The sequence below is a fragment of the Microcaecilia unicolor genome, chromosome 1 (genome assembly GCF_901765095.1).
Source record: "Microcaecilia unicolor chromosome 1, aMicUni1.1, whole genome shotgun sequence".
Lineage (NCBI taxonomy): Eukaryota > Metazoa > Chordata > Amphibia > Gymnophiona > Siphonopidae > Microcaecilia > Microcaecilia unicolor.
The window spans coordinates 127,777,323-128,930,755 of NC_044031.1; the positions used below are offsets into that span (position 1 = coordinate 127,777,323).

Below are 1,153,433 nucleotides of genomic sequence, written 5' to 3' on the forward strand. Positions count from 1 at the left end.
ACAGGATTCTGGAACGGGCTTGGTTTGGCTTGACTGGAACAGGATTCTGGAATGGACTTGGCTTGACTGGAACAGGATTCTGGAACGGGCTTGGCTTGACAGGGAACAGGAACAGAACTAGTTCAAACACAGAGCAGGGGCAGAACCTGGCTCAAACACACAACAGGAACAGAACTTGGCAGAAACAGAACTCAAGAGCCAGGAAGCAAACATAGCACGCAAAGGATTAAGCAGACTAAGGGAAGACAAACAAAGAAGCAATGTGCTTACCAGCACCCACAGCTGGAAAGGGAAAGGCCAGGCAGACTGAGAGGCAGCAGTCACAGCTGCATAGCAAAGAAGTAATCAGGGATGATGCTGGCTTCTACAGACTCTCAGAATAAACAGACAAGAACCACACACACAGGAAACAGAACAGTGAATATAGAAACAGAGCTTGGCTAAACACAGAGGATGGCTTAAACACAGAGCTTAACTATAGCAAGAGTCAAAAGCAGGGCTAGACTAAAAGCAGCAGCTAAGGGTAGAGTCAAACAGATACAGACACCAAGGGCAGAGTGTGGCTGTACTGTAGCCAGGCTTTCAGGAGCAAGGTTCAAAAGTAAAATCACAGAAACAAAGGAAAGCATTGAAACACAAGACTCAGAGAAACACAGAACAGACCTTCAGGAACAAGACTCTCAGGAACCAAGCCAAGCATGGATATGATCTAAACAGGTAACACAAGATTAAAAGACCTCTTGCAAAGGCAAAACATGAGAGCTCCCAGGTGCCTAATAAAGGACTTGCTGATGATGTCACAACTTGGAATGAGGCTTGAATTGCTGGCACATCAGAGTGAGGTTTGGATTGCAAGCACACCAAAACGAGCCTTGGATTGCAGGCACACTAGGCAGCAGATGCATCAATGCAGGAACAAGGCAGTTCAGAGAAGTCAGAGCCAGATCACTGGAAAAAGGTGAGTCTGGATGTGGGGGCACGCCCACAACCGTGACAGCCACGCATGCTCAGTTTTGAGACCACTCATGTGCGACCTGAGGAAAGAAGCCACAGGGGCAAGCAATACTGAGCAGAGGAAGGAGCCGGGCGGGCGGGGGTTGCGGCGGCGATCCTGGGAGGGGGCGGTGGTGATCCTGGGTGGGGGGGGGGGCAGCTTTCGGTGGCCCTGCCATAATACAAATGAAACACCTTAGTAGGCATGCATTAGAATATTCAACTAGCATAGATATGATGCTAACATTGTTCGTACAATACATTACAATGAAATGTCTTAATAGGTAGCCAAGGTGCAAGTATACAGGTGAGATATTTAGACGGGGCAAGATGGGTAGTACAAATGTGATAAATGATGAAAAGCAAATTATATGTACAGTTGAATAAAATATGAGGAACTAGTCTGTTACAGGGTGTGCAGCAAGCTAATTCAGATGTGGAGTGAGTATATAGTCAGTCCCCAGATGTATTAAAGGCTTGGGAGAACAGCCAGGCTTTCACCTGGTTCCTGAAATAGAGCTTGTCTCGAGTTAGATGATGCCCTTCTGAAAATAAGTTCCAGAGGCAACTTCTGAGAAAGCATGCTGGCAGGTATCACATCACGGAATTTCTTTTGATCAGGGTACAGATAGTGATGCTTACTTTACTTTAAAAATATTTGATTACTCACCTCACCCTATAAAGCTCAAAGCGAGATATGATAAAAAGAACATTTTTACATAATGTCAAAATCCACCCTTCTAATAACTAGTCTTAAAAGCCAAGTTTTCAACTCTTTCTTAAAAGTTTCATAACAGCCTTGCTGGTGCAGTTCTAAAGGAATTTGATTCTATAGCCTAGGTTCCATTCAACTGAATGCACCCACATCTGTAGCTTTCAGTTTTGTTCTTTGTGATACCTTCAACAGTTCCTGAGTATCAGAATACAAATTATTGTCACAGTGTAGTCAAGTCCCATACGGAGCCTGAGAGGCGTTGCATCTGGAGGTCCAATTGTTGCAGTAACTGCAAGGCCAGTGGCTCGCCAGAACTCATCGCCTTCGCAATCTGTCATGGTCTAGATTGGTGAGCCCTTGGACCGCTGCCGGGCAACTGCCATCCTCCCAATCTGGAGGTTAGCAGGGTCTCAACAGGTGGCAGTCAAGTCACCTCCTTGAAGAGAGGAGTCCAATGAGTGGCTCTGAAAAGAGCCCTTGGGGGCAGGCTTGGTAGACCAGAACTTAGGGAGGCTCTGAAAAGAACCCTTGGGGACAGGCCTGGTGGGACTAAGACATGGGGTTAGAGACAGGAGCTAGAGCTGAGACAGGAGCTAGAGGAGGAGCACCAAGGCAAGGAGACAGCTGCCTTAAATGGGCCCAAGGGCCTGACATTATCAAGACATGCCATGCCTCCTGTCCCACTGTGGTGTGAATAAGTGACATCCTGGCATGCACACACTCCTTAAGGGACCCAGTAGCTACCAAAGCGGATGGCCTGGAGAGGATGCTGCTGACCCCGACTCCCTGCAGAGGACCGCAGGTGGGTCAGAGTACAGGGCACGGCCTGGGGCCTTGACAACTCTTCAATGGTGCATACACCTTCAAACTCCTGTAAATAACCCCCCCCCCCTCAATTTGAGGGTGATGAAAACTAAACATAGTATCTTAAAATGAATTGATCTTCAGGGATCCAACGCAACAAACATGCTGCGGATGTGTTCTGTATCAATTGTAAAGGACTTTAGAGGCATCAAAATTGCATACAGGGCTAACTTATTTAGATACTCTGGCCCATTTTGTCTAAGGACCTTGAAAATCAATGATGGAGTGTACATTTGGCCCTGTAAGGTACTGGTAGCCAGTGTAGATTCTGAAGGAATGGTGTGATGTGGTCACTTGTGCTACAGCATTCTGAATCAGTTGATGAGTCTTGTCAGATAAAAATATTTTGAAATGTGTTTTTATATTTTAACACTGCTCTTACAATGTGTTTGGGGGCATATTTACAGCTAGAGTTACTAACGTTTGTTACCACATTAGCACACACACTGCCGTTAGCAGACATTCCATTAGCTAGGACCCACCACATAAATGAGACCTGCGGTAAAATAGTGTGTTACTGGCAGTAGTATACAATAGCACAGCTGCACACAGTATTAACTCTAGTTGTTGAGGTGCTCACTGTACCTGTGGGCCAGCATGCTGCAAAGTTTCCTTTTGAAAATTTGGGCTAGTGAAGGGATATGCATGTTTTGTACCTCCTTTGAAACACACAAATTAAAGCAGGGGAGGGCCACCTATTCAACCTATTCATCAGTCCCCTGGCGCTCCTCATTCAAACAATGGGTATAAGTTTTTACTCATATGCAGATGATTTTTTGCTTATCCATTATGTTAGACCATCGAACATAGATCTTACACCCATTCAAATATGCTTGGATAAAGTAGCAGACTGGTTGACAATACATCAGCTGGTACTGAACCCGGATAAGACTACTACATCTTGGATAGTAGGGCAAGGCACATATCCCTCTGTGGTACCTGTGCTATTTGGTCAGAATATTCCAACAGTTAAGTCTTTTAGATATCTCGGGGTCATTATTGATTCCGCATTGACCTTTGAGGAACAAGTATCCGATGTAGTGAAAAAATCTTTCTTTCATCTGAGACGGCTTCGGTCAGTCAGAAATTCAATAAGTAAGGACTCTCTCAAAACGCTGACATCGGCATATATTACTTCACGTTTAGACTACTGTAACATTGTATATGCTGGGATTACTCAAGCAAACTTAAAGCGATTACAAAGAATTCAAAATACAGCAGCACGTATGATCTGTAGGGCCCGGAGGGATGATCGAGCAACACCTTTATTGCATCATCTGCACTGGCTCCCGGTCGAAGCAAGAATAAAGTTTAAGGCTCTTGTCCTGACACACAAAGCCTTTCACACATTAAACCCTAGCTACTTGTCGAATTTAACAATCCCCTACACCGCTATACGAACTCTCAGATCCCTAACAGATAACAGGTTAGTCATTCCCCCTCTTACTAAGGCTAGATGGGAATCTACACGGAGATCGGCTTTTTTCTACCTGTCACCCTCCCTTTGGAATAGCCTTCCAAAGGAGATCAGATTAGAGAAATCTTATCTCCATTACCGAAAACTTCTGAAAACCTTTCTCTTTATAAGCTACGTAGAACAGAACTTAGCATAATGAGATAAGGTCAAAAAGACAAAGAAAAATGGGATAGCTTAACTGGATATTAGATTTTTAACTTGTATTGATTTATTATGTAGTTTATCTTGATTGCTGTGCTTTCCTGTCATGAATGGAATTCCTATGTCTGTTTATTTGTATATACCAATTTTTTTATATATATGTAAACCGTTCTGTTTTGCAGATGCAATAAGATACGGTATATAAATTAACATAAATAAAATAAATAAATAAATAAATAAATAAATAAATAAACATAGAAGGCCTCATGAATGTCAACACTACTTCTTCCGGGCTGCGGCATTACATAATGTCAGAACCGGAAGTGTACAGAGCTCCACTGACTTTCTTTGCTAGATAAATAAATAAATAAATAAAAATTGAACTAAAACTGATGGAAATAAACTGCTACAGTGGCTATTCTGAAAATATTTGTGAAATACAGTGTTTAAAATCACCAAACTTTGATTAATTCGGGGCCACATAAAATTCAATGGTGGGCAGCACTTGGTCACAGGCCTCAGATTGTCCACCCCTGCTCTAGCAGGAGTACACGTACTTGTCCCATGCTATTTAGCCCAAAATGAAGCTGGCTGAGCGCCTGCATGCACTTACCATATCTAGGTTAACCATGAAGTGCTCAACCAGCTTCATTTTGGGCTAAATAGCATGGGACAAGTACGTGTACTCCTGCTAGAGCAGGGGTGGACAATCTGAGGCCTGTGACCAAGTGCTGCCCACCATTGAATTTCATGGTTTTGAACAGAACAGCACAAGGTAAGCCCCTCTCCCTTGGCCTGCAGAGAGGTAGAGGGAATCAGGAAGTCCTGGGAGCTCAAATGGAATTTCAGGTGTTCTATGTAGCCCTTTTAGGTGGTATGAGGTAGGGTTGCAGCATCCTTGTTATTCTATCTGAGCAGCCTTTTTCTTTTGGGTTATTAAAGAGGTTGTGGTGCAGGGCTGGCACACTAGTCTTTTTGCATTGCTACTTCCTACTTCACTGCCCTCTCCTTTCTTAATTTTTTCATCAATATGGCTCTTGTTTACCGCTCTATCCCCAAATTCAGGTCCAATATAATATGGTTTACATAAACACATGAATAAATACATCAGTTAAAACTAACATAAAATCCCATCTACTATGCAGAAAAAATATCAACATTTATCAAATAAGATAGTTTTCAGTTTTTTATGAAACACAAAATAGTTTGACTCAATTCTAATGAATAAATGTAGAGAATTCCAATGAGATGCTGCAAAAAAGAAAATATTGCATTAATAATTCTTAAAAAACAAACACCTCTGAAAACAGGTGGATAAAGTACCAGTTGCCTTTGTAAACAAGGGGAAAATCTGGACAGAGGAGTACTCAATACGTTTATCACCAGTTCTGATGTAGTTCCATAAAGAGTCTGGAACACCAGGCATGCTGCTGTAAATAGAATTCACTCACGTATTGGAAACCAATGCAGTTTTGCTATGTAGGGTGACATACTGCTAAACTTCTTGACCCTATAGATCAACCAGGCCGAAATTTTCTGAATCAATTCAATAACTTTGTAGGCAAGGAGAGTAATAAACAGAGAAATAAACAGACAGAAAAAGAAAAGGGCACGTTCCCGTGTAACACAGCCAGCTGCAAACTATGCCAAAACATTTCACAAGACCCCACAGTCATTCACAAAGGAAAAATATTCAACATAAAGGACTATTTTACATGCTCATCTTCCAATGTGATATATATCATTCAGTGTAAGAAATGTAACGAAGGATGCTATATTGGAGAAACAGGCCAGATGCTTAAGACAAGATTCAAGATTCAATCTACACAGACATCACATGAAAATAGCCGGTGCCAGTCAGGCCCCCACCCCTGTGGGCCAACACTTCACAAGACCAGAACACTGCACCAGTGATTTCACAGTAAGAATACTGAAAGGTAATTTTAAAACAATACATGAACGTAAGACCTTTGAAATAAGAATGATTGAATATTTTGACACCCAACAAACAGGACTTACTAAGGATCTGGGTTTTCTAACTCATTATAAAACATAAAGTTGTATTTCTCTGTTTATTTCTCTGTTTATTATCCTCCTCTCACCTACCAACACCCATTCTGTTAGAATATCAATGAAATGCTTTGATGTCCCCATGCATACCCCCACCCTCCCACTCTGTCAGACAGTCAAAGTAATGCTTTGATGTTTCTCTCATATATACTATCTGCTACCTCATTTGCTTATTTCCGATCTGAGGAAGAAGGGCAACCTTCGAAAGCTAATCAAGAAATGTATTAAGTTATGTCCAATAAAAAAGGTATCATCTTATTTTCTTTTCCATGTTTTATTTTGTTTGATTTCTATTGATAACCTCTAAATATTTAGCAAACTCTTGACTAACATAAGACTCAATTTGCCTGATATTTAAAACCATTTAACTGGCCAAGAACAGCTCTGGCTAGTTAAATGGCACTTAACGAGCTATCCAGCAATATTCAGTGGAAGATAGCCGGTTATCTTCCACTGAATATTGCCGGTTAATGCTTAGCAGATAGCTTGTTATATTGTGTGATATAACTGGATATCTGCCAATATTCAGCACATCACTGCTAGGTTTGACAGTCAAATTAGGCCGCCCAAATAGCAGACCTATATTTGGCCAATTTAAACTTAACCAGTCAGCGCTGAATATCAGCTTGGCCGGCTAAAATTAAACCAGCCAAAAAATACCCAGATATTCAATGCCGGTCACAGGCAATGACTCGGCATTGAATATCTGTGCCCAGTGCCAACTGCGGAAGGCAGCCCAGCTACCTCCCACAGTCTGATCTGATTTGAATATTGGCCCCAATAAGTTTTATAAAAAGAGGAATATTTGCAACTGGGCGGAAGCTAGCTGGTAAAGATAAACCCAGCCTGGTCAATTTGGGTAATTGTTTTTTTTTGGGGGGGTTTATTATATTTTTTCAATTTACATCCATATTCAACTTTCAAGGTTAAACACTTGAACCAGAAAAGCATTACAGACTTCCAAAAGAAAAATACTAAAGAATATAATACATTATAATATATAACGACAATGACGTTTTAACACTCTAGTCCACCAATATTGGATCCAAGAAGACCAAATTTCAAGAGGCATATAAAAGGAAATAAAGCAAGCTCATTTAAGTAATTATACCTAGATCAGGACAGCAAATTAATTAATTAAACTCCAGTTGAACTTTTAGAGGTAATGAATGATGTCAAATGTGAAATGAGAAAACATATTTTGGCATATTATATCGAACAATGCATTTACAAGGAAATCTTAAATAAAATACGCCTCCTAATTGGAGAACAGCCGGTTTTAAAAGTAAAAATTGTTTTCGCCTTTTTTGAGTCTCTTTTGAAACATCAGGAAGTATATTTATTTTTAATCCAAGAAATAGTTTATCCCTGTTTCTGAAGAACAATCTAAAAAGCCATGCTTTATCTGGTGTTAAAGCTAATGTAGCTATCAAAGTTGTAGGTTTAGCTTGTTCTGTTTCAGAAACTTCCAAAATTACTGATATATCTAATGAATCACTTTGTTGCTGCTGAACTGGTTCTTTTTGTGGTACATAATAAACTTAATTAAAGGGTGGCAAATTTGCTTGAGCAATTTCCAAGATTTCTTGAAGGTATCTTTTCAGCATATCTATCGGTTTCACCATTTTAACCTTCAGGAAATTTATAAACCTTAGATTATTATATCTCATATAATTATCATAAATTTCCATCTTTCTCCTCAAGTTTACAGTGTCTTTCATTATAGATTGTAAATTTTCCATATCTGAAATCTTTTTATCCATTTTGTCTCCCTTTTCAGTTAGTAGTTTTAAATCTACTTCATTCTTGTCCGTTCTTTGTTCAATCACTATTACTTTCTCAGATACAGTGTTTATTTGATTAGTAAGAGTTTGCACTGATTGGGATATTAAATCCCATAAAGAGTCAAGAGTTACCTCTGCCGGTTTCTCAAAAAATTTAGAAGGCGTATCCCCAAACTGACCCGGATTCCTCAGATCATCCACTCTTTCCATTCATCCTTGGCCCGCAATTTTCTCCACAGGATTGTTTGTCCCGGGGGTTTCTAACTGCCCCACTGTCTCTCCCTTGAGTTGTCTTGAAGCTTCACTCACGGGACTCTCTCCGCTCCTTGGCGGAGGCCCCATTGATCCTCCAGAGGGAGAGCTGGTCAACTGCGGTTGCGGGGGTGGAGTTCTCTTGTCGGGGCTCAGCGTGATGTCCTGCCTGAAAGATGCCGATAGTTCCTCTACAATGCCGGCGTCTATCAAGGGTCCGCTCCCGATCAATTCATTCTGTCCCGGGGTCCTCAAATAACGGTCAATTGGACCACAAGGTAAAGGGGAAAGAAGCAGAGAAGCTCAGGCTGCTGCCCTTCTTCGTCTTTTCGGCATAATTCTTTATTTAGGAAAGAGAGGTCCACGCGTGTCTAGGTAGTGGCAGCCATCTTGGATCTGGGTAATTGTGTTAAAACAATTTGACCCATATCGGATGGTAAAGAACCTAACTGTAATAAATTATGTATTCCTAAAGTAAGCCAATTTAAAATTGCCAGTGGTGCAGAAGAAAACAAATAAGTAGGGCAAATATCTAAAATACATTGAGAGTGAGAAACTTTCAATAAGAGTGACTGAACCTCATCAGTAGTAACAGGACGAAAGGTGCTCCAGTTTTGATTCGTAGAAACCTCCCTCCTAGGAAGAGAATAGTTGACATCTTTGGACCCAGGGCCGGATATAGAGTTCAACTATTCCAGATCAGCACAAATTTGGATCACTTTATTTGAGAAATAATCAGCAAGTTGCTGCCGCTGTAGTAATTGCACATGCTGTCTGAAAGAGGTGAAACCATCAGCTCTTTTATTAATCGAAACAACTTCATAGTATTTAAAGTGCCAGACACAACAATTTTACTATAATGCAACTTCTTGGCTTCAGCAGTTTTCAATTTATAATGCTTTAGTTGTAACTTCCAAAGGGACTTATCCCCTAGATCTTTACTTTTACACCAGCGCCTTTCTAGGCGTCAGCATCTCTAGGCTTATTGGATTGGATTAGATTTATTGATTTTATATATTGCATTTATACCTCGGTGTCAAAGCAGTTTACAGATAGCAATTATTAGTATAGAATACAATGAATATGCAGTTTCATAGTGATAAAAAAAAAATCAAAAACACATTTGTTAAAACATTGTTGGAATAGCCAAGTTTTTAACAGTTTGTGAAAACTGAAGTACAAAGAAGCATTACAGGCAAAGAGTCCAAAGTGAAGGTCCAGCATATGAAAACACGCTTTTTCTTGATGTTGAAAGCTGAATGATGTCAAGGCCTGGAAGCTGAAGAAGACTTTGTGATGAACGTAATTCCTGCCTAGAAATATGATTTGTCAACTTGTCAGAAAGATAAACCAGAAGTCTCACATGAAATAATTTGTATACTAAACACATCTTAAAGGTAATGTGAGCAGCCACAAGCAGTCAGTGCAGTTTGTACAATACTGGTGTAATGTATTCAAATCTCTTAGACCTAGTTATTAATCAAGCTGCCATGTTTTGCACCAATTGCGGGTGATGTAGGGTAGATTTACTCAATGCAATCTAAAGAGAGTTACAATAATATACTTTTGTGTACAGGATATGATCTTAGGAATGCATCATCCCTCTCATTTAAATGTGCTCAATTTAGCTTAGCTCAATTTAGTTTTGAGTCACAATCCGCCCTCCTGACTTCATTCTGGAAATAGTGCAGTGGACTCAAGACAATTCATATGCTGTTCTCCTCCTGCATTTCTGAAGAAAAAAAAAAAAAAAGCAAACATCAATATGCCCTTACATAGAAGGCTGACCCCCTAGCAGTATTACCATGAGACTACCACTAGAGGTTGTGGCTACCATTCTGAACTCAAAGCCAGCATGGACAGGAGTGACCAGGGATTGCTCCTGCCTGCTCTACCCTAGACCACAAGAGAAACCTTAAAGTAGGCCTCAAGGGGCCTAGAGTGGAGTGGGAGAGATTCTCTGGTGGGGGGAGGGAAAGGGGCCCTTCTGGGGAGGGGGAAGCATAGATGAGGTTTTTTTTCTCCCAATATTCAGCCTGTTACCCAGTTAGTTAACCAGGTAAAGTTAGGACAGCAAAAAGGCTGTCCTAACTTTACCCTGTTAGTTAACTGAGTAGCAAGCTCAATGTCACCACTATCTCCTTAACGGTTGGCTCTGCCCTGCCTCCACAGTCCTGGCACTACCTGAATAATGCTATAGTGGTTAGAGGAGACATTCAGCTGTAGTATTCAGGAAAGTGCCACTAAATATCCCTGGATGGCTCATTAACCGTGAGATAACTGAATAGGAGCCTCTCCTGGCCAGTTAACTCACTTTAAATATTGGGCCCTCTAATTTTATGTCTAAAATGTATAGAGTAAGTTTCCTATTAAGGGCCTCTTTCATCCAGGCCTTTTCCAATACACAAGGAATTAGAGAACTGGGTCCTAAATGAACACTGAATATGGATATTCATGTTCACCTTTCTGTCAGTAGTTAAGTTCAAAAGCAAAGACACTCATTGTAATAGCTATCCTGGCAGCTAATCAATGGACTTAAAGTAACATTTAATTAAGTGATGGCAAATTATTCCACAATTAGTATTTTGGGATTACACTTCATTTCAGAAGGTATGTGAAGCACAGCCAAATTACCTCTAAAAATAGATTATGCCATTCAGCTATCTTTGCAACCTCTATAAGGCCCAGCCTGTCATAGGTCCAATTCATACAATCAAGTCAACATGTATGTTTTTGTTGTACCCCATCAAGTTATAGGTGAATTATAAATGTAATAAATAAATCCTACCGCAATGGGCAGAGTTCTTTTTAAATGCTGGCTGTGGAGGTATCAAAAAATGTGGATATTCAATACCACTATCTAGACTGAGATGCTGTTGGTTACGATTTATATATATATATATGTTCCTGAGAGAATAAGATTTACCCATTTTTGGTGCATTGCACACTTCCAGTTTGCAGTATTATGATGTGGATCACTCTGACAGGTCCCCTGACAAAGGCATACACAGCCTGTGCTGGGATTTCTTGTCAAGTGTATCCTGTATAGTGCATGTGAAGATTGCATTGAGAGAATATCTCCATTGTGTTTTAAGAATAAAAAGACTTTTTATTTTGGACATGTCTGGGTATCTTCCACTCTTTTGTCTTTTGAATGGCTGAATATCTAGACAGAGCAGCGACCACCTGTATTATCCCTACAATGATGATATTCAGTCTTCTATCTGAATAATTCCAGACTGCTTTTTTGCTGCCCTAAGTTATTCAGATAGCTGACTATCACTGCTTTTGAGATAATTCCTGGAAAGGCATGCTCCACCTACATGTCCCAATTGGCTATTTTGAGAGCATTCCAGGATCAGATTCAGCACTTGGCAGGTTAAGTGCATATACTCAGCAATTAACTGGACAGATTAACCGTGTAAATTGGGCTGCATAAAACACAGTCCTATCTTTGTGCAGTAACCCATAACCGGTTAAGTGCTATCAGACCTAACTGGCTCACGTGTTAGCCGGCTCTGCAAAATTGGATATTTAGCGCTGAAGCTTGGACAAGGCCTGGCATTGAATATCCAGGAATAGCGCCAGAGCGGTCAGCAAAACACTGAATACCACCAGCTGAATATCAACCCCATCAATGTTGATCTTGAATTATACATGCATGTATGTATGTATGTATTATTTGTAAAATTTGATGTGGAGGGGCATTTTCGATATGTCTAAGTCTGACTTTGGATGTTTTGAAAAAACGTCCAAAATCTGAATAATAAAGAGGGTCATTTGCAAAAAAGAAAATGTCTATCTTTTTTTTTTTTAATACTGTTTTGAACATTTTGTTTTTTGGTCCATTAAAAAAAAAAAAAAAGTCCAAGTGCAAAACACACAAAATCAAGCCATTGGGATGTAGGAGGAGCCAGCATTTTTAGTAGACTGGTCCCCCAGACATCTCAGGAAAGCAATAGGGCACCCTAAGGGGCACTGCAGAGGACTTCATAAAATGATCCCAGGTCCACATCTCACCATTGCTCCCTTATCTTGTCTGCTGAGCCCCCCAAATCCCACTACCCCCAACTGTACACTACCATAGCCCTTATGGGTGAAGGGCCCACCTATATATGGGTACAGTGGGTTTCTGGTGAGTTTTGGAGGGCTCATGGTTTCCTCCACAAGTGTAACAGGTAGGGGGAGGTGGTAGCCTGGGTCCACCTGACTGCAGTGTACTACACCCACTACTAGACTATTCCAGGGACCTGCATGCTATTCTAATGGACCAGAGTATAACATCTGAGGCTGGCATACAGGCTGGCAAGTAATGTTTAAATCACAATTTATGGGGGTGAGAGCAGATTTGTGACCACTGGGAGAGTAAGGGGAGGTCATCCCTGATTCCCTCCAGGGGTCATCTGGTCATTCAGGGCACCTTTTTGTGCCTTAGTCGTTATAAAAACAGGTCTAGCTCAAAGTGTCTTAGTTTTAGTCCTGGGCAGTTTTGTTTTGTTCTATTATGGCTGAAAAATGTCCAAGTGTTAGGAACACTCAGATCCCGCCCTTAAGACACCCCTGACATACCCCCTTGTGATTTGAATACACTTCTGATGGACTTCATAGAAAAACATCTAAAAATTGTTTTTGAAAATCCCTATTTGGACATTTTTGTAAGAAAAACGTTCAAATGCAGATTTATGCTACTTTTGGACATTTTTCTCTTTTGAAAATGAGCTTCATAGCAACATAGTAGATAACGGCAGATAAAGACCTGTACAGTCCATCCAGTCTGCCTAGCAAGATAAACTCAGTATAAGGAATGATGTGATACTACATATGTATACTTGATTTTGATTTGTCCTTGCCATTTTCAGGGCAAAGACTGTAGAAGTCTGACCAGCACTAGCTTCGCTTCCCAATTACTGGTTTTTGCCATCTAATCACCACCAAGCTTGTTTGGTTTCACACCTTCTATACAGGATTCCTTTGTGTTTATCCCACGCACTGATTTCATCTCCACCATCTCCTGCAGGAGGGTATTCCAGGTATCTAGCAACCTTTCTTTGAAAAAGTACTTCCTGACATTATTCCTGAGTCGGGCCACTGCAACCTCAATTCATGTCTTCTAGTTCTACCACCTTCTCGTCTCTGGAAAAGGTTTGTTTTGAAATTAATGCCTTTCAAATATTTGAATGTCTATCATATCACCTTTGACTCTCCTTTCCTCCAGAGTATACATGTTCAGGTCCTCAAGTCTCTCCTCATACATCTTGCGATGCAAACCCCACACCATTTCTCTCAGAGTATCAAAGAGTTTTACAAAATCTCAAACAGATATTAACACCGCAGAACACGCAACATATACATACTTTTATGGTCCACCCAAACCACACCCATAACATGTTTCCCTCAAATCCGTGCATGCATTGGGTATGCATGTATAAGTACTGGTTCGTTTAACATCTCTACTTATGTATACCCATTTATACATGTAAATCAGCTTTTTTTATGCATGTAAATGGTTTCTAGCCTTTCTAGAATAACCTCTTATGTTGCTCTGGAACTGGTACCTTAATTTATTGCCAAAAAAACCCCAAAACACAACATTATCTTGATTCAATGGTACTAGAATGCCACATGAAAAGGGAGGTTCTACAAGTGATTGGGGCAGCTCAATTCAATTATTTGTATTAATAAAGAGTACAGTTGGGCCTTGAGGATGAAATATGACCCACAGCTTTGCCAAATAAACTCAAGTAAGCATTATGATGCCACAAAAGATGATTGAAATGCAGAGACACTTTAAATAACAACCTGAAAAATCACATTACAGTATCAAGCCTGATGTGACATTTGCACAGACCACTATGCTATAAGCGGGTAGATTTAACAATCCTCAGAGCTGTTTCATTTAAAGTATATTCTCTCTCCCCCTCAAGGGCATTTCATATGTTTCTTGAACAAACAACCAGGCTGAGGTAGGCCTTTCTTTGTAATCCCTTCTAGGAGCAGAAGATCAAGAAACTACATTAAAGTTTCAAAGCACAGCCTATATATACAGCAAAGGAAACTGCACTCCAAGGCACAGAGCTGCCCACATATTTTTCATGCCTGTTTTTCTCTGAGGATTCTTTTTTAAATAACAGTTTCTATTTTTATGTACTTCAAAAAAATGATATAGTCTCAGCCCCGCAGCTTCATTTCTGGGTTTCCGACTCAGGCAGTCCCTGCCTGCTCAGAGGTTTAATGCCATGTTTTTCAATGATTTTCTCCTCTTTCTAACCTCCCTGGCCTAGATTTGCTGCAGTGATCCCTGGCCAAGAAGCATGGATCATGGTTTCCTTCAGAGCTCAGTACACATGTACTGTGTATTACAACAGCTGTTAGGTGTCACTGAAGTGCGATGCCAAAGTTTCCCTCCTGATGTGACAGGGTCGTGAATGCTGCTCTGCTTCACCAGTGTTCCCACTCTCAGCCAACCTGAGGTACAAGATGGGGCATGAGGCTCCTTCACAACAGCACAATGTTTCTGGTAGGCCGGTGGACCAGCCCTAATTCTGTACACGAGGAAGGTGATTTTCATCCCATTTGCCCAGGTAAATAGCAACTTATCTTGACAAATTCGCTGTATGAAAGTTGTCCTCCCGCAGTTCACCTAAAAGTATGTGTGCTCTTCCATATTATCTCACAGTATGAGGCACAGAATAAATACCTTCATACTTCTCAAAGCTTTTAACCAAAATCACAGAAACAAAACTTTTTCAAGCAAATTTTTCACCGATACTGAAATTATTAAGCATGCTCAGTTCACACATGACAGTCTTCATACAAAGAGACTGACCGGATGAGAACTATCATCGCACCACGGCTCTGATTACATAAGATCAGATCGCTGATGAAGGAGAAAAGGTCTTAATCCAGTCAGTTGTCATAAAAACACACACAGATGGGCTGCAAGTCTTCCACAGCACCTGGCAGAGAGCTGGAGGAAGTGCTAGACACCTAGAATGAAGGCCCTGGATGGATCAGGGTGGACCTGGGAGTCACCCCGGAGAAGGCTAGGAGGATAAGCAGATGGACTGCAGCACCTGGCATGGAGCTGGAGAAAGTGCTAGGTACCTGGAATGGAGGTCCTGGGTGGATCAGTGTGGACCTGAGAGTCATCCTGGAGAAGGCTGGGAAGATATGCAGATGGGCTGCAGCACCTAGCAGGGAGCTGTACAGAATGCTAGGCATCTGGAGCAGAGGCCCTGGGTGGACTTAGAAGTCACCCTGGGGAAGGCTGGGAAGATATGCAGATGGGCTGCATGTCCACCACAGCACCTAGCAGGGAGCTGGAGGTAGCACTTGGCTCCTGGAGTGGAGGCCCTGGTTGGATCGGGGTGGAGAGAGTCACCCTGGAGAAGGTTGGGAGGATATGCCTGTGGGCTGCAAGTCCTCCACAGCACCTGGCAGGGAGCTGGAGAGAGCGCGAGAATCGGTCCTGGTCTACCAAACAGCCATTCCCATTAGCATTTGTTTTCTGCGGTCCTATGCCCACCCTTTTATCCTTGAACACAGAAGAGAAATAATTGTTAAACAGTTCAGCTTTATCCTTATCAGCTTCTACATATTCCTCCCTGTCACCCTTGAGTCTCACTATGCCATTTTGGCACTTCCTCCTATCACTTACATATCTAAACATATCCCCCAATTTTACCATACTGGCTATCTTTTCTTCCTTTTGTATCGTTCCTTTTCTTCTCTTAGTTTTTGTAGATATTTTTGCCTGTCTTCCTCTTTCAGTATTGTCGTGTAACTTATGAAGGCTAACCTTTTTTCTCTTACCTTTTCAGCTACTATATTTGAGAACCAAATCGGCTGTCTTTTCCTCTTAATTTTATGTACTTTTCTAACTTGAAGGTTTGTCACCTTTAAAAGAGCTCCTTTTAGTTTTGTCCACGGCTGTTCTACTTCCTTCAGCTCTTCCCATCCAACTAACTCTTCCTTGAGATATTCCCCCATCTTGGCAAAGTTAGTTCTTTTGAAGTCTAGAACCTTCAATCTTGAATAAGTTCTCTCCTCTTGTGTCTTAATATTGAACCACACCATCCCGTGATCATTGGATGCCAAATGATTACCCACTATAACATCAGCAATACTCTCCCCATTTGTAAGTACCAGGTCCAGAATTGCTTCGTTCCACGTGGGTTTCATTACCAACTGCTGGAACAATTTTTCCTGTAGAGAATCCAAGATCACCTTGCTTCTAGACAACCCCACAGCAGAGACGCCCCAATCAACGTCCGACATATTAAAATCACCTTTCATAGCTATCTTGTGAATGTCTTCAATTAAATCTCTGAATGTGAGAGAGGCCTATATATCACACCAACATAAATACCTTTTCCATTCCCTCTTTCCAGATTGAGTTGAGTAACTTGTAATTACTTCAGAAGCACTTATATTACCTCTGCTATTCTAGCTACAAATTTGGAAAGAATACAAATGTCAGACATTGCACAAGAGGAATGTCTGGAAACTAATTAAATTCACATATGCAAACTAGCTTAAGAAGTCTTCAAAAATTAAATATTTCTTTTAGCAAAACTACTCTTGCCATAGGGAAGATAACTTTAAAAGCCATTTCCCCTTGTAAACAATGTTTTATCCACCATGATTAAGTTAAAATAATTTAACACCAGTTAATGTGTGCATATAGGTTTTTCCTGGAGAAATTATTCATGCAGTTTTGAAACCGTCAATGGATGTGCTTTATTCCCAAACCAGGAACACCTATTCATGCTGTGGTATGCCAACAGAGACCTTACATATGTAGTTTGACACGCATATGTAGTGGGAAATTTCTTTGAATAAAACACTGTTGTACCCATGGAAATTGCTTTTAAATTACACTCTGCAGGGTGAATTTTATAATTGGGTACCAATTTTGCTCAGAATTCAAAGGAAAAAGATGAGCCTATTTCCAGTTTGAAAATTATTCCAGGAACATAGGAGCCAATGCTGGGGGTGTTTGAGCACCCACGATATTGAGAAAACTCCTTGAATTTGTCCAGAGAGGACTCATTTCCACACCTCCCAATCATTTTGAAAAGTTGGCTTCTATGTCCAGGAAAAGTATGTGTTTACATTTACACCTGTTATATTGTAATCACAAATTCTCTGGGTTAATCTTATGCTTTGAATTTTCAAAAGTGGTTTTCATACACTTTGGCTAATGATAATTTGTCTAATGGTCATCTAAAGACCAATTCGTCCAAAGAGATAATTTGTCTAAAAGTTAATTCATCTAATGGGCAATTGGTCTAAAATTAAACTGTCAAGATAAAAGTGTGAAGTCATACATTTGTCATGTGGTAGATCACTTTTTTTCAAGTCAATAATCAGAATACATCAAATGGAATCTATTGAAGGTATTAACCCTGGAAGCCATTTGGTATCGTAATACAATAGGTAAAATGTAACTGAATGCGATAGAGGTGCAAAATCACAAGAATAAAACCTTCAGTCATGATTGAATATATTAAGTTATTTGTTTAGGAAGTTAATTATTAAACATGACTGTGACTTTGATGTAGGCCTGTTTGTGAATGAGGTGAAAACAAAAACTATGAACTGAAATCATATGTTACAATTCTATAAAAGGTAGAACCTGTTATAAAAGTTTATGCTTCATGTATAAAATTCAGAACTGCAGTTGATGTTCAATTAGTGCAAAAAGTGATGTTTGAGGTAAAATATATCAGTTAAATCGCAACTTTTACATCAGATATATTAAGGAACGGAGTTCTGCGAATTGGTAGATTCAGAAAAGAGGAAAGAAACATTAGTTGCCCAAGGTTATCTTCTGAGCCTGTGACATAAGCAAGTCAGAAAGATGACGGGAAAAACTGCTTTCCACTAGAGATACAAAGACAGACATTGTAATGGGTCAGTAGTCACAATAATTATTAACAGCCAGCATCAACTACAAATGTTTGGAGAACATCTGATATAACAAAAGAGAGGGAACGAAGTACAAACTAAAGTCCAAACAAAAAAAACAGCACCACGGGCCTTTAAAAATGGAACACAGTTCTTTAATGAATGAGCCTTGACAAAAAGACCCGACACGGGCCGTGTTTCGGTGACTAGCACCTGCATCAGGGGTCACAGTGATGACGTGGAAAACTTGGGGAATAACTCGAATGAATACAGAAAGTGAAAGTGCCTTGGTGCTTTGTAGCTTTTACTACATGAGACGTGGGGTAAGGAATAATATATTGTAGAGGAATATATTCGAGTTATTCCCCAAGTTTTCCACGTCATCACTGTGACCCCTGACGCAGGTGCTAGTCACCGAAACACGGCCCGTGTCGGGTCTTTTTGTCAAGGCTCATTCATTAAAGAACTGTGTTCCATTTTAAAGGCCCGTGGTGCTGTTTTTTTTGTTTGTTTTGTTTGGAGAACATCTGATGCAAGCTGCTGCTGCTGTACACTGAGCTGATGTCACCCGTGAGCTGCAGTAAATGGTAATGACTAGCCTGCCCAAAATCGTTCAATCCACACTTGCAATGATGGACCCTGCCGCTCAATTGTATCTGACGAAGACAGAATTTTTGAAGCAAATTGTGAAACGAGTCCAAAAAGAAGATCATCCAGAACTGTTAACCTTGACTGATTTGGTTATTCCTCTGGAATATACAAAAAAATCTCAGCAGGAAGACTTTCCTTGTTAAGAACTCACACGTTGGCTCAGAGAAAATCCTACTGTTCACAACAGTCACTGGCTCAGTGAGAGTCAGTACTGGACCATGGAAGGGACATTCAAAACCATTCCCACTATATTCACTCAACTGTATTGAATACATGCTCCTGCCACTGGCCTATGGCCTCATGTCACGTAAATTTCTCAAATGCTACAAAACATTACTTCAGGACTTAGTACACAATCCACCTTATAATTGAAAGAGAAAAACGCCTAGATTTCGACCCAAATCGGGAGATAGACGTTTATCTCACAAAAACGAATAAATCGGTATAATGGAAAGCCGATTTTGGACGTTTTCAACTGCACTTCATCGCGGAAGCGTACAAAGTTGACGGGGGCATGTCGGAGGCGTGGCGAAGGTGGAACTGGGGCGTGGTTATCGGCTGAGGAGAGATGGGCGCCTTTCACCGATAATGGAAACAAAGTATGCGTTTGTAGCTAGAATTTAGGGCACTTTTCCTGGACCCTGTTTTTTCACGAATAAGGCCCCAAAAAGTGCCCTAAATGACCAGATTACCACCAGAGGGAATCGGGGATGACCTCCCCTGACTCCCCCAGTGGTCACTAACCCCCTCCCACCACAAAAAATGATGTTTCACAACTTTTTATTTTCACCCTCAAATGTCATACCCACCTCCCTGGCAGCAGTATGCAGGTCCCTGGAGCAGTTGTTAGGGGGTTCAGTGGACTTCAGGCAGGTGGACCCAGGCCCATCCCCCCCTAACTGTTACAATTGTGCTGCTTAATGCTTAGTCGTCCAACCCCCCCAAACCCACTGTAACCACATGTAGGTGCCCCCCTTCACCCCTTAGGGCTATAGTAATGGTGTAGACTTGTGGGCAGTGGGTTTTGAGGGGGATTTGGGGGGCTCAACACACAAGGGAAGGGTGCTATGCACCTGGGAGCTCTTTTACATTTTTTTTTGTTTTGTAAAAGTGCCCCCTAGGGTGCCCGGTTGGTGTCCTGGCATGTGAGGGGGACCAGTGCACTACGAATCCTGGCCCCTCCCACGAACAAATGCCTTGGATTTATTCGTTTTTGAGCTGGGCGCTTTTATTTTCATTATCACTGAAAAACAAAAACGCCCAGCTCACAAATTGTCGAATAAAACATGGATGTCTATTTTTTTCGAAAATACGGTTCGGTCCGCCCCTTCACGGACCCGTTCTCGGAGATAAACGCCCATGGAGATAGACATTTTCGTTCAATTATGCCCCTCCACATCTCCCTGAAATCTCCCATTATTATTTCTGGTTTCAAACAGGCAGCCATATGAGCCTTTGCAGAAGAATTTCCCAACTTCATTCATAATGCTTGATTTTTCCATCTTGGGCAAAGTATATATAGGAAGATCCAGGGCCTAGGATTCTCAAGTCAATGTGCAACAGGCGAGGACTTCAGTATAAAGGTTTGCCAAATCGTAACATAAGCATTTCTATCTCCTAATGAAATTCAACTGGCATGGCTTGAATTGATGGAAGCCCTTCCTGACAAAACAGCTGACTTTGCCCAGTGGTTTGATGATAATTGTATTCATGGACGGGTTTTCAGGATTGTTTATGACCAGCAAATCAAATTACCTCCATTGTTTTCACTGTCTCTGTGGTCGGTCAATGCTCATGTTGACCTGAGCATACCAAGAATACAGAACATAGTTGAATCATGGCATAAAAGACTGGAAGTGTTGGTTGGAAGAGCACATGGAGTTTATAAATTGATCACCGAATTGCAGAAAGATATTGATCATCAGATGGAATGCATAATATAAGATGAGCAACAAAAGAAACAGAAACATGATGAAAAAATCTATGAAGATTGTATTATGTCCGATATACTAGGAGCCTCCTATAATATTATGGATTTTCTACATGGTATTGCCCACAATCTGCGCTTTTAGAAAAATATTGACAAGCTTTCCTGCTTTTGAATTTACTTATATATATATATATATATATATATATATATATATATATATATATATATATATATATATATATATATAAAATTAACTGCTTCAAAGTTTGTGTGGTAATGTTGCTGTAGTTTATTCTTACACAATTACACTAATTTTTGCATCAGTATCCTGTCTCCTCTTTTGTTTAGACCAATTGACTCATTAGACCAATTATACCAGTAGACCATTGGTCTTTTAGATCAACTGATGCATTAGTTGTCGTGTATTTTAGACCAACTGTCCATTAGACGAACTGTCATTAGACCAATTGTATATGTGCAAACCCTTCCCTTGAATGTCTTTACAGATGGTGGGTCAACTTACAGGTATACAGGCCATCCACACAAAGTTTAGCCATACATCAGGTGCACAGTCTGGCAGCAAGCCATTTCTTTATGTGAAATACTGCTTTACCTACAAAAATGCATTTAGAAATTACCCTCTTCAAAGGTAATTTTATAGCAGGCTGCCTAAATTGTGGATCAGGTGTGGGGACAAATTTAAAGATCTCAATATGTATACTTTGGAAGAAAGGTGGGAGAGGGGAGATATGATAGAGATTTTTAAATACTTATGTGACATAAATGCACAGGAGGCGAGTCTCTTTCTCTTTCTTCTTCTTCTTTTTAGTCTTATAACCTGCAAAACAAGCTGAACAAACATCAAGAATTACAATGTTTAAACCAAATTATACAATAACTAGTAAAAAAGGCCCGTTTCTGAAGGCAAGAAAACAGGCCCAAGGCAGACAATTTCCCCCCCCCCCCCCCCCCGTGCTACGGCCCCCTCGACCCCCCCCCCCCCCGTGCTGGTGAAAACCGCCCCCGCCGCGGCGCTGCTGTTGTGGACTACCTGTGCTGACAGGGGACCCAAACCCCCGACAGTCGAAGTGCTGTTGTGCCCTTCGCGTTGTTCATCTTCTCTGGAAGTTCCTCTGCGTGCGTCTGATGTCAGACGCACGCAGAGAAACTTGCAGAGAAGATGAACAATGCGAAAGGCACAACAGCACTTCAGCTGTTAAGGGTTTGGGTCCCCCGTCAGCACAGGTAGTCCACAATGGCGGCGGGGGGCAGTTTTCGGCAGTCCGGGGGGGGGGTCGAGGGGGCCATAGCGCGGGGGGTGACAGATGATTCCGAGGCAGGGGGAGTAGTAGGGAAACACACTGCACCTGTTTCCCTACTCCTCAGCTTGCCTTCGAATCAGCTGTCCTGACGTCAGTGACGTCAGTGCGTGTCTGCCTAGCAGACCACCACCTCCAGGGAGCCACGGTCCCAAGCACAGAACGTTGGAGGTGAGAATTATTATATAGGATTTTTCAGTTACCATGAATTAAATAAAAAAGTTTTAAAAAGAAATGCCTTAAGAACTTTCCTAAACTGAAAATAACCACAAACTCTTAAAAGAAAAGAAGGAAGAGAATTCCAAAAATGTGCAGCCTGATAAGAAAAAGTAGATTGAAAAATCCTCTTTGTCTTTACATGTCAAAATGAGGGAAATTTTAATAAAAATCGATTTCTAGTAGACCTAGAAATAAAATAATTTAAAAAAGCAAGATGAGCGCCTAAATTAGCAATGCTTGATAGGTCAAAGCTGATACCTTAAACTGAAATCTTGCTTCTAATGGTAGCCAATGCAAACGACATAACAAGGAGTAATATGATCAATTGAAAAATGCTGTGGAACAAGGGGGCATAGGATGAAAATGAAAGGGAATAGAGTCCGAAGTAACCTGAGGAAATACGTCTTCACAGAAAGGGTAGTGAATTTGTGGAACAGCCTCCCGATGGTAGAAATGAAAACAGTATCTGAATTCAAGAGAGCTTGGAACAAGTACATAGGATCTCTAAGGGAATAAAGTAGATGGCATGGATGGGCAGACTGGATGGGCCATATGGTCTTTATCTGCCTACATCTTTCTCTGTTTCTCTCTGTTTGCTTGAATTTTCTAAGGAATAGTACACATACACAGGCACACATTTACACCTCTTCTTTAGTATGTACAAAATTTCCCAGTTTGTTCTACATGCCAGATGAGCATCTTTTATAAAGCATGCACGTAACTGTTCATCTCTTTCTCAACCCTGTCCCCATGAATGCAGCCACTCAGGTCAGGTGAACTCATGTGCTTACGGACTGTATATAACACAGCTAATTTTATAAATAGCCATATCAGTGTATAAGACCCACAGAAATCGCAGGCTCCAATTATCAATTCCCCACGCTGCTCTGAAACAGCGCCCTAAAAATAGCACCGGAACAGCATGGGGAATTAACTCCCCAATGATCAATGCTAATAACATGCAAATTTAAGCGTGTCATTAGCACTGATCATCCTCTACTTGTTTGACAAGTCTGGGCTGTCAAAAGCCTGGACCTGTCAAACACTGGGGCTGGAGGTCTGTATGACCCCCAGACCCCCCTCCCAAAGCAAGGCCCCGGTGGCCTTGTGCCCCCCCCCCCCCCAAGCACACCCCTCCCGGGACATTGACATGGGAGGCTAGAGGTCTGGTGGACCTCCAGTCCCCTACCCCCCCCCTAACATGAGGCCACAGGGGGGCAGGAGGTCTGGTGGATCTCCAGCCCCCTAACCCCCCACCCTCCCTCCCTAGTGATCTAGTGGCAAACCTGCCTGCCCCCGCCCCATACCTCAGCATTGGAGGAGGGAGTAGCACTCTCTCTTCTTTTGGTAGGGATGCACTGGGCATGACAGGGTGCTGCCATTTTGAAGGTGGCACTGGACAGCGGAGGGAGTGATACTCCCTCCTCCAAAGCTGAAGTACGGGGGGGGTAGGTTTGCCCCTACACCACCAGGGAGGGGGGTGCATCAGCGGCCCACTTGGGCTACAAGGTATATTTTGGGAGTGTGGGAGGTTAGGGGGGCTGGAGATCCACCAGACCTCCAGCACCCCATGCCCTCATGTTGGGGGGGGAGTCAGGGGGCTGGAGGTTCATTGAACCTCCACCCCACTGTGTTGCTGTCCTAGCGGGTTGTGGGTGTTTGGGGGGCACTAGGCCACCAGAACCTAGCTTTGGAAAGTGAGTCTGGGGTTCCTATGGACCCCCAGGACATGGTGGCAGCCTGGGCTGTCTGCTTGAATCTGATGGAGGGAGCTGTTCTGGGATCTTGCTAGGTACTTGTGACCTGGATTGGCCACTGTTGGAAACAGGATATTAGGCTTGATGGACCTTAGATCTGTCCCAGTATGGCAATGCTTATGTTCTTAACTCTCCAGAGCTACTGAGGGGAGAGTTCTGAGGTTGTGGGTGGTAAAGGATCTAGTCCAAGGGGGTGGAAATAAGGGATCTTAAGACAGCGAAACAATGTGACAAAGTGGTGGCTGTAGCCAAAAGGATGCTAGGCTAAAAATCCAGTAGAGGAAAGGAGGTGTCAATGGCTTTGTACAAGTCATTGCTGAGGCCCCATTTGAAGTATTGTGTTCAGTTTTGGAGGCTATATCAAAAGGCTTGAGGCAGTTCAGAGGAAGGTGATAAAAAGGATATGGGGCTTGTGCCAAAAGACTTATGAAAAGAGATTTGAAAACCTCAATACGTATACCCTAGAGGAAACGAGGGACAGGGGGATATGATACAGATGTTTAATTATTTAAAAGGTATTAATATGCAAATTAATCTTTTTCAGAGAGAGGGAAGTGGTACAACTAGAGGTCATGAGTTGAGGTTGCAGGGTGGGAGACTTAAGAGCAATGTCAGGAAATATTTTTCACAGAAAGGGTGGTAGTTGCCTGGAGTACCCTCCAACGAGAAGTTTTGAAGACAAAAACAGTGACGGAATTCAAGAATGCATGGCATAAACACAGAAGAACACTATATAGAAAAAGGATGGAATCCAATTAAAGCAAAACTTAAATGACCTCATAATTAGAGTGTGCTTTGATGGCAACTTCAGAGGTTGGGAAGCTTAATCAATGCCGGGCAAACTTCTATGGTCTGGGTCCTGTAAATGGCAGGATTGAGGCTGGAGTGGGCTTCGAAGGCAACTCCAGTAGTTGGGAAGTAGGACCGGTGCCGGGCAAACTTCAATGGTCTGTGCCCCAAAATTGGAAGGAGAAATAGAGATTAAGTATACCAGTGTTTATTGTGAAGAAGTGGAACCTGTGTAGAGTGCTAAATTCAACTTTAGCCACTTTGTTGGGCAGACTGGATGGACTGTGCAGGTCTTTATCTGCTGACGTTTACTCTGCTTCTAAGTTTTTCCCATCCCCTTTATACTGTGCTGTACATTGCTGTTTCAGAATGAAATGTTCACAGTTGCTTTGTACAGATTGATAAATCACTTTATAGATCACTACATATCAGCAGGGACACTAATAATACATATGAATTCCCTGCTGTGTCCAACTCCTCTTCTGTCTTACTTGTAGTAATATCTTTACTTAATCTCACTTCAAAAATAATTCAAAATTGCGGCATTTATTTATTTACTAGTAAAAAAGGCCCGTTTCTGTAGGCAAGGAAACGGGCCTTAGGCAGGCAAATTTTCCCCCCCCCCCCTCCACGCTACAGCCCCCTCGAACCCCCCCTTCTACAAACCTGTCGATCCCCCCTCCCCCCGTGGCGGTGAAAACCACCCCCCCCCCCGCCGCCGCCGTTGTTGTGCTACCTGTGCTTACAGCCGAAGTGTTGTTCTGCCCTTCACGTAGTTTCCTCAATCATCTCTGGAAGTTCCTCTGCGTGCGTCTGGCGTCTGACGTCAGACGCAGGCAGATAAACTTTCAGTGAAGATGATTGAGTAACCTACGCGAATGGCAGAACAACACTTGGGCTGTCAGCACAGGTAGTGCACAACGGCGGTGGGGGGGAGTTTTTTGGCGGTCTGGGGGGGATCGACAGGTTCGCGGAAGGGGGGGTTCAAGGGGGCCGTAGCGTGGGGGGGGGGTGACAGATGATTCCGAGGCAGTAGGAGGAGTAGGGAAGCATGCTGTACGTGTTTCCCTACTCCTCGCCTTGCCTTGGAATCATCTGTCTTGACGTCAGTGACGTCCGTGCATGTCTGCCTCGCAGACCACCTCCAGCCAGGGAGCCACGGTCCGAAGCATAGAACGTTGGAGGTGAGAATTATTATATAGGATTTGTACCCCACATTTTCCCACCTATTTGCAGGCTCAATGTGGCTTATATAATAGTATGTACTGTATGATCCAATGATTCACCAATATTCTTCAATTCATGGAGAGAGTGGTGGATGCTTGGAATGCCCTCCCGCAGGAGGTGGTGGAGATGAAAACAGTAACGGAATTCAAACATGCGTGGGATAAACATAAAGGAATCCTGTTCGGAAGGAAGGGATCCTCAGAAGCTTAGCCGAGATTGGGTGGCGGAGCCGGTGGGGGGAGGCAGGGCTGGTGGTTGGGAGGCGGGGCTAGTGCTGGGCAGACTTCTACGGTCTGTGCCCTGAAAATGACAGATACAAATCAAGGTAAGGTGTACACAAAAAGTGGCACATGTGATTTTGTCTTGTTGGGCAGACTGGATGGACCGTGCAGGTGTTTTTCTGCCATCATCTACTATGTTACTATGACATAAAAATCACTTTTCTTCTTCTGTAGAACAACTTTCTTAAAATTATAAAACTGCTTTAATACAGTATATGCTTGACAACATTTTTCTCTCACATACCACAGAACACGGACGCCCCTACCAACATGCGACATGGCTTGCAACTGCTGCCTTAGGGTGTGGTCCAGTATAACTTAATCCATATTAAGGATACGCACTACCTCATAATGCAGGCACTTTCAGACATAGGGAAAGATATCTTAGCAAGTATTTTCTAAGACATATTGGAACGTAGTTTAATAGAAACCAAGAAAATGGTGGCAGAAAAAAGGCCATACGCCCAATCCAGTCTGTCCATCCATACCACCTACTATCTCTTCCTCTCCCTAAGACATTCCATGCACTCGGGAGATCTCAGTTGCTGGTTGTGAGCGAGGATAAGTAAGTTGCTGTCCTTACTTATGGTCACTTCCCAGGCTTTCCAGCCCTCCTCTGTGTATCAGCTCAAAGGACAGCTTCAATTTGATCGATGACTGGCTCCAGAGGAACACAGGATTTTATAAGCCAGACTATCATAAGCAAGAGGCTGATCAGTACCTATGCAGCCTAGCGTGACTACAGCTTGTGGGAAACTGATAGAGGGATCACTCACATTACTGAGTGGTTAAATGGCTGTGTGACTATAGACCAGTGGTTCCCAAACCTGGTCCTGGAGGCACCTGAGCCAATCAGGTCTTCAGACGATCCACAATGAATATTCATGCGAGAGATTTGCATGCAGTGGAGGCAGGGTATGCAAATGTCACGACTGTGACTTTATTCCTTGCCTACACTGACCTTGCCTCCGGGTGACCGGGTCTTGTGGTTGCTGTGGACTGCTTTTTCCTGTTTCCCAGATGTCTTCCAGGTTCCATTCCGGTCCTGATGTTCCAGCTTTCCAGACTTGCCCCGGTGGTTCTGCTGTCAAGCCTCATCTGTAATTGCCTTATTTAGCACCTGGGAACTTTCAGGCTTTGCCTTTGCAACAGAGGTCTTCAGATGTGCTTTTGTCTGAGAGTGTTTGTTGCTGCTCTAGCTCTGCTAGTATCTGCTTTGTGTGTCCTTAGCTTTAGTTTCTTCTGTTTGTTTTTGCCTAGTGTGTCTTTAACTTTAGTTCCCTGCTGCTGTATCTGCTCTGCCTAGCTCCAGTTCCTTATTGTTTCCCTGATCTGTCTGTTTTCTGCTATAGTTCCCTGCCTGCTTGTTCCACCCTGGTTGTCCTTAGCTTTAGCCCTTCCCCGTTCGTGTCTGCTTTGCCTGAGTACTCCAGTTTGTGGTTCCAGTCCAGCCAAGCCAAGTCCGCTCCAGCTTGTGGTTCCAGTCCAGTCAAGCCAAGTCTGCTCCAGCTTTTGGTTCCAGACCAGCCAAGCCAAATCTGTTCTAGTGTGTGATTCCTGTCTAGTCTGTTGGTGTTTGTCCGCGCTTCCCTGTTGGGTGGTCTTCCTGCTGTTGCCGGTCTCTGGCAGAAGCCCAAGGGCTCACTACTCCAGATCGCTTGCAGCGACATGACAGCAAATCTCTCTCATGAATATTCATTGTGGGTATCCTGAAAACATGACTGGCTGGGGTGCCTCCAGGATCAGGTTTGGGAACCACTGCTATAGACCTTTGTTCCTACCTAGTAGCCACAAATACCTTAATGATATTATGGGACTCTTCACTGATCTAGGGGGTTAGAACAGGTTGTTATAGATTGATTATTTATTGACAGTTGTCACTGTATTTAATTCTAACTGTGGAGACTGGTTGTAATGTTTGATTTGGGTTAAAATAAAGGTGCAGTCTTATCTTCTCCACTATTGTATAGTTCTCAAGGAGGGTCTGAGTGAATGCTATGTTAAGGATCTTGGTAAAAGAAGGTATAAGTATATTTCCAACATTTTTCTAAAAAGGCAGTAATGACAATGAAGATGAGGAAATTAAGGGACTGATTTATTAAATCCCCTTCCCACCTCCCATAGACACAGAATGGGAGAAAAGTCCTATAAATTAGACCCTACAATTGTTAGAATAAATCTCCATGAAGCAAATATTTCAAGCTGTACACATAACACACTCACTTACATAGGACCATAGCAATGATACGAGTTAACCAGCTAGTCACTTGTAACCACTAAAATTCAGGAAAATGTAAAACTTGGCCCGACTGAAATCAATTAAGTCTTACATAACAGCAAATCTCGGTGTACTTTGGTAACTTTGCACCCATTAGTGGTGGTAATTCTTCTTTATGTCTAGGTGATAAGCAATGATCCATTTATTTCACCTCTATCACTATCCATTTATATTAATATTTATAGGTCATCATCTGTGACAAGTTCTGGCATCCGCTTCGATATTTCCAGCAAAAACAAAGAATTGACTCATATTCACTTCTCACTGGAAACACTTTTTTTTCAATATACTCTTCTGACATCAGCCGCAGGAGACCAATTCTTCCTACAGCTTTCCTGAAATCACTGCTAGTATTTCTTTTACAGATGCTGTTGCCAGTTTTTCCCAAGATCACATGTTCATCATTCCCATAGACTGTAAATTCTTAGTCCTAAAAATAAAACTAAAAAAAATAAGAAAAGAAATAGCAACATGATCAGTCTGAATTAGTGACCCCTTGGCCAGCCGTCAGTTTGTTTTCTTTCTATATTCTGACACTTTTATCAGAAAAACAGGGACAAAGCAATCAAGTGGCTTCTTGTTTCTCTTTTTCAAAGTGGAGGAGGTGGCTTTCTGCATCCTCCATATTTGGGGGTTTATTGCTTAAAAACATAAGAATAGCCATACTGGTTCAGACCAATGGGCCATCTAGCCCAGTATACTACTACTACTACTTAACATTTCTAGAGCGCTACTAGGGTTACGCAGCGCTGTACAGTTTAACAAAGAAGGACAGTCCCTGCTCGAAGGAGCTTACAATCTAAAGGACGAAATGTCAAGTTGGGGCAGTCAAGATTTCCTGAATAGAGGTGTGGTGGTTAGGTGCCGAAGGCGAAATTGAAGAGGTGGGCTTTGAGTAAGGATTTGAAGATGGGCAGGGAGGGGGCCTGGCGTATGGGCTCAGGGAGTTTATTCCAAGCATGGGGTGAGGCGAGGCAGAAAGGGCGGAGCCTGGAGTTGGCGGTGGTGGAGAAGGGTACTGAGAGAAGGGATTTGTCTTGAGAGCGGAGGTTACGGGTAGGAATGTAAGGGAAGATGAGGGTAGAGAGGTAAGGAGGGGCTGCAGATCGAGTGCATTTGTAGGTTAGTATCCTGTTTCCAACAGTGGCAAATCCAGGTGACAAGTACCTGGCAGAAACCCAAATAGTAGCAACATTCCATGCTACCATTCCCAGGACAAGGAGTGGCTCCCCCATTATCTAACACTTATTGCAGACTATGGACATATTCTCCATAGTCTGTAATAATTGATAGAAACACTAACTGCTGTTTTGATATCCTCCAGCAAAGAGTTCCAGAGCTTAGCTATTCTTTGAGTGAAAAAAATATTTCCTCCTATTTGTTTTAAAAGTATTTCCAAGTAACTTCATTGAGTGTCCCCTAGTCTTTTTGAAAGAGTAAAAAAAAATCAATTCACTTCTATTCATTCCACACCTCTCAGGATTTTGTAGAGTTCAATCATATCTCCCCTCAGCTGTCTCTTTTACAAGCTGAAGAACCCTAACTTCTTTAGCCTTTCCTCATATAATTTTGGTCGCTCTTCTTTGAACCTTTTCTAATTCCGCTTTATCTTTTTTGAAATAGGGTCACCAGAATTGAACGCAATACTCAAGGTAACATTGCACCATGGAGTGATACAAAGGCATTTCTGGTCTTATTTACCATCCCTCGCCTAATAATTCCTAGCATTCTGTTTGCTTTATTGCTGTTGCTGCACACTGTGCAGAAGATTTCAGCGTATTGTCTACAATGACACCTAGATATTTTTCTTGGGTGCTGTCTCCCTGTCACTGATCTTGGTGGGCGAGCACTTGGACCGCAACTGTTTCCCTCCAACCCAAAGGTCGGGAGGGTCCCTGCTGATGGCAGGTGAATCACTTCTTCAGAGGCGGCCAGCAGGTGGCTCTGAAAAGAGCCCTTGAGGGCAGGCCAGCAGAATCAGGACCTGGGGTGGCTCTTAAACGAGCTATTGGGGGCAGGCCTGGCAGAACTGGGACCTTAGGCAGGCTGGAGACAGGATGCTAAGGCAGGGCTGGACCGGAGCCAGGATGCCAAAGGAAAAACTGCACTGAAGACAGGAGACAGGAGGTAGAAGTTGGGTTGGAGATAAGATGCGAAGGCAGGTCTGAACTGGTGACAGGATGTTGAGGCTGGGCTGGAGACAAGATGCTGAGGCAGGACTGGACTGGAGACAAGTATCAAACAGGAACACCAACACTGGACGACACGTTGCAAAGGCAATCGGAGAACGTCCAGACCCCCTTAAATGGGGCTCCCTGGTGACATCACCTCCAGGCGTTCTGCGCACACCGGCTCTTTAAGTCTTCAGGGCTTGCGTGCATAAGCCACGGGACACTGGGTGCGGCACACCGACAAACTGGCCCTATGCAGGAGACTCCGGGAACCAGGTCTCAGTGGGACCCGACCCTTAAGGTGGCAAGATAAGGCAGGGTGTGGGGGCATGGCATAGACCGTGACACTCCCAAGGTGGACCCTAGCATCCTATGATTCGGATTATTCTTCCCAATGTGCATCACTTTGCATTTGTTCATATTCAATTTCATCTACCATTTGGATGCCCAGTCTTCCAATTTCCTAAGGTGCTCCTGCAATATTTCACAATCTGCACATATTTTTAACAACTTTGAATAGTTTTGTGTCATCTGCAAATTTAATCACCTCACTTGTTCCGATTTCCAGATCATTTATAAATATGTTAAATAGCACCAGTCCCAGTACCGATCCCTGCGGCACTCCACTATTTACCCTCTTCAACTGAGAAAAATGACCTTTTAACCCTACCCTCTGTTTTCTGTCTAATAACCAATTTTGAATCCACAATAGAACATTGCCATCATTGCCTCCTATCCCATGACTCTCATGAGGAACTTTGTCAAAGCTTTCTGAAAATCTAGATACACTACATCAACCAACTCACCTTTATCCACATGTTTATTCACACCTTCAAACAAATGAAGCAAATTGATGAGGCAAGACTTCTTTTGGCTGAATCCATGTTGATTCTGTTCCATTAAACCATGTTTATGTATCTGTGCATACGTAATTTTATTCTTTATAATAGTTTCCATTATTTTGCCCAGCACTAACGACAGGCTTACCAGTCTGTAATTTCCCAGATCACCCTGGAACCCTTTAAAAAAATCAGTGCTACATTGGCCACTCTCCAATCTTCAGGTACTACAGAGAATTTTAACAACAGGTTACAGATCACTAACAGTAGATCAGCAATTTCATGTTTGAATTCTTTCAGTTCCTCCTCCTCATAACCCTTGATAACCATTTCTGGTACAGGTAGGTCTCTTACATCTTCTCCCATAAAGACTGAAGCAACAAATTCATTCAATTTCTCTGCTATGGCCTTGTCTTCCCTGAGTGCCCCTTTTGCTCCTTCATGGTCTAACAGAACCACAGATTTCCCTCAAAGGCTTTCTGCTTCTGATGTACCTGAAAAAGTTGTAGCATGGAATGTTGCTACTATTTGGATTTCTGCTTGTGACCTGGATTGGCCACTGTAAGAAGCAGGATACTGGGCTAGATGGACCATTGGTCTGACCCAGTATGGCTATTCTTATGTTCTTGTTGTGAGTTTTTGCCTTTGTGGCAAGTTTCTCTTCATATTCTCTTTTAGCCTTCTTTATCAATGCTTTAACTTGCCAGTGCTTATGTTGCTTCTTATTTTCTTCATTTGGGTCCTTTTTCCATTCTTTGAAGGATGTTCTTTTGGCTCTAATAGCCTCTGTCACTTCACCTTTTAACCACGCTGGCTTTCGTTTGCTCTTCTTTCCATCTTCGTAAATACGTGGAATGTGGTCTGTGCTTCCAAGATGGTATTTTTAAACAATGTCAATGCCTGATTTAAAGTCCTAACCTTTGTAGTCAATCCTTTTAGCTTCTTTTAACCATTTTCCTCATTTTATCATTGTCACCCTTTCAAAAATTACATGCTGCTGCAGTAGATTTCCTTTGTGACTTTACTCCAGGTATTAACTCAGATTTGATCATGTTACCAGCACTGTTACCTCTTATACTACACCCTGCATTCCACTAAGAACTAGATCTAAAATAGCTCCTCTTCTTGTTGGATCCTGGACCAGTTGCTTCAGGAAGCAGTCATTTATTACATCTAGGAATGTTATTTCCCTAGCAGTCCCTGATGTAACATTTATCCAGTCAATATTAGGGTAATTGTAATCGCTCATTATTATACTGGTGTCCAATCTGCCAGCTTTCCTAATTTCTATAAACAGTTCTTCATCTGTCTATTTGTTCTGTCCTGGCAGATGGTAGTACAGCCCTACCAGAATACTTCTTCCCTTCATACATGGAATTTCTACCCATAAGGATTCCACGCTGCTGTTTCATTAATAATGTTATTTTGTTTGATTCAATTCCCTCTTTAATATATAATGCAACCCCCTCCAATTTGATCCAATCTATCAACACAATAGAATTTGTACCTGTTAACACAGTGTCCCATTGATTGCCCTCCTTTCAACAGGTCTCTGAGATTCTGAGATGACCATTATATCTACCTCTTTCTTCTGCCCCTAGAAACTATAGGGTGCTGCTGCTTTTATTTCTTCACCTCCCACTTCTTTCTACCTTAATTCTGCTCCCAGGATAAGAAGCTCAGGACAGGAGTCCAGATTCTTCACATCTTACTACTTCTTGCCTTCTTGTTAATCCACTACCTCTAACTCCACATGCCCCCTATGTATCACACAGAGAATGTGTCACTAGGCCTCGCCAATGGTGGAGTACCTACCACAAACACACATAGAACAGTTCCCTTCTACATACACCAATACAGTAACTACCTATGACTTCAGCTATGAGAGGCATATTGCTAGTAAGGTGAATCAGTAGATGCCCTTGCAAACATTATAACTCTCATTCTCCCTGTCTCCTCAGCTCGAAACCTTGGGGTCATCTTTGACTCTTCTCTCTCCTTCTCTGCTCATATCCAGCAGATCGCCAAGACCTGTTGTTTCTTTCTTTACAACATCCGTAAAATCCACCCCTTTCTTTCTGAGCACTCTACAAAAACCCTCATCCACACCCTTGTCACCTCTCACTTAGACTACTGCAATCTGCTTCTTGCTGGCCTCCCACTTAGTCACCTCTCCCCTCTCCAATCGGTTCAAAACTCTGCTGCCCGTCTCGTCTTCCGCCAGGGTCACTTTACTCATACTACCCCTCTCCTCAAATCGCTTCACTGGTTCCCTATCCGTTTTCGCATCCTGTTCAAACTTCTTCTACTAACCTATAAATGTACTCATTCTGCTGCTCCCCAGTATCTCTCCACACTCGTCCATCCCTACACCCCTTCCCGTGCACTCTGCTCCATGGATAAATCCTTCTTATCTGTTCCCTTCTCCACTACTGCCAACTCCAGACTTTGCGCCTTCTGTCTCGCTGCACCCTACGCCTGGAATAAACTTCCTGAGCCCCTACGTCTTGCCCCATCCTTGGCCACCTTTAAATCTAGACTGAAAGCCCACCTCTTTAACATTGTTTTTGACTCGTAACCAGGGGCGTATCTGGAATCCGGCTTTAGGGGGGGCCACAGCCAGAGAGGGGGGGCACATTTTTGCCTCCCTCCCCCCCCCCCCGCCGCTGCCGCCGCCGCCTCTCTCCACCCCCTCCCCGCCGTCAACCCTCCCCCGCTGCTTACTTTTGCTGGCGCCGAGGTCCGACCCGCAATCTCCATTTTTCGTCTTCCTCCGTGGCCATGCTTCCAGGAAGTAACGCTGCAGTGCTGATTCGTTGAATCCAGTTCGACGTCTGACGTCAGACGCCGAACTGGATTCAACGAATCAGCACTGCAGCGTTACTTCCTGGAAGCATGGCCACGGAGGAAGACGAAAAACGGAGATTGCGGGTCGGACCTCGGCGCCAGCAAAAGTAAGCAGCGGGGGAGGGTTGACGGCGGGGAGGGGGGCCAGGGCGAAATCTGCGGGGGCCCAGGCCCCTGTGGCCCCACGCAGATACGCCCCTGCTCGTAACCACTTGTAACCACTCACCTCCACCTACCCTCCTCTCCTCCTTCCTGTACACATTAATTGATTTGATTTGCTTACTTTATTTTTGTCTATTAGATTATAAGCTCTTTGAGCAGGGACTGTCCTTCTTCTATGTTTGTGCAGCGCTGCTTACGCCTTGTAGCGCTATAGAAATGCTAAATAGTAGTAGTAGTAGTAGTTAGTGCAGTGTGTAAGAACTAGGTGTACAGGATTCAATTCCCACTGTATCTCCTTGTGACCTTGGGCAAGTCACTTAACCCTCCATTGTCCCAGGTACAAAAAACTTAGATTATGATCCAACTAGGGACACAGAAAGTACCTATATATAAACTGCATTTGTTGTATCCCAGAAAGGCAGCATATTAAGAATCTAATAAGGTGCCAGAATTTGTCAGATTTCATTGTATGCATATAATCATGGGACGTTTTCCAGGACAGTTTTTAAAGTCATTGTCTTGTTAGGAGAGGGATAGCTTCTCTCCACTGACCCAAAAAAATGGTTCAGCCTTGGTCAGTTTCCAACTAAAATCCTGTAGTATTTAAGGGGCCCTTTTACTAAGCTGGGGCAAAAAGTGGCCTGTTGAAGTGCGAGCGCATCTTTTGGGCGTGCGTCAGGCCAGTTTTTACCGTGTCCTGGAAAAAGGGCCTTTTTTTAAGGGGCCGTAAAATGGACGTGCAGCAAAATAAAACCTAGCACACGTCCTCAAGGATTAAATGATTGCATAGAATGGAACACAGTAATTTGAGTAACTCATTGACATTCCTATTCTTGTATTGTTTTTCACAAGGATTACATGTATTTGATTTGCTGTTTGGCGAGATTGTGTGACGTCATTTCCTGCCAGGGAACAGATATATTCCTCTTGTGAAGTTAGAACTGCATCAGAGAGTGAGCATTTCCGTTTTTTTTTTATTATAGAGCAGAAATCATTTCGGAGTTCCTGAGGAAGTTTTTGGACGAAACCCTGCAGAGTTGGACTCTTGATGATTGATACAAAAACAGCGGAATTTGGAAACTCATGGAATACACATGTTGAAAGGGGGCAACACAGACAGTGTCCACATTGATGAAAGATGCTGTGGAACTTTCATTTGAAGACATCATGACGGTTCAGCTTCTTCAATCTTAAGGAAAGTTCATTGAACAAATAAGATAAGTGTCTCTCCTCCATTGTGTATTACTGAAGTTAAGAAAGACCAATATTGAGTCAAAAAAATTAGTCTTCACTGAGGACTAGTGGAAAATAGGTGTTAGCTTGACATGTAATTTGATTGAATTTTATTACTGTGGTGGAGTTATTAACTCTCATAATTAGAGCACTTTATAGTGGTTTGGATAAGTCACGATATAGAATATTAAAAAAACCATGGAGCAGTTCAATGATTGAGATGCTCAACCACCCACAGAGTATGCAAGTTTCAGTTATATGAGATATAAAAGCAGCCTCATATTGGGTGACTAAATACTCTGAGGACCCTCTTAAATAAATACTATATTATACTATATGTATGATAACTTATATCCACAGTGTTCAATTTAAACATGAGGTCAAGCTTTCACCTTTTACAGTATCCATGTTACGATAGTATCTGGCTTGTAGTTTGATTTTATTACCAATTACCAGAGTACTTGTTACTTGGGATCATTTAGTTGTTGGATTGGTCTACCCAGGCGGTAGGCATGCAGCACATGCCCAATGCTATTTACCGCCGCGTAAGCACCATGTGGTAGAAAATATAAAATATTTTCTACCGCATATTTTTAGCACACGCCAAATTCAGAATTACCACCCAGGGCACATAGTAGCTGGGCAGTAATGCCGATCTGGCACACTGGACGCACATAGGCCCTTATATGCCCTTGTAAGGACCCCTTAATTTCTACAGCTGTATTTTTCATCCAGCACAAACATTTATAAATCCATTTGGAAAGCTTGGTTTTATGAATATGCAGTGGCAAAAAAAAAATTTGAGGTTGTTTTTGGGAAAATTTAGAATTTTCTTCATGTTCTATTAATGTTTTGGTTCATTTTGTGCATCATGTGTAGAAAAAAAAATTGTTAACCTCTATTAAAACTTTTTTAATGTGTGGAAACAGATTGTATATATGTCAGTTCAGAGGTTAATGAGCATTAAGGGGGAAGTTATCATTGTGAGCTACCATTAAGACAAATTATTTTACTACAGGTCCCATTTTATGCAATGAGACCTAGTTACTAATAACCCGGGTAAACAATAAAATAACACATCTTAACGGTAGCCCATATTAATAACTCCCCCAAATCAATTTTGTGTGCACTTAAGTGCTTTAAGAAATCAAACGTACACTAATGAACACCAAAGCCAAGCCACAGTCACCCACCGTAGCAAGTCTTACTCAGCTTTTCTTCTTTTGCCAAATTTGGAAATTAGCTACAAACTACCCACCTCAAGCTTATAAGAAAAATAATATCCTTCCCTTGGAAGCATTACTCTGACAGTTTGCCAAAACCTTCCACTTTTCAGCTCATCAATACGAACCTCAAGCTTTTTTCTGCAGCCACACCCAGGTCTTCCTTAGCATTTTTATTTGAGATAAAGCACACAGGTTTTATTTATTGGGATTTATTAACCGCTTTTATGCAGAGATTCACGTCCCAAGCAGAGGCGTAGCCACGGGCGGGCCTGGACGGGCCCAGGCCCAGCCACTTTCCCTCCAGGCCCGCCCATCCACCCAACACTGACCTGCCAAATCTCCCGCGAAACACGTGGTGCCAGCTGCCATTTCCGGCCACTGCTGCTTCTCCTGTTGAGCAGCAGCAGCCACTACAAAAACAAAAAGTGCTACCAAAAATGTTTTTAAAAAGCAAGTGCAGCACCGCAGGCAACCATCAGGCATTGGCTGTTGGCTCTGCAGCCACTCCTCTCGCCTCTCACGTCACTGCCCCTGGAGGATGACCCCGGAGTAGCGCAGCAACGTGAGAGGCGAGAGGAGCAGCTGCAGAGCTGACAGCCAATGCCTGATGGCTGCCTGTGATGCTGTGCTTGCTTTTTAAAAACATTTTGGTAGCACGTTTTGTTTTGTAGCGGCCACTGCAGCTCAACAGGCGAAGCAGCAGTGGCCGGAAATGGGAGCTGGCGCCACGTGTTTCGCAGGAGACTTTGCAGGTTTGTGTTGGGTGGGCAGGCGGGCCTGGATGGAAAGGAGGGGAGAGAGAGAGAGAGAGAGAGAGAGAGAGAAGAGAGAGAGACACTGGATGGAAGAATCGGGAGGGGGGTAGACGGATGAAAGGATGGGGAGAGAAAGAAGGAAAACAGATGGAAGGATGGGGAGAGAAAGACACGATGGAAGGATGGGGACAGAAAGGGGGAGATGGATGCAGAGAGAAAGAGGAGAGACTGGAAGGATGTGGAGAGAAGGGACACTGAACAGAAAAGGGTAGAGAGATAGAGAGACACTGGATAAAAGGAGGGGGAGAGAGACATTAAATGGAAGGATTAAGAGAGAGGGTAGATGGGTGGAAAGATGGGGAGAGAATGAGGGAAGACGCTGGATGGAAGGGTAGGGAGAAAGAGGAGACACTGGATGGAAGAATGCCGAAAGAAAGAGGGGAGACATTGGAAGGATGGGGAGAGAAAGAGGGGAGACACTGGAAGGATGGGGAGAGAAAGAGGAGAGCTGCTGGATGGAAAAGGAGAGTAGAGAAAGACTGGAGAAGAAGAGGAAGGGGCATGGGGAGAACAAGTGTGAGAAAAAGATGAGACTGGGAGCAACACAATGAGAAAAAGTAAATGGCCATACAACAAAGGTAAAGAAAATAATTTTATTTTAAATTTAGGATCAAGTAATATGGTACCTGTGTTAATAACGTTTCAGAGACCAATACTTCCTTAGGTCAGGAGAGTATACCATAACAGCATTATACTGACCTGAGGCAGGAGGATTTGGCCTCTGAATGCTCATTGAAAACGGTATTAGGCTATTAAATAATTTTCTGAAACCTGATGCACTGAAAGCAGCACTTGTGTTGACTTATCAAGACATTCTACAAATATAACACTTATTTTAAATTTTATTTCTTCCAAGATGAAAAAAATTGAATATTTGATTGAGCCAGCATAAAGTTTTGCAACTTATTTCTAAGATCCTGCTTCAGAATATTTCCCACTGAGTCTTCAAGGAAATTGTTCATGAGTATTCACCTCCGCAAATCAACCTAACAATGCAGATTTAAAATGTCACAGGTACAAGGTAGAGGATACAGTTATCTAGCACACCTTCAGACAGCTTATATCACACATGCTGCTTAGGTAATAGATCCTTTGCCATGGCAGGTAGATATGCTGTTTATATTTCATGATCTCACATTTACTCCAATCAGAATATTACCTAAGATTCTTAACACTTATTTCATTATAAGGTTTGTGATCCATGCCAGGAACAGGGTGCAAAAATATGTGGGCTTTTAAAGATACTTCACTATTATCCTCTCTTTTTAAAATTGACTGTTCAGATTTTATATCTAAAGGTCAGCTGGTCTAGAGATAAAAGCCACTAAAATATTTAGTTTTTGCAAACACTGTTAAAAAGAGCAGAGAGGAAGGGGGTCATTATTTATTTAGACAGCTCACTGGAGGAAAATGAACTAATAGATTATGACAGGAATGCTGGTGTCAGCAGTGAACCATGTCCCCCTTAAGGCAGCACTTATCTAGTTTTCTGTGGCCACAACTCAATTTATGTGGCCAAAAAAAGTGCACAACCTCAAAGGCATGGACAAATGGGCATGGGCCAATGATGGCCCAAACAGGTCACAATCCCAAATGCGAGTGAGTAGGAAATTGCTGACAACTTTCTTCCACCAGGCATGCTTCAGCTGAACTTAAGTTTGGACTGTGCAGTACCGCAAGCTGTTATACATGGTGAGTGGAAAAAAAATGGGACCCTTACATAGTTTCAAAATACTTTGCAGTTCTTTAAGCATTTAGTATGACCTTTGAAAATACATTAGTGTAATGTTGTCTACCTTGAAACTTGATACATTCACAAAGTCTTCAATGCCACTGAGAATTCTAGGGCTTTGGTAATTAAGAGCTCAACTGTTTTGAAAGCTCGATACGCTGGAGCTCCATCATGTTGAAAAATAAAGTACTCAGAAATGTTTCTGCTGCAGTAGGACGTTTTTGGGTTATTTGGAAAAATGTTGGGGATCCTGTTTTTCGGGACACCGTGTAGACTATGGGGTTTTGTATATAAGAAGAAAGATAATGGCGGTCTTCCATACACCTTTCAAGGGGGGTGGCCAGTGATGATATTGCTGATTGAGCAATCAGAACATGGTCAAATTGGTTGAAAAAAGCAGTTTGAGTGTAGGAAGTAGAGATTTCAGTGTTTAGTACTGGAAGACGATGACTAGTTAATATTCACCTCTGTTCCAATTCTTTGACTGAGAATCTGGATAATCACTTTTCTGTACTTGACAAATCCAGGTATTCCTGCCATTGCAGTGATGTGGTTTTTCATTAAATTTACAATTATTTTTAATTATTTAGGGGCCCTTTTACTAAACTGTGGTACCCATGGTCAACCCCTCCATTCCTTTGAGACGCCGAGTTGCGCTTCCACCCTGCTTCAATGGGAACATGAATACCTACTGAGGTTTTCTAAACCAATACCAGATAGTATTCAAGTTACAAGCCAGAGACTTTGTATCCGACCGTCCCAAGGTGGCCTACCTTATCTCTCTCCTCACTGAACCTGCTCTTGCATGGGTCTCACCTTTGTGGGAGTGTAACGATCTGATCCTGAACAACCTTGCAGATTTCCTTCATCAGTTTCATCGGATCTTCGAGGAACCTGGAAATGTGTACTTAGCGGCCTCTGAATTACTATGGCTACAACAAGGAGAGCAAACCTTGGGTGATTATGCCATCCACTTCCTGGCAGCAGAGTTACAATGGAATAATGAGAGCTTGGTTGCCATCTTCTGGCAAGGGCTCTCCTCACAGATCAAGGACGACTAGTGGGGCGTTTTCTTCCTACAAGTCTTGACGAACTCATTCTACTCTGTACACAAGTAGACATCCGCTTTCAGGAGTGGGCCCAGTAATGTCAGGCCAGTTGTAGGGCCTTTCGCCTTATTCTTACCTTCCAGTTTAAACCCACAGCACCTCCGCCCAAGATGCCTTCAATGTCCAAATTGGCAGAGCCCATGCAACTTGACAAGTTAAGCCTTTCTGGCCATGAGAAACAGCGGAGACACAGTCTAAATCTCTGCAGTCATTATGCCCGTCTGTGCCCCCAGAAGCCGGGAAACTCACGAATCTAGCCTTGGCTGGGGAAGCAGGGATAGGTTCTACTCATCGAATTCTCCAAACTCAACTGCTGATCCCGGTTACTATCAAGGGCAAACCAGAGCTATCCTCTATGGACTTCATCGACTCTGGGGTCTGAGGTAATTTCATCGATGCAGCCTTGGTCTGGCACTACAATATTTCTACGTGGGATTTACCCCAGCCTATATCTGTCAATTTTGTATAAGGAAACATTCAGGGGGTCAGAGTCATGCCCCTGTGGATGCACATCAGGCTCCTCAACCACAACGTTGTCTCATTATATGTCCTGCAGAGTGCAGTGAATCCCATCATACTGGGCCTACCATGGCTGCGAGCACACAATCCACGGATCAACTAGGAGCTAGGAGAATTAGAAGCTTGGGAGCCAATTCTGTCAGTACTATTACATGAGAAAGTTCTTTTCCTTTCTATCACCACTGGTCAGGTTGAGACTCAACCGGAGCTCCCCAGTTATTACCAAGGTTATGCGGATGTCTTTTCTAAACAGTGGGTGGAGACGCTACCACCAAACCGTCCCTACGACTGCTCGATTGACTTGATACCTGGGAAGATGCCTCCATGAGGCACAGTCTATTCTCTCTCCTGTACTGAGACCATCGCAATGTCAGCATATAATCAAAGATAATCTTCAATGCGGCTTTAGTCACCTGTCTGCTTCTCCTGTCAGTGCAGGGTTTTTCTTTGAAAGAAGGATGGGGGATTACATCTCTGTATTGATTATCAGGGCCTAAATGCCATAACGATCAGGAACAGGTACTCCCTACCCCTGATAACAGAACTATTTGACCAGTTCCAGGGGGCCTGTATTTTTACTACATTGGACCTAAGGGGAGCATACAATTTGATCTGGATCAAAGAGAGCGATGAGTGGAAAACGGCATTCAACACCCACGGACCTGCATGAGGGAGCACTGGACTCCTCCCTCACATGGTGCTGCTGGCTCCGCAACCCCGTTAGCAATGGCATCTCTCAGCCACGACCCAGAAAGTAGGCTGATTGGGGTTGGAGGCTAGTGGGATGCAAGACCATACCTGCTCCTCAAGCGCCTCCTCTTCTCTGATGAGGGTCCAGGCTTCCAAGTAAACATACAATGGAATCGACGTAGTAGGATCGGGGTGTGAATCTGGTTGGCCAGACCCCAGACTGGCAGCCTTGAGGACACTGCAGTAGACTTTACATAAAAGGTCCCAAGTACACATCCCACCATAACCCCCTTATATTGTATGATGAGCCCTCCAGGAGCAGAAAAAATACCTACTGTACACCACTACAATAGTTCTCAAACTTGCAGGTGTCACCCATATGTAGGTACAGTAGGTATTCAGTGTTTTTGGTGGGCTCACACGTTCCACCACAATTTGTATCAGTTAGAGTGGGATATGCACTGACCACTAAGCTACTCCTGAGACCTGCCTGCTGAAGCTATCATAAAGCCTGGTACGTACTATCATTGTCACATCTTAGGAGGTTGGGAGGGGGATCAGTGACCACTAGGGGAGTAAGGGGGATTATGCCTTAATCCCTTTAGTGATCATTTGGTCATTTAGGGCACCTTTTGGTCACTTAGTCGTGATTGAAACAGGTTTAGCCAAAAATTCTTAATGTTGGTCCTAGACATTTTCATTTCATTCCATTATTGCAGAAAAATGTCCATCTTTTGGTGCTGCCCGTGTACTGCCAAAAATGCCCTCAACACGCCCCCTTAAAATTTGGACTAACTGTGGAGCAAATCATCTAAAATCGGGGTGTCAAAAATTGCAACTTGGACATTTTTGAGAGAAAAATGTCCTTCTGTCATCTTATGACTTTTTTGGGTGTTTTTTTGTTTTGAAAATGAGCTCTATTATTTCCTTATTTAGAAGAGTTTTCTTCTTGTTTTTGTTATATGTATTTTTTTTTTATATTGTGCTTTTTTTTAATTCAAATGTATACTTGTAAATATAATTGAATGCCAATTTAATATAATTTAATTTAGGCATTTAAATTAGAAAAAGGAAGCTCTGAAATGAGGGGGCATCGGATAAAGGTGATTGCTCAGGAGCAATCTAAGGAAATACTTCTTTATGGAAAGGATGCTGGATGTGTAGAACAGCCTCCCGGTGTATGTGGACCTTACACCCGTCCACACCAAATTCCATCCACCAACTGGATGCCTAGTCCTCCAGTCCCTCACAGTTTGCATTATTGTAGGTTGTACTCTTGCAAGGGGGGACAAAGATATGTTTTGGGGGGCTAGAACAGAATATCTCAACATTCATAAACTGATGAAAGCTGGATGCTTATCCAGGCTTTCAACTGTTTATGAAAAGTTAACAGAGTTTGTTCTAGATGTTTTGTCAAGGGTTTTTCTGGATTTAACTGCTGGTGGCATATCTGTATACTGGTTTTAAGGGAGTTTCAGTGTTCAGAGGTCAAAGTACTTATGTAAAAGTAAAAATAAATATATATTTTAATACTTAAGTACAACCAAGAACACTAACAAATTTATTGAAGTGAAAGTAAAAAAGGTTACTGCCTAATATATTTTTTTATATTACTGCAGTGAATGCAACTATCAACATTTTTATCCCAACAATTTTATTGCTCTACAATTAAATCTACTTTGCTTTTAGTAAAACAAAATTTTGAAAATGACTGTCACTCATGTCAGTGGTGTTCCTAGACTCAATGACACCCGGGGCGGATCGCCGATGCGCCCCCCGGGTGCAGCACCCCCTCCCCCCGTGAAATGACACCTCCCCCTGGCGAAATGACACCCCCCTGGGTGCACACCACTGGGGGGGTGCCGCAGCGCGCGCCTGTGGGCTCAGAGTTCGCTACGCTAACTTTGCTGGTTCGCTGCAGCTCCTTCTGCCCCGGAACAGGAAGTAACCTGTTCCGGGGCAGAGGGAGGGAGCTGCAGCAAACCAGCGAAGTTAGCGTAGCGAACTTGGAGCCCACAGGCGCGCGCAGCGGCACCCCCCAGCAGCGTGCACCCGGGGCGGACCGCCCCCACCGCCCCCCCCTTGGTACGCCACTGACTCATGTGAGTGCGCTTGTGAGTTATTAATCCTCCACAGCTAAAAAGGAGTTCAACAACTGCACTAGCAGAAAGTGGATGGCTCAGTCTGATAAAAAAAAAATTCCTTAAAATCAGGCCAGGCTGCTTTTGACTGGGTCTGCAGGTATTGATCAAAGGAATCTCTGTCTGAAACACTTGACTTATAGCAAAGAATGCTTTATCATCGTCGTTATCATCTGCATTAGTAGTAGTGCTAATTAATCACTTGCATCTTCATCCTCAAAGCAGTAAAAATTGGTAAAATTATTACTTTGGTAAAAGTAAAAGTAACAATTTTTTCCTGTATTACTTTACAAGTAAAAGTAACACAAGATTTACTTAAGCACAGTAACTAATTACATTTACTTAGTTACTTTACAACACTGGGGAGTTTGGTGACCTCATGGTTGTTGTACATGTAGATGGCACTCGGGTTCTGCTTTTTTAATATTGCTCAGCAGAGACCTCTAGTGTCTATACCAGTATTAGGTTTGTAACTTTTTGACTTTGGCATGCTCTCACCGCTTCTGGAACAGAGATCTGGCTATCCTACCTATGACAGTGGAGGAGACACCCTTTGGAGGGAAACTGTGTTGGTATAAATATCAAGCTTAGCGTGAGTAGCTTTGTCTTTGGTTCTAGCTCCCTGGCACTGTTGCACTACTGCAGGGGGATGAGGCTTGGTTCTATTCTTTCTAATTAAAATACACCTCACTAAGAGGGTCTCTGGATATCCAAGCCACTGCACCTGGAGTTAGCAGAAGGGAAGTGCATCTAATAGAGCCAACATAGCTGAGGGATGGAATGAAGAAACAGCTCGGCACTTTATCTAAAAAGAAGCAAGGGGAAAAACTATAACAGGCATAGGGGTGGCATGTACCACCCCCAAAAAATTGCCTTGCTACCCCAACCAGAATCAATGTACTTCCCTGGCATGTCTGGCTTCACCTTCCTCCTCCCCCATCCCCTGGATTTGGTCCCTCCCCCCTCAGCTGCAAATTTACAAACTTGTAGCTGTAGTCAGCAGCAATTAGATCAGGCCTTCCTCTGGCCAGCCCCGGGTCATTTCATCTGTAGCAACTTCCTTTTGCTGTGTGGGTGTGTGGAACATGGTACAGGGAAACTGGGATAGCCAGAGGAAGGCCTGACCTAATTGCTGCCAGCAACAGCTATAAGTTTGTAAACTTATAGAGAAAGAGAGACTGGACCCAAGGGGTGAGGAGGAAGAAGGTAGGGAAATTGGACCCGTGGGAGGTAACAAGGGTGGAAAAGATAAGAAACAATTAACTCTAAGAGGTAAAGAGAGAGAAAGAGACATGCTCCCTGTTGCCAACCCCAAATATTTCTGTCTAGATACACCACTGGTAAAAAGCCTGAAATAACAAGCAGAGACCAACGGAGGGTCCAAGGAGAAAACTCAGGATAGAGAGCCCCAGTAGCTTAGTTTCCTTTGGGGAAGAGATCTTTTACAAGGACTTTGTACCTGAAGGCTCAGAGAGCCCTACAACCTGAAAAAGACTTATTATGAAGCTGCTCTTTTCTGGAAGCAGGGTCCAGAAAGAGAGAAGCTATAAAGAACTTTTACCGGAAACCTCTACCAAGGCAGATTGTTCATAAGGAAATCTACTAAAGACTGTTGTGATTTAAACTGCTTTATTCTACTATTGATTTTATATAGTTGCTATTAAGCTTTATCCCATATTTTCCTGCATCCTCCAAATTTGAAGTTAATCAGTTGATTCAGATTTGCAACGTCTGGCCTGAACTAACTTATTGAGTTGTGAGTGAGTGGATTGAAGTACCTTTCAGGCTCCCAGCTCTTGCTGATCCTGGCCGTAACCTCACAACCTAACCCAAGATTTACTTACGGTAACCTGTCCTGATGCTCACAGGGCAAGTAAGGGTTACATACAGTTGAGTAATTGTACTGTAATTAAATTAATGGTTTTTTTTGTATGGTGATATGTTTGTTTATTTTTATTATTATTGTGTTACATTATAACTATTGATATTCCTGTGTAAACCGGTTAAAGATTTTTAAGTTAGGCGGTTATCAAATATAGCAGTAAATAAATAAAATCTCTTTTAAAAAACACAACAGCCTTTGAACTCAGTTTCTGTCTCAAGCTGATTTGCTCAAAATCTTTTCATTTTGCTCCAGCTCAGGGGTTAAAACAAGGCCCTCTCGAAAGTTTTATCTGATGCACTTTGCTCCTGAGCTAAAGGTCTTGATATTTGTACAAGACAAGTAATACACCTTAGACACTGGACGAATGATTTCTGTAGAGAACTGAAGCCTCCATGAAATAATGCTGACTATAGTCATCGATCTATAAAGTGCATGTTCTAAAAAAAAACAAAACCCAAAAGGTTAAAATTAGCCCAGTGCCTTATGGCCTGTGGGTACATTGAGGATGCTTTTTGCAGAAGCCAGTCCATGTATACTGAGTACCATAACAGCCAACTTTTCAAAAGGAATGTGGTTGCTGAACTCATGGAAACACAAATCCTCTCACTCTCCCCATCAAAATAAGAGGGGAGAAAGCACTGCAGAGTATGACTGACTGTTTAAATGTCAAGAGCAGATCAGATAATGTGGACACGGGAAAGACTAAATCAAATCAAAAGCTAGGGAACCCATTTGCATAGCTACCAACGTGCCAAGTTCTGGCTGGGACATTTGAAGTCAGCCCAAATTATAAACTTACATCCCATCCCAAAGTAGTTTGGCCTTTGTGGGTCTCAGTTCTACCCACTGAAATCAGTCCTGCAGGTTCCATAATGCATCTGGATAAGGTTAGCAGGAATCCAGGCCTGGCTTAAAATGTCCACATTGAAACTGGGTAAATTAGCAGCTATGCTCTTCTCCTTACTCCCTCTGTACTTTTATTTCTTCCCTTCCTTAATGATCTAGAATTTGGCACATACATACCTGCATTCAGACAAGACACATACGTAGAGGTGTGCAAGCAAACACACACACACACGTGTGTATCAGGGCTGCCGAGAGACTGAGCTGGGCTCGGCAATCCTTACCACTGTCGCCTCCCTCTCCTGCTCTCAGGCCGCTGGCGCCGCAGTCCCCAGCCCCGTCGACACACCCTCTGTCCGCCACGTGACCGGATCCCCTACATTCAAATCGGCAGCGACTCACCTCCATGTGAAAGCGGCAGATCGCCTCCCTTCGGGCCTTCCCTCACTGTGTCCCGCCATCGACACTTCCTGTTTCCGCAAGGGCGGGACTCAGTGAGGGAGGGCCCGAAGGGAGGCGATCTGCCGCTTTCACACGAAGGTGAGGCGCTGCCGATTTGAATGCAGGGGGCCCGGTCACAGTGGCAGATGGAGAGGGGCTATCGACGGAGCCGAGGGCAGACAGGTGAGACCGGGGACTGCAGCGCCGGCGGCCTGGGAGCAGGAGAAGGAGACCCCGGGCCTGGGCCCAGGGAATTTTGTCCCCCCCTACCCCCCCCTCTCGGCGGCCCTGGTGTGTATACAAAGGATGGAAGTTATCCTGGGCTCCTTTTACCAAGCTACAGCTTAGCACCACTTAAAAAGGCTTATCGTGGGATGCACTGAGGCATCCTGCAGTAAGTTTCAAATGTACAGGTGCAAACCACATGCTAAAAAAAAATGTTAACATTTTGAGGGGGGGGGGGGGGGAGGAGATCGGGTATTTCTGGGCTAATCAGTAAGTACATCTACATTGCCGTGTGCTGATTATCATGGAATTAGCTTGTGAGCCCTTACTACCTACAAAATAGGTGGTGGTAAGGGCTTAAGTGCTAATTTTTGGTAATGGCCATCTGCTAATGGCAAAATTAGTGCATGTACATCCACTGCATAAATCTATAGCAATTGTATTCCAAAGTTTAATGGACCATCAGAGGTGATCTTGCACTAGGGGTAACCCCTATTGTGAAAGTAGGTGGAACATCTTATTTCGGCATCTGTCCGATATCTTTCTTGAATTTCTTATTTGTTTTTATCATCAAAATCATCAATTTTGTCTGTATTATTGTAAATTTTATTACTTTTATATAGGGTATAGATGGAAATATATAAAATATATGCTGATGTAATTGTTTCATCTTTTAGGGGAAAGCCTTGAAACTGCAAAGGTGAAACATGTGTCAGCACATATCCCCACTTACAGATGCACTTAAGTAATTTTGAATTCTTTTTGACATACATTATAAGAAATCAAGATGAATATTACAGCATGTTTCTACAAACGAACAGATAGCACTGTGAAATCCTTATGCATAAAAATTCCATGTAGAGCTGTACTACCTTCTGCCAGGACAGAATGAACAGACAAATGAAGAAATGCTTACAGAAATTAGAAAAGCTGGTAAATTGGGCAACAGTATAATAATGGGTGATTTCAATTACCCACACTCAAACAAATCAGTAGAATTAAATCTCAAAGCTATATATAAAGAAAATTCTACCAAACTATCTGTATCGTAGGGATTTCTCGTCTACCACCCAAAAAATGTGGAGAAAAAAAGACCTCAGTAAGAAAAAAGAAGACACACCTTTACCACAAGGCAAAAAAAAAACAAAACATGAAAACAAGGTGGCTTACAATAATCATCGGTCATAAAATAAAAAACTCCACATATAAATATGCAATATCAATGTATCATATAGTGGTACCCTTTTAAGAGTATATGATACATTGATATTGCAAATTTATATGTGGAGTGGAGTTTTTTTTATGACCAATGATTATTATAAGCCACCTTCTTTGGTGGTTTCGGTAGCCATTTTGAAAATCTGGCGGTTGCCACTGCTCACAACACAGAGGATCAAAGGGAGATGGAGCAGCGGCAGAGGGCAGGAAAGAGTGAAATTATTTCCTTCCCCCACAGCCGCAGAGGCCACTACACTACCAAGGTGGCCTTCAAGAATCAAGGTAGGTCTTCTTGGGAGGGTTGTAGTGTGTGGGAGAGGGGGTTTGTAGTATGCGAGAGGGGGATGGTGGCGGGGCAGGTTTTGGAACAGTATAAGTCATTACATGGACAAAATATAATAAAACCAATGGACTGCATTAGGGGCTTATAGCCCATTTAGTTATGTTTAAGCAAATGAGAGATCTGCATGAAAGAAAATATTTATTTTTATTATTTTGACTTCTGAAAACCACTTGTCCATGAAAAATGCTCAAAACAGAATAATCCATTTCTTCAAAAAACCCCAGAATAATCCATTTGTACAAAAGAGATGAGGTGAAGATATGCTCCAGTGAAAGGAGAGTTTAATTTTACTTCCAATCTTTATAACACCAGGCTTCCCAAGGCAGATTACAACAACAGTTAAGATGAACCCATCAGTACACAGGATATCCTCACTGAAATTTGGCCATATATTACTGTATTGTATAGAACAGTGTAGAAACAGGAGCACAAAATACAGCTTTTATTAGCAGGGGGGCATCAGAGACCCTAGCACTGGCCTTGAGAAATGGTTCAAACAGCGACCAAAATGATAAAGGGGATGGAACTTCTCTCATATGAGGAAAGGCTAAAGAGGTTAGGGCTCTTCAGCTTGGAAAAGAGATGGCTGAGGGGAGATATAATTGAGGTCTACAAAATCCTGAGTGGCGTAGAATAGGTAAAAGTGAATCAATTTTTTACTCTTTCAAAAAGTACAAAGACTAGGGGACACTCAATGAAATTACATGGAAATACTTTTAAAACAAACAGGAGGAAATATTTTTTCACTTACCAAATAGTTAAGCTCTGGAACTCATTGACAGAGGATGTGGTAACAGTGGTTAGCGTAACTGGGTTTAAAAAAAGGTTTGTACAAGTTCCTGGAGTTAAAGTCCATAGTCTGTCCGAGATAGATATGAGGGAACCACTGCTTGGTAGTATGGAATGTTGCTACTATTTGGGTTTCTGTCAGGTACTTGTGACCTGGATTGGCCACTGCCAGAAACAAGATATTGGGCTAGATTGACCACTGGTCTGACCCAGTATGGTTATTCTTATGTAGGGCTGGAGAAACATGACAACATCTGTTGCCTTGCTACAATATTGCTCTACGGTTGGAATGCAAAATACAATATATCCTTTCAAATTTGGGGATTATTAAAGACACAGTATTATCACAATTGGTTTCATTTTATTGTTTTTATTTCCCAAAACAATGGAATGCATGAAAACTGCTTCATTCCAACTGCCTTTTCCCTCCTGCTCAGAGGCACATACAGAGACAAGCACATGAACACACAATGCAGACAAGTTTGAAAGAATTCAGTAAGCCCTGTTCTGCATCCTTTCACCACTTTATTATTATTATACATTTAAAATATACATAATCAAGAATCCACTTGAACACACACACACACACACACAAAAATCTAAATCCCTCATCCCTGCATCACTATCTAATCCATGCATTGAGACTCTGGAGCTCTGCCTCTTAGGTTCTAAAAATGCTACCCTGGAGGTTCTGTATTTCAGCTTTCTACCTCAGAGACTAAATTTGGTTTCCAGAACCTCTCTATGTCATTGGAACCTACATGTACCAAGGCAGCCAGCTCCTCCCCAGCACTGTGTAAAATCTAGATAGGTGATGTGTGAGGTCTGCCACCTTAACATCTGGCAGGCAAGTGATCAAGCAATCCACATACCCCCCCCAAAAAAACTATCTATAGGTCTAATAACTGACTCTCCAACTAAGAGGCAGATGCACCAAAGCTTAATGAGCCTTTAATGACCCTCCAACGAGGAAATTTTGAGCCGTTGCATGCATCAAAGGGCTTTTACCGAGGAAGCTAGCAGCTAACGAAAATGGAGTGCAGATGAGCAATTAGTGTAAAAACCCCATTGAAACGAGATGCACTAACCTTTTCCGATTGCCTTTACGCAGGAAAAAGGCAGGAAATCTAACGAGAGGTCTGGACCTCTCGTTAGGACAGCTCTGTGCCAGGAAAAATCGTAAAGTGAAAAAATAAACAAACTTTGAGCCAATCCCAGCACATTAGCAGAGCTAAAAGCGCTGTGATTGGTCAAAAGGACGTTGCATTACATATGTCCAAAAGAGCTGTGTTTGAGCTGTAAGAAAACGTGTCAGAAAACACATCAAATAAAAAATTTAAAAAAGGATCGGGAGGGGGCAAGGGCACTCATCAGGAGCGTCCTGTATGGACGGCCATGCCCCCCCCCCCCGCTGCTCCCCACTGTCCGCCACTCCCCCCCCCCCCACATGAGAAAGTGAAATTCTAGCAGCCCCGGTCCCCCTCCCTTCCTGTTCTTCTGTTTTGGAAAAAGCTAACTCCGCCTCCCGTCATTCTTCTGTCTCTTCTTCCCTGGCCTAGGCCCGCCTCCTTCTGACATAGGTTACTTACGTCAGAAGGAGGCAGGGCCTAGGCCAGGGAAGAAGAGACGTCATGGAGACTCTGCGACCAACACAACAGATCTTCCTGCCCGTGCAGCGCTTCAGAAAGAGGTGAGAGGCGCTGCTCGGGTCGGTAATAGGGAGGGGAGTCTCGGTGGAGGGGGGGAGCGGCGTAGTCAACCTCAGGGGGGGCAGCGGGGGCAGGGCACAGAGCGGAAGAATGACGGGAGGCGGAGTTAGCTTTTGCAAAACAGAAGAACAGGAAGGGAGGGGGACCGGGGCTCCTAGAATTTTGGTTTTTCGTGGGGGGGGGGGAAGCGGCGGAAAGTGGGGAGCAGCGGTGTATGTGTTGTGGCTTTTTTGTTTGTTTGTTTTGACGTTTGCAGCATGTGCAGAGCAGCCAGCAAAATGCTTGGCTGCTCTGCGCATGATTTAGGGGCCCGATTACCGACGTGTATTGTGATTCTTTGATACATTGTACGTTTCAATACCGATCTGAGCATGTGTGACTTTTTTTTTTGGTGCATTCTTCGTTTTTTTTAAATCGTTAGGGACTTTAACAATTTAGATTTTTTAACGTTTGGTTGATGCATCTTCCTCTAAAACTGCTGTCCTAACCCTTCCCTCCTGGGCAGAAGCCCCTGGAGACATATCCTCAGTGTTAAAAGATACTGCATCCTCTGGTGGGCACGTTCTGGCTACAGGATCATTTCCTGCCTCTCCAAGGTGATCTTTCTCCACTATGGCAGCACAGAGGTTGCCATGCAGAAGTAGGGAATTCTTTACTAGGTACCTGAAGGTCTCCTCTTTATACCTCTGCTTTTGGATGAAAATTCAAAACCAGGACTACCCAAAAAGTCTCCAGCCTGGAACTTGGAAATTTGGCATCTCTGCACATGTAGCCAGTCAGGTTTTTTCAGGATACCCAAATTGAATATGCAAGAGAGATTTGCATAGAATGGATATGAATATCCTAAAAACCTGACTGGATGGGTGTGTCCCAAGGACTGAGTTGAGAACCTCTGCATTTTTTTTCTTTTTTACTTTATTTTTATTTTATTATATAATTTCTAATACAAATAGGAAACAAAAAAGTAAAAACCCAAGAGATGAATCATAAAACATAAAGCAAACAATAGGTTGGTACACGTTTCCTTCAATGCACCAATCCACAACCTCAAATAATATAAACAACCCCCCCCCCCAATATATCTTTTCAAATCGTTATAATCCTTCACCTCTGAAAACTCCTATATAACTACTCAAAAAAGTGGACTTTACCATACTTGAGTGCAGTCAAATGGTACATCTCACACCAACCATTCAGCTTCTCCACTGCCACTTTCCAGTCTGGAGCGATTGGTTGTTTCCAGTACGTTGCTAAAGTCAATCTGGCTGCCACCATGACCAACCGCAACAAGTCTTCTCCTTCATCCAACTCTGACACTGGTACATTCAAAAGTGCAACCTCCACTGATGGGGAGATTGGTCTGCGTAAGACCTCAGACAGACAAACACAAAGACTCTCTCCCAGCCGTTGAACCAGCCCACACCCCCACCACATATGAAGGTATGTCCCTTGCGGTCCACACCCCCTCCAGCATTGCTCCACCCCCTTCCCAAGAAATTTACAAAGTTTCACAGGAATCAAGTACCAATGGAATAGAACCTTATAACCATTTTGCACAATTACAGTTGCCATGCCTAAAGAACCCGTTCAACCCCAGATCTCTCCCCATTCAGACCCAGTCAACACTCTCCCCAAGTCCTCCCAAGCCTTCATATATTTAAGTTTCACCCCTTTCCCAGTATTAAGACAATGACAGATCCGTGATAGATCCCTTCTGTAATGTCAGACCTAACAGTTCAAACATTATTTACAAAGCTCCAGGGTAATGAGGGATTTGTCTTAAGGGAAGAGAGAGCATATGAGAACCTCTGCTTTAACCTAAAAAAATATTTTAAGGGTCCAGTGCTTATCAGTTCAAGGGCAAAAGTCACAAGGAGGGTGGCCCAAGAGGCTTACCTTTGACTGAGAATCCTGGAGAAAGGCTCCAAGCTATCAGCACATGCCCCTGCACTATACCAAGCTGCAAACTGTGCCAGCACAAATCACAGGACATGACCTCCACAGCCACTCAGCATAAGGGAATCTTACACATGCTCATCCTCAAACATAGCATATATCATTCAGTGTCAAAAAATGTGAAGAAGAGTGCTATATTGGAGAGTCAAGCTTGATATTAAAAACAAGAATCACTTTACACCAGACACCATATTAGATATCACAGAGCTAAGCAGGGTGACAGTTCAGTGGGAAAACACTTTTAAGACCAGAGCACTGCATCAATGACTTGGTGAGAACACTAAAATGACATTTTAAAACAATCCAGGAACATAAGACATTTGAAGTTAAAATGATGAAATATTTTGACACCCATCAGACAGGGTTTAACAAAGATCTGGCTTTCCTATCACATTATAAACCATAAAACTTTACTGATCTCCCATCCATCACCCCCCCCACCCCTACTTTTCCCCATGGGACTGTCATTAGAATGCTTTTATGTTTCACTTATATATTCTGATATATGTCACCATTTGCTCATTTCTAATTTAAAGAAGATATTGCCTTCAAAAGCTAATTAAAAAATGTATTGTTAGTCCAGTAGTTCCCAAACTTACTTGGTTCATGGCTCCTTAGTGTTTAAAGTTTTCACAGCACCCAGTAGGCTACACATTTGTTCTTAGGTCTTCCCCCCCCCCCCCCCCCCCCGGTGGTGATGATGACATGGAGTCCTACCTTTGCTGGTGGGGATACCTAGTCCTGTCAGCTGAAGCAGTTTGCTGCCCAAGCCCCGAGCTCCATGTTGCTTGAGCATGCACAGAAATGCCAGTGTCTGAAGCATGCCGCTGACTTCCTTAGGCAGCATGGAGTTTGGGGTTCAGGAAGTGGACTGCTTCAGCTGACAGGCTTGGGCATCCACACCAGCCATTCCATGGGTGCCACAATTTTGAAGGGAGTCTTAAAATATGCTGAGGCTCCCCTATGAGTTTGCTGTAGTCTCCATGGCGCTGTGGTGCACCGTTTGGTAACCACTGAGTTAGTCGGTATCATCTTATTTTCTAAGTACATAAGTATTGCCATACTGGGACAAACCGAAGGTCCATCAAGCTCAGAATCCTGTTTCCAACAGTGGCCAATCCAGGTCACAAGTATTGGTAAAATCCCAAAAAAATACAATACGTTTTATGCTGCTTATCCTAGAAATACAAAAATACAAAAATAATGGCTCAGCTTTGTCCAAAAATAATTTGTAAGAATACACAACTCTAACCGGACAAAACAAATTTACTGCAACACAGATATGTTGACTGATGAAGGTGTCTCATAACATCAATAACGTCTATATATGCCAGCTTGTTATGCGGCTCACAGAACTGTAAAAGTTTGTAATCATAGACCACCTCCAGCCAACCAGTAGTGCCCTATATCAAACGTTTATCAAAGCCTGAGTATCAAATTGTCTCTCATTTATTAATTAAAGCGTTGGTGCACAGGCACAAAAAACAATAAGTGCACTACTGTTCAAAAAATAAACATTATTGCAATAAATTGACGAATAATGCACAAAATCAACTTAACTTGATAGCTCCAAACTCTGTGGGCCGTCTTCTAAGGCTGGAGCTCATCAGGTTTCAACAGTACAATATATCACCGTACTGGCAACTCCGATAGCGCTGTAAGCCCGACAGGACCCTGTTTCGCGGTCAACTGCTTTTTCAAGGGCATAAACTTTGCAACAGCCACTGATGTCGGTTATCCTAGAAATAAGCAGTGGATTTTCCCCAAGCCCAAATAATGGTCTATGGACATTTCCTTTAGGAAGCCATCCCAACCTTTTAAAACCCCACTAAGCTAACTACTTTTACTACTTCTCTTTTTGTTCTGTTTTATTTCTATCCATTACCTTTAAAAATGGACTAACATGGATGGCTAGCACACCATTTTATTAAGGAGAAACCTGTTTTCTGGACTCTTGAACTGGGTCTCAAGATGTACCATTTGCCTTTGGTTCTCAACCACATGAACTGATTACCCAACTGAGTTTGAGGTACTGAAGCTGCTACAATATAATTTTTTTTTAAATCAGAGAGAGCCTAAATCTTTACCCATCTTAACAGCATCTTTTCTAGCAGCCAGGATTTACTGCCTACAGTACTTAGATATAAGACCAAACTTATCTTTATTGTATTTTATTTCATAGTTACAAATAAAATTGTTCAAAAACATTTATCATAAATGCCTGTAGTGACATCCTTTAATACACAAGCTAAACAAAACATAATCTTAAGATAAATGAGCTCAATGAACATAAGTGCTCCCAATTAACTAAAAGCATCCCTACCCCACTCCCATGTCCAATCCTCCACCCTAAACCGCTCTCCTCCTGCTCCCCTTTTAGGTAGAGTTGAGAGACTTTTGTAGTATGCCCAAACATCTTTCAAACTGATCCAGTTTACCTAGCCTCATGGCAGTCCACCTTCCCATTAGAACAACATAATACAACCTCTGATGACACTTTGTCATGGAAGGAAGGTGTTCTTCCATTCATAAACAGTTTCACATTTCACCACTGTTAAGCAACTAGACATGCTTTTCTGTTCATGTATATCTCTCTTTGATACCCTATGTTTAGTTATTCATCTCTCTCTCTGTCTCTCTCTGTTGATACTCTACATTTAACAAATCAAGTGAATGACAACCAGGGTTCAATGAAACTAAGATTCCATCTTGATTAGTTGTTCCTCCACCAAACTCGTGCTACCTGAAAAATCTTGAGGAGTTGAAGACATAAACCCCTGAAAAGTTTGTTGAATCACTGATGGTCTGGTACAGGCTGGGCCTGTCTCTTCCTTTTGACAAAGGCCTGAGGACATTACTAACCACAAGCAGCAACATCAAGTTTGAAGAATATGACAACTTCAGCAGCAGCTCCTCAAAAGGGAAGAATAAAAAAAAAACTTCAGGGTTCAGTCACTCAAAACAGACATTACTGACAGCTCCTCAACTATCTCTGTCCTGCCCAAACAGCATGTACTTTCAGCTGCATGCCAGGACAAAAGTTCTTTAAAAGGACAGTACTCTCAGATGATGTTGGCTGGAAAGGGTGCAGTGCCACCCTCTAGTCACCTGCAGGAAGTAACAAGTGGTGCAAATAATTCAGCAGAAGAATACACAGTATGCTGTCTTCCTTCTTTATCCTCCAAAAATGGACTGGGGAGTTGAAACGCCTAGCCACCTGCCTGGGGTAACCCCACAGCCACATAGAGGGTCTGTCCCCAGCACAGCTCAGGTCCACCTGCACCTGCCGCTTGTGCTATACACTAGCACCCTCCTCCCACCGAATGGGTCACAACCACCTCTGGGCGAGTCTCTAGCTCTCAAATTGTCCCCTGGGCAAGTTTCTAGCTCTCAAATTATCCCCAGTGGTTTCTAGGTTACTGGAGCCACACTCCCAGTGGTTCCCCAGTTCCCAGAAAGCACTCACAGACCTAACACACAAACCACCGGGATTCTTTATCAGTCCAGACAGGCAGAATGAACAAACAAATGTGTTTATTCTCAGAACTTGGAACTGTGTACAAAAAAATGAGCAATTAGCAAACTGTAACTGAAAAATGGATCAATTAGACAACTAACCAAACATTTGCATACTTCCTAGAAAGTACCTGGGGAGATCAGGACATATATAGCTGTTCTCCAATTATCAAATATAACTGTTTTTTACAGGGCTTCAGCAAAGAGCTCACTCTCTCTCTCTCTCTTCTCCCGGGCTGAAACTGAACTCAAAACCAGTAAAGTCCAAATGAGATGAGCTCCTGGGCCAATTAGAGTCCAGTCAACAAGATTTCAAATATATACTGCTTCTTGCTTCCTGTTTGAGTCAAACTAAAGAAAAAAGCACTCAGTTCTCTGTAACAGCTTTACAGCAAAGAAACACCACCTGCTGGCCAAATAGGAGAAATACACTTCAGAACATAATCAATGTAGGAAAATATTCAATTCATTTTACAGGCTTAAAACACACTGTTTCTTCACAACTACTCTTTTTTGTAGGTTCTCTCAAATTTCTTTTTAATAGTGGAAACTCAAGCACTAACTTTTAAGGTGGACACTAAGGGCTAGATTCTATATATGGTGCCAAAAAAACTCTGTGCCTCCCTTAAAGTTCAGCACGGTTTATAGAATATCGCTTATGCCCGGGAAATTGTGCCTAACTTTAGGAGCGGCCATTTCTTCCAACTGAAACGTGGTGCAAATGTACATGGCTAAATTAGGCACATATCGCCATTATTTGTGCATACATTTTACGAATGTCCCAGTTCCCCCCATGACCTGCACCCCCTTTTTCAGATTGCTCATAAATTTTAGGCATAGATCCCATGTCTACATTTACACATATAAATACCAATTAAATCTAATTAGTGCTAATTGCTTGTTAAAAAGTCAATTATTGGCACAAATTAGCTTCTTATTCAATTAAATCGCATGCACAAATTGGGCACACACCCAAATTTGTGCAATGTTCAGCAACTTTTATAGAATTAGGGAGTAAATTCAAAACCTATTGGACCTTCATATAATAAATAATGGCAGTACTGGTTCATCTAATCTGCCCACTAAGGTGGCTAGTTTTACCTGCCACTTCATGCGGGGTACATCCCTCTGTGCCTTTATTTGGGGCTGTATGTGCTACTTTGTGCAGGTTACATCCCTTTATGTTTTGTTTGAAGTGTGAAGATAAGACAGGACACCCAAACACCTGTCACAAAGGTTTATTCTGCAAGGTGGCTTATTTCTTACCGAATTATTGACGTGCCTAATTCTAATTAACCAACTTATTGTGCTAAAGGGTTCATCATTTCAATTAAGTCATCTTATTCTATTTTGTATAATATTTAGGTCAAAATTAAAAAGCACTTATGTGATTGGTGGCAGTACTTGCTACATGTACTTAAAAAAATAATAAAAAAAAATTCCCAGAGGTTGAATGGATAATTTTGGACATATAAATTGTTACACAGCCAAAATTATTCATCCAAGAAAGGTTGCAAAATGCCATTTAGATGTCAGACCTAAAAGTTATGATATTCAGCAGCTAAATGTATAAAACTGGCCAAACAGGCTACCTAAATAACAAGTATCACTTCAAATATGTAATGTAGACATTTCTACTCTTATGAGAATATTATGCAGCACCATCTAAATGGACGATGTCACCGAGTATACTTCTGATGTGAAACCTTCTAAGTTACACATTTCAAATTATAAGTTCTGCACCTGTTCTGAATACTGACCTCATTATGTCTTGAGGAAAAATTGTTTAATTTTTACCCATTGATTGCAATCTTTAAACTAGAACCTGGAGGAAAACAATCACTCAGAAGCGCATGGTTCAGAGTAAAGTACATTCAGGAGTTACAGGCTAAATGATGCCAAAAAAATACAGGGTTTGAAAATTGCCCCGTCAACTGGTATGTAGTTTTTTTTGAAAGAACATGTTTGCATGCAGAAGTCTAAAAATTAAGATTGGAGCATTAGAAATATATGGCAGCAAATGAAGTGACCTGGTAGGAAGAGGACGACCAATGCGACACTGTGATACCAGGGTACAAATTATATCAAAAGGACAGGGTGGATCAAATTGTGGGAGGGGTGACTCTATATATTAAGGATGGCATTGAGTCAAACAGGGTAAACATTCTACAGGAAACAATGCAGTGTTGCTTTATGGACAGACATTCCATGTATGGAGGAGAGGAGCACACTGGTGGCTTTTACACCTTGCAACTGGACAGGACAAAGAGACAAGAAACGAAATGCTAACAAATTAGGAAGCTAATAAGTTTGATAACACAGTAATAGAGATTTTAATTACACCCATATTGATTGGGTAAATGTTACCATGTATCTGGACATGCAAGGGCAGTAAATTATCTAGATACCATAAATAACTGCTGGTACACAGGACCTGTTGCAAGGGGTAATGGTGGTGGGGCCACTAGGCAACAGTGATCACAACGAGGGGCATTTTCGATATGACATCTTAATCAGACTTTGGACATTTTGAACTAAACGTCCAAAATCCAAATAGAATCATAACCATTCTCAAAACCGCAAAACGTCTATTTTTGGTTTTACCAAAGGACAACTGTGCCAAACGAATCTGATTGAATTATTTGACTGGGTGACCAGATAACTGGATTAAGGATGTGCGCTAGATGTAATCTTCTTAGATTTCAGCAAAGCCTTTGACACAGTTTCTTATAGGAGGCTCTTGACAGGCTGAAGTTAGGACCCAAGGTGGTGGATTAGGGACTGGTTGACAGACGGATGCCAGAGGGTGGTGGTTAATGGAATTCACTCAGAGGAAGGACAAGTGAGTAGTGGTGTGCCTCAAGGATTAGTGCTGCCTTTTTATGGATGATACCAAGATTTGTAGCAGAATGGACACTCCAGAGGGAGTGGAAAGCAGAAGTTGGATGAATGGTCCGTTTGGCAATTAAAATTCAATGCAAAGAAGTGCAAAGTGATGCACTTAGGGAGTAGAAATCCAAGGAAGACATACATGCTAGGCGGTGAGAATCTGATATGCACAGACAGGAAGAGGACTCTTGGGGTGATAGTATCTGAGGATCTGAAGGTGAAAAAACAGTGTAAGAAGGCGGTGGCCATAGCCAGAATGATGCTAGGCTGTATAGAGAGAGAAGAGGAAGGAGGTGTTGATGCCCCTGTACAAGTCGTTAGTGAGGCCCCACCTGGAGTATTGTGTTCAGTTTTGGAGGCCGTATCTTGCTAAAGATGTAAGAAGTCTTGAAGCAGTCCAAAGGAAGGTGACAAGAATGATATGGGGCTTGTGCCAAAGGACACATGAAAAGAGACTGGAAGACCTGAATATGTATACCCTAGAGGAGAGGAGGGACAGGGGAGATAAGATACAGCCATTTCAATACTTGAAAGGTATTAATATAGAAACAAATATTTTCCAGAGAAGGGAAAGTGGTAAAACTAGGGAACATGAATTGAGATTGTGGGGTGGTAGACTTAGAAGTAATGTCAGAAATTTTATTTTCAAAGAGGGGGTGGTTGATGCCTGGAATGCCCTCCCAAGGGAGGTGGTGGGAAAAAAAACCTATGGCGGTATTCAAAAAGGCGTGGGATGAACACAGAGGACCTCTAATTAGAACATGAATAATACAAAACAAAACTTAAAGGGTTGCATATGTGGTGTTGACAAAATCCTGATTGGAAAGGGTGAAAGGTATTAGTGCTTTCAAGGAAATCATCTAGTTGGGCGAGTACTACAGTTTCAAAACTTTTTTGAGAAAAAGGAGAGATTAGAGATAGGATGCAAATTAGAAGGTAAAGATGAGTCAAGAAGAGGTTTTTTCACCAAGGGATGGACCAGAGCGTGTTTCCATAGTGGGGAAAAGAACCAAAGGTGAGACTGGAATGCAGAAGGGGAAGAAATGGTGAAAGAGACAATTGACAAGGTAAGCAGGTCAAGGGGAGAGGAGGAGGGAGAGTGAACATTAAACGAGGACCAAGTTGCAGAAAGGGAAGCTTTAGGAGGAGGAGAGGATGAGGTAGGGGAAGGGGGAAGTGAAACAGTGACAGGGCTATGAGAGGAGGGACAAGAGACTGTCAGAGAGCATTGGTCTTGGAGGACCACCCGCTGATGAGAACTTCCAGAGGTAGGATAGTCACATTGTATAAAGGGGAACAGTATGGGCTGGAGCCATTTGTGCGAGGATACGATGGGCAACCTGTGGATGATTAATGGCAGATTTGATTCACTTAGAGAAATACTCACGTTTTGCATTCCAGACAGCTAGCCAAAACTCGTGAAAGTGTTTATGATAGGAAGAGAAAGTAGAGGGAATGAGCCGTTGGTGGCACTTTCTTTCGGCACGACGAAGACAATTCTGCAGGAGGCAAAGTCCAAGTCTCAGCATGCACTCGAATAAACCCCGGACTGGATCAACCCTGTCCTGCAAATCTGAATCCAGTTGGCAGCCATAACTATTAGGCTACTTCTTCACTCCAATTTGTTATGCCATGGCTGCTATAAAGGATTATCCAAAAAAAGGACAGAGAATAAAACTAACAATATCAGTACACCTCTGTACAGGCCCCTGGTGTGTCTTTGCCTTCAGTACTGCCTGAGGTTCTAGTCCTCGAAAAGGATATAAGGCAACTAGAAATGGTTCAGAGAAGGGGGGGGGGGGGGAATGCTAAAGTTGATGGACCACCTCCCTTACCGAGAAAAGCTAAGGGTTAAGAGCTTTCCACCATGGAGAAAACACGAGCAAGTTGATATGACAGGACTATAAAATTAGGAGCAGGGTGGAACTTATAAAGGTGGAATGGTTGTTTAACCTAACAACACAAAAACAAGAGGATACACCATGAAACTAATGACCAGCAAACAAATTGAAAGAATTTTTTTTAACTTACTGCATAAATAAGTTGTGGGATCTGTTATCAGAGAATGTTCAACATACTGTCAAGGCGACCCACATAGTGGGATTTAAAAGTGGATTGGCCAAGCTCCTGGAGGAAAGGTCCATAAAAAATTATTAGCTACGTAAATATGGGAGTACCACTGTTCATCTCTCTGGAAAGAAGCTACGGGAAATCAATTTTTTGGCATCTGCTGAGTACTTGCAAGGGGCCTGGATACTGACAGAAACAATGCTGGGCTCACTGGATCCTGCTGGATCTTTACTTATTATGGCTGGGTAATTCACATTATGATACTGGGAGTTCATAAACGTTTTCCTCAGCATTGAATATATGGATATCTATGTCTGCATGCCTACCTATAAAGAAAAAGTATGGTAGGTGGGTAATTAGTCATTTTATTTTCGGACTTTGTGAAGAAATTGGTGACTGACACAAGCCTCCCAATACAACCCACACAAAATGTTGCTTCACCGGAGGTCTGCCACAACCGGGAACCAATTTATGGTCAGAACGACTCTAACAAAGCCGTAAAATGATGTCAACCAAGTGACAAGTATTCTAACTTTGTTTTCATGAAGTAGGCTCTGTTATAATATTTTCATTTCTCAAACACGAAGACGTACGAACATTTAGCCATAGGGCTGGCAAAACGTAAAGCTTTCTATGAGGGCAAATGGTGTACGTTACATATCGTTCTTTCGTGCCTTTTTTCATGTTGCTCCATGTGGCTTTGCTTTGCGGTTTCTTTTTTCTCTGAATTCGTCTCTGGAAAGGATGAGATCGGATCCTTTGTCCTGAGCTAACACTTCGGATAAAGTGGAAACGCTTTTGCACGTTGCTTCCAAACAAAGCTCCAGGCTTTGTGCAGCGCCTGGTTTTTCCCTGTGGATCTGAGGCTCATTCACTTTTCTCTGGGAGGGCGATGTACTCCGGTAACAGCCTCCGGCTCCTACAGACAAACTCGTTCGCGTGATCTGCAATGATTGGAATTTGGGATGCAGATACAGTATAGACTATAAAGCAATATCAAAAAACCCCAACAATGTACATAAATTCAGTTTCTGCGCCACCTTAAGTCAGTTCATCATTGAAAAGTTAGGAAAATGACCTTGCCGCCCTCTTAGGAACCACAAGGAATGAAAACATTGAAGCTTACAAATTTAAGCTGCACAGGGAGGTGGAGGGGGGTAGGGACGAAAACTTAACCGCTTGTTTTTGTTTTAAAACTTTTCCATTCCTAAAAGTAAGAAGAAACCCCGGGGCACAAATAATGGAAGAAGAAAACCTACAAGATCATAGCATAGGTGCCAACTCTGTGGGTGAGGGGGCGTGTGAGAAGCACCTTCAATAAAGCAAAGCCCATCACTGTAAGTAGGAAAGGGGCTTTTGAGTTGCGTTTTAGCACCCCGATCATTAATGAAAAGTTGGCGCTACCGAAAGAAAGGCTAAGCACACAAAAATAACAGTATATGATACCTTTTTGTTGGTACAAACCACACGAAATCTCGCTCTATGGAAACCGGCAGATGAAGCTGCACAGAGCCGTATCAGGGGAGTATTCCCGAGCGCTCGCAGCCAATGAGAGGCCCAGGAGGAGGAGGAGCCACGCCCACGAGCACGGGGAGTGGGTGGGCGGAGCACGCTCGGCGAGCGGTGCGGTCCCGGCAGTGCGGCTCGCGGCCAGCTGAGCTCAGCCCTGCTAGAGGCGCGTGTAGGCTCCTCGTGCCCCGAGGGAGGGCTGCTGCATCCCTTTTCCTTTCTTTCAACTGCAGCTCTTCCTCCTTCAAGCCTCTCTCTTGGGTTTTCTTAGAGTGTCCCTGGATTGCCAGCTAATTAGTGAATTACCCCAAGGAGAAGGCAAAATGAGCCAAGCTTTCTGCTCAGCTGCCACGGGCAAAACCTAGAAGGTGATCTCTGCTGTAGATCCACCTGGCACCTCTGCTGTCCTCACTGAGCCCCCCCCCCCCCTCACGTCCCTCCTCCCGTCCGCTTCAGCTTTGTGTCACAAGGACTCGGGTGCAAATCTCGCCACCGAGATGTGCGACATGATCGGAGCGCCGCAACCGGCCGAGAAAATCAGCAAAATGAAAAAGCTCCGCAGAACTTTATCGGAGAGTTTCAGCCGGATAGGTAAGTGGCAGATCCCACTGTTCAAGGGGTTTTCTTCTCCCTTCTTTCTAGGCTGACAGAGCAGAGCATTCCAAACGAACTGGCTTTGTCAAGACTGACTTCCGTTTTCTGAACTTTGAAGAGAAAAAATATTTTTGGTATGCGCTGGCCTCAAATGCAGATGTTGAGAACCAGAGACAGCGGCAGTGGCCGCGGCCAGTCTGCAGGAAAAAGCAGATTGCAGATTCGATTTTAAACTTATTTAAAAAAAAAAAATGAATTATATCACTTCCCCCCCTTAAATGTGCCCGGCTTTAGATGAACATAAATGAGGAGGGTGGTAGATTCTGACCAAGCCGTTGATGCTATTTGGCATCTTAGTTGTGGTTGGCAAATAATTTTATAAATATAGCAGTATCAAAATGCACCCAAATTAAGCAGTGCTTCTTCACCTCTCTCTCTTGCTTAACATGTTTTCGAAGTAAACTTCACTGGGAAATATTTGAGGTCAAAATACTACACGACCATGTATTGGACACAGTAAAATGTATAAAAAGGCTGTGCTGATTCAGGGCATTTTATTGTCATGATAGCTTGGTTAAAATAAAAAAAAAGAGTCAGTCAACATGTAATGAGTTTAATAACAGTAAAATAAAATGACATAATATAGAAGATGCACTGAGAAGGACAGTTTCCAGACTTTGATGTTGACTTGTACTGGTCGAGGACGGTGTGGCTAAGGTTTTGTATAGACAGAGTAAAATGTGCTGTATGTTTCTAAGGTGTACATCAGTAGGTGTTCTGCAGAGCACACGCTTCTAAGCTGTGGTTCAGTAGGTTGAAAAGCCTTTGTTTTGGGAGGAAGGACTTTCCTGAACTTTTGTCTACATGGATAATGCCATTTTACCAAAGGCACAGGTAAAGATTTTCATACCTGCTGGAGCAGGACAGTGCATTCTTTAAAGTCATGAAGGCTGAACATAGAAAGTTGTTCAGGCAGGGAGGGAGTACTATCTTGGTCCATTTTCTAAGACTATAAAAGTTAAAAGTACAAAAAAATATCAAGTTGAAACTTCTGCATCAGCATGGTGTTAAGGATAAGGAACAGGGTGACTGAAATAATAGACCTCTCTTGCACTGAATGAGACTTAATTTCCTAGTTGCATTCCAGTTATCAAAAAAAAAAAAAGTTTGATAGAAAAGCATTCTGGTTTTGGAGCTACCAGGCACTCCCCTTTTGTACCCAGTAGCTAGAGATGTCCTGTGCCACCTCTTCCATGTATTTGAGTAGAATAGAGACTGAGCCAGTATTTGACTGCACTCACTGCTGGGCTTAAAATGGATCACTAGCTCAAGAGCCACAACTTCACACTAGGGTACTGAATCAATTAAACATGTTCAGTCTATTTCTGATGTCTGCTTAATTTACTTGCATGTGCCTGTTTTGATGTGAGAACTTATCTCAAATGCTGCAGAGTCAACACAGCAGAGGAAGACTAAACTGTATTGTTTTCCTTTATCCTTTATCACACACAATACAATGAAGATTTTATTGTGGCAGGTTTATTGTTATAATTTTTTTTGTAAAAGAGAAAACTGCATCATAGCCTGATATTCCCTAGCTAGCTGAATCTATAACACTTAAAATCCAGTTTGATAAGGGCATGATATGAGCAAAGAAAGGAATGTACAGTATTTGTTCAATGCCTCTGTGTTTTTACCATCGACAAATTAAAGTATCACTAAAACACAGCTGATCCAGAATACAGCCATACCTCAGACTATATTTACAGGCGCAGATACAAAAGGCTTGACCACAAGACAGTTCTTAAAGATTCGCCCTTTATGAATTTCATTTTCTCTTCTTGGAAAAACACAGACATTTATATTGAACACATGGTAATGTACAAGAGAGCTAAATTAACCCATTTGATAACCTGGGATCTGTCACATCCATCATTTAAAGCTTTAACATTTGCACATCTTTCATAATCACATCCTAACACAGTAATTACCTTTAAAAACATACACAAATCTTTACTTCATTCCTTTACCTCATATTGGGAATGAAAGTCTTCAAGCAGTAGAACTCTGTGGTAATGGTGGAGTAGGTTAGTGGTTAGAGGAGCAGGAAAAGTGGGGTTCAAATCCAGCTTTCCCCACTGCTGCTCGGTGTGATCTTGAGAATGTCATTTCACCCTCCGTTGCCTCAGGTACAACTTAGATCACAAAAGAAATGATGTGTATAACTGCTTCTAACTTGAATTCAGATTTGGTAAAAATGAGTAATAGACTCTAAATCCAAGCACTGTGGCTGGTTACAGTGGCTGGTTACCCAGCTTCTGCTGTGCTACCTCAGCATGCAATGGAACCGCAGTTCTTGCATAATGACCACAACATTTTGGAACTCAGTAATTGTAGTTTATTATTATTTTTTTTTTACATACTTGGGTGGAAGGTTTAGATGAAGGGGAAAAGGTGGGAGTTTATCACATAGGGGAAAATTCTGAGTAGCTGCAAATGAAGACTCAGGCTGCCGTAGCCCTGTAGAGAGGCCTGCTCTGATTGTACAGGAACGGCACAAACTGATTATTTGTTAGTTTCTGTTTCTCACCTGATTTGCTACCTCTCTCTTCAGTCCAGAATGACTGCTCTTGGTCAGGCTCCACTGACTGTAGCACCCTGCCAAAAGCCTCTGTGCGTGCACACTGAGCCTGCCCTGTAGGTGTCAGTATTGTGCAGTAGCTGGATCCCTTTCTTCCCTGGATCTTTAATGGCTGCCTCTCATTTTTCTATTGACTTCTGTTTAATCCTGAGGCAACATTCGTGGGTTGCTGTGCTGATCTTTACCTGTACACCATGGAGGCATTGCATAGAAACATTGCACAGAAACACTTCTGCCCTAGCTGAGATAAAATGTTATCATCTCTTTGACCTCGTGTGCAAGTTTCTTTAAATTACTACTACTACTACTCATTTATATACTACTACTACTACTTAACACTTCTATAGCGCTACAAGGCATATGCAGCACTGTACACCATACATGTAAAGACAGTCCTTGCTCAAAGAGCTTACAATCTAAATAGCGCTACTAGATGTACGCAGCGGTGTACACATTATATGCAGGTACTTTTTCTGTTCTTAGAGGGCTCACAATCAAATGGGCTGATGATCAGAAGCAAACACGGATGCTGGAGGTCAATAACGCCATACTAGCACCTGTGTTTGCTCCCGCCCAATGATCGGAGCCAGTTTGCGCATGTAATAACTTGCTTGCCGTCTCTGAATGCTAATTGCATAGAAATGCTTGCAAACAAGGGTCTCGCGCATTCAGCTCAGAGCTGGCATTAGGGTTTGCTAGCGAGGTAGGAATGAGGGAGACCCCACTGAAGAAATGTGATTTTCTCCCGGACCTGGGAAACCTAAGTCTGCCTCTTCGCCAAAACACAAGACCTGGAGGTCCAGTGGACCTCCAGGCCCCCCCATCTCCAAAGCACAAAACCCCTGGTGATCCAGTGGGACCGCTAGCTTCCCGCCCAACCCCCCCCCCCTCCACATTGCACAAAAAAACACCCTGGTGGTCCAGTGGGACCACTATCTATCTGTCTGCCCCTTTCCATCCCGGGCGGCCTACCTCTCCGTAGAGGTGGTAGTAGTTGGGGGAGGGAGAGACTAGCACTCTCTCCCTTCTCTTTGGGCGCCTTTCCAAAATGGTGGCGTCCCGTCCTGCCTGGTTCATCCTGGGAACTGCGCGGGGCTTTCAATCATCTGCCCGTGAGTGAATTCTTTCAAAAAGGTGGTAAATAAATAACATATAAATCGAGCATAAGAGCGAAAAATGGACTCTGTGAAAGAAGATTTTTAAAAAGTAAAGGTGAGGCCGGCACAGAAAGGATACACACAGGAATCTGTTAAACATATGAAATATAATAAGGGAGAAAAGAAAGGGGTGAAGACGCAACACAAGTAAAGATGAATGTTTTGAAGAATTTAGCTAGGGCACCGCTTTTTAGCAGTTAAACCAATTCCATTATATTCAGTCACTAAGAGTGTGTTGTGTGAAAGCCACACTGAGATCCCTATGGAGGTTCTGTGGTGGTCAGGCATCACATTGAATCTGATTGGTGGTCACTTCTGCTTTAAATTTGGTTACTGCCACTTTTTCTGAATTGTACAATGGGGCTGGGGGAGGGGTTAAGGGTGTTGCACTGGCAGCTTGCAGTTCCTTTTAGTGCACCCAGTGGGTCCTGTCGGGGGACCCCTACAGCCAGACCTTGTCCCTTTGTTCTGGAGGTACTGCACGTTTAAGTGAGACATTGTGTTAAGATTCTGTGAGTGCAGTGTGCTAAATATCATAGCGCACCTGCTCAGATCATCACAGCCCAGCTGAGGTTGGGCCTTGCTGAGCCACTGCTGAAACAAGCTTCAGATTCAGTGAAAACCGTTTGTTTTTATTTTCTTATCCTACTTTTCTGTGCTTTTAATGGCATTCAAGGTGTAAATGCCTCTTCCAGATAATGTCATTATGTATACATTGGAGCTTTGAAGAAGTTCTAAACTCATCCCTCTAGTTGGAATAAAGACTGGTTTCTGATATGCACTATTAGTTAGTCCTTGTACACAGCTCAAAGAATTGTCTGTAATTGGCCCTTTCACCAGGTTTCCCCACCTTGCAGTGCTGTTTTTGGTTTTATTATGAAATCTTGCACTGAATGGCCTCAATTAAATGGCTAATATGTTTTGGAAATCAGTAAAGCTATTTTTTAAAGTAGTATTTCAGCCTAGAATGTGAAAAGTTGGCAAGGTTACCTCTGTTTTAAAAGAATAATCACATATAATTAGTGCCCTGTATTTTTAATAGGCAAGAGCACGTGATCAAACAAGTTTCAAGTTTATTCAAAAAGTAGGAAAGCCAGTGCTGGGCAGACTTCTACGGTCTGTGCCCTGATAGAGGCTGAATAAATTTGGATAGGCTGGAGTGAAGCTATTCAGGGGCTTTGATGTTAACTTCGACAGTCTATGTCCTATGAGTGGAGGAGTGGCCTAGTGGTTAAGGTGGTGGACTTTGGTCCTGAGGAACTGAGTTCGATTCACGGCATAGGCAGCTCCTTGTGACTCTGGGCAAGTCACTTAACCCTCCATTGCCTGCCGCATAGAGCCTGCCATGAGTGGGAAAGTGCAGGGTACAAATGTAACAAAAAAAAAAATGGTATATGGTATGAAGAGATACATATGATGTACTTCTTCATACCATATGCAAAGCATTTATCTTATTGCACAGACTGGATGGACCATACAGGTCTTTATCTGCCGTCATCTACTATGTTACTATATAAATTTTCTATCCTGCCCATCAGAGCTCTATTTGAGCATCTTACGAGGGTAAGAAAATAGAAAAGAGGGTTTAAACCAAACAGAAAAAAGAAAGTCAAGGATAGAGGGGTGGTACTACAATATTCATAGGAAAGCAGAAGGGGGGGCAGGGAACACACACACAGGGGGTAAGCGGTGCAGTCCCAGTCTTGCCTCTGGCACACTCCACCGCAAGAAATCAATTGTAGGCATTGGCAAAAAGAAAACTTTTTAGACCTATTTTAAATTGCTGTAAGGACAATGTAGATTTAAGGTGTTGTGGGAGTTTATTCCACAACTTAGGATCCTGAACAGAGAAAACTGTATGGCAGGTGGTGTACACCATTTTGTGGAACAGGGGGAGAATGAGACAGTTTTGTTGTGAGCATCGTAGTGATCTGGTTGGGCAGTAAGAGGTCAGGAGTCATGAAAGAAATAGTTGTTCACTAGAGCTATGGATCTTATGCACAAGTAGTAAGATCTTATATGTGATGTGGTGGGAAAGCCTCAGCCAGTGGACCACTTTGAGAAGGGTCCGGTAATAAGTTTGATGGCAGTGTTTTGTATTAGTTGAAGACGCTTGAGACCCTTAACCTTGATTCGCTGATAGAGCATTGCAGTAATTGACTTGGCTGATGACAAATGAATGAGGATATTAAGTGCTGAGAGGCGTAGTAGGGATCATATAGAGCAAATCATGCGTAGTTTGAAGAATGAACTTTTCACAGCCATAGAAATCTGTAAAGCTAAGGGAGTTATCATTGATTATCCCCAAGATAAACAACACAGAATGAACTTGCCTCAGCTCCCATATTATTCAACCACTGGATCCTATACATGTCACACAAATTCGAGCATAGATCGCAGATGGGCATGCAAACTAATTAATCAGGTGCTAACAAATCAGTTATTGGGGTTAATTAACGCTAATTTGCATCAATTTGGATTTGCGCATAGATCTGCCTTCACTCTCTTATAACACCTAAATTGTCTCGTGCGCAACTCAAAAGGGGGAAAGGCTGTGGGAGGGTTGTGAGCGGGTCAGGGGTGTTCCCAGAAATTAGGCGAGATGTTACAGAGTACTTGGATTTGCGCACCCAACTTCCGTCAGTTGGGAGTGAGGATTTACATCAGGTTTCAGCAGGTGTAAGTCTTTGTGCAGAATTCTGGGTGCAGGAATCCACTCTAGGTGCTATTCTGTAAAAGTTACTTAACCTTAAGCCACCTTTTGTAGAACTGGCACTTAGGGAGTAATTCTATAAATAGTGCTCACAGTTAGGTGCATCACAAACATCAAAGGTGACCCAGGAGAATGAAGAACAGACAAAGCAGTTTTTATTGGAGAGGGACACAACTTGGCCAGGTTTCGGCTTTGCCTTCGTCAGGGGTCACCAGATTTGTCCAAATAAACCTTGGGTGTATATGAGGGAATGTAACTTTTTTTGCCAGCTTTTGTGCACGTTTGCTTTTTAGATCTTTTTGAGATGGTGAGTTTAGCAACTGCCCTTAAAGTTTGGGACCCGCCCATGCGCCTTCCATGGCCACGCCCTTTTTTGAGGTGCACTTGAGACAACTTGGGCACGCAGTGTTCTAGAATAGCACACAGTCAGATCTGCGCACAAACAATAATTGATTGTCAGTGGCTTGTTATCTAATTAGTTTGCAAATTTGGGCAACCTTTATAGAATCCGTGGTTAGCATGGATCTTAGCGGTGCCTGACCTTTTGGGCTTCATGTACTGAATCTGTCTCTCAGTGTATTATCTCATTCTCTGGCAGCTTTAGGGATTTTCATAAAAAGGTGCTTTGCTCCTTGCAGTACCACCCCTTGGAGTGGCTGAAGTGATGTGGTCAGTGGCACTCCACAAGATAAGATGGAGATATGGAAGATAAACCCCGGTAAGCTAAGCTTCTATCAAATAAGATCATTTATGACATTATTTTATCACTTAGCTTTATTTTACTCTGAGGTAAGAACACACTTTCAACACAGAACAACTATTTTTATTTCTCAGGCATGCTTCTTTGTTTGTCTAGAAGAAATGGTGATAATTGCCTGAAAGGGCAGTGAGTACAGTAACTATCTTGGACAAGATTCATAATCACTTTCAACCCAGAAAAACCAATCTCAAGTGACAGTATCATACAGGGGGACTTTAAGAGAAAAACTGCTATTCCTTTAAAGGTTATTTCTGTATAGAGTAGAGACTCGGGGAACTGTAAATTCTGGCGTACGAACATTTTGTTGCAGAGTCACTTCATCACGTAACACTTCCTCACTGAGCCAGTTTTCATTGCGCGACACTTCATCACATTAAAGTTAAATGTATTCAGATTATATGCATGGAAAACTTGGGGCAAATGGAGGGGGCGTGCCAGCACACATCTGCGCCTGTTCTTTTGTGCCTAATTAATGAGTCTCGACAAAACTTCTTACACACAAAATTATTGTAAGGCTCATATTTAGATGCAGAAGAACAACGTTTTCATCATCTTAATCTGCCACTTCATCACTTGACACCTCACCACCACAGACATTTCATCAGAACATAAAAACATAAGGGTAGTCATACTGGATCAGACCAGTGGTCCATCTAGCCCAGTATCCTGTTTTCCAAACAGTGGCCAGAAACCCAAATTGTGTCAACACTCCATACTACAAATCCCAGGGCAAGCAATTGCTTCCCATGTCTGTCTCAATAGTAGACTATGGACTTTTCCTCCAGGAATTTGTCCAAACCTTTTTAAAACCCAGATACATTAACTGCTGTTACCACCTCTGGCAAAGAATTCCAGAGCTTACATTTTTGTTTACTGAAAAAAATATTTCCTCCTATTTGTTTTAAAAGTATTTCCATATAACTTCCTTGAGTGTCCCCTAGTCTTTGTACTTTTGAAATGAGTGAAAAATCGATTTACTTCTACTCATTCTACTCCACTCAGGATTTTGTAGACCTCAATCATATCTCCCCTAACCTCTTTAGCCTTTCCTCATACATTAAAATTATATGTGTAGAACCTGGAAAACTTGCAGCAAATAGGGGTGGGGTGGGGAGAGCATGCCGGTAATCACAGCTTCTTTGTGCGCATGTCCAAAGGAAAACGGAGGTGCCAGCACACATTGGCTTCTGTTCTTTTGCATCTAAATGTAAGCCTTGCTAAAAGCATACTAAATCCATGTACCCTTGATTCTCTTTCCTGTTTTATCTACACATGTATCCATAATGCTACCTCACTTCCTCCCCTCACTCTGTTCTCATTCTCCCCACCCCACCTGTGATATGTACTATGCAATTGCCTGCTGGTGATAAACTGTCGTGGTTTTGATTTGTCATCATCTTTGAAAGTTTCCCATGCATATTCATTGTGCATTATGTAGTATGTGCTATTATAAATGTAAATACCTTTTGCTTAACTTACCGTGCAAGTTTGCCATGCATATAATTTGAGTACATTTAGCTTTCTGCATGGGATGAAGGGTCGGGTAATGGAAACGCTGTTCTTCACCTAAATATGAGCCTTGCTAAAAACTTCTTACAAGTAAAATTTTCACAAAGCTCATATATAGGCATAAAAGAACAAGTGTGGATGTGTGCTGGTATGCCCCTCCCATTTGCCACAAGTTTTCTGTGCATATAATTTGAATATATTTAGCTTGAATACATGATGAAGTGTCTGTGATGAAATGTCATTAAACTGTAAAATTTTTTCTTTGCATGGTTGAATGGTATTTATTTATTTGGATTTTGCTCACACCTTTTTCAGTAGTAGCTCAAGGTGAGTTACATTCAGGTACACTGGATATTTCTCTGTCCCAGGAGGGCTCACAATCTAAGTTTGTACCTGAGGCAATGGAGTGTTAAGTGACTTGCCCAGGATCACAAGGAGCAGCAGTGGGATTTGAACTGGCCAACGCTGGATTGTAAGAGTGGTGCTCTAACCACTAGGCCACTGCTCCACTCCCAATGTATCATTTTCTTTTCTCTAGATTTTGAGGTGCTAAGCCAGTTTAGATAATTATTTTATATATATATATATATCATGAATGGATAGCCCAGATATGCATATATGTTAATTCTGCCACTGTGTATAATCCTCTGACGGATCATTTTAATCAGTACTGCAAGTTAAACTCCCATTACTGCACATAATTTACTTTGGGGTCCATTGCAGAGAATGGGCCTTGTGATAAGTAAGACACATTAGTGGCATTAACACACAATGTTAGCAAACGATCCTCTGAATATCTTTAATTCTGATCAACATTATCTGTCTCTGTTTTCTAGTGAGCTCACCTTATCGGTTGGGCACCTGGGATATCCCCTGAAGTTTCTGGTGATGAGAAGTGTTTGGTGCTACAGAAGAGGCTGAGAACCCCTTGGTGCAGCAGTTGGCCGGCCATCTTCCTGAGGCTACCTGTTTCTCTGACTTTAAATAAAACTCTTTCTATACCTGCATTTATGATTGGTGTTCTGCAGTAGTGGTGCATTTGTATGTGACTGTTATTACACTGCTCATTAAAACTAAAAAACTAAAACTAAAAACGGAATTGCTTGACCTCTCTCTAGAGTTCGTTGTCTCTGTTCTTATGGGTTCTTTACCCCAGTCGGGCTGAACTCCAACAATAGCTTTTTCCTCTGTACTGAAAAGCTTAAGGGAAAAACATGGATGTCTGTCCTTTCTCTCTCATTACTAGTTCACTTCCTCTACTCAAAATCCTTTATTCTATAAGGGATGGAGTTTGACAGGGTTTCTGCTTGCCTGTTTGTTCTTGTTCCTGTCTTCCCCAATAGTTCAGGATGTGGAACAGGTGCTGTTTGCAGTCACTGACACATTTCTCGGTTTTTAGGATTTTCACTACAGCCCCAACACACATACACATATGGGAGCTGTCCTGACAAAAGACCAGCTCAAAAGACCCTGGTTTTATAGTGAAGTTATTCACTATTGGGGAACCAAAATGAACAAATGAAGTTCTGCTAAAGGTTAGGTCACTGATTTCACATTCCTTTGAGGGTTGAACCTCTGTGATTTATCATGACTTTATAGCCAGTCAGCACCATTCCATTCTTTTACAGCTGCTTAAGTGTTCACAGCTCCTCAGTCAGTTAAACTAACCAGTGTTAACATAGGCAGGTGGCACACTCATTCTGTCAGGTCTAGAACACAATACATGCAATATAGCAAATTTTTACTTTATTGATGTAACAGAAACACACAGAGGTTGCATGTATTAAATGTGGAAACATAAGCCGCAGTTTTATTTAAGCAATTCAATAACCAAATTAAAGGAAGCACTCGAGCCCATGCAAGCCAGTAGTCCGTCTATAGCCTTTCCGTACCTTGCAACCAGCTAGGGAGGTATTCCATACTTCATGTACACCTTGGCTCGCCATGTGCTCCCTGCTGTGCACCAGCTAGGCATGATAAACAGGACCACCACCCCATGCCAGCCTCAGTCTTATTGTCTGGTGGCCCATAATCATTTGCCTGTGTGCTGTTGTTGGGCATATGTTTATTTGGGCTCGCAATCAAATTTACTTCAAGCATCTGCTAGAATTCAAGATTGAGGTGAAAAATGCAAAAGTGTTTATAGGAAAGCTTTGCAGTGTGATATGAATTAAGAGAAACACAGAGGGTAAGACCCAATTTTAAATTCTTTCTTGCTGTTTTTTTTTTTGTGGTATACCAGATTCTCGCTTATTCATAGGAATCACGAAAGGAGACCCACTTGTGTGCAGCAACCAAAATCCAACACACAGACAACGTTGTTTAATAATGTTAATAAGGAAGAAAAAAAAATCCATTCAAACCTGATTGTCTGTGATCTCAGTTGGATGACCAGAAACAGGGCACAGTTGTGGCTTCAGTAGTGTTTGCCCACTGCTGGGTACTTGTAACCTCCTTGACCTGTACCGGAAGCAGAAACTCTGACTCAACACTGTTGATAGCCAGGTCCTGGCATGCCCCAGCAAAATGGCAACACTGATTTTCTAGATGCTAAGCAGCCGGAGCTTGCAATAATCAAAAACCTTGTGATCAGGGCCGTGCCAATGCAGTGAGCGGGGTAAGCAAGGCAGGGGGGCGCCTGCTTTCGAGGGGCGCTGCTGCCCTGTGGTCCCTGCCTTCCACTCATTTGCAAAATCTTTTACCTGAAGTTGAAATTGCCCCTGCCCTCCTTTTCATGGGAAACCAGAAGTGAAAGCAACGCAGTAGTATTCACTGAGGCAGGCAGGCTCTTTGTTATTTGAAAAAATGCAACCAAATTGCTATATATGCTGTGGTTTGGGGCTAATTCCTCACTCAGGGTGAGCTTCAGAGCTTGAACAGCATTTAAATTAAAGAGAACCTGAAATTTTAAAAGTGCTAAAAATAAGTTTTAAAAGTATTTGTATTAAATCTAATTGCAGAATTCAGGTGCTGGGAGTCTGTACTTGGTTGTCATATGCTCAGATTTGTTTAAATCATATGCAAATTAGTCCGTTTTGGGAGGTTCTCATTTGCATCTTTATGAATAAAAAATGATGGAAGTGTTTACAGCCTTAATGTTAGGGCATGGCTCTGATCAAAAGTGTGAAGTTTGGTCCAAAAACGAAGGGTTTATCTAGTGTTTTTCACTAAAAATTCCCATTACAGTGTCTGTATGTTAATCTGCGTTCAAATAGAGCTCTCTGATTGGATGATCAGCTTCTGTTAGAAATCTGCGGGGGAAGGGAACAGAGTGAGACAGCAACTGACCGTCGGGTTTGGCCAAGAGAGACATGCAGCTGTGAGTTCCTGTGTGTGTGTTGACTGAAATTATAAAAGACTGCCAGATTATGTGGTAAATGAGAAAATATGAATGAAAAGAGGTTGGTGGAGATTGAAGTTTGAGGTTTCTCTAGTGAAAAAGGATCTGAATATTTCAGGATTACTTGAAGTTTATGAAGAATAGAAAAGGGTGAATTTCAGTTTAAGAGTGTTTAAATCCTATAAGCTATATAAAGGCTAGGTAGATTTAAGTGACTGTAAGCAAGGAAACCTTAATATTTGATCTGAAATAAATATTTGATCTGAGATAGTTGATCAGAGACAAATGTTTGATCTGAATTATATCCTTTGGTGCAAAGGAGATTAGAAAAAGAATCTTTGGAAACTAAGAGGACTTTGCTCACATTTTGAATTAGCATTCCTATTTTGAGTTGGAAATCTTTGAAGTGTTATGAAAATACATTTTGCTTTAATGAAATTGCTAAACTTTAGAGTCAGAGACTTATCAATGAGGGATACATACAGTGCTATTTTTTCCTGAGGTTCGGCTTACTTGCCTGCTCCCTTCTGTTCCTGCTCTGCTAGACAGGGGGGGGGGGGGGCGCCAACTGATAGTCTGCAGGGGGGCACCAGAGACCCTAGGCACGGCCCTGCTTGTGATGTTAGTGTTATGGTTCCACCCTTGTTCAGGACAACAGTATATGGCTCACAATCTTAACTTTTTCATTTCCTCTTACATCAAGATCTTAGGTGAAAGCCCTTCACCTGGCTTGCTTACTTCCTCGCAAATTAAACACGGCCTGCTGTCATCAACCATATACCAGACTGGTACTGCAAGCCATATGTCTGGCCAAAGCAGCCCTAAACTCACCAACATACGGCAGATCCAAACTGCTGCATAAAGGAAATTGGAGGTTAGCCAGCGTTGCACCAGATTAAACTACCTGACCTGAAAACAACCAGAGCTAAGTCGGAGAGAAATCATTAATGAAGAGGAGGGTGGATCAGATGCAATCAAGAGTACTAGAATAAAACTTATCAGGCTGCTAGCAGAATTTTAAATAACCCACTTTCGATGTCTGTCCACCTCCCAGTTACTCAGGCCACCGATAGCTCCTCGTAACACTGGGCTGACATCAACGGCTGATACATACATGGAGCTGCCCCTCTCTCCACCCAGCCAATCCCCTGCCCAGGGGGAGCGCTGGCCTGAGCGTCGAGCGTGGCCACTCCATATTATTGCTTGTATGCTCTTGCGGACCTTCCTTTAGCAGCGGTGCTGAACCTGTTTTTTAAACTGTCAGCCACAGCGTTTATATGTATATTCAGTATCACTGTATGGATAAGTGGTGCTGAATATATGTAGAATACAGTGACTACTGGTGGTTGTGATACAGTGTTATTTAGCTGGTTCTCTACCCAGTCCTCGGGACACACCCAGCCAGTCAGGTTTTCAGGATATCCATAATGAATATGTATGAGAGAGATCTGCATAGAATGGAGGTGGTGCATGCAAATCTCTCTCATGCATGTTCATTATGTATATCCTGAAAACCTGACTGGCTGGATGTGTCCGAGAGTGGGGTTGAGAACCCCTGTGCTAGAGTATAGTTAAGTGGTTTAATTTAGGACAGCATTTTGCATGTTTAAATTTAAACAACTTACCTATATGGATGGCAAATGAATATTGCTTCAAGCTGTAAGGTTGGGCGAAATGGAAATACCTGGTATAACTGAATGTAACTCACCTTGAGCTAATATTGGAAAAGGTGTGAGCAAAGTCTAAATTAATACATAAACATGCATATGTATTTGATGGCACTTACACATGTAAGTCCCAGATTTCACAAAACAGATTACTTCTTATATCCTGTTTAGGAAAGTTCTTAAACCTTATTTGTTTTCAAGGCAAAGATCGTGATTTGTATGTTTGATCTGAACTATTTTAGTCTTTTTATATAGATTCTTTTTATATAGATTATGTTTTGTAAATTCCTTCTAATGTGAAACTATTCTTGTAATCTGCTTTGTAGCGTTAGTTAAAAGTGGAATTGAAGTCTCTAAATACAATAAAATACAGCTCTGCCCCAGTAGTACCTGTCCAGTGCAGTTGAAAACCTCTGACTGCCGTGGTACTAATCTGATAATTTTCAGTAGTAACTTTCCTGGCTTGAGGTTTTTCTTTTATAAAAATCTTTTTTGACTTATATGGTTAAATGTTTTTTTATTCAAGTAAACGAGAGCATACAGCAGTCTTTCCCAAGTTGGTCCTGGAGTTCCAGTTGCCAGTCAGGTTTTCAAGATATCCACAATGAATATTCATGAAAAATTTGCATACAATGGACAACCTGACTGGCAAGGAGGGTACGCTAGGATTGACTTGGGAAACATTGTTGTATAGTGTAACAACATCCCCTTTCCCACCCCCAGTAAAGAACCACCCTTCACACTAGCCCTCCATTCATGCTAAAATATAAAATGGCCAACACACAGGAGCCTAATGTGGCTGTGGCAGCTCTGTAAAGCTGACAACCAAACCACTTCTGGCAAAACCCCCCATATCCCTTCCCATCCCATAATTAGTGACTGAAAACTGTCAGATGCAGCAGGCCTTGTACTTTCATCTGCTTAAGTACCAAATGTGATTAAAAGAACTTTGAGTTATCCGAGGAGGTTTGATGACAGGAGATGGCATGATCCTATCTGGCTAACAAAATAATCCAGTACAATAATACAATACAGTAATAGTGCAAAAATATATGGTTACAATTGTTTAGCAAAACACGAGGAAAAGATCTCAAAACACCCAAATGCTTACTATAATTTTAGCGTCTTTCACTAGGGTTGTAACATTCATCATTGGTCTGAAAAACCTTGTGGTATTTTTAATTTTATTTCATTAATTACTTTATTGCTTTTTTGATCCTTTGTTTAAAAAAAACTTTTTATTCAGTTTTCCAATTTTATATTTCTGCACCAATCCAGATAAAAGACAAAAAGATGGTTAGAGAAATCTCCAGCATGATCCACTTCTCCCTCTTCAGTGCACACTGAAGCCGTATCTACTACAATTATTCCAGCATTTGGGTTCTCTTTCATGTAAAAGTTTTTTTTCTAATGCTACATTTGCAGACTGTTAGGTCTACCTCTTGAACAAGGAGCCCACGATTAGCAGCAGCAGTAACAAAACGCATCCCCTAGGTTTCCTGCCACTTCCTCAATTCTGGGATAAAAAATCTGCAGTGTAAATTAAGATAACTTGCCCAAGGGGTTCTGCTCTAACTCATTCCCATACCTTGGCTATTTCACCCTGAATCTTCATACAGCAAAACACATCTACAATCAAAAGCTTTTCTTGCCAGCTAAGGCTACCACACACCTGTGTGTGTTTCTGTTCTCTTACTTCTACACCCCTCTTGTCTTCAGTCCCATTGGAGTTTGTAGAGACCTAAAATAACTTAGCAAACGTGACTGGAAGTTGTTATTTTCAAAACAAATGAAAACAAGTATGTGATTACTTTAACATTTTCCAATCAAATCTGCACCGACAACATCTTTAATTCCCTTTCTATGCCTGCATCCCCCTGCAGCCTGGGGAAAAGGAGGGAAAAGGCCAAAGGGACAGCAGTGGTGTCGGGGGGGGGGGGGGGGGGGGGGGCGATCAGCAATTCCTGTAACACTAGCTTGCCAGTGCATATCCTGTGCAGATGATCTTGCTGACCAGCAGTTGTGGGCTCCATGTAAATGGCTGAGATGCAGAATGGTCCTCTCAGCTTAACTGGAGCATATTTCAAAAGGTTCGTTTTTTGTTTTGTTTGTTTATTTTATTTTTATAGTAAGGGCAATTATACAAGTAATAAAGTCTATTTCAAAAACAAAAGGATAATATAGTAAAAAAAAAAAAAAAGGAGGGGGAGAGGGCTTACCGCCCACTAAAAGACACTACCGTGGAATAGGCTAAGCCATCCTGTGGTAATTCTCTTAGAAATCGGCTGGCAGTAAATGCCGAGACGCATGGGCGTTTCTGCGTTTACCACCAGCTGATTTCTAGCATGAGCTAAAAATGCTACTACGGCTTAGTTAAAGACCCCTTTGCTATTTTCTTAGCACAGGGGGCATGTTTGGAGGTGGAGAGTAGGCGTGCCCTGCGATAAACGGATAAATCGCAGCATGCTTCCCGATTAGCACAGGATTCCTGCTGTGAACCTTACTGCCTAGTTAATAGGTGGTGGTAATTCCCTGGGGGGAAAATTACTGCCTTGCTTAAAAGGCCTCAGATAGGAAAACATAGTGCAGTCCACTTTTTAGAGTGGCTTAGTAAAAGGGCACCTAAATGTTTAGCTCTTGCATTATCTTAGACTACTACTACTACTACTATTTATCATTTCTATAGCGCTACTAGACATATGCAGCGCTGTACCTTGGACCCCAATCAAGTTGGGGGGGGGGGGGGAAGAGAACAAAAAACAACAGCTCGAGAAATTCTTAAAAAATGAGAGAACTTACCAGTAACAATGGAAAACTTAACAGCTATTGTCCAGCAGCAATTTATAACTTTCATCTCAAAGTCACTACTTTTTACATCATGTAACTTCCATCTGGATGACACACTCTTTACTTTCAAAACTTCAAGAGATTCTGATGACTTATTTGTTGTTATAGAATAGTTCCCATTCAGAAATACTTTGTGTGCAGATTCCTCTAGGGCAGTGGTTCCCAAACTTGGTCCTGGAAGCACCCCATCCAGTCGTGGTTTCAGGATTTCCAGAATGAAGATTGGTTGACAGACAGAAGCCAGAGAGTGGTGGTGAATGGAATTCGCTCGGAGGAGGGAAAGGTGAGTAGTGGTGTGCCTCGAGGATCGGTGCTGGGACCGATTCTGTTCAATATATTTGTGAGTGACATTGCCGAAGGGTTAGAAGGTAAAGTTTGCCTATTTGCGGATGATACTAAGATCTGTAATAGAGTGGACACCCGGGAGGGAGTGGAAAACATGAAAAAGGATCTGAGGAAGCTAGAAGAATGGTCTAAGGTTTCACAATTAAAATTCAACGCGAAGAAATGCAAAGTGATGCACTTAGGGAATAGAAATCCTCGGGAGACATATGTGTTAGGCGGGGAGAGTCTGATAGGAATGGACGGGGAGAGGGATCTTGGGGTGATAGTATCTGAGGATCTGAAGGCGACGAAACAGTGTGACAAGGTGGTGGCCGTAGCTAGAAGGTTGTTAGGTTGTATAGAGAGAGGTGTGACAAGCAGAAGAAAGGGGGTGTTGATGCCCCTGTATAAGTCATTGGTGAGGCCCCACCTGGAGTATTGTGTTCAGTTTTGGAGGCCGTACCTTGCGAAGGATGTAAAAAGAATTGAAGCGGTGCAAAGAAAAGCTACGAGAATGGTAAGGGATTTGCGTTACAAGACGAGTGAGGAGAGACTTGATGACCTGAACATGTATACTCTGGAAGAAAGGAGAAACAGGGGTGATATGATACAGACGTTCAAATATTTGAAAAGTATTAATCCGCAAACGAACCTTTTCTGGAGATGCGAAGGTGGTAGAACGAGAGGACATGAAATGAGATTGAAGGGGGGCAGACTCGAGAAAAATGTCAGGAAGTATTTTTTCACGGAGATAGTAGTTGATGCTTGGAATGCCCTCCCGCGGGAGGTGGTGGAAATGAAAACGGTAACAGAATTTAAGCATGCGTGGGATAAACATAAAGGAATCCTGTTCAGAAGGAATAGATCCTAAGGAGCTTAGCCGAGATTGGGTGGCACAGCCGGTGGCGGGAGGTGGGGACAGTGCTGGGCAGACTTATACAGTCAGTGCCAGAGCTGGTGGTGGGAGGCGGGGTTGGTGGTTGGGAGGCGGGGATAGTGCTGGGCAGACTTACACGGTCTGTGCCCTGAAAAGGACAGGTACAAATCAAGGTAAGGTATACACAAAAAGTAGCACATACAGTGGGGGAAATAAGTATTTGATCCCTTGCTGATTTTGTAAGTTTGCCCACTGACAAAGACATGAGCAGCCCATAATTGAAGGGTAGGTTATTGGTAACAGTGAGAGATAGCACATCACAAATTAAATCCGGAAAATCACATTGTGGAAAGTATATGAATTTATTTGCATTCTGCAGAGGGAAATAAGTATTTAATCCCTCTGGCAAACAAGACCTAATACTTGGTGGCAAAACCCTTGTTGGCAAGCACAGCGGTCAGACGTCTTCTGTAGTTGATGATGAGGTTTGCACACATGTCAGGAGGAATTTTGGTCCACTCCTCTTTGCAGATCATCTCTAAATCATTAAGAGTTCTGGGCTGTCGCTTGGCAACTCGCAGCTTCAGCTCCCTCCATAAGTTTTCAATGGGATTAAAGTCTGGTGACTGGCTAGGCCACTCCATGACCCTAATGTGCTTCTTCCTGAGCCACTCCTTTGTTGCCTTGGCTGTATGTTTTGGGTCATTGTCGTGCTGGAAGACCCAGCCACGACCCATTTTTAAGGCCCTGGCGGAGGGAAGGAGGTTGTCACTCAGAATTGTACGGTACATGGCCCCATCCATTCTTCCATTGATGCGGTGAAGTAGTCCTGTGCCCTTAGCAGAGAAACACCCCCAAAACATAACATTTCCACCTCCATGCTTGACAGTGGGGACGGTGTTCTTTGGGTCATAGGCAGCATTTCTCTTCCTCCAAACACGGCGAGTTGAGTTCATGCCAAAGAGCTCAATTTTTGTCTCATCTGACCACAGCACCTTCTCCCAATCACTCTCGGCATCATCCAGGTGTTCACTGGCAAACTTCAGACGGGCCGTCACATGTGCCTTCCGGAGCAGGGGGACCTTGCGGGCACTGCAGGATTGCAATCCGTTATGTCGTAATGTGTTACCAATGGTTTTCGTGGTGACAGTGGTCCCAGCTGCCTTGAGATCATTGACAAGTTCCCCCCTTGTAGTTGTAGGCTGATTTCTAACCTTCCTCATGATCAAGGATACCCCACAAGGTGAGATTTTGCGTGGAGCCCCAGATCTTTGTCGATTGACAGTCATTTTGTACTTCTTCCATTTTCTTACTATGGCACCAACAGTTGTCTCCTTCTCGCCCAGCGTCTTACTGATGGTTTTGTAGCCCATTCCAGCCTTGTGCAGGTGTATGATCTTGTCCCTGACATCCTTAGACAGCTCCTTGCTCTTGGCCATTTTGTAGAGGTTAGAGTCTGACTGATTCACTGAGTCTGTGGACAGGTGTCTTTCATACAGGTGACCATTGCCGACAGCTGTCTGTCATGCAGGTAACGAGTTGATTTGGAGCATCTACCTGGTCTGTAGGGGCCAGATCTCTTACTGGTTGGTGGGGGATCAAATACTTATTTCCCTCTGCAGAATGCAAATAAATTCATATACTTTCCACAATGTGATTTTCCGGATTTAATTTGTGATGTGCTATCTCTCACTGTTACCAATAACCTACCCTTCAATTATGGGCTGCTCATGTCTTTGTCAGTGGGCAAACTTACAAAATCAGCAAGGGATCAAATACTTATTTCCCCCACTGTATGAGTTTACCTTGTTGGGCAGACTGGATGGACCATGCAGGTCTTTTTCTGCCGTCATCTACTATGTTACTATGAAAGAGATTTGCAAGCAGTGGAGTCAGTGTATGCAAATCTCTCATGAATATTTATTGTGAATATCCTGAAAACCTGACAGGCTGGGGTGCCTCCAGGATGAGGTTTGGGAACCACTCCTGTAGAATAAAAGAAAATAGTCTGACCATGTGCATCCCTCACTTGAGCCACCTCCTGATAAAGTATAAAGTGTATATCCTTCTGGATGTACACAGATGTGGCATTCTGACCCCTTTGTAGCTCTGTTTCCATTGCCTGTTGGGTAGCTCTTTCTGTCATATCAACTCTGGCTCGGAGTTTTGTTCTCCCACTCTGCTTTTTGGTTCCAGAAAACCTGTTGGTTAAACAAAGTGCTGGATTGAAACCTTCAAGTCACTTATACAAATCTAGGGGTTCTTTTACAGTACATAGACGCTAGCGTTTTTAGCACACACTAAATGTTAGAGATGCCCATGTATTCCTATAGGCGTCTCTAGCGTTTAGCGTGCGTTAAAAACACTAGCATGCCATTGTAAAAGACCCCCTTACATTTATTTAGTGTTTTTTTTTTGTGTGTTGGTCCACTTACAGATTAAGGGCCCTGTTTATCAAACGGCATTATAGACGCGTTAACATTTTTAACTGCGTTAACCATGTATGTGCCTACAATATCCCCTATAGGCGCCTACATGGTTAGCACACACGCTAAGTGTAGACGTACACAAAGAATTTTGTTTGTTTTCAGGTCTTTTTATTTTCTCATTGCAGACATTGAGTGAATTATGTAAAATATTTTCAGACTTGTAAATCACTTTACATGCATTCATTCATCAGTTTTATGTGTGTAGAAAAGTTGATGTGAGTGTACATTCTTAAGAACCATAACATTTTCTGAAATATAAGGGCAGATCCCTACAAATGTGCTAAATGATTCCAAACAGAAGATGCAACTCTTCAGTCAAGGCTTGGGGGCTAATGAAAGCCCCTGGAGACCTCTGGTAGCTCCATAGTCATTCTTCATTACTCTCTGCCTCCCTTTCCAGGCTGGTGACAGAAATAGGGAAGTGGATGGGTGAAGGGCTGCATGCTTGAAGAACAACGCATTTCTCAACAGAAGAGAATGCATTTGGAAATGCCTACCTCCTTGAGGATACCCCCAGTGAAAAGTATAAAAGTGGGCTTCAAGGGATGAATGTCATTGTCGTTTGCTAGTTAGCAGTGTTGCAACCCCACGTGGGAAGGTATTTTGTAGCTCTCCTTCAGCTTATTTGGATTCAAAGTGGCTCCGACTTAAAAAGTAGTGAATATCACAACCTTGCAGCTTATTCCCTTCATCTGGGTCAAGGAGTAATGAAGGAGAGGCCGCTAGACAATAGTGATCACATGAAGACAATTCTGTAATCTAGATGCCCACATTTACACACACCAGGGGAGAAATGTCACACTGGAAAGAATCAACGCTAAGCACAATTCTATAAAGGGTGCACACTCTATAGAATCACACCTAATTGTGGGCACCAGACTTACGCCTGCTGAAACCTGGTGTAAATACTAGTGCTCTGTAATAAATCTTGGGATTCAATCGATTAAGTTATAAAATTATGAACCCTGAATTATTAATACCAGATATAACTTCTCTCACATTCAGGTCTTTTAAATAAATCTATAATTTCTCACAGTATATCTGTCTATATATATAGATATTTTATTTTGAAAAAATATATATATAACATAGTAAATGACGACAGAAAAAGACCTGTATGGTCCATCCAGTCTGCCCAACAAGATAAACTCATTTTACATGGTATGTGATACTTTATATGTATACCCGAGTTTGATTTGTCCTTGCCATTCTCAGGGCACACACCATCAAATAAATTATCTTCAAATAAAGTGATTGTTTTTCTGAGCACAGACATGACCTTCACCATTCAAACAGTCATTATCTATCATTGCATAAGTCCTCCAGTATAACATCAACAGCTTATGTCATAAAAAAGCACTTGTCTTTCACATTGTAGGAAGAAGTCCTCTCTGAATTTTCAATATATAACATTCCATCTTCCAGTTTTATCAACAACTATGTGCTTAACTTCTAAATGTTGTGGAGAAAACTTCTTCATCTGTGCAAGTAGAAACCGTGTCCAAAACCATTCCCAACTTGGATCCGGGTTTCGCCTTCACAACTTCCTCAGGGGATACTGAAGCAAAACCACATCTGGTCCACAAGGCTGCCAGTGATAATAGATAACACTGACCGTTTGAATGGTGAAGGTCACGTCTGTTTTTCTGAGTACAATCACTTTATTTGAAGATAATTAATTTGATATTTTTATATATAGATTTATTTAAAAGACCTGAATAATATGAGAGACGTTAATACAAGTGCCCAAGCTAGGCATGCTGTGGTAGTATTCTGTAACTAAGCACACATCTTTTCAGAACACCCCTGACATGCCCATGACCATGTCCCCTCTCGAGTTACACACTAGTAGAGTAGGCACCGTGCTCTATAGAATAGCGTACAACCAGATGTGCGTGCAAATGTGTAATGGGTCCCAATTAACCTCAATTGGTGGTTAATACTCAATGATTATTAATTGGCTTATTGGCCAATTTGCGCATGCATCTCGGGACATGCCCAAATTTTGGAACACAAAGTGAGGCACTATGTGTAGAATTTGGGGGACCTTTAACAGTTAAGTGCAAACATTGATACCAGCCATTTGCCTAAAGTTTGGCTTGGAACTGTGGACTTACAGTAGTATTCTATAAATGGCAGTTCAACGTGGAACTGCCATGTATAGAATTTGTGCTTAGCATGCATCATCCCATTGCCTAAATTTCGACAACCTTTTGAGAATTAACCCCTATGCTACTTAAGCGTGCCATCACAAAACAGCAGTTAGTCACCCTGCCATCATTGTCACGGTCACCCCGTTGTAGAATTGTGCTTCACGGGACATTTCTCGTTGGCTTCTTTTCACAATTATCCTTTACTTTCTACTTAGTTGGCTTTCAAGGTACAGGCATGTAAACTCAGCAGGAATGGAAATTCATTTTTAGATTGAAGCATCCTCGGAAACTCGCTCTTACACACTTGCCTCTTCCATATCTGCAGTGATCTGAGTAAATGCTTTTACTCATAAACAATAGATGTTTCTGATAGACTTGCTTTTCTGAAGTAGGCTTTGAAAACTGTAAGACTGTTTATAGCTATTCTGCATGCTGTTTTAGATTCTTTAATTTGCAATTTTTCAATTTGTATTTTGTATTTCCTATCTTTCCATTACTTTTTATTCTTTGTTTTAGGGCTGCATTGTATTCAAATTTATAATTCGATTAATCATGCGATTAAAGGAATGTTAGTTATTTTTCCCACTGCAGCTCCTCGTGACTTGCCCAGAGTCACAAGGAGCTGCAGTGGGGACAATAATAAATAAATCCCATCCCTTGTAATCGCTGAATATACCTTTTAATTACAAAGTCTTTTGCTTCGTTGTTTACATACATCTTTTTGGTATTCAGCATAAAAGGTGGTGCTCAATTAATTCTGAGAGGCTTTGGTGCCAAAACGTCTGCCAGTTTCTGTGTATTCCTTCTGACAGGTATCAGCTGTTCATGCAATCCCTTGGGAGTTTAGGAGGGAGGAATTCAGTGAAGGCCTGCGGTCTGATGAGTGAAATGTACACCCGCTCCATGATGTTAATATTCCTGAGGCAGAACCATGTTCCACCCTATAGTTTAGTGTTATTTCTGAACGCTTCCCTGAGGAACGAAGTTGTGCTTGAGGCATGCATTCGGAAAATTTTGCCAAGTTGGAGAGATTCTACAGACTACAGTTGTTTCAATAAAAGCTAAGAATCTTAAAATGTGATCAGATTTTGAATAAGCATCTTTTCAGTGGCTTTCTCGCAAGCCTTAAATATTTAATACGTTCCATCCTTGTTCTTAAGAGATTTGACTTTTGTTATCCTTTTCCTTGCATACATGAGGTTTTCTAGACTGGTCCTTTGGTTCTGCAGTAAACTGCCCAGCTACTGTTTGCATTTTTAAGAAGGAAATAATTAGAGCTCCTTCACATTGCTACATAAAGAAAAACTATCTGAAAAAGTAAATCTGTGCCTCTGTCTCTTTCTGCTACTCTTTATCCTCCTTGTTCTGTAACAGGCTGTCTAAGCTTAGGCACTGATATGCATGTTTAAGTTACAGAATGCATGCCCTTATGCACGTGAATGTTAACAGTTAATTGCATGCTAGCTGGGGGCTAACCAGTATTGTCTTACTCTAGCGTGCAACTCACTTATTTTTTTATTTTTGTTACATTTGTACCCCGTGTTTTCCCACTCATGGCAGGCTCAATGTGGTGGGCAATGGAGGGTTAAGTGACTTGCCCAGAGTCACAATGAGCTGCCTGTGCCGGGAATTGAACTCAGTTCCTCAGTACCAAAGTCCACCACCCTAACCACTAGGCCACTCCTCCACTTAGGGCCCCTTTTACCAAGGTGCGGCAAAAGGAGGCCTGTGCTGGAATTGGCGCGTGTTTATGACACGCGCAGAGGCCCCCTTTTACCGCAGCGGGTAAAAGGTAGGTCTTTCATATTTTAAAGAAATGGCCGTTCAGCAAGTGAAGCACTTTCTGCGCAGCCATTTCGGGGGGGGGGGGGATCCCTTACCGCCACCCATTGAGGTGGCGGTAGGGGCTCCCGCGCTAATCCGAGGGTAACCTGGCAATGTGTGACACTGCCCAGTTATCACTGGGTACATACTGGCACTGCAATAATATATTTTTGTAGTGCCAGGTATGATGGTGTGCTTGGGGTGGGAACTACCGCCGGGCTGCTGTGGTAGCCCGTCGGTACTTCCTTTTTAGCGTTGGGCTTACCACCGCTTTCTAAAAGGGCCCCTTAGTACTTAAGTACAAGATGATGTTAGAATTAGAATACCAGTAGTTGTTAAACTGCCAGATTTCAGTGGGCACATTTATGCTTGCTATTGACAGAAGAGTGACAAGAATGACCTGAGGGATGGAATTCCTCTCATAGGGGGGAGAGGTTAGGGAGGTTGGGGCTCTTCAGCTTCAGTGGGGGGAGACGGCTGGGGGGGAGATATGATTGAGGTCTACAAAATCCTGAGAGGTGTAGAATGGGTAAAAGTGAATAGATTTTTCACTCAAAAGGTATGAATACCAGGGGACACTCAATTAAATTACATGGAAATTCTTTGAAAACAAATAGGAGGAAACATTTTTTTCACTCAATGAATAATTAAGCTTTGGAACTCACTGGCGGAGGGTGTGGTAACAGCGGTTAGCATATCTGGGTTTAAAATAGGTTTGGACAAGTTCTTGGAAGAAAAGTCATATTCTGCTATTGAGACAGACATGGGGAAGCTACTGCTTGTCCTAGGATTGGTAGCATGGAATGTTCCTATTATTTGGGTTTCTGAAAGGTGCTTGTGACCTGGATTGGCCACTGTTGGAAACAGGATACTGGGCTAGATGGGACTCTTGGTCTGACTCAGTGTGGCTATTCTTTTGTTCTTCTAATAGAATTCATGGTCTGCTTTCTGCATCTTGGCGCCTAACGTTTGGTACCCTTTATAGAATTGCCCATATGGGGGTAATTTTGTAGCAGCTCATATATTTATTTATTTATTGCATTTGTATCCCACATTATCCCATCTCTTTGCAGGCTCAATGTGGCTTACAATTCATCATGGATACTGGAAGTAGAAGAGAATATACATTTGGTTTTACAGAGGGTTTTGGGTTACATGATAGTGTTAAAGCAAAAGATAGTATAAAACATTTCTGGATAAATTAATGATTGTACAGTTACATGTGTTGATCTTTGTGATATATCTTGTCGAAGAGATAGGTTTTCAATAGTTTGCGGAAATTGGTCAATTCATAGACAGTTTTCAAGTTGCGTGGCAACGCGTTCCAGAGCTGCGTGCTCATATAGGAAAAGGTAGATGCGTACATTAATTTGTATTTCAGGCCTTTACACTTGGGAGGATGAAGATTGAGGATAGTGCGAGAAGATTTTTTTGCGTTTCTGGGTGGAAGTTCTATTAAGTCTGACATGTAGGCTGGGGCATCACCATGGATTATTTTGTGGACTAAGGTACAGAGTTTGAACGTGATGCGTTCTTTGAGTGGGAGCCAGTGTAGTTTTTTTCATAGGGGTTTTGTGCTTTCGTATTTTGAATTGCTGAATATTAGTCTGGCTGCCGTGTTCTGGGCTGTCTGGAGTTTTTAAATTATTTGCTCTTTGCAGCCGGCGTAGAGTGAGTTACAGTAGTCCAGATGACTGAGTACCAATGATTGTACCAGGTTGCGGAAGACATTCCTTGGAAAAAATGGTCTGATTCTTTTTAATTTCCACATTGAATGGAACATCTTTTTAGTTATGTTTTTCGCATGATTCTCAAGTGTTAGGTGTCAGTCAATGGTAACTCCAAGAATTTTTAGGGTATCCGAAACTGGTAGACTTAGTTTAGGTGTGTTGATGGTGGTAAATTTATTCTTATTGTATTGCGAGGTGAGTACTAGGCATTGAGTTTTTTCTGCATTTAGTTTCAGCTGAAATGCATCTGCCCAGGAATTCATAATGTGTAGGCTTTGGTTGATTTCATTGGAGATTTCCCTTAGGTCTTGTTTGAATGGGATGAAGATCGTTACATCATCGGCGTATATGTATGGGTTTAGATTCTGATTCGATAGTAGTTTGGCCAAAGGTGTCATCATTAGGTTGAATATGGTCGGTGAGAGGGGGGATCCCTGTGGAACTCCACATTCAGGTGTCCATGTAGCTGATGTAGTCGAATTTGATGTCACTTGATATGAGCGTGTAGTTAGAACCCCCTAAACCAATTGAGAACGTTGCCTCCGATTCCAAAGTATTCGAGTATGTGTAATAAGATTCCATGGTCAACCATGTCAAATACGCTCGACATGTCGAATTGCAACAGTAGTATGTTGTTGCCATTTGCTATCAGTTGTTTGAATCTGGTCATGAGCGTAACTAGTACGGTTTCAGTACTGTGATTAGAGCGGAATCCTGACTGGGAATCGTGTAATATTGAGAATTTGTTTAGATACTCTAAGTTGTTTGGTCACCATACCTTCTGTTATTTTGGTAATTAAGGGAATGGATGCTACTGGTCTGTAGTTCGTTAGTTCATTAGCATTTTTCTTTGCATCCTTGGGTATGGGGGTGAGTAAAATGTTACCTTTTTCCCTTGGGAAGAGTCCAGTTTGTAGCATAAAGTTCACGTGGTTTGTTAGGTCTGTTATAAATTGTTTAGGGGCCGACTTCATGAGATTGTTTGGGCATATATCTAGTTTGCAGTGAGATTTGGCAAATCTTTTAAGTGTTTGTGAGATAAGATCTTCTGGTAGTATTGTGAATTCATTCCAGATCCTGTCTACTGGGTAGACTCCAGGGTCTGGGTCTAGGCACTCTAGGAGTGTAGTGTATTCGATTAGGCTGACAGGTATTTTGAGTCGCAGTTGTATGATTTTCTCCTTGAAGTATTTCACCAAGTCGTCAGCTCCTGGTGTGTCTATGCTGTTGTTGGTGACTGGGGTGGTATCTAATAATTTATTCACGATTTGGAAGAGTTTGTGTGTGTCTTTGTAATTTGGTCCGATTTCAGTTTTGTAATATTGTCTTTTGGTTTGTCTTATGGTGTATTTATATTTCCTTCGGAGTTGTTTCCAAGCGTTGAGAGTGGTATCATCTTTCTTTTTGTTCTACGCATGTTCTAGTTTCCTAACTTGTGTTTTGAGTTTTTTCAGTTCTTCGTTGAACCATGGTGTTGAGTTTTTTCTGTGCGAGGTTCTGGTTTGGATTGGGGCAATGGTGTCTAGTATTGATTTACATCTATTATCCCATTCTGAGAGGAATTGGATTGTGTCTGTTTTTATTGTCCATCCGTCAATGTAGATCTGTTGCCAGAATTCAACCGGATCTATTTTCCTCTTGTGGTGTAAGTTTTTCGTGTTTGCTTGTTAGGTGAGTCTTTCATTCTCCATTGGAGGGTGATATGTGCTTTGTAATGGTCTGACCTCCTTCCAATCTGCTCTTTTACGTGCCAAACAGGATTATTATATCCAACTGACCAACTCTCTTGGCTCTAATCCTCGACTTCTCTTCACCACATTGAACTCTCTCCTCAAGGTGCCCCCTCCCCCAACTCCCCCTTCATTATCTCCTCAGACCCTTGCTGAATTCTTTCACAACAAGGTTCAAAAGATAAACCTTGCTTTTTCTACCTCACCACCTCTCCCTCCACTAGTCCGTTCCCCTCTCTCTCTCCTTACCCTCATTCCCTTTCCTCCTTTCCTGAAGTTACTATTGAGGAAACTACACTTCTCCTTTCTTCCTCAAAATGTACCACCTGTTCCTCTGATCCCATTCCCACCCACCTTCTTAATGCCATCTCTCCTACTCTTATTCCTTTTATCTGTCACATTCTCAACCTCTCACTTTCCACTGCGACTGTCCCTGCTGCCTTTAAACATGCTGTGGTCACACCTCTCCTTAAGAAGCCTTCACTCGACCCTACTTGTCCCTCTAATTACCGACCCATCTCCCTCCTTCCTTTTCTCTCCAAATTACTTGAGCGTGCTGTTCACTGCCGCTGCCTTGATTTTCTTTCCTCACATGCTATTCTTGACCCACTACAATCTGGTTTTTGCCCTCTCCACTCAACCGAAACTGCGCTTACTAAAGTCTCCAATGACCTATTACTGGCTAAATCCAGAGGTCAATATTCCATCCTCATTCTTCTTGATCTTTCCGCTGCTTTTGACACTGTCGATCACAGCATACTTCTCGATACCCTGTCCTCACTTGGATTCCAGGGCTCTGTCCTTTCCTGGTTCTCTTCCTACCTCTCCCTCCGCACCTTTAGTGTTCACTCTGGTGGATCCTCTTCTACTTCTATCCCTCTGCCTGTCGGCGTACCTCAGGGTTCTGTTCTTGGTCCCCTCCTCTTTTCTATCTACACTTCTTCCCTTGGTTCATTAATCTCATCCCATGGCTTTTCCTACCATCTCTATGCTGATGACTCCCAAATCTACCTCTCTACCCCTGATATCTCACCTTGCATCCAAACCAAAGTTTCAGCGTGCTTGTCTGACATTGCTGTCTGGATGTCTCAACGCCACCTGAAATTAAATATGACCAAAACCGAGCTTCTCATTTCCCCCCCCCAAACCCACCTCCCCACTCCCCCCGTTTTCTATTTCTGTTGATGGCTCTCTCATTCTCCCTGTCTCCTCAGCTCGAAACCTTGGGGTCATCTTTGACTCTTCTCTCTCCTTCTCTGCTCATATCCAGCAGATTGCCAAGACCTGTCGTTTCTTTCTTTACAACATCCGTAAAATCCGCCCCTTTCTTTCCGAGCACGCTACCAAAACCTTCATCCACACCCTTGTCACCTCTCGTTTAGACTACTGCAATCTGCTTCTTGCTGGCCTCCCACTTAGTCACCTCTCCCCTCTCCAGTCGGTTCAAAACTCTGCTGCCCGTCTCATCTTCCGCCAGGGTCGCTTTACTCATACTACCCCTCTCCTCAAGACCCTTCACTGGCTCCCTATCCGTTTTCGCATCCTGTTCAAATTTCTTCTACTAACCTATAAATGTACTCACTCTGCTGCTCCCCAGTATCTCTCCACACTCGTCCATCCCTACATCCCTTCCCGTGCACTCCGCTCCATGGATAAATCCTTCTTATCTGTTCCCTTCTCCACTACTGGCAACTCCAGACTTCGCGCCTTTTGTCTCGCTGCACCCTACACCTGGAATAAACTTCCTGAGCCCCTACGTCTTGCCCCATCCTTGGCCACCTTTAAATCTAGACTGAAAGCCCACCTCTTTAACATTGCTTTTGACTCGTAACCACTTGTAACCACTCGCCTCCACCTACCCTCCTCTCTTCCTTCCCGTTCACATTAATTGATTTGATTTGCTTACTTTATTTATTTTTTGTCTATTAGATTGTAAGCTCTTTGAGCAGGGACTTTCTTTCTTCTATGTTTGTGCAGCGCTGCGTATGCTTTGTAGCGCTATAGAAATGCTAAATAGTAGTAGTAGTAGTAGACCACAATATAGGTGACCATTTAGTATTCGTTAATATAAAGTTTGCATCGTGGTCAAATTTGTGTGTTATGATGTCTAATGTGTGTCCTTTTTTGTGTATTGGTTGCGTATTTGGTCCTTGTAGATCCCATAATTGTAGGAACTCTTTACAGTCTTGGGTACTTGTTGTGGTGAGATCTTCCAGGTGTAGGTTAATGTCTCCTATTATGATGAGGTTAGAGGAGGAGATACAGGTATTAGAGATAAAGCCCATGAAGTGTGTTTGGCAATCTCGCCAGTTGCCTGGTGGTCTGTAAAGTATAACTGCGTTAAGGTATTCCTGCAATTTTGGGTGACTGATTCTTATGGAAGCGATTTCAAGTTGTGGCAGTATGAATTCAGCTGTGTTTGTGATGATGAACTCAGATTTGTATATTATGGCTATTCCTCCCCCTCTTTTTCCGTTTCTTGTCCAGTGTGTAATTTTGTATCCTGGTGGGCATAATTCTAAAATTATAGGGTCTTGGAGGTTGTGGATCCAGGTTTCAGTAATAAATAGGAAGTCAAGGTTGTCTGCAGTGATCCAGTCAGTTATGGTCTCTGTTTTTTTTTACTACTGATCTGGCGTTTACGTATCCCATTTGGATTGAGTGGTAGGGTTCAGCTTGGGGCGTTGATGTCTTAATCTTTATTAGTTGCCTGTTGTCCTGGTGTCTAGTTTTGTTGTGTCCTTTCTTCCCTTTATTTTGGTTATTTCCATATATATTTGTTTTTCCTTTTAATTGATTGTTGTTCTTTTGTTCTGTTGGATTATGCGTAAATTGTCTGCAGGGTGCGTGTATTGTGGGTAGATTGGTGTTTGTGTTAGGAATAGTCCATGCGTGATGTGTTAGGGGGAGAAAGTAGATTATCATAATCAGTTTGTTGGTATTCATGTTGGCTGTTGTATTGAAATCCGTAATATGTGTTTAAGATTATATAGCAGGTAGCAGTACGTGCCTCCTTATGGTATTATTAGATGTCTAACAAGTCGTTTATAAAACATTTAAAAGGTAGGCATTTAAGAACGTTTAGAAGCAGAACAATTTGAAAGGCTTTAGCATGTGTTTAAAAGTAGCAAGGCAATTAAAACATTTGTGCTAACATTAAACATTTAAGTGTAGCAATCATTTATAATGCAAGGCAGTTAGAAGTAGAGAGCTGCACGGCTTCCGTCCCCGCGGGAATCCCGCGGAACCCGCGGGATTCCCGCGGGGACGGAGGCAGTTCCTGCGGGGTTCCCGCGGGGATGGAAGCAGTTCTGCGGGATTCCCGCGGGGACGGAGGCAGTTCCTGCGGGGTTCCCGCGGGGATGGAAGCAGTTCTGCGGGGTTCCCGCGGGGACGGAGGCAGTTCCTGCGGGGTTCCCGTGGGGATGGAACCAGTTCTGTGGGCTTCCCGTGGAAGTGTAAGCTGCACCTGCACCAGCCTCTCATCTACCGAATTCCAATTTATTTGAGTGCTGTCTCCTCCTCCTCCTCCTCTTCTTCCTTGCTTTAACAGCATAAATGTGGAAAGTCTTCCATTAAGGAGGTGGTAGAGTCACAAATGATGACGGAATTCAAAAAGGCGTGGGATGAACACAGAGGATCCCTAATTAGAAAATGGAAGTTATATAAAAGCTAACCTTAAATGGCTGCATGTGTGTGGATATGTCAAGTGACACTTAGATGGTGACTCTGGCTGTGATGAATTAGAGCTGATACCTGGCAGACTTGTATGTTCTGTGTCTCATACATGGCAATCTGGTGTAGGATGGGCTGGAAAGGGCTTAGACAGCAACTTCAGTGGCTGGAACATGAGGACAGTGCTGGACAGACTTTTACGGTCTGCGTCCCACAAATGAGAACATGAATAGGCTGGAGTGGGCTTCGATGGCAACTCCAGCAGTTGGAACATAAGGATGGGGCCAGATAGACTTCTGTGGTCTTTGTTCCAGAAACACGAAAGAAAGACCATAATCAAGTATATAATATCACACTCGTTGATTTAATGATGAATTGATCATGAGTGTGAATATTGGCAGAGTGGATGGACCGTTCAGGTCTATTTGCTGTCACTTACTATGTTACTATTAATCCTCTTTGCTCCCAGGCTGGTGCACAGACCTCAGCTCTGACACAGGCACAAGAATCAGATGTCACCTGACCTACTGGCGCGTGCATGTGGAGGCCTCTCAGCACACACTGCCAGTGAATCAGAGACAAATCTTACATGTGTGCACCAGAGTGTTCCAAGTTCCAGCTTCCATTCCTTCCTTGCCTACAGTGCTGTGGCTCAAATCCAGAAAGAGACTGAGGGAGCTGACTGGAACTTTCTTTTATGTACTATTAAATTCTTACGGGGATGGGTGGGGATGGGTTAAATTCTTACGGGGACGGGTGGGGACGGGTTGGGATGGTTTAAATTTTTGCGGGGATGGGTGGGGATGGGTAAGATTCCAGTGGGGATGGGTGGGGACGGGTAAGATTCCAGCAGGGACGGGCGGGGATGGGTTGGATTTCTGTCCCCGTGCAACTCTCTAGTTAGAAGCATTTAAAAGCAAGGCACTAAGGCAAAGCATTTGAAAGACCTAGAGATACATTTAAGAGTAGCCGTGCAGTTGAAACATTTAGGCTGGCCAGATTCTTAAGAGTTTCTTACTACAGTATTTCGGCAAACAGAGTAGCAATTCAATTAAAGCGTCTATGCTTGCAATTTATCACAAGAGTGCCTTGCTACAATGTTCCAACAAGCAAACAAAGAGAAGTTGACCTGAGCGGGCAAAAGGTTTGGAGATGCGTTCCACCAACTGCTCTCTTGCCCAAGTTCGTGCTTGTTCGTTTCTCTGCTCCTCCGGTGGTAGGATTAAGTCAGATACTTTGCAGGCAGGGTCCCGTCCTGTTCAAAGGCATACAAGGTAATTTTGCTCGCCTGTAGCAGGTGTTAACTCAGGACACCGCCGCAGCGCGGTCGGGCCCGGTCGCATGAGGTGATCTGTATTGCCCAGGACACGTCGCCCTCACCGCCGGGGCTCAGGACATCCGCTCGTGCTGTTTCTGGCTGGCGGGGTGCTCTCGAATCGCCGGTCAGGGCAGCCCCCTCAACTCAGCTGGTATGCAGGTATGCCGCTCCCGTGTGGGAAAGAAATAAATCTGCAGGGTGTTAGATGCACAAGAGAGACCAGTTTTCAAAATTAATTTATATGTGTAAGTTTGCTTTGAAAAATTACCCTGGAAAATTTACCTGTACGCATTTATACCTGTTCTTTGGAGTGGGTTGTTTTGCCATGGAAATGTAGGAACACACATTTTAAAAATCTGAAAGTATGTGCAGAAATGAAAACTCCACTTCATCTTTGCTCCCTGGAACTCTTGAAAAGGGGAAGACCGCACGAACCCAGGTCTTATGTGTACATTGTTACCTATATGTGTAGAGGTCAGTTTTATTTAAAAAGACAAACAAAAAAAGGGATTAAAATATGACTACCTCACCTTTAAAATAGATATCACTTAAAACCCCCCCAGAAAAAAATGAATTCACATAGACATAACTGAATATAAATGATATTTGTTCATGTTTCATTGAGACATTTTCTAGTAGAGTGACCAGAACTCAAGTACTGAGCTTGTTTCTCTCATTCCTGGAGTCCGTGGTCTATTTCCCACTTCTTTTGCAGAACTGGAAGGGGCATGAGCCCAGTTTCTTAAAATGACAATTCTCAGCCACTTTTAAAGGTTTTCTTTTCTCTAAAAACAACATATAAAATGCTAGGATAATACAGACAGAAATGAAAAGTTAAGCTGAGCTTCTTGGAACAGAGGTCTCAGAATTTGCATTGCCTGGATGATGGGACAGCAGCACTGTCTTGCTCTGTATTTCACTTTTACCATGCACCCAGTGAATGTGCATGAAGCATGATTTATACCAGAGGCTGAATAGATCTTATCAAATGCCAAGTGTATAAGTCAGAGAGCTTTTGGTTTTACACAGCTGCTTTTAGCAGTGAGACCCTATTCTTTCTTGCAGCCTGGTCAGTTCCTACCAGAGCTGAGTTAATTGTGTGTGATGTTGTTTTAAAGTCTAAGGTAAACATGGGGAAAGCCTCTATTTATCCCTGAGGTCAGTAGCATGAAATGTTGATATTCTTTGGGATTCTTCCAGGTATTTGTGATTTGGATTGGACACTGTTGGAAACAAGATACTAGGCTAGATGGACCATTGGTCTGACCCAGTACTACACTTATTTTATGATTTATTTAGATTTTGCTCACACCTTTTTCAGTAGTAGCTCAAGGTGAGTTACATTCAGGTACTCTGGATAGAACTCTGTCCCAGGAGGGCTCACAATCTAAGTTTGTACCAGAGGCAATGGAGGGTTAAGTGATTTGCCCAAGATCACAAGGAGCAGCAGTGGGATTTGAACCTCTGGATTGCAAGACCAGGGCTCTAACCACTAGGCCACTCCTCCAGTCATGTATGAATGCACTCCACTTAGGTTGTAGGCAGATAAGAAATGAATACATAGGCAAAATAAAATACATATTTTATATCTCTTTCTGCCCACCCCAAATAATCTGCTCATTCCAGTGACAGCCCTCTGTCGGGGGGGGGGGGGGAGCGGTGGTATGCAACAAAGTCCTTCCAGACCAAAGGTTCCCAGCCCAGTCTGTGGGGCACATCAGCCAGTCATGTGTTTAGCATATCCACATGAATATGCAGGGGATAAATTTGCATGCATGTCCTCCTTTGTATTCACTTTAGGTCAGCATATTCATTGTGAATAATGTGAAAACTTGACCAGCAGGTTGTGTCCTGGGATTGGGTGGAGAACCACAGTTTCAGAACACTGTAGTCATAGGCCTTAATCCAGATCCTGTCCTGCAGCAATCACCATGACTTCTTTTTTTTACCAAGGCGGTGTGAATGCTACCACTGAGACAGGCTCCCTTCTGCATGTTAATGAGCAGCACAGAAAAACCGGGCTGGCCCTGGGAGACTCCATTTTGTTGATACTACTACTACTACTTATCATTTCTGTAGTGCTACAAAATGTACACTGCACTGTACAATGAACATGAAGAGACAGTCCCTGCTCGACAGAGCTTACAATCTAATTAGGACAGACAAACAGGACAAGGGAATTACTAAGATGAGAATGATAAAACATGGGTTTTGAACAAGTGAGTAAGGGTTAGGAGTTAAAAGCAGCATCAAAAAGGTGGTTAACATGTTATATATAAATGTATATACGCTTACAATGAAACAGAGCAGGAGGCGTACTAAGGGCAAAAAACAAAACCCTGATGTGGGATTTGAACCAGGCTGAGTCTAACCATGAGGCTATGCCTCCATTCTACTTATGTGTGTACACCCTATGTATTAATACGTTTATCCAACCTAATATATGGCAGGCTTATTGTATATAAGCCTAGGATCAGGTACAACTATGTGTATTTACTTTCATGGAGTAATTTTCAAAGGGAGAGTGTGTGCACATCTTCTGGTCATACGTTGGTATGCAAGGTTCCACATTAGGAATCAGCGACTGGGAAAGGGATCTAGGAGTCATTGTTGATGATGTGTTGAAACCCTCTGCTCAGTGTGTAGCGGCAGCTAAGAAAGCAAATAGAATGTTATGTATTATTAGGAAAGGAATGAAAAACAAAAATGAGGACATTATAATGCCTTTGCATCGCTCCATGGTGCGACCACACCTTGAATATTGTGTTCAATTCTGGTCACCGCATCTCAAAAAAGATATAGTGGAATTAGGAAAGATACAGAGAAGGGCAACGAAAATTATAGAAGGGGATGGGATGACTTCCCTGTGAGGAAAGGCTAAAGCGGCTAGGGCTCTTCAGCTTGGAGAAAAGATGGCTGAGGGGAGATATGATAGAGGTCTATGAAATAATGAGTGGAGTGGAAAAGGTAGATATGAATCAATTGTTTGCTCTTTCCAAATATACCAGGACTAGGGGGCATGCAATGAAGCTACAAAGTAGTACATTTAAAACAAATCGGAGAAAATATTTCTTCACTCAATATGTAATTAAACTCTGGAATTCATTGCCAGAGAATGTAGTAAAAGCAGTTAGCTTAGCAGGATTTAAAAAAGTTTGGATGGCTTCCTAAAGGAAGAGTCCATAGACCTTTATTAAAATGGACTTGGGGGAAAATCCACTGCTTATTTCTAGGATAAGCAGCATAAAATGTATTGTACTTTTTTGGGATCTTGCCAGGTACTTGTGACCTGGATTGGCAACTGTTGGAAATGTGATGCTGGGGTTGATGGACCTTCAGTCTGTCCCAGTACGGCAATACTTATGTACTTGTGTAACTTCTGTGCATACCTGCCACATAGTTTAAGCAGTCTGCTCCCTGTCCATAGAGAATCCCTCAGATATTCTCTTAATTATGACTTGTCGTCACTGAGAGTAGCTGATTTGAACACCTGTTTTGGATCCTCTGGGCAATACTGAGTGGAAGTGCAGAAGTTTTATACTGTACATTCGCCAAAATATCTTTATGTTCTTTAATGTCTTTAATGTCTTTTGCTCGACAGTTTCATGTATTTCACAATCATGTACCCAAAACTTTCTGTAAACCAATTGTATATTCTTCACTATTTCCAGTATCCACGATGAATTGTAAGCCACATTGAGCCTGCAAAGAAGTGGGATAATGTGGGATACAAATGTAATAAATAAAATAAAATAAACTGATTTGCAGCTTGTATATACAGACTCTTAAATGGCAGACCCTGGATTCTGCCTGAAGGTCATGAATGTGTATAATATACTTGTATTTCAGAGAGTGCTGTCCTGCTGGAGTTCCCCTGCCGTCCTCTGAATCTCCATACTTTTTGTAGTAAATAATAAGAGGGAACAATTTTATACGTTTATTTTCTTCTGTCTGAGTCAATACATTGATTTACGTTAGGGCTGTACATCGATTAAAGATTTTAATTGCACAATTAATCACGATTAAAAATTTTAAAGCATAAAGCGTCCGCTCACATTTCCTCCTGTACAGTGCAATATATAGATAGCAGATGTAAATTCTCAAAACTTGACATATTTCAATTTCTAAACTAAAAATAATTGATCTTACCCTTGTCTGGTAATTTTATCTTTCCAATCATCTCATTTCCTGGCTCTGGTTCTGCTTCCCTGTGCTCCGAACTCTGTTTCCAAGGCCTCTTTTATATTCACTATTTCTTTTTTTTTCCTCCTCCTTCACTTCCTGCCCTATATCCATCTTTCACATTTAACTTTCTTCCAGTTTTTCTTCCTCTTCAAATCTGTCTAGTTTCCATCTCATCTTTTCTTTCCCCTCCTCTCCCCTCCATTCATGGGCGCCATCATCACCTTCCTTCCCTCTTCTCTTTTCTGTCCCCTCCCTTTCTCTTCCCCTCCATGGTCACTGTCTCTTCCCTTCTCTCGTCCCTCCCCTCCCTCTTCCCACCACTCCATTCCACTCCATGATCACCATTTTTCCACTCCACGGTCACCATCTCCCTTGTTTTTTCCATCCCCTATTTCCAGTATCTGTCCCTCTCAAACATTCCCCCTGGTCCGCATCTGTACCTTCCCCTCCCCTTCTTTCTCCTGGCAAATCTTTCTGCACTTCTGAACCCTCCCCCCGCATCCCCACATTCTCTCACTCTCTCATGCTCCTTCTACCTGCCCTTCTCAGCCCTCCCACCTTTAGCATCGAAGGCCTGCTATTTCTGTCACCTGTCCAAAGCCTTTCTCTACAGTTTCCTGCCCCAAAACAGGAAGTTCTGTCAGAGGAGGCAGGACGCTACAGAGAGAGATGCTTTGGACGAGTGAAAGAAGCAGCATGCCTTCAGTGCTGCAGCGCTAAAGGCAAGGTCAGAGGGCTAAAAGGGGCAGGTAGAAGGCGAGAGAGAGAATGTGGTCCACAAGCAAGGGCTGCAGCCTGCCACCTCTTCTGGACCCCAGTGCTGCTGCCCAGATCCTCTCCCTCCTTGCTCTGGACCTGAAGTGCCGTGAACTCATACCTCTGTGCAGTTAGAAGAGTTGGGAACTCTTCTAACTGCAGCTGCCTCTTCCCACAGCAGCAGGGCTAACCTGGGACCCAGCAGCCGGTCTCTGCAGTCCAGGTGAGCCCAAGAAATGGAGCCATCGTTGTGGGTGAGAGAGACCTGCCATTAATGTGCTTTAAAATTTTTAATGCGCATTAAGCATTGCCAACACAGCCCATTCAAGTGAACGGGCTGTGTTGGCACTTGCGCACAGGCAGCCATGCTAGTGGCTTAGTAAACCCCAGCGTTAACGCGTTAATTGCATTAACGCATTAAATGTGCAGCCCTAATTTACATATTTATGAAGAACACTTCATAAATGTGCATGTGCAATTCCACATTTCTGTGAGTTTCACAGTTTGATTATGAAATAGTTATTCATGTCTAACTTTTTAGAAATTTCAAAAAAGGTGCTGTTTTTTTATTAATCTCTGTTTTCTTGGCCTTTATCTGCTTTGTGACATGCGGCACTAACTGTAATGTTTCTCCCTTTTCTGTTTTAAAGCCTTGAAGAAAGAGGATAGCGGTTTTGAAGAGGTATGTAAAACCTTTCCATAGTCTTGATTTCAAGTGTTCTTCTTTGCAGTGAATTTCTTCTTGAAAAAGGAACTTTTGCCACCTTTTTTTGTTGTATTGGCGGTGTGATCTCCAGGTCCCCAGGCATTTTTCTGCTGGTAATATCGCCCTGTTTGGGTTTGTTTTGGTGGGAGGGGGTTAGTGACCACTGGGGGAGTCCGGGGAGGTCATCCCCGATTCCCTCCAGTGGTCATCTGGGCAGTTGGAGCACTTTTTGGGGACTTGTTCGTGAAAAAAAGGGTCCAAAAAAAGTGACCCAAAATCGCGGTAAAAACGCCTTTTTTTTCAATTATCAGCTAAAGACGCCCATCTCTCCTCGGCTGATAACCACGCCCCAGTTCTGCCTCCGACACGTTCCCGTCAACTTTATTCATTTCCGCGACGGAGTGCAGTTGGAAACGCCCAAAATCGGCTTTCGATTATACCGATTTGGGCGCCTTTGCGAGACAAACGTCTATCTCCCGATTTAGGTCGCACTATAGGCGTTTTTCTCTTTCGAAAATAAGCTGGATAGTGTGGTAATGATGTAAAAGCCGTAGAGGTGTCTAAGCAACAAGCAAATTTTGTCAACTGTAAAAATAGGAATAACATTTACGTTTTTTTTCAAACAGTCTAGCTCTGATGGTGCTAGCCTGAGTTATTTGCCTCAGGGCCCTTTTTATTACTGTGAATTGCAATATTTCAGTATTTGTGTTGTAAATTACTGGTATAGGTAAATCTGGTATTTTCTGAACACTTTCATTTCAATTCCTGTCACCACGTTTTAGCCCAGATCTCTGTTGGAGACATGGAGAAGGTTGATTTCAAAGTCAGTTTCGCAGTAGAAGTTGCAGCCCAGACTGTAGAATGATTGCTGCTAAAGTGCATGGCCTCTGATAAATGACAGTTTGGGCTCATTTGGTGAAACTAGCTGGGTTACTCGCATTGTGTGGATTTTAGACAGAGTGCATGGTACAAGAGGAGAAAAACAGTGCAGCATTGTTAAGAAACACTGTCTGAATGGCTTGACCTCCTGTAATCAATTAAGCACCATTGCTGGAGAAAACAGCGTGCTTAGGGCATTACATATGCCTTTTGCTTGACTGGAAACATTGCTTGAGTTAGAAACAATATTTTTTTGTCAGACCAGTTGTGCCAAATAACTTCCGTCTGTACAGATGTGCTAAGCAGTTCATTCTTATTCAAAATTACTAATGCAGCTTGTGTTAAACTTAGCAAACTGCATTATTAACAGAAAGTTATCAGCACACAGAAAAGGTGCTGTTAATACATGTTCTTCTAGCAGCTAATGCAAAGCTGATGCTCCTGAGAAACAAGCTGAATGTGCCAGTGATTTAAAAAAAAAAAAAAAAAAAAGTCCCCTGTCTTTTGGCTACTGTCCTCTCTAGTGGTTTAAATGTAATAAACAGAGCTGATGCAAGGGTAGTGGGCACCTTAGGCAAATTTTCAGCTTTACACCCCTCCCACGCCCCACCCCCATCATTTTGACAGTTAAAATGAACAATCATGATCACTACATAAAAATCCTCTAAAAATGCAGGTTAAAGAATGTGCTTTAGTTGGTATGGTTGTTGGGATCTGTTTTGCTTTTTCTGCAGATGCTCTTTGCTGCCTCCTGTGTGCCAGCTCTGGTAATATAGTAGTTAAATCCCAGCTTCCCAGACTATTTGTGAAATATGACATGGTTCAGTGGCATATTTATTCAAGGTGGGTGTGTTGCATACGCACCACCTGTCAGAACAGGCCTCCCTGACCTCCCGCTCGTGCCTTAAAATAATTTCTGCTCCAGTCTGTGCCTGGGCAGCGGCACTCATAGCTGCTGAACCGCCCCGCCCTTTACAAAACAGGAAGTTACATCAGAAGGAGTGGGGCAGTTTAGGGAGAAAGTCCTGGTGCAGGCCGCAGGCAGCCTATGAGTGCCACTGCCAGGGCGAAGACTGGAGTGGAGATGATTTTAAGGTTCTGTGGGAGTGGGGGGGGGGGGGGGATAGGGGGGCATGGGAGATGCGCCCACTGTTAAAACTTCCTGGCTACGCCACTGACATGGCCCCCTTAGTCCATCCATTTCTGTAATGCAAATTGTTTCTAGCACCTCTGGTTTCCCCACCTTTGCCTCCTGCCCTCTTGCTTCAGTACTTTATCATTGGTGGTCCAGTGGGGGGCACGAGCACTCTTTAGGCATGCCTGCTCATGTAGCACCCTTTTCCAATTGGCACTTCCTGCCCCCTAGTGGTATGTAGTGATGTAACATGAGAAGACAAGACATTTTCTACCACCAATAGAGATGTATTGCTGCGAAATTATGATGGCTGCCCACTAACACTACATCATTACCTACCTCTAGGGGGCAAGCAGTGCAATGGCCCTGCTGGGACAGCTAAGCAGAGTCTGGGAGAATGGCAGCGATTCTTATTATGGGGAAGGGGGCTCAGGGAGTCCATTGTTATATTTTTCTAGAATTGGGGGGGGAGTAGGGTGACACAGGGAGTTACTACTTCATACACCTAGACAACCAGGGAGGTGGGTGGCTGGGTGAGGTGGGGATATTTTTTTAAGCTGGAGTCTTTAAAAGATAGTGTTCTGATTTGGGGCCCAGTGTTATACCTTGCTGTGGTTGGGAATGTGCGCTGTTCCTAGTCAGAGCAGTGTGAAGAAAATTATCACCGGATTCACCAACCTGCAGAACTGAAGGTACCATCGGTTAGTGAATCATATGGTAATCTTCCTGTGATAAAATAGCGTGCAAATTTGGTGTTTTACCAGTGCTAAGTTAATGTATTTTTAAAATTCTTAAGTTGGCAAACTTTCTTTAAAAAATTTTTTTTTCAAAACTTTTTTAAGGGACCTCAGCGGCGACTTGTTTCATATGAGCATGTAAAACTCATAGAACATAAGAAAGTAAGAGTAGCCATAATGGGTCAGACCGATGGTCCATCTAGCCCAGTATCCTGTCTTCCAAACAGTGGCCAAGCCAGGTCACAAGTACCTGGCAGAAACCTAATTCTTCATTGGTCCACAAATTGGATTTTTTAATTTGAAATCTTTAAATGCAGAGTCTTATGTTAAATATTAAATATCAACACTTATCTTTTGATCTATGCAGGACATGGACGCCAAAAAGAAAAAGTTTGCTGATTTAAGAATTTAAAAATATTTCACATTTCAATTTGAGTTTTGTGCCATTTGGAACTTTGATTTCTATCTTATATCTTCTAAGATATTTTAAATTGCTGGGTTATATTTTGGATTTTATGTGTCGCGGGCTGTTTAGTGGATTAGTTGTGCGCTAGAATTTACACCAGGTTTCAGCAGACATAAGAGCTGCCCCCAAAGTTAGGCACGAGATCTGCGCTAAGCTAATATTCTGTGAAGGACACACAACGCAGTGCACCCTTTCCAAAATACTGATTTAGTATGGATCTTCCCAGCACCTAACTTTGGGCACCATTTATAGATTCCCCCCTATGGAGGAGATTCTAGATTTAGGCGTCGATTATAGAATATGCTTAGTTGCTATATCATCACTAATATCTGCGTGCATCCATTTATGCCAATGAAAAACTGGTGTAAATCTCAGCGCTTATATTTAGACGCACTGGGCCATATTCTATAACTAGGCGCCTAAATTTTGGAATGCCCATGAAACGCCCCTTTCCCCACCTATAACCACACCCCCTTTTGCCTCCGCATGTTAGAAGTTTGGCGCATATCGTTACAGAATTCACTTAGCGAGTTGTGTGCCTAAATTGTAATCAGTGCCAATTAGTGCTCATTATTGCGTGTTAAGTGCTGTTATCAGTGCTCATTAGCTTGTTAAGCCAATTTAAGTTACGTGTGGTGTTATAGATTCCACGCTGGTTTTGGCACCTAAATCTAAGCGCAGTGTACAGAATCCGGGGGTATGTTCCTAAGTGTGTGCGTGTGAATGTGAATCCCCTCGCTAACCTCACCCTGGTAAAGCTTATTCTTGGGCAGGCAATATAAGCAGCTAGTTCCATGCTTAAAAGTTTGCTTTATGCACAGAAATGGCTGTTAAATTGTTAAGTGCTAAGGTCTGGATGGAGAGGTACAGACAAGAGCACAAAAGGATATAGTTGAGTCTGTCATGTCGAGCACGGTAAAATGATCCTGGTAGGCAAATGACTTGGAGAACTGGCAGAACGAAATCATTGTTACTTAGGTGAGTGCTCTTTCAGCGCTGTGAGAATAACGAGAGGGGACTGTGGGGAAGTAGACAAGATGTTTATGGAATCTGGGAGGAACAGGAGAAGAGAAACTGGTTCTGTTGCAGCAGACAGGAACAGTCAAGATTGGCCTGACTAGGGCAGGTTTGAGAGCAGAACAAAAGAGCTTGAGGACAGAGGAAGGTTGACAAGACGGGGAAGAGCTGGTTGGGGTGTTTGAGCTTTTATAAGGGGAAGGATCTGAAAGAGGGAGCAGATTTTGGAAGAAATAGGCATGTGGTGAAGACCGCTGTGTATTGACAGATACAAAACAAAAAATCCTCTACCTCTCATGTAGAACAAATCAAATAGAACATCCACAACCAGGAGAATGTACCAAATGTATAGAAAAGAGAGGAGCAACTGCAGAAAATTAAACACCCATGTGGTAGTCACTGAAGACCAATAACGGGTTGAAGATTATACTTAATTCATTGGGCCGCTCACTCACAGTCATTTTTTGTGTGCAATAATGTTCTGTTTTCTGCAGTAGTGTGCCCCATTTGTGCTAATAATGCAAATGCACTGCAAATAACCAACTAAGCCAGCATAATTGACATAAAAATGTACGAAACTTTTACTTACCTTGTGAGCCCTGCACCGGTCATAAAACCAAACGCTTAGGGCTCCGATGATAAAATCGCTCAATTGTCAAAGAGAAGAGTGGAGGAGTAGCCTAGTGGTTAGTGCAGTGGACTTTGATCCTGGGGAACTGAGTTCGATTCCCACTGCAGCTCCTTGTGACTCTGGGCAAGTCACTTAACCCTCCATTGCCCCTGGTACAAAATAAGTACCTGAATATATGTAAACCGCTTTGAATGTAGTTGCAAAAACCTCAGAAAGGCGGTATATCAAGTCCCATTTCCCTTTCCCCCTTCCCTGTAAATATAACATGCCTCTACATTCCTATGGGCGCATTAGCATTTAACACATATACACCATTTATGTGCGTTGAAACCACTAACGCACCTATAGCGCACCTTAGTAAACATAGGTGTGAAACTAAAAGCCACAGTGCTTTTTACAGTGGCTGACTTTATGCCACACTTGGACTGACAGCTGACATCATAACCACAGACAGGCTAATTCCTAAAGAGATTATCATCCCAAATTTACAGACTTAAATTCCTGCTAAAATTTTGTATCAAAAGCATTTATTTGGAGCACTCTATTATCTTATAAAATATTGTGCAACATCGTAACTGCATTACAAAACAAACAAAAAAACACATACAGAGTAGAGCTGTATCTAATAGCATACTTTACTATTTGGCTGAATATGAATATTGAAAATTATTTGGCTGAATACGAGTGATGTGCATTGAACATTAACATTACAAATAATAAAAGAAGCAGGGTGAAATCAGAGGTCAAGTGTTTATTACAGTAGGATTTAGCACAGTACAGCCTCAGATTATTCGTATTTGAATTTAAATCACTATTCAGCCGAATACAAATAATGTATTCGGGGCCAAATTGAATTGAATACGAATATTAGGTACAGCCCTAATACAAAGAGTACCTCCGCCCCCCCCCCCCCCGCCTGTCAGGACTACCTTACATTCCCTGGTGATCTAGTGGTGTAGTCCAAGCAGGAGCAATGCCTTAGTAGCAGCAGTCATTTTGGGAGCTGAGCGGAAATAGGCGGGAATAACTGGGGATCACTCCTGACCTAACTGTACCCTTAGACCACCAGGGATTGTAAGATAGGCATACATGTGGGGAGGTGCTTGGGGGGGCATCTAGGAGGAGGGGCAACTCCTTTTTGGGGGGAGGGGGGAATAAATTTCTACTATAAATATGATGGCCATTTTTGGTTGAAACCGAAAACATGTCCAAAAACTAAAATAACCTTTTGGCTGAATCCGAAACTAGGCTAAAAAATGGGTTTTGGGCTGTAACACAAACCGGTTGGCCTCTACTGTTAAACTAGATGCCCCCTTATGAAACTACCCTCTAAAAAGCTATTGTGGGTCACTGAGCATATTAATGAAAACAAAAATGTTAAACAGCACGTAACTTCTTATGTATCTTTATAATTATAATAAAAGAGTTTGGTAGTGAATTCAATCTCTTTATAATTTTTCTTACCCTTGTTATGGTTGTCTATTTTCTATTTAACCTTCTGAGCACAGGAAGCAAGAGGGCCGAGATTGCTATCTGCTGTATAAACCTCAGGCACAATCCCTAGTTATTTACTTTTTCTGCTTTGACAACAAAACCTTTCCAGGTGCCAGTGAAGAGGCCAAGGATGGGGAAAAAGGGTTGTATAATGGGACTTAAGCCTTATTCATTCTTTGAAAACAATCACCAGCTATGTAGATGGGGAACAGGCCAAGAGGCCCTAGGCTCAAAGGGCAGAGCTTGATGAACTGAGGTTTGATGGGAATCTGTAAATAGCCGCCACATCTGAATGTAAACCTTAAATTCCTGAGGCGCTGTGGGAGAAGGCCACTCAAAGGTTTGTTATTGTAAGTGGGTATCAGAGAGTAGGAGGACTTGCAGTAGATCATAGAGAGAAATCAGCACCTTGAAGTGTGAATGGACCCCAGAGTTTATTTCTTAAATCTTAAGAAAGACGTGTTTGCGTCAGATGGAGGAACCCCAGCTATTCCTTGTCGTCTAATAGAATTTCTCTGTACTGACACAGAGAGTTAACTGTGTAGTCAGTTTGCTTATTCTAGATATCATTGCATGTTAGTTTTCTCATTTAAAAAAATAATACATGTAAATGAAGGCCTAATAAACAAAAGGTCATACCTTTTTATTGGACAAACTTTCCAGTTCCTGAGTTCCTGAAACTGAGAAACGTATTAAGGGGCCGTGTTAGTAAGCTGTGATAAGAATTGGCCTTCCTGCACCTTTATGCGGATCTTTCCCAGCTAAGTCCATTTTTACTGCAGCCATCAAAATCTCCTTGTTTATATTTATTTCATTTATGGCCTTGCAAGAGAACTTACTGCCACCTATTAAGGAGGCAGTAAGGGCTCCTGTGTTAACTGTACACTAACCAGTTAGTGTGTGATAATGTGGATGTGCAAGAATGTTCACTCTCTGCTCCTGACACACACCCTCAAAAAAAAAAAAAAAAACGTACATCCTGAAAGTAACCTGGAACACAGTGCATCATCCTGTGTTAAATATTTTTGCTGTTAGGCACACATTTTCTCCATGCCTGTCTGCATTGAAATATGTTAAATCATAACTCTTGTCTCACTTCACTAGTCCAGGAGTAGGATTAGAACATAAATGTATCTTGTGTATATTGATTTGTAAGGTATATCTTTATGTTGTTTGATTTACTTTTTATCTTGGCACATTGTATATTTAAAAAAATATAAAAACATAGTGGAGGGGAAGTAGAGCTGGGTATCTAAGATCTTGTCTTTGAGAGAAAATTAACTGATAATGAATAGAATGCATAAACTAAAGTTAATGTGTGTGAAAGTTACGAAACAATCACTTCAACATGGTTGACTTCCTAAAGAGGCCTGAGTTGAAGAGCTCTGCACAGGCAAATAGCGATATAAACACTTTGATCACTTGGGGGCCCTTCTAAAAAGGCGTGGGAGGGCTAACACATGGGTTGCGCACGCCAAATCTACACTATCACCGGGCTAGCGCTTGCGCCTGGCTGTTATTCCGAGTTAGGCGTGCGCCAAATCAAGTGATAGAAAATAATTTTCTCCCTTTGGGGGCGTTCTCGGCGATAATCGGCAGTTGACACGCACTGCACGGTGACCATGCAGGACCTCATAGACCTACCAACCAGAAACACAACAGGATCAACACTGACATACCTAAATCTCCACCACCCAAGCTGGAAAGGACTCAAATACAAATCAACCTATGCATCCAGCTTTTCCTACATAAGCACACAACTATGGAACGCATTACCAAAAGCCGTGAAAACAACTTATGATCACCTAAACTTCCGGAAATCATTAAAAACTAACCTGTTCAAAAACGCATTCCCTACCGACCCAACTTAAATGCCTGTACCCTGCAACACAACGAAACCAGAGCTCATAATGGACATATAATAACTCTTCCTCTCTATGATTCCCTAATGTGTCTGTACACACGACGAACCTTATTCTACCACAACATTACTGTATTTGTTCATACTGGAATTGGTGAACGCCTTTACGGTACTATGTAAGCCACATTGAGCCAGCAAATAGGTGGGAAAATGTGAGATAAAAATGTAACAAATAAAATAAATAAAAATAAGTCAGTGGGTGGCGTTAAGGGCTCAATAGGCACATGCTAGTTTTAATTTTGCTGCAGGTCTATTTCCTGGCCAATTAAAAAAAACGTTTTTCGAGACGTGGTAAAGAAAAGGCCCAGCACATGTCCAAAACACGCGCCCGTACTACCGCAGGCCACTTTTTACTGCGCCTTTGTAAAAAGACACCTTATTCTTTTCCCTTGCTGTGTTCTGGCTGTTTTCTAACTTCCCTTCTGAACTTGCTGATGTTTGTTTAGAGTGATTGTTTTTCCTGTTAGTGAACTTGCTAGTTAAGAAAACGGATGGTATTTGTTTCAGACACTTACGGATCTTCTGGATTGTGCTGAATGTGATACAGCTGTATCATGTGTGGCTTCACCCAACTTTTATCTAGGAATGTAAAATAACTGATTGAACAGTAAGCAGCATTTTTACTGTCGAGTCCTTTAAATGTTTACATCTGCTGGGTGAGCATGGAATCTGTTGAAATCAGCTCACATTTGACTTCTGGGTTCCTCCTGCTTGGCTTTCTGCACAGTTCCCCATGGTGGGGCGGTTTGGTGTAAATATGTAAAACTTACAGTGGGAAATCAAACCATAAACTGTAAAATCCAGGGTGAGTGGGGGCACATTGAGGGTTTCTCCTCTCCTCCCACAGCGGAGGGCAGTGTTAAACAATCAACCATTTAAGTGGTATAGCTACAAAGCTGCAGTAAAATAATGCATTTCACCACAGCTTCATTTGCAGTGGGAGTCACCATGCGTTTCCCAAACTGTTTTCCGCGGCACCCTGATGTGCCGCAGCGAACTCTCAGGAGGTGCCGCAGCACATTTTGACCTCCCTCCCGCCGCCCACAATCCAGCATCACTCCCTACTTTCTCCTCCTGCAAGTCTGGAATCTGCTGCTCCCTGCTTCTTCCATTTCTGCAGTGCTTGCAGCTTACATTTTTGGGCCGTCCGCAATTCACACAGGCACTGCGGGGACTTCCCTCTGCCATGTCCATGAGATAAATTTTGTATGTCACAAAAAAAATCAAGTGTGCAGTAAATTCTAAGCACGTGAAAGTATGGTAAAATCAATACTAATACTAAAAAACACTGGTTAACGCAAAGCTTATCCAGAGCTAAAATCTTGTTTAATTATTTAAAGAAGAAAGACCCCTCAGAAATCAATTGGATACAAATCCTAGGTTATGACCGGCATCAACTTAAGCCATTGTCTCGTTTCTATCATCGAGGTCAAAACTCCTTGTTTTATATAATTTATTGGGCCTACTGTGCATCAAAAAATTTTTTTTATATATACACAAAAAATAAGGTGATCAAAAGCGCCAAAGCAACGAAACAACGGCACTTAGCGTTCAATGGGGCAACTGTTTCACCCGTTTTTGGCTTACTCAGGAACCTGTACTGCTTGTCATCACCATAAGTATATTTCCAGTTCAATGAACTTCCTTGCGAAATGGTGATGACAAGCACAGTAAACAATGGCACAAAAAAAATTATGTAAAACAAGAAGTTTTGACCCCGATGATAGAAACGAGACAATGGCTTAAGTTGGTGCCAGTCATAACCTATTTGTATCCGATTGGTTTCTGAGGGATCTTTCTCCTTTAAATAACTAAACAAGTTTTTAGCTCTGGATAAGCTTGGCATTAACTAGTGTTTTTTTTAGTATTAGTATAAATTTTGTATGCACTACTTCCATTGTATGCAAATTTATCTCATGCATATTCACTGAGGGTATTCGGGAAAACCTGACTGGATAGATGTGTCCCGAGGACTGGGTTAAGAAACCCTGCTGTAAATGGTACACAGTTCAGAGCACACTTTATGGAATATTGCTTAGTGCGGATTTTCCCAGCACCTAAATTTGAGTGCCATTTACTGAATCCAGCCCCAAGTGTTCTGGCAAAGATTACATTTCTGGCACAGAAATTGAAGAACTCATGAAAACTTGGAAGTGGGTGGGGGAAGGGACCTTGAAGCATTCTGCTATTTGGGTGGAAGGTTAGGTAGGCATCCAGTTTTCAGCTTTGTATTACCCGAATTCTACTACTACTATTTCTATACTTCCTCTTCTTGATCCTGTCCTTCCTTGCTTATCTTTAGTCTCCCTGGTCATTGCTGCCTTGATTTTAATCACTTTTCTATGGTGTACAAAGTTCCCGATTATCTCTTGGCAATTCTGTAAGTTCCTTGCAAGAGGGACTGTCTGTTGGATGAGTCTGCAAAGCCCTGCATACATCTTGTAGCACTTTTTAAATGGTTAATTGTGGTACAAGTTGTGGATCAGTACTGTGCCATGAAAAGCAGGCTTGATGCTGTGTATTTAATGAATAGCAATAAAAATACATTAACATATTATTCTCACTTATCTAATAACATAGAGCAGTAGTTTAACACCTGTTCAGATTTGGGACTGTCATAATTTTGAAACAGAGAATGTGCTGCACCGTATCGCATGACAGAAAAAAAAATGAGAAAGTGTAGCTATTTGAGGAGTCAGTGAAAGTCAAAACGCTTGCTGCAACATTTCTTTCAACATCCAGCCTGTAGTTAGAAACAAAGCCTTCTTAAGTGTCTTCTAGGCTGTGCTACCGGGAAGGGTCTGGTCTAGACGTAAGATCAATACTTAATCTGCCATAGCGGGTATGGAACAAGATCTCCTTTAAACAATTTGTAGAGTATTTTGCATGTGTGGGGTAGGATTAGCCTTGCTATGCAAATATAAGGACCATGCCATTAAAGAATAATTACACTATTTAAAAAGAAGCAGTGGTAACTTTAGGTATGCCATTCCCTGACCAGTAGAATTCTCATGATTAAAATTTTTCTCTGTGAGTAATAACGCAAGCAACAGATAGAAAAACAGAACTAAAATCTCTTATTCTGTTTTTATCCTGAAATTCCCCCCCCCCCCCATATTTATACACCTGTCCACTTTAAACCCAGCAGTTGCCTTTGGCAGGTCAGGACTATGTACCTCAAGTCTGATGATCAGATGCTGTTGTTTGATGGCTGGGTCTTCCTCCCAGCCTCTGCACAGCTTTATCTAGCCCATGCCAGCCTAAGAAGCAGGACCTGAGTCTTCTGCATGCCTCTGCTGTTCAGGTGTCAAGTTGTCCTCAGATACCTTTATGATTAATACGTTCTGGGGGTTGTATTCTGCCATGTCCCAAAATCTTAAGAAAACAGAATTTTGTCTTGAACTGCCTTTCGCTCCTACCGTAATATGTAAAGTGTTTGCTCTTTGGTCTGGATTCTTCATTGGCTTTACTGTGTAGGCCTTTAAATATTGCTTGCCTGATATGTGCATATGTAAATTACTTGGGGTGGGGCAAGGAGTGTCCATCATTTATGCACAAACGTTTGAAAATACGTGTGCGTGCGCATGCATGCATGCATGCAAATTAATCCAGAATATTTGTGCATTGCTAAAGAAGTTTAAAAATAACCACAGAAATTCCCTAGGGTTAAAGGTCTTATACAGTGGTAGGTTGACATCTTTTCCTGCTTGCCCCCCTCTCTCACTCACTCCTTCCAAACTTAATGCGGCCACCCCATGCACATACCTCTCAGTTTATCAACAAGCCCACCCAGTTCTTTTTCCAATTTACTGTTCAGAGCTGCTCTGAACATGCACATGGTGGCTTTCAGTTTCAGTCTGTACAATATATCCTGTAGTTGTTCTTAATACTGTAATTGAAGCGTCTAGCAAATAAGTAGTGCATTAATTCAAGGTCATGAATCCAAGGTCTGAATCTAAAAAATAAAAGCACAAAGATATTTTCTGGTATCATATCAATCTCGGAAATAACTGGTATGTCATAAGGATGTACATTTGTATGAATTCGGTTCATTCATGTGCCTTTTGTGCTATAGAAATGATGAGTAGTAGTAGTAGTAGTAGTAGTAGTGCATGTTAAAGTTGATTAGTAACATAGTAGATGATGGTAGATAAAGACCTGTATGGTCCAGTCTGCCCAACAAGATAAACTGATAGTATAGTGTGTGTGTTAAAAGATTTGGGTGACCTTTTACTAAAGCTTAGTGCATGCTAAATGCTGAGAAGCCCATAGGTATAAAATGGGCTTCTTACCATTTAGGGGTCCTTTTACCAAGTTGTGTTAAAAAGGGCCCTACGGTAGTGACGGGGCTGTTTTTTGCCATGCGCCAGGGCCCTTTTTACCAAAGCGGATAAAGCCCCTAAAAAAGACATGGCCATGAGGTAAGATTATTCTTACCGCATGGCCATACGGGGGAGGGGAGCTCTTACCACCACCCATTGAGGTGGCAGTAAGGGTTCCCATGGTAACCCAGCGGTAACCGGTCATCATGTGGCACTGCTCGATTACCACCGGGTTAGCGTTGTGCTACAAATTACAGAATTATTTTCTGTAGCACTGGAAATGGCATGCGTTTGAGGTGGAACCACTGCCATTGGCCATATTGGATCGGCGGTGGTTCTGGGTTGCCGTGTGGCAAGCCTTTAGTAAAAGGGCCCCTTAGTATGTGCTAAACTTTAGTAACGAGGTTTAATAAAAGGGCTCCTTAATGTGTGATAACATTTTTATATTAAAACAAATGTGTGAAACGAAGTGAAAAAATGCTCCCAAATTGAGGAAAAGGCCATATGAACTGAAGATTAGCCAAAAAAAGTTTTGTCCTGTGCGTATCCCTAGTATGTAATTAGTAATTTATTGTGAATGGCAGTAGATTAAAAATCTTTGTTAGAAGAGGCCTCTGAGCTTGTGAGATATTTTACATTTCTTGTAAGGTTAGCCTAGTTGAATGATCTGTCCTTGGTTTACATCCCATTCAGAGCTTACCAGAGTTGATTTGGGGATTAAAAACACAAATCAGCTATAACCCCATCCATTTCTGTACTGATAGAAAGAAAATAGTTTGTTCTTAGTGCTGCATGGTTACAAAGCAGATTAGATAGCTAATCAGAGGAGGGCGATAGTGTTAGGAGAGCAGACAGAATATGTTTCAAGTCTCTGGATGTTAAAACAGGGTAACTAGCTGCATTCTTTAGGATACTATCCTGCCTGTTTACTGCTCATGTTGTGTCCTTTTGGAATTCCTAGGATCATAGTAACATAGTAGATGATGACAGATAAAGACCTGCATGGTCCATCCAGTCTGCCCATGACAAACTCATATGTGTATACCTTACCTTGAATTTGTACCTGTCCTTTTCAGGGCACAGACCATATAAGTCTGCCCAGCAGTATTTCTCGCCTCCCAACCACCAGTCCCGCCTCCCATCACCGGCTCTGGTACAGACCGTATAAGTCTGCCCTCCCCTATCCTCGCCTCCCAACCACCACCCCCTCTTCCCCCCAACTGCTCCGCCACCCAATTTTAGCTAAGCTTCTGAGGATCCATTCCTTCTGCACAGGATTCCTCTATGCATATCCCACGCATGTTTGAACTCCGTTACCGTTTTCATCTCCACCATCTCCCGCGGGAGGGCATTCCAAGCGTCCACCACCCTCTCCGTGAAAAAATACTTCCTGACATCTTTCCTGAGTCTGCCCCCCTTCAATCTCATTTCATGTCCTCTCGTTCTACCGCCTTCCCATCTCCGGAAAAGGTTCGTTTGCGGATTAATACCTTTCAAATATTTGAACATCTGTATCATATCGAGCAAACATCTTTCCACCGTGAAGTAACATTTTGCCATTTCCGGTGGCATTAGACACCTAGTGTCAGTATTAATCCTTTAAAGTAAATGCCAGAGTTTGTCTGAAAAAAATAAATCTATGGAATCTCCTTGGGAGGCTTATTTTCAAAGCACATGGAACAAAGTTACAAAGATTTTGATCTAGTTAATATGTGCTCTGCCTTACTTTGTCTCGAATATTCAGTTATGTTCTGCCTTGTATTGCCTCACTTTCAGAGCTTGGTCTTTGAGCAAGTCTTGTGTTGGCAAGTTGAGTTGATACCATTTTATTTAGAAAATGTCCTTTGATGTACTTGTAGGTCCTTGAAGTGCTTTCTGTTTGGACCTGGAAGGTTGAAAAGCAGTCATGAGTGTGAACTGCAGAATTGAGCAGAGCTGGTTATACTTTCACTTCCTAAATTCACAGGCTGTGCAGTGAGCACATAACACCAGTTACACTAAGAGAAGTTCTCACTAAACTGTAGCTGAAATGTGTATGAACAGCCATAGAAAGTGGTTTCTGCACTCTCCCCCTCTTTCTATGTTGAAATTATGTTTGTTAGCCAAACATGTCTGAACAGTAAACCTTGAGGGGGTTTATAGAACACTGTCCCTCACCCTTAGGTAAAGCCCCCCCCCCCCCCCCCCCATAGCCTGGGCCCATAGGCGGTCGGTGGCCCAACTGTTTGGGGAGGCTAAAGGAGCGGGGTTAGGGGTGGGGCCAGGGGCGGGGCTTACATCCATAATTGTCTGACAACACACAGAAAAAAAAAATAAGTAAAAATAAATCACAATTAATACCTTTTATTAAATTTAGATATTAGATTTGTATCATATGTCAAAGAATAAAGTGGTTGCTCAAAGCATATACTAACCACAATTGCTCAACTGCAAAACACTATGCACAACTTTGTGCAAAAAAAACTCATAACCTTACTGTACTATAAATATTACACCAATATACCACCATACGGAAAATGCAGACCATCAACAATATGAGGCAAGGGATCATAATATCATAATTCTCATGTAGAGCCACAAAACACTCTTTTAGGATAGTGTTCACAATTAGTTACTTTTATTAACGACCATATGTAGATCCTTCAAGAGGTATAACACCAGGCTTCCCAAAGGCAGATTACAGAAACAGATGAACAGTTAAGTTCAAGAAACAGGTTATTCTCACTGAAATTTCTCCAACTGTATTGTATAGAACAGAGTAGAAACATTAGCACAAAATACAGAGATTATAACTACTGTTTCTACCATCTATAATAATTTTAAGCTGTTTTAATGATGTTCAATTTTTATTTCATAATATTTAAATCTAGATATGGGAAGCTTTCAAATAAATTAAAAAGCTGTCAAATAAGTAAAAGAGAAAGCAAAATCTTTTGTCCTCCACCTTTTTTTTTTAAATATCTTTATTAAGTCAGTCAGAGGGAGATTACATTACCCTTTTAAGGCACTGCCTAATGCTTATCCTCCTGGAACAGCTTTAGACTTTTTACAGATTGCCCACACATTTATTTTTAATAATCTCACACAGCATGCGCCACGGAGTCCCTGGACCCTTCTTATCTTACCGCTACAGCCAAGCCAGAAGTCAAAAATGAAGAAAGAACAGCTCACTTACTTCATAACAGCCTCACGCAGCCAAGGCCAAGCACTGCTGCCGAACAGCTGGCTGCCCTCCACCAACCACAAACGGGCGACACAGCAGTCTGGCGATGAACATTACATTTTCTGCAACATTCCATCCTGTTCAGGCACTTGCGGCACCGCGTGCAAGCGGGAAGATGGAAGCACATGCTCATAGGCGGCACCGCATCCGCCACGGCACCAGCGTGTGAAAGTGGGAAGGTGGCGCCGACGCCTCATGACGTTGTGCAGTCAGCACTCCTCCTCCCCTACTGGTTTTCTTGGTTGCACGCGCGAGCGTTGGATGCTTTCCCGTGATGTCGTCTTCCCCTCCTTTCTCCTCTGACGCGCCGTATTTTTGAGAAATCTATTTGGGGGAGCCAGGACGGAGGGCTGTCAGGGAGCTGAGGGCGGGCTCAGAGCGGGGTGAGCAGCGGCAGAAAATACAATTTTTTTTGCTACATGTGGGGAGGAGGCAGGCGGGGAAGGTCACAGCATAGTGGAGGGGAAGTAGAGCTGGGTATCTAAGATCTTGTCTTTGAGAGAAAATTAACTGATAATGAATAGAATGCATAAACTAAAGTTAATGTGTGTGAAAGTCACGAAACAATCACTTCAACATGGTTGACTTCCTAAAGAGGCCTGAGTTGAAGAGCTCTGCACAGGCAAATAGCGATATAAACACTTTGATCACTTGGGGGCCCTTCTAAAAAGGCGCGGGAGGGCTAACACATGGGTTGTGCATGCCAAATCTACACTATCACCGGGCTAGCGCTTGCGCCTGGCTGTTATTCCGAGTTAGGCGTGCGCCAAATCAAGCGGTAGAAAATAATTTTCTCCCTTTGGGGGCGTTCTCGGCGATAATCGGCAGTTGACACGCACTGCACGGTGACCACGCAGGCCTCCCAGATATTCTGCTAAGAAGCTGGACTGGTGTAGGATATTGCTGCTGATTCATGTCGCCTTTTCTTGACTTTGTTTTTGGTAGTGTCATCTTAGCAAATACATGTTCTCATACTTATTCAACAAGATCCCCCTGACATGTTGCTACCATGTTTTTATTTATTTATTTCAAAATAAACATTTACATAAAATAAATGTAGGTAAATCAGGAAAAATCTAAATTGAAAATGTCATGTCCTTTACATCAAGGAACAGATTAGAAATTACATTGTTACTTAGTCCACAATATATTTGATCAAGATACAAGGAAATACAGATTCTAGAATTAACTCTTTAAACAAAACATTTGTGAGGATAGAGACCATTCCCTGCCAGCGGTTTCTGCTCCCCTCTGGGATGTCCAGATCTCTTTCGCCACCACTTTCTTTGGCAATTATAAACTGCTTCAGTTTTTCTGGGTCAAAAAAAATACATAGAATGCTGTATTTAAGGAAATAATACAAGCATATTTCAACTTGAAAGTGCCACCTAGAGAGAGAACCCGAGATCTAAGTCCCAGAAATTCTCTTCTTCTCTGAGTAGTTTTACTAAGATCAGGAAAAATTTGTATTTTTGATCCCAGAAATTGGGCTGAAATATGTCTGAAGTAAAGTCAGAATACATGATTTCTATCAGACTCGAATGAGCCTGCCATGAGTGGGAAAGCGCGGGGTACAAATGTAAAAAAAATAAAAGAGGCTAGCAAAGTCGTACGTTCCGTGATGGTTTCTGAAGATGTTTCTAGAAATTGTGATAGGTTCAAATCCGGAGCTTCCACTCGAGCTGTGTTAGCTCCTGTAATGTAATAAGCTTTTATAACTGGAGGCATAACTTCCTTAGGAATAGCAAGTACTTTGGAGGAGGAGTGGCCTAGTGGTTAGGGTGGTGGACTTTGGTCCTGAGGAACTGAGTTCAATTCCCAGCACAGGCTGCTCCTTGTGACTCTGGGCAAGTCACTTAACCCTCCACTGCCCACTGTATAGAGCCTGCCATGAGTGGGAAAGCACAGGGTACAAATGTAACAAAAAAAATATATATTTTTTTTTCAACATTTCCGTAGCTGATATCAAAGGAATCTTGGGAACGTTTAGAAATCTCAGGTTGTTACGCCTGAGTTGATTATAAAAAAATTCAATTTTCCTTTGTGTCAATTCTTTCTCAGTCCCCATTTTACCAACTACAGTCTGTAACTTTTTTATTTCATGCAAATTTGACTCACATTTTTCTTCCTGCTCCTTGGCCTTCGATTCCATTGTCTGCTGAAATGTTTTTAAATCCTTTACTTCAGAATTGAATGAATTTGTCAGTTGAAGTAGGGACGAGTTAATAGTCTGGATCACCTCCCAGAGGGCCTCTAGGGTAACAGCTACCGGTCTATTCCTCACTCCGAGTTCACTGAGCGGGGCCTCCTGGGTGGGGGAGGGCAAGGAGGAGATACCTCCCACCCTATCTCCAGATGACAATCCTCCAGGGGTCGAGGATCCGATTGGGCCGCCGCTAACCTCTAAGGACTCCACCTGGGTTTCTCCAATCGTTCCTGTCCCCCCGCTCGGTCTTGGTGGGGCAGCCTGGTAAGGCGGACTTAAAGATGCCGCCTCCACGCTAAGATCCCCCTGCTGTCCTGGGGATCCAACCAGGGCTAGGGCCTGGGCTCCTCGTGCATGGGTTGGCTGCCAGAGCATTGGAGTATCGCCAGGGCTCACAGCGGCTTTTGCCCCAACTTTTCCCTTTCTTTTCACCATCCCAGGTGAAAGTAAACGCTACTGGAGCGAAGCCTGGCGTTCGGGAGCCCACACGCAACGCTCCCTCAAACGGACGCCATCTTGATCCGCTACCATGTTTTTTAGAACAATCTAAATTGATACCAGAATTGGTGGAGCTTCTGATCAAATATCTGGCCACCTAGATCTTGGGGCAAACACAAAGCTAAAATATTTACTTTATTTTCCCTTGAATGCTGGTATTTTTTCAACTTTTTTTCAGAACACTTTTTTTCTCATCACCTTACCACCCCTTCTTTCTTCACCATCCCATCTCCCGCATTTATTGTTCATGCTGTCTGGGATAGCCTAGATCAGTGGTTCCTAAACCTGATCCTGGAGGCACCCTAGCCAGTCAGATTTTGAGGATATCCACAATGAATATTCATGAGAGATTTGCATGCACTGCCTTTACTGCATGCAAATCTCTCTCATGAATATTCATTGTGGAGATCTTGAAAACTTGACCGGCTGGGGTGCCTTTAGGACCAGGTTTGGGAACCACTGGCCTAGATTCATTATGCTGTAAGTGGCAAATTATGAGGTGTTAAAACATTCCATATGTTGATAATACCCACTTCTGTTGTCTCTAATAATTGTCCAGAATGTGTTTACCACCTTGCAGTATTACAGAAAAGGCTCTGTGTACTAAGGAAGTTAACTGTGTGCCCTGGAACTTGCACCAAGGAGATCTTGTTTCTAAAATCATATTACAGTGATTGGGGGGAGGGAGATGGACTCTAACCAAAGCCAGCTCTTGCTGGAGTTTTTATTGCAGGCTTTATCATAAAATAGGGTTTTATTCATTATTGCTCTTTCATAGCCAGCAGAATAGGGCTCTTGTTGAAAACAAATATTTACTGTGCAAACAGATTAAACAATTGGAAGACTGAAGATAGATCAAAGGTATGTAATCTGTTCTGGTTGGCACCTGATCTGAGTTCTACTTAGTTGGAGGCTTTCACTTGCACAGTTGCATGGTTGGCCTGTTCCTGGGTGCTCTGTAATACTATCTGTGGCTAGAATTTTCTAAAAAGTGAAAAACAGTACTAAAGTTGAAGCCAGCCACTGAGGCCCTGTTCAGAAACCCTTTTTTATTTCCTTGTTGTGCAGTTGGGTGCCTTAGAAAATGGCAGGCAAAAAACGTAGGCATAAAGCAGTCTTTGAGAGATTTTGTAGACTACACTCTTGATGCATCTAAAAACATTTTGGTCTTTAGAAGGTGAGTAGCTGGAGATATTTGGATTTTGACAAAAACAATTCTTCTTCACCTGTTGTAAAATATCAGTTGACACCAGTGGAGGAGTGGCCTAGTGGTTAGGGTGGTGGACTTTGGTCCTGAGGAACTGAGTTTGATTCCTGGCACAGGCAGCTCCTTGTGACTCTGGGCAAGTCACTTAACCCTCCATTGCCCCAGGTACAAATAAGTACCTACATACAATATGTAAGTTGCATTGAGCCTGCCATGAGTGGGAAAGCACAGGGTACAAATGTAACAAAAAAAAAATACAGTTTTTGTTGTTTCTTTTGTTTAAGACTGTGAACTTCAGCCGTGCCGCGCTGCATGTCCACTTTACCGCTGAGTCTTATGCACTCATTTCGTCATCGGTTCCACTGCCTCCACCTTATATATGTTCAATTTACATTATTTGGTTTAAATTACCCTGTAAACTTATATATCATCTTGAGTTAATTTATTTTAAACAATACTCATCTTAAAAAAAGACTTCATGTATAGTCAGCAATAGGGTACAGTGCTCCGACACGGCATGTGTTTCGCAAATGCTTTGTCAAGGAAGTCCCTTAAGAGTCATCATCTTTTTCCCAGCCTGCCGACATAATGCCCCACGGTCAAAATGGCGTAGTTGACAATACAAAGCTTCTTAACTACTCAAGACTCGTAGCTGAAAAAAGCTGTATTTGGCTGGTGTCAATTAATATTCATAAGATTGGGTGGATATCATTATAAGCTCCTAATTTTGATATAGCCATTATAACACGAGGGCCCGAAGCAAATTAGTCAGCCTACTAAGGTATCAAGAGCAAGCCTGTGCTAGCTAACCTTTCTTTCCAGGTGCTCTCTATAGCATTCCATGGTCAAGCCCAGTGCTCTAACCACTAGGCCAGGTTTCCCAAGTTGGTCCTGGAGTACCCCCTTGCCAGTCACGTTTTCAGGATAGCCACAATGTATATGCATGCAAGAGATTTACATACAATGGAGGTAATGTATGTAAATTAATCTCATGTATGTTATTGTGAATATCCTGAAAACCTGACTGGCATGGGGGTACTCTAAGACTGACTTATTTATTTATTAGGATTTATTTACTGCCTTTTTGAAGGAATTCACTCAGGCGGTGTACAGTAAGAATAAATCAAACATGAGCAATAAGCAATTACAGCAGTAAACATATTCAAATAACAATACAAAGTATGGCACTGTATACTACTTACAATGTCAACACAATATGTATTAAAACATTTTAATTGACAGTGTAGGGTATTAGTGAAGATGGAACATATAGATAGGTAAGAAAGGTGACTAATTTAAAGAAAGTTGCACATGAGGTCAGAGAGGTGGTTAAATGTTATTTCAGCCAGGGTAGGAGTGGATAAACAAGTCCTGCTGCAGTATGTGTAGCCGGTGCAGTATGTGTAGCCGGTGCAGTATGTGTAGCCAGAGTGAGACAAACAAGTTAGTTACTTCTTCCATTAAAGGCCTGGTTGAAGAGCCAAGCTTTCACCTGCTTCCTTGGAAAACACTGCTACTCCTCCACTCTGCCCACAGGCCTGTTTACAATAAAGGGACCCACTTACACAGACATATGTCTTAGATTCACCTCCAGCAGCTTACTGACCGGCTCATATTTATTCTTGCTTGGCACTGGTGTAAGTCCAAACCAGGACACTATTGCAGCTGTACAGCTCCTTTACTGCTTTTATTATTGCTGTTTGGACGGCAGATTATTAGGTTGCATAAATCATAATAAAGCAGCTTATATCCCGCTTGGGCCTTACTGTTCAGAGCGGTTAAAAGAAACAAGAGACTGGTTATCTCCAGGAATTACAACGAGGCAATCAAAATTAAAAGGATTCTTCAATCCTAAAACTTACACAGAAGCTAAAACAAATTTCCTAAACAAAAACGTTTTAATATTTTGACAGAATTCACCATATGAAGCATACTGGTTAATTATAGGTGAAATGTCTTTTCCAAGTCTAGCAGCTTGAAATGCCAGAAGATACTCAAAATGTTTTATTGTTTTCACATCTTTTGGAGATGGAAAGACAACTTTCCTCACAACTTTTTCATTTGTGGGGAAAATTAAGGAAGTTGTCTGGTATAAATCATCCTTTATCAGATGTGCCCACCCCTCCAAAAAGATGCAAATGAAAACTGTTGTCCTACTGTTGAGACACAAATAAGGTCTTCCTTTGAGAAAAAGTACTTCTAAATGGCCAGTAAAGCCTTTTCTGCTCTACCCTCCACCATATCTTACCTTATACAATATTCAGTATGCTACTGCAAGGTATTTTGCAGTCAGAACTCTGAGAACTATCTCTCTGCCAGGCTCCTGGGTTCATATTTCACAATACACATCTTTTAGCTGACAGCCAGAGAAGCCCAGTTCAAACACCTCTGCTGCTCCTTGAGATCTTGTGCAAATTACTTAAGAGGTAGTTATATAAGTGGGCACCTCCTTTTAGGTGTCATAATGCTGCACAGTGAGACCCTATTGTACAATGGCATTTGGGCGCCTGGATTCCGTTATAGAATACTGTTGCAATCTGGCATCAGGGCACCTGGTATCTAGGTATCCACAATTGGACCAGCCAAAGACTTGACGTTACTGCGAGTGCTGAAAATGCAACAAGGGCACATGTGTTCTGTAAGTGGTGGCACTGCCCATGCCCCTCCCATTTTCCATTCATGTGAATGCCCCTTGCATTTATGTGCTATGCTACTTACATACGCCGTTACAGAACACTACATAGGTGCATTGCTGCCACTTACATGCATAAGTGCACCTTACTTGCAAAGTGACAGTATTCTGTATAGTTATGCACTCAAATGATGTGTAAATGCAGGTGCCCAGTTAGGGAATTGCCCTTTTAACCCTTTATTGCCTTAGGTACAAACTTTACTCCTGGGGAAATTCTGTGCAACATTTTTGAAAATTCTACGGTGTTTATTTTTTGTGTGTTTGCACAGAATTCCCCATCTGAAGGCCTGAAATTTCCTCCTTTTTCTCTCAAGATCCAGCCCCCCCCCCTCAATGGCACACTCACCTTCCTCTGCCCCCCTACCCCCCAATGGCACATTCATATTTCTCTACCACCCTCCCCAATGACAGATTCACAATTTCTATGCCCGCCTCCCCCAGAGATTGCGTGGCAGAAGGAGGAGAAAGTGAACCGCTGCACACCAGGTCGTTTCCTTCTCCTCTATTGGCTTTGACCAGACTTATGCAAACTGCGGGACCCCCATAGTTCACATAAACAGTCTGGTCTAAGCCGGCAGAGGAAGAGACCTGATGTACAGTGGTTCACTTCCTCCTCCTGCCGCACGATCTATGCAGGAGAGGAGGAGAGAGACCCCATGCTGGCACTGAGCAGATTTTTGCACAATAATTGCAGAATTCTGCGTGGTCTGCGGTGTGGGGGAATTCTGAGCAAATTCTGTTTTGTACAAATTGTACGCTGTGCAGTGGTGCAGAATTTCCCCAGGAGTAAAACTTAGATTGTAAAACCCTCTGGAGACAGGGAAATATCTGGTGCACTTGAATGTAACTCTCCTTGAGCTACAACTGAACAAGGTTTGAGCTAAATCTAAAATAGTATATAACTATATAATAAATTTGTATTGAACCTCTATTTATTTATTGTTTATTTATATTCCTGCCAATATTCAGCATGAGTTAATTAGCCAGTAACGGCTACTGACTAGTTAACCAGTTAATGCTGCTGAAAATGCTTGGTTAGCACTGAAAATAAAGCCAGTGATGTTGTGGATTTTCCGGGGACATGACCGATAAAGTCCTGATATTCGGAACTTAACCAGCCAGGCTTAATGGGCAAATAAGGCCGCATAAATAGCAGTCCTATCTTTGCCCATTAAGCCATGGCTGGTAGTCTGAATATAGACTTAACCGGTCATGTGCTAGCCTATGTTGCAAGAACAGGATATCCAATGCTGGTTGTCAGAAATGGCCTGGCATTGACTATCCGGGTTGAACACTGCCGGCTGAATATCAGGGAGATTCTGCCTATTATCAAAGTGAATGATATAACAACATTCAGAAAGTCATTAAGACATCAATACTACTACTACTACTACTACTACTTGACATTTCTAGAGCGCTACTAGGGTTACGCAGCGCTGTACAGTTTAACAAAAAAGGACAGTCCCTGCTCAAAGGAGCTTACAATCTAAAGGACGAAATGACAAGTTGGGGCAGTCTAGATTTCTTGAATAGAGGTAAAGTGGTTAGGTGCCAAAGGCGACATTGAAGAGGTGGGCTTTGAGCAAGAATTTGAAGATGGGCAGGGAGGGGGCCTGGCGTATGGGCTCAGGGAGTTTGTTCCAAGCATGGGGTGAGGCAAGGCAGAAAGGGCGGAGCCTGGAGTTGGCAGTGGTGGAGAAGGGTACTGAGAGGAGGGATTTGTCTTGAGAGCGGAGGTTACGGGTAGGAACGTAAGGGGAGATGAGGGTAGAGAGGTAAGGATGGGCTGCAGATCGAGTGCATTTGTAGGTTAGAAGGAGAAGCTTGAACTGTATGCGGTACCTGATCGGAAGCCAGTGAAGTGATTTGAGGAGAGGGGTGATGTGAGTATACTACATAACACTCAAGTAATAAAATAATATTCTCATCTGCTGTGATTCACATCTAATAAGTTATATCCCTTTACAAAGTTATATCTCTTGGTAACTTTTTGAGAATAAAAATGCTTTAAGCTGTTTCCTAAACACTGCTGCATCTGTAAGTAATCTAAGATGCATCGGGATCTGATTCCATTTACTTGGGCCCACAATTAAAAACACACACTACCTAGTTATGTATAATGTGCTCAAAATTAAAAAGTCATGGGATAGGAGGCAGTGTTCTGTTGTGGAATAGGAATTGGCTGTTGGAGAGAAAACAGAGGGTAGGGTTAAATGGCCATTTCTCTCAGTGGAGGAGGGCGAATAGTGGGGTGCCACAGGGATCAGTACTGGGACCGGTTCTACTTAACATATTTATAAATGATATGGAAATCGGAACGACGAATGAGGTGATTAAATTTGCAGATGACACAAAACTATTCAAAGTTGTTAAAACATATGTGGATTGTGAAAAATTGCAGCAAGAACTTAGGAAATTGGAAGACTGGGCATCTAAATGGCAGATGAAACTTAATGTGGACAAATGCAAAATGATACACATTAGAACGAATAATCCATATCACAATTACCTGATGCTAGGTTCTACACCTTGGGGGTCAGCACCCAGGAAAAAAATCTAGGTGTCGTTTTAGATTATACGCTGAAAATTTCTGCCTAGTGTGTGGTGGTGGCTAAAAAAGCAAACAGGATTCTAGAAGTTATTAGGAAAGACATGGAAATAAGACCGAGAATACTATAGTTCCTCTGTATCGCTCCATGGTGCAACCTCACTTTGAGAATTATTTTCAGTTCTGCTCACCGTATCTCAAAAAAGATATAGTGGAACTAGAAAAGGCTCAAAGAAGAGTAACCAAAATGATAAAGGGGATGAAACTTTTCCCATATAAGGAAAGGTGAAAGAGGTTAGGGCTTTTCAGCTTGGAAAAGAGACGTCTGAGGAGAGATATGATTGAGGTCTACAAAATTCTGAGTGGTGTAGACTGAGTAGAAGTGAATTGATTTTTTTTATTCTTTCAAAAAGTACAAAGACTAGGGTACACTCAATGAAATTACATGGAAACATTTTTAAAACAAATAGGAGGAAATATTTTTTCACTCAGCGAAATAGGTAAGCTGTGGAACTTCTTGCTGGAGGATGAGGTTAACAGCAGTTATCTGAGTTTAAAAAAGGTTTGGACAAGTTCCTGAAGGAAAAGTCCATAGTCTGCTATTGAGACAGACATGAGGAAGCCACATGCTAGCACATGACCGGTTAAGTCTATATTCAGACTACCAGCCAGTCGGTGAGCAGCAAGTTGTACCTGCTGCTTCCTCCTCTGTAGTCATAGCCATCATTTATATTATAATTGGGGGGGGGGGGGGGGGGGTGAGGGTGGCAGCAGTGTGCTTATTTGCTATGACCCACCAAAAAGTTAATCCTACTCTACCTCTCCTGTCTTCCCATCCCCAGCATCGTCTCTCAGCAGGGGCAATGCAAGGCAATCTGCCGCCTGAGGCAAGGATGAGATGGAGTCCCCACCCAACATCTCTCCACACTCTCTCTCCCAACTCCCCCACTCCCCTGCCTGCAGTCTGGCATTTCCTCCCCTTCCTTCATCAACCCCCTTCCCTGAGTGTACCTTCTTTTTGGTTTTCCAAAAGTGAACGTCATTAACGATTCCAATACATCGCCCTGCCACCAGCACCAGCTTGTTCTCTGTACTGTGGCCTGCCTCTGACGTAACTTCCTGTTTCCTCACAGGCAAGGGCCGCAGTACAAGAAACCGTGCTGGCGGCAGGGCAGCATATGGGAATCGTTGCCACCACCTTTAACTTTTTGGAAAACCAAAAAAGAAGGTAGTTTCGGGGAAGGGGGTTGAGGAAGGAAGGGGGGGGGGTGGAAGCCAGATTATGGCCGGTGTAGGGGGTGGAAAGGAGTGAGATGCTGCTCCATGAAAAGTGCTGCCTGAGGCCTCCGCCTTAGTTAGCCTAATGGTAGGGCCGCCACTGGCTCTCAGTATGGGGTTTAAGAGTTCTTTCGTTCTGTCCAGTCCTGTACTGGCCCCTCCTTCTCCTTCTTCAGGGCTTTCTGTTACCATGGAAACGTGTTTGAGGGGTGGACTGCAGCAGGGCAGTCAGCAGCAAGGGCTCCTAGATCCTTCACTGCATTTTCTTCTAAGAGCTGCTGCAGCTATAGGTGATATGGCACCACAGTGTCAGGCGCAGATGGTGGCTTGGCAGAGGTGCTCCACTCCGATGCCTATGAAAATTTGGCACCAGAGGTAGTTACCTATATTACCTCTGCCTAATTGTAGGTCTGAGCACCGGCTGCATGGAATGACTTTATTGGTTTTGCCCTCACCAAGTCTTCTAGAAAGTAATTCAAGAATACATGGGTAAAGCACAGACGATCCTTAGTTGCAAAGAATCGATGGGAAGACTATACATTAGAGGGAGTGTCCATACACCAGGAATAAATTATGCCAACTAGCTTGGCTGTATTCTCCTTATATACCATGATATTGTGTAGTTCTGTGTTTTCTTTCAATCATGTGAAAGGTAGTGCATGAAGCTGCCTTGTAGATTTATGCCACAGAAGTAATTTAACATCTACAGTAAAAGAAATACCGTATTTTTCGGACTATAAGATGCACCGGACCATAAGACGCACCTAGGTTTTAGCTGGGCTTTTTCAGGCTTTTTATACAGTCTGTTTGCAGGGAAATATGAGTGCATGCCCTGTGTGCATTTGCTTCCTGGTTTGCACTGGATAATTTGCAAGGCATTATGGTTAATGTAGTCTGTTCACATTATAAGTCTTTCCTTTCTGCATATGTCCCGGCGTCTTCCTGTCTGATAGCTGATGGGAGGGGGCAGGTATACATCTGATGACAGGCAAATGTTTTGTTTATGGTATCCTCTGAAGCCTTTGTCTTCAATGGCTTCTCCAGAATTTCTGTCTCTTGGGTCTTTGGTTTTCAGAGATGTCTTGGTGATATCTACCTAGTCATGCTTTTGTTATGAGTCCTTGTTAGGTGGGAGGAGAAGGAAGCTATATCCCAGTACCTTTTTGTCTCTGTTAAGTGTTTGTAATTGACTAGCCCTGCTATCAGAAGTTCCCAGGAAAAGGGGGGGGGGGGAGGAAAGAGGGATTTGGAGATCAGATCAGTTTCCCTGTTGCAGTTTCAATAAGTCTTTTAAAATTGTATTTTTATATTGTTATGTATTTGTATCTGATTCAGCACAATCAATTGACATACTGCTCAATAATTCTGACACCATGTTAAACCCGGAGCGCATTCTTACCACTGGCGTAGGAAAGGGGACGGGTGGAAGGGGTGCTCCGCCCTGAGTGCACGTCGCTGGGAGCTGCATCGGCTCCGCTGGTTCCCTGCTCTCTCTGCCTCGGAACAGGAAGTAACCTGTTCCTGGGCAGAGAGAGCAGGGAACCAGTGGAGCCGATACCCCCCCAGCGGCGTGCACCCGGGGCGGACCGCCCCCCTCCTACGCCACTGCCCCTCCTGTTTACTAAGCTGCATTAGCAACTACCAGTGCGCTAATTCTGACACAGCCCACTCACTTTGAAAGGGCTGTGTCGGCACTGCCGTGCGGCAGCCACTAGCACAGCTTAGTAAACATGGGGGTTATTGTTTCTCTGCTGGTTGTTATTTTAAATTGCATCTGACTGATGGGCTGCTTAGTTTGAGCTATGTGGATTAAATTTAGTCAGACTTCTATTTTTATTAAACTGTTTTATTTGAGAATGACTAGGTAATGAATTGCAACACAATACAGTTGAGATCTGTATTATGTTTAGTCTCTCATTAATACATGATACTGTAATATTAATTTTTTAAAAATGTTATCCCTCACACTGGCACAGACTGATATAATAAAAAGTATGAGAGAAAATGACCTGTAAACATCAGTACAAGCTTAAGGATTAAGATACTTAATAATCATTGGACCGAAATGGTACTGGCAAATAACTGCTTTGTCATGGGCTCCTTCCTTGGAAATGTGCCCTTGCTAAATTCTCTCTGCCAATTTATGGGCTTGCACTTTTAATCTAGTTTATGAGTGCTTAGTTACAGAACATTACCTCTGCAAGAAGCATTAGTATTATGCCAGAAGAGCTTTGATGCCATACTACAGGGATAAGAATGTGCCCATATTCATTCTTCGAGCTGACACACACACTGCATGTATTTCAGCAGATTGGTCAATACTCATTTTTTCCCAATCACACTAACGGGCTCTTTAACCAAATGGTAGTAAAAGGTGGTCTGCAGTGGTTTTGGTGCATGAGATTGCTGCTCGCCAATGCCACCTTTTACTGTTGCCAGTAAAAAGGCCTTTTATTTTTAAAATAAACAGCAACAGGCAGATTAACTTGTAAAGTACTTTTAATCGTACAACTGTGCGATCTGGCCACGTTTCACTAAACGGCTGTGTCAGGGGATTTAAAACACACTATTGGACCAAAGGTGAGTAGTGGACTGCCTTAGGGATCGGTGCTGGGGCCGATTCTGTTCAATATATTTGTGAGTGACATTGCCGAAGGGTTAGAAGGTAAAGTTTGCCTATTTGCGGATGATACTAAGATCTGTAACAGAGTTGACACCCGGGAGGGAGTGGAAAACATGAAAAAGGATCTCACAATGAAAACTGTAAAACCCACCATGCTTACATCAGGGCTCATTTAAATACAAGCTGTGGAGTTCATAGTTTACATGGAGGGGCATTTTCGATAGAATGTCTAAATCAGAATTTGGACGTCTTACTAAAACGTCCAAATTCTGAACGGGAAAGAAGGTCAATTTCAAAAAAGATAGATGTCTAGCTTTTGTGTTTGAAAATATTATGAACGTTTTGTGATTTGGACGTTTTTGTTTTTCGGCCATTTTCGAAAAAAAACCAACAAAAACGTCCAAGTGCAAAACGTCCAAAATCAAGCCATTGGGACGTAGGAGGAGCCAGAATTTTTAGTAGACTGGTCCCCCTGATATCCCAAGACAGCAATAGGGCACCCTAGGGGGCACTGCAGTGGACTTCATAAACTGCTCCCAGGTACACATCTGATCATTGCTCCCTTACCTTGTGTGCTGATCCCCCCAAAACCCACCCCAAACCCACTACACCCAACTGTACACCACTATCATAGCCCTTACAGGTGAAGGGGGCACCTATATATGGGTACAGTGGGTTTCTGGTGAGTTTTGGAGGGCTCACAGTTTCCTTCACAAGTGTAACAGGTAGGGGGAGGTAGGAGCCTGGGTCCACCTGTTTGGAGTGCACTGCACCTACTACTAAACTACTCCAGGGACCTGCATGCTGCTGTAATGGACCTGAGTATGACATCTGACGCTGGCATAGAGGCTGGCAAGTAATGTTCTTCATCACAACTTTTGGGGGTGGGAGGGGGTTAGTGACCCCTGGGGGAGTAAGGGGAGGTCATCCCTGATTCCCTCCAGTGGTCATCTGGTCATTTGGGGCACCTTTTTGTGCCTTATTCGTAATAAAAACAGGTCTAGCTCAAAACGTTTAAGTTTTAGTCCTGGACATTTTTGTTTTGTTCCATTATGGCTGAAAGATGTCTAATGGGCTCATTTTTGAAAGAGGACGCCCATCTTTCGACATAAATTGGAAAATGGACGTCCTTCTCACAGGGTCGTCCAAATCGGTATAATCGAAAGCCGATTTTGGACGTCTCCAACTGCTTTCTATTGCAGTGACGGCCAAAGTTTAAGGGGGCGTATCGGAGGCGTAGCGAAGGCAGGACTTGGGCGTGTCTAACACTAGGACGTCCTCGACTCATAATTGAAAGAAACAAGGATGTCCCTGACAAACACTTGGACGACTTTACCTGGTCGTGTTTTTCTTACAACCAAGGCACAAAAAGGTGCCCGAAATGACCAGATGACCACGGAGAGAATCGGGGATGATCTCCCCTTACTCCTAACCCTCTCCTACCCTCAAAAAACAGCTTTAAAAATATTTTGTTCCAGTCTCAGACGTCATACTCAGGTCCATCACAGCAGTATGCAAGTCCCTTGAGCAGTTTTAGTGGGTGCAGTGCACTTCAGGCAGGTGGACCCAGGCCCATTCCCCCCTCCTGTTACGTTTGTGGAGGAAACAGCAAGCCCTCCAAAACCCACCAGAAACCCACTGTACCCACATCTAGGTGATCCCCATCACCCGTAAGGGCTATTGTAGTGGTGTACAGTTGTTGGTAGTGGGTTTTGGGGGGGAGGGTTGGGGGGCTCAGCACACAAGGTAAGGGAGCTATGTTCCTGGGAGCAGTTTATGAAGTCCACTGCAGTACCCCCTAGGGTGCCCGGTTGGTGTCCTGGCATATCAGGCGGACCAGTGCACTAGAAATGCTGGCTCCTCCCATGACCAAACGGCTTGCATTTGGTCGTTTCTGAGATGGACGTCCTTGGTTTCGATTATCGCCGAAAATCAGAAACGACCAAGTCTAGGGACGACCATCTCTAAGGACGACCAAATTTCAGGATTTGGGCATCCCTGACCGTATTATTGAAATGAAAGATGGATGTCCATCTTGTTTCGAAAATATGGGGTTCCCTACCTCTGGATGGGGACGTTTTGCGAGGACATCCTCATCAAAACTTGGACGTCCCTTTCAAAAATGTCCCTCCACGTCTTAGGAACGCCCTAGTCCCGCCTTGAACACGTCCCTCGCACGCCCCCTTGAGATTTAGATGTCCTTCTGATGGACTTCAGAGAAAAATGTCTAAAAAGAGATTTCGAAAATACTGATTTGGACGTTTCTGTGAGATAAACGTCCAAATGCAGACTTATGTCACTTTTTGGATGTTTTTCTCTTTTGAAAATGAGCCCAATGGCAAGCTAGCTACTAAAAACTAAGTAGTACTAGCTAAAAACAACTTAAAATGAAGGGACTTGATGAAATAATGTTCATAAAACTCAAAGGGCCCCGCTTACTAAGACGTGCTAGTGTTTTTAACTTGCCTACAATTAGCGCACGCGCTAACAAAGTAGGCGCCTGTAGGGATAGTGTAGGTGCCTATATGGTTAACGTGCATACATGGTTAACACATTAAAAATGTTAACGTGCCTGTAACACGACTTAGTAAACAGGTTCCAAAACGTGCATAAAAAATACTGCTACTAAAAATCAGTATTTATTGCTCGTTACATGTGGATATGTTTGTAAAATAATGGCCTTAATATGATAGCCTGCTTTATAAAGACATCTGTGGAACTGAGAGCATTCTTTGTAGCAGCACTGTGTGCTTCTGGTAATGCTTTAGAAATTATTATTATTAGTAGTAGTAGTAGGGTGTTAATGTATTAAAATTTGATATACCACCAGGCCTTTTCAGATCACAGTGGTTTACTAGTGGAAAGAGCAGGGTTTTTTTTCTTTTTTTTAGAGATGCTAATATTAAAAACTGCACAGCAGCCATAGACAGACACCAACACCCAGGTTACATATGAAGACAGAATATCACTGCTTCAAACAATAATTTTGCTTACATGTCCACATTACAAATCTATATGATTACCACCCATGTAAACGTACGACCTTCTGTTAGGTGCATTGATCATGGAGAATACCAGTCTTCTGAAGGACAGAGCATCTTGTTAATGAACCAACAGAAGAATTATTTCCATGAGCTGTCCAGACCACATATATCCCAGGGACTGTAAATGAAAGAGCTCTTCATTTTTATCTTGTTAAGTATTTATGACAAGGCATTCTCTGTATTCTAACAGTAAATTTTAAATGCTAGAAATTCTTAATGTACAATGGTAGATACTTTAATTCTTTGTAAAAGGTGATTCTTCTGCCCTGTATAATCTTGAATTATTGCGGGATCCATTCAGTTGCTCTAGTTTGGGCTCTAAAGTACAAATGCATAGGGTGACTTGGGGGGAGTCTTTTAATAAGGCGTGCTCACGTTTTTGGTGCGCGTTAAAATTGTAGGCGCGCTAAGTGTTAGAGATGCCAATGCATTCCTATGGGCATTTCTAACTTTTAGAGCGCCCATAATTTTAGCGCGCGCTAAAAACGTGAGCGAGCCTTAGTAAAAGACGCCCTTGGTTTTTGGATAAAAGGATGTAGCTCAGAGATGTTCAAAAATTGTTTTATGCTGTATGTTTTAATTTCAATTGTGAACCTCATTAGTAAATGAAATGAAAAATATGTTTGGTATAATTAAATAACAGAAATGTGGATAATGCAAGAGGAGGAGCCACTAGTGCTTCATTAACGCCCTCCGTTCCACCCACAAACATAAGCCATTTTTATTCACTTCCTGAAGCCATCATCCTTGACTATATTCACTGTAGCTCAGGGAGATGGGGGTGGGGGCATTTCTTCATCTGCTCTCTGATGCAAACCATAGCTCCCATAATGCATAACAGCAATTTTTGCTACTTTATTTTTATTTATTTTTTTTTTTGCAAAATTGTCAAACCTATCTTCTTCATCCTGCTAGATTAGTCAGACTAGTGGGTTATGTCCCTTTCACTAGCAGATGGAGATAGAGAAGCTGAAGATTCTGATGACATCAGCATAACAAGTGGTGCAGCCTGTCTGCAGTATTCCACTGTCTCCAGGAGATGGTGTAGGTTGAACTGGTACAGCAGGGTTTTTCTGTTAATGAGCCAACTCTCCTATTCACATGCTGTGGCCTGTGACCAGCGGTTGAGATTGGCAGCTGTGGCCTCCCAAGAATTGGATTACGTTCTTTCTCCTGGTTGAGTCTGGTAAGAGTCATTGCCCCGCTGCAGTCCTGATCCTTGGACCATGGGCCTTTGCTCGATCAGGCTGTCTGGTACATGTCCCACAATACCAACCTACGCTCTGGAGAGCTAATTTATTTATTTATTTTAAAGTCTTAGATTCCCTTCTACGGGAATAAAGTTACTTAAAAAAAAAAAGAGAGAGAAGTCTGAAGGCAGGTTGGGGCAGGGGAATTATTTAATTGTTTAAAAGTCACTGTTTCGGCCTGGATAGAGTCTGGAGAAATCCTCAGTCTTTTGAGTCAGTGGGGGTAGGCTCTCGGACCAAAACTGTATCTATATCTTTTCTGTTGTTCTGGCTTTGGCCATCTGCTAGGCAAAAGCAACTTTTAAACAGATTTTTCCACTTCTTTCATAACAGATTGAGGTAATTTCTTTTATTAAAAAACACTTTTACACTGACATACAAAATATGTTACTAATGTTGTCTGAAAGTGCACAAACCAGAGATCTGTCCGGAACAGGGGTTCTCAGCCCAGTCTTTGGGGTACACCTGGCCAGTTAGGATTTTGGGATATCCACAATGAATATTCTTGAGGTAGGATGCTACTGTTTTATGCATAACTGTCTCATAGGTATTCATGCTGGATAGCCTGAAAATCTGAGGCATGTTATGTCCCAAGGACTGGTTTGAGAACCATGGATTTCAGAATGACACTTAAAAGAATATTCTAAAAGTTCTGCATCCCCCAGTAGAATCCTTATGTGCAATGGGACTGGACTTGATATCTTCCTACAAGTAGTAGTAACTTTTCTCTTTCCTAATTCACAGCATAACATCGAGAGACAGTACATTGTGTTGTCTTTGCACATTGAAAACTGGCCCAAAAAGAGTGGCACTGTCTTACATCACAATATAATCTACCCACCAGCCTAGATCTTTAGACAAAACATCCCACTCGGCACATCCTCTACAGCTTGCCACAGCAGGCAAAACAACCTTGACATCCAGACATCAGAAAAACAATATCTGTATCCAATTTGATACAGCTTTTTGAAACACCTGCTTCTCTTTGATGATGATGCACAGCTGGTAGCAGAGGGATGCAGAAGAAGGGGGGGGGGGGGCACACTGTAAGGAGGATAATGTTCTCCAGCCTCTAAGCAAGAGGAAAAAGAGAAAGCAAAACCAGCACCCAAGAAAATATCTGCTAGGTTTATAGATGAGGGGTCTTGCAGCTCTATACAGTTGCATCTTATTTTCGTAAGCCTTTGCCAGAACCCTTGAATTTCTGACTTGGCTGCCCAGGAACATGGTGCCTAGGGGCTGGATGTGGATTTAGGAGGACGAAGGGAACATTGCCTTATATGCTTTATTATTACTAGAAAGAGGAATCTGAAATGTGCACCCCTCTAGACTGAGTCACCTTTGCCTTGTAGACATTTGGAGTTGCAGTCTCTTATGTGGAGCTTAAGATATGATAACATTCAACTAACGAATGTCCATAGGGTTGTCAAACTGCAATCCTAGGTTTTTAGGCTATCCCTAATGAATAGGCATATGAGACATATTTGCATGCACTGTCTCCATTGTATGCAGATGGATCTCATGAATATTTATTAACTCCTACATAAATTGGGTAAATAAATTGCAATATGGCTGTATACAATTACATATGTCTGTAGCCAAACAACTGTGTTCATATTGAAAAACTTTATTAAATATTTAGACCACTTGTGTTAAAAAATAATTAGGATATTCCCACTTGGGCTTATTACAACTACCCAATTACAATAAAACTTTAACACTCTAATATTACTAGTACAGCATATTTTCCTGACTCAAAATTATTCCACAAACACCTTATCTATTGATAGCATACACACGGTGTCCACACCCAATCCTGATCAAAGATGTACTTATCCCAATACTGAAACACGATTGTTCCTTCCCAAAGTAATTTTTGCATCTAACTGTATGTTATATCAATTAACTAGTTCATCCATCAATTATGGTAAAATCCTCCAGGGTCGGAAACTTCACCAGCCACCAGGTGTCCCATACATATGCCAGGCTTAGTTGCACTTCGATATTTCGAGTCAGTAGAACCAGAAATCACAACTGGAATCCATGCAGTGCTTTTGCTACCGAACCCAACATGGTCCATGTTTCACTCCCATTGGCAATCAAAAAAAACAGAAGAAACCTGTCTTCGCAAAAAACAAATAACAATCAAAAACAGCGAAGATGACACAAAAAAAAGAGAAGAGCAAAGAGAAAAAACGAAAAAAACATAAATGGGCAAAAAAAATAAAAATGGAATCACGAAAAATCTAAAAAGTAAAAATTTATTGAGGTGATTATTGTCAAATCGTGCACACAGCCTTTTTAAAGGTAGAGTGCTTTTGAATAAAGGCGCGTCTGACTGAATACCCTTTAAAGATCGTTATTACCAGACAATATATACATGGTGTAACAGACTCCTGACGCAGGCCAGTGGGGCCGAAACACAGCTGTGTCGAGTCATATCACCTCAATAAATTTACTTAGCATTTTTTCAGTTTTCTTGTGTCGTCGTCCTTTTTTTTTGATTTTTATACTTTATTTATATTTTTGTATTTTTACTTTTTAGATTTTTCGTGATTCCATTTTTATTTTTTTTGCCCATTTTTGTTTTTTTCGTTTTTTCTCTTTGCACTTCTCTTTTTTTTGTGTCATCTTCGCTGTTTTTGATTGTCACTCCCATTGGCGTCATCAGGGGTCGGATTCTTAAAAATAAACTACCCATTACAACAAGCCCACATATATCATTAACTTATTTAAAAAAAATTATTACAAACACTTACAAGCTGCATCTTAAACTTATTCATGGACAAACGGACAGTCAGAGGCTCCAACTCATGCTTTCTAATCCGCAACCGGGTCTCCGAAAGACGCCAACACATGTGTATAGAGCCTTCGAACATTCAGCAGTTCAAATACCTGTAGCTCCTCTTCTATACACTTAAGCATTCTACTTCTTTGTTCAGGCCATGTGGAATGACCATATTCCAGGTAAAACTTTTTTTGTGTGTTCAATCATTTTTATTAATTTTGAAATAACAAAAAGAAAGGAAATTAAGTACCAGTGACTTAATAACAGTTTTAACAAGTTTAATTATGTACACTGACTTGTAGAAGAATTATAGACAGTGTTTACATCAACTCTAGGATCCTTGATTCTGTTTCATTACAGGTATTATATATCTATAGGAATAAGCATATTATTAAATGTTAGAGGTGGAGATAAGAAATTATACATATATATGTAATTAGTACCCATTTATATTTGCATAGATTATAATAATTAATATTAACTGGATGAGTAATTGAGTATAGGAGACCAGGTTTTATTAAATGCTAAAAGGGAGCCGCATTTCTCTGCAGCAGCTTTTTCATATTTAGCGTAAAGACATACTGTATTCCACCACATATCATAAGATAACTTCGTAAAGTTCTTCCAATTTTGACATATCAGTTTTAAAGCAACTTGAATCAATATACGTAATAATTTGGCTATTTGAGGTTGTATTACCGTGTCTAAACCAAATTCTCCCGTGATTATGATTTTGTATGTTACAGAGATCTTAACATCTAGAATATGGGAAATAGTGTCCTCTATACGAGACCAATACTCATCCAGTATAGGACAATGGTAAATTAAGTGGTCTAAAGTACCTACATGGTTGTTACAAGACCAGCATCTATTTGAGACTTCTTTAGATATTTTGGAAAGTTTGTAAGGTGTCCACATAGCTCTATGCAAGATGTAGAATGATGATTGGGTAAGGGCAGATGATTTTGAGGATTTATATAGTAATGTCCAGATTTTTTCCCATTGTTCTGCAGATATTTGAGAATTGAGTTCTTTGTTCCAAATGTTTTGTAAGGCTGAAGGAGAGTGAGAAGAGTGCTCTTGGAAGATTTTGTACCATTTAGATGCCGTTTTCTTCCCATTAGATAAAACTTAATCATTGTTCCTTCCTTAATAACAAGATAGGAATATTGCCACCTCTAGTCTGTCTAAATTGGCATAACACCACAAATTTCAAACTTTGAACAATGTGTTCCTCCGCTGTCCAGTGTGATACAAGGGAGGCCTCCAGACTATGCACACAAAGATTACTCAAATGTTGGGCTATCCTACACTTTATCTTAACATATTGTTTGCCTAATATATCACAGCCCACAGAGACAACAAATCCCATATACACATTACAGAGAAACATGACGGCAGATAAAGGCCAAATGACCCAGCCAGTCTGCCCATCCTCTGTAACCCCCAATTCTTCCTGTTCCTAAGCGATCCCACATGCTTATCCCATGCATTTTTAAATTCTGGAACAGTCCTAGACTCCACCACCTCCACTGGGAGGGCATTCCACGCCTCCACCACCCTTTCTGTGAATTAATACTTCCTTAGGTTACTCCTAAGCCTATTCCCTCTTAACTTTGTCATATGCCCCCACATTCCAGAGCTCTCCTTAATTTGAAAAAGGCTCTCTTCCTGTACATAAATGCCCTTGAGATATTTAAACGTTTCTATCATGTCTCCTCTCTCCCTCCTCTCTTCCAGCGTATAGAGGTAGAGGTTCATAAGCCTGTCCCTATAATTTCGTAGCTGCCCTCTGGACCGACTCCATCCTGTTTATATCTTTCCGTAGGTGCGTTCTCCAGAACTGCATGCAGTACTCCAAATGAGGCTTCACCAGAGACTTATACAACAGCACTATCATCTCCTTTTTCCTGCTGGTCATGCCTCTCTTTATGCACCCAAGCATCCTTCTGGCTTTGGCTGTAGCTTTTTTTACCTGTTTGAAAGCTTTAAGGTCATCAGACACAATCACCCCCAAGTCCCGCTCTTCCTTCGCACACTGAAGCACTTCACCCCCTATACTGTACCGTTCCCTCGGTGTTTTGCGACCCAAGTGCATGGCCCTGCATTTTTTGGGATTAAACCTTAGTTGCCAAATGTCGGTCCATTCCTCTAGCTTCGCTAGGTCCTTCCTCATGTCATTCACATCCTACAGGGTGTCCACCCTGTTGCAGAGTTTAGTATCATCCGCAAAGAGACAAACCTTACCAGACAGCCCCTCTGCAATATCGCTCACAAAGACGTTAAAAGAGCCGGCCCTAGGACTGATCCCTGTGGTACTCCACTGACGACATCCTTTTCTTCAGAGTAAGCTCCATTTACCACTACCCTCTGTCTCCTACCAGTCAACCAATTTTTAACCCAATCTGTTACTCTAGGTCCCATTCCGAGGGCACTCAATTTATTTATCAGTCACCTGTGCGGAACCGTGTCAAAGGCTTTGCTGAAATCCAAGTATACTACATCAAGCGCCCCTCCCACATCCAACTGTTTGGTCACCCAGTCAAAGAAGACAGTCAGATTCGTCTGACATGACCTGCCACTAGTGAAGCCATGCTGCCACGGGTCCCGCATTCCATATAGTTCAAGAAAGCTCACAATCCTCCTCTTTAGAAGCGTTTCCATGATCTTACTCACCACCGAGATCAGACTGTCAGGTGTGTAATTCCCAACCTCCTCCTTACTTCCACTCTTGTGCAGAGGAACCACATTCGCCCTTCTCCAGTCCGCCGGGACCACTCCAGTATCTAAGGAAGCATTGAAGAGGTCCATCAGCGGAGCCTACAGAACTTCTCTGAATTCCTTAAGCACCCTCAGGTGTATCCCATCAGGCCCCATCTCTCTGTCTAGTTTTAGTTTGGCGAGCTCCTCACGAACACAGTCCTCCGTAAACGGGTCTTGGTCTACCATACATCCATCGCCTTTAGCCTTTGTTTTCTGCAGCCCTACCCCCAGTCTTTCATTTGTGAACACAGAGCTGAAATAATCGTTAAGCAGTTCAGCTTTATCCTTATCATCTTCCACATATTTATCTCCCTCGGCTTTGAACCTCACAATGCTATTATGGCCCTTCCTCTTGTCACTTACATATCTGAAAAAGTCTTGCCCCAATTTTACAGTATTAGCTATCTTTTCCTCCATTTGCCGCTTCGCTTTCCTGATAGCTTTTCCAGCTTCTCTTCACTTATTTAGGTATTCTCTCCTGTCCTCATCTTTCTGAGATGTCTAGTAACGTACAAAGGCTAGCCTCCTTCCCCTTATCTTTTCAGCTACTACATTCGAGTACCAGAGAGGCCTTCTTTTCCTCTTACTTTTATGTAATTTTCTAACATAAAGGTTAGTTGCCTTTAATATAGCTCCTTTCAGTCTCGTCCAGTGCTGTTCTACATCCTTCAGCTGTTCCCATCCCGCTAACTGTTCCTTCAGAAATTTCCCCATCTCGGCAAAGATAGTTCCTTTGAAATCCAGGACCTACAATCTCGAGTGAACCCTCTCTTCTGTTTTAATATTCAACCATACCATACGATGATCACTAGATTCCAAATGGTCCGCCACCTTGACGTCAGAAACGTACTCTCTATTAGTAAGCACCAGGTCCAGAACAGCTCTATCCCACGTCGGTTCCGTCACCCACTGCCGGAACAATTCTTCCTGTAGGGAATCTAAGATCTCTTTGCTTCTAGACGACCCCGCAGCACTGAGTACTTGCACAATCAGTGCAAGTACTCAGTGTGAACACTTTTCCTTCCGAGTGGGGCACAGCAATCTGATTGACTTGTAACGCATATTTACAATATGTACATGCCCCACACGCACTATGACCCCCCCCTACTGTCATCACGTACATCAGTATGTGCATCCTGCTGCAAAAGCATTTCACCTAAATTCCTGCTTCTCATATATGTGAACCAGGGCCTTTGTTGAAACTGGGCATGTACTAATAACTCTAGCTACCATAGTGCTACCATAGTGACTGCAGTAGATCAACTTAACCACTCCTGTTGTGCATTAAAGGGACGTTTAGCTGTCCTGCGAATAATTTTGGAAGGGTATCCACTCTGCCTGAAGGGTCGACATGGCCTGAGCCTGCACCTTAAACATCTCCCAAGAAGTACATAGTCTGCGTATCCAAAGGAACTGACCCACCGGTATACTATTTTTTTAATGCTTGGGGGTGGTGGCTGCGGTAATGTAAAATGGCATTTAGATCAATATTCTTACGGTATGATTAACAAACAGCCCCTGCTGCCATCGTATATTGACGTCCAAAAAATTAACATTGGACCCGCCAATCTGATAAACAAATTTAATGTTAGGGTCTTGAGAATTCAAATATTTATAAATTGTTGTAACTTCAATATTCATTAGGGATATTCTGAAAACCAGACCGTTTTGCTGCTCTCCAGGATTGAATGTAGACACCCCTGGAGTAGAAAGTAACTATTGTGTGTACACAAAAGCTGGTGAATGCATTTTTCCTGAAAATGTTCTAAGTATTGAGAGGTGTGGATTGATACTTTAGTTCTGGATTGTAACAGTGTTTTCTTGACATAGAGGTTCTTTTACCAAATGGCAGTAAAAGGGGCCCTGCAGTGGCGTCAGAGAGTGGGTTTGCTGCACACTGGGGCCCCCTTTTACTACTGCCAGTAAAATGCTTTTTTTCTTTTAAGGAAGGAAATGGCTGTACAGTAAGTTAATCACTTGCCGTGCGGCCATTTCCTGTAGCAACCCTTACCACCTCTTATTTAGGAAGCAATAGGGTCTCCGGCAGTAGCCCAGCACTAGAAAATGAAAAAAATTTCCTAGAACCAGAATTGGTGCGTGGCAGGAGTTGGAACTACCACCAGACTCCTAGGGGAGTCTGGCACCAAGCCTTCTGCCCTTTTGTAAAAGGGCCCCTTAGTTATAAGAACATAAGCATTGCCATACTGGGACATACTGAAGGGTCCATCAAGCCCAGTATCCTGTTTCCAACAGTGGCCAATACAGGTCACAAGTACCTGGCAAGATCCCAAAAGAGTAAAACAAATTTTATGCTGCTTATCCTAGAAATAAACATTGGATTTTCCCCAAGTCCATCTTAATAATGGCTTATGCATTTTTCTTTTAGGAAGTTATTCAAACCTTTTTAAACCCTGCTAAGCTAACTGCTTTTACCACATTCTCTGGCAACGAATTCCAGAGTTTAATTACATTTTGAGTGAAGAAATATTTTCTCCTGTTTGTTCTACCTTTACTATTTAATAGCTTATTGTGTGCCCCCTAGTCCTAGAATTTTTGGAAAGAGTAAACAAGTGATTCACATCTAACATTTCTACTTCACTCACAGGCAGATGATCAGAGATAAATGCAAACGCTAGAGGCCATTAGCACCCACATTTACCTGTGCTTCATGATCAGTCGCCCGGAGCACCAGAACAAAAAAGCATGGAGCAGATCAGTGCAAGTACTATTCTAATGTATGCTGGTGCCCTCTTTCATTCTGGTGCCCAGTGATCAAAGGTAGAGCATGCTGAACAATGGCGCTCTACTGCCTAAGACCCTACACAAGTTTTGAGCTGGAGTTAAGGCAGGAGTGGAAGCAGAACAGCAGTCGGGCAGCAGGATGCAGCTCTCTGCCCATGCTGTTGCTGTCAGCCCTAGGGGGGGTCCAGTGGACCCTCAACTCCCCATGGGTATGGCCTTGGGGGTCTGGTGGACCCACGGACCCCCCTCAGCCCAAATACAAATATCCTGGTGATCCAGTGGGACCCATTTCAAGGCCCCCCATCACTGGTGGTATAGTGGCGACAGCAACCCCCTGGAACCCCTGGTACCTTAAATGGAGTAGTGACACGATCATAGTCCCTCCTCCTATGAGCAGCACATCCAAAATGGCAGCACCCAGTGCACCCAGCACTCCCTTATATGGCATGGAAGCCCGTCCAGTGCATCCTAGATTTGCATGCGCAACTTAATTAGTAAACAAGCCACTCAGCACAGATAATTGCCAATTAAGCAATTATTGACAATAATTGACATTAATTAGAATTTATGAAATTTATGAAATTTACGTATGCACACAACTATCTAAGCGTATTCTATAAAATGATGTGCGTAAATTCTAAGTTGCATAGTTGAAAAGGGGGCGTAACCTTGGGTATTTCTAAAATTCATGCATGTTAGAGAATACAACTGGTCAGGGTATTTTGCAAGAAGATGCTTCTCTCTGTGGATCTAATTCTTTTTTTTTCTTTCTTTTCCTGGTATGAGTCTGGATTTATTGTGCTGTCTTACCCTTAAAACTTTACGGTTCAAGGGACTGTCACTGTGACTCACAGAGCTATAAACTGAAAAATGAGACTGGAGTGGAACTGCAGATAATTAGCATTGATGCCAACACTTCTTTAGATATGTTAATTACAAAGAATGAGAAGGAGCAGTTTTTCACTTTTAGAAATGAGTTTTGTTTTACCTTTCAAGGTAGGCTGTGCCAAAGTTCCATAAAGCAATTCAGCATCCTTTTCTTGAAAAGAAATTGCAGAGTACAGTAGAAAAAGGAGGTTTGGATTTGTATCACTGAGGCCAAGGTAAGTGGATAGTAAGGTAGAAAAAGGAGCCAAGGAGAAAACGATACCTTCTACCCAGTGGCGTAGAAAGGGGGGGGGGGGGGGGGGGGGGCGGTCCGCCCCGGGTGCACGTGCTCGGGGGGGGGGGGGGGGGGGTGCCGGCCCCGCTGGTTCCCTGCTCTCTCTGCCCCGGAACAGGTTACTTCCTGTTCCGGGGCAGAGAGAGCAGGGAACCAGCGGGGCCGACGCACCTCCGAGCGTGTGCACCCGGGGCGGATCGGCCCTCTCGCAGGTAAGAATGCGGTCCGGGGGGTTCGGTCCGGAGGGGGGGTGTGCCGCAGAGCGGGGGGGGGGGGGGGGGGGTCGCGCCGTGCTGCACCCGGAGGGGGGGGGGAACGGGGACACGCCCCTGGTGTCATTAGCCCTCGCTACGGCACTGCTTCTACCTATGTGCTCTGAATATATTGGATGGGGGATTTAAAGACCAGTAAATAAAATCTGTACTGAAACTGTACGCATTTTCTGTACCTATTTAATACAGGTAACATATTAATCTGTGTACCTTTATAACATAAGAGTACTCTAAAACTAACAGTCAGAGCTTAAGAGGAAAACTAATTACATCATAGTAACATAGTAACATAGTAGATGACGGCAGAAAAAGTCCTGCATGGTCCATCCAGTCTGCCCAAGACAAACTCATATGTGTATACCTTACCTTGAATTTGTACCTGTCCTTTTCAGGGCACAGACCGTATAAGTCTGCCCAGCAGTATTTCCCGCCTCCCAACCACCAGTCCCGCCTCCCATCACCAGCTCTGGTACAGACCGTATAAGTCTGCCCTCCCCCATCCTAGCCTCCCAACCACCAACCCCTCTTCCCCCCACCTGCTCCGCCACCCAATTTCAGCTAAGCTTCTGAGGATCCATTCCTTCTGCACAGGATTCAATCAACAACTCTTCCTCTTCTTCTTATTTATACCGTATTGCACACTTTATCAGAGAGTAAAGACTTTGTCAAAAAGCTTTATCCAAAAATGGAGGAAAAAGCCTCAACAGACTCCATTCTTTAAAGGCACTAATAATGACAGTAAGTGCTCCTTAAAAGTGACAGTACAAAAAAAGAGTGGGAAATGGACCAATGACTCCAGGAAAACGGGAAATAAAATACCAAGGAACCACTTTATTCAATGACTCGACACAAAAAAAACTGTGTTTCGGCCAGAAGGCCTGCCTCAGGAGTCTCTCTGGGTTTGGAGGGAACCTTCTCCAAACCCAGAGAGACTCCTGAGGCAGGCCTTCTGGCCGAAACACAGTTTTTTTTGTGTCGAGTCATTGAATAAAGTGGTTCCTTGGTATTTTATTTCCCGTTTTCCTGGAGTCATTGGTCCATTTCCCACTCTTTTTTTGTACTGTTATTTTAACGTGGGAGTTTGTGTTCATCCATTTAGGTGGATTACTCTCCCTTAAAAGTGACTCTACGCTGCCCATTCCTGGCTGAGGGGGAGCTGCATGTTGGACGGGGCTCAAGGAGACCCCGTCGACACTGCTGGCCAGCGCTGACGCGCCGGCTCCAATGGTGGAAGAAGAAGCTTGCCTGGGTCCAGGTACTAACCCGAACTGATCCAAGGTCATCTGGTGGTGGAGTTGGGTCCTGGTGGAGGTTGAGGAATTCTCCCGCACCTTCCCTCTCCTTTTCCCCATTGTCTACGGGGATTCGGAGCCTCTCCCAACAGTGCTTCGATCAGGTAACTGGATGCCTCTGGTGCAATTAAACGCTATGTCGTCATCTTGGATCCACAAACCAGGTGTTTAATCTGAACCCATACTTTAATGTATGCCCAAACCTCACAAGGTACACCAGGATCTCTTACATTCCAGAGGAAAAACAATATATGGCCACCAAACAGTAACATGTATTTGGGAGGGGAGAGAGAGAGAGAGCTTGAAGTAGGCAGGACAATCTGTTGGAGATTATTTTATACTCCAAGTTTCATCTTTGCACTCCTGAAATACTGTATCTCACATCTACCATATCCTCTGTCTACTGGTACTAGCCATGGCCTGGACTTACCATTTTCATCTTCTTCCCAATATAGCCTGCACTCACCTCCTAACATTCCCATCATTAATTAGCAGAGCTGCAAGTATTCTCTGCTCCTAATTTCTGCTTACTACTTACGCTTTTATGGCCAAGTGAACTGAAAGTCAGCTAATTTGCCTGTGCTTTAAGATTTCAGTATATAACTAACTCTTTGCTTAAAAACATACAAACATTTTTACAGTGATCAAGAAGCAGCAGAATGTTATGTGCTAAAGCCATTGTTCTTAGCCTGTGGACGTCCTTCATACCTTCTCATCTAGTCACTGCTAAGGTAGTTGTATACTCTGTCCCACAGAGGACAACAAAGGTTCTGGTTTACCCTTACAAATTAATTGTCTATAGTTTGATGTGAATATGTCAGGGCTGGATGGTATCAATTATGATACGTATTTCTGAAAGTGAGTCATTATCAGTCCACTGTAGACAGGTCATAGAAGTTGGAATTGAGACGTCTAGGTCAGGACATCTCGAGCTTCACTAGTATTTGAGAACAGAAACAGCTGATATAGAGCTGTTCTAAAATACAGGAGAAATGGATGTTCATTTGCCACTTGTGGGCGGCATAAACATCCATTTTAGAATAAAAAATGCTGAACATAAATGTTGCTATACTGGGACAGACCGAAGGTCCTTCAAGCCCAGCATTCTGTTTCCATCAGTGGCCAATCCAGGTCACAAGTACCTGGCCACATCCCGAAAAAATGAAACAGATTTTATTCTGCTTATCCTAGTAATAAGCAGTGGATTCTCCCAAGTCCATATTAATAATGGCTTATGGACTTTTAGGAATTCCAGAGTTTAATTACACGTTGAGTGAATAAATACTTTCTCCAGTTTGATTTCAGTTTACTACTTAGGGGAGGGGGGAGATGCTGTCACAGAGACCGGTATCCCTTGAAAGTTTGGCTTTTTTTAGGGGGGGAGGAGAGGTGAGGAAAACCACTGGACTGCTCAGTATCAGTTGTTTACCAAATCCACTGGGATACCCATAGCATCATATTTGCTGAACTATGAATATATTATAGCTATAGTTATTCATGTTCTTTCTCATGACTAATACCTGTAATTATTTCCACTCTTTCTGCTCTGAAAATTTTTTTTTATTTGCTGATGAATATCTTCAGCAGCTCCTGCCATGGGTGCCATTTCCTGTTCTAGATCAAAAGATCAATGTGGTCCAGGATCAATTTTGCACCAGAAACTGCAAAGGACATAATTGTGGTCTGATGAGAAATAGATGATGGGGGGGGGGGGGGGGGGGGGAGAGTACCCTTGGTCTTGCCCTGACATTTAGGCATAGTTTAATTTTTTAAAAACAAGAAACAAATAGGAGCTCTCCCCAAATGTTCAATCATCATCTTGACTCCTCCCTTTGCTCTCTTTGAGTTTTGAAAAAATAAGTGTTTACTCTGTTTCTTTAATTTTGCATAAGTTGTGTAAGTAGAAAGAGACATTCAAATCTGAATGTGAAACAGCTCCCAAGTACAGTGCACTCCATTTAAGTGCAAGTCGGACAAGCGCATGCTCTGTTTAACTGCATGCCATACTTTGGTCCCGTTTTTGGCACCATCAATTTCTATGGGGACAAACTTCGGTTTAGCGCACCACTGATAAGTGCAAGATTTGCTTATATGCATGGTTTAAGACCGCTCCTCTGCAGGAAAGACTCCGCATAAACGCGTTCACGGAATATGGAAGCCGATTGGCGCGTGACAACCAACGAGATTTCAAATTTACCGCCCCTTTAACTGCCACAGGCAGAATAAGTGAAAGAATTTAGAGAGTACACTGGGGTCGTCGTTGTCATCGTGGGAGAACTGTAAGACTTTAACACTGGCTGAACGAATAGAAGTTCTTAAAAAATTAGAAAACAAACAAAGTCAAGCATCTATTGCTAAAGAATATGGTGTCAATCCCAGTCAAATTTCACGTCTTGAAGCAAAAAGACCAGCTTCTGGAAGACTGGCAAAACAATACAAATCCACAACGGAAATGAAAATGGGCGGGAAAAGCTGAGGAGGTAGAAGATGCTCTTCTTCGGTGGTTTTCTCGAGTCAGGAGCAGACAGTTTCCTGTCAGTGGTCCACTGCTTATGGAGAAAGCTAACCAGCTAGCTGAAAGTCTTGGACTAACTGAATTCAAAGCCACTGTTGGATGGTTGGAAAGATGGAAGGAGAGGAACAACATAAAATTCAAGAAACAGCATGGTGAGAAACAAGACGCTGATGACTTTGGTGCTGAAAATTGGGTTGTTTCAGTTCTTCCTACCATCTTGAACGAGTTTGCACCTTGTGAAGTTTTCAATGCTGACGAAAACAGTTTCTACTGGCAAGCGATTCCTGATGGAACACTTGCATTCAAATATGATTGCAGTTGAAGACGCCCAAAATCGGCTTTCGATTATACCGATTTGGGCGCCTTTGCAAGATAGGCGCCTATCTCCCGATTTGGGTCGAAATCTAGGCGCCCATCACTTTCGAAAATAAGGCTGTAAGGCTGTTTTCCTATTCTATGTCCCTGGTCAAAGAAACTTTAGTATATCAGTTCCTACTGCCATGATAGGTGAAGCAAAGAGGCAACTGCCTGTTTGTTTCATATATCACCAAGGATCCCCTCAATCTATCTCTATCTCTCATGCCCCCTCCAGCCTTAACCCAGTGTCTCTCTCATGTCCCCCTCCAGCACTCCCCTGGTCAGTCTCTCTAATACCCCCTTCCAGCCTTTCCCTGGTCAGTCTTTCTTATAACCCCAGCCTTAACCCAGTCACTCTCTCATGCCCCCCCCTCCAGCCTTCATCCAGTGACTCTCTCATATGCCCCCTCTCTAGCCTTCACACAGTGAGTTTCTAGTGCCCCGCTTCAGCCTTCACTCAGTCAGTCTTTCTCATTCCCCACCTTCAGCTAGTCTCTCATGCCTCTGTCCAGCCTTCAGCCAGTCTCCCACGCCCCCCTCCAGGCCTACACCAGTCACTCTCTCTCTCATTCCCCCCTCTCCGCCCTCCTACAGCCTCTCATAGTCTGCCTCCCTATTAGCAGTGCTCCCTATGAAACTGCTTTCCTGGCTCTGCACAGCGATCAGGCTTTCCACATACTTGAGCCACACTGTGGAGGAAACTCGGGAAGTCTCGTGGTTTCAAATCTCACAAGACTTCCCAAACCTCCTTCACAGCTCAAGTATGCGAGCCTAATTGCTGTGCAGAGCCAGAGAAGTGATTTCAGAGGCAGCACAGCATATAGGGAAAACAAAAAAAAACTTTGGGGGGAATAAAATCCTGGGTGTCAGGGTGCAATTTCTAGGTGCCATAGCGACCTGGCATCCAGGATTTGTCAAGCCCTGAATTATAGACTATATTGACTGTTTTCTGTAGACAACAGATTTGATTTGGCACACAGTCCCACAGATCCTGAGATCAGAACTACGTTTTAAGCTGAGGAGACCCCTGTGCATGGGAGCAGCTCTCCGTGCTTAGAACTTTATACTAGTTCTGAGCACTGGGAGAGCTGTTCCATCTTGATGCTGTGCAATATTACCCATTCAAGTGGAGGAGTAGCCTAATGGTTAGTGCAGTAGACTAAGAACTTGGGGAATCGAGTTTGATTCCACTGCCGCTCATTGTGACCCTGGGCAAGTCACTTCACCCTCTATTGTCCTAGGTACAAAATAAGTACCTGTGTATATGTTTTAACTGCTTTGATGGTAAACAAATTTCATCTCCTTTCCATTTCCCTTTCCTCTTCCATTTGTGTGCCTGACTCGGTCCTTCTGTTTATAGAGAACATCTGCTATAGGTAAGCAGATTTGCTATTTTCCGCTGTTTTATTTACTTTATTATTTTTTTGTGGCAGTTTTGTTCCTGAATGTATAACTTTTGTCTCTTACCTGTCGTGAGCCATCTGCTCAGAATCTGCAGGCAACAGAGAAAAATAAATGAATCAGCCCAATTTGTACTGTCTTAGAAAACAAATTTGCTTCCAATCATTGTTTTCCAGCAGGGATTCAGCGAGCACATACATATTTGGTTAACTTTCAGAACATTAAAGCATTAGTGAAAAAGTGTTTCATTTAAAAGAATTCAGTTCATTTTAAAGGGGCACCTCACCAACACATGCGGTGTTTCTTTTTTTGTGTGTTAAAGGCATCATTAACTCCCCCAAAGGGCTGATCCTAACAGAAGATAATGCTGGGTGTGAAAGGATACATCATTTCCACTGTAGTGCACAATTATGCCTCACCATGCTTTCATTTATTTATGCACAGAAATTAGGGCCTTCATTATTGCCCATGTTATCCTTGGGTAAAAGCATGCATTTTATTCTACAGAGGTGTACTTGAATGTGGCTAGAGGTGGTGTTCCTGTGGTATAGGATCAAGCAGAGCAAGAAACAATCACCCCAATTCTATAAAGTTGGGCGTTGAAAGTTGCACACAGAATATATAGAATAAGGTCAGTTGTACGCTTAACTTAGGGGGTCTTTTACTAAGGCACGCTAAAAACGCTATTGGGCCTTAGTAAATGAGGCCCTTAATTATTCAGTTAAATGCTAATTTTTATTTTATTTTATTTATTTATTGCATTTGTATCCCACATTTTCCCACCTCTTTGCAGGCTCAATGTGGCTTACAATACATCAAGAAAGGTGGAAATATATTAGAAATTGAATGAAGCACAAAACTTGACTTGAAATTAATGGAGTGGAAGAGTGGCCCAGTGGTCAGAGCACCGGTCTTGCAATCCAGAAGTGGCCAGTTCAAATCCAACCACTGTTTCCTATGATCCTGGGCAAGTCACTTAACCCTCCATTGCCTCAGGTAGAAACCTAGATTTTGAGCCCTCCTGGGACAGAGAAACATCCAGAGTACCCGAATGCAACTCACCCTGAACCACCACTGAAAAAAGGTGTGAGCAAAATCTAAATAAATAAAAGGAGCCCAAAATATGCTAGAAGCTCAGCAACCCAATAGATGACACACTGAGCATGTCAGTAACCCTTTCATCATCAGTAAGAATCCTGTGGCAGTAAACTAATTTTAAAGAGAATCCCAAGAACCAACTTGTACATCAGAGCCCTCATCAATATATTTATCTTTTGTTGTAGTTGAAGCCCTACTTTCATTCCTAGTAACATAAAACCAAATCTACAACCTCGATTCATCTCCAGTGTCTGAAAATCTTTGACCAGAATGGACTGACCTACAGGAATACACAGATCCATCAGCCCCGATGGTATACGGCTTGACTTGACTTGACTTGACATTTTCTTGGTAGGAAGTGGTGCTACTTGGGCTGTAATTTCACATTTCACCTTTATTCAATATACTGGAAATAGCCAATACATCTAAGCAGTTTACAGAAAAATAATAGTAAATTATAGGGGAGAGAGACAACAGGAATGCTGACTTACAATCAGGTCTTTATAAGGGCAGCAGAAGCGTGTTTTTTTTAACCACAGTAACCTATAATAGTGAGAAACAATAGGAAGGGAGGGGTGAATCCTAAGGGGAGTAACTGTTGAGAGGCCAGAGAAGACTGAATTGTTATGGAGGATCATGTTGTTGAAGAAGGGAAAACACAAAAAGAAGTAAGTTTTTAATAAGGTCTTAAATTTAAAAAAAAAAAAAAGACAGAGCGAAGGATCAGAGGAAGTGAATTCTAAAGTGGGGTGCAGTGACACTAAAACAGGTGGAGCATGCAAAATTAGAGCAGATTTGAAGGGGGAGGGATTAACGAGAAGATGCTTATTGGCTGAGCGCAAGGTGTGTGTAGGTCGGTATGGAGTAAGAAAACTAAATAAGAAAGATGGGGAACCTTGGTGAATAATGCGAAATAACATGGTCAGGATCTTAAATGGCAGGCAAAAAAAGATGGGTAACCAGTGTTCAGATCGGAAGAAGGCAGTTAGGTGTGTAACTGGGTGCACAGTTAGCATGTAACTGCAAGGGGGCATGGACCTGGGAGGGTCATGGACAGCTTAGGGGTGTGCCCAGTAGTTGCATGTGCTGGTATTAGAACACTAGCAGTTACTCTGCTCTGACCTGTGCTTCAGATTGAACGGTATATCAAATACTAATGGAGTGTAAGAGTGGCCTAGTGGTTAGAACACCAGTCTTGACTTCCAGAAGTGGCCAGTTCAAATCCCACTGCTGCTCCCAAGTCACTTAACCCTCCATTGCCTCAGGTATAAAATTAGATTGTGAATGCTCCAGGGACAGGGAAATACCCAGTGTACCTGAATGTAGCTCACCTTGAGCTACTACTGAAAAAGGTGTGAGCAAAATCTAAATAAATAAACACAATAATCTTAAACATAAATGCCAACAGATGTGAGCATTTAAACTAGCCTTTTGGCTAGCAAACGTTCTCGCATCTAAAGTTAGGAGCAGAACTGCAGACTTATTAGCATTGTGTAATGGCAGTTCTGTGTGTAAATCTCCACTACCCAAGCTGCAAAGGACTCAAATACAAATCAACCTATGCATCCAGCTTTTCCTATATAAGCACACAACTATGGAATGCATTACCAAAAGCCGTGAAAACAACTTATGATCACCTAAACTTCCGGAAATCACTAAAAACTAACCTGTTCAAAAAGGCATACCCAACCTACCCGACTTAAATGCCTGTACCCTGCAACACAACAAAACCAAAGCTCGTAATGGACATATAATAACTCTTCCTCTCTATGATTCTCTTCCTCTCTACGATTCCCTAATGTGTCTGTACACACGAACCTTATTCTACCACAACATTACTGTATTTGTTCATACCGGAATTGGCGAACGCCTTTATGTTACTATGTAAGCCACATTGAGCCTGCAAATAGGTGGGAAAATGTGGGATACAAATGTAACAAATAAATAATACAAATAAATAAACTGCTGTTACAGAATTTGTGCTTAGCATGCAGTCTTTATGAGCCTTTACTCCAGTGCACATGGATTTCATTATACAAAAGTATGTTCTAGAACCTGGAATTAAACACAATAGGCCCTATATTCACACCACAGGAGGCAGCCCACATAAGTGCCGTGATCAGCGCTGACCCCGGATATCAATGCCGGGCCAATTCTGGTGACTAGCATTGAATATCCAGATTTTTTTGGGCCGGCTCAAACTTAACCGGCTACATGGTTTTAGAAAAGCCTCTATTTTGAGGGTCAAAGAGGCTGTCATATGGAAAAGCCTTTCTGAAATGACCCCCTGTTGTACTGGATCACAAAGGCTCCTGGTTTTCTGAGGCAACCTGTAGTACATACATATGTGCACTGACAATAATGTGCATACTTCCACATGTGCTGTGAGTAGTGCTGATGTATTTTACAAAATACACTTGAACGTGAATAGAGTACATGCACACATATCTGCCTGGCTTAAGTCTGTACATTTGCATTTGCAAGCATTTTGAAGGGGTACTTCATAGTAGGGCAATTACTTGGAATGTCCAAAAGGACATCTATTTTATAAAGGTAACTTATGCACCTTTGTGCCCTTTTGTGAAATAGGCTCATTGTCTGAGCCTGTTTCAAAAGGACACAAAGGTGCATAAGTTACCTTTATAAAATAGACTTAAGCCAGGCGTCTGTGTGCATGTACTCCATGCATGTTCACGTGTATTTTGTAAATTGCATATCTACATCGGCACTACTCGCAGCACATGTGGAAATATGCACATTATTGTCAGTGCACATATGCATACATGTATATACAGCCACATGGTTTTAGAAAAGCTTCTATTTTGAGGGTCAAAGAGGCTGTCATATGGAAAATCCTTTCTGAAGTGACCCCTTGTTCTACCAGATCACAAAGGCTCCTGGTTTTCTGTGGCAACCTATAGAGAGTAAGACATAGGAACATAGTAAATGACGGCAGATAAAGACGTGTATGGTCTATCCAGTCTGCACAAGAAGATAAACTCATTTTACATGGTATGTGTTACTTTATATGTATACCCGAGTTTGATTTGTCCTTGCCTTTCTCAGGGCACAGACCGTAGAAGTCTGCCTAGTAATACAGGGTATACAGAGGGTTGTAGTCAAAATTATGAAACTGAAACTGTAGGGCTGAGCAAGAAACCTGATGCTGAAGCTGGGACAAGGGGACTATGTCTGATGCTGGGAGGAGGGGACTGGGGCTGGCAGATGCTGGGAGACTAGGAGGTCAGATGCTATGGGTGGGAGGGAGGGACAATCAAGGATATATTTATTGTATTTATTTAAAAGAAATTCTTGTCTGCCTATCAAATATCTAGGTGGAGTAGAAGAAACATACATAAAGTATGGGGAAGGTAGAGAGGGAGGGGCAGAGGGAAGGATGCCACAATGGTGCATGCTGAGCGCTAATTCTGTAATGGTTTCTGGGTGCATCTAAGCCATTATAGAATACTAGCATAAAGCTGATTTTGCATGCCAGGTCAGTGGTTGGTGTGCCTAAAGCGCACCATGCAGTGTGTGTAACTGATAGTGTTGTATAAGTTGAGCGCTTTGCTTGGCAACACACCTTCATCTTGCTTATGCTCGGGCCACATGCACATATAAGCCCCTTTGTAATTATGCGCTATAGCACTTATGCGGTACCAATAGTGTGTAGTGCACTTGCACATGTAAGCACCAACTAAGGTGCCACTTATGTGCGCAAGACACGTGTAACTGCATGCATGTAGTTATGGAATTGCCCTGTAAGCCTTTCTTTTTGAACCAAGAAAAAGAAGGTCCAAGTCTCCCGCAAAAAACACATGAAGCAACAAAAAGAGCGGAAGAAAACCAAAATAGACCAGATAAAAACCACAAAGAGTAAGAGCACCAAAAGGGTCCTAATAAACTTTTTTGGTGCTCTTACTCTTTGTGGTTTTTATCTGGTCTATTTTGGTTTTCTTCCACTCTTTTTGTTGTTTCAAGCCTTTCTTTTTGAATCATTTTTTAAAATATTCCCTTATTGGGTAGTTTATTTAAAAATTGTCCATATACTCAGCCATCAGTGGGTAAATTACAGTATCCCCCTAATGTCAGTGCTTGATGAGTCATGTAGGTGGCTCTCTGGAGCAGTCTGTTGAAAGCAGCAGATCACTCATCAAGAAAGAAGGTACAAACTATTCAGCACAGGAGATCTCACAGTAAAATGCCCAGCGTGGAAGATCACATTTGATTTGGTTATATCTATGATTTATGTTTATGTATTTGTTATTTATGAGTTAGTATTGTTACATCTACAGTTGCCCCGATTCAGCCCTTTGCTTGGGCATTTTACTGTGAGATCTCCTATGATGAATAAATAGTCTGTACCTTCTTGATGTGTGATCTGCTCCTTTCAACACCTTGTGTGCTGTTTGCGGATCACTGGTACCTCAAATGTGCCCTACCTGTTATATAATAGGAAAGCTTCATCAGATGCAGTGTTTATAGACTTAATTTGCATTTCTGAGCACAAAGAGCATTTCACATTATTGTTATTGAGAAAGTGTAGAACTTGGCTCCCCTTCTGTCTGGGGAAGTCACCAGAACTGGGTGGGTGGTGTCCTGAGGGTCTAAAGACTTTGTGACCGCCAGAGCTCATCCCTGAGGGTTTTTCTGTTCCATTAAGGAGGTAATAATCCTGCTTCTCTGCCCACTTACATATTGCATTGGGACCAGGGAAGCAGCTGCTTCTTTTTTTCCCCCTCTTAGTTAGAGACAACCATGTTCCTATATTTCACAGCAGTAGTAGTGAGGTTGCTGGCATAGTTGCAAGTAGGCTGTCCAGTGCCAGACATATAACGAAAACATTTATTAGTATTCACAGAGCACACACAGTCATTTTCAGACTTCAAGATTATATTTTAATAACCAGAGACTAAGATGTTGCAGTCTGCTTGTTTTCCATGCATTATAATGGTGTTTTGGTTCACATTTCTCTTTGGACTTGATTAATTTGATTCCTTGTGTTAGATTTCATGATTAAGCTGCCATCGCATGTATGGTGCTTTATTTTCAGAAGGCACCATAATGCTGTAGTCTGGGGAAGCTATCAAAGTGGGCTACCATAAAGACCCTAGCCACTTAGGGCCTGTTATTAAAGTACGGTAAAATTATTAGAAACTAGGACTCGTTGCATAAAATGGAATCTGTGCTAAATAGCATGAGTTAGTGTAAAATACCGCAGTTTAAGCTTAATTTAACTACACCACTTAATCTTGGCTTAACATATTCACAGTCGGCAATATTTTTAAAGTTCCCCCCAAAATAAGGGCCTCACAGTCACCCCCCCCCCCCAGATTCTATAAAAGTTGTCCAAATTTGGGTGCAGATCCCAGATGTGTGTGCAAACTAATTAGTTAATGAGCTGTTAATCAATTATTGATGTTAATTGGCACTAGTTAGAACTTATGTTCAGAGCTGCCTGCCAACTATTCTATAACACTGCGAGCTTAAATTGTCTCATGTACAATTCAAAAGGAGGCATGAGTATGGGTGGGTCAGGGGTGTTCCCCAAATTTGATACCAGTGTTATAGAATAGGATCATTTGTGCACCCAGGTGCCATGAGGTGCGCACTGGCATTTACACCAGGTCTCGGCAGGTGTAAGTCCTCGCACTCAAAGTTGGGTAAAGGAATCCACACTAACCAAGGGATTCTTTATATGGTGCCTCAATTTCCGCGCGGAACTCGAAGCATATTCTATAAGCATTCGCATAACTTAATTGGTTAACTAGCTAATCAGCGCTGTTAATTGGATGTTAACAAGCAATTATCAGCACTAATTGGCATTAATTGAGATTTACATGCACAAGTCGCTAAGGGCCAGATTCTATATATGGTGCCTAAAAAGGTCTGTGTGGAATTAAGCGTATTCAATATGATTTAGGCACGATGTATAGTCAATACTGTAGTGCTTAAATCTATGTGCGTCGATTTACGCTAATAAAAACCTGGTGTAAATCCATGCATGTAGATTTAGGCGCAGTGACCTGTATTCTGTAATTACATGTGGAAATTTTGGAACACCCATAAGCACACCCCTTTTAAGTTAAGCACGTTTATTTTTAACTGCACCGCTTAGCGATTTCTGCGCATAAATTGTAATTATTGTCAATTAGTGCTCATTATTACTTGTTAAGTGCTGTTAAAAATACTGATTACCTTGTTACGCATGTATGTCCAAGTGGAATTTAGGCTCCATATATAGAATCCAGGAGTAAGCATATTCTATAACGTGGCGCACCTAAATTCTAAGTCACATAGTTGAAAAGAGGGCATGGACATGAGTAGGGTGTGGGCGTTTCTAAAATCTATGCACATTATTATAGAATACACCCGCTCTGTGTCTAATTTAGGCGTCGGGATTTACACCAAGTAAAACATGGCCTAAACGGACATGACCAAATTTAACTGTGTGGAGAGCCGCTTGGCATATTCTGTATACCATGTGGAAATTTTAGTCTATTCTATAATATTTAGACATACTTTAAAGAATATGCCTAGGCGGATTTTTTTCCACGCAGATTTTTCAGGTGCAGTATATCTAGCCCTAAGTGCTATTCTGTAAAGGGCACTCAACCCGAAGAACCCTTTATAAAATAGTGCTTCACAGGGGTAGACTGACTATTTGAGCAAGTTGTTTGAAGCCCCACAGTGACTGTACGGAGAAGGAAGCCATTGTGATTATTTGAGCAACTGGGCAGTGCCCGAGGGCCCAGAGGCGATGCCCAGATGCCCAGTGCGCCGTTGGTGATCTAGTGGCCTCAGCGGGGGGGGGGGGGGGGGGGGAGACATGTTCTTTCCTGCCCAGCCCGCTGGGCTGCCACTGTCCCCCCCCCCCCCCGCTCGACACTATAGCGGCTGAGACTCCCTGCGGATGTCTCATGAGACTGTTGAGACCCGCGAGACTACCGTGGGAAGTTTTGGACGCTATTTTGAAAACACGGCGGTGCTGGCAGGTGGGGGAATAGCAGCAGCGCAACGGGCAGGAAAGAACATGCCTCCCTCTCCCCACAGAAGCCACCGGACTACCAGGACCTCTCAGGTAGAACTGGGGCAGTGAGGCGTTGGCTTCGGCGACGGCGGGGGGAGGGGGGGTCGGCCAGCACCACGCTCAGTACTTGGGGTCCTAGACCACCCTCAGTCCGCCCCTGGTGCTTTATGCTGATTCTTCACGGTGCCATTTATTGAATGTAGCCCAGCGTTCTGAAGTGTTCATATCTGTGCAGCAGCTTCTAGGTGGGGAACACATTTTGTTAATGCATAGAAATCAGAATTCCTGTCCGGAACTAAGATGATTTTAAACTGTGCTGATGCTCAGCTAAATACCGAGTGACCATGTGGCAAGTGTATGGATCTTTGGCAAGGGTTATTTTTGCTGTGCTTTGTTCAGTGTTTCTTTAGTGGCAAATAAAAAGCTTTCCAAAAGAGATACTGCTTCTGAATTGAGCAAGGACGCTGACTTCTGCATTTTTTTGTTTCGCAAGATGTTTTGCACACTTTTCTAGTGTGTGCCATTGTTAAATGAAACATTTAATTAAAAGATGCTTCTGTAACACCTTTGCTTCATCATGTGTTTAATGGGGTTTTAATCTTTGCAGATAGCTGTGTCACTTTCATTTTCATCTCTGCTCTTTATTTCTGGTTTTTAAAAGATGGCATAGGGCAGGCCTGATTTATGGCCCCTTGTTTCTGTGTTTACTCACTTGAATGAACAGAATCCCAGTACCACCTACAGGTGAGACCTAAGATGCACAACTGTTCTGAAAGGAATCGGGGCTGTGGCTCCCATTTGAGGGCTGTTATTACAGTGGCTGGGTGACAAAAGGAGGAGAATGGGGCAGTAACTACTAGAATACTTCAAACCCCCTTACTGCGATTTTGCACTAGCAATTACCACATGGTAAAAACCTTGCATTAAGGTCCTTTTACCAAGCTGCAGTAAAAGGACCTCTGGGAGGGAAGCAGCAATGCCTACTGTAGATGCCCCACCCTGAAGCTGAGGAACTGTACCCACTACATTCAGAGCCCCTGACGCAGCCCTTGTGGGCGAAACACAGTCTGTGTCGGGCAACTGTTTTATAATTAAAGTTTCAACTATACCACTGATTGATCTGCTCTTTTTTACCTCCACGTTGGATTTTACGGATCGTCTGCCTTCTTGTTTTTTGGAAAAGGGAATTTCCGGACGGGATGGAACTGGCTGTGCAGTAAGTGAAACACTTGCTGTGCAGCCATTTCCTGGTGGAGCCCCCTTAACGCCTCCTATTTAGGAGGTGGTAAGGGCTCCTGCGGTAGCCCAGGGGTAATCAGGCAGCGAATGGTGATGCCCAATTACCACCAGGCATGCCCCCACTACTCATGCTAAAAATAAATATGTGTGGGTAGGAAATGGCACATGGTGGGGGCCAGAACTACTGGCGGTAGAGCTGGATGGCAGTGTGCCATTGCCAAGGTAGCTGTACCATGGCATTGTAAAATGGCCCCTAAGTGTTTAACAAATTTTAGTAAAAGGGCCCTTAATGCCTGTTTTTTTCTCAGTTGTAGGCAATTCAAGCAGGCTGCTTTACTGCTAAGTTTGTGGGTGGATTTTGCACCAGATTTCAAAGGAAATCTATGCATGTACTTTCCTTTGCAAACTTACCATGGGTAGAAATTACCTTTGTTCATTTATTGTTTTACGACCACTTAACTATTAAATAATCTTATAGCCAATGTTCAGTGACCTTAAATCAATCATAATACAAATGCAAAAAATAACAATGCCCAGGCAAAATATGTTCATATAATGCAAACAGAGATATGTTAAAGCCTCGGTGAACGACCAGATCTTTTTTTAATTTGCAAAATTCTGCAGTACCCCAATTTGGATGCTTTGTTTTTCAGCTTAGATGGCCTGTACAAATTCAGGTGCATAGCATTCAGAATAGATATATATCTATATATATAAAACTCACCCTCAACGTTCTGAAGACAGTGATGTCAGTGAAGCCAAGCCCTGACTTCCCTCAAAAAGGTTCGAAGGTTCGTGGTGGTGAAGCCACCAAAATCGCTCCGGGCCCCGCCCTCGAGGGCGGAGCAATGGCAGAACAACGAAGGGGTTGGCAGGGAGGCGGGGGTGGGTGGGAAATCGCTACGGGCCCCGCCCTCGAGGGCGGAGCAAGGGCAGAACAACGAAGGGGTTGGCAGGGAGGCGGGGGGTGGGAAATTGCTACGGGCCCCGCCCTCGCATCAAACGTCATGACGTTGATGGCGCAGCAATGCCACAACAACGAAGGGGTTGGCGGGGGGGGGGGGGTGTTGCCCACGAAAACCTTGCTAGTGCCCGTTTCATTTGCTCAGAAATGGGCCTCTTTTACTAGTCTTCTACTAAGATCTGTCTTTTCTCATCTTGCTATTCTAGATATGTCCTGTATATTTACAAGTTAATGTGTACCAAACATGCACAAAGAAAAATGATTTCTATGCTAAATGATTCCTTGCTCACTAGAAATTAAGAAAACCTTGCTGTTAATTATAGATTCAAATTATTATTTAGGCATCAATTCAGCTGCTAGTGATTTAGAACTAATACAGAAGTGTATGCATAAAAAACTATGTTTGCTGTAAAAGAAATGCTGTATTTGTTTGTCTTTTAAGTCATGGATATCACTATCAAAATTCTGTAATTCCTGAAAGTATTTCTAGCTGTTTTTTTTTTTCTGAATATTGTGTCAGAAACCTTTTGATTCATAAGAATATAATTTGCCATACTGGGTCAGACCAAAGGCCCATCTAGACAGTATCCTGTTCCCAACAGAGGTTAGTCCAGGTCACAGGTACCTGGCAGAATCCCAAACCGTAGCAAGATTCCATGCTACCAACCCTCAGGGATAAGCAGTGGCTTTCCCCAGGTCTACTTCAGTAATGATTTATGGGCTTTTCTCTCTGTCCAAACCTTTTTTAAAATTCAGCTACATTAATTGCTTTTACCACATCCTCTGGCAATGAGCTCCAGAATTTAACTACGTGTTGAGTGAAAAAAATATTTCTCCTATTTGATTTAAATGTGCTACTGTGTGACTTCATGCAGTAACCCCAAGTCTTTGTATTTTTTGAAAGAAAACACAATTGATTCATATTTACCTGTTCCATTCCATTTAGGATTTTGTGGACCTCTATCATAGCTCCCTTCGGTTGTCTCTTCTCCAAGCTGAAGAGCCTCAACTTTTTTTTTTTTTTTAGCTTTTTCTCATATGAGTTCCATCCCTTGAATTATCTTGGTAATCTTTCTTTGAATCTTTTTTTAAATTTAATTATCCAGCTTATTTTTGAAAGAGAAGGCTGGCCATCTTCCGACACAAATCGGGAGATGGCCGGCCATCTCTCAAGGCCGGCAAAATCGGCATAATCGAAAGCCGATTTTGGCCGGCCTCAACTGCAGTCCGTCGCGGAGCCGGCCAAACTTCAAGGGGGCGTGTTGGCAGGGTACAGAAGGCGGGACAGGGCGTGCTTAAGAGATGGGCGGCTTCGCCCAGTAATGGAAAAAGAAAGCCGGCCCTGACGAGCATTTGGCCGACTTTACTTGGTCCCTTTTATTTCATGACCAAGCCTCGAAAAGATGCCCCAACTGACCAGATGAGCACCGGAGGGAATCGGGGATGACCTCTCCTTACTCCCCCAGTGGTCACCAACCTCCTCCCACCCAAAAAAATCCCCAAAACATTTTTTTGCGAGCCTCTATGCCAGCCTCAAATGTCATACCCAGCTCCCTGACAGCAGTATGCAGGTCCCTGGAGCAATTTTTAGTGGGTGCAGTGCACTTCAGGTAGGTGGACCCAGGCCCATCCCCCCTACCTGTTACACTTGTAAATAGGAGCCCTCCAACCCCCCCCCAAAACCCACTGTACCCATTTGTAGGTGCCCCCATTCACCCATAAGTGCTAAGGTAATGGTGTAGAGTTGTTGGGAGTGGGTTTTGGGGTAGATTGTAAGCTCTTTGAGCAGGGACTGTCTTTCTTCTATGTTTGTGCAGCACTGCGTATGCCTTGTAGCGCTATAGAAATGCTAAATAGTAGTAGTAGTAGGGATTTGGGGGGCTCAGCACCCAAGGTAAGGGAGCTATGCACCTGGGAGCTATTTTAATTTTTGTTTTTAATTTTTAGAAATGCCCCCTAGGGTGCCCGGTTGGTGTCCTGGCATGTCAGGGGGACCAGTTCACTACAAATGCTGGCTCCTTCCACGACCAAATGCCTTGGATTTCGCCGGGTTTGAGATCACCGGCCTCGGTTTCCATTATCGGCGAAAACCAAGGCCGGCCATCTCTGACATTTGGCCAGCCCCAACCGTATTATCGAAACAAAAGATGGCCGGCCATCTCGTTCGATAATACGGTCGGCCCCTCCCCTTCGCGGCGGCGTCCTCTGAGATGGGCGCTCATACAGATGGGCGTCCCCGGTCGAAAATGCCCCTCTATATCTTTTTTGAGATGCAGTGACCAAAATTGCACACAATCCCCTGGATTCTATATAGCACAACCAAAATTGTGCACACAGATCCGGGTGTGCTCTGGATTTGCACGCACAATTTAATTAACAAGAAGCTTTGTTTTAGTATTGGAAACCATGCAGTAGCCACTGTGGACACCGTGCAGAAATAAATAAATAAATAATGCATGCAGACCTCCCCCCCCAAGTGGGTGTGGCCATGGGCGTGTTGTGGGCATTCTGAAAATTTACACGGAGGGTTATAGAATACATCTGCTTTACACCTAACTTAGGCACTGATATTTACACCAGGTTTTACTTGGTGTAAATGGATGCACCTAGAGTTAGGCGCAGACATGGCCACAATGCGTATTCTATAAACTCGTTATGCATATTCTATAAACCGTGCCTAAATCTAGGTGCAGTTTATAGAATACGCCTAAGCAGAAGTTTTTTTGGGCACCAATTTTTTAGGCGCCATATATAGAATGTACTCTAATACTCAAAAGTGAGGTCACATTATAGAGTAATATGGCGGCATTATAAAATTCTTTATTTTATTTTCTATTAATTTCCTAATAATTCCTAATATTGTTTGCATTTTTGGCTGCTGCCACACACTGATCAGAAGATTTCAATGTATTGTCCACAATGACATCAGGAACGTTATCCTGGGTGGCGACTTCTAATATGGAACCTAGCCCTGTATAGCTATAATTTGGATTTTCCTTGTCATCAGCAGCAGATGAATCCATTAACTGATGGGTTGCATCCGCCTACCAGCAGGTGGAGATAGCGAACACTGAAAAACCATAGTGCCTCTTGGACTGCTAGCTCCAACTGCCTTCAGTATTTCTCTATCTCCCAGCAGGTGTGGACGTAGCTTGATCAGCTCCTGGATTTCAGACTGCCTGGGGTGGCTCCTGTGCTTTGCCAGTTGAGCAGGGGCGTTGTGGCTGGTGGTGCCCACTTTAAAGGCATATAGGTTCGCCCTTTCCCTGCCTTACCCATTCCCCCCACCTCCCGGAGTCCCTCTGTTGCTGCCTACCGCCAACTTTCCTCACAGCATTAAAAAAAAAAGAGTGCACTTTTACTATGTGGCTGTTCTGAGGCTTTTTCCAGAGATTCTGGTTCTGTGCAGCTTGACCGGAGCTTGTTGACTCGGTCTTCTGAGGTGAGAGTGGTGCCCAGCTCCTCCAGGGAGGTCCCGTGGACGCCGTAAATTTTGACGCGAAGCCGCCATTTTATTGCCATATTTCTGTCCAGTTGGGCGATGGCTGCTGACGGAGTTAAGCGCTGCTCCTGTTGTGGTAAACGCAGATCAGCAGCGGGGCTGTGTAAAACGTGCTCCTTAGACGCTCAAGCTAGTATGAGCATGGCGAGTGATGTTTCTTCCTGCTCGATGGAGCTGGCAGCGGGTGCAGTTTTGGAAGCGCCGCATGTCTCAACCCTCACGGTTGCGGAGGAGTCTGAGTGCAGGTGGACGCGTCGTTTAGAGGCTGCCAGAGGAGCTTCTACATCCGTTTCTCCTAATTCGGAGGCGGAGGGCCAGGGTGAGTTTTTCTCCCCTGAGTTTGTGCTTTTAATGCATAAGGCGTTTATGCTGAAAAGAGCTCTGCCGCAGGTGTCTGACATTGCATTGCATCCTGGCTTCCCTCCGGGTGCTGAGGCCCCGGGGATGGCTTCAGAGGTTATTTCCTCCCCCGAGCATTGGAAACACGCTAAACGTAGACGGGTAAATTCCCCGTCTGAAAGTGGCGCATAAACTCCCCCCCCCCCCCCCGGTGGTCGGGCTGTGGGGAGTCTGAGGGGTCTGGCAGGCCCTCAGGGACAGATGATCCAGAGGAGGGTGCCTGTTTGCTACTGGATTTGGATGATCCCAATGCAGTCCGGATATTCCACCGCGACGAGCTGCCAGCTCTTATTACTGACGCCTTGCAGGCCCTCTCGATTGATGATCTTGCTGAAGGCGAGGCCTCCTCTTTTAATCTTAGGATGGCAAGTACTAAGAAGCCTACTCGGGCCTTTCCTGTGCATGACTCCATCCAAGAGCTTATTTCTGCTCAATGGTCTGACCCTGATGGGCCGTTGAAAGTGGACCAGGGCTATGGGTCAGCTTTACCCTCTGCGTGAGGAGCACTTGGCCCCTTTGGGGATGCCTAAAGTGGATGCGTTGGTCATGGCAGTGACAAAAAAGACCACTCTCCCAGTAGAGGGAGGGGTCGCTTTGAAAGACATGCAGGACCGGCGGCTGGAGTCTGCGCTGAAGCGGTCCTTTGAAATTGCGGACCTTGCCTTGAGGGCATCTATTTATATTTCCTATGCAGCCTGGGCATGTCTTTCCTGGCTACAGCAGGCGGTGGAACAGCCCGCCGATGGTGCGGGGCCCCTTTCTGAGGTTGGCCCGCGGATGGAGTCAGCCCTGTCATTTTTGGCTGACGCCCTTTATGATCTGGTCAGAGCTTCTGCTAAACAGATGTCTGTGGCGGTTTCTGCCCGCCACCTTCTTTGTCTACGGCATTGGGCGGCTGACATGGCTTCTAAGCAAAGGCTGGTGAGGCTACCCTTTCTGGGCCTCCTGTTATTTGGAGAGGAATTGGAGAAGATTGTGAAAGACCTGGGGGACTCTAAACCCCAGCGGTTACACCTGAGGATAGGTGAGGCCTTCTTCCAAAGGTTCTGTGTTTCCCTCCTCTTCCAGACCTCGCTTCCGTGAAGGTCGCAGGTATCGCCCAGGGCGCTCTGCTGGGTTTTCTCAATGTGCCTGTTTTCAGCAGAGGAACTCCTTTTGCTCGGACAAACGTTCCGCAGGGGCCGGGTCAAGGCTAGGAGTTCAGGGGTGTCCTCCATAATGATGGGACGCCGGTCCACACCTCCATGCCTATAATAGGAGGATGTCTTTCCCTCTTTCTAGAGGAGTGGACCAAGATTACCTCGGATCAGTGGGTCCTGGACCTGATCAGAGAAGGATACCGACTGGAATTCGGTGCCCCGGAGAGAGACGTGTTTGTGGAGTCCCGATGCGGCACTGCCGTAAAACGGGCGGCGGTAGAGGAGACCTTACAAGTCTTGCTGCACCTCTGAGCGGTGGTCCCTGTGCCTCCAGCCGAACGCGGCTGCGGCCGCTATTCCATTAATTTTGTCGTGCCTCGAAGAGGCGGGTCTTTCAAACCGATCCTCGACTTAAGAAGAGTCAATGAGGCCCTCAGAGTACGACATTTTCGCATGGAAACCCTGCGCTCCGTCATTGAGGCGGTTCAGCCAGGAGAGTTTCTCATGTCTCTGAACCTAAAAGAAGCTTATTTGCACATTCCTATCTGGCCTCCACACCAGCGGTTCCTCCGTTTTGTGGTGTTGGGAAAACATTTCCAGTTTTGGGCTTTGCCTTTCGGCCTAGCCACAGCTCCCCGTAACTTTTCCAAGATAATGGTGGTTGTAGCTGCCTGCCTCAGGCGAGAGGGTATCAGAGTTCACCCTTATCTCGACGACTGGCTCATCAGAACGGATTCGGCAACCGAGAGTTGTCTTGCCACAGCCAGAGTGGTGGCAGTCCTGCAGGCGCTAGGCTGGGTGGTCAATATACCCAAAAGTCACCTGACCCCCTCTCAGTCTCTTGAGTATTTGGGGGTCCGGTTCAACACGGCCTCGGGGTTTGTCCTTCTCCCCGATCAAAGGCAGTGCAAGCTTCAGAATCAGGTCCGTCTGCTCCTGCGGATGCCTCGCCTGCGAGCGTGGGACTTTATCCAGCTGCTTTGGTCGATGACGGCCACCTTGGAGGTGGTGCCTTGGGCGAGAGCACATATGAGGCATCTGCAGATTGCCCTGCTTCAACAATGTTTTCCGATGTCCCAGGAATATCAACGCAGACTAACGTTGCTCCCTGCGGCCCAGCTCAGTATGGAGTGGTGGCTCTCCGACAGGATGGTGCGCCAAGGAATGCCTCTTACGCTTCCTTCTTGGTGCCTGGTGATAACAGATGCCAGCCTTCTGGGCTGGGGAGCGCATTGCCAGGGAAGCTATGCTCAGGGTCTGTGGACACCCGTGGAAGCGGGGTGGTCCATCAATCGCTTGGAACTGAGGGCGATATTCCAGGCTCTTATGGCCTTTCAAAAGACTCTGAAGGGGCTCGCTGCCCGGGTTCTGTCAGACAACACGATAGCTGTGGCATACATAAATCGTCAGGGAGGCACTCAGTGCAGGGCCCTGGCCACAGAGACCGCTCAGATTTGCCACTGGGCCGAGCGACACCTGCAGCTTCTGTTGACAGTTCACATAGCAGGTCAGTGTTCGCCCTTCGAGCCGCTTAAGCAAGCTTCAGAGAAGGATGTGACTCTCAAGACAGTCTTTTTGGTGGCCATGACATCGGCTAGACGCGTGTCTGAGCTGCAGGCGCTGTCCTCTCGGGACCCTTTTCTACAATTTTCGGAGTCTGGAGTAGCGGTACGTACAGTGCCTTCCTTCCTGTCTAAAATGGTTTCAGCGTTTCACCTGAACCAGCCCATTTTTCTTCCTTCCTTTTCTAGGGAAGAGTTCCCGGACTTCTTTGGGCAGTTGCATCTTTTGGATGTCCGCAGGGTGCTGTTGCAGTATCTACAGATGTCAAATGACTTCAGGTCTTCTGATCACCTTTTTGTCTTGTTGTCAGGTCCTCGGCGTGGAGGCCCGGCGTCTAAGGCCACTATAGCCTGTTGGCTCAAGGAAGTCATTTTTTCTGCATATCTGCTGTCAGGTCGGTCTCCGCCTGAAGCGTTTAAGGTGCATTCCATGAGAGTGAGTTCCTCCTCGTGGGCTGAAACGGTGCACTCTCTCTTCAAAGAGATCTGTAGTGTGGCTACTTGGGCTTCTCAGCTCTCATTTATCCGGCATTACAGGCTGGATGTTGCAGCGAAGCAGGACGTGATTTTTGGAGAACAAGTGCTTGCTCGCGGTATGGCCTGTTCCCACCCTATTTAGAGAGTGCTTTTGTACATCCCATCAGTTAATGGATTCATCTGCTGCTGATGACAAGGAAGGGAAAATTAGATTCTTACCTTGGTAATTTTCTTTCCTTTAGTCACAGCAGATGAATCCATGATCCCTCCCTGTCTGACTTGTTTTTTGTTCAGATCTTTCATGCAGGTATACATCTCATTGGGAGAAGTTGGATACCAGTTCTCAAAATTTCTACATGATGATCTTCTACAGGTTTTTGCTCCCCCTTTCTGGGGCGTTTGTTCGCTGTGAGGAAAGTTTATGTTTTTATACCTTTATGGTTCACTCTGCTTTGGAAATCTCAAATACTGAAGGCAGTTGGGGCTAGCTGTCCAAGGCTCACTGTGGTTTTTCAGTGTTCTCTATCTCCACCTGCTGGTAGGCGGATACAAACCATCAGTTAATGGATTCATCTGCTGTGACTAAAGGAAAGAAAATTACCAAGGTAAGAACCTAATTTTCCCATCTCTGTCCACTTCTATCTGTGAAGGAGTCCTGTGTATCACATCATCGTAACACATTTTTCATTCCCTCTTTCCAGACTGATCCATAGTGCTTCTTCCTTTCCCTCTAAGTCCTGCAATTGTGTAATGTAGATGTGAGAGAGATACAGGAAGAGGGCAATATTCAAAGGACTGGGCTGGGCAACTTTGGTGGTTCCATAGGATTGTTCAAAAGTTAATCGTTTGGACCATGGTTGACTGTCCAGACAAAATTAACTGACTAAACATATCTGGTTAATTTCACTACTTGCCATAGTGTTGAATATTAAATCCCAACTGTACCTACTGTACATAGGTGTATATGCATTGACCAAGAGCTCAATAAATTATATTTGTAGAGTTCTGAATAAAAAGCAGGTCATAAATAATGTGATTTTGGTGTGTTGTTATTCCTACTTGAGGCAACCATTCTTTCAAGGATAAGAGGCCCCATCACAAAAGTACAGGAAGCAGTTATGTTATGTTCTAGCATGTCTTATAGTCCGCCATATACCTTATCGGTTTAAGGTGGCTTACAGGAACTAAAAAAGTCAGTTACAACTTTCTGGGAATTACAATAACACAGTACAACATTTAAGAAGCATATTCCTTCCTAAACCATAACTGGAATCAAGTTCGCAGAAATAAAAATGTTTTAACATTTTTCCTAAACAGTGCATAACATTGGCACCTTCACAAAAATAAGGGAAGTGAATTCCATACTGAAGCCATCTGATAGTATAGTGATGCAGAAAAATGCCTGATTGATTTTAAGGCAGTAACAGTAGGAAATTGCAGGAAAAATTGGTTTCTTGTGTTGGATCTATGAAGAAGATTCACGATGTCCGTCATATACAAAGGAGTTGCGCCTGACAGAATCTTAAATACCATTACACAGGTTTTAAATTGGATGCGTTCTATGATTTGCTGAAAATCCAGGCATAACTTTAAATGGATGAGTTATCCATTTAAAGATATACCTGCCATTTGTATGTTTGTACTTAAATGCATAAGAAATCCATTTAATAGCTGAATTTTGAGGCTGAACAGATACAAGACTGGTGCTACCAGTAGGCAGACAAGATGTCCACCTAGGGCAGCAGAATTTGAAGGGGGGGGGGGGGGGGTTGCACGGTAGGACAGAACCTGCTCCCTTCCTTCCTCTGCTGCTGTAACCCTACTTCTGCCCAGGCTGCCCTGAGGTGCTGAAAGCAGTGTGCATGGTACAAGACCTCTGAGTGCAGGTCCATGCTCAAGGTCTGCTGGGTCCCAAATCCTGCAGCACTGACTTTTTACTGGGAGGAGCAGAACCTAGCATACCTTGAGTGCACGCTTGCACTCAGGCCCTGTGCATGCTGATTTCAAATGCTTCCTGGTGGCCCGTGTAGGTATAGGGTGACGCTGGGAGCATCGGAAGAGGGGAGGGAGCAGGCTCTTGAAGTGAAAGGGAAGATTTGGAGAGAGTGGACAGGGAAGGGTGGGGAAGAGAAAAAGAAATATTGGACATAGGGGAGGGAAGAGAAGGGGAAATGCTGGACGAGGGGGGTGAGGGAGAGATCGGGAAATGCTGGATGGGGAGGGAGGGGAGAAAAGGGGGTGATAAGATGTTGGCAACCTGGGGAGGGGAGTAGTGAGCAGAAGGCAAAGGGAGATGCTAGACTACTAAGATGTAAGAATTCAAGCTGGGGGCATTTGACGAAACTGTGATGGGTTCCTTATTTTGAAAGAAAATCAGAGGGATATTAAAAGAAAAGCTGCACAGTAATGAATTACCTCCATGGGACAGAAACGACAGAGCTGGATAGCCCCCAAGGTTATTTTTAAGGCACAGCATGATGAAATAATGTGTGCACTGAGATTTTCCAGATGCTCAGCCATGTAAGTGACTCGGGAATTTTGTTGATAAAGGCCAGGGTAAATAGATGTGGGCTGTTTAGAAACACATTTCCATGTGCAAGTGAAAGAATTGTTTTCTGTCTAGGAAAGACACATACATCAAGGAAACCAAGTATTTTCTGTATTTTCTTAGGCTGTGCCAGGAAACAGCATTATTTGCTTCCATCTAAAGCCATTGCCTCCAGCTGAGCAGTTAAGCACCAATGACAATCTCATTTATATTTGCTTGGACTGGGAACAAGGAAGAGATACAGTCTAGTGATATGCCTTCTGTCAAAAACCCATTCTCCTCTTGCATACCTTTTTAATACACATCATTATACTGGGCTCACTACTGCATGCCAAAAAAGGGTTGAATTAGCATATACCCGATAATGTGAGGTTCCCCCCACCCCCTTTTTCTGGGGGAGAGAGCAGAATGCAGTCAGATTTTTTTTGCATAAACACAATCTATGCTAATGCAGAAGAGAGCATATTGCCAGAAGGGGAGCTCACCTACCTGCTTGAGGCCTGAAATCTGCTACAGTGCCTCCCACTGGGTGTAGAGGCAAGGATGTCTTTGGTCTCTCTGACTCAGGACTCCTCAGTTATGATGCAAATACAATCACTTGACTTAGATGGCCTTAAACTTTAATAAGTTTCAAGTTAGCAAAAGGTTATCAATAGAAATCAAACAAAATAAAACATGGAAAAGAAAATAAGATGATACCTTTTTTATTGGACATAACTTAATACACTTCTTGATTAGCTTTCGAAGGTTGCCCTTCTTCCTCAGATCGGAAATAAGCAAATGTGCTAGCTGACAGTGTATATAAGTGAAAACATTCAAGCATTACTATGACAGTCTGACAGGGTGGGTAGGAGGTATGCATGGGGACATCAAAGCAACCTTTGAAAGCTAATCAAGAAATGTATTAAGTTATGTCCAATAAAAAAGGTATCATCTTATTTTCTTTTCCATGTTTTATTTTGTTTGATTTCTATTGATAACCTTAAGAGTGGACTAACACGGTTACCACACTCCTCTGCTTAAGTTAGCAAAATAAACCAAAATATTCGTCTTTCGAAAGGTTTCAAGATTTCCTTCCTATCCTTGCAATTCCCACAGATTTCTATGTTTAGTCTAAGTGTACAGTGCCATCTCTGCACAACGCTGCCTCCTGAACTTTCTCTTCAGCCCACATTCGTACTAAATCCCTTTCCATGGTGGCTGACCTGCCCCTTCCTAATATCTGTTCTGGATTTTTTTTTTTACCCACTAATCATAACCTAAGCATAACCTGCAGCTTTTAATTTTAACATTACAAGTTTTATTTCTCTTTTCTGGCTCTTATAACAGCTGTGAGAGCTGCCGTCATATAACTGTCACAAAATTGGCTGTTCCAGCACACCTGTTTTATAATATTCAGCTCCCCTCCTGCATTACTAGGAGCAAGCAGGAACCTAAAACTATAGCCTTAATTGCTTCCTCTTTTCTGCTGGATTCCAATCCTGTCCCGTACACCCCTCAGCAGTCTGGGACTCCTTCCAGCCACTCACTAAGCTTTCTACAGTAGTGAGATCCTTCATACACTTAATCCAACACTCATAACTTGGGGAGAGGCCCATCTATTATCTTGTTCCTGGCTTTAGCTTCCTGCACAAGGGTAGCCCTCTCCTGTCTCCACTGCAAAATTTTTTTACCGTATTAACAGCTGGCCATGAGATTATTTTCCCACTCCTTTCACTGAACATAAATGATGCCATACTGGGACAGGCCAAAGGTCCATCAAGCCCAGTATCCTATTTCCATAGTGGCCAGTCCAGGTCAAAAGTACCTGGCAAGACCCCAGAACAGTAAAACAGATTTTATGCTATCCTAGAAATAAGCAGTGGATTTTCCCAAGTGCATCTTAATAATGGCTTATGGACTTTTCTTTAAGGTAGTTATCCAAACGGGTTTTAAACCCTGCTAAGCTAACTACTTTTACCACATTCTCTGGCAGTGAATTTCAGAGTTTAATTACATATTAAGGGAAGAAATATTTTCTCTGGTTTGTTTTAAATTTCCCGCTTAGTAGCATCATTGTGTGCCCCCCTAGTCCTAGTATTTTTGGAAAGAGTAAACAAGAGATTTACCTCTACCTGTTCCACTCCACACAATATTTTATAGACTTTCTGATCTTTGAGCATAAAGAACCTTCCTGCTTCCCTTTTAAACTGCTAGACCCTGAAGTACTTCTTTCTCTGTCTGGATGTTAGCTTTGGAAGCCCTTCCTCCACATTTAGATCCCTTAGCCACTCACTTTGGAGGAAGCTTTCTCCTGGTCTGCTATTACTACCCAGCCTTCCAGCTAAGCAAAGTTTGTGGGGAGAACAACCCAACTGCTGAGCTCTGCAGCCTTTCCAGGGAGCCCTTCTGCTGTGTCTTCCTCTTAACCTTTCTTCTGGGGGGGCTTCAACCCGGTTAACATATCTTCTTGGGTTTCCTTCTTCCTCTGTTGTGTCACCATTTTAACCATTTATTCTAGCAGTCTGCAGTGCCCTATTTTTGCTCAACTGTGGAAGGTGCCAAACTTCTCTCTAAGGCTTTCTCAGCTGTTCTCTTCTGAACTGAAAGGTCCCAGTGCTTTCTGGGAAATGTAGTAAATAGAAATAAATCAAAACAGAGAAAAGAAAATATGATGATCCCTTTCTTATTGGACTAGCTTAACACATCTTTTGATTAGCTTTCGAAGGGAACCCTTCTTCTTCAGATCGGAAAAATCAAATGTTCACAAGTATCAGAATATATATCTGAAACACTAAGGCACAGAAACATTTCAATGACAGTCTTACAAGAGGGAGGGGGTAGGTTAGGTGATAATAATCAGGGAGATCTGGGTGGATGAGTCAGGGAGAGATGGATTGTAGATAAGAGGGTGATAAAGCAGTAGAATTTTATGGTTTATAATGGGCTAGGAAACCGAGATCTTTGTTGAGTCCTGTCTGGTGGGAAATGTAGTACTCCAGATTTCAACTTCTAGAGTTCTTGACAAGCAGAGCCTGCTTACTTGTCACAATATGTATCATCATTGCACAATTACTTTGTATTTTATTTTTCAGATAATATTTTCATTGGTGGACTAATACAGTGTAGCTGCATAACTTTTGAAATGTACTGGTCTGTGGCTTTTTCCCATGACCCTGTATCTAGTTCATGACACTTGGCCAACATCCCACCCTCAGGACACAAAGGAAAAACTGTCAATATATGATAGAGATTAATTGCCTATAGCTGCTAAAGTATTTTGATCGTTTTCTTCAGGAATTTATTGTAACAGGGAGAAATTACAGTAGAAATTTGTCCTGCTTATCAGTGACATTCCTCAACCTCTCTTCATCCTGTTGTTCATGAGTAGAAGATACTGTAACTTATTTTTCAGTGATTTATTTATATCATTTTTATTCTTCCTATTCTTAGGTGAATTCCAACTAAAACATATATAAGGATAATTTAAAACATTCAAAACATCAAAACAAACATTAAATTATAACATAAAATATTTAAAGATAAAACAAGTTAATCTAACAATAACAGTCCCCTACTGACCACAGTTTGATTTTTAAATTCTTTTTTTTTAAAAGTCCATTAGCATAAAACTGAAAGATAATACTCTGTAGTTTTTAATATAGTGGTTTAATTGTGTTACCTTGCTAACCTGGTTAAAGCCATATTTGGTTGGAATACAGAACTGAGTGATGCCATTTTTAAGTGTATTTTATGTGCAGTGTTGTATAGTAACTAAGTACAAAAGAAACATTTGTTACTTTTACTGAAGTAATAATTTCCTCAAGTTTTACTACTTTTACTTTGTTGCATCTGATGCTTGCAGTTAAAAGTAAAAATGGAAGCGCGACATAAATGATGATTCCTCGGTAAACCAAATGAAGCAGTAAACATTGGAACAGAAGTTTGCTAATGCAGACCTCATCACACAAACTTTACATTACACACTGTGCTTCTGTCCTGCTTCTACCACCAGGTTCTAAGGAGTTTACATCTAAAAAAAATTTGTCATTCCCTTGAGAAACTACATTATATTAATCTTCTGAAAAGCATAGTCTTTAGATATCTCTTAAATAAGAGAAAATGTAATTGAAATTTAAGACAAAGATGCAGACTCTTCCATAATTTTGGTGCTTGCACGGCAAGAAGTTTGTTGTATAATTTAAATTCTCTTAATAGAGGGCAAGGTAAAAATGAACTATGAAAGGACCTTCTGACTCTATTATTGGGCAAAAGTTCTTAATGGGCTAACAAATAAACTGGGCACTCACCATTAAGAATCTTGTACGGTAAACAAGAAAACTTGAACAAGATCCTAGCCTCTATAGGCAGCCAACAGTAGATAATCTCATCTTCAATGTTGCTATTCAGGGAATACAGCCTATGAGAATAGTGGAGTTGCCTGTATTTGTGGTTTCTGGTCTCCAGCCAAACAGAACAATGATGAGTTTGGTCACTTTGAAGTGGAGATGAAGCTGAAGCTGGTTGCAACTCTTGGTAAACAGACGTATGTCATTTCACAACAGACGTCTGGTCATCCCATGGAAAATTTTACAATAGTGTGACTATCCAGTGGATTGATTGTTTTTATATAGGAAGTCTCCTTGTTTGCCCTTAAGATTGAAGGGTTCGCACACATTTGACGTTCTTGCATCAGCTGTCAGATACGTTCATATGGAGTTTGCCATCAGAAAAAAAATTGTTAGCCTAACAATGATTCCAACTTTGTGAAAGCCTTCCCTGTAATTGGACATGATGATAATAATGATGATGAAGAGGAAAATGCAAGTGATAAATTAGACAGCATTACTTCTAATGCAGATGATGACGACGACCATGATGATGATAAAACATCCTTTGCTATAAGGAAGTCAAGTGTTTCAGACAGAAATTCCCTTGTTCACTACCTGCAGGCCCAGTCAGAAGACATCTGGTCTGATTTGATGAAACTTTTTATCAGACAGAACACTCTACTTTCTGCCAGTGCAGTTGTTCAACACCTTTTTAGCTATGCTGGTTTAATAATTTATTCACAAGTGTACCTGCGTGAGTGACAAGTCATTTTCAAAACTTACTTTTACTAAAAGCAAAGTGAATTGAATTATAGAGCAAGAAAGTTGTTGGAATAAAAATGTTACCAGTAATTGGCTTCATTGTAGTTGTGGTACCAGTAACTTATTTTTTACTTTCACCTAAGTAAATTTTTGTGTGTTCTTTCACTGTACTTTTACTTATATGAATCTTGTATTTTATTCCATATTTCTCAAGCAATTAATTTTTTTTCTGAAAAAAAGTGCCTGCCACAAGGAATAATGTGTTATTGGATAGTTATATCAAGGGGATCAAACCCTGTAACCATATGATAATAGGATGAAGGTCTATGTTAGACTAAGGAGTTTGTGTGATGGGGGTTGAGTTTAAAGTATGTCTAAAGAGTGGCCATCAGGATGACTAGAAACAGAGTAGCGGGGGCTGTGCACAGGGCTGGTTACTCGTATCTAAAAGCAGCAGAACATATATTTGGGTTTGAGAAGAATCAAAATCACATATTTGGGTGAGTTGATCCAAGGAGATAGAGTGCAGGGTTTTAGTGGAGTGCCTATGAGAGGCCATCTTCTTGTATGCCAGAATATCCTTTAGGGGTTGGGGAGAGGGAGGGGTACATCAGATATGTTCTTAGAACCATTGCCAGTTTCCATTATAAAATACTGCAGTAGCATAATTTGGCAGCAACGTGCCTAAATTTAGGTGCGAGCACTTATGCCATATTTATAGCTACAGTAATATATAGGCATACATCCAGTTTAAGTAGTGAAGGGAGTGCATAGTCAATTACTTTCAATGTACTCAACTTCACCTCAATTATATCCTCATTACAACTGAACACACAGAGGCGCTTTCATAGGATCATCAGATCAGCGTACCAACCTCTAAAATGGCTAAGAATTATTGTGAGCCAAGCATTTTCAGAGAGGCAGTATCGCAATCCTCATCAATCCCAATTTTTATTTTTTTTCTTATTTTTTCATTATAGCATTCACAATTCCAAATTAATGCTTAGCCATTCAGCCACTGTTGATAATGTACGGTGATATTGGGTCTCCACCGTACATTATCTACAGTGGCTGAAAAGCTAAGTATTAATCTGGAATTCAAAGATACCTATGGAGAAATTAAGACAAATGATATAAGTGAATGCTATAATGAAAAAATAAGAAAAAATAAAAAATTGGGATTGATGAGGATTGCGATACTGCCTCTCTGAAAATGCTTGGCTCACAATAACTCTTAGCCATTTTAGAGGTTGGTACGCTGATCTGATGAGCCTATGGAAAGCGTCTCTGTGTGTTCAGTTATAATAAAAATATTTATAGCTACAGGCATGCACCTAAATGTTGGCACTTATGCGTGTGGTTCTATAAGTTTCACATGTGTGTGACCTGCCCATGCCCTTCCCATGTCAACACCCTCCCTTTGCAGTTGCCTGGTATAGAAGTTGCTAAGTTTATAGGGTCGTAAGTTGGTTACACACATAACTGCTAATTAGTGCCAATTAGTACTTAGTACTTGTTGCCAATTGAATGACAATTTAGCATGAATTAACTAATTACATTTCGCACATAGCTGGTGCTCAATTGCTTCCACTCCCTGTATAGAATCAGGGAGTTAACGTGCAGTAAATAACTTTTCTGTGCACTGGCTCCAAGATTTGATAAAGGTCAGGTGGCTTTCTAAAGTCGCTACTTGGGCATTTAACATGTGCAAATGCCGCCACCAGCCTTCTAAAATGACCTCCATGGTGCTGTAATTTATAGCTGCTGTAGCAAGGAAGTCAGTTCAGTTCTGTCATGTCTTGTATTTCATGAATATAAATTCATCTGGCATGATGCCTTCCCTTATTTTACTGTGAAATTTTTCCTTATCACCAGTGACAGTGATTTACAGCGATTTGTCCGCTTCTGAGGACAGCTTAATAAATTGGAAGCTAGGATACAGTGGATAAATGACAGTAATAAACTCATCCCATTTTGGGGAGGGGAGAGGAATAATCATTTTAGACAAAAAAAATGCTACTTTCCTACTGATTAGGCAATAGCTGTTGGGACTCGGGAGGCAGGAATCTTGTTTTAATATTTTGCTTATGAAGACAAATTGAAGTAGTTTCTTCAAAGCTGTGGTGGGATATAGAGGTGAAAAAGCCCAAGGGTATGACCGATAAAACATTAAGTCACACAACATAAGCATTACATTTAAGGCTGCAACTGATTCTGTAACTGTCAAATAACAGGTAGGAGACATCCAGACCCATGTTTTGATGTGGCAATGTGGGGGGGGGGGGTCTTTTGATGAACTACGGTAAGTGCTAACAGCGCTTAACGTGGGGAAAAAAAGGCTTACTGCAAAATGCATTAAAGTGTTTTGTGGTAATGTGCCTGTCAGCCCATGCTAACCATGTGCTATTTTTTAATTATTTTTTTTGGGAGGGGACGTGTCTTGAGCAGGGACGTGTTATTTATTTATTTATTTATTAGGATTTATTTACCGCCTCTTTGAAGACATTCACTCAAGGCGGTGTACAGTAAGAATAGATCAAACATGAGCAATAGGTAATTACTGCAGTAAAAATATTCAAAAACAGTACAAAGTATGGCATGGTACACTACTTACAATGTCAACACAATACGTAATAGAACATTATAATTGATAGTGAAGGGTAAAGCAAAGATGTAACATATAGATAGGTAAGAAAGTAGGAAGAGTTAGAAAGTAAGGTGATGGATTTAAAGAAAGTTGCACATGAGGTCAGAGAGATGGTTAAATATGATCTCAGCTAGGGTAAGAGTGGATAAACATGTCCTGCTGCAGTATATGCAGCTCGAGTCACTTCTTGTGTGTGTGAGTGAGACTAACAAGTTGGTTACTTCTTCCATTAAAGGCCTGGTTGAAGAGCCAAGCCTTCAACTGCTTCCTGAAGTAGAGATAGTCTTGTGTTAAGTGCAGCCTTTCAGGCAGTGCATTCCAGAGTGTGGGGGCAACTCTGGAGAAGGCTCACTTGCAGGTATCACATCCTGTAATGTCTTTTGGAGAGGGTGTGTTATCTAGCTAGCGCTAGCTGGATAATTCTAACTTAATGCAGGAGCACTTAGCTCCTTCTGAATAGGAGGCAGTAAGCGTCCCATGTAAATTTTTTTGCAGGTCTCGCACACTAATGGAAAAGTTAGCAAGGGACCTGCAAAAATGGGAAAAAATTTTTTAAAGCCCTATTTTAGGGATGTGCTAGAAATTGGCTGAACATATGTGAAAGTCCAGCGTTAAAATGTGCTACGGCCATTTCTTAGCACATCTTAGTAAAAGGGTCCCTAAGTTAGGCAGCATGGAAAACAAGTCAGACACCTCTGAGTACAGACTCCCACGTGCATCCTTAGCACATGTGTACATTTTGGTTTAGTTGTCCAGCATTATGTGGTTTCTAAAGAGGGTTAGGACTTTTCCCGTCATTCCATTCCATGTGATGATTGTAATTCTGAGTGCTTGCTGGTATGCTGCGACACCAGTGGCGTAGCTACAGGGGGCCACGGGGGCCTGGGCCCCTGCAAATTTCATCTGGGCCCCTGGTTTGGCTGGCGGGGGTCCCCAACCCCCACCAGCTGAAGCCTTCTTCAGCGCCGGTCTCTGGTGCAGCCGCGTTCGCTGCCCTGCTCTTCTTTCTTCTTGGTCCTCCTGTGCACGCTGACGCGAGTGATGAGGAGGCGAGGCGTGGCAGGGGGGTGGCAGGGCTGCACTCAAAATGTGTCCCCAACCTCTGGCTCTGGCTCCTTCCCACTGTGAGGTCTGGCTACGCCCCTGTGACACGCATTACATACTTAGGGACTCTTTTACTAAACAATGGCAAAAAGTGGCCTGCGGTAGTGCAAGCGTGTTTTTTGGGCATGTGCCGGGCCAATTTTTACTGTGTCCTGGAAAAAGGGCCTTTTTTAAGGGGCTGGAAAATGGATATGCAGCAAAATTTAAAAAAAGAACAGGTTGCGTCCATTTTTAGCCTGAGACCTTACTGCCACCCGTTGACTTAGCAGTAAGGTCTCACACGCTACCCAGGTGGTAGGCATGCAGCTTGCACCTACTGCTGTTTACCGCTGAGTAAGCACCACGCAGTAGAAAATACAAAATGTACCAAATTCAGAATTACCACCCGGGGTACGCAGTATTTGTGCGGTATGCTGATTTGGCGCATGCTGGACACGCGTAGGCCCTTTCACATCTTTGTAAAGGGGCCCCTAAGAGCAGTATTTGATTGAATGGAGTGTTGTACTCTGCTCTGGCTTGCCCTTCATTTTCACTTTACAGGCTTTTAAGGCCTTGCGCTCTGTTTGATTGAGTCCGACTTTATGGTAAAGAAACAATCTTTTTCTTGAATATACTCTTTCTTCCTGTTGAAACCAGATATGCTGAGTCTGCTGCTGGAGTTTTCTTTGTTAATATTAGTTAGAACATGGTTACCTAATATTTGATGCGTGTTGGTGAAAATAAGTTAGGATTAGCTAGCACAGTGCAAATGGTTCTTTCCGTTTTCTCTTTAAATATAGGGCTACAGGAGATTAAACCAAAGGGAGTAGAGCTAGAAGTCACATTGAAATCCAAATGCTTGTAGAATTAAACTCAAGGAAAATCAATTTTAGCAAATGCTTCCATTACTTTAGTGTTAAGTGGTTAGATTGCTTACAGTGAAGTGTAGTCGTCTAGCAGTATGGTATGGGGCAGGCGTTTGAAGCCCACATAAACTAGATTAACCAATCCTGCTGCTGACAAAATCCACATATTTGTTTAAACAGGCATTTGGAGGCAGATCTAGTTGAATATGATGTATGAGTGGATGATTTCATGATTGCAGATTCTGATACGATGATGTGGCTCAAATTGGGTGTATTTATTTTGGATGACATTTTTGTTGTAATGTCTTTTTTATAGTTTGTATTTCATTTATTGTTTTTTTGTTTTTTTAATTATGAGGCCCTTTTACTAAGGTTTTCTAAAAGGTGGCCTGGTCTGTGATTACACTGAGGTCACTTTTAGTGCAGCTATAAAATGGACGATTTTTCAGTTCCTCAGTTAATGGCCACACGCTAATTTACTAATTAGCGTGTGGTCATTAGTGCATGAGCCCTTACTGGCACCTATTTAAAGAAAGGTCTCACGTGCTAAACCAATGATAATCTGTACATGTGCGGTAACGTAGCTATTCTAACCGGTTAGCACTGAGCATTTCTGCACTCCTCCCAAAACACTACCCCAGTGCTAAAAAATAAAAAGTCATTTTTGGCTCATGGGAAGAGTGCACAGATGCCTGAAATACTCCAGGGTATGTGAGCACGCCTCACGGTAGTGCATTTTCCCACATGGTAAGCATGCATTAGTGTTTTCTGCCGCTTAGTGAAAGGACCCCTATGCTTTGTATTGTAGATTGTGCAGTTTTTAAATATTTGAAATAAATAAATTAAATTTTTCCTTAACTGAACCGTTTATACCCTGATTTTGCATAGGGTATGCACTATTTCCCCAAGTATTTCACAAAAAAAGTTCAATGAACATTTGTGGAATTGCATAGATATTTTTAATGTACATTCTTTGCACTTTTTGCAAACTACTTTAATCCCTCTTACTCCATAGCAGACCAGAATAATGAGGTGCACTGAGGAGTCTCTGGACCATCATACAACCTGCGGGAGTTTCCCGTTTCCCACGTTCTAAGCCCAGATTTAACAAGTCAGTAGTCAGGGCTTTAAAAATATATTTTTTTGCAGGTCCGATGCTAAATTTTTATTAGCACATAGGACTTGCAAAAGAAAAAAATGAACACTGTGTCAAGTCTGCATTATCCAATCAGCACACACTAGCTGGATAACACTTCCATACCTGTTCCCTTCACTCTCCCAGTGCGTTTTGTGGTAAGCCTTTATTCAGGTGCCAAATGCGTGTTAAGGCTTATCGCCCCTTAGCAACAGGGCCCCTAAGTGACTTGGGTGTTAAGATCATATAAAATGGGTGAGCCAAGAGTCACTATGGGAGCCCTTTTACAAAGCTGTAGTAAGTGCTAGCGCATGCAGCAAGAAATGGCATACCGTGGGACACCCTGAGTTCTCCTTGGGTAAATTTGGGATATGTGCATGCTACCCACGCTCTAAAAAATAAATGCTGTTTATTGTTTTGCGGTGGGGGGTGTCTGTTCTGCATTAATTGGTTAACGCAGCTATATTGCCATGTGCTAGCGCAGGCTTCACGATTAGCCCTTACTGCCCACTGCTGCTCCATGTGATCTTGGGCAAGTCACTTAACCTTCCATTGCCTCAGGTACAAACTTAGATTGTGAGCCCTCCTGGGACAGAGTTCTATCCAGAGTACCTGAATGTAACTCACCTTGAGCTGCTACTGAAAAAGGTGTGAGCAAAATCTAAATAAAATAAATAAATAATGAGTGGCAGTAAGAGCTCATGTGCTAATCTGTTTTAATGGCCAGCGCTAATGGCAAAATTAGTACGTGGCCATTAATGCAAAAAAAAAAAAAAAGGATATTCAGCCATTTTACCCCAGTGGTAAAAATTGCCTTAACAGTCGGGAAAGACTCGCGTAAGGGTGTGCTAAGCCCACTTTGAACCGCTATTTGGTGAAAGGGCTCCTGCGCCTGCTGCTATGGGTGGCAGAAAACAGAATGAAATTAAATGAACGGTTTAAAAGTTATTATGGTGAGAAGATAACATTTACAGTAGTAGGGCAGATGACAGACATGATAATTTTGTAAGGCCAGTTTCCCTTTAGGAAGCTGGGCTACAAATGTTGTCTAAGTGTAATGTTTCTTCCGATTTCAAGTAAACTGGATTAATTTCCGGGCAGTAATTGATTTATAATTATTGTCCTGATTCATTTACTTGGGTGTTTGAAACACTTGCCTTCTGCTTCTCTTCTCAAAATGATCATGGAACAAGACCAGAGGAAATGAAAACAATCTCCTCTGGACTTGGCTCACAGACCAGTCGAATGTCCTGTCTAGGTTACCCTTTCAGCAGCATCAGTTCTCTGAATTGGTCTATGAATTAATCACAGTCCTATGTTGAATAAACAGCATTACAATAAATGATCGAATGCCTCTTTTGACTGATTAAAATCACTCAGATTGAATCGTCTTCTTGAATATTTTTGCATACCTTAATACAAGCGTCATACACACTGTAAAAGTCACCTACTTGGTCTATATTTTCAAAGAGGGTTTTCCAGTTGGGCTACATTATCTTGGTGGAGTGACTTGTAGTCCTTGTGAAATCTAAACTTTAAAATTGAGAAGCTTCTCTATTCTTAGTATAAACCCTTTAAATTTAAAGGAATGTTTAAGCACTGGAATCATATGTAAGTATAGAAAGTAGTCTTCCTTAGATATGAGAGAGACTACAGTTCAAATCTTGTGCAGCCTATTTAGACTAATCATATGAGACCCTTTTTACTAAAGCCACATTTTGATACAGATCTTGGACTTACTGACCAGGAAGTAGCATATTTCTGTTCCCTTCAGCTATATATAATGTGTTCCAGAATAGGACGATTGTAGATAGTTGGCATGCCCTGTCTTTGAAAGAAGGCAGTGCATGCACCAGCTATGTAATTCTGATGATTATAAACATACGCTAAACTTATTATTATTTTTTATATCGGGGGGGGGGGGGGGGGGGGGGTTGGCACACAAGTGAAATGAACACCCGGCATAGCTATGGAATATTGGCAGAAGTTTCCTCCTTCTGTAGCAGAGGGATGATCAACTATACCAGATGGGTGGCCATGTGGCTGCATAGGTGGCTTGGGCAGTAATATCCCACCCTGTCTTCCTCTTTCTTCTGAGCTTTCTTGTATTGTTGGTCAGCTGCTTCTATGCCTCTGTTTGTTTGTCAGTTGTATGTTGAATTCATGTTACAAGTCTGTTTCTTGTTCCTTATGTAAGGATATGAGTGTGGTGATCTACTCTTAGAGAGCCATCTGTAGTCAGCAGTACTGCAGGTGAACCTGTACATTAGTATCATGCCTGCAGCGACTTTAATACTTTATTACAGCTAAATGCTACACAAAAACACTCTGAATCAAACAATAGCAAATGCAGACCTCAAATCTACTGGGAGACTGTTGATACCAATTTTACTTAATTGTGAAAACAATGCAAACAAGTTTTTTTTTAATAATAAAAGGAACCCCTCGGTGTCGCTGTATGTCAACTAACACTCACCGGTGCCTCCAAATTGATCATATGCTCATATAGAGCCCGTGAAGGCTACTGTGACTTCCACAATGAGTGTAACTCTGCATCCCTGGGTTACCTTAATCGAGTGTATCAACACAATCTGAATTCATAACTGTGTCAAGGTGTAAAAGAGAATTGTGCCACTCAGTTTGTGTAAAATATGTTTTAAGGTCCAAACATTTTATTCAAATTATAAGAATTTCACTTCAAGTTTAAGAAAGCTCAAAAAAGTTCCACTAATCTAGATCCAAAATGATCTTCTAAAGTCTGCTGCAGATAAAGTTGGCTGCTCAATGAGGTTCCCCGTATTGTCGCTTCATCAGGAGGGTCACCCGTGAAACTATTCTGTCTGCTGCTTCAAGACTGTTTAATTCACCATGACTAACTAATTCTTATTACCACCTTCATATATATGTTTTATTTGAGGAGAACCCCCACCTGGATACTCACTAACTGCCAGAAAACGCCATAATGCACGCATGTGTGCGGAATGACATCACTGCAAACTGTTCTTTTAAAGGAAACCTTTATTACAGAGCACCAAGGCGAAAGTCCAAGAATAGTACCAACTTCCCCTGGATTCTTAAAGATTTCCCAAATTTGGACATGCTGGGCAGATGTGTGCGCAAAATAATTAGTTAATGCCCCACTAACAATTATTGGTGTTAAATGGCACTAATTTGCACATCTGCCTAAGCGATATTCTATAATGCTGCCTGCCCGAAAGTATCTCATGAGCAGCTCACAAGGGGTCGAGGCCATGGGAGGGGCATGGGTGGGTCAGGGACATTCCCAAATTATAATTGTATGTACTACTTAACTAGTACTTAACATTTCTAGAGCGCTACTAGGGTTACACAACGCTGTACAAATTAACAAAGAAGGACGGTCCCTGCTCAAAGGAGCTTACAATCTAAAGGACGAAATGTCAAGTTGGGGCAGTCTAAATTTCCTGAGTAGAGATGTAGTGGTTAGGTGCCGAAAGCGACATTGAAGAGGTGGGTTTTGAGCAAGGACTTGAAGATGGGCAGGGAGGGGGCCTGGCGTATGGGCTTAGGGAGTTTGTTCCAAGCATAGGGTGAGGCGAGGCAGAAAGGGCGGAGCCTGGAGTTGGCAGTGTGTGAAAGGAGCTCTCTTAAAGAGGGTGAGTAATCCATGTGAGCTGCCATTAAGAAGTATTTTACTGCAGTTATTAGTAACTAGGTCTCATTGCATGAAATGGGACCTGTGCTAAAATAGCATATACTCATATCACCCCTCTCCTCAAGTCACTTCACTGGCTTCCGATCAGGTACCGCATACAGTTCAAGCTTCTACTAACATACAAATGCACTCGATCCGCAGCCCCTCCTTACCTCTCTACCCTCATCTCCCCTTACATTCCTACCTGTAACCTCCCTCTCTAGACAAATCCCACTTTTCAGTACCCTTCTCCACCACCGCCAACTCCAGGCTCCGCCCTTTCTGCCTCGCCTCACCTCAAGCGTGGAACAAACTCCCTGAGCACATACGCCAAGCCCCCTCCCTGCCCATCTTCAAATCACTGCTCAAAGCCCACCTCTTCAATGTCGCCTTTGGCACCTAACCACCACACCTATACTCAGAAATCTAGACTACACCAACTTGACATTTTGTCCTTTAGATTGTAAGCTCACCTGAGCAGGGACCATCCTTCTTTGTTAAATTGTACAGCGCTGCGTAACCCTAGTAGCGCTCTAGAAATGTTAAGTAGTAGTAGTAGTTATTCTATAAAGGTTTTGCTCCTGAATTTACGCTTCTAAATTTATGCTCCTAAATTACAAGCATAATCTATTTTCCTAAATTTATGCTCATAATTTAGGGCCTATTAGGCTCATACATTTAGCATACATTTTGAAGCATAAATTATGCTCATAAATTTAGGAGCATAACCTTTATAGAATAAGGCTCTTAACAGTAGCTCATGTTGATAACTTCCCTTCAAAGTAAATGAAGCCAGAATATCACTAGATATAATCACAGACTCCCTTCCTTCATGTTTAACAAGTGTTCAGCAGTGCTCAGAAAAGCTGAAATCAGAAGAAAATGGTGTCTAAGCTTGTTACTTATATCCACAGAGAAATATCAATTGCCACACAAAAACCAGATGCGGAACATCATCAATAAATCATCAAAACATGATGGGAGGAGTTTTTGCTTGACAGAAAGCTTGGATGTCATCCTGTGAAACAACATGTACATTGGTATATCATCTATGAGTTTCAAGGCATTGCAAGTAGTTCAGAACGCGACTGCTAGAAAACTAATGGGGGTAGCAGGGTATTCTGTATAACACCTGTGCTTAAACAGCTTCACTGGCTCCCCGTTTTGCAGAGGATTCAGTTTAAAGTATTGACCATTGTACAACAGGTTCTTTTTTCTACTGCTCCATTTTATTTGAAACAAGCATTACAGATTTTCTTTTGCCCACGGTGTAGACTGAGGTCTGAAATTGCTATGCTTCCGTCAACTGATGTGATTACACAATTGCATTATGTGGACACTCAGGTCTCAGCTTTTGTTCCAGCTGGTAATCAGTTTGTGGAATGCACTGTCCGGACAGCTTCAGCAAAGTAGTAGTAAAACACACTTTAGAAAGTTGTTGAAAACACAACTGTTTGTGTCTGCCTTTTAAAAGCATTTTGTGAAGAATTGAACTAATTTGAAATTGATTCTGTGGTGTATGTATGTAGTTGTTTTTGTCTTTTGAATAATGTGAATGTTATCTTATAAACCACCTAGTTATAGATGGTATAGCAAATTTTTAAATAAATGAACAAACATCTGCAGTAGCTTTGTAAAAAAAAAAAAACAACAACAACAACAAAAAAAACTTTATAATGAAACAAGTGCATGTGGATGTGATTTCGTGAAGCGTCTGTTCATGCTTTCCAAAAATACTAGGACTAGGGGGCATGCGATGAAAACATAGTAACATAGTAACATAGTAGATGACGGCAGAAAAAGACCTGCACGGTCCATCCAGTCTGCCCAACAAGACAACTCATATGTACTACTTTTTGTGTATACCCTACTTTGATTTGTACCTGTGCTTTTCAGGGCACAGACCGTATAAGTCTGCCCAGCACTATCCCCGCCTCCCAACCACCAGCCCAGCCTCCCACCACCGGTTCTGGCACAGACCGTATAAGTCTGCCCAGCACCATCCCCACCTCCCAACCACCAGTCCCGCCTCCCACCACCGGCTCTGGCAGAGACCGTATAAGTCTGCCAAGCACTATCCCCGCCTCCTGCCACCAGCTCTGCCACAGACCGTATAAGTCTGCCCAGCACTATCCCTGCCTCCCAACCAACAGTCCCGCCTCCCACAGTTCATCTTGCACTTGAACTACATGAATTTCATCCTGGTTCAAGCACAACAAAACCCAGAAATTGAAAATTGGGTTCAGCAGCCCAAGATTAGCAGTTTCCTATATATCTGGAACTGATTACCTCTCAATATCAAACAAGGACCTTATTAAAAACTTGTTTCATAAATATGTGGTTCAGAAATTGTGATTTTATTTCCAGTTTCCATCAGCTATCTCTACAACTCCAGCTTCCACCCTTCAAAGCCAAGCTACACAATATGACCATATCTGCTCTGACCCAAGAGACAAATGACTCAAAATCCTGACTGATTCCTTCAAATAAAAAGGCAACAACCCCAAAATAATCTCCAAGAATATTGCTTCTTCCTTTAAAAAACCTAGAGAAAACCTCGGGTCCCTTTTACAGAGCAGCGGTAAGCTCAAAGCGGGCTTACCACTCACTCTTCTGGGACTACCGTTTTCCCAACGTGGTCACCAGCGGTAGTCCCTCCCCGAGCACGTACTATTTCCCGGGGAAAAATAAAACCCCCAGAAATGGCTTGCGCGGAAATAACCCAGCAGTAATCAGGCATCGCCGCATGCTTCCCGGTTACCGCCGGGTAAGCGCGGGAGCCCTTATTACCACACCAAAGGGTAGTAAATTTACAGTGTAGTAAATTTAAAACAAATCGGAGAAAATATTTCTTCACCCAATGCATAATTAAGCTGTGGAATTCGTTGCCGGAGAACGTGGTGAAGGCGGTTAGCTTAGCAGAGTTTAAAAAGGGGTTAGACGGTTTCCTAAAGGACAGGTCCATTAACCACTACTAAATGGACTTGGGAAAAATCCACAATTCCAGGAATAACATGTATAGAATGTTTGTACGTTTGGGAAGCTTGCCAGGTGCCCTTGGCCTGGATTGGCCGCTGTCGTGGACAGGATGCTGGGCTCAATGGACCCTTGGTCTTTCCCAGTGTGGCATTACTTATGTACTATTTATCTTAATAAATATGTATTGTTGGTGCAGATCAGCTGTGTCTGGCTTTCCGTGAACCCAGCTCATCAAGTTTGGTATCCATTGCCTCTGGGGTGAGGGAACTGTTGCTTCCTTTGCTTAGAGCAGAGCCTCATAAATGCAATGTAAGCATCTATGTGCCTTTTTAAAATAGTCTCTCACGGTGATCCCGTAGCACAAATGTGTGCCTATACGCTGCATGTCTGTTTAGGCTTTATAAAAATATGTGCACTAGAGAATGACACGGGGACGGGGGAACTGCAGTAACTGCGAGCATGATGACGGGGACGGGGACAGAGCTCACAGGGATGGCCCGGGCACAGATCCCGTGGGGACAGGGACGGATCCCACGGGGATGGGGACCGGGCCCACAGGGACGGGGACAAATTTTGACCCCGTGTCATTTTCTAGTTGGAAGGGTAAAGGGTGGTGGTGGGAAGGAGGGTGATTATAACTGCTCATTGTTGTTATTGTTTTCTATTTGTGATTTATACACAACAGTTGCAAAGCATATTGTTCCTTTTTATACTTTAATAAAAAGATTTAAATATAAAATCGCAAGTGTTCAAGGCATCTGTAGATGAGGACAGAGCCCTCGGGGATGGGGCGAGGATGGAGACGACCTGTGGGGATGGGGCGGGGATGGAGACAGATGGGGCGGGGACAAGGTGGGGACAGAGACAGAACCCATGGGGATGGGATGGGGTGGGGAGGGGGACAAACTTTGTCCCCGTGTCATTCTCTATCACTGTTCTTCCTCAGCTCTGTCCAAACTATGCCTATATGTGATGCCTAGAGAAGTACACACTGTCTTGTTGGCAAGCGTATTTGGACATTCAGCTTTATAAACTTGCTTCATAAAAGTGCCATCAATGAATAAATTAGGTCAGGCCTGCCGAGAGACTGACCCGGGCCCGGGACAGGGCCACTGCTGCTGGGCCCTCCCCCCCAGGACTGCCGTGTAGCCAGACCACAAAAACTGGGGAGCCGGAGTCCAAAGGAGGGGGGGGGGACATTTTGCCCCACCACCCTGCTCCCTGCTGCAACTCCACATACCTTGGCACTCTGGGATCCCCAAGCTCTGCCAGCAGAAGCCTTCCTCCAGCGCTGTTCGCCGCCACATTGCATGTGTGTGACATGAGAGGAAAAGCAGCCGCAGGGCAGGCAATGCAGTGGAGAACAGTGCTAGAGGAAGGCTTCTGCTGGCGGGGCTTGGGGATCCCCCGCCAGCCAAACTAGAGGCTCCGAAGCCCTGTGTCTGCTTCTCCCCAGCCTCTAAGGGGAGCCCGGCGCTGGAGTTTTCTCTTTCCTGCTCCTGTCGGGATGCAATCACCCAGGACCCGTCAGGAGCAGGAGAGAGACAGAGCCCTGGTGCCGGGCCCGGAGGAATCTTGTCCCCCCGCCCCCCCTCTTGGCAGCCCTGAATTAGGTAAATGCAGAGCATTGTAAAATGCAGTTTATTCAGGATAACATTTCAAATTTACTTCAGTTTCATACCTAGGTGTCTACCCCTGGATTCTGTGTAGGTCGCTCAAAGTTGGGTGCTGGAAGTAAGATCCACACGCAGTGGCGTAGGAAGAGGGGGGGTGGTGGGGCTGTCCGCCCTGGGTGCACGCCACTGTGGGGGGGGTGTCGGCTCCACTGGTTCCCTGCTCCCTCTGCCCCGGAACAGGTTACTTCCTGTTCCGGGGCAGAGAGAGCAGGGAACCAGCGGAGCCGACACAGCTCCCAGCGACGTGCACTTGGGGCGGATCGGCGTTCCCGCTCGCCCCCCGCTTTCGTATGACAGTAAGAATGTGCTCCGGGGGGGAGGGGGTGTGCAGCAGCGACCCGCCCCGGGTGTCAGCCGCCCTCGCTACGGCACTGTCCACACACAACTCAATTGATTAATGGGCAGTAACAAGCACCAGTTAGGCACTTAGACTTACATGATGGGAGGAGTTTTTGTTTGACAGAAAGCTTGGAAGTCAACGTGTGAAACAATATGTACATTGGTATATGTTGGTGGATCTCTTGTGCACTGTTCTATAACATGGCACCTAACCTTTCCCAGGGGGAACCCAAAAGGGGGTGTGGCCATGGGCATTGCCAAAAGTTAGGCACCATGATATATCATAAAACTATCTGTGCCTAACTTTGGGCACCAGACACACACCTGATAGAACCAGACGTTAGTCCGGCACGTGGATCTTCCTGGTGCCATATACAGTGGGGGAAATAAGTATTTGATCCCTTGCTGATTTTGTAAGTTTGCCCACTGACAAAGACGTGAGCAGCCCATAATTGAAGGGTAGGTTATTGGTAACAGTGAGAGATAGCACATCACAAATTAAATCCGGAAAATCACATTGTGGAAAGTATATGAATTTATTTGCATTCTGCAGAGGGAAATAAGTATTTAATCCCTCTGGCAAACAAGACCTAATACTTGGTGGCAAAACCCTTGTTGGCAAGCACAGCGGTCAGACGTCTTCTGTAGTTGATGATGAGGTTTGCACACATGTCAGGAGGAATTTTGGTCCACTCCTCTTTGCAGATCATCTCTAAATCATTAAGAGTTCTGGGCTGTCGCTTGGCAACTCGCATCTTCAGGTCCCTCCATAAGTTTTCAATGGGATTAAGGTCTGGTGACTGGCTAGGCCACTCCATGACCCTAATGTGCTTCTTCCTGAGCCACTCCTTTGTTGCCTTGGCTGTATGTTTTGGGTCATTGTCGTGCTGGAAGACCCAGCCACGACCCATTTTTAAGGCCCTGGCGGAGGGAAGGAGGTTGTCACTCAGAATTGTACGGTACATGGCCCCATCCATTCTCCCATTGATGCGGTGAAGTAGTCCTGTGCCCTTAGCAGAGAAACACCCCCAAAACATAACATTTCCACCTCCATGCTTGACAGTGGGGACGGTGTTCTTTGGGTCATAGGCAGCATTTCTCTTCCTCCAAACACGGCGAGTTGAGTTCATGCCAAAGAGCTCAATTTTTGTCTCATCTGACCACAGCACCTTCTCCCAATCACTCTCGGCATCATCCAGGTGTTCACTGGCAAACTTCAGACGGGCCGTCACATGTGCCTTCCGGAGCAGGGGGACCTTGCGGGCACTACAGGATTGCAATCCGTTATGTCGTAATGTGTTACCAATGGTTTTCGTGGTGACAGTGGTCCCAGCTGCCTTGAGATCATTGACAAGTTCCCCCCTTGTAGTTGTAGGCTGATTTCTAACCTTCCTCATGATCAAGGATACCCCACGAGGTGAGATTTTGCGTGGAGCCCCAGATCTTTGTCGATTGACAGTCATTTTGTACTTCTTCCATTTTCTTACTATGGCACCAACAGTTGTCTCCTTCTCGCCCAGTGTCTTACTGATGGTTTTGTAGCCCATTCCAGCCTTGTGCAGGTGTATGATCTTGTCCCTGACATCCTTAGACAGCTCCTTGCTCTTGGCCATTTTGTAGAGGTTAGAGTCTGACTGATTCACTGAGTCTGTGGACAGGTGTCTTTCATACTGGTGACCATTGCCGACAGCTGTCTGTCATGCAGGTAACGAGTTGATTTGGAGCATCTACCTGGTCTGTAGGGGCCAGATCTCTTACTGGTTGGTGGGGGATCAAATACTTATTTCCCTCTGCAGAATGCAAATAAATTCATATACTTTCCACAATGTGATTTTCCGGATTTAATTTGTGATGTGCTATCTCTCACTGTTACCAATAACCTACCCTTCAATTATGGGCTGCTCATGTCTTTGTCAGTGGGCAAACTTACAAAATCAGCAAGGGATCAAATACTTATTTCCCCCACTGTATAAAATCTCTTCTTAAGTGTGCTTACTCTTTGTAAATGCTTTTTCATATGTGCATAAGTAGAATGTGTGCCTTTTAGATACCAAAATTCAATAGTTCTTCCCCTAGTTTTCAACATGGTAGGATCTGTAAAGAACTTCAAACACCTCAGGATTTTTGCAGATTAGCAAAGATGCCAGTATTACAAGGAGGTCTAAAGAATTTGCTGGAACAAATACTGTGTGAATGGTTAATAGATACTTCCTTGGGGAGGAGATTTGGATAGCATGAGCATGTGTCCTACTGCTTTATCACCCCGTTACATCTCAGTTATAGAGAAACATTATAATACACAAGGCACCCTAGGTAATAACCCATAGCTGTGGTGGCTAATCCTGTTTCATTATGTTGTTTTACTGCCTGCTTTACTGCATCTAAATATTCCAGTTGTTTTACAATTCATTATAATTGTATGACTCTATTATAAGCTGATGAATGAAAATAATGTCCTTAACTTGAGATCACAACTTTAATCTATTGACAAATATATGGAAGCTATGTCTGAAAGCTCTGAAATATGTCTGGTGTCATCTGTATAATTTCATTCAGTGGGTAAGAGAGTTCTTCAGGATCAGGTTTGCTCTGGAATTTAAGAATTCGCATGTGTAGAATTTCAATCCATTTACAGTTCAGCAATTGTGTTTCAACTAGTCAAGTACAGTAAAAGTCATTGAAGATTCCTGGATGTACTCTCTGGTAGGGATTTGCTATAATCCTGTTTCTATTTGTGAAATGAACGGAGAGATATGTGAGCCTGGTTCAGATGTTTTGGGAGTTAATTTTTAATGTCTTCATTATAACTTAGGGCCTATTTTACTAAAGTGCTTGACACTCAGTGTATGCTTATTCTTGTGTTTACTGATAAATATGGAATGGGACAGATTGCAAGTGGGGATCTTGCCATATTCTTAATCCCCCCCAAATTCTATAAAGTGGCATGCTCAACTTTATGCTTAGCGCATAACGTTGCGTACGCTAGTTGCAGAATAAGGTCAGTTGAACACATAGCTTAATAGTGAAATGATAACTGGTGCTAATGAGCAAGAATAGGCTACAGTTGACCTTAATTGGTACCAGTTAGCAGCTACGCACGGAACTGCTTGTAGTCACTTTTCTGTCAATGACGTGCACCTGTTAGGGGGTGTGGATATAGGCAGGACAGGGGCATATCTAGTGCTTATGCACACAGGATATCCTGAAAACCTGACTGGCAAGGGGTATACTTGAGCTCACTGTAACACCAAATGTATCTTCTATCCTGAAATGGCGAAGCAATTACAGGTCTCTGTAAGCCACATTGAGCCTGCAAATAGGTGGGAAAATGTGGGATACAAGTGCAATAAATACTGTTTGTCTGTCCTAATTAGATTGTAAACTCTGTCAAGCAGGGACTGTCTCTTCATGTTGAAGTGTACAGCACTGCATATGTCTAGTAGCGCTATAGAAATGATAAGTAGTAGTCGTAAATAAATAAATAAATAAATAAATATTCTAGGACCGGACTTGGGAAACACTGTTCTAGAATACCAGCAGCATAAGTGCTTCTGCCTGAAGTTAGGCACCTATATGAGGACTTATAATATTCTAGAATGGTAATTGGCCACTCAACTGCCATTTTTGAATCCAGGCTTAGATGGCAGTAAGTTAGGCGCTGGGGTGATCTGCTCTAAGCTAGTGTTCTGTAACGGGACTCTTCATGGAATGGCCTTTACAGAATACTAACTTAGGTCACATCTCTCCCCAAATTCTACGTATGGCACCCAAAATCGTGCATGCAAATTTGGGTGCATTCCCAATTTGCACGTGCAATTTAATTGAATAACGAGCCAATTAGAACCAATAATTGGGCACTAACAATCAGTTATTGGCACTAATTGGCAACAATTTGAATTTATGTGCACATATTCCTTGTCGGTGTTCTATAAAGATGTGCGCATGGATCCGAAAAGAGGGCATGGCCACAGGAAGGGCATGAGTGGGTCAGGGCATTCCTAGAATTTGTGTGCAGTGTTATAGAAAATGGCAGATCCACGTCAAATTTAGGTGCAAGATTTGCACCAGGTTTCAGTTGGTGTAAATCCTTGTGCCCAAAAATTGGGTGCGGATCCTGGTGCTAAGCGCTATTCTGTAAATGGCGTCCAACTCAGAGTACCATTTATAGAATAGCGCTTAGCACTTATTTTTTCAGTGCCCAAATTTGGGCACCATTTAGAGAACCTAGTCTTTCTTGCCTAACTGTGGGCATGAGAATTTACGCCTTCCACAGGCTGTTGTAAATGCTGGCACCCAACTAACAGCAGCTAGGCACAGAAATATAGGTATTCCTGGGAATACCCCATCCCATGGCCATGCCCCCTTTGGAATTGTATGCTAAAAAAATTAGGTGCACATGTTAGGGCGTAGGGCATATCCATTTCTAATTACTGCCAACTAAGTTCTTGTTAACACCAGTAATTTGCACGTGGATCTGTGATTCACACTCAAAATTGCGCACCCAACTTTCGGCGACCTATACAGATTCCGGGGGTTAGCGCAATGTGTCCCGGTGTCTAATTGGGCACCCTTTCTTGAATTTACACAAATGTGTGGTACAGTATTGCATGTTAACTGTCAGTGCATATCACATCATGCATGTTGACCCTACGCTGTCAAGTAAAATGTTCTATTACATATTGCGTTGACATTGTAAGTAGTATACTATGTTGTTTGAATATTTTTACTGCTGTAATTGTCTGTTGCTCATGTTTGATTTTTCTTATTGTACACTGCCTGGAGTGAATTCCTTCAAAAAGGCAGTAAATAAATTCTAATAAATAAATGTAGTAGATAATATAGAACATTTAACACTACTTCAGCAGGTGGTGATAAGTACATACGCATTACATGCAATGCAGTTAACTTGTGGTATATGTATTGTCTCTGGGTTAACTTTGAGGAGATGCTGGGCATGCCTCCAGTCAGTAGCACATTTTAGTGAAAGGGGCTCTTACTTTATTATTATTATTTTTAATAACAGTAATGTTTAGGGGCTGATTATAATGGACTGGTAAATTATGTATTCTCTTCCTAAAATAGCAATGAAGAATATTTATACTGGCACTGGGCACATGATTAGATTTTGCTAAAACTTTGAGTCAGTCCATGGAAGGCAAACCGTATGAATAATTCCCTGTAGACAGTATTTTTTTTTCCCCATTAAAACATAACAGATGATTGCAGTGTTTCAACTTGTAGCCAAAAGTATACTTTCAGAAAGGCAATTTTGTTAGTCTGGAGCAGCAAAAATGTGAAAGAAGCTGGCAGCATCTTACAGATTAACCAAATATTTGTGCCTACATAAATTAATTAGTCTGTAAGGTGCCATCAGGGTCTTTCATGTTTCCAAAATTGTACAGCAGCTATAGAAATTCTTCACCCTCTTGAGCAGTTTTCACATTTTGTTATGTTATGTTGACGAATCGGGCTTGTATACATTTAAATGATGAGGTTTTTTTTCCACTGATCAACCCACTATAGTCCATTCCTTTCAGGGTAAAAATGTTTTATGAGAAGACAATCCACAAATCCTGTAAGTACAAGCCACCTCCACCTAAACTGAAACAGAGACCATCAGAATTTAGAGCTTTTTCACAGACACAGTGATACTTCTGTTTTATACATGTTAAGTGCTTCAGTCATTAGTCCCTTATAAACATGTGCAAATGCTTTCAATGCACTTTGATACTGTAGCTGTGACAAATGCTAAAGATATATAAATTCTTGTTTTATATACTTAATGCACTCAAAAATGCTGGAACTGGGAGGGAAGCATTTTGTGGTGTCAGGGAGAGGGATGGGGTGCAGTTTGTGGTGTCTGGGGGATGGGAGGGAGTGATCTAGGTGCACTTTGTGTTGTCAGGAGGGGGTGGTAGGGAGGGGCGTATGGGGTATTTTGTGGTTTTGGGAGTGGGTGGATGGGAAGAAAGGATCTATGGCACTTGTGGTATTGAGGAGTGTTTGGGAGAGGGATCAGCAGTGCAGGTTGGAGCACTGCCATGGAACTTGGTATGACTGCAGCCACTCTACTGAGCTGCCGGTAGTATGACAGCATTTACCACCTCCTCTTGAGATGGTGGTAAATGGAACTGTGCTGTCAGCAGCTGAGACAGCTGGTGCACGATACCAATTTGTGTGTTAGCTGTCATAGCTGGCTACACCTCCACCCACCCATGTCATGCCCAGATCTCACCCGCTCCTGCATTAGGCAGCTAATATTGTTTTTTTTACCACAGCAGATGTCTTTTTAATGCTGAATTCAGCAGTGTGGATCTACATTACTGTCTACCGCATGGTAAACCCATGTTAGCTGGACCCTAATAAAACTAACATGGAAACTGAAGTCTTCAAAACTACATATCCCATCATGCATATATACTCATTTTCTGGACACAACCTGTAAAAGAGTAGATTGTCATCTGCAGCACTTGTTTGAAGCTTTCAAATTGGTCTTTATACATTTCTGTCATTGTTGATGCTTGCAAACCTTTTCTGTTCTATAGAACCCTTATTCCTAATGAAAAGGAAAAATCTATAACAGTGTGCTGATTATATGAAACAGTAATGTTAATTACACTGCTTAGGAAAGGAGAGAGTTGTTAGTGATTAACATACGATTAGAAGCTGTAGAATTGAGCAGATTGAACTGCTGATGATTAAAGTTAATTGGCTCCATGATCTTAACACCTGTTGCAGCTGCTTTCCCCTCGTTCACAAAACTGTATATGGGGGAAATCAGCATAAACATTCATAGACCTCAACTAGAGAGAGAACAGGAAAATAGGCTTCTCATCAAGACATCTAGCCCTGGTTCTTATTGCTTGAGGTTTTTTGGACAGCAGCCTAGACTATTGTGTTTCTGTTTTTGCGCATGCGCTAATCAAGGGTGTAGGAAGTTTCTATATTAATGTCGTGTTCTCGAGGACCTTGGCATTCTGTCAGGCTTCTTCCCCGGGAACCCTGGGTACGTGAGTCCTAGGACCAAGGCCGAGGAGCGGCAGTGGCAGGCAAGATCACCTTCGGAGCAGAGAAGAGACAAGACTGGACTGGAACCCCGGACTGGAGTCCTGCACTGGAACACTCGGGACTGGAACGCACCGGACCGGAACACACTGGAGTAGGCTTCACCTACGCTTAGCTGCCTTTCCCCGAGGGTTGAGCCCTCAGGTTCAAGCAGCCGGTAGGGCTTACAGGAAAACCAGAACTGGAACCAGCAACAGGAACAACCGGAGTCAGGATCCAGCCGTGCTCCCAGGTACCTAGGCTAATGTGAGACAGGAAGGCAGGGAATGTCCGGGTTCAGGCAATAGTCCGAGACAGGTGGCTGGCAGAGAAGATCTGAGTACAGGCAATAGGCAGAGACAGGTGGCTGGCAGAGAATATCTGAGTATAGGCAATAGGCAGAGACAGGCGTGGTCAGGTTCAAAGCAGGAGTCTCTGGGCAGGCGGCTAGCAGAGCAGTAGATAGGTACAGGCAAGGGTCAGAACCAAATAGCAAGACTAGGGCTGGAGCTCCAGTAACAAGGAGAACTGGCAAAGGATAAGACTAGGGCTGAAGCTCCAGAAACCAAGGAAACCCCACCGGGGAAAACCAGAGGCTAAACTCAGGAGACCTAGAAGCTGTACACAAGCTAACAAGCAGAGCAGTGCCCAAGCTAACTAGGCAAACACTAGGAACTCACACAGAGCAAACACAGAAGAACTAGTAAGCTGTACACAGGCTACCAAGCAAGGCTGTGCCCAAGCTAACTAGTCAAACACTAGGCAATCACACAGAACTGGACAATGTAGCAGTGCACAAAGCACTCTAGCATACCAGGGACCTTATACGATGCAAAGGCTGTAGTCTCTAAGTGCTTAATAAAGCCCTTCAACACCAGAGGCGCAGCTGCAGCAATCTCTAAGTAACTACGGAGGCTGTTCAGGCACAAACCACAGAGCAGACGGAAAGCACAGTGAAACACAGAGAGGCTTCCCACACCCAGGTGTAGTGTAGTGAAGCAATTCATGTCATGCTGCTGGATGCAGCCAGCACAGAGAGCCAGAGCTAGCTCAGAAAGGACAGACAGAAGAAACAGGAGCCAGCTAGGAAGCTGACCCCCAGGAACAAGGTAAGTCTGAGGGTGGTCACGGCCACAGATGTGACAATTAATAACTGCCTAAAACTGTATGCTAGTGCAAGAGTTTAAATAAGGTTTTACCTGATTTTTATTTGATGGTGGTGTATGATTAAACAGTTAATTTGAATTTGTTTTTTAAACATTTTATTGGTGTTTTATAATGTTTCAGTGTACATGTTTTATTATGTATATGAAGCTGTATTAGATTTCTTTGCTAAGTAGGATACAAATCCTTTAGATAAATAAATATTATCAAATGGGCCTGATTAACTCTGTTTTTAGCTTTGTTCAAAGATGTGACCACCTAGTAAGGTCATACTGGAATCGTTATTCATTTTTGTTTTTTTAGCCATATACCCACTGTAAAGGTCTTCAAAAATTGTGCACACAAATTTAGGTGTGGTTCTGAGTTATGCATGCAATTTAATTGAATAACGAGCCAATTAGATTGACTAACGAGCCAATTAGTGCCAGTAATTGGCTTTTTAACAAGCAATTATTGGCACTAATTAGATTTAATTGGGTGTAAACGTGCATAAAGGGGGTCTTTTAGAAAGCAGCTACGCTAAAAAGGAACTACCGCCGGCTCCCATCCGCATAGGGTGGCCATTTTTTTGGGAGGTCATTTTACCGGCTGCAGTAAAAAGTGCCCTGGTGTGTGGGAAAAACGTTGGGACAAATCAAAACTGTTGTGCAAAGTAAAAATATAAAGTGAAAACAGGAAAAGAAGTCCAATAATGATAGGAAAGAACATAGCATTTAATCTCAACAATACAATCTACCAACCGTAGTAAGAGATAGTAGCACAGAGCATATCTTTATTTATTTATTATTTATTATTTTATTTTATTTGTTGCATTTATATCCCACATTTTCCCACCTATTTGTAGGCTCAACGTGGCATACATAGTACCGGAGAGGCGTTACAGACTCCGGTGTAAACAAATAAATAAAAAGTGATGTGGATATGCAATCACATAATAAAAACAAAATAAAATTAATACATGATAAAAACTCTTACAAGTCAAAGCAGTATAAAGCTGTAATGCTGCAGGGCATCCACTGAAAAACTAGATGAGAACCAATTCAAAAGAATGCATTTTTAGTGCTTTGCAAAACTTCGATAATGAATCTTCTAATCTTAAATTCTTAGGGCGTGAATTCCAAAGGGCAGGGGTGAGAAAGTAAAATGCCAATGCTCTAGTGGACTCCCTTCAAGCTTTTGAAGTGGGGGGGAGGGGAGAACAAGCCTATTGTCTGTCAGAGAATGGAGGGGTATGTGCTGGTGTGCAAGGAAGGCCATTATTTTATTATTAATTTAGATTTTGCTCATACCTTTTTCAGTAGTAGCTCAAGATGAGTTACATTCAGGTACTCTGGATATTTCTGTGTCCCAGGAGGGCTCACGATCTAAGTTTGTACCTGAAGCAATGGAGGGTTAAGTGACTTGGGAGCAGCAGAGGGATTTGAACTGTCCACCTCGGGATTGCAAGACTGGTGCTCTAACCACTAGGCCACTCCTCCACTTATGTAATGCCTTGTGTGTCAATATGAGAATTTTAAATTTAAATGGTATTCTATGGGGAGCCATTGTAGCTGTTGTAAACGAGGTGGTACATGGTCGTAATGTTTCGCTTAGCAGATAATGCAGGCTGCAGTGTTCTGAAGTGTTTGAAGACGTTTTAGATTGGATTTAGTCATACCAGCAAATCATATTGTAAGTTAATATATTCATAACAAAGTATGGTAAGTGCGGTTTTAAAATCCAGCTCGCTCTGGCGTCTATTTTGTACACAGTCTGCTCCCCCTGATGTCACAACCTGGCTACGCTTCTGGGCTCACTCAGGGCTGCCGAAAGGGGGTGGGGTGGCAAAATTCCCCCAGCATGGGCCTCCAAGAGGGGCCTGGCGCTGGAGTCTGTCTTTCTCTCTCTCTCTCTCCTGCTCCAGACGGGACTCGTGTGATCGTGTCCCGACAGGAATAGGGGAGAGAACTCCAGCACCGGGCCCCCTCCCACTGCATTGCCTGCCTAGTAGCTGATGGGCCCTCAGGCTGCACATGCTCAGTTTTGAGACCAAGCATGTGCGACCTGAGTAAAGCAGCCACAGGGGCAGGCAATACTAAGCAGAGAAGGAGCCGCACTACCTGCAGCTGGTGTGGCCAGCCAAGTTACCTTGGGCTGGCGGTCAAGGGTGATGACGATTCTTTGGGGGGGGGGGGGTGGCGGTGGCCCTGCCCGGCTCACTGTCTCGGCGACCCTGGGCTCACTCTCTCATGGCGGCCCTGGGCTCACTCTCCCTCGGCGGCCCTGGGCTCACTATACAATATAAGAGAGCAATGGTGAGATGTGTTCCTGGGAGCTTTTAGGTGAAGTCCACTGCAGTGCCCTCTAGAGTGCCCCAGTGCTCTGCTAGAATGTCTGTGTGTTAAGTCTATTAAGAATACGGGCTCCTCCTACATCCCTATGGCATGTTTTTGTGCATTTTTTCCCTTGGCCTTTTTTTTCCCCCAAAATAGTCCTGAAAGATAGACTCACTGAGCACAAAAGTGTCTAGCAAATGGCCATTTTCAAAACAGAAGATTGGATGTTTTTCTAGTTTGAAAATGACCAAGTTCGCTACTGGATTTTTGGATGTTTTTCACAAAATACCCCAAATCTGATTTAAACATATCAAAAGTGCCCCTTCACATCTACTACATGAAAGTTGTCTATTATAAAATAAGTAAATAAGTAACTATGGGAATTGGAAGACTGATGATTTCCAGTAAACTGTTACCTGTTATGAGAAAGCTTTTGACTGAGCACAGTTGTCACAGCCGAGGCTGTACCCTGGGCTGTGCACTGACCTTGAGGGGCATCGGGGTGTTGGTCCATGGTGTTCTCCAGGGCTTCCAGTGTTGCCATCTGTGCGGTCCATTCTGTTGCCTTCGGCGTTCCAGGGCACCTCATTGATGGTGCGCATGTCGGTAGACCCACAGGGGAGTGCTACAGGGCACCCTCTGTTGACGCCAGCATCTGGGACCCTTTTAAGGAGGCTACGCGCTCTCTCCCACAGCCTTCGCAACCGTGCTACCTGCCCTGCTTCCTGCCATGCCTCCTGCCTTGTCTCTTACTTCTTTTAGCCTTGCTACCTGCCCTGCTCCCAGCCAAGCCTCCGGAGCTACTCCCAGGCCCTGAACGTACCAGGCCTGCCCCTAAGAGCTCTTTTAAGAGCTACCTTATCTAGCCTGTGCTGGGGTTGTGACTCGCCTACTGCTGGTAGAGGCTCTGCCTAGCCTTTGGGTTGGGCAGTCCAGCTCATCCGCTGGCAGTCCAAGGGCTTGCCAATCCCTGCGGTGGCAGCAGTTCACTTAGGCCTCTATTTACTGAGCTGCACTAAGGTTTCACAGTTACCATGCAATAATAGCCAAATTAACCTAACTGTAAAACCTCTGTTCTGCGAGGGGAGGCTTTCCAGCAATTTCAGAAGGATTGTTATGCAATGAGCATGAAGAAAACGTGTTGATAACATTGCCAGTAGTGTGTGATGTGCTTCATTATACCTCTTGTTGCATTAACTAGGAGGAGCAGTCCCTACCCATCACCAGCCCCCAAATGGCATTTTACAAGTTAGCTAGTTAATGTAGCAATTAGTGCATACTAACCATTAGCGCATGTTAAAAAGCTGCTGTAAACAGCTAATTGATGGATTGATTAATTGCCGTCAAGTTGAAGCTGACTCCTGGTGACCATATAGATTAGCTTTCTCCAGAATGGCCTGTCTTCTGTTTAAGTGCAGAGGCATGTTGTGATTGTGTCAATTCACCTTATTGCTGATCTTCCACATACCTCTTTTTCCTTTAGCTTGTCCCAGCACAGCTGCTTTTTCTAGGAACTCTGGCTATTTTTTTTTTTTGTTACATTTGTACCCCGTGCTTTCCCACTCATGGCAGGCTCAATGCGGCTTACATATTATATACGGTACTTATTTGTACCTGGGGCAATGGAGGGTTAAGTGACTTGCCCAGAGTCTTTATGGCTGAAATGTGATATTTTCAGTATAGTCATGTGAGCTTTTATTTGGTCAAGGATCCATGTATTTGAATTCTTGGTTGTCCATAGTATTTGTAACAGTCGACTCCAGCACCACAACTCAAATGCTGTTTCTCTCCTGCCTTTTCACGTGTCTAATGCAGCTAAGTAAATAGAGCCCTTAATGTTGGACAGTAGGATCTGAATTGAACTAAAGGGATGGGAAGTTACAAATTTAGGGCCCTATATAGCACAATCCAATATTAATATCAATGTGGAAATTAATATATGCAAACAGATTGGCTTTATTAGGTGGACAAAAATCCGCATATCTCCTGATATTGCATATTCTATGCAGTTACACAGGTAAGCTACAACTGAAACCTCAATCCCTTGCTATTGGGGCTTCATTATACCTTCATTTCCCTTGTAAAAGCCTGAGGGGAAAATTATTAACATGGGCTACCATTAAGAAGGGTTATTTTACAGTTAACCCCAGTTATTAGTAACTGTGGCCATGGGAGGTGCGTGGATGAGTCAGGGGCGTTGCTAAAATTTGTGCTCAGTGTTATAAAATACTGGGGTTGAGCGCCGGGAATTACACCTGGTGATTTCAGGAGATGTAAGTCCTGGTGCTGAAATTTGGGCCCTATGCTAAAATAGCACAAGTTTGTGGTAAAATTACACATCTTAACGGTAGTCCTCGTTGATAACTACTCCTCTTATTGGCTAATATGTGTTTCTGGATCCTCTGCCGCTGTCACCTACATGTACAGTACAGTAGGTTTTTGGTGGGTTTTGGAGGACTCACACTTTCCACCACAAGTGTAACAGTTAGAGTGGGATGTGGGTCTGGGTTCCCTTCATCATAGTGCACAGCACTGACCATTAGGCTACTCCAGGGACCTGCTTGCTGCTCTAATAAGACTGGCCATAACATCTGAAGCTGTCATAGAGGCTGGTATGTGGGAGGAGGTCGGTATCCACCGGAAGAGTAAGGGGGAGGGAAGGTTATGCCTTAATCTCTCCAGTGGTCATCTCATCATTTAAGGCATTTTTTTTATAACTTACATAAGTATTGCCATACTGGGAAAGAGCAAAGGTCCATCGAGCCCAGCATCCTGTTAACAACAGTAGCCAATCCGGGTCACAAATACCTGGCAAGATCCAAAAAATGTACAAAACATTTTATACTGCTTATCCCAGAAATAGTGGATTTTCCCCAAGTCCATTTAATAACGGTCTATGGACTTTTCCTTTAGGAAGCTGTCCAAATCTTTTTTAAACTCTGCTAAGCTAACCACCTTTACCACATTCTCTGGCAACGAATTCCAGAGTTTAATTACACGTTGAGTGAAGAAAGCTTTTCTCCGATTCATTTTAAATGTACTACATTGTAGTTTCATCGCATGCCCCCTAGTCCTAGTATTTTTGGAAAGCGTGAATAGATGCTTCACATCTACCCGTTCAACTCCACTCATTATTTTATAGACCTCTATTGAAACAGTCTAGACCAAAACCTCTAACTTGTAGCCCCGAATGTTTTGGCTTTTTCCATTATGGCTGAAAATCGTCCAGGTTTTGGGAACGCCCACACCCCCAACATGCCCCCCCTTGTGATTTGGATGCACTGCAGAGAAAAACATCTTGAATCCGAGTATTGAAAATCATGATTTGGATGTTTTTTCCTGAGAAAAACATCCAAATGACATTTTGTGCCATTTTGGAGACATTTTTCTCTTTTGAAAATCAGCCACATGGGCTACTAATAGGGTTGTTGATTTACAAGAGCATATTTGGTTCGTTAGCACGCCTTAAAACTATAGCATTGGCAAACAAATATGTAAAATGGATGTCGTGCACCAACCCTTTAGTAAAAGGGTCGCTATTAGTACTAATTGGCTCCTTAGCCAATTTAATTGGGTGCACATCTTGGATCGGCGTCCAGTTATGGGCGCCATATGTAGAATCTTTATCTGTCGTCATTTACTATGTTACTAGTGGGCTCATTTTCGAAAGAGGACGTCCATCTTTCGACATAAATCGGAAGATGGACGTCCTTTTCCCAGGGACGTCCAAATCGGTATAATCGAAACCCGATTTAGGACGTCTCCAACTGCACTCCGTCGCAAGAATGGCCAAAGTTCAAGGGGGTGTGTCAGAGGCATAGCAAAGGTGGGACTTGGGCATGCCTAACACTTGGACGTCCTTGACCCATAATCGAAAAAAACAAGGTCGTCCCTGACGAACACTTGGACATTTTCACCCAGACCTGTTTTTCTTATGACTAAGGCACTAAAAGGTGGTCGAAATGACCAGATGACCACCGAAGAGACTCGGGGATGACCTCCCGTTACTCCCCCAGTGGTCACTAATCCCCTCCCACCCTCAAAAAACATTTCGTGCCAGCCTCTATGCCAGAATCAGATGTCATACTCAGGTCCATGACAGCACATGCAGGTCCCTGGAGCAGTTTCGTAGTAGGTGCAGTGCACTTCAGACAGATGGACCCAGGCCAATACCCCCCCTACCTGTTACATTTGTGGAGGAAACAGCGAGCCCTCCAAAACCTACCACAAACCCACTGTACCCACATCTAGGTGCCCCCCTCACCCATAAGGGCTATGATAGTGGTGTACAGTTGTGGGTAGTGGGTTTTGGGGGGCTCAGCACACAAGGTAAGGGAGCTATGTTCCTGGGAGCAATTTATGAAGTCCACTGCAGTGCTCCCTAGGGTGCCTGGTTGGTGTCCTGGCATGTGAGGGGGACCAGTGCACTAGAAATGCTGGCTCCTCCCATGACCAAATGGCTTGCATTAGGATGTTTTTGACATGGACGTCTTTGGTTTTGAAAATCGCTGAAAGTCAGAAATGTCCTTGTCTAGGGACGACCAAATTTAGGGTCGTCCAAATTTAAGAATTTTGACATCTCTGACGCAGTGGCGTAGCGGGGGGCTGCCACCCGGGGCGGTTCGCCGTTGCACCCCCCCCCCCCCGGGTGCAGCACGATGACACCCCCCCGACCAGCTCCTGCACCCTACCTTTAAAAAGAATATCGGAAGGTGAGGCGCAGCGCCTCGCGCCTGCCCTGCACGTAAAAGAAATGTGGACCGTTGGGCCTTCTCTCGCTCTGTCTGTCCCGCCCTTGCGGGAATAGGAAGTTATGTCAGTGGAGGGCGGGACAGATAGACCGAGGGAAGACCCGATGGTCCACATTTCTTTTACGTGCAGGGCAGGTGCGAGGCGCTGCGCCTCGCCTCCCGATGTTCTTTTTAAAGGTAGGGTGCGGGAGCTGGTGGGGGGGGGTGTCGATTCGCCGATGGGGGGGAGCTGGCAGGGAGCACCCCCCCCCCTGAGCTGACACCCGGGGCGGACCGCCCCTCCCGCCCTCCCCCCTTGCTACGCCACTGCTTTGACGGTATTTTCTAAATGAAAGATGGACGTCTATCTTGTTTCGAAAATATGGGTTTCCCCCGCACCTGGATTTTGCCGTTTTGCAAGGACGTCCAAATCACAACTTGGATGTCCCTTTCGAAAATGCCCTTCTGTGTAATCTGGGGGAATATGTGTATGTGAACTAACTGCACCCAAACTCTGCCCCTGCGCATGCCCACCAGCAAATGAAGCATCCTCATATTATGATGTGTACATTTATGGCAGTCGGTATAAGAGATCATCTACACATGTGAGGCCACATATGTGTGGCAATGACTTTATAAGATTACCGCCAAAATGTAACGTATAGCATTAGAGATTAAGACCCAACATGGTTCTGTTTCATCGTTATGACTGTATCAGGGTGTTACGTCTGTATACATGTGCATGGAAAAAAGGGTTGATATGATCAATACTCAAGAACTCACAGAAAAAAATGAGAAAACGGACAAAAAGAATGGAAAATAGGGGTAGGGGTGGGTGCAGGGGAGGACAGGGAAAGGAGGAAAATGGATACAGAAATATAAACTATATTATCAGCCACATTTTAGACAGTAGGAATCGAGACGTGCAGGTCAGTGTGTCTCAAATTTCACCAGTATTTTGGAACAGAATCTGCCAACCTAGAGGCTGTTCTGAAATATAGGAGAAATGGATGTTTATGCGCTGGGTGCATTCAGCATAAACATCCATTTTTGAAAAACAAACATAATATTGACAGGATCAAAATCAGCACATAACTGGTTATGACCTTAGAAATATAATTGGGTATTATCCCGACACTGTCACAGTGACCGGTTTCCCTTGCCAGTTTGGCATTTGTGGGAGACAAAAACCACAGGGGGATTAAAGAGACAATGCTCCCTAATCACTCCAGTGGAGTGCTGCTCATAAATAGCTGTTTATCCAATCCTAAATGTAACAGGTATAATTCCTGACATCGATCTTTTAGGCCATAGACATGTAGGGGGAAATTCAAGTGGCGTTTGGGCTTTGTCATGTTAATTGGCCCTTAACACGACCTGAACAGCCCTAGCTCTGCCTGACCTAAAACACTGCGGCGATAAATAGATCGCCGTGGGTTAGGTAGTAATCAGATCTGCACATGGGAAATGTATGCTAACGAATATTTTATTTTTTCAGTGGAGGGGGGCATGTTGGGGTGGCCTGGGTGAGAGTGGCCATTTCTACCATGATTGGTTAGCACAGCTACATTACCATGCACTAAGCACAGGATTACCCTGTGGACCCATACTGCCTGCAAAATAAGTGTTGGTTAAGCACTTGCATGCTAATTTCTTTTAATGGACATGTGCTAATTGCAACATTAGTGCATCACCATTAATTGGAAAAAATGGAGGACTGTCCATTTTGCTACCGCAGTAAAAATGGCCTTAGCGTGCAGAGAAAACCCATGTAAAGGAGCACAAAGGCCATTTTCTAACACAGCTTAGTAAAAAGACCCCTTAGATTGTGAAGCCTCCAGGGACAGAATACCTCTGAGATACCTGAATGTAACTCACCTTGAGCCACAACTGAAAAAGGCATGAGCCAAATCCCCAAATCCCTTCCCTTTCCCTTTATGCCTAGCTGTTATTCTATTAAATTCATAACAGTGAGCTACAGTGGGCTGTTTGTGTTGTAAATGTTTGATGTGCCCACTCTTCTGTAGGTCAAGGATTAAAAGTCTCCAATAAAACCTGAGTGTACATCCTACATCTGCGAAGCCATTGCCTGACTGCTATAGGTGTAAAGCTCTTTTAAATTAAGTTGTACACAGTTTTTACAAGTCAGTGATATACTCTTTTGCATATCAGAACAATATAGTCCGTAATCCGATTTATTTGACAAAAAAAACCCCCAAACCTCCTTTTGATTCTTACTTTGCTACCTTTGAGTCTTGAATATACTTACCTGGTTTCTAGCGGTGCTGTAAGCAATACTGAAATGTTCGTGAGTTTCATTCCCTATAGTGAAATGTTTTTCTTTAATTCCTCTGAAATTATCATTAGCTATTTTGGCCTGCAGCTGCACTGCACTCGGAATCAATATCCTTTCCAAAAGAGGGTGTCCTGTAAATTGCCTAGCCTGCATGTGCATGCCTACTTTGGCTGCATTACTGCAGCAGAGGTTGGGTAGCCTACTTTCCTGGGAAACCTATAGGCAAGTCCATCTGTTTCTTTTCAAGGTATTTTGAGCAGACTGCTCTGCCGCTGCTGTAATTCAGACAGACAGATTTCTGTTCTGTGTCCCCGAATGCTGTCTTGCATTCTACTCCGTCGAGATTAACCTCTCTCTGCGGGGAATTCTGTTTTTGTTTCAAGATTTCCCCCTTTCCATTATATAGTACAGCCTTCCCATTTCAGCTTGCTCGAGCAGAAAGATCTTCTGAATTCACTTGCTAAACGAGCCTGGCCTGACTGCAAACAGCATCCGTTTTTGCTAGAGACATGCTAAGGAGCTGCAGGTGAATCTGTCCGGAAAAAGCAGCACAGCGAAACGGTAAGGTGGCAGCATTCTATTAAAATCTTGGAGGCATTTCATGGTGGAGCCTCCTGTTAATTTACAATCCTTGCTACCACAGGCTTGCCACAAGTTGATCATAGCACGGCTTCTGTGTGCATGTCCATCTATGAATGCTTTGCATGAAAGATCGATGTATGTGTTTTTCATCCCTGAATACCACATGAGGCTACTCTGTGCATGGTCCTAGAGGTATCACCTGAAGCTTCTAAGCATCAGTTATATATATATATATATATATATATATATATATATATATATATATATATGTGTGTGTGTGTGTGTGCCTTTTTATGCATACAACTTGAGGTATAAAATCTATTTTCTGATGTGATTGCATGCTTCAGTTACAGTCTTATACATTTTCATGTTGAAAGATATACAGTTTTATCACTGTCTGCTTCTCTGGGATTCATTAACAAGAGTAATAAGGGTGCAATAGATCTATTCTTCATGTTTGGGTATCAAAATAACTAAATATTCCAGGGTATGAATGGTGAAAATGGTTGCATGATATGTACCATGATGAAATGAACTTCGCATGTATGAAACGCACAGCTCCCTTACTTACAAAACCCGATTGAGGTCAGTGTGTGTTTTCTTGCAGCATGGCAAATGTGGTTATTGCGTTTCGTAATATGGAGTGCTATAGTCATTGAAACGGATGTTCTTGAAATGCCTGGCAGTAGTGGAATAGTATTTTTAGATCTTAATGAAATACTTCATTGTGCCTTAAAGCGGCTGCATCTTACTCACAAATTAAAAAAAAACAACCCCTTATCTGCATGGTTTACACAGAAGACAAACTGCAGATGAAAAAAGGGTTGCTTGTTGTGATTTGGTTAATAGCAAATGAGATTTTTTTTGAACTTGTGAAGGTCTTAGGTAAAATGAGATTTAATGGAGCATGGAAGTGAGCCATTTTTCCATTAATCGTTACATTAACATTCCCTTTAATAACATATACGAAAGATATATATATATATTCAGATACTTATATGTGTATTACTTTATATTTTTTGGCCCACTTTATGAATTAAAAAAGCCCATAGTAAAGTTCTTTACTTGTGAACATTGTTGCTTTATATTTAACTTTACACACAGCAGAACCAGGTATATTTTGAAACACGCAGTACATTACTTTACTCGCGTAGCAGGAATCTTCAGGTTTTCATTTTTTGTGATGTGAGTAATTTCTTATTGTTAAGAAAGATGTCTGTGCAGAAAATAACTTTTAGCATGACTGATTTAGTGGACTGATAGGATTTTATGGTACGACTGACTATAGCTGGAGTCTTTACACCAGAACCTGGAGTCCTGCAGCTCCATGTAATGATAGAGAAGGAACTATGGCAATAATTGTTGGCACTGTTTTAAGCCCTAAAACTCCATATGATTGAGTTAATAGTTTAGATGTAAATGTTGCCTTTCAGGAGAACTGCTGTTATGTGCTGTGACACACCACGCCATGTCGGCCTCCTCTGATCACTCAGCTTAATTTGGCTTAGGTCATGCACCTTACCCCAGTTCCTTGCTTCCTATTTCTCGTTAGGCTTGTCTCTTTCTCTGTCATTCTCCAGGCTCTTAAGCAGTGGCAGCCCTACCATTAGGCCAACTGAGGCGGGGGAGGCCTCAGGCGGTACTCTCCCCATCCCTCCTCAGCTCTCTTCCCCATGTTTACCTTATTTTTTTCTTTTCCAAAAGGCGGCAGCGATTCCCATAGGCTGCCCTGCCGCAGGGCCACTGGCACGGGCCTCTTCTCCCTACTGCGTATGCCTCTTGATGTAACTTCCTGTTTCCTCAGAGGTGGGATGCAGTAGAGCAAAGAGGCCGGTGCCAGTGGCACTGTGACAGGGCAGCCTATGGGAATCGCTGCCACGTCCGCCTGTTGGAAAAGAAAAAATAAGGTAAACTTGGGGAAGATGGTTGAGGAGGGAAGGGGGGAGGTGCCAGACTGGGGGTGGGTGGGTGGGGGTGGCATCTCATCCCTGCCTCAGACGGCAGATTGCCTTGGGCCGCCCCCTGCTCTTAAGCATTCCATCAACTCTTCTTGCCTCCAACCCAGTTAATTGCCGTTATAGAATTAGTGTTCAGTGCACTGTATCTAGTTGCCTAACTTGTAGCCCATAATTGCAGAATTGCCCCCATAGGCCCTTATGTGCATCTACTTGCTCTCTTAAACTAGTTATCCCCTTTCAAAATTGTCCTCAGGAGGTAAGTCTACACAGGAAAATAGGCATCTCTTTCCTTTATAGAATACCTGTGTAACTGGGTATATACATACATACGTAGTTGGCACCAAGTATTTACGATGGTCAAAGAACTGGCGTGTTTAAGCTTAAATGCTAGAGATATGTTTATATGTGTTCATGCTTAAGTGCTAGAGCGATGCTTGTAATGTACAGTCTTCTATAAGTTATATACATGTGTGATTCCTGCCCAAACCCTGCCCAGCTCCACCTCTGTGTATGCAACGTGTAAAATAAACACTTTCTAAGATACACATTTATATAGAATTTTGGCATATATGTGCGTATGTGCCATTATTCTAAACATGTGCCTAAATATTAGCGCCCGTCTTACAGAATTACCCCTTATTGCCTAAGGTACAAAACTTATATCTGCATGTGGAGGGGCATAATCGAAAGGGGCGCCCAAGTTTTGCTGAGGAAGGAGGGGTGGGGAAACCCATATTATCAAAACAAGATGGACGTCCAAATCTTGAAATTTAAGTCGTCCTTAGAGATAGTCGTCCCTAGACTTGGTCGTTTCTGATTTTCAGCGATAATGGAAACCAAGGACGCCCATCTTAGAAACGACCAAATGCAAGCCCTTTGGTCATGGGAGGAGCCAGCATTTGTAGTGCACTGGTCCCCCTGACATGCCAGGACACCAACCGGGCACCCTAGGGGGCACTGCAGTGGACTTCATTAATTGCTCCCAGGAGCATAGCTCCCTTACCTTGTGTGCTGAGCCCCCCACCCCCCCCCAGAACCCACTACCCACAACTGTACACCACTATCATAGCCCTTATAGGTGAAGGGGGGCACCTAGATGTGGGTACAGTGGGTTTGTGGTGGGTTTTGGAGGGCTCACATTTACCACAACAAGTGTAACAGGTGGGGGGGAGGGCCTGGGTCCGCCTGCCTGAAGTACACTGCACCCACTAAAACTGCTCCAGGGACCTGCATAATTTTTTTTTCCCTCCAAGGGATGTTGATTGTCATGTTGAGTTAATTTTACAAAGGTTTTTCCATATGCAAAGCATCTCTTACACCCAGATAAAGGACTTTTCTAAAACTGAGGGATATATATGCATATGTAAAAGTACAATAACCTGTGTACTTATACACAATGTGTGCATATATTTCATAAAATACTCACATGCATGCATAAAGTACATGCACACATTTATACGTGCCTCAAGGCATGTGCAAATTTCTGTGTTTGAATTTGAATGCTGTTGGGCTGGTTCTGGATGCTTATTTTAGAGTGATTGAGGGATCCAGTTGGCAACTTAGGGGGATTTCCTTGATGTAGCCTGGTGGGCGAAACATGTCAGATGTATTCCCCTCACTGACTGAGAGAGATGTTAAAAATCTTTATTATAAGATGAGTACTTTTTGTTTTGTATCAAAGGAGAATTAAGTAAAAGCTATAAAAGCCGAGATTGGGAGGCGGGGCTGGTGTTTGGGAGGTGGGGCTAGTGGTGGGCAAGACTTCTACGGTCTGTGTCCTGAAAATGGCAGATACAAATCAAGGTAAGGTACACACAAGAAGTAGCACATATGGGTTTATCTTGTTGGGCAGACTAGATGGACCATACTATGTTACTATGTATTTGCTATGAAAAATTCTACTGTAGATAAGAAATATTGATTAAGGGGGTCATTTACTAAGCCGCGGTAGCGTTTTTAGCTCACGGTAGAAATCAGGTGGTGGTAAACAGCGAGACACCCATTATATTCCTACGGGCATCTTGGTGTTTAACGCCAGCTGATTTCTACCGCAAGCTAAAAACGTTACTGCGGCTTAGTAAAAGACCCCCCTAAGGAATGCGGGGGACATGTGATGAGTTGGGTATGTAAAGCTTAAGGGTAATGAGTAATACCGCTGAGGTCCATGATAAAGTAGAGAGAGAAGAGCATGGCTTTGTATAGAATAGACATATTTTAGAAAAAGCTCGGGCCTGTGTTGCTGAAATAGTGCTCCCATTTAACACATAAGCTTCAGATAGGAGCAGTATTCATATATTTTTCTAGATATCCAGTTATAAAACTCTCCTTTGCTTGTGTCTTAAGAAATCATCATTCTCCTTTGGAGCTGTAGGATGTGATTTGTCAGAGATTATATTTATAGGCAGAGAATAGAAGAAATCTCTTGTTGAATTGAACTCTTATTGTTTCCTGTGAATTTACTGTTAGAAGGGTCCTTGAGAAGCCACCAGCTCAGCAAGAACCTTCACAGATGTACAGAAACAGCATAAAATTCATTGCCCTTTAAATACTTTATGTCAGTGTCTTTTATTTCTATTCAAATCATGTTCTCTTCTACTTTTTTTCCTGCTCAAGAATCTCACAGTGCTGCTGGAGATTACGGACCAACTGTTAAGCGTCTTTTTTTTTTTTTGCCATTTTTAAAGACAGTATTTATTTTTATTGGTTAGTTTGTAAAGCACTTTGAATGACTGCGCCAGGAATGCAGCATAACATTTTTTGCACCTAAATAAAGATAATCATTTGCTGATACTACTTGTGAATGCATCATGTGAACTAGTGCTTTAAAAACAGAGCAGTGTTGTTCAACTCTGCAACTGCTCAGAGCCTGTAGTGCAAAGTGTCGTGCTGGTGAAGATCAGCTGCTATCACGTGAAAAAAGATCTTTGTATTCACTCTCGCAAAGAGTTCTCTTACTTTGAAGGACGTGATTAAAATTAATTTATCTCCAATATCACTCTGAATAATTTAATTTTAGTAAAGCTTATTAACTTTTGGAAAAAAGAAAGTTCCAAAATTGATGCTATGAGTTTGTCTTTAGGTGACTTTTTCCCTTTTTGCTCTCTGAATATGGTCTCCAAGTGATATTCCTTATCAGACAGTATTAGCGGAGAGTAATTTTATAACAGATCATTTAGGTTGGAAGGCCAAATAGCTGCTTATTTGAGGCTATTCTGTAAAGACACATGGCGGGATGTCCAGGTCAGAATGGAGACATCTACATCAGAACATCCTAAATGGATGTCCATCTCGCATATAATTTCGAACAGGAAATATGTCAAGGTTTCCTGTTCAAAAATACGTGAGATAGACGTCTATGTGCTGGAGACATCCAGCATGAACAGCCATTTTACAAACTGGAACGTCCAAATTATGAATAGGAGAAAACAAGGGACATGGGCGTCTGGCAGCATTCTTAGAAAATGGCCACACAGACATCCCTGCAGAGCAGAGGGGCAGCCTAGTGGTTAGTGCAGTAGACTGTAAACCAAGAGGGGCATAATCGAAAGGCACCGGCGAAATAGCTGGCCGGCCATCTCTGGCACCAGCGCCGCAAGCAGATGGAGCCAACCGTATTTTCGAAAAAGATGGCCGGCCATCTTTTTCTTTGATAATACGGTTGGGCCTGGCCAAATGTCAGAGTTTGCTGGGGTTGAGATGGCCGGCCTTGGTTTTCAGCCATAATGGAAAAAAATGCCGGCGATCTCAAACCCGGTGAAATCCAAGGCATTTGGTCGTGGGAGGAACCAGCATTTGTAGTGCACTGGTCCCCCTGACATGCCAGGACACCAACCGGGCACCCTCGGGGGCACTTCTAAAAATTAAAAAAAAAATAGCTCCCTTCCCTTGGCTGTTTAGCCCCCAACCCCCCCCCCCCCCAAACCCACTCCCCACAACTCTACACCATTACCATAGCCCTAAGGGGTGAAGGGGGTCACCTACATGTAGGTACAGTGGGTTTTGGGTGGGTTTTGTGGAACAGGTAGGGGGGATGGGCCTGGGCCCACCTGTCTGAAGTGCACTGCACCCACTACAAACTGCTCCAGGGACTTGCATACTGCTGTCAGGGAGCTGGGTATGACATTTGGGTGGGAGGGGTTTATTGACCACTGGGGGAGTAAGGGGAGCTCATCCCCGATTCCCTCCCGTGGTCATTTGGTCAGTTGGGGCCCCTTTTTGAAGCTTGATCGTGAAAAAATAGGGACCAAGTAAAGCCGGCGAAATGCTCGTCAAGCCTGGCTTTTTTTTTTCCATTATCAGGTGAAGCCGGCCATCTCGTGAGCACGCCCCTGTCCCACCTCCGTCCTGCCTTCACTACCCTACCGACACTCCCCCTTGATGTTTTGCCGGCTCCGCAACGGAAAGCAGTTGAACCCGGCCAAAATCGGTTTTCGATTATACCGATTTGGTTGGGTTCAGGAGATCGCCGGCCATCTCCCAATTTGTGTCGGAAGATGGCCGGCGATCACTTTCGAAAATAAGCCTGCAAGGGACCCAGGTTTAAATCCCACTTCAACTCTTTCATTTTGTAATTGTGAGCCCTCCTGAAATAGAAAAATACCTACTGTACTTGAATGTTCACCACTTCAATAGTCTTCAGGTTTGCAGGTGGCTTATATATTTAGGTATAGTAGGTGTTTTTCTGTTTCCGGAGGGCACAGTATTTATTTATTTATTTATGGCACTTGTATCCCGCATCATCCCAGACAAGTTCGGGTTCAGTGTGGCTTACATCAAACTTTGATATGTTGCTGACTACTTGAAATGTTATAAATTGTTGAAGGAGGGGGGCAGCAACCACTGGGGGATTAAGGAGGGGTCATGCCTTAATCCCTCCAGTGGCCATCTGCCAATCAGAGCAGCTTTTTATACCCTAGACATGATTGAAACAGGTCTAACTAAGGACATCCTTATTTTTAGACTTGGACGTTTCCTTCCCTTTGGTTATCACTATTGGATGTCTTGTTTTTGTGTCCTCCCCAGGCATGCCAGAAACACACCCACAGCACTGGAGATGTGGCCATGTTGGGAGTGGCATGGGCCGGTTAAGGGCATTGCAGAAATGTTGGTGTCGGGCGTAGCCAGACTTCGGCGGGAGGGGGGGGGTCCAGAGCCTGACGTGAGGGGGCACATTTTAGTCCCACACCCGTCACCGCCGACCCCTCCACCATTGTCGACCCCCCCCACCATTGTTGACCCTCCCGCCGCCGCCGCCAGCAGCACCACCACCAACTTTGACCCCTCCTTGCCGACGACCCTCTTGACCCCCCCCCCTCCCGCTGCCAACCTTCCGCCGCCATCGCCTACCTTTGCTGGTGGGGGACCCCAACCGTGCGCTGGAAGAAGAGGACCTCGGCTGGTGGGGGTTGGGGTCCCCTGCCAGCAAAGGTAGGCGATGGCGATGGCGGGTTGGCGGCGGGAGGGGGGTCGAGAGGGTCATCGGAATGGGGGTCTAGGGCCAAATCTACAGGGGGCCCAGGCCCCTGTGGCCCCACGTAGCTACGCCACTGGTTGGTGTAGTGTTATAGGATATTGGGGTTACATGCCCAACTTGCACACCAGGTCTCATCAGGCATAAGGTTTCCTGCCCAAAGTTGAGGACCCAGATTGCCATTTATAGAATAACATTTAGCATGGATTTTCCTGGCATCAAATTTGAGCACCATTTACCGAATCTGGGCCCTACATGTGGGCAAATCATGGGTGTGTCTTTCATTTACGTGCAACTGACCTATACTGGTTTATCCTAGTATTCTATAGAATTGCCACCATAGTTTTTCCTGGGATAAGTTTCAAAGCGCAAGTATGCACGTACTCTCCCTTTGAAGATCTGAGAGAGTCCTGATAGAGCAGAGAATGCGCATACGGTTCACTAGTGCAAGCAGCGAAGACATTAACCACAAAGTGCTCTTTGAAAACCAAACAAAAATAAAACCCAGCTATCACTTTTGATTCTTTACATTTAATATAATTGGTCTCATGTCAGTGCACTTGGGACTAAATTGTACAAATGGTGCCGAAATTTGGGCACCAAAAAATAAATAAGTGCTAACCCCCTAAGTCTATAAAAAGCGCTACAAAATGCCCACGCACATTTTAATTGAATAATGAGCTAATTAGTGCCAATAATTAGCTTTTTCACAAGCAATTATTGGTACTAAGTAGAGTCAATTATTATTATTATGTGTTTATCCCACATTTTCCCACCTATTTGCAGGCTCAATGTAGCTTACATTATGCCGTAATGGCGATCGCCATTTCCGGAATGAGAAATACAGAGTGGTATTGCATTAAAGTTCATAAGTGATAAAGTAGATTAAGCAGTCAGGTATGGAGAGTTCATTGCCGGAATGAGAAATAAAGTGGTATTGCGTTAAAGTTCATTAGTGACAAGGTATATAAGCATGTACGTACATAAATTTAGGCATGAGCCCAAGGTGGGGGGGGGGGGGGGGGTACATTTTGGTCACTGACCCGCTGCCACCCCACCACCACCGCCTCGCCACCCTGCCGCTCCCCACCCACTGCCACCGTTGTACATCTTGGCTGGCGGGGATTGGGGACCCCCGCCAGCTGAAACAACGCTACCACAAATACCTTGGCTAGCAGGGGTCCTCAACCCCTGCCAGCTGAAGACTTCATCCAGCGATGGTCTCCGGGGCCACCGTGTTGCCTGCCCTGCTCTCGCTTCCCCTCACATCCGGCATGCTTCTTTTAGTGAACTGAGCATGCTCAGTTTCACTAAAAGGAGTGTGCCTGATGTGAGGGGAAGAGAGAGCAGGGCAGGCAATGCGGCAGTGCCGCCGTGGACCAGCGTTGGACAAAGTCTTCAGCTGGTGGGGGTTGGAGACCCCCGCCAGCCAACCAGGGGCCCAGAGCCAATATTGGGGGGGGGGGGGGGTCCCGTGGTCCCACGTAGCTATGCCACTGCTTAAAATGTTTTGGATATTGGGTGGAGAGATGATATCAACAGATAAAGACAAATTGGTGCTGTGCTGTCACTAGCTGTTAGCTGTGTCCTTCCCTCCCTCCTGTTAAGGTTCGTTTGTGTCTGACGCATGCAGAAAGCCTGTACCACCCTCTCATAGGTTTAAGGGCAGGTTAATATATTTTATTTTGAATTAACCGTATTTTTCATACCGGTAACTCAAATATGAAACACGTTGGCTTGGTTCCAAAACATTACTTACTAGCTTGCTCTTTGCATAGAGTGCAATTTTATTTCATTAAGTGCTTTGTAGCTCTGGTCTTCATTTTTTTTTTTTTTTTTTTGCATGAAATACTAGGACTTTTGGCTAGTGATGTAGTGCTTGATTTTCTTTCTATTAGATGTAGGTCCTTTGGCTTAACCTTTGTGGGCTTGAAAACATTAATGCAGGGATACGTTTAGCTAAGGCTGGGAATGCAGGAGTAGTGGGGGTGGGGGGGGGGGGTCTTTTGTTTGTAAGATTTTCTTTTATTCCACTTCCTTCCTTTCCATCAGACCTCCTACCATTGAGAAATCTTAGAAAAAGATTGGTTTGGTAGACCTTTCAAATCTTCGGGCCTGATATTCAGTGACTGTGGCTGCTGGATAATGTGAAGCCCCAGCAGTGATATTATGAGTTTAAATAGTGCTGCTTTATATGCATGTCAGTGGTGACTGAGTCCATAAATATCGACTCCATTGTTTTATTTTTTTTATAGCCAAGTGGCAGAATCTAATGCTTAACTCTGTCTGAAGTGAATGATTTGGTGCACCAATTTGCTGGTAATACTAGTACTCAACACAAGCTAACTACAATACAATAAAACAGTAAATCATTAAATATATATCAAATTATAAATATGTCATAGTATAATACAGTGCGTTTTTTTCTAGCAAAAAAGGCGCCGATACTCAAATGCTAGGCCACCCTTCAGGGGTGGGGTGATCACTGAGGGACCCACCCCACAACAGCCAGGCCCCCTACAACCAGTCACAGAATCTACAACAAGGCAGAATTGGTGTGTAGACCCTGAGCTCTTCCATTAAAACTTGGGGTCCATGGGTCAATTTTAGCAGACAATGGAAAAGGTGCCGGTACTCAGTACCCCCAAATACCCCCTCAAAAAAAGCCCTGGTATAATACAATATCAAATTAAGTTGATATAATGTAACTAAGGGGTTAAAAGAGAGAGAAGGGAAAGGGAAAAGAGGGAAAAATGTTAATACTCACCTGGGGGGAGCTCTGGGTGCTGCAGGTACAGGCAGAACGGGTTCGGGAGGTTTCTGGGCTGTTCTGGGGCCCTGGGGGCTGTCCTGGTGGGTCAGTGGCATTGCAAGGGTCAGTGCCACAGTTTTGGATGGCCGTGAGTTTTTGGGGCCGATGTCAGGCCCGTTTTAGAGCGGGGGGGGGGGGGGGGGGGGGGGGTTGAAGGGTTTTCGGTTGAGCCGGGGCGGTGCCAATTGGGCAGCGCTAAATTTTTTTAGACTCCCGGGAATGAGTGGGCACGTTCCCGGGAGTAAGGAGGTGCCCTGGGCAGTGCTAGCGGTTGCGGGCCTGTTCCCGCGATTTTCGGGTGGGCCGGAGGTCTTGGGGCCGGAAGCGGGAGGTGTCTGACTGGTGTTCTCCGCATTGAAGCGGGACGCCGAAGAAGCAGGAAAGCCAGGGTTTGGGATGGAGAGGGCCCCGGGATGCAGCCAGTGCAGGGAGGAGGCGAGAGGAAGACATCGCGAGTGCCTGTGAGCGTGTGCGCGCGTGCACGCTCACATGCACGAACCGGGGTGTGCGCCGGACCGGTGCTCCGTTTAGGCCCAAGTCGGGGCCTAAATTTTCGGACGGAGCTCCGAGGGTTTTTTGTTTTTTCCGATTTTTGGCTCCGTTTTTGGACTGGGACCAGTGGGATCGGAACCAATGGCAGGCGTTTGGTGAGGGGAAAATCCTGGATAAGGTAAGGGGTCTTTTGACCCAGAATTTTAATTTATTTATTTTTAAATGGTGTAAATTGTGTTTTTTATTTTAAAAAAAATCAGGGGTTTATCGGATTTTAATTTTTTTTTGCATATTTGGGTTCGAGATATTTTTCTTGATTTTTCTGTCAGATTAGTTTTTGATTTTTAATTTTTTAAAGGGGTCTTTTGGAGGGCTGTTGGTTTTAAGGGGTTAATTGCTGTTTAAATTTTTAATTTCGATGTAGTAGGTAGAATGTGGCTTGATTGAATTTTTGAGGTGAGTTTTGAAATTTGTGGGGAATTTTAAAAGGGGTTTTGGGGGAAAACGTTGGGGCAGGTATTTTAAAGGGTTAAATTTAAATTTTGAAGGTATAGCTAGGTAGGGGATAAAATGTTTAGTGGGTATGGGAATTTTGGGGTGGTTGGGTTAATATTTTATTGGGTTTTCATTTTAATTATTGATTTTCCCATTAATTTCTATGGGAAATCAATAATTAAAATGGAGATTTAGCAGTGCTGCTCCGAATTCCGCTGGTCAACATTGAAGTTTGGAATTTTGAGGGAAGTACCTGATTGGCTGGGGGGTGGCCGGAATGCTGCCGGAGGTTCCGTGTCCTAGGAGACGGAGTCTCTGGCAGTTGGCAGAAGGAGTTGGGACAACGAAGAGAGCAGACGTGTGTTGGTGGAGTGGATTTTGTGTGAGATAGAGGAAAGAGTAACTAGATTAAAATAGATTTGGGAATGGGGTGGTTAGTAAAAAGGGAGTTCAGATTAGGGGATTTTTAGGAAAGTTAGGGTTTAAGGTGGGATTGGAAATAGAATTGTTGGGGTGAAGGTTATTGGGAGTTATTTGAGTGAGTGATCTAAAGTGTTGAAATTTGTATGTTGGATGCTTTAAATGATATGACAAAGTTTATGTGTTACCTGACAAGTTTATAAATTGAGAAGTGTTTGACTGTATAGGAGTGTGATTGGGGAAAGAATTTGGGTTTCTGAATAATCCACAGCACTCCTTCAGTAGCATAGGGCACGAGAAACATAGCTTAGGGGATCTAAGATAGGAAAATTTAATTATTTTGTTTTTGAAGCTAGTTTGGGCCCCAGTCTTTCTAAATAAAAAAATCCTTTTAGCAGGGAAAAGGAATCCTAAAATATAGATAAGGAGCTAGGGTTTTGCTTCCGTTTAATTTACTTAAGATAAGTGTAGGAGGAAGATCCAGAAAACGCTGCAGCAACTGAAAGCAATGGGGGGGCCCCTACGCAAGAAAGGCTTTGATGGTGAAGCAAGAAGAGAGACTGAGTTACACACCTAAAGGGAAGTGACTGTGGAGGAAAAGGGGAAGAGGGTGACAGGGAGAACACTTACCTGAATCCTTCGGGATGTTGTAAAGTAAACCTGAAAGACAAAAGAGAATTGACACAAAGTATCAGTTCTTACAAACTTTGAGAAATTGAGAGAAACATTACTTCACAATTAAGTTAGGAAGGATAGAGTTATTTATAAAAATACTTATCTGATATTTTGCAGCTGGGGTTAACCTGTTAAGAACAACCACGAGGGTACAAGTTGAATGAATGTGAATTTGTGAAACAACAATAATTTGATATTGTAGTAATAATAATAAGTCTTTGGTTAAGGTCTTTAAGAATTGCATATATCTGATTTGTTAAATTATTTCCCAAATAAACTAAAATTATTGTAACATCGAAGTTTGCTTCTTTCAAATCCGACAGAATCCAACAAATTAGTTTTTTTCCTCCCATCTCTGGTACAGACTTGGGATGTGGTTAGTGAACTGTATCCTGACTCCCTCTGCTCTGGAGTGGGTGACCTTTTCCCTGGCTCGACTACAGGTAAAGGGAGAGCTCAGTCACCTGTAAGCTTTAGATCAAGCTCTTCAGAGCAGGGGGTCTGGATTACAATAACAATATATTAATATAACTAAACAAATAAATGCATAATCATTAAAAGCACCCAGTATAGTAAATCAAAACCCTAATACAACCTTGCCCTGTCCCCTACTCTTACTAGGAAAAGGGGACAGATAATACCACATAACTAAAAGCAAAACCCTCTCTCCATGATATGAAAGTTACACAGTCCCTTTCAGTCTTCACAACCCTACATCAGACCCTCACCAGGCTCTGAGCAAACTCCTATATTCATTAGTAGTTCCCACTGACCAGCCATACTGGCACCCCTGGTCTCTCCTAAAGGGCCATCTCCTTTTGGGTTCACCTTTTTGGGAATGATCCATCCCATTATAGTGGCTCTCAGTTTCACCTTTGGTGGTCAGAGTGATATCAGCTGGAGAGAGGGAGCAGAGTCATTAGAGCTAAAAGCACAACTGTTGTTTTATCCCTCTTAATATTTTGAAGCAACACGGCTAGCAGACAGGTTAGATAGCCTGCTACTTCTATTATTACTGATTATAATTTTGTGATATGCTACCAGGCATACACGGCACTATTCAGACACACTTAAGAGAGATGGTCCCTGCTTAGTAGAGCTTTCAAACCTGCTGTACACCACCTCGGGTGAATCTCTTCATAAAAGTTATTAATAAATCCCAATAAATAAGTCAAGAGAACCATACATAACAAACAAAAGGTTCTATGAAAATGTGAGAACTTGGCCACAATGTAAAAGTTAAACAAAAATCATTAAGATTTGTAAAAGCCCTCCCTCCTTACTGCCATGAAGGGTCCCTCACGTGTCTCTGGCAGGCCTAGTCTTTCAAATAAAATGAAAGCTCTTGCTCTGCAGCTTCTTTAGCCATTTAGGTGGGAGGTCTACTATTGAACCTGGTATAAATATAGCAGCCTAGACAACAGATTCATCTTCACACGTGCTGTATGCCCAATCCATGAAATATGATTATTATTATTTATTTAGATTTTGCTCACACCTTTTCAGTAGTAGCTCAAGGTGAGTTACATTCAGGTACACTGGATATTTCTCTGTCCCTGGAGGGCTCATAATCTAATTTTGTACCCGAGGTAATGGAGGGTTAAGTGACTTGCCCAAGGTTACAAGGAGCAGCAGTGGGATTTGAACCGGCCAGCTTTGGATGTCAAGTTAGGTGCTCCAACCAGTAGGAATAGAAAAGAAATACAATAAATAAATAAATGCAAAATAAATACACATAAATTTATGTGCAGTATTCAGAATACGCTTAGGCGTAAGTGCCTAGCGCACGTTAATTTTAGACACAATATATAGAATCAAGCCCTAATCGGTTAGCGCAGCTACATTGCCACATACACTAATGTATTAAGTGGAGGAGTGGCCTAGTGGTTAGAGCACCGGTCTTGCAATCCAGAGGTGGCCAGTTCAATTCCCACTGCTGCTCCTTGTGATCTTGGGCAAGTCACTTAACCCTCCATTGCCTCAGGTACAGACTTAGATTGTGAGCCCTCCAGGGATAGAGAAATATCTAGTGTACCTGAATGTAACTCACCTTGAGCTACTACTGAAAAAGGTGTGAGCAAAATGTAAATAAATAACCAATTAGCACATGCTTAGTGCATGAGCCCTTACCATCTGCAGAAGAGGTGGCAGTAAAATCTCACACGGTAATGGCCACGTACTAATGGGAAAATTAGTGCCTGGCCATTAATACGGAAAATAGAAAAATTGGCCAGTGTACCCCAGCATTAAAAATGGCCTTAGTGCACAAGAATGACCCATGTAAGGATGTGCTAAGGCCGCTTTGTACTGCTATTTGGTAAAAGGGCCCCTCAATTTGGGGCTTAGTGTGCAGGGAAAGTCCCGCTTTATAATGCATTAACTTTAGTAAAAGGGCCCCTATGCTTTTAGGATTTTTGGTACTGTACATTTTAGATTATAAAGTACATTATCTGGCCTTCCACAATCAAGTGGCCATTGATCATGATTAGCAAATATGACAACTTTGTGAAATTTGGTTTGATGTGCCTTGAGGATCAAGCCAGCTTGAAAGTATGCCCCGAAAATGGGGGGGAGGGGAACCAAAAAGGTTGAGAAGCATTACTCTAGAGCAGAAGTTCTCAACTCAGTCCTTGGGACACACCCAGCCAGTCAGGATTTCAGGATATCCAGAATGAATATGCATGAAACACATTTGCATATAATGAAGGCAGTGCATGCAGATCTAGATTATGCATATTCACTATGGGTATCCTGAAAACCTGACTGGCTGGGTGTGTCCAGAGGACTGGGTTGGGAACCCCTGCTCTAGAGCAGCATGAAGTACGTTTGCCGAGGTTTATGAGGGAGTTAACTCTGCTGCCTCCTCTGTTGCTGCCTATGTTCTTTCTGTTCTGGCAATTTGGCACTTCTCATAAGTACTGCATTTAATAGAAAAGCATAAAACCTGAAGCATGCTTGATCTTTGATTGATCTGCTGCTGTAAATGTGGATAAAGTAGTGTGGTTGCCCTGTTAGTCGACCTTCATGGTAATAAGTAGAAACTAAAAGAAAATAAGATGATACCTTTTTTATTGGACTGACAATATATTTTTTGACTAGCTTTCGAAGGTCAGAACCTCCATCTTTAGGTCAGGACAATAGATCATTTTTATTCGTAGGTGTTTGCTTCTTCCAAACTCTGCAATCTCTGCTATTACAAAGACGTGGTTCAATTATTCCCATGAATGGGATGTGACCATACTAGGCTATAATCTTTTTAGGAAGGATAGAGAGGGCCAAAGAGGTTGAGGAGTGGCACTGTATGAGAGAGATAATATCAGAGCGACTGAAATGCGGGGAACCTGGGGAAAGGAAGAAGCTTTATGGATCATCCTGGAAAGAGAAAATGGAACCTATCTACAGACCTCTGGCACAAACAGAGAAGCTAGACAAGGGTGTGATAGAAGATATTGAAAAGATTAGTATGAAAGGTGAGGTGCTACTGTTGGGAGATTTCAACTTGTCCGATGTGGATTGGAAAGTCCCATTGACAGAATCGGAAAGAAGTAGGGAGATTGTGGATGCCTGTCAAAGTGCCTTGTTCAGACAAATGGTGACGGAACCCACGAGGGAAGGGCAAAACCTCTGGTGTAGATCCTGTCTCCATTCTGCCTATTTTCTGCTCCCAGGAACACCTACACCTTTTTTTTTTTGTAAAGATGGGCATTGGGTTTTTGGAGTACCTAATTGTATGGGTGTGTATGGGTGTGTACGGCAAAGCAGTTTTGTACGTACATATGTGAGGGTATAAAATGCTGTTTTCATGCTCATTTTGCTTGCAAGGTTGCCTCCTTAATTTACGTTAACAGCAATGATAGCATGTAGTGCAGCCTATGAAATTAAGTGCTCTTTGGTACGTTATCCTCAAGTTTTAAATGTCAAAAATGGCCTATTTGATTTATAAAATCATTTAAAGTTCACATACATTTTAGGAGAAATACAGAAACAGACTTTATTGATTTTAAGCCATGCAAAACACTCACATATTATGATTTTTAGTTTGCTTTTATTTTGATGCTTGTTTATCTGTTTATTTTGTTTTTGTGTGTTATTTTATTAGATCCTCACTGATGGTGCAGTATAAAATTGAAGGTATAAATAATAAATAATTTGCCTATTGTTAGATAATTCAAAAGATGCCAAAGGTGTACGTTCTTACAACTGTATTTTAGGGTTGTGCATTTGTGAACAAATAGCTGATTCATATAGACAGGTAAATGGCTTGGGTGCACATATACCTAGGCATTAACGAGCACATAATTGATTTGTGTGTGCACCCTCAAAATTCTATAAAGTTGGGGGACCAAATTTGTGCATGGAAGTTATAGAACAGGGTCAGTAGCATGTGTAAATTAATATTGAGGAGCAAATTGGTGTCAATAAGCAATAATAGGACATAAATAGCCTTAACTGACACTAATTGGCACAGTTAGGATTTACGTGTGCAACTGCCCTTAGCTGGTATTCTAGAAGTTGCATACACAAAATCTGTCACCTGCAGCTGCTAGGGAGGTTTGGATATGGGAGGGGCGTGAGTGAGTATGCACAAATTATAGAACACTGGGGCCCTTTTACTAAGGCACGCTGAACAATGGCCCGCGGTAGTGTAGACGTGTGTTTTGGGCGTGTGCAGGATCATTTTTCAGCACACCTGTAAAAAATGCCTTTTTAAAATTTTTGCTGAAAATGGACGTGCGGCAAAATGAAAATTGCCACGCGTCCAGTTTGGGTCTGAGACCTTACCGCCAGCCATTGACCTAGCGGTAAGGTCTCATGCGGTAACCGGGCAGTAATGGTCTACATACGTAAAATGCCGATTACCACCCGTGTGCTAGAAAATACAAATATTTTCTGCGCATCAAAAATTAAATAACTGCAAGGGCCACGCAGTAGCCGGGTGGTAACTCAAAATTGACGCGCATTGGGGCGCGTAGGCGCCTACGTAACTTAGTAAAAGGGTCCCACTATCACTTATGCATGTAACTGACATCAGCTAGGTGCACAACATGTATTTATTTGGATTTTGCTCACACCTTTTCAGTAGTACCTCAAGGTGAATTACATTCAGGCACACTGGGGATTTCTCTGTCCCTGGAGGGCTCACAACCTAAGTAGGCCAGCTGTTGAACTGGTGCAAATGCACACACGTACCTAAATGGACACAAGCCACTATTCTATAATAGAAATATATGCATAATCACTGTTATAGAATTTGTACTTAGCGCGTTCTGTTGGGGCATCTGACTTTAGCTACCTTTTCTTGAATTTACCCCCTAATGCTCTACTACTACTACTACTTAGCATTTCTAAAGCGCTACTAGGGTTATGCAGCGCTGTACAAGTTTAAACATGGGGAAGGACGGTCCCTGCTCAAGAGAGCTTACAATCTAAAGGTAACAAACTATGTAGTTTACCCCATAATGCTCAAATTTAGATGCTGGGAAAATCTGCACTAAGCACTCTTCTTTATCGAGTAATACTTATTGTGTATTCCCATGCCGTGGACTTACACCGGCTGTAACCTGTTGTAAATCCTGCTGTTAATTGCGTAACCCCCAGTATTATATAAAATTGTGCCTATATTTTGGGAATGCCCATGACCTGCCCATGCCCCCCCCTTTGGGTTGCATGCGAGACAATTTTGGCACGCAGGGTTATAGGACAGTTTGCAGGTAGATGAATGTGGAAATCCAAACGAATGCCAGTTAATATTAATAATTGATGAATGTCTCATTAAGTCGTTAATTTCTGCATGCATCTGCCCTGCGTGTCCAACTTTAGGCAACCTATATAGAATCCCAGGTAAGTGCACAAAAACATGTGTGGAAACCATGAAACCCACACATGAAAATTGCAAAAATGATGTTTAAAAATGAAGATTATCCTAGCTTTTTTTGTTTTTTTTGGGGGGGGGGCCGTGAGTGTCCCTATTGTATTTGTAGAAGTGAAATCTTTCTATTGTTTTATTCTAATAGTTGCTGTTTCCATATACAGCTGGAGAAAAGTACATAGCTCTTGAAATTGTAAGTCTCCATTTATTCACAGAGCTGTTGCGTGAGTGAAAGCGTGAGTCTCTGTAAAATGTGTGTCAGTTTGTTGACTTCTCAGCTGAGGGTGACTAATGCAGAGTGCTAATTAGCACCAGTTGAGATGGTGTTTTTTGTGATGTTGGACACCTGTCCTCTGGGAACTGAACCAAGGTGACAGTGTTGTATTCTATGTATGTAGGCCTGGTCTACATTTTACATTATTAACCAGTGCCTGGCAAGCTTTGTTCTTTAAAAAAACAAACAAAATTTTTTTAAAATCTTCTGTAGCACTGAGAAAAAGTATGACAGCAGAGAACTTGTCTTTATCTGTGCTGCTATAATTGAAAACCTACCAAATATATTTCTTTTATACATGCAAATGAATAAATAATCCCTCGTCTTTCAGTCTTCTTTGGAGTGTGCCGATTTCAACCCTGTGGGAATAGTTGTCATGGGGTTATAAAGCTGTGAATGTAAGGACATAAACGGAGAAGGTGACATAATCATGACTGTACCAAACATTTATCTAATGTTCAGTGCACTGTTTATATTCCAAATAACTCCTCTTCTTAAATGGTAAATATTAAGAAGAAAATAATTAGTAATTATAAAACTAATACATTCTTTATATAATAAAAAAAAACACCCTTCTATAGCTTTTAAATGATTAATCCTGGAATTCTTGGCATTCATGATAAACCTGTAGGATGTTGCCAGCCTAGCCCAGTATCCTGCTTCTAACAGTGGCCAGTTCAGGTCACAAGTACCTGGCAAAAACCCAATTAATAGCAGCATTCTATGCTACCAACCCCGGGGCAAGCAGTGGCTTCCCCCATGTCCATCTCAATAACAGATTATGGACTTGTCCTCCAGGAACTTCTCCAACCTTTTTTAAACCCAGATATGCTATCCGCTGTTATCACATCCTTCGGCAGCGAGTTCCAGAACTTAACTATTTTTAGAGTGAAAAAATATTTTCCCGTATTTGTTTTAAAAGTATTTCCATGTAATTTCATTGAGTATCCCCTGGTCTTTGTACTTTTTGAAAGAGTGAAAAATCGATTCACTTCTACCCATTCTACACCACTCAGGATTTTATAGACCTCAGTCATATCCCCCCTCCCCCTAACCTGTTTAGCTTTTCCTCATACTGGAGGAGTTCCATCCCCCTTATCATTTTGCTCAATCTTCTTTGAACCTTGTCTAGTTCTGCTATATCTTTTTAAAGATACAGTGACCAGAACTGAATGGAGTACTCGAGGTGAGGTCGCACCATGGAGCGATACAGAGGCATGATAATATTCTTGGTCTAATTTTGCATCCCTTTCCTAATAATTCCTAGCATCCTGTTTGCTTTTTTGACCACTGTTGCACACTGGGAAGACTATTTCAGTGTATTGTCTACCAGGGCCGCCGAGAGACTAGGCCGGGCCCGGGGCAAGGCCGCCCCGCCGCTGCCGCCCCCTGTCGCTCCACCCGCACGGCTCCGGGCCCCCTTCATTCAAAGCTGCAGTCGCAGATCACGTCTCTTCTGGCCTTCCCTCCCTGTGTCCCGCCCTCGTCTGATGTAACTTCCGGTCTCTGCGAGGGCGGGACACAGGGAGGGAAGGCCAGAAGAGAGGCGATCTGCGACTGCCGCTTTGAATGCAGGGGGCCCAGAGCTGAGGAGACAGGCAGGTGAGACCGGGGATTGTAGCGCCGGCGGCCTGACCCTGGCGCCAGACCCCCCTTGGAGGCCCATGGAATTTTGGCCCCCCTGCCCCCCCCCCTCGGCGGCCCTGTTGTCTACAATGACACCTAGATCTTTTTCTTGAGTGCTGACTCCTAAGGTAGATGTTAGCATCAGCTAACTATGATTTGGATTATTCTTTCCAATGTGAATCACTTTGCATTTGTCCACATTAAATTTCATTTGCCATCTGGATGCCCATTCTTCCAGTTTCCTAAGGTCTACCTGCAATTTTTCACAATCCGCATGTGTTTTGACAACTCTGAATAGTTTTGTGTCATCTGCAAATTTAATCACCTCACTCATTGTTCTGTTTTTCAAGATCATCTAATATAATAAAACGCACCGTGAACGTTCTGAAGACAACGTTCTGAAGCCACACAAACATTCCCTGTAGGGTTCGTGGATTCATGGTGTGAAGCTAGCCAGGCTGCCAGCCGTCTCTGCCCCACCCTCGCGTCAAACGTCATGACGTCGAGGGCGGAAAAAAAAAACAAAGCGCAGCGTCAGGGAAGGAGGCGGCGCTCCCGACGTCTCTAGCCTTCCCTTCGCTGTGTTCCGCCTTCTTCTGACGTCAAGGATGACGTCAGAAGAAGGCGGAACACAGCGAAGGGAAGGCTAGACGTCGGGAGCGCCGCCTCCTTCCCTGACGCTGCGCTGCCAGAACCGCCACCGAGGTAAATTTAAAAAGAAAAAAAAAAGGGATGTTGGGGGGAGAGAAGAGGGTGGCCAGTAAAGTTGAACAATGGGAGCGGGAGGGCAGGGGAAAAACGACAGCATGGATGCGAAGGGGGGGCATGGATGCGAAGGGTGGGGGGGAAGAAGTGGGCGGGCCAGGCTGGGACATGTGAGAGAGAGGAGCATGGATGGGCATGGATTGGGAGGGCAGGGCTCAGGGAGAGAGGGGAATTGCTGGAAAGGGATGAATGGAGGGGGCAGGGGACAGAGGAGCATGGATGGGCATGGATTGGGAGGGCATGGCTCAGGGTGAGAGGGGAATTGCTGGAAAGGGATGAATGGAGGGGGCAGGGGACAGAGGAGCATGGATGGGCATGGATTGGGAGGGCTTGGCTCAGGGAGAGAGGGGAATTGCTGGAAAGGGATGAATGGAGGGGCAGGGGACAGAGGAGCATGGATGGGCATGGATTGGGAGGGCAGGGCTCAGGGAGAGAGGGGAATTGCTGGAAAGGGATGAATGGAGGGGGCAGGGGACAGAGGAGTATGGATGGGCATGGATTGGGAGGGCATGGCTCAGGGAGAGAGGGGAATTGCTGGAAAGGGATGAATGGAGGGGGCAGGGGACAGAGGAGCATGGATGGGCATGGATTGGGAGGGCATGGCTCAGGGAGAGAGGGGAATTGCTGGAAAGGGATGAATGGAGGGGGCAGGGGACAGAGGAGCATGGATGGGCATGGATTGGGAGGGCAGGGCTCAGGGAGAGAGGGGAATTGCTGGATAGGGATGAATGGAGGGGACAGATGGGCATGGATGGATATGGATTGCAGGACAGGGCTCAGGGAGAGAGGGGAATTGCTGGATAGGGATGAATGGAGGGGGCAGGGGACAGAGGAGCATGGATGGGCATGGATTGGGAGGGCATGGCTCAGGGAGAGAGGGGAATTGCTGGAAAGGGATGAATGGAGGGGGCAGGGGACAGAGGAGCATGGATGGGCATGGATTGGGAGGGCATGGCTCAGGGAGAGAGGGGAATTGCTGGAAAGGGATGAATGGAGGGGGCAGGGGACAGAGGAGCATGGATGGGCATGGATTGGGAGGGCATGGCTCAGGGAGAGAGGGGATTGCTGGAAAGGGATGAATGGAGGGGGCAGGGGACAGAGGAGCATGGATGGGCATGGATTGGGAGGGCAGGGCTCAGGAAGAGAGGGGAATTGCTGGATAGGGATGAATGGAGGGGACAGATGGGCATGGATGGATATGGATTACAGGACAGGGCTCAGGGAGAGAGGGGAATTGCTGGATAGGGATGAATGGAGGGGACAGATGGGCATGGATGGATATGGATTGCAGGACAGGGCTCAGGGAGAGAGGGGAATTGCTGGATAGGGATGAATGGAGGAGGCAGGGGACAGAGGAGCATGGATGGGCATGGATTGGGAGGGCAGGGCTCAGGAAGAGAGGGGAATTGCTGGATAGGGATGAATGGAGGGGACAGATGGGCATGGATGGATATGGATTGCAGGACAGGGCTCAGGGAGAGAGGGGAATTGCTGGAAAGGGATGAATGGAGGGAGCAGGGGACAGAGGAGCATGGATGGGCATGGATTGGGAGGGCATGGCTCAGGGAGAGAGGGGAATTGCTGGATAGGGATGAATGGAGGGGACAGATGGGCATGGATGGATATGGATTGCAGGGCAGGGCTCAGGGAGAGAGGGGAATTGCTGGATAGGGATGAATGGAGGGGGGCAGGTGACAGAGGAGCATGGATGGGCATGGATTGGGAGGGCAGGGCTCAGGGAGAGAGGGGAATTGCTAGAAAAGGATGAATGGAGGGGGCAGGGGACAGATGGGCATGGATTGGGAGGGCAAGGCTCACACTCTCTCTCTCATATACAATGTCTTTCTGACTCTCACTCTCACACACTCTGTTTCACACTGTATCACATTCACTATGTGCCACACAGTCACTCACACACTCTCTTGGTCTCATACACTCACTCTCACAGAGAATCTGTGTCTCACACACACTCTCTCTCTCGCACACACACGCACACTCTCACACTGTGTCTCACATACACACTTGCACACACTCTCATTCTCACACACGCACTCTCTCACAAACACACTCACACCCAGACTCACTCTCTCTCTCTCACACACACACACACACTCACACTTTCACTCTGACTCTCACACAGTCACTCTCACATACACTCTCCCAAACATACACACTCGAGGAAAACCTTGCTAGCGCCCGTTTCATTTGTGTCAGAAACGGGCCTTTTTTACTAGTTTATAAATATATTAAATGGACCGGTCCCAATACAGATTCCTGCGGCACTCCACTGTTCACCCTCCTCCATCGAGAAAAATGGCCATTTAACCCTATCCTCTGTTTTCCATACAATAACCAATTCCTAATCCACAGAAGGACATGTCCTCCTATCCCATGACTTTTTCTCAGGAGTCTCTCAAGAGGAACTTTATCAAAAGCCTTCTGAAAATCCATATACGCTACATCAACGGTTTCACCTTTATCCATATGTTTATTTATGTCTTCAAGGAAATGAGGCAAATTGTTGAGGCAAGACTTCCCTTGGCTGAACTCATTAAACCATTCCCTTGGCAGTCCCATTAAACCATTTTTGTCTATGTGTTCTGTAATTTCTTTATAATAGTTTCCACTGTTTTCCCCAGCTCTGAAGTCAGGCTTACTGGTCTGTAATTTCCAGGATTATCCCTGGAGCCTTTTAAAAAAATCGGCGTTACGTTGGCCACCCTCCAATCTTTAGGTACTATGGATAATTTTAATGGCAGAGTACAGGTCACTAACAGCAGATGAGCAATTTCAAGTTTAAATTCTTTCAGTAACTGGGGGTGTATGTCATCTGGTTCAGGTGATTTATCACTCTTTACCTTGTCAATTTGGCTCAGTTCATCTTCCAGGTTCACTGAGATTTCTTTCAGTTCCTCCCCATCGTCACCCTTGAAAACCATTTCCGGTACAGGTAGATCTCTTACATCTTCTTCTGAATAGACCGAAGCAAAAAATTCATTCAATCTCTCTGTTATGGCCTTGTCCTCCCTGAGTGCCCCTTTTACCCCTCGGTCATCTAGCAGTCCAACCGATTTTTTTGCCAGCTTCTTGCTTTTAGTATACGTAAAACTTTTTTACTATGTGTTTTTGCCTCCAACTCAATCTTTTTTTCAAAGTCCCTCTTTGCCTTCCTTATCAGCGCTTTGCATTTGACTTGACATTCCTAATGCTGTTTCTTATTATTTTCAGTCGGTTTCTTTCTTCCATTTTCTGAAGGATTTTCTTTTAGCTCTAATAGCTTCCTTCACCTCACTTTTTAACAATGCCAGCTGTTGTTTGGTCTTCCTCCCTCCTATTTTAATACACGGAATATATTTGGTCTGGGCTTCCAGGATGGTATTTTTGAACAGCATCCACACCTGATGTAAATTTTTTACCCCAGCAGCTGCTCCTCCTCTAAGTTTTTTTTCACTGTTCTTTTTTATCATAGTCTTCTTTTTTTAAAGTTAAACGCTAATGTATTGGATTTCTTGTGTATACTTACTCCAAAGCTAATATCAAATCTGATCATATTGTGATCACTGTTATCAAGCGGCCTCATCACCATTACCTTCCGCACCAGATCATGTGCTCTGCTAAGGACTAGGTCTAGAATTTTTCCTTCTATTGTCGGCTCCTGTACCAGCTACTCCATAAAATAATCCTTGATTTCGTCAAGGAATTTTACCTCCCTATCATGCCTTAATGGTACATTTACCCAGTCAATATCAGGGTAATTGAAATCACCCATTATTATCGTGTTGCCCAGTTTGTTAGCCTCCCTAATTTCCGAGAACGTTTCTACATCTGTCTGTTCATCCTGGCCAGGCAGATGGTAGTACAGTCCTATCACTATCCTTTTCCCCTTTACACATGGAATTTCAATCCACAGGGATTCCAAGATGTGTTTTGTTTCCTGCAGAATTTTCAATCTAAACACAATGCTACCCCTCCACCAATTCGATCCACCCTATCACCTCAATATAATTTGTGCCCTGGTATGACAGTGTCCCACTGGTTATCCTCCTTCCACCAGGTCTCGGAGATGCCTATTATATCTAATTTTTCATTTAGTGGAATATATTCTAACTCTCCCATCTTATTTCTTAGGCTCCTGGCATTCGCATATAGACATTTCAAACTATGTTTGTTGTTCCTAGTTACATCATGATCAGTACTTGACTGTATTAATTTGCAATCTTTTGTCTGATTTTTATTTTTATTTAAGGACATCTGATCTACTACGTTCTGTTTTGCAACCTCACTATCGGGATACCTTATCTTCCCTGTTTTGGTGATAAGTAACTTTCTTTTAAAACAAAGTTTATGCTCTGTTACTATCTTTTTAATGCTCTTGGGTGTTACAGTTAAATTTCTGTCTCTAGAAGAAAGTCTTAGTTTGAAACTATTTGAAAAAGGGTTGTACCCTATAGAAACTAGTTAATAAAGCCTGCTTCCTTTTTTAAAATGAAGACTGAATTAGGCCCTGCTGTGCCTAATAGGGGCTATCTGTTAATGCTGTATGCTGTGGTTCAAGTTATAGAAACTATGGGGAAAAGGGTAGGGGGACTAGTTAATAGTTTGCTTTTTTAAATTCTAACTATCTTTATCAATAAACCTACCTTAACTCTTTTAAACCCCAACCTTTAAATCACCAAAGCACAGAGAACAAAAAAATGTTTACTTAGGCAGAGAAATGTCCTTTTCTCTCAGAGCTTCTTGGTGTGACTATTAAGACATCTTTACAAATAAAAAAACCTGGGGGTTCTGTTGGATAACTTGTTTACTTTTCGGGTTCAAGTACAGGCGGAGGTACGAAGTGTTTACTATAAGATGCAAATGCTGTGCAAGTTGAAACCATTACTTTTGCAAGAAGATTTTTTAAAAGTAGCCAGGCTATGACTTGGTGAAGTTTGGACTACTATGATATCGTCTACTTTGAGTTACCTAATTCTTGTGTACAGTCACTCCAAGTAGCGCAAGACTCTTCATTGAGATTGTTGTTTGGATTGTCCAGGACAGAGCAAGTGACAGTCCATATTAAATATTTGAAATAGTTGCCTGTTAAGTTTCACCTTTTATTGCTTACACACCATGTGTTGTATCAAGATTCATCTGTTTATTTGAAGCATGCTGTAACATGGTATTTGCCGATGTGTGTGATGCAGTCGCAGGACCAGCACAACCTTGTAGTGCCTGCCTTAAAACACTTTCATTTGGATTTAATTAGAACTGGTGCATTTTCTGTTTTAGCACCAGTGGAATGGAATAAACTGCTTTTGCGTTTAAAGGTTGAATCCTGGCTTACTTATTTTAAGAGAAACTTGAGGGATTATTTATTTTGTTGAGCATTTTTTGTATCTTTCTAATTTTGTGAAGTCACTTTTGAGACTTTGCTGCTTCATATAGTTATTTCACTGTTTGAATTTGCCTTTGTGATTTTATTATGTACATCTTTTGTATTTTCCACCTTGGATAAAGGCAGTGTATAAATATTCTATTCTATTCTACTGGTTAAAAAAATGCTTAGATAAGACAATTGAGATTACTGCTAGGAGCTGCTAGTGTCATTTTGAGCCAGGCATCAGCAAGGGTAGGCTCCTGTCCAAAACTCACTAGAGACCAGGAATTTGTTAAAGTAGGTAGGAGGAGCCTTCAGGACAGTTGGGAGGGGTTAGCAGGGAGATCATATTCATGGGGGGGGGGGGGGGGGTCCTTCTGGTAAGGGGGGCAGGACTTCTGGGGGATACCTGATTTGGGAGGATTCAGGATGGGGAGCTTCTATTGGAGGAGGTTCTTATTTGGGAGGGGTACTCAAGAGGGATTTGTGTTTGGGGAGGGGCACTGGGCACCTTAAGGGTGCTATGTGCGGTCTCTTTAAGATCTGGCCAAGGAGGAAGGTGTGGACTGTTGGCTGTAGGGACATTACTGAGTTTTTGCTAATTTTTTAAATTTTTTTATCAGTGGTGTTTACTGTAAGCCACATTATAGAATTTTCCTTTCCCCTCCTCTTTGTTTGCACCACCCTCAGTTTCAGAACTAGAAGAATTTGTTTTTAATGTTGTATAGGCTGTATAGGCTTAATTTGTGGTATCAAATGCCTGGAAATAAATAAATACATACATTTATAGTAATATGCTGCTTTACTTGTATTTGTATGCATTTATATGTATCTGTGGGTTACTACTACTACAAATCATTTTTAACATTAATAAAACTGTGTTAAGGGCACAGAAACCAGCATTTAGAGCTCTTTAACATAAGTTAAGAGTCAAAGAATGTAAGTTAGTGCCCTAATGCATCTTGATAGCTGCCCTGTTAGTGAAATCACCCTATTAGTGTCCTGTGTAGCCTCTAATTAGTCATTGTTTCTGTATTTCTTAGTCGCCAGCAGATGGTAGGTAAGACATCCTTTGCAGTCCAGCTCTGGTCAGGTGGGTTTAGGTTAGAGAAGTCTGAAGGCACTAGTGGAATCCTGTCCAAAAAAAAAAAGAGCAAGGGCGGCCTCATTTTAAAGACAAAATTGAAATGTTTGGTTAATACAAGGAGACTTGCCTTTACACTCCCCCCACCCCCCACAGCCTGTAAGCCTGCACCCTCCCATATTCTTTCTGAAATTACAGGACCTCTTACCACCTGAGAGTTTCACAGCCCCACTTATTCCTGCACTGGATATTGCATCTCATCTTGGCATTCCAGACATCACAAACCATGATGGTTCCCCAGAGCAGACACAAATCTTCTATTTGTAAAAGACAGTATCACTCCATAAAAGTTGAACATGTTCTTCATGGCCTATAAACCCCCCCCCCCCCCCCCCCACACACACACACACATAACTCCTTACATTATAACTATAATGTTGAAGGGATCTCCAAGGATCTTTGATACCACAATAGAGCCAGTTTCCTTCTTTCTCACCATACAGCTAAATTCAAAATAGCATAATGAATCCTCTGATCAAAATGCCAAAACATGTGGAGGGCAGTTGGGATCCAGATGGTTTACCAGATTTTCATGCATATAACATACATGTTATGTGTTGTGATATTCTGGATGAGCGTTCTGTACTGGGTTTTTTTTACATTTTGCTGCAGCTCCAGTTTTTGTCTCTTTAATCCCCCTCCCCTCCGTGCAAGTCCTGCATCTCCCCCTCTTCCTCCCCTCCCCTGAAGTCCTCCTTATTTCTTATGGTTTCTAGCTGTGCTGCCACACTAGCAGTGATCCACAGAAGCAGTCTTCCACCAGCATCAGGGCTTTTGAAGTGATGCAGAAACAGGAAGTTGTATCAGAGAAAAGGCCCTGATGCTGGCAGAAGACTGCCTATGTGGATTGATATACAGCTACAGACCATAAAAAAGTAAGGAGGACTGTGTGAAGGGAGGAAGGGAAAGGGAGTGGTGTGCTGGAGCCGGCTCGCACCGGCTTGCAAGAGCCGGTTGTTAAATTTTCTTCCGACTTGCGAGCTGGTTGTTAAAACGCTCGAGCTGGCTCTGGCTCTCCTCCCTCCCTCCCTCTGGATCCTGTCCCTCACCGACTCCTTGTCCTTCGAATTCTTCGGGGCAGGCAGTTTTGCCTGCCTGCTGCCAGCGCTGACTCTCCCCCGCTGCCGGTTCGCGCTTTAAAAATGGCCGCCAACTTCCAGAGGCGGCCTTGCGAGACTTCTGCTGAAGTCTCGCGGCCATTTTGAAGTGCGATCCGGCAGCGGGGGAGAGTCAGTGCTGGCAGCGGGCAGGCAAGACTGCCTGCTCCGAAGAATTCGAAGGACAAGGAGTCGGTGAGGGACCGGATCCGGAAGGAGGGAGGGAGGGAGGGAGGAGAATTCGCTGAACAACTCGGGAGGGGGTGGCATGGGAAAGAAGGGAGTCGCTGGGCATGGGTGGATGGAGAGGAGACAAGGGTCGCTGGGTATGGGTGCATGCAGGGCAGGGGAGAGGAGGGTCACTGCTGGACATGGGTGGATGGAGGGCAGGGAAAAGGAGGGTCACTGGGTATGGGTGCATGCAGGGCAGGGGAGAGGAGGGTCGCTGGGTATGGGTGCATGCAGGGCAGGGGAGAGGAGGGTCACTGGGTATGGTTGCATACAGGGCAGGGGAGAGGAGGGTCACTGGACATGGGTGGATGGAGGGCAGAGGAAAGGAGGGTCACTGGGTATGGGTGCATGCAGGGCAGGGGAGAGGAGGGTCGCTGGGTATGGGTGCATGCAGGGCAGGGGAGAGGAGGGTCGCTGGGTATGGGTGCATGGAGGGCAGGGCAGGGGAGAGGAGGGTCACTGGGTATGGGTGCATGCAGGGCAGGGGAGAGGAGGGTCACTGGACATGGGTGGATGGAGGGCAGGGGAAAGGAGGGTCACTGGGTATGGGTGCATGCAGGGCAGGGGAGACGCGGGTCGCTGGGTATGGGTGCATGCAGGGCAGGGGAGAGGAGGGTCGCTGGGTATGGGTGCATGCAGGGTAGGGGGAGAGAAGGGTCGCTGGACATGGGTGGATGGAGGGCAGGGGAGAGGAGGGGAGAGAGAAGAAATGCTGGACATGGATGGAGGGGAGGGAAGAGTGAGGAAGGAGATGAGATGAGGGAAAAGGAAGAGAGGAGGAAAACTGCACATGGATGAAGAAAATAGGCAGAAGCTGAGGACCAGAAATGAAGAAGAAAGGAGGAAAGGAAAGAAATAAATGGAAAGGAAGCCCTGGAAACGGAGTTAAGAGGACAGATAGCAGCAGAATCGGATACTGGCCTAGCATGATCAGAAAAACAGTCACCAGACAACAAAGGTAGAAAAAAATAATTTTATTTTCATTATAGTGTTTGGAATATGTTCACTTTGAGAATCAGGTGCTCAACATTAAAAGTTTATATTTATTTACTTATTTATGGCATTTTATCGCACATTAAACATGAATTAGATTGGAACCTGGGATCATTTAATTTTTTTCCCTGGAGTAATGCATTGCCCCCCCCCCCCCCAGGCTCTCTCCCTGGCTATAGCCAGCTCTGCAATTTGGGGGGGGGGCACAGAGGGGGACCGGGGAGAGAGCCTGTTGTTAAACATTTACCAGCACACCACTGGGGAGAGATGCAAGACTTGCACGGAGGGGAGCGGGCAGGGTCACTTTTAGCAATTGAGGGGCCCTGTGTAGACCAGTTCGGTGGGCCCCCTGCCTAATCCCACCCTCTGTTGACAAGATATTTTTAAAATGTTCTTATTTATAAAATTTCAGCTAAAGACAAATCAAGCAAAACTTGTACAGATAAACTGATTCAAATAAGTACAATGCTATCATAGGAAAGTCAATTATGCTTATGTGAGTCAAAAGAAAATATATTGTTTTGCCAATATAACTGACTTTGTATTCATACAGCACTCTACTTCACAGTTTGAATGTCTTTTTTAACTGCCTCTACACACAACTCAGTGTTTATGTAAAGTAAAATTGCAATATACACTTACTTAAAATCATGTTAGGCAAACCTCACCTAGTACAAACAACCTATCCCCATAGTTTTCAGCCTCCAATATTTCTCCCAAACTACAGTACTCTACCAGCCTCCCACATTACTGTCATGATAGTTTAAAAGTCCTCCCCTAGAAATGTTATTCCAACCCATCTTATCTTCCCATTTCTTCATCTCCCAGATGGTCCTTTCAAATGGAGTGGAGGAGCAGCCTAGTGGTTAGGGTGGTGGACTTTGGTCCTGAGAAACTGAGTTCAATTCCCACTTCTGGCACAGGCAGCTCCTTGTGACTTTGGGCAAGTTACTTAACCCTCCATTGCCCCAAGTACCTGTACACAATATGTAAGCCACATTGAGCCTGCCATGAGTGGGAAAGCACAGCATACAAATGTAACAAAAAAAAAAATCCTGCAATTCAAGAATTCTGCAGCCATGTAGTGCTGGAGTTTAGTGGTAATCAGGATAAACTTTGCCTGAACAGTCCTGCCTTTTTAGGCACCCTAAACATCAGCCTCTCTGAAAACCTAAACTCCTCTGGTAGACTGTTCCACAGTTAAGGTGTTCTAAAGAGAAGAGGCCCTGCTTTTTTTTCTAGACAGATCTATGCTTTTCTTGTAATTACCAGTAACCTTTTTATACTGCATAAAGCTGACATATAGGACCCAAGTTAAGGGGCCCTTTTATTAAGCTGCGTAGGTGCCTATGTACACCCAACGTCTGTCAATTTGGATTATCTGCCCAGCTACCGCATGGCCCGGGTGGTAATTTCATCTTTTATGCACGTCCACTATGCGTGCCGGAAAATAATTTTTATTTTCCGGTGCACGGTACTTACCGGGCGGTAAAAGGCATTGTATGCGCATAGACCATTACTGCCCGGTTAGCGCCCGAGACCTTAGCGCTAAGTCAATGGGTGGTGATAAGGTCTCAGACCCAAAATGGGCACGTGCCAATTTTCATTTTTCTGCACATCTATTTTCAGTCAAAATTTTTAAAAAGGCATTTTTTACAGTTGCACTGAAAAATGGATCTGTGCGTGTCCAAACTACGCACCTACACTAGCGCAGGCCATTTTTCAGCGCACCTTAGTAAAAGGATTCCCCCCATTTTGTAGATAACCGGCCTCCAGCCCGTTAAGGTCTTTAGGTGTAAGCATATTCTTTAAAACTTTGTTCATGCTACTTACAGTTAAATAGTATAGGCTTTCATCACTGGAAGCACAGGATCCTCCCCACCCCCATTCAGTTGGATTCTGGAAGCTATATCTGTGGCAATCCAACAAACACTATATTACAACAGACCACTTAAAATGCAGAATTCAGTAACTGATTATTTCTCAAAATTAATATGGCTGGAGTTTGTCCAAAGGCTCACTCAAGTCTTGACCTACTAAGAGTGCAATTCTGATTCTTAGCCCACTGGGAATGGCTGGAGCCGTGGAAAAGCACTGCAGTGGAGATCTACAGTACTGCCTGTTAGATGAGCTCAACTCAGAGGTTTCTGGAACCCTCGCTCAAAGTCCCTAAACTGTAGTGCTAGAATAAGATTTAATGGGCTTTAGCTTGCAGCTGTGTGTTAGAGCTTAGGAAGCTCAGTTTAAAGGAATTGTAGTCTTACTACATCACAGACTGTTCCCAAAATATGCCACAAAAATAGTAACCCATATGTAAATGATAGGGATGTCATTGTTCAGTCAATCAAAAGTAGATGCAAAAACAGCAAGATAATAAATGTCAACGTTCTAAAAAGTGTTGTGTGCTTTGTAACCTGTTTCTTTAAAAAAAAAAAAAAAAAAAACCTACTTACAAAGTTTCTGACAGGCTGTCAGTCTGGGTTTATATTTTGACCCTGGGAAGTTTGCTTAATTTCTCTTTTGCTATTTGTACTTTTAGGAAGTCATTGTAAAGATTTAATAGTCTCCGCAGAATATTTATGAGAAAAGCTGCCCATTCCTTTCCCACAAAATACATAGCACAGAAAAATTACTGCTCCAATCCAGCTTTTAATTCCACAAGTTACACAGAACCCCCCCCCCCCCCCCCCCCAACTATATCCTACAACAGTGATTTGTGCTGTTTGGAGAACCTATTTCTCCTGTTGATTGTTTTAAATATCTAGGAGTCCTAATAGAGTCCCAAACTGACATTCTCTAATCAGATCTCAGTTGTCCTTTCTTAAGTGGGGTTTTTTTCGTTCTTCGGAGGGATAAAATCAGTAAGAAGTATTTTGGATTTTTCAGCATTACATACATTGTTCCATGCTTTGTTTGTTCTCAGTTGGATTATGGCAACGTGGTTTATGCTGGTCTTCCAACTTCCGCAATAAAATGTTTGCAAACGCTTCAAAATACAGCAGCTCGTTTACTTTGTTGTGCAAGACATTCTGACCACATCACTCCTGCGTTCTTGAAATTACATTGGTTTCCAATCACTTAAGGATACAATTTAGGATTCTTACTCTGGCACATAAAGCAATTCATACTGGTTTACCTGATTATCTGGTATCATTTACTATTTCTTACACTCCGGCACATTGTCTTCGCTCACTCAGTGATCATAGACTTGTCTTACCCAACAAGAAAAAGCGTCTTTTATTTCCTGGCCCTGTTGGAATAGTTTTCCTTTGTATATAAGAGCTGAGCCTTTGTTAAAGAACTTTCTGAAAACTCTGAAGACTCTTTTTTTTTCCAACTATTTAATGTGTTTCTGGGTTAGTGGATCAGTTGTACCTGATAAAAATGTAGTAGTTATGCAGCTATATATTATCTTTTTTGGTGTGATTGTTTTCTTTTCTATATATATATATTTGGCATTCTTTTCCTTTTTCCATATGTTTTAAATTATTTTGTAAATCTCTTTGATTGTTTGTTAAAAAAGAAGATTCATCAAGTACAAATAACCATAAACATAAACTTGAGTTACAAGAAATAGGTCTTCTTTCTCCTGGATATGAATAGAGGCAAAGTCTGCACTCTTATAGCAAATGCCACTTAAGAATGAAGATTGAAGTTTAGGCATATATACACATGAGTTCTGGTTATAACGTACATCCATGTTTCAGTAGAGAGTGGTAGGCAGTGGCAGTGATTTTCATATCCCATTATCCTCCAAGCCTGGAGCCTTCACTGCTGCCTCCCACCCTTGTGAAGCAGGAAGTGACATCAAAAGGGGGCAGGATGCAGTAGTGTGGAGGCTCTGAGCTCAGCGGCTGATGGGATATGAAAATTGCTGCTGCTGCCTGCCACTTGCTACTGAAATGTGGATCCACGTTAAGGTACGGAGCAGGGGCAGAAATATGCCAGAGTCATGGGGCCCCTTGGAGTGTGGGGCCCTGTGTGATTGCCCCTGTTGCCCCTACCGAAAACCGGCCCTGGGAGAGGGGATTAAAGAGAGACAGAAACTAAAGCTGGAGTAAAATGCAGTACTTTCACAGAGAAGGAAGGAAGGGAGAGGAAAGGCCCTGATGCCAGCAAAAAAAACTACCAAATTTCACACAGATAGCGTTAACGTGTTATACATATTTTTACATGGATACTCAGTTTCTCCGAGGACAAGCAGGCTGCTTGTTCTCACTGATGGGTGACATCCACGGCAGCCCCTTCAATCGGAATCTTCACTAGCAAAGTCCTTTGCTAGCCCTCGCGCGCCCGCGTGCACCGCGCATGCGCGCCCGTCTTCCCGCCCGAAACCGGCTCGAGCCGGCCAGTCTTCTTTCGTCCGCACTCGGTACGGTCGTGTTTTCGCCGTGTCGAGCCCGGAAAGTCGACCTTGCGCGTCCTTTTTTTGACGTGTTTTTTCTTCGGAAAATCCTCAAAAACTGTTTGGGAAGTGCTCCGGAAGCCCTCTCGGGTTTCGTTTGCCCCTTCCCGTATTTTTTCAGATTTTGCCCCGGTAAGTTTCTTTCGTCGTCGGGGTAGGCCTCTTTTCGGCCTTGGTCGAGATTTTTCTCCCTCTAAGTTTTGGTGCTCATTTTCGCCATTTCGGCTTTTGATTTCGCCGGCGTGATTTTTCCGCCCATGACATCGAAGCCTTCCAGCGGCTTCAAGAAGTGCACCCAGTGCGCCCGGGTAATCTCACTCACTGATAGGCACTCGTCGTGTCTTCAGTGTCTGGGGGCCGAGCACCGTCCTCAGAACTGTAGTCTGTGTTCCCTGTTACAAAGGCGGACTCAGGTAGCGAGATTGGCCCAGTGGAACGTTTTGTTCTCGGGCTCTTCGTCGGCATCGGCACCGGGGGCATCGAGTGCATCGACGTCGTCAGCGTCCAGACCTTCTTCCTCGGCTGCTAGTGTATCGGGTGCATCGAGGCATCGAGTCTCTGCATCTGCGCTGAGGCATCGGGCGACTGCATCGACGTCGGTGGTACCGGGACCTCGTCTGCTGATGTCGTCGGACGGTGGTGCATCGTCTGGAGTGCAGGTGAGGGCTGTCCATTCCCCTGCTGGTGGCGGTGAGCCTTCGGGTGGGTCTCCCCCTACCCTGAGGGCTCCTGCGGTACAGCCCCCCCGAGATCGACCTCCTTCGGCCTCGGCCCCGAGGAAGCGACGGCTGGATACTACGTCCTCCTCGTCGGTGCCGGGGAGCTCCGGTGACATGCTTCGGAAGAAGTCGAAGAAGCATCGACACCGGTCTCCTCCCCGCGTCGGCACCGAGAGCTCTGGGTCGCCGAGGGAGTCGGCACCCAGCAGGCATTGGCACCAAGAGGACCGCTCACCCTCTGTTCAGGAGGTGTCGATGCACTCCACTCTGGACAGCCCGGAACAGCCTCCACGCCCGGAACAGGTTCTGACGTCGACGCCTGCATCGACCTCTCTGCCTTTCTCTGCAGCCGCTCTGAATGAGAGCCTCCGGGCCGTTCTCCCAGAGATTCTGGGAGAGCTGTTGCGCCCTACCCCTCCGGTACCGGCGGTGCTTGCGCCTCCGGTACCGTCGAGCGTGGCGCCGGCTGGCCCATCGCCCGGGGTGAGGTCCCCGATGTCGGTACCGCGTGCGGTGCCGACTGCGGCCACCTCCCAGGAGGGCTCCCCGACTACGTCGGCGGAGGGAGCTTCGCCGATGCGGGCGAGGGAGTCTACCTCTCGACGCCCCCATCGTGGACGTGGCTCCACGGAGTCGAGCCGGGCGAGGTTGCAGACACAGGTTCGTGAACTTGTGTCTGACACCGAAGGTGAGGCCTCGTGGGAGGAAGAGGAAGACCCCAGATATTTCTCTGACGAGGAGTCTGAGGGTCTTCCTTCTGATCCCACTCCCTCCCCTGAAAGACAGCTTTCTCCTCCTGAGAGTCTGTCTTTCGCTTCCTTTGTCCGGGAGATGTCTACGGCCATCCCCTTCCCGGTGGTTGTGGAGGACGAGCCCAGGGCTGAAATGTTTGAGCTCCTGGACTATCCTTCTCCACCTAAGGAAGCGTCCACTGTTCCCTTGCACCATGTCCTAAAAAAGACATTGCTTGCGAACTGGACCAAGCCACTAAGTAATCCCCACATTCCCAAGAAGATCGAGTCCCAGTACCGGATCCATGGGGACCCAGAGCTGATGCGCACCCAGTTGCCTCATGACTCTGGAGTTGTGGATTTGGCCCTAAAGAAGGCTAAGAGTTCTAGGGAGCATGCTTCGGCGCCCCCGGGCAAAGACTCTAGAACCTTAGACTCCTTTGGGAGGAAGGCCTACCATTCTTCTATGCTCGTGGCCAAAATCCAGTCTTACCAGCTCTACACGAGCATACACATGCGGAACAATGTGCAGCAGTTGGCGGGCTTGGTTGATGCGCTCCCCCCGGAGCAAGCCAAGCCTTTTCAGGAGGTGGTCAGGCAGCTGAAGGCATGCAGAAAATTCCTGGCCAGAGGGGTGTATGACACCTTTGATGTTGCGTCCAGGGCCGCTGCTCAAGGTGTGGTGATGCGCAGGCTCTCATGGCTGCGGTCCTCCGACCTGGAGAATAGACTCCAGCAGCGGATTGCGGACTCGCCTTGCCGTGCGGACAATATTTTTGGAGAGAAGGTCGAACAGGTGGTAGAGCATCTCCACCAGCGGGATACCGCATTCGACAAGTTCTCCCGCCGGCAGCCTTCAGCATCTACCTCTACAGGTAGAAGATTTTTCGGGGGAAGGAAGACTGGTCCCTACTCTTCTGGCAAGCGTAGGTACAATCCTCCTTCTCGACAGCCTGCGGCCCAGGCTAAGCCCCAGCGCGCTCGCTCTCGTCAGCAGCGTGCGACTCAGCAAGGCCCCTCGGCTCCCCAGCAAAAGCAAGGGGCGAGCTTTTGACTGGCTCCAGCAGAGCATAGCCGACATCCAAGTGTCAGTGCCGGGCGACCTGCCAGTCGGAGGGAGGTTGAAAGCTTTTCACCAAAGGTGGCCTCTCATAACCTCCGATCAGTGGGTTCTCCAAATAGTCCGGCAAGGATACACCCTCAATTTGGCCTCGAAACCTCCAAATTGTCCACCGGGAGCTCAGTCTTACAGCTTCCAGCACAAGCAGGTACTTGCAGAGGAACTCTCCGCCCTTCTCAGCGCCAATGCGGTCGAGCCCGTGCCATCCGGGCAAGAAGGGCTGGGATTCTATTCCAGGTACTTCCTTGTGGAAAAAGAAAACAGGGGGGATGCGTCCCATCCTAGACCTAAGGGCCCTGAACAAATATCTGGTCAAAGAAAAGTTCAGGATGCTTTCCCTGGGCACCCTACTTCCCATGATTCAGGAAAACGATTGGCTATGCTCTCTGGACTTGAAGGATGCCTACACACACATCCCGATACTGCCAGCTCACAGACAGTATCTGCGATTTCAGCTGGGCACACGTCACTTCCAGTACTGTGTGCTACCCTTTGGGCTCGCCTCTGCGCCCAGGGTGTTCACAAAGTGCTTGGCTGTAGTAGCAGCGGCACTTCGCAGGCTGGGGGTGCACGTGTTCCCATATCTCGACGATTGGCTGGTGAAGAACACATCCGAGGCAGGAGCCCTGCAGTCCATGCAGATGACTATTCGCCTCCTGGAGCTACTGGGGTTTGTGATAAATTATCCAAAGTCCCATCTTCTCCCAGTGCAGAGACTCGAATTCATAGGAACTCTGCTGGATTCTCGGACGGCTCGCGCCTATCTCCCAGAGGCGAGAGCCAACAACTTGTTGTCCCTCGTCTCGCGGGTGCGAGCGTCCCAGCAGATCACAGCTCGGCAGATGTTGAGATTGCTGGGCCACATGGCCTCCACAGTTCATGTGACTCCCATGGCCCGCCTTCATATGAGATCTGCTCAATGGACTCTAGCTTCCCAGTGGTTTCAAGCTGCTGGGGATCTAGAAGACGTGATCCACCTGTCCACGAGTTTTCTCGAATCCCTGTATTGGTGGACGATTTGGTCCAATTTGACTCTGGGACGTCCTTTCCAAATTCCTCAGCCACAAAAAGTGCTGACCACGGATGCGTCTCTCCTGGGATGGGGAGCTCATGTCGATGGGCTTCACACCCAAGGAAGCTGGTCCCTCCAGGAACGAGATCTACAGATCAATCTTCTGGAGTTGCGAGCGATCTGGAACGCTCTGAAGGCTTTCAGAGATCGGCTGTCCCACCAAATTATCCAAATTCAGACAGACAACCAGGTTGCCATGTACTACGTCAACAAGCAGGGGGGCACCGGATCTCGCCCCCTGTGTCAGGAAGCCGTCAGCATGTGGCTCTGGGCTCGCCGTCTCGGCATGGTGCTCCAAGCCACATATCTGGCAAGCGTAAACAACAGTCTGGCCGACAGATTGAGCAGGATTATGCAACCTCACGAGTGGTCGCTCAACTCCCGAGTGGTGCGCCAGATCTTCCAAGCGTGGGGCACCCCCTTGGTGGATCTCTTCGCATCTCGAGCCAACCACAAAGTCCCTCAGTTCTGTTCCAGGCTTCAGGCCCACGGCAGACTGGCATCGGATGCCTTCCTCCTGAATTGGGGGGAGGGTCTGCTGTATGCTTATCCTCCCATTCCTCTGGTGGGGAAGACTTTACTGAAACTCAAGCAAGACCGAGGCACCATGATTCTGATTGCTCCTTTTTGGCCGCGTCAGATCTGGTTCCCTCTTCTTCTGGAGTTATCCTCTGAAGAACCGTGGAGATTGGAGTGTTTTCCGACCCTCATCACGCAGGACGAAGGGGCTCTTCTGCATCCCAACCTCCGGTCCCTGGCTCTCACGGCCTGGATGTTGAGAGCGTAGACTTTGCCTCTTTGGGTCTGTCAGAGGGTGTCTCCCGCATCTTGCTTGCTTCCAGGAAAGATTCCACTAAGAGGAGTTACTTCTTTCTGTGGAGGAGGTTTGCCGTCTGGTGTGACAGCAAGGCCCTAGATCCTCGCTCTTGTCCTACACAGACCCTGCTTGAATACCTTCTGCACTTGTCTGAGTCTGGCCTCAAGACCAACTCTGTAAGGGTTCACCTTAGTGCAATCAGTGCATACCATTACCGTGTGGAAGGTAAGCCGATCTCGGGACAGCCTTTAGTTGTTCGCTTCATGAGAGGTTTGCTTTTGTCAAAGCCCCCTGTCAAGCCTCCTACAGTGTCATGGGATCTCAATGTCGTTCTCACCCAGCTGATGAAACCTCCTTTTGAGCCACTGAATTCCTGCCATCTGAAGTACTTGACCTGTAAGGTCATTTTCTTGGTGGCAGTTACTTCAGCTCGTAGAGTCAGTGAGCTTCAGGCCCTGGTAGCCCAGGCCCCTTACACCAAATTTCATCACAACAGAGTAGTCCTCCGCACTCACCCTAAGTTCTTGCCAAAGGTTGTGTCGGAGTTCCATCTGAACCAGTCAATTGTCTTGCCAGCATTCTTTCCCCGTCCTCATTCCTGCCCTGCTGAACGTCAGCTGCACACATTGGACTGCAAGAGAGCATTGGCCTTCTATCTGGAGCGGACACAGCCCAACAGACAGTCCGCCCAATTGTTTGTTTCTTTTGATCCCAATAGGAGGGGAGTGGCTGTGGAGAAACGCACCATTTCCAATTGGCTAGCAGATTGCATTTCCTTCACTTACGCCCAGGCGGGGCTGGCTCTTGAGGGTCATGTCACGGCTCATAATGTTAGAGCCATGGCTGCGTCGGTAGCCCACTTGAAGTCAGCCTCCATTGAAGAAATTTGCAAAGCTGCGACGTGGTCATCTGTCCACACATCACATCTCATTACTGCCTGCAGCAGGATACCCGACGCGACAGTCGGTTCGGGCAGTCAGTTCTTCAGAACCTGTTTGGGCTTTAGGATCCAACTCCACCCCCCGAGGGCCCTGTTTTTTCTGTTCCAGGCTGCACTCTCAGTTAGTTGGTAAATTTTTTAGGTCAATCTCAGTTATGTCCTCGCCGTTGCGAGGCCCAATTGACCATGGTTGTTGTTTTGAGTGAGCCTGGGGGCTAGGGATACCCCATCAGTGAGAACAAGCAGCCTGCTTGTCCTCGGAGAAAGCGAATGCTACATACCTGTAGAAGGTATTCTCCGAGGACAGCAGGCTGATTGTTCTCACAAACCCGCCCGCCTCCCCTTTGGAGTTGTGTCTTCCCTTGTCTTTGTCTTGCTACATATGAGACTGGCCGGCTCGAGCCGGTTTCGGGCGGGAAGAGGGCCGCGCATGCGCGGTGCGCGCGGGGGCTAGCAAAGGACTTTGCTAGTGAAGATTCCGATTGGAGGGGCTGCCGTGGACGTCACCCATCAGTGAGAACAATCAGCCTGCTGTCCTCGGAGAATACCTTCTACAGGTATGTAGCATTCGCTTTATGCGCATTATACATGCACTGTATCCCCTTGATTCTATATAGTGCAGTCAGAGTTGTGTGTGTAAATCAGGTCGTATTCTCATTTTGTGTGCAACTTTATTGTCTTAACATGCCAATCAACACTGAATTGCCACTTAACCAGCAATTATTGACACTAATTGGCATTAACTAGAATTTATGCGTCCAGTTTGCTAAGTGTATTCTGTAAAGTGATGTATGTAAATTCTAAGATGCAGAACCATAAATGGGTGTGGCCATGGGTGTGGAATGGGCGATTTGTGGGCAGTTCAACAATCTATGTGCACTTTTATGGAATTAAGTGTGTTCAGTTTTGGAGGCCGTATCTTGCTAAAGATGTAAAAAGACTGGAAGCGGTGCAAAGAAAAGCTACGAAAATGGTATGGGATTTGCGTTGCAAACTGTACGAGGAGAGACTTGCTGACCTGAACATGTATACCTTGGAGGAAAAGAGAAACGGGTGATATGATACAGACGTTCAAATATTTGAAAGGTATTAATCCACAAACAAACCTTTTCCGGAGACGGGAAGATGGTAGAACTAGAGGACATGAATTGAGGACTAATGTCGGGAAGTATTTTTTCACGGAGAGGTGGTGGATATGTGGAATGCCCTCCCGCGGGAGGTGGTGGAGATAAAAACGGTAATGGAATTCAAACATGCGTGGGATAAACACAAAGGAAACCTGTTTAGAAGGAATGGTTCTGTGGAATGTTAGCAGAGATTGGGTGGCAACGCCGGTAATTGGGAAACAAAACGGGAGCTGGGCAGACTTCTACGGTCTGTGCCCTGAGAAAGGCAAGGACAAATCAAAGTCAGGTATACATATAAAGTATCACATACCATGTAAATGAGTTTATCTTGTTGGGCAGACTGGATGGACCATACAGGTCTTTATCTGCTGTCATTTACTATGTTACTATCCTGCTTATAATCGAAATAGAAAAACGCCTATATTGTGACCCAAATCGGGAGATAGACGTTTATCTCACAAAAACGAATAAAGCGGTATAATCGAAAGCCGAATTTGGACGTTTTCAACTGCACTCTGTCGCGGATGCGGACAAAGTTGATGGGGGCGTGTCAAAGGCATGGTGAAGGTGGAACTGGGGCGTGGTTATCGGCCGATCAGAGATGGGCGCCTTTCGCCGATAATGGAAAAAAAATATGCGTTTTTAGCGAGAATTTAGGGCACTTTTCCGGGACCCTGTTTTTCCACGAATAAGGGCCCCAAAAAGTGCCCTAAATGACCAGATGACCACTGGAGAGAATCGGAGATGACCTCCCTTGACTCCCCCAGTGGTCACAAACCCCCTCCCACCACAAAATATGCCGTTTCACAACTTTTTATTTTCACCCTCAAATGTCATACCCACCTCCCTGGCAGCAGTATGCAGGTCACTGGAGCAGTTGTTAGGGGGTGCAGTGGACTTCAGGCAGGTGGACCCAGGCCCATTCCCCCCCCCCCCACTGTTACACTTGTGCTGGTAAATGGGAGCCCTCCAAACCGCCCCCCAAACCCACTGTACCCACATGTACTGTAGGTGCCCCCCTTCACCCCTTAGGGCTATAGTAATGGTGTAGACTTGTGGGCAGTGGGTTTTGAGGGGGATTTGGGGGGCCCAACACCCAAGGGAAGGGTGCTATGCACCTGGGAACTGTTTTACCTTTTTTTTTTTTTTTTTTTGTAAAAGTGCCCCCTAGGGTGCCCGGTTGGTGTCCTGGCATGTGAGGGGGACCAGTGCACTATGAATCCTGGCCCCTCCCACTAATAAATGTCTCGGAGTTATTCGTTTTTGAGCTGGGCGCTTTTGGTTTCCATTATCGCTGAAAAACAAAAACGCCCAGCTCAAAAAAAGATAAACGTCCATGTTTTTCGAAAATACGATTCGGTCTGCCCCTTCACGGACCCGTTCTCGGAGATAAACGCCCATGGAGATAGAAGTTTCCGTTCGATTATGCCCCTTCACGTAATACACCCAGTCCGCACCAAACTTAGTTGTCAGTATTTACACCAAGTTTTACTTGGCATAAATACCCGTGATTAGTTTTAGCTGCACGGTCCACCGCTAGATGTATTCTGTAAACTTGGAAACCATTTAACTAATTTATACATGCATTATATTGCTATGTGATAATAATGCATAAAATAACATACATTCCACATGGATGTTAGGTTAATACACATTTTAATGGCTATTTGTATAGTAACATAGTAAATGACGTCAGATAAATACCTGAACAGTCCATCCAGTCTATTCAACAATCACACTCGTTATCAATTCATGATTAAATCAACAATGAATGTGATATATTATATATTTTATCGCAAGTCTCTCTTTGGTGTTTTTGGGACAGAGGCCCAGATGCATCAACCAAACGTAAAAAAATCTAAAACGTAAAAGTGCTTACCGAATTTGAAAAAAACGAAGAATGCATCAAAAAAACAAGTCACACATGTTCGGTGCGGTATTGTAAAGTACAGTGCATTACAGATTCGTAATCCCCGTCGGTAATCGGCTCCTAAAACATGCGCAGAGCCACAAACTTCAACACAAACGTATTAAACCTACGTAGGTTGCTTACGTCAGATGGGGGCGTGCGAGGGGGGGGATCGGGACATGCGAGCATTTAGCTCTGTGATCCTAGCAGGAGAGTGCAGTTGAAGAGGTCCTCCTCAAGACTCCAAAAGGACGTCCTTCATAAATCCCCCTTTCTAACAAAAGACCTCTTTCACTGTGATTCCCTTTAGCTCAGCAGAGACCTGGGCCCTGCCTCCGGCTGGGGGAAACAGGAAGGGAGGGGGACCTGACATGAGCAGCTTAAAGTTGTTTTCAGAACCCGGGGAAATTGGCTTCAGAGGAGAGCAGAGAAGCGGGGAGGTGTTTATCTCACTTTTGTTTTTAAACATGCCAGCTAGGAATTTTAAAGTGCAGGGGGCAGCGGGGAGATGACAGCTCAGGCCTTTACGACTGCTCTGACCATACGTTTAATATGTCCCGGTAAATGATTCGGTGTAATCCTCGGTATTGTTAGTGCATCCCGAATCGTCCACATTACAGTGGTAGTTACTCTTTTGTATTCCGTTTTCGTTAGCTGCTTGCTTCGTAGGAAAAAGGCCTTTAATGCATGCAATGGTTAGGAATTTCCTTCGTTAAAGGGTTGTTAGAGGGTCGTTAAGGTTTAGTACATCTGGCCCTCAGACTGTAGAAGTCTGCCCAGCTCTGTCCTTAGGTTCCACCTACTGGAGTTGCTGTCAAAGCTCACTGCACCCTATCTAAATCCATCTTTTCATTTGTGGTACCCAGACCATAAAAGTCTGTCCAGCACTGTCCTTGGTTCTAGCTACTAAAGTTGCCATTGAAGCCCTTTCCAGCCTTTCCTAAACTGAATTGCTATATACAGACACAGTCCTACAAGTGACACTGGCCTTTAGTTCTTCACAGCCGGAGTAGCTGTCCAAGCGCCACTCGCACATCCACCTCTGCAGCCATTTAAGGATTTTTTTAAATTTATTTTTGTTTTCTACCATCTATTTTCTAAATAGGATTTCTCTGTGCTCATCCCACACCTTTTTGAATTCCGTCACTGTTTTTGTCTCTACTACCTCCCTCGGGTGGGCATTCCAGGCATCCAGTGCTATAATGCCATTTCTAGCGAGTAGTTCATAGCGATTTACAGTTGCCATTAAAGTAAGCTAAATGCAGGTATTAACCCAATATCTTTTAAGTATATATTTATTTATTTAGATTTTGCTCACACCTTTTTCAGTAGTAGCTCAAGGTGAGTTACATTCAGGTACACTGGATATTTCTCTGTCCCAGGAGGGCTCTCAATCTAAGTTTGTACCTGAGGCAATGGAGGGTTAAGTGACTTGCCCAAGATCACAAGGAGCAGCAGTGGGATTTGAACTGGCCATCTCTGGATTGCAAGAGCGGTGCTCCAACCACTAGGACACTCCTCTGCACTCTGCCACACTATATGCCCCTGTATGAGGTGAGGTCTTCCAAGATATTTTCCCTCCTTGGATGAAATCTCGAGTGGTAATTTTTAGGGATGGCTGAGTTTGTGACAAAATGTTGTTCACTGATAATAAAGCGCACTCTACTTATAGTGCACTATTGAGAAAATAGTGTGTGTTCTTGTAGAATGCGTTCTCTTTTCATGTAGTGTTCACTCTTTAAGAAGAGTGTGTCTTCTTTGCACATACCCCCAGATTCTATATAGGTCACTCAAAGCTGGTCATGCAAATTTGGGCGCGGATCCCAGATCCATGTGTAAACTAATTAATGAGCCAAATTAGCACTCATTTGGGTTTACGTGTGGATCTGCCCTGTGCCCCATTCTATAACATATGCATCTAAATATTATAGCGGGCAATGCACAGGGTGGTGTGGCCATGGGAGGAGCATAGGTAGGGTAAGGATGTTGTTAGAAATTAGGTGCAGTGTTATAGAATAGGATCATTTACATTACCCTACTGCATTAGTTGAGCACTAGCATATACACTAGGTTTCAGAGATGTAAGTGCCATTCTCAAAGTTAGGCGTGAGATCTGCAGTGTTAGTATTTTATGAAGGGCTCTCCTCAAAGAGCACCGTTTACAGAATACTATCTTTTCTTTTATTTATTATGAAGACGTGCTATATTGCCGTTTCTATTAGAAAAAGAATTACATTGGTTGATAGGAAAGAAAAGACAGCCATGCGTTCAAAAGAAACAAGAAAAACAAGACAATAACAGATAAAAAAGACAACAGGGACTAAGTCTTAGGTCTGTAGTCACAGTGAGAGAACCAAAATCAATGTCAAATTAAGCGGAGATGTTTCGGCTCTAATGGTGCTGCAAAGAAGAATGCCTGACTTCTGGTTGATTGCTTGTTTTGGGTTTGGGAGACCAAGACAATGATCGATGATCGTTCAGAGAATGGAGTGTGTGAGGGGGACAATAAAGGATAGTAAGGGATGAGAGATAAAGTGGTAGGCCAATACACTGGGCTTTGAAAGCAAGAAGAACTTTAAAGGAAATACGTTGTTCTACTGGAAGCCATTGATGAGATTTAAGGAGTGGAAAGATATGGTCGGTATGACAGGCATTACAGAGGAGTCTCATGGCAGTGCTTTGTAAGGTTTGGATCTTAACGCAGATCTTCTTCTTGATGACATTTTTTTTCTGGAATAACTCCCCCCCCCCCCCCCCCCCCGCCAGAGAAAGCCAACATATTTTTGGCTGCCCACCCATAGTAATTATTCATAGTATTTGCTGTGTTGTGCTGCTCCGTTTGGGTCTGTCTTAATCCATAGGGCTAGTCAACTTTGGCCTCTTAAAATAATCAAAATATGCAAATTGACTGATGGGGGAGGGTAAACTTATGCAAAGATAAATGGTGAATACATGTACATTGAGAACTGGAGCTGTGTTTGTTTCTCTGATCATGCTTGTGTCCATTTTAGGCAGGACTCATTGTTTATCAGGAAGTCAGTTACCTAAAATGCCTGTATTTAATTCAGTGGACAATAGGGACATTGTTCTGTGAACAACAGAATCTGTTCCCGCAACCTCATTGTTACTTTTCTTTGAAAATGTTTGTTTTAGCTATTAGGCATCTATTATCATTAAAGTCCAGGACATAACATTGCCTGTATTACCTCTTTTCCAACAGAAGGGAGATTAGCAACAGAATGATAATTATTTGGGTCTAACTGTAAATCTGAGGGGTTTTTCAATAATTGTTGAATAGCAGCTTTTTTCAAATGAGAGGAAAATAAAACCTTATTTAATGAGGCCAATCCTGCTTACATCAAAGATAATAAACTGGAATTTTGAATTACCCAATTATTAGTCACACCACTCTTGTCTACTGTGGAAAATTCCATCCATCACTGGTTAATAAACTTTTTGTTCCTCCCATAGATCTGGCATAAGGGAGCATGATTTTAGGCACCGCTGTATTGATGATGACTATATCCAGAAACCATAATTCAAAGCAGCATACTAAAAAGAAATGGAAAGTGCAAACTCAAAAAAAAAACACTATTTAATTGAATAATTTTGTGCTCAGTTTTTTTGGTGTGTTATTGTAACCCAAAGATTTGAGAAGCATATACACACGTTACTCAAATCATCGCACATCCTACCTCCAGCCAAATATTATTATTTAGTAGCAAATCTTTCAAAGCAAATGTTAAAACTACTTAGCTTAGATTTGGGTGTGGACGGAACTGTAGGTCTTCGCTCAATTCCCAATGTATGAATGCAGCGCCACAATAGATCACTGTTCACGGACGCTGCACTAAGTCAACAGCTACTAGAACACTTTTTCATCTCAGTCTGTGCAAAAGTGAATTTTCAAAATTCCCTGTTCCGCTATATTGATGCCAGACTTTTGGAGGCCTAAAAGTCCTGTCTCCTCCCACCTCTGCACCAACTGGTTCCGTCTTCCCTCACAGGCACTATCTGGGGCAGCTATGATCATCCTTCTGCTCCACGGACCACCTCAAACACAGCACTGTGCATCTTCTGGCACAGACTGCCCTCAGCTCAGATCCCAGTCAGTACAGGAGAGGAGGGGAGAGAGTGCGGTAATTCCCGGGGACATGCTGGACATGCTCCCAGCAATTAGTGCACAGCCTTTGCACTTACAATGCTTTAATTTTTGCTGTTAAGACCCGCTAAGTTCAAAACCATAGCACACTTTAGTAAAGGACCCTCTAGAGAGAGTAAAGGTAATGATATTCATGATAGTGTGGTTGTGAAGTCTTTCATTTATAGCTGTAAATAGTATGTTGACATAATTAGTATATACTGGTTTCCAAACCGTATAGGTGAAAAATATAAAGTTAAAAGATGGTGGAATGAGTAAATAAATATTTCTACATATGCCATTTGCATGAAGATAATGCCCAGTACCAGCAGTCGAGAATAAAAACTTTGTATTAAAAATGCCACTAAAAGAAGTAGAAATAGTTTTTACAAGTATATCATGGGATAAAAAAAGATATGTGCCTATAAATTCTGTGTATCATGCATATCATTTTAAATATGAATCGAGTCCGCCATGCATTTATTTACTTTTTATTAAATTTGCATCCGTATTGACTTACTGCTCAGTATCCATCACACAGAAAGCTTTGCTTACACAAACATTAACTGCATTCCCAGAATTCATTAAATAAACATCCAGGAAGGATAACTTCCAGGCATATAAGTGTTGTCATTTGTTTTAGAACTTTTCAAGTTCTGAATTGGAATGTGTTCATACAGCAGACCATCGGTGACTAATCAGATGTGATGATGTTACCATCTGTTTGTTGTACTATAGTTGCTGCTGTCACAAAGGCATACAGAGAGCTGTATCCAAAGCAGATTAGTTTAAACTCCCCCCCCCCCCCAATACTAGCCAAATTTGGACTTTATATATTTAGGACTAAATTGAATTTACTTCAAGCGCAAAGTTATTTTGGCTTACTTCTGTGAAGTTCTAAGGTGTGCAAAAAAATTATACACAGTTGTAACCTCTACCCAATACCTTCCAGGGCAAGGGGGGAGATTGAGGAGCTGCTGAGCAATCATATAACCTATGAGGCTCCTGGCAGAGGAAATGCCATGCTGTAGAGCTAGAGATACTCAATTGTGATCTTGAAATTAGGACAATTGCACATCAGATAGAGTTGTTCCAAAATGGGAAGAGTTTACTAATGAATAATAACTCATTTTACAGCAATTAGTTGGCAGGTACATTGCAGGTTTTTTGTTGTTGAATATCTTTTATTGAAAAAATAGAAACATACAACTACGGGTTTCTATCAACAACTGATACAAAGTCAGAACAGATCAACATGAGAACATACCAGTCAATATAACCCTCCCCACCCCCCCCCCCAAAAAAAAACAACTTTACATGGAAGATCAGTCATCACCTTCAGAAAAGAGAAACAGAAGACACTGAAGATCACATACTGAATATTTTGTGTCATTCTCTAAATCATACCCAGTATTTATTATAGACACTTGCTATACTGGAAATAGACCTTATTGATTTACCACCTAGGAACGCTAAAAGATCAGCACGCACATTCTTGGGACTTCACTTCCTTAGCTGTAAAGGTCTAAAATACAAACTAGTACATGCATCCTGCTTTTCTTACATTGGCATGCAGTTGTGGAATGCATTACCACTTGATCTGAAAAATATTCATGACCTTATCAACTTTCGAAAATCATTAAAGACTTACCTTTTTAACAAGATTTACCATAATAATCAATAATATGATCTCTAGCACATCACTATTTACTTGATAGCCTGTCTATTTCCTGATTTATTGAATTGATTATATCCATTATGTTACACTTGTTCTTTATGTAACCAATTGTTTATCTACTCTTGGCGCTAGTTATGATGTATTATTGTAAGCCACATTGAGTCTGCAAATAGGTGGGAAAATGTGGGATACAAATGCAACAAACAAACAAATAAATAAATAAATAAATAAATAAATAAATACTGCCTTTACTTACTAACAGACCAAATCAGTGAACAAAATCCACATAGAGGTGCTAAGTTATCCAGTGCCAGGAGGAAGCCTTTTAGCCAGTCCTGGATTTCTGCCCACCCCATCTTTTGGTCTATGGGACCCACAGCTCTGATTTCAGCGGGTAGTTGCAGCAAATGCCTCACTACTTTAGGAGCTGGCCATAACATCCTTCTCCTGGAAATGGAGAACTTGGCATCTCTGTCGTTAATCTGCTCCAGGGCTTCCACTTCTCCAGTGTGAGTTGGCTGTGGCCAGGATTGGAAGACAGCTGGCGGAGTGTAAATGACAATTTCTAGTTGAAGGCCTGATGCTGAGAACTTACAGTGTCTGCAGAGTTTCAAACCTGTGGAAGATGCTCCATCCACAAAACAAGAAAGACAATCAATTACTTGTATTGTGTATGTGTGGAGAGCTGAAAAACTGTTGTGATCTTTGGTTGTGATTTTGGCGCTGCTGAATTTTTTTATTTTTTTTGTGGTCTGAAGTTGCCACAATGAGTTTGGACAGCTGAGCTGTCCGCTCTGTTTTTCCAGATGAACCTACTGTATAAAGTATTACTGATCTAATAGGGTTTTCTTGTTCACTGTCTCAAAAGAGAAAAACACAATTCAGGAAAATACAAAAGTGTGGAACATCTCAGGACATGGTAAAATTTGTGATCTTTTCCAAGCTCACTGTGATCAAGAAAGCCCTTATCTGACCTAAACTATCCAGACAGTATTTTAGATCATTGTTACAGATCTGTGTCTTTGCCCATTTCCACACAAAATGTTGTAGTTTACTTCCACCTTCCACAGTGTCCTCTTCCATCCATGGGTAACTGAGCTATCTGAAGCTTGAAAAGGCCAGAGATTGTCCCTGTAATTCATTTCCAGCATAAAAGTGCACAGAAGTGACACTGGGCATCAGGGGGAGGAGGATTTTCTTAATTTTATAAAAGATTTTCCCACATATATTGCCGGTTTTATATGTGGAAAAGGCTTTTTGTAAAATTATAAGGTTGTTTATGTGCATCGACAAGGTGATGTGTACTTCTAAGCTTGCCACACATAGGTGATCCCAGGGGGTATAGTTTGGGTAGAGCAGGGGCTGAGTTACAATGTAAATGTGTTTTCCAAAGTTTTTGGGTTCACCATTAGGATACACATACATATTTCCACCCACTTTGGAGCTGATTCTGGGAATCTGTTTTACAAAGGGAAAGGGAAATGGGGCTTGATATACTGCCTTTCTGTGGTTTTTGCAACTACATTCAAAGCGGTTTTCGTGGAAGGGCATTTTCGACCGGGGACGCCCATCTCGAAGAGCGCCCATCTCCGAGTATTTTCGAACGAGATGGCTGGCCATCTTTCGTTTCGATAATACGGTTGGGGCCAGCCAAATGTCAGAGATGGCCGGGTTTGAGATGGCCGGCCTCGGTTTTCGCCAATAATGGAAACTGAGGCCAGCCATCTCAAACCCGGCCAGGTTCAAGGCATTTGGTCGTGGGAGGAGCCAGCATTTGTAGTGCACTGGTCCCCCTGACAGGCCAGGACACCAACCGGGCACCCTAGGGGGCACTTCTAAAAATTAAAAAAAAAAAGAATTAAAATAGCTCCCTTACCTTGGATGCTGAGCCCCCCAAATCCCCCCCAAAACCACTCCCCACAACTCTACACCATTACCATAGCCTTATGGGTGAAGCAGGGGCGTAGCCAGGAAAACAGATTTTGGGTGGGCCTAGGCAAGAAGTGGGTGGTCACCGAGTGTTCTCTCCACCCCCCCCCCCCCCCCCCCCGCCAACCACCACGAAAATAAAATCTCAGCCGGCAGGAAAACGCTTCTTTCCACCTTGGCAGTCTGCAGCAGGCATGCGCTGAAACTAATATGCAAGTACTGGTATCGTGGAGACTAGCATTTTCATTTCCATTAGGTGGACGTCTTCAGCTGGTGGAGCTTGGGATCCCTACAGCTACCGCTAAATGTGTGCTACTGTTGGGTGGGCCTGAGCCCTAATTGGGTGGGCCCTGGCCCATCCAGGCCCACCTGTGGCTACGCCACTGGGATGAAGGGGGGGCACTGACATGTGGGTACAGTGGATTTTTGGGGGGGTTTGGAGGGCTCCCATTTACCACCACAAATGTAACAGGTAGGGGTGGGGGGGTGGGCCTGGGTCCACCTGCCTGAAGTGCACTGCACCCACTAAAAACTGCTCCAGGGACCAAGACAAGTCGGCCAAATGCTTGTCAGGGCTGGCTTTCTTTTTTCCATTATCGGGTGAAGCTGGCCATCTCTTAAGCATGCCCCCATCCTGCCTTCTGTACCCTACCGACATGCCCCCTTGAAGTTTGGCCAGCTCCTTGATGGACTGCAGTTGAGGCCGGCCAAAATCAGCTTTTGATTATGCTGATTTTGCCAGCCTATCTCCTGATTTGTGTCGGAAGATGGCCAGCCTTCTCTTTCGAAAATAAGCTGGATAGTATGTACAGGTACTTATTTATACCTGGGGCAATGGAGGGTTAAGTGACTTGTCCAGAGTCACAAGGACCTGCAGTGGGAATTGAACCCAGTTCCCCAGGATCAAAGTCTGCTGCACTAACCACTAGGCTACTTCTGGGCTCCTATGCTGCCATTGTAAAATAGCTAATCAGATTGTCACTCATAAATATTACCTTACAACTCTATTGTTTATAGCAAAGGATCATCAGCAGAGAGACACAAGAATGGAAAGCTCTCAGTAGTCATTCGTCAGTCCAAATGCTCACTAATCCTCAGATTCTATATATGCTGTCCAAACGTTTCCACCCAAATTTGGGAGCACAACTTAATTGAGTAACGAGCCCTTAACTAGCAATAATTGGGTGCTGACAACCAATTATTGCAGTTCATCACCTCAAATCAGGATTAAGGCACACATCTGTCTGCATGCTATTCTGTAAGGCTTAGGAGGCGTGGCCAGGGGGCATGTTGGGGCATTCCAGAAAGTTATGTGCGGATTTATAGAATATGTGTCAAGTCTGTGGCCGTGACCACCCTCAGACTTACCTTGTTCCTGGTGGTCAGCTTCCTAGCTGGCTCCTGTTTCTTCTGTCTGTCCTTTCTGAGCTAGCTCTGGCTCCCTGTGCTGGCTGCATCCAGCAGCATGACACTAATTGTTTCACTATACTGCACCTGTGGGTGTTGCCTGGGTAAGCTCTCTCTCTCTCTCGCTCTCTGTGTGCTGGCTGTTTCCATGTCACGACTGTGGCCGTGACCACCCTCAGCCATACCTTCTTTCTGGGGGTCAGCAGCTCTGCTGGCTTCTCTCTGTGTTTGTGTTAGTCTTGTCTGTGTCCTGGTGTGCTGGCTGCTTCCAGCATGAACCTGATTGTTTCACTAGACCTCACCTGTGTGGGCTATGCCTCTCTACGGAGCCAGCATCTAAGATGGCTGCCACCGGCTCTATGCCAGCTTCCAAGATGGCTCCTGCTTGTCTTTCCAGTGGGCTCACTTCCTATGTGTGTCAAACCTCTCTTTGGGGTCAAGGTACTTCCTGCTTCTGTCCTGCTGCTGGTGACCTCATCAGTGAGAGCCTTCATAAGGAAGTGCTGTGCTGGCATTCTGGGCCTTTGCATAAGTGTTATGCTCTTAGGCCAGGTCAGGTTAGTAAGTGTCTGCTGCACTACTGCTTAGCCTCTCTCTGGGTTCCAGCCCAGCTTCTTTCTGTGTTTGTGTCTCTGTTGTCCTTCCGTGGGGGGTCTTCCCTGCCACTGTCTGTCTGTGGACTGCGGTCCTTCCTGGCTTACCTTGAGTTGGGGTGAAGCCTCTGTCTGTGGACTGCGGGTCCTTCCTGGCTTACCCTGGGTTTGGGGTGAAGCCTCTGTTCCTGGCTTACCCTGTGTTTGGGGTGAAGCCTCTGCTCCAGGCTTACCCTGTGTTGGGGTGAAGCCTCTGTTCCTGGCTTACCCTGTGTTGGGGTGAAGCCTCTGTCCCTGGCTTACCCTGGGTTGGGGTGAAGCCTTTGTCCTGGTTTACTCTGTCTGTTCTCCTGTCTGCCCCAAAAGACCCTTGGCCTGTTATTCCTGGTTACTCTGTTTGCTCTGCTGCCAGCCCAAGACCCCTGGCATGTTCTTCCTGGTTTTCTCTCTTTACCCTAAGTCCTGCCTTGCCTAGCCTGTGTGCCTACCCTGCTTGTATATCCTGAGTGTATATCCTGAATCCTGTATCTGTCTAGCTAGTGTGCATTTCCTGGGTGGTTATTCCTGTATCCTGTCTCCACCTAGCTAGAGGGTTTACCCTGTGGGTATTCCCGGATCCCCGTTCTGCCTAGTGTGTATGCTGCCCTAGTCCTTGCTCCGGCTAGGCTTCTGTATGCCTTGTGTTCCTAGGTCTGTCTTCTGGGTCTTGCTAGAGGCTGTGCAGCAGCACACTGTCTGTGTTTAGTTCCTAGTCTGGTCTCCCTCGTGTATCCCAGACCCAGGGTGGGTCCTCAGGATCTTCAGTTCCTGCCTTATCCTGCAAGTCCTGCCGGCCACCTGCACTTCGGAGCTCAACTCCGGAGGAACGGTGGCTAAGTGCAGGTGAAGCTGTTCCTGTTTCATCTGTTCTAGTTGCCTGCCTTGTACTACTCCAGTCCAGAGTTCCAGTACTGCTCTTTGGGGTATCCAGTTCCAAGGTGGTCTTGCCTGCCGCTGCTGCTCCTCGGCAGTGGCCCAAGGGCTCACGAACTCCAGTCCTGCCTTGAGGACCTGACAGGATGCCAAGGCCCTCGGGAACGCAACATTCCAGCATGACTCTAATTGCTTCACTACACTACACCTGGGTGTGGGAAGCCTCTCTGTGTTTCACTGTGCTTTCTGCCTGCTCTGTGGTTTGTGCCTGAACAGCCTCCGTAGTTACTTAGAGATTGCTACAGCTGCGTCTCTGGTGTTGAAGGGCTTTATTAAGCACTTAGAGACTGCAGCCTTAGCCTTTGCATCGTCTAAGGTCCCTGGTATGTTAGAGTGCTCTGTGCACTGCTACCTTGTCTAGTTCAGTGTGAGTTTCTAGCTTGTTACTAGTAGCTTGGGCATAGCCTTTCTTGTTGGCTTGTGTACAGCTTTACTAGTTCTCCTGTGTGTTGTGTGAGTTCCTAGAGTGTGACTAGTTAGCTTGGGCACAGCTTTGCTTGTTAGCTTGTGTACAGCTTTCCTAGTTCTCCTGTGTTTGCTTACTGTGAGTTTCTAGCTTGTGACTGGTTAGCTTGGGTATAGCTTTCTTGCTAGCTTGTGTACAGCTTTTCTAGTCTTCTTGTGTTTAGCTTTCTGGTTTTCCCGTGTGTGTTTCCCTTTGCCTCTGGAGCTTCAGCCCTAGTCCTGTCCGCTGCCAGTACTCCTTGCTACTGGAGCTCCAGCCATAGTCTTGCTCCTTGACCTGACCATTGCCTGAATCTGCCTACTCTCTGCCTGCTGTCTGACCTGACTATTGCTGGAACACGGACATTCCCTGCCTGTCTGCCTTGCTTTCGCCTAGGTGCCTGGGGGCACTTCTGTATCCTGATTCCTGTTGTTCCTGCTTGCTAGTTCCAGTTCCGGTTTTCCTGTAAGCCCTGCCGGCTGCCCGAACCTGAGGGCTCAACCCTCGGGGAACGGTGGCTAAGCATAGGTGAAGCCTAGATCCAGTGTGTTCCTGTCCAGCGGGTTCCGGTCCCGTGGGTTCTAGTCCAGCGGGCTCCGCTCCAGTGTGTTCCAGTCCAGTGGGCTCCACTTCAGTGTGTACCAGTCCAGTGGGTTCCAGTCCAGTGCGCACCCGTCCGGTGCATTCCAGTCCTGTGTTTCCCTGTGCAGAACTCCAGTCCGGGGTTCCAGTCCAGCCTTGCCTCGTCTCTGCCTTGAAGGTGACCTTACCTGCCACTGCCGCTCCACGGTAGTGGTCCAAGGACTCACAAACCCAGTGCTTCCGGGGAAAAGCCTGACAGAATGCCAAGGCCCTCGAGAACGCGACAATATGGACTGAGGGGCCCTTTTACGAAGCGGCAGTAAGCCCAACTCAGGCTTACCGCCACTGGTGGTAGTTCTGGGTCAAGCACATGCCATTTCTGGGTAAAAAAATAAAGGCCCCAGAAATAGTTAGCGCAGCAGTAACCCGGCAGTAATCGGGCATTCTGCGTGTTGCCCGGTTATCGCCGTAGCCCTTACCGCCACCTCAATGGGCACTGCTGTATTGATGCCGGACTTTTGGAGGCCCAAATGGTCGGTGACTAAAAGTCCTCTCTCCCCCCACCTCTGCACCAACCGGTTCCGTCCTTCCTCACAGACATCATCTGGGGCAGCTATGATAATACCACCATACCTGCAACTCTTTCTGATTAAATTGGCTTCCAATTTCTATAAAATAATTTTTCTAAAAGTGTTTACCAAATACTGCTATTCAAAATATATGGAGGGTAGATACTAATATTTCCATCACAGAAGCCAGTTGTCATATTTTTGGTCAAAAACAAATAGACCATTAGCTTCAGTTCCTGCTTTACAATCCTTAGGGGCCCTTATACTAAGCCGCGTAGGCGCCTACGCGCACCCAACACATGTCAATTTTGACTTACCGCCCGGCTACCGTGTGGCCCTTGTGGTAATTTCATTCTTGACATGCGTCTGCTAGGCGCACCAGAAAATATTTTTATTTTCTGGCACATGGGCGGTAATCAGGCAGTAATCGGCATTTTACATGCGTAGACCATTACTGCCTGTTTACTGCGCGAGACCTTACTGCTAGGTCAATGGCTGTTGGTAAGGTCTGAGACCCAAAATGGACGCATAGCAATTTTCATTTTGCCACACGTCCATTTTCGGCAAAAATTTTAAAAGACATTTTTTACAGGTGTGCTGAAAAATGATTCTGCGCGCATTCAAAACACGTGTCTACACTACCGCAGACCATTTTTCAGCGCGCCTTTTTGATGCATAAAGCTCTCTGGACCCCAATTAAACAAAATAAAGTGAATAAGTAGCACAAAATCTAATTTGTGTTGGTCTTGTAATACAACTCTTGGAACATTTATTATTTAGTTCTGCCAGTCTACGTAAATTTTGGACTGATGTTTGGGAAAGGATATCGTTCATTTTACAGTTGAATTCTAAATTGCCATATAATATCATTATCTTCAGGTCGATTTGCCTTTCAGAGACTTTGTTAATTAATGAAAGTAAGCTCTTTGATATTCTGATTGCAGTTGTACTAAAAACTAAATACACGAGTGGAAAAGTAATAGCAGTCTCTTTTATATTCTGGTGGAATTCCTTATGTTTGATTTATAAATATGATGCTAAGATTGCTGAATCCACTGGATCGCTTGGTAGAATTAAAGAGATTTGGAAACCTTTCGAAATGTTTTGCTTCGTTACACTTAAGCAGAAGTGACTTTGGTTTAAAACCTTTTTGTGCTTTATTTTTTTGTATTATCATGTATCGATGTATGGGTGCGCATGCCATATGCACTTTACCTCTTATATGATAGATATCCTTCTTTATCTGTTCTTATGTTTAAAATTGAAAATTTAATAAAGATGGTTTTGAACTGTAAAAATAAAAGCTCAAGGTGCACAATTATCGTGTTACAGCAAAAATTCAGACTGCTCGTGGATCGAGTCAGTCCTGATTTTTGGATTTTTCGGATTCTCACTCTCAGCTTACTTAATAACCTCTTGCACTTGCTGCTGCTGCATCGACAAAGTTGCATCCAACTGTACACCCAGACTCCTAATCGAACATTTTACAGCCAAGTCCACTGTCCGATATCTGAAAACAGAGGGTAAATTAGGATCTAAATTTTGACCCACATAATAACTTCTGTTTTATATAAATTCAATGTCAATTTTTGCATCACCATCCTGGCACTAATTTTGTCAAGATACATTCCTAATCGCAAGCTAGGATCCTCATTATCCCTCTCCATAGCAAAAAAAAAAAAAGTAAATCACCAGCATACATCCTATGGGAGACATTTAATTCTCAGAAAACATCTTCTGTAGAAGTCAACGCAGAGCCTTTTGGGACACCTCGACCATTCTCAGATCTCTCCGAGGTCACTCTATTTATCTGAACTCAGAAATCCCGCCCGTGTTTTAGTTGTGGGTTTTGATATGATCATTCTGGTCTCATCATAAAATTCCAAATTCCCCACCAACAGCTGATGATCTTTCTGGTGCTCTGTACGATGAAGGGAATTCAGTAATTGCGCACCTCAGTTACATGTGCCTTGCGCATGTAAATGAAGAGATAATTATTATTATTTTTTTTTTTGTTGCATTTGTATCCCACATTTTCCCATCTATTTGCAGGCTCAATTTGGTTTACATATTACCGTGATGGTGATCGCCAGTTCTGGTATAAGAAATACAGAGTGGTATTGCATTAGAGTTCATGAGTGACAGAGTAAATTAGGTAATGAAGGAGGAAGAGATAAGTTTAGTCCAGTTCTGGTATAGGTTTCGTTGTGTTGCAGGGTTCAGGTGTTAAGTTGGATCGTTATGGTATGCCTTTTTGAACAAGTTGGTTTTTAATGATTTACGAAAGTTTATTAGGTCGTGCATTGTTTTCATGACGTTTGGTAGTGCATTCCATAGTTGCGTGCTTATGTAGGGGAAGCTGGATGCATAGGTTGATTTATATTTTAGTCCTTTGCAGCTTGGGTAGTGGAGATTTAGGTATGTGCATGTTGATCTTTTTGTGTTTCTGGTTGGTAAATCTATGAGGTCTGCCTTCTATACCGGGGCCTCCCCATGAATAATTTTATGAACCAGAGTGCAGATTTTGAACGCAATTCGTTCTTTGATTGGGAGCCAATGCAGTTTTTCTCGTAAGGGTTTGGTGCTTTCGAATATGAGTCTGGCTGCGGTGTTTTGGGCGGTTTGGAGTTTCTTAATGATTAGCACTTAGCACACACTCAAGTGCCTAAACCACTATTTTCTAAGGAGGTCTTTTACTAAGCCATGGTAGCGTTTTTAGCTCACGGTAGAAATCATGAACGTCTTGGCGTTTACCGCCAGCTGATTTCTACCATGAGCTAAAAATGCTACCATGGCTTAGTAAAAGATCTCCTCAGGGAACACGTAAGTGCAAGAGGGTGTACACGGGGCAAGGCATGGGCATAACATAGAATACTGTAAGCTGCACGCGCTGCTAGCCACTCTGAGGTATGCCCATTTATACCTACCATAGAGCTGGCATAGATTGTCACGGCTACATTAGTATTTTATAATGGAATCTTGATGTCCAGAAGCTGTTATAGAATATGTGCGCCTTGCCCTGTACCAGGATGTCTACATCTAAGTGCCCCTTTATAGAATTGCCCCATTTTATGCTTTGCCAGTAGTAAATGCTGTGGTTGATCATTGCTGTCCCAAGCCAGTTTTAAAGAAATGGTAGATTACTGCTGAGTTCATACTGCAGAATCTTCTTGATCTCTGGCTTGGCCCTTGTTCCCTTGCAGCTAAGGGGCCCTCTGTGGATTTTTTTTTCTCCAGAATTTTTACCCTTTCTGTGTGGAAATGTTTTATTGGAATTTTCCCAGACTATGCCTCTGTCATGGTCTCTTTTTGTACATTTTAAGCAATTCTGTATCCTTGTGCAAATGGTCAATTTTTGCTTTTTATGGAATATTTCTTAGGCTGTCTATATATTGTTTGCACAGTAATTTTGATTGACTGGTTTTAAATGTGGCCTGTTGCTGAAGGGGGTGACAATCCCATCCCTGGTTACTGAGGTTCTTAGAAGAGTGAGTGGCCCAGCAGGTGATGGTGTTGTGGCTCATGCTCAAAGTAACTCTCTTTATTGGACAGGACAATGACAGCATTAAAAATTCCCCTCTGTGGCTGTAACACTTATCTCTCGCAGATAAATGGCCTCTGAGAACCCTGAAAAACAGTCCACAGGCACACACACACCTCTTCGAACTCAGAACCTGGAAATGAGTTCAGTCTAGCACAATTTTCAGTATTCGGTGGTTTCAGTCTTGCCAGTTTATTCCAGCTCAAATAAGGGAAAACATAGAGGTACTTCAGAAAGTTAAGCTACAGGCTCACCAGTAGGATAACATTCATACATTACATTATAGCACTTTACAATAGCAGGAACCCCACCCTCCGTTGAAAAAAAAACAAAACCTTGTTCTCCTCTTGAATTCATTCTCTGGTTATCCAGCATAATTCTTGAAAGACTCTCACTCTATCCTGGGATAATGTCCAAGTCTTTTCGCCTCTAAGCAACAAGATTATCATTCTTTTGTAACCATGTTCCCCCTAGTGGCTATTGTACTGATCTGGCCATAGGCCTAGAAGTAGAGATTTTAATTTTCTTCCTCCATAAGATAAACTGCACAATAGGCCTGATTTTTTTTGCCTGCAGCTGCTGCACAGATACCAAGTTACATACAAGCGCCATTTTAGAAAGGATATACAAATTGGAATTGAGATGTACAGGTCGGAGTGTCTCAAGTTTTGCTAGTATTTCAGCTAGGATCTTCCAATGTAGAGCCTGTTCTAAAGTGCTTCAAAGAATTGATATTTATGTGTCAGCTGCATGTGCAGAGACATCCATTTTAGATTCACAAACATCTAAAATATCAGTGGGCAAAACATGGCAACATAAACGTGTAACCCTGGTCTCACCACGAAGTTCTGGGCAGCAGCTAGCTTTTTGGGTCAGGTACCTGAGGCCACAAAGAAAACGTTTTATTTCACTGAGCTGGGCGAAGGCTGGGGCTGGGCTTGATCCCAGTAGGCTGTACAGTTTTAAGCCACACTTTTCTCTTTTTCAGTCTGTGAGTAAATTGGTTTCACTCGCACTCGAAAGAAATGCTACACTCCAGGTTTATAACAAAATGCAATAACTTTACTGGGACATTGCAACAGAGAGATATCCAAACTTCATACTTTCTTGCAACAAAATAGTTCCCTTTATATCAAAACAATTCACTTTGCTGAAAGAGGTTTTTGTGCCAATCGAAGACTTTGTTTGGTATAAAGTTCCAACTACTAAATTAATAAAATGTTTTATTATGTATTGACACTGTAATGTAGCATACTTTGCCATACTTTGTCTTGTTATTTGAATATTTTACTGCTGCAATTGTCTATTGCTTATGTTTGATTTATTCCTCCTGTACACTGCCTTGAGTGAATTCCTTCAAAAAGGTGGTAAATAAGTCCTAATAAATAAATAAATAATGAATCCTAGGGTATTTACATATTTACAGTATCCACCAGTCCTTCAATACTCATCCTTTCAGGCAGAACAATCCAAGGCTGTGGCTTCCCATTTCTTTCGTGGCAAGCTGTCTTGTTGAGTTTTTACCCAACAGCCAGACCCACTCAGGACGTTTTTGAGTTTGAGACATATATCTGACCTTTTGTAAAATCAGGATTTAAATGTGTATGTAATATAAGCATCTAAATTCCAGGTTATGCACATTCCCCAATATTCACAACCCCCTACTCAATTACCTTATACATCTTACCTAAAGGAGACACTCCTCCCCCACCCTTACTGACTTAGGAATGTGTACCCCCCTGTCCAACACACCAAAACCCTGGCCCTGCACACACTCTTACCTTTGATATATACCCCTTTGCACTGTACCCTAGATACTTCTCAATTTTCACATAATTCTCTCCTCCCCCACTGCTCTCCAATACCTTGGGAAAGATGTTGTAATAGGGGCCCATCTTAACTTTTGCACCTCGGATCCATTCTGTCCTAGCTACGTCACCAGACACGATGATTAACATCCAGCACCAGCTTCAGGGCCTCACAGTTTTGAAAAAAAAATGAGAACCCTGCCCAAGCTCCAGGGGTCATTGCACTATCCTGTAGCTTCTCTTTGGCTCAGTTTCCACTCCGTACAAGAAGTCAACGTGGCTGCAGGAAGGTGGGGTCCTTTTCAAGCTGGTGTGAAAGAGGAGTTGAAAGGATTGCAGGGTGGTGCAGTGCTCACTGGAGCTGGAGAACTGTCGGGTCCTCAGTGGTGGATGAAATGCTCTAGGAGGGCAGCTTACATGGACTTAGACGAGGTGGGGACAGTCCAATTTTCAACTTTGTTTGAGGTTAAAAAAATACTGGTAAATGAACTCAAACAAAATCCCCAGGATTGATTGTAACAGACTCTGGCGTCCCTGCGCACCTGTGCAAAATAGGATGAAACAGAGGGTCCAGTTAGGTGTTAGCAGAGATGTGGCAGATTTATAGTACAAGCTTTTGGTGTCTGCATGTGAGTCTAGCACCAGAGATATGTAAAGCAATTTCAGACTACTAAGATCGAAGACCGTTCCAATTTCTAATACTCAAAAAAAATGCAAAACAATATAATAAAGCTATCCAAAATAAAAAAACTTGAAAAAATGTTTAATAATTTTTGAAAAAGATGCTCAGTGAAAAAGTCAATAAATTAAACTAGCAATACTTGACAGCCATCATTGCACCTAATCCGCTTATGCCAAGCCTATTCGATGGTTTGAAAAGTCAGTCTCTTTCACAAATGATAATACTTAGCTTGCTGTTGAATCCTCTTAAGGCTTGAGCAATAAAATATTGAAGAGCTAGGTTGCAAATATCACAATCTTCAAAAATGTTGTCTAACTGAATGTTCTCAAATAAAATGTTCTCCAGCTGCAAATTCTAAGCTGAATTATTTGTCCCATATACACTTCTCTCCTCTCCTCGACACAAAATCATGTTTCCCAAGTAGCTTCTTCAGGAGGAAAGATTGTGAAGTCTACGGCATATACAATTTCAAAACCACACAAGAAGTGAGATCTAAAGTAAGAAAAGCTAAATGGCGCTCCTTTTATTTGCAAAGCAACATGACATCCAGATCTATCCAAAATTATACCACAAATGCACCACGAGAAAAACCTTACTCGCTGGCCTTCAGTCTCACACAATAGGGTTATAAATCTCAGTCTTTTGGATGGGCCACTCCTGGTATCTCTAGAAAAACTTCACCACAACAGACACACCAGAGTATAGAGTATTGTGTTACTGGCAACAGTGTCAGCTCTTAAAGGTATCGCCTCATGAGTCCACCATTCTGCTGTTTAAAACGTATAATTCAGTAGTCTGGTAGAAGAACTGGTAAAGATTAAGGCCACATATACATAGACCTAACCCTAGGGCTTAATTTGGAACTGTGGTGCAGGGGGGAGGGGCAGCCAGTTCATGGTCAGGAGCAACAGGAGATGAGGGGCTGGATTAGGGAGCAGAGTGACACTTCCCTGCTCTAGGCCTGCCCTCTCCCCTTCTCTTTCCTGCAGTTAGGGCTGGAGCAGAACCCCCATTGCACTGGAGTCTGGAAAAAAGTGGAGGCCATTGTTAAGAATTTAAGCCCTGCCTTATTGTCACACTTTTGGAATCAAGGTCACAAAAAGCACATTGCTAAATGAAGGGAAATTTTTAAGTGGATTTTCTCATACTAATAGATGACTTTATATTGTATCTTACAGTTTAGTGTGGGAGTGAGAAAGCTCACATTGAATATGTCATCCCACTTCAACATGTCAGACCATCTGTATACTGCTTTACTCTTACTAGAAAAATAATTTCTGATTTTTACAAAGTGGATGCACTATATAGGAAATCTAGTGCTTTATCACTTATGTTTATGATTAATCAGAATATCAAAATATGAGGTCCATCTAGCCCAGTATCCTGTTCCAAACAGTGGTCAGTCCTGGTCCACAAGTACCTGGTAGGATCCCAAAATATAGCAAGATTCCATGCTACTTAACTCAAGGTATAAGAAGCGGCTTTCCCCGGGTTTACCTTAACAACGGGTTATGGACTTTTCTTCCTGGAATTTCTCCACACCTCTTTTAAACCCAGCTACATTAACTGCTTTGACCACTTGCTCCGACAGTGAGTTTCAGAGCTCAACTATATATTGAGTGAAAAATACCTACTTTACTGTAGTTCGTTTTTTTAATAGACTACCATGTAATGTCATGGAGTATCCCCTAATCTTTGTACTTTTTGAAAAAGTAAATAATCAATTTGTGTTTTCCTATTCCATCCCAGTCAGGATTTTATATTCCTCTCATATCTCCCCCTCAGCTGTCATTTCTCCTAACTGAGGAGTTCAAATCTCTAGTATTTTTTTTTATATGTGAATCATTCCATCCCCTTAATCATTTTGGTCACCCTTCTCTGTACTTTTTCCAGTTCCCCCTCCCCTCAAGTTGTAATTGGAGAAATATTGAACACAGAACCTTTGACTTTTAAGGATCATGAAAATTCAGACTTCTTTGCATGGGTTTCAATCCAGAGGGGAATGTTTATGATTTCTGAAAATGAACCAACTGTGATATGAGCTTTTGATATGGTAGGAACCCAAGTATATGTCTTTATAAAATAGCCTCACGAGACCTGCAAAAGTCACAGCTTAAAATGCACCTATGTACATTTAAACCTTAGAAGCATAAAGACAGAAAGTGGCGTTTCAGGTGAACAGAGTCCTCCATAATATACAGAAATAATATTAATTCATAGATCTACACAGCGATCATGCATGCCAGTCCCGTTTTTCAGAAATTAGCTCTCAAAATAAAGTAGTTTACCACACCAAAAAATTAGAGCAGAAAGTTAAAAAAGAAATTAAGAAGCTATAGAAGTCAGTATGTGATAGGCTGTATGTATGAAGGAGTAGCCTAATGGTTAGTGCAGTGGACTGAGAACTAGGGGAACTGGATTTGATCCCACTATAGCTTCTTGTGACCCTGGGTGAGTCACGTAACTCTCCACTGCCCCAGGTAGAAAAACATGGCTTGTGAGCCTACTAGGGTCGGAGTAAGTGCCTGTATGTGATATGTAAACCGCTTTGGTTGTACCACAGAAAGATGGTATATCAAGAATCTAAGAAACGTGAAAGACATTGCTTCTTACCGTTCTGCTGCCCGAAAGTGGAAAAAGTGAGCAGGAATGTAATTCAAAGATTGTACCTCAGGCGATTTTCCAGGGTGTTGTAAAATTCTATAAGCCGGTTTACAGTGCTTGACAGCCCAGGGGAGCCAAATTTAATAAAAGGGAAACTTCCTATGGGATTTCCTTTGTCATCAACTGGCTGTCCTTGGTATGAGAATCTCTGTTTCCTTGGTTATATTGCAGATGCAAAGTGGGTTAAACCTACAAAATATACTGCTGCTCCTTTGCATACTTTTGCTGGCCCACTCTGGCCATGCTCACAGTCTTCTTTCTCTTCCCTGTGAGAAGTACCCATGCTATTAAAATGGGGGATGGGGGAGGGCAGATTTCAAAGAGCCCATTGCCATCAGTACATATGCATTTGCCTTTGGAGAAAATCTCTTTGAAAATTGCCCATATATATCCAGCACAAGATTTTTTCAGATGTTATGTGAGAGGCGAGAATTCTTTTAGGCTATTAGTTTATATACATGGGGGAAATTCTATAAATGGTGCCGAGATTTGGGCATCAAAAAATATTTGGCACTGAGCACTATTCTATAATGGGCACATCCACATGCCTTATATAGAATGTTTAGGTTGGACGCAGAACTTACCCAGGTGTAAATGCCGGTTCCCAAGTTAGGCATGCTTAGCTAGGCCAAATTCTGTAATTCTGTGTGTACATTTTGAGAACCCTAATACACCCTGGCCACGCCTCCTTTTCAGGTACATGCTATGAGAATTAGGTACTGTGCCTTATAGAATAGCGCACAGCCAGTTGTGTGTTCAATTTCTAATTGATGTCAATTAACTGCAATAATTGGTTATTAGCACCCAATTATTGCTTATTAAGGGCTTGTTTGTCAATTAAGTTGCACATGCAACTTGGGTGCCCGCCCACATTTTGGCAAGCAGTTTTGGTCATCATCTATAGAATTCTCCTGATAGAGTCAAAGACACGCCAAGCATTCGTGTTTAAAAGCAAACGTTTACTGGACAACCGAGCTGAATATCTGGTATAGAATTAACTAGAAAAGATTTCCCAGTTAACTTTAGTTCTCCTGTTTGGTCAACCAATTACCCAGGTAACTTTTGCTAGGTACACTGACTGGGCACTTCACCTCCTTATGCCCTTCCCCCTGCTCCCCTGTCCAGCACTGTTTATCTAGAAAAAGTGTATGTCTGCTATGACTTGACCACTTGAACTTTAACCAGTCACTGAAAGGGAAATTGAACATTTGCCTAGTGGTTAGTGCAGCGGACTTTGATCCTGGGGAACTGGGTTTGTTTCCCACTGCAGCTCCTTGTGACTCTAGGCAAATCACTTAACCCTCCATTGCCCCAGGTACAAAATAAATACCTGTATATACTACGTAAACCACTTTGAATGTAGTTGCAAAAAACACAGAAAGGTAGTATATCAAGTCCCATTCCCTTTCCATTTCCCCTTTTCTTACATAGTGGGTTACAGTGTTAATTTAAAATCTCTCGCGATTTTCCTGTAAGATTGCAATTCATCATTAGTCATCATCTTTGACATACTGCAAAGTCAGTGGTTTCCTATAAAATATAATCTAAAAGGAAGGACCAAGACTTTCACCCTGTTGACCTCCATAGAACTCAGCGTATTGCAACATGCTGTAGCACTCTAAGCCTACCTTAGTTTGATAGGTACTGAAACAGTTGTGATTTCTGGTGACTGCACAAGAAGAAAATGATGGATATTGAATTAGTGTATATTATTTTCAGATACAGTAGGGTATTTTCTGTTCCTGGAGGACTCACAATTAAAGAGAAAAAAAAATATCAGAGAGCTACAGTGGAATTTGAACCTAACTCCCTTGATTCTCAACCCATTGCTCTAACCGTTAGACTATCCTTCTGCTCTGCATGGAAATGCATTTGCCATTTGATAAGATGGAGGTCCCATGCTGCCACACAGACATCCGCACTCCTTGGTTTCCTCCATTCATAATTTGTCCGTTTCAGTTTCTAAAATGGATGTTTGTGCTGGACGTTTTCAGTGCATGGACATCCATCTCATGTATTTTAGAACATACTATATCCTGTTCTAAAATACATGTGAGATGGACATCCAGTTGTGACATTCTGACTCGGTCGTCATTTCTAAAATGCCCCTCTGTCTCCTGCATTCTGTGAAGTGCGCTGAAAGTTGTGTGCCAAACATTGGGTGTGATCCTTAGGTGTGCGTATAACTCAGTTGGTTAACAAGCAATTAACAATCATTTATTGGTGTTAATTGGCATCAAATGGGATTTGTGCATTCAACTTATGCGCTATTCTACACAGGTTTGCTCTGAGCCCATAGCTCAACAGCCCCAAAGGGGGATGGGCAGGTCAGGGGAAGTGTGAAAAGTTGCATGCTGTGTTATAGAACTCACTGGAAATGTGCCAGGATTTACACCAGGTTTCAGCTGGTTAGTTCTCGTGACCAAAGTTGGGTGCAGGAATCGGCACTCTGAGTGATTCTATAAGAGGGCTCATCTCTAGTGCTCTGTATATATTAGCGCTGATCGCTGATTTTTCCCAGCGCCTAATTCTTTGCGCCATTTACTGAATCCCTATGTGTATAAGAAATGTCTGAATTTGTGCTATTATAGAATGCTAAGTAAAAATTGTTATTTATTTAAATTTTGCTCACACCTTTTTCAGTAGTAGCTCAAGGTGAGTTACATTCAGGTACACTGGATATTTCTCTGTCCCAGGAGGGCTCATAATCTAAGTTTGTACCTGAGGCAATGGAGGGTTAAGTGACTTCCCCAAGATCACAAGGAGCAGTAGTGGGATTTGAACCGGCAACCTCTGGATTGCAAGACCGGTGCTCTAACCACTTGGCCACTCCTTGTAGTATTAGCCCCATAATTCATTGTGCATATGTGAGTTATTTTCTTTCACTCTCTCTCTGGGGTGGCTAACTAGTGGGCAGATGATCGAAAGCCCCGTGCTGTTCCAAACAGCGCACTAAAAGTAGCGCTGGAACAGCGCGGGATGTTACTGGACCTATGATCAGAGATAATTGCATTGGGTAGAAGTGTGGGCTCAGGTACAATCCTCCCACACTTGTTTGACAGGTCTGGGCTGTCAAAGCTCAGACCTGTCAAACACAGGGGCTTGGAGGTACATGGGACCTCCACTACTACTACTACATCATTTCTAAAGCGCTACTAGACGTACGCAGCGCTGTACACTTGAACATGAAGAGACAGTCCCTGCTTGACAGAGCTTACAATCAGACCCCAACTATCCCCGCCCCGCGCCAGGTGAAACGGGGGCTGGCGGTCGGAAGGACCTCTGATCCCCCCCCCCGACACAGGTTCAGGGGAAGCTGGAGATCTGGTGGTTCTCCAGCCCCTCCTAAACCCCCCCCCCCCAACATCCCTCGGATATCCCTGGTGGCCCAGTAGGCAACCGATGACCCCCCCTAGCGACAGGGGGCTGGAGGTCCGGCGGACTTCCGGTCCCCCCGACCCTCCCCAACACAGGTTCAGGGGGGCTGGAGATCTGGGTGGGTCTCCAGCCCCCCCAGCATTCCTGAGATGTCCCTGGTGACTCAAGGTCAATCCCCCCACCCCCTTACCATAGGTTGGAGGAGGGAAGTGGCCTCCCTCCTCTTCCATCGGCGCTGCCTGAAAAATGGTGGCGCCCAGCCCAATGCTTCCTGGGATGTGCTGGGCAGGGCTTCACACCATATAAGGGAGAAAATCCCTTATATTTCATGAAGCTCCATGCTACTTTCACTGAGACCTGTTTTGCATGCATTTGCATGCTAGTTGCACTCAGAGCCTGCGAGCGTGTTGTTTCAGGTGCTCGTGGGCTCTGATCATGGGGCGGTAGCAAATGCAGGCACTAGTATGGCGCTAACAGCCTCTAGTGCCTGTGTTTGCTTCTGATTATCGGCCCATAGGAGACATCATGGTACCTGCTGAGTTGTATCTGTATACCTGTACTATTGCTGGAGTCAATGCATGATTCCTTTGTTCCTTTCTTCCCCCCCCCCCCCCATGCTACAGCTGATGACAATAATTACAGCCACCCTAAATGAATGCAGTATTTTTTCTCACTGTGACAGAGTAACATACTTGCTTTCTGTTTGTAAATATGAAAGTATGAGGAAGAAAGCATTTCTTAGTAAAAGTGATTTTGCTCTAGTAGAACACTGAAATGACACCAATTACCAGTACTTTAATGAGCGATCAGGGGCTATAGATTTTGTTCATTGCATATGGGAGGTGAGATGCGGGTTATAACTTGCTGAGAAGGACTTCGGAAATGGTCACATCTAATGAGACAAAGATGAATACTTGATTGCAATCAAAGGTCTACAGGCCTACAGAAGCTGCCTCTGCTCCTAGTGAGCGTTGATTAAACACATATGCACTGTATGAACAGGGCCTTAAGTATAATGGTAATGATGCATATACAATTCAGTTCAAATCTGACAAGTATAGATTTTATATTTAGAGGTGTGTGAGGACTTTACCCTCACTACAGGACTTTAAAAAATTTGTGTATTTAGTTCATGCCTTTCTAGTAGTAGTTTAAGAGAGTTACATTCAGGTATGGTCCGTAGAGGACTTAAATCTAATTTTGTACTCGTCAGTGAAAGGTTTAGTGGCTTGCCCAAGGTCAGAAGGAAAGTTGTTGGAATTTGAACCCTGGCTTCCCCAGTTCTCAGCATGCTACTCTGATCAGCAGGCTTCCTCCTCCACTGTAGTCCTACAACCTATTTCACCTATTAGGAATCTTAGTATCTGAACCAAAAGCATTTTGATGGCAACCCTAGAACTCTACCTTTGAGCTGAAGGAGCAGCTGTTGTAAATATTTTACTCCTGTCACCCATCTTTTCCTTGTTAAGATTCTACCCTTGTCACAAGGTCTTAAGAGATGCCCAATGTAAAATCAGGAAGGTATTTCATCCAATCTCTCAGACACATAATTGTTTATAATTTGTGTCAACTGACAATGTGAAATTATCAGCTGAAATTTCAGACAGTTAATTGTCTTTCATCAAGAAACAGCTGTGCATAGCCCTACAGGTTTAGCAGAGCAGTCTAGAAGCTATTTTAAAAGTTGGGCTTTGCTGGGATAAGCCTTAACTGTGCTTGTATAGTGTCATTTTTTGCATTAAAAAAACATAAAGTACTAAGTTCAACATTTATTTCAAATAAATTTGACTAATAATAAAGCATATTAATCAGAAACTACATATCATCCTGAATGTTTACTATTTGCATTTTAGACTTGAAAATGGAAATTTAGGTCTGATTCTTACATGAATAACAAATTATATCTACATTAGAATATACTGATTACATACATAACATTAGTTCTCTTTTGAATACTATTGAATTTGTAGCTTGCCCTCCTGAACGGTTTGAATTCAGTAAAGCTTAGAAATGGTCTTGGGAAGATTAAATTAGGTAAAATATCGACATCACGCTTTTGTATTATGACATCTGGGGAAAGCTCTTAGAATAGTGCAGCATTTGGAGAGTTTCAGGCTTGTTTCTCTCTCTTGCTGTTCTTTTATACCGTTGAGTTGATGTCAACTTACAGCAACCCTATAGATAGTTGTCCTCAGTTTAGGAGAACTCTTATTTCTGAGATGATCGTGAGGCCTCATTTACTGACCCCTAGGGCCTATGGCTCTTTTTCACTTAGGGAACCTATTATCATTTCTATAGCGCTACTAGACGACGTACGCAGCGCTGTACACTTGAACATGAAGAGACAGTCCCTGCTCGACAGAGCTTACAATCTAATTAGGACAGACAAACAGGACAAACAAGAGATAAGGGAATATAAAGTGCGGGTGATAAAATAAGGGTTCTCTGAACAAGTGAACAAGGGTTAGGAGTTAAAAGTAGCATCAAAAAGGTGGCTTTAGCTTAGATTTGAAGACAGCCAGAGATGGAGCTTGATGTACCGGCTCAGGAAGTCTATTCCACGCATATGGTGCAGCAAGATAAAGGAACGGAGTCTGGAGTTAGCAGTGGAGGAGAAGGGTACAGATAAGAGAGATTTACCCAGGAACAGAGTTCCCGGGGAGGAATGTAGGGCGAGATGAGAGTGGAGAGGTACCGAGGAGCTGCAGAGTGAATGTACTTATAGATCAATAAGAGGAGTTTGAGCTGTATGCGGAAATGGATAGGAAGCCAGTGAAGTGACTTGAGGAGAGGGCTAATATGAGCATAACAACATTGGCGGAATATTAATCGTGCAGCAGAATTTTGAACAGATTGAAGAGGAGAGAGATGGCTAAGTGGGAGACCTGTGAGAAGCAAGTTGCAATAGTCTAAGCGAGAGGTGATAAGAGTGTGGATGAGGGTTCTGGTAGTGTGCTCAGAAAGGAAAGGGCGAGTTTTGGTGTATATATAGAAGTAAAGAAACGACAGGTTTTAGCAGTCTGCTGAATTTGTGCAGAGAAGGAGAGGGAGGAGTCGAAGATGACCCCAAGGTTACGAGCTGATGAGACTGGAAGGATGAGAGTGTTATCCACAGAAATAGAGAATGGGGGAAGAGGAGAGGTTGGTTTAGGGGGAAAGATAAGAAGCTCAGTCTTGGTCGGCGCTGAGACATCCAGGCAGCAATGTCAGACAGGCAGGCTGATACTTTGGCCTGGATTTCAGCTGAGATTTCTGGTGTGGAGAGCTAGATCTGGGAGTCATCAACTTAAAGATGATACTGAAAACCATGGGATGAGATCAAAGTACCAAGGGAAGAAGTATAGATGGAGAAACGAGGAGGTCCCAGGACAGATCCCTGAGGTACACCAACTGACAGTGGGATAGAAGTAGAGGAGGAACCACTAGAGTATACACTAAAGGTACGCTGGGAGAGATAAGAAGAAAACCAGGAAAGAACAGAGCCCTGAAATCCAAGTGAGGACAGCATATCAAGGAGTAGGCTGTGATCAACAGTGTCAAAAGCAGCAGATAGATCGAGAAGGATGAGGATAGAATAGAGACCTTTGGATCTGGCCAGGAACAGATCATTGGAGACTTTAGCAAGCGCTGTTTCAGTTGAATGAAGGGGGTGAAAGCCAGATTGAAGTGGATCAAGAATAGCTTGAGATGAAATAAAGTCAAGGCAATGGCGGTGAACAGCACATTCAAGTATCTTGGATAGGAAATGGAGGAGGGAGATGGGGCGATAGTTGGAAGGACAGGTAGGGTCCAATGAAGGTTTTTTAAGGAGTGGTGTGACTACGGCAAATTTGAAGGCATCAGGAACAGTCACAGTGGAAAGTGAAAGATTGAGGATATGACAGATAAAAGGGATGACAGTAGGAGAGATACTGTTAAGTAGATGGGTGGGAATAGGATCAGAGGAACAGGTAGTTAGTTTCGAGGAGGAAAGAAGATGTGTAGTTTCCTCTTCAGTGATTTCTTGCCAGAGAATGTGGTAAAAGCAGTTAGCAGGGTTTAAAAAGGTTTGGATAATTTCCTAAAGGAAAAGTCCAAAAGCCATTATGGAAAATTTGCTGCTTATTTCTAGGATAAGTAATCTGTTGTACTGTTTTGGGATCTTGCCAGGTATTTGTGACCTGGATTGGCCACTTTTAGAAACAGAATACTTGGCTTGATGGACTTTCGGTCTGTCGTAGTAAGGCAGTGTTTATGTTCGTGTATCATGTGGTAAGTGCAAATCATATAATAGCATTATACACTTAATTGCTGTTACAAAATACTAGCGTGAGTCAGCATTTATGTGCCAACAATTATACCGTGTCAGTAGCAGGCATCAATGCTCACACCCAGGGTGTGGAATTGGGGTCAGAAGCAATTTTGGGTTGAATTGGAGTCGGTAAAAATGTACGAACTCTGACTCCACCTTAAAAAAACCCAAAACATTAGAATATATGGTAAATGTATCATTTTATATTATCAAGTAATATCAAACTCAAACATATCACCACCGTGGAAAGCTGTCTGCGGAGTACCTCAAGGATCACCATTATCACCAATACTCTTCAACAAGATGATGATTCCACTGGCAGAGTTCTTATCCATTCGAGGCCTTAACCCGTTCATTTACGCAGATGATGTTACAATCTACATCCCCTTCAGACATGACTTGACATAAATAACCAATAAAATCAACGATGGCCTGAACATCACGGACTCTTGGGCAAACTCATTCCAACTGAAACTGAACACTGAAAAAACACACTGCCTCATCCTCTCCTCCCAACACAACAAATTCAAACCCACAACCATAAATACCCCAGGACACACCCTCCCTACCTCAGATAGCTTGAAAATACTTGGCGTCACACTCGACCGCAACCTTACTCTCGAGAGCCAGGTAAACTCTGTAATAAAGAAAATGTTCTATTCAATGTGGAAGCTCAAACGACTAAAACCTTTCATCCCAAGAGAAACCTTTCGAAACCTAATACAATCAGTGGTCCTAAGTCATGCAGACTATTGCAACAGAATCTACGCGGGATGCAAAGAACAACTCACAAAAAAACTCCAGACCACCCAAAATACAGCAGCCAGATTGATATTCAGCAAAACACGATTCAAAACTGCAAAACCTCTTCGAGAAAAGCTGCACTGGCTCCCAATCAAAGAACGGATCATCTTCAAAATCTGCACTTTAGTCCATAAAATTATATACGGCGTAGTCCAAGGATACATGACAGACCTTATAGATCTACCAATAAGAAACAAGTCAGACCGTCAAGATCATACCAAAACCTACACTACCCAAATTGCAAAGGACTGAAATACAAAACAACTCACGCATCCAGCCTTTCCTACATAAGCGCACAACTATGGAATGGCCTCCCAAAAGTGGTGAAAACAATCCATGACCACCTGAACTTCAGGAAATCACTAAAAACCAACCTCTTCAAAAGACCTACCACAATGACCGCATGTAAACCTCTTCACTCAGGAACATAACATGACTAATAATCGTACTGGACATCACGCAATCTTAATCCCTTCCGATCCTTCACATATACCTCATTCGATCTCTATACAACCTGTATTTGTTATCAACCGACTGGGCAAACGCCTTTGATGGTATTATGTAAGCCACATTGAGCCTGCAAATAGGTGGGAAAATGTGGGATACAAATGCAACAAATAAATAAATCTACATATCTTTGTCCTGGATCTACGTAACTTCATATTTACCAGTACTTTAGATCCAGAAAAAAATAAAGCCTGGTATTAGTAGGAGTCGGACAGTAGAAAAATAGAGGAGTTGGAGTTGAAGGTTTGGTGTTCTGACTTCACAGCCCTGCTCACACCTAAATTGGCAGTTGCCAATATAAATGACATTACTCTATAAAGTTAGTGCATAAGTGCTAAGCATGCCCCTTCCACATGTACGCCCCCCTGCAATTGGATGTGATAGAAATTGTGCACTAGTTTTATACTATAGCGACTAAATTTAGTTATGTGTGTTAAGTGCAAATTAGTGCCAATTAACAGCAACTAATGCCAGTTATTAATTGTGAACACCAATTACGGTCTAATTAATGGCATCACTTACATGAGTAACTGCTAGTATTCCATAACCTGTGTATGTAAAAACATGCACAAGCTGCTGGATTTTGTATAGGTTGCCCAAAGTTGTGTGTGGATCACAGATCTGTGCATAAACTAATTGACTAAGTAGGTGCTAGCAATCAATTATTGGTCTTAGCCAGCGCTAATTGGTAGCTATTCATACGTACACGCAGATCTGCCCAATGCCCCTATTCTGTAACCTGCAAGCCTAACTTATCTTGCATGTAGCTCCAAAATGGGGTGTGGCCATGGGAGGTGCATGGGCGGGTCAGGAGCATTTTCAGGATTTAGGCACATGGTTGTAGAATACTTGAATTTCTACACCTAACTGACAGTAGTTTGGCATGCCACGCTTTCTCCTGACCAGTGAGAAGCCTAATGCCTAAATTTCAAACTAGATAATTCAATGATTAAATAATTAAATAAAGGCTTTCAGAACAATGAATCACTCATATAGCATCTATTTTCAAAGACACATAAAGGTGATGTTCTGTCCCTCTACAGCCTTACAGTAGTTTATAGTGTGGCCCTAAAATGCATTTAATGCCTTTACTGTTGTTCTCACTTCTAAGGATTTTACTGCTGCGGTCACTCACTGCAAAGATATATGAGCAATGCATTCCATGTAATGTAGTCTCACATGTAATGTAGTCACCTTGCTTGTCTGTATAAAGTCTATTACTATTGGTCTATTCTCCTGCATAGACCTCCTCCCTTTTTCAGACAAGCTGGCTGTTTGGCTACCTGCTATCATTTCCTGGTCATTCTTACTATCTCTGTCCTGACGAGGTCAGCTGGGTTATGACCTTTCCCTCCCAATTGAGGGCTTCCTTATGGGACCACTCCTGCTACCTGATGGCAGGTTCTGTCTCTATTGGTTCCTTTACCTCCTCCTCCTCCTCCCTGAGCTTGGTGTGAGCCCTTTCTTGACCTCCCTTCATGAGGGCATTCTTCATCTTGCTTCAGAGCGCACTTGTCTTGCTAACCCTCCCTTGTAACAAACTCGTTTTTTTTACCTCGTTTATTCTTCTCATAAGATATTGCATATTACAGCCTCCCCAGCTCTGAACTGCTTGCATCTGTTTAACTATTCTCCCACCTCTGCACGTACAGCTACCTCTCTTCAGATTTCCTGCCTCCAACCACTGATAAGCTCTGAGGAATTACGGAGTCTCTTGCCTTGGGGCAATACTTCTGAACATCTGACTGTGAGTAAAACTATCTGTATTTATTCAATAAAGGAAACTTCAGAAATAAAGAGGCGTCAGGTGATGTGCTTGATGTGCCAAGGTTCTACTTCTAGGATATTAAGCTGCATAGATATTGCGCTTTAAAAAGCCTAGATAGGTGAATCCTTTATTTTTGTTCTTTCATTGGGATCACCATTTGTGCACATAACACTCATTTATACATAATCTCACACTCAACAGTGCACCCTTCTGATTTAACTTTTTATAAGCAATTCATTTAATCTTTGAAAATATGTAAAATTTGACCACTTACCTTATTCACGTGTTGTATCAAACATAAGTTCATTGACTATGTAAAGAAGCTTGGCACTTTGTCAGCAGGGCCGTGCCAACCCGGTAAGCGGGGTAAGCACCGCAGGGGGCACCTGCCTTCAAGGGCGCCACGCCGGCCGTGGCGCTGCCGTCGAGTTGTTCAAAGTGTTCTCTGTCATTAAATTTCCTTGGGCGGCCCTGAGGGTCCGACTCCACCCCTTGCGCCTGTGTTCATTCCACTTCCTCTCCTTGCTGTCTGTCTGACGCCGGAGTGCAAGAATCTGCTCACCTAACTGCATTCTCCAAGAAAAAGAGCCAAAAACAAAGAAAGAAAAAAAAAATCACTGAAGACAGAAGAAACAAAAAGTTACTTGATTCAGAAGTCTGGCACCCCCCAGTTACCAGCGAGGCCAATTGCATCTTAAGTTAACTTGCTGCGAAAAAAAAAAAAAAAGAAGACGCCGTGAGGAAAAAATAAAAGTCAGCCATCAAAATAAAGGATGCTTCTAATACTGAAATAAGGTCATATTGATCAAACCTCAAAGGCACATACTTCTTACTATAACACCTAGAAAACTTGTAAAGTCTCGGACTCATCCACTGCCTAGTAGCTTCAGAAAAAAAAAAAATAAAAATGTATCCCGAGTTCTTTGCTTCAGCAAACTTATATGTGGTCGCCTTTTTCACACACTCCAGAGAAGCTATGGGTCCCAGGGGAGGGACTACACAATTCTTTGGTGACAAGACAGACAAAGATACCAAAAACCCCTCCCAACCCTCTGTGCCCCATTGGCTGATTTAAGCGGCACTAATTTAATTAGACAACTACTAATTGGAACAAGTCACCTGAAACTCTTACGATACAGAGACTGGTTACCAAATTAGAATTCAAACGTTCTACAAGCAAGTATTTTCTTTCTGGTTTTGATCTAAGGAAATATTTGTATTGTTACTTTTATTGTTAGGCTCAGCTTTACTCTGCATTTCACGCACAGGCCGTTCAAATAATACTGTTGAGTTTTTTTTCTCTTGTGATTCGGCTCGTGCGGGGGGGGGGGGGGAGGAGGTTAGGGTCTGTATTTGCCCAAGTACACACTCCTGAAGCTTTTCTGTTCGTCCGTTAACAAGGAGTCAAATGTCTAACGTGGTTAGGTTTAATTATGTCTGAATAGACGGTGGCAGAGTGGAGTAGTCTACATCTCAGTACAAACCGATGTTTTTTGTTTGTTTGTTGTTGTCTGATGAAAGATGCTTTGTGTGTTTGGACTTTGTTCATGTGGGGACTCGTTATCAAGAATCATAAATGATTTTTGCTTAAAGCATGACTGCAGGTTGTCTGTGCACAACGGGGGACGGGGGTGTTTGTTTTCTGTAGCTTATGCATGTGAACTGCACAATTAAATACAAGTACTAAACCCTACTTTCGGCAGCAACAATGACTCCACTATAAAAATGTAAAAAGACTCCATTTGGAAAACAACATATTCTAGGGACTCCAGTTTTCAGAAAGAGAATTATTTTAAAGGAGAATCGCTTCCATGCGTTCGGTGGGCTTTCTCCCTCGTGCCCTGTGAAGTTAAGAGCAAGAGTGCTATTGGGAAGAAAGTTGAAAGGGTCCCTTAGCCATCAGTTTCTAAGTTTCTTAGGTGCTTGTTCACAGATTTGCAGCATCTCCTGTACATCTCGGGTTTACTGAGTGAGAATCTTTTGTGCCCAAAACTATCTCAGTGAGGTAATTAAATTTGCAGATGACGCAAAACAATTCAAAGCTGTTAAAATGCCACACGGGTGGTGGGGGGGGGGGGGGGGGGGGGGGCGCCGCCAACTGACAGTCTGCAGGGGGGCACTAGAGACTCTAGGCACGGCCCTGTTTGTCACCTTTGTACAAGTGCCCCTTCATTCTTTTTTCACACCCAACTGTGGGTTTCATTTTGCACAACTTTCTTATGGACTCAGGTGTCATGCCAGCTAAAAAGCTCCTGGCTGGAATCGCAATGTATAACGTAACATGGTCTCATAAAAAATAGTTTGGTCTTTGGTGTGAGTATTTACACCAGTCTTGCACCCAAAGTTAGGCACGAAATTGCACGTAGCTAGTATTCTATAACAAGCAATTCGTAGGCAGGAATTTTTAACATGCTCCCCCCTGGTCCCCAGCCTCCCGCAGTACCTTAAAATCACCTCTGCTCCAGTCTTCGCCTGGGCAGTGCCAGTGGCAATGGCAGCGGCACTCATGGGCTGCTTGTGGCCTGCACTGGGACTTTATCTCTGAACTGTTCCACCCTTCATCAGAAGGGGTGGGATGGTTCAGAAAGAACATTCTAGTGCAGGTAGCTTATGAGTGCTGCTGCCCGGGCGAAGACTGGAGCAGAGATGATTTTAAGACATGGGTGGGGTCTGGGTCTGACAAGAGGTGCGTACACAACACACACACCTTAAATAAATACGCCACTGCGACAATTCTGTACCAAACGTTGGGCTACCTTTACTGACTTCCCCCCAAAGTAGCTAAATTTGTGTGCAGTGGGGTAATTACTTTCATGGGAATATGATCTTCTATACCATCCTGTGTGAAAGTACATGTGTTCACATGATGGTGTATATTTTGCCAGTAGGCATCTCATGGACGTGATCTGGGCAGAGTTTTCAAGTATATGCATTGACTATAAAATACCTTAATTTATGCAAGAACTTGCGATCTTCACTTGTGAACATTTGCACCTGCTCGTGAACAAGTCTGAATATTCAAGGTGTGATTTTTACCACTTACGCTACTATTTTACAAGAACACATAATAGGTACCTGTGTATCTATAAAATAGCAAAATAAGTAGCCACCTCTTAAACCAGGTGCTGCGTTCTAAAATTAGCCTCTGTATGGAGTTAGATTCAGTAAATGGTGCTCCAAACTCCGTTCTGAAAAAAAGTTAGGCATTAAGCGCAGTTCTATAAAGGGTGTGTGCCCTTTATAGAATCACACTTAATGCCAATTCCTTCCCCTAACGTTAGGTGCCAGACTTATGCCTGTTGAAACCTGGTGTATATGCTGGTGCCCAGGTTATGTATGCTGAGGCTATATTCTGTTATTCTGTGCACAACTTTTCAGGACAGCACTGACAAGCCCATAGCCATGCTGGTAGAATTAAACACCATGGCTTGTAGAATAGCGCACAGCCAGATGCACATGCAAATTCAAATGAATGCCAATTAACATCAATAATTGGTTATTAGAACTCAATTATTGATGTTAATAGGCTTGTTACTCAATTATTTTTGCACCCGCATCGTGGTCACGCAATTTTGGCCACCATGGGGTGAATTCTATATATGACGCCAAAAAAATCATTATTTATAAGCCGTGCTTAAAGTTGGGAGTGGTTTATAGAATAGCGCCTAACTTTAGGCGTTGCCATTTGCACCACCTGAAACATGGTACAAATGTACACACCTACATTAGACATGTATCCCTCTTATTCTATAACAACAAGCATTAATTTTAGGAACACCCCATTCCGCCCATGACCCTACCATTTCCGTGTCCCCTTTTTCAGATTGCAGGTAAAATTTAGACGTGGATCCCATGCATAAATTTGTGCACTAAATTCCAGTTAAATCTAATTAGTGCCAATAATTGCTTGTTAAGCAAATTTTGTTGCTAATTGTGCATGTAATTTGATTAATTTAATCAAATTGCATGCACAATTTTTGGCGAATTTTATAGAATTAGGGGGCATATATAGATTCCGGGGATAAAGTTCACTTGGAACAGTTAAACCTGTCCTGCAAGCCATATACAGTGGGGGAAATAAGTATTTGATCCCTTGCTGATTTTGTAAGTTTGCCCACTGACAAAGACATGAGCAGCCCATAATTGAAGGGTAGGTTATTGGTAACAGTGAGAGATAGCACATCACAAATTAAATCCGGAAAATCACATTGTGGAAAGTATATGAATTTATTTGCATTCTGCAGAGGGAAATAAGTATTTGATCCCCCACCAACCAGTAAGAGATCTGGCCCCTACAGACCAGGTAGATGCTCCAAATCAACTCGTTACCTGCATGACAGACAGCTGTCGGCAATGGTCACCTGTATGAAAGACACCTGTCCACAGACTCAGTGAATCAGTCAGACTCTAACCTCTACAAAATGGCCAAGAGCAAGGAGCTGTCTAAGGATGTCAGGGACAAGATCATACACCTGCACAGGCTGGAATGGGCTACAAAACCATCAGTAAGACGCTGGGCGAGAAGGAGACAACTGTTGGTGCCATAGTAAGAAAATGGAAGAAGTACAAAATGACTGTCAATCGACAAAGATCTGGGGCTCCACGCAAAATCTCACCTCGTGGGGTATCCTTGATCATGAGGAAGGTTAGAAATCAGCCTACAACTACAAGGGGGGAACTTGTCAATGATCTCAAGGCAGCTGGGACCACTGTCACCACGAAAACCATTGGTAACACATTACGACATAACGGATTGCAATCCTGCAGTGCCCGCAAGGTCCCCCTGCTCCGGAAGGCACATGTGACGGCCCGTCTGAAGTTTGCCAGTGAACACCTGGATGATGCCGAGAGTGATTGGGAGAAGGTGCTGTGGTCAGATGAGACAAAAATTGAGCTCTTTGGCATGAACTCAACTCGCCGTGTTTGGAGGAAGAGAAATGCTGCCTATGACCCAAAGAACACCGTCCCCACTGTCAAGCATGGAGGTGGAAATGTTATGTTTTGGGGGTGTTTCTCTGCTAAGGGCACAGGACTACTTCACCGCATCAATGGGAGAATGGATGGGGCCATGTACCGTACAATTCTGAGTGACAACCTCCTTCCCTCCGCCAGGGCCTTAAAAATGGGTCGTGGCTGGGTCTTCCAGCACGACAATGACCCAAAACATACAGCCAAGGCAACAAAGGAGTGGCTCAGGAAGAAGCACATTAGGGTCATGGAGTGGCCTAGCCAGTCACCAGACCTTAATCCCATTGAAAACTTATGGAGGGAGCTGAAGCTGCGAGTTGCCAAGCGACAGCCCAGAACTCTTAATGATTTAGAGATGATCTGCAAAGAGGAGTGGACCAAAATTCCTCCTGACATGTGTGCAAACCTCATCATCAACTACAGAAGACGTCTGACCGCTGTGCTTGCCAACAAGGGTTTTGCCACCAAGTATTAGGTCTTGTTTGCCAGAGGGATTAAATACTTATTTCCCTCTGCAGAATGCAAATAAATTCATATACTTTCCACAATGTGATTTTCCGGATTTAATTTGTGATGTGCTGTCTCTCACTGTTACCAATAACCTACCCTTCAATTATGGGCTGCTCATGTCTTTGTCAGTGGGCAAACTTACAAAATCAGCAAGGGATCAAATACTTATTTCCCCCACTGTATGTAGGTGAGAAAATATCAGATGCAAGTGCGTCTTCCCCCCCCCCATTACTCTTCAGCACTGAGATTTAAAGCAGGTGTTAACTCTTTGCTGCCCATGCTATATAAAGTTCTCATTCCAGCATATCTTGTAGGTTATCTTTGGTCGTTTTTGGAGAAAATGTGACAGTACAGCAGCTCTAGACCTTAGTGGATGAGAAGGGAAAGAAAAATGATAGTATATTGAAAATAGTCCGTGGAAGGGAATTTAAAAACTGTGTTTATATAAAGGACTTTGAAATACTTATAATCAGCACAGCTTCTTTGATAGTTACTTTTTCCGGTGACGGTGTATAGCAATTGGGACTGTTCTCTTTTGCAAGATTTTTGAGTCAGTGACTTTAGAGTTAGGTGTTGTCTTTCTAACTATCTGCCTAGTCCTCCGGTTTTTATTTCCAGACCTGCAGTTGCTGAGGATCATTTTTTCACATAGTCCTAAGGTCTCTATTCATTAGAAATTCATTTAGGGCTTCTTTTACAAAGCTGCATAGCGATTCTTGTGTGGCAAGTGAGAGGAATCTCATTCAATTCCTATGGGCTTCCTCTCGTTTGCCGTGCGGGAATTGCTAGTGCGGCTTTGTAAAAGAAGCCCTTAGAGTTTAAACACTCTACTTGGCTGTTTCAGCAAGAAATTGGCCAGCTCAGAGTCTGTAGTAGATTGCCTTATTACTCACTGGGGCATGTTTACTCAAGTGTGGCAATTTTTTTTACACTTACCATTTCTTAGTCTGCAAAGTCTGTGCAGTAAATGTAGTGGTAGAAGGGGAGATAGTACGTTTACGAAGTTTTGCCTCAATGGCTATCAAGGTCAGAGATGTACAAACCCGTAAGCTGGAGTACTTGGAGAACCATGGAAGGAAAAATAAATTCAGGTTTTTAAATTTCCCCTAAGTCACCACTCATCTCAGCTCTTGATATGCTAAGAAAATATTTTGGTGAAATATCGGGAATACCGACTGAGGGTTATCCACCCATAGTCAGAGCCCAATATATCATGGGAACTTCTAGATCTATTGTACGACCTCAATCTGATTTAAACTTGACTCAATTCCTGGAAACTCTTATATTTCCAAGTTACTCGCTTTAACATCCTCCTTTAATCTCCAACTATGCTCCACCTCCCCCACTCATCAAAATGGTCACTGTCTTGATCTCATCTTCTCCTCCAACTGTTCATCCTCTAGTTTCCTTGTCTCTGATCTTCCCCTCTCTGATCACCATCTTATAACTTTCACACTTAAATCTCCTCCCTCCCAGTCCCGTCCTATCTTATCTAATTTATCCAGGAATCTTCACGATATTGTCCCTTCATCTCTATCCTCCCATGCTTCAAACCTCCTCTCTACTGTGGCACCATCCACGTCTGTCAATGAGGCTGTTTCTTCTTACAACAATACTCTATCCTCTGCCTTAGACACTCTTGCACCTTTGATGACCCGCCCTATAAGGCATACAAAACCCCAACCTTGGCTGACTTCTAATATCCGCTACCTACGTTCCTGTACCCGTTCCGCCGAACGCCTCTGGCGGAAATCTCAGGCGCTTGCTGATTTCTTACACTTTAAGTTCATGCTGACCTCCTTCCAATCTGCTCTTTTACGTGCCAAACAGGATTATTATATCCAACTGACCAACTCTCTTGGCTCTAACCCTCGACTTCTCTTCACCACACTGAACTCTCTCCTCAAGTTGCCCCCTCCCCCAACTTCCCCTTCATTATCTCCTCAGACCCTTGCTGAATTCTTTCACGACAAGGTTCAAAAGATAAACCTTGAATTCTCTACCTCGCCACCTCTCCCTCCACTAGTCTGTTCCCCTCTCTCTCCTTCCCCTCATTCCTTTTCCTCCTTTCCTGAAGTTACTATAGAAGAAACTACACTTCTCCTTTCCTCCTCAAAATGTACCACCTGTTCGTCTGATCCCATTCCCACCCACCTTCTTAATGCCATCTCACCTGCTCTTATTCCTTTTATCTGTCACATTCTCAACCTCTCACTTTCCACTGCAACTGTCCCTACTGCCTTTAAACATGCTGTGGTCACACCTCTCCTTAAGAAGCCTTCACTCGACCCTACTTGTCCCTCTAATTACCGACCCATCTCCCTCCTCCCTTTTCTCTCCAAATTACTTGAGCATGCTGTTCACCACCGCTGCCTTGATTTTCTCTCCTCACATGCTATTCTTGATCCACTACAATCTTGTTTTCGCCCTCTCCACTCAACCGAAACTGCGCTTACTAAAGTCTCCAATGATCTATTACTGGCTAAATCCAGAGGTCTCTATTTCATCCTCATTCTTCTTGATCTTTCCGCTGCTTTTGACACTGTTGATCACAGCATAGTCCTCGATACCCTGTCCTCACTTGGATTCCAGGGCTCTGTCCTTTCCTGGTTCTCTTCCTACCTCTCGCTCCGCACCTTCAGTGTTCACTCTGGTGGATCCTCTTCTACTTCTATCCCTCTGCCTGTCGGCGTACCTCAGGGTTCTGTTCTTGGTCCCCTCCTCTTTTCTATCTACACTTCTTCCCTTGGTTCATTAATCTCATCCCATGGTTTTTCCTACCATCTCTATGCTGATGACTCCCAAATCTACCTTTCTACCCCTGATATCTCACCTTGCATCCAAACCAAAGTTTCAGCGTGCTTGTCTGACATTGCTGTCTGGATGTCTCAACGCCACCTGAAATTAAACATGACCAAAACCGAGCTTCTCATTTTCCCCTCAAACCCACCTCCCCACTCCCCCTGTTTTCTATTTCTGTTGATGGCTCTCTCATTCTCCCTGTCTCTTCAGCTCGAAACCTTGGGGTCATCTTTCTCTCTCCTTCTCTACTCATATCCAGCAGATTGCCAAGACCTGTCGTTTCTTTCTTTATAACATCCGTAAAATCCGCCCCTTTCTTTCCGAGCACTCTACCAAAACCCTCATCCACACCCTTGTCACCTCTCGTTTAGACTACTGCAATCTGCTTCTTGCTGGCCTCCCACTTAGTCACCTCTCCCCTCTCCAATCGGTTCAAAACTCTGCTGCCCGTCTCGTCTTCGGCCAGGGTCGCTTTACTCATACTACCCCTCTCCTCAAGTCGCTTCACTGGCTCCCTATCCGTTTTTGCATCTTGTTTAAACTTCTTCTACTAACCTATAAATGTACTCACTCTGCTGCTCCCCAGTATCTCTCCACACTCGTCCTTCCCTACACCCCTTCCCGTCCACTCCGCTCCATGGATAAATCCTTCTTATCTGTTCCCTTCTCCACTACTGCCAACTCCAGACTTCGCGCCTTCTGTCTTGCTGCACCCTATGCCTGGAATAAACTTCCTGAGCCCCTACGTCTTGCCCCATCCTTGGCCACCTTTAAATCTAGACTGAAAGCCCACCTCTTTAACATTGCTTTTGACTCGTAACCACTTGTAACCACTCGCCTCCACCTACCCTCCTCTCCTCCTTCCTGTACACATTAATTGATTTGCTTACGTTATTTTTTGTCTATTAGATTGTAAGCTCTTTGAGCAGGGACTGTCGTTCTTCTATGTTTGTGCAGTACTGCGTACACCTTGTAGCGCTATAGAAATGCTAAATAGTAGTAGTAGTAGTAGAAAGTTCCTTGGATGTAATAACGGAATGGACAACCCTTCTTGTGACTTTTGCTCTAGTGCCAGACAAAAATAACATTTTTCGAACTTGCTTTCGACATATGAATGCAGACGTTTTGTGAGCAAAAGTACAAATTTTTCCTGACTTAGCAAGGGAAACACAGAAAAGGACAGAATTCTTAGCTTTAAAACCTAGAATTCTTAATTTAGGTGGTATGTTTGTGTTGAAATTCCCTTGCAGGTGTTTAGTAACGTTAAATTCAAATAATTAAGTGGGGTTTTTTGACCCGAAGAAGCTGCTGGAATATGTACAAGCTAAAGAAGGTGTTAGGGATACCTTGGTCTCATCAAGTAATTGAACTCGCTGCATATCGGCTGAGAATCTCAGGCTCTCTACTGCTCTCTTGATAATTCTTTTTTTTTTCTTAGTATTTTTTATTTCCTAGTACTTGGATCTAAATATGTGGACAAAGTGATGATAATTGTTTTTCTTAGTAAATAATTTTTTCCTGTTAATCAAGGTCAGGAATTACCTAAACATTTATATTAATTATATAAATGTAAAATAAAAATGCGTTGATGATAATGTAGTGGGCATGCCTGGCACCTGCCCTGCATTGAACTCATGGGACAGACGTCTACTGAACAAGCCCACATTCTGTGTCCTAGTAGATAGTGTGGGTGCACCTGTTACACCTGCTGAGATATGGAATGTGAGCCCCAGCACTGTTCAGATTTGAAAAAGACACACCTGCATGAAGGTTCACTCCCTGCAATGTCCTTTTGTACAATATTGCCCATGCCCTCCCCCCCACCAGTGATTTTCACCCTGCCTCCGAATAGCACCTGCCGCCACATTCAGATTCTCTCTAATAGATCAGACTCCCCCACTCCCACCTCAGGAGCACCCTGCCCCAACAGGAACCCCCTTAAACAGCATACCCCAACCCTTCCACCAGGAGTTTAGTGGAGCAGGGCAGGAATGGCCACCCTCCACTCCTGCCCTGCTAGCCGCAGGGCTAAATGACCCCTATGGCCCCTGGCGGTAGTTTCATAATAGTACCTCTAGAGGTCTGCCAGCCATATTAGGTCATAGGCACCATTTTGATGACTGATAGCTAATGGGGGTCAGAGAAAACTGTGGTTACTGCACTGATCTTATCCTGGAGGCACCCCCAGCCGGTCAGGTTTTCAGGATTTCCACAATGAATATGCATCTGACAGATTTGTATATAATGGATCTCCAATGCATGCATATTTATCTCGTGCATAAACATTATGGTAATCCTGAAAACTCAAGTGACTGGGTATGCCTCCAGGACCGGGTTGAGAAGCTCTGCTCTAGATTATGCTAATTTCTTATTGCAGCTTAGTAAACGTCCCCCATAAGTTGTTGCAGGAAAGCTTTACTTTTCAACCTTCGGATTTGCCAAGGAGTGTTTTCAGCAGTACTCTTTTAACATGATTTTTCTTCAGAAAATACCAGGGCGAGCAAAAATTATTACTACTACAACTAAATTCTGTTGTTCTGGGTTCCAGTGGAACTATGTTTCCTTTTTTTCTAATTGAGTGAATGCATATGGAGACTGAACAGAGAGTTAGTTCTTTAGATGTGCCTGACTCAGTGTTTGCAGTGGTCAAAAGGAGTCTTGGTGTTTGTTTTAAGGTAGTGATGTATGACTTCTATTGCTGACTCACAATGGCTGGATGAGATTATCTCTGCACTGTGTACAGTGACATGATCATTAGTCATTGTACTCAAAATGAAAATGAAAGCTGACATCATGTCAGACATTAGAAGTAATCATCTTAGCCTAAAAGGAAACAAGATTCTTTGTAGGTTCCGACATGAGAACACTGCAAAGATAATTAATAATCACTTCTAGGCCTCATAGGGTCCATCTTCCCATTTAGCTTTTTGCTTGTCTTTGTGAGTACAGTACCTAGGCAGTGCTGTTTAACCTAGAATCAATGGCCATGCCTCCAACTTGTACATATTCATACGCTGGCTAGGTTAGGAGAGAGGGGGGGTGGTAGGGTTGTGTGGCCCTTTACAAATGACAGCTCGGGGAGAATGTCCAGGCACCTTAACCTGGCAGACTTCCAGGGATATGGGAGATGGGGGGAGTTAACGTCACCTTTTGAGATTTAGCTAATTTTCTTGAGAGGTACATTGTAAAAAAGGTTTTTCACACACACTGTGCCATAGCAATGAGCCACTTTGCATGGATTTACATGTGACAGTTCATTACCCGTTAGCGCCTGATTTCTTTGGGCGCTAAATTTGTGAATTCACCAAATAATGCAGGTTATCAGCAAATAACGTACCAAAATAGAGACACCAGTTTACAGAATTACAGAGTCAACTTCCATTGAATATTCGAACAGTTACAGACGCAAAGCATCCATTTGCGAAGACCTACGGTGGCAGTACAGATTAACAAATTAGCAAATGATGTAGCAGATAGAATAATTTGAAGGTGAAAATGTGCAGGAATCTGTTTGTGAAGATATAAATTATCATTGTATTATGGGTGAAACATCAATACTAAAAGAGAAGGGCAGCTGTATAATATGTTATTAGTATGGCTTTTATTAAGTTTTTAAATGTTTGGGTTTTTTAAATATATTTTATGGCATGTATGTAATATTTGTACACCACTTAGGTATTAGTGGGTTATAAATGAATAAATGTACAGAATTGCCCTGTATATTTAAATGAAGAAAGTATAGAATTTTAAAAATCCAGGTGGCAACTCAGTGGTTGAGACGAGCATTAGTAATGGATCCGAGCAACCTCATCATTTCCACAATGAAATATATTGGTAGTAATAAGATTTCACAGTTCCGATGATATTGATAGTGACCAGATTTTATAAGCATTATAATATTTCACATTCTATGCTTAGATATTCCAAGTCAAATTAAGAATTTGAACAGCTAGTGATTCCACATGAAGTGATCTTTAAGTGTCTCTGTTCAACAAGCTTCAGTTCCATGAGAGATGCAGCATTAGGGGAGGGAAAAAAAAAACCTGTGACAGACCGTGATGAAACACTGCAGCATTTTCTGAAGGGTGAATCTGGATTTTTCACTCAGTCGTCTGCTGTGAGCACCTGAAAAACTCAAATTGCTGAATGTGGATTCTACTACATATGAATCTCCTCATTATAGAATATAAGCACAACCCAGAATCGTCATATCTAACATTTAGGCACTCATAAAGCTGGCATAAGTGCCTAAATGCAGCAGAGGTGCACATTCCCTCAGATTCTGTAAATGGCACGTAAGGGTAGGCATCCAGTTATACATTAAAGTCAGTTACACGTATGACATAATTAGTTAATTAGTGCTCAAGTATCACTTTATTGGAGATAAGTATAAATAATTGGATTAACAAGCACTAATTAGCAATAATTATCAGTTGTGCATGTAATTGACTTATGCCCCTATTCTGTAAACTGAGAGCCTAACTTCTCTCTTTGTGCAACTCCAAAGTGGGCGTGGCCAAGGGCAGGGCATAGGCAATCCCAGGATTTAGTTATGGAGTTATAGATTACTTCCATTTCTGAACCCAACTGACAGTAGTTAGACATGAGCATTTACACCAGCCTCTGGCAGGGGTAAATGCTTATTCCTAAAGCTAGGTGCGAAAATGAATTAAGCTGGTATTCTACATGGAACTACCCTTCTAGAATTCATGCTTAGTGTGCATCATCCCAGCACCCAATTTTGGGCGCCATTTACTGAATTCCATAAGTTATGTGTGTAAGTGGGAGCCCCGCCTATGCTCCACCCCTGTGTAGGCTCTCCTTGCAAGTATGAGCTATGCAGGTGAAGTGGCTATTTGCAGAGTAATGCCTAGGCACCTTGCTAGCATTTATGTGGTATGTGCACAATATGTGCCTATGTAATAATATTCTAGATGCCTTGTAGCGCTATAGAAATGATAAGTAGTAGTAGTAGATGCGCATAAAAGTGGGTGCCTAGATGATGGGACTGCCCTTTTAGTGACAGGTTTACTTTAGTTATTTATTCGCATTTATTAACTGCCTTTATGAAGAGATTTACCCAACGTGGTGTACAGCAGGTACAGTTTAAGAACAAAAGAACATACGCTTTGCCATTCTGGGACAGACTGAATGTCTGTCAAGCCCGGTACCCTGTTTCCAACAGTGGCCAATCCAGGTCACAAGTACCTGGCAAGGTCCCAGAATAGAAAAACAGATTTTATGCCGCTTATCCTAGAAATAATAAGTGGATTTTCCGCAAGTCCATCATAACTAATGGCTTATGGACTTTTCTTTTTGGAAATGATTGAAACCTTTTTTAAACCCTGCTAAGCTAACTACTTTTACTACATTTTATGGCAATGAATTTCAGAGTTTAATTACACTTAGTAGCTTCATTGTGTGCCCCCTAGTCCTAGTTTTGTTTTTGTATAAAGTCCATCAGAAGTGTGTTCAAATCACAAGGGAGCGTGTTAAGGGCAAAATCTGGGCGTTCCATTTTTCTGCCATAATGGAACTAAAAAACATCCAGGGCATTAAGTTGGATGCTTTGGTCTAGACCTGTTTTATTAATGAACAAACCACAAAACGTGCCTTAAATGTTCACTGGAGGGAGTCAGGGATGACCTCCCCATACTCCCCCAGTGGTCACTAACTCCCTCCCACCCCCCAAAAATGTGATTAAAAGCAGTACTTACTAGCCTCTGTGCCAGCCTCAGATTTTATACTCAGGTCCATTAGAGCAGCATGCAGATCCCCGAAGTAGTCTAGTGGTGGGTGCAGTGCACTGCAGACAGGTGGACTCAGGCCCATACCTCCCCCTACTTGTTACACTTGTGGAAGCTGTGATTCTTCCAAAACTCACCAGAAACCCACTGTACCCACATATAGGTGCCCCCTTCACCCTTAAGAGCTATTGTAGTGGTGTACAATTGTGGGTAGTGAATGGACTGTGTCATCATTACCGCTTTGTAAAAGGGGGGGGGGGGGGGTTAGATTTTAAGTCCTCCAGGGACAGGAGAATACCTACTGTACTTGAATGTAACTCACCTAGTGAAAAACAGGTGAGCTAAATCCAAATAAATAAATGCTGCTGTGAAGTGTTTGTCTAAAACTGGTCTCTTTTTAGAAAAAAAAAAGGTAGGCTTTGTCTTTCTCGCTCTCTCTCATAGGCTAACTGGTAGTGCTGAGCACTGTCATGCCAGAGAATTGGAGAGGAGGAGTAGCCTAGTGGTTAGTGTAGCAGACTTTGATCCTGGGGAACTGGGTTCAATTCCCACCGCAGCTCCCTGTGACTCTGGGCAAGTCACCTTAACCCTCCATTACCCCAGGTACCAGTGGCGTAGCAAGGGCGGGGCGGTGGGGGCAGTCCGCCCCGGGTGCATTCTGCTGGAGAGTGCAGAGAGCAGCCGCTGGCTCCCTGCTCCCTCTGCCCCGGAACAAGTTACTTCCTGTTCCGGGGCAGAGGGAGCCAGTGGAGCCGACAGGCGCGCGGTTGCTCTCTGCACCCTCCAGCAGCCAAGAATGCACCCGGGGAGGGGGCTTGATGCGCCGGGGGGGGGGGGGGGTGCGCAGCGGCGATCCGCCCTGGGTGGCAGCCGACCTAGGATCGCCACTGCCACGTACAAATAAGTACCTGTACATTCTATGTAAAACCACTTTGAATATAGTTGCAAAAAAACACAGAAAGGCAGCCATCCTTTCAAGTCCTAAGGTTGGCTGGGGGTGCTGTAATGTTATCTGGATAATATTCTCAAGCAACAGTAACACCAACTGATTAGATTCAGGTCTTATACATTTATTTATTTATTTATGTATTTATTGCATTTGTATCCCACATTTTCCCAAGTAAGGGAAGAGAGAAGGAAGGTGTTATGGAGGATGGTATAGAAGGTGGACTTTAATAACTAGGTGGATTGGTGAGGTAGTTTGTGAGGCTATGGGTTCTCTTTGTAGGCCTTGTTGAAGAGGTGTGTCTTCAATGATTTGCGGAAGAGTTATTTTGTCAATGGCTTTCAGGGATGTGGGTAATGCATTCCACAACTGCGTGCTCATGTAAGAGAAGGTGGTGGCGTGTATCAGCTTGTATTTTAGTCCTTTACAGCTGGGGAAGTGCAGATTGTGAAATTTGCGTGATGATCTTATTTTTTTTTGTTACATTTGTACCCCGCGCTTTCCCACTCATGGCAGGCTCAATGCGGCTTACATGGGGCAATGGAGGGTTAAGTGACTTGCCCAGAGTCACAAGGAGCTGCCTGTGCCTGAAGTGGGAATCAAACTCAGTTCCTCAGTTCCCCAGGACCAAAGTCCACCACCCTAACCACTAGGCCACTCCTCCACTAGGTGTTTCTGGGAGGCAAGTCCACGAGGTTTAGCATGTAGATTGGGGCGTCTGCATGAATGATTTTGTGTACAATTGTGCAGATCTTGAACGCAATGCGTTCCTTAAGTGGGAGCCAGTGGAGCTTCTCTCTTAGGAGTATTGCACTTTCATATTTAGTTTTTCCAAATATGAGTCTGGCGGCGGTATTCTGGGCTGTTTGGAGTTTTTTGATAGTCTGTTCTTTGCAGCCAGCTTATAGTGCGTTGCAGTAGTCCAGATGACTTATTACCATTGACTGTAGCAGGGTGCGGAAGATATATCTCGGGAAGAAAGGTTTTACTCTTTTGAGTTTCCACATGGAGTGGAACATTTTTTTCGTTGTGTTCTTCACGTGATCGTCAAGTGTTAGGTTTCGATCAATGGTAACTCCAAGAATTTTCCGATTTTGTGTGAGGGGGAGAAAACAGTATGGTGTAGTTATGGTGGAGTATTTATTTTTGTTGTGTTGTGAGGTGAGTACAAGACATTGCGTTTTTTCTGCGTTCAGTTTTAGCTGAAACGCATCCGGCCAGGAGTGCATGATTTGGAGGCTCTGGTTGATCTCGTTGGTGATTTCGTGTAGATCATGTTTGAACGGGATGTAGATCGTGACATCGTCTGCGTATATGTAGGGATTGAGGTTTTGATTGGCTAGAAGTTTGGCTAAAGGTATCATCATTAGGTTGAAGAGTGTTGGTGAGAGGGGGATCCTTGGGGAACTCCATATTCGGGTATCCATGGGGGTGATATGTCCTCGTTCGTTGTTACTTGATAAGATCTTGTGGTCAGGAATCCTTTGAACCATTTGAGAACTGTGCCTCCTACTCCGAAGTATTCTAGTATATGTAATAGTATTCCATGATTAACCATGTCGAAGGCACTGGACATGTCGAATTGTAGGAGGAGTATGTTGTTACCAGTTGCAATTGCTTGTTTGAATGAGTTCATTGCGGATACCAGTACAGTTTCGGTGCTGTGATTTGACCGAAATCCTGATTGAGACTCATGCAAAATTGAGTGTTTATTTAGGCATTCAGTGAGTTGTTTCGTCACTATGCCCTCCGTGAGTTTGGTTATTAGAAGAATGGATGCTACTGGGCCATAATTGGTTAGGTCCATTGTGCTTTTTAGCATCTTTTGGCAGTGGGGTAAGTAGGATATTTCCTTTCTCCATGGGAAAGAGACCATTTTTTTTTTTATTTGTACCCCGCACTTTTTCCCACTCATGGCAGGCTCAATGCGGCAGGCAATGGAGGGTTAAGTGACTTGCCCAGAGTCGCAAGGAGCTGCCTGGGCCGGGAATCGAACTCACTTCCTCAGTTCCCCATGACCAAAGTCCACCACCCTAACCACTAGGCCACTCCTCCACTCCACTTTGAAGCCTGTGGTTTATATGATTCGTGAGGTCTTTTTTGAATTGTTTGGGGACAGATCTTATTAGGCTAGTGGGGCAAATATCTAATTTGCATTGTGACTTGGCGTATTTTCCGAGCCATTGTGAGATTGCATCTGACGATATTGTGTCAAAGTTGGTCCATGATCGATCTGCTGGGCATTCCCCAGGTTTTGGATCAAGACATTCAAGGATGCTTGTGTACTCAGTGGTGTTGGTAGGTATCTTGAGTCGGAGCTTTATAATTTTTTAATTGAAGTAGTTCGCTAGATTGGTTGCGGATGGTGTGTGTTTAGGAGTTTTTTTACGAGTGAGAAGAGTTTGTGTGTGTCCTTGTAGTTTCGTCCTATTTTGGTTTTGTAGTACGTTCTTTTAGTTTGATATTGTATTTGTATTTTCTTTGTAGTTGTTTCCAGTCTTTAAGTGTGTGTTCGTCTTTTTTCTTGCTCCATGCTCTTTCTAATCTTCTGACCTGTGTTTTTAGTTCTTTCAATTCTTCATTAAACCATGGTATTGAGTTTTTTCTGTGTGAGGTTCTGGTTTGAAGTGGTGCTATGTTGTCTAGTACTGTTCTGCATCTGTTGTCCCATTCTTGGAGAAATTGGGGTGAGTCTGTAGGTGCTGTCCATTCGTCGGTATAGAATTGCTGCCAGAATATTAGTGTAACAGAATGCTCTGTCGTTGCAGTTGCAGGAAGAACATTCTGGGTTCTTGGTCCAGAAAAAGTTGTCATTCAGAGTGTAACAGTGGGAGGCACATTCAGAGAGTCTGATCCAATAGGATTTGATTATGTGCTTTTGGAGAGAGGAACATAAGAATTGCCATACTGGACCAGGAAAAAAAGCTCCATCTAGCCCAGTATCCAGTTTCTAAGAAGTGGCCAAGCCAAGTAACTGGTACCTGGCAGGATCCCATAAAGTAGCAAGATTCCATGCTATGTGACCCCCCAGGAATAAGCAGTGGCTTTTCTTGGGTCTAACCTTATCATGTATGGATTTTACCTCCAGGAATTTTTCTAAACCTTTTTTAAACCCTCATACATTAACTGGTTTTAGCACATCCTCTTGTAACAAGTTCCAAAGCTTAACTAAGTGTTGAGTGAAAATATATTTTCTCCTATTTGTTTTATAAGTGTTACTGGTCAACTTTATGTTTATTTATTTATAACATTTGTATCCCACATTTCCCACCTATTTGCAGGCTAAATGTGGCTTACATAATTCTGTAAGTGGTGATTACCAGTTCCGGATAGGAGAAATACATAGTTGGGGCAAAGGGATAGATTAGGTTAGGTTACAAGAGGAAAGTTCGTCCTATGATAACAGCTAAATGTAATAGGTTAAACTTCATTCATGACGAAAAAAGCTTGAATAATTAGGATCATTAAACTGGAAATCAGATAATTAGCAAAAACAGTAGAGATATAGAGAATATATGTTGTATAGTTGCGTTTTGTTAATTTGAATTTATGATGTTGTTATTGTATGCTTTCTTAAATAAATAAGTTTTCAATAGTTTACGGAAGGTCACTATCCAGCTTATAATTGAAAGAGAAAAACGCCTAGATTTCGACCCAAATCGGGAGATAGACGTTTATCTCACAAAAACGAATAAATGGAATAGGCGATTTTGGACGTTTTCAACTGCACTCCATCGTGGAAGCATACAAAGTTGACGGGGGCGTGTCGGAGGCGTGGCGAAGGTGAAACTGGGGCGTGGTTATCGGCCGAGGAGAGATGGGCGCCTTTCGCCGATAATGGAAAAAAAGTATGCGTTTGTAGCTAGAATTTAGGGCACTTTTCCTGGACCCTGTTTTTTCATGAATAAGGCCCCAAAAAGTGCTCTAAATGACCAGATTACCCCCAGAGGGAATCGGGGATGACCTCCCCTGACTCCCCCAGTGGTCACTAACCCCCTCCCACCACAAAAAAATGATGTTTCACAACTTTTTATTTTCACCATCAAATGTCATACCCACCTCCCTGGCAGCAGTATGCAGGTCCCTGGAGCAGTTATTAGGGGGTGCAGTGGACTTCAGGCAGGTGGACCCAGGCCCATCCCCCCCTACCTGTTACAATTGTGCTGCTTAATGCTTATTAGTCGTCCAACCCCCCCAACCCACTGTACCCACATGTAGGTGCCCCTCTTCACCCCTTAGGGCTATAGTAATGGTGTAGACTTGTGGGCAGTGGGTTTTGAGGGGGATTTGGGGGGCTCAACACACAAGGGAAGGGTGCTATGCACCTGGGAGCTCTTTTACCTTTTTTTTTGTTTTTGTAAAAGTGCCCCCTAGGGTGCTCGGTTGGTGTCCTGGCATGTGAGGGGGACCAGTGCACTACGAATCCTGGCCCCTCCCACGAAAAAATGCCTTGGATTTATTCATTTTTGAGCTGGGTGCTTTCATTTTCCATTATCACTGAAAAACAAAAACGCCCAGCTCACAAATTGTCGAATAAAACATGGACGTCTATTTTTTTCGAAAATACGGTTCGGTCTGCCCCTTCACAGACCCGTTCTCGGAGATAAACGCCCATGGAGATAGACGTTTTCGTTCAATTATGCCCCTCCACGTCATGTGATATGTCCCCTAGTCTGTATACATAATCCAGTCTTGTAAGGTCCTCTTGCAATTTCTCACAGTCTGCATGCAATTTAGGCTAAGTCACAGAAATGGAAAGAATCAACTTTTTTTTTTTCAATGAGCAAGAACCACTGAGCCATAATGTATTTATGTTTAACATGGCAGTTTGAGGGCCTCCAGCTGAATTGGAACTTAAGCCATCAGGCTTCATTTCCATCCGCCTGAGTATTTTGTTCTTTTAATAACCCCTTCAGTCTTTAACCGGGAGCTGTGCACTAAACTCATGGACCCTACATCTGGTTTCTAGCTGTTGTCATTGTGCGGTGATTGTGGCTGCTCCCAGAGGTGGTGAGAGAGCCTTGCAGCATGGTCAGCCCAGCAGATCTGGCTACCCTGCCTGAGGGTACAAAACTGGTGCTGTCCCCATCCCTTCCTGTTATGCAGTTTACTTAAATATGTAGAACTGACATGTGATACCTGGTAAATTGCTTTGTTTGAGATACCACTAGTGTGTCTGTAATGAGATATAATTAGAATTCACCTTGTTTAGGGCTGACAAAATAAAATTAAAAAACAAACAATTAAACATCTTATTCGGCCAAGGTCTTTATGAATATTTCACAGTACAGGAAGTCATTCGATCTCTATAGCATAAGCTTTATTGGTGTACTTGTTTTTCACTATAGTGAAAGATTTTACATAGATTTCTGCAGGATGCAGTTTCTAGCAGGTAAACAATCCATGCCAATTAGAGTTAATGAATTGCTTCCACTCAGAATGATTTATTTTGGGTAAATACTGTTTCAGTTTCATGGGTAAGCCAGCTGCAGGTATAAAGCAGACACCTTGCAAAAGCAGTACACAACAGAATCCTTGATCAGGTGTGCACTCTTGGGTTGCCCTCTCTTCCTTCAACAAGCTCTGTGAGGCCAGCCACACTCTGATTACACATGGGGCTCATAGGCTCAGCCCTGCCCGCTGTACAGCTGCAGACCATTAAAAAGCACTGTATCCCATTTCACTGCTTGCATATTGATTACTAATGCGGTTTCTTCTTGTAAAACGTAAACAAAGCAGACTTTTTTTCAGGTACAACAGAATTATACGGTAGCTGCCCATGTTGATTCTATTTTGCAATATGGTAATCTGGAAGGGCTTTTTTTTTCTTTTTGGTAGGTTTTCTGTATGCAAAGTGAGAACGTAGTTGTGTGTTTCTGGATGTTTATATTTCCTTATTTTCTGTTTAGATATGTGTCACAAAGATGTCTACAAGGAACAACCAGGGAATAGACTCTGTGATAAAACCCCTAGATACCATTCCTGAAGACAAGAAAGTGAGGGTGCAGAGGACCCAGAGCAGTTTCGATCCCTTTGAAAAGCCAGCTAATCAGGTGAAGAGGGTGCATTCGGAAAACAACGCTTGCATTAGCTTCAAGAGTTCATCCACAGGCAAAGAGTCTCCTAAGGTCCGCCGGCATTCCAGTCCCAGCTCAGTAAGTGCTGCTCAGTGCACGGTAATGCCAGCTAGACCTCACCACAGCAGAAACAGTGCAGAAATGCTTTGTATAATGCAGACCAACTGTTTATTTCAGGAAGTAATTACTCTGTGACTATGTCTTTCATATGAACAAAAATTAGCTGTTAATTAATTGTGACACAAAACATGAGAGATGCTTGCTACTTATCTGCTTAATTCTGTTCTCTTAAAAACACTGCCATCATTTTCTCTGTTTTTAATTACTGCAAGCAGCAGATGTAACCGAGTAAATATAGTAAAAATTGGTGAAATTATTACTTCAGTAAAAGTAAAAAAAATGTTTCCCGTACTTCTTTACAAGTAAAATGACAAAACGTTTACTTAAGTACAGTAACTAGTTCATTTAATTTAGTTACTATACAACACTGCCAACCTGCCTATCCACTCCAAGTACTTAAACACTATAATCCCTTCCTCTTCCTCAGAGATTGTCTGTGCTTGAGAAACTCAAGTTAAATAATTTGTTGGGTCTGACCGGGCAAACTGCAGGAAGCCTCTTCAGAATGTTGATTTGCATTTAGTTTAGCTACATGCATATGGATAGACTTCTAATTGCACCACTTTAGAGGCAGAGGACTGCAGTGGTACCATGATTTAGAAGACTTTGGAACTTATTTTAGGAGCATATGGGTGTCTTAAAATGCCCAAATGGATGTCCATGTGTCTGAAATGTCCAAATCACAACACTGCAGTAAGTCCAAATAGCAAAGGGTGGTGTTTTGGGCAGGACTAGGAATGGTCCAAAATTAAAATGTCCGTGATTACTGAACGGAAGAAACGTCTAGACCTAAAAAGAAGGACTTCCTAAGTTAGACCCGTTTCTATCACGTCTAGGGTTTAAAAAAGTGCTCTAATTGAGCAACCGACCACTTGAAGGATTAAGGCATGACACCTCCTTAATACCCCAGTGGTTGCTGCCCCTCCCTCTCCGGTGAAATTGAATGGGGATACCAGGCTCTAGGACTGCTTCAGGTATTATGGGCATTCTTAGCAAAGCAGGATGCAAGACTGCGGAGTGGCCTAATGGTTAGTACAATGGACCTTAAACCAAGAGACCTAGGTTCAGATCCCACTTTAACTCTTATTTTATTATTGTGAGCCCTTTAGAAACAGAAAAATACCTACAGCACCTAAATATATAAACCACCTACAAGCCTGAAGGCTATTAAAGGGGTGTACACTGAGGTACAGTAGGTATTTTTCTGTTCTTGCAGGCCTCATAAAATGAAAGAGTTAAAGTGGGATTTGAGCCTGTATCCGTTGGTTAACAGTCCACTGCACTAACCACTAGCCTGCCCCTCTGCTCTGCAGGGATGTCTGTGTGGCCATTTGTCTAAGAATGCTGCCAGACACATTGCCTTGTCCTTTCTTTGTTGCCATTCATATGTTGAACCTTCCAGTTTGTAAAATGGCTGTTCAGCTGGACATCCTCAGAACAAGAACATCCATCTCATATATTTTCGAACAGGGAATTCTGACATATTTCCTTTTGGAAAATACATATGAAATGGATGTCCATTTTGGATGTTACGAGCTGGATGGACATCTCTATTCTGACTTGGACATCCTTTCAAAAATGTCTCTCCACATATGTTTCATTTCTTTTTTGGATGAAGAGAAAAAGAGAGGTGGGTTAGGCAGAGCTTGAAATTTAAAATGTTAGGGCAGTGAAATATGAAAGAGTTCTTTCCCTCTGCTGGACTTGTATCTATCTGGATTAACTGGAAAAGATGATCTGCCTGCAGAGGAATGTCCCTTGGTGAATGGACTGTGGCCTAAAAGAGATCATTCACTGATAAAGCACGCACATTTCTGACTGAGCTACACCATAGTGCAGCACTTGGAGAAGAATGCCGTGTGGAGTGTTGTGGTGTTGAGCCAAATATAGTTCTCTGTTGCTGATCGCTCACTGCTTTGCTCTCACAGAATCCTCCTGGTGGTTAATATGCATTTCCAGTCTGCACATTTTCTCCTCTTTCATGTCTGGAATTCTCATATTTGCCAACATTTTCCTTCCCCTGTTTCCAAGGGTTCAGCATGTGAATGTGCCAGTTTTCTCAAGTACAGTTTATAGATTTCTGTGTCCAGTGCAGAGATGAGGGTCACATTATATAAGTCAGTCCTTTATCAGATATAACTTTCAATGCATCCCAGTAGTTCTGTTTGTTGCAAATAACCATTCTATAATATTTCACATGAGGTAACTTTTTTAACCACAGTTGGCATCCCACTGCTTGATTTTTCACTGAGCTTTTATATAGGAGTTTGCATTTGAGTCTCACCACTGAGGAATTTTCTCATTCCAGCACTTATAAAGAAACTCTTGCAGCTCATTTTGCAGATTTTCCAAAGTCCTTTTGTACTGAGAGTTTTCATGCCAATGTAATTAGTTGACTTCCATTTGATTGCGGTCTAGAGAGCATGCTGCCAGATAGACGTGTCAGAGTTCTCAATTCTGAGGAACAAGCCAGAAATCAGTAAAACCCCTACATGTAAAAATTCCATCTCTTCCTAAAAAGCTGTCAGAGCCAGAGATCGATCAGACAGCAGAAACTTTCCAGTGCTACAGGACCTTTCATCACTCAGAAAATAGTAAGGCAACTGAAACCACCCTTATCCTGGTTATGAAAGAACTGTAATCCCTAAAGGTATTAATGGCAGAGAATCATGGTGCCTTAAAGAATTTAAATGAAAGGAGATTCCCTTGAAGTGCAGGTTGCTGTATTATAATAGAGAAAGAGTGGATTGGAGGATAGGACTTGTTAAGAGATACTGTGGCACTGCTACAGAGCAAAGTCAAAATTATTTCTACACTGAAAGAAATGCAAATAGTAGGAGTTGGAGAAAGACTTTGAGAATTTGTGGGGGACAGAGGCAGAGGAAATGGAAGCTTATAACCAGATCCAATGAAATTTATGGAGAGATATCTGCTAAAGCAACTGGAAATTCAGGCAAAGATACTGAATGTGAAAGGGCTGATTGTGTTTCCACCCAAAACCCCAGCAGCAAAAAATACCTATAATCAGTGATGAATCTTCTAGTAACATAGTAGATGATGGTAGAAAAAGACCTGAACGGTCCATCCAATCTGCCCAACAAGATAAACTCATTACATATGGTATGGAGTGGTACATCATATGTATACCTGATTTTGGTTTGTCCTTGCCATTTTCAGGGCATAGACCGTAGAAGTCTGCCTAGCACTATCCTTGTTCTAAAATTTCTGAAGTTAATGTCAAAGCCCCTGAAAAGCTCCACTGCAGCCCATCCAAATGTATTCAGCCACGATCAGGTCACAGACTGTAGAAGTCTACCCAGCACTGCCTTTGCTTCCCAATTACTGATGTTGTCACCTAATCTCTGCCAAGCTTCTGTGGATCCATTCTTTCTAAACAGGATTCCTTTGTGTTTATCCACATTTTTTAATTCTGTTACCATTTTCATCTCTACCACCTCTACCATGGGAGGGCATTCCAGATATCTACCACCCATTCCAGGTCAGCTGGCAGAATCCCAAATAGTAGCAAGATTCCATGCTACCAATCCTAGGGCAAGCAGTGGCTTCCCCATGTCTATCTCAATGCTGCTGATTATTGAAAATGCTGAAAACGTCAGGTATGGGTATCTGTATTATACAAAGGAGGGAACATTTTCATCAATGGCGTAAAGAGATGGTTAATTTTGGGTGAGCCTGAATCCAAAGCAGGTGGGCACAGAACTTTCTCTCTATCCCCGCCTCCCTCTGCCTGTGGTCTGGGATCTCTCCCTGTCTCTTCCACTCCTCACCCTGATGGTGAATTGGCATCTCTCAAACCCTTCCCCCATTTGATGATTTAATACTTCTAGAGGTCACTGGCAGCGAGTAGAGATTTACACACGCTGCTTGTGCCAGCCTCAGAGCCTTCCTTCTGACACAACTTCCTGTTTCCTCCTAGGTGAGATCCCATCAGAGGGAAGCTCTGGGGCTGGTGTGAACAGTGTGTGTAAATTGTTGTTCGCTGCTGGTGACCTCAGAAGTTTCTAAAGGTATATGGGGGGGGGGGGGGGAAGAGGGAGAATTTGAGAGATTCTGGGGGATGCTGGATCATTGGTAGGTGGGAGGGGATAGAGAGATGCTGGGAGTCATCAGCTGGCAGCGATTGGGGATCCCTGCCAGATACCGCAAGGATATGTTACACCTGGGTGATCTGAGGCCCAAGGCCAGCATTAGGGGATGGCAAACAGGCCCGGGCCCCCATACCATAGGAGGCCCTAAACCTGCCTCAAACTAAAGGAGGCATAGGCTGAAGACCAACTTTTGGGCCCCCTCTCCACTTTCTGCCCTGGGCCTCTGAATGTATAACACCAGTCCTGCTTAGGCCCCTGCCCACCTGTGGCTATACCATTGATTTTCATTGGTACAGATTTAATTAATACTACAGGACATGAAAGGAAGACATTTCTGACAGTGCAAGAGCAACTGAGAGATGAAACAAGGCCCAAATTTTCTCTCCAGTGAGAACAGAAGATAGAGTATACTGAGGTGAAACACAAGCTTTATTTCCTATAATCACGACTACCAATCTACAGGTATTTTTGTTGCTTGTATTATGGGATAATAGCACAAGCCATTTGACATCTCCATCTTTCTTTGCTATGGTGTGTAAACGTGCATCTACCAAAATCGACTAGAGAAAATACCTTGAAAATAAAAACATAAGAACACAAGAATAGCCATACTGAGTCAGACCAATGATCCATCTAGCCCAGTATCCTGCTTCCAACAGTGGCCAATCCAGGTCACAAGTACCTGGCAGAAACCCAAATAGCAACATTCCATGCTACCATTCCCAGGGTAAGCAGTGGCTTCTCCATGTCTGTCTCAATAGCAGACTATGGACTTTTCCTCCAGGAACTTGTCCAAACCTTTTTTTAAACTCACTTATGTTAACTGCTGCAACCAGAGCTTAACTATTCTTTGAGTGCAAAAATATTTCCTCCTATTTTGAGTGTCCCCTAGTCTTTGTACTTTTTGAAAGAGTAAAAAATCGATTCACTTTTACTCATTCTAGACCACTCATATCCCCCCTCAGCAGTGTCTTTTCCATACTGAAGAACCCTAACCTCTTTAGCCTTTCTTGATATGAGAGAAGTTCCATCTCCTTTATCATTTTGGTCACTCTTCTTTGAACATTTTCTAATTCTGCTGTATCTTTTTTGAGAAACGGTGACCAGAACTGTGTGCAATACTCAAGGTAAAGTACCGAGGCATTATCCCCCAGGTTCTATAAACGGTGAAAGTTTCACATGCAGATCTGCACGTGTAGCCAATTTGCACACGCTACTTAATTGGTTAACAAGCTAATCAGTGCTGATAATTGGCCAATAACAAGCGATTATTGGCGGTAATTGGCACTAATTAGAATTTATGTGCGCAACTTTATAAGCGTGTTCTGTAGAGTGGTCTGCGTAAATTCTAATGTGTGGGAGGGGTATGAGCGGGTCATGGGTGTTACAGAAAATTATGCAAGTATTACAGAATTTGCCCGATCTGCGCCTAAATAAGACGTGAGCATTTACACCAGGTTTTAGTTGGCATAAATGCCAGTGCCTAAACTTTAGTCACAGGGTGACCACTATGTGTATTCTATAAATTTCACTTAACGCTGCTAAGTGCGGTTTTTCAGCGCATTTTTTTGCACCATATATAGAATCTGGCCCTATATGCATAAAAGTAGGCAATGTGAAAAGAAATCACATATTTTACACTGTTCAGATGTAGACTTGTTCAGGGGCAGAGAGTAGGCAGAATCGTGAGCAGTTGTAAATGTCCGTGGCTTCATAAAGCAGAGGCTCCTTCCCCTCCGAACACGGCAATATTCTACTTACACCAATACCGAAAAACCCCAAGAAACCAGCGAATGACATCACTAATTACCGAACTGTGGCCTCCATCCCTCTTCTAATTAAACTGATGGAAAATAGAGTGACCTCCCAACTTAACGAATTCACTCAAAAGTTCTCCATATTACACGAATCACAATCAGGTTTTCAGCCTGCACACAGCACAGAAACAGTACTGCTCACCCTGATATCCAGGTTCAAACAGGAAATTTCATTTGGCAACAAAATACTTCTGCAGTTTGACCTATCCAGTGCATTTGACATGGTAGACCATACTATTCTCACAAAACTACTGGACAAACTAGGGATCAGCGGAAACATCATTAAGTGGATAAAAAGCTTTATCACCACCAGATCATATCAGGTCAAATCAACCTCATCAATATCGCATGCGTGGTCATCAAAATGCGTAGTCCCCCAAGGCTCACCTCTATCCCCAATCCTCTTCAACCTTATGATGATTCCTTTGGCCAAATCCCTATCCAAATCCAGACTTAACCCCTTTATCTATGCTGATGACGTCACAATATTCATCCCTTTCCAATCCAACCTTACAGAAATCTCGGAGAAAATATGCACGGCCATGAACATCCTAGCAACCTGGGCCAACGCCTTGAAGATGAAAATGAACAAAGAAAAAACTCAATGCCTATTCCTTTCATCACAACACGCTACTCTGCTCCCAACCACCCTGACCACCCCAGACGTTACAATCCCAATCTCTGACAATCTAAAAATCCTAGGAGTAACATTAGATAAACACCTAACTTTAGATACTCATACAAAAGCCACGACGAAGAAGATGTTCAACATGATGTGGATACTGAAAAGAGTAAAACCATTCCTCCCACAGAAAACTTTCCGCAACCTAGTACAATCCACAGTACTCACCCATGCCGACTACTGCAACAGCATCTTCATCGGTTGCAAAGCCCAAATCATGAAAAAACTCCAAAATGCCCAAAAACACAACAGCCAGACTCATTTTTGGCAAATCACGATTTGAAAGTGCAACACCACTTCGTGAAAAACTACACTGGCTCCCTATCAAAGAACGCATAAACTTCAAAGCCCACACAATGATCCACAAGATCCTCCATGGCAAATCTCCAAGCTACATGACCAACTTGATTGATCTTCCAGCCAGGAACGGGTCCAAATCTTCTCAAACATATCTTAATCTTCATCTTCCCAACTGCAAAGGCCTCAAATACAAAACCTACTATGCGTCCAACTTCTCCGTTATAGGCAGCCAACTCTGGAACGCAATACCCTGTCACATCAGAACAACCAATGAACACCTACCCTTCCCGAAAGCTGCTGAAAACTTACCTCTTCAAACAAGTTTACCCAAACAACCGAACTTAATTCTTGAACTGAATTCCTCACCATCAGCACTACCTACACTCCAATCCTCTCCCTCACATCTCTTCATATTGTTCTACTCTTTTAACTTGAACATCTCTTGATACTTTGTACCATACTTTGTGTCATCTATGTGAAACTTTGTACCATACTTGTGTAAACTCTGTGATACTTTGTAACACAACTTGTAAGCCGCACTAAACTTGCTATTGAGCGGGAAAGAGCGGGGTATAAATGCTATAAATATATTAGACAGGGAGAGCCCTTTAACCTTTTGCTTTCTAACGCGTGCTTGTTACTGCTGCTGGAACTTCTGCTTAGGTTTGCAATTCAGCAGATCGGACACAGGATTGGAACCCCTGATGCAGCTTGTGCGAAACGGGGCCTCCTTGTTGGGTCATTTGGGATGAATAGACTTAATGGTCAAGTGATTGGCAGCGGAGCACTATGAGAACAGGAGACAATATAAGAATCCTGTTTTACCATAATCGTCAATTTACACTGAATTAATTTGGATTGAGATTGAATTGAACTGAAATGATATGAATCTGTATTCTATACATATACACACGTTTCTCACTTGGAAACATTTCAGCAAACACTTCAGCACAATTAGTAGTGGAGGTTTTTTTTGAGCCATATGATGGTGGGCCAGGCCCATGCCTTATAGCTTGTTATATCAGGCTGATTGGGTGGCATTACTGAGGCTTTTTTTCTCCACCTTCTAATGGCTGGGTTGTGGTTGTGTGTTTGGGTCACATTGTGGGTATTATAATAACTTGTTTGTTTGCAGCTTTTTGGCTGTGGGGTTGGATTTTAATCTCAAGATAAGCCTAATATCTACATTCTTTTATTTTATTTATCTGGCTAAAACCTTTGGCTTTCTGTTCTGCTTTTCTATACTTTTTCTGTATATATATATATTAAAAAAAAAATTCAAACTGTGTCTTCCACTGTATCTTCACTGTTTACTATGCTAAACTGTGAGATTTCTGATATCCGATTGTTTACCTGGTTTTTTCTGCACTGCTCATACTATTTTAAATCTGTTAAATTCCTGATAGTTGATTGCTAGCTCTGGTTTGAAGAAACCAGAGATTTATTTCTGTGCTTTGCTGCTTTAAAAGTTATGTATATCAGTCTCCTGCCTCTTCCCTCACAGTTTCTCTAAAACAGTTACCTGGCCTTGGAGGCAGGCTTTTGTTGTAAAACAGCAGAGTAGTAAAGTGGTTTAATACAGCATTGGAGATAGGTTTCACAGCTAACACATTCTACATATGGTTGGTTGTTTAGGCCCACCCACCCCAAGGGTGTCACTTCCTATATAGTTTGCCTGATCCACTGTCTTTCTCCAACAATTAAAAGTCTATCCAAAATTGCAGCTGTTTTTTTTTAGAAAGACAGTCATTTCTGACTGCAGTAGCTCTCCAGCTTTCTGCTTTATATCAGGTGCCTTTCCTGTTTTAGATTAAAAAGATCTCTTTTATATACCTCTAATAGAAGGATAGTAATTTACCTTCTCTTACCCTTAAACTTGTTCATCAACTTACTACAGGCTTTTACCTTTGCCCACTTCAAAAGGGGGCAAGAAGTCGTACTCTTTTTGCATACTCTATAGAGATCTATCCCTTCTGGCACTGTTAGCAGTAGTAGTATTGTTGGAGGGCTAATTAAGAAACCATTGTCAAATAACTATTACCTATATATTGAGATCAGTTTTATTCTGGGTCTCTACTTTGTAAGATTAATCCCTTGAATTAGGCCTACAACCAAATACTACACATCAGGAAGAATTTCTTTTTCCTTAAAACCTCAGGGATAAGCTAAATCACTGTATATCTCAATAATAGCCAAAGAAGTACATTGAACTACACCCACAGAGTAAATCTGAACAGGTTCTCAGGTTTCACAATAAAATTACCTGCTTCCTGTAACTTACAGAACATTTGAAGGAAAAAATAGGGTTGGGACTTTGGTAGGCCGTTTAATTTCTTTTTATCCACAGGTACAAATAGCTCCTACACGCGAAATATGGCAAAGAAACATCGTGCCCCTAAAGCTGCGGCTCCCATTGCAGCTTCTGCCTCTGTCCAGACTGAATGCTTGGCCCAAGGCAAGATTCTAGTTTTATGTGATAAATGCATGCACATTGAATCCCTTATGAAAGAAGTACAAGAACTAAGAGAAGAGGTGGCAAGACTAAGAAGCTTCTGTGACAACCAGAATTTTATCTCGGAGATGCATTTTGAAACAGTGGGGATCTCCAGCAAAGGGAGAGAAGATCTTGTGCAGAAAGAGGACAGCTGGACACAGGTCACCAGATCCTGAAAAAATGAACCCCCTAACTCCATCTTCTGTTGAAGAATCGGTTTGCAGCCTTGGAGGCAGAAGAGCTGAAAACATCTCAGGAACAGGAGGAAACAATGATGAAAAATTCCAAAGCCGCTGGATCAGTGGCCAATAAGAAGCGAAAGGTAGTGGTGGATGGTGATTCTCTTCTGAGGGGTACTCGTCTGCCAGTGGTGTGCAGGTAAATTTTTAACAACAGGCTCTCTCCCCGGTCCACCTCGGCGCCCCCCCCCCCCCCCCCCCCCCCGTCCACCTCAGCGCCCCCCCACCTCTGCACCCCCCTCCAAAAAAAATTTGCAGAGCTGGCTATACCCGGGGGGGGGGGGGGGGGGGGGGCGGCGGCCAACACATTACTCTCTCCAGGAAACAAAATTAAATGATCCCAGGTTCCAATCTAATTCATGTTTAATATGGGATAAAATGCCATAAATAAGTAAATAAACATAAACTTTTAACGTTCAGCACCTGATTCTCAAAGTGGACATATTCCAAACACTATAATGAAAATAAAATAATTTTTTTTCTACCTTTGTTGTCTGGTGACTTTGTTTCTCTGATCATACTGGTCCAGTATCTGATTCTGCTGCTCTCTATCTGTTCCCTTGACTCCATTTCCAGGGCTTCCTTTCCATTTATTTCTTTTCTTTCCTCCTTTCTTCTTCATTTCTGGTCCTCCACATACTTGACTGTACAGTGGATCCAGCTTCTGCCTATTTTCTCCATCCATGTGCAGTTTCTCTCCTCACTTCCTTTTCCCTCATCTAATCTCCTTCCTCTATCTTCCCTCCATGTCCAGCATTTCTTCTCTCTCCCTTCCCTCCCCTCCATCCATGTCTAGAATTTCTCTTGCTCTCCCCGCCATCCATGTCCTGAAACTCTCCTCTCTCCCCTGCCCCTCTCTATCCATCCATACCCAGCAATTCTCTTCTCTCCCCTGCCCCCTCTGCCCATCAATGCCCAGCAGTTCTCTCCCCTGCCCCCCTCTGCCCAGCAATTCTCTCCTCTGCCCATCCATGCCCAGCAGTTCTCTCCCCTGCCCCCCTCTGCCCATCCATGCCCAGCAATTCTCCCCTGCCCATCCATGCCCAGAAGTTCTCTCCCCTGCCTCCCTCTACCCATCCATGCCCAGTAATTCTCTCCCCTGCCCCCCTCTGCCCGCCCATGCCCAGCAATTCTCTCCCCTGCCCATCCATGCCCAGCAATTCTCTCCCCTGCCCATCCATGCCCAGAAGTTCTCTCCCCTGCCTCCCTCTGCCCATCCATGCCCAGCAATTCTCTCCCATGCTCCCCTCTGCCCATCCATGCCCAGCAATTCTCTCCCCTGCCCCCTCTACCCATCCATGCCCAGTAATTCTCTCCCCTGCCCCCCTCTGCCCGTCCATGCCCAGCAATTCTCTCCCCTGCCCATCCATGTCCAGCAATTCTCTCCCCTGCCTCCCTCTGCCCATCCATGCCCAGCAATTCTCTCCCCTGCCCCCTCTGCCCATCCATGCCCAGCAATTCTCCCCCTGCCCCCCTCTGCCCATCCATGCCCAGTAATTCTCTCCCCTGCCCCCCTCTGTCCATCCATGCCCAGCAATTCTCTTCCCTGCCTCCCTCTGCCCATCCATGCCCAGCAATTCTCTCCCCTGCCCTCCTCTGCCCATCCATGCCCAGCAGTTCTCCTCCCTCCCCTGCCCTCCCGCTCCCATCCATGTGTAGCGATGTCCTTCGCCCCCCCCCATCCTCCCCTGCCGCTCCCATCCATTAGTTTCAAATACCTGCCTGGAAGCGCCGCCTTATTTAAAGCCCTGCTGCCCGTCTCCAGCTGCCTTTCCTGCTTGCTTCTCAGGAGTTCGGTTCTTTGCGGCATTAGTCCTGCCGCGGGAAAAGGAAATGACATCAGAATGAAGTCAGAAGGCGGGACTAATGGCGCGAAGAACCGAACTCCTGAGAAGCAAGCAGGAAAGGCAGCTGGAGACGGGCAGCAGGGCTTTAAATAAGGCGGCGCTTCCAGGCAGGTATTTGAAACTGACGGATGGGAGCAGCAGGGGAGGATAGGGGGGCGAAGGACAATCTCTACAAATGGATGGGAGCGGGAGGGGAGGTAAGCATGGCGCCCTTCTGCCATGCTTACCTCGTGCAATGGAGCCGGCTCGCCCCTTACAACAACCGGCTCGCAAGAGCTGTCAAAACTTAACAAGCGGCTCTTGCGAGCCGGTGCGAGCTGGCTCCAGCACACCACTGTCTTCTGCCAACCAGACTTGATGTCCAGGGAAGTATGCTGTCTGCCTGATACCAAGATTTAGCGGAAAGATTACCTAGACTTATCAAGCCTACTGACCACTATCCTATGCTGCTCATCCATGTTGGCACAAATGATACTGCAAGGTATCCTACTGACCATATCAAATATGATTTCATGACCCTGTATCAGAGGGTGAATCATCTAGGTGCACAGGCAGTGTTCTCATCGATCTTTCCTGTTGAAGGTAAAGGCCGAATGAGGCATCCTGGAGGTAAATGTGTGGCTGTGTGGATGGAGCCAACATGAGCGCTTCGGTTTCCTAGCCCATGGGATGATTTTCCAAGAGCAACTGAGCAGTGATAGTGTCCATCTTTCGAAGAAAGGACACAGTGTCTTCAGAAACAGACTGGCTAAAGTACTAAAGAAGGCTTTAAACTAAGTTTCTGGGGATGGGTGAGAAAAGCCCCAAAGTCATTAATAACCAGTGCTTTTTTTGTGCTGGTATGCGCCAGTACGGTGTACTGGCACCTTTTTTCTGAGGGCCGGCTCACCTGCTGGCCCTCAGCTCCCCGACTTTCTGTTCTGCCCCCTGCAAATCTTTTATTTACCCGAAGTCGCAGCGGCGAGCCGACAGCAGTGAAAGCAGCAAGCAGGCAGGCTCGCCTCTGTCTTTCGTTTCCCTGCCCTCTCAGCGTCCCGCCTTCCTCTGATGTAATTTACTTTCCACGAAGGTGGGACGCTGAGAGGGCAGGGAAGCGAAGGATGGAGGCGAGCCTGCCTGCTTGCTGCTTTCACTGCCGCCACCCGCCGGTTTGCTGCTGCGACTTCGGGTAAATAGAGAGTGGAGTGGAAGTGAGCCTATCTAGTCCACTGTAAGTAAGGAAGACATTTGATTAATCTCTGTTTCTACTCCCCCGCGCAACCGACATTGCCATTCACTCAAAACACAGCAAGTAAACCTGTGAGCTGCTGCATCCACGTTGTCGTTCTTTATTGTTGGTCCATCTTTAACAAGTCTAACACTGTTTTTGCTGGATAGGCAGTGCCTTACAAGGTGGAGGAGAAAATACATAATTGAATATCAGTAAAACAACTTCAAAAATTATTGTAGCTAGTAGAAACTGCAATTATAAATTCTGTAGTTTGTGCTCATTTTTCTTCACTGTGCTTCTGTACAATTCAGATGGTCAGATGTCACTGAGAATATTCTGTTTCCTGATGGGTTCATCTTAACTGGTTGTAATCTGCCTTGGGAAGCCTGGTGTTTATAAAGACGATGGAATATATGAAAATTAAATGGAAGTAGAATTAAACTCTCCTTTCATTGGGACACATGGAATCACATCGTCATCTGTTTTGTAGAAGTTTACCCTGGACATGGATGGGAGGGGAGGGAAGACAGGAAGGAGATGCACATGAATGGAGGGGAGAGAGGAGAAATGCTGTACATGGATGGAGTGGATTGCAGAGAAGAGAAATGTTGGAGGGAAGGAAAGACAGAGGAAGGAGATGCACATGGATTTAGGGGAGACGAGAAATTCTGGACACGGATGGAGGGGTGAGAGTTGAAATGCAGGATTTGTCCTTGGGCCAGCTGTCTGGTAAGGTTTGTCTCTTTGTGGATGATACCAAACTCTGTAATAGGTGGACACCCTGGAGGGTATGGATGGCATGAGGAAGGATCTATTGAAGCTTGAAAAATTGATGGAGGATGGAGGAGAAATGCTGGACTTGGATGGAGGAGAGGGAAGACAGAGGAAGGAGATGCACATGGATGGTGGGGAGGGGAGAGAGTTGAAATGCTGGATATGGATGGAGGGGAGGGAAGAGAGGACATGAGGAAGTGAGATGAACATGAATGGAGAGGAGGGGGAGAGGAGAAATGCTGTACATGGATGGAGGGGAGGAAAGACAGAGGAGGAGATGCACATGGATTTAGGGGAGACGAGAAATTCTGGACACGGATGGAGGGGTGAGAGTTGAAAAGCAGGATTTGTCCTTGGGCCAGCTGTCTGGTAAGGTTTGTCTCTTTGTGGATGATACCAAACTCTGTAATAGGTGGACACCCTGGAGGGTATGGATGGCATGAGGAAGGATCTATTGAAGCTTGAAAAATGGTTCAATAATTGGCAAGTAAGATTTAATTCTAAGAAATGCAGGGTCATGCACTTGGGTTACAAGAATCCAAGGGAATGGTACAATATAGGAGCTGAAGTGCTTCTGTGTATGAAATAAGAGCCAGATTTGGGGGTGATTGTGTCCAATGACCTTAAGGTGGCCAAACAGGTAGAAAAGGCAATAGTCAAAGCCAGATGGATGCCTTGGTGCATATGAAGGAGGGTGACCAGCAGGAAAAAAAGAGGTGATAGTGCGCTTGTATAAGTCTCTGGTGAGGCCCCATTTAGAATATTGCATGCAGTTCTGGAGTCCGCACCTACAGAAAGATATAAACAGGATGGAGTCGGTCCAGAGGGTAGCTACAAAATTGATAAGTGGTCTCGGTCATAAAACGTATAGGGACAAGCTTATGAATGTCATCGTGCATAAATTGGAAGAGAGGTGGGAGAGAGGGGATATGATAGAGACATTTGAATACCTCAGTGGTGTTAATGTACAGGGAGTGAGCCTTTCTCAAATGAAGGAAAAATCTGGAATGAGAGGGCATAGGATGAAGTTAAGAGGAAACAGGTTTAGGAAGAATCTAAGAAAATACTCTTTCATAGAAAGGGTGGTGGATGCTTGGAATGGCCTCCCGGTGGAGGTCGTGGAGATGAGGGCTGTGTCAGAATTTAAAAAAGTGTGGGACAGGTACGTGGGATTTTCTATTTCTGTTGATGGCTCTCTCATTCTCCCTGTCTCCTCAGCTCGAAACCTTGGGGTCATCTTTGACTCTTCTCTCTCCTTCTCTGCTCATATCCAGCAGATTGCCAAGACCTGTCGTTTCTTTCTTTACAACATCCGTAAAATCCGCCCCTTTCTTTCCGAGCACTCTACCAAAACCCTCATCCACACGCCTAAACTTTACATGCCCACAGTTACACATAAATGCGTCGAGGGCCTGTGTGACTTACCATATGCATAAGTGGGAGCCCCACTGATGCCTCCCCTGTGTGGCTATGCAACGTAACACTTGCCCTCATAGAATAGTGCTCGGTTGATTTGCTATAAACGCTGGTTTTCCGTACATTTACGCAAGCAAGTGTGCCCTTTTATGGAATTACCCGTTGTATGCATAATTACTATTTACTTACCATGTTTAACAGATTCAGAATAGGAAAATAGTGAATATGGTAGGTGCAAAAGATTGAACACCCTTACAATGAATACTTTGCAACACTTCTTTTGGCAATAAGGAGAGCTTCCAACTGTTTCCTGTAGTCAGCTGAGGGTCTTTCTTTTGCTGCCCTTGGAATTTTTTTTCTCTTTCATCCTTGCAGAACTCTTTTTGCTCAGAAGTATTTTAGGTGTATTTGCTTGCATTGCATGTTTGAGATCTCCTTACAGTTTTTCAATGGAGTGGAGGAGTGGCCTAGTGGTTAGGGTGGTGGACTTTGGTCCTGGGGAACTGAGTTGCAGCTCCTTGTGACTCTGGGCAAGTCACTTAACCCTTCATTGCACCATGTAAGCCGCATTGAGCCTGCCATGAGTGGGATAGCGCGGGGTACAAATGTAAAAAAAAATAAAATAATATTCAAGCCTGTGGACTTAAAAAGGCCATGACAAAACCTTCATTTTTCTTTTCTGGAAGTACTCCATGGTTGATTTGAGATCCTTCAGATCTCTTGCTGTAATATCCAAACTCTTTTTCAGTTTCTTGACTGAAAGAGGGATATTACCTTCTAGGAAATGTTAATATTTAGTTGATCCATTCTTCCTTCCATCCCCACAAATTTCCTTTTGCCAGAAGTTGCCACAGAGTCCCAAAGCATAATAGATCCACCCCTGTTCTTAACGGTTGGCAAGGAAGATATTATTTTCTTCAAATGCTTCACTTTTTTTTTTCTACAAACTTATTTTGTGTGGTTGTGGGTAAAGCAGTTCAGGTTTCATTTAATCAGTCCAAAATACTCGTTTCCAAAAAGTTTCCGTCTTAGCAAGGTTTCCTTTTACATACTTTAGATGATGACAGTTGTGGTGAGGTTGTAGAAAAGTTTTCATTCTGACAAGTCTCCTATGCAAATCATTAAGTAAGCAGCGCTGCACAGCAGTCCTGTGGACAGCTACATCAGTGTCAATTACATTTTTCAGCAGGTTATTTGCAGTGAACCCTGGGGCATTTCTGACCAGTTTTCAAGTAGCTCTATCAAAGATTTTCTTTGGTCTTTCAGTTCTTGTTGAAGAGTTCCCTGTAACTTCTGTTTCTTAACAGTGTTTCTGACAATTGAAATTGCTAGCTGGAAATATTTAGAGATTTTTCCATGACCTTTCTTTCCTTCATAAGAGTGAATTATCTTTTTTTTTCAAAGGCCCAGACAGCTACTTGCAAAAGCCCAATGTTACTAAAAGGAGGCAGAAAACTAATCACAACCTGAGGGATGGAAGGGTCAGAGTATTTGTTCTTCCATGGAAATTGACTTCAACTGACTAATTGAAGGTGTAATATGTCAATCAACCTTTTAGGCCTTGTTAACTTTTAAGCAAAGGAGTCATGAAACAGTATCCACATTTTTCCACATGCAATATTCAGTTTTTCTTTTTTTAGTCTGTTAAAATTAGCACATATTAATTTTGACTTAAAAATTGCAGAAAGATGTGGTTAACATTGTATTGTGTAGAGGTTTTGTCAGCTTTCTGCTCATTGCAAGAGTCACTGAAACACATAGGGCCTCTTTTACTAAGCCGTGTAGGTGCCTACGTGCACCGAAAATGCACCAAATTGGAGTTACCACCCAGTTACTGCGTGGCTCTTGTGATAATTTCAATTTTGATGCGTGTCCGCAAAATATTTTTTTAGTGTCAGTTGACGCACGTAGGTCATTACTACCCAGATTCTTTACTGCTAGGTCTATGGCTGGTGGTAAGGTCTCAGACCCAAAATAGACACGTGACAATTTTGATTTTGCCGCACTTCCATTTTCGGCAAAAAAAGAGGCCTTTTTTTTACAGGCGCACTAAAAAATGGATCGGCACACGCCCAAAACCCGTGCTTACACTACTGCAAGCCATTTTTCAGCGCGCCTTTGTAAAAGGACCCCATAGTTTGAGGAGGGGTGGCAAAGCATTTGCCTACAACTGTTTACTGGAAGAAACTTAACACGGATCCAACATAGGAATAACAAAACAACTGAAAAATATTATCAGCGTGTGTACTAAGCCGGGGGGGGGGGGGGGGCAGTACTGAAATGTAAAGCATAAAAGTATTGGTGACTTACCAAAAATGCAAGGAAGACAAGGTCTGGGAAACACTCAGGGTTTGGTTCCACCCCCAGCTGTTCCTGCTGCTTCCTTCTATTGGCCAGCTGACATCCTAGAACACCCATCTCCCTGAATATGGACTCTCATTGGCTGGCTACTGTCCCAACTCCTCCTCCATGCAGGGCTTCCCTGATGACATCACTTTAGAGCTGTGAACTGATTGGATCCGAACTTCATGGTGTCCCCCTCCACAGAGAGGGGCTAAAAGACAGTCAGCCTGGGATGTCCCACCCATTCACTACTGGATGGGCGTTCTAGGATGTCAGCCGGCCAGTAGAAGCAAGCAGCAGGAACAGCTGGGGGTGGAACTAAGCACTGATGCTGATTCCTCACAGAAAATGAGAGCCGAGTAGCAGAGGAGTTTTTCCCACTTTTTCCCAGCAGCAGGAGGCAGAGAGCCCCAACACGGGTCTGCCTATCCCCCAAAAAATAAATAAATAAAGCACTTTGTGCTTAGAAAAAAAAAAGGGTACATCTACTGCTTTCATACACGCAGCTTGTCTGCATGTATGAGAGCCGTCTATAGCATGTTCAGAGCAGCCATGCATAGTGATTGACTGTTCTGCGCATGCTCAGCTCACCGACTGACTTCCCCGATATCGCATGCATATGAGCTGGGTCGCAAAAGCAATGAGCAGCTCATTTGCATGTGATTCTCTTTGTGAATCCCTCTGTGTTTCCAAATCGGTAAATTTTTACCAATTTGGAAACAGAGACGGATTCTTAATGGGATCTTTGTGCATCTGGCTCTCTGGCCCATATCCGACTCTACCCATTACACTTGTGGTTGAAACTGTGAGCCCTCCTAGAAACCTACTGTACCCACATATAGGTGACCTCTTCACTCATGAGGGCTATTGTAATGGTGTACAGTTGGAGAGGGGATTGGATAGGTTTTGGAGGGCTCAGCAGACAATATAAGGGCGTAATGGTGAGATATGTATCTGGGAGCTTTTAGTTGAAGTCCACAGCAATGCCCCCCCTAGGGTGTCCCATTGCTCTCCTGAGTTGTCTGTGTGGCCAGTCTACTAAAAATGTTGGCTCCTCCTAAATCCCAATGGTTTGTTTTTGTGCGTTTTTCACTTGGACTTTTTTTTCTTTTTTTCAAAAATGAACCAAAAAGATGTTTTATTGCATATAGTGTTGATGTTGTAATATAGCATACTATTCCATACTATGTGCTGTTGTTTGGATATTTTTACTATTGTAATTGTCTTTAGCCTATGCCTGGCTTATTCTTGCTGTATACAGCCTTTGGTGAATTTCTTCAAAAAGGTGGTGATCAAATCCTAATAATTAAATAAATTAAAATAAATAAATAAATAAATAAATAGTAGAATCCTTTAGGTTGGTATTCAAAAGGCCTAGATGCCTAACTAACCCCTCCTGTTTACTAACCACGTGCTAGTGCTGACACAGCCTATTCACTTTGAATGGGCTGTGTCAACATTGCAACATTGTTGCGCGGCAGCCGCTAGCGTGGCTTAGAAAACGGGGGGGGGGGGGGGGGAGAGTTAGGTAACTAGACTTTTGAATTAAAAATTGTGCTGCCTCTGAGCTCCTACACGAAAGCATGTTATAAAAAGTGCTCTGGGTGGAATCAGGCCAAGGTGAGGACATGGAGTAACTAATGAAATCTGGTAGCCTTATTGTAACCACACTGCATTGTGTACTGTGATGAGAAATCATCAAGGAGCCCTTTTACTAAGCAGCGCAAGTGTCTACGCGTGCCCAACACGTGCCAAAATGGAGTTACTGCCCGGCTACTGCATGGCTCTTGCATTAATTTCATTTTTGACGCGTGTTCAATACGCGTGTTCGAAAAATAATTTTTATTTTCTGGCGCACGGCCGCTACACGCGCCAAGTGGCATTTAATGCTTGTAAGTCATTAGTGCCCGGTTACTGCGTGAGACTTTACCACTAGGTCAGTGGCTGGCGGTAAGGTCTCAGACCCAAAATGGACACACGCCCATTTTGATTTTGCTGCATGTCCATTTTCGGCAAAAATATAAAAAAAGGCATTTTTTGCAGGTGCGCTGAAAAAGGGTCTGCGCGCCCCCCAAACATGCACCTACACTACTGCAGGCCATTTTTCAGCTCACCTTAGTAAAAGGACCCCCAAGTTATTGGAACAAAAGGAGATGCTCATGAAGAGCTCCACTGGAATCTGGCTGTGGGGATGAGGCTGTGAGGCCCAAATAGCAGCAAGAAAGTTAACCCCAACCCCAACACCCTTGATGGAAGAGTTCTTGCTAAGAAAAACGCACAGCCAGAATACATAATACTTAACAGGGTTTCAGTTTTAGATCTACATTCGTATTAGTAAAACTGCTAAAATTATCTTTCCTGAAGAACAGTTTTCTATCCAAGACTGGATACAGAGAACAAAGACATGTTGAAAAGCAAGGAACTGGAACACTGCAGGGTTGCCAGGTGGAAAATTTTTTTCCAGCCCAATCCAGCCCAAAAAACAGCCCAAAACCCGCCCAAACACAAACCCCGCCCCTGACACCCCCACCCCCGCGTCATCACCCCGCCCCCGCCGTCATCAACCCCGCCCCCGCCGTCACCGGCCCCGCCTCCCACATCACCGGCCCCACCTCCCCGTCATCGGCCCCGCCTCCCACATCACTAACCCCGCCCAAAACATCACTAACCCCGCCCAAAAACGTCACTAACCCCGCCCCCCCGCGGCCGAAAAAACCGCCCTGAAGCCCAAAAACAGCCCAAAAAACCGCAACCCACCGCGGGCAAAAATTTCCCGCAGCGGGTCGCGGAAAACCGCCCAATTGGGCGGTAAAACCGCCCACCTGGCAACACTGGAACACTGATATAAAATGGACATTCTCAAGCTGTTTTCATGGCAATTAAATATGCATGAGAACACAGCCTGTAGTGCACCATGCAAACTCCTGAGAGCCCATGCTGGAGGAAGGACAGGTAGTGGCATGAGGGTTAAATAATGAATCACACCACAGGCATTACTGTCACACATCTGTAGTTTTTACATATTATTAAGACCTCGTCTTTACTTGATGCAAAATACAAATGAAAGCAAATGTTTTTCAAGTCTTCATTTTAGAAGACTTCAGTTTAACAATGTTTCAATAAAATTGTTTAGGGGTTTACAGCCATATAAAGATGTGCAAACTTAAAAAAAAAGTTTGTGAACTCATTTGTCAAATCCAACAGGAAATTTTAAAAAGAAAATACCATGTGGATTCTTCAAAGAGACTAGTTAGACCTGAAGGATCTACAATGAACAGATTCAGTACAGAACCATATAAATCTGCATCAGAAATTTGTTGAGGAAATTTAAATTCAACTGGAATTCTTCAAGTTTGTTTGATCTTAAAGTTTCCAATATCTCTACAATTGTGCCATCTCTGGGTCCGAGACTGTCAAATCTCAGAAATGAAAGAAGCCTTCAAGTGGTTCATGTCTGTCAAATTATCATGGCTGTCTGGGAGGCTCCCAAAAAGAGAAGAGAGCATTAAATAAAACCCTCTCCTTTCTATAGTTTGGGATTTTCTTTCATTTCTTTGGTACCTGGCTTCTTTTGAACTCTAGGCAGAGCAGGATTAACTTCGTGGTGAGCTCTAGGTAAACAAGTATTTTGGAACCCCACTGTCAAATAAATAAATAAGGGGCCCTACTAAGCTGTGGCAAAAAGTGGCCTGTGGTACTGCGAGTGCATCTTTTATGCGTGTGCTGGGCCAGCTTTTACCATGTCCTGGAAAAAGGGCTTTTTTTAAGGGGCCGTAAATTGGATGTGCAGCAAGTAAAAGCCAGCGCATGTCCATTTTCGGCCTGAGACCATACTGCCACCCATTAGCGTAGCGGTAAGGTCTCACACGCTACCTGGGCGATAAGCATGCAGCGTGTGCACACTGCTGTCTACTGCCAGGTAAGCGCTATGCGGTAGAAAATACCGTGTCTATTCGGCGCGTGTCAAATTCAGAATTACCGCCCGGGTGGTAATGCCGATTTGGCATGCACTGGATGCACATAGGCCCTTTCCGCCTTTGTAACAGGGCCCCTAAATAAATATTTTAAAACTCACACAAATAAGACCCTTCATGGTTCTGACCGTAGAGAAAAAACAACAAAGGAGAAAATTGCAGATAAGAACCAGCACTGGACAACTTCTACTGAATGGGAGGCAATGAACAGGACATGGGGAGGATAGAAAGGCGTTTGTGGGCAGTAGTGGCTTTTGCCCCCTTTCCCTCACTTTTTTTTTCTGCCAGCAGCTGACGTACCAAAGGCAAAACCAATTGAATTAGCACAGGTAAAGGTCCCCTGCTATACATTTGGCCCTAAGTGCGGGCCTAGTTTGCCTGTGCTTTAAGCTTGTCCTGAGTCCAGTAAATCTCAGTGCTACCAAGGAAAGAGCATTTTGGTGTTGGCAAAACTTTGTGACATGCCAAAAAATGTCATTTTGATTTCATTTTCTTTTGGACTACATTTCAGCCTATTTCATTCATACAGGAGTTACAACTTAACAAATTTTTGAATTAATGAAGTTGGAGTACCTCTTTAAAAAGTTGCAAATTTCATATTCATACTTTCCTTTTAAATGAAGCCCCAATAGCTAGAACCTGGGATTTCGGCTGCATGAAAGTGTCTCATCCATTGGATCACTCTTGAGACATTTGGAAATACTTGAATTTGTTGTTCATAGAGCAGCAATTTTATTTTTCTTAACCTGAGATCTTAATATCAACAACTTATCATCTTCTGATTGAAAAGACAGTACTAACAGTCACATCTTGTTGAGATATCTCAAAAAATTCAGCCAATACAATCAACTGCATCTTTCTCCACAGAGGAGATAACATTTCAAAGGACATAGTAGTATTTAGATAAACTTATTTCTTCCAAAGAGGCAATAGCTTTATATATATAAATTTTGGTGGTTTTTTGTTACTGAAAGGTTTGCATGTTTTCACCGAAAATTAGCAACTAATTTGTGTGGGTGCTTTCTGGAGATATTTTTGAAAGAACTCAAAAGTATGCGTGTTGTTTCTAAACTGCCCAATCCCTGCCCCATTCCTATTTCCAGCGATTGACTTAAGTATATCCCATTTATTTCATGCACAAACTAGGTGTTATATAATTTTTCAGACTTGTTCTTGGAGGGGGCATGTCTGGAGTAGAGAGTGGACGTGGCTATACGAATCAGTTAACGCAGCTATATTGCAGTCACTAGTTAATAAAAAGAAAAATAAAGTAGAAACAAATATATAGAAAATTATGAAAACTCAGGAAGCCAGAGTGTGAGCAGTAGACCTTTGAAGAAAGAGAAAGAGAAATGCACTTTCTCCTCTACAGAACAAAATACAAACTCATTCTCTAAATACTAAAAATATATATTTTTGAACCTGTGTTATGTGACTATTTTGTTTGCCCAGTTGTGTTAGCCCTTATCTCTCTTTACCAATTATTCTTGTTGTACTTTTCCAAGATCTCATTTCCATTTTCTGTTTCTTCATTGTCCTGTCTTTTTCCCTTTCTCCCTTATATCTAACTTGGACACTGATCCATTTCTCTTTTTTCTCTATTTCTCACATCTGCCTTTTTATCTACCTCTAGCTAGATTTTATTCCTCCTTCTCACTCCCCCAGTCTTCAGCAATCTTCAGTCTTCCTTTTCATCTACCTACCAGTTTTCTACTTCCTGCACTTACCTCCCTAGTCTTCCCATTCCTACCTGGGTCTTATTCTTTCAGTAGCCTCCTATCCCTTGTCTTTAAACCACTTTCCTTTCTAGTTTCTGATTTGCACCGTATGAATTTATTAGCTCTTCCTCAGCCTCATCTAACTCTTTCATCCTCTCACCAGTCTGAACTTCTTCTCTGCCACTTAACCCCTTTCTATCTCTGGTCCCTTTCTTATGTCTTACTCCCTTATTTAGATGTCCATTCCCTCTTTTACCTCCCCTATTTCCACTTCCTCACCTCCTTCAAAGTTTTTTCCCTTTCTTTTGTCCCTCACCCTCTTCATAGCCCAGCTTCCTTCTCCCAACAAACCCCTTCTCCCAGCCCCAACCCCTGCATCAGATCCCATTCACAAGACCCAGTTCCTGTCTCCCACCTGCTACCTTGTCAGCCCTATTGGAAGCGTCAGCCTCCTCCTCCCCTAGCTCTTTTAAACCATATAAAGAGTGACAGGAGCTTAAATTTCTGCTGCTCTTGCTCTGCCTGTCCTTGGTTGGTTCTGCTGCTTGGACAGCCTGGTTGTTAAATTTTGAGAGTAACTGCTTCCTGTTTCATAAGGAAAAGGAAGTAGCTTCTCTCCAATTTTAACAAATATGCAGTGCCAGCAGCCAGAGCTGGCCAAGGATGGGCAGAACAATGGTAGTGGAAAGATAAGCTCGTGTCACTGCAGATAAGGGGGCAGTTAGGAGGAAACGTTTGGGGGGGGGGGCAAGTCCCATATACCCTCCCCCCATTCTGATGTCTATGTTGAGAGGATTTATTCTTGATTTCCTGTATAAAGGGCTTGCCCAGCCATTAGGCAAGACTAGGTAGTTGCCTAGGGCAGCAAAGCAGCAGAACCCGACAGCAGCACAAACTCAAAGAACCATCATCACATGCTTTAACCTGCATTTTCATAGGATGTTTGTGTGATGATCGTGATTATTGAGTTTTATTTTCAAAATCTTTGATTGGGGGGGGGGCTACAGGCTGGGGGCCTGAAAGTTAATTAGTGTGTGTGGGGGGAGGTAAGGCTGAAGGTTTACCAGGGTTACCTACGACCCTTGCACCAGCTCTGATGGTATGCCAGATTATTTGATCTAGTTGGAAGTGATCTGTGTATGTAAATCTGTTACCAAAACTGACTCAATCTTTTCCTCTTTTCTTTCAATACAAAATAGGGCTACACAGTCGACATATTAAAACATTTTCATTTTTTGTGTGTTTTATATCATTTTGTTTCTTAAAATAGCATCACCAAAAACCAAAATGAAAAAAAGTCAGATCCTTCTGCTCACCAGCAAAAACAATGCAAAGAGAAAGAAAAAGCTCTATTGAGCAGGGACTGTCTCTCTATGTCAGGTGTTCAGCACTGCATGCGTCTGGTAGCGCTATACAAATGTTAATAATAATAATAATAAAACCAGCCCTCCTAGCTTTCCTTCCTTCATTACATAGCCCATCGGCAGACTGTGGGGCTTTTATAGGTATGAACAATCCCCATTCTGCTACTCAGTTTTTTCCAGGGCTGTGAAGTCGGTACACCAAACCTTTAACTCCTACACATTTTATCTATTGCCAGACTTCCACTCTGACACCTACTGATAAGGCTTTATTTTATTTTGTTTTAATCTAAAGTACTAGTAAATATAACTCATATATATGTAAGCCGTGACCTTTGGGGTTATTCTACATAGGCCGAGACTGGAATTCCCCCAGGAGGCCGAATAAGGCTTAGTCCATGTACCCACTGCACACTCCTTCCACACAAAAACTTGGGCCACACCGTTAGATATGCTGTGAACCATGAATCTGTACTGAAGAGCGCTACAATATAAGAATTCTTGGGATATTAAGCAGAGGCAGTAACAATGCAGAAGCTTTAGAAAACATTTACACTTCTTCTTTACAGTGTTTCACTTTACTCCCAGGAGGTGAGACCCTGTGAAGCGTTCTCTCTCTCTCTCTTCAAAACTTCTTCTCTTCAATCTTACATACAGCCAGCACAATTTGGATGTTAAATTGAAACAGAATTACAGTTCTGAACATCCCAAAAGGGTGTCAGGCATGCAGGTGTAAGTTTTTCCTGTAGCTTCTTTTTGTTGCTAGGCTAGCAAACACTGCCACCTAAATAGCTATGCCTAGGGCTGGAGTGCTGCCCCTAGCTCAATGTGGTCAGAGCTTGGGAGGCCAAAACCAACAGACCTTCATTTTAAGACTGGGCACTCCCTTTTATATTTTCAGAATTTCTCTCCTAAAGTGTACTCTTCCTATTTTGTAGTTCTCGCCAATAGAATTTAGGACAATCCTATTTCCCCTTTGTTATAGACAGGTTCTTTTGGGATCAGCTGAAAAAGCACTCAACTCCACCCAAAATTGCTTCCAACTCTGACTCCAATTCCACGACTCCTCAGACCTGGTTGCTGCTAGCTTTCCCAATGGCACCCTCTGAACTCAGGTGAGCATCATTTTCTTCAATGGCAGAATATGTACTGATCCTGGGTTGGTCAGCGCCATTTTGAAAATGAGTAGCTGTGGGGTAAGACTGACAGGACATCATTCTTGACGGTAGAAAGCACACAAGCCACAAATGGGGTAAGTAGTTGTGTGTGAGGTTGTGGGGAAGCGTTGGGGTCTGGAGGATCCTGCAGAGGCCTGTGGAGCAGCCAAGATTTTAAAAAATAATATATTTTTTTTTCAGGGCTCCTTTTATAAAGGTACCCTAGCATTTTTAGTGCGTTGTAGAAATAAGCATGCGCTAAACGCTAGAGACGCTCATATGGGCATCTCTAGTATTTAGCATGCACTAATCAGTGCGTGCAAAAATGCTAGCGTGCCTTTGTAAAAGACTCCCTTATTGGGATTTTTTGTTAACTGTCTTTATGAAGAGATTCACCCAAGGCGCTGGTTTCAGCGGGCCTGTGTCTTTATAAAATACTTGGAGACTGCGCTGGTTGCTGCTGTATGACGGCTCCTTCATGGTTTATTTTCTTTGTTTGAATGTTTGCTAACTGGCTTGTGATTATCTTCTTGCTATTTTCTTTCCTTTTTATTAATAGAGTTCCTTCCTCTGTTTTATTTGTACATTGCCTTGCTTATGTAGTCAAGAAAGGCAGTGTAGCAAGCATAATAAACCATAAGCCATACTTGTGTAAGTGGCAGAAATCACACCTTGAACACAGGTGCTGACATTTACATTTGCTGAAGTGCAGGTGTAAATGTTTGCTTGCCAAATTTATAAGTATGCATGTAAATTATGATATTTTATAATCAGTACATGTACTTGCAAACTCTGCTCACACTCCACCCAGACCATCTCTCCCCCCCCCCCCCCCCCCACAATGCAAAGTACACACCATCATTTTGAAAGCATGTACTTTTATGCTGGTTGGTATTTTAGTAAAAGCCATTTCCCATATTTGTGTGAAAATGTCTATAAAATTACCCACATAGAAACTACACAAAGGGCCCTGTTTACTAAGCTGCGTTGCGCGTTAGCATTTTTAACGTGCGTTAACCATGTAAGCGCCTACAATATCCCTAAAGGCACCTACAAGGTTAGCGCACGCGTTAATTGTAGGCGCGTTAGCATTTTTTACGCACCATAGTAAACAGAGTGAGAGATGAGTGACATTCTGTACCCTGTTTGCTAAGAGAAAAGGGGGTCCACGCCTTCCACAAAACACAAACAAACCAAACCAGGTGTGGATGAGGACACGCTAGAGAATATTCCTACGGGCGTCTACATAGTTAGCGCACGCTAATTTTTAGCATGCGCTAAAAATGCTATCGCACCTTAGTAAACAGGGCCCTCTGTTTGTTTCTCTTTCATTTTGTTTTAAAAAAAAAACAGATCGAAACTGAAACCATCATTCAAACAGTGGCACGGAACAGAACCATTTGAGAAAGCAATTTTGTAAACTGTGCAGATAGATACAGACTCCCTGGGTACTTCCCCTGTGGAATTTTTTTCTCCAGTTCTGAAAGAGAAAGTGTATGTATACTCTCCTTTTAAAAACTTCCAGAGGGAAATGCAGCTGCAGAGATTTCACCTGCTTCTTCTCTCTCTTGCTGTTTTTTTTCAAGGAACAATAATGCATGTCATTGAAACTGGAAAACTGCATATACTATGGGCTCCCTCAACCTACCTCAGCCCACAAAATACAAGTGCGTTCATGGTGGAACAACAGCTTTTTCCCACTTTCAGTTTGAGCAACTGTTACAGCCCTTCTGCTTGTGTATTTAGGAATTTCATGGGAAAATGGTATTTGAGATCACCTTTTCCCTGTTTTTGCTGAGACACAAAGAGAATGGAAATAGACAACCACATCATACATCATGATTCATCTTTGGCTTGTTGTATCATTGCATTAGTAATATTATCATAGCCAGATATGAAACAAAAAGCTTATCATGCACTTTTAACAGTGCTTTTTGCATTTATAAACAGACCAAATAAGTTTACTGTACTGTTAATGTGGAAAGCTATTGTAACAGGGTATAAAATATTAAAAAGGAAGAACTCACCATGGAGTTGGTCCGGGGGCGGGACCACAATTGTCGCGGACCCGGAAGTTCTCCGAAGATGAGCAGGGGAGAAGCTCTGGAGTGTGAGCAGTGTTTGGATACGGGAAGGAAGCAGCAGAGATGAGGCTGCATGGCTGATCTGTGAGCTGTTCAGATTGGCTGCTTTGGGTGTTATTGGTGCTGACCGTGTTACCGCGGGAGTGCGGGGCCTGATGAAGCTGCGCATGCTCAGTCAGAGTGTGTGTGCATTGTCAGTGTGTGTGTGTGTGTGTGTGTGTGTGTGTGTGTGTGTGCATTCATGGAAGAAGAGAGGTGCTTAAGCAGGAAAGATGCCCGAATGTTGTTTGGCGCAAAATGGTCTTTTGATTGGTTGATGAAGGCTGGAGATATAAGGAAGTTGAGGGCTTGTAAGAGAGTTGGACTGGAATCTTTTTGGGTGTGCAGTGGGTGAGGAGCTTGTACACGGGACCAGAGCTACACATTGATGGGCTTTGCAGTCATGTATGTTTCATGGCTGAGTTTTTTTTTATAAAGGATTCTGAGTTTGTTTAGAGTGTTCCAAAGCAGACAGAAATGACAGTGAGGATGAGAGAATTTGGAAAATGGAGAGTCCTGGGAAACTGTATGAATGGTGTGTGAATGATTGGGAGAAAGCGAGTGTTTTGTGATATCATTGATAAGTGCAATTATTCATGGTGAAGACTTTTGGGCAGTGTATTTTAAAATGTGTTCAGAAAAGGTCACTGTAAATGTTGAGTATTATTAGAAAAGGGATAGAAAACAAACATGAGATGTTATAATGCCGTTATATCGCTCCATGGTGCGACCACACCTGGAGTATTGTGTTCAGTTCTGGTCGCCTCATCTCAAAAAAGATATAAAGGAATTGGAGAAGGTGCAGAGAAGGGTGACAAAAATGATAAAAGGGATGGGACAACTACCCTATGAGGAGAGGTTAAGACGGCTAGGACTATTTAGCCTGGAGAAAAGGTGGCTGAGGGGTTATATGATACAGGTGTACAAAATAATGAGCGGGGTAGAGCGGACTGATGTGAAGCGTTTGTTTACACTTTCTAACAATAATAGAACCAGGGGACAGGTGGTAGGTTTAAAACAAATCGGAGAAAGTTTTTCTTTACTCAGCGCGTAGTTAGACTCTGGAACTCATTGCCAGAGAAGGTAGTGACGGCAGCTGGCCTTGCTGAGTTTAAAGGGGGTCTGGATAGATTCCTGAAGGAAAAGTCCATTGACCGTTATTAAATTTTGGGTTTTTGCCAGGTTCTTGGGGCCTGGATTGGCCGCTGTCGGAGACAGAGTGCTGGGCTTGATGGAACTTTGGTCTTTTCCCAGCGTGGCGGTACTTATGTGCTTATGTGAGCAGTGCTGGAATGTTTACATGTTAAAAGAATGAATGAGTAATAAACCTGATAGTGTGAATGTGTAATGAATGAGTGTTAATAATAAGGAAAATATTATTTTAATTTTTGAGTAGGGCTGTTTACGGATTAAGATTTTTAATTGCATGATTGTTTGCAATTAAAATTCTTAGTCACATAGAATGTACCCCACCCATTTTCACCTGTGTAGTGCAATATATAGACTGCAGATGTAAATTCTCAAAACTGACATACTGTACTTCAGTTACTATACTGAAAATAAAATAATTTCTCTTACCTTTGTTATCTGGTGATTTTATTTTTCTAATCATCTTATTCTGTCTCTCTCTGGTTCTTTCCTCAGTCTGTGCTCTGAACTCTATTTTCAGGGCCTCCTCTCTCCTCACTATTTTTTCTCTCCTCCTCTTTCTTCTTCACTTCTTCCCCTATAACATCTTTCACATTCAACTTTCTGCCACTTTTCTTCCTCCTTATATCTGTCTTGTTTCAATCCCTTCCACTCCCTTCCCCTTCATCCATGGGCACCATCTCCTCTGTTCTCTTCTCTTCTCTCTTTCCCTTCCTCTCTATGGGCACCATTTCTCTTCCCTTCCCTTTCTCTCTATATAGGCATCTCATCTCATTCATTCCTTCCTTTCCTCTCCTCTCCATTGGCACAATCTCATTTCCCCTCCTCCTGGGACCTCCTGCAGCTTTTTCTCTCCAGCAGTCCTGCATTCTCTCCTACACCCCCTCCCCCACCCCGACAGCCTTTTCTTTTCTACCACCCCGTGCTTGCGGACTCTTACTCTCTCCTGCATATATTTTTCTCTCCTACCGCTGTCCCTCTCCCTCCCCGATGCTCCTGCAGCTTGTTCTCTCCTGCCTGCCGCACACCTGCAGCCTTTTCTCTGCTGCCACTGTGCTCTCTGGCATCTCATCCCACCCCCACTCTCACCGCACGTGGCCCTGAAAACTTGCCTTGTACACACGACAGCATTAATCACACGCTGCTCCACTCCTCTCTGTAACCGGAGCCCTCCCTCTCTAGCATCCGTCTCCTGCAGCAGGAAACAGGAAGTTTCATCAGAGAAGGCGGGATGCTAGAGAGAGAGGGCTCCGGTTACAGAGAGGAGTGAAGCAGTGAGTGCTTAATGCTGCCGTGTATATAAGGCAAGTTCGGAAGGTGGCAGGCGGGCGGGATGAGATGCCAGAGAGCGGGGTGGCAGGAGAGAAAAGGCTGCCAGTGTGCAATGGCAGGTAGGAGCGAACAAGCTGCAGGAGCACTGGGGAGAGAGGGGGCAGCCGGCAATTCCAGGCTCCGCCCTTTCTGCCTCGCCTCACCCCATGCTTGCAATAAACTCCCTGAGCCCATATGCCAGGCCCCCCTCCCTGCCCATCTTCAAAGCCTTGCTCAAAGCCCATTTCTTCAATGTCGCCTTCGGCACCTAACCACCATACCTCTAATCAGGAAATCTTGACTGCCTCAACTTGACACTTGACATTTCGCCCATTAGATTGTAAGCTCCTTTGAGCAGGGACTGTCCTTTGTTGTTAAACTGTACAGCACTGCGTAACCCTAGTAGCGCTCTAGAAATGTTAAGTAGTAGTAGTAAGAGACAGCAGCATGTCACGATTAATCGCGTTAAAATTATTTGCGCAAGTTAAAAATTTTAACGCGTTAATCACATTAAGACACGTTAAATGAACAACCTTATTTTTGAGATATGATATGAGAAAATTTGAGAATTTTAATATGCAATGCTGCACAGTGAACACTGCTTGCATGTGGGAGATGGTGTTGTACAACTGTGTGCAGGTGCACTGCACGAGCATAGCTGTTGCTGTTGAGAGAGAAGTATCTTTTAAAAGAAAAAATGGTTGGTTGTTATTGAAGCTGGCAAAAGAAATGAACGGCTGTGGACAAAAGGGCAGCTGAATCTGTGAGAAGTATTTGGCCAGAGTTGGATTAATGCCATAAATGTCTGAAGTGCTGTGAGTTTTAGACTATATAAAAGCAGGCTATAACTGTAGTTTTGTTTGAGACAGCTTTGTTTTCAGTGCTGATTCTGAAATGTTTGAGAGAGTAAAACCTGAAATGGATTTGATTCTATTTGAAAGAAAATAAGAATTGCTCTTATGCTTTGAAACTACTCTATTTAAGAAATATTTAAAAGAAATTGCTGAATTTTTGAAAGTGAATTGTGAGATTTTAAAGGACTGATTTGATGATCTCAGTGATTTGAAAAAAAAAAAAAAAAACCAACCCAAAACAACAACCACCTTATGCTGAGAGAATGTATTTATTTTTCAGACTTGTGTAGGAAAGAAAACCCATGTTTGTTTAGTATGAAAAGATGAAATTATATTGAATACAGAGACAGTTCAGCTGAAATCTTCTGAGGGTTGTTTTCAGCAGTGGCGTAGCCAGACCCAGAATTTTAGATGGGCCCAGAGTTAACTTAGACGGGCCCTTCCACACCATGCCACACTCCCCACCCTTAGAGATCTAAAAGAATGTAGGGTTAACAACCTCAGATCAACCCAGGCTGAAAACCAGTGGCTTAGCTACAGGTGGGCCTGGGTGGGCACAGGACCAATCATTCTTGGCTCAGACCCACCCTGCCGTGGACCCCCACATCAACATCTCTCCTCCTCCGTGACACCCCGGCATCTCCCCGCCTGTCGCTGAACCCCGTCCTTCCCTGGTGTACTTTACAGGCATCCCCGGCGCCTGCAGTGATCCATTATTGCTGCCTGCGCCTGCCCCGCACGCTTCCATTGGCCGGAACCTGCAAGACAGGAAGCAGGAAATGACATCAACAAGGGCGACAACACTGGTGAAGAACGGGTTTTATTTTTGCAAGTTTCAATATTTTTGTTGTGTGGACACACATTTCATATATCTTACATTTATTTTTACATCTGTTTCCATTTATTTTTCTGTATTGGAAATGGGCAATGAACCTGGGAATCCCGGTTAACTCTGAGGGAGTTCTGGTTAATTGAAATTTGTAAAGGAGCATAATTTTAGAAACCTATTTCACAAATATGAGAAACGTTTGGCAAAGGTATTGATTGTTAATACTTATCTGATTCTGTGGGAAAGTATGCTCTGAAGTTTAAGGTATTTATAACTTGAAATTTGATTTCAAGCTGCAAATATAAGATACATGAAAGCTGTTATTCAGTATATATATCTGTGTGAGCAATATAAATTTGATTGCACTAGAATAATAACTTTAACTTGTTATTCAGAATTGTTTAATTACAACTTATTCCATCTGAGTTGTTGTTATAATGCATCCAATAATTGTTTACATTGAACATCGTCATTCAATTTTAATTATCATTGCACAATTGTTGCAAACTAACAAATAAATATTTAATAATGTTAAACCTCTGTGTCGATGTGAATGAAAGGGGAAGCCATTATAATATCTAGCTATGATTATACTAACATCATAATCAATTAATTGTAACTGTTCAGTTGTAATGTAATTGCACCATCATCGATTAGGGCTGACACTATATTATTCTATTTTATTTTGTTTGTTTAGCCCACAAGCCCAAAATTTGGAAAAGCAGATTCTTACGAAAAACTGGAAAAGCTAGGGGAAGGATCATATGCGACAGTGTACAAAGGGAAAAGCAAGTAAGTTTTTTGTTGTCTACCAATGAATTAAGAAGTATTGTAAAAGCTTCTTGAAATATCAGCACCCTAGCATGAACCTGCTGAAACTCAGTGGAGGGGGTGTGTATCTGGATGTGTATTTGGATTTTACTCACACCTTTTTCAGGAGTAGCTCAAGTTGAGTTACATTCAGGTACACTACTACTAGTACTAATCATTTCTATAGCAGTACTAGACATATGCAGCGCTGTATACGTCATATGCAGGTACTTTCTCTGTCCCCAGAGGGCTCACAATCTAAATTTTTGTATCTGGGGCAATGGAGAGTTAAGTGACTTGCCCAAGTTCACAAGGAGCTGCAGTGGGAATCGAACCCAGGTCACCAGGCTTCAAAGCCCATTGCACTAATCAGGCTATTCCTCCACTCCTGGGTATTTCCCTGTCCCTGGAGGGCTCACAATCTAATTTTGTACCTGAGGCAATGGAGGGTTAAGTGACTTGCCCAAGATTACAAGGAGCAGCAGTGGGATTTGAACTGGCTGCCTCTAGATGCCAAGACTGGTGAAGTAAAAGAGGCTATTGCAGCCAAAACCTTGTCCTACAAAGATTGGAAAAAAGGACCCAAATTAAGAAAATAAGCAGCAACATAAGCCCTGGCAATTCAGATGCAAAGCATTAATAAAGAGGACCAAAAGAGAATATGAAGAGAAATTTGCTGCAGAAGTTAAAACTCACAGTAACAACTTTTTCAGGTACATCAGAAGCAGAAAGCCTGTGAGGGACTCCATGGGATCGTTAGATCACGAAGGAGCAAAAGGGGCGCTGAAGGAGGACAATGCCATACCTGAGAAACTGAATGAATTCTTTGCTTCTGTCTTTACGGAAGAAGATGTAAGAGATCTGCCTCTACTGGAAATGTTTTTCAAGGATGATGACGCGGTGGAGCTGAAAGAAATCTTGGTGAACCTGGAAGATGTACTGAGCCAAATTGACAAATTAAAGAGTAGTAAATCACCTGGACCAGATGGCGTACATCCAAGGGTACTCAAAGAACTGAAGCATGAAATTGTTGATCTGCTGTTAATAATATGTAGCCTGTCGTTAAAATCGTCCATAGTACCTGAAGGTTGGAGGGTGACCAATGTGATGCTGATTTTTAAAAGGGTTCTAGGAGTGATCCGAGAAATTACAGACCAATAAGCCTGACATCGGTGCCGGTTAAAATAATGGAAGCGATTATAAAGAAGAAAATTACGGAACATATAGACAAACATGGTTTAATGGGACAGAGTCAGCATGGGTTCAGCCAAGGGAAGTCTTGCCTCATCAATTTGCTTAATTTCTTTGAAGGCGTGAATAAACATGTGGATAAAGGTGAGCTGGTTGATGTAGTGTAGTATCTAGATAAGTGCATAAGTAATGCCACACTGGGAAAAGACCAAGGGTCCATCGAGCCCAGCATTCCGTCCACGACAGCGGCCAATCCAGGCCAAGGGCACCTAGCAAGCTTCCCAAACGTACAAACATTCTATACATGTTATTCCTGGAATTGTGGATTTTTCCCAAGTCCATTTAGTAGTGGTTTATGGACTTGTCCTTTAGGAAACCGTCTAACCCCTTTTTAAACTCTGCCAAGCTAACCGCCTTCACCACGTTCTCCGGCAACGAATTCCAGAGTTTAATTATGTGTTGGGTGAAGAAAATTTTTCTCCGATTTGTTTTAAATTTACTTCATTGTAGTTTCATCACATGCCCCCTAATCCTAGTATTTTTGGAAAGCGTGAACAGACGCTTCACATCCACCTGTTCCACTCCACTCATTATTTTATATACCTCTAGAATGTCTCCCCTCAGCCGCCTCTTCTCCAAGCTGAAAAGCCCTAGCCTCCTTAGTCTTTCTTCATAGGGAAGTCATCCCATCCCCGCTATCATTTTAGTCGCCCTTCGCTGCACCTTTTCCAATTCTACTATATCTTTCTTGAGATGCGGCGACTAGAATTGAACACAATACTCAAGGTGCGGTCATGCCATGGAGCGATACAATGGCATTATAACATCCTCACACCTGTTTTCCATACCTTTCAGGTGATTAAATTTGCGATTGACACAAAACTATTCAAGGTTGTTACATGTTCAGACTGTGAAATATTGCAGGAAGACTTTAGGAAATTGGAAGACTGGGAATACAAATGGCAGATGAAATTTATTTTGGACAAATGCAAGGTGATGCACATTGGAAAGAATAATCCGAATCATAGTTACCTGATGCTAGGGTCCACCTTGGGGAGGTCAGCACTCAAGAAAAAGATCTAGGTGTCATTGTAGATAATACGCTGAAATGTTCTGCTCAGTGTACAGCGGCTGCCAAAAAAGCACCCAAAATTTAGGTGCGAGATTGGTGCTTATCTATAAAGGGTGCACACCCATTATAGAATCACGCTGAGTGCTGATCTTTCCCACGCCCATTCTTTGAATCTAGCTCTATGTACAGAAATGTCAGCTTTAAATATTGCCCAACCGGTCTACAAGTAAAAATAGATGCATTGTTAGCAATGTACATAATTTTATCTGTAGAGATCCCGGGTTAGAGAGGGGTAAAAAGAGGAAACATTTACTCTTTTTGTTTCTGATTGGAAAGCAACCTGCAGAGAAAGTACCTGCAAATATGTTTGGATGATTTTTGTTGGGCAATAATCAGAGCAAAAATATCAGCATAGTTTATCTTTGTGTAGTGGTACTAACCTTGCCGGTAAAAATGGCCAGTGAGGGTTGCAACAACACAGATACAGTAGTTTGATTATTGCTCCCAGCATCAGTGGATGATTCCTGGGCTACCTGTTGAGACCCTATTGGGGTTTCTGTCTCTCAACAGAAAATGCTCTGATGCAACTTCCAGTCTGACTGCTGGTCTCACTTCCAGCCTGTGCACAGAAAAAACTCATAGGCTCTAATTCCATTAAGAGTGAACAGAACATGAATTGATGGCAAGGAGAATTCCCATTTCTCTGCAACTGCTGAACTATTAATATCCATAGGAAGCATTTGAAACAAACTTTCAAAAATGTTTTCTTGTCATGCTCAGGGTCAATGGAAAGCTGGTAGCACTGAAGGTGATCAGACTACAAGAAGAAGAAGGTACTCCATTTACAGCCATCCGTGAAGGTATGTGCTTCTTTTAATAGCTCTTCTTATGCTGCTTTTGTTGGTGTACCACTTAATTCTATATATAGTGCTCAAAATTACATGCACACAATTTAATTGCTTAAAGAGCCATTAAGCACCGATAATTGGGTGCTAAAAATTATTGGTGCTATTTGGCAATAATTGGAATTTATGCATGCATCTTTATAGTAGCTATTCTATAAAGACGTGCATGTAAATTTTTCCATGCGGATCTGAAAAGGGGGAGTGGCCATGGGAGGGGCATTTCTAGGATTAGCATGCAGTGTTATAGAATTTGGGGGTTCTGCGCCTAATTTAGGCTTGAGGATAGGGTTCACTTGGTGTAAATTCTTATGTCCAAAATTGTGTGTGGATCTTGGCACTAAGCTCTGTTCTATAAATGGCACCCATCCTGGAGCACCATTTATAGAATAGCGCTTAGCATGCATTTTTTGGTGCCCCCCTACCCCCAAGTAATTGGTCCTCAATGCACAGTGCCTGGAGTGCAGGGGTATCAGCATCGCCGGTACCCGAGAAGCACCGGGAAGAGCACTCCCCCCTCCTTGGAAGAGGTGTTAGTGTACAAGTCTCCTAGCAGCCAGGTCGCTGCTACCGGTCCAACACCGAGGCTTCTCAGGCTGCCTCTCTTCCTGCTCCCCCGCCTTTTCCAATTCCTTCTTTCGATGAGCGGTTCTGAGCCATGCTCCAGAAGGAGCTGGCGCAGATGCTACAGTTGCAAACTGCTCAGATATTGAGGGCACTTGTGCCAACTGCTGATCAAACCCAAGTTCTTCCTGAGGTTCCTTCCATGCCAGTGCAGAGATCCTCGACATCAACACCTCAAAGGGTGCTGACTTTGATACATACAGTACCGCTCTCGACTTTGGGGGATGAAGCTTCCCTGGGGTCAGAGAGTAGGGCTGTACCTCGGTGCTCTTTGGGGCGTGGACATTGATCTACTGAGTTGAGGCAGGCACAGACTCATTCAGTACAACCTGAGTACGGTGAAGAGTCTGAATGTGACTGCTCATGGGAATCAGAGAATATCCAGTGCATTTTTTCTAGTAAAAAAGGTGCCGGTACTCAAATGCAAGGTCACCCTTCAGGGGTGGGGTGATCACTGAGGGACCCACCCCACAATAGTCGGGCCCCCTGCAACCAGTCACAGAATCTATAACAAGGCAGAATTGGTGTGTAGGGCCTGAGCTCTTTCATTAAAACTTGGGGACCATGGGTCAATTTTAACAGAGAATAGAAAAGGTGCCGGTACTCAATACCCCCAAGTACCCCCTCAAAAAAAGCCCTGAGAATATCTAAAGTGGGATGTTTATGTTATAGTATGGAATCTTTGTAACTTTTAAAAATATGAACGATCTCTAGTGATATCTCCTAATTTTCACATATCAACCTCCTTTACTGCTACTATATACAACTTTGTTTGGCTGTACTGCATGATGTGACTTTTTATCAGTGACTGTGCCATATTTTTTGGCTACATGAACAAGAGAAAGAACTCTTCAGTTGTGGTATCTTTTGTGTATAAGACTAGACACTGTTCTTGCTAGTCTGAAATCAAAATCTATCTTCACTACCTGTAATCCAGTTGTAACAAGAAGTAATTTACACTTTGGGGATATTGCTCCAGAGCACTAGCTAATATTTATAAGTTTTAAGATATATATTGAATAATTCTCCACCAGTTGCCCTTTAAGGCAACGATCCACAATTGCAATGAATTAAATATTATCTCTGTGAAATGCAGTATCCTGCGCTGCAAGATTTAAAGGCATGTACCCAGGACACAAAAGACCATCTATTTATCTTCAGAAAAGGTTTATTTCATGTAAATAATATTGCAAGAGGTAGTTCTTTTCTTACAGAGAATCTGTGCTTAAAGTATGGTAGCAGGTTTAAATATGAATTATTTTAAGTTACTTACAAGTCCTTGTTACAAAGCATGAGCAGCATGACATAAGCACGTGATTGCAGGAGGAAGGAGAGTCTCTGTAGCAGTGGCAGCAGGATAGAAGAGCTCCGTGTGTGGAACAGCTTCTGTCTTTTATACATTGCAAGTTGCAGGAGGATATGATCACATGAACCTCAGCACTTGCTTCCTGGTTTGCACTGGATAATTTGCAAGGCATTTTGGTTAATGTAGTCTTTCCTTTCTGCAGATGTCCTGACGTCTTCTTGTCTGATAGCTGATGGGAGGGGGCAGGTATACATCTGATGACAGGCAAATGTTTTGTTTATGGTTTTCCTCTGAGTCCTTTGACTTCAGTACCTGGATTTACATTTTTCCAGACCCTCTGTCTGCAGTTGTGTTTAATTTCTGCAGAAGTTTTGATGAGCCTTCAAGTATCCACCTAGTCATGCTTTTGTTATCAGTCCTTGTTAGGTGGAAGGAAGCTATATCTCTGTGAAGCCAGTACCTTTTGTCTCTGTTAAGTGTTTGTAATTGACTAGCCCTGCTATCAGCAGTTCCCAGGAAAAGGGAGGGGAAAGAGGGGCTTGAAGTTCAGATCAATTTCCCTGTTGCAGTTTCAATTAGTTTTTTAAAAACTGTTTCTTTATATTGTTATATCTGATTCAGCATAATCAATAATTATGCTACATATATTTCAATAATCCTGACAATTAAACTGATACCATAACACAGTAAGATCACTATATTTTGTGTAAACCTGAGCATCTCTCGTGAAAAGAGACATAGTGAGAGACTATGCCTTTGCCTGGAGAGAAGGAAATAAAACTGAATTGTACTACTATTTTTAATAAGTAGTACATAGTAGATATACATATGTTTGAATTGAAGAAAGAAAAATTAGAGGGCACCATTTGACCTGCAGCTAGGATAAATTATATTTTGAGAAAGAGCTGCTTCATAATGAGAATTTTAAGACTCTCAAACACACTTCTATGAGGTGATAGACGTGATCATGATTAACTTTCATCCCAGAAGCTTAATGACTTCTTAAACCTCAAGTGCACTAATGGATTCTGGGATGTGAATTAAGTAGGCATATCTGTAACACATGGTAACACTGTCTGTAATAACTGTAGGTACACAGTGAGACACAAAATCAAAAACTGTGTTCTCCGCATCTGGAAGGTCTATTACATATTTAAATACATATTCAAGAGTGTGGTGTTACCTTTAAAAAATTGTCCTTCGATGAGTTGGTTTACTTTTTTGTCCCTTCCCCGGTGGATTCCAGTGGAGCCCTTCACTAACTTCTCTTTCATCACAACAATAACTTAATGAGTGGCTGAATATAATGTACATGTGCAGAAGAGTTACAGCATGACTTTCCTTCTTCCTGTGCTACCTGCGATATACATTAGGAGGTACTACTAAACCCTTCAGAAGGCTCATTCAGAAGCTATAGCAAACCTGCCATAAAACCGCACTGCCTGAACTTTCACAGCACCAACCCTACCTGTGAAAAGGTAGCACTACAAATATTACATCATTATGTAGAATACCAAAGGCATCCCCTACAGAGAAAATAGAACAATACATTAGCAGAATTACTTGCCCGAGTCCTTTAGATTGTAAGCTCCTTTGAGCAGGGACTGTCGTTTTTTGTTAAACTGTACAGCTCTGCGTAACCCTAGTAGCGCTCTATAAATGTTAAGTAGTAGTAGTAGTAGTAGTAGTCACACATGCAAAACATTAAGAAGTAGGACCGGTGCCAGGCAGACTTACAGTCTGTGACCCAAGAATAGCAGGGACAGATCAAGAACAGGTGTGCGTTTTCTGCGTCACATTCATATCACATGCTATGAGATTACCTCAGAAGGTGAGGGGGAAATACCTTAAGGTTATGGCGAGGAAAATGTTGTCAGTTTGCAACATCATTGGATAGCTGGTTTAATTAAGTATTAGCAATGAATGTGACTGTGCTGCTTCCAAAATTATAAAACCGCTCTTCCATGATTGTGTGACTGCCCTATTTGTAGTAACAGTATTTGATTATGATGCAGTGTCACCTGCACAGAGTGGCAGGTGTGGCTCTGGCTGCCTTATTGGGCAGACTAGATGGATCCTGTGGGTCTTTATCTGCCGTCATATGCTATATTACTATGGAGCTCATTTTCAAAAGAGAAAAACGTCCAAAAAGTGGTATAAATCTGCATTTGGATGTTTTTCTCACAAAAATGTCCAAACTGGCATTTTCAAAACCAATTTTTAGACATTTTTCTATGAAGTCCATCAGAAGTGTGTTCAGATCACAAGGGGGCTTGTCAGGGCCGTGTTAAAGGCGGGATCTAGTCGTTCCTAACACTTAGATGTTTTACAGCCATAATGGAACAAAACAAAAATGTCCAGGACTAAAACTAAGACGTTTGAGCTGGACCTAACGAATAAGGCACAAAAGGGTGCCCTAAATGACCAGATGACCACTAGAGGGAATCAGGCCCAGTGGTCACTGACCCCTTACCACCTCCCACAAATATGAATGTAAATATGATTTAGCAACCTCTATGACAGCTTCAGATGTTAGAGGCAGGTCTATTAGAGCAGCATGCAGGTCCCTGGAGTAGTGTACTGGTCAGTGCAGTGCACCATAGAGTGGGGGATTCTGGTCCCTATCTCCCTCTACCTGTCACATTTGTGGTGGAAACTGTGAGCCCTTCAAAACTCACGAGAGACCCACTGTACCCACATATAGGTGCTCCCTTCACCCATAAGGGCTATTGTGTACAGCTGTGGGCAGTGAGTTTTGGGTGGGCTTTGGGGGGACTCAGCACACAAGATAAGCGAGCAGTGGTGAGATGTGTACCTGGGAGCATGTTTTTGAAGTACTAGGGTACCCCATTTATCTTCTGGAATGTGTGGGAGACCAGTCTACTAAAAATGCTGGCCCCTCCTACATACCAATGGCTTGATTTTCTACGTTTTTCACTTGGATGTTTTTGTTTTTTAAATGGACCAAAAAACAAAACATCTAAAGCACAAAAACCTTGTTAGAAACACTATTTCTAAAACAAAAGGTAGACGTTTTTCTTTTTGGAAAATGAACTTCTTATTCAGATTTTGGACGTTTTTTGCAAAACATCTAAAGTTGGACTTAGACGTCATATCGAAAATGCCCCTGCATATTAAATGAAGAACACATTAGAAATATCAATATGAATATCAAAATTGAACTGGGAGCTCCAAGAAGTCAGACTGGAGAAATAAAAACAGAAATGTATTTCCTGATCAAAATAAAGGGAAAGAGAAGGAAATGGGACTTGATATACTGCCTTTCTGTGGTTTTTGCAACTACATTCAAAGTGATTTACATAGCATATTCAGGTACTTATTTGTACCAGGGGCAATGGAGGGTTAAGTGACTTGCCCAGAGTCACAAGGACCTGTAGTGGGAATTGAACCCAGTTCCCCAGGATCAAAGTCCACTGCACTAACCACTTGGCTACTCCTCTGCTCCATCAGGGATATATATTTCTTCCCTAAGTGAACATATACCAATTAATAAATTGAAAATAAAATATGTTTTTATGCTTTTGTTAACTGGACATATTGGGCCCAATATTCAGAAAATGCTGAGCTCATAAATGTATGCCCCTAAATTAGCCTTCTAAATCTGTGCCCTATTTTCAGCTGAAAATTCATCTTAATTTAGGAGCCAGCATTCGTAGTGCACTGGTCCCCCTGACATGCCAAGACACCAACCGGGCACCCTAGGGGACACTGCAGTGGACTTCAGAAATTGCTCCCAGGTGCATAGCTCCCTTATCCAGGGCCACCAAGAGACTAGGCCGGGCCCGGGGCAAGGCCGCCCCGCCTTCACCCCCCCCCCCCCCCGGGTCGCTCCCCCTGCTGCTGCAGTCCGCAATCTCACCTGTCTTTTTCCATGGCTCTGGGCCCCCTGCATTCAGGGCGGCAGTCGCAGATTGCCTCTCTTCTGGCTTTCCCTCCCTGTGTCCCGCCCTCGTCTGATGTAACTTCCGGTTTCCGCGAGGGTGGGACACAGGGAGGGAAGGCCCGAAGGGAGGCAATCCGTGACTGCTGCTTCGAATGCAGGGGGCCCGGAGCCGAGGAGGCAGGCAGGTGAGACCGGGAATTGCAGCGCTGGCAGCCTGACCCCGGTGCTGGGCCCAGGGAATTTTGTCCCCTCTGCCCCCCATCTCGGCGGTCCTGCCCACACCTTGTGTGCTGAGCCCCCCAACCCCCCCCCAAAACCCACTCCCCACAACTTTACACCACTACCATAGCCCTAAGGGGTGAAGGGGGGCATATAGATGTGGGTACAGTGGGTTTCTGGTGGGTTTTGAAGGGCTCACATTTACCAACACAAGTGTAACAGGTTGGGGGGGGGGATGGGCCTAGGTCCGCCTGCCTGACGTGCACTGCAGTACCCACTAAAACTGCTCCAGGGACCTGCATATTGCTGTCATGGAGCTGGGTATGATGACATTTGAGGCTGGCAAAAAATATTTAAAACATTTTTTTTAGGGTGAGAGGGGGGTTGGTGACCACTGGGGGAGTAAGGGGAGGTCATCCCCGATTCCCTCCAGTGGTCATCTGGTCAGTTCGGGCACCTTTTTGAGGCTTGGTCGTAAAAAAAATGGACCAAGTAAAGTCGCCCAAGTGCTCGTCAGGTACACCCTTCTTTTTTCCATTATTGATCGAGGACACCCATGTGTTAGGCACACCCCAGTCCTGTCTTCGCTACGCTTCCGACACGCCCCCGTGTACTTTGATCGTCCCCGTGATGGAAAGCAGTTGAGGAAGCCCAAAATTGGCTTTCGATTATGCCGATTTGGGCGACCCTGGGAGAAGGACGCCCATCTCCCGATTTGTGTTGAAAGATGGGCACCCTTCTCTTTCGAAAATAAGCCTGATTGTATTTTGTATTGAATTTGGATGTTTGTTACCCTTAAAATCTAATAAAATTTACTAAATAGTTTTAATATGCATTGCACCTGATTTAATTTACCATGAAAGCTGCATTACTATAGAATAATACGCATTATTCACAGTTTTTGGAAAATGTGCATTTAATTGGTGAATAATATACGTTATTCTGGTAATGCAGTTTTGTAGGTGTCTCACAGGGCCAGTTCAAAGGATAGTGGTGTCCTGAGCCAACTTGCTTTTGTGGTGCCCCCCCTCCATCATGATGCATCCAGCACCCCCTACCCCCATATTTTCAGCATCTCCCTCTCCTCTATCCCCGTCCGTGCAGATCTGGCACTGCTTCCTCACCTCTGTCCTCTGCAGCCTGTAAAGGTTACATTGGTCACCCAACGCAGCAACAGCAGCATGACAGGCTGCCTTTGGCTGGCCCTTGGATCTTCCCTCTGCCGCATCCTACCCACAGAAAATTGCATCAGTGGAGGCAGGATGCGGCCTAGGGAAGACCCAGGGGATGAGTGAGCCGTGCTGGGGGGAAGAGAAGAAGGAGAAAGACCGGACCAGGGGGGTAGAAAAGGCTTAATCTGTAGACCAGGTGAGATCAGAGGCTGGGTATTTTGGCGCCCTGGTCCAGCTCTGACGGGCTCTGGTACCTTAGTCTTAAAGACTGCAGTGGAGGAGTGGCCTAGTGGTTAGGGTGGTGGACTTTGGTCCTGAGGAACTGAGTTCAATTCCCACTTCAGGCACAGGCAGCTCCTTGTGACTCTGGGCAAGTCACTTGACCCTCCATTGCCCCATGTAAGCCGCATTGAGCCTGCCATGAGTGGGAAAGCACGGGGTACAAACGTAACAAAAAAAAAAATTAGTGTTAGAACTCAAGTAGACAGCAAGGTGATATTGATCAATGGAAAAAAAAACCCTGTGATATATTAGGGATATGCATTCATAGTACATATTCGAGTAGTTACTGCATCTCAAAAAATAAATTAGTGCATGCTAAATTAATTTAACATGTATTAACCCATAACATGTGTTAAGTCAGTTGGTGCGCATTGAAAAGTTTTTATTAAAATGAATGCATGAAATGAAAATAAAAATCTGAATCTCATTAAAAAAGATCAAATAAACTAAAAACAAGCCAAAATTCTTTGCCCTCTGCATATGGCAGATTTAGCTTTTGCTTCTGTTTTATTTTCAGTGAAATGGCTTTTCAATACAGGGCAATGCTGTCAGTAAGTGTATTTCAAACATTCTTTTCTGCAGTGAATTCATTCTTATCTAAATTTATGTGGGCTGGCAAAAGGCTCGGAATTGTGTTAATGTGTGTTATTCATTTCTAATAGAAAGGTGGTCAAGGTTTCCTCAATTGTCAATTATATCAGAAAGCTATGCATTTAAAAAGCATCATTTCTCGGTATAATGAATCTGGAAATAAGCAGCAGATTAGCTTAGAGTAAAAGATGGACGCTTGAAAATGGATGTCATTTATCTTCCTGGATACTTACATTGGCTTGTGCTTGTACAGCTGATCTGCACCTCATAGATACAATACTGATTCCTAGAAGATATGATGCCCCCTTCTACATAGAGGAATAAATATTCAGCCGTCGGCAGTGAGCATTTTGCTGACCCCTGCCAGCGGGCCATATCCAGGAACCGCAACTACATTTAGGCATGACCATTTACAGCAGTGAAACCTTGGCCTTTATTCTGTAAGAACGCATGTAAATTAAATGAACGCCCCTGATTGACCCATGGCTGCGCCCCGTTTTTGGACCTGCACATAAATGTTTATTAATTCCAATTAGCACCAATAATTGCTTGTTAAGATCTCAATTATCAACACTAATTGGCTCATTATTCAGTTAAATTGTATTTGCAAATTGAGCACATGTCCAAATTTGCGCGTTGAATTTTTAGCACTTTGTATAGAATTCGGGTGATACTGTGCATAATTGCTCCTTGGATGGAGTTGCACAGTATACATGCACTTTGCAAAATATGTGCATACATGAATTAATGTGCACACGTTATACAAATTCCCGTCATACACAGGCATGACTGTACACAAGTTCACACACACACACATGCAGTTACATACATGAGCACACACACACACAAGGGTTGGAAATAATGTGTGACTTTTATTATATGAAATATCATTTTATGTTTTATTATTATGAATGTAATTTCTGTAACCCCTTCTGGTCATTGTCAGGAGGACAGGCTAAAGAATTGCATAAGTAAATCCATGAGGTCACCCTGCTTGCTTTCCCCATTACACACCTTCCCCCTCCCCTGCTGTCGTTGCTTTATGCTTGCTGAGCTGACTGTTAGCGATTCAGATGATTTCATTTTCTTCATTGTAAATTCTATTGTGAGACCTAGTGACTGAATTTTATTTCTTTATTTAATGGGATTTATGAAGAGATTTTCTATTAGCTTTATTAATGGTTGTTATGTACAATAAGATCTAATGACCATATAATTTGTTACTGATTGCTGTGTATACTGCCTTCTAATGATGGAGGAGGATACCAATATCTGTTACCTTGGGACAGTGGCACCCTGTGGTTAAATTGTAAAATCCATTAAAAGACTGTTGACAGTGACATCTAATGGTTTGATATATTATCACACTTGATGTTATTTTGTTTACAATCCAATGGAATGTATGGGTACCTTTCCTTTCAGTCTGCCCCTCCTTTTTCCTCCTTTATATCAGAGGTAACATGGATATACATGATGTACAGACACACATTCAGAGGTGTGGGAAAAGATTCTGTGTGAAACAGCAATTAGCCACAGACCAGGAGAAGCTGGATCCGCTACAGGAAAAAGCGGAGTGTGCTGCTTTTCACAACTTCTTGTTTTTAGGGAAACTGGATCTATAAACCAAGACTAGGAATGACTCAACCTGCCAACTTTGAAGTGGTTCAAGTGGCTTTTCTATCCGAAGGTATTGTAGATCTGTGGAGAGTTTGTTTGGATATCCATCCACTTGACAGATTCCCAATGTTTAGTATGAAGCATCCTCTTAGGATATGCTAAATCTGGTGTAAGGATTATTAAGTTTTATGTAAAAGATTCATGTCAGATTCTATAAATAGCAGCTCTGCTAAAATAAATTCCCTTTCCCAATTCAGAGTTATCCCAATAAGGGACAGCATGTGTATTTCCCTGCACTCACCCTATATAATAAAACTCACCCTCAACGTTCTGAGGACACTGACGTCACTGTCAGTTCCTGCGGGCACTTCCTTCCGGTTCGAAGGGTTCGTGGTGGTGAAGCCACCAAAATCGCTGTGTCTGGGCCCTGCCCTCGCGTCAAATGTGATGACGTCGAGGGCGGAGCAATGGTGTCAGTGGCTTTACAACCAACAAGGAAGGATTCGGGAGAAGAAGGTGGCGTGCGTTGACGAGGTCCGGAACAATGGCGGTCAGTGACTTCACAACACCGAAGGGGTGGGTACGGAGGGGGGGGGGGGGTTCGGGAGGAAAACCTTGCTAGCGCCCGTTTCATTTGCTCCAGAAACGGGCATGTTTTACTAGTTTTCCATAATGACTGGGCAATAGTCTCTGAATTTGGAGAATTGCTTCCTAAGGTCCTCCATTTGTGGCATTGTTACCTTCATTATTGTAATAAACTGATAACTTGAAGAGCTTCTTTGGTTGTCTCTCCCAGTAGAGTTGTTGTTTTTTTTATCACAGCTACTCTACATGTGCTCTACTATTCATTTATGGGGTCATTTAGTAACACCTAATGGGTGTTATTTGCCGCTGGCCCCTTTTATGCAGAGAGTCCTATGTCAAAAATGTGTTAATGATGTTATTGAGTGTTAACTGTTAGCACTCTAAAGGCTAGATCTACTAGAAGGTGGTACTGCAGGTTAACAAGTATTAGCATATGTTATTTACCACAGGTCCCATTCTACAAAATGGGGTTTATTTACTAATGATGCATTTTAACAACAGTAATGAACCTAGCCCCAAGGGCATCGTTTGATATTTTCAGCCTGTCTGGTGCCTCATTGTCCATTACTGGAAAGCCGATCACTGACTCAGTAGCTTGGCCTTCTTTGATGAAAAACCTATGGGAAGTGACTCATTCTTTATCACTGCTGGTTCTACAGAAAGACAGATATTGCATAAGTACCATAAGAGATGCTTGACTGTGAAATCTAAGGGGTCCTTTTACTAATGTGCACTGAAAAATGGCCTGTGGTAGTGTAGACGCAGTTTTTGGGCACGTGCAGAATTGTTTTTCAGCGCACCTACAAAAAAATGCCTTTTAAAATTTTTTGCCAAAAATGGATGTGTGGCAAAGTGAAAATTGCCGCGCGTCCATTTTGGGTCTGAGACCTTACCGCAAGCCGTTAACCTAGCGGTAAGGTTTCACGCGGTAACCGGGCGGTAATGACCTAGGTGCACCAGAAATTAAAGAATATTTTTCGGACGTGCGCCAAAATTGAAATTACCGCAAGGGCCACTCAGTAACTGGGCGGTAACTCCAATTTGGTGCATGTTGGGTGAATGTAGGGGCCTATGCAGCTTAGCTCTTTTCCTGAGATTGCTCTTCTGAAAAGGGTTTGTCTCAGTACCTCTGGCATTCTTGTAGAACAGTCTCTTTGTGTAGGGTTGGCTACCGTTTTTCTGAGGAAACCTCTGATCCCCGTTTGCATATGAATTGAATGTGCTGGCACAGGGAATGGAATTGTTTTGAAGTACCTATTTGATCTAACAAGGCAGGTGCTTTACCTAATGTTTAGGTTATCAATAGAAATCAAACAAAATAAAACATGGAAAAGAAATAATGTTTAGAAAAGAAATCAAGTGATGTCCACACCACTGCTTTTACATATCATTTCTATGCCATTACTAGACGTGCAGACTAGGGGAATTTTCTAATTGGATGGCATGAAAGAAAGTCATGAGACACTAGGAGTTGAAAAGAACTAAACAAAAGAAAAAAAAAGAATATATTAAGGAAAGCTTAGATAGCCAGATAAAGGAAGATAAGAAGAAGAAGAGATCTATCATTTTGTAGAGCATTTTTCAGCACAAATGAGACCAGAAACTCTGCCAAATTCGTGACAGCTGTGAAGATGGGATAGCACACTCCTCAAAATGGAGAAAAATAGAGCTTATGAAAAGAAGGCAGTGAACTAAGAAAAGAAAAAGAAACATCATTTTTTAGTATTTGCTGGCTTCCTTTGTTTGGGAATCATTTGTATTTTTCTGCTCTCTTGCTGTAGAATTAGTAAAACGAATGAGTGGATGAGTAGAAGCAAAGCAGATTAGAGTCCTCTTCAATCAAGAAAAGGCATAAAGCCCAATTTTATATAGGTTGTCTAGGTTGCAAAAGGCATTTTACAAAAGGCTTACTGAATGTGGAACCTTTTGTAAAATATATGTGTATTATTGCAGCTGTTGTCAAAAAAAAAAAAAAAAGAATAATTAAGAAAAAAAACAATGTCACTTGGGACTTTGTTTTTGTAAATGCTGATTTTTGCAAAACTGTAGCTGGTTAAGGAGCCAAGCCACAAAATTCCAATGTTTTGATTTTTGAGGTGATGTTCCCAGTGACTTATGTTGGCATGCAATTTTACATGGGCCTGAGCCCAAAATAGGTGGGCAAACCATTCCCCCCTCACCCCAGTGACTCCCAGGTCAAATTATAAATCCGTGAGCTGGTGGGGATCCCTCAAGCCTTGCCAGCTGAAGAGGTCCTCCTCTGGTGACCAGAACACTACCCTATGCGCTGCAGTCGGTTGCACTGTCTGTAGGCTGCCGCAGCCATATTGCATCCCCCCCCACTACACATGCTCAGTTTTTACGCATGTGTACTCGAGTGTATTCGAGTAGCTGGCCTTGCATCAGCCCATGGACTGCCACTAACTATCAAGGGTAGGGGAGTGTTCTGGCCACCAGAGGAGGACCACTTTAGCTCCCTGGTTTTCAGGATCTCTACCAGCCATAGCAAGGGTGCCACATTTTTGGGTGAGCCTGAGCATAAAAGGCTAGGTTCAGTAAATGGTGGCCAAAGTTAGGTGATAGATCCACACCAAGTACCAATTCTATAATGGTTGCTTATCGTTAAGCAGCCTTTTTAAGATAGCCCTTAGCACCGATTCCCATGCCCAACTTTGGCGTGAGAACTTATCCCTGCTGAAACCTAGTGTAAATGCTGGCATATAACCAATGGCAGTTGGGTGCGTAAATGACCCTAATCTATAATGGTGTTTCCCAAGTCCAGTCCTGGAGTACCCCTTGCCAGTCAGGTTTTCAGGATATCCACAATGAATATGCATGAAAGAGATTTGCATATAATGGAGGCAGCGTATGCAAATCAAGTTCATGCATATTCATTGTAGATATCCTGAAAACCTGACTGGCAAGGGGTACTCCAGGACTGGACTTGAGAAACACTGATCTATTTAACACTGTGCTTAAATTTTTAGAATGCCCCAGACCTGCTCATGCCCCTTCCCTGGCCACGCTCCCTTTGTAGTTGTGTGAGGCAATTTAGGCACACATAGGCAAATCTGTGCATAAGTTCTAATTAGTGCCAATTAACGTCCACAATTGTTCACAGCTCATTGATTAGTTTGCATGTGTATCTGAGATCCACACCCAATTTGGGCAACCTTTACAGAATCCAGGGGAAAGTGGGTGAGCCCAGGTCCCCTCGAGCTCTCCTGTGGTTACATTGGGCGTTCCTTCTATCATGCCTTCAAACCTCAGGTTAGAATGAGCAGTTAGGTGTCATTTATATGTGACTGAGCAGGTGGAAATGCCAGTGGGAAATTGAGGGTGTCTTTTACTAAGGCACACTAGTGCGCACTAAAATTTGGGCGTGCTAAATGTTAGAGATGCCCATAGGAATGCATTGGCGTGTCTAATGTTTATCACGCCCACAATTTTAGCATGTGCCAAAAACGTGAGCGCGTCTTAGTAAAAGACCCTCGGAGGTAGATAACATGTTGCCTTTGCGAGACAGGAAATAGACACACAGATAGACATAAAGGACAGTGAAAATGAATTTGATGGAAATCCATCATAGTATGGATTAATAATGCACAATGCATGTGTGCCGACATCTACCTTTCTACAAATCAGATTAATTATGAACCAGACATAGGGTTGGTTTTACCTAAACAATACCCCAGTGTTCAGCAAAATTTGCTATTCTAATTTCTGGCAGTTGACAGGAAATTCAAATAAAAAGTTGCCCCAGAATTGTGAATACAAACTTAGCAAATCCACAGTATTTCTGAAGGAGCAAATTGAGAGGTAATTCACCAATTGTTTCTGTGCCAGATTATTAATACCGGCTGTATGGCAGGCAAATATGAAGAAACACTGTTACAGAGACAGGGAAAGTTAAACACTGATAAAGAAGGCAAAGGGAAAAGCCAAGAAGCCAAGGCAGGAAACTGGAAATATAATAGTTGAAAAAAGCAATTCCATTCCGTATGCCACTGGGACAGAACTGTCAATGCATAAACATGTAGGAAATAATTCTAGAATTGTGCACTGATAAATAGGTGCCCAGAGAGCCCCTAGTGGGAGCCTAGTCTATAAAGAAACGTAGATGTCCACTTTCCTTTATAGAATACTAATGTAACAGAAAAAATGTATGCCTATAATTTAGGTTTGAAAGCTTATGCCAGTCATACATAAGAGCAGCCCCACATTGTCCTGAATCTAATAAATGTTCAAATCAAAGAAAGATCAGGAAGTACAGGGATAATGAAGGCACACATTTCCCATCAGAGGGGATAGTGTAAAAAAAAAAAAATCAGGTTGTTAGAAGTAATGCTTTATCACCCTGCTGAGTCCAGAGTGGAAAACCTTAACTAAAAGATCATCCTGATGTATCCTACCCTCTTATCACACTAATGTTACCTCATTATTTTCTTGGAAGGAACTGACATGCACTTCAATGGTCTCAGCTTAGAGGAACAGAAAAATGATCATTTCAAGCATCTTTAAGTGCAGGCTGGTTAAAGATCTGTCTAGCTAAAGTTGTGTTTAATTGTTTCTTGTTTGATTACACTTACTTATTTGACTTGTAATTAACAATAGTGATTAATAGTCGCCTCCGTTCCATAGCTTGCTTGACACTTTCTCCTCCTCTCTCTGTGGCTGTCTTTGTTTTATTTTGCTTATTTGTTCTTTCTAGCCAGTGTGGCATGTTATCTCTGTAGAAGTAATGTAAAGCATGTCACTCATCAGCATGACCTGGGTTCATCTTGCAGGGAGGGGAAGGGTGCCACAGACTGCTTATGAATATAATTGTAGCTCTAAACTTCTTTCCACTTTTCAGCCGATCTGCAGGGCTCTCATCTCTTGCCAACATATTGTTTACATTCTGTTTGTATGAGCTTCTTTTGTGACACACAGATGAGCCTAAAGATGATGTGAGCTGACTTTTCACAGGGCTAGAAATTTATTAGTAAGTGGCACATCGAAAGTGATCCATGCAGTGGCGTAGCTAGGTGGGGTGCCAGGGGAGCGGCCGCTCCCCCAAACAGAGTTCTGTTGGCAATAGTGCCTATTTTTTTCTCATCGTGTTGAATAGAAAATGTGCACTGGCACCAGCGGAAGTCCGCTCTCGCACCACTTTTGCTCCCCCCATGCCCCTCAACCTGTCTCCACTTCTGGATCCATGTGGCCCCGCTTTTCTTTTAAAAGAGGAGGGAGGAGTAGCTGGTGGGGTGGCTTGTATCAGTAGATACAAGAAAACATGGCATGGACATTATGGTTGCTGGAAAGCATGTCAGCATTTATCTGATGAAAATTATAGGCATTTTTTTTTAGAAAACTGTGCGTTACTCAGCATGCCTCTAAATTTTGTCTCCTTTTGTGCTGTTGCAGCAGCTGTGTGTGAACTTGTAATTTCTATTGCAAGAAAATAAAATCTTAAGAAACATTTCTACTTCCTTTTGTCATATTCTTGGTGCAGATATAAATTCTATTTTTTCATGTTAGGCACTTTTGGGGATTTTTCTTTTCCCTCTCAAACCTTTTTCAGTTATATCTTGTTCTTGTGCAAGTACTGGCATTTCAAAGTTGCATGACTGTTCCAACTAGATTGCATTTGAAAATGTCACCCTACGGATGACTTTCATACATTTAGGCTTTTACCTGAGTCCATACTTCACCATTTCCAAGCAGCATTGGTAGTACAGACTTGTCTGAAGCAGGTTTACATGAAAGAAACAAGCTAGGCAAACATTATTAGATAGAACTTTCTCTTGTTCTGTTAATAGTCAGTAAGTCTTAGAATGAAAGAAACCCGAATGTAAGTCACCTTGAGTGCATGAGCTAAATACAAATAAGTATCTATATGTGTATCTATCTAAATAAAGATTCTTTTAGAGAAAGCTTGAAATGTGAAGCAAGGAGAGATGACTGAACTAACTGGCTCCTCTTGATTATTAAGAACAACCCCCCCCCCCCCCCCTATATAACAGCAGAGGTATGAAAGGGCTTCTGTACAACTTCTTTCTCTTACTAAAGCCCTTTTATGCTCCTCTCCTCCCCTCCCCCATTAGTGTGTATCTTGAGAGATAAGGATGGGTCCATAAGATTTAAGGCCCATTTACTAAGGTGTGCTAAGGTTTTGCACTTACCCCTGGTTTCTATATATGGCACTGAAATTTTGGATTCAAAATGCGCAAGCAACTAAATTAGTTAATGAGCCATAAATTATGAATTGATTAGCCTTAGCAGTGAATTATTGAAGATTGATACCACCGAAGCCCCAGCATGGGGTTCCAAAATGGCTGATTGACCTGAGGTTCCCTGTTCGAAATGCCTAAGCGTCAGGGCAAGAGCTGAGGCTTGTACCTCTCAGCAGCAGAGCAGTTTCCCAACGCTGGGCACTATTGAAAAGTTCTTACAGAGGCTCGGTTCTCAGTCGACACTGAAGAGCACTGAGAGCCCACTTGAGGATTCCTCAGTGAGCGGAGGCGTGATGAATCCTCTTGGGCTGGAAGTCAGCCTCATCCCAGAAACTAGAATACCGCCCCCGCAGCCACCATTTGCTGCTTCTTCAGCATGGCTTCAATGGGTGCCCTGCATGGTAGGCAATCCTGGCACCAAACAGCGAGAGGGGATTACTCCATCGCCAGTGGGCATAAAGCAGACTGTGGGTGGTTTGGGTAGAGCAGAATATGACTGCATTTGTGTGCGCAATTTCAGTCGTGCTATGTTGTAATTTTCCTGAATGAAGGAATTCTTGTTTGAAAGCAATGGAAGTAAAACCCAGACTGGCTCAATCTGTCCTCCTTTTTCTGGAGCTATATGGTAACCCTATTTAGGGGGCCGTCCTGCGAGGACGCCCTCATAACAACTTGGGTGCTCTGTTCGATTATGCCCCTCCACAAATCCCAGTTTCCCCGGGGTAAAGTACCTGCCCCCCTCCGGGAGGATAGACCTTCCCTCTTCTCCGAGAACCAGGAAGACTACAGTTCCCAGCAGCCCCAAGATAGAACACCTGATCCTGTTGAGGAAGGTGGCAGGTACTATGATTCCCAGGCTCTTAAAGGAGAGAGCTTTGACTGGCTTATGAGGGCTAATCATGGGGATTTGAAGCAGCTGGGGGAGAAACAGGGGGAGGAAGCAATGGACTGGCAGCCCAGAGAGGGAGATTGCCCAAGGGAGTGAAGCTGCTGATCTAGAGCCTAGGGATATCTCTGCCCCAGCCAAGGTAAAAGAAGAGAAGCTGAGAGGATTTATTACAGCCCTACTCTCTAACTTGGAGGGAGTGAAGCTGCTGATCTAGAGCCTAGGGATATCTCTGCCCCAGCCAAGGTAAAAGAAGAGAAGCTGAGAGGATTTATTACAGCCCTACTCTCTAACTTGGTAGTGGGGGGGGGGGGGGGGGGGGGGGGGCATGAAAGATTCTTAGAAAGGAGCCTTGAACTGTGAAGTGCTGCAGCCACACTCCAGGCTTGTGGCAAGCATGGCTGCCTGGAGAGGAAAAGGATACCAGATAAAGTGCTCAAATCTGACCCATATTTCCTCAACTTCTAACATACAAGGAGGTGAAGGAGAAAAGGATTCGAGCTACAATCAGTGGAACTGTTACATACATACATACATACATACATACATACATACATATTGTGAAAATGATGAGGCTAATGTGCAGATGGTGATGCTCCCACCTCAGGATCCCAGGTCCCTCTTTCACTCAGGGTGAGCTGGTTCTCAGTATGCAGATTTATGCAAATTAATCTACCACCCTTTTCTGCTCAGGGTGACCTGCTTCTCAACAAGCAAACATAGTCAGGTTTCACCAATCAGGCTATTTTCATACACAACTTTATTCCAGCCTCTGGGGCACACTTCTTTTAGCTTAAAACACTTTCACAAGCTACAAGCTTCAACAGTTCTTCCAGCTTAACCATTTCATTTCTTCCTACTCTGCAATCTTCCCTTTGAAACATTTCTTCTTGCACAGTTCCCCTAACTCAGTCCCCGGACACACAGTCCCCGGACCCACAGTCTTTTCCTCTGGGACACACAGTTCCTCTTCACTGTTCTAGACACAGTCCTTTCATCTGACACACACAGTACCTCTTCACTGTTCTAGACACAGTCTTTTCACCACCAGGCCATAGGGCTCAGCCAGCACTTCTCATGGGGATCCCTCTGCTTCAGTTACCAGCCTTCTTTCTCAGCTGCCAGCTCTCCTCTCTCCCTTCACAACTCAGGAGGAGTATAAGTAGTTAATAGCCAAACAGGCCCCAGCCCATAACCTGCTGCACCTGTTTCTATCTCCAGGACTCTCCCCGGTCCTAGCGACCTCCAGCTATACCTCCCCTTTCTGGCTCCCTTTAGCAACTCACCCAGCCCTTCTCCCTGGACATTTTAGGGCAACAACGCCCTCTAGGGGCCTAACCAGGGTAGGATAGCCTCTTCCTTATCACAATATATATATATATGTGTGTGTGTGTGTGCGCGCGTAAATGAACTTTAGCTACAGTATGAACTTTATTCTATGGGATGAGTGAACTTTGAGCTCATGGCTATACCGGTGACTTCGGGGCCAGTCCATGAGCATACTTTGTTCCTGTGAAACAGGTTTTCCCTGGGGACTGTGTTAACTTTTTGGAGGGGAGCAAGCCCGAACAAAGAAGGCTAGATTGAACGCCTTTTTATTAAGACTGCTCTAGACGGAGGCCTATGTGAACTTGGAGATTGAATGCACAGGGCCTTGCGGGGTGGCACTGAAGAATAGGTGTAAGAGATTTAAGTTATTAATAGACCTGTTTCCAAATTAATAAAGAAAAGTTCACCAAGGCATACAGAGTTGAGTCCTCTCTCAAGACTGCTCAGACTGACTGACCTCTCTCACCTACCCTTGGAAAGAACACATGGTGACAGTAATCCACTTAGAGTATTAAAAGTTGTTTTTTTTTAACTTAGCAGAATATAAGAACCGCTTAGCATACAGAATTCAGGGGTTAATGCGTATTGTAAACATGATGAGGTTAATTGTGAAGAATTGTGAGGATGGAGCTCTCACCTCAGGCTCCCAGGTCCCTCTTTCACTCAGGGTGAGCTGGTTCTTAGTATGCAGATTTTATGCAAATTCAGATCCTACCCCTTTTTACTCGGGGTGACCTGGTTCTCAAAAAAAGCAAAGAGTCAGGCCTTATCAACAGGATTTCTTCCATACAAATCTTTATTTCAGCCCATGGGGCACACCTCTCTTAGCTTAAAACACTTTCACAAGCTCAACAGTTCTTCCAGCTTAACCATTTCCTTTCTTCCTCTCAGTGCAATCTTCCAGTTTAAACATTTCTTCTTGCACAGTCCCATGTCCCTTTATTTCTTCCCCCTGAGCCCTTTCCCACTGGCATTTTGGCTCAGTACTAGCTCAGTCCAGGACACCCAGTCTCTTCTCAATATTAACTCTGGGACACACAGTACCTCTTCACTGTTCTAACCACAGCCTTGGCATCTGGGACACACAGTAGCTCTCTGAACACATAGTTCTTATCCTGGCACTCTAGGGCCTTCTTACCCCTGCCAGCTTCCCTGCCTTGCACCCCGTTCACCACAAGTCAAAAGGGCTCAGCCAGTACTTCACCTGGGGATCTCCAGCCACCAGCTCTCTTTTTCAGCTCCCAGCTCTCCCCCACTTTCTCCCTTTCTCAGGTGGGGTACTAAGGGTTTAATGGCAAACAGGACCCAGCCCATAACCGGCTGCACCTGTTTCCACCCCCAGGACTCTCCCCGGTCCTAGCGAGCTCCAGCTATACCTCCCCTTTGACTCACCTAGCCCTTCTCCCTGGACATTTTAGGGGGGTCAGCGCCCTCTAGGGGCCTAACCAGGGTAGGACAGCCTCATAATCCTTACAGTATTAATAGCCAAAGCTAGGGTGTGATTGTAGCACATCCTCTGAGTTAATTGTTGGGGGTGTTCCCAGCAGTTTAAGTACATAAGTAATGCCACACTGGGAAAAGACCAAGGGCCCATCGAGCCCAGCATCTTGTCCACGACAGCAGCCAATCCAGGCCAAGGGCACCTGGCAAGCTTCCCAAACGTACAAACATTCTATACATGTTATTCCTGGAATTGTGGATTTTTCCCAAGTCCATTTAGTAGTGGAGAAATAGTTGCTAATGTGCCTTAATGACATGCTGATAATATGGAATGCAGGTAGCGATTATTGCACAATATCAACCTTTCATTTGTCTGTAATATGCAGTCCTCACCCATTCCATGCCCTCAATAGGAATTTCTATGTTTGAAGCAGAAGGTAGTATATACTAATGGCTATTGCAGCTCTGCACTTGGACCTAATTCTATATACGGCACCAAAAAAAATGAGAGCTAAGCGCAGTTCTATAATTGTCACTGAGTTAGGTGCCATTTGTAGAATAGTGCTTACCGCCAGGATCCACAGCTTGCTTTTACGTGCAAGGATTTACACCAACTGAAACCTGGTGTAAATCCTCGCACTTAAAATAGGCGCAAATCTGCCGTATTTTCTAACATTGCGCGCAAATTCTTGGAATGCCCATGTCCCACCCATGCCTCTCCCATGGCTGTGCCCCCTTTTCAGATCCGCACACAAGAATTTACACGTGCATCTTTATAGAATTGCATCTAGCAAGATGTGTGTGTAAGTTCTAATTATTGCAAATTAGCACCCAATTATCAACACTAATTGGCTCATTACTTAGCTAAATTATGTGAACACAGTTTGAGTGCCATATATAGAATCCAGCAGCATTGTTCAAAGTCCTAGTATAAGTAAAAAAATTAATGTGTATTTTAATATTTAAGTAAAAGTAAAAAATTATAGAGAACACATTAAAAATGTGCTTAAGTGAAAGTAGGTTATTGCCTAATATAATACTTTTTGAGTAAAAAGTACAGCAACTACAAGGAAAGCAACTATTGTTAACGTTTTTATCCTAACAGCTTTATTGCTCTACAATTCAATCCACTTTGCTTTTAGTAAAACTAAATTTTTGAAAATTACTGTCACTCACATGAGTGTGCTTGTGAGTCATTAATTCAGCACAGCTAAAAAGGTACTAGCAAAAAATGGATTGTTCAGTTTGATAAAAAGTTCTTTCAGATCATGCCAGGTTGCAATATTACTGATGTTTTCTGACTGAGTCTTCAGGTTATGATCAAGGGAATCTCTGAAACACTTTATCATCATTATTGCCATTATCATCTGCATTAGAAGTAGTGCTATCTAATTAATCACTTGCATCGTCATTTTTATCTTCATTGTCATCCTCAAACAGCTTTCACAAAGTTGGAATCGTCTGTTGTTCTAACAATTTACAACACTGAAATCTGGGGGTTAGTGTGTGTGCGTTAATAGCCATGTTAAGCAACTTATACAGCTTAGTAAGTAGGCCCCTTAGTGGCTGTGTAGGTTTAGGATCATTGGAGGAATCTACATTTCAGATTATGAGGGAGGAGGAGTGACAATTATTGATTGTCTCCTCTTTTCAGATTAGTCCACTGCTCTTGTGCTTCACAAGGAGCCAGAAACATTGCAAGCTGGAAATTTGCCCTGTGTGGCATGCCACCAAATGCTCCCATCCCACCAACCACTTGTGTTGCTCTGGCAAGGGAAGTGTCACAAACTCAAGGAATATGAGCCCTTGAGCTGCTACCAGAGACTGGTTCACCCGGGGTAGAACTGGAGCTTGAAAGCTTGACTAGAGGTGGAATGCTGGACTGGAGTTTAGCTGGTGCGGAAACCAGGAACAGGACTTGGCTGGAGTGGAACTAGAAACAGGACTAGTCTGTAAAAGGCACCAGGAACAGGGCTTGGCTGTAGCAGGAATCAGGAACAGAGCTTGGCTGTACCAGAAATCAGGATCAGGAGTAGATCAGGACTAGAGGATGAAGCAGAAGCAAAGCTAGGCAGGAACAGGGTGAAGGAACAAGGTATAAATTTGGCAAGGCAGACGAGGCAGAGCACAAGGGAAGGCAAACAAGACAGGGCACAAAGCAAGGCAGACAAGGCAGAACTCATAAGAACATAGTATTGCCATACTAGGTCGACCGAAGGTCCATCAACCCTATCATCTTGTTTCCACCAGTGGCTAATCCAGGTTACAAGTACCTGGCAAGATCCCAAAACAATACAATACATTTTATGATCATTATTCTAGAAATAAGCATGGGATTTTTCCCCAAGTCCATTTTAATAATGGCTTATGGACTTTTCTTTTAGGAAGCTAGCTAAACCTTTTTTTAAAACCCTGCTAAGCTAATTGCTTTTACCACATTCTCTGGCAACGAATTCCAGAGTTTAATTACAGATTGAGTGAAGAAATATTTTCTCCAATTTGTTTTACATTTACTACTTTGTAGCTTCATTGTGTGTCCCCTAGTCCTAGTATTTTTGGAAAGAGTAAACAGGTGATTCACATCTACCTGTTCCACTCCACTCATTATTTTATAGACCTCTATCATATCTCCCCTCAGCCATCTTTTCTCCAAGCTGAAGAGCCCTAGCCACTTTAGCCTTTCTTCATTGGGAAGTTATCCCATCCCCTTTATCATTTTTGTCGCCCTTCTTTGTACTTTTTCTAATTCTATTATATTTCTTTTGAGATGTGTTAGCTGTGAAACTTGAAGTGGTTCAGAAAAAAAGTGACAAAATGGTATGTGGTTTGCATCATAAGACATATGAGGAGAGACTTGAGGACCTGAACATGTATACCCTGGAGGAAAGGAGAAACAAACATTCAAATATTTGAAAGGTATTAATCTACAAACAAACCTTTTCCAGAAACGTGATGGTGGTAGAACTAGAGGACATGAATTAAAGTTGCAGGGGGACCTACTCAGGAATAATGTCATGGAGAGGATGGTAGATACCTGGAATGCCTTCCCACGACAGGTGGTGGAGATGAAAATAGTAACAGAATTCAAAAATGTGTGGGATAAACACAAAGGAATCCTGTATAGACGGCATGGAACCAAAGAAGCTTAGTGGTAATTAGATGGCAACACCAGTAACTGGGAAGCAAAGCCAGTGCTGGCCAGACTTCTATGCTCTGTGCCCTGATGGCTGGACAGATTTGGGTGGACTGGATTGGGGCTTTGATGACAACTTCAGAAGTTGGAGAACAAGGACAGTGCCGGGAGAATTCTACAGTCTGTGCTCTGAAAATAGTGAGGACAAATCAAGATCAAGTATACATATGAAGTATCACATCATACCTTATGCTATGAGTTGATCTTGTTGGGTAGACGTCATAGACAGTACATGTCTTTATCTGCTGTCATCTACCATGTTACTATGTTACAAACAAATCCACAGAACAAAGGCCTTGAAGCTTGGCATCCCTTGACGCCATCCATGCCTTGGGATAAGGCGAGTAGTGTTCTAGCGCCTACCCACTGAAATACTTTACAGAGGGACTCCTGTGCCACACATGTATTCCATATTTGGTACAGCACTGCCTATTCTTGCCTTTTTTATCTGTAGATAATACTTAATGCAATAGCTCTTTTCTGCTGCTTGAGACCATCCCCTAATTCCTTAAATTCTTCATTTACTTTGTTTGGCTTCTGAATCCAAGTGGAATATGCCATCAACTTCTTTGGCTTTTTCTTCACCACCAGAAATCCTGTCCATGTGGTATGTATTGAGACTTGTAGGCATTTGATATTCTCATCACTCTTTGAACTTGTCTCTTAGTTAACTCATCTTATGGTAATCTCCTACCAGAAAGAATCCGTTCCTTTTGTCAGAACTTTTGGCACAAGGCTTAGTTGTGATCAAAAAGTTTAAAAACAGGGATTGAACTGGACCACAACACAGCACAAGCAAGTCACTACCAAAAAATAAAAATACCATAAATATGAGGGGAGGGGAAGACGTGAAAACATCCCAAGTGATTAAATTCAGCAACTGTGGGAAAACTCCAAAATAAATACAACCAGTAATGGTACAAAATGTAGTCAAATGATAATTACAGTACAGTTATCCACCCTGTGTTAACTGTAATTAGCATTTATGGTTATGGTGTGTAATGCAATGTATTGGCTACACATCAGGGAGTTCCAAAATTAATCTTTGGAACATCTGTATACCATGTGCAGAGGTAGTGGGAAAATTCTGTAGCAGATCATTTTTGTAATGCACATGAGGGCAGACTTGCTTTATTTTTATTTTTTTTTTTGCTTTAAATTTTAGATTTGGGAGTTTGAAAAGGTTACAAACAAAAAAAATTGAAGAGAGGTAGAATGAACTGCTTAAGATTTTGAAGATTGGAGCTTGCTAACCGTAATTTATGAATTTAGACAACGATACTCTGTGGGGCTTATTCAGGTAGGAGAACTCAGGGGGTCCTTTTACTGAGGTGCACTGAAAAATGGGCTGCGGTAGTGCAGGCACGTGTCATGGACATGCACATATCCATTTTTCAGCACAAGGCTTTTTTTAAAATTGTGCCAAAAATGGATGTGCAGCAAAATAAAAATTAGCGCGCGTCCATTTTGGATCTGAGACCTTACCATCAGCCATTGACTTAGCGGTAAGGTCTCTTGTGTTAATCATGCGGTACTTGCCTATGTGCGTCAAGTCAGAGTTACCGCCCGATTTTCACTGCGTGCTAGAAAATTAAATATATTTTTTGCTGTGCGTAGCGGACACGTATCAAAAATGAAATTACCGCATGGGCCATACAGTAGCCTGGCAGTAACTCCAAATTGACTCGCATTGGGTGCACATAGGCGCCTACTCGTGTTAGTAAAAGGACCCCTTAGTGGGGTGAGGAGGAGTAGCCTAGTGGTTATTACAGTGTACTTTGATCCTGGGGAACTGAGTTCAATTCCCACTACAGCTCCTTGTGACCCTGGGCAAGTCACCTAACCCTCCATTGCCCCTGGTACAAAATAAGTACCTGAATATGTGTAAACCACTTTGAATGTAGTTGCAAAAACCTCAGAAAGGCAGTATATCAAGTCCCATTTCCCTTTCCCTTATTCAGGTAGGAGAAGGTTCCACCCAGCTGAGTCTTGCTGACTGGGTCTCACCTGAATATTCAGTGGCTCTGATCTGGATAGTGGTACTGAACATCCAGCTAGACTGCCATGGCACTATCAGATTAGTTTTATACTAACTTAGGGGTCCTTTTACTAAGGTGTGCAGAAAAATGGCCTGCGGTAATGTAAGCATGTGTTTTGGACACATGTAAAAATGCCTTTTTTTTGTTTTGACCGAAAATGGACGTGCGGCAAAATGAAAATTGACGCGCATCCATTTTGGGTCTCATATCCAGCAGATTGCCAAGACCTGTCGTTTCTTTCTTTACAACATCTGTAAAATCCGCCCCTTTCTTTCCGAGCACTCTACCAAAACCCTCATCCACACCCTTGTCACCTCTCGTTTAGACTTCTGCAATCTGCTTCTTGCTGGCCTCCCACTTAGTCACCTCTCCCCTCTCCAGTCGGTTCAAAACTCTGCTGCCCGTCTCATCTTCTGCTAGGGTCGCTTTACTCATACTACCCCTCTCCTCAAGACCCTTCACTGGCTCCCTATCCGTTTTCGCATCCTGTTCAAACTTCTTCTACTAACCTACAAATGTACTCACTCTGCTGCTCCCCAGTATCTCTCCACACTCGTCCTTCCCTACACCCCTTCCCGTGCACTCCGCTCCATGGATAAATCCTTCTTATCTGTTCCCTTCTCCACTACTGCCAACTCCAGACTTCGCGCCTTCTGTCTCGCTGCACCCTACGCTTGGAATAAACTTCCTGAGCCCCTACGTCTTGCCCCATCCTTGGCTACCTTTAAATCTAGACTGAAAGCCCACCTCTTTAACATTGCTTTTGACTCGTAACCACTTGTAACCACTCGCCTTCACCTACCCTCCTCTCTTCCTTCCCGTTCACATTAATTGATTTGATTTGCTTACTTTATTTATTTTTTGTCTATTAGATTGTAAGCTCTTTGAGCAGGGACTGTCTTTCTTCTATGTTTGTGCAGCGCTGCGTATGCCTTGTAGCGCTATAGAAATGCTAAATAGTAGTAGTAGTAGTAGTGGTAGCCGGGTGGTAACTCAGAATTAGTGTGTGTTGGGCGCACGTAGGTCCTTATGCAGCTTAGTAAAAGGGCCCCTAACTGGGGTACCTACAACTAATCGGTTTCACTAATTGTACTACAGAAACATTTTATGATAACATTTATTTATATATTTTTATTAAACTTACATTAAATATAGTGAATAGTGCTCAGAACTGAGTGCATATCATAGACTAGGAGCCATCTCCTCTGATAGCACTGATTACCACCATCATTGCACTAAAGCCCTACCTTCCTACCAATGGCTATATCCAGAGTTTACGGGCATAAAAGATCAACTTCTGATGGATTTTCCACAAATTCAGTTGTTCTAATCAAAGGTTCAAAAATCCAACTTATCCGTAGGCTTAAATGTCCTCTTGTGCACAGCACTGATAGTCAATTCTCTCCATCAGTGTATTAAGCCCTCTATGCTGCACTCAGTTCAATTCTTCCATAAAGTTGTGCAATGTGCTCATTAGAGAATGACACGGGGACGGGGAACCACAGTAACCACGGGGTTGGGGATGGGGACAGAGCTCACGGGGACGGGGACAGATCCCACGGGGATGGGGCGGGGATGGGCACAGAGCCCACATGGATGGGGACAGGGGACAAACTTGGTCCCCGTGTCATTTTCTACTTTGAAGCCTGTTAATGAACTGGACTGTTATTTATGTTTAAGTGGTGCCTACAAAGATATTTTGATTTTTTGGAAAAACAAGCAAACATACTGGCCACAACTAGCAAAATTTGCACGGGAGATCCTGTACATCCTGCTACCAGCACATCTTCTAAGAAGACAACTTCTATTCCAGGAAGACAGGAGAGCTAGATTGAATCCTGAGATTGTTGATGATTTCTTATTTATCCACAGATTTAAAACACTTAACAGTGCTTTATAGGGCATATTTTCCCCCTCTAGGGCATATAGAACGGGTTGTATTTTATACCCCTGGACATTTTAACAGTGTGAATTAGGATTCCTTGGTGTAGTAGAATTCACCCATTGTTGGGGTTGGCAGGGTAGAGGGTGGTGGTGGGAAGGGGGTTATTATAGCTGCTCATTGTTATTATTCTCTATTTGTAATTTATACACAATGGCTGCACAGCATATTCCTTTTTATAGTTTAATAAAAAGATTTAAATATAAAATCATAAGTGTTCAAGGCTTCTGCAGATTTATTTATTTATTTATTTGTTGCATTTGTATCCCACATTTTCCCACCTATTTGCAGGCTCAATGAGGACAAAGCCCACGGGGACGGGGTGGGGACAGGGACAGAACCTGCGGGGATGGAGACAGGGCCTGCGAGGAAGGGGCGGGGATGGAGACAGAACCTGTGAGGACGGGGTGGGGATAGAGACAGAACCCACGGGGCGGGGATGGAGATAAACTTTGTCCCCGTATCATTTTTTAGTGCTCATTCCATATACTCTCTTCATCCAGGGCAGTCCATGGTCAGAGTCAGGTCAGACGTAGACGTTTTCTGGGCACCACTGATATTCAGTGGCGATGTCCAGATAATAGTCGAGGAAGTAGGGCCATATAAAAAGCAGTCTTAACTATTCCTAGCTTATCCACATATCCCACTGAATATAAGCAGTACTACTACTACTACTACTATAAATCACTTCTATAGCGCTACCAGTCGTACGCAGCGCTTTACAACTGAACATGAAGAAGACAGTCCCTGCTCAAAAGAGCTTACAATCTAAATCAGGACAAATATACAGGACCAAAAAGGATAAGGGAAGGACAGACAGAAGGACACATAAGGATAAGATAAGGACAAATAACTTCTGGGCACTGCTAAAGACTTGGATATCTAGTGGCAGTACTTGAATATCCAGGTCTAAAAATGCCCCAGTGGTCAGCGTTTCAAAGAACACTGACTGTCATGGGCTCATAATTACCCTGTTAGCATGGAAAATACTGATATTAAACAAGTTGAAAGGAGCATCTTTTTTGTTTTCCTTTTGTAGCACTTGTTTAAGGTATGTACATAAGTACATAAATAATGCCACATTGGGAAAAGACCAAGGGTCCATCGAGCCCAGCATCCTGTCCATGACAGCGGCCAATCCAGGCCAAGGGCACCTGGCAAGCTTCTCAAATTGTCAAACATTCTATACATGATATTCCTGTGTGTGTGACTGGGTTATGATAAGTGTGATGGGACAGGGGGACTATATGGATGAGGAGATTATGGGTGGTTGTGGGGGCAGAGTGAGAGGATGGGGAGGTTAAGCTTCTGTGTTTCATGAGTGGATGAGGGGGTTATGAGTGGCAGTGAGCTGACTAAGTGGATGGGAGTTACGGTTTGGTGTGAATGTAAAGTGAGTGGATGAGGAACGTATGATTGGCAGGGTTGGCGTGAGTGTAAAGGAAGCCGAATAAGTTCTGTGGGGAATTATTCGGCTTCCTTTACACTCACGCCAAACCTGCCAGTTATACGTTCCTCATCCACTCACTTTAAGTTCTGTGGGGAATTGTGAATTGATGTGAAAGGGGACTGACATTGCTGGCGGGACATTCGAGTCAGCCTGTCACCTTTCCAGCACCTTTCCTTTCCTCCATTTCTCTTGCTCCCTTCACTTCTGCTTTCCAACTCTTCCCTCCCTCTCCTCAGCTCTATACTCTTACATCTACTTCCTTTCTACTCCTTCCTTCCTTCCTTCTCCATTCATTCTCTTTATTATTCTCTCTCCTTATCAGCACTGCTGATCCTCCTGGTCTCCTGCATTTTGTGCTGATGGTGATGAGGATGTGCGTTTTTGCCTTTTCTTTCTGGCCTGCTCTTCCAAAGCAGCAGTGGCTTGTTCTGTGCACTAGAGAATGACACGGGGATGAGGTGGGGATGGGGACGAACTTTGTCCCCATGTCACTTTCTACTTTGAAGCCTGTTAATGAACTGGACTGTTATTTATCTTTGATGCAGAGGACAATATTTTTATTTTTTGGAAAAACAAGCAAACATGCTGGCCACAGCTAGCAAAATTTGCATTTGGGATCCTGTGCATCCTGTTACCAGCACATCTTCTATTGCAGGAAGGACTGTGGAAGACAGGAGAGCTAGACTGAATCCTGAGATGACGTCTTATTCTTCCACAGATTAAAAAATCATAACAGTTCTTCATAGGGCATATTTCTTCCCTCTAGGGCATACAGAACGGGTTGTATTTTGTACCCCTGGACATTTTAACAGGGTGGATTAGGATTCATTGTGGTAGTGGAAGTCAGCTATTGTTGGGGTTGGAAGGGTAGAGGGTGGTGGTGGTGGGAGGGTTTATTATAGTTGCTCATTGTTATTGTTTTCTATTTGTAATTTATACGCAACAGTTGCACAGCATATTGTTCCTTTTTATACTTTAATAAAAAGATTTAAATATAAAATCACAAGTGTTTGAGGCATCTGCAGATGAGAACAGAGCCCATGGGGCAAGGACGGGGACAGAACCTGCTGGGGCGGGGACAGAGACAGCGCATACGGGGATGGGGATAAATTTTATCCCCGTGTCATTCTTTACTCTGCACCGTTTCTTCTTGACAATCACTATTCTTCAGTGGCAGCAGCTTTTCCACTGCCTTTTCTTTTCTAGGATAGTTTTATGTTTTATGCCTTGAGGTCTTTTTTTTTTTTTTTTTTAACTTTTGCTAACAATAAAGCGGTGCTCTTACGGATAGGCCAGTGCATATTTACACATAGGCATTGTGGAGGCCTTTGGACCCTTGAAACCCCTGTATTTCTGTGCATGAAACTTGGAGGTTGCATGTAGCTGGCTCTTCCCCTTGTTATGTGAATTAACTTAAAGCCTATGTTCCCATTTGTTTTTTCTTCACCGCTGTGTTTCAGTGCCACAATTTGTGAGCAGGCTTGTCTGTTTTCTTTTCAGTGTCTTTAATTTGCCTTGGTTGTGGTTAAATATCCCTGCACACACAAAAAAAAACCCATAAATGGCATCTGGTTGCCAGTGAAGTCATTGTGAAGTGGTAATTTGCTATGTTTTAAGTTATACAATTTAAAACTGTCTCATGCTGCCATGCATGCCCTCACATTTACCGATCTCTTTCATCTGCCCTCTTTTCTAGTTCTGAGGAAAAAAAATATATTATTTACCAGTGGTGATACCTTTGATTTGATGAAGACAAGAATTACCCAAAGATGGGTTTGCAGACCATGTAGGACCCATTTTTAGACGTCACTCGCTTCTCTCATGCCACACACGTCTCTGTCCTTTTCTCTGTGTCACAACCCCTTTTCTCCCAACTTGTACCCCACACTAAGTACATAAGTATTGCCATACTGGGAAAGACCAAAGGTCCATCGAACCCAGCATCCTGTTTCCAACAGTGGCCAATCCAGGTCACAAATACCTGGCAAGATCCCAAAAATGTACAAAACATTTTATACTGCTTATCCCAGAAATAGTGGATTTTCCCCAAGTTAATTTAATAATGGTCTATGGACTTTTTCTTCAGGAAGCCGTCCAAACCTTTTTTTAAACTCCGCTAAGATAATCGCATTTACTACATTCTCCAACAACGAATTCCAGAGTTTAATTACACGTTGAGTGAAAAAACATTTTCTCTGATTCGTTTTAAATTTACTGCATTGTAGCTTCATCGCATGCCCCCTAATCCTAGTATTTTTGGAAAGCGTAAGCAGACGCTTCACATCTACCGTTCAACTCCACTCATTATTTTATAGACCTCTATCATATCTCCCCTCAGTCGCCTTTTTTCCAAGCTGAAGAGCCCTAGCCGCTTTAGCCTTTCCTCATCCCGTCCCCTTTATAATTTTTGTTGCCCTTCTCTGCACCTTTTCTAATTCCACTATATCTTTTTTGAGATGCGGCGACCAGAATTGAACACAATATTCGAGGTGCTCTCTTTCCTCCCAGGCTCCTTCTATATATTTAGCTTTTTTACAAAAGCTTGATATACCGAAGGGCTAAATAATGGCTTCTATGTGGTTTACAACAAAAGAAATGCTGCTTAGTGAAGAGGGTGAAAAATAGAGACAAAGTAAAGAGGACATACACAGTTAGTGGGTAGAGGGGTATGCAATCGTGAACAGGTGATTTTTTAGTGCTGCCTTAAACTTCACATAGGAGGATTCTGAGCGTAAATGAGCAGGGAGTGAATTCCAGAGCCGTGGACTGGCATAGCTAATGGGAGTGGAGTGAGTAATGTCAGGGCAAACAACAGTTGTATTCCACAGCTGTGAGAACTACCTTACTGGGTTTTCACTTCTTTGGGTGCTGGCATGTTTTTAAATGTGCTGCTTTCATTGTGGTGCTCCTTTGGGACCTGGTAGCTCTTCTCTCCTTCACCTCCCATCCTCATCTTATATAGTGATCATGCTGGCCCCAGTGAGAAGAGACAGGAATCCTTACGCATTTTTGGAAATGAGCTTTTGTTGTCAGTAATGGTGTTTTGGGGTTTACAGAGACAGTCCTATAAAATAGGCTCTAACATAGTAGGTGATGACGGCAGAAAAAGACCTGCACGGTCCATCCAGTCTGCCCAACAAGATAAACTCACATGTGCTACTTTTTGTGTATACCTTACCTTGATTTGTATCTGTCCTTTTCAGGACACAGACCATATAAGTCTGCCCAGCACTATCTCCCCGCCTCCCAACCACCAGCCCCGCCTCCCACCACTGGTTCTGGCACAGACCATGTAAGTCTGCCCAGCGCTATCCCCGCCTCCCAACCACCAGTCCTGCCTCCCACCACCGGCTCTGGCACAGACCATATAAGTCTGCCCAGCACCATCTCCACCTCCCGCCACCGGTTCTGCCACCCAATCTTGGCTAAGTTCCTTAGGATCCATTCCTTCTGAACAGGATTCCTTTATGTTTATCCCACGCATGTTTGAATTCCGTTACTGTTTTCGTTTCCACCACCTCCCACGGGAGGGCATTCCAAGCATCCACTACATTAATGGACTGAATTCTAATTGGCACCGATAACAATTAGCGTTTTAAGTGCTGTTCAGTAGATGGCGCTCAGAGTTGGATATCCTGAAAACCTGATGTACCTGTGGCACTTGAGGGCTAGAGTTGCCTATCCCTGCTTTATAGAATAGGCTCCTAGCAGGCTCCCAGGTATAGAAATGCCCTTCATGTGACTTAACAGTGATCTATAGGCTGAATTAACAGTACAGTGCAATATCTGTGGGGCAGCAGCAGCACCAGAAATACTTTTGGAAGCTTTGATGCTGCCTTGTATACAGCTCTCAGGTTTAAAGAAGGAAAACATCAGACTTAGAACTGAAGTAGTTCTGGTTTAGAGCTTGAGTAGTGCTGGTTTAAAGAATGTAGATAAATCATAAATAGTACTACTGGCACAGAGAGCTCCTAAAAGGAAGGGATGGATCTTAGTGGGCTGACAGATGCTTCTGATGCCCTTCAGCACCCATGTGGCTCGGAGGCAGCTATCCGCACATCCTAATAAGGGTTAACATTGATCAGGAGTACCTCTTTAGCAAGAAATGTAATAGGGATGGGAAAGAAACCCAGAGGAGAAACAAGCACATTTTCGTAGGTAATTTTGTAGGGAGGGATGCAGAACTGAGAAAAGGAAAGGAAGAGGGAAGTTAGTCTTCAAGAAGCTGCATTTTAGAGGAATGGGCAAAAGATTCAGAAGTTAGAGAAATGCAAAGGGATTGTGAACTGAATGTTATTATGCATCTGGGTACCAATGGCCTGTTGATGTTGGGAAAATAAAAGTTAAAGGAGATAGGGAGAGATTTTAGAGAAGTAGCTAAATTGACGACTGTCTAAGAAGTACCACCTGTATTCAAAAAAGCATGCTCGATGAAAGACTGATGAAGGGAAGAAAATTTGGTGTATATTGGGGGACTCAGGATGTACTTCTGAGGATCAGCAGTACAGAAAGGTTTATTTGCATCGGCTCAGGAAAGGTACTGTAGGTCTATGGACATAGTTTGGGGGGGGGGCGATGGGGGCAGTGCCCCCCAAAACGGCTTGCCACATCCCAACCTGAGTGGTTCGGCATCTCCCTCTCTCCTTCCACCCCCTTACCTGCAGATTCTAGTAATAGCATTCCCTTTCCCATCCTCTCCTCTCCTTCTCTCCCCTACCCTTCCTCCGGTCTGCAGTCTTTAAGGTGTCTGGACTGGTTCAGGGATGCAGGCAGCATTAGTGATGTAAGCATGCTGCCTTCAGCCTGCCACGGAAGTCTTCTCTCTGCAGCAGCTTCCTGTTCCCGCGTAGGCGGGATACTGCAGAGAGAAGGCTTCCAGGCAGGCTGAAGGCAGCGTGTTTACATCGTTAACGCTGCCGGCGGCCCTAAACCGGTTCAGACACCTTGAAGACTGCAGACTGGAGGAGGGGTAGGGGAGAAGAGGAGAGGAGCCACCGGCAGCATTAGCGATGTAAGCACGCTGCCTTCAGCCTGTCCCGGAAGCCTTTTCTCTGCAGCATCCCGCCTACGTTGGAACAGGAAGTTACTGCAGAGAGAAGGCTTCTGGGCAGGCAGAAGGCAACGTGCTTACATTGCTAATGGTGCCGGTGGCCCTGATCCAGTCCGGGCACCTTGAAGACTGCAGACCGGAGGGAGGGGTAGGGGAGAGGAGGAGAGGAGAGGACAGGAGAGCGACACTGGATCACACTGGGAGGGGGAAGGAGAGGAAGAGAGGAACACTGGACCATTTTGAGGGGGGGAGGAAGTAGGAGATGGATGAGGCAAGGCGGTGTGTGTTTGGGGGGGGGGAGAAGCAGGAGATGGATGGGACTGGGGGGGGTATGGGTAGTGGGGAGGGGAACAGAGCACAAGATGGATGGGGCTAGGAGGTGTGGATGGAGGGGAGAGGAACAAAGCAGGGAATTATGGATCAGAGAGATGGAGTGGGAATTTGAGGGGCTAGTGAATACTAGCCCCTCAGATTCACACTCCATCTCCAAATTGGCAGTTTTAGATATTTGGGGGTTTATTGATGGGTTGGGATAATGAATGAGGATGTGAAATGAGGGATAAGAGAAGAGGGACAAGAAAAGGGGATGATGTGAGGAAAGGTTGACATAATATCAATGACCTGGAAGACTGGAGAGAGGATGAGAGGCTTTGAAAAGGGATGGGGGTACTGGGGAAGGGGTATGGGAGAGGGGGATGAGGTAGATGAGAAGTGAAATGGAGACTAAGGGCTAAAGGGGGAAAGAAAAGTGTGAAAAATACATTAAATGAAAGATATGTGGAGAAGGAAAGGAAGGTAAGAGGAGAGAGACGAAATGGAAAAGCCAACCTGGTAAAGAATTTAGGAGATGACTGACACATGGAAAGTGGAAAAGAGACTGGAATCAGCCCATTTAGAAAAATAAAATGCTCAGACAACAAAGGTAGAAAAGAAAACATTTTTATGTAATGCTTTTTAAGGACTAAGATGTGCCTGCTTTGTGAAATGTACATTTTTTTTCTATTTTTGTTCAGGAAAAATACATTTCTGTTTCTGTTTTACCAGTATTTGCACTGTGTAAAGAGTCTGCCTTTCTTGAAGAAATCTCTATTTTAGAGTTTCTGGGCCCCTATTTTGTATCATGCAAGGGTCTGTTTATGTTAGTCTAGTATGAGATGTATGTATGCAAATGAATATGCTAATGTGCCAAGCCACACCCTTTGTCCTCCCCCTAATGAAACAGTCAAACTACACCCAAGTGTAGGTCTTAGCCATAGTTTCAAATCTTAGTTAAGATTTAAAATAAATATGGGGGAACCACAACTTTCACTTCCCTACAAATAAAATTAAAGGTAAAATGAGGAAACCCAGAGAGACTATAAGAGCCCTAGACTGGTTGCGAAATAGTGTCTGGGAGAAAGGAAAACAGAACTAATAAAGCAGTTATTTTTATTTATTTATCACCTTTTAAAGAACATAAGAGTAGCCATAGTGGGTCAGACCAATGGTCCATCTAGACCACTATCCTATTTTCCAAACAGTGGCCAAGCCAGGTCAGAAGTACCTGGCAGAAACCCAAATCGTGGCAATACTCCATACTACAAACCCCAGGGCAAGCAGTTGCTTCCCGTGTCTGTTTCAATAGCAGACTATAGACTTTCCTCCAGTAATTTGTCCAAAACCATTTTTAACCCAGATACGCTAACCGCTGTTATTACATCCTCCAGCAAAGAGTTCCAGAGCTTAACTATTCGTTGAGTGAAAAAAAATTCTTTCTGTTTGTTTTAAAAGTATTTCTATGTAACTTCCTCGAGTGTCCCCTAGTCTTTGTACTTTTGGAACGAGTGAAAAATTGATTTACTTCTACTCTTTCTACATCACTCAGGATTTTGTAGACCTCAATCATATCTCCCCTCAGCTGTCTGTTTTCCAAGCTGAAGAGCCCTAACATCTTTAGCCTATCCCCCTTGCTCTTCTTTGAACCTTTTCTAAATCCGCATACATCTCTGTTCTAAGCTGAAGAGCTCTAATCTCTTTAGCCTTTCCTCGTACGAGAGGAATTCTACTACTACTACTACTATTTAGCATTTCTATAGCGCTACAAAGCGTACGCAGCGCTGCACAAACATAGAAGAAATACAGTCCCTGCTCAAAGAGCTTATAATCTAGTAGACAAAAAAATAAAGCAAACAAATCAATTAATGTGTAATCCATTCCGTTTATCATTTTGGTTGCTCTTCTTTGAACCTTTTCTAATTCCACTTTTTTTGAGGTACGATGACCTGAACTGAACGCAATACTCAAGGTGCTGACGCACCATGGAGCAATACAAAGGCATTATAGTGTTTTTAGTCTTATTCACCATGCCTTTCCTAATAATTCCTAGCATCCTATTTGCTTTTTTGGCCGCCGCCACACACTGAGCAGAAGATTTCAGCATATTATCTACAACGACACCTGGCTCTTTTTCTTGAGCGCTGACCCCTAAGGTGGACCCTAGCATCAGGTAACTATGATTCGGATTATTCTTTCCAATGTGCATCACCTTGCATTTGTCCACATTAAATTTCATTTGCCATTTGGATGTCCAGCCTTCCAGTTTTCTAAGGTCTTCCTGCAATTTTTCACAGTCTGCTTCTGTTTTAACAACCTTGAATAGTTTTGTATCATCTGCAAATTTGATCACCTCACTTGTCATTCGATTTCCATATCATTTATAAATACTTTAAATAGTACCGGTCCCAGTACAGATCCTTGCGGCATTCCACTATTCACCCTCCTCCATTGAGAGAAATGACCATTTAACCCTACCCTCTTTTCTGTCCAGTAACCAATTCCTAATCCACACCAGAACCTTGCCTCCTTTCCCATGTCTCTTTAATTTTTTCAGGAGTCTCTCATGAGGAACTTTATCAAAAGCTTTCTGAAAATCTAGATAGACTACATCAACCGGCTCACCTTTATCCACATGTTTATTCACGCCTTCAAAGAAATGAAGTAAATTGGTGAGGCAAGACTTCCCTTGGGTGAACCCATGCTGACTCTGTCCCATTATACCATGTTTGTCTATGTGTTCTGTAATTTTATTCTTTATAATAGTTTCCACCATTTTGCCTGGCACCAACGCCAGGCTTATCAGTCTATAATTTCCCGAATCACCCCTTGAACCCTTTTTAAAGATCGACGTCACACTGGCCACCCTCCGATCTTCAGGTACTACGGACGATTTTAACAACAAGTTACATATTACTAACAGCAGATTAGCAATTTCATGCTTGAGATTTTTGAGTAAAAATAGCTGGGAAGAAAAGGTATTCCAGAGAGAGGGTGGCAGCCTATCATCGTGGAGAGTGAAGAATACAAATACTCATTCTTATGACTGAGGCCACCATGATAGAGGCAGGCTTGGTGTGGTGGTGGTGGTTATGATCACTCGGTCTTGGTGCAATGACAGTCATGTGTAATGACAGTCATGGTTGGCATATGACTATCTAAATGTACAATCTCGTTGAAAAGAAAAGACAGAATAGGGTGTAAGGGAAGAGGAGTACCTCTTTATATTAGAGACATAATTGTAATGATGGAGAGAAAGAAGTAGATAAGCTAATTGGATTTGCCCTAGACAAAACCTAAGAAGACTTCTGTCATGGGAATATTGTATAGATTTTTGGCAAAGAGAAAAGGGCACAAGGGGAAAGTGCTGCTTATTGAGGCTCCAGCCTACCAGATGTGGACTAGAGACCACTCACTGCAGTACTGTAGCATCAGCTAGGAGAGGAAACGCCTTAGAAGTCCTACAAGGGTACTTCTCATGCTGTATTTTAGTACTGAAACGTGGAGCCAATGTCACTGACCTCATGACCTATGTAATTTAGCGTAGACTCAGATATAACTTGAAAACATACTATGATAAAGGACATGGATTTAAAGTCAGCCTTACTGATGAGTGATTTCATAGAGTAAACCTGATCAAGAATCCTCTGAACGGTTCAGAGGAAGTACTAGAAGCAATAGAAAGAGAGCACAAAAAAAGCAGCTAATCCGTTGTCAAGGCGAGTCAGCAGGGAGAAGAAAATGGACCTGATTCTGTAAGGAAATGGTAAGAGTAGTAACTAGCAGTGTTCAGAAAATATCAATAGAAGACAAGAGAAGAAAGACAGGCAGACAGGAAGAACAAAGGAAGGCAGGGAAAGTAGTTAGATAATCGAATACCCAAATAGAGAAAATTGCCTATGAGACGAAAGGAGAATATGAAACATTTTTTGAATATAAAAGGAACAGACACAAAACCAGTGGGAGAATAATAAAGAGAGAAAATTGGCCTAGTGAGGGGGACAGAAGTTATTTTGCTCTCTGTGTGCAGAAATATACAGAGACAGGATACAGGACCATAAATGGCTGAAAAAAATCACAAACTCATTTATAGAGGAGAAAGTACTTAAAGAACTAAAAGAAGAGTATGGATCACAGAAGAAGAAGTAGAGCACTTTTATTGATCACACTTTTATGCTTTTTGTTGTTATTGATTTATTTATGTCACACAAATTATTGTATGAAACCTTTTAGCACACGGCATGATTTTTAAAGCTTTGCATGTTCTTATGTTAGTATGTTCTTTGATTATGATTTTAATAAAGTATGTTCATTTATTTATGAAAAGGTGTTTATGCTTTAAGTGTTGTAATTGTGGTTTTTATTTTACGGTTTATGTTTAATTTTGGATTGTATTTAATTGACAGTCACTGCCCCAAAGCAGCCTGCAATAGGGAAAATATGGCTATGTTGGGCTAATTTTAATAAAAGTGCTGTACTTTCATCTTCTGTGATCCGTTCTCTTCTTTTCCTACTATTGGCTGTGGATCATACCTGCCTCTATTGTGCTGATACACCGCAATAAAGTACTAATATGTAATCCCCCTTTTTTCAGGACATTCTCTGTAAAGGCTACGGTCTACCTACAGGTCTGGTGCCTGATTCTGGGATGGAGAACTGTTATAGCTTTAAGGCACTGGTGGATCATTCGTTTTCTAAGAAAAAAATTCCTGCATGTCATGTTTTGTTCCAAACCAGAAGAAAACTTTATGGAACCCTGCTCATATCCAGCAGATCACCAAGACCTGTCGTTTCTTTCTTTACAACATCTGTAAAATCTGCCCCTTTCTTTCCGAGCACTCTACCAAAACCCTCATCCACACCCTTGTCACCTCTCGTTTAGACTACTGCAATCTGCTTCTTGCTGGCCTCCCACTTAGTCACCTCTCCCCTCTCCAATCGGTTCAAAACTCTGCTGCCCATCTCGTCTTCCGCCAGGGTCGCTTTACTCATACTACCCCTCTCCTCAAGTCACTTCACTGGCTCCCTATCCGTTTTTGCATCCTGTTCAAACTTCTTCTACTAACCTATAAATGTACTCACTCTGCTGCTCCCCAGTATCTCTCCACACTCGTCCTTCCCTACACCCCTTCCCGTGCACTCCGCTCCATGGATAAATCCTTCTTATCTGTTCCCTTCTCCACTACTGCCAACTCCAGACTTTGCGTCTTCTGTCTCGCTGCACCCTACGCCTGGAATAAACTTCCTGAGCCCCTATGTCTTGCCCCATCCTTGGCCACCTTTAAATCTAGACTGAAAGCCCACCTCTTTAACATTGCTTTTGACTCGTAACCACTTGTAACCACTCGCCTCCATCTACCCTCCTCTCCTCCTTCCTGTACACATTAATTGATTTGATTTGCTTACTTTATTTTTTGTCTATTAGATTGTAAGCTCTTTGAGCAGGGACTGTCTTTCTTCTATGTTTGTGCAGCGTTGCGTATGCCTTGTAGCGCTATAGAAATGCTAAATAGCAGTGGCGTAGCCAGAAGGCAATTTTTGGGTGGGCCAACAGGTTGGATGGGTGGGCACTAGAGTTGCCAACTTTTTTGAAAAAGAAAAAAACAGCAAACCTGATGCACCCATGCTCTGTCCCTACCCCACTCCCCATAACTTCAGTGAGGGTTGCAGTGCAGGTTTCAGTGGCTGCAGGCCAATTGAGAGCTAAGGGAAGTACAATAGACTGCACTATTCAGCCCCACTGAGCCATGGTCCTCCAACACATATATGGTATTGAAGCCAAACACATTCTGCATCCAGAGAACCTCCTGGCTGTCCACCAACAATGGATACAGAGCACAGCAAGGACAATTCTCCATAAAACTCATCATATAAAGAAATTTTGTTTTCTAGTGTAATCTCAATTACAGACATATTATAAATTAACTTTAAAAAAATCTATAAAACAAAAGTCACTCAGAACCTAGAGCAAATCTACCATGCCAACACTAACTTCCAAAAACAAAGATCCTACCTATGAAAAAGAAGTGCCTTAAATATTATAGTAGGGCCCTAAAATACAAATACATTTATCAGGAAAGCTGAACAAGCCAAATTACTACAGAATGCTACATAGAAACTTCATGCTAACAGAATACCTCAGTCACACACACAAGACACAAATGCCAAATACAGAATAAGTGACCACAAACTCTAGAAATATAAATTAAACGGAAACCCCAAGAAACTAGACCTTGCATGTAGTACAACACCAGAGAAACAAGAAAGAAAGGCATTTGCTCCTGTGCAAAATATAAAGATGGCACATGCCAGGGATGGTGTTAGGGGATGCAACTAGGGCAATTGTGCTTGGTTCCTTGGCCAGAGAAAGCCTGCATGCTGGAAGCTGAAGGTGCAGCCTGGTAATGGACTTTGGGGTCCTTTCCTAGATTTCTGTCCTGGACCCCAGCCATGTTTACCATCAACTTTGGCAAGATGTACATTCCAAATCCAACATATTATATTCACAACATTGAAAATAAAATATTTTTTTTATACCTTTTTGTTGTCTGGTCATTTTTTCTCAAATCATATTGGTCCCAGTCTCTGGTTTCTGCTTCCCTCTGTCTTCTCTTAACTCACTTGCCAGGGTCTCCTATTTGACATTTCTTCTTTCTTCATGTCCACCATCCATCTCCCATCTCTGTTTTCCTATATTTCCTTGTTCAGTATCTCCCCTGTGTTCATATCCCCTCATCCATCATCATTCCTCTGTGCACCTATGCACCCCATGCCCAGCATATCCCTTCTGCGTTCCTATTCTCTCCCTTGTCTGGCATCTCTCCCCCCCCCCCCCCCCCGTGTCCATATACCCCCCTCTCCAGTGTCCAGCATTTTATCTCTATTCCATATCCCCGTTCCCCCCCCCCCTTGGTCAGGCATTACCCCTCTGTGCCCATGTGCCATCTCCATACAGCATCTCACATTTGTGTCCCTGTCCCCATGCTCCCACCTAATGCCCATCAACTCCCTTCTGTATCTGTATACTTCCCTATGTCCCCTTTCTCCCTCCTCCACACCAATGTGTCCCTCTCCTCTCTGATCCCACCCCCCAACCAGCTTCTCTTCCTCTCTTTCCTTCCCCTTATGCATCTGGCTCTTTCTCCCTGCATCTCTCTCCCTTCCCTCTGCATATCATCATCTGCATATCCAGCACCTCTCCTTCCGCTCCCCCCCCCCCCCCACACGTCCAGCATCTGTCTCCCTTTCATCCAGCCCCCCCTACATGTTCAGCACCTCTTTCCCTTTCATCCAGCCCCCATACAAGTCCAGCACCTCTCCCCTTCACTTCAACCCTCTGCATATCCAGCACTTCTCCCCTTTCCCTCCACCCCCCCCCTGTATATCCAGCACCTCTCCCCTTCCTTCCACCCCCCTATATATCCAAAACCTTTCCCTTTCCTTCCAACCTCTCCCCTTCCAATCCCAAAACCTCTCTCCTTCCTTCCAACCTCTCCCCTTCCAATCCCAAAACCTCTCTCCTTCCTTCCAACCTCCCCTCTGCAAATCCAAAACCTCTTCCCTTCCCTCCAACCTCCCCTCTGCAAATTCCAAAACCTCTCCCCTTCCTTCCAATCTCCCCTCTGCAAATCCCAAAACCTCTCTCCTTCCTTCCAACTCCCCTCTGCAAATCCCAAACCTCTCCCCTTCCTTCCAACCTCCCCTCTGCAAATCCCAAAACCTCTCTCCCTTCCCTCCAACTCTCTGCCCCTGGCAAGTCCAGCACCCTTCTGTTCCCTCCCCTCCCCTCCCTGCCTCCCCTTACTTCTGGGCCAGCATGCAGCACCCCACTGACTTCCTCACCCTCTCCCACCCCTGCCGCAGCGCTTCATTTAATGTTGTCGGCGCTGCAGTTACAATTTCCCACCCCCGCGGCGGCGCTTTACACTTTACCTGACAGCAACGCTACAGATGCAGCGCTGATGTCCGACGTCCTGCTCCGGGGCCTTCCGCGTCCCACCTCCGTAACAGGAAGTTACATCAGCGTGGAAGGCCCCGGAGCAGGACATCGGACGTCAGCACTGCATCTGTAGCGTTGCTGCCAGGTAAAGTGTAAAGCGCCGCTGCGGGGGTGGGAAACTGTAACATCAGCGCCGACAACATTAAATGAAGCGCTGCGGCAGGGGTGGGAGACGTTCACGGTAAGCATCTGCTTCTGGGCGGGCCTGAGGCTAAACTGGGTGGGCCTGGGCCCATCCAGGCCCACCCGTAGCTACGCCCCTGCTAAATAGTAGTAGTAGTAGTAGAACCCCTTCCTTCTCTCCCCCCTCCAAAAAACTCCCCAGATAAAGCAACATCAACAGACAAAAAAAAAAAAATAAGAAACATCACTGAGGAAAAGGGATGGGACTTGATATACTGCCTTTCTGTGGTTACATTCAAAGTGGTTTACATATTATATACAGGTACTTATTTTGTACCTGGGGCAATGGAGGGTTAGGTGGATTGCCTGGAGTCACAAGGAGCTACAGTGGGAACTGAACCCAATTCAACAGGATCAAAGCCTGCTGCACTAACCACTAGGCTACTTCTCCATCCTAGAACAGCATAACATAAAAAACTACTGCTGGGCAGACTTGTACGGTCTGTGCCCTGAATAAGGCAGATACAAATCAAGGTAAGGTATACACATATGTTTGTCTTGTTGGGCAGACTGGATGGACCGTGCAGGTCTTTTTCTGCCGTCATCTACTATGTTACTATCCACCTTATAATTGAAAGAGAAAAACGCCTAGATTTCGACCCAAATCGGGAGATAGACGTTTATCTCACAAAAACGAATAAATCGGTATAATGGAAAGCCGATTTTGGACGTTTTCAACTGCACTCCATCGCGGAAGCGTACAAAGTTGACGGGGGCGTGGCGAAGGTGGAACTGGGGCGTGGTTATCGGCCGAGGAGAGATGGGCGCCTTTTATCTGATAATGGAAAAAAAGTATGCGTTTGTAGCTAGAATTTAGGGCACTTTTCCTGGACCCTGTTTTTTCACAAATAAGGCCCCAAAAAGTGCCCTAAATGACCAGATTACCAGCAGAAGGAATCGGGGATGACCTCCCCTGACTCCCCCAGTGGTCACTAACCCCCTCCCACCACAAAAAATGATGTTTCACAACTTTTTATTTTCACCCTCAAATGTCATACCCACCTCCCTGGCAGCAGTATGCAGGTCCCTGGAGCAGTTGTTAGGGGGTGCAGTGGACTTCAGGCAGGTGGACCCAGGCCCATCCCCCCTACCTGTTACAATTGTGCTGCTTAATGCTTAGTCGTCCAACCCCCCCAAACCCACTGTACCCACATGTAGGTGCCTCCCTTCACCCCTTAGGGCTATAGTAATGGTGTAGACTTGTGGGCAGTGGGTTTTGAGGGGGATTTGGGGGGGCTCAACACACAAGGGAAGGGTGCTATGCACCTGGGAGCTCTTTTACCTTTTTTTTTGTTTTTGTAAAAGTGCCCCCTAGGGTGCCCGGTTGGTGTCCTGGCATGTGAGGGGGACCAGTGCACTACGAATCCTGGCCCCTCCCATGAACAAATGCCTTGGATTTATTCGTTTTTGAGCTGGGCGCTTTCATTTTCCATTATCACTGAAAAACAAAAACGCCCAGCTCACAAATTGTCGAATAAAACATGGACGTCTATTTTTTTCGAAAATACGGTTCGGTCCGCCCCTTCACGGACCCGTTCTCGGAGATAAACGCCCATGGAGATAGGCGTTTTCATTCATTTATGCCCCTCTATATGTTACTACCAGTATACACAGGAGAAAGGCAATTCTGTAATTCCATTCACAGGACAAATCCCTCCTCTCAGTACCCTTCTCCACCACCGCCAACTCCAGGCTCTGCTCATTCTGCCTCGCCTCACCCTATGCTTGGAACAACCTTCCTAAGCCCATACGCCAAGCCCCCTCCCTGCCCATCTTCAAGTCTTTGCTTAAAACCCACCTCTTCATTGCTGCGTTCGGCACCTAAATCTTACCGTTCAGTAAATCCAGACTGCCCCAATTTGACTGCCCCTATCGGACTGACCGTTCACTTGTCTTCTAGATTGTAAGCTAAAAAGTTTGCACGCCTATACCTCAGCTTAGTAAACAGACCCTTAGTTTTTTTTTAATTATTATTTTACTTGGTTTTGCTAATTTTATATGTTGTTGGTTGTGTTTGACCTTGTAACTGTATGTATTTTTTTGTTTTAAGTTTATAGATATTTATTTTTAATATAACGTAATACCATATTTCTGCATGAATCAGGAGACAAATATAACTAAATAAAAAAATAAATTAGCTCAATTATAAGGAGAGATGAAATCTGTATACATTTTTATTTAAACTCTTGAACAGCTGAATATTTAATCAATTTGGGGCACTTTTGCTAAAGGGCGGTAGGGCTACTGTGTAGGTTGCGTGCGGGAAATCAGCACTACTACCAAGCATGCCCAGGTGCCTGGTGATAGTTCTGATTTTGGCGCATGCTGTTTCCCACACCAGAAAATAATTTTTGTGTATTCTAGCATGGGGTAGGGAGTAGGCGTTCCCGGCGCTAATCAGACAGCAGCACGTTCTGCTTGATTATTGCTGGGTTAGCACTTGAGCCCTAGCCACCTGACAAATAGGAGGCGGTAAGGGCTCAGGCAGTAAATGGCCACCTGCCAGTATTTTTATTAGCTTATGGCTATTAAGGACCTCCATAGGAAAAAAAAGTGTTTTTACTGCCGAAGTAGTAAGTGGTGTCGGCGCACGTCAGTTCCACTCATCTACACTACCGCAGGCCAATTACTACCACAGCTTGGCAAAAGGTCTCCTTTATTCTTAAATGAGATAGTAAGTTACTGGCGACATATACTTCCGTGATCACTCTACAGAAAATGACGTAAGATGTTTTAGATAAACTTACTTCATTCTTTGTTTAAGGTTAACAGTTTATTTTAAATATTGTACACTAAATATTTACATAATAAAAGCTAGCTTGCATGAAAGTTGATATTTATCACATAGCATACTTCCAAAGAACTGCCCTTGTTCACCTATTGAATCATCTTCTTACCAGCTCTGCTCAGTTTCAGTGTTGGCTTCAGTATTCTTGTCACTAAAACCTCCTCTCTGTGCTGGCTTTCTGAATGTAGAGACTCTGCTCAGAACGGATTGCTATTTTGTTTGTCTTATTGCTTCTTTACAGGCCTAGGGAATAATTTTTTTTTCTTTTATCACCACTCTCAGAGGGTGTCCCTCAAGGTTCTATTCTTAGGTCTCCGCAATTTTCGTTTTCTAACTTCCTTGACGCTGTCATTTCAGCTTTCAAATGTGTATACCTTCTTCCTTGAGTCTTTTTGCAACTACCTTACTGTGTGTTTGCATTTTTTAGTTGATTAAATCCTGCTTCTTAATGCTAAATCTCTCTAAAACCAATTTTATCATTTTTATCTCTTCCCCTTGCCCCAAAGTGTACCACTGTTGACTTTACCCCCTCACATTTTCTGATAATAGCAAAAGTCTGGATGTAGCATTTGACGTTGAATGTCTATGTGTCGGCACATCAGTATCATCTGTTCTTTCCACCATCATCAGGTTTACTACTTTACTGAAAAATAAAATAAAGCTTTTCACCTTCAAGGCCTTCTGTATTCTTCTCCCAGTTCTGTGCTTTTCATCTCTAAAATACTGTATGATAATCCTGATAAATGCATCCATTGTCTCTCTCCTTTTTTTCATACCTCTGTTCTCATCCAGTCACTTTTTCCACCCACACACACTTACTTTACTCACTAGTCCACCAAGTGAACTGCTGCCTTCCTATTTCTGAGTTGTACTGTTGCTGAGCTCTTCTCTCTGGAACACTTCAACCAGAAATGAGAAATCCAAGATGCAACCTCAGTTTTTCTTCTATTCCAAATGAATCTTGTCACTTCTGTTTCGGTGTTTGACTCCTAATCCCCCTATCTGTTCTTGCTTCATCAACTTGGATTTTTGTACTGACATTTCATTCATGAGCTACCAACAGGTATCCATTCTAAATTGTGCAATCAACTTTTTAAGTTCTAATGCGCCTTATAACTCTGCAAGCATTGGTGTCCCATGGTTGAAGTAAATCCACTAGTATGCTTTGAAAAAAGCTGTATCTGTTCAAAAGCACTTAAGTGGTTGGCGGTGACGCCTACCGCACAAGCGCCAGTTTTTTTCTAAATATGGGTCAGTTATATGTTTAAATTGCTAAAGAATAAAAGTTATGTGTTCTAAAATGGGGCAGGGGTAGGGCATTGTGGAGCTGGTAGAAGTTATTGTTTAAACAGCAGTATTTGACTGCTAAACAGACAACATAATCCATCCAAGTGGCACTGCACAAAAAGCAAGTTTTAGTTTAAATGGATAAGGTCTCCTTTTATTTATTTATTTGTTTGTTGCATTTGTACCCTACATTTTCCCACCTATTTGCAGGCTCAATGTGGCTTACATAGTACCGTCAAAGGCGTTTGTCCAGTCGATGGATAACAAATACAAACTTGTATAGTGATCGTATGAGGTATAAGTGGAGGGTCGGAATGGATGAAGATTGCATGATGTCCTGTTCGATCATAGTTTTATACATAGATTTTCAGCAGCATTGCTTGAATGGATGGCACCTTCAAAAGTCCACATAACTACAAACAGTTAACATTTCTATAAATCTGTTTGCTGTTATACAGTGAACATCAGACTGAAAACATGCCCCTGTATAATCAAAAATGAAATGTTATAGGATTTACACTTGCTTAGTTGACCAAGGAAGGAATCGAGCATCTCAGGGCAACCATTTATCTTTTCTAGTTATGGAAACGGCAAGATCCTCTGTGTCACTCCTTGTATTCACAAATCATGATTTAGAAACTGAGATTTTGTTTTATGACAAGTCTTGTCAATGAAAACTTAAATCAGTTCTGTTTTCAAAGCAACATTTTGAGCTGTTCAGTTTAAATTCAAGTATTGACCTCCCGTCTGTTCAAAGATTGAACAAATTAGAACCGTAGTGAAGAATTAGATAGTGGAGTGCAGTCCATAATGAGAGGTTATGCTATGGAAGGTGATTTATGTAACCAAAACTACTCATTTCATCATGGCTGGCTGATTTGTGTAGGAATTGGCCAATAGCTGTGTGATTTATAATTGAGTCTAGATGATTTTCCACTATCACTTTACCAGGGTAAAAAAATAATTATCAACTATTTTAAATTGAAAAATCCTTCACATGCCTCATTAAATTCAGTCAGTGCTTGCCTAACGAATGCTCTAGTTTGTCCATAAGATATTAAAAGTTGTGTATTGAAACTGATATGGGACTAATGCAGGAATTTATACTTATTCCTTGATACAACCATACTCAGCAAGTGCAGTGATACTGTTTAGAGTGACACTGAGCTTACCTTTCACTGCTGTAATGAATTGAGCTCTTAGGGCCTTATATATCAAGGGGTTAAGCTGTTACAAATTGCTGTAGAGTACCACTGCAAAAGCTTAGGGTCTGCACAGTCTCCTGCAACCCACCTATACAGTACTGTAAATGGACCAAACATAAAGTCTTGAACTGTGTTGTTGTTGAACTTCTCTGTTTTTCTAAAAAGAAACATTTTCCCCACATTCTATATATTACGCAGAAAGACTGGCCCTGAAATGCAGACGTGGTGTCAAGATATGCGTGCAACTAAATTGGTAAATAAGTATGAATTAATGAGCCTTGGCAATCAATAATTGAACTTAATTGGTTCTTCTTGGATTTTGCGCATTCATCTTCTTGTGCACTGTTCTATACCACCCTGCACCTAAATCCTCTAGCAAGCAACTCAGAAGGGGGAGTGGCCAGGGGAGGAGCATGGGCATTCCAAAATGTTGCACGCTCTGTTATAGGATAGTGCCATTTACGTGCTGAAATGCCATGAGTTGGGAGCTGGCAATTACACCAGGTTCCAGCTGGCATGAATTCTAGCACTCAGCTTTAGGCACGGGAATCCGCTCTAAGCGTTATTCTGTTAAGCACGCTCATCTCAAAGGCTGCTTTATAGAGTAGGACTTAGTGAAGCTTCTTGAGTAACATTCATAGAATTACCTCCCCAAGTGTGAAGGATGTCTAATTTTAGTTATTTGGTGCCATGCAAAAATTAGCCCAAATCTTAGGAATAGATAAATGATGAACCTAAACTGATGGAGTGTTTTGAATTTTAGGAATGATCTGGTTCCAGTGCTTTGGGGTGTGTACGGAGAATGTGTGATGGAGGGAGACAGATTGATAGGCACAAGAAATAGTGAAGGTTGGTAGAATTAGATCTCAGTCTGAGAATGAGGTCACATATCAAGTAATAAGGAGCGAGACTGGGATGGATTTTGACATGCATAGAAGTTTGAAAAGTACGGGGAGCCAGTGCAATATCTACAGAGAAGAAATCGAGTGCTTATAATGAGACAGACATAAAAGGAGTGTGTTAGTTGAGTTCCAAGTGGTCTGGAGTGGCTGTGAAGCTGAGTCTGGGAGGGAAGCCAAGATGCGATTAGCATGTTCAAATCTGAAGAGAAAAAGCAATGAAAAAAATCTGTAGTGTTTAGAGACTGTTAATGCTGCAGTTTATGAACAGACAGTACCCCTTTGCACCGCCGATTCCTGGACCAGGCATCTTCTCTCTATAAATAGTCTCTTTTATACACTTTGGTATATTCATTTGCCTTGAAAATCGACTTCATAAATATACTTATGAGCCTGGTGTCAATGACATCCATACTGGGATCGTGTATTCAAAAGAAAGGTCCATCAAGGCCAGGGATAATGTATTCAACAAGATAATATTCCAAATTATCCACACCGGCATAGGAATTTCACATATGGGCATGTGTTATCAGCAGAATACTCTGATTTTGCATCTTCTGATATTCATCACACATGCACCTGTCTTCTATATGGCAGGTGCAGTTTCATAAGGACCCTGCTTAAATGTGTGCTAGATGGATTCATTTTGTGATTTTCAGTACAAGGCCTGCATTTTTTAATCCGGGTATACTCTCGAGATTATACTCTGAAGTATGAGACATTTTGTTCCATATTCACATTAAATATATGAATACCTTGAGATGGAAAATAAAATTAGTGCCACCTAAAAATGCCCCAATTAATTCTGATCCATTTGACCACACTATTGAGTGGCATCATTGGAAATAATTTATTTTGAATGTTATGTTTGGTATCAACATCTGAAAAATATCTTCAACCTGAGATTGGAATAACTCGGGTTTCTTAATTCCTCTTTTTTTCCTTTTAGAAAAGCACCAGTTTAGTTTGTAGTTTCATTGCTGTGGTGATGTATTTACAGCCAAATAATTTCAGTAACACATTAGCAGCCTGTTCATCTCTTACGAGCTTCTTCTTTTTAAACCATTTAATGTTGATGAGACAAAGTCACTTTGTTTGTGAAAGATGGTTAGAATCTAGGCTTTCAGATTCCCAAATAAATATCTACTGTTCGTAGTTGAACCTTTACCAAGGTCTTCAGAGACAAGTTATATAAAACTAAAGTAGGTGGTTTTATAATGCAACAGAAAGCAAAACAAAAGAAAAGAAAAATAATCATTAAAAAAACCATCAATGCACACTTAGGCATACCAGCTTCTTACTAGCCCCAAGGCAGACTAGCATAATGAGTCAAGAAACATGAAGGGCAAGGGAAAGCACTTTGTTTATTTTGGAAATCAGGGCCTGTGCTGAGATCTTTTGACTATCAGAAATGACCTTATTCAAGGTGAGTCAACAGAGAAGGCTTAGCAGTGCACCTCTTCTGATGGCTGGTGGTTGTATGTGGTGAGCATAGACAGATGGTTATCTTAACTGGTAATCTGATAGGGTGTAGCTTTCCAAAACAGATGTCAGAACATCTTGTCAGTACCCTGAAGAAGGAATCTCTGCTCACCCTTAATGTTGCAAAGAATGAGTCTGATAATAAACTCTCAAGTAGATGTTTGTTGGGTTTTGATATTTTATCTTCACCTATTTCGAATGGACTTCTTTCTGCTATGAGACTACCTTCTTCCCCTAGTGACTCTTTACCAGTAAGAATAACAATGAATCAGTGGCGTTCCTAGGGGAGCTGACACCCAGGGCGGATCGCCGATGCGCCTTGCCCCCCGGGTGCAGCGCCCCCCCCCCCCGGAACAGTGCGATGCCCCCCCGGCGAAAGAACCCCCCGGGTGCACGCCGCTGGGGGGGGGATGCCGCACGCCTGCCGGCTCTTCGTTTTCATGCTCACTCTGCCCTGGAACAGGAAGTAACCTGTTCCGGGGCCAAGGGAGCATGAAAACGAAGAGCCAACAGGCACGCGGCACACCCCCAGAGGCGTGCACCCGGGGCGGACCGCCCCCACTGCCCCCCCTTGGTATGCCACTGCAATGAATAAAGTGTTGGATCTGAATAAGTAACTTTATTCTACTGTCATTTCTAGCGTTTCTGAAGGCATGTTTGCAGTTTATTGGAAAGAGGCAAGTCAGAGCCCTGTTGAAGAAACATAATCTTGATCCGTCAGTCACTATCTGTTATTGACCTGTGTTTAACCTTCTATTTATATCAAAAACATAGGCGGTCGGTGGCCCAACTGTTTGGGGAGGCTAAAGAGGGCGGGGTTATGGGTGGCGCCAGGGGCGGGGCTTACATCCATAATTGTCTGACAACACAGAAAAAACAAAAATAAAAGTAAAATAGTCGCAATTAATACTTTTAACAATTCAACATCAGATCCTCCATATATTATAAAACCATGTCTGACAAACAAACTAAAATTGAGCAGGTCTATAGAGAATCTCCTTGTGTTGCGATGGGGAGGAAGGGAAAGGAGGAAAGGGAGGGAAGAACAAAGGAAGGAGAGAGGGAGGAGACGCAGGACCCATGGTAATTACGGTTTTTATTTTTTTACCATGGAAGCAAGGTTTTTTACCACTTCCGTGGGGCAGTAAAAAGTTTTGCTCCTGCACCCACGATAAACCTTGGCAAACAAAAAATGTTACCGTGGATTTCCCGTGGCTTACCATAAGTCCCCCTGTCATTCTCTACTTCCTGCTGCCTTCTTGCCCTTTGATTCTCACAGATCATGCAGATAGGTAGCACACAGTCTGGGGAGGGGGGCGGAAGGGAAGAGAGATGCAGTCTCTAACAGCCTTCTCCCCTCCACCCCTGTGGCAGGCAGGCGCAGCACACAGTCTGGGGGTGGGGAGGGGGAGGAGGACAAGAAGGAATAGAGATGCAATTACACAGGCATTTCTCTTCTGTCCTGTCCTCCCCCCTCCCCCATATTGTGTGCAGCCCGCTATGAACTGTTTGCCTCAGCAGTTGGCTGAAACACTAAGATAATGTATAGTGTGTTTAATATATATGGTGAATGCATTTTGCTGTTCTTGTTCTTATGGTTATTTATTAATTAATATGATATTATCATTTTAAGCTTTCCCTGCTTCCTTTATTTTTAATCACACATTTAATCATGATTAAAAATTATAATCGAAATGCAGCCCTATTTGCCACCCTCCATTGGTTACTAGTAATTACTTGAATTAAGTGCAACATTTTTGATTCTTGTTTCCCCAGTAATTATGTATAAAATGCACCAGTTTATCTTTCTGGTTTGCTAGTGCCAAATGTTGTGGTGTCATGGTTGTTAAGGTTGGACCTGAGGTTATTAAGTGTGCTATCACCTAAATAGTTTATCAGATAATCTGTTTATAGTTATGTGGCACATGCGCTATGTAACTCTGTGCCTAGAGAACTAAAACCAGAGACTGACTACCTGTGCTTTAAAGTCAGACTGAAGGCCTGGTTGTTTTCAAGAAGCAGCTAGATAGTTGTAGGCAGCAAATGAAGGGAATTGGCACTGTTTTATGTGTATATTGATACATGTGAGGTGTGTGGTGTGGGTAATTTTAATGGGATTATGTTACCAGTGGGATATTTTGATTTTATTGTTTGGATTGTTCTTAATTTGGGTAATTGTTTTGATATACTAAATAATATAACTAGCCTGGGTGTCCATTTGAAATATGTTATAGATAATAAATTAAATTAAACTAAACTAAACTAACAGAAGAGGAAGCTAAACCAAGTAAGAACCTTGTAGGAACGTACATGGAAATCATGTTCAGTAGTTTTGGGGTCATTTTTGGACTGTCTTTCCCCTGATTTTTGGATATTTTTTTGTTTCACAGTTTTGTATTAAAAAAAGTTTTTACAATTCTTAAATGGACAGTAATTCATGGATTATTGTGCATTAAATTGATGTAGCTTGTGCTACATTTTGTTTTTGGAATTCTAATGAAATGAATGCACTTCAATGAATGCACATCACTAGAACATTTAAAGAGTCCTAGCCAGACTTTTGACGAGAGACCCGATCACAAAATGGGAGAACTTCATGAAGCTGTTAAGGAAAGTGGAAAAATGACTCTTTTTTCTGTATTTGAGGGGGAAAATCATTTGTTCTGTGATGACAGTAATTTTGATATTCACTTTAATTCTAGTCTGGTAAGGGTTTCTTTATTAACTTGTTCCTAAAGTGAAGATTTGGTTCTGTTTTTCGGTGAAACAGTGATATCCCTTGACAGCAGCAATATCTGCATAGAAATTGCAGCGTTACATCTTACAAGTTGGGTCTGTCATTCGATGTGTTTTGGAGGTTGTGGGGGAGGGAAACTTTATGTTATCAGCCCTTTAATGACCTGTTTCTCTGGTCTGTTGGTTTTCAGTTTCACAACAGGCCTTTACCCTCCTTGGAGAGGGCTTCAGCAAGGAATAAGCCCCGCACTGGAGGAAATTATTACTGAAGCCTAACAACCCAACAATACTGTCCCAAACTTAAAATGTTGACACTGAATATTGGGTCTCACCATGTGGCACCACTGATGTCAACCTATTATACGAAGAGACAGATACTTCATTTGCATAAATTTTAAGGGTCCAAAGGTATTTTGCTCACTAATGATAGGCAAAACCAAGCCATTTAGTACATAAGTACATAAGTGTTGCCATACTGGGACATCAAGTACAGTATCCTGTTTCCAGTAGTGGCCAATCCAGGTCACAAGTACCTGGCAAGATCCCAAAATAGTACAATACATTTTATGCTGCCTATCTCAGAAATAATAATCAAAAACTAGAAAAAATGGCACCACTCCAACCTAATCTTTTTGAAACATACACAACCAATGGTGGAATTATCTTTCTTCTTAGAGAGCATCGGGCCGCTAATGTGTAGGCTAATGCTCCTGGGATCCTCTTAAAGGAGAAGATGCAGGTGAAGGTCAGAATCTCCTATCATATCCTCAGCCTTGACGAGTGGTTCTTTGCTCTCCATAATTTGAAATCTGTTAAAGGTATTCTTGACTTTGACGCATTGCATACTTTGCTTCATGCACTTGTCGGTTTGCGGTTAAATTGCTGGGCTCCCCAATTTTGAAATAAAGCACCTTCAGACACTCCAAAATTCCACGGCCCGGATACTGTGTTTGGCTAGGCAAGGGGACCATGTTACCCCCCGCTTAAAATACTACATTGGCTTCCTATATATTTCAGAATTCAGTTTAAAATTCTTACCCTGTCCCATAAAGTGATTCATACTGGTCTTTCAGAATATCTGGCAAAATTAACCATTCCTTTTGCACCTGTGCATTGTCTGCATTCTATGAACGATCATATACTGGTTCTACCAAATCCAAGGCAGGCTTATTGAGAGGTTACAAGAAAGAGCGCCTTTTATTATATGGCCCCTGGCAGAGGCTGTGGATATGAAAATTGTATCTGAATTCATGAAAGCTTGGGACAAGTACATAGAATCTCTAAGGGGTCCTTTTACAAAGCTGCGGTAAAAAGTGCCCTGTAATAATGTGAGTGCGTCTTTTAGGCATATTCTGGACCATTTTTTTACCACTTTTGGGAAAAAGGCTATATTTTAATGGGCCATGAAATGGGCCGGTGCTAATATTAAAACTAGGTTTTTTTCTATGTGAAAAACTGGTTTTATATACAGGAAAGAGCTTTTAATGAAATTGTGCATCCACATACATAGGTGCAAAGAATAGCCATAGAAAGGGCACACCTACTTTTGTGCAATCTGCACGTAGCCATCCTAGGAGTGTAGTTTGGGCGGGTCAGAGGCAGATTTGTGATGGATGTGTGCATTTCATAAAATAAGCATGTAAACCCGTGGAGTACACAACCAAAGTTATGCCTTTACACACCGCTGCTGCTGGGTCAGAGAGCCTATTTTAGAAAAGGCATATCGGTCGCTTTTGTGAAGCTGCATTTTGGAACTTCTCACCTAGATGCACTGTTAAAAAAAAAAAAAAACTACCCTGTTAGCCTCTGACGTGGTATTTTCATTTATGTGCTGTTCCTTCAGATCATTGCTAATCTTCATGCCATTATCATCTACAGCTCTGTCTGCTCTGTAAAGCTGATGCATTTTCTCAGTCTTGTTTTCTGTTTTAGTACCTCCCTGTCTATTCCACAGAGAGCACTGATTTATAGAAACCATTTGCTTGAGGAGAGGGCTGTTGTACAGTAACACCCCCATCAAATTGAACCATGTGACCCACAGGACTTCTTTATACATATGGTCATTTTGGAAGGGAGTGAGCAATTGCTTCTTTGCAATTTGAACTATGATAAGTTTTGGAACACATCCAACATGAATTTCTTTTTGGCTTGTATTTTTGCTTACTGGTCGAAAGTACCAAAACTGCTTGCACAAATTTGTTAACGTAGTATAAATCAAGAAATGATCATAAGAGGGACAACTGTGCCCATAGTAATAATAAAATAGCATATTATAGGAAACCAATTTCAGCATAAGAGGAGTGGAGGAGTAGCCTAATGGTTAGAGCTACTGGCTGGGAACCAGGGAAGCCAGGATCCATGCCACTCTGACACTGTATGATCTTGTATAAGTCAGTTGATCCTCCATTGCTTCAGGTACAGATTAGGGCCTGATGTAATAAACTGTGCTGTCCTTTAGTGCTGCAGTTTATTGTTGATTTTTCCTTGATCACATTTGTCTTGATGCAGTTTTAGTGTAGAAAATCCACTAAAGAGTAGCATATGTTCAGCTTGGGTCTGAAGTAAACCTCCTATGTGGTAGCAGTAGGCTCATGTGAGTTGAAATGCTTTACTTCACCTCAGAGGACTTGTGGCCCAAGTGGGTCTGGTAGCCATCCTTTATCCTGAGGCTACCTGGTCCAGGGCATCCTTGATCCAGATACCCTAAGCCACTGGCCAAGGCACTCCTGGATTTGGCACCCAGCACAGGGAGGCCCTTGACTAGAGAGCCTGCAATACAACTGGACCTGTGTGGACCAATAATACTTACCCAGTCTGAATAATGGCAACTACTAATCCTTTGTGGTGCATTGGAATGAACCACTAGGAGTCAGTCTGCCATAGAAAGACAGCACTTCTGTGGCAGCTACCAGGATTTCAATGGTTGTTAGTGGAGGAGTGCTCCTACCCAGTTGGTGCCATTATTCAAAATTCTGCCCAAATTCCTCTGACAATAGTCTCATGGCATTTTGCTAAGGGTCAGTCTTCCAAATAACAAAGAATTCCCTTAAATGGCAGTTTGATTCTACCATAGGATGCTAGGGGATCTGGGTTGCTCTTGCCTCTCCTCCCCCATACTAACTGCTAGTAGATGTTGGGGGAGGGGAGTCAGGGCATAAAAGGATTCCTATTTGGTGGTGATCAGGGGATCGGTGGGTGGGTGCTTACTGGTGAGGGGGGGAGGGACATTGGCTTGGCAGGTTGTTTTATACACCACTGGACCCTGTAAAGCATAGAAGGCCTGAGTTTGGGACTCCTATTTTTGCATTACTGCAGCTAGGAGCATGTGATGTGGGCGGTCAGTATGCATGGGGGAACTCGATATATGGGTGAGAATAATAGGAACTGGACAGTAGAAAATTAAAGGAGTGGGAGTCGAAATTGAAGGGGGCATGCAATGAAGCTACAAAGTAGTAAATTTAAAACTAATCAGAGAAAATGTTTCTTCACTCAATGTTCAATTAAACTCGGGAATTCGTTGCCAGAGAATGCAGTAAAAGCAGTTAGCTTAGTGGGGTTTAAAAAAGGTTTGGATGGCTTCCTAAAGGAAAAGTTCATAGACCATTGTTAAAATAGACTTGGGGAAAATCCACTGCTTATTTCTAGGATAAGCAGCATAAAATGTATTGTACTTTTTTGGGATCTTGTACTTTTTCAGGATCTTGACGAGTACTTGTGACCTGGATTGGCCACTGTTGGAAACAGGTCGCTGGGCTTGATGGACTTTCGGTCTATCCCAGTATTGCAATAATTATGTACTTATAAAGGTTTGGTGTACCAACTCCACAGCCCTGGTGATAGTGAGTGCTCATCAGATGGTAGGTATGTACAATATTTCCTTAGAATTACAATTAATTATGTTATAAAGAAAATTGGCCAGTTCTTGTGTTTTGGAAAGCAAATTAAAGGTAGCATGCACTTGAGACAGGAATCTAAAGAAGCTTTTATGCCCAGCAGAACTGAAATCAAGAATTAATATAGAAAACAATATGGATAATTTGTAACATGAGTCTTGTAAAATTGTGAAATTACAGTACGTTGCAGACAGATAGGTATAGTATATCCATTGGACAATTAGATATATAAATTACAGTATTTCACCATATATGCTCCGAATTCTATAAAAAGCACGAAGAATTGCATGTGGAAATTTGGGTGCACACAATTTAATTGCATATTGAGCTAATTAGCACCAATAATTGACTTTTTAACATGCAATTATTGGCACTCAGATTTAATTGATATATACATGCATAAATTCAGGCACAGGCTCCGCACCTAAATTTTATGTGCAAATCAAAAAAGGGGGTGTGGAAATGGGAGGGTCACAGCCGGATCAGGGGTGTTTCTTTAAGTAACACATGTAGCTAGGAAATAAGGGCATCTGCACCAAAATTTACATGCGGGTGTTTGCACCATGTTTTAGTTGGTGCAAATGGCCATACCTAAAGTTAGGCATGATTCCCGGGTGTCAGTGCTATTCTATAAATCACACCTAAGTTTTAGTGCAATTTGTAGAATAGTGCTTTTTTCAGCGCCGGTTTTTTTTTGGGAGCACCATATATAGAATTTACCCCCATAGTGTATATTATTTATTGTCATTGTAATAAGGTATATGTAGGCAAAACTGCCTCCCAATTAAAAAGTTTGTTTGGTGGAACATATGTATGGTGTTCCTAAAGAGATGCATGATGTTTCAGTGCTCATCATGTTTTTTGAGTTGTGCTGCAGTGTGAGGGATCAGGTGACAGAGAATATATGTGGTCATGATTGTGGTAAAGCCCTGTACCATTTAGAAACATGTTGGATTTTTAGGGCCCTGTTTGCTAAGCTGCGTTATAGGCACATTAGCATATTTAACATGCATTAACCATGTACGCACGTTAATTGTGTACGTGCTTACAATATCGATATAGGCACCTACACGGTTAGCACGCGCACTAATTGTAGGTGCATTAAAAATGCTAACGCACCTTAGTAAACAGGGCCTTTAGATTGTACTCAATGGAACCATTTTGATTGAATGGAGAACTGGACTGTCTTTGAATGATGTGATTGATTTAGAGATGCACCAATGAACTTGTTGAACACTACTGACTGGTTTCTCTATTGTAGCACAGTGATTGGTTGCAGAGGATGTATAAGTGTGAATGGTGGTTCTGCATGCTCAAATTGAGCATTTGAGTGAGAAAATGACGGAACCAAGTATCGGCTGTTTAAAATCTAGTTCCATGAGGCAGCAGTAAGTGAAATGGGAGCCTTTGTCAGGCACACAGAATTGAATATTGTGATGAGTAAAAATGGTTATTTGAAGTTCTAAATTGTTACATGTTATTATGAGGAGTTTTTACGACTAGTGATTATAAGCAATTAGGCTAGTGATCTGGAAGAGTTCCAAGGTCTTTTCCCTCTTACCTTTAGTTGTAATGAATTACCAAAGTAATACATCCAGAAAAAATATGAGGAAATGCAAAAGGGAAAGTAAAAAAACACCCCCCCCCCCCAAAAAAAAAAAAAAAAAAAAAAAAGAACAGGCATAATCAATATCTATATACATGTCCACTTCATGGAGAACATGGGACAATTGAATGTGAACTAACTAAACAAGCAAAGCAGGCCAAGAAACAATCCTAATTGGCCGTGTTATATTGTCCCCACTTACTAGAAGAAGGAAGACAGTTTGCTTTGTCACGCATGTACCAGATCTTTCAGATAGAAATTTCTGCAATTGAAGAGGGTCAAAAGAGGACAAATGATCACCTTCCACTATGATAAGACAGGGAAATTTAAGGAAAAAGGAGCCCCCCCCCCCCCCCCGAGCCAAGACTTGAGGTCTCAGTTCTTTAAAACAAAAAACAAGAACTTTCTTCCGTAATTGTGTTGGCCTTGCTACATCTGGAATGATGTTGATTTTTTGAGCACAAAAGAAACATTTGTATTTACTTTTTTTTAGCAAAATAAAATGTTGAAAATGGCCCTGTCATAAATTCCAAAGAGATTAGTAAATATCATACTGAGATAAAACCAAACTATCTGGAAAAATAATATCCTACTGTACCTTTCTCAGATTGTCCCTCTGAGCGGATAATAAATATTACTTTACAAGGAATATATATCCACCTGAAGAGCCTCCCTCAAATAATGTTTTGAAGAGTTCTGTAGAAGCTGAAGTCCTGCCCAGGTCTGGTCAGGAAGTGCACAAAAATGGTGAAAGACTGTACATTGACATTATGAAGAATGACATTGGCATGTTTGCTTAAGGAATTAAATCAATCTGAGACAAAAGCGAAACTGCAAGAGTTTAAAATGGTGCTTACATCTGTGTGACTAAAGAATTAACCCAGTATGTGATGGCTACCCTAGAAGACATACTTTCCAAGCTTCAGTCTTCAGGAGAAGAAATCAACAAAAGGATTAGAGCCTCATGTTAGCCATTTGACAAAAGCTGAAGGAAGGCTAAGCAGTCGAGCTAGAAATTCAGAATGCTGCAAACTTCGTTTCAAAAAGATCAAATTAGGTGAAGCAGTATTAGGCTACGGAGGTGTCTGCAGCTGTAAAAGAGGGCCCTGTTTACTAAGGTGTGCCAGCGTTTTTAGCACACGCTAATGCTAGAGACACCCATAGGAATATATGGGTGTCTCTAGAATTAGCACACGCTTAAAACATTAGTTCACCTACTACTACTACTGCTTGACATTTCTATAGTGCTACTAGGTTTACGCAGCGCTGTACAGTTTAACAAAAAGGACAGTCCCTGCTCAAAGGAGCTTACAATCTAAAGGACGAAATGACAAGTTGGGGCAGTCTAGATTTCTTGAATAGTGGTTAGGTGCCAAAGGCGACATTGAAGAGATGGGCGTTGAGGAAGGATTTGAAGATGGGCAGGGAGGGGGCCTGGCGTATGGGCTCAGGGAGTTTGTTCCAGGCGTGGGGTGAGGTGAGGCAGAAAGGGCGGAGCCTGGAGTTGGCAGTGGTGGAGAAGGGTACTGAAAGGAGGGATTTGTCTTGAGAGCGGAGGTTACGGGTAGGAACGTAAGGGGAGATGAGGGTAGAGAGGTAAGGAGGGGCAGCAGATTGAGTGCATTTGTAGGTTAGAAGGAGAAGCTTGAACTGTATGCGGTATCTGATCGGAAGCCAGTGAAGTGACTTGAGGAGAGGGGTGATATGAGTATATCGGTTGAGGCGAAAGATAAGACGTGCGGCCGAGTTCTGGATGGACTGAAGGGGGGATAGATGGCTAAGTGGGAGGCCGGTGAGGAGTAGGTTGCAGTAGTCAAGGCGAGAGGTAATGAGAGAGTGGATGAGAGTTCGGGTGGTGTGCTCAGAGAGGAAAGGGCGAATTTTGCTAATGTTGTAGAGGAAGAAGCGACAGGTCTTGGCTATCTGCTGGATATGCGCAGAGAAGGAGAGGGAGGAGTCGAAGATGACTCCAAGGTTGCGGGCAGATGAGACAGGGACGATGAGGGTGTTGTCAACTGAGATAGAGAGTGGAGGGAGAGGAGAAGTGGGTTTGGGTGGGAAGACAATAAGCTCGGTCTTGGCCATGTTCAGTTTCAGGTGGCAGTTGGACATCCAGGCAGCAATGTCGGACAATACTTTGGCCTGGGTTTCCGCAGTGATGTCTGGTGTGGAGAGGTAAAGCTGGGTGTCATCAGCATAAAGATGATACTGGAAACCATGAGATGAGATCAGTGAGCCCAGGGTAGAGGTGTAGATTGAAAAAAGAAGGGGTCCAAGGACAGATCCTTGAGGAACTCCAACAGAGAGCGGGATGGGGGTGGAGGAAGAGCCATGAGAGTGTACTCTGAAGGTACGGTGGGAGAGATAAGAGGAAAACCAAGAGAGGACAGAGCCCTGGAACCCAAATGAGGACAGTGTGGCAAGAAGTAAATTGTGATTGACAGTGTCAAAAGCGGCAGATAGGTCAAGGAGGATAAGGATGGAGTAGTGACCTTTGGATTTGGCAAGGAACAGGTCATTGCAGACTTTAGATAGTGCCGTTTCAGTCGAGTGTAGGGGGCGAAAGCCGGATTGAAGCGGATCGAGGATGGCATGAGAAGAGAGAAAATCAAGGCAACGGCTGTGAACGGCGCGTTCAAGTATCTTGGAGAGAAAGGGTAGGAGGGAAATGGGGCGGTAGGGTCAAATGATGATTTTTTGAGCAGAGGTGTGACTACAGCATGCTTGAAGGTGTCAGGGACAGTTGCAGTGGAGAGAGAGAGGTTGAGGATATGACAGATGGAGGGGGGTGACAGTAGGAGAAATGGTGTTAAGTAAGTTGGTGGGGATGGGGTCCGAGGAACAGGTGGCTTAATAAACAGGGCCATTAATACCTTTAAGTGAAAAAATGGGTTCCTGAGGGTTTGGAGCTTTCTCCAACTGAGATATAATTTTAGGTTGAGAGAGCTAATGGAATTGGCATGTGCCAGAAAGAGACTGTGAAACCAAGAACGGCAATTGCACAATTGCATGAACTTGGAAGATCAGGTTCAATTGCTATCAGACTGCAGAAATAAGAGTGGCAGGGTTGAATGGAGATAAAATCCCATTGTTTCAAGATTATCTTGTATGTTGCAAAGCAGTAGCATAGCCAGCCCATTAGTTTTGGGTGGGCCTGAGCCCAAAGTGGGTAGGCATAATATTTTCTCTCTGCCCTCACCCTCACTGTCTCCCACTCTCTGCCCCTTCCCTGGCATTCCCCAACTCAAAATATATATATACCATAGGTGGCAGGGATCTCTAAACCCTCCTCTGTTGGCATTCTGCGGCAATGTCCGTGGGCCGCTACCCCCAGTACACCATGTATTCTCAGTTTCAAAGAACCAAACTCCCTGATATTTATCGCTATTTAACCGACCTGGAACAGCTGTTGTCAGTTAAATAGCCCTTAACTGGCTATCCACAAATATTCAGAACAGGGGCGTAACTATGTGGGGCTACGGGGGCATGGGCCCCCACAGATTACGCCCTGGCCCCCTCTACATTTGACCCCCCCCCCCCCCGCCCTCCCGCCGAATCAGGTACCTTGTTTGCTGGCGGGGGTCTCCAATCCCCAACAGCCGAAGAGTCCAGCCCCTGGGATGGAGAAAGTCATAGATGTTGCTTAAAGATGACTTCTGTCTATAGGTTCAGGGTCTGTGACTAGTACATGATCCCCAGCAGAGGACTGAGGCAACCTAGGTTGTCTAGGTAGAAAATGAGGCATTCGGGTGAGGATGTGCACAATTTCCTGGGTATTTGATAAACTGCATGCCAGGATGTGGGAAAATATATACTTGTAACTGCAGGCATGTACAACGAGAGCATCTGCTTTAGTATGAAACAAGTTCAAAAAAAGAACAACACTTGGGGGCTTTAAACTTGTAAGAGCTGAGTTTAAAAGAACTCTCGGGCTGATATTCAAAACCAATTATGTGTTCACTGGCAGTCAGTGAATGTGTAGTTTGTGTCTCTGTAGAATTTCATAAGTTACACAGATGGTATCAAATCATTTAAATTGCTAAATGGCTCAATACTATCCATATAATTGAGGGCCAGCTGTGGGCAATGTGCAGACAGCCCTAAAAATTACCCGATAACATTGGTATTCAGCCGCTAATTGGATAGGGCCAGTCAGTGTTTTCTCTAAGTTTTGGTGGCCCATGTATGCATGAAAACATTTTGTGCTCAAGTTTTCAGCCTGGACTCAATGTGTGTGGTATAGCTCATGTTCATTAGATTGTAAGCTCTTTTGAGCAGGGACTGTCCTTTTTTGTTAAACTGTACAGCGCTGCGTAACCCTAGTAGCGCTCTAGAAATGTTAAGTAGTAGTAGTTCACAGTAAAGAAAGCCAGCAATTATCTGTGTGCAGTTACTAGGCATGTACACTTTGACGTGTCTGTGTGTGCACAAATGCACACAGTTTGGAGGGAATGTGTATATTCAATGTTGCTACCTATACCAGATAGCTGTTAATATATGGATTAATTTAAGCTGCTGCCAGTGCTGGCTCAAGATTTGTTCTCCTAATTTTTTATATTTTTCAGATAATTGTAAGCAAGGGTAGACCCCTCAATCACTCGAACAGGTCCAAATGAGCAGTTAGCTGACATTCTTGCCTTGGAGCCGATGTAAATGCTTGTGTTTAGCTGGTGTGGTTGACAGTGTTTAGGCAAAATTCTGCTGCTATGGTTAAAATAAAACCAGAAACTCGGCACTGGTACCTGAATACTGTCAAGCGCTGAATATGCAGTTTCAGTGCCAGCCTGTTAGTACTGTCTGGTTAGCAGCGACCTGGGAAAAAGCCATCACTGATCCCTAGAAATCAATTATGAGAAGTCTGATTTTCTTTTTGGTATCTGAGAGGTATTTTTGACCTGTACTGGCCACTGTCAGACAGGATGCTGGGCTTGATGGTCTTGACTTAGCATGGCTTTTCTTATGTTCTTATGCTCTTATGCAAGTGTGTGGGCAGTAATTTGTAACTTAAGTGTGTGACACGTAAGATTTTGATATTGCTAAACTTGGTTGCAGTGGTAGCAGCGTTTGAGGCTATAATTTGGGGGTTTTTTTCTCTGAGAGATAATTGAGACTTGGAAGTAGGCACAAGTATTACTTAGAGACTTGAATCCAGATGAGCATATTGGAAATCTAATTTATAGGACACACAACAGTGGTGAGTTTTGTCTTCCAGGAAGGAGAATTAAGAACTGGGAAGATAACTGGTTTGCAGGTGTCAGATAAAGTCAGAAATTAACAGTGATATGAAGATCAGAAGTTGTACACACACACACACTACATAGCAGAGTTAATGTACAAACAGAAGAGATATGAACTCTTTGCTGCCAAATTTATTCTTAATCTTATTGAAGTGCTGGGAAATGTTGTTGCTTAATTATGGTTTTGCCTCTAGTTCCCCAGATCAGTAGTAAATTGTTTCTTTCATAATTATTCCATGAGGGATAAAATTAAGCCTGATTGTTGTTCATGACTGAAGCTTACTAGTCTTATTTGGACGAGAAAGGTAGAATCCACAACAGGAGGATGAATAGAGTAACCTTGATGGCAGATAAAGACCCGAATGGTCCATCCAGTCTGCCCAACATGATAAACTCATATAACATGGTATGATGTGATATAACATATGTATTCTTGATCTTAAGGGGGGTTTATGTAACAAAACATATATGGAGAGACTTGCTGACCTAAACATGTATACACTGGAGGAAAGGAGAAACAGAGACTTATGTGTTAGGCGGTGAGAGTCTGATAAGTACTGAGGGGGAGAGGGATCTTGGGGTGATAGTATCCGAGGATCTGAAGGCAACGAAACAGTGTGACAAGGCGGTGGCCATAGCGAGAAGGTTGCTAGGCTGTATAGAGAGAGGTGTGATCAGCAGAAGAAAGGAAGTGTTGATGCCCCTGTACAAGTCGTTGGTGAGGCCCTACCTGGAGTATTGTGTTCAGTTTTGGAGGCCGTACCTTGCGAAGGATGTTAAAAAAATGGAAGCGGTGCAAAGAAAAGCTACGAGAATGGTATGGGATTTGCGTTCCAAGACGTATGAGCAGAGACTTGCTGACCTGAACATGTATACCCTGGAGGAAAGGAGGAACAGGAGGTGATATGATACAGACGTTCAAATACTTGAAAGGTATTAATCCGCAAAAAAATCTTTTCCGGAGATGGGAAGGCGGTAGAACGAGAGGACATGAAATGAGATTGAAGGGGGGGGGGGGGGGGGGGCAGACTCAAAAAAGATGTCAGGAAGTATTTTTTCACGGAGAGGGTGGTGGATGCTTGGAATGCCCTCCCGCGGGAGGTGGTGGAGATGAAAACGGTAACGGAATTCAAACATGCGTGGGATATGCATAAAGGAATCCTGTGCAGTAGGAATGGATCCTCAGAAGCTTAGCCAAAATTGGGTGGCGGAGCAGGTGGGGGAAGAGAGGTTGATGGTTGGGAGGCGAGGATAGTGGAGGGCAGACTTATACGGTCTGTGCCAGAGCCGGTGATGGGAGGCGGGACGTGGTTGGGAGGCGGGAAATACTGCTGGGCAGACTTGTACGGTCTGTGCCCTGAACAAGGCAGGTAGAAATCAAGGTAAGGTATACACATATGAGTTTATCTTGTTGGGCAGACTGGATGGACCATGCAGGTCTTTTTCTGCCGTCATCTACTATGTTACTATGTTTCAAATATTTGAAAGATATTAATCCACAAACAAAACTTTTCCAGAGACAGGAAGGTGGTAGAACTAGAGGGCATGAATTGAAGTTGAAAGGGGGCCAACTCAGGAATAATGACAGGAAGTATTTTTTCACTGAGAGGGTGGTAGATTCCTGGAATGCCCTCCCACAGGAAGTGATAGAGATGAAAACTGTAAAGGAATTCAAAAATGCATGGGACAAACACAAAGGAATCCTGATTAGAAGGATTGGATCCAAGGAAATGTAGGGGAAATTAGGAAGGAAAGCCAGTGGTGGGCAGACCTCTACGGTCTGTGCCCTGATCGAGGCTGAATAGACTTAGATGGGCTGGAGTGGAGCTTTTCAGGGGCTATGATAACAACTTCAGAAATTTTAGTGCAAGGCCAGTGTCAGGCAGACTTCTGCAGTCTATGCCCTAAAAAAGTCAAGGATAAATCAAGATCAGGTATACATATGATGTACCACTTCATACCATATGTAATTTCCAGCCAAAAACCTTTTCAAGTCTGCCATAACATTCACCTTTCAGAAGGACAGTACTCCTAAGCACAAAGCAAAAGCAATAATGGAAGGTTTCAGCAAGAAGAAAATTTGTCCTGGAGTGACCCAGTCAATGCCAGACATGAATCCATTAGGAAATCTATGGTAAGATTTGAAGCCTGCTGTCCCCAGGTGACTTGAAAGTGCTTGAGTTCTTCTATCAAGAAAAATGGACAAAACCTGTACCATCCCACTGGATAGACACTTATCCTAAATGACTTGTGGCTTTTATTGTTTCATTTACAGGCAATAATACATTTTAAACTATATTTTTAAGGTACCATTGAAGGTTTCTGACATTTTGGTAAGAAGACTTCTAGAAGGCACTGTACATACTAAAAGCTATCTAAACAGACACCACTCTATCCAAATGTCTTTCGAGAAAGGCATGGCTTCAGAAGTGTTGCAAATATAGATTGTGATTGTGGAGATTTTATGGTGGGGAATGAACAGTGGTGATATATTCAGGAGGTATGCATGGGGTTTGTGTATATGGGACTGTGTTTGGAGATGTTAGGGTATATTTTTGGGTAAGGGGTGTGTTTGGGAGGTAGGAGAGCATGTAAATGTTCTGTTTTTGTATAGGCTGGTGTGGAGGCATAGGATTGGAGTATACTGGAGTATGTATGGAAGAGGTTTGGACTGTGTAAGGGTGGCACATGTATATGACTGCATATCTAGTGCTTTGAGGAGCGTGTGGGGATGGAGTGGAGTGGCAGTGTATGAGAGTGTTTTTGTAAGTGTAGGTCTGTGGAAGTGTGTGGGGGTGCATATGTGGAACCAGTGGCATAGCTACGGAGGGCCATGGGGGCCTGGGCCCCCCACATTGGCTCTGGGTCCCCCGGTATGGCTAGTGGGGTCCCCAACCCCCACCAGCTAAAGTGTTTGTCCCGCGCTGGTTTCGCATTGCCTGGCGCCCTGTCCTGCTTTCAGTCGCTGTGCGCACTCGTTGTAATGCCCAGTGACTGAAAACAGGACAGGGCGCCAGGCAATGTGAGACCAGTGCGGGACAAACACTTTAGCTGGTGGGGGTTGGGGACCCCCGCCAGCCAAGTTACCTTCGCAGTGGCAGTGGGGGGGGGGGGGAAGCAGAGGCAGGGGGGAGGAATTGGCGATGGGAGGGTGGCGACGGGGAGGCAGGGCAAAATGTGCCCCCCCAGTTTGGGCTCTGGCTCCCCCTGTCAAGGTTTGGCTACACCCATGTGGAGCTAGGGGGAAGAATATGTGCGTTCCTGTGTATGCACTTTTGGAGAAGTGTAGTTAGGTGACTTTTAATGGGCTACCTCTTTTGTGCTGTTCTAAAGTACCATTACTGGAACTTGTCTCTCTGCCATTCTTGTCACTTATGTTTTTAAACTCCTCAGGATTGGAATTTCCTCACCTATTGCACTTGTATAACTGCTTATAATCATTCGCTACTCCCTCTGTAACATACCAGCTTTTCTGTACAGTTCTGCTTATTCTCAGTGTCATAGAAAAATGTTTATAAAGGGACCCGTCTAATAGTCCCAGCTTTGGTTCCCAGTGCAGACTAGGACTGGGGGGGGGGGGGGGGCATTGCAAAGTCAGAGTTTCAGAATGAGCATCGGTGTGTGGTCCCAAATTGAGAACTGGCGCTACAGTAACTCGGGTAAATGAACTGAGAAGGAATCTAAAATAGATACCTTCCTCAAAGGTAGTTATAGTTGAACTAGGAAAAAAGGCCCGTTTTTGACACATATGAAACGGGCGCTAGCAAGGTTTTCCTCGGAGTGTGTGTGTTTTACAGAGTGTGTGTGAGAGTGAGTGCGTGATAGAGAGAGAGTGAATGTGTGAGTGTGTGTGACAGAGAGAGTGAGACTAGGTGCGAGAGTATGTGTGTGAGAATGAGAGTGTGGGCCAGGGCCCCCACTCCCAGTTCCAGGGTTCCCCCCTCCCTCCCAGTTGCAAGGTCGGCCCTCTCCCCCTCCCTCCCAGTTCCAAGGTTGTTGCCCCCCCTCTCCCCCCCTCCCCCCCCCAGCCACCCTGCGATTTTTAACTGCAAAATTAGGGAGCTGTGTAGTGTAATAAAACGCACCTGCAATGTTGTGAAGCTGACTCCGTGGCTTCACTGAAGTGATGGGTTCGTCAGATTCGTCAGTCTGTCACCATCTCTCTCAGCCCCGCCCTTGCGCCTCTGATAGGTCCGCTGCCCTCGACTTCATCATGTTTTGACCCGAGGGCGGGGCCGAGAGAGATGGTGACAGACTGACGAATCTGACGAACCTTACGAACCTTTCACTTCAGTGAAGCCACGGAGTCAGCTTCAGAACGTTGAAGGTGCTTTTTATTATAGTAGAGAAATTTATGATAACGCAGTCTGGTTCTGGTTCAGCTTGGAGCCTAAAGGAACCTGAACAAACTGTACAGGAAAAAAATACAGCTCTGGCAGTGGACATCTTTTCTGGTAGAAACTACTTATGTGAATCTGAGAAGGGAGTGCCTTGGACCCTTCAAACACCTCCATAACCATTGATATTCTGAATATGAATTATGCCCTAAACATGTTTTTTTTTTCCAGCTCAGGCATGATGGGCTACAGTTATATGCATGTCCCCGTCTTTGGGGAATTGAATGGAAAATGTTGCCATCTGTTTTACAGAATAAAATACAGTGCCTAAGACACAAACCTTGCATATTTAATTTTTAGAATGAATGACCATTCTGCACACTACCCCAGGCAAAACCTCAGACAAAGCTTGGTGCTTTTATGTGTTCACCGTGACACCTTGTACACATTCCAAGCTTTCTTTCTTCATTAGGTAGTTATTGTTGCTGTTATCTTTGTAATTCTTTGAAATAGACTGGCATGAGGTCCGCTCTGAACTAAGTTCTTGATAATTTAAAATGTTTTCAGGGACTGAACGATGCTGTACCCATTCCATTTTTGGAATATCCTTTATAAATGACAGCAGCTGATGCTAATCGTCCTTCTGTAAGGCAATTTGTGTCCACTAACCAGAGAAGAATATTGGGATAGGCGAAATAGAAGTCTTTTTAATAGTTACCGCAGCAACCATTATATAATGAATCCTTCTACAGGGCTTCCTTGTTTATCTGTGACATATGTTAGAGTGCTGATAGCTTCTCCTGGCTGCATTCTGCCTCTCAATGGATGACTTCAGCGTGCTTGATCCCCTTGTGAAATGCTACATCAGAATTCCACAGAATTCCTAACTCCTTGTCTTTCTGCATATCTGTTCAATCTGTTCTGCTAAAAAAAGAAGGACTTCCCTTGTTGAATTACGAATGGAGAACTTCAGAGAAAAGTGTACATATTTCAGGTTTTTCCATACCAAACACATTTCTGTGATGAATGGGGCCCCTAAGGGTATTCTGTTCATGATGTGTTCCCTAATAAGCCTTTTCTCCGACCATATAAATTACATCATGCTTTGTTATACCCGATTATAATATTTATCTGTCTCCAGTACTGAGCATATTTTATGAGTAACTAATGTATGTTGCAAATTACTTTTTAATTATTTTGTGACAGAAGTCACCTGATTAATAATGTACCTCTTTGTTTCTTTCGGCAGTAATGAGGGTGAACAGTTCATTATAAGTTTTAAAGATAAACTAGTTAATTTTTTAATACACAGAGTAGATGTAGTAACATTTTAGAGAGTAAGGTGTAACTTCATTTTTTTTTTGTTTCTGAAGTAAATAAAGCTGTCAGTTTTGTTCATGTTTTCAACAAAAATCAAGAGAAAAAAAAATGATAAACGTCTGCATTAATTTATGTTTCTTATTCTTTCCAACCCAACAGAAGTTGGAAAGAATTGTACAAAAGAATTTGAGAATGTCTGTCTGTCTGTCTGGCTGGGGGTGAAATAACTCTCCAAACATTTAATGGAATTGGATGAAATTAACAGAATGAGTTTGAAAATGAAGTCATAAGATCATAAGAATAGCTATACTGGGTCAGACCAATGGGCCATCTAGCCCAGTATCCTGCTTCCAGCAGTGGCCAATCCAGGTCACAAGTACCTGGCAGAAACCCAATTAGTAGCAACATTCCATGCTACCAATCCCAGGGCAAGCAGTGGCTTCCCCCATATCCAACTCAGTAACAGACTATGGACTTTTCCTCCAGGAACCTAGCCAAACCTTTTTTAAACCCAGATATGCAAGCAGCTATTACCATATCCTTCGGCGAGTTCCAGAGCTTAACTAGTCATTGAGTGAAAAAAAATATTTCCTCCTATTTATTTTAAAACCTCTACACTTGGGGCATCCTTGCTATACACCAGTGGTTCTCAATCTGTGTGTCATGAGCACCTGGGAGATGTGTTGCAGGACTGACATATATAGAGCCTTTTTTTTTTAAATTTTGAAAGGTTGTGGCAGGGTCTCTCTCTTCCATTCCTTTCCCTCCCGCCCGAGTCCGACTTCTATGCTCAGTCCTTCCTCAAACCCCCAGACCTCTTGCTCGTCTTCCCTCAGCCCCCTCCCTCCTACCCATGTGTGCTGCACTCCTCCCTCATTCTTCCCCTCCCCAATCCGACAAAACTCATTTCTTTGCCGGCAGCAGCACCCAGCACTTGCTGTCCAAGCCAGCCCGGTGCTTTTCCTCTGACACAACATCCTGTTTACACGTGGGCAGGGCGCAGCAGAGGAAAAGTACAGGGTCAAGTCAGGCAGCGTGTGCTGGCTGCAGCTACTAGTGAAGAAATGAGGTTTATCATACCAGGGCAGGGAGAGGATGAGGGAGAAGTGCTGCATACGCGGGTGGAAAGAAGGGTGATGAAGGGAGAGCAAGAGGTCTGAGGGGAGAAGAGGAATAAATGCTGAACTCATGGGTGGGAGGGAGTGGCTGGCTGGCTGAGGGGAGAAATGAAGAGGTTTGGAGGGCTGAGGGGAGAAGAGGAAGAAATGCTGGACTTGTTGGGGGATTGGCTGAGGGGAGAAGAGCATGAGGGCTTGGGGGAGAAGAGGAGTAAATGCTGGACTCACTGGGGGTGACTGAGGAGAGCAGAGCAGGAAGTCTGGGAGAAGAGGGAAGGTGCTGGACTCGTGGGGAGGGGTGGCACTAATAGTAGACGAGGGAGAGGTTTGTGGGGGCTGAGGGAAGAATATGGAAGGTACTGGACTCATAGGGGGGGATCTGAGAGGGAGAGGTGCTGGGCCTGAAGGGGAGAAGAGAGATGTTGGACCTGTGGAGGGGAGTTGGCAGGAGAGAGGGGGTAGTGCGAGGGCTCTGTTCTTTCTTGGTTTCTTCTTATCTCTCCCATCTCACTTTTAGTGTGGTGGATCATCCTCCACTTCTATCCCACTATCATTTGGTATACCTCAGGGTTCTGTCTTGGGACCTCTTCTTTTCTCCATCTATACTTCTTTCCTTGTGCTCTGATCTCCTTTCATGGTTTTCAGTATCACCCTTATGCTGATGACTCCCGGATATACCTCTCCACACCAGAAATTTCAGCAGGAATCCAGGCCCAAGTCTCAGCCTGCCTGTATGTTGTTGCTGCTTGGATGTCTCACCGCCATCTGAAACCAAACATGACCAAGACTGAGCTTCTTATCTTTCCCCCTAATCCCACCTCTCCTCTTCCCCCATTCTCTGTCTCAGCATTTTTCAACCGGTGTGCCACGGCAGACGGATTTTACTGACCTGATCCATATACAGTCCTTCAAACTGCACGTAACACAACTCGATGGTTTCCCAAATCCTTAAATCAGCTTCATCTGCAGGAGCGAAGCCACCCAGCCCCTCCCCCTTGCAGGGGTTCTGCGTCTCACTATCCAGTCCTCCAACCCTTATGTGCCGCTTCCTCCGTGCTTGCAGACCAGATGCAGCAAAGGTATAAAAAAGCCTGAGCTCTGAACCTGCCTTAAAGGCACAGATCCTACGGAAACGGGCAGTCAGGAACTTCCATTAAAGGACAAGCTCTAACATAATTCATTAAAACCTCTTCTTTTTTTTGTTTTTGGAGACTTTGACTTTAGTCATCTTTTCCCAGAGATGGTCACAAATATGCACTTAAATGCTTACTTCATGTGTGCACATTTATACCTGCTCGCAAGCCGCTATAAATGTTCATATAGTACATTTTAGATGCATAGATGCTATCAGGGGTGGCCCAAGGCAATCTGTCGCCTGAGGTGAGGGATGAGATGGTGTCCCCAGCACCCTGCCCCCCATCAGTCCAACATCTCTTCCTTTACACACTCTGTCTCTCCCAGCTTCCTCCCCACTTCCTCAGGCATAGTCTGGCATCTTCCCCTTTCTTCCTCAACTCCCTTCCCTGAGTCTACCTTACTATTTTGTTTTCCAAAAGTCATTGTTGACTGCGATTCCCATACACTGCTTGCTGCCATCACTGGCTACTTCTCTGTACTGTGGCCCACCTCTGAGGAAACGAGAAGTTACGTCAAGAGAGCTGGGCCACAGTACAGAGAAGAAGTCTGTGTGGAAAACAAAAAAAGAAGGTAGACTCGGAGAAGGGGGTTGAGCAAGAAATGGGGGAGAAGCCAGGCCATGGCTGGTGTGCGGGGGTGGAAGGAGAGAAGCCACTTTATAAGAGTGCCACCTGAGACCCCTGCCTCAGTTGGCCTAATGGTAGGGCTGCCCCTGCGTGCTATGTTGTCTTCATAGAATAGCCCCAAAATATCCCCTTACGTTGCCTTTCATCATAGGCAACCTGTTATAAAATTACATCCATATTAGATACATGGTAATACATATGCCAAAAATTTAACAAGTTTGAAATCTGTGAACAGTAGCACCACGTTTGAAGGCTGTGGGCCATACACCACAAACACAATCTCTTAAGAGAAAATCCCCACTCGACAGATCTTAATCACTGATCATTTGCACATTCATATTTCAATCGCCTTAAAAGCTAGAAATCAAAATATCTAAAGTAAAGAATGAGTCTTCGATTCATTCATCTTGTGCTCAGAGTGATAGAAGGGGTTGTGAAAAAGTTGGACTTGGAGTTTTGCAGCTGCCTTAGGAAATAAAACAAATTATAAGGGGAGTGAGGTTTGCAGGGGAATGGGAATTAGGGATAAGTGCATTCCCTCTGGATACCACACCCCTACAGTATAGTGCAATGTGGCCATTCAAGATCTTTTTGTTTTTAGTAGATAAGAAAAAAAAATATTCCTGTCACTTCCTAATTCTACCTCCAAAGTGCATTTGGAGGTAGATTTAGCAAGTGATAGGAATATATTTTTTTCTTATCTACTAAAAACAAAAAGATCTTGAATGGCCACATTGCACTATACTGTAGGGGTGTGGTGTCCAGAGGGAGGCTCCAATTTCTTTTCAGGAGAGCTGATAGGTGGCAATCCATGACTAAACTTTTAAACTAACAGATAACCAGAGACACAAAGAGCTCCTTTTACAAAGCGGCGGTTCCACTGAGTGCAAAGAAGCCCAATCAATTCCCGTGGATCTCTTCACATTCAGCGCACGCTAATTGGTAGTGCCACTTTGTAAAAGGAGCCCAAGGTAAACAGCTGTGTAACTTATAGGGATTATACCAATTACTCCTCTCCCCCATCCTTCACTAACAAAGTTCTAAACATTTCCCTTTTACCTTTTCCTTCTAGTCCAGTCCAGTGGCGTAGCTACGGGGGGCCACGGGGGCCTGAGCCCCCCCCCCAGATTGGCTGATGGGGGTCCCCAACCTCTGCCAGCGAAAGTGTTTGTCCCGTGCTGGTCTCACATTGCCTGGCACACTGTTCTGTTTTCAGTTGCTGTGTATGCTCAGTTTCATTAAAATGAGCGTGCACAGCGACTGAAAACACGACAAGGGCGCCTGCCAGGCAATGTGAGACCAGCACGGGACAAAGGCTTTAGCTGGCAGGGTTGGGGACCCCCGCCAGCCAGGGTACCTTTGTAGTGGCAGTGGGGGGCAAAGCGGCAGGGGGGCGGAAGTGGTGGCAGGAAGGCGATGGCAGGGCGGCAGGCCAAAATGTGCCCCCCCTCCTGTCGAGGTCTGGCTATGCTCCTAGTCCAGTTCTTAAACTGAAGTGTGTCCACACATTATTCCCAGCAGATGCAATCCTGAAGTGGTGAGAGATCAGGCATTCGGATATACTAGCAGTGTAGAGGTTTGCATTTCCCAATGAACCTCCTCTGCTGTTTTGTTTGCACATTGTTTTGGATTGAAAATGGACCTCCGAGGTCTGAATTATAAAATAGGGAAAAAAATTCCTTGGTAGTTGTGAATGAAGGCAAATAACTCTTGTACCTGATTTTGTAACTTGTTTTGAACTGGGATTTGGAAAAGGCTAGTCATAAATCCAAATGGAGTATGATCTGACCCATCGCACCCCTATTATTTATATAAGCATGAAGAGGTCCTAAATGGAAGTGTTGGCTTATCTATGTTCACTCAAGTGTTTCAACCTCAGAATTTCTGACACATTTGGAAATAAAGACCAACCATAAAGCTGTAGGTGATTACTTTTTATTACACTAAGGTGCTCATGTTTGAGGCAGATGGATGTTTCAAAATGGCCAAAAAAAGGTACATCTGCGAAAAATGTTCAAATCGTGATTTTTGAAAGGCAGAATTTGGAAGTTTTACACTGCAGTTCACCCAAATAGCAAGGGGACGTTTTAGAGGCGTGTTTTGAGTGGGACTAGGGCAGGCCCTAAATAAGGACATCTTTCAGTCGTAATGGAATGGGAAAAAACATACAAAGCAAAAAAAAAAGAGGACATTTTAACCTAGACCTGTTTCAAACGCATCCGGGGTACAAAAAGGTGCCCTGTTTGAGCTGCTGACTACTGGAGGGATGAAGACATGACCCCTCCTTCATCTCCCAGTGGTTACTGACCCCCTTCCACCCCACCCCCTAAGAAGTGAAAGTGACAGTGGATACCAGGCTGTATGAAAGCTTCAGGTATTATGGCCATTCTTTATAGAGCAGCAAGCAAGTGTAAGGAGTAGTCTAGTGTCAATGCAGTGGACTTGGAACAATAGAACCCAAGTGTAACTCCCACTTTAACTCTTTTATTTCTGTACAAATACGTGAACCCTCCTGGAACATAGAAATACTTACTGTAGCTGATTTTATAAGACACCTGCAAGAGTAGGTACAACAAGTTTTTATCTGTTCCTGTAGGGCTCACAATAACATATAAAGGAATTAATGTGGGATTTGTACCTGGGTCCCGTTGTTTAAAGTCCACTGCACTGACCACTATGCTACCCCTCTGCACTGCAGGGATTTCTGCATGACTATATTTGTACAAAAAATAATGCCAGACATGTTTTTGTGTTTGCTTTCTTGACGTTCATATTTTGGATGTTTTATTTTGGAAAACGGCTCTTCATTTTGGATGTTTTCAGATCAAGGATGTCCTCCTTACGTATTTTTGAACAGGAAATATCAATGTTTTTCTCGTTTGACAGCGGCTGTGATATGGACTTTTTTTTTTGTTCATCATGAGCAGGATGTCCTAATTCTGACTTAGACGTTCTTTTGAAAATGTCCCTTTAAGGGTAGAAGTTATCAGCGTGGCTATTGTTAACTTGTATTATTTTACTGTTAACCCCAGTTATTAGTAACTAGGTCTCATTGCAGTGGCATTCCTAGGGGGGGCGGTGGGTGCGGTCCGCCCTGGGTGCACGCCGCTGGGGGGGGGGGGGGGGAGTGCCGCGCGCGCACCTGTCCTTCGTTCGTTCCATGCTCCCTCTGCCTCGGAACAGGTTACTTCCTGTTCCGGGGCAGAGGGAGCATGGAACGAACGAAGGACAGGCGCGCGTGGCACCCCTGCAGCGGCTTGCATCTGGGGGTTCTTTCACGGGGGGTGTCCTTTTGCCAGGGGGGGCACTGCACCCAGAGGGCGGGGCGCATCGGCGATCCGCCCCGGGTGTCAGCCACCCTAGGAACGCCACCGTCTCATTGAATAAAATGGGACCTGTGGTAAAATAGCACGAATTAGTGGTTAAATAACATGTCTTATTGATAGCCCATGTTGATAACTTCACCCCAAATCATCTTTTCTTAGGGGTCCTTTTACCAAAAAGTGGCCTTAGTACATCCTTATGTGGGCTGGTTTTTCTATTTTTCCATTAGCGCGTGAACCCCTACCACCACCCATTATATCGACTAGTGTTTCCCAAGTCCATTCCTGGAGCACCCCTCGCCAGTCAGGTTTTCATGATATCCATAATGAAAATACAAGAACTGCGGAGCAGGTGGGGGGAAGAGGGGGTGGTGGTTGGGAAGCAAGGATAGGGGAGGGCAGACTTATACGGTCTGTACCAGAGCCGGTGATGGGAGGCGGGACTGGTGGTTGGGAGGCGGGAAATACTGCTGGGCAGACTTATATGGTCTGTGCCCTGAAAAGGACAGGTACAAATTCAATTCAAGGTAAGGTATACACATATGAGTTTGTCTTGGGCAGACTGGATGGACCATGCAGGTCTTTTTCTGCCGTCATCTACTATGTTACTATGTTACTATGTTAAAATACAAGAACTTAATTTGCATACACTGTCTCCATTATATGCAAATCTCTTTCATGCATATTCATTGTGGATATCCTGAAAACCTGACTGGCAACGGGTACTCCAGGACCGGGCTTGGGAAACACTGACATAGACAGTAAGGGTTCACATGCTAAGCATGTGCTAATTTGTTTAGTGCGTAGCAATGTAGCTGCACTAACTGATTAGTGCAGAACACGCCCGCTCTCCACCCCAGATCCGCTCCCAGCACTAATAAAATAGCACATGTACAGGCAAAAATTACTGCAGGATGCCCAAGCACTCCCCACTTTTTGCTGTGCTGTGCACACATTATTGCTTACCGTAGCTTAGTAAAAGGACCCCTTAGTCTTCCAGCTATTCATTGTATTTACCAGATCAAAGCAAGATGATAATTTCTTTCTGCATATTAATATATTTATTTTCTTTTCCCATATAAGAACAGAAATTTAGGCCAAATGATAAATTATGATAAAATCTCATTCAAGGATGATGGCCATTTTTTATGCTTTTGTAGCCTTTTGTTGTTTGCTAAATATAATTATACATATAAGAAAAAAAGCATCTATGTGTAGCTTGTGTGTTTTTTACAGAAGGCATTCTCCCACAGGGAAGGTTAGACAGCTGGGTTAATGAGCTTATTGCTTAGATGCAAGGAAAAACTGCTGTTTGAATGGGCTACATTATTGATGGTCTGAGAATGAACAAAGAGCTTTGAGACCAATGAACCCCTTTTGAATTTGATGACCATGCAAATGTGTTACAGAGAAGATAATGCATGTTCAGACTTTACTACGATATGTTCTGCGTTTTAGCACTCTGGTAGAATAACTTGTCTTGTTTGTTCACTTTGCTTTTCAGCTTCGCTTTTGAAGGGTTTGAAACATGCCAACATTGTACTGCTCCATGATATTATCCATACCAAGGAGACACTAACTCTTGTGTTTGAATATGTGGTAAGTAAGCATTATTTGTGCTACTTTCTGAATTGAATAAATTGTTTTTACATAACATCTTAATAACAACTTATTTAGAGCTGACAACATACTATGCAGTACATTTTGTTAACACTGAGTTTTTACCCCAAAGGGCTTGTGGTCTAACTGGATACCTGAGCCATAGGAATACAGATTTGCCCGGGGTCATTCAGAGAGTCTGTGGAAGAGGCAGGGCTTGAATTCCAGGTCATACTCTCTTATGTTCACCTCCTGTCATCTAGAGAGATACCTAATGTGGGCATCCTCGGTCTGTGGCAAGGGCTTCTGTATAGCTGAAGACTGCTGTGTGTTGCCCTTAAAAATGCAAATGCTTACCACTTAAAGAGGAGAGAGACAACACAGGAGCTGTGTGGTCTGGAAGGAAAATTAAATGGAGCAGAAGCCAGGAGTTGTGCCTGGCCAATTCCTGCCCGCACCTAGTTACTGTTCTTCTATTATAGTTCTTGTCGAACTTTCGCCCACTCACTTATTTCAAAGTGATACAATTGCTCATGTTCAACTGTTATACCAATTTTTTCCTCTTCCTTGCCTCCAGTGGTTCAAGTACTTTTCATATTGCTTACCTTTCACAATCTTTTTCCCTACTACAAGTCCTTACATCTGTCTAATCCGCTGTTTACATTTTCCAGCTGAGCAGCCATTCTGTCTTTTGCCCTGTCTACTGCTCATAAGGTTCGAAATATTGTATTCCTCATCCATCCCTCACCTGTCTCTCTGAGACCATCTCATGCTTGCCACCTCATTACTCCTCCAGTTCTCCTCATATTCGTTTCCTTTTTATTCAAGACATCAGCTCCTATCCTGGTCCTTCATCACAGCTTTTACCTTATCTGTTCACTTCCATCCATAAGTCTTCCAACCTTATCTCTGTTCCCCTTCTTCCTAACCCTTGTCTTTTCTTTTCTTGTCCACTCAGCTTCCAGTAAGCTTTCCTTCCTTCATAACTTCTTTCTTTCTCATTTCCTCCATTCTTCTTGCTGTGGCTGAAACGTGGCTTTCCCCTGAGGTTCTGTTACTATTGCTGCTCTCTGTTGTGGAGGTTATGGTAAGGGTGTTGGGCTGCAAGTTTCAAACCATTCTTACACCTCAAGCCTATCTATTCTCTTAATTTGAGGCCCATTGCATCTGGTTTTTCATATGTAGCTGTCATCTATCATTTCCCTTATGAACCCCCCCCCCCCCCCCCCCCCCCACCACCACCACCAACCTTCCTTTCCTGTTGGTTTTGAAATTGGCCTTCCTCCTTCCTTGGACCATCTTCCCCTTCCCTTATTCTTGGAGACTAATCAATCTTCATGTTGATGACGTCTCTGACTCTCTTGCTTCAAGATTCCTTGCCTCAGCTTCCTCATTTGATTTGCAGTTGTGCTATATTTCTCCCATTTACCAACATGGCCATTGCCTTGACTTAATTCTTTCTTCCAACTACAGTCTCTCCAGATTCTCCACCTCTGTTCTCCCTCTCTCTAGCCATCATCAGTTATGTCCCCAGTTCTGCTGGGTATTTCTTGTGCAAGTAATGCAAAGTACTACTTCCAGAGATCTCAAAGGCTCTATGGATTGCTTAGTCAGTGTTTTTAAAATAGGGTTAAGGAGTCTTCAGTTTTTCCTTGTAATCCTCATACATTTACACAAGGATTTAAAAGAATGTTCCCAAATATCACTGCCCACCTGTGAACCAGATATTTAGACTGTGCCTATCCAAATGGTTCTTAAACATCAGTGTGTTCTTTACATAGACTTTTAGATGATAATTCAGAGGAAAAGGTTCAGAGACATATTTGCAATATTAAAAAAAGGACTTCAAGCTGCAGTTCAAAAGAAGAAGGGATCAAGCTAACAAGTCGTTTTTCTACATTCCATCAGTGTGGCCTCTGCTGCTGTTTCTAATGCCAGAAGTCACCACCTCCACCCAGTGGCGTTCCTAGGGGGGCGGACACCCGGGGAGGCGCCCCGCCCCCTGGGTGCAGCACCCCCCCGATGCAGCGTGGACCCCCCCCCCCGGGTGCACGCCGCTGGGGGGGGGGGGGTGCCGCAGCACGCACCTGCTCAGAGTTCCCTGACTTCGCGCGTTCGCTGCAGCTCCCTCTGACCCGAAACAGGAAGTAACCTGTTCCAGGGCAGAGGGAGCTGCAGCGAACGTGCAAAGTCAGCAAACTCAGAGCAGGCGCGCGCCGCGGCACCCCCCAGCGGCGTGCACCCAGGGCAGACCGCCCCGCCCCCCCCCCCCCTTGGTATGCCACTGCCTCCACCCACTGGCAAGTATTAGCTATAAAACTCCAATTAGCAAATAAAAAAACTACAAACCGTTCTGTACTCTTTCTTTTTTGCTTTTCAGCTCTAGGTCTGCATCTCCTCTGTCTTTGGGACCATTGATAAAAACAGCTCTCTTCCAGTGTTGCCAGCTAGTTTTGGAAAAATAAGCGATATCAGTTCAAAATCAAGCACAAAAATAATCCCAATTTTTTTTAATATGCTGTGAAGATTAATCAAACACTGTTTTCAACATATGCAGGAACATAAAATAACTCCAATACGTCAACTGCACGTTCTCGGCAGAGGCCATGACAGTCAGTCAAAATGTCCAAGACATCGTTAGCATCAGTATCATCTGCGTTGTTGCACTACATGTTTTCATTAAATTGCAGTGAGCCTATTCTACAAGAACACTTTATGTTCTTCTATAAGAACACTCATGTGTGTAAGGACACTTACACACATGAGTGTTCTTATAGACTTTTAGCATAAACTAACATTGGTGCACCTAGATGTAGGGCCATATATTTACAACAGGTCGATGCCTGACATAAAGAGGCATACCTAAATGTGGCATTTATTTGTATAACCTGCTGTACACCACCTTGTGTGAGTCTCTTCATAAAGGTGGTTAATTAATCCCAATAAATAAATAAACTTAGTGTTCTGTAAACTCCTCACATAAATGTTGGCCATGCCTATGGCACACCCATGCCCCTCTTCTGTGAGCACCCTCTTGCAATTATGCACTAAGTCGTTTTAGCTCATAATTACAGAATAACAGTTAGGTGTGCTACTCCCATTTACTTTGTGAATGGCAGTATTCTATAAATTTAAGTATGCGAATGATACTTAAGTTTTGGTGAACTATTATAGAATGAGGGAGATAGTGTTCAGAGCCAAAGTTAGACATACTAGGGTCCAGAGCATAAATTTTGTAGAGGACTCCAGAGCCTGCTAGTAATCTATGCCTTTTTCAGCTTCAATAGGGGTTAGGTACTCTGTGGCATAGGAGCCCAGAGCAATTTCCCTGATTGCATCATCTAATGCCAGCCCTGACATTGCTCAGCCTAATGGTAAGCATGCCTACTTTGACTCTATACAAGCAGATTTTCACATCTCCCAATGCTGTTCTGACACAATCTCTGCTTCTTCTACAAGTTAACATAATTTACGAACTGGCAGGCAGGGCAATGAACACATTCTGAATGACTCTTAGCATGGGTCCCAAGAGAAGCTATTACTCTTTGAATATGAACTGCTGCTCGTTACATAGGAGGGACGCAGCATTTCTTGCCCAACACTTCCTCCATCGACCTATACATTTAATGCTCCTACAAACTGCTTCCCAATCAAAACCATTAAATACAGCAGTAAATGCAGCCAGTGGTGGTCCTTAAGAAGGTGAGATACACTGAGGCATATTTTTAAAGCACTTAGCCTCCCAAAGTTCCATAGAAACCTATGGAACTTAGCCTCCCAAAGTGCTTTGAAAATATGCCTCACTATCAAACTTCCCGGCATGGCATAAGACTCTGATGGCAGTGTTTTGCAATGATTGAAGTTTCTTAATGGAAACCTGAGTAACACCAGTGAAAATGATATTACACTAATCAATTTTGGACATGAATAAGGAAAGAATAAGACTATGGAAGGTATCATGATCGAAAAATTTGCAGACTGATCAAAGCTGTCTAAGAATGAAGAAGTAGGATTTGACAAGGGAGGAAATGTGAGACAAAAAAGTGAGCTGGGAGTCAATTACAACCCTCAAATAATGGACAGAACTAACTATAATAGATGCACTTAAGAGCAGATCAGTAGCGGCCTTTGATCCAGCATGCAACAGTTTTTTCTGGGTTGAGGACCATGAAATGTGAAGAAAGCCAATAAGACACTGCATCAATACAAGATTGCAAAGGAGCAATATTTGGCGTAGTCGGATCTGTATAGTAAAGCAAAAGGATGTCATCGGCATAAATATACATGGAAATGCAGAAACTCTGAATGAGAGAAGTTAATGGACTCAGGAAAAATATTTAGCAAAAGGTGGGGAGAGTACATAGACTTGTGGAACACCACAATGAAGCAGCTGAGGGGAAGACTCGACAGAAGAAACTGAAACTTTGAAAGAATGGGATGAAAGAAGCTAATGGACTCAGGAAAAAGATAACCAAAAGTGGAGAGAGTACAGAGACTTGTGGAACACCACAGTGAAGCAGCTAAGGGGAAGACTCGACAGAAGAAACTGAAACCTTGAAAGAATGAGATGAAAGAAAAGAAAAAAAACAACGAAGAACAGTTCTAGAAATCCCGAGAGAAGCAAAATGTGAAATAAGAAGGGCATGATCGATAAGATCAAAGGCTGAAGAAAGATCAAGGGAGACTGCCAAGGCACAGCGTTCCAGATGGGCATGGATTTTGCTTAAGACACTAGCTAATACAGTTTCAGTACTATAGTGAGCTCTCTAGCTGGATTGCCTAGGATGTGTACCAAGAATTATTTTCCATAAATGACAATTGTTGAAAACCATTTTTTCCAGAACCTTAGAGACGAAACACAGATTGGACACCGGACAGTAGTGCTTGGGAAGGGAGGGGCCAAGAGAGGACTTCTTTAGAAGGGGACGAATCAATGCCATTTTCCAAGCAGAAGGAATACTGCCAGAAGAAAGACTGGAATTAAGTGAGAACCAATGGAAGGATGTTTAATTTGGACAGTATGAACCATGACGATGGAATAGGATCAAGTGCACAAGTTGTGTGTTCTGTCTGCCCTAGGATTTTGGAAAGAGAAAACAAAGTAAGTGGCCAAAAGAAGACCAGGCAGAAGAAGATCAGACACTAGAGGGGGAAGTCTCATGGGGAGAAAAAGAGGATATGGGGCGAGAGTAAGTGGAATAGATGATAGAGAAGTGGACAGTATAACAGTAAGCGCGGGTTGTGACTCTGAATGTACTGTGGCCCTAAGGGAGGTTACTTTAGATGTAAAGAAGTGAGTGAGAGCTTCTGCAGAGGGCTTGACTGATAATGCTGCTGCTGATAAGGGCATGGTTAGTGTTAGTGACCAAAATACAGAATATAGTTCCTTGGAAGAATAAGTAGCTGACAAAATGTGCCATTGGAAATAAGCAGCTTTAGCCTGCTTAAGTTGGTAGTTAAAGTCACAATGACATATGATGTACAGTATTGAAGATCAGCTGAGGACCTAGATTTCAACCAAAGATACTCAGCCTTATGTGCCTGCCACTTTAGGAGGCTCAGGCCGTGTTGATGCCAGGGGCAGTGGTGACGAGAAGAGGTGGGATGATACTTGAGAGGAGCTAGTGCATCAAAGGAGGTTAAGAAAGCAGTGAACAGGCAGGTTACCTATAGTGTTGTTCAAAGTACTAGGTCAAAGTACTTAAGTAAAAGTAAAAATAAATGCATATTTTAATACTTAAGTAAAAGTACAGTGAAGAACATATTTTAAAAATTTGCTTAAGTGAAAGTAAAAAAGTAATTGCCTAATATAATACTTTTTGAGTAAAAAGTAAAAGTACCACATCTACAATGAATGCAACTATTTTTAATGTTTTTATCGCAACAACTTTATTTCCCTACAATTCAATCCACTTTGTTTTTAGTAAAACTAAATTTTTGAAAATGACTGTCACTCATGTGAGTGAGTGCACTTGTGATTCATTCATCCAGTACAGCTGAAAGGGTTTTCAACAAGTGCATTAGCACAAAGTGGATTGTTCACTCTGATAAAAAAAGGTCCTTCAAATCATGCTAGATTGTGATATTACCAGTGCGGTTTTTCAAACGCTAGGCCACCTTTCAGGGGTGGGGTGATCACTGACGAACCCACCCCAAAACAGCCAGGCCCCCTGCAACCAGTCACAGAATCTATGACAAGGCAGAATTGGTCCATGGGTCAATTTTAGCAGACAGTGGAAAAGATGCCGGTACTCAGTACCCCCAAGTACCCCCTTAAAAAAGTCCTGGATATTACTGATGTCTTCTGACTGGGTCTGCAGGTTTTAATTGAGGTAATCTCTAAAACACTTGACTTCCATATAGCAAGGAATACTTTATCATCATTATTGTCATTATCATCTGCATTAAAAGTAGTGCTGTCTAATTCATCACTTGCATCTTCACCTTCATCTTCGTTATCATTGTCATGCTGTCCAATTACAGAGAAGGATTTGACAAAGTTGGAATCATTGTCTGTTGTTCTAATAATTGTTCATCTGATGGAAAACTCTGTTTGAAAATTTTTGAGGACTGATGCAAGAATGTCAAATGTGTGGGAATCCTTCAGTCTTAAGGCCAGACAAGCAGACTTCCTGTCTAAAGACTCTATCAGTCCAATGCACAATCACCCTACTGTAAAACTTTCCATGGGATGACCAGCAATCTGTTGTTGTAGAGACATGTGTCATGTCTGTTCACCACAAATTGCTAAAAGCTTCAGCTTCATCTCCACTTTAAAGTGACCCAACTCATCACTGTTCTGCTTGGCTGGAGATCAGTAACTAGTTCAACAAACACAGGCAACTCCACTGTTCTCATAGGCTATATTCACTGAACAGCAACATTTAAGATGAAATGATCCACTGTTTACTTGACAAGGTTTACAGTAGTAAAATCCTGTTCCCGGTTTTGCTGTTTCATTTGGTTTACCGAGGAATTGTCATTTACATCTCACTTCTGCTTTTACTTTTAACTTCAAGTATCATATGTAACTGAATAAAAGTAGTAAAAATTGGTGAAATTATTACTTCAGTACAAGTAACACATGTTATCCTGTACTTCTTTACAAATAAAAGTAGCAAAACTTTTACTTAAGTACAGTAACTAGTTACATTTACTTAGTTACTATACAACACTGGTTGCCTGAGCATCAAAAGGTTTATCTTGTAAATCAGTCAGATAATGTGTCTGTAAGGTCTAGACCAATAGCCATTGCTAGATGAAATACTATGGGGCTCATTTTCAAGAGAAAAACATCCAAAAAGTGACATAAGTCTGCATTTGGACATTTATCTCACAAAAAAGTCCAAATCAGTATTTTCGAAACCTCTTTTTAGACATTTTTCTCTGAAGTACTTCTAAATCTCAAGGGGGGCATGCCAGGGGCGTGTTCAAGCGGGACTTGGGCGTTCCTAAGACTTAGACATTTTTCAGCCATAATGGAATAAAACAAAAACGTCCAGGACTAAAATTTAAACTAAAACTAGGACTAGGGGGCATGCGATGAAGCTACAATGTAGTAAATTTAAAACAAATTGGAGAAAATGTTTCTTCACTCAACGTGTAATTAAACTCTGGAATTCGTCGCCAGAGAATGTGGTAAAGGTGGTTAGATTAGCGGAGTTTTAAAAAGGTTTGGACGGCTTCCTAAAGGAAAAGTCCATAGACGATTATTAAATGGACTTGGGGAAAATCCACTATTTCTGGGATAAGCAGTATAAAATGTTTTGCATTTTTTTGGGATCTTGCCGGGTATTTGTGACCTGGATTGGCCATTGTTGGAAACAGGATGTTGGGCTTGATGGACCTTTGGTCTTTCCCAGTATGGCAATACTTAGTACTTATGGTTTGAGCTAGACCTGTTTACGAATAGGGCACAAAAAGGTGCCCCAAATGACCAGATGACCACTGGTGGGAATCGGGGATGACCTCCCCTTATTCCCCCAGTGGTCACTAACCCCCTCCCACTCCCATAAATTGTGATTAAGAACATTATTTGCCAGCCTCAGATGTCATACTCAGGTCCATTGCAGCAGCATGCAGGTCCCTGGAGTAGTTTAGTAGTAGGTGCAGTGCACTTCAGATAGGTGGACCCAGGTTCCTACCTCCCCCTACCTGTTACACTTGTGGAGGAAACTGTGAGCCCTCCAAAACTCACCAGAAACCCACTGTACCCACATATGGGTGTCCCCTTCACCCTTAAGGGCTATGATAGTGGTGTACAGTTGGGGTTAGTGGGTGTGGGGTGGGTTTTGGGGTGCTCAGCACACAAGGTAAGGGAGCAATGGTCAGATGTGTACCTGGGAGCAGTTTATGAAGTCCACTGCAGTGCCCCCTAGGGTGCCCTATTGCTGTCCTAGGATGTCAGGGGGACCAGTCTACTACAAATGCTGGCTCCTTCTATATCCCTTTGGCTTGATTTTGTGCGTTTTGCATTTGGATGGTTTTTCTAAGTCACAAAATGTCCATAGTATTTTCGAAAACAAAAGATAGACGTTTTTCTTATTCAAAAATAACCTTCTTTCCTGTTCAGAATTTGGACGTTTTGTGTAAAATGTCCAAATTCAGATTTAGACGTTCTATCGAAAATGTCCCTCTAGGCGTACAAAATTTAAGGTTAACAAGAAGGGCAAAATGATTGGACCAAAACAGAGGAACTGAGTGCTGAGACTGAGGTGAATCAGATAAGATTAAGTCAAGCGTATAACCCGCCTAATGAGTCAGAAAAGTGATCCATTGGTGCAAACATAATTCTGCTAAAAGAGATAGGAAACAGGCCATGCGAGGAAGCTGAGGGGTATCAGAAAGTGTTGTATAAGTCATCGATGTATGTACTGTTAAATTGTTAAGTAGTAGCAATTTTATTAGGAAGCATATGTTCTTAAAACCTCTGAAATATTTTACTCTCTTCTTTTGCTTTCATCTAGTACAATATGGGGGGGGGGGGGGGGGGGGGCATTTTAAAATCTTTTAGTGGAGCACTTTGCACCAGTTCTCAAAGGAAAAAATATTCCTTTCAAAATTGTCCAGGCCAAAAGTAATGACAGAAGTCTGGGCCTGCTTTTCCACAGGTACATTTCCCTTCAAAACAAAGGGCTAGATTCAGTAAATGGGACCCTAACTTTAGGTGCCGGGATGATCCGTGTTAAGCTAGTATTCTGTCAAGGGTGGTCCGTGCAAAATGACCTTTATAGAATACTAGCTTAGCGCACATTTTGGGCCTGATCTTCAGACTGCAGGAGGTAGCTCAGCTGACTCCTGTGGTTGGCACTGAGCCCAATATTTAATACCTGTGTGTTTCTGGTGACTGGCATTGAATATCTGGGTGGTTTTTGGCCGGTTTAAATTTAACCAGCCAAGCCAATATTCAGCGCTGGCCAGTTAAGTTTAAACCAGCCAAAGATATTCCAGCTATTTTGGTGGCCAAATTTGGATAGAACCAACTATCCGATAAGTGTTAACTGACAATATTCAGTGGGAGATAACCCGCTATCTCCTGCTGAATATTGCTGGAAAGCCAGTTAGGTGCCATTTAACCGGCCAGGAGCCATTCCTGGCTGGTTAAATGATTTTAAATGTCAGGGGTTTTGGACTAGATTCTATAGATTACACCTAAAAAATCAGCGCTGAAATGAAGTACGCCTAGGCATATTCTATAAAATACGCCTAAATTTAGAACAAGCCTAAATTTCCGTGCGGTTTATAGAATACCCCGAACGCCCGTCCACATGACTAAATGTAGTTAAGGGCAGTTATGCCAAATAAAACTTGGTGTAAATGCCGACACCTAAATTAGGCGCTGACTGGGTGTATTCTATAACAACACACATAGATTTTAGAAACACTCACGACCTGCTCATTCCACACCCCTTTTCAACTATGCAGCATAGAATTTATGCACATCACATTACAGAATTCACTTAGACAGTCCTGTGTGTAAATTCTAATTAATGCCAATTAGTGTCAATAATTGCTTGTTAAGCGGCAATTATCAGCGCTGTTTGTACTTTAGTTACATGTGCAACTTATAGCAGGTTCAATGCGGCTTACATATTATATACAGGTACGTATTTGTACCTGGGGCAATGGAGGGTTAAGTGACTTGGCCAGAGTCACAAGGAGCTGCCTGTGCCTGCAGTGGGAATCGAACCCAGTTCCCCAGGACCAAAGTCCACCACGCTAACCACTAGGACACTCCTCCACTCCCATATAGTAAAGTTTTGTGCCTAACTTTTGCCACAAACACTTATTGCCTGCCAAAGTCTGGTGCAAATGCTGGCGCCCAACTTGTAGCACTTAAGTGCAGAAATGCAGGTATTCTATATCATCTCGTCTAATTTCTGGGAATGTTCCTGATCCTCTGATGCCCCTCCCGTGGCCATACTCCTTTGGAGTTGCACACTATGAATTTTAGGTGCATATACACATGTAACTCCTAATTACTTCCAATAAGTGTTTAACTGATTTTTTTTTTTTTAGCGCTTTGTTGACTAGTTTACGTGCAGGTTTGGGATCCATGTTCAAATTTGGGCAATCTGTATGGAATCTGAGCTACCCACAATCTTGCATTCTCTAGCCTCAGGAAAGCCTTTATTCCATGTGGCTAAAAGTTCTAGGGATTTGCAGCTTTGTATCCTTGAGTCATTTATGTGAACTTTTGTTTTTGTTTTTCAATTTTTTCCCGTTATGGAAGTAATATTGTTGGTCATACATCCTTTTTTTGGAAACAGTGTGTGCTCTTCTGAAGGAGGGCAGCTCTTTTTGAATAGGATGCACTCTGCAAAAAAACCCCGCATACTTTCAAAAGAGTGCGCACTGTTACTGATACACAAGAAAATCCGAAATTTAATTTCAAATGAATGTGCATCTCTAAAATATACACACATTATGGAAGAATACATTCGTTTTTACCTCCCCCCTTCCCATGGAGTGTGAGCAGTTCTCAAAAAGTTCTTTTATCTGAGTGAATAACTTAAAAATTGTCCTCTGTATCGCTGCTTCCCAAACTATTTCTGGAGCCTTGCCTAACACATTTACTTTTCAAGCTATCCAAATGGAATATGCATGAAGTACTTGAATAAATTGGCAAATCATGGCATTCAAGCATATCTAATGAATAGTTATTGTGCATATCCTGCATTCTAGACCTCTTAGGTGAGGCTCCAAGCCCAGGTTGAAACACATCATTTCTATTTGCATATAAATGATATCTTTAAGTAATATTATACTCTGCCTACTGGCATTGCTGGAAATCTCTTGAGTATTGCACAGTTCCGAGAATGGGAGTGAATGTGCATCTTCATTCAAATCTAATTTCCTTAATATGATCAGTGTCTCCATCTGCATCTAGATTAAGTGATTTCTCATTGGGAATAGCCTCCATATTTCACATTGAGAGAAAATATATGTTCTTTGTATGTTTTTACATTTTTGCTAATCTTTCACCTTTCGACAACCACTGCAGTGCTGTTCTTTTAAGAAGTGGTCTGGGGGCCTGTGTTTTCCAGTGAAACTGTTTGCTACAGTATGGGGGGGGGGGGGGGGGGGAGGGTAGTTATCAAGTTATATCCTGACTCTACCACACATTATTAGCCCTCTAATGTGTGTTATTAAAGTTTTGGTGCCGTAACACAGTATTAGTTAAGTTACCTCAGGTACATACTCATGAGTGCATGTAAGCAGCTCATTAATATGTAAATTCCATAACATGGTTTGCAGTAAACACCAAATGCTGCATTATAGCTGGAAAAATAACCCCAGCAAAAAGCATCCCATGAGCACTGGGCTGCATTTTAAAAGAGCCACACAAAGCCACTGATGCCACCTGAGACCCCTATCCAGCAATCAAACCGCTCCCCCCTAACCTGTATGTATTCATCCCAACCCAGAATTCCTCCCCATATATGAGCCCGTCTTCTGATGTGCCATCATCAAATTCAGTCTCCCCTAACCAGAAGTCCCCCATCCTCATGGAGCCCCCCCCCCCCAACTTCCTGTAGGGCCTGCCCCCCCCCCCACCCTCAATGCCTTACCTTCAACATTTCCTGATCCATGGTGGGGTCGGGAAGGAAGAATCTTCATTCTTGCCCTTTCTGGTGCTGAGTTTAAAATGGCCATAGCAATCCCTAGCAGTAGTCTTTCAGGTTACTGTATAAGCCCACAGTCCATGGCCTTTGAATACAGTCATTAATGACTGGGCTAGATGAAATGGAGTAGAGGTTTAATTGCAAATGGAAGAGTCAAGGTACTATAGACCAGTAGAGGCCAGTTCCACATGAGCTCAAAGTCCAAAGGAACAGGGGGTAAATACTATTATCAAAAATTACAGGTATGCTAACAATAGTTCATTATCACCTTAATAACACAGTGAAAACTGATTTACCTTTATGAACTACACACAATAACATGAAGTATTCGATTTTATACATTAGTACAAGTGGTCCTCTGAGAAAAAGACCCTTCCTCTAAGCTACTCTTTCCTTCATGCTTCTCTTCCTATCACTTAGTCTTCTCTTGTAGTTTACTCCTTCCTAACATTCCCTCTAAGGCGCTTGGGAGTCCTCTGCCCATGATCCTACCATCAAGGGTGGGACATCTTTATTGTTTCAATTGGAAAGAGCAGGCAAGTTCTGTAGGATTCCCAGGGGAAACTACCTGCCCTTTGTGATAAAACTGCAGTATTGATACATTATCTCTTATGGTAAAAAGGTGAGCTGAGCGTTCCTGTGTACTTTCCACCTCCCTCTTCCATTGTGTCTGCATAGTCTTTGAACAGCTGCGAACTTAGGGGCCCTTTTACCAAGCTATGGTAAGCACTAACACGTGCTTACCACAACAAAAAATGCCGTACTGTGGGATTTTTCAGTTCATTTTCATTTATTACCATTTATATACTGCCCTTGTCCAGAGCACTGTACAGCTCAAACACACATAATAAAATATTACAGAACACAACAAATACAATACAAATTCAGGGCCCCTTTTACCAAGCTGTGGCAAAAGGGGGCCTACGCTGGCGTCAGCGCATGTTTTTGTAGCGCTGGATTTGACAGCGTGCTGGTGGTGGGAAGTGCTGTCGGGCTACTGCGGTAGCCCGGCGATACTTCCTGTTTAGCGAGCGGTAAGCCTGCATTGGGCTTACTGCCGCTTTGTAAAAGGGGGTCCTCAGTAACATAAGAAGTAAACTGATCGCCATACTATGTCCATCAGCTACATAAAGCACTATTTAACCTGTCCCAACAAATGCTGCATAAGCAGTCTCTCTTAAACAATCCTGAGTTCTTTTGTGTCCTGACAGTTGCAAGCAATTTGTTCCACAGTGTCGGTCAGGCATCGTGTGCTGGGGTGGGTCTGGGGGCAGAGAGTGGGCATGTTCTGTGCTAATCAGCGCAGCTTCATTGCTGCATGCAAATTGATTAGCGCATGCTTAGCGCATGAGCCCCTAGCGCCTAGGTAATGGGAAAATTAACGCGTTGCCATTAATAGGGAAAATAGAAAAATCTGCCATTTTACCCCAGCTGTAAAAATAGCCTTAGCACGCAGGAATGACCCGTGTAAGGGTGCGCTAAGGCCACTTTCTACCGGTGTTTGGTAAAAGGGCCCCTTAGCCTCTAAGCTTTCACTTGGCTATAGCCAAGCCTGTGGAAGTGAGAGTAGCAGCTGCTGCCATCTACCTGTAGCACTCCTTATTCTTGGATGTTTTCTCTGCTGTACCAGGGCACTCAGGACCCCATGTGCATGCCTCGTGAAATTGAGTCCTATCACTTTCCAACAGTAGAGCTGTGGATCCAAGCATGCATCTAATGGTGCTCGAATTCCTCCATGCACCTCCTGCTGCTTAAGCTTCTCTTCCATGTTCTGCTATCTTTCTGTGGTGTTTAGGACCAAAGGGCACTAAAGACTTTCTTCCTAGGGGTAGGAATGGGAACATTTTGTTTGTTTGTTTCTAATTTTATTTACATTGGATTCTGTTCTCCTTTGGACATGGAAAACATGTAAGCCACATTGAGCCTGTAAATAGGTGGGAAAATGTGGGATACAAATGCAATAAATAAATAAATAAAAACCCACACAAGGCCACACTAAGGCCACTTTCTACCACTGCTTAGTAAAAGATCCCCTAAGTTCCCATTTTACAAAGCTGGGATATGCACGTCAAAAACCCAAGCACAGGCAACTGGCAAGGAGGGCATGGTCCGGGTATGTTTTGAATGGAACTAGGGGAATATACGCTGATATCCTAACAGATTGATGTCAGGATTCACACCTTGCTACCAAGCACATTTAGGTTTTGGCAAACTGCTCCGAACGAGCAGCATTGTACTTGAAGGCAGGGGTGTAGCTACGGGTGTGTCTGGATGGGCCCAGGCCCACCCAGTTTAGCCTCAGGCCCGCCCGCCCAGAAGCAGATTCTTATCGTGACCGTCTCCCGCCCCTGCCGCAGCGCTTCATTTAATGTTGTCGGCGCTGCCGTTACAGTTTCCCACCCCCGCGGCGGCGCTTTACACTTTACCTAACAGCCAACGCTACAGATGCAGTGCTGACGTCCGAGTCCGACGTCCTGCTCCGGGGCCTTCCACGCTGATGTAACTTCCTGTTACGGAGGCGGGACGCGGAAGGCCCTGGAGCAGGACGTCGGACTCGGACGTCAGCGAAGCATCTGTAGCGTTGGCTGTTAGGTAAAGTGTAAAGCGCCGCTGCGGGGGTGGGAAACTGTAACAGCAGCGCCGACAACATTAAATGAAGCGCTGCGGCAGGGGTGGGAGAGGGTGAGGAAGTCAGTGGGGTGCTGCGTGCTGGCCCAGTAAGGGGAGGCAGTGAGGGCAGGGAGGGGAGGGAACAGAAGGGTGCTGGACTTGCCAGGGGCAGAGGGTTGGAGGGAAGGGAGAGAGGTTTTGGGATTTGCAGAGGGGAGGTTGGAGGGAAGGGAAGAGGTTTTGGATTTGCAGAGGGGAGGTTGGAAGGAAGGGGAGAGGTTTTGGAATTTGCAGAGGGGAGTTTGGAGGGAAGGGGAGAGATTTTGGAATTTGCAGAGGGGAGTTTGGAGGGAAGGGGAGAGATTTTGGATTTGCAGAGGGGAGTTTGGAGGGAAGGGAAGAGGTTTTGGATTTGCAGAGGGGAGGTTGGAAGGAAGGGGAGAGGTTTTGGAATTTGCAGAGCGGAGTTTGGAGGGAAGGGAAGAGGTTTTGGATTTGCAGAGGGGAGTTTGGAGGGAAGGGAAGAGGTTTTGGATTTGCAGAGGGGAGGTTGGAAGGAAGGGGAGAGGTTTTGGAATTTGCAGAGGGGAGTTTGGAGGGAAGGGGAGAGATTTTGGATTTGCAGAGGGGAGTTTGGAGGGAAGGGAAGAAGTTTTGGATTTGCAGAGGGGAGGTTGGAAGGAAGGAGAGAGGTTTTGGGATTTGCAGAGGGGAGGTTGGAAGGAAGGGGATAGGTTTTGGGATTTGCAGAGGGGAGGTTGGAAGGAAGGGGAGAGGTTTTGGGATTTGCAGAGGGGAGGTTGGAGGGAAGGGGAGAGGTTTTGGATATATAGGGGGGTGGAAGGAAGGGGAGAGGTGCTGGATATGCAGGGGGGGGTGGAGGGAAAGGGGAGAAGTGCTGGATATGCAGAGGGTTGAAGTGAAGGGGAGAGGTGCTGGACATGTATGGGGGCTGGATGAAAGGGAGAGAGATGCTGGACGTGTGGGGGGGGGGGGGAGCGGAAGGAGAGGTGCTGGATATGCAGATGATGATATGCAGAGGGAAGGGAGAGAGATGCAGGGAGAAAGAGCCAGATGCATAAGGGGAAGGAAAGAGAGGAAGAGAAGCTGGTTGGGGGGTGGGATCAGAGAGGAGAGGGACACATTGGTGTGGGGGAGGGAGAAAGGGGACATAGGGAAGTATACAGATACAGAAGGGAGATGATGGGCATTAGGTGAGAGCATGGGGACAGGGACACAAATGTGAGATGCTGTATGGGGATAGCACATGGGCACAGAGGGGTAATGCCTGACCAAGGGGGGGGGGATGGGGATATGGAATAGAGATAAAATGCTGGACACTGGAGAGGGGGGTATATGGACACGGGGGGGGGGGGGGTAGAGATACCAGACAAGGGAGAGAATAGGAACGCAGAAGGGATATGCTGGGCATGGGGTGCATAGGTGCACAGAGGAATGATGATGGATGAGGGGATATGAACACAGGGGAGATAATGAACAAGGAAATATAGGAAAACAGAGATGGGAGATGGATGATGGACATGAAGAAAGAAGAAATGTCAAATAGGAGACCCTGGCAAGTGAGTTAAGAGAAGACAGAGGGAAGCAGAAACCAGAGACTGGGACCAATATGATTTGAGAAAAAATGACCAGACAACAAAAAGGTATTAAAATAATATTTTGTTTTCAATGTTGTGAATATAATATGTTGGATTTGGAATGTACATCTTGCCAAAGTTGATGGTAAACATGGCTGGGGTCCAGGACAGAAATCTAGGAAAGGACCCCAAAGTCCATTACCAGGCTGTGCCTTCAGCTTCCAGCATGCAGGCTTTCTCTGGCCAAGGAACCAACCCCTAACATCATCCCTGGCATGTGCCATCTTTATATTTTGCACAGGAGCAAATGCCTTTCTTTCTTGTTTCTCTGGTGTTGTACTACATGCAAGGTCTAGTTTCTTGGGGTTTCCATTTAATTTATATTTCTAGAGTTTGTGGTCACTTATTCTGTATTTGGCATTTGTGTCTTGTGTGTGTGACTGAGGTATTCTGTTAGCATGAAGTTTCCATGTAGCATTCTGTAGTAATTTGGCTTGTTCAGCTTTCCTGATAAATGTATTTGTATTGTAGGGCCCTACTATAATATTTAAGGCACTTCTTTTTCATAGGTAGGATCTTTGTTTTTGGAAGTTAGTGTTGGCATGGTAGATTTGCTCAAGGTTCTGAGTGACTTTTGTTTTATAGATTTTTTTAAAGTTAATTTATAATATGTCTGTAATTAAAATTACACTAGAAAACAAAATTTCTTTATATGATGAGTTTTATGGAGAATTGTCCTTGCTGTGCTCTGTATCCATTGTTGGTGGAGGGCCAGGAGGTTCTCTGGATGCAGAATGTGTTTGGCTTCAATACCATATATGTGTTGGAGGACCATGGCTCAGTGGGGCTGAATAGTGCAGTCTATTGTACTTCCCTTAGCTCTAAATTGGCCTGCAGCCACTGAAGCCTGCACTGCAACCCTCATTGAAGTTATGGGGAGTGGGGTAGGGACAGAGCATGGGTGCATCAGGTTTGCTGTTTTTTTTCTTTTTCAAAAAGGTTGGCAACTCTAGTGCCCACCCATCCAACCTGTTGGCCCACCCAAAAATTGCCTTCTGGCTACGCCACTGCTTGAAGGATTAGGGGAGGTTGCCCACTTACTGCCCCAGTGCCCCCCTCTCCCCAAAAAAGCCAAACTGACAGGGGAAATTGGTCTGTATGACAATATCAGGAAAATATTATTACTACCAAGAGAATTAATTCACCTCTAGTTAATCATTGTACCCAGAAAGGGCATACGTTTGAACAACTAAAATGTTTTGTGTTACAACAAATTACAGAATTTGGCAACAAGTTAGGTAGAAATAAAAAATTTATACTTTTACAAACTGAACAATGATGGATATTCCGTTTAAATTCTTTAACACCTAAAGGATTGAATGGTAAAATAGAATGGAGCCATTTTTTCTAAATGATAAAATATAGTCTTTTTCTCCGAATGATTTCATCTGATAAGGTCTTTAAAGAAATAAGAAAGTAAAAAATAAGAAATAGGATTAAAAGAATATCTTTTTCTGATATATATTCTTTTTGATATACATTGTTTGATATACGGTTTTTGACTCATTGATCTTTTGAAGAACAATATCTCTTTAAATAAATTATGCCAAATAAGACATGTTCCCTTGAAACCCAAGCTGGTTGGCCATGAGTATCAAAGGCGTCTGACGTAGTCTTTAAAAGAAGCAGCCATTTTAAGTTTTTTCACTGCACAGTTCTAGCGCTTCCGAGCAGAGGTATGAAAAACTTTTTAAAAAAGACTGTTTAAATGAAGATAAGTTTGAGATTAACCTTCATAATTTTGTTTTCCATGGTCTCTAGCAGCATTCCATACCAGAAGAATCTCATCAACTTCCTGGAACTTTTGCATTTCCTTTTATAGCCCTGCAAGAGGGCGCTGACTGATGTAATCACTTCCTGTCTTGTAGTATATAAGGAAGTTCCTGACTCTCTGCCAGTGCCTTTGCAATGGGTCACCTAGCCTGGTCAAGTGTGAGTTGCAGCCTTGTTCCAGTCTGTGTCTTCAGTCCTGTTCCAGCCTTGTTCAGATCTTCTTTCCAGCCTTGCTCCATTCATCTTCTCTGGTCTTTGTTCCAGCCTTGCTTCAGCCTTTGTCTTTGGCCTTGTTGCAGCATTGTTCCAGTCAGTGTCTGTCACCCTGTGCCAGCCCTGTTCCAGGTGGTGACTTGAGCCTTGTTCCTGCAAAGTTCCTTCTTGGCTGTCTGGCCCTACTCCCTGGTCTCAATTCCGTTGGGCCAGCCCCAAAGGGCTCTCTTAAGAGCCACTCTCCACCTTGACTTGTCTGGGGGCCCCCCATGGGCTCTTTTAAGAGTTATTTCCTGGCCTAGATTCTCTGTGGTCACTCCCAAGGGCTCTTTTAAGAGCCATTTTCTGGTCTAGTCTTTGCTGGGGCGTGACTTGCCTGCCAGTAAGCAGCGTAAATCCAACTGTGACCCAAGGGCTCAGCTACCCTGAGTTGTGACAGTTACTCAGATCTAGTTCAAGCTTCTGACTTTTGTTTTCAAGGGTTTACTACCATGAGTGTCCAATTATCTGCCCAAATGTTTGATTCTTTACACTCCGCCCTGGCTACTACACTCCTCACAGCATGCTTTACTATGCCTCTCTTCTAACACTCAGTTATATCTGGATGTCACCTGTTATATTGTTCACCTTATGAAATTCACTAAAACGTGATCTAAGAACAGCATCTCCTCTTGAGAAGTTCAAGGCAGGAATTAAGACTTGCTTATTTCAAGAGTCCTAAATTTCTACTCTTTAGCGCTTTCTCTCCTCTTTTCTCTTTCCCTTCTTTTTCTGTTCTTTCTTCAGTTTTACACCTTTTCTTTCCCTCTTCTTTTGTTTTATTTAGCACTTTGCAAACTGCTTAGTAGCACTATTCTGTGATATGCGGTATATCAAGTCTTTGTAATAAATAAATAAATAAACAAACAAACAATAGAATCTTATAATGTACGTGTGTATCCATGTGCCCACCCAATCAAACTGGCAAAGTACACATCATTAAATCATGGCACCTACTTTTCTGCTAATCAGTATTCTATGAGAGGCCATTTGCATGCATAATTAACCACTTATGTTTGACTTCCTGGCACCTAAACCTAGCAGCGCAAATTACCGTCTCCAAGGTATTTTTAAACAGCTCACCCTCTTCCTCTTTCCCCTGCAGGTCTTGGCATCTCTTTCTCCTCCCTCACAGGTCCCGGCATCTATTTCTCATCCATCCCAGTTCTGGCACTCCCCCCCCCCCCTCCCTGGGTGGTTCTTTAAACTTGACTGTGCCCAACAGCAGCAGTGCCCAAGACACACTGCCTTGGGCCACCCTTGGCCTTTCCTCTACCGTGTCTCACCTGCTGGAAACAAGAAGTTGCATCAGAGGAGGCAGGACACAGCAGAGGAAGAGTCCAGGGCTGCCAGGAGACACTAGGTCTTCAGCACTGCAGCTGCCATCCACGAAGTCAAATTTAAAGAACTAACCTGGGGGGAGAGGATATAGAGAGGAAGAGATGTCAGAAGTGGGGAGAAGAGGGAGATTTTGTTATATGGCGGTCCAAATCTGCTTTTTGGCAGTATAAAAAGGTTCGCAACTGCTTAGCTTAGAGTAGGGTTACCATATTTGCGGAGACAAAAAAGAGGACACAAAAAAATAAAATAAAATGCTGCCTCACCCCTGGCCCCACCCCAGCCGCATAGTCACCTTGATCCCTCAAGGAAGCCAGATTCTATAAGCAGTGAAAATACTGGTAAAAGTAATAGAAATGCATTTTCTTCCGTAGTCTGAATACAAAATTAGAAAAGATGTATGTTTCTAAAAAAGCAAACAGCCATGAGCAGCATATCCTCTTTTCTATTCCCTCCCATCTATGAGCAGTATGTCCTGCTCTCCTATCCAAACCCTTTTATCCATGTGCTGCACTTCCCCCCTTTTCCCTTCCTTCCATGTACAGCATGTCCCCCTCTCCTCTCCCTTCCCTCCCATCCACGAGCAGCTTGCCCCCTTCTCTTCCTCCCCGTTCCTACATAGTAACATAGTAACATAGTAGATGACGGCAGAAAAAGACCTGCATGGTCCATCTAGTCTGCCCAAGACAAACTCATATGTGTGTACCTTACCTTGAATTTGTACCTGTCCTTTTCAGGACACAGACCATATAAGTCTACCCAGCAGTATTTTCCGCATCCCAACCACCAGTCCCGCCTCCCATTATCGGCTGTGGTACAGACCGTAGAAGTCTGCCCTCCCCTATCCTAGCCTCCCAACCACCAACCCCTCTTCCCCCCACCTGCTCCGCCACCCAATTTCAGCTAAGCTTCTGAGGATCCATTCCTTATGCACAGGATTCCTTTATGCATCCGTGGTGGTCTAGTGGCCTGTTTGGGGCAGGAAAGAACCTCACTCTTTCCTGTCCGCTGCTGCTGACCTCCCCGCTGCCTCCACTTGAAGTTTTGGCAGCCATTTTCAAGAAGTGGCAGCAGCGGGGAAGTCAGCAGCAGCGGACAGGAAAGAGTGGGGTTCTTTCCTGCCCCAAAGGGGCCACTAGACCACTAGGGCTGCAGTGTAGGGACGGGAGGGTAGAAAGAGGAGGCAAGCTGCTTGTGGATAGGAGAGAGAGAAGGGAACAGCTGCTTGTGGATGGGAGGGAAGGGAAAGGAGAGGAAATGCAGCACATGGATAAAAGGGGAGGTTAGCTTCAGCGGGCAGGAAAGAGTGGGGTTCTTTCCTGCCCCGAAGAAGCCACTAGACCACCAGGGTGTGCTATGGTAGGCTGGGGGAAGGGAGGAGAAGGCAAGCCCGTCCGTCCACTCACCCGCTTACCAACCAGCCCACCAGTCCAGAAACTCGGACAAACGAACTGGCTGGAAAAAATGTCCTGACCCCCACCGGTCCCCTGAAAAGGAGGACATATCCAGGGAAATCCGGACGTATGGTAACCCTAGCTTAGAGGGAGCATTGTCTGTGTTGTCTGCAGGGCTGTTAATATGCAGTGTGTGTTTTGTTTGTATTAACAGAATGGGAATATACTGGGCACAATTAATACATGTTAATTTTGGTCATCAAGGTGCAGCAGCTGCTGAATTTTAACATGTCTTAGTCAAATGCAAAAGGACTTCTAGTACTGAAAAAGATTTGCAGAGCTCAAGTGTAAATTATGTTATGCTGTTGACCATTTTCAGGGTCTCAGCTCACATGCTGATAAAGAAAGCCCTTCTAATAGAGGCTCCCACTGTTGTGTAAGCAAGATTAGCTCATTAGATGCACTGTTTGCACTAATAATTCTCTCGAATGATGTATTCTGGGTGCTGCACTGAAACACTCCTGCATGATTAATGCATGATTTAGTCCTAAATATAAAAACGCATTTTGTGCTCTGAAAAAATCAGAAGCATCATAACCACCTCAGAGGCAAAGCAATTAAGTGCTGAACAGTTAGTGATCTGAAAGACTAACTGAAAATTAAGCAGCATGGCTGATGGTAGGTAATAAATTGACAAACTGAATGAACGCTGATGGTAAGAGTATAGCACTGCATGTCATCTGGAGGTTTGGAGCTCAGTAGCCAAAGGATTTCAGTGTTGAGCACAATGTAAGCTGTAGCTTTTTATCCTTGAATAATACAGAGTGCTAATATAAACAGGTCATTAAATGGGATCATTTTGAAAATATTAGATGGAAAAGAATATATGGAGGTCAGTATTCAGATAGGTCACCTGTGTATCTGGATATAGCCCTAGACTGAAAACCAGGGACGTTGGGGTTTAAATCCCACATAGCTTCTTGTGATTTGTGTAAATCATTTAGCTTGTCTCAGGTACAAACTTAAAAGGCCCTTTTATAACTTGATACCTACACATATTGTTACTCAGGCACGGTAGCACTAAGAAAATTGGCAGTTACACTCATAAGTTGCCTTAGGCGCGATTCTGTATGGTCACACATAGCTGTAAGTGTAAGGAGGTATAGTCCTGGGTGGAACATAGATGGGGCGCCAAGTTACACGCAGAGCTTACAGAATACAGTGACGCGCGAAGTGTCCTGCACTTACAGGCCATCAGGTATGTAATAAGTACATAAGTGTTGCCTTACTGGCACAAAATATGGTAAAAAAAAACCCAAAACACCCCGAAACTACGGAGGGTGGGATATAACCGGTGGGGAAAAATCCTAAGAGGGAATTGTCCCTCTTAAGTGGGAATTGGACAGATGGGAATATGGTGGGTGGGAAGTGTCCAGGGGGAACTGTCCTGGTGGCAACTTGCCAGATACCAAAAATGGGTACATTATCTGGGTAAAGTTAATTCTGCTACTTATGTGGTTCTCTTTGACAGATAACGTTATCTGGATAGTGGTAGAATATTACCACTAGCTGTATAATTTTTCTCCCACCCCAGAAAACTTGCCTAGTCCCTCTTTAACTTAAACGGACATATTTTTGCCCACGTATTGACATAAAACAAAATCTATCCATTTGCTAATGGGAAATTTAAAGAACGAAAGCACTGACATAGCTAGCATCTGATGCTGATTACTTACTGGCCAATTGTTTTTTAGTTATTGATATATTTATATTTACGGGGTGGGTCCCTCCTGTCAACAAGGTGCCTCTCCCATATGAGGAATCTGAAGAGGTGCGAAGAGAAAGATGAAAGTAGCTGCCCTGACCATTAGCCTTGCTACTCCCCCACAGGAGCGACCAGTGTGCTGCAGTCTAGAGGGATTGATTAGATGTTCCTGAAGAATAATAGCATTAGTAGGACATGAGTGTAAGTAGCTAATGGTGCTGGATAACTGGTCCTCTTTTCCTGTGTGACATGAGGAGGAGTAAAAGCATATTCTTAGTGTCTGCCTCTCTTCCAGAGAGCAAGGTAAGGAGGAAGAGAACAGAGAGAGAGTTAGAGAAGTTGTGTTGTGGATCAGAGAGGTCACCAGTAAAGCAGACATTCAGTACCCCAGTGTTGTACTTCTAAAGGTGTTTGCTTGTCTCAGACCAAAGTAAGAATGGAGAATCAGAGATCCAGAGTGTGCTAGAATCTCTGAAAGCAAGGAGATATCAGGAGATATCACCCAGGATCCCTGATAGCTACAAAGGAATCCAGGTAGGGAAAGATCTGACTCGAGAGAAAACCCCAAAGGGGAAGGGAGAGGAGGAATGTGGATAAGTCAAGCTGTGATGAGAAGTTTTTCTGATGCCACTGCATCTTGGATGGAACGGATGAACTGTAGATGAAAGATGTTCAGTTTTGGGACACCACTCATTTGTCCAGGGGATTATTTTGGAACAGAGTAGTCACACCTTGTTTCTTGAAAAGGTATATCCTTTGTCCATGAAAGGATCCATGCCTGTTTTTTTAGGGAACCTTGAAATCCTGAAGCTCTGTGAGCCTCCTGTTTATGTCCTAGATGAGGAGGACAGTGGCTTCACATAGGTTCCCTTTTACTAAGCTCTGTTAAAAGTGTCCAGGTACCACACATTAATGGCCAGTACTAATGTGTGTAAACTTCAGAGCATCTGCATTATATGTTGAGGGCATGCCCGGCATCTCCTGCCCCCTTCCCCCCCCCCCCCCCCCCCCAGTTAATGCAGATACAATTAGATTTATCTAAATAAATATATATACTTACTGTACTTTCACTATACCTTTCCTATCAGGATTTTGTAGTTACTTTCTTATTTCTGATTTTGTAAACCACCTTGACATTGTTTTTCGAAAGATGGTATATTAAACCCAATAAACCATTATCTGCACTGTAAATAATACAGATGCACTTAATGCCACCTATTGAGACATTAACAGGGGCATTTTCAAAAGAGAAGGGCACCCATCTTCTGACACAAATCGGGAGATGGGTGTCCTTCTCTCATGGTCGCCCAAATCGGCATAATCGAAAGCCGATTTTGGGCGCCCTCAACTGCAGTCCGTCGCGGGGATGACCAAAGTTCACGGGAGCGTGTCGGAGGCGTAGCGAAGACGGGACTGGGCCGTGCTTAAGAGATAGGCGTCCTCGGCCAATAGTGGAAAAAAGAAGGACATCCCTGACAAGCATTTGGTCGACTTTACTTGGTCCATTATTTTTCAAGACCAAGCCTCAAAAAGGTGCCCAAACTGACCAGATGACCACTGGAGGGAATTGGGGATGACCTCCCCTTACTCCCCCAGTGGTCACCAACCCCCTCCCACCATAAAAAAAATTAATTTTTTTTTGCCAGCCTCTATGCCAGCCTCAAATATCATACCCAGCTCCATGACAGCAGTATGCAAATCCCTGGAGCAGTTTTAGTGGGTGCAGTGCACTTCAGGCAGGTGGATCCAGGCCCATCCTCCCCCCTACCTGTTACACTTGTGGTGGTGGTAAATGTGAGCCCTTCCAAACCCACCCGAAACCCACAGTACCCACATGTATGTGCCCCCCTTCACCCCTTAGGGCTATGGTATTGGTGTACAGTTGTGGGGAGTGGGTTTTTTTTTGGGGGGGGGGTTGGGGGTCTCAGTACTGAAGGTAAGGGAGCTATGCACCTGGGAACAATTTGTGAAGTCCACTGCCCCCTAGGGTGCCCGGTTGGTGTCCTGGCATGTGAGGGGGGACCAGTGCACTACGAATGCTGGCTCCTCCCATGACCAAATGCCTTGGATTTGGTCGTTTTTGAGATGGGCGTCTTTGGTTTCCATTATGGCCGAAAACCAGGGACGACCATCTCAACTTTTAAGGTCGACCTAAATGTTGAGATTTGGGCGTCCTCGACCATATTATCGAAACGAAAGATGGACGCCCATCTTGTTTCGATAATACGGGTTTCCACGCCCCTTCGCCGGGACGTTTTTAGAGTTGGGTGCCCTTAGAGATGATCTTCCCCATTCGATTATGCCCCTCTAACTCTGTGTGAAAAGTTAATGCCCAGTACTGTTATCACACGTTAAGCACTGGGTTCAGTAAACGGTGCTCAATAAAAACAGCGCTGAAAAAAAATCCGTGCAGGGCTCTATTCTATAAACGGCACACCAAGTTGTGCACCATTTATAGAACAACGCTTACAGCCGATTTGTGCACCAAACCTTGGGTGCAAGGATTTACAGCAACTGAAACCTGGTGTAAATTCTGGAGCATAATTTAAGTGCGGATCCCAGTAATACTGGGTGCATCTTTAGTGAATGCCCCGACCCGCCCATGGGCACGCACGCCTTTCAGTTGTGCACTTATTAAGATTTACACTTGGATTTTTATACACAATAGTGCTTAGCAAGATGTGTGTGCAAATCCAAATTGCATGCCAGTAATCGTTAGCACTCACTTATTGGTGCTAATTACCTCGTTAGTCAATATAGTCATTCATGCATCTCGGCAGGCAATTTTGCAATCCATTTATAGAATCCAAGGGTAAGTTTAGTCCCTTCCTCTTTCCACCCTTGGTTAACACAAGGACTAGCATGTGCTGTCAAACCAGTGCATTAACTGTTATAATAGGTCTTTATGCTAATTCCTGCCTCAACTACTTAATGCATTTTAGTAAAAGGAGTAAATCCAAGAATATGTTCTTGGTGAATACTTTACACTTTTGTTTCCATTTATAGTTTTTCTGGGTACAGCTGTGTTCCTGTTTTGAGACGTCTATTTTTGACAAAAGAATGTAGGTAGTGAAAAATGAAATGGCTGTTATCCATCAGTGGAAGTGCTGGGGCCTGACTAAGAAGCACACTGTTTAACAGAAGAGGACAGCGTGCAGCGGAGCTGCTGCCTCGCTGAAACAATACATCCTGCCAGCCGCGGGAGGTCATTGCCAACAGCCAAATAGTAGTTTTTGTTTTAATGGAAGATCTCTTTCACACTGCTAGTTTTACGTGATAGGAATGCACTGGGAAACGCTTCCTGTTTCATTCTTCAGCCCCTGGACTTCCCATGCATTTCAGATTCACTCCTGGCAGCTGAAACCAATTAGACAGAGATCTGGGTCAAGTAAATCACACGGAGATTTATCATGACAGAGCTAGCAGGAACAGTGGGTGGAAACCAGAAATGACTCATTTAATCAGGAATAAGCCGTACAAAATATAAATGTTACAAGGGGGGTTGTGTGTATGTTTTGTGTAATTTAGCTCCATTCTAATAAGGATAATTCTCTCTATATTAACAGCAGGATGCTTCTGATAGCTTAGTGCTCCCAATTAAAGCAGAAGATGTAGAGACACACCTTTTAAAGATAGGACAATGCCATTTAAGACTGCTATACTAAGACAGGGTGTGCCAAATGCAGGGCTTTTTTTTGTGGGGGTACTTGGGGGTACTGAGTACCGGCATCTTTTCCATTGTCTGTTAAAATTGACCCATGGACCCCAAGTTTTAATGAAAGAGCTCAGGCTCTACACACCAATTCTGCCTTGTCATAGATTCTGTGACTGGTTGCAGGGGTCCTGGCTATTGTGGGTTGGGTCTCTCAGTTATCACCCCACCCCTGAAGGGTGGCCTGGCATTTGAGTACCGGTACCTTTTTTGCTAGAAAAAATGCACTGGCCAAATGATTCTTGTGTACCAACATCCTTTTCTTTACATTTTCTTTATTTTTCATTTGTGGTATCACCCCCTAATTGACCAGAAGGACAGTTGATTTCATACATCAACTTGTTTTCTTTTCCCCTTAAAGCTGCCTTGATACGCTTTAAAGTGGCATCATTAACAATCATCCATCACCGCATGCGCCCATAGTTTTCAGAGATCTACTAATTGCATTTACAGTGCATGAATGAACACTTCTGAGGTTTATTCAGATTTTTAAAAAAGGAAAAGACAAAGAAAGAACACTGACAAAATAGTTTGTTGATGAATTTTTGGGATCTTCTTCGAGGCCCAGTGTCTGTCGCTGCTTCTGAAAACAGCATTACTGTGCAGCTGGAAAGAAAACAGGCATAAACACAACTAATAGGTGGGGTTTTAATTTCTCTGGGAAGTCAACGGAGGCCAAACCTTCTTGAAATAGTTGTTGGAAAACAGCATACATTGAGCTAAGTATTAATAATTTATTAAATGCCATTTAATAGACAGCAAGTGTTGAAATGAGTGATTGGTGCCGGCGGCGCACGTATTTCATTTCTCTCTAAATAATGCAGAACTCAAGATCAGAATTATTCATTTGCCACAGTTTTCAAAGACGTTGGAGCTTCTGAAAAGTTAGAAATGCTGTGCAAGTGTAAACTTTCCATAGCGCTGGTTTCAGAATTTTTCTATTTGAGATCCACAATTGTCCTTTTATAAAAAAAAATGGAAAAATGAGGTTCAACGAACCACTAGGGATTAGAACAACTTCATAAAGTTGCCATTTTTGTGGAACTGAGATAATATGGTCTATATTCAAAATGTATTCAGTTATCTTTGTGTTAAATGCACAAATCATGAAGCTGTAACACCATTAAAATGATGAAACAACAGTCTTATCCTGGTTTTTTGACACATAAACGATCTAATTTCTACACATTGTTGTTTCGTCATTTTGACATTGTTGCAGCTTTATGTTACAGTGTGACTTATTGGCTGATATCCCTGTACTTCCATTCACTGGCTAACAATTTTCCTTTGTCAACTAGACTGGAATAGCAATAACTCCTGAGGCAGCACATATTCAGCAGACTGCTAAAACCTGTCGTTTCTTTCTCTATAATATCACCAAAACTCACCCTTTCCTTTCTGAGCACACTACCAGAACCCTCATCCACACTCTTATCACCTCTTGCTTAGACTATTGCAACTTGCTTCTCACAGGTCTCCCACTTAGCCATCTCAATCTCCTCTTCAATCTGTTCAAAATTCTGCTGCACGACTAATATTCCGCCAGTGTCGCTATGCTCATATTAGCCCTCTCCTCAAGTCACTTCACTGGCTCCATATCTGTTTCCGCATACAGTTCAAACTCCTCTTATTGACCTATAAGTGCATTCACTCTGCAGCTCCTCAGTACCTCTCCACTCTCATCTCTCCCTACACTCCTCCCCAGGAACTCCGTTCACTGGGTAAATCTTATCTGCATCCTTCTCCTCCACCGCTAACTCCAGACTCCGTTCCTTTTATCTTGCTGCACCATATGCCTGGAATAAACTCCTGAGCCGGTCCGTCAAGCTCCATCTCTGGCCGTCTTCAAATCTAAGCTAAAAGCCCACCTTTTTGATGCTGCTTTTAACTCCTAACCCTTATTCACTTGTTCAGAACCCTTATTTTATCAACCTCACTTTAATATTCCCTTATCTCTTGTTTGTCCTGTTTGTCTGTCCTAATTAGATTGTAAGCTCTGTCGAGCAGGGACTGTCTCTTCATGTTCAAGTGTACAGTGCTGCGTAAGTCTAGTAGCGCTAAAGAAATGATTAGTAGTAGTAGTAGGTGCTTCCATACCGAAACGCAGGACTGTGTTGAGTCCATTCAGTCTTCTTGATATTTTTGAAAGAGAAAAACGTCGAAAAAGTGTCATAAAGCACCACTTGGACGAATTTCTTCTCAAAACATCCAAATTGGTATTTTCAAAACCTGTTTTGCTGACGTCTATCTATGCATTTTGTCTGCACTGTGTCCAAATCACAAGGGGGCTTCTCGGGTGACATTTTGAATGCGAGCTTACAGTGGACTTAGAGCATACCTAACACTTGGACATTTTAAAGCGATAATGGAACAAAACCAAAACATCTAGGGCAGGCGCATAGTCCTGCTCATATGTCCATCTTATGGCCATAATCAACCAGGAATAATGTCTAAATTTCCTGTTCAATTATGGCTGTGAGATGGATGTTTTTGCACTGAAAATTTCCAAAATGAATTGTCATTTGCCAAAAGTGAAACATGCAACTTTTGAAGGACAAAAAACCAGGGACATGAATGTTTGTCTGGCATCATTTTCAAAAATATGGCCAGCCTAGTGTTAAGTGCAGTGGACTGTAAACCAAAGGACACAGGTTCAAAACCCACTATAAGTCTTTTTTTTTTTTTTTTGGGGGGGGGGGGGGCAAATGTGATCCCTCCAGGACCTGAAAAATTCCTTCTCTACCTAAATGTACTCCACTTCAATAGCCTTCAGGCTTGCAGGTACTGTAGGTATTTTTCTGTGAGGTTCAGAATTATTTACAAAATAAAAAAGAGTTGAAGTGGGACTTGAACCTGGGTCCCCTTGGTTTACAATCCACAGCTACATCCTCTGACCTGCTGCTTACTGCTTTGTTTAAAATGTTATCCAGTTTCATTTTCATGGGAGAGGTAGGGGGACATCAACCACTGGGGGATTAAGGAAAAGGTCATGCCTTAATTCCTCCAGTGGTCAACTGTTCAATTAGAGTAATGTTTTGGAACTTGGATGTGACTGAAACAGGTCTACATTAAAAAAAAAGTCCTTCTTTTTAGACATGGCTGTTTCTTCCCATTTGAAAATCCCTGTTGGATGTCCTACTTTTGGGCAGTCCCTAGTCCCGCCTAAAACGTTCCCACAACATACCTCTTTGCTGTTTGGACGAACTGCAGTGTGAAACATCCTAATTCTGACTTTCCAAAATCAGGATGTGGACATTTTTAGCAGATGGATGTTTTTTTAAAGGCATTTTAAGACGCCCATCTGCTTTGAAAATGAGCACCATTGGCAAAATTGCTAATGTTGTAGAAAAGACAAAAAAAATCCAAATACAGTAGGTCATTTAATAAAAAACCAATGATGCTATGTCAACTATTTTTATTTGTGCTTGTTCTGAATCACAGATGATCCTTTTACTTCTGCTTTTTATAGTCAAGCGGTCAAGTCACTATGCCCCAAAAGGGTAGACACATGTGGGGCTCATTTTCAAAGCACTTAGACTTACAAAGTTCCATAGTAACCTATGGAACTTTGTAAGTCTAAGTGCTTTGAAAATGCGCCTGTTAGTGATGCATGGCCAGGCAGGCTGCCCAGCTGCTTCTTATTGGGAAGTGACTCACTCAGTATTTTAGTGCATTACTCTATTAGTGGCATGCTAATGAATGCAAGGAATGCAGAGTTCAGCCCCCCTTCTAATGATTCATGAGGAAATGATGAAATATATCAATAAAACAGAAATTCTCCTTCCCAGTTTGAAGATGAATGATAGGTGCACCTCTCTTAGCAGGACTTCAGTATCTGTAGTTCTCTGTATTTAGTTTAGATCAGGGCTTTTTTTGAGGGGGTACTTGGGGGTACTGAGTACCGGCACCTTTTCCACTGTCTGCTAAAATTGACCCATGGACCCCAAGTTTTAATGAAAGAACTCAGGCTCTACACACCAATTCTGCCTTGTCATAGATTCTGTGACTGATTGCAGAGGACCTGGCTATTGTGGGATGGGTCCATCAGTGATCACCTCACCCCTGAAGGGTGGCCTTAGCATTTGAGTACCGGCACCTTTTTTGCTAGTAAAAACACACTGTTTTAGATACAGCTGTTCTGAGGTCTCTGCTGGTAACTAACATTATTTTTTGTTTGATTCAGTTCAGATTAGCAGAGTGCCTCATTCTTCACATTTTTTAAAACCTTTTTAATCTTTATTAGTTCAGGTCCACAACAATCCAGACCAGGTCACAGGGAAAAACTTATTTCTCTCTCAGTTGTCTGTTCTGTCTCCACTGTTCTCATTACTCATGCAGTCACAGTTTCCATCCAACAAGCTTGGGAGTGGGTTAATGGTCTGGAATAGAGATCTGGGGTATTGGGAGTTTGGAAAAAGACTTGCATTGGCACCTCTCTGTCTACGAGCAAGTATCCTCACTCTCTTACCAAAAATCACTCAGCACTCCAGGGATTTGGTAGAATGCAAACCAACTTTACTGGACCCTCTACAACCAGCAGTCAACACTTGAAACTCCTTTACCCCTCTTCTTCCCTCACAACATAATTCACAGCTGTACATATTTACACCTACTCCTGTCCTTTACCCATCCTGTTGTCAGGAATACATCCAGTGCTGTTTCTACTATTCCTGATATCAACTCCAATTCTTTCATGCACAGACCCTTTCAGTTGTCCTCATTCCAGCAGTGCACCTCGCAGGGCTACACGTTGACCTTGAACAGGCTTCCCCTGAACAGGCTGGATTCCACCCCCCCCCCACCCCCTCATTCACCTGAAGCTGTGTCTCCTTCTCAGTTGCCACTTAAAGGGGCAGCCACTTCTCTTGTAATCAGGCTGTATTTATTTCTCACTCCAGGATCCCCCAATACTCCCAAGGGTCCTGGCAGGGCACAGGCAACTAAAGACCTCATATGCATAAGTACATAAGTATTGCCATACTGGGACAGACCAAAGGTCCATCAAGCCCCACATCGTGTTTCCAATAGTGGCCAATCCAGGTCACAAATACCTGGCAAGATCCCAAAAAAATACAAAACATTTTATGCTGCTTATCTCAGAAATAAGCAGTGGATTTTCCCCAAGTCCATTTTAATAATGGTCTATGGACTTTTCCTTTAGGAAGCTGTCCAAACCTTTCATAAAACCCCACTAAGCTAACCACATTCTCTGGCAACAAATTCCAGAGTTTAATTACACGTTGAGTGAAGAAACATTTTCTCCAATTCGTTTTAACTTTACTACTTTGTAGCTTCATTGCATGCCCCCTAGTCCTTGTATTTTTGGAAAGAGTAAACAGACGCTTCACGTCTACCTGTTCCACTCCACTCATTATTTTATAGACCTCTATCATATCTCCCCTCAGCTGTCTTTTCTCCAAGCTGAAGAGCCCTAGCCGCTTTAGCCTTTCCTCATAGGGAAGTCATCCCGTCCCCTTTATCATTTTTGTCGCCCTTCTCTGCACTTTTTCTAATTCCACTATATCTTTTTTGAGATGCGGCGACCAGAATTGAACACAATATTCGAGGTGCTCTCTTTCCTCCCAGGCGCCTTCTATATATTTAGCTTTTTTACAAAAGCTTGATATACCATGAAGGGCTAAATAATGGCTTCTATGTGGTTCACAACAAAAGAAAAGCTGCTTAGTGAAGAGGGTGAAAAATGTTTAGGTGGTACCTTTGAAAGATACCTTATTCCGAACCATGCGCTTTTGAGCGACTGTCGACCTTCCCCCACTTTCTTGTTTAAAAGCTGACTCATTTATGATTTTTCAAACTCCACTCCTGTCACTCTCTGCAGGAGAAACCGCATTGTTTCTGCAGTCTCGCTGCCAACCCCTCCCCTGGGCAGACCTCTCAATCTCACTCTCCAGTCTACTGGCAGGGACCTCCCTCCCCCTCAGGGCCTCTGAAAATATCTACCACTGTAGGCTCTAGTAATACCCTTATTGTAGGGTATTAGAATCTTGACTTCTGCCCCTTAGGGGCAATGTCAGTTTGGAGTAGCTTGTTCTACTTCAGAACTCTCCTCTGTCTACCTGATATGGGCAGAATAACCTGTTGCAGGTGCAATATGCCCCCATGGAGCTTATTGTGGAACTGTAACAGATTCAGAAGCCTTCAATCACTGTACACAAAGATACTGTACTTGGGGGGGGGGGGGGGCGAAACTGATCCTTTGCTATGGGTGGAGGTTAGAGGAGCTTCCAGGAGGTCATGAGCATGTGGGGTTGGTAGAATTGGCCTGGTAGGTGGTGATGGAAGGAGCCTGGCCCCTTAAGTTGGAGTGAGAACTAAATAGAAAGGGTTGCGAGTAGGAGATCAGGGTCTTTGGTTGCCCAGCCGCCACTGAGACCCAAGGAACCAAGGGGGAGTTATGGAGGGAAGCCAGTAAATCCTGGGGAAGTTGGAGATTGTTAGTCTCTGTCAAATAGGCAGAGGGGATCGCTGTTAGAATCTTTTCAGCAAGGAGTTCAGAAGAGAGAAGTGCCTGGTGGAAAAGGACACCCCAGGAGGGATGGTGGTGGGTGCAAAGGAACCTTACTCCTGAGAGAAGGAAAAATTCAGCCCCTCAGGAGTATAACTAGACCAAGACGGGGACAGAATGTTGATGAACAAAATCTGGATGTGATTCTGTCTTGTGCACCTAAACCAACAGAGATGAGGATTGTTTATGAGCTGTTAATGGTTTGAAATTGTTCCAGTAAAAAAAAGTTTGAAGTTACTGAGACTGCTGATCATCTTTCTGAGAGTGAACGTTTGAGTACTCCAGGAGGAAAAAGCCCTTCAGCCTACAGGGATTTAGCCCAGCCCTGGCCTGCACCCAGCTCATCTGAAATACAGTTTGTTTTGTAAGCCCTGATCCTGGGTACCTGACCCAGAAAGCTGATCTGGCAGCCCTGACTGAAGGGAAACTAGGGTTACACTGAGATAAAACATAATAAATGTTATATACACTTATACTGGTTGATATTCAAAGGCACTTATCCAGTTGTCAGGTGATGCTATCTGGGTAAGTGCCAGTGAGTGGGATATTCAGTGGCACTAACCTCTGAACACCTCGGCAGTATCCAGACAGTGCTGAGTATCCTACCAGTGGTGGTTTTTTTTTTTTTTTACCTGTGTTGAATGGTGTTTTAAAAAAACACTAACGCTGTGGACTGAATATTCGCCCTGTTCTTTGTATTATAAAGAAAGAATGTTCCAATGTTTTGCTAGCAAAGAGGAAGTGTAGACTGACTATAGAGTACAGGCCACAAGAAACCTACCTAACCCTTACAATTTGTCCCCTTCTCATACAGGATCAGGTGACAGCCAGTTAATATTAACTTTGGGCTGTCTGGTTCAGAGAATGACCTGCTAGGAGTCCTCCACCACACAACCTCTCTTTCCGTACACATCACACACCTAGTGACTCAAGCAGGCTAAGAGCATCTAAGAAGAATATGTGAATCACGTTCTTGATTGTATTTAGAAATTATTAGCCAGGCAGACTTGGGAAAGCCATTGTTCATATCTGCATTTTAACTGTGGGAATCAGATGTAGTTTTTGGGATCAGCCCGGTACTTGTGACCTGAACAGACTACTGTCAGAGACAGGATGCTGGGCTCAATGGACCTCAGCCTGACTCAGCATGGCTTATGGTTTTATGTTACTTGGATATTTTAAAATCTAAGTAAAAAGAAAAAAAAACCCTGAGAATTCCTTGGATAACTTCTAAAGCTTGGCTATAATTTTATTTGCAATTATGTGAATTTAAGAAATGTTGCTTCTTTGTGCTCTCTCAGAAATGCTTTAGGTACACAATTTGGTACGCCAAAGAAAAATGTAGCTTAAATATAGGAAAATAGCATTATTGTCCCTTCTTATTTTTTTCCTCTGTTGACCTTATACCTCACAGAGATGGGTCTCACCAAGGTTTCAAGAGACCTCTTCATGGCTAAGTCTGAGGGACTGCCCCTATTCCCCTTTACATGTCTGGTGCTTTTGGCATAGTTAACAGCCATTTGCTCCTTAGAACCCTGTCCTCGCTTGAACTCAGTTCTGTCCTGGTTCTCTTTCTACCTGTAACAAAGAAGGGAGAGCCAGAACTCAATGTGGATAGTAAGCAGTGGTCTCTTGCAATATTGAGATCTTAATGTCAAGTTTCCTGTGAACTAAAGCAGTCAGGCCAGTTGAACCCTGTTGATACTAATCCATATAAATGTTTAGCTCGGTCCTTCCCAAACACTTTTTTCCACTATGATCTCTTTTGAACACCTAAAAATGCACCAGAGCTCAGATGAGGATGAAAGCAAATTATTAGTCCTCCTGTCTCTCTCCCCCTCCTCAACTTATCAAAAGCATGAATGCTGAAGCAGCAGCAGTGACAACAGTAGCAGGAGTCAGCACAGATCCTCTTTCTACCAGTGTGCATTCATATACTCCAGTGCTATGTGGCAGGGATACGCAAACTTTTTGTAAAGCCGTCCACTTTTTCGACTGCTGAGTTCTTTGCAGTCCACAATATTAACTAAAACTAAGTAGGCCAGTAGGCTTGCATGGACACTAAGTTAGTCCTAAATAACAAACTACAACTATCAGTAGGATGCTTACTTCTCCACAATAAATCTCCATATTCTGGTAACACACCCCAAAACAGCAAAGTGCTATTAAAGATTTCCTGTCTTGTTTTTCCTTGTAACTGACTGCCAGGCAAAGGGATTCAGAAGGCCCTACCTGTAACCAATCCCAGCTCTCTCTGTGTCTCTTCTTTCTTAAAGGGCCTTGTCACCACCGTTTCTCCTTCTCTTGCTGCCCCCGAGCCTGAGCACCACACCGCTGCCAGAAGCAATTTCCCATTTCCCTGTGCCTCACAGCATCCGCTTCCGGGTCAGCTGCTCCCTGATTGGCAGGAAGGAGGCGGAGCCAGACCCAGCGGCCATCACCAAAGCACAACTCTAGCCTCTTCAACCAGGGAATGTCGCTGCAGTCCAGATTGTGGATCATGGTCTGGACTTTGAGTACCCCTGCTATATAGATTTGCAGTCAAACAGGAAGTCCACCTAAGAGAAGGAGAAGGCTCTGCGAATGTTCACAGACTTAAAGACCCTGTGTTGGTTGCTACTTAGGTCACAGCAGAGGTCTAGAGCAATGCTGCTTAGTCCTCTTCTGGAGGCACACCTAGAGGGGCATAATCAAAAGGGGCGCCCAGGTTTTCCTGAGCATGTCGTCGTAGGACATCCCAGTGAAGGGGTGGGGAAACCCGTATTATTGAAACAAGATGGGCATCCATCTTTTGTTTTGATAATACGGTTGGGGATTCCCAAATCTTGACATTTAGGTAGTCCCTAGAGATGATCGTCCTTAGTCTTGGTCGTTTCTGATTTTCGTCGATAATGGAAACTAAGGACGCTTATCTCAGAAACGACCAAATGCAAGCCCTTTGGTCATGGGAGGAGCCAGCATTTGTAGTTTACTGGTCCCCCTGACATTCCAGGACACCAACCGGGCACCCTAGGGGGCACTGCATTTGACTTCAGAAAAAGCTCCCAGGTACATATCTCCCTTACCTTGTGTGCTGAGCCCCCCAACCCCCCCCAAAAAAACCCACTACCCACAACTGTACACCACTACCATAGCCCTTACGGGTGAAGGGGGGCACCTACATGTGGGTACAGTGGGTTTCTGGTGGGTTTTGGAGGGCTCACATTTACCACCACAAGTGTAACAGGTAGGGGGGGGTGGGCCTGGGTCCGCCTGCCTGATGTGCACTGCACCCACTAAAACTGCTCCAGGGACCTGCATACTTCTGCGATGTACCTAAGTATGACATTTGAGGCTGGCATAGAGGCTGGCACAAAATATTTTTAAAGTTCTTTTTTGAGGGTGGGAGTGGGTTAGTGACCACTGGAGGAGTAAGGGGAGGTCATCCGCGATTTCCTCCGGTGGTCATCTGATCAGTTTGGGCACCTTTTTGTGCCTTGGTTGTAAGAAAAACTGGACCAGGTAAAGTCGTCCAAATGTTCGTCAGGGACGCCCTTTTTTTCCCATTATGGGTCGAGGACGCCCGTGTGTTAGGCACACCCAAGTCCCGCCTTCACTACGCCTACGACATGCCCCCGGGAACTTTGGTCGTCCCCGTGACGGAAAGCAGTTGGGGACACCCAAAATCGGCTTTCGATTATGCCGATTTGTGCGACCCTGGGAGAAGGACGCCCATCTTCCGATTTGTGTTGAAAGATGGGCGTCGTCCTCTTTCGAAAATAAGCCTGCTAGTCAGTCAGGTTTTTTGATTACCAAAATGAACATGCATGAGATAAATTTATATATAGTGGAGTACCATGGTATGCAAATCTGGATCATGGAATGATACAAAGGCTTTTTAACAGTCGCATTTTTGTTTTCCATTCCTTTCCTAATAATTCCTAACATTCTATTTGGTTTCTTAGCCGACGCTTCACACTGAGCAGAGGGTTTCAGCCTTTCATCAATAATGACACCTAGATCTTTTTCCTGGGCGGTGACTCCTAATGCGGAACCTTGCATCACATAGCTATAGTTTGGTTTCCTTTTTCCCACATGCATCACTTTGCACTTCATCACATTAAATGTTATTTGCCATTTGGATGCCCAGTCTCATTAGGTCTTCTTACAATTTTTCACAATCCTCTTGTGATTTAACAACTTTGAATAACTTTGTGTCATCAGCAAATTTAACTACGTCACTAGTTATTCCCAACTCAAGATCATGTATAAATATGTTAATAAAAATTATTACCAAAAAGAAAAAGCAGCGGTCCCAGCACAGACCCCTGGGAACCCCACTATTTACCTTTCTCCATTGAGAATACTGACCGTTTAACCCTAATCTCTGTTTTCTATCTTTTAGCCAGTTTTTAATCCACAATAGGATATTACCTACCTCCTATCCCATGACTTTCAAATTTCAAGTCTTTCATGAGGTACTTTGACAATACACATGTTTATTCACCCCTTCAAAAAAAATGTAGCCATTTGGTAAGGCAAAATTTCCCTTCTATTAGGAATATTCTTTTGGTCACATTCTCCAAAACTTTGATTTGAGGTTGTTCGTTAAAAACAGATGTGTTGTTGTTTTTTTTAACTCAAGTTATTTGCAGCAGGGCCCATTTTATTCCTTTGGGCCCTGCTGCAGATAACGCGAGCTAAGCTTTAGTAAAAGACCCCCTAAGACTTTTCTTGACATGGGTAGAACTACACAGGTAAGACAAAAAGGAATCTTGAACTTCAAATAATGTTTATGAGCTATAGGAGGTACTTTTAATCTAAGGTTTCCATATAAATATTTTGTTCCATTGCATGATAATCATGAGTATTTTGATCCCACTCAGCTGGAGAAATTTTTGCTAGAACATAATGCTTCATATTATATTAGAGGTAGTAAACGGGGGTGGGATAGAGGTGGGTGGGAGAGGAGGGGAATATATAAGGTCTAGTAAATAGTTATCACCAAGTTGTAGGCTTATTTATAGTATTGCCGTGGTTTTCTTTGAAGTGCTTCCTATTATTTCCTTTCTTGTCCCATGATGTAGGTGGAGTCATACTGAATGTGTAATATTTATATTTTTATTTTTGTATCTGTTATTATGGTATGATTTTTTTCTTTATATTTTTATTATTTAAATGTTTATAATAAATAGAAATAAAAAAAAAATAAACAATTTCTGACCAATCTAAAAGTAAGCATTATGTTTGCAAGGTCCGTGCTTTCTCTGTGGTCATTTCCATGGGTGGAGTTTCGGCAGAGCATGGACTGTGTGAGCAAGGGCATGTGTGAATCCACGTGTAAATTTTATACTTTGATCAGAAAGGGTGAGTGGCCATGGGAGGGGCATGAGTGGAACAGGGTCATTCCTGGAATTTGCGCACAGTGTTACAGAATAAGGGAGATCCGCACCTAATTTAGGTGTGAGAATTTATACCAGGTTTCAGTTGTAAATCCTCGCACCCACAATTGGCTCCTGGTGCCAAATGCTATTCTATAAACAGCCCCCAACTTTGAGCACTGTTTACAGAATAGTGCTTAGCACTAATTTTTATCAGTGCCAATTTTTCAGCACCATATACAGAATTTATTCCTTAGTGTTTCCTAAATAGGATGCACTAAATGCTCCTGCATTGTTTTTTTTCAGGTCTTGTATGCTAACGACAGTATTAGTGCACGATCTGACAGACCTAAAAAAGAAAGAGCCCTAGAATAGGAAGGTGCTAATTTTGCAGTTAGTGTGCAGAAAATTCCTATTTTAAACCTCGCCGGTGGCAAATATTTGCAAATTTTAATAAAAGGGCCCCTTAGGGAATATTGTCAAACGTTCTCTTTTCTTGTTACTAAGATTCTTATGACTTGCCAGTGGCACTGCTAGACCCTCAGTGGACTTCCAGGATATGGCAGCCACACCTCTCTCCATTGTGCAGTCTCAGAAGGAATCCTATCTAATAAGGCTCACTGAATGCTGTCACATCCAGAAATGTAGATTTGAAAGGAAATAAAAATGCAAGAAGCCAGTGCGATAAGCTTGCTAGCACATCTTTTGCCCTGGAATTTAATTTCCTGCAATTTCAAGATATGTAAGAAGATACACAGAAAAATTGTGTAAGCAAGAAGAAATTTCTGGAAAAAGCACAGCGATGTGTTTGCCAGAATTAGTAAATTAAAGAATCAGACAAAATTCTTCTGTGCACTTTGTAGTATTTTTGCAGATTGTTGTTCCAACATGAGGAACTTTTAACCATTCAAAACTACTGAAAGGAATTGAGGGGGAAAGTTATCAACATGGGCTACCGATAAGATGGGTTATTTTACTACAAGTCATGCTATTTTAGCACAGGGTCTCATTTTTCCTATAAATCTTGAGAAAAAAGATAACATTTCACATTTATGCAGTCAGGGCTCTGTCTTGGAATCTTGCTATTTTTCTATCAATAGTTATTCCCTTGGTGTTCTGATTGCCTCCCATGTTTTTAGTAATGACATCTTCATGCTGATGATTCCCAGGTCTACCTCTCTATAGAGGTACCAAAGAGGATCACTATATAGAAAAAGGATGGAATCCAATTAAAGCAGAACTTAAATGACCTCATAACTGGAGTTAACTTTGGCTGGAGCTTCAGAGGTTGTGAAGTAAGACCAATTCCAGGCAGACTTTTACAGTCTGGCTCCCGTAAATGGCATAAACAGATCAGGATCAAGGCTAGAGCAGGCTTTGATGACAACTCCAGTGGTTGGGAAGTAGGATTGGTGCTGGGTAGACTTCTACAGTCTGTCCCTCAAAATTGGCAGGGAGAGAAAGAGATTAAGGGGCCCTTTTACTAAGTCGCGTGTCTACACGTGCCCAGCGTCCGCCAAAATGGAGTTACCACCCAACTACCGTGTGGCTCCTGCGGTAATTTCATTTTTGGTGTGCGTCCGAAAAATATTTTTTTATTTTCGGGCACACATAATGGATGCGCGCCAAGTGGCAACAAACAACTAAGAAAATAAAATCTAGGAAATCTTAAGCCTGGCGATAGTAAGTACAATAAAAACTTCTCTATCCACTTTCCGCCTGTCCTTCCAAAACCATGGAAGTAACAGTAACAGGAAATTTATGATGACGGAAATTCTTCAGCTGTGTAGGTCATAATCCTTAGAGGTAGTAGCACAAGACTTTTGCTATGGGCGCCATTTTGGAGATGGCGCCATCTGGGTAGGAGTCACATGGAATATCTTTGGCTGGTTTGAACATAACTGGCTGAAGTCTCTGTTTACTAAGCCACGCTAGAGGCACGTTAGTGTTTTTAGCGCACGCTAACCATTAGCGCATGCTAAATGCTAGAGACGCCCATAGAAATATATGGGTGAGTCTAATGTTTAGTGAGTACTTATTTTTAGCACGCTCTAAAAAGGCTAGCATGTTTTTGTCAAAGGACCCTACGGTGACTTAGGGCCCAATCAGAGCTTGATAACTTCCCTCCTTAATCCTTTGTTTGCCCTTTTTGTTTTGAATAGATTGTAAGCTGTGTGAAAAAGATATTCTCTTACACATATTGGTGCTATAGAAACATAATAACAGTATAAATCCTTTTGTACTTTTTTCTTGGGTTTTGCCCAATTTGTGGATCTAACTTCAGGCTTTTGCCTTTGGCTGTGCATATAATTTTCTTAAAGTCTCATGCTGTTTCTGCTGTCTGTTGGCAGCCATTTCTACCATGGGACACATTTCTGATTTGTGTAACAGTGGCTTACTCATAGAATTTCCATCTGCTCAGGCACACTGGAAATCTGCCCTTCTTTCATTCCTGCTGCTGTGCTGTTTAAAAATGTGAGTGGAGAAACAGAGCTCATAGCAGACAAGCCATTATGTATTTTTTTCCTCCTCTTATTTTAATTGATAGAACTGGTTTTAGAAAGCATTTCTTGCATGTAAAGTCTTTTTTACTTGCAGAAAATGGGGGTTAAAAGATTGTGTGAGGGTATTTGTGTGTAACAATTTAGGCACATAGAAGATCTCAATATGTGGAAGAAAGGTGGTAAAGGGGAGATATGATAGAGACGTTTAAATATCTCCGTGGCATAAATGCATGGAAAGCAAGTCTATTTCAATTGAAAGGGAGCTCTTGAATGAGGGGGCATAGGATGAAGGTGGAAGGGGAAAGACTCAGGAGTAACCAAAGGAAATCTTCACGAAAAAGGTGGTGAACTAATGGAACAGCCTTCTGGTGGAGATGGTGGAGACAAAAATTGTATCTGTATTCAAGAAAACTTGGGCCAAGTAGGGTGAGGGACAGATAGTAGATGGCATGGATGGGCAGACTGGACAGGCCATATGGTTTTTATCCACCTTCATTTTTCTCTGTTTCTATGTTTTCTATATAACCTATGAGCGCCTTGACTGACCATAAGTGGGGTATAAAGTATGTGTCAGTAAGTAGGTGTAGACATTCCCCGGGGTATTTTGAGTGGGGCAGGAAAAGAGTCTGTGATGTATGTGGTTACACGTAAAGAACATATACATAAATTGTTTTTGCCTTGAAGTAACCTTAAGTTTGTGTGAGAGTATTTACTGCTGGGAATAATTCTGTGAGCCTATTTTATAAAGGCACATGGCAGCCTATATTGCCTTTTTACAATCATGTTTCGTAAAGACTACATCAGAACGGAGGCTCCTGAAAAAGTTAGCCTCTGTCCTGAAACATGATCGTGTTGAGGGGGGTTGTTTGCTATGCTTAAGCTAAGTGTTCCTTGTTTAAATAAATGATATCTGTAGAAATGTTCTATGAAGACTGATATGAAAAAAGAAATTAGAAGTGGAAATGGACACTAAATTGTTGGATAAGCTTGTATTAATTATTTGAATATAAAGTTTATGCATAATTGGACCCATGAGGATTGGGAGCAATTTCAGTGCCATTTGAGAATATCGAAGGCAAACTCATTTGCTACCCGGGGGGAGGGGGAGCAAATATTGTCATACATAGAGATGTATTCTGAAATTCAAATTTAATAACAGTAGTCCCCATTTATGCAGGTTTTTTATACTGTTAATATGATAATGTGGAAGCCAGGCAACTGTTCCACATATGTTGTTGATAAGAGATCATATTGGAAATATCAACTTCTGCTGTATGCAGTTCTTCGTGTACTCCATTCCTTATTCACATTTGTATTTTGGCAACAACAACAACAAAAAGCTCTTACAGAACTAATGCTAAGAAAAACAAGGCACAGGTACAATTCAAACTAAGGTATACACAAAAAGTAGCACATTTGAGTTTATCTTGTTGGGCAGACTGGATGGACCGTGCAGGTCTTTTTCTGCCGTCATCTACTATGTTATATGATATGTTAAGGCACCATTTAATTTGTTGGAGTATGTTTGTGTATTGAATTGTAATGAAAGCAGCTTACTAACTTGCTGACCTCAGTGTCCACTCTTGGTGAGCTTGGAAAGCTGGTAGAAGTTGGAATAGGACCTAGAGTTTTTATAACTAAAGAGAAATATTTACTGCTTGTCTTACATTTGTTTTGCCTGGAAGGAAATAGAACAATGAAGCAGGTAAAATACAGTTTTAGCAACAGGTCACGTATCTTTTCCCTCTTGCCTCTCTTCCAGCACACCGATTTATGCCAGTACATGGACAAGCATCCTGGGGGGCTTCATCCAGACAATGTGAAGGTAAGTGTGGAAGGAGGATCCTGTATCCATGGATTAATTGTCACCGTTCATACGATCAATGGAAGAATCACATTTAGGGCAGAATTCTATAAATGACAACCAAAGTTAGGAAAGATCCACGCTAAACTGGTATTCTGCATAGGGCGTTCTGCACGGAATGCCTTTATAGTATACTAGCTTAGCGTAGATCTTGCGCCTAACTTTGGGGCCCTTTTACTAAGCTGTGGTACAAAGTGCCCCGCGCTAGCTAGGGGGCTGTTTTTGCCGCTCGCTGAGGCACATTTTACTTCTACGGATAAAAAGACTGAAAAAAGACATGGCCATGTGGTAAGATTGCACTTACTGTGTGGCCATGTGGGGGGAGTACTTACCGCCGCCCATTGAGGTGGCGGTAAGGGCTCCCGCGCTAACCCGGCGGTAACCCCCCGTGGAAATATTTTTTCAAATATTTCTGCTACTGCTGGAAATGCGGCGTATTGGGGGTGGAACTATGGCCGGCACCTGCATTCAGCTGGTGGTAGTTCTGGATTGCCGAGCGGTAAATCCCGCTAAGCTAACCGCCTTTACCACATTCTCTGGCAACTAATTCTCCAGAGTTTAATTACACGTTGAGTGAAGAAAAATGTTCTCAGATTTGTTTAAAATTTCCTTCTTTGTACCTTCATTTTGTGTCCCCTAGTCCTAATATTTTTGGAAAGAGTAAACAGACGCTTGATGTCTACCCGTTCCACTCCACTCATTATTTTATAGACCTCTATCATATCTCCCTTCAGTCGTCTTTTCTCCAAGCTGAAGCGATCTCCTACTCCTGGGGAAGGAAGAGAAGTAAGATGGTGCTGGGGGGGGGGGGGGGGGGGGGGGGCTAGGAGGAGGGAAGAAAGAGGGGAGATGCTGGGTGGGTTGAGGTGTGGAGTCACCGGCCCTGTCCAGAAAAATACCTATTGTAGCTGAATATAATTTCCCATGAGCTACCACTGAAAATAGTGTAGGCTAAATTCAAATCCCCTCCCCCTCCCCTCCCCTTAAAGTTTAGGGCATTGGACATTTGACAGCATTTATTGATCCATAGACTGTGAAGTGGAGAGGAGTTTGAGTGTATCCTACAGAGTTCACTGAGGAGTAGAATCAGAGGTGGAAAGATGAAGAGAGGAGTGTATCAGAAGGGATGTCTGTACACCTCTAACGACTTGAAACAAGAACTTTCTCCTTTGGACTTTGATTGAAATATGCTCTTCTGCTTCCCCCTTATTTGGCTTACTTTTTTACCTTTTATACACTTCTTTTGAGGAACCATTAATAAAAGTGTTTTGTTTAATGATATCCTAGTGATGCAAACTATTTGCTTTTCCAAGTTCGGATCACTTCTATTTTCTTCTCACTCCAGTTTAATCCTTGAGGTGTTTGCCTGCTCTATGCCACCCAAACCCTTAATTGTAACTGTCCTAGTCAAGTCTGATCTTGGTCCCCATCTTTCCTACGTTTCCAGTGTATTTTCCTTTTCTCTTATGTAGTATCTCCAGGAGACCCTTACTCTATCAGTAAGAGGCAGGCTATGTTTGTATTTTGGTTTTCTTCTGTTCTACTGTATTAGTCTGCAACCTGCCTTTTTATAGCAAGTTATTCTTGTGATATTAACATTAGTGTTAAGATTAATTTTAGAAGAAGGAAGTGTGCAGGCTAAAGATGAGTAAAATGTTCATAATCTATTATGAGCACGATGGAGCTGGACATGACTTTGCAAATTAATACATTAAGTGCAGTTAGATCGTGTTATGTAAGGGAAAACTTAATATTTTTTGTAATAAACATCCGTTTAATGGGAATAATTGAGAGTTGGAAACTCAGAGGTAGATATTCAGCTGCCCACCATTTAACTTTCAAAGTGTAACTTATATGTTGAAAGTTATCCAGCTAATTTTCAGCCAGCATGAGTTGCATTTTTTAAAATGCTGACTGCAGCTTCTTGAATTAGGTCCCAGTCTTCAGTGCTGGGTAATGTCTGAGCAATGAATATTAAGAGCCATGAGGACATGTGCTAGCTGCAAGATTTTTATGCAGGTCCCAGCAGATATTCAGCTGGGACCCACATAGGACACATACTGCCCAGGCTGAATATTAGCCAGGACCCTCATAAAAGGATGCAGGTGCTACCCCCTCCTGCTACCCCCCCCCCCCATCAGTGGTGGCCCTACCATTAGGTCAACTGAGGCAGGGACCTCGGCATCTTCTGAGGCAGCATCGCCCCCTGCCCTTCTTTCTTTCCCCAACATCCTTCCCCGAATTTACCTTTTCTTTTCTTGTTTTTGAAAAGGCGGTGGCAGCGATTCTCATAGGCTGCCCTGCCACCGGTCCCAGCCCCTTCTCCCTACTGCTACCCATCTCTGAGGAAACAGGAAATTACATCACAGAGGCGGGCCACCCGCATTATAAAGAAGGAGCTGGGACCTGCGGCAGGGCAGCCTATGGGAATCGCTGCCATCTTCTGAAAGAAGGAGTTGGGGAAAGAAGGGGGGAGATATCAGATCGTGGCTGGGGAGGGGGGGCGGCAGCTCATTCATTGCCTCAGGTGAAAGATTGTCTTGGGCTGTCCCTGCCTCCCAGTTCTATTTCCCTTTCACCCTTCCCCCTGTAGAGACTAAACACAATTACCAGGCCTCGTTAGAGGACTGGCAAAGACAGGTAAATACAAATATGACAAATAATGGTAATTTAGCACTCTAGGATTAAATCACAAATTTCCCACTCATGCAATCCAAGTACAGAACAGTCCAAATTATAAACACTGAGAGGAAAGGACACAAGGCTTAGGTATTAGAAAAATAGAAAAGCTATTTTATTAATGATGATGATAGCAAATGCAATCAGAGATAACACTTATGCAGAATTACCCACAATGATGGTAGAATTATGACTTCATGTACCTGTCAAGGTAAAGATAACGCACACTAGAACACACACTAGCCCTAGGGCAAAACCTTTAGGACACCTGACACCCCAAGCATTAATGAGAAAGCAGTTCAACTTGACAGATGATAACACTCAGGAACACTGGATTATTAGGGAGTCAGGGACTGAAGACAAAGGCTGGCAAATGGGTTTCACCTCATGATCAGGCAAGGCAGCAGCAGAGATCTCAAGCTGGTCAGCAGAGGATAGCTCTACCCAGGTGAGCCTGCAGGAAGGGGGGCCACATATCTTTAATGAGCCTTCATCATCTGTTTGCTCAGGCCAGCTGATAGCAGCTCTTGCGTAAACTGCCCAAGTTAACAGCCAGCTAGCTATGAAGTTATGAAAGAGGGTCTTATACCCTTTCCTCTGGTATGGTGCCATGATGACTAGAATAACAAAGTCTGAGGTTTGCCAATGTTGTGGCTTTGGGGGCCTAAGGACCCGGCTCTTGACACCTTAGATGCTTTCTTTTCTATAAAGTCCCCAGCACAATTTTCTTTTCTGTGAAGGTCCCCAGCACAGTAAACAAAAGTTGTTGTGAACAGTTGTTTTGCTCTTTTAGCCTTGATATGTCAGCAATGTGCTTGAGGCCTATTACAGATTTTCAAGATTGCACATTATCACTGTCAACTGCTGAGCAAGATGTAAATAGGAACAACAAACATAATCAGAAATGTCTATATGCAAATGGCAGAAGCCTAAGAAATAAAATGGGAGAGTTAGAATATATTGTACTAAATGAAAAAATAGATATAATAGGCATTTCTGAGACCTGGTGGAAGGAGGATAACCAATGGGACACTGTCATACCAGAATACGAATTATATTGCAGTGATAGGGTTGATCTAATTGATGGAGGGGTAGTATTGTATGTTAAGAAGGGCCTTTAATTGAATAGACTAAAAATTCTACAGGACAGGAAACACATCTTGGAATCGCTATGGATTGAAATTCCATATGTAAAGAGGAAAAGGATAGAGATAGGAGTGTACTACCGTCCACCTGGACAGGATGAAGTGACAGATGTAGAAATGTTATCAGAAATTAGGGAAGCTAACAAACTGGGGAACACGATAATAATGGGGATTTCAATTACCCCAACATTGACTGGATAAATGTAACATCAGTGCATGCTACAGAGATGAAATTCTTTGATGGAATCAAGGACTGCTTTACGGAGCAGCTGGTTCAGGAGCCAACAAGAGGAAGAACAATTCTAGACCTAGTCCTTAGTGGAATGAGTGATCTGGTGCAGGAGGTAATGGTGCTGGCAGTGGCGTAGCTACGTGGGGCCCGGGCCCCCGTAGATTTGGTGTCGAAACAGCTGATCACCGGAACTTCGTTGAAGAAAGGCGCTACTCGAGCGGGGAAGGAACTCTCTCTTCAAGAAAGGTATCATTTGCGGTGACGGGGTGCGCGGCGACGGCGGGGGAGAGTTGGTGGCGGGAGGGGGTTTGAAGGGGATCGTTGGCAGGCCGGCAGGGGGGGGTCCGATGTGGTGGTGGTGGTGGCGGCGGCGGCGGCTCGGGGTGGGCGGCTAAACAGTGCCCCCCCACCTCGGGCTCTGGCCCCCCCCTCCTGGCGAGGTCTAGCTACGCCCCTGGGTGCTGGGGCCTCTTGATAACAGTGATTATAACATGATTAGATTTGATGTAAGCTCTGGAGTAAGTATACACAGGAAATACAATATGTTAGCATTTCACTTTCAAAAAGGAGACTATCCAGCTTATTTTCGAAAGTGATCGCCGGCCATTTCCTGACATAAATCGGAAGATGGCCGGCGATTTCGGAAAAGCAGCGAAATCGGTATAATGGAAAGGGGCATTTTTGACAGCATCGCCGCTTTCCCGTCACTTCGCCGGCGAAAGTTCGAGGGGGCGTGTCGGTAGATTAGTGAAGGCGGGACATGGCCGGGCATGGGCGTGGCTACCAGATGGCCGGCTTTCGCCGATAATGGAAAAAAAAACGGCGTTAAGCAGTATTTCGCCGGCTTTACTTGGTCCTTTTATTTTCACGACCAAGCCTCAAAAAGGTGCCCCAACTGACCAAATGACCACTGGAGGGAATCGGGGATGATCTCCCCATACTCCCCCAGTGGTCACCAACCCCCTTCCAAACTAAAAAAATAAAACTAAAAACCTTTTTTGCCAGCCTGTATGCCAGCCTCAAATGCCGTACCCACCTCCATGACAGCAGAATGTGTTGTATCCTCCGACAGCCTTTCCCTGGTTGCGATGTGGCTCTCGGGTGAGTGTGACACCTTTTCTGTTAGGTGCCCTGCAGAGTCACATTAGCAATGCATTGTGGTGGGTGTAGGCTACTGGGCTCTGTTCCCATGGTGCTTTTCCCCCTGCTAACTGGGTCAGAATGTGCCCTGTTTTGTTTCCTGTTGTAGTCCATGCGGTAGTGGCCATTTTTGTAAGCCAGTTTAGTTCCCTTTCCTGTGTTACCCACATTAGAGAACGTAGTTCTTACCTTGAATGGTGCTGAAAGAGGGCATTGTACACCATTGTGCCAGCTCTGACCTACTGCTAATCTTAGTACCAGGGGACTCTGCCAGTGGGGCACAACCTCTGATCTGCAGTTAACTGTGAGTAAACGTGGTTATTTCAAGAATGGACTTTTTCAGAGAGATTAGTCTTCAGGTGTGAACTGGTGTGCCAAAGTTATACAGCAGCAATAAGTCCTAGAGGCTGTATGCAGGTCCCTGGAGCAATTTTAGTGGGTGCAGTACATTTGTGGGTAGTGGGTTTGGGGGGGGGGGGTTGGGGGGCTCAGCTCCCAAAGTAAGGGAGCTATGCATGTGGAAGCTTTTCTGAAGTCCACCGCAGTGACCCCTAGGGTGGCTGGTTGGTGTCCTGGCATGTCAGGGGGGCCAGTGCACTAAAAATGCTGGCTCCTCCCACAGCCAAATGCCTTGAATTTGGCCGGGGTTTGAGATGGCCGACATAACTTTCCATTATCGCTGAAAAACAAACCTGGCCATTTCAAACCCGGCGAACTCCACAGCATTTGGCCGGGCTAAACCGTATTATCGAAAAAAAAGATGGTGCGGTGTGGATGCTGTTTAAAAATACCATCCTAGAAGCCCAGGCCAAATATATTCTGTCTATTAAAAAAGGAGGAAGCAAGACCAAATGACAGCCGGCATGGTTAAAAAGTGAGGTGAAGGAAGCTATTAGAAGTAAAAGAAAATCCTTCAGAACATGGAAGAAAGATCCAACTGAAAATAATAGGAAGCTACCTAAAGAATGGCAAGTCAAATGCAAAATGCTGATAAGGAAGGCAAAGAGAGACTTTGAAAAGAAGATAGCGTTGGAGGTAAAAACGCATAGTAAAAACTTTTTTAGGTATATTAAAAGCAAGAAACTGGCAAAAGAATTGGACAGCTAGATGACCGAGGGGTAAAAGGGGTACTCAGGGAAGACAAGACCATAGCGAATAAATTAAATTAATTCTTTGCTTCGGTCTTCACCGAGGAAGATGTGGGAAGGATACCGGTGCCAGAAATGTTATTCAGTGCTGAAGAGTTAGAGAAACTGAATCAAATCTCTGTAAACCTGGAAGATGTAATGGGGCAGTTTGACAAATTGAAGAGTAGCAAATCGTCAGGACTGGATGGTATCCATCCCAGAGTATTGATAGAATTGAAAAATGAACTTGTGGAAGTATTTTTAGTAATATGTATAATCATTAAAATCAAGCATGGTACTGGAAGGCTGGAGGGTGGCCAGTGTAACGCCAATTTTTAAAAAAGATTCCAGAGGTGATCCAGAAAATTACAGACTGGTGAGCCTGACGTTGGTGCCAGGCAAAATGATAGAGACTATTATAAAGAACAAATTTACGGAATATATTCAAAAGCATGGATTAATGAGACAAAGCCAACATGGATTTAGTGAAGGGAAATCTTGCCTCACCAGTCTACTACATTTCTTTGAAGTGGTGAACGAACATGTGGATAAAGGTAAGCCAGTCAATACTGTGTATCTGGATTCTCAAAAGGCGTTTGATAGAGTACCTCGTGAAAGACTCCAGAGGAAATTGGAAAGTCATGGGATAGGAGGTAGTGTTCTATTGTGAAATAAAAATTGGTTAAAGAATAGAAAACAGAGATTAGGGTTAAATAGTCAGTATTCTCAATGAAGAAGGGTAGATAGTGGGGTTCCGCAGGGGTCTGTGTTGGTAACCACACCCATACAGCACACTTCCAATTTCAGAAAATCTGAAAATTCTCAGAGTCACTATTGATCGAAACCTCACACTCAATACCCATGTGAAGAATACAACGAAAAAAATGTTCTACTCGATGTGGAAACTCAAAAGAATAAAACCTTTTTTCCCAAGGAACATCTTCCGCACACTAGTACAGTCGTTAGTGATAAGCCACTTGGACTACTATAACACCCTGTACGCAGGCTGTAAAGAACAGACCATTAAAAAACTCCAAATAGCCTAGAACACTGCAGCCAGTCTCATTTTTGGAAAAACTAAATACGAAAATGTGAAGCCCCTAAGAGAGAAACTGCACTGGCTCCCGCTCAAGGAACGAATTGAGTTCAAGATCTGCACAACCGTTCACAAAATCATCCACGCAGATGCCCCGCTCTATATGTGAAACCTCGTGGATTTACCGCCCAGAAACGCCAAAAGATAGGCCCGCAAATTCCTCAATCTGAACTTCCCTAGCTGTAAAGGAATTAAATACAAACAGTCATATGCCACTACTTTTGCGTACAAAAGCACACAGATATGGAACGCATTACCCATGACCCTGAAAACCATGGCCAATCTAACCAACTTTCGCAAATCATTGAAGACACATCTCTTCAACAAAGCCTACAAAAGACATCCTTAATGAAACAAATCATTACTTAAACCACTCAGGTTCATCAAAAACAACTCTCACATGACCTTACCCAACACCTTCCCATCTAAATGCTCACCTACCTTCAGCCTACTATCGATTGTATTTAAGATCATGTAATGACTACATCATAATAACACTCTGTAAGCCACATTGAGCGTGCAAAAAGGTGGGAAAATGTGGGGTACAAATGCAATAAATAAATAAATAAAATAAATAAATAACCACTGCTTTGTAACATATTTATAAATGATCTAGATATCAGAATAGCTAATGAGGTAATTAAATTTGCCGATGACATAAAGTTATTAAAAGTTGTTAAATCACAAGAAGATTGTGAAAAATTGCAAGACGACCTTACGAGACTGGGAGACTTGGCATCCAAATGGCAGATGGTATTTAATGTGAGCATGTGCAAAGTGATACATGTAGGAAAGTGGAACCAGAACTATAGCTACGTGATGCAAGGTTCCGTGTTAGGAGTCCCTGACCAGGAACAGGATCTAGATGTCATCGTTGACGATACTTTGAAACCGTTTGCTCAGTGTGCTGCGGCAGCAAAGAAAGCAAATAGAATGTTAGCTATTATTAGGAAAGGAATGGAAAATAAAAACAAGGATGTTATAATGCCTTTTTATCATTCCATGGTGCGACCACACCTTGAATACTGTGTGCAATTCTGGTCACTGCATCTCAAAAAAGATATAGTGGAATTAGAAAAGGTATAAAGAAGGGCAATGAAAATGATGAAGGGGATGGGACGATTTCCCTATGAGAAAAGGCTGAAAAGGCTTGGGCTCTTCAGCTTGGAGAAAAGACGGCAGAGGGGAGATATGATACAGGTATATAAAATACTGAGTGGAGTGGAACGGGTAGACTTGAATTGTTTGTTTACTCTTTCCAAAAATACAAGGACTAGGGGGCATGCAATGAAGCTACAAAGTAGTAAATTTAAAATGAACCAGAGAAAATATTTCTTCACTCTACGTGTAACTAAACTCAGGAATACATTGCCAGAGAATGTAGTAAAAGCAGTTAGCTTAGTGGGGTTTATAAAACGTTTGGACAGCATCCTAAAAGAAATGTCCATAACCCATTATTAAAATGGACGTGGGAAACTCCACTGCTTATTTCTGGGATAAGCAGCATAAAATATATTGCACTGTTTTGGGATCTTGCCAGGTACTTGTGACCTGGATTGGCCACTGTTGAAAATGGATACTAGGCTTGATGGAACTTCTGTCTGTCCTAGTATTGCAACACTTATATATTTATATGCCTAATGTAGAATAGTGCTTGACTGTAGTGCTACATGCTTTGTTCTTACACCCCTGAAGAGGTGATGATCCCTTAGCCAGACCTTCCCCAGGTTTACCTTTAATATCATTGGTGGTGTTTTGCCTCTGTTAGCCTTTACATGTCAGCAGTGTGCTTGAGGCCTATTACAGGAATAGGCCTTTGCATGGAACTGACATGGCCTAAGTATGTGAAAAAATCAGGTTCATAATGTAGAATAGAGCTTGGCTGTAGTGCTACATGCTTTGTTCCTACACCCCTGAAGAGGGGATGATCCCCTAGCATCAAAACAGGACGTTGCAGAAGAGAGGGTGGGACAAGGCAGGAGGAAGGCCATGGAGTCAGCCTGTGTGAATCACTGTCGGCTGCAGCAAAGAGGAAGATGGGAAGGGAGAAAAGTGTTGGCTGGGCCCATGGGAGGGAAAGAAGAGAGGTGCAGGCTGGACCCATGGGAGGAGGGGGAGGAGGGAAAAGGGGAGAGGTGCTGGCTGGACCTATAGGAGGAGGAGGAGGAGGGGGGCTGGAGGGAAAGGAGAGAGGTGCTGGCTGGACCTATAGGAGGAGGAGGAGGGGGCTGGAAGGAAAGGAGAGAGGTGCTGGCTGGACCTATGGGAGGAGGAGGAGAAGGGTGCTGGAGGGAAAGGAGAGAGAGGTGCTTGCTAGACCTATGGGAAAAGGAGGAGGAGGCTGGAGGGAAAGGAGAGAGGTGCTGGCTGGACCCATGGGAGGAGGCAGGGGCTAGAGGGGAAGGGAAAGAGATGCTGGACCAAGGGGATGAAAGAAGAAGGAGTCAAATACTGAACCCACAGCGGGAGGGAGAAAGGGAAAGAGGGCAAGTAGGTGAGCCAGATGCTGGAATGGGTGGGGGAAGAGAGGGAGAGAAGCTGGGTTGGGTTGGAAAGGAGAGAGACACATTGGTGTGGAAGAGGAAAAGAGGGGAGAAGCTAGACACAGGGAGGTAACAGAAACAGAAGAGAAATTATGTGTACGGGGAGGGGGCACAGGGACACAATGGGGAGATGCTGCGTGTGGATGGAATACAGACACAGAGGGACAATGCCAGACAAAGAAGGGAGATGTTCAACACAGTTGAAAGGATAGGGACATAGAGAGGTGATGATGGATACAGGGATATGAACACAGCAAAGATTCTGAACAGGGAAGTTTAGGGACACAGAAGGGAGATGCTGAACATGGGGGATGATAGGGAAATAGAAATGGAAGATGGATGATGGACATGCAGATAGAAAAGATGTCAAACGGACAGGAGAACCTGGTGAGTGAGTTTAGGTAAACAGAAACCAAAGCCTGAGACCAACATGACTTTGGCCACGTGGGGACATCCTATGGGGAGTTGGGTGGTCTGTTTTTCCCTGGAGGAAATAGGGCAGCTCTTTGATATTCCTTACCTGCTTTCTACAGGTCTTTCCCATTTGGATAGCTCAGCTCTGTTGCCTGCATCTTTTGGAATGTCAGTGCTATCCACGGGAGCTCTAGGTCTTCCTTACCAACCTTCTCCACACACTTCCATTTGGAGGGCTCTGTTCAGTCAGATACATCTTTTAGAGTGTTAGTGCTATCCGTGGGACCTTCAGGTTCCCACCCAACTTCAGGACTGCTTTGCTACATCCCACAGATTGTCTGGATTCATCTGCTGCTGACACTAAGGAACAAAAAATGATGTCTTATCTGATAATTTTCTTTCCTTTAGTCACAGAAGATGAATCCAGAGTTCCACCCTGTTCATGGGTTATTTTGCAGGTTCCTCTCAGTTCTTTCTGTAGATTGGCACATGTTTCTGCATTTTCAGTTTTAGAGAAACTGTTGTACGCATTTGTCGTCTTGGACATTCTTGGTGTATCCTGTTTCCTGATGGGGAAGGAGAAATATTCTAATTCTGTTTCCTTCTGCTTTGTTATGAGAAATACTGACTGACCAAGGAGCATTCCATCCTATAAGGAGGTGCAATTCAGCACTCTCTATCTCCACCTGTTAGTAGATGGACACAACTCACAAGTATCTGGATTCATCTACTGTGATGAAAGGAAAGAAAATTATCAGGAAAGACATAATTTTTCATCATTGGATATTTTGGACATTCTTATGTCATGTATGTTTTTTTTTTTTAGTTCTTATGACATTTTCAATAACATGTTTTTGAACAACAAAAGTTAAATGTGTATATTTTTTTATCCTGTTTCATGGTAGTCCTATTATTAGGTTTCAATTTCCAGTTTTCCAGTTTACCTTGTTTATTGTATTTATGTCTATATTTTATTATTTTACTATTGTTATGCTATTAACAAACTTGTAAATTTTATGTTAAGCTATACCTGCTGCACTGCCTTGGGTGAATCTCTTCATAAAGGTGGTTAATAAATAAATAAAATAAAATAAATAAAAGGACCTCACTATTTGTGACCCTGCCTATACATGGTTCTGGGGCAGTGCTTCACACATGCCTTTCCAGTCTGCCTCTAATAAATCTCCATGCCCTCATGGAGATGTTGTGGTATAGCAGGTGGTAGTGGCATTTGAAAATTTCTCAGGCACAGGAGGACCAGGAACTCTGTCTCTGGCTCCATAAAATTAGGTTCCCTGTTCAGAGACATGACCAAGCACACTGAGGATCATTCTTCCATGTGTAGGAGGTATACTTGCACTTTTGCCACTTGGAAGGAATGTGCTGCCATTGGCATGGATGTTTTCTCAATGCATGGCCAGTACTGCATTGGACGTTTTGCGTAGTGTATTTCTAAGACGTAAGTGTGTTACTAAGACTACTTCTCTATGTCTGTTCCAGTCTAACAGACTGAAGCAACAACTGATGCTAGCATCACCGTTCCAAAAGACTATTCGAAATCAGAAGATTTTCAGCTCTCTACTCCCCGTTCTTGGAGTCAAAATTTGGAACACTCTACCTATTCCCATCAGAACAGAAAGCAGTTAGGGGAGTTCAAAATGGCCGCTGAGTGAAGCAGACATGCGTTTGAGCTCTCGCAAATTTTCCTGGAATCTATAGCTATGCCTAAGAGAAGGGGAAAAGCCGCTGCCCCAGCCTCCCAGCGGCCAAATCCCCCTACTCTTGTTGGCCCGATGGATACCTTTTTGCAGAGGACTCCCGATCCTAGAGTGTCAGTGAGTGGCCCACTGATGGTCTCCACGGCAGTTGATGGCCTACAGAAGAGTCCTGGGCTGAAAGTTTTCCTGAGCCCTGACAATAGAGCACCTCCTCTTCCTCCTCAGCCATGTGGAGCTAACTCTCCAAAGATGGTGTCTTCGATCCTGAGTTCCGAAGTGGTCACTGGAATCGGAGGGCAAGAGGCAAGACAAGAACTAGTGGAAGCAGTATTAGCCACGACGGTCGAAACAATGACGGAGGAAGAAAATGCCTCAATTTCGTCAGGCATCGATCCGCAACAAACAGAGGTAGAAACTATTTAATTTCTGTTGTTACAAACAGTTAAACCCTCTGAAGTCACATTAGACAATCTTTGGACATTGATTCTTGATCTAGGGATGGTGTTAGTCCCCCAGATGCATAAGATAAAACAAGATCTTGGACAAACTCAGGAGAAAGTGAAATTATTAACCTTGCAAGTCCAAAAACAAGAGATTGAGATTCAACAAGTCCAAGAGGTACAAAATACTATGCTTAAAGACTTAACTAATTTAAGACGAAAGACAGAGAATCCTTATTCATCTTTAGTGTCTCCACGAGAGATGCTAAAATCCTACTTCAAAGATATTATCCAGATTGGGGAGGAAAATATCCCCCCCCCCCCCCCTTTGCTCAAATTTATTTCTTACCATCTAGGAATCTACAAACACAAGAGAACCAACCTCTGGATGTTACGACATTATTAGAAACATCAGATACTGATTTAATAACACCAGCTACTTTGGTAGCGACAGTAGCTCTATCGCCGGATAAGATGTGGGTATTAAAAATGTTTTATAAAAACCGAGACAAACTATTTAAAGGATTAAAGATCTCTGTTTATCCTGATGTCTCGAGGGAGACACAAGTACGCCGTAAAAAGTTTCTTCAAAAGAAATAAGAAACTATTCATATGGGAGCAACTTTCTTTCTTAAATTTCCCTGTAAATGTTTAGTTTACTGCCATTCTGAGAAATATGTATTTTTTGATCCCTCCCAACTTGAGACATTTATTACAACAAGAAGGGTTGCTGGAGTGGAACCTCCAGCAGTGTTAGCTCTTGAATTAATATTATATTTAGGATTAAGCACATGTCTGTTAACTCTCCTTATATATATATATTGCTTATTCTTCAGCATATGACATTTTTGAACTCCACTTGTGGATTTATGTTTGGCTAATAGAGTGTAAATATGTGTATTATAATAATTTTTCCTGAAATAATGTAATTCTGATTAACCAACTTTCTGATCAAGTTAATGCTTGTAAAATTTGAAAACTTGATAAAATTAAAAAATAATAATAAAAAAAGAACAGAAAGCAGTTACCTCAACTTCAGGAAAAGGCTAAAAGCCTTTCTCTTCCCAAAGACTGCTTCATAACAATCCAGCAGGACTTCTACCTTCTAGTATCATAAGTACATAAGTACATAAGTAATGCCATACTGGGAAAAGACCAAGGGTCCATCGAGCCCAGCATCCTGTCCACGACAGCGGCCAATCCAGGCCAAGGGCACCTGGCAAGCTTCCCAAACGTACAAACATTCTATACATGTCATTCCTGGAATTTTGGAGTTTTCCAAGTCCGTTTAGTAGCGGTTTATGGACTTGTCCTTTAGGAAACCGTCCAACCCCTTTTTAAACTCTGCTAAGCTAACCGCCTTCACCACTTTCTCCGGCAACGAATTCCAGAGTTTAATTACACGTTGGGTGAAGAAATATTTTCTCCGATTTGTTTTAAATTTACTACACTGTAGTTTCATCGCATGCCCCCTAGTCCTAGTATTTTTGGAAAGTGTGAACAGACGCTTCACATCCACCTGTTCCACTCCACTCATTATTTTATATACCTCTATCATGTCTCCCCTCAGCCGTCTCTTCTCCAAGCTGTATAGCCCTAGCCTCCTTAGTCTTTCTTCATAGGGAAGTCGTCCCATCCCCACTATCATTTTAGTCGCCCTTCGCTGCACCTTTTCCAATTCTACTATATCTTTCTTGAGATGCGGAGACCAGAATTGAACACAATACTCAAGGTGCGGTCGCACCATGGAGCGATACAACGGCATTATAACATCCTCACACCTGTTTTCCATATCTTTCCTGATAATACCCAACATTCTATTCGCTTTCTTAGCCGCAGCAGCACACTGAGCAGAAGGTTTCAGTGTGTTATCGACGACGACACCCAGATCCCTTTCTTGGTCCGTAACTCCTAACGTGGAACCTTGCATGACGTAGCTATAATTCGGGTTCTTTTTTCCCACATGCATCACCTTGCACTTGCTCACATTAAACATCATCTGCCATTTAGCCGCCCAGTCTCGTAAGGTCCTCTTGTAATTTTTCACAATCCTGTCGCGATTTAACGACTTTGAATAACTTTGTGTCATCAGCAAATTTAATTACCTCGCTAGTTACTCCCATCTCTAAATCATTTATAAATATATTAAAAAGCAGCGGTCCTAGCACGGACCCCTGAGGAACCCCACTAACTACCCTTCTCCATTGTGAATACTGCCCATTTAACCCCACTCTCTGTTTCCTATCCTTCAACCAGTTTTTAATCCACAATAGGACATTTCCTCCTATCCCATGACCCTCCAATTTCCTCTGTAGCCTTTCATGAGGTACCTTGTCAAACGCCTTTTGAAAATCCAGATACACAATATCAACCGACTCCCCTTTGTCCACGTTTGTTCACTCCTTCAAAGAATTGAAGTAAATTGGTCAGGCAAGATTTCCCCACACAAAAGCCATGCTGACTTGGTCTCAGTAATCCATGTCCTCGGATGTGCTCTGTAATTTTGTTTTTGATAATATCCTCTACCATTTTCCCCGGCACCGACGTCAGACTCACCGGTCTATAATTTCCCGGATCTCCCCTGGAGCCTTTTTTAAAAATGGGCGTTACATTGGCCACCCTCCAATCTTCCGGTACCATGCTCGATTTTAAGGATAAGTTGCATATCACTAGCAGTAGCTCCGCAAGCTCGTTTTTCAGTTCTATCAGTACTCTAGGATGAATACCATCCGGTCCAGGAGATTTGCTACTCTTCAGTTTGCCGAACTGCCCCATTACGTCCTCCAGGTTTACTGTGAAGTCAGTAAGTTTCTCCGACTCGTCCGCTTGAAATACCATTTCCGACACCGGTATCCCACCCAAATCTTCCTCGGTGAAGACCGAAGCAAAGAATTCATTCAGTCTCTCCGCTACGTCTTTGTCTTCCTTGATCGCCCCTTTTACCCCTCGGTCATCCAGCGGCCCAACCGATTCTTTTGCCGGCTTCCTGCTTTTAATATACCGAAAAAAATTTTTACTATGTTTTTTTGCCTCTAATGCTATCTTTTTTTCATACTCCCTCTTGGCCTTCTTAATCTGCGCCTTGCATTTGCTTTGACACTCCTTATGCTGTTTCTTGTTATTTTCAGACGGTTCCTTCTTCCATTTTCTGAAGGCGTTTCTTTTAGCCCTAATAGCTTCCTTCACCTCACTTTTCAACCAGGCCGGGTGTCTTTTGGACTTCCGTCTTTCTTTTCTAATTCACGGAATATGTATGGCCTGGGCCTCCAGGATGGTATTTTTGAACAGCGTCCACGCCTGTTGTACAGTTTTTACTCTCTCAGTTGCCCCCCTAAGTTTTTTTTTTACCGTTCTTCTCATTTTATCATAGTCTCCTTTTTTAAAGTTAAACGCTAACGTATTTGACTTTCTGTGTACAGTTACTTCAAGGTTGATGTCAAAACTGATCATATTATGGTCACTGTTATCAAGCGGCCCCAGTACCATAACGTCCCTCACCAGATCATGCACTACACTAAGGACTAAGTCTAGAATTTTTCCTTCTCTCGTCGGCTCCTGCACCAGTTGCTCCATAAAGCTGTCCTTGATTTCATCAAGGAATTGTATCTCTGTAGCGTGTCCCGATGTTACATTTACCCAGTCTATATTTGGATAATTGAAGTCACCCATTATTATCACATTGCCCATTTTGTTCGCGTCTCTGATTTCTTTTATCATTTCTGTGTCTACCTGCTCATCCTGGCGAGGTGGACGGTAGTACACTCCTATCACCATTTTTTCCCCTTTTATACATGGAATTTCAACCCACAGTGATTCAAAGGTGTGATTTGTGTCCTGCTGAATTTGTAATCTATCTGAGTCAAGGCTCTCTTTAATATACAATGCTACCCCTCCACCAGTCCGGTCTACCCTATCATTACGATATACTTTGTATCCCGGTATGACAGTGTCCCACTGGTTATCCTCCTTCCACCAGGTCTCAGTAATGCCTATTATATCCAATTTTTCATTTAGTGCAATATATTCCAACTCTCCCATCTTATTTCTTAGACTCCTAGCATTTGCATATAGACATTTCAGAGTATGTTTGTTGTTCTTATTTGCATGATGCTTAGTACCTGACACTATTGATTTGACATCTTTTGTCTGATCTTTAGTTGTATTTAAGGGCACCTAGCCTACCACGGTCTGTTGTGCAACCTCACTATCCAGAAACCCTATCTTCCCTGTTTGTGAGGTATCTTTGCAAGATACCTTTTCCCGAACCATGCGCTTTTGAGCGACTGTCGGCCTTCCCCCCATTTCTAGTTTAAAAGCTGCTCATCCATTATCCTTTCCTTAAAGTGTTTAATTGCATGCATTACAGCAATGGTCTCTAATGTTTCTCATACCTCACACTAACACTGTTTGCTTTTGTCTCACCTAGAATGTAAACTGCACTGAACCCTGGAAAGGGGATATTAGCAGTATACAAGAATTGATTTGAATTGAATTTCTGATTGGTGGAGATGTTTATCTCAAAACGTCTATGATGTTTGCAGTGCGTTCTCTTTCTAAACATTTTTCTTGTGTATTTTCGAATATCTGAACACGTTTATTTATTTCTTCCATTAGGACTCATGTTTTTAAACATTTTCTAGGAAATGTTTATTTCACTGTTTTGAACGTCATATTGAAAATGCCCCTCTTAGTTTTACTCTTTTTGGCTTTTGAGCTTAAAGCACTTTTTATTTAAATTCTGTTTTGGGATTAGTAGTTGCTAATATCAGCTTTCATTTTGTTGTTATAAAATTTTAAGTTTTGATGATCTACTGTATTCTCCGAGGACAAGCAGGCTGCTTGTTCTCACTGATGGGTGACGTCCTCGGCAGCCCCTCCAATCGGAATCTTCCTAGCAAAGTCCTTTGCTAGCTCTCGCGTGCCCGCGCGCACCGCGCATGCGCGGCCGTCTTCCCGCCCGAAACCGGCTCGAGCCGGCCAGTCTTCTTTCGTCCGCACTCGGTACGGCTGTGTTTTTTGCCGTGTTGAGCCCCGGAGAGTCGACCTCGCGCGTCCGTTATCTAATCGACGTGTTTTTTCTTCGGAAAAGTTTCTTTTCGTTCGGAAAGTGCTCCGGAAACCCCCTTGGGTTTCGTTTGCCCCTTCCCGTATTTCCAGTTTTTGCCCCGGTAAGTTTTCTTTCGTTGTCGGGGTAGGCCTCTTTTCGGCCTCGGTCGAGATTTTTCTCCCTTAAAGTTTTGGTGCTCCAAATTCGTCATTTCGGATTTTGACTTCGCCGGCGTGATTTTTCCGCCCATGACATCGAAGCCTTCCAGCGGCTTCAAGAAGTGCACCCAGTGCGCCCGGGTAATCTCGCTCACTGATAGGCACTCTTCGTGTCTTCAGTGTCTGGGGGCCGAGCACCGTCCCCAGAACTGTAGTCTGTGTTCCCTCTTACAAAGGCGGACTCAAGTAGCGAGATTGGCCCAGTGGAACGTTTTGTTCTCGGGCTCTTCGTCGGCATCGGCACCGGGGTCATCGTGTGCATCGACGTCATCAGCGTCCAGACCTTCTTCCTTGGCTGCCAGTGCATCGAGTGCATCGAGGCATCAGCCCTCTGCATCGGCGCCGAGACATCGGATAGCTGCATCGACGTCGGTGGTACCGGGACCTCGTCTCCTGATGTCGTCGGACGGTGGTGCATCGAGTGGAGTGCAGGTGAGGGCTGTCCATTCCCCTGCTGGTGGCGGTGAGCCCTCGGGTGGGTCTCCTCCTACCCTGAGGGCTCCTGCGGTACAGCCCCCCCGAGACCGACCTCCTTCGGCCTCGGCCCCGAGGAAGCGACGGCTGGATTCTACGTCCTCCTCGTCGGTGCCGGGGAGCTCCGGTGACATGCTTCGGAAGAAGTCGAAGAAGCATCGACACCGGTCCCCTCCCCGCGTCGGCACCGAGAGCTCTGGGTCGCCGAGGGAGTCGGCACCCAGCAGGCATCGGCACCGAGAGGACCGCTCACCCTCTGTTCAGGAGGTGTCGATGCGCTCCACTCTGGACAGCCCGGAACAGCCTCCACGCCCGGAACAGGTTCTGACGTCGACGCCTGCATCGACCTCCATGCCTTTCTCTGCAGCCGCTCTGAACGAGAGCCTCCGGGCCGTTCTCCCAGAGATTCTGGGAGAGCTGTTGCGCCCTACCCCTCCGGTACCGGCGGTGCTTGCGCCTCCGGTACCGTCGAGCGTGGCGCCGGCTGGCCCATCGCCCGGGGTGAGGTCCCCGACGTCGGTACCGCGTGCGGTGCCGACTGTGGCCACCTCCCAGGAGGGCTCCCCGACTACGTCGGCGGAGGGAGCTTCGCCGATGCGGGCGAGGGAGTCTACCTCTCGACGCCCCCATCGTGGACGTGGCTCCACGGAGTCGAGCCGGGCACGGTTGCAGACGCAGGTCCGTGAACTTGTGTCTGACACCGAGGGTGAGGCCTCGTGGGAGGAAGAAGAAGACCCCAGATATTTCTCTGACGAGGAGTCTGAGGGTCTACCTTCTGATCCCACTCCCTCTCCTGAAAGACAGCTTTCTCCTCCCGAGAGTCTGTCTTTTGCTTCCTTTGTCCGGGAGATGTCTACGGCCATCCCCTTCCCGGTGGTTGTGGAGGACGAGCCCAGGGCTGAAATGTTTGAGCTCCTGGACTATCCTTCTCCACCTAAGGAAGCGTCCACTGTTCCCCTGCACCATGTCCTCAAAAAGACATTGCTGGCGAACTGGACCAAGCCTTTAACTAATCCCCACATCCCCAAGAAGATCGAGTCCCAGTACCGGATCCATGGGGACCCAGAGCTGATGCGCACTCAGTTGCCTCACGACTCTGGAGTTGTGGATCTGGCCCTAAAGAAGGCTAAGAGTTCTAGGGAGCATGCTTCGGCGCCCCCGGGCAAAGACTCTAGAACCTTAGACTCCTTTGGGAGGAAGGCCTACCATTCCTCTATGCTCGTGGCCAAAATTCAGTCTTACCAGCTCTACACGAGCATACACATGCGGAATAATGTGCGACAGTTGGCGGGCTTGGTTGATGCTCTTCCCCCTGAGCAAGCCAAGCCTTTTCAGGAGGTGGTCAGGCAGCTGAAGGCGTGCAGAAAATTCCTGGCCAGAGGAGTTTATGACACTTTTGATGTTGCGTCCAGGGCCGCTGCTCAAGGTGTGGTGATGCGCAGGCTCTCATGGCTGCGTGCCGCCGACCTGGAGAATAGAATCCAGCAGCGGATTGCGGACTCGCCTTGCCGTGCGGACAACATTTTTGGAGAAAAAGTCGAGCAGGTGGTAGAATCTCTCCACCAGCGGGACACCGCATTCGACAAGTTCTCCCGCCGGCAGCCTTCAGCTTCTACCTCTACAGGTAGACGATTTTTCGGGGGAAGGAAGACTGTTCCCTATACTTCTGGTAAGCGTAGGTACAATCCTCCTTCCCGACAGCCTGCGGCCCAGGCTAAGCCCCAGCGCGCTCGCTCTCGTCAGCAGCGTGCGCCTCAGCAAGGCCCCGCGGCTCCCCAGCAAAAGCAAGGGGCGAGCTTTTGACTGGCTCCAGCAGAGCATAGCCGACATCCAAGTGTCAGTGTCGGGCGACCTGCCAGTCGGAGGGAGGTTGAAAGCTTTTCACCAAAGGTGGCCTCTCATAACCTCCGATCAGTGGGTTCTGCAAATAGTCCGGCAAGGATACACCCTCAATTTGGCCTCCAAACCTCCAAATTGTCCACCGGGAGCTCAGTCTTACAGCTTCCAGCACAAGCAGGTACTTGCAGAGGAACTCTCCGCCCTTCTCAGCGCCAATGCGGTCGAGCCCGTGCCATCCGGGCAAGAAGGGCTGGGATTCTATTCCAGGTACTTCCTTGTGGAAAAGAAAACAGGGGGGATGCGTCCCATCCTAGACCTAAGGGCCCTGAACAAATATCTCGTAAAAGAAAAGTTCAGGATGCTTTCCCTGGGCACCCTTCTCCCCATGATTCAGCAAAACGATTGGCTATGCTCTCTGGACTTGAAGGATGCCTACACACACATCCCGATACTGCCAGCTCACAGACAGTATCTGCGATTTCAGTTGGGCACACGCCACTTCCAGTACTGTGTGCTACCCTTTGGGCTCGCCTCTGCGCCCAGGGTGTTCACAAAGTGCCTAGCTGTAGTAGCAGCGGCACTTCGCAGGCTGGGGGTGCATGTGTTCCCATATCTCGACGATTGGCTGGTGAAGAACACATCCGAGGCAGGAGCCCTGCAGTCCATGCAGATGACTATTCGCCTCCTGGAGCTACTGGGGTTTGTGATAAATTATCCAAAGTCCCATCTTCTCCCAGTGCAGAAGCTCGAATTCATAGGAGCTCTGCTGGATTCTCGGACGGCTCGCGCCTATCTCCCAGAGGCGAGGGCCAACAACTTGTCCCTCGTCTCGCGGGTGCGAGCGTCACAGCAGATCACAGCTCGGCAGATGTTGAGATTGCTGGGCCACATGGCCTCCACAGTCCATGTGACTCCCATGGCCCGTCTTCACATGAGATCTGCTCAATGGACCCTAGCCTCCCAGTGGTTTCAGGCTGCTGGGGGTCTAGAAGACGTGATCCACCTGTCCACGAGTTTTCTCGAATCCCTGTATTGGTGGACAATCTGGTCCAATTTGACTCTGGGACGTCCTTTCCAAATTCCTCAGCCACAAAAAGTGCTGACAACGGATGCGTCTCTCCTGGGATGGGGAGCTCATGTCGATGGGCTTCACACCCAAGGACGCTGGTCCCTCCAGGAACGCGGTCTACAGATCAATCTCCTGGAGTTGCGAGCGATCTGGAACGCTCTGAAGGCTTTCAGAGATCGGCTGTCCCATCAAATTATCCAAATTCAGACAGACAACCAGGTTGCCATGTACTATGTCAACAAGCAGGGGGGCACCGGATCTCGCCCCCTGTGTCAGGAAGCCGTCAGCATGTGGCTCTGGGCTCGCCGTCTCGGCATGGTGCTCCAAGCCACATATCTGGCAGGCGTAAACAACAGTCTGGCCGACAGATTGAGCAGGATTATGCAACCTCACGAGTGGTCGCTCAACTCCATAGTGGTGCGCCAGATCTTCCAAGCGTGGGGCACCCCCTTGGTGGATCTCTTCGCATCTCGAGTGAACCACAAAGTCCCTCAGTTCTGTTCCAGGCTTCAGGCCCCCGGCAGACTGGCATCGGATGCCTTCCTCCTGGATTGGGGGGAAGGCCTGCTGTATGCTTATCCTCCCATTCCTCTGGTGGGGAAGACTTTGTTGAAACTCAAACAAGACCGAGGCACCATGATTCTGATTGCTCCTTTTTGGCCGCGTCAGATCTGGTTCCCTCTTCTTCTGGAGTTATCCTCCGAAGAACCGTGGAGATTGGAGTGTTTTCCGACCCTCATCACGCAGAACGAAGGGGCTCTTCTGCATCCCAGCCTCCGGTCCCTGGCTCTCACGGCCTGGATGTTGAGAGCGTAGACTTTGCCTCTTTGGGTCTGTCAGAGGGTGTCTCCCGCGTCTTGCTTGCTTCCAGGAAAGATTCCACCAAGAGGAGTTACTTCTTTCTGTGGAGGAGGTTTGCCGTCTGGTGTGACAGCAAGGCCCTAGCTCCTCGCTCTTGTCCTACACAGACCCTGCTTGAATACCTTCTGCACTTGTCTGAGTCTGGTCTCAAGACCAACTCTGTAAGAGTTCACCTTAGCGCAATCAGTGCATACCATTACCATGTGGAAGGTAAGCCGATCTCGGGACAGCCTTTAGTTGTTCGCTTCATGAGAGGTTTGCTTTTGTCAAAGCCCCCTGTCAAGCCTCCTACAGTGTCATGGGATCTCAATGTCGTTCTCACCCAGCTGATGAAACCTCCTTTTGAGCCACTGAATTCCTGCCATCTGAAGTACTTGACCTGGAAGGTCATTTTCTTGGTGGCAGTTACTTCAGCTCGTAGGGTCAGTGAGCTTCAGGCCCTGGTAGCCCAGGCCCCTTACACCAAATTTCATCATAACAGAGTAGTCCTCCGCACTCACCCTAAGTTCTTGCCAAAGGTCGTGTCGGAGTTCCATCTGAACCAGTCAATTGTCTTGCCAACATTCTTTCCCCGTCCTCATTCCTGCCCTGCTGAACGTCAGCTGCACACATTGGACTGCAAGAGAGCATTGGCCTTCTATCTGGAGCGGACACAGCCCCACAGACAGTCCGCCCAATTGTTTGTTTCTTTTGATCCCAATAGGAGGGGAGTGGCTGTAGGGAAACGCACCGTATCCAATTGGCTAGCAGATTGCATTTCCTTCACTTACGCCCAGGCGGGGCTGGCTCTTGAGGGTCATGTCACGGCTCATAATGTTAGAGCCATGGCTGCGTCGGTAGCCCACTTGAAGTCAGCCTCCATTGAAGAAATTTGCAAAGCTGCGACGTGGTCATCTGTCCACACATTCACATCTCATTACTGCCTGCAGCAGGATACCCGACGCGACAGTCGGTTCGGGCAGTCAGTTCTTCAGAACCTGTTTGGGCTTTAGGATCCAACTCCACCCCCCGAGGGCCCTGTTTGTTCTGTTCCAGGCTGCACTCTCAGTTAGTTGGTAAATTTTTTAGGTCAATCTCAGTTATGTCCTCGCCGTTGCGAGGCCCAATTGACCATGGTTGTTGTTTTGAGTGAGCCTGGGGGCTAGGGATACCCCATCAGTGAGAACAAGCAGCCTGCTTGTCCTCGGAGAAAGCGAATGCTACATACCTGTAGAAGGTATTTTCCGAGGACAGCAGGCTGATTGTTCTCACAAACCCGCCCGCCTCCCCTTTGGAGTTGTGTCTTCCCTTGAACTGTATTGTCTTGCTACATACTGGACTGGCCGGCTCGAGCCGGTTTCGGGCGGGAAGACGGCCGCGCATGCGCGGTGCGCGCGGGCGCGCGAGAGCTAGCAAAGGACTTTGCTAGGAAGATTCCGATTGGAGGGGCTGCCGAGGACGTCACCCATCAGTGAGAACAATCAGCCTGCTGTCCTCGGAGAATACCTTCTACAGGTATGTAGCATTCGCTTTCATGTTTGTTTTAATTGTGGGCCTACATTAGGCTAGAATATAACTCTTGTTCTTTGGTGCTAACTCACTGCCCTTTTAAGTATGACTCTTCTTTTTATTTAAATATATGAAAATGTTTTTTTATTATGTACTTTTATGTGTTCATTTTAATAGTTCTGTAGCTTTAGACTAGTCATTTTGTATTTAGGCACTTGGGGTTGTTTAGTTTGCTGGACTTTTATTGCCTAGAGACCTGTACCATTTTGAAATGAGCTCTGTACTTTGTGATCCTTGGAATGAATGATAGTATTCCTTCTGGCCATAATTTTATCCCCCCCCCCCCCCCCCCCTCTTTTTGATTCCTGTTGCTTTTTTTTTCTTATAACGTTTTGAGACTGGCACTATTAGGCTCTGAAAAGAAATCACTATTTTTTTTTTGTTACATTTGCACCCCATGCTTTCCCACTCATGGCAGGCTCAATGTGGCTTACATGGGGCAATGGAGGGTTAAGTGACTTGCCCAGAGTCACAAGGAGCTGCCTGCCTGTGCCTGAAGTAGGAATTGAACTCAGTTCCTCAGTTCCAAAGTCCACCACCCTACCCACTAGGCCACTCCTCCACTCTATTGGGCTTGGGGGCCCTTTTACTAAAGCTTAGCTAGTACTAGATATAAACTAGGCTTCTTGTGCACTAAGCTTTAGTAAAAGGGACCCTTAATGTGACTGAGATCTGTACCAGTATATTCTATGAATAGTCCACCTGGCTGGTGACCTATGCTGTGTTTTTTTTAATGTCTATGTAAGACTCCTCAGAATTGATTTCTTCTTTTGGTATCACCAGTGTGGCCTCTCCGTACTATTATTAGTGAGATAGAAATTAAAAAGAGTAAAACCATTCTTCCCAAGGACCGTCTTCCGTAATTTGGTTCAATCATTGGTACTCAGTCATCTAGACTATTGTAATGCACTCTACGTTGGCTGCAAAGAGCAAATACTGAAAAAACTCCAGACAGCCCAGAACTTCAGCTAGACTCGTATTCGGAAAATCAAAATATGAAAGTGCTAAACCTCTACGAGAGAAGCTACACTGGCTCCCACTCAAAGAACGCATCGCATTCAAGGTGTGTACCCTAGTTCACAAAATCATCCATGGCGATGCCCCAGCCTACATGTCAGACCTGATAGACCTACCACCCAGAAATGCTAAAAAATCATCTTGCACATTCCTTAATCTTCATTTCCCCAACTGTAAAAGTCTAAAATACAAGCTAATGCACGCATCAACCTTTTTCTATATCAGCACACAATTCTGGAACGCGCTGCTGCGCAACCTAAAAACGATCTATGAACTAACCAGCTTACGCAAACTACTGAAGACCCATCTCTTCAACAATACTTATCACAAAGATCAACACATGTGAAATCCCCCACATGCATCTAGAACTATCTTATAATGTTTTCTTGTTATTTTACTATTATGCTTTATCATTATCATGTAACCAAAATCCTTCTGTAACACAAAATGTCTATTCTCTTCTTAGTTCCACTATCCATGATATATTGTAAGCCACATTGAGCCTGCAAAGAGGTGGGGAAATGTGGGATACAAATGCAATAAATAAACAAACAAATAAATAAATATATGGTATAATTTATAAGACAATAATAAAAACAAGAAAAGAGGAGGTTAGTGATAAGTAGTAGTAGAGGTTATTGCTCACTTTCATACACCATTAAATACTAACCCAGAATTATTAAAAAAAAGGAAAAAAAAGCTTCAGAAATAATCAATGGAGCACACTTCCTTGTATTAGTTAATCAAGTTATTTATTTCCTTCATTAGGGCTCTGTTTACTAAGCAGCACTGTAGACGCATTAACTTTTTAGCATGCACGTTGTCTCTAGTGTTAGCGCATGCTAATTTTTAACGCTTGCTAAAAAGTTAGCATGCCTACAATTCGGCTTAGTAAACAGGGACCTTAGTTTTTATATCCTCCATTATTCCAAAACATGTTTGGTTCAAACTTATTGCATCATTATTTATATAAATCTTCAAAAAAAAAAAAAACTTATCTGTACCTGATAAGGTAACATTTTCATTTCATTTTATTTTTTATTCCTTTTATTGTTATTTTTATTTCCATGTTTGGTTCTGATTCCTTTTCTGTTTTTGTTTTCAAGTTCTGTTTTTATGTTTATATGCCTGTTTTGTTTGTGTTTGCCTGTAGGTGGATATCAGGCTTATTTTCGAAAGAGAAGGGCGCCCTTCTTTCGACACAAATCGGGAGATGGGCGTCCTTCTCCTAGGGTCGCCCAAATCGGCATAATCGAAAAGCCAATTTTGGGCGCCCTCAACTGCTTTCCATCGCGAGGACAACCAAAGTTCCCGGGGGCGTGTCGGAAGTGTAGCGAAGGTGGGACTGGGGCATGCCTAACACATGAGCATCCTCGACCGATAATGAAAAAAAGAAGGGCGTCCCTGACGAGCACTTGGGCGACTTTACTTGGTCCATTTTTTGTTATGACCAAGCCTCAAAAAGATGCCCGAACTGACCAGATGACCACCGGAGGGAATCGGGGATGACCTCCCCTTACTCCCCCAGTGGTCACTAACCCCCTCTCACCCTCAAAAAAAAAATTTAAAAATATTTTGTGCCAGCTCAAATGTCATACCCAGCTCCATAATATCAGTATGCAGGTCCCTGGAGCAGTTTAGTGGTTGCAATGCACTTCAGGCAGGCGGACCCAGGCCCATCCCCCCCACCTGTTGCACTTGTGGTGGTAAATGGGAGCCCTTCAAAACCCACCAGAAACCCACTGTACCCACATGTAGGTGCCCCCCTTCACCCCTTAGGGCTATGGTAGTGGTGTACAGTTGTGGGGAGTGGGTTTTCGATGGCTCAGCACACAAGATAAGGGAGATATGCACCTGGGAGCAATTTCTGAAGTCCACTACAGTTCCCCCTACAATGAGCGGTTGGTGTCTTGGCATGTCAGGGGGACCAGTGCAGTACGAATGCTGGCTTCTCCCATGACCAAATGGCTTGGATTTGGTCGTTGCTGAGATGGGCGTCCTCGGTTTCCATTATTGCTGAAAATCGGGGACGACTATCTCTAAGGTCGACCTAAATGTTGAGATTTGGGCATCCCCAACTGTATTATCGAAATGAAAGATGGACGCTCATCTTGTTTCGATAATATGGGTTTTCCCGCCCCTTCACTGGGACGTCCTGTGAGGAAAACCTGGGCGCCCCTTTCGATTATGCCCCTCCACGTATATATGTAGTCCGACTCTGACAAAGATGTAGCCTGTTGGGATGATGGTCAATTGTTAAAGAAAACGTCTGGACACATTATACAGTTAAACATAGGAGCCAACTTTTCAAAATTATTGGGGGTGCTAAGCCCAGTGGAAATAACCCCTCCCTGAACACATACAAGGAATTTTCTCAATATTGGGGATGTTCAAGCACCCACAGAACCGCCTCTATGCAGTTAAAGACCTCCTTTTTATACTTTTAATTCCTATAAAATGTGGTTGAGCCAACTGGATTTCCCATTGCTTTCTTTTCTGCTTGTATACTATGCTGCAGTTGGACATTCTTTTTTGTTGTTCATTTCAAATGATTGCACGTCTCCATTAAAAATTACTTCAACATATCGTCCCATTAAAAAAAAAAAAATTCAGCAAGGGCCCATCTGTAGCGTCACAGACGTGTGGCAGATACCAAACTCTGTGGATCTGAGGTGTTCTCCTTGGGCTGCTGGTGCTTTGATGGCCCTTGTAGAAGGAGGAGTCACAGATGTTGCACAACATAAGCAATTGTCTGCCTAACATACATGCTAGTGCTCAGGTGTGACTTGAATTGCAGTCTGTCTCTCTTAGCTACAAGAATCATCTCTCTATATAAAAGGCAACCCCAACGTTCTGAAGCCTCCACGGAAGTTGAGGCGCCCGAGATATCCGGTGTGCACTGGAGTGTCTGCACCGCCCTCGCGTCAAAACGTCATGACGTCGTGGGCGGAGCTATGACACTCGACAAGGGCCGAAACGGAAATGCCACAGCGAACAAGGCAAGTAGCTCGGAGGGACGGAGGGAGGGGGCCCCTTGCTAGCACCCGTTTTATTGCGCTCAGAAACGGGCATTTTTTCCTAGTACTTTAATAACTATGTTGAACAGAAAGAGAAATAAAACAAAGAGAATCCCTCAGTACTGTAATGCCTTTGTCCATTTATGATAGGGTCCAATTAACCTGGAAGCCCAAAAATAGCTGTTCGAAGCTATGAGGGCCATAAAAGGACTTGATTAATCACGGCAAGCAAGCAGATCTTCAGAGTTAGCTTAAATTACTATTATTACTTTTTCAAAAGTTTGTAGCAGGAAATCTATCCCAGTGTGTGTGTGTGTGTGTGGGGGGGGGGGGGGGGGGGACTTTTAAAGGCTATGTTTTTAAGCATTTTTAAAGGAATATGTTTTTAAGCATTGCAAAATCCTGAAAAATGAAAGGAGGAAGTAAATGGTGAATGTGTTGACTTTATGATCTAATGAACTGGGTAAAGTAATTTACAGTCTTGCCTTCAGCTCTGTGAAATGCAGAAGGTTTGTGGGAAAACTAGCCATCATTAACCTATGCACATACACTATGGGATAATACTTATTTTTTGTCCTTTGCTTGTTAACGTGTACCATCTAATGCTTCCCTTGTCTGTGCTGCTTGTTAACGTTGATCATCTAAAGCTCCCCTTGTCTGTGTTGGCTGTTAACGATGCCCATCCAAAGCGTTCTTTGTCCGTGTTGGATGTTAATATCTGTCTAAATCTTCCCCTGTCTGTATTGGCAATGTTGCCCATGTAAGGCTTTCCTTGTATGTTTTGGCTGTTTATGTCTGTCTAAAGCTTCCCTTGGCTCTGTAGGTTGTTAAGTTGCCCATCTAAAGCTTCCTTTGTCTTGATTGGTTGTTATTGTTGACCATCTTAAGCTTTTCTTGTCTGTATGCTTGGTTCTTTGACATTTACAGTATGATTTCTAGACTCTTCTCCCTCATTTTTGCATTCTAGAAGCATTAGTGTGGCTGCTGGTGTGATTAACATGCTTGTTAGCATGCCACATCTTATTTAAGCTGTGAAAACTCAGACACATTAAAATATTTCTCTTGGTTTATGTGTCACATCAGTAATGGAGGTGTGCATTCTATTTATTAAAGTAATATTTATTCTTGACAAAATGACAATTTCAGGCATTAATGACCAATTTGGAAATTAACAGCCTGAGTCTATGCCTTAGAGTGCTTTTGTTATAAATATGTATAGGTTTGTGGAGAACAGAACTTAATTACTGTATTAGAATTATGGGAAACACATAATATCAGTACTTTATTGCCTTACAGAATTAATGTTGATTTGTTGTTGTTTTTAATAAGAGTTCATATGGAAGTCAACATATGTCTTTTTTTTTACCTAAATACCATTGAATCTTTTTAAATATTAGCTTAGTGTTTGCCCCCCCCCCCCCTTTTTTTTAGTTTGTACATAACATTGACTCGTTTCTCCGAAGACTTACAATCCAGGCAGATTGCAGTTTATTTTTGCATGTGTACGTAACCAGGACTGATGTCTTCATGTGATGGTTCTATTCGCTATTATCAAGCACTTGTATATTATTTTAGAGGAAGCTTTAGCCTGCACTTTCCCCTGCAATATACAGTGGCAGCTGAAGCTGTATTGCCTACATCGGTCCATAGCTCAGGTTTGTTATCATGCTACTTATGCTAATCAGGAGGTTGTGGACCAGATTACAAATAAAAAGTTAGTGTCATTAATAGCCCAGCGGATGAGCAGGTGTATAGTAGACAGAGCAATGTTAAGCTCAATTAAGGTTGGCTTTGGCAGATGGGTTTGAGAATTGATTGTCAAATGCGCTAGCCCCTAGTATTTGGACATTAAATATGCTATCATGCTCTCACTCACTTATGTGTCGGCTTTCTGCCTAAGACAGCAGTGGTTTATAATCCTGCACAGTGTGAACATTACTCAGTTTTATGTGATGAAACCACCTTAAGGAATATTAAAAGATGAGCAATTGTGCATAAAACATATGCAGTGTTTTTGTCTAAAGAAACTTGATGTAAACCCTTATTTCTACTATTAACATTGGAGGCAGAATACAAATTGAAAGCAGTAAATATATTGCCTTCAGTTCACAAAAGACGATCTTGTCTGTTCCTTGCTTATTTCCCTCCCCATCTTTGGTCGATGTCATATCCTTTTTCTATTTTCTTCAAACAGTTTTTTTCTGTTAAAATGTGTAGATAGTGTAAGAAAAAAACAAGAAGGGGCTGGGAGGATCAAAGATGGCACCAAAGGCTGCAGGGTTATGAGGTTATGACTCGATGGTTTCTTCAGTACATTTGTTTGCTTTTCTTTTTTATGGTGAGGAAAAAGGTAGCCTGGTCTGAGCACTTTCCTCTTTTTCATAAGGCATCTTTGGTAGTTGGCCCTGTGAATGCCTTTGTGATCCATTCAACATCTTGGTCAGGAAGAATAGTCATTGATTTTGGGGGGAAAATGTGTTTCTCTGTCTCTCACTGAGTTCAGATCTGAGAGCTCATTCAAGGAATTTCACCAGGGCTGCTAAGAGGGGGAGGGGAGGGGAGGAGGCAAGATTCCCCAGGCCCAGCCTCCAAGGTGGGCCCAGTGCCAGAAGGTTCTGCTCCCTCTCTCTGTCTCTCTTCTGCGTGTTGGGACCCAGGTGATTGTGTTAACACAATAACCCAGCACACAGGAGCAGGAGAGTAACAGACTGAGGAAGGAGCAGGTGCAGAGAGGTAAGGGGTAGGGCGGTGCCCAAGTTGGGGGGGGGTCTGCGGTGGCCCTGGTCCTGACCCTGGCCCAGCCCCAGCCCCATGCCCGGCTCTGTCTCTCAGCAGCCCTGAATCTCATGGCTTAGTGGATGGCCAGTGCTACAATTGCATGCGCTTTGACATACATCACCAGGTCTCAGGTAGAAATAGCTGCTGGGGCAGAGAACACAAGAGCTGTTTTTACAGAGGAGAAAAGTCAACCCAAGGAGAAGAGTGAGAAAGTTTAAGCTGATATAGTTTCATTGGCAGCTTTTCATCTGGAGAAGCCTCAAGAAAGTAGGTTGGAAGAAATCTGATAGGCTGTTACTGGGCTAAGTAAGTTTGAAGGTAATAGTATAAAGAAGGTGCTAACATTTATGTGGAAAATAAGTGCATAAATGACTAGAATACCAGCATATATGTGCATAGGTGTGAACATAACGCATGTAATTGCTAAAGATCTAGCTATATACTATTTTGTAAATGCACTCATATCTTACATAGTTCATATTTTACAAGATATACACATGGATGGAGTCTGGATGGATCATGGATGGGACTTATACACATGTAACTTACAGAATACTATAGCTTATGCATGTACCTTTGGCATCTAGATGAGAACATTTACACCAGCTCTATGGCTGGTGTAACTGCTTGTCTCTGCATATGCATATATAGACCTGGTTATACAAGTATTCTATAAATAATAGTAGGCAGCTACTTTCCTTTACCGCTCTACCCTTATCTCCCTTTACGCTCCTACCCGAAACCTCCGCTCACAGGACAAATCCCTCCTCTCTGTACCCTTCTCCACCACCTTTCTCTGCCCTTTCTGCCTCGCCTCACCCTATGCTTAGAATAAGCTTCCTGAGCCCATACGCCAAGCCCCCTCCCTGCCCATCTTCAAATCCTTGCTCAAAGCCCACCTCTTCAATGTCGCCTTCGGCACCTAACCACTTTACCTCTATTCAAGAAATCTAGACTGCCCCAATTTGTTTGTCTGCACATTTTGTTATTAGATTGTAAGCTCCTTTGAGCAGGGACTGTCCTTTTTGTTAAACTGTACAGCACTGCGTAACCCTAGTAGCGCTTTAGAAATGTTAAGTAGTAGTAGTCACCCCTTTATAGAATTGCCCTCTTTCTGCCAAGATTTCCATGATGGTAGGTAAAAATACATTAGAAAATGCTGTATCTGTTCAAAGGGCGAAAATGGTGGATCTATACATTTTGTACAACCACCACCACAGGCAGCACTAGACATTTTCCCCAGCAGGCACTGATTGGAAAACAGGTAGACTGTGGGGACCATGCTAAGTACTTGTCCCGGGGGGGGGGGGGCAGGGCAGGGCATAGTAACATAGTAGATGACGGCAGAAAAAGACCTGCATGGTCCATCCAGTCTGCCCAAGACAAACTCATATGTGTATACCTTACCTTGAATTTGTACCTGCCTTTTCAGGGCACAGACCATATAAGTCTGCCCAGCAGTATTTCCCGCCTCCCAACCACCAGTCCCGCCTCCCAGCACCAGCTCTGGTACAGACCGTATAAGTCTGCCCTCCCCTATCCTTGCTTCCCAACCACCACCCCCTCTTCCCCCCACCTGCTCCGCCACCCAATTTCAGCTAAGCTTCTGAGGATCCATTCCTTCTGCACAGGATTCCTCTATGCATATCCCACGCATGTTTGAACTCCGTTAACGTTATCATCTCCACCACCTCCCACGGGAGGGCATTCCAAGCGTCTACCACCCTCTCCGTGAAAAAATACTTCCTGACATCTTTCCTGAGTCTGCCCCCCTTCAATCTAATTTCATGTCCTCTCGTTCTACTGCCTTCCCATCTCCGGAAAAGATTCGTTTGCGGATTAATACCTTTCAAATATTTGAACGTCTATATCATATCACCCCTGTTCCTCCTTTCCTCCAGGGTATACATGTTCAGGTCCGCAAGTCTCTCCTCATATGCCTTGTAACGCAAATCCCATACCATCCTCGTAGCTTTTCTTTGCACCGCTTCCATTTTTTTAACATCCTTCGCAAGATACGGCCTCCAAAACTGAACACAATACTCCAGGTGGGGCCTCACCAACGTCTTATACAGGGGCATTAAAACCTCCTTTCTTCTGCTGGTCACTCCTCTCTCTATATAGCCTAGCAATCTTCTAGCTACGGCCACCGCCTTGTCGCACTGTTTCGTCGCCTTCAGGTCCTCAGATACTATCACCCCAAGATCCCTCTCCCCGTCCGTGCCTATCAGACTCTCCCCGCCTAACACATACGTCTCCCTTGGATTTCTACTCCCTAAGTGCATCACTTTGCATTTCTTCGCATTGAATTTTAATTGCCAAACGGGCATGATGGCGTGGGCTGTTTTCAGCTTCACTGACACATTTGGGTATGCTTTTCTATTTATGTGTTTCACATTGCAACATTTTGAGACATTGCCGTTCATGTGTCATACATTTTTTATGGACTTTTTGATGTCTTGTTCTGGAGGTAGAGATATGTCAGTTTTACAATATACTTATACATTCAGCCCTGCATTTGTAAAATATGACACAGGCGCTACATGTTTTGGCAAAAATGTCTATATTCAGAATTCTATGACTTTTCTAAAATTGCACAGTATCTATTTGTGGTCTTAGGTGGAGTACTTGAAAAAAACTTGGCTATATGTCACAATTTATGGTTTATTAACTTTTCCAGGATTCAAGCTTTTTGTCCACTGGATAAGTTCAAGTAGTGTCTGACAGATACTGAATATTCAACCACAACTCATTTCTCCAATATCTGAAATTTACTATCCACCCTCTTTTAAGAAGAAAGATGGATGGGCTTCTAAACTAGAACTTGAGAGAAAACAGACAACCACTCAGGAGTGCATGGTTCAAAATAAGGTATCTTCAAGAAATCCAGGCGAAATGCAGAAGTTAGAATATCCTGATAGAGAAGTTATACAAAAAAAAGCTGAAGAAGCCTCCTTTTCTTTATCTTTATCTTTATCTTTACCCCCACTGATGTGAAAGTAAAGGCAGCAGAGTGCATTGGAACCCATGGCCATGATCAACATCTGCATATTTATAAATGACCTAGAGATGGGGTAACTAGTGAGGTAATTAAATTTGATGATGACACAAAGTTATTCAAAGTAGTTAAATAGCGGGAGAATTGTGAAAATTTACAAGAGGACCTTACGAGACTGGGAGACTGGGCGTCTAAATGGCAGATGACATTTAATGTGAGCAAGTGCGAAGTGATGCATGTGGGAAAGAGGAACCCAAATTATAGCTACGTCATGCAAGGTTCCACGTTAGGAGTCACAGACCAAGAAAGGGATCTAGGTGTCGTCGTTGATGGTACGTTGACTTCTAGGGTCTGTGTCCTGAAAATGGCAAGGACAGCTCCGGATCAAGTATGCATATGTTATCTTATATTAGATGTTTATCTTGTTGGGCAGACTGGATGAACATTCAGGTCTTCATCTGCCATCATCTACTATATTAATATGTTACAAAAAGGTTTGTTTCCCTTAAGCAGCCCCTTTCAGTTTTGCCCACTGCTTTCCTACCTCATCCAGATATTGGCAGATGGGCGCCTCTGTACCCCTCAGAAGGGAATTGCCAACCACCACAACCTTTTGCTTCATAGTGGCCATTGATCTAGCAACTTTGGGGATTTTGAGCCTCAGTTCCTCCTGTTTCTGGGATGCTCTCACCTCCTTCACTTCCAGGGCTGCATACCGGTTCTTCAGTTTGAGGGCAGGTACCATCATGTTATTGATCCTGCATTGTCCTGGATCAATTATCATCTTTCAGCACAGCTTTTTCTTTCCCTCTACTGAAGATCTTTGATGCATCATGAAGCATTGCATCAATGTATTTCTTGTTCTAACGGATGCTTCTCAACCTTGCCACCACCTCTTTCAGTTCTTCCACTTCTTGAAGGATTCAAGGTGCAGATATCTTGCACATGAGACTAATCCCTCTCTGTGGATCTTATGTTTTGTCTGGACAGAGGCAGAAACTGTAACTAGGGCAACAGCTTTGGTGCCAAAATGCTTCCCAGCCATTCTTCATTTGTGGAAGTTTTTACACTTGTTGAAAACAGAAAAAAACCCTTCAAAAGCTCCTTCCTTGTCCTCAACTGTCATGTAGGTCGAAAGAAGCAGCTAGCGCCTCTTTTGTGTGAGATCTAACCCTCAGAAGAGTGTGGATTTCAAAAGAGTTTAATTATGTCACCTCTATCTTTGACATGCAGGTAAAAAAGAAATCCCTAGAGCAAGCAAGGAAACAAGCTCCTTAAAAGAAAAATAAATTAAGTATTTCTCTTTTAAAACTAGAAAAACTAAAGCAACAGTTAACTCAGCAATATACAATACCAATACCCTCCCTTTAGAAAAACAAATTCAGGCAGAGTACTTCATAGAAAAAGAGCCAGAAAAAATTACCTTAGTCTTCAATGTTCTAACTGTGTGAAGAGCCTAAAAATGAAAGATCAGCCTTGGAGTGGGTGAGTGCAAGGGTGGGAGGAAGGGACTGATCATAATCCCTTCAGCTGCTAGGCGTGCAGTAAAATAATGTTATGGTAAACTCTAAAATTCAACGTAAAACACTAAAGTAGAGTATAAAACAGCTTTTTTTAATGAAACTCTAACAAAGACTTTAATAGCTACACTGTGCTATAAACTGACTTTTCTAAATAAACTGTGTAACTTTAAAAAAAGACAGTGAAATTACTTATTTAACTCCAAGTGTACCTTTTCCCAACTTTGAATGCAGTTTCCCAGCTGGTAAAATATTCACCAGTGAAGTGTGTTCTTCCTCTTAACTGGTCCTTTCTTAGTACCTTTTCAAGACTACACTGTTGGGTTGGGGGGGGGGGGGCAGAGGGGAGAAGCGGCAGTGTTGATAGAAAGGGGAGAGGGGATAAACTGGTCTGTTGGGGGAAGAGGAGAGGGGCAAACCTCCACTGTTGGGGGGGGGGGGAGAAAGGGGATAATCTGTATTGTCAGAGAGGGAAGGGAAGGGGGAAAGCTGTATGGTTGGCAGGTGGAAGCTGCACGGTTGAGGGGAATGGGAGAGGGGAGTGAGGAGAAGCTGCACGGTTTGGAAGGGTGATACTGTGCTACAAATGTGGAGGATAGAGAGGGAAGATGTTGGGTTATAAGGTGGAGGAGAGAAGGAAATAGAGGAGATGATGGGCTACAAGGGTGAGAAGATGTTGGACATTATAGAACATGTGGGAGAGACCATGGAGGGATGTTAAGAAGGTGAGTGGAATGTGGATGGTCAGTACAGAGGGTAGAAATGTGGTAATGGAGTGTGGGTGAAAAGTAAGAAGGGAATAGAATGGAGGAGTGAGACAGCAGAAATGGGAGAGCTAGGTAATGAGAGAAAATGGAAAATTGATAGGTAGAAGAAAAGTGAAAAGGAGGAGGTAGAGGACTGGAGAGTGAGAAAGAAGGTGAGATTTGAGTGGTCAGAAAAGTGTACACCTCATCCATTTTCTGCCCAGACCCCTCTCATGTGTAGGCCAACCTGCAAACTATGTGCTGTCAGAGATATAAGTTTAGTTAGAAAATAGCACATATCCCACCCATACACGTGTATGTGCTAGTATTCTAAACTTTTAGGTGCGTAACTGAGGCAGAAATGTGTAAAAGAATACAGCTATTCAGAAAAATTTTACAGGAGAGCTTTGTGGTTCAACAGAGGAGATAAAAACAAAACTGAGTTGCTGAGGAGACCATTGCATGCAGGAAGGGATCACTATGTCCAGAACTTTACACTAAGGAGGGAAATTATCAACCTGCATTAGGGCAATACCCTGATTATTTGCCTCTTAACACGACTTAAATGGCACTAATGCAGGTTGTTTTGCCCTAACATAGCAATGAGTGAGTGCAGGTTGCATAGAAATAAGATGCAAAACATGCAAATGCATGTAAAGCAGCTCATTATTATATGATTTCCATAATGTGACTTGTAGTGAACACTGGGTGCAAACCCCAAACGTTGGGGTTATGATACCATCCTGAAGCATTGATCCGCCAGGCTGTGCTTTGATGCTACTGGCCATGACTTCCAGGACCCCCTTCCAATCCCAACCCTCTGTCCACACAAGAACCCCCCACCTGCCCTATCAAGAGCACCCGTGCACAAGAGCTCCCACCCAGTCAAGATCTCCCCTACATAAAAGCCTCTTCTCAATCAGGACCCTGCTCTGCACAAGACCCCCCCCCCCCCCCAGAACAAGACCCCTCCTCTCCTGCACAAGAGCTCTACCCCTTGCTCAAGCCCCCCCACCCCCATTGGCATACTTTATTCCTTAGTGGTACAGTGGCTCATAGGCAGGAGCAATCTCCAGTCGCTTTTGCTCTTCTGGCACCCTCCCTCAAAATGACACCCTTAACGGATAAGGAAAAATGACTTCTAGTGGTAGTTGCGTAAGACTGCTACTAGGCGCTCCATTTTGAGGGATGGTTTTGGAAGGCAGGAGTGCTGGGGATCGCTTCTGTCTGCGGACCACTATACTACCAAGCAATAAGGTATGCTGATGGGGGGGGGGGGGGACTTGAGTGGGAGGTGGAGCTCTTAATTGAGGGGTTCTTTTGTGGAGGGGAGCTCTTGATCTTGTGGGGTCTGGATCAGAGGGGGGGGGGGGCTATTGATGTGGGGGGTTCAGGATCAAAGGAGGGTTCCTAGAAGTTACAGCTGGGAATATTGAGACATGGCTTGGAGCCCAATGCTCCAGGCCACTAGAATAATGTTGCTTGTGGGGTGGCACCGTAATCAGCAAACTGAAGGACTGTTATACCACAGATTGATGACTCCTGTGGTAAATTAAGGTGCTGTAAAAGCTAAAAGCTTACATTTTACCGTACCATGATAACTTCCGCTGTAAATTCTGAACTGTTGGAGAGCCATTCCGTTCCTGAGGCATCACGTGAGTGCCTGACAGTCCTGCCTGTTGATTGAAAACAGGCCTTATATGTAGAAAAATGTTATAAATTATCCCTCCCCCCCCCCAACAATACCCTTGTTCACTGTTAGATGACTTGCTGAATTTTCTAATGATTTTCTAAATGTTCGCTTCCCTCATATTGTACATATAATTTTGAAAATCTGGTGAACAGAACATAGGGGATTTAAGTGCCTACATGGGTGAAGAGCATTCATGTACTTTCCAGCCAACGAGCTCTGCCACGTTTTCAAGGTGAAAATATGCACATTCTTGCACTTTGAAAACTATACCATGAAAAATACTTGCACACATTTATGTGGAGGGGCATTTTCGATATGACATCTAAGTCTGTCTTTGGACATTTTGTGAAAAACGTCCAAAATCCAAATAGGAAAGAAGGTCATTTTCGAAAAAGAAAAACGTCTTATCTTTTTTTTTTTTTTTTTTTTTTTCGAAAATACTGTGGACGTTTAGTTTTTTTGGACGTTTTGTGATTTGGACTTTTTTTTTTTTTTTTTTTGGGGGGGGGGGGGGGGGGGTCCATTTTCAAAAACAAAACGTCCAAGTGCAAAATGCACAAAATCAAGCCATTGGGATGTGGAGGAGCCAGCATTTTTAGTAGCCTGGTTCCCCTGACATCCCAAGACATCAGTAGGGCACCCTAGGGGGCACTGCAGTGGACTTCATAAAAAGCGCCCAGGTACACATCTCACCATTGCTCCCTTATCTTGTGTGCTGAGCACCCAAAAACCCACCCCAAACCCACTACCCCCAAATGTACACCACTACCATAGGCCTTAGGGGTGAAGGGGGCACCTATATGGGGGTACAGTGGGTTTCTGGTGAGTTTTGGAGGGCTCACAGTTTCCTCCACAAGTGTAATAGGTGCGGGGAGGTAGGAGCCTGGGTCCACCTGTCTGCAGTGCACTGCACCATTACTAGACTACACCAGGGACCTGCATGCTATTCTAATGGACCTGAGTATAACATCTGAGGTTGGCATAGAGGCTTTTCAAGTAAAGATTTTCTTCACATTTTTTGGGAGGGGGTTAGCGACCACTGTGGGAATAAGGGGAGGTCATCCCTGATTCCCTCCAGTGGTCATCTGATTATTTAGGGCACCTTTTTGTGCCTTATTCATTATAAAAACAGGTCGAGATCAAAACGTCTTAGTTTTAGTCCTGGACGTTTTTGTTTTGTTCCATTATGGCTGAAAAAGGTCTGTCTTAGGATCGCCCAAGTCCCGCCCTGAACACTCCCCTCACGTGCTCCCTTGAGATTTGGACGCACTTCTGATGGGCTTCATAGAAAAACCATCTAAAAATAGGTTTCGTAAATACTGATTTGCTGACTAACAATATTTTACTCGCTAATTTTATTTACACTTGTTAACTTGTGCAAATAGTTTTGCGTATTAAAATATTTACACACTTTTCCAAAATGCGCTCAGTGGCACTGTGTATACTTTTGCAAGAAATAAATGGGGCTCACGCATACTACAAGCTGTGCTCACAAGAGAATCAAATTTATATTCAATGATTTAAGTAGTCTACTGGCTTAAGTAGATTCGAGTAACCGGTGCTTTCTTGCTACTTTGTCATGTTAGACTGCTCTTACATTTCCACATGTTTTTTTAACATTCATTTTAACAAGAATCTACTTGAGCACTTTTGAAATAAATTATCATGTACAGTGATTCAGAAGTCCATTATAAAAAAGTTATCACAAAACATGTTTTTCCTTCTCTGGTGATTAGAGTGTGCTATTAAGGGGGGCTTTGATACCCGCCACCCTCTTTGAAACCACCATAAGAGAGATAAGGAGCCATTTTAGCATAATAAGTTTTATTGGAAATATATTTTTGGCCGCAGCTTAGCTTGTTGGTGGAAACTTGCTTTAACCAAAATATGCATAAGTACAAACAACCTCAAGGAACTTCCTGCCATGCATAGCTAGGAGGCCAATGCAAACAAATTAACCTTTACTCCACCATGCTAGCTGGAGCAAGTTACAAGCCTAGACCTCTAGTCCTGCAGAGCAAGCATAGACCTAATGTTCACTGCCAGGTGAATGTTAAGGTCTACTTCAAAAGACCTTCTTTGAAGCTGACATTAGCTCGGCTACCCTCCATAGTCGCAACAGTTCGACCTTGCCACTATCACGGGGAGGGCAGGAGGGGAAGCCGTTCTCCTCCAAGGAGCAGGATGAGACCTGCTCCAAGGAGGATACTCCTTTAAACCTCCCTCTCAACCCCTCCCAGCCAAGGGCAGGAAGGATCTCATAGGCAGGGTCGAGGGTCGCCTTCCAGTTCCGTTCAGGATTGTCTTCCGGGTGCCCCCAACTGCACAGCATTCCCCAGGTGCCTTGGACCCAACCTGGGCAAATCCAGGCTCTGCCAGGAGCTCGCTGTAGCTGCCCAGGCCAGTGTCGGGGTGCTGCTCCCCCCCCCCCCCCCCCCCCCCCGTTATGAGCGGGCTCCGGATGAACAGTTCGCCCTTTAACGTTTATGTATTTCACTATTTTTATTGCATTTTCATGTAGGTATGTAGAACCATGCTTTCAAGTAAGAGAGTGTTAATTTTTAACATCACTTGCCTAATCCAGTTATGTGAATAAATTTCCATAATTGCTGTTGAAGTTCTAGGTGTATTTGATGCAGATAAGATTGTTTTTAACAAGAGACAATGTTTTTCTTATCCAGCTCTTCTGCTTAAAAAATTAAGGGGGTCTTTTACAAAAGCACACTAGCATTTTTAGTGCGCACTAATCATTAGTGTGTGCTAAACGCTAGAGATGCCCATAGGAATATATGGGTGTCTCTTAACATTTAGCACACTTTTAGTTTAAGCGTGCGCTAAAAGCGCTAGCGCGCCTATGTAAAGGGGCCATTTTGAATGATGCCAAAAAACTCAGAACAAAAATAAACAAGCAAAGCCCATAATGACCCCCTCCCCCTTCTCTTATATCCTTCATTCAGCCAGCATTTCAGAAGGGTGATCTGCCAGGACTAGACTGCAGTAAGTGGTGTAGGGATGGTAGGGATTATAAGCCTAGAGCCTTGAGCTAAGTAAGCCTCAATCAAATTCTAGCTCTCAGCAGATGATCTGTCTTAAGTATACGAATTCATGTTCCCTGCACTTATCTTGTATAACAGTTTCATATTTCTGTTCCCTTCTTACACAGTCAATGAGGGAGGCAGAAATTGGGAAAGGGAAATGGGACTTGATATACCGCCTTTCTGAGGTTTTTGCAACTACATTCCAAGCGGTTTACATATATTCAGGTACTTATTTTGTACCAGGGGCAATGGAGGGTTAAGTGGGAATCGAACTCAGTTCCTCAGGATCAAAGTCCACTGCACTAACCACTAGTCTACTCCTCACACCCCTATTTTGGCAGAGTATCTATGGGAGATTCCATTGAAAGCACCGAGGGTTGCTTTGCCCACCTTTCACAGCCTCTCCACCATATTCACACACAGCAGTCAGGATCAGTTTTCACTGATGAATTAGACCCACCCAGCTTAGCCCAATTTCCATGACAAATAGTGAGAATCTTTATAGAATGTATTTATGTGGATAAGTGGCACCCCCCCCCTCCTTTGAGCACACTGTATTGTCTTTATTGTAGCTCTGTTATATTGTTGTTTTCATTCTGCTGGTACTGCTTTTTCCTATAATTAGTGAAGATACACATCTGGCTGCAGGCAGCAAGCTAATCTCTAAGGCCATATGGGTAAATGTAATATAATTACAGTTTGGTAGAAAAGGAGCCTTATGTCAATAGCTTTTTTATTTTTTTTTCGGTTCTGCAGTAAACCTAGCAAATTATGTGCTAGGCTGATGGGGTTTGGCTGTGTATTTTTTTTCCTTAAAAATTGATTTAAAATTGTATGTGTTCCCCTGCTGATGAACATTTCTGTTCCTTTGAAAACTTTTTAGTGTAGCTTCGAAACAAAGTTTTCTGTACATGTATTTACAAAACTGAAACAGACAAGGGTTTTGGCCTACCTCCATTCATTTTGCAAACTCGGCTATGAATTTGCACCCACTGAATGCACTCTGGTTTTTTATGAAAAGCAAAAAATCAATCACACTATATAATACCATCTATAATACTTAAGGAACTGGTAGTTCCACTTATTGCAGTATGTAATCTGCATTATTTACTGTTCTTGGGGGTTTGTGATCTTGCACATCACAGGATCTGGTGATATTCCAAGAACTGTACAGAGCAGAAAACAATCTGCAGCCATTTTAGTAAAAACCCTAACTTCTCCCCTTTTGTTCCCTCTCTTTCAGTTGTTTCTGTTTCAGCTGCTGCGGGGATTGTCTTACATTCATCAGCGTTACATTTTGCACAGAGATTTGAAACCTCAGAACCTCCTGATCAGTGACACTGGGGAGTTGAAGCTGGCAGACTTTGGTAGGAAAGCAGTTAATTATGAGTAGTCTTTCTTTCTTTCTTTTTTAAGGGGATGGGGGCTTGTAATGTTTTGGGAATATTGAACAGCAGGTTGCACTAATTTCCCAGGCTGTTTTAGATACACCTCATTCCTTATATGGAATCAGATTTTTCTTTGCGACTACAGTTTGATTGCCATGTGGTGGACTTGAGTTCCTTCGAAAGAGGGAAAGTGAATTTTAAAGAGGGTTTGATGGAGAAGCTGTGCAGTACATCAAATAGTACGACTCTAAGGGGATAATTTTGTATAGGTAGATCTGTGTTTGTCATATGCACAGCCAAAATATGTGCCTATATTTTAAAAACTGTTTGAAAGGCCCTGCAAAGTTTATAAAATACACTCTATAATGTCTAAATATTCACTGCAGAGTTTGTATAACCAACACAAATTATGTTTCCTTCTACAGATGTTGCATAGTTCAGTCCAATGGTCTCAGCGTTGTAACTTGCTGGTGTGATCACTTTACACTGCAAGATTTATAACACCCACCTCCTCGTCGACCAACAGACATAGAATGTTTTCTATAATCAAATATACTCTTATTCTTTACACTTCTTAATGAATTTAGAGATCTCTCTAAACATTTTTATATTATTCAAAGGTGCTATTAAAAATACTTATCTTAAATGGAATTGTTTGTTGAGAAACACCTTATCCATGTAAGGTCGGGTTTGTAAGCAGTAGTTTAAAACGCCATCACCATCTTGACTGGATGAAATAAGCTTCATCAGACAGCTGGCGCTTAATTTGGTGGTATGGTTTGAGTTTACAGGGAGAGTGGTGACTGTTAGATGTCCTTGGAGTTACCTCCATTAATTTGTTTGTGTCCCCTAAAATCCATTGATTTTAGGGGACGCATCCTTGAGACCGCATTTTCGAAACATGAATCATGTCATAGTACAGGGTCCCCGACCCAGCTCTGAGAAACAATCCTATTTCAATAGCGCCTTTGAATAATATAAAAACATTTAGAGAGATCTCTATTTCAATTCATTAAGAAGTGGAAAGTATATGAGTATATTTGATTATAGAAAGCATTCCATGTCTGTTGGTCGACGAGGAGGTGGGTGTTATAAATCTTGCAGTGTTTTGTGGGCACACCAGCAAGTTACACTGTTGAGACCATTAGACTGAACTATGCAACATCTGTAGAAGGAAGCATAATTTGTGAAGTTTATAAAATAGAAGACATGTCTGCCCCACACAGTGCAGGTGAACTTACTTACATGGCACTATTTCTGTATTCTCTGACAATTCAACCAAGGTACAGTAGCCAGTCATTCCAAAAACATTTCCTTCTCCCCAAAACACTCAAGATCAGGCCAGATGGTATACAAGGAATGAGCTGGACCACCACAACCCAGCCTTTCCTTTTGCCTCTGGCTAAATTCCACTGAAGTGGTCAGAAGAAAACTCAGCCTTTGTCCTGGAACTTGATGCCATTGTGAAAACACTGCAGACTTGCCTGCCCATCTGGTATGCCATGTGTCAGAGCTACTGCTGTGGCCTGTGCTTCAGTCCACTGTTTGCTTTCTGATGTAATTTGAGCTTGGAAACAGGGAACACAGAACACCTTTTTGGTTGAGGGAGGCAAGTAACCATCAGCTCTGCTCCCCCCCCCCCACTCCCTAATAGCTGACACCTTTAGGGCAAAAGGTTGTCTGAGCAAGACCTCAGCAGCCCACCCCATTCCACTGTCTGTGCTTCATAAGACAATGGCAGAGGTCAGTCAGAACTACCAGCTCCTAGATATAATTTATTTATTTATTTATTTATATTTATTTTACACATTTATAGATTGCTTAAATCAAAGCGTTGTACAAAATAACCATACAAAAAAGCTATACTACCATTGATGTCTCATATCCATGACTTGCATCAGAACTGCACCACTGTAACAACCATCTTTACATAAATACTTCCACAAACAGATCTCCAGCCCTCCCTGAACCTGGGGGGGGGGGAGGGAGATCGTCGGACCTCCAGCCCCTGTTTTGCCTTGCTTGGGGCAGGGGTAGTTAGGGTCTGGTGGTCCCATGGACCTCCAGCCCCTGTGTTTGACAAGTTTGGGCTGTTGACAGCCCAGACCTGTCAAACAAGTGCGGGAGGATTGTGCTGAGCGCATGCTCAGGCACAATTCTTCCGCACTTCTACCCCATGATCAGAGGTAATTGCGTGCTTAAATTTGCATGCAATTATCTCTGATCATAGGTCTAATAATGCCCCGTGCTATTCCAGCGCTATTTTTAGAGTGCTGTTTGTAACAGCGCAGGGCATTTGATCATCTGTCTGCTAATGAGGTGGCTCCCCCTGTGCCTCCAGAGCTCCTACCCTCCTCCTCCAGAGCCCCTAAGCCTCTGAGAGTTGTAGTCCCCCCCCCCCCCCCCCCCCCACTTCAATCCTTTTGCTCTGGAAGCATATTCTCTTTCGCGTGCTCCTTCCTTACCCTTTTCCTGTGTCTTCTGCCCCATTTCCTTCTGGTACATTAGATATGAATTCCATCACAATATATTTTATAAAATTACCCCTTAATTATTCACATGATTCACAGTTCTAATTAACCTGCATATTCATTGAGAACTATTTATTTATTTATTTATTTGTTCTTATATCCCACATTATCCAAAAATTAATTTCATTTCAATGTGGTTTACATTACTATACTATTATGATTTTCAATAGCTGTCATAAGATTATTCTGATATTTATTCTGGTGTTTGGAGTGAGAAGTGTTTGGCACGTGGCATGAGTGAGCAGGTGATTGTCTTCTCTTGAGGGGCACTTTCTCCAAATGGGTTAGTTTTGCGCATAACATGATAATAATGAACCTTAATCCTAAGTCCCTCATATTTACTGCTAATGCTTACTTTGGTACTTGTTGAATTAATGTTGTGTTACATATACAAGTATGAAGGTATGATTGTATACATAGGAGCCAACGTTTCAACCTGATTGGGGGCACAGTCCCATATAAATGAACACAACTGGTCAGACTGTGATGCACATATCCCAAAGCTAACATACTCCAGTTAATAAATTCAAAATAAAACACTTTTTTTTTTACCTTTGTTGTCTGGACATTTTGTTTTTCCATTATCTTGGTCCCTTTCTCTCCCTACCCTTCCATCCTCTTGCTGCCTCCTCCTTCCAGCTTTTTCCCTCTCTCTCCTTCCTTTCATCCATCATTTCTCCTCTTTCTCTCTCAATCTGACCAGCCAGGGTCTCCCCCTTTCTCCCCATGCTTCTCCCCAGCAGCTTCTTTCTCTCCTGCCCTTTTCCATGTCCTCTCTTTCTCTCCCCATCTTTCCACTCATCTCTCTCTCTTTCTCTGTACAATGTCCCCATACAATGTCCCCACTCTTCTTTCATTTTCTCCCCTGGAAGGAGGGAGAAGAAAGAAGGAAGACATTGGATGGAAGGGTAGGGCAAGAAAGAGGAAAGACACAGGAAGGATGTGGAGAGAGGGGGGACATGCTGAATGGAAAAGGATACAGAGAGAGAGAGACACTAGATGGAAAAATTAGGAGAGAGGGTAGATATTGGATGGAAGGATGGGGAGAGAGAGAAGATTCTGGATGGAAGGGTAGGGAGAGAGAGGGGAGACGCTGGATAGAAGAATGCAGAGAAAAGAGGGAGACACTGGAAGGATGGAGAGAGAGACACACACACACATTGAATGGAAAAAAGGTAGAAAGAACTGGCTAGAAGGAAGGGGAGATAGAGGGAGACACTGGATGGAAAGATTAGGAGAGGGTAGATAGGTGGAAGGATGGGAAGAGAAAGGGAAGAAACTGGATGGAAGGGTAGGAGAGAAAGAGGGAAGAGGCTGGATGGAATGATAGGGAGAGAAAGAGGAGACGCTGGATGGAAGGATGCAGAGACAAAGAGGGGGAGATGCTGGCAGGATGGGGAGATGCTGGATGGAAAAGGGGAGAGGACAGAGTTAGTGAAAGACTGGAGAATAAGAGGGAAAGGGCATTTAGAGAACAAAGGTGAGGAAAAGATGAAAAGCCATAGCTAGATGAAGTAAAAATAATGAAATTAAAGAATGGATAGTAAGAATGAATTAAATCTGGACAGAGAGAGAGAAAAATAAATTGAAGAAAACAAAGAAAAAAGAGAGAAAATGTCAAATGGACAGGAAACCCTGGCAAGAGAGTTAAGAGAAGATGAAGGAAAGCAGAATCAAGAGACTGAGACCAACACAATTAGAAAAAGTAAATGGCCAGACAACAAAGGTACAGAAAATAATTTTATTATTAATTTAGGATAAATTAATGTGGTAGCTATGGTTAATAAAGGTTAATAAATGCAAATAAAGCACAAAATAGAAAATGTAATACCTTTATATTGGACTGATTTTAATATATTTTTGATTAGCCTTCAGAGACCAGCACTTCCTTCCTAGGTCAGGAGAGGATACCATAACAGCAGTATACTGTCCTGACCTGACTTGAGGCAGGAGGTTTTGGCCTCTGAAAGCTAATTGAAAAGGGTATTAGACTAGTACAATAAAAAGGTATCATCTTATTTTCCATTTTCAAGTGCCTGAAAAAGTAGGGGGCCAAGGCCACCTTGCGGTTATGTCCCTGGGGGGAATAGATGCTGGATAGGGGGTATAATAGAGTGAACTGAAACACTCCCTCTTACGCATCTCTGCTGTCACTGGTGTAAATAAAATATTTTCTGGAATGTCCGTGGGATTGAAGTGTGCCAGGGGGCGGGGCCATGAGGTAGAGTGGGCATAACCAAGGCAGAATTGGGCGGGGCTAGGGCGTGCACTAAAATTTCCCTCTCAAAAATTGGGACCCCTTGGCAGCTCAGCAGATCTACAGACTTACAGGGAAAATACTGGGGGTGCTCAGGCCCCCACAGCACCCACAGATCTTGTGCCTATGACTGTATATCCCTTGCTTTTGGGGATTAATTTACTTTCTCATCTGTGCTGTGGTTAAGGACTTTGAAAGACGACAAGATCATGATGATAATTTTTTGAAGGTGAAGATTAGCTAATCTAGATTACAGTGCTAAATTATTTTCCTTGTATTTTGATTATCACTTGCTCATTTTATTTAAGGAGAATGTAGAGCTACAGTATTTTCCTATAGCCATTTTGTGCATCAGAGTTTAGGTTATTGGCCATATGTAGCTCACTTCTTTATACTGTTGCTTCCTCATGGAGCAGCACCTGTCACCCCCTCAGCTAGCAAGGGATTACCATGGGCCAACTGATAGGAGCAACATAGTAACATAGCAGATGAAGGCAGGTAAAGACCTGTACTGTCCATCCAGTCTGCCCAAGAAGATAAACTCATAGTATAAGGTATGGTGTGATACTACATATCTTGATTTGTCCTTGCCATATTCAGGGCTCAGACCGTAGAAGTCTGCCTGGCACTTGCCTTGTTCTCCAGCTACTGAAGCTGAATCTGTCCAGCCATGATCAGGGCACAGACCGTAGATATCTGCCAACACTGGCTTTGCTTCCTAATTACTGGTGTTGCCATCTAATTACTGCTAAGCTTGTTTGGTTCCATGTCTTCTATACAGGATTCCTTTGTGTTTATCCCATGCATTTTTGAATTCCGTTACCATTTATCTCCACCACCTCCCGCAGGAGGGCATTCCATGTATCTACCACTCTCTTCGTAAAGAAGTACTTCCTGATATTATTCCCGAGTCAGTCCCTCTGCAATTTCATTCAATTCATGTCTTCTAGTTCTACCAGCTTCCCGTCTCTGGAAAAGATTTGTTTGTAAATTAATACATTTCAAATATTTGAATGTCTGTATCATATGCCCCCTGTCTCTCCTTTCCTTCAGGGTATACATGTTCAGGTCCTCAAGTCTTTCCTCTTACGTCTTGCAACGCAAACCCCATACAATTTTTGTCACTTTTCTCTGAACCACTTCAAGTCTTTTTACATCCTTAGCAAGATAATAGCCTACAAAACTGAACAGAATACTCCAAGTGGGGCCTCACCAAAGACTTGTAAAGGGGCATTATCAATTCCTTTCTTCTGGTGGTTATACCCCTCTCTATGCAACCTAGCATCTTCTGGCCATGGCCACCGCCTTGTTGCATTGCTTTCTCACCTTGAGATCCTCAGACACCATCATCCCAAGGTCCCTCTCCTGAGCTGTGCTTATCAATCTCTCTCCTATCTGGTACATCTCCTTTGGATTTTTGCAATTCTTGGCATTACATTTTAATTCAAATCAAAAATCACATGAGCTGTAAACACATAGTACTTAAAATCTTACAAAAATTGAGTTTCCAAAGGGACGAAACAGCACCCCCTCTACTCTTGGCCGCAATCGTGGAGACCATATATACACAAACTGGAGAAAAAAGACCTCGGTGAAAGCCACACTTCTCACACCATTATAGAGCTAAAGCATACATCCATCACTGATCAAAAAAACTCCACATAGCAGAAAAACAAGGCGCGAGTAAGGCCACCATATACTACAAACTCGCCATTTTTTTGTAGTATGTGGTGGCCTGACTACAGGAATTGATTTCCTTGCTGCAGCAAAGGAAAACGGGGCTCCCTGTCGGGTTTTCAATGATGTGCTTCAGAAGATAAGTGGCAATTGAGCAGATAAGATTTTTTGTATTATATATACCTGCAGTTCTAGGAGTGTTCTAGAAATGGACTTTGTCTCATCCCGTTTACTTTCGTTCATGCATGTCACTATTAGGATGTGCTTGTTTTGCATTAGTATCACCTGATATACTGATGTTATCAGAATCTTAAAGTCTGTCTCTCCATCTGCTGATAGAGGGACATAAGTCATAGGTCTGGAGTGGTCTAGCAAGATAAGGAAAAACTAATAAAATCATCCCCAAAGAGTACAAAAGACGTGAATACAAATAAAAATGATAAAGTATCAATTGCAAAACAGCATAGCCATGGAAAACAAAGAAATAATATCAGAAAAATAAATCTACATCCAAAAGCAAGAAAATGTATGCATGCTAGTTTTAGTAATTGTGTACTGAAAAATAACACCATGAAAAGTTAGATAAAAGCATAACATCCTCATTCTTTAAAAACAGTGGCAAAAGCCAGATTTTGTCAACTTTCTAAAATGGCAGGAGGAGTAGCCTAATGGTTAGAACAGTGACCTAAGAACCGGGGCACCGGGCTCAATTCCCACTGTAGCTCCTTGTGAATCTGGGCAAGTCACTTAACTCTCCATTGCCCCAGGTACAAAATGAGTATCAAACATATAAACGGCGAGTGACCGTACTCACTCGCAAATGCGCAGTAGACTTCCCTCTCTGTCCCACCCCCGCGTCAATACGTGATGACGGGGGGGTGGGACAGAGAGGGAAACTGCGCGAAGGGGAGGGAACCGTCGAGGTCGCCACCGCTCCCCCTCCCCCCCGAGGTTGCCGCCACTGGTACCCCCCCCCCCCCCCCCGGAGTCGCCGCCGCCTCCACCCCTCCACCCGGCCCGTCTCTTCGCTATTCAACTTACATCTCCGGAGCAGGCAGATCAGCTGAGCTGCCGTTGGCCTTCCTTCTCTGCCTGTGTCCCGCCCTCGCCGACGTTACGTCACACGAGGGCAGGACACAGGCAGAGAAGGAAGGCCGACGGGAGCTCAGCTGATCTGCCTGCTCCAGAGATGTAAGTTGAATAGTGAAGAGACGGGCCAGCGGCGGCGACGGCGGCGACTCGGGGGGGGGGGGGTACCGGCAGCAGCGAACTTGGGGGGGGGGGGAGAGGGCCAGCGGCGACCCAATAGCCCATTTTAACGGGCTCAACGGCTAGTATGTATATAATATGTGAAATGCTTTGGTCTCATTTTACAAAGCCGTGCTAGCGATTAGCGGCGCACCAAATACGAAAGAGTGTAGAACGAGTAGAAGTAAATCAATTTTTTTACTTGTTTCAAAAGTACAAAGACTAGGGAACACTCGAGGAAGTTACATGGAAATACTTATAAACAAATAGGAGGAAATATTTTTTCACTCAATAAATAGTTAAGCTCTGGAACTCTTTGCCGGAGGAGGTGGTAACAGCAGTTAGCGTATCTGGGCTTAAAAAAGGTTTAGACAGGTTCCTGGAGGAAAAGTCCATAGTCTGCTATTGAGACAGACATGGGAAGTAACTGCTTGCCCTGGGATTGGTAGCACGGAATGTTGCTACGATTTGGGTTTCTGCCAGGTACTTGTGACCTGGCTTGGCCTCTGTTTGGAAAACAGGATACTGGGCTAGATGGACCATTGGTCTGACCCAGTATGGCTACTCTTATGTTCTTCTGTAATTTCTATGGGCTTCATCGCATTCTGTAACCACAGAAAGACAGTATGTCAAAGCCCATCCCCATCCTCTGAGAGTCATTTGTAAGGCAATCTTCCCTTGAGAGAATGCGTTCCAAAGTTATGAAGTAATGCCTGAAAATGTTTGCCTTACTGTCTCTTCTTGTAGCTTTATTTGAGAGGGTGGAGATATTTGGAAGAAAGTCTGTTGAGTTGTTTGTAAAATATGCATCAGAGGGTGGCTGTGGAACTGATCTCTTAAATAGAAAGGCCATAAGTCACAGCCTGATAAACTCCACTGTAAATTTAGAGTGTTGTCTACTAAAGCTTAGCTTGAGTTATCTGCAGCAGGGCCCATACGAATAAAATGGGCCCTGCTGCAGATAACTCGAGCTAAGCTTTAGTAAACAGGGGGGTTAATGACAGACTAATGTGTTCCCAAAGACTGATGCTGAGCCATAACAGGGTTATTTTATGAAAAGTCACCTATATGGGAAGGGCAAGTAGGCACCTATTTTGGGCCTATTTTAAAAGGCATATTTGAGCATACATCTCTTTATAAAGTTGCCCCAGAAGTCCTGCAGAAATTGTGAGTAAAATGAACCCCAACTCGAGAGTAACTGTAAATGTACATACGTACAATACATGCATTTGCGCATATTTTATAAAATATGCATGTAAAACATGACTCCACCTGAGCTCCATGCAAACTTCATCCCTGAACATGCTCACACCAAAGTTGCACACATGTTAGTGCCTTCTTTGCGTGTAGGGTTATTTTCATTCTTTTTTTTTTAATTTTTATTTATAACTTTAAACGTTATAAAAGATAACATTCTAAAAAATTGCAAAGGAATAAAGAAATATAATTCAGAACTCAAATACTTTTACACATCGAGAAAACTAGCCCATATTATAAAGGATAAATCTGGGAACTTTAAAAGAAAAAGGAAAACCAAAAAAGGTACATCTGCAGTCACATCATTCAAATCCTATCAAAACCTGTCATCACATTATATAAAGAAAATTACTATCTAGCTTTGGTTGAAAGAAAACTTTCTAAATAACTAGGATCCAAAAAAAAGGGCTTGTTTTCACATGTAACCAGGCACTTAGATGGAAACTTAAGCAAGAAAGTATCTCCCACAGCCAAAAACCTAGATTTCAGCCTTTCACCGTAATTAGGTAGGCCTGGAAACATACAAATAGTTTGACCAACACCTTCTTAGAAAAAATTATTTAAAAACCAACATCTTATGCTCAGGTGAACACAAGATAACCAACAGAGTTGCCCTTTTTGAAATATTTTCTTGAGAAGACTCTAAAAGATTAGTAAGATCCAAACGGAGAATTCAAATTATCCCTATCGCCTTCACTCTTCTGAGATCTCACTTTCCATGAAAGATAGTAAACATTTTTCACCACTAGATCTTCAAAATGTAATTGAAGAATTTCTTTAACATATTTCTTAAACAATTCAAGGGGAGAAAGCAAAACGGGTAATAAGGAAGTTCAGCAATCTCAGATTACTAGCTCTGGAATTATACTCCAGAGCCGCTATCTGCACATGAATCATCAAACAATCCTTAGTCACAGTTGCGAAAGCTGATTGGCAATTATCAGCTTGAGAGCCAAACCTCTCCATTCCCTTTTCCAACTGTGAAATCTTTAAGTCCTGGTCTACAAATTTAGCGGCTGACTCTTCAGTGCAATTACTAAATTGAGCAAGATTGTCTTGTAAGTTTTGTCCATTCTAGATACTACTTTAAAAACATCCTTTAGGGATATCTTTTGCTGTCCATCTGATACTGATTTGTTCTGTATAGAATCATAAGAAAAAGATACAGTTGTTGGTACCTGTACTTGAGAGGATCCAATTCTTTCATTTGAGTCTTCAAATGTAGGCAAAGAACATAAGAGAAGCTACCATGGTCTTTTTCTTCAGAGCATTAGGATTCTCAATTACTAGTTCAGGTTGTAGGGGCATGGTACGGCCCCCTGATGAAAGGGATACATCCAGAGAGGAGTTGCTAATAGGAGCTTTCAGAGGCTGCCTCAGTATGAACTGAAAAGGAATATCCATAGGTCCCTTAACCACAACTGGGACCACTGCCTTCTTTTGTCCTTCCTTTCGCTTCTCTATTGGAGCAGAGCAGTATTCCATGCTTGTTTACAGAGATTTGCTTTAGTTTCTCTGACTCATCAGCATTGAATATCATTTCTGACACTGATCTCTCTCCCACATCTTCCTTGGTGAAGACCCAAACAAAGAATTCATTTAAGGGGGTCTTTTAGAAAGACGCACTAGCATTTTTAGTGCTAATTAAGTTGCACACACGCTTGGATTTAGGTGTGGAATGCTAGGTACGATATATAGAATCCGGCAGAAAATGGCTGATTTTCTATTTTCTGTATTAATGGCCATGTGTTGATGTTGCCATTAGTGCATGGCTATTTAAAAAAATTACCGCATGAGCACTTATTGCCACCCACTTTGTAGGTAGTAAGGGCTCACACAATATTCCTGCACTAACCAGTTAGTGCATGGCAGTGTAGATGCAGTAACGCTATGACACACCCCTTCAAAAAAAAAAAAAAGGAAATATTTTTTAGCATATGGATGTTTTGGAGTTACTGCAGGATCCCTGAGCGCATCCCACAGTACTCCATTTTCAGCTGTGTTAGGCGTTCATTAGTGCCCAACGCAGCTTTGTAAATGGGCCCCTAAATGAAAAATCCCACAACCAATGGGAACCTAAAAATGAAATGTTTTGGTCTGTCCAAGTGTGTCAGAAATAAGGGGAGGGGGAACAGGTGGTGTTCACTGACAGAACATTTTAATTAGCAGCTTACTCCAGGCACATTATAATTTGACTGTAAATACAGCTGTCACATCCTTCGCTCCCTCAGGCTGCTCCTCTGCGGGAAGCAAGGGCCGGGAGGAAAGTTCTGCAGCCAGGGAGGACTTACCCAGCGGTTCCCCGGATGGCCGGCTATCTCGAGTACAGTCGGGGCCGAGCCGGTATTCCTTGCGGCGATGGCCGGCCATTTTAGAACTGCGGCCAAAAGCCAGGACTCGTCCCGGCGATAGTCGCCCTGTCCGTGGCCAGGCCCGTAGGCCGGCGATCGCGGCTTCCAGGCTCTCAGTCGCCGGCTATGGAGTCCGCGCTTGCTCTAGCAGGGAAGATGGCGCTGAGACGCGATGGCTGGCGTCTTCTCCATTTTCGGGCACGGGAACCCAAAGCTCCGCCTCAAAGGGACCAGATTGGGATGCCAGTGCTGTAGCTCCGCCTGAGAGACCGGACGGAACCAATCAGAGGGATCTCTTCGGTAGCCACGTTCCGATTGGCCGGCCATGTCGGCTGGGGATGGGCGGCTGAATGCTGACAGTATTTAAGGAGCGGGGCTGAAACAGAACTTTGCTTCAGGTTCTGTTTCCCGAGGCCAGTCTTCTTGTGCTCCTGTTCTCTGTGTGTTCCCTTGTTTTCCTGGTTTGACCTTTGGACTGTTACTGGACTACCCTGATAGCTGCCTGCCCTGACTTGTTGCCTGTTTTTGGACGACTCTGTTAGCCACTTTCCTTGACCTGCTGCCTGTTCCTGGACTTCTCTGACTTTCCACCTGCTCCCGGTTCCAGTGCTGGGTCAGCCCGTCAACCCCGCGGTTTCGGAAGTCCCGTTGGCCGCCTGCAGCTGGGGGCTCAACCCTCGGTGAACGGCGGTCGCCGCGGATGAAGACTTGGGGTTGCACGGCTGTCTTCTGAGGTCTTTCGGGGCCTTATGGGACCTAAGGGCTCACTTTCTTTCCAAGACAAGAAAACAGCAATATGTTTAATTTCAAACGGCAGTGTGAAATTCAGTACAACTTTTTATTTAAACTATATAGGTCGTCCACTACTTAAGGAATCTATTAGCTTGTTCTGAATTCCTTCTGCCCCTTTGCAGAGAGGTTCACAGGCACTTAGCTTAGTATTTGATTTACTGAATAAAATGAGAAACCATTACACATTAATTGCCAGTTTCTGTATTAACTTGGTGGTATTTTTGTCCTTGTATTAAACTTCCTATGATTAACAGCTGTGCATGTTCATTATGGAGGGAAATGAAAAGAGCTTTGCAGAGTCACTCTCCCTAAAGTGACTGACTGGGTTAAGAACTGATCGAGTCGAAGGCGACAGAGGGTAGTGGTAAATTGAGTTCATTCTGAGGAAAAGGATGTTACCAGTGGTGTACCTCAAGGTTCGGTTCTTGGGCTGGTTCTTTTAAACATTTTTGAAGCAGTATTACTGAAGGCTTTCTGGTAAGGTTTGCCTCTTTGTGGATGACACCAAAATCATCCACAATAGGGTAGACACCCTGATGGTGTGGATAACATGAAAAAGGATTTAACGAAGCAAGAGTTATTAATAGAAATCAAACAAAATAAAACATGGAAAAGAAAATAAGACGATACCTTTTTTATTGGACATAACTTAATACATTTCTTGATTAGCTTTCGAAGGTTGCCCTTCGTCAGATCGGAAATAAGCAAATGTGGTAGCAGATAGTATATATAAGAGAAACATCAAAGCATTACTTTGACAGTCTGACAGAGTGGGAGGGTGGGGGTATGCATGGGGACATCAAAGCATTTCATTGATATTCTAACAGGATGGGTGTTGGTAGGTGAGAGGAGGGTAATAAACAGAGAAATAAACAGAGAAATACAGCTTTATGGTTTATAATGGGTTAGAAAACCCAGATCCTTTTTAAGTCCTGTTTGTTGGGTGTCAAAATATTCAATCATTCTTATTTCAAAGGTCTTACGTTCCTGTATTGTTTTAAAATTACCTTTCAGTATTCTTACTGTGAAATCACTGGTGCAGTGTTCTGGTCTTGTAAAGTGTTGGCCCACAGGGGAAGCAAGAGGAATGGTCTGGAATTTGGCAGCTTAGATTTAATGCTAAAAAATGCAGGTCATGCATTTGGGCTGCAAAAGCTGAGGGAACAGTGCAGTTTAGGGGTGAAGAACTTTTGTGCATGAAAGAGGAGCGGTACTTGGGTGTGATTGTATGTGATGATCTTAAGGTGGTCAAATAGGTAGAAAAGGCGACGGCGAAAGCTAGAAGGATGCTTGGGTGCCAGTAGCATTCCTGGGGGGGGGGGGGGTGGGGGCAGTGCGCCCCGGATGCACGCTGCTGGGGGGGGGGGGGGGGGGGGGTGCCGCGCGTGCCTGTCCGTCATTCGTTCCATGCTCCCTCTGCCCCGGAACAGTCCTGTTCTGGGGCAGAGGGAGCATGGAACGAACGACGGACAGGCGCGCGCGGCACCCCTCCAGCGGCGTGCACCCGGGCGGGGGGGTTCTTTCACGTGGGGGTGTCCTTTCGCCGGGGGGGGGGTCATGCTGCATCCGGGGGGGACACTGCACCCGAGGGGGGGCGGGGCGCATTAGCGATCCGCCCTGGGTGTCAGCCCCCCCTAGGAACGCCACTGTTGGGTGCAGAGGAAGAGGAATGGCCAGTTGGAAAAAGGAGCCGATTATGCTCCTATATAAGACTAGTGAGACCTCATTTAGAATATTGTGTAGAATTCTGGAAACTGCACCTTCAAAAAGATATAAACAGGATGGAGTCTGTCCAGAGGGTGGCTATTAAAATGGCCAGTGGTCTTCATCATAAAGCGTATGGGTACAGACTTAAAGATCTCGATATGTATTATTTGGAAAAAAGGCAGGAGAGGGAAGATATGATAGAGACATTTAAATACCTATGCGACATAAATGCACAGGAGGCGAGTCTATTTCAATTGAAAGGAAGCTCTGGAATGAGGGGGCATAGGATGAAGATGAAAGGGGATACACTCAGAAGTAACCTGAGAAATACTTCTTCACGGAAAGGGTGGTGAATTTGTGGAATGACCTCCCAGTGAAAGTGGTAGAGACATAAACAGTATCTGAATTCAAGAGAACTTGGGACAAGTACATAAGATCTTGGAGTGATAGGAAGAGTAGATGGGCAGACTGGATAGGCCATATGGAGGGGCATAATCGAACGGCGCCAGCCAAATAGCTGGCCGGCCATCTTCGGGGCCGGCTCCGCAAGGGGCGGAGCCAACTGTATGTTCGAAATACGGTTGGGGCCAGCTAAATCGATCGCCGGGTGCACAGGAGATGGCCGGTTTCGTTTTTTAGCCATAATGGAAACCGGGCCCGGCGAAATGCAAGGCATTTGGTCATGGGAGGAGCCAGCATTTGTAGTGCACTGGCCCCCCTCACATGCCAGGACACCAACCGGGCACCCTAGGGGGCACTTCTAAAAATGTAAAAAAAAATTAAAATAGCTCCCAGGTGCTTAGCTCCCTTACCTTGGGTGCTGAGCCCCCCAAATCCCACTCCCCACAACTCTACACTACTACCATAGCCATAAGGGGTGAAGGGGGGCACCTACATGTGGGTACAGTGGGTTTTGGGGGGGTTTGGAGGGCTCAACATTAACCACCACAAGTGGAACAGGTAGGGGGGGATGGGCCTGGGTCCACCTGCCTGAAGCGCACTGCACCCACTAAATACTGCTCCAGGGACCTGCATACTGCTGTCAGGTAGCTGGGTATGACGTTTCAGGCTAGCATAAAGGCTGGCAAAAAACTTTTTTTAAAAAATTTTTTTTGGGTGGGAGGGGGTTGGTGACCACTGGGAGAGTAAGGGGAGGTCAGCCCTGTTTCCCTCCGGTGGTCATCTCGTCAATTGGGGCACTTTTTTGTGACTTGGACCTAAAAAGAAATGGACCAAGTGCAGCCGGCGAAATGCTCGTCTGAGCCGGCCATCTTTTTTCCATTATGGGGTGAAGCCGGCTATCTCGTAACCACGCCCCCGTCCCGCCCCCTGTACCCTCCCTTGAAGGTTGGCCTGCTCCGTGACGAAAAGCAGTTGGGGCCGACTAAAATCGGCTTTCAATTATACCGATTTGGCCGGGATCAGGAGATCGCCGGCCATCTTCCGATTTGTGTTGGAAGATGTCCGGCGATCTCTTTCAAAAATAAGCTCAGTGGTCTTTATCTGCCTATATTTCTCTGTGTTTCTGTGTTTTCATATGAAACCTATTAGCTCGCAGACTGGGAGGCAGCTGGCAGAAGTGGAGATGCTCAGGTTGTGCTCAGCATGTTAACTGTATTATCTTGAATATAATACCTACTTTTGTGTAATATGCAGTTAGAATTTTAAACTTTAATGTAAAAATCTAATTACATATATAGTACACAGATGGAATTCAGCATGTCTATGTAAAGTGTGAGTTCAGAAGTGCTATATTAAGTACTTATACCTGAGCGCTATAAAACATTTTTGATAAAGTGCCAGATATAAAAAAACTTAGTGCATTGTGAGGGTTCCATCAGAAATGAAAATACATTGATAAAAAAATAATTTTTCTCATGGAAATATTGTAATCTACCAGTTCTGTAGGTGTTGATTTGTGCCTTGGCAGTCCTCACATGTGATCAGCTTTGCCATGCAGAAGGCCTAAAAACATCTATGTATAATATGCACCCAGAGTTTGAGGTTTTTGTTTTTTTTTTGGGGGGGGGGGAGTGCATATTATATCTGAGATAATACCATATATACTTATACAGATCCTAAATTGCATAGAGTTACAGACACAGCTGTACTGTGTAATACTGAAAGTACAAAATCAGTTGGGGAAAGGCAAGGGCAAAACCATATAGTTGATAGTTTTTGGTAAGCTGCCTTGCCTTAAATTTCATGGTTGCTTTTGTGCTCACATTATTTTTAGCAAATTTTCAAAGAGCAGCTACATTGGTGTACACCCTGCCCATATTTGTACTTTCCCTCGCCCATCTCCAGAAATGCCCATGTAGGAGTTAAAATAGGCCTCTGTATTTAGTTTACAGGGCAGTAGGTGTTGGCACTTATCACGTGTTAATAGCCAGAATTAATGTGTGGTAAGTGCAAAGCCTATGTGGTAACTGTCTGCAGCGTGCCCAGCATTTACCCTGCATTTCCCACAAAGGCAATGTCAGGTTCTCAGGTTCAGAGCCCGCGGGGCCGGGCTCTGGAGCAAACGTGAGCCCTTGGGCTGCTGCCGAGAAGCGACAGCAGCAGGCAAAACCCACCAACCAACACTGGGCAAGCACACCGGCAGGGACTGCAGGCACTGCCCAGTGAACCGGAACACATGGACTGGAATCCCCCGGACTGGAGGACACAGGACTGGAACACTGGACCGCAATCCCCCGGACTGGAGGACACAGGACTGGAACACACACCGGACCGGAACACACTGGACTGGTCCATACAGCTTCACCTGCACTTGGCCACTACCCCCCCCCCCCCCAAGGGTTGAGCCCTTGGGTTCGAGTGGCCAGCAGGACTTACCGGATACTGGATGACACAAGGACCAGGACTGGAAACAGAAGTACTCCTAAACCTAAACTGATCTACGTGCTCCCAAGCCCTAAACCAGCAGGAGTGTTCCTAACAGTAAACTGACAAAAGGAGTTCCAAAGCCCTATACTAAACAGGAGCTCCTAAGCCCTGCTCAACAAAGGAACTTCCTAAGCCCTAAACTAACAGAGCAGGGAACTAAATACACAAGCTAGCAAAGGAGCTTCCTAAGCCCCCATGCTACAGCAGTGCACCACCACACTAACCTAACCCAGGTGCCACTAAGCACCAAGCTACAAGCAGAGCTCTACAACTCTAAACTAACCAGAAGAGCTCCTAGCACTAAAAGGGAAGACAGGGGAGCCACAAGGAAAAAGCAGGGAAGCTAACACATAAGCCAAAAGTGCTCCCAAAGCACCAGACCCAACCGTGCTTCTAAAGCACCAAACACAAACAGCAAAGACTGCAATGCTCCCAATAGCACAAACACCAGAAGTACTTCTAACAGCAAACTCTGCAGTGTTCCTAACAACACCAAACCCAGGAGTACTTCTCACAGCAACAGAGCTCCCAAAGCCCTACACACAGCAATGCTTCCAAAACCAAGAGGGAAAAGCAGGGGAACCACAAGGGAAAAGGAGGACAGCTAAACACACAGTCACCAGTGCACACTGCACTAACACTAACCTGGACCTTAGCAAAAGCAAACCGGGAAACTAGACACAAAGACAGAAGTGCACACTGCACTACCCTACCTAAAGCAAACACAACTGTTGCAAAGGCTCTGAAGGAAACAACACCACTTCCTTATCAAGGCCCTCCCTGATGATGTCACACTCCCTAGACCTAGGCAAAAGCACACTGACCCAGAGAGGCCCAACCCACACCAATGCAACACCGTGAAGCACTTGAAGCCAGTACACCCAAAGAGAGGTAGAGCTAACTCAGTCCACCCACACAGCTGTAGTAAAGTGAAACAATTAACCCCATGCTGCTGGAAGCTGCCAGCATAGAGAGACAGAGCCAGCTCAGACAGGACAGACAAAAGAAACAGAAGCCAGCTAAGAAGCTGACCCCCAGGAAAGAGGTAAGTTTGAGAGGGGTTCTGACCCCAATCATAACAGGCAAGTTGTCTACTGTTGTTTCCTGTCAAGTTTGATTAGCATGGATTCACCCAATGCCACCTCTTGAGGTGGTGTTAGGTGTACCTATGCTAACAGCACATTTGACTGTTCACTACTTAACACAAGTGTACTGCAACGGGCAGTTCATCCCCAATTTCCACCCATACCCTGCTCCATCCTGCATTAAGCACTGACTGTTTTAGCAGATAGTACCTGTTAGTGCACTATGGTTAGCATGTACTAAAAGTCACACTAACTTCTTAGTGCACTGCAGTAAACATGCCTCAAAACCACAGATATAGGGCCCTGTTTGCTAAGCCACCCTAGAGTTTTTAGTGCGTGCTAAACGCTAGAGTCGCCCATATGTTCCTATGGGTGACAGCATTTAGCGGGCACCAAAAACACTAATGCACCCTTAGCGCTGCTTAGTAAGCAGGGCCCCTAATCACCAAGGGTTAAGTTCAATAAATTTTGCTGAGCTTGAATTCTATAATGGCAGTTCCACGTTTGCTTCTGGTCATCAGCCCATGTATTATTTAATTTCTTTATTAGTTTTTTATATAACATTCACAAAAGAACATTAATAAGAGAAATTATTAGAAAAGTCATAACTAAATATAGCATACAGGAAATATTCACATTTACAAAAACCACTTAGGAGTAGGATCCAAGAGTCAGAAATTATATTTAAACATCATTTATCTAAAAATTATGAACAGAGGTTATACCAAATATACAATCAAACAGCAGAGTTATTCTGGTTAACTGCCCCAGAGATATTCCTCAAACTTTCTTTAGCAATAATAAACTCTTGAAGTTTCATGGGGTCGGTAAAAAGAAAATTGTTAGACTCATAGGAAATTAAACATTTACATGGGAACTTAATAAAAAAAGATCCCCCTAGGGCTAAAACTCTTGCCCTGAAGGCCAAAAGTTTTTTCCTTCTTAACTGAGTATCCCATGATAAATCAGGAAAAATTTTAATCTGTCCCCCCATGAAATCTTCTTTCATTCGTTGAAAATATATCCTTTGAACATTGATTTTATCTAGTTCAAAAGCAAACGATACTATTAAAGTAGCTCTATCTGTTATCACCGAAGTTTCTAAAAGTTCTGTTACATTTAAAGATTCTACAGCTGCATTGGGTAATTGTTCATTCACAGTTTTTCCTTTGACATAGTAAGCTTTTGTCACTGGTGGAAAATTATCAGTTGTAAAACCCAAAATTTGTGCTAGATATTTCTTTAACATCTCTATTGGAGAAATAAATGTTGTAACAGGAAAGTTTAGTAGTCGTAAATTGTTCTTCCGAAGTTGATTCTCAAGAAACTCATATTTTCTAGCAAATACATTTCTTTCCTTAATTAGTGTAGTCGTGGTTTCTTTTGAAGAGACTATTTCAGTTTCCAACTTTTTTAAACTATCTGTGTTTTCCTCTACTTTAGTAGTTAATTGTTGAAAGTTATTTCTAAGTTCCTGAGTCTCTCCTTGAAGGGACTCTGAAATTTTTATTAAGGTTGAGTCAAGTCTCTGTATGACATTCCAGAGCATGTCAATTGTGACTGGGGCCGGTTTTACCACTCCACAAATTCCCCCGGAAATACCTTCTCTGGGCAGCAACGGCGTCGAGGTAGATCTCAATCCCTCGATTGATGTCTCTCCAGAGAAAGATTCAGTGAGCAAGCCTCCTCCGAGCGCTGAAGAAATTAAGCCCACTTCGGACGTCTTCAGACGATCGCTACTTAGAACAGCACTGCTTCCGGGTTGCGGAGGGGTTAGGCCTTGTGAGGGGGAACTAAGCGTCACTCCCTCGCAACTGCTGTGTGCGGATGTCTGCGCGGTTGAAGTAGCTATTGGGGTAACCGGCGCCCGGATCCCGTACGCTTCCAAAGTTGATTGGCGCGAGGTGGGGTTCCCAATCGGTCCCGAGGAGGCAGGGGTACCGATTTTACCCTTTCTTTTACCCATTTCACAGGGGACGCGCCGCACTACCAAAAAAAAGATCAGAGGTACGGGAGCTCTCACGACGCACGTCTGTTCATCAGCGCCATCTTGGATCGGTCATCAGCCCATATAAGCTGCATACCAGGGGCGTATCTGCGTGGGGCCACAGGGGCCTGGGCCCCCGCAGATTTCGCCCTGGCCCCCCCCCCCCCCGCCGTCAACCCTCCCCCACTGCTTACTTTTGCTGGCGGGGGGCCCCAACCCCCGCCAGCCGAGGTCCGACCCGCAATCTCCATATTTCGTCTTCCTCCGTGGCCATGTGCTTCAAGGAAGTAACGCTGCAGTGCTGATTCGTTGAATCCAGTTCGGCGTCTGACGTCTCGCAGCACGTCAGACGCCGAACTGGATTCAACGAATCAGCACTGCAGCGTTACTTCCTTGAAGCACATGGCCACGGAGGAAGACGAAATATGGAGATTGCGGGTCGGACCTCGGCTGGCGGGGGTTGGGGCCCCCCGCCAGCAAAAGTAAGCAGCGGGGGAGGGTTGACGGCGGGGAGGGGGTGGAGAGAGGCGGGGGGGAGGGGAGGGAGGCAAAAATGTGCCCCCCCTACCGCCGGATTCCAGATACGCCCCTGCTGCATACTATGCCAGAATAGGTACTGTAATATTGTTACTGATGTAATTGTCTATTGCCAATGTTTGGTTTATTCTTACTGTACACTACCTTGGATGAACTTCTTCAAAAAGGTGGTGAATAAATAAATAAAATAACTAACAAGAGGAGAAATGATGACCTGTGTCATCTGATAGTTACCTCATCCACAAGGTGTCATTGCTTTTCAGTCCCCTCCCCTTGCCTTCTGTTTTCAGGCTGAGATGTCACCAGTTACCACAGAGGGGAAGAGACAGAGATTTGGAGCAGATGCTGCAGGCAGCATGTGAGGAGAATCTGGGAGGAGGAGGGGCAGAAGAGGGAATAGAGCCATTAGTTTCTGCTCTGATGTGTCCCCTCCAGCGTTACCACCTCTCCTTCTGTGGCTTTAATAATGTAATAACCTCTAATGCACGTTCTGAAAAAATGTTATACTCCCGATGCTATAAACTAATGGCCTGCAAATTACTGATGTGTTAAAAAGTCTGTGCTGACAGTGAAAACAGCACACACTGCCAGGGCTGTACCGAGGGCTATGCGAGCAGTGTGGCCACACAGAGCACAAAGGAGGTGGAGGTGCCAAAATTGCTCCCCATCTATTGTCTCCTCTTCTCAGCCATGGTGTAGTGGGTGGGGTGGGGCCACCAGGGGGTGTGCCACACAGCTTGATTCTAGCTCGGTACAATCATGCTCACTGCTGTGATTTGCAGCAGTTTCCTGCATTGGACATAAAAGTCTCCCTTCCTGTTAGTGCCTGAGTGAAGATTAGTTCATATACTGACAGAAAGGGGACATTAATAAAAATGGCTGGACTCCTGTCCCCCACCCCCTTCTCCATTTCCAAAAATTTCCTTGTGACACAGTGGGCCTCTCTCCCAACCCCAGATCTCTCCTGAGGCTGTCTGATCCAGAGCACCCAAGTTTTGGCCCTGGCATCCCGGGTAGGAAGGCCCTCAAGCAGAGAACCTCCCATAGTGCAGAACTGGAGTACCCCCCACCCCCACCCCAATAATACTTACCTGGTCCTGGTAGACACACAATGACATCCTTCTTTCTTCAAAAACTTGTAAAATGGTGGTGCCTGATCCTAAGCAATGTGTAGAGATGTACTGCTATGTACAGAATGACACGGGGACGGGGAACCACAGTAACCGCGGGGATGGGGATGGGGACGGGGACAGATCCCATGGGAATGGGGACAGAGCCCACAGGGACGGGGACAGGGGACAAACTTTGTCCCCATGTCATTTTCTACTTTGAAGCCTGTTATTTATGTTTAAGTGATGCCTACAAAGATATTTTGATTTTTTGGAAAAACAAGCAAACATACTGGCCACAACTAGCAAACTTTGCATGGGAGATCCTGTACATCCTGCTACCGGCACATCTTCTAAGAAGACAACTTCTATTCCAGGAAGACAGGAGAGCTAGATTGAATCCTGAGATTGTTGATGATTTCTTATTTATCCACAGATTAAAAACACATAACAGTGCTTTATAGGGCATATTTTCCCCCTCTAGGGCATATAGAATGGGTTGTATTTTATATCCCTTGAATTAGGATTCCTTGGTGTAGTAGAAATTACCTATTGTTGGGGTTGGAAGGGTAGAGGGTGGTGGTGGGGTTATTATAGCTGCTCATTGTTATTATTGTTTTCTATTTGTAATTTACACACAACGGTTGTACAGCATATTGTTCCTTTTTATATTTTAATAAAAAGATTTAAATATAAAATCATAAGTGTTCGAGGCTTCTGCAGATGAGGACAGAGCCCACGGGGATGGGGTGGGGACGGGGACAAACTTTGTCCCCGTGTCATTCTCTTCTGCTATGGATCAGTTTGCACATAAGGTGATGACTAGGTGAAATGACGTTACATAGTATTACTTTTAGAAGAAAATATTTTCACTCAGTGCATAGCTAAGCTCTGGAACTCATTGCCAGAGGATGTGGTACAAACCGGTTTGGATAAATTCTTGGAGGTAAAGTCTATGAAGTGTAATTAAGGAAAACCCGAGGAAAGCTACTGCTGATCCCTGGAGGTAGGTAACATGGAATCTTGCTACTTTATGGGATTTTGCTGGGTATTTGTGACCTGGACTAGCCACTGTTAGAAGCAAGATACTGGGCTAGATGGACCTTTGACTGACCCAGTATGGTGATTCCTATATCTTACAAATCACAAAGGTTTATGGCTAGTTACATTTACAGCACCAAGATTCCTTTGGCAGTTCAGGTACAGATTCTGCAGCAAACGTTTGAAAATTGTGCAGCAAAGTTTCTGACAAGTCATGTCCCTTATGTTATTATTATTTATCATTTCTCTAACATTTATAGATATGTGCCTTACTGTGTGGATTGATAACAAACAATCATGCTCTGTGAAACAGGGGCGTAGCCATGGGTGGGCCCAGGCCCACCCTAACTACCCCCAGTGTAACATCCCTCGCTGGCTTCCCTCCTGCAGGTCTGGGTCTGGCCGACCAGGATCGTTGCTTCTTCTTTCTTCTCCCCACTGCAGTCGCAGTGCCCACAGCTTTCATTTTCCGCTGCTACCACAGTGCCTGCAGCTTTCATTTTCAGGCTGTCACTGGCAGCGATTCTCACAGGCATTTCCCTTTGTGACTTCCAGCCCTCTCTGATGTAACTTCCTTTTATTCGAGGGTTGGAGGTGCCAGAGGGTAATGTCTGTGTGAATCACTGCCAGCGACGGCCCAAAAATGAAAGCTGCAGGCCCCGTGTCAGTGGCAGAGAGGAGCAGGAAGAGGCAATGATCCCAGACAGCTGGACACAAACCTGGGGGAGGAAAGGCAGCAAGGGATGTTGGACTGGGGGAGGCTCGATTAGGGGATGGCAAAGACTTGTTGGGGGAGAGGAAGGGGGCTGGAGGGAAGGGAGAGAGCTGGACTTGGGGAAAATCCACTATTTCTGGGATAAGCTGCATAAAATGTTTTGTACTTTTGGGGGCATCTTGCCAGGCATTTGTGACCTGGATTGGCCACTGTTGGAAACAGGATGCTGGGCATGATGGACCTTTGGTCTGTCCTAGTATGGCAATACTTATGTATTTATGTAGGGGACTGAAGGGAAGGGAGAGAGCTGCTGGACATGGGAGGAAGAGGAGGAGGGTGCTGGAGGTAAGGGAGTTAGCTGCTGGACATGGGAGGAGGGGCAGAAGGGAAGGGAGAGAGCTGCTGGATATGGGAGGAAGAAGAGGAGGGGATCTGCAGAGAAGGGAGAGACTGCTGGACTTGTGGAGGAAGAGGAGGAGGAGAGCTGGAAGGAAGGGAGAGAACTGCTGGAGCAGCACAAGGCAAGGATTCAGGAGAGGGTTAGAGTCCAGGCACACTGGAACAGGTCAATCCTGGTACAATAGAACAAAACTCAGGAAAGAGGAACTACAACAAGACAAGAAACATGAAGGATGAAACAAGGAACAAGCCCAGCGGCATAACAGAAATATCCCAAGCCCTCTGTGCTGGTCCCACAAACACAGAACACAAAGCAAAAGACTAGATTTAACCTTCCAAACACCATACAGCTCCCCCTGGGGCACTGGTCAAAGACCAGGTCAGGCCTTATACTTGACATAGATTCAGCCAGTGAGCTAGCCCCCAGCCCCATTCCCTTTAGACTTACGTATTTACAACTTCTACAGCTTCTGCACAAATCTATCCCTCTTTCCTCCATGATGACATCTCTTACAGATTCAAAAGAAACCTGAAATCTTTTTTTTTTTTTTTTTTTTACATTAGGCCGCCTCGTAGATATACAGTGGCCTTGTTGACTGGAGCCTCTGGTCATATACCTTTTTTATTATGCCATGTTACTTATGTCTTATTCTGTTGTATTAGTTTGTTTTTATTTATATGTCTGTTTTGTTGAGCTGGTTTTGCACTGTTTATTGAATTATTATATTTTACTTTTTTGTAAACCGCTGTGGTGTATTTGACGAAGGGCAGCTTGTCAAAAGTTTAATAAACTACACTGAACTAAAAGCCAGTGACCCCTCATTGGCCCCTTCCCACTATCTGGTTTCACATTTCACTTTTAATATACTGCATGTCTCAGAAAATCTACGCTGTTTACTTTAATAAAACAATAAGGTCAAGTAGAGACAGTCTAAGGAAAGCAACCTAAGGAAAATTACAATTACATTCAGAAGAAAATAATATGGAGAGTTACAATATGAGGAAAGGGATTAGACAAAACATAATCCCAACATCACTTTCGCCATCAGGGATGGAGCCGAGTGGGAGTTGCCCCCCAAAGCCAGAAAACTGGAAAAGACTTAGAGGCTGCACAAGGTTCCTGCACATCTGGTTGCAGCCCCGGGCTACACAGTATTTAGTGCATGCTGAATTGACTTCTGTAATGTTGAATTTAATAAATAAATTTTTCATCCAAATATACTGGGGGTCCAGTATAACCTGCTTTGAGAGCCTCTTGACTGGTTTACAGGTGCTGAGTGGGCCGTGGGGGACATTTACCCAGATAGTTCTGCTGAATATCACCTTTAATTGCTGGAGCTGAAACTAGCTATCGTGTGGATGGTCTGAGGGTTGGTGTAAGCACTTAACTGGTTAAGTTAACCAGCCAACAGGACCACTTAAATAGCTGTCCTGTCTTTGGCTGTTTTAACTTAACCGGTTATGGGCTGACTGTCGGCACTTATCTGATTAAATACTGACCGTCCACACATACCCAAATATTTAATTCTGGTACCTGGACATAGTATCAGCATGAATACCATCATGAATATCAGCATGGTACCAGTATGAATACCAGGCACAATTTCAGTGGTGGTGGTCAATCTTTAGAAAACACTGACTGCCACCTGCTGAATGTTATCCCCAGTGTGTACATCTTTCTACAACTTGTTAACAGTTCAGAAGCTGCTTTTTGAATATTATTAATGTCCAATGCCATGAAGGCATTTTGCATGGATATCTTGTGGGGGCAATGTGTCTGCATCACAGATCTTAACCTATATCTGGTTCTTCGCGTGCTTTCTGAGAGTGGAGACATAGTTTCCTGCTGCAGTATATGGGTGGAGGCAACTCAGATTTTAGCCAATTCCTCCTTAAAATGAGTCCTCTCTTTCACTGCGAAGAGCTTGCCGATGGTTTGCTTAGGGTCTTGGTCTTCACTCCCAGTCCTTGAGGGCAGCCAACAGGTCAGGTTTTCAGAATATGCATGAGAGAGACTGTATATGAAAATAAAACTTGCATATAAAGCAGGTAGTAGGCATGCATGCAACTCTCTCTCTTGCATATTCATTAGGGACATCCTGAAAACCTGGCCTGTTGGTGACCATTGAGAACCGGGAGTGAAGACCAAGGACTTGAAGACTGAGGTGCTGTTATTTTGCTGAATAAATCTATTTCCATATTTCTATATGCAATACTTGTAATTGTTTAAAGAAATCCCCCAAATCCTTTGGATCGATATTTTTTATTTTAATGGAGCAAGTTATCAGAATAATCAACCATGGCATTCTGATCAGAGTCCCTTACCTCTCCCATTGCTGTGTCTTCTTTCTGGCTCAAACCCTGTGTTAGCATAGGGAAGAAAAAGGAGGGGGGGGTGTCTGGCCACCTGCTCCAATTCCTGTGCCAGCCCCAATGTCTAAGCAGTCCATGCTGGAGAGCTTTGGCATCTCGGTTAGTCCTGTAGCAGTACTTCTTTCTGCCTTGCTAAAATTGAACTCTGGCAGTGTTAATGGGGTTTCACATTTACCCCAGAACAGAGGGTTCATCTGCCACAAGCCAGATGTGGTAGCAGCATCAAGGAGGAATGTTCTACCTGTTGGAGCAGCTTGGTTGCCTGCAATGGAGTTGCTGGAGGCCCCCCCCCCCCCCCACCGATTCAACTTCCTCCCCATTGGTTGAAGCAGCCTGTGCCACTGGAAATCTGTTGCAGGAAGCAGTGAGTGAGGTGACACAGTTTCAGGAAGTTGTCCCACCAGGAATTGTGTTGCGGGAACTGCAGAAACCTGAAGTAGTGACCATGGAGTCACACTGGGACACTATCCAGGTACTCAATTCCTCTATGTTGAAGTTGCCCACAAAATTTGTTGGTGATTTATCTCTGTTGTTTCCAAAATTGTGGAAGTCCAAACCCAAGCTTTGGAGCAACACACTGCCATGTTGCAGTCCCATGAGAGTAAGATTTCTGTTACAACTATCGAATGAAGCTATGATTAAAGATATGAATTTCACATGATAATTGGAGAACCAATTAAGGAAAAATAAACTAAACTTTTTACATTTTCCTAAATCTCCCTTGATTGCATCTGTGGATATGGTATGGAAATATTTACTGGAAGTTTTAAAAATGCCCTCAGAACCTTTACAACTAATAGTAGAAGCCTATTATCTGTCTCTGGTGAAAACCACAGACTGGCTCCCTTCCTTCTCAGATGAATTTGATGGAAGTTATTCCTCAAAGGACTACTGGACTGTAACACAGTCTTGCGTTTGTATTACCGTAATATGGGAGAATTGTCTTTGGGCTCAAAGGTTTGAATATTTCCTAATTTAGCCAAGATGACACAGAAAACATGTCAGGAATTCCTGGCACTTAGGCCCTAATTTTCTGTCACATTTCCTTGTTCTTGTTTGATTAATTGTGAGGGTAAAACTCATATGTTCTTTGATCCTAAACAACTGTTAGAATTTTTATTTCTGATAAGGAGGAACTGAATATTGGGATATGATGTTCTGGCTTGCATTGTTAGGGTGGTCTTGGGGAACTGCTTGGGATTAAGTGCTCTTCTAGTTAGATGTTTTTTTTTTAATTTCCCTTTTAAAAAAGATACTACCTTGATTGGCTCTTCTGTGTAATTACTAACATGACTATGTGGACGGATTTTAATTTTTTTCCTCCTGATATGTATTGTTTATACCTAATTTGTTTTCCTATTTTCTTCTTGTCACAACTATTTGCTGTGATTATTTTATTGAAAATGCAAATTTTTTTTTTAAAAGAATAATTAACCATACTGTAGCAGCAAACCTTTGCAGGTTGCAAAACATTATTGCTAAAACCTATTGAGAAAGGATGGAAACTTCCAAGTTAGCAATTAGCTCAAGATTGAGGTGGAATTTTCTTGTAGACTTAGCAGAAACAGAAGTTCAGTCATCTTTCAGAGAGCAAAAGGAAAATTGACAGATATTACTGTATGCACAAGGGAAATTGTACAGTAAATTAATGCCCACTTGCCTTAAAATTAAAGGCATATATATTAGAAATATGGAATCAGAGCAGGTGGAAATATAAACTAATGCTCAGTTTCAAAGTAGAAGATTCAATACCGTCAACACAGTGTAGATCAAAACAGAGGAAATTAAAAAAGGCAAAGCAGATTAAACCTGTAAGAAACTTTTCAAACAACTACATTCAGCTGTTGATCCGGACCCCTCCCTGCTAATGGGAGAACCATTTAGGCCACATCTGTGGTGTGGAGGGGAGGAAGATGTTCCACCATACTGTTTGCAACCCATGTTTTCCTTCAGTTCTAGCTGCCCCTGAGCAGGCTTTTCCATTCTGGCCTCATGTTGACATCACCTTCTCTCTACTGCAAGCTGCTCTGATGGAAATTTGGGAATTGCAGATGATCAATAATGAAAATATATCTGGGGGAGCCAGATATATAGGACACCCCAGAGGCTAGGATAGGATCACTCCTGGGTTGGTCGATCCCAGAAGGATGAATCTATGAAAATTGCATCTTTGGGAACCCCTTCAAGAGTGATTGGGAGATTGGAGATTTGGGACTTGCTTATAGTTGTTAGGGGTTGGGGGTGGGATTAATGAGGTTGATTTTCAAATGGATCTGTGTGGAAGAGTAGCCTAATGGTTAGTGCAGTGGGCTTTGATCCTGGCAACCTGGGTTTGATTGCCACTGCAGCTCTTTGTGACTCTGGGCAAGTCACTTAACCCTCCATTGCCCTAGGTACAAATAAATACCTGTGTATACTATGTAAACCGCTTTGAATATAGTTGCAAAAAACCACAGAAAGGCAGTATATTAAGTCCCATTCCCCCCCCCCCCCAACCTTCCCTTTAGTAGCTTACTGTTGTTAATCACACATTCATTATGTCTTAGGGATTGTGCAGTCCCCTAAGACACAACATTTTCATGTTGTGTCATTTCTCATGTTTCTGGTATTGTTCTCTTTTGAGGGGCAGGGAACTTCTTTCATTTTGTCATTTCAGGAGCAGTGTTGTTAAGAGTGTGTATTTTTCGCCGAGTGTACACCGTTCACAAAGGACTAGATTCAGTAAATGGCGCCCAAATTTGGGCGCTGAATAAAATCCATATGGTGCACTATTCTGTAAACGGCGCTCTGAGTTGCGCACTGTTTATAGAATAGTTCTTAGAGCCAATTTCCACACCAAACTTTGGGCGTGAGAATTTTTACCGACTGAAACCTGGTGTAAATCCTGGCATGTAAATTAGGCACGGATCCCCGGTATTCAGTAATACTGTGCGCATCTTTGTGAATGCCCATGGCCCACCCATGGCCATGCCTCCTTTTGAGTTGCATGCTAAAAGATGTGTGCACAGATCTTTATAGAATAGCACTTAGCAAGATGCATGTGCAAATCCAAATTGTTGCCGATTAACACCAATGATTGTTAGCACCCAGTTATTAGCACTAATTGCCTCATTAGCCAATTTAGTTGTGCACGCATCTCAGAATAGCACGCAATTTATAGAATCTGTGGGAAAGAGTGCATCCCCCTATTTGTGAGCAGTACACACTCTTTTCAGAAAAGACACTCTCCTTCAGAAGAGTGCGCAGTATTGACAGCACCTAAAAAATATTAAAGTTCATGGTTTTTTGGCTTGTTTTCATTTGTCAGCTAAATGAAATGACATGGGAAATGACACTGAGATTTTCTATTTAATTTAAAATGATTGTACATCCTTTTCATCTGCAATGCAGTTCATATGCAGTAAGGGCCGGATTCCAGAAATGATGCCGAATGTTAGACACCAGGAGGAATTGGAGCTCAGCACTATTCTAAAAAGGTGCTCTTTATAGAATAGCACGTAACAATTCCCATGATCAACTTTGGGCGTGAGGACTTACCCCAGCTGAAACCGGATCTCGATCCTGGCATGCAAGTTGCGCATGCATCACTTGAATTCTATTATACCGCACATAACTTTTCAGGATGTCCCTGACATTCCCGTGCCCCTCCCATGGCCACTCCCCCTTTGGTTTGTGCACTCAGTGTTACAAAATAGCGCACAGCCAGATGTGTGCACATATCTTAATTGGCACCATTTAAAATCAATAATTGTTAGCAAACAATGATTGCTTTTAATGGCTTGTTAACCTATTAAGTTGCATGCGCATCTCAGGATCGCGATTACAGTTTGGTGCACAGATATGAGCAACCTTTATGAAATCCAGGGGTAAATGTATTGTCTGTGTATTAACTGCATAGGGAGATACTGTGAACACCCTGAAACAGTTAACAGAGGCTTCGCAGTTACAATATGGTAATGTGGTCAATTACTGTGTGGTAACTGCAAAACTTTACTTCACTTTAGTAAAAGGGCCTCAACGTGGACTTCCATTAAGACGTACTATTTTACCACTAACTTGTGTTATTTTATGGCAGCAGGGTTCATTGTTACGTATATTTAGTATGAGTTTTATTTGTATTTGTATTCAGTTGCATTGTCTGTGTATAGATAGCACTGTGTATTAAGGCTATAATTGCAGATTCCTGTGATTGACTCTTTGTGAGCTTTCCCTATTGGCTGTTAGTTCTGGGCCAGGGCCAGTCCTCCTTCTCTCCCCCTGGGGGCTATGATAGAGAGTGCCAGTCTTCCTAACATACTTTTGTGATCAGCAGCTGTTCTAGGGGCTGATCCCTCCTTGTCTACTGTGATTCCTTCAAAATTCTTTACCATTTTCCAATATCACTTTCCCCTTTGAATATTACATATTTCCTCTTAGTTGGACTGAGGTTCTAGCCATCTCCCTGCCTCTGAGATGGTTAGGTATGGCTCTGTTTGCAACTGAACTGCAAGTTAATTTTTTTTGTTTCTATGATTACTACATTAAAGGACAGTTGGATTAAAATGAGAGTCTAAATTTTTTACTTGGGAATGGTTTTTGCTGGTTGCTGAATCGTTGTGACCATCACCATGCCTAGAACCGCATAGACCTAATTACTAATAACAGGGGTTAATAGTAAAATAACCCGTCCTAATGGTAACCCACATTAATAATGTCCTCCCTAAATTTGATTAGATTGTTTTGCAAGGCCACTCTAAACTTATTAGCTTAAGTTGTGCTGAATAGGCTCCCATGTTTATAAATTAGGCATGAATATAAGAAGTTAATATCTAAATGAGATTTTAACATATCTGTAAGAATAGAACCAATAGAGCCAATGTGAAGATATTTTGAGGCCCTTACTTAGGATTGTTGCTTTCAAACTTTGGCTGTTTCTGATGAACAGAAGAACATATGCACGCTTATACTAATATGAATATAGGTCCAAAGGCTGTCATGGTTTTTATAACAGTAGAGGAAGGAGCATCAAGTGAACTATCTTCCCTTTGAACATAGCTACTTCTTTCTTTGATTAAAAAAAAAACAAAAAAACATAAAAGGTAAAAATTGTAAAAATGGGAGAGACTAGGGAAGAAAAAAGGAAAATCTGATAAAATGCGTTGATTTTTTTTTTTTTGTTAAATCTTCCAGTCTTTGTGCTCTCTGTTTCATTGACTGATTTCTCCTAATCCTATAAGCAAAAGAGTAGAAAGGTTTATGTGAAGTACACTGCTGGAGGCAGTAGATCTTTTGAAAGGGGTGCTGTAATTCAATGACAACAGAAGTGCATGTGGTGTGGCAGGTTAAGAGCACATTTGTTCATGAGGAATAATACTGTCATGTAAATATGCTTGTAAAGCCACAGAAATTGGTGGTGTGGGAATTGCTGCTGCCTCGCTGTGCATCTTACACACTCGGTGTTTGTGACTCCTGCTGGCCCCATTTCAGTTATTAACAATAGTCTGCCTCTAAAGACATCTTAGAATGATGCAGTATCCATGAATAAAATGAATCTTATATTATTCAGCTAGGTACTTTAGTAATGGGCTGAGAGTGGCTTGTTAAAATGCCCTGTTCATTCTAGCCTTCAGATTCAATTAGTTATTTGACTGAATTCTGTATTGCTTAAGAAGTTTAAAGTGAAATTGTTAGCCATTTTGTAAAAATAATTTTGTGTTTTCCATCCACATATTGGGAGTAATTCTCCACAGGTCACCTAAAATTAGGTGACAGGATAATGCGCACACAATTGTCGTTATAGAACACTAGTATAAGTCTGCAGTTATGCGCCTGACTTTAGGGATGAGCGCTTAAGCTAGCTCAGAAGCTGCTGTAAATGCTTGCACCTTACTGTAAGCAGTTAGTGGAGGAGTAGCCTAATGGTTAGTGCAGTGGACTTTGATCCCGGAGACCTGGGTTCAATTCCCACTGTAACTGCTTGTGACCTTGGGCAAGTCACCTAACTCTCCATTGCCCCAGGTTCAAAAACTTAGATTGTGAGTCCTCTAGGGACAGAGAAAGTACCTGCATATAATGTGTACAGTTCTGCGAACATCTAGTAGCGCTATAGAAATGATTAGTAGTAGTAGAAACTAACAATATTCTATAACCCATGCATGTAAGTGCTAGGCACATCCATGTCCATCCCAGGTCTACGCCTCCCTTGTAGTTGTGTGATATAGATTTTGCACACTCAATTTGTAGAATGCTGGCTAAGGTGTAACTGCAAATTATTGCCAATTATAACCAATAATTGGTTGTTAATGCCAATTAGTACTTAATTATTATTTAAAGTTACACGGGTAACTGATGCTATTCTATAACTTGTGCATGAAACGGTACACACTAAGGAATCCTTTTACCAAGGTGTGCTAACGATTAATGCATACTAAATGCTAAGAAGCGCCCATAGGTATAACATGGACTTCTTAGCATTTAGCATACACTAATCAATAGTGCACGTTAAATCTGTTAGCACACCTTAGTAAAAGGAGCCGTAAGTGTAAAAATGTGTGTGCAAGTTTATAGAATTAGGGGATTATGTAGAGCACATGCAGTGCCAAGTTTTGATCCTCAGAGATCCCAGGCATGCACGCTGGCAGAGATTATATAGGTCAGGGAATACAGTACAGTCTAGATTATCCAAACTAGGTTAGAATATGTTTTAGAATAGAAATACCTGGTCAACAGGATCGGGTCCAGGTAGTCTGGGTCAGGAGACAGGACCGGTAGTAACATTACCATGGCTGAAAGTTGCTGCGGTAGCAGGAAGGTCTAGTGGTCTGAGCCCGAGCAGGACTGGCAGTGTAATTGCCACGGTAGCAGGAAGGTCCGGTGGTCTGAGCCTGGGTGCTGGAGTACCACGGTGAACGGGCAGCATTGGGCCACATTGATGCGGTGCTTGAAGAGTCCAGGCTGACTGAAAGCATGCCTTGGGAGTGAGAGAGGCAGGTTGTGTTGGGACTACTCGGGATTGTTCATGCACAGTTTTCCTGCGCATGTGCTGAGGAAGTCAGGAGTCGGGCCTGAATGGATATGGGCCGATTTACCACAGTACTTCAGCACCCGTGGCAACCCTCAACTGCAACTTTCTTCAGCCCTGATCTTGCCTGGGCCCAGACCACCTGGCCTTCCTGCTGTCGTGGCAGTGACGTTAATGATATTTTGTTTTATTCTCGATTCCTTTCCTAATAATTCCTAACATTCTATTTGCTTTTTTTGGCCACTGTCGCACACTGAACAACAGATTTCAACATATTGTCCATGAAGCACTTTTCATCTTGCTGCACTGTGCGCTTGGAATAAGCTTTACCAGTTGCACATCATGCTCTTACTTTGAGCTTATTCAAATACAGTGTTAAAAGACACCTTTATTTTGAGGCTGCTTCTAAACCTTAACATCTGTTTCTCCTGAGGATAACATTTGATGATGTTAAGCATTTTCTTATTAATAAAATTGCCAAAGTTATCTGTGCCCCGTGTGTTTGTCTTGATTAGAATTTATGGTTTAAGTAATAGGGACTATCTGTTATGTGTATGTGTACAACGGCTATAGAAATTATCAGTAGCAGCATACTGTTTTCATTCCTACTGGAACAGTTCTGTTTTTTTGAGCTTAGGAGAATTCTGTTTGTGTTTTTTGGTAGGCGTGTACTTGTTTAAAACAAACTTTTCCCCAATTTGTTTTAGGCATGCATTGTTAATTGCTCACATGATAATCATAGGTTTATATGTGTACATGGGATACAGTGGTGTAGCAAGGAGGGGGCGGGAAGGGCGGTCCGCCCCGGGTGTCAGCTCGGGGGGGGGGGAGTGCTCCCTGCCAGCTCCCCCCACCGGGTGCAGCACGATGACACCCCCCTGACCCAGTGCCTACCCTCCTCAGCTCCCTCCAACCAGCTGAGCACCCTACCTTTAAAGAAATTTCGGAAGCCGTGGAGAGGCGAGGCGCAGCGCCTCGCGCCTGCAAGTAAAAGAAGCGAGGATCGTCATCGGGCCTTCCCTCATGCTGTCTGTCCCACCCTCCACTGACGCAACTTCCTATTTCCGCAAGGGCGGGACAGACAGCGTGAGGGAAGGCCCGATGACGATCATCGCTTCTTTTACTTGCAGGCGCGAGGCGCTGTGCCTCGCCTCTCCACGGCTTCCGAAATTTCTTTAAAGGTAGGGTGCTCAGCTGGTTGGAGGGAGCTGAGGAGGCTAGGCACTGGGTCGGGGGGGGGTGTTGTTGCGCTGAGGGGGGGTGTCATCGTTCTGCACCCAGGGGGGGGGGGTGCAACGGCTAACCGCTCCAGGTGACAGCCCTCCTTGCTACGCCACTGATGTGATATGCACATGCATATACACTAGGTGACCTATTTCTTCTTTCAGTGATTCCCATTTATTATTCCTTCTTCAAAAGCCTAATGAGAGAATACAAGATGGTCAAGATTTTTCTGCTTAGCTCCAGTATTATGGAATTCTATACTGCTCATCCTATGAGCTGAATTAGCTTTTAAGACCTTCAAGTAGAGAGGTGTGGTAGCCGTGTTAGTCCACTTTTAAAGGTAAGCAATAGAAATAAAACATGAAAAAGAAAATAAGATGATACCTTTTTTATTGGACATAACTTAGTACATGTCTTGATTAGCTTTCGAAGGTTGCCCTTCTTCCTCAGATCCGATCTGACGAAGAAGGGCAACCTTCGAAAGCTAATCAAGACATGTACTAAGTTATGTCCAATAAAAAAGGTATCATCTTATTTTCTTTTTCATGTTTTATTTTGTTTTATTTCTATTGAAGACCTTCAAGGAATCCTTGAAAGCTCATTTTTTGTTTTCAGCAGGCCTTTGGTGATTCGAGCCTGGAGTACTAAGAGAACAGCCATCGTCCTGCTATAATTATTTATTTGTGTCCTGTATGTCTGCCTTTGATATGACTGTTTTAATGGAGTTTCTTCCTTTTAATTCAGTGCAGTCCTCTAGTCAGAATATAGTGTATAGCAAATCCTGAATAAACATAATTTTTAAATGTTTTTAAGTGCTCAAATGAACTGAATATATACTGTGATGAAACAGTGGGTTTCTGAGCCTACAAACTGTGGCTTGTCAGGACTCAGAGGTGGGCCGAACTAACAGGACCCTAGGGCAAAACCTCATTGAATGGACAAAGGGATTGTCTTTGACAAAACTTAGACCAGGGGATGACCCAGAGTCCTTCCTAACCACTTTTGAGAGGATAGCTACACTGGCCAGGTAGCCAATAGAGCAATGGGCCATTAGATAGGCTTGATATTTGACTGGGGAAGCTCAGGCAGCCTATAGGACACTAGATAAACACTCTCCCTCCATCCACTAAGATGCAGATTACCTGACAAGGACCCAAGTCTATAGGGGAGGCCACAACCCTAGTTGAATATTACTTGGAAGCCGAGATGGGAGGGGGGATGGTAAGGGAGGAGAATCTACCCCCAGGAAAATCATTTTCCCAGGGAAATCCCAGGAGCTTTGGAAGGGGATCTGAGAGGAAAAGGGAAAACCCCTAGAGGGGAGGTATGGAGTATCCCCTGATAAAACCTGGAAAGGGCATTTATTACATTCCAGTAGTGTTGTTCAGAGGAGCAATCAAACAGAGGTGGAGAGAGAGTACAAGGATCAGTAACCTCAGAATTCCTAAATGTTATGGTGATTGGATGAGACTGAGATGAGGCTAAGTGTGAAAATTATCAGATGATGGTCAGAGGATACTTGAGGAGAAGAAATTTAGAGAGTGAGTTGTTGGATAAGAAGACAAGATCAAAGCAGTGACAGTCCTTGTTGGATTAATGCAATTCCCTTTATTATGGAATTTTAGTAAAACTTCTGAGGAAACTTCAATTAATACTAAACACAGCTGCAAGGTTGATATATCAGGGCCCAAGATATGATTATATTACTGCTTTATTTGTGGATCTGCATTGGCTCCCTGTGGATCTATGTGCTTTAAGTTTAAGTTGTGCTGTCTGGCTTTTAAGACTTTGCACAGAGATGTGCCTGAGAATTGTCCTAATTTAATTAGGATATTAAGTAGATTGGAAATCATAATTATGATCGATTACTGTTATCTTTTCCATCATTTAGGGGTATAAAGTATAAACGGGTACATCAAAGATCTTACTGTTATTATTGGTCGAAGCTTGGAATTTATTACTATTAGACATTCTTATGCAGCTTTTTGAAAGAGTTAAGGTGTGGCTTTTTGAAAAAGGTTTGACATTAGAATAATAATGTATGTTAGATGTGTTGAGATGTATTATGTATGTATTATGAATTTATGTAACCCGCTTTGAACATGAATGATAGGATATGGCGGGATATAGCATAGCATAGTCGTACTGGTAAGTAGGAGTAGTGGAGCATGGCTGAAGTTTTAATGAGGAGGTTAAGACAAGAAACTTAGAAGCATAGGAGTCAGAGGGGTCATTCGCAAGAATGTTAATGTCCCCAGGAATGAGGAAGGGGAAAGATGGGTTGAGAAAGAAGGAAAGCCAAAGTAAAAGTCAGTGAGAAAGGAAGAGCAGTACTTATCGGGGAGGGGGGCGGTCAATAAATGACAGTTACCTGGAATGGTAGTGGAGTGAATAGGCAGATGGAATAGACTTCAAATGAAGAAAAGCAGTGAGACTGAGGTGTAAAAGGAGGTTGAAACTTACAAGAAGGAGAGAGTAGCAGCCTGACACCACCACTGTGGCCAGCTGAGTGAGGTATATGGTAGAAAAGGAGGTGACCTCTGTGACAGAGGGCAGCAACTAAAGCAGAGCCTTTGTGGAAAAGCCACGTCTCAGAGTAAGAAAATGGAGAGTATGAGAGATGAAGAGGTCATGAATATAGTCAGCTTATTGGAGGCAGAGTGGGCGTTCCACAGGGCACATGAAAAAGGGAGGAAGGAGAGGGATGGAAATAAGTTTGCAGAGGTTGCAATTTGATCTTCAGAGGTAGGGTGAAAGTTGATTTAGAGGGCCAGGATTGGGATTGATATCCCCAGTGAAGAGGAGGAGAAGGAGTAAGAGAGGCATGATGACAGTGATGAAGATGATATCTACTTAGACAGAATTGAGATGGCTGAACGAAAGGAAGAAAACAAGCTTAAGAGCTGCAAAGAATGTAGAATACAAAATGGCTAGTGAGGTGATGAAGGTAGAAAATGGGCAGTGTGGTATTGAGGTAAGTAGTGGTTTGAGATGGGGAGTAAGATTGGAATAGTTAATATTAGGAAGAGGAAGTGTAATGGAACCATAAAAAGGAGATGGGGAATTAGATTGGGAAGAATTACTGTAGTAAGGAGCAGTGGCGTAGCCAAGGGTGGGCTTGGCCCACCCACTTTGGGTTCAGGCCCACCCAGTAGCAGCATACCTATGATGTGGCTGGCAGGGATCCCCAAGCCCCACCAGCTGAAAACTCCCAAGTGTCCCTCCTGCATACCTTGTAAGTAGCAGATCTTCGCCTGCAGTGAGCAGTGACATACATACTGCTCGCACCGGCCCCACAGCCTTCCCTCTGATGTATTTCTGCCTAGGCGGAAACAGGAAGCTGCATCAGAGGGAAGGGTGTGGGGCCAACATGAGCAGTGTGTATTAGCTGTTGCTCGCTGCTGATGAAAATCTGCTATTTAAAAGGTATACGGGAGAGGGGGGATGTTTGAGAGACCATATGGCATGCAGGCGAGAGGAGAGACCAAATCACCTGTGGGACGGGGCGAGGTTCTTCTGCCCACCCATCTTGGGCCCAGGCCCACCCAAAATTGGGTGTCTGGCTACGCCCCTGGTAAGGAGAAAGTGTAGTGAAGCCATAGGAAATAGAAGACGAAGGGAAATGCAGATGATCAGAAGAAGCATGAGGTTGCAAGAAAAGAGGCTCAAGTGGGTTGAGGAATCGCCCTGGAAGACACTGGAGAAATATGCAGATAGACCGCAAAACCTCACCAGCACCTTGCAGATGACTGGAAGGAGTGTGGGGTAGCACTAGCGGAGGCCCCAATGTGTTGGGGTGAACCCGGGAGTCACCCAGAAGACACTGGGAGGAATATGTAGATGGGCTGCAAGTCCTCAGCATTCTTTCCATCAAGCTGCTACCTCACTCAAGGGTCTGCTGCAATACATTCTGCTTCTCTGTGTTTCTTCTGATCCATCTTGATATCTATAGTCAATCTAGGCTTTTTGTTTTTCATTCAGCCAACTTCCAAAATTGGTTCCTGATGCTCACTTCTTATCAGTTCAGGCTCTGAAGGACCACATCTCCCAGTATTACCATGAGCACACTTCCTTTCAGAGTTCTCATGTTTTCTGTTGAGCTCCCTCTAGTGTCAAACTGCTGTTTAACCAGTGAAACACTGCCTAACATGTCACAATATTTATAGCCTACAGGAAAGGAAAGACGACTGATATTACAGAGGTATTCAAATACTTCAAAGGTAAAAATGCACAAGAATAAACCAATATGAAGTACCCGGAGGATAGACTCAGGAGCAAGATCAGAAAATATTTCTTCATGGAAAGGGGTTGTGGATGCATGGAATCACCTGCCAGTAGAGGCAGTGGGAGCAAATGACCGTAATAGAATTCAAGAGAGGAAGGAATAAGCAGAGTTGCAAAGAAATAAAAAGAATGCCAAAAATAGCTGGTATTGCACAAGTCATCAAATTAGGCAGGTTAGATTGGTCTTTCAGTCTTTATTTTTTCTAATACGTTTCAGGTTATATCTGAACATCTTATACACATGCTATTGGCTGCACACAATTAACTCATCTCACTTATTGATCAGGCAGTGAAGTGTGTAATAAAGAAAAGCAGGCTGCGATAATTGCAATTATTTCTGAAATAACCAAGATGATGTAATGCCTTTTGCTCTCTTATCTGCTCAGAGCTGCAACATCAGAACCAATTCAATGTTAAGTTTTGTGTAAAGAGGAGGGCTCACAAAGTGTTCTGTTTTTATGCAGAATTTCTAGAAAAAATAGATAAAATTAATCCCATATATTCCTTGAAGTTACTGTTTTTGCTTTTCTTTTAATCTGTTGTGATTGTGTCTCAACTCATATTTGACTCTTAAGTATAATTTTATTGCTCAAGGCATTAATGCCTTTAATGATGTCACTGTTCATTTGGACTTTATATTTTAACAGAGCTAAATGTAAGCCCCCGGGTTGAGGTGCCTAGGCAAATGCCCAGATGCAGCCCAGAAGATGAGAAAAGAGGCACATAAGTTATTTATTTGGTGGGACCCAGGGTCGGGGCCAGCCTTAGGGCTGGTGGGCCGAGCAAGCCATGTATCAGACTGTCCATTCAAATACTAATCTAGACCACACCATGGAGTAACTAAAATAAATGGAACTTTACTGTACTATGAATTAATGAAGCACAGGAACACTGGAATGTCATATAGAATGCCAACTTATTAGAGGCCAACTGAATTTCAGTTTTGGTTATGGTGCTGAAACTGGCCCAAAATCCTTTTTCTACCCAATTTTGGTCGAAAGGCTACAGCCATGGTTTTGTTTTTGGCCCAAACTGACTGTGTGTTTTTGGTGGAAGCTGAAAATGTATGCTTTGTCTCCCTCCCCTCCAAACAGGAGTTGCTTCTCCCTTCCCCCTGGCCTATCTGTAGATGCCCTCCTCAGGTCTATTTTACAATCCCTGGCAGTCCAATGATTTAGAAAAGAAGTGAGGACAATCCAAGGAGGCTAACAAAGAAGTCTTTATTTGAAATAATAAAAACCGACCCGACACAGCCGTGTTTTGGCCCTAAGGCCTGCCACAGGGGACTTGATCAATCTCTGGTGTTGCAGTGTAATATTCTACACCGGAGAAAATAAGCAGACGTCTTGTGAATCAAATGCTTCGTTTGGCTCCTCTCTTATGAAAAATGCCGAATACCAAATGACGTGCTGTCAGCTGATAAGGGTTGGTTTTTAGTATTTCAAATAAAGACTTCTTTGTTATCCTCTTTGGATTGTCCTCACTTCTTTTTTCTGCATCTCACGGTTTCGTGAGGTTCTTTTAACCTCCTTTTTTGTCGTTTCAGTCCAATGATTTAGTCAGGGCAGGAGTGAACCCCAGTTACTCCTGCCTATATTGGCTATGCTGTCAAAATGGCTGCCATGACCTCTAGTGGCAATCTTGTGAGACATGGGCAAGAGCAACTGGGGATCACTCCTGCCCTGACTATACCACTAGGGATTATAAAATAGTCTGTGTGGGTGTGTGGGGGGGTACTCTTTGCATTCTTATTTTGTACATATGTGTGTATGTGTGTAATGTGATTGTAAGTAATACAGTTATGATCTTGCACAGTAGTTTAAATGGTAAATAGAGTACTCCAAATAAATGCTTTTGATACAGTAGTTTAGTAGGAATTTAACCCCCCTGTTTACCAAAGCTTAGGTTGAGTTATCTGCAGCAAGGCCCATTTTATTCCTATGGGCCCTGCTGCAGATAACTCGAGCTAAGCTTTAGTAAACAACCCCCTAAGTCTAAATTTGGGATGATAAGCTCCTTTAGAATTAGCCTCTCTGGTGATATGACATCTGCTGTCACTCCAAATGTGGCACAAAGTCAGCCATTGTAAAAGCACTGTGGCTCTGTGCTTCACTTTTTATTAGCTGAGGCCCATGTGAGCAGAGGCTATTTTGCTTGAAGGTAAAATATGGTCTTTCAATTATTTTAATTGTTGTATATATTTTGGCTTTGGTACTATTTGGCTAATTCTAAAGAATTCCCAGGTTCTGTTAGGTGTGATGAAGATGTAGCATTTTAATCAAATTTGTGACATGCAGGAGCTAGATTCTATGAGAGAGGAATCTGCAGTGATTGTTTTCCAGCACAAGTACTGATCAACTTATAGCATTAGTAGAGAAACGCAGTTTATATATTAGAAAATAAATTGAAAAATGTATTACTCTTGATTGTAATTTTTCAGAGCATATAGTCCTTGCATTCAGTGACATCAGTCTGCTTTTTTATTCTCGATTGTGCATCAGGCTGGTATAATGTCCACAATGCAGATCAGTGTCTGGACTCCTTTACTCTAGTTTTGTAAGAATCTATATCATGCTTGTCCTTAATCAGTTTTATAACTAAAGACTGTCACTGAAATACTTTGATGTTTCACTTATATATACTACCAACATTTGCTTATTTCCGATCTGACGAAGAAGGGCAACCTTCGTAAGCTAATCAAGAAATGTATTGTTATGTCCAATAAAAAAGATATCATCTTATTTTCTTTTCCATGTTTTATTTTGTTTTATTTCTATTGATTACCTTTAAAAGTGGACTAACACAGCCACCACACCTCTCTACTCATAATTAAATACAAAACTGGAAACTTCTCAGTGCTACTTTTTTATTTTTTACATTTGTACCCCATGTTTTCCCACTCATGGCAGGCTCAATGCGGCTTACCTGGGGCAATGGAGGGTTAAGTGACTTGCCCAGAGTCACAAGGAGCTGCCTGTGCCTGAAGTGGGAATTGAACTCAGTTCATCAGTTCCCCAGGACCAAAGTCCACCACCCTAACCACTAGGCCACTCCTCCACTAATACACAGTTTGAGTTAGCATAAAAAACTGGTAATCATAATTCGTTCTCTACATGTTCTCACAAAGTTCTTGTCTCAGATGATATTTAACTACATCTGCATTGATTTGGTAACCTAAACGTGCCAGAATTGTTGAGAAGTCCTTGTTAAGATGGCTCTCCCAGTTGTCAGCCTGTGCTTGCAGTTTCTGGGACTAGAAGGTAATAATCTCCTATATATTTAGCAGAGGGCTGATGACTGCAAGCTCTGTCAATCCCCATTGGGCCTCATTTGTTCACATTCACACAACCAAACTTTAGTTTTTGGTTTCGGTTGTGGCCGAAACCAGGTGATACGTTTCAGCTGCAGTTTGTTTTGGCGGGTGTAGGGTATTGGGCTCCGTGATTTCACTAGCTTGTATTACAGTCTCACGATGTTGGTAGTTGGTAGGCTCTTCTCCCACGGTGCTTTTCCCTCTGCTTACTGGGTCAGAGTGTGCCCTGTTTTGTTTCCGGTAGTCCACGAGGTAGTGGCCATTTTTGTAAGTCCGTTTTAGATCCCTTTCATGTGTTAGCCACGTTACAGAACTTAGTTCTTCCCTTTAATGTTGCTGAAAGAGAGCATTGTACACCATTCTGCCAGCTCTGAGCTATTGCTAATCTTAGTACCAGGGAGACTCGTTGCCAGTGGGGCACAACCTCTGATCTGCAGTTAACTGTGAGTAAACGCGGTTATTGAAATAAAGGACCTTTTCAGCGAGATTAGTCTTACGGTGTGAACTACTGTGCCAAGGTTATACAGCAGCAACAAGTCCTGTCCCTGGAGCAGTTTTAGTGGGTAATGCAGTGCACTTCAGGCAGGCGGACCCAGGCCCATCCCCCCCTACCTGTACTACTTGTGGTGGTAAATGGGAGCCCTCTAACCCCCCCCCAAAACCCACTGTACCCACATGTAGGTGCCCCCTTCACCATTAAGTGCTATGGTAATGGTGTTGAGTTGTGGGGAGTGGGTTTTGGGGGGGATTTGGGGGTCTCAGCACCCAAGGTAAAGGAGCTATGCACCTGGGAGGTAATTCAATGTTTTTTCCTATTTTTTAAAAGTGTCCCCTAGGGTGCCTGGGTGGTGTCCTGGCATGTGAGGGGGACCAGTGCACTACGAATCCTGGCCCCTCCCATGACCCAAAGCCTTGGATTTGGTAATTTTTGAGCTGGGATGCTTCGGTTTCGATTATCGCTGAAAAACAAAAACGCCCAGCTCAAACAAACGCCCACATCTCAAAAACGCCCAGATCCAATGCATTTGCCTGGCACAAACCGTATTTTCGAAACTAAAGATAAACGTCCATCTTTTTCGAAAATACGATTAGGCTCACCCCTTCACGACCCGTTCTCGGAGATGGACGTTCTTACACATGGGCATTTGCGTTTGATTATGCCCCTCCATATGTCTGGTTTTACCTTTTTGAGGACACTGGGGGACGTCTGGTTGGATTTTTCCAACCTGCCCGTTTGTCCAGGTTTGCGGACAGATGGGCAGGCTGGAATCGGACATCCCACAGAGTGTCCTCAAACAGAGAACAAGTAAGTCTCCCACAGTCCCGCAGCTTTCTACCAGCATCAATTTTAAATAGCTGCTGAGACTTCAAGTGGTGGCCTCGCAAGTCTTTTTGCAAGGTCACTGCTTGAAGTGTTGGCAGCCATTTTGAAGTGGCACCTGCAGCGAGCAGGCAGCAGCATCGCCAGGCAGGAAAGAGTGGTCTCTTTTCCTGCCCTGAAGAGGTCACTAGACTGCCAGGGGACGATAAGGTAATGTAGGAGAGGGGATGGGTAGGGGGTGGGGAGCTGAAAAAAAAAAGAGGGTGCCTGAGAAGTACAGGAAATATAGCTGCTCACAGGTTACAGAATGTAACTGCTCACAGGGTCCCAGTAAATAGGTCTTTCTTTCTCTACTTCCAAACTGAGACTGGAGAAAAATCCATTGAACATAAGAACATAAGAGTAGCCATACTGGGTCAGACCAATGGTCCATCTAGCCCAGTATCCTGTTTTCCAGTGGCCAAGCCAGGTCACAAGTACCTGGCAGAAACCCAAATCGTGGCAACACTCCATACTACAAATCCCAGGGCAAGCAGTTGCTTTCCATGTCTGTCTCAATAGCAGACTTTGCACTTTTCCTCCAGGAATTTTTCCAAACCTTTTTTAAACCCAGATACACTAACCGCTGTTATCACATCCTCCGGCAAAGAGTTCCAGAGCTTAACTATTCGTTGAGTGAAAAATATTTCCTCCTATGTTTTAAAAGTATTTCCATGTAACTTCCTCGAGTGCCCCTAGTTTTTGTACTTTTGGAATGAGTAAACAATCAATTTACTTCTACTCACTCTACACCACTCAGGATTTTGTAGACCTCAATCATATCTTCCCTCATCCATCTCTTTTCCAAGCTGAAGAGCCCCAACATCTTTAGCCTTATTTCATAAGGTCTTCCTGCAATATTTCACAGTCTGCATATGTTTTAACAACCTTGAATAGTTTTGTATCATCTGCAAATTTGATCACCTCATTCGTCGTTCCGATCTCCATATCATTTATAAATATGTTAAATAGTACCGGTCCCAGTACAGATCCCTGTGGCACTCCACTGTTCACCCTCATCCATTGAGAGAAATAACCATTTAACCCTACCCTCTGTTTTCTGTCCAATAACCAATTCCTAATCCACACCAGAGTCTTGCCTCCTATCCAATGACTATTTAATTTTCTCAGGATTCTCTCATGAGGAACTTTATGAAAAGCTTTCTGAAAATCTAGATACACTACATCAACCATCTTACCCTTATCCACATGTTTATTCACACCTTCAAAGAAATGAAGCAAATTGGTGAGGCAAGACTTTTCTCGGCTGAACCCATGCTGACTCTGTCCCATTAAATCATGTTTCTCTAAGTATTCTGTAATTTTATTCTTTATAATAGTTTCTGCTGTTTTGCCCGGCACCAACGTCAGGCTTACTAGTCTATAATTTCCCAGATTACCCCCAGAACCCTTTTTAAAAATCGACATCACATTGTCCACCCTCCAATTTTCAAGTACTGTGGACAATTTTAACGACAGGTTACATATTACTAATAGCAGATCAGCAATTTAATACTTTAGTTCTTTGAGTACCCTTGGATTTATGCCATCCAGTCCAGGTGATTTACTACTCTTTAGTTTGTCAATTTGGCTCAGTACATCATCCAGGTTCACCAAGATTTCTTTCAGTTTCTCCGCATCATGACCCTTGAAAACCATTTCCAGTACAGGCAGATCTCTTACGCCTTCTTCTGTAAAGACAAAAGCAAAGAATTCATTCAGTTTTCTCCACTGTGGCCTTGTTCTCCCTGAGCGCCCCTTTTGCTCCTTTGTGATCTAACAGTCCCACGGATTCCCTCGCAGGCTTTCTGCTTCTGATGTACCTGAAAAGATTGTTATTATGAGTTTTAGCCTCTGTGGCAAGTTTCTGTTCATATTCTCTTTTAGCCTTCTTTATTAATGCTTTGCATATGACTTGTCAGTGCTTATGTTGTTTCTTTTTTTTCTTCATTTTGGGTCCATTTTCCATTCTTTGAAGGACAATCTTTTGGCTGTAATGGCCTCTTTTACTTCACCTTTTAACCATGCTGTTTTCTTATATTTTGATCTTGTGATGACTTATACTGTGCCAAAACTGAAAACTCTTATCTCTTTTATCTGGTCAATAATAAAAGGAGCCCATTGTGAACACTATCCACCCTAACAGGTTGTTTTGTGGCTGTACATGAGGAATTGTGGTGTTGAATAAATAAGTGTGTATGTTTATGACCCTAGTCATGCAACCAGAGTTTATATCATTCTTCCAAGAAAGCTAGTTAATCATTTAACTTATTAGTAGAACATAACCACAGAGGCATGGTATGGTTGCATTTTCAATATGGTAATACTAGAGCCCAACTAAGGAACGGGTTATTTCATTGAACCAAACTTGCTTTTTTTGTGCTATCACCATCCATCTGGATAGGCAGTGTCTTAAAAAAAAAGGTGGAGGATACATTTATATCACACATTATCCCAGTAAACACAGGTTCAATGTGGCTTACATTTGAAAATACAGCAAAACAGAATAATAGAATCCAGTTATATCATGGGAGCAAGTACATGGATATATCTGAAACATTTGACAAAGTTGAGATTAGCCATATATACCCAACTGGACTTTTAAAAGTCTGTCCTTTAATGATGCTGCATATTCAGAAATCATAGCTATAAGTATAGACAGTTATAGCTATGATTAGTATAGAACAGGCACCCATACACATATTGCAAAAGTAAACAACTTCTACAGAGTACATCCGAGCCCCCCCCCCCCCCCCCCCAAGTTCCCTATAGATGGAACTGGATAATAAAGCAGTAGGATATTTCGTGCTTACTTCCTTTATAAAAGAGAAATTGCAAGGCTAGGTTATCACTTCTGCATGTCTATGCAAGGAGGAAGTTATCAATAGGAGCTACTGTTAAGATAGGTTGTTATTTTACCACTGATTCATTGCTATTTTAGCACAGGTCCCATTTTATGCAGTGAGACCTAGTTATTAATAGCCAGTGTTAACAGTAAAATAACCCATCTTAGCAGTAGTCCATAATGATAACTTCCCCCTAAAAGAGCAATTTTCAAGCTCTTTGCATTGGGACAGACGCTGTGCATGCGTTTTCCTTGACCCTGCTTTTTCTGTAGATAGACTTTTGCTGGAAAAGTACACAAAGAAATTTGAAATGCTTTCTGTATGTGTACTTTTCCTGCTCCAACCCTGTGGAAATATGCATGTTATGCAAGAAGTCACTGACCTCTTACCGTGCTGATGAGCCCTTTTACTAACTAACCTGCGAGAGTTAACTACGGCAGAGCTGAATTTGAGCCGAAAGGGGTCTGTTACCGTGCAGACATAAGCTGCCAGCAGGTCGGTTTTGGCTGCCGTTTGATCATTGCGCTGACGGTTGGCTCCAGTTGTCTCCCGTTTCCCTGACTGACTAGCGAGCTGGAACCGGACTACTGTCGGCCACTGCCTAGACATCTCGCCGACAGCTGAAACTGAAACCGGATTACATTGGGTCACTACCTGCACATCGCGCTTCCCTTTCCGGGGCCGTTGGTCTGCTTTCCTTTGTCTTTCCCTGCACGCCTCACTGACTGAGAGTGGATCCGGCGCTGCATCCTTCACTCTTCATTCCTATGTTACAGAGAAGGTGCCCCGTCGTGTTGCTAGTCAGTTGTAACACTGGTCAGCTGTTTCTTGGAGTTGTAGCGATAGAGGTCCCTGGCTGGAGTGCCCCGGCGGTTGAAGCTGCGGAGGATGACCGTTTGGCCCTTCATCTTGATTCCTGCTCCGCTGACTCCGTCGCTGTGGATGCCTGCCTCCAGCTTCATTTGTTCCACCTGGGCCTGTTGCAGTCCCGACTGGGATCGACTTGCTGGATCCATCTGTGTCAGCCTAGACTTTCATCTTTCCCCTTGGCCCGCCAGGACTTTCGCTGTTCATCTTTGCCTCCCTTTGCTGCCATTATTTTTTTCCTTCTTTCCCTTATTTATTTATTTATTTCAGTGCATTTTTACCCCGCTTTTTGCCACAGTGTTGCGGCCCCAAAGCTGCTTTCAATGAGCAAATTGAAAATAAATAGAAACAAATACATTACAGTTACATTTTAGCAAATTAGAGTGGGAAAACAGGGAAGGAAGGGAAAAGAAAGGGAGAAAAGAAAGGGAGACAGAGATGACCGACGAAAGTCCAGCAAAACGATCCCCAGTATGGACTGCTGCAGGGCCCAGGTGTTACAAATGAAGCTGGAGACAGACATCCACGGCGACGGAGTCATCAGAGCAGGGAACAAGATGGCGGACCAACGGTCATCCTCTGCAGCCTCAACCGTCAGGGCACTCCCTCTCTAATTACTAAAATGTAACTTTAATGTATTTATTTTAATTGTTCCATTGTAAGCCGCTTTGGGTCCGCATCACTGTGGCAAAAGGCGGGGTATAAATGTACTGAAATAAATAAATAAATAAAAAGGGCCCTGCTCTAGTGGCAGGGGGGCTGTTTATACCGCACACTGAGGCCCTTTTCACTGCAGCGGGTAAAAAGGCCCAAAAAAGTCATGGCCAGTGCGGTAAGATTGCTCATACTGTGTGTCCATGCAGTGGGAGGGGGGAAAGAGCACTTATCGCCCACCAATTGAGGTGGCAGGGCTCCCTCGCTAACCCAGTAATAACTGGGTAGTGTGTGGTGCTGCCTGATTACCACCAGGTAAACCCTTGCAGAAATGTTTTTTCTTTAATATTTGCACTAGCGCCAGAAATGCCACATGCTGGGGGTGGAACTACCACTGGTGTCTGCATTGGGCCAGTGGTAGCTCCAGAGTGGTGCACGGTGGGCATACCACTGCTTAGTAAAAGGGCCCCAGAGCAAGCACAGTTTTCAGACAGCTGCATTAATTGGGCAGAACACTTCTGAATAAATCTCCTTGAAGATTGTCCTCCCTAGCTCTTTTTAAAAACATTCTTTTATTTATTGTTTTAGCTCATGCCTTTTCATTAGTACCTCAAGGTGTTACAGTCAAGTGTACTAAAAATTTCCTTGTCAAATGGAAGTACAAAAAGAACCAGAATAGTGAGGTCATATACTACCAAAAGACACAATGGACACGAGTGCCTTGTACTCAAGAAGAACCTTTATTAAACAAAATCCAAATCAAATACACAAGAGGATGACGTAGGAATCAGATTCAACACAGCCGTGTTCAGCAATAATGTCAATGTCAGCGTCAGAGTCAAAAGATCCTAGAATACAGTAATAACCTTCAAATTTGTGATCAGCTATATATCTACAATGTTTCAAGCAACAATCAGCAATGAAGCAATGCGTTGCAATTTGTACTGACAACTTCGAGAGGAGGGGGTAAGTACAAAAAAACCCCAATTCAATAAATTGTACCTCAGTCTAGACACGCTATTCCATTATAGAGTATTAGTGGAGGAGTGGCCTAGTGGTTAGAGCACCGGTCTTGCAATCCAGAGGTGGCCAGTTCAAATCCCACTGCTGCTCTTTGTGATCTTGGGCAAGTCACTTAACCCTCAACCCTCCATTGCCTCAAGTACAAACTTAGATTGTGAGCCCTCCTGGGACAGATAAATATCCAGCGTACCTGAATGTAACTCACCTTGAGCTACTACTGAAAAAGGTGTGAGCAAAATCTAAATAAATAAATACTAGTGTAAGGTCAGCATTGGTACACTGATGTGTAGGTGCACACTCTTACACTACATCAATGGTAGGTGTAAGTTGGCATGCCTAGATGCACCAAGTGATGCTTATAGTTTTTAGCAGGCCCCGAGAAATTTTCAGTGAATCTAGGAGCCAGTCCCAAAACTTAGGAGCCAGCAGCTGAAACCTCTTTCTTTATCTCTCCACTCCACACCCAAAGTTGTTCACAGTGAAGCTGAAGTGTGTAGAGTATCTGAGCTTCCTGCACTGCCTGACTCAAGCTTACAGAAGTGAGCTGCGGGCATGTAGGAAATGTTTTCTGAGGCAGCACAAAAATAAGTAATAAAAATTTGGGGGCAAGAGATCTCAGGCACCAGGGTGCAATTTCTAGGCACCATGGTGACCTGGCGCCTGGGATTTGTCGAACCTTGGTTTATAGTGCTTAGCTGGGAGACACGCCCTTGGCCCACCCATCCTCTATCCAGGTGTAAACCACCCTTGTAGTTAGGCACTAGGGGGCTGATATTCAGCCGGTGGGAGGCAGCCCGCATAAGTGCCGCAGTTGATGCTGGCCCCGGATATTCAGTATAATTCAAACACTCTGGGGATAAAATTGACCAGTTTCTTATCGTTGTACAGAATATACCACTTTAGAAACCTTTCATATTAAATGTGTAAACTACTAAATCATATACCTTATAGAGTAGTGTATAATAATGAATAGTTGTGCTCAGATTGCCATGCATGTAGCTCAGCCATAAAATAGCTTATAACATGCCACTGGGACCCACCATCATAGCACAGCCCTCCCTTCCTACCAATCAGCAAGGACTGATCAAAAAAATATAATCAAAAAATAATGGTACTCAGCTTATGAGTCTTGTGTTATGGCTTGGTGTCCCTGTGGAAGAATAGGCTGCTAGTCCGCTGGCATCATCAACTTTTTTTCTTTTTTCAATTTTGCTAGTGCCCGTGCTCATATAAATATACATATAAAAGTGATTAACACTCTTTCACGTTCCCAACATGCTGCATGTTTCACCACTTGGGCGTCTTCAGGAGAACGATTCAGAAGTCCAAAAATCTAAAATAAATGCATCCGCTATCAGTATTAAACACTACTACTCATTCATGTTCTTCGCATTCTAAATATATATTTAAACTTGTATTTAAACTTGCAGTTTGTATGGCGACTCACAGGAGGGGAAACAGTCCACACCCCCATCAGAATCGGAGAAACACCGACGCATGCGCACTTGTATCATTTAGCACACTTTATTTCATTAACCACCAATCATATATGACTGACTGCCCACCAATCAATGGCTTTATTGAGGCCCTTGGGAAATGTAGTCTGCCATCTATAAATGAACTGGGCTTCTTTTCTTAGCAATTGAGAAACCACATTACCACCACCCGGATATTCAGTGCCAGGCCATTTCTGCTGACCGGCATTGAATATTCGGGGGGTTTTGGGCCAGCACTAAGTTAACCGGCTGAGCGAAAAGTCGATGCTGGCAGATTATGTTACTAGCAGGAAAAGATAGGACTGCTATTTATGCAGTCTGATTTGCCTGCTAAACTCAGCCAGTCAACGCTGAATATTGCTGGTTATCACGTGATACAGTTGGTTAACTTTTCGGCGCTGACTGCGAATATTTGGCAGAGATAACTGGTTATACAAAAACAGAAACATGTAGGCAGATAAAGACCATATGGCCTCTCCAGTCTGCCTATCCATGCCATCTACTCTCCTTATCATTCCCTTAGAGATCCTATGTACTTGCCCGAGTTCTCTTTCAGGCTGAATATTTGCGTTTAGGTGCTGAAATACTATTTAACTGGTCAGTGGCCATTTCTAGCTGATTAAGTAGCTTTGAATATTGCGGGATGTAGCACCTAAGTGCTACCGTGTAGAGTAGCTCCTAGAGCACATAGGCATGTAACTGTCAATTTCTTGGAGCCTTTAACGCGTGTCTAGGCGCCACTTTTAGAATTGCCTCAAAGGATTTTTTGTGTACATAAATGCCATTTACACATGTAAAGTTCTTTTATAGAGTCACCCCAAGGGTTACGCTTTATTTTATAAAGACACAAAGGCATCTTGAATTCATACGTTCTTTGGTAAGGAAAGAATGGCAGCCTCAGAACGTTCTTTCCACTTCCTGAATAAGTAAGAACAGTAAGATTATTTAAACTAGCCATGAATTTCTTGCTGTATTTACAGAGCATATCTAAGCTTGGGATTCTGAAACCGCTGTGTGCAAATTAGAGCTCACCCAGCGATCATTTTGAGGTACTCCTGTTTTTTTTTCTCTCAGCAACCATTAAACTACAAGGCAAACACCTCCCTCCTCTGGAAAACAAAAGAGACACAACAAAAACAAGAAAAAAGAACATATACTACAAGAGGCAAAATAGACCCTCTAACATTTTGGCAACAAATATACACTGACGAATGGACAACAACTACAGACTCACCCCAATTTTTACAAGAATGGGACAACAGATGCAGAACAGTTCTAGACAAGATAGCACCACTCCAAACTAGAACCTCACATAGGAAAAGCTCAATCCCTTGGTTCAATGAAGAACTGAAAGAACTAAAAACACAGGATAGAAGACTAGCAAGAGCTTGGAGCAAAAAAAAAAAAAAAGACGAACACACATTCAAAGAGTAGAAACAGTCGCAAAGAAAATACAAATACAAAATCAGACAAACCAAAAGAACGCACTACAGAACTATAATAGGACCAAATTGCAAGGATATGCATAAACTCTTTTCACTTGTAAATAATCTCCTAAATACCATACAGGTCACTTCGAATAGTACAGAAACCCCATCGGCAACTAACCTAGCGAACTATTTCAAGGAAAAAAATCATAAAGCTCCGACGCATGATACCAAGCAATACCACTGAGTACACAAGCATCCTTGAATGCTTAGACCCGAAACCTGGGGAATATCCAGCCGATCGATCATGGACCAACTTTGACTTGATTTCAGTAGATGAACTCACACACTGGCTCGGTAAATACGCCAAATCTCAATGCAAACTTGACATCTGCCCTATTAGCCTAGTAAAAGCCGCCCCCAAACAATTAAAAAAAGACCTACAAACCAAGTAAATTACAGACTCCTAAATGGTCTCTTCCCCACGGACAAAGGAAATATCCTTCTCACTCCACTGCCAAAAGATGCCAAGAAAAGCACAATGGACCTAACCAACTGCCGACCAGTTGCTTCTATCCCGCTCATAACAAAACTGATGGAGGGCACAACTCCCAGAATACCTGACCAAACACTCAATTCTACATGAGTCTCAATCAGGATTTAGATCAAATCATAGTACTGAAACTGTACTAGTGTCTGCAATAAATTCATTAAAAAAAACAATTGCAACTGGCAAGAACATACTCGTACTACAATTCGACATGTCTAGTGCTTTCGACATGGTAGACCATGGAATATTACTACATCTGTTAGAATACTTTGGAATCGGAGGCCCAGTTCTCAAATGGTTCAAAGGATTCCTCACCACCAGACCCTACCAAGTAACAACGAATAATGACAGATCACCAACCTGGACACCGGAATGTGGAGTTCCTCAGGGATCCCCCCTTTCGCCAACTATTTTCAACCTTATGATGATACCACTAGCCAAACTTCTAACAATAAGAACCTTAACCCCTACATATATGTGGATGATGTCACGATCCACATCCCGTTCAAAAGTAACTTAAACGAAATAACCAACGAGATCAATCAGAGCCTCCAAATCATGCACTCTTGGGTGGACTCATTCTAGTTAAAACTGAACGCAGAAAAAACTCAATGTCTAGTTATCACTTCCCAATACAACACAAACAACTACCCTACCATAACCACACCATACTGCACACTCCCTATCTCAGAAAATCTGAAAATTCTTGGAGTCACTATTGATCGAAACCTCACACTCGATACCCACGTGAAGAATACAATGAAGAAAATGTTCTACTCGATGTGGAAACTCAAGAGAATAAAACCTTTTTTCCCAAGAAACATCTTCCGTACCCTAGTACAGTCATTAGTAATAAGTCATCTGGACTACTGTAACACTTCGTACGCGGGCTGCAAGGAACAGACGATTAAAAAAGTCCAGAAAGCCCAGAACACCGCAGCCAGACTCATCTTTGGAAAAACTAAATACGAAAGAGCGAAGCCTCTAAGAGAGAAACTACATTGGCTACCACTCAAGGAACGAATTGAGTTCAAGATCTGCACAACCGTCCACAAAATCGTCCACACAGACGCCCCACTCTATATGTTAAACCTAGTGGACCTACCACCTAGAAACGCCAGAAGATCGGCCCGCAAATTCCTCAACCTGAACTTCCCCAGCTGCAAAGGAATTAAATACAAACAGTCATACGCTACTACTTTTGCGTATAAAAGCACACAGATCTGGAACGCATTACCCATGGCCCTGAAAAATATGGACAATCTAACCAGCTTTCGCAAATCTTTGAACACACATCTCTTCAACAAAGCCTACTAAAGGCATCCTAATAAATCAGTCCTCAAACTACTCAGGTGCACCAAAAACAACTCTCACAACACCTTACCTAGCACCTTGCATCTAAATCACCCACCTCCAGCCTATTACCGAATGTATTTAAGATCATGTAATGACTGCATCATAACAACACTCTGTAAGCCACATTGAGCCTGCAAAAAGGTGGGATAATGTGGGATACAAATGCAATAAATAATAATAATAAATGAAGGTGTTTTGGTGGTGGCCTATGAATGTCCTCTTTCTGAGAGGTAACCTAGCTTTTCCCCTGTTGTGTAACCATGACAATAGAAGAGGCACCTGGAGTGAAAGCTGCTGTGCAGGCTGTGCTAATTAATCCAGCCTGAAAGGTTCATTAACATACCCTTTTTTGTGAGTAGGAATGTTGTCAACCTCATGCAGTGTATAAAGCCATTTTATAACAAGGGGAAGGGAATAGGACTTGATAATGGCAGATACAAATCAAGGTCAGGTATACATATAAAGTAGCACATATAAGTTTATCTTGTGGGCAGACTGGATGGACCCTACAGGTTGTGTTCTCTGCCGTCATCTACTATGTTACTATATGTATACCACCTTTGTGTGTGTTTTTTGCAACTACATTCAAAGTGGTTTATGTATTATATACAGGTACTTATTTGTACCTGGGGCAATGGAAGATTAAGTGACTTGCCCAGGGTCACAAGAAACTGCAGTGGAAATTGAACCCAGTTCCCCAGGATCAAAGTCCGCTGCACTAACTACTAGGCTTCTCCTCCACTTCAGACATCTATTTTTTTTTATTTTTGTTACAATTGTACCCCGCGCTTTCCCACTCATGGCAGGCTCAATGTGGCTTACATGGGGCAATGGAGGGTTAAGTGACTTGCCCAGAGTCACAAGGAGCGTGGAGTAACCTGTTCCGGGGCAGAGGGAGCATGAAAACGAAGAGCCGACAGTCGCGCGGCACCCCCCCAGCATCGTGCACCTGGGTCGGACCACCCCCCCCCCCCCTTGGTACGCCACTGCAGGCAGCTCCTTGTGACTCTGGGCAAGTCACTTAACCCTCCATTGCCCCAGGTACAAATAAGTACCTAAGCCGCATTGAGCCTGCCATGAGTGGGGAAAAGCGCCGGGTACAAAAAAAAACATACCTTCTGAGACCTGAAAAAGAAAAGGGGCAGATGATGAAATAAGATCACATTTGAGAGCGATCAATATAAAGGAAACACATTATAACTGAAAATGCATTAATAAATTAGAGTGTCATAATCAAACAAAACTCTGATTAGTCACCAGCAACCAGAGTCTGAGCTATTTTTAACTGGGGACCTCTGTATTCACTTGGGAGCCACTTGTAGGTTAGCAAAATTGCCTAACTGATGTGTATATGCTGCCACCTGCATGTCGTTGGTTGCTATTTTGCAACCTGCACATGTAAGTGGTGGTACAGACACATGTAAGATCTGGTGCTTTCCTTGTTAATTTTTCCAACATATAATTTCATTAAATTGATCTTCCCCAACACATAGGGCCCCGTTTACAAAGTAGTGGTAAGCCCAATTCAGGCTTACCACTCACTAAGAAGGAAGTACCGCCGGTTACTGCCGGGTTAGCGTGGGAGCCCCTCCCTGAAATGGCTGCATGGCAAGTGCTTCTCTTGCTGCATGGCCATGTCTTAAAAAAAGAAAGACCTTCCTTTTACCTGCTGCGGTAAAAGTGGGCCTTGGCTTTTGTCAAAAACACGCACCGATGCCCGTTCAGGTCCCCTTGTGCCACAGCTTGTTAAAAGGGGCCCACAGAAGGAGTGGAAGAGTGGCCTAATACTGCAGCGGGCTTTGATCCTGGCAGGTGGGTTCGATTCCCACTGCAGCTCCTTATGACCTTGGGCAAGTCACTTAACCCTCCATTGCCCCAGGTACAAAAACATAAACTGAGCCCTCTAGGGACAGAGAAGGTACCTGCATATAATGTGTACAGTGCTGCGTATGTCTAGTAGCACTACAGAAATGAGTAGTAGTAGTACCTTGACCTACACATGGAGCACCTACATTACACATCTTTTCCCAGGGGTGGGGATGTGTCAATTTAAAATGTGATCTAAATGTGCAGGCATGTCTTTCTAAATTGAAGGCCAAAATATACACATGGTCATCCACATGCATTTTGGGGGATAGAACAACTCTCTAAAATGTGCCAGAACACTTTTTCGAAAAACCAGTGAAAATGTGGGGTTTTTGAGCATGCATTTACCCTAGGTGTATTATTATGTTTTATTACTTAGTTGTCTGAGATTTTAATGACTGTTATTTTGAGAATATTAGGAATAATTGGTTTGTTGTGTCTTTATTACTAGAATTTGTATTTTTAAGTGATTATGTATTGATTTTGTGTTATCTAATGTGAGACTTCTGTTAGACAAGCAGAATATTGTGTTTGGAGCAAATAAGTAAATGGATAGATAGGTAGGCAGAGGTAATCTTAGAGATAAACACTAAGGACCCCTTTTATGTGGCAAAAGGGGGCTGGCTTAGGCACGTGTATTACAATTGCCAAAGCCCCCTTTTACTGCAGCTGGTAAAAGGGAAGTCTCGCCTTTCTGCAGGAAATGGCTGTGTGGCAAGTAAAGCACTTGCCACACAACCATTTCGGGGGGGGGGGGGGGGGGGGGAGCCCTTACTTCCTCCCATTGAGGTGGCGGTAAGGGCTCCTGCATTAACCCGATGGTAACTGGGCAGCGTGTGGCACTGCTCGATTACTGCTGGGTACACTCTGACGCTACAAAAATAAATACGTTTTTGTAATGCCGGAAATGACAGCGCGCTATGGGTGGGAAGTAGTGCCAGGCTGCTATGGTAGCCCGGCGGTACTTCCTGTATAGTGAACGGTAAGCCCGCATGGGAGTTACTGCCGCTTAGTAAAAGGATCCCTAAAATTGAAGAGAACTTTGACCACAAGCCTCTGTATGGTGAGATTTTAGAATCTAAATAGGAACACCTAAAAAAAAAAAGAGATATGGTGTCTGCGCTTGAGACATTTATATACTTCAAAGATATAAACAGTATACAAAAACAATCATTTTTCACTGGACAAAAATTTCTAGAGGCTAAAGGCAGTAAAACTCCTAAGTAACGTAAGAAATAAAATAATAGCTTTTCCTTTGTTTAGTTTCTGCTCAATCTTTCTTTTTTTTTGGCCATCAATTTACAGGTCTTGCTCGTGCCAAGTCAGTCCCCAGCCACACTTATTCTAATGAAGTAGTGACTCTGTGGTACAGACCTCCAGATGTCCTTCTGGGCTCAACAGAATATTCCACCTGTCTTGACATGTGGTAAGTATAGTCTTGCTCTTGATAATATACATAGGCTCTTTGATAAAGTCTAGGCAAACAATGTGACAAATTTGGATTAGGATTAGAGATACAGAATGAATAGCTTCTATATAGTCACCTTTATGGTTTTTTTATACACTTTGTTCCAGTAATAAGGTTTGTTCTACTTCTTAATTGATATCTTGTGATGATATAACGGAGGCCATTCTATAACTTGGCACCACAAGGGGGCGCACTTTGCTCTAATTCCATTACAGCTTAAGGGTGTGCATGTTATTATACAATACTATGCAAAATTGCATTGGCGTGCTGAAATTTAGGCACATTCACTTACGACAGGACAATGGCCAGTATAAGTTGGCATGCAATGCACGTATTCTGTAAGTTGCACACATCTCATATATTTAAGCACTATGGGCCGGATGCTATAAATTTTGCTGAACAGTGGGCGTTGGAAAAGATCAGTGCTGAGCGTGATTCTATAAGGGTGCACACCATTTATAAATCACACTTAGCACCGATTCCTGCTTTAAGTGCCAGACTTACGCCTGCTGAAACCAGCTGTAAATGCTGGTGCCCAAGCTGGGCGCATTGAGGGGCCCTTTTATCAAGCAGGGGTAAGCTCATTGCGGGCTTACCGCACGCCAGTCTGGAGCTGCCGCCAGCGGTAGTTCCATCCCCAGCGTGTGGCATTTCCGGTGCTAGCAGAAATATTCAAACAATATTTCCGCAGGCGCTAACCTGGTGGTAATCAGTCAGTGCCGCGCGCTACCCGGTTACCACAGGGGTTAGCGCAGGAGCCCTCATCGTCACCTCAATGAGTGCTGGTAAGTGTTTCACCCCTCCCCCCACCCCCACACGGCCACACGGTAAGTGAAATCTTACCATATGGCCACTTCTTTATTCGGTCTTTTTACCCGCTGCAGTAAAAAGGACCTCGGCGCACGGCAAAAATGGCCCTCGCAGCTAGTGCAGGGCCCCTTTTACTGTAGCTTGGTAAAAGGACCCCTGAGCCAGTATTTTATAACTATGCAAACTTTTAGAACACCCCACTGACACACCCATGGCCACACCCCACTTTTGAGATACACACTGTGGGAGTTAGGTGCCCTGCCTTATAGAAAAGCATGCAGCCAGATTTGCGTGCAAATTTTTTGGGTACCAATTAACATCAATAATTGGTTGTTACCACTTAGTTATTGATGATTAAGTGCTTGTTAGTCGATCAGTTTACACATGCACCTTGGGAGTGTGCACAGATTTGGATGCCATTTATAGAATCTGTGGGTAAGTGACTGTGGCACATACATTATAGAATAACGTCTAGCGCTTATGCACTTAACTGCCAATTAATGGCACCTATAATGCACATAACTGCTATTATTCTACAATGTTCTTTCTGGTTTATTAAAAATTTCATATACCACCCTTTCTGAAAACACCACAGGGTAGTTTACAATAAAAACATTTAAAAAGAAAAAAAGTCAATCACACAACAAAAGAGACTCCAACAGAAAAGAATCATTCATACAGGAATAAGATTTAATCGTCCAGTCTATTTATTCTGGTTTCTTCAAATCAGTGAGTTCGGAACCCGTCATCAACATCCACCACTACATCTCCACAAACGGTTTCTGAAAAAGACAAGTATATAATGCAATACGAACTTTGGAGGGAAATTCTATAAATGGTGCTCAGAGTTAGATGCCGGGAAGATCTGCATTAAGTACTATATTATAAAAGGCGCACTTAGTGTGGACTTCCATTCCTAGCTTTGGAGGCAAGGACTTAGGCCTGCTGAAACTTGGTGTAAATCCTGGCGCCTAAATGATGTCAGTTGGATACGTAAATGACACTATTCTATAACACTGTCTCTAAATTTTGGGAATGCTCATGACCCGTCCATGCCCCTCCCATTGCCACACCCACTTTTGAGTTGCATATGAAACAATTTAGGCATGCAGTCTCATAGCGTGCAGGCAAATTCTAATTAGTGCCAATTTGACAATAATTGTTAATGGCTCATTAATTAGTTTGCGCTCATATCTGGGGTCTGTGCCCAAATTTAAGTACATAAGTAATGCCACACTGGGAAAAGACCAAAGGTCCATCGAGCCCAGCATCCTGTCCACAACAACGGCCAATCCAGGCCAAGGGCACCTGGCAAGCTTCCCAAACGTACAAACATTCTATACATGTTATTCCTGGAATTGTGGATTTTTCCCAAGTCCATTTAGTAGTGGTTTATGGACTTGGTCAACCTTTATAGAATCTGGGGGTTGGTACATAACATTAGGCATCAAGTTATAGAAGAGGAGGATAGTAACTAATACAAAAAAATTTTTTTTACTTTATATTTCCCAGTTTCAAGAGAAATGCACTGTAAGCTTTGACATTGCAAAAATAAGACAAGAGCAAAAATAAAAAGACTAATCTAAAGACATCAAAATAATTTAATGCAATCAGTTCAAGACCTCAAGACCACAGGGAGAAGAATCCATCACAAACTTTCAAGAAAATGTTTCCCTTAAAGAAAAAACGTGGTATCCTGACCAAGCACAGGGATATAAGATGAGCAGGCATTCAACCAACACAATACAGTGCAAAAACCCTTGTATTACACCCGGGACTCAAAATCCATCATCAAGAGGCAGAAAGAGTATTCTGATTCATTTTACCTTTCAATAAGGTTGCAAAATGTTCAGGGTCTCATAATATATATCTATTATAAAGTATTGTGCACAAAGAAAGATTATGCCCAATGTGAATTTCTTTATTTATTCATTCATAATTATTCTTTCATATTGCACAGGTTATAAAATGCAATACTCAATCATAAAAACAGACAAAGCATTTACACATGGAAAATAATAGCAGATGGACTGGCGTGGCCCACCTAGTTTGTCCAGTAAAGTAGCTAAAGTTGCACTGATTCTGAGTTCAGGTTATACCCCTCGTTGCCATTGCTGTTCTTTTCAACCAAAGGGAAAGGGGCCATATAGGACTTGATATACTGCCTTTCTGTGGTTTCAAAGTGGTTTACATATTATATACAGATACTTATTTTGTACCTGGGGCTGTAGAGGGTGACTTGTCCAGAGTCACAAGGAGCTGCAGTGGGAGTTGTACCCAATTCCCCAGGTTCTCAGGCTGCTGCACTAACCATGAAGCTACTGCAAAGTTGGAAAGAATTATACAAAAGGGGTCAAGAATGGCTGTCCTGGGGGCAAATTAACTCTCTGAAAAATTAACAGAATGGGATAAAATTTGGCAGGGGGATAAACCGGGCCAGACACCTCCATTCAAATCACAGCGCCTCACCACCTCGCTCCGTGTGAAAGCGCAGCAGCGGCAGTCTGCAGATCGCCTCCCTTTGGGCCTTCCCTCCCTGTGTCCCACCCTCCTCTGACATAACTTGCGCGAGGGCGGGACACAGGGAGGGAAGGCCCGAAGGGAGGCGATCTGCAGACTGCCGCTGCTGCGCTTTCACACGGAGCGAGGTGGTGAGGCGTTCAAATCTCACTTCAACTTTTTAATTTTTTTTAATTGTGTGCCCTCCAGGAACAGAAAAATACCTACAGTAGCTAAATATTTAAGCCTCCTGCAAGCATGAAAGCTATTGAGATGGTGTACATTCAGGTACAGTAGGCATTTTTCTGTTCCTGTAGGGCTTATAATTACAAAAAAAAAGTTGGATTTGAACCTGTATCTCTCAGTTTACAGGCCACTGTACTAACCAATGGGCTACTCCTCTGCTCTGCATGTACATCTGTGCAGCCATTTTCTAAGAATGCTGCCAGACAGATGTCCGTGCCCCTTGTTTTCCCCTGTTCATAATTTGGACAGCTTATGGACGTCCATTTCACGTATTTTTGTAGGGCCGGTGCTAGGTTTCTGGCGCCCTCCTGCAGCCTATTAGTTGGCGCCCCTACCCATCCAGGGGCGTGATCACTATGGCTCCGCCCCTATAGTAGTCACACCCACAGTAGCCACACCCCTTTTACCAGCCATGGCACATATAAACAGTCATCATTGAAAATATTACACCAGTATAGAAGAAAAATAACTTGGGGGTTTTTTTGTTTTCATTATAAATAATTTCTATAAGCTGTTACAGCTCCAGTATACCCAAAATGACACAAACCAAATTAGCATACAGACCAGGAATTAGGAGAACAGTCTTGCCAAACCTGAAACAATAAGTTATCAAAATCTCAGAACCTAACAAAGAGATCCCTATTCAGACACTTGGCCTTGCAGTCACACATGCAGAACAGAGATAGGCAAATTCTTCAAAAATTAACCTGAAATCCTAAGAAGATAGACTCTGCATGCAGCACAATACCAGAAAAATAGAAAGAAACACATTGCTATACATTGCAAAATTAAGACAGCAGATATAAATTTTCAAAGTGGACATATTCCAAACACTAAAATGAAAATAAAATGATTTTTTTTTCTACCTTTGTTGTTTGGTGACTTTTTCTAATTATGCTGGTCCCAGTCTCTGATTCTGCTGCTCTCTGTCTGTTCTCTTAACTCCATTTCCAGGGTTCCTTTCCATTTATTTCTTTACTTTCCTCCTTTCTTCTTCATTTCTTGCCCTACATCCATAAGTAAAAGCTGGGTCCTCCGCAGACTTGACTGGAGGAGGTGTAGAGTGGATCCAGCTTCTGCCTATTTTCTCCATCCATGTGCAGTTTTTCTCCTCTCTTCCTTTCCCTCATCTCCTTCCTCTATCTTCCCTCTCCTCCATCCATGTCCAGCATTTCTCCTCTCTCCCTTCCATTCATGTTCATCTCACTTCCTCTCTCTTCCCTCCCCTCCCCTCCATCCATCCATGTCCAGCATTTCTCCTCTCCCCCTCCCTTCCATCCATGTGCACCTCCTTCCTGTGTCTTCCCTCCCCTCCATCCATGTCCAGAATTTCTCCTCTCTCCCCTCTATCCATGTGCATCTCCTCTGTCTTCCCTCCCCTTCATCCATGTCCAGCACTTCTCCTCTCACCCCTCCCCTCCATCCATGTGCATCTACTTCCTCTGTCTTCTTCTTCCTCCATCCATGTCCAGCATTTCTTCCCTCTCCCTTTTCCTCCATCTGTGAGCATCCTTCCTCTGTCTTTCCTTCCCTCCATCCCTGTCCAACATTTCTCCTCTCTTCTCTGTCCTCCTCTCAATCCATGTCCAGTATTTCTCCTCTCTCTCCTCTCCTCCATGTGCATCTCCTTCCTATCTTCCCTCTCCTCCATCCATGTCCAGAATTCCCTCTGCCCTCCCCTCCATCCATGTCCAGCAACTCTCTTTTCTCCCCTGCCCTCCCCTCCATCCATCCATGTCCAGCAATTCTCCTCTCCTCTGCCCTCCCCTCCATCCATCTATCCATATCCAGCAAATTTCCTCTCTCCCCTGCCCTCTCCTCCATCCATCCATATCAAGCAATTCTCCTCTCTCCCCTGCCCCCTCCATCCATCCATGCCCAGCAACTCTCCTCTCTCCCCTGCTCTCCTCTCCATCCATCCATCCATCCATGTCCAGCAACTCTCCTCTCTCCCCTGCCCTCCCCTCTATCCATCCATCCATGTACAGCAATTCTCCTCTCCCCTGCCCTCCCCTCTATCCATCTATCCATATCCAGCAACTCTCCTCTCTCCCATGCCTTCTCTACCATCCATCCATATCAAGCAATTCTCCTGTTTCCCCTGCTCCCTCCATCCATCCATGCCCAGCAATTCTCCTCTTTCCCCTGCCCTCCCCTCCATGTCCAGCGATTTCTCCTTTCTCCCCTGCCCTCCCCTCCATGTCCAGCGATTCTCCTCTGCCCTCACCTCCCATCCATGTCCAGCGACTCTTCTTTGCCCCCTATCTTCCCCTCCCATCCATGTCCAGCGATTCTCCTCTGCCCTCCCCTCCCATTCATGTCCAATGATACTCCTTTGCCCCCTATCCTCCTCTCTCATCCATGTCCAGTGACTCGCCCAGCCCTCACTTGCCCCCCCTTTCAGCCCTCAAGTTCTGGTTCCAACCCCAGCCCCACCTGCCCACCCTCTTCTCCCCCAACACCCCCCTTTTCATTCCTGCTGCCCTGCGGGGTTTAAATCTTTTATTTTACCCCAAGTCGCAGCGGTGCCAGTGAAAGTAGCAGGCTCCAGCTCGCCTCTAGCCTTCCTTTTCCTCTGTGTCCTGTCCTCATGGAAAGAGGAAATTACATCAGATGAGGGCGGGACACTAAGAGGGAAAGAAAGGCTAGAGGCGAGCCAGAGCCTTCTGCTTTCACTGATGCCGCTGTGAGTTGAGGTAAAATAAAAGATTTAAACCCCCAGGGCTGCAGGAACGAAAGGAGGGCTGTCGGGGAGCTGAGGGTGGTCAGGTGGGATCTGAGAGCTGCCTGCAGGTGAGCCACCCAGGCGGCGGTAAGCATGGCTTGTGGCGCCCTCCAGAGGTCAGCACCCCCCTGCCATGCTTACCATGCTTACCGGGTTCTGCCGGCCCTGTATATTGTGTTTCTCTTTCTTTTCTAAACATTGCTTGTTGATGTGTTTAACTACACTGTTTCAAAATATTGTAAAATGTTCTCCATCCCTCTTTAAGCTAAGTGTTTCTGGTTGAGAATGTTTTTACCTTTTAGCTCTTTTTTATTCTCAACAAACTACTACTACTACTTATCATTTGTATAGCGCTACTAGACATACGCAGCGCTGTACACTGGACATGAAGAGTCAGTCCCTGCTCGACAGAGTTTACAATCTAATTAGGACAGACAAACAAGACAAATAAGAGATAAAGGAATTACTAAGGTAGGAATGATAAAACATGGGTACTGCGTAAGGGTTAGGAGTTAAAGGTAGCATCAAAAAGGTAGATAAAGGAGAGCCGGTGGATCTCGTGTATCTGGATTTTCAAAAGGCGTTTGACAAGGTACCTCATGAAAGGCTACAGAGGAAATTGGAGGGTCATGGGATAGGAGGAAATGTCCTATTGTGGATTAAAAACTGGATGAAGGATAAGAAACAGAGAGTGGGATTAAATGGGCAGTATTCACAATGGAGAAGGGTAGTTAGTGGGGTTCCTCAGGGGTCTGTGCTAGGACCGCTGCTTTTTAATATATTTATAAATGATTTAGAGATGGGAGTAACTAGCGAGGTAATTAAATTTGCTGATGACACAAAGTTATTCAAAGTTGTTAACTCGCGACAGGATTGTGAAAAATTACAGAAAGACCTTACGAGACTGGGAGACTGGGCGGCTAAATGGCAGATGACGTTTAATGTGAGCAAGTGCAAGGTGATGCATGTGGGAAAAAAGAACCTGAATTATAGATACGTCATGCAAGATTCCACGTTAGGAGTTACGGACCAAGAAAGGGATCTGGGTGTCGTCGTCGTCGATAATACACTGAAACCTTCTGCTCAGTGTGCTGCTGCAGCTAGGAAAGCGAATAGAATGTTGGGTATTATTAGGAAAGGTATGGAAAACAGGTGTGAGGATGTTATAATGCCGTTGTATCGCTCCATGGTGCGACCGCACCTTGAGTATTGTGTTCAATTCTGGTCGCCGCATCTCAAGAAAGATATAGTAGAATTGGAAAAGGTGCAGCGAAGGGCGACTAAAATGATAGCGGGGATGGGACGACTTCCCTTTGAAGAAAGACTAAGGAGGCTAGGGCTTTTCAGCTTGGAGAAGAGATGGCTGAGGGGAGACATGATAGAGGTATATAAAATAATGAGTGGAGTGGAACAGGTGGATGTGAAGCGTCTGTTCACGCTTTCCAAAAATACTAGAACTAGGGGGCATGCGATGAAACTACAGTGTAGTAAATTTAAAAGAAATCGGAGAAAATGTTTCTTCACCCAACGCATAATTAAACTCTGGAATTCGTTGCTGGAGAACATGGTGAAGGCGGTTAGCTTAGCAGAGCTTAAAAAGGGGTTAGACGGTTTCCTAAAGAACAAGTCCATAAACCACTACTAAATGGACTTGGGAAAAATCCACAATTCCAGGAATAACATGTATAGAATGTTTGTATGTTTGGGAAGCTTGCCAGGTGCCCTTGGCCTGGATTGGCCGCTGTCTTGGACAGGATGCTGGGCTCGATGGACTTTTGGTCTTTTCCCAGTGTGGCATTACTTATGTACTTAAGATTTGAAGATGGCCAGAGATGGAGCTTGACATATCAGCTCAGGAAGTCTATTCCAAGCATATGGTGCAGCAAGGTAAAAGGAGCAGAGTCTCAAGTTAGCAGTGGAGGAGAAGGTGGCGGATAAGAGAGATCTACCCAGTGAATACAGTTCCTGCTAAGGAGTGTAGGGAGAGATAAGAGTGGAGAGGTAGTAAGGAGCTGCAGAGTGAATGTACTTGTAAGTCAATAAGAGGAGTTTGAACTGTATGCGGAAACGGATAGGGAGCCAATGAAGTGACTTGAGTAGAGGGCTAACATGACCATAGTGATATTGGTGGAATATAAGTCGTGCTGCAGAATTATGAACACAGTGAAGGGGAGAGAGATGGCTTAGTGGGAGACCTGTGAGAAGCAAGTTGCAATAGTCTAAGTCAGAGGTGTTAAGAGTGTGGATAAGGGTTCTGGTAGTGTGCTCAGAAAGGAAAGGACGGAGTTTGGTGATATTATAGAGAAAGAAATGACAGGTTTTAGCAGTCTATTGAGTATGTGCAGAGAAGGAGAGAGAGGAGTTGAAGATGACCTCAAGGTTACGAGCTGATGAGACAGGGAGGATGAGAGTGTTATTCACAAAGATAGAGAATTGGGGAAGAGGAGAGGTTTGTTTACAGGAAAAGATAAGAAGCTCAGTCTTGGTCATGTTTAGTTTCAGATGGCAGTGAGACACCGAGGCATTTATGTCAAACAGACAGGCTGATAATTTGGCCGGGATTCCTGCTGAATGTTCTGGTGTGGAGAAGTAGATCTGGGAGTCATCAGCATAAAGGCTGCAGTTCGAATAGATGATTCTTAGTTGAGTTTTCCAATGAAACCAAAAGTGGCACTGTGAATACGGTTGAGCAGAATACCAGCTGCCTCCAACAGAAGTGCAAATATTGCATTGGATGGTGGCTGGAAGCAGGTGGCAGTCACTGTGGGTTATTTTTACATTTCATTTGCCACAGTCGGGCATTAAGACAGTAACTAAAAACTAATGATCTACAAAGAGCACTATGTTTTCCGGCATTCTGCTTAAATAGCCAGTGGCCATATAATAGTAGTAATGAAGACATACATGCTTTTAATGCTGGCAGCTAGTGATGAAATCTTTGTGGTGTGAACTATGAAGTACATTGTAAGCCCTTGATCTGATGAAAGGGTTTACATGAGCTGTGTAACGTGAGCATGCATCAAGGGGGTTAGCTTTTCTTTGATGGCCTTTTTTTGGTCTTGAAGAGGACTAATGCTTCTTGGATAGCTTTTCTTAATCCTGGGGTTTTACAGTTATTTGAAAGTCAGTGCAGGGGATATTATTAGCCTTTAAGTTTTTATGTTAAAAGGGGTTTCCAAGGCTTTAAAAATTGTATAAATGTGATTGGACAAGGTTTAAAGAAAAACAGCTGAACCTGTACGTTTTGCTTGTTCCTGTACATTTATGGCATGTTGATTTTCATAGTAACAGCCTGCATCTGGTTTTTGAAAGTGAAGAGCCACAAAGGGATGAATCTAGTGCAGTTGGCTGAAAACTATATTTGCTAGAACTAGCGATCAGAAAAGCTAGCTACTATTTGAGAGCATTCTCCCCTTCATTCTATAAGAACGTCTAAAATTAGGCGCCACGTACATATGTAACTTCTAGAATTCTAGCACTGATGTGTGTGATTGTTACAGTTATGCACATAAGTGCCAGCCGCTTCTATAACATTGGTAGATTCAAGGAAAAGCGCCAAAAAATAGGTGTGAAGAATATGAGTGTTAATTGTGTGCAAAGTTGCAATTATAGAATAGAGCATAAGTCAGGCCTAACTGTTTACAAAACTGTGCATGTATTGTCAGGTACAATAATAGGTCTGGTCCCTTCCCTTCTCTCAAATCTGCCCTCCTCCCACAGCTCCTTCCTGCCAGGGCCGTGCCAATGCAGTAAGCGGGGTAAGCAAAGCAGGGGGGTGCCTGCCTTCGAGGGGCGCTGCTGCCTGCAGTCCCTGCCTTCCACTCATTTGCAAAATCTTTCACCTGAAGTTAAGATCACCCCTGCCCTCCTTTTCATGGCAAACCGGAAGTGATAGCAACACAGCAGTATTCACCGAGGCAGGAAGGCTCTTCAAGTTATTTGAGAAAATGCAACCAAATTGCTATATATGCTGTGGTTTGGGGCTAACTCCTCACTCAGGGTGAGCTTCAGAGCTTGAACAGCATTCAAATTAAAGAGAACCTGAAATTTTTAAAGTGCTAAAAATAAGTTTTAAAAGTATTTGTATTAAATCTAATTGCAGAATTCAGGTGCTGGGAGTCTGTACTTGGTTGTCATATGCTCAGATTTGTTTAAATCATATGCAAATTAGTCCATTTTTGGGAGGTTCTCATTTGCATATTTATGAATAAAAATGATGGAATGTTTACAGCCTTAATGTTAGGGCATGGCTCTGATCAAAAGTGTGAAGTTTGGTCCAAAAACGAAGGGTTTATCTAGTGTTTTTCACTAAAAATTCCCATTACAGTGTCTGTATGTTAATCTGCATTCAAATAGAGCTCTCTGATTGGATGATCAGCTTCTGTTAGAAATCTGCCCGGAAGGGAACAGAGTGAGACAGCAACTGACCGTCGGTTTGGCCAAGAGAGACATGCAGCTGTGAGTTCCTGTGTGTGTTGACTGAAATGATAAAAGACTGCCAGATTATGTGGTAAATGAGAAAATATGAATGAAAAGAGGTTGGTGGAGATTGAAGTTTGAGGTTTCTCTAGTGAAAAAGGATCTGAATATTTCAGGATTACTTGAAGTTTATGAAGAATAGAAAAGGGTGAATTTCAGTTTAAGAGTGTTTAAATCCTATAAGCTATATAAAGGCTAGGTAGATTTAAGTGACTGTAAGCAAGGAAACCTTAATATTTGATCTGAAATAAATATTTGATCTGAGATAGTTGATCAGAGACAAATGTTTGATCTGAATTATATCCTTTGGTGCAAAGGAGATTAGAAAAAGAATCTTTGGAAACTAAGAGGACTTTGCTCACATTTTGAATTAGCATTCCTATTTTGAGTTGGAAATCTGTGAAGTGTTATGAAAATACATTTTGCTTTAATGAAATTGCTAAACTTTAGAGTCAGAGACTTATCAATGAGGGATACATACAGTGCTATTTTTTCCTGAGGTCCGGCTTACTTGCCTGATCCCTTCTGTTCCTGCTCTGCTAGACGGAGGGGGGGGGGGGGGGGCGCCAACTGATAGTCTGCAGGGGGGCACCAGAGACCCTAGGCACGGCCCTGCTTCCTGCGCCAGGACTGTCAGCATTGTGGGGAAAAAAACCCCAAACATTGCATGCAAAGGGCATCTGGGCTGAAAGTCTCAGTCAGGCTTTGGCAGTCCCGCCTCTTCTGATGCACACTTCCTGCTGCTGTGGGTGAGTGATCAGCAGGGCCTGTCTGAGAGCTGCAGCACCAGGCTTTGTGCCGGCTGTCCTTTAGTTAGTGTGTTTTCATAGTGTTGACAGTCCCGAAGCAGGAAGGAGCTGCAGGAGGAGGGTCAGCTTGAAGGAGGAAGAGGGAATAGGAGGGTGGACCACCACAGGAGAGGGGCAAGAAGCTGTGATACTGGGAGGGAGAGGGTAAGAAGGGGAGGAGATGCTGCTGAACCAAGGTGAGGAGAGGTGGGAAACAAAAATAAAAAATCTGAGACCATTTTGGGGTGGGAGAGGGTCTGATGTGGGGGCTGGATGAATGAGACAGACTGGCAGACTCTGGGGATGGGAGAACAGGGCACATGCTGGGCGCCAGGGGCGTAGCTACGGGTGGGCCTGGCTGGGCCCAGGCCCACCCAATTTCAGCCCAAGCCCGCCCAGCACCAGCCCCAGCTCCCATTGCCTGCCACTGCTGCTTTTGCTGTTGAGCAGCAGGGCCGGCGCTACAAAAAGAAGAAGCGCTCAGCTGACTGAGCACAGCGCTAACGCTAAGGACGAAAAATGTTAAAAAAAAAAAAAAGCGCGCGGCACCGGCAGGCACTGTCTAGGCAGCCTTGAGGCATTGGCTGCTAGCTCTGCAGGCTCCTCCCGTCTCTTACGTTACTGCCCTTGCGTCGCTCCAGGGACAGTGACGTAGGAGACGGGAGGAGCCTGCGAGCCAGCAGCCAATGCCTCAAGGCTGCCTAGACAGTGCCTGCCGGTGCCGCGCTTTTTTTTAAAAACATTTTTCGTCCTTAGCGTTAGCGCTTCTTCTTTTTGTAGCACCGGCCCTGCTGCTCAACAGGAAAAGCAGCAGTGGCCGGCAATGAGAGCTGGGGCTGGGCTGGCGCTGGCATGCAGGGCGGGCCTCGAGGAAAAGAGAAAAGAGGGAAAACAGATGGAAGGATGGCAGAGAAAGAGGGAAAACATGGAAGGATGGGGAGAAAAAGAGGGAAAACAGATGGAAGGATGGCAGAGAAAGGGAAAACAGATGGAAGGATGGCAGAGAATGAGGGAAAACATGGAAGGATGGGGAGAAAGAGGGAAAACAGAGGGAAGGATGGGGAGAAAAGAGGGAAAACAGATGGAAGGATGACAGAGAAAGAGGGAAAACAGATGGAAGGATGGGGAGAGAAAGAGGGAAAACGGATGGATGGGGAGAGAAAGAGGGGAGATGGATGAAAGGATGCAGAGAGAAAGGGGAGAGACTGGAAGGATGTGGAGAGAGAAGGGACACTGAACAGAAAAGGGTAGAGAGATACAGAGACACTGGTTAGAAAGAGGGAGAGAGAGACATTAGATGGAAGGATCAGGAGAGAGGGTAGATGGATGGAAGGATGGGGAGAGAAAGAGGGAAGACGCTGGATGGAAGGGTAGGGAGAAAGAGGTGACACTGGACGGAAGGATGCAGAAAGAAAGAGGGGAGACTACTGGAAGGATGGGGAGAGAGAGGGGAGACTGGAAGGATGGGGAGAGAAAGAGGAGAGCTGCTGGATGGAAAAGGGGAGTAGTGAAAGACTGGAGAATAAGAGGAAGGGGCATGGGGAGAACAAGGGTGAGAAAAAGATGAAAAGCCATAAGTAGATGAAGGAAATTAAAGAATGGATAGTAAGAATGAATTAAATCAGGACAGAGAGAGAGGCAGAAAAATATTGAAGAAAGCAAAGAAAAAGGAGAAAAAAATAACAAATGGCCAGGAAAACCTGGCAGAAGAGTTAAGCGAAAACGAAGGAAAGCAGAATCTAGAGACTGGGAGCGACACAATGAGAAAAAGTAAATGGCCATACAAGAAAGGTAAAGAAAATAATTTTATTTTTAATTTAGGATAAAGTAATATGGTACCTGTGTTAATGAAGTTTCAGAGACCAATACTTCCTTCCTTAGGTCAGGCAAGGATACCGTAACAGCATTATACTGACCTGAGGCAGGAGGGTTTGGCCTCTGAAAGCTCACTGAAAAGGGTGTTAGGCTATTAAATAAATTTTCTGAAATCTGATGCACTGAAAAGCAGCACTTTACCCTGTGTGACAAATGCATCTGATTAGCGTGACTACATTTTGCTGGGGGGGGGGGGGGGGGGGGGGGGGGGGTAGAGAGAAAATTTTGTGCCCACCCACTTTGGGTTCAGGCCCATCCAAAATTGGCAGTCTGGCTACGCCACTGCTGGGCGCTAAGGGTTGAGGAGCGAGAAGGGTCTTTTGCGGGGGCTGGGAGAAAGGGGCTGATTTAGGGAGAAGAGTCTGACTCTGGGGCTGGGAGAAAAAGGGACCAAGGACAGACTCTGAGGTTTGGGGCTGATCTGTGGAGATGGGTCTGATCCTGGGGCTGGGAGAAGGAGGCTGAGGGCTGACACATGGGCTGGGGATTGAATTGATAGAAGGGGATTCTAGGAGAAGGGGGAAGATGTTGGCATATGGCAGTGAGAGAAGGGGTTGATGCTGAGGAAGTAAGAAAGAAGAGGAGGGTAGACAGTGTGGCAGGAATGAAAGAAGGGCATATGCAGTGGAAGGTTGAGAAATGGATAGGGGGATAATGGATAGATGCTGGGGCAAATAGAAAAGGCAGGGTAAATTAATATTTGAGGAGGAGGCAGGTAAGCAGATGCTGGAGAAGAGGGTAGTGGAAAGAGTTGGGTGAATGAATGTTAAAGGTAGGAGAGAGGTGGGGCAATGGATGTTAGAGAAAAAAAGAATAAAGAGGCAGAGAGCTATGAAGAGGGTGAGATATAAAGGAAGGGGACAAGTGTTTGAAAGAAGTGAGAAAAGATGGAAATGGGAAAGTAAAAGGGGGAATGGATGTCTGTTTAATGGGGTAAGACGAGGGACTGGAGGTGCAGAGGAGATCAGTGACAGGTAAGGAATGGGTTTGGTGAGCTGATGAGAAGTGGAGGTAGATGAGGCTGAGTAGGCTATGAGTACAGAGAGTGGAAATAAGGAACTAGAAGGTGGTTGAAAGACAGGAATCAGAGACAAGTGAAAATGGAAGGACTAGAGAAGTGTAAGTATATGGAAGGAAAAGGGGAAATAAAGTCTTGATAAAAGAAGATAAAAAGACAAGAGAAATGGTAGAGAGAAACAGGAAACAAAGAGAGTTCTGTAGAAGGGGTGAGAGAGATGGAAAGCTAGAAGGTGAGTGAAAAATGAAAAGGTGACAATGAGGGTGAAAAACTAGAAATGAGGGATAAAATAGATATGAGTGAGTAGAGAGGGAGATAAGAGAAAAATGGAGAAAAAAAATAAAGGATGCAGACATGTACAGAAGGAATGAAGACAACAGTAAGAGAAAAGAAATTAAAAGAAACCCTGAAAAAGAACCTAGAAGGCTGACAAGAAAATGGAGAAATAAAATGGAGACAGCAAAGGTTAAAAAGAAAAACATTTTTCATTTTTAGGGACTGTCAGCTTGGGATTTGTGCACATCTGTTTATATATTTGCAAAATACAGGATGAAATGCATTTCAGTTTTTCATTTTCCAGTACTACACTTCTGAGTCAAGTTTTTTGGGGCTTCAGTGCCGGGCAAAATAGTGGAAACTATTATAAAGAATAAAATTACAGAAAACATATACGAACGTGGCTTAATAGGACAGAGTCAACATGGATTCAGCCAAGGGAAGCCTTGCCTCACCAGTTTGCTTAATTTCTTTGAAGGCGTGAATAAACATGTTGATAAAGAAAATGTTTTACTCAATGTGGAAACTCAAACGGGTGAAACAATTCTTCCCAATGGAAACATTTCGCAACCTGATACAATCAATGGTACAAAGTCACATAGACTACTGCAATGGAATCTATGTGGGATGTAAAGAACAAACATTAAAGAAACTTCAGACCACTCAGAACATGGCAGCCAAACTTATCTTCGAAAAAACCTGATTTGATAGCGCAAAACCCCTCCGCGAAAAACTACATTGGCTCCCAATCAAAGAACGTATTATTTTCAAAATGCACAATGGTTCACAAAATTATCTACGGTGATGCCCCGGGATACATGACAGACCTGATTGACCTACCAACTAGAAATACTTCAAAATCATTACGAACGTACCTAAACCTGCACTACCCAAGCTGCAAAGGACTCAAATACAAATCAACTTACGCATCCTGTTTTTCCTACACAAGCACACAACTTTGGAACGCACTCCCAAAAGCCGTAAAAACCACGTACGACTACCTACACTTCCAGAGAACACTAAAAACTTATTTGTTCAAAAAGGCATACCCTATCGACCCAATATAAATGCCTGACCGCTGCAACACAACAAAACCAAAATACGGTATGGACACAACACAACTCTTCCGTGTATGATGCCCCTATGTGGCTTTACCACATGAACTTTACCTTATCTCACGTGGCAATACCACATGAACTTTATCTTATCTCTACATCACTCTGTATTTGTCTACACTGGAGTCTGCAATCGCATCTCCGGCACTATGTAAGCCACATTGAGCCTGCAAATAGTGGGAAAATGTTGGATACAAATGTAACAAACAAACAAACAAATAAATAAATAAATAAATAAAGATGAACCAGTTGATGGAGTGTATCTAGATTTTCAGAAAGCTTTTGACAAAGTACCCCATGAGAAACTTGTGAGAAAATTAAGGAGTCATGGTATAGGAGGCAATGTCCTTCTGTGGATTAAGAATTGGTTATTGGACAGAAAACAGAGGGTAGGGTTAAGTGACCATTTTTCTCAATGGAGGAGGGTGAATAATGGAGTGCTGCAGGAATCTGTACTGGAACCGGTGCTATTTAACGTATTTATAAATGATATGGAAATCAGAATGATGAGTGAGGTGATTAAATTTGCAGATGACATGAAACTATTCAAAGTTGTGAAAAACGCATACGGATTTTGAAAAATTGCAGGAAGACCTTATGTCCAATAAAAAAGGTATCATCTTATTTTCTTTTCCATGTTTTATTTTGTTTGATTTCTATTGATAACCTTAAGAGTGGACTAACACGGCTACCACACTCCTCTACAGGAAGACCTTAGGAAATTGGAAGACTGGGCTTCCAAATGGAAGACAAATGCAATGATGCACATTGGGAAGAATAATCTGAATCATAGTTACCTGATGCTAGTCCACCTTAGGAGTCAGCACTCAAGAAAGAGACATAGGTGTAATTGTAGACAATACACTGAAATCTTCTGCCCAGTGTGTGGCAGCGGCAGCAGCAGCCAAAAATGCCAACAGAATGCTAGGAATTATTAGAAGAGGGATGCAAAATAAGACCAGAAATATTATAATGCCTCTGTATCACTCCATGGTTCAACCTCACCTTGAGTATTGTGTTCAATTCTGGTTGCTGTATCTCAAAAAAATATATAGTGGAATAAGAAAAGGTTCAAAGAAGAGCGACCAAAATGATAGAGGGGATGGAACTACTTCCATGTGAGGAAAGGCTAAAAAGGTTAGGGCTGTTCAGCTTGGAAAAGAGACAGCTAAGGGGGGATATGATTGAGGTCTATAAAATTCTGAGTGGTGTGGAGTGAGTGGAGTTGAATCAATTTTCCACATGTTCAAAAAGTACAAAGACCAGGGCATACACAATGAAATTGCATGGAAATACTTTTAAAACAAATAGGAGGAAATATTTTTTCACTCAAAGAATAGTTACGCTCTGGAACTTGTTGCCGGAGGATGTGGTAACGACGGTTAGTGTATCTGGGTTTAAAATGGTTTGGACAAGTTCCTGGAGGAAACGTTCATAGTCTGCTATTGAGATGGACATGGGGGGAGCCGCTGCTTGGCCTGGGATAGGTAGCATGGAATGTTGCTACTAATTGGGTTTCTGCCAGTTACTTGTGCCGTGGATTGACCACTGTTGGAAGCAAGATACTGGGCTAGATGGACCATTGATGTGACCCAGTATGGCTGTTCTTATGTTCTTAGTTTTTTGTCTGCATTTTCTGTTTCTAATTTGTGATCTCTTATTCTGTATGAGATGAGGGTATATGCATATAGTACATGTGTGCCTGAGATGAAGGATTCAGCTCCTGTGTAGCTCCTGTGTAGAGATCTCTAGTAGTTTGATTTGTTGACTTTACCCTATAGGAGGTGTGTTGTTTTTACTAAGCCTGGTGCATTATTTGCTTTGTTGCCTTTTCACAGGTAGGGTTGTACAGTTTGAATCATGAGAGACAGTATTATTTTGGCATGGGTTTTGCTTGGTTCTGAGTGCTTTTATGCAGGATTTTGTTTTATTTCACAATGTTTCCAGTGAAAGGTGAGTGTGTTCATAAGATGATACTACAGTTTTTATATTCATAAATTTTTGTATGCTGAGCTATGTCCTGGCTTTTTTATTGGGGAGTGTGGAGTAGACCGATGGTCCATCTGGTCCAGTGTCCTGTTTCCAGTAGTGGCCAATCCAGGTCACAAGCACCTGGCAGCAGTAGCTTAGCCACAGGGGAGCCTGGATCCTCCTATTTGGGCTCTGGCCCTTCCAATCCTGCAGAACTTCCTTAAACAGCTGGCGGGGATGCTGAAGTTCCACCTTGGCGACCAGCAATCCCATATGCTAACACTACCATGGGCCACTTTTTACCACCGCTTGTTAAAAGGACCCCTAAATATTTACCAGAAAATGTTTAAAAATGCACAAAGAAAATGTTTAGAAAGAGGATGCACTGCAAACGTCATAGACATTATGACATAAACATCTCCGCCAATTGGAAATACAATGCGCAAAACGTGCAATGGCAGTATTGGTCCCCAAATTGAGAAAACATCCGTGCCAGTGGCAGCACATTCTCTTCACATATAAAACATGCATACATACCTCCTGCACATGGTGGAATGTTGCTCAATGTGGACAGTCATGTCTGTTCAAAGGGAGCCTAATTTCAGTGTGCTAGTGACAGAGCTCCTGGAACTCCACAGGAGAGAAAGTTTTAAGCCCCACCACCACCTGCCATCCCACAACGTCTCCATGAGGGCATGGAGATCCATTAGAGGCATCCTGGAAAAGTGAGTGTCATGGGTGTGGGGCATGTTGAGGGGAGGTAGGGCGGTGACTTAAGGTGGGGGAGTGGATATGGGGGTTAGGAATCCCAGTATTGCTGAGCTTGGAGCCAGTCACTGGTGATCTTCCCTCAGTCAAACCTGTGGTAGATTCCAGAACACTGCAGGATATATTCATAATGGATGGACCCTGGGCATCATGCATGACCTGCATGTTTATGGAGTGATACGATTTTCTGTTCCTATAGGTCTCCTTGTGTGCCTGGGGGAGTCTGAGTGTGATGTGTGTGCAGTCGATGAGGCCTATGACTGAGGGGAAACGGTCTATGGTGTAGAACTGAGCCATGTGGTTCTGGAGGTCCTAGGCGGTAGTGGGGGAGGTAATATAGTCTGAGGTGTGGGTGAGGAGGGCATCGAGGAACTGGGCAAGGCATTTGGATATGGGTTGCATGAGGCCTGCATTGACTGCTAGTATTAACTGAAAAGTGCTGTTGGCAAGAAAGGTGAGGGAGACAGTGGCCTTAAGGTGAATTGGCACTGGATTATTCCTAAGTGTCCTGGCCTGGAGGAGGGGTTGTAGCTGGTCACAGAGGTGCTGTATGGCAGCCCTATCAGAGTGGTACCTAGTAAGGAATTGCGCGTTCTGGGCCTATATACTCTGGAATTGGGGTATCTCCTCTGGGGCCTCCCCTCCAAACTCTCATCCACAACCAGCAAAGCATCAGCAACAATAGCATTCAGCACATGCACGACTGACTTGCCAGTGTCCCACCACCACAGGTGCAACCCACTAAGCCCAGTAACCCCACTTACACTCTTCCACCTACTGTACCCAGTGAGACTCAGCACCGAGCACTCACTCTCCCAACAGCAGCAAACAGTCCTCACACAAATATCTGCAACTCATAGCACAGTCTCTCCCAGCACCAGCACACAGTCCTCACACAAACAGCTGCAACACAAAGCACAGTGACAAACTGGGAAAGGACAATCAGAGGAACAATAAGAGTCAGAAAACAAGCAAGTAGGGGTTTGAATGGGAGGTGTGAAGCAGTGGCATACATGTCCCCCTTCACTCCCTCCCCCAAGCAAGGGGGTACACTGAGCAGTCGTGCAGCTAAACTGAGCAGTCGTGGAGCTGTCGGCTCTACCGGTTCCCTACCCTGGAACAGTCATAGGGGCAGGGGACTGGCAGAGCTGACAGCAGCGCAACTGCTCAGTGCACTCCCTTGCTTCCTCCACCTGGGGTGGACTGCCCCCACTGCCCTGCCCTTGGTACACCACTGGTGTGGAGTTTGGGGACAGTGAAGGTTTGGTGGGGGAAGGGGCAAAATGCAGAGCCAGGGATGGGTGTGGCTGGGTAGCAGGTGTGGGCAAGGACCTGAGGAGGTGAGACAGAGAGGAAACAAAGCAGGAAACGTGAGGGTTCAAAAGTTCAGACATAGGCAAAGAAACGAAGGTTATAGACCACTCAGCAACTTTCCACTCTTTTTCACAAACCAACAATTCCACCTCTTTACTCTCCAACTCAGCACAATCACGAATGGGTCCAAAGACAAGTTTGGTCCTGAGCTACTCACTTTTAAAGTAGGTCTAATTCACAATGTTTTTCTTTCTGGCACAAAGAAACCATTTTATGGCAAAAAAAAAAAAAACATGCATCACATAACAATGCCCATCTCATGCCCCCATAACACTCACGCAAAACACCCACTCTCAAAACGTTTTTGTTTCGGCGAACGTTTGATGTAAAACTTTTTTTTTTTTTAATTATATGTACATTTTTTTTTTGTAAGAAACATGTCCATCTGCCCCTTATTCACTGTTTGCATGTTCTTTTCTTTTGAAAATGAATCCCTTAATTTTCTTCTTTTCATAGCTTTCAGGGGGGAGGTTTTGTGTCTAGCTGAAATGGGTTTTGTATGAAATGCTTGACTTAGCATTTGGTTTGTCAGGTGTAAGTACTGTTTATATGTGTTTGACAAAGATGCATTGTGCATTTCGGTGCCTAATGAAGCACTAAGAAGAGCAAATGATGAGTGGCAGTTTAATCAGTCCACATTCTCGAGCAATAACCAGGGACAAGACAGGTGTTGGGCTTGATTTTAATCCCTTACTTTTCTCATTTGCTATATGCCTAGAGAGTGAAAAATGAGTATGCTTTTATATAGAGAGATATAATGCAGCACAAGGAAAAGAGCAACTGAAGGTCAGGAATTCATATTGGAGAGGTTATGCCTATGGAAATAAGGAAAAGGCCCCAGTGGCCCTGTTCTTCAAAACCAGGTTCACAATTTCTGTCTTGGTTTAAGAATCTCATATGATGGGAGAATAGTTGCAAAACGAACACAAAAAACCCTGACAAGGTTAATCAGTGTCTTTCTATGAAAGATTCAGCTGGTGATAACCTAGAGGGGAGAGACGGCCATCACTTGATAGAGCGAGCTCCCAATGAAAGAAGCACTAAGTCCCACTAGAGACTGGTCTAAATAGACTAACACGTGGGTGTTGATTGTCTGAGGAAGCTCCTCTCACTTTTAATATAATTTAATTTCTCAATCACAGTTATGTATGTAGTGATTATTATATTACTACCTTTTCCTGGTTGTTGGTCACGTTTCTATGAAACCAGACAGTACAAACGGCAGCAGTGATCTAAAGAAGGACGAGACAGCAAAAGTTCATTCAAATGTAACTTTAACGGAAACTAGCCCCAGCCTGGCAAAGTTTCGGATAACCTTCGTCAGGGGTCTCACTGGTTTCCAAATATATTCACTGGTAAATGCATAAGTAGCCAATATATACTGCAGTTCCTGTGCTGAAGAAGAATCGGTTCAAAGGCAGAGAGGCACGGACAGCAAAACTGTTATACTGTCTGCTTGGATACTGCAGCTGGTTGTCTCCTGTTTTGTTTTTTCTATGAAATCAAACAGCACCATAAATTTGATCAGTCTACTAACTGTAATATATGAACATATTCCACCAGATTCTATAAGTGGCATGCAAATTTCCATGTGCAAAATTGCACGCTATCCTGAGATGTATGCACAATTAAATTGGCTAATGAGCCAATTAGCATCAATAATTGGGTGCTAACAATCATTGGCATTAACTGGCAACAATTTGCTAAGCATCTATATATATAAAAGGCAACCCCAACGTTCTGAAGCCTCCATGGAAGTTGAGGCGCCCGAGATATCCGGTGTGCCCTGGAGTGTCTGCACCGCCCTCGTGTCAAAACGTCATGACGCGTCAAAACGTCATGACGTCGAGGGCGGAGCTATTGACACTCGAGGGCCGAAACGGCCCACAGCGAACAAGGCAGCAAGTAGCTTCGAGGGACGGAGGGAGGGCGAACAAGGCAAGTAGCTTCGAGGGACGGAGGGAGGGGGCCCCTTGCTAGCGCTCGTTTCATTCCGCTCAGAAACGGGCATTTTTTCCTAGTATTCTATAAAGATCTACACGCAAATCTTATAGTTCGTAACTCAAAACTTGCATGGCCATGGGAGGGTCATGAGCAGGTCAGGGGCGTTCACTAAAAATGCGCACAGTATTACTGAATATCGGGATTCTGTGCCTAAATTACACGCCAAGATTTATACCAGGTTTTAGTTGGTGTAAATCCTTGCACCTAAAGTTTGGTGCGGAACTCAGCTCTAAGCGTTGTTCTATAAATGGCAATCAGCTTGGAGCACAGTTTATAGAATGGCGTTCCACATGGATTTTTTGGTGCTGCTTTCAGAGTTCCGCCTATTGAATCTAGTCTATTATGTTATTCTGTGAAAACTACAGAGTCTTTCTGTATTAACCAGTTTTACATAAGTACATAAGTATTGCTATACTGGGAAAGACCAAAGGTCTATCAAGCCCAGCATCCTGTTTCCAACAGTGGCCAATCCAGGTCACAATATACCTGGCAAGATCCCCCAAAAGTACAAAACATTTTATACTGCTTATCCCAGAAATAGTGGATTTTCCCCAAGTCCATTCAATAACAGTCTATGGACTTTTCCTTTAGGAAGCTGTCCAAACCTTTTTAAAACTCCGCTAAGCTAACTGCCTTTACCACATTCTCTGGCAATGAATTCCAGAGTTTAATTACACGTTGAGTGAAGAAACACTTTCTCCGTTTCGTTTTAAATGTACTACATTGTAGCTTCATCGCATGCTCCCCTAGTCCTAGTATTTTTGGAAAGCGTAAACAGATGCTTCACATCTACCTGTTCAACTCCACTCATTATTTTACAGACCTCTATCATATCTCCCCTCAGCCGCCTTTTCTCCAAGCTGAATAGCCGTAGCCGCTTTAGCCTTTCCTCATAGGGAAGTTGTCCCATCTCCTTTATCATTTTTGTCGCCTTTCTATGCACCTTTTCTAATTCCACTATATCTTTTTTGAGATGCGGCAACCAGAATTGAACATAATATTCGAGGTGCGGTCGCACCATGGAGCAATACAAAGGCATTATAACATCCTCATTTTTGTTTTCCATTCCATTCCTAACATTTTATTTGCTTTCTTATCTGCAGCAGCACACTGAGCAGAAGGGTTCAACATATCATCAACGACGACACCTAGATCCCTTTCTTGGTCCATGACTCCTAACGTGGAACCTTGCATGATGTAGCTATAATTCGGGTTCCTCTTTCCCACATGCATCACTTTGCACTTGCTCACATTAAACGTCATCTGCCATTTAGACGCGCAGTCTCCCTGTCTCGTAAGATCCTCTTGTAATTTTTCACAATCCCCCTGCGATTTATTCACACTGTTCCTGCTTTCGTAATGCAAGTGAAGCCCATTTCACATAGGCCATCTAGTTAAGATTTGGAATGTCTAGATCAGGATGTTCCCAATGTCCATGAATGTGGAGTCTTTTGTAAAATACTTATAAGGATAGCTGCCAATTCACATACATCATTCAGATTCACTGATTTTATAAAACTTCACAGCCTAAAAATGAATGTCATCACATGGGGCTTTACACATTTAAGTGCCGGTTAATGCACAGATAGGTACCAGTTTTCACAAGACTGAATGTACAAGAGGAACCAATTAAGGAACTGTATATATATTTTTTTTGTAGGTGGTGTTAAAACACCATTGAGGAAAGCATAGTCCCCCCCACCAGTGATTGTGGAGATCTCTGCTTCAAACAAACAGGTGTTAGACATGCTGAGGTGCAAGACAAAGACTTGGAAGTGGGCTCTAAACTTCATCACCAATCTCTGTTTCTTTGCACTAGTTACAACCCCTTAATGCCAGCCCTAGGTAACACAAATGCCGATGGGGAAATTAAAAAAATATATATCTGTATTGCCATTGTAAAAATAGGAATACACATTTTTTGGGCTGTTCTAAAATGATCTCTTAAAGCCATTTATGATGGGGAAACCTTCATTGTTTGTTTGTTTTTTTATTGCTCCTGCACACACAGTTTCTCCCACTTTTAAAATCTCTTCCATCCACCAGATGGCATTTTTGCATGACTCAAGTACTTGTGTTGGCAGAAGACCAGAGATGGAATCTCTCTCAAGGTTCAGATTTAAAGAATGGGTAAAAGAGGGGGTGAAAATGAGTCAGCTTGCCTGCCCAACTTGAAATAATTACAACGTATAGCAAGACAAGATTTCTGCAGCTTCTGGAAGGGAAAATATTTCAGCAGAAAACATTTTGCAGGCCAGATCTTGTGTCGGAGATACTACAAGTAGCCAGCAAAATGACATAGGTTGTAATTTTGTGGAAGGTATTTTAGAAACATCTCCACATGTAAACAGTGGCATTCCATACACATGTAAATGATGATTTCAGAATGCTGCTATTTACACACGCAGGAAGACCCACAGCAGTCAGCAATTTCAAGGGGGTGTGGTGGGAATGTGGTTTTGTTGTGCCTTGGGTGGGACAAAAATCTACACATCTATTCCCTGTTTTACAAAGGGAATGCATATTTATGGGGGGAAAAAAATCTCCCTGTTGGATTTTTACAGCAGCCCAAAAGCATGTAAAGCATTTTTAAAAAATGCTCGTTTAAGGCCAGGTCTTTACACAAAGGGTTAAAGGAGCCATTCCCCTTAATCCTCTGTTGTTTATTTCCACCTCCAAAATAAAGAAAAATAAAAATTTCAGCCTCACTACTTAGATGTCGATGTTGCAAAATCACTGCTTCCACACATACAAATCTGCTTAACAGCCAAGAATGCTGCGTGAAAGAATTGGGGTTTGATAAGATGCAATGTGATCACAAAAATATGTGATACCATCTTGTTTGATATTATAAGAAAGTTGATACACGGCTCCTGACGAACCATGTAAAGTGAAACGGATTTGGCCACCGTCGAGCCATAGCTAAATGCTCAACTACTTTTTATATATAAAAGAAGATAATATTTGAGAATAAAGGAATATTTGGAATTTTAATATATCATGTTGATTATTTAAACATGTACACTGGACTCTTCACTTGTTGATTTACCTCCCAAAACATGCCATCCATTCTCCCCTTGTCACAGTTTCTTCTCTTTGGGTTTGACCCAAGGTTAGTGAACTGTTTAATGCCAGTGCTAGAGTGACAATAAGATTGGAACAGTTAATTGGCAGGGATTTGTTGTCCCTGAAATGATGATGATTGTTGATTAATCATCAAGACGTCAGGGGTCCATGACTTTGTCTAAGATGTCCTTTTAGTGTCAGATTGGTGCTCAGTACAGCTTCACACTTTCACTTTTGACCTGTATGTGGGCAGAGTCAAAGGTGGTGTGAAGCTGGCATGATTTTGACTACAATGACAAGACAGCAGGAGAATGGTACTCCAACTTCTGGAAGGCGTCAGGGAGATCTAGGGGAATTTGGTAGACTTCCATTAACCAAGGGCAGCTCTAAAGAAGCATTAAAAAGGGCAGACGGTGGAGCCATTAGAACTTCTCTAAATTCATTCAGTACACGCAGATGTGCCCCATCTGGCCCTATCACTTTGTCTATGTTAGGTTTAGCTGGCTCCTCACAAACACAGTCTTCTGAGAATCGTTCTACATGTATCTCTTTTCCATTTTTATCTAAGTTGGTTTTGTGCAGTCCTGCTTCTGTCCCTTCATCTGTGAACACAAACAGAAATATTTCGTAAGCAATTTTGCTTTGTCTTCAGTTTCTACAGTTGATGACAGAAAGCACAGAGCTCCCAGATTTCCCCATGAGCTTGCCAATTTAAAATGCTTATACAGACAAAATGAAAGAAAGTGGAGAAAATCTGTTTCTGAGATGGTAATAGAGCCTATTTAGAATCTGTTATTGGTTCTAGAAAAACGTATTAGTAAAAAATTATTACGGAGACCATGTGAATTATTTTCAGTTGTGCAGTGGCTTTCTACAAAAAGAATTGGTTCTCCATCTCAGTTATTGCTGCAGCATAAGAGTTCCAAGATTATTTTATACATAAAATTGATGCTTTGGCTATAAACATCTATAGTTGTCTAGTTTCTGGAAATGCAAGTGGTGGACACACATCTTTCAGGCAGGTGGTGTAACTTTCACAGCATTAACTAGGATGAAGTTGTGAAGGTGGTCTGAAAGTTAAAGTCTACCACTAGCTTTTCATATCCTTGTGCTGTTAGTGTTTTGAATGTTCCTTAGATTCTATAAACATTGTGAATGCTTTGCTATCCTAGGGATGTTTCCCACAACCCTTGAAACATACAAATGTATGCCCAATTGTTAAGAATTCTCCCTTGGATATGGGTGATTTGTTTACAGTAATTAATGCCTGATTTTGAGTTTACCATTTTTGGCCAAGCTGATTGAACACAGCAAATGCTAATTCCCCCCTCCCCCCCAATATTCAGCTGGCAGTAGTAAGCATTTTTGTAAAAACTTATCATTGCCAGCTAAGTTAGACCTGGATATTCATGTGTGAGCACCCACATTGACTATTGAATATTCAGGTATCAGTTGAAAATCATCTGGGATCTGGATAAGAGGGTCTCTCAATATGTGATTTGGCTCACCCCCCTCCCGTACCATTTCTCCTAATCTCTCCAACCCCACTTCTCAATCTGATCCCTTCCCCCGATCCTGTGTTCAATCTCTCACCCCTGCCCCCACCCAGACCCCCAGCCTCCTCTGGACATAACCTGATTGCCTGTATTTGGAAGGCTGACCCTTACTGGTAATACCATGAGACTGCCACTAGAGGTCAGCGCTGTCATTTTGAGACCCAGAACCAACTGACAAGAGAGGAAAGGGGATCTCTCCATCTCTGTCCCACTAGACACTGGTGATCACTCCCAAGAAAATCCTGGGGGCCTGAGGGGGGCACTAGGGGGTGAGGTCAGGACATGGGATCAGGAGGAATCAAAAGGGGGGATTGAATTGGGGAGCCAGGGGGAATTGGAATGGAGAGTGGAGTCGGGAAACAGAGCGTGGCAATTGGGGAGAATTAGATCAGCAGCCCCAAAAGTTATGCATGTGCTAGCCTGTATTCAGTGTCGGCACCCAAATAGCTAAGAGGAGAAAGAAAGGACAGCCTTTTGTGCAGTCCTTTCTGACTGCTTAGCTATGCAGACATCAGTATTGAATATGGCCTGTTCCGCATAAGTGCCAGTTCCCCTCCGACTCTGCTGTTTCTGTTGATCTTTTTAAATCTTTTGGACACATTTGACAGTGTTGACTGCCTTATTATGCTGCAAAGACTCTTGAGTGTTGGGGATTTCAGATGCTGTTTTCCGATGATTAAATCTTATGTAGGCTGAATGCAAGAAGTTAGAGTGGGCAATGATGTTTGACAGATTTAAATTGTGGAGTGCCTCTGGGGTCAGCACTCCCAACAGTATTATTTAACATCTATTTGTGTCTGTTGTGTATACTCTTACATGTTGGGACACACTACTATATTTACGCTGATGACATGTTGATATTTCTACATTTTAAGATAGGCCAGAGGCTTCCATTAGTCGAGATTGCTAGCTGCATAGAAAAGGTGAGGACTTGGTTGATTGAAAACAATTTAGTTCTGAATTTATGAAAGAAGCATTGATCTTGAGCAAGTCATATTAGACTGATTCACCTGAAATGTTTGATCTGGGATTATGATAACTTCTCATTATCAATGTGGCAATTATTTAGAGGGTATAGCTAGGTATGCAAGTCACATTTAAACTCTATTGTCAAGCATTGGTTCACACTGTGTTTCAAATTGCAACTTCTTAGATAGCTAAAGAGATAACTAGGCAGTGTAGAATTTCATACAATAGTTCAGGCATTTCTGAATTTTACATATTGTAATAGAGTATTTTGTCGGTGTTACTTTGTGGAATGACTCCCTTATGATGAAAGGCTAAAAAGGTTAGGATTCTTCAGCATAGAGAAGAGGCAACCGAGGGGAGAAATGATAGACGTCTATAAAGCAATGAGTAGAGTAGAATGGACAGATGTGAATTACTTGTTTATTCTTTTCCAGAAGTACATGGACTATGGTCACAAAATGAAGTTACTAAGTAGTACATTTAAAACAAATTGGAAAATATTTCTTCACACAAAGTATAATTAAGCTTTTGTTGCTAAAGAATATAACAAAAGTCATTAGCATAACAGGGTTTAAAAAGATTTGAACAGGTTCCTAGATGGAAAGGTCATGAACTGTTATTAAAGTGACTTGGGGAAAATCTATTACTTATTCCTGGGGTGAGCAGCATGGAGCCTTTTACTCTTTTTGGGATCCTACCAGATACTAGAGATTTGGATTGACCACTATTGGAAACTTTATATTGGGCTTAATGTACCATCTTTCTGTCCAAGTACTGCAATGCTTATATACCTATGTACTTATGACAGTACCACAGAATCCCTGTAATATACTTTGAATGGACTGAACATTTGATTATAGGTCATGGGTGCTATGAACACATTATTCTAGTTTTGTGTAAGTTGCATTGTTTACCAGTAGTCTGTTGTACTGATTTTAAATTGTTGATCTTGATGTTCAAAGTATTTCATAGACTTGCATCATCTTGTTTAAGGACTTTCTTAATTGATCTCAACCAGTATGTTCTCTGAAATCATCTTTGCAGCAGTTGCTGCTGGTTCCAGATAATAAGATGGTCCAAACATCTTTGATAAGCCACCAGTTTTTGATCAAAGATTGTGGAGCTGTCTTCCTGAGAGAGCTCTGATTGGATCCAAATCTTTTGTGTTTACAAAAAGATTTTCATAGTCATGACTGATAAATCAGTGTTGTGCTTTACTTGCCACACGGCCACTTCCTGCAAGAAAGAGAGACTTCCCTTTACTTGCTACGGAAAAAGGGGGCCTTGGCGCATGTGAGAAACACGCATAGATTCCAGCGCAGGCCCCCTTTTGCCACAGATTGGTAAAAGGGGTCCATAATAAGCCTAAAGTACTTTCTATATATCTTGTAAACTGCTAAGAACTTTTGGATTGTGCAGTATCAACATTTTTTAAATAAATAAATAAATACTCATGGAGTACAAAAAATCTTGAAAGGGTTAAAATCCTTTCAAGATTTTTTGTACGCCATGAGTAGTATTTGAAGTTTAGAAAGTACTTTAGTCTTATTATATGGAAGAGTATTTTGAGAACTAGTGTTATATTCAACTCATTCATCTTCTTTATTACTGAAATACCAATATACATATGTATGTTACCATGTTGACCCCACTGATATTTTAGACATTGACAATTGCAAAATGGCTGCTGCTGTCACATGTAACCAACACATGCATGTCCATTTCTGCTTCTATTTTAGAAAAGGTTCCACATCAGCAATTCTTTTTTATTTGCTGATTTCTATTATTAAACAAGCAATAATATACTTGTACAGAAAAGTTCAGTTGAATTAAAATGTTAACACAGAAAGTAATATAAGAAAAATTATTCTATTAACCTCACTCAAGTCCACAATTTGAGTCCAAGATCCCTAAACCATGGAGATCAAGGAAATACTAATTAAATTATCGGCTGTGCACACAGGGCCGTGCCTAGGGTCTCTGGCGCCCCCCTGCAGACTATCAGTTGGCGCCCCCCCCCCCCCCCCCGGTGAAAATGATCGCTCACCACTTGCTACACTGACAGGAATTGTCAGCAATATTCTTAGAAACAAATTGCTATACATTGCAAAATAAGATAGCAGATGTAAATTCTCAAAGTAGACATATTCCAAACGCTAAAATGAAAATAAAATGATTTTTTTCTACCTTTGTTGTCTGGTGACTTTCTTTTTCCGATCATGCTGGCCCAGTATCTGAGTCTGCTGCTATCTGTCCTCTTAACTCCATTTCCAGGGCTTCCTTTCCATTTATTTCTTTACTTTCCTCCTTTCTTCTTCATTTCTTGCTCTAGATCCATTTCCAGCAATTTCTTCTCTCTCCCTGGGTCCTGTCCTCCCATCCATGTCCATCCTTGTCCCTCTCTGCCCTTCCCTCCTCCATCCATAGCCAGCAATCCTCCTCTCTCCTCTCCCCTCCATTTCCAGCAAATTGTCCTCTCCCTGGGCCCCCATGTCCATCCTTGTCCCCCTCTGCCCTTCCCTCCTCCATCCATAGCCAGCAATCCTCCTCTCTCCCCTCCCCTCCATTTCCAGCAAATTGTCCTCTCCCTGGGCCCCCATGGCCATCCTTGTCCCTCTCTGCCCTTCCCTCCTCCATCCATAGCCAGCAATCCTCCTCCCCTCCCCTCCATTTCCAGCAATTTGTCCTCTCCTTGGGCCCCCATGTCCATCCTTGTCCCTCTCTGCCCTTCCCTCCTCCATCCATAGCCAGCAATCCTCCTCCCCCTCCCCTCCATTTCCAGCAATTTGTCCTCTCCTTGGGCCCCCATGTCCATCCTTGTCCCTCTCTGCCCTTCCCTCCTCCATCCATAGCCAGCAATCCTCCTCTCTCCCCTCCCCTCCATTTCCAGCAAATTGTCCTCTCCCTGGGCCCCCATGTCCATCCTTGTCCCTCTCTGCCCTTCCCTCCTCCATCCATAGCCAGCAATCCTCCTCCCCTCCCCTCCATTTTCAGCAATTTGTCCTCTCCTTGGGCCCCCATGTCCATCCTTGTCCCCCTCTGCCCTTCCCTCCTCCATCCATAGCCAGCAATCCTCCTCTCTCCCCTCCCCTCCATTTCCAGCAAATTGTCCTCTCCGTGGGCCCCCATGTCCATCCTTGTCCCTCTCTGCCCTTCCCTCCTCCATCCATAGCCAGCAATCCTCCTCTCTCCCCTCCCCTCCATTTCCAGCAAATTGTCCTCTCCCTGGGCCCCCATGTCCATCCTTGTCCCCCTCTGCCCTTCCCTCCTCCATCCATAGCCAGCAATCCTCCTCTCTCCCCTCCCCTCCATTTCCAGCAAATTGTCCTCTCCCTGGGCCCCCATGTCCATCCTTGTCCCTCTCTGCCCTTCCCTCCTCCATCCATAGCCAGCAATCCTCCTCCCCTCCCCTCCATTTTCAGCAATTTGTCCTCTCCTTGGGCCCCCATGTCCATCCTTGTCCCTCTCTGCCCTTCCCTCCTCCATCCATAGCCAGCAATCCTCCTCTCTCCCCTCCCCTCCATTTCCAGCAAATTGTCCTCTCCCTGGGCCCCCATGTCCATCCTTGTCCCCCTCTGCCCTTCCCTCCATCCATAGCCAGCAATCCTCCTCTCTCCCCTCCCCTCCATTTCCAGCAAATTGTCCTCTCCCTGGGCCCCCATGTCCATCCTTGTCCCCCTCTGCCCTTCCCTCCTCCATCCATAGCCAGCAATCCTCCTCTCTCCCCTCCCCTCCATTTCCAGCAAATTGTCCTCTCCGTGGGCCCCCATGTCCATCCTTGTCCCTCTCTGCCCTTCCCTCCTCCATCCATAGCCAGCAATCCTCCTCTCTCCCCTCCCCTCCATTTCCAGCAAATTGTCCTCTCCCTGGGCCCCCATGTCCATCCTTGTCCCCCTCTGCCCTTCCCTCCTCCATCCATAGCCAGCAATCCTCCTCTCTCCCCTCCCCTCCATTTCCAGCAAATTGTCCTCTCCCTGGGCCCCCATGTCCATCCTTGTCCCCCTCTGCCCTTCCCTCCTCCATCCATAGCCAGCAATCCTCCTCTTTCCCCTCCCCTCCATTTCCAGCAAATTGTCCTCTCCGTGGGCCCCCATGTCCATCCTTGTCCCTCTCTGCCCTTCCCTCCTCCATCCATAGCCAGCAATCCTCCTCTCTCCCCTCCCCTCCATTTCCAGCAAATTGTCCTCTCCCTGGGCCCCCATGTCCATCCTTGTCCCCCTCTGCCCTTCCCTCCTCCATCCATAGCCAGCAATCCTCCTCTCTCCCCTCCCCTCCATTTCCAGCAAATTGTCCTCTCCGTGGGCCCCCATGTCCATCCTTGTCCCCCTCTGCCCTTCCCTCCTCCATCCATAGCCAGCAATCCTCCTCTCTCCCCTCCCCTCCATTTCCAGCAAATTGTCCTCTCCGTGGGCCCCCATGTCCATCCTTGTCCCTCTCTGCCCTTCCCTCCTCCATCCATAACCAGCAATCCTCCTCTCTCTCCCTTCCCCTCCATTTCCAGCAAATTGTCCTCTCCCTTCACGCGATTCGCGAACCGCTTAGCACTGCTTAAAAAAAAAATTACACATCAGCAGGAACAGGCTGCTTCAGCCAATCCCAGGGGCCTTCCTTCAGCGTGTTCCGCCCAAGGGCTGAAGGAAGGCTCCTGGGATTGGCTGAAGCAGCCTGTTCCTGCTGACGTGTAAATTTTTTTTTTAAGCAGTGCTAAGCGGCAGCGCGGTTCGCAAATCGCGTGAAGGGGGGGTGGAGGGGTGGGACGACGCGACGGCAATGAAGAGGAGAAACAAGAGAAGTGCTGCGTGTGCCGGTAAGCTGCTCAAAGGCACAGGGGACGCCGTCAACACTGCCAGGTGGGGACCGGAGCCGATTTTAAAGGTCATGGTTGGGCTGGGGAGGCTTAGCCTCCCCAAGCCTCTTATACGGGGCGCCTATGCCTCTGCTCTTTCCTCCGCACCCTGGGGCCTTTAAATCTTTTACTTCCGGTCGCAGCAGCGTCAGTGAAAGCGGAGCGCTGCCGACATCTCCCTTCGCGCTCTTGGTTCCCTCAGTGTCCGCCTTCTTCTAGAAGGCGGGACACTGAGGGAACCAATGAGTGCAAGGGAAGGGAGACGTCGGCAGCGCTTTCACTGACGCTGCTGCGACCAGGTAAAAGATTTAAAGGCCTCGGCGGCGCGGGGCGAGAGTAAGCACCGCGGCGGCGCCCTCCAGAGGTGGGCGCCCCCCTGCGGCGCTTACCCCGCTTACCGCATCGGCACGGCCCTGTGTGCACAAATCCTATATTTCTTAATAAGAGCAAATGCTGGGTAATTCAACTTCCAGCATTTCATTTAGATGTTATAAAGACTGCAAGTTGAGAAGGTTCGTAATAAGCAAATTTCTCTGAATGGTATTTGATCATACATTTACATGGATACTTAAGGAAAAAAGTATCTCCTAACTGAAGCACTTCTGGTTTCATTTGAAGAAATTGTCGTCTTTTTTGCATGTCTCTTGAGACATCCGGATAAATTCGAATTTTTAAACCCTTAAAGGTTTTTTCTTTATTTTTGAAAAACATCCTCAAAATCCAAGTTTTATCTGATGTCAAAGCTACTGTAGCCACCAAGGTAGCTGCTGTTATGTTTCCAGCAACGCGGAGACATCTAGCACCTGATTATTCTGAACTTATTGATTTTCATCACTCTTGGTGGGAAGATAATAAACCTGTGAGAAGGGGAGGATACTATCTTCCCCAGCCCCCCAAATTTTCTTAATGTAATTTTTTAACATTTCCCGGGGAGAGACAGTCATTTGTTGAGGAAAATTTATAAAACGTAAGTTGTTACTTCTAGAGTAATTTTCAAAGATTTCCATCTTCCTCCTAAGATTTGTCAAGTCTTTAACCATATTACTTTGCAGTAATTGCATTTGCTGAAAGCCTTTTTCTTGATTTTGAACATGCTGATTCACAGATTTTAAACCATCTTCTGTTTCTTTTATCTTCCCCTCTAGTACTACAATATCTTTATTTATTTTTTTGTACCTGAGAGCATAATACTTTCCCTAAGTCAGCAATTAAAGACCACAAATTGTCCAAAGTCACATCAGGAGGTTTAATGAATAAAGTTGTAAATTGAGTGGTCAGTACCTGAGCTTGTTATATTGTAACTTCTCCTTCTCGATTCGTAGCTCCAAACTGTCCCGGCGTTGTAAATGCTGTCTCCGCAGCTGACAGAGGAGTTTATAAACTCCTCAAGTCCCCCTCTTGATCGTAATCCACCTCCCGTCATTCTGTACCTGGGGCTCGATCCACTCCCAGGACTGAGGACGCCGCCATTGGGGAGCTGCTTCCACACGGCTGCAGGGGAGGGGCTCTAATGTCAGGGGTAAATGTGACTTCCAGCCCATAGTTCTGCCCAGGATCTCCATCTGCCCTGGACTGAACAAGCGGGCCACTCACCAACGATTCAGGATCCGGAATTCGCTGCAGGAATATTTCAATTGTCCTGGGATGAACCGGAAGGTTCTGCTGCTGGGAGGTTGCGGCAGCAGCCCGGCAACAGCAATTTTTTTTTTTTTAAATACTACTGGAAATTGACATGTCCCGACTTGAACACTTCATCTCTAGTTTGTACATTTTTTTCATTCTTTTTTTAACAAAATATTATCTTTATTACGCTAATTGAAAATGGGCATTTCCAGGTTTACTTCACTGTTTTAATTGTGTTTTATACTGACATTGGCTCATGTTACTATAGTTAAACTGCTACTACTGTGTAACTTGCCTTTGTCAAGCTATCTGTTGTGTGGTACCTTGAGTAAATCTCTTCTGAAATACCTAAAAGACTACAGGGTCAGGCCTTTTATATCAATGATTTCTATAGCATTTTAGTACTGTTGAAATTAATTGTTCCAGAAGTAGAATTACCTAGATGATACATGGAGCATTTGGTTGTATGTCTGTTTCCATTACTTTCCTATCACTATATTGTAGTTCCTTTTCAGCTGATTTTTAGTCTGTAAATTGCTTAGTTGTGGTTTCAGTTGTAGCAGTATAGCAGCTTTGAATAAAGAATATGACCAATTACTGCTAACCATTAAAATAGCAAATAATGTACCTGACCATGGGGCCCTTTTATTAAGGCGCACCTATAAAAAATGTCTTTTTAAAAAACTTTTTTTGCTGAAAGTGGACATGTGGCAAAATGAAAATTGCTGCGCATCCATTTTGGGTCTGACACCTTACCGCCAACCATTGACCTAGAGTAAGGTCTTACGCGGTAACCGGGGGTGGGGTAATAGTCTAGATGCGTAAAATGCCGATTACCGCCAGCATGCCAGAAAATAAAAATATTTTCCGGGAGGCAAGATGGTGGCTTGAAGGGAGCAGTGAGAAGATGCTCCTAACCTACCTACCTTAGTTCCCTTGGAACGCTGAATTTTCCTCTCTTCCATGATTAAGAGGAGGGGCAGACAGCGCGCTAGTCCCGCAGCGCCAGTCACGCCAATGTCGGGTTCTCTGGACCGCTTCTTTTCTCCAGGCATATTGTCGGGATCCTCGTCTTCGTTCCTGGAAAGTACGGGGAGAGGTCTGCCGCGTTCCGAGCCAGAAGTTGAGACTTCGCTGAGTCCCGAAATACGGACAGCACCTCCCATGCCGGCGGACACACCGAGAAGGAGCCAGGAAACCCTTAGCTCCCAAAAGGTACTAGAGCTTCCGGGCATGGGATCCAGCTCAGGGAGTGTACCGCCGAATATCGCCGCACAGAAAGTTGCAGTTCAACGGGAAGAGAAGGCTCTCAAGGAAAACAACTTGAAGAAGGAGACACAGCCCTCAAAGGAAACTTTGGCTGATTTTGGCTCACTAAGTAAGTCTTTCCTACCAAAAAAAACAGACACTGACGCTATTTGAGAGGCCCTTATTGGTTTAGAAACCTCCTTCTCACAAAAACATTTGTCTTTAATTCAGCAATCTCAAACTTCATCAGAACAATTATCAATACTAGAAAATAAAACTTGGGAAAACCATCAAAGCTCTAAAACATTAAGACTAATAAATTTTCTTAAACAGGTCTCAATTATTCCTCTCATAACTTTTAAAAAATATTTGTTTGAAACTTTGAAGATACCAGAACAAGCTTATCCCCCAATCTCAAAAATTTATTATCTGTTACCCTATACAAAAAAGGAAACTGATCAGTTAGTTGAAGGGACTGAACTTAAATTTAACACAGATACTAGAAGATGATAATTTGGGTGTAACACCAGCAACACTTATAGTGACATTTGTATTACAACCAGATAGAGATTGGGTACTGAAAGAATTTTTTAGATCAGCTCTTTCTGAATTGTAAAGTTAGAATGTTTCCAGATGTTTCAAAAGCTACCCAAAAGAGGCGTCAAGAGTTTCTTAAATTACGCCCAAGAGTAATACAACTGGGCGGTCTTTTCTGATTGAATTACCCCTATAAATGTGTACTGAAACTAAATTAAATTAAATATGCATTTTTGATCCTAAACAATTAAGTGTCTTTTTGGATTCTAAAATAGCTGTGACCCCTTCAAAACAACCAAGAGTAGTAATTGCATCGACTCCGTAATTTAATAATAAGTAATCCTGGAATCTCCTCCTTCCATATTTCTTTATGGAAGAGTTAATCTTTATATATCCACAGATATTGTGATGTCTCCTTTATTGTGGACTAAAGATCTTTAAAAAGATCATATTTCTTCTTAATTGTGATTTTTGGAATAGCAATAATTAGCTTTTCTGTATCAAGATGTGTTCTTGTATTAATCTGTAAATTTCTTAAAAAAAATATAAATATATATTTTCCGATGTGCATAGAGGGCGTGCATAAAAAGTGAAATTACCACACATGCCACGTGATAGGTGGTAACTCGGACTTTCTGCATGTTGGGCACGCATAGGCGCTTACGTGGCTTAGTAAAAGGGCCCCCATGTTCTTAGGTAAATCAGTGCACACTTTCTTTGTGTTATTTACAGGGGTGGGCAACCATAGTCCTTGAGGTCCACAACCCAGTTGCGTTTTTACAATTTCCACAATGAATATGCATGAGATTGATTTTCATGTACTGCTTCCATTGTATGCAAATAGATCTCATGCATATTCATTGTGGAAATCTTGAAAATCCAACAGGGTTGTGGCCCTCGAGGTTACGGCCCTCAAGGACTGTTAATCAAGCTAATTAATCTAATGTTGTTATATTTTTTTTTTCTTGACAGGGGCGTGGGATGCATTTTTGTAGAAATGATTCAGGGAGTTGCTGCCTTTCCTGGAATGAAAGATATTCAAGATCAGCTGGAGCGTATATTTCTGGTGAGTTCTTCCTTTTTGTCTAACTGTACTAGATTTCGTAATGTAAACTACCTTATATGATGGACTAGTATCATGTGGTTGAAATTAAAGTCTAAAATTAACACATTTGACAGCATGTGGACTATAGTAATGTTTCATGATAATGCACTGCTGAAGAAATATCTGTTGAAATAAAAATGTGTGGAAAAGGAAGCAAAATGATGCTCAGTGGATGAATTGCATATGCTCTTTGCACCATCCTCTTTAGCATTTGTTTAATGGAGAAGAACTGCTTTTCCATTGGTTTCTCACATCTGAGGTGCTTTTGGCGTTATTCATTTTTCATTTGGCTTTTGTGATAAAGCACCTGCAGGGTATGAATCTTTTCACCAAAAGACTGTATAGAGTAGATGCCAGTAGGCCTGAAAAATATTTTCTTCATGCTGGTCAGGTGGTATATGTACAATGTAATTGAAACAACAGAAGAAATTTGCCAGTAATAGGAACCCATAGGATCAGCTGACTCGGTGGCAGCTTCTCTCCCTACATTCTCATATCACAGCCACCCTTTGTCCTCTTGTCAGGGCAACCTTAGATCAGAGCATGCAGAAAGAATTTCTCAGACCTACTGGTGGTCTGCTTTGTGTGGAGATGATAATTGAGCTTTGACATTGAGACTGCAGTCAGACACAGGGAAAGGGAAGACTAGTAAAATGAGCAGCCTAGCTGCTGGAAATATCTCAGTAACTGAGGAAAAGCTGGACGTCAACATACTGGTCTATGAAGATTCCTGAAACTCCCAGCAAAGTTAATCTGTCACTGGTATGGAGAGCAATGTTACAGACAGAACAAGCCTTTTCTGTTAGTGTTATACCTATGAAAATCTCAGCCACAGAACTGAAAACTAAAGTGATCCACAAGGCTGTCTATTAAAAATGCTGAGAAAAGTGGAAGTTCTGGAACAGCAAACAGACTCATTGCACACATGAAATCAGCTTTGATAAATAGTAATAATTTTTTTTTAGAAGAAGTAGATGAAAATGTTCTTAGGTTAAAAGCCTAAGAGCAATACATTTTCTGAAAAATTGATTACTTTTCTAGAACTGAACTTTTCAAAAAGAATAGTGCTTATTTTTATATCGCTATTAAACCTCAGCTACTAGTTGAAGATTTGTCTGGAATCCAGCAGGTCCTGAGTTCAGCTGGTAGCCATTTTTCCCCTCCCTGGCTCCATCTCTTATCAATTTGTGATTCTTCGGGAACAGTCCTTTGGGGGTCAGTTGGGCTCTTGTTGGTGCCATGGTCTCTTTGGCATTGAAGGTGATCTTCTCTCACTGGATTAAACCTTATGATTGTATCCAGACATATCTGGTCACATCCAAGAAAGATGGAGGCAGATTGTGAATCTTGAAGAAAATAACAGATATGGAGACTGTTCCTTCCTTAAGGTATTAAATAAAATACAGAGTACATTCTGTGTTCAATATATATGTGTTGGGATCCAGTATACTGGATTAGGTGTAATAGGAGATCCTAGTGACCTTAAGAACATTAGGAAGACAAGTTACAAAGTGTTCATGTATAAAGTCCTCGGTCACTTTGTACTTGCAGACTTTACCTCAGTTTTCAAAGGGAAAAAGTCTGATACTGGATTCTTGATTTATATTTACTTTGTATCTTTCTTATTAATGTACCTGAATATAACTTACCTTCAGCTGTTAGATATTTCCCTAATCCCAGAGGGCTAACAATCTAAGTTTTACCTAAGGCACAGGAGGGTTAAGGGTCTCTTTTACAAATCCACGCTACCGATTCTCGGTGCGGCAAATGAGAGCAAGACCATTCAATTCCTATGGGCTTCCTTTCATTGGCCGCATGGGAATCGCTAGCGCACCTTTGTAAAAGAAGCCCTAAGTGACTTGCTCAAGATCACAAAGAGTGGTGGTAAGAATTGAGTCTATTATCTGTGTGATACTTTTTTCCATGAAGAATGCATATATACTTTTAGAAATCCAAAAGTCTGTATGCAAGTATATTCTCTGCCCCAACTTGTCCCCAGAATGGCTCCTCAATGGGTGTATGCCTTTACATGGGTATGTGTTGTACACACATATTGGTTGGCCAATTTTCAAAAGTCTCATTTCTGTGCATACTATCAAGTTTTGTTCTTTGAAGAGCCTTTGTAAAATCTCCATGAAAGTGTTCAGTGATGGCTGAGACCATTGATCTGTTGATCCCCATCATTCTGTCTCTTACAGTGGCCAGTTTGGGTCACTTGTAAGTAGGCAGCAGATCCTAAGAAGGAGATCCCTTCCCTATTATTCATCCCCTCATGTAAGTGGTGTTGCTCACCAGCTCTGCCTAATAATTTTTAATGGGTCTTATCTCATGAAGGACTTATAAACTGCATACAAAATTTGCTTTTAGAAATTATACATTTCCCAATAACAACAAAGGGAATAGGAGCAAGAGTAAATAACATTATCCGAAGGGCAAGAAGAAAAAGTCATTATTTTATACATAATAATATCGACTCAAGTAGCCCACATCCTGAGAGAAAATAAACTTACTAATATGCTAAAACAGCTTAAGAAAAAGAGATGAACAATTCTTCTTTCTACACTGAGGTTTTTCTTTGGTTGTTTAGTCATTTATCCATGCCCCAGTGAATCTTGCCTTTTGTTTAAGGATGCTTTGCATTGTCCTGAGAAAGATGTTTTGGGGGAATGATCCCCCTAATTCTGTAAAAGTCACTAAAAATTACACATTCAGCTTAATTGAATAATGATCTAATTAGCACCAATAATTGACTTTTTAACAAGCAATTATTGGCACTAATTAAAGTTGATTGAACTTTACATGCATAAATTTAGGTGCGGGATCTGTGCCTAATCTTCATGCATGATCTGAAAAAGGGGGTGCAAAAATGGGAGACTCATGGGCGTAACGGGGTGTTTCTACAATTAATGCTTGTTGTTATAGAATGGGGATATACATTTGCACCACATTTCAGTTGGTGCAAATGGCCACACCTAAAGATAGGCATGATTCCCAAGCATAAGAGCTATTTTGTAAACCGTGTCTAAATTTACAGTTTATAGAATAGTATTTTTTCATTGCCGATTTATTTGGCGCCATGTATAAAATCTAGTCCTGTTTGTTTTCTTAGGTTTTTTTGTACCTTAGCCTGTATTTTGGAGATTCTTTGTTTCCTTAAGTGTAATTTCTTAATTGTCAAAAAAAAAAATACAGGCCAGGCATAATTACTGGATAGCTCAGAAAAAATGTGGTTATAACATTGGCAGAAAATTGGAGGGAAAAACAAGGTGAGTGGATACTAAGCTAAGCTAATCAATATAATCCCAGTTTAAATAGTACAGAGCTTCAGAAAACAGTCAGAATCTGAGTTTATGGCCATAGAGCAGTGTAGCATATGTCATTGTACTTGGTAATCATCAACCAATTCTCAAGTACAAAACCTAAAAATAAAGAACCACAGCAGTAAAAAGTTATTTTCTTATTATGGCAAGTAACATATGTTTCAAGCATTTTCACTGGTAGCTCAAGGGAGGTTACTTTCAGGTACTGTATTTCCCTGACCTCAAATGGCTTACAATCTAAGGGGCCCTTTGACTACGCAGTGTTAGGTGCTAATGCACACCTAATGCAACAAACATTGGAACAGTGGCGTTCCTACCCTCGATGACACCCGGGGCGGATCGCCGATGCGCCCCCCCCCCTTGCGAAATGACACCTTCCCCCCCCCTGGCGAAATGACACCCCCCTGGGTGCAGGCCGCTGGGGGGTTGCCGCGGGCTCCGAGTTCGCTAAGCTAACTTCGCTGGTTTGCAGCAGCTCCCTCTGCCCCGGAACAGGAAGTAACCTGTTCCGGGGCAGAGGGAGGGAGCTGCAGCGAACCAGCGAAGTTAGCATAGCGAACTCGGAGTCCACAGGCACGCGCCGCGTCACCCCCCAGCGGCATGCACCCGGGGGCAGACGCCCCCCCCCCCCCCCTTGGTATGCCACTGCATTGGAATACTACGGGGTGTGCTACAGCATCACACGGTAATTTAAGAATGTGTGCTAAACAATTTTTTGAAAACATTTTTTGAGGGGGTGTGTCAGGGGTGAAGAGTGGTCGTTCATAAGTACATAAGTGTTGTCATACTGGGACAGGCTGAAGGTCCATCAACCTCAACATCCTGTTTTCAACAGTGGCCAATCCAGGTTATAAGTACCTGGCAAGATGTATTTTATGCTGCTTATCCTAGAAATAAACAGTGCTTTTTCCCCCATGTTAACCAGTTAGCATTTCTACATTACCACGCTCTAACTGGTTAGTGCACAGATAATGCAGGAGCCGTTACTTCCTACAAATTAGGTGTCAGTAAGTGCTTCTGTGGAAATTTTTCAAAATAGCCATGCACTAATGGCAGTTAATCCAACTATCTTCACTCGGCAATAATCTTGTGCTCAGGATCACAAGAAACTCACAAGTATAATTCCTAATCAGTGCATGCCTCAGCGGAGCTTGTCCACTGTCCATCAGTGAAACTCGTCCTCCATCCGGCAGGGAAACTTTACTCAGATGAGTATTTTTACTATTTAAGCATTAATGATCCTATTCTATAAAGGTTATGCTCCTAAATTTATGCACCTAATTTATGAACATACTCCAGATTATGCTCTAATTTTGGGGGGGCCGAAAATGGACGTGCGGCAAAATAAAAATTGGTGCACGCCCACTTTAGGCCTGAGACCTTATCGCCACCCATTGACTTAGCGGTAAGGTCTCACACATTGACCAGGTGGTAATTGTTAGTATGTGTACACCACCAATTATCACCCGGTTAGCCAATTATCGTAATGGACACTTGTACAAAATGAAATTACTGCCCAGGCCATGCGGTAGCTGGGTGGTAGTTCTGAATTGGCGTGCGTTGGGTGCGCGTGCGTGCCTACGTGACCTAGTAAAAGGGCCGCCAAGGGCCTTATTCTATAAATTAGGAGCATAATCTATTTTGGAGCATCCCCTTTATAGGATAAGTAAAGAAATGTATGAAAAGTTGCAAAACATGTAGGATTAGTTAAATGCTAATTTGATATCCTGCGATGCCGAAGAAGAGGTTGGTGTTGGAAATCTCACTTTGCCTAAAATGTTTATGGTAGAGAGTAACACCGCTGAGGCATGCAATAATGGTCATTAGTGCTCTGGAATTATACTTGTGAGCATGCACTAATGTCAGCATTAGTGCACGGCCACTAATTCAAAAATTTGAAAATCAGGATTTTTACAGCCATGTAAAAATGGGCTTAGTTTGCAGGAAAGACCCACATAAGGACACGCTAAGGCCTATTTTTACTGCAGCTTAGCAAAAGGACCCCTAAGTTTCTACCTGAGACAATGGAAGGTTAATGACCTTCCCAGGATCACAAGGAACCTCTGTGGGATTTGAACCCTGGTTCCCTTGGTTCTCAGCTCAGTGCTCTAGTCATTGGACTCCTCCTTCACTCTGAGGAGTAATATCTAATAAAATCTTGCAAAAATGCTTCACCAAAATGTTACTATGGCTTGCAGGGAATGGCATTGCACTTGTTTTGTGCCTGTGAGGCAGTCTACTTGCCAGTTACATCATCTGTATCAATAAGCCATTTATTTACCTATGTGTCTGTTTAGAGACCAACCCAATGGAACAAAGCTCGCAGATCCTTTGATAAGGTCAGAAAGCAACTTGACAAACTGCAAACACATCAAAACAGCTGAGCAAAGGGCAAATGGATTTGAAATATTTTTGTATTGTGCAGTTTAAACAATTGGGCCCCTTGAGTATGGATTTCCTTCCATTATATGGTTGGGAAAGACTCTAAGAGAAGCATTCACTTGTGTGTTCGTTATTGTTGTCTTCAGATGATTGTATAACTGTAGTAATACAGACAGAAGGGAAGTAATAGTGGAATGTTGCCAGGGTTGAGGCCAGCGACCTTTGTTCTATTTATATGTTGCGTCTGATCAGCTGCCCTTCTATAAAGCACAAAGCAGCTGTCTACATTTCATAAGGAAAACAACAATAACATTTAAAACTGTAGAAACAACATGAAAGTACAATCAAGAGAACAAAATTATAGCAAAATAAAATCTTTCCTATACAAAATTTATCTTCCAGACCATTTGCCAAATCTCCAAATATCACTCGCAGCTATTCCCACAATCAATACGACCAAGCAACAGAGCAGGTTATCTGCAAGTTGTAACATCATAGGCCATTTTTACTTCAGCTATAAAAATGTTTTTTTTTCCATTAATGGCCATGCACTAATGTTGCTAATAGCATGGAGCCACTTTTTAAAATTACTGTGGCAGCACTTAATACCACCTATTTTATTGATGGTAAGGATTCCAGCATTATCCAAGAGCTAACCAGTTAGTGTGTGATAATGTAGGAAGCCCACTTTCCACTCCAGAGGAAAAACGTATAAAAAATTACTGAGCACATGGTTAGCAAACACAGATTGCAAAGTTACCTTAAGATGCCTGAGCACGTCCAGTAGTACCATGGCTGTGGAGTCAATACACTTGTTACTGTCCGACTCCAACTCTGATTCCAGTTCCTATCCGACTCCTATGTTCTGGATCTAAATTACTGGTAAATATAACTTATATTAACCAGTACTTTAGAGCTTTAGAGCCAGCTATATATATATATATATATATATATATATATATATATATATATATATATATATATATATATATAATACCTCATTTGGCACAAACATCCCCCAAGAGTTAGAGCTCGGGTATTGTATCATCCTAAAAAGCAGAGAGGAATGGCTGTGCCTGATTTTTACCTCTATTTCCAGGCAGCACACCTCCGTATTTTGACAGAATGGCTTTCTCAGTCCTCTAAAGTGTGGGTGCAAATGGAACAGTCTTGGGTAGGTTCACTCTGCTGTGGGTAATGCCTTGGCTTTCATTTCCAGAGATATATTAAAAGGGTGCCAGTTAATGTGAAGGGCCCCCTCAGGAGGTGTTATAACATTAGGAGGAAATTCTTTCCAGAGTGGTCTTGTTTTTTGCAAACAGCAATCCGATATGTTCCAGGTTTTGTTCCTGGGCAACTTGATCGGACATTTTACCATTGGGAGGCTAAGGGACTTATGACTTCTGGGAGGAAGGGAAATTTCTTTCTTATAGAGCTGTGGGAGGAATATGGCATGCTTCCTTATCAGGTTTTTTCAATATTAGCAGCTTAGAAATTATATCAAGCACCGGCCAGCCAAGAAGGTCATCAATAAGAAGTTCTCTCCAGGGGACCTGGAGTATCAGGAAATCCTCTTCAACCCCATGATTCAGAGAAAACCTCTCTTCTATATCATTAACATCATTGTGCCCTGCGTCCTCATGTCATCCCTGCTGGTGCTAGTCTTCTTCCTGCCGGCGCAAGCAGGGGGTCAGAAATGCACCCTCTCCATCTCTGTGCTCCCGGGACAGACTGTCTTTCTCTTCCTCATTGCACAGAAAGTACCTGAAACCTCCTTTAGTGTGCCACTCATTGGCAAGTATCTAATCTTTGTCATGACAATGTCCACCCTGGTTGTCCTGAACTGTGTTGTGGTCCTGAATGTCTCCCTGAGGACACCAACCTCCCACAGCATGTCACGAAAGATCAAACATATGTTTCTTGAAGTCCTCCCTGGGTACTTGGGAATGAATCTGCAGCCCTCTGATGACCCCTAGGATATTTCACAGCCAAGGAGACGGAGCTCTTTTGAAATCATGCTGAAAGCTGAGGAATATATCCTGAAGAAACCAAGAAGCAGACACGGGCTGAACAGTGCTTTCTTAGATAAGTATGTGGATGGCACCGATATGGAGATCACCACCACCCTTTATAAGAACCTGGCACTATGTGCACCAGCCATCAAGGAATGCGTGGATGCTTGCAACTTCATTGCTGAAAGCACTAAAGAACAGAACAGTGTGGATGCTGAACTGGAAACTGATTGGGAAGGTCATCGATAAGATCTGTTTCTGGGCTGCCCTCTTGCTGTTCACCATTGGGACTCTTGCCATCTTTCTCAATGGACATTTCAACACAGTGCCTGAGTACCCCTTCCCTGGGGAAAGCAAGCAGTACTTACCACAATGAGACCCATTCAATCTTGGGAAGGGTAAGAATCTGACTCCTGCTCGCCAACCCAAGCATCAGCTTCAAATTATGATATTTGTACCTGCTCAAAACACAGCAGCCAGACTGATATTTGGTAAATCGCGATTCGATAGTGCCAAACCCTTCCGAGAAAAACTGCACTGGCTTCCAATCAAAGAATGCATTACCTTCAAAATCTGCACTCTGGTCCACAAAATTATCTACGGCCAAGCCCCAGCATACATGACAGACCTCATAGACCTGCCACTCAGAAACTTAACCAGATCATCTCAAACGTACCTAAACCTTCACTATCCAAACTGCAAAGGACTTAAATACAAAGCAACCTATGCATCCACCTTCTCCTATATAAGCATACAACTATGGAATGCATTGCCAAAAATCATGAAAACAACCTACGACCACCTTGCTTTTGCAGTCATGTTATGTGATTAGAAAATTAGAAAATTATAAATAAAGAATTTTTAAAAAAAACAACCTACGACCACCTAAACTTCAGGAAAGCACTAAAAACCAACCTGTTCAAAAAGGCATACCCCACTGACCCAACATAAACACTTACACTCCTCAACATAGCAAAACCAAAGCTAGTAATGGACACTATCCAGCTTATTTTCGAAAGAGAAAGACGCCCATATTTTGACCCAAATCGGGAGATGGGCGCCTTTCTCTCATGGGCGCCCAAATCGGTATAATCGAAAGCCAATTTTGGGTGCCCTCAACTGCAGTTTGTTGCAGGAACGGACAGAGTTGATGGGGGCGTGTCGGAGGCGTGGTGAAGGTGGGACTGGGGTGTGTTTATCGGCCAAGGAGAGATGGGCGCGCTTGGCCGATAATGGAAAAAAGAAGGGCGCCAGAAGCAAGAATTTGGGTCACTTTTTTGGACCCTTTTTTTCACAAACAAGTCCCCAAAAAGTACCCAGATGACCACTGGAGGGAATCAGGGATGACCTCCTGTGACTTCCCCAGTGGTCACTAACCCCCTCCCACCAAAAAAAAGAACTTTAAAAACTTTTTTTCCCAGCCTGTATGCCAGCCTCAAATGTCATACCCAGCTCCATCACAGCAGTATGCAGGTCCCTGGAGCAGTTGTTAGTGTGTGCAGTGGACTTCAGGCAGGTGGACCCAGGCCCACCCCCCCTACCTATTACACTTGTGCTGCTAAATGGGAGCGCTCCAAACCGCAAGCCAAGTTGTGCAGCATGCAGCAGGCCATGAGAAGTTTCGCAACCTTTACATGGCTGTAGAGGATCTCCCCTCGGGAATAGTCCAGACATCTGAAACTGTTCTTGAGCTGGCCAAAGGCCCATTCTTTGATGGTATTGGTGCTTTTATACTTCTTGTTGTACTCCTCCTCTGCATCATTTTAGGGTGGACTATGAGATTCATGAGCCAGGTTTTATGGGTGGTGACCTCTGTCACCTGTGAGGTGAAGCAGAATCACAGACATGGGTGTGTATTTGCTGGTATGGTGACCTTGTGGAGGTGGGTTAATGGTTGTGGGTCCTGGGGGCATCTAGAGGGAGGGAATGTGGTTCAGTTTAGGAGGGGGTGAGGGGTATAGGAATCCCTGTACTTCTTACCTAGGAGCCAGCTGCCTGATGATCTCTCCTCGGTCAAACTCGCAGTAGATTCCCGAGTGCTGGAGGATGTAGGCATATTGGGTGGAGCCTGGTTAGCGGGCACACACATCCACAGTCTCCCTCTGGGCATCACACATGACCTTTATGTTCAATTGAGTGATATGATTTCTGTTCCTGTAGATGGCCTCGTGTGCCTTTGGGGGGTCTGAGTGTGACTGTTTGCACTCGATGATGCCTATGTCCAAGGGGAAGCAGTCTATAGCGTAGAACTGATCCATGCTATTCTGGAGTGCCTGAGTGGTAGTGGGGAAGGTAATATAGTGTGAAGTGTGGTTGAAGAACTGGGCAAGACATTTGGAGATGGTGGGCTGAGTGAGGTCTACATTGACTGCTAGCACTGACTAGAAAATGTCAGTGATCAGAAAGGCAAGGGAGACAGTGACCTTCAGGTGGAATGGCACAGGGTTATTCATGTGTGTTATGGACTGGAGGAGAGGGGTTGTAGCTGGTTATAGAGGAACTGTGTGAGAACTGTCAAAACGGAACCTAGTAAGGTATTCTTGGTTGGTGAGGTCCAGGAAACGGATGTGGGGCCTGAAGACTCTCTGATAAGGATATCGCCTCCTGGGCCTCCCCTCCAAACTCTCATCCACCTCCAGCAAGGCATGAGCCCCTAAAGCATTCAGCACGTCCATCCATAATTGACATGCAGGTATCCCATCACCACAGGTGTAACCCGCTGACCCCAGAAGCACCACTGTGCACACCTCCACCTACTGCACCTCTTGATACCCAGCAACCACCACACCACCAGCTGCCCAAAACACTCAATGTCCCACCACCAAAAAACTGTCCATGCAGCTGCAGCACTAAGCACTCACTCTTCCGCCACCAGTAAATAGTCGTCACATACACAGCTGCAGCACAGAACACAGTGACAAACTGGGATTGGGCAAACAGAGGAACAATAAGAGACAGAGGACAAGCAGATAGGGTGGTATAATGGGAGGTGGTGGGGGTTGGGAACAGTGAGGATTTGGTGAGGGAAGTGGGTGAGATACAGAGGAAGGGTTGAGTGTAACTGGGGGGGGGGGGGGAGCTAGCAGGTGTGGTCAAGGAGTTGAGGAGGTGAGACACAGAGGAGGCAAGGCAGAAAATAAGAGGATCAAAAGGTTCAGACTGGGGAAAACACACAAAGGTAACAAAGCACTCAGCAATTCTCCACTATTTCTCACAAATGACCACTTCCACCTCTCCGTTCTTCAACTCGGCAAGGTCACACATGGGTCTAAAGACAGGATTAGCCTTTCCCTAGACCCTTTTAAAGCAGGTCTAATTTCGGTCATTTTTCTTTCTGCTCCCATGAAGGCATTTTGCTGTTGGTTATTGGCAAAAAAACTTTCATTACGTAAAACCGCCCATGTCACACACACGAAATGCCCCCTCTGGGAAGCGTCTTCTTTTTGGCGACTCATGGACTTGGACATTTTTTTTAAATGTGCTTTAGACGTTTTTCTGTGAGAAATATGTATATCTGCCTCTTACGCCGTTTTTTGGAATTGTTTCTGTTTTGAAAATGAGCCCCTAGATGTCATTACAACAACTTGTTCAAGCGTCACACTTTTTAATTTACATGTGCTGAGTATAAGCTAGGCAACGATTTTGATTAATCTCCTGTAAGCGTTGTTCCATTAGTCTATTGCATTCTACTCAGAAAAGTGTCTGGATACATTTTCTTCTCTGATCCAGAACTGAGAATGTGGTATAAAAATGCTATCATAATAAAGGATGTGGCACACTTGATTAAGCAAAATGGAAATTACGTGAAACAGCATTAAAAAAAAGTTGGCAGCACTTTCTGTCTTTAGGGTATGAAAAGTGCTATAACATTGCAGTTTGCAGCCCAGTGCAGCTGGTTTTCATCTGTTTTCATTTGCAACTGGGATCCTATTAGACAGATGTCTGGTCTGATGTGGTACACAGAGATATATGTTGTTGGAAGTCAAATTTCTATCCTTTTCTGATTTGTGCTGTTTGCAGTTTGAGCATAAATAGCAGGTTTTGTATGCATTACATATATTACAGACATCACACAATTGTGCCAATTGCTCTGAACTTGCAATGTAAAAATTATTAGAATATCTTTATTTATTTATTTATTGGGATTTATTAACCGCCTTTATGAACAGATTCACCCAAGGCAATGTACTGCAGGTCCAGTTTAACAAAACGTACAATTTTATTAATAGTATAACCATAGAAAAATGATCAAATAAAAACATAAATACAATAAATGAGGTAAACTTGGAAATATCATGTCAGTACAACATAAACAATACCATAGTAGCATGGAAGAATATTCAAATAGCATATATATATAATACAATGCCAGCATATAATACCGATGAAACACCTAATAACTCAATAGAACATTTGAATAACAGAGAAATTATGCTAATGCTTTTCTATGTAGCTGAGGGTCCAAGTACAGATATATAGATCCCGGGGACAAGATGGGTAGTATAGAGTCAGCTTCCTGAAGTAGAGGTAGTCTTGAGTTAGATGTAGCTTGTCTTGGGAGTAAGTTCCAGAGTGTGTGTGGGGGAGGGGGGCGGTCTACTCCTGAGAAGGCTCGCTGGCAGGCATCACATCGTACAATTTCTTATGATGGGGGTTCAGATAGTGATACTCCTTGAGAGGACCTTAGAGGTCTCAAAGGTATGTAGAAGGCTAACTTACTCTTTAAGTACTCTGGTCCATTTTGTCTTAAGACCTTAAAATCAAACACAGAGTTTAAAAATCAGTCGGGCTGCAGCATTCTGAATTAGTTGGAGCTGATGTAAACTCTTTTTTGTTTGACCAGTATACAGGGCATTACAACAGACTAGTTGTGACGTTATCATGGCATTGACCACTGTGGTCAGACTTGTCTTTTCAATATATGGAGGAGCTGCCGCAGGTGATAGGCAGTTTTTAAAATTAAGGTTGTTTGAATTTGCAGGATCAGAGTGAATGAGTCCAGCGGTATCCCAAGATTTCCTGTCCTCTGATTTTACGGGGAGTTCATACTTCCCAAAAGATATTTTGAAGTCAGGTATTTGTCAATTTGTGTTAGCTACCCAAAGAATCTTTGTTTTACTTGGGTTCAGGCAGAGTTTATTATTCATTCCTGACTTGCAGTTAGACAGGCAGTCAGTTATTCAAAGCTGTGGGTAGATCTGGTTCAGTGAACATGAGTAGCTGAACATAATCTGCATAGATATAGAATTTTGTGTCCATCAACCAAAGCAGCTCAGCCAGAGGATTGAGGTAGATATTAAATAAAATGGGAGACAGTGTGGATCCCTGTAGCACCCCACAGTTCAGTACCTAAGGTAATGTGATGTGCTGTTGTCGAACAGAACTGATTGTTGCAGGGGCGTAGCTAGGTGGGGCCACGGGAGCATGGGCCCCCACAGATTACGCCCTGGCCCCCTCTACATTTGACCCCCCCCCCCACCATCGCTGTCCGCCCCCTGCCCTGCTGCTGCTGCATCAGGTACCTTGTTTGCTGGCAGGGGTCCCCAATCCCCGCCAGACAAAGAGTTTTCTTCAGCGCCGGTCAACTCTGGCACCTTCGTTGTGGGATCATCTGTTTCTGACGCCTTACGTCGTGCACCATGCATGTAGCCCCGTGCAGGACGTAAGGCATCAGAAACAGATGATCCCACAACGAAGGCGCCGGAGTCGACCGGCGCTGAAGAAGACTCTTCGGCTGGTGGGGATTGGGGACCCCCACCAGCAAACAAGGTACCTGATGCGGCGGCGGGGCAGGGGGCGGGTGGGGGGGCTTGCGGCGGCGGTCCAAAGTACTGGTGGCGGGGGGGTGGGTTTGTGGTTGCAGCGGCGGGAAGTTCCAAAGTGGTGGTGGGGGGGTCGGTTTTTCATGTCTCAATTCCTTCCAAACTTTAGTTGGGCCCATCTGTTTGTGGTAGTCTTTAATGGAAAATGTGATTAGAAAATGACTTGTCCATGACAGGGCATAAGTTTTAACGAACGAGTGACAGAAATGCATTTTCTTCCATACTCTGCTAAATATAAAATGAAAAGATGTGTATTTCCTATAACAGTAAACATCCATGAACATGTTCCTCTTTCCGTTCCCTCCCATTCATAAGCAGCATATCCCCCTCTTCTCTGCTCCCCTCTCCTCTCCATCCCCGTATTCAAAGGTATGTAGAGTGCTAACTATTCCTTAGCTACTCTGGCCCTGTCTGAAGGCCTTGAAAGTCAAAGGTAGAGATATAAATGTTCCCCTGTAGGGTACTGGTAGCCAGTGCAGTTTTTGCAGGAAGTGTGAAGTAGTCATGCTGCTTGCAACCCTCTATCAGTCATGCTGTAGCATTCTTAGTTGTAACTCATGCAAATTCATTTTTGTTTGAGCAACTATAGGGTGTTACAGCAGTCTAGGTGTGATGATATCATGCTATGGACTACTGTGATTAGACTCTTCTCGATACATGGAGAGAGATTTTATAGTTGCTACAAACTACAGAAGCAGTTTTAAAGTTTATTGAATTTGCTCTTTCAAAGCAAATGATGAGTGTAGCAATATCCCAAGATTCCTGACCTATGATTTTAGGTGAGTTCATACTAACCAAATGGTATTTTGATATAAGAAATCTGTTTTACTTAGGTTCAGGCAGAGTTTGCTGGGTCCCCCCCCCCCCCCCCCCCCCCCCCCCCCCCCTATTCCTGAGTTGCTGTTAGACAGGCAGTCAGTTTACTCTAAGCTGTGGCTTGATCTGATACACTAGGTATTGTACATCATTGGCACAGATAGAGTTAGATGCCCAATTAGAGGCTTGAGGTAAATATTAAATACGTAGTAATATGGATCCTTGTCATACTCCGCAGTTCAGTGCCCAAGGTGATGATGTGCTATTGCTGAACAGAACTGATTGTTGTCTGTTTTACAGATAGGATTTGAACCATGTGTCTGCCAGCTATACAAGCATGATATTATGGTCTACAAAGTCAAAGCCTACTTAGAAATTCACCAAAATTAGTATCAAGATGGATCCCCTGTCACGATTTCTGTGGAGATTATCAAGCAGGGATAAAATAACTCTCTGTTCCATACCCAGGTACAAAATGGGCACCTTGTTCACCTCTCAACCTGTTATAAATTAACCACAATTTGTTGTAACAGCTCAAATCCTCCTTTGGGTACTGTGATTTAATCTTCAGTCTTGTGGTTTGGTATGATACCACAAGAAAACATCAATGGATGTTCATTTTCTTTAATTCATGGATCGTCAGCATTTATCTTTTACAGGTCTAGTTTATACTTGATGGATAGCATGTGTATATATAGCAATAAATGAGACTGAATTGGTCAGTTAATTTCACTAACCTGGATATTTATGCATAAATTTTCACTGTGCAGCATATGCACCAGGCTAGTCTCACATGTAGAGCAATTGGTTTGTCCCGAATCTGACCTCTAGTTCTTTCACTGTATTACTTTGCAAGTATCTTGATGAGCTCTGAGCACTGCGGTATTCTCTGATTAGTGCCAAGACACAGGGCCGTAACGTGCTATGTATGGGCAGTGCATCCGCAGAGAACGCAAGGGAGGTGAGGGTGCCAAAATTGGGCCCTATCCATTCTCTCCCCTGCTTGACTATAATCCAGTGGGTAGGGCAGGAGTGCTGGGGAGAGGGGGTGGGGGAGGGTGTTGCACGGGACACATTTCAAGCTCAAAGGGTCTAGAGGTGGAATTGGGGCAGACCTGGAAGTTATCTGGACACCCCCTTTATTCAGGGGCATACAAATACCAGTCCTAACATGCCCAGATAGCTATCCCAGTATCAGCTTGACCCAGATAACTTCCAGCAGCCATAAAAGTCCTGGCTGTGTAGTGCTCAGGGCCGGTCAAACCCGGTAAGCAGGCTATGCATTGCAGGAGGGCATTTGCCTTCAAGGGCGCCTGCTGAGGCTTTTGTTTATCTAATCTCTCCTGCTCATCTCAGTCTGGCTCCAAAGCAGTAGCGGTCAGCTCTCTGTCCAGTCCCCTCCCCCCCCCCCAAGCAGAGAAATATCCTCCTATTGTGTTTGTCAGAGGACCTCACTGCTCCAAACACATTGAGATTGAGAGTGAAACCAGGAGCTGGAATCCAGCCCAGAGAGGGCTCAGAGACAGCACAGCACAGCCTGGACCCTTGTTTTGTCAGACTGCTGTTTAGTGCTGCACCTGACCCACCCTTTTCCACCCCCACCCCCACCCCAACACAGCAACTCACAGGACAGGAGGGCTAGATGGCTGTTTTCAATTCCTAACCATCACCAATCTCCTATCTCTCATTCCCACTTCAGTAACTCCTGTTAGTCTGTCCAACTCAGATTGTAGAATATGTTAGTTTATGCTGATTACGTCTGCCCTAGCTAGATCCTAAGCTGTGCTGGATGGGAAGACTATTGTGCTGCATGCAGAGTCTAACTTCTTAGGATTTCAGGTTAATTTTTAAAGAATTTGAAGAGGGGCTATCTCTGTTCTACATGTGTGACTGCAAGGGCAAGTGTCTGAATAGGGATCTGTTTGTTAGATTCTGAAATTTTGATAACACATTGTTTTTCAGAGTTGGCAAGACTGTCTGTTCTCCTAATTCCTGGTCTGTGTGCTAAGTTATTTTTCTTCTATACTGGTGTAATATTTTCAATGATGCCATGGCTGGTAAAAGGGGTGTGTCTACGGTAGGGGCGGAGCCATAGTGATCCCGCCCCTGGATGGGTAGGGGTGCCGACTAATAGACTGCAGGAGGGCGCTAGAAACCCTAGGGCCGGCCCTGGTAGTGCCGGTACCCAGAGTAGGCTCTGCATGCAACATCCAGGGCTAATTCAGCCCACAACAGTCAGAGTTTTCAAAAACACTGACTTCTGCAAGTTGAATATGGGGGGGGGGGGGGGGGTATTTTAATCATTTTTCCATAATAAAAGTGGTTTATCTTGCAAAACCAATTTGTTATTGCTGATATGTCCTAAGCTGCTTTGTGCTCATAGTGAGACTTGATGATTTATTGGGTCTGAAATAGTTTAGTGATGAAGTAATGATGTTCTTTTCTCACCATCAAACATAGGAGGGTGTTTAACATGCTACAGCTTCTTTATAATGCCTGAGTTAGCAGATGGCCGCATACAACTAGGGACTAGCCAAGTCAATCCTAGTGTTGCCTTAATTTTTTAAAATCATCTCTGTTTAATTTTTACAAAATTTGCCAGAAAGCTCCCCGGACAGAAAATAAGCCATATTGTGTAAGCAATAAATCAGAATGGGCAAAGCAGACAAAAATAAATTGACAACAATTAGCAAACACTGCCAGCATCAAGTCCACAGTATCCGAAGTAGAAGTAAGATTGAAAAGACAAGCAATAAAGAAAACAATAGATCATCAATCTAGGCTGATGTCTAAAACAGACAGTCATAAAACGAGGTGCTGAATATTAAATGTGCAATTAGTATGCCACAAATACCGAAAAATCTCATGTGAAAAAAATTGAAAGTAACAAATTGAGCAGACCTTGCCGATCAATCTTCCTGGAATGTATTTTTTTTTTCACAGGTCACAGCTAGAAACATTCTTCACTCTATTGTCACAGAGGTTGGGAAAATTTTAAAGGTGGCGAGAGAGTCTAGAGTCTTGGGCATGCTTCTTTACTCTTCTTTGTCAATGGAATCATAGGTTAATAATGTAATTCGGAAGGCCTATTTTAAAATTAATCAACTTTGGCAGTTATGCTCTTATTATTTTTTTATTTGCATTTGTAATGTACAAAGTCATAAAAATACAACTTTGAAAGAAATTCCGTAACATAAAATATGCTAATAATTAAACATCATTAGCTAGAGAGTAGTAGGAAACAAATTGCAAAATACAGTCCATAAAATGGGAGGGGAAAACCAAGAGAAAAGAAACTCCATGAGGAACTGGAGACAAAAAAGAAAAAAAGCCAATAAAAGAGAAACTGAACAAAACCCTGCAATTAACATAATGTGATCTACATCACTATGGAACACTTGAGGATGCCACCAAAACCCCCTTACCCTCTAGGAAAAATAGCAATTGAGCTCCTTCATTAAAAACATATCTCTCCCCCCCCCACAGGAAACAAGACATTTGTAAGGAAAACGTAATTGAAAAACAGCTCCAAATGAGAGTACCTTGCCTATATGTTAGAAATCTCTTCTTCCTGAGTCCATCAGAAGACATCTGAAAACATTAACACTTTATCCAACAGAAAGGAGACATTCTTAAACCTATAGTGAAGTCTTAACTGTTTTCTTACCATGTAAGAAAACAAAGGAAATCAACAAAGTTGCTCTTCCAGAAATTTCAACTTCTGACGACTCCAAAAATTCAGATAAGTTCAAATCCTTCCTGTCACTTTTAGTTGCAGAGTTTGACTGTGTTAAATAATTTATCTTCTGGACAGGAGGAATATATTATTTAACATAGTTAAAGAACTGTGTTAAAAAAGAGTTTTTGGGGACCCAACAATTTAGATACAGGAAAATTAAGAAACCTTAAAACTCGTATTATGGTTTTCCAAGTTCTCAATCTTTCTCAGACAGTAATAAAGATTTATCTCCTGCCTGTTGTGCCATCATATTCTTGACTTCCAAAGAAGGTTTCTCCAATTTCTGCAATCTGGAAAAGTGTTGTTGTGTTAAGGTCTCTAGATTCTGCAGCTTAGCTGAGGAGTTTAAAGAAACAGTCATAAAACTAGCACAAGACCATAGTGCATCTATAGTTACTGTCATCAGTCTAACCAGCGGCTTGAGGGAGAGCACTGTAGCCTGATTTCCAACGGCTAAGAGATCAGGCAATCCTGGACTCTCCTGCTGCTCTACACTTTCACCACCATGGGCTGCCGCTTGTCCACCAACACTGGCACCGATGTCTCAAATGCTTCTGGGTCAATCTGGAAAGTTGGCTGCGGCTCTCCATTCTCGAGACCCTCCATAGCACACTCCAGAGACACCAGCAGAGATCCTGGATAGGGAGGTGAAGAAGGTCCTCCAGGGCTCAGCAAAACTTTGCTGTCCAAGCCTTGTTCTTCCTCCAACCCAGCAGTGGATATGCCCGAACTTGCAGGGATGGTAAAAGATGTAATCACCATCTGGTGGGGAGACAAGGTAACAAACGGCTGAAAGGAAAACCCTCTGCTTTCCTCTTCATTTTGGCATAAGGAAAAGTCAGGTAAGAGGGAAAAAGGCAATAGAAAAAAAACTACTGAAGCAGAAGACCTCTCCTACACGTCCTGCTTAGATGCCATTTTGATCACACTCTTATTGTTTTGCAAGATCATTTTAGAGTTATTGTCTAACTGTCTATTTTAGCTTTATTGGACTATGGTAACTCTGTATTTAGGGGTGGGAACAAAATATATTTCTAAGCTCCAGATGATTCAGACCTCCATAGCTAGATTAATTTTTTTGTAGGTCAAGGTTTGATCATGTTTTCCCTCTTTTGGGTGAGCTGCATTGGCTGCCAGTTCAGGCAAGGATCTCTTTAAAGTATTGTGCTTTGTGTTTCAACTACTATATGGTGTATGTTCTGAGGATTTATCACATTTGATCAAGGTTTTAAACATCAATTCAACTTCTCGGACTTGCAATCATCTTGTTCTGACCTTTCCATCTGTAAAGAACATTAGATTCAAGGCAGTTTTTTCACATTCTTTTTGTTTTTTAGCTGTTCGCCTTTGGAACAGTCTTCCAGTTGAGATTCGCCTTTTGAAGGATTATTTTTTCTTTTGTAAGGCTTTGAAGACTTGTTTTCTTAATGTGTTTGATGAAATTGTTATAATTTTGGGGGGTTAGTTTAACATTTTTATTTAATAATCCCTATCAGCTTAGTTTGCATTTCACCTTGAATCTCATATGAGGGAGTTGGCGGGTTATAAATCCTCTATAACTTAATACATCTACATACTTTGCTGGAAACTTTAAGAAGGAATCAGGTCCCAGCAGGACAATCCTTTTTTGCAAACCAAGAAAAACCCCGTGCTTATTCTAGATTGTTATACAGAGGTTTAAAAAGCCTCTTTTCATATATGTGTAACCCAAGTCACTAAGGGCCCCTTTTACTAAACTGCACTAGGTATTCTTGCGCAGCAAATGCAATGAAGCACATTCTGATTGAATAGGCTGCTTCGTATTTGCTGCACCAGGAATCACTAGCATGGTTTAGTAAAAGGGGCTCCAAAATGTCCCAGTGATGTGATATTTGCCTTGGTATTAAGTAAGTTGTTGAAGGCACAATGTATTTCTATGTTACGGAGGTACCACTGGCCCGGGTAACTATATGATATGTAATGTTGGATGTATATGCAAATGGCTTTCCCATTTGGAAGGCCATGTAAGGAGATTAGATGATATCATAGAGGGGTATAAGAGCCCAGATATTAGGAACAAAAATTGCCATTTAGGCTTCTTTCTGCCAAGCATTGAAGAGAAGAGTGTATGGAGCCCCATGAGAGCCTGATTCCTGGATACTGGTCTAGTATCTGGATGAAGGAAAAGGAGTTAGTATTTTCTGTTTTGTCCAACCATCCTAATACAGGTAGAGAACTTGAAGGAGTAAGCTCTAGGGAAACAAATCATTTGGGATGCATGGAGAAAGAGAAGAGCTCCTACATCTGTGGTAGTGCGACCCAGAGGAAAGAAGTCCCAGATTTTGGAAGCTGAGATTTTTTTGAACCATATGTCTGAATTTGTCTTGTTCAAAGCAATACCTAACACATCTCCACTTTTTTTTAATCAAAAAGACCTTTTTAATAATAGCCTTAACTTGTAGTAGATTTAGGTTTTTAAGTGTAATTCTGATTTAAGGGTTTTATTTTTCCACTATTAAGTGTAAATCTGAATTAATGTTATGTGGGAAGCCTAATAGTAGCCATTTTGTTTTATCCCTATTTAGTTTTAAACAATAATCACATGCCCATTTTCTACTAGTTGTATACTAGTACATGCCAAATTATTAATGCTTTCCAGACATTCTACAAATGGAATATAAATCGTTATGTTATCAGCATGTATGAAACAACGAATTTAATTTGCTGATAGATTAAGGTCCAACGTAGACATTATAACATTGAATAATATGGGTGATACCACTTGTCCTCCACTCAGTGATGTGTTAATGCTTAGTAGGTCCTTTGTGCTTATCCTGGACCCTACGAGTATCAATGTCAGTGCACTCAGAGAAAACACATTGTAAGCTTGGTGGGACTTCCAGGGATTTATCGCCTGCTTCCTTCATGCTTATATTTGCTATATTAGAAGAGTATATGTTTTCTTGTTTGAACTTTACTCTTGATTTTTATCTTTTTCACGTTTGATCTTTACTCTTGATTTTTATCTTTTTCACTTTTATATCATCAGTGCATCGTCTAGACAGAAATATTGCGGGATGGGCAAGCCAAAGTGGCATTTCTGTACATTGAAATCCTCCCCCACCACCTTTAAATATGCTGTAGAAGTCAATATAAGAAAAAGTCCCAAGGGTCTATATGGGAGTCAAGTCTGTATTTTGTACTGAATTGGATAGAATCTCCAGTATAAATAAATCCTTAACCTCCGGTTTTGCAACACACTCCATATTCCCTCAAAAATTAAACTTTGATTTTTCCTCATACAACTCACCATGCAGAAAATATTTAAATGTGGTATCATCTCAGGAACAGCAGCACAGTCTTCCTTTTCACTGCCAGATACTTTGTGAAGTAACATAAAAGCCGTAAAATGATACTTTGAACTTATACAACAACCCTAATTCCCAGGATTCAAACTACAACAACCCTATATATGAAAATAATAGTACTATAAACGTTACATTGTGCCACAGAGCACCAACACACCTGCTATTGAGAAACTCAAACTTGACTGCTGTTCATCCCTATACAGGAAGTACAAGTTAGCAGAACCCTTCACAAACAGAGAATATGACCACAGACACTACTACTACTACTTATCACTTCTATAGCACTACAAGGCATACACAGCGCTGTACACCATACATGAAAAGACAGTCCCTGCTCAAAGAGCTCACAATCTAAATAGGACAGGCAAACAGACAGAACTAAGAGGTAAGGGAATTAAAGAGGTGGGGATAAAAGGTACAGGGCAAGTGAGTAGTGGTTAAGAGTCACAGAACACAGCCAGACCCTCACCTAATACAGAGCAAGAGACCAAAAATTAGACATGGTAACGTGCATACAAAAAATGAAATAGAAACTTCAAGAAAGTTAGAAGGTAAGCAATGCAATATTGGAAAAAGAGAAGTCATTCATTTCCTCCTCTACTATGTGGAATACGTTTCCCAACGCAGTCACATTCCAGTGATTTAGGGGCCCTTTTACAAAGCTGCGGTGAGAACTAACATGTTTTAACCACAGCTTAAGATAGCATAGTGCAAGGTGGGCTGAGTCATCCCGCGGAAATTTTGAATGTGCATGTGCACACCACATGCTAAACATTTTTTGTGGAAAAGGTTTGTCAGGGGAAGGGGAGGTGGAGATTGGATGCATCTGTGCAAATCAGTTAGCCACATGTTAACTGATTAGTGCAGGTTTAGTTCATGAGCTAATGGGAAAATTAGCGTTTGGCCATTAATGGGAAAATAGAACATTTAGCTATTGTTACTGCAGGTGTAAAATGGCCTTAGCACATGAGAGAGACCTATGTAAGGGCATACTAAGGCCACGTTTTACCACAGTTTGATAAAAGGGCCCCTAAATATTTAAGGGGCCCTTTTACTAAATGCACAGTTAATGCATGTTTTTTGCCTGTTAGCACATTGCCTATTTTTTAATAATATTTTTTGAGGGTGCAGTGAATGAGCATTGAAATAGGAAGCGGTAAGTGCTTCCATGTTAAGTTTTTGCAGGTACCATGTGCTACTGTGAAGATTAGCGCATGACGGACAAAAAGAAAAGCCTACAATGTAAGCCACGGTAAATCTGGGCGTAGCACACTGGAGAGTCCTGTGTTAGGGCACGCTAAGCCTAGATTTCAGTGCACCTTAGTAAAAAGGCCCCTAAGTATATTGTATTTGTCTCTTCTGCTTTTGTGTGGGAATTGTCGTAACTGATGATTTTTTTAAATTTCATCATAAATGTGGAGTTAAATATCATAGAGAATTTTTTTTTTGATCCAGGATATATTACCAAGCACCAGAGGCGTAGCCAGACTTCGGCGGGACAGGGGTTCAGAGCCCGAGGTGAGGGGTACATTTTAGCCCCTCCCCGGCACCACTGACCCCCCCCCCCCGCCACTTTTGACCCCCATCCCTTTCGACCGCCCCTCCTGCCGCCGCCAACCCTCTCCCGCCACTACTAGGTACCTTTGCTGGCGGGAGACCCCAACTCCCACCAGCCGAAGTCCCCTTCAGCGCCGGTCTCCGAGTCTGGCGCATTTGCTGATCTGGATTCTGTTTCTGTGAGTCATGAAGGACGTTAGGACTCACAGAAACAGAATCCAGATCAGCAATGCGCCGGAGACCGGTGCTGAAGAGGACTTTGCTGGCGGGGGTTGGGGACCCCCACCAGCAAAGGTACCTGACAGCGGCGGCGGGGGAGGGTTGGTGGTGGCAGGAGGGGGTTGAATATGGCGATGAAGGGTCAGCAGCGGGCGGGGGTGAAAGCAGGGGGGCCAGGTCCCATGCTCCCGTGGCCCCACCTAGCTACACCCCTGCCACCAGCCCAACGCGGCTGCCAGTAATAGTCTTGCCCCGAGCGTGCGCCATTTCCGGAAGAAAAAGAAACCCGTGAAAATGGCTTGTGTGATGGTAACCCAGCGGTAATTGTGCAATGTTACCGCAGGGTTAGCGCAGGAGCCCTTATCTTCTCCTCAGTGGGTGGCGGTAAGGGCTCCCTGTCGCATGGCTATGCGGTAAGAGTTCTCTTACCGCATGGCCATGTGTGCTGGAGGCTTTTTTACCTGCTGTGGTAAAAAGGGCCCTGGTGCACAGGAAAAGCAGCCCCTGCCACCAGTGCAGGGACCTTTTTCCCGCAGCTCCGAAAAAGGGCCTCTAAAAGTTTTTGAATGTGCACATGCCATTCACACACTAAGAAATAGCTATAGCCGGATGCCTGAGTATACTCTGCTATAGTGCATTTTAGCCTGCGGTAAACAAGCATTAATGCTTACCGCCACTTAGTAAAAGGACCCCAAAGCTCTTTAACTGTTGCGGGCACGCTTTGCATCTCATCGTACAGTTAATGCAGAGGAAATGCTTTTGCTGTTTGTTAACGGCTTTGCAGGTAACACAAAGCAGTTAGATACATCTATTCAGGAAGCATTAAGGGGTCCTTTAACTAAGCCGCATAGGCGCCTACTTGCACCAGTTCGGAACTACCGCCTGGCTACCACATGGCCCAGGCAGTAATTTCCTTTTTTTAGACGTCCAAAAATAAAAAAAGGCCTTTTTTGCAGGTGCGCTGAAAAATGAACCCGTGCACGTCCAATACATGCATCTATACCAGCGCAGGCCACTTTTCGGCACACTTTAGTAAAAGGACCCCTAACTATGCTATTACGTGCTGCATTAACAGTTAATAGGACCTCTGTGGTAGCTGTAAGGCACATTCTGTGTTAGCAAGTTAATTAATGATGAAACTAATACAACCTAATTCACACATTAACTGCTTAATACAGCTTCGTAAATAGGCCCATTAGGCAGGGCATACCCCTGCTAGATAGTTTGCTGCCTTGAGTGAATGATTATGTGCTCCCCCCCCCCCCCCCCCCCCGAAATATCCCTTGCTGGAGTCCAACAGTAACATATGAGTGTCTGAATATCATTTATACAGTGGGAGTAGTGGGAGTAGTGTATTGCTTTCAGATTTGTACATGACTTCCTTCCAGTGCCAGCTGCCAGGTACATTAGGAAGTACTCCAAAACTATGTTGCTGGAAAAATTAAGAAAAATCATAAAAGATCTACAGCCTCTACACCAGGAGGATGAATTACTAAAAGAGATATTCCCATTCCCACCAGTGCTGGCCTTCCGACAGCCACCCAACTTAAAACACAATCTAATTAGAAGTAAGCTCCCAACACAGACTCAAAAATAAGAGAATGGCACACATCCTTGCAATATATCCAGCTGCAAACTATGCCAAAACATTTCGCAGGACCCCACGGTCATTCACAAAGGAAAAATATTCAGCATTAAGCAATCTTTCACATGCTCATCTTCCAATGTGGTATATATCATTCAGTGCAAAAAATGCAGTGAAGGATGCTACATTGGAGAAACAAGTCAGATGCTAAAGAAGAGATTTAATTTACATAGACACCATGTGAAAAATGCCAGTACCAACCAGGATGTCAACTCTGTGGGGCAAATCTTTACAAAACCAGAACACTGTACCAATGATTTTATGGTAAGAATCCTAAAAGGGAACTTTAAAACAATACAGGAACGTAAAACCTTTGAAGTCAGAATGATTAAATATTTTGACAGCCACCAGACAGGACTTAACAAAGATCTGGGTTTTCTAGCCCATTATAAGCCATAAAACTGTACTGCTTTGCCACCCTCCTATCTCCATGCATATCTCCCTGTCCCTCATCCACCTGACTCTCCCTGTCTCACTTACCGACCCTCATCCTGTTAGACTGTCGCTGAAATGCTTTGATGTTCCACTTATATACTGTCATCTACCAACATTTGCTTATTTCCGATCTGACGAAGAAGGGCTACCTTTGAAAGCTAATTCAAAAATGTATTGTTATGTCCAATAAAAAAGATGTCATCTTATTTTCTTTTCCATGTTTTATTTTGTTTTATTTCTATTCATTACTTTTAAAAGTGGACTAACACGGCTACCACATCTCTCTACTCAAACCTATGTTAAAAGAACACTCTGTGCCTGTATCATAGCATACATAACAGCACTACCATGATTCACACAGTACCAGCCTTACCTATGAAAAGGCAGCACGACAGACATTTCTGTCCCAGAACACCAATACATCTGTTGGAAAAGCAGAACAAACGTGGCTGACAGGAGTGGGAAATGAAGGGCAGCTAGTCCAATGTCTGGTTCAACCAATCAAATTTATTCTTTAAAAGTCAAATAAATACTCTGCATGGTAACCGTGTTTCAGCATGCACAATGCCTACTTCAGGAGTCTACAAGCAATAAAAAGTTATGTCACATATATATAAAATGATAGAAAAAACTGTTTTTATGTACATGTATATGAAGGGTTAAAAACAAATTGAACATAATGATTCAGAAGTAAAGCATAAAGCAGTTATACAAGCAAATATTTGCATACATGTATGTACATAATTGAAACCAAAACACATTGAATGTAGAAAGTGTAAAAGGAAAAAAGGCCATAGTGATATCGTTAATATATAAAAGAAAAGAACTGAATTTGACAACAAGAATGTAATATAAATAAGTAAAATATTAGTTAGCATGGGAGAACAGAAAGGGAACTACTAACCTACTGGCCTTTTTTCCTTTCTACATTCAGTGATAAAAATACAAAAACATAATAGAACTTACCGCTGATATAGCGTTGATGAACAGCTCTAAGGTGCTGGCAGAAAGGGACTAAACCCGAAAGAGGTGGCGTGTAATAAGCGTGGTGACATAATTTTTCGCACCAAAACTGTCACCCTTAAAAAAAAAAAAAAAAAAAAAGAACACTGTGCAAAATAAAACTATTCCAAAAAATGAAACTGGAAAAAATCTTCCTGAAGTGCAAAGCTCTGCTTTGCTATTTGATAGCAGTACCTCAAAGGCACTGTCCAATATTAAATAACGTCAACAAATTAGAACGAAACCGCTAGCTCTAAAAGTAAAAAATCTCGGCCCTAGTGTAAATGATGGCAATAAAAATCACTACTGACCAAAGTCTTAGCATCAATGTAGATGATGGAAGTACCAAAATATTTGAAAGATCTGAGTGTTAATGTTAGTGCGCTAGGGGAACCCAAATAAATATAAATGACAGCAGTATTAGAATTAAACCTGAGAAAAACCTGAGCATTAATGTTTATGTACTAGGAGAACCCGAACCACTGTAACTGAGGGGCCATTTTACTAAGCGGCAGTAAGCCCACCACGGGCATACAGCGTGCCAATTTGGAACTACCACTTGGCTACCACAGGAGCCCGGTGGTAGTTACCACCCCCAGTGCATTTCTGGTGCTACGAAAATACGTTCTGAATTTATGAATGTGAATATGTTAGCTTTGGGAAATGTGCCTCACTGATGTAGTTGTGTTTTGTTCAGTACAAGAAGAAAGACATTAATTATTATTATTATTATTTATTGCATTTGTATCCCACATTCCCCCACCTATTTGCAGGCTCAATGTGGCTTACATAGATTTGTTAACATAGTCGAATCAGGTTATCAGATACAGTTAGTAGTGTGTAGCGATTAAGGAAGGGAAGAAAGAAGAGAGTAGTTAGGGTAGTTATAGAGGTGGGTGTTCATAGTTGAGTGGGTTGGTGAGGTGACTTAGTGAGGTTATAGGTTCTCGTTGTAGGCCTTGTTGAAGAAGAATGTTTTCAGAGATTTTCGAAAGATAGTTGTTTCTTTGATTGCTTTCAAGTCTGTAGGTAATGCATTCCATAACTGCGTGCTCTTGTAAGAGAAGGTAGTGGCATGTACCAGCTTGTATTTAAGTCCTTTGCAGCTGGTTGAGAAATTTGCGGGATGATCTTGTGGCGTTTCTGGGAGGTAGGTCCACGAGGTTTAGCATGTAGATTGGTGCGTCTGCATGAATGATTTTGTGTACAATCGTGCAGATCTTGAACGCAATGCGTTCCTTAAGTGGGAGCCAATGAAGTTTCTCTCTTAGGGGTTTTGCGCTTTCATATTTAGTTTTTCCAAATATGAGTCTGGCAGCTGTATTCTGGGCTGTATTTCTTCAGTATTGTGGTACAGTTTTTTTTTTTATTCTTATTGATTCATTTAGATATTGTAAAATATTTGTATTATTTAATTCAATTATATATTTGTTCATTTAAATATTGATAATTCATTTTAATGATTATATATATATATATACATATTTCATTTTTATTTTAATTACAGACTAACCACCAATAAAGTGTTCTGCACCACACCTTTGACTTTGAAAATAAACAACTTGACAGTAGCTTATTTTGATAACTATGCCCCTGAATATTACTGCTAACCTAGGGGTCCTTTTACTAAGTCGTGGGAAAAAGTGGCCTGTGGTAGTGTAGGTGCATGTATTGGGCACGCACCGGGCCAGTTTTTAATGCATCTGCAAAAAAAGGCTTTTTTTTTTTTTAAATTGGATGGGAAAAGGGTCTGCAGTGAAACTGAAACCAGCGCGTGCCCCAGACCGACCTGAGTCCTTAATGCCACCCATTGATCTAGTGGTAAGGGCTCATGCGCTGCACACATGGTGACTGGTCAGCGCATGCCAAGTGCTGAGTACTGCCAGAAATGATGTGCGTGATAGGAAATAAATAAATCATCCAGGTGGTATGGTCGCACGCCCAATCTGAAATTACCGCCAGGGGATGCGGTAGCCGGCGGTAGTCTCATTTTTGTGCATGCGTAGCGCCTAATGCATCTTTGTAAAAGGGCCCCCAAGTAACTCCTGGCTCTGGCCAAAGTCCACCCCCGAATTGCCTCAGCACTGCCAAGATTGTACTGAGGAAATCTGACTGGATTTTCAGCGACACTATCCTGGTAAATTCTGCTGAAATTCCAGGTATGACCCAGCAAGCAGGATCATTTATTTATTTAACAAACTTATACCCCGCCTATCCATTCAATCTAAGTGAGTTGCAACAAACACCCATAAAATCAATATAATACATACAACAGGACACACAACATAAAACCACATAACATAAAATGCAGAAAATAACAAATATACAGCAAAAAAACAGTCGATACCTATATTAAATTCCATAATTAATGAAAGTGTCATGAAACAAATATGTCTTTAATTGCTTTTTAAAAAGTGACTCAGAAGCAATCTGGCACATATCCAAAGGGAGAGCATTCCACAGAGTGGGTCCAGCTACAGAAAACATACTTAAACTGTCTTCTATAAAATGGACCTGACAAAATGAAGGAACATCCATAAAACACCCACCCTGAGATCTCATAACCCTAGATGGATTATAAGTCTTCAAACACTGCATAACGGCCACAGGGGCATCACCATTCAGAGCTTTAAATACCAATAATAACATTTATGGGTAGGAAGTGCTTCTACCTGGATGAGTCCTGCTGAATATTGGGCCTTTTATTTTTCCAGTCATGTTGGTCCTAGTCTCCTTTGTGCTTTCCTCTCTTTCTTCTCCTGTTTTGTTTCCAGTGGCTGGAAAAGACCAAGAAAGCAATCCACTGGTACTACCTTAGGATGAAATGCCTTATTAACAAGTGTCAAATCACAAAGATATCCAGTGACCCAACATGACTGTGTTTCAGCAGATTGCCTGTGTCAGGGAGCCAGAAGTACTTACAATGCAGAACTCCAGAAATCACACAAATTTAACAATGCAATGGGTTCTTTTGTCTTTAGAAGTCTTCAAAAGCCAAGCACCTCCAGTCTACCATGGTTACTGTGTCCACTACATGTACCTTTGTGGTCTGACACTTTGAAAGCATTTCATTATAAGGTGTTTTTTCTTTGTGTTAGAGATTTCAGCCTGCCTGCCCTGTGCCACTGCACTAAGGAGCCCTCTTACTAAGCCACGGTAAAAAGTGTCCTGGGATAGTGTAGGCACATGTATTGGGCACGTGCCAGGCCAGTTTTTACTGCATCTACAAAAAATGTTTTTGTTTTTTTTTTAATGGGAAGGCAAAAGGGCCCGCGGTAAATATTATGAAAGTGCATGACCAAAAATGGCCTGAGCCCTTAACACCACCTGTTGATCTCGCAGTAAAGGATCATGCTGCATGCGCGGTGACCGGTTGGCACGCGCTAAGTGCCGATTATCACTGGAACTAGTGTGCATAGGGGGAAATAAACGGGCACATGCCAAATCTGAAATTACCACCAGGAGGGTGCGCTGGCCTGGCGATATTTTCATTTTGGCGCGTGCAGCACGCGCATATAGCCTACTGTGGCTTAGTAAAAAGGCCGCTAAAGCTGGATCCAGCTGACCATGGTACACGTGTGGGTGCACAGTATGCACAGTGAATCATGCCGGCCCTTCTGTTAGGTATTTTTACAGTGCTGGAGGACTGGTTAGGACATTTCATGAGCCTTGTTAATGTCCAGTTTTTATCCGGATAGTTACCTGATTAACAGAGTAAGTATTGCCATTAGCCGGATAACTCCCGACTCCCCCTGAGCTGCTGAGAATCTGAGTATGAACCCAGTGAATGGCACTTATCTAGGTAGCTACTGTTCCTATTCGGTAAGACTCATTGGAGCCGACTCTGTGGGTGCTGTGGGTGCTTGAGCACCCCCAATATTGAGAAAATGCCTTGTATGTGTCCAGGGAGGGGTCATTTGCATTGGGCTTAGCACCCCCAATAATTTTGAAAAGTTGGCTCCTATGGTAAGACTCACTGAATATTGACCCCCATAGATTTTGCCTGACAGTTTCCTCCTGCTCTTTTAGGTTTCCAGCTCAGTCTGAACTGGGACTGGAATCTGCACTTATGAGTCTATAACTACCCAGAATTTTTTCGCTTCTTTTATATCTACTCTCAACTTACTTTAATATAGTCATTAGAATTTGAAGCACTAGATTTGCCTGATATGTTTTCTCACAATCATTAGGATACATTTTTTATGATAACTTTGTCTTTTTTTTTTTTTTTTTGCGATTATGGTAAATTTTCTTTACTGCTGATATTTGTGGGGGAAAGATACTTGTCATAATCTGTTGGCTCCCTCTGCTGTCCATTAAGGTGTACTGCACACAAATGTTGATCAGATCCTGGTGTATTAACAATGCTTCACTGCTGCAAGATAAGTAATATAACATGGTGATTATGCACTATCCAAGATGAATGTTCATAAACAGTAAAAAAATGCATGTTGGCATGTTACCTTTTACAAAGCGGCAGTAAGCACTAACGCATGCTTACCACATGTTAAAAAGGCAGTACAGAGGGACGCACTCAGGTGTCCTGTGGTAGTTCTGGAATTGGTGCGCACTAAAAAATATAAAATGTTTTAATGCAGGGCATGTTTAGAGGTGGAGAGATAGGTGTGCCTTGCTCTAATTGGATAACACGAGTAAATCGCAGTGTGTTGCTTGATTAGTATGGGGTTAGCACAGGAGCCCTTACCACCTACTAAGTAAGTGGGGTAAGGGTTCTCATGCTAATGGCCATGCACTAATTAAGAAATTAATACGTGGCCATTAAAGGGAAAATAGAAATTGTGGCCATTTTACTGCTGCGCTAAAAGTGGCCTCAGCACATGGGTTTCACAGGCGACTTTTTAGCACTGCTTAGTAAAAGGGCCGCATAGAGTTTGGTAATATAGGGGTCCTTTTACTAAGGCACACTAGCATTTAGCGTGTGCTAATGATTAGCATACGCTAAATGATAAGATGTCCATAGGAATATAATGGGTGTCTTAGTATTTAGTGTGCACTAATTGGTAGCGTGCCTTAGTAAAAGGACCCCATAATCCCAAGTTTGCTATAGTAATCCATTACTATAAATAAATGTGGTTTTAACACTAAATATCATACAAAGTAATGTTTGCAAAGTGCTTTTGCATATGTAAATTGCTTCGTATTGCAGCTGTTGGCTTTTGTTATAATAAGTTCTTATAATAATCTTACTATAAGGTGATCATAACACTGTTCTTTACTTCACACATATGTGGAGGGGCATTTTTGAAAGGATGTCCAAGTCAGAATAGGGATGTCCACATCAGAACATCCCAAATGGGTGTCCATCTCTTATGTATTTTTGAACAGGATATATGTCAAGATTTCCTGTTTTAAAATGCATGAGATGGATGTCCACGTGCTGGAGATGTCCAGCATGAACAACCATTTTACAAACTGGAACATCCAAATGGGGGAAAACAAGGGACATGGACATCAGTATGGCAGCCTTCTTAGAAAATGGCCACACAGACATCCATGCAGAGCAGAGAGTTAGCCCAGTAGTTAGTACAGTGGACTGTACTACTACTACTACTACTATTTAGCATTTCTATAGCGCTACAAGGCGTACGCAGCGCTGCACAAACATAGAAGAAAGACAGTCCCTGCTCAAAGAGCTTACAATCTAATAGACAAAAAATAAAGTAAGCAAATCAAATCAATTAATGTGTACAGGAAGGAGGAGAGGAGGGTAGGTGGAGGCGAGTGGTTACAAGTGGTTACGAGTCAAAAGCAATGTTAAAGAGGTGGGCTTTCAGTCTAGATTTAAAGGTGGCCAAGGATGGGGCAAGACGTAGGGGCTCAGGAAGTTTATTCCAGGCGTAGGGTGCAGCGAGACAGAAGGCGCGTAGTCTGGAGTTGGCAGTAGTGGAGAAGGGAACAGATAAGAAGGATTTATCCATGGAGCGGAGTGTACGGGAAAGGGTGTAGGGAAGGACGACTGTGAAGAGATACCGGGGAGCAGCAGAGTGAGTACATTTATAGGTTAGTAGAAGAAACCCAGGTTCAAATCCCACTTTAACTTTCTTTTATTTTTTTAAAGTTCTGTGCCCTCCAGGAACACCTATAGTGCCTGAACGTACACCCCTTTAATAGCCTTCAGGCGTGCAAGTGGCTTATATATTTAGGTATAGTAGGTTTTTTTCTGTTCCTGGAGGGCACAGAATAAAATATAAAAAAAAGTTAAAGTAGGATTTGAACATGGGTCCCTTGGTATATAGTTCACTGCACTAACCATGAGGCTACTCCTCAGATGCTATAATACCTGAACCCGTCACAGAGCCTGGTATTCCTTTCCAGTTTCACTTTCAGGGGAGAGGGAGGGGGACACCAGCAACTGGGAGATTAAGGAGGTGTCATGTCTTAATCCCTCAAATCCCTTACTTTATTGTACCCTAGACGTTGAAACAGGTCTAACTAAGGATGCCCTTCTTTTTAGACTTGGACATTTCCTTCTCTTTGGTAATCACTATTGGCTGTCCTGATATTGGGCCCTCCCTAGTCCTACCCAAAACATGCCCACAACACTCCCCCTTGCTATTTGGACGTCAGGCAGTGTTGGCCGTCCAAATGCTGTCTTTGCACAATCAGGATTTGGACATTTCAAGTCCATGGATGTCCATTTTGGCATTTTGGGACATCCATATGCTTCGAAAATAAGCGCCATATCCATGATGTTACTCTGACACTGGTGTCAGTCTGACACTCCACACTGGGAGGCATTTAAGGTTTAGCGAAGTTGAAATAAGATATGTAGCCCAAGAATGTCTGAGTCAGTCCCATCCCATCTGTGCAGCATGAGCATTTTTGAAACTCACAAATTGTCTGCTGACACTTCTTGGCTTCTGATCTTGCTACCTTTAGTATGTGACACTGCCCTGTCTCTTGAACTTGAAACCTGAACTATAGCAAATTCCTGCCAAGCTGATTTGCTGCAGTTCAAAAAATATTCCAGGTCAATGGACTGGCAGAAAGACTCCACCATTGATTACTCATGTCTGAATAGCACATGAGTGAATAAGCGTACACTGATCGAACTGAAAAGCAGAGGAATTTTCACTGTGCAGAGCAGGGGCTACAGTTCCTGTCTCATGATGCAGAGTGAAATATTTCATTTTGTCATGTGTGAGGTGATTGTTCATTACATTTCCATGTGAACTCACAAGCTGATAATATTGACCACCTGCACTTTCTTGATAACAGATTCTTGGCACACCAAATGAAGACACTTGGCCTGGAGTTCACTCTTTGCCTCATTTCAAGCCAGGTAAGGCAAAGACTTTTCATTTGTCAAGGGACAACCATAATCCCATTTCTTTCTGACCATAGATACTTCAAACAATTGTTACCAGCATGGAATATTAAGATGGCTCCTGACCAGCAGTATGGATTGTACAAGCTTTTGTTACGAGGCTAGTTTAGTACCTCAATTCAAATGTTTTATTTGCAAAAAATAATAATTAGATAGATAAACAACAGTACCAGGAAACAGAGTGCAGAGATCAGGTCAGGCTGCCAGTAACACCTTGAGTCATGTGATTGCAGTATTGGGGACAGCATCAGAGAAATAAGAACAGAGAATAGTTTCAGAATCACAAACCCACAGAAAAACAGTAAGCTAGACTTAAGGTTCTAATATGTACCAATGAACATTTTTCTTATAATTCTTTTGTTGAGGTCTTATTCCTACATGCTGAGCTAGCTTAAGTCTCCTTGCTGGACTCCACTAAAGGCAAGCGCATAGAGACTGGGTGGAGCCCATCGGGGTGTTAGAGGGTCCCTGCGTTTGGTGGACTAGAAAGAGCTCCAGGCATGGAATGTTCTCAGAAATTTGGAAGAATTTAAAGAGTTATGTTAGCCCTCTGATGGCTCTCAGTGCTACAATTCTATAAATCAGGGGTATCCAACCTCGGTCCTCAAGGACCACCATCCAGTTGGGTTTTCGGAATTTCCTCAATAAATATGCATGAGATTATTTGTATTAACTGCATCCATTGTGTACAAATAGTTTTCTTACATATTCATTGAGGAAATTCCGAAAACCCAACTGGGCAAGGGCTGAGGTTGGACACCCCCTGCTATAAATGTCATACACCCAAAGGTGATCATTTTAACTTAAGTTAGCTATTCGATCAGGTTTGCTGACAAGCTGATTTACTCTTGCTAACTGAGAAAGTGACAAGGTCGCTTTATTTGTTGTTGTGTATTTTAATGTAAGGACAATGACTTGATTGCATTTCCAGATCATTTTAAAAGTCTCCCCTGTTTCCTAGTTCTTGATCATGACATTTGGTTCCTTAGAAACTTTGCAAATTTTCTCGCAATTCCACTGTATTTCAGAGGCTTGTCATGCAGTAATTGCTTCCACAGGGATATATGCCAATCACTGACCAGGAAACTGTAGAGCTCTCAGCAAAGAAGAGGCCTGTTGAGCATAAATGTGGGATGTGAAACCTATAGAAGTCACTCACTGAAGATCACACTGTATCACTGCAAGCAAAACAGGAGGAGTAGCTTGATAATTAGAGCAGCAAGGTGAGACCCAGGAAGCCAGTATTTGAATCCTGCTTCTTTCACTGACACTCCGCTGTGTACTTGGGCAAGCCATTTCATCCTCAAGCGTCTCAAGTACATCCTTAGGAGCCAGTGCAAGAAATACCACTATACCCTCATTTCTGGGTCCAATGCAGTTCACAACAATGGCACAGAAGTACAACATCACAGAATTAACATAAGTTTCCACCAATATCTACAATTTAAAACCTCATTTAAAAATAATCATTATCAAATAAAAAAAAGTCTTAAGCTTTTTACGAAAAGCAAAATAGCTCTGCTCTAATCTAATGTCCAAAGGTAAAAGATTCCATTTGGAAATCGCAAAGGAAGAAAAGATAGAACTAGCCATCTTAGAAAATCTCACCCCTCTAGTACTTAGAGGATGAAGAACCTTCAAGGACCTTAACCTTTTAGTGTCCAGTGTTCCCGTAATAAGCCATATGGGAACAGATTGATGGGAATATTGGACACTAAAGGGTTTTAACCTGGAGGAAGATCTAGAGAATGTGCACATATTAAGTTGATCACTAGTTCTGATGTAAGGCCATAAATAGCCAGAAAAATCATGCAGACAGACTTAAACAATATTCTCTTGCGAACTGAAAGCCAATGTAATTTAGTCATATAAGGAGAAATACTGTCAAAACTTTTAAGCCTAAAAATCAGCCTAGCCTAAGTATTTTGAATAAGCTGAAGCTTCCTGAGAAGTTTTGCAGAAAGACTTGAATAATGAACATTGCAAGTTGCGTCAATACTAGCATCTGAACTAATAGCCTACTATCTTACCAATCTTAATTGTCTCAGCTTGAACATTGCTTTTTTCCAAAGCAAATTTAATCATGGTTCAAAGTTAACCATGAATCAAGGACCACGCCTAAAACCTTGGAAATACCTTATCCCCGGACATTATAGGTTTTTTAGATGTAACAGTTCCAGGGCTTCTAAACCAAAGCACCTTGGTTTTAGTGAATTCCGTTTCAGCATATTTGTCAGGGCCCAATGTTAGACTCTGTCCATGCAAGACGATACCCTGGCAACTATGCTAAGCTTAATGCAGTGGTATACTTCCTTCTTTACACATAATTTCTGTGTGTTAAGATTACTATCGATGTAGCGAGGTGTTTAGCACTCAAAACTATCAGCGCTATACAGGAGGTACTGCACAGTGCAAATCTTAGCACAGCGAGCATGGAAATATATGCCAATGAGTTGCATACTGAATTACTTCCATGTTAGCATTGAATCTAAGTTCTTTTTATAAATTTGAAATTTATTGTATTTTAAAATAAAACACAATATAAGAGATCACAGAAAAACAACAAACTCCAACCTTGTCCATGGAATATGGATTGTGAATACAAAGACAACACACAGAAAATAAATCATTATAAACCAACCATAATCCCTAAAAGATTCCCAACTTGAGTAAAGAACTGAAAAAGAAGAAACAGAAAAACAGATATATCTATATCTAATAAATCCTTAGCATACAAAGCCCCTAAATCTCCACCAACTAACCAAACACCTAATGAGTCAGACTCAGATCCTGAAAAGGGAACCTGCTCATGACTCTGGATCAAGCGCTGGATCTTTAAGTTAAAAAAAAATCAGCTACCAAGGACTTGAGATCCCCAGTTGGGGACTTCTGGATCCCCTGTACTCCCCCTCCGCCACTTATTCTCTCATTTACCCCTCCCCCCACCACCAAGATAACCAATTCAGGGCCCTGTTTTCAAAACCGTGCTGTAGGTGTGCTATCTTTGTAGTGCGCACTAAAAATTATCATGCGCAAATGATAAAGACACCCATTATATTCCTAAGGGTGTATCTAGCGTTAGCACACACTAAGCGCACATTAATTAGTTTGCACTCCTACAGCATGCGTAGTAAACAGGGCCCTCAGTGTTTAGAGACATTAATTAAACATAACCATGAAATGAACATAGAAGTAAAGTTACTTCCATTTTAACTATTTTTTTCTACCTTTATTTCAGACTTACAATGTACTATGCATCTAATTACCTTATTACATTTAGAGGGGGCATAATTGAAAGGGGCGCCCAAGTTTTCCTGAGGACGTCCTCGTAGGACGTCCCAGCGAAGGGGCGGGGAAACCTGTATTATCGAAACTAGATGGGTGTCCATCTTTCGTTTCGATAATATGGTCGGGGATGCCCAGATCCTGACATTAAGGTCGTCCCTAGAGATGGTCGTCCTTAGACTTGGTCATTTCTGATTTTTGGCCATAATCGAAACCAAGGATGCCCATCTCAGAAACGACTAAATGCAAGCCCTTTGGCTGTGGGCGGAGCCAGCATTTGTAGTGCACTGGTCCCCCTGACATGCCAGGACACCAACCGGGCACCCTAGGGGGCACTGTAGTGGACTTCAGAAATTGCTCCCAGGTACATAGCTCCCTTATCTTGTGTGCTGAGCCCCCCCCCCCCCCCCAAAACCCACCACCCACAACTGTACACCACTTACCATAGCCCTTACAGGTGAAGGGGGGCACCTACATGTGGGTACAGTGGGTTTGTGGTGGGTTTTGGAGGGCTCATATTCACCACCACAAGTGTAACAGGTAGGAGGGGGGATGGGCCTGGGTCCGCCTGCCTGAAGTGCACTGCACCCACTAAAACTGCTCCAGGGACCTGCATACTGCTGTGATGGAGCTGAGTATAACATTTGAGGCTGGCACAAAATATTTTTAAACTATTTTTTTGAGGGTGGGAGGGAGTTTGTGACCACTGGGGGAGTAACAGGAGGTCATCCCCAATTCCCTCCAGTGGTCATCTGGTCAGTTCGGGCACCTTTTTGTGGCTTGGTCGTAACAAAAAAAAGGACCAAGTAAAGTCGTCCAAGTGCTCGTTAGGGACGCCCTTTTTTTTCCATTATGGGTCGAGGACGCCCAAGTCCCACCTTCGCTATGCCTCTGACACGCCCCCGGGAACTTTGGTCATCCCTGCGAGGGAAAGCAGTTGGGGACGCCCAAAATTGGCTTTCAATTATGCCAATTTGGGCGACCCTTGGAGAAGGACACCCATCTTCCGATTTCAGTCGAAAGATGGGTGTCCTTCTCTTTCAAAAATAAGCCTGTTAGTGAACATTGGCCTGTTAAATTATAAACCCTCTAAGGCAAGGAAGTGCATAGTGAACCTGAAAATGTAACTTGTCTCCAGCTCATATTTGAACGAGACAAGTAATTAATCTAGATTCAATTTTAATTTTATAAATAATCTACTATAATAAAACTCACCCTCAACGTTCTGAAGACACTGACGTCACTGCAGCCACTCAGACACCGGTTCGTCAGTTCATGGTGGTGAAGCCACAACACTAACCATGTCTCCCTGCCCCGCCCTCGCGTCAAACGTGATGACGTCGAGGGCGGAACAGTTAGAAAGAACTAAAATGAACGAAGCATGTTTCCCTACTCCTCTCCTTCCAAAGAATTGCTGCAGACTGGCTAACAAACAAAAGCGGCCGAGACGTGTCCAACCGAAGCCATCTCTCTCTGCCCATGTCTCCTAGCCCCGCCCTCATGTCAAACGTAATGACGTCGAGGGCGGAGACATGGCCAGAGAGAGATGGCTTCAACCTACGAACCCTACAGACTGTAGGCTACAGTGACGACAGACTAAAAACGTGCCAAGATTACAAAAGCCCAGCTACCCTCCAATCACCCCTAGACAAATGGCCCCGCCACAATCGCGGTCATCATCGCCGTCAACGCCGCTCTCACCCTCCACTCACCCCTCTCCGTTTGCCACTGGAACGCCAGCCAGCTCCTCACAACGGAGGGAAGGAGGGAGGCCCGAACGGAATCGATCGGCTGTTGCCCCACCCCAGCCAACGCTGACCCACCGCTGCAACACACCGTCAGCCAATTTAGCTCCCTCTAAGCAAGGAAACCAATTTGGTTGATCTCTGTTTCCACTCCCCGCCCAGCCATCATTTCTGAACACTCAAAATAAAGCAACCAATGTTCTTTACTCTTCATCCATCTACAGCTCTTTCATTTGCACCCCTCCAAGCCCCTGACCCCCCTACAAGCCCACAGGCACTCCCTCACAGTTCGAAAAATCTGCCACCCCCCCCCCCCCAAATATTCACACACACACACACACACACACACACACACACTGTGTAGCACAAAAAAAATAACAACAAAAAAAACATAACCTGAGGAATCCCTCACTTTCAAGCCATCACCACAGGAACACAGACCCCTCCCCCTTCAAAACCCCCTCGCCACTCACTCACATTTCACCATCCACACCCCCCCCACAAACATTCTCACACACACACACACTCTCTCTCTCTCTCTCTCTCTAGCACAACAACAAAAACACAACAACAAATGACCGAAAACACAAAGATGACATGAACAATTCCTCACTTTCACAACCTCAACCCATCTAACCAAAACCCCCTCCAAGCACCACGCCACTCCCTCACACATCACACCACCCCCCACCCCCGAAAAAAACACAAGCTCTACTATGGAGAATCAGCATCTCTTACTCACAACACTCCCCCCCCCCCCCCATCATACACACACTCTACCATGGAGAAACAGCATTTCTCTCACTCACACCCACACACTGCCCCCACCCCCCTTAATACACAAACTATACCATGGAAAATCAAAGTCTCTCTGGCTCTCACTCACACACACACACACCCCCAACAACACACAACATCATACACAAACTCTGCCATGGTGAATCTGCATTTCCTTCTGCCATTTGGCACTGGAGCACCACAACTAGGCGCCAGACGACCGCAGGGCCCTGCAGAACACCAGGACACTTATGGACAAAGTGGTGAGTTACAGGGGAGTGGGAGAGGAGAGGGAGGACAGCCTGGAACTCGGAGGGGAGGAAAGGAGGGCGTGGGACTCGGAGGAGAGAGAGGGAGACAGCAATGGAGGGAGGGGGGAACCCTTGCTAGCGCCCGTTTCATTTCAGGCAGAAACGGGCCTTTTTTACTAGTAATAATATAATTCATCCAACCTGCTGGAACAGTTTAATTTGCTCAGAGACCACTTCTGCTTGTAGCTAACTGTAAGCCAGAGGCTTTATTCCAAAATGCAGTCCTTGGAACACACTGGTGAAGCTAGCAGATACTCCTGTCCCAGAACAGTCAAGTATTCTGTTAGGGAAAAAGTACCTCAAGGGGAACAAATACTGCCATTAAGACTAGCAGATGGGGGAATATGTTTCTGGAGGAAAGCATTTCCCTTTAGCATTCACATAAAGCAATTCTTTACATGATGTGGCGGTGAGTAGTTTTTTCTTTATGCTTGAATAATTTTTATTGAGTGTCTTCCAAACAAACCAACAACATATAACCAGCCATGTGCTGATAAGGAGAGAGAAAAAGCCAGCAGTCATTATATATACATCCAAAACAAGACAAACTCAAAATTTGAAACCAATACCACCCAGCTCCAAACTGCCCTCCTTCCCGAAGCCTCTCCACACCCCCCCCCCCCCCCCCCCCCCGGCCAATGGGATAGGTCAGACTAAGGTTGCCATTTAAGTCCATTTTAACAGATTACACCAAGGAATTCAGCAGCTCAGAAGTCTACTCCTTGCTGCAGGAGTAAGGGTATTCCAATAGGGCTCCCAAATTGACTGAAACTGAAGTCCAACCTGGGAAGTTTTTCCTTTATAAGTTGGGTCATGAGCTCTTCATCTCTAGAAGCCTGGTCTAATAGAACAGTTGTACAGCATGGCATGATGGGCAGTAGTATTTAGGGTGCTGCTGTTGTAGGGCTTCACTAAATACCACTGGCAAAGTTTACCAAAAGGGGAAAGGATTTAAATTTAGCTCAAGCCTTATCTTAAGATACAGTAAGTATTTCCATGAGGGCTTACAATCTAAGGGGCCCTTTTACTAAGCTGCAGCAAAATCTAGGCATAGCACTTGCCAACGCAGGGCTTTCCCAGATTTCAAGTGGCAGTATAATACAGAAAATGTTTGGTTTTACAGGTCCTGCGCAAATTTTTCAATTTGAGCACAGGACTTGCAAAAAAAAAATCAACCCGAGAGAACTTATGGCCTCCTATTTAGGAGGCAATAGGTGTTCCCATGTTAAGTCCAATTAATTAATTCTTCTCAATGCTAAGCAAACACCAATCTGTAAGCAAAGCAAAACTGTTTCCTAAATAAAAAAAAAAATAACTTTTGGACAGTCTGATTGAAGAGGGAAGAGAATTCCAAACTTGGGGGGTCTTTTGCTGAGACTTGGCTCGAGTTATCTGCAGCAGGGCCCATTTTATTCCTATGGGTCCCGCTGCAGATGACTCAAGCTGGGCTTTATTAAAAGACCCCCTTAGGCAGCTTGGTATAATAAAGATGATTTAAACAGTCTACAAGATTTGATCTTCCGCACTGTGAGAAAACTAAAGAGCATCTGATCTCTAGTAGCATATTTTAACAAGTGAAAGAATTTAGATAGATAAGCAGGAGCACTGCCATAAAGTGATTTAAAAATTAAGATACAAAGAAAGGGGTAATAAATTCATAAACGTAAACATCTGCTTTCTGACCTCATGCACAGAAGTAACCAACGGGCCTTAGGACATTGGAAGACTGGGCATCCAAATGGCAGATGAAATTTAATGTGGACAAATGCAAGGTAATGCAGATTGGAAAGAATAATACAAATTATAGTTACCTGATGCTAGGGTCCACCTTGGGGGTCAGCAGTCAAGAAAAACATCTAGGTGTCATTGTAGATAATACGCTGAAATCTTTTGCTCAGTGTATGGCGGCGGCCACAAAAAGCAAACAGGAAGCTAGGAATTATTAGGAAAGAGATGGTGAATAAGACTAAATATACTAACGCCTCTGTATCACTCCATGTTGTGACTGTACCTTGAGTAATGTATTCAGGTCTGGTGGTCATATCTCAGAAAAGTTATAGCAGAATTAGAAAAGGTTCAAAGAAGAGCGACTAAAATGATAAAGGGGATGGAACTCCTCTCGTATGAGGAAAAGCTAAAGAGGTTGGGGTTTTTCACCTTAGAAAAGAGACGGCTGAGGGGAGATATGATTGAGGTCTACAGAATCCTGAATGGTGTAGAACGAGTAGAAGTAAATCAACTTTTTACTTCTTCCAAAAGTACAAGACTAGGGGACACTCAAGGAAGTTACATGGAAATACTTTTAAAACAAATAGGAGGAAATATTTTTCACTCAACGAATAGTTAAGCTCTGGAACTCTTTGCAGGAGGATATGGTAACAGCAGTTAGTGTATCTGGGTTTTAAAAAGGTTTGGAAAGGTTCCTGGAAGAAAAGTCCATAGTCTACTATTGAGACAGACAAGGGGAAGCATCTGCTTACCCTAGGATTTGTAGCATGGAAAGTTGCCACGATTAGAGTTTCTGCCAGGTACTTGTGACCTGGCTTGGCCACCGTTGGAAACAGGATAGTGGGCTAGATGGACTGTTGGTCTGACCCAGTATGGGTATTCTTATGATCTTATCCATTTAGCACATGCTGATGTGCATGTGCTAGCAGGATAATGCTTCCAAACTCATTCTCTACCAATGCCATGGCCCCTTCCAATAAATAAGTGGTGTACGATTACTGTGTGCTAAGATGCAGACTACTGCAAAATTCTTTAATGTGCCTTGCAATGAGCCTTTTTCCCTAAGCGTGCTTTAGTGTTAATGTGGTTTAGTAAAAGAGTCCCTAAGTTTCTACCCGATGCAATGGAGGGTATGTGATGACAAGGAACAGTGGTGGGACCTGAATCCCAGCTTCCCTGGTTCTCAGCCCATTAGAGTGCTCTTCTACTCTAAAGAATGTTTGTACAATGTCTTACTGTAATAGAGAGAGGACATATCCATTTTTATGGGATTAGAGTGCCTCACCTTTCCAAAAATGAGTACTCTATGGAATGCTAAGAGGACGGAGGAAAGCAAAAGCAGAAAGTGTAATTGAGTTTATGGTGTTCTGTAGACAGTAGATGGCAGTCATGCAATGGCTTGCTTTTCCTTTTGTCCTGTTAATTTTCTTCACAAGCTGTATTAGGATGGAAAAGAGGAGGGAAGAGTAAATCAACAGCTGTTGTCTAATAAAACTTTGCAAGTATATTTATTATTTTACATCTGTGTTTTGAAGAGTTTAATTGTTTTCTTTGTTAACAGCATACAAAGTGGTTTACAGGAAAATAATAACAATTTTAAAAACCCACAAAAATATCCTCAGAGTTAAATAGCACATGCTGGAGCATCCTTAAGAAAGGAAATTAGCTTTCAAATGCTAGTAATAAGCTGTCACCTGAAGTTCATTTATTGTCAGTTTCTAAAAGGAAGACAGGAACAGAATCAGGGACCCCCCCCCCCCCCCCCCCCCCCCCGGAAATGGGACTTGTGATCCCTCATGTTGTTGAGCAGGCTGCTTGGGTTACGTGGAGAGGCATAATTGAACGCGAACGCCCATCTCCATGGGCGTCTTTGTCCGAGAACGGGTACGTGAAGGGGCGGGACAGACCGTATTTTTGAAAAAAATGGCCGCCCATCTTTTTTGTCGATAATACGGTTTGTGCCCGGCAAATGCATTGGAGTTGTGCGGATTTGAGCTGGGCGGTTTTGTTTTTCAGCGCTAATGGAAACTGAAGGCGCCCAGCTCAAAAACAAACAAATCCAAGGCACTTGGTCGTGGGAGGGGCCAGGATTCTTAGTGCACTGGACCCCCTCACATGCCAGGACACCAACTGGGCACCCTAGGGGGCACTTGTAACAATTACAAAAAAAGTCAAATACCTCCCAAGTCCATAGCTCCCTTCCTTTGGGTGTTGAGCCCCTCAAATCCCCCCCAAAACCCATTGCTCACAACTGTACACCATTACCATAGCCCTTATGGCTGAAGGGGAGCACCTACATGTGGGTACAGTGGGTTTTGGGGGCGGTTTGGAGGGCTCCCATTTACCACCACAAGTATAATAGGTAGAGGGGGGATGGGCCTGGGTCCACCTGCCTGAAGTGCACTGCACCCACTAAAAGTGCTCCAGGGACCTGCATACTGCTGTGATGGAGCTGGGTATGGCATTTGAGGCTGGCATACAGGCTGGAAAACAAAGTTGTTAAAGTTGTTTTTTTTTTTGGTGGGAGGAGGTTAGTGACCACTGGGGGAGTCAGGGGTGATCATCCCCTATTCCCTCCGGTGGTCATCTGGTCATTTAGGGCACTTTTTTGGGACTTGTTCGTGAAAAAAAAGGGTCCAAAAAAAGTGACCTAAATTTGCGCTAAAACGCCTTTCTTTTTTCGATTATTGGCCGAAGGCACCCATCTCTCCTCGGCCGATAAACATACCCCAGTCCCGCCTTCACCATGCCTCCGACACGCCCCCGTCAACTTTGTTCATTCCCACGACAGAGTGCAGTTGAAGACGTCCAAAATCGGTTTTCAATTATACGGATTTGGGCGTCTTTGCGAGATGGGCGCCTATCTCCCGATTTGGGTCGAAATCTGGGCGCCCATCACTTTCGAAAATAAGGCTGATATTGTGCAGCAATATTGTACTGTTATGAAGATGGCGGAAGTAAAGATACACTTGGACTTACCAGACGTTGACCTTTTCCCATTTAGTGGCTTAACCCTTTAGTGTCCAATGTTCCCATCAATCTGTTCCCATATGGCTTATTACGGGAACACTGGACACTAAAGGGTTTAAACTTGGAACTTCATGCCACAGTGTGTTTTAAGTGGCTGTACAGCTGTCCAGAACTCCTGGCTTCTCTGGTTTGGAAGCGCAAGATGGAAAATATTGGTAGGTTGTCTGCAAGGCTATATTCTCTTTCTTCTGCAGGAGGGCTTGAATGTATATCATTTAAGCCTAATGCTGTGGACAATATGGGAAGGAGCAGCAGCAAATTGTAAGAGTAAAAGGAAAACCAGTAAGTCTAGTCTATTTCCATTCATTTGAGGGATGGCATTGAAGCCATAACTGTGATTGGAATTGTCTGTGGGTACAAACGAGAACAAAGTTTGATCACATGCATAGTGCCCTTTAGTTACTCAGGGGCCCTTTTTCTAAAAGGTGTTAAGCCCTAATGCATGCTTAGTGTGTGGGAAAACACTTACTGCAAAACATGTTAAAGCATTTTACAGTAATATTGCATTTTCTGCTCGTTAAGTACACACCAGTGGCGTAGCTATGGGTGGGCACAAGCCCACCCAATCTTGGCTCAGGCCCACCCAGCTGCAGCACCACATTGCTCTCTTCCCCCTCTCCTCCACGGCATCCCGGTATCTGCACTCTGGTCTCTGAACCCCTTCCCGGTATCGGTACAGGCATCCTCGGCGCCTGCAATGATTCATTCTTGCTGCTTGTGCCTGCCCCGCAAGCTTCCATCTGCCGCATTCCGCCAGACAGGAAACAGGCAATGATGTCAGCGAGGGCGGGACATGACAGATGGAAGCCTGTGGGGTCAGCACAAGCAGCAAGAATGAATCGCTGCAGGCACCGAGGACGCCTGTACTGACATTGAGGAGGGACGGAGTTCAGAAACAGGAGTGGAGATGCCGGGTCACAGCAGAGGAGAGGGAGAAGATGTGGGGTAGGTGACAAAAAACCTCTTATGTTCTTAAAAAATATCTCCCGAGGTGGTGAGATCCATTGCAGCGCAATTATTATCTAATGAATCTGAATGCTATGATAAAACAACCATAAGCATTGAACGTGCCCATAGGGCATTGGGTGTACGAAGACAAAACCAGCCGAAAGATATAGTGGCATGCTTTACAAACTTCACAGTGAAAGAAGCAGTGATGAAGAAGGCAAGAGGGGCGGCCCCTATAACTTGGGAGAGCTACCCGATTGAACTATACCAGGACATATCAGCATTAACCCTTAAACGAAGGGGAGAACTCCGTCCGTTGACTGCACAGCTGAGAGATGAAGGAATATCATATAAATGGCAGTACCCATTTGCCCTAACCTTTTTTCAAGAGGGAAAGCAAAGGAGAGTGGCGTCAATTGAGGAAGCGCAGGAGTATCTGAAACGAAGGGAGACGGCAGAGGATCCTCCACAAGATGGGCAAGGAGCGGTAGTCTGCCCTCCAAAACCTAAATGGCAAAGGGTATCACAAGGCCGAGGGCGCCTCCGGCGGCAACTATCGGGCAAGCAAGTGCATTCACGAACGGGAAAATGAGATGGACAACAGAATGACTGGATGATCGATCACTGGAACAGGTTGGCAAAGAACTATGTCAATAGGAGGGGAAGGAGAAGTCACTAGAGCGAGCTGTGAGACGGGAGATGACGTCACTCCTCTCAGCTAGAGGCATGGGCCCAAAGGAGAATGGGTCATGCCCTTTGTGTGAAAGGGGGGGAAGGGGGGGAGGGGAGGGGGGGGTCTAGAGGGGAGTATCTGGTGGTTGCTGACTAGGCTAGCATATAGGGGAAAGAAATGTATAACATGTTTCAATGTGTGACATGGAATGTTAAGGGCCTCAATTCGCCCATTAAGCGTAAGCGCATATATACAGAACTGTTAAAAATGAAAGGTGATATAATTATGCTGCAAGAAACGCATGTAAAAAAATGTCATGAGAAAATGTTAGCCTACAAAAGATATCCAGTAATGTACCACGCTGCGAACAGGCAACATCATAAAAAGGGAGGAGTGTTGGTGGCCTTCTCAGATAAACTGCCATGGCGCATTATTAAAACAGTAGAAGATAAGGGAGGCAGATATCTTATGGTGATAGCCTCACTGTATAATACTCACTATACATTTATGACAGTGTATGCACCCAATGAAGGGCAAGGTAAATTTATAGAAGAACTTGAAACAGTGATACAAGAAAACATGCAAGGCCAATTATTATTGGGTGGGGACTTCAATCTGACCCTGAACCCGATGATGGATAATTCAAAAGGGGAGGCGGGATATGCTAGAAAAGATAGAGAAAAGATCTCCAGTTTTATGCATAGATGGGGTCTAATAGACTTATGGAGGGTGTCACACATGCAGGAAAAAGACTATACATACTATTCAGCACCACATAATTCATACTCAAGGATTGATCTCTGGCTTGGGGATGGGCTGGTGACCAGAGCTATAAAAAAAATATCAATAGGCATTCGTATATGGTCTGACCATGCTCCAGTTCAGCTGACTATTGGGAGTGGACATTCAGAGGGAGGTAGAAAGTACTGGAGGATGGATGAAGCTCTATTACATGACCCAGAGACGGTGGGAAAGGTGGAACAATACATAAAAGATTACATTGAGTTTAATGACGTGGCAGAAGTCCGCCCAGAGAGCCTTTGGGAGGGGTTAAAGGTGGTATTGAGAGGGCAGTTGATCTCCCTTAGGGCCCACTTAACTAAACAAAAAGCAGCCAAAGAGAGAGAACTTAGAAAGGGGATAGCCCAGCTAGAGCAGCAACATAAGGCGAAACCTGAAGATATAAATCTCCAGAATGAACTTCATAAATTTAAAATGCAGCTTAATGAGCTGCAGTTGGCAGAAATGGCGAGTCAATTGCAACAAGTCCAACAGGAGCAATATGAGCTGGGGGATAAAGCAAGCAGATTGCTAGCAAACAAGCTGAAAAAGCAGATGACACGAAACCATATTCATAGTATTAAAACACAATAAGGCCAGGCAGTCACGGAAACAGGGGATATACAAGAGACATTCCATAAATTTTACACAAGCCTCTATAAATCAGAAGTGGACGCTACAGCTGGGGAGATAACTACATATCTACAGGGGGTAGAGCTACCACAATTGACACAGGGAGAAAGAGAGCGCTTATCGGAGCCAATAGGAATAGAAGAGATAAAGGAAGCAATTAAAAATTTACCACATGCCAAGGCTCCAGGGCCTGATGGGTATCCAGCAAGATTTTATAAGCTATATGCATCCCTGTTGGCCCCACTTTTGTGGAGACTGTTTCTGGAGTATGATCAGGCACAAGAGTTGCCCTATACATGGCGGCTGGCGGCAGTCACTCTTCTGCTTAAGCCGGGGAAGGACCCACAAGAATGTGGGTCATATAGACCTATCTCCCTACTAAATGTAGATTATAAAATATTTACAAAAATACTAGCTAGCAGACTACAGGTGATGATGCCCAGACTGGTACATGAGGATCAAGTGGGATTTATTGCAGGACGTCAGGCATATGACAATACTAGGTGCCTACAACATCTCATTCAGCAGGTCGGTGATGAACAGGTACCGGCAGTTGTTCTCTCGGTGGACGCAGAAAAGGCGTTCGACCGAGTAGAATGGCCTTTTCTCTTTGCGACACTTGAGAAGATTGGAGTGGGGGGGAGATTTCTAAAATGGCTGCAGATCTTATATCAGGCTCCCCTGGCGATTTTGAAAGTAAATGGGTCTTATTCTGAGCCAATACATCTTAAGAGAGGTACTAGACAAGGATGTGCAGTGTCACCATTGCTGTTCGCACTAACAATGGAGCCATTAGCATGCACTATCAGAAAGGAGGAAGGAGTTAAGGGGATACTGCGTGGGAAAAGGGAACATAAACTAATGTTATTTGCAGACGACATCCTGTTGACGCTGACAAGCCCAGATACCTCCATAAAGCAGGCTATAGAGATAATGAAACAATATGGGGCACAATCGGGCTTTAAGGTAAATATTAATAAAACAGAGATTCTAAATCTCACAGTACCGAAGCAGGAGGTAGTACGGCTCAAAGCTGAGCTCCCCTTTATATGGGCCAATAAGTCTATAAGGTATCTCGGAATACAGGTAACTCCTAAGTTGGAGGAATTGTATGAGGCCAATTATCCTCAGAAAGTGAAAGAACTATTTGGTGAACTGGATAGATGGGAAGGTTTAAATATATCCTGGACGGGGCGCATTAATGCGATAAAAATGATTATTTTGCCAAAGATCCTATATCTCTTTATGGCATTACCCATCCCTATCCCACAAAGCTTTTTCAAGCACTTAAACAGAAAACTGTTTGCTTTTATATGGCGGAAGAGACCACCGAGGGTGAAACGCAATATTATGTACCAACCAAAAGAGAGAGGAGGGATGGGAGTGCCTAATTTCCTATTATACTACCAGGCTGCCCAATTAAGAATTTTAGCCGATTGGCACCCGGCGGTTACTAAGAAATGGCTGCACTGGGAAAGAGCATGGATGGGAATGAGAGAAATAGGAGACATTCTATGGTCAACGGAAAAGGAGCTGGGGAGTTTTGGTAGAAGGGTTCCCATAGGAATTAGGCACATTCTAACCACATGGCATCAAATTAGGAGGAAATGGTTTCCGGAAAGAAAATACTTTCACAAGACAGGAATAGGGAGGGCTCCTGTGTTTCCGCTTGGAGGGTCAGAAATTAGTTATAAACATTGGGCACGCGCAGGGCTATACACTCTGGGTCAACTATGGGATGAGGACAAAGTGGTAGACTTTACAATATTGCAGGAGGAATACGGGCTGCAAGCCAGAGATCAAGTCTATTACTGTTGTATCCGTAATTATATCCTTAGCAAGGCACGAGAGGAGTTGGAACTGGGAAAAACATCTTTAGAAAATGCATTAGAGAAGGGCGGGGGCAGAGGGAGCATATCACGTTTATATCTAGCGTTGTTAAGTCATACTGACCCCCAAACAATATATGTGAATAGATGGGAAACAGCATTGCAAACTACAATAACTAAAGACTGCTGGAAGAGAGGATATAGGTATCTCTTTAAACCATCGTTGGCTCAGAGTGCAATCGAGAATGGATATAAGATATATTACTGGTGGTATTATACGCCAGAAAGACTGCATCGTATATATCCAGAGGTATCGGCAGACTGTTGGCGAAATTGTGGAGAGAAAGGAACATTTATGCACATCTGGTGGGAATGTCCCAGAATAATGGAATATTGGAAGACAGTTATCTCAACAATTTCTAAAGTGATTCAGCAACCCTTCCCATGCAAGCCCGAAAATTGTTTGCTCCATATCAAACCGGGCTCAACGACGGGGGTACAGCATAAGCTGGCGACACAATATCTGGTCGCGGCAAAAATTGCTATAGCAAGAAATTGGAAAAAACAACAGTCGCCGGATATGCAAAAAGTATTGCAGAGAGTGGACTTTTTGTATCAAATGGCCAAACTGACAGCTATCAGAAGAGGAAGAATGGGACCCTTTGGCAAATTATGGCAGTCCTATGAACAGTTTAAAGAACAGCAAGAAGCACCACCATGATACGGGAGGGAGGGAGGGAGGAGGGGGAGGGTGGGACGGGAAGGTATAGGGATAGTTTCAGATGTTAGACAAGAAAATCAAGCATGATATGTAATGTTGTTTTATTATCTGTTTTTTTTTTTTTTTTTTGCTTGATGTAATATAAGATAAATCTATACCAATAAAAAAAAGATGGAAAAAAAAATATATATATCTCCCGGAAGATATTTGTGGTCTGTGGTTAGGGGAGGAGGGGGGTGTGTGCGTGTGGAAGGGCCCATACAATTTACCTCTGAGCCCATCCAAAATACCGAGTCTGGCTATGCCTCTGATACACACTAAAGAAATTTTGAAAATATTTTTTCGAAGGGATCATTCCATGGATGGGGAATGGGTGAGTCTGCATAAAGCAGCTAATGTATTCTGATTAGTGCACACTAACAGATTAGCCTAGATTTAACGCAGGAGTACTTCCAGCCTCCTATTTAGGAGGCAATAAATTCACCCATTTTAATTTTTTTTTGCAAATCTCGCACACTAATGGAAAAATTAGCATGGGACCTGCAAAAAGAGAAAAGCCTGTTTTAGGCCTAGTGCATGGAAAAATCCCAAGTTAAAATGCGCTAAGCATTTTAGTAAAGGGGCTCCTCTGTTAGAAAACATTTTCTGCAGTCAGGGACTAGCAAGCACTTTTCTCCACAGCGAGCAAGCATTATATTTTTGTAAGCGATGCATTGTTCATTGCAGGACCCATTTTATTTCCTAGACAGAGTGTGTACTGTATGAGGAATGCGGTTGATATGATGGAGATGGGGACAGAATAGCATTATCAGATGGGGAGGTCGAGGGGGCATTCTGCTCTCATTCAGGGGCAGGATAGTTGCTTCTGCAGTATCTCTGCTTCCAGCCTTTCTGGTGCACTCTTGTGCCCTCTCTCAGTCCCAGTCCATGGGAACAGACAGATATGAATGGATTCTAATGATATCAAACAAGTCAAAATGCACCCATTCCATCAATTCCGCATCCCAACAGTACAATCCAGTTTCTGTGCTGTGAATAGACTAATTCAGTCCAAGAACTCACTTCATCAACTGGCAACTCACTGGAGACTTGTTATCCAACAGAATTACAGTAACTGCTTAAAAAGAAGTGTAGAAAGAGCAATGCCAGGGTGGACTATTCGGCATCTTCTCTCCTATGCACAGATGGTATTCTTAAACTTATAGCTTGTATGTGAGCCAAAGGGAAGGCATGAGCCTAGCTGTAACGAAGTGATCCTACTCAAATATGCAAACCTTTGCCTGCCAAGAGAACTAAGGCCAAGTAAAATAAACCAAATGTGAAGAGTTCATAAATTAGAGATGCCCTGCTGCACAGGTTACTTTTTTTAATCTATCAGAGGCTGAAAAGTTTCTGATCACTGCTGCAGCAAATTGGTTACACAGATTTTGTGTCATTCCTTTTGTCCTGCTGCACCTGGATTACACATGGGACTCCCCCTTGTTCCAATGCTCACTTGTCACCCATAATCTAATGTTGCGTTTATGATCCAGACTGGTGCAGAGATCAGGGGCTGAGCCTATTCTTTCATTCTACCTTGACGATGCCATGACATGCAGTTTTCAACATGACACCAGACCTCTACATTACAGGATGACACTAAGGACCCCTTTTATTTATTTATTTATAACATTTATATCCCACAATATTCCCGCCCATGGGCAGGCTCAATGTGGCGTACAATAGTTAATAAACCATAATACAATAACATAAAGTACAGTAGACAAGGGCCACAGGAGGGAGAAAGAGATGACTGACGAGGGAAAGGAAGAGAGGGTGTGTGATAGGGTATCACGGAGTGAGCTGTGGGCTAAAAGGCTGCGGCTCCTGCAGGACTCGTGGTAAACGCTCTGCCAAAAAGGAAGGTCTTGAGACGCTTCTTAAAGGTCGGGTGATCTGAAGTGATTTGATCTCACGAGGCAGCCCGTTCCACAGTTGAGTGCCGAGATAAGGAAAAGAGGAGCCATAGATGGCCTTATATTTGAGGCCACGGGGAACAGGGTAATGGAGAGTAAGGTACGAGCGGGCCGTGCTTCGGGAGTTCCTGGGTGGTAGGTTAACAAGAGGGCCCATGCAGGAAGGGGCTTCTCCATAGATAATTTTGTGCACCAATGCACAGGTCTTGAACGCGATGCGGTCCTTCACAGGAAGCCAGTGCAGCCGCTCACGCAATGGTCTCGAGCTTTCAAATCTGGATTTCCCAAAGACGAGCCGGGCAGCTGTATTCTGGGCACGTTAGCATTTTTAGCTCGTACTAAAAATTGGCATGCACTAAATGCTAAGATGCCCATTATGTTCCTTTGGGTGTCTTAGGGCCCTGTTTACTAAAGTGCATTATCATTTTTAACGCACCTACAGTGGGGGAAATAAGTATTTGATCCCTTGCTGATTTTGTAAGTTTGCCCACTGACAAAGACATGAGCAGCCCATAATTGAAGGGTAGGTTATTGGTAACAGTGAGAGATAGCACATCACAAATTAAATCCGGAAAATCACATTGTGGAAAGTATATGAATTTATTTGCATTCTGCAGAGGGAAATAAGTATTTAATCCCTCTGGCAAACAAGACCTAATACTTGGTGGCAAAACCCTTGTTGGCAAGCACAGCGGTCAGACGTCTTCTGTAGTTGATGATGAGGTTTGCACACATGTCAGGAGGAATTTTGGTCCACTCCTCTTTGCAGATCATCTCTAAATCATTAAGAGTTCTGGGCTGTCGCTTGGCAACTCGCAGCTTCAGCTCCCTCCATAAGTTTTCAATGGGATTAAGGTCTGGTGACTGGCTAGGCCACTCCATGACCCTAATGTGCTTCTTCCTGAGCCACTCCTTTGTTGCCTTGGCTGTATGTTTTGGGTCATTGTCGTGCTGGAAGACCCAGCCACGACCCATTTTTAAGGCCCTGGCGGAGGGAAGGAGGTTGTCACTCAGAATTGTACGGTACATGGCCCCATCCATTCTCCCATTGATGCGGTGAAGTAGTCCTGTGCCCTTAGCAGAGAAACACCCCCAAAACATAACATTTCCACCTCCATGCTTGACAGTGGGGACGGTGTTCTTTGGGTCATAGGCAGCATTTCTCTTCCTCCAAACACGGCGAGTTGAGTTCATGCCAAAGAGCTCAATTTTTGTCTCATCTGACCACAGCACCTTCTCCCAATCACTCTCGGCATCATCCAGGTGTTCACTGGCAAACTTCAGACGGGCCGTCACATGTGCCTTCCGGAGCAGGGGGACCTTGCGGGCACTGCAGGATTGCAATCCGTTATGTCGTAATGTGTTACCAATGGTTTTCGTGGTGACAGTGGTCCCAGCTGCCTTGAGATCATTGACAAGTTCCCCCCTTGTAGTTGTAGGCTGATTTCTAACCTTCCTCATGATCAAGGATACCCCACGAGGTGAGATTTTGCGTGGAGCCCCAGATCTTTGTCGATTGACAGTCATTTTGTACTTCTTCCATTTTCTTACTATGGCACCAACAGTTGTCTCCTTCTCGCCCAGCGTCTTACTGATGGTTTTGTAGCCCATTCCAGCCTTGTGCAGGTGTATGATCTTGTCCCTGACATCCTTAGACAGCTCCTTGCTCTTGGCCATTTTGTAGAGGTTAGAGTCTGACTGATTTACTGAGTCTGTGGACAGGTGTCTTTCATACAGGTGACCATTGCCGACAGCTGTCTGTCATGCAGGTAACGAGTTGATTTGGAGCATCTACCTGGTCTGTAGGGGCCAGATCTCTTACTGGTTGGTGGGGGATCAAATACTTATTTCCCTCTGCAGAATGCAAATAAATTCATATACTTTCCACAATGTGATTTTCCGGATTTAATTTGTGATGTGCTATCTCTCACTGTTACCAATAACCTACCCTTCAATTATGGGCTGCTCATGTCTTTGTCAGTGGGCAAACTTACAAAATCAGCAAGGGATCAAATACTTATTTCCCCCACTGTACAATTAGCGCGCACGTTAACTGTATAGGCACCTATAGAAATATTGTAAGCACATACACAGTTAACGCACCTATAAAGTTGCTTAGTAAACAGGGCCCTTAGTGTTTAGTGCACACTAATTTTTAACGTGCACTAAAAACGCTAGTGCACTTTTGTAGAAGACTCCCTAAATGTTGAGAGAGTTCCTTTGAGATACAGTGCAGTACTTTATAACTTTTTTTTTCAAAATTGACTGTATTTTCATTCTCTGAGCTGTATTAAATCACACTCTTGTAATTCTAAAAATGTTTCCTTCTGGCATTTGGGGGAAGTTTAGGTTGCTATCAAATTTTGTGGTTGTGCTACTGGTGTCTAATTTGATGAACATAACTTTTCAAGGTCAGTTTTCTGAGGTTGCTTGTACTTGCTTAATGGTTAAAAAGTGAGGTGAAGGAAGCTATTAGAGCTAAAAGAAAATCCTTCAGAAATTGGAAGAAGGATTTTATTTTTATTTATTCATTCATACTTGTATCCCACAATTACTCAGAAACGAGTTTCAGGTCAATGTGGCTTATACTTAACAGTTGTTGGACAATACATTGATTTAATTACATTTACAAGGTTGTATGATGCTGTGTTTTACAGTGGTTGGCAAGATAATTATTAGTGTGTATGAAATAGCCATTGGGTTTCTTGAGAAGATATGTCTTAGTTTATTTCTTAAATGAAAAGATTTGTTACAGTTAGAGGTTGTGCTATGTATTGATGTTCCTCAATGATTAGTACATATTTTACTCATAGAATTTCCTGAAGAGGGTAAGTCTTTTCTGAACTGGAGGTAGTTTGTGATGCTTCTTATGAAACTGGGAATTGAGTTCCACCATTTTGAGTCCAGGTAGCTAAATCCTGCCATGTACCGTAGGTGGTCTTTTATAGTATGTTTTTGCAGTTGGGCAGGTGAAGTAGTAGGTAACCTCTGGCTCCTGGATTTGCATTTCTTGGTGATAGTTTGATCATGTCTAACATATAGCCCAGTGACATGCCAAACAGTATTTTGAAGATGATTGTGCTGGTTTTGAAAAATAGTCTGACCTTGATCGGGAGCCAGTGTAGCATTATGAGTAGTGGGGTTACTCTGTCATAGAGCAACAACGTCAAAGTCGGCCTCCAACATCAGGACTTGAAGGTCATGAACTTTATTGCGAGCATTTGTGGTCATTGCTTTTCATCAAACAACAAGGCAAGTGATCTGCAAAATCCAACGTGGAAAATAAGCCAGCAGATCAGTGGCGTAGCAGGGGGGGCTGCCAAATGGGGCGGGGCGGTTCGCCGTTGCACCCCCCCCCCCCGGGTGCAGCACGATGACACCCCCCCCCCCCCCCCCCAACGACCAGCTCCCGCACCCTACCTTTAAAAAGAATACCGGGAGTCGCACCTGCCCTGCACGTACAAGAAATGTGGACCGTCGGCTCTTCTCTCGCTCTGTTCCGCCCTTGCGGAAATAGGAAGTTGCATCAGCGGAGGGCGGGACAGAGCGAGGGAAGAGCCGACGGTCCACATTTCTTGTACGTGCAGGGCAGGCGCGACTCCCGATATTCTTTTTAAAGGTGGGGGGGTGTCGATTCGCCGAGGGAGGGGAGCTGGCAGGGAGCACACCCTCCCGAGCTGACACCCGGGGCGGACCGCCCCTCCCGCCCCCCCCTTGCTACGCCACTGCAGCAGATCAATATAACATCAAAAGGATTTTATTAAAGATACCATGTGTAAGAAAGTTGCCCGACACAGGCCGTGTTTTGCCCACAAGGGGCTGCGTCAGGGGCTACAATAAATAGACATATCAAATTATAAAATATAAAGCTCATAAAAACATAATAAATTATATGTATATATAGATATACAAATATATGATATACAAAATTAAAAACATAAAATGTTGAATATGCATATAAAACATAGACATAGATTATCAACAGTAAGAGTCTCTTGTAAAATATAAAATATAACACTTGTGAGGACAGATGCTTCTGTGCCACATAATGTAGTCTGCTTGAGCCTACCGTGAACCATCTATTCTTAGGTGGTTTTATCCTTTGAGGCAGTGGTGAGAAGTTGGTATGATTCTGTGCAGTCATAGAAGCTGCTTTAAGTGCATCCAATTCCTGCTTTACTTTACTGAGCTCCTGTTTTAAACTATAAGTCCCAGTGAGTCAGCCAAGTGCTGTATCAAAAAAGGTTCTCTAGGTATGACCAGAAATTATACAGTCTGATCAAACAATTTTCAGTTGATTTAACTTTCTAATTCCACTAGAATATAACTTTCTCTAAAGTAAATACATCTAAATATTCCCAATAATTATAGCAGTTTCATCAATGTAAAATGCAAATTTATAACTAGTTGGGAGACTAAGTTTTTGTTTTTGCTTAGGTCTGGCAGAACCTTTCCACAAAGTTAGAATGCTATAGGACCAGAAGCAGTTAGAAAAGCCTATCCTCTATCAGAGCTAGGCAGGAAAGGAAAGAGGGTATTATTTTTTTGTTGTTGTTTTTATCTTTTTTTGGGGGGGGGGGGGGCAGGGTTAGAAAATGCTGAGACAGATTGCTGTGGAAATCCAACAACAACTCGCTCCTATTGGCTGACGGAAAAGACACAGAAACTGGTGCACTGTTAGGAAAAATACATACAGCCCTATACTGTATATTTTCCCATAACGTTACACCCAGTATGGGCTTGTGCAAGAAAACAAAACCTGCTGGAAAATACATGTGAGATGGACATCTGTTTTGGATGTTATGAACTGGCTGTCTCTGTTCTGACTTGGAAGCAAACAAAGCAGATCAGTCAGTAGTACAGATCAATCTTTATTATAGGGTAAAAACCCCAAATAAAAATGCGTTTGGATTTTGTCTGCCTTGTTGTTTTTTTGGGGGGACCATCTGTTCTGACTTGGACGTACTTTTGAAAATGCCCCTCCATGTGTAGAATAAAACACAGCGGATATCCATACCTCCTGCTCACACCTCTTCACTGTTAAGGCTACTCAGGGTAGGCAGATGATATATAGACAGTTAATAGCACAGTTCAGTAAGATGTCGCATTTGAACAAACTGATATCACACACATTAAACAGATAATCTTTGCTGCTGTTCTGGTACAGTAAAAGATCTTGAGTTATTTTCTTACATTTTCCTCCACTCCACCATAGATGTTATATCCCATAAAAGAGGTGTATCGGTGGCCTGGTTGTTAAAGCTGAGTGTCCCGAGATTCCCTTGACTCCTTCACAAATGAGACTATGTGGGGTAAGAAGGGTCCGCACACTTCCTCCCTATAGGAAGCCAGCACCGGCTTTCCCCAGTTTATTTCTTTTTGTGTTTAGCTATAGTTTTTATTCTTTTCTATTTTTGATATGGCATTCTTGTTATTTCTTTTTTTTATGATTTTGAATTATAAACCATCCAGAGGGGAAAACTTGAAAACAAACACATCACCCTTCTGACACTATCCCTACAGTAAAACATGGTGGCAGCATTATGTTGTGGAGATGCTTTGGAACAGTGAGACTTGTGAAGATGAAGGGAGAGATGGATGGTGCTACTGTAGATCTCTGGGACTGGGGAGAAGAATCACAACTCAGGAGTACGATGATGCTAAGCACAAAGACAAACAGCAATGAATTGGCTCAGCAAGAAGAAAGTGAATGCCCTTAAGTAGCTCAGTCAGTGCACAGACCTGAATCCAGTAGAAAATCTGTGGTAAGACTGAGGTGAAACCCACCAACTAGAAAGAACTTGTGCTATTCCACCAAGAAAAATGGGCAAAAGCAATACCACTCTTGTACAAAGGTGGTAAGACAGTTATTCTAAGTGACTTGTGGCTAAAGGAGCGTACAGGGAATGCCCTCCCGTGGGAGGTGGTGGAGATGAAAACGGTAATGGAATTCAAACATGCGTGGGATAAACACAAAGGAATCCTGTTTAGAAGGAATGGATCTACGGAATCTTAGCGGAGATTGGGTGGCGACGCTGGTAATTGGGGAAACAAAAATGGGAGCTGGGCAGACTTCTACGGTCTACGCCCTGATTGTGACTGAATAGATAGGGATGGGCTGGAGTGTAAATTTTAAGAGGCTTCGACGTTAGCTTCAGAACTTAGTATAAGAACAGTACTGGGCAGACTTCTACAGTCTGTGCCTTGAGAAAGACAAGGACAAATATGTTGGGCAGACTGGATGGGACCGTACAGGTCTTTTTCTGCCGTCATTTACTATGTTACTAAATTACACTAAAGATTGAGTTCAGGATTGTGAAAAGTAGTGCAATTAGGACTATTTGTTTTCATACAAAAAGGAGGAGGCCTAGATTTAAATTACCAACATATGCAAAAACATTTGTAGCCCAAAAATTAATGTAAGGACAGCATATTAATATAGAAACAAAGGGGAGGAACAAGCATCAGTAAAACTTTAGTAGCACATTTGTAGTTAAAGTGCTACCGCATTTCAATCATGGGCAAAAAAAAAAAAACTTTCTCAATGACTCTGTTGCAGTCTTTGATGCAGTAAGGTTTAAAACTTTAAACAAATCCTCCTCACTTTCAACAGATGTTTTCTAAGCCTTTAAACTTGGGATTCAGTATTTCAGATATTTAATTTTTTCTATGTATATTGTTTTCCTAGTTCTTTTTGGTAGGGGTATGTTACATATAGACGTGTCCTTGCAAAAGGAATATGTCAGACACTTTGAGGGCAATTGTATAACAGACACCTAGAGGATACCTATTCTCTCTGGGAAAGTAGGCGCATACTTTCCTTTATAGAATGCTAGCTTATCAGGTAAAACACACCCCTATAATTTCAGCATGAAGAATAACATCCACAGAGCTGATGTAAATTCTCACAATTAGGGGCCCTTTTACGAAGCGGTGGTAATCTCAAATTAGCCTTACAGCTCACTAAAAGGGAAGTAATGCCAGGCTACCACAGCAGCCTGGCAGTAGTTCCTCCCCCAGGGTGCACTATTTCCAGTGCTGCAAAAATATTTACATTTTTGTAGCGCTGATGTGTTCCTGGAGTGTACCCGGTGGTAATCGGGCAGTGCCGCTCACTGCCTGGTTACCACTGGGTTAGGTGGGAGCCCTCACTGCCACCTCAAATAACATAACATATCGTGCTTTACACCTTGCAGTTCAAAGCGGGTAACAATACCTCCAAGAGCCAGAACAATCCTCTGGGAGGACAGTTTAAAAAGGGTGACAGTCTTAAATTATGGTTAAAAGTCTTTCTTTAGTACAAATTTCTGAAGAAGCAAGGTCTTGATATTCTTCCTAAATGACAAGTAACCGTGAGATAACCGAAATATGATAAACTTTTTCCAGTGACTGGCAGCTTGAAATGTCATTGTCATCTCAAACAGTGTCCTTCCTCTTGGAGAGGGAAAGGAGAAAACAGTATGACAATTTTGCCTTCTGTCTCTTAAGGAGACAGCAAATTGAAAACAGGAATATAAATGCTTTGGTGCCTGACCATGTAATACATTTTATAAGATACAGGCCAATTGGCAGCCAATGAAGTTTTTTTTAACATAAAGAAATTCTGTCGTGTTTAGTTAAACCAAAAATCAGGCATACTGCTGTGTTCTGTACAGTCTGTAGTCATTTCAGTTGACCCTTAGTACAACCCAAGTAGCTAATTACAGTAATCCAATTGCAAGAGTAAGAATGCCTGTACCAGGATTTGATCTTTTTCAAAGTAGTTTCAGATACAACGGAGTTTCCTCATTAGAAAGAATGAGTTCTTTACTAGGGAAGAGATTTGAGCGTTCATAAAAACTGAACTGTGAACTAAAACACCCAAGATTTGTATCTGCGTGGACAGCTTATATTCTACTTGATTAATGCAAATAGAACTGGGAATAGGGTCTGGCTTATTGTCGAAACACAAAAACTTGTCCTTTTCATTATTTCATCTTACGGCTCAGCATCCATTTTCCTAGCAAATTTATGCACTTATGAACCCTAGAAAGATCAATCTCTATAACAGAACTTGATGGAATAAGCACAGAAATATCATCTGCATAACTGTATAACAAAAAAACATTACTTTCCAACATGTATCCCACTGAGCACAGGAAGACATTAAACCGTATGGGGGAAAGGAGAGAACCCTGGGGACTCCACAGGAATTGTACCATTTTGAGGAAAGGACACCATTCATCTTGACCCTATAAGACCTACTAGTCAAAAAAGCACAAAACCATATCAGGACATTTCCAGCAATGCCAATTAAGACAAGACACCATTTAACTACACACACCTAGTTATAGAATTGGCCTTCAAATGTGTTTCCTAAAAACCTTAATGAATAGCGCAGATTTCTATGCAGGTCTAAAGGGTCACTGAAGCCTACCTAAGAGCCTGCAACAGTTCATGAATTGGTCCCTTAATGCCCTTTCTGAATGTGGAAAAAGTCTGGGAAAAATGAAAGTTGAAATAATCTCATGTGGGAAAGAAGAGGCAAGAGATCTGTGATACATTAAGTAAACCACATCATCTTTCATCCTTTGTTTTGTCTCTGTAAGTTTTCCCCTGGTCACTGAAAATATCAAGATACATTTCTGTTGACTCAGATGGTGCCCAGGCTAATGTAACTGATACAAAGAAATGTGTGTTCTTTCTCCAGTGGCTGGAGATGAGATTCTTGACTGTAGAAAGTTTGTTGCGATCTTCAGCAGTAGCAAAAAACAAGCCAGATACTCACCCTCTGATTAAGATTAACAAGATGAGGGTCAATATTCAGAGGCATTTATTGGGATAACAGAACCTGCTATCCACTGACTGGGATATTCAGAGATACTAATATGCTTAAATGCTGCCTCTGTACTATGAGAATAGTTGCTGGACGGAGCGTGAGCAGTTCCAGGGTGGTCCTGGAGTTTATCTGGTTAGTGGCAATATTCAGTCTGCTATCCAGATATTCTAAGACTGTCAACTGGATCCAGATTTGCAGGACAGGGTTGATTCAGACCTGGGTTTACCCCAGTGCATTCTAGGACTTGTAGTCTTGCTTTTCTTAAGGAATGCAATGGGGAAATCAGAACTACAAGTCCGTGCATGCAATGAGGTAAACCCAGGACTGGATCAACCTTGTCCTGCGAATCTGGATCTAGTTGGAAGCCTGATGCTATCTGGACACCAGACTGAATATTGTCACTATCTAGATAAATTCTGGTGCTGACTGCCTTATCTGATTATGCGGTGCCATCCACCATCTGGATAGTGGCATTGAATATTTAGATATTTTAGACAGCTGCATCTGGAGTTTAAGAAAAGCACTGACTCCTGTGGCAGCTGAATTTGTGCCAGTAGTATTTTCTGTGAAATACCCGTGACTGCTTTTCCCCACTTTACCCCATATACACTGCAGTTGCGGAATACGCAGAGTAAAGATTACATGCTGGCACTGGCTACTTTGAATTTTTGAAAGGAAGCTCTCTGGGACACTTCCCTTTAAAAGTTGGGTTGTGGGTACAACTTCAGGCTTGCAGCCTCTCTGGATATACTTTATGGTATTAGTTTTTTATTTTAATGTCTCATTTCAAATTACCTTCAAAATATTAGATCAGACAGATAAATGGCACCACAGCAAATAAGACCCTGACAGAAGAAAGAACAAAATAACTCTTATAAACTTGATATGCAAGCCATTGTACACCAGAATCTACCAGACACTACCTGGTGGTTAGAGCACTAGACTGGGAACCAGGGAAGCCACTGCTACTGACACTACTTGTGACCTTGGGCAAGTCACTTTAAAGGCAAGTCTATAACTGAGTACATGTTGTTATGCACACCATATGCACATAAGTGCTGATGTATTTGACATTTATGCGCCCATATCTCAGCTTTGTAAAACTGGGATATAGACACTTATGCACATCTAAAACTGAATAGTGCTTCTGAAATAAACACTTAAACCATTCTGTACCTTCCTTGTCCACTCATTTACTCTTTAAGCTCCTACGTCAGTATGTGCAAATTCAATTTAACCCTCATTAACTTACGTGAAGTAACGTATGTTAATTCTTTATCTTTATTGTAGAATTTGATATACTGCCATTACTAACAGAAGGTCAAAGCGGTTTACAAACAATTCAGTTCTAAATAAAATAGAAAGGACCTCCAGTTACAACAGGAAAAAGCACACACTCATGCATCATATACAAGCAAATAAGTAATAAAATGAAGGAAAATAATTGGGGAAAGAAGTGCATTCCCAAGAACCCATGCAGGCCGAAGTCAGGAGCAGCTAGGTGCTAGGCAGATCAGATGCCTGCTGGAAAAAAAATGGGATTTTAGTAATGATTTAAATCTGGTCAAGGAAAGCTCTGCTCTAATATTAGAAGGAAGATTATTCCAGATGCCCGGTGCCAGGTAGAACGCTGACGATCTAGTGGTGTCGTAATGTGCAGATTTTCAAAGGTGACAAAACCAAACAATGAGCATCCCAGGGTATATTGGATAACCAGTGAGGAAAGGTAGAGAGGAGATCCAGTGTGCTACACATTGTGAGTGATTGTTAAAATCTTCAACCAGATTTGGAACTTCATGGGCAACCAGTGTAATTGCAAGAAAAGAGGGGTAATATGATCATATCTCTTAGCCTGAAAAAGAAAACAAATTGCCGAATTTTGAAGGGTTTGAAGGCACCAAAGCTGGTTCTCAGGGGATACCTGCGTAGACATTGTTGAAATAGTCCAGAAACTTGTGCCTACATTGTCAATAATAATACCCAAACTCATAATCTGGTTCTTAATTTGGATCTGCATCCCCTCAAACACAACAGGGTTATGGTCTATATTATTAGTTGACCTTGTTGCAAGCATCATTTCGGTCTTCGAAACATTCAGTGCTAAATTTAGAATATCTAACTTAAGTGTATTCAAATTATATATATATATATATATATATATATATATATATATATATATATATATATATATATATATATATTCAGTGATGCATATATTTAGTCATTGCTGCTGTTTAGATGTTCAAGTTAAACCTGTTATTTGCATGGCTCACTTGGCCATATGGAATGGACTCCCAAAAGCTGTAAAAATAATCCATAACTATTTAAACTTCAGAAAATCATTAAAAACCAACTTCTTCAAAAAGGCTTACCCCACTGATACAACGTAAATTCCCATACCCAGCAACACAGCACAACCAATGATCGTACTGGAAAATATACAATCTTCATTCCCTTTGACCATCAAAGTGCCAACACACACCTACCTCATTCGACCACAACACAACCTTGTATTTGTTATCAACCAACTGGCGAACGCCTTTGCGTTATTGTGTGAGCCACACTGAAGCAAAGAAAACAGTGGAAAAACAAAAAAGTCCTCTCTCAAGTGGTGTCTTCTAAAACAAGGTCTTTATTGCAAACCAATTAAAACAACGACCCGACACGAATCGTGTTTCGGCCGTATAGGCCTGCGTCAGGGGTCTATTCACTTCCAATCAAGGAAGAGAATATGTAGATAAAAGTACTGGTCAAATTTCTGCAAATTGAAATGCTCCCCCGGGCTCATGCCTCAAGCTGAAATTTGACCAGTACTTTTATCTACATATTCTCTTCCTTGATTGGAAGTGAATAGACCCCTGACGCAGGCCTATACGGCCGAAACACGATTCGTGTCGGGTCGTTGTTTTAATTGGTTTGCAATAAAGACCTTGTTTTAGAAGACACCACTTGAGAGAGGACTTTTTTGTTTTCCACTGTTTTCTTTGCTTCGTTGCTCTTCTGTGGAGAGAACACCTTCTGCGTGTGTTGGCGTGAGCCACACTGAGCCTGCAAATAGGTGGGAAAATGTGGGATGCAAATGTAACAAATAAATAAAAATAAATAAATTATTATTATTATTTATTGCATTTGTATCCCACATTATCCCACCTCTTTGCAGGCTCAATGTGGCTTACAATACATCATGAATAGTGGAAGCATTTAAAAAGATATACATTTAGCATTGTAGAAGGATCTTGAGTACATGAAAAAGATATGTTTAATGGCTGAATATCACTGTTAGATGAGTAAGGGGAACCGTCCCCAGAATGCCCCAGATCCCGCCCCCCTTTCAGATAGATGTTTGGCCACATAACAATTCAGACATCCAAAATTATCTGTTCAACACCTTAGATTTTTTTTTCAAAGAAGAACTTACACAATGATCCTGCCGCTGACCACATGAGTTCTTTTCAATATCACTGGAACATTTTCCTCTCCTTGTTTCCCAGAGCAGGATAAAACCATGGATTGCAACAATGTGCAAAGCTTTATACTTTGAAAATGACCATTGCTGGTTTAAGATCCCTTTTACTAAAGCATAGTACACACTAACAGACATCAGTATATGCTAACCCCCTAAATTTAAAAGTTGCCCAAAAATTGCATTCACCCAATTTGCATGCGCAATATATTTGAATAATGAACTAATTTGTGCCAATAATTGGCATTTTAACAAAGAATTATTTGCATGAATTACAATTAATTGGAACTTACACATGTAAATTAGGTATGAGTTTAAAAAAAAGGGCACGGAAATTGTAAGGTCATGGACGGGGGGGGGGGGGGGGGTGGCATTCCTAGCATTTACACATGTTATAGAATAATGGGGTTATACACCTAATTTAGGCACATATATTTGCACCACATTTCAGTTGCTGGAAATGGCCATGCTTAAAGTTAGACTTGTCTCCTAGGCATAAGCGCTATTCTATAAACCGTACCTCATTTTAAGAACTGCTTATAGAATATCACTTTTTTGGCACTGATTTTTTAGGCACCATATATAGAATCTAGCCCTAAATGCCATGTGGCCGATATATATAAAAGAGGATTTGTAGCATTTAGCACGCACTAATTGTCTGTTAGTGCACACTAAGCTTTAGTGAAAGGACTCCTTAGTCAGAAAAAGTGCCTGCAGAAATAGCAGGTCCGGGGGCATTTCCACTTTAAAGTCTGATGCAGAATCTATCAATAATTTCTGTGAGCAGTATGAAAATTGCTCTTTCTGAATAAGCTAGAATTGTATTTCATCACTTTGCTTCCAGTGGACGAGGCGCGTGGTTAAATTAGATTTGGATGAATGCGCAGGCCAGTCCTGTTTTAATTTTCTGCACCAGTTTCGTGATGGCTGTAAAGAATCAGGATGCGTGTTTGTTAGCACACATGTGGTCTGTTTGGCTGCCTTAAAAATGTTATTGTGTACAAAACAGATTGCACACATAAAGATCTACAGATTAACACATGTGCAGTTGATTTGCACAGGTTTAAAAAGTCCTAATGCACATACAATAAAGTTATTAAAATGAATTGAAGCAAAACATCTGAAAATTGTGAAAAAATCCTAAATTGAATCAAACACTTTTCGGCCGTGCACATCCCTAGCATGCAGTTTATTTTTGTAGTTTAAAATCAGGTTGCAACCACATTGCATGACTTGAAACAAAAACATGAAAGTTCTGCAGTGTAAATGCCCATAATGTTTTTATCTGCTATGTGTTTGGGATGCTTTTACGGACAGGAATATGGCAAGGGCAGCACATCGTTTTTCCTCTTTCTGAAAAACAAAATGAAAATAGCCTCCAGCAGTTTCAGTACGTTTTCTGTGGTATTTATATTCAATAGTCCCTGAGAGGTAAAGCCATAAAATGTGTGAGTGTGTTAAAACATTAAAAGCTTCTTAGATTTAATAAAAGTACACATTGCTATGAAATAGCCTGCTGGGCAGTACTGGTGGCGGGCAGGAGGAACGTTGGAGGAAACAAAGAGTTACTGGATACAATTCTCACGAATCAAACAGTTCCAGAGAGTAAAGGGAGTGAGTGTCCAGTACAATTAGTACTTTGGACCGACAAATTGTTCCTGTATCACTCTAAAAGCTAAAGAGATATGTGCCCTATTTCACAGTGCCTGTCTGAATCTCTTCCCTGTTTAAACTGTTCCAGACAAACAGAGCCATTGTTCTGAGAAAACTGTGGGGTGGCTAGATTGGTCTGGTATCATGTTTGTAGCACTGTAGGAGTCTGCTAGTATAGGAGTTTCATGAAAAGTTAGAGTGTTATATATATACTGGTCTCTATGCCAGTTTTCCATTGTAGAATAGACCTGGGTCTAATCCAGTTTCTGATGATACAAGTAAATACCATATGCGCTTCCCATGAACCCAGATGATTGTACTACTAATAGTGTTTTAAAGAGAAGAACATATTCAACGGGATAGTTTTTAAAACATTGCAGGCACTTTGTGCCAGTTGTTAAGGAGGAAAATGCATACTTTCACTTTGAGAGCTGCACTGAGATAGTTTACTGCAGGGATTTTTCACCTACTTGTTCTGTGGATAGTTTTTCCCAGGGCTTTTTTTGAGGGGGTACTGAGTACCGGCACCTTTTCCATTGTCTGCTAAAATTGACCCACAGACCCTAAATTTTAATGAAAGAGCTCAAGCTCTACATACCAATTCTACCTTGTCATAGGTTTTGTGATTGGTTGCAGGGGGCCTGGATATTGTGGGGTAGGTCCCACAGTGATCACCTTGCATTTGAGTACTGGCACCTTTTTTGCTAGAAAAAAACACACTGGTTTTTCCCCTACCCCACCCTAGGCACGATGCAGTATTCCCCACCCCAATGCCACCCCTGGAGATGCCTTCACCGAATGTGACAGTGCATGTGTTGTGGAATGACATACAAACTTTTAGCTGAAGGGATGATGGCCAATCTTCAGACTGCTGAATTACAAAATTGTTAACTTTTACCCATGCAAATAAGCTTTTGAAAACTGCCCTCTAAGGATGTACACAGGGCAATGATTTTCAGTTCATTTTCAATTTGTTTGGACTTTTACCCACTTTTTAGGTTTTTTTGTTTTGTTTCACTCAGTCATTAAAAAAAAAGTTTAACAAGTATTAGAACTTTTCAACTTCTATTAATAGAATTAGCCCAATTTAATTTATAGACTAACAAGGGGTAAAATTGATTTTGCACATACTAAAGGGGGAGGGTGGTAAAGGGTCATGGATTTTGTATATCACCTTTGTTGTACACCCAATGCAGTTTACGTATATTATATGCAGGTACTTTCTCTGTCCCTAGTTAGCTCACAAGCTAAATTTTGTACCTGGAGCAATGGAGGGTACGTGACCTGCCCAGGCTCACAAGGTGCCACAGTGGGAATCAAACCCAGTTCCCCAGGTTCTCAATCTATGGCACTAACCATTAGGCTACTCCTCCATTCCATAACAATACACACTAGCAAATGCACACATCCCTTTAGCCCTCTAAGAGACTAGCAGGCTCATTTTCAAAAGAGATAGACGTCCAAAAAGTGACATAAGTCAGCATTTGGATGTTTATCTCACAGAAATGTCCAAATTAGTATTTTCAAAACCTCTTTTTGAAGACTTTCTCTGAAGTCTGTCAGAAGGATGTCCAAATCTCAAGGGGGCGTGTTCAAGGCGGGACTTGGGCATTCCTAAAGCATGGACATCTTTCAGCAGTAATGGACCAAAACAAAGACGTCTAAGTTTTGAGCTAGACCTGTTTTCATAATGAATTGCTGCAGTGGGAATTGAACCCACTTCCCCAGGATCAAGGTCTGCTGCACTAACCACTAGGCTACTTCTCTACTCCACACAAGAGGTGCCCCAAATGACCAGATGACCACTGAAGGGACTCAGGGATCACCGCCCCTTCCTCCCCCAAATCACAAAACATTTTTCCACACAGCACTTTCAAAAGGAAAAGATAGACTTTTTTTGTAGAAAATGACCTTTCCTGTTCTGATTTTGGACATTCTTAATATATGGGTGTCTCTAGCATTAGTGCATGCTAATTTTTAGCACGCACTAAAAACACTAGCATGCCTACAGAATGGCTTAGTAAACAGGGCCCCTATTTTGCAAAAGGAACAAAGGCATCAAGAATGATTTTTTTGCCACTGATGAGCTGCTTTGTATGAAGTTGCTCTGTTGCAGCTCATTAAATGGAAAATTAAAAATTTCACATAAAACAGATGTCACATGAAAGTTTGTTTTTACTGAAAATTGTAATTTTGTGAAGGGGCTTTCCAAAAGTGCACATTGTGTGAAAATTAGTGCCAAACACCAGGTCTACATGCAAAAATGCTGAATGTCATATTTGGCACTATTTTTCACGCAAAGGACACTTTTGCAAAGTTCCCATGTAAAAGTTCATTTTTTCAGTAATAAGCTTTCAGGTAACATTTGCTTCACTGAACAACCCCATTTATAGGATGCATCATCAAACAATGAGCCCTCACAAGAAGCAAATCAAAATATAGAGAGGGAATTTCTCTCAAAGGGTTTCATATGCTAAAATGTGAGAACTTTGCAAAGGTAAATTTTTGTATGAAAAATAGTTCAAAATTTCAGGTTACTTGTGATGGTTCTGTGAGTGTAGTACCAGTAATTCACCACCAGCTTTAGTAGGACAGAGTCATAAACAAATAACTGTTTTGCACTCCGGAATAACAATAAAAACCACGTCTCTCATTCAATAAAAACCACGGTCTGAGTAACAGCTGAAGAATGAAAGAAAGCACGTACCTTATAAAGTTAAGGCAGTGCTTTTCTATTTGTTAAGAAGATAAGCGATTTAGACAAGGAGGTTTTTAGCCTGTGATGAAGAAGCCCTAGCCCTCCTCCGGCAAAACAGCGGAAGAGGTGCTTCTTGAGGCGTTTTCCTCCTTAGAACGATCAACTTTTGTCTGTGGCTTACTTTAAGACTGTGTTTCTAGATTTATATGAATGCACAAGACAGAGATGTCATTTTTGGGTATAAATATCCCTGAGGTATTTGTAGCATGTGTTTAGCCCAGAGATACCCGACAAGGAGTTCCTAGACAATCTCTGCTTCATTATTTCACACCAAATAGTTTTTAAGTGTGCACAATAAAATATAGCTAGCACCATCATGTGGAAGTTAGTAACATGGGAGTGGGCCAACTTAGACTCCGTCATCTGCTACAGGTTCTTATGAGAGTGTATGTTCTGTGCAATAGATGTGCAGAACATTCAGAAGAGGGCAGTTCTAGAAGGGACAAATGCCTTCTTTCAGTCTGAAATCCATGAGGCTGATTCATAATTTCCTTTGCTGGCTATTTATGGCACAAATGTGATATGAGTTGGCCCCTATGTGAGACTATCTAAGCTTGTTTGTCCCAATTTCTCTCTCTCTCTCTCTGCCCATTTGCCCTGTACATTGAACCTACTTTATAACAAACAGGCAGGAAACCAATAAATTTATTATTGTAAAAAGAAAGGTTTCCCATAGCAGAGTTTCATTGCTGGGGCTTATACTGGGGATAATGGTCTTGGGATTGTATTCAGTTTCAGGTGATAGTGAATTTCACTGAAGCTGCCTGACACCCAAAAAAAAGCTTCTTCTCTTTGCAGTGAGCATACTGGATGTCACATAAAGGCAATTCTGTGCCTCTTGTGTGCATAAATGTTTAGTATATTGGCACTTTTCATGGGTAAGTGTACACTTAAGTGCATGACTGGCAGCAAAGTGACTAAGCACTATTCTGTAAGGGTGCATTTAAGTGGCATAGCATGTAAACGCAAGTAGATATTCACATGGTTGAATATAGCAAGCTGGTTAAGGATTAACTCTGGGACCTGCCAAACATTCAGCGAGTCTTTTCCATAATAAAAAAAATGAATCCTGAAGCTGTTTAGGGGCGAGCAAAAGAAAATGTTGTACGCCATTTAGTACAAGACAGAAACAAGGATTTTTTTAAATCAATTGCCTAAAACCAGGACTCTAGGCTTTTCTTTTTTAAGTATATCTTAAATGTTACAATAAAAACATTACAAAATTATGCATACAGAAAAATCTCAACAAATAAACTTTTCAACACACAAAGAAACACATACAAGCCCACATTATGGAGAACTAAAGAAAGCAATCACTGCATCACATTAAAGAGGAAAAATAAATAAGGAAGATCGCACCAAGCAAACTATATGTTTATTTATACCCCTTTGGGACTCAAGGTTTTAAGACCAGTATGTCCTTCCTTCTGATTTGGGTCCAAAAAAAAAAAACTCCAGGAAGAACACTGAACAACGCTCCCATAAACAGATCCCTTACATGTCCAAGGCTTAATTCAAGCATCATAATCCAATCAGGTTCCAGCAGAAATGTTGATGATAAAGTTCTCAAAGTCACTAACTTCGTGGAATTCTCAAGAACCATCAAATCCAAAGAGTTACTTTAAGCTGATCGTCATTCAGGCATTACAAACTCTGGTTGCTCACCCAAATCAAGATTGGCAGTAATATCATAATTAAGATGTAGAGAATCTTGTACAGAAGAGTCCACTGTCTGAATGGCATCTCACTCAGATGTTTCCACATCTAGACTGAGCTAATTGGAAGAGGAAATAGAGGTGGGATTTGATATACCGCCTTTCTGTGGTTACAGAAAGTGATATATCAAAGCAATTTACATATTATATGCAGGCACCTATTTTGTACTTGGGTCAATGGAGGGTTGACTGACTTACCCAGAGTCACAAGAAGCTGCAGTGAGAATCACACCCAGTACCCCTGGTTCTCAGGCCGCTACACTAACCTTTAGGCTACTCCTCCTCTCCTGGGTCAATAACACTCTTTATTCCACTCAGGCACTTCTCCCATTCCCCTAAACCATGGAAGAGGCTACCAGGATGATCCCTCTATGGGAGCATCAAACCTTACTCCTTCTTGAACAATGAGCCCTCCTAAGCTCCCAGCCAGTGTGGTTCTGGGTTGTGGAGGTGTGCTTAGCACATCAGTCTAGCAAGCGTATATTCCAAGCTCTGCTCCAACCTCTCAGGGCCGCCCGCAGTCACACTTCTTTCCATTAATGGATAGACACTGTTGTTCTTAAAAGTTGCTCAAACAATGCGGGGAGAGTCCTCGAGCATGAAGGGGAAGTCCAGGGTTTCCCATTTCTCTTCCCTATCTCAGTATCGGAAGAACTCTGATGATCATGAAGCTTAGTCTAACACAACCTCTTCTGGCACCATCTTGGTCCTCCAGCAGGTTTGGGATACTCTTCATCTTGTTTCTCCTCAGAGGCCTAACTGATATGGGTGTCTTGAAGCATAGTCCTCTGAGTCATTAAAATGCACTAGCCCCTCCAGCACAAAAAGGTGGTGTCCCTTCGGAGGAGCAGTTTTCTGCTTTCAGTGTATGGTAACTATGCACTTGAGGAAGTAGATATGAAAGCCCATTCTACATAGATCATTGAGCTGGGAATTGAGACATCCAGGTCAGGACATGCACAGGTCTTCCAGTATTTTACAAAAGGCTGAACGTAGAGTCTTTTGTTAAATATCTAAAAGGACATTGGCAAATTAATAGTGTTTGCTGGCACATTCAGGAGAGCAGCAATTTAAAAAAGCTACACATGGGGAAAAAAAAGAGTATCCTGCTCTTCCCAAATTTGCACTTCTACAGCAAACAACCAAGAATGCCCTGACCCCAAGGAGCTGCAATAAGATGGCTGAAACTTGACAAATATCATTCAGTTAATTTCATGTTGTTGTTAAATTAAATATGATTGCCCTTTCTCTTCTATAAGAAACATCTGTGCCTCTATTCAGCTGAATCCGTGCCCGGACAGGACAAATGAGGGCAAATGGAATTTCAAACTTGGATGAAGTTTTCAGAATTGGAATTTGCTCTGAATATCTCTATTGAAAAATTAAAGTGTCTGAATACCCTTTTTTCTTTTAATTTTTCTCCTGCCAAAAATACAGAAGTTAACACATTTTGAATTTTCTCTTACAGCCCTTTAAATTCTTCTGGGTATAGGTAATAATTCTTTCTTGCAGATAAATGGCAAACATTACTGTCCTTTTTCATTAGGGACAAATCCTTCATTCTATAACTTGGCACCTAATATTAGACATCAAACCCATAATTCTATAAAAGTTGCCAAAAAATGTGCATGCATATTTGGGTGCGTGCACCCAATTTGCGCATCCTATATAATAATTCTTACCTCCAACGTTCTATGCGTCTTGCTGCCTGTGTCCGTGGCATCTTCGGAGTTGGTCTGCTAGGCTCCGTAGCCCAGGCTGACGTCACCATACGTAGTATGACGACAGCAACAGAACCCTCGCAAAAGGGGAAAAAAACGCCTCACAGGAAATGAGGGCGGGACCAGAACTGAGAGAGATAGAAGGGCCGAGCCTGCACGCGTTGTACCACTCCTGCCGGCCGCCGTAACCCTGACGGGGTAAGTGAAGATGACTTTTCAAAAATGGAGGGAGGGGGCCTGCAACAGGAAGGGAGGGACGACGATACTGGGACTCGGAGGGATGGGGACACTGGAACTGGGGGTGAGGGAGGGAGGGGGGACCCTGGAACTGGGAGGAATGGAGGGAGGGTGGGAGGGGACGGCCCTGGAACTCAGAGGGAGGACGGCCCTGGAAATCAGAGGGAGGGAGGGGGGGCGGCCCTGGAACTGAGGGCGGGACAGGGGAAGGCCCTGGAACTCAGAGGGAGGGACGGCCCTGGAACTCAGAGGGAGGGAGGGGGGGGGGACGGCCCTAGAATTCAGAGGGAGGGATGGCCCTGGAACTCAGAGGAAGGGGGAGGACGGCCCTGGAACTCAGAGGGAGGGACAGCCGGCCCTGGAACTCACACTACACTCACTCACACAGACACACACATTCTGCCTCTCTCTCAATAACACACTGTCTCTCAATCACAAACTCACTCTCTTTCTCTCTCTGACACACACTCTTTCTCTCTCACACATATTCACTCTCTGACACATACTCATTCACTCTCTCACACATACTCTCTCCTAACAGGCCCCTTAAAAACATAATTGCCATTAGAGGACAACCTTACTAACGCCCGTTTCATTTCTTTCAGAAACGGGCCTTTTTTACTAGTATAATTTAATTGTCAGTGTCAATATAGCACTTATATACTGCTATATCCTCTCACAGGTTCAGTGCAGTTTAAAAAGCAGGGCTTACAATAACAAACAATTTAAAATAAAAATACATAATCAGCAAAATCCAAAATACAATAAAAATCACCCCATCCAGTCAAATCATTGACAATTATCAAATAGGAAGGTCTTCCGTTTCTTATGAAAAAATAAATAATTGGTTTCCAATCTCACCAGTGAAGGTAAAGAATTACAAAAGGAAATTGCAGCAAAAGAAAATAATATACTAAAAACTCGCAAGACACGAACACCTCTTGAACTTGGGAGTTGAAGAATTAATGCGGCACATACTCAAGAGGAGTGTCCAAAGAAGAAGTCGTTTCTTTCTCTATAATATCAGCAAAATTTGCCTTTTCCTTTCTGAGCACACTACCAGAACCCTCATCCACACTCTTATCACCTCTCGCTTAGATTATTGCAATTTGCTTCTCACAGGTCTTCCACTTAACCATCTCTCTCCTCTTCAATCTGTTCAAAATTCTGCTGCATGACTAATATTCCGCCAGGGTCGTTATGCTCATATTAGCCCTCTCCTCAAGTCACTTCACTGGCTTCCTATCTGTTTCCGCATACAGTTCAAACCCTTCTTATTGACCTATAAGTGCATTCACTCTGCAGCTCCTCAGTACCTCTCCACTCTCATCTCTCCCTACATTCCTCCCCGGGAACTCCGTTCAATCTCTCTTATCTGCACCCTTCTCCTCCACTGCTAACTCCAGACTCTGTTCCTTTTATGTTGCTGCACCATATGCCTGGAATAGACTTCCTGAGCTGGTACGTCAAGCTCCATCTCTGACCGTCTTCAAATCTAAGCTAAAAGCCCACCTTTTTGATGCTGCTTTTAACTCCTAACCCTTGTTCACTTGTTCAGAACCCTTATTTTATCATCCTCACTTTAACATTCCCTTATCTCTTGTTTGTCCTGTTTGTCTGTCCTAATTAGATTGTAAGCTCTGTCGAGCAGGGATTGTCTCTTCATGTTCAAGTGTACAGTGCTGCGTACGTCTAGTAGTGCTAAAGAAATGATAAGTAGTAGTAGTAGTAGTAAGAAGTACTCAATAAACTAAAAAATAATTTAGAGGTAAGGCCATAAATCCTTTGAAATAATATACAATCTGATTAAAAAAAAGATTGTTTTACGAATTGAGAGCCAATGTAACTCAGCCAGACATGGTGAAACACTGTCAAAATTCTTGATCTTACAGATCTTGCAGATTTAATTGAATAACAAGCTAATTAGCACCAATACTTTGTCTTTTCAACAAGCAATTATTGGTACTAATTAGATACAATTGGAATTTATATGCATACATTTCCACGCCTGTTTTACACAAGAGTAAAAACAAGGGGCACGGAAATGGGTGGAACAGGGGTGTTCCTAGCATCTACATGCATTATAGAATAAAGGGGATAAATCCCCATTGTAGGCACGCACATTTGCTCCATGGTTAAGTTGGTGCAAATGGCCACGCCCAAAGTTAGATGCGAGTCCTGGGTGTAAGCGCTGTTCTATAAATCACGCCTAATTTTAAGCTTGGCTTATAGAATAGCACTTTTTTCAACACCCGTTTTTTGGCACTGCATATAGAATTCACTCCACAAGTTCATGTGAAGTTTATAGAACAGCAGTACTTAGGTGAGTCAGAAGTGCCAAGAATTGTCATTTATGCACATAAGTAGAGCTGTACTGAATAGCATATTTTACTATTTGGCCAACTATAAATAATAAAAAATATTATTTGGCTGAACACAAATACCAAATATGAATAATGGGCATTGAGCTTTAACAACAAATAATAAAAGAAGCAGCGTGAAATCAAAGATCAATTGTTTATTTCAATAAGATTTAGCACAGCAGAGCTCCGGATTATTCGTATTTAAATTTAAATCACTATTCGACTGAACACGAATAATGTATTGGGGGCACTATTCGGGGCTGAATTGAATACAAATAGTCAGTACAGCCCTACACATGTGCTAGGCACTATTCTCTAAAGTGCGTGCCAAAGTCACTTAGGGCTAGATTCTATATATAGCGCCCAAAACCTTGGCACGGAAAAAAATACACCTAAGCATATTCTATAAACTTCACCTAAAGTTAGGCACGGTTTAAGGAGTATGCCTAGCAGTCACTCCTGTGACTAAATGTAGGCACGGTCCACAACTTCCCGCCTTCCGTGCAGTATATAAAATACATCTGAATTTCCATGCCATAAATAGAATATACCTAAATTTCTGTGCACTCTATAGAACCAATCAGCACTGATTTGATGTGAACTGCATAAAACATCATGATGTCATGATGTGATCTGTGCGGGGACATCAGCAAAAATGTCTCTGAGAAGGAGACAGCCCAACTTTTCGCTTCATGATAGCAAACTGCTAATACAGCTATTTCTTAGAAAAGAACAGCGGTATTTTGTCCTGCCAGGCCACAGAAAGTCCTTTCTCCGGTATAGGAGGGCCTGGGAGAGACTCACTGCCACCTACAATGCCCTTATATGGTGGTGAAGCCCCACCCAGTACATCCCAGGATGCACTGGGCAGGGCTGTGTGTCGCTATTTTCAAGGCAGAGCTGGAAGAGGAGGGAGTGTGCTACTTCTTCTTCCACCACTAAGGTACAAGAGGGTGGGGAGGTGGGGCACTAGAACCTGTGTCGGGGGGACTGGAGGTCTGCCAGACCTCCAGCCCCCATGTCACTGGCTTGGTGTGGGGGCTTGGGGCTCCTGTGGGCGGGGTACCATTGGGGGGATGGGGGCCTGCTAGCATGCACATGCAGGCTGGACAGGGTTCCCCATTCCTCCCCAATGTTCCGCAAACCCTAACGCCAGCTCTGAGCTGGTACAGGGTTTGCCGCGGGCAGTGCGCCAGTGTTTGGCGCACTGCCTGATGATCATTGGGGAGGAGTAATAAAATTCCTGTTTAGCATGCATTTGCATGCTATTTGCAATCAGACCCCACTAGCGCGTTGTTTTATGCGCTCAGGGGCTCTGATCATTGGGCGGTAGCAAACGTGGTCACTAGTATGGCGCTAATAGCCTCTAGTGCCCGCCTTTGCTTCTGATCATCAGCCCATGAGTTTGTACCTGAGACAGTGGAGGGTTAAGTGACTTGCCCAGGGTCACAATGAGCTGCAGTGAGATTTGAACTGGACTTCCCTGGTTCTTGGCTTGCTGCTCTAACCATTAAAGAAAGCTCCCAATAGCCTAAGTGCTATTCTACAAATACCTGTTTAACTTACACAGGGTTTATTTGCATGATGGTCACACACTCAAGTAGAACATGGACGGGACATAGGTGGGGTGCCCACTTATTGGGTACCTTCTGCATTTAGGCACTGATACTTCTGGGCACCTAAATGTCGATACTAGCTTCCTTTAAAAAAATAGGCTCTTACCATGCATCCTGGGGCACCTAAATGGTGACACTCAGTTATAGAATTGACCTCTAGGTGTCCTTGGAGTACTGGCCTCTTCATATCCTGCTTCTAGTTATTCATTGGATTTATGGAGAAAGTTTTAATTGAAAATGCTACCATAATCAACCTGTTGAGTAGTCCATTTGTTGTGTTCCAGTCATCATATGGGTGGTAACTGTTTCTTTCTCTTTGCAGTGTATATTGTACAATTGTGACTGGGCATGTAGGCATAAGAAGTGCCTATTTAATAGTTGTTTCAGAAATACAAAGTTTATGCTGAACTTCTTGAAATATTTAAAGTTAAAATCTGTTTCCTTATAGCAAAGAATGGCAATTAAATAATGCAGATTAGCAAGATCTGGTCATTTATGGGGGAAGATTGTCTGGAAGGCATTAACAAGCTGCGTTTTAAGCCGTGTGTCTTTAGAGAGCTGATTCTTTAATCAATAGTGGAGGTGATGATGCTCCACAGAATTAAAATGTAATGTAGTCTCATTCACCAGGGGACTCTAGCGTCCTGTTCTCGATTGCCTTCCAGGGCTAGAAAAGAAGCGGCACAGGAATAGCAGCTCATCTAGTTTCACTGCTGATGAAAGTTTCTTTAAAAAGAAAAACCCAGACAAGGTTGTCTTCTTTTAATGTTATTTAAAATGCAAGCACTTAGGGTTTTTTTTTTTTCTTCCAATTCTCAGAGCAAACTAGCAGTTCCTTCAGCAGTCTGCTAATAAGCTCACTGGTGAGTTCAGCTGAAATTCTCTTCTGTTTGAACATGTCCTTGGAGCCAGGCTGTCAGCCAGAGCCCATTTATTAGGCAGATAATGATGTTTGCAATGGAGATCCTTGAGGTATGTGTGTGTGAGCACACACTGTAAGTATGCATGCATAGGCACTTATACCCACCTGCAGTCTCTTCTTTTTTCATGCAGTTTCCTGACTGTGTAAGCCTTCATATAATAATTTTTTTAAAATATTTAAAAAATGGCAGCAAATGTTACTGCATTCCAGTAACCTGCTTTAACTGCTGGGACAGGGGCACAGTGTATGAATACAGAACCTGTTTTGATAGCTTAGCATCAGGTTGTCAACAGGTTAGTTCTTTGGTTTAGACAATGTGTTCGGCAGTATACATTAACCCCCATTTTGTGTGTGCAATTTATTTAAATAATGAGCCAATTAATGGCAGAAGACCTTGACCTACTCTTCATCAATGAAACCTGGATCCACAAAAATACCCCATAATCCTAGACCTATGCCTTCCAGGATACAAAATCACACACTGGACCAGGAAGGAAAAAAGAGGTAGAGGCATAGCACTAATCTATCGATCCCACTTTACCTCCGAAACCACTGCTGAGTCCATGACACCCCAACTTGAAATTGCCTCAATCAGAATCCACAACAAGACCCTATGCGACAACTTGAACTGTGTATTGTTTTACAGACCTCCAGGTAATTGGTATTAAGGCCAGACTAACTTCGTGGACTTCATTTCAAACACATGTGTAACCAATGTACTAGTACTAGGAGACATCAACCTTCACTTAGAAGACCCAAACTCAACTAACGCACGAGAATGTAAAGAATTCCTCCACCTATGGGATCTCAAAGGGCCACAAATGCAAGCAACCCACTTCAAAGGGCACACACTTGATCTCATCTCACACAAACTTTCAACAGACCAGAACTTAACAATAACATATATTAAATGGACTGAAACACCCTGGTCTGATCATTACAAACTAAACCTATCCCTACACTGGCAGAAGAAGGGAGTACATCAAATCCAAGAACACACATCATACACAACAAGAGGTCATGTAGACACAAAAACATTCTGGCAACTGATATACGACAATGAATGGACAGCACAAGCAGAATCCATATACTACCTCCTGGAATGGGATAATAGATGTAAAAGCATACTAGATGAAATAGCACCCCTACAAACAAGAACTCCATGCAAGAATAGCTCGATACCTTGGTTCAACAATGAACTAAAAAAGCTAAAAACACAATCCAGGAAACTCGAGCAAGCATGGAAAAAAAACAAAAGATGAACACACACTCAACACGTGGAAACAATCACAAAGAAAATACAAATACGCAATAAGACAGACCAAAAGGTCATACTATAAAACTAAAATAGGGACAGACTACAAAGACAAAGAAATTATATCAACTCGTGAACAAACTCCTAGAGACCAACCTGGTCAGTACATCAGATGCAGACACCCCATCTGTGGACAAACTTGCTATTTCAATGAAAAAATTGTAAACCTACGCAACACGCTACCCCAAGACAACTCTGACATCAAAAACTTCCTCAACGAGCTGGACCCAACCCTTGGAGAACACCCGGCTGACCGCACCTGGCTAAACTTTGCCCTCCTTACCGTCGATACAGTAACACAAGCATGCAGTAGATTCGCCAACACTCACTGTCAACTAGACACCTGCACCAATTACCTATTGAAATCCGCATCTGACCGCTTCTTAGCAGATCTCACATCCCACCTAAACTACATGCTTCAACAAGGTCTCTTCCCGAAGGAATATGGCAATATTCTACTCACCCCGATACCAAAAGACACCACGAAAAAAGCAAATGAGATCACCAACTACCGGCCTGTAGCATCCATCCCATTGTCAGTCAAACTGATGGAAAGCATGGTAGCCAAACAAGTAACAGACTATATATACAAATTCTCAATACTACACGAATCACAGTCAGGTTTTCGCCCTTTACACAGCACAGAAACAGTACTTCTCACTCTCCTAGCCAAATTCAAGCAGGAAATAGCAATTGGCAACAACATTGGCCTCCTCCAATTCGACATGTCTAGTGTATTCGACATGGTAACCCATAACATACTAATAAGACTACTCGACAAGTTCGGGATTGGTGGCAACACACTTAGCGGGATCAAGGGTTTCCTAACCACAAGAACATACAGTATCAAGTAAAATCAAAATCAAACATATCATCACCTTGGAAAGCAGACTGCGGAGTACCACAAGGCTTACCACTATCGCCGATCCTCTTCAACCTAATGATGACCCCACTAGCCAAGATCTTATCCAACCAAGGCCTTAACCCTTTCATCTATGTAGACGATGTAACTATACACATTCCTTACAGATCTACACTGACAGAAATCGCCAACGAAATCAAGATTGGCTTGAACACCATGGACTCTTGGGCAAATGCATTTCAACTAAAACTCAACAAAGAAAAAACGCATTGCCTCATCCTCTCATCCCAACATAACACGGACAACCCCACAACTATCAACACCCCAGATCACACCCTCCCTGTCTCAGACAGCCTGAAAATCCTCGGCGTTACAATAGATCGCAACTTAACATTAGAGAGTCAAGTAAAATCCACAACAAAGAAAAAATGTTCTACTCAATGTGGAAACTCAAACGCGTGAAACAATTCTTCCCGAGGGAAACATTTCACAACCTGATACAATCAATGCTACTAAGCCATGTGGACTACTGCAATGGAATACATGCGGGATGCAAAGAACAAACCTTAAAGAAACTTCAGACTGCTCAAAACACAGCAGAGAGACTCATCTTCGGAAAAACGTGATTTGAAAGCACAAAACCCCTTCGCGAAAACTACTACTACTACTTATCATTTCTAAAGTGCTACTAGACATACGCAGCGCTGTACACTTGAACATGAAGAGACAGTCCCTGCTCGACAGAGCTTACAATCTAATTAGGACAGACAAACAGGACAAACAAGAGATAAGGGAATATTAAAGTGAGGCTGATACAGTAAGGGTTCTGAACAAGTGAATATGGGTTAGGAGTTAAAAGCAGCATCAAAAAGGTGGGCTTTTAGCTTAGATTTGAAGACAGCCAGAGATGGAGCTTGACATACCGGCTCAGGAAGTCTATTCCAGGCATATGGTGCAGCAAGATAAAAGGAACGGAGTCTGGAGTTAGCAGTGGAGAAGAAGGGTGCAGATAAGAGAGATTTACCCAGTGAATGGAGTTCCCGGGGAGGAATGTAGGGAGAGATGAGAGTGGAGAGGTACTGAGGAGCTGCAGAGTGAATGCACTTATAGGTCAATAAGAGGAGTTTAAACTGTATGCGGAAACGGATAGGAAGCCAGTGAAGTGACTTGAGGAGAGGGCTAATATGAGCATAACGACACTGTCGGGATATTAGTCGTGCAGCAGAATTTTGAACAGATTGAAGAGGAGAGAGATGGCTAAGTGGGAGACCTGTGAGAAGCAAGTTGCAATAGTCTAAGCGAGAGGTGATAAGAGTGTGGATGAGGGTTCTGGTAGTGTGCTCAGAAAGGAAAGGGCAAATTTTGGTGATATTATAGAGAAAGAAACGACAGGTTTTAGCAGTCTGCTGAATATGTGCAGAGAAGTTGAGGGAGGAGTCGAAGATGATCCCAAGGTTACGAGCTGATGAGACAGGAAGGATGAGAGTGTTATACACAGAAATAGAGAATGGGGGAGGAGGAGAAGTTGGTTTAGGGGGAAAGATGAGAAGCTCAGTCTTGGTCATGTTTAATTTCAGATGGCGCTGAGACATCCAGGCAGCAATGTCAGACAAACCTACACTGGCTCCCAATCAAAGATCACATTGCTTTCAAAATCTGCACTGTGGTTCACAAAATTATCTATGATGAAGCACCAGGATACGTGACAGACTTGCTCGACCTACCTACCAGAAACACATTCGAATCAACACGAACGTACCTAAATGTACACTACCCAAGCTACAAAGGACTCAAATACAAATCACCTTACGCATCCAGTTTTTCCTACACCAGCACACAACTATGGAACGCACTACCAAAAATACGTACGACCACTTACACTTCAGGAAATCACTAAAAACTGTTTAAAAAGGCATACCCTACCGATCCAACATAAATTCCTGATCACTGCAACACAACAACACTAAAGTTCGTAATAAACATTACACGACTCTTCCGTTGCACGATACCTTAATGTGGTCCTCCACATGAACCTTATCCTACTACAACATCACCTTCTATTTGTTTACTCCAGAGTCTGCAAACTCCTCTCCAGCACTATGTAAGCCACATTGAACCTGCAAATAGGTGGGAAAATTTGGGATACAAATTAACAAATAAATAAATAAATAGATAAATGCCAATAATTGGCTTTTTAACAAGTAATTATTGGCACTAATTTGATTTAATTGGGTGATATGCACCTAAAATTTACTTGCGGCCCAACAAAAAAAAGATGCGGAAAGGGGATGATCATGGGCGTTTTGGGGCTGAATAAAGGTCCTCTGTGCGTAAATTTAGGCATGGGCATTTGCACCACATTTTTGGACCTTTTATTTCTACGGCGCCTAAATTTATGCAGAATGGCAATGCTTAAACGTTATTCTATAAACCATGCCTAACTTTAGACGTGGCTTATACAATAACACTTAAGCATATTTGTTTCGGTGCCATATATGGAATTTACCCTGAAGCACTTTTAACTGTTTATGGGGTCTGAAAGAAAAATGAACAAGTTGCATGCAGGGGAAGATGTATTTGGTATAATCCTTAATTATTTTAATTAGTTAGCTATAGTGTTTGTATTAAGGGAGTAGTTTTATTTCATGGTACACCATAGTATAACTCTCGTATAGGTGTATTTGGGGGAGTGGATTTTGGAATGACACGAAGGTAGAGTTGCAAGTTACATTTGTTCTTTTTAATTTAATCTTTATTAACTTTCAAAATATTTACCACCAACAATCTGGGATATTATTACATTTACACCAGGCACCTATGTGTCTTTACAGAACAGGCTTAAAATAGCCACCTACTTAACCTAATCTAAACAACATGGTATAACATTTATTTATTTATTTATTTATTTATCTATCTATCTATTTAGATGTTGCTCAAACCTTTTTCAGTAGTAGCTAAAGGTGAGTTACATTCATACACTAACATTACTCTCTAATGGGGCAATTCTATACTAGCACCCTCTTCGCCATATAAAAACCTATTTTATAACAACATCTGGGCACCCAGATTCTGTTATAGAAAACTGTGCCTGGCATTTACACGCCAGCCATTACACCAGCCATAGACCTGGGATAAGTGCAGTTATGTAAATGTGGCAGGACATACACAGCATGTGGGGGTCAATTATAGAAAGAGGCACCAAACATTTGGATACTAAGTGCCAATTCTATAACGGCAATTATGAGCACAGAATATTAGTCGGCATTCACTTATGGCAGATAAACTAAGAATGGATTTAATGACATAAGGAGAAATGCTATTTTCACCAGGGAAGAGGCCATGAAGCTAATCTCCTCTTTGAAATGAAGCCTTTGTGTGACCTCTGAGTGAGTCATTTTGTCTCCTCAGACCACCCTACTGACACTTAGGTAGTAATAATAATAATTGTGGTCTTTCTCCCTATTTGAAGGCTGACATATAAAATCCATGTATGCCAATTGTTGTTGTTGGCTTTCTGCTCTTGAGATGGCTGTATGCATTCTTTTGAAGTACTAAAACTTCAAATCTCATTGGGATCTAATTTAAATAAAAGGCACAGTAGTTCTTTGCAGCATACTAATTTATTTTTTAATTAGAAAATAAAAACAGGAAATGACAATACTGGGACTTTTCATAGGAAATCAGCACTGTAAATGGACAAGAGCTGAACAGCATGACCTCCCCTGTGCATGCGCTGCCAGGAGTCCTTACAGGTCTCCATATATTGGCTGCAGCAGAGTGAGGGAAATAGTGCATACCTGATGGAGGGCTAGAACCAGCATTGAAGGAGAGGAGATAGGAACAGGGGTGTACCGGAGGAATGGAAGAGGGGCAGGGACATGTGGAGCAAATATAACCATGTCTGCCATTTCCTTTTCTTATTTAGCACTTAGCCAGTTATCTCGCTTCTTATAAGAACTGGACAACAAATTTTGCTTTTCCAAAGGATTTTATTCAGTGCTGGTCAGATCGACTTTTCTTAGAATACAGTAGTGAACAAGCCGGAGAAAGGATTTGGAGACCAACACAAAATGTTATAAGTTCCTGTGAATTAGGTTGGCATTAGACATGCTGGGGCCACAATCTCTTCTCCCCTTACTACCACACATAATAATGCAACATAAAATGACTTCTGTTCAGGAAATAGATCAGAACAGGTCCCTTCAACGGTGTGAAACAAAAAATTTGACTGAGCTGTAAAGTGAAAAGAAGGTAAGGAGGTACCATAGCAGAGATCAGAAAAAGTATTGATAGTGAATCAAGATAGAAAAGGTAAAATAATGCCCTGTTGACCAAATCCTGTTAACTGAGTGTAATAATGCATGATCTGATCTGATCAAGAAAATTTCTTAGAAACACCAGTATTGGCTTCACACAGGCAGGTAACCCTACTCCACATGCATTCATTCTGCTGTACTCCCTATGCATGATGAATGCAGGGGCCACGTGAGCAGGATTCCAGTTGGTGAGAACGGGCAGCGATTGAGAGGGTCACACAAACCAAACAAACTCCACATCCAGCTTCTGCCACTGATTAGACACCTGGAGGGTACATGATAGGAGCCTATTCTGGTAGTGTCCAGAACCAGAATTTTGGGTTGGCCAACAAGGAACACTTTGTGCTGGTGACAGCCACAATTTAAGTGATTTCTACAGTTGATGGGGCTTGGGGGTCCCCGCAAGCTACAAAAAGTGTAACTGGCTGTTGGGTGGGCCTGAGGCAAAAAAAATAAAAAAGGGCCCAGTACAGGCTCTACCCGTACCTATGCCCCTGGCCTATTCTATAAAGGAAAGTAGACATCTACTTTCTTTATATAATGCTAGCATAACTGGATATATACACGTTTATGCCCTTAGACTGGTGAGCTCGTGTGTTAGCTTCTAAGTGCTGCAGATACTCATGTATTCTGTTAAGTTACACTCGTGTAAGTTTGGTTTTTCCCCATGTGTACAACTCCACCTTGCAAGTAAGCGCTATAAGCATGAGGATTTTTAATTTGCCACTCTCCCCATGATTTTCCACTTCTAGTAACATGGCTAGCCTTATGTATTGTAGTGGGAGCGACTGGTTCCGTAGGGCACCTAGGCTTAGGAGGTTCCGAATAGGGTGGTGGGGTTAGTCAGTCATCAGGGCATGGCTAATCATGAGGTTTAATTACTAGCAGGTCATCCTCCTGTGTTAACACATTATCAGCCTTATTTTCGAAAGTGATGGGCGCCCAGATTTCGACCCAAATCGGGAGATGGGCGCCCATCTCGCAAAGGCGCCCAAATTGGTATAATCGAAAGCTGATTTTGGACGTCTTCAATTGCTATCTGTCGTGGAAACGGGCAAAGTTGACGGGGGCATGTCGGAGGCGTGGTGAAGGCGGGACTGGGGCGTGTTTATCGGCCGAGGAGAGATGGGTGCCTTCGGCCGATAATCGAAAAAAGAAAGGCGTTTTTAGCGCGAATTTGGGTCATTTTTTGAACCCTTTTTTTTTCACGAACAAGTCCCAAAAAAGTGCCCTAAATGAACAGATGACCACCGGAAGGAATCGGGGATGACCACCCCTGACTCCCCCAGTGATCACTAACCCCCTCCCACCAAAATAAAAAAACTTTAAGAACTTTTTTTTCCAGCCTGTATGCCAGCCTCAAATGCCATACCCAGCTCCATCACAGCAGTATGCAGATCCCTGGAGCAGTTGTTAATGGGTGCAGTGGACTTCACCCAGGTGGACCCAGGCCCATCCCCCCTACCTGTTTCACTTGTGGTGGTAAATGGAAGCCCTCCAAATCACCCCCAAAACCCACTGTACCCACATGTAGGTGCCCCCCTTCAGCCATAAGGGCTATGGTAATGGTGTAGAGTTGTGGGGGGGGATTTGAGGGGCTCAGGACCCAAGGGATGGGAGCTATAGACTTGGGAGGTATTTAACTTTTTTTTTAATTGTTACAAGTGGCCCCTAGGGTGCCCGGTTGGTGTCCTGGCATGTGAGGGGGACCAGTGCACTACGAATCCTGGCCCCTCCCACGACCAAATGCCTTGGATTTGTTCGTTTTTGAGCTGGGCGCCTTTGGTTTCCATTATCGTTGAAAAACGAAAATGCCCAGCTCAAATCCGCACAAATCTGATGCATTTGCCGGGCACAAACTGTATTATCGAAACAAAAGATGGGCGCCCATTTTTTTCAAAAATACAGTCTGTCCCGCCCCTTCACGTACCCGTTCTTGGACATAGACACCCATGGAGATGGGCGTTCGTGTTCGATTATGCCCCTCTATGTGTCTCAGATTTCAGCCGCTTCTCTTCAATTAATTTTTGCCTCTTACAAGATTCTAGGAACCAGTCTTGGGCTTCTTTATAGCCATTTTCCCTGCTTTCATAGGATTAGTGATTTCATAATTTTCTATATTTTGTAGTAACTTCTTACAGATTCAACAGTTAATTTACCATCAAATCCAAACTTCATTTCCATTTGTTTAAATACAACACAGTATCTGGATTACGTTTATGCATAAACTTAGGGTCCCCGCAAAGGATCTTTTGCTTCTGAGATCTCGTAAAGCAGCAACACAGACATCCACAACATCCAATCTTACAACATAAATTTCCCATAGCTATTAAACTGTCGGTTCAGGAATTCCAAATTCCTACCAACTCTCTCTCTCTCTCTTTTTTTTTTACGTGCACATGGAGTTATTTATTCCTGTAGTCTTCTCACACAGACTATGGTCTCTGAGTGGGTCCCAGACCCCAGACTTCTTTTTATGCTATAGCAGTCCCAGCCTGAAAAAGAGTCCTCACTCTTCATCTCATTCATTAATTTTAAAAGACAAAACAAGACACAACATTACATAAATTGGTCCCATGTAATTTGTGACCTCTAAGAAAGAAAACCGTCACCCTTCCAAGTGTCAGAAGAACGGGCCCATTTTTACGGGATCTCCCCGGGGGACTTTTGATCAAGGGATTTTTTCAAAATCCGTGTGCACAACAGTTCCGACCCTGACACAAGGAAAAGGTTATTGATTTCCGGCTCGAAGGACCAAGCTGTTAAAAGAATTTTACCAATACTCACGAACACCACGAGACCAAGTAAGGTTTAAAGCAGTTAAAGCAGCTTTATTACTTGCAAGGAGGCAACATCCAGGAGATTAATCCAGCACACAGGAGATAAATCCAACACACAAGCAGGAGGTTGTTGTTTAACTCTATACAAATTCCCCTGTTATTATATACCTTCTTTCACCATTAAATCAATTCATATCCTGTTTGTCCAATTATCTATTCCCTTATATGGTCTATCTGCCCAGTTTCCCATCTACATTTCTAAATGTCTTACCTCATCCTACACCTGCATCATTACTTTTCATTTTCCCAGTAACCTCCTTTTGGATGAACTTCATGACCCATACAATTAGTACATTTTTGTACTTTTATTTACATGCAGCTGTATCATACCTTCTAAGTTTGGATAAACATGTGTTATAAGGTAGCCAAAAGCATGTCTAAGAACAAACTTCAGTGCTTCTTGTCCAGAAGCCCTGTATATGTAAAAAATGATTAACCCAATATTTTCCCTACAACATAGACAAACATAATTTAATAGGACAAATTCAATATGGATTCAGTCATAGGAAGTCTTGCTTCATCAATTTGCTACATTTTTTGAAGGTTTGAATAAACATATAGACAAAGAGGAGCTGAATATGATGTATCTAGATTTTCAGAACGTGTTTGACAGACTCCTGAGAAAATTTAAAAGCCATGGGATATGAGGCAATGTAAAGGCAGAAAACAGAAAGTAGGGTTAAATGGCCAATTCTCTTAATGGAGGAAAGTGAATAATGGAGTACCACAAGGATCTCTACTGGAACCAATGCTTTATAACTTATTTATGTTACATTTATAAATGATCTGGAAATGGGAATGAGTGAAGTGATCAAAACTATTTAAAGTTGTGAAATCAAATGTGAATGGCATGAAATTGTAGGAGGACCTTTGTAGACCTGAAGACTGGGCATCTAAATGGCAAATGAAATTTAATATGGACAAGTGCAAAGTGATGCACATTGGTAAGAATAGCCCAAATAGCTACATGATGTTAGATTCCATATTAGGAGTCACCACTGAGGAAAAGGATTTAGGGTTATTGTGGACAATACCTTAAAGTTTTCTGCTCAGTATGTGGTAGCAGCCAAAAAAAAAAAAAAAAAACAATGTTAAGTATTATTAAGAAAGGAATAGAGAATACATCAAGGAATCTGATAATGTCTCTGTATTGCTCTTTAGTGAGACCACACCTTGAGTGTTGTGTGCAATTTTGGTCACCGTATCTCAAAATAGATATGTGGAATTGGAAAAGGTACATAAAAGGGTGACCAAAATGATTAGGGGATGGAAGGACTCTCACATGAGGGAAAAGGCTAAGGAAGTTAGGGCTTTTTACCTTGGAGAAGAGATAATTGAGGGGAGATATGATTGAGGTCTTTAAAAATCTTGAATAGTGTGGAACAGGTAAATGTGAATTAATTGTCCTCATTGGTTGTGTGATGGTCCCCAGGAAATTTGTAGCTGTGAGTCATTTTTTCAGTCTCCGGAGCTGTTCCATTTTCCTGTGTAGATAATAGGAGGTCCTGGTTGCCATGCTAGAAATACACAACTGTGCCCAACCTCTTCTTTTCCCCTGGAGTATGTACAGTGGATTCCTCGTTCCCACTGCCCCGTAACATTACAGAGCTTAAGCAGCTGCTGTCAATGGAAATGTTCCCAGGTTTCTCCTTTTAAATGATCCTGACTAGGGCAGTTGGGTATCTCCAGAGATGGGATCATTACTTTTTAAAAGTACTTGAGTAAAAAATAAAAGCAGTGGCTTCAAAAGTAGTGAAGTAGAAGTAGAAAGTCTTATTAAAAAATACTCCAAAATAATAAAGTACAGCTCTTAAAACTACTTTTTAACTACAAAGTAAAAAGTATTCTTAACAAGTTGGACCACAGAATCTAGTATGTTTATTTTCTAACTTTCAGGGGGTCATACCAAGGTCTTTCCTAGAAAAAAACAACAACACCCTGAACATCGCAGTGGGCAGAAGAACATTATTACATCTATTGGAAAATAGAACAAGCTGGATTAGTACAGATCAGCCTTACACAGACACTTGGTGCTAACAGAATACCTGACCTTTTTCACACATGAACAGAGGTAGACCCTCATGAAGTATAGAATAAGTAACCACAAACTAAAAATAAAAATATGCAGACAAAAATTAAACTGAACCCGCAAGAAGCCATACACTGCATACAGAAACAGTGACCCGCCTCTTTGTACCATGCAATTATAAAGAGAGCAGATGTAAATTTCAAAATGTACATATTCCAATAGCTACATTAAAAATTAACAAATAAAACAAATCAGAAAATAAAGTGATGCCATTTTATTGGACTAACTTATTATGGGCCCTGTTTACAAAGGCACACTAGTGTTTGTTAATGTGTGTTAAAAATTAGTACGCTAAATGTATAAGCACCCACAATATTCCTTTAGGCGTCTATACAGCACGTGCTAATTTTTAGTGCATGCTGATGAATGCTAGTGCACCTTTGTAAAGAGGGCCCTACATTTTTTGACTAGTTTTTGGAGGCCAAAACTTCCTTACTTAAGTTAGAACAAGCAAACTAATAGCAGTATACTGTCCAGACCTGAAGTAAGTTTTGGTCTCTGAAAGTTAGTCTAAAAATGTATATAGTCCAATATAAAGGTGTCATTTTTTTCTTTTCTTTTCTTTATATTTATTAACTTTTAAAGTGGACTAACATGGCTACCACATTACTTCATCCTAAATTAAAAATACAAGTTTTTTTCTACCTTTGCTGACTGGCCATTTAATTTTTCTAATTGTGTTGGTCCCAGTCTCTCTGGTTACTGCTTTCCTGTCTTCTTTTAACTCTCTTTCCAAGGGTCTCTTGTCCATGTGTAATTTGTTTCTCCTCTTCTGTCTTCTTCTTCACCTCTTCCACTACTTTCGATCCCAGGTCAGCTGCTTCTGGGATCGGAGGTTTGGGCCCAATTAACTGTAAGCTGCATCTGACATGGCTTGGAAAGCCTGTACAGGAGAAGAAGCAGAAGGATAGAAAACACTTTCTAAAAAAATATACTCTCAAAGAGCCCTGTTTACTAAGCTGCACTGTAGGCGCACCAGCGTTTTTAGCATGTGCTAATGCTAGAGACACCCATATATTCCTATAGGTGTCTCTAGCATTAGCATGCACTACTATACATGTATACTCTGGAGGAAAGGAGAAACAGGGGTGATATGATACAGACGTTCAAATATTTGAAAGGTATTAATCCGCAAACGAACCTTTTCTGGAGATGGGAAGGTGGTAGAACGAGAGGACATGAAATGAGATTGAAGGGGGGCAGACTCAAGAAAAATGTCAGGAAGTATTTTTTCACGGAGAGAGTAGTGGATGCTTGGAATGCCCTCCCGCAGGAGGTGATGGAAATGAAAACGGTAACGGAATTCAAACATGCGTGGGATAAGCATAAAGGAATCATGTGCCGAAGGAATGGATCCTTAGGAGCTTAGTCAAGATCGGGAGGCGGGGCTGGTGGTTGGGAGGCAGGGATAGTGCTGGACAGACTTGTACGGTCTGTGCCAGAGCCGGTGGTTGGGAGGAGGGGCAGGAGGTTGGGAGGCGGGGATAGTGCTGGGCAGACTTATACGGTCTGTACCCTGAAGAGCACAGGTACAAATCAAAGTAGGGTATACACAAAAAGCAGCAAATATGAGTTATCTTGTTGGGCAGACTGGATGGACCATGCAGGTCTTTTTCTGCCGTCATCTACTATGTTACTAAAAATTCTAGCGCACCTTAGTAAACAGAGCCCCAAATTTGTACTTTGTAACTATACCTTATACCTTAAACCAAGTCTCCCAAATTCCTTATACTCATCCCCCAGTCTTCTCGTCTCCATCTTCTCTACACCATACCCCTCCCAATCTCTTTCCTTTTGCCTATCATGCCTTGTTTACCTTTCCATGTTCAATTCACCTATTCTTAAAACCTTGCTATTACTATGTTTATTACAGTTTGTAATATTCTCCTTACAATACTTTGTAATGCTATATACTATGTAAGCCACATTGAACCTGCTGTGTGTGGGAAAGCGCGGGGTACAAATGCCCCCAGCATTAAATTTTAGTAGCACGTACGAAGCGCATGCAATCCCAAAACTACTGTGGGATGCCTGGGCGTGCCCCACGGTCTAGCTTTTTACCCTGCAGTAAGCACACATTAGTGTTTATTGCAGCTTAGTAAAATGACCTCGTGGAGGGGCATAATTGAAAGGGGCGCCCAAGTTTTCCTGAGGACGTCATCGCAGGACGTCCCGGCAAAGGGACAGGGAAACCCGTATTATCAAAACAAGATGGGCGTCCATCTTTCATTTTGATAATACAGTCGGGGACGCCCAAATCGCGAAATTTAGGTTGACCTTAGAGATGGTCATCCTTAGAGATGGTTGTCCCCGATTTTCGGCGATAATGGAAACTGAGGACGCCCATCTTAGAAACGACCAAATGCAAGACATTTGGTCATGGGAGGAGCCAGCATTTGTAGTGCACTGGTCCCCCTGACATGCCAAGACACCAACCGGGCACCCTAAGTGCAGTGGACTTCATTGCTCCCAGGTGCATAGCTCCTTTACCTTGTGTGCTGGGCCCCCCAACCCCCCCCCCCAAACCCACTACCCACAACTGTACACCACTACCATAGCTCTAAGGGGTGAAGGGGGGCACCTACATGTGGGTACAGTGGGTTTTGAAGGGCTCACATTTACCAGCACAAGTGTAACAGGTAGGGGTGATGGGCCTGGGTCCGCCTGCCTGAAGTGCACTGCACCCACTAAAACTGCTCCAGGGACCTGCATACTGCTGTCATGGAGCTAGGTATGACATTTGAGGCTGGCAAAAAATATTTGTAGGGTTTTTTTAGGGTGGGAGGGGGTTAGTGACCACTGGGGAAGTAAGAGGAAGTCATTCCCGATTCCCTCCAGTGGGCATCTGGTCAGTTTGGGCACCTTTTTGAGGCTTGGTTGTAAGAAAAAAATGGACCAAGTAAAGTCACCCAAGTGCTCGTCAGGGATGCCCTTCTTTTTTCCATTATCGGTCGAGGACGCCCATGTGTTAGGCACGCCCCAGTCCCGCCTTCACTATGCTTCCGATACGCCCCCGAGAACTTTGGTCGTCCCAGCGACGGAAAGCAGTTGAGGACACCCAAAATCCGATTTCGATTATGCCAATTTAGGGGACCCTGGGAGAAGGACATCCATCTCCCGATTTGTGTTGAAAGATGGGCGCCCTTCTCTTTTGAAAATAAGCCTGATAGTTTCCCAAGATGCAAAATTACACTTAGCTGAAAGGTTAATCCCAAGGGTTGTTCTGTTCCAATGGGAAATTCTTGTTTAACCTGGAAAACAAATTAGATTACTTCTGGAACTTCAGCTTTCAGTTATAATTGTCATGTGCTGTTTAAGAACTTGAGAAATAGCACAATTATTTTCTTATAAGTGTGATAATAATAAATTTGTTGTTTTTTACAGAGCGCTTTATGCAGTATGGCTCTAAAAACCTAAGGCAAGCATGGAATAAGTAAGTATATTTTAAAATGTTGGTTGTATCCTCCTTTTTAAAAATGTTATTATCAAATCTTTTTATTGTGAAAATATAACCAAGGTAACAAATATAAGCAAAGCAACAAATGTATGAAATCATCAAAGAGCCCCCTCCCCCATCCAGCTTGCCCCACCCCTCAGCCAACAGGAGAACCTCCAGCAGCAGCAGGGTCTGAGCTCTTATAACAGTCCACTACTGTCTACAGCGGCCAATGCCACCCCCCCCCCCCAAATACCTCCTCCCCCCCCCACAGAACCCAAGAAACAATCAAAAATCCTTTAGGGTACAGTTCAAAACCTGGTTATTGTTTGTATCCTTCTTTTATCGGGGGAGGTTGAAAAATTATTGCATAGTAACATAGAATATGCTTTTTCTTTTTTTAATTGCATTACTTTTGCTGATATTGTTTGGGCACTTACTTGAAGTTCCCTAGTTTGTAGCTTTTTAAAATGCTTTCAAGTGAAAACCCAGTTGCTGAGCATACCTGGTTGAGTGAATCCCTAGGCAGACAGAAGATGACACAACTTCTGTAAAGTGCAAAGTTAAATATAAAGTGAAAACACAGCGGAGAAAACTAAGGACCAGTGCGAGCCAAAGGAGTCTCTTGACAAACTTTAATTGATAAGAATTAGTAGCAAACAACTGGGACTCTACACGGGCCATATTTCATCTAGCGTGCCTGCACCAGGAGTCCATAATATATAGGCTGAAACGTGCTTATATCACATGCACGAGTTGTGTTTGGCTCACAAAGCATATCTGTTGGGTAAACATTAAAAAAATCCCTCTCCCCTCCTCCCCCCAAGCAGAGAAAGATCAGCATTCAGTGGAATCAGTCCAGCAGCATTTCACCTCTAACTGAAGTGTCTCTCAGCTTGGCTCTTGGTTACCTCCCCTGTGTTTTCCCTTTGCGTCCTATCCTATCCAAAACTCTTTTGTTTTTCTTTATGCAACATTAAATGTAAGATCTTTCAGCAAATTTTTGCTTATAAGATTATATCATGCCAATTCCAAGACATTCCACCTTGTAATAGAAAAAGAAAAATGTATAGAGGAAAAGGCTCTATTAAATCTGCCTTTCAGTTACTATTATAGGTTGGGGACAAGGGAAAAAAAACAAGTTATCAAAAATTGCACAGGAAATAGAGAGGAATGTGCTCCTTTCTATATTACAAAGTTGCAGTGGACAATGCTAGAGAGGGGTGGCAAGTAATCACAGGTGACTTATGGGTCCTTTTACAAAGATGCGCTAAAAAGTGGCTAGCACTGCTCTTTAGAGGGCGATTCAGTGGTGTTCCTAGGGGCGCTGACACCTGGGGCGGATCGCCGATGCGCCCCGCCCCCCCCCCCCGGGTGCAGCGCCCCCCCTGTGCAGCGCGACCCCCCCCCGACGAAAGGACACCCCCCACCCAGCGAAAAAAAAACCTCCCCCCCCGGGTGCACGCCGCTGGAGGGGTGCCGCGCGCCGGTCAGCGTCGTTCTTTCCATGCTCCCTCTGCCCCAGAACAGGAAGTAACCTGTTCCGGGGCAGAGGGAGCATGGAAACAAACGACGCTGACCGGCGCGTGGCACCCCCCCATTGGCGTGCACCTGGGGCAAACCGCCCCCCCTTGGTACGCCACTGGGGTGATTTTCCCGCATGCTCAGGCCACCTCTTAGCAAGTCTGCCAAAAAGCTGAATTTCTATTTACGGCAAAAATGTCCAGTGCACAGAGCAGGGACCGTATATATATGTATAGTTACATACATATTTTCACATATGTATTGGTACAGTAATTAGTATATTTTGGTAGTGTACATAGTTTTGTAACATGCTTTGCATTTTGCCATATTGTTATTTTTATATCTATAATAAATAATATATTTCCACTTTGGCATTATTCCTTTCATTGTTATACAGCCTGATAAGAGTCTAAGGGCCAACTAGGTACTCTCAGATCTTTAGTAAACGAGTCCAGAATTATTGTTATTGTGATTATCTGATATAGAAGTACCTACAGCACGATGGGTGGGCGCTGCCAGGGGTGGAGTTGCAATGTATCTGTGTATGTTATATGATATGTGAACATACATGTAGACTACACACAGGCCTTTACTCCAGTTTCAGACAGGTATAAATTTGTGTATCAGCATTTATACACTACAGGAACCTGTTTCTGGGAATCTATTCTATAAGTCCACATAGGCAGCTATCCAGCTTATTTTCGAAGGAGATTGCCGGCCATCTTCCGACACAAATCAGGAGATGGCCGGCGATCTCCTGAACCCGGCCAAATCGGTATAATTGAAAGCCGATTTTGGCCAGCGCCAACTGCTTTCCGTAGCGGAGCTGGTCAAACTTCAAGGGGGCGTGTTGGTAGGGTAGCGAAAGCAGGACGAGGGCATGGTCACGAGATGGCCGGCTTCGCCCGATAATGGAAAAAAGAAAGCTGGCCTTGATGAGCATTTCGCCGGCTTCACTTGGTCCCTTTTTTTTCAGGACCAAGCTTCAAAAAGTGCCCCAACTGACCACCAGAGGGAATCGGGAATGACCTCCCCTTACTCCCCCAGTGGTCACCAACCCCCTCCCACCCCCCAAAAAAAGAAAAATAGTTTTTTTGCCAGCCTCTATGCCAGCCTGAAATGTCATAGCCAGCTCCCTGACAGTGGTATGCAGGTCCATGGAGCAGTTTTTTGTGGATGCAGTGCACTTTTGGCAGGTGGACCCAGGCCCATTCCCCCTACCTGTTACCAGTGCTTTTTTTGTGCCGGTACGCAACGGTACGGCGTACCGGCACCTTTTTCTCCTCCTCCCCTCCCCTCCCATTATTTCCAGCGATTCTCCGCCTCTCTCCTGCCCTCCCATCGACGTGCAGCGATTTTTCCGTCCCTCCCCTGCCCTCACCTCTCCCATATCCAGCGATTCTTCGTCCCCCAGCGTCCTCCTTCACCGCCTGCCAGCCAGCGTCGGAGTCAGAAGCGAACGGTGCAGGCAGCGAAGCGATTGGCTGGCAGCGTCGTAGCTTCCCTCTGCAAGTCCCGCCTATGCGTAAACAGGAAGTTGTAGGCGGGACTTGCAGAGGGAAGCTACGACGCTGCCAGCCAATCGCTGCCTGCACCGTTCACTTCTGCATCCGACGCTGGCTGGCAGGCGGTGAAGGAGGACGCTGGGGGACGAAGAATCGCTGGATATGGGAGAGGTGAGGGCAGGGGAGGGACGGAAAAATCGCACGTCGATGGGAGGGCAGGGGAGAGGCAGAGAATCGCTGGAAATAATGGGAGGGAAGGGCAGGGGAGAGAGAATTGCTGGACATGGGATGAGAGGGAAGGGCAAGGGAGAGAGAATTGCTGGACATGGGAAGGGCAGGGGAGAGAGAATTGCTGGACATGGGATGGGAGGGAAGGGCAAGGGAGAGAGAAGTGCTGGACATGGGAAGGGCAGGGGAGAGAGAATTGCTGGACATGGGATGGGAGGGAAGGGCAAGGGAGAGAGAATTGCTGGACATGGGATGGGAGGGGAGGGAAGGGCAGGGGAGAGAGAATTGCTGGACATGGGATGGGAGGGAAGGGCAAGGGAGAGAGAATTGCTGGACATGGGATGGGAGGGGAGGGAAGGGCAGGGGAGAGAGAATTGCTGGACATGGGATGGGAGGGAAGGGCAAGGGAGAGAGAATTGCTGGACATGGGAAGGGCAGGGGAGAGAGAATTGCTGGACATGGGATGGGAGGGAAGGGCAAGGGAGAGAGAATTGCTGGACATGGGATGGGAGGGAAGGGCAGGGGAGAGAGAATTGCTGGACATGGGATGGGATGGGAGGGAAGGGCAAGGGAGAGAGAATTGCTGGACATGGGAAGGGCAGGGGAGAGAGAATTGCTGGACATGGGAGGGAAGGGCAGGGGAGAGAGAATTGCTGGACATGGGAAGGGCAGGGGAGAGAGAATTGCTGGACATGGGATGGGAGGGAAGGGCAGGGGAGAGAGAATTGATGGGATGGGAGGGAAGGGCAAGAGAGAGAGAATTGCTGGACATGGGAGGGAAGGGCAGGGGAGAGAGAATTGCTGGACATGGGAAGGGCAGGGGAGAGAGAATTGCTGGACATGGGATGGGAGGGAAGGGCAAGGGAGAGAGAATTGCTGGACATGGGAGGGAAGGGCAGGGGAGAGAGAATTGCTGGACATGGGAAGGGCAGGGAAGAGAGAATTGCTGGACATGGGAGGGAAGGGCAAGGGAGAGAGAATTGCTGGACATGGGATGGGAGGGAAGGGCAAGGGAGAGAGAATTGCTGGACATGGGAAGGGCAGGGGAGAGAGAATTGCTGGACATGGGATGGGAGGGAAGGGCAAGGGAGAGAGAATTGCTGGACATGGGAGGGAAGGGCAGGGGAGAGAGAATTGCTGGACATGGGAAGGGCAGGGAAGAGAGAATTGCTGGACATGGGAGGGAAGGGCAAGGGAGAGAGAATTGCTGGACATGGGATGGGAGGGAAGGGCAGGGGAGAGAGAATTGCTGGACATGGGATGGGAGGGAAGGGCAAGGGAGAGAGAATTGCTGGACATGGGATGGGAGGGGAGGGAAGGGCAGGGGAGAGAGAATTGCTGGACATGGGATGGGAGGGAAGGGCAAGGGAGAGAGAATTGCTGGACATGGGAAGGGCAGGGGAGAGAGAATTGCTGGACATGGGATGGGAGGGAAGGGCAAGGGAGAGAGAATTGCTGGACATGGGATGGGAGGGAAGGGCAGGGGAGAGAGAATTGCTGGACATGGGATGGGATGGGAGGGAAGGGCAAGGGAGAGAGAATTGCTGGACATGGGAAGGGCAGGGGAGAGAGAATTGCTGGACATGGGATGGGAGGGAAGGGCAAGGGAGAGAGAATTGCTGGACATGGGATGGGAGGGAAGGGCAAGGGAGAGAGAATTGCTGGACATGGGAGGGAAGGGCAGGGGAGAGAGAATTGCTGGACATGGGAAGGGCAGGGAAGAGAGAATTGCTGGACATGGGAGGGAAGGGCAAGGGAGAGAGAATTGCTGGACATGGGATGGGAGGGAAGGGCAAGGGAGAGAGAAGTGCTGGACATGGGATGGGAGGGGAGGGAAGGGCAGGGGAGAGAGAATTGCTGGACATGGGATGGGAGGGAAGGGCAAGGGAGAGAGAATTGCTGGACATGGGATGGGAGGGGAGGGAAGGGCAGGGGAGAGAGAATTGCTGGACATGGGATGGGAGGGAAGGGCAAGGGAGAGAGAATTGCTGGACATGGGAAGGGCAGGGGAGAGAGAATTGCTGGACATGGGATGGGAGGGAAGGGCAAGGGAGAGAGAATTGCTGGACATGGGATGGGAGGGAAGGGCAGGGGAGAGAGAATTGCTGGACATGGGATGGGATGGGAGGGAAGGGCAAGGGAGAGAATTGCTGGACATGGGAAGGGCAGGGGAGAGAGAATTGCTGGACATGGGAAGGGCAGGGGAGAGAGAATTGCTGGACATGGGAGGGAAGGGCAGGGGAGAGAGAATTGCTGGACATGGGAAGGGCAGGGGAGAGAGAATTGCTGGACATGGGATGGGAGGGAAGGGCAGGGGAGAGAGAATTGATGGGATGGGAGGGAAGGGCAAGAGAGAGAGAATTGCTGGACATGGGAGGGAAGGGCAGGGGAGAGAGAATTGCTGGACATGGGAAGGGCAGGGGAGAGAGAATTGCTGGACATGGGATGGGAGGGAAGGGCAAGGGAGAGAGAATTGCTGGACATGGGAGGGAAGGGCAGGGGAGAGAGAATTGCTGGACATGGGAAGGGCAGGGAAGAGAGAATTGCTGGACATGGGAGGGAAGGGCAAGGGAGAGAGAATTGCTGGACATGGGATGGGAGGGAAGGGCAGGGGAGAAAGAATTGCTGGACATGGGATGGGAGGGCAGGGAAGAGAGAATTGCTGGACATGGAGGGGAGAGAGGAGAATCGCTGGATGGGGAGGGGAGGACAGGGAAGAGAGAATTGCTGGACATGGAGGGGAGAGAGGAGAATCGCTGGACAGGGAGGGGAGGACAGGGAAGAGAGAATTGCTGGACATGGATGAGAGGGGAGAGAGGAGAAATGCTAGAAATGGATGGAGAGCAGAGCAGGAGATAGAGGAGAATTGCTGGACATGGATGGATGGAGGAGTTGGCTAGGAGAGAGGAGAAATGCTGACTTGGATGGAGGAGAGGGGAGAGAGAATTATTGCTTTATATGGATACAGAGGAGGGAAGAGAGATGAGAAATGCTGGACATGGATAGAGGGGCGGAGAGAGGAGAATTGCTGGACATGAATGGAGGGGAGGAAAGAAAAAAGAAGATGGACATGGATGGAGATGAGGGAAAGGGAAGAGGAGAAAAACTGCACATGGATGGAGAAAATAGGCAAAAGCTGGATCCATGTTATACCTCCTCCAGTCAATTCCATGGAGGAGGACCCAGCTTTTACTTATGGATGCAGGGCAACAAAAGAAGAAGAAAGGAAGAAAGTAAAGAAACTGGGACCAATATGGATAGAAAAACAAAGTCACCAGACAACAAAGGTAGAAAAAATCATTTTATTTTCATTTTAGTGTTTGGAATTTGTCTTATTTTGCATTGGGTATACTGGAGCTGTAACAGCTTACAGAAATTATTTATAATGAAAAGAAATCACATTATTTTTTCTCCTATACTAGTTTAATATTTTCAATGATGTCTGTTTATATGCGCCATGGCTGGTATAAGGGGTGTGACTAATGTGGGTGTGGCTATAATAGGGGCGGTGCCATGTGTGGTGACCCCGCCCACAATGAGTACCGGCACCTTTTTTTCTACAAAAAAAGCACTGCCTGTTACACTTGTGGTGGTAAATGGGAGCCCTCCAACCCCCCCCCCAAACCCACTGTACCCACATGTATGTGCCCCCCTTCACCCATAAGGGCTATGGAAATGGTGTAGAGTTGTGGGCAGTGGGTTTTGGGGGGGATGTGGGGGGCTCAGCACACAAGGTAAGGGAGGTATGCACCTGGGAGCAATTTTTGAAGTCCACTGCAGTGCCCCCTAGGGTGCCCGGTTGGTGTCCTGGCATAGAAGGGGGACCAGTGCACTACAAATGCTGGCCCCTCCCACGACCAAATGCCTTGGATTTGGCTGGGTTTGAGATGGCCGGCATCGGTTTCCATTATCAGCGAAAACCGATGCTGGTCGTCTCAAACCCAGCCATCTCTGACATTTGGCCGGCCCCAACTGTATTATCGAAACGAAAGATGGCCGGCCATCTTTTTCGATAATATGGTTCGGGACTGCTCTTTGCGGCACCGGCCATATAGATGGCCGCCGTTCGATTATGCCCCTCCACGTTACCTGTAGAAAATATTTAATATTGTGGTAACTATCAATCCTTGAAGGTGAAAGTAAATAAACCAAAATCCAATAAAACCTTTCACTGTACATCAGTACATTAAATATAGTTGGATCATTAGAGGTGACTTGAACTCATTACTTTTCATCATTATTCTTCATTGATCCATTTTTCTAATCTTCCTCATAATAACTGTGAAAAATACAAATGGTGTATCTTCTTTATATGAAATTTGCATACACTTACCTGAAGCAGAAATTCCAAATGTATATATGTCCAAGACGAGACTAATGGCTAGTGCAGTGGGCTGAGAAACAGAGGAGCTGGGATCAATTCCTGTTGCAACTCTTTGTGACCTTGGGCATTGTTTTCTCAGTCTTATTGTTATTTATATGTTGTTGTATTGTTTTATTTTAAATATTATGTTGTAAACCACTTTAAAACCCTGGCCGTGTTAATCAGAATATAAAATTAATAAATCAAGTCACTTAACCTTCCATGGAAACTGTTTTAAAACAAATAGGAGGAAATATTTTTTCACTCGGGGGTCCTGCAGTAGTGTGGGCACTTGTTTTTCGTATGTGCCGGACCAGTTTTTACCGTGTCTGGGGAAAAGGGCTTTATTTCTATGGGCCGGGAAAAGGGCCTACAGTAAAATTGAAACCAGCGTGTTCTTATTTACAGCCTGAGCCATTAACGCCACCCATTGATCTAGCGGTAAGGACTCATGCGCTACACGTTCGGTGACTGGTCGGTGCGTGCCAACTGCCGGTTAATGCTGGAAACACAGCGCGTGGTGGGAAATTAAAAGAATTTGTCCCAACGGTATGAGCGCATGCCAAATCCAAAATTACCGCCAGGGGGGCACTCTAGCCTGGCAGCAGTCTCATTTTGGCACACGCTGCATGTGCATAGAACCTACTGCACCTTTGTAAAAGGGCCCCTCAACGAATAGTTAAGCTTTGGAATGCTTTGCTAGAGGATGTAGTAACAGCGGTTAGTGTATCTGGGTTTTAAAAAGGTTTGTACAAGTTCCTGGAGGAAAAACCCATAGTCTGCTATTGAGACATACATCAGGAAGTGACTGTTTACCCTGGGATTGGTAGCATGGAATGTTGCTACTATTTTGGCTTCTGCCATGTACTTATGACCTGGATTGGCCACTGTTGGGCTAGATGGTCCATCAGTCTGACCCAGTATGGCTATTCTTATGTACAAAAAATGTAGATTGTGCATCCCAATAGGGACAGATAAAGCACCCATATGTAATAAGTAAACTGCTTAGGTTATACCATTGAAAGGTGGGATATTAAGTGCATGACTCAGACTCATTCTATACCATGCTGTAAAATCAGGCCCCCAGTTAGTCCCTCTTTCTAACAAACTTGTTGCTCAATTTGTTATTAATAGGCATTGGCCATAGAGGAATTACATTCAAGGTGCAAGACATTTGCTTGTTACAAGACAGGTTTATAATAGAGAGGTGTGCCAGTGATATGCCCACTTCATTGTACCCTTGTCTCTCTTTATAGGTGACTAAGCTTAGAAATATAATCCTTAACATCCTCATAAAGCAAGATATGTGTCATGTTGATGTGCTGAGCAGAACAAAACAGTCTCTTAGCTGTAGAATGTGGCAGCCTATTACACATGCTTGCTGCTTTTAGAACGTGTGACACAGCAGGACGGATTGTCTTAACTCAGCAGTTTACTCAGCATATTGGCCTACTCTATTACAAAATTGCCTTAAAGCACACATTTTTAAGAGTTCCTTGGTGTTATACAAAGCACCTTGAAACAAAAGGAGAACAAAGCTATAATCTCAAAGCTGAAAATCAAAACCAGTCGTAAACAGCTTTGTTTCAAGATCCCTGATGCAGTAACTCAAAACTCTGGCCATGGTCGGATGGTTGCGGCATAATGGAGACTGAAGCTGCTGGATTTGGACAGAAGCATGGAAATCAGCATATAAGCTAAATTCCTTTAAGATGGAAAATATGACTTGCTGAAATGGAAATGTTTTTACAAAACATAAAATTGCTTTCACAAGTTCACAGGAAGCTTTTTGCACCTTGATTATATTGAAGCCTCATATAGACTGAATTAAGTACATCATGGCTCACTGAGGCTTTTTCCTTCATGTGTTGGGCTGGTTTTATCTCTTTAATTATTTAAGTGGTGCAGTTTGTGTTTCAATGTTTGAGAGTATCTTGTACCCCGTTACCTTCTTTATCCTATATAATAATTTGCACCTCCAACGTTCTACGTCTGGATGCCTGGGTTCATAACACACTTCCCATTGGTCCGCCCTCGCGATGACATCAGAGGGCAGATCAGTGAAAAGGAAGGGAAGCCAGCACCAGCCAGCCACAGAATGTTGGAGGTGAGTAGAGAATCGCCCCCTCTCCCTTCCCTCCGAGTTCCATGCCCCCCTACCTCCCTCTCCTCCGAGTTCCAGGCCCCCTCCCCTTCGAGTTCCAGGACCACCCGCCCCTCCCTCCCTCTCCTCCCCTCCAAGTTCCATGCCCCCCTCTCCGAGTTCCAGACCCCCGCGCCTCCCTCCCTCTCTCTCTCTCCCCTCCGAGTGCAAAAACGACCTGTCCTCTGCCTGCCCCTCGCCTTCCTGCGTGCCAGCCAGAATTTTAACATTCTTACCTCGGGGTCCGGCATCAGCAGTGAAGGCGAGCGGCGCTTCAGCCTGCGTTCCCTTCTATCTCAGCTTTGCCTCTGGTCCCGCCCTTCTGGAAACAGGAAATGAGGGTGGGACCAGAGGCAGAGCTGAGACAGAAGGGAAGGTAGTCTGAAGCGCCGTGCCTGCTCCACTTCACTGTTGCCGCCGGACCATGAGGTAACAAGTTTTAAATTACAGCCGGCACTTAGGAAGGCGAGGGGCAGGCGGACAGGTCGTGCTTGCACTTGGAGGGGAGAGAGACAGAGGGAGGGAGGCGCGGGGGGTCTGGAACTTGGACAAGAAGGGGGGGCATGGAATGGGGAGGGGGTCCTGGAATTCGAAGGGGGGTTCTGGAACTCGAAGGGGAAGGAGGGGGTCCTGGAGCTCGAAGGGGAGGGGGGTCCTGGAACTCGAAGGGGAGGGGTCCTGGAACTCGAAGGGGAGGGAGGGGGGTGTTCCAGGACCCCCTCTCCCTCCCCTTTGAGTTCCAGGACCCCTTCCCTTCGAGCTCCAGGACCCCCTCCCTCCCTTTCGACTTCCAGTACCCCCCTTCGAGTTCCAGGATCCCCCCCATTCCATGCCCTCCTCTTGTCTGAGTTCCAGACTCGAAGGGGAGGGGTCTTGGAACTTGAAGGGGGGGAGGGAGGGGGTCCTGGAGCTTGAAGGGGAGGGGGAGGGGTCCTGGAACTCAAAGGGGAGGGGGTCCTGGAACTCGAAGGGAAGGGGAGGGGGTCCTGGAACTTGAGGGGGAGGGGGTCCTGGAACTCGGAGGAGAGGGAGGGAGGGAGATAGGGGGCATGGAACTCGGAGGGGAGGGGGGTTGGAACTCAGAGGAGAGAGAGGGAGGGAGGGAGGTATGGAGGGGGGCATGGAACCTTGCTAGTGCCCATTTCATTTCTATCAGAAAGGGGCCTCTTTTACTAGTTATTTAATAGTGTGAACATAAGAATAGTCATGCTGTGTCAGAACAATGGTCCATCTAGCCCAGTGTCCTGCTTCCAACAGTGGCCAATCCAGGTCATAAGTACCTGGCAGAAGCCCAGATAGTAGCAACATTCCATGCTACCAGTCCCAGGGTAAGCAGTGGCTTCCCCCATGTTCATCTCAATAACAAGACTATGAATTTTCCTCCAGGAACTTGTCCAAACCTTTTTTAAACCCAGATATGCTAACCACTGTTACCACATCCTCTAGCAACGAGTTCCAGAGCTTACTATATTTTAAGTGAAAAAATATTTCCTTCTATTTGTTTTAAAAATAATTCCATCTAATTTCATTGAGTGAAAGAGTGAAAAATCATAAGTACATAAGTGTTGCCATACTGGGACAGACCAAAGATCCACCAAGCCCAGCATCCTGTTTCCAACAGTGGCCAACCCAGGTTACAAGTACCTGACAAGATCCCAAAACAGTACAATACATTTTATGCAGCTTATCCTAGAAATAAGCAATGGATTTTCCCCAAGTCCATCTTAATAATGGATTATGAACTTTTCTTTTAGGAAGCTATCCTAACCTTTTTTTAAACACTGCTAAGCTAACTGCTTTTACTACCTTCTCTGGCAACGAATTCCAGAGTTTAATTACACGTTGAGTGAAGAAATATTTTCTCCAAATTGCTTTAAATTTACTACTTTGTAGATTCATTGCATGCTGCCTAGTCCTAGTATTTTTGGAAAGAGTAAGCAAGCAATTCATGTCTACCCGTTCCATTCCACTCATTTTATAGCCCTCTCATATCTCCCCTCAGAATTGCACACAATGCTCGAGGTGTGGTCGCACCATGGAGTGATACAAAGGCATTATAACGTCCTAATTTTTGTTTTCCATTCCATTCCTAATAATACCTAGCTATTCTATTTCCTTTTTTAGCCGCCGCCACCACACACTTTGCAGAGGGTTTCAACGTATCATCAACGATGACACCTAGATCCCTTTCCAGGTTGGAGACTCCTAATGTGGAACCTTGCATCACGTAACTATAGTTCAGTTTCCTCTTTCCCACATGCATCACTTTGCACTTGCTCACATTAAACATCATCTGCCATTTGGATGCCCAGTCTCCCAGTCTCATAAGGTCCTCTTGTAATTTTTCACAATCCTCTTGCGATTTAACAACTTTGAATAACTTTGTGTCGTCAGCAAATTGAATTACCTCACTAGTTACTTCCATCTCTAGATCATTTATAAATATGTTAAAAAGCAGCGGTCCTAGCACAGACCCCTGGGATACCCCACTAACTACCCTTCTCCATTGAGAATACTGACCATTTAACCCTACTCTCTGTTTTCTATCTTTTAACCAGTTTTTAATCCACAATAGAACACTAACTCTTATCCCAGAATTCTACTATTTCCTCTGGAGTCTTTCATATGAGGTACTTTGTCATATGCCTTTTGAAAATCCAGATATGCAATATCAACCGGCTCACCTTTATCCATGTTTGTTCACCCTTTAAAGAAATATAGTAGATTGGTGAGGCAAGATTTCCCTTCACTACATCCATGTTGGCTCTGTCTCATTAATCCATACATTCTACACCACTCAGCATTTTGTAGACCTCAATCACATCCCTCTCAGCTGTCTCTTGTCCAAGCTGAAAAGCCCTAACCTCTTTAACCTTTCCTTTTATGGGAGGAGTTCCATCCCTTTTATAATTTTGGTTATTCTTCTTTGAACTTTTTGTAATTCCGCTATATCTTTTTTGAGATACGGCGACCAAAATTGTACTCAAGGTGAGATTGGACCATGGAGAAATACAGAGGAATTATATTATTCTTAGTCTTATTTACCATCCCTTTCCTAATAATTCCTAGCATCTTGTTTGCATTTTTGGGTCCCGCTGCACATTGAGCAGGAGATTTCAGCGTATTGTCTACAATGACACGTAGATCAGGTCGCTATGATTTGGATTATTCTTCCCAACGTGCATCACTTTGTATTTGTCCACATTAAATTTCATTTGACATTTGAATACCGAGTCTTCCAGTTTCCTAAGGTCTTCCTACAATTTTTCACGTCTGCATGTGTTTTAACAACTTTGTGTTATTTGAGTGAGAGGAGGATATTTACAAGTATCTGCATGGATTGAAAGTGTGTGAGTGAGTTGTTGGGGATGATCGTGTAACTGGGTGAATGGATTTAGAGTGTGAATATGTGTGTGATTACATGAGGAGTGAGTGAATGTGGTGTGTGTTTGAGAAGGTATGATGCCCGAGTCACCTCTTTTCCTCCCCTCTTATCCTTCACTCTTCAATTCTGTCTGCTCTCACTCTCCTATGATCCTTTAACCTTTCTTTTCCTTCCTTCTTTACCCTTTTCTTTTCCTCATAAACCCTCTCTTGCCCCACCTTTCAACCAAAGGCTCATGGCTCCTCCCACCCAGCCACTCTTAGCCCCAGGCTCAAATATTCATCAGTTCTCCACAGTCCTCCCCTCTCTCTCAACTCCCAGAGACACCTCTCCTTATTTTGATCCTTTTCAAGCTCATTCCTTTTCTCTTAAGGCTCAACTTCCCAGACTCATCTCTGTCTTCTTTAACCAAACGCTCATTCCCTGCTCTCATGTCTGCCTTATTCACTCCCCTAGATCGTCCCTTCTCTCTCACCCCTACTTACCTCTGCCAGACACATCCATGCCTCCCAATCCTTATTTCCTGTCTCCTCTTCGTCCAAGATATAGCAATTTGTGGCAGAGCGAAGAGAAGGAGAGCAAGCTCTTGCAGGTGGTGGCCATTGGGAGTAAGGTGAGATAGAGCAGTCCATGACTGATGACCGTGATCTGTGATAGGGCAAAGGAAAGCAAATTCTAGAATGCAGCAGTGTTGGCAGAGAGAGGAGGGAAACAAGGTCTCGTAACAGTGATTGCGGGAAAAAGTTGCAGTTAACTGGTCCCTTCAGCTGCTAGTGGCAGGTACATGAACAGCTATAGAGAGCGAACTGCTCTACTCACATACATGAGGCTAAAAACTGAAAATGCTAGCTTGCTGTGTGCATTAGCTGATCACGTTTCCAGCTATATGGACAATGTTTTTCCCTTTTTTTTTTGTTTTGCTGTGCCAATGGCATGTGACGCCAAATAAGGATTTTGTAACCCACAGTTTGGGAACCCGCTATAGTAGACGTTTTTCTCAAACCAAAATTTCCTATTGCATTAAACTATTTTTTTTTTAATTTTAGCATTCATAAAAGGAAGGATGTTTCCGTTTTCTCATTTACTTCCATTTATACCACTGATGTTGGCAAATAACAACTGTAGTATGCAATTAATACAAAAATGAGCTATATTACAAATTTGAAAAAGAGTTGGTAGACATACTATTCTGTTAATTAGGTTAAAAGAATCTCATTGGTCATCGCTTGAAAACTGTTATGAGATAGAGTCCAGGTGTAGGTTTCTCTGTTCTCGTCTCTGTGTTTCACTTTATCCACTTAGGGGGAGATTCTATATATGGTACCTAAAAAATCGGCGCTGAAATCAGTGCTGACTAAGCATATTTTATAAACGGCACCGATTATAGAATAATCTTAGTTGATACCTTAGCACCGAAAACTACGTGCATCCATTTACACCAATGAAAATGTGGCATAAATCCCGGCATGTAGATTTAGGCGCCCTGGGCCATATTCTAGAATTATGTGCATAAATTTTGGAATGCCCATTTCCCTGCCCATAACCATGCCCCTTTTTGCCTGTGTGTGTTAGAAGTTCGGTGCACTTTGTTACAGAATACACTTAACGAGATGTGCATGTAAATTCAAATTAGTGCCAATTAGTGCTCATTATTGCTTAAGTGCTGTTGTCAGCGCTCAGCTTGTTAATTTATGTGCATTGTTATAGAATCTCGGCGCGGATCTCAAGGCACGCTATATAGAATTGGGGGTTAGTCTTTCCTTTGTATCATCTAGACTTTTATTTAATTGCTGAGGTGATTTGAGGGGATTTTAAAGCTTTTGAAAACTTTGGCCTCTTAGCCAGCCCTACCGTTATGAATCTGAGTAAATTGAGTTGTTCCTGTGCTGATTCTAAAAACAGCCCCATACAGGCGTCATACTGATAAGGGTAGAACACCAGCATAGCATCAAGATGAAAAGACCCAGAGAAGGAGGCATTTGTAGACTGAGAATGTGACCTTATTATAAAAGATATAACACACATTATTTTAACAACTTGTTAAAAAAACATTAAGAAAATGTCCTACCATAAATAGTATAAATAGTCAAGTTAAGTAGAAGTAAACCAAAATAGGGAAGAAATAAGTGTGATCATAGTTTTGAGCAGTCTACTAGTACTGTTGCTTTAAATGGATGGACAAGACGTAATCTTTTTTTTTTAATGCATTAAGATGCAGAGGATAAATTATCTCCCTCTTTGCACTGTGGTGAAAGGCTCAGAGTGAGTTTAGCATTGGTGCACCTGTCATCGCTGGAGGGCAGAGAGGCAAAGGATTCCAAGGGGAACTGACCTTTTCCTTTTAAGCTCAGAGTCAATTCAATATCCTAAGGTGCACATTCCGTGTTTAAAATTATTAGCTCCCTCTTGGCATAGGTATCAAGAATAGGGTTCATTATGGTTCAGTAGAAAGCCTATGAAATGCCTTAAAACCGCAGCCTTTGTAGAAATAAGTATGTAATTTTAAAGTGAGTTACTGGGTCAGCTGCACTGTTCTCTGATCTTAATAAATTCTAATTTAGGTTGAGGATGAGTACTTTGATGGGCTGTCTAACTTAATGAACACCAATCCAAATGCTAATGATTAGGTTGCATGATTAGCAATGTGTGTGTGTGTTGTGCAATACTTTATCTGTGCCATGTCTAAGCTTGGTCGCAAAAGCCTGAATTTATAAATATAATTTTGAATGCAGGCCATTTCCATTAAATTATTCAAATCTCATAATGACTGATCTTGCAGTAGTATGCTCAGCAGACCATTTGATTACATGTACACATTCAGTGCAAGTCAGCTGTCATCTCAGTGCCTAAATCTTTCTATGAACAGAACTATATATTAAGGGTGTACATTGCTTTGAAACTATACATTAAGGATGTGCATTTGTTTGAAACAATGTGGGAAATATAAACAACATTTTCCTTGTTGTTGCACGTCATTTTTAAGCGAAATGACAAAATAACCCCCTAAAATGACAGATTTGTTTCTAGTGTGGTTAAATTCCTGCACTTTCTCCAGTGTTAATAACAATCAGGCACCAGCCAGCCTTGAAATTGTGACCTTCATGTTTGGAAGGCAGCTGCATTCCAGAAAGATTTTCTGCCTCTTGAGAGTGTGCTGTTACAGCTAGCCCATGCCTAGTTGTATCCTTTGTTTATGGTACTCTCAGTTCTTGTTTCCAGATTGGCTCTTTGCCTTCCATAATCTGTGTATGCCTTTCTGTGCTGAATGCATTTCTTGGAGGTAGGATTTATCTTGAGCAATCCTAGGTCATCTTCTAGGCTAAATTTTCAAATCCCTGCTACAGACTCTGTGACAGAATGAAGCAGCCAAAGAAGAGGTACTGATAGACTGACTCGGTTACCTAAATAAAAAAGCTTGTAACTCAGCTACATTTGAGTGTAACCTGTAAGGATAGGAAAAAGCCTGAAATGTCAAGTTTCTTTCCAGTATAATTAGATGTCAGCATTTTTCTCCTCCAAAGTTAATACCTATCAGGTACAAGCCAGACTTGAACCTGTGGCCCTTGGGTTATGAGATAGCTGCCTTTCATTAAGAGGTACTCTGCCTTTTGAGAATTGGCTATAGCTAGCCCATTCCTAGATGTTCTTGTATTTCTGGTAATCTTATTTCCTGCTTCCTTCTTCCTGATTGGCCTAACAGAAATAAACTCAGTTCAGGTTTGAACATTTTTGCTCTATGGGCTTGTTTCCTATTGCTTCAATGTTGTTCTCCTGAGGACTGAGAACTAGACTAGAACAAGATAATTACTAGAATATCTTCAGCAATTCTAATCCTTGGCATGTTCTAGTCTAATATTCAAGTCTCAGGGGTCCTTGCTGTGGACTCTACTAAATGAACCAGCCAAAGTAAAGGTACTGAAAGATTGACGTGGTCACCGAAATAGAAAAGTTGGTGGAATAATTCTTCTAAATTTTAATCTAGCCCATTGTCATTGCATTTCCCCATTTTCCCCCCAGTATTAGTAGCTATCATATTAATACTAACCTTGAACCCCAGTCCTTCAGGTTGGAAAGCAGCCACCTTCCAAGAGAAGCTATTTCTGCTTCTTGAGAGTATCCTATAGTCAGTCAGTCCATGCCTAGCTGTGTCTTGTATTTCTAGTAAATTTTGTTCCTATTTCCTGACTGGATCATTAGGAACCAGCTTAGGGCAGGCTTGAGCATTTCTGCTCTGCCTCTAGACTTGTTTCCTGTTGCTTCAGTGATCTTTTCAAGTTCTGCCCTAAAAAAATTATAGAAACAAATAAAAGAACAACAAACATTTATGAAAACAAAACAAAAAGCCCTTCAAATAACACATGAAATTAAACATAGTATTATTTATATATTTAGGGGCCCTTTTACTAAGGCATGTAGGCACCTACGTGTGTCCAATGCGTGTCAATTTGGAACCTGGCTACTGCATGCCCCGGGCGGTAATTCCAATTTTTACTGTGTCTTATATGCACGGCAGAAAATATATTTTTTATTTTCAACTGCATGACACTAACTGGGTGGTAATCGGCAGTGTACGTGCGCTGACGATTACCGCCCGGTTAACAAGTGAGACCTACCACTAAGTCAATGGGTGGCGGTAAGGTCTCAAGCCCAAAGTGGACGTGCGCCAATTTTTATTTGGCTGCACGTCCATTTTTGGTCAAAGAAAAAGAGGCCTTTTTTTGCAGGTGTGCTGAAAAATGGATCTGCGAGCATCCAAAACACATGCCTACACCAGCACAGGCCATTTTTTGGCACGCCCCTTATTTATTTATTTTTAAAATGTATACCCCAGGACTTCCAAATGATCCATACATAATAAAATAAAACATAAACATGTCATCACAATAAAACGACACTGTTAAACCTTGGTGCCAAATCCAAACCTGAAAAATCTCAATAAAAAGCTGACACACAACAGCATAAATGAAGACAGTGGAAGACTTTTATAGGTCCATCCAGTGTCTGCCCAACAATCTGGCCACACTGTACTATGCCTAATTACAGGGTGGGCTAGCCTCAGAGCCACACAGTTACGATACCTGAAAGATACTGGCTTTTGAATTCCTTTCCAGAATTAACTTATAAATGTGTATGTATAGTCTATAGAAAGCTCTGTATAACACCATCTTTTCACTTAACCAAGACTGCAATTAAAGCACTAATGCCACAATCAAGCCACTTATCCAAGTCTTCAGCTGTCTATATCCAGGGATTATTGTATGCTTTTTCTTTTTTTCTTCCATACTCTGCCTTCAGTCCTCATCCGTAAAAGATGTGGGCTGACTGTTCCACCAACACATTTGTACAATTTTGTACTAATTGCGGCCACAGTTGTATTTGCTTCTCTATGCAGCTTGCATCCATTTATGCCCTGTTTAGCATGAAGATCATTTAATTTTGCTTTAGATTTCATGCTGTTTCTAAATAGAGATCTTCTGTGTTTATCCCATGTGTTTTTCAGTTTGGTCAAGGTTTTTGTCCCCACCACCTCCCCCAGGAGGGCATTTCAGGCTTCCACCACACTCTCCATGAAAATGTATTTCCAGATGTTACTCCTAAGTCTACCACCCTGTAACCTCAATTCATGTCCTCTAGTTCTACTGTCTTCCTGTCTCTGAAAAAGGTCTATCTGTATATTAATACCTTTCAATTATTTAAAGTCTGTATGATATCTCCTTTCCTCTAGGGTATACATATTTTGCTCTTCAATTCTTTTCTGCCCTGAAGAGCACAGGTACAAATCAAAGTAGGGTATACACAAAAAGCAGCAAATATGAGTTATCTTGTTGGGCAGACTGGATGGACCATGCAGGTCTTTTTCTGCCGTCATCTACTACTCATAGTCTTTTAGTACAAATCACATGCCATTTTTATTGTCTTTCTCTGAACCACTGCACATCTTTTAATGTCCTTATTGAGATGCAGCCTCCAAAATGGAACATAATACTCCAAGTGCGGCGTAACCTGTACTGCGGCATTAACACTTCCTTTCTTCTGCTGGTTATGCCTCACTGTATGCAGCTTAGCATATTTCTGGCTTTGGTCCTCACTTTGTCATATTGTTTTGCCACTTTGAGATTTTCAGACACTATCACCCCAAGATCCTTCTCCTGATCTATTTTCTGCTGCGGGGATTGGCGCATGCTGATCACAGCAATACCGGAGGATGCCTCAGTGTGCCCCACAGTTGTACTGATTTCACGCACACTACCCTTGCAGTAGCCCTACCACCCTTTAGTAAAAGAGCCCTTAAGTATCTTAAGGTTTGAGATGATTGGGGTTTTTTTTCTGTTTCATGCATTTTTAACTAGTACGAAAGCTACTATTTTTAGTTCACAAGGTCTAAGCTACAAATAGAGATTTAATAGTAGGACTTTGAATGCTTCTGTACTCAGTCCTTTTTTGTGGATGCTAGAATTCCTTTGGTGATCAACAGTCCAGGGTGTTGACAAAATCAACAACAGCAACACAAAAATCAACAACACAAAAATCAACTTCTTCCAGCCTACTTAGACAACATAGGGGGCATAATCGAAAGGGGCGCTCAAGTTTTCATGAGGACGTCCTCGCAGGACGTACCAGCAAAGGGGCGGAGAAGCCCGTATTATCGAAACAAGATGGGCATCCATCTTTTGTTTCGATAATACGGTTGGGGATGGCCAAATCGCAAAATTTAGGTCAACCTTAGACATGGCCGTCCCCAATTTTTGGCGATAATAGAAACCGAGGACGCCCATCTTAGAAATGACCAAATCCAAGTCATTTGATCGTGGAAGGAGCCAGCATTCGTAGTGCACTGGTCCCCCTCACATGCCTGGACACCAACCGGGCACCCTAGGGGGCACTGCAGTGGATTTCACAAATTGCTCCCAGTTCCATAGCTCACTTACCTTGGGTGCTGAGCCCCCCCCCCAAACCCACTCCCCACAACTGTACACCACTATCATAGCCCTAAGGGGTGAAGGGGGGCACCTACATGTGGGTACAGTGGGTTTTTGGTGGGTTTTGAAGGGCTCACATTTACCACCACAAGTGTAACAGGTAGGGGGGCATGGGCCTGGGTCCGCCTGCCTGAAGTGCACTGCACCCACTAAAACTGCTCCAGGGACCTGCATACTGCTGTCAGGGAGCTGGGTAAGACATTTGAGGCTGGCATAGAGGCTGGCAAAAAATATTTAAAATGTTTTTTTTTAGGGTAGGAGGGGGTTAGTGACCACTGGGGAAGTAAGGGGAGGTCATCCCAGATTCCCTCCGGTGGTCATCTGGTCAGTTCGGTCACCTTTTTGTGGCTTGGTCATAAAGAAAAAATGGACCAAGTAAAGTCGCCCAAGTGCTCGTCAGGGACTCCCTTCTTTTTTCCTTTATCAGTTGAGGACGCCCATGTGTTAGGCACACCCCAGTCCCGCCTTCGCTATGCTTCTGACACGCCCCCGTGAACTTTGGTCGTCCCCACGACAGAAAGCAGTTGAGGATGCCCAAAATCGGCTTTCGATTATGCCAGTTTGGGTGATCCTGGGAGAAGGACGCCCATCTCCCAATTTGTGTCGAAAGATGGGCGCCCTTCTCTTTTGAAAATAAGCCTGATAGTATACCAAAGAGGTTTATTTCAGCTACTCGCCTTTTCTCTGCATTGTCCCATTTTCTTGTTGCCTTGGCTGGAGTCCAGTCAATGAGAAAATAAATATGTGAGGAAAGAACGCTATGGAATGTTAACTGCACTAGCGGGTTTTTCTGCTTTTATCAACTGCCAAAATTCATGAAGTTGATATAAATTCACCAGGCCTGCTAAAAAGCATAAAAGAAAGACATTCTTTCTTTAAGAACCAGACTGTAAAAGATTATATTCTTTTCACTCCGTTCAGCTTAAGCCTGTAGAAAGCATTAGGTGAACAATCTGATATATGAGTTTACTCTTTATAGCATTACTGTCTTAAATTTTCAGTTCCTGGGGACATACTCACTGAAACATAAACCTTGATGGATTTTGTTTGAAGCAGTATTTAATAGATTAGATTGATTTTTTTTGTACAGTTTGTGTCTGTTAGTTTGAGAGGCCCTTTTACTAAAATGTGGTCATTTTTTGTACTTCAACAACAAAAATTAATTAATATGCAGTAAGTCCAACAATGGTGGTAACTGTTGAAGATGTGCCAAATATGTCCCCCGCAGTTACCAGACCATTTTTCTGCTGCAGTTATAAGTACACAAGTATTGCCACATTGGGACAGACCAAAGGTCCATCAAGCCCAGCATCCTGTTTCCAACAGTGGCCAATCCAGGTCTCAAATACCTGGCAAGATCTCGAAAATGTTCAATACATTTTATGCTGCTTATCCCAGAAATAAGTAGTGGATTTTCCCCAAGTCAATTTAATAATGGTCTACGGACTTTTCCTTTAGGATGCCGTCCAGACCCTTTTTAAATCTCACTAAGCAAACTGCCTTTACCACATTCTCTAGCAATGAATTCCAGAGTTTAATTACACGTTGAGTGAAGAAATATTTTCTCTGGTTTGTTTTAAATTTACTACTTTGTAGCTTCATCGCATGCCCCCTAGTCCTAGTGTGTTTGAAAAGAGTAAACAAATGATTCACATCTACCCATTTCACTTCACTCATTATTTTATAGACCTCTATCATATCTCCCCACAGCCGTCTTTTCTCCAAGCTGAAGAGCCCTAGATGCTTCAGCCTTTCCTCATAGGGAAGTTGTCCCATCCCCTTTATCATTTTTGTCGCCCTTCTCTTTACCTTATCTAATTCCACTATATCTTTTTTGAGATGGAATGACCAGAACTGAACACAGTATTCGAGGTTCGGTTGCACCATGGACCGATACAAAGGCATTATTTTTTTTTGTTACATTTGTACCCTGCGCTTTCCCACTCATGGCAGGCTCAATGCGGCTTACATATTGTATATAGGTACTTATTTGTACCTGGGGCAATGGAGGGTTGAGTGATTTGCCCAGAGTCACAAGGAGCTGCCTGTGCCTGAAGTGGGAATCAAACTCAGTTCCTCAGTTCCCCAGGACCAAAATCCACCACCCTAACCACTAGGCCACTCCTCCATCCTCACTTTTGTTTTCCATTCCTTTCCTAATAATACCTAACGTTCTATTTGCTTTCTTAGCCACCACAGCACACTGAGCAGAGGGTTTCAATGTATCATCAACAATGACGCCGAGATCCCTTTCTTGGTCGGTGACTCCTAACGTGGAACCTTGCAAGGTTTATGTTGCTAGGCAATAGTGTTGCATGCACGCCAGAGTTGTGATCAGTGTATATTTGCTTAGTTTCCTGCAACATGCAATACTTTTTGTTTCTATTGTGAGGCGCGTAGGTACCCTACATTTTCCACCCCACAGGGCTTGTGTACATGAGAGTTGCTAGACTTCTGATGCAGGCACCGAAACAAGGTCCGTGTCGAGTCGAATCAAAGGGAAGATTTTCAATAAAGACTTTGTTACTTTCTCAGATATCTTGTTTTCCCTACAGTTACCGCACAGAAAAGTTCTTTATTGCACATTAAGATTATTCGCAATTAGTGTGGATGTACTTACCACCTCCTCTGTGGTAGAATAAATGATAACTTGATAACTATACAATTAACAGTGTGAGGTAAGTACTGTGCTAACTGCAGTGTGCAGTCCATACCCATTCTCCACCCTCAGACCTCCCATTTCCAGAATGCATTGTCGTGCCAGAACAATACCAGTTAACTTGTGCTAACTGACACAGATAGAGAAGATTCTACAAATGGTGATAAGGAATTGGTGCTCAATGCCATTCTATAATGGATACCCAAAGATGAACTCCCATTATACAATAGTGTTGATTGCCAATACATATGCTGAAACCAGGTGTAATTCCCGGCAGCCATGTGGTCGTACATCCCCGCCGGTATTCTATAAATTACATGACTTATTCATAAGCATGGATTAATGAGACAATTGAATATGGATTTAATCAAGGGAAATCTTGCTCTACCAATCCACTACATTTCTTTGAAGGGGTGAACAAACATGTGGATAAAGGTGAGCCGGTTGATACTGTGTATCTGGATTTTCAAAAGGCATATGAGAAAGTACCTCATGAAAGAATTCCTGAGGAAATTAGAAAGTAATGGAATAGGAGGTAATATCCTATTGTGGATTAAAAACTGGTTTAAAGATAGAAAACAGAGAGTAGGGTTAAATGGTCAGTATTCTCAATGGAGAAAGGTAAATTGTGGGGTGGGACAGATACTTTTTAACGTATTTATAAAGGATCTAGAAATGGGAATAACTAGTGAGGTAATTAATTTTGCTGATGACACAAAGTTATTCAATTGCAAGAGGATTGTGAAAAATTGCAAGAGGGACCTTCTGAGACTGGGCATCCAAATGGCAGATGACATTTAATTTGAGCAAGTGCAAAGTGATGCATGTGGGAAAGAGGAACCCAAACCATAGCTAGGTGATGCAGGGTTCCACATTAGGAGTCACCGCCCAGGAAAAGGATCTAGTTGTCATCATTTTTGATACATTGAAACCCTCTGCAGTAGCGCTAAGACAATAAATAGAATGCTAGGCATTATTAGGAAAGGAATGGAAAGCAAAAGTCAGAATGTTAGAATGCCTTTATATCGCTCCATGGTGCGACCACACCTCCAATGCGTGTGCATTTCTGGTCACCGCATTTCAAAAAAGATATAGGAAAATTAGAAAAGGTACAGAGAAGGGCGACAAAAATATTAAAGGGGATTGGATGACTTCCTTATGAGAAAAGGCTAAAGTGGCCACAGCTCTTAAACTTGGAGAAGATGGTTGAGGGGGAGATTTGATAAAGGTCTATAAAATATTGAGTGGAGTGGACTCGGTAGACATGAATCACTTATTTACTCTTTTCAAAAATACTAGAACTAGGGGCACACAATGAAGCTACTAAGTAGTAAATTTAAAATAAGCCAGAGAAAATATTTCTTCACTCAGCATGTAATTAAACTCTGGAATTCTTTGCCAGAGAATGTGGTAAAAGCATTTAGCTTATCAGACTTACAAAAGGTTTGGATAATTTCCTAAAAGGAAAGTCCATAAGCCATTATTAAGATGGACATGGTAAAATCGACTGCCTATTTCTAGGATAGGCAGCATAAAATCTGTTTTAGGGCGATTCTCTGTGTGATGCGCAGGACATTTGGATGACGTTTATTTTATTATCTATAGCATTAAATGTCCTTCTTAGGAAAAAGTTGTATATTTGTGTACCATGCCATACCTTGTTACAGGATGTTTATAATATAATATGTTCTCTACGAGAAAAGAAAATTAATCATTTATTGTGTGATGCATGGGGCACGGACAACCAAAGTAATTTCATGTTTCACTGTGTTATTGCAAATTTCTGTGACCTACAGAAGCATTAAGAAAAAATGTCAAAACCAAAATTTTCCATAATAAAAGCTTATCTAAACTTTACTAGAAGTTTATTTAAATGTTACATAGCAAAGTCACTCAGTGCAACTTAATTGACCTGCAGTAGCGAGATGCACTTGACGAGATGCATGCGACAATATTGTCAGTGGGCTAAAAACCATGTTGTTGTTCAGAACAGCCTTGGCAACTGGCTGGGTTGTGGACTCATCCCCTTTGGTGTGTTCAGGCCAGTGGTCATTGGTCATTTCAAAGGAAGGGTGAGTGGCAATGTGAGAGGGGAAAACTGGAAACTGTTAGACATAGTCAGGGACAGTATTCATTCTGTGTGTCATGGGATAGGACAGGGTGTTTCACTTCAGAGAGAACTTGGAGAGAGCAGTGTTTTAATCACAGTAAAAATTCAGTATGTTGGCAAGGACTGAGTTCAAGTTCTAGCAGTTGTCAGAAGATACAGGTTCCAGACGTACCTGGCAGAAAACCAGCGTTTCCATGAATAGGTAGCAAAGGGGTAGAGTGAGAATCAGCGACCAAGAGCTTACCCACTTTGTACCATACAACACAGAGAGGCGCATAATAAACAAAGCAGGTGGGATGCGGTGTCCATCCAGGCAGTTGGGCATGCAGCAAGAAACTAAAATGCCAAGGCTCCCCCAAATGCATTTCAGCATCTTGCACAGAAAAGTAGGAGGTGCTTCTTAACCAATCAGTAATATGCCACACACAAGAGAAAATAAGTGCAAATTTAAAAGGCCCAACCCACCCTTGTTTTTTGGCAAAATGAGCACTGACAACGGGAGTCGAGCTCTTACCCTGTCATAAATATTTAACCAATTCTTTATGCAACACCTTCCCATGGCAATAAGTAAGGTGAACTGGAAGCATCTTGTCAGACTTGTGAGTTCTTGTACCAAGAGCCAGTATTTGGACCAGGTTCCGCTTGGCAGCCGGACAAGCCCGGGTTTCCCCTGCGCTGACCGCCGTTCCCCAGAGGTTGAGCTCCTAGGTGCGGGCGGCCTGCAGGACTTACAAGATGGAGCAGGAAGCGGGGTGGTGAACGTTATGGCCAGGTAGGCAGCAGGCAAGAGAGTGATCCAGGTACTGGCAAAGTCAATAGGCAGGCAGCAGGCAAGGGAGTAATCCAGGAACAGGCAATGTCAATAGGCAAACAGGCAAGAGAGTAATCCAGGCACAGGTAAAGTCAATAGGCAGGCAGCAGTTCAAGAGAGTAATCCAGGTACAGGCAAAGTCAGCAACGAGGGACAAAGTAGAGAAGAAGCACACTATTGAGCAAGTAACACCTACCAAAGTAGAAGCTGAAGAATGGAGTCCAGGAAGAGCTCAGCTGATAAAGTGCTGGCGTCTGACATCAGCAGGGACCAGCAGGGAGAAGGAGCACAGCCATAGGACAAGAGCAGGGGAAGGAAAAACCAGAAGACCAATAGGAGAGAAGCAAGGGAAGCCAGGCAGAGGGAGAGCAGACTCAGGTGCGTGAAAGCAAAGCAATCAAGGAGCCTGCAGCCAGAGAAGAACTATACACGCATGGCTCAGGGCTGTGCCAGTCAAGTGTGCATGTTGACAGGACCCTGTGCAGCCCGAGGACGCCATTTGCGTTGTGGTAGGGGACATGACACATCTGTATAACATATAGCAGAGAGTGATACGCCCAGATAAAGAGATGGGAAAATGCTGCCAAGATGTAATTTCTGAGATGTGATACTGTCCCAAATACTGCAGGGCACCAGATGCCCAGGACAAGGGAAAATCCCCCACCCAACATTGTTAGAACTGCTTCTTGCAAAGGGAGGGCCATTGATTTCTGGAGCTTGAGAGAAAGTGCGCCCTCCACCCCCCCCCCCCCCCCCCAAAAAAAAAAAAAAAAAAATTGTCCATTATACTCAACAGCTGAGTCAAGGACTCATTTCAGTTTTTAAAAGAGAAAGCATAAATGAAAATACAACTATTATCCGAAACTTCTCAAAATGAGGTGGGGAATTCATAAAATGAGAATTTTTCTGTGAATATGTAATGGATAACAGAAGTATCATTTAGTGAAAACAGATGAGTCTCTGTTCTCCTCATGACCTGTATACATTTTTAATCACTGAATCTATTTTGGTTTCTTTTAAGTGGTCAAGGGGTATCTCTGTGACCATTTATCTATTAAAGGAGGCTGACAAAGTTAATCTTTTCCTACTTGTGCGAATGCACTAGATCAGCATTCCTTCACCTCTTTTCTACACAGGCCTTTGCTCTCTTCAGACATCTATGTTAATTATAATACAGAGAAATAAAGTACTTTAACTATCTTTTTGCTAATGCTAGAATCACAGCAAGATCTGAATGTGCACTTGGGGATATTAACTGTAAACATTTCCATTCCTATATCAAGTCCAGTAGACAGTTAGAGATGGAAAGGCTTTGGCAGGAGTCTTCCTCATGCCCTCACTGGGAAATCCTAAGAGCCTAAAGTGTTGTTTTCATAGACTATCCTCTTATTACATGGAAAGGAAATCACAACGTTAGTTGGCCTGGGATAATTAATTGTATTCTTTTTTTCTCTTGCCTTCTGTGACCCTTTTGATCAGACTTTTACCTTTCACACAATATGTGGGATAGCATGTCAACATTTGAAAGCATTTAAGAAGGGGAATTTGTTAAAACAAAGTTGGAATTGTCTTAGTTCCACCATTGAAATGCACTAAAGGAACAGGTGTTTTAAGAATGAGGGTAGGAAATGGTAACATTTTCGATTGGTAAATGAATAGAATGGACAACTGTGTAATATCCCTCTTACAGTGTACATCTCAGCCTGGAAGGGGAACTTGGCAGCATCAGGCTCACTCACAAGATGTGTTTTGCAGAAGATTCATTATTCTTTATTCCTGTAATGTTTATACATCTTAAGTAGTAATTGCTCACTTAAGTAAGGCCATGGAAAAAAATCTTCAAACTTGCATTGGTAGCAAAGTGATTGTAGCTAATTTAACCATATTCCATCAATGTTCCTTTTTCAGTTCTGATGTTTATGGCTTTTCTGGGATGACAGTAGTTTCTTAAAGGCTTGATTTTATAAAAAGATGCCTAGGCAAAAAGTCCAAAAAGGCACTTATTTAAATTTCTGTCATAAAAGGTGCAAATTCATCTATGTGCCTTTATTAAATAAACTTATTAGTGCGCAAATGCTGATGCACAAGGTGTAAATTTGTCTGTCCCCCTCATTTTATAAAGAGGGGCATTTTCAAAAGGAACGTCCAAGTTCCGATTTGGACGTCCTTGCAAAACGGTGAAATCCAGGGGCGGGGAAACCCGTATTTTTGAAACAAGATGGACGTCCATCTTTGGACGTCCCTAGACATGGACGTTTCTGACTTTCGGTGATTTTTGAAACCAAAGACGTCCATGTCAAAAACATCCTAATGCAAGCCATTTGGTCGTGGGAGGAGCCAGCATTTGTAGTGCCCTGGTTCCCCTGACATGCCAAGACACCAACCGGGCACCCTAGGGGGCACTGTAGTGGACTTCATAAAATGCTCCCAGGAACATAGCTCCATTACCTTCTGTACTGAGCCCCCCAACCCCCCCACCCCAAACCCACTACCCACAACTATACACCACTACCATATCCCTTACGGGTGAAGGGGGCACCTATATATGAGTACAGTGGGTTTGTGGTGGGTTTTGCAGAGCTCGCTGTTTCCCCCACAAACGTAACAGGTGGGGGGGTATGGGCCTGGGTCCACCTGTCTGAAGTGCACTGCAGTACCCACTAAAACTGCTCCAGGGACCTGCATACTGCTGTCATGGACCCGAGTATGACATCTGAGGCTGGCATAGGGGTTGGCACGACATATTTTTAAAGATGTTTTTTGAGCTTGGGAGGGGGTTAGTGACTACTGGGAGAGTAAGGGGAAGTGATCCACGATTCTGTCCGGTGGTCATCTGGTTATTACAGGCACCTTTTTGTGCCTTATTTGTAAGAAAACAGGTCCGGGTGAAAACGTCCAAGTGTTTGTCAAGGACGTCCTTGTTTTTTTCGATTATGGGTCAAAGACGTCCAAGTGTTAGGCACTCCCAAGTCCTGCCTTCGCTATGCCCCTGACACGCCCCCTTGAATTTTGGACGTCCTTGCGACGGACTTCCGCTAGAGACGTCCAAAATCGGGTTTCGATTATACCAATTTGGACGTCCCTGGGAGAAGTACGTCCATCTTCCGATTTATGTTGAAAGATGGACATCCTTCTCTTTTGAAAATGAGCCCAAAAGTGTGCCTCAATTAGGCACCTAACATTAGTTACTCAAACAATAGTTAGGTACCTGGAATGGGATAAACAATAGTTAGGTACCTAACTGCACTTCGACATTCTTCTATAAGTTAGTGCCACTGGTCCCTCTAAATTGAGCGGGAGAACTCTAACTGCATTGCTACCAATAGGGAGTGGTGCTTCAATGTTGTGCTTTCAATGGCTATGGACAGGCAGGTTCCCTGAAATCCTGCAGAGCTTGCCTATCCCTCACTTTTGAAAATGTGATAGTGAAACAGCACCCCCTACTGGCAGAATTGTAGATGGAGGACTCCCACTCAGCTTAGCGGGAACAGTGGTTAGCAGCTAAGTACTTTACCATATAACTGTAAAAGGGGGGGGGGGTGAATATGGGCAGAGTATGGGCGAGTCACAGAACTAGGCGCCAGACTTGTAGAATATTTTAAGCTGTGTGCCTAGGTGTCTTTTTTTAGTTGCCCACACTTACTCCTGCCTTTTACATGGGTGCTTAAATGGTGCCCGAATGCCAACTTAGGCTATATTCTATAATGGAATCTGGGCGCTCAGATTCTGTTAAAGAATACTATTTTAGTCACAGATTTTGGGCACCTAATTTTTAGTGCCCTTTTATAAAATTGCCCCCTATGTGTCTACGTTGGTATTTTATAAAATATATGCATACGTTGCATCTTCACCTACAGTCCACCAAAAATACAGTGGACTGCATTCTTATATGGCAGACAGGCCCTAACTGGTACATCCCAAGATGAACCACACAAAGTAGGGCGCTGCCGTTTTGAAGATGCCAGTGCTGGAGGCAGGAGTGAAAATGGGTATTGATCCTGCCTCATTTGAGTAGGCATCTGTAGGGGGCCAGAGCAGGGGGTTGGGGTTCCCCACTAGACAGTGATTTTAAAGAAAAAGAAAAGCAAGTCAGGGTGGGGGGGGAATGAATTTTTTAGTCAGGGTAATAGGGGTAATAGCTGGAAGTGCCCTAGACAGATTTATTTTTAAGTAGTAGGGAAGGGTTTAGGTTGGGTCCTGTAGGGGTGCTAATGCAGAAAGCTAACTGGGCAGGGACATCAGGCTATGCCTCCCCCCCCCCCCCCCCCATAGACCTAGCAAAAAAAATCATGCAGTAACCACATGTCAGAGGCCATATTTTTCTTTTTTGCATTGCCACAGCATACTTGATGGCCTCCTATATATTCATTTGACAATGTTGTGTGGCAAACCTACGCTTAACCCCCTTCCTGTGTATACCTGAGTATTCACGAGGCTGAGCTGGCAGTAGCTTTCTGCATCAGACTCTGAGTTCTGGAAATAAAAGAGAGAAAGATTGTTCTCTCAGCTGGATTGTTTTTAAGTTCTTTCATATGGATATTAGAGCTGTATTGCTTCCTATGTTAATTTGCAGAGTTCTTTTCCTAGGCCACTGTGCGGTTTGGTCCCTGTAGGGTTTGAACTGGGCCAGCTTGATTCAGAGGTCAGAAGTCCTGACTAGGGGCTTACCTAGTAATGCAGAAAAGCTTGATGGGCAGTAGCCTCAAGGATAGTATCCAAAGCCATGTCCTTGGGGAACCAGATTAATTGACAAAAGGGGGTTTCTGTGAGCAAAGAATAATTGCAAGCAATTTGAAGGATATCACACTCTTTGTTACAGAATTTCAGTCCTGTGTTCTGAGTGTAGACTTGGCGTGCTCGCCTGCAACCTGACTTGTCCCACATTTGGATGTTGCCTTTGATCTTCATTGAGCCTTGATTCAGGACTGGAACTGTCCATTCCCTATAGTCAAGGTCTAAGCTGATCTGTTGATATGTTTGCTAAATAATCTGAAGTAAACACCTAGACCTGTATCTGACATGCTTGTCTTTCTAGGACCTGACAAGCAGGAGAGCTTTTCCCCAATGAGTTAGTAAGATTTCCCTTCCTGGTGAGCCACCTCCTATAGTTGTAGTTTAAGGTGTGTGTTAGATACTGGGGTTCTCAAGGTGAACTTTTTCTTAGCACTTTATGCTCCTTTATGATGATAAAGAATGGCTAATCTGTCGAAGAGAAAAAGAAAACAAAACAAAAGGAACTAACAGCCCCCCTGTTGCATCCAGTGGTCTGATCATGGCTCAGATCCTGGAAGGGAGTCTGCTGGCAAGACTTCAACCACAGAACCAAGGGTGCAGCCCGAGGCTCAGGGAGTCTGGCCCAAAAGCTGAGAAAAAAAAAAACAACAACAAAAGAAAAACTGCTGCACCAGTCATGCTGCACCACTGTTGGAAGCAGAGGAGTACTGGAATGTTCCTGGCTGCACCACCTGTTATAATGATGATATCGTCAGGCTCTTCAAGTCTCTGCCTCCATCTGCTGACCTGACAGGATGACATAACTCAAAGGTCTGGGCTGGTGTGTCTACTTTTACATGACCTGTACATAGGCTTTCCAAAAAGTACAGTTTGGGTGGAGCAAATGTGGAGTTGATTGTTTATTGAGATGTGCTATACCGCTTTAATTGAAAACAGGTTTAGTATAGAAAAGGGAGAAAAGAGAACTCCAGTATTCAGATAGGATAGTCAGCTAAACGTTCATACTAGTACAGAGAGCTGAAGAGAAAAGGCAATCCAGAAGACAATTCTGCTTGCCAGCCTCCCCAGCTCCTACATCCTAAAATCCAAACGTGATCAGGGCCAACCCAACCACTAGGTGGACTATGCATCTACTTAGAGTGGCACAGTATGATGGTGGTACCTGTGTGTTAGCTAATGCCACTAAATGTGAGTCACCCCAGCTGGAGCAGGTCTTTGAGCACCCATATGGCTTAGGTTTGCCATGCCCCACCCTCTCTGAAACAGGAAGTTTGAAGGAGGCAGGACCCAGCAAACCTTGAGCATGTGCAGATATTCAAGGCCCTGCACCAGCTATGCTGACACTGGTTTTGAACAGCGACAGCAAGTGCTTAGGTGAGTTGCTGGATACATGGGAATAGGGAGACGAGGAAGGAGACGCTGGACATCTTAGGGTGGAGTACAGAGAAGGGGAGAGGCTGGATAGCTTGGGAGGATAGTGATTGGAAGGGGAGATACTGAACACTTGCGGGGATAGAGTAGGTAGAGTATGCTCCATATAAGGGGGAAGGCCCTTGAGTCGCCCCTGGAGGGGGGCACATGGCTGAAGGTTTGCCTATGGCATCAGGTACACTTGGATCACAAGGCCGCCAAGAGGGGGAGAGGGAAAATTCCCCGGGCTCAGCCTCCAAGAGGGAGCCCGGTGCTGGCAAGGTTTTGAGGAGTAGATGCTTCTTCCTGCCTGCTTGCTTCCGGGTCTCTCTCTCTCCTGCTCCTGTGAACCATGACCCAGATGATTGCGTTAATGTGATAACCCGAGTCCCGGCACAGATGAGCTGGAGACAATAGACTGAGGGAGGAGCAGACACAGGAAGGTAAGCGGCCTGAGTGTGGGGTGCGGGGCATGACGTGGCAGCATCCCAAGTGGGGGGGGGGGGGGGGTCCTGCCCTTGGCCCAACTGTGTCTCTCAGTGGCCCTGTTGGCCAGCCCTAGTAGTGGTACATGTGCATATTTCATAAAATACCTAGGTACATACACAGAGCACACACACATTTTTACACCTTTTTCTGTGCAGGTTTAAATTTGTGTATGAATATTTGGGCTGTATTTTTTTTTGTTACATTTGTACCCTGTGCTTTCCCACTCATGGCAGGCTCAATGCGGCTTACATGGGGCAATGGAGGGAGGGCCGTGCCAAGGGTCTGTGGCGCCCCCCTGCAGGAGATCAGTTGGCGCCCCCCCCCCCCCCCGCAGATGAACAGTTGGCGCGCGCGCCCCCCCCTCCCCTCCCTTCCCCCCATGAAAATGATCGCTGCCTTCCCGCTCCCATGTCCCAACTGCCCGCCCTCTTCTCCCCCCAAGATTCCTTTTAAATTTACCTCCATCTGGCAGCGAAGGTGCGCCGCAGCGTCAATGAAGGAGGCGGCGCTCCCGACGTCTCTACTAGTCTTCCCTTTGCTCAATGTCCTGCCTTCTTCTGACGTCATTTCCTTGATGTCAGAAGAAGGCAGAACACTGATTGAAGGGAAGACTAGTAGAGACGTCGGGAGTGCCGCCTCCTTCACTGACGCTGTGGCGCGCCTTTGCTGCCGGACGGAGGTACATTTCAAGGGGGTCTTGTTGGGGGAGAAGAGGGCGGGCAGTTGGGACGCGGGAGAGCGAGGTAAGCATGGCGCGGCAGGGCACCCCCCAGAGGACGGCACCCTCCTGCCGTGCTTACCTCGCTTACCGTGTTGGCATGGCCCTGAATGGAGGGTTAAGTGACTTGCCTAGAGTCACAAGGAGCTGCCTGTGCTTGAAGTGGGAGTTGAACTCAGTTCCTCAGTTCCCTAGAACCAAAGTCCACCACCCTAGCCACTAGGCCACTCCTCCCTATTGGGGCTGGTTATGGGAGCCTATTTTATAAAGGCACTTAAACACTATAGTATGTTGAACAGGTGCATTTTGAACTTTTCACATAGGTGTCCTGTTATAAAATTATCCACATAGATTTCTGATCATGAAGCCCAGTGTAGAAAAAACTTGGATCCCTCATCTGGAGCGGAGAAGTGGCTTAGTGGTTAGAGCAGCAGTCTTGATATCAAGTCATCCAGAGGTGGCCACTTCAAATCCCACTTCTATTCCTTGTGATCTTGGACAAGTCAGTTAACCTTCCATTACCTCAGGTACAACCTTAGATTGTGAGCCCTCCATGGACAGGGAAATACTCAGTCTACCTGAATGTAACTCACCTTGAGCAAAATAAAAATAATCTATTATAGCCATTTATATTCTGCTTAACCAAGTTTTACAGCTCAAGGCATATTAAAGATGATAAAAAATGGACTAAAAGCCCAAGTTTACATATAAACTTTTAGTGCATGCAAATCATCCTTACCAAGCATGCTAATCTTTATTGCATAGGGCCCTTTAGTTTGGGGGACGTGTAGTTGTTTTATGCACTGTTTTATTCTTTTAAGAAGAGGCACAACATATATATTGAGGAAAGTGGTCTTGTTTTCCAAAACTTAAGAGAAAAATTATCAAGAAATAAAAGGGGAGTTTTTCTGAGTATGACTGTCTGTGAAAAGAACACATGAAATTAGAACTGTTTAGCTCGGGAGGCATTCAGTCAAACAAGTTACACTTTCTGTTTGAAAATCCAGGGAAAGGCCTGATCTTTGTTTATCTGAATTGCCCTGTGCTAATGATTATGTGAAGCAGTCCAGTCTCTTTCCTTTACCACAGTTAACAAGCACTGTGAGTTCAGAAGTTCAGTGCACATGCCTACATCTCTGCCGTTATTCCCCACCGGAACGTAAACGAACGAGGGCTTCATTGATCCTAGGGTTCTGCTTGACCAAATACTGACCCTCCTTTTCAGTATAAAGAAATATAAGCCTGTTTTCTGAAATTAAATCAAAGCCTTAATTTCATGTATGTTGGTGAAAAAAAAGGCAGTTTCAGACGCTTTGAAGTCCAGTGGGTTGAAGCAGAATTTATATTTAGTCTGTAATCTATACTTTACTCCCCCAAAGTCAACTCAGTAGGCTGATTTTGGCCTGCTTTGGGCCTCATTTGGTGCAGGATTTTTAGTTTTTGATTTTTCTTAGAAAATGACACGGAGCTAGGACTGGATCATCCTGTCCAGATGACCTGGGGGTTGCAGTGGTAGCCCTACTGTACTTTTGGTGAAAGTATTTCTAAATGCTTACCGTATGTTGTAAAGTTTCATTTTTAAAAACACACATATGTTTTTGTTAACATGGGCGAAGTGGCTCAGCTTTTTTTTTTTCAGCTCTTTAAAATAGCCCTTGCTAAATCTTTCATTGGTTTTCTAATGATAATTGCCAGGTGCTGCACTGTTTCAGAGCAATATCCGGCTCATTTTCTGCTGAAATTATGTATGCTGTCATGCTCAGTAACCGTTCCCCCAATGATTAGTGTGACACTAAGTCAAGCATGAATATTGAGTCTGGCTGTATCTGGCATGCCAAGTTACTCTATGCTCAACTGCTATGAGACAAAACATACTATTATACATAAGACACAAAGCCATATTATATTAAATTGAACCCTATCACTGTACAGAAGAGGAGTAGATAGGATTCCAAGACATTTTTTGCCTTGTTCAAAGCGTGTGAAGAGCTAAGAGTGCCTTACTAAATTTAAAAAAAAAAAGAGAGAGAGAAAAGATATTTGACCATAAAAAAGAAAGAAAAATTCAACCTGAGCTTTCTGTCTGTGACTAGTGCTGTCTTGTTAATGTATGGAGCTGGTAACTCATTTATGAGAAACAAATTTTGTAGAACCTATAAAGAACTAAGCAGTACAATGTATGGGACAATTCATGTAACTAAATTATGAAGCTCTTGTACCAAGCGGCGGTAAAAGGCGGCCCGCGGTGGCAGCATGTGGGATTGCACCGCGCCGAGGCCACCTTTTACCACAGCGGGTACAAAGGCATTTTCCCAATAGGGTTCCTGGGAAAGCCCGGAGGTAAGGCCATTCACCACGTGCTACTGTGGCAGTAGCCCTACTGCTGGTTCGTAAAAGCACCTCCCTGCATGTGTTATAAACTGAGAGACACACACGAATGTACACGATTTGTAGAAAATATTATTCTAAGAAATTAAGCAAGTAAAGGAATAAAGGGGAGTAATTTCATAACAGGCCACTTATGTGACAAATTCAAAAAGACAGTGGGGTGCTTTTAGTAGCCTGTGGCTAAAAATGGCCTTAATGCGCCCTTACGTAGGTCTTTTCCGTGTGCTAAGGCCACTTTTTGCTGCATCTGGAAAATGACTGATTTTCCATTTCTTAATTTAATGACCATGCACTAATGTTGCCAGTTAGCATGCGGCTGTTAACAAAAATTAGCACGTGAGCCCTTACCGCCACCTGTTTTATAGAAGATAAGGGCTAATGTGCTAATTCTGTGGTAATCAGCACGCAGTAATGTAGCTGCACTAACTGATTAGCACAGTCATGCCAACTGTCCACCCCCAAACATGCCCCTTGACGAAAAAATTATTATTTTTTTAGCACACCAGTAGCACACAGCTCAGCGCACCCCATGGTACACCATTTTAAGCTGTGGTAAGCAAGCATTAGTGCTTACTACAGCTCAGTAAATGGGCCCCAATCCCCCATTATTTGTAAAGGCAAGTCTCTCTGTGCACAAATCGCTTGTATAAAAGTACGTGAAGAAGTGAAGTGTGTGCATGTACTCTGTGTATGGACATGCATATTTTATACAATGGAGAACACAAAAGGAGTGCACTCCCTATGGGCAAACAATTGTCCTGCTTTTTATTTTTTGCACCTTCTCTGTGGAATACACTTCCCCTTTATATTCAATCTGAGCTGTCATTTTCTAAATGTAAGATGTTGTTGATTGGCCTTTTACTTTCCTATTTTAATTTGCCATTCCTTTCAATTTTGTACATTAATTTGTTTTACTTTAATTGTTAGCCACTGTGACCTGCATTCAGAAATGGCGGGATATCAAGCTTTTGAATAAACATAAACAAACATAAAAACAAAAACATAGGAGTGAACCAAGGATGACCTTACAGCCAATGGGATTAAAATGCAGTCTTTATTGAGCACCACAACCATGAACTGACCCAACATGATATACAATGCCTGTGACATCAGCTTCAGCACGTTACATCTCTTATTTTTGTTCTTACAACCACATCTTTTTGTTTGTTTGTTTTTTTACCTTTTTTATGAGATGGGTGTATTATACCCTGGTTCATTTAGCACTTTTAATATGTGCATTGTAAATGTTCATTACATTTTCTTTGTTTACAATAATTATATAATATATTGTAAATAATAGTCTTTTAGTTTTCATTTTTATTTTCTGGTTTTTCTTGTGTATTCAGAGCGTTTTTTTAATGTTTTGTTCTAGTTCTTGTGACCCTTAAAGCAGTCGGTACCCCAGCCAAGACATGGCGCCTTGTCGGGTCAGTTCATGGTTGTGGTGCTCAGTAAAGACTGCATTTTAATCCCATAGGCTGTAAGGTATTCCTTGGTCCACCCCTACTTTTTTGTTTATACTGTTTTATAAAATGCACATTTACACTGCAGGTAAACCACAGCGCCGCCTAAACTATGCCCTGGGAATATCTATGCACAGATCATGTAACAGTGGACATTCCCTTTCCGTGTGCCTTGCCTGCTTTTTATATAGGAATAGCTACGTGTAATTTTGTAAGAGCCCTTTTCCGCATGTAAAAAATGCTTTGCTCATGGGAAATACTATACAAAATGGCTCCATCCTGTACTAAATTTGTGAGTTACATGTTATGAACAAAATTTGGAGTTCTTACTTGTATCCAACACTCTAACTGATGTATACTGGAATGTGTGTTCTTCATGCTGTAATGGGAATCTGGAAAAGGTTAAAAATAATAAGCGAGGATAGCCATTTCATATTTATGTATGAAATGTTAGTCTCAGTTCTGTTTTCAAAAGATGTTTTGCCATTTTCTGCCTATAGCAGGAACATAAGGCTTTTGGTATATTGCACTAAAATGTAAACAATAGTTGAGTAGCAATACAGTAATTACATTTTCCCATAAAGATATGCAGGCTTGAACATTATGACTAATATGGGTCTCCTAAGAAACAGAAGGGAAAAAAGCCAAAATATAGCATTCAAAATATATAAGGAGACACAGAAGGAAGAAAGGCAAAATTTGCAGCAGAAATGAAGGGAGGTATGAAGCTTCCCAAACTGTGGGTTAGAACCCCAAATGGGGGTCACAACCTAGGTGGGCTCTCCATAGATGCATTATTATTCTGCACCTCCAGGGGGTTACACAGCTTTATTTGGCCACAACCACGGGATCACAGCCACAAAAAGATTAAGAAACACTGAGGTAAACTACAATAAAAGGAACAGTTCTTCAGAGGAATGAAAAAATTAAAAGGAGATTTTGTGTACCTGAGAAAAATTGATAGTAAATGTCTTAGACAATACATTTAGCTTGGTATTCACACTAGAAAGGATGGATGAAAGGCAAAAGGGAAGGACAAGAAACTGGGAAGAATGAATTGCTATTTACTGTGGTGGTAGTATTCAAAGTACTGGCTCAGCGAGAAGTCAGTATGGGGCTCATTTTCAAAAGAGAAAAATGTCCAAAAAGTGGCATAAAGTGGCAGATGGATGTTTTTCTCACAAAAATGGCCAAATCGCTATTTTCAACAGCCATTGTTTAGATGTTTTTCTATGCTGTTCCTCTGCAGTGCATCCATATCACAAGAGGGTGTGTTGGGGGAGGATATGGGCATTCCCAAAACTTGGACCTTTTTCTACCATAACGGAACAAAGCGAAAATGTCCACAGCTAAAAGTTAGACGTTGTGATCTAGACCTGTTTCAATCATGCCTAAGTCACAAAAAGGTGCCCCAAATGACGAAATAACCACCGGAGAGATTAAGGCATGACCTCCCCCCCCCTTATTCCCCTGACCCCCTAAAGATGTGACAGTGTCCTCTGGAAGCTTCCTCTCCTCCTCCTCCTCTATCCAGGGAAGACGACCCTTAAAAGCTCTACCTTTTGGTCGATCTTTCTCTGATTGGACCCTTCTGTCTGGGTTTCTTATTGGCCAAGAGTAAACTGGATTGCTCCTCTTACCCCTCCACCAGGGTGAAAAATCCGCATGTTCCTTTACGTGTTCCCCTTAGTAGATGTTCCTTCCCTGTTCTTAAGCATTATACTAGACAGTAGAATGTGAAGTAAGGTACAGTAGAGTCTTGATTATCCAACCTTCTCTAATCCGACCATCTGGCATATCTAAGGACATCATCATATTTATTTCTATTAAAAATCTTTGTTTTAGAACAATTTTTGAAAATCGGGAACTCTATGCCTTTGTTTATGCATTGCTTAAGGGCTTTATGCAGTGTTTTCCATATTATCCGACTTACCACTTATCTGACAACGGGTTGGTCCTGTTTACATCAGATAATCGAGACTATACTGTAGTTAGACACAGACACACACACACTCACACACACACACACACACACACACAGTTTCAGTTACCATGTTTTTCCTGGAAAACTGGAGTCTTAATAGGTTCGCTTAAAGATACCACTTGTTTTTGACAAATGACATGCCTGAAAATATGAATCCAGGAAACATCGGATGATTTCTCTTTTTTGACAGTGATGCAGTCTTTGTTGGATTGCCAGAAATATTGGAAGCAGTATATATGTCTCATTGTGTGGCACCATCTATTTGAGTGGTTTACATGTGTTGGGTTTTTTTCCCCCCTCTGTCTTTCAGACTAAGTTACGTGAATCATGCTGAAGATTTGGCTTCCAAACTACTTCAGTGTTTCCCAAAGAACAGATTATCAGCTCAAGCTGCCCTGAACCATGATTACTTCAGTGACCTTCCTCCACGGCTATGGGAATTGACTGATAGTGAGTACAAGCAAGTACTTATAGCGAAATATAATTAATTCTTGTAAAACTTTCCCCCCTATGGGGTCCAAATGTAAGATATGTGGAGGGTAATTTTTATTATAGGTCATTTATTTTGGGAGTGACCAAGTAGGTGCCTATTTTATAAAGACACAAAGAGGGGCATTTTTGAAAGAACGTCCAAGTCAAAATTGGGATATCATGTTCATAAAGTCCAAAAAACCCATCCATCTCACATCCATTTTCGAACAGGAAAAATGTAAGAATTTCCTGTTCGAAAATATATGAGAAGAATGTTCTTGAGCTGAAAACGTCCAAAATATGAATGTCAAAAAAGCATGCACAAAAACGTCTGGCATCATTTGTACAAAATGGCCAAACAGATGTTCCTGCAGAGCAGAGGGGCAGCCTAGTGCTCAGAGCAGTGGAATTTAAACAACGGGACCCAGGTACACATCCCACCTTAATTCTGTTATATGTCATTGTGAGCCCTCCAGGAACAGATAAAAACCTACTGTACCTAAAGATACACCATTATAATAGCCATCACGCTTGCAGATGTCCTATAAATTCAGGTACAGTAGATATTTCTATGTTCCAGGAGGGCTCACATATTTGTTAAGAAATAAGAGTTAAAGTGGGTTCTTTATAGCCAGTTAAGTGTTGAATATTGTATTTAGGGGGTCTCCCACCAGCTGCCTTCGAGGTGCTGTGGAGGACTTGCAGCCCATCTGCATATCCTCACAGCCTTCTCCAGGGTGACTCCAAGGTCCATGCTGTCATCATGCTTCTCCTACTCTTTTCCGTACTCTCTTGCTTCTTCTCCTACTCTCCATTGGGGATATCAATCCCAATCCTGGTCCTCCACATCAGCTCTCATCCTATTCGTGCAGGTCACACTGTAATGTCTCCAGTCTAATTTCTGTTCCTCTCCTCTCCTCTTCTTCCCTGCCTTTCTCATGTACTCTGTGGAATGCCTGCTCTGTCTTCAACAAACTTTTCTACATCCAGCCGCGGCCCTGTGTCACGGAGGTAAACTTTTCTCCCATACTTCTCGCCCAGTTGGCCACGGAGGTGGTGTTGGGCTACTGCTTTTACCCTCCTGTAGATTTCAACCTCTTCTTCCACCTCTGTCTCATTGCTTTTCTTCCTTTGAAGTCCACTCCAGCCATCTATTCACTCCTCTGCCTCTCCAAATAGCAGTCATTTATCGACCCCCTGATAAGTCCCTTTCTTCCTTTCTCACTGACTTTGACGCCTGGCTTTCCTTCTTTCTTGAACCTTCATCTCCTTCCCTCACATTTATGCTAATGATCCCTCTGACTCTTATGCTTCTCAGTTTATCGCTTTAACATTCTCTTTCAGTCTTCAACTGTTCTCCACTACTCCCACTCACCAGAATGACCACTGTCTTGATCTTATCTTCTTCTTAAACTGCTCACTCTCCAGTTTTTGCGCCTCAGCTCTTCCCCTCTCTGACCATCATCTGATTACTTTCACACTTAAACACCCTCCCCCCAGTCCTGTCCAGTCTCAGCTAATACATTTAGGAATCTTCAGGCTATTAACCCTTCTACTTTGTCCTCCAGTGTTTCAAATCTCTTCTCAACTGCTATGTTATCCAAGTCTGTCAATGAGGCTATCTCTTCCTATAATACTATTCTCTCCTCTGCTCTGGATACTCTCACTCCTCCCATTCCATGCTCTGTAAGGCATACCAAACCCTAGCCTTGGCTGATCTCTAGAATACACTACCTACGTTCCTGTGCCTGCTCTGCCATACGCCTTTGGCTGAAATCCCGTGCCCACGCTGACTTCATTCATTTCAAATTCTTGCTGACCTCCGTCCAGTCTGTTCTTTCACTTTCCGAACAGGACTACTACATCCAGTTGACAAATTATCTTGGCTCAAACCCTCGACATCTCTTTGCCACACTGAACTCTCTCCTCAAAGTGCCTTCACCTCCAACTCCCCCTTCACTTTCTCCCCAGACTCTAGCTGAGTACTTTCATGATACGCTTCACAAGATTAAACTTGAATTCTCAACCAAGTTACCTCCACTTCCTGTTCCCTTAGTCCATTCTCCTAGCCCTCCTTCAACCCCTGCTTCCTTTTCTGAAATCACTGAAGAGGAAACTGCACATTTTCTTTCCTCCTCAAAACTAACTACCTGTTCGTCTGATCCAGTTCCCACCCAACTACGTAGCACTATCTTTCCTACTGTCATCTTTTTTTTCTGTCATATCCTCAATCTTTCACTCTCCACTGCAGCTGTTCCTGATGCCTTCAAACATGCCATAGTCATACCACTCCTTAAAAAACCTTCACTGGACCCTACCTGTCCTACCAACTATCACCCCATCTCCCTCCTCCCTTTCCTATCCAAGATACTTGAACGTGTTGTTCACCGCCGTTGTCTTGACTTTCTTTCATCTCAAGCTGCTCTTGATCCACTTTAATCTGGATTTCACCTTCTTCATTCAACTGAAACAGCATTTGCTAAAGTCTCCAGTGACCTGTTCCTAGCCAGATCCAAAGGTCTCTATTCTAGCCTCATCTTTCTTGTTCTATCTGCTGCTTTTGACACTGTTGATCATAGCCTATTCGTTGATACTCTGTCCTCACTTAGATTTCAGTTGATGTACTTCAGGGATCTGTCCTGGGACCTCTTCTTTTCTCCATCTATACTTCTTCCCATGGTACTCTGATCTCATCCCATGGTTTTCAGTATCACCTTTACGCTGATGACTCCCAGATCTACCTCTCCACACCAGAAATCTCAGCAGTTATCCAGGCCAAAGTATCAGCCTGCCTGTCTGACATTGCTGCCTGGATGTCTCACCGCCATCTGAAACTAACATGACCAAAACTGAGCTTCTTATCTTTCCCCCTAAACCAGCCTCTCTTCTTCCCCTGTTATCTATCTGTGTGGATAACACTCTCATCCTCCCTGTCTCATCAGCTCGTAACCTCGGGGTCATCTTTGACTCCTCTCTTTCTCTTTCTCTGCACATATTCAACAGACTGCTAAAACCTGTTGTTTCTTTCTCTATAATAGCACCAAATTCAACTTAATGATGACCCCACTAGCCAAGTCCTTATCCAGTCAAGGCCTTAACCCTTTCATATACGCCGACGACGTCACATTGTACATCCCCTACAAAAAGGATCTAACAGAAATCACCAAAGAAATCAAACTCAGCGTGAACATCATGAACTCATGGGCGAATGCATTTCAGCTGAAACTTAACGCAGAGAAATCACACTGTCTCATCCTCTCGTCCCAATATAACACAATCAAACCCACCGACATAACCACCCCAGATTACACTCTCCCTATCTCAGACAACCTGAAAATCCTCGGATTCACAATCGACCAAAACCTCACACTAGAAAGCCAAGTGAAGGCTACAACAAAGAAAATGTTTCACTCAATGTGGAAGCTCAAACGAGTGAAACATTTTTTCCCGCGGGAAATATTTCGCAGCTTGGTACAATCCATGGTACTAAGCCATCTAGATTACTGTAATGGAATCTATGCGGGATGTAAAGAACTAATCATAAAGAAACTCCAAACTGCTCAAAACACAGCAGCCAGGCTCATATTCGGAAAAACAAGATTTGAAAGCGCCAAACCCCTACGAGAAAAATTACACTGGCTCCCAAAGAACATATTGCGTTCAAAATCTGTACCCTGGTTCATAAAATCATCTACGTCAATGCCCCGGGATACATGACAGACCTCATAGACCTACCAACCAGAAATACAACAAGATCAACGCGAACATACCTAAATCTCCACCACCCAAGCTACAAAGGACTTAAATACAAATCAACCTATGCATCCAGTTTCTCTTATATAAGCACGCAACTATGGAATGCACTACCAATCGCCGTGAAAACAACATACGACCACCTAAACTTCCAGAAACTCCAAAAGACTTACCTGTTCGAAAAGGCATACCCCAACAATGCAGCATAAATGCCTCAACCCTGCAACACAACAATATAAAGTTTGTACTGGACATAACCAACTCTTCCCCTTATGACCCCCAATGTTTTTATCACACTTGATCTTTACTTTGTCATAACCTCACTTTGTATTTGTTCATACCGGCGGTATTGGCAATCGCCTCAACTGTGCTATGTAAGCCACATTGAGCCTGCAAATAGGTGGGAAAATGTGGGATACAAATGTAACAAATAAATAAATAAATTCATCCTTTCCTTTCAGAGCAGAATATCAAAACCCTTATCTACACTCTTATCACCTCTCGCTTAGACTTTTGCAACTTGCTTCTCACAGGTCTCCACTTAGCCATCTCTCTCCTCTTCAATTTGTTCAAAATTCTGCTGCATGACATATTCCTCCAGTGTCGCTATGCTCATATTAGCCCTCTCCTCAAGTCAGTTCATTGGCTCCCTATCCATTTCCGCATACAGTTCAAACTCCTCTTATTGACTTACAATTGCATTCATTCTACAGCTCCTCAGTACCTCTCCACAATTATCTGTCCCTACACTCCTCACCAGGAACTCCGTTCACTGGGTAAATCTCTCTTATCTGCTCCCTTCTCCTCCACCGCTAACTCCAGACTCCGTTCCTTTTATCTTGTTGCACCATATTCCTGGAATGGACTTCCTGAGCCAGGGTGTCAAACTTCATTTCTTGCCGTCTTCAAATCTAGGGTAAAAGTCCACCTTTTTGATGCTGCTTTTAACTCCTAACCCTTATTCACTTGTTCAGTACCCATGTTTTATCATTCCCACCTTAGTAATTCCCTTCTCTTATTTGTCTTGTTTGTCTGTCCTAATTAGATTGTAAGCTCTGTCGAGCAGGGACTGTCTCTTTATGTCCAGTGTACAGCGCTGTATTTATCTAGTAGCGCTACAGAAATAAGTAGTAGTATTTAGCGCACACTAAACGTTAGAGATGCTGAGCATCTCTATTGTTTTGTGCATGCTAAAACTGCTAGCACACGTTTGTAAAAGGGGCCCTTAAACGGCTATGTTTTAACTTGCTCCCTATACCCAGAAATTCAATGCAGGAGCCCAAACATGGCCCGGCATTGAATTTCTGGGTTTAATGCCGGTGGTGGTCAGCAAAATGCTGATTGCCGCTGACTGAATGTCAGGCCTTAAGTGTATATAAAGGCATGTACATATGAAAAACCTTTTATAGATTTTGTCCCCTTAGGAGGTAGTTTCATAAACCTTTTCTGCAAATAGGACAGGGTATTTGTGTGTAAAAGTATGTACTGCTGATGCATAGCGTGTATTTTTCCATAGTACGAATGTAGGCATTCCCGGAGCTGGAGGGTGGGTAGAGCTAGGACTGAGTTAGGAGGTGTGCACATCTGTGGCATAGCCATGGGTGGACCTACAGTGGGGGAAATAAGTATTTGATCCCTTGCTGATTTTGTAAGTTTGCCCACTGACAAAGACATGAGCAGCCCATAATTGAAGGGTAGGTTATTGGTAACAGTGAGAGATAGCACATCACAAATTAAATCCGGAAAATCACATTGTGGAAAGTATATGAATTTATTTGCATTCTGCAGAGGGAAATAAGTATTTAATCCCTCTGGCAAACAAGACCTAATACTTGGTGGCAAAACCCTTGTTGGCAAGCACAGCGGTCAGACGTCTTCTGTAGTTGATGATGAGGTTTGCACACATGTCAGGAGGAATTTTGGTCCACTCCTCTTTGCAGATCATCTCTAAATCATTAAGAGTTCTGGGCTGTCGCTTGGCAACTCGCATCTTCAGCTCCCTCCATAAGTTTTCAATGGGATTAAGGTCTGGTGACTGGCTAGGCCACTCCATGACCCTAATGTGCTTCTTCCTGAGCCACTCCTTTGTTGCCTTGGCTGTATGTTTTGGGTCATTGTCGTGCTGGAAGACCCAGCCACGACCCATTTTTAAGGCCCTGGCGGAGGGAAGGAGGTTGTCACTCAGAATTGTACGGTACATGGCCCCATCCATTCTCCCATTGATGCGGTGAAGTAGTCCTGTGCCCCTTAGCAGAGAAACACCCCCAAAACATAACATTTCCACCTCCATGCTTGACAGTGGGGACGGTGTTCTTTGGGTCATAGGCAGCATTTCTCTTCCTCCAAACACGGCGAGTTGAGTTCATGCCAAAGAGCTCAATTTTTGTCTCATCTGACCACAGCACCTTCTCCCAATCACTCTCGGCATCATCCAGGTGTTCACTGGCAAACTTCAGACGGGCCGTCACATGTGCCTTCTGGAGCAGGGGGACCTTGCGGGCACTGCAGGATTGCAATCCGTTATGTCGTAATGTGTTACCAATGGTTTTCGTGGTGACAGTGGTCCCAGCTGCCTTGAGATCATTGACAAGTTCCCCCCTTGTAGTTGTAGGCTGATTTCTAACCTTCCTCATGATCAAGGATACCCCACGAGGTGAGATTTTGCGTGGAGCCCCAGATCTTTGTCGATTGACAGTCATTTTGTACTTCTTCCATTTTCTTACTATGGCACCAACAGTTGTCTCCTTCTCGCCCAGCGTCTTACTGATGGTTTTGTAGCCCATTCCAGCCTTGTGCAGGTGTATGATCTTGTCCCTGACATCCTTAGACAGCTCCTTGCTCTTGGCCATTTTGTAGAGGTTAGAGTCTGACTGATTCACTGAGTCTGTGGACAGGTGTCTTTCATACAGGTGACCATTGCCGACAGCTGTCTGTCATGCAGGTAACGAGTTGATTTGGAGCATCTACCTGGTCTGTAGGGGCCAGATCTCTTACTGGTTGGTGGGGGATCAAATACTTATTTCCCTCTGCAGAATGCAAATAAATTCATATACTTTCCACAATGTGATTTTCCGGATTTAATTTGTGATGTGCTATCTCTCACTGTTACCAATAACCTACCCTTCAATTATGGGCTGCTCATGTCTTTGTCAGTGGGCAAACTTACAAAATCAGCAAGGGATCAAATACTTATTTCCCCCACTGTAGATGGGCACGGGCCCCTTGCAGCAGCTGCTGCGGATCCCCATTCCCTGCCAGCTAAAGATCTCCTTTGAAGGATTTATATTTTAAGTTGAGTTGGGAGGGGCATGTAGGGGGAGTTAGAGAATGCATTTTGTGCCCACCTATTTTTCCCAAAGGCTCACCCAAAATGTGCTTTCTGGCTATGCTACTTACTTGCATACCTGTTGCACCAGATCTGTTTGCAGCTTTCAGTAAATTAGCTGCCTGTCTAAGAGCATCTCAAGAATTGACAAAAAATATATGTTACTCTGAATCCTAGTAAAACAGACTCCATGGGTTCCTAATACCACGTGGGCTGCTGACTTCAACATTTCTTTGGAGAAATATGATTTCCTCTTAAAATCTTTGATATCAGGCACCTCTAAAACTAGATTGATGTGTTTCCAGCGTTGCGCTGATGCGATGTGAAATCGCCTTTTAGTTAAGTAAAAGAGCTGCTGTTTCTTGTCTGGTTTTCTGTTTTTCCATACAATTTTCCTTTTAATTGAAGTTTAATTGAACTTTAAATAAAATTGAAATCGGTATATTCCCTAATTTTTTCTTTTCCAATATTTTTATTGAGAAGTTTTTAACATAAACATCAATAAGGCATTTTGCATAGCTATGAATACAACATCATAACCCTCAACCCTCCCTTCCCCTCTCTATTCATAGTAACATAGTAGATGACGGCAGAAAAAGACCTGCACAGTCCATCCGGTCTGCCCAACAAGATAAACTCATATGTGTATCCTTACCTTGATTTATTCCCACCCCCTCCCTTATTACTCGGGATAAGATGCACATGGCCACTGATAGCCCAAGTCCAGTATTCATTTAAATGGAATCCAACAAGCATGGACACCACTTATAGCATCGGGACCACCAGCCGTTTGGCGTCCAAGTCAATCCCCGATCGGGATCTCCACTCTCTATATTTGTCCCAGAGTTTATAAAATTGAATCACCTGTCCATTTCAAATAGCTGTAAGTTTTAACATCTGATATAAATAGTCCATTTTATGAACCACCTTTAACACTGGCGGCGCATGTGGACTTTTCCACGATGAAGCCAGTGTTATCTTGCCCGCTTCCAGGAAAGTCGAGGCTAGACAATGCAAGGCTGATGGGAATCCTGGAGGGCGGAAATGCAGTAGACAGTGATCTGCAGTGGCTGGGTAGTCCTTTCCCAGCAGTTGGCTGAGCTGCCAAAGCAATTCCGCCGAATAGTTTTTTTTATTTTTGGACAGGACCACCAGATATGAAACATATCTCCTACTGTCTGACAGCCCCTCCAACAATGGCCCGAAGTTTGTTTAAACATTTTTGCTATTCGGTCAGGTGTATAATACCAATGATACAAGATCTTGTAACCATTCTCTATCAAGGAGCTACTTATAGATACTCTTAACAGGTAGCCAAAAACTCGCTCCCAGCTTTGCATATAATGACTGATCTCCTTGTCATGCTCCCATCGCTGTTTGTATTTCCAGATTGGTACCCTATAGGATAATAGCGCTGCATAGATTCAAGAGACTCATCCTCTGGCACTCCCCCCCCCCCCCCCCCCATTGCCCGCTCCAGATCTCTCTCTTTCAGCTGTAACTCCTCTCGTGCTTTGCGAAAAATATAGTCCCTCATCTGGCTATAGTGAAACAGGTGGTGAGACGGGAGGCCAATCTCCCCCTGCAGTTCTAAGAACAAAAATGCCTCCTCCTCCCACAACTGTCCCAGCTGTCTCAGGTCCCTCCGCTCCCGGTGCTATATGTCATGGGCCCCCGGTGCTATATCGTCTTGGTATAAATGTTTATAAAAGTTTGGAAAGGCTAGGCTAATGTCTTCAGTGCTGGTTAAATGTTGACCTGCCCTTTCTTCTATTGCATGTTTATAGTTTTGCGTATTGCATTTTTTCAGTTTATATGCGGACAACCAGGAGGCCTTATTTGCCAAATTCAAAGTACATTTGTCGGGCCCTTCGAAGGTTTTCCGCCAGTTGTAACTTTCTAAGCTCCATTTGTATCTGATGGATGCGAGAGATTACGCAAGATGGGGTTGTCGTCTGTGCTATCTGTGCTTGTAGACTTTCAAGTTCTGCGTGCAACTGTTGTGACTGTGCTACTTTCTGTCGTTGAATATGTGTTTGCAGTGATATGATCTGTCCCCGGCTTACAGCCTTAAGGCTTTCCCACAACACCCCATCCCCGACCTCCCCATTATCGTTCATCGTTATGCATTCCTTTATGTCTTTTTATTTTAAATTTGTTTATTAAATTTATTTTACAAGTTAACATCCACTTGCAAAGGAAAAACAGATCCAACCGTGCTAAAATTACATAGCAGTAATATACATCACTATCCATTCAAAGAAACACTTTATATCTTCCGTAGACCTCAATTATGTGGTTAGAGGGGGGCGACAGGTATTTAAATGGAGAAATTAACCTCAATATTTAAAATAAATCGGCTTAACCTGGAACCATAACTATTATTCTTTAGTTGATAAAGTTGTTTCTATATTGCGTTTACTTAGGTTCTTCAAGTCCAAAAATGTCCGTAGCTGTGATGGGTCATAAAACACATATTTAGTTCCTTGAAAATTGATCCTACACTTACATGGATATGCTAACATATATGTCGCCCCTAAGGCTCTAGTCTCATTTCTTAAGTCCAAAAATTGTTTCCTCCTCTCTTGTGTTGCCTTCGCAACATCAGGATAAACCCAAACTTTTTGTCCATGAAACAATTTTGATGAATTTTTAAAATAAAGCTTCAAGACCTGATTTAAATCTTGTTCAAAAACAAATTGAACAATTAAAGTACCACGATTAGTTATTTCAACATCCGATTCTTCTAAGAATGCATTTAAATTCTGAGGCTCCTGCTTTTCTTCTTGTACCTTCTTTACAGAATCTTTTAAAGGCAAATAATACATCTTATTACATGGGGGCATATTAGAAGAATCTATCTGTAAAATTTCCTGAAGGTACATTCTAAATAAATCACTTGATTTTAATAATGATGAAATAGGGAAATTCAGGAACCTCAAGTTTAAACGACGATTATAGTTCTCCATTTGTTCAATTTTTCGCTGAGTTATTTGTTTATCTTTTATCAAGGCGTCCACTGAAGATTTTAATTCATTAGCCACAATTTGGTTTTGCTGAGCCTGTTCAGAAGCATCTTTTTTAACTTTTTCAAGTGAGGCATCAATTTTTTCTAACTTACTTACAACCGTTGTAATCTCATTAATAGACTTAGTCACTGCCACGGTCAAACCTTGAACCGCTTTCCAAACCTCCGTAAGAATTGCCTCTCCTGGATCTTCCCTCGATATCAAATCTTCCCCGCTTAGGTCTTGAGGTGATCCGCCGATCGAAACGCCGCTAGCAGCGCCTTCCGCATCAAATGGGGTTTCCTCACCTCTGACCTTCGCTGGGCAGGGAGGCGGTACCAACTCCGGCGGCGTGAGGGAAACCTCTCATCCTAGAAGCTCTGACGCTCCCTCGTCTCGGCTCAACAGCGGAGTCGCCAAACCGGGCTCCTGCATGGTTCGCTGTATAAAACAGTCGAGAGTCTGCTGATCTGGAGTTGAAGTAAGTGCCCTCGGCAGCTGGGTCCTCACCGCTCCTTTACGTTTAGTATGTGGCATTGTAGGAAATTTTTTCTTCCAGCGCTTCTCGAACCGCTCTCAACAGCAGCATTCAGGTCGCCATCTTGGAACGCCTCCTTTATGTCTGTTATAATCGCGACACTATATTTGGGTCTGCCAATAAGCTATCATCCAATCGCCACTGTGCAGGGGAGGGTCTTGTGATGTTATAAATTATCTTTATGCTAAGAGAGGTGTGGTCCGACCATGTTCTAGAATGTATCTGCACAGTGTGTACTGTCTCCGGCACAAATGCAGTATATTCCCTAATTTTAATTACAAAAGTTTAAAAATCCAAAAAAATGCATTCCAGCTTAAGAGGCAGATGATTATTTCAGAATTTGTGCTGCAGATCTGAAATAGCTTGAGGCTATAAGAGATCTCATAGCCAATACATTGCATTGATGATTCCACAACGCTGGATGTGTTATCATGTAATTCAGACAATATATGTCTTCTACCATTGATGCTCATCTAACACACTTCTTTTTTCTATTACATTAATTGACTAGTAAAAAAGCTCCGTTTCTGATGCAAATGAAACGGGGGCTAGCAAGGTTTTCTTCTGTGTGCATGTGGGAGTGTGTGTGTCCCTGCCCTGTGCCCTCTCTCCCTACCCATGTTGTCTGTCCTCTCTGTCCCCTCCCCCCTCGGAGTCCAGTCCTTCAGTGTTAAGTTTCCTGCTGTGTTTGTGTTACAGAGATAGTGAGGGCTTCTGCCCTCTCTCCCCTCCCCCCTCTGAGTCCTTCACTGCTACAGAGAGAGCGATTTGATTTTGTGCTTTGCTGTGTTTTTCTTCACTGTTTGTGTTACAGAGAGAGCGAGGGCGGGGCAGACACTCATGGGGAAACCGGATATCTCTCCCCCTTCACACTTCCGGCTGGAGGCTTCATTTAGAACGTTGGTGGTGCCTTTTATATATAGAGATGTGGAAGTGTTGGTTTTTTTTCCCCTTTCCTTGCTTGATACCTCTAAAACTTCAGCAACTACGACATTTCCCTCTGTCCATCAAGAAGATGAATTGGATCACAGTGGTTCATGCTGTGATAAAAATAGATTACTATAATGCCCAGTATTTTGGTCAGATCACAAACAGTTTTCACCGGCTCAAGTTAATTTAGAATACCACAACGTGACTGATAGAAGGTATAGCTTATCTGATCATTGCAGCAGTATAACCATAAATCACCCATCTTACATATTATTCTGGTGACCAGTGCACCTAATTGCCACTGCTCCCCAGTCCTCATCGTCTTGACCAATGAACCAAGAGAACTAAAAACACAGAAAGTTTTCTGTGTTCCCTTATTATTTATTATTTGTTGCATTTGTATCCCACATTTTCCCACATATTTGCAGGTTCAATGTGGCTTACATAGTACCGTAATGGTGTTCGCCAAGTCCGGTAGAGAAACAATTACAAGGTGATGTTATGGTCGAATAAGGTTCATGCGTTTCAGACACAATGGGGATTGAAGAGAGGAGAGGTTATGTAGTGTCCATTATGAGCTTTGGTCATTTAAACATCTTCTTTTGCTAATTGTATGGTGGGAAGCAATTTAGTAATTCATTCCAGCTATCAGACACGCAATACTGTTTTGTGTTCCACAAAATGTAAAGGGATCACAATCGTCATTTTATGCTGGTGATATCTCAATCTCTGGACGATTTCCACTGGTCTGGATTTTGATAGTCTGAATTCTGTAGTAGCACTTTTCTCTTGATACAGGCTTATTACCCAGTCACCACTTAGTTTATCAGTCAGTGTTTAAACCCAGCTCTATCAGCAAACCTAAATACCTGGGTATTATCACTGGGCAGCAGGCCGCCAGCAAAGAAAGGCTTGTCCCAGCCATTAATAAGTACAATGTATGCAGAACACCAGAGGGGATTGACAACCACAAAAAAACACCTCTGGGTGGTATTTTTAATATGAGAATTTAATTTGTAATTTCACAGATTAAGAACTTTGACTGCTTTAATCCTTTTATCAGCTCACAGCAGGTTGTTTGCAGAAGCATAACCGTAAGGCTATAATCATTGGCCGAGTCGAGGCTTTGCATAACGCTTAAACATCAGGCAGCGTCAACCCTTTTGAAGGGGGGAGAATAAAGATGAAAAATCATTATGTTTTGAAAGAAAGTTTTGCAAAATGCCGCCAGTGAAATTTAAAGTCACAGAAATGCTGCTGCTGTGTCTCGGAGATAATCCTTATGAAGCGTATGACTCTTTAAAAGTAAATAAATAAATAAACTCCCACCAGCCTAATATCAAATAAGACATTGATTTTTATGTTGGCTTAGCCTTCATATCATTGTAAACACAGACTTGAAACAAAGAAAACATATATAGTCACGAATCTGGAAAACATTTACCTTACAGCCAAAGAACTTGTTTTCATTCAGAAAAACAATGATGCAACAGAGAATTTGCAAGTATACGTGAAAAATTTTTAAAAAATGAAAGAAAGAAAACAGCATAAACACACTGTATGGCATTCTTGTGATGTCACAGCCTGTCCTTTTTTTCTGATTTGAAGATTTCAAACACTGTAATCAGATCCCCATTTTCTTCTATCCTTTAGTGTCATCAATATTTACAATACCCAACATGAAATTGCAACCAGAGACTGGTGAAAGCATGAGGGTATTTGGAAAAAACAATAGTCATGGCAAGAGTTTGTTGAATCACAAGCATTGAGGAACACTTTGAATCAGGACATGGATTGCAGGTAAGGTCTGCTGGTAAACAAAGAAATTGCTCCTGTTTTCGTGAACCAGAGATGAGGCATTCTCAACCCTTTCCTGGAGGCACAGCCAGTGGGGTTTTACAATATAATAAATTAGCTTATATACCACAAATTCCAAACAAGTAGTTCAATGCCATTTACCATAAGAGATTAGTCAGCTAGACCCTGGGAAGATTCAGCTTATTATCAGAATAACCATAAAGAAAATAAACATAATAAAAATTAGTCATCCAAGAAGTATTTAAACAAATAAGTTTTTAACCTCCTGCTAAAACTTAAATAATTTGAATCTAATCTTAGAACATCAGATACAGTTCCCTACTTTGGCGGCTTGATAGGAAAGCAAAGACCATATCCAGTTATATTTTATGTTCGCTGTAGATGGAACATGAATGGTCAATTGATTCTAGTGGATGTGTTCTAGAAGAAGAAAAAGAAGGAACTAACAGCATTAAATAGGGTGGTGTCAATCCTTGGATGATTCTAAATATTAAAGAGCATAATTTGAATAAAACTGGACTTTTATTGGCAACCAGTGTAGAGTTTTCAGAAATGGAGTCACAAGTTCCCATTTCTTGCCTGACAGATTAGTCTGCCCATTGTAGGATTACCATATGTCTGGATTTACCTGGACATGTCCTCTTTTTGAGGGCATGTCCGGGCAACGGGGCGAGTTTTGCCAATCTGCCCGTTTGTCCGGATTTCTGAACAAACAGGCGGGCGGACGGCCCGCCCACCAGCCTGCCCGTTTGTCCAGAAATCCGGACAAACTGGCAGATTGCTAGCCTCCCCTCTCCTTACTTACTAGTGCCCTGGTGGTCTAGTGACCTCTTCCGCCTTCGGGGCAGGAAAGAGCCCCCTCTTTCCTGCCTGGAGCACTGCCCTGCATGCATCCTTCCTGTTGGTGATCCTCGGCGCCGATTCAAAATGGCTGCCGAGAGTTGAAGTGACCTCACGAGACTTCAACTCTCGGTGGCCATTTTGAATTGGCGCCGAGGATCACCAACAGGAAGGATGCATGCAAGTTAGCGCTCCGGGCAGGAAAGAGGGGGCTCTTTCCTGCCCCGAAGAGGTCACTAGACCACCAGGGCAGTAGTAAGGTAAGGGGAGGGGGGTGATGGGGAGGGGGGGTGATGGGGTATGTGACAGGAGGTGGAGCGAGGGTGTGAAAGGGGACTGGGTGTGTGGTGGGGGCGGGGCATGTGTCCTCCTTTTTGGGGGACAAAATATGGTAACCCTAGCCCATTGCATTCTGTAAAGTCTGTAATCGCTTCCTAAATTTCTCAGGATTAACACAGTGAACATGGATGAGACAGATTTTCACATGGTTAAGATTCCAAAATATGTAAATGTATTGTCTGAATATTCATCAGGATAATCCTGAAAACCTCACTGGGAAAGTGTGCCTCCAGGACAATGTTGAGAAGCACTGGCCTAGGAGTAGTACTGTATTCTGATTTGAAAGCTTGAGAGTAAAATATGCTTATATATCGATCTATGTTGGCAGGTCTGTGGTCTGAGTGGAGAGTTCAGGGGTAAATTCTATAAGTAGCACTTAAAAATCGGCGCCGATAATATGATACGCTTAGTGAGATTCTATAAAGAGTATACTTCCTTTATAGATTCACGCTTAGCACTACTAAGGTGGGCGTAACTGTAGGTGGCTGCAATTAGGCCTGCTATAAACAGGCCTAAATACTGACTCCTAAGTTAGGCGCACTTAGGCGTGATTCTGTATCAACACGCATAAAATCCAGGAACGCCCCAACCACGCCCCCAGATTGTTTTGCATGATGGGATTTAGGCTCAGTCCATTATAGAATTGGATATGCGCCTAAATTCTAGTTATTGCCAGTTAGTGCTGATAATTGATTTCCACCCAATTAGCGCTGATTAGCTTGTTCAGTTAAGTTGTGCACACTCTTTATAGAATCATGCTTAAGCACCGATTTTTCAGGTGCAATATGTGAATTTGGCCCTCAGTGAAGTTTTCAAGCACAGAATATCTGTTTGTTTAAATCATTCCAAATCTCTGTTTTAGCCAAATACCATCCAAATATTTGCTTATATGGCAGCCCTAATTTAAACTCTTTCTGCTGTTTGCCTCTGGAGACCAGATTTGTTGGGTGAATTGTGCCTAAGCTGATTTGCAGGTTAACAAGAACTCTTGAAAGCAGAGCCAGACCCATTCCGGGCATGAGTCAGACCCAGTAACACTTTGTACTTCTCAGCAACAATCCTTTTAGGACTTTTTAATTTCAGAAATTAAGCTGCCTGTGAGCAGTCTGTTTACATTTTCAGTGACAGGCTAATCCTCACTTTTTACTAGAGCTGGGTCTTTGCACACTACTTTTTAACCAAGCCTGTTTCAATAAGATACAGAAACAGTCTAAACCAACTTTTGAACCTCAACACCTTTTGTTTGGCAGTATGTGTATGGTGTATTTCATCACCATTGTCTCATCATTATGCAGTCTTTCTACCTAATATTCATTCGTCATTTGGAGAAGGTGTAGTTTTTCAGCAATCTTTATTAAGAAGTTTCATGGGAAATCCTAAAAGTTTGATTTTTCTTTTCTTTTTTTAACCTTTTCCAATCTTTTCATCTTTCCTTCTCAATATGTGATCCTTGAAATAAAATAACACACTCATTAATATATTAACTTAATTTAACTTCCGGTGCTCTAACTCTTCTAATACTATAAAGTCTATGTATTTCTTTATGCATAGATCTCTTTGGATGCCTTAGAAGTTGCATGTTATCAATTCCTCTAACTCTAGTATATGCCGGCCTTGCCAGTCTCAAGTGCGTACTGTAAAGCATCTTACCTTTGAATGTGTGTGCCTTCGTCAGTATTGGCTGGAAATCTGGTCGCAGCTGGTAGACATTTTTCACCTTCCTGGCTCACTCACTTATCAATTTGTGATTCTCAGGGATCAGTATTACAAGAGTCTGCTGACTCCTAGTGAAGGGGCTCTTGTTAGCACCCTGGTTTCTTTAGCATTGAAGGTAATCTTCTCCCATTGGAAGTCTTTACATCAGGCTACCAGGAATGGTGGAACTTAGTGCTCTAAATTTACAAATTTGAATCACATCTTGCAAAGAAATCTTCTCGTTTTGCTTCATATAGGGAAAAATGGCTACCACTTGTTGCTTATTTTGATACCGTACAAAGATAGGTACTTAATTTGATGTGTTTTTTTGGCATGTGCATGCGTTATACTTTGATTTGTATTCTCCAACCCCCCCTCCCCTTTCCCTCTTCTTTTCCTCTTTCCTCCCTCTCTCTTGTTTTCACTTAATTTGATTCTGAATGTAGATTGCTTCTTCTTACATGTGAGCTCCGGTATTGCCTTACTTTGTAAAATGTTATTTGTTGTTATGTTGTGAGCTCTTGATGGTATCTGTATCAAAAATCAATAAAAGAAATTAAACTTAATTTAACTTTAGCATTTATAATCCACTTTACCATCAAGTTCAAGGCGAAGAACAATCATTCTAAAAAAGAATACAGTCAAATACAAAGATCTTAAGACTTCTGCATGGTCCAAATACAATCAATATAACAATGTAAGAAATAAAATTCAGTTCCCAAGGACGATATCATTATCTAAAGTATTTTTGAAAAAGCCAAGTTGTCACTGATCATTGAAATCCCACATAGTCCATTATCAGTTTAGTTCCAAGAGGTAAAGAATTCCAAAGTTCAGCTCCTCTTCCAATTATAGTTGTGTTAAATGTCTTTTTCAAATGACATAAAAAACAAGAGGCACTGATCTGCCTACTCAGATACGAACAAAGTAAAAGCAGATCACATAAAAATTCCAAAACAAGTAAATAAAAAGAAGTGATCTATTGAACAGTTACCCGATGTGGCCATGTTTTGCCCTCAGGCTGTGTCAGGGGTAAAAACACAGTATACCCCTAATAGTAAAAATCAAACCATCTATTCACTTCTTCACACAAACAGATTCACTTGTCTCAATGAACTGTTCAATAAACCACTTCTTTTTAGTTACTTGTTTTGGTATTTGTATGTGAGCTGCTTTTACTTTGTTTGTTTTTCAAATGACATGCTGAGTGAGCAAGGATTATTAATAGTGATAATAATAGTAATTGCTTTGACTCTATCAATGTGCAAAAAGCAAATACAGTACAGTCTTGATTATCCGCTGTAAATAGGACTGGCCCGTTGTCGGATAAGTGAAAAGTCAGATAATACGGAAAACAATGGCAACCCCTTAAAAAATGCATGGAAAACACACTTTATGCATAAAAAACAGGAATAGGGTATCTGTATTTAAAAATACTATTTATTAACACTAATCAGCAACAACAATAAAGAAAAATTGTACAGTGTAGGGCATGATTGTACTACTTGTACAGAGGCAGTGTAAATAAAAATACAGAACCGAGCAAGGGAACCATATTTATCTACTGCATGTTCAGCCTCACTAGAGTTATCTTCCACAGCAGGCAATGTGAACTGAGCAGAGCTCACTGCTTTGTCTTCGCCAGTCAATAACAGTTTGAAGCAGAGATCAATACATCAGAAATTAAACTTGACACTCTCCGGATCTAAGAGTGAGAGTAAGAATAAAGAAAGTGCTGTAAATATAAATGAGCAAACAGGAATAGGTGTACATTCCTATACTACATAAAACTCGTGCACAAGAATCTTACCATGATTTGCTTACTGTAAAAGCACAGCCTTGGATCAAGCAGGATCTCAGATCATATAGTACAGTTTGTCAGGTCCAAAAATTGCTGCCAAACTTTAAAAGCAAGTCTCAGCTCAAAACATTCTTTAGCACTTCCTTTACCATCATCCAATGTTCAAATAATCATAGTTCGCTTGCTCCAAAAGCACAGTCTCAGATCAAAAGTGGTTCCCTGGCAGGAAAAGTGGGGTCCTAGGTCCAAAAATTACTGCATAGAAGTATAGTCTCAAATCCTAAAACAGTTTCCTCGCTGAAAAAGCAAGGTCTCAGATCAAATTGTTCCCTAGCAGAAATAGCAGGCTTTCGGGTCAAATACTGTAGTGCAGCTCAAAAAAATTTAATTGTTCCCTCACTGAAAAAACGAGGTCCTAGGTTATAAATTATGGCTCCCTTGTTTCAAATAAAAAAAAATTGGTTCCCTCGCTGAAAAAGTGGTGTCCCAGGTCCAAAAATTAATACATAGAAGCATGATCTCAAATAAAAAAACAGTCCCTTGCTGCAAAAATGAGGTCCCAGGTCATAAGAACATAAGAATAGCCATACTAGGTCATACCAGTGGTCCATCTAGCCTAGTATCCTGCTTCCAACAGTGGCCAATCCAGGTCACAAGTACCTGGCAGAAAACCAAATAGCAACAACATTCCATGCTACCAATCTCAGGGCAAGCAGTGGCTTCCCCCGTGTCCATCTCAATAACAGACTATGAACTTTTCCTCCAGGAATTTGTCTCAACCTTTTTAAAATCCAGATATGCTAACCACTGTTACCACATCCTCCAGCAGCAAGTTCCAGAGCTTAACTATTGTTTGAGTGAAAAAATATTTCCTCCAATTTCCACCTTCCCTCTCACACTCCGTTCCAGAGTCAAATTTAGCTTTATATGTTGTTAAGCAAGGGTCTTGAAGATTTTATGGATGAGCTATGCTTAAAATACAATTGCCTCTAGCTTTTGTATCTCTCTATATAAAACACACCTCCAACATTCTAATGAAGCCTTCATAAGTCCCAACATTCTAAATCTGTGGTGGTGTAGATCAAAATTTGCACATGAGTGTTTTCGCCCTGCCCTCACCCGTAAGGGAAGGGATGCTACTTTAGCTATCATAAGAGGGGCGAGAGAGGGGGGGGGGCAAAGGGGAAGAGAGGAGTAGGGGGGGGGGGGAAACACTCACTCTCTCACACTCACTGTGTCTCACATACGCACTCGCACACAGTCATTCTGAAACACACACACTCACTCACAGATACACAACCACACAGACACAAACTCTCTCTGACACACAATCGCACAGTCACTGTCTCTCTCTCACACACAGACACTCCTACACACACACTCACTCAAACATACACACTACGAGGAAAACCTGGCTAGTGCCCATTTCATTTGTTTCAGAAACGGGCCTTTTTTACTAGTATCTTTATATTGTCTACAACAAGTAGGGATACATTTTCAAAGGTTTAGGTGCTTTTTACTTGGGTAAAAATAGATCAGCAACTTAAATTAGCTTTACCGATGTGGTTTCTAGATTTTAACTTTAGTTTTTTTTTTGTATGGATGATATAGTATGTATGCTTTTTGTTTCTTTCTATCAAGATATTGGAGTTCCTTTCTGAATTCTAAACTACCTAGCTCCATTTGTTTGGATTGGGTGGTATAGGAAATTCTAATAAACAATAAAATTGTGTGTGTAAATCTAGGTACCTTGTGTTCAAAAAATGGCTGAGGTAGTGTTGGTTTAGAAGTATGTGTATGGAAAAGGAAAATGGGAAGGGGGGGTGCAAGTTTTCCAACAACACGCCTAAACCATTTTGATAGTGCACATCCCTAATGTACATGTATTGCTGTTGAACAGTGACTACTTAATATTCTGAAATAATTCTCAGTGGCACAGAGAGGATCTTGAAGAGCAGTGATGCATTACTTAGTTATTAGAAGTCCCTGTAGAAACATGATTGATCCAGGCTAGAGCTGCCACTAAACATTGACTCCCCCACCATTATTTCAGCAGTCATTATCCTTAGCCAGCTACCCCATGCATGTCAAGAAGCTGTCTCTCGCATCATTCACCATTAGATAGGCTGTACAGATCTGAACACTGGCCAAACTGAAACAATTAAATCCCTTGTAAAAGAATATGACTATTGTCTTGCTTGTGAAATAGGCTGTCATCTATAGTCACCGAAACATTTAGATGCTTTTTGTGAGCTGCTCCAGAAGTCGGTGTGCTCTGTCTTCTTGGTGCAGCTGTGACATCATCAGCCCTTTAAAGCCACAACAAATTGGTATTTTGCCAGCTGCCTGTTGTTTTTGCTTGTGAGTGACCCAGCAGTCATGTGTCTGCAAGAGGTGGCTGTTATCTGCAGTGATTGAAATGCTTTGATGCTTGTTGTGAGCTATTCTGGAAGCCCTGGGTTCTGTCTTCCCAGAGCAGCTGTGAGGTCATCAGCTCATGACTCTTGTCCCTTTAAAATGGCAGAAGCTTCATGTTGCTCTTGATATGCAATAATGGGGCGTGCCATCCTCCGTGCGAGATTCATGCGATACTGTGTATTTGTTTACAGTTGCTATTGATATTTTTATAGAATGGGATAGTTTTTATACATTATTTTGTAGGATATTTGAGTTGGACTAGGGGTGGGAAAATCAGTTTTTAGAGGTTTTTTTTTTTTTTTTTTTGCATTATTTTGGTCTTTGGGCAGTACTTGAGGGAAATTATAAAATTGTGTAGGAGATGCTGGAGTATCTTTGGGTTTGAGGCATATGGTAATAGGGGGGGATTAGGTGGAGGATAGTACAGCAGGTTTGTGTAGGGTAGTTTGGCATGTTTTTAAATTTGGGGTTAGAGGTGCTGTGGAGGAGGCATGGTGTATTCTGTGTTTTGTGGAAAGGGGAAGTACGCTGCAAGGATGCAGGAAAGGAAGGGATAGGAAATAAATTATGGGGGTTGAGATAGAACAAGTATATATATCATGGTATCATTTTGTAAGCTGTACTCAATTATAATTTCAGTCACAGTTCCCAATACCACAAGTTTAAGTATGATTAATCGAAAAACTTCTTTCTTTTTCAATTTTTTTTTTATTTAAATAACATCCACAAGATCTCCTTACTGATAAATATGTAGTCTGAAAGTTCAAAAGCAGGTTCCCCAATCATCATTTTACAAAGTGAGTTTCTCTTCTGTAGAAAACACTTTTAAACATTTAAAAATGGAATCACTTCAGCTCATACTTGCTTGACACTTACCTTTCAAATATTGAAGGACACGGATGCCCCCACCAGCATGCAGCACATTTTGCAACTGCTGCCTCAGGGTGTGGTCCGACAAAACTTAGTGTATAATAATCACACATACTGCATCAACGCCTGCCTCATGATATCTTATAATAAACTATTGGACTACTTATTTATGGGTGGTGGTAAGGGCTCCCCACTGCATGGCCACGTGGTAAGAGTTCTCTCACTGCGTGGCCTTTTTTTTGGGGGGGGGGGGCTTTTACCTGCTGTGGAAATAGGGCCCTGGCGTGTGGGAAAAACAGCCCTTGCTGCTACCACAGGGCCCTTTTTTCCGCAGTTTAGTAAAAGGACACCAGAATATATATCTCACATTATGAAATTTTACCAGATCTAACTGAAAAATGCAAGAAAAATTCCCCACCATTTTGTTGAACTCACGGGCGAAGAGCCAGAAAAGACTTACGTCTCTGTTGTGTCTCCCTACCCACATCAGGAAAACACCATAATGTTTGACCCGTATATAAAACACAAACACATTATTGCATTTTTATCAGATTTGAACATGAAGGATACCAGAAGTGTTTTCCGGGTTTCTATCAATTCCTGAGAGGTCTCCAAAAATTCAGTTGTATTTAAACTGTCAGCACTTAAATCCATTCCAGATAGTTCCAACGTTTGTTTCTTTATGCAAGGGAGATAGTAGATCTTATTTATTGGAGGTAGTGATTCATTGGGCAGTTTTGATATTTCCAACGTATACTTCTTAAATACCTCTCTTGCTGCTAACATCTGTACCTGAGGAAAGTTAAAAAATCTTAGGTTACAGGCTCGAATAGAATTTTCCATCTGCTCCAACATATTAAATAGCCTCAGAGTTCTTAATCAGTTTCATTTGTTTTCTTTCAATCAGACTTTCTTCATCTAATGTTTCAAGTTTAGAAACCCTAGATGTTAGCCTCAACCACTTTCTCCACCTGATCCATCCTGCTGCTCACTGTTTTAGTCAGCATGGTTATTGCCCTCCATATACTACTACTACTACTACTATTTAGCATTTCTATAGCACTACAAGGCGTCGCAGCGCTGTACAAACATAGAAGAAAGACAGTCCCTGCTCAAAGAGCTTACAATCTAATAGACAAAAAATAAAGTAAGCAAATCAAATCAATTAATGTGTACAGGAAGGCAGTGGCAATCCTAGCCGGCATATAGAAGCAAGCATGATCTCATCTGAATCCTCCACAGCCACAATTGACCCAGTCTCTGACTTGGTGCTTCTCATGCCGATCCGATGACCGGCCGCGGCTCCTGGTAAGAGCAAACCCACTGGCTCTCCTCTCCTTCCGGTATTTCCTTCACAGGAAGAGGCAACTCCAGACCTCATCAAGGCTTTGCTTGCTCCAGCATAACTGCCTGCATCCGAAAATGGAGCCGCATATTGCACTCCTTTTCTCTAGCAGGTCCACAGGAATGGCATATGCTACTGGTTGAGTAGAGACTGGTCCCTACAACTGAGGCATTTAAGAAAGCTTGAAGGCATATTTTATCTCCCGGGCTATCCCAAGGGCTTAAGTTTATGTATTGATTTACATGGCAGCTTTGTTCAAATTTTATGTCTCATGTATTTTAAAGGTGTTGTTTATTTTGCTTGGTTTTATTTGATTATATATGTATACATGTAATCCGCCTAGGAAGGTTTATTTATTTATTCATGATTTGATATACTGCCTTAACTGACAAACAGAGCAAAGCAGTTAACAATACAATTAGTTAAAAGTAAAAGAAAAGAACTATAATATATAACAGAAAAGCAACACAAGCAACCAAGAAATAACAATGTAAACATACACTCTCTCCCAGGCATCAGTACCCCTCTATGCCATCATCATCAGCATAAGCCTGCTGGAACAACCACGCCTTCAACCCCAACTTAAATTTTGGCAGGTTAGATTCACTGCACAAAATCAAAGGCATGGAGTTCCACAGGTGAGGGACAGCAAAGAAAAAAGCACCATGATGCGTTAACGCCAACTGAGTGAAACGAGGCCCCGGTAACACCATGCGATGATCATTAATAGATTGCAGGACTCTCACTGAAGAATATGGAATGGTCAATGAGGATAAATAGCAGTACCTTGACAAAAAGTCCTAAAAGCCAAAAGTAAGGCTTTAAACTGAGTAAAATATGACGCCGGTAACCAATGATGATCCTGTAAGACTGATGCAACATAGTCATATTTCTTTAAATGACAAAGTAAATGAATAGCTGTGTTCTGTAACATTTGCAACCTTTTAAGTAAGAATTCCAAAATAAACAACAATACAGTAGCCCATACATGTCTTAATAAGAGACAGAATAAAAGAATGAAATGTATCATGATCAAAGAGCAAAAGAACTGATCTCAACTGATGCAAAAGGGAAAATTGAGATCTACATAGGGCTGAAACTTGTGGTTGAAAAGAAAGACTAGAGTCAAGATATACACCCAAGTAGCAAAAACTAGAAACCAGGGCGATCAGAGTACCAACGAGATCAGAGTACCAACCACATAAGTGAAATGATGAAAATAGAAAGATGACCAGTCAGCTAGTATGCTACCATCTTGTCACAATTCAAGACAAGGTGGTGATCTGCAAGCCACCGTGCAATTGACCAAAGACGACGTTTAAGAGACGTTAAATCAGGATTAGAAGGGTTAACCTTATAAAGTAGTAAGATGTCATCGACATCTAAATGGAAGGAAATACAGGACTCTTGAATTAGAGCAGCAAGTGGACTTAGGAAAATATTAAAAGTGGAGACAGAATAGAGCCTTGCGGTACCCCACACATTAAAGATTTAGTAGAAGAAGTGGAATGATTAAACGTAACACAGAAAGAACGAACCATAAGAAAAGTGAAACCATTGCAAAACTTTACCAGCAACCCCCAAGAATCCTATGGAAGTTTGGAAGGCTAAGTGCTTTGAAAATATGCCTCCATATGTTCTACCTGGTGTAACTAGACTTTGCAACTGAAAAAATACCAGCATAACAAGAGACAAACTTATTTATTTATTTGTTACATTTGTATCCCACATATTTGTAGGCTCAATGTGGCTTACATAGTACCGGAGAGGCGTTTGCAGACTCCGGTGAGAACAAATACAAAGTGATGTTGTGGTAAGATAAAGTTTGTGTGGCACAGCCACAATTAGGGATCATACAATGGAAGAGTTGAGTTATATCCATTACATACTTTTGTTGTGTCACAGAGATCAGGCATTTAGGTTGGATCGGTAGGGTATGACTTTTTAAACAGGTTAGTTTTTAGTGATTTCCGGAAGTTTAGGTGGTCATGCATCATTTTCAAGGCTTTTGGTAATGTGTTCCACAGTTGTGTGATTATGTAGGAAAAGCTGGATGCGTAAGTTGAATTGTATTTGAGGCCTTTGCAGCTTGGGTAGTGCAGATTTAGATATGTTCGTGTTGATTCTGATGTATTTCTAGTTGGTAAGTCGATCAAGTCTGTCATGTATCCTGGGGCTTCACCGTGGATAATTGTGTGAACCAGGGTGCAGATTTTGAAGGCAATGTGTTCTTTGATTGGGAGCCAGTGTAGTTTTTCATGGAGGGGTTTTGTGCTTTCACATCGCGTTTTTCCAAATATGAGCCTAGCTGCCATGTTTTGAATGGTCTGAAGGTTCTTTAATGTCTGTTCTTTGCATCCCGCATAAATTCCATTTCAGTAGTCTAAGTGGCTTAGTACCATTGATTATACAAGGTTGCAAAATGTTTTCCCTCGGGAAGAATTGTTTCAAGCGTTTGAGTTTCCACATTGAGTGGAACATTTTCTTTGTTGTGGATGCCACTTGGCTCTCTAGTGTTAAATTATGGTCTATTGTAACGCCGAGAATTTTCAGGCTGTCTGAGATGGGGGGGTGTAGTCTGGGGTGTTATAGATGTGGGGTTGTCCGTGCTGTGTTGGGATGAGAGGATGAGACAATGTGTTTTTTCTTTATTGAGTTTTAGTTGAAATGCATTTGCCCATGAGTCCATGATGTTTAAGCTGAGCTTGATTTCGTTGGTGATTTTTGTCAGTTTGGATTTGTACGGAATATATATTATAACATCGTCTGCATATATGGAAGGGTTAAGACCTTGGGTGGATAAGGACTTGGCTAGTAGGGTCATCATTAGGTTGAAGAGGATCGGTGATAGCAGTGATCCTTGTGGTACTCAACAGTCTGCTTTCCACGGTGATGATATGCTAGAGTTTTTTACTTGATAGGTTCTTGTGGTTAGGAAGCCTTTGAGATATTTCAGGAGACATTATAGATTTGATCACGTTTTGAAGTAATTGATCTATGAAAAGCCTGGATCCCTAATCTACAAGTTGAAAATGTGGATTCTCTGGATGAGATGATGGATTTGTGGATGGATTCTTTGGATAAGGCATTGGATATTGTTCTGCCAAAGAAAGAGATTGAGGTGAAGAAGGACTATTGCCCATGTCCTTGGAGAACTGTGAAAGTGAGATCTGAGTTGCAACAAGCAGAGAGGAAACGGATATAAGATTCAGGAGTGTGTTGAGGGATCAGATGCTGATATGTTTTTGACATTTTTATGTGAGAAGGTGAAGAAATTGAAGGAGGTTGTGAATATATAGGTTCAATAGAGGGTATCAATTTCAACTGATGTCAGGGATATTGAGTGGTGTACGTTTGAGTTGGTGGTTGATCAGAAGGTTGAGGCAATAATAGTCTGTCATGCCTACATGATCTTTGCGTGATCCATGTTCGAGTGTGTTACAATCCTTGGTTCATAAGGTTGCACTATCGGTTAGATTGATTGTGAAAAATTCATTGTGTAAGGGTGTCTTCCTGGATAAAGAAGTAACTTTGAAGCCGTTATTGAAGAAAGCTACATTGGACCCTGTTGATTTGAGTAGTTATTGACCAATATCAATTGTTCCTTTTCTAGGTAAGATTCTTGAGAAAATAGTGTAGAGAAGAGCGACAAAAATGATAAAGGGGATGGGATGACTTCCCTATGAGGAAAGGCTAAAGCGTCTGGGGCTCTTCAGCTTGGAGAAAAGACAGCTGAGGGGAAATATGATAGAGGGCTATAAAATAATGAGTGGAGTGGAACGGGTAGACGTGAAGCATCTGTTTACATAGAGGGGCATAATCGAATGGGGCCGGCCATCTCTAATGCCGGCCCCGTCAAGCGGTGTACCCAACTGTATTATCAAAACAAGATGGCTGGCCATCTTTCGTTTCAATAATACGGTCGGGGCCGGCCAAATCTCAACATTTGGCCTACCCTTAGAGATTGCCAGCGTTAGAGATGGCCGCCATTGGTTTTCGCCGATAATGGAAACTAATGGCGGCCATCTCAAACCCGGCCAAATCCAAGGCATTTGGTCATGGGAGGAGCCAGCATTTGTAGTGAACTGGTCCCCCTCACATGCCAGGACACCAACCAGTCACCCTAATGGGTACTGCAGTGGACTTCACAAATTGATCCCAGGTGTATAGCTCCCTTACCTTGTGTGCTGAGCCCCCCAAAACCCACTACCCACAACTATACACTACTACCATAGCCCTTAGAGATGAAGGGGGGCACCTACATGTGGGTACAGTGGGCTTTGGAGGGCTCACATTTACCACCACAAGTGTAACAGGTGGGGGGATGGGCCCGGATCCGCCTACCTAAAGTGCACTGCACCCACTAAAACTGCTCCAGGGACCTGCATACTGCTGTCATGGAGCAGGGTATGACATTTGAGGCTGGCATAGAGGCTGGCAAAAAAATTTTTTTTTTTAATATTTTTTTTTCATGGGAGGGGGTTGGTGACCCCACTGGGGGAGTAAGGGGAGGTCACCCCCCATTCCCTCCGGTGGTCATCTGGTCAATTGGGGCACCTTTTTGAGGCTTGGTCGTGAACAAAAAGGGACCAAGTAAAGTCGGCCAAATGCTTGTCAGGGCTGGCTTTCTTTTTTCCATTATCGGCCGAAGCCGGCCATCTCTTAACCACGCCCCCATCCCGCCTTCGGTACACTGCCAACAAGCCCCCTTGAACTTTCGCCGGTTCTGCGACAGAAAGCAGTTGAAGCCGGCCAAAATTGGCCTTCGATTATACCAATTTGGCCAGCTTTAGGAGGAGGCCGGCCATCTCCCGATTTGTGTCAGAAGATGGCCGGCCTTCTCGTTCGACAATAAGCAGGATGGTAACATAGTAGATGATGGCAGAGAAGGACGTGTACAGTCTGCCCAACAAGATAAACTCATATGTGCTACTTCATGTGTATACCTGCCCTTGATTTGTATCTGCTATTTTCAGGGCACAGACCATAGAAGTCTGCCCAGCACTAGCCCCGCCTCCCACCACCGGTGCTGCCACTCAATCTCCGCTAAGCTTCTGAGGATCCATTCCTTCTGAACAGAATTCCTTTATGTTTATCGCAAGCATTTTTGAATTCTGTGGCTCTACTACTACTATTGTTACAGGAAATAATTTAAATGTTCTTAATATCCATTAAAAAATGTTACAAAATTGTCACAGTCCTAATATGATATTTAAGAACAAAGAGCAGGGGAATATTTTAAGAGCACTCGCTAAAATTTCTCCACCACTTACCTATAAGGTAAGAATGATTTACAATTGCAAGAATACAAGGAATTAAATATATTTATTGGATTGCATTAACCTGCATTACCAGGTTTAAAGAACAAGAACATTATATATTTAGATTCAAAAGGTTTATTTAAAGTTACAATTATAATACAATTGCAGCTATTAATGTGGCAGCCAGAGGTAAGGGTCTTACAGAGAATCTGCACTTAAAGCCAGGTAGCAGGTCTAGATCAAAAGTTACAACTTACAGAGAGCACGGTGTGGTCCAGTGACAAGCCATGAGGCAGAGGCAGGTGGGCTGCAGGTCCCAGGAAGAGAGCGAGAGCTGGGCAGGTCCCAAGAGAGAGAGCTGGGCTGTGTCCAGGCTTTTTATAATGTTCCCTGAGTCCTGGATATTGTAGTTTGCAGGGGATCTTGGGTATTGTAGTTTGCAGGGAAGCATGGTCACATGTTTCCTTGATATCTGCTGGCAAATGGCTTTCTATAGCTTGAGGGCTTTTGCACAGGTTTCAGTCTGTTCATATGATCACATTACAAGTCTTTCCTTACTGCACATGTCCTGGCTGATAGCTGATGGGAGGGGGCAGATATACATATCTGAGGCAACAAGCAGATGCCTTGTTTATGCTTTTCCTCTGAAGTCTTTGTCTTCAATGGGTTCTTCAGACTTTCTGTCTCTTGGGTCTTTGGTTTTCGGAGATGTCTTGATGGCCCTCCCAGCCAGCTTTTGTCTCTGTTAAGTGTTTTTAATTGACTAGCCCTGCTATCAGAGCCAGTTTCTGCTGCAGTGTCAAATATATGTTTAAAGCTGTATTTTTGTATCTGATTCAGCATAATCAATACTATGCTACACATTTCAATAATTCTGCTGCATATTTAATTCTGACAATTGAACTGACATCATGTTACACTACTACTACTACTTATCATTTCTATAGCGCTACTAGACGTACGCAGCGCTGTACATACTGGCAGCTCTTTTTTTTTCAGTGCTCAGAACTGCTGGGGAAGGAGCCTTAGGGAGGTAGCGAGTCAAGCAGGTAGCCGGGTAAGAAAAGAAGTGAGCAGGGGGTGGGTGCTCTCAGGAAGAGGAAGATTCAATTTCTTTTTGTTCCTGCCCCGATTTCCAGTAAAGCTGTAGATCCACTTGAAAGTGATGTGTTTGTTTTTTAAAGTCCTTTATACAGAAGGTTCTCAATACCTTCATGACCCATTGCTGCCTTATGCTTGTTGTGTGTGCTGGACCGGACCTGGTTCTCCCTTGAGACCGTGTTCTACACTGATGCAGTACATTTGCACCTCTTTCTTAGAGGCTCTTTAGCTCCTGGTCGTTGTTGTACTCTTTATGTTTTGACTCCTGAGGAAGGTGCTTAGCTGAAACATGGACTGTGTAGGGTCCTAATAAACTTTGTTTTGGTGATCTTACTACTTTGCTTGGGCTGGTCATTTGGACTTGCTTCGCTTCCACTCCTGTGTGCTTTGCTTGTCTCTTTGTGGAAGACGTGGACCCCCTTCTTTGTACCCTTAGTATTAAGGCAGGAAAGAAAATATTTGACATTTACAAAAAAGAAAAGAAAAGATTAATGCTGAATTTATAGGTTAATGAAGTGAATATATGGAGCAGAAGGACAGATGGGTAAGGTGTATGCCTACAGGTGATCTGAGGAATGTTTTCATTGTGTAATTATTTTTATTGATGAATTGTATTTCATTGTCTTTGAATGCTGTCTTGAGATGTGTAATAAAGTTTATTTGGATAAATAAATAAACATATATAATTAGTCCTATTCAGACTACCTCCTTAACTTCTATACTGGGCAAACAAGCTAAGGTGGCTTTGATTTCTAAAAAGCTTAGTGGGAACTATCCTTGTTCTTTCCCTGTCCTTGTTAACCTGAAAAGGCTAATAGGAGAAGCTGTAGAAAAGCAGGAACATACATGGCCAGCCCTAACACTAATTTTTTTTTTTTTTTTTTGGGGGGGGCACAACACTGGCACTGACATATAGGGAGAGAAGTATTTTAAAGCTGTTGTCAGGATGATGTGAGACCTTTCAGCAGAGTTCTACATTTGAATCCTACTGCATCCTACTCGGTTTGCGAAGGAGGGGATTGTATGGGGCAGGCATTGAGCATAGGCCTGAACACAAGGCCTTGTACTGCACTTTCATTTTGGTGCAGTCTTGGCCCAGTGGAAGTAGGGTGGCAGTGGTTTGGTGTCAGGCCTGGCAGGGTGCAGAGAAGAAGGGGAAATATTGGGCACAGTGGTAGGGAAAGGAAGAGGAGATGAGATGGATACCTGGAGGGAGATAGAGAAGGGGAGATACTGGACTATGGGATGATAGGGAAGGGGAGATACTGGATTATGGTGGGATAGGGAAGAGAAGAGAAGGGGAGATGCTAGATACAGGAGGGGTAGGGAAGGGGAGATGCTGAACTACAGAATGATAGGGAAGGGGATATACTAGATTATGGGGGGATAGAGAAGTGAAGGAAAAATACTATATTATGGCAGGATAGAGAAGGGGAGATGCTGAATACAGGAGGAGTTAGGGAAAGGGAGATACTGGACATGGGTGAGGGAAAGAAAGGGAAGGGGAGATGCTGTACATGAAAGGGAAAGGGAATTGGAGGTGCAGAATGTAGGGGAAGGAAGGGGGAGATTCTGAGCAAGAGGGAAAGAGAGATGATGGATACAAGGGAAAGAGAGATGCTGTACATTGGGGAAAGGACAGGGAGATGCTGAACATGGGGGGGGGAGGGTGATGCTGGACATGGGGTGGATGGGATAGGAAGTAGAAGAGGAAATACTAGACTATGGAGGGGAGGTAGGGCCTTGAACTGCCTCTGGGGCAGGCGCATGGCTGAAGTTTCACCTACGGTGTCAGATACCCTTGGGCCTGCCCTAGGAGCAGTAGACAATAGCAGCCATGTTTTTTCTTTAGACTCCTGATAAAGTCATGTTTATACCTTCCACAGTTGGTAAAAATGTCAGTACAGTTTAGGAAATGCAAATTTGTGAGTGTGTAAATGAAGTCCTGTATTACACCTATGCTTAAGTGAAGCTTACTCATTCTGGGAGGATGAGGGGCCTACAGGTTACATCTCAGCTTTCTAAAGATCGGGATTTAGGTATATATGTGATATACACATCTGTGTGCTAGTTTATGGACATCCAAATCACAAATAGGGCTTCTAAAATAACCAACTTTGTGTTGTCTATGTTGCTTGAACCAAATTAATATCTGTTTGACATTCCTATACATTTTCATAAGATAGCACAAAAATAATATATCTGCACTTTTTTCCTATTCCACTGTATCTTGTTGAGATGTGGTGACCAGAATTGCACACAATTCTCAAGGCACAGTCTCACTATGTAGCGTTATAGAGACATGATGATAATTTGGGGTTTTTTTTCTCTAATCCTTTCTTAATAATTCTGAATATTCTGTTTGCCTGTTTGGCCACTGCCACACTCACTGAGCAGAAGATTTCAATGTGTTGTCCATGAAAGTGCCTGATCCTTTTCCTGGGTGGCAAATCCTAATGTTCACCCTTGCAGTGTGTTTCTATAATCTGGGTTATTCTTCCCAATGTGCATCACTTTGCACTTGTCCACATTAAATTTCATTTGTCATTTGCGTGTCCAGTCTTCCAGTCTCACAAGATCCTCCTGCAGTTCTCACAGTCCACTTATAGTTTAACAACTTTGAATAATTTTGTGTCATCTGCAAATGTTATAACTTCACTTGTTCCCATTTCCAGATCTTTTATAAATATGTTGTAAAGCACAAGCCTCAGTACAGATCCTTGTTATACTCCACTATTTACCTTCCACCATTGAGAAAATTGGCCATTTAACCCTACTTTCTGTTTTCTCTCTTTTAACCAGTTCCTAGTCCACAATGGGGAATTGCCTCCTATCCCTGGATTTTTAATTTCCTCAGGGGTCTTTCATGAGGCACTTTGTCGAATTTCACTTTACAAGCCTGATGGCATATTTGCAAATGTATTCACAACAGACTGGAAGAATTTCCAAGCAAAGCAAGAAAAATGGCACAATGTCCTCGCTCCTTGGTATTTCCCAGCTTAAATAATAAAAGGGGGGGGGGGGGGGGGGGGTTCCAGTAGGTATTGTTGGTATTTGGTGATGATATTTTTATATGTTATGTGGGAATAATAGTGTCAGTGTCTGCTTCTTTCTTTCACTGGGGCAGGTCCCGGTGTGAAGGCATACAGTGCAGCCATGCATCTGCCTAACCCTATTGAACAGTCATGCTAATTTACCACCTCCCTGCTTTCTTCTGCCCTGTGTCCCAGCTCTGACAAATCACCATGAGGAACAAAAGACTATAAGCAGGATTCCTGATCTGACCAGCATGTGGAGATAAACACTAGTAATTACAACACAGAAGGTCTGCATGAAAGGACATTGAAGAGGCACCCTACATTATAGATCAGGCTTTGATTTTATAGATGTTGATTTAATAGCAAACTGAAGGCAGTCACATGTTATATGTTCCAAAGTATCTGTGCGCAAGATAAAATGGAACCCTTACAGAAAAAAAGAAGCATTTCAATGTAGTACACTGTCGCTTCACATTTAAAGAGATGGCCTTTGTTCAGGAAGATAGATTACTGCAGGATTACACAAGAAGCCATTGTGTTGTCGAAATTAAAAAAGATGGGGAGATTGAGTAGACAGTAAAACTCGTCATTTCTTTTTCCTGTTTTTGCACCAAAATTACTTTTGGCATGCATACTGAGGGTCGAGATAATGACTAAAATGCCTGGAATTGCACAAATCATCCTTGGTGGCAAGGCTGATATAGAGCAATTTTTGGTGTGCAGTTGAGAATGATTTTCATTTTAGAGTCCATTAACGACAGTATTGATGATAATTAAATAACAGCATGTGCTATTAAAATGGAAGCAGAGCCACAAGACAATTGCATCATTGTTGCGTGCGCTTTGGCAGGAATGGAAGAGGTTTGAGGAGACATCGTCAAGCTTTACAAAATAGAAATTGGTGACATTTAAAGTTGAAGCAACAAGATACTGGACTGCAGTCCTCAGGGAACTGTCTCAGTAGGTGGACAAATTTGACTATTTTAGTGTAGATCATCTTGGTTCTGGCCTTAGAACATAAACAACCACTAGGCGGTTCAAGCAGAGGCATGCACAGAATTGTCATTCAAAAACTCATTTTAACAAATATAATTTAGTTGCATCACTTATGCTAGCTTAGTTAACACTCATCTTCTTCTTCTGTAATGCAGCAATGAACATATTCAAGTTGGAACTTGAAGACTGAGTGTTCCTGCTGAGTTCCATTAATACTTGAAAACTCTAAACCAATACTAGCCATTGCTGTGTGGCACAGGAAGGCCTTAACATCTTTCAGCTTGTCTGAAAACCATGAAAATGTCTCATAAAAATGTAGCAACAACTGAAGACGTCACTGAAATGAATTAGAATAGCCAGGAGCTGTATTTTTGAAAAATGTTTTTGTACCTTTCTGGCAATGTGTTGATGCTCCTTATAATATTTTTGACTTGTTCTCTGTTCAAAAGCTTAATTGTGTCATGAGTTGGGTAAATCAAAGGATTCAAATGGACAGCTTGGGAATGAAATGATGACTACCCAGTTTCCTGCAGCAGTTCAAGGGCGAAAACTGTGACAAAATTTGGAAAGGATCAGAAATTCTGCAAAAATTGTGTCACATTGTATAAAATTGCGTATATTTGCATGTTTGTATAATTTTTTTTTATCTTTATAAACAACGAAGCCATTTTCTGGCTTTTCTTGTGTGTCCAGTTTATTTGATTTTGGGGTAGAGGGATCTTTGAAATCAGTACCGAGAAGGGAGGGAGGGTGTAGTGACTATGGGAAAAGAAAGTGTTCTTCAGTTTGTGGTAACAGAGGTTCTCAGAGGATGTAAAGAAGCGATTTCAGATGGGAGTGGAGAGAAAGAGGAGGATGGAGAAATCAGGGAGTAGAGGAAGGAAAACAATTGAGATGAAAGAGAAAAAGAGGGGATCCAGGATCTGGAAAGGCAATCTTCCCATACCCAAGCTCATCTGATCGCCTCACTCGCTTTACTCTTTAATCCTTTACACATATCATACAGTACCTCTGATGCCCTCACTCATTCTCCCCGTTCACCCATATCTCCTTTGATCCTGACACTCAATCTCTCCTCATCTTCCTGTACTCTCTCCGATCTCCTCACTCTACTGCAACCATCCAGTTCCCTTGCTCTCTATTCAGAGCACACCTTCCAACATTTTGGATACCCTCAAACACAATCTGCAGCACTTTCAAATCCTGCACGCTTGCTTCCTTCATCCCTTCCATTTGCTCCACTCTCATGCTTCTTCCTCTTACTTGCTTCCTTCTCCCTCTCATTTATGCCTTGTAATCCTGTTTTGGCTGTGGGAAGAGGACAGCAGTGGCATAGTGTCTTAGGCCATGTCCAACCTCTAGGGCTTGTGATGTGTTTTCAACCATGTGGGACACTGTATCCCTATCTGATAGCCACGCAAGATAAAGCATTCCCAAATTCCTTCACCTCCCCCACTCCACCATTCGTGCAGAATTCCCTTTCACTGTGGGCTAATTAGCTCTGGAAATTTGAAGAAAAGAGACAGTTTTAGGCCTTTTTTATTATTTTTTATTAATTCGAATTTTGCTTACGCCGTTTTCAGTAGTAGATCAAGGTGAGTTACATTCAGGTACATTGGTTATTTTTCTGCCTCTGGAGGGTACACAGTCTAATTTTGTACCTGAGACAATGGAGGGTTAAGTGACGTGCCCATGATCACAAGGAGCAGCAGTGGGATTTGAATCCTGAGCCTCTGGACGTCAAAGCTGGTGCGCTAACCACTAGACTACGCTCCCATGCCACTAAACATATATGGTAAAGGTTTAGATCTTGAAGCATTTTGACATTAGTAAGTGCATGGTAAATATCATGTAAAAGAAAGAATACCATGCTGCTTCCCATGTGTTTACTAAAGTCTCAAATTCATTTAGTTTTGCATACATGCTATTGCTGTCTGATATTACTACTGCTTATTTGTATAGTACTACTATGTATAGTCTGTGCTGTACACTAGCACATTAAAGACAGTCCCTGCTCAACAGAGCCTGCAGTATATCTAAGACAAACAGGACAAATAAGAAACTAGGGGGTTTCATTTATTATGGGACTTATTAAAACATGGTTATTAAGCAGGTAAATTGGGAGTTAAAAGTAGCCTCAAAAAGGTGGGATTTTAGCCTGGATTTGAATGGGGCCAGAGATGGAGCATGCCGTATTGACTTGGGAAGTCTGACCCCAGTTGACTAGCCTATCGCCCAGATTCTATATATGGCGCCTAAATTTGAATGCGCTGCTGAGATGTGTGCACAAATTAATTGGCTAACGAACTCTTAATCATGAATAATTGGGTGCCAACAACTAGTTATTGACGTGAATTGTCACTCATTAAAACTTGCACACACATCTGGCTGTGTGCTATTCTATAATGCAGGGAGCCTAACTCCCATAGCGTGTATCCCAAAATGGGGCATAGCCATGGGAGAGGCATGGGTGTGTCAGGGCTTTCCGCTAGGTCATATGTGTACTTATAGAATACCGGGTCAGTGTGCCTAACTGGGGCACCAGCATTTATACCAGGTTTCAGTACCCAAAGTTAGGCGCAGGAATCAGCACTATGCACCTTTCTATAAAAGACACGTACACGTGATAGAATAGTGCTTAGCGCTGATTTTTTTCAGTGCCCATTTTTGAACACTATTTCTAGAATTCCCTTTTATGAGTCTTCATGTGTGACTTTCTATTTTTTTTTTCATATTAGTGAGCTATTACAGTGAAATTCTTGACTAATGACTACAGACTGCAGCTCGCTCTAGAGCTTCATAATCTGTATCCTGAGTCTGGCCACTGGATGTTGCAGTTGAGCAATGTCTACCCGAGGGGCCCTTTTATTAAGGCGCATAGGTGCCTAAGCATGTCCAATGTGCGTCAAATTGGAATTACCGCCCAGCTACTGCGTGCCCTGGGTGGTAATTCCATTTTTGACGCTTACCGCCTGATTAGCGCGTGAGACCTTACCACTAAGTCAATGGGTGGTGGTAAGGTCTCAGGCTGAAAATGGACGTGCGCTGGTTTTAATTTTGCCGCACATCCATTTTTGGCCACAAAAATGGACCTGCTCGTGTCCAAAGTGTGCGTCCAAAAACACGTGCCTATACCAACACAGGCCACTTTTTGGCGCACCTTAGTAAAAGGGCCTCTGAATGTAACTCACCCAGGTACTAATGAAAAGGCGCAAACTAAAAACAAATAAAATTAAGATGTGTGAAATGAATTCTGGTGTTCTATCAGCTAGCTATTTGACATACAGCTAAGATGTACACACCTTCCTTGTGTATTTGGATGTATCCAAGTATTCTACAATTATACAAATATTCAGTAAACTAGGAGTGGCCTAGTGGTTAGGGTGGTGGACTTTGGTCCTGGGGACCTGAGTTTGATTCCCATTTCAGGCACAGGCAGCTCCTTGTAACTCTGGGCAAGTCACTTAACCCTACATTGCCGCATTGAGCCTGCCATGAGTGGGAAAGCATGGGGTACAAATGTAAGAAAAAAGTTTTAAAAGTTGCATACCTTGAGTCACTCATAGCTATTGCTAAATACATATCCTTAAGTTTTTGCACCACAGCTGGTATCATTTGGATATCTCCTTCCATTCATTATTTTGCACGCACTTCCAAAGAAATTATATTTCATATTATTGCCCTAGCCAAATGAGAAAGATATCATATTGACAAATAATAAAGATGGAAAAGGAAAATTTTTAGGACACTCTGACATGAGGTTAAGATATATGAATTTTGCAGCGTGTTGCCTATTATGATCTATCATTTGCAACCTACTGATATTTATCATGTTTCTATTAAGGGGGAAAGTTATAAGTACATAAGTAATGCCATACTGGGAAAAGACCAAGGGTCCATCGAGCCCAGCATCCTGTCCACGACAGCGGCCAATCCAGGCCAAGGGCACCTGGCAAGCTTCCCATGAACATGGACTACCATTAAGATGTGTTATTTTACTCTTAACCCCTGTAACTGGTAACTAGGGGGTCCTTTACTAAGCTTTGGTAAAATCTGGGTTTAACGTGGGTTAATGCGGGACTTTCTCACGTACTAAGTCAGATTGAACGTGACATTTTTTAGGCTTTTGTTTTCATTGCAGGTCATGCAGTAATGTTCCTATTAATGCACCATACCTGCAAAGAATTAATGCCAACGCATTTACTGTCTCCTATTTAGGAGGCGCAAAGTGCTCCTCTGTTAACTCTGTGTTATCCGGTTAGCACGCGCTAATCATAATTTGCCCATTGCATAATTCGAGAATGCCCATGATGCACCCCTCCATAAACTTTCTAAAGAATCTGTAACATGTGGGTTAGTGCACACAGAGAGGCAAAATACTGCAGAATATTTTAATGTCTTCCTATGGTAATCTGTTAGACTGCTCTAACCTCATGTTAAGGGCTTAGGGGCCATTTTACTAAGCAGCGGTAAGCCCACCAATCCGGAACTACCGCTGGGCTACTGCAGGAGCCCAGCGGTTGTTCCCACCCTTAGCACGTGCTATTTCCGGCTGTACAAAAATATCTATTTTTGTAGCGCCGGAACTTAACTGGCGGTTACTGCCATGTTAGCACAGGAGCCCTTACTGCCAACTCAGTTGGTGGCAGTAAGGACCTCCCCCTCAGGAAATGGCCATGTGGTAAGTGTTTCACTTACGGCATGGCCATTTTTTTTCTCAAAAAAAGACAGCGCCCGCTGCAGTAAAAGGGGGCCTTAGCACACGTCGACAACGCAGGCCTCCTTGTACCGCAGCTTAGTAAAAGGGCCCCTTAATGCCCTTTCATAAACTGGTCCCTAGGTCTAGTTGCATAAAATGGGACCTGTGCTAAAAATAGCACAAGTTATGTTATGTTACACTTTGCTTCTATTCCGCAACGTCCTAACAAGTTCTATGCGGATTATTTATTTGTTACATTTGTATCCCACATTTTCCCACCTATTTGCAGGCTCAATGTGGCTTACATAGTACAGTTGAGGCGATTGCCAATACCGCTGGTATGAACAAATACAAAGTAAGGTTATGACAAAGTAATGATCAGGTGTGATAACAACATTGGGGGTCATAAGGGGAAGAGTTGGTTATGTCCAGCACGAACTTTATATTGTTGTACATATCAGCAAAGAAGTTGAACACAGTAAGTCCAAGAATTAGAAAATACAAATCAATATCCTTCATAACTGAGAAAAATACTTCTTGAACAACAAGTTTTAAGGTAATTGCGGAAAATCAAATAATCAGTAGTGACATGAATATGAATTGGCAGAAAATTCCATATCATTGCAGCTTGGTAATAAATTGACGAGTTAAACATCTTACGAGATTTGATCCCCTTAACCATCAGAAAAATGGTAAAATAACACATTTTAATGGTATCCCACATTGATAATTACGTCCCCATTGACTGATCTACTGTGTTGTTTTAATTTGTATATTTCTGACACTGTATCATGTTATTCCTATTATTAGAATTCAATTTACTTGTCTGCAAGTTTACCTGACTGATGTTATTTATGCTTTTATTTGGTCCTTTTACTATTGTAATGCTGTTAACAAAATTGTAATTTTTATGTCAAGCTGTAACTGCTGTATACCACCTTGGGTGAATATCTTCATAGAGCCTGTTAATAAATCCCAATAAATGAAATAAATAATTATACATACTAGGAAGGTGAAAGATGGACTCCGATCAGATTAAAGGCCGAACTCAGAAGAATAGAAAGGAGAGGAACTAACTACCAGGACATGAAAGCTATATGGGGGTAAGGAGCTTGAAGGCATGTGTGTAGCCTGGATAGATTTTAGATGTGGTGAGGGGAAGACTTATCGTGTCTGCAGCTGAGTTGGATCTCAACTAGGCCCACAGATTTGCAATTCTAAAGAAAGGAGATGAATTCATTCTTGATATGACCAAGGCCATTGGTTCTCCATGTAAAGTTGTATGACTGGCTGATTCAGCCTTTTTCATTTTGCAAGTCACAGATTCTGAATGGGCTGTGAGGATTGCAAAATTAAGATCTATGAAAATTATCAACGCTGGTGTGGGTGAAGTAACGGTGACTGTTTCCAAGATGAACCAAGCTTGGAACAGCCGAGTAGAGATTGAGTGTGCTCTTTACCATCACTTGCAGGTTGGTTTCTCTTTGAATTGGTCCTGAAGCTTCCTTTTACCCCTAACTCCAAACTTTTAGAATGCAGGTTCTCTTCTCAACCCAGTCCTCGGGACACACCAAGCCAGTCTGGTTTTTATTATATCCATAGTAAATATGCATAATACCACTATATGGGAATCTCAATTTCAATATAGTTGCAACAGCAGTCACATACACATATAATCACAGCTATAACCAATTACAAAAACTGTTTTATTCATATGTATGCAAAACTTATTTTAAAATATCTTAACATTGTTAAGCTGGTGATAGTGCTATAGCCCTACTTCAATATATACACATACACTCACACACACTCTCTGAAGCCTCAATAGTAACTATAGCTTATTAATAATTACCCACATTCCCTCATGTAACAAACAATGAAAGTCCCAATGAGGAAATGATACACTTAATTTCAAGATCTTTTCAAAATTGTGTTCCACTAAGTCCATGATGTTCAACACTGCGACAATCGCAGTGTCAATGTGTATCCAACAACAAAAACATAATCAATGGACCCTCATCGTGTCAGCAAGTTCATGAAAAGCTGTAGATCATGAGAGAACAAAATATCCATGTGTGGGCGTTCTGGTTGTGCCTGCCATGCACATTGTGGGCCTGTTGATGAGTTCCCAACCGCTTTTCTGCCTGCGAATCATTATAAGATATCCGACGCCTGAAGAGCGAGACACGGACTGTGTAGGGTTCGGTGTGCGTTGAAGGAAAAGAACAGTTATGAGGAAACCTCGGCTGTATGAGAGGATTTGATTATGACAACAATCTACTAAGTAGCTCCTCCATTCATGGAAATTGGGAACTTGGATATTTTGTTCTCTCATGATCTACAGCTTTTCATGAACTTGCTGACATGATGAGGGTCCATTGATTATGTTTTTGTTGTTGGATACACATTGACACCGCGGCTGTCGTGGTGTTGAACATCGTAGACTTGGTGGAACAAAATATTGAAAAGATCTTCTTGGGCAGACTGGATGGACCGTGCAGGTCTTTTTCTGCCGTCATCTACTATGTTACTATGTTACTATATGTTACTATATCTTGAAATAAGTGTATCATTTGCTCATTGGGACTTCCATTGTTTGTTACATGAGGGAATGTGGGCAATTATTAATAAGCTATAGTTACTATTGAGTGTTTGTGAGGGTGGGTTTGTTTATATTGAAGTAGGGCTATAGCATTATCACCAGATTAACAATGTTGAGATATTTTAAAATACGTTTTGCATACATATGAATAAAACAGTTTTTGTAATTGGTTATAGTTGTGATTATATGTGTATGTAATAAATATGCATGAGATAAATTTGCATGCACTGCCTCCATTGTATGCAAGCTCTCGCTTGTATATTCATTGTGGATATTCTGAAAACCTAACTTGTTAGGTGTGTCCCAAGGACTAGTTGAGAACCCCTGATTTAGACTAATGTTTTGTATAAAAACATATCTATTAATTCTTTGTACTGATGTTATTTTTTAAATCATTAAATTGTATTTCTGATGTTAACAAAGCAGTGCTTTCTTGTCAACTTTATGTGGGCTAGTGACTTTGGTAGTGTTTGGGCAGGGGGAGTTGCAGTGATTGAGTCTGACTGTCTCTTTTGTTTTTCTGAATCCTAAGGCAGAGGTTCTCAACCCAGTCCTCGGGACACACCTTGCCAGTCAGGTTTTCAGGATACCCACAATGAATGTGCATGAGAATGATTTGCATGCAAGCCTTCCCACTTAATGCAAACAGCACTTTTTTCCTCATGTATTTGAAATACATGAACAGGAATCTACTGTGCCCTAAGTGCATTATATTGTATTATTAATATCAGGACATCAGCCAATTCCCACTACACAGTCTTTGTGCTCTGCTTATGCTCTAAGAAGTGTCTAAGCATAAAAGGCTGTTTGAGTTGAAGTGAATGGATAGCCTAGGATGACATATGAATGCTCAGAAGACAATGTCAAAATAACAATGAAGCACAAGAAGGGTTTAAACTATCTCTACTCTCCCATGGATGGTCACCTCATCTTTAGGTGTGTCCTTTCACATGTCACATATATACATAGCTTACCTTTGTCTTGGAAGAGAAAATGAAAGCACTGACCCTCCTTTTTACTAAGCCGCTCAGCAATGCCGACACAGCCCATTCACTTTAAATGGACTGTGTCGGCATTACCACGCGGCTTTGTAAAATGAGGCGGGAGGTGTGAATGAGAGAGAAAACATACTTTTTTTGTTTTTATTTTATATTCTACTGTTTGGCCTATAAGGACGACGCATGTGGTGGGATGTGCTGCCTCTGAGCTTTTCAGTATTGACGCATGCTTCAAAATAAATAGACGAATTTCCCTTGTGAAAGTGGTTCGCCATTATCGGAAACATCTGTCACTGCTTGTTATAATGCGTATAAGTAAATATGCTTTCATTGTTATAATTTCCGAAAACATGGAGAATAATTATAAAAGGGATAATTTTATAAAGGGTTTTTCAGGCAAAAAGTCCTTTTTACATATGTTAAAAGAGACGTTAAAAAATTACCCTAATGTTACACATGTACATTGACAAGAAAGCTGTACTTTTGCATGACCCATGTGTAGGTGTGTTCAGGAGCAGAGTTTGGCCAGTGCTCTAACCTGTGCAGAAGGAATGGATCCTCAGGAGCTTAGTCAAGATCCGGAGGCGGGGCTGGTGGTTCGGAGGCGGGGATAGTGCTGGGCAGACTTATACGGTCTGTGCCAGAGCCGGTGGTTGGGAGGCGGGGCTAGTGGTTGGGAGGCGGGGATAGTGCTGGGCAGACTTATACGGTCTGTGCCCTGAAGAACACAGGTACAAATCAAAGTAGGGTATACACAAAATTAGCACATATGAGTTATCTTGTTGGGCAGACTGGATGGACCGTGCAGGTCTTTTTCTGCCGTCATCTACTATGTTACTATGTCATGATTTATACGTGTTTAAAAAGTAATGCATGTATACATGTACTTTACATGCAGATTTTTATACCTGCTCCTGGGCAGTATTTCCGGGATTCTATATATGGTGCCTTAATTTCCACTCAGAAATCGAAGAGTATTCTATGACAATGTGCATAACTGAATTGGTAAATTAGGTAATCAGTGCTGTTAATTGGATGTTAAGAAACAATTATCAGCACTAATTGGCATTAATTAAGATTTACGCACACAATTCGCTAAGTGTATTCTGTAACATGGTGTGCTTAAATTCGAAGTCGCATAGTTGAAAAGGGGTGTGGCCATGGGCGCTTCTAAAATCTATGCACGTTATTATAGAATACATCTGATCTGCACCTAATTTAGGTGTCAGGATTTATGCCAAGTAAAACATGGTCACATGGAAAGGCACTCGGCATATTCTATATACCGTGTAGAAATTTAAGCCTATTCTATAAAATATACAGTGGGGGAAATAAGTATTTGATCCCTTGCTGATTTTGTAAGTTTGCCCACTGACAAAGACATGAGCAGCCCATAATTGAAGGGTAGGTTATTGGTAACAGTGAGAGATAGCACATCACAAATTAAATCCGGAAAATCACATTGTGGAAAGTATATGAATTTATTTGCATTCTGCAGAGGGAAATAAGTATTTAATCCCTCTGGCAAACAAGACCTAATACTTGGTGGCAAAACCCTTGTTGGCAAGCACAGCGGTCAGACGTCTTCTGTAGTTGATGATGAGGTTTGCACACATGTCAGGAGGAATTTTGGTCCACTCCTCTTTGCAGATCATCTCTAAATCATTAAGAGTTCTGGGCTGTCGCTTGGCAACTCGCAGCTTCAGCTCCCTCCATAAGTTTTCAATGGGATTAAGGTCTGGTGACTGGCTAGGCCACTCCAAGACCCTAATGTGCTTCTTCCTGAGCCACTCCTTTGTTGCCTTGGCTGTATGTTTTGGGTCATTGTCGTGCTGGAAGACCCAGCCACGACCCATTTTTAAGGCCCTGGCGGAGGGAAGGAGGTTGTCACTCAGAATTGTACGGTACATGGCCCCATCCATTCTCCCATTGATGCTGTGAAGTAGTCCTGTGCCCTTAGCAGAGAAACACCCCCAAAACATAACATTTCCACCTCCATGCTTGACAGTGGGGACGGTGTTCTTTGGGTCATAGGCAGCATTTCTCTTCCTCCAAACACGGCGAGTTGAGTTCATGCCAAAGAGCTCAATTTTTGTCTCATCTGACCACAGCACCTTCTCCCAATCACTCTCGGCATCATCCAGGTGTTCACTGGCAAACTTCAGACGGGCCGTCACATGTGCCTTCCGGAGCAGGGGGACCTTGCGGGCACTGCAGGATTGCAATCCGTTATGTCGTAATGTGTTACCAATGGTTTTCGTGGTGACAGTGGTCCCAGCTGCCTTGAGATCATTGACAAGTTCCCCCCTTGTAGTTGTAGGCTGATTTCTAACCTTCCTCATGATCAAGGATACCCCACGAGGTGAGATTTTGCGTGGAGCCCCAGATCTTTGTCGATTGACAGTCATTTTGTACTTCTTCCATTTTCTTACTATGGCACCAACAGTTGTCTCCTTCTCGCCCAGCGTCTTACTGATGGTTTTGTAGCCCATTCCAGCCTTGTGCAGGTGTATGATCTTGTCCCTGACATCCTTAGACAGCTCCTTGCTCTTGGCCATTTTGTAGAGGTTAGAGTCTGACTGATTCACTGAGTCTGTGGACAGGTGTCTTTCATACAGGTGACCATTGCCGACAGCTGTCTGTCATGCAGGTAACGAGTTGATTTGGAGCATCTACCTGGTCTGTAGGGGCCAGATCTCTTACTGGTTGGTGGGGGATCAAATACTTATTTCCCTCTGCAGAATGCAAATAAATTCATATACTTTCCACAATGTGATTTTCCGGATTTAATTTGTGATGTGCTATCTCTCACTGTTACCAATAACCTACCCTTCAATTATGGGCTGCTCATGTCTTTGTCAGTGGGCAAACTTACAAAATCAGCAAGGGATCAAATACTTATTTCCCCCACTGTAGGTGTACTTTATAGAATATGCCTCTATTTTATTTTATTTCCACACAGAATTTTCAGGCGCCATCAGGTGTGGACTGAGGGTGGTGAATTAGGTGCATAACTGCTCTTAGTCCCCGACACTCAAAACTCCGGCACTGTTCCAAATAGTGCCATAAAAATACTGCCGGAACAATGGAGAAGAATAACGCCCCAGTGCTCAACACTAATGAGATGCAAATATAGGTGCTGTCATAGCATTCAGCATTAGAGAGTTCTGTGGGAGGATTGTGCTTGGTGCATATGAAGAAGAGTCCTGCGGTAAGTTTGGCTCCTGTGCGCATGCGCCTGGTAAAACCTGAATGTGAAGCACACATTGGCATCTGTTTTCTGTGGCCTAAATATAAGCATTTTTAAAAAAATTTTAGCATGGAGACTTATATTTAGATACAGGGAACAGACGCCAATGTGTACTTTCACTGGGCGTAATTTTTTTTTTTTTTTGCATGCACGCTTTAAATTTAGATGCAGGAAACAGATGCCAATGTGTGTTTTTGCTTGAGTCTGCTGTTTCTCATGACCAGCACTTAAGGGTTTGTACGGGCTTCCTTCTGCTTCCAAAAAACAATCAAATCTGGCAGATTTTGCAGAGATAAGCATGAGAAATCCTCTCTTCCAACACCCTAACACCTGCTCCAACCTGGCATTATTTTTTGCAGCGGGTAAGGCAGTTTTGTTTCAGACACCCTTTTCTGAGCATTGGGGAGGAATACAAAATGGCCTTATTTACATGAGCTTGACTACATTTGCATGCTATCTGTGCTAATGCCTGGCACGCTCGTTTCCTGCACTACATCCCTCTGAACATTCTGCGCGGGAAAATGCGGGCGATAGTATGGCACTGAAGGCCTCTAGCACCCGCATTTACTTATGAGCATCAGGGCTTTAGTATTCTATAAGTTACATGCTGTGGACCTGGGAGGACCATGAGCCAGTCTGGGGCATGTTAGGCAGTTACACGTACAAGTTATAAAATACTAGCATTTATGCACCTAACTCCTTACAATTAGCCGTAAGCATTTATGCTGGCCACTGAGAGAGCATAAGTGCTTGCACCTAAAGTTCGGTACACAACTACTGTTATAGAACTTGCACACAGAGAGAGGTATATCCAGTAGAAGAAAAGAGATCTTAATGCCTTTGTACAAGTCATTGGTGAGGCCCCATTTAGAGATATTGTGTTCAGTTTTAGAGGTTGTATCTTGCTAAGGACATCAAAAGAGTTGAGGCAGTTAATGGACCTTCACTCTGTTCCTATATGGCAACGCTTATGTTCTTAATGATATAGAGCTTGTGCTGAAAGATGTATGAGAAGAGACTTGAAGACCTCAATATGTATATCCTAGAGGAAAGGAAGGATAAGTGGGAATATGATACAGGTATTAATATGCAAACTAATCTCTTTCAGAGATGGGGACAAGACAGAACTTGAGGTTACAGGGTGGGAGACTTAGGAGCAATGTCAGGAAATACAGAAAGAGTGGGTGCCTGGAATGCCTTCCCGAGGAAGGTTGTGAAGACAAAAACAGTGACACAATTCAAGAATGCATGGGATAAACACAGAGGAATACTATATAGAAAATGGATGGAATCCAATTAAAACAAAACTTAAATGACCTCATAACTGGAATGAGCTTTGACGGCAGCTTCAGAGGTTGGGATGTATGACCAATGTCGAGCAGACTTCTATGGTCTGGGTCCCATAAATAGCAAAAACGGATCAAGATCAAGGCTGGAGGGGCTTTGACAGCAACTCCAGTAGTTGGAAGGACCAGTGCCAGGCATACTTCTGTGATCTGTGCTCCAAAATTGGCAGGACGAGACAGAGATTAAGTATACTGGTGTTTAATCATGATGAAGTGGAACCTATGCAGAGTGCCAGATTCAACTCTGGCCACCTTGTTGGGCAGACTGGATGGACCGTGCAGATCTTTATCTGCCAATATGTTATCATCCTGGTGCCTAACTGAAGGCAATCTATAAAAAAATGTATCCCTATCGGTATAATTTTTTGCTTTCCCTCTTACTTCTCTCCTAACCCAGCCCACAAATATATGTGTATATATGACTGTTTAGTGATTTAAATGGCCTGAAGTTATCTGAATATTTTGCCTTAAATCTACAGGAAGGCCAGTTATGCATTCACAGCTGTTTGCAAATACATAATTGGTTTTGAATACTGGCCCGAATGAACATATGATTAGATACAATTGTAGATATGACGTATCCAGTGGATTGACTTTATATGCTTTATTTTTATCCATTCATTTATGGCTCCCATTCTCAGTCTGAGTTGTATTATGCTACTTGACTAAACAATCCACCATTAAGGGCATAGGCAAAAAAGCTTCAACCCTGTTAATGTCTTTTGTATCTTCCAATATCCTGCCTATTTTACTCACATATAAATTGTCTGATTGAAGTTGGCATCCCTAGCTGCAAGCATTCTTTTAATAAGGATATAGTCCACCATTCATCTGTGATGTTCACAATTTAGAAAAGTAACATTACAAAAAATAGTATACTAATGAGAGCAAAGAAATGCATTTTTATTTTAAAAACGTTCTTGTTTTCTTTAGCAAAGAGAACATTTCAGAAGGGTTGCTGCCTAGGTGAGGTGAGGCGAGGCGAGGCGGAGGTCGTGGGGAGGATACATGCCTGCTTGTGCATACACACACAGAAGAAATATAATAAGGGAATAACTTTTCATAGGTAGAGTAGTAATTTGTTATATATCATAATCGATGTGTCATTTGGAGGGGCTGGTTATAGACACCCTAACCCTGTTATATTGGTGCAGAGATTTTTTTTTCCTCCTGGTAAAGGGCTTCTAAAACAGACATCATATTATGAGAATCAGGTGCTCAATGTTCAGGGTTTCTATGTATTTACTTATTTATGGCATTTTATCCCACATGGAACATGAATTAGATTGGAACCTGGGAGCATTAAAAAAAAAATTTTCTTGGAGAGAGTAATGCATTGCCCCCCCCCCCCCCCCCAGGCTCTCTCCCTGGGTATAGCCAGCTTTGCAATTTGGTGGGGGAGGGGGCGCTGAGGTGGACCGAGGAGAGAGCCTGTTGTTAAAAATTTACCAGCACACCACTGGGTTGCTTGGAAAATTATCTCTGCATGGGAAGAAATCAGTAATTGCAGAGCCAGGCATTGAGTTCTGTCCTGATTTCCACACTTTTTTCACTTGCCTCTTAGACTTATTCTCATTAGGTAGCTGCCGAGAGAGCTTGCTTGCCTACTGCCTCGTCCTCTCCATTGCATTCTCTTTCTTTTCTGCCTTGGGAGTGACTGTGAAGATCATTTGCTTCCATGATTGGCAGGTTAGGGGATTTGATCAGATGAGTTCCTCTTAGTGCAGGTCAAAAAGGCTAGTTAGCAGGAGCTGTCAAAAAAAATGCCAGCAGCATTCAAAATGGGAAATGTCATGACTTCGAGGCAGGGGGTGCCACCTGGAAAAGAAAGCCCCCAGCTCATTAGTAAGTTACAGGATGCAAGCTTAACTGGAGGGAGCAGAGCAGGAAAGATAATACCCAATAGAGAAAATTATTGTGAAGTGGAATTGATTTCATGTATAGTGCGTTTTTTTTTATCGCCGAAGGGGACAAATGCTGTCTTCCTGACGTCTGGAAAGGAGTGTAAGCTATGAATGATGGAACAGAGTAAAATCTACAGGGTTGAGGTCTAGATTTTGAGTATGTGCACTGTTTTCTCTTTAAATGATCAGGTTATGCTGTATTAATTAAAGCTGATGCATTCTCAGTGGTTTCTTGAGGTAAGTGTTGCAATGCAGCAGAAAGTGAAAGTGCCTGGTGAAACTTCTTAGACTAATATTCATTTAACTGGCGGTTGAATTGAAAATCTTATGGCTTTGTATGTTGAAACTGTTACTGAAGCTTGCACTCTACTTTTACTGGTGTCACACCATGTGCAAGCAGCATATAACACCAAATTCACATTGTTCAAAACCAGTAATGTAGCCAAACCTCGATGTCTGGGAGGGCCTGGAGATGAACTGGGTGGGCACAGCCCGTGCATTTCCTCTCCAACTGCTACTCCCTCCCCAAGGCAGTAAAAAAATTAATACCTTGGTTGGCGGGGATCCCAAAGTCCCACAAGCTGAAGATTTCTCTCTGCAGTTCCCTGAGTTGTCTTAACCCCATGGGTAGTCAGCAGCCAGTAGCCCCCATGGGTTGTTGCATAAAGATAGGACCGTGTTTTATGCGGTCCCATTTATACAGTTACCCTAGCTAGTTAAGTGCTGAATAGCCCCGAGCGTGTGAGTTAACTAATCAGCAACCATGTACATAGTTTTGAATATCGACCAGTATGTATTTATACATGGTTTGCATTTCGGTATTCCTGAGGCAAAGATGTGATGTGTGTGTGTGTGTTCTTGATAAAATACACACATATTGGGGGGAAGTGATGTCACTGACATAAATGGAGGTATGACGTCTTTTTTGTTTTGCACTTTAATTTTTTATTAGCATACTAAATCCAACCAAACTGTAGTAAAGTATAGATTGATAACATGAAGTTCACAAAGGGACAAATTCTATACATGGCACATTAAAAATCAGTGTCAAAAAACCACGCGGTTAGCGTGATTCCATAAACTAAAGTTAGGCGTAGTTTATAGAATATGAGTACGCACCATTCTTGCCCCTAAAATTTAGGTGCTCCCATTTAGGCCACCTAAACCCAGGCCTAAATACCTGCACCTAAGTTAGGCACAGATCGGGTGTATTCCATAATAGTGCACATAGTTTTTTGAGGTGCCCACAACCTGTCCATTGTGCACCCATGGCCATGCCCCCTTTTTGATTGCACACATTAGAACTTACATGCACCGTGTTGTAGAATATGCCTAGAAAGTTTTGAGCATAAACTCTAATTAAAGCCAATTAGTGTCGCTAATTGGTTGTTGAGTACCAAATATTGTGCTGACCATTGTGCAGTCCTTTTGCAGACAGTTATTGGGACTTGAGGGTGATGAAAAGGTGTTGCAATTAGAATGGACACACAGAGCTTTGTGTCCATCTCTGAATAATTACCCCAGGGGCATAATAGTATGCTTTGCCCAATATTCTGATAGAGAATGCATTTTGCTAAAAGTCCAACAACATAAGGATCTTGCATTTAATTCAGGTGTATCAGGACATTTCTCTTTCACTTCTCAGTGATGCAGAGACATGTGGTTGGCCTTGGACATCCTAATGCAGGAAAAATTGCTTTATCACTGGGCCTTTCCCCTCACACTACAGCTTCTGGTGGCAGGGAAAGCTCGCTGTGCTAAAACCTTGAAGGAAGCCTGGAATGCACTGTGGGAAGGGGGTTTGATGACAATCAGCCACTGATTGTGGTAGGACCAATGACGAGGACAAAATTGCAGCATGTTCCTGATAAGACCTGCCATGTGGCAGCAGATTTTCAAGAGAATCAGCATCCCCTGGTGTGGAAGATCAAGCTACCTAAGTGAGGTCTTAAGCAAGCAGGAAGACTTTTATTTTTGAGACCTGCTTCTGTTGAGTTCTTTCATCTTTGTTTGAGACTTCAGCATGGGAGGGCCCTTGCCGTGCAATGAGCTTATAATATAGGCACACCTAATGGGTTTTACTGAAAGCATGTAGATATAGCAGAATTAGAAAACGTGCAGAGAAGGGTGACGTAAATGATAATGGGGATGTGTTCTGCTCTCTCACCAGGGTGATTAACATGTAGTCTAAACCAGAGTATAGAACATCACTAGGATAAGACTCAGAAATATTGAATCAAAATCTTCTTTAATGAGTAATCAAACAAAGAAAAGTAACTTAAAGTTCAGATGTGCTGGACAAGAGTTTTGGCTTGCAAACTGGAGTCTGTTTCCAACCAGCTCTCTCTCCATGCATGACAGAAGCTGGGAATAATTCAACAACAAGCTGAGAGTGATGCTGTATATATTTTACACTGTGGTGAAAAATTTGATGGAGTTACAAAGGCTTGGTAGAGCTCATGCAACATACACAAATTAACAGTCAGATCATATAATGAGCATGCTGCACACAGCTTAACAGATCTGAAGGAGAATGAAGAAGGGAGGCCACTTGCCCAGCATGCTTAGGGAACTAGGCAAGCCAATAGAAAGAGTCCCACAAGACACAGGAATCTGGAGCATGTGCTCTGAAAGAGCCTGTCACAGGGAACTACAGAATTACAGAGATTTGTAGTCCAAGAGCACCCTTCAATCTTTCTTAAAGCTACAGGCACTGAATCTGTACAAACAATGCTTGACTTATACAAAACAACCAATAACCTGCCTCCGTGCAAATGGGGCAGAACAGGGTGGGATGACATCTTTCTGAGGAAAGACTAAAGTGACTAGGGATCTTCAGCTTGGAGAAGAGACGGCTGAGGGGGAGATATGATACAAGTCTATAAAATACTGAGTGGAGTGGAACAGGTAGATATGAATTGCTTGTTTACGCTTTCCAAAAATACTAGGACTAGGGGACACGCAATGAAGCTACTAAGTAGTAAATTTAAAACAAACCAAAGAAAATATTTATTCACTCAATATGTAATTAAACTCTGGAATTCATTTCCAGAGAATGTGGTAAAAGCAGTTGGCTTAGCAGGGTATAAAAAAAGGTTTGGATAATATCCTGAGAGAAAAGTCCATAAGCCATTATTAAGATGGGCTTGGGAAAATCCACTGCTTATTTCTAGGATATGCAGCATAAAATCTGTTTTACTGTTTTGGGATCTTGCCATGTACTTGTGAACTGGATTTGCCACTGGTGGAAACAGGATACTGGGCTTGATGGACCAATATGGTAACGTTTGTGTTCTTAGATTGTGGTTTTCTGGATAGATCTCTCTTTAATTGGGTGTGTTCAGATGGGATAGGTTTTGTGTTTTTCTCAAATCATGTACTTTGCTGGTTTGGAGTAAGGGATTTGACACAGAAATCGAGGGAAAAGCTGTGGACTCTGAACAATAGATTGTTGCAAGATGATACTCATGTTGAGGAATATAGGATGCTTAAAGACTATCTTAAGCTGAATTTGAACTCAAAGCCGTCCTTGGGAGTGGTGTGGGATGGCTTAATGATAGTGTCGTGAGGATTTTTTATTTAAAAAGTATCAGAAAAAGCAATAGGCTGAGATGTTGATTTGTCAATGTCTGACACAGATTCAGGACTCGGAGAAGAAACATAAACACACTGGGTCTGTGCATATCTATTGGGTCCTGCAAGATACTAGGCTTCAGTTAGAGGCTTTAATGTCAAATAGCTTTGCATACTATGGCTTATGGTTGAAGTTGCAGCATTATGAGTAGAACAATAACATCGGTAGACTTTTGGCCAATAGATTGCATAAGACCCATGCTTATAAGTCCACATATATGATCAAATCTAAGTCAAGAGAGTGCTTGGCGGGGTCAGTTTCAATTAGAGGTCGCTTTGCCCAGTTTTTTAAGGATCTTTACCAGGCAGGGCCTAACATTACTAGAGAAAACGGTTTGGCTTATCTTGAGGGAATCACTTTGCCTTCTCTTACTCAGGAACAGAGGACCCAATTAGAAAAGCCAGTCACTTTCAGCATGATTTTTCAGACTATTAAGATGTTGCTCTCTGGGAAGTCTCCAGGGATGGACAGTTTCATGGGGGACTTTTACAAAATGTTTGCTAGGTAATTAGTCCCCCTATTTTCCAACATTCTTGAGTCTGTTCATTGGGGGGGGGGGAATGGACCCACATTCTCCCACTATGTTGGATGCATGGATTGCGGTGATCCCAAAGCCCAGTAAAGATAAGGCTGACTGTGCCTCCTACCATCCTATCTCTGTGTCTCGTACCATCCTATTTTAGTTTTGAATTTCAATGTCAAAATCATGGCAAAAGTCTTGGCTATTAGGCTGTCAGTTTACCTGCCTTCCTTAGTTCATGGAATTTGTCCCTAAACGTCATGTGGGAGAGTTCCAGGCTTGTTTAAAGCAGTAGACACTGAGAAGACATTTGATACAGTTGACTGGGGCTTCCTTTACCTGGTGTTGGACAAGTTTGGCATGGGAGAGGATTTCAGGAAGTGGGTCCATGCATTATACTGGTCAGCATGGGCCTTTGTGCTCCTTAATGGGGGCAGTTCTCCAATGTTTCAATTGAGCATGGGCACCCGGCAGGGTGTGCCCTATCCCCTCTGCTTTTTGCTGTGGTGATGGAGGCTTTTGTAATAACAATTTGAGTTAACCCAGATATCTCAGGTGTACAAGTGGGTGGAATTGACTATAAGATCTTGTTTGCCGATGGTATCTTGCTGTTGTTCACTAAGCCACAGATTTCTATCATTAACCCAGTGGTTCCCAAACCTGGTCCTGAAGGCATCCCAGCCAATCAGATTTTCAGGATACCCATAATGAATATTCATGAGAGAGATTTGCATGCACTGCCTCCACTGCATGCAAATCTATCTCATGAATATTAATTGTGGATATACTAAAAACCTGACTGGCTAGGGTGCCTCCAGGAACAGATTTAGAAACCACTGCCTTAACCTGTTACTGGAAACTGAGAATTATTCAAGTGTCTTATATAAGGTCAGTATATCTAAGATGGAAACTGTGGGGATTGGTTTACAACAGGAAGTTATGGAGAGACTGAAAGCCTCCTCTTTTAGATGGGTGCTCGGGTTTATAAGATACTTGGGGTTAAACTTTACTGCTACTTATGTGGACTTGTTTGCACCCAATTACTCACAAACAGTATGTGATATTAGGGCTGACATGGAACGTTTTGGATCTCTGTTTTCATTTCTTGGTTTGGCCAAATTACGATTCTTAAAATTAATGTTTTGTCTAGGCTTTTATGTTTATTTCAAGTGCTTCCCATTAAGCTGACACGGAGGTTCATATCTGGCCTACAGACTAGACTGCTTAAATTTGTTTGGCATAATAAACACCCAAGGATCCCAAGAGCTATACTATATTGGTCTAGCGAGCTAGTGGGGTTGGGGTACCCAACCTACTGTGGTATTACACTGCCGCTGAGGCTAAGGCAGCATCCTTATAAATTGTTGGTGCATATTGAGCAAGCTCGGATGGGTTCCATGAAGTTGGCAGGTCTTATGTGGCTACCATGAAGGAAGCAGCCTTCTTTGAGTGGCATGTGGCCTACCATTTCTTGCACATTCAGATATTGGGATGCTTTGGGTAGGGAGCCAGGTCTCCAACTCTCCAGATTAACACCCATAACTGACAACCACTTATTCCACTGGAGTTGAGATCCTCTGTTTTCCATGGATGGATCAATCAGGGTATCTACCCTTGGGGGGCAACTTTTTAATGAGGATACTTCAATTCCCTTCACTATACTTGCTCCTGCAATCAGACACTTTTGCTTATCTCAAACTCACTCATTTTCTTTCCAAGCCAGATACTAAGAGAATTATGAGTGGGGTTCATGCCTGGAAGATGTCTTTGAGAACTTTAGAAACACATGAAAACTGATTTCAACATTATATAAGTATTTGGTGAACAACCAAAAGTTGACTTTCATACATAGGATGCTGTGAGAACAGGAATTAAGAGTGTGTTATGCTAAGCTATGGGAAAGAAGTGTGTCAAAGTGCTTTACAGATGGTATTTTACTCCTGAACGTCTCAGTCATGTTTACCCTGGATTAAATTCACTATGCTAGAGACGGTGTTCGGAATGTGGGTCCCTAGAAGGCACATCTATTGGTCATGTATTAAAGCCAAATTTTATTGGAAGTCTATATGTTTGTGACTTAAGGCTTGAACGCAGTATGAGATATCTTGGCAACCTGGGATATTTTTTGTAGTGGCATGGAAATATGCTCAGAAATCTTTCGTAAAACATGCCCTTAATGTTGCGCGTTTGAACTTGGCTATGCATTGAAAGCAACTGGGGAGTATCTCTCTGGTTAAATGGTGTACATTATTAAGATGCCCTTGTGAAATGGAGCATCTATTTGCTCAACGAAGGATTCTTGCAAAATGGGAAGCAGTGTGGTCCCCTTTCCTGGGATACTTTCAGTAAGCATCTCTTTTCTGGCGATTCCTTGGGCATGACTGCAGTGGGAGGGGATGTATTTAGTCAGGGGTAGGATGGCTCACACTGAAATTGCCTTTGTTCTTTTAGGGAAGGAGGGCTATTGTATATTTTTGGTGTTGGGGAGGGAATGGAGGGGGACATTTAATAAGGGAGAAAGGGACTTGATATACCGCCTTTCTATGTTTTTTTGCAACTACATTCAAAGCAGTTTTTACATAGTATATACAGGTACTTATTTGTACCTGGGGCAATGGAGGGTTAAGTGACTTGCCCAGAATCACAAGGATCTGCAGTAAGAATCAAACCTACCTAGACAACTAACACGGCTACCACACCACTTTACCCAATAAGTCAAGGAACTTCATATATATATGAGGTTGTTGTCTAGGTGTTATTAGATCCAGCTTACTGTTCGTTCCTTGGGATTTTGTATCATTGCTTTGTATAAGGTTCATTGTTGCAACACTTCTGTTGATTTAATAAACCCTCATGAACATTAAGAAAAAATACACACATACTTTCATAGAACATGCACAAACATTTACCCTTACCTAGAGGCAAGTATAAATTTTTGCTTTCCCATTTTCACATGTTGTGGGTGTGTATTTTATAAAGTCTCATAGGTTCCTGTGTTGCCATTAGAAAGCGCGCTGTTATAAAATTTCTCCCTTAATGTACTAGGCTTACTTGTATATAGGTTTGCAGTAAAGGATTAGCACTATGAGCAAAACGGCCTAAAGGACCCTTTTACAAAGGTGCAGGAGGGCTAACGCGCAGATAGTACACGCCCAGTCAACACTACCGCTGGGGTAGCGTGTGTGACTGGTGATAATTCTGAGTTTGGTATGCGCCAAATCCCACGGTAGAAAATAATTTTCTATTTTCTACCATGGGGGACATTTCTGGTGGTAACCGGCAGTGCAGTCATGTTGGCTCGTGCTGCATGGGTAGCGCATGAGCCCTTACTGCTAGGTCAACAGGTGGCGGTAAGGGCTCAGGTCGTAAACAGGCGCACACTAATTTTAATATTACCACAGGCCCATTTCCTGGCCCATTAAAAAAATAGCCTTTTTCCCAGCCACGGTAAAAAATGGCCCAGCATGCGCCTACAAGACGTGCCCCCACTACCGCAGGCCACTTTTTATCATGGCTTTGTAGAAGGACCCCAGAAAGTCTATAAACTTGCCCTACCCATAACACACCCAGACAAAACCTTCTTGACATTTACACACACTTGGTTATGAAATGTGCATATCTCAGCTTTGTAAACTGTAAACTTATACGTTTATGTAAGATCAATGTTTATATCTCAAATGCAAATAGCCCTTCTAAAATGATGACCTTTATCTCTACACTTGTTATACCAGGGAACAATCTTCTGGTAATAGACTGTAACATACACCTTGAGGTGCTGAAGTAGAAAGGTAGTACAAACAGAACTATGACGTCAGTGAACACTTTTCTGGGTGCACAGTACAGAAAACGGTTTTGAAGTGAAGCTAACCCTGCAAAAAACCGGTGCACAACATATTAAAATGAATGATAATGAAGCTATTAGCTGTACTGCCCCAATGCAGAGGATTACATAAAAATCTTTAAGGCATGCACAACATGAGAACTTGAATTCCAGGTCTGAGGAGATGTAGAAGGGTTATCTCATTCTTCTGCAGTAGCATTTGCCTGTTTCTTCTGAATCTGTCGGACAGACATGTGCATGCACCGGCCACATTCCCTGTACATGTCTTTCAGAGATTTGTCTTGGCCATCTCCTTGTCATCTGAACGACTGGCCCCAGGACCTGGCAGGGCAATATCTGGCCTCATGAGTCAGCTGGGGAATGGCCCCACTCCCAGATGCCCCACAGCCATCATGTGGGTGAAGGGAAAGGAAAGGGAGACTGCAGTCCTGCATGTCCCCCCCCACCCCCCCCCCCCCCCCCCCCACCACCCCGGGAACTAGGTAGCAGCTTGCATAGACCTTACACCTATGTCAAATGCTGTGGTAGGCAACCTTAGTTCCACCTTTATCAGTGGCTTTGGTAGGCCTAAGACATTTGCCATCACCTAATTTTGGCCTACTAGAGGCGCAGCATGATGGTTTGGGGTGTGGCCTGTGATCCTGGGTAGGCCAAGTTGTTTTAAAATAATGGCTTTGAATAATTTCGTGCCATCTGCTTTGATGAGACATGCGTGACAGAGAGAGAAACTGGATGATCATCGGGATATTAATTGGGAGGAGGATAGGGCATCACTCCTCAGTGGTACAGGTGATGACATATTTGTGGATACTGGCCGTAAGTCAAGACTGGAAGAAGCAACGTGATACAGTTCTCCAACACAGCAGAGGTTGGAAGAATCACCTTGGTGGAAAATCCCACCCTCCCTCCACTTCTTGCAGCATAGCACAATCTCTTAAACATATGTTAAAGATCTTTTGGCACTCAGCAAAAAGAAAAAAAAAGTTGCTGACCCCTACTGTAGAGCTTTTGCTGCAGAGGCATTAAATGAAGGGGCCTGAGACATCATAAAAGCAGCCTTTGCATAAAAATGTTTTGTTGGTCCAATAAAAAACATCACACTCTGTCCAAACACATCACCAGAATTTTGTCCTGGAACTAATATAGCAAAATACATTCTGAACTCCATGTTTATTTCATTGTGTAAACAACTGAATGAATGAACAAAAGAAATAAAGACTGTTTTAACATGCTGACTGGAAACACTCATTAAATACAAACCTTCATATCCTGCCTGCTAGATTTGCCTTTTTAAATGGGGAAAAAAGTTTAAAAGTTACAATGGTATTTTGTGTCAAAGAAAGCATCGAGAAAGTATTTCTGGAATGAATTCTATTATACTTAGCTAAGCTACCTAGATTTATGTGCTTGTTATACTGTCCGCTTTCCTTTGGTGTATTATATTTAAGAGCTTTGCTCTTGCCAGTGAAATAAAGCACCAGTCGGACCCCATTTTGGTAGAGACAGCGGTCTGTTTACCTAGTATTCAGATCCCAGATAGTGCATATTTATTCAACTTTGCTGTGACTTCAGCTTTCTCTTTTCATCAGTAAAGTGGAAAGTTTTCAGAAACCAGGGCTTGTATAATTTGCTCACCACAGTCTGTTTAGTTACTGTCGTGCTTTGTAAACCTGATGTGACCAGGCATTTAGAAAAACTTCCAGCCCAAGACAATTATGGGCAAGCTTACTGATGGAGGATTTTCTTTCCCTGCAGTCAGTACAAACAAGGCATTCACATAGATAAGAGATGTTTTATCATCTCTGATTTGGAATTAACATATTAGTGTACCTTTGGGTATGTTTCTTGGAAGATGATGTGCTAGCACCTATAAAATAAGCCCTTCTAGTGCCTTAATCCCGTATATCTGTCCTGAAAGTGTACGTTTGTGCTTGCACTCTATAGGAAAAATTCTAGAAATGGCGCTTAAAATTTGGCGCTGAACAACATTCTATAACGAGCGTTCTGGGATCAGCGCCTGTTATTGAATAGTGTGTTCTATCAAGATTCATGCTCAACTTTGGGTGCGAGGAGTTACACCAGATGAAACCAAGTAGAAATCCCGGCACGCAAATTGGGCGCGGATCCTCCAAATTCTAGAACACTGCATGCATTGTAAGGGAATGGCCCAGCCCACCCATGCCCCTCCCTTTGGTAGATCCGTGTGGAACACTTTCGTGGTGTTCTACAGTTGCACTTCATTCCCTTTTCTCATTAGGTTCTCTAAACAATTGAGGGCCTTATATTCAGCTTTTGGCGGTCAGTGGTTTTTAAGGCACTGAGGGTCCTTTTACTAAGCTGCGGTAAAAAGGGGCCTGTGCTAGTATTGGCGAATGCTTTTGACATGTGCTGAGACCCCCTTTTACTGCAGCGGGTAAAAGCTGTTTGTTCTGAAAAAGAAGTGGCCCTGAGGAAAGTGAACCACTGCTGTGTGGCCATTTCGGGGGGGGGGGGGGGGGGGGGAACACTTATCACAACCCATAGAGGTGGAGGTAAGGACTCCCTCGCTAACCCGGCGGTAACCACTGCCTGATTACCGCTGGGTAATCACTGGTGCTACAAAAATAGAAACTTTTTTGTAGCGCTGATAATGGCATGCATTGGGAGTGGGCACACCTGTTGTTGTGCACCTGTTGCTACGCACCACCCTTTTAGTAAAAGGGCCCCTCACAGCTCTGGGCTGAATTAAGCCTAGATATTCAATGCCAGGTCATGCCTGGGCACCAAATTGAGTGGCCAGGTCAGTGACGATCCTTGGTCGGCTGCCACCCAGGGCGGATCGCTGCTGTGCACCCTCCACCCCCACCGGGTGCACGGCGTCTGTTCCCCCCCCCCCCCCAGGTGCAGCACAACATCTCCCCCCCCCCCCCCCCCCAGCGTTTCACCCAAGCCCCCCCCCCCCCCCCCCCACCCGGGTGCATTCTTACCTGCTGGGAGCAGCCAAGCGGCTGTCGGTCCCCCTGGTTCCCTGCTCCCTCTGCCCCGGAACAGGAAGTAAGCTGTTCTGGGGCAGAGGGAGCAGGGAACCAGCGGAGCCGACAGCCGCGCGGCTGCTTTCTGCACCCCTCCAGCAGCGTACACCCTGGGCGGACCGCCCTCACTGCCCCGCCCTCAGTATGCCACTGGGCCAGGTCAGTGTGGTCATCCAGAGGTTTACCACTCACCGGCTGATATTCAGACCGATACTTGGTTAGCTCAGTGGATAAAGTTAGGACAGCCTTTTTTGCTATTCTAACTTTGGGGCCCTTTTATTAAACCTTGTTAAGTGCACACATAAGAAACTAAGACTAGGGTAAAACACTTTAAAACATTTTGCAGTAATTTGCCTTGTAGCGCGCACTAACCATGTTATTATTTATATTTTTTGTGTATTGATTAGGAGGGGGTGTGGCATGGGCGTGAAAGCCAGGCCAAACTCCCTCCCAATTAATATTTTTGAAAAATCCAGCTAGCGTGCTTTGATTAGTGTTTGCTATCTAGATAACGCAGACTTAAAGCAGCAGCAATTTGTGCCTCCTTAATAGGGGGCGGTAAGTGCTCCTATATTATTTTTTGCAAGGAAACATTTGTGCAGAATTCACAAAATAAAACCTCCCAAAAATCTTAATATACTATGTGCGAAAGTCCTGTGTTAGCATGTGCTTAGCCCAGACTTTACCACTGCTTAGTAAAACATCCCCTTTCTGTGCTTACTTAACCAGTTAGTGGACTGAGTATCACCACTAACCAGTTAAGTACTGCCTCCACCCACACAATCAGCACTAACCAGACAGTGCCATGGCCGTCAGAGCCCGAGTTCTCAACCCCACCTAAACTTCTTTAGCTTCCTCACAGCTCATAAATTGCTGAGAGAGTATTACATAGTAAAAGGGCCTGGACTAAAGCGATGACAGGCATTCTTGGAGCATAATGTCCTATTCAACACTTTTGATCTTCTGGAATCAGTGACTAAGGTCATGTTTTATTTCCCAAACCATTTCTGTGTCTTCTAGAAACCATTAGTGCATTAGTTGAGGTCATCTCCAGTCCGGGAAGCTCAGATCTAGGGCAGATCAAGACCTTCATTTCATCTTTATAGTTATTTTTTTGTTCTGGGAGAGGAATGAGATTGTTGTGCTGTGTTTTGTTTGTTTATTTCTGTTTCAGTAATTTTTTAATAATACGTTGTATTTATCTATTTATTTATTTATTACATTTATAACCAGCCTATCCAAACATCTAGGGAGGTACAATAAAATTCTATAAAAAAAGACACAAACAATACACAATCTTACAGATCATAAACTCTAAAAACTCAGAACCTCCATCAGGATCTGAAGGTGAGAAACAATGCGACAAGGCCGACGGCTGTGGCCAGAAGGATGCTAGGCTGTGCAGAGAGGGGTATAACCAGCAGAAGAAAGGAGGTGTTGATGTACCTCTACAAGTCATTGGTGAGGCCCCACTTGGAGTATTGTGTTCAGTTTTGGAGGCTGTATCTTCCTATTGATGTAAAAAGACTGAAAGCGGTGCAAAGAAAAGCTACAAAAATGGTATGGGATTTGCGTTGCAAACCATACGAGGAGAGACTTGCTGACCTCAACATGTATTCCTTGGAGGAAAGGAGAAACAGGGGTGATATGATACAGACATTCAATATATTTGAAAGGTATTAATACGCAAACGAACCTTTTCCGGAGACGGGAAGGCGGTAGAACTAGAGGACATGAATTGAGGTTGAAGGGGGGCAGACTCAGGACTAATGTCAGGAAGTATTTTTTCACGGAGAAGGTGGTGGATATGTGGAATGCCCTCCCGCGGGAGGTGGTGGAGATGAAAACGGTAATGGAATTCAAGCATGCGTGAGATAAACACAAAGGAATCCTGTTTAGAAGGAATGGTTCCGTGGAATCTTAGTGGAGATTGGGTGGCGACGCCGGTAACATAGTAGATGACGGCAGAAAAAGACCTGCACGGTCCATCCAGTCTGCCCAACAAGACAAGTCATATGTGCTACTTTTTGTGTATACCCTACTTTGATTTGTACCTGTGCTCTTCAGGGCACAGACCGTATAAGTCTGCCCAGCACTATCCCCGCTTCCCAACCAACAGCCCTGCCTCCCAACCACTGGCTCTGGCACAGACCGTATAAGTCTGCCCATCACTATCCCCACCTCCCAAAATGGGAGCTGGGCAGACTTCTATGGTCTACGCCCTGATCGTGACTGAATAGATAGGGATGGGCTGGAGTGTAAATTTTAAGGGGCTTCGATGTTAGCTTCAGAACTTAGTACAAGAACAGTACTGGGCAGACTTCTACGGTCTGTGCCCTGAGAAAGGCAAGGACAAATCAAACTCGGGTATACATATAAAGTATCACATACCATGTAAAATGAGTTTATCTTGTTGGGCAGACTGGATGGACCATACAGGTCCTTATCTGCTGTCATTTGCTATGTTGCTATGTTAGGTTCAGATGTGAATATCTTTCGATCTAAGAAATGAACAATACTTCGATCTAAGAAATGAACAATACCCCTTCCACATAATCCTGTTACTTCAGACTTTATGAATTTTACCACTCCAGTTATAATTAAGTGTACTTCTACCCTTATCCTACTCTGTATTGTATTGTATTGTACTGTATTGTATTGCTCACTAGAAGCTGTAGTCCCATCCCCGGAGACTTATCAGCCTCATTGGGATTACTTTTCTCTATATACTACTACATATTCGTCCCAGAGTTGTATTCTCTTTTCTGGAACCTTATCAGCTTTCTTGCACCTACTGTTACTTTATTTTCCACTCTGTATATATTCCCGGAGTTGGTACTCTCCTCTCTGGAACCTGTAAGCCACATTGAGCCTACTGCTATGCGGGAAAATGTGGGATACAAATGTAATAAATAAATAAATATATATATACAGTGGGGGAAATAAGTATTTGATCCCTTGCTGATTTTGTAAGTTTGCCCACTGACAAAGACATGAGCAGCCCATAATTGAAGGGTAGGTTATTGGTAACAGTGAGAGATAGCACATCACAAATTAAATCCGGAAAATCACATTGTGGAAAGTATATGAATTTATTTGCATTCTGCAGAGGGAAATAAGTATTTAATCCCTCTGGCAAACAAGACCTAATACTTGGTGGCAAAACCCTTGTTGGCAAGCACAGCGGTCAGACGTCTTCTGTAGTTGATGATGAGGTTTGCACACATGTCAGGAGGAATTTTGGTCCACTCCTCTTTGCAGATCATCTCTAAATCATTAAGAGTTCTGGGCTGTCGCTTGGCAACTCGCAGCTTCAGCTCCCTCCATAAGTTTTCAATGGGATTAAGGTCTGGTGACTGGCTAGGCCACTCCATGACCCTAATGTGCTTCTTCCTGAGCCACTCCTTTGTTGCCTTGGCTGTATGTTTTGGGTCATTGTCGTGCTGGAAGACCCAGCCACGACCCATTTTTAAGGCCCTGGCGGAGGGAAGGAGGTTGTCACTCAGAATTGTACGGTACATGGCCCCATCCATTCTCCCATTGATGCGGTGAAGTAGTCCTGTGCCCTTAGCAGAGAAACACCCCCAAAACATAACATTTCCACCTCCATGCTTGACAGTGGGGACGGTGTTCTTTGGGTCATAGGCAGCATTTCTCTTCCTCCAAACACGGCGAGTTGAGTTCATGCCAAAGAGCTCAATTTTTGTCTCATCTGACCACAGCACCTTCTCCCAATCACTCTCGGCATCATCCAGGTGTTCACTGGCAAACTTCAGACGGGCCGTCACATGTGCCTTCCGGAGCAGGGGGACCTTGCGGGCACTGCAGGATTGCAATCCGTTATGTCGTAATGTGTTACCAATGGTTTTCGTGGTGACAGTGGTCCCAGCTGCCTTGAGATCATTGACAAGTTCCCCCCTTGTAGTTGTAGGCTGATTTCTAACCTTCCTCATGATCAAGGATACCCCACGAGGTGAGATTTTGCGTGGAGTCCCAGATCTTTGTCGATTGACAGTCATTTTGTACTTCTTCCATTTTCTTACTATGGCACCAACAGTTGTCTCCTTCTCGCCCAGCGTCTTACTGATGGTTTTGTAGCCCATTCCAGCCTTGTGCAGGTGTATGATCTTGTCCCTGACATCCTTAGACAGCTCCTTGCTCTTGGCCATTTTGTAGAGGTTAGAGTCTGACTGATTCACTGAGTCTGTGGACAGGTGTCTTTCATACAGGTGACCTTTGCCGACAGCTGTCTGTCATGCAGGTAACGAGTTGATTTGGAGCATCTACCTGGTCTGTAGGGGCCAGATCTCTTACTGGTTGGTGGGGGATCAAATACTTATTTCCCTCTGCAGAATGCAAATAAATTCATATACTTTCCACAATGTGATTTTCCGGATTTAATTTGTGATGTGCTATCTCTCACTGTTACCAATAACCTACCCTTCAATTATGGGCTGCTCATGTCTTTGTCAGTGGGCAAACTTACAAAATCAGCAAGGGATCAAATACTTATTTCCCCCACTGTATATATATATGAAGTTCCTTGACTTATTGGGTAAAGTGGTGTGGTAGCCGTGCTAGTCCACTTTTAAAGGTAATAAATAGAAATAAATCAAAACATAGAAAAGATGAGAAAATGATACCTTTTTTTATTGAACTAACCTAATACATTTTTTATTAGCTTTTGAAGGTAACCCTTCTTCAGATTGGTCAACATTTGCTTATTTCAAATCTGAAGAAGAATGGTTACCTTCGACAGCTTATTTTCTTTTCTATGTTTTGATTTATTTCAATTTATTACATTTGACTTATTGGAAATCACTGTTTTAAGAAGATAGTTCAGTTTTAGTAAATGCAAAACATATATAAGATATTTTGAACCTTTTTCTGTAGTTGTGCCTGATAGATTTTTCCAGGCCTGGGCCTATTTTGGTGGTGGTGGGGGAGGGACAACTTGCCTCATTTTTTATTGTGTCTTTCCAAACTATGAATAGCACAATGGGGTCCCCATATCATACAGCAATCTTTGTCTTTTGAACTGCCTGCACCACATTTTCCCCCTCTGCCTCCCGATCTCTACCTTCATTCCACTCCTTTATTCATAATGTTACCAGGGAGGAAGCAAGAAAGGAGAAAGACTGCTGAGAAATAAAAAAAAAAAAAAAAAAACGTTTAAAAGGGAACCAGGATGAATGCCTCACTTTGTTGGCTTTTAGCACAATTACCATACCTTAGGGAATATGCAGAGAATGGTTAATTATGAGTAAATGAACCTCTGTTGGCGCCCATGGCAGGCCCCAGGACCCAACTGTCAGTGCTGTGAAAGATTCTGAATTGGAAGGCTGGTCCCTCTGTCAGCCAGTGGGATGGGCTGCCTGAGTAGAAGAGATAGTGAAAAGATGGCTAGCTCACAGTGGCTTTAGCCAAGGAAATCATGTAGGACATTTGCATAGTTCTCTTGAGAAAGGGGTATTAATCCAGAGAAAGGAGGAGATTTCTGTATTGTTAGGCAAGCCTTTGTTCTGAGTGCAGAGTGGAAGGAAATCTGATGAAGGGGCCTCTCTGAAAAGCTCTGTTCTTAGCCTTGACAGTGGCAGACAATCGGGATTGTTTGTACATTAATTTGTTTGAAGATCCTCTAAACTCAAAGGATATAGTTCACAGTACTTTTACATTATCTGCCAGTAAGGTAGGGAATTTGTGTGGCAAAAATGGCAGTGCTTGTGAATTTCTATTTGTGTGTTTGTGCATGGTTACTGAGGAATCAGTGTATGAAAGAGACTCTCCCGTTTTGTCCCTATAGGGAAAACATGCAGTAGACCTAACTTTAAGGCATGGGTGGACTGACCATTCGGGTACCAGTGCAATTGAGGGGCCCAGTAACTCTTCCTCATATGTCCGACATCTCTCTCTGCTTTGTCCCCAGCTCCCCATCAAGTACTTAGCAAGATCCCAAAAGAGTCAAAACAGATTTTATGTTGTTTATCCCTGAGATAAGCAGTAGATTTTCCCAAGTCCACCTTAGTAATGGCTTAAGACCTTTTCTTGTAGAAACTTGTCCAAACCTTTTTTAAACCCTGCTAAGCTAATTGTTTTTACCACATTCTCTACCAACAAATTCCAGAGTTTAATTACATGTTGAGTGAAGTTTTAAATTTACTACTTAGTAGTTTCATTATGTACTCCTTAGTCCTTGTATTTTTGGAAAGAGTAAACAAGCGTTTCATGCCTACCCGTTCTCCATTCATTCTTGGCATTTGAGACAGAGGTGGAAGGCAGTGGGTCTCTTTGCTATGGATGTTAAGTTTCTACTCACTAACTGTCCAAAGCAGGGAAGTATTCTGTGTACAGGAAGTACTGCTGGCAGGAAGTACAAGAACAGGAAGTGGTATAATGAGCATGGGCAGGGCAGGCACACAGAGCAAAGATAAAAGATGGAATGCAACAGTAGGAGAAGAATTTGCAAAACCAGCTGGACAGAAAACATACAGCATGTTTTATAGATTAGCATACACATAGGTGGAGTCCTGGTGGAGCATGGGCGGGACTCAAACTTACACGCGTAACTTATCGAATACCGTAGCGTGCTTATCACTGTCATGTAGGCACAAGCACTTACACAAGCTCTATGACTGATGTAAGCACTCATGCTTAAATTATATGCACATATCTAACCTATCAGGCTAGTATTTTGTAGAGGAAAATAGGCACCTACTTTTCTTTATGGAATACTAGTAGCAAAGGCCCGTTTCGGAGAAAAATGAAACAGGCGCTAGCAAAGTTTTCCTGGGTGTGTGCACCGTCTACCCCCCCCCCCCCCCCCCGAGGTCACAGCAGCCAGTGATGCACCGTGCCCCCCCCCCAAGGTGGCAGCAGCCAGTGCACCACCGTCCACCCTCCCACAAACAGGTCGCCGGCGCTTCCACCCCCCCCCCCCCGTGTCCTACATCAGCTGAGCGCTGCTTCCCCCCCCCCCCCCCCCCCCCGTCAAATAGAGAAACACAATTTAAAAAGTTAACCTGCGAAAATGGTTTAAGGACGGAATCGGAGCCCCGCAGCCAGCCATGGGTTGAGCTCTGCATCTGCTCCTCCTCTCAGCGTTGAGGTCAGTGCCCCTGGACTGGTAAAGGTGTACCCCGTAGCAACGTGAGAGGAGAACTCCTCCTCTCACGTCGCTACAGGGTACACCTCCACCAGTCCAGGGGCACTGACGTCAGCGCTGAGAGGAGGAGCAGATGCAGAGCTCAACGCATGGCTGGCTGCGGGGCTCCGATTCCGTCCTTAAACCATTTTCGCAAGTTAACTTTTTTAATTTGGTTTTTCTATCTGATGGAGAGGGGGGGAAGCGGCGCTCAGCTGATGTAGGACAGAGGGTGGGGGTGCGTGCGCGGCGGCGACCTTTTTGGGGGGGAGGGTGGAGCAGTGGGTGTTGCGATGTTGGGGGGGGGGGTGGAGGGTGGAGCAGTGGGTGTTTTGACCTGGGGGGGATAGAGGTGTTGAGCGGTGGCAACATGTTAGGGGGTGTGTAGGGTGGTGGTGGTGGGAACTTGGGGGGGGGTTAAGGGTGAGGGGCGGTGATTGGGGGGCCATGGCAACGTACTGTTGGGAAGTTGGTAGGGGTGAGGGGCGGGGACTTTGGGGGTGTGTGGGCGTCTGGCTCGCTGATTCCTTCGTTCCGTCCCTCCCTCCCTCCCTCGGACGTTGTGGCTGCCTGCCTGCTTGCTTGCCTGCCTGTTTGGTCTCCATTCCTTCAGTCATGCTGTACTGTACGCCTGAGTCAGTATGTCTTGCTCTATCTCTGACCTATTCACATCCAGGCTAAAAGCCCACCTTTTTAAGGCTGTTTTTAACCCCATATTCACCTATTTAATACCCATGTTTGTTTTTAAACCATTCTATGTATAAAACTCCCTAATTTATTTTTATTTATTTTCATATTTATATCCCGCTTACAGTAAACACAGTCATATAATATAACATAGAGATTGGAAAATAATCTTATCATCCAGAACAAATTCACCCTATAAATGATCATAAAACATTTAAAAAGCTTTCATATTTCATATTTGTCCAGTTTGTGTGCATTGGATATATATTATAAGCTCTGTTGAGTAGGGACTGTCAATTATGTGTTTTGTGTACAGCGTTATATACCATCACCCTAATTCTATAAATGTCGCCAAAACGTGCACACACAATTTAATTGAATAATGAGCCAATTAGTGCCAATAATTGGCTTTTTATTTTAACAATTATTGGCGCTAATTAGAATCGAGATATGCGCGTGTAAGTTTAGTCACATGATCCAAGCCTAAATTTTACGTGCATTCCAGAAATGTGGGCGTGGAAACGGGAGGGTCATGAGTGGTTTAGTCAGGTCATGGGCATGGTTTTGGGTTACACATGCAATTATAGAATAAGGGGGGTACTGGTTATAATTTAGACGGGGCATTTGTACCATGTTTTTGTTGGTGCAAATGGACGCTCCTAAGTTTAAGAGCGACCCCTGGGACTTAAGCACCATTCTATAAACCATGCCCAAATTTTGGCGCTGCTTATAGAATAGTGCTTAAGCGAGGTTTTTTAAGGCGTGATTTATGGAATTCACTCCCATATGTCCAGTAGTGTTATAGAAATGATAAGTAGTAGTAGTAGTACATGCATCGACAAACAGAACTAAAATATAATTCACAGCTGAAAATCTGCTTCTTTTTGGGGAAAGCTGCATAAAATGAGAGTCTGCTCTAAAACGAAGATGGCCTAGTTCCAAAGCAAAATGACCTAGTAGTTCAATATTTACAGTCTGTGGCTGAAGGCACAATTACTGACCAGTAATTCTGGCCAAAAAGGAGCATCTTTGTATACAGGCGTCAAACACAACATCCTCAGTCTTTGAACTATTGGTCTACTATACCAGCCTGCAAAATCCTTTGTGTTATTTTTATAGTGATTCAATAAAATTTACATATTTGAACCCTATTTATTTATTTATTTATTTATTTATTTACTGCATAGGTCTTACTCTCTATTCTGTCAGCAAGCAACAGAAATTGATCTCTAACTTAGGAAAGACATTTTCTAGATTGTGCTGCATGTTCATCCCACGTGTTAGCTAGAAAACTCCTAAGATCAGGTGGAAGATTGAATTTCTCCATGGAAGCTGAGAACTCTTCATCAGCTTCCTCCTGAAAATTCCTCTAGGAAAAAGAAAGGAACTTTGGGGACTTTTGCTCAATCGTTTTGACCAGTTTTAGCCGGTTTTGCGTTTACATTATTGTACGCACAATGCTTAAAGTGTTTGGGCTCTGGTTTTACCATTCGCGAAGGCAGCAGCCAAAAACTAAATGCAAATATATTAAAATGAGCATTATGTGAGATACACAGAAATTTCCGTGCAACGCACAGAAGGGAATGCCTATCTGTAATGGTAAAAAAATTCCGGCATGTCCAAGGTGGCGTTGCGTGTGAAAGGGCAACTTCTCGGTGGTCTACATTTTAAAGTAGTATCTCCACTTTTCATGTGCATATATCATATGTGTGTGTGTTCTGCCCAGAACAGTAGTGTAACCTTAAAAAATAAAAAGGAAAAGTGTTCTGTTTGCCATAAACCAAATACAATAATAATAATAACAATAAAACAATAAAAAGACAACAACAACAAAAAAAGTAACCAACAGAAATCATCCATGAACATACACATATGACATCCATCTATGACACTCACCTTTACGGCAGGGTCCAAAGAGCAGTTGTTGCCATTTTTCAAGTCAGGTTCTGTTTTTATTTTGTCTTGTTTTATATTTTATTTTATTTACAGTTTTTTCCTTTATAATGGAGCACATCTACTGCACTTGTTTGCCCCCACCTCCCTCCTGTGTTTCTGGCCTGAGAATGCACAGAACATTGACGCTTACTGTGAGAATATTCTGCGCATGTGCCAGGTCCTTTCCTACCGAACTGCATGCAGACCTTTCACGGAACTCATCTGCATGCAATTTCCTTTGAGCATTGATCACTATTACTCATGCAGCAAGTTCAGCCATGGACGTAAACGCATACGGCTATTAATGATTAGTTGTGAGCATCGGCCCCTTGGTACCTTTAAATGGCTTACACAGACATGACATATACCTGGTGCCTCACAAGTTGTGTATAGAGATACATACCTTATTGGGCCCAAATATTTATGGGAACAGCTGGTCTCGTAGTACCATGGGGCATCATATACATAAGATACACTGCAGCTGAGGCTTTTTTTTTAACAAATAGAATGTTAGGTATTATTAGGAAAGGAATGGAAAACAAAAGTGAAGACGTTATAATGCCTTTATATTGGTCCATGGTGCAACCGCACCTCGAATATTGTGTTCAATTCTGGTTGCCACATCTCAAAAAAAGATATAGTGGAATTAGAAAAGGTACAGAGAAGGACAACGAAAATGATAAAGGGGATGGAACGACTTCCCTATGAGGAAAGGCTGAAGTGTCTAGGGCTCTTCAGCTTGGAGAAGAGATGGCTGAGGGGAGATATGATAGAGGTCTATAAAATAATGAGTGGAGTGGAACGGGTAGACGTGAATCGTTTGTGTACTCTTTCCAAAAATACTAGGACTGGGGAGCATGCGATGAAGCTACAAAGTAGTATATTTAATACGAATCGGAGAAAAAATATTTCTTCACTGAATGTCTAATTAAACTCTGGAATTTGTTGCCAGAGAATGTGGTAAAGGCGGTTACCTTAGCGGGGTTTAAAAAGGGTCTGGACAGCTTCCTAAAGTAAAAGTCCATAGACCATTATTAAATTGACTTGGAGAAAATCCACTGCTTATTTCTGGGATAAGCAGCATAAAATGTATTGAGCTTTTTTGGGATGTTGCCAGGTATTTGTGACCTGGATTGGCCACTGTTGGAAACAGGATGCTGGGCTTGATGGACTTTGGTCTGGCCCAGTGTGGCAATACTTATGTACTTATGTACTCCTGTACTAATTTTCATGCAGTTTTGGGACTAGGTTTACTAAGAGGGGCATAATCGAAAGGAATGCCCAAGTATTGCTGAGGACGTCGTCACAAAACGTCCCGGTGGAGGGGCGGGGAAACTCGTATTATCGAAACAAGATGGACGTCCATCTTTCGTTTCGATAATACAGTCGGGGACGTCCAAATCTTGAAATTTAGGTTGTCCTTAAAGATGGTCATACCTAGACTTGGTCGTTTCTGATATTTGGCTATAATGGCAATCAAGTACGCCCGTCTCATAAACGACCAAATGCAAGCCCTTTGGTCATGGGAGGAGCCAGCATTCATAGTGCACTGGTCCCCCTGACATGCCAGGACACCAGCCGGGCATCCTAGGGGGTACTGCTGTGGACTTCATAAATTGCTCCCAGGTACATAGCGCCCTTACTTTGTTTGCTGAGCCCCCCAACCCCCCCACAAACCCACTACCCACAACCGTATACCACTACCATAGCCACTGCAATTCCCCCTAGGGTGCCCGGTTGTTGTCCTGGCATGTCAGGGGGACCAGTGCACTACAAATGCTGGCCCCTCCCATGACCAAATGCCTTGGATTTGGCCAGGTTTGAGATGGCCGGCATCGGTTTCCATTATCGGCGAAAACCGATGCCGGCCATCTCAAACCCGGCCATCTCTGACATTTGGCCGGCCCGAACTGTATTATCGAAACGAAAGATGGCCGGCCATCTTTTTCGATAATGCGGTTTGGGACTGCTCCACGCGGCTTAGTAAAAGGGCCCCACAATTACTCTCCAATATCATAGTTAATATAAAACTAATTCTGTAGTGAATATGGTTTTGTACTTCCTAGATATGGCTGGCTTCTTGTTATAATCCACACTGAACACATTGGGTAGTAGCGGAATATGAGAGAGCTCAAGAAGGAGTGATGTTTTCCAGGCTTTATCTAGTAAACACATTTTTATTTATTTATTTATTATATTGGGATGTTTTATCGGTGTATCAGTTAAAACCTAAGGGCCCTCTTACAAAGCCGCATAAGCATCTATGCATGCCCAACGCGCGGCAAAATGGAGTTACCGCCCGGCTATCACGTGGCTCTTGCGGTAATTTCATTTTTGGCGCACGTCCAATATGCTCATCCAAAAAATAATTTTTATTTTTGGACGCGTGCAGGTCATTGCCACCTGGTTACCGCATGAGATTTTACCGCTAGGTCAATGGCTGGTAGTAAGGTCTCAGACCCAAAATGGATGCGCGACAATTTTCATTTTGCCACATGTCCATTTTCGGCTAAAATTTTTTTTAACGGGTGCACTGAAAAATAATTCTGTGCGCCCAAAACAAGCATCTACAGTACCGCAGGCCATTTTTCAGCGCGCCTTTGTAAAAGGGCCCCTGAAATCAAAACCCTAAAAATAATTCATGTGTACTGTTCCAAGACTTCCCTATCTGCTCATTTAAATATGTCCAGTTAGTTTTCTGCAAAGTAGATTCATATTTCCTAAAATAAGCACTCCATTGATGTTTGTCTTCCTTCCTATGGTTCTTGTACCACACCCTCTCTAATTTTATAAGCACCTGTTTAAGTTATCTCAGGAAATCTGTTTGCGGGGGGGCGGGGGGAATTTCCTAGCCCTCACCCTAACCTATTTCAGTCTACTTCTGCTCTTACATCTCTATCCCAAATCTCAGCCAAAATATTTTAATATCATTATAGTGGCTCAATGTTCCTGGGTCTGAAAAATGCCACCAGCTTTTTCTTTTGGAAGTATTTTTCCAGAAATAATGTGGCTTACAGTCTTCACTGCATTATTAAATTTGCTGTTTTGCATATGTGTAACCCACAGTATCTTAAACTAATGTGCATCATGGTAATATATGTCTGCTTATGTGCTTTGTTGATAAATCCTAACCTGCTGCATCCTAATAGCAGCTTTAATTTATTCATTTATTGAATTATTTAAGAGGCCCTTTTACCAAGCTGTGGTAAAAAGGGCCCTGCGGCAGCCATGTGGGGAGGCGCACTTACTGCCACCCGTTGAGGTGGCGGTAAGGGTTCCTGTGCTAACCTGGCGGTAAACAGGTAGCACAGGGCGCTGTCTGTTTTCCGTTGGGCAACCGCCATGCAAAAAAAATGGAGCACTATTTTCCTCAACACAGGAAATGGCGTGCGCTGGGGCTGAAACTACCATTGGTACCCGCTTTGCGCCGGCAGTAGCTCCAAATTGGTGTGCGGTAAGCCTGTATTGGGCTTTATCTACATATAATTCATTTCCTATGTTACATTTGCTGCCTGGGAATCAGTACTGCGGCTTTGTAAAAGGAGCCCTTAGGCAGCGTAAAAGGGAACATATATAATCAAAGTTCAAATACAGAAAAGACAAAACACAAAAGCAAGCCAAGGTTGTAACACGTAAACATGTGTATAAAAACTTCACTATCATCATCAGAAAAAGGCTTATTTGAAAAAAAAATATGCTTTTATGCTTTACATTGCTTTTGAAATGTGAGAAAGGATTGAGTCAAGTGTAAACTCTGAGACAATTCCAGAGCTTAGGGCTTATATGCTTGCAGATAAGTTAAAAAGAACCATATAATAATCCGTTTAGGAAATCAAAATTGTCAAATTTGTCTGGGATATTAAAAATTGCTAAAAACGTGCAGTGATTGTCTTGCCAGAAAATATGAGCACAATCTAAAAAATTAATTTTCTTGTGTGTATATAAGTTTGGACACTTACAAATATATTATTACTCTCTGTGGGATTGTGATTTGTTAACATTGTAGAAGTTTCCCTTCAGAGTTTTCTATTTTTCAGTTCTCTCGCTGACATTTTTGGTTTGCCTTGTACAGAGTGAGGCAAAAAAAAGTAACCCCCCCCCCCCCATAGTTTTTTTTTTTTTAGTTTTCTCAGTATCCGCTTTGAAGTTTTGCATGTTAAAAATGTTCGAGCTGAAACACAGTAAAATAACGTCATTCAAATGATACAATTAACAATGTGTCAGAATTTTGCAGTCACTGTGAACGCTCAGTGTCCACCCCCAGCTTTAACACAAGCCTTCAGTTACTTTAACTCCCAGTTACAGGCTCGCCCAGATCATCTGCCACACCTTGCCCATGATTGCCATTCCAATACGAAATGCTTTTAAAGAAATTATTTGTAAATTATCATATTATCAAATATAAATTATTCAACTTCAAATTATTGTTTACACAAGTCTACGTCACTGTAACATCATTAACAGTAAGCTGTTACCCTGTTTTTTTCAAATGGTAGTTTTACAGTGCAGACCTTTTGAATGCACAAGAATTGCTTGGTAGGCACACTAAGAAGTCTGTAACTTCACCGTGTTTAAAGATAATTTCATTGCACTTGGCGTATAGATGTAGATAGTAACAACAAATAAAGCTGTAAATTTTCACGATGAAATTCCAAGCAGTTGCTGAAAAATCAGCGGAAAACTCTAAGGGGATTACTTTTTTTTTTTTTTGCTCCCCCAACCCCTTGTGTTTCCATTTGGATATGGATTTTAGATTTAAATACTTGCCTTTTCCAAATCCATGCTCGAGGCAAGTTATAAGCAGGTACAAAAGCCATTTTTTGTTCCCTCCATTTCCCCTCTCCTACATAAGAACATAAGAATAGCCATACTGGGTCAGACCAATGGTCCATCTAGCCCAATATCCTGCTTCCAACAGTGGCCAATCCAGGTCACAAGTACCTGGCAGAAACCCAATTAGTAGCAGCATTCCATGCTACCAGTCCCAGGACAAGCAGTGGCCTACCCCATGTCCACTCACCAGCTTTGAAAAATGGAGAAATTTTAGGCCCCCTAGCAACCTACCTGTACACAAAGTTTAATGTAGCTAGATCCAATCCTCTGAAATGGTGTTCACGCCCCACCAACATACAAAGTGCAACACAGACATTTATGTGTATGACAGTGATTTTGATACAGGACACCAGAGCAGTGACGTTCCTAGGGGGGCTGGCACCCGGGGCGGATAGCCGATGCGCCCCGCCCCCCCGGGTGCAACACCCCCCGATGCAGCGCGGACCCCCCCCCCCGGCAAAAGGACACCCCCGCGAAGTACCCTCCCCCCCGCCGGGTGCACGCCGCCGGGGGGGGGGGGGGGGGGTGCCGCGCACGCCTGTCCTCTGTTGTTCCAGGCTTCTTCTCTGCCCCGGAACAGGAAGTAACCTGTTCCGGGGCAGAGAAGAAGCATGGAACAACGGAGGACAGGCGCGCGTGGCACCCCCCCCCGGTGGCGTGCACCCGGGGTGGACTGCACCCACCGCCCCCCCCCCTAGGAACGCCACTGCACCAGCACAGTTTACAACAAGTAATATAAATGTAATTTATCATCTGGTAAGTCTCTTCAGATAAAAATGGAGTTAAAAATGGCCTTGAGGTACACACCCTTAGAGCCCCCTAAGTGTGCATCCTAAGTTGCAGGTCTTAGGTTGGAGCTGTGGCCCTGATAGACAGACACATACTCTCTTTTATTATTACAGGTAAGAACACAAGAGCCCCTTTGGCAATATGTAGTGTGTCTCCCAGGATAGGAGCTTCTTCTAGAAAACTTTATAGATTTTTTTTTAAAGACAAAAACAAGCCAAGAGCAGGAATACACCATGAAAGATTGGATACACAAATAGTGTTCTTTGCCCTTGTTGAACTCTCTGTTTGTCTCTGTGGAGAGACCCAACTTTCTCTTTCCAGTGCTACACTTCACTGCTTCTTATGCCTTTTTTCCCCTGTTCTTTTAAATCATTGCTGTTATAGTGACTTTTTGTCTGCTTTTAAGGGCTGTCAAACAATAGGTCTGCATTGCTTTACTATCCCTAAAGCTTTTAGTAAGATCCTTACAGCAAACCTCATAAAAACATTATGCAATATAAAAGTAAATATATGCAGTACTAAACACAACTAAGGAGCTCTTTTACTAGCATGTTAGAAATGTAACGTGTGGTTAACACATGAAAACAGGCTAACGTAATCAAGTTAAGGTATTTTGAGGTAGTATACCTGTTATTGTGCGGTAAACTGTGTGTTAATTAATTTTTCAGGGGTGTGTCATAGGAGGAAAATGGACGTGGAAACATTATGCAATTAACGTGTTACAATAACTGTGTGCTAACTAACACACAGTTAACATGGGAGTGCTTAGCACATCCTAAATAGGAGGCAGTACGTGCTCCTGCATTAACAGTGAGCTGGTACCACATGCTAATGGGAACATTAACACACGACTTGAATAAAAAGAATAATATAAATGCCTCCACTAATTGCCACAGTAGATTTGTGGGTAATGCATAGTAAAATCCTATAAGCCTCATTAACTGCAAATCTTCACACACTTTAGTACAGGGACCCTTTCAATGTGTTAGGCTGCAAATTTTAGGTGACCACTAGAGGTCACAGCAGTACTGAAAAATAAAAGTTAAGTGCTATTCTCAACGTGGCCACTGGAGTAGTCATGAACTTCCTGGTACTGGGGTACAAAGGCTCTCTACCTTGTAACACAAAGTAAATTCAATAACATCAATCTGGTTGATATTCAAAATGACTTCACTGGCCAGAAACGGCTGCTGACAGGTTAAATCACTTGTTCGGGGTCTATCCGCTAATTTTTAGCAGCACTTAACAGGTAATCACTTCTGAAAATTATTAGTTTGCGCCTAAATGAAAACCAGCTATTTTGGGGGTGTTCTGGGGGTGGAGTCAGCTCTTGGCTGGTTAAGTGCTGATATTCAGCACTTAACTGGCCAGGATAACAACATAAATGGGACTGCATTTGTAACCCCTGGCCTCCTATGGTACCCTATTCCAGCTTATGCTTACAGGAGGTAGACACATTCAGATATAGAAGAAGTGTGAATAGGCAAGAACACTTCCTCCTTTACCTGGAAAAATAGATTTTCTGGGACTGTGATCCCCTGGAGCAGGACAGAAGGTATAACAGGCTGCTTGGAGGATTTCTCTGTCACAGAAAAATTAACTACCGAGGCATAGGAATAATTGACAACAATAGCTTTACTGGAGAGAACTGGGTTTAACATGAAAAAACAGGAATAACCAGGCATAGGGCATTCATATAAGGGAAAGAGCCAGTACATAAATATAAAGATAAATAGTATGTCATTTTAAACAGCAAATGTTACAGTTAGATGTGGGATTTTAGTCAGTTAGTTGTCAGACTATTATGTCTGACAAAGAATACATTAATGTTTATTGTGAACTTGTTATACCGCCTGTCACAAAACACCTAGCCACCCGCCTGGGGCTATTCTGTGGCCACTTACAGGGTCTACCCCCAGCACATTTCAGGTCCGCCAGTGGTTCCACAGTTCCTAGAAAGCACTCACAGACCCAACACACAAACCACCAGGATTCTTAGTCAGTCCAGACAAGCAGAGGCAATAACTAAGAAAATGTTTATTGTCATGAACAATGACCAGAAAAGGTGCAATCAGCAAAACAATAACTGAAATAGGATTACTTATAAAACTATCTAAACATTTATTTACTATCTAAATAGTACCTGGGGAGATCAGGACATATAGCTGCTCACAAGTTATCAAATAAAACTGTTCACAGGACCTCAGCAAAGAGATCCTTCTCTCTCTTCTCCCTGGCTAAGACTGGAGAAAAAGCCAGTACATCCTAGCTGAATTTTGAGCTCCTGGGCCAATCAGAGCCCAGAGCAACAAGTTTTTAAGGGCGGTAAGGGCTCCCGTAGTAATGGCTATGCGTTAATTGGGAAATTAATACATGGTCATTATGGGACAAATGCGGCCATTTTACCACTGCGCTAAAAATGGCCACATTTTACGGTAAACCCACTCACTGCAAACTGTGCTGGCTACTTTTTAGAGCAGATTAATGAAAGGGTCCTCAAGGTAGGGAGGCTGGCCCATATAGTAGGCCTTATGGGTTAAGCAAAGAACCTTAAAGAAAGCACAGTAATGTACTGGTGGCCAGTGTAATTCTGATAAATAATCGTGTGAGGTGATCATATTTTTAGTTAATTAAGTTCAGTTCAATAATAATATAGCAGGGTGTTGGGGCCTAGTTGGAACTCTTACCAAAGGTTCATCTAGTCAGTATCCTGTTTCCAACAGTTGCCAATCCAGACCATAAGTACCTGGAAGAATCTCAAAAAGTAGAAACATTCCATCCCACAAGCAGGATTACCTTTATCATGGCTTATGGACTTTTCCTCATGGAATTTGTCAAAACATTTTTTAAACCCAGCTACATTAATTGCTTTTACAACCTGATCCAGCAATGAATTTCAGAGGTTAACTGTACACTGAGTGAAAAAATATTTTCTCTTATTTTGTTAAATGTGCTGCTATCCAGCTTATAATCGAAAGAGAAAAACGCCTATATTTCGACCCAAAACGGGAGATGGGCGTTTTTCTCACAAAGGCGCCCAAATCGGTATGATCGAAAGCCGATTTTGGGCGTTTCCAACTGCACTCCATCGCGGAAACGAATAAAGTTGACGGGGGCGTGTCGGAGGCGGGACTGAGGCGTGGTTATTAGCCGAGGAGAGATGGGCGTCTGTAGCTGATTAAAAAAAAGGCGTTTTTACCGTGATTTTGTGTCACTTTCTTTGGACCCTTTTTTTCACGAACAAGTCCCAAAAAAGTGCCCCTACTGCCCAGATGACCACTGGAGGGAATCGGGGATGACATCCCCAGACTCCCCAAGTGGTCACTAACCCCCTCCCACCAAAAAAAAAACACTTTAAAAACTTTTTTCCCAGCCTGTATGCCAGCCTCAAATGCCGTACCCACCTCCATGACAGCAGAATGTGTTCGATCCTCTCATAGCCTTTCCCTGGGTCAGATGTGGCTCTCGGGTGCACTACAGGGTCACATCAGCATTGCATTGTGGTGGGTGTAGGGTATTGGGCTCCGTGATTTCATTAGCTTGTGTTACAGTTTCACGATGTTGGTAGTTGGTAGGCTCTTCTCCCATGGTGCTTTTCCCCCTGCCTACTGGGGCAGAGTGTGCCCTGTTGTGTTTCCTGTTGTAGTCCATGCGGTAGTGGCCATTTTTGTAAGCCAGTTTTAGTTCCCTTTCCTGTGTTAGCCACATTAGACAACTTAGTTCTTCCCTTGAATGTGGCTGAAAGAGGGCATTGTACAGCATTCTGCCAGCTCTGACCTACTGCTCATCTCAGTACCAGGGAGACTCGTTGCCAGTGGGGCACAATCTCTGCAGTTAACTGTGAGTAAACGTGCTTATTCCAATAAAGGACATTTTAGGAGAGATTAGTCTTCAGGTGTCAACTGGTGTGCCAATGTTATACAGCAGCAACAAGTCCTAGAGGCCTGCGTGTATGCAGGTCCCTGGAGCACTTTTAGTGGGTACCGCAGTGCACTTCAGCCAGGTGGACCCAGGCCCATCCCCCCCTACCTGTAACAATTGTGCTGGTAAATGGGAGGCCTCTAAAACTCACTGTACCCACATGTAGGTGCCCCCTTCACCCCTAAGAGCTATGGTAGTGTTGTACATTTGTGGGTAGTGGGTTTTGGGGGAGGGGGTTGGGAGCTCAGCACCCGTGGCAAGGGAGCTATGCATGTGGGAGTTTTTTCTGAAATCCACCGCACTGACCTAGGGTGCCCAGTTGGAGTCCTGGCATATCAGGGGGGCCAGTGTACTACCAATCCTGGCCCCTCCCACGACCAAATGGCTCGGATTAGGACGTTTTTGAGCTGGGCGTTTTTAGTTTCCATTATCGCTAAAAAAACCAAACGCCCAGCTCAAAAACGTCCATTTTTTCGAAAATACGGTTCGGCCCGCCCCTTCACGGACCCGTTCTCAGAGATAAACGCCCATGGAGATAGGCGTTTGCGTTCGATTATGCCCCTCCACGTAACTTACTGGAGTGTCCCCTACTCTTTGTACCTTTTGAAAGAGTAAACAATCGATTCATTTTTACCCGTTCCACTCCATTCTAGATTTTAAAGACCTCTATCATATCTCCCATCAGTTGTCTTTTCTCCAAGCTGAAGAGCCATAACCTCTTCAGTCTTTACTCATAAGAAAGTTGTTGCATCCCCTTAAATCATTTTGGTTTCCCTTTTCTATACCTTTTCCAACTCCTCTAAATATCCTATATAATAAAAAGCACCTCCAACGTTCTGAAGCTGAGAAAGTGAAGCCTTGAAGTATTCGTGCTCCTTCTGTATCCATCTCCTGAAATGATGTCACGTACTTCCATGTTCGTAAACACCAGTCACTGGAAGGGAACGCTGCAGAATTGCCAGGCAATGGAACGTGACGTCACACGCATGAGGGTGTCGTCGTTCCTCCCTTCCAGTTCCAGGCCCCCTATCTCCAAATTTTAAAAGTCAACTTCACTTACGAAGTTGGGTTTACGGTGGCCAACAGCAGCAGCGGTAACAGGCGTGCAGGCTAGACCCTTCTTTCTCTCTCAGCTGTGGTCCTGCCCTTGTGGAAACAGGAAATGAGGGCGGGACCACAGCTGAGAGAGAAAGAAGGGCCGAACCTGCCCTCTTGTTACCGCTGCTGCCGGCCACCGTAAACCCCACTTCGTAAGTGAAGATGACTTTTAAAATTTGAAGGTAGGGGGCCTGGAACTGGAAGGGAGGGACGACGACACTCTCATGCATGTGACGTCGCGTTCAGAGGGGGGGGGGATAACCTGAAACTCAGAGGGAGGGGGAACCTGAAACTCGGTCCCCTGGAACTCGGAGGGAGGGAGGGGACGACCCTGGAACTGGAAGGGAGGGAGGGAACGACCCTGGAACTGGAAGGGAGGGAGGGAGGGGATGACCCTGGAACTCAGAGGGAGGAAGGGGGGGACAACCCTAGAGCTCGGAGAGAGGAAGGGAAAGGGCGACCCTGGAACTCGGAGAGAGGGAGGACGACCCTGGAACTCAGAGGGAGGGGGGACGACCCTGGAACTCGGAGGGAGGACAAACTTGGAACTCGGAGGGAGGGGGGACAACCATGGAACTCAGAGGGACGATGACCCAGGAACTCGGAGGGAGGAAGGGGGGACGACCCTGGAACTCGGAGGGAGGGGGACGACTGGAACTCGGAGGGACGCTGACCCAGGAACTTGGAGGGAGGGAGGGGGGGACGACCCTGGAACTCGGAGAAAAGGAGGGAGGGGACAACCCTGGAGCTCGGAGGGAGGGGGAGGACGACCCTGGAACTTGGAGGGATGATGACCCAGGAACTCGGAGGGAGGGAGGGGGATGACCCTGGAACTCGGAGAGAAGGAAGGGGGAGGATGACCCTGGAACTCGGAGGGAGGGAGGGAGGGGAGGACGACCATGGAACTCGGAGGGACGCCGACCCAGGAACTCGGAGGGAGGGAGGGGGGACGCCCTGGAACTCGGAGAGAGGGAAGGAGGGGACGACCCTGGAGCGCGGAGGGAGGGAGGGGGAGGACGACCCTGGAACTCGGAGGGAAGGGATGACCCTGGAACTCGGAGGGAGGGAGGGGGGACACTGGAACTGGGAGGGAGGGAGGGGGGGGCCCATGGCACACACTTATTCTCACATACACTCTCTCTCTCACAGACACACTCGCACCCAATCTCACGCTCTCTCTGTCTCACACACACACACTCGCACATTCACTCTCTCGCTCTCTCACTGTCACTCTCACACACTCTCTCTCAAACATACACACTCCGAGGAAAACCTTGCTAGCACCCGTTTCATTGGTTTCAGAAACGGGCCTTTTTTCCTAGTATGTGTGTGTATATATATATATATATATATATATATATATATATACAGTGGGGGAAATAAGTATTTGATCCCTTGCTGATTTTGTAAGTTTGCCCACTGACAAAGACATGAGCAGCCCATAATTGAAGGGTAGGTTATTGGTAACAGTGAGAGATAGCACATCACAAATTAAATCCGGAAAATCACATTGTGGAAAGTATATGAATTTATTTGCATTCTGCAGAGGGAAATAAGTATTTAATCCCTCTGGCAAACAAGACCTAATACTTGGTGGCAAAACCCTTGTTGGCAAGCACAGCGGTCAGACGTCTTCTGTAGTTGATGATGAGGTTTGCACACATGTCAGGAGGAATTTTGGTCCACTCCTCTTTGCAGATCATCTCTAAATCATTAAGAGTTCTGGGCTGTCGTTTGGCAACTCGCAGCTTCAGCTCCCTCCATAAGTTTTCAATGGGATTAAGGTCTGGTGACTGGCTAGGCCACTCCATGACCCTAATGTGCTTCTTCCTGAGCCACTCCTTTGTTGCCTTGGCTGTATGTTTTGGGTCATTGTCGTGCTGGAAGACCCAGCCACGACCCATTTTTAAGGCCCTGGCGGAGGGAAGGAGGTTGTCACTCAGAATTGTACGGTACATGGCCCCATCCATTCTCCCATTGATGCGGTGAAGTAGTCCTGTGCCCTTAGCAGAGAAACACCCCCAAAACATAACATTTCCACCTCCATGCTTGACAGTGGGGACGGTGTTCTTTGGGTCATAGGCAGCATTTCTCTTCCTCCAAACACGGCGAGTTGAGTTCATGCCAAAGAGCTCAATTTTTGTCTCATCTGACCACAGCACCTTCTCCCAATCACTCTCGGCATCATCCAGGTGTTCACTGGCAAACTTCAGACGGGCCGTCACATGTGCCTTCCGGAGCAGGGGGACCTTGCGGGCACTGCAGGATTGCAATCCGTTATGTCGTAATGTGTTACCAATGGTTTTCGTGGTGACAGTGGTCCCAGCTGCCTTGAGATCATTGACAAGTTCCCCCCTTGTAGTTGTAGGCTGATTTCTAACCTTCCTCATGATCAAGGATACCCCACGAGGTGAGATTTTGCGTGGAGCCCCAGATCTTTGTCGATTGACAGTCATTTTGTACTTCTTCCATTTTCTTACTATGGCACCAACAGTTGTCTCCTTCTCGCCCAGCGTCTTACTGATGGTTTTGTAGCCCATTCCAGCCTTGTGCAGGTGTATGATCTTGCCCCTGACATCCTTAGACAGCTCCTTGCTCTTGGCCATTTTGTAGAGGTTAGAGTCTGACTGATTCACTGAGTCTGTGGACAGGTGTCTTTCATACAGGTGACCATTGCCGACAGCTGTCTGTCATGCAGGTAACGAGTTGATTTGGAGCATCTACCTGGTCTGTAGGGGCCAGATCTCTTACTGGTTGGTGGGGGATCAAATACTTATTTCCCTCTGCAGAATGCAAATAAATTCATATACTTTCCACAATGTGATTTTCCGGATTTAATTTGTGATGTGCTATCTCTCACTGTTACCAATAACCTACCCTTCAATTATGGGCTGCTCATGTCTTTGTCAGTGGGCAAACTTAGAAAATCAGCAAGGGATCAAATACTTATTTCCCCCACTGTATATATATTTATTTATTTTTTTATTTTTATTTTTTTTAGATGCAGCAACCAGAATTGCACACAATACTCAAAAGTATGATCTCTTTTTTTTTCCACACTATTTATGGTCATCCCATCTCCTTTCCCAAGAGCTCCTATACTGAGGATTCAATCACTGTGTTTTCAGTGGTCTCACACTATGTCCTACAAGTAAAGGAGTAAAAGACCATGCAGAAAATTTCTCAGTAAGCACCCGGTGGGGGGAGGGGGAAGGATAACTTCCTGGACAAAAAAGGATATGTGCTTAGTAAGAAAGGGATAATGTGAAAATTTATAATAGATCATAGTTAACCACTTAAACATTACTTAGTATTTGATAGAAAGGGAATGAGACTTGTTATACCACTTTTCTGTGTGTGTGTGTGTTTTTTTTTTTTTTTTGCAACTACATTAGCGGTTTACATGTATATACAGGTACTTATTTGTACCTGGGGCAATGGAGGGTTAAGTGACTTGCCCAGAGTCACAAGGAGCTACAGTGGGAATCAACCCCAGTTCCCCAGGATCAAAGTCCACTGCGCTAACCACTAGGCTACTCCTCTATTCCAAAGGCAGTGAAGTGCATGAAATGAGGGAGTGTGGGAGGTGATCGAATGCATGTAGCCTTTCAGAACGTCCAGCTGTGTTAGTAGAGTTTGGTAGCAAGAACTCTGAATGAATGTAAAATATATTCATGTTCCTCTTCTCTATCACCTCAAACCAGAAAAATATTTCAAATGAAATGAAGGATTTTAAAAGGACCTCACGAGAAACCAACTTTAATATACAGTTTATTCAGCTAGTAAGAAACAATAATTCAGTTTAATTGTATGTTTAAAATGTAAAATTCATCTCAGTTGTACACTGAAATAAAATAATTATACCAGTAGTTCCCAAACAGTAAATCATGATTCCAAATGGGGTCATAAAATCTTCATTTTGGGTTGCAACCATATCTGCACCAACCTAACATCATTAGTCTGTGCAGGCCAGTAGGATGCTATAATTTGGCCTGCATGGGCTCGCTGGGAGGCAGGAACTGCAGCAGCAGCCAATGATACAACTCAGCCATTATGGCTCAACAGAGGGCTTTGATTGGCAGGGAGCAGAGGCATGGTGGGAAGGGAGCCCAGTGCTAGAACAGAGATGGGGCTGGGGTCATGTGAAATTGTAGACTGTTAAAATGAGGTCACAAGAGACAAAACGTCTGGGAAATCTTGGATTATATATATATAGATAGAGTTTTAAATAGCAGTACTGGTAGCACATAAAAATCAGTAATTCTCAATAATTGCTTAAATACACTAAGGGTCACTTATCTGTAGGCAGTCAGTTGATTCCGACACTGAATCCTGTGTGGTTGTTGCGGAATTCAAGTCACTAGAACATAAGGGTGAAGGTTCCGCAACAACAACACGGGATCCAGTGTCGGAATCAACTGACCGCCTACAGATAAATGACCCTTAGCGTATTTAAGCAATTATTGTAGCGGTCTCTACCTCTGGAGGTAGGCAGGATTCTGTGCTATGATGGTTGGTTGCTACGGGCCGACTCCATTTTTTATGGTATAAAGGCACACGAGCAAATTCTGAGCACTGCATATTATAAAAAATATATAAAAATAAGAACAACTTAATTATATATGAGTTATACTGGTGGAATTGTAGATATTACTAATTAACCACATCAGCTTGAATTGTATAGAACCCTAAGTATATGCCAAGAAGTGTAGAGTGATACACTTGGGGTGCAGAAACCCAAAAGAGAGATACAGGATAGGAGGGGAGAGATTAGTAAGCTCGACTCAGGAGAGAGTCCTTGGGGTGTTGGTGTCTGAGGATCTAAAGGTGAAGAAACAAGGCGACGGCCGTGGCTAGAAGCATGCTAGGCTGCATAGAGAGGGGTATAACCAGCAGAAGAAAGGAGGTGTTGATGCCCCTCTACAAGTCATTGGTGAGGCCCCCACTTGGAGTATTGTGTTCAGTTTTGGAGGCCATGTCTTGTTAAAGATGTAAAAAGACAGGGGTGTAAAGAAAAGCTACAAAAATGGTATGGGATTTGCATTGCAAACTGTATGAAGAGAGACTTGCTGACCTGAACATGTATACCTTGGAGGAAAGGAGAAACAGGGGTGACATGATTCAGACATTCAAATATTTGAAAGGTGTTAATCCGTAAACAATCCTTTTTTGGAGATGGGAAGGTGGTAGAACTAGAGGACATGAATTGAGGTTGAAGGGGGGTAGACTCAGGAATAATGTCAGTAAGTATTTTTTCATGGAGAGGGTGGTGGATACATGTAATGTCTTCCTGCAGGAGGTGGTGGAGATGAAAACGGTAATGGAATTCAAACATGAGTGAGATAAACACAAAGGAATCCGGTTTAGAAGGAATGGATCCACAGAATCTTAGCGGAGGTAAGGTGGTGACGCCGGTAATTGGGAAGTAAAACTGGTGCTGGGCAGACTTCTACAGTCTATGCTCTAATCATGACTGAATAAATATGGATGGGATGGAGTGTAAATTTTAAGAGGTTTCGACGTTAGCTTCAGAACTTAGTACAAAAAGAGTGCTGGGCAGACTTCTACGGTCTGTGCCCTGAGAATGGCATAGACAAATCAAACTCGGGTATAAAGTATCACATACCATGTAAAATGAGTTTATCTTGTTGGGCAGACTGACTGGATGGACTGTACAGATCTTTATCTGCCGTCATTTACTATGTTACTATGTTTGAATATTATCCCAGGAATGTATGCACTTACATGAACAACTGCTGTTTAGCATGCACACATTTCCTGGCTTTATTTTCATACATATGATATGCAAATATTTTAAAAAGTCGACAGGTAAGTGCTATCTCCCCTCCACCCCCCCCCCCCCCCCCCAACGACCTGCCATGCGCCCCTCCCACCTCCACTCAGTCTATGATGGCAATTTTATAAAAGTCAGTCTGCATGTAAAATACTGTTTTACCTGTGGAAATGCCTTTAAAAATTGCCTTCTGTGTGTCAACACCAGTTTCCTTTGGAGTACACACACACACACACACTAACCTTGAGTAAAAGACCCACTAAATGAACATTAGGGATGTGCATTCTGCATTTAGATATCTTAAAAACTGTAGTGTACACAAAATCAATTGTACACACACAAACCTGTAAATTAATGCACATAAAATTGATCAAAAAGTTCTAAAGTGCGCACGAAAAAGCTATTAAAATAAATGTAGGAAACAAACTGAAAAACACTACCACAAAATGAGAAAAAAATTGAAAAGTCCAAAAACGAACTAAGTTGTTTAGCTGTGCACATCCCAGATGAACTGTAATGAACTTCCCCGCACAGCCCCCAAGACAGATACAAGAGGGAATTTTGTTTGTTTGGCTATACAAGTGATTGCTTAAAAATGATGGGTTTCTAATTCTTTCTTCTCTTTGTTATCAAGTATTAATCTAGACACTATCATTCTTTACTAGAAGTGGAAAGCCTCCCTCCTCCCTCCCCCCCTCCCCCCCAGTCATCCTCACCATCTTCTTTTTTTTATGCCTTTGAGAAGCGTGTCCGAATTTGGGCAGACTAAACACACTTCTTTGTTCATTGGTTTGTCAAGCACAGCACTGTGTCCCCTGTCCCACCAGGAAGGTCAGTCTGTTGGGATGGCAGGCCCGTATTCCACAACGCTTCCCACCGTCTGTCCATGCTGTCTGACAGACTGAAGCGACAGTTATCTGTATTACCATGCTGGCTCTGAGCAGGCTTGCTTCACATAAAGGCAGTTAAAATATGTACAACAGCTTAAAAAGTAGAAAAGAGAAAGAAAAGAAAAGTAAAGCTGTAAATGGGAGGGGGGAAGAAACCACTTTCAGAAGGCCTGCTGAAGAGAATTTGGATTGTTGAGTTTTCTTCACATCTGGCGCTTATACTTGTATTCCTGAGACCTTTGGCAACTAGTTTAGGAAGTCCCCATTTTATTTAGTGGGCGGGAGGGAGAGACAAAGAAAGCCATTCTTCTATGCTTTTATTTATAAAGACCTGTTAAATTCCATTTAATAAAAATGGTAGCAGTGTGTATTTTCCTTAGATGAATGTAATAGGGTTCATCTTTTGTTCGCCTATATTTCTTTGCGATATATTTTGATCAGAGGTATGTATAAAGCCTTAAGAAATTAGTGCTGTGTGGAGCCTGAAGCTGTCCACATAATTGAACTAATTAAATCTTTACCAACATTAACACAACTCCAGCATTCCTTGGACAGTTCTTAATTATTGTGCGAACACGGCAGGCCGAAACTAAACAGACAAAAATAGTCTGGTGGAATGGTATTGAGCTTTTTCTTTATTCATCTTTTGATAAGCTTTAATTAAAACTGCCTCTCCATTGTAGTGGGAATGAATGTGCTTGTTTTCATAGTGAAAGCCAAATTATTCACTTCAGCTATGGTTCACTTATCAAAGCTGTTGCAAAGTTTTGGGCTGCATTGTAGCTGTGGGTGTATAATTACTTGAATTCTCCATTCTCCATGAAGGTTTATCTTCATGTAATTTCACTGTTAATGTGACCCATTGAGGGGAATATTTTCTCATGGCAAAAATAAAAGTAAAAGTTATTCAGACTTTATTGTAGTAATGCTGTGGTTAATTCATTTTTTTTTTAAGTAACAGGGAAGATACTTTTTTATTTCTTGTAAAGAAAGGCGTTTTATGTTCTTAAGGGAAACCACATTTAAACAGTCCATGCTGAACTGAGTTTGAAAATAAGTTTAGTTACTGGTTTCCAGTAAGAAACATAAATAGAGACTGTACAACAAGGCTTTTTCTTTGTTCAGCATCAATAGCAGGTCCTCAGATATGACAGAGCCTCAAACTGTGAAAGATGTTCTGGAGTTCTTATTGTTTCAAGAGCTTTCCAGTGCAGTTTGTTGTGCATGTGCCTGTGTTCTGTCATGCAAAGCCACCTTGGCTTCTTTTTTCTTTGCAAACCTGTATGACACTTTTCCAATGCCAAGAAAATCTTTTACTATTTTTACTTGATTGCCATCACCAAAAGACCTATTCTTTTATCACAGTAGCCTACTTAGGCTTTTTTCAAATTGGTTTTAAGTAGGACTGCATTTTGCTTAACATGTTTAATCACAATTAATCGCACAATCAAATTTTTTAATTGCACGCTTAGAAAAAAACAGGGAGCGGGGAAAACTTCAAACAATATTGTATAATTATTTTACTACCTCTCTTCCCTCCTGCCCTCACCCCCCCTCAAATCTCCAGACTGTCTGGGGAGGGGGAAGGACTTGGGGGGAGAGGAGATAGATACAGTCACAGGCTGTGTGACTGCATCTTTCTTCCCTACAGTCCTCTTCCCTCCCCAAACTGCCTGCATGCATGCCTAATCTGGCTCACAGATGAGGTATACAGGTAGGAAGCTGAATGGTGATGTTGATGAGACCCTGACCTCATGGGAGGGGGGAAAATGGGAGGGGGGAAAATGGGAGGGGGATCCAAGAAAAAACCTTGTGGAAGGAGGGGTGGAGGAGATGGGCCTGAGAAGAATCCGGACCTCATCGGAGGGGGTGGAGGAGGAGGACTCAGGAAGCAGAAAGCCCTCGCCAGGGGAGGGGGAAGGTGGTGGTGTCTGGGCGGGTGGACAAATGTGATGTCCAGAGGCGGATAGGAGCGCAGTCCAGCAGTAGAGGGACAGCCTCAGGGAGCACATACTGATATTCAGCATGCTTCTAAATAAGGGCAATCCTCATTGGCTCCCTGGGCAAACAGTCAATCAGAAGCTCCCCAGCAGTAATGCTGACGCTGATTGGAGAGGAAGAAGGAAGGAGAATATAATGGCAGCCATGTGGGAAGGTAAGGCACTGGGTAGATAATTTATTAACTGGGATTAATTTTTTAAGCCGTGATTAATAAATATCGCATTAATCACAGCATTAATTGTGATTAATGTGCAGCCTTAGTTTTATTGATTTGGACTTGCTCACACCTTCCTCAGTTAGTAGCTCAAGGTGAGTTATATTCAGGTATACTAGGTATTTCCTTCCCCAGGAGTGCTCACATTTTAATTTTATATCTGAGGCATTGGGAGGGTTAAGTGACATGGCCAAGATCACAAGGAGCAGCAGCGGGATTGACCCAAGCACCCCTAGCTGTCCAGCCCTGTGCCCTAACCACTAGACTACGCCATTCCTACAATTGGCATTGGCATTATTGCATCGAGTGGCATCAGATGAAATTTTCCCCATCAAGGCCTTTGATTTCACTGCAGATATTTTCAGCCAAAGTCTCAGAAGAAAGGAGTGCCCAGCATCTTTAGAACTTGCAAGGTGTGCCCCAAGATAATGCCAGACCTGGACACCTATGATTTGTGTCTGATCTGTTTTGTACCTTGCCATGAAATCGTAGCTATAGTTTGGGTTCCTCTTTCCCACATGCATCATGTTGCATTTGCTCACATTAAATATCATCTGCCATTTGGATTCCCAGTCTCATAAGGTCCTTTTATAATTTTTCACAACCCTCTTGCTATTTAACAACTTTGAATAACTTTGTGTTGTCAGCAAATTTAATTACCTCATTAGTTACTCCCATCTCTAGATCATTTATTAATATGTTAAAAAGCAGCGGTCCCAGCACAGACCCCTGGGGAACCCCATTAACTACCCTTCTCCATTGAGAATACTGACCATTTATCCCTACTCTCTGTTTTCTGTCTTTTAACCAGTTTTTAATCCACAATCGAACACTACCTCCTATCCAATGACTCCAGTTTCCTCTGGAGTCTTTCATGAGGTACTTTGTCAAATGCCTTTTGAATGACCAGATTCACAATATCAAGGGCTCACCTTTATCCACATGTTTGTTCACCCCTTCAAAAAAATGTAATAGATTGGTGAGGGAAGATTTCTCTTCACTAAATCCATGTTGGCTTTGTCTCATGAATCCATGCTTTTGAATATGCTCTGTAATCTTTTTCTTTATAATGGTCTCTGCCATTTTGCCCAGCACCGATGTCAGGCTCACCAGTCTATAATTTTCCGGATCACCTCCAAAACCTTTAAAAAAAAAAATCAGCATTACATTGGCCACCCTCCAATCTTCCGGTACCATGCTTGATATTAAAGATAAATTACATATTACTAACAATAGTTCTGCAAGTTCATTTTTTAATTCTATTAGTACTCTTGGATGAATACCATCCGGTCCAGGTGATTTGCTATTCTTTAAATTGCACCATCACCTCTTCCAGGTTTACAGAGATTTCATTCAGTTTCTCTGATTTGTCAGCTTTCAATACAATTTCTGGCACCAGTATCTCTCCTTGTGATCCTGGGCAAGTCACTTAACCCTCCATTGCCTCAGGTACAAACTTAGATTGTGAGCCCTCCTGGGACAGAGAAATATCCAGTGTACCTAAATGTAACTCACCTTGAGCTACTACTGAAAAAGGTGTGAGCAAAATCTAAATTAATAATAATAATATCTTCCTCGTTGAAGACAAAAGCAAAGAATTCATTTAATCTCTCCGCTATGGCTTTGTCTTCCCTGAGTGTCCCTTTTACCCCTCAGTCATCTAGTGGTCCAACTGATTCTTTTGCCAGCTTCTTGCTTCTAATATGCCTAAAAAGGTTTTACTATGTGTTTTTGCCTTCAACGCAATCTTTTTTTTTTTTTTAATCCTTCTTTGCCTTCCTTATCAGCGCTTTGCATTTGATTTGCTATTCCTTATGCTGTTTCTTATTATTTTTAGTTGGATCCTTCTTCCATTTTCTGAAGGATTTTCTTTTAGCTCTAATAGCTTCCTTCACCTCACTTTTTAACCATGCCGACTGTTGTTTGGCCTTCTTCCTCCTTTCTTTAATACATGGAATATAACTGGCCTGGGCTTCCAGGATGGTATTTTTGAACAGCATCCAAGCCTGATTTAAATTTTTTGACCTTCGCTGCTACTACTTAAGTGTTTTTCACCGTTCTTCTCATTTTATCATAGTCTCCTTTTTTGAAAGTTAAATGCTAACGTATTGGATTTCCTGTGTGTACTTACTCCAAAGCTAATATCAAATCTAATCATATTATGATCACTGTTATCAAGTGGCCCCATCACCATTACCTCCTGCACTAGATCATGCGCTCCACTAAGGATAAGGTCTAGAATTTTTCCTCTGCTACCAGTTGCTCCATAAAACAGTCCTTGATTTCATCAAGGAATTCTACCTACCTAGCATGCCCTGATGTTACATTTACCAGTCAATATCCAGGTAATTGAACTCACCCATTATTATTGCCCAGTTTGTTAGCCTCTATAATTTTTTATAACATTTCTACATCTGTCTGTTCATTGTGGCCTGGTGGACGGTAGTACACTATCACTATCCTTTTCCCTTTTACACATGGAATTTCAATCCATAGGGATTTCAAGATGTGTTTTGTCTCCTGCAGAATTTTTAGTCTATTTGATTCAAGGACCTCTTTAACATGCAATGCTACCCCTCCACCAATTCAATCCACCCTATCACTATGATATAATTTGTACCCCAGTATGACAGTGTCCCACTGGTTATCCTCTTTCCACCAGGTCTCAGAGATGCCTATTATATCTAATTTTTCATTTAGTGCAATATATTCTAATTCTGTCATCTTATTCTTAGACTTCTGGCATTTGCATGTAGGCATTTCAAACTATCCCCCCCCCCCCCCGCCCCCCATTTACTAAAGCTTAGCTTGAGTTATCTGCAGCAGGGCCCATTTTATTCCTATGGGCCCTTCTGCAGATAATTTGAATTAAGCTTTAGTAAACAATCCCCTATGTTTGTTGTTCCTATTTATATCTTGTCAGCAATTGACAGTGATAATTTGCATTCTTGAAGATGTCTGCTTTTTAATTAAAGATACCTGGTCTACTATGGTCTCTATTGCAACCTCGCTATCGGGATACCCTATCTTCCCTGTTTTGGTGATATCTTTGAAAGATATCTTGTTCCCAATCATGCACTTTTGAACTACTGTCTGCCTTCCCCAAGTTTCTAGTTTAAAAGCTGCCTTCTATCTCCTTTTTAAATGCCAGCAGCCTGGTCCCACTCTGGTTAAGGTGGAGCACATCATTCCGGAATATGCTCCCCCTTCCCCAGAATGTAGCCCAGTTCCTTACAAATCTAAAATCTTCCTTGCACCATTGCCTTATCCACGCATTGAGAGTTTGGAGCTCTGCCTGTCTTTTGGGCCCTGCGCGTGGATTAGGGAGCACTTTTGAAAATGCTACACTAGAGGTTCTGAATTTGAACTTTCTACCTAAGAGCCTAAATTTGGCTTCCAGAACCTCTCTCCCACATTTTCCTGTGTCATTGGTACCCACATGTACCAAGATAGCTGGCTTCTCCCCAGCACTATCTAAAATCCTATCTAGGTGACGTGTGAGGTCCGCCACCTTCGCATCAGGCAAGCAAGTGACCAGGTGATCCTCACATCCACCAGCCACCCAGCTATCTACATCCCTAATAATCGAGTCACCAACTACAACAGCCATCCTAATCCTTCTCTCCTGAGCAGAAGCCCCTGGAGACACATCCTCGGTGCGAGAGGCTATTGCATTCTGTGAGTGCTTAAGCACCCCCAATATTGAGAAAATTCCTTGTATGTCTCCAGGGAGGGGGTATTTCCACTGGGCTTAGCACCCCCAATAATTTTGAAAAGTTGGCTCCTATGTTCCCTGGTGGGCTGGTTCTTGTCTGCAGGATTACTTCCAGCTTCACCAGGGTGATGCTCCCCTTTTAGGAGACCTCCCTCCTCCAAGGCTGATATGATAATATTTTTGGCACTCGTTGTAAAAATTGTGTTTTAAGTGATATATTTAGTGATGTACACAAGGGGTTTCTGGGTGGGTGATTATAATTTTGGAAGACAGTATAGAAATCTCTGTATACTGGGAGCTAGCTTTTTGCCTCATATATGGTCATCCCAGAACTGGAAAGAAACTATTAAAATGCTGTGGAAATATTTGTGATATAAATGTTTTTGAAGAATATTACTTATAGTATTGCTTCCTTTTGGTCATTTGGTGTAGATTGAAACAGTGACATTTAGGGGTAAATGTAAATTGTGACTCCACCCCGGAACCTGCCTACACCTGAGTCACGTTAACAGTCTATGCATTCTTGCACACTGCACATACTTTTACACACATACACCCTAGGCTAATTTTATAAAAGGTCTTTTACAGACTAAAAACTGCTGTATAAAATTACTCCCCTAATGTCTAGATTCAGGGTGCCCGAGAGCAGGATTCCCTGACCCAGCACTGCCCCTGCTGTGACTAACCTAGGAATGTGGAGGGAAGAGATATAAAATACGAGGGCGGATATCAGTGTGGTAGTTTTGTAATGTTTCCTGCTTTCTACCAGAGTACAAAAACAGACTAGCTTGTTTTGCTTGGGTTCTTACTCTTACTTTGATATCTTCAGAGGGATCGAGCCCAGGAATGATCTAATGAAAATACTGTGGCTGCTTGATGGAAATTAAAACTAACCGCCTGTTCGCATATGTATTAAGTTCCTTCTATTATGACTTCCCCACCCCCCCACTCCCATTCTAAACACTGGCACTGCCTAATGACCAGTCAGTGAGGATGGCTCCTCTCAAAGTTTTCTAGACATGAATACTGTCTGTCAGAGACAATAGAGCAATTGAATGAAAAACAGGACATTTTGTAGTCACATTGGGTTCAATTCACTCCCTGTACTTTTGGATTTTGGAAAGCTAATATCTAGTAAAACCCTATAGCAGCTGTTATAAAAGAGGGTATTTGTGATGGCGAAAAATATTTGGCACAGCTCAAAAAGAAATATCTGGGGCATGCACAAGAAGGAGTCAGCATAAATGCTCCATTAATGGCTTCTTATCCCCCATATTAGGGGTTGTTCATACACATATGCAAATACACACACATATTTAGAACAACTGTATGACACCTGTACCCAATACCTGAATATATGCACTCCTGCCCAGGACTGGAGTATCTCTGGAAGGTCCACTGCTGTCCAGTGTGGTCTGTCGCAGAAATTTGTCACTTTGCTCCCAAGGCTGTTCCATGCTATGTATTACATGCCATGTGATAAACAGATATCAAAACCTTGACCTCATAAAAAGTACTGACTGTACTTTCATATGGTAAAATTTGCTTTTAAAGAGACAGTACCACTTTTGTACAGCACACGACAACATGTGTGTTTAAAAAAATGCTCTGTCTTAATTCCTATTTTGTGTAAAATATGTCATCCGTTTTCTATGTCAGATGAAGTAAAAGTCTCAGCTTCTCCTGGAATGTTAGAAATGTGATATCTCATACTAATGCATTCAGTGCCACCTGCTCTTCCCTGATTTCTTCCTCTCAGGACAGCATCACATCAACAACTTTGCTTTTTAGGCCACAGAGAATCATCAAGAGACTATGGAGGCCATTCCTCTGGCTGCATGTGCAGTCTGAAAAACATAAAGTCCTCATTTTAAAACATGCTACACACAGGGTCATTCTTCCTTTCTATAGCATAATAGCCATCCCAACCTACCTTTGCATAGGGAAGGCAACTTGGAGGATAAACCTTCCCACCCAAGACATAGTAACATAGTAGATGACGGCAGAAAAAGACCTGCATGGTCCATCCAGTCTGCCCAAGACAAACTCATATGTGTATACATTACCTTGAATTTGTACCTGTCCTTTTCAGGGCACAGACCATATAAGTCTGCCCAGCAGTATTACCCGCCTCCCAACCACCAGTCCCGCCTCCCATCACCGGCTCTGGTACAGACTGTATAAGTCTGCCCTCCCCTATCCTCGCCTCCCAACCACCCCCCTCTTCCCAACTGCTCCACCACCCAATTTCAGCTAAGCTTCTGAGGATCCGAAGATCCGAAGACATTATTGGTATTAGTAATATAACACAGTAACATATAGTAATATAGTAGATGACAGCAGATAAAGACCTCTATGATCCATCCAGTCTGCCCAACAAGATAAACTCGTAGCAATAAGGTATGATGTGATACTTCATGTGTATACCTGATCTTAGGTTGTCCTTGCCATTTTCAGGGTATAGACTGTAGAAGTCTTCCCGGCATTGTCTTTATTCTAAAACTTCTGAAGTTCTTATTGAAGTCTGAATCCATCCCATCCAAATCTGTCCAGCCACAATCAGGGCACAGAACATAAAAATCTGCTCTGCACTGACTTTGCTTCCCAATTACTGGTGTTGCCATATAATCACTGCTAAGCTTCTATAGATCCATTCCTTGTAATCAGGATGCCTTTGTGTTTATCCCATGCATTTTTGAATTCCATTACTGTTTTCATCTCTACCACCTCCCCCAGGAGGGCATTCCAAGTATCTACCACCCTCTCTGTGAATAAGTAGTTCCTGATATTATTCCTGCAACCTCAATTCACGCCCTCTAGTTCTACCACCTTCCCATCTCTGGAAAAGATTTGTTGTAGATTTATATCTTTCAAATATTTGAATGTCTGTATCATATCACCCTAGTTCTCCTTTCCTCCAGTGTATACATGTTCAGGTCACGTGGAGGGGCATAATAGAAAGGGACGTCTTCGTTTCAATTTGGACATCCTCGCAGAACATCCCGATCTAGGGGCGGGGAAACCCGTATTTTTGAAACAAGATGGATGTCCATCTTTTGTTTCGATAATACGGTCAGGGACGTCCAAATCCTTAAATTTGGTCGACCCTAGACTTGGTCGTTTCTGATTTTCAGCGATAATCGAAACCAAGGATATCCAGCTCAGAAACGACCAAATTCAACCCACTTGGTCGTGGGAGAAGCCAGCATTTGTAGTGCACTGGTCCCCCTGACATGCCAGGACAGCAACCAGGCACCCTAGGGGGCACTGCAGTGGACTTCATTAATTGCTCCCAGGAACACAGCACCCTTACCTTGTGTGCTGAGCCCCCCAACGCCCCCCCAACGCCCCCCCAACCCCACTACCCACAACTGTACACCACTACAATAGCCCTTACATGTGAAGGGGGGCACCTAGATGTGGGTACAGTGGGTTTGTGATGGGTTTTGGAGGGCTTGCTGTTTCCTCCACAAATGTAACAGGTGGGGGGGGGGGGTATGGGCCTGGGTCCGCCTGCCTGAAGTGCACTGCATACACTAAAATTGCTCCAGGTACCTGCATATTGCTGTGATGGACCTGAGTATGACATCTGAGGCTGGCAATCAATATTTTTAAAGATGTTTTTTGAGGGTGGAAGGGGTTTAGTGACTACTGGAGGAGTAAGGGGAGGTCATCCCTGATTCCCTCCGGTGGTCATCTGGTCATTTTGGGCACCTTTTTGTGCCTTGGTCATAAGAAAAACACGACCAGGTAAAGTCGTCCAAGTGTTCGTCAGGGACGTCCTTGTTTCTTTCAATTATGGGTCGAGGACGTCCTAGTGTTAGGCACGCCCAAGTTCCTCCTTCACTACGCCTCCGATACGCCCCCTTGAACTTTGGCTGGGCTGCGGATGAGGAGGGAGGCAGTAAGTGCAGGGTTTGCCTGGGCATGTGCACAAGAGTTGCGCTTATCGTGAAACTTATATGCATGCCTAGGCACATTCCGCCCCCTTACTTTTGGTTTCATAATGCACATTAAATTTGAATTCCATTAGTTTTGAGCATTGGAGGGCTATTTTTTTGTGCTGTTCCTGCAGTATGGGGTGGGTGCTGTTCGCTTTAGAACCGGAGCTTTAATCATCGGGCCCTGAGGAAGAGTGTTGTAAGGGACACACAAAAGCTCTGAGAGATACGGGTAATGAAAGATCAAAAACCCTATGTGAGAGGGAGTCAGGTAATGAGCAAGAGCTATGGGAAAGAGAGACAGGCTGTGAGAGAGCAAGAATGCTGCAATTTTTAAAATATTTATTTTATAATTCTTTTTTTTTTTAAATTTACCTTTTACAATTCTGTATAATTCTTTTGTTGCATGAAATATGAATGTGCCTCACAGTCACCCAGTCAGATTAGGGTAAGGGTAACGCACTTGATTTACTGCCTTTCTGTGTTACAAGCAGGGCAGTATACATAATCTCAGGCCAATATTCAGCCAACAGTGCTCAACATTTTGCTAACCTCTGCTGGGCCATGTCTGAGCTCCAGCATTGAATTTCCAGGTTTACAGAACAGGCTACACCATAGCTACGTAAGTGTGATATTCATCACTTAACTGGTTATGGAGCAACACATAAAGACCTTTATGCGGTCCTGCCTAAGTAGTGGCCTTAACTGGTTAAGTGCTGGATATCGGTTGTACACATACATTTGGGCAAATAAGGTATAGAATAGTGCCAGTTGTGCACCTAACTTAATACATAAGTATTGCCATACTGGGACAGACCGATGGTCCATCAAGCCCAGCATTCTGTGGCCAATCCAGGTCACAAGTACCTGGCAAGATCCCAAAACAGTACAATACATTTTATGCTGCTTATCCTAGAAAAAAGCAGTAGATTTTCCCCAAGTCCATTTTAATAATGGTCTATGGACTTTTCCTTTAGGAAGCCATCCAAACCTTTTTTTTTAAACCCTGCTAAGCTAACTGCTTTTACTACATTCTCTGGCAAAGAATTCCAGAAGTTAATTACATGTTGAATGAAGAAATACTTTCTCCGATTCATTTTAAATTTACTACTTTGTAGCTTCATTGCCTGCCCCCTAGTCCTAGTATTTTTGGAAAGAGTAAACAAGCGAGTCACGTCTACCTGTTCCACTCCACTCATCATTTTATAGACCTCTGTCATATCTCTCCTCAGCCGTCTTTTCTCCAAGCTGAAGAGTCCTAGCCGCTTTAGCCTTTCCTCATAGGGAAGTCGTCCCATTCCCATTTATCATTTTCATCACCCTTCTCTGTACCTTTTCTTATTCCACTATGAGGCTCATTTTCAAAGCACTTAGCCTCCCAAAGTTCCATAGAAACCTATGGAACTTAGCCTCCCAAAGTGCTTTGAAAATATGCCTCTATATCTTTTTTGAGATGCGGTGACCAGAATTGAACACAGTGTTTGAGGTGCAGTCACACCATGGAGCAATACAAAGGCATTACAATGTCCTCATTTTTGTTTTCCATTCCTTTCCTAATAATACTTAACATTCTATTTGCTTTCTTAGCCGCCGCCACAAAGGATTTCAACGTATCATCAAAGATGAAACCTAGATCCCTTTCCTGGTCGGTGACTCCTAATGTGAAACCTTGCATTACATAGCTATAATTCAGGTTCCTCTTTCCCACATGCATTACTTTTCACTTGCTCACATTAAATGTTATCTGCCATTTAGATGCAAAGTCTCCCAGTCTCGTAAGGTCCTCTTGTAATTTTTCACAATCTTCTTGCAAATTAACAACGTTGAATAACTTTGTGTCATCAGCAAATTTAATTCCTCATTAGTTACTCCCATCTCTAGATCATTTATAAGTACGTTAAAAAACATACAGTGGTCCCAGCACAGACCCATGGGGAACCCCTCTATCTACCCTTCTCCATTAAGAATACTGACCATTTAACCCTACTTTCTGTTTTCTAACTTTTAACCAGTTTTTAATCCACAATAGGAAATTATCTCCTGTCCCATGACTCTTCAATTTTTTCTGGAGTCTTTCATGAGATACTTTGTCAAACGCCTTTTGAAAATCCAGATACACAATATCGACCGGCTCACGTTTATCCACATGTTTGTTTACCCCTTCAAAGAAATGTATTAGATGTTTTTAGAAAGGTGTAAGCTAAATATTAGTGAGATGCATGTGGTAAAGTATTGTACATTCCCTGCAAGGCATATTAATTTTTTTAGCATTTAGCTCACCCCCTTTCCCAAGGAACGTTACATTCAGGTAGAGACAGTATTTCCCTGTCTCCAATAGGCTCACAATATGTTTGAACCTGAGGCAATAGAGTGTTTAAATGACTTGCTGAAGGTCAGAATTAGCCACAGTGGGATTTGAACCAAGCTTCCCTGGCTTTCAGCTCTTAACCATTAGGCTACTCTGCCACTGCAAAGCAGGTCCATACCCATTCCCTACCTAGAAAAATATTTCCTGCCCCATTCCAGGGTATTCAGTTGATGCATTTATTAGAGTGGACTGTCATGCCATTCTGGTGTGGGCAGGTGCTTGGAATGTCCCCACAATGACTACATAGGCTTTGTAGTTACTATGCATATGTGCGAAACTGTACTACAGGGCTCCAACATTAGCTGCCCAGCCTGGTGAATTTTCAAAGACATTAATCTAGTTGATATAGTCCTTAGCCAGCTAGAGCCCTTTGAAAATTGACCTCTATATTTACACCTAATAACTTTATGCAAAAGGAATTCATTGTCATTTTAAGTTTAATATTTTACTTTTACAGTATTAAATTAATAACAGTCTTTTTACATGTATCTTTCTGGCGAATACTGACCTGCAGATCTCTGGCGAGAAATAGTGGATTTGACTTATGGAGCAGGGGACTGCATTGTAGTGATTTCATGCTCAGTTGTTGGCTAACAAGGCACCATAGTTTTAACTTAGTGAGGCCCAGTGGCAAAAGATGAAGAATTGTGTACGGCCTAGCTGCCAAGGTTACAGAGCAAGCAGCTTAAAGAGCTTCAAGGTTCCAAGCGTGAGGGGAATTGTCTCTGCTCAGCAGGTAAGGAATAGAGCTAGACAGAGTCCCTTGTGCTCAAGATGCTGACTGGCCTGGCCAATTCATAAATCCCCAAAATTACATGAGCTCCCTTTCATCAGGCAGTGAAGCAGATGCAGGGCTGTGTAATTAACCCTAGAAGTGTCGTGTGTACAGTGCAATGTGGCAGCCAGTGTGAAAATAAATGCCCCAGGTGAAGAACAGTTTGGAATGTTGTTCCAAATTCTAAGCCCCTCCAGCTAGAGAGGGGTGGCAGTGCTTGTTTGCTCTATAAGATTGCGGACCAAAATCGCTGCAGGTTTTAAATAGAAAAACTGGAAAAGATTTTCAATATTACCCCTTTTTTTCACGTATTGCATTTAAACTCAGTTTCTTTAATAAACATTGTGCACGGTGTTTGTTCTACATAGTGTAACGTGAAACTCTGTGGCTTCTTTTATGTAAGAGATTTGCCCGTAGTGAAATCTTTTGACAATAGGTCTCTTTGTGTTCTATTCAATTGTTTTGAACATTCAGTTTCGACACTTTAACAGAGTTGAAGTTCAGTGGTATGTGGTGTGTTTGGTTCCCAGACCGTATTGCTATAAATTTTCTAATACACTGCTTTCTATCCCAGGTAATTTCTCATTGTGTCTTTCTGACTGTGAAACAAACTTGAAAACTTTGTACAATGTACAGGGCCAGCCCTGCCATTGACCAACTGTTTTTTTGCACATCCCTATTTAGGAGGCAGTAAGTGCTCCTATGTTAACCCTGCGTTAACCAGTTAGCTCATGCAGTGCAAATGTGTTAGCTTGTTAATGCTTCCATGCGCATGCTCCGTCCGTGACACACCACCAGCAAAAAATATTTTAAAAAATAGCTAACGTGAGCAGTAGCGATCCTAGGTTGGCTGCCACCCGTGGCGGATCGCCGATGCGCATCCCCCCCCCCCCCCGGGTGCAGCACGACCCTCCCCCCCTGGCGCAATGACACACACACCCCCAGCGCATCAACCCCCCCCCCCCCCCCCGGGTGCATTCTTGGCTGCTGGGAGCAGCTGCCCGGCTCTCGGCTCTGCTGGCTCCCTCTGCCCCGGAACAGGAAGTAACCTGTTCCGGGGCAGAGGGAGCAGGGAAACAGCGGAGCCGACAGGTGTGCGGCTGCTCTCTGCACCCCTCCAGCGGCGTGCATCCGGGGCGGACCGCCCCCACCGCCCTGCCCCTGCTACGCTGCTGCATGTGAGTTAGCACATGCTGACAGGCAAACCACTACAAAACACTGCAACACATTTTGCAGTAAGCCTTTTTTCCAGCATTAAGCGCCTGTTAGCGCTTAAAGCTCTTTAGTAAAAGGGCCCCTAAGTTTTCTGATGTGATTTCAGAGCCAGCAGATTTGCCTTAATCATTTTCTGAACCATTCTGCCTGTTTACCATGGGACTAAGAGAAGTTTTCTTCAAAGGAGAACAGTGCTAAGAAGATGTGGTCATCATTGCCTGTTCTCATTTAAAAGGGCAGTGTATATACTTAAGAATCCCTTAAGGGCTTTATATTGGCATATCATGTGTGTTTTTACAATTTAATTTATAGCTGATGTACAAATGGAAATCACACCTGCAGACTACAAGAAAATTGACTCCCCCCCCCCCCCACCCCCTCCTTTTGCATGAAATTGAATTTGTAATGTTGTTGCGGTCAGGCTATGATAAAAATGCTATACCTATGGGATTTTTTTCCTTTTTCTCCATTTACTGGTGCAGTCCTATTTTGCTTGCATGATTTTGCATCTGGTGGTTTTCCCTCCGGGAGGGCAGAGTGTAGTAAGTAACAGCTGTACTTTCTGACCCCTTTAGAATTATTTATAAAGCACACACATGCTGTGCTGGTGAGCAATCTGCAACCTCCCTTTCCTGAGAACAAGTTAGAATAGGCTGCAGTGACTTCACAGGATTTTGTGAACGTGATGATTTTCAAATATGAATAGCTGAGTAAAAGTTTTGGACGCCTTGCACAGTCTTAATGGTTTTGCCTCTGTCATACTGGTGATGAACTAAAAAAAAGAGAAAAATGCTAGTGGCGAGTGTGTGCCCAATCGCACGATGATTATGTAGGTGGAGGCAGTGCTTCAGAACTCTTCTTCCTCTTGAGGGGACAAGTAGGTTTAGGAAGCATTCACCAGACTAGTTAAACTAGTACCATTGAATCTAGTGCAGGGGTGGATAACCTGTGATCCTCGGACTGAATATGGCCCACCACTGAATTATATGCGACCTGCAAAATCATGAGAAGTATACACAGAAAAATATCATTAATCAAAGTTTTGGTGATTTTAAACACTGTATTTCACAAATATTTCCAGAATTGCCACTTTAGCAGTTTGTTTCCATCGTTTTAAATTCAATTTTTACTTATTTATTTTTCACAGAAGGTCTGTGGAGCTCTGTACATTTCCAGTTCTGACATTACATAATGTTGTGGCCCGCAAGGGATAGTAATGACATTCATGAGGCCCTCTAAGATTGCCCTTCCCTGATCTAGAGCTTCCTCTGTTTCAGGTGATTTAGCCCAGGACCAGTAATACACAGTGGACCATCCCATATGGAAAAAGGTCCTTAGATCTCTGCGACACAGTTTCAGGAAGCACTATTATCCATACCAGGGTTTATCAATCCAATCCTTGGGACACACCCAACCAGTTTGGTTTTCAAGATATCCACAATGAATATGCATGAGATAAATTTGTGTACACTACATCCATTGAATGCAAATCTATCTTATGCATATTCATTGTGGATATCCTAAAAATAGACTGTCTTGGTGTGTCCTGAGGACTGGGTTGAGACCCCCTGATCTAGATGTATTCTAGTTGCTGAAAGGGTGTAAAATTGGAGAGACAGGAAATGAGAGCAAAGAACCACCAAGTCTGACCAGAGGGGAGATAATTCACTAGACTCAGTTTTATATCCACTTATCTGTTTTTATTGAATTTTATGTTTATCCAACTCATACATAGAGCAGCCTATAAATGTGTAGGCTGTTGTATGTATGAGATAGAGAGGGTACTATTCTTCTCAGTATTAAGTAAAAAAAAGAAATAGAATAGAACCATTGTTTAACCTCCCCACTTAGAACTATCTGGATGCTATACTGGGCATGTACAGCTGTAATGTGCATGTACAGGTAGTGTGAGGGGCTTGCCTATGTGAACCATGAGACTGCCTTCATGGAAATATGCAAGGGGATATATTGACATGGCTTTTTTTGAGGGGGTACTTGGGGGTACTGAGTACCAGCACCTTTTCCATTATCTGCTAAAATTGACCTATGCACTGCAAGTTTTAACAAAAGACCTCAGGCTCTACACACTAATTCAGTCCTGTCATAGATTCTGTGACTGGTTGCAGGGGGCCTGGCTATTAAGGGGCAGTGGCGTAGGAAGGGTGGGGCGGTCCGCCCCGGGTGCACGCGCTGGGGGGTGTCGGCTCGCTGGTTCGCTGCTCTTTCTGCCCCGGAACAGGTTACTTCCTGTTCCGGGGCAGAGAAAGCAGGGAAGCAGCAGAGCCGACGCAGCTCCCAGTGACGTGCACTGGGGGCGGATCGGCCCTCCCGCCTGCCCCCCGCTGAAAGGTAGGGTGCATTTCGGGGGGGGTGCGCTCCGGAGGGAGGGGCGCCATGCTCTGCACCCAGGGGGGGGGGGTGCGCAGCGGCGACCCGCCCCGGGTGTCAGGCACCCTCGCTACGGCACTGTTAAGGGGTGGGTCCCTCAGCGATCACCCCACTCCAGGAGGGTGGCCAAGCATTTGAGTAGCGGCACCTTTTTTTGCTAGAAAAAACGCACTGTATATTGGTGTCATGGTGGGTACAAAACATGAACTTGTTAGTAACCCATGTGACTGACGAGGACATCCAAAAACCACTTTTGAGGTTCTGCAGTGGGCTGTGAACCAGGGAAGTCCTGTTTCGAATCCACTGTGGCTTCTTGTGATCTTGGGCAGTCACTAACAGGAAAATACCTAGTGTACCTGAATGTAAGTCACCTTGATCTACCACTGAAAAAGGCATGAGCTAAATCCAAAATCCCTTCCTCCTCCCCTCCCCTTCCCCAAACAGTCTTGTAACCTTCAAGGCTTGACTGGTATTTATTGACATTTTAATAAAAATGAATGGATCTGCTTCAGGCACGCTTAAACCATGCACTTTCCCCACACATCCTACCTCAAAATGTCTCATAAAAAGGAGTAGCATGAGAAGGAAGTAGTTTTAAAATGAGTGTTAAAGCACCAACACCAGCTGGTTGAGAGGAGCTATGGTTAGCATTGTACCCAGATAAGAAACCCACTGAATTGTTACTGTCAGGATGCAAGTCAGGGTTTCACCTTCTTAGGAGGGCCCTCCCTGATCCTCAGCACCTGAAACACCCCTGTCCCCTTCTCAAGTTCATTATTTTGGCTCCATATTGACTTAAAGCTACTGTGCCCAAAGACTGGGTTGTTATCTCCCACACCCAGCTAAGATCTGCCATTGCCGCTGCTGAGTTCATGACTGCAAAACAAAAAAGGAAGGAGTAAAAGAAGAAGCACAAGATATTTTAGGAGATCAGGCATAATTTCTAAGATTCATCAGACACCTGGTAGCATACACTTAAAGGGATTTCAGTATCATGTTTGAAACTTGGCAGCAGTGGCACTGATTGATTGTCTGGACTGCTCACAGTTGTCCAGATTGTTCTGTGTGTATTCCTAAGATTCAGCTGGGTGGGCTTGATATGGGGTAGGACTGATTTGGATACTGATTGTCCCAATTTCCTTGTGGATACTCCCTTCCTTGGAGCTGAAGGTACATGCTAGAGTTCAGGTCAGCAAGTAAAGGTGCAATGCAGTTTGGATAGGAAGAAGTTTAAGACCTAAATTTGAAAAGGCTGGAAGACAGGTGACAGAGTAGATTGAGAAAGGAGAAAGTTGATCACATAAAACTTTGATGAAGACAAGGGCCAGAGATTTGGTAAAGCAGAAGACTAAAAGCAGTCTTATGGGGGATTAGGATTGCTTGGAATCCTAACAGTATGAATTATTTTTGTATCCTTGTTCTTGAGCAAATGAATTGTTCTACATTTTTCCTGCAAACTTTTAAGTAGAATAAGGCCAGTATTTTACAATACACTGAATAAAATTTAAGTCATGAATTCATGAGCTTCCACCAGCTTTCTACTCTGGCATAAGGAATGAGTTAAGGTGGACATCTCTTCAAATGTAGCATAGTGTTTGTTGTAGCAGTTTGTTCAATTATTTTATTACCTATTTCTAAAGTTGATACACTGTTAGAATTTTCCTTTGGAAATCTCAGTAGTGTACTAGGCTGCGCATTTGCTTGCTATTCTCTAAACATGTTACAAAATATTATAAAATATTATAGAAAAATTGGACAGGAATCAGAGAATTAAAAGTCTTTTATTACTCACCCACCAGCATAGCATCAGACATTAGTGACAAGTTATAACAAACTTTCAAAATCTAACATCAGTACCTCTGGTAATTATACGTAATCAGACTAATTATATAAAGAAGAGAAAAAGGAGGAAGAAAAGTTTATTCCTCATACAAAGGTCACAGAAGAGAGAAAGAATGGATGAAAGAAAGATTCTTAGCTATAGAGAATTAGCTTCTATGAAAGGGAGCGAGCACCCCCTTCGGGAAAATATAGGCCATTGGATGGATCTGAAACTCTCTTTCCAAGCATGTCTAGGTTTTCAGAGTTTCTTTGTCTGCAGCGTAGTTGTATAGGCTGTGGTGAGCATCCACCTCTCCTCTACCCTGGACCAATCATAGGTGCTGCATATGTGCTGGAGACTTGTAATTGGGTCTTTCATATGTGCTGGAGGCTTGCAATTGGTGTCCTTGCCATACCTCTTCTCAGTAAATTACATTTGTAACAAGTTATACCAGGTAGCTGAGTTGCCCTAGCAAAGGGAGGCACCATCAGAATTTGTGGCCAGCCAGAAATTCCTTTATGTGGCTGACAATAAAGAAAGATGGGGGATGGGAAATAGTGCAGCATACCTGAAGTAGAACTTTATAGCTAAAAAATTTTAGACAGTAGTTATTAAACTACTTTATTCCACAGTGATTCCATTCTGGCCAGCTAAAGATTGTTCAAACACTTACAAACCAAAAATGTCATATTCGATGATATTCTATAAAAAGTTACACCCCCTTGGTTTAAGCCCACTCACCACAATCTCAATTATACCTTGGCTGTCTTGCCCAAGGTCCCCTGTTTTTTTTTTTTTTTGTGTGTGTGTGTGTCCAGTGCCTGTCTTGACTAGGCAGTAAGTTCCAAAAGGTGTAGACTGTCCCTTTTGCACATACATTATAAAATATGTACATACCAATGAAGCAGGAACCTCAGAAGTGTACCTTCTATTCAACAAAAAGAAACATTCTGGAGGCCCTGCTCCTAAATTGAACCCAGCATGCAATATGCTATAGTGGGATCATGCAAGCTGAATCATCATTATAACCACGTATATTCCGTGTATATGATTAAGAGTGAAGAAACGTGATTTAACAACTGATACTACTTGCTTGTCTAGTGAAAGCTGAAAGTCAATATGGATCTCCAAATATTTGAAAGAATCAACTATAGTGATTGGTTGTTAGTGATCTGCATACTTTAGGTGCAAGTGCTAATTGGAGTGGTTGGTCAGTGATCCACAAAGCAATAGTCTTTTCAAGATTTAGGACTAAGGGGCCCTTTTACTAAGATGCGGTAGGCTGTATGCGCATGCAGGGCATGCCCAAATGAGACTACTGCCAGCCCAGCGTACCCTCCTGGCAGTAATTTCAGATTTGGCGCATGCCCATAATGCGTGGATGAATTATTTATTTATTTCCTCCTATGTGCGCCAGTGGTAATTGGCAGTTGGTGCATGCTGACCAGTCACCGCTCGTGTAGCACGTGAGCCTTTACTGCTAGATCAATGGGTGGCGTTAAGGGCTCAGGCTGGTTTTGGATGCGCGCTGGTTTCATTTTTACTGCAGGCCCTTTTCCCGTCCAATTAAAAAAAAGCCCTTTTTTGTAGATGCAGTAAAAACTGGCCCGGCACATGCCCAATACACGTGCCTACACTACCGCAGGCCACCTTTTACTTTGGCTTAGTAAAAGGGCCCCTAAGTGGTGAGAATGGAGCCAGTCAGAAACTTAGTCCAGACAGAGCCAGAGACCAGTTAGGTCTGGACAATATGAATCTTTGCAGGAGATTAGGAGGACATTTTCAGCGTAAAAGTAGGCAGAAAGAGTGGCTCTGAATGAGAGTACCAAGGAACTAATAAAAATTTTAAAACTGAATCCTGAGAGACTTCACATGATAAAGGACAAAGGATGGACTTTGAGAAAGATAAGAGGATCTTTGCGATAAGTGGTGAACCATGTAAGCACAGAATCAGAAATACCAACGAAAGAAAATCTGGCCAATTGGATGTCATGATCTACAAGGTCGAATGCCTTACTCAGGTCAAGAGAAACCACTAGAGCTACACATCCATCATCAAAAGTTGTGTGGAAGTCACCAATTATTGATGCGGTAACTATCTGAACTCAACTGACTTGGATGTAATTTGTGAGAAGATTCAACTTGTTACAGTTGCCTTGCCTACTGTAACATCTTCTATGCTGACCTCAGCATATATCTCCTTCAATCTGTCCAAAATAACTCTATTAAACTTCTCTCACAAATTTTACACACAGAGCTGCAACTGTTCTTGACATCACTAATTATTCCTTATATTCCCTCAAGAGCCTTCCACTCTACATCAGAACATCATCTTATTATGCCTTCTATTATTCATTCACATCTATACTTTACAAGACGATAGTGAATTTTTATTTGCTGCTCTTTCATATGGCATTCTTTTCCTACTGCAATCTGGGCTGAATCCTCTTTCCTAAAATTTCACTTGGCTGTGAAAACGTATCTTTTTTTTTTCTCAAGCTTTCTGAGACCATCTGGGATAGTGGATGTTTGCTTTGATTACAATCATTCTTTCCCTAACTCCCCCTCTTATCCTCCTTACTTCTATCCTATTTACTCGCTTTCCTGTCCAAACATTGTAATTCCTTTCCTTTTCTAAGGTTTTTTTTTTTACATTTTATTATTTGATTGCACAAAGTGAAAGGTGGTAAGTCAAGTACCAGAATGTTCCTATCAGTCAATGGATAGAAGTGGTCTCTTCTCCTTATTGGTTTATTTAGCATAGTAATGTAGATGAAACAACAAGTAGCAATAAAATTCCAAAACAGTTTCTTATAAATCCTATAACTAATATTTGTTTCCTAATAGCACTATAGTGCTCACTTGCTTAAACCTACACTTAGAAGTTATTTCTCTATAAGTTTACAGAACCAAAAATATACAACCTGTGGACGTCAACACTGAAATCGGGAACATCTTCAGGTCCAACCAAAAAAAGTGGAAAAAGCCAACCACAATGTTCAGGGTGACCAAAGTTTATTCTGCCAATCAAATATGCTGATAGAATGACCCAACATGGGCCGTGTTTCAACAAGCACAGTCTTCATCAGGGATTCTTAATAAAAACAAATAACAAAAATATTAGGCTAACAGCCATAAAAATAGAGTCACTTGAACTGTTATCAGTGAAAAAATGTTATCAATACAGAGATAATATCGGACCAATCATGCTTGTCCTGCCCGGTAGCCTTCAGATGTCCCAAAATAAATGGTGATATTCCTAAGTGTCAAGAACAATATAAACAATGTCCCTTCTTCAAGGATTTCTTGAATCTTCAAGGCTAGATCTAGCTAGTCACAGAGTCCTTGGGTAAGTTTAATATCCTGTGACACAGAGATTCCATTCAGTGTCACAGGCTTGCAGGTCAGGCTTGGTCGGGTTAGATTCTGCGATGCACACAAAATGGTGACAGGACTATGCCTCACAGCTTCAGGGGCTACCCTCACCCTTTGTGAGATGCTGGCTACACCTGCATAGAACACAGACACATAAAGGGCAGTTCTATAACCTAGGTGCTCACATTTCAGTGCTCATCACATAAATGTTTAGAAAATTAGCATTTACAAGGCCAAGATGAGGCGCTGGGCATTAGCTCCTGAAAATGCTGTGAATAATGTGCTCTCGTGCAAAAACTTCTCCCTATTTCTAGCATGGGGAAACAAAAGGGTACTGCCAAGACTTACCCCTCAAGTGCTGGGGGTACACCTGCAGGGAGACAGCAGACTCTCAATGCCTTCAGGAGAGCTCCTATGGCGGTGGCATCTGCAGTTTCAGTTGTGCCTGAAGTTTCAGGCAGCACCGATGAAGGGTCATTGTTGAGCCCCCTTTTGAGTGGCCAAACCTACCTCAGCCCAGAACTGCAGCCTGTGAAATAGGAGATCAGATTGGTGCCTTGATGGAGGCTCCAGTGGTTACTGTAGAAGAGAGCATTGGAGATATGTTTATTACAGAATGAGGTATAATTTCTACTGTGCAGTCTAATCTGAATGGGATTTCCAAACCGGCCAAGGTAGCTCTGGATACACTTTGGAAGATTATTCAGGGAGTTAACACTTTCCTTTCTACAGTGGTAGCTAAGTTACCCCCCCCCCCCCCTCCCTTTTACAAAGTCACGCTAGCAGCTGCCTTGCAGTAATGCATTACTGCACCAGCAGCTGCTAGTGTAAAGGGGTGGGGGTGGGTAGTTTCACAGGGGTTGGAAAACCAAGCTCAGAAGGTAGAGTTACAGGCTTCCAAAATTAAGACACTTGAAAATAAAATCACAGAACTGCAAGAAGATAGACTGATTGAGATCAAGGAAAGAAGACTTTTTGTATCAGAAGGCTGAATTTATGGAAAACTAGTAAAAAAGGCCCGTTTCTGACACAAATGAAACGGGCGCTAGCAAGGTTTTCCTCGGAGTGTGTATGTTTGGGAGAGTGTATGTGAGAGTGGCTGTTTGAGAGTCAGAGTGAAAGTGTGAGTGTGTGTGTGTGAAAGAGAGAGTGAGTCTGGGTGTGAGTGTGTTTGTGAGAGAGTGTGTGTGTGTGTGAGAATGAGAGTGTGTGCAAGTGTGTATGTGAGACACAGTGTGAGAGAGAGTGTGTGTGTGTGGGCGAGAGAGAGAGTGTGTGTGTGAGACACAGATTCTCTGTGAGAGTGAGTGTATGAGACCAAGCGAGTGTGTGAGTGACTGTGTGGCACATAGAGAGTGAATGTGATACAGTGTGAGACAGAGTGTGTGAGAGTGAGAGTCAGAAAGACATTGTATATGAGAGAGAGAGTGTGAGCCCTGCCCTCCCAATCCATGCCCATCCATGCTCCTCTGTCACCTGTCCCCTCCATTCATCCCTATCCAGCAATTCCCCTCTCTCCCTGAGCCCTGCCCTGCAATCCATATCCATCCATGCCCATCTGTCCCCTCCATTCATCCCTATCCAGCAATTCCCCTCTCCCTGAGCCCTGCCCTCCCAATCCATGCCCATCCATGCTCCTCTGTCACCTGCCCCCTCCATTCATCCCTATCCAGCAATTCCCCTCTCTCCCTGAGCCCTGCCCTGCAATCCATATCCATCCATGCCCATCTGTCCCCTCCATTCATCCCTTTCTAGCAATTCCCCTCTCTCCCTGTGCCCTGCCCTCCCAATCCATGCTCCTCTGTCCCCTGCCCCCTCCATTCATCTCTTTCCAGCAATTCCCCTCTCTCCCTGCCCTCCCAATCCATGCCCATCCATGCTCCTCTGTCCCCTGCCGCCTCCATTTAACCTTTTCCAGCAAGTCCCCTCTCTCCCTTCCATGACCCCCCTCGCATCCATGCTCCTCTCTCTCCCATGTCCCAGCCTGGCCCGCCCTCTTCTCCCCCCCCCCTTCGCATCCATGCCCCCCCCTTCGCATCCATGCTGTCGTTTCTCCCCTGCCCTCCCGCTCCCATTGTTCAACTTTACTGGCCACCCTCTTCTCTCCCCCCAACTTTTTTTTTTTTTCTTCTTTTTAAATTTACCTCCGTGGCGGTTCCGGCAGCGAAGCGTCAGGGAAGGAGGCGGCGCTCCCGACGTCTAGCCTTCCCTTCGCTGTGTTCCGCCTTCTTCTGACGTCATCCTTGACGTCAGAAGAAGGCGGAACACAGCGAAGGGAAGGCTAGAGACGTCGGGAGCGCCGCCTCCTTCCCTGACGCTGCGCTGCCGGAATTGTTTGGTTTTTTTTCCGCCCTCGACGTCATGACGTTTGACGCGAGGGCGGGGCAGAGACGGCTGGCTGGCTTGAAGGCTTTACACCACGAATCCACGAACCCTTCAGCCTGGGAGTGACGTCAGATGGCTTCAGAACGTTGTCGTCAGAACGTTGAGGGTGCGTTTTATTATATTAGATTAGAAAAGGCAAAATAACTTGAGATTTTTAAAATTTTCACAAATCCCCTTTAATAGCTCCATTGGAAATGGTACGCCAGTATTTAAAAGAAGTATTGAAGATCTCAGCTAAGACTCTACCTCCTATGCCAAGAGCGCAGTGTATTACTGTTAAGGAAAAAAAGGCTCCAAGGAGAATAATCTACTAGTAAGATCCAATTTAGCTTCCTTAGACTTAGCTGATTTTCTTGTGTCATCTTTGGAAGTGATGGCACAAAGGACAACCCTTGTGCATGGTCATTAATACAAAAAATAGAAAATTTGGCCATTTTACCCCAAAGATACAAATGGCCTTAGGACGCGGGAAAGACTCGTGTAAGGGTGCACTAAGGCCACTTTTTACCACTGTTTGGTAAAATGCCCCCTAAGTTATGTGTATTCCTGCGGCACTTAAGCAGGCACACTTACACGAGCTCTGTAGCTGGCCCAAGCACGTGCAACTAAACATTAACAGAATAGGCTTCTACTGTAAACCCTCCAGGCACTTAATTGGAGGTGCCCAATTATAGAATTGCACCCCTAGTGGCACCTGCCTCAAAACAGGTGTGACTGTGCAACAGCAGTTGTGTACTACTGAATATAATTTTAGAAGTTTAACATGTGACTGTTGCCTGTTACAAAATTACCCCCATGAGAGCAATTTTCAAACCCCATTTTAGGGGTCCTTTTACCAAGGCATGTCTGTTGAGGTGCGAGTTTTGGATGTGCGCAGGTCAATCTTTCAGTGCACCTGGAAAAAAAAGGCATTTTTTTTGTGGCCGAAAATGGATGTGCGGCAAAAGGCAAAATTAAAGCCAGCGCGCGTCCAATTTCAGCCTGAGACCTTACTGCCGCCCATTGACTTTAGTGATAAGGTCTCATGCGCTAGCTGGGTGGTAAATGGTCAGCGTGCATAAACTGCCTATTACCGCTGGATAAGCACCATGTGGTACAAAATAGAAAATATTTTCTACCACGTGTTTTGAGCGTACATCAAAAATAGAATTACCGCCCGGGGCATGCGGTAGTTCCAGTTTGGTGCATGTTGGAAGCACCTAGGTGCCTATGCGCCAATATTTTATACAAGGAGATAAGCACTTATAGAATTGTGCGTCTGCTATTTATGAGTCATTCTGAACCTTTGCTCAAACTGAGTGGCTGTTGAGTGCTTTGTTTTTATACACACACACTTGTGGAAATACACATATAGAACAAATCAGAAAGAGCAGGAATATGCCAAAGACCGGGCATGACTGTATAAATTCCCTGGCCTGTAGTTTTCAAAATGGAAGTATGCACATAAAAAATGTGTTAATGTCCACACGGGGATCATTACACTCATTCTATTGACACATTTACACAGTTATAAAATTACCCCCATGGGTATCATTACAGCACTGTGCACATCCAGTTTGTTCCCTACAAGTTATTAATAATGATACAAATTTATAGCCACATGGTTGCATACAATAATTTGATTCAGTGGGATGCCATCTGTTCACTGACGTTCAGGTTAACATCAACGTTGTGGAATTGTATCTGAACCTAATATGCATCTTTAGTTCCTAGATATCGTTTCAGATTCTGATTTTCATTGCAGTTTATATTCATGCTTCAAAGATTTTTTTGAAAGTACCTACTATGCCTATCATTATGATGCTGTATAAACTAGGATGCTGCTGTGATGAACCATATCAGAGCCCTGTGCAGGACAACACTGACACAAATTCAGGAAACTTTCCTGATCTAACAGTTTGAACATGTTTTGCCATAGTTAATACATAAAACTTACAATTTCATAGGGGACTTTGGTATTTAGAGCAGCACAGTAACACCCGGATTCTATACTGCGTGACTGAAATTGTGCCTGCAAATCCATTCATATTCTGGATTTGCATGCACAAATTAATTATTTAAGCCAATCAGTGCCAATAATTGCCATTTAACAAGCAATTATTGACACTAATTGGCATTAATTAGAATTTTTGTTCTCTAGGAATATTCTGTAAAGTGGTGTGCAAAATTTCTAATGCGCGCTGCCAAAAAGGGGCAAGGCCAAGGGCTATGGGTGTTCAAAAATCTATGCACAGGGTTATAGAATACACTTGCTCCATGCCTAATTTAGCCACCAGTATTTACACTAAGTTTTACATGGCATAAATGGACGTGCCTAGAGTTAGATGCAGGCATGACCATTAGGTGTATTCTATAAACCATGCCTACATAAGTACATAAGTATTGCCACACTGGGACAGACCAAAGGTCCATCAAGCCCAGCATCCTGTTTCCAACAGTGGCCAATCCAGGTCATAAATACCTGGCAAGATCCTGAAAAAGTTCAATACATTTTATGCTGCTTATCCCAGAAATAAGCAGTGGATTTTCCCCAAGTCAATTTAATAATGGTCTATGGACTTTTCCTTTAGGAAGCCAGCCAGACCTTTTTTTAAAACCCTGCTAAGCCAACCGCCTTTACCACATTCTCTGGGAACGAATTCCAGAGTTTAATTACACATTAAGTGAAGAAACATTTTCTCAGATTCATATTAAATGTACTACTTTTTAGCTTCATCACCCCCTTATCCTAGTATTTTTGGCACGAGTAAATCTAGGTGTGGTTTACAGAATACTTCTAGGAAGAAATATTTCAGTGCTGATTTTTCAAGAGCCATATATAGAATCTAGACCTAAATGATGACAGGTAAATACCTGCATGGTCTATCCAGTCTGCCCAATAAGGCGACCAGAGCCGCACCCGTCACTCTGTGCATGTCATTGTCATTCATGCTTAAACACTGGTTGGTAATTTGCCATCATGCCAACCACATATAGGCAGTTTAATATGATGCAGCCTTGGGACAATTATATGCTATAACCAAAGTATTTCTAACAGTAACTGGCTATTTAAGATATCTTCTCCTCTCCCTTGAGTTGTACAGCACCCTCACTCACAGCATCTGATAATAAAGTGATATACAATACTGGAGATGCCGAATCTTCCTCTGTCTTTTGCCATTTGCAGGACGCAGACTGTAGGAGTCTGTCCAGCATTGGCCTTAGTTTCCCAATACTGGAATAGGCTGCTATAAATTTGCCTGGTATAGGCACGCATAAAACTAGATGCTGAAAAATTGCAACAGCCACTTTTATACAATATTATGCATCAACATTCCCAGGGGTGGAGAATAAGTGAATCACAGAGCAAAACATGGCACTTATACAAGTATTTATAAAATACAGGCGTCTACGTAAATTCTGACTGGCACATACACACGTATAATTCCACCTGCCTTGGAGACAGGGTGGGGTAATTTTGTACAGGGTTATAGTTATTTACTTGATACGCCTGCACCTAGAGGCGATTATGTAAATTAGGAGCAAACATGTATGCGTGTGTTATATGCATACATGTTTAGAATACTAACAGATGCATAGCCAAGTTGAGGCATCAGGGAGAGTGAAGAGCAGACTGTCAACGATGCTGGTCCCTATTTTTCACATGACAGATCATGTGAAAATAGGCGCTGGCACCGTTGGAAGTCTGTTTGGGGGAGCAGTTGCTCCCCTGGTGACCCACCTAGCTATGCCTCTGAATACTAGTGTATATGAGCATATGTGCACAGATACATGCATATACACCCATATTCCACCTAAGCACTATTCTGTAAATACTTGCCTACCTTGCACAGTGTGCATTTGTAAGGGAGGGCGGACACATGGGTGGAGCAAGCTTGCGAGATAGGTGAGACTCTCACTTATGCATATAAGTTACAGAATACTCTAAGTTACACACATCACTGCCACATTTTGCTATACCAGTTAGGCGTGCTAATACTGGATTGCACTTGTATTTTATAATGGAACCCAGATGCCTTGGTTCTGCTATAAAGTAAGCTTCTACCATGCGGTCTTGAGGCACCTAGATGAGGTGCTCAGTTATAGAATTTCCCTTTTCCCCCCTAAATTCTATAATAGTCGCTAAATATTGTACACTCAAATATGAGTGCACACCAAATTTGTATGTGTAGTTTAATTGAATGAGCCAATTAACCTTAATAATTGGGCCCCAACAATCAATTATTGGTGCTAATTGGCCTTAATTAAAATGTATGCATGTAAATGTACACGCAGATCCAAAATGGAGGTGCAGCCAAAGGAGGGTCATGGGCAGATCAGGGGCATTCCCACAATTTATGCATTCTGTTATAGAATAAAGTGGATCCATGCCTAATTTAGGCATGGGTATTTACACCAGGGTTTTGTTAGTATAAATGGTCTCACCTAAAAGTAATTGCAGTTTCTGGCACTACGCGCTATTCTATAAACGGTGCCTAACTTTGAGCGCCATTTATATAATAGCACTTAGTGCTATTTTTTTAGGTGCCATTTATTGCATTTAGTCCTTAGTGTGATGAAACAGTAGGTTTTTAAGCCTGTGAACTATATTATTTCATGAAGTGTATTTCTCTTTATTAGCCAGCATATGGCATTTGTTTTGTGCTTTAAAGCTGTTTTCCTTTCCAGTTTAAGCTTGGGGAAAGGCCATCTGCAGTACCATTGGCCAGATACTTTCAAAATTGGTGCCCTGGGCTCTGATTGGCCCTGGAGTTCAAATCTAGCCAGGAGGTACTGGATTTTCCCTAGTCTTGGCTTGGGAGTACAGAGGAGAAACTTCTTTGTCTTGAGACCCTACTCAAGACTTGTGAGCAGTTAATTTCCTGAAACTCCCCAGGTGTTCCCCAGGTAGTAACAAGTGTTAGATAGTTTTAATATTGATTCTTATTCAGTTACCTGTTTTGCTTGTTGTTTTTCCATCTGTTTTATATCATTCACTGTTCAAATTTTTCATGATGATAAATCAATTCATTTATTAGCACTGTTTGTCTTGGACTGACTAAGAATCCTGGTGGTTTGTGTTTTGGGTCTGTGAGTGCTTTCTAGGAACTGTGGGAGTGTGTCCCCAGTGTCCTAGAAATCACAGAGGAATAACTTGAGTGTGGGAGGCTAGCCCAGAGGCAAGCCAGGACCCAGTCGGTGGGAAGAGGGTGCAGTGTAGAGCACGTGCCCAGGTACAGGTGGGCCTGAGCAGTGCTGGGGGCAGACCCTCCAAGTGGCCGCAGGGTTAACCACAGGTGGGTGCTAGGCGTTCCTTGACACTTAGGGCTTCTTTTACAAAGACGCGCTAATGATTCCTGTGCGGCAAATGAGAGGAAGCCCATTCAGTTCCTATGGGCTTCAAGCACAGCTTTGTAAAAGAATCCTATAGTGTATTTGGGCACATAGGTGCATATGTTCCTATGTAAAACAGAGACACTTTATGCTCCCCTCTTCCTTAACAATCTAGGGAGTAAGTTATATTGTGTTTGGTCAGGGCCGTGCCAAGGGTCTCTGGCGCCCCTGCAGACTACCAGTTGGCGCCCCCCCTCCCCCCCCGCACCTGCCTGGCTCCAAGGCAGCGATTCCCCTCTCTCCCCTGCCCTCCCGCTCCCATGTAGTAACTGCCCACCCTCTTCTCCCCCCCCAAGATCCCGTTCCTTTTTTTTTTCTTTTAAATTTACCTTCCTCCGGCAGCGTCAGTGAAGGAGGCGGAGCTCCCAGTCCCGACGTCTCTAGCCTTCCCTTGTTCGCTGCTCACTGCCCCGCCTTCTTCTGACGTATGACGTATGACGTCAGAAGAAGGCGGGGCAGTGAGCAGCGAACAAGGGAAGGCTAGAGCCGTCGGGACTGGGAGCGCCGCCTCCTTCACTGACGCTGCGCTGCTGGAGGAAGGTAAATTTAAAAGAAAAAAAAAAGGAACGGGATCTTGGGGGGGAGAAGAGGGCGGGCAGTTCCTACATGGGAGCGGGAGGGCAGGGTAAGCACGCAGTGGCAGCGCCCCCCAGAGAATAGCGCCCCCCTGCGGCGCTTACCCCGCTTACCGCATCGGCACAGCCCTGTGTTTGGTATCCCCAGTCATTTTGAAATGTTGGCACCTCTGATTCGGAATATACTAGGTACCAGTTTCTTTCACTTTATTTACATAGCAATTATAGAAAAATTCCAAAATTAGTTAAGAAATCACAGAAGTCTTGATCGCATAAACCTTCAGTACCATTTGTCACAGCAAACCCAGATTAGCTCTATTTTCAAAAATTGCCCTAATGTCCACAATAAATGAATAAAGCCCACCCTATATCCAGTCACAGTCAAATACTTCTGGATGACAAATCGAGCTCTTTCTCTTGTATGAAGTGAATTTGAAGCAAAAGTCTAAAGATGCTGAATGTAGAACTGCTGAAGGAACTCTGAGATAAAGTTATTCAGTTATACAGATTGGGAGTGCCTCAGTGTGATCATGCCTCCAAAGTCAATAATTGTGGATTAAGGAAATTGCAGAGGAAAGTTACCATGAGGCCTAAAATTACTTTAAAAGAATGACACAGATTTCTGATGGAGACCGAAAAATTTGTTGACTTTCAATAATTTCAATAATAAGATTGCTCCACAAACATGGCTCACATGGAGTGGCAAGAACAAATCCATTGCTGAAGAAAAGCTATATGTTGTGTTTCATAACTTTACAAAGAAACATTTAGGAGACACTGCACACATGTGAGAGAAGGTTTTGTGGTGTGAGAAGACCAAAGTGGTCTCAGTGCTAATTCATATGTGTGTTGTAAAACAAACAAGCACATCACCCTGTTAACACCATGCTACATAAAGCATGGTAGTGGCTGCAATATGTTGCAGAGATGCTTTACAATAGCACAGGTAGAGACGCTTGTAAAGCCCAAGAGAAAGGATGGTGTAAATTAGAGGTAAAGCCAGTAGGAAAACCTGCTGTAGTCTGCTTTAGGCCTAGGACTTGGAGAATATTCCCTGGCCTGAAAGCAGGTATATTTATGCACATACAGCCTATATGAATTTCAGGTAAAATATACTGAGCAGGAGCATTCCTGGAGGAGTGTAGATGTCTTGCATTTACAGGCATACTTTTGAAAATTCACCAACAGTTGCATAACCTAGGAAATCTGTGCCAAAGAGCAGGTATAATTGTAAGAGCAGTTTCTTTGGTGTAACTTTCAAAGCTGAAGCTCATGTGTACGTTTGCTGTGAAAAATTGACAAAGCCAGCTCAGATGAAAGTTCACACACATATTTGTAACACATGCTGCAGGTTAGACAATTACCCCTATTGTGTTCATCAACTATTGAATAGCAGGCTGAAAAAAGAAATCAATCTGTGGCTTGCTAGGTGACCATTGTTAGAAAAGGTTATTTTTCAATTCATTTTTCCTTAAGCAGGCACAGTGTGCTGACAAATTACCTGTGTCGGATCTTTAGCTATCTTTGTGAGATTTTGGAATTCAGTAATTTTTCAATTTATACTCCCATAGCACTTCATTTTGTGAATTATTTTTCGAAAGCACTCGCTGATGTTTTTCTAGTTCACCTCTTTTTCACCATAGAAATGTGTGGGCATATAGTTATAGATATTGGTGGCACAGATTGATTTATGATAGTGCCCCCTATCAGTGATATAAAATGAAAGAAATCTAACAGAGTTCATCAATTTGTGCATTTTTTGAGAATTGTTGTACAGTGCTGTTAAATGTGTATAATTCTATTAGGTCTATTACTAGGTTTCAATTTGCAATTTCCAAGTTTACCTTATTTACTATATACTGTGTACATAAAAAAACTGGACCCCCCCCCCCCCAATATTTTTCAAAATAACCCAAAAACAAATGCACTATTATTAAAAAATTATTACTAATAAATTGACAGGTATTACTGCAAGATGCTATAAAAACTGGATGATACCTGTTTTGAAAATGGACGTTCAGGAAGAGACCATTAAGATCCATTTTAACAAAATGGCATTTAAAGGCCCTTTTACTAAGTCGAGTAAGCGTCTAGGCATGCCCAACATGCACTAAAATGGAGTTACCACCCGACTACCGCGTGGCTCTTGCAGTAATTTCATTTTTGGCGCGCATCCGATATACACGTCTGAAAAATATTTTTTATTTTCAGGCGCGCGTTAACGGATGCGCACCAAGTAGGTCATTACCGCCCAGTTACCATGTGAGTCTTTAACACCAGGACAGTGGCTGGTGGTAAGGTCTCAAACCCAAAATGGACGTGCAGTAATTTTGATTTTGCTGTACGTCCATTTTTGGCAAAACAAAAGGCCTTTTTTACAGGTGCGCTAAAAAATGGATCGGTGCATGCCCAAAACCAACGCCTACCTACCGCAAGCCATTTTTCAGTGCGCCTTTGTAAAAGGACCCCTTAGTGAAGGAGAAAAGCTTGTGATTAAATTTTTGTGACAAAATAAGGCATACGGCGCAAAGGATTTGCTAAGGGAGTTTCCTAATAAAGGTTCGACTAATGTATTTTCCAAAAGTCATACAAAGGTCTCCTTTTACAAAGCGACGCTACTGATTATTGGCATGCTCAATGCAGAGAAGCCCATTCAATTCTCATGGGCTTCTTCGCATTCAGTGCATTATAATCAGTAGCACCACTTTGTAAAAGGAGCCCTAAATGTTTAAACAATTGCAAAGTATTTTGAAATTATGTCAGTGGTCTCGATTTTTCTGGGCACCATATATTTATCTGTATATTTGGTCATTTTTTTATTGTTATGCTGTTAACAAAATTGTAAGTTTTATGTTTAACAGTACTTGCTGTACACCACCTTGGGTGAATCTCTTCATAAAGGTGGTTAATAAAACCCAACAAATAAATAATAACTATATGATTACTTCATAATATAAATGGTGTCAGCTTTTTTTTTTTAGTATAATAGTACTGTATATATTATTTCAAACCCTTCTTTTGCCAGAGGTTTTCTCAAGGTTGTTAAGATCCTTCTCTAGTCCTGGTTGCTGTAGATACAATTAACAAGTCTGACTATAGGCTGTGTGTTTTTCACTTTGGTCTTTGCTATAGTTCAATGGTGTCCTTGATATGCCTCTTCTATCTCCTGGTATTTGAAGACAAGCTTTAGTTCTCTCAGTATAAATTCCAGTTGTACCTTTATGTTCTTGGAGCCAGTATGGGATGAATTGTTAAATTAGGAGAGCTAAATCATAGACTTATAACCAAGCTAGAAGAATGAGCAGCAGTTTATGCTTGTAAGGGAAGCAGGTTGTTAGGAATAGACAGAATTTATGCTTCTAGGAATATCCACAATGATGTGTATGGGTACTAGTGGAACCAAGTCAATTTCGTAAAAAATGAAACAGGCCCTAGGGAGGCTCTCGTCTAAGCGATTTTTCCTCTCTCCCCTACCCTCCCCTCCATGTCCAGCAATTTTCCTCTGCACTGCCCTCCCCTCAGTGTCCCGTGATTCTGGCCTCCCCTCCATGTCCAGCGATTCTCCTCTGCCCTCCCATCCGTGTCCCGTGATTGTGGCCTCCCCTCCATGTCCAGCGATTGTCCTCTGCCCTTGCCTCCCTTCCATGTCCAGTGATTCTCCTCTGCCCTCCCTTCCATGTCCTGCGATTCTCCCTTCGCCTTCCATCCCCTCCATGTCCAGCGATTCTCCTCTGCCCTGCCCTCCCATCCATGTCCCGCAATTCTGTCCTCTCCTCCCATCCCATCCATGTTGATTCTCCTCTGCCCTGCCCTCTCCTCCCCTCGATGTCCCTCGATTCTGTCCTCCCCTCCATGTCCGTCCAGTGATTCTCCTCTGCCCTGCCCTCTCATTCGTGTCCCGCGATTCTCTCTTCTCCTCCCATCCCATCCATGTCGATTCTCCTGTGCCCTGCCCTCTCCTCCCCTTGATGTCCCTTGATTCTGTCCTCCCCTCCATGTCCGTCCAGCGATTCTCCTCTGCCCTGCCCTCCCATCCATGTCCCACGATTCTCTCTACTCCTCCCATCCCATCCATGTCAATTCTCCTCTACCCTGCCTTCCCCTCCCCTCAATGTCCCTCGATTCTGTCCTCCCCTCCATGTCCGTCCAGTGATTCTCCTCTGCCCTCCCCTCCCATCCATGTCCCGCGATTCTCTCTTCTCCTCCCATCCCATCCATGTCGATTCTCCTGTGCCCTGACCTCTCCTCCCCTCGATGTCCTTCGATTCTGTCCTCCCCTCCATGTCCAGCGTTCCGTTGCAGCCTTCAGTTGGGTTCGTCAAATCCTGACATCAGCTTGCCTCCAGTGTTCTCTTCCCTCTCATTGTCCCGCCCTCTGATGTCATTTCTTCTTTACGTGAGGGCGGGACAGTGAGAGGGAAGGGAACACTGGAGGCTTGCTTACGTCAGGATGTTACGAACCCAGACAGCCAGCCAGCAAGCCATAGAACGTTGGAGGTACAAATTATATTAGATTAGATGAGTAGTTCAGGGTTAAAGCAGTACATTGCCATGTTAGTCCACCTAAAAGCAGAGAAATAAATATCAGTAAATAAGTTATAAGTAAGAACTTTCCAAATCTATCCTGGTGGCTCCACAGCTAGTCACCAATTTAAAATATTCACAATGAATATGCATGGGGTAAATTTGCATATATGTTAAACTTTCTGAGCTGGCCAGCTGCAATATTCAGTGACATTTAACTGTGTAGTACTGCTGAATATCACCCCTAACCAGTTAGATGAGTGGTTCGGGGTGGAGTTTGATCAGAGCGACGCACATTAAGGGTGTCTTTTACAATGCAGTGGTAAGCCCAATGCACTGTATGCTAAAATGGAACTACAGCCGGCCCAATGCAGCCGCCAGTGGTAGTTCCTGCTGGAGCACATGCCATTTCCGGCACTCTGGAAAAAATTTTTTCTCTAGTGCGGTGCTAACCCAGTTGTAATCGGGCATCACCGGGTTACCAGGGGAGCCCTTACTGCCACCTCAGTGGATTCCGGTATCTGTTCCCCGCCACATGGTTATGCAGGAAGGGTTATCTTACTGCATAACTATTTTTTGGTGGTGGGGCTTTTTACCTACAGCGGTAAAATGGGCCCTGGTGCATGGGAAAAAAGGCCCCCACCGCTGCCACAGGGCCCTTTTTCCTGCTGCTTAGTAAAAGAATACCTAAATTAGGACAGCGCTGAGGTAACAGGACAACAGTCTGAATATCAGCTGGTGCCCGGTTAACTTCCAGGTCAGCATACACACCTGGATAATAGATGCTGGGAGCTGCACATGCCTGGCATTGAATATCCAGAGTTAGTTCAGCCCACAGCTTTGAGTGGCATAGAATTCGCTTCCTGCCACCGGCTGAATATTACCCCCTTCATAAATAAATAATATATCGCAGATTCATATCATATTGAACTTTGTGTATTGTTTTTATGATATTGTTACATACGAGTATAGTGAGACCCTGCTCTGAAGGATTTATAGCAGAGATGTCATACTGTAATCCTGGAGAGCTGCAGACTAGTCAGGTTTTCAGGATACCCCTAATGAATAGCAGAACAAACATCAGACCAACAAGCGTGGATAAAAATTTCAAGTGCTTTAATTCAACCAATTGTAGTCTTATACCTGATATGGCCACATTTCGCCAAAAGGCTGCATCAGAGGCAAAATTGTGGAACAAAACAGCAAAATTATAATCACATGCTAATAATAAGTTTAAAAAAACAAGCAAAAAGGAACATACAAATAAATAAACAAAGCTACAAAAAGTTTAAAGAATCTAGTGTTTTGTAAAATTGAACGTGCTTAAATGATTTATGTACCTAATATTTATACTTATCTGAAAATGCTCTCAATGTTTATAGAGACTAAACTGATTTGTGTTGCAAACCTGTAATTAAAATACATATGTTAAATTTGCAAGTCGGTAAAATTTCATTAGCATTTAAATATAATTCAAATAATAAAAAAATATATTTTTATTGTTAAACTCCCTGGTTGGTGTTGAGTCATTTTGGGGAAACACTGTGACATAGTTGGTACCATCATTTTAATACCTTGCTCTGCCACCAGGGGGTTTACAATTGTGTAGCAACCAATACTAATAATACATACCTAGAGAGGTAAAACCAAAAGAACGTTTCTCTCTAGAATTAACAGAATCAATTCTACAATAATTATCAGATCAATTTCAATAAACACCATGAAAGGAAATAGAATGCAATTCATTATAAAGAAAACTGGAGGAAAAATCCATAGTCTGCTATTGAGACAGACATGGGAAGCAACTGCTTGCCCTGGGATTTGTAGTAAAGAGTGTTGCCACGATTTGGGTTTCTGCCAGGTACTTGTGACCTGGCTTGGCGCCTCCTTTATCTGCGTGAGAAATTATAATCGCTGTATCCTGTTTTAAATCCTGTAATGCCTTTCTCTGAACTTTGGTCAAATTGTGTGGAATAAAAGTACGCTGCTGTTCCAAGCATTCTAAGTCTTTCATAACTAGTTTCTGAAATGTTTCTACTACTGGGTCATTAAACCCTGGAGGAACCCACACCGACAGTACTTTGTACCGAGTTGAAAAAGGAACCATTGTTCTCAACTGCTGATCACTAGAATCTTGATTTTTATGTGATTCAGAATCCTGTACCCCAAAATAACTACACAATTTTAATTTTCAGAAAAATGTTTGTAAATGGAACCGTACTTCAAATGCATCATAAAACACTGTAGGAACAAAGGATAAGCCCATTGATAATACGGAGATATGGTCCCGTGTTAATGTCTTAGCTGATATGTTGATAACCGCATTTACATCTTTCTGCCCCTGAGGGTCTGAACCGCCAAAGGGGCCTCAGCTGGTACTTGAAATGTACTATTGGCTTGATTAGTGATCACAATATCACCCCCATGATCTCTCTCTTTATGAGCAGAGTTACTAGTATCATCCCCGGATGAATCTCTCGAAGAATTTAGAAATGTCACCTTTTTATGTTTCTTATTCCTGCGAGACTTTCTTGAGCGATCCATCCAGGAATACATATAACCCATCGTGTAATCAGCCTCATCTCGTTTATACTTTTTGATTTTTTGTTGTCTAATCTCTCCTTTATATTTCTCAATTAGACCAAGATGCTCCTTATATTGACTCTCAAAACTATCCATCGAAGTAGATTGCTTAAACTCCTCTAACTTATTATCTAACTCCAAACAAGTTTCTACTAATAATTTATTCAATTTGTCAGTTGTTAGGAGCATTAGGTCCAATGAGCAATGTGAAATTAGTTCATTTCATTTGGAGACATAATCGAGCTCATCAAGAAACCATGGTTCCTTGATTAGACAATACTCCACTAGCGTTAAAGCATGAAATTCTGTACGAACTATATATTTGTGCAGTCTAAGCACTTCTGACCAATCAATGTCTAACGGTCGACTAATGTCGAATAATCTACCACCTGTCATCAAATCTTTAATCCAATCAGCTGAGAGTCCCGTTTTGGTGCCCCAACCAATTGAGGCCATATTTCCCCCTTATATAAGACTTTCTTACTACTAATAAATGGGTTAAACATTCATTAATTAGTCACAATCTATCAACTTTCCATAATATTTGACTAATATTAGCTTAAATAAATTCCACATGTATACATTCAATAATATCAACCATAACACATGCTGTATTTATTGAACATTAATTCGTAACATTCATACAACCCAGATAAAGTCCCTTCTAAGATTTTTCCATAAACAAATTACCCACAAACATCTGTAATAATGTCCAACACTGTATGTTCACTTAAAGATGGTCATATAATCTTGACGTAACAGCGTATTCCAACGCTGTGTGTCCACCTGAAAATGTTTTGTTGATGTTAACACACCAGCGTATTCTCCTTGTGCCGCCAAATCGCTAATCTAAGCAGCAATAGTGAATCAAATGATTCAACTGATGATACTCTTCTGTTCTAAAAGGTGCCCTTAGTGATGCCATAGTGCGTCCTGCGGTAGTCTATTTTTTGCAATGTGAGGAGCACATTAGTGCCTAACATAGCTTAGTAAAAGGGCCCCTAAGTTAATGACATGTAAAGCAAAAACGAAAAACTGAGCCAAAAATAAAAGGAGACATTATTGAACCAATGAAGAATGTGTGCAGAGCATGGATCATGGAATTCTTTTTCAACCTCTCTGGATATGCTTCTGTGCGCATCTTTATACGGTGTTGCAGAGAACTGGCATATGCTCCAGAACTCAAAATTGTTTATCGGGTTTCTTCAATTAAGCTTAGCGATATCACTCTGGCTGGTACATACTACTAACACAAAAATGGCCAGATTCTATATATGGCGCCCCAAAAATCTGCGTGGAAAACATTTCCGCCAAAGCGTATTCTGTAAGTGGCGTCTATATTTAGACGCGGTATATAGAATATGCTTAGTTGATATCCTAGTACCTAAAACTACGCGCCTGCATTTACACCAATGAAAACTTGGCAATAAATCACAGTGTGTAGATTTAGGCGCAGAGGGCCATATTCTATAACCACTTGTGCAAATTTCAGAACACCCACAAAAAACGCCCATTTCCCCACCCATAACCATGCTCCTTTTTGCCTGTTTATGTTAGAAGTTAGGCACACTGCATTACAGAATACGCTTAGCGAGTTCTACACATAAATTCTAATTATTGCCCATTAGTGTTCATTATTGCTTGTTAAGTGCTGTTGTCAACACCGATAAGCCAATTAAATTACGCATGTTGTTATAAAATATGCCTGGATTTCGGCACGCTATTATAGAATCTGGGAAAAAGTGGAGAAAAAAGACCTCAGTGAACACACCCAAGCTCCTCACTGATGTACAGAGCTAATAGTAGACACCCATCATAGGTCAAGAAAAAAACTCCACTATGAACAGTAAGTCAGGCAGAGTGAAAGAACCGCCAGTAAAATCAACAGGGAACAAAACAGCACAAGGCTATATAGCTAACAAGTAAAGTAGACAGTACTTAGCTTTCCCAGCTTCTCAATTTCGCCAGTGTTCTAAAGTTCAATTCAGCGTAGCCAGTTGAAATATTCCCTGGTTCTGTATTCATATTATTATCATGGTTTGTATATGCTATACAAACCATGATAATAATATTAATACAAATGTAGGTATTGATATGTGCCTTACAAGAGCACCCTGAGCACAACATTTACTTCAGTCAGTTTAAAACTCAGCTGCGAAACATTTTCATTGAACTGCTCACTTTTTAGAAATGTTTTAAACAAAGAAGACAAACCCCATAAAAGACACATGCACTCATGTACATATAAAATCTCTAAATCTCATGGGCACTTTGAAATATCTTTTAAAATACTGGCTTCCTGATCAAGATATGCAAAAACCGTAACATACCAGAACAATTACATCTGTGGCTACCCAGTGTTTAACCTTATATGATATATAAAGCATTTGACAGCAAAAGGTCACAGGCAGAGAAATAAACTCTCCTGAAGAGTCTCAGAGGATTCATTTTCCTCTGCCTGTTCTATCCGGTCATTAATTTCTCTTTCTTTCTCTTCACTCTTTCATTCCCTAGGTAAATATATTAAAGTTTTTGAACATTGATGTAATGTTGAAGAAAATGTGTTGTGATAAAACAAAATTCAGGTCAGTAATGATACAAAAGAAGGTTTTGCCTGACAGCTCATTATGTTCAATAAATTGTTCTTTATTTTGGAAAATCGACCATAGTTTGGCAAATATTTTCTGGCAAACTTATCCTGGAAGCAGATTAAAAAAAAGCCTGCGTCTGGCTTAGCATCCTGTCTGTTACTAGCGGCAAGTTAGAACTAAGAAGTTGCCACAGACGGGGGTTTGTTTATTTTTTTATAAAGACAGGAGATATTGTGTCCAGCCATGTGGGGCTTGACTCAGAGTCTGGCACAGAAGGAGCAAAGCCCCCCCCCCCCCCCCCAATACAGAACAAATGATGGCACTGCAAACTGTGCCTTTTTAAATTGGCAGGTTTTGTATTTGCCGTGAAAACACTGCTGTCACAATAGCTGCAGGAACACTTATGCACATGGGGCTGTTGCCTTGTACCTGTGTATGTGCATCTGATTTTCAGGTGAATTATTTGACCCTGTGGCTCCATTATTCATCTTTAAAATACCATTGTCACGAAGCAGATGGTGTACTCGTAGTAAGAATTAAGAGACTTGGATGACTGTTTTATTCCCCTGAGCTAGGATTGTCTAGTCAGCTGTCATCCTGAGGAGAATATAGAGAAATGAAATAGACATAAGAGAGATGAAGTTGAGACAAAAACAGCAAAGTTTCAAGGTATTTAAACATGTGCAGGGAGACATGTATGAGATATAAATGTAGGACAGTCATTTTTATTGCAAGGCCTGTAAGCCAGTGGCGGCTCCTGAAGACCCTGAGTGCGGCCCCCTTTTCATGAGGGTTCTGGCAGCCTAAAGAGAGAAGGGAAGCAAGCTGTCCACAGTAACTCTCTCGCATGTACCTTTGTTCCCCTCGTGGCACCCTCTGTCTTGTAATGGCCCGAATTCACCCCACCCCCTGATTTCTACATAGTGGCAGCAACTTTGCTGCTTCTCCTCAGCATGTACTTCTCTCATCTTGCTCTGCTGCCCTCCTCCCTGGGCCACAAGTAAAAGCAGCACTGCAACCCTGCTTCAATGGAACATGCCCCAGTGGCTGTCTGCTACTTTTCATTATACCACTATGGCCCTGGAGGAGGAGTGGAGGAGTGGGCTAGTGGTTAGGGTGGTGGACTTTGGTCCTGGGGAACTGAGTTCAATTCCCAGTTCAGGCACAGGCAGCTCCTTGTGACTCTGGACAAGTCACTTAACACTCCATTGCCACATTGAGCCTGCCATGAGTGGGAAAGTGCAGAGTACAAATGTAACAAAAAAATAAAATAAGGTTACCACATGTCCCTGATATCGGGGACTGTCCTTGATTTTAGACTCGTGTTCCTGATGCCTTCCTATCTGGCAACCTTCTGTTCCTAATTTTAGTAATGAGATAGAGGTGCTGTAATAAAGTTCAGCATGGGCATTGTATTGCCCCCGCCTGACTCCCCCATGTGGTCCAACATCTCCACTTCTTGTCGCCAGCCCTAATGTCCACCATTCCTCTCAAACCTACCTCCATATCTCCTTTGTATTAGTTCTGGTATCCACATTAAAAAAGAACACAGATGCACTGCAAAGCCTCCAGTCAAGCATGCTGTGAGTCTCTGCAAGGTCCTGCCCCCATGGCAACATGAAGTGTGCATCAGAGGAGTCAGGACCCAACAAAAGAAGGTTTGAGGGCAGTGGTAGGGGAGAGGAGAGAGAATTAAAAATGCTGGTCCAGAAGGGAGAGGAGAGAGAGGTGCAGGTGCTGGACTGGTTCATAGGGGAGAGATAGGTGGAGATGACTGGACTGGGAGAGGATGGAGAGAGAGAGAGATGGAAATGGCTGGAATGGGAGGATGGAGCAATGTGCAGATGGCTGGATCATAAGGGGAGGAGAGAAAGAGAGGTAGACATGCTAGAATGGAAGGGGGAGGAGAAGAGAGGGCTGGAGATGCAGGTGAGAGAGGTAGAGATGACTGGACTGGGAGAGGAAGAGAGGTGGAAATGATGAACTGGAAGGAGAGAAGAAAGAGATCTGGAGATGTTGGACCGGAAAAGGGAAAGGAGACAAGAGAGAGGGCTGGAGAGACTGGACTGGAAGGGGGAAGGGAAAGGAAAGAGGGCTGGAGATGCTGGGCTACAGGGGGGAGAATCGGATGAACACAACAAATTTTGCCTGAACCCAAGTAAAACCGAGCTTCTCTGGGTCCGTAACACAAGTGGATACATGCCTGACATCAGTGAGGAAAGCAAAATCCTAATAAATTGATATTTGCTAGGGGCAAGGGAGAGAGGAGAGAGTGAGTGTGTGTGTGTCAGAAAAGATCGAGAGGAAAAGGAGTGAGAGTACCTATAGGAAGAATAGAGAAAATGTAGGAACAAAATGCTGGAGGAAGAGGATGAGTGGAAGAGAGAACTCATGAAGAGAGAGAGAGAAGGAATGGGAAGGAAAGAAAAAGGGGGGGAGCATCAAGGAAAAGGGGTAGAAACATACATAGAGAAGGAGAAGTAGTCAATTAACCACTGGTGAAGGAAAGAAGAGACAAATAAGGAAAAGGTAAAGCTCAAACTGAAAAGAAAATGGAGGAAGACATCAGAGAGAAAAATAAAGTAATAGATGAGACCAGAGAGCAAGAAAGGAGAGAGATGCTGAACAATAAAACCGAGCCAGAGACACCAAAGGTTGTATCAGTGTAAAATGTCTTGGGACTCACTTGGGAGGAGAGACCTGAATATATGTCCCGCTTGAAGGGGGGGGGGGGGGCAATTCTATAACCAGGCATCTAAAAATAGGAACCCTGGTGGGAGCCTATTCTATAAAGCAAGCAAGGCACCATGGGGCCCTTTTACTAAGCCGCGTAAGCTATTAGTAAGCTATTGAGGAAACTACACTTCTCCTTTCTTCCTCAAAATGTACCACCTGTTCCTCTGATCCCATTCCCACCCACCTTCTTAATGCCATCTCTCCTGCTCTTATTCCTTTTATCTGTCACATTCTCAACCTCTCACTTTCCACTGCGACTGTCCTTGCTGCCTTTAAACATGCTGTGGTCACACCTCTCCTTAAGAAGCCTTCACTCGACCCTACTTGTCCCTCTAATTACGGACCCATCTCCCTCCTTCCTTTTCTCTCCAAATTACTTGAGCGTGCTGTTCACCGCCGCTGCCTTGATTTTCTCTCCTCACATGCTATACTTGACCCACTACAATCTGGTTTTCGCCCTCTCCACTCAACCGAAACTGCGCTTACTAAAGTCTCCAATGACCTATTACTGGCTAAATCCAGAGGTCAATATTCCATCCTCATTCTTCTTGATCTTTCTGCTGCTTTTGACACTGTCGATCACAGCATACTTCTCGATACCCTGTCCTCACTTGGATTCCAGGGCTCTGTCCTTTCCTGGTTCTCTTCCTACCTCTCCCTCCGCACCTTTAGTGTTCACTCTGGTGGATCCTCTTCTACTTCTATCCCTCTGCCTGTTGGCGTACCTCAGGGTTCTGTTCTTGGTCCCCTCCTCTTTTCTATCTACACTTCTTCCCTTAGTTCATTAATCTTATCCCATGGCTTTTCCTACCATCCCTATGCTGATGACTCCCAAATCTACCTTTCTACCCCTGATATCTCACCTTGCATCCAAACCAATGTTTCAGCGTGCTTGTCTGACATTGCTGTCTGGATGTCTCAACGCCACCTGAAATTAAATATGACCAAAACCAAGCTTCTCATTTCCCCCCCCCCCCCAAACCCACCTCCCCACTCCCCCCATTTTCTATTTCTGTTGATGGCTCTCTCATTCTCCCTGTCTCCTCAGCTCGAAACCTTGGGGTCATCTTTGACTCTTCTCTCTCCTTCTCTGCTCATATCCAGCAGATTGCCAAGACCTGTCTTTCTTTACAACATCCGCAAAATCCGCCCCTTTCTTTCCGAGCACTCTACCAAAACCCTCATCCACACCCTTGTCACCTCTCGTTTAGACTACTGCAATCTGCTTCTTGCTGGCCTCCCACTTAGTCACCTCTCCCCTCTCCAGTCGGTTCAAAACTCTGCTGCCCGTCTCGTCTTCCGCCAGGGTCGCTTTAATCATACTACCCCTCTCCTCAAGACCCTTCACTGGCTCCCTATCCGTTTTCGCATCCTATTCAAACTTCTTCTACTAACCTATAAATGTACTCACTCTGCTGCTCCCCAGTATCTCTCCCCACTCGTCCTTCCCTACACCCCTTCCCGTGCACTCCGCTCCATGGATAAATCCTTCTTATCTGTTCCCTTCTCCACTACTGCCAACTCCAGACTTTGCGCCTTCTGTCTCGCTGCACCCTATGCCTGGAATAAACTTCCTGAGCCCCTACGTCTTGCCCCATCCTTGGCCACCTTTAAATCTAGACTGAAAGCCCACCTCTTTAACATTGCTTTTGACTCGTAACCACTTGTAACCACCTGCCTCCACCTACCCTCCTCTCTTGCTTCCCGTTCACATTAATTGATTTGATTTGCTTACTTTATTTATTTTTTTATTTATTTTGTCTATTAGATTGTAAGCTCTTTGAGCAGGGACTGTCTTTCTTCTATGTTTGTGCAGCGCTGCGTACGCCTTGTAGCGCTATAGAAATGCTAAATAGTAGTAGTAGTAGTAGTAGTAAGCGTCCACGCACGCCCAACGTGCTCCAAAATGGAGTAACCATCCAGCTCCACGTGGCTGTTGTGGTAATTTCATTTTTGTCACGCGTCCAATACGCATGGCCAAAATTCCTCACAGATCGGATGTGCGCCAAGTGGCATTTGCCGTGCATAGGTCCTCATCGCCCGGTTAGCAGTAACCCTACCTTTAACAGGCAGCACCCTAGAATACCAATATATTTCCTGCTGAAAAAAAACCCAGAACAATCCAGACTGCTACAGATCCTTACACAGAAACTAAACACTAAAAGAATAACTCACTTCTATCACTTCTGTAGAATACAGACAGAACCTCAAATACAGAATAAGCAACCACAAACTTGAAATAGGAACTCCGAAATGTCTGAATACAGTGCAACACTGAAGACACAGAAATGTATTTCCTTCTGTGCTATGTAAAATATAAAGTTATCAGGACTGAACATTTCAAGATGATATTTTCCAGTCATGAACTGAAAATAAAATGTATTCTACCTTTGTTGTCTGAGCATTGTATTTTACTAATCTGCTTGATCACAGCATCTCCTTTCAATTTTTTTTGTGTTGTTTTCATCTGAGTTCTTTGATAGGGTCTTGTTTTATGTCTTCTTCTTTCTTCTTCTGTCTTCCTTTCCTCTCTATGTCCGTCTCTGACATTTGATCAATCCCCTAATTGTTTTTCTCTATTTCTCTCTTCACTCAGCAGCTAGATTTTACCCCTCATTCTCCGCTTCTCTCGCCCTCTAGTCCTCAGTTTCCCCTCTATTCACATCTTGCTTTCCATCTTCCACTTTCACCTCTCCCTAGCCCTCATTTATCTTCCTCCAAGTCTCATTCCCTCACCAACCCTAGCTCATTACCTGTAACTCAACCCTTCATAGCATCCAGCCCCCTTCTTTCTTTTACCTGCTACCCAGCTTCCTCATTCCCTTCTCATATCTGTCCTTTTCATCTATTCCTTTCCAGTGCCTCTCAACTCTTTCCCAACTTTGCCAGCTCCTTCAGCCCTTCCTCTTTCTCACTCTCTCCCTCCCATTCATTCTTTCCTTTCCTTCCTTCTGCCCCCAGGTCCAATACTTACCTTCCCCTCTTTCTCTCACACATTGTCCAGCATATCTCCCTCCCTTCCCTCTACCTCATGTCCAGCATATCTTCCTCCCCTCTTCCCTGCCTGTGATCTAGCATCCTCTCCCTTTCTCTCAAACCCCTCCCCCACCCACATGTCTCCTTCAAATTTCTTGACTCTAATATTCACACCTATTTTCCTCATCAGTCCAAAAATTGTTTTTGAAACATTTTGTTGAGAAAGTAACTTCTCCTTATATTCTTAATAATCTCATCACGATGATGATATCTTCAAAAAGAATAATTTCAATGTACGTTCAAAATGAATATTAATCTCAAATTTTCTTTTCCTTTTTCTTGTAACTTAAACATCCAATTGATCAATCACCCCCATCCAACACAGGTCTACATTTTGCTAGTCCAGCTTCATTAGGGAATTCGGGGTTATGTTCAGCATGTTCTTCAAGGTACCATTTCATTCAATAGCCTCCAAAATGATGACGACAGTTTAGTGAATGAATTTAAACTTAGTGAATGAATTTAAACTTGGGTAATTGAACTTCTTGTAGACATTGCCCCTGAATGAATTTAAGCTTGGTAAATGAACTTTCTGAATCCCTAATTCACATGCATGGTTCATGAGCTTTTCATCTGTAGCACAGTACATGTTTTAAGCAGAGAAAAGAAAATAAATGGCCTCATGAACATAACAGTTACTTGCCTAGAGAATCTTTTAGTCGTTTTGTAAAACATCATGTAAGATTCTTTATAGTTCCTCCTCCACCCAGCAATCTGAGGCTGGGTTGAAAAGTGGAAGAGAAGAGGCAGACATCAACCTGCCACCAATGCACATAGACTGAAGAAGCTTCTTAAATATATTTATTTAAAAGGAAGATAGCTGAGTTAGTGCTGTTGATCCCTGCTGCTTTAGAGACAGTATGGAAAGAATAATATTTTGGTGATCACTCTTTTCTGAAGCTTAATTCCAAGAAAAAAAAAACTAATATCTTACAGAAACTGTGCAACAGGCTAGATCTGCTTAACATTATTATCCAAAATTATGCCAGATAATCACATTCTTTTCAATTAGGAATAGTTAGAGCAATGAGCTGAGAACCAGGGAAGCCAGGATTTAATCCCACTGATGTTTGTTGTGACCTTAGTCAAGTCACTGAGCCCTCTATTGCCTTTGAATACAAACTCAGATTGTTTTTATAAGATGTAGCATTTGCCTTTGATACTGTCAGTCATCCTAACCGAACATCTGAAATCCTTGGTGAAAACTGGATGTGTGTTATCTTGGTATCATTCCCTTCTTTAAAAAAAAAAAAATCTGTAATTTTGTGAAATGTTCAGTTGATTTATCATCATGGGTTACTGTCCAGCTTATTATAGAAAGAGATCGCCAGCCATCTTCCGACACAAATCGGGAGATGGCCGGCGATCTCCTGAACCCGGCCAAATCAGTATAATCGAAAGCCGGCGTCGGTTTTTCGCCATAATGGAAACCGGGCCCGGCCATCTCAAACCCGGCAAATGTACAAGCTGATAAGGATAAAGCAGAACTGCTTAACAATTATTTCTGTTCAGTGTTCACGGATGAAAGGCCGGGGGTAGGACTGCAGAAAACAAATGCAAATGGGAATGGATGTTTGGTAGAGCAGAGCCGATTCTCAGAAGACTGTGTTCATGAGGAGCTAGCTAAACTAAAAGTAGACAAAGTGATGGGATATGTCCAAGGTTGCTCAAGGAACTCAGAGAGGTTCTGGCGGCTCCATTGTCTGATGTCTTCAGTGCTTCCAGAGTCTAGAGTGGTCCTGGAGGACTGGAAAAGGGCAGATGTGGTCTCTCTGCACAAAAGCGGAAGTAAGGAGGGGGTTGGGAATTACAGACCTGTCAATCTGACCTCGTTGGTGAGTAAACTAATGGAAATGCTTCTAAAGCACAGGATCGTGAGGTTTCTCGAATTGAATGGACTGCAAGACCTGAGGCAGCATGGCTTCAATAGAGGCAGGTCATGTCAGACAAATCTGATTGATTTCTTTGACTGGGTGACCAAACAGTTGGGCTCTGGAGGTGCACTAGATGTGGTGTACTTGGATTTCAGCAAAGCCTTTGACATGGTTCCGCACAGGCAACTGATAAATAAACTGAGTGCCCTCGGTATGGGACCTAAAGTGACTAACTGGGTTAAAAACTGTAAGGGGGCAAAGGGTAGTAGTAAATGTAGATTGCTCTGAGGAAAGGGATGTTATCAGTGGTGTACCACAGGGGTTGGTCCTCGGGCCATCTCTTTTTGACATCTTTGTGAGTGATATTGCGGAAGGGCTGTATAGTAAGGTTTGTCTCTTTGCAGATAATACCAAACTCTGTAATAGGGTGGACACCCCGAAGGGTGTGGATGGCATGAGGAAGGATCTAGCGAAGCTTGAAGAATGTCTTATAATTGACAACTAAGATTTAATGCTAAGAATGCAGGGTCATGCACTTGGGTTACAAGAATCCAGGGGAGCGGTACAATATAGGAAGTGAAGTGATTCTGTGTTCGAAAGAAGAGCAGGACTTAGGGGTCATTGTGTCTGATAACCTTAAGGTCTCCAAACAGGTAGAAAAAGTGACAGTCAAAGCTAGAAGGATGCTTGGCTGCATAAGGAGAGGGATGACCAGCAGGAAAAAAGAGGAGATATTGCCCTTATATAATTCTCTGGTGAGACCCCATTTATATTACTGTGTGCAATTCTGGAGACCGCACCTACAGAAGGATATAAGCAGGATGGAGTTGGTCCAGAGGGTGGCTACAAAATTGGTAAGTGGTCTTGGTCCTAAAACTTATAAGAACAGGCTTAGGAACCTTAATATGTATATGCTTGAGGAGAGACAGGAGAGAGGGGATATGATAGAGACATTTAAATACCTCAGTGGCGTTAATATGCAGGAGGTGAGTCTTTTTCAAATGAAGGAAAACTCTGGAATGAGAGGGCATAAAATGAAGTTAAGAGGAAATAGGCTTAGGAGGAATCCAAGAAAATACTCTTTCACGGAAAGGGTGGTAGATGCATGGAATGGCCTTCTGGTGGAGACTGTGGAGATGAGGACTGTGTCAGAATTTAAGAAAGCGTGGGATAGGCATGTGGGATCCCTTAAGAAAGTAAGAATTATTGGTTACTGAGGATGGGCAGACTGGATGAGCCACTTGACCCTTACCTGCTGTCATGTTTCTGTGTTTCTAGGTGCATGATTAAGGAAAATGGGAGATTAGACATAGTAGGCATCAGTTTTTCCCATCTCATCCTACGTTGTTCCAACCAGAGTAGTGACACATCAGCCGCTAAAAAGCCAAGACTCTTGCCAAATGGGTGAGATAATAACCTTCTATGCACCCAGTGTATGAATGAGTAGCCATATATCCACACACTGTGCGGGGACCTACAAGGAGAGCACAGGAAGGGGTGAGCGGAAAGAGCAAGGAACAAGTAAAACGTATTTACCAAAATAAGTAAAACATATTTAGCAAAGTTCTGGTCTGATGTAAATTTTGTATGTGGCCATAATTTGCTCTCTTGCAAGCCTAGCTGACTCACTATTGTAGCTGCACCTATTCTAAAGGAGTGGGTGCCGAAGGCTTGGGCTTGGAGCCCTAAGCTGTCTAGAGTGAGCCTGAGGACTCTTACAAATTGGAAGTGTGTTAGTGGGCAGTTGTTCAAATGGGTAAGGGGTCAGGATCCAAGGGGCACTGCCCTAGCGAATGGCCAAGTAGTTGACTAAGTTCTGCACCAAACATGTAGGACAACCCTGCAAGCTACCTAACATAATATAGCAACCCCTGACCTGCTAATTTGTCTTAGACCTAGGTACGAAGATGCTAAGCTGGCCACCCTCCCAACTGACATGACTAGCTACCAGCCCTGAGGGGTAAGATTGAGTAGAATTGGGGCAAACAATCTTACTCATGCGATGGGTGCCAAAATATGTGAGGGAAAATGCGCATTTGAAAATGTTGGTTTTGAATTGGTCATAGCAGATAGAGGGAAGGGAGGTCAATATCCCTGTGAGCAACTGATTTGTAATGGGTGCCGACCATAAGCTGCTTGAAAGTGAATTGACCTGTGGGGCACTGAGTACCATTAGCTTTAAAGATGAAGCTGATACCTGCTAATCGAGAATGCATCACAGAGAAACTATCACCTGCCCATTTAGAATTTAATATAAAACACATTACTGTCTCAACAGTGAACCAGGAGTTTTGATGAAGGTTGTGGTCATGGCAGAAGTCAACCATCTTCCTGGTGGCTTCTGGCAGTGATGCCAGGTTCAGGTCCCAAGTCTTGTGGGTCCAAATCTCCAAACCACAGGGGGCACCGGAGTCCTGTCCAGGTCAGCAGCGGGAGCAAGTACCCAGAATTATGCAAACTTGAAGCGAGAAAGACTACCGGCAATCAAGTTCTGCACACCTGGGACATGAGCCATTGAATGCAATGTTAAATTGAATGCATGTTAGAACTAGCTGCCTCAGAAAGGTGATGATGTGGGGGGTTTTGGCAGACAGGCGGTTAATGACGTCCATCGTGGCCATATTATCTGAGCGGAAGACGTGTCTGTTTTCAAGGCTCGACACCCACATGCTTATGGCCACCACTATTGGACAGAGTTCCAAAAATGTAATGTCCTTTGTCAAGCCACAGGCATGCCAAGCCTCGAGCCAGGGTTCCGTGGACCATGCACATCTGAAGATTATGCCAAAACCAACACCCCTGGAAGCATGAGTGGAGAGTTGGAGCTCCTCATTGTTGGTGGGAGCAGACTGCCAGAAGGCTAGACCATTGATTGAACAGAGGAAGGAGTCCATACCTGGAGATGTTCCTTGATTGCGGACGATATTTTGATGAAATGGCAATGGATTAAAGGAGCTCCTGTCCCTCTCCACCTACCATGCATCATCTCCCTCTCTCTCTCTCTCTCTCAGGTGCTGGCCATGCAACATCTCCTCCCTGTTCCCCTCCCCCCCATCCAACATAATCTGCCTGTCTCTTTCTCTCTCTCCCTTCCCTGGCCATCCAGGATCTCTTCTCTCTCTCCCCCCCCCCCCAATCCAACATTGCCCCACTGTCTGTCTTGCCTCCCACTATCTAATATTGTCTCCTTCCCCATCCATCATCACCCATCTCTTTCTTCATCCTCATCCAACATTGCCCCTCTGTCTCTCTCTCTACCCACCATTCAGTATTGCCCCCTCTCTCTGTTTCCTCTCTCCATCATTACCCCTCTGTCTTTCTTCCCTCACCATCCAGCATTGCTCTGTCTGTCTATCCCCTCACCCCAATATCCATCTTCACCCCTCTGTCTCTCTCCCACTCCATCATCCCACCTCTTTCTTTTCTCTTATTCCCCACCTCCAGCATCACACCATCTCTCTCTCTCTTTTTACTCCCTACCTGGTCACTCATTCACTCATGAGCACCTCCACCTGGCAACAACAAGAAAATATAATTGTGAGCTTCTCCACCCTGCCGCCTACCCACTTACTCCTTTGCTTACCTGCTTGCTCAACCCATTTATTTATTTATGTATTTATTTGTTACATTTGTATCCCACATTTTCCCACCTATTTGCAGGTTCAATGTAGCTTGCATAGTACCGGAGAGGCGTTCGCCGACTTCGGTATGAACAAGTACAAAGTGATGTTCTGGTAAAATAAGGTTCATGTGGAACGGACACATTAGGGAATTGTAGAGAGGAAGAGTTATGTTATGCCATTACGTGCTTTGGTTTTGTTATGTTGCAGAGTTCAGGCATTTAAGTTGGATCGGTGTGGAATGCCTTTTTAAACAGGTTAGTTTTTAGTGATTTCCGGAAGTTTAGGTGGTCGTGCGTTGTTTTCATTTAAAGCATTTTCCAGTAAGTAACCTGTTTGCATGCATGTTTTTTTTTTGTATTTATTTTCTGGAGGGAGCATGTTGGGGCGGAGAATAGGCATGGATTTCCTATCCAGCTAGCACATTCCATTTACCACACTAACTGGTTAGCACATCCATAACATGGGAACTCTTAGCACCTCCTAAATAGGATGAGGTAAATCAATTAATGTACAACCTGGAAAAGCAATACTTGAAAATGCCCTATTTCCTGGGCATGCTAGAAACTGGTTTAGTGTATGGGAAAGTCCCGTATTAACACATGGTAAGCCCATTTACTAGCACACTTTAGTATGTTTTTGAATTGACACTGATATTGGGCTAGATTCTATATACATACGGCACCTAAAAAATCAGCACAAAAAAACCTGCTTAAGCGATACTCTATAAGCCATGCTTAAAGTTCGGCACAGTTTATAGAATTAACGCTTAAGTGGAGAGGTTGCGCATAAATTAGGCACCGCAGAATACTGTTTTTCAGCAATTATGTGTGTAACTCAAATCCATGCCACTGATCCATCCCAAAACACCCATGACCCTCCCTCTTCTGCAGCCCGTTTTTCACGGATACCACACCTAACTTTAAGTGCTTAAATTCCAATTAAATTAGTGCCAATAATTGCTTATGAAAAAGCCAATTATTGGCACTAATTGGCTTATTATTCTGTTACATTACACGAGCAAATCGGGAGCACACCAGTTGCGCATACAATGTTTGGCAACCTTTATAGAATCAGGGGGATTGTGTACACACTATAATACATCCTAAATATAGTGCATTGCTCATTGAGTGGCATTTTAGCATACATATCACATTTTTACTGACGTATGCCAAAACACTTTGTGTGAATTTTAGTCCATATTCTCCTGTAGATAGATGCAGCCCACGAGGAGAGCATCTCCCGTGGCTCTATACAGAAAGATCTTTTCAACTTTGTTTTCCCATTGGCAAGTCTAGAACCATCAGTGCTTAACACTGTTGGAAATGATTGTTTCTAGAGATATAGCATTTAAATATTGGTATATGTTGAAGGACTTTATTTAAAGAGAACAGTTTTCAAACTGACCATGTTTACTTATTTGGAAAACGTTTGCAGCTGCCTTTACCCATGGATTTTGACTCAGTTGTTGGAGAGGAATTGTGCATACTGTCACTTTGAAACTTGCTGTGGATAATCATTTGCATCTCTTTTATTGTGTGGGTACTTTTCTTGTCCTGTGCTGAGTTGAAAATGCTCTCCATGAGCCATTATTGTCCTTCCCTGATTCAGACATGGCCCTGGGAGCGCCTTTTAGGCATATTCCCTTGGATTCTATATTGCGCAAATCTGCAACCTAATTAGTGAACAAGCTAGTCAGCGCCAATAATTGCCTCCTAAGCAATTATTGACAGTAATTGGCATTAATTAGAATGTACGCACAGAAATATCTAAGTGTACTTTATAATGTGATGTGCGTAAATTCTAAGTTGCATAGTTGGAATGCGGGCGTGGCTATGGGCGTGGAATGGGTGGGTCATGGGCATTTCTAAAATCTATGTGTGTGGTTATAGAATACACTCAGTCCGTGCCTAATTTAGGCGTTGGCATAACTGCCCGCAACTAAATTTAGTTGTGTGGATGGGCCCTCAGCATATTCTATAAACCGTGTGGAAAATTTGGTTTATTCTATAAAGTACGTCTGAATTTAGGCATTCTTTATAGAATATGCCTAGGCATATTTCATTTTGGCACTGATTTTTTAGGCATGATACATATAATCTAGTCCATTACAGGAGGATAATTTTCAGACAGTTTAAGTGCATAAATCACTATCCACCCCCCCCCCCCCCCCCCCTCTCCACCATGGCTTTAAGAATTGTCTTCTAAAGATAAGGCTGTGGTTGAATTATTTGCTACTCATTCTTTAATTGTGCACTGCTTCTCTTTATTTCCATATTTAACAGTTGAGAAAAAAGTCCCGTCTGGCCTATCTGAACTGTTTACTTTTGTAAACAGTGACGGTGCATTCTGAAACACTTGTCTATCAATACTTGCAGGTTCTGAAGTGCTCCACAGGGTTGCTGTATGGATACTTTGTTGAATGGCGAGCTGTCACACATAATGCTGTACACAGACAAGAACATTTTTGTTAAGCAGCTTGAGATTGGCACAGATAAAGGCTGCATGCCTATAATGAAAGGCTGAATCTCTTTACCCTGGCCATCCCTGTGGGCCTGACCTAGTTGAGTATAAGTACACTATTGAGAGGAAATTTATTCAAAATAAATAAAACGAGTGAATGAGTATCAAAAATATCAGAGTCCTGTGTACTTTATGAGATTACTCATTTTAGGTGAGTTATACATTTTCTGAAGCTACCCTTTACATACACATCTTGCAGACTCAAGTCTTTAGTGAAGTAATTAAGAATGTTAAGCATTTTATTTTGTAAAGCATTGTGTATGTTCCTTTGAACGCTGATAGATTGGGTGCCCAGATTCTGTTATTTATTTATTTATTTGTATCCCAAATTTTCCCACCTATTTGCAGGCTCAATTTGGCTTACATAGTACCGTAAAGGCAATCGCCAAGTCCGGTAGGGAACAAATACAATTAGATGTTAGGATGGAATAGAGTAGATAAGATTCAGGCAACTTAGGGGGGTAGAGGATAAAAGGGGTAAGATAATGTCCAGTACGATCTTTGGTGTTGATATGTTGCAGGGTTGAGGCAATTATGTTGGGTTATTAGGGTACGCCTTTCCGAACAGGTGGGTCTTTAGTGATTTTCTGAATATTAGCATGACCTGGCATCGACGCATACAACATTTGTGCACCCGCAATTACCACAGCCATAGACCTTGCATAACTGCGGGCACCTAAATGCAGCAAGGACCCTGGTAACTTCCAGATTATGCATGTAACTGGAAGCCCTGCCTATGCTCTGCCCCTCACTTTTAGACGCTATGGGCTAGATTCTATATATGGCGCCTTAAAAATCAATACAGAATAAGTTATGTAGAGTTTCTCTTTGAATGTTTGGAGCCATTTGCACCTGCTGAGCAGTTAATGCAAAGTACACAAGGCAAATGAAATACCTATATATGCTTTTTTTCTTCCTTTCTGTAACCTGTCCCTTTTTACTGCTGAGGAAAGGGCATTTTCATCCTATAGAGTTTACCCGGGTAACTGTTTTGTTGACTGGGAAAATTCCTTTGAAAAATGTCCTCCATCTTCTCATGAATCATAGGAGACTAGTGATTACAGAAACTCTTGCTTGCAGGCTGGGTCATTCAGAGTCCAAAGTTAAATCCATGTAATTCTGAATCAGTCTGTATGCTTAGGAAAGCAGTACTTCCTGAACTGGTTCCTTCCATCCAGGGTTACTATATCCAGATTTTGCCCATACCCTGGGTTTTCTACTAGGTTCCTGGCCTATGCTAAATGCCTAAATTTCCATGCTGGTTAAAATATATTTCTTAGTGTTGCGCCAAATTTGATGAGTGAAATCTCTGCTAGAATCGAAAGATCTCTCAAATTCGTACTCATACACTTGTCTCAAGCAAAATCGACTATTGCAATGCTCTATATAATGTCCTAATTCTGGTATCTCTCAAACACTTCTATCTGCAGAAAATCACCATTCAATTATTGTATAATGTCTGGTGAGCTGATCATGTGACAACACTGTTACCTGAACAGCATGTGATTCCCATTACTTTTAGAATCAAGTTTGAGTCATTTGCTGATATACAATGCACTCTGCGCTGGTGAGTCCTCATACCAGTCAGATCTTTTTCCTCTTAACACTCCAACAGAGTGCTTTATATTCCTCCCAGAGTAATTTGTTGGCGATTACTCAGTGCTTAGTCTTTTTTTTTTTACTTGACCCCCTCGCATTGGAATAAGTTACTCTGGGGCCCTTTTACTAAGCTGGTTAGGCACGTACATATGTCCTATGTCCGTCAATTTGGAGTTACCCCCTGGCTACCGCGTGGCCTGGGAGGTAATTTTGTTTTTTACGCCTGCCGGAAAATAATTTTTATTTTCCTGCATGTGCCAGAAACCGAGCGGTAATCGTCATTCTACGTGCGTAGACAATTATCGCGTGAGACCTTACCACTAAGTCAATGGGTGGCGGTAAGGTCTCAGACCCAAAATGGACGCGCACCAATTTTTATTTTGATGCACGTCCATTTTTGGCAAAAATAAAAAAAAAATACCTTTTTTACAGGCGCACTAAAAAATGGATATGCGAGCACCCAAAACTTGCATTTTTCAGCACACCTTAGTAAAATGACCCCTCTGTGATCTAAGGCATAGGTCTTTGCGACAGGACTTCTATCTTTTCAGGCTGTCCCCTTAAATTAGTTCCTGTGAGACAATAGTAATGTTTGCTGCTTGGCCTTTCTCGCTTTTCTCTTTCTTTTCCATTCCTTGACTTTCTGTTTCTCTTAGTGTTGTTCCTTACTTTGTAATCCTGAGACAAAAGGCAGTTAATCAAATGAAAAATGAATCAATAAAATAAGTCATATTTTCTTTTCAGTGGCTAAAAGGGATGATTGTAGCAGGTGGACAATTGATGGTATGCACAGTATCCCCCAAATTCATGGCGCTCAAAATTGTGCTTGAAAATTTGGGTGCACAATTTAATTGACCAACAAGCCAATTAGCACCAATAATTAGGCACTAATATTCAATTGTTGGCTCTAATTGGCAATAAATAGAATTCACGCACCTGCCTTCCTAGTTGGGATTTTATAAAGAATTACACTGTGGGTAAAAAGACCTTTTTTACCGGGGCAGTAATTAAACGTAACACGTGGCTATTAACTGTCTGAGCCCTTACTGCCACCCATATACTTGGTGGCAAGGGCTCATGCGTTACTTGTGCAGTAATCAGTCAGCGGGCGGCAATCTGGCTGCGCTGTTGATTACTGCTAGGAATGCCTCCGCAGTAGAAAATATAAAGTTATTTTCTACCACAGAAAACAGTCATGCCAACTTCGGAATTACTGCCCAGTGCCCAGACTACCCTGGCGGTAGTGTTGATTTAGCGCACGCTACTCACGTGATTTCCCTACCGTGGCTTAGTAAAAGTGCTCCTAAATCCCTTGTGTAAGGCGCTGACCAAAGGAGCATTTTTTTTAAAAAATATGTTTGTGTCTCCAAGTTGATGTAGAACCCAACAGGGAAATGTTTTCCACACATATGTACTCCCGTTGCATGCCCAGACCATACTCCTTCAAATCTTTGCATGGTGTGGATTCCATAGTGAATTTCTGAAATTGGTATTTACATGTGTAAAAGTTGCTATTTACACACAGAAACGCTTCTAAAATAAAAGGGCTTATGTGTACAACCTTATTTAGGCCTGAGAAAATAGAATTGACCCTAGTCCCAATAGCAATAGATAGATAACATTATTCACAATTATTCAGTGCTTATCAACTTAACAAATAATAGTTGTGTATGTATGAAAGTAAGCACTCACAGCAATTCAGCTAATATGAACATCTGACCTCTACACTTAATGTTTATGGGTCTGTGGAGGGTAACTGACAAGATCCATCTTGATATCTGTGGCTGCTGGAAAGAATTTATAAAATATGCCAGAGTGCTTTGGTTCACACATCTATGAAACTGTATGTACAGCTCATGACATCAGCACATTTTAACAGATGCTAAATATATCAGCTCAAAAGACAGCACGACAACTTTAGTTTAATTTGTGGTCTGTTTTATACATATATATACATATAGATGCCAGGTGTTGTTTTTTTTTTTAATATATTGTCTTGGACAGGAAACACAGTCAAATGACTTGGGCAGCTCTAGTTTGATATCTCTTTGATGGACGCTGAGTGACCTGACAGGCACACTCCAATGGACTTTAATCCTTGGTCCCCCAGCTCCCGCTCAGCAGGAACTCGAAGATGTTGATAGAACCCTGTGATTTAACAGAGCAGCTGCATTGACCTTTCACCCTTTATGCTCCTTCTGACAGCTGTCTGCCATGTGGAAAGGAAGCCTCACAGATAAAGATCGCTCTCAGAATGTGTAGGACCTTAGATAAACATGCAGATCGGGTTGTGGGGAACCTTTAAATCATATCCCCCAAATTCTATAAAAGTAGCTTAAAATTGCGTGCGCAAATGTGGTTGTGTTCCAAATTTACATGTGCAATTTAATTGAAAAAGCTACCAATTAGCACTAACTATTGGCTTTTTAACAAGCAATTATTAGTGCTAATTGGATTTAATTAAAATTTGTGCATGTAAGTTTAGCTGCAGGACCTGTGCATAAATTTTATATGCAAGTCCAAAAAGGGGGCGCAGTCATGGAGGTGTTCCCACAATTTAAGCAAGTTGTTATAGAATAATGGGGATCCGCGCCTAATTTAGGTGTGGGATTTATACCAAGGTTTCGTTTGTGTAAATGGTTGTGCCTAAATGTAGTCATGCTTCCTGGCACTAAGCGCTATTCTGTAAACGGCACCTTACTTTAAGCGCCGTTTATAGAATAGTGCTAAGTGCTATTTTTGTAGGCACCATTTAAGAATGGAGGGGGTCTTTTACTTAGGTGCACTAGCGCTTTTAGCTCACACTAAATGCTTAGACGCACATTATATTTCTATAACGGTTTAGCACTAGCTGATTTTTAGCGTGAGTTAAAAACGCTAGCACACCTGAGTAAAAGAACCCCTTAGTCCTATGTGTCTTTCAGAAACAGAATTTTCAATGTAAAAGCATCCCACATTGATGTAAGCGTACACTAGGGAGACATTAAGAAAGATGTAAACAAAAACAACGCCTGCAGTCAGTGTCTCTGTTTCAACTCCAGGAAACATCCTTCAGCTCAATGAGCAGCAGTTATGAGCCAGCTCTGTGTGGTTAGAATAAATTAGACATTTTCATGGGCATATAAATTTAATTATGCAGTATCCACTCAAGATTTTCTTGTTTCTGTGTTTGGTGTGTTATGTTGGAAACTTCTGCAGGGGGAAGAAGTTGGGATTGCAATAATCAAGGCAGTCAGTGTTTCTTGTGTCTGAATTTTAACTTTTGTCCATGTCTTGCATTCCATTGTTCTTATCACAGTTTTCTTTGGGAAAAGAAGTGTGAAAGGTACGCCTCAAATACAGCTGCAGATTGAAGTGCAAAGCAATTTTTTGAACCACACATTTTGCAAAAAAGTGCCAGTCTATTTTGAACTTTTCTGCTAATTTACAGGTCGTTTTACTAAGGTGTGCTGAAAAATGGCCTGAGGTAGTGTAGGTTTGGGTTTTGGGTGCATGCAGATCCATTTTTCAGCGCGCCTGCAAAAAATGCCTTTTTAAAGGTTTTTGCTGAAAACGGACGTGTGGCAAAATAAAAATTGCCGTGCGTCCATTTTGGGTCTGAGACCTTACCGCCAGCCATTGACTTAGCGGTAAGGTCTCTCGCTTTAACCATGCAGTAATTGCCCACATGCGGCAAGTTGGAGTTACCGCCCTATTTTCGCCACGCACCAGAAAATAAAATATCTGCATTTGGGAAGAGATCGATCGTTATCCCATTGCCTGGTCACATTACCTCTGCTGAGTCTGCTTGTGGCCTTTATTTAGATAAAATGTTTCACCAGCACCTCTGCTCCTTAATGGCATGACCTTTACTTCAGACATAAATTTCATATTTATTTTAATATCAGTGCTTATATTCCATTCTTTCAATAGGAATAGAAGATGAGTTATATTGAAGTACAGTAGGTGTTTTCCTGATCCTAGAGAGCTCATAATCTAATTTTGTACCTGAGCCAAGGGAGGATTATATTAGGTCTCAGCCCACTTCTGTAACCATTATGCTACATGTTACCAGGGCTAACCAAAGAGGGTACAGGACCTTGGACAAATCATGCTATGTAGCAATCTAAGTGCAAGCATTTACACCAGCTTTATGGTGGGTGTAAGTGATCATACCTAAATTCTACTTATTTTGTTTGTTTATTTCTAAAATTTATAAACATAGTAACATATAACATAGTAACATAGTAGATGACGGCAGAAAAAGACCTGCACGGTTCATCCAGTCTGCCCAACAAGATAAACTCATATGTGCTTACTTTTTGTGTATACCTTACCTTGATTTGTACCTGTCCTTTTCTGGGCACAGACCGTATAGTCTGCCTAGCACTATCCCCGCCTTCCAACCCCCAGTCCCGCCTCCCACCACCGGTTCTGGCACAGACTGTATAAGTCTGCCTAGCACTATCCCCTCCTCCCAACCACCAGTCCCGCCTCCCACCACCAGCTCTGGCACAGGCTGTATAAGTCTGCCCAGCACCATCCCCGCCTCCCGTGTCGCGTCGGGTATCCTGCTGGAGGCAGTAATGTGATGTGAATGTGTGGACTGATGACCACGTCACAGCCTTGCAAATCTCTTCAATAGTGGCTGACTTCAAGTGGGCCACTGACGCTGCCATGGCTCGAACACTATGAGCCCTGACATGACCCTCAAGAGTCAGCCCAGCCTGGGCGTAAGTGAAGGAAATGCAATCTGCTAGCCAATTGGATAGACCACATGGTTTACAATTACACATACATGCTAATATAGCAAACCAAAAAACTTTAATCCCATCACATTAACAAAAACAATATAATTCAATTAACCTTGAATTAAAATGTGAAACAGGGATGACATGATATAGACGTTGAAATATTTGAAAAGTATTAATCCACAATCAAACCTTTTACAGAGATGGGAAGGTGATAGAACTAGTGGACATGAATTGAGGTTGAAGGAGGGCAGACTCAGGAGTGATGTCAGGAAGTATTTTTTCACAGAAAGGGTGGTAGATATGTGGAATGCTCTCCTGCGGGAGGTGGTGGAGATGAAAATGGTAATGGAATTCAAACATGCACGGGATAAACACAAAGGAATCCTGTTTAAAAGGAATGGATGCACGGAATCTTAGCAGAGATTGGATGGCAACGCCGGTAACTGGGAAGCAAAACCAGTGCTGGGCAGACTTCTACGCCCTGATTGTAACTGAGTAGATATGGATGGGCTGGAATGTAAATGTTAAGGGGCTTTGATGTTAGCTTCAGAACTTTTAGTACAAGAACAGTGCTGGACAGACTTCTACCGTCTGTGCCCTGAGAATGACAAGGATAAATCAAACTCGGCTATACATATAAAGTATCGCATACCATGTAAAATGAGTTTATCTTGTTGGGCAGACTGAATGGACCGTTCAGGTCTTTATCTGCCGTCATTTACTATGTTACTATGTAATCTCTTCACACATGTGTTTGACATGTTACACTGATATTTTAGAAAGAAATACATGTGTGTGTGGTTTTCTTTATAGAATAGGATACAAATTGTCATGTTGTAGGCATTCCTTTATAGAATTATCCTCCTCATGTTGCCGCAGTCACCACTGAATTCATATATTCAGCGCCACAAATTATATGGATCGAGACATTGAATATAGATATTAAGCACTAATGCCAGTACTTAATACGGTGACTGCACAGGTTCAGTACTGGCCCCATGGTAGAAATCTCAATGCTTAAGTTTCAGGGCATTGCATTGTTTTTGAAAGAAAAAAAAAGGAAAGAAACTGCTTTTACTTGGCAAAGAGTGAACAGTTTCCACTAATTTCATAAGGAATTTTGTTTTTCTTGACTAGACTCTATAGACCGATGGGACAGACATGGAAGGAATTTTAATGACACCCACAACATCAGATTGTTTTTAACACGACAAACAAGAGGAACATAAAAAAGATTTGAGCTACATAAGTGGGCAGCGTAATTTAGGCTCACATTTGCCTCATTCCTAATGGTTCACACAGTATGTCTGTTTAATTGCATGCGCCTTTTTTTTAAAGTTACAATTCATAACTTAAGAGCAGTTTTGAAATAAATTCATAGGCTGTCTTTTTTATTTTTTTTTTAAATAACAAAAGGCTCCTTTGTCTGTTAGCAGAAAAGCATCATTCCCTGTTCTGTCCAACTGTGAATGGCTCCCAGCATCTTATCTCAGCAACAGAAAATGTGTTTATACTACTACTACTACTTAACATTTCTAGAGCGCTACTAGGGTTACGCAGCGCTGTACAAAATAAACAAAGAAGGACGGTCCCTGCTCAAATGAGCTTACAATCGCAGATCACTGAATTTGCATGCAAAAACAGATAGATTCATACATTCCTACATAGAATAAGGACCAGTAGGCTCATTTAGGGGCCCTTTTATTAATTGGCATTAAACAGTTAGGGCTGGATTCTATATAGGCGTAGTGAGTATTGCATGTTAAATTATGTGTGCGGCCAATTTACACATGCTACTCAGTTGAGTAATGAGCCAATGAGTCATGATAATTGGCTGATAACCAATTATCATGACTCATTGGAATTTACGCATGCTTCTTTTTAGGTACGTTCTAAAAAGAGGTGCATGTAAATTCAAACACATGCAATGTTCAGAAGGAATGGATCCTCAGGAGCTTAGCCGAGATTGGGTGGCAGAGCCGGTGGTGGGAGGCGGGGCTGGTGGTTGGGAGGCGGGGATAGTGCTGAGCAGACTTATACGGTCTGTGCCAGAGCCGGTGGTGGGAGGCGGGGCTGGTGGTTGAGAGGCGGGGATAGTGCTGAGCAGACTTATACGGTCTGTGCCAGAGCCGGTGGTGGGAGGCGGGACTGGTGGTTGGGAGGCGGGGATAGTGCTGGGCAGACTTATACGGTCTGTGCCAGAGCCGATGGTGGGAAGTGGGGCTGGTGGTTGGGAGGCAGGGATAGTGCTGGGCAGACTTCTACGGTCTATGCCCTGAAAATGACAGATACAAATCAAGGTAAGGTATACACAAAAAGTAGCACATATGAGTTTATCTTGTTAGGCAGACTAGATGGACCGTGCAGGTCTTTTTCTGCCGTCATCTACTATGTTATGTTACTGTGTTACTATATAGCTGAAAAGGGGGCACAGCCATGGGAGGAGTGTAGGCATGTCACTTAACCCTCCATTGCCTGCCGCATTGAGCCTGCCATGAGTGGAAAAGCGCGGGGTGCAAATGTAAAAAAAAAAAAAATACAAAAAAAATGTCAGGGTGTCAATCACATTTACAGGTGTTGTTATAGAATTCGGGGCAATTTAGACGTTTTCAGTGGCGTAAATGGCCGTGCCTAAATATACATGTGTTCCCCTGGCCTGTGCACTATTCTATAAACCGCATCTTACTATAGATGCGAAACGCTGCTAGTCAGTTGTTCGTTTGTGCTTGCTCTGCACAGTTTTGTTTGATGTGATTTATATTTGTCAACTTTGTGACTGCTACATATACTGTACTGTGAGGGGCATTTTCGAAAGAAACGTCCAAGTTGCGATTTGGACGTCTTTGTAAAACGTCCAAATCCAGGGGCGGGGAAAACCGTATTTTCGAAACAAGATGGACGTCTATCTTTCGTTTCGAAAAGATGTCCAAATCCAAGGACGCCCTTAAATTTGGGCATCCTTGGATTTGGACGTCTTTGACTTTCGGCGATTTTCAAAACCAAAGACGTCCAAGTCAAAAACGTCCAAATGCAAGCCATTTGGACGTGGAAGGAGCCAGCACTTCTAGTGCACTGTTCCCCCTGACATGCCAGGACACCAGCCGGGCACCCTAGGGGGCACTGCAATGGAGTTCATATGCTCTCAGGAACATAGCTCCCTTACCTTGTGTGCTGAGCCCCCCACTACCCACAACTGTACACCACTACCATAGCCCTTATGGGTGAAGGGGGGCACCTATATATGGGTACAGAGGGTTTCTGGTGGGTTTTGGAGGGATTGCTGTTTCCTCCACAAATGTAACAGGTAGCGGGTGTATGGGCCTGGGTCCACCTGTCTGAAGTGCACTGCAGTACCCCACTAAAACTGCTCCTGGGACCTTCATGTGCTGTCATGGACCTGAGTATGGCATCTGAGGCTGGCATAGAGGCTGGCACAAAATATATTTAAAGCTGTGTTTTGAGGGTGGGAGGGAGTTAGTGACCACTGGGAGAGTAACGGGAGGTTATCCCCGATTGCCTCCAGTGGTCATCTGGTCATTTCGGGCACCTTTTTGGAGGAGTAGCCTAGTGGTTAGTGCAGCGGACTTTGATCCTGGGGAACTGGGTTCGATTCCCACTGCAGCTCCTTGTGACTGCGGGCAAGTCACTTAACCCTCCATTGCCCCAGGTACAAAATAAGTACCTGAATATATGTAAACCGCTTTGAATGTAGTTGCAAAATACCACAGAAAGGCGGTATATCAAGTCCCATTTCCCTTTCCCTTATTCGTTAAAAAAAACACATCCAGGTGAAAACGTCCAAGTATTCGTCTTGGACGTCCTTGCTTTTTTCAGTTGTGGGTCAAAGATGTCCAAGTGTTAGGCACGCCTAAGTCCCGCCTTCGCTACGCCTCTGACATGCCCCCTTGAAATTTGGATGTCCGTGCGACGGACTGCAGTTGGAGACGTCCAAAATCTACTACTACTACTACTTATCATTTCTTTTTTTTTTATAGACACAATACAACTGTGGCCACCTACAACCATCCGTGGCGTCCATTACTACATAAAGCATGGAACAGAAAGAATATTGTGAACCTCCATATCTCTCTTAATAATCAACTATGTGGAACACATTCCAGCTTATAATTGAAAAAGAAAAACGCCTATATTGCGACCCAAATCGGGAGATAGACGTTTATCTCACAAAAACGAATAAAGCGGTATAATCGAAAGCCGAATTTGGATGTTTTCAACTGCACTCCGTCGCGGATGCGGACAAAGTTGATGGGGGCGTGTCAAAGGCGTGGTGAAGGCGGAACTGGGGCGTGGTTATCGGCCAATCAGAGATAGGCGCCTTTCGCCGATAATGGAAAACAAATATGCGTTTTTAGCGAGAATTTAGGGCACTTTTCCTGGACCCTATTTTTCCACGAATAGGGCCCCAAAAAGTGCCCTAAATGACCAGATGACCACTGGAGGGAATCGGGGATGACCTCCCCTGACTCCCCCAGTGGTCACAAACCCCCTCCCACCACAAAAATATGCCGTTTCACAACTTTTTATGTTCACCCTCAAATGTCATACCCACCTCCCTGGCAGCAGTATGCAGGTCACTGGAGCAGTTATTAGGGGGTGCAGTGGACGTCAGGCAGGTAGACCCAGGCCCATCCCCCCCCCCATCTGTTACACTTGTGCTGGTAAATGGGAGCCCTCCACACCGCCCCCCAAACCCACTATACCCACATGTAGGTGCCCCCCTTCACCCCTTAGGGCTATAATAATGGTGCAGACTTGTGGGTGGTGGGTTTTGAGGGGGATTTGGGGGGCTCAACACCCAAGGGAAGGGTGCTATGCACCTGGGAGCTCTTTTACCTTTTTTTTTGTTTTTGTAACAGTGCCCCCTAGGGTGCCCAGTTGTTGTCCTGGCATGTGAGGGGACCAGTGCACTACGACTCCTGGCCCCTCCCACGAACAAATGCCTTGGATTTATTCGTTTTTGAGCTGGGCGCTTTCATTTTCCATTATCGCTGAAAAACAAAAACGCCCAGCTCACAAATTGTCGAATAAAACATGGACTTCTATTTTTTTCCAAAATACGGTTCGGTCCGCCCCTTCACGGACCCGTTCTTGGAGATAAACGCCCATGGAGATAGACGTTTTTGTTCGATTACGCCCCTCATTATGTACTGCATTTTCCACTTTTCCCCCCTCCTCTCCCCCCCCCTCATCCAGACTTCCAGACAGACCACTCCTTATCCACACCATATCCCAACATCCATACTCCACTCTCCTTCTCCCTACCCTTCCCTACCCCTTCCTCCCCTCCTCCCCCAACCCCCCTATAAAGGTAACTCTTTTAAGCAGCCTGTCCACAAGTTATGATATTGTTTGCTTTCAAGCTTAGCTGAGTTAGAGTGGAGACAAGCGCTACTAGACGTTCGCAGCGCTGTACACTTGAACATGAAGAGACAGTTCCTGCTCGACAGAGCTTACAATCTAATTAGGACAGACAAACAGGACAAACAATAGATAAGGGAATATTAAAGTGAGGATGATAAAATAATGTTTCTGAACAAGTGAATAAGGGTTAGGAGTTAAAAGCAGCATCAAAAAGGTGGGCTTTTAGCTTAGATTTGAAGACGGCCAGAGATGGAGCTTGACGTATCGGCTCAGGAAGTCTATTCCAGGCATATGGTGCAGCAAGATAAAAGGAATGGAGTCTGGAGTTAGCAGTGGAGGAGAAGGGTGCAGATAAGACATATCGGGTTTCGATTATACTGATTTGAGCATCTCTGGGAGATGGGCGTCCATCTTCCGATTTATGTCGAAAGATGGACATCCTTCTCTTTCGAAAATGAGCCTGTGTGTATGTTAAGGGCTCCTGATGAAGTCATGCCTGCCGAAACACGGCCATGTTGAGTCCTTTGATTGTACACTTACAGCACTTTGGAAATAATAAATAGGATTTTTTTTTTTTTAGATCATTCAGCTTTGTTTTCCTCATTTTTTGTTTCCTCGCTCTTTTTTTTGTTGGTTTTTATGTGTTTGTGAGGACTAGAGTTTCTCCTCCTTTTGGTTTTTTGGTTTATAGAATAGTGCCACACACGTTATTCCGACATGCCTACATTTAAGACATCGTACATAGTATCGAGAGTTTAATGCAGGAGGTAACACACAGTAACTGTTCACTTACTGACATGTTAATAGTTAATGTAACAGCTTGACATTTGTTTTAAAAATATCTATCCCACTCTATCCAACAATTCTAGGTGGGTTACACTATAAACGTACATAATCTGACAGTAACATGCAACTTCCATTTAATCATACACATCAGTGTTAAAGCTGATTAAAAACAGAGAGACCAAATTCAGGAACCTCTGCAAAAAGTGTGCCTTCAAACATCTCTTCAGCTACATAGCAAAAGCAATTGATCCGAGTTCTGCAAAAAAATATCAGCTTCATGAGATATCAAAAAGCCTCTATGAAAAAGTACATCTTCAGTCATTTCCTGAACTGAACAGCAGGAGCAATCTGTCTGATTTTTCTGGGAGTGAATTCCATAACATCGTACCCCCTATATAAAAAATTAAGGGACGAGAGGTGTTAAATCTGACAATTCTAAAAGATAGAATATCCAATTTATCAGCTAAATATAAGGTATGCAATGGTCGATATATCCTTAACCAGGTCACCAGACTTATAGGTGGCAGTGCTATAAGTGGGCACCTCCTTTGGGCACACTAGCATAGCTCATTATCAGCATGACTAACATTTAGAAATCCCCAGTTATACCAGCCATAGACCTGGCGTAACTGTGGTTGCCTAAATGTGGCTGAAATGTATGTAATTTACAGTATTTTTGAGTGATATGTGTAATTTACAGTATTCTGGAATTTATGGGGGCTGATATTCAGACTGCGGGATTTAGCTGGGCTGCCTTCCATGGTCGGCGGCGAACCTGGAAATTCAGTGCTGAGCTGTATCCGGCAACTGGCATTGAATTTCTACAGTTTTTTGGGGCGGCCTGAGCATAGCCATTTGACTGACTGGCTAAGTTAGAGCGACCAAAGATAGACCTCCTATTTAGCCAGTAAACCAATGAACATTGGCACTAACCGGCTATGTTGCGTAATGTAGCCGGCGACCAGTCTAGCCACTAAGTGCTAATATTTACGGATCCAGCTTCTATATAAGCACACAACCATGGAACGCATTACCAAAAGCCATAAAGACAACGCAGGACCACCTCAACTTCCGGAAATCACTAAAGACCGATCTGTTCGAGAAGGCATACCCTACTGATCCAACTTAAGTGCCTGAGCTCACAACACAACAAAACCAAAACTTGCAATGAACAGTATGTAACTCTTCTTCTCTTGTTTCTCTAATGTGACTGTAACAACATCACTCTGTATTTGTTTCATCACCATAGGTGGCTAACGCCTCACTGTACTATGTAAGCCACATTGAGCCTGCAAATAGGTGGGAAAATGTGGGGTACAAATGCAACAAATAAATAAATAAATATTCAACCAAGATAGCCAGCTGTCTCGCACTGAATATTAGTGCTTAGCCAACTTTATGCTATTTAGCCAGCCAGGAGCCATTTCTGGCCATTTAAATAGCACTGAATATCAGGCAGTATCCCCCAAATTCTATAAAGGACACCTTAAATTGTGTGTGCTAATTTGGCCGCATGGCCAAATTGCACACACAACTGAATTGATTAACAAGAAAATCAGTGCTGATAATTGGTACTTAACAAAGAATTAGCAACACTAATTGGCTTTAATTAGAATTTACGCACACAACTTTCTAGGTGTATTCTACAACACAGTGTGCGTACATTCTAATGCACACAGTCAGAATGGGGGTGTTGCCACAGGAATGGAATGGACAAGTTGTGGGCATTTCAAAAAACTATGCACACTATTATGGAATACACCCAATCTGTGCCTAAATTAGTTGCAGGTATTTAGGCTTAGTTTTAGGTGGCCTACATGGGATGCACCTAAATTTTAGTCACAAGAATGGCATGTGAGAGTATTCTATAAACTATGCCTAACTTTATGCTATCTGTGTGGTTTCATGGTACCAATGTTTAAAGGCATCATACATAGAATTTCCCCCTATGTGCGTAACTGGGAGACCCGTCTATGTCCCACTCATGCTCTCCTTATGTTTGCACCCCCTTGTAGTTATGCACTATGGGCCCCTTTTACGAAGCAGTGGTAAGCCCAATGCGGGCTTACCGCTCGCTAAAAAAGAAGTACCACCAGGCTACCACAGCAGCCCAGCGGTACTTCCCTCTCCCAGCGTGCATTCATATCCAGCGCTAATGCCGTGCAGGTTAGCGCAGGAGCCCTTACTGGCACCTCAATGGGTGGCAGTAAGGGCTTCCCCTGAAATGGCCATATGGCAAGTGCTTTACTTGCTGCATGGCCATTTCAAAACTCAAAGTCCTGAATTTCAAACATGCTTTTTTTGTGCCTTGGTCGTAAGAAATCCTCCAGCATTTAAAAAAATCTCTAGAATAATTCAATTGCTCTTGACACAGAAGAAGCAGAAGAATGTATGAGTGATATATCTCTACTTATCTATATATGTGTCTGTGTGTATAAAGTATTAAAAGTAAGTTCATTGCACAGTATATTTTTTATTTCAATTAATTTGCTTTAAATGAACAACTGAAATAAGTTATCACTACAAAAAAGGATAAGATGGCCATGACCTAAGTTCTGATTCAGAAGTGAATCAGCTCATCCCAGGTCAGAACAGGATCCAGACTACTGTCAGGCTCATTTTCGAAAGAGAAGGACGTCCATCTTTCGACACAAATCGGAAGATGGGCGTCCTTCTCACAGGGTCGCCCAAATCGGTATAATCGAAAGCAGATTTTGGGCGTCCCCAACTGCTTTCCGTCACAGGGACGACCAAAGTTCATGGGAGGCGTAGCGAAGGTGGGACTTGGGCGTGCCTAACACATGGATGTCCTTGACCCAAAATGGAAAATAAAAGGGCGTCCCTGACGAGCACTTGGACGACTTTACCTGGTCCTGTTTTTCTTACGACCAAGGCACAAAAAGGTGCCTGAAATGACCAGATGACCACTGGAGATAATCGGGGATGACCTCCCCTTACTCCCCCAATGGTCACTAACCCCCTCCCACCCTCAAAAAAATCTTTAAAAATATTTTTTGCCAGCCTCAGATGTCATGCTCAGGTCCATCACAGCAGTAGGCAGGTCCCTGGAGCAGTTTTAGTGGGTGCAGTGCACTTCAGGCAGGCGGACCCAGGGCCATCCCCCCCCCCCCACCTGTTACACTTATGGTGGTAAATGTGAGCCCTCCAAAACCCACCAGAAACCCACTGTACCCACATCTAAGTGCCCCCCTTCACCGTAAGGGCTATGGTAGTGGTGTACAGTTGTGGGTAGTAGGTTTTGGGGGGGATTTGGAGTGCTCAGCACACACGGTAAGGGAGCTATGCACCTGGGAGCAATTTGTGAAGTCCACTGCAGTGTCCCCTAGGGTGCCCGGTTGGTGTCCTGGCATGTCAGGGGGACCAGTGCACTACGAGTGCTGGCTCCTCCCACGACCAAAGGGCTTGCATTTGGTCATTTCTGAGATGGGTTTCGTTGGTTTCTATTATCGCCGAAAATCAGAAATGACCAAGTCTAGGGATGACCATCTCTAAGTACGACCTAAATTTCAGGATTTGGGTGTCCCCGACCGTATTATCGAAACAAAAGATGGACGTCCATCTTTCGATAATACGAGTTTCTCCGCCCCTCCATTGGGACATTTTGCGAGGACATCCTCAGCAAAACTTGGGCGTCCCTTTCAATTATGCCCCTCTTGATATACTGCATACGCTAAGAACTGACTTTTAAGCAGTTTACACAAAGCTAATCACAATCATGTTGTGCCAAAGGGAAACACACATACATAAGAAGGCGAGACCAATAATCTGGTTTAAGTTGCATGTGCAAATCCAGTCATATTCTGGATTTGCACATGCAATTTAATTAGTTAAGCCAGTCAGCACCAATAATTGCCACTTTATTATTGACACTAATTGGCATTAATTAGAATTTATGCACACAACTATCTAAGTGTATTCTATAACGTGATGTGCATAAATTCTAAGTCACATAGTTGAAAAGGGTACGTGGAATGGGCGGGTTGTGGGCGTTTCAAAAATCTATGCATGCTGTTATAGAATACACCTGGTCCATGTGTAATTTAGGCGTCGGCATTTTGGCTTAACTGCCCATGACTAAATTTAGTCATGCAGATGGGCATGTGACAGAGTTATAGAACACTGACTCTCACCTTTAAGAAAAGTCCCTCTCTAACTAGCCTGGGCCACCTTATGAGCACTAATCCCATCCCAGGAGGAAGTGAGCCGGGAGTTAAAAGGCAGGGTCAGGCTGAGGTTAAGGAGGCCCAGGGAAGGAAGAACTGAAGCACAAGTCTGTGCCTGTTCAGAATATCTCTAGCCGCTGTAACCTGGCAGAGGTAAGCCATCTTTTGCTTTTTGTTAAGAGTGCAAACCGTGCTGAGGTCTGGCTGGAGCCAGACCCAAGTTCTCAGAAGATCTGAGAATTAGTGGACTGTGTTTGGGGTTGGGCAGCCCCATCAGCCACAAACTGCTTGGCCTGCCAGCCAGAGGCCTACTCAAAGACTGTTACTAAACCAGAGAAACTGTTGCATCTGAGGTTCCTGGCCTGTGAGGTAACAGGTCCTAGGGCTAAGGTAAATAAAACATTTATTTTCACATTATATACCTTGTCTGGCTGAGTTATTCCAAGGACTACCCTCGCCTGGGGTCTCACAGGGCACTCGGTATATTCTATAAACCATGCAGAAATGTAGGCATATTCTATAAAGTTCACCTAAATTTAGGTGTACTTTATAGAATATACTTAGGTGTATTTCATTTCGGCACCGATTATGTAGGCATGATGTGTATATATGTGTGTGTATATATATATATTCCTTAATTGCTGTTATAAAATATGTGCTTAACGCACTCACCCAACTTTAGACAAGAATTACTCCTCTCTGTACAAGAATCATTGAGTATTATCGTGGGATAGCTGGCAGGGTCTATGACAGTTGATAGTATTTTGACTATCAACCATACTTCGCTATCTATGGTCATGAGTGTAATTAATATCTAAGAAAGCCCTTTGGAAATTGAATTGTTACTCTTTGTTAGTGTAGATATCTTTTTATTTATATGCAACCTTTATAGCACATTGTTATCCCTCACAATGGGCAATAACACAGTGAAATCAAGAATGTTACAGACTTTCCATAGTGATCTCAGATTAGGAAAAAGCAACATGCAAAACATTAATTTTAATTTAGATGGTTAAAGTATGAGGGGTGAATATGTTCAGGGGCATAGCCCAGACTAGGCCTTGGCCCCTCCACTCCCAGCAGTCAGACATACCATTCTGTAACCGGAGGAGGATCCCCAAGTCCTGCTAGCTGAAGAAATCTGGACCCTACCTCACCACCTAAAGGGTGACTGTCTCCAGTTCAAAGTGCCACCACTGACCTTGCACCACGAACATGAACACAAGTGAGAACTTGCTTACAGTGCCAGTGTCAGTGGCAGCACTTTGAGTCACTGAGAGACGCATTTTAGGTGATAGGAGCAGGCTCCAAATTTCTTCAGCTGGTGGGGCTTAAGAACCCTACCAGCCAAGGTGCTCACCCATGTTGACTCCTCCCCCCTATAATTTGGCTATGCTACTACATATGTCCCTTGATATATGAGTATGTAATATGTTGCCATGATAATATAGGTTTGCATATATAAACGTGTATAGAGTGTAAGAGAGAGGGAGTAAAGCTCTGAATGTAGGCATAAGTGGTTTTCCCTTAAGTTTAGACAGATGATACACATGTTATATATAATGTGTGAGTCCAGCCATTAGTGAAAAGTTATATTGACCTATATAAATAATACTCACAATACTTAGGAAATTTGACAGTTTTTACATAAAAACTGATTTGTTAAATCAAGAACATTGTGGGCCTAGAACAATTGACTGACAAAAGACAAGGCAGATATAAGCCAGATGTGAAAGAATGGTCTCAAATAGAACGATTATGGAGTAGTGAATTACCTGTATAGGAAATTTAGCCAAGCGGGAATAAGGTGGGAGCAGGGGAGGGGGGGGGGGGGAGTTGATTTGGGTGGGAGGGTGGGTGGGTAGGGAGAAAATTATCAAAAATGATTGTGATTCACAGTTGATGTTGGACTTTATTTGTTGGACATATCAGAGCAGTCGGTTGGCTGTTCTGGCAAGCATTGTACTTTTTCCATTATGTTGTGTTCAATAAACAATTTCAAATTTAAAAAAAAAACTGATTTGTTAATCTCAAATAATATTGTATTGCACAATAGAAAAGAGAATTTGAAAAAGAGTATGATAGGAAATAAGGAACTATTTGAAACCTCTGTAGTCCACACTGTTTCATTCCTGGTTCAGGACCACAGACTCTGGTTTTCCCATGACTTGTATTATGTAACTAAGGATCCTCTGTGCTTATCCTAGTTTTTCTTGAGTTCTGTTACTATTTTTGTCTTTACCTCATCCATTGGGGGCCATGCCAAGCATCCATTGCCTTTTTGATGAAAAATTATTTTTTTATATCATGCCTAAGTCAATTCATGAATGAATGCTGTGGCTGCCAAAATGAACAGCAAGGTTGGTAAAATGAAAAGCTGGAATTCCCAGCAGAAAGGCAGGCTACAATGATGGAATTAACAATCCTAGCGGACATCCTAGCAGAAAATGCACAGGAATAGCCATGTGATTCTATGTTAGCAAAAGCTGGTACCTTGGACTAACTGATGAAGTGAACTCTTTTCCTCAAAATTTTATCTCTCAAACTGATGGTTTATAAGGTGCCACTAAGATCTGCAATGTGATAGTGGAAAAATAGGCATGTTTATGTGGTCATATGATCTGGCAACAACCACCCTGCTATTAGTGGTTATTTAGATTACTGCTGAGCTTCATAATTAGACATGAGAATTGAGAGATGATAGATGACAAACAAAACATGGCCTTAGCATGCCCTTATGTGGGTCTTTTCCGCACAATAGGACTACTTTTTCTGATTTACTCACCATGTGCTAATATTGCCATTAGTGCATTAGCAATTAATATTACCATTAACAAAAATTGGATACATGAGCTCTTACCATCACCTGTTTTGTAGCTGGTAAGGGCTCAAGCACTAATCTTGCAGTAACCAGTACCCGTTAATGGAGCTGCATTAAGAGGTCTTTTCACAAAGGCGCACTGAAAAATGGCTTGCAGTAGTGTAGGTGAGGGTTTGGGGCGTGTGCAGAATCATTTTTCAGCGCACCTGTAAAAAAAAAAGCTTTTTTTTCCCAAAAATGGACGTGCGGCAAAATCAAAATTGCCATATGTCCATTTTGGATCTTAGACCTTACTACCAGCCATAGACCTAGTGGTAAAGAATTTGGGCGGTAATGACCTACGCACATCAGATGCCACTTGGCGTGCGTCCACTACGTGTGCCAGAATATAGAAAATATTTTTCAGATGCGCATATTGGACGCGCACCAAAAATGAAATTACTGCAAGAGCCACGTGGTGGTCGGGTGGTATGTCCATTTTGGCATGCGTTGGGCACGCGTAGGCGCCTACGCGGCTTAGTAAAAGGGGCCCTAACTGATTAACACAGATACGCACACTCGCCGTCCCCAGACACACTCCCTCAGTGAAAAAATACAATTTATTTTATAGCATTCCGGTAGTGTGCACACATGTCAAAAGTATTGCGGGCACACTTCAGCATGCCCCGTGTTCATCATTTTAAGCTGCTGTAAGCATTCATTAGTGCTTACCTCAGCTTGGTGAAAGAGCCCCTAAAAAGAGAAGATTGTGTGCTCACCTACCCAAGAGGGGGACGTACACAGAAGGAGACATCAAACTCTGTCTTGGATAAGGAATGATACCTTGTTGGTGGTCATATGCTAAGACTAGCAGCTGCAATATATCCTTAATAACTGGGCAAATTGAAAATCCCATTAGTTGTCTTTCTCCCATCATCTACTGTCTTTCTGTGGGATTGAATTTCAGCAGCATTTAGTTGGCTGGCTGTGGGATAAAACTACCACCCTTCACTTTCAATTAAAATCAGCTAGTAGTGTGCCCTATTGCTTTGACTTACAAGCAGTCTTACTAGACATTAGTTTTCTTCATAGTTGTAGAAATGCATAGTCTACCATGTAATTAATATTTGATTTATTTAAACAGAGCTTAGGGAAATTCAATTTATAAAGAAAGTTTAAGAGGTCAAAATCCCTTTTAATCAATGTTCTCCCACTTGGGTTGTCAACCAAGTTAAAGAAATGCATTGATAGTAAGCTTCAGATGATATGTAAGAAAAGAGCTGACTGCCTTGGGCAAAAGGTTTTTCAGTTCTTAAACTTCTGCCATGTATTTTTTAGTCCAAGTTCTTTTATTTGTTTTTAAAATACAGAACAGTAAATAAGAAAATTCAATATGACAAAGTTAGAATTATTCTGGAAGGTATATTCAATGGCACAAACTAATAAATGTGTCCACAGGTTTCTGGGTCTCACTGCATTTAAACATCATGTTAGAAATCAGTAGTCACACTGGTTTCCCTGTGTACATAACATACACAATTTTCCACTAGTAGTTAACTGGCCTGTTTATTAAGCTGCATTAAGCAGCTATTATGGGTTTTACCATCCATGCTAATGGCTACAGCACATCAAACCAGCCAGAGTGGTAAAATTCCCAGGCTAGCTGCTTAATGCAGGAAGGAGCAGGTCATGGGCTTGACAGAGGTGGAGTGAAAATGTGATTGGCTGTGACAGCTAACACACAGGAGGTGGTGTAAAATGCAGCCAGGCTAGCTGCCCAAATACCAAAGTGTGAAGTGGTGGCTCATCCTCTCAACCTCTCACCTCAGATCTGATCCCCCCAAGCACATGGCTTTTTCCTGATCAGACCCTCACATGGCTATCACCCTCAGATCTGACCTCCACTTCAAAGCGCCCAAAGAGCAGACCCTCCCCCCATTCCTATTCCACCACTGACCGCTCCCCTCAGGTCTTCCTGGTAATGCAGTGATCCAAGATGGGACCAGTCCCCCTCCACTTCTGGCCTACTGTTGCCCTGGGTTTAAAATGGCACCAATTACCTCTAGCTGTAGTGTCACGGTATTGGAGTCATCCTTCCTTATAAGGAGAATTCTCCTTATATCAATATTGACCCCTAGTGATAATATCACAACACTATCACATCAGCATTATTTTGAACCCAGGGCAAGGCCAAGACAAGAGTAGAGAAGGACTGCTCCCATCTCAGAGCCCTACACTATAAGGGAGGAACCCTAGAAAAGCCCTAGGGATGGGGGATGGCAGTGGGATTTGGGGATTGATTTTGAGGGGTGCCCGGTGGAGGGTCCTTTGAGGGGATTAGAATGGAGGATTTGTCTTTGGGGGGGATTGTAATGGAGGTGTTTGATCTTTGGGAAGTAGGTCTTTGAGGGGGATCGGAATAGGAAGGTCTGCTCATTGGAGGGCTCTTTGAGGGGAACTGGAATGGTCAGGGGCTTTGAGGGGGAGGATCAGATTGGAGACCCTTGATCAGAGTGGGTGGAAGGATGCTGGTTGAGGGGGGTTCAGGTTGCACCACTGCAGAATATCTTCACTTTTTTATTTGTGTCCACCCACCAGACAGGATTAAAAAAAAATCTGCATTTCCTATCACATTATAAACCATAAAATTGTACTTCTGATCACCCATCTATCTCTCCCTGTTTCTCACCCAGCCTCTCAGCCCACCCCTACCTCTTCCTGTGAGACTACCATTGGAATGCTTTTGTTTCACTTATGTATTTTATTTGTCAGCATTTGCTTATTTCAGATCTGAAGAAGAAGGTGTTGCCTTTGGAAGCTAATTAAAAAAATGAATTGTTAGTCCAATTAAAAAAGGTACCACCTTATTTTATTTTGCACTTAGCTTACAAAGTTGTACACACAAGTTATAGAATAAGGTCAATTGCGTGTGTAACTCAATATAATAGCTGATAGTTGATGTTAACTAGCAGTAATTGACACCAATTAGCAGTTCTGCACGCAACAGACCTTACTTGATATTCTATAGGTTATCAATAGAAATCAAACAAAATAAAACATGGAAAAGAAAATAAGATGATACCTTTTTTATTGGACATAACTTAATACATTTCTTGATTAGCTTTCGAAGGTTGCCCTTCTTCGTCAGATCAGAAAGCTAATCAAGAAATGTATTAAGTTATGTCCAATAAAAAAGGTATCATCTTATTTTCTTTTCCATGTTTTATTTTGTTTGATTTCTATTGATAACCTTAAGAGTGGACTAACACGGCTACCACACTCCTCTACTTGATATTCTATAAAATGTACATGCAAAATCCATAGCATCCAACTGCAAGGGGGCGTGGACTGGGAAGGAGCATGGGCGGGTCATGGGTATGCCCAGGATTTGCATGCACATTTTATTTTATTTATTTATTGGGATTTATTAACAACCTTTATGAAGAGATTGAACCTGCAAAGAGGTGGGAAAATGTGGGGTACAAATGTAACAAATAAATAAATAAAATTACCTAAGACAGTGTACAGCAGGTACAGTTTAACATAAAATTTACAATTTTGGTAACACCATAACAATAGTAAAATAACCAAGTATAAACATAAATACAATAAACGAGGTAAACTTGAAAAAGTAAATGGAAACCTAATAATGGAACTACCATAAAACAGTATCAAAAATATACACATTTAATTAACAGAACTGGAATTCAAATATCAGGGATATAATACAATGATAACATAATACTAATGATACACCTAATAAGCATGCATTAGAACATTGAACTAACATAGATATGATGCTAAAGATTTTCTATATTACCAAGGTGGGAGACGTGCGAGGTAAGGCGGAAAGGCAGGGTGAAGGGACATTCAAATTTTCAGGAGCCACAGAGCAGATGCAGTAGCGGTTCAGTGGTTTTGTGTGGGTTTGGTTTAAAATTACCCTCCTACCTCCTACCATGTGTTGGGTTAGGAGTGGTAGACAGAGTAGTTGGTGATATAGAATAGTAAATGTTTTGTTGCATCTTTAGAGTTAGGGTACGGATGTTCGGTAATTTATGAAGTTTAGGTTGTTGGGTTAGATGTTTGGGACTGGGTGCAATAGCGTGTGACTAGGGCCGGTCTTAGCAGTTGCGATGCCTGTGTAGACCAGTTCGGTGGGGCCCCCTGTCCCCACCTAGCCCCGCCCCTTGTTGACAAGATGTGTTTTCAAATTTTTTATTTCAAATAAAGACAAATCAAGCAAAATTTGTACAGAAAAACTAATTCAAATAACCACAATGATATCATAGGAAACCTTTTGGTTTAAAAAGCAAAACCATATGCATGTAAGGACTGGATAAATAAATTAAAACAAATGCCCTTAATATGTAATATTTGGTAGCAATAATGAAACAGTGATTGAATATTCACATAGCAAGCAGTCTGAGCCAACAGATTTATTTTCCACTGAACATAATTAACATTGTATGAACTTGGCAGCTAATAGTGTGCTGAACTGGACAATGTTGGCACATTTAGACTGACTCTGGACAGTTCTCCAGGAAGGAAACCCTTCCGTCATTATTCAATGCCTTCTCTATGAAACAGTAGTAATCAAAAAAAAGACAAGTGAATTTTTATAATATACCACTGCATTCCACAAAGCAAAAGGAGCAAGTTCCCATTTGCCATCTTTTTTCTTTTATGTACGCACAGGAAAAAAAAAGATGTTAAATGCTCCCAGGTCTCAACCTAATTAATGATTTTTTTTTTAACTCTACTTATAAATGGTAAGTCTGATTGTTAAGCACCTGATAATCATAATGTCTGTTTTGGTGATCCTTTACTAGGTGAAAACATAAGAATAGAGTGAGTCCCTTTAACCAGCCCCTCCAAATGACACAATGATTATGATTTAGAACTAATCAGATGAAACCAATACCTCCTCTATGTACATCCATATGCTACACAAGCTGGCATCTTTGAAAATATAAGTGAGGTCTAATAAGAATGCTACAAACAATAAAGAACAACAACGTGGATAGAGCAGCTCATAGATTTGTTTGCTTTGGATAAGGGGATGAGGGGTGCGTGGAGGAGAGGGAAAGGGAGACCAACCTCATGGGCTTCAGCGGCCGTCTCAATATAACCTCCTTCAGCTCTCTCCTGCCCACTCCTTTAGTTCCAGCTTGCAGCACCCCTGCCTTCTTCAGTTTTCCGGGCCACCGGCATCATCAGTGAAGTAAACACACTGCCTTCGGTGGCCCTGGAAGCTCTCCTTCTGTTTCATTGTCCCACCTATGTGGGACAGGAAATTGCAGCAGAGAGAAAGCTTCCGGGCCGCCGAAGGCAGTGTGTTTACCTCACTGACGCTACCAGCGGCCCAGATTAAAGAAGGCAGCACTGCAGGGAACCGAAAGGGAGTAGGAGGAAGCTGAACAAGATGGTTAGATTGAGAACAGGAGACGGCAATGAAGGCTGAAGCAGGGAGTGGGAGGGAGATACTAAGGCTGCAGTGGGGGCCCTGTTGCCCCTGCCTAAGACCAGCCCAGTGTGTGACACTGCTGTGCTTCCATGGTAAGAAAGAAAAGGAGGAGAAGGGATTAGCATGATCTTCAGTCTAGCGTCACTGCAGGCTGGGAATAAAAGAGGAGCTGATGTGATGACTGTATGGATTGACTAGTATGATACCATCTAGTCATAAATTAATCATTAATATTTGTTTATGAAGTGATTATAATGGATAATACATGCTAATATGTAGAATTAAGAAAGCTGTGGCCAAGATTTGCTGCTTATGCAGTTGTATTGTGTGAATTGATTTATTGTTTAAATAGTATGGTTTTTGTTGAATGCACAGACTTTGGATGGCGCGAATACCTAAGTTATATTTCTTCCCTTTTCCTGCTGGTGATATTTCTCTTTGTTACACCCATGCATGCTCTTACCTTTCCCTGATGACTGAGAACCCTCAGGTCATCCAAGATGAAAGTAAACAACTTTGAGTAAGCAGAGACTAAACATATGGAAAAAAATAACCGATCTGAAATAAACATTTCTTTTGTGGAATTTCTCATGCTGTAATTAATGTTCTGCCTTAGTCCTGAGGAAGTAAATGACACAGCTTTAAACTCTCTGGCTCATACTAGCTCAATTCTATCATTACAGTATAGTTAGGATGAAGAGTTACCTACTCATTTTGCATACTGGCACCTAGTAATTTGACAAAGGTGATGGGAAAAATATAGTGAGAGAATAGTTGATTTTAAGATACGTTATACACTTTGTATGTAAAAAGAAAAAAAAACATATCACTTAGTAATCAAGAAATCTAGACTTTATCATCAACCTTTCACTGCTGCTACGATGTGCTCTAGTAAGTGAACGTAATTTCCTAGTTTCACAGATACAGGACAGTACATGGTTCCATATTCCTCTACTGAGGTTGATGATTAGATCTGCTTTATAAACTGGATCATCGGCAGTGTAATGGCCATGGCCCCACAAATATTTAACCCAAGACAGCATTGGCAACTAGAGAGCTTCGGGGGGGGGGGGGGGGCTGGTTTACACGCTCAGGGTGGGACTACCACTGGCAGCCACGTTGGGCCGGTGGTAGTCCTGGAAGAGCAAGCCGTAAGCCCGCGTTGGGCTTACCGCCGCTCTGTAAAGGTCCCTTTACATGACAATATATGGTAAATTTATTATTTTATACTTATATATATATTTTTGCTCCTAGATCGATCCAATACAAAAATATAAGTTATATTTATCAGTACTACTACTACTATTTAGCATTTCTATAGCGCTACAAAGCATACGCAGTGCTGCACAAACATAGAAGAAAGACAGTCCCTGCTCAAAGAGCTTACAATCTAATAGACAAAAAATAGATGAAGTAAGCAAATCAAATCAATTAATGTGAACGGGAAGGAAGAGAGGAGGGTAGGTGGAGGCGAGTGGTTACAAGTGGTTACGAGTCAAAAGCAATGTTAAAGAGGTGGGCTTTTAGTCTAGATTTAAAGTACTTTAGATCCAGTACAAAACATTTAAAGCCTAATATCAGTAGGAGTCAGAGTCAAAGGTTTGGTGTGCCAACTCAACAGTCCTGGTCTTGGGCAGTCAGCATCTTGCTGAGAGTTTCCTATAGTACCCCGATAGCTATCTGGTTAAATTCAGACAGCTTTTATGCTGTCCTAATTTAACCCCAGATAGTTATCCAGCTGCTGCCACTGAGCATTGGCAGTGCCTGGACAACTCCCAGTTCCACCCTGACTCTGCCCCAGCAGTAACTGGATAGCACCAATACAGTCTTTCCAGATTTTCAGCAGCACTGTCCGGTTATGTGCCACTGAAAATCCGGGTTCCACTGAATATCAACGCCTGTGTTTATGTGCTTATGTTTTAAGTATAGATTGTTTGTCGGAGTTAGTCATTAATTTTGTGGGGTTTTTTAAAACTTTTTTTTTAGATTTTGTAAAAACTGCCTAGAATCCTAATAGTGGGTATACCATAGTGGGTCTGGTACCAATAGTCTTCATTTACAACTCCCCAAGGATGTTTTGCACTATATAGTCCCCTCCCAAATTATAAGTCACGGGCAATTTTAGGACTAAAAATGGCCCAAAATGCTGTGAGCTATGTATAAGTCGAGGTTGGGTCCTGCATTGCTCCTTCTCTCTCCTTCCCCTCAACCTCTGGGTCCAACATTGCACCCTCTCTCACTCTCCCTCCACTCCAGCATCTCCCTGTCTTTCCAAACCCTCCACCCTTCACAGATTTCAACAGTGGTCAGAACAGACTTAAAGCATTTATCCCTCACTGATAAGTCTTTCACTTTGGCAAGTTCACTAAAGCAACATTTTCACAAATTACTCACCTTTTCTGTCCAAGGAGAATGTTTTATTCAGGAATCAGTATTTCTCAGCTCCCCCACACACACTCCTGTTTTTCTTTTACAAAACAAAACAAAAAATCTGAATTTCACTCATCAACTTTTTCCACACCAACCATCTCAGCTAAAATTCCTCTTTGAAACTACAGCTTGAACCATCTGCCAGTCAAATGGCTTTAAGCTGTCTCCAGGCCACCTGATAATTGTCATGCACGCTTTCCTGCAGGCATGCCCTCCTTTCAGTATACATGCTCAGCAGAAACTTTCAACCAGCCAGAACATTTACAGAATTTAAACAATTAGTACTATTTATTTTGATCACTCCCCAGTCTCACTTGCATCTCTTGAAATCGAACACTATACAAGCACATCCTGAATTGAGAGTTCTTCCTGCACCAGGGACATACAGCACTGGTTCTATTCTCTAAAGTAACCTCAGCACTGCCAGCATCTGTCTACTGTACTTCCATGAAGCTAACAATAGCAAGAGTGCTAAGGCACTGATGAGAATAGTAACATAGTAGATGACGGCAGAAAAAGACCTGCACGGTCCATCCAGTCTGCCCAAGATAAACTCATGTGTATACCTTACCTTGACTTGTACCTGTCTTTCTCAGGGCACAGACCGTATAAGTCTGCCCAGCAGTTTTTCCTGCCTCCCAACCACCTGTCCCGCCTTCCATCACCGGCTCTGGCACAGACCGTATAAAAGTCTGCCCTCCCCTATCCTCGCCTCCCAACCACCAACCCCTCTTCCCCCCACCTGCTCTGCCACCCAATTGTAGCTAAGCTTCTGAGGATCCATTCCTTCTGCACAGGATTTCTTTATGCACATCCCACGCATGTTTGAATTCCGTTACCGTTTTCATCGCCACCACCTCCCGCGGGAGGGCATTCCAAGCATCCACCACCCTCTCCGTGAAAAAATACTTCCTGACATCTTTTTTGAGTCTGCCCCCCTTCAATCTCATTTCATGTCCTCTCGTTCTACCGAGAATGACCCCATAGGTAAGATAACCCTAGTTTATTGATGGGATTTTGAAATCAAAATACACAAGTATATACGGTAATGTGAAATATAAATGTTACTTTATGTTACAATGAAGTGAAAACCTACAAAACAAAACAAAAAACATGTAGTGAAATTAATAGTGCTACAAAAAAGAAAATGATATTTGAGATGCTAAAAAGTTAGGGGCTCTTTTACTAAAGCACGTAGGTGTACTACGTGCGTCCAAAACGCCCGGTAGAAAATATTTTCTGTTTTCTACCATGTGGTGCTAACCAGGCGGTAATCAGCAGTGTGCATGTGCTGATGATTTCTGCCCAGTTAACAGGGGAGACCTTACCGCTAAGTCAGTGGATGGCGTAAGGTCTCAGCCCCAAAATGGACGTGTGTTCATTTTAATTTTGCCGCACATCTATTTTTGGCCACAAAAAAGGGCCTTTTTTGCAGGCGCGCTAAAAATTGGACCTGCGCTCATCCAATACACACGCCTACAAAAGTGCAGGCAGATAAAACATGAGCCAACCAGTTACACATTCCATTTTTGCCACACTGGCATGGCCATGGTAGTAGCATTTAGAGTAACAAAATAAAATTATTCCATGCATGTGAGCTTTCTACTAAGCAACCATAAGTGAAAGAACTAGTTAGCACTGGTAATTCCCTCTCCCTACCCCCATACTCAAACCCCCTTTCCTTCAGCTCCATTCCCCTCCCAGCAGAGTCACCCCTCCAGAAGAATCCCTCAAGAAGCATTCCACTTCTATCCTATGAGGCTTTTTCAACCTCAGAAACGTTATCCACCTCTCACATAATAAAATCTGCAATTTCCCCTTTCAGGAACCAAGTCCTTACTTACCAGTCTGGAATGGTAAGATCTTCAGAGGCAGGAGGAATGTTAGAGCCAAATGATGCCACAAGGAGGCATTGTATGATATACTTTACCTTATATGGCACGGGATCTCAACCCAGTCTTCAGGACACATCTAGCCATTCTGGTTTTCAGAATATCTACAATGAATATGCAGGAAATATATTTGCATACAATGGAGATTATGCAAGTGAATCTCTCTCATGCTTATTCATTGTTGATAATTTGAGATCCTAAAAACCTAACTGGCTGGGTATGTTCCAAGAACTGGATTGAGAACTGTGGTTACATGGTGAAGCACCTGGAGGCAGTGGTGTGGGCATGAGGGCTCCACTGTCCCTCCTGCCTGGAAAGAACTTTGCCCCTCCTGAGTAGTAGGTAGGGATGGGAGGTCCATCTATGTGAAGCGGAAGGAAACTTCTAGAAATGTTGCTACTATACAACTTGGTGGATGCCTGTCTTGGGTGGGGAAGATTTGTGGAGGGCTGGTTTCCATTCAGAGGAGAAGGAATCACCCCTACTAATTGGCCTTTTTACATTGGGTGATTAGCACTGGGGATTTCAAGATGCACCAGGCCTAGTGAAATTTTAACACCGGATCCAGGGCAGGTGTTACCATTTTCAGATTTTACCTGGCCCATAGAAAGTAGAGTCCATGGAGAATATCACTTTTATTTTCCAAGTAAAAAGACTCATTTGCATATAACATTCCCTCATTTCCTTGTAATGGAATATTTTATTGCATAGAGCACTGTTGTTGCATGCTCAGAGTGTCCTGAACTTGCCCATTAAACTTTACTGCGTAGGCATACAAATATATATTCTTTCTTTGACCATGCATTTAGTTTATAGTAGGAGTAATTTTCAAACAGTCCACCTATCTGTAAGGCACCCTTTTTCTGTGGGAAGTTTTCCCAACTAAAACAATGTGTGCGCTTTTGAAAATGCAAAAGTATGTATCTTGTCATAGTTTCTGCTCCAGGGAACACCTCCCCAGTTCAGGGCAAGACTGTGCACACTATGGAACTGTGCGTTCACTTTTTAAAACGTGTGTCTCTTTGGGTGGCCTTTTTAGCCAAAATGGCAGTATGGAAATATTTATGATAAACACTTTTACCTGCATACAAGATGGGCAAGTTTATGTGAATAAAATGCTTTTTACCAATGAAAAATCGTTGTGAAAAAGCCGCCCTCATTCTGTACTGGTGTGCTTTCATATTTGTTGTCAAAGAAGGAGTGTGGCCAGCATAGGAGCCAGTAAATGATTAGGGTGCTAAACCTATTACAGTTTATCGCTGCTTAAACAAAGTGAAGAAATTGTGCTTAATATTGGAGGTACTCAAGCCCCCGCAGAGCTGGCACCTATAGTGGCTAGTTTTTAATGTGTCTGTTTGCTTTGGCATAGTTCTTAAGGCAGTGATTCCCAAACTGGGGTCCTCAAACTCTCTTTGGGGGTTCCTCAAGAAAATAGATTGTATAATCTGTATTAACATATATGTTTACATAAATTGAGGGTTCATTGGTGTACGAAAAAATAATTTAGGGGTTTCTCCATAGTAAAAGGTTTGGGAATCACTGACTTAAGGGCTGGTGTATTTGTGGGCTGGAGAGTGCGATAAAGTAGCTCTTGCTTGTGCCTGAAATCAGAAATGCATGAAGTGCAGCTGTAGAGATAATACATTCTCCCCAAAGGCTTTGGCTGAGCAAATTAGGTGTCAGTGGGGTGCCTGCACAGACAGTACTCTCTCTAATTAGTCTCTGGAGCCTGGTTGATGGCGGGTATGAGATGATCTAATCAATTGGTCTGTGTCTGATGGTACCTGTAAAAATTCTAGCAGGCAGATCTGTCTCCCACAGGTCACTCACCTGCACAGCAGGAACACTCATTGTCAGGTTTTATATCTTCCAAAACATAATGCTGACAGTTGGTTTTAAGAAAATTGAATTTATATATTTTTTAAAAACCTAGTTCATAGGGCATGTGGGTCAGAATAAATGTTGCATTATTAGGTGTTTATGACTCAGCTAATTAACATTTATAGCATAAGGCTGCAGGAATAAAAAATAAAATACTGATCATATTCAGTCTTTGTTTTCTAGCATGAAAAGTGTGTCACATATCTCTACTACTTACCATTTCTAAAGTGTTACCAGGCATACGCAGCAGTGAGAGAGACGGTCTCTGCTCCATAGAGCTTACAATCTGATCAAGACAAGTATGACAACCGATTTATGTAGGTCTATGAACTTGGACATAATTAATTGACCTAATTAGCTTTCAGCTTTACTGTAAAAGAACTGTATTAGACCTGCTGGCATCTCTTTGCAAATGTATTTTTTTCTTTACTTGATATTTTCAGCACATGCTGGCCCTAGTCCCAGCAGCTTCTAACAATGACAACATAGTAGTGCACAATTATGTGAAGGCTGGAGATTTTGGCAATGTTGGGACCAATGCATAAAGGTAGTGCAGATGATAGTTTGCAGTTAGCACAATGTCTGTGCACAAGTTTCTGGGGACACGATATAGAAAAGTATTTTATGCAGAAACTAACCCTGCACAAAACTTTGTGCTAGACACCAGCGCACAGCTTATTAAACTGAGTGGTAGTGAGCCTATTGGCTCCAATTAACAGAAGAACACAGAAGACTTAACACACAAGAAGCTGAGCGCCAGATCTGAGGAGGTGTGGAAGGTTTATTTATTTATTTAATTTCGTTATATATAGCTGGTTCTTCAGTAGTGTCTGTGAGTATTTAATACCTGTTTCATCTTTTTGCTGTTGAGCATAAATGTACCTGCAACATTGAAAACAGAACAGGAGGTGAAGAGGCCAACGGAATTTGAGCTTTGGCTTTGGATTCGGCACCGAATCTAGAAATCCGGCTTTCAGTTTCGGCCGAAAATACGTGTTCATTTTCAGCTGAAGCCAAAACTCTCCCCAACCCACCTGCTTACCTTGGGAAACCCTGAGGGATGGTCTAGTGGCCTCTTCGGGAGCAGGAATGAACTGCACTTATTCCTGTTCCTTGCTGCTGCTCCCTCACAATGGCTGCCAAGACTTTCACAGGAGTTTCCAGCAGCCATCTCGCAACTGGAACCAGCATGGGCAGGAGTGATGTCTGCCGACTCTTTTGTTTTGCTTGGACATGTGGACAGTACTAGTTGACCTCAGCACAGAACCTTGTGCGTACACATCCAATGTGTTCATCCTGATTAGCGCACCCTGTCTGCATGCTTCAAGTTTGCACATGATAGCTTACTGCATCAGCAAGCAAAACTTTGACATTAATGTTCCTGTTAGAAGCCACTCGCTCAACCATCAGCACAAAGCCCTAAGGCAAGCTTTTTTACATTGGCCTCTAGTTAGAATTTCAATGAGCAAAGCGTCACCTCCTTTCTACTCCTTGATCAACCACAGAGCAGAATAAGATTTTGGGGCTCTGCCAACAGGAGCTTTGCTAATATACAAGTGCTCAAGTTTTAAAAGGAAAAAATATTTATTTCGTTATAAAGCCGAAGTATAAGAACGGACATCTGTTATCAGCCAGAGAATACTGGGACAGGGTATTTATTTGTTTTATTTAGAGCAGTTTTTCTAAAAACATTGTCCAAGATTGCTTACAGTCCAAAATTAACTTTGAAATAAATATTATGAAAAGAAAATATATAAGATCAATGGTACGCACACATATTTGTGTCCAATTCGGTATTTTCAAAAACTATTTTGCAGGCATTCTGTGCAATTTATCTGCAATGCGTCCAAACCACAAGGGGGCATGTCAGGGGCATTTTGAAGGCAGGATTAGGGCGAGCTTATGGCTGTAAAACTTGAGTGTTTTACAGCCATAATGAACAAAATGAAAACATCTAGGGTGAAAACTTCAACGTTTTGGTCGACCTGTTTTTATAATGAATAAGGCACAAAAAAGTGCTGTAATCTCTTTTTTTTTAGTAGATGAAAAAAGCCACAATTTAATCTTCAACCAGAATCAACTTTTATCCACTCTACCAGCCAAAGTGAGACCTTAAACATTTCGAAACAAAAAAATCTCTAGTTGGGTTGTCTCCTGGCATCATTCTGCTCACAGTGTATGACAACAGTAATACCATGTGTATGCCTCACTATGGTCTTCCCCAGACCACTCCTATCTTGGTGTAACTAGAATATTCAGTTTCAGATGTTCTCATCCTCTAGGTTTTTCTAAGCTGTTACGAACCTGGATCAGTAAATCAATAGTGACCAAATGGTTTATGTTCAGACTAGCTCCTCTTTTTGTGAACGAGGAGCCTCCACCACCGCTGTAGTGCTTTGAAAATGAGCCCCTATGTTACTATGTTCCTAGTCAGTGCTCTTATCTGCCACAGGCTCCCAGATTCCTGCAGTTCTCCCTAATTCTGTTAGTGTGTTCCTGCAGCTCTCTACTTTCCTCATTTTGAGGTTCAGTGGATTCCTTGCCCATACATATCCCAGACCCCCATCTTTTCCTTCTCCAGGCATAAGATGGTAGCCCTGTTACTGTATGTTCCCTTTAATTATGATATTTGACTAGCTAACAGGATGTATGGCACTGAACATACCCTACAGTGAGCCATTTATTTTTAAATCATTTACATCTATTATTACATGGATTCCTACGAATTATTATTCTTCCCTTCTTCCTCAGATGAATACATAAGGACACAGAAATGTATGATTATTCCCTTAATATATTCGGCCAAGTCTTCAAAATTGTTGTCCCAAGTGCGATGGACTAAGCATTTTTCTCATAGTCATGGGCATGTCCTTTAATACACCTGGACCAAAGTATTTTAAAGAGAGGTTTTTTGATATTGCACATAAGACGTTTATATGAGGGACAAGGGTCTTATGGTTTATCATAATTTAATGAATCACCTTTCCTCAATTTGATAACAAGGTGCTGTGCAATAACAATAAAATAAAATGAGCAGAAAACAACATCACATTAAAGATAGGAAAGAAGGGGGTAAAAAGAAGGAGACAGGACTCGGAGACCGGCACTGAAGGGGACTTCAGCTGGCGGGAGTTGGGGACCCCCGCCAGCAAAGGTACCTGGTGGGGGAGGGTTGACGGCGACGGGAGAGGGGGTCGAAAGGGACGGGGGAGGGGCGGTAGCACCGGGGGGGGTCAAAAGTGGTGGGGGTCGGCGGTGCTGTGGGGGGCTAAAATGTGCCCCCTCACCTTGGGCTCTGGACCCCCCTCCCGCTGAATTCTGGCTACACCGCTGTTTAGTGCCCATAGGAATATTTAGCTTTGTTAATGGCTGCTGTATATGGAGACACCTAGTTCAACCAAATAATCTGCTACTGGATGCTATGTATACTGCCAGCTAGTGGCGGAGAAGCATAGCTATATATGATACCATTGGACAGAGGACCCTGTGGTAAAACTGTAAAATTCACCCTTTGAAATTTGTTGACAGTGACATAGTGCCAGATTCTATAGAAGGCACCTACAAAATACGCGCGGTAAACATTTCCGGCTAAGCGTATTCTATAAGTGGCACTTAAATTTAGGCATGGTATATAGAATACACCTAGTTGGTATCCCAGCGCCTAAAACTACATGCCTCCATTTACACCAGGGAAAATGTGGCGTAAATCCCTGTGCATAGATTTATACACACTGAGCCATATTCTATAACTACAAGCATAAATGTTGAAATGCCCATGAAACTCCCATTTCCCTGCCCATAACCACGCCCCTTTTGAACTGCGCACATTAGAATTTAGGCGCAGTTCATTACAGAATACGCTTAGAGGGGCATAATTGAACAAAAACGTCTATCTCCATGGGCGTTTATCTCCGAGAACGGGTCCATGAATGGGCGGACCGAACCGTTTTTTCGAAAAAAAATAGACGTCCATGTTTTATTCAACAATTTGTGAGCTGGGTGTTTTTGTTTTTCAGTGATAATGGAAAATGAAAGCGCCCAGCTCAAAAACGAATAAATCCAAGGCATTTGTTCGTGGGAGGGGCCAGAATTCGTAGTGCACTGGTCCCCCTCACATGCCAGGACACCAACCGGGCACCATAGGGAGCACTTTTACAAAAACAAAAAAAAGGTAAAAGAGCTCCCAGGTGCATAGCACCCTTCCCTTGTGTGTTGAGCCCCCCAAATCCCCCTCAAAACCCCCTGCCCACAAGTCTACACCATTACTATAGCCCTAAGGGGTGAAGGGGGGCACCTACATGTGGGTACAGTGGGTTTGGGGGGGGTGTTGGACGACTAAGCATTAAGCAGCACAATTGTAACAGGTAGGGGGGGGGGATGGGCCTGGGTCCACCTGCCTGAAGTCCACTGCACCCCCTAAAAACTGCTCCAGGGACCTGCATACTGCTACCAGGGAGGTGGGTATGACATTTGAGGGTGAAAATAAATAGTTGTGAAACATCATTTTTTGTGGTGGGAGGGGGTTAGTGACCACTGGGGGAGTCAGGGGAGGTCATCCCCGATTCCCTCCAGTGGTAATCTGGTCATTTAGGGCACTTTTTGGGGCCTTATTCGTGAAAAAACAGGATCCAGGAAAAGTGCCCTAAATTCTAGCTACAAACGCATACTTTTTTTCCATTATCGGCGAAAGGCGCCCATCTCTCCTCGGCCGATAACCACGCCCCAGTTCCACTTTCACCACGCCTCTGACACGCCCCCGTCAACTTTGTACGCTTCCGCGATGGAGTGCAGTTGAAAACGTCCAAAATCGGCTTTCCATTATACCGCTTTATTCGTTTTTGTGAGATAAACGTCTATCTCCCGATTTGGGTCAAAATCTAGGCGTTTTTCTCTTTCAATTATAAGGTGGTTAGTGAGTTATGCATGTAAATTTTAATTATTGCCAATTAGTGTCATTATTGCTTGTTAAGTGCTGTTATCAACACTGATTAGCTTATTAAGCCAATTAAGCTATGTGCGTTGTTATAGAATACATGTGGAGGGGCATTTTAGATATGACGTCTAAGTCCAACTTTGGATGTTTTGTCTTTGAAAATAGAAGGTTTTGTGATTTGGAAGTTTTATTTTTTGGTCCATTAAAAAAAACCATCTAAGTGCAAAACGCACAAAATTAAGTCATTGGGATGTAGGAGGAGCCATCATTTTAGTACACTGGTCCCCCTGACATCCCAGGAAACAATAGGGCACCCAAGGGGGCACTGCAGCGGACTTCATAAAATGCTTCCAGGTACACATCTGACCATTGCTCCCTTACCTTGTCTGGTGAGCCCCCCAACCCCCCCCCCCTAAAAAAAACCTCACAACCCCTAACTGTGCACTACTATCATAGCCCTTACGGGTGAAGGGGGCACCTATATGTGGGTACAGTGGGTTTCTGGTGAATTTGGAGGGCTCACAGTTTCCTCCACAAGTGTAACAGGTAGGGGGAGGTGGAAGCCTGGGTCCACTTGTCTGCAGTGCACTGCACCCACCACTAGACTACTCCAGGGACCTGCATGCTGTTCTAATGGACCTGACTATAACATATGAGGCTGGCAAGTAATGTTTTTCATCACATTTTTGGAGGTTGGGAGGAGATTGGTGACCACTGGTGGAATAAGGGGAGGTCATCCCTGATTCCCTCCAGTGGTCATCTGGTTATTTAGGGCGCCTTTTTGTGCCTTATTCATTGTAAAAACAGGTCTAGATCAAAACGTTTTACTGTTAGTCCTGGACGGTTTCTTTTCCTTCCATTATGGCTGAGTCTCAGGAATGCCCAAGTCCCGCCCTGAACACGCTCCTGATACGCCTCCTTGAGATTTGGACGCACTTCTGATGGACTTCAAAGGAAAGCATCTAAAAATAGGTTTCAAAAATACTGACTTGGACGTTTTGTGAGAAAAACGTCCAAATGCTGCTTTATGCCACTTTTTGCCACTTTTTAGACATTTTTCTGTTTTGAAAATGAGCCCAATAGATTTCAGCATGGAATGGTAGGTGCGCTATATAGAATCCGGCAGATAATGGTTAAATATATTATCACATTAAGGGGCCCTTTTATTAAGCTGAGCTAAAAAGTGGCCTGCGCTATGACTAGCGCGTTGGCTTCCCATGTGCTGAGACCACTTTTAGCATGGCTGTAAAATGTCTGCATTATCCTTTTTTGCCATAATGGCCACACTCTAATTTTCCCAGTAGTGTTTGAGCCCTTAAGCTACACCTATTTTCTAGGCAGTAAGGGCTCACTTGCTCACCACATGCTAATCAGGTAACACATGGCAATGTAGCTGCGCTAACCAATTAGCGCTGGACACATCTACTTTCCACCCCCAAACATGCCTCAGTTCTAAAACATTTTTTAAAATGTTAACATGTGAGAAGTGTGTGCAGATGCCAAAACTACCATGGGACACCTGATTTTTAACCTGTGGTATGCACACATTATTGCTTCCCGTAGCTTAATAAAAAGGCTTCTTAATTTCATTCTGTTGTTCTTTCCAAGCTAAAGTAATGTTTGAGATTCAATTCAACCCATGCTTTCACTCTAATCTGCAGGTTAAACACACACACACACACTAAAAGAATTCCATCAGCCGTGCTCCACATGCTTTCCCCGCTTGTGTATTTTATCAGGCAATACTAAAACTAGAGGACATTCCACAAAACTAACAGCAGATTTAAATCAAATTTATGATTTTTTTTTTCAGTCAGTGAACAGTAGGGCTGCATAATTTATTGATAAAGATTCTGGTCAAGACTAGTAGTATAGCTAAGTTAAGGTTTGGATACATTTCTGGAAAAGATCCATAAAAGATTTGTAGCCAGATATATGCACTATTACCATTACTATGTATTGTTTCTAAAGTGCTACCAGACATAGGCAAGAGAGAAGACCTCTGCTCCATAGATCTTAGTCTAGTCAAGACGAGTATACATGACAAACAAGAGGTTCGACTAGAGCAGTGTTTTCCCAAGTCCGTCCTCAAGTCAGATTTTCAGGATATCGGCATGAAAGAGATTTGCATATAGTGGAGGCAGTGTATGCAAATCAAATTCATGCATAGTCATTGTGAATTTCCTAAAAACCTGACCGGCATGGGGGTACTCCAGGACCGACTTGGGAAACACTGCACTAGAATGTGAGAAGTGATCAAAATATAGAAGACCATGTTTCCATTTCATTCCTCTGGCATGAGCAGAAAGAAGTGAACTTTCCTATTAGGATCAGACTGTCCACTGTCAGAGACAAGATGCTGGGCTCAGTGGACCATTAGTCTGCCTCATTATGGCACCTCTTATGTTCTTATGGTCATTTTCTGCTTTCTATCTAGTGGAAGTGTAACAGTGTGAAAGTGAAAATGTTTTAATGATAACAGTTCCCCATTTGACCATTTTCAGCCTCTGAGTTCCATTAGTAGAAAATCCCTGACTGTGTTAGCTGGCTTTAGGTTATTTAATCCCTGCATCAGCTGACCAGATCAAACCGTTCAGACCTTAAATGACATTTGTTGGTTTAGGTAAGAAAAGTCCATATGTCAGATGGATTGCTAAGTTTCTCTTGAACCTTGGGGTACTGCCTACATACAATATTTTTTTCAAGAAAGATTTTGGAAAGTCTGTCCCCATTGCAGCCTTCTTGGTCTGAAATCTTTCTGAAATCAGTGTCTGCTTTGCCACTCTTAACTCTGTCTTCTCAGTTTATCTCACTTCTGGTTCTCATTCTCTGATCTAGTGTCAGTCTTGTTCACCTGGTGTCTCCAGACATAAGTATTTAAAGGAGAAGAGGCTGCACTGCACCAAAGGCTGTGTAGGCAGTGTAGCTGTAGAGGTGCAAAAATTGCTCCCAGCTCCCCATCTCCTGTGAAAGCGACAAAGTGGGTGGGTGGGGTGAGGGATGGCTCCAGTGGATGAGTCACACAGGGTGCAACAATAGCTCAGTACAGGCCTGGGAGGTATGGGAGGGGCTGGAGTTCCCTTCATCATTCATCCAGAAACAGCAGCAGACCAACTTCCTCTTTCTGTAGTTCAAAGGAGAAATATGCCTGCATCAGAAAAGTGGCTGTGTCGGGTCATGTCATTCAATAATCTTTCATCTGCCATACTGGTGGCATATTGTCATTGTTCTTCTTATACATCGATTATTTCCTCATTCCTGCATAGGTTGAGTTAGGCCACTTGCTTCCTCTTCATCCCTCATAGGTCTATCCTCTGATTGTTTGTTTGCTGAATTGAGATATATATACATATTTTTTTTTTTTTTACAGACTGTTGTAAGCCAGATTGAGCCTGCCCGTGGGTGGGAAATTGTGGGATATAAATGCTATAAATAAAATTCTTCCCACTGGTTGCTGCCTCACCCCTTCCCTTTCTTTTTTTCCACTTAACCCCTTCCCTTTCTAACTTTCCTCTTTTCTCCTTCTTTACTTCATCACCCCTGCCCACTTCTTTTTCCTTTTCTTCTCCTCTTTTTTCTGTTCCTCTCACCCAATTGTTACCTCTTCCTTCTCCTTTTTTCTATTGCTCCCTCTCTACTGATCTTCTTTCTTTTATGCCACTCCCCCTTTATTCTTCTCTATTCTTTTCCCCTCTCTACTCAACTTCCCTTTGTTCCTCTGCTTCTTTTTCTACTCTTCTCCCTTATTCTGTTGCTTTCCCTCTGCTCTACTTCTCTCTCCCATTCTCCTTTTTCTTCTTTTGTCCTGCACTTCCCTCCCTTTTGCGCTTCATGAGAGCATGTTACCATACTGTGTCAAACCAAAGGTCTATCTAGCCAGGTGTCTTGTTTTACCTGGCAGCATCCCTAAAAGTAGTGAGACCCCATGCTATTTACCCCTAGGGATAAGCAATGGCTTTCTCCAAGTGTACCTTAATAATGGTATGTGGACTTTACCTCTGGGAAGTTGTCCAAATTGATTTAAGGACAGATACATTAAATTAAAAAGTCATGGGCTAGGAGGCAATGTTCTGTTGTGGATTAGGAACTGGTTGTAGGACAGAAAACAGAGAGTAATGTTAAACGACCATTTTTCTCAATGAAGGAGGGTGGAGTGCCACAGGGCTCTGTACTGGGATACTGGGACCGGTGGTATTTAACATATTTATAAATGATCTGGCAATCAGAACAAGTGAGGTGATTACATTTGCAGATGACACAAAACTATTCAAAGTTGTTAAAACACATGCGGGCCGTAAAGAATTGCAGGAAGACCTTAGAAAATTGGAAGGCTGGCATCCAAATGGCAGATGAAATTTAATGTGGACAAATGCAAAGTGATGCACATTGGGAAGAATAATCCAAATCATAGTTACCTGATGCTAGGGTCCGCCTTATGAATCAGCACCCAAGAAAAAGATTTAGGTCTTATGTAACATCCCTTTGTGTCGTAGACAATATTCTGAAATCTTCTGCCCAGTGTGTGGCGGCAACCTAAAAAGCAAACAGGATGCTAGGAATTATTAGGAAAGGGATGTTAAATAAAACTAAGCATAATATAATGCCTCTGTATCGCTCCATGATGAGATTCCACCTTGAGTATTGCATTCAACTCTGCTCTCCTTATTTCAAAAAAGAGACATAGCAGAATTAGAAAAGGTTCAAAGAAGAGCAACCAAAATGATAAAGGGGATGGGACCCCTGTCATAAGAGGAAAGGCTAAAGAGGTTAGGGCTCTTCAGCTTGGAAAAGAGACAGCTGAGGGGAGATATGATTGAAGTCTACAAAATCCTGAGTGGTGTAGAACAGGTAAAAAAAGTGAATCGATCTTTTACTCTTTCAAGAAGTACAAAGACTATGGAACACTCAATGAAGTTACATTGAAATACTTTTAAAACAAATGGGAGAAAATATTTTTTCATTCAATGAATAGTTAAGCTCTGGAACTTGTTGCCGGATGATGTGGTAACAGCGGTCAGCGTATTTGGATTTTAAAAAGATTTGGACAAGTTCCTGGAGGAAAAGCCCATAGTCAGTTTTATTTTTTTTATAACAGCATTTATATCCCACAATTTTTCAAACTTGTTTGGTTCAGTGTGGCTTACAGTGATTGTAAAATGGTTTACAAGATTGACATGAGGTTCATAGGATGGGATAAGGGAGTCAGAGTGAAGAGACCTTTACTAAAAGAAGAAACAGTGAACAGAAAAAGCCATTATTAAAATACTATAGGGGGAGTCAGATCCTGGGTAGGGTGAGAGAGAAAATAAACTTTGGTTGTTGGTCGCTGGGTAGAATTTTCTACATAGGAATGTTGTGAGCTGTTTGTGGAAGTTGTAACTGTCTATGCTTCTAAGGTCTTTGGGAAGTGAGTTCTACCATCTTGTGCACTGGTATGAGAAATTTGCCGAATATACCACTTTGTATGTGAGTTTTTGACAGCTAAGGTAATTCAGGATCAGATAATTCCTCATACCTGTTACTGCATTTCCCATTGGCAAGATAGACATGGGGAAGCCATTGCTTGTCCTGGGATTTGCACCATGGATTCTTGCTACTATTGGGGTTTCTGCCAGGTACTTGTGACCTGGATTGATCACTGATGGAAACAGGATACTGGACTGGAAGGACCATTGATTTGACCCAGTATAGCTATTCTTATGTTCTTATGCAGCTGCTATTACCACGTCTTCTGACAACGAGTTCCAGAACTTAATTATGCATAGAATGAAAAAAATGTTTCTCCTATTTGTTTCATATAAACCTTCATAGTGTCCCCTAGTCTTTGTACTTTTTGATAGCTTAAACAAAATGATTTGCATTTACCTGTTCCACTCCACTCATGATTTTGCAGACTTGTCTTATTTCCCCTCAAACATCGCTTCTCCAAGCTGAAGAGCCCCAACTTTTTAAGTCTTTCTTCTTATTAGAATCGCTCCATCTCCTTAATCATTTGTGGTGTCCTAAATCCATCTTTTTTGAAATACAGCAACCAGAATTGCACACAGTACTCAGTGGTTAATCTTTGCATGTCTACCTTGAGATTAATTGGCTTAAATGATGGCGAACATCTTTTCATATGAAGATGATATTCTGATGCTAGTCCCAGATTTTGGCGACACCTTTGCTAGTGGATTCTATGTGTAAAATTCAACATCGGGCATTGGAGAATATCCTTATGCTAAAAGGTTTATAGTTTTGTTTTGTTTTTAATTTGCGAGACCACTCAAGCTACCGAGGCAGAACAGAGCGGTGTACAGACTAAAAATCAAATTTGAAAGAGAAAAAATAATGTTAAAATGTTTACTAAAATCAAAGTAGTTTGGTTCAGAGATGTTAGAACTACTGTTCCTTCCTCTATTTCTTTGCCTTTGGGTAAAGAAATAGAGGAAATTTATTTGTGGAAGATAAAGCCAAGGTGTTATTTTGGATTTTTCTTTATCTTGTGAGTTACAGATCAACAACCTTTGGTGGAAAACATGATTTAAGCTTAAACAGCTATGCCTAGGGGCCCTTTTACTAAGCCACATAAGCGTCTATGCGTGCCCAATATGGACCAAAATGTAGTTACCACCTGGCTGCCGCATTCCTCTTCTGGTAATTTCATTTTTGGGGTGTGTCCGAAAAATAATTTTTATTTTCAGACACACATATTGGATGTGTGCCAAGTGGCACTTGACATGCATAGGTCATTGTCGCCCGGTTACCGCGTGACAATTTACCGCTAGGTCAATGGCTGGCAGTAAGGTCTCAGACCCAAAATGGACGCGTGGCAATTTTCATTATGCCACACGTCCATTTTCAGCAAAAATTTTAAAAATTTTTTACAGGTGCGCTGAAAAATGATTCTGTATGCACCCAAAACACATGTCTACACTACCACAGGCCATTTTTCAGCATGCCTTTGTAAAAGGGCCCCTTAGTTAGATCTTATTTCTATGAGAGACATTTTGCATTGTTGGTCCAAATGTCGGTTTTTACCACATTTGGATTATTGTAATTCCTTTTATTTAAGCTTGTCATCTGAACTGATATATAAACTTCAACTTATTCAGAATGTTTCTTTGCATTTAATTTTTTAACTTAAAAAATGGAATGTTTTATCATAAACTAGTAAAAAAGCCCCGTTTCTGATGCAAATGAAATGGGGGCTAGCAATGTTTTCTTCTGTGTGCATGTGGGAGTGTGTGTGTCCCTGCCCTCTGGCCTCTCTCCCCTCCCCCCTCTGAGTCCTTCACTGTTACAGAGCCAGCGATTTGATTTCGTGCTCTGCTGTTTTCCTTCACTGACTGTGTTACAGAGAGGGCTGGGCAGACACTCATAGGGAAACCGGATATCTCGCCCCCTTCACACTTCCGGCTGGAGGCTTCATAGAACGTTGGTGTTGCTTTTTATATAGAGAGATTACTTTGGCTTGTATGAGTTCCTATCTTTTATAAGGCGTTATGTTTGACTTATCAATCCTTCTATGGTCTAACCTCTGTATTTTGTTATTGACTTACTAATTAAGCCACAGCTTAGATGTTCTTTTCGTCTTCCAAATCAATTAATATTGCATTATCCAACTGTTAAGGGTTTTCACTTAAAGCACATGTTTAACTCTATTTTTCCTTTTCAAGTGACTTCTTTTTTTGGAATGGCTTACCTTTATTTATCAGAGCTGAAATAAGTTATCATTTTGGAAAAAAAACTGAAAAAAATTTTATTTGATACATTTTGATTTTTTAAATATATATAAATAGTTTTAATGTGTTATTGTTTCTGCATTGGTCTCTTATTTTGTAAACTGCAGCACACCTTTGTGGGATAAAGCAGTTAATCAGCTCTGTAGTGTATTGTATTCTTTGTTTTATTCTAGATTCCTTTCCTAACAGTGTATTTTAATGTACGGGAAATATAATCCACCTAGTTTTTAGGCAGGCTAGAAATGTGCAAGAATGAAATAAATAATTCCTAACATTCTGTTTGCTTTTTTGGATGCTGCTGCACACTAAGCAGACAATTTCAATATACTGTCCTCAATGATACCTAGATCTTTTTCTTCGGTAGTAACTCCTAATGTGGGACCTAGCATTGAGTACCTATAATTTAGAGGCCAACTGAATTTTGGCTTGTTTTAGATTTGGCACCAAAACAGGACCAAAATCCAGTTTTGGGTTTCAGCTGAAAATGCACAGACATTTTTGGCTGAAAATGTAACTTACTCCACCCCACCTGATCACTATCCCACCTCACCACCCACAGGCCCTCCCTGTGCCTACCTTAGGAAGCCCTGGTGGTCTATTGGCCTCTTCAAGGACAGGAACAAACCCCACTCATTCCTGCCCCATGCACCTGCTCTGTTACAGTGGCTGCCAAGACTTCCCACAACAGTCTCACTAGACTGCGGCTGGAGGTCCTGGCAGCCATTTTATGATTGGAACAGTCAGGAACTCACTCCTGCCACTGCTGGCTCCAATCGCAAGATGGCTGCCAGGATCTCCTGCAGCAGTCTCACTCCTGCTCGTTCTGGTTCCAGTCACAAATGGCTGCTGGGATCTCCCATGGTAGTCTCACAGGACTGTGACACAAAGTTCAACACAGGGAGTGTCTGTCACAATTCCTTTATTGCATCAAAGGCCCGACACAAGGCCATGTTTTGACAGTAAGAACCACCTGCCTCAGGGGTCAAAAATACAATATCTCTACTTCTTCTTTCTTCCTGGACTTCTAGTAGAGGTGTTTCCCTGTTTTGCTGTGTATTCTAGTCTCATGAGACTGCCATGGGAATTCTCGGCTGCCACTGCGATCAAGCAGCAGCATGGGTCAGGAATGAGTGGGGTTTGTTCCTGCCCCCAAAGAGGCCATTAGACCACCAAGGCTTCCTAAGGTAAGCCCAAGGAAGGCCTACAGGTGGTCGGGTGGGATAGGGGACTGGAAAGTGATCTTGTGGGGCAGAGATCAAGGGGGGCCACCATCTCAGGAGGTGGACTTTTTTGGTCAGGTGTGGGTAAAGTAATGGGGAGGGGGGCAGTCTCAGTTTCTGCTGAAAGCAATAGCCAATTTTGGTTGTAGATTCAGTTTCAGCAGAAATTGAAGATCCTGGCTCTATTATAATTTGGGTTATTCTTCCTCATGAGCATCACTGTACACTTTCCCACATTTCAACTGCTATGCCCAGTCTCTCAAGGTCTTCTGCATGTGATTTAACATCTTTGAATAATTTTGTGGGATAAAAATGTATGAATATGTTCAAAAGTACCAGTCCCAGTACAGATTCCCGAAGTGCTCAAATATTTACCTTTCTCTATTGAGAGAACTGTTCATTTAACCCTGCTCTTTGTTCTCTATCTTTTAATCAGTTTCCAAACCACAGCAGGACATTGCCTTCTACTCCGTATATCATGGCTTTATAATTTCCTAGGGAGTGTCGCTTCATATTAGCCCCTTCCTGCCTTCTGCTCTCCTTTATTTGTTTTTTTTCTCTATCCTTTCTTTTGCCTTCTGTCCTTTACATTCTTCCTGCTGCATTTCCTTTTCTCTCTCACCAGTGATTTATTTAAGAACTGCTGCTTTTGTTGTCTCCCCCAGCTTATTGGATAGCCCAAGCTTTCTAGAGCAAAGTTATCTTTAGACTGCTCCTGGTCCCTGGTATGGAAATGAAATGAAAGGTTTTTCATGGGCCTACACTCACTGATAATGTGCTGTCACTGTATTTTCATAGAAGGGGGGGGGGGGGGGCTCATGCTTTTGGAAAGAGCTGGTGTAGCAAAGAATTAGGGCCTGAGTTGATTCTCTCCTTCTGCTGCTTACCTAGAGTATGTAACTTACAGGGCCATCTTTAAGCCTGTGTCATGTGATTGCCATGGGGCCTGGTAGGGTCATACCTTTTTTAAAGTTACAGCTCTGAGAAGAATAAGTGAGCCATGGGAGGTAGGAGAAACAGCAGCAAAAGCATACTGAGAAGCATGCCTCGCAAGTTGTTTACTGAATCACTCCAGTCTTACTGTCATCATCTATTCTTTAACAAACCAAGGGAGGGGGACAGTCAGCCATATTTAGGTAGGGGTGGGGAGAGAGGGATAATGTGTTTTTCAGAAGCCTTTCTTCCTTGCTGACACCTGTGATTCCATCTGTTTTTTCATTACTTAAATCTTCTCTCCTTTCTTCATCCTGTCTCAGTAAGAGACCTTCAAGATTTGGTTCTGAATTCTCTGTCTTTCTATATTCTTTCAATACATTTTTTTATTTTTCTATTTCATTTCTCTTCCCATCTTCATATCAGTTTTACCCAGCTGCTTACTTTTTATTTTCTCTCCTATTAACTCAAGGGTGTGCAGACCAAAAGTTTTCATTAGTTTAATGTCCTGAGTCATTTATAAGATTCTTGTTTTGTTTATTTATTGTTTCTAGGGCAATGTTGTGTGTAAGACATATTGTTGATTGATAACATGCCCTATTTATCAGTAGGTGCATTACTGTCCAATAGTGCATGCTCTCAATCAGCAGTGCACACTATTAATGACATAGAAAAAAACTTGATGAAAAAACCCATGGGGTAATCAAAGCAGACAAAAAGCGGGAGAAGGAAGCAGGCTGAACAAGCAGGTTTATTGCTACAATATTAAGACTCGACATGGCACCGTGTTTCTGCACAAAAGTGCCTGCCTCAGGAGTCCACAATAAAAGAAAAAATAATTAAAAAATGGATAACACTATAGCATACAAATATAAGATTACTCAGTTGTAAACATAAAATGATACAAGATATGTATGAAAAATTATATAAAACACATATATAAAATGAAGACATGAGAAATGGAACCAGCGGATATATTAAAAGTGGTTTTAAATTGTGACTGAGAATTTCATGATAGCATAATATAATTGTATGAATAAATCAGTAAGTAATGGTTACAATGGAATGTAAGAGATATATACCTTAAAAGGGGGGAACTGACCTTGTATTGAAGTTAACTGCAAAAAAAGAAGAACCTTTGCAGCTGAGTGGGCAAATGTTAAATGGTCTGGATGAAAGCAAATGAACATAAACATGGGATGTAATAAAAGAACGAGCGAGGAGGTGAAATGTTAAATAAAAAAGAAAAAGAACAAAGTCATACCTTTAAAAAGACTGTGCGTAAACAAATATTGCACTCATCAAAGGATAAATCATTTTGCTGTTAAAAATGAAAGAAACCATTTAACATTTGCCCACTTAGCTGCATAGAGAAGAAACTTGACATTTGGGGGGATTTTCCTGTCATTTTGGGTTAATAGTTCAAATGAATGCATACCCCAGTTTTTGACTTTTAAATCTCATCTCTTCTTCTTCGGGGCAATTCTATAAACTGGCAACTAGAGGTACATGCCACTTCTGTGTGTCAAGCCACCAGTAATTGACAGGCACCTGTGTGTAATGGGGAGCTATTCTATAAGGTAGGGCCTAAATGCCATAGTGCCTAACTTCAATGGGGGGTAGACATGTGGATGGAGAGTACTATAAATTATGCATATCATGTAGCCTACTTAGGTGCACCAGCTTACACCTGCCATTGACATGGCATAAGAGGGTTGAGCTTAAACATGAGCATGCCTATGCTGATATATGCTAGTACTAGCCGATTTCCACCCCCCCCCCCTCACCGCCGCTCCCTCCCCCCTCCATGCCGGGCCCCCTGCACTGACCTGACAGCGCCTCTCACCTCCGTGTGAAAGCGCTGCAGGCAGCAGCAGATCGCTCTGCTGCTGCCTGCAGCACTTCCACACGGAGGTGAGAGGCGCTGTCAGGTCAGTGCAGGGGGCCCGGCATGGAGGGGGGCGGGAGCGGCGGCAGGGGGGGTGGTGGAGGTTGGTGCACATGATGTTCATTTCCGGGGGGGGGGGGTGGAGGTTGGTGCGCACGATGCTCATTTCCAGGTGGCAGCGTCCGACAGTCCGACTCAGTTTCCCTCTCTGTTCCGCCCTCTGACATCATCACGTCTTGACGCGAGGGTGGGACAGAGAGGGAAGTCTCTACTGCGCATTTGCAGGTGAGTCGGTCACTTGCCATTTATATGTTTGATTCTATAATAGAATCTTGGCAGCAAGATGCCATTATAGAATAAGTGCTAAGGAGGGAACTCAATAAACAGCTCTGAAATGGACTTCAAAAAAATTCAGCGCTGAGTGAATCTTATATAGAATGGCGTTTAGCACAGATCCCACACCTAACCTTTGGATGCCAGACTTAACACCTGCTGAAACCTGGTATAAATGCCGATGCCCAAGTTAAGTACAGTTAGGCAGTATTCTGGAATTCCACTTGTAACTTTTCAGAATGCCCCTGAAATGCCCGTGGCCATGCCCCCTTTTCAGATATGCACCATGGGAGTTAGGCGCCCTGCCTTATAGAATAGCATGCAACCAGATGTGCATGCAAATTTTTAATGAGTGCCAGTTAACATCAGTAATTGTTTGTTAGCACCCAACTACTGATGGTTGAGAGCTCATTATCCAATTTATTTGTGTGTGCATCTTGGAAGTGTGCCCAAAGTTGGATGCGTAACTCTGAGCACCATATATAGAATCTAGGGGTAAGCACATAGCATTGGGGCACCTAAAATGAGATGCCAATTTATAGAATTGCCCTGTGTATCTTTAATTAGATGCTTCATTTTCACTTCAGTCATACTTTAACCAAAATCCTTTACTTTTCCCTTTTCAGAGTTTATTATTATTATTCTTTCCCCTTCTGCCTCAGTTCCAGTTTTTGTTCTTTCTCCACTCGTTTCTCAAAATGCTAGTTCTTATTGCTAACAGTTCTTTTATCATGTCTATGCTTTTTTCAGTCTTCACACTACACAGACTTTTTTTTATTCATTCTCTGGTATTCCTGTCATACATTAGATAATTTAACTGTCTTTTGAGTGGTCTTCCTTGCTCTTTCCTTTCTTTGCAATTTCTTCTGCACTGCCCATCTGTCTTCTCTGGTCTGCATCTCACTTAGGTTATGCTTTACCCACCTCACATCTCTGCACTAGTATTCTATTAATTCTGGCGTTCAGCATATGTTCTTCATCATTACTTCTGCTACCTACCACTAAACGTCTCCTTCCAGTGTATTCATTCCTCATTACTTGCTATATCCCTTCTTCTTTTTTCCACTTTCACTCTGTGAGATAGGTGACATGGGGGCTCATTTTCAAAGCACTTAGACTTACAAAGTTCCATAGGTCACTATCCAGCTTATTTTCGAAAGAGAAAAACGCCTATAGTGCGACCTAAATCGGGAGATAGACGTTTGTCTCGCAAAGGCGCCCAAATCGGTATAATCGAAAGCCGATTTTGGGCGTTTCCAACTGTACTCCGTCGCGGAAACGAATAAAGTTGACGGGGGCGTGGTGGCGGCGGAACTGGGGCGTGGTTATCAGCCGAGGAGAGATGGGCATCTTTAGCTGATAATCGAAAAAAGGCATTTTTACAGCGATTTTGGGTCACTTTTTTTGGACCCTTTTTTTCACGAACAAGTCCCCAAAAAGTGCTCCAACTGCCCAGATGACCACTGGAGGGAATCGGGGATGACCCCCCCCCCCCCGGACTCCCCCAGTGGTCACTAACCCCCTCCCACAAAAAAAAACCCACTTTAAAAACTTTTTTTCCAGCCTCTATGCCAGCCTCAAATTCCGTACCCACCTCCATGACAGCAGAATGTGTTTGATCCTGTGACAGTCTTTCCCTGGGTCAGATGTGGCTCTCGGGTGCAGTACAGGGTCACATCAGCATTGCATTGTGGTGGGTGTAGGGTATTGGGCTCCGTGATTTCATTAGCTTGTGTTACAGTCTCACGATGTTGGTAGTTGGTAGGCTCTTCTCCCATGGTGCTTTTCCCCCTGCCTACTGAGTCAGAGTGTGCCCTGTTGTGTTTCCTGTTGTGGTCCATGCAGTAGTGGCCATTTTTGAAAGCCAGTTTTAGTTCCCTTTCCTGTGTTAGCCACGTTAGACAACTTAGTTCTTCCCTTGAATGTGGCTGACAGAGGGCATTGTACAGCATTCTGCCAGCTCTGACCTACTGCTCATCTCACTACCAAGGAGACTCGTTGCCAGTGGGGCACAACCTCTGATCTGCAGTTAACTGTGAATAAACGCGGTTATTCCAATAAAGGACGTTTTCAGAGAGATTAGTCTTCAGGTGAGATTATACAGCAGCAACAAGTCCTAGAGGCCTGCGTGTATGCAGGTCCCTGGAGCACTTTTAGTGGGTACCGCAGTGCACTTCAGCCAGGTGGCCCCAGGCCCCCCCCCCCCCCACCTGTAACACTTGTGCTGGTAAATGGGAGGCCTCCAAAACCCACTGTACCCACATGTAGGTGCCCCCTTCACCCCTAAGAGCTATGGTAGTGTTGTACATTTTTGGGTAGTGGGTTTTGGGGGAGGGGGGTTGGGAGCTCAGCACCCGTGGTAAGGGAGCTATGCATGTGGGAGCTTTTTCTGAAGTCCACCGCACTGACCTAGGGTGCCCAGTTAGTGTCCTGGCATATCAGGGGGGCTGGTGTACTACGAATCCTGGCCCCTCCCACGACCAAATGGCTCGGATTAGGACGTTTTTGAGCTGGACGTTTTTAGTTTCCATTATCGCTAAAAAAAACAAACGCCCAGCTCAAAAACGTCCATTTTTTCGAAAATACGGTTCAGCCCGCCCCTTCACGGACCAGTTCTTGGAGATAAACGCCCATGGAGATAGGCGTTTCCGTTCGATTATGCCCCTCTATGGGGCTCATTTTTGAAAGATAAAAACGTCCAAAAAGTGTCATAAAGTAGCATTTGGACACATTTCTTCTCAAGACATCCAAATCAGTATTTTTAAAACGTTTATCTATACAATTCGTCTGCAGTACATACAGATCACAAGAGGACGTGTCAGGGGCAGGCTTAGGACATTCCTAACACTTGGATGTTTTACAACCATAATGGAACAAAACAAAAATGTCTAGGGCTGAAACTTCAACGTTTTGGTCTAGACCTGTTTTTAGAATGAATAAGGCCACAAAAAGGTGCCCTAAATGACCAGATAACCATTGGAGGGAATCAAGGATGACCCCCCCCCCCTTACTCCCTCAGTGGTCCATGACCTCCTTGCAGCCCCCAAAGATGTGATTAAAAATGTTACTTACCAGCCTCTCATGACAGCTTCAGATGTTATGGCCAGGTCTCTAGAGCAGCAAACAGGTCCCTGGAGCAGTGTAGTGGTCAGTGAAGTGCACTGTAGAGAGGAGGACCCAGACCCATATCCCACGCTACCTTATTATACTTATGGTGGAAAGTGTAAGCCCTCCCATACTCCCCCAAAACCTAGTGGTTAGGGTGGTGGACTTTGGTCCTGGGGAACTGAGGAACTGAGTTCAATTCCCACTTAGGCACAGGCAGCTCCTTGTGACTCTGGGCAAGTCACTTAACCCTCCATTGCCCCATGTAAGCTGCATTCAGCCTGCCATGAGTGGGAAAGCAAGGGGTACAAATGTAACAAAAATAAAATATAGGTGACCCCTTCACCCATAAGGGCTATTGTAGTGGCATACAGTAGGTTGTTGGTTTTGGACGGCTCAGCATACAGTATAAGGGAGTAATGGTGAGATGTGTCCCTGGGAGCTTTTATATGAAGTCCACTGCAGTGCCCCATTGCTTTTCTGGGATGTCTGTGTGGCCAGTCTACTAAGAATGTGGCTCCTCCTACATCCCAACGGCTTGCTTTTCTACTTTTTTCACTGGGACGTATTTTTTTTTCAAAATGGTCCAAAAAGATAAATACACAGAGCACAAAAACATCTTCCATGTGGCCATTTTTGGAAAAAAAAGAGAGAGACGTTTTCCTGTTTTGAAAATGGTTATATTTTCTATTCAGATTTGGGACGTTTAACGTAAAACGTCCAAAGTCCGACTTAGATGTCATATCAAATGTGCCCTGCCATGTAATTTTGTATGTCCAAGTGCTTTGAAAATATGCCTCATAATAAATTGCAAAGAAAACTGAAAACAGTTGATTAACATTTGATAAAGTCCAGCCTTGAACTTTTTGGTGCTTTTGAGAACAAACTCACAATTGTGGTACAAAATGACCCCAGTTATAAGTGTTTAATATGCTTCTGTGTTCCTTGTAGGATTAAAACTGTCATCAGTCTGATAAAGAAACGAGAAACCGTGAAGAGGCCACTGAGTTGGAGGGTATCCTAAATCTGCTTCTTCCTTTCCCTGTGGTGGATTTCGTCCAAAAGAAAACTGAAGTTGGCAAGACCCTGTTACTGCTTACAATGTATTGAAACCTTGTATGCATAAGATACCTTGTCATTTCCGTCAGCTATGTGAAGATTAAGCTTAGCTTACTAATACATGGCATGTGATGTTTGTAGTCCTTTGTGATTTTATTAATTTGACTTTTTCTTCTACTCCTGAAGTCTTTCCCATAAATATCTTAAAAACTACTTGGTGTTCACACTTCATCAGTCAACATCTGCATACAAAGACCGCATGGTGTCTAACAAGGATGTGTTTTCTTTGCAACCAGCAAGAGATTCACAAGCCCGACCCAAACCACGCTTTGCTGCTGTACTACAAACATCCATTTTAACAGACTTATGTAGATATGTATCGGGGAATAAAATGCACGTTTACTTCTGGAGAGGACAAGGATAGATTTCGATTATATCACATTATACTTTTCAACAGAGCCCCTGGTGATTAAAATATCACAAGGGTATCCTGGATGGGAGTAGCATATGTGATATTTTACATCATTTTACCTTTTATGGATAGTATACGTATCTAGTTACATTGAAAGGGTCTTGCCATATGATTACTAAGTTCTTTGGACTGTTCCTTTGTTGAGGAGTTTTCATCATTTAAATTTCAGACAACCTCTTGTTGTTTCGTCCACGTTAAAGCAGAATGCAAAAACCATCCTGACCTAAAAAAGAAATAGGTTGCAGCCCCTTACCGAAGCACCTTCCAACTACATTCCAATCTGATTAGAAAACAGCACCATGCATGCAGTTCCTCTGCTTTTGTTTCCTTGAGTGAATCATTCAAATGTGAATTTTGAAAATAATGAAGGAACCTAAGTATGAAAGGAGAGAACACAGCTCTCTTTGTTAGAAAAACAAATGCTGGAACTGAAGACATATGCCTCCCCTCGATCTGCGTCAATTAATTGTTGGGTACAGAAAGCCCAGAGTGATGCAGATTCCTGCAGCTGGGAAATAAATGGCCTTGGAGCAGGCAAGTCTGTTTATATTTCAAAATGTAAAGGCTCGATGCCTCTGCTATTCTCCATTTTTGTGCTCATTTTGTTTGGATTACATATTGGTTTTGAATTTACAGGTTTATTTTCCAGGAGTTAGGGTTAGGCTCTGTCCTGCCATGTGTTTAGTTGGACTGGCAAAAAGCATCCAACAAGACCGAATCCATGATCTTCGAAAGTACATTTTTCTTTCTAAAACTGCAGTGACCATCTATGCCATAAATCACTGGAGCACTGACACAGGTCAGTAGCTGTGCATATTTTGATAGGTCTCTTGAATTTTAGAGCTCATGAAAAACATTCATTTGAATCTGACCACAGTCCTAGCTTAAATCCATTACCAGTTCTTTCTTTCTTTTATAGAGACAGGGTTGTTGTTGTTTTTTTCTTTGCTGTGTTTTTTTTCCCTAAGTGTAGAGGTGAATTTTGTAACTGGGTGCCTAAGAAAATGTGGAGAGTATTCCTGTTTTATGCTTATTTTATAACGGCAATGTAGGCGCCTGTAGGCATTTATAGAATAAGACCTCAGAGTGTACACAAATATACTCCTCCCTCTTTTTTAGATCTTTTCTCGGTTATTTACTTTTGTCTCTTAAATCATATGCCCAAGAACATGCCAGTTAGGGGAAGGACTGCGTCTGAGGCCTGTACCCTTTCCTTTTGCAGTTTAAGTAAGGGGATGAGTAATTATGCTGGTCAGTGAAGTGTCTGATGGTTTGGTTTCCAGAGCAGATTGTAGGGAGCTAGAAGCTTGCACCTGGACACACTGTAAATCATACGTGGTGTCTGTTGGCTAAAGTCTTATCCTCGGCCCCTCTTCCCCATCTTATCACTTCTCAGTTTTCCACCGAAGAAACTTAAGTTCATTTTTATATGAGAGAGCAGTCAATGTAAGTGCAAATGTTTGACATAGGTATAAAAGCTTAGCACTGTGATAGTACGATTATTAAACAACTTTAGCTTATTGCTGGTTATTGAGTGAGACTGAAGTACACCCACATACTAAGGCATGCACTGCACAGCGCAATGCCTGAGGACAGCTGTACTCTTTGTATACAACTAAGCAGTGAACCGTGTACATTATTCCAGATGACATACTCCTCTGTGAATATTACTGGTTTTGTAATCTTTGTTATATAGAATGAGGTTCAGACTGTACATACTGGGGAACAAAACTGATTACCCATATAAATAAACTGAAATGTATTGCATTATTGATTTTACCAGTCTCCATTACTGGCTTTTAGGTGAAGATAGTTTTATAGGTTTCTCCATTGCAATTTCCTTACAGTCTATTAAAATGCAAATCCCCAATGCACTTTGAAATTTCAAATATATGTTCTTGCTGTGTTACACACCAAATCTACACATACAGGCTTCGAGATGTGTGGTTTTTTTTTTAATAATTCACCAAGGGATCTTCTTTATAAAAGGGATTTGGTACGCAAGTTGGACTAACATATAAAAATAAACAGACTTCAACATGATGGTGTAGTATTTAGTACCATATAATATATGTTGCATTATTTGTTCTCACTTGTAATCTGTACAATGAACAATGTTCAACCCTGGTATGGTGTTTCCTCCACAAGCGTTTTCTTGGTATCGAATAAAGCAAAGCAAAATCTCTGTACAGGATATTTTCATTGATACATGTTGCAGAGGGCTAATATCCATTATAAACAACCGATTTTTTGCATGTCACGTAATCGGTGTCGACCTGAAAATCCTGTTTTATATTTTAAGAATGAAAATGTCCGGAACGCGTTATATAGGTTTTGATTAAACCTTATCTGTTGAAAAACATCAGTGTGAAGCCTGTTGTTCAAACTTGTTGATCTCTTTTGTGCTGTTTTTCTGCTTCACCTGTTATGATTGGTGCGCCTGTGTCCGGATGAGTGTTGTAGGCATAGTAGACTGTAGAAGCACATAAAGGAGGCAGTTGTATAACAGAGCAGCCCCATTCACGTACCACCTGAGTGCATAAGAGTATATAATTCTGTCACTTTTGCGGGTATATGGACACTTACTCATGTGAGTGGCAGCAAAACATCTAAGCAATATTCTGTGAAAGCGGGTGTAAATAGCATAGCACAGTGTTTCCCCAAGTGTGATCCTGGAGTACCCCTTACCAGTCAGGTTTTCAGGATATCCTCAATGAATTATGCATGAAAGAGATCTGCATATAATGGAGGTAGTGTATGCAAATCAAGTTTTTGCATATTCATTGTGGATGTCCTGCAAACCTGACTGGCAAGGGATACTCTAGGTCCAGACTTCGGAAACACTGGCATGACATGTAAATGCAGAGGGGAGGGGACATTCACATGTGCATACTCCATAATTCTATATATGGTGCTCAAAATTGCATTCACAAATTTGAACCAATGTCCAATTTATATGCACAGTCTAACTGAACAATGAGCCAATTAGTGCCAATAATTGAGTGTTAATTATTGGCACTAATTGGCACCAATTAGAATTTATGTGTGTATCTGTGGAGTCAGTACTCTATAAAGATGTGTGTGGATCCAAAAAGGAGTCGTGGCCATGGGAAGGGCATGGGCGGGTCAGTGGCATTCCTAGTGTTCTAGAATAAGGCAGATCGGCACCTAATTTAGCTGTGAGGATTTATTCCAGGTTTCAGTTGGTGTAAATCCTTGCACCTAAATTTGAGCACACACCCTGGTGCTAAACGCTATTCTATAAATGGTGCCCGACTGTGAGCACCGTTTATAGAACAGCGCTTAGCGCTCATTAGTTTTGGCCCTCAAATTTGGGGGCCATTTATAGAATTAAGTCCATAATGTGTAAATGAAAGGGGGCTTTCTCATGGGTGGAGCAGAGGTGGCCCATGAGCAGGGCTGCCACTTACTGTACAGAATACACTAAGCTACATGCCTTTGCATGGGTCTATGGCTGGCAGCTAAATGTAAGGCACACCAATGCTAGGTTACGCTACAAATTCTATAACAGAATCTGGAAGCCCAGGTGCCATACAGAATAGGCTTTCACTGCATTGCATCAGGCTGCCCACAAGGCATAAGAGCAGGCTATGTGTGTGCCATTGCATGCTGAGTATCCCCAGTCTGGAGCCCCCTCCTTCATTATGTACAGGAAGAGGTATTTAGTATTACGTTTTGCACCCTAATAATTTTGACATGTTGGCATCTATGCTACAAGGAGACACCCACGTATAGGATTATCTCCAGAGCAACATTGTGATTGTGAGCCTAGTACACCAGGTACCAGCCTGTTCACACTGCACATCACTGCAGCACTGTTTCATCCAGGATCTACCAGCCAATTGATGGGAGGAGAAGATGCCTACAGAACACATAACAAGACTCTGTAAGCCACATTGAACCTGCAAATAGGTGGGAAAATGTGGGATATAAATGCAATAAATAAATAAATAAATAAAATAGTATGGTCTCAATCCTGTATCAACTGTTTCAAGGATGTGAACTGTTGAACTATAATATGGTTTTAGCCTTTACTCCTAGCTTACACTCATGGTGCTAGTCTGCCTGCAGTAGTTATGATAATATATCAGACCCCAAAGAACACTCAACTTCAAGAACTCCGTTCGCAGCTGGATGTTTGGTTCTTTACTTTGTGAACAGTAGCCAAATAGCAGGGTTTATTGAACCTCTACAGTTCTACGCTTTTTGAAACACTTCAGAAAACATATTAAGAAAACAAAGGAGGTGGAGCTAGCATACTGCTACTGATCCTTTCCTAGTTTTATCCCTTTCCATGTATGCATGGGCGTACTGTTCATAGCACATAATGGTGCAACTTACAAATGAAGGGTGCTACACCACACCAGCCAGGGTCCTTTACAACTGTCTCCATGATTCTCTGCTACCCAATGGCCCAGTCCTTCTTCCCACCCCATTCTCTATATGTGGACACATGCAAGTAAATAACCATTTTCTGGCTATGAACTGTTTTATACTTTTGTGCCAATATTTGATTATACCTTTTGGGCGTTGCTTATGGAGCAATATTTTAGAGAGGAGGAGGAGGATACAGTATTGAGAGGCAGTACATTGCAGACTTGAAATTCCTTCAGGTGGATGAGGAGTCTAAAGACTTGTTAAATGCTTTGATCTCAGTGGAGGAGGTGAGTGGGATCATTCAAATGGTTGTCAAGAATAAGGCCCTCAAGCCAGATGGTTTGGGGGGAGAGTTGAGGGAGCAGGTAACAACCCTTTTGGTATGGCTTTATAAACCAATTCTGTAGCAAGCCTCTATAACTTCATCCAGAAACTTGGCTCATATAATGGTGATCTGAAACTGTATGAAGATCCCCAGAGGCCAGACTCTTACTGATCAGTCTGGCAGAGACTGTTCTCTAAATTCTGCTGGGGGAAAAGGAAAGTGAAAATGTTTTATTATGCTTTAGGGGGTCCCATGTAGAGGAGGGCTTAATTTATCAGACCTTAAAGTGTACAGTTATGTATGTTTGATATGTTTCAGGTTTATTAAACCAGAATTGGGTATTATTGATATTATTGTCAATTACGGTCTCTCTGCTCATCCAGGATAATACTGGTTTTAATATGTCTTATTCTTATGCACCTATTACGAATCATTTATCTATTTCTCCCAATTCAGCCACATTGAGCCTGCAAATAGGTGGGAAAATGTGGGATACAAATGCAGCAAATAAATAAATAAATAAATATACTGCTCTAGATTAAAAACTTTCAGAGTGCTTTACGTTATAAAATCAATAAATAGGCAGGAAAAGAATAACAAGAGTAGTAGAAGATAGAAGAAAGAAAAGGAATGTCATCAATTATATAGGGACAGTTTAGAGTCACAATAGAGCGAGTTAAAAGTGCTGAAGTATGCAGGATCTCCATCCATGTCTTTAAATTACTATAAATGTAGATGTTGACTAGGTGCCAAAGGCTTCTTGAAAAACAAAGGTTGTAAGAGAGGACTGAAAGTTAAGAATATGAACTTTCAATATGAAAATGAAGAGGCAAGGCATTCCAGAGAGTTGGACTGGCAACACTGAAAGCTCAAGAATGAGTGAATTCATAGCAAAGTTAAGGGAATGTTTAATAGATTAGATTGACTTGATCTTAAAGTTTGAGTTGGAGTATAAGGAATTAAGTATCAGGATAGACTGGATATCTGACATAAGATTACACGCCTCTGGAGTTTGAGAGGGATTTAGTGCACCCCTGGAACTTGGTGTATTTCCTGCATGTCATAGCAGACAGGGTACCTAAACATCTGAAGGCATGTGTCTCGCTGATTCCCACTTTGGGAAGCATGGTGATATTGTTGTCAATTACGGTCTCTCTGCTCATCCAGGATAATACTGGGGTTTTTTTGTTTGTTTTGCTGGGTTGTCAGGCAGGCATATTTGGCAGATGGGTTCAGAAGGAGCTTGCTTAGATAGGGCAGTTGATCAGTGAACAGGGAAATGCAACTAGTTTTGTGGAGCTCTCGCAGAGATCTCAGTTGGGGACTGGGTTGAAGCATGATACTGAATACATTCTGAGGGGGGTTTGCAGGAAGCCCTTCAAAAGAAAGGAGGAGTAGGTAATGTTGGTAAAGTGTAAAAGTGGATGGATGTAAAATACCCAATTCTGGTTTGAGGGGGAGGGTTGGAAGGAGAGGGTGGAGGAAGATGGATTTTGAACGGGGGAAGGACAGCTTAGGGAATGGTAGGGGCAGTTCATGGGCAGAGCTGGAAGTTATCTGGTCAATAGTGATATTCAGACCACTAACCAGATAACAAAATAAAGTTAGGACAGCAAAAAGGCTATTCTAGCTTTATCCAGTTCAAGGTTTGAATATTACCATTAACTGGATAGCACAGCCAATCAATGATGATTCCCAGACATTCAGCACTGACTGTTGGTGCTGAATATCTAGTGGTATTTACCCACAAATATCAGCCCCTATATCTTTAGCAATTCTTTCCTTATTAGCCTTAAAGTTAACATCTGCAGTACACAGAGCTACCTGGAAAACAGGGTCATCTTGAATAAACTGGTTCTGCCTGCTAGGAAGAAAACGAATGCCTGCCTAAGGTCCAGCATTGCTTTTGACTGCACCATCAGTGGTTCTGTTTTACACTTGTACAATCTCTTAAGATCAACTGTGAGTTTTATGCCTAAGTAGCAAAAAGAACCTGCTGCACAGCACAAAGGAAAGGTTTCCACCTAGTTATCCTTCAGATCTTTCTACCCCACTCCAAGTAGGGAGTACCTCCGATTTTGAATAATTGAGCTTCAGCCTTAGAAAAAGCTGAGACTAAACCCCTCCATCAGTTGGGATAGTGAAGCCTCAGAATTCACCACATAGACTGAAATATTATCTGCAAAAGCTGCTATTTTGAACTCTATTTGCTGAACTTGGACCACCTGGACTAGCAGGTTCCCCTTAATCCTTGGCAATGAGGAATTGAGGGCCAACACAAAGAGCAAAGGTGCTGCTGCTTCCCCCTCTGTAATGTGAATACTTCTGAGAGAAGCCCATTGGCTAACACTGCTGCTCTGGGTTCCTGATATAAGGTATTCACAGCATGGCAGAATTCTCCTCTCAAACCATCATTTGGCCATCTTTATTTCAGTTGTGCACATTCAGAAACATATAAGACCAGTCAACTCTATCAAAGGCATTTTCCACATCAATGCTTATTAACAGGGAACCACACATCAAAGTCAACTTATTCTACACATTCTTTATGGAGTATTACACTCTTTCAAATTCTGCTTAGTGTTGTGCCTCAAGATCTGGCATTACATGCACCAACCTGTTCACCAAGATTTTGGCTAGCACTTTAAAATCAAATTTTAACAAGACTGGTAAGATTCAGCCTCTAGAAATCTTCACCAAGTTTTGGAATCAGCTTTGTATGAGCTAAGTTCCTGGATGAAGCTAGAGAGATTTGCTACAAAATCTGATTTTAAAGCCATACCAAAGGGAAGGTTACCTGCTCCCTCAAGAACTTATAAAACTCTCCCCTAACACCATCAGGCTCATACTCTGATTGGTCCGACTCACCTCCTCTACCATGATCAGGACATTTAACATGTCTTTAGCCTCTTTATCCACCTGAAGGAGTTGCAAGTCCTCAAGGTACCTGTCTCTCATTTCCGTTTCCCCTTTCTCTCTAGAATATAACTCCATAAAAGCTTTCTAAAATACCTCACAAATGTCCTGCTCTGAGTCCATGAGGACCCCATTCCAATTCCTCTACACCACTATTGACTTAGAGCCTTTCCACATCCTTGTTAATGAGGCTATACTAACAACATGGCTTATCCCTAAACTTAAAAAATGAATATTTATAGAGCATTCAAGCTGCCTGCAAGGTTATCCACAGTACAGTCTGTTCTATATGGTTACAGTTAAAGTCCTGGAATACCTCCCACTTGCACTTCAGATGCTCTCTAAAATATAAATTCTCACATAAAACAAGAAGAACCTCTAGCATCTCTGCCTCAACCTGTCTCCCTGAAGCTCTAAATCGACTCAACTAAGGACATGATCAAAGATCTCCATCAGCTCAATTGAATCTGGTCTGTTTGGCATGCCCTTATGTATATGAGATACCTTTCCCCAAGGTCTATGCCTACCTTGATTATTTTGACCTCAAAATCCCTGTGAAACAGTATTGCCACCAGTAGCCAGAACACCGTTTTTTGGAGGGGAGGACCTACAGTAATCATGGGGAGGCTTTGGGCACCTCACTTCTCTACCTCCCTCCAAAATAACCTTAGTTGGTGGGGATCCCTGAGGCCTGCCAGTTGTAGAAATCCAGAGCTAGCCCCAATCTCCTAAACCACAACTGTCAGCAGCTCAACATGCCAACATTAATGCTAGAACCTCATGCATGTTTTGTTCCATGCATCAACTGTGCATGTGCAGAACAGTCTTTATCTCTTTTCACATTTTACCTACTTACCAGCTTTCCATTTCCAACTCTTCCCTCTCTAGTCCCCAGATTGTCTCAGCCTTTTATCCACTTTCTAGTCCCCCATTTTCTCCCTCTGTACTTATCTCCTCACCAGCCTCATCTAACTTCTGTGCCTCTGATCCCCTCACCAGCCCTAGCTCTTTCTCTGTCACTCATGTCCTCTCCACATCCACTCCTTTTCTAATGTCTTATCCTCTATCCTGGCTCCCATTCTGCCTTTTACCTCCTCCATTTCCATCCTTGCTCACCTCCTTCAAACACTGGTCCCTTTCCTTTGTATCTCACCCTCCCGATAGCCTTCTGTCCCTTTCAACTGGCTCCCAGCCCCTCCAGATTCTTCACATGGTCTCCCCTTCCCATCTTTCTGCACTCAGTCTCACAGCCCTACTTATACCCATCACCTAATCACTTAGGCCATGTTATTCCAATCTCTCTTCAGTTTCATAGTTCCCATTTTTCCCCTCCTAATTCCAAAATCCGCACTCTTCCACCCTATCCAATCCCTAAATCCCCACTTATACTCCCAATACTTTGCCAAAATTAGAATCTTCTGGTCTCCTACAGTTTCCATATAAATATGAGCCCATCTTCTCCAACATTCTCATGTCCCCAGTGTCTGCTTTCCTGCTTCTTTCTCCCCTTTCCTCAGCATCCACTCCTCTTTACTTTTCTCCAGATTTCTTTTTCCTCTTGCTTGCTATCCACCTTTCACCAAAATTCATTGATCTTGCCTTTTATTCTCCTCTTCCTTCCCCCAGCATCTATCACCTTGCATCTGTCCTTGCTGCTCACCCCAACAGTATATGTCATCCTCACCCTTTTCAACTCCACTCCGCCCTACAGTATCAGCCCCTTTCCTCTACTCTGCCACCATGTCACCCATCTCTAGACCCATTCCCAACATCGGCATCATTCCCCTTCCAGTTCTAGTCCCAACATCTGTATCAGCCCCCACCAGCACAAGTCCCAAAAATTGCCCTCTTAATGTGAGCCTAGTAGATAGAGATTCACACATGTGAGAATCATAGGCCTGCTCCTCCTCGGAGAAAGCAAAGATAGTAACCTGTAGCAGGTATTCTCCGAGGACAGCAGGCCTTATATTCTCACATACCCTCCCACCTCCCCTTGGAGTTGTCTCCTCTTTTATGTTCTTGTATTGCACTGGAGGTCCCATGCTCTTGCGGCAGATGGGAAGGCACTTGAGCATGCGCAGTGGACCATGACTCGCACTCCAAAGAGCTCTCTAAAAGCTCATCACAAGCTGCAGACTGGGCAACACGGATCATGTTACCTACATATGAGAATATAAGGCCTGCTAGCCTCAGAGAATTCCTCTCTCTCTCTCTCTCTCTCTCTCCATTGTTGTGTATTGTATAACAATAATTAATAAAATGATTTTCAAAAAATACAAACAGAAAAGTCTCATGTACCGGTAATTTTGGGCTTCCTTTATAAAGCCATGTTAACGATTCTTGTGCGGCAAATGAAAGAAACCCATTCAATTCCTATTTGTTTCCTCTCATTTGCCGCACAAGAATTGCTAGTGTGGCTTTGTAAAAGAAGCCCTTTGTGTCTAAGAAACAATAAAGTAAATTAACATTACACAAATATAAGCATTGAATATTTCATTTCCTTCCCCCCTCCTACCCCACACACATACATACACACACACAGTTTTGTTCCACTCACTTCAAAATTTTTTGTAGTTTTTACAAATCTATACACAGATGCTGAAATTTTGGCAAGATATCACAGCAGACAGCTGAGGGTCCCCACTGGAACCAAGGAGTGCCACCAGAAGCACAAATGTACCCCTCAGGCCTTTGATCTTTAGAACTATGAGGGTAAAACTCTTCACAAGACAGGGCATTACTTTGACTTTTCTTTTTTCTATCTGAAAACAATTGAAGAAAGCCCCAGAAGGCAAGTAACCAGAAAGGGCCGTGCCTAGGGTCTCTGGCGCCCCCCCCCCCCCCCCCCCCCCGCAGACTATCAGTTGGGCCCCCCCCCCCCCCGTGAAAATGATCAGGCCCCCCCCCCATGAAAATGATCGCTCACCACTTGCCACACTGAAAGGAATTGTCAGCAATATTCTTAGAAACAAATTGGTATACATTGCAAAATAAGATAGCAGATGTAAATTCTCAAAGTGGACATATTCCAAATGCTAAAATGAAAATAAAATGATTTTTTTCTACCTTTGTTGTCTGGTGACTTTCTTTTTTCAATCATGCTGGTCCAGTATATGATTCTGCTGCTATCTGTTCTCTTAATTCCATTTCCAGGGCTTCCTTTCCATTTATTTCTTTACTTTTCTCCTTTCTTCTTCATTTCTTGCTCTATATCCATTTCCAGCAATTTCTCCTCTCTCCCTGGGTCCTGCCCTCCCATCCATGTCCATTCTTGTCCCTCTCTGCCCTTCCCTCCTCCATCCATAGCTAGCAATCCTCCTCTCTCCCCTCCCCTCCATTTCCAGCAATTTGTCCTCTCCCTGGGCCCCCATGTCCATCCTTGTCCCTCTCTGCCCTTCCCTCCTCCATCCATAGCCAGCAATCCTCTCTCCCCTCCCCTTCCAGCAATTTGTCCTCTCCCTGGGCCCTGCCCTCCCATCGATGCCTCTCTGCCCTCCCATCCATGCCTCTCTGCCCTTCCCTCCGCGCCCTGGGGCCTTTAAATCTTTTACTTCCGGTCGCAGCAGCGTCAGTGAAAGCGGAGCGCTGCCGACGTCTCCCTTCCCTTTGCGCTCTTGGTTCCCTCAGTGTCCGCCTTCTTCTGACGTCAGAAGAAGGCGGGACACTGAGGGAACCAACGAGTGCAAGGGAAGGGAGACGTCGGCAGCAGTGGCGTAGCTAGGGTAGTTGACACCCGGGGCCGGTCATTTTTTTAACACCCCCCCCCCCCCCCCAAATCCAGTACTAGGCATACCGAGAATACAAAACACTCACGACGTATAGAGCAATTTTACCATACCATAAGCAGTCGTTTCTACGAGTCACACAAGGAAAAGGAAAGCATCTTAAGCACTACAGTGAGCACTAGAACATCAATTCACTTATTGTAAAACGAAACCAGACAGAATAGTACAGATCATCGATCCTGCACAGTCAATGCCAACTGAAAGCCATGTCTTTCTCACAAACACAGATACACCCTAATCCACTATAGAATAAGTAATCATAAACTTTCTATTTAGACAAAAATTAAACTGAACCCCCGATGCCAGACTCTGCATACAATGCAACACCACAGAAACAGAAAATGTCTCCTAGTACTGTGCAAAATATAAAGACAGCAGATGTAAATTTGAAAAAACTAACAAATACCAATCACCACTTTACAAATTAACAAATAGAAATAAAACAAATACAGAAAATAAAATAATACCATTTTATTGGACTAATACATTTAGCTTCCAGAGGCCAAAATCTCCTTCCTCAGGTCAATACAGTATAGTGCTGTTACAGTATCCTATCCTGATCTGAGGAAGGGGGTTTTGTTCTCTGAAAGTTAAGTCAAAATGTATTAAAATTAGTCCAATAAAAAGATTACCTTATTTACATGTTCTATTTATAAACATTTATTAACACAGCTAAATACTATATCCTAAAGCAAAATAATAAAAATATATATTTACAGTTTGTTGTCTTTGGTTTCTGCTTTCCTCATCTTCTTTTCACCGTCTTCCTTCCATCCAGCATCTGTCTTCGCTCTCTCTCTGCCATCCAGTGTCTGCCCTCTCTAATGTCCCTTCCATCCACATCTGCCCTCTATTTCTGCCCCTTCCATCCACCATCTGCCCTCTCTCTCTCCTTTCCCTCCAGCATTTGCCCTCTATCTCTGCCCCTTCCATCCACTGTCTGCTCTTTCACTCCCTTCTATCCACTGTCTGCCCTTTCTCTCTGCTCCTTTGATTCACCATTTGCCCTCTCTCTTTCCCCCTCCCATTCATTCAGGGTCTGCCCTCCCTCTCACTCCCCATTCCATCCAGGATCTATCCCCCCTCTCTCAATGCCCCCTCTTTTTGGCTCCCAGTTCCCACCTGCGGCTGCCCCTAGTTCCAGATCCATTGATTCTCCCATCCACCCCTGCCCCAGGCATGACCCCATTCTCCCTCCTGCTCACTTTTCAGACCCCAGTTCCAGATCCATGCCCCTTCTCCCATCTGTCTCCCACCCAGTCCCTTCTGCCCATCCAAGTCCCCCTCACCCCATCTGTCTTCCACCCAGTCCCTTCTGCCCATCCGAGTCCCCCTCACCCCATCTGTCTCCCACCCAGTCCCTTCTGCCCATCCGAGTCCCCTCACCCCATCTGTCTCCCACCCAGTCACTTCTGCTATCCAAGTGCCCCCCACCCTCACCCCATCTGTCTCCCACCCAGTCCCTTCTGCCCATCCGAGTCCCCCTCACCCCATCTGTCTCCCACCCAGTCCCTTCTGCTATCCAAGTGCCCCCCACCCTCACCCTGTCTCCCACCCAGTCCCTTCTGCCCATCCGAGTCCCCTCACCCCATCTGTCTCCCACCCAGTCCCTTCTGCTATCTAAGTGCCCCCCACCCTCACCCCATCTGTCTCCCACCCAGTCCCTTCTGCCCATCCGAGTCCCCCTCACCCCATCTGTCTCCCACCCAGTCCCTTCTGCTATCCATGTGCCCCCCACCCTCACCCCATCTGTCTCCCACCCAGTCCCTTCTGCCCATCCGAGTCCCCCTCACCCCATCTGGCTCCCACCCAGTCCCTTCTGCTATCCGAGTCCCCCCCACCTTCACCCCATTTGTCCCCCACCCTCACCCTGCCTCGTCTTCTCCCTGCCACCCGGTCTTTAAAAAGAAATTGCCAACGCGATAGGGAGCGCAGCACCTCGTGTGCAAGTAAAAGAAGCGGATCCGATCATCTCATTGGGCCTTCCTTCACTGTCCCGCCCTAGAGGAAATAGGAAATTGCGTCAGAGGAGGGCGGGACAATGAGGGAAAGCCCAATGAGATGATCGGATCCGCTTCTTTTACTTGCACACGAGGTGCTGTGCTCGCTATTCGCGTCGGCAATTTATTTTTAAAGGGCTGGTGCGGGGGGGGGGGGGGGGTGGTGCCAGGAAGAAGAGCAGCGGGAGCGGCGGCAGCCCCCTTTCTGATGACACCCGGGGCGGACCGCCCCCACCGCCCCGCCCTTGCTGGTCGGCAGCGCTTTCACTGACGCTGCTGCGACCCAGGTAAAAGATTTAAAGGCCTTGGTGGCGCGGGGCAAGGGTAAGCACCGCGGCGGCACCCTCCAGAGGTGGGCGCCCCCCTGCGGCGCTTACCTCGCTTACCGCATCGGCAAGGCCCTGTAACCAGATTATTAATGCTACACCATTTTGGATCTGATTCCCATAGATTCTTTTTCTAAAGAGTCAAGGTGGAGACAAGTCATATTTAACACCAAAAATAACATTCATATGTTCTTATCTGCCTTTTCAGCATTTCCCAGTCACTCCCATATACCATATTATCTTGAGAAACCTTAGATCTAACAAGAGGAATTTTGCAACAGACACCTTCAGGTTGTTCATACAGACGTTAGTTTTGGCAAGATTTGATTACTGTAATTTGGCTCTAATCGACTGTTCCATGAAATTATTAAACCGACTACAAGTTATGCAGAACATGACAGGTTAATCAATGGCTTAAAACACTATGACTAAGGGAACAAATATTATTTGAAACTATATTGGCTACCTATCAAAGAACGTGTTCATTTCAAAGTGTGTTCAATGACCTTTAAGATCTTGTTGGGAAGCATCGCCGCTGTATATGTTGGATTTAGCGAATCTCCTTCATAGATCTTAGACACATAATCAATTCCTTTCACAATTTCCCAGCGCAACTGCTTTAAAATCAATTACACACTTTTCTGTGTCGCTCCATTACCGGATGGCTTCATTATGGAAATCACTTCCCTTTGTCGTATGATGTTGTTCATACTACGCATTGTTTAGAACGAATTTGAAAACATTTTTGTTTCAATGTCTGGATTCTTAATTGTCACATTTAATAGATATAACATTTAATAGATATAAACACACCAGATTACACCCTCCCCATCTCAGACAGCGTTACAATCGACCACAACCTTACGCTAGAGAGCCTGCAAATGGGTGGGGAAATGTGGGATACAAATGCAATAAATAAATAAATAAAATAAATAATGCTTGAATTTTTTAATGTAACTCCCAGAATGATTGTTTCTGGTTTTCTTTGTTTATGTAACCGCCTTGAACTATTGAGGTATATGGCAGTTAAGAAGTTGTGTTTATAGCATAACATAACACGCAACAATTATTTAATCCTATTGCTTCATAAAAGTAGAAGCAATGCAGTGCACCAGGTGGGTAACTTGGCAGCCCTATTCTTATGCATTCATTTTATGCAGGTCTCCAAATTGTACTTATTTGTAATTTAATTTATTAGCACATTTATAATCTGCTTAACTATCAACACAGTTCAAGGAGGCAGTAGTATACAAAGGGCAGGGTGGTGAGGGTGATCCACCCCGGGTGCAGGCAGCAAAGGGGTGCACGGAACTGTTGTGTGGCTGTCGGCTCCACCGGTCCCCTGCCCCCTCTGACATTACTTCCTGTTCTGGGGCAGAAGAACGGTGAAACCGACAGCTGCATGACTGCTTCTTGCACCCTCTTGCTAGGAAGAAGAGTGGTAGGGGTTATGTGCTTCAGGGGGGGAGGGCTGATGTGCTTCAGATGGGGTATGAGGGTGTGATGTGCTTTGGGGGTGCAGGGGTGTGACATGCCTCATGGGGAGCAGCGGTGACCTACCCCAGGTAGCAAACAAGCTAGGTATGCCACTGCAAGGCAGGGAACAGAGATAAAATACATAAAAGCAATAATAGTTGAAGGATAATTCTAGTTCTTGTAAGAGTGCAGCCAGAAGGGTCTCAGTGCTGTGTTGTCTCCGGAAGCCAGATTGAGTAGAATCTAAAACCTCTCATTTCATAATGTGTTGCTGACGTCTATCTGCTACAATTGATTCTGATATGTTTGCCATGATTGAGACCTGGTCTATAATTTTGAGTAGAAGCAGGGGTCACTGTCCAAAGACTTAATAAATGTAACTGTGGTTCAGTACCTGTTCTCAGGCTTTTATATTTTCCCACTAACTCTATTTGTTTGTCCCAATGCTTTCTCTCACATGCAAAATGCAATACTACTTACCACAAACCGACACACCATGCAAACATAGTTAAAATGTGTTAGTGGGACATTTATGTTGGAGACTAAAGCATCCTACTTATTGGAAAATCACTTTCATCCAGAATTATATAGTATTATCACATTCATATTAAATAACTATTCAGTCTCCCAACTATTTTCATTAAATTTTTATTTCAATGGCTTTGACTATCTCAGCTAGTTGGTTTAGTTAAATATTTGATTTAGGTGGTGTCGTCATTTGCAGAAAAGTATTTCACTTTCTCTGCTGAAATACAAGAGGTATTTTCCTTAGCAACCATAGCAGCCCATAAGAATACGTAGTTTAAAAGAGGTGATCTGTATTCTGCTCATATAATATCCCACTCATTAAAAGAGACATTCTATTAACCACGTTCCTAAAACACCTGGTATTATGGTTCATGATATTTGCCAGTTTTATCTATGCATCATATTTCTCGAAAGCCATCAATAGTCTCTGTCAAATATTTTATTTACAGTATTCCCTAATGATCTAAAAAGGCAGCAGAATATTCTGAATTATTTAAAAGACACATGAAATAGTTCAAGAAAATTACACAAAAATGTCTTACTTTTATTTAGCAGTATACCATGCCAACCTATCCCATAAATACTGAAGACCTTTACTGCACAATGCCTGAAACGCTCCTGAATGGAATTGAACTAGTGACTGTGCCTTAATTGGAAGGCAGTGTAAAGTCGTTAAGAAATGGATAGCAGGCATCCACTTTGAACCCCCCAGCACCACCCTTATGGCAGCATTTTGAACTCCTTGTATTGAATAAGCAGTTTATTTGGTATACCCACAAATAATCATTACAATAACAAATCTCCAGCATGACAGTCTGAAAAAGGTATCATCTAGCAAAGGGCATCATGTATGACCCAATCTTAATTTTAATGCCAACTTAACTACCCGAGACACCTGTGATTACAAAGGAAGCTCAGGGTCAAACACGACCCCTAAATTATTTCCACCTTAGCAGGAATAAACCGTTTTCAAAGTGATCTGAGCTGATCATCATCCCCGACTCACAATATTTCTCATCAACCAGCTGAAAATATCCAAAAGACCTTGATTTAATTTTATCATTACTTGTGGTCTATTTCCCTTCAAAACAAAAATAAGTTGCACATCATCCATAGTATCTTACAAGGAGGTTGCAAAAAAAAAAAAAAAAAAATATTAAAAAGAAGTTGGTACAAGGTCTTCAAGGAATCCTGCAAGGACAGGCAAAAGGCTTGGCCATTATATCATTTGCTGTCAAAGTGGAGGATCTCCCCAACATTTAAAACCGTAACTATCCTGGGCCAGTCTTCTAATGCCAATCCCATCACAATGGTGTACAACAGTACAGGCATATCAGTGTCAACTGGATCAGAAGCTGAAAAAAAGTCTAACATGATCAGAAAGATCTGAATTCCTTATTTATGTGACTATTGGGCTCATTTTCAAAGCAGAAAAACATCTAAAAAGTGGCATAAAGCAGCATTTGGATGTTTTTCTCACAAAAATGTCCAAATCAGTATTTTGGAAACCTATTTTTAGACATTTTTCTATGAAGTCCATCAGAAATACATCCAAATCTCAAGGGGGCGTGTCAGGGGAGTGTTCAGGCCGGGACTTGGGCATTCCTAGGACTTAGAAATTTTTCAGTTATAATGGAACAAAACAAAATCGCCCAGGACTAAGATGTTTTGAGCTAGACCTGTTTTTATAACGAATAACGCACAAAAAGGTGCAGTAAATACCCAAATGACCACTGGAGGGACTCAGGGATGACCTCCCCTTATTCCCCCAGTGGTCACTAACCCCATCCCACCCCCACCCCCCAAAACATGTGAAAAAAATAGTGCTCACCAGCCTCTATGCCAGCCTCAGATGTTATACTCAGGTCCGTTAGAACAGCATGCAGGTCCCTGGAGTAGTCTAGTGATGGGTGCACTGCACTGCAGACAGGTGGACCCAGGCTCCTACCTCCCCCTACCTGTTACACGTGGACAAAACTGTAAGCCCTCCAAAACTCACCAGAAACCCACTGTACCCACTTCACCCGTAAGGGTTATGGTAGAGGTGTACAGTTGGGGGTAGTGGGTTTTGGGGGGGGGGGGGGAATCAGCAGACAAGGTAAGGGAGCAATGGTGAGAAGTGTACCTGGGAGCATTTTATAAAGTCCACTGCAATGCCCCCTAGGATGCCCTATTGCTTTCTTGGGATGTCATTGGACCAGTCTACTAACAATGCTGGCTCCTCCTACAGCCCAATGGCTTGATTTTGTGCATTTTGCTCTTGGGCATTTTTTTTTCAAAAATGGGCCAAAAAACAAAACATCCAAATCACAAAACCTTGGTCAAAATGGTATTAAAAAAAAAAAAAAAAAAAAGATAGACGTTTTTCTTTTTTTGAAAATGGCCTTCTTTCCTATTCAGATTTTGGACGTTTTTTTTCAAAACTTCCAAAGTCGGACTTAGACGTCATATCGAAAATGCCCCTCTTAAAATCTCATTTTACACTACCGAAAGGATGGATCTGTACCAGCCTGAGCACAGTCATGATTATCCACAGCCTGAACAGAATCTACATAATTCCAAAATAATAAATAAATAAATAACGGTATGTTTTGATATTTTGGTGGATATTGTCTTATAACTCAAATATCACAATGGACTCAAGCCTTCAACACCAGATACGACAATGTTTGAACTTCTCAAAAAAGATTTTATTTTTCAAACATTGAGCTACACTCTTCCCTTCCCGTTAGGATTCAAAGCCTCCTTGGGTAAAGTTTTTATAAGCAATGAATGACAAAGATCCAATCAACAGTAGATGAATAAATGCTCTTAAAAATATCCCTCAAAGCTCCAACAGTAGGCAAATTAAAACCACTCAAAACCAACTACTCGTACTCAATTACTAACCCATTCCTCATTAACACACTTTTTACTTGTCTCTTCACTTCCAATTCACTCTGAAGTCCCTTAACTTTCCATTTGAAACTGTCTTGCTAAGTCCTCACAGCTCATTTCCTGGGGAGAGCTCAGACTCTTTCCCCCTTTTTTGAGGATTCAATTCACTGTACAGAAAAGTTCTCTTGAGCTTAAATAACGTACTTATTTAATGTACTTATTTAACTCATTTCTAATCTGCCTATATTTAGGCAGATTCCAATCAAAACATACATAAAACAACACAAGTAGAAAACAAAATAAAGTGTGGCAACTGAAATAAGGATTTCAAACCATTAAATCAAGAAAATGTATTAAAAAGTCTCAATTCCACGTGTTGAGAAGATCTGACACGGCCGAGTTTCAGCAACGATGCCTGCATCAGGAGTCTTACAACCTGCTCTCTGCAGTGACGTCAAACCAGGGCCTTGCCTTCCTCGAATTCAGTAGAGAGGACATTCTGAGTTCACCTCACAGATCAATGCTGCCCCCGCTGACGTCAGAAGAACCGCCCCCTTTCCACCATCTGCCTCTGATACCACACTTTTTTTCCTTTTTTGTTGGTTGTATACCCGCGAGGCTTGCATTTTCTTTTCTGCTCCACAAAATAAAGTGCACAATATAGAACTTAAACTAATATCCAATCAATCATATAGCATATTCATAGAGGATGATGTGATGCCTAATGTGTACATATTTTTATAGAATAATAGCACTTATATATGCCAGAGGCACCAATATTCGGCAATTACGTCAAAGTGTTAAGTGCTGTTCTATAATTTGTACACCAAATTCGTCTAGGGCTCCTCTTCATTTTCATTTCATCTTATTAGACTTATATCTCACAAACATCCAGATATCAAGTTCTATATGGCTTACAAAAGTCAAGATGACAATAGATACAGAGCATCAGAAACAAAGTAAGAAAGCCAATATAACATAATAATGGGTAGCACTGTCATTGATCCATAGATGGAAGCATAGTATAATATCAGCATCATCTATCCAGTAACAAACATTTCTGAAACAACATATTAAGTTGTGCTAAAAAATAGGCTTAGTGTACCTGTGAGGGGTTTTATAGAATTCTGCCCGTCACCCTTAAGAACAGTCCCTTAGGCAGCCTGAGCCACCTTAAGAGCACTAGTCCCGCCCAGGAGGAAGTGAGCTGGGTGGAGGGGTGGAGCCTAAATCAGGAAATCTATAAGGCAGGGCCTGACTGAGGTTAAGGAAGTTCAGAGAGAAGAAGGAATCAAAGCCCCAGTGAATGCCATCACCACCTATGGTTAAGAATTGTGACCCGGCTGAGGTAAGCCGCTTTTGCTTCTTGTTTGGGACTGACAAGCCTTGCTCTGAAGTCTGGCTGGAGACAGACCTAGTACTCAGAGAAGAACTGAGAAGGACTCAAAGATTGTGTTTGGGGTGGGGCCACCCTACCAGCCACAGACTGTGTTCAGGTCTTGCCAGCCTGAGGCCTGTTTAAGACTGCTTATTGAGCTACAGAGGCATTCAGTCTTTTCTGCCTAGTCCTATGATGTAACAGACTGAGGATTAAACTGAATAAAAACACTTTTTTTCACTTATATGCCTTGTCCGACTGTGTTATTCCACTGGCCCACCCTTGCCCCTCGTTCGGGGTGTCACAGCACCCTATGTGGGCCTTTACTGCATGCTAAGCCTATTTCTAACATGGCCATCAAAAAGGGCTTATTCCAATTTGTTTCATTAATGGCCATGCATTAATGTCAGCATTAATGTGTGGCCATTTACTACTACTACTACTATTTAGCATTTCTATAGCACTACAAGGCGTACGCAGCGCTGCACAAACATAGAAGAAAGACAGTCCCTGCTCAAAGAGCTTACAATCTAATAGACAAAAAATAAAGTAAGCAAATCAAATCAATTAATGTGTACAGGAAGGAGGAGAGGAGGGTAGGTGGAGGCAAATGGTTACAAGTGGTTACGAGTCAAAAGCAATGTTAAAGAGGTGGGCTTTCAGTCTAGATTTAAAGGTGGCCAAGGATTGGGCAAGACGTATGGGCTCAGGAAGTTTATTCCAGGCGTAGGGTGCAGCGAGACAGAAGGCGCGAAGTCTGGAGTTGGCAGTAGTGGAGAAGGGAACAGATAAGAAGGATTTATCCTTGGAGCGGAGTGCACGGGAAGGGGTGTAGGGAAGGACGAGTGTGGAGAGATACTGGGGAGCAGCAGAGTGAGTACATTTATAGGTTAGTAGAAGAAGTTTGAACAGGATGCGAAAACGGATAGGGAGCCAGTGAAGCGACTTGAGGAGAGGGGTAGTATGAGTAAAGCAACCCTGGCGGAAGACAAGACGGGCAGCAGAGTTTTGAACCGATTGGAGAGGGGAGAGGTGACTAAGTGGGAGGCCAGCAAGAAGCAGATTGCAGAAGTCTAAACGAGAGGTGACAAGGATGTGGATGAGGGTTTTGGTAGAGTGCTCGGAAAGAAAGGGGCGGATTTTACGGATGTTGTAAAGAAAGAAACGACAGGTCTTGGCAGTCTGCTGGATATGAGCAGAGAAGTAGAGAGAAGAGTCAAAGATGACCCCAAGGTTTCGAGCTGAGGAGACAGGGAGAATGAGAGAGCCATCAACAGAAATAGAAAACGGGGGGAGTGGGGTGGTGGGTTTGGGGGGGAAAATGAGAAGCTCAGTTTTGGTCATGTTTAATTTCAGGTGGCGTTGAGACATCCAGACAGCAATGTCAGACAAGCACGCTGAAACTTTGGTTTGGATGCAAGGTGAGATATCAGGGGTAGAAAGGTATATTTAGGAGTCATCAGCATAGAGATGGTAGGAAAAGCCATGGGATGAGATTAATGAACCAAGGGAAGAAGTGTAGATAGAAAAGAGGAGGGGACCAAGAACAGAACCCTGAGGTATGCCGACAGGCAGAGGGATAGAAGTAGAAGAAGATCCACCAGAGTGAACACTAAAGGTGCGGAGGGAGAGGTAGGAAGAGAACCAGGAAAGGACAGAGCCCTGGAATCCAAGTGAGGACAGGGTATCGAGAAGTATGCTGTGATCGACAGTGTCAAAAGCAGCGGAAAGATCAAGAAGAATGAGGATGGAATATTGACCTCTGGATTTAGCCAGTAATAGGTCATTGGAGACTTTAGTAAGTGCAGTTTCGGTTGAGTGGAGAGGGCGAAAACCAGATTGTAGTGGGTCAAGAATAGCATGTGAGGAGAGAAAATCAAGGCAGCGGCGGTGAACAGCACGCTCAAGTAATTTGGAGAGAAAAGGGAGGAGGGAGATGGGTCGGTAATTAGAGGGACAAGTAGGGTCGAGTGAAGGCTTCTTAAGGAGAGATGTGACCACAGCATGTTTAAAGGCAGCAGGGACAGTCGCAGTGGAAAGTGAGAGGTTGAGAATGTGACAGATAAAAGGAATAAGAGCAGGTGAGATGGCATTAAGAAAGTGGGTGGGAATGGGATCAGAGGAACAGGTGGTACATTTTGAGGAAGAAAGGAGAAGTGTAGTTTCCTCTATAGTAACTTCAGGAAAGGAGGAAAAGGAACGAGGGGAAGGAGAGAGAGGGGAACGGACTAGTGGAGGGAGAGGTGGTGAGGTAGAGAATTCACGGTTTATCTTTTGAACCTTGTCGTGAAAGAATTCAGCAAGGGTCTGAGGAGATAATGAAGGGGGGGGTTGGGGGAGGGGGCACCTTGAGGAGAGAGTTCAATGTGGTGAAGAGAAGTCGAGGGTTAGAGCCAAGAGAGTTGGTCAGTTGGATATAATAATCCTGTTTGGCGCGTAAAAGATCAGATTGAAAGGAGGTCAGCATGAACTTAAAGTGTAAGAAATCAGCAAGGGCCCGAGATTTCCACCAGAGGCGTTCGGCGGAGTGGGTACAGGAACGTAGGTAGCGGATATTATAAGTCAGCCAAGGTTGGGGTTTTGTACGCCTTATAGGGCGGGTCATCAAAGGTGCAAGTGTGTCTAAGGCAGAGGATAGAGTATTGTTGTAAGAAGAAACAGCCTCATTGACAGACGTGGATGGTGCCACAGTAGAGAGGAGGTTTGAAACATGGGAGGATAGAGATGAAGGGTCAATATCGTGAAGATTCCTAGATAAATTAGATAAGATAGGACGGGACTGGGAGGGAGGAGATTTAAGTGTGAAAGTTATAAGATGGTGATCAAAGAGGGGAAGATCAGAGGCAAGGAAACTAGAGGGTGAACAGTTGGAGGAGAAGATGAGATCAAGACAGTGACCATTTTGATGAGTGGGAGCACTACCACTTCCTATTAAGGTGGCATTAAGGGCTCCTGTGTTATTTTATTTATCATAAACCACTCCGACTTGTTCACAAATAGAATGGTATATCAAATTTATTTATTTATTTATTTATTAGGATTTATTTACCGCCTTTTTGAAGGAATTCCCTCAAGGCTGTGTACAGTAAGAATAGATCAAACATGAGCAATAGGCAATTACAGTAGTAAAAATATTCAATTAACAATACAAAATATGGCATGGTATACTACTTGCAATGACAACACAATACGTAATAGAACATTATAATTGGTAGTGAAGGGTAAGGCAAAGTTGTAAGATATAGATGAGTAAGAAAGTAGGAAGAATTGGTGACTGATTTGAAGAAAGTTGTTTTAAACTATTAAATTTGCTAACAACACAAAGTTAAAGTTGTTAAATCACAAGAGGATTATGAAAAACTGCAAGAGGACATGGCAGATGACATTTAATGTGAGCAAGTGCAAAGTGATACAACATGTGGGAAAGAGGAACTCGAAACTTGAATAATGTGCAATTCTGGTCGACACATCTCAAAAAAGATATCATGGAATTAGAAAAGGTACAGAGAAGGGTGACAAAAATGAGGAAAGGCTGAAGTGGCTAGGGCTCTTCAGCTTGGAGAAAAGACGGCTGATGGGGGAGATATGATAGAGGTCTACAAAACAATGAGTGGAGTGGAATGGGTAGACATGAATCACTTCTTTACTCTTTCCAAAAATACTAGGACTAGGGGGCACACAATGAAGCTACAAAGTCGTAAATTTAAAACAAATTGGAGAAAATATTTCTTCACTCAACATGTAATTAAACTCTGGAATTCGTTGTCAGAGAATGTGGTGAAAGCAGTTAGCTTAGCGGGGTTTAAAAAAGGTATGGATATCTTTCTATAAGAAAAGTCCATAAGCCATTATTAAGATGTGCTTAGGAAAATCCACTGCTTATTTCTAGGATAAGCAACAGAAAATATATTGTACTGTTTGGGATCTTGCCAGGTCCTTGTCACCTGGATTGGCCACTGTTGGAAACAGGATACTGGGCTTGGTGGACCTTCGGTCTGTCCCAGTATGGTAACACTTATGTTCTTATAAACTATTATGCATGCGTTAACCAGAGTGGTGGCAATGTGGATGCACTAGCTGATTAGTGCATCCACACCTATTCTCCGCCACTGACACACTCCTACCCAAAAACTACAAAAAAATTATTACCGTGCAATTAGTGCATGCAGTTGACAAAACTAATGTGGAACACTATAGTGTGTCCAACGTTAGGCCATTTTTGCTGTGTTAGGTGTGCATTAGCAACTAATGCAGCTTAGTAAAGAGGCCCCTTAGGGCTAGATTCTATATATGGCACCTGCAAATTCTGCGTGGAAAAAGACGCCTAGGTATGTTCTGTAAAGTACGCCTAAATTTTATAGAATAGGCTTAAATTTCCACACGGTATATAGAATAATGCTGAGCACCTCTCCATGTGACCAGATGTAGTCACAGCCACTTACACCATGTTTTACTTGGCATAAATCCCTATGCCTAAATTAGGCATAGAACGGGTGTATTGTATAACAACATGCATAGATTTTAGAAATACCCACGCCCTGCTATGGCCACGCCCACTTTTCAACTAGGCGACTTAAAATTTAGACGTACAACATTACAGAATACGTTTAGAAAGTTGTGCGTGTAAATCTTAATTAATGGCAATTAGTGTTGATAATTGCTTAACATCCAATTAACAGCGCTATCTAATTAACCAATTAAGTTACATACATTGTTAAAGAATACGCTTCGATTTTACACAGAAATTAGGCGCCATATATAGAATCCTGGGGTTAGTGCATAACTGCCAGACGTTGACCTGTTGTAAGTGGGTTCATCTAAATGTTGGCATGCCAAAGCTACTTTATGCTAGTATTCCATAAAGGCATTGGCAGGCCTTGAAGCTGTTCTAGAATTGGTATTGAGCACACTCCATTGTGGCACCTACATCTTGGCACCAAGTTATAAAACTGCCCCCTAGCTAGGCCTCTATCACCATTTCTACCTGTTTTCCATTAACAAAAGCATTTTTACTAATGCTTATCACCAAAAGATTGTTTGAAAAACTGGGCTTTGGGTATTGACCGCTGTGGAGATAGAAGTCACACAAAACGTTTTTTTAGCCTTCAGAATCTCAGCATAACACACGTCAGCCTGTTTCTCCAATTTTTCCTATTTTGATCTGTAAGCTTCTTCATCCATTCACACTCAAATTGTCATACCTAATTTTTTTTTCTATTGAGCAGCATCCCCAGAAAACCAAGGCAAACCTTCACTGCTCTACTTTTAAGTATTGCCAGCCATCTTGTTCATAGTTACTTGTTTGGAGGGTTTCTTGGGGGGAAGGGAGGGAAATCCCACTCACTAACACCCTTCTTCCTGAGGTGGAGGCACCAGATGCCAAGCAGGACTGACAGAACTTGCCCAAGGGGAAGTCCTGCCAGGTCAGCCTCAGACCCAGAGAGGCTCAATATTAAATTTTTTCATGGGGCAATCTGATCTAATACTCTCCCACTGCCCAAACCATTTATCCACCCACTTATCCAAAACGTCATAGCTCTCTAGCAGGTCCAAACTAATTAAATGTTCACTAAACAAGTCCATCTCCCTTCTAAGCTCACAGCTACCAAATATTCACAAGCTGAACAAAAATATGAACCACTGTGCTGGCATAATTCATCCTTAATCACTTTACTCTTTGTGGTTTTAGTAATAAGTTCAAACAAAATTCATATGCAGAAATGTAAAAAGCCTGCTGACTAAGAAGTATTCAAACCCTGTACGAGATAGAAAGGGAGAAAGACACCTGATCAGCTTGGTTTATATTTTTAGAAATTATTTGTCCTGCTTGCATTAGTTTGCCTGGTTGATTTTACCCTTTCCCTGAAGCCCTTGTCTGATGCTGCCTCAAGTCAGGGATGCAGTGAAGCAGATATACTGACCAAATGAATGCTAAGGATGTTGTTTCCCTGGTAACAACATCCAAGTGGAAGCTTTTGTTATATCCTTTCCTTTTCCTCATGGATTCGTTCTATTTTTACCAGGTTAGATGGGAAACATGGTGTTTATGAGTAACTGTTTATAGTAGCATGAACATGGGCAGGCCTGGAACCCAGATAAAATGGAGCCACACAGTGGGTTAAGGTGAATAGAAATAACATTTATTAAAGGTGTCAGGTAGGAGATTCTGTTCAGTTCACAGGTGGAGGAGAAAGTAAACACAAAACTAGTCCCTAGATGTAAGAATGTCCTCTCCTGGCCTGCTCCTGCAGGGCTATGGTGTGCATTATTGTCTCTTAAAAAGGTAGCACATTCTGCTTGACTCTGGTCTGACTTCCCAGAGTTACCAGTACAATCTTTAGCAGTTAACATAAACACTGGCTGGGTGAAAAATACAAGTTTGCAAGATTCCAAGCTGAACTTGGTCTACTTGACTGTCACACACAGTTCACACATCACTGCTTCCCTCTGGGCTTCCTTAACCTAGTTGTGCTCTGAGCTTTTATACTTCCTGGACCATGCCCTTTTGGCTCTACCCTTCCTGTGACATGTCCCCTCAGGGCAGTGCTGTGAGTTTTAAGGTGGTTCTGCCACTGTGAGGGAGTGTCATTAAAGGGATGTGGCAGTGTCCTATAGACTCCCTCACAGTGTTCCATTGAAAGCTTCCATCTTAAGTAGAGAGGTGTGGTAGCCGTGTTAGTCCACTCTTAAAGGTTATCAATAGAAATCAAACAAAATAAAACATGGAAAAGAAAATAAGATGATACCATTTTAATTGGACATAACAATACATTTCTTGGTTAGCTTTCGAAGGTTGCCCTTCTTCGAAGAAGGGCAACCTTCGAAAGCTAATCAAGAAATGTATTAAGTTATGTCCAATAAAAAGGTATCATTTTATTTTCTTTTCCATGTTTTATTTTGTTTGATTGCTATTGATAACCATTGAAAGCTGAATGACTGTAAAAGTGTAATGAACATGTAGTCTACTACATCTACACTTAAATCACAACAAATGTCCAAAAAATAATCCACAGAATATATCAAAAGCTTGCAACTCAAAAGTGGAAAAAGAAGATTCACAAATCTATCTTGTTTCAATGACTAAATCAACTGAGACAAAGCAGGAGGAAAAAGACCTCAGAAATCACAAAGAGTTTTTGCAAACCCTATGGATCAAGGGGTGGGAGAACTATCTTTGCGCGATGAATCAGTCATTGGTTAAAAAGCCTCCTTCCTCCCTTAGTCCAAACTTTATTTATTTCAATGCAGGTTTGCTGCAATAACACATTTTTTTTGCCTTTTTTATCTTTTGAAATATATAAAACAGTCTTATGAAACATAGCCACAGTTCTGACTCTCAAATCTTCATGGGAAAATAAATGGATCCAATATTTACAGATAAGTGTCACTATGCTAGTTGATTCCTTCATATATTGCCAATTGTCCTGCCCTGGTTTTACAGCCTGCTTCACTGACACAGACTACTCAGTAATTACTGTAGATTCTTTTGGATTCATATTAGGTAAATGAGACTTTTAATAGAGGTTCTAAAATCTAAGATACACAATGATTTATATGTTTACAATGATTAAGCTATATACAATGATTAGCTATATAACTGAAAAGAAACAATACCTATAAACAATCATTACATCACTGGTCCATAATCTCTACATCCAAGCAATGCTAGGAGTTTCTAGACCAGGAAAATAAAGCAATAATACACTAAAATATACATACGTCCATCATTGATCATTACATCATCCAGGCTCTTATCATCAGCTGGGGGGCCCTGTTCACAGCAAAAGCCAGGAGTTTCTTTGACCAGGAAACATGGTTCTCTGCGCAGTTCGTATGTTACTCACGGACGAGCTCCCAATTTCACTGATAGAAACTCCCTTTTTTATTAGGCTTAGAACTCATGTTCAGAGCTAAGGAAAATTACAGAATGCTTGAGAATTTCTCTGTTTAGGTAAACAAGCCATACTGTGGGAATGTGGTCACCTGTTTCTCAGTCCAGGTGGCCAGTCTGAACTCGAAACAGGCTCCACCTCTCCCTTCACATACCAAATTAATTAGAGCTGTGTCTTATCTTCTACATTCCAACTTATTTTCACACAATCAAAGTTAAACAATCATTTTTAAACGGAATTACTTCTAATCAAAAATACAGACCCCAAGTTCACTTGTCGGTCAAGGCAGAGTTGAAAAACAATCTTTAAAGTTCACTTTTATTTACACCAATTTATTTTCTCATAAAGACATGAGAGTCAGAATTGTGCCTATGGAGCTCATTTTCAAAAGAGAAAAACATCCAAAAAGTATCATAAAGCCCAATTTGGACGTTTTTCTTCTCAAAAAGTTCAAATTAGTATTTTCAAAACCTATTTTAATAATTGTTGTGCTTGAGTTCCAAGGCACACCATCTGAAGGCTTAAAGCTTGTCCTGTCTGTCTTCAGTTTGCTAGTATAAAATATGAGCTCAGCAAAGTAAAGCAAGAATTGGATGCAATTAAAGCAGCTTCTATCACTGCACAGAACAATGCTAATTTCTTACCACTGCCTCAAAGAATAAAACCACCTAAGAATAGATGGATCACAGTAGACTCAGGTAGATTATGACATGTGGCACAGAAGCATCCACCCTCACAATTGTTGCCCTTATAGAATTCTTTTGCTCCATCCAGCACTGTGTTGCTCCAGAAAATAGAACTTAGGTGGAACAAAATACAATGAAGGTGTCTCAAGAGAAAAGATACCCCCAAAGCACTAATAAAGAATCTCATACCAGAAAACTGTTGCTGCTAGGGGATTCTATTATCACAGGCATTAACTTTGAAACACAGTTCAAGGGACCCAGCAAAGTGAAATGCCTTCCAGGCACCTCAGCTATCAGGAGGACCAGACAAATACTGACAATAATCAGAAAAGAAACTAAGGATGTTGTTATCCACCTGGGAACAAATTACCTGGCCAATAATACCCTACTTGCAGCACAGAGAGTTTTTCAGAAGATGAGGGAGGGGTTAAAATCTTTGGTACAAATGGTAGCTTTTTCTGAAGTACTACCTACTTTTGGAAAGGGTGAGAAAAGTTTACAAAATACAGAGAATTGCAATAGGTGGCTCAATGCCTGGTGTCATCAAGGTTTTAGGTACATAGGAGGATGGGGCAATACATGGAAAAACAAAAGACTATATTGTAACGGACTGCATCTCACATGTGCAGGAAAAAAATTCCTTGGAGAGAAATTCAGACAATATATATCTAGGCATTTAAACTAGAAGATGGGGGTGGCATATGGAGGCAGGCCACTTCCAGTGGTCACCCCCAGCTAAAGACATGGTGTGACAGTAGTAATGAAAACAACTATCTTAGCAAATCACTTCTTACCAACACATCAGGAAGTGAGACTAAAGAAAAAACTAAACAGAAGATGAGACTGCCACTTAAATGTAGCTAGAAAGCGATGACCACAAATGCTCACAGTCTAAGCAACAAAGTTCATGATCTGCAAGCCCTGATGTCAGAGGCATACTTAGACATTGTTGTCTACAGACCTCTGACACAATCAGAGGAACTAGATAAAGATCTGGTTACAGATAGGGTTACCATATTTTGTCCTCGCCCTGCCCCCTGTCACATATTCCCCTCCCCCCGGGTCACATATTCCCCTCCCCTGCCCCCGTCACCTCCCCTCCCCCAGGTCACCTCCCCTCCCCTTACTTACTATCTACTGCCCTGGTGGTCTAGTGACCTCTTCGGGGCAGGAAAAAGCCCCCTCTTTCCGCCCGGAGCTCTGTCCTTGCCTTGCATCCTGTTGCTGTGATGGTCTCAGGATTCAAAATGGCCACTGAGAGTTGAAGTCTCACGAGGCCACTTCAACTCTCGGCGGCCTTTTTGAATCCCGAGATCTGCATCCGGGGCAGACCACCCCCACCACTCCACTCTTGCTACGCCACTGGTCCCAGAAACACCAAAGAAAGACCATGATCAAGTATATATCACGTTTGTTGTTGATTTAAATTTTGAAATGATAATGAGTGTGACTGTTGGACAGACTGGATCACCATTCAAGTCATTATTTGCCATCACTTACTATGTTACTATGTAGATAGTTCTCCCAACCTATGATCCATAGGGTGGGTAAAGACTCTTTGCGATTTCTGACATCTTTTTCCTCCTGCTATGTCTCAGTACAACAATGTTTTGATTTAGTCTACATCTACAACATACATATTGTGCTGTTCTAGGCAAAGTTTCACTAGTAGACTGTCTATGGGCACTAGTAGACTCTATGGGCAAGAGGCCGCAATTCTTTCACAAGGAGCTGAACTGTAAATTGGATTTTCTTTGTTTATTCGGAATACTACAATAAAAAAATTCTTAAGCAAATCTTTTTTTTATTGTAGTATTCCGAATAAACAAAGAAAATCCAATTTACAGTTCAGCTCCTTGTAAAAGAATTGCGGCCTCTTGCCCATAGAGTTTGTATCTAGCCACCTCAGAAGCAAGGAGATGGCCAGAACCTCAGCCCAGCTGACAGGGAAAGCTGTAACACTCAAAGAAAATAAGGGGGAGAACTCAGAGAAAATAAATGAGGAATGACTTGGGGTAAGGTGAAAATTCTTGATGAAATTACAGTAGATTAAGGAGGGATCAGCCCCTAGAACAGCAGCTGATCACAAACTAGGAAGACTGGGCTCTCTCACATAGCCTGTAGGGGAAGAGAGGGAGGGCTGGCCCTAGCTCAGAGCTGACAACCAATAGGGAAAGCTCACAAGGAGTCAATCACAGGAACTTCGAACTATAGGAAAAGCAGTCCTAATACACAGTGCTATCAATTACATAAACAATGCAATTAAATAGAAATAATACTCATATTAAATATACATCACAATATACCTGCCTCCAAGAATATGGGGGCAGAACATGTTTTGCCATATTGCCAGAATATTGCCAGAATATTCATGCCAATTTGTTTTATTCCCATATAGAAGTTTCAGTATTGCAGTTTCCTAAGTCATACACAGAGCTAAACATCTGGAGCTATGGCCTGCAGCATTTTACTCAAGCTGCACAAACAATACTTGATTCATTTCAGGAATTGTTCAGCTGTGCTCTGTGAGGCTTTTCTCTTGCAGAGTTGCCAAGTTACCCTGCTCCAAGAGGAAGATTTTGACCAGTCCTAATTTTGAACTGATCTCCCAAAGCAGTGTGGCATTTGTAGTCCCTGACTCTACCTTTTGAATCAGTATTGCAGGTTCCATAATGCAATAGGAAATGGTTATCAGAAATCCAGGACTGGCCTGAAATCTCACTCCTGGGTAACTTGGCAGCTCTGTTTTAATATATGTTTTCTGCAAGCTTCTACATTTCTCATAAACAATGTAACTGTGGTTCAATATCTGTTCTCTGGCTTTGATATCTTATTACTTCCTCTATTTTTTTGCCGCCACTCTTTTTCTCACATGCAAAAAACTATACCGTAGTCCCCAGCACAGACAAACCATGCAAACGAACACCTGAGCTTTCTTTCGTCTTTAGGCAGAACACAATGACACCATTTCTCACATTCAACTTTCCGCTCTCCACAAAATCTCCATTGCTGAGCTTAGCCTATGTGATTAATTAGCTAGTATTTGGGCTTTTATTTATGAGTGTCCCTTTGTGAGCCTCCCTGACCTGGCAGAACTTCTCCTTGAGCAAGTTCTGTCAGTCCTGCTTGGCATCTGGTTCCTCCACCTCAGGAAGACGGGTGGGTGAGTGGGATTTCCTTCCCTTCCCTCCAGGAAACCCTCCAAACAAGTAATTATGAACAAGGTGGCTGGCAATATTTATTTGTTGCATTTGTATCCCACATTTTCCCACCTCTTTGCAGGCAACTTATACAACTATAGGTTTCTAGTAAGTACCAGCAGTGCACTTAAATGGTGGAGATTTTAAAATCCTTTGAGCATAACCAGTCAAAGAACAACAAGCATCTTTTATGTAGTACATTCCTGTAAAGCATCAGATAATTAAGATAATTTGAGGTACAAATCCCATCACAATGTTTTCAGCTAGATAAGGAACCTTTGTAGCTTCCCCTTATCCCATTACTACTTGTCTTCCCTGTTTATCTTCCCATCATGTCAGAAAGCTCACCCATAGGCAGGGTTGCTGGAAGTCCCTGGAAGAGCTGTGGTGGTTGGCTTGGCCTGTCTCTGTTGCTCTGCTCCACTGCCTCTTAGTTGTTGAACCTCCTTCCCACCTGGCGTGGTCACTCTTCCACCACCTCTGCTGCTGAATCTCCCTCCCATCTGAGGGGTTCACCACTCCACTGCCTCTATGTTGCTGGACCTCTCTCCCACCTGAGGAGCTGCTGTTCCAGCCACCTCTCAGCTGCAGGACCCTGCAGTTCTGCCTTGTGGCTGGGGTGGACAGTCATCTTTCCCCATGAATACATTCTGGCCACCTCCTTCCAAAATACATATTCCAATATATATTTTTGTAACCTTCAGCTTAGAATGATATTATTATTTACGTGTGTAAATAATAATAGTATGGGATTTCCTCAATCAGTAAAAGTCAGAAATTTGCATTTTCCAGTCCTGTGATTCCGGCCTGGGCCCCCCCAAATTTCCTATGGCCCCCTGGAGCGTGCAGGATGTGAGGGGAAGAAAGAGCAAGGCAGGCAACACGGCAGCTCCAGAGATCGGTGCTGGACATCACTTCGGCTGGTGGGGTTTGGGGATCCCCGCCAGCCAAGGTATTTGCTGTGGCAATGGGTGGGAAGCAGCAGGGCGGCGAGGTGGCAGGGCGGTAGACCAAAATGTGCCCCCTACCTTGGGCTCTGGCTCCCTCCCACCACGAGGTCTAGCTACACCCCTGGTGGTAAGGTCTTACGCTTTAACTGGGCAGTAATCATTAGCATGCGTACCCTGCCGATTACCGCTGGGTAAGCGCCACACAATAGAAAATTTCTACCGCGTGTTTTGGATGCATGTCAAAAATGGAATTACTGCCTGGGGCATGCGGTAGCCGGACAGTAGTTCCAATTTGATGTGCCTTAGTAAAAGGGCCCTAAGTAAGCAATAGGTCATCTTGCTACATGCAGGTACCAATATCATAGGAAAATGTGGGAGGAAGGTTCTGAAAGCCAAATTTAACCAAATTTAATTTTTAGATCAAAAGACAAAATCCAGAACCTCCAGAGTAGCATTCTCAGAAATGTTTCCTGTACCACATGCTGTATCCAAGAGGCAAGACTATATAGAGTATTATATATTCACACACCTCTGGAAGAAAAAATGCACTGTGAAGAAAAGTAGCAAATGCCCACAGAGTACTACTATTGCTATTGCTCATATACATCAAGTGAATGATTAAAACAGTGTTTTTCTTTTTCTTTTTTATAGTGTTCTCATAAACTTTCACACTGACCAGCAGGTCTTCGATGTGTCCAGAAAGTATAATCATTGCACATGTGATGTCCAACCTAGAGAGTTGCACGGGGACAGAAATCCAACACGTCCCCACTGGAATCCAACCCGTCCCCATTCATCCCTGTAGGGAATCTAACCCATCCCCGCCCGTCCCCACGGGGAATCTTACCCTTCCCCGCCCGTCCCCGCAAGAATTTAACTTGTCCTCACCCACAAGAATTTAATGGTACATTAAAAAAAAATTCCTGTCAGCTCTCTCAGTCTCTGGGTTTGAGCCGCAGCACTGCAGGCAAGGAAGGAACGGAAGTTGGAACACTCTGGTGCGCACATATAAGACTTCTCTGATTCACTGGCACTGTGTGCTAAGAGATCACCACATACATGTGCCAGTAGGTCAGGTGACATCTGATGCTCATGCTTATGTCAGAGCTGAGGTCTGCGCATCAGCCTGGAAGCAGAGAGGATTAATAGTAATAGTAAATGACAGCAGATAAAAACCGGATCGGTCCATCCAGTCTGCCCAATAGTCACAATCATTATCAATTCATGATTAAATCAACAATGAATGTGATATTATATACTTGATTACGGTCTTTCTGTGGTGTTTCTGGGACATAGACCATAGAAGTCCGCCTGGCCCTATCCTTATGTTCCAACTGCTGGAGTTGCGGGACACAGACCGTAAAAGTCTGTCCAGAACTGTCCTCATGTTCCAGCCACTAAAGTTGCTGTCTAAACCCTTTCCAGCCCATCCAAAACCAGATTGCCATATATGAGACACAGACCGTACAGCTCTCCCGGTATCTGCCCTAGTTCATCACAGCCAGAGTCACCATGTAAGTGTCACAAGACACATCCACACACATGCAGCCATTTAAGTTTAGGTTTTTTTATAACTTCCATTTTCTAAATAGAGATCCTCTGTGTTCATCCCATGCCTTTTTGAATTTCATCACCATTTGTATCTCTACCACCTCCTTAATGCATCTGTGCTGTTAAAGCAAGGAGAAGGAGGAGACAGTACTCAAAGAACTTGGTACTCGGTAGGTGAGAGGCTGGCGCAAGTGCAGCATACACTTCCACGGGAACCCCATAGAAACTGCTTCCGTCCCCACAGGATCCGCACAGAACTGCTTCCGTCCCTGTGGGAATCCCGTGGGTTCCGCGGGATTCCCGCAAACCCCGTTCCTGTGCAAGTCTCTAGCCCAACCATTTTCAAAAACAATTTACTGGGGCACTCCGTGCTCAACTCAAAAAATATTTAAGCAACTTTTAAGAAAATTTCTGTTACTTATCTTGGTGTTTCTCTTGGGTCCCGACATGGACCATGTTTCACATAGAAGCTGTCTCAAGGAACCCAAATGAGCTTTAAACTGGCTGTGCCAATCCCTCACGTAACAGTCGTAACCTGAACTTGATGTCCTTTACATGTTAATGGGTGTCTCTATCGTTAGCGCATGCTAAAAAGCTAGCGAGCTTACAGAACGGGTTAGTAAACGGCCCTTTGAAACTTATGGAACTTAACTGAAAGGTCCAAAATCTCCATTTTCATCCCATTAAAGTCTTGCCCCATCCTTGGCCACCTTTAAATCTAGACTGAAAGCCCACCTCTTTAACATTGCTTTTGACTCGTAACCACTTGTAACCACTCGCCTCCACCTACCCTTCTCTCTTCCTTCCCGTTCACATTAATTGATTTGATTTGCTTACTTTATTTATTTTTTGTCTATTAGATTGTAAGCTCTTTGAGCAGAGACTGTCTTTCTTCTATGTTTGTGCAGCGCTGCGTACGCCTTGTAGCGCTATAGAAATGCTAAATAGTAGTAGTAGTAGTAGTAGTCAATGGGAAAAAATCATGTTTACCAAAATTAACACAAACATTTTCACAAAATTCACTTTTAAGAACACATTTCATAAAAGCCCATCAAATCCCATGTTCCACATTTTTCTCATAAATTTTGCTCTATATACAAAGACATTAGCGCACTTTTCTCAAAAATTACCCCCAAACACCCCAAAAAACTGAAGACGACCCCTCCAAAAATATTCAATAAAGTCCCATGTACACCCCCAAATGGCTCACATCTCAAAAAAACAAAAACAAAAGTAAATTTAAAAGACAGAAATACCCCAAACCTAAACCTTCTCATTTCCCATAGAAAATGAATTTTGCCAAAATTTTATCTTACTACACCACCACAAGAAACCCAAAAGTACCATTAACTTTCACAGAAAATTAACCCTTTGGCTCCTAGCCTAATGGGTCCAAAAATGCAATTTTTAAAAAATCTAAACAAACCTTTGGGCCACCAGACCCCTTAACTTAGTCCCTGGGGTCCCTCCACGCTGGCAACCACCGTTGGCTTGGGTCCCAACGGACCCCCAGTGATTTTGGAGCCACCAACGGAAAAATCAAGGCCCCAGCTCGATTTTTGGCCTAGTCGCATCTCTGGAGCACTACTGTACATGCGCGAACAAACATGCATGCTCCAGAGGCTCGACCCATTTCAGACCTGCCATTTTCCTGAGTGCTCACGGCCCAGGAAACCTCATTTCCAGCTGGGCAGCATCCAGGAAGGTTGTGTCTGGTGCATCTTCCCATTTGAAAACCTCAGAGCACCTCGAGACCCCAGGGCAACCACCCACCAGCCACCAATGCAGCAACTAGCCATCAAGGACACCCGAGGATACCAAGGGGCTCTGAACTGACTGGAAACGGAACGACCACCCCTCTCGGTAAAAAAAAAAACTATTAACCCCTTAGAGGGGTTATACAAAGACCAGGGGACACTCAATGAAGTTACAAGGAGATACTTTTAAACAAATAGGAGGAAATATTTTTTCACTCAACGAATATTTAACCTCTGGAACTTGTTGCCAGAGGTTGTGGTAGTAGTGGTTAGTGTATATGGGTTTAAAAAAAAGTTTGGATAATTTCCTGGAGGAAAAGTCCATAGTCTGCTATTGAGGAGAAGCCACTGCTTGCCCTGGGATTGGTAGCATGGAATGTTGCTACTATTTGGGTTTCTGTCAGTTATTTGTGACCTGGATTGGCCACTGTTTGAAACAAGATACTGGGCAAGATGGATCATTGGTCTGACCTAGTATGGCTATTCTTATGTTCTTATCCTTCCAATTTTATCTCAAAGAGATTATTACCAATTCTCTCCCACGAGTTACTTCTAAATGCATCAAAGGCCATCCTAATAAGGGCCCCTTGTTTGGTCTGAATCTGCATCAGGGGATCAAATCTTTAGCCCACCAGATGTAGTGTTAACTTCCCCCCTCAGTGGTGAAATATTTTAAAGCTTTATCCCCTTCTCTTATACACAAGCAAAACATCCCATACTTAGTACAGCTATTGGTGGTTCTTTAAAAAAAAAAAGTCCCCCAGTAGGGAGAGCCCACCTTCTTTACCTGCTGCCCCAAAAGTTGACAGTGATGGGATTCCCTCCCTACTGTTCAAAACATGACTCCCAGTGACACACTCCTTTGGGACACAGCAGAGAGGGATGAGCAACACCTCTGCTTAGGGGCAATTTTTCCAAAATAGAGGATGTTGGGAAGATAGAAGAGAAGAGGGATCTTTAGACCATATTTTCTGAGACCTGGAATTTCTGCCTGAGAATTGTTGCTGGTCTTCCTGACACACTTCCTTTCTGCATCAGTGTATAACACTTGAATGTCCCTTCAGGCAGTGCAGCACAGTTAAGAATGCCAGAAAAGTGGTGAGTCCAGAAATGGTTCACCCTGCTTGGTATATACCTGTGGGTGGCCTGCTACTCCATAACCACAGTGTCCTGAACCTTTGACTTCTCTTCCCTGAGGCAGATATGCTCTCATTACACACTCTGGGAGACACTGATGGTTAGTATAAAGACAGATTTTGCCTATGTACAATCCCCCATTATATGTGGATTACTGAGTGGTTTTAGCTCTTTGGATATCACTGTGGGGAGAGCTGAGATGTCTCTGGGGGGGGGGGGGGGAGGGGAGGGGAGGAAGGCCCAGCCCAAGGGGAGTGGTGTTGAAATAAACTGCAGAAAGAAAATGGGATTATGAGATTGATAGGGGAGGGGGGGCTGAAGGTGATAAAGGCTCCTGTTTGGGGGGGGGGGGGTCTTTGGTTATCTGCACCCCTGCTGGGACCTGTGGTAGAGAGGGGGATCCCAAAGTGGCTAAATAAACTCAGGTTAAATTGAGAAGCAGTTGCTGCCCATACAAGTGGCAACTGAGTCAGTGTGTGAAACTCTGGGTGGGTAAGGGGAACCCAGCCGAAGAGCATGACTAGAACAGGGGAAGCCTGTTCAAGACCAAGGTGCAGCTCCAGAAGTGAATCGCTGGAAGGAGGACAGCCTAAAGGGTCTGTGCCTAAGGGAAGCAGATTGGAATCAGCGGAGTTGATAATAGCCTTGGATTATCACCAACCTCTGGGATGGGTTAAGGACAGGAGATCTTGTAAATGTGTAAATAGTTAGGAAGTCTACTCAAAAGATCCAGTGTTGTTGGAGTTTGTGGAATGGACCAGAGGGGTTCTACTATACTTATGGAGTTACACTGAAACTGTTTGGTTGCCATTTGCAGAAAGTTCAGTAAAGTTGAGTTCACATTAAATGAAATCTTTGGAGTGCAATGTGGTTTGTCTCTGAAACAGGAGCGGGAATGATTGCTCCTGGGACTGGTAAGACATCTGCTAGAAGCCCTCACTTATTCATCCCCATACCCTAGATCTCCAGTCCAGACCTTTGACCCACTCCCATGCTCGAACCAAGAAGGACTGTGTTGGATGGAGAGTGTGGAATGAGCCAGAGTGTGGTGTAAGGGAGGCAAAGGGCAAGAGGAGAGGTGTGTGTGTATTGTGTCCCTGTGACCCGGGTCGGATATAGAAGGAACTATTTACTGAACTGAGCTAAACTGAAGGGCAGACCTGGGTTACATATGGATGAAAAGATGTTTTCCACAAGGTTTGCAGGAGTCATTGATGGTTTCCTTGTGCTTATTTTGTAGGACTAATTGTGATTCAGACTGTCTCTGGAAGAGTTTAGCACATTCTTGGCATAATCCTTCAAAGTGCATAGGAAGATCAATGTTAATCTGATAACTTAGCAACAGATGCATCAAAACACAAAGGAAACAGTACTACATTGAACTGAAGGAGACCCCTTACAATATTGAGAAAAACCCAAATATGTAGTAGGAGTTAAAGAAAATGATGAGCTACTGAAGCTATTAGTGGAAAGGGGGAGTGAAGATTTCAAATGGTTGAAAAATGCCTATGGTAATGACTGGAGCTCTGCAGCTTTAGCTGCTGAATAAATCAGAATTAATTATACAGCTGCGATTCTTTGGGTGAATCAATCCTGAGGGTCAAGTCTGTGAAACAACATGAAGGCATTAATTGATTGTCTATGGTGGTGTCATAAAATGTCTATTTTGAGGCCTTGAAAATATTTATTTGTTCAGGAGGGTTCCAAAATCTATTTTACAACAGTTAGTATCGTTCAGAACTGGACAAAAAAGATTTGGGTGATTTGAAGCCATGTTGAATTTGTAGCTGTATGTGTTGTGGGAATATTGAGAGGACAGGGTTTGCATTATATACCATTTTTAGGAAACAATTTAAATATACTAAATGATGGCAGATAATGACCAGTATAGGCCATCCAGTCTGACCAGAAAGGTGGCTAGTGTTGTACTTGCTGCTCCCCGCAGTTCCCCTCCCCATTAAGTCTGTACCTTCTCCTCCATGCACATAGGAGCCAACTTTTCAAAATGAATGGAGGTGCTCACCTTGGCACAAATTACAAAATCCATAAAAAGGAAATTAAAGTATGGTGGGTTGGGAACTCAACTGGACAGGCTGTCTTTAAATATAGAACACAGTAGGTGGTACACACACATGAAGGACTTGTGGGTAAAAGAAATGCTAGGGGAAGCATTACATGTCACACGGGTTTCTCTTCCTCTCTTATCCCAACTCATTGCCATAATTTATATAGAAACAGAGAAAAATGTAGGCAGATAAAGTCCATATGGCCTATCCAGTCTGCTCATCCATGTTATCTATTCTTTCTATCACTCCCTTCAAGATCCTATGTACTTGTCCCAAGCTCTCTGGAATTCAGATACTGTTTTTGTCTCCACCACGTCCATGGGGAGGATATTCCACAAATTCACCACCCTTTTCATTAAGAATATTTTCTCAATTTACTTCTGAGTCTATCCCCTCTTACCTTCATCCTATGCTCCCTTGTTCCAGAGCTTCCTTTCAATTGAAAGAGACTTACCTTCTATGCATTTATGCCGCATAGGTATTTAAATGTCTCTATCATAGCTCCCCTCTCCCCCCTTTCTTCCAAAGTATACATATTGAGATCTTTAACCCCCCCCCCCCCCCCCCCCCCCACACACACACTTTTACAAAGCTATGCTAGTGGCTGCTGAGCCATTCACTTTGAATGGGCTGTGTTGACATTACAGTACCGGCAGCCACTAGCGCAGCTTTGTAAAAGAGGGGTAAGTCTGTCTCCATACACTTTATGACAAAGACCACTGACCATTTTAGTAGCTGCCCCCTGGACTGACTCCATCCTGTTTATATCTTTTTGAAGATGTGCTCTCCAGAATTGTACACCATATTCTAAATGAGGTCTCACCGGAGTCTTATACAGGGGCATCATCACCTCCTTTTTCCTACTGGCCATTCCTTTCCCTATGCACCCAAGAATCTTTCTAGCTTTTGCCATTGCCTTTTTGGCCACCTTAAGATCATTACATATGATCAAACATGAGTCCTGCTCCTCTTTCGTGCACAAAAGTTCTTCACCCCTTAAACAGTACTATTCCCTCAGATTTTTGCAGCCAAAACGCATTACCCTGCATTTTTTAGCATTAAATCTAAGCTGCCAAATTCCAGACTATTCTTCTAGCTTCACCAAGTTCATCCTCATGTTATCTACACCATCAGGGGTGTTTACCCTATTGCAGATTTGATATCATCCAGGGCATAGCTAGACTTCGGCGGGAGGGGGGTCCAGAGCCCGAGGTGAGGGGGCACATTTTATCACCCCCCCGGTGCTGCTGACCCCCGCCACCATTTTTAAGCCCCGCCTGCCATTTTTGACCCCTCCCACCACCACCACCTTTGACCCCCCCTGGCGCCAACCCTTTTGACCCCCCCCTCTTCCCGCTGCCACCAACCCTCCCCTGCTGCCGCCGCCATTGGGTACCTTTGCTGGCGGGTTAGGAACTAGTGGTGTGCCATAAAGTTCAGTTCTTGGGTTGGTTCTTTTTAGCATTTTTGTCAGCAATATTGTTGAAGGGCTGTCTGCTAAGATTTGCCTCTTTGCAGATGATGCCAAGGGTGTAGCTACGTGGGGCCACAAGGACATGGGCCCCTGTAGATTTGGCCCTGGCGCTCCCACCTCCAACCCCTTCGACCTCCCCCTCGCCGCCAACCCTCCCCTCCCGCCACCGCCGTTGGGTACCTTTGCTGGCGGGGGTCCCCAACCCCGCCAGCCAAAGTCCTCTTCTCCGGCGCAGCCGCATTGCTGATCTGCAAAGGCAGTCTTCTGTTTCTGTGAGTCTGACGTCCTGCACCCAAAGCAACATACACGTACAACGTGCAGGACGTCAGACTCACAGAAACAGAAGCCTGCCCTTGCAGATCAGCAACGCTGCCACGCCGGAGAAGAGGACTTTGGCTGGCAGGGTTGGGGACCCCCGCCAGCAAAGGTACCCAACGGCGGTGGTGGGAGGGGAGGGTTGGCGGCGGGAAGGGGAGGTCGAAGGGGTTGGAGGTGGGGGCGCCAGGGCCAAATCTACAGGGGCCCATGCCCTTGTGGCCCCACGTAGCTACACCCTTGGCATCATCTGCAAAGAGGCAAATCTTACCAGACAGCCCTTCAACAATATTGCTTACAAAAATGCTAAAAAGAACCAACCCAAGAACTGAACTTTATGGCATACCACTAGTAACATACTTTTCCTCAGAATGAGCTCCATTTACCACTACGCTCTGTCGCCTTCCACTCAATGAGTTCCTAACCCAGTCAGTCATTTTAGGGCCTATACCAAGTGCACTGTTTATTCATTAGTAATCTATACAGAACCGTGTCAATGGCTTTTCTAAAATCTAAACACACCATATCTAATGCTGTTTCTCAATCCAACTCTCTGGTCACTCAGTCAAAGAAATTAATCAGATTTGCCTGACAAGACCTGCCTCTAGTGAAACTATGCTGCTTCGGGTCCTGTAATCCATTGGAATCCAAAAACGTTACTATTATCTGTTTTAGAAGCATTTATATTAACTTACTTACCACAGAAATCAGACATCAGCCTGTAGTTCCTAACCTCTTCTTTACTTCCCCTTTTGTGGAGAGGGACTACACTTGCTCTTCTCCAGTCCCCCAGGACCACTCTCGACTCTAGCGAAGCATTGAAAAGATCAGCCAGCGAAGCTGCTAGAGCTTCCATAAGTTCCTTCAGTACCCTTGGATGTATGCCATCCGGCCCCATTGCTTTGTCCACCTTTAGCTTAGCCAGCTCCTCACGAACACAGTCCTCTAATCTTTCTGGGACTATCACCCCTCCATTGCTATTTGTGTTGTCTTCTGCGGTCCTGTTCCTGGCCCTTCAGCTGTGAACACAGAACAGAAATATTTGTTAAGCAGTTCTGTCTTATCTTTTTCAGCTTCTACATATTCCTCCTCTTCACCTTTGAATCTCATAATTTATTTTTATTTTATTTTTGTTACATTTGTACCCCGCGCTTTCCCACTCATGGCAGGCTCAATGTGGCAGGCAATGGAGGGTTAAGTGACTTGCCCAGAGTCACAAGGAGCTGCCTGTGCTGGGAATCGAACTCAGTTCCTCAGTTCCCCAGGACCAAAGTCCACCACCCTTTGGACTTTTGGACTTCCTCCTATCACTAACATATTAAAAAATGTCTTGTCCCCCCCCCATTTTACCATATTGGCTATTTTTTTCTTTCATCCTACTCCCAGCCAATCTACATCAACACTCAAGCCATGCCTTTTGGTCTAAAATACAACCACTTTCTTCTCACTGCCAGTGAGGAGAAACTAGGTTTTTCTACTCTAAGATGTACAGAAGAATCATATTGACTTGCATGAACAGAAACAGGAATATATTAGTATGTAAAGTATGAATAAGAGGTACATAAGTATTTGAATTTATTTGGATTTGTAGCTAAGCCAGTGAGTGAAGAAACCTAAACAGAATGGTGGCAATTCTATAAATTGGCGTCAATACCCCAATACCAATTCTATAGAATACTAGTGGGAATCGCCTTTGGCACGCCTAAAGTTAGGCGCTAACAGTTACACCAATTCAGTGGCAGTTGTAACTGTTGGTGCCCAATTGTGCCCTGAAATATGCATAACTTAAAATATTCTGTAAGGTACACACAGAGACAAGCCCATGATCCACCCATGTTTACTCCCCCTTACACTTACATGCTAAACAATGGCATATATTTTATTAAATAGTGCCTAGCAATTATGCACATAATTGCCAATTAGTGGCACCATTCATGCATACAATTGGGGATGAATTCTATATATGGCGCCAAAACAAGCGCTATTCTATAAGCTGCACTTAAAGTTAGGCGTAGTTTATAGAATAGCGCTTATGCCCAGGAATCACACCTAACAGTAGGCGCAGTCATTTGCACCAACTGAAACATGGTGCAAACCTTCATGCCTCAATTAGGTGCATTTTCCCCTTATTCTATAACTACACGTGTTAATTTTAGGAATGCCCCCATTCCGCCCATGACCATCCCATTTCTGCACCCTTTTTAAGAACTCATGTGTAAAATTTAAGTGTGGATTCTTAAATTCACATGCATACATTCCAATTAAATCTAACTAGTGCCAATAATTGCTTGTTAAACCAATTATCAACACTAATTAGCTCACTATTCAGTTAGTTTGCATGTGCAAAATGGGCATGTGCCCATATTTATGCATTCAATTTTTAAGCAACTTTTATAGAATTTGTGGATTGGCACCTATCTTTAGGCATCCAACTTATAGAATTAGCCTATTAGCCATCTGCATGTGCTGTATATTGTTATTTAGGTCAGGATTAATGTTTTCCTTTTTTCCCCCAGATATGTCCTAAGTACCTGATTTTTGACAATTCCTCTGGGGGGAGGAGGAACCTTGGATTTCTATACTATTTGCCATCTATTGGTCGAAATGAATTTGGATGAATTGAGCCTGCGTTAAACCAAAGTTCTCAATTATATTCTAGGCAATTGTGTTCATCTCAGCTCTCCTATATGCCACATAAAAATGCATAAAAGGCTTTGTAAGTTGCAATCATGTTCAGCAAAACCCTTGTTATTCTTTTCCTTGAAAAACAAAATCCTCATATTTTGTTAAAAAAAATCTACTCCTAGTAAAATTTACCCTTTGAACCAAAAAATTCAATATACAGTGAATAAATAAAAGCAGTCAACCTGGTATATGTTAGAAATTCCTTCTTTCTTGTGTCAAATCCCAGGTGTTTACTTGTTCCTACCTTTGAACATAAACCCTTTACATTTGTTTTCATACATATGTCAGCAAGTGAAGTTTTGTACTTCTCTTTTATCAATGAGAATTTGTTTATTTTGTTCTCAGCTCTGCAGTATGTTACATAACCAGATTGACATTAGATTTTAAGACAATCCCACAAAACACAGCATGGATGGACTATATGTACATGCAGTTTATACCCTAGAGGCTCATTCATCTGTCGGCATGGCAAAATATGTTCAAACACCAGAACCTAGAGAAACAGCATGCATCATTATTCAACATAGCCTTCTATGTAAGACTCAGTGCAGAGGAAGAGAGGCAACCATGTCGCAGAGAGCATAAAAAAATTATATTTTGAAACACGTCTGATACGGATGCCTGTCAATTAAATTGAATGCCCACTAAAAGTAACTCAAGAAAATCTTTAATACACATAAATGAACATAAGAATTGTCAAACTGGGACAGACCGAAGGTCCATCAAGCTCAGTATCCTGATTTCAACAGTGGCCAATCCAGGTCACAAGCGCAGGCTGTACACACATAATCTAACCCACATGTGAGGCAGTCAGATATCTCAAAGCCTATTTCTGTGTATAAAAGACACAGAAATACTTTTGAAAATTATCCTCTTAAGGGCAATTCCAGAAACCGGGTGCTAACATTTACACCCCATTGTGTTAGTTAGTTATTGGGATTTATTTATCACCTGTATGAAGAGATTCACCCAAGGCAGTGTACAGCATATACAGTATAACATAAAACTTTTAACAGCATAACAATAACAAAACGACCAAATATAAGCATAAATACAATCAATGAGGTAAACTTGGAAATGGTGACTTGAATTGGTGACTGTGCGATTAAGATGAGACGGAGAGAGCAGAGATAGGTACTTCATTTAGGGTGTCTATTATAAAGATGCGCTAATGTTTTAGTGCATGCTAATTAGTACATACACACTAAACACTGGAGATGCCCATAGGAATATATGGGCGTCTCTAGCATTTAGCGCACACTTATTTTTAGCGTGCACTAAAAACATTATCATGTCTTTGTAAAAGGACCCTTTAGGTACTTTATTTTTTTTTATTTTTGTTGCATTTGTACCCTACACTTTCCCACTCATGGCAGCTTACATATACTGGTACTTATTTGTACCTGGGGCAATGGAGGGTTAAGTGACTTGCCCAGAGTCACAAGGAGCTGCCTGTGCCTGAAGTGTGTAGCTGGGTCCCCCATCCAGGACCCAGCCAGGCTTGACCCTGCTTAGCTGCCTCTTCCGCCACACAACTGTTACCTTTATTCCACAGCAGTCTGGCTCCTCTGAGTCTTGGCTCCAGGCCCTGCGAACTCCCAGGACTTCCTCCTCCCTCCGTTCCTTTCACAGAGGCACATTCAAAGCCCAATGTTTATAAGTAAGAGCTTTTATTTTCTTGCTTCAAATCAACACAATACCCTTCACTCCAGGTTGTTTAGGCTAGCAGCCCAGAGCACCATTCAGGTTCAACACAGTCAAATTCAGGTTCAAAAACAGTCCATATAACTTCAAACTCAGGTTCAACATAGTCCATATAACTTCACTTCACTTTAGCTCAGATTACTTCACTTAGGGAACAGTACATTATCAGAGGGAAAAAACCCAATAGCTTGGTAGGTTGCAGCCCAGACCTTTTAGTATGAAACAGTTTACACAGTCTTTCTTGCACCTTCTTACAGCACGGTTACACAGCTTTATTCCCACCTGGTTCAGGCTGGGGTTTCAATTGTGCCCAGCTCTCTTTCTCTCCCATAGGCTGCACCTCTTTAGTAGAGATTTCCCCCAGTGCCTCAGCCTCTCTCCTCCGGTCTTCCACCAGTCTCTCCAAGGTACAGCTAGCCACCCTCTTAAAGCAGCTTTTTGGGTTTTAGCCAGGGCTCCAATCTCCATCTGTTCCTCCCCTAGCCCTTCAGTAATCTCCATTTTATCCTCCTCTTCAACTTCCCCCGCCCCCAATCTCTCCAGCTGGCCCTCATCACCTTCCTCAGAGACCATTTCCCAATCTTCTACCTCCTCCCCTAACTCTTGCACAGCCGGGTAGGGAAGAGAAGGATTCTGGGACTGGTAGTTCCTCCCCTTCTTCCTTAACCCAGCCAACCTCTCTGCCTCCGGTAGCCCAGCTTTCTTTTTTTTTTTTTTTTTAAACATATTTTATTAATTTTTTTTTTTTTTAACATCCAACTGGAAACATCTCTGATCATACAGTCACATAAGGACTTGCTTACAACAACATGGCGTCACTTATCATAACAAACAAGCAATATAAAATTCCCTCTTCACATCTTTTCCAGGTTTCCCTTCCCCCCTCCCTCCCTCTCATTTCCATCTCCCCCCCCTGGAAGCCAGATTCCCTCTCATTTCTTCTCGTATGGGCCCCAAACTTTTTGAAACATCACTAACAAGCCTTTCCGTATTGCAGTCAGTTTAGCCATTTGATAAATATACTCTACTTTATAGCCTACCCTCTGCAAGGGGGGTGTCTCCAATGATTTCCAAGCTCTCGCCAGCTGCATTTTGGCCGCAGCAAATATTTGAACCACAAGCTTATGTTCCTGCACCCTCGTTTTTTTAGGGCGGGCATGAAGCAGACAATATTCTATCTGGCGTGTGTAGCCCCCTTTACCCAGGCAATTGACCACTCTTACTATCTGTTCCCAAAATGTACACACCTTGGGGCATTCCCACCATATGTGTAAAAAAGTTCCCTGACCCCACAATTACGCCAGCAATTCTTAGATACATTTGGATAGATCCTATGAAGGCGCATTAGCGTATAGTACCACCAGAATAACATCTTATATCCGTTTTCAGCCACCGGCTGAGTGATTGTTGAGCGCAATAAGAACCTAAAACTGTTGGCCCACCAGCTTGTGGAGAAGTTCTTTTGCATCGCTTTCTCCCATCTGTCTGTATAGAATTCTAGCGGGGAGGACAGGAGCAAAAGTGCTTTATAAAGTCTAGTTATGCATCCCTTCCCTCCCCCCTCTTTTAGCGCCCGTTCTAAGCCCATCTCTGTCAGCTCAAGCTCATCCCTTGCTTTCCTCTGTATGTAATTCCTCACACAGTGGTAGTAAACAAGGTCCTTGTCAGACAGATCATATTCTTCTCTCACTATTTCAAAATCTTTAACCTCACCCTCCTCCCATAGTTGACCCAATCTATATAACCCCTTACGGGCCCACATCTGGAAGGTTTTTTCCTCTGCCCCTAGAGGGAAGCCAGGGGCTTCACTTATAGCCGTTTGCAGAAAATATTGTTGCTCAGGAAACACTTTAGTCCTAATTTGCAGCCACGTGGCAAGTAGATGGGCCATCCCCACCGGCAGTCTGCGTACTGCTGCCAAGATCTGTTGCTTTGGCCCCCATAGCACGTTACCCAAAAACTTAGTGCCCATCCATGCTCTTTCCCAGTGAAGCCATTTCTTATTATTACTGGGCTGCCATTCAGCCAGGATTTTCAACTGGGCTGCTTGATAGTATAAAAAGAAATCAGGGACGCCCATCCCCCCCACCGTTGGTGGATGGTGCATTGCTCTCCTACGGACCCTCGGTGGCTTCCTTTTCCAGATATAAGCAAATACTTTTCTATGCAATCGCTGGAAAAAGGAGCGCGGTATTGGCACCGGGAGGGCCGTAAACATATACAATAACTTGGGCAGTATAATCATTTTTATTGCATTAATTCTACCCGACCAAGACACTGTCATAGCTTCTCATCTATCTAATTCCAGAAAAAGTTCTTTAACTTTAAGGGGGTAGTTTGCCTGATAAAGCTGGTCTATTTTAGCTGTTATCTGCACTCCCAAATATTTGATAGATTTTTGCGCCCAAATAAATGGGTATCTCTGTTGTATCTCTTGCACTTCTTTTTGGTCTACTGACAAATTTAGGATTTCAGATTTTGCCATATTGATCTTGAATCCTGACATCTTCCCATATTGCGCAAACACCTTCATCACCCCCTGTAGTGATATGACCGGGTCTGAAATGGTCAACAAAATATAATCGGCGAAGAGCATTATCTTATGCTCGCGTGCGCCCCTAATCACTCCTCTAATACCTGCATGCTCTCTAATTTTCCTGGCCAGGGGTTCTATAGTCAGTGCGAACAGCAAGGGGGAGAGGGCACATCCCTGTCTTGTGCCTCTATAGAGTTGGACCTGATTGGATAACCCACCATTGATTTTTAATAGGGCTAGAGGCTTGTCATAGATTAGGTGCATCCACTTACAGAATCTATCTCCCATTTCCATCTTCGCTACCAGGGACTGCAGGAAGGCCCAGTCCACCCGGTCAAAAGCCTTCTCCGCGTCTATCGATAGTAGCAGCACCGGGCTCCCTTCCTCCTCAATCTGCTGGATCACATGCAGCAGGTTTCTTATATTGTCACTGCCTTGGCGTCCCTCGATAAACCCAGTCTGATCCTGATGGATCAGGTGAGGCATCAGCCCCCCCAATCTATTGGCCAGGATTTTAGTGAAGATTTTATAATCATTATTTAGCAGGGATATGGGCCGGTATGACGTGCAATGTTGTGGGTCTTTCCCTGGCTTCAATATCAACACTACCTCCGCCACTCTCCAGGAATATGGCAATGTATTTTCCTCATCAAAGGACATAATCGCCCTTAATAACAGGGGGGCAAGCCACTTCCTAAACATCTTATAAAATCTTATTGGGAAGCCATCTGGGCCCGGTGCCTTATGCATAGGCATTCCTGCAATCACCTCTTCCACTTCCTCTACTGTTATTGGCGCTGAAATGCCCTCTCGTTCCTTCTCTGAGACCCCCTGTACGCCCAGGTCATTTATATAATCCTCCTGTTCTTCCCTATTAACTGTTTGCTCCCTCTTATAAAGTTGACCATAAAAGTCCCAAAAAGCTTTTTGTATAGCCTCTGAGGAGGTGAACAATTCACCCTCTGTAGATTTTATAGCAGCTATAGTATTGCGTTGTGCTCGCTTTTGTAGTTTATGGGCCAGTAGTCTGCGAGCTTTATTCCCGAACTCATAGTGTTCCTGCTGAGCTGCCTGTAACTGAATTGCAATCTCAGCCAGCTGTAATTCATTAAGTTGTCTACGTAGCTGTTGTATCTCACCCTCTCGTGTACTATCCGTGGGGTCTGCCTTATGGGCCTTTTCTAGATTATCTAGTTGCTGGCGTATTGCGGCTTCCTTATTTTTCTTTTCCTTATCTATATGGGATTGCAAGGCAATGATATGGCCCCGCACAACCGCTTTCATACCTTCCCATATATTCACAGGACGGGCCTCTCCATTGTCATTCATCATAATGTACTCCTCAATACACTTTTCTATTGCTCGTGCATGCTGGGGGTCTAACAATATTGCTTCATTCATACGCCAATTCCTACGACCCCTCTGTTCCCTCATAAGATTGATCACCAGACTAACCGAGCAGTGATCTGTCCAGGAACAAGGCTCAATCCTGATCTTGCAAATTTTACCTCTAAAGGCTTCCTCTCCTAACCAATAATCTATTCGCGAGTATGTTTTATATTTAGGAGAGTAATATGTATAATCCCTTTCAGACCCATGGACTTCCCTCCAGATGTCTATAAGACCCTCCCGTGTCATCCATTCATACACTGCGGTTCTATCCTTCTGAGCATACCCCGCTGTCCTCCCCGAGTTATCCACACACGGATTTAAGGTGATGTTAAAGTCGCCTCCAATCAAAAGATGGCCTTTAGCTTTCTTCTGAATTACCCCTTCTAATTCTTTTATGAACCCCCTTTGATCTTCATTAGGAGCATAAACATTTATCAGAGTGTATTGCACATTAAACAGTGAGGCCACAAGAAACAAGTACCTCCCTCCAGGATCTCGTGTCATTTCTTGTACACTCCATGGGCACGCACTGGAAAGCGCTATTAGGACACCCTTGTTTTTGGTCCCTGCAATATTGGATGCATAATATATTGAGGGATATCTCTTATGCCAGACCAATTTTTCATGTCCACGCTTCAAGTGCGTCTCCTGGAGAAACACAACATCTGCTTTCAAGCGTATCATCTCTCTAAACATCTGACTGCGTTTCTGCGGAGAGTTAAGACCCCTCACGTTCAAAGTTACACAGTTAAGAGCCATGATATCTAGTCTCGTATTGTTCGCATAACAAATCCCCACTTTGCAGTCTCAGCAAGAGCACCCACAGTTTGATTATGACATATCTGACTCCCCCCCCCCCACCCTCTCCCCTCTCATTCTTCCCTCCCACCCACCCTCAGATCCACCCTCAGACATCTTAAGCACCTCCCTTCTCTTATTTTTGACAGGTGCTACCCGTGAAGGAAGTGACTCCCCCACACCCCATTGCCTCTCTTTCTGACAACAACACATATCTTCAACTATACACATGTGAGATTGAAACTTAAGCACAATATCTCTCCTCCCACACAACTCAACAGTTCTCAACTTCTTATACCAATCAGCCATCGTTTCAGCCCCATCCGCAGGCACCGGAGGTTTAGACCTCCGCTAGCCAAATCAGATCCCGTCAGCCTTGGGGATCTCATGTCAGTCGATTTGCTGATTGCTGTCGCTGCAGCCTGTTGCGTCCGGCTCGCTGCCATTTTGGCTGGATGGCCATCCCCCCTGAGGTTCCTCTTCTAGCTCCTGCAGTCGATGGTACCTCTGCTAATCCCTCTGGAAGAATTTTCTGCGCTTCCGCCATCGTTTGAATCTGCTATAGTTTGCCTTCCTTATAAAACACTAACGCGAAGGGATGTCTCCATCTGTAGCGCAGGCCCATCTCACGTAGCTTAGCTGTAACCGGTTTCAGTTCAGCTCTCCGCTTTAATGTCACAGCCGCCAGGTCTTGATACACCTCTATGCAGTGAGCGTCCCATTTAAAATCTGTGAGTTTGCGAGCTGCTTGCAACACTTTCTCCTTCATCACATATTCGCGGAAGCACACAATTATATCTTTAGGCAGATTCTGCCTTGTCGGGCCCAACGCCCTGTGTGCCCTCTCCAGCTTAATATCTTCCGGATTCACCTCAGTTTCATCTGCCGATAGGAGGGCGCTAGCCACTTTTTGTATTACTGTCTCAGCAGGCTGGAGTCTCCGGAAGGCCTCGAAAACGTAAGTTGCATTGCCTGCTCCGGTTCTCTAAGTCCTCGATCTTATCATTTATTTGTTGTTGACCCAGTCTGATATCAGAGACCTGCAAATCGAGAGCCGTCAAGGCTTCCGTGTGGTCTTCCATCCGCGTTTCAACTTCTTTGACTCTTTGGCCTATCTCCGCGATTTCTCCTCGCAAGCTGGCTCCCAGGGTCGTGAGTTCCTCCCGGACCGCTTTCAAATCAGATCTTATTTCCTGCAGCCAGTCGCGTAGCTCAGGCAGGATCTCTCCCAGCCGGTCCGTTTGCTCTTGGGAGGAGAATAGCTCCGTCGCCGAGTCTTGTGTGCACGAGGCCATCGCTGGTTGATCCGCCATCTTTTTTTTCTGCGTCGCACTGCCCTCAAACGCGAATTGAGTGAGGTTCACTAATCCTCCACTCGCCTGCATCACGAATACTCCTTTCGGCGATCGGGATATCACTTTTACCTCAATTGGCTACAACTTCACCACTGTAGGGAGGAGAGAAAGTGCTTTTTCGGTCGCGGGTGTGCTGGAGCTCAGCGTTTAGGCAGCCATTCGCTCCGCTGACGTCACTTCCTCCGGTAGCCCAGCTTTCTGAATGTGGGTGTTGTGCACATGAAATCTGCCCCGTTGGGATTCCCCGGCTCCCTGAACCCCCTTTCTTCGTGCCTTCCCAGATCCCCTTTCACCTGCACTCTCACAAGTGGGAATTGAACTCAGTTCCCCAGGACCAGAATCCACTACCCTAACCACTAGGCCACTCCTCCACAGGTCTAAATAATCAAACTGAATGGAATGTAATTTTCTGATATCATTTATTGAAGATGTTTTTCTGTTGTTCACTATTGTAAGCAATATATTTCCGGGTTTCTTTCCCTTTAATTAGACATCACAGATATTTTATTTAGCTGTTTGTGATCGGTGAAACTGTTGTGTAAGCATCTTATTTAAACATCAGCACCATTTTGATTTTGAGATGCTGAATAAATCTATTAGTAGCTGTGCTGAAGAAGTAACTGTATGCTGTTACTGCTTTTTGTTCACTTTAATGTGTCAAATGTGCTCATTTTATTTTTCTCGTTTTTACAGAATGATATGCGCGATGAAAACAAAAGCAGCCGCAGAGATGACACGTTGTGAAAAATGTTAAATGTCAACAGCAAGATAACAAAACAGAGGGTAAAACAGCATACAAATATACACATTAGCAAGAAAAACACGCAACTGGGCCTTCAGGATTGAGACAAGTATAGTCCTTTTTATTCTGAGAAAAAGACCCAACATGGGCTGCATTTCAGCGTACAAATGCCTGCCTCGGGGGTCTAGCACCAAAGGTGCTTAGTAATAATACAAAATTGGAAAGAACCAACCAGTCATACAGTAACTGTATGCTTTTGCTGCTTCTTGTTCACTTTAATGTGTCAAATGTGTTAATTTTATTTTTCTCGTTTTTACAGAATGATATGTGCGATGAAAACAAAAGCAGCCGCAGAGATGACACGTTGTGAAAAATGTTAAATGGCAGCAGTCATTCAAAAAAAAAAAAAAAATCCACTGATGGAGCTGGAGTGAAATGGTGGCCTCATTGTTTTGGTTTTTTTTTTCACATAAGTGTTGGGCACATTTATTATGTATAGTTTTACAGGATCACTATGGGGGTCTTTTACTAAGGAGTGCTAGCATTTTTAGCTCACGATACAAATCAGTTGGTGCTAAATGCTGAGACGCCCATAGGAATGTAATGGATGTCTCAGTGTTTAGTGCCAGCTGATTTGTAGTGCAAGCTAAAAACCCTAATGTACCTTAGTAAAAGGCCCCCTATAAGCACTATAAAAAAAATTCTGGATGTTTTTTGGACCAATGATTGTTTTATACAGCCCAAGTTACAAGCTTTGATGCATTGGACATTGTCCCCCAAATTCAATATAGGGTACCTTAATTTCCACATGGAAATTGAAGCGTGTTCTATAACAATGTGGTAACTGTGGGTATCTTTTACTAAGGCATGTTCACGTTTTTAATGCGTGCTAAAATTGTGGGTGCGCTAAATGTTAGAGACACCCATAGGAGTGCTTTGGCGTTTCTAATGTTTTGCGTACCTACAATTTTAACGTGCACCAAAAACGTGAGCGTGCCTTAGTTAAAGACCCCCTTAGTTGGTTAACTAGCTAATCAGCGCTGTCAGTTGGATGTTAACAATCAATTATCAGTATTAATTGGCATTAATTACAATTTATGTGCATAACTCGCTAAGTGTATTCTGTAACATGATGCACATAAATTCCAAGTTGCAGATTTGAAAAGGGGGTGTTGTTATGGGTGTGGAAAGGGTATTTCTAAATCTATGTGCATTATTATAGAATATACCTGCTCTGTGATTATGCCCGGGGCACATGGTACATGGTCGGTAGTTCCAATTTGATGCACATTGGACGCGCGTAGGCGCCTACACGTCTTAGTAAAAGGGCCCCTTACTGAATACTATAAGCTACACGCATCCCTGCTGCATTTAGGCAAGTCTATAGTTGGAGTAAGGGCAGCTGCCTATATGTTAGGTACACTGATACTGGGTATGGTAATGTTCTATAGAAAGGCATCTAGGTTCCATTATAGAACAGGCTTCTACTGCCCGTCTTTGGGGCATCTAAATGGAGGTAATCAGTTACAGAATTGTCTTCTTACCCCCAGATTCTATATATGGTGTTTTGAGTTACGTGCACAACTTAATTTATTTGTTGCATTTGTATCTCACATTTTCCCACCTTTTTGCAGGCAGCCAATTATCGCTGATAATTGGCATCATAACAAGCAATTATTAGAGCTAATTAGGTTTAGTTAGCAGTTAGGTGCGTAAATTTGATCCATGCCTAAATTTTATGCATGAGTCTAAAAACAGAGCACGGAAATGGGAGGGTCATGGGCGAATCGGGGGCGTGCCTAGAATTTACATGTATAGTTATAGAATAAGGGGGATACGCATCTATTTTAGGAACAAAGATTTGCACCACATTTCAGTTGGTGCAAATGACCATGCCTAAAGTTAGCGATTCCTTGGCTAGTGCCTTTATAAAACAGACCTAAAACAGGCTTTTTTTTGGAACTAAGACATGCAGTTATGCTTTTATGTGAAGAAGTGCTGAGTGATGCATCTGGGGTGCAGAAATCCAAAGATGCTGTATACAATAGGAGGTGCGAGGCTGATGTACATGGAGCAGGAGAGAGACCTTGGGGAGATAGTGTCTGAAGATCTCAAGGTGGTGAAAAAAATGTGATAAGATGTTAAAGAGCAGACAAACCTTTTCCAAAGACAGGCGAGCTATAGAGTTATAGGACATGAAATGAAACTGCAAAGAGGGAAACTTAAATGCAACATCAGGAAATCATTTTTCACACAGTGATGGAATTCAAAAAGACATGGGATGAATCTTTATATAGCAAGAGGATGGAATCATAATAATAGAGGAAAATTTATGACTTTTACACTTCAAAAAGAAAAAAGGCATAGAATGGAAGTGACAGGTACAACTTTAAGCAAAGGCACAGAGGGGGATAACCTAAACAGAATGGCAGATACAGCCTTAAAGCCAAATCTTGGTCAGACTAGATGGACCATACTGGTCTTTATCCATCATCTATTATTATATTACTATGTTTTATGAAATTACTCCCTACAAGGAGAGGGCCAACATTTAATGTTCATAAATGACCAGAATACCAGCACATATATATAAATGTCTGGTCCTGGGAGGGGCATGGACAGATTAGGGGTGTATTTAGGAGTTACGCTCCCATGTTATAGAATGCTAGAGGTTATTCCCAGGATTCTATGTATCGCGCTGAGATTTCCATGTGGAAATGGAAGTGTATTCCATAACAAAGAGCATAAGCCAATTGGTTAACAAGCTAATCAGCGTTGATAATTGGATGTTAACAAGTAATTATCAGCACTAATTGGTATGAATTAGAATTTACGTGCAGAACTGTCTAAGCATATTCTGTAATGTGGTGCATGTAAATTCTGAGTCGTGTAGTTGAAAAGTGGGCATGGCCATGAGTGTGGAATGGGCGCGTCATGGGAGTTTCTAAAATCTATGCTTGTTGATATAGAATACACCCTGTCTGCATATAATTTAAGCGTCGGGATTTACACCAAGTTTTACTCAGCGTAACTGCTTGCGACTAAATTTAGTCATCCAGAGCAGTGCTCAGCATATTCTATACACCGTGCAGAAATTTAGGCTTATTCCATAAAGTATGCCTAAATTAAGGCATGCTTTATAGAATACGCTTAGGCAAATTTCATTTCGGCACCGATTTTTTTAGGCGTGATATATAGAATCTAGTCCTGTGCACCTAACTGCCCTCGGCTAGGCATGAGCTCTTTCACCAGCCTTTGACATGGTGTAAGTGCTCAAGTCTAAAGTTAAATGTGAACAACCAAGAAAGAAGGATCAACACACCATATATCAAAAAAGCACAAGATACTTGTAAATATCAATTATGGTGAGTGTATGTAGGAAATACAGGTATCTTTCTTAATTCAATTATCTAAAAATAAGGAGGAAAAGACCTCATCAAGATCTTAACAACAATATTGAGGCTCAACGCCACATATCAATGTGATCAGTCAAAAAAGTCATCATAGGTCTGAAAAACCTCCTTAATGGTGGTGTGGTAGGAAAAACTTTAATCATTAATCTTTAATTCAGATCAAAAACTTCTACTAACTGCCAAATAAAGATCAATAGAATTGGTACTTAGCTTTAAGCTGCAGAGCAAAATAAATTTCACTGCTCTTCTCGTGGAATTCTTAGAAATTCAATTGTTTCCACAGGTGTCATCCATGCTGCATTTAAATAATTGCTTTTTCTAGGCAAAGGTCCCTACGGGGATCCATTTCACAAAGGCTTCTTCTGGAGACCCTGCCAGTCATATGGACAACTTTGTGGCTCCAGTTTTTGGATGGTGGGCTTTGTACATATGAGGTTTGCAGCAGTGATGCTCTTTAACTCCTTCTCTGCTACTTCACTGGCAGACTTCAGGTATGGATGGTTCTCTTTTGTGCTGGTAGAAGCCTGCGTGTCCGCGTTGCTGATCTGCAAGGGCAGGCTTCTGTTTCTGTGAGTCTGACATCCTGCAGATCAGCAACGCGGCAGCGCAGGCTTCTGTTTCTGTGAGTCTGACGTATGTGCAGAAACAGAAGCCTGCGCAGCCGTGTTGCTGATCTGCAAGGGCAGGCTTCTGTTTCTGTGAGTCTGACGTCCTGCACGTATGTTAGACTCACAGAAACAGAAGCCTGCCCTTGCAGATCAGCAATGCAGCCGCGCCGGAGGAGAGGACTTCGGCTGGTGGGGGTTGGGGACCCCACCAGCAAAGGCACCCGACGGCAGCGGTGGGGGAGAGTTGGTGGCAGCAGGAAGAGGGGGTTGAAAAGGTTGGCGCTGGGGGGGGGGGGGGCAAAGGTGGTGGTGGTGGCAGGGAGGTAAAAAATGGCGGGGGGGGGGGCTAAAATGTGCCCCCTCACCTCGGGCACTGGATCCCCCTCCTGCCGAAGTCTGGCTGCACCCCTGGTATAGAACAGCTCGAGTATCGGCGCCAGCTTATAGACTTGCCTTTTGTGTGTTTTGTGAGTGATTTCCTAAGTGAATTTAAGTGTTTCATTTTAAATATTGCCCAAGACGTCAATGCTCAATGATTTGTGGCAGGCACAGCTTCAATTTCAAAATAATGTTTAGCTAACATACTGTGTCTACAAAGTTCTTTTTTGAAATTCTGAGGTTAGAAACTTTAAGCTACCAGGGAAGGTGGTTTTTGTCATGTTTTTATGAGAGTGTTTTAAATAAATTACATGTTTTTGTAGGCGTTCACTGCAGCCTATGGGAGTTTTTAAAATGACAGTTTGCTGACAGGATTTTAAAGATAGGATTTCTGTGTCCATTTTTCAAATAAAATATAGAAGTTAGACATCAAAAGGTGCAGGGAAAGGGAGTCTTTAAGCTTCTGAAATAGAAAACTTAGGTTTCACCCAAGGGACTCTTTTAAAACTGAGGAAAATTGTTCATAAGGATAGTATTGTATTCTTGCCACTAGAAAAAAAAATATCACAAAGTACAGTTTGATTTATTGATGCTGAATAAGTTATCGCCGAGTGTCAGGAGTTTAGGGAATATGAGAGGCAGTAAAAATTAACTAATGGAAGAAGTGTTCTCTTTGAGGATTTGAGTTAGAATATTTTGATTGATCAGACTCCCACATTCTGTAAAAAATAAATAAATATATATATATATATATATATACATATTGAATTCTAGCTTTTCAGTTTGCCCAATCACTAATGAAGATCAGCAAACAAATCAATATAAGGTGATACTATTTTATTGAACTGACCCCCCCCCCCCCCCGGATTCTATATAGTGCACCTAGAGATCCACGCTGGGGATTCTATAACAACATGCGTAACTTAATTGGCTTGACAAGTTAATCAGCGACGGAATTACCGCCAGGTGCATGTGCTACCCCGGTGGTAGTGCTGATTTGGCATGTGCTACCTGCGCGTTAGCCCTCCTGCGGCTTTGTTAAAGGGCCCCTGAGTTGAGAACAGATTTCATTCCATGTTAGATTTGGGGGTAGAGTGTCACCAGTGTCATTTTAATTTTGGCTGTCAGACTATCAGAATGAGAAGTGATCTATGGAAACTTGTTGAGTGGTCAAATGCTTAGCAAGTGAGATCCAGAGCAAAAAAAAAATTGCCAATTCCTGCATTTTGAGCCTGAGGTTGTCAGATTAGAAGCTTGTAACTAGATGATATGCAATCCATGATTACCTGTGCTAATTGGTACTAGAGGGACCATATCTGGCTTTATTTTATGCAGACTGTCAGTAATCAGTACGGTAATCCTGCTGTAGAGATATTAATCTATGAAAAGCGATATCGGTGCTACACCAAATGAATCAGTTCAACTGCATCACATCTGCAGCTCATGAGAGCTGATAATTTATACACAAGATTGATGTTGCATTTCATTTTTATCCATAATGTGGTGTCACTGCTTACATGTACATTTTCAGTTCTATGTGTACAGCCTAGTAAACAGTGCAATGAGCATTAAATTGTCTTAGTACAAGTTAAAGCCCGATATACAGTGCATATTAAGACAATCTAGTAACCCGTAAACCTACCTCTCCTCTCCCCCCTTTCTCTATTTCTGTGGATGGCACTCTTATTCTCCCTGTCTCATCTGCTCGTAACCTTGGGGTCATCTTTGAATCCTCTCGCTCCTTCTCTGCTCACATTCAGCAGATTGCCAAAACCTGTCGTTTCTTTCTCTATAACATCAGCAAAATCCGTCTCTTCATCTCTGAGCACTCTACCAGAACCCTTATCCCCACTCTTATCACCTCTCATCTTGATTATTGTAGCCTGCTTCTCACTGGCCTCCCTCTTAGCCATCTCTCTCCTCTTCAATCAGTCCAAAACTCTGCTACGCGACTCATTTTCCGCCAAAGTCGCTATGCTCACATTAGCCCTCTCCTTAAGTCACTTTACTGGCTCCCTATCCGTTTCTGCATTCAATTCAAACTTCTCTTATTGACCTATAAGTGCATTCACTCTGCCGCTCCCCAGTACCTCTCCACTCTTGGCTCTCCCTACACCCCCTTCGGGTACTCCGTTCTGTTGATAAATCTCTCTTACCTGTCCCCTTCTCCTCTACTGCTAATTCCAGACTCCGTTCCTTTTATCTTGCTGCATCTCATGCCTGGAATAGACTTCCCGAGCCTGTGCGTCTAGCCCCCTCTTTGGCCGTTTTCAAGTCCAAACTAAAAGCCCACCTCTTTACCACTGCTTTTGATTCCTAACCACTGCTCACTTGCCCTGTCCTTTTATCCTCACCTCTTTATTCCCTTACCCTTAATTGTTTGTCTGTCTGCTTGTCTTATCTAGATTGTAAGCTCTTTGAGCAGGGACTGTCTTTTTGTGTATGGTGTACAGCGCTGCGTGTGCCTTGTAGCGCTATAGAAATGATAAGAAGTAGTAGTAGTAGTAGTAGTAGTGTTGCTGTGTTCTACTGCAGATTACTATACAAGGCCCTATGTACTAAAGTGTGAAATGATTTCTCAAAAGTGAATTGCATGAAAATTAGCGCAAAACACCTGAAAACCCATCAAATGTCAAAGTATGGGTGTTTTGTGCTATTTTCTGTGCAAAGTGCACCTTTGAAAAATCACTGTGCCAAAGAACACCTCACAGTAGTAAACTTCCATGAGAAGTCTGCTTTGCGCAAAAGTTTTGCAATGATGCAAAATCAAGCAAAGCAGTTCATTAACACATAAAAAGGCAAAAATGGTTTTGTGGGCTGTTTATTGTGACATGAAATTGACTATCTTCTATTTTGTACATGATTAAAAGATATATTTATTTGTGAATGCTTATGGTTTGCTGATTTATGATTTAGAGGGTGTTTATTCTGTTTTAATTTTATGTTTATTATACATATTTTATTGTATTTTGATTAGTATTGTTTAAGTAGTAGTTATTTTTGAGTTATTGTGAAGTATGTTTTGCTTGTAATTTGTTTAAATGTTTATGTAATTTATTATGTATATTTTACCTGAAAACCTCTTATGACTCCCCTGACAAGTGGTCTAGAACAATGTTTCCCGAGTCAGTCCTGATTTGTACAAACTGCCTCCAATCTCTTTCATGCATGTTCATTGTGGATATCCTGAAAACTGGACTGGCAAGGGTGTATTTTACACTGATCTAGAAATTAACAAATGAAATGAAAAACTAACTAAGAACTTAAAAGCTGTAGTTATTTTTTTCCAAGAACTGTGAAAAATAATGCTCCTGCACATGATAGCGCAAAGAAACGGAAAAGCTGTCCAAGCAAAACTGGATCCTGTCCCCAGGGGGACCTCGACTCTCTGGTGGCCCAATGGCCCTAACTCTTCCTGCCCTGATGAAAAGGACAAACTGCCCTGTCCCCTCACCCTCTCTGCACCCTGACTCATCCCACAGGGTCCAGGGAATGATGGGGGTCAGGAGCCATCTGTTCTTGCTCATGATAAGGCAGCTGGATAACCCAGCAAATGCATAATATTCTGGTGCAACTCACCAGAACTCTCTTGCTGACCCACTGCAGCAGATTCCTCACAAGCTGGTTCAGGAGCCTCTGCACACTGCTGCTGTCTCCTACTGCTCAATGCTTGCCTAGAACCTGACTTCCCCACAGACTCCGACCTCCCAGTCCTGCCCCTACAACTGCAGTCTTCTGTCCAGTGAGCTAGTGACCCGAAAACCCACCCCGCTGTCCCTTTTGAACACCAGTCCCCATGCGTTGCCTGCCAATTTGCCCGGCTGTCTGATTCCCACCAGACTTACCCTGAGACTGAGCAGCTGACTTCCATACCTGTGTAGCCTGTGCTCTCTGCAGTGCCATTGCACAAACTTCATCCAGTACTTCACCTCTAGCTGCTGCAGCAACCAGCCACTGCACCAGTCAAACTTCCAGCGAGGCCCTCCACTCCCACTAAGAAGGATGCTGGGAAAGCCCACCAAGCACAGCCGAGGTCGCTCCAGACTCACCCATCTAACTCACCGGCTCTGGCCTCACACTCAAAGTGCTGAATTCTGCTCCATAACACTACCACACCACACAACCCCAAGGCACACTGTGACCTGCAGACCCCAATAATGCCAAAACTCCACAACAACAAAGGTACTGAATACCTAACAACTGCCCCAATGCCAAACCAAAATACAATTCTGTTTTATTTAAAAGGTTATTTAACTGATAGGCTAACCCCCCCCCCCCCAACATATTAACTGAAAAGCTTCTGAAAATATTTACAAAATGAGAAAAAAATGTTTCCTGTCTCAAAGGTAGAGGAAGAGAATTCCACAGTTTGGGAGCCAAGAAAGAATATTTATGCATCCAAATGAACCATTTCCCAGCACAGTCCAGAGAAGGAACACACAGTGGGCCAGATTGTATATATAACACCCAAACAATTGGCGCAAAAAAAAACCACACTTAGCACTATTCTATAAACCTCGCCTAAAGTTAGGTGCGGTTTATAGAATATATGTAGCAGCCATCCCACGACTAAGATTTAGGTGGAATCATTTATGCCAACTAAAACCTGGTGTAAATGCTCACATCTTATTTAGGCACGGATTGGGCATATTCTGTAAGAGTGCATGTAAATTTTTGGAACGTTCATGACCCGCCCATGCCCCTCCCCTGTCCACACCCCCTTTGGTGATCCACGCATTAGAATTCACGCAAGCCACTTTATAGAATACACTTAGAAAGCTGTGCATGTATATTCTAACTAGTGCCAATGAGTGCCGATAATTGCTTGTTAGCATCCAATTATCAGTGCTGATTAGCTTGTTAAACAATTAAGTTTATAGAATCTGGAGGAATGAGGATAATTTTATAAGGAGCTGCCTAGTTTCAGACACCAAGAAGGTATGTAAATGGCAGCATTTAATCATTTACACACACATACATGGCCATTTATGCATATAATTGACCTCATAAAATACCAAACAGCTTAAAAGTAGTTTCACTGTGAGCAGTGCATGCAAGTTCAAGCATTGATTATAAAATACGATCATGTATGCACATAATTGCACAATATAGGTGCATTCATTTATACCAGCTCTAGGGCTGCTGTAATTGATGGAGCCTGGAATTAAGGCATGTACTTGGCCACTCACGCTAATAGTTTATGAAGAAACGTAGGCATCTGCTTTTCTTTTTAAAATAAGCTTCAGATAGGCACATTTTAGCTGCCTTAAACTAGGTGCCTGGCTTTAAAATTACTTGTTGATTAGACTGTAAGTCTGGAGCAGATACATAAGCCCCAGTAGGTTACTGCAACTCAGAGAAAGTCCAACTATTTTAAAATCATACAGAGAATCTTGAATTGCATCTGGAATTTAATAGGAAACTAGTGCAATTCCAGTAGAGCTGTGTTAGCCCTTATTCCCATACCTATAATGATGTGGGCAACTGCATTCTGTGCTAATGTAAAGGCTTTAAAGTTTGATCAGGCAGCCCAGTATAAATCAAATTACAAGAATGAAAAATGTAAGAGTTGGGTTACTATCAGGCTCATTTTCAAAGCACTTAGCCTCCCAAAGTTCCATAGAAACCTATGGAACTTAGCCTCCCAAAGTGCTTTGAAAATATGCCTCTATGTGGAATTCAGAAGGCTCAAGAACATGATGCAATATTAAAAGTACATTCTGAATTAGTTTTAAATCTTGGGATTTAAAAGCCAACTTTCTATCTATCACAGCTCCTAGGTAACTAACCTCCTCTCAAATTGAAATCCCATGTACAGCAAATGTAATATGCTCCAGAGGAGTATAAGAGAAATTTAAAGAGGCAATCATTGCTCCCAGCACCAGTCCATTTTCAGTGCACCAAGCAAAAATATAGTGGAAATCAGTGACAAGTTTCAATGACTGAACACCCTCCCCATATGAAAATGGGCAAAATAAGAAAATATCATCTACTAGATTCGGAAATCAATGCCTAACCCTTGAAGCTTATGCAGTGGGGCCATGTAAATATTAAATACAGTAATACAATGGACAAAGCCAACCCTTAAGCAACACCAGTCTCTATACATTAGCCCTCAGATATATCATTCACAGCATGTACTTGGTTTGCGTCCTATATAATGAATAGACAACATTATTGCAGTTAGTTCAAACGGCTGCTGCTAGGTTAGTCACAGGTGTAACACGGGTAACACATATTACTCCAATTTTGAGACACTTACATTGGGTACCTGGGCACAGCACAATACAGTTTAAGGTTCTTTGCTATGTGCAACAAAACACTGTAGAGATTTATTTGTCTGCTGCTTAAGGGTACAACTAACTTAAAGAGGAAAAGACCTCAAACCAGCCCCAGTGCTACAGTGACATTATCACTGACAACTGCAAAGCACTTGCTAGGCAGTAAAGTCATCACTGGCCAAAAACCTCCTTCAAATGAGTACTTTTATTTTCTTATTTATTTCCTTTTTTTTCTTTGCTCAAAAAACCACCCAACAATCAATAACGCCAAAAAATATAGAAATGGCCACTTAGCTTCCTCGACAAATCTGGCTACGTCACTCCCAGTCTTGTTCCTCCTGACGGTGACCCATTTCGCCCTCCAGCTTTCTCAAGGGAGAACGGGGAGCTCACCAAGGTATATTGTTGGATGTTTTTTTGGGCAAAGAAAAAAAGGAAATAAGAAAATAAAAGTACTCATTTGAAGGAGGTTTTTGGCCAGTGATGACTTTACTGCCTAGCAAGTGCTTTGGAGTTGTCAGTGATGATGTCACAGTAGCACTGGGGCTGGTTTGAGGTCTTTTCCTCCTTAAGTTAGTTGTACCCTTAAGCAGCAGACAAGTAAATCTCTACAGTGTTTTGTTGCAAGTTTGTTGAAGCTTCTGTAGAAGAGTATACACGTTATTTTGAAGTGATCTTTGGTTCTTTGCTATGTGCAGGCAAGCTGTCTATAGCTCTGCTCCATTATATTTGAAAGATAACTTTTGTGTGTATCGACCTGTCAGGAGTTTGAGATCAGAGGGAGCAATGCGTTTATCCTCTGAGGTTAGATATTGTGAAACTAGATCTGCTGCTTTCTCTGTGGTTGGGGTGCAGTTATGGAATGCATTGAAAGGTCTACTGAGATTATGTACTGAAATTTTGCAGTTTAAGTGGCTATTGAAGGCTGCATTGTTTGTGGAGGCATTTTTATAAAGCTACGTATTGGTAATGTTTGTGTAGTGTGTTTCTGAAATGAAATAATGATGTATGTATTTTATTGGTATTTTTTTGTATTTTATTTTGTATGATTTTATTGTAAACTACTTTGATTTAAATGTGAAAAATTAATCAATCATCTTAAAAGAATATTATCTGTTCCAATATTAGTTAAATGCTGCAACAGGGTATATGGACATACCATGTCAAAAGCAGTGGTCAAATTTACGAACACCAATACAAAGGCAGTTTGTCTTTTCTGGTACCTAAATACCATTATGTCCAAAAGAGTTATCATCAATGTTTCTGGGCTACAGTATTTATGGAATCTGTGCTGTCTTTCATCAAACACATTATTACCTTCAGTAAATCATACAAGTTGTTGATGCACCACTTTTTTCAATCCATTTGCTAAGAGTATGAGATTGGCTGAAGATTTAAGTTTTCTCAAAATGGGATGAACAGAAGCCTGTGTCAGTCGCAAAGATATAACATCAGCCTGCAGTGATGATCTGACTAGGACCACCAAACCTTCAGCAAGACCAAAATACCACCCAGCGGGTAAGTAGAATAACTAATCGTTGGAATTGGAATAATAGTTTCTGAAACTTCAGGCAAAGAAAAAATGTTCCAGGACCCGGAAGAGAAAACTAATTCATTTTGAGTGAATAAACTGACAGAATAGTTGCTCAATAAAATGAAGGAAATGCTACTACTACTACTATTATTTAGCATTTCTATAGCGCTACAAGGCATACGCAGCGCTGCACAAACATAGAAGAAAGACAGTCCCTGCTCAAAGAGCTTACAATCTAATAGACAAAAAATAAATAAAGTAAGCAAATCAAATCAATTAATGTGAACGGGAAGGAAGAGAGGAGGGTAGGTGGAGGTGAGTGGTTACAAGTGGTTACGAGTCAAAAGCAATGTTAAAGAGGTGGGCTTTCAGTCTAGATTTAAAGGTGGCCAAGGATGGGGCAAAACGTAGGGGCTCAGGAAGTTTATTCCAGGCGTAGGATGCAGCGAGACAGAAGGCGCGAAGTCTGGAGTTGGCAGTAGTGGAGAAGGGAACAGATAAGAAGGATTTATCCATGGAGCGGAGTGGACGGGAAGGGGTGTAGGGAAGGACGAGTGTGGAGAGATACTGGGGAGCAGCAGAGTGAATACATTTATAGGTTAGTAGAAGAAGTTTGAACAGGATGTGAAAACGGATAGGGAGCCAGTGAAGGGTCTTGAGGAGAGGGGTAGTATGAGTAAAGCGACCCTGGCGGAAGATGAGACGGGCAGCAGAGTTTTGAACTGACTGGAGAGGGGAGAGGTGACTAAGTGGGAGGCCAGCAAGAAGCAGATTGCAGTAGTCTAAACGAGAGGTGACAAGGGTGTGGATGAGGGTTTTGGTAGAGTGCTCGGAAAGAAAGGGGCGGATTTTACGGATGTTGTAAAGAAAGACAGGTCTTGGCAATCTGCTGGATATGAGCAGAGAAGGAGAGAGAAGAGTCAAAGATGACCCCAAGGTTTCGAGCTGAGGAGACAGGGAGAATGAGAGAGCCATCAACAGAAATAGAAAACGGGAGGAGTGGGGAGGTGGGTTTGGGGGGAAAAATGAGAAGCTCGGTTTTGGTCATATTTAATTTCAGGTGGCGTTGAGACATCCAGGCAGCAATGTCAGACAAGCACGCTGAAACTTTGGTTTGGATGCAAGGTGAGATATCAGGGGTAGAAAGGTAGATTTGGGAGTCATCAGCATAGAGATGGTAGGAAAAGCCATGGGATGAGATTAATGAACCAAGGGAAGAAGTGTAGATAGAAAAGAGGAGGGGACCAAGAACAGAACCCTGAGGTACGCCGACAGGCAGAGGTATAGAAGTAGAAGAGAATCCACCAGAGTGAACACTAAGGGTGCGGAGGGAGAGGTAGGAAGAGAACCAGGAAAGGACAGAGCCCTGGAATCCAAGTGAGGACAGGGTATCGAGAAGTATGCTGTGATCGACAGTGTCAAAAGCAGCGGAAAGATCAAGAAGAATGAGGATGGAATATTGACCTCTGGATTTAGCCAGTAATAGGTCATTGGAGACTTCAGTAAGCGCACTGGTGAAGGACTTAGATCACCTTGATCTAAGACTCTGGAGCTTACAACAGTCTCCTGATAGCTTTAAATAATTCACCTGGTCTGGAAATGCTTCATTAATTCAACTAGCAAAAAATACCTTTTTTCGTTCATATTATTAATAATACACTTAAAATGCTTCACTGCATCTAATACAGTTTTCTATTAACTGTCATTCTACTATTTCTCTTCCATCTCATGTAACTTATGTTTCAGCATCCAATGGGGATAATTTGATCTTATTAATTTCTTCTGAAGCCCCATTTCCCTTAGAACATAGAGACTGGAATTGAGATGTCCAGGATGGGACATGTGCAATTCTAGTGATATTTTAGAAAACAAGCTGATGACACAGAACCTTTTTTAAAATGCCTGTAGGAGTGCACATGTATTAGCCAACAAGTACAGTGAGAGCAGTTATTTCCCAAATATACATGTTGAAAAAATGAATAGCATGGGCCCAGCAGCTTCCATGTGGGGCACTGGGGACTTTCACATGGAATGGCAATTTCACATCTACAACCAAAGGTGAGGAAACAAAAGAGGAGGAAGTCATAGCTAAATCCAATGATAAAGTCTTTATTGCTTCCAAAGTACTGTGAGCCAGTAGTCAAAAGGCTCGACATGGTCATATTTCGGCTGATGTGCCTTCATCAGGAGCCCGATTAACTACAGAATTGTAACAATGCAGATCGATACAATGTAATACGGTGCTGCATAACATATTTTATGTTGGAATTAGAAAAGGAACAGAGAAGGGCGATGGAAATGATAAAGAAATACTTGCTTTGGACATGTTAAAAAAAATACTTTGGTGAAATATTGGGAGTTCTGGCTGAGGGTTATCTGCCCACAGTCAGAAGCCAATATATAATGGGAACTTCAAGATCTTCAAATGAACAACCTCAATCTGATTTAAATCTGACAGAATTTCTGGAAAGTTCTTTGCAAGTTGTGACGGAACGAACTACTCTCCTAGTGACTTTTGCTTTAGAGCCGGACAGAAATAATATTTTCCGTTCCTATTTCCGCCATATAAATGCTCTTTTTTTGGGATCCAAAATTCAGATTTTTTTTCTGATTTAGCAAGGGATACACAAAAAAGAAGAAAAGAATTCTTGGCTTTAAAACCAAAAATTCTCAACCTAGGTGGATTGCTTGAGTTAAAATTTCCTTGTAGATGTTTAGTGTCTCTAAATTTGATTAATTATGTGTTTTTTGACCCAAAGAAACTGCTGGGGATAGAGAAGGGGATAGAGCTCCCTTGGCTTTATCCACTAGTTAATTATGCTGTATATCGGCTGCGAGTATTTGTCGGCTGTCTACTGTTCCATTGATATATTTTGTTTTCTTTTCTTCATTGTTTTCCTGGTATCTGGATACAAATAATTTGTGGACAAAGTTGAAGGATAATTTCTATAATATGCTTATTTCTTTTTTTCTCTTATATATTAATGCAGATATTGCTTATACATTTAAGTTTATTATGTGAATGTAAAATAAAAAAAATACGATTAAAAAAAAAAAAGGAAATGATAAAGGGACGACTTCCCTGTGAGGAAAGGCTGAATTGGCATGGGTTCTTCAGCTTGGGAAAAAACAGCTGAGGGAAGATATGATAGGGGTATATAAAATACTGAGTGGGGTGGAACAGGTAGATGTGAATCACTTATTTACGCTTTCCAAAAATACTAGGACTAGGGGGCAAGCAATGAAGCTACAAAGTGGTAAATTTAAAATGAATCAGAGAAAATATTTCTTCACTCAATGTGTAATTAAACTCGAATTTATTGCCAGAGAATGTGGTAAAGGCAGTTAGCTTAGCAGGGTTTAAAAAAAGGTTTGGATCGCTTCCTAAAAGTCCATAAGCCATTATTAAAATGGACTTGGGAAAATCCACTGCTTATTTCTGGGATAAGTAGCATAAAATGTATTGTACTTTTGGGGATCTTGCCAGGTACTTGTGACCTGGATTGGCCACTGTTGGAAACAGGACACTGGGCTTGATGGACCTTTGGTCTTTCCCAGTATGGCAATACTTATGTACTTATAACTACTGGCTCACAGTACTTTAGAAGCAATAAAGACTTTATCAATGGATTTAATTTTGACTTCCTCCTTTTTTCCTCACCTTTGTTTGTTGGCTTCACATGCATCTGCGAGGTTTGCAGTTTCCCTTTTTTGTTCCTGTAATTTCACATCTACCACATATAAGTGCCGACATGTAGCTGCACTATTTTACAAAAATCTATGGTAAGTGCCACCAATTAAGTAGTGAGACCAAAATTTTGATGTGGTCTCATTTCAGAGGTGGACATGAACTACATGGGATTACAGGGTTAAGGAGAAGGAGTTCCCTAATCCCTCATAAATCCTGGCCAAAATGAGCAGTTTTTAAAAACCTATTTGTGTTACTGAGCAGGTATACAAGGTGACGTGGAAAGTTTTTCCCTTATACCTTTGTGAAATGAGGAAAACGCATGTAGATTTTAGTCCCGCTTAAACCTTGCCCCCTTAAAATCACTATAGAGTGTGGATCTCCACAGGTAAAAAGTAGCTTTCTAAAGTCGATATTTACACATGTATGTGATAATCACATGTAAATGGTAGTATTTCAATATGAAAATCTCAAATAAGGCTTTTAAAATAACTCTTATTATTACTAAACTGTATAACTTCCTCATCCCATACATTCAATAGAAATTCATTTCCCCCAATATTCAGACGGCAACAGACAGTACGGTTAACTTTCGATGGTTCAAATCGTATTTTCACAACACTGTGTTGACACCCTCCTCATCAGCCTTCAGAGCTCCACAGGAATCTATTCTATCTCCCACACTCTAATATTTTCCTTACGCCACCCTTGCTCAGTCTTTGGGCTTCACGGCATTCGTCCATATGGATGATGTTCAAATACTGCACACTTTAGACCCTAATGATGTCAATATGATTCATAGCATTAATACTGATATGCTTCAATTAGCTACGTAAGAACAGACTCGTCGTTAACCCAGAGAAATCAAGATGTGTTCTTTTTTCTAATTTCCCTGATATTACTTTATAATCCACACAATCCACCATTCTGGGCAGCTTATAGGGGTGGTGAAGGAATAGTCCGAGTGAGCAGGGTTTATCTAAAGCTCTTTACAACAGGCTTTTTCAAGACTATATTATCTTTATGGTCGTTTAGAATCATAATTGAGTTCAAGATTCCAGTACCACATCTTTTATCTTTAAACATTTTTTATTGATATTTCAGCATGTTACTCCAAAACAATATATTTCACTGAACTTTTCACAAAAGCATCATGCTGTATAAATCCAACACTTTACTGAACAACAATCCTCACTTTTTAACATTTTCTCCCCTATCTCCTAACTTCCCTTCTACCCCCTTTCCCCTACACTTTGTATTACAACATTATTTTTGATGACAATTCAGAGGAGATTTTCCCACAAAATTATATAAACTATTACAAGTCAACTATGTAATAATCCTCCGTTATATCAAACAAATACATTCCATCATCAAACTTTCTTTATCCCCCCCCTTTTTCCCCCTCTCCCTTCCAACACTTGTCCCCCTGTGGTTCCCCGTTGATCTCTTCTCCCTCCCCTCCCCCTCTCTACCCTCAGATCCCTATCCCCCTTCCCCTTCACCTACCCCCTACTCCTCTAACCCCCCTTACCTTATTAGGTATCGCTTTCGTAGATCACAAGGTGTTGACAATAAGACTTCTACCCCTGGGGCTGAGCCTGGACAAGTACGGGTTCCATATTGCTAAATAATCCCTCCTCTGCCTGGGGGATCCCTTCACGTCTCCTGCTTCCCAAGTTGCCAACAAGTGCACTTGATTCCTCCAGTGCCAATATGCCGGGGATTCCTCCTCCACCCAATATTGTAATATAGTTTTTTGTGCTGCTTAAGTCAACTTGCAACTCAGGAGAGTTGCCCCCTTACTCAACGGGTAGTAAGCTCTAGGTTTATCCAACACAAATTGTACTTCTGAGCCCCTTATGTATCACATCTTTTATATTACAAGACTGAGGCAGGCATCTATGTCGAAACACGGTGCCGTGTCAAGTCCTTTTTTGAAATAAAGACCTTTTTATTTGGACACAAGCCTTCATCCCATTGTTTTTTGTGGAAGTGTCCTGTTGGATACACTACTCCTTTTCTCCTGCTGCCATGCTTGTAGTGTCATGTGTTCCTCCACCTCTGTGGGCTCTTCCTCCTATCCTATCCTATCTTACCTGTCTTCTCTCTCTCCTATCATTCTGTAGCAATTTTAGATTCTTAGCCGCCCAGATGATACTATGTGATCAGTGGGGTAGTAAACCCCTAATAAACTTGAAACAGGTGCATCCGGCGCCGCCGATCCTGGATGTTCAATGCTGGGCCATTTCCAGTGACTGGCATTGAATATCCTGGGTTTTTGTTTGTCGTCTCTAACTTAACCAGCTATGTGAATATTCATTGCTGGCAGGTTTAGTTAATAGCGGGCAAAGATAGGACTATGCAATCTGATTTGACCACTAAATTTAGCTAGCCAGAGCTTGAATATTTGCAGAATAGCTGACTGTATCAATAGAAGCTAGGATAAAATTTAAAATTCTTACATTGACACACAAAGCATTTTACTTATCTAGTCCATCATATTTGTCTAATCTTACTATCCCTTATACTCCAGCGCGGACACTTCAGTCGTTGACAGACAATAGATAGAAAAAATATTTCCTCCTTTTTGTTTTAAAATAATTTCCATTTAATTTCATTGAGTGTCCCCTAGTGTTTCCCTCTCTGTCTCATCAAACTGAGCCCAGCTAATAAAGAACCTCAACACATTTAAATGAGCTGTAAACTAACCAACAGTTTGTTTAAGAGAAACTGTGTTTTTTTTTTAACTCAGGCTATTCAATCAGTAACAAACACTCAATCTTTCAAACAACTTTTCCCACGTCTGCCCTTTTATCACTCTCCAGAGCTCACAAATGACAGAGCTACACACACATATATGCTGAAGTCCAGGGCTCCTCTGACAACAGATACAACTGCCATTGCCCAGGCATTGGGGTCTCGGCTGGAGCCACATGACCCTCCAGAGCCAATCAGACACATTTGCATGTAATGTTTGCTGGTTTTTTTCAGTCATGGAACCTTAACAAAGTCTCCATCTATAAACCCATTTTTCTCATTGATTTCAATGAAAAAAATGCCTTTCTTCATGAAACATAGTCAAAATTACACATAATTTTAATAAAAATCATACAGCCACCCGAATCATGTCGAGCACAATCCAGACCATGTTTTAACATTTGAAAAACACACTACAGTTATGCAATTTCACCCAAAAATGAATGCTAAAATTTAATGAATTTTTCCCAAACTTTAAGTGGGTGTTAAATTAATTCTATGATTATAGGCACCAACATCGGATTTCAGAAATCCATGTCCCAAGTGGTGTTAGGTGTTCCACACCACAACCCCTAAAACTAATCACTTAAAATATTTTCCAATAATTTTAACCACCTGAGCCCGCCTAAAGAGGACCTCAGTACCCCCTGACCATAAAAAAGGAATTTTAAAAAATTATTCCCTGGAGCCTGAAAAAATAACCACCAAAAACGACCCAAATTAAATAAAATGAAACCAAGGTCAGGAGACCTCTTACCAGGCTCTTCTGAAGTCTCCAAGGCTGTTCCTACCATTGGATGACTTCCGGACTGATCTTTCCCGCTACCAGAACCCAACCGCAAACAACCGTAGGAGCCAGCCAGGTACACTCTTAAATTGAGGCTCCAGCTTCGGCAAAGCCCACCAGAGCTTCCGATGTGCACGACCACACATGAGTGAACCACCATGCATGCAAGGAACACTAGCAGGCTAGACCTGAAGCCAGCCATTTTCCTGCCAGCCTTGCCTGTATTTCTTCTCATTCGTGGCAGCACGCTTGGTCGTGCCTGCCATGTTTTCGCTGCCTCCAGCCCCACAGGCCCCGGGACCCGAACTAGACCCGAAATGGGTCCCTAACAATGTGGGAAGTGGTCTGGGCCAGCCCCGGACTGACCCAGAAACCCCCCCCCCCCCCCGAACTGACCCAGACCAGTCCAGCAGCCTCAGGGCTTCTCTTGCCCTCCAAACTGGCCACCAACAAAAAATCTGGGTCAGCAATGGCCCAAAGAGAACCAGGACAGCGGGCACAACCCAGGTAAGTCCCCATGATGGGTAAAACCTTATTTATTATTTTTTCTTTAAAACTGTACCCCTTTACAATTCTTATCCAGAGGAGGCCTTGCTCTCACTGTTTCCATTGCATTGTTTTCCCCCTTAAGTGCAGCACATCCCCATTCACTTCTCATACACACCCAAGTATAATTCACTCAACCCAGGGTCCCCTCCTATGTTGCCCTATTCTTAAGGGATTCCCCAAATCTGATAATTGATTTGCAGTGTCCTTCCATCCAGGGACTATTTTATGTGGTTGTAGAATACTGCTGAGCCTATTGGCCAGTTGGTTTTGAAAGCTGGGGAGATACGCTGCCTTGTGTTTGGATGTAACTAGCGAGAGCAAAGCCCCAAATCTTTGCTGCTTCCTGACAGTGGAGCAATCTCAAATCTTGCTGTGTGTTGATACCAAGCACAACAATTAGACTGCCCACTTTAATTAAGACTGAGGTGTTTCAGGGAAGATGGTACAAAGACTCAAACAGATAAAATATTGCTCAAACTTGAGACGATTGATGTGAAGCCTTTCTGTTTTTATCATATGTCCTGGGTGAAGTGAGCTCTCCACCCAGTGTGTCCATTTTCTTGGTCTCTGCTGCATTGCTGTTGTCAGGACAGATATTCTGGTGGAGAACATCTATGGTAAAAGAGGTCAAGGGTCATGGATTTAATATACTGCTTTTCTGTGGTACAACCAAAGTGGTTTACATTTTTTAAATTATTTGCAGGGACTTTCTCTTTCCCTAGTAGGCTCATAGTCTAAGTTTTGTACAGAAGCAATGGAGGGTTAAGTGACTTGCCCAATGTCACAAGGAGCTACAGTGGGAATTGAACTCAGCTCTACAGCTTTTCAGCCCACTGCATTAACCACTAAGCTTCTCTTCCACTCCTTAGTATTGATGTATACTACTGCAGCATGGTTTGGAGTTGCAGCAAGGGGTGAAGAACGGTAGAATAAGGTTGAGTAAGTTAGTTCTAAAGGAATTTTATCTCTCTTCACTGTTTTCTTATTTTCATTTGAGGAAGAAGAACTACATGGATGGCAGTGGACATATGGCCCAGAATCTGTAAATCCTCCTGGAGTTGATCATCATGGAAGTTTGAATGTTATGGACATGAAGCATCAGGACTTGCAATCTGTACATTCTCCTTGTCAAAAATTGTCCCTATGAATGCAGTCCTGGTGGTAGGATGCAAGGCTGATGTCTTGAAGTTGAAGCTTAAACTCTGGAATAAGCAAATTGCTTCAACTCCAAGGCGTCAGTGAGGTACGGAAAAACTAGATAACATTTTTTGTGGAGAAAGGTATTTTGTAAAACTCCTGGAGGCTGAAGAGAGGACCTTGTATCCTTTAACATGTGGAGTCCCTCAGGGCTCCATCTCAGCACCAACCATATTCAATATATTCCTGGCCCCTCTCTTAACTCTTCTCCAGTCCATTGAACTTACAGGTTTCATATAAGCAGATGACATCCAAATACTGGTACCCTTAGATCCATATAACCCTCAGGAGATCCAAACCCTCAATGACAAATTTACATGCGTAACCAGTTGGCTCAATGACGATAAAATGAAACTTAACCCTGAAAAATCCAAGGCACTACTATTCTCTAACACATCCAACCAGCCACTTGCTGTACTGCACCAGTTATGCTTTGTGGTATGCAGATCCTTCTAGTTCCCTCCTTAAAACTTCTCGGTATCTTTCTTGATCATACCCTGAACTTTCAAAAGCAACTTTCATATCTCATTTGGAGTTGCTTCTTCAAACTTTGTTTAACACGTTCCATCAGATTACTTCTTCATCTTTCAGCCCTTAATATCCTATTTCATTCCCTTAACCGCTTTCAATCGGACTACTGCAATTCAGCGTACAAAGGTTTAAGGCAAAAAGACCTGTGTCATCTCCAACTTATTCAAAACACTTCCATTAAAATAATTTCAGGATTAAAGCAATGTGATCACATAACCCCACTTCTTAAAGGAGCCCACTGGTTACCCACCACACACATAATTACCAATAAAATTCTTTTTTTGGTTTTCAAAATAAAAAGCTCCGATACCCCCTCCTCCATGGTACGCGCTTTGACCCTGTATATTCCTTCTCGTGCACTTTGCTCACCCCAAAAACACCTCCTGGTTGTACCATCCTTCTGCCATATCAGATATTATGTTACACGTGAGTCCATTTTTCAGTTGTAGGTCCCACTGTATGGAATGCTATGCCCCTCTATCTCAGATCACAGACCTCTTTAGCTATATTTAAAATGGGTCTCAAAACATTTCTTTCTGAGGATACCTTTCTGCTTACATAGATTTCCTGCAGGATGAGCCTACTGGCTAGCATAGACGTGTTACCCTTCCCCCTTGTCCCCACTGTAACCCTATCATTCCTGTCATTTATTGTAGTTCGGTTTCTCCCCCTCCCTTGCTTTTCTTTCCCATTTCTATCTTCTCTTTCTTACTTCCTCTCTTATATTTGAATTTTTAGAATTGTAATCTGCATAGATATATTGTTTGATTTGCAGGATAGCAAGATTGAAATAAACTTGGAAACTTTGACAGTGCTGTGCATGAACGAGGAACTGGAGATAGACACTGTAACAAGGATGGGTCAGGTTATGTGGGTAAACTCCTTTCAGATTCAGTATACACAGCCACATCCTCTGCATAAAAGACATATACAGAGATAACACAGCTACACACACATAAGCACTCACAAAGGGGTGGAAATAATTCCATGAACCATGCTTCGCATGCTTTTCCCACTTGTTTACATGATATAATTTAAAACTGGTGTACTTTCACTACTTCTTATCAGCCCTAGCAATCCCTCTCCCTCAAAATCCCCATCACCCCCAGCAGTAACACTCCCCACCCAGTCTCTCTCACCTCTTTCTTTCTTTCCTATTTATTTATTTACAAATTCTTATATCCCACATTATTTCCAAATCTAGATGGCTTTTACAGGGAAAGAAACACAACAATAATTAAAATTAATCCATAATCTAAAAGAAACCTGTCCTCAACCAGTCTCTTTCTCTCTCTCTTATCCCTCCATTCTGTGGATACTTGAGATGGCCAGAGCAGTATAGGAGTTCCTGCACTGCACAGCCCAAGTTACTAAGAGCCATATGAAGGAAGACTGCAGAGGAGCCGTGATTGTTGGTATATAGTATTGGGAGAAATAGGCATCTCCTTCTCTGATGATGTCACTTGGCTGTGATAGCAGCAATTGCATGACGTCAATAATGGCATGTCAAAGGATGAATGATTTTCAGGATTTTTTAATTACAACCAGAAACCCCAGATTCTCCATCAGATGTTTAATCAAAAATCAGAAACCCTAAATATATCACAAGCAACTGAAAACTTTGGGGTCCTTTTACTAAGGTGCGTTGAAAAATGGGATGCGCAAGTGTAGGCGTGTGTTTTGGGAGCGCACAGATCCATTTTTCAGCATGCCTGTAAAAAAGGCCTTTTTAAAATTTTTGCTGAAAATGGATGTGCGGCAAAATAAAAATTGGTGTGCGTCCATTTTGGGTCTGAGACCTTGCCGCCACCCATTGACTTAGCAGTAAGGTCTCACATGGTATCCGTGCGGTAATCATCTACGTGCATAGAATTTATTTTATTTAGATTTGCTCGCAGTTACTGCCCAGTTTCCACCGCACGCATGAAAATAAAAATTATTTTCCGGCGCGCATAGCAGCCGCACGTAAAAAATGAAATTACCACCTGGGCCATGCGGTAACTCCAAATTGGCACTCATAGGATGCGCATATGCACCTACACGGCCTAGTAAAAGGGTCCCTTTGTGTCAGAAGACACGACACAGTGCAGAGGCTCTCTGACTAAACTAGTGCAGTCCATCCAATATATTACAATTTCTTCTCCACTTACAAGATGCTTCCACTGTTTAACTGTTATCAACAGATGATGATGAGAGTCAAACAGGAAGCTATTTGGAAAATTACATGCCGTAGGATGCTGAGAGACTGGTGATTAAACTTCACTACCAGATTCGAAATGTGTAGGGCTGTAATTGTAACCTAACATAATTATAACTAGTGTGTAACTGTAAAGCACAGAAATGTAAATTATTAGGAAATCCCTTCCTTTGGGTATATTTTACCAGGTATTTAAATTAATAAGAAAAGCAGGCAGCAGTCCATCTGGTGTAGATTAATTAAATCTTCTAACAAATGTAGAAATGCCAGTGTGCTGGCATTTGTACTCAGTTTTTAATCAAGAACAGCTGTTTTATTTTCTCTGTTTATTCATGGCTATTTACTCCAAATGATTATGAATACAGATTTTAATTCTCACAATTAAAAAAAAAATTACCTTCGCTGCCAAACCATTGTCACACTGCAGAGGAAAATGTTGGAGCAGTCATTGTTCGAAAACCAGTGCAGAAAAACAAAAGAGAACATTGCTACATCACAAGACTGTTTGTTCCATTATGAGGTCTTTATAAAGGTTATTCAATTTAACCGTCTAACACAGGGTATATAGGTGAAAGTACGGTATTTACAGATCGATTTTTTCCAAATCACTCTGCTTGAAGAGTGCATAAGTTACCCCTGGCACAGGCATTAACTGAAACACAGCTGTTCTGGGCTCTATGGCACTTGTTAAGGATCATTTTACAATAAAGACAATTTGACGACAGTTATCACTCTCTCTGGTTTCTGGTTTCTGGTTTTGGTGAGATATCTGGTATCTTGTGTGTTTGAACTTCCTTGGGTGAGGATATTCAGTGAATATCCACCAAGATGGGCAACTAAGATATTTTTATCTGCATAGTAGTTGCCATTATCTGGATAAATACTTTTGAATATTAGGCTGAAAATTTATTTTCTTCCCAGCTATAGATTGAATTGCACTTCATACAAATTTGAAATTCCATAGAAACATTCATATATGGAAGAAGGCCCAAGTGCCCCAAAACCCCACCATTTTGTGTGAAACACCACAGGAGTATAATTATGTTGAGGGGGGTTTGACAGACAGCAAAACATAGATTTCTAAAAGAATGATGGGAAACACATATATATTTTTTCACGGGGAAAGCTGGTGTTCACCTGGATAGAATGCACAAAGGGCAGAAAAATGCCCAGCTCCGTTCCCAGAACTGCCCTCACCCCGTCCCCAACTTTTCCTTACCATCCCATAGTCCCCTTCCCTCCATGGAATCCAGCATCTCTCTCCTTCACTTCCTCCCTTTCAACCCTCCCCCTCATGGTATCCAGTATTTCTCTTATTCCCTATTCCTTACCACCACCCCCATTGGTCTCCTGCATTTCTTTCCTTCCTTCCTTCCCTCCCTCATCCCCTCTTCAGCATCTCTCTCCTTCCCTCCCTCTCAAATCCCCCTTCAGCATCTTTCTCCTTCCCTCCCCTTCCCCCTTTTCAGCATTTGTTTCTTTTCCTGCTGCCATGAGGCACTTATTTGCTTACCTTGCTCCCCCAGGACAGCAACTGCATAAGAAGAGGCATCATGTAGCTGGCCGGCACAGGGCCATGAGAATGTGCACCTGCTCAAGGCCTGCAGGCTCCTAGCCTATATGAACATCCTGTTTCAGAGGGGACAGAAACCAGCAGGCCTTAAGCAGGTGTAGATGCTCAAGGGCCCACGTCAGCCAGCCGCATGATGCATCTTCTTATACAGATGGTAGAGTTGCCGCCCTGAAGAGTGAGGTAAACAAATAAACGCATCGTGGGGAAGAAAGGCATCACTTTCAAGCCCGGCTTTCCGCTCCGTTGGTTTCCTGCTCCCTGTGCCCTGGAACAGTAGAGAGAGAGCAGGGAACCAGAAGAGCCGACAGCTGCGTGGTTGCTCCCTGCACCCCTCCTGCAGCGTGCTCCTGGGGCGGACCGCCTCCACCGCCCGCCCTCTGTACGCCGCTGTAATCCCCTATTAGGTTGGGATTACTAAGAGAGTAAGCCCCTGTAGAGAGTCACTGAGGGGAGTGACCGGAAGGTCCCAGGTTGGGAGGAAGCCCAGCCCAAGGGGAGTAGCCTTGGAATAAAATGCAGAGAGAAAGTGCACTGGGAGGAAGTGTGACAGGGGAGGTGGTGTTAATAAAAGAGTTAGTTGCCCTTTAGGAGAGCTTGAGAGAGGAAGGGGAGAGCTTGAGTTCTGCTGGTAGCTGTGGGTCTTTAGTTGCCTGCAAGCCCCTGCCAAGTGACCCAAAGAAGGAGAAGCGGGATCCTAATTAAAAGAAGTGAATCCATTGGCTAAAGAAAATGAGAGTTGCTGCTAAGAAAAACAGTAACTGTGAAGGAGAGTTCCAGGTGGGCAGTGGAGAGACCCAGCCCAGGAGTGCAGGACCGGAGTCAGGGAGTGCCCATCCCATAGCCAAGGTGAGCCAATGCAAAGGCCACCCTGGGTGGAGGTCAGACCACGAGGGTCTGGACCTGAGATACAGAAAGAAGCCAAGCCTTTGGGATGCTATCTTTGGGGATAGGCATGGACTGTAAATAACCCTTTTTCAGAGTCCCCTGTACAAGATACCCTAAGGGAGGAGGATACAGGAGTTCCCCTGAGGAATATCAGAAGAATGACTTATTTAAAGACTGCACCAAGTGATGGGAAGTTTATGCAGTTGGAATGTTCATGTGGTTTCAAGTTGAAGAATAAACTGACTTTTAAGCCACTGACTATGGAGTGGTCATTTTGGGCTAGATAGTGTATTGCTGTCCCCTGAAGACAGCCTATTCTAACTGCCAACCTTACTTTCCACAGGGTTTTGGACCTTGACTTTTGAGTTTCCTGGGGGAGAAGAGGGTAATATCACTTGCTAACACTACTTTCCCCCGGTGGAGGCACCACGCTCCAAGTTAATGAGTGAGTGAGGGTCCGACAGAGTCTGCTCTTTGTGGAGGGTCCAGCTCACTCAGACTCTGGACCCAGAAGCACCCAGACAAAGGGGCATTGCATGTAGTTTTATTTTTTTTTTTTGCAGTTCATATATTGTTAACTGGGATTAAAAACAAAAGTGTTCCAGAGGATGAATTTAGATGAGGGGAGGAAAACAGTGCATGTTGATTTAGGAGGTAATTTTATAACTCCATGCATAAGCTCCCCTGGATCTCTGTGAAGACCCCCCATTCCCCTGGGCCTACCTCAGTCAATCCTTGGAGATTTATGGGGGTCAAGGGCAGGAGTGATCTCTAGTTGTTCCTGCCTCCGCTGGTGCCAGGTTCAAAATGGCCCCAGCAACCACTAGTGGTATTCTTGCAGTACTACCACTAGGTTTCAAGCCACCATAGAAGAGACAGTTCAGAAGTGACTTACGAGAGGGTTGCAATACAGATATTCTATGTGTCATCGGAGGGTTGGAGGTGGAAGTTTTCAGGAGGTAGTCTTGGCAAAGGAGAGAAGAGAGGGAGATGGGGACCCCTGGAGCACTCTTCTGTTTTGGCAGCTCTCAAACCTTTAAGAAGGTGCATGAGTGCAAAAGGCTGAATGTTAGTGGTCCGATGCTCCCGAGCAAGCATAATAATGCCAGCTTTGCCATGAATAATGTGGCTGCTCCATTCCTTCACTATACAGAGTGTGTTGGGCCGCTAGGAGGCATTTTTGACCCAACATTATTTGTATAACCTCTCTCTTAAAAAATAAATTATCAAAATAAACTTGACACAAGAATGCATCTGATACAGGGACCTTCCTCCCCCCCCCCCCCATCCCTCCCCTCAAAAAAACAAAATTAAGAAAATAGCAATGATGAAATACACAGAAACGACTGGATTTAAAAGTCCTCATTAAGAGGGACCAAGCTCTAAAATATAGGGCAATAATTATCACATGAGATTCTACATACAGTAAAGGAGGGTAGGAGCTTACAAATCCCTTAAATAATATTGCTCCTCTGAAACCAGTAAAGGCTATCTTTTCTTCTACCCATCGTCGTCAACCTTGGTATCACCCAGGACTTCATATGTTATGTCGTCAAATTTGTAGGGCAGGGAAACTTTGGAGACATCACTCTTCCCCACTGTCTGCAAAACATGAGATTTGCAGACAATGGATTAGAGAATATTGCCATGAGGTGCTTCTGGCAAAAAGGCATTACTAAACATCCCTCATTTACTCAGTTAGTAATAAGCCAAAAAAGCTTGTTTCTATCTTTATGCGACTTCACGTTTTAAACAGTTCATTCATTCAAGCTCAAACTCTTTCTGCTAAAGATCTGGTCAAAGCTTTTACTTCTAGAATTTCCAGATTACAGAACAGTTTTCCTAAGGTCTCCAGTCCATTTAATACCTCTTCATGCATACCGTCATTAGATAATGGCTCTATGTCAACCGCCATGAGTGCCACCTGGTCCAAGTTCAATCAAATCTCAATCACAGAAGTCTCTAAATTACTCACTAGTTCAAAATCTACTACATGTCCTCTTGATCCTTTTCCTTCAAACTGGCTTCATATACCCAGTCTTGGACTCATACTACTTGTTTTGCCATTAATTAACACCAGTTTATCCTCTGGAGTTTTTCCAGATCTGTTGATGCCTCTTTGTTGGAGAATTATCAGTCAGTTTCCAATCTAACCTTTCTGTCAAAGATTTTAGAGCATGTAGTCTTTCAGCAGCTTTCTCAGTACTATGAATAGATCAATGTTTTCCACCCTAGGCAATCAGGCTTTTGAGTGGGTCACAGTATAGAATCTATAATCACCTCCTTGCTCAATGACCTTCATCGCACCTTTGATTCTGATAAAATTGTTCTAGCATTCTCATTAGAACTGTTGGTGGCATTCGATCTTGTTGACCATTCTTTACTCCTAGCTAGACATCATTCTATTGCTATCACTGATCAGGTTTGGAACTGATTTCATTCTTTTCTAAAAGATTGCTCTTACACGGTCTATTTCCATGCAGATTCCTCTCTTTCTCATAAGTTAGTATGTGGAGTACCCCAAGGTTCGGTATTGTCACTGCTACTTTTTAACATCTTTTTAAGTCCGCTTGTTACGATAGTACAAGATGCAGGAATTGTCACCTACTATTCTGCAGACGACATAGCACAGATTCTCACAACCCCGATCTCACCTCATTACAACACTGTTTACATCTTGTTTCATCTTGGCTCTCTGAGAATAAATTAGTTTTGAATCCTTTGAAGGCAATAGCGTGTTGGTTCAAAAATTGCCTTACACCACCAGCACATGCCCCTACTCAACTTGGTTCCACCGTTCAACTTGTCATCTCATTTAAGAATGTAGGAGTTTATTTAGACAATCATTTATCCATTGAGGACCATGTCCCTACAATCATCAAATGCTGCTTCTTTGTCTTATAACAATTTCATTCAGTCCATTCTTTCTTAAATTTTGCAGCACAATGTATGGTCTTATGTGCTCTAGTTCTGTCCAGACTTGATTATTGTAACACTGTATTGGCAGAATTACCTCAAACTACCATTACGCATCTCTAGACTGTTCAGAATACTGCAATAAGGATCCTTTGCCATACCGTGAAATATGATCATGTAACTCCCCTACTCATTCGTCATCATTGGCTTCCGTTGCAGTTTCGTTACCAGTTCGAGATTCTCATCATTATTCATAAATTACTTTATTCAGGAACCCCACCTTATCTTGTTTCGCAGTTGTGTCCTTATAAACCAACCCGTCATTTACGCTCCTCTACTGAAGTTCTTTTATCTCTGCTGAGTCCTTCATGTGTCTGCCTAGAAAGCACCCAATATTCAGTTTTCTACTTTTTGGGCTCTAAGCTCTGGAATTCAATTCCATGTGATATTAGGGCTGAACCATGTTTGCTAACTTCAAGATCAGACTGAAATCATATTTATTTACTCAGGCGTTTCCAACTTGATTGAGAACATTATGAACAGGAATCTACCTGCAACTTGACAGACTGAGTGTTACTTTAATTGTTTGTTTTATTTTAACTCTGTGTGACTCTATCCCTATGCTTTCTGGGTCTATTCTTCTCTGTCAGTTAATGGTGTTCCTTTTCTCTTTCATATTTTATTATTTGATTGTACACCACTTTGCTTTATGATTCTATTATGAACAGTTTAGGAGTGGAGGAGTAGCCTAGTGGTTAGTGCAGTGGACTTTGATCCTGGGGAACTGAGTTCAATTCCCACTGCAGCTCCTTGTGACTCTGGGCAAGTCACTTAACCCTCCATTGCCCCTGGTACAAAATAAGTACCTGAATATATGTAAACCGCTTTGAATGTAGTTGCAAAAACCTCAGAAAGGCGGTATATCAAGTCCCATTTCCCTTCTCTTTATCAAATACTGAATAAACCTAGAACAGCAAATTTTGGGGGTGGCAGTGCAGCAGGACAGGGCTTACACCCTCCCCTCCTCCATTGCTGCCGCTGCTTCCCTACCTCTGCCCAGGTCACCTGAATCACTTGAAAGTGGTATACATAAGAATAGTCATACTGGGTCTGACCGATGCTCCATCGAGCCCTATATCCTGGTCAATCCAGGTTACAAGAACCTGACAGAATTCCAAAGAATAGCAGGATTCCATGCTATTGACCCCAGGTGTAGGATCTTTGAGTGCAGGCACATGTTCAGGATTTGCTGAGTACTGCTCCTTGCAGCAGAAACTTCCTGCCAGAGGGGGCAGGAACCAGCAGACTTTAAGCATGTGCCTATACTCAGAAGTCCTGTGCCATGCATGCTGCTTTCAAGTGCTTTAGGTGGCCTGGGTAAAGGGAAAGTTGTGGCGGCAGCAGTAGAGGAGGGGAGGGATAAAGCTCTGTAAGGGAAAGGGAAGATGTGGGAGAGATGTTGGGTAGGGAGGGATAAGGAAGAGAAGGGCAGATTCTGAACATAGGGGCAAGGGGAGAGAAGGGCAGATGCTGAACATAGGGGCAAGGGGAAGGAGGTAAGAAGAGACGAGGTACTGAACATGGAGTGGGAAATATGGAAGGGGAGATGAAATATTGGACACCCTGGAGGAGTAGGGAGGGGAAGGGGAGATGTTGGCCACCTAGGGGAGGGGGAAGTAGGTGGTAGGTTGGGGAAGGAAAGATGTTGTTCAACTAGGGGGTAGGGAGGGGAAGAGGATATACTGGACTTTGGGGAGGGATTAGGAAAGGGAAGAGGAAGGAAAGATGCTGGACTACAAGAGGGGGAGAAAAGGGAAAAGAAGGGGAAATTTTGGACTATCAGAGGAGAGGGGGTAGGGCCTTGAGGTAAACATGGAGAGGGGTGCAATGCTGAAAGTTCACCTAGGGCATCAGATATCCTTGGGCCACTCTGCTGTGCATGCACACTTTTACCCACATATTGAGAGATCAGTTTGATAAAAGCCCATTTCCACAGGTACAGCACTTCACCATGTGATTGTACCATCCAAAATGCTTTTAAAGATTACCCGTCTTGTGTTTTCTCCTCGATCAACCACTTGCAGAAGTAGAGGTGCAGGTTTGTACATGAGTACCTTGCAGTTAGAAGGTCTGCGCACACTTTGTGCTGCATTTGACCCTGGACAGTAGCAAATGAGTGGCCCTTGTGCAGATACGTGCAGAGCAGGGAGTTCACATGAAACTCACCAATTGAAAATGGACAAGGTATAAGAGCCAGATAGGATATATCCTAGGATGTTAAGGGAATGTATGGAGATCCTAGCAGCTCCATTGACAGACTGATCTTTGGAGACTAAACTGATTCCATAGGACTGGAAACAGCATATGCAAGGACATCGCTAAGCTGTGGCACTCCAGTCCATTCCCCAAATCTGTGTATCAGTATTCTGAATGACATTCTTGCTTGCTCCCCTCCCCCACTCCCCCAGGGCATTGAGCTGTACCTTGTGCAAAGTCTCACAATCTCACTAAAACAATGTCAGCGTTCAGGCACCAAGCAGCTCAAATTCATATAAAGCAGGGGTTCTTGACCCAGTACTTGGGACACACCTAGGACTAGATTCAGTAAATGGTGCCCAAACTGGGCAGCTTGAAAAAAAACCTACACAGAATGCTATTCTATAAACAGTGCTCCAAGTTGTGCATCTGTTAAAGAATAGCTCTTAGCGCTGATTTCCGGACCAAACTTTGGTAATGAGGATGTACTCCAACTGAAGCCCGCTGTAAATCCTAGCGCATAAGTTAGGTGCAGATCTCTGTTATTCAGTAATACTGTGTGAACCTTTAGTGAACGCCCCTGACTTGCCCATGCCCCTCCCACTCCCACGGCCACACACCCCATTTGAGTTGCGAGCTATAAGAATTGTGCATGGATCTCTATAGAACAGCGCTTAGCAAGATGTGTACGCAAATGCAAATTATTGTCAATTAATGCTGATAATTGATTGTTAGTGTCTAATTATTGGTGCTAATTGGCTGGTTAGCCAATTTAGTTGCACATACATCTCAGGATCGCACGCAAAATTGCTAAATGTGGGTGCTATTTATAGAATTGACCTTCAAGCCAGTCTGCTTTTCAAGATATCCACAATGAATATACATAAGATTAATGTCCCTGCACTGCCTCCATTGTATGCAAATCTATCTCATGCATATTCATTGTGGGTATCTTGAAAACCAGACTGGCTTTGAGAAATCCTGATATAAAGCCATGCGGTGCTGGGAGCATAAGAATGCATGACAGTTTTACCAGACAACAGCAAGAATCTGAAAGACACTAGTGTCCATAAAAAGACATATTTCTGGGAGAGAAAGGAGATGTTGGCCAATGAGGGGGTAAGGAGGGGAAGAGGATATGCTGGACTAATGGGAGGGATTAGGGAAGGGGAGATGCTGGACTACAAGGGAAGGGGGGAAGGAAGGAGAAATGTTGGACTATCAGGGGAGACGAGGTAGGGCCTTGAGGTGAACATGGAGAAAATTTAGCAATTTTGTGCACAAACTGCTATTGAGACCTTAGCTTGACACCTAATTTCTGCTTTGTATTTTTTTCATTTATCTCAGGCTTTTTCAGTTGTAGTTCAAGGCGAGTTATATTCAGGTACCGGCCATGTCTCCAAAAAGATAAGAGTAAAGAAGAGGCAGTCTTTCTCAGGGGTTCTAAACCCAGTCCTTGGGAAACACCCAGCCGATCCAGGTTTCAGGAAACCCACAATGAATATGCATGAGATAGTTTTGCATACAATGAATATAGTGCATGCAAATTTATCTTATGCATATGCGTTTTCTACTATGTGATCGATCTGGTGGTTAAAGGTCATTATTATGAAGAGTGGTGTAGATATTATGTAGATATTTGTGGAGAATCCTTGATGAAGCTGGATGCGGTGAAACTGGGACCCCAGCTGGAGTGATTTGAAGTTTGTTAATTCATTAAAGACAGTTGCGTGAGCACTCAGTCATTTCTCATTGCCTGTGTTGAAAAATTACAAACGTGGAAGAATTCGGATCCATGCAATGAAAGATAAGTTGAAGGAGTTTTTTTTTCTTTTGACTCTACCAGTTCAATGGGATTTTCTTAACTGTATTCTGCATTATGGACAAATTTACAGTGATTGTGCTATGATGGAAATACAGTGCTACTCGTCTTTCTTGCTGTTTACTTGCACAAATTGATTTCCGAGCACACATTATGCATATCATTTATAACTAAAAAAAAATTATATATTTAGTTAGAAAAATTATTTTTTTACAATTCATTATAATTATTTTTCAGTAAAAAATAACTAGCCCCAATATTCAATGCCAGGCCATATATGGCCACTGGGATTGAATATCTGTGGCCATGACAACATGTGCTAGATGCCGGATCTTATGCAGGTCCTGGCCGATATTCAGCCAAGACCTGCATAAGACACTTGTGGGGGCCCAGGTTGAATATCGGTTAGGACCCAGACAAAAGGAAGCAGGTGCTCTCAACCCTCCAAGTCCCCTCCCTCCTTCCTTCCTTTCTCCCACCCAAGACAAGAAAGATCCTCCCTCCCCAAGCCTACCTTTGATAGCCTTGAGGGTCATAAGGGCAAGAGTAATGCCAACTCACTTCTGCCTGTTGCGGCTCCGGCCTTAAAAGGGCAACTGCAACCTCTAGCTTTCCTTTCTGGCTTTTAATATTTTTTTTGTAAACCATCTAGACCTTTCTTAAGAATTAGGCGGTATAACAAATATAAATGAAACCATAAATCATAAGAAAATGTTCTATAATGACGAGGGTGGTGGATACATGGTGCAGTGAAGAAAATTCAATATCAGAATTCAAGCAAACATGGGATAAACACTGAAGAGCCTTAGCTGAGGTGCAAATGTGCATATTTTAAATCACTCATATTAATACAAAGGGTCTCTAGGGACCACGTTGATGCACATCAGTCCATTTTTACAGACAGAAGAAAGGCTTTATCAGACAAGTGCCTCTGGTCCTCTAATTTTTATGGACTAGGTATTAATATGAGTAATTTAAAATATTCACTATCTTATTTTCGAAAGAGAAGGGCACCCATCTTCTGACACAAATCGGGAGATGGGCGTCCTTCTCTCAGGGTCGCCCAAAATCAGCATAATCGAAAGCCGATTTTGGGCGTCATCAACTGCTTTCCATCGCGGGGACGACCAAAATTCATGTCGGCATGTCGGCAGTGTACCGAACGCAGGACTGGAGCGTGGTTAAGAGATGGGCATCCTCGGCCGATAATGGAAAAAAGAAGGGCGTCCCTCACAAGCATTTGGCCAACTTTACTTGGTCCCTTTTTTTTCAGGACCAAGTCTCGAAAAGGTGCCTGAACTGACCAGATGACCACCAGAGGGAATCGGGGATGACCTCCCCTTACTCCCCCAGTGGTCACCAACCCCCTCCCACCCAAAAAACAAAATTTTAAAAACATTTTTTGCCAGCCTCTATGCCAGCCTCAGATGTCATACCCAGCTCCATCACAGCAGTATGCAGGTCCCTGGAGCAGTTTTTAGTGGGTGCAGTGCACTTCAGGCAGGCGGACCCAGGCCCATCCCCCCTACCTGTTACACTTGTGCTGGTAAATGGGAGCCCCCCAAAACTCACCACAAACCCACTGTATTCACATGTAGGTGCCCCTCTTCATCCCTAAGGGCTATGGTAGTGGTGTACAGTTGTGGGGAGTGGGTTTTGGGGGGGGTTGGGGGGCTCAGCACCCAAGGTAAGGGAGCTATGTACCTGGGAACAATTTCTGAAGTCCACTGCAGTACCCCCTAAGGTGCCCGGTTGGTGTGCTGGCATGTAAGAGGGACAAGTGCACTACGAATGCTGGCTCCTCCCATGACCAAATGCCTTGGATTTGGTCGTTTTTGAGATCGGTGTCCTCGGTTTCCATTATCGCTGAAAACCGGGGATGACCATCTCTAAGGTTGACCTAAATGTTGAGATTTGGGCGTCCCCGACTGTATTATCGAAATGAAAGATGGACGTCCATCTTGTTTCGATAATACAGGCTGCCCCACCCCTTCACGGCACCGACCTTAGAGATGGACGCCCTTAGAGATGGTCGTCCCCGTTCGATTATGCCCCTCCACAGCACAATGCATCGTTGAACATTAATGAGTGGAGGTTTTTCTTTGTGATTATAACTGGAGCATAAGAAGTTTAGTCTAAGTAAGCATTCTCATTTAAAGGCTGTATTTATGGCTTAACTCAATATATGACGGTTCCTCCTCCTACTCATATTATTACTTATGGATTCTTTATGAATGTTTTGTCTAGAACAAATTGTTTTGGGGCACTAAACAGGGTTTATGTGATAAAAGTGTAATTATATTTCTGTTTTAAACTTTCTAAAAAATCTTTATTTTTTACTAATTTTATTGGTTTTGCAGGAGTCTTCAGCTGGATGGACTTGGGGATCCCTGCCAGCCACAGCAAGGATGCACAGTTGCCACGTGGGCCTGAGTCCAAAGTGGGTGGGCCTGCGTCCACCCGTGGCTATGCCACAGGTAGATAGGCTTTGCATTCTTTCACAACTGACAAGTTACCTAGTTCCAGAATGGAGATTTTATGCCAGTCCTGAATTTCTGACAGCCCCATTCTGGTGCACCATGGGGCCTGCTGACTGATTTCAATGGGTAGAATCAGGGACTACAAATCCCATACTGCTTTGGGGTGTACATTTAAACCTAGGACTGGTAGCAGAAACTTGTCAGCTCTGTCTTTTGTTTCTATGTTTTCTAGAATACATACTTACTGACTTAGAGAACCAAGTGAATAATGTTATTACCAGGCTGTACATGTAAATACTACACATGCACTTTTCCCTGTGTGAGTACCAGTGAATTTTCATAATGAAAATATGCACATACTTCTGTTTTAAACATTTCTCCATTTATATTTGCAGTTCATTGATATGCACACATTTTCAGAGTTAATGGATATGCATACATATGTATTTTAAAACTGTGTGTGAAAGCAAATCTCCCCCTAACTCCACCGACTGGGAACACTTCTGCTCAGTCTGGATAACGTTACACATATTCAGGCTATATACACTTATCTTTACACACATATCTAATGTGTTTTATAAGTGTAAAACAAGTAGTTCAAAGACTAGAGGACACTCAATTAAGTTACATGGAAATACTTTTAAGACAAACAAGAGGAAATATTTTATCACTCAACGAATAGTTAAACTCTGGAACTCTTTGCCGGAGGATGTAGTAACAGCAGTTAGCATATCTGGGTTTAAAAAAGGGTTTGGACAAGTTCCTGGAGGAAAAGTGTATAGTCTGCTATTGAGACAGACATGGGGAAGCTACTGCTTGTCCTAGGATTGGTAGCATGGAATGTTGCTACTATTTGGGTTTCTGCTAGGTATCTGTGACCTAGTTGGCCACTGTTGGAAATAGGATACTGGGCTAGATGCACCATCAGTCTGACCCAGTATAGCTATTCTTATGTTCTTATGTCTAGCTCTGCATACAATCACCATTTTACCTGCACAAGTGCACTAAATTAATTAGAATTTATGATTTAAAAGTTTATGTGTAACTGTGCAGCATGCCATTATTAGTATTAAACTTTCTAGATCTAATAGTATTTGTATGCTGCAATTATCAGTAGTAAATTGTGAAAAGTGGACAAATTGAATAAAAGCCTTTATGTTGCAAATGGAGCCAGATTTTCCCAAATACCCTAGCTAAGTGACCTCAGTCCTGGCCTGTACAGATCAATCTTCACATGTCAGAGCTAGCTCTGTTTTGAGGTTGTCCTGACCAGACATTGGCAATTGTGATTAGCCATATACTATCATTTGTGACCTGAACTTTTGTCAACAGCCAGACTAGGACCACCAAACTCGCCAAATTTTCAAATACACAAGAAAGGGGGTAACATGCTGACCACCAAGAGTAAAATTAGTTTAAAAAAAGCAAGCCAATGAATTGGGGAGACCTGATTATTTCTTAAGGGCACTGTGTTTAAACTGTTAAGGTCCTTTGCTGGGACAAGAACAGGTTTTATAGAAGTGTAACGTTTTGCATCTACAAAGCAGAACATTAATGGGCAGCACTTACTAGGCACATTCTTCAAAGAGTTTGGATAGGTATACAGGTTCATTTACTTCATAAATTTTGTAGCTACTTTTCTTTTTCTTTTTATTGTGCATTTAAACATACAAAACAAAGAAAATCTTTGCCCAGCAAAATTATGATGCACAACTACAATGGTTTTATGCAGACTCTCTGTTGCAATGAATTCAAAACTTGAAAGGTTATATAGCAATTGGTTTAACTCTTGGAATGTCTAATTGTTTTGTGTTCCTTCTTCTTATAGTTGATTATGAGGCTCATTTTTGAAACTGAAAAACATCCAAAAAGTGGCACAAAACGGCACGTGGATGTGTTATTTGCCAAAATGTCCAAATCGCTATTTTTGAGGCACATTTTTAAGATGTTTTTTAATGCAGTTATCTGCAGTGCATTCAAATCACAAGGGGACATGTCTGGGGCATGCTGGAGGTGAGATCTGTGTGTTCCCACAACTTGGACATTTTTCTGTAATAATGGAACAAAACAAAATGTCCAGGGCTACAATTTAGATGTTTTGGTCTAGACCTGTTTCAATCAAGACTAAGTCATAAAAAGGTGCCCTAAGTGACTAGATGACCACAGGAGGGATTAAGGCATGACCCCCCCTTACTCCCCCAATGGTCACTGACCCCCTTCCATCCCCCAAATATGTGAAAGAAGCAGTACATACCAGGCTGTATGACAGCATCAGATGTTATAGCCAGCCCTATTAAAGCAGCAAGCAGGTCCCTGGAGTAGCCTAGTGGTCAGTTCAGTGCACTGTGGAGAAGGGAACCCAGGCCCATAGCCCACTCTGTTACAATTATGGTGGAAAGCGTGAGGCCTCCAAAACCCAGTGTACCTAAATATAGATAACACCTGGCGGCTTAAGGGCTATTGTAGTGCTGTACAGTTGGGTACAGTAGGTGTATGGTGGGTTTTGGAGGCCTCCCAATACACTATAAGGGGGTAACAGTGAGATACGTATCTGGGACCTTTTATGTGAAGTCCATTGCAGTGCTCCTTAGGGTGCTCTGCTGGGATGTCTATGTGGTCAATCTACTAAGAATGCAGGCTCCTCCTACACCCCAATTGCTTGATTTTGTGCATTTTTCACTTGGCCTTTTTTTTCTGAAAATGGTCCAAAAAGATAAACACACTAGGGCCGATATTCAGACTGTGGGAGTCAGACCGGCTAACAGCTGCAGTTGGTGCTGAGCCTACATATTCAATGCCAGGCCATTTCCAGTTTATTTTTGGTTGGTTTCAAGATAACCGGCTAAGTCGATAGTCACACAGACAAATATTTATTTATTTATTTATTCATTAGGATTTATTTACCGCCTTTTTGAAGAAATTCACTCGAAGCGGTGTACATTAAGTCAAACATAAGCAACAGATAATTACAACAGTAAATCTATTCAAATAACAATACAAAGTATGGCATAGTACACTACTTATGTCAACACAATATGCAAATAAAGACATTTTAATAGACAGCCTAGGGTATAAGCAAAGATGGAAAATATAGATAGGTAAGATAGAGTAACAGGAGTAAGCAGGGAATTAATTGTTCCACTGAAGGTCAAAGTGTGAATACCAGGAGCATTGATCTCTCTACCAGGCCATACTAGATTTGTCTGAATCAGGCAAACACTGTGGGTTTGAACTTTTGCCTGCTAAGATGTTACTTACAATCTTATGTCCAAATGTGGCAGTTGTTCCCCTTTCCCCTGCATGTCGTACAGTGAGCACTCCTTCACACACAAAATTAATACATGTTATGCTTAGGTGTCTCTAAGACTAATCATGTATTTTCAAGCATTACTAATACAAGGAAGCAAAGTTTGAAAAATGAAAACATTTCAGTCAGACCCCTCTACTTTCCCTATATCACTGACTGCTGAAGATTTATGACTGTAGAGAAACTTCCTTCTCATGCCTGATCCCTCTTTGGCTGCTAAACTGGCTTTAAAAATTGGCGGATAGCGGATATAACTGATTATCTGCTAGCTGCTAACCGGGAATATTCAGCAGGGGATAGCTGGTTATTCCCCACTGAATATCGGTGGATAGCCAGTTAAGCGCTATTTTACCGGTCAGCAGCCAGCTGGTTAAATAGTGCCAAATATCGGGGGGACTGAGCACAACATCATCTAGCAAAAGACTATTTTCAAAACTAAAAGGCATTTTTCTGTTTTGAAAGTGGCCAAGTTTGCTACTGGATTTTTATTATTATTATTAGCATTTGTATAGCGCTACCAGACGCACGCAGCGCTGAACACCTGATACAAAGAGACAGTCCCTGCTCAAAAGAGCTTACAATCTAAGTAATACAGACAAACAAGACAGTTACGGGTGAGGGAAGTAATGGGTGAGAAGGGAAGAAGGGACAAGGGGAGGGCAATTGTGGCTAGGAGCTAAAAGCAGCAGTGAAAAGGTGGGTTTTCAGCATAGATTTGAAAACAGGTAGAGATGGAGCTAGACATATAGGACCAGGAAGTCTATTCCAGGCATAAGGTGCCGCGAGAGAAAAGGAGTGAAGCCTGGAGTTAGCAGTGGAGGAGAAGGAGTACGACAAGAGAGATGTGTCAAGCGAGCGGAGTTCACGGGGAGGAATGTAGGGAGAGATGAGAGCGGAGAGGTAATGGGGGGGCTGCAGAGTGGATGCATTTAAAGGTCAGTACGAGAAATTTAAACTGAATGTGGAAGCGGACAGGGAGCCAGTGAAGTGACTTGAGGAGCGGGCTAGTATGGGTATAACGATTCTGGCAGAAAACAAGTCGTGCCGCAGAATTTTGGACAGATTGGAGAGGAGAGAGATGGCTGAGTGGAAGACCAGTGAGAAGTAAATTGCAATAGTCCAAGCGAGAGGCGACAAGGGTGTGGATAAGGGTTCTGGCAGCGTATTTAGAAAGGAAGGGGCGAATTTTGCTAATGTTGTAGATAAAGAAGCGACAGGTTTTGGCGATCTGTTGAATATGGGCAGAAAAGGAGAGAGGGGAATCAAAGATGACTCCAAGGTTACGAGCCGAGGAGACAGGGAGGATGTGAGTGCCATTAACAGAGATAGAGAAAGGGGGAAAAGGGGAGGTGGGTTTAGGGGGAAAAATGAGAAGTTCATTTTTTGGTCATGTTGTGCTTTAGATGGTGTTGAGACATCCAAGCAGCAATGTCAGATAAGCAGGCTGAGATTTTGTCCTGGATTGAGGTTGAGATTTCAGGGGTGGAGATGTAGATCTGAGAGTCATCAGCGTAAAGATGGTACTGGAAGCCATGAGATGAAATCAGGGTACAAGGGAAGAGGTATAGATGGAGAAGAGGAGGGGTCCAAGGACAGAACCCTAAGGCACACCAACAGAAAGTGGGATGGAAGTTGAAGAGGATCCACCAGAGTGAACACTGAAAGAACGAAGCAAGAGGTAAGAGGAGAACCAGGAAGGAACAGGGCCCTGGAATCCAAGCGAGGACAGCGTATCCAGAAGTATAGTGTGGTCAACAGTGTCGAAAGCAGCAGATAGGTCAAGAAGGATAAGGATAGAATAGAGACCTCTAGATTTAGCCAGTAGCAGGTCATTAGAAGTTTTCCGCAAAACATCCAATGTCGGATTTAGACATTATATCGAAAATGTCCCTCCACATCTGATATTCTACATGTATTGTGTCCTCAATTGAAAAAAATGTAAAAATTAAAGTTCTGAGAAAATTATGATGCACAACAAAGTCATATATCAGAGGAAAATAATAATGCAATCAAAAGATAAGTTTCTGTTGGCATCAAAGCTCAAGCCCACAATATTAAGAGGGGAGACTGCAGAAAATATAGCAGCAGATGTAAATGCTATTCAAAAAAGAAATAAAGGTACAATACTAATCAAACAAGATGAAGGTAGAGTAAGATAAAATAAAATCCAAATTCTATCATGCTCAAACCCTAGAACCCAATAAAGTATCAGCACTATGGTAGTTAGACAGAAATATTTTTCTTAGAATCCATAAAGGTTCTTAATTGTTTAGGGTTCCAACATATGATGGTCCATTAATTTATGCAAAGCATGTAACAGGAAAATGCAAAAAGAATTGTCTTCCAAGGCATTACACTTTATTTATTTAAACATTTATATACCGGGTGTCCCAAATGGATTCACAATCTAAGTAGTATCTGGGGCAATGGAGGGCTAAGGGGTCCTTTCACTAAGCTGCGGGAAAAAAGGCCAGACAATAGCAGTAGGGGCCATTTTTTCCGCATCCAGTAAAAGCCCCCCAAAAAAATCATGACCACACAGTGAGAGAACTCTTACCGCATGGCCATGCAGTGGGGATCCTTTGCCGCCACACATTGAGGTGGTGATAAGAGCTCCTGTGCTAACCTGGCAGTAACCGGGCAGCACACAGTGATACCCGATTACCACTAGGTTACCGCCGCTCAAGCCATTTCCAGGGGTTTTCTTTTTCCCTCAAAATGGCGAGCACTTGGGGCGGGACTACTGCTGGTGGACACGTTGGGCTGGCAGTAGTCCCGGAAAAGCAAGTGGGAAGCTTACCGCCGCTCTGTAAAAGGGTCCCTAAGTGACTTGCCCAGGGTCACATGGAGGAAATTTAACCCAGTTCCCCAGGATCTCAACCCACTGCCAACCATTAGGCAGCAGTGGGAATCAAATCTGGTTCCCCAGAGCCGTAGTCTGCTGCACTAACCAAAGGAAGGAAAATCCTTCTTTTCTCTTGTGTCTGCTTAGATACATCAGGAAATAACCTTACACATTGACCCACGTTGACACTTTTGTTGCTGACAAAAATATATTCACATGTTGCATGATATGAGGAATTTTCAGAGTTATTAATTTTGCTGGAATCAGACACAAAAAAGATCTCTCTCTCTCTCTATATATATATACACACACGCACTGTGTGTGTGTGTGTATATATATATATATATATATATATACATAGATAGATAGATAGATAGATAGATAGATAGATATAGATATAGTTAGATATAAATATATATAGATATGTAACCCTATGGGTTAAAAATAGAATTTATTTACCTGATGGTGGTGGTGGTGGTGGTGGTGGTGGAGCTGAAGGTGTGGCTGAGTCGGAGGGCCTTTGCGTATGCCGTGGGCTGGGGAACTTCATGCTGGGCTGGCAGTCTTGAAGCGGAACAGGGCGGTGGTGGTGTGTTCAGGGACAGGTTGGGGCAGATCCGGGGAGCTCGTTGAGCAATGGTTTGGGAGAGAGGATCAGGCTGAGACAGCAGCATTGCAGCGACAGGGTGGCAGCAGAGCAGACTGCATGGGTGGAGGAAGCCTCAGGGAGTCTCGTGCTGGCTGTCTTGGCGTCCACTGGCATTGGCATTTGCTGAATTGGGAGGATGTTGTCCGGATCCAGCACTTTTGTAGAGCATCGTTGGACTGGAAAAGCGGCAGCAGTGGGGGAAGCCTGGGAAAGCCCTGTGCAGGCTGTGTCTGCATCTGACATCATCGAGTGACGCCAGATGGCTATGCATGTGCGTTGGGATTGGGATTCTGGGCCTAAGAGGAGCCAGCTCAATTTAATGAGTGGGGCTGGCTCCGGGAAAGAGTAGAGGTGGCGTGGGACTGAAGCAGGAGGTCAAAATGCTCCGAAGAGTTTCTCTGGCAGTTTTATTTTCTTTGTTTGGGGCAGACTTATGCCTGGGATGCCTGTGCTATGCATGCGGACCGAGAGCAACAAATCTGGAGCAGTGTGCATGAGCTCAATGCAGATGCCGGCTCATGGCAGAGCTGTGCAGCGGATGCATGCTAAAGATAAAAAGAAAATAATTGATAAGAGGAAAAAGAAGGTATGAAAAATATATATATTGCAGGTCTTTTTCTGCCGTCATCTACTATGTTACTATGTTAATGCTGTTTTAAAAAATGTATGTTTAAAAATTGATTATTGTGGTATAAAGATGCATTTTTTGGTGGTTTGGAGAATTTTTTGGTGGTTTGGAGAATTTGTTGGTGCAGGGGCTCGTGGCTCTGAGCTTGAGACCGGGAGTGACAGTATAAGATTCTAAACTGGTTTTTTTTAGTAAGTTGGGGTGGTGAGTAAAAGCTGGATGGACCTGTGTTGATAGTGGCTGACCAAAAAAGTTAAAAAATCCATTTTAAAACGCAGAGAATTGTAATTGAAATTAAGAAAAAGAGTGAGTGTGTTTGGTGCTGAGGTAGTTAATTTAAGGAGCCATGCGGTTTTATTTTTGGCTTCAAGTTGTGTGAATGGGAGCTAATGTTGAAAGCTCTAATTAAAAAATTGACCTTTCAAATTATTTAACTGGTTGTTTTAAGAAAAGAACATAGAATAAATTGGTGTGGCTGTAAAATTTTATGACCCACCACAGGGAGAAAAGAATTTGGATGAGGAGGTTTTATACTGACAGTAAACACTGTTAACAAACACGAGCTGGCTATCCTTATTTTCGAAGGAGATGGCCGGCCATCTTCCGACACAAATCAGGAGATGGCCAGCCATCTCCTAAACCCGGCCAAATCTGTATAATTGAAAGTCAATTTTGGCCGGCTTCAACTGCTTTCTGTCGCAGGGCCGGCCCAAGTTAAAGGGGGCGTGTCGGCAGGGTACGGAAGGCGGGACAGGGGCGTGGTTACGAGATGGTCGACTTCAGCAGATAATGGAAAAAAGAAGGCCGGCTCTGACGAGCACTTGGCCGGCTTTACTTGGTCCATTTATTTTTAGGACAAGCCTCAAAAAAGTGCCCCAACTGACCAGATGACCACCGGAGGGAATCAGGGATCACCTCCCCTTACTCTCCCAGTGGTCACTAACCCCCTCCCACTCCAAAAAAAAAAACATATTTGTGCCAGCCTCTATGCCAGCCTCAAATGTGATACCCAGCTCCATCACAGCACTATGCAGGTCCCTGGAGCTGTTTTTAGTGGGTACTGCAGTGCACTTCAGGCAGACAGACCCAGGCCCATCCCCCCCCCCCACCTCTTACACTTGTGGTGGTAAATGGGAGCCCTCCAAAACCCACCACACACCCACTGTACCCACATGTAGGTGCCCCCCTTCACCCATAAGTGCTATGGTAGTGGTGCACAGTTGTAGGGAGTGGGTTTTGGGGGGGGGGGGGGGTTGAGAAGCTCAGAACACAAGGTAAGGGATCTATGTACCTGGGATCAATTTTTGAAGTCCACTGCAGTGCCCCCTAGGGTGCCTGGGTGGTGTGCTGGCATGTGAGGGGGACCAGTTCACTACAAATGCTGGCTCCTCCCATGCCCAAATGCATTGGATTTGGCCGGTTTGAGATGGCCGCCATTAGTTTCCATTATCGCCGTAAACCAATGGCGGCCATCTCTAACGCCGGCCCAAATGTTGAGATTTGGCCGGCCTCTACCGTATTATCGAAACGAAAGTTGGCCAGCCATCTTGTTTCGATAATGTGGTCGGGTATGCTGCTTTACAGGGCCGGCCATATACAGTGGTGGAAATAAGTATTTGATCCCTTGCTGATTTTGTAAGTTTGCCCACTGACAAAGACATGAGCAGCCCATAATTGAAGGGTAGGTTATTGGTAACAGTGAGAGATAGCACATCACAAATTAAATCCGGAAAATCACATTGTGGAAAGTATATGAATTTATTTGCATTCTGCAGAGGGAAATAAGTATTTGATCCCCCACCAACCAGTAAGAGATCTGGCCCCTACAGACCAGGTAGATGCTCCAAATCAACTCGTTACCTGCATGACAGACAGCTGTCGGCAATGGTCACCTGTATGAAAGACACCTGTCCACAGACTCAGTGAATCAGTCAGACTCTAACCTCTACAAAATGGCCAAGAGCAAGGAGCTGTCTAAGGATGTCAGGGACAAGATCATACACCTGCACAAGGCTGGAATGGGCTACAAAACCATCAGTAAGACGCTGGGCGAGAAGGAGACAACTGTTGGTGCCATAGTAAGAAAATGGAAGAAGTACAAAATGACTGTCAATCGACAAAGATCTGGGGCTCCACGCAAAATCTCACCTCGTGGGGTATCCTTGATCATGAGGAAGGTTAGAAATCAGCCTACAACTACAAGGGGGGAACTTGTCAATGATCTCAAGGCAGCTGGGACCACTGTCACCACGAAAACCATTGGTAACACATTACGACATAACGGATTGCAATCCTGCAGTGCCCGCAAGGTCCCCCTGCTCCGGAAGGCACATGTGACGGCCCGTCTGAAGTTTGCCAGTGAACACCTGGATGATGCCGAGAGTGATTGGGAGAAGGTGCTGTGGTCAGATGAGACAAAAATTGAGCTCTTTGGCATGAACTCAACTCGCCGTGTTTGGAGGAAGAGAAATGCTGCCTATGACCCAAAGAACACCGTCCCCACTGTCAAGCATGGAGATGGAAATGTTATGTTTTGGGGGTGTTTCTCTGCTAAGGGCACAGGACTACTTCACCGCATCAATGGGAGAATGGATGGGGCCATGTACCGTACAATTCTGAGTGACAACCTCCTTCCCTCCGTTAGGGCCTTAAAAATGGGTCGTGGCTGGGTCTTCCAGCACGACAATGACCCAAAACATACAGCCAAGGCAACAAAGGAGTGGCTCAGGAAGAAGCACATTAGGGTCATGGAGTGGCCTAGCCAGTCACCAGACCTTAATCCCATTGAAAACTTATGGAGGGAGCTGAAGCTGTGAGTTGCCAAGCGACAGCCCAGAACTCTTAATGATTTAGAGATGATCTGCAAAGAGGAGTGGACCAAAATTCCTCCTGACATGTGTGCAAACCTCATCATCAACTACAGAAGACGTCTGACCGCTGTGCTTGCCAACAAGGGTTTTGCCACCAAGTATTAGGTCTTGTTTGCCAGAGGGATCAAATACTTATTTCCCTCTGCAGAATGCAAATAAATTCATATACTTTCCACAATGTGATTTTCCGGATTTAATTTGTGATGTGCTATCTCTCACTGTTACCAATAACCTACCCTTCAATTATGGGCTGCTCATGTCTTTGTCAGTGGGCAAACTTACAAAATCAGCAAGGGATCAAATACTTATTTCCACCACTGTAGATGGCCGGCCCCGTTCGATTATGCCCCTCCACGAGAAATAAAGACTAATCCTCCTCAGAGGAAAAAAAAATATTACTTTTAATTAAATAAATTTGAGCACATGTTTGTGCCGCTATCTTCCAGAGGGAATTGAAATCTCTGAATTATACCTTTAAAGTCAGAACATTGGTATTTACTTTTATATATATATATATATATATATATATATATATACACACAGATAGATAGATAGATAGATAGATAGATAGATAGATAGATAGATAGATAAAAAGAAAAAATATTTGGCTCAGTATTTTGGTGAGCCATAAGATTGCTAGCATTGAAATTGAAAGCTCTTCTTGGAAAATTAATCGAGGGTGGGCTAGTTTAGGGGTTCTGAATTATAAGTCTTTTGGGCATAGCTAGTATAAGAAATGATAAAATATTAAAATCAGTTCTTTGCCTGAGTAAAATAAATAGGGAATAGGTTTTATTCCTTTGAGTTTTTACAGCTAGAGTAGTAGGTACCACCGGACCAGATTCCTGTTCATCCAATAAAAGTAAAGTACCCAACATAAAGAAGATACACAAGAAAGCATGAAACTATTCTACATAACAGGAAATAAGAGAACTGTGATACTCATACTACCCCTTTCCTCAAGACCCTTCACTGGCTCCCTATCCGTTTTCGCATCCTGTTCAAACTTCTTCTACTAACCTATAAATGTACTCACTCTGCTGCTCCCCAGTATCTCTCCACACTCGTCCTTCCCTACACCCCTTCCCGTGCACTCCACTCCATGGATAAATCCTTCTTATCTGTTCCCTTCTCCACTACTGCCAACTCCAGACTTCGCACCTTCTGTCTCGCTGCACCCTATGCCTGGAATAAACTTCCTGAGCCCCTACGTTTTGCCCCATCCTTGGCCACCTTTAAATCTAGACTGAAAGCCCACCTCTTTAACATTGCTTTTGACTCGTAACCACTTGTAACCACTCACCTCCACCTACCCTCCTCTCTTCCTTCCCGTTCACATTAATTGATTTGATTTGCTTACTTTAATTATTTTTTGTCTATTAGATTGTAAGCTCTTTGAGCAGGGACTGTCTTTCTTCTATGTTTGTGCAGCGCTGCGTACGCCTTGTAGCGCTATAGAAATGCTAAAAAGTAGTAGTAGTAGTAATAAAGAGAAAACAGGATTAAAAGAAAGTTAAAGAAATACCTGCTTAACATAGTTGAAGAACCTGTAAAACAAAATAAAACACAAAGCATCAAATTCTAAGAATTAAAAAAATCTAGATTGATATATGAATGTTGAAATTTCTTGTTTAAAAGATTTTGTTATTGAAAGTATGCTTATCTGATAAAAGTTAGTGGAAACTGTGAGCTCACAGGAAATGTGTCATTGTAATGTATAATACTCAATAAAAAATATATGGGTTTCAATCTAATCAACCTGGTGTGGGTAAATCAGTAATTTCCAACAATTCCACCAGCTTAAATGATATATAACTCAACTACAATACTTTTTTTATTTTTAATTTGCAGTGCTCAGTAGTGCTATAGTGTTCTTTAAACCAACTGTCTCTGGTTCAGAACTGCAGCCGTCTCACAACATAGCACAAGCCCTTCCTACCTTCCAATTCTCACAGGGTTAAACAATAACCCTGCCGAGAGAACACAAAAAGATGTAATACTGTAAACACTTATCCTTAGCTGTTTGTGGGCCAGTGCTAGGTCTGCAGTGCCTCCAGAGCACCCGTGATTGGTGTTCAATGTGATTAAAACAACCGGCTCTCTGTCTCTATCCCCAACGTGGAGCCACGTTTCACATTTTCGAGCTTTTTCAAGGGGATGTATGTACAATATGTTGAATAAAACTACAGACATACTAATGAATACTTTTAAATTCTTAACTTCCTTAAAGTTACAAATATTTCTTTAAAATTTAAACTATAAATTACAATTTTTGGCTTACCGGGAGAGATTACTCTGCACGCTCCTCCCTGCTGCTACAACCCAGGAAACCACCCTGTGTTTATATTCCCTCAACACTTTACAGAGTATCGCCATGCTATGCATGTTCCTAGAGGACTGCGGCTTTATAAAGAACCTAGATTCCTAGAAGATAGAACATATGTTCAGCAATGGAATGAGATATTATCTAGATGTTCTTTAGATCTCATGCTATTAACGGTAGATAAGATCAATAGATTGGTTAAGGATCAACAAGATGAATTGGCAATAGCACAATCTACTATTAAATCGAGCTCTTCTACCATGGATTTTGAACAGCAATCTCAACAGCATGAGGACCAAATGCATAAGTACTCTATGGAGATACGTGCGCAAAAGATAGCTAAATTCAAGCGTGATGAGGCAGATTACACCAAGGGTTTTATTTTTCCTTGGATGGACATAACAAGAAAAACACGACGACAACTTAGACATAATAAGCGTGTCACGTTCAATACGTCTAGCAGTTCATCCGGTGAAGAAGAAATGCCAGTAGAACGTGCAGCACCGAGATTTGGGGAGCAAAACAATGAGCAACCTCTTACTCAGGTTACTAACCCTTTAGATCTTCCGTTAGCCGAACAAGCTCAGCCCAGACTGCTCAGGACCAGGAAACAGAAGTAGAACAACAAACAGTGATCTTCAATCTGTCTAGTAAAGTCTTAACGAAAACTCAGGTAGAAGTGTTATCATTAGGTTTATCCTTTGTTCCTACACATAGATATGATCCCTACCAGACCAGAAAGCAATTACACAAGTTTTTCAGACTGCTCAAACTCCGGTTATTTTTTGACAGTTCTACAGAGGAAAACGAACAAGATCAAGCACAGGAGAGCGTAGACCATACTTCTTTCTCTAGGAAATATCACCTCCCATCCATTTGGGTACCACCGGGCCCACCAGACCATGTGATAGAGACTTTCTCTCAATTAGTTCTGAAAGATGCTGCAGAATTGAAGAAGCAGACGACACATAAGCCTAACAATCTTACTAGCACTCAATGGAATGCGCTTGTCCAATTACAACAGGACCCAACTCTGGTGATATCAAGAGCGGACAAAGGTGGAGCTATCGTGCTACAAGATAAAGTGGATTATATGCAAGAAGCTCAACGTCAGTTATCTGATACTACATATTATAACATCTTACCAGCGGATCTCACAGCAGCACACCAACTAGAAATACGAGAAATATTAATTACGGCTAACCGTAGGGATGTCATCACTATGAGAGAATTTAAATATTTATATAGATTTTTTCCGGTGATTCCGCGGATATATTTTATACCCCAAATCCACAAGTCTTTACATACACCACCAGGGAGGCCGATAGTTTCGGGAAAACATTCTTTATTTGAGCCTCTCTCGCAGTATTTGGACTATTATTTACAACCCAGAGTCCTGGAGATTCCTTCATTTCTTAGAGATTCAACGGACCTGTTGCGGATTTTGGACACTATTGATTTGAGTCCAGATAGAGATTATATGATGGTAACACTGGACATTCAATCCCTTTATTCCAACATTCCCCAGGCTGCAGCTCTTCAGATTTTGGATTTGTATATTCAGGACTTACAAATTTCTTATGAGAAGAAGCAATTTTTGAACATTATTGCAGAACATGTGCTTTGTCGCAATTATTTTTCTATGGAAGATACTTTTTATTTGCAGACGAAAGGAGTAGTCATGGGGGCCACGGTGGCTCCTACCGTGGCTTGTTTATACATGGCGCAGTTTGAAAAATGTTAAGTGTATACATCCAATTTTTACCATAAAGTTATATTATGGCGTCGCTATATTGACGACATTTTATTAGTATGGTCTGGGAATCAACAGGAATTGAATGTTTTCGTTGAAGAGCTTAACAGCAGTGACCCTAATATTAAATTCACTTCTACCATCAGTCATTATGCAGCTGATTTTTTGGACATTCACATTGAACTTCATCAAGATAAGTTTATTACCACACTATTCAAAAAACCCACGGACAGAAACACCATCCTTCATTATTCTAGTCATCATCCAATACCTCTAAAGAATGGGATTCCAGTGGGCCAGTTCCTCAGAGTCAAGCGCCTTTGTACAGACAAACAATCGTTTAATTTTTATACCAACCAGATGGTGAACAAATTTAAACAAAGAGGCTATCCCAACAAAGTAATTAAGCATGCTCGCAAGAGAGCAGCCAATGTTAATAGAGCTTGGCTGATTAGTCCACGGTTGGTAGCCCATAAATCTCATAGTAAATTACAGTGTGTTTTACCTTTTGCCCCCACAGATGTAGCTATATCCAAAAGTATACAGAAACATTTGTCAATTTTACAGTTACATCCACAGTTGAGAAACAGACCTCAGATTGCCTATAAAAGAAGTAAAAATATTGGTGAAGTGTTATCTATATTTAGAGGTTTTGGAAATGAATTAGAGGAGCCGGGACATAGCCAATGCCATAATTGTAGATATTGCAGTCATGCCATGACAGTGAATTACTACTACTACTATTTAGCATTTGAACAGTGTTATAAATCCAGCTACGGGTAAATTATTTCATCTGCGATTTAAAACTGATTGCAACACGTCTCAAGTTGTGTATGCGATTTGTTGCCCTTGTCAGAAGTGGTACATTGGTCATACTCGCAGAAAAATTAAACTTTGTATAGGTGAGCACTTGAGTAATATTCGGATTCATAAAATAGAAGCTCCGTTGGTGAATCATTGGAGCACTTACAACCACACAGAAGCAGATTTACAATATGTAGTTTTGACACAAGTACAGCTTAGATTGGGAGGGGATATTACTTCCATATTGACACAGAAGGAACAGAGGTTCATATATACCTGGAACACAGTACATCCATTCGGGCTTAACAAAGAGATTGAGTGGTTGGCCCTTTAAATTAGCAGAAGTAGAAGGTGACGTCAGGGTGGACCAGGTGTTGAGGGAATATAAACACAGGGTGGTTTCCTGGGTTGTAGCAGCAGGGAGGAGCGTGCAGAGTAATTTCTCCCGGTAAGCCAAAAATTGTAATTTATAGTTTAAATTTTAAAGAAATACTTGTAACTTTAAGGAAGTTAAGAATTTAAAAGTATTCATTAGTATGTCTGTAGTTTTATTCAACAGATTGTACATACATCCCCTTGAAAAAGCTCAAAAATGTGAAACGTGGCTCCACTTTGGGGATAGAGACAGAGAGCCGGTTGTTTTACTACTACTACTACTTAACATTTCTAGAGCGCTACTAGGGTTACGCAGCGCTGTACAAAATAAAAATCACATTGAACACCAATCACGGGTGCTCTGGAGGCACTGCAGACCCAGCACTGGCCCACAAACAGCTAAGGATAAGTGTTTACAGTATTATATCTTTTTGTGTTCTCTCGGCAGGGAGTGTTTATTGTTTAACCCTGTGAGAATTGGAAGGTAGGAAGGGCTTGTGCTATGATGTGAGGCGGCTGCAGTTCTGAATCAGAGACAGTTGGTTTAAAGAACACTATAGCACTACTGAGCACTGCAAATTAAAAATAAAAAAAGTATTGTAGTTGAGTTATATATCATTTAAGCTGGTGGAATTGTTGGAAATTGTAATGTATAAGACAAGTAAATAATACAGTTAGAGATAATTAAAGTATTACGTGGAGAAGAAAGTTCTAATAAATCTATTTAAATCAAGATAATATTCATTTGCTTCTTTGAGTTACTTTTCTTTAGATATTTTCCTCATCCTATTTACAGAAATTGGAAGGAGAGGTTAGTTTAAATGTTTGTATCTTTACCTCCGTTTTAGTGAGAATTACCTGAGGTATTTTTAGGGTATAGTAAGGTAATCTCTTCACTCTTAGAGGTGGGATTAATATAGCTGCATAGACTTCTTGGAGCAGTATCAGAAAAACAGGTCTGACCTTCACCCTCCCCCTGAAGACCAGTGATAGCTTGTAACAATAGAACTAGCTGGGTGGATATTAAAAGTTAATCACCATATCTCCAAAGAACAAAGTCTGCATATTGACAGCAATCACAGAGACTGGAGTTAACAAAAGACAGCAAAACTCCCAGACCATGACCCACCTAACCTGACAAAAGAAAACCCATCTACTCCAGACAATGACTCTTTTAATCCTGTCAAATACCTTCTGGGTGTATAATAGAGACTTGCACAGGAATGGGGTTCGTGGGAATCCCAAGGAAACTGCGGGGTTCCTGCAGAGATGGAAGCAGTTCTGTGGGGATCCCGTGGGGATGGAAGCAGTTCCTGCGGCATTCCCCTGGGGATGGAAACAATTCCTACAGGGTTCCCGTGGGGATGGAAACAATTCCTACGGGGTTCCTGTGGGGATGGAAACAATTCCTGGGGGATTCCCTTGGTAGTGTACACTGCACTTCTGCCAGAAATGGTATTCGAAGCTCATGAGTCGGAGAAACTGAATGAAATCTCTATAAACCTATAGGATTTAATGGGGCAATTTGACAAATTGAAGAGTAGCAAATCTCCTGGACCGGATGGTATTCATCTCGGAGTACTGACAAAACTGAAAAATGAACTGGTGGAACTATTGTTAGTAATATTGTTAGTAATAGTAAACCTTCACTTGACCCTACCTGCCCCTCCAACTATCGCCCCATCTCTCTCTTACCCTTCCTCTCCAAAATACTTGAGCGCGCCGTTCACAGCCTCGATTTTCTCTCCTCTCATGCCATCCTCGATCCACTCCAATCCGGCTTTCGCCCTCTCCACTCGACAGAAACAGCACTCGCCAAAGTCTGCAATGACCTGCTCCTGGCCAAATCCAGAGGCCACTACTCCATCCTCATCCTCCTCAATCTTTCCGCCGCTTTTGACACTGTCAATCACGATTTACTTCTTGCCACTCTGGCCTCATTTGGGTTCCAGGGCTCTGTCCTCTCCTGGTTCTCCTCCTATCTCTCCCACCGCACCTTCAGGGTATACTCTCATGGATCTTCCTCCACTCCCATCCCGCTATCTGTTGGAGTTCCCCAGGGATCTGTCCTTGGACCCCTTCTCTTCTCTATCTACACCTCTTCTCTAGGCTCACTAATCTCATCTCATGGTTTCCAGTATCATCTTTATGCTGATGACACCCAGCTCTATCTCTCCACACCAGACATCACAGCAGAGACCCAGGCCAAGGTATCGGCCTGCCTATCCGACATTGCTGCCTGGATGTCCAACCGCCACCTGAAGCTGGACATGTCCAAGACCGAGCTCCTCGTCTTTCCACCTAAACCCACTTCTCCTCTTCCTCCACTCTATCTCGGTTGATGGCACCCTCATCCTCCCCGTCTCTTCTGCCCGCAACCTCGGAGTCATCTTCGACTCCTCCCTCTCCTTCTCTGCGCATATCCAGCAGACTGCCAAAACCTGTCGCTTCTTCCTCTTCAACATCAACAAAATTCACCCTTTCCTCACTGAGCACACCACCCGAACCCTCGTCCACGCCCTCATTATCTCTCGCCTCGACTACTGCAACCTACTCCTCACTGGCCTCCCACTCAGCCACCTATCCCCCCTTCAATCCGTTCAGAACTCTGCCGCACGTCTTATATTCCGCCAAAACAGTTATTCTCATATCACCCCTCTCCTCAGGTCACTCCACTGGCTTCCGATCAGATACCGTATACAATTCAAGCTTCTCCTCCTTACTTACAAATGCACTCACTCTGCTGCTCCTCATTACCTCTCTACCCTCATCTCCCCCTACGTTCCTGCCCGTAACCTCCGCTCACATGACAAATTCCTCCTCTCAGTACCCTTCTCCACCACTGCCAACTCCAGGCTCCGCCCATTTTACCTTGCCTCACCCTATGTCTGGAACAATCTTCCTGAACCCCTACGCCAAGACCCCTCCCTATCAATCTTCAAATCCTTGCTTAAAACTCACCTCTTCAATGCTGCTTTTGGAACCTAACATTTGAACATATAGACTGCCCCAATCTGCCTGACCTATCAGGTTGACTGTACACTTGTCTCCTAGATTGTAAGCTCTTTGAGCAGGGACTGTCCTTCCATGTTAAATTGTACAGCGCTGCGTAACCCTAGTAGCGCTTTAGAAATGTTAAGTAGTAGTAGTAGTAGTGATATGTAATTTATCTTTAAAATCGAGCATGGTACAGGAAGATTGGAGGGTAGCCCATATAACATTGATATTTAAAAAAGGTTCTAGAGGGGATCTTGGAAATTATAGACCGTTGAGCCTGACCGGTGCTGGGCAAAGTGGTAGAGACTATTATAAAGAAGAAAATTACAGAGCATATTCAAAAGCATGGATTAATGAGACAAAGCCAACATGGATTTAGTGAAGGGAAATCTTGCCTCACCATTCTATTACATTTCTTTGAAGGGGTGAACAAACATGTGGATAAAGGCGAGCCAGTTGATATTGTGTATTTGGATTTTCAAAAGGCATTTGACAAAGTACCTCATGAGAGACTCCAGAAGAAATTGGAGAGTCATGGTATAGGAGGTAGTGTCTACTGTAGATTAAAAACTGGTTAAAGGATAGAAAACAGAGAATAGGGTTAAATGGTCAGTATTCTCAATGGAGAAGGGTAGATAGTGGGGTTCCTCAGGGGTCTGTGCTGGGACCGCTGCTTTTGAACATATTTATAAATGATCTAGAGATGGTTTTAACTAGTAAGGTAATTAAATTTACAGTCAACACAAAGTTATTCAAAGTTGTTAAATTGCGACAGGATTGTGAAAAATCACAAGAGGACCTTATGAGACTGGGAGTCTAAATGGCAGATGATATTTAATGTGAGCAAATGCAAAGTGATGAATGTGGGAAAGAGGAATCCGAACTATAGCTACGTAATTCAATGTTTCACGTTAGGAGTCACCAACTAAGAAAGGGATCTCGACATCGTTGTTGATGATACGTTGAAATCCTCTTTTCAGTGTGCTGAGGCAGCTAAGAAAGCAAATAGAATGTTAGGTATTATTAGGAAAGGAATGGAAAACAAAAGTGAGGACATTATAATGTCTTTGAATCGGTCCATGGTGAGACCGCATCTCGAATATTGTGTTCAATTCTGGTCACTGCATCTCAAAAAGATATAGTGGAATTAGAAAAGGGAAAGAGAAGAGCAACAAAAATGATAAAGGCGATGGGTCGACTTTCCTATGAGAAAAGGCTGAAGCATCTAGGGCTCTTCAGCTTGGAGAAGAGATGGCTGAGGAGAAATATGATAGAAGTCTATAAAATAACGAGTGGAGTGGAACGGATACACATGAATCGTTTGTTTACTCTTTCTAGAAATACTAGGACTAGAAGGCATGCAATGAAGCTACAAAGTAGTAAATTTAATACAAAATGGAGAAAAATGTTCTTCACTCAACATGTAATTAAAATCTGGAATTTGTTGCCAGAGAACGTTGTAAAGGCGGTTAGCTTAGCGGCATTTAAAAAGGGTCTGGAATCTGGATGGCTTCCTAAAGGAAAAGTCCGTAGAACATTATTAAATTGACTTGGAGAAAATCCACTGCTTATTTCTCAGATAAGCAGCATAAATGTATTGAGCTTTTTTGGGATCTTGCTAGGTATTTGTGACCTGGATTGGCCACTGTTGGAAACAGGATGCTAGGCTTGATGGACCTTTGGTCTGTCCCAGTGTAGTGATACTTATGTACTTATGGATGCTGGGCTGCTGGTTTAGCCGGCTGTCTAGAAATGAACATGAATGTGTTATGAGCAGTGGCGTAGGAAGGGGGGGCGGGAGGGGCGGTCCGCCCCGGGTGCACGCGCTCGGGGGGTGCCGGTCCCGCTGGTTCCCTGCTCTCTCTCTGCCCCAGAACAGGTTACTTCCTGTTCCAGGGCAGAGAGAGCAGGGAACCAGCGGGACCGACGCAGCTCCGAGTGACGTGCACTCGGGGTGGATCGGCCCTCCTGCAGGTAAGAATGCGGTCCGGGGGGAGGGGTGCGCTCCGGGGGGGGGGGGCGCCGCAGAGGGGGGGTCACGCCGTGCTGCACCCGGGGGGGGGGGGGGTGCGCAGCGGCGCCCCGCCCCGGGTGCCATTAGCCCTCTCTACGGCACTGGTTATGAGAACATTAAAGTTCTCTGAATCTGACAATATGAGCTAGAAATAAACTCTAACAAAATTCAAAATTTTAGCATATAAATATGTCACAAAAGTATCTCTGATTTATTAACAACATAAGAATAGCCATACTGGATCAGACCAGTGGTCCTTTTAGCCCAGTATCCTGTTTTCAACAGTGGTCAATCCAGGCCACAAGTACCTGACAGAAACCCAATTCATAGCAACATTCCATGCTACCAATCCCAGAGCAAGCAGTGGCTTTCCCATGCCCATCTTAATAACAGGCTTTGGACTTTTCCTTCAGGAATTTGTCCAAACCTTTTTTAAACACAGATACGCTAACCACTGTAACCACATCCTCCGGCAACGAGTTCCAGAGCTTAACTATTCATTGAGTGAAAAAATATTTCCTCCTATTTGTTTTAAAAGTGTTTCCATGTAATTTCATTGAGTGTCCTCTGGTCTTTGTACTTTTTGAAAGAATAAAAAATCGATTCACTTTTGTCCATTCTACACCAAGAGACAGGCAGAGCTCCAGAGTCTCAATGCATGGATGAGACGATGGTGCAGGGAGGAGGGTTTTAGATTTGTTAGGAACTGGGCAACATTCTGGGGAAGGGGGTGCCTATTCCAAAAGGATGGGCTCCACCTTAACCAGGGTGGGACCAGGCTGCTGGCGTCGGCATTTAAAAAGGAGATAGAGCAGCTTTTAAACTAGAAATGGGGGGAAGGCCGACAGTCGCTCAAAAGCGCATAGTTCGGGATAAGGTATCTTGCAAGGATACCTCACAAACAGGGAAGATAGGATTTCTGGATAGTGAGGCTGCACAACAGACCGTGGTAGGTAAGGTGCCCTTAAATACAACTAAAGATCAGACAAAAGATGGCTAATCAATAGTGTCAAGTACTAAGCATCATGCAAATAGGAACAACAAACATACTCTGAAATGTCTATATGCAAATGCTAGGAGTCTAAGAAATAAGATAGGAGAGTTGGAATATACTGCAGTTAATGAAAAATTGGATATAATAGGCATTACTGAGACCTGGTGGAAGGAGGATAACCAGTGGGACACTGTCATACCGGGGTACAAAGTATATCGTAGTGATAGGGTGGACCGGTCTGGTGGAGGGGTAGCATTTTACCCACTAAAACTGCTCCAGGGACCTGCATACTGCTGTGATGGACTCGAGTATGACATCTGAGGCTGGCAATCAATATTTTTAAAGATATTTTTTGAGGGTGGGAGGGGGTTAGTGACCACTGGAGGAGTAAGGGGAGGTCATCCCTGATTCCCTCCAGTGGTCATCTGGTCATTTTGGGCACCTTTTTGTGCCTTGATCGTAAGAAAAACACAATCAGGTGAAAACATCCAAGTGTTCGTCAGGGACGTCCTTCTTTTTTTCGAATATGTGTCAAGGACGTCCAAGTGTTAGGCACGCCCAAGTCCCGCCTTCACTACACTTCTGACACGACCCCTTGAACTTTGGCCGTCCCTGCGACAGAAAGCAGTTGGGGACGTCCAAAATCGGCTTTTGATTATACCGATTTGGAAAATGAGCCCAAAAGTGTCTGGCAGTGGACTATAAGAGGGGCATTTTCAATATGATATCCAAGTCCAACTGTAGACGTTTTGGTGAAAACATCTAAAATTTTTTTGTTTTGGAAATCTCTAAATCCAGACATTTTTTGTGCTCAGTACATATTTCTTTAGGTACTATTAAAAAAAAAGTCCTACAGAAAAACTCACAAAAAGGAGCCATAGGGATGACTGTGTGACAGCATTCCTAGTAAACTGGCCACACAGACATCCAGGCAGAGCAGAGGGGCAGCCTAGTGGTCAGTGCAGTGGACTTCACATAAAAGTACCCAGGTATAAATCCCACCTTAACACCCTTATTTTGTATTGTGAGGCCTCCAGGAACACCTAAAAACCTACTATACCAAACTGTACACCCCTACAAAAGCCCTCAGGTCTGCAGGGTTTTCCTGTCTTTAGGTACAGTTGGTATTTTGTGGGCTTTGCAAGGCTCACAATTTCCAGCACAAGTGTAATGGAGTAGGATATGGACCTGGGTCCCTTTCTTTACTACTACTACTACTTAACATTTCTAGAGCGCTACTAGGGTTACGCAGCGCTGTACAGTTTAACAAAGAAGGACAGACCCTGCTCAAAAGAGCTTACAATCTAAAGGACAAAATGTCAAGTTGGGGCAGTCTAGATTTCCTGCGTAGAGGTATAGTGGTTAGGTGCCGAAGGTGACATTGAAGAGGTGGGCTTTGAGTAAAGATTTGAAGATGGGCAGGGAGGGGGCCTGGCGTATGAGCTCAGGGAGTTTATTCCAAGCATGGGGTGAGGTGAGGCAGAAAGGGCGGAGCCTGGAGTTGGCGGTGGTGGAGAAGGGTACTGAAAGGAGGGATTTGTCTTGAGAGCGGAAGTTACGGGTAGGAACATAAGGGGAGATGAGGGTAGAGAGGTAAGGAGGGACTGCAGATCGAGTGCATTTGTAGGTTATAAGAGAAGCTTGAACTGTATGCGGTACCTGATCGGGAGCCAGTGAAGTGACTTGAGGAGAGGGGTGATATGAGCATATTGGTCCAGGCAGAAGATAAGACGTGCAGCCGAGTTCTGAACAGACTGAAGGGAGGATAGACGGCTAAGTGGGAGGCCAGTGAGGAGTAGGTTGCAGTAGTCGAGGCGAGAGGTAATGAGAGAGTGAATGAGAGTTCGGGTGGTGTGCTCAGAGAGGAAAGGGCGAATTTTGCTAATGTTATAGAGGAAGAAGCGACAGGTCTTGGCTATTTTCTGGATATGCGCAGAGAAGGAGAGGGAGGAGTCGAAGATGACTCCGAGGTTGCGGGCAGATGAGTCGGGGATGATGGGGGTGTTATCAACTGAAATAGAGAGTGGAGGGAGAGGAGAAGTGGGTTTGGGTGGGAAGACAATAAGCTCGGTCTTGGCCATGTTCAGTTTCAGGTGGCGGTTGGACATCCAGGCAGCAATGTTGGATAAACAGGCCGATACTTTGGCCTGGGTTTCTGCAGTGATGTCAGTCAACTGCACTCACCACTAGCCTACTCCTGGGACCAGTTATTGCTCTAATATGAATGGCCATAATATCTGAAGCTGTCACAGAGCCTGGTATGTACTGTCACATTTCTTTTTGGGGGGGGGGAGGTTGAGAGGGGGGTCAGTGAACCCACCCAAAATGGGGTAATGCCTTAATCCCTCCAGTGGTCAGCTGGGGTAATGTTTTGTGACTTAGTCATGATTGAAACATGTCCAGATAAAAATGTTCCAATTTTTGCCATAGTCATTTTTATCTCATTTCATTATCGCCGGAAAATTCTGCGCCCACTCAAAACACGCCCCCAGCACCCCCAACATGCCCCCTTGCTATTTAGATGAACTGTTGAGAAAACTGTCTCAAATCTGAGTTTCAATTTGCAACTTGGATGTTTTCCCATGAAAAACATCCATCTGGCACACTGTGCTGCTTTTGAGATGTTTTTCTCTTTTGAAAATGAGTGCCTAAGTGTGTTGTTCCTGAGATTACATCATAGTTTTAATATCTATATTTGTGTAAGATGAGTTGGGAAGGGAAAGGTCCTACTCCATTGTATGTGTTACAGAATCAAGAAATGCAGGATTTATACTGAAATTCTGTCCGGCGGGGGGGGGGGGGGGGGGGGGGGGGGGCATAACATGGGTGGGCCCCTCCTCCTCTTTTGCCTCAGGGTTACCCAACAGCTGAGTGCACCATTTGTGTAGCAGGCAGGGCTTTCTAAGCCCTGTGAGCTGAAGAAATCTGGAGCCTGCCCCACATCAGCTAAAATGTGGCTGTCAGCTGCTCATAGAGCTATTGCTGATGCCAGCACTGCAAGCATGTTCAGTTCTTGTGTCTTGCAGAGAAGAGAAAAAGGGGTGCCTAGTGCCCCCCCCCCCAAAAAAAAACCCCATGATTGGCTAGACCACTGCTGTATAGACTCCAGACTTCATTCTATAGTCACTGTTTCTCAACCCAGGGAGGCAGTGTATGAAAATCTGTCACCTACTTATTAATTGTGGATATCCTGAAAACCCAACTGACTGGGTATAGGATGGCAAAGACTAAAGAAATCATATTGGCAGTGGGGGAAGGAGACCAATTCAGCATTAGTACCCACAACATTTGAGGTGAGCTATCCCCATGCCCACCCCAGACTGTATATGCTTCAGTTAAATATAGGAGAAGTCATTGATGTACAGTCCAATAATTTTGTATTGGCAGTTTTACAAGGTAGTTGAAACTGGCTGGAGAATTTCTGCATTGCTAACCCACCCCAGTTTTGATAGTCATCTCTCTATAATATCTACTTAGACCTTTTTTCTCATCATTCTTCTTTCTGTATCACCAATTGTATCTGTTAGCCTGGAATGGCTGTGCCATAACAAGTCTATAAGCTACGCTGAGCCTGCAAATAGGTGGGATAATGTGGGATACAAATGCAACAAATAAATAAAATAAAAAAGATAGAACCTTTGTGGGGAACTGAGTTCAATTCCCACTGCAGGTCCTTGTGTCTCTGGGCAAGTCACTTAACCCTCCATTGCCCCTGGTACAAAAAATAAGTACCTGAATATATGTAAACCGCTTTGAATGTAGTTGCAAAAACCTCAGAAAGGCGGTATATCAAGTCCCATTTCCCTATCTTTTATAAGAGAATTAAAAGTATGGGTGGGGATGGCTGCTATCCTTGTTTGCCTGACGAGCCAAAATGCCTCTCTGGCTTCCTCCAGGAACATTTCTAGAGAGGCCACCAGTAACAAGACAACCCTAGCCTCTCTTCCGTTGGAAACAGTTTTCCCCGAGCTGTATAAGAGAGAGAAAGTAGAGGGACCCGGCCATTTCCTAACACTTCCAGCATGAAATATATAATACAGCTGAGAAACGAAACAAAGAGTGGCAGCGAAGCCCCCGCCCATCCCCGGCTCACTAAAACTTCATTCAACTCCTTGAGGTCTCCCAAGACTCCGCCTCCTTCAGCCGATCGGCTTTTCAGGATCTAAGGGAGCGTCTGCATTTCTTCAGCAACAGCAGAACGGGCTTGGATTCGATTGAAACTTTGTCAACATCGTGCTTCATTCGTATTCTGAACCTAATTTCTCAGGGACTGACGATATGCCGTTTACATAACGGCCGTCAAAATTAATTTATAAAATAGTTGCCCTATTTTTTCACAGGCTTGCTAAATAAATGCTGCTGACTGCTTACTGGGGGGGAGGGGCATTAATAGGAAAAGCAAAGATCAAAATAGTATTTTTTTTTCTTACGAAATGGAGTGCTCGATAATGTTTCGGATAAGTATGGTGCACACTTCTAACAAGTTATTTATTACAACTTCTGGGCTTCTTCTAGTGTCTAATTAATAACACAAAAAGCCATCATGTGTCAGTGTCACTCCGAGGTCAATTTATTACCTGAAGGAAGCAGCACTTATATTTTCCTTTCATCCTCATTTTCACCATTTTTTTTACACTTTTGTCTTCTTTGAATGTTTAACTCTTGCATAATTATTTAAAAAAATGTGTGAAACTAGGTTAGTATCTTCGCAAGTTCTGATGCCTCAGGAATTTTCGTTCTACCAAACTCGTTTAAAAAAAAAAAATTCTCCCTCCAGTGTCCATGCTTTTCAGCAACAAGAGAAGGGGGAATGTGAAAACGCCCTTCGGCCACCTCAGATGCACAAGAGTCAAGAGAAGGAAGGAAGGGACAAGTGGGCCATGAAAGTAGGCTGGAGGGGCTAATTCTCGAGTACTGTAAGAAACAGTAAATTTTTATTCTTTTTCATTATTGGTGTGTTTTTACTCTCAGCTTTGTTTCCTTCCAAAGTTCTTCATTTTATGTTGCTGCAGAAACAGCACGTTAATGCAAAACAGTACATACTAATATATATTAGTGAATGCTATGCTGTTCAGAGCACATTAAGAGCCCTGTTTACTAAGCCACGCTAAGGGCGTGCATTTTTAACATGTGCTAAATGCTGTCACCCATAGGAACATATGGGCAACTCTAGTGTTTAGCGAATGCTAATTTTAGCACACGCCAAAAACACTAGTGCACCTTAGTAAACAAGACCCCAAGGGTGTCTTTTGCAAAGGTGTGCTAGTGTTTTTAGCACACGTTAAATGATGAAGCCCATTATGGGGCCCTTTACTAAAAGGTTGCCATTGGCACAATGTGGCTGCCGGTGGTAGTTCTGCCTCGAGTGTGTGCCATTTCTGGCACTACAGAAAGTCATTCCATAATTTCTAGTGTGGTACTAACATGGTGGTAATCACTGCCCAGATACCTCTGGGTTACTGTAGGAGCCCTTACTGCCACCTCAATGAGTGGCGGTAAGATCTCCCCCCCCCCCCCCCCCCCCCCATGGTCACACAGTAAGCATAATCTTACCGCATGGCTATATCTTTTTTAGGGGCTCTTTACCCACTGTGGTAAGAAGAGCCCTGGAGCACAGCAAAAATGGCCCCCGCCACTACCGCAGCACCCCTGTTACTGTAGCTTGGTAAAAAAACATAGTACCATAATAAATACGGCAGATAAAGACCTGAACGCTCATTATCAATTCATGATTAAATCAACAATGAATGTGATATTATACACTTTATCACAAGTCTTAGAAGTCTGCCCGATTCTGTCTTTATGTTCCACCTGCTGGAGTTGCTGTCAAACTTCAAAGCCTACTCCAGCCTATCCAAATACATCTTGTCTTTCGCGGGACCCAGACTGTAAAGGTCTGCTCAGCACTGTCCTCAGTTCCAGCTACTGAAGTTGCCACTGAAGCCCTTTCCAGCCTATCCTAAACTTTTTATTTTATACCATCTTTTTTCTAAATAGAGTTCCTTTGTGTTCATCTCATGCCTTTTTGAATTCCATCACTGTTTTTGTCTCTACCACCTCCCTCAGGAAGGCATTCCAGGCATCAACCACCCGCTCCATGAAAAAGAATTTCCTGATATTATTCCTAAGTCTACCACCCTGCAACCTCAGTTCATGTCCTCTAGTTTTACCATTTCCCCTTCTCTGGAAAAGATTTGTTCCTATGGGCCCCTTTTACCAAGCTGCGGCAAAAGGGGGCCTGCACTGGCTTCAGCGCATATTTTTGACACCCGTTGAGGCCCCCTTTTACTGCAGCAGGTAAAAGGTAGGTCTTTCTTTTCTTCAGGAAATGGCTGTGTGGCAAGTGAAGTACTTGCTACGTGGCCATTTCGAGGGGAGCCCTTACTGCCACCCATTGAGGTGGCAGGAAGGGCTCCTGCACAAACTTGGCATTAACTGGGCAGCATGCACTACTGCCAGATTACAGCCGGGTACATATTTTTGTAGTGCCGGATATGATGGTGCGCTGGAGGTGGGAACTACCACTGGGCTGCTGCTGTAGCCCAGCGGTACTTCCTTTTTAGCGAGCAGTAAGCCCACAATGGGCTTACTGCTACTTTGTAAAAGGACCCCTGTATTAATACCTTTCAAGTATTTAAATGTCTGTATCATATCTCCCTTGTCCCTTCTTTCCTCTAGGGTATACATATCTAGGTCTTCCAGTCTCTTCTCATACATCTTTTGGCGCAAACCCCATATCATTTTTGTTGCCTTCCTCTGGACCGCTTCTAGTCTTTTTACATCCTTAGCAAGCTGCGGCCTCCAAAACTGAACACAATACTCCAGATGGGGCCTCACCAGCGACTTGTACAGGGGCATCAACACTGCCTTTCTTCTGCTGGTTACTCCTCTCTCGATGCAGCCTAGCATCCTTCTGGCTATGGCCAATGCTTTGTCACACAGTTTTTTTTCTCTTTTAAGGTCCCCGGACACCATCACCCCAAGGTCTGTCTCCCCGTCTGTGCATATCAGTCTCTCACCTCCTAGGACATATGGCTCCCTTGGGTTTCTACTCCCCAAATGCATCACTTTGCGCTTCTTTGCATTACATTTTAATTGCCAAACGTTAGACCATTCTTCTAACTTTTGCAGATCCCTTTTCATGTTTTCCACTCCCTCCGGGGTGTCCAGTCCATTACAAATCTTAGTATCATCCACAAAAAGGCAAACCTTACCTTTTAATCCTTCGACAATGTCACTCATAAATATATTGAACAGAACTGGCTCCATGCAGCACACCCTGAGGCACTCTGCTATTCTTTCCTTCCTCCAAATGAAGTCCACTGACCACCACCCTCTGGCGTCTGCCTGTCAACCAGTTTCTAATCCAATCCAGCATTATATTCCTATGGGTGCCTTAGCATTTAGCACAAGCTAATTTTTAGTGCAAGCTAAAAACACTAAATAGCGCAGCTACATTACTCTGTGATAAGTGTAGGATTAGCTTGTGAGCCCTTAATGTCTACAAAATAGGTGACAGTATGGGCTCAAGCATTTTTGTTAATGGCCTAAATCAGAAAATGGAAAATTGGCAATTTTCTGGCTGCAGCAAAAAGTGGGCTTAGCATTCGGAAAAGACCCACTTAAGGGCAGCTAAGGCCACTTTTTGTCTCAGCTTAGTAAAAGGGTTTTATTGTGCTCTAAAACAAAATGACATGAAACGAAACAACAAAGCACATCCCAATTTAGAAACTCTGCACTCCTTCAGTTCTGGAGAACCTACTGTCTCTGAATTTACCTGCATCTCCTTTCAGTGAAGCATCCTCTGTGCTGGACTTTTAGTTAAGAAAATGCCAAGATAAAGCCAGAGATCACAGACTCACAATGGAGGCAGTGAAAGCAAAAATCATATCGGAAGTCAGGAAACATGTGACAAACCACAGGAGCATTAACAGTAGGGAAGTTAAGGTGAAGCTCGGGACTAGCTAAGTTTCCAGTTTCTCTGAGCTGGACTTCAGCATCTCAATTTACTTGCATACAAATGATGACAATGACTACAGGATCCTTTTACAAACTGCAGTAAGCACTATTGTGTGCATACCGCAGGTTAAAAGGGCACTGCTGCAGGAAGCACTCAGGCATCCTGCAGTAGTTTTGGAATTGGCATGTGCTACCCATGTGCTAAAAATCGCTGCACACTGCCAGATTAGTGCAGGGTTAGCGTGGGAGCCCTTTCCACCTAGTAAATAGGTGGCGGTAAGGGCTCACGTGCTAATTGGGAGATTAGCGCGTGTCCATTAATGGGAAAATAGAAATTGTGGTCATTTTACAGCTCGGCGCATGGGAAACCCACATACGAAAAATGGCACAGGTCACTTTTTACCATAGTTTGAAGCTGATTTGGTGGCTCAGTGGCCATGCTGTGTAACACCAGGCAGGAACCTTGTATTCTTCTCCTACAATTGGGCAGATTAAAGGATGCTTGGGAGGCATTGTTTGCAATCCCCCCCCTCCCCCAAGCAAGGAGCCAGTCTTTGTCATTGCATAATGATGTCATCTAGTAGCCAGACTCAGCATATGCATGTACCACGTAGAACAGAGTGTCAGTATGCGACTTCTTGCCGTCAAAGATTTAAACTGTAATAGGTGGAATGAATATATGGGGGGGGGGGGGGGGGAGAATGGGGGAAGCAGGGGCAAGTAGTTCTAAATGAAGGCTTAGGGCATGGTAGTCCAGCAATCATCAGATCCAATCAACCTGGAAGAAAGAGAAAACTGGTGGGCTAAAAAAGAGAATTTATATGAACATAAAAATGTGGATCATAATCATTGTTTTATTATGCATGTTAATCTTGTAACCTGCTTTGGACAAAGCAGGATATAAATGTAAAAAAATATAATTGTGTTTAAATTGTAAGATACTGTAACTGGGGTAATTAATTAATGTCTGCCCCTTTAAGGGGCTTTACCGGGGGCTGTTTTCAGTTGGCCCCATTCATTTTTGTGACCCTCTGCGAGTCCAACGATCTTCGGGGCAGTTTTTAGCCCATTCGGGGCTCCCTCGTTGATGGCCAGTGATTTTTCTGCTGCCCCAGGCTTGCTCCGGCGTTCTTGGGTCCCGTTTCGGGACCAGAGCAAGTCCTGGGGCTGATGATGGGCAGGAGGCAGCAGGAGAGCCCATAAACATGACTGGCATGAGTGGCACGCCACCGCGGAGCCGGAGGAGTGCAGGGGAAGGAGAGAGCCGGCTGCCTCCGGTGCGCGCACATGCGCGATTGAGCTGGAGCTCCCGGTAGGCCGCAAAATGGAGCCTGGGTCTCAATTTTGATTTTTGGCCCGAAGAAACAAGGAAGAGCATCAGAAGGTGACCGGGACCCTCAGAAAGTGAAACAATCCCAGGATGGACGTTAGAGGGGTCAGGTAAGAGGTCCCATGGCCTTATTTTGATTTAAAATTGTTTAATTTTTGAGTTTTTGGCATGTATTTTTGGCGGGCCTTCCCTGAATTTTTTTGGAACTTTATTTTTATGGTCGGGGGGGTCTGGGGGGTCTGATAGGAGGACTGTATTATTTAAAAATTTAAGTTAATTTTGAAGGGGTTTTGGGGGGTATTTTTGGTGCGGAGGGTCGTGCGCTGCTCTCATAATGGTTATTAAAATTCCGATGATGGTGTCTGGGAGCGCATACGTTACCTCACATATGGGGAAATTTTGGTAAAAGTCCGTTAAATTTTAATGGGGTTTTTACATGAAAATGATGTGAAATGGTGCCTGTTTATGGTTTAAAAAATGTAAAACATGGATTGGATTCAGGAAAATGTGGCCTGGATGATGGTATAATTCTTATTAAAGAGTAATGTAATTTATGGTGTCTTTTGTATGGAAATCCATTTTCCCCATACACTTTAATGGGAAAATTTGATTTCAAAATGGAGTTTGTGAAAAGTTTACAACCTATAAAAGTTGTTTCACCTGCCACAAGCTGCGTCCTATTGGTGCTGCCAGGTTATATGGCCAAGCTGCAGTCCTGTTGCCATTGTTGCCAGGGTTGCGGTCTTCCCACAACACTGGGCGAGTTTTCTGCGAGCAGCTGCGGAAAATTTTCGGCGGCTGCGGGGTGCGGGTTTGGGCTTTTTTCCTGTGGCCACTGTGCGCTTTTTTCCGGGGCTTCTATTGGTCCAATTTGGTCCAATAGAAGCTTTCCCGGGGCGTGGTTGACGTCAGGGGCGGGGTTAACGACGTCAGGGGTGACGTCAGGGGGTGGGGTTAATGACGTAGAAGGCGGGGCTGGTGACGTGGGAGGTGGGGTTGGTGACGTGGGAGGCGGGGTTTGACTTTGGGCGTTTTTTTGGGTGGGTTTAGGGCTGATTTTGGGCTGGGAAAATTTTTCCCATCTGGCAACCTTGCCTGTTGCTAGGGGGAGACAGAGCTGGTGACCAGGTGGTCAGAGGAACTGAAGACACAGGAGAAGACAGACCTGTGTGTGTGTGTGTGTAAGAGTTGATTTATACAGGAGAGAGAGCTTAAATAAAGAGTTGTCTGAAACAAGGTGAGAGGAACTGAAGACATAGGAGAGGCAGGACCGGTATGAGAGGTGCTCTGTTTGTGTGCTTGGAAAATTGAGTCTGGATGAGGAGGAAAACCTCAATAGAGTATAATTTGACTGAATCAGAACACCTGGTGATACAGAGAGAGTGGAATTCAGTAAAGCTGAGAGACTGTAGGTAAAGGGAAGATATACCTGCACGAAAGATGATCTGCCCATGTATATATAAGAAATTTGTGTGACTAGACAGGCTGATAATCACATGAAAACCACAGCACACCTGACTGACACTGAGGGAGTGCATATGTGTTAATTTGCTAAGTAGTTATACAGAAAGGCTTGCCTGAGTTGAAATAGGCTATAAGCTGTATAATAGCCTGCTGGTAACAAGTGAAGGTGGCTAGTGACAGTGAGTGTGCAGGAAGACTGTTGTGTTTCCGCTGATATGTCTCAGAGCAGAGATGTGGCCACAGTGCATCTGACTGACACTTTGAGTGCAATGCATATGTGTTAATGGGTGGTTGTACTGAGGGGTCTGCCTGAGTTTGGAGGGGCTACAAATTGTGTAGAAGCCTGTTGGTGAAGGGTGAGTGTGCAAATCTGGTGTGTTCCCACTGACCTGCCACGAAGCAGGGTGGTGATCACCTTGCACCGGTCTGCAGTGAGAATTGGTGCTGATTAAAAATTGAAACAGGACTGTTGTTCTTAGCTGAACTGCTGTGTATGAGGGCAGTGACGTATGAAATGTGTGACTGGAAGAGTGTTCCTCATTAGGCAGGGAAAAGTAATAAGGCAGGTCCTGCAATAGGGAACATTAATTATCTATTGATTTACTCTAGATAGGTTGGCCACAGTTTTGATAACAAAAATCCCTATAAAAATTCCCACAGGATAGGGAGACAGGGTTTCAATTTCTTTTGGTTAACCAGAGTACAGGTACAGAGGCTGTTGGGCAACGCAGGAGGACCATCGCAGGAGCAACACGTGCACCAACTACCACGAAAGACAAAAGTTACCATCATTCAAGAAAGTTTAACTCAAGCAGCTAAGTACAAAAATCACCACCTACACCATTTCAGAGACTTTAAACTTACACGTAAATACTTACCTGGAGGTTTATGCTAAGATTCAGTTACATTGCAAAGTGAAGAAAGTGGACATCTGTAAGAAAGCAATTGACACAAAGAATCAATTTTCTTGTTAAAATTTCATAGTTCAAGTAAAATCTGAGTAACAGAGAAAGTAATTATTTGTACTACTTATCTGATTTGTGGTGTTGAGAATTTCAGAGGAAAGTTTATTGATTGAAAGTTGATACATTTTCTGAAAAGTTAAGAAGAAACATCTTGTGCAATACATTATTATAATTTAACCGTTAGTGTGCAATATTGTCATCATTAAAATTTTGTAACATCTAGGGAAATTCGCTTAACATCTTGAATTGCACACTGTATAATATACAAAATACAGAATTTCCCCATCTTTCTTTGTACCTTCCCTAAGTGGTGAGTGTTCAGCGTGGGACCCTACACCGTGATTTTACCGTGATTTTACACCCTCTTTAAAAAACCTCACCCATAGGGGATCTACAATACATCTATACAAGCCATGTTTTCCTATCCATGTTATTTTAATATCAGTCACCAACTATTTGAGAAGCTAAGAAAAATGTCTTTCTGCCCAGTGAGCAAGGAATAGTGCGGTCCCAAAAAACATAGTCTCCAAGAGTAAAAAATCACCTTTATTTATGATTGCAGATAAAAGTATAAACCAGCCAGATGTGATTTTTTTTACTCTTTCACCAGGGGCATAGCTACAACTGAGCATGCCTGGCAAAATACCTGGGGCTGCCTGTTGCTCTCAGCTCTCCATCCTGCTTGCCACCTCTGTTCCGGTTCCTGATATCTCCAGTGTCCAGTATCATTCACTTTTTATCATGTGCATGTGTGGGTCGGCATCAGCCTGTGGTCTCCCCCCCCCCCCCCCCCCGGAATCTCCAGAGTCATGGCAGCTGACCAGAAGAGGCAGCGAGGTATACACTTCTGCCTGCACCTGGCCCCGCCAGGGCCTCTCCTCTGTGGGCAGAAGAGGCAGAGGTGCACACAGAAGTGTTTATCTCGCTGCCTCTTCTGGACAGCTGCCAGGGCTCTGGAGGATCCCAGGGGAGGGGGGTTTGCTACAGGATGTGGACTCCGCGGGGTGGGGGGGGGGGACAGCACAGAAATGGGTATAGGAAGTGGAGTGGAGTGAAGAGACAGAGGGGAAAAGAGATACTGGACTTGGGAAATGGAGAGAAGATGGAAAGACAGAGACCAGGCCCAAAAAGGTGAGGAAGAGAGGGTGAGAGATCCTGGCCCTGGGGTGGGGTAAAGTTCAGGAGGAAAGGAAGAGAGGGGAGAAGCTGGGCATGGGAGGGACAGGGACACAGAGATGAGATGCGGGGTGTGGAGGGAGCATAGGGACAGGGAATACAGAGGGGCAAGGCTGGACATGGTGGGAGGGATAGGGACACAGAAGGGAGATGCTGGATAGCACAGATAAGGGATGCAGAGAGAAGAAATGTCAAACTGACAGAAGACCCTTGAAAGAGTCTATTAGATTGTAAGCTCTTCGAGCAGGGACTGTCTTCCTTCTAGGTTTGTGCAGCGCTGCGTATGCCTTGTAGCGCTATAGAAATGCTAAATAGTAGTAGTAGTAGTAGTAAAGAGTTAAGAAAAAGCAGAAAAGAGACACAGGGACAAAAACTTCCACAACACCTTCGGCTGCACACCTCCTACCCTTCTTTTCGCAGATCCCTGAAGACTTATTTTTTCAACATTGGTTTTGTGACCTGACTACAATTTGTTCCTGTAATGGGGGATTTGCTTTTAGGTTTGAGTGATTTATTTTGCTTTGTGTACTTGATCTAATAGGAATGTTGTAAGAATACTGTAGCGAGTGTGATTGCACTGTATGATTGCTCTTTTCTATTTTTATCATGGAGTGCCTTTCTTATTTTTACAAGATTTAATAAGTGTAAACTGCCTTGATTTGCATGCAAGGCAGGCAGTATATGAAATCAATAAACGATAAGTAGACAAATGAACTTTTTTTCTGAATATATTAATTGGAATATGGCAGCTTTGGGAAATGTGCATCTCTGATGTCTTGTATTTCAGTTTCTATCTATTACTATGACAGGTTTTCTATATGGGTCTAGAATGTGTTTGCTTTTCCAAGGTTTGTTTACTGGAGCTCTGAAGGTGTTTATCCTCACCCCCTCACCACTACCTTGGGAGAGATGGTGTTAAAAGGGGCCATCTTAATTTTTACACCTGGGGCCCATTCAGTCCTAGCTATGCCAGTGTCATTGACTCTATGGGGCCCTTTTACTAAGCCGCATAAGAGCCTATGTGTGCCCAACACGCGCCATTTCCGAGTTACTGACCGGCTACTGCGTGCCCCAGGCGATAACTTCATTTTTGACGCGCAACCCGTACGCACGCCAGAAAATAATTTTATTTTCTGGTGCGTGGCACTACCGGGCAGTAAAAGGCATTTGACGTGCGTAGACCATTACTGCCCAGTTAATGTGTCAGACCTTACCACTAAGTCAATTCCTGGCGGTAAGGTCTCAGACCCAAAATGGATGCACATCAATTTTCATTTTGCCGCACGTCCATTTTCGGTCAAAATTTTAAAAAAAGGCATTTTTACGGGTGCGCCAAAAAATGGATCTGCGTGCATCCAAAACACGCGCTTACACTACCGCAGGCCATTTTTCAGCGCACCTTAGTAAAAAGACCCCTATGTTTTTTGTGATCTCACTCTATTCTTTGCTGTTTGTTTACTCGTGAGGTGTATGTTCTGCTGGTTTTTTGCCTCCCTTGTAAAACTGAACAATTAGCAAACACCTCTGCTATTTCAGTCCTCTTTATGCTCCCAACCTCATATGAAGACTCATATGAAATAGATTGATATCTGTCTGCCCATCTGCCTAACTGTAGGCACAATGACTCTCCAAAGAAGGGATGGAAATTCACCAAAATTTAGCATGTGCAGAAAACAAATATGAATATCTGAGATGAAACTGAAAACCAGAAACTTTGAGTCAGTCCAAAAAATCCCCACTGCTTTCTATAGGAAAATATTAGAAGCTGTTAGAATACTGAACACTTCCAAAGCCAACCCCCCTCCCCCCCCAAAGAAAACCACCACTTTGCCACAGAGCAACACGGAGACAGAGAAAAAAAACAAAACAAATGAAGTAGCTAATGACTAATGGCATCAAAAGCTACTTTCAAAACCAATCCCCTCACACACTTCCATGTACACACATTACACATTAGAACCACACATCCACAAAACCCCACATGCCCTTACACATGCAACTCCACATCCTCATACATATTCACTTATTCCAACACCCATACACCATCTTTACACATCTCACCCACACAGGCACACCTCCAAACGCCACCCATTACCCAACCATCCTCATGCTTCAATCCACACACCCCTATCCAAACCCACAAACTCCTATTTCCACACTTAGACACATTCCCTCCCTCCCCCCCCCCCCCATACACACAACCCTTATACCCAAACATCATATCCCACCTATACTCCCTGCATTTTAATTAAAACTTTTAATCACAAGATTAAAGTTTATTTATCTATTTATATCCCCCTGTAGTTCCTTGTGACTCTGGGCACATCACTTAAATCTCCATTGCCCCAGGTACGTACCTCTATATAATATATAAATCACTTTGATTGTAACCACATTGTAATAAAAAGGATTTTAGAGATTGCTTTTCAACTCTATCTACCTTGACCAATAAGTGCACTCAGGGTCTGTATTTGTGATTAGAGGTAATTCTGTTTAAAAATGATTATTTAACTTTGATTGTGTGAAAATAAGTTGGAATGTAGAAGATAAGACACAGCTTTAATTAATTTGTTATGTGAAGGGAAAGTTGGAACTTGTTTTCGAGTTAAGATTGGCCACCTGGACTTGGAAACATGTGACCACATTCCCACAGTATGGCTTGGTTACCTATTCTCAAGCATTCTGTAATTTTCCTTGGCTCTGAAAATAAGCTTTAGCTTAATAAAAAGGGGGGCTTGTTGCAGCAGAGCTCTGAGGCTCGTCTGTGGATGGATGCATCGCTCAGAAAAAAACTGTTCCTGGTCATAAAGAGACTTTGGGCTTTCGCTGCAACAGGCCTCCTGGCTGATGAGATAAGGGCCTGAAATTCCTGACCAGTGATGTTGTAAATATAATATGTATACATCTGTCTTATAGCTTTCTTTTAGTTAGATGATTTAATCATCCTATATAATAAAAAGCACCTCCAATGTTCTGAAGCTGACTCCGTGGCACTAAACCTTGAAGCATTCGTGTTCTCAAAATTGACGTCAGTACTTCCTGTTACGTCACACGCAAAAGCTGACCAACCAGAGGGGGGAGGGCAGACACAAAAGCTGACTAACCAGAGGTGGGAGGGTGGGCGCACAGTGACGAATGGATTGATCATTCAGCGGACCTGCACGCTGTCACGGAGCTGTGTGCACTGCAGCGGAGGTTGGCCGATTGGCGGAGGGCAAGAGATTTGGCCGGTATCGTTAGGGGCAGGGGAGAAAGGAGCATCGGTGGGTGGCTGGAGGGGGGCAGGGGAGACAGGAGATTCGCTGGGTGGCTGGAAGGGGGGGCAGGGGAGAGAAGAGCATCGGTGAGTGGCTGGAAGGGGTTCAAGGGACAATGGAGAACCGCTGGAGGGGGGCAGAGGAAAAAGGACTATCAATAGGGTGGATGGAGGGGGGCAGGGGAGAAAGGACAATTGCTGGGTGGCGGGCAGGGGAGAGAGGACAATCGCTGGGTGACTGGAGGGGGTCAGGGGAAAGAGGAGCATCACTGGGTGGCTGGAGGGTGGGCAGGGGAGAGAGAAGCATCGCTGGGTGGCTGGAAGGAGGGCAGGGAGAGAAGAGCATCGGTGGGTGGCTGGAAGGGGGTCAAGGGAAAATGGAGAACCACTGGGTGGCTGGAGGGGGGGGGCAGAGGACATAGGACAATCGCTGGGTGGCTGGAGGAGGGGCAGGGGAAAGAGGAGCATCACTGGGTGGCTGGAGGGTGGGCAGGGGAGAGAGAAGCATCGCTGGGTGGCTGGAAGGAGGGCAGGGAGAGAAGAGCATCGGTGGGTGGCTGGAAGGGGGTCAAGGGAAAATGGAGAACCACTGGGTGGCTGGAGGGGGGGGGGGCAGAGGACATAGGACAATCGCTGGGTGGCTGGAGGGGGGGCAGGAGAGAGAGGACAATCGCTGGGTGGCTGGAGGAGGGGCAGAGGAAAAAGGACAATCGCTGGGTGGCTGGAGTGGGGGCAGGGGAGAGAGGAGAATCGCTGGGTGGCTGGAGGGGGGCAGGGGAGAGAGAGAGGAATCACTGGGTGGCTGGAGGGGGAGCAAGGAACAGAGGAGACTCACTGGGTGGCGGGAGGGGGGCAGGGGAGAGAAGAGCATCGCTGGGTGGATATGGGGGGGCCAAGGAAAAAGGATAAATGTTGGGTGGCTGGAGGGGGTGCAGAGGAGAGGAGAATCGCTGGATGGTTGGAGGGGGGCAGGGGACAGAGCAGACGCTCACACCCAGCAGTCTCACTCTCTCTCTGTCACACACAGATACTCGCACATTCACTCTCTCTCTCTCTCACACAGTCACTCTCACACATACACTCTCTCAAACATACACACTCCGACAAAAACCTTGCTAGCGCCCATTTCATTTGTGTCAGAAACGGGCCTGATTTACTAGTTGTATATATCTTAATCATTGTAGATTTTAGAACTCTAATAAAGATCTCATTTACCTAATACGAATCCACAAGAATCCACAGTAATTATTGAGTAGTCTGTGTCAGTGAGACAGGCTGTAAATCCATAGCAGTATACACATACAATCAGTGGTATATCAAATCTCATTCCCCTTCTCTAAAGGACTGATAATCTCTCTCCCTCCCAGGGCCGGTCTTAGCAAGTGCGGGGCCCTATGCAGACCAATTTGGTGGGGCCCCACCATAGCCCCGCCCACCCTAGCCCCGCCCCAGCCTGGCTCCGCCCCCACCCTAGCCCCACCCCATTGATAAGATTATTCCATTTTTAATTATGAAATTTCAAATAAAGAGAAATGACGCTAAACTTGTACAAAAAAACTGATTGAAATAATAAGCAAAATGCTATCATGAAACCATAAACAGCACTAATTCCAAGGACAAGACGAGCTACAACCTTATGCGTGGCATGGAAAGCCAACTTTAATTACACCGGGCTCTAAAACACCAGTGCACAACCTAGTGAAAAAAAAAACAAAAAAACAAAAATGGCTGCAAACTATACGCTAGCAGAATACTGCACCTTCCTTGATCACATCTGAAAAACACATGAAGGCAAAATACTGAACTGCAAAGTAACCTCAAGAAGTCAGAATCAGCATGCAGCAATACTACAAAAATTAAAACTTACATGAAAAAAATCACAGATGCACATTTCCAAAAACTGACATATTCCAATTAATAAATCCTGAATAAAATAGATTTTCTACCTTTGTTGTCTGGTGACTTTGTTTTTCTGATCATGCTGGCTCAGTATCCGATTGTGCTGCTATCTGTCCTCTTAACTCCGTTTCCAGGGCTTCCTTTCCATTTATTTCTTTACTTTCCGCCTTTCTTCTTCATTTCTTGCCCTACATCCGTAAGTAAAAGCTGGGTCCTCCGCAGACTTGACTGTCCAGTGGATCCAGCTTCTGCCTATTTTCTATATCCATGTGCACTTTTTCTCCTCTCTTCCTTTTCCCTCACCTCATCTCCTTCCTCACTCTTCCCTTGCCTCCATCCATGTCCAGCATTTCTTCTCTCTCCTCCATCCACCCATGTCCAGCGACCCTCCTGTCCCCCCTGCCATCCATCTATGTCCAGCAACCCCCCGTCCCCTCTGCCCTCCCCTGCCATCCACCCATGTCCAGCGACCCTCCTGTCCTCCCTGCCCGGCCCTCCCCTGCCATCCACCTATGTCCAGAAACCCCCATCCCATGCCATCCACCCATGTCCAGTGACCCTCCTGCCCTCCCCTGCCATCCACCTATGTGCAGAAACCCCCCTCCCCTGTCATCCACCCATGTCCAGCGACCCTCCTGTCCCCCTGCCATCCCCCTATGTCCAGAAACCCTCCTGTCCTCCCTGCCATCCTGTCCAGAAACCCCCCTCCCCTGCCACCATGTCCAGCGACCCTCCTGTCCCCCCTGCCCTCTCCTGCCATCCACCTATGTCCAGAAACCCTCCTGTCCTCCCTGCCATCCTGTCCAGAAACCCCCTCCCCTGCCACCATGTCCAGCGACCCTCCTGTCCCCTCTGCCCTCTCCTGCCATCCACCTATGTGCAGAAACCCCCCCATCCCCTTTGCCCTCCCCTGCCATCCACCTATGTCCAGAAACCCCCCTCCCCTGCCATCCACCCATGTCCAGCGACCCTCCTGTCCCCTCTGCCCTCCCCTGCCATCCACCTATGTCCAGAAACCCTCCTCCCTGCCTGCCCCTGCCATCCTGTCCAGAAACCCCCCTCCCCTGCCACCATGTCCAGCGACCCTCCTATTCCCCCTGCCCTCTCCTGCCATCCTCTTCTCTCCCCAACCAAAGAAGGTTAACTTTTCTTTTAAATTTACCCTCCATCGCCGCCGGGAATCCAGCATACCAGCGTCAGTGAAAACGCTCCTCCCCTCCCGAGTTCCCCCTCGGGGGCGGGACAATGAGAATGAACGAATCAGGAAGAGCTTCAGTTCTGCTACAGACGTCGGGGGGACTCGGGAGGGGAGGAGCGTTTTCAATGACGCTCGCTGCTGTGCTGGATTCCGGCGACGGAGGGTAAATTTAAAAGAAAAATTATCCTTCCCCTTGGTTGGGGGGAGAAGAAGAGGGCGGGCAGGGTGGCGGTAAGCATGGCGCGGCGGCGCCGTGCCATGCTTACCTGGCTTGTTGTTTACGTCGGTGCCCTGGGAAGAGGCTGACTGAGGCGTGCCGCGCGGGGCCCCCCTAAGCGCAGGGCCCTATGTGGCCGCCTCGGCCTAAGACTGGCCCTGCTCCCTCCTGCCCCCTCCCCAGATCCAACATATCTCCCTTTCCTCCTCCTTCTCTCCCTTTCCTCTTCTCCCCAGGTCCATGATCTCTTTCTCTCTCCCTCCCTCTTATTGTTCAGCAACTCACCCTCCATCCCCTTCACCCTCATCAGTAGCAACACAAACTTGGTGGTGAGCAACACAAAGCTCTTTTTGTGGCTGCTGGAGCTTACTGCTTTGGCAATAGCTTTCACTGGTGACCCCTCCAGTTCTGCTTGCAGTCTTCCTTTAAGGTGGTCTTCTGTTGGTCCCTGGCAGTGGCTGCCTGCTGCCAGGCCCGAAGTTTTCCCTTAGACCCATCCTGTCCATGCAAAAACAGGAAGTGATATCAGAAGAGGCAGAACGGGCCTGAGGGAAAGCTTTGGAGCAGACCACAGGCAGCATATGTGCACCACTGTCGCTGCTGGGGACCAACAGAAGACCATTGGGAGGTGATGTTGAATCCTGATTGGAGGGAAACATGCTGGATCATGCTGAGGGCAGGGGTCGGGAGTGTAAGAGAGAAGAGACGTTTGGAGGAGACAGGATATACTGCTGAGTGATTAGATCATTTAATCGCGATTATTGTTTTTTTGGCTAGATTAATGATTAATGCATTAGTTGTATAGTTAAGTACAATAAACTTGCAGCCTTACAAAGAAATCACAATCTAATCTTGTTGGCCACAGGTACCTCAGCTGCTTCAGGTGACACAGTGTGTGAAGAGTAGAGGAATGGAAGTTGAAGCCTTCCAATTTCCAGCAACCAGATAATCTTAGTGCACTTTCATATTATTATGAACCCTTGGAAAAGTGCTGTATGACCATAGCTGGCTTTTCACAAGTGGTTAAACACTAATGCTACAGCTACTTCTTATCGGATTCAGGAATGTTTCTTTTCCTCCTGTACTGATCATTTCTATGGTGACTGGTGAGTTCAGAAATGTTTGCTTCTGCATTTGGACTATACCAGCTTATGTTGGACGATCAGAACCCCAATATATTGCTGTTCAATGGCAGGTCCTACTGTGCTTTCCTATGAGGGGGCTTCTATATTTTAACCATTTTATTGGCCCCTGCCGCTGTGGTTGGTCTGCTTCTACCTACACAACTACCATCATCCCCAAAAATTAGGAAGGCAAAAAAAGCTTCAAAAATGAAGTAAACTATTTCTCATGGAGTTTTTGGCTTAGGAAGAAAATGGAATTAGTAAATTCCAAGGACCAACTTATGAATTCAGTACAGCAAATCCTCTTATAATGTGGTCACCTTTTATACAGCTAAACTAAAGCTTCTACTAATTCCTTCTTTCTAGGATGGGCTTAAGTAGGAAGTTGCCTAGGGCAGCAGCTTCTGAAGGGGAGCAGCAAAGAGCAAACTCAACCAACCACCAGCACACACATTTACCTTCAGAAAGGGTGCTAGGCAATTTTCAAATATCACATTTACCTAAGCCACATGGTAGAGCCACATGTGGATGGTTAAGCGCGCAGCTTCTACCGTGAGCTTAAAAGCATGCCGTACAGAAAACTAATTCTATGCAAATTTTATGCATACAGAACTTGTGCTCTAATTGGAGGATGCCTGCTGGACACGTGCACAAAGGTTCAGCAGTAAGTGCAGCTTCTTGTGCGCATGTCTGAAGAAAACATACATACATACATATTCATTAGTCTTGCAAAACTTTCTTGCACATGACAGTAATAAAAGGCTAATATTTATGTGAAGACAACAGCTGCAGCTGTGTGCTGGCACTTTTCTTTTTATATGGACGTGCACACATTACTCCTGTTACCTTCCGTCTGTGATTTCAAGTTGCAGATACTGTTCTGGCTGGACAAAACACAAAAATGAGGCATCTTAGATCACAAAAAAGGCACAAAATCCTCTCAACCAACCTTTCTACGCTGCCCTGGACCAAATTTCTCGTGTTTCTGTGCATTTAAGCACAATACTTAACGGCCTCATTACCTTTCATTTTAATGCTGTGTGCGCCCATGTCTTCCCTATGAGTTAACACTTGTGCTCAACCCCTCTCTGCATTACTTGGCCACTAAGTGTGCACACAGCCTGTGTTAACTGCATAGTTAGGCTCACAGTAGCTTACATTATCAGCCACTAAATGACATTTAGAAATAGCCCTCTATATGTGCATGTAATACAGACAAAACAGTTTAATACTGTGTCTACAAACTTTTTTCGGGCTACACCTCATGATCACGGTTGCTACAATCCCCTGATCCTACTAAAGTGCGTCGGAATGATGTACTTAAGTACCTCCAGTCCCAAAAGGCAACAGAAAGTCCAATAACAACTTTATTTAGCAACAGAGGTGTAAAACTGCACTCAACTTGGCCAAGTTTCGCCCTTCTTGGGCTGCATCAGGGGCTAAAAGCAACAGATGGGTGTAAAATTACAGCTTGCACCAGATCTGATAAAGGTGTCTTTCTCTTACTTTTGGCCCCTGATGCATCCCAAGAAGGGTAAAACTCAGCTAAGTTGAGTGCAGTTTTACCTCCTTGTTGTTGTTGGTAAATAAAGTTGTTAATGGACTTTCTCTTGGGCTATTTTAGGGCCTACTAGAAAACTGCAGTGCTGGCTAGAGCAAATTAGTAATCTACTACAAGTAACAGACTCTAGCTCAAATCATTCACAATAGCTCAGTACTATCTGAATGCTTTTTGATTCAGAGAAAAGCCCTCAGAAACCTTAGACACTCTGTCTTATGCTTTGAACACTGTTACTAGGTTTGCAACTATGTATTCAGTGTTCAGTTTCTATCATTGGGCAAAAACTCTGTTTAGCTTGTAAATCTCGCTTCTATAAATGATGTCAAATTAAGCACTTAGCTTGCAATATAGTATCTCAAAAGAGCTTAAGATTATCAGCGTCAAAAAAGCACTTAGCTTTGATGTTCCAATGTTAGGGACCCAGCAAGTAGTTTTTAAGTTAGATGAGGCCACCGTTTCACACTTATACGGCTTCGTCAGGAACTATGCTGTATGCTGGTACATATCCATATCTGAAAGACAATATGAGCCCTATTTTCAAAGCACTTAGCCTTCCAAAGTTCCATAGGTTTCTATGGAACTTTGGAAGGCTAAGTGCTTTGAAAATATGCATGTATATCTATATTGCTTAATTTGACATCATTTATAGAAGCGAGATTTACAACTTTTTTCCCTGCACGATGCCGGATGGGTTGATACTCCCTGGTCAGACCATTACAAGTTGCTATTCACCTTGCGTTGGCAATGCTCAGGCCTTCCCAAGACCCACAAGATCCTCCAGTATTATTCTAGAGGCGCCACTGACCCCTGCCTATTCTGGAAGGCTATCTATACTAACGACAGGGAGTTACTACCTAACTCGCCTACCTACCTCTCTGACTGGGAAACTAAATGCAAGTCAGTGCTAGATTCCATTGCGCCTTTATATCTTAAAACTTCTATTATCCGCAAGTCAACTCCCTGGTACTCCGCTGACCTTAGAGCCTTGAAGTCTGAAACGAGAAGACTAGAACGAGCTTGGCATAAACGGAAAACAGACCTGACACTGGAGGCCTGGAAAACCTGTCACCACAAATATAAATATGCAATCCGGCAAGCAAAACGCTCCTACTTTTCTTCTAAATTGCTGTCTGATGGCCGTGACATACAAAAAGGTGTATCAGCTGCTACGCTCCTTCCTTGATACCCGTAAACTGGATGTTCCCAGTGCTGTCACTCCGTTTGCCACCCAACTTGCCACCTACTTTAAAGAGAAAATCTCAACCTTGCAGTCTTCGACTGTAAGATGTTTTTCGGATGTAGATGACTTCTTGGATTCCTTGGTTAAGCTTACAGATTTCTGCCCAGCTGATCGCACTTGGACTGATTTTAACCATCTATTACCCGACAACGTATCCTCTGCTTTACGAAAGTTCTCCAATAAACATTGTAGATTGGATGTCTGTCCGGCCCATCTTCTAAAAGCCGCCCCGAAGTGTTTTGTCAAAGATCTGACCTGCTACCTAAACTTTATGTTAAGCACTGGTTCCTTCCCATCAGGCCATGGTAACATTCTCCTCACCCCTATACCGAAGAACCAACAGACAAAGCCAGATGTTATCTCTAACTACCGTCTAGTGGCTTCAATTCCTTTGTTCACCAAACTAATGGAGAGTATGGTGAACACTCAGCTCAATGACTTCTTGGCTGCCCATGGCATCCTTCACTACTCGCAATCCGGCTTCCGTGCTCAATATAGTACAGAAACTGTTTTAGTCACCCTCCTCTCAAACTTTAAACAAGAATTGGCCATTGGAAGGAAGGTACTACTGCTCCAATTTGACATGTCAAGCGCCTTCGATATGGTGGACCATGAGCTACTATTACATTTACTTGACTCTTACGGTGTACGAGGATCTGTTCTGCACTGGTTCGAGGGCTTCCTAACCACTAGAACCTACCAGGTCACAGCGAACTCTGCATTCTCTTCCCCGTGGAAAGCCTCTTGCGGGGTACCTCAGGGCTCCCCCCTTTCACCATCCTTATTCAATGTTATGTTGACACCTCTAGCCTCTGCCCTAGCAAATCTAGGCTTAAATCCTTTCATCTATGCAGACGATATTACTATCTACATCCCCTTCCATACTGCCATATCAGAAATCGCTGATCGCATCGACTCATGCCTCTCCACCATTTCGCATTGGGCGCAGGTGTTTCGCTTTAAATTGAACAAGGAAAAAACCCAATGTCTCGTTCTCTCGTCCACCTATGCCCAGATTATCAACACAGTGCTGCCACTAAAGGGCTACTCTCTCCCAATTTCCAACAGTCTGCGACTCTTAGGAGTGTACCTGGACAAGCACCTCCAGTTGGATAATCACGTGCATTTGGTCTCCAAACGAATGTTTCATGCTATGTGGAGGCTAAGACGCATACGATGCCTCCTTACCAGAGCCCTATTCCGTACCCTTGTGCACTGGCTGGTTCTCTCCCATCTGGATTACTGTAGCGGAATTTATGCAGGCTGCAAGATCTCCTTACTGAAAAAGTTCCAGACAGTCCAGAACACTGCTGCGAGACTGATTCTAGGAGAATGTCGTTATGCTCCTGCCGAGCCTCTACGCTTCAGGCTCCACTGGCTACCTGTAAAGGAGCGCATCACTTTTAAGCTCTGCTCCTTAACCCACAAAATCATCTATGGGTTGGCTCCTGAGTACATGCTCCCATTGATCGACCTTCCTCCCAGGAATGCCACGCCTGCTGCACGGACGTATCTCCACCTACACTTCCCAACTTGTAAGGGAGTCAAGTACAAAAGGATTTTCACCTCTTCCTTCCGCTACTGGAGCCCTAAATCCTGGAACGCTCTCCCGCAGCACCTTAAAGCACAAATGGACCACGGCCTTTTCAGGAAGCTGCTGAAAACCCACTTCTTTACTAAAAGCTACACCCCTAGTTACTCCGCAATATGATAACCCCCTCCTGATCCCCATCCTGCTCTGCCTTGTTGCTAGTTATTTTTTCCCACCGTCTATCCTCTGTCTCCTCTGCACTGTCTTTCAGCTTGTTTGTATATCTGCCTAATTTTTGTAAGCCACATTGTGCCTGCATGAGTGGGAAAATGTGGGATTTAAATGCACAATAAATAAATAAATACATAGTTGCAAACCTAGTAACAGTGTTCAAAGCCTAAGACAGAGTGTCTAAGGTTTCTGAGGGCTTTTCTCTGAATTAAAAAGCATTCAGATAGTACTGAGCTATTTTAGGGCCTTTTACTAAACCACACTAGCGATTCCCGCGCGGCAAATGCAATGCAGACCATTCAAAATGAATGGGCTGCGGTGAATTTGCTGCGCCAGGGATCGCTAGCATAGTTTAGTAAAAGAAGCCCTTTATTTTTGGTCTGCTCACCATTTCTGCCTGCTTTCAGGGCAGGTCATGACCCCAAATGTGGTGTGGGCAAATCTTTTTGGGGTTGTGCTCTACACAGCGCTACCAAGTTACCCATTCCAAGCGGAAGACTTTTTGGCCGATCCTGATTTTAAACTTACATCCCAAAGCAGTGTAGTATTTGTAGTCCATGATTCTATCCATTGAAATCAGTGCTGCAGGTCCCATAATGCACCAGGGTGAGGTTGGCAGAAATCCAGGACCGGCCAAAAAGTCTCCCTCCTGGAATGGGTAACTTTGCAGCTCTGCCTACAGTTTGGAAAGCCCGGTTGCTGGGCAAAGGCCATGACTATATCAAAATCTTGGGGGGGGGGGGGGGGGGGGGGGGCAACAGGCTAGGAATCCGAAAATTATTGGGGGGAGGAGTAAGGCTGAAGGTTCACGCCCTGAGGCTGCCAGTACGCTTGCACCAGCCCTACTTCTTTCATTGGAACTTCCACATTTTTTTTAATTCTGAAGAGACAATAACATTTTAATGGGATCTAAAAATAGATTTCATAAACTGGAACCATTTCTAAATGTGGTCACAGAAATATTATATAACTACTAATCCTGATTTAAAGGCACGCTTCAAAGTTAAGAGAAAACAAAGTCTAAACCAGATCCTCGCATATTACTTTTTTCCTATAAACCTTCCCAATTAACGAATAGACTAATGTGTGTAGGATCGCGATTTGGCTTCAGTCTCGTCTTTCACCGACTACTCTGGATGCCACAAAGTGTTGCAAAATAACTCTCCTCTCGTGTGTCTGGGCAAAAAACTCTTTATTTGGGAGTCAATCCCCTTCTTATATACTCTATGAATATTCATGGATATTACATGTATTATCATTACTATTGGTTACATTTTGCTTACACAACCATGATCATGCATTGCTTACAAGAACAACTCTACATGAACAGCTCGTGAACCTGCTCAGGAATGTACAAACATCACCTGCTATTCTGCTACTTTCTCAGGAAAGAACAAAAACATCACATGCTAGATTCTCAGGAATATACAAAACATCATCTGCTGCCTGTATCCAAATACATTCTATCTACATCTCCACCTTTTTTTTTTTTTTTTTTTTTTTTAATGAAATCTCCGTGGTGTGCCAGCTGGAGATGGAGGTGGAGATGTTTGTAATAGCTTATAAACATATTGAGCAGAGTGACGTGTTGGAGCGAATGGACGAGGAAAACATAAAGAAAAAAGGTTAGGAATGCATTGTATACAACAGCAAAAAATAGTGAAAACAAAAATACCAATGACTAAATACTGGATAATAGGGCGGAGCCAGGTCCAAGGGATCCATTGCCACAATTGATCCCATACATCAGAGAGTAGGTTATTATGAATAGTAATATGAGTAGTTAAATTCCGTAGGAAAGCTAATTGTTTGTCAATGGCCTTTGAATTGTCAGATAAATTAAAACAGCACATGTCCTGAAACTCTTCGCAACCATGATGGTTAAGTAATAAAAGATAATCAATGGCTGCTCGATTTTGTAAAACTCCATGACGTAATTGCTGTTGCTCAGCATTAAGTAAACTAATAGCAGTGGAGGTTGCATTGATTGATTTAATTGCCCAACAGGCTAATTCACGAATATTTTTTGCATTTGCCGCTGCCAATGCAGGGACACCTATTAATGAAAATGCAAGTGCCAGATATTCAGTTTGACTCAGAAATTTAACATTATCATTGCAATTGGCAGCAAGGGTCATACGCTTGGATCGCATATGTGAGGAGTTAGAAAATAAAATATGTTTACTGGGAAGTACCATAGTGAGTCGACTTAGACAGCATGTAGTACCATCAGATATATTAGCTGGAATATAATTAAAGGTATACATTCCACATGACCAAAACCAGCCAGGGGGTAAATGAGTAAATTTATAAATATATGAAACATTTTCGTAGGAGCTACAATTTAACAAAGTTGGTCCAAAATTAACACAATTTGATCGGGTACAATTAACCATACGAGCACATGTCATATTGATACTAGCTATTTGATTGGTTCTCACATGCATTGCCAAAGTAGGCGGCAACAGGGTTTGTGTTCCCCAATTATGGTATTCATAAGAAGCATTTCGATAGGATGAATTAACAGGAAGCTGTGAATAAAACCAAGTATCATTTTGCATATCTTTAGGATCATGACATACTGGAATCAGGCAAGTTGCCAAAACTTCTCCAACTGCCTTTTGATGAGAAAGACAGAAATCAGTTTGGTTCAGTGAAATTGCAAACGCTTCCCAAATATTTTTTGTGGGAAGTAATTGTGACTGTCCACAAGGTATGTACAAACAACAACACAGTAGAAGCAATGTAATGGAATTAGCATTAAGCGCTGCAATAATAGCCACTACGAAGTTATCATCAGTCTTTTCAATATGAGCTTTTTCTAAAGTCTCTGTAGCTTGTTGACTCAAGGCTTTAATTTGTCCCCAAGTAACAGGAGCATTAGGTTGACGAGTCACTGACCGTTTGCGTGTTTGCATCTGCGGTCCTTGAAGGGTGAGTGTGAAATTGGGAATTGGGTTGTGAAGACCTTGATGCCACGACATGAGGTTTCACCCACTTTGCTGGAATCCACACCGGGCCAGAATCTGTTTGAACAGCAGCGTAACCACGACCCCAGGTAAGGAGAGGCACAGGGGAACTCCACTGATCAGAAGGTAGTTGTCGGTATATGACCAAAGGACGAGATAAAGGTGGGGCAGGAGTACGAAAATGTTGTTCAAATCTGGAAGAAAAAGTTTTTGTAGCAGGATTATTGATGAGATTGAGATGATTCAGTGTGTAAAGGATTTGTGCTAAGCATTCATCAATGCTTACTCTATGACGGAGAATACCGTCTTTTTTTTTTGTAGTCAGATTACTTAAAGCAGTTTTCAGTGTGCGATTAGCACGTTCAACAATAGCTTGACCAGTGGAGTTATAGGGGATACCAAAAAGGTGCTCAATATGCCAGAGGGTCAGGAACTCCTGTAAGGAGGTGGAAGTATAAGCAGGGGCATTGTCTGTCTTGAGAGTTTTAGGAACACCCATGACCGCAAAAGTTTGGAGAAGATGAGAGCGGACATGAGATGTAGTTTCCCCTTTTTGTGCAGTGACCCACAAAAATCCAGAATGAGTATCAACAACCACATGAAGCTTAGACCATTGACCAAAAGGGGGAAAGTGAGTAACGTCCATTTGCCAGAGGCTATTAACTTCCAGACCACGAGGATTAACTCCAGGAAAAAAGGTAGTAGGAGCTGAAAAGGAACATTGTGGACAATTTTTGATAATAGCTCTAGCTTCTTCTAAAGAAATTTGAAACTGGCGAGCTAGGCTAGGTGCATTTTGATGATGAAGTTCATGACTGCAGTGTGCTGTGGAGAAAAAATGAAGATGGCGATCCGCTCGAGCATTCCCTTCAGACAGACCACCAGGAAAAGGTTGATGACTGCGGATATGACCTATAAAGAGAGAAGAAAGGCGATTCTCCAAGTAACCTTGGAGGGTTAACAGTAAAGCATAAAAAGAGGCATCCATTTTGAATGATACATAACTGTCGGGCATGCGACGGACAAGATTAGCACAATATTGACTGTCAACAATAAGATTCAGTGGTTGATCTGAAAATAAAGAAAGAGCCAGGATGATGGCAGCAAGCTCTGAACGTTGAGCAGAGGTTTGTGGAGAGGTAAATTTGACGTGCCATTTGTTCAGATTGTACCAAGTAACCACCCCACGAGTGGGACTACCATCTGTAAAGACGGTGAGAGCAGTAGGGAGTGGACGTAAAGAAATGGGATCATGAAGAGTGATTGGCAAAATGGATGTGCCCTGTATGCGAGGGTCTTTAGGATAGTGGCAATCTATAATACCAACATAAGTGGCTAAAATAAATTGCAAGTCGTCGGAGAACTGAATCATTTTTTCCCACTGCCACAAAGAATGAGGAATGATGAGTTTAAGAATGTCGAAACCAGTCATGAATGTTGCTCGCTCTCGAGCTTTAGTAATCAGCAAGGCTAGTTGCTGGGGCCATTGTGTAATAGTAGAATGGAGAGTATTCTGTAAATAGACCCATTCTATCAATTTCGGAGGAGTTGTATCTTGATATAAGACACCAAACGGTTGTCGGTGGGTGGGGTCTTTGAGAACGCAAAAACAAAAAAGGGCAAATGCATCTCGTCTATCTGTCCATTTTGTTTGTAAGATTTGATCCAATTGTGACAGAATTGTTTGTTGCGATGCAGTGAGTGTAATTAATTCAGCAGGTGTTTTATGACCTTTTAATGCGAGAAACAGGGGTTGTAAAAATTCTGTAGGAAGTTTCAAGTAGGGACGTAACCAATTGAGATTTCCTAAAATCTCTTGTAATTGATGTAATGTCGTGGGAGACTGTAAATTGAGATGAGGAGCGACAGGTTGGGCTGCAGCTTTAGTCATACGGAAACCTAGATATAAATAGGGTTCCTTTTCTTGAACCTTCTCTGAGGCAATTGTTAATCCTGAGGAGGCCAAGATAGAAATTAAAGTAGATTTCCAAGAAGGGGGAAGAGTTATCCCTGCAATTAGTATATCATCCATATAATGATATACCAAAAGTTGAGGGAAATAGGCACGAAATGGTTGCAAGGCTTGATGAACATAGTATTGACAAATAGTGGGTGAATTTAACATTCCCTGGGGCAAAACTTTCCAACAATACCTAGTAGTAGGGTGTGCATTATTGTAAACAGGTACAGTAAAAGCAAAGTATTTATAATCTTTTTCCTGGAGAGGAATTGAAAAAAAACAATCCTTCAGATCTATAATAGCTAATTGATAATCATAAGGAATCAAATTAGGATTTGGAATACCACATTGTAACGGGCCCATTGGTTCTAAAATCGCATTAATAGCTCGTAGGTCATGTAAAAATCTCCATTTTCCGGATTTTTTCTTGATCACAAATACCGGAGTATTATATGGAGAATTGGTAGGCTCAATGTGATTTAATTGTAATTGTTCTTCCACCAATTGATGTAAAATCAACAGTTTTTCTCTGGTAATCGGCCACTGCTCTACCCAAACAGGTTTGTCAGTTTTCCATTCCAAAGGAAGAGAAAAAGACATATTTATGAACTGTTAATCAGGTAGGATCAATGATGCATCTAATTGTTCCAAAAGGTCACGACCCCATAAATTAAAGGGTACTTGTAAAATACAGGGCTTAATATGTCCTAGAACCTTGGTATCGTTAGGATATGTAATAGATAACCATTGAGAACTTTGGGAGGCTGACTGAGTTCCCCCTATTCCTGTCACATGTGAAGTATCTTCAATGGGCCATTCCCCAGGCCATTGTTTATAAGCTATGACAGAAACATCCGCCCCGGTATCTAATATACCAACAAAGGGCTTTTGTTGCAATAAAAATTGAGCAGTGGGTCGTGCATTAGAAACCGGTTTTAAAACTGCACTTACCTGTCGCGTAGATCCAAAGCCCCCTGTACGAGAGACAGTAGAAGGAATAGGTGCTGTAAAATATGGTAAAATAATTAATTGTGCCCACGAGTCCCCGGGAGAAATTGTTAAAGGTGATGAGGACCATACTTGAATTTTAACAATGCCTGTGTAATCAGCATCAATAACTCCAGGGATAACATGAATACCTGCCTTCGATGCAGAGGAGCGAGGTAATACTAAACCTACAGTAGCCGCTGGAATGGGTCCTTTAAAGGTAGTATTATATACCAAAACTTCATGAGGTAAGATGGCAGTTTTACATTCCGCTGCAATAAGGTCAATTCCTGCACTACCTTGTGTAGCAGTAGTACTATGAGCAAAAGACCCTTGCACTCCCTTTGGACCGAGGTTAGGAGTTAACCCGGAGCAAAGTTTTTTGGGGGTGGCGGTGTGGAATTAATTGGATTAGAGCGACATTGATTGGCCCAATGATATCCTTTTTGACATCGAGGACATTTTCGAGAAGGTCGAGAAGGTCCTTTTGCAAAGTTGGCACCCCCTCCTGGGGCTCTACACTGAGCTCGAAAATGTCCTGGTTTCTTACAATTAAAACACGTCCCCTGTGGCTTATTACCTTTTTGTATAGCTCCTGCTAACAAATTCATAGAATAACCATGAGTCCCCACATCTGCACATGCGCTCAATAAATCTGCTAAAGTAATTCCTGGGCGATGAGCTACAGTCTGCAATGCCTTTTTGCAATCTGAATTTGCATTTTCTTGGGCTAATTTAATCAATAACTCTGTTTGCGCATCAAGATTATCAATTTGCCTAGTTACAGCTTCCTGCAATCGATTAACAAATTGAAGGTAAGATTCGGTTGCACCCTGTTTAATTGATGCAAAAGATTTTGTTGGTTTATTCCCTTCTGGTGTTCTTTTAAATGCTCGCAAGATACAAGTGCCTATGGCTTGAAAACAGGTATCGTTTTGTTGAATTTGCATATCAAGGGTTGAAAATGGTCCCGATCCATAAATTTGATCAGGCACCAAATTAGTCCCAGTGATAAGTTGTGCTGCTTGCTTATATTCATTATCCCACACTACATATTGCGCAGGAGTTAACAGCATACGGAAAAGGTCTTTCCAATCTTTTGGAGTCATTAAGTAACCGTTACTAATCCCTTCTATCATGCCTTGAACAAATGAACTTTTTAAACCTGATTCTACGATAGCTCTACGTAATTCTCTCAAAACTTGATAAGGTAGAGCAGTCCATTCTGCATGATGTGTTTCGTTCCCTGCCTCTATTGTTGTAGTTCTAGTAACTGGGTATAAATTAGGATTAGGTTCCGAATTATCCCATAGATCATCGTTCCAAATGAATTCACCATTTTTTCGTGCTTGCTGTATACCTAATTGAATTAAACTAGGTCGTTCTACGCTCTTTGGTGTTTTGGTAATAATAACGCTATCATTAGCGTTGTTGTTTTGGATATTTTCAATTGGTTTATTAGGGGTAGTAGTAGTAAAGTCAGGAGTTTTGTTTTGCTCTTCCCTTCCCATATCGGTGGCCAGCCGACAAGAAGGAGGAGAAGGTGTAGGTCCAAGAGTCGCGGGAGGTAAAAGAGACCAGGTCTTGCCTGGCAATTTGTTGGATATATTTTCGTTAGTAATGCCTGTCAATCCAGAAGAGAGAATTACTATAGTAGAATATATCTCTCTCCAAGTCAATAATATAGGAGTCGAAACTCTAGGCTCTAAACGAAACTGCTGCCCTATCTTTTCCCATGTTTGAGGATCGAATGATCCCTTCTCTGGATACCAGGGACATTGACAAACTATTTCCTCAATTAAACGCTCTATATCTTTAAGAGTTATTGGATTTCGGGAGGAACCATATCTTTGCGTTATAGTATATAGCTCCTGTGCATGTTGTTTATGTGATGATGTTAAATTTCCCCCCATACTTACAGTGTTCCGTAGAAGGAATGGCGCGCTGACTGTTCCAGTCGTAGTAAGTACGTCACGTTTTCACCGATCACGTCGGGGATCACCAGATGTTGCAAAATAACTCTCCTCTCGTGTGTCTGGGCAAAAAACTCTTTATTTGGGAGTCAATCCCCTTCTTATATACTCTATGAATATTCATGGATATTACATGTATTATCATTACTATTGGTTACATTTTGCTTACACAACCATGATCATGCATTGCTTACAAGAACAACTCTACATGAACAGCTCGTGAACCTGCTCAGGAATGTACAAACATCACCTGCTATTCTGCTACTTTCTCAGGAAAGAACAAAAACATCACATGCTAGATTCTCAGGAATATACAAAACATCATCTGCTGCCTGTATCCAAATACATTCTATCTACAACAAAGATATTATGAAGTTAGATAATTTAACCCCAAACACGAACTTGTAATTGGAAAAGCAAGTATTCTGATTATGTGCGGCCGCTATAGCAAGTGCTGAGGAAAGCTGAATTTTATTTGCGAAATGTAAACTAAAAAACGGAAATCAGAGTCTATCACTGCTCGGGATGCCCCATTCCCCGCTCCTTCCCTGAAGCCAGCAGCCCCCACCCAGCGTCTGAGTGGAAACGTATGGTGAGTTGGGAGACCATCCCTTACCGCGTCGGTTTCAATGCTCCTCCCTCCTCTAGTCTCCTCCCCTTTCCCCAGTGAGAGGACAGCCAGTTAGCGGGGGTGCCTGGATACCGGTCGGAGAAGGAGCGGAGCAATCAGCACAAATGGTCTGCGCGAGCGAACCGCGGAGAGTAACGCGCTGAGCGTTCGCCCACCTGCAGGAGCTACAACAGCCACTCTCTCGGCACTCGGACCTCCCTCCCTCCCCCCCCGCTGGCGCGGGACAGCTGGGCGCGCCCCCCGCGGCTTCATGAATCGCTGGTCCGAGCTACTGGAGACGCAGGGAGCTGGCGGCACGAGAGCGGACGCGGCAGCGCGAGAGGGAGCGGCGCGCGGAGATGGCTGAGCCCGGGCGGCAGCGGCGGCGCTCGTGCTGGTGCCGCTGCCGCCGCTTCCCCTCCTCCTCCTTCTCCGAACTTTGCTGGGCGCTCGCCGCCTCCTGGCTGCTGCTGTGGGGCGCCCCGCCGGCCCGGGGCCAGCCGCAATACAACGGCGAGCGGGGCATCTCCATTCCGGACCACGGCTACTGCCAGACAATCTCCATCCCGCTGTGCACGGACATCGCCTACAACCAGACCATCATGCCTAACCTGTTGGGCCACACGAACCAGGAGGATGCGGGACTGGAGGTGCACCAGTTCTACCCGCTGGTGAAGGTGCAGTGCTCGGCCGAGCTCAAGTTCTTCCTGTGCTCCATGTACGCGCCCGTGTGCACCGTGCTGGAGCAGGCGCTGCCGCCCTGCCGCTCCCTGTGCGAGCGCGCGCGTCAGGGCTGCGAGGCGCTCATGAACAAGTTCGGCTTCCAGTGGCCCGAGTCGCTCAAGTGCGAGAAGTTCCCCGTACACGGCGCCGGCGAGCTCTGCGTGGGCCAGAACACGTCGGAGCACAGCACCCCCACCCCGCCCCCACCCGAGCCCTGGACCGGCGGCCACCCACGCGTCCATCCCCAGCCGCACGCGCCGCCGCAGCAGCCCTCTGTCGCTCACCCCCACGACAAGTTCTCCTGCCCGCGGAGCCTCAAAGTGCCCCCTTACGTCAATTACCGCTTCCTGGGCGAGAAGGACTGTGGCGCCCCTTGCCAGCCGGGCCTGCCCCATGGCCTTATGTACTTTGCCCCTGAGGAGCTGCGCTTCGCCCGCATCTGGATTGGCATCTGGTCAGTGCTCTGCTGCGCCTCCACCCTCTTCACTGTCCTCACCTACCTGGTAGATATGAAGCGCTTCAGCTACCCTGAGCGGCCCATTATCTTCCTCTCGGGCTGCTACACCATGGTGGCTATTGCTTACATCGCTGGCTTCCTGCTTGAGGACCGTGTGGCGTGCAACGACAAGTTCACTGAGGATGGCTACAAGACGGTGGCGCAAGGCACCAAGAAGGAGGGCTGCACTTTTCTCTTCATGCTTCTCTACTTCTTCAGCATGGCCAGCTCCATTTGGTGGGTCATTCTCTCGCTCACCTGGTTTTTGGCTGCTGGCATGAAGTGGGGCCACGAGGCCATTGAAGCCAACTCTCAGTACTTTCACCTGGCTGCCTGGGCCGTGCCTGCTGTCAAGACGATCACCGTGCTGGCTGTGGGGCAGGTGGATGGCGATGTGCTCAGTGGCGTCTGCTTCGTGGGCATTAACAGTGTAGATGCCCTGCGTGGCTTTGTGCTGGCGCCCCTCTTCGTCTACCTGTTTATCGGCACCTCCTTCCTGCTGGCCGGCTTTGTCTCGCTCTTCCGCATCAGGACCATTATGAAGCACGATGGCACCAAGACTGAGAAGCTGGAGAAGCTCATGGTGCGCATCGGCGTTTTCAGTGTGCTCTACACCGTGCCTGCCACCATCGTCATTGCCTGCTACTTCTACGAGCAGGCTTTCAGGGAACAGTGGGAGAGGAGCTGGGTGAGCCAGAGCTGTAAGACCTATGCCATCATTTGCCCCAGCCAGAGCCATCCCCCCATGAGCCCTGATTTCACGGTCTTCATGATCAAGTATCTCATGACCCTCATCGTTGGCATCACCTCGGGCTTTTGGATCTGGTCAGGCAAAACACTAAACTCTTGGAGGAAGTTCTACACAAGACTCACCAACAGTAAACAGGGTGAAACGACAGTTTGAGTGTGCCCGAAACACAGAAAAGTTTCCTGTGTCATTAGAACAACTGAAATAACTGTGTGTTTTATTGTAAATACATACTGTAAGATTTTGTAAGTATATTTGTATTTAAGATGACAAAGAGCATCCTTTTTTATTTAGAATGTTTTTACTGTTTGGGGAAAACAATGGCACTGAATATCATTTTTTCCTAGTGCTTGATGAAATACAGCAAAATCATAATACCATCAGGAAAGGTCGAGAAGACAAGAGGAGCTTGAGTTGCTATTGCTCCTACATCTTCATTTCATTGGGACGCCAGCATTAGCCTTTCTCTTTAGGTCCTCACCCATGCCAGATGTTTCCTCATCCCACCCCTCACAAATTTAAGGATACAACAAATTTTACAATGCTTTTAGAAAGTTTCCAGTTTCTTCTGCCCTGCCCCCACATCTGCAGATCAGACTGCAGATGTTACACAGATTTTAACAGTAGTAATTACCATTTATTTTGGTATAAATAGGTGAGACAAGCCAGATTCTTTAAACTTTTGTTCTAATCTGAAAGATCAGATGTGTAAGGGATTTTTCTTTTTGTTCGGAGTTATTTAGATTTATAACCCACTCATATACAGGGCAGAGGACAATAAAAGATGAAAAATAATACAACCCATTGCTCTTTTTTTTTTTTAATGGGAGATGCTTCCAATGTGTATAGCAGAGGGTGTGAAAATAGTTCTAAGATATTAATTAAATGTATTCTGACCATATAGAATCTGGCCAGTTTGCCTGAAGGCTGGGATGATAAACATGTTTAAATTTGCTTGTTGTGGAGGTTGGTAAAAAGATTACTTAAATAGTTGTTTATGTGCTTTTGTTTATTATTCAGACAGGTTGGGAGAGTGAATTTGCTTAGTCATGGTGAAAAGTGAAGACATTTTCTTAATCAGTTTTACTGACTACTCATGTCAGTGATTGATATAAAGCAGGCGTTTTGTGAGAGACTATGGGAAAGAGATGGCATGGATTAGGACCTAAAGAGATATCTGTGGATACTGGGAATCAGCGCTGTTGTTCAGAACTGACATTCCATATTCAGGCCCAGTTTAGCTATTCCCACAAAATTATAAGAAATTGCTTCAGTTCCATTGTAGTGAGAAAACATTTGCCAGACTCCAGAAAGCAATTGTGTATTTTCTCATATTTTTAAAAGTACTTTATGCTAGTAGGTGTGGGCTTTAGAAAAAGAAAACAAACAAAAAAAAAGTTTTTAAGTAATGTGCATCCAGTATGATTACTGAACACTTTTAAAATAAATGCTCACACTGCTTTTTGAAAATAGTACTTTCTTGAAGCCACACCTATCATATTTTTAATGTGCTTTTAATTGTATTACTTAAATTACAAATAGCCTGTTATTAGGTTGTTAAATTTTATCTATGGCTTCCAAAACCCTGACTTGCAAAAAAGATTGGAATTTGGTATGCATTATATTTCTGTTAACTTTCATAAGATCATCTATATTTATAGACAAATAGAAGTTTATATATACATATATCATATTTTTAATTTCTCTGAAATAAAAGTCAAGGTTTTCATAAAATTTATAGTGTCATTTTACTGACTGCCTACAGTTGCCAATAGTGTTTTTGGAAGTGCCTTCATAATTTCATTTTGTTTTAATGCCTTCATAATGATTTCAGTGTGCAAAAAAAAATACATTATTCTTCCCAGCACTGTTCCTGTTGAAGAAGATCTAATGTAATTTAAGATTGCCAGTTGGGTGGGTGTAAAGCACATTCATTCCTTCCTCTCGCAGGGCCACAATTCCCAAAAAAGGATGATCCATTTTGTAAATCTGGCCTTTGTTTACCAAGGAGAAATAGCTGCTTGTGGGGAAGAAGGGAAAACCAGAGAGCAGGGGGAAGTGCTTTATTAAACATTTGAAATGACTGGTTTTGAGAATAAGGTTGGCTTTCCACATTTTACAGCTGCCAAATAATTGTATGATATGCAATTACATTTTATTAGACTTTTTTTTTTTTAAAGCTGGACTTGTGAATTCAGCAGATCCCACATTCTTCTACAGTGTTACACTTAAACATTTCCATGCATATTTCTGTTTGCATTACATAAAGACCTGATTTGGCTTTTTTTTTTTTTAGAGCATTTTATAGTGTGTTGCATTGATTTTGGAGCACCCAGTGAATTGGAAGTATAAAGCATTATTGATGATTATTGGAATTGTGCTTTTAAAGCATTAAGTATAAAATTCATCTGAACATATTTGTATTCCACCATATAATAACTGTCCTTACAGTTGTAGGTAATTGACCATTCTGTCTTGAGGGTTAATTTTGAAAAACATTTGCATTATTTGTGATCAGTTTGGCAGACAGAAGCTTGTGGGGTGTTTAAAAATATAATTTAAAAAAAACTTCATTGATCTTGGTTTTAAGAAACATGGAGCAAATGTAGTCCTAGAAAGCTCTGTGAAGGAAATCTAGTACAGTTTTTGTAAGAAACATTTAATAATCGCTATTTGCAGATGTGTGTACATATAATTCTGTGTATATAGCTGGGCATATTTTTGCAGTTTTCTTTTGTAAATGGTACCGACGGCTCAGCCCTCAGTTCTTTAGCAACCTGAGATGAGTGTTTGGCTTGAATATGTAAAGACAGTCATTGTCTGTTTTTTTTTTTTTTTTTTCCTTCCATGCTGCAAAAATATTTAGGCTGGCTCAGGGAACAGTTGACTTTGCCCCACAAATCTTTACTACTTTGCATAATTATTTTGTACAGCTACAAATTTTACTCTGAGACTTTAAAACACTGTGCGAATCTTTCACTAAGGTGCGCTAGAGTTTTTAGCTCACACTAAAAATCAGCTGGTGCTAAATACTGAGATGCCCATTATATTCCTATGGGCTTCTCGGCATTTAGCACTAGCTGATTTTTAGCGCACCTTAGTAAAAGACCTCCTATGTTTGCACTTTCTATTCTTTTGTTATAATAGCATTATATTCCTGGCTCTGAAATTGTGGTGCTTCAGTTATAGCATAGCTACTGTTTTATTTACTTAGCCTCTGAGTTTCATAATTATGCATGCGGGTGGAACTTTATTTTGAAAAAGAACTGCTATATACATAGTTCTACTCCCAGACTATTAAAAACGTACGCACCAGAAAAATCACTTCTACAAGACTTCAGGATCCTGATATAATTGGGAACTTTATAAGTTTTCCACATTCTTGTTTCTTTATTGGACCACACTAAGAAAACGCATGCCTGTCTGTGAATACTTGGATTTTTGGGCAAAGTTTGGCACTGTACTGCAAAAATCTCAAGAATTAATTATAAAAGGGCTATTTCTGTAATAGCTGGCGGCTTTGGGTCTCTCTTGCCAACAAGACAAATGAGCAGCTGACTTGCATAATAAGTCTGTTTTCTGTCTGATTCTTTGTACTGTGTGCAGTGTAACATAACATATAAGGACAAGAAGTATGTTTTCTGTTTGTAGTAGTGGTGGGAAGTCTCCTTTTTGAGTATATTCATTCAGAAACTATTGCCATTGTATCAGCTGCAGGCAAAGATCTGATGCAACTCAAGAAAAGGTTGTGCCGCAAGAGAAGCCTCATGTATACAGGTGTTCCTGAAGAGATTTTCTGCACATTGACAGGCTTTGAGAGGTATAAATTCTATGTATTTTTAAGGGAAGAAATGCAAGCTGGCATAGTTTATGAAGTAGAAAGTAGACATCTCATTTGAACATCTGCTGTACAGAAGCAGGACAGAATTTTTTTCTATTTTTCATTAGGCCTCATTCTTGCAATTCTGTGCCTTTATCCTAACTGTTGTGCCCCCCCAGAATTACCAGTTGCTCCCCCCTCCCTGCAGCTTTAGCCTCTTGTATATTGTAATGAAGCTGGCTGTTCTTCCAGGCAGCTCAGAAACCTGGTAGGGAAGCTTCTGAATGCAGAGAGGTGGATGTGTGAGGCATGCAGGGGGAGATGGGCTATTGTAGCATGTTCCTGTGAGCCTTTTGGTGGATAATGAGGACTTGGCAATGTTTTGAAAGAGAGAATATGGGGCAACTCTACTTGCCATCTGCAGCACCTGTTTTCCTTTGGTGGTAATTGGATCACTGCCAGTATAACACTGCCACCAACCTCATGGGCAAATATTTGTCAAAATGGCTTCTTTTTCCTACTACAAGGATTGTTGGAAGATTAATGGGCTCCAGAAGTGTTTTTTTTTTTTTTTTTTTTAATATAGTTGGATTTCTAGTGTTCTCAAAACCTCTGTACAATGCCCTGTGCCTTTGTTTATGCACATTTCATTCAGTAATGTTCCCTTAATTTTATATAAAATGTAGTATGCATTAACCTTTAATGTCAAATGTCAACAAGAACCAGGTGAAAATGAGCAACATTTTTCCCCTGCATACATCACTAGATGTTGCACCTCTTTTAGAAATAAAGAATGCAATGAAATGTACTATTTTAAGGGGATAATTGTACAACTGTGCCTATATATAGGTACCTAGAGAGGGCCAGATGGGTGCATATTCTGTGAAGGAAAGAAAGTACATCTGTTTTGTAGAATGTTACGTTAGTTGGGAAGATGAGAACTTAGGGGGTCTTTTACGAAGGCGTGCTAACGGATTTAGTGCATGCTAATGATTAGTGCGCACTAAGCACTAGAGATGCCCATAGAAATATGTAGGCATCTCTAATACTTAGCGTGTGCTTATTTTTAGTGTGCCTTTGTAAAAGGACCCCTCAGTTGGCATAAGTTTGTGTGCCTAAGTGTTGAAGATATAATATGACTTAACACTATTTGATAAAGTAGGTACACAAATGTGTGCTCTGCCTAGAAAACCTATGGGGCTCATTTTCGAAGGAGAAAAACATTTTTAAAAGTGGCGTAAAGCAGCTGTTCACAGTGTGTTTAAATCACAAGGGGGGGGGGGGGTGTTAAGGGTGGGATTTGGGCATTCCTAACACTTGAGTGTTTTTCTGCCATATTGGAACCAAACAAAAATGTCCAAGACTAAAACTAAGACTTTTTGAGTTAGACCTGTTTTAATCACTAAGCCACAAAAAAAGTAGCCTGAATGACCCCCCCCCCCCCTAAAGATGTGACAGAAACAGTTCATACCAGCCTCTATTACAGCTTCAGATTTATGATCAGCTCTATTAGAGCAGCAAAGAGGTCCCTGGAATAGCCTAGTGGTTGGTGCAATAGAGAAGGTGACCCAGGCCCATAATCCACTCTTACTACACTTGTGCTGGAAAGTGTTAGTCTCCCTTAACCCACCAAAACCTACTGTACCCACATATGGGTGACACCTGCAGCCATAAGGGCTATTGTAGTGGTGTATAGTTGGGTACAGTAGGTTTTTGGTGGGTTTTAGAGGACTCAGTATACAATATAATGGAGAAACGGTGGGATGTGTACCTGAGAACGTTTAAGTGAAGCCCACTGCAGTGCCCCCCTAGGGTACCCCCTGCTCTGCTGGCATGTCTGGCCAATCTACTAAGAAGGCTGGCTCCTCCTACATCCCAAAGGCTTGATTTTGTGCATTTTTCACTTGGATGTTGTTTTTCTGAAAATTATTCAAATAGATACACACTGAGTACAGCAATGTCTACCAAATGGCCATTTTCAAAACAAAAAGATAAACATGTTGCTGTTTTGAGCAAATGCCCCAAAAGCCTTCCCTTCATGTGTATTCCACCTGTAAAATATGAGCGATGTGAGAGATCCACTTATTGAATAAGTATCTGGCATATATGTGTATGTTTGTGCACATACATGCAGCTATGCTAGTATTAACGTTTACATGTATAAATGGTATGTAAATGATAAGCACCTGCTTTATAGATCTAATTAACCCCGAAATGGGAACTGAAATGTTGGGGGATAAGGATTTCCGCTCCTAAATATTTACACCAGTCTGAACTTGGTGGAAGATGTGTGTATGACTGGTAACGCTATAGAAATGATTTTGTAGTAGTAGTATAGGCAAAAGAGTGGGTTAAGTGCTGTCAAAGTAGGTGCACACATTTTGATTTGTAAGAAATACTTTAAAGTCCTTTAATTCACATTGAAGCTTCCTGAACAATTATACATATGCATGTTGTGCTGCTGCTTTTGTGTGGTCCCTTAATCTGCTCTATCAGTGATTGTCAAACCTCTCAAGGGGGAACACTAGCCAGTCCATGTTTCAGGATATCCTTAATGAATATGCCTGAGAGAGCATTGCATGTAATGGAGGTGATAGGTATGCAGATCTGTCTTGTGTATATTCAGTAGGGGTATCCCGAAAACCTGAGTGCCTTGTGGTTTGACAGGTGTGAGAACAACTGCAGTAGAGTTGAAGGAACTTAAGGACTGACTGGCATCCATCTTGTCTTGGGCTTTTCCTGTAATGTGCTAATCAAATTATTTCAGCAGTTGCAAATTCTAAATGGATTTGAGTTTACAGAATTTGTAGCTGGATTTAAGTGTAACAGTTAGCTGTGAATCAAGCTCTTTGTTTTATTGTGACTCTGTTTCTAATCTTATGATTCCCTCTCAGTTGTGTTTCAGCTATGATCATGTCCTTGTCCTAAATTTATAAGGTGCAGAAGTTCAGCCTCCTGTGTGTAATTCATCTTGGCCTAGTGGTTAGAGTGGTGGACTTTGGTCCTGGGGAACTGGGTTCGATTCCCACTGCAGGCACAGGCAGCTCTTTGTGACTCTGGGCAAGTTACTTAACCCTCCATTGTCCCAGGTACAAATAAGTACCTGCATATAATATGTAAGCTGCATTGAACCTGCTATGAGTGGGGAAAGCACGGGGTACAAATGTTAAAAAAAAATGGAGCATCTTTCAAAACAATGTGGGTAGCTGCAAAGTCATGGCTACTTTCACCTCTCAAATGGAAAGTTTGCAGGTACTTTTCCCTTTGAAAGTGTTCTAAGGATTAAATAATCTCAAGGATTTGCACCTGCTTTTTCTGTGTTTGAATTACTCATTGATATTCAGCATCACTTTCCGATTATTGACTCCCTAACAAGGGGATGATCAGAAGCAAACACCGGCGCTATAGGCTGTTAGTGCTATACTAGCGCTGGCGTTTGCTACTGCCCCATGATCAGAGCCCTTGAGCGTGTGAAACAACGCATTTGCATGCTGGCAGGCCCCCATTCCTCCCAACAGCAAACCTGCCAGCGACGGGGCAGGAAATCTGGCGGACGTCCGGTTCCCCCACGATTCCCCCCTCCACCCCAGGTTCAGGGAGGGCCGGATATCCGGTGGGCCTCCAGCCCCCCCCCCCCCTAGTCCCCCAGCAAAGGGTCCCTGGTGGTCCAGTCCCCCCTCCCTGTGGCCTAGTTGGCGACCAACCGCCCCCAGCGACAGGGGGGCTGGAGACCCACCGGATCTCCAGCCCTCCCTGAACCTGGGGGGGGGGGATCGGGGGGAAGGAGGTCCGCTGGACCTCCAGCCCCTGTTGCTCGGGGCAGGGGTAGTTGGGGCCTGGTGGTCCATGGACCTCCAGCCCCTGTGTTTGACAGGTTTGGGCTTTTGACTGCCCAGACCTGTCAAACAAGTGCGGGAGGATTGTGCTGAATGCATGCTCAGGCACAGTTCTCCCGCACTTCTACCCCATGACCAAAGATAATTGCGTGCTTAAATTGGCATGCAGTTATCTCTGATCATTGGTGCGGTAAAGCTCTGTGCTGTTCCAGCGCTATTTTATGTTTGGAACAGCGTGGGGCTTTTGATAATCTGTAAGAGGCTCATTGTTGAAACAAAAAACATCCAAAAAGATTTTAGGCTCTGTCCAGCAGGGACTGTCTCTTCATGTTCAAGTGTACAGCGCTGCGTACACTGCGCTATAGAAATGATAAGTAGTAGTAGTGCTATAGTAAAGATTCAAAGGGGGAGATAGTGTCATCACAGTACATTAATCCAATGGGAATAAGTCCCTAGTGAGCCCCAAAGCACTCCCTCCACCCATTTCCAACACCTAAGGACGGGTGGCAGAAGCAAGACTTTTGGAAAGTGGTAGCACCTGACCCTGTGTGGTATGCTAAAATGTATTATTTGGGTGTGTGTGTGGGGGGGGGGGGGGGGGGGTCATACCTTTTTTCAGCATGGTGGAGGATGAAGACACCATGGGATGTTTCAGCAGTATTGGTACATTGGATTGCCAAAGCTTTGGGGGCTCTGGTTGAGGGCCTCTGTCTTCTGGGACCTGATAGCTTCTTTAAAGGGGGGGCGCTTTTTTCTTTCTCTCCATTTCCTGTCTGTGCATTAGCCAGTAGCCCATTCAGTAGTTAAAAAAAAAAAAAAAAAAAAAAAAAAAAAAGGCATCTGCCTAGTGCAGTCTACTTTGGTCTGTTCCCCACTGGGATGTGCAATGATCTAATACCACCACAGTATAAGTACATAAATATTGCCATACTGGGAAAGACCAAAGGTCCATCAAGCCCAGCATCCTGTTTCCAACAGTGGCAAATCCAGGTCACAAATATCTGGCAAGATCCCAAAAAAGTACAAAACATTTTATACTGCTTATCCCAGAAATAGTGGATTTTCCCCAAGTCCATTTAATAATGGTCTATGGACCTTTCCTTTGGGAAGCCGGCCAAACCTTTTTAAAAACTCCGCTAAGCTAACCGCCTTTACCACATTCTCTGGCAACGAATTCCAGAGTTTAATTACACATTGAGTGATGAAACATTTTCTCTGATTCATTTTAAATTTATTACATTGTAGCTTCATCGCATGCCCCCTAGTCCTAGTATTTTTGGAAAGCGTAAACAGATGTTTCACCTCTACTGTTCAACTCCACTCATTATTTTATAGACCTCTATCATATCTCCCCTCAGCTGCCTTTTCTCCAAGCTGAAGAGTCCTAGCCGCTTTAGCCTTTCCTCAAAGGGAAGTCGTCCCATCCCCTTTATCATTTTCGTCGCCCTTCTCTGCACTTTTTCTAATTACACTATATCTTTTTTGAGATGCAGTGACCAGAATTGAACACAATATTCGAGGTGCGGTCACACCATGGAGCGATACAAAGGCATTATAACATCCTCATTTTTGTTTTCCATTCCTTTCCTAATAATACCTAACATTCTATTTGCTTTCTTAGCCGCAGCAGCACGCTGAGCAGAAGGTTTCAACGTATCATCAACGATGACACCTAGATCCCTTTCTTCGTCGGTGACTCCTAACGTGGAGCCTTGCATATAATTCGGGTTGCTTAATATTAGATTATTGCATTGGGAGGAAAACTTTATTTTTAGTATGTGTGGTAGGAAACTGCTGAAGCTCGGTGCAAGGTTCTAAACACATGACTTATTGCATTGGACCCCCCCCCCCCCACCTCAGCTGCTGATTTCTAATAAGGGGGAAACCAGTACCTCACGTTTCTCGAGAAGCATACTGTAGCATGAAATGTTTCTTTCCACTATGACACTTTAAAGTGAGGGAATGTTAAAAGCTGTTGGTAACTCTAGGCCGCTCCTCCCTTGGCTCCGATATCTTGTGGGGCTAGTTAAAGGACACCAGCCTGTAATTTTCATTTTGTTTAAACTATCTTTCTTCTTCAGTACTTCTCAGCCACGCTCGTTAGGGAGCAGCTGTGGTTATCAGGACATCTAGGGGCTCATTTACTAAAGCGGGGTAACTTTTTTTTTTTTTTTTTTGGAGGGAGGATTCCTAACATCCGCCTATGCAGATCACATGCAGAAAAGGGTTCCCCTCCCCTCTTGACAGTACTGCAGAACTCCTATAACAGGGTAAGAGGTGCTATTTTAAAGCAGGTGCAGGAAAGTCTTGAGATCGCTCCCGTCCCCACTGGACTGCAGGGTAAGAGGCTGGGGGAGGGGTAGGCTTGAAGTGGGATAGAATTGGGGGTAACTCCCCCTTCCCCCCAACCCCTTTCATAGAAAGCCTACTATTTCATTACTGCAGGCAGGAATTCATGATGGTCCTGGCTGCAGCAATGTTACTCATAGGCACACAGAGAAACAGAAACTCAGACATACTTTACTATGTCTTTTCATACCCTGTCCCTGAAGAGACATGCCACAGTTTAGCGGAAGTTGGTGAAATGTGCCATTTTGTTACACTATAATCCCCAGATTCTATATAGGACGCCGTAAGTTGCCCAGTTTACACATGTACCTTAAATGAGTAACAAGCCAATCAGTGATAATTGACTGATAACCAGTTACCACTATTTGGCAATGCTTGGAATTTACACGTGCTCCTTTCTTTTTAGGCATATTCTAAAAAGAGGTGCGTGTAAATTCTAACGTGTAGCTGCCAAGGGGGTGCGTCTAGGGGAGGAGTGTGGACATGTTGGGGACATTATTCAAATGATTATAGCAGTGTGGGGGGGGGGGGGGGGGATGCATTTACATTTAGACATGCCTAAATGTAGTCACGTTCCCCAGCCCAATGAACTATTCTATAAACTGTGCCTAACTTTACAATAGTGCTTCTTTGGATGTGTCTATATTTTGCATGCCATTTACAGCATCTGGTCCTAAGTGTGCACATTTCAACTTAATATTCTACATGCTTATTTTAAAATCACTGCTTCCACTGGACAGGATGCCACATTGATATGAACGCCTGCTTTCAGTAGAGCCTTATGTGGACCCCCCCCCCCCCCCAAACAAAACAGGGGTGCGGTTAGATCCGCAAACTGAGAAGCAGAGATCCAGAATTCAAATCCCACTGCAGTAACTTGTGATCTTGGGCAAGTCACTTTAACTCTCCATTGGCTCAGGTGTAAACCTAAAGGGCAATTTTATAAATTGTCATCTAAAGTTAGGCACCAATTGTGTGCACAGCATAATGTAACCTAATAAGTGACGGTAGATAAAGACATGCACGGTCCATCCAAGTTATAGAGTGTTTATTTTATTTATTTATTTATTGGGATTTTATTAACAACCTTTATGAAGAGAGTCACCCAAGATGGTGTACAGCAGGTACAGTTTAACAAAAAGTTACAATTTTGTTAACAGCATAACAATAGTAAAAATGACCAATATACAAATACATAAGGGCCCTATTTACAAAGGCGCGCCAGCGTTTCTAGTGCACGCCAACCGTGTAGATGCCCATAATATTCCTATGGGTGTCTACACCATTAGCACACGCCAAAAATGCTAGTGCACCTTTGTAAACAGGGCCCTAAATGAGTAAACTTAAAAACAGTAAATTGAAACCTAATAATAGAACTTGCATGTATTAACTGCACCACTAATTGACGATTACGTGCATAAATGCTAGGTGCTATTCCATAACGTATGTGCTAACATTGCTTAGTGTGTAAGTGAACATGGGCCGAATATGGGTGGATCATGGGTTTGTCTCTGAGATACTATAGGCACCAACAGCCACTGACGCATAACTGTTGGTACCTGAGTTTAGATGCACCACTGTCCACTTACACTAGGATTCTATAACACAATCTTGGCGCCAAGATTTAGGCACCGCAATAGAAACGGAGAAACATGACTGCAGATAAGGGCCAAGGGGCCCATCCTCAGTAACCACTAACTCTTCCTTTCCTTAGGGATTCCACAGGCCTGTCCCCACTTTCTTAAATTCTGAAACAGTCCTTGTCTTCATGACTCCCGCTGTGAGGCCATTCCACACATCCACCACCCTTTCCGTGAAAGAGTATTTTCTTAGATTCCTCTTAACTTCATCATATGCCCCCTCGTTCCTGAATTTTCCTTCATTTGAAAGAGGCTCACTTCCTGTACATTAATGCCACTAAGGTATTTAAATGTCTCTATCATATCCCTTCTTGCCCACCTCTCTTCCAGCATATACATGTTGAGGTTCCTAAGCTTGTCCCTATATGTTTTATGACCAAGACCACTTACCAATTTTGTAGTCACCCTCTGGACAGATTCCATCCTGTTTATATCCTTCTGTAGATGCAGTCTCCAGAATTGCATACTAAGTGGGGCCTCACCAGAGACTTATACAAGGGCACTATCACCTCTTTTTTTTCCTGCTGGTCATCCCTTTCCTTATGCAGCCAAACATTCTTCTGGCTTTGACCGTTGCTTTCTCTATATGTTTGGAGACCTTAAAGTCATCAGACACAATCACCCCCAAATCCTGCTCTTCTTTCATAAACAGAAACAGTTTGCCCCCTATATTTACCGCTCCCCTGGATTCTTGTAACCCAAGTGCATGACCCTACATTTCAATGTAATAAGAACATAAGCATTTCCATATTGGGACAGACCAAAGGTCCATCAAGCCTGGTATCCTGTTTCTAACAGTGGCCAATGCAGGTCCCACGTTTACCTGGCAAGATCCCAAAACAATAAAAACAGATTTTATGCTGCTTATCCTAGAAATAAGTCCATCTTAATAATGGCTTATGGACTAAGGAAATTATCCAAACTTTTTTTTTAAACCCTGCTAAGCTAGCTGTTTTTACCACATTCTTTGGCAACAAATTCCAGCATTTAATTACAGGTTAGCACCAATTCTGTAACAGCACTCCAGGGACATTCTCTTACTGCTGGTGGAGGTGGGTTCACTAATCACTAGAAGTATGGGATACTGGGGGAAGCTCCATACAGGCTGAGCTTTCCAGTAGGGAATCAAAGAGAAGATGCCAAATTGGTTCCTGACAGTCTGATCTGTTGATATGTAAAGAAAATGCCAGGAGTGCCAAGGACCAATGTGGAGGCTTTTCAGAAAGCCCTTTCAAATACAAGCATTTGAATAGGGTGCATAATTTTGAAATGTAGAGTCTAGTTGAATACGATTTTGCAAAGGCAATAAAATTGTGCTGTTTCTAGAATGGGGAAGGTTTGCTATAACTCTTACAGTAGACAGAAATAGGTTAATTACCAACAAGAAAAAAAGAAGTGACCATTATCCAAAATGGAGATGTGGGTGGTCTTCTTTCAAAATATATGTGTGTGGTTTTTCTTCCACTGCTGTGCTTAGGCTGGGAGTACGACTCATGTCTGGAACCTGCAAAGCCCAGTTCTTCCAAAATACACACACACTAAAGGTGTGTCTAGGCCACAGTAGGATTCTGGGTGTACTAATCTCCCAGTCAGAATTTCTGAGCGAATGCCCTCTTTCCTCTTTGATGAAATGTCACTCTGGAGCTGGAATTCTTTTCCACAGCTGTGAGCAATACGTAATAACTTTGCATGTTGCACAGCTGCCTGTTGCTCAGGCTGAAATATCCTGCTGCTTCTCCTCTGTGATGCTTTCTTTATATATGCATCTCTTTTACAGATAGGAAGAAATTCCTTTCAACAATAGCCAGCAGGAATTACTTTTCTTTACTAAATAAACATGTGTTTTATTACCGCTATTCTCCATTAAAAAAGCACTTCTGTGCATAAACATCTTCACTTCTCTTAGACTGCTCTTATATTCTAGAATCTGTTAAAGAGTTAAATAAAATGCTGTAAATACATAATTTGACCACCCCTTTGTAACCAGATCATGGACTTAGTTGCTAAGTGGTCCTTTTACAAAGGTGCGCTAGTGGTTTTAGGGTATGTTAATCAGCATGCGGTAAATGCTAGTGACACCCATAGAAATATATGGGTGACTCTAATGTTTAGCAAGTGCTTATTTTTAGTGTATGCTAAAAACACTAGCTCCTTGTGACTCTGGGCAAGTCACTTAACCCTCCATTGCCCCATGTAAGCCGCATTGAGCCTGCCATGAGTGGGAAAGCGCGGGGTACAAATGTAACAAAAAAAAAAAAGAACCCCAAAATATCTTAAGCTGTTGCTCTCCTCTGAGCATAACTTATTAGGTACAATACCTGTAAAGAACAGCTATCATATGTACGCTTTGGGTCAGATTGGACCACCTCATTCAGACCACAGGCATACCATACCACATTTTAATCCCTCTTCTTTTCTCTTTGGCCTTATAATAATAGTCGCATCAGTTTCTTTTATCACCAGTAGCATAGTCCACAGCTCACAACAAATGTATAGAGCACTCACTGGTAAGGAGAAGTGTTCCTCTCTTCCTCCATGTGGCCCAGCTGTGCAGTGCTAGATATCTGGAATTGCCAGAGAATGTGGTAAAAGCAGTTAGCTTAGCAGGGATTAAAAAAGGTTTGGATAATTTCCTAAAAGAAATGCCCATAAGCCATTCTTAAAATGGATTTGGGAAAATCCACTGCTTTATTTCTAGAATAAGCAGCATAAAATCTGTTTTTACTGTTTTGAGATTTTGCCAGGTACTTGTGACCTGGGTTAGCCAGTGTTGGAAACAGAATATGAGGATTGATGAACCTTCAGTCTGTCCCAGTATGGCAACACTTATGTTCTTATTAGTGCTACCCCTGCCAATTTTCTTTAAACATATGTTCATCTGTCTGTATTCATGATTTGTTTCAACCTTTAACTTCGTTTCTTAATTGTATTCACCATTTCCTTGATCACTTGATTTGTGGTCTGTATATGGGGGGGAGGGGCTATTTTGGACTAAACATGCCCACTACCGGTCTAGGTGCTCCCTATAATGGCATTTGAACATCCACAATTTTAACCATATTGTTTTGGATGGTGAGCTGTCACAACAGGAAGATCCAGTAACCTTTTGCTAGGGTCCAATTGCCCCTCCCCCATACCAGCTCTAATAGCTGAAGTAATTCCAAACTAAGAGGCCCTTGTACTAATCTGTTTTAGGTGCTAACATACACCTAATATAGCAAAAATGACCTAATGTGGGATGCATTATTTTTGCCATGTATCAGGGGTGGAGAGTGGGTGTTCCTGCGTTATCCAGTTAGAGCATCTACATTACTTCATGCTAACTGGTTAGCACATGGATAACCTGAGAGCTCTTGCCACCTACCAGATAGGTGGTGTGGTAAGTGCTCCTACAGTAATTTTTAAAAAATGGCTGTGCATTAATGGCTTAGTATAAACACAGGAAAACTCAAATTACTGTAAGCATATGAAAAACAAGGAGGAAAAAGCCTCAAGAAGCTCTGCGTTATTGGGTACTTAGCCGCGTTATTCTTAAGCTAAGTACCCATTAAAATTGTTGCCTTTAGAATTTTGAATGAATAAGGCAAGCTATACTACCTTATGTTAATCAGGAGGTTTTTGGCCCAAGATGAAGCAGTCCTAGCCCTCTTAATGCAACAGTAAGCAGAAGCGGAGCTTCTTGAGGCTTTTTCCTCCTTGTTTTTCATATGCTTACAGTAATTTGAGTTTTCCTGCGTTTATACTAAGTGGATATCATTGAAGAGGATACGCTTTCCCTTATAGAACTTTTAGTTCATCTCTACATTGTGCATTAATGGCAACATCAGCACATGGCCATTAATGGGGAAAAATAGAAAATCAGGGTTTTTATGGTCATGGAAAAAATGGCCTTAGCGCAGGGTAACTCTGACAAGGTAGAAAGATCATTTAAGGATTTTTTTTTTTGCTGTAATGTGAAGGTAACTGTAGTACAGAGGCTGTGGAATGTTCTGGATGTCCGTGAAGGAATTTGCTGCTTGCCCTGCTAACCAGGGAACCAATCTTCCTGCTGCTGCTACCTGTTGTCTGTTGGGAGGGAGCTATGTTGGTGAGTAAATGTGTGTGGGTATATGAGTAATATTTTGTGATGAAAAATGTTAATTTTATGATGTTGGGGTTAATTGGCTGATGGAGTTGAAGTTAGCAAAGATTTTAATGGACATGTCTGTGAAGAGTAATGTGTTGAGCTTTGACCAGGAGAACTTTAAAAGGTGCAATGGTGACATGTGAGGCACGGTGTGACTGTGAGTGAAAGTTGTAAGGGCTAATGTTGTGGGTTGGGAAGCCTAGGGTTCTACAATTATTTGTTTAATTTGAAATCATAGCTAGCTGACACAAAAAGTAACTTGCTAAGTACCTGATAGATCGAAAAACTAGCTCTGTTTTCACAGCTCATTTCCAAGGGGATGAATAATGACTCTCCAAAATCTGCAAGACTAATGATTGTTTATGGGCTTTGCCTCCAAGAACTTGTCCAAACCTCTTTTGAATCTTGCTATATTAATAGCCTTGATCACATCCTCTGGCAACAGATTCCACAGCTTATTTATGCTGCTGTATGAAAACATAATTTCTATGACCTGTTTTCAATCTGCTGCTCATTAGTTTCATGAAGAACCTCATTTCTCTGTCATTTGACAGATTAAACAGCTGTTCCCTATTTATAAAGTATGAATTAGTTGGAACATTTAAACTTCTATCATATCCCTTCTGTCATCTTTTTTTCAAACTGAAGAGCCCTGAACTGTTGAGCTTTTATTTAAAAAGGAGGTGTTTCACCCCCCTTATCATTTTTGTCAATCTTTTCTGAACCTTTTCTAGTTCTGCTATATTCTTTTTGAAATGCAGTGACCAGAAATGCATATGGGTAATTTTATCTAGTGTGCCATAAGTTAGGATGATAATGGCAGATAAGCTCTAAGGGGCCCTTTTACTAAGCTACGGTAAAAGGGGCCCTGGGCTAGTAGCACTGGCTGTTTTTGCTGCGCGTCAGGGCCCCTTTTACCGCAGAGGGTAAAAAGGCCGAAAAAAATGGTCATGCAGTAAGTTTGCACTTGCCACATGGCCATTTTTTTTTGGGGGGGGGGGGGGGGAAGCACACTGCCACCCATTAAGGTGGCGGTAATGGACCCTGTGCTAACCCAGTTGTAACCGGGCAGTGCGTGACTCTGCCCGATTAACACCGGGTAACCACCTGCAGAAATATGTTTGCAATATTTCAGCTAGTGCTGGAAATGGCGCATACTGGGGTGGATCTACCTCCAGCACCCACATTGGGCCGGTGGTAGTTCCGGGTTGCCACACAGCAACCCTTTAGTAAAAGGGCTCCTTATCTCACCTGCATTTGTAAAAATTGATTTTCATAGGTGACATGCCCACTTTTCAACCAATCAGAAATGAGGACACACCCTAGCCATGCCCACTTCCTGCCCCCTTGGATGACATCACAGAATGTGATGTCTTGACCCAGCACAAGCCCTAAGCCTTTTTGCATAGCCACACCCTTTTCCTTGCCTTATTTGCATAGCCCCACACCAAGTCTCAACTCTTTTTTTGCATAGCCCTGCCCAAACACTGTCCTTGGTGATGTGATGTCATAGCCACATCTCTTTTCCATGATGGCACCCACTACTGTATACATTGCATCACTTCCTGTTTCCATTACTAGCTGCCATCTTGGATGGGGTCATGTGATGGGAAGTGACATCAAAAAACCTAACACCGCCCCCTACAGTCTCAGTGGAATTTATTTGTGCATGTTCAACTTAATTTTTTTCCTCACAGGCAAAGAAAAATAGGCATTTGTTTTTCTTTTTTCTTTTCTTGTTCTTTCAAAAAAAGGGACACCTTTTAAAAACTGGATCTGTGTTAAGTTCGTCTGCTTTTAAGAATGACAGGAAGGACTATCCTGCTGTACAAAGCCTCCCTGCTTTTTCAAGAGAGATCGCAACAACTCTGTTGTAAAAAAAAATAAAAATCAGTCTTCAGCCATATTGAATTCAGCTATGGAGCTCATAAACTCCTCCCAACCTCTGGGCTTCCTTTATTGGGAAAGAGGGTGTGTCTGCGTAGCTCCATGAACTAGGTCGAGCAGATTAGAACAGCTGACAGGGTACCTCTTGTATACAAAAGTCCCATCGGTACCCCAGGCCACCACATCCTTATTGCTGGATAGCTTATTGAGCAACACTGGCATTTTTCCTATAACATACACCCAATTCCTTTTAACATTTCCTGAAGAACAGGGTCAGGAGGTCCATTGTTATCTAGTGAAACATCCATCTGTTTAGGACTTTGTTTGGGGAGATACAGGTTTATTTTTTCTCTTTTCCTTTTGCTCTGTCTGGCAAATGACAGGTAATGCTGTAACACAGCTGAATAATGTTTGGCATTTTCACAGCTGGTTAGTCTGGAACTTTGAAGAATACCACTCATTTCTTCATCAAGCATTTGAATGGCATCCATTTGCATATTATTATGGGGTGCCGGAGGTCCTCTTAAATGATCAAGCTGCCGGCTAGGGACCAAGTACATCTTTTCAGCATACTGCACGGAAGGCTCGTGATCAGCAGTAAGGTGAAGCTTAGCAAGGGTATGACAAAACCCCCAGACTGCTTCACCAGCTTCTTCTTTGTTTTAAGAAGTATCCTTTTGTCCCTGAGACTCTTTATTGCATGCCTTTGTCTTTTCAGGATGCTAATCTGATATTTTGATAATGGTATCTTAGCTTTCAGAGTGTTTAGGGTTATCTTCGTTATACCCGCTATATCTGAAGCGATACCAAGTACATATATAAGTATTGCCATTTTGGGACAGATCCAAGCTCCATCAAGCCCAGCATCCTGTTTTGAATCCAGGTCACAAATACCTGGCAAGATCCCAAAAAGTACAAAACATTTTATACTGCTTATCCCAGAAATAGCGGATTTTCTCCAAGTCCAATTTAATAATGGTCTATGGACTTTTCCTTTAGGAAACTGTTCAAACTTTTTTTTAAACTCTGCTAAGCTAACCGCCTTTACCACATTCTCTGGCAACGAAATCCAGAGTTTAATTACACATTGAGTGAAGAAAAAAGGTTCTCTGATTCATTTTAAATTTACTACTTTGTAGCTTCATTGCATGCCCCCTAGTCCTAGTATTTTTGGAAAGCGTAGACAGATGCTTCACATTATTTTATAGACCTCTATCATATCTCCCCCCAGCCGTCTTTTCTCCAAGATAAAGAGCCTTAGCCGCTTTAGCCTTTCCTCATAGGGAAGTCGTCCCATCCCCTTTATCATTTTCGTTTCCTTCTCTGCACCTTTTCTAATTCCACTATGTCTTTTTTTTAGATGCAGTGACCAGAACTGAACACAATATTCGAAGTGTGGTCGCACCATGGAGCAATACAAAGGCATTATAATGTCCTCATTTTGTTTTCCATTCCTTTCCTAATAATACCTAACATTCTATTTGCTTTCTTAGCCGCAGCAGCACACTGAGCAGAAGGTTTTAACATATCATCAATGACGACACCTAGATCCCTTTCTTCGTTGGTGATTCCTAACGTGGAACCTTGCATGACATAGCTATAATTTGGGTTCCTCTTTCCCACATGCATCATGTTGCACTTGCTCACATTAAACATCATCTGCCATTTAGACACCCAGCCTCCCAGTCTCGTAAGGTCCTCTTGTAATTTTTCACAATCCTCCTGTGATTTAAAGACTTTGAATAACTTTGTGTTGTCAGCAAATTGAATTACCTCACTAGTTACTCCCATCTCTAGGTCATTTATAAATATGTTAAAAAGCAGCGGTCCAGCACAGACCCCTGGGGAACCCCACTAACTACCCTTCTCCATTGAGAATACTGACCATTTAACCCTACTCTCTGTTTTCTATCTTTTAACCAGTTTTTAATCCACCATAGGTCAGTACCTACTAGCCCATGACTCTCCAATTTCCACTGGAGTCTTTCATAAGGTACTTTGTCAAATGCCTTCTGAAAATCCAGATACACAATATCAACTGGCTCACCTTTATCCACATGTTTGTTCACCCCTTCAAAGAAATGTAATAGATTGGTGAGGCAAGATTTACCTTCACTAAATCCATGTTGGCTTTGTCTGACGAGGCAAAGCCTGAACTAAAAGTTTTAAAAGCTCCAGGTTCCTCTTCACATGGTTAGACATGTTGTTGCCTGTAATAGTGCAATTACAGCGTGTGGAAAAAGAGTGGGCTCGTCACTTCTTTTTATAGGCACCTGCTGTTTTCTCACCACATACAACCATCAAAGTGGGGGGAAAGATGTCCGTCCTCAATCTGTAAGCCTTGGGCATCAGTGTGTTCAAATCCACGATGAGTTAGCTGTACAGTTTTCTGGTAGTGTCTTTGAAGGCCTCGAGAAAGAAATGTGGCTTGCCTGGATACATTTGTCTGGTGAGAACAGCTGTCTGTTGCTTATCTCTTGGATTCTTAAACAACATCATATATTTTGTATTTAAGGTGATGGTGTGGCTTGTTCTGCCTTGACAAAAAATGTTTTGAGTAATATATATAATACTTAAATTTCTGTGGTGTGTATATTTGGTAAAGGTTTTTTCAATCTCATCATTTTTACAACCGGTCTCCATAAAATCATCGATGATGACCAGATTTACTTTATGGGGTGGAAACAACAGGTCATCATTAAACATCATCAGCAGTGAATTCATAACACGTATAAATGGGTAACAGTTTTACAATTCTTCATACATAGGTTGCCAACAGGTATAGTACCATACGATTTGATCGGGTTTCACACTGAACATAAGATCAGCGTGTTCTAACAATATTTTAAGAAAGAAACTTTTACCACTATTGGAGGGCCTCCCTAAGATGCACAAGAAGGGATGGCGCAAGCGCATGTCAAATTCCTCAGTAGCCATAGTGAGAATGTAAACTCCCGACTGCCTCCGGATCTTAGTAAACTCTGCTTAGGACTTTTTTGTACGTGACTTCATAGGACGGTGTGTGTTTCAACACTAGCACTATAAGGTAGGTGCATAAAGGGGTGGGGGGTGCATGTTGCATCTGTCTATGTATAATGGCCTGACTACAGCCAGTTGGGCTGACGGTTTTGCTAAACAAGAGTTAGAGGCAGAGCCTGGATTCTCTGTATGTTTGCTGATGGCTAGGGAAAAAGGGAGGGGGGTCACAATGGAGGATGGAGTCCTAGGCATAGGTCATGGGCTTCTGCCTGTAAAATTTACCCGAACAGCACTGCCTGATTACCGCTGGGTAAACACCAGTGCTACAAAAATTAAAATATTTTTGTAGTGCCGGAAATAGTGTGTGCAGGGGGTGGGAACTACCATCAGGCTGCTGCGGTAGCCGGTGGTACATCTGATTTAATGAGCTGTAAGCCCGCATTGGGCTTACCGCTGCTTAGTAAAAGACCCCTTGTGTTAGGCCTGCTGCTAGAGGCCTGTTTAATAACTGTGTTTCGGAACTGCTGAGGTTCACCCACGCTGACTCGGGTCCTGTGAAGTAACAGGCCCAGGGATTCCTGTAAAATAAATACTTGTTTTTGTGTGTACTCCTGAAGTCTGGCTGCATTATTCCACAGGCTCATTCCCCACCCTCGCTCAAAGTCTCACAGGCCCCCTGAATGATTTACAATTTTATAAACAAATTACAATACAGCTAACACACAACATTATACACAGTCTTGCCACTGAGAGAAAAGAACCCACATCACCACAAATTGCACAAATATTTGATGTGGATCAGTATGCTAGCTGCATGGGGTTCTTCCACAGGAATCAATACAGTACTGTCCTCAAGTTTCTCAGGTTTATATCCAAATAACTAAAAACATTTTTCTAGTGCTGTTGTTTTAACAAATATCAGGGAAATCCGTGGTTTATTTGCTAATTTTATATTCATCGAGAAACAATACAGGATTGCTAACATATGTTTTTGTTGTCAAAACGCAATCTTATCACAGTTTGAAACTGTGGAAAATCAATTACCTGCTTTGAAAGCCTCCTCCTTTACTGTCACAAGAGTCTGTCTTCACTCTTTCAGGGGTATGTGCTGTTCAAGCATGGACCACTAACAGCCTGGTAGCTTTCTGCTAAATTAATATTCAACACGTAAGCTAAACAGAAGGCCTCTGGAATGCTAACAATCCCCTTTCTCTTTTCTTGCGGCTGTGCTGGGACTTGGGAACCTTCGGCCTTGTTGCTACAACATCTGGACAACATTTGGAGCTGTCTCTCAGGGACCCTGCTCACATACCTCCAGTGAATTTCAGTCTTCAGCAGTTCCCGGCTTCTAATCTATATTTAATGCTTCAGGACTTGTAGTCCAAGCAACTTCCACAAAATATCAGACTGAAAAGATCCTTCTTAAAATCTTATTTTTTTAAAAAAATTTGAGCAGTGAAGGGCAAAGTGAGTGATTATGAGAGACAAGTACCTGTGGGATTTGTAGCCTATTATTGTCCACTAACAGTAATTAAGACACACGATTGCTGTGTCTACACAATTAAAGATAGCTTCATAAAATATACTCCCCCAGGAGAAGGAAACCTGCCTGCTTGGCTGAAGGTTAGTAAGAATGATCAACCTCCAGGGATTGTGCATCTTTTCCTTACAGTGTGGATAGCATTGTGTTTCTTTATCTTTTTTCACCATGCAAATGAGTAGGTAATCCTGTGTGAACTGTGCGCTCCAGAAGGTACATCTGGTGATTATTTATTTATTTTCCCTGCTCTGCCACAGGGAGTTCTCATCTCTGCCAGATGGACTCATTTATATTCTATTACAGGTTAAGCTAATAAGATTCCAGAATATGTTCCAGACACTACAAACACTGTCAAAACACTCTTGTCACGTCTTAGTTGGAAATCTGATTACCCACTGTCAGTTTTATTTTTCTTTGACTTACCACAGTCTGGACGCTCTTTTTAGGGCTTTTGACTAAACCACACCAAGCAGTCAGCGCTTGAATTAGTACTGGGAGCTGTTAGTGTAGGGCCATGTGACCATTAGTGCACTGACCTGACAGCCAGTGCTACTTCACACGCTAACTACATCACCTGGTACGGGGTGGGAAACGGATGGGGGACCATGCATTGCAGTTAGTTTGAGATCATTTACTGCACACTGTCACTGAGGGGCCCTTTTACAAAGGAAAAAGGAAATGGGACTTGATATACCGCCTTTCTGAGGTTTTTGCAACCACATTCAAAGTGGTTTACATATATTCAGGTACTTATTTTGTACCGGGGCAATGGAGGGTTAAGTGACTTGCCCAGAGTCACAAGGAGCTGCAGTGGGAATTGAATTCAGTTCGCCAGGATCAAAGTCCACTCCACTAACCACTAGGCTACTCCTCCACTCCAAAGTGGTGGTACGGCTACCACATGTGTATCGCGTGCCAATTTGACACTGCCACCCGGTTAGCATACCCACCTGGCGGCAATTTCAAAGTTGGCGTGTGCTGTTTTCCACAGTAGAAAATATTTTTTCTATTTTCTACCACGGGGGTGTTCCTGGTGGTAATTGACAGAGCGGCTACATTGGCACATGCTGAATGAGTACCATGCATATAGCGCGTAGGTTGATGGGTGACAGTAAGGGCTCGGGCAGTAAGTAGCCGCAAACTACTTTTAATTTTAGCACACGGTCATTTACTGTCCCCATTCAAAAGAGCCCTTTTCCCAGCTGTGGTAAAAAATGGCCCAGTGAGCACCAAAAGAACGAGCCCATACTACCACAGGCCACTTTTTACCGCGGCTTAGTAAAAGAAGCCCTGAGATAATAAGTGTATGCAGGTTATCTGCAACTGCCTTTAACATGTGATAAACTACTTCTCTGTGGGGTAACTGTATGGGAGTAATCTGAAAATACCCTCAAAAGTTACTGCACAGGCTTTTTGGGGATAATTTGGGCACATGCCCCCTAATTCTATAATCTTGTGCACCCAATTGTACACTTAGCATGCAAAATTGGGAAATGCAATTTATAGAGTAATGTCAGTTATGAATGTAATTTAATTGCTTAATTAGCTGCCAATTGGTATGATCAACCAGTAATAGGCTATAGTTAATTGGCACTAATTTGCAGTTATGTGTGTAACTGCCCTTAGTCGGTATTCTACAAATTGTGCGCTCAAAATCCAAAGTGCACAACTGTAAGTACGCGCGTGTTTTGGGTGTGCGCAGATCCATTTTTCAGCACGCCTGTAAAAAATTCCTTTTTAAAATTTTTGCCGAAAATGGATGTGTGGCAAAATAAAAATTGGCGCGCGTCCATTTTGAGTCTGAGACCTTACCGCCAGCCATTGACTTATTGGTGAGGACTCTTGCATTAATCATGCGGTAATTGCCTACATGCTTCAAGTCAGAGTTACCACCCAATTTTCCCTGCGTGCCGGAAAATAAATATTTTCTAGCATGTGTAGCAGATGCGCCTAGCGATTCCTGCGTGGTAAATGAGAGGAAGCCCATGGGCTTCCTTTCATTTTACACGCCAGGAATCGCTAGTGTGGCTTAGTAAAAAAGGCCCTATGTTTGGTATATTTATGCAAAAATTCATATATCTATATCTATCTATATATATGAGTGAGTGTGTGGGTGTGTTCAAACTAACAGATGTTCAAAAAACATGTGAGTGGTTTTTCTGTAGGCAGCTGTCAACTCGTCTAGAAAAAAAACAACTACAATTCACTAAGAAAATTTATTTTCTCTCTGAATTTCAAAGGAGATTTTTACAAATCAGGATATTTACAAGAAAAATGTATTTATTCACACCCAAGGGTATCACTGGTGTAGCCATGACTGTACCCAATCTAAAATTAATCTACACCCTCAATTAGTGCACAATATGAAATACCTTGACATGAGAATCTAACCTGGTACCCACACCTTCTTAAGTAACAGTGATATAATGAAGGTATTTCTTACCCAATGCTTGCCCTATCCAAAGCAAGGCCTTCATTTCTTCATAGGAACAGCCTGGACTTCATTGGGTGACCTGCTCTATTCAAGCTGAGCTGTCAGCCATCCCGCTATATTGTGTGTCATACTGAGACCCACTCACCCAGACATCAGACAATTCCAGTCATGTATCTTCGGAGTATGGTAATTCAACCCTTAACTCCCTTTCCTGGGCTTGGTTGTCCCACTAGTGACGGTAACAAGATAGATAAGCTGTTTAGTGGAAAATACATATATGCTTAAAAAAAAATCTATACCATGTGTATGTATAATTTTGGGTAGATGTTTTGGGGCAGGGTTTTGGGTGGGGAAAGATGGGCACAACACACATAGGGGGCCATTTTACTATGCTGCAGTTAAGTTCCGGTGCTACAAAAATAGATAATATTTTGTAGCACCGGAAATGATGCATGCTGGGGTGGGAACTACTGGCGGGCTCCTGGGGTATTCTGGATTGGCGTGAGGAAAACCTGCATTGGGCTTACCACTGCTTAGTAAAAGAGTCCTTTAAGCACTTAAATTCAGCCACTGAGAGCCTTATTCTATAAAGTTTATGCTCCTAAGTTTATGCTTCTAAAATGTACGCTCCTAAATTTATGTTCCTAAATTATGAGCCTAACCTATGCTCCAAAATAGATTATGCTCATAATTTAGGAGCGTAAATTAAGGAGCATAATAGAATAAGGCCCAAAGGGGCCCCTTTACAAAGCCATGGGAGGGCTAATGTGCAGGTAGTGCACGCCAAATAGGCCCTATCGCTGGGGTAACGCATAAGCCCAGCAGTAATTCTGAGTGGCGTGCGCTGAATCCCGTGGTAGAAAATATTTTTCTATTTTCTACTGTGGGGGGGGGGCGTTCCTGGCGGTAATCAGCAGTGCGGCCACTTTGGTGCACGCTGCATGGTTACCACATGGGTAACACTTAAATCCTTACCGCTAAGTCAATGGGCTGGCAGTAAGGGCTCAGGCAGTAAGTTGGCGCACACTGGTTTTAATTTTTGTGCTTGCCCATTTCCCGGCCCATTAATACATGGCCTTTTCTCCAACCATGGTAAAAGTGGCCCAGCGTGTGCCCAAAAGATATGTCCATACTACCTCAGGCCACTTTTTATCGTGGCTTTGTAAAAAGGGAAAGGGACTTAATATGCTGCCTTTCTGTGGTTTTTGCAACTACATTCAAAGAGGTTTACATATATTCAGGTACTTTTTTTATACCAGAAGCAATGGAGGGTTAAGTGACTTGCCCAGGGTCACAAGGAGCTGCAATGGGAATTGAACCCAGTTCCCCAGGATCAAAGTCTGCTGCACTAACCACTAGGCTACTCCTCCACGCCAGGACCCTCTAGTTTGCTAACAAAGGGGCCCTTTTACAAAGTGGCGGTACAGCCACTTCTACCGTGCGCCATTTCTGGTGTACCAGGTTATTTTCTATTTCTAGTGCATGGGGCTTACCTGGTGGTAATCGGCCAGTGCCGTGCCGGGTTAGCATGGGAGCACTTACTGCCTCCTACTTATCACACAGCCATTTCCTTTTTTCTTCAAAAACCCCACTGCAGTAAAAGGGTCCTCGGCACGTGGCAAATTCACGTGCTGAGGATATCACAGGGCCTCTTTTATCGCAGCATAGTAAAAGGCCCCAAAATGGCTAACACAGACTAAAGGGGGCTACAAAAATCTCAAAATTTAAATAAACAAGGCCTCAAAGCTCAAAAAGTATTGGTCTGACCAAATGTCTCAAAGCTCAAAGAATAGTCCGACCAAATGTGTCAGTTTTCCGAAAGGAATTCCCAGATATTATCATTGGCCTCAATAAATCATCAAACTCTAGAAAAAAAGAGAGCAACCAATAAACGCCAAAAACGGAGAAAAAAGTTGCTTACCAAAAAAATGGAGAAAAATAGTCAAACCCCCCACAGTCTACTTTAGTCATTAAAACCCCAAAATTTCCATTAGTCCCATTAGATACTGCTGGTAATTCATGAATTATGTCACAAGCTCTTTGAGGCCTAAAGGCCTTGTTTATTTACATTTTGTGATTTTTGTATCCCCCTATATTCTGTGTTAGCCATTTTGTTTGCAAACTGCATGTTTCATACTTTTTGAGGAACTTTGAAAGTTTGCTACCCCTTGTATATTTTTTCGGTACTTTATAAAAGTATTTTAGTGTGTAAATTGATGCTTATAAAATTGCCCTATGCATGTAAGTATATGTATGCTTGTACACATTCTCTCAGATTCTATATATGGTCCCTGAGTTGGATGCAATCTCGAGATCATGTGCAACTTAGTACATAAGTAATGCCATACTGGGAAAAGACCAAGGGTCCATCGAGCCCAGCATCCTGTCCACGACAGCGGCCAATCCAGGCCAAGGGCACCTGGCAAGCTTCCCAAACATACAAACATTCTATACATGTTATTCCTGGAATTTTGGATTTTTCCAAGTCCGTTTAGTAGCGGTTTATGGACTTGTCCTTTAGGAATCCGTCCAACCCCTTTTTAAACTCTGCTAAGCTAACCGCCTTCACCACTTTCTCCGGCAACGAATTCCAGAGTTTAATTACACGTTGGGTGAAGAAAAATTTTCTCCGATTTGTTTTAAATTTACTACACTGTAGTTTCATCGCATGCCCCCTAGTCCTAGTATTTTTGGAAAGCGTGAACAGACGCTTCACATCCACCTGTTCCACTCCACTCATTATTTTATATACCTCTATCATGTCTCCCCTCAGCCGTCTCTTCTCCAAGCTGTATAGCCCTAGCCTCCTTAGTCTTTCTTCATAGGGAAGTCGTCCCATCCCCGCTATCATTTTAGTCGCCCTTCGCTGCACCTTTTCCAGTTCTACTATATCTTTCTTGAGATGCGGCGACCAGAATTGAACACAATACTCAAGGTGCGGTCGCACCATGGAGCGATACAACAGCATTATAACATCCTCACACCTGTTTTCCATACCTTTTCTAATAATACTTAGTTGGCTAATGAGCCATTAATGAGCAATACCTGAGCACTAACATCCAATTATTGGCATTATTTGGCACCAATTGGGATTTGCATACGCATCTGACTGCGTACTATTCTATAATGCCAGGCACCCAAATTCCATACCTCCAGATTCTATATATGGCACCTAAAATCCGCACGGAGATATATGTGTGTAGAGCCGACTCTGTGGGTGCTATGGGTGCTTGAGCACCCCCAATATTGAGAAAATTCCTTGTATGTGTCCAGGGAGGGGTTATTTCCATTGGGCTTAGCACCCCCAATAATTTTGAAATGTTGGCTCCTATGTGTGTAACTTAATTGGTGGAACAAGGTAATCAGCATTTTTAACAGCACTTAACAAGCAATAATGAGTACTAATTGGCAATAATTATAATTTATGTGCAGCAATCGCTAAACATATTCTGTAAAGAACTATACCTAAATTGCAAAACGCAAAATTCAAAATAAAAGTGCGTAGTTTAAAATGGGCATTCCAAAATGTCCACATGTAATTACAGAATACGGGTCAGTGCGCCTAAATCTACGCACATGGATTTACACCAGGTTTTTATTGGCCTAAATGGACAAACATAGATTTAGGCACTACGGTATTGACTAAGTATATTCTATACAGCACACCTAAATTGAATAGAATATGCTTAGTTCTGCATGGATTTTTTAGACACCATATATAGAATCTGGCCCATAGTGTGCAACTAAAAAGGGAGTGTGGCCTTGGGTGGGGCATGGGCGTGTCAGGGGTATTCTGAAAAGTTGTGCACATTGTTATAGTATACTGGGGGGTCCTTTTACTAAGATGTGCTGAAAAATGGCCTGCAGTAGTGTATATGTTTGTTTTGGGCACACACAGAATTATTTTTTAGTGTACCTGCAAAAAAATGCCTTTTAAAAATTTTTGCCGAAAATGGACGTGTGGCAAAATGAAAATTGCCTCGTGTCCATTTTGGGTCTGAGACCTTAGCGCCAGCCACTGACCTAGCGGTAAAGTCTCACGCGGTAACCGGACAGTAATGACCTATGCGCGTCAAATGCCACTTGCTGCGCGCCCAATATGCACGTACAAAAATAAAAATGATTTTTTTTTGGACGTGTGTATCAGACGTGCACCAAAAATGAAATTACCGCAAGAGCCACGTGGTAGCCTGGCGGTAGCTGCATTTTGGTACACGTTGGGCATACATAGACACACGGCTTAGTAAAAGGGTCTCTGGGTCTCTACGTCCAACTTGTGCCCTAGCATTTACACCAGATTTCATCAGATGTAAGTCTGGCACACAAAGTTAGGGTGTGAGAATTGGCACCAAGCACTATTCTGATCTTTTCCAGCACCCGTTTATGAGCGCCACTTCTAGAATCCAGCCCATTGTGCTTGAGGTGGGTTTTGGGCAGAGCATGGATGGAGCTGCTACTTACACATATATTTTACATGTAAACGTTTATACCTGCTCCCAAGCGCTCCTAATATTCATACCTGGAGTGTAGGAGCTATTGCTATTGGATTTGAATGTATTTGTCTTTATAAAATAGTGGCAAAAAAGGCACCTTCCTGCTCACTTAACCTAGCCACCTTGTTATAAGCTTAGGAGCCCTTTTACCAAGCTATGGTAAAAAGTGGCCTGTGCTAGTTTTGGTGCGTGAAATTGGCGCATGCTGGGCCATTTTGTTTTCTTCGGCAGGAAAAAGGCCTTTTTAAAAGCGGGGAAGTAAATGGCCATGTGCTAATATTAAAATTAGCATGTGGCTATTTACTGCCTGAGCCCTTACTGCCATCTATTTAGAAGACAGTAAGGGCTCATACCCTACTCATGCGGTAATCAGGCAGTGTGCGGCAATGTGGCCACACTGCCAATTACCACCAGGAATGCTCCCTACAGTAGAAAATAGAAAACTATTTTCTACTGTGGGAAACTGTGCATGCCAACTTTAGAATTACCACCGGGTGCTCCCGCTACCCCAGCGGTACGGTTGATTTGGCACATGCTACCTATGCGGTAGCCCTACTGCAGCTTAGTAAAAGGGACTTTTTTAATCCCTTAAAGTTATGTGCATATTCAGTGAGCCAAAGCATCTAAGTTGGCTCACTGAATATAAGCATATAACTTTAACATGTAATTTATATGTTCTCCTGCTGACCCAAAATGGATGTATAAGCTATATGGAGAGGGGCTTAAGTTTGTCACATTCCTCCTAATTTTATAAAAGTCTCTAAAATTGCACGTGCAAATTTGGGTGTGCACCCAATTTGTGAGTGTAATTTAATTACATAACAAGCTAATTCGTGCCAGTAATTAGCTTGTCAACATCCACTTTTCCTGAATCTGTGTTATTGTCCAGAGTTCCTGTAAAGGTAAACACACAGGTTTGATGTTTAAGGATGTTATTTGACTTGCAATTTATATTCAAATCTCAAATTGAACTACTGGTTTGTAGCTCTTATTTTAGACTCCATTTACTTAGTAAATTACGGAGATGTCTACCAAAAATGGATCTTGTTCGAGTTGTTGAAACTATTGTTATGAGTAGCATTGATTACTGTAATATAGCTTATTGGGGCTTACCTGCCACCAGTATTAAAACATTACAAATGGTTCAAAATTCAGCAGTGCGTTTTGCTGTTTAGTTTGTTGAAATTTGATAATATCACTGTATATTTAAAAAGCTTGAAGCAGTTGCCAATTGCTTATAGTATAAAATCAAAGCTAGTTTTGATGCTGCATAATGGTTTGCATCAGAAATCCTCTTTATATTTGACACATGCAGTGCAAAAGTACGTTCCATCATGCCGATTGTGATCACTGATATGTTGTGATTTTGAATTGCCTGCTTTGAATCGTGTGCGTTTGGACATAATGAGAAGAGGAATTTTCTCTTTAGCCAGACCAATGACATGGAATGAATTGCCGAGATAGCTCAAAAATGAATGACATGCACTGACATTTAAATGTCAGCTGAAAACACATTTGTTATGCCTGGCATATTATACATCTTATGATGCTTCCTTTTTAATTACTTAAAGGGCCTGGATATTACTTTTTGGTATGTTTGGCCTGGTATATTATGCATTTGCTGATACTACTTCTTTGGAACACCTTAAGGGCCTGGATGCTATTGTTTGGTATAATTGTGTATCATGTTATTGTGTATTTACATGATTTTATGTATGTATTTTTGTTAGCCACCTTGGACAAAGACGGATTAAAAATAATAAATCCAAATCATTGGCACTATTTAGATTTAATTGAAATATACATGCATAAATTTAGGTGCGCTCAAAAAGGGGGCACAGAAATAGGTCAATGTTGGAATAGGGGCGTTCCTAACATTTATGTGCATTGTTATAGAATGAGGGGGGATATGCTCCTAATGTAGGTGGCTACATTTGCACCACATTTTAGTTTTGGTGCAAATGGCCATGCCTTAAATTAGGTGTGATTCCCAAGCTTAAGTGCTGTTCTATAAACCACACCTAACTTTAAGCATGACTTATAGAATAGCACTTTTTCCACATATAGAATTCACCACATTATGCATAATTTCCATTTCCTACATGAAGAGTTGGGTAGTAGCAAAGCACTTGTACTTTGTTACAGTACTTAAGTACAATTGGCAGTACTTTTATTTGTAACAAGTTGCTTTTTTTTTTTTTTTGCAACAGTTTTTACTTGGAATGATTTACATTTAAGCTGTTCTTTTGTATTTAGTAACAAAGTACAAATTTGGAAAATGTTTAAAAAAAAAAGTATTTTCTATCCCGCTGCTTTTCCCCCTCTACAGGCTTTCCAAGAGATGTCATACGTGGCTTGCAGCTGATTGGGCCAAAACATCTGGTCCCAAAAACAGCTGAGCAGGGGCCAGAGGTTTGGGTCCAATCAGATGAGGAAAGCCAGTGTCTGAGAGAGAAAGTGACAGAGAAAGAGAGATTGGGCAATACTGGATAAAGGGATACTGGACAGAGGCTATGGGCTGGGGAAAGTGAGAAAAACTGGGCAAGACTGGATAGGTGAGGGCATAAGAGTCAACGTTTCAAAATGATTGGGGTGCTAAACCCAATAGAAATTACCCCTATCTGGATACAGTCAAAGGGTTTGCTCAGTATTGGGGGTGCTCAAGCACCCACAGAGCTGGAAAAGATCAGTGCTGTAGTTGGTTATAGTGGAAGAGGTGAAGAAGACAGCAGAGAAAAAAAAAGACACATGGACAGGAGACCCTTGGAAAAGCAGATGAAATTTAATGTGGACAAATGAAAGGTGATGCACACTGAAAAGAATAATCTGAATCATAGTTACCTGATGCTAGGGTCCACCTTGGGGGTCAACAACCAAGAAAAAGATCTAGATGTTGTTGTAGATAATATGCTGAAATCTTCCGTTCAGTGTGTGGCGGCGTCCAAAAAAGCAAACAGGATGCTAGGAATTATTTGGAAAGGGATAGTGAATAAGACCAAAAATACTATAATGCCTTTGTATTCCATTGTGCATCTGCACTTAGAGTATTGCGTTCAGTCCTGGTCAACGTATCTCAAAAAAGATATAGTGGAATTAGAAAAGGTTCAAAGAAGAGCGACCAAAATGATACAGGGGATGGAACTCCTCTCATATGAGGAAAGGCTAAAGAGGTTAGGGCTCTTCAGCTTGGTAGAGAGACAGATGAGGGGAGATATGATTGAGGTCTACAAAATTCTGAGTGGTGTAGAAGTAAATCGATGTTTTACCCATTCCAAAAGTACAAAGACTAGGGGACACTGAAGGAAGTTACATGGAAATACTTTTAAAACAAATAAGAGGAAATAATTGCACAGCGTGCTATAGCATTTGATTTGCATTTCATTGCGTTTGATTGCACAGCGTGCTATAGCATTTGATTGCACAGCGTGCTATAGCAGACAGCACTGAGGAGGAACAGGGTGCTTGGACGGCACAGCCTGTAGTAATATAGCAGACAGCACTGAGGAGGAACAGGGTGCTTGGACGGCACAGCCTGTAGTAATATTAAGCAAGAAGGGACGAGTTTGGATGCATTTCATTGCATTTGATTGCACAGCGTGCTATAGCATTTGATTTGCGTGCTATAACTTTGATTTACAGAATTTTATTGAAGCCATTACGCTGGTGGTAGGTCGCAGCCAGGGTTTGGGGGGAGCCCGCGGCGAACGAGGAGTCGTTGCCGTGGGCTGTGGCATAAGCTATGGAACTTAGGTAACATTAGCGACGAGTACACAGCACCTCAGCGGATAATATGGCAAACTGAGTTACTATGTATATGTTAATGACCTGTTGCAAGTTACAATACTCAGCAAAATGTTATGCCTGCATGCGGGCAGGATTACAGAACAAGATGGATACGGCTAGTCTCCTGGCTTGGACGGCCAGGGGGCCAATAGCTTTGGTTAAAGTGGTAAATGCATCCTTGTACGGGATGCATTTGAGTGGACAGCGTGCTATAGCAGACAGCACTGAGGAGGAACAGGGTGCTTGGACGGCACAGCCTGTAGTAATATAAGCAAGAAGGGCTGTGTACTCGGAGGGAGATGTTTATCAAGGATGTTTACCAATGATTGTTTATGTGAAGGTTTACAATAAATAAATTTTGCGGACCTGGCTGCGGCCTAAATAAATCCACATTTGTTAAAGAAATTGGCTTCTGGTGTGGTGTTTGGATAGAAGGGGGTGACTGAGTGAATGCCGAATGCCCGTGTTGATGGAAAGGCTCACCCTTAAAGGGGAGCCGATTACAACCGGGCTGAAGGCTCAGGAAGAATCTGGGGTGGGGAGGAGAGGGAGGGATGAGTGGGAGGGGATAGGGAGATTAAGAGATTGAAGGGTGATGGGAAAAGGGGCGGGTAGGGAGGAGGGGTGAAGAAGGGCTGTGAAGGGAAACACAGCGCCATTTGGATTGCAGCAAGCAGAGGGAGCAGTGTTGACCCGCCCTCCCGCCCATGAGGTACAGGGAAAGGGTCGTTGTCGCAGCAAGGCATAAGCTATGGAACTTAGGTAACATTAGCGACGAGTACACAGCACCTCAGCGGATAATATGGCAAACTGAGTTACTATGTATATGTTAATGACCTGTTGCAAGTTACAATACTCAGCAAAATGTTATGCCTGCATGCGGGCAGGATTACAGAACAAGATGGATACGGCTAGTCTCCTGGCTTGGACGGCCAGGGGGCCAATAGCTTTGGTTAAAGTGGTAAATGCATCCTTGTACGGGATGCATTTGATTGGACAGCGTGCTATAGCAGACAGCACTGAGGAGGAACAGGGTGCTTGGACGGCACAGCCTGTAGTAATATAAGCAAGAAGGGCTGTGTACTCGGAGGGAGATGTTTATCAAGGATGTTTACCAATGATTGTTTATGTGAAGGTTTACAATAAATAAATTTTGCGGACCTGGCTGCGGCCTAAATAAATCCACATTTGTTAAAGAAATTGGCTTCTGGTGTGGTGTTTGGATAGAAGGGGGTGACTGAGTGAATGCCGAATGCCCGTGTTGTAATTTTTCACTCAATGAATAGTTAAGTTCTGGAACTCTTTGCCGGAGGATGTAGTAACAGCAGTTAGTGTATCTAAGTTTAAAAAAGGTTTGGACAAATTCCTGAAAGAAAAGTCCATAGTCTGCTATTGAGACAGACATGGGAAGGAACTGCTTGCCCTGGGATTTGTAGTATGGAGTGTTGCCATGATTTGGGTTTCTGCCAGGTTCTTGTGACCTGGCTTGACCACTGTTTAAAAAACAGGATACTGGGCTAGATGGACCATTGTTCTGACCCAGTATGGCTACTCTTATGAGAGTTAAAAGAAGACAGGAAAGCAGTAACCAGAGACTGGGAACAACACAATTAAAAAATTTAAATGGCCAGACAGCAAAGGTAGAAAAAAAGAATTTTATTTTTAATTTAGGATGAAAATGCTAGTCCATTTTAAAGTTAATAAATATAAAGAACAGAAACCCCCCCAAAAATAAGGTAACAAGCCGCCAGGGCCATACCATCTTCGGGCGCCCTATAGCGTTGTTCCTCAGGCGTCATCATTCCGCCCTCGGGCCTCGGAGGAGTTGCAAGTGAGGGAGGACTCAATGAGACTCCCTCAATGCTATGTTCTGGCATTCCTGTCGGAGTCATCGAAGCGCTCGCAGAAGGTCCCGGTGTGCGCACCACCATCCCATCCAAAGTCCCCTGGCACATTACGGAAGACTCCGTCCGGCTCGAGGAGGTGAGTGCGGGGGGCTTTCCCTTTCTTTTTCCCATAACGGGATCCAGAAAGTTCAGATACGCCAAGGAGGCTATTGGCGTTCAGGAGCTGCAAACACACACGTCTGCCTCAGACGTCATCTTGATTTCACTACGGTTTTTGACAATTCAGGAAGTACAGGACCTCCACTCTGCCCCGGACCCTCTCACAAGGGCTGTCCACCCAAACACTAACATGTCTTCTATTTGCCTCCTGGAGGCCTCTGGCCTGAATACCTTTACTGTTGTCCATTGCAAGAATAATCTGAGCTGTCTCCCTTTTTTTCATGCATCTCACATTATCTTCTGTAGGAAGAAATGTATCACTTTTCTCTTCCTCTCAGAAAATGGCACAGGACGGGCTATGCTGCCTTTTGTCATTTTTATATTCCATCGAGATTTCAAAAGGAACTGTGGAGGCAATTTTTCTGGTTGGTATTAAAAAGACAGTACAGTCTCTTCCTCAGCACATTTTCAAATATTGTAACTGAAGGACCATATGGAGGAAGTGGGGACAGGTCCAACAACAACAGTGGCATTGACCCTGCTCTCTCCTTGCATTATGACTGCAGTTACCAATTGGCTTCATGCCATAAGGAACAGGCTAACCTAGTCTTGGCTTTACCCTACTGCATGCATACGTTTTTACTTCTGATTTCCTTAAGAAGGCAGGAATACAAGTTTATGCATGCAACAGGGAAAATCCCAGATGAATTAGCTTGTTGCTTATGGAACCAGCTGGCAAGCTGGCTCTTTCTCACTTTAGCAATGAGCAGCAGCACCAGATACCAGAGGATTAGTGGTATGCAGTACCATAGAGTCAATTAAATGGGCCATGCATATGATTGCTTGTTTAACATAACCAAAATACCATCTGTGCTAATTTTTCACTCTAACCAGGAGCCTTTATGAAAGGAAAAGGAAATGGATTATTTTATTCTTTTCCATCTTGGTGAACTAAGAAGAATATGGATTTGAGCCACAAGAATATGGAGTTGAGCCACACCTCAGTGGCTGAAAGGGTCCTTTGTGAGAAATCTTTCTACCAAGTCTCTCAGGAGCTGAGCAGAAGTGTCTCAGGAGTTGAGCCCCCGAAGGCCGGTGGCAGGACCAGTGTGTCTACTCTCTTCTTGAGGCTATGTGCTGAGCAGGAGAGAAAGGCAGTAAAGAAAAGGGTTCTATGAAATAGATCCTTTCCCTAGTTAATATGGAAATAACATATTTTCCTATGGGCTTGGCTCCAAGGATCCAAGATGCCACCTAACAGAACAGGTGTTTTTGTTGATGATGGATATGGTGGCCAGGCTTCCTTATCTACCTGGAGTAGTAGAGGGACAAAAAGATGAAACAACAAAATCAACTCGCACAGGTTGTGTCAAGTTCTCAGGAAAAGAAGGTAAGGTTAATCACTATGTAGCAGGGAACAATACTATGGTACATTCTGCAATATAATCAGGTGGAGAGTGTAGTGTTCCTAGGATAGACAACAGACTGACTTGGCTAATTTTCTATCCAAAAGAGAGAACTAGTGACATTTTGAGGGGTGGAAAATATCCTTAGGTAAAGCAAGACAGGCAGGTACAACAGAGTAGGCTGGGTGGGTCACAAGGGGTCGGATATTCAGTCAGCGATGAGTACTGAGGTTGCTGTCTGCCACGGCATTATTTGCTGACAACTTTTGTGGGGCTATTGTAATGGACCCCCTGAATTTCAGCGAAGATGGGTGTGCTCAGAATATCTGTTGTTAGTAGTCATGACCGACATCTAAACTCACCCCGCTGAAACTTGAGGGACTTACAGGTCACTAACCTCGCCTTTCACTCCCGTGAAATGAAAGGGGAAAAAAACTAAAAATGGATTTATCCTGGTTAGGGAAATAACCAAACTTACTGATGAAATTAATAACGTTTGAATTTATTTGTCTATAAGAATATATATTAAAACAAAGGTTATCAAATAACATTGACAACTAAACTTTCGTCCTTTGGAATAATTCCCTTCACTTTTTAAACGTTTCCACAAATAAATATTCTTTTAACATTTTGTCATTCTTTCTGTTTCAGAACTCTCTTCCAATATCAACACAATGAAAGAAATTCAGATAAGTACATATGATCAATTATCCCTTACTTTTTAAAATAACCCTTTAAATAACCACAGGAGTCCAAATGCTTAATGTTTTTCACCCAATGACTTCAAAATAACCAGTTTTTTCCCCCCTCTATTTTCTTTCTCTCATTTCTATGTGTGTGTAGCTATTTCTATTAGGAATTTGATTCTTTTTGTTTTTCTCTTACAGGTTCGTCTAGAGTTTTCACTCCTGGGAGACTTTTCAGGTAAGTTTGTATTTTTTTTCTCGCACTATTTAACCCAGTTCACTTAGCTGTCAGGTATTGCCGCAGTTCACAGAAGTCTTTTTTGCGTCGGTGCCCTTGTCGTCTTCTGATCACCAGCTGGTCCCGTCTGGTCGAAGGTTCCACCTAAACCTCACACTTAAGCAACTCAAAGTGGGCAAAACCCTGTCTTTCCTACTTTCTGGAACATCCTTTTCACTGGTGGGGCATATTAACAAATACTGTGGCCAGTTACAATCTAACAAAATAAAATTAACTATAACATTCCCTAACACTTCCAAGCCTAGCTAATTTGGTTTTTTTATTTCCCTATGCTGTGCAAGAGTGACTGACAGCCACTATGTATCACACTCAACATTCCATGCATATCCCCTTTACATCTCAAACAGATACTTAAATCATCCAAACCCTTCCTATTTTTCTTCCTTGTTTCCACCTATCCCATTCACCCTGCTATCAATTAGCTTTCATTCAATCACTACAGCTCTTGTCTCATTGCAATTCATCCAAAAATTTGTCAAAATTCTTCAAATAAGAGAAAATTAATTTCAAACTCTACCCCAATCACACCTTCACTCCCACTTTCACCACAACACTATTATTACCACCCAAACTCTCTCCAACACTTTTCTTTTCCACAAATTTCCCCTCTGACTTTCCCACTCACAGCAGCACCTCCTCACGCTTTCACTGACAGACACTCTCCTCTACAAACAAACACCCTCGTCTTACAGCTGCTTTAGTACCTTCAATCACCAAAATTCCTTTAAAATCTTTCTTTCCTCTCTCTTTCATCAAAATCACCCTTTACCTGCTCACACACAGCACACCAGCTACTCTCACCTTGGCAATCAAAAACACTCTGCCACATCCCAGCACTTTCTCTCTCTCTGGCTGTCCAACTCACTCTCTCAACTGCCAGAGACTCCGTTGCCCAGGATATGGAACCTCCGGCTGGAGTTCCAGAGACCCCCCCAGGTAAATAAAAAATATATATATATTTCTTTATTATTTTTTTCTCTGTCCTTTCTCTATGTTACACTATGGCCTAGTGGAGTGGAGGAGTGGCCTAGTGGTTAGGGTGGTGGACACTGGTCCTGAGGAACTGAGTTCAATTCCCTCTTCAGGCACAGGCAGCTCCTTGTGACTCTGGGCAAGTCACTTAACCCTAGAACGCATGACGTTAAAAATATACATATTAACGTCATGGGGGCCTTTTAGGCCCCCATGCACATAATGTAGAAAAACACACTTAAATAACTTTCACAAGTTTATTTCAAAATTGCTCAATAAAATATGAATAGTGGACAACATTTTAATTATAATTTTTCACAGAAAACACCAAAAAATCTTTTTTTTTCCCAAATTTCACGCAAAGACATGAAAACACACAAAAATGCATAGAAATCTATAGCAAACTAGCTGCAGCTACATTTTTATTCTAACTTTCTTTTCTATTATATTAGTCTTCCAAACAATTCTGACATGTTATTTTTTCAGAAGAGTGTTCTTTGCAAACAGTTTCCTTACAAGTGGAACAATATCGCTCAGTTTTCCTCTCTATGTTTCTTGGACACATGAAACAACGCTTTCGTTTTCTTTCTCCTGGCTCTGGAGTAATCTGAAACTGTACGCCACACCGTTTCATTGCTTCTTTAGTTTTCTTTGGCAAGCATTTCAAGTCGCTTCGCTCTATCATGTGAGGTATTACAAGTTCATGACAAAGGTCCTTCAAGAATAAGCGTCTCCTGTCCTTCCTCTGTGCATGAAATTCAGGATGAGTTTCTGTATAAATAATGAATGAATTTAGGGCTGCTACATCAAGCATATTTGAAAATAGTACTACAGGCCATCGTTTTGTTTGCCTCTTACACGAATATTCTCCCACCATCTCATCCATTTTATCTACACCTCCTTTTGTTGCATTGTAATGCAGGATGATTCTGGTTTCAATTTTTGGTTATTGCTGTCAACACTGCAATCGTGATGCATGGTACTGAGTAAAATGACAGATTTCTCCTTCTTTGCCTTGTAAGATACCAAAGTCGCTTTGTTATTGAATCCAAAGACACTCTCATAAAGTGCTCGCTGACGATTGTGTTTGAGTGCTGCTGGAATTTCTCGTCTGTTTTGCTTTATAGTACCAACAAGTGTAATAGCTTTTGCAAGCAGAAAATTGCCTAGTTCAACATTGGTGAAATAATTGTCCATGGTGATGTTTCTACCTGAATTGAATATTGGAACAGCAAGAGTTTTGACTATTTCAGACCCCAGATCCTTCTGTACTGGTGCACCAACCTCTTTGCCACAGTAGATTACGCCATTTATGCCATAATAATTTGCAGAATCACACATCCAGAAGATTTTTATACCGTACTTGGCTGGCTCCCTGGGCATGTATTGTATGAATTTGCAGCGTCCTCTGAACGGTACAAGTTGCTCATCTACAGTAACATTAGTACTAGGATTGTAAAGTTTTGTGCAATTTTTGATAAATATGTTCCAGATATAACTGATAGGGGCTAATTTGTCTGTTTCAAACCTCGCTGCACGAGTTCGCTTATCATCAAAGCGAATGATCCTTCTAATTTCCTCATATCTGCCCACTGACATTGTCGCCTTATAGTGTGGATCAGAAAGTGGGTCCAGAAATAATTCTCGTATTGGGACATCATACGATTTTTGACACCCTGCCAGCAGGAAAAGTCCAATACAGTGGTGGAAATAAGTATTTGATCCCTTGCTGATTTTGTAAGTTTGCCCACTGACAAAGACATGAGCAGCCCATAATTGAAGGGTAGGTTATTGGTAACAGTGAGAGATAGCACATCACAAATTAAATCCGGAAAATCACATTGTGGAAAGTATATGAATTTATTTGCATTCTGCAGAGGGAAATAAGTATTTGATCCCCCACCAACCAGTAAGAGATCTGGCCCCTACAGACCAGGTAGATGCTCCAAATCAACTCGTTACCTGCATGACAGACAGCTGTCGGCAATGGTCACCTGTATGAAAGACACCTGTCCACAGACTCAGTGAATCAGTCAGACTCTAACCTCTACAAAATGGCCAAGAGCAAGGAGCTGTCTAAGGATGTCAGGGACAAGATCATACACCTGCACAAGGCTGGAATGGGCTACAAAACCATCAGTAAGACGCTGGGCGAGAAGGAGACAACTGTTGGTGCCATAGTAAGAAAATGGAAGAAGTACAAAATGACTGTCAATCGACAAAGATCTGGGGCTCCACGCAAAATCTCACCTCATGGGGTATCCTTGATCATGAGGAAGGTTAGAAATCAGCCTACAACTACAAGGGGGGAACTTGTCAATGATCTCAAGGCAGCTGGGACCACTGTCACCACGAAAACCATTGGTAACACATTACGACATAACGGATTGCAATCCTGCAGTGCCCGCAAGGTCCCCCTGCTCCGGAAGGCACATGTGACGGCCCGTCTGAAGTTTGCCAGTGAACACCTGGATGATGCCGAGAGTGATTGGGAGAAGGTGCTGTGGTCAGATGAGACAAAAATTGAGCTCTTTGGCATGAACTCAACTCGCCGTGTTTGGAGGAAGAGAAATGCTGCCTATGACCCAAAGAACACCGTCCCCACTGTCAAGCTTGGAGGTGGAAATGTTATGTTTTGGGGGTGTTTCTCTGCTAAGGGCACAGGACTACTTCACCGCATCAATGGGAGAATGGATGGGGGCCATGTACCGTACAATTCTGAGTGACAACCTCCTTCCCTCCGCCAGGGCCTTAAAAATGGGTCGTGGCTGGGTCTTCCAGCACGACAATGACCCAAAACATACAGCCAAGGCAACAAAGGAGTGGCTCAGGAAGAAGCACATTAGGGTCATGGAGTGGCCTAGCCAGTCACCAGACCTTAATCCCATTGAAAACTTATGGAGGGAGCTGAAGCTGCGAGTTGCCAAGCGACAGCCCAGAACTCTTAATGATTTAGAGATGATCTGCAAAGAGGAGTGGACCAAAATTCCTCCTGACATGTGTGCAAACCTCATCATCAACTACAGAAGACGTCTGACCGCTGTGCTTGCCAACAAGGGTTTTGCCACCAAGTATTAGGTCTTGTTTGCCAGAGGGATTAAATACTTATTTCCCTCTGCAGAATGCAAATAAATTCATATACTTTCCACAATGTGATTTTCCGGATTTAATTTGTGATGTGCTATCTCTCACTGTTACCAATAACCTACCCTTCAATTATGGGCTGCTCATGTCTTTGTCAGTGGGCAAACTTACAAAATCAGCAAGGGATCAAATACTTATTTCCACCACTGTATATGCATAAAGTTCCTCTTTTGAGATATTTTTCCAGGACTTATTTTTTGCTGAAGCGATACGTCTTCCTTCTAGGTTTGAACATAATAGGACCTCTTCTGCAATATTGTCAGAAAAATAAGTACAGAATACATCTTTAGGGGTAAAGTAACTGGGACTTCCCACAGCTCCTTGAGCCTGTCTCACAATATTGTATATTGGAGTACGTCCGACTAATGTAGGATTACTGTCCCAAAAAACATTCGTTTTGGATGTTCTACTTATCACTTCTTGAGGATCCACTAGATTCACTTCTTCATCATCAGAAGAATCACTGGATGAGGATGTTTGATTAGCTGGTGGCAGATATTCTTCATCAGACAAAGATAGTTCACTTTCATCATCGCTTTGAAACATAATCGCTTCAATCTCTTGGTCAGTCAGACACTTGGAGGAAGACTGTGCCATTGCTGACTAGATGTTAGAAAATGAAACAGATTTCCTCTCAACAGCTTATCTTATCACAGGTCCTTCAGCAATTAGCTCACAGTGTATACTGTCCTCAGTGTTCAGAGGACCTGAGGTGATGTCACGGCCTTATCACTCCCTCCAAAAATCACATGACATCCTCACATGTTATTATCCACACCCTGGCCCCTCCACCAGCATTACTGAGTACAAATAAAGTAACTTGAGACACAAACACTTCTGAGAACAAGATAAAAACAGCGGGGGCCTAAAAGGCCCCCAATTCATACAGATGTAGTTTTCACCAAACAAGCATTGTTACACCATAATGCCTATGAAAAAAAATTATATGAACAACTGGATATTATCAACAATGACATACTTGAGTAATACCTTGAGTTTCAAAATTCTAACTAAAGTAATTTTGCAGATAATAGCAAAAATGTAAGCATGGGGGCCTAAAAGGCCCCCAATATGCGTTCTAGGGTTAACCCTCCATTGCCCCAGATACAAATAAGTACCTGTATACAAATATGTAAGCCACATTGAGCCTGCCATGAGTGGGAAAGCAAAGGCTACAAAAATAATAAAAAATCCTATATTTATCCCCTCTTTTTGCCAAACTGTTCTAACTGAAAAGTGATCTAAGTGCAGGATCCTAAACGTTATGTTCCAAAATGTAGGCCTGATATTCATTTACGTAGATTGAGGATCTTTGTGATGAAAAGATGCCCTAAATCTGCTTCTGTTGTCACCCACTTTTTAGGGTCCTTAGTCAAAATAGGAGAATAAATTTATTTATACAATTTCATATACTGCCTTCCTTGACAAGTCATTCAAAGCAGCTTGCAAAAATGTTAAACAAATTGTTACATTAAATTTAGGCACACAGCCTTAATAAATTTTAAAAGAGGCCAAGTTAGGAGCCATGGAGTGGCATTTGATAAAGAGGAATTTTGGTCTCTTTTCTAACAAACAAAATACAACTGAGAAGAACTATATGAAACATAAAATATAAATACAACAGAATTATATCATTCTCATTGTCAGAAGGGAAAAAATACTACAATCATATTCAGTTTATAATTAACAGAAAAGCAATCATATTATCAATTGGTGAGATTAAATCTGTGAATGATAAGTTTCAAGACGTTTCCAAATCTTACTAATTTTATGGTATCTATTGTTTTTTCCACAGCCTTGAGTTTGTATTTATAGATAAGACAAATTGTATGCCACCAAAAGATACCATTCAGAGTTGTGGGAGTCTTCCAACAATCATGATTTATTTGGATTGCAAGTACACTTAATATGTCAAATACCCCTCCCCCCTTATCATGCCTTGCTAGTGGCTGCTGCGCAGCAATGCCAACAAAGCCCATTCAAAGTGGGGGAAAAGATTGTTGTGCATTATCTAATTGTAAAGAAGGATGAAGATGGACAGTGAAATTGAATTGTTGATTTTCAGAATATTTGAGCAGTTGAAGATATATTTGAGCCAAGGTGCCATAATTTTGTTTACAATGCCACAAAGTTTGGTATTGGCAAAGTTTGCCATCCATTTTCTAACCGGAGTCCATATTGTCCAATGGGCTAGAAAATATAGAGATTGGGATAGGCTAACTGATTGTGTAGGTCTGTTGACCTTATACCAAAAGTATTCCCAGTTTACAATTTGAACAATAATTTCCAGATCTTGTTCCCAGACGGTGAGACAAACTTGTCTTCCACTAATAATTTTTTTTCTTAGATCATAAATAGAAGAGGTTTCTTGTAAGTTTTCAAAATTTATGGAGCTCTTTTTTATTGTTTATAAAAGGCTTAGCCTATTAAAGTATTGATTTTTAGGTAAGTTATATTTTTGCCAGAGTTGTTCAGAAGAGTAAAAAAATACGGTTAGACCAAAGGGGCCAAAACATATTTGGGATTGTACCAAAGTGACATATTAAGGGAGTTCCAACAGTCAATGTTTAGACTTTTGTCAAACAATTAAGGCTTTATGAGTGTATAATAATAGTTTACAATTTTATGACCCTAGGAGTAAGTGGAGACAACATTCCCCATCCAAGTTACAACCATATAAATTCTTGTTCTTGTGATGCATCTGATGTTAACCAATAGATACCATGTCAAAGCAGAGAAGCAGTATGATAAGAATATAAATCAGGAAAGTTAATTCCACCCTCATGCTTAGTAGCTTTAAGTGTTTTTATGGTTTGGAGGTTTGTTATTTTTCCAAAGGAATTTAGAAATTTTTGAATCGATTTGTTTGTAAAATTCTTTAGAGTAGTGTCCAAGTAGTATCATCAATGTATAATTAATCTGTGGGATAGGTTAATAATAGATTAAAGTCAGAACAATCTGAGCCTGTTTTGATATCTGAGTGGGATTTTTTGTTTATTGAATTTTTGGATTTCATTGCACCTCTAAAAGTTAGGAAATATGCTAAAGAAAATTCTGTCCTTGATATACTTATCATTTACAGGAATTACAACAAAACTGCCACCAATTAGAGTGAACATGGCATATGACAGGATCCCTTTATTAAATTATTTTGCATACAGCAAACAAAATTATATAAACTGAAGATGGCAGAATCTTATATATAATTATCAAAGTTGGAAGTTATGACATCAAAAACTGTAGCTGAAGTGTCATTATTAGTGAGTAAAATCAATTTAATCTCTACAAACATGGGAAATGGTAAAGAAGAGTTTTTCTGGACAGATACAGCAGATAAATACTTACAAATCAATCAGGAAGCAACTGCTGCTTTAGTTAAAGACAAATTGCTGATACATATGAAAATAGAACAATAAAACCTTAACAGAAGATTGAATCTCTGCTTGTTAAATTCAAAAATCGAGTGGTATGACTCCTTTGGATACCCTTAAGAAATACTTGGTAGATATTCTACATTATTCTTCAGACCAAATACCTCTTATTACCAAGATGTACTTCTTGCTGGTGTGCTATAGTGTGGAACAAATACCTCTCAAGATTTAGCTTATATAGAAGAATGTCAGGAGACTGAAAATGAACATAGAGTGGGCTTAAATAACTTAACAGTATTTTTGGAGAATACTAGAATTGAAGTTTTAGGATGTTCAACTCTATTGGTGATATTTGTATTTGAGGAAGATCTAAACTTTCTTCTTCATTTTGTATTTTAAAAGATCTCAGGAAGTGTTTTTTGGACAAAATATTTGATTTTTCCAGATATAATTAAATCCACACAGAAAAGGAGGAAAGCCTTTTTGTCTTTGTAACAAGTTAAGGATTTGGGAGCCTCTTTCCTTTTGAGTTATCTTTGTAAATGTGTGATACGTTATTTGGGAGTTAAATATGTATTTTTTGCTCCTAATTAGTTTAAGTCTTTTGTTGAGTTAAAAAAAAACTATCTGTGCTTCCTATTTAGTTTGCAGATAAGAAATAAGACTAGGGAGATATTGTGTTAACAGCCTTTTCCTTATTTTTCTCTATTTCCTCTTTGGTTTGGATCTGTCAAAAACTATTAATTTCAGACCAATAGTAACCATTTTGGGTTGTTTTTTTTTTTTTACAAAGCTGATTGAATCTCTTGTGGGTTTACAGTTAGCTGAATACTTGTACGAATATGCATGTTTACACCTTTCTCAATTTGGATTTAGAAGCCTACATAGTACCAAAACCCTATTCACGAAATCTTAGCAGAGATTAGGTGGCGATGTCGGTAATTGGGAAGCAAAACCGGTGCTGGGCAGACTTCTACAGTCTACGCCCTGATCGTGACTGAATAGATATGGATGGGCTGAAGTGTAAATTTTAAGGTGTTTCCACGTTAGCTTCAGAACGTCGTACAAGAACAGTGCTGGGCAGACTTCTATGGTCTGTGCCCTGAGAATGGCATGGACAAATCAAACTCGGGTATAAAGTATCACATACCATGTAAAATGAGTTTATCTTGTTGGGCAGACTGGATGGACCGTCATTTACTATGTTACTATCATTACTATTTCTTGTTTTAGCAACTGAGATTAAAAAGACTTTAAGTTAAAGCAATCAGATTGTCCTTCTTCAATTTGACATAGCCTCATTTGACTGAGCAGATAATTTTTTTATTGCGAGATAGACTAAGATTGGGATTTCAGGATCAATTGTTAACTGGTTTAATGATGGTTAATCAGAGCTACTGTATGTTGAAGAATGGGGAATGTTCTTCTATCTGGAGTCTGCTATCTCTGGTACTTTTTAATTTGTTTATGAGCACTCCAGGTTTTATTACATTGGGTAAACATGAATGCCTATATTCCTATGCTGATGATATTTTTTTGTTGGTTTCTGTCTTGGATGATTTGACTTACATAAATGAAAGATATCAAAGTGTGTTAGTAAGATTAGACATTGGACTACTATGACTCTATTAAAGCTGAATGCAAGTAAAACTTAGGTCTTGTGGTTTAGTAATTCTATGGTGAATTTTCCTTTTGCTATTCCATTAGAACAAGGTAAGTTCTTGCCAGTAGAAACTTGTAGAGTACAGAGAATAATTCTGAATTCTTCATTATCATTTGAACCTCAGAATAACAATCTAGTTTGAAAACCTTTTTGTAAGCTTAGATTGGTTTGCTCTTACTTCTGTGAAGATCATTTTGCTCTGCTAGTTCAGATGTTGATATTGTTTTACCTGGACTACTGCAATCTATTTTAGGACCTTGTTTAAATTGCAAAAAGTTGCAACTTATACAAAACACAGCTAGGTTGATATTTAGATACAAAAAAATATGATAGAATTTCACCCATTCTGATAAAACTCCACTGGCTCTCTAAAGTGCTAGGTTTTATTTTTAAAACTCTTCATGGTCAGACATCAGAGCATATGATTGGTTTAACAGAAAGGTCAACTTGTGGTCACAATATCTGTTCACAGGACTTTAGTTTTGTACTAAACTTTCTTTTGGTTAAGGGGTTGCTTTACAAATTAATATTGGAGAGTTCATTCCTGTATCAAGCAGCACATATTTGGATCCTTTGTTTATTATATTAAAAACATTTCTCTTTCATAAAATTTTAACTACGGAGAATTGATGATATCTGACATTGTAGTTTTAAGTTGTAATACCTACTTTGCTGTGAACCACTTTGGACCCTTTTTGGGATTAACCCTCAGATTCTATACATGGCACCTGAAAATCCAAGTGGAAACCAAAGCATATTCTATAACAGTGTGCATAACTTAATTGGTTAGCTAGCTAATCAGCGCTGTTAATTGGATGTTAACAAGCAATTATCAGCACTAATAGGCATTAATTGAGATTTATGCGCACAACTTGCTAAGGGGCCTTTTTACTAAGGTTCACTGAAAAATGGCCCATGCTGATGTAGGTGCGTGTATTGGACGTGCACAGGTCCATTTTTTCAGCGCACCTGCAAAAAAGGCCTTTTTTTGCTGAAAATGGACGTGCAGCAAAATAAAAATCAGCGCATGTCCATTTTGGATCTGAGACCTTGCTGCCAACCATTGACTAAGTGGTAAGGTCTCAAGTGTTAACCAGGCAGTAATCATCAGCACGCATGCACTGGCAATTACAGCCCAGTTGGCGCCACATGGTAGAAAGTAGAAATTATTTTCTGCCATGCATTTTGGACGCGCATCAAAATTAGAATTACCATTCGGGGCATGCGGTAGCCGGGCAGTAATTCTAATTTGATGTGCGTTGTACTTATGTACTTATCATAAACTGCTACTAAATGGACTTGGGAAAATCCACAAATCCGGGAATAACATATATAGAATGTTTGTACGTTTGGGAAGCTTGCCAGGTGCCCTTGGCCTGGATTGGCCGCTGTCGTGGACAGGATGCTGGGCTCGATGGACCCTTGGTCTTTTCCCAGTGTGGCATTACTTATATGTACTTATGTACGCATGTAGGCACCAATGTGTATCAGTAAAAGGGGCCCTAAATGTATTCTATAACGTGGTGAACCTAAATTCTAAGTCACATAGTTGAAAAGGGGCATGGCAATGGACAGGGCATGACTTTTTCTAAAATCTATACACATTATTATATAATACACCCGATCTGCACCTAATTTAGCTGTCAGGAGTTATACTAAGTAAAACATGGCACATATAGCACATAAGCACCGCCATGATGGGAAAAGACCAAAGGTCCATCAAGCCCAGCACTCTGTCTCCGACAGCGGCCAATCCAGGCCCCAAGAACCTGGCAAAAACCCAAAATTGAATAACGATCAATGGACTTTTCATTCAGGAATCTATCCAGACCCCCTTTAAACTCAGCAAGGCCAGCTGCCGTCACCACCTTCTCAGGCAATGAGTTCCAGAGTCTAACTACGCGCTGAGTAAAGAAAAACTTTCTCCGATTTGTTTTAAACCTACCACATTCTAATTTCATCTTGTGTCCCCTGGTTCTATTATTGTTAGAAAGTGTAAACCAACGCTTCACATCAGTCCGCTCTACCCCACTCATTATTTTGTAGATCTCTATCATATCACCCCTCAGCCGCCTTTTTTCCAGGCTAAAGAGTCCTAGCCGCCTTAACCTCTCCTCACAGGGTTGTTATCCCATCCCTTTTATCATTTTTGTTGGCCTTCTCTGCACCTTCTCCAATTCCTTTATATCTTTTTTGAGATGAGGCGGCCAGAACTGAACACAATACTCCAGGTGCGGTTGCACCATGGAGCGATATAACAGCATTATAACATCCTCATGTTTGTTTTCCATCCCTTTTCTAATAATACTCAACATTCTGTTCACCTTCTTAGCCACCGCAGCACATTGAGCTGAAGATTTCAACGTCCTATGCACAATGACTCCCAGATCCCTTTCTTGGTCCGTACCTCCTAAAGCGGTACCTTGCATAACATAGTTGTAATTCGGGTTCCTCCTTCCCACATAAATCACATGGCCTAAATGAATGTGACCAAATTTGGTTATGTGGTGAGCCGCTCGGTGTATGCTATTTACCACATGCAAATTTAAGTCTATTCTATAAAATTTAGGCATACTGTAGGGAATATGCCTAGGCATAATTTTTCCGTTTGGATTTTTCAGGTGCCATATATAGAATCTAGCCCTAAGTGGGTAATAAACGTTCCAAATTAGAATAGATTAGATATGCATTCATGTGTCAGTATTTTGATCATTTATGTGTGTATTTGGTGCATAAACTTTAGCACCTTTTACATAGCATTTATCCCATAGATAGTACCACTGAAAATTATAACAGCTGCCCCAGCACTTATCCTGGGGTGCTGGGGTAGAGTGAGGGTGAAGCATGGGCATTCCAAAGAAAGTACAAAGAAAGCAGATAAAGATTACAAATTGTACAAAATATGGCAGTGAAGCTGACAAAATCTAAAAACTTTCGCCCTCTATTGTGGGAGGAACATTGGCTATCCGTTAACCACAGAAAAACCTATACAATCTTGCTTTTGGTTTACAAAATACATTATCCACAAAACTGTGTATAGTGCGACTTCAATTGTATGTGCAAATATGGTCATATTCTGTTTTGCATGTGCAACTTAATTGGGTTAACAAGCCAATCAGAACTGATATTTGCCATCTAACTAGCAATTATTGCCACTAATTGGCTTTAATTAGAATTTGAGCACACAACTTTCTAAGCATATTCTATAAACTGATAGGTGTAAATTCTGAGATGCAGATCTGAAAAGGGGTGTAGCCATGGGAGTGGTATGGGTGGGTCTTAGGTGTTACTTGAATTTATGCGCAGTGTTATATGCTCATTCCGTACATAACTCAGGTTTCAGCATTTACATCAGGTTTTAGATGGCGTAAATGGCTGCGACTAAATATAGTCACAGGAAATGGGCGCTAAGCGTATTCTATAAACTATGCCTAAATTTAGGCATATTTTATAAACAGTGCCATAGTTTATAGAATATGCCTAGGCATATTTTTTTCGGTGTCATAAATGGAATCTAGCCTAATATGGGTATCCCGTTGAATTTATCAAGATTACTTATTCCATATATACTGTCAAGATCTTTGAGATCTGCCTCCCAACATCAACTAGTTATCCCTGCCTTCCATATTATTGGCCTAGACACTATCCTAGTCTATGGTATTTAGTGTTACTGGGCCATCTCTTTGGAATGTTATCCCACTGTCTCTTCACCAGGAAGAATCTATACAAATCTTTAAGAATCAAAATCATTCCCATTTCAAGATGCTTTTGGAACTTAATTATCCCTCTGGAGGTCCCTTTTTTCATTTCTCTCTGGATGAATTCAGCATGTACATTACCATATATGCTGGAATATGTGAAGTATGAATGTATGTATGTTACATTGTTTTTAATCTCAACATTGCCTTTGTTTTCTTGCTTTTATTGAAGTTCTTTTTTTATATTTCTTTAATTTTAATTTTGTGCATTGCCTAGAAGGTCTTCTAATTAGGCAGTATATCAAAGCTTGGATCTGTCCAACTTAGATCTGTCCTAAATTTATCTGGATAGCTATATGGCTACTGCAGTGAATATCATCACTCTGCATCTGTATTCAGTGCCATCTGTTATCTGGAGAACAACACTGACTATACATTCATAATTTAAGCACTGCTGCCATTTTTTTTTTCAAAACACTGACCTTGCTGTCTCAATATAGGGCTATATGGCCCTAAATAAGGTAATTGTAATTCTTTTACCAGTTTGCCTAGTCCCATAAATTCTTTGTTGCCATATATTTCCTTTGCAATTTCTTAAATATTTATCAAGAATCTAATTTTGTATATCTTTCTTTCACTCTCAGCTACATTATAACACCTGTCCTTCTTTCTTATGCTAAGCAATGCATTTCAGTTACTGTGGCTACCCTTCCCACAAAATTCCATCTGAAACATCCTACTGTTTGCCTTGAATGGGTGCCAAATATTATGTTGAAAATAAAATGATTATAGCAATTAACATTTCAGTAGTAGCTTTGGTTCCCTTTTCATTGAATGGATCTGATTGTTCCTACATTCTGTTAACTGTCACCAGTCTGCTTCAATTAAAGCTTTTTCAGTTCTGGGTATTTTAATTAGCCTACATGATATTGTTACCCTTCATTCAAATATGTATGAAAAAGTTATACAGATATAGTTTTTCAAATGTGTGCTGGTTCTTTGCAAAAGACAACTTAGTGCATCAGAAAATAAAATGGTGTATCCTGTACTTTCAACAGAATTTGAAGACATTGTTTCATATTAGCTCATATCTTTTGGTATCAAATTATGTAAGGAACCTAGATATAAAATTCTTGATTTCAGCACTTGCTTTTCATGTGACTAATTTTGTGCTTCATAATTGTTCAAGAAACATTTTTAGCAAATGTGTGTATGCATCAAGCCTTGCTGTTCAAGTAATTTAACTCTCAATTTTTTTCTTGTTTCTCCCTGTTTTTTTCCCCCTCAGTTCAAAATTTCCTGAAAATCTCCAGTTTCGTCCCTAAGTGCACCAAGTGATGCGTGGAACTGACAGTGGTGCTATGTAATTTACATGTGTTACCAGCATCTTGCCCATGGCCTGCCCATGTTTTTCCTATGTACCTGCTCACCTTGGAGTTATGTACTCCAAGGTGGCAGATACGTGGGAGAATATAGAATAGCATTTAGTGCACTTATGCATGAAACTGTCACTTGAAGGCACCTTTGATGCATGTAAGTAGTGAGTACCTCTAAGCGCAAACTTCTAGAACTGCTCTGTAAGAGTAACTGGCCAAGGTATAGTGGGATTTGTCAGGGAAAGTTCCTGTTAAGAATTGAGTCAGTTTGGCCATAGCATCGATAGCTCAGGGTAACCGCTGACCAAGCACTTCAAGACTGAATTGTGAGTTTTTTTGCCTACCAAACCCTCCCCAAAAAACAAACAAAAAAACACCTCACACAAAATAAACATATTGGGCTGGGTAGCGCATAGGCCGGGGGAACTCATGTACATTTAGGCGCAGCCATTTATATAACCTGGTATAAATGCCTGCACCTAAATGTATGCACATTCCCCTGAATTCTATAACAATGTGCATAAATTTGAGTGATGCTCTTGACACACCTACATTTCTCTCATAGCTGCACCCCCTTTTCAGCTACATGCATTGAAATTTACATGTGCCTCTTTTTAGAATACGCCTAAAAAGAAGCACATGTAAATTCCAATTATTGCCAATTAGTGATAATTATCATGACTAACTGGCTCGTTACTGAATTGAGTAACACATATAAGCTAGCTGCATGCACAATTTAACACGTGTTACTTGCTGCGCCTTATATAGAATCCAATCCATTGAAAAGACAGAGTTACCAACCTGCCTCCATGTAATTACAAAAGTGTTGATCCATTCCAGTCCATTCTGCAGGAAAAAAAAGGATTACATGTTAAAACAGAAAAGTAGGATTGAGCTAAAATCCCATGAACTGTGGAGTTAAGACAATCTGGGGTTCATTTTTGAAAGAGAAAAAATGTCCAAAAAGTATCATAAAGCACCATTTGGACAGATTTATTCTCAAAATATCCAAATTGGTATGTTTGAAATCTGTTTTGCAGCCGTCTATCTATGCATTTCATCTGCAGTGTGTAAAAAATCACAAGGGGGCATATCAGGGTTGTTTTGAAGATGGGATTAGGGCATACCTAACACTTGGACGTTTTACAGCCATAATGGAACAAAACCAAAACGTCTAAGGTGAAAACTTCAATGTTTTCATCCAGACCTGTTTTTCTAATGAATAAGACATAAAAAGGTGCCCTAAATGACCAGATGAACACTGGAAGGATTCAGGGATTACCTCCCTTACTCCCCTCAGTGGTCACTGATCCCCTTCCACCCCCCAAAAAATGTGAATAATAATAATAGTACTCACCAGCCTCTATGACAGCCTCAGATGTTAAAGTAAGGTCCATTAGATCAGCATACAGGTCCATGGAGTAGTGTAGTGGTGGGTGCAATGCACTGTGGACAGGTGGACCCAGGTCCATACCTCCTCCTACCTGTTATACTTCTGGTAGAAACTGTGAGCCCCCCAAAACTCACCAGAAACCCACTGTACCCATATATAGGTGTCTCCTTCACCCATAAGGGCTATTGTAGTACAGTTGGGGGTATTGGGTTTTGTGGGGCTCAGTAGACAAGATAAGGGAGCAGTGGTGAGATGTGTAGCTGGCAGCATTTACTTGAAGTCCACTGCAGTGTCCCCTAGGGTGCTCCATTGCTCTCCTCGGATGGCTGTGTGGCCAGTCTACTAAGAATGCTGGCTCCTCCTACATTCCAATGGCTTGATTTTGTGTGTTTTTCACTTGGACTTTTTTTTTTCTTTCAAAAATGGACCAAAAACATAAATGCACAAAGCACAAAAACATCTAGCAAATAGCCATTTCTGAAAAAAAAAAAAAGATAGACCGGCTGATATTCAGTCATCATTGGTGAACGTTTTACTGACTGCTGCCAGTGGTATTCCCATTCAATGCCGGGCCTGTCCAGGCTTTGGTATTAAATATCTGGGGGGCTTTTGAAGCCAGCTAACACATAGCTGGTTATGTCAATATAAAGCCCCTCACTGCATTAGCCAAACCGCTAAAAGGTAGGACTACTATTTATGTGGCCTGATGTAAGTGGTTTACTTATGCGGTGAGAGGCTGAATATTGGTACTTAACACGACTCTGTCCCTGGAACACCCACAAGTTAGCCGCTTTTGAATTCAGTGCTAACTGGTCATTTTCAGCGGAGATAACCAGTTAAGTGCCACTGAAAATGTCCAGATAGCCATAAACAAGTGATTTAACTGGACACAGAGGCCATTTCCAGTCAGTTAAATTGTTTTGAATATCAGCTGGATAGGCTTTAAATAGATCTTTGTAGTATTTCTTGATTGACCTTGTTAACTGATTTAGGTTTTGACCCATAAACATTGATAAAACACTCTGGTACAAAAAATTAAATAGGTGTTTATTGCATACATACCAGAAAGACATTACTTTACCTAATATTTTCTTGCCCCTCCACTGGCCTGCTTTAGATTCTCCATCTGTTTTTAAACCTTTTTCAAACTGATGATACCTAAATACCTAGCAATAGATCTATGCCTTTAAAACACTGATAAACATGACTGAATTTAAAATTTTGGCACCCATAGACATGAATGGAGGGTGAGGACATATATCCCCCTTATAGTTTGGAGAACCAAGAGGCTGGAAAGCAGAAGATGGGGTGTTGGGCCAGGATGCCATGGTGGTGCTTCTTTTGAAGTGACACTAAAGGCAACTTCTAATGTAAGTGGGAGAAGACTCCTTTTAGGCCTGGCTTCTTTGACATTTGGTGGCCTAGGCAGTTACCTAAGCCTAAATCTGGGCCTGGATAAACACACATTTTTTTGTACTCTCAAGGAACCCCTAATTAGCTGGAAAATAAACACCTACATTTAAACAATGTATAAACACCCGAGAACAGAAACCTTAACTATGTGCTGGTCTTCTACTGTATGTAAAGGCCTGCATGCATGCATATTATGGAATGTACCTATGCAGAAGAAAATGCCTTCCATCATTCTGTATGGTTTCCAGGGTAACAGACCAACCTGGTCTCATCTACTATCTATCAGTGTACCTTTGTACTAAGGAGAAAGCTAAAGAGCAATGTTGTCAGTACAGCCTAAAGGTTGGTTGCCAGGGAAACCAAGCTGCAGAATTCAGCTAACAGACTCAAAATGGTGAAAATGGACCAAATTGAAATTCTATAGAGCCAGTACTGGGATCTACAGGGAGGAGCTACTGAGAAACAGAACAACACCTTGACACTAAGCTTCAGTGTTTATTTAAATAGAAGAAGCATCTCAGAACAGTATTAATAGCAGAATGGAAAAAACAGTCACCCTTTCTTACAGTTGTGAAGCTGATTTGGCATGGGACATCTAGGTTGGAAATGAACTATCCAAGGCCCACTCAATACAGAGCCTTTTGTAAAACACATATAGGACAGAGGGAAATACACATGTATTTTTCCTAAACATGCATGAGACAGCATTGTAGAATTATATATATATATATATATATATATATATATATATATATATATATATATATATATATATATATATATATATATATATAAAAGAGCAGCATCATGTAGTGGCTTATGGAAGCAATTCCATAGATAAGTGCTTCCATTTAGGTGCCACGATGCTGCTCAGTGACAGCCTATTCTGTAATGGCATCTAGGCAGGCACATTCCATTATAGAATAGTAGCGTAACCTGGTAGCGGTGCAAATAACATTTACACACCAGTAATTACAATATCATTAGACATGATGTAACTGCCATCGTGTAAACCAGAAGACAGACTCCTGACATCATCTACTAGCATCTCTGATTCATGATTCAGGATGCTAGCTCGTCCCACCACCGAAAGGCAAAGAATGTGACCCTTCAAGCTGTGAAGCTCCAGGAATGATGGAAAGACTCCAATGTGCTGCAGGTGAGTGGATAATGGCAGGATCTTAATAATACCCCAGGAAATGAGCCCCCTTATCAGGGGTCAATCCTAAGGGGTGTGTTAAAGGGGAATGCCCTGCCCCTTTGTGCACAACTTTGAGCGTAATTTTTGAGCCCTAGTTGTCGATCCTATTACTGGATTTAGATAGTTTGGAAATTTCATTGTTTTTACTATATTTAATTCTAACTCCTTTTAAAGCAAGTGTTTTTAACTCATGTATTGGCTAGGAGTATATATTGTCTGTTTAATTTTATTTGGGGGGCAGGACTGGATAAAAGCAAAAGTCAGATGTAATAAGAAGACAAACACCTAGAAGCAGATGTTTGTACAGGAATATACCATCTTGAAATGCCCAGATCAAAACCCACCCAGGGGTGAGAAAACAACAAGGCAAATGTTCCGCTAAATCCAACATGATAAAAGCAAAAAGGCAGATGTTAATAAGAAGATAAGCAGTATTTATTTAAAATCCAAAGGCTCTCAGAGATTTACACATCTGTGCCCAATCTCTGGGAGCCTTTGGATTTTAAGTAAAGAAAATGTATCTTCTTGTTACGTCTGCCTTTTACTTTTATCCTTCACATTGGATTTGGTGGAAAGTTTGCCTTGTTGTTTTCTCACACCTGGGTGGGCTTTGACCTGGGCATTTCAGGATAGTATATTCCTGTACAAACACCTGCTTCTCGGTGTTTGTTGGGGTCTTTTCCATCTAGTAAGTAGTATACTCGGTGTGTGTTTTCTAGCAAAATAGGTGCCGGTACTCAAATGCTAGGTCACCATTCAGAGGTGAGGCAATCACTGAAGGACCCACTCCACAATAGCCAGGCCTTCTGCAACCAGTCACAGAATCTATGGCAAGGCAGAATTGGCGTGTAAGGCCTGAGCTCTTTCATTAAAACTTGGGGTACATGGGTCAATTTTAATAGACAATGGAAAAGGTGCCGGTACTCAGTACCCCCAAGTACCCCCTCAAAAAAAGCCCTCTATACTATACCATACTTTGTATTGTTATTTGAATATTTTTACTGCTGTAATTGCATGTTGCTCATGTTTGATCTGTTCTTATTGTACACTGCCTTCAGTGAATTCCTTCAAAAAGGCGGTAGATGAATCCTAAATAAATAAATAAATAGTCCCTCCTATGAATTTATTAAAAAATTTTTTTTGCAAGATTGTGCTAATGTTATGCCACATTATATACAGGTAATTTTAAATCACAGATATTATAAAAAGGCTAGATTGAATCATTCTACAGCTAGGTATAGCTTAAAGAAGAGAAAGTTGATATCTTGCAATGAACATTGGTTAATCTAATTTTTTTATACTCCAGTTCTGTGCTTTTATATTATTGCTAGATATGTGGTGAATAAGGCAAAATTTATTAGGGACCACATAGAAGGAAGTCAGCCAGGGCTTATTTTACTTTTTGAAACTTGTTTATCCTTGCAAGATAATCCTGTTTTAAGAGACTTATGTCTTGCTGGTTATAAAATCCTACATTTACCTAGAGTAGTTAAATGGGGAAGGGGTATTGCGATAATTTTTTTTAAAAAGGTTGGATTGCTAGATTCAACCAGTCTACTATCATTGGAAATACTAGCATGTGAAATTGCTGATGATTTATTTGAAGATTCTTTTTTGTTATATATTATTTTATTACTTCCCAAGAAAATGGCTAGAAGCTAAAGAGAACTTTTATGACTTTGTAACTAGAGATGTGGTTAATTTCAATCATGTTTTATTATTGGATGATATCAATCTGCATTTAGAAGAGACTTCTGACTTGAAGTTTAATGATTTGTTTGGATTCCTGGAATCATTAAATATTGTGTGGCTTAATCCTTTAATCTCTCATTAGAAGGAACATCATTTGGATTTGTTAGCTTATACAGATTGTTCCTCACAAAATTTAAAGACTGAACCTATCTCCTGCAATCCAGTTCTATGGTCAGGTCACTTTTTGATTGGACTTTGTGATATTGTGGAAAGAAAAAGGGAGAAGAGAGTTACCAGTTAAGATCTTTTCCTATTCTAGGAGAAAAATAGCAGAATTGAGGAATAGATTTAGCAAACACAATTTAGATGATATGGAGAAAATACCTGATTTAATTAATAATTGGAATCATATATCTAATAACATTTTGGATGAGATCACACCAAGGAAACTGAGAATTTCAAATAGCAGAAAGATAAATCCCTGGTTTGATGCAGAATTGTTAAATCAAAAACATCTCTGTTGAAGTCTAGATCAAACAAAGTTATATTCTAGGTATATACTCAATAATTGGTTGCAATTTGTATATCATACATTATCGTCAACAACCGTTGTATTTAATTATCAATCTTTATTAAATGTTTAATTCAAAATTTAATCATGTTAAAAACCTTTTCACACAAACCATCATCCACACCTCACTCTTACTCTCATTCGCCTTGGATGTCCTTCTCTGGCGTCTTTACAAGCAACTGGTGTTTGAGTGCCCAACAACCTGAGAATAGATTACCCCTGAAGACGCTCTATGGAGCGAAACACGTGCATGTAGGGTCTTGATGTTGAGATGAATATATTACTGCAACAGAAAAAAACTGCACCAAGTTAATGTTTACTAATTGAAGTGGTGAGATCATCATGTGATCCGCGAGTCAGTATCGATCTGAAGTATGGGAGTGAAAAATAATGGATAAATATCAGATGAATGAGGATTATCAATTGGAAGAGGATTAACTCCTAGAGCTATAGCCTGGAGTCTCAAGAGAAGTAAATTTTTAAAATGACTTTGAAAGAAGTCTATAGCTGCTACAGAGCATGAACATTATGCTAAAGTTATCATATATTGAGGATGAATCGGAATACGTGAGCAGATATAATTTCTGACTAATAAGAATTGTGGACAATAACTTGAAAATTGAATAACTAACTCTTTTGGGAAAACGGACTGTGGCTTTAAGAAGAGTGACTACTGAATTGTAGTTTCTAATGATGACTTTTGAGGAACTTGAAAATGAGAATTGTATTTTTAGAATTGTTAATATACTGTAGGTGTAGTTATTCTGTTTAGTGCGAATGAGAGTAAGAGTGAGGTGTGGATGATGGTTTGTGTGAAAACGTTTTAAAATATGGATAACATGATTAAATTTTGAATTAAACATTTAATAAAGATTGATAATTAAATACAACGGTTGTTGAAGATAATGTTGAAGTCTAGAAAAGAAGATGGAGAAAAAATAATTCTGAAATTGGTAAGATTGAATTTATAAACAATTGATAAAATCAAAGAAGAAAGTCTACTATACCCATTTAATAGAATGAGAAATAGTAAAGCAGACTAAACTATGTCAAATATTTAACTATCTCAACAACCCAATTGAAAGTATTACATATAGAGAGCACTAGTGGTTAGTGCAGTGGACTTTGATCCTGGGGAACTGAGTTCAATTCCCACTGCAGCGCCTTGTGACTCTGGGCAAGTCACTTAACCCTCCATTGCCCCTGGTACAATAAGTACCTGAATATATGTAAACCACTTTGAATGTAGTTGCAAAAACTTCAGAAAGGCGGTATATCAAGTTCCATTTCCCCTTCCCCTTCTCAGCACTATCTACTACTGTCATCCCTTTTATCTGTTATATCCTCAATCTTTCACTTACCACTGCAACTGTTCTTGATGCCTTTAAACATGCCAATGTTACACCACTCCTCAAAAAACCTTCATTGGACCTGCCCTTCCAACTATCCACCCATCTCTCTCCTCGCTTTCCTATCCAAGATACTTGAATGTGCTGTTCACCATTGTTTTCTTGACTTTCTTTCATCTCAAGCTATTCTCGATCCACTTCAATCTAGCTTTCACCCTCTACATTCAACTGAAACAGCCCTTGCTAAAGTCTCCAATGACCTGTTCCTGGCCAGATCCAAAGGTTCGATCCTCATCCTTCTTGATCTATCTGCTACTTTTGACACTGTTGATCACCACTTACTCCTTGATACGCTGTCCTCATTTGGATTTCAGGGCTCTGTTCTTTGTTGGTTTTCTTCTTATCTCTCCTATCACCCTTTTAATGTATGCTTTGGTGGATCCTCCTCCACTTCTATCCCACTCTCAGTTGGTGTACCTCAGGGCTCTGTCTTTGGACCTCTATTTTTCTCCATATTCTTCCCTTGGTGCTCTGATATCCTCCTATGATTTTCAGTATCACCTTTATGCTGATGACTCCCAGATCATCCCACACCAGAAATTTCAGAGAAATCCAGACCCAAGTCTCAGCCTGCCTATTTGACCTCGCTGCCTGGATGTCTCACCGCTGTCTGAAACTAAACATGGCCAAGACTGAGCTTCTATCTATTCCCATAAACATACCTCTCCTCTTCCTCCATTCTCTATCTCTGTGGATAACATTCTCATCCTCCCTGTTTCATCAGCTCGTAACCTTTTGGTTATCTTCGACTCCTCTCTGTCTCTGCACATATCCAACAGACTGCTAAAACCTGTTGTTTCTTTTTCTATAACATCACCAAAATTTGTCCCTTCCTTTCTGAGCACACTATCAAAACCCTTATCCATACTCTTATCATCTCTCGCTTAGACTACTGCAACTTGCTTCTCACAGGTCTCCCCCACTAGGCCATCTCTCTCCCCTTCAATCTGTTCAAAATTCTGCTGCACGACTTGTATTCTGCCAGAGTCACTATGCTCATAATAGCCCTCTTCTCAAGTATACTGCCCCTAACCAATAAAAATGAAGGATAATAATTATCACTGGCTAACAGAGATCAGAAAAACATACATTCACACCACTCGTTGCTTTCAAATTTCTTTATATGATTATATTACTTAAGAGAATTTATGCAGTTTTTGCTGATCCACAAGCAAACTTTTCTAAGCACTGAGGCAATCTTTTATAAGCCTTTGATCTTTCCTTATTCCAGGAGGAATTTTTCAATAGTCAAATGCCAGGTGGTTTCCTTGCAGAGCTGTCAACTAGTCCTTACTAAACATCAAATTCTCTTGGATGTAGCCATAATATAATTTTTTCAGAGAGTTAAATTATTTTCTCTAACATTTGTCTACTTTAGACTCTCATTCCTAAAGTGGCAAAGTTTTGCAGACTACTCAAGTGTTAGTTTAACTTACTCTCACCTAATGCGACACAATGCTTCTCATGTATGTTTTTCTCTCAAATTTCTGTCACTGTTTTCATAGTGTCTACACACATATCTGCTCGGTTCAACTGTCACCATTGATCTCCTAGTAGAAATAACAAGGTAACTATGGTTATTAGGTTCGCTCTCCTCTCCCATCAAGGGATTACCATGGGGTTTCATGGATATTCCAATCAACAGCTGGTGCTTGGCTTGGGATTCTAAATTGTATACTTCAGAAATTTACCAGGTTTTTAACTTATTTAAAGGTAAAGGGGTCAGTTAGATTGCTTGTGGAGGGCTATCCATTGATATTCAATGGCACTTAACCAGTTTGTCCCACTTAATATCATCACAGATTGCTAAAGTGAAAGCTGTTATATTGTGGCCAGTCTGAGGATGGAATTGGCACTTATGCGGTTAACAGGCTCATTTTTGAAAGAGAAGGACGCCCATTTTTCGACACAAATCAGAAGATGGGCATCCTTCTCCCAGGGTCATCCAAATTGGTATAATCAAAAGCCGATTTTGGACATCCCCAACTCCTTTCCTTCGCAGGGACGGCCAAAGTTCAAGGGGGTGTATTGGAGGTGCAGCGAAGGCAGGACTTGGGTGTGCCTAACACATGGACGTCCTCGACCTATAATGGAATAAAAAGGGTGTCCCTGACGAGCACTTGGATGACTTTACCTGGTCCTGTTTTTCTTACGACCAAGGCACAAAAAGGTGGCCGAAATGACCAGATTACCACTGGAGAGAATCGGGGATGACCTCCTCTTACTTCCCCAGTGGTCACTTACACCCTCCCACCCTCACAAAACATCTTTCAAAATATTTTTTGCCAGCCTCTATGCCAGCCTCAGATGTCATACTCAGCTCCATCATAGCAGTATGCAGGTTCCTGGAGCAGTTTTAGTGGGTGTAGTGCACTTCAGGCAGGCGGACCCAGGCCCATCCCCCTCCCTACCTGTTACATTTGTGGAGGAAACAGCGAGCCCTCCAAAACCCACCACAAACCCACTTACCCACATCTAGGTGCCCCCTTCACCCGTAAGGGCTATGGTAGTGGTGTACAGTTGTGGGTAGTGGGTTTTGAGGAGGTTTTGGGGGGGCTCAGCACACAAGGTAAGGGAGCTATGTACCTGGGAGCAATTTAGGAAGTCCAGTGCAGTGCCCCCTAGGGTGCCCAGTTGGTGTCCTGGCATGTCAGGGGGACCAGTGCACTAGAAAATGCTGGCTCCTCTCACAACCAAAGGGCTTGCATTTGGTCGTTTCTGAGATGGTTGTCCTTGGTTTCCATTATCGTCGAAAATCAGAAATGACCAAGTCTAGGGACGACCATCTCTAAGGATGACCTAAATTTCAAGATTTGGGCGTCCCCGACCGTATTATCGAAATGAAAGATGGACGTCCATCATGTTTCGATAAAACAGGTTTCCCCGCCCCTCCATTGGGACGTTTTGCAAGGACGTCCTCAACAAAACTTGGGCATCCCTTTCGATTATGCCCCTCCATGTGATGAAGTGTCATGTGATGAAATGTCCATGGTGAAGAAGTGTCACATGATGAACTGGCTCAGTAATGAATTGACTCAGTGGTCATGGCAGGTGATGAATTGTCTCAGTGATGGAATGTCAGGTGATAAAATATCTGTACACCCCCCTCAATGCCTACTACTAATGCAACAACATCCAGTGAATATAGAGCTAAATCAGCCTTTAGTTATGATTTTCAAACTCTTTAAAGTCCCTCATCTGATACCAACGAGAACTGCAAATGTATTCCCGTCACTCGTATTGAACTTTTTAAACTACTGAGGACATGTAATAATTCATATTGTCCACTATACCCTTGTTCAAACTCTATATTGAAAGGCACCTGGAAATATATTATGAAATCAATAGCTATGACTATTAATGCATCTTTCCCTGGAGATCAGTTGCAATTCATGTTTAAGCAAGCTTCTATTCGATCCATTTTTTTTAAAAAAGGTAATCTTAATAAATCAGGCCCCACTATTTTCAACCCATTTCTGTCATGTCCTTCTTAGCTAAAGTGATTGAATCTGTAGTACTAAAACAATTACAGGAGTTTATTGAGAAGCATGACATTCTCAATCATTGTCAATGTGAATTTCGCACAGTACATAGTACTATGACATTATCAAGATAATTTTGTAAATCTTGTCTGCACATAAGGAGGTAAATCTGTAAAGTAGGCACTAACATTTATGTGCCAATTAGATGTTTAAGTATTTAGAATAATGGCATATATGTGTGAATGCATGCATATACAGTACGCATGTAACTGCTAAAATTCCACCTAAGCGTTATTCTGTAAATACATGCGTACATTTCATAGCATGTATTTTACAGGTCGGCATACACATGAATTCTGGACAGAGTACAGACTGGACTCACATTTATATGCATAACTTATAGAATCTCACCAGTAGTTTTTCCTACAGTATGCCCTGGCCAGTAGAGACACAAGTGTAACCCTCTCTTGAGAATATCCCTGGTTTGGAGATGACCTGGCAGGAGCACTCCTTGGCCAGACCTGGCTCTGTCAATCCCATGTATGCCTGGTGCCTCCACCTGGGGAAGAAAGGTGTTAGCAGGTGGGATTTCCCTGCTTTCTCCCAGGAAAAATAAAAAAGACTGCTGTGAACAAGGCTGGCTAAAATGTTAGACAATCTATTAAACTGATATATTTATTTATTTAGATCATTTATACCCTGCCTATTACCACATAAAGCAGCCCCTAAGCGGCTTACAATGAACTAATGGAGCAGTTACAACGACAGTAGAGAGGGACCGGAGGAAGAAGGGAAGGGAATATTAATACAATATTTAATCAAATAAGTAGGCAAGGAATAGAAAACAAAAAGAAGAGAAAGTAGGAGTCCAAAATCAGATCTTGACTCGCTGAGACACTCAAGGCAGGAAATCACATCCTGCGAACAGGACAGGAATGTGGGCAGTAGCCAACGGCTGGAATCGGCGAACCAGGAGGAAACAGGGCCCCTTCGACGTGCAGCACTCTTCGCAGAATAGAAGACCAGCAGCCAACGTCACCGAGAACGACAACCCCAGTCCAGCAGCAGAGCCGAGAAGGCCACAAGATGCAGCATGCACAAAAGATCTTCCCATCACGGAGTGGAGCCAGACATAAGCAGCACCGCAGACCATCGTGAAGTGGAGCAGTTCGACGCAGAGGCCAAAGGAGAGCCAGGTCAGGCAGACACCGGGAAGGAGCCAACCAACAATCGCACCATCATCCCGCATCGGGGGGAGCCGGTCCCTGTACCCCCGCTCCCAGCACCGGAACATCGATGCAACCGACCGATATAGTCAATTTATGTCCTCTTTTCTAATGTGAGCTGTGTTAATTAAATCTCCCTGCACCTTCATTAAAACTTTTCCCCCTGCCCATCCCAACCACGTCCAAGTCTCACTGTCCTGCTGATGCATGACTGGACTGGTGGCTGTTGGACATTTGGGAGCCCTTCTACTAAGCCGCGTAAGCATCTCTGCGAGCCCAACGTGCGCCAAAATGGAGTTACCACCCAGTTACTGCGTGACGCTTGCGGTAATTTCAATTTTGGTGCGCGTCCAATACGCGCGACTGAAAAATAATTTTTATTTTTGGACACGTGTATCGGACGTGCGCCAAGTGGCATTTGATGCGTGTAGGTCATTACCACCCGGTTACCGCATGAGACTTTACCACTAGGTCAATGGCTGGTGGTAAGGTTGCAGACCCAAAATGGATGCATGGCAATTTTGATTTTGCCGCACGTTCATTTTCGGCAAAAATAGAAAAAAGGCCTTTTTTTTACATGCACACTGAAAAATAGATCGGTGCACACCCAAAACCCGCACCTACACTATCGCAAGCCACTTTTCAGCGCACCTTAGTAAAAGGACCCATTGGTGAGGGCCTGGGACTGTCTGGCCTGGCCAGTCTCTGCTGCTCCACCAGGCTCCAAGTGCTAAGCATGCTCCCAAGGGCCTTCGCTGTTGCCCTGAGCACCAATCATACTCACAGAGACTTTTGCTGTCACTGGGCCCAGACCACTGCTTGCTTTCCCAGGAGCCTTCCATCCTCGCCAGGCTTACTGCTAGAGGGTCAGCAGTGCCATTTTGATCTGGATGTTCGACAGGGCTACAGCAAGTAGGGATCGCTCCTGCTCTCCACTAGAGAGAATACTGGTAAAAGCCGGGGGAGGGGGGGGGGCGGATATTAGGGATATGCATTTATTTGAAATGACAACAGCATTTCCCATATCATTTTAGCCTGAAATAACAGGAAAGAATCTGAAATTTGTATTTTTGCTTTTGATGTAAATAGTTCACATTATTTATGACATTTCCCTCAAAATGAAAACAACATGAGAAAATTAACCAAAAAAATTCTCTTTGTATTTCTCCCCCATTTTTGAAAGAGGATGCACATATAATCTCAATATATCGGCATTCAGATTTACAGCTGTTCCCTCATAAAAGTACTTGTTTTGGTTAGTCCTTTACAGGAGGGATTAAAGGATGTATCCTACTTAATCCCCTGTTGTTTACTTCCCTTTCTAAACTGAAACAAAAGAAAGATTGTGTCCTCTGCAGTTAATTAGAAGCATTCCTTTACGGAGGTTTGCCAAATCGCAGACATACATATGTAAATGCTGATATGTACATGTGTAACTGTTGCCACTCTCACATGTAAGTTGCTGAGTTTCTTCCATTGATGCTTTCCACATTTATAATTGTAAAATGGATTCTACTGCTGCACGTTGCCCATACTCATACATTCATGTTTATATATCAAGACAGGGGCAGCCCAAGACAAGCTGCCGCCCTGGCTCCTCCTCCGCCGCCCCCTGCCATGATCTGACATCTCACTTCCTTCCCCAACCCCCTTCCATAAATTTACCTTTTCTTGTTTTTCAAAAGGCAGAGATGGCCCCTTCTCTCTACTGCGGCCCGCCTCCAAGTAAACAGGAAGTTACATCAGAGAGGCAGGCCGCAGTAGAGAGAAGGAGCTGGAACCAGTGGCAGGGCAGCCTATGGGAATCGCACCTGCTGCTGTCACCACCGCCTTTTAAAAAACAAGAAAAGAAAAGGTAAGTTTGAGGAAGGGGGTTGGGGACGGAAGGGTGGGAGGTGATGCTGCCTCAGAAGAGTGCCACCTAATGGTAGGGCCGCCACTGTATCAAGATGTGATTCTTACTATGTTAGCCTATATAAATAGCTAATCCTTATAATGTTAGCCTTATACTCTCAGTTAACCCTTTGTTGATTCTAACCCACTTCGAACTTATTAGTGAAACAGGTTATAAATGCCAAAATAAATGTTTAAAAAATGTCTTGCAGTGTTTTAGAAAAGACTTTACTTCTACAGATTACTTTCTACAATACTAACAGAACTATACACATCCTGATCTGGATAGGGTTACCATTTTGTGTCCTCTGAAAAAGAGGACACATGTCACGCCCCTGCCCCGCCCCATCATGTCCATACCCCGCCCTCACCACGCCCCTTTTGGGTCCTTGTTCCGCCCCCTATTCTTCTCCCCGTCACATAGTCCCCTCCCCCGCCCCATCACATACCCCCCCGCGCCCCCCCGTCACATACCCCCCCCCCTCACTTACTATCTAGTCCTGGTAGTCATCTTCGGGGCAGGAAAGAGCCCTTCTTTCCTGCCCGGAGCGCTGCCTGCCCTTGCCTGCACCCTCCTCAGTCTCGGCTGGGGAATCAAAATGGCCACCGAGAGTTGAAGCGGCCTCGCGAGACTTCAACTCTCGGCGGCCATTTTGAATCCCCAGCCGAGACCGAGAAGGATGATGGACAAGGGAGACAGCGCTCCGGGCAGGAAAGAGGGGGCTCTTTCCTGCCTCGAAGACATCACTAGACCACCAGGGAACATGGTAGGGAAGGGACCCTAGCGGGCACTGCAGCTGACTTCACATAAAATGTCCCAGGTACACATCTCACTGTTTCCACCTTATATTGTATGGTGAGCCCTCAAAACCCACCAAAAACCTACTGTACTCAACTGCATACCACTTTAATAGCCCTTATGGCTGCTGGCATCACTTATATGTGGGTACAGTAGGTTTTTGGTGGGTTTTGGATGGCTCACACTTTCCTCCACAAGTGTCCCAGTTAGAGTGGATTATGGGCCTTGGCCCCCTTCCTCAAAGTGGACTGCACTGACCACTAGGCTACTCCAGGGACTTGCTTGCTGCTCTAATAAGACTGGTCATATGTCATAGAGGCTACTGTTACTTTCACATCTGGGAGCGTGGGTGAGAGGGGGGTCAGTGACCAATGGGGGAGTAAAGAGGGGTCATTCTTTTATTCTTCCAGTGCACATCTGGTCATTTAGGGCACTTTTTTGTGGCTTGGTTGTTATTAAAACAGGTCTAGCTCAAAAAGTCTTAATTTTAGTCCTGGATGTTTTTGCTTTGTTCCATTATAGCAAAAAAAATGTCCAAGTTTGGGAAAGCCCAAATCCTGCCCCCAACATGCCCCTTTGTGATTGGCACGCAATGCAGAGAAAAACATCTCAAATCTAAGTTTTGAAAATCATGATTTGGACGTTTTTCACAGAAAAACATCCAAATGCCACTTTGTAAATGCCGCTTTGGAGACCTTCTTCTCTTTTGAAAATGAACCCCTTTGTGCAACTTTGTTTTTGTGTGAATTCTTTTGCTTTTGCTCTTGCCATCACTGTTTGTTTGTATATTCTGTGATTTGAGGAACTACCAATAAAGGTGTTTTTATTAAATCATACCCCTGCTATATGCAGCGTATTCCTGCTTGTTTACATTTGCTTTTTTTCCAGTATATGACTTGAGGTCATTGCCTTCCCAATCTACCTGGACTCAACATTTCACCCATTTCTCTTTGCTGCCATCCTTGCCTCTTTAGAGAAAGGTGGGCTACACAAGTAAACCAGCTCCTACATCTGTGATCTTTCTGAGCTCTCTTAATATCCCAAGCTGTATCCCATTTGGCCCTGCAGCTTTTCATGTCTGCTAGTTCCATATAAACCCTTTCTTCCATAAAGGATGTTGTTGTATGTACTCAACTACTACATCCACTCTTCCCAACAATTGGCAGTCTGTCTGAAATTCCTTCTTCAGTGAATACTGAATACAAGTTTTGTTGAACAAAAACTTTTGTTCAATATTTCTTCTTTTTATCACTCTCAGCAGTCTTCCTTTTCACCTCTGTCGTGCAGTCCTGCCTCTGCACTTCCTCTTTTCATTGACATACTTGAAACGCCTCTTGCCACGTCACTTTACTTTCTTAGCTTTCTGTTCTTTCATTTTTGCTTTTCGCTGTCCTAACTAGTTTTCCTTTGACCAGATATTCTTTCCTGTGCTTCTCTTTCTAAGATCCTTTGAACTTTTTGAATGCTGACCTTTTTGCCTTTGTATTTCAGCTGTCTTATTTGAAAACCATTCCATTTTCTTTTTTTTTCCTTTTTAACTTTCCTGATATGAAGCCTGACAGTAGTTGCTCTTAGGTTAATCCATTGTTGTTCTACTTCCCAAAGAACTTCCTACTCCACCAGCCTCTCTTAAAGGTGCTCCTCAATTTTAACAAAGTTAACACTCTTGAAATTCATTGCTTTCACTTTTGTATGAGCTCCCTGTGCTTTGGCTCTTATAATAAACCCTATCATCTGATGATCACTAGAGTTCAGGTTACCATAGGCCGTAGATCAGAAGCTAAATTTCACATTAGGAATGCATATTCAGTTTAGCTTCTGTTCAAGGACAGAGACAGGTTTTTTGCTCCCCCTTACAAACTAGAATTGACATCCACACCCTTCTCTCTGGGACTGCAGCCACCTCCCTACCTTCATTGCTGCATAGTGCAACAAGGAACTGTGATGCAAGTCTCGCACCTTCTAGTGTCATGAGACTTGCTCCAAAGTTCATTCCTGCATCTTGTGGTTTACAGGTAAAGATCAGAGTCGCGCACACGCAAAGAGGGCCAGTGCGTGCAATAGAGGTAAGAGTGGAGCTTGGAGCAGGATTTGCTCCCCCCCCCCCCCACACACATATGCCCTGCTCCTATTCTGAGAGCCTCAGCTTTAGTAAACAGCAAGGTACCTAATCAGGTAATTTCCATACTATTTGAACGCTTTACATAGGTAGGCATGTTAACTGTGTGTGGAGACCTCTAGTGGCCAGTTAAAAGAGTTGATGTCAACTGAACCAAGGTATTTTCCAGGTTTAGGAGGAGCCATGGTTAATGATGTAATGAGAGGAGGTGCAGCCATCCCTCTCAGATGGGATACAGAGTTATAAAAAGGGGAGTCAGAGGACAGGGTGTGTCTTCCGGCTGGCTAAGTTGTTGCACCTTTGTGAAATCAAATAAAGAGAATCAGGGTCTAGAAGAGGCCTTGGGAATGGGGAGAACAGGAGCTCTTCAGACCCTCTTAGGACAGAGGCCCAGATGCATCAACCAAACGTAAAAGAATCTAAACCGTAAAAGTCCTTAACGAATTTGAAAAAACGAAGAATGCACCAAAAAAAAAACAAGTCGCAAATGTTCGGTGCGGTATTGTAAAGTACAATGCATTAAAGATTCGTTAAACTGGTGTAATCCCCGTCGGTAATCGGCCCCTAAAGCATGCGCAGAGCAGCCAAGCGTTATGCTGGCTGCTCTGCGCATGCCACAAACGTCAAAACAACAAAAAAAAAAAAAAACAACAGAAACACGTTGCATTGAAACCCCAAGGGCGATGAGAAGCTGTCCCTGACAAACTGAACGGTTGGTTATGCTAAGTTCAGTCCGGGAACCTGCAGGAAAGTATAACTGGATCACAAAGAAATACCTCACCTGTCTGGATGGCTTCTGTTGTGAAGGCTATGAGACTCTCATGTGAGAGTGTTTAGAATTGTGCACGGAAGGATAAAAAAAAGGATCGGGAGGGGGCAAAAATGCTCGTCAGGAACGTCCTTTATGAGCGTCCTTGCCCCCCCCCCCACCCGAGGTTGCCGCTGCTCCCCGCTTACCCCTGCAGCATAAAAATCAAAATTTTAGCAGCCCCAGCCCTCCTCCCTTCCTTTCTCTCTACTCTTTCTCCCACAGCTCCGCCTCCCGTCATCCTCCGCCCCGGGCCCCGCCCCCACACCCCCCCTGAGGTCATCGCCGCTGCTTCCCCCTCCACCTGGTCCCCCTCCACCTTACCGGGCCCGCGCAGCACCTCTTACCTCTGTGTGAAGGTGCTGCACGGGCAAGAAGAACAGCTGATCGCCGCCGAGTCTTCAGGACGTCTCTCCTTTCCTGACCTGGGCCCACCCTCGTCTGACGTAAGTAACCTATGTAGGCGGTGAGAGGCGATGCGCGGGCCTGGTAAGGCGGAGGGGGGCCCAGTGGAGGGGGGAGCGGCGGCGATGACCTCAGGGGGGAGGGGCACGGGGCGGAGGATGGCGGGAGGCGGAGCTGTGGGAGAAAGTAGAGAGGAAGGGAGGAAGGGAGGGGGGTCGGGGCTCCTAAAATTTTGATTTTTATGCTGCAGGGGGAAGCTGGGAGCAGCGGGGACCTCGGGGGAGGGGGCAAGGCCGTCCATACAGGATGCTCCTGATGAGCGCCTTTGCCCCCTCCCGATCCTTTTTTGATTTTCTATTTTATGCAGGGGGAAGCGGGGAGCCACATGTTTGTGTTGGTTATTTAATCTCACTTATATTTTCAAACATGCTAGCTTGGATTTTTATGCTGCAGGGGGAAGCGGGGAGCAGCAGCGTGTCTGAACAGTTGACAGCTCAGGCCTTAACGACAACTCTGACCTCACATTAAATATATCGCAGTAAATGATTCGGTGCAATTGTCGGTATGGTTAGTGCATCCCGAATTGTCCACATTGCAATGGTAGTTACTCGTTTGCATTCCGTTTTCGTTAGCTACTAGCGTCGTCGGAAAATGGCCTTTAATGCATGCTACGGTTGAAAATTTCTTCGTTCAAGGGTCGTTAAAGTTTAGTGCATCTGGGCCAGAGTGAGGAGTCAGAGGAAACTTGGAGTTGAGACTAGTCGTGCAAGAGTCCCAGATCTAAAGAGACCAGAGCCTGAGCCAGGAGGGCATTGATATTTTTTCCTTTGAAGAAGAAAAGAGACATAGACCTATTGGAAAGAGTCCCCCAGAGCACAGAGACATTGTCCATGGGTATGTAGTAGAATGTTAGTAATAAATAACTGCATGAACTGTGACTGTCATTATTTAGTATGTGGCGCACCAGTTCTATTGTTTTTCCCACCTGTCAATTAGATTTTTTTGGACTCTTAGTAAACATCTCTGGGTTTGAATAAAAACCTGGACTAGACTATATTTTGGTGCATGGCATGACAAGCCTGAGTGATCTCTTAAAGCCAAGGCCTTCCAGCATCCTCTGGACCCTCCCCAAATAACTTATTCCAGATGCTGCAGGCTCTCCCACTTTGGGCTCAGACCTCTCAAATTGCAGTAACCTGAGTGAGTGGTGGAGATACCCAAGCCCCGTCAGACTGAGCATGCATGATGGGTGCTGATGTCGGTGACTGGAAAGCACACCACCGACTTCTTCATACCAGGGGTTATTCAGACTGCAGAGCTCTTCGGCTGGTGAGGCTTAGGCATCCCTGCTAGCGAAGGTACAATTTTTGATGGGGGGGGGGGGGGGCAAGCAAAAGGAATGGGTGCACCCAAAATGGGCTGCTAGCTATACCCTGTTGAAGACATATAAAGGGATGCCCACCCATGACATATCCATGGAAGGGGGCCTGGGCCTCTCCATTTTGGGCTTAGGCCCCCTTCAAACCTGCACTGCACCTGTCAAATTGCTGGATGGGATGCCAAAGCCCTGCCAGCCAAAGAAATTTCCTGCTGAGCTGCTCCCCTCCTCCCCATGCTGCTGCAGTAACCAGGAAGTTGGCAGGATTCCTCGCGCATGCTCAGTTCGTGCAAGAGCTGAGCAAGCTTGGGGAGTCCCAGTGTTGGTGGCTGGAGGCATCCCTGACTTCTGGTTACTGCAGCAACATGAGGAGGAGGGGAGCAGCTCGGCAGGGGGTTTCTTTGGCTGGCAGGGCTTCGGCATCCCCGACAGCAAAGGTATTATTTTTACACACTGGGAGGAGGAGGAGGAGGAGGAGGGAATATGTTGCCCCTCAGCCCACTTTTGCCCCTTCAAAAAAAAAAAAAAGCAGAAGGCTGGCTATGCCTTGGTGCCCACATATAGAATTGCCCCCTCAGTGTATTGGCTTCTAAATGTGGACTCAAAGGCAGTCTAAATTAACTTTTTCCATTGCATAGACATTTAGGTTTAAAAGTTGCATAAGTGCTTTTTAAATTCCAACCACATCTTCAAAGCCAGAGTGTTGAGCAACACAAGTAACATGAGCTGTTGGCAAACCTGAAATCCACTGCTATTTCCTTGTTTATCAATTTTGAAACAAAGAATATGGGCTACAATAAATAAACACAGCATCTATTTGAAATTCAGTTACCAAAACTGAAATAACGTGCAAACCTTCTTCACATCCCTACAACATCCCTCCTTCCAACATTTCTTACCCAGCCATGCAGCAGCTAGCATTTCCAAGACTGCAAACAGAAACCAGATCTGCAATCACCTGTAGCCCCTTTGACCCCCTCCCCCAATAGTTTTGTGATGGAATGAGAGCATGTGCAGAGATTGTTTAGGAGTGGAGGGTAGCAGATACTGCTGGATACCTGGAAACTGGCTCTCCTGTTTGGTTCTTTGCAGCTTCTGGGAGGAGAATAGATTCTTCTGCGTTCAGCAGGATCTCTGCAAACTGCCTTTTCATATGGCAGATTCTGGGGCTACAGAATACATTTAGGGAATAATTCTCAAAAGGTGACCTAAAGATAGGTGCCGGGGCGCTAAGCGCTAAGCACAAATGCTATAATCACACATGTATAACTAGTGTAAGTCCTATGTTACATGTCTAACTTTAAGAACGAACCAGTGGCATAGCCAGACTGCCAATTTTGGATGGGCCTGAACCCAAAGTGGGTGGGCACAAAATTTTCTCTCTACCCCCCTCCCCCAGCAAAATTTAGTCACACTAATCTGATGCATTTGTCACACAGGGTAAAGTGCTGCTTTTCAGTGCATCAGATTTCAGAAAATTTATTTAATAGCCTAACACCCTTTTCAGTGAGCTTTCAGAGGCCAAAACCTCCTGCCTCAGGTCAGTATAATGCAGTTACGGTATCCTCTTCTGACCTAAGGAAGGAAGTATTGGTCTCTGAAACTTTATTAACACCATATTACTTTATCCTAAATTAAAAATAAAATTATTTTCTTTACCTTTGTTGTATGGCCATTTACTTTTTCTCATTGTGTCGCTCCCAGTCTCTAGATTCTGCTTTCCTTTGTATTCGCTTAACTCTTCAGCCAGGTTTTCCTGGCCATTTGTCATTTTTCTCTCCTTTTTCTCTGCTTTCTTCAATATTTTTCTGCCTCTCTCTCTCTCTGTCCTGATTTAATTCATTCTTACTATCCATTCTTTAATTTTCTTCATCTACTTATGGCTTTTCATCTTTTTCTCACCCTTGTTCTCCCCATGCCCCTTCCTCTTATTCTCCAGTCTTTCACTACTCCCCTTTTCCATCCAGCAGCTCTCCTCTTTCTCTCCCCATCCTTCCAGTCTCCCCTCTCTCTCCCCATCCTTCCAGTAGTCTCCCCTCTTTCTTTCTGCATCCTTCCGTCCAGTGTCACCTCTTTCTCCCTACCATTCCATCCAGCGTCTTCCCTCTTTCTCTCCCCATCCTTCCATCCATCTACCCTCTCTCCTGATCCTTCCATCTAATGTCTCTCTCTCCCTCTTTCTAACCAGTGTCTCTGTATCTCTGTACCCTTTTCTGTTCAGTGTCCCTTCTCTCTCCACATCCTTCCAGTCTCTCCCCTTTCTCTCTGCATCCTTTCATCCATCTCCCCTCTTTCTCTCCCCATCCTTCCATCCAGAGTCTCTCTCCCCATCCATCCATTTTCCCTCTTTCTCTCCCCATCCTTCCATCTGTTTTCCCTCTTTCTCTGCCATCCTTCCATCTGTTTTCCCTCTTTTCTCCCCATCCTTCCATGTTTTCCCTCTTTCTCCCCATCCTTCCATGTTTTCCCTCATTCTCTGCCATCCTTCCATCTGTTTTCCCTCTTTTCTCCCCATCCTTCCATCTGTTTTCCCTCTTTCTCCCCGTCCTTCCATGTTTTACTTCTTTCTTCCCATCCTTCCATGTTTTCCCTCTTTCTCTGCCACCCTTCCATCTGTTTTCCCTCTTTTCTCCCCATCCTTCCATGTTTTCCCTCTTTTCTCTTTTCCTCGAGGCCCGCCCTGCATGCCAGCGCCAGCCCCAGCTCCCATTGCCGGCCACTGCTGCTTTTCCTGTTGAGCAGCAGGGCCGGCGCTACAAAAAGAAGAAGTGCTAATGCTAAGGACAAAAAAATGTAAAAAAAAAAAAAGCGCGGCACTGGCAGGCACTGTCTAGGCAGCCTTGAGGCATTGGCTGCTGGCTTGCAGGCTCCTCCCGTCTCTTACGTTACTGCCCCTGTGTCGCTCCAGGGGCAGTGACATAGGAGACGGGAGGAGCCTGTGAGCCAGCAGCCAATGCCTCAAGGCTGCCTAGACAGTGCCTGCCAGTGCCGCGCTTTTTTTTTTTTAACATTTTTTTGTCCTTAGCGTTAGCGCTTCTTCTTTTTGTAGCGCCGGCCCTGCTGCTCAACAGGAAAAGCAGCAGTGGCCGGCAATGGGAGCTGGGGCTGGCGCTGGGCGGGCCTGGGCTGAAATTGGGTGGGCCTGGGCCCAGCCAGGCCCACCCGTAGCTACACCCCTGACGAACACTCATGCTAGCTCAAAGGCTGATGTAAGTGCTTGCAGCTAAGTACTGTCAGTCAGGTGCTTAACTGATAGTATTCTTTATTATTATTATTATTTGCATTTAAATTTACATTCAAAATAAACTGAAAAAGGATAAAGGATTAATACAAAGAAAGAAATGATCCAAAGAAGACAATCATAACCAGGCAACAACATTCAATTAAATTAACCCTATATAGTCTACAAATAGAGAGAGGCAAGAGTCCATATCCCCGATGAAATATGGAAATTCAAAAGGAAACGTTATTATTAGGATAGCAGCGAATTGAATGTCAATATATTACAGCTCAGACTTATTGAGATGAACCAGTCTCCATTTGCGGCAGAACCTTTCTCTTCCAAGAAAAATTGCAATTGAGAAACATCATAAAACCTATATTGATGATTATCAAAATGAATAACACATTTACACGGATATCTCAACTGAAACTTAGCACCAATATCAACCATGCATTGTCGGAAGGCAAAGAATTGCCTACATCTGGAATGAATGGACCTTGCCACATCAAGAAATATAGAAACTTTTCCACCAAGAAAGTTCAAATGTTCAGACCTAAAGTATAACTGCAGTAAAGCATCCTTATCTTGGTTGAAAACAAAAGTAACCAGCAAGGTCGTCCTTGCAATAACCTGCTCCTGTGATTTTTCCAAAATGCCGGTCAAGATCAAACTATCTGAAGACATGTCAACCGTGGATAATTTTCTAACAGGAGTTGTTTGTTTCTCTGGATTCTATGTAATGGAGGAAAACCCTCTGGGGAATATTTAAAGACCTCTTGCAAATATTTATAGAAAGTTTCCATTGATGACATTGTAATTAATTGAGGAGAATTCAACAAGTGCAAGTTCAGTTGTTTTGTGTCATTTTCAAAGTTCTCCAATTTTCTCTGAAACAGAAGACAATCTTGCATTAGAGTACTTTGAGCTTGTTTTAATTGTTGAACTTGGCCTGTCATCTCTTTAAACTCCCCCTAATGGGTTTTGAAAGTGTCTTTTACTTTCTGAATCCTGGCTGTATTTTCACCTACAGTAGGCAAAACCGAAGTATGGTATCCAGAGCAGTCCAAATGGAGTCTAAAGTTACCTCTGCAGGCTTAGCCAAGGAAGGAACAACAATGTATTTCACTGGGTCTTCCCAACATCCTCCTGAGGCAGCCAAGACCTCAGTCTGACTTCTTGATGATAAAATCCCTGAAGTAGAGGGCAACCCCGACCCTCCAACTGAAGCTGTATGCGACATCAGTGACCCAGCCGTTGTAGGCTTCTTGGGGGTTGCCACAGGTTGAGTAGCAGGAGGATTAGCTGACCAGCCAGGATGAGCATAGTGTTGCTCTCCAGCGCAGGGATCTTCGTCACGTCCTGTGCAGCAGAAGCTCCTGGTGCGACATTTTGGTGTGCAAACTGTAAAATCTCCGTCTACCAAAATGGATGATGCCCCAAGCTTCCCTTTGTATTTAGGCATGAAAGAAAAAGGTAAGGTGCTCTTTAGTGCACTAAAATGAAGGTCAGGATGTAGCTCAGTTGGTGTAAATAATGAGCTTAGGCCATGCGCCATGGAACAGGGCCAAAGGGCAAAAACTGATAAGCATATGAACCAGGAACTCATGATCTGATAAGACATTCCTGCATGCAAGCAGGCATGGGAAAGGAGTAATTATGAAAAAACAGGAAAATGTGGTTTAGCATTAGAGAGGAAACAGATGGTTTTGAAAGAAAGCAGGATGATCTTTGAGGAACATAACTTTTAAACCTATGTGAAGTGTTGCTTAAAATAAAGGTATATAAACAGTTGAATCAGAACAATACTTTGGAGAGACAGTGGCAGAGAACACCTATGTGTAGCAGCGCTGTTCTCTCATGAGAAACTATTGCTTGTATCTGTATTTTGGTAAGTAATAAAAATTGCTTTTCTCATATGTGGCCTTGGTCTTTTATCACTCCAAATTGTGAGTGGCTGGTACATAATTAGTTTGGAATGGTGGTAAAAAGACTAGACTATAACATTGGCAGCATCCTTGCTGGCTGCGTCTTGCCCTCCTGCATAACTGATAGTATTCTGTAACCTGCACACATAAGTGCTCACACACCTCTGACCTGCAAAAGGCCCTTCTAATTCCATGCTCCCTTGCAGTTGTATGGTATGGATTTTGCATGCACACTTTCTAGAATCCCAAATCAGAGCAGTTACATGCATAAGTGCTAAGTAATGCCAAAATATCACTGATTATAGCCAGTAATTGGTTGTTAACTCCAATTAGCATCTAATTATTAAATGAAGTTTCATGCATAACTGACACTAGTCTATAACTTGTGCGTGCAACTTTTGCAATACATTTGGACTTGTACATGCAAGTTTATAAAATTAAAGGTTTATTAACTTAGGTTCCAAGTGGCAGAGGAAGGACATTGCCTCCAGAGTGTTGATTCCATTTTTGGCAAACTTTCTAGAGTTTGAACCCCCTTCCTCAGGCTTTGCAGATACCAGTTCTATAGCAACCAGCTCAGTGCTCAGTTTCTTTTGGGTAATAAGCTCAGGCTTCCCATCGCTCACTCCACAAACCCGCTTTACCACACTAGTTTAGATTATGGAATATAATTTACTGGTGAAAATGAATAATTCAAAGTTCTTTTGTTGATTCAGGGTCAATAAAAGTCAAAACAGCGGGGGGAGGAGCAAGATGGCAGCGGTAACAACTGCTCGCATCTGTGACTATTCCAACGCTGCTTAAGTTTTTTTTTTTGATTCCTCTTAGTTTTCTCTAAAACTTACTTGAAAAAAAAATCTTTTCCCTCGTTATGCCTCATACTAAGAGGAAGGGAACCGTTAGGACGGGAGCCCAGCCGTCACTGACATCAACGCCCGACCAGCAGACGATGGAACGGTTCCTAATGCGGCAATCCACTCTATTGACGTCTGGAGGTCCCGCTGATTTACCGGCACAGAGAGACGCTGAGAACCAGGGAATAGACACTTCGTTGTCTCCTCCGACGCTTTTCCCGCCTTTGCAGCCGGCAGTACTCGACTTTGAAGGTGAAGCTAGGACCCCGGAAGTCGGAGAAGGAGCCTCGCTGCTGGGCCAACAAGTCGGATTATCTGCCGGAATTCCCCTAACAACGGAATCGAAGGGCAATGTGACCCTGCAAGAGAGGCCAACAACAACAAGAGCCCCACCAACTGTGAAGGTAACGCTGGAGGCGATTTGGGAAGTCCTCCAGCGTTTGGACAATACTATGAAGACTTCAACAGGCAAGATTGACAAACTTTCTGAAAATTTTCAAAGTTTAAATGTTGCATTTGCAGATATGAAAAATGATTTGAATGAAAAGATAAACCTTTTGAATGTGGATTCTATTAAAATGAAGGAAATTACCTCAAAATTGATACAGGACAATACACAGATACATCATAGACTTGAATACTTTGAAAATTACAATCGGAGATTAAATCTCCGATTGATAAATTTTCCTCGAACATCTGTGTACTCGCCTTTAGATATATTTAAAAGGTATCTGACTGAAAATTTAAAGTTTGCTTCTACTGATATACCACCTTTGAATAAAATTTATTATCTCCCAATTAAAAAAAAAAAAACAAATGGAGATTTACAGGAATCTCTGAATCTACAAAGAGACCTTAATGTTTCAGAATTGTTGGAAACTTCATTGACTACTATAACTGATAGACAAACATTGTTGGTGTCGTTTGTATTCCAACAAGATTTAGATCATGTGAGAAAAATGGCCTTAAGGAATTTGCAGACTCCTTTTTATGGAGGGAAGATCTGGGTTTTCCCAGACGTCACCAAATTGACACAGGCCAGAAGAAAAGAATTCCTAGAACTACGACCAGCTACTTTGGCATTGGGAGCTATTTTCAATTTGAACTATCCATGTAAATGCAACATAAAATATTTGGGTGTTAAATATATTTTCCTTAATCCTATTCATTTGAAACAATTTATAGATCAGAAAAAGTTGTCATGAAACAGATTGGAGACGCCTAGTATTGGTTCCAGAGTTAAGATGGATAATTGTATAGTGGATAAACCGTTAAGCCTTTCTTTAAGTCTTTTTTTTTTTTTCCTCATGATTTTTCTCTCCTGAGTATAATTAATCAACCCCCCTCAGATGGTGGTCTAAGACAAGACATATCATTTTCCATATATATAAAAATATATTCTTATGTAAATGTTTTCTTTCTGAATTACCTGCTCAAGTGTTTGATGCTTGTAATGTGATTAAAAATCATAAATAAAGATTTAAAATAAAAATAAAAATAAAAAAAAAGTCAAAACAGCAAAGCTTTCTTAATTATTTCTCCTCCAGGCTTCTTCCTTCCTTCCTGTGGACTTCTCAGGTTGTTGGGGGATTCTGCTTTAGAATTCTTCCTTCATCTGCAATATTACAACCACTCTTAATGGAATTAGGAAAGGAAAATTGTATTTTCACTCTTTCCTCTTTCTTTCCCTGTCTCTGCTACTCAGTTCTGGGTGAAATTTCTCTTCTCTGTCTGAGGACAAGCAGCATTAATTCTCACAAGTGGGTAATGTGACGCCGTGTTGCCCAGTCCAGGCTTTATAACAAGCTGTAAGAGCTTTTGCGGAGTGCAAGACATGCTCCACCGCACATGCATGGGTGCCTTCGCGCATCTGCTCTTGCGTGACTACCGCAGTTCTTTTTTTTACTGCAGAGGACTGCGTCACTGACTTCTCTTCCTGCCTGGTCTGAAGAGTTTCATTTTTTGGTGCCTTTCAGCATTTTTTCAGTGTTTTATTCGCTGTGCCTTTTTGGGCATTTGTTTTTCCCTTTTCTTCCTGTACCTTTTTAGTTTATTTTGTCCATCTGTTCTGCAGCCTGTCTCAGAGCCAACACCCCAGTCTTTCCCAGTGTTGGCCCTCGATGAGCGTATCCGGGCCTTGCTCCCTGAACTGCTGGATGGCATCTTGCAGCAGCATGCATTGGTATTGGGGTTGCTTGTGCCTACTGTCCAGCCTGTGCAGCCCTGCCTGGCCCTAAGCCTGTGGTGTGGCCTCTGGCACCAGCACCACGTGCAGCCCCAGTGTCGACTGTCACCCAAGCCAGAACCCCCCTTAACGTCGGTGGAGGAAGATTCGCTGGAGTCAAAACAGGCTCAACGCCCCTCTCAAGGACATAGCTCCTCAAAGTCAAGGCAGGCTCAGTCATAGCACTCCCACGAGGAGTTGCTGACTGACACCGATGAGGATTGCTCAAGAGAGTCAGAGGAGGATCCCCAGTACTTCTCCTCAGATGAGTCCTATAGTATCCCCTCTGAACCCTCCTGTCCACTTGAAAGGAGAAAGTCTCCTCTGGAGATCCTTTCATTGCTGTCTTTTGTAAAGAAAATGGCTGAGGCTATTTCATTTCATTTGAAAGTGGAGGATATGCCCAGGGCTAAGATGCTTGAGGTCTTGGACTACACGTCTCCTCCTAGGGAGGTTGTGACTGTCCCTCTTCATGAGGTACTCAAGGAAGTCCTCAATAGGAATTGGGAGTCCCCTCTGTCGGTCCCTGTCATGCACAGGAAGATTGACACCCAGTACCGGATCAGTTCTGGTCAACATATCTCAAAAAAGATATAGCAGAATTAGAAAAGGTTCAATGAACAGCGCTTAAAATGATAAAGGGGATGGAACTCCTCTCGTATGAGGAATGGTTAAAGAGGTCAGGGCTCTTCAGCTTGGAAAAGAGATGGATGAGGGAAGATACGATTGATGTCTACAAAATCCTGAGTGGTGTAGAACAAGTAGAAGTAAATCAATTTTTTACTCATTCCAAAAGTACAAAGACTAGGGGACACTCGAGGAAGTTACATGGAAATACTTTTAAAACAAATAGGAGGAAATATTTTTTCACTCAACGAATAGTTAAGCTCTGGAACTCTTTGCTGGAGGAGATGGTAATGGCAGTTAGCATATCTGGGTTTAAAAAAGGTTTGAACAAATTCCTGGAGGAGAAGTACATAGTCTGCTATTGAGACAGACATGGGGAGCAACTGCTTGCCCTAAGATTTGTAGTATGGAATGTTGCCACGATTTGGGTACTTGTGACCTGGCTTGGCCACTGTTTGGAAAACAGGATACTGGGCTAGATGGACCATTGGTCTGACCCAGTATGGTCTGACTCTTATGTTCTTATGTTCATAGTACACCTGGTTTTGATAGCCTCAGTTGCCTCAGAACTCCATGGTGGTGGAGCCTGCTCTCAAAAATGCCAAAAGTTCTAGAAACTATGCCTCGGTGCCCTCAGGCAGAGAAGCTAGGACCTTGGACTCTTGGGAGGAAGATGTTCCAGACCTCAGTGCTTGTGTCCCATACCCAATTGTATCAGCTCTTTACGAGCGTCTGTTTGCGGGACTCATTGCGCAAGTTGATGGACTTGGCAGACTCTCTCCCACCGGAGCAGGCCGAGTCAGTGCACCAGTTGGCCAAGCAGCAGAAGGTGTGTTGAAAATTCTTGGCCAGGGGAGCCAATGCACTTTCGACGTGGCTTCCAGGATCTCTTCTGAAAGTGTAGCAATGCAGTATAGCAATGCACAGACTCTCATGGCTGCATGTTTCTGTCTTGAAACAGTCAATTCAGCAGAGGTTGGCAGATGCCCTGTGCCGGGGGTATAACCTGGAGAGAAGGTTGAGGAGGTAGCTGACCAAATCAAAAAGCATACTAATATCATCTCTTCTCTCTCCCACCTCATCTAGGAGGTCTTTTGGCAAGTTGAAGAGAGGTGCCTACTACTTACAGAGATGCAGGTACATCACTTCCTCTCTCCAACCTGCTTAGGCACAACCCCAGCATGCTCGTACTTGTCAACAATGTGTGCCTAAGGCCTCTGCTGCTCCCCAGTCTAAGCAAGAGGCAAGCTTTTGACTGGCTCCAGCAGAGCATAGCTGCTGTCAAAGTGTCCATACCGGACGACCTGCCAGTAGGGGGGAGGCTGAACTTTTTCACAAAGGTGGCCTCTTATCACCTCTAACTGGTGGGTTCTTCAAATAGTCCGTCTTGGATACCCACTAAATTGGCTTAAAAAACCTCAAATTGCCCACTGAGAGCTCGTTACTTCAGCTCTCAGCATGAGCAGATACTTCCAGATGAACTCTACTTACTACTTACTACTACTTCTTATCATTTCTATAGTGCTACTAGACATATGCAGCGTAGTCGAACCCGTTCCACCAGGGAAAGAAGGGCATTCTATTCCAGGTACTTCCTCATTCAAAAGAAGACAGGGGGATGCATCCCATCCTAGAACTAAGGGCCCTGAACAAATTCCTGCTCAAAGGTCCTTGAGCAGGGACTGTCCTTCCATGTTAAATTGTACAGTGCTGCGTAACCCTAGTAGCGCTTTAGAAATGTTAAGTAGTAGTAGTAGTAGAATAGTTCAGGATGGTTTCCCTGGGCATCCTTCTCCCCATGATTCAGGAAAATGATTGGCTATGCTCTCTGGACTTAAAGGATGCATATACTTAAATCCTGATACTTCTAACCTATCGGAAGTATCTTCAATTTCGGCTGGGAACACATCACTTTCAGTACCTCTTGTTGCCTTTTGGCCTTACATCAACTCCCAGGGTCTTTACCAAATGTCTAGTGGTAGTTGCTGCGTGCTCCTTTCCCTTGACGATGTGCTCCTTTACCTTGATGATTGTCTGGTAAAGAGAATAGTGCTCAGGAGTCCATATGGAGAACTATTCGGGTGCTAGAACTACTAGTTCATTATAAACTACCACAAGTCCCATCTCCACCCTGCACAATTGGAATTCATTGGAGCCCTGCTCAATATGCAGAAGGTTCAAGCCTTCTTCCCAGGGCAGAGGGTAGATACTTTAGTTGCATTGGCCTCTCAGGTTTGAGCCTCTCAGCAGTCACAGCTTGGCAGATGTTGAGGTTGTTGGGCCACATGGCTTCTACAGTTTATGTGACACCCATGATATGCCTTCACATGAGATCAGCCCAAAGGACCCTAGCTTCCCAGTGGTACTGAAACATGGGGTTAGGGAAAGAAGAAAAAACAAAATTGTAAAATGGGAGTGGAGGAGTGGCCTAGTGGTTACGGTGGTGGACTTTGGTCCTGGGGAACTGAGAAACTGAGTTCGATTCCCACTTCAGGCACAGGCAGCATCTTGTGACTCTGGGCAAGTCACTTAACCCTCCATTGCCCCATGTAAGCCGCATTGAGCCTGCCATGAGTGGGAAAGTGCAGGGTACAAATGTAACAAAAAAAAAATTTACTTGTGCTGGCGAACATTCCGCCGGTCAGAGAAGGGTTTGGAATGGGAAGCTAAGGAGGGGTTTCCTAGGAAACGGGGTTTTGTGGCAGTTGTGATGAGCCTGCTGCTTTGTAGGAGAAGGATGATGTGTGAGTGAGCTCTGAGTGGGAATTGAGAATTGTAGTAAAATTGTAAGAGAAATAGGATTGTCAGGATTGAAATGTGGGAATGAGTATGAAAGAAAGTAGGGTAATAAGGGAAGAGTGAAAAGGGAGTCTGTTTGATGTAGAGTGAAACTGTTTGATGATTGAGAAAGGTTAAAGCCTAAAGGTGAGGGGGATTGAATGAGAAAAAGGAGAGAATTACTTTAGGTTAGAGGTGAAAAAGGGGAAAAAACATTTCTTTAGGATACAAAAGAAAGAAAAAGGAGTCTATTGGAGTTTCTCCTATCCTAAGCATTAAAAGAGATGTGGATAGAATGTTCACTGTCTGAGAGGAGAGAAAGAATCTTGAGTAGAGTGAGTGACAGCAAAGCACTGCAGCGCTTAGAATAGGGAACTGCAGTACAGAATAGGTGTGTAGAAGGGAATATTCAATTAATTTTATTTTAATTAGAAAAGTTGGCCACAGTGTTGATACCCTGATTAATGTTCCATGAAGGTTGCTGAAAATTTACAGGCAGGAAGGGTTTTGTTTCCAATTATTTTAATAAAGAGTGAGGTGTAGGAAGAAGAACGGGAGAGAAGAAGAAAATCGATCTGGGCCTCCACGCAAGAAAGTCTACGCTGCACACCAACAAAAGGAAACCTGTAACAGCTAAGTGACTTTGGGAAAACAGAGAAAACCTAAAAGGGTTGAATCCTGTGAAAAGAAAATTTATGGGGTTAAAAGAGGTTGATTACATGTTAAATCTACTGCATTTTACCAATTAAAAAGTTAGTTACATTGTAGGGTTAGGATATTCAGAGTAATTAAATTAAATTATTGATTATAACAAACTGTAAATTGTGAAATTGTGTTTTTTTATTCTCGGAAACAGTAAAATCCTGAAATTAGTTTATTTTCCTCTCCCGCTCCTGGAGTGGGAGACGAGGTTAGTGATTGTTGTCCACTCCTCATTCCTGGGTGCTGGTTTCTGGAAAGTCGCGATGACTACTACCAACAGGCTTGCCGGAATCCAGTTTCATCTTACATCACACCCAGGTGGGACTAACAATACCAGGCTATGGGAGACCTGGAAGATGTCATCTGAATGTCTCCAGACATGATTCACTCTCTGTTATGGTGGACTCTTCGATCCAATTTGACCCTGGGGCTTCAATTTCAAATTCCTCAGCCACAAAAAGTGCTGACAATGGATGCATCTCTACTCAGTTACAGGTCTTCATATCAATCTTCTGGAGCTTTGAGCAATCTGGAACGCTCTAAAGGCTTTCAGTGATTGGCTGTACAACCAAATTGTGCTCATTCAAGCAGACAACCAGGTTGCAATGTATTACACCAACAAGCAGGGGGGCACCAGATCATGCCCTCTGTGTCAAGAGGCCATCTGGATGTGGTGCTGGGCTCACCAACATGGCATGTTAATCTAAGCCACTTATCTAGCAGGCAAAAATAACAGTATGGCCAACAGACTGAGCAGAGTTATGCAACCACATGAGATCTTCCAAGAGTAGGGCACCCCCTCGGTGGATCTGTTTGCCATTTGACTCAATCACAAAGTCCCTCAGTTCTGCTCCAGGCTTCAGGCCCATGACAGACTAGGATCAGATGCCTTCCTCCTGTACTGAGGGACAGATCTGATGTACGTGTATCCTCCCATTCCTCTTGTGGGGAAGACTCTGCTGAAACTCAAGCAAGATCATGGGTCCTTACTGGCCTCTGCAGATATGGTTCCCTCTTCTTCTGGAGTTATCCTCTGAAGAACAGTAGAGATTGGAGTGTTTTCTGACCCTCATCACCTAGAACGAGAGATCTCTTCAACATCCCAACCTTCAGTCTCTGGCCCTCATGGCCAGGATGCTGACAGCCTATAATTTGCTTCTCTAGGTTTTCAAGAAAGATTCCACTAAGAGGTGTTATATTTTCAAATGGAGGAGGTTTGCTGTCTGGTGTTAGGGTAAGGCCCTAGATCCTGTTAACTGTCCTACATAGTCTCTGCTTGAATACCTGCACCTTTCCTAGTCTGGTCTCAAGACCAACTCCGTAAGGGTTCACCTCAGTGCAATTAGTGCTTATTATCAGCGTGTAGAGGGTAAGTCCATCTCTGGACAGCCTCTAGTTGTTTGTTTCATGAGAGGTTTGTTTTTGTCAAAGCCCCCTGTCAAACCTCTGCCTGTGTCATGGGATCTCAATGTCATTCTCACCCAGCTGATGAGATCTCATTTCAAGCCACTGAATTCCTGCCAACTGAAGTACTTGACCTGGAAGGTCATTTTCTTGGTGGCTGTTACTTCAGCTCATAAAGTCAGTGAGCTTCAGGCCTCTGCACGCACCCTAAGTTCCTGCTAAAGGTTGTGTTCCATCTGAACCAGTCAATTGTCTTGCCAACATTCTTCTCCCGACCTCATGCTCATCCTGGCTAGAGCATCTTGCACACCTTGGACATCAAACGAGCATTGACCTACTACGTGGAGTGGACATGGCTTCACAGACAGTCCGTCCACAATCTCTAATTGACTGGCAGATTGCATTTCTTTCACTTATGCCCAGGCTGGGCTGACACTGGAGGGTCATGTCAAGGCTCATAATGTCAGAGCCAAGGCTACATCGGTAGCCTACTTGCGGTCAGCCGCCATTGAAGAAATTTGCAAGACTGCAATGTGGTATTCAGTCCACACATTCACATCTCATTACTGCCTTGAGCAGGATATCTGATGCAATAGTCGGTTCAAGCAGTGTTCCATTCCCCCAGGCCTATTTTATTCTGTTCCAGGCTCCACTCTCACTCAGTTTGTATATAGTTTCAGGTTGATCTGAGTTATGTCCTCGCCATTGCGAGGTCCAATTGACCAAGCTTTGTTGTTTTCTGTGAGCCTTGAATGCTTAGACCCAAAACCTGGGGAATATCCAGCTGATCGATTATGGACCAAGTTTGACTTGATTTCAGTTGATGAACTTTCACACTGGCTCAGGAAATATGCCAAATCTCAATGCAAACTTGACATTTGCCCCACTAGCCTAATAAAAGCCGCCCCCAAACAATTCAAAAAAGACCTCACGAACCAAGTAAATTACAGACTCCTAAATGGTCTCTTCCCCACGGATAAAGGAAATATCCTTCTCACTCCGCTGCCAAAAGATGCTAAGAAAAGCACTATGGACCTAACAAACTATCGACCAGTTGCTTCTATCCCGCTCATAACAAAATTGATGGAAGGCATAGTGATGAAACAACTCACAGAATACCTAACCAAACACTCAATTCTACATGAGTCTCAATCAGGATTCCGATCAAATCATAGCACCGAAACTGTACTAGTGTCTGCGATGAATTCATTCAAAAAAACAATTGCAACCGGCAAGAACATACTCGTATTACAATTCAATATGTCGAGTGCTTTTGACATGGTGGATCATGGAATATTACTACACCTATTAGAATACTTCGATATTGGAGGCCCAGTTCTCAAATGGTTCAAAGGATTCCTCACCACCAGATCCTACCAAGTAACAACAAATACTGACAGATCACCACCTTGGATACCGGAATGTGGAGTTCCTCAAGGATCCCCCCTTTCACCAACCATTTTCAACCTAATGATGATACCACTAGCCAGACTTCTAGCTAATCAAAACCTTAAGCCCTACATATATGCTGACGATGTTACAATCTACATCCCGTTCAACAGTGACTTAAACGAAATAACCAATGAGATCAACCAGAGCCTCCAAATCATGCACTCTTGGGCGGACTCTTTCCAGTTAAAACTTAACGCAGAAACTTAACGCAGAAAAAACTCAATGTCTAGTCCTCACTTCCCAATATAACACAAACAACTACCCCACTATAACCACACCATACTGCGCACTTCCTATTTCAGAAAATCTCAAAATTCTTGGAGTCACCATTGATCGAAACCTCACACTCGATACCCATGTGAAGAATACAACGAAAAAAATGTTCTACTCGATGTGGAAACTCAAAAGAATTAAACCTTTTTTCCCAAGAAACATCTTCCGCACCCTAGTACAGTCATTAGTGATAAGTCACCTGGACTACTGTAACACTCTGTACACAGGCTGTAAAGAACAGACCATTAAAAAACTCCAGACAGCCCAGAACACCGCAGCCAGACTCATTTTTGGAAAAACTAAATACGAAAATGCAAAGCCCCTTAGAGAGAAACTGCACTAGCTCCCGCTGAAAGAACGAACTGAGTTCAAGATCTGCACAACTGTTCACAAAATCATCCACGCAGACGCCCCACTCTATATGTTAAATCTAGTGGATCTACCGCCCAGAAACGCCAAAAGATCGGCCCGCAAATTCCTCAACCTGAACTTCCCCAGTTGTAAAGGAATTAAATACAGTCATATGCCACTACGTTTGCGTACAGAAGCACACAAATATGTAACGCATTACCCATGGTCCTGAAAACCATGGACAATCTAACCAACTTTCGCAAATGCTTGAAGACACATCTCTTCAACAAAGCTTACAAAAACAATCCTCAATGAAACAAATTATTCCTTAAACCACTCTTGTGCAACACTCATGTGCATTAAAAAAAAACCTTCTCACACTACCTTACCTTCCACCTTTCCATCTAAAACCCCATTTACCTTCAGCCTATTATCGATTGTACTTAAGATCATTCAGCCTATCATTGATTGTACTCAGGGCTTTTTTTGAGGGGGTACTTGGGGGTACTGAGTACCGGAACCTTTTCCACTGTCTGCTAAAATTGACCCATGGACTCCAAGTTTTAATGAAAGAGCTCAGGCTCTACACACCAATTCTGCCTTGTCATAGATTCTGTGACTGGTTGCAGGGGGCCTGGCTATTGTGGGATGGGTCCATCAGTGATCACCTCACCCCTGAAGGGTAGCCTTAGCATTTGAGTACCGGCACCTTTTTTGCTAGTAAAAACACACTGATTGTACTTAAGTTCCATTTACCTTCAGCCTATTATCGATTGTACTTAAGATCCTTCAGCCTATCAGCGATTGTACTTAAGATCCTGTAATGACTACATCATAACAACATTGTAAGCCACATTGAGCCTGCAAAAAGGTGGGATAATGTGGGGCACAAATGCAATAAATAAATAAATAAATAAATAAATAAATAAGAATACCCCACTTGTGAGAACTAATACCCTGCTTGTCCTCGAAGAAAGCAAAGTTACTTACCTGTAGCAGGTATTCTCTGAGGACCGCAGGGCTTATATTCTCACAAACCCTCCCACCTCCCCTAGAAGTTGTCTCCTATTTTAATTTTTCTTGCTGCAGTATTTAATTGCGGTAGCCGTGCACGAGCGGCGGGTGAGAAGGCACCTGCGCATGCGTGGTGGAGCGTTTCTCGAGCTGCACAAAAGTTTTTATGGCTTGTTATAAAGCCCAGACTAGGCAACCTGGCACCGCTTTACCTACCTGTGAGAATATAAGCCTTGCTGCCCTCGGAGAATACCTGCTACAGGTATGTAACTTTGCTTTCTCTGGCCTTTGTATTATTATGGCTCTGATGCTTTGGCATTAGCCAACTACCTTATTCCTCTCCACATGTCTCATCCAGCATCGCTACATTTTCTGTAGATAAACTTTCTCCACATACTTGTGAACTACTCACATTCAGTGAGTTCACTCTTTTGGTCCTCTTTGGATCCTAATCTGAGTGTCTAGCTTCTTTGCACTTGCAGGCCTCTTGGCTCTCTCACCCAGCTTCAGTCTGGTTCCACCCCAGGATAGCATCTCTTTCATAGGCTACCTCACTCTTGGGAACCTTGGGGATAACATGGTTACCTCTGCACTCTCTTCTCATCTATTTATACTGAGGCTAGGGTAGCACCTAATACCCTTCTCTTTTATTTTGGTGCAGACTGTGTTCAGTGTTCCACTCTCACTGATACTGGAACTTAATCTTTTAGCTATCAGCTTAACAGAAAAATATGGCAAAAGACCTCTTTCCTTCCAAAGCACAGCTCTGTCTAATCCCTGGAAGCCACCCAGCTCCTCTTCTGGTTTCTCCCTACAGGAAACCCAGCTAGAAAATTCCTGGCCACGTTATTACACTATGATGCTGCCGAGACTTTTAGTCAGCACAGCAAAATAGATCACTTCTGGCTAGATCAGAAGTGACACTTGGGTCACCTGAGAGGCAATTGATTCATGGTACACTACAGGTGTGAATGGACTTTATTCTGAGGTCATCTGCTGTTTGTTCTCTCTCTCTCACCACAGCTGTCAGTTTACTAAACTATGCAGCCATTATCTCTCCCTTTCCACATCCTGCCCTGCATTTTATATCAAGTTATCTTTGTATCCTTCTCCCTCCCCCATGCATTTTTCTATACAGTACTCATGTCCTGAACTTCACTTCATCTATCTGGAGGAGTGGCCTAGTGGTTAGG

General features: G+C 43.0%; 2 protein-coding genes and 2 long non-coding RNA genes across 8 annotated transcripts; 3 read left to right on the forward strand and 1 right to left on the reverse strand.

Moving 5' to 3' along the window:
• Positions 1–63,662: 63,662 nt before the first annotated feature.
• CDK14 (cyclin dependent kinase 14) lies at positions 63,663–921,186 on the forward strand. 5 transcript variants are annotated; one of them, XM_030200090.1, is made up of 15 exons: positions 63,663–64,124; positions 102,473–102,504; positions 303,712–303,957; positions 336,404–336,498; positions 339,560–339,639; positions 416,518–416,612; positions 459,392–459,454; positions 501,134–501,257; positions 557,805–557,925; positions 594,733–594,826; positions 628,401–628,464; positions 686,997–687,045; positions 726,253–726,392; positions 739,621–739,767; positions 918,258–921,186. In XM_030200090.1, exons 1-14 carry the CDS (start codon positions 64,031–64,033, stop codon positions 739,734–739,736), a joined length of 1,413 nt encoding a protein of 470 aa, XP_030055950.1. In that variant the 5' UTR covers positions 63,663–64,030; the 3' UTR covers positions 739,737–739,767; positions 918,258–921,186. The 5 variants fall into 5 exon arrangements, with proteins under 5 accessions (XP_030055950.1, XP_030055956.1, XP_030055983.1 ...); XM_030200096.1 differs by having other exon boundaries at positions 303,712–303,855; XM_030200123.1 differs by lacking the exon at positions 303,712–303,957.
• LOC115468427 lies at positions 296,294–308,920 on the reverse strand. Its single transcript, XR_003941865.1, has 3 exons — positions 308,875–308,920; positions 307,781–307,782; positions 296,294–296,408 (listed from the first exon to the last, which is right to left on the reverse strand). It is a non-coding gene; the product is annotated as an uncharacterized LOC115468427 (long non-coding RNA).
• Positions 921,187–1,009,244: 88,058 nt separating the features above from the next.
• LOC115460092 lies at positions 1,009,245–1,026,654 on the forward strand. Its single transcript, XR_003940372.1, has 3 exons — positions 1,009,245–1,009,360; positions 1,010,581–1,010,583; positions 1,026,644–1,026,654. It is a non-coding gene; the product is annotated as an uncharacterized LOC115460092 (long non-coding RNA).
• Positions 1,026,655–1,062,212: 35,558 nt separating this feature from the next.
• Positions 1,062,213–1,065,956, forward strand: FZD1 (frizzled class receptor 1). Its single transcript, XM_030200147.1, has one exon. It carries the CDS (start codon positions 1,062,510–1,062,512, stop codon positions 1,064,271–1,064,273), a length of 1,764 nt encoding a protein of 587 aa, XP_030056007.1. The 5' UTR covers positions 1,062,213–1,062,509; the 3' UTR covers positions 1,064,274–1,065,956.
• Positions 1,065,957–1,153,433: the final 87,477 nt, after the last annotated feature.

Bases quoted from the DNA above. Each gene is read 5' to 3' on its own strand.
- CDK14 (XM_030200090.1), top strand. From the start codon at position 64,031: ATGTGCGACATGATCGGAGCGCCGCAACCGGCCGAGAAAATCAGCAAA. The intron at 501,258-557,804 runs GTAGGAAAGCAG...ATCAATTTACAG, and splicing joins GTTGAAGCTGGCAGACTTTG to GTCTTGCTCGTGCCAAGTCA. The intron at 726,393-739,620 runs GTGAGTACAAGC...TCTATCCTTTAG, and splicing joins GCTATGGGAATTGACTGATA to TGTCATCAATATTTACAATA.
- FZD1 (XM_030200147.1), top strand. From the start codon at position 1,062,510: ATGGCTGAGCCCGGGCGGCAGCGGCGGCGCTCGTGCTGGTGCCGCTGC.